A 955,104-nucleotide genomic window follows, 5' to 3' on the forward strand; every position below is an offset into this window, starting at 1 on the left:
TCCTGAAATCGAGCAATCCTCCCATCTCAGCCTATAAAATACCTGGGACTACCATGTCTGGCTTTCATTTTTATTATTAAAATAATTAGTGCTCCTCGGCTCGGCGCCTGTAGCTCAGCAGCCAGGGCACCAGCCACATACACCAGAGCTGGCAGGTTTGAACCCAGCCCAGGCCTGCCAGACAACAAAGACAACTACAACCAAAAAATAGCTGGATGTTGTGGGCGCCTGTAGTCCCAGCTACTTGGGAGGCTGAGACAAGAGAATAACATAAGCCCAAGAGTTGGACGTTGCTGTGAACTGTGACACTCCAGCACTCTACCAAGGGCGACATAGTAAGACTCAGTCTCAAAAATAATAATAATAATAATCATTAGTGCTGGAAGCGCCCTTAGCTCAGTGGTTAGGGCACTGGCCACATACACCAAAGCTGGAGGGTTCAAATCCGGCCCAGGCCTGCTAAAACAACAATGACAACTGCAACAACAAAAAAATAGCTGGGCGTTGTGACGGATGCCTGTAGTCCCAGCTACTTGGGAGGCTGAGGCAGGAGAATCACTTAAGCCTAACAGTTTGAGGTTGCTGTGTGCTGTAATGCCACAGCACTCTATCCAGGGTGATAGCTTGAGACTGTGTCTCAAAAAACAAACAAAAAACTATTGCTCAAAATCTTTCTAAAATTATGTATGTTTGGCTTCAATCTAAACTCTAGACCAGTGGTTCTCAACCTTCCTAATGCTGTGGCCCTTTAATACAGTTCCTGTGGGTTGCGACCCAAAAGTTGAGAACCGCTGCTCTAAACTCTGATATTCATGTTAGAAGTATCCACTGAATAACATTTTAAGATAACATGACCTTGCCTCGGCGCCTGTGGCTCAAGCTGCTAAGGTGCCAGCCACATACACCTGAGCTAGGGGGTTCAAATCCAGCCCAGGCCCGCCAAACAACAATGACGGCTGCAACCAAAAACAAACAAACAAAAAAAATTAGCTGGGTGTTGTGGCAGGCTCCTGTAGTCCCAACTCCTTTGGAGGTGGAGGCAGGAGAATCACTTGAGCCCAGGAGTTGGAGGTTGCTGTGAGCTATGATGCCATAGCACTCTACCCAGGGTGACAGCTTGAGGCTCTGTCTCAAAAAAAGAACAAAAATAATAAATAAATAAACAATTAAAAAAAAGATAACATGACCTTGTGTGTGTGTGGGGGGAGGGGGTTCCTTAAAAAAAAAAAAAAGGCCAGGGTTTCTTTCAAAGACATGTTAACCAGCACAGCTATGTGCGCATACCAACCTGTTACCAGCTTGTACAGCTTGTATACCTGTTTCTTTCTTCCTGTGGTTTTAGCCTGTGACTTTGTAACACTGCTTTCTTGTAAAGTCCTTGAGTGCTGTCTTCCTTCTGGGTCCCAGCCTCCTCCCCCTGCCTTTTCTAAGAGGAAGTGGCCCCACTAGCCTGAAGCAGATCTGTCTTCCAAAACTACCTCTTTCCTTCTTTAGGATTTAAAGGCTGGGCCTTCGTTTTAAAGGACAGCCTTCACTCACACAGACCTGAGGAGAGGGCCACCTGCCTGGAGAGACTGAAGCACCCTTGCTTTAGGTCTGCGCGTTTCAAACACAAATGTCTCCTTTAGTACTACAATGTCCACCTGGAAGCACACATACTAAATTCAATGCTAAAAACTCCTGAATCTCTCTCTTCCTTCTTCAAAGCCCTTTGATGGCATGGCCTGTCTTTGTCCTTAGAGCCACCCTCTTAGACGAGGGTGGTGTCAGAGGTGGGACACCAGGCTTGTGGAGGGCAGGTGCTCTGACACACCTCACACTGCCACAGTTAGTGTGACGTGTGCTGGCCTGGGCTTCCCGCTCAGGCCCTCAGGAAGCCTTGAGCACACCGTGTCTTCTTTCTACACTTGGAAAACTTGGGCCAGGGCTGCCATCAGGTCCTTGTTCTTCAAAAGACACAAAGGTGTGTGTGGAGATGGAAGAGCGAAGTGGGGTGCAGTCCTCTGAGGCTGTGTGTGGGAGGAAAGAGTGGATACGCAGGATAATTTGTGGATTTCTCTTGTCAAAGAAAATTTTACATGGTGACTAAAAATCTGTCTACTCATCCACAAATTCCTTCCAAAGCAGTGTAGGCAAGAGAACTTTTGTCGTTTCTTAGAAGTACTAGTAAATAGATTTCTTTCTTTCTTTTTCATTTAGTTTTATTTATTTATTTTCTTTTTGTAGAGACAGTCTCACCCTATTGCCCTCGGTAGAGTGCTATGGCGTCACAGCTCACAGCAACCTCCAACTTCTGGGCCTAAGCAGTTCTCTTGCCTCAGCCTCTAGAGTAGCTGGGACTACGGGCGCCCCCCCACAACACCAGGCTATTTTTTGGATGCAGTTTGGCTGGGGCCGAGTTTGAACCCACCACACTCAGTATATGGGGCCAGCACCCTACTCGCTGAGCCTCAGGCACCACCCAGTAAATGAATTTCTTGAAAGTTATTTTTAAAGTTGTTATATCTCTTAGGCCTGGGATTAATGGGTCATTTTTATTTTTTTTTTATTTTGGCCGGGGCTGGGTTTGAACCCGCCACCCTCGGCATATGGGGCTGGCGCCCTACTTACTGAGCCACAGGTGCCGTCCCAGGGTCATTTTTATTTATTTATTTAGAGACAGAGTCTCACTGTGTAGAGTGAGTGTCATTCAGTAGAGTGCTGTGGTGTCACAGCTCACAGCAACCTCAAACTCTTGGGTTGAAGCGATTCTCTTGCCTCAGCATCCCAAGTAGCTGAGACTACAAGCACCAGCCACAATGCCCAGCTATTTTTGTTGTTGTTGTTATTGTTGGGCCTCCCCAAGCCCAGCTATTTTTTTTTTTTTTGTAGAGACAGAGTCTCACTTTATGGCCCTTGGTAGAGTGCCGTGGTGTCACACAGCTCACAGCAACCTCCAACTCCTGGGCTTAAGCGATTCTCTTGCCTCAGCCTCCCGAGCAGCTGGGACTACAGGCGCCCGCCACAACACCCGGCTATTTTTTTGTTGCAGTTTGGCCGGGGCCGGGGTTTGAACCCGCCACCCTCGGTATATGGGGCCGGCGCCTTATGGACTGAGCCACAGGCGCCGCCCAAGCCCAGCTATTTTTTAGAGATGGGGTCTCACTCTGGCTCAGGCTGGTCTCAAACCTGTGAGCTCAGGCAATCCACCCACCTCAGCCTCCCAAAGGGCTGGGATTACAGGCTTGAGCCACTGCGCCTGGCCAGGTAATTTCTTTTTTCTTTCTTTCCTTTTTTTTTTGGTTGTTGTTGCAGTTGTCATTGTAGTTTAGCAGGCCCCGGGCCAGGTTAGAACCTGAGCCCCAGTGTATGTGGCTGGCGCCCTAATCACTAAGCTATGGGCGCCGAGCCAGATAACTTCTATTTTAAGTCTTTTTATGTCTTCTCTGTATCTTTCACTAATAATTAATAGTATTAATAGAATTCTATTAATTCTTTAATCAGAATGGGTACATCTCATTTCTCTTAAAAAAAGAAAAATATGGTTTTATCTTCTTTTTTTTTAGAGATAGAGTCTCACTTTGTCACCCTTGGTAAAGTGCTGTAATGTCACAGCTCACAGCAACCTCCAGCTCTTGGGCTTAGGCAATTCTCTTGCCTCAGCCACCCCAGTAGCTGGGGCTACAGGTGCCCGCTACAACTCCCAGCTATTTTTTGTTGCAGTTTGGCCGGGGCCAGACTCTCAAACCCGCCACTCTCAGTATATGGGGCCAGCACCTTACTCACTGAGCCACAGATGCTGCCTGAAAAAAATGGTTTTAATTGTACGATTGGAAGAAAACAGAGGGAAAGAAACTTAAAAACTAAAAATGATTAAATTGACATTTACTGAGTATTATTTATTTTCTACAGAGTGATAACTGACTCAATTACTTCTCCTCGATTCTGGAAAAGAAACTATTTATTATTATCTTCATTTTATATATTAGAAAAATAAGTGGGGTGGGTGGCTTATCCCTATAATCCTAGCACTCTGGGAGGCTGAGGAGAGACCCCTTAAGCTCAGGAGTTTGAGACCAGCCTGAGCAAGAGCAAGACCTGTCTCTACTAAAAATAAAAGAAACTAGCCCGTCATTGCGGTGGGCACCTGTAGTCCCAGCTACTTGGGAGGTCAAGGCAAGAGATGTCTTGAGCCCTACTTTGAGGTTGCTGTGAGCTATGATGACACCATGGCACTCTACCCAGGGCTACTGAATGAGACTTTGTGTCAAAAAAAAAAGTAAAAAAGAAAAAGCAGAGAAAAGTTAACTGTCAAGGTTACAGAGCTAATGAATGCAGTCGCTGGGACTTAACCTAGATGGTAACCTTCAGTCCCCACTATTTGTCATTGTGAGCTATGGCCTCCTAAATGATCTAAAAATTAAGCATACTTGGTTTGTAAAGCACTGTATAATTTTTTTTCTTTTTTTTTTTTTAAGACAGAGTCTCACTTTATCATCCTTGGTAGAGTGCCTTGGCATCACAGCTCACAGCAACCTTCAACTCCTGGGCTTAGGCGATTCTCTTCCCTCAGGCTACCAAGTAGCTGGGACTACAGTTGCCCACCATAACTCCCAGCTATTTTTTGTCGCAGTTTGGCCAGGCCGGGTTTGAACTCACCACCCTCAGTATATGGGGCCAGTGCCCTATCACCTGAGCCACAGACGCTGCCCATAATTTTACAGAACAGACTTATCATACAGATTACATTTTACTTAAGTTAATAATACCTTAACTCATGTTAATAGAAGGCTGGGGAACAGTAGTTTGAAACTGTGGTATGTTGGTAATTTCAATTTTTCCGTATGTAAACCAACTCTGCACTAGGATTAAATGTACAATAAACATTGGTATATGTTGAGAGAATGTGACTGGAATTGCTTAGGAAAAGTTTGGAAATATCAGAAACTGCCAATCAGCTTTCAAAAGCGAATTTTTTTTTTTGAGACAGAGCCTCAAGCTGTCACCCTGAGTAGAGTACCATTGCGTCACAGCTCACAGTAACCTCCAACTCCTGGACTCAAGCAATTCTCTTGCCTCAGCCTCCCAAGTAGCTGGGTCTATAGGTGCCCGCCACAATGCCCGGCTATTTTTTGGTTGCAACCATCATTGTTTTTTGGCGGGCCCCGGCTGGATTCGAACCCACCAGCTCACGTGTATGTGGCTGGCGCCTTAGCTGCTTGAGCCACAGGTGCCGAGACAAAAGTGAATTTTTTTAAAAGGCACAATCTGGCTTGGTGCCTGTGGCTCAAACGGCTAAGGCGCCACCCACATACACCTGAGCTGGTGGGTTCGAATCCAGCCCAGGCCCACCAAACAACAATGATGGCTGTGACAATAAAAAAAGAAAAAAATAGCCAGGCATTGTGATGGGCAAGAGTAGACTCTGACTCTCCTGAAAATAGAAAACTAGTCAGATTTGTGGTGGGTGCCTATAGTCCCAGCTCCTTGGGAGGCGGAGACAGAATCGCTTGAGCCCAGGAGTTGGAGGTTGCTGTGAGCTGTGATGCAACAGCACTCTACCAGGGGGACAGGTTGAAGCTCTGTTTCAAAAAAAAAAAAAGCACAATCTATCCATGGAGTAAGATCCTACCAGCACAGAAGATGAGGGAGGAATGAGGCTGTGTGCCCACACTGCCTCCACAGAGACGTCATTGCCACCACATCATTTTGTGTTTTGTGTGAACAAGGCCCTATCTGCCCCTCAGTAAGTTACTGGCCAAGAAACTTGAGCACTTTTGAGGCTTTTATGGTTTCTTCTTCTTCAGTTGCTTCTTTTTTCCTCTTCTTTTTTTTAATTTAATTTAATTTATTTATTTATGAAACAGTCTCACTCTGTCTCCCTGGGTAGAGTGCTGTGGAGTCATAGATCACAACAACCTCTAACTCTTGGCCTCAAGTGATCCTCCTGCCTCAGCCTCCTGAGTAGCTGGGACTACAGGCACTCGCCACAAATCTGACTAGTTTTCTATTTTTAGTAGAGTCAGAGTCTACTCTTGCTCAGGCTGGTCTCAAACTCCTGAGCTCAGCAATTCACCTGCCTCAGCCTCTCAGAGTGCTGGGGTTACAGGTGTGATCCCGTGTCTGACCCTTCTTCTCCTAATCCCTTCTCTTTCTTCCCTCTTTTTTAGAGGTAAGATTTCTGTCACCTATGCTGGATGCAGTAGTTAGCTCACTGAAGCCTCCAACTTCTGAGCTCAAGCAGTACTCCTGCCTCAGTCTCCTGAGTAGCTGGGACTGCAGGCACCCGCCACCACATCTGGCTACTGCAAGGCTGCTGAACGTCAGTCTTTCCTCTCAGCGTCTCCCTCTGACTTCAACCAGCTCTCCTCCTTGGCTGAATCCATTTACTGCATGTCACATTTCAGGAAATTGGATCAATCATAAAAGTGATTTCATGACCTACAACTGAGGATTGCCCACATGCTTAAACACGTGTTAGATGAATGAATAATTGCTGTAGGTGTGGTACTAATATCTCAGGGTAGGGAAGGACATAAGACCACAAGATCCTGGACAGATTACCTACACCAAATAAAGTAGGATCTCCAGTTGGGGAGGGGGTGGAGAAGCAGCAACATGCTTCAGCAAAAACTGGTCATATTTCACAACCAATTAAATCTGGGCTTACAACCTGGCAGGCACCCGTAGTCCCAGCTACTTAGGAGGCTGAGGCAAGAGAATCACTTAAGACCAAGAATTTGAGGTTGCTGTGAGCTGTGATGCCACAGCACTCTGCCAAGGGCAACACAGTGAGACTCTGTCTCAAAAAAAAAAAAATTAAAGAAATATAATGTCAATATTTAAGCTAATCACATTATATGCATTGTACTTGTTAAGAATAACTATAATATGCTAACCTACTAGTTAGGCTGAAGTATCACCCTCTTCTCTGAATCTCAAAAAACTAATGACATCATTTTAGATATTGCATTTATAGCCATGACTCACATCTGGCTGTGAGTCATAATCAATATCTCAAATAAAACTTGGCAAAACATCACCATCACAGGTTTGTTCTGAGCTTCTCCATGAAGGTGGCCGTGCTTGTTCTTCAGCTCTGCAACCCAAATATTTTTTTGGCTCTTTTGACATTTTTTCTTCTGTGTGTTGAGAAATTTTTAAGAATGATACAACTCAGGAAATACCAGTTTGTTTTCTTGCATAAATCTTAAATTTTCAAGGCTGAAATAAAGACACAGTAAAGATAATTCAGGCAATGTAAATTTGATTGTTTTGCATAAATCCTAAATTTTTTCTGTCTATTACAAGGACATGAAAATTGCTCTTTCCTAAGGGAGAATTACCAGAAAATCATTGGCCAAATCTCATTTTTATTTTTATGTTCTTGTGTTACAAATGAAAGAAAAAAAATCTATCTATACAGTCTCATGTAGGCTTAAAAATCATAAGCATCTTAATCCTTTCTGGTTATTTATTCTGTTTCTGGGATAGAGGGACAACATTGTCACCTATTTTGTTGTTGTGTCTTTATGCTGGGTGTATTACTCTAAACCTTGTTTGGTACAAATATTTCTGCACATGATTTCTGAATTTGCAGAAGCCTGTGTCTTGGATCACCTGCAGGGTGTAACTGATACCTGTGCGCCCATAGGCCCCATGTTCCTGTCTAGCACAGCCCTGCACTGGACGTAGTGTGCAAGTCAGCAATGCATTTCACCTTGCCAGTCCTCACCACTATGGTTATTGCTTACCTTTCACCTGATAATCTGCACCTGTCATCTAAAACATCATCCCAATTCAGCAGGAAGTAGTTTGATGACTATGTTGTCCCTCCTCCCATACCCATGGAGGGAAAAATTGACAGTGGGAAATGTATACTATGCAACAGACAAAATAGCCTGAAAAAAGGGTAAAAATGTTTTCTGCCTTTTTGAAACTACCTTACCCTTTTTGAGAATTAAAATCTACAACCCAGGCAGGTGCAGTGGCTCACCACACCTGTAATCCTAGCACTCTGAGAGGACAGGAAGGAGGATCCTTTGAGCTCAGGAGTTTAAGAACAGCCTGAGCAAAAGCAAGACCCCATCCCTACTAAAATTAGAAAAAATAACCAGGTGAACATGGCAGATACCTGTAGTTAGTCCCAGTTACTCTGGAGGCTGAGGCAGGAGAATCACTTGAGCCCAGGAGTTTGAGGTTGCTGTGAGCTAGCTGACGTCATGGCACGCTAGCCCTGGCAAAAGAGTGAGACTATGTTTCCAAACAAAACAGAACAAAAATAAATAAAACCTATATCTCTGCTTTAGGCCAGTTGTTGGGAAGGACAGGGAAATGTTCTTTGTTCTTTGTGCCACAGGAGATGGGATGAATTGAGGCAGAAGTCACAAGATTGTTTTAGCCAAGGATGGGATTAATCAGAACTATCCCTTTCAAAGGCTCTGTACTGCTTCTCAGAAGCAGGATGCTGATAATTTAAGATAGGAGTCTGGGGTGGCACCTGTGGCTCATGGAGTAGGACACCGGTCCCATATGCCAGAGGTGGCGGGTTCAAACCCAGCCCCGGCCAAAAACCACAAAAAAAAAAAAAAAAAAAGAAAAGAAAAAAAGATAGGAGTCTGACAGTCCCCTCATTTGTTGGAAAATTAATAAATGTCTCTTTCCTTCTCAAGGAAAAGAAAAAAAAAAAAAAACAAGCACCTCTCCAAAACAAGTATTTATTTTATAATCTTTTACTATCACATAGTTGACTGAGCTCTAGAGTCTGAAATTCTACTCTATGATATCACTCTAATTCAAATACTATAAAAACCAGGACACTGCAGTATTCTGAAAAGATGGAATATGCTACATTCCGTACAGAATTTTAGCTGACTAGCAGGACAGAAATGAATTAACTGTCCTGGGGCATGAAAAATAAATGAGATTTGGGAGGGTACTTTTCAATCCATTTTCCTTAATTTATTTAAACTCTCTTGAAGTAATTTTGATCCTATTTTCCAACCAGAATGATTAAATAAATGGATTTCTATGTTTTACACAAGATTATGAACACTTTTAATATCGGGGTTGTTCATAGGCAAGTAAAAAGCAACTTAAATACATCAGGACTCTTGTTTGTAAAAGGCAAAACAAAAAATTTCAATTCATTTGGCTTTAAAATAACGAAAATAAAAAATAAAAACTTATGAGGCCAAAGTAATTATATTTCCCCTTTGATTTTCATAGTCCTGTCAAGGTTATCATTACTCTCCAAGTCAATAAATCTGGGAGCCGTCCCTTTTTCTCTCCTCCCTTCTCATCTCTCCTGACGCTCATACTTCCAAACCAGTCTGGTCTCTGAGCTTGAGACATGTTATCAGTTAGTCTTAGGCTTTTATTCTCACCTTCTCATTTCCCTCTAAACCAGGAGTCCTCAAACTGTGGCCCGCGGCCACATGAGGCAGTGTGATTCTATTTGTTCCCGTTTTGTTTTTTACTTCAAAATAAGATATGTGCAGTGTGCATAGGAATTTATTCAGTTGTTTGTTTTTTAAACTATAGTCCGGCCCTCCAACGGTCTGAGGGGCAGTGAACTGGCCCCCTATTTAAAAAGTTTGAGGACACCTGCTCTAAACTGTATCTTAGCCACAGCTGAGTTAGTTTCATTTGCATTACTGCCTCCAATCTGCGGTAGAACCTTGTAAGTTGACCACCCAAGGGACTGTAACAAACTGGTCAACAAATGGAAGTGTTAAACATAAGCAACCAGGCCTGCTGTACTGATATGTACATGTGGTGCATGTCTGGTCTATGACATTAGGTCAACATTAGGTGGTCGATGTAGGGAGATGGTCGACTATGGAGGTTTTACTGTATTTTCATCATAGTTTCAAGCTCATTTGCCTAGAGTAAGGTACTTACGTGTGTACATGAGTGAATTGAGCGAATGAGCACTGGCCTTTTGTTGAAAGGGCAGCTTCTACTAAGCTGCAGCCATTGTTGCCCCATCAGTGATGATGGGACAGGGTTGGTAGAATCCAGTTTTCTCAGAGAAGTCAGATTCCCAGAGTCACTTCCCTGAACTTCCTAGGAATGGTAGGTAAAGAAGAGAGTTGTTTTGTGCCTATACACAGTTCAGACAACGTAGTGGTATTTGTTTGGGCTGCTATAACAAAATACTTTAGACTGGGTGGCTTATAGACAACAGAAATTTATATTTCTCACAGTTCTGAAAGGCTGGGAAGTCCAAGACCATGGTACCAGTATGGCAGGCTCTGGTGAGGGCTGGCTTCTAGGCTGCGGACTATCAACTTCTGGCTATGTCCTCTTATGGCATAAGGGGAGGAGTCTCTCTTGGGCCTTTTTTATAAGGACACTAACCCATTTGTGAGGGCTCTACTCTCCTAAGTCCCTCCCAAAGACCCCACCTCCTCACCACCAATCATTACACTTGTGACTAGGTTTCAACATACGAAATTTGCAGGGACACCACCATTCAAACTACAGCAACTGGGCTGGATAATCCTCTCAGTGTTTGTCATGTTCACAGTTCCTGAAGTGGCCCTAGGTGGTCCTTACAGATAAGTGTCATCACTCTGGCCAGGAGCCACCCAGAGTAAGTCTATGAAAAAAGTTCTGTGAAGCCTGTGTGATGCTGACCAATCATCTAATCATACCATCTGGATCCATCCAAACTGAACCAATCAGCAACTTTCTAAAATGTGAACTTTAGATAAATAGTTGGTAGTGACAGCAGAAGTAGAACAGAGGGCAGTGCCTGTGGCTCAACAGAGTAGGGCGCCAGCCCCATATGCCGGAGGTGGCGGGTTCAAACACAGCCCCGGCCAAAAAAAAGGAAGTAGAAATACAGAAAAATAACCAACCAGAAAATGGTTGACGCTTGCAATGCTAGAGCATTATGGTAAGGATCAACAAACATCGTATGCTAAGAATAACAAAATCACCTGGTGAATAATGCTGTGCTGGATGCTGGAGAAATTTCCAGCTCACAAACTTCATTTCAGGTCTACAAGGTGTTACACTGTATTCTCATTCCTCCCATGAGCTCTGGTTATAAAGATTTTCCTACACAGCCTGGTATGTGGCCAATCTTCTTGTCTTCCTTACAGTTACGTGTGCATATCCTTAAGACAAATACTCCTTTACTTTAGGTAACCTGAGTGAATTCTTGCAATGAAAAAATCCTAACAATGTACACAATGATTTCCTGCTCTTTTTCTTTCTCTCCTTTTTTTTTTTTTTTTTGTAGAGCCAGAGTCTCACTTTATGGCCCTCGGTAGAGTGCCGTGGCCTCACACAGCTCACAGCAACCTCCAACTCCCGGGCTTAGGCGATTCTCTTGCCTTAGCCTTCTGAGTAGCTGGGACTACAGGCGCCTGCTACAACGCCCGGCTATTTTTTTGGTTGCAGTTTGGCCGGGGCCAGGCTCGAACCCACCACCCTCGGCATATGGGGCCGGCACCCTACCGACTGAGCAGGCGCCGCCCTCTTTTTTTTTTTTTGAGGCAGAGTCTCACTATGTTGCCCTTGGTAGAGTGCAGTGGGGGTCACAGCTCACAGCAACCTCTAACTATTGGGCTTAAGCAATTCTCTTCCCACAGCCTCCCAAGTATAGCTGGGACTACAGGCACCCCCACAACGCCTGGCTATATTTGTTACTGTTGCCATTGCTGTTTTAGCTGTCCAGGACTGGGTTGGATCCCACCACCCCCGGTATATGGGGCTGGTGCCCTAACCACTGAGCCACAGGCGCCACCCCTTGCTCTCTTTTTTAATGAGGTAATTTTACTGAAATCTTGATAAAATGTAAAATTCTTTTCCCAACTGTTTCTCTTCTGGTCTTCTATCTTTTTCTATTTGGTTTTTTTTTTGGGGGTGGGGGGTTGTTTGTTTTTCGGAGATAGAATTTCACACTATTGCCCACGCTGCAGTGCTGTGGCATCACCCTCACAGCAACCTCAAATTCTTGGGCTCAAGCAATCCTCCTGCCTCAGCTTCCCAAGTAGCTGGTACTACAGGTAACTGCCACCATGCCCTGCTAGTTTTTCTATTTTAAGAGTCTTTTAAGACTCATGCTAAGGCTGGTCTTGATCTCGTGAACTCAAGCAATACACCCACCTTGGCCTCCCAGAGTGGTAGGTTTACAGGCATGAGCCACAGTGTCCAGCCTTTCTGTGATGTACAAAATTATTCTGCAATACTTATTAAGAATATTAGTTACTTTAGTAAAAGTCAATAAAAATATGCCAATATTCTACAGAACGCATCCTCTCATGCACAGACAATGGCATTAAATATTGGATGAATTGATCTAGAGTAGTTGCAGGTAGGGATTGACTGGATGTCTCAAGTTTTACAAAGAGTTTAAATCATGAGAAAGATGAAAATCCTCCAGAGCAGGAATATGCTTTAATTCCATGCTCTAAATATTTAAAGAAGATTTTGCTGACATTCTTTTTCTTTTTTTGTAGAGACAGAGTCTCACTGTACCGCCCTCGGGCAGAGTGCCGTGGCGTCACACGGTTCACAGCAACCTCCAGCTCTTGGGCTCACGCAATTCTCTTGCCTCAGCCTCCTGAGCAGCTGGGACTACAGGCGCCCGCCACAACGCCCGGCTATTTTTTTGTTGCAGTGTGGCTGGGGCCAGGTTTGAACCCACTACCCTCGGTATATGGGGCCGGCGCCCTACTCACTGAGCCACAGGCGCAGCCCTGCTGGTATTCTTTATGGTGATGATACAGGAAGAAATGAAAAGATAAAAAGGGAGAAAGACACAAGGCAAAAGGACAAAGATTCACAGTCAATGAAGTGAAGACAGAACAGTGACATATGGGAGACAGGAGGACCACACATGATGGCACAATCACAGTGTGGGGGAAGGGTCAAAATTTAAGGTTATTTTGGCTTTGATTCATTTTTTTCAGACAGTCTCACTCTGTTGCTCTGGGTAGAGTGCTGTGGTGGCATAGCTCACAGAAACCTCAAATTCTTGGGCTCAAGTGATCGTCTTGCCTCAGTTTTTTCTATTATTAGTAGAGATGGGGTCTTGCTCTTAACTCAGGTTGGTCTCAAACTCCTAAACTCAAGCAATCCACTTGCCTCTGCCTCCCAGAGAGTTAGGATTGCAGGTGTGAGCCACCACCCTGGACAGGGTTAGATTCTTAAACTCTGTTGGTTGCTTGGCTCAAATTGTTTTCAAAATAAGGCCAGGTGCAGTGCCTCGCACCTGTAATCCTAGCACTTTGGGAAGCTGAGGCCGGTGGATTGCCTGAGCTCAGGAGTTCAAGTTCGTATCTGTGACATCCTTTAAGAGATTTACCATTGGGAAATTGTGTCACCAAAGCCATTTTGATCCAGTTTGAATTTGGGGGGAATCTTTATTTGTAACAATAGAATAGCAAATTTGTTGCAGTTAAGAAATATTTTTGTAACTTATCTATAAGGTTGCTCTGCCAAAGCAGTTTCTGATTTTAAAATTGAAAGAAACAGAAGCATGCCAAGAAGAGAGCTGGAGTTTCCAAATTCTCTGACCTTAAAGATGCTGATGGTGGGCGGCGCCTGTGGCTCAGTCGGTAGGACGCCGGCCCCATATACCGAGGGTGGCGGGTTCAAACCCAGCCCCGGCCAAACTGCAACCAAAAAATAGCCGGGTGTTGTGGCGGGCGCCTGTAGTCCCAGCTACTCGGGAGGCTGAGGCAAGAGAATCGCTTAAGCCCAGGAGTTGGAGGTTGCTGTGAGCTGTGTGAGGCCACGGCACTCTACCGAGGGCCATAAAGTGAGACTCTGTCTCTACAAAAAAAAAAAAAAAAGATGCTGATGGTGTTCAGAAATTCTTCTTTGAAGAATTACAGCTCAGTGAAGAGTTGCTAGCTCAAGGTGCATTGAGAATGATTTGTACGCCATCTTACAAATAGAATTGCAGTATGTGGACAGCCACACAGGTCCTGCAGATGTCACAGCAAACTCTCCCACCATCGGTGTTCCAGATGCTTCTGACCAAACTCCCAACAATTAGAGAATTACAAGTGTTCAGAGCTTGGCTGAAGATGATGTAGAATAAGAAACAAATGTCAAATGGCTGGGTGTAGTGGCTTACACCTGTAATCCCAGCAACACTCTGAGGCAGATGGATGGCCTGACCTCAGGAGTTTGAGACTAGCCTGAGCCAGAGAAAGACCCCATTTCTACTAAAAATAGAAAAAAAAAAAAACCCTAGCTGAGAATGGTGGTGGGTGCCTGTAGTCCCAGCTACTCAGGAAGCTGACACAAGAGAATCGCTTGAACCCAAGAGTTTGAGGTTGCTGTGAGCTGTGACACCATGACACTCTACCGAGGGTGACAAAGTTTAAGACCCTGTCTCCAAAACAAAGGAAAGAAACAAATGTCCTATGTACAAAAGACTTAAAAAAAATAATTTAAAAAGAGAGAGAGAAAGAAACAAATGTCAACATAATAAAATCTGTTAAAAAAATATTTTGGGGAAACTAATCTTTTATAATAGAATAATTTTTTTTAAGGATTTCATAATGTTCAAATGAAATTACAATTTTAAAAATCATTTAACTCTGGCTTGCAGCTCAAGCAGCTAAGGCGCCAGCCACATATACCAGAGCTGGCGGGTTTGAATCCAGCCCGGGCCTGCCAAACAACAATGACAGCTATAACCCAAATAAAAATGGCCGGGTGTTGTGGCAGGCACCTGTAGTGCCAGCTACTTGGGAAGTTGAGGCAAGAGAATCACTTGAGCCCAGGAGCTGGAGGTTGCTGTGAGCTGTGATGCAATGGCACTCTACCCAGGGTGACAGCTTGAGGCTCTGTCTTAAAAAAAAAAAAAATCAATTAACTCATGGCTTCAAAAACAAATGTCTTCCAATTTTGTAAAAAAAGAAAAAAGCAGCGATATCCGAATTCCAGTCTGTACTTGTGCTGTAACATGAAACGTATTTGTCTGTAATCCAGCACTTTGGGATGCTTGGAGCCTGGAGTTTGAGACAGCCTGGGCAACATAGCAAGACCCTATTTATAAAAAGAAAAAAAAATCAGCCAGTATGTGGCATGTGTCTGTAGGCCAAGGTGCTAGGAAGACTGATCCCAAGTAGAGTGCTATGGCATCACACAGCTCACAGCAACCTCCAACTCCTGGGCTTAACCGATTCTCTTGCCTCAGCCTCCCAAGTAGCTGGGACTACAGGCGCCTGCCACAACACCCGGCTATTTTTTGGTTGCAGTTTGGCCGGGGCCGGGCTTGAACCCGCCACCCTCGGTATATGGGGCCGGCGCCCTACTGACTGAGCCACAGGCGCCGCCCATTTTTCAGATGTTTTAAGAGTGCTTCAAATGTCGTCGCACGTACGTGTGTTGTAAGGTCCTTTTCATTGCCTTTCATTGCAAAATTAAATTTCCCAAGGCAACTCCCCAAGGCAAGAACCTACTAAAGACAAAATCCTAGTATAATCTTCATTTAGTATACACGAGAGGAAGGTTTAAGAAATAAGCATGTAGTGAATTATACCATTGTACATATGCCCCAGAAAGGTGTATGTACAGGGCTAATGAAAACATTAATTTCCACCTATAGTAACTGTATTTTATGAGCAATTTGTCACCATAAATTGATTACTATTGTGAAATTTTGTGCATATTTTGCTTTTTAACACAAACTTTATAATTTTAAAATTAGTACATTTTAAAAACAAGTTTTGTAATCAATGCTTAAACATTACAGAAATTTTTACTTATGAAATTAAATGTTTTGATTTCCTGGTTATGTTCAGTGTTTTAGAAGAATTTTATAAATTTGAAAGATTACTAATTTTACTAAGCAAAATTTAAGTTGGATTAAGTGTTCCTTTTCACGTAGGTGTCACTCACACCTTAGACATTTAGCCACTGTGCTTGGGGCCTACAAGTGGATTTTTTTTTTTTAACAATTGGATTATTATTATTTTTTTTTTTAGAGACAGAGTCTCACTTTGTTGCCCTTGGTAGAGTGCCTTGGCATCACAGCTCACAGCAATCTCCAGCTCTTAGGCTTAGGCGATTCTCTTGCCTCAGCCTCCCGAGTAGCTGGGACGACATGCGCCCGGCACAACCCCAGCTATTTTTTGTTGCAGTTTGGCTAGGGCTGGATTCAAACCCGCCACCTTCAGTATATGGGGCCAGCACCCAACTCACTGAGCCACAGGTGCCACTCAACAAGTGGATTCTTAAAGGAAAAGAAGAGGAAGTTCCTAAAATGTTTTCCAAGAATTTACATTAAAATAATATAAGCTATCATTAATTATACATTGTTCACTGGATCACAAATTCCAGGTACGGTGAAGATAACAGGAGACCACAGCTAGTCAGAAACAAAGGGCCTTTAAACAAGTGTCCCTGGGAGCCTAAGAACAAAATGAGGTAACAGAAGGGAAAGTGCTGTGAAAGACTAGAGATTCCCACAAAAACAAAAGAACAATTACTTCCACACCAGAAGTTCCACAACAATCTCTGCCTGCTCTTCCCTAGGGATTGGCCATTCTCCTGATTTCTAAATCCACCTTCAATTGGCAGGGCTGAGGGTTTGAATTAAAAGGCTTTCTGTGGGCCCAGCTCCCCAGCCTGAGTAAGAGACAGGTCTCTACTAAAAATAATAGTATTACCTGGGCATTATGGTGGCTGCCTGTAGACCCAAATACTGGGGAGGCTGAGGCAGGAGGATGGCTTAAGCCCAGAGTTTGAGGCTGCTGTGAGTTATGATGAGGCCAGGGGACTCTACCCATGGCCATACAATTGAGACTGTCCCTCTCCCCAAAAAAGTTTACATAAAGTTATTGGGAGGCATTTTTCTGGATATTCAGTATGCTCAACTTTGCTATCAGTCATAAAATATATGCTTCATTTTAGGCACTTACATCATTACAAAACTAAAAAATATCAGTTAGAGGTTGTAAGGATGCAGAGACCTGTAAGACCATTGTGGTTACGAAAAATATCCAATATATTGAGGCAGGTAGCATGATGATTTTTAAAACTTTGGTCTTGCCAGACTTAGACTGAATTTCAAGTTCTTATGTTAATTTACTGTATAAGTTGTTTAGCCTTCCTAATTCTCAGTCTCCTCTCCTGTAAAATGGAGCTAAAATACCGTATCTACATATAAGGGTTGCTGTGAGATTCAAGCGAAATAATTTAAAGAGAGCTCCTGAACATAATCGCTTGATAAATAATAGTCACAACAACTTTACGTGAGTGAGCATAAAGCAGGGAGATTAGGACAGATTTTCATCAAAACACACCTAACAAAACACATCATGAGTTACAGAGCTGTTTCACTTTCTCCCTTTTATACAAGCCAGTTTGTTTACATCTCAAGTATCAAGTATGGTGTCGCGATCCCAAACTCTCACAGGCCTTCAAGTACCAAGGCGGTAAATATTCGTATTTACGGAGAACTTTTTGTATAGTAAAGGGCCATTCAGACACTCCTTTAATTCCAACTCTCCTCACCAGACCTGATAAGCAGCGTTCCAAAACCGAGTAAAAGAAACGTGAACCACATTTCACTAAACCCAATTTAAACGTAGCCTTTCTTCACTGCTGCTAAGCAAGAAATTCTTATGGTTTACGTTAAAACTCTTAAGAAAAAATGATAATGCTATTACGCTGGTTTTGAACGATACGAACACTTCCCCAAGGTCAGCAGCTGAGGAGGCACCCAAGGCCTCAACGCCGGCGGACTCCTCCTCCTTCCTCCTCCCCTCCCTGCCTTCCGCCCACCCCTACCCCTCCCTTCTCCCTTCCTCCAACACCGAATTCTGCTAGGATCTCTCCGTGTGACCCTCGCTGCACAAGGCGCGGGGCCGCGGACACAAGCCGGGAAAGGGGTGGAGGTGGTGGCGCTGAAACCCAACTTCATTGTTCGCTGGACCGACTCTTCCCGAAACAGCCCGTTGGCAGCGCCTGCGCAGTGCGCGCTCTTTGTGTTGGGCTGCTGCAAGCTGGCTGTTTGCGCGGCCCTACGAAGCCGCGGAGGCGGAGTCTAGGGGCGGGGCCTGCAGGTCGCCCTCTGGTTGGGCGCATACGGGGAGGTGGGCGGACCCAGGGCGGGGCTACTGATAACAACACTCGGAGCTCGGGCTGTGGCTATTTGTTGCTGCGCCGCCACCGCCCGAGTCCTGATCTGCAATCTTCTACGGCTCCTGTAGCAGCATCCGCCGCCGCCACCCTGCGATCGCTGGCTTTGCTTCCTTCTTCTCTTTCTGCTGAGCCACTTGCTTCCCAGCACTATGACCGTCGTCTCTGTCCCGCAGCGGGAGCCGCTCGTCCTGGCTGGCCGCCTTGCGCCGGTTGGCTTTTCCGCCCGCGGTTACTTCGGGGGCCTCCCGATGGTGACCACGGTTCCGCCGCCTATACCCCGGATCCCGGATCCCCGGGCACTACCCCCGACCCTCTTCCTCCCGCACTTCCTAGGGGGCGACGGGCCCTGTGTGACCCCACAGCCTCGCGCTCCAGCAGCTCTGCCCAACTGCAGCCTCGCCGCGGCGGGAGGCGCCCCTCGGGCCGCGCCGAAGAAGCGGCGGAAGAAGAAGGTGCGGACCAGTACAGCGGGGCAGCTGCCCAGCCGCTTCCACCAGTATCAGCAGCACCGGCCGAATCTGGAGAGTAGCCGGAGCCCGGCGACGGGCCACACCGGAACGCAGGCGGTCCCGGGCCAGGCTGCTGCCTCGGCCCCCGATCCTGCAACCGCAACCGAGACTGAGGCTGCGAGCACCGTGCCTGCGCCTCTGCGGGCCGCGGCGCCCGGCCAACCCCCGCTCCGCAAAGAGGTAAAGGCCGCGAGGGGACAGCAGAGCACTGGGGAGTTCTGGCCCTTGCACCACCTCGGCTGCGCTTTCGGGGTCGGGGGTGGAGGCGGGGTGGGGGGTGCGGCTGTTTACTCGGCAGGGAAGTTTCCGTGACGCCCGTTCGGCTCTTGCTGAGAGGTTGGAAGGGGGAAGGGGAGGCATGCGCTGGCGTTTCTGATTGGCTCCCAGGGACCAGCCAATGAGAAGAGCTGCTGCGCCCCAGCAACAGCCCGGATTTAGAAAGCTGGCGGCCTTCCAGGGGGTTTCAGTGTTGGGGCGCGCGGCGGGGTGGGGGAGAGGGCCGGGACCGCGGGAGCGTTGACGTCAGCGCGCGCTACGTGCTGAGCGCTTCGGCGCTCATGAAGGAGGCGGGCCGGTGAGGGGGACGGAGAACTGAGTGGGGGAGCTGTTTTCGATTTACCTTCCCGCGGCAGCGCCAGGCCAGTTGGTGAAGTGCTTAAACGGCGTCCGAAGCTCTGATGCGGGCATTGGAGTGGGCTACGGGAGCTCGATTGCGTTAAGTTGGATTTTTGTCGGAATGTGAGGTGCCCGGTGTGGGCCGCCGGGTCTAGTGGGGCCGCCCGCGGCGGCCTGACCCACTTAAGAGCAGAGCGGGCGGGAGCCGCGGATCGCGCGCCTAGGCGTGGCGGTGCTGCGTGCTGGAACTGCGTGCCGGGCTTTATCAATGGAGGTGGTTTGTTACTTGGCCCAGACTAAGTTTTTGCCGGAAGTTATCAGTTGAATTGACTTAGCTGCCCAGTTGCAGGTCTCTTGGACTAGGATAAAATGGATTAAAACTCTAAAACTAGCGCGGCGCCGGTAGCTCAGTGGGTGGGGCGCCGGCCACATACACCCGGGCTGGCGAGTTTGAACCCGGCCCGGGCCTGCAAAACAACAATGGAAACAGCAAAGAAAAACAGCCGTGCGTTGTGACGGGTGCCTGTAGTCCCAGCAAGAGAATCGCCTAAGCCCAAGAGCTGGAGGTTACTGTGAGCTGTGACGCTACGACACTCTACCGAGGGCGGCATAGTGCAACTCTGTCTCAAAAAAAAGTAATAGCATTATTTTTTCTTAAGAGTTTCTTTCTTTGAGACAGTCTCACTTTATTGCCCTCGGTAGAGTGCTGTAGCATCACAGCTCACAGCAACGTCCAACTCCTGGGCTTAGGCGATTCTCTGGCCTCAGCCTCCCAGTAGCTGGGACCACAGGCGCCCGCCACAACGCACGGCTGTTTCTTGTTGCAGTTGTTGTAGTTGTTTGGCAGGCCCAGGCCGGGTTCGAACTCGCCAGCCAGCCCCAGTGTACGTGGCTGGCAGGACAACCACTGAGCAGCGGGCGCCAACCCTAAATTTTTTTTTTTTTTTTTAATTTTAAATTATCTACATTTGTTTTAAACAAGGTGACATAGTGTTCAGGGCCCTTGGCCCTGAGCAACAGCTAACCTTCTAGATAATTGTTTGGTGGTTCATAAATTGATATTAGGAGAAACAAGCTTGGGAAAATGGGCAGGAGCCAAAGAAGTCGTTTAGGCAATGATACTGTGAAAATCACAACCAAGTTCAAGCTAAATAACTGGTCTCTTAAGAGTGCTGTTTTTGGTACCAAGGCCATCTATGCTTCTGAACACAGTTATCATATCACTAAATACTTAACACCAAGACCATATACCAATCCTATTGCTAAACAATTCACAAGATGCTGTAAAGCTCTTTCAAATAAAATCTGTCCCTTCCACTTTTCACCACTGTCTCCAGAGTTTAAGCTTCCACTGATGGCTGTCTTCAGCATCAAAGCGAGTTCCCACTTACTAACACACGGTAAGGCAGGCATTCCTCCAAAATGGAAAGTTCAGAGTTTGATCATTCAAAAAAGGGGAAAATGTTGACTTTGACTAATCTTGTCAATAAAGTTTTATTGACTTAACTGCAGTGAGTTTTTCCTAATGAAACTAAGATTAGCCACTGCCTTTGGTTGAAAGGATATTGGTGTGAATTCGAGATTTGCCATTTATCTAGCTGTGCCCTTGGGGGAAAATTGGTAAATTTGCCTGCCCTGTTTCCTTAAGTTATCTTCTCAGGTTGTTTTAAGTAATAACATAAAATTGAGCTTTTGTTCCCTGGCCGTGAGAATTTCTCTTCTAGAACGGGTATTCAAACCAAGCAGTGCTGTTGGAATGAGTTACCTTTTCTATTTTTGTTTCCTGTTTACCTAACAAAAATCTGATGGATTACCTTATACTTTTCTACCCATTTGGGACTTCGGTAAGGTTCACTTCTGTTAGCAAAGTGAACTTTCCTCACAAGCTTTGGAATTACTTTGGGGTTTTTTAGTTTGGCATTTAGGCCTGGCTCATAAGATGCCAGTAACAGTGGTGAATGTGAGGGTTTTTTTGGCCGGGTTTTTTTTGAACCTGCTGTCTCTCATATATGGGGCCGGTGCCTTACTCCTTTGACTCATATTGGCAAACAAGAGGTGTGTGTTCTTGGATATCCAGTGATTCCAGTGGTAAGTGCAGCAAACGTAGTATTTAAGAGATTGAGCTGAAGTCTCAATCATGAAACATTTAAATAATATATGAAATACGTGATGGTGAGGTTCATAACTGATTGTTATCCAGAAACTATTATTTACTTTTGTGTTCCTTGTCTTTGTAGGTTTTAAAAACAAAGATGGGAAAATCGGAGAAAATTGTCCTTCCCCACGGCCAGCTTGTTCATGGTATACACTTGTATGAACAACCAAAGATAAACAGACAGAAAAGCAAATACAACTTGCCACTAACCAAGATCACCTCTGCAAAAAGAAGTGAAAATAACTTTTGGCAGGATTCTGTTTCACCTGATAGAATTCAGAAGCAGGAAAAAAAGCCTTTTAAAAATACTGAGAACATTAAAAATATGCATTTGAAGAAATCAGCATTTCTAACTGAAGTAAGTCAAAAGGAAAATTATGCTGGGGCTAAGTTTAGTGATCCACCTTCTCCTAGTGTTCTTCCAAAGCCACCTAGTCACTGGATGGGAAGCACTGTTGAAAATTCCAACCAAAACAAGGAGCTGATGGCAGTACACTTAAAAACGCTCCTAAAAGTTCAAACTTAGAGAGGAGGTTTCACTATGTATGTAAAACAGGTTTTCCCAAATCCCTGGACTCAAAAGAAAGTTGGTGACAGAGATGGAATTTTGCCTTGTTGCAACATACAAGTGCAAAAAAAGATACTGAGTTTTAAAAATTAAATACAAACAGCTTGTATTATATTTTATATTTTGTAAATACTGTATACCATGTATTATGTGTATATTGTTCATACTTTGAGAGGTACATTATAGTTTTGTTATGAAAGTATGTATTTTGCCCTGCCCACATGGCAGGAGTTTTGTATATATACAATGGAGAAATTTTAAGTGTGTGCTAAAGCACATGGAAGACTGATATATTTGCACAAAGTATGGAATTTTTTTTTTTCAAGAAACAGCTGTCAAATCTCAAGGGTTAAGATTTAAATGTGAACAGTTTACTGATGCACTACTGAAGTTTATATCTGTGGCACAATCATTGTAAACATGGGGTTTATTTCTCTAAATTGATTTCTGCCTTCTAAACTGTAATTACTGGAAAATTCCCTGTTCCCATTTTACCAAACTTAATTTCTGGTTTTTGGTATATATCCATTCAAATTTAAATGCTTTAATTTTAATGCCAACAAAATTGGTTGTAATCAAATTTTAAAATAATAATAATTTGGCCCTCCCCTTTTAAACTAGTCTTGGCTCTTTGTGTGTAACTGCTCTTCATGTTTGAATGTGTGACTTGGAGATGGCTGTGATTTTGTGTGATTAGATTTTAATGTTCATTTTAGTGGAGGAATGTTTTTGACTTTGCTGTAATTGTCCTGGGATAAAAGGAAATAGTTTGTAACTTAAAATACTTTTATATATGGGGCGGTGCCTGTGGCTCAGTGAGTAGGGAGCCAGCCCCATATGCTGAAGGTGGCGGGTTTGAACCTGGCCCTGGCCAAACTGCAACAAAAAAATAGCACGGCATTGTGGCTGGCTGGCGCCTGTAGTTCCAGCTACTTACGTTGCTGAGGCAAGAGAATTGCCTAAGCCCAAGGGCTAGAGGTTGCTGTGAGCTGTGATGCTATGGCCCTCTACCGAGAGTGATAAAATGAGACTATCTCTAAAAAAAATTTTTTTTACATGTGAACAGTGTACTCAACTGTACATTTACACACCATACCGTGTATTTTCAGTGAAAGAAAATGTTTGGTTTACTACATTTACATTGATCTTGAATTATATTTGAACCAAAATGAGCATAGTTGATACTGAAATAGATGGGAGGGAGGTTTTGGATTCTAAAGCTTCCTTAAATATGATGACTGTTTATGTATTTTCATTTAAAAAAATACTTTATTCTTAATAGTATATTTCCAACTGAGGAATTATGAAATATGCTTTCCCAATATGGGTTTTACTTATAGAAAGCAAAGGTTTAGCTCAAATAACAAAAACAAAAAGTGTTTTTGAGTAATTGTAACATTTAGGCATGAAAAGGAAAAAGATGTGAAGAGGGTATATGATTCTCTAAGGTGGACTAGATAAAGGTATCTCAAGAAAAAAAGTGTTAGGTCTTGGTATCATTTGGTTCTAGATACATGAAAGTGATGTTATGGACATATCCTTTGGCACTGCTTTCATATGTGTACATATAGAGAAATTAGCTATATTTCAATATTAGATATAGCTGTTTGCAAATCCATTTAGAGAAACTTGTTTAACAGGGAACTGTCAAGCTTGTGAAAGCACTAGTAGTGTTAAGAGGTGACGCTGGTGCCAGGCTCGGTGGATACATGCCTATAGTTCCAGCTACTTGGGAGTAGATACTCTAACCAGCCTGGGCAACCTAAAAACCGAAGAGAATGGTTGGAAATTTTACACTTGATGTTAGCCTAAAGGCCAAAAAGCAATGAGAATGGTTAAAAAATTTAAAGAAATGACTTAATAGAAGGTTATTTGCTTTCTAGAGATAGCTCTCAAATTTCCTGGGCTGAAGTCATCCTCTCACTTCAACTTCCCACAGTGCTGTGATTATATAGCTGGGAGCCACTAGGCCCGGCCTGGGAAGGAAATTATAAAGTATTAAAACAGGTTTTCATAGGCCAAGCACGCTGGCTTGTACCTGTAATTTTAGCACTCTGGGAGGCCAAGACAGGTGGATTGCTTGAGCTCAGGAGTTGGAGACCAGCCTGGGCAAGAGTCAGACCCCATCTAAAAATTTCAGGGCATTGTGGTAGGTACCTGTAGTCCCAGTGGTTGGGAAGCTGGCGCAAGAGGATGTTCATGTCCAAGAGTTTGAGGTTGCTGTGAGCTGTGGCACCTGTAGTCCCAGTGGTTGGGAAGCTGGCGCAAGAGGATGTTCATGCCCAAGAGTTTGAGGTTGCTGTGAGCTGTGAATCTACAGTACTCTATCAAGGGGGACAAAGTGAAACTCTGTCTCAAAAAAATAAATAAAATAGGTCTTAGTTTAAGAGTCAACAAAATTGGTTGAATTATACTGCAGATCATAACATATTCAGTGAAAAGGTATTTATGAATTTAAAACTTGCATAGGTTCTAGTAAAATACTATTTAGTGGCCCATTATTGTTAAGCTACCTTTATTTTTCACCTGTTAGAATCTCTTGAAATACTTTTCTTTCAGTGTTCTTGTAATTAAGTTTGGTTTTGTGGTGTATAAAGCAAACAATATTTGTAATCACCAGTTTCAGGCCTAAATTTAATGACCTGTTACATGGGTATAAGTGTATGTGAGTGGAAATAATTGTCACATGCAGTGGTTCTTCACTAAAGAACAAATAACCAGTATGTGGTTAGTTTTTATACTTAAGTTTTCAGATAAATCTGTATAATTGGATATTGAATTTATTCAAAACTATTAATTTAGCAGGACTTTTATTTGCATTAATTTTGGTAACAATTATTTTGTGTCCTTGTAGGCAGATAAAGGAAAAAGGCAATAAAACATCAAATTACGGGCAGCGCCTGTGGCTCAGTGAGTAGGGTGCCGGCCCCATATGCTGAGGGTGGCAGGTTCAAACCCAGCCCCGGCCAAATTGCAACAAAAAAATAGCAGGGCGTTGTGGCGGGCGCCTGTAGTCCCAGCTGCTCGGGAGGCTGAGGCAAGAGAATCGCGTAAGCCCAAGAGTTAGAGGTTGCTGTGAGCTATGTGACGCCATGGCACTCTCTACCCGAGGGCAGTACAGTGAGACTCTGTCTCTACAAAAAGAAAAAAAAAAAAAAAAAACATAAAATTACACTAAAAAGAGATTGATAGAAGCCATTCTTTTCAAACTTTAGGGTGATTCTTAGGTACAAATTTTGGGATGGTTTATATAAAGACTGGAAGTTAAAAGATTGAAATGTATTAGGCAAGCAATCTATATTCTCTTAGCAGGATCAGCATGCTCGTTTTTTGTGCATAGTACCATGTAACACCTTTATCCTTTCTGTATTTTTTTTTTTTTTTGAGACAGAGTCTCACTATGTCATCCTTGGTAGAGTTGTGGCGTCACAGATCACAGCAACCTCAAACTCTTGGGCTTACGCGATTCTCTTGCCTCAGCCTTCCACAGGTGCCCGCCACAACACCCGGCTATTTTTTTTGTTGCAGTTGTCATTGTTTAGCTGGCACAGCTGGGTTCAAACTGCCACCTGGGTGTATGTGGCTGGCGCTGGAACCACTGTACTACAGGAGCCGAGCCCCTATTTCAGTATAAAGCAACATGGGAGAAATGATTTGAATTCTTTGCCTAGCAGATGAATTCAGACTATGTTTTTAAAAACTACCGTATTTTTTGCGTTTACCTGGTCTCTATGTTGAAAACAGGCCCATCCCACTGTTTCTGCTTCTTGATACTAGTCCTCAAAATGGATGTGAGGAGAAGGGCACAGCTAGCACCCACCCAGGGACAGGACAGATTTAGGACTGTAAGGGCTGTAGCTGTGGTGACTAGGCCAAACTCCTTGAATACTCAGTCCCCCAACCCTAGTATGTTCTCAAGTAAAGGCATTTAGATGTCTGAGGCAGGGCCTGGGTTGTTCTAGGTCAAAGCAACCCACTCCTGCCTTATTGATTCTTCCAGAAGTAGTGCTGGGGAGAAGCATGATTAAGTGGTTTGAGTTTACAAAAAAAAGAGGGGCTTTTGAGATTAAGAAGGCCAAGACGGAGTGAGGGCAAATTTTGAGTGGCGACATTAAGCAAGTAAGTCTAGGAAGGAGGGGGATGGGTTTGAAGATACAAAGGAACTAGGTTTGATATTGGCCTTGTGTATGAGTCACTACCACCTTTCCTGCTTCCATGGATGCAGATACCTTCCTCAGGTACTAATAGATTGGAAAAAGTTCACTAAATTTTTAGTCACCAATTTTTACCTCTAATAAGTTGTAAATATTAGCTTAGATGAGCTCAGATCACTGAAATCAATCATCTGTGATTCTGTATTCCTGACTTCAATAAATTTTTGTGTATGATTATAAAAATTCTAGGGCTGGGGGCAGTGGCTCACACCTATAATTCGAGCACTGTGGGAGGCCAAGGTGGGCAGATTGCCAGAGCTCACAAGTTTGAGACCAGCCTGAGCTAGAGCGAGACCCCCATCTCTACTAAAAATAGAAAAACTAGCTGCACGCTGTGTTTGGGCACATGTAGTTTCAGCTACTCAGGAGGCTGAGGCAGGAAGATCACTTGAGCTCAGGAGTTTGAGATTGCTATGAGCTACCATGACACAGCACTAAGGGTGACAAGGTGAGACTGTCTCAAAAAAGAAAAAAAAGGGTTGGCGCCTGTGGCTCAAGCGGCTAAGGCGCCAGCCACAGACACCTCTGAGCTGGCGGGTTGGATCCAGCCTGGCCCGCCAAACAACAATGACGGCTGCAACCAAAAATAGCTGGGCCTTGTGGCAGGCTCCTGTAGTCCCAGCTACTTGGCAGACGCAAGAGAATCGCTTAAGCCCAAGAGTTTGAGGTTGCTGTGAGCTGTGATGGCACAGCGCTCAACCAGGGTGTCATAGACTCTGTCTCATAAAAAAAAAATAAATAAATAACAAGCTATGTTTCCCTCCCCCACAACAAATGGCCCCATGATAAAACCAAAGGTAAAGTCACTGTCTCTCCCAGGAGGTAGAGACTGATGAGTAGGCATTTTCTCTTTGGGACTCAGGCACTCAGAAGTTAAAAGACCTGGTGTGTGCCTGTTGTCCTAGCTACTCAGAGGCTGAGGCACGGGGATCACTTGGAAAGGGAGAGCTTGAAACAGGGTGACCACTTACAGATGATTCAGTATTTCAGTAGCTCAAAAAAGAAAAGGGCCTGAAGGACATTATTGGAGGGAACACAGAGGCATGGGCTTATGTGGGGGGAATGTTTTGGTAGAACTGAAAATTGAGCATCTGAATGGAGAGAGAAAAAAAAGACTTTTTTTTTTTTTGAATCAAGATGGGAAAAAAAGAAACCCTTTTTTTTTTTTTTTTTCAAAAATATTTGTGCAGGTGGCAGACTTTTAAACTAAACTGAGTCAATGATGCAGATAAACTACCCTCGGGCCCCAGTCCTGGAGTAGGCACAAGATCGCACGTGAAGGCCAGTGGCCCTCTCTAATGCTCTGGAGAAAAAAAAGACTTTTAAATTGAGCAACTAGGATAGAAGTAGTGATTAAGGAATAATAGTGCAAGGGTATCAGAATTATAAAGGCAGATAATTTCAACATGTTGAACTTTGAGGTGGCCGTAGGACATTCATGTGGAAAGGCACAGCAAGTAGGTGGAAGGCAGGCGAGAAGCAGAGGTACAGCTGTGGAAGACAGTGCACAGAGGAATAATTGCAATGTGAAAATGGAACTAAAATAGTTCGTCTTCCTATGTCCTTCCCTCCATAAGGCTTAATGTGTAATCCTATTTCCTATGGTCAATCAGCTTCATCTGATAGTAAATTAGCTGTTGAATTATAATGTATTTCTCCATGAAATCGTTAAATAGCGGTTTTCAGCCTACCTATAAAAGTCTGTTCGCAGACAATTCTAGATCTGAATTCTGATAGCAGGGGCCCAGCTGATGAAAAGGAGTAATAAAGTTTCCATCACTTTTCATAGTCTAAGATTTAAAGTTGTGAAACTGATCTTCTATGATTATTCCTTTTTTTTTTTTTTGAGACAGAGTCCCACTTCGTTGCCCCCAGTGGAGTGCCTAGGTGTCATAGTGCACAGCAACCTCAAACTCTTGGGCTCAAGGGACTACAGGTGCCCACCACAACACAAGGCTGTTTTTTAGAGGCAGGGTCTCGCTCTATCTTAGGCTGGTCTCAAACTGCTGAGCTCAGGTGATCCCCCCGCCCTGGCCTCTGAGCCACCACACCTGGCCTTTTTTTTTTTTACCTTTTCCTTGAGACAGAGTCTTTGCTGCCCAGGCTAGAGTGCTGTAGGCTTAGCCTACTGCACAGTAAGCCAGTAACCTCCAATTCCTGGGCTCAAGCAATCTTCCTGCTTCAGTCTGCTCCCCTGCTCTCAGTAGCTGGGACTACAGGCAACTGCCACAATGCCTGGCTAGTTTTTTTTTATTTTTAGTAGAGACAGGGTGTCACTCTTGCTCAGGCTGGTTCTGAACTCCTGAGCTCAAGGGATCCTCCTGCCTGGACCTCCCAGAGTGCTAGGATTACAGGTACCATACCTGGCATTAATTTCTGAATGAAGGCAACATAGTAAGACTCCTAAAAAAAAGAAAAACCTTCATTTTTTTAGTCATTTACACAATACATTTGAGTGTGGAAGAAAAGATTTAAGAAAGTGAAGTAATTTTTCCTAGTCTAATTTTGTATCTGGTTATAAAGACATGGGAGATTAATCATATTCCTCCAAAGCTGGTTACATAGCTATTGGCTGAATTATTACAGATAGTTTTCTTATTCCAAGATTAGAGTTTGTGAACCTTATTAGTTATTAAATCCAAATTACAAATGGGTTCTTAACACTTAGGATCTTGGGAAAGGGATGGCAGGTAGAAGACATTTTTTTGGTTACTGTTTTTAGGCTTGTTTTCTTTTTGTCTCATTTTTTGAGAGAGCCTTGCACTGTTGCCTGAGCTACAATGCAGTGGCATCATCATAGTTCCCTGCAACCTTGTACTCCTGTGCTGAAGTGATCCTTCTGCCTTGGCCTCACAAAGTGCTAGGATTATAGGTGTGTGCCACCATGCCTGGCCTTTGCACTTTCAGGTAGGTTGCTTGCTTGTAACACATCTAAAACAACAGGACTCTGGTCAATGACTGAAACACCAAAGATACTGTAAATAAGAGGAAGTATAATTTAAGCATTGGCTTATTAAATGACAGATGTCCTTTAATGTTAATGTTGACGTTTGAAACTTCAATGAGGGGAGGATGGAGAGGTAAGAAAAGATCATAAAGATTCTGAAAGAATTGTGATAGCTGTCCATGGTTTGAGGGACGTTAAAGAAATTATCTAAAGTGGAGTCACTTGAACTGCAAGCAGTAAAAGGGAATCTGTTTATGAGATGCATGTCCCCCAAAAGAAAGGAGATGGCTGAAGGGCTAGTATGCAGAGGTAAGACAGTATGCAACTCCTAACATTTGGTTGGTTCCTACTTTTTTTTTTTTTTTTATTTTGAGATAGAGTCTCACTATGTCACCCTGGTTGAGTGCGGTGGCATCACAGCTCACAGCAACCTCAAACTCTTGGACTTAAGTGATTCTCCTGCCTCAGCCTCCCAAGTAGTTGGGACCACAGGCGACTGCCACAACGCTCGGCTATTTTTTGGTTGCAGTTGTCAAGCTGGCTGGGGCTAGGTTCAAACCTGGCACCCTTGGTGTATGTGGCTGGTGTCGTAACCAGTGTGCTACGGGCACCGAGCTGGTTCCTACTCTTTAAAACCTTTAATACGGAATACTTGTGGAGCTTAAAGAAAAGCTAAAAGCATTGCTTGAAAGTATTCCTTAAGTGATGCAGTTCCACTTTACATGATAGGCATTCATCTAAGACCCCACCACCTTTTGCTCAAAGTAAAGGGTGCACAGGTGTTGTGGCGGGCGCATGTAGTCCCAGCTGTTCAGGAGGCTGAGGCAAGAGAATCGCTTAAGCCCAGGAGTTGGAGGTTGCTGTGAGCTGTGTGAGGCCACAGCACTCTACAGAGGGCCATAAAGTGAGACTCTGTCTCTACAAAAAAAAAAAAAAAATCGGCGCTTGTGGCTCAGTCGGTAAGGCGCCGGCCCCATATACAGAGGGTGGAAGGTTTAAACCCGGCCCCGGCTGAACTGCAACCAAAAAATAGCTGGGCGTTGTGGCGGGCGCCTGTAGTCCCAGCTACTTGGGAGGCTGAGGCAAGAGAATCGCTTAAGCCCAGGAGATGGAGGTTGCTGTGAGCTGTGTGATGCCATGGCACTCTACTGAGGGCCATAAAGTGAGACTGTCTCTACAAAAAAAAAATAATAAAAAAAATAAAGGGTGCATAGGTGTGGCCACAAAAACCTCGTTAGGAGTGCCAGCTTGGATCTCTGCATAAAGTGCTATTCATGCTGAGATACATGAGAAAGAAGAAACTGATGTCTGAATGCTTATCCTGTGCTTGGTATTCCACTGAGCATCTTTCTTAACCCTGAACAATTCTGTGACAAATATATTCACATTTTACACATGAAGGGATTGAGGCTCACGATACCAGGTAACTTGCCTAAGGCTGCATAGCTAGTAAATGGGTTTTGACATCAAAATCCATAAATGTCTCACTGAACCACTGGTCCTTAAATTCTTGGGAGTGGTGGACTTATCTAAAAATCTGATAAAACCACATCATCTTAGACTAATGCATGTAGTAGTTTTCCCATTCATTTCATAAGGCCTACACCTAAAGCTCTGGGTTGATGATATGCCAAGGTTAACATCCTCTACACCAAACAACAGTGTGTTAAGTAGCATATATTTATCTATACAAGTACTCTACCAATTCTACCACCCTGTTTGGAAGACAATTTTATTTTTAAACTCTAAATAAGAAATTAAAATTTGGGCAGCGCCTGTGGCTCAAGGAGTAGGGCGCCGGTCCCATATGCCGGAGGTGGTGGGTTCAAACCCAGCCCTGGCCAAAAATCACAAAAAAGAAAAAAAAGAAATTAAAATTTTAGCCAGATATGGTAGCTCTCACCTATAATCCCAGCACTTTGGGAGACTAAGATGGGAGGGTCTATTTGAGCCCAGCAGTTTGAGATAAGCCTGACCGTAAGACCCCATCTCTACAAAAATAAAAAATTAGCCAGATGTAATGGTGCACACCTGTTGTCTTAGCAACTCAAGAGGCCGAGGCAGGGGGATCACTTGAGCCCAGGAGTTCAAGATTAGGGTGAACTATGACCATAACACTAAACTCCAGCGTAGGTGACCGAGCAAGACCCTATCTCTAAGAAATTACAATTTTAGGAGGGGGAGACAAGATGGCGGACTGAAGCCAGCTTTCAACAAAGGCTCCCGTCCAGAAGGAGAGTTAAGGGACAGGAATTTAGTAAGTATCCTGGTGGACTTGAGCCTCACCAAGAGAGAAGGCTGAAGAACGCACATCAACACCGCTGAGGCAAGTTGTGATCACAAGGACGCAAACAAAAGGTACAAAATCCACCACCAAGCGGACGGGAGTCCCCCTCCCCCATGAGACCGGCTCTAGAGCCCCATAATTGAACAAGCGGGCAGAAATTAAAGGCCCTCCCACTACACTCCACGGGAGAGACCTTCTAAAAACTGGACCTACCTCCCCTACTGGGGTGCCGTGGCGTTCTCCTGCCGGACATAGGGCTGAATAAAACTTTGGGAATCCTTTGCCGGCAACCCTGAATCCCCGGCGCTCCCCTCCCGCCCACTGAGGTCTGGAGGCCTGTCCCCCAGGACTTCGGATCCTTGGGTGATTTCTCAAGGGGAGTGGACAGTCCCCTTGAGTGCGACTGGTCAGCATTGACTCTGAGGCGCGCCGAGTGAGGAGAGGGCACCGGGCTGAGGGGGAGTCACGCCTCGCGGCACTTCCCTTCGGTGCAGTGCAGCAACCCTCCCCGGGCATACGGGGCCCAAGACTGAATCAGACTCTGGCCTCCCCGCTGAGAGCTGAGAACCCCTACTCTCACTCGGGGTCTGAGGGCCTATCCCCCAGGAGTTCGGCTCCTTGGGTGATTTCTCGAGGGGAGTGCACAGTGCCTGAGCTGCGTCAGGTCAGCGCTGACTCTGGGATACGTGAGCGAGGAGAGGGCACTCTGCTGAGGGGAAATCAAGCCTTGGCGGCACTTCCCTGCGGTGCAGTGCAGGAGCCCTCCCCGGACCGCAGTATTGCGTGAAACTGAAAGAAACTCTAGCTTCCCCCCGCCCCACTCCCAATCTGGGTCTGGGGGCCCATCCCCCAAGAGTTCTGATTCTTGGGGGATCTCTTAAGGGGTGTGGACCCAGCACAAACTGCGGCCGCTCAGTGCTGACTCTGGGGCGTGGGACAGAGGAGAAAAGGGTCGCCTGAGTGCCCACACCAGAGCAGCAGTTCCCTGGAGGTAGATCAACAGCCGTTTTTTCTTTAACGGCAGAACGCTCACTTCTGGATATTCTGAGACCACACCCCCTGTCTCCCTGGGCAACCAGAGGAGGCCACCGGTGACACGGCTCACAAACCCGGAAGCCTCCAGGGCGGGGCCGACCCAGAGAGGTGTTCAGACGCAATTCTCCAGCAGCAAAGACGTTTGAACTCAAAACAGCCCGTCTCCTGTAGGCGACGACAAGAACAGAGACAGAACCTCACAAAGTTGTCTGTTCTGTTCTGTTCTGTTCTGTTAGCAGCATGCATCAGGGACGGGGCTAAGCCTGAGTGAACACCTCCTTCCCATCACCTGCATCAAACACTCAAAGATGTCAGGCCCCATCTCCTCCTGCTAGATAGCGGCAGTCTAAGGGGGCCTGGCAGACTTCCTTGCGATTCAGGCAGGTGCAAACCCCTGGAGTGTCTGTTCACTGCAGGCAACTGGGTTAGCCATCTGCAGAGATACCAGTGACTGGGTCCGAAGGAGGGGCAAAGTGGGGAAGGAGACGTCAACCTTCCCAGACTGCTCTGTTTGCTGGGTGGCTCCTCCTGACTCCACGCTGCACTGGGGTGAGCCGTGTCAGAGGAGTCACCAGGCCCCTGTGATCCAGTTCCCAGAGACCTCTTGAACCCTTCCACCCGAGACAAGTGCCGATTGAGACAGTTGATTTGGACCTTTTGAACTGGGCTAATAGACTGAGGACTCTTCAGGCGGTGCCCTGGGTGTACGATTGTAGGAAGGTTTGATTCTCCTTTTCCAACTGGGGCCAGAGGTGGGCAGGCGGGGTGACTTAATTGCTGATTTTTCCACACAGCTGAGACTTCAAGCCAGAGTAGAAGTTGCAATAGGATCGAACAGAAACCAGCTGAAAACAAGACAGAACCACTTTGCTCCACCACACCAGACAGGGCCCCAGTTTCTCAGGCCACAACACTGTACGGGCCCTCGATAAAACCCCAGGGGAAAAACCAAAGGGAGTAAACCATGGGGCGGAATCAGCGGAAAAACTCTGGTAACATGAATAACCAGAATAGATCAACCCCCCCAAGAAAAGATACGGCAGATGTGATTGAAGATCCCATTCATAAACAACTGGCTGAGATGTCAGAAGTCGAATTCAGAATTTGGTTTGCAGACAAGATTAATAAAATGGAATTAGGAATTCGAGGAGAAATTCAAAAATTGTCTCAAGAATTTAACGAATTTAAAGACAAAACCACCAAAGACTTAGACACACTGAAACAAGAACTTACAGCCCTCAAAGATATGAAAAATACAGTAGAATCCCTCAGTAACAGAATGGAGCAAGCAGAAGAAAGGATTTCTGACATTGAAGATAAAGTCTTCGAACGCTCCCAATCTCTCAAAGAGGAAGAGAAATGGAGAGCAAAAACGGATCACTCACTCAGAGAGCTCTCAGATAATTCGAAAAAAACAACATAAGGGTTATAGGAATTTCGGAGACTGATGAAGTAGCTGCCAAGGACACAGAGGCCCTTCTACATGAAATTATGAAAGAAAATTTTCCAGACATGCCTAGAGAATCTGAAATTCAGATAGCAGACAGCTTCAGAACCCCAGCACGATTCAACCCCAATAAGCCATCTCCCAGACATATCATAATTAGCTTCACTAAAGTTAACATGAAAGAGAAGATTCTCAAAGCAGCCTGGCGAAAGAAAACTATAACGTACAAAGGTAAGAATATTAGAATAACTGCAGATCTCTCTGCTGAAACTTTTCAAGCAAGAAGAGGCTGGTCATCAACTTTTAATCTCCTAAAGCAAAAAAACTTTCAACCCAGGATCTTGTATCCAGCTAAACTGAGTTTCATCTATGATGGAGAAATTAAATACTTCAATGACATTCATATGTTGAAAAAATTTGCCATAAGTAAACCAGCTCTTCAGGATGTTCTCAGACCTATCCTCCACAATGACCAACCCAATCCTATACCACAAAAGTAAACTCACTCAGAATCTTCGGATCAAACTCCAACTTCCACACTGGCGAAAGGATTAAAAATGTCCACTGGACCTTTGAAAAACCCGATACCCAAAATTCCACCAGACTTATCAATACTCTCCATCAATGTGAATGGCTTAAACTGTCCTCTAAAGAGGCATAGGTTAGCTGACTGGATACAAAAACTCAAGCCAGATATTTGTTGCATACAAGAGCCACATCTCAACTTAAAAGACAAATACAGACTCAGGGTGAAAGGATGGTCATCCATATTTCAGGCAAATGGTAATCAGAAAAAAGCAGGTGTTGCAATTTTATTTGCAGATACAGTAGGCTTTAAACCATCAAAAGTAAGGAAGGACAAGAATGGTCACTTCATATTTGTTAAGGGTAATACTCAATATGACGAGATCTCAATTATTAATATCTATGCACCCAACCAGAATGCACCTCAATTTATAAGAGAAACTCTAACAGACATGAGTAACTTGATTTCCTCCAGCTCCATAATCGTTGGAGATTTCAACACTCCCTTGGCAGTGTTGGATCGATCCTCCAGAAAGAAGCTGAGCAAAGAAATCTTAGATTTAAACCTAACCATCCAATATTTAGATTTAGCAGACATCTACAGAACATTTCATCCCAACAAAACTGAATACACATTCTTCTCATCAGCCCACGGAACTTACTCCAAAATTGATCACATTTTAGGTCACAAGTCTAACCTCAGTAAATTTAAAGGAATAGAAATTATTCCATGCATCTTCTCGGACCATCATGGAATAAAACTTGAATTGAGTAACAACAGGAATCTGCATACCCATACAAAAACATGGAAGTTAAATAACCTTATGCTGAATGATAGCTGGGTCAGAGATGAGATTAAGAAAGAAATCACCAATTTTTTGGAACAAAATGACAATGAAGACACAAGCTATCAGAACCTCTGGGACACTGCAAAGGCATTTCTAAGAGGGAAATTTATAGCACTGCAAGCCTTCCTCAAGAGAACGGAAAGAGAGGAAGTTAACAACTTAATGGTACATCTCACGCAACTGGAAAAGGAAGAACATTCCAACCCCAAACCCAGTAGAAGAAAAGAAATAACCAAAATTAGAGCAGAATTAAATGAAATTGAAAACAAAAGAATGATACAACAGATCAATAAATCAAAAAGCTGGTTTTTTGAAAAGGTCAATAAAATAGATAAACCTCTGGCCAACCTAATCAGGAAAAAAAGAGTAAAATCTCTAATATCATCAATCAGAAACAACAAAGACGAAATAACCACAGACTCATCAGAAATCCAAAAAATCCTTAATGAATATTACAAGAAACTTTATTCTCAGAAATATGAAAATCTGAAGGAAATAGACCGATACTTGGAAGCACGCCACCTTCCAAGACTTAACCAGAATCAAGTGGAAATGTTGAACAGACCCATATCAAGTTCAGAAATAGCATCAACTATACAAAACCTCCCTAAAAAGAAAAGCCCGGGACCAGATGGTTTCACGTCAGAATTCTACCAAACCTTTAAAGAGGAATTAGTACCTATATTACTCAACCTGTTCCAAAATGTACAAAAAGAAGGAAGACTACCCAACACGTTCTATGAAGCAAACATCACCCTGATCCCCAAACCAGGAAAAGACCCAACAAGAAAAGAAAATTATAGACCAATATCACTAATGAATATAGATGCAAAAATATTCAACAAGATCCTAACAAACAGAATCCAACAACACATCAAACAAATTATACATCATGACCAAGTTGGTTTTATCCCAGGGTCTCAAGGCTGGTTCAATGTACGTAAATCTATAAATGTAATTCAGCACATAAACAAATTAAAAAACAAAGACCATATGATTCTCTCAATTGATGCAGAAAAAGCTTTTGATAATATCCAGCATCCCTTCATGATCAGAACACTCAAGAAAATTGGTCTAGAAGGGACTTTTCTTAAACTGATAGAGGCTATCTACAGCAAACCCACAGCCAATATCATATTGAATGGAGTTAAATTGGAATCATTTCCACTCAGATCAGGAACCAGACAAGGCTGCCCATTGTCTCCATTGCTTTTCAACATTGTAATGGAAGTTTTAGCCACCGCAATTAGGGAAGAAAAGGCGATCAAGGGTATCCATATAGGGTCAGAAGAGATCAAACTCTCGCTCTTCGCAGATGATATGATTGTGTATCTGGAAAACACTAGGGACTCTACTACAAAACTCCTAGAAGTGATCAAGGAATACAGCGGCGTCTCAGGTTACAAAATCAACATTCATAAATCGGTAGCCTTTATATACACCAACAACAGTCAAATTGAAAAAGCAGTTAAGGACTCTATCCCATTCACAGTAGTGCCAAAGAAGATGAAATATTTGGGAATTTACCTAACAAAAGACGTGAAAGATCTCTATAAAGAGAACTATGAAACTCTAAGAAAAGAAATAGCTGAAAATGTTAACAAATGGAAAAACATACCATGCTCATGGCTAGGAAGAATCAACATTATCAAAATGTCCATACTACCCAAAGCAATATATAATTTCAACGCACTCCCTATTAAAGCTCCACTGTCATATTTTAAAGATCTTGAAAAAACATTACTTCGTTTTATATGGAATCAGAAAAAACCTCGAATAGCCAAGACATTACTCAGAAATAAAAACAAAACAGGAGGAATCACACTACCAGACCTCAGACTTTACTACAAATCGATAGTGATCAAAACAGCATGGTATTGGCACAAAAACAGAGAAGTAGATATCTGGAACAGAATAGAGAACCAAGAGATGAATCCAGCTACTTACCGCTATTTGATTTTTGACAAGCCAATTAAAAACATTCAGTGGGGAAAAGATTCCCTATTTAACAAATGGTGCTGGGTGAACTGGCTGGCAACCTGCAGAAGACTGAAATTGGACCCACACCTTTCACCATTAACTAAGATAGACTCTCATTGGATTAAAGATTTAAACTTAAGACATGAAACTATAAAAATACTAGAGGAGAATGCAGGGAAAACCCTTGAAGAAATTGGTCTGGGTGAGTATTTCATGAGGAGAACCCCCCGGGCAATTGAAGCAGCTTCAAAAATACACTACTGGGACTTGATCAAACTAAAAAGCTTCTGCACAGCTAAGAACACAGTAAGCAGAGCAAGCAGACAGCCCTCAGAATGGGAGAAGATATTTGCAGGGTATAACTCTGACAAAGGTTTAATAACCAGAATCCACAGAGAACTCAAACGCATCAGCAAGAAAAAAACAAGGGATCCCATCGCAGGCTGGGCAAGGGATTTGAAGAGAAACTTCTCTGAAGAAGACAGGCGCAAGGCCTTCAGACATATGAAAAAATGCTCATCATCTTTAATCATCAGAGAAATGCAAATCAAAACTACTTTGAGATATCATCTAACTCCAATGAGACTAGCCTATATCACAAAATCTCAAGACCAGAGATGCTGGCGTGGATGCGGAGAAAAGGGAACACTTCTGCACTGCTGGTGGGAATGCAAATTAATACATTCCTTTTGGAAAGATATATGGAGAACACTCAGAGATCTAAAAATAGATCTGCCATTCAATCCTGTAATTCCTCTGCTGGGCATATACCCAGAAGACCAAAAATCACAACATAACAAAGATATTTGTACCAGAATGTTTATTGCAGCCCAATTCATAATAGCTAAGTCATGGAAAAAGCCCAAGTGTCCATCGATCCACGAATGGATTAATAAATTGTGGTATATGTATACCATGGAATACTATGCAGCCTTAAAGAAAGATGGAGACTTTACCTCTTTCATGTTTACATGGATGGAGCTGGAACATATTCTTCTTAGTAAAGTATCCCAAGAATGGAAGAAAAAATACCCAATGTACACAGCCCTACTATGAAACTAATTTGGGACTCTCACATGAAAGCTATAACCCAGCTACAACTTAACAATAGGGGGAAGTGGGAAAGGGGGGGGTGGGTAGAGGGAGGGGAATCGGTGGGATCACACCTGTGGTGCATATTATAGGGGTATTTGCGAAACTTGGTAAATGTAGAATGTAAATGTTTTGGCACAGTAACTGAGATAACGCCGGAAAGGCTATGTTAACCACTGTGATAAAAATGTGTCAAATGGTTTATGAAGTGAGTGTATGATGCCCCATAATCATATCATTGTATACAGTTATGATTTAATAAAAAAATTAAAAAAAAAATTACAATTTTAATATAGTTTAGGATTACAAAATTATTCCAGTATAACTTCCTTTCAACTTCAACTAATTTTTGCCTCTGGCAATGGGACCAGAATAAAAGCAGCAATTTTTTTTGTTTTTTGAGACAGAGTCTCACTATGTTGCCCCTGGGTAGAGTGCTGTGGAGTTACAGCTCACAGCAACCTCAAACTCTTGGGCTCACGCAATTCTCTTGCCTCAACCTCCCAAGTAGCTGGGACTATAGGCGCCAGCCACATGCCTGGCTATTTTTGTTGTTGTTGTTGTCACTGTTGCTTGGCAGATCCGGGCAGGGTTTGAACCTGCTAGCCCTGGTGTAATGTGGCTGGCACCCTAACCACCGACCTATGGGCACTGAGCCAAAAGCAGCAATTTTGTATTTATTTGTAATGCAATAGCATCTTAGAATAGTTACATCTCAGACATACAAATTAAGTCTTGAAATCATCTAATCTACATTTTAAAATAAATTAACCCAGAGCTGATCATGGTGGTTTCAGGAATTGGAGGCTGCTGTGACTTATGATCTTGCTGTGGCACTCCAGCACAGGCAACCGTGAGACCACATCTTATTCAAAAAAAAAAAAAAAAAAAAATTAGCACAGTGGCATAAAATTAAATCTTTGGTTCCAATAAAAATTTTAGCAAATTCTCCCATTATGTGTTAGCACTTAAAAAAAATTGGCTGCTATATAGAAATTCTTTGTGCAGTGTTCACAAGGAGAAAGGAAATGAGCAGCTGTGGTGGCTGTCTTTATTTTCTTTGACCTTAACTTATCCTCTATGATCCTGAATAAAATGGTGGTAGATAGTACCCTTGCACTAAAGTTGGCAACTACTTAATATCTTTAAAGGAATTGACCAAAGGTATCTAAAATTAAAACATCTGCCTTATTCATAAACAATCTTACCCTAAGCTATCTCTCTTATGTGACAGACATGCTGCACACTGCACTGAGGGCCTCCAAAGCTCGCTTTCTTAAATGGTCCAAGAAACAACTCTTATTATGACAAACTTGAACCCTAGAACAAAGATATTCTCAGAGGACAATTTTCCAGGATACCCACAGCCCATGATTTTCACCCACAGTCACGAACTCATTTTTACTGAGACTTACAGTCATTTATTTTCCTAAATCTGTTCTCCTAATTTCTCTCACTTCTCTACATAGGCATAGTCGGGGAGAGGACTCAAGCCCAGCGACTGTCTAGCTTCAAAGTTGAATAGCCCTTGTAACCTAGCCTCTCTGCATCTGTTTCCTCATCTGCAACAGCGTTTACCTGATAAGGGTGCTGTGATGACTAAAGATGAGTGAAGAACCTAAGCTTATAGAGCAGTGCCAAGCACACAGTAAATCCTCACAAGAGTTTGAGTTGTTATCACTCCAATTGTTCCATCAAACCAAATAGTATTCTAGGCAGCCTAGGGATTACAATGGAAAACCAAATCAAAGGTAAATCAAAGGATCGAATAGCTCAGGAATATTGTCTTACTAACTTTTTACTAAGAGATAATTCGTGAATACAGAATAAAGACTCTGTAATTCCCAGTTATTATTAAAGATGACTGCATTTATGTGTGTGACCCCAAACATTTAGAAAACATTAAAAATTACTACTAGTATTTGTTTTACTTGTTCAGACTAACCTTTAAATTTTCAATAGTACCACATAATTTTATAACTAGCTCTTATTACAACACTTTAAAGAGTTGTAGTTTTGAAATAAATTTTGCTATGATTAAATAGATAAAATCTATTCATAAAGTACACTATACATAAATTTATGGTATTTGTCTAAATATTACCAGCACACAAATTATTGGGTGAAGTTTCTTACATACAGGATCTAAAATGCAAAGACAAATGAGATTTGTATTCAAAACAAATACAAGCAACACTGCCTTCTATATACCGAAAATATAAGGCAGATTTTTTTTTCTTAAGCCCTGTAGATATAAATATTAACTGTATGGGTTGAGAACTTTTAAGTTTCAATAATATAATTCAACAAAGTATACAAGTAGAGCTCTATAAATATATCCCCTATAATAATCATATGCAAAACCATTTTATTACAAATACTACCAAAACCCTTTGAAAAACAAACTATAAACAAATTTTAAAAGAAGTTATTAGTTATAATAACTACAATTGCAATAAATATCAACAAAGTTATTTGGCTTTGAAAAATGAAGGGCAGTGTAATGTAAAATTTAAATACTGAAAATTTGTTTTTTGAAGATGTACTTTTGAGTATCTTAGTACAAGGTACTAAACACTTTCAAAAATAATAAGAATTATTCTATACAATTTAAAGGTGAGCTAGAACTCTAAAAATAAAAAATTAGATGAAAAGTAGGTATGTAGAAATAATGGTATAAAATATGATTTTGTATAAAATGTGTCACTTTTCAAATGGTAAGGCTTATATGAATATTTTTGGATTGTGAGTGTTGCACATAATTTTTAGAGAAGTAGTCTCAAACCATTCCAAATCCAGTATTTCTCAAATATTTTGACATTTTTAAAGTAGACATGGTATAGGATGCATTTTTATGTCAACTTACCTATACTGTTCTACCCCCAAAAATGTAACCTTCTTTGAGCTCAGGACAAAATGTATCTTTTGAATGTTTTATCTCTATATAAATTCTACCTACTAGAATGTCAGAATTCTGTACTATGAACCAATGTCCATCAGACATTAAACAGAAGACGCAAAAGAGACATAGGTGTCAAACAGTTTAAGTCCGAATTATGCAATTATACAGTCAGAATACTTTTTACATGAAAGTGCTTTAAAGTCAAAATATTTTTGTAAAAGGTAATATTGGTATTACTAATACTTAATATCCAAGTAGAATTTTTAAAATTAGTGCCATTTTACCCATTTCCTTTGAAAAGAACCCTTCTACCACAATGTAAACAAAAAATGGTCCATAAAAAATGGTGATATTAGATACTTCATAATTTGTGGTGTGGGCCCTTGAGTTGAGACCAAATCTTGATTAATCCAAAGCTAGAGAGATTTATTTCTTCCACATGCCCAAAGTAACTAATATCAAGTCACATTTTCTGTAAGCCTTGAAGAATTTTTATTTAACATAATGAGAGGTTTAATAACTTAAAGACTACGTAGGGCTCTTTCTATTGCTGTTCACCAACTGTTTTTATGACGATAACTCCGAGACCTGGAATGTGACCGGAAATGAGCCTGTTTTGCTGATTGTGCTTTAGTCTCAGAACTGGTATACCCTTTGGGAGATGTACACGGGGATCTTGCGATGGAGTCAGAATGTCTTCCATGTGATCTTGATTTTGTGCCTGAGCTAGTCTGCTTTTGAGGTGAACTTGATTGTGATTTTCCCATTGACTTGGACCTCTTTTGTAAGGACTTGGACCTTGACCGTCCTCTAGAACCAGAATTCCTTCTTGGAGTTCTTGACTGCCTTTCTGAGGTAGACTGCCTTGGTAGTGATTTGGAACGAGATTTAGAATGGCTGTAAGAAAATCGCCTGTATCGAGACCTGCAAACATCCACAATGTTAGAGCATATTTTTCACACAAAACAAGAGGTCAGGAAACAATACTTTCAGGAGCTTATATACTTTATATAACATTAGTTATGTTTTTACTAGATAAGCTAAAAAAATTATAATTTTATTATGCATGCTTTTATTTCAAACGTGAGTATCAAGTTTATAATATTTGTTATACTAGAATATATGACCAGAAGATTTTTAGTTTGCTGGATATATCCTAGATGGCTCAATTCTGGAAAATGATCTACATATTTAGTTTGGGTTCACAACTCTTAAGAAATACAAAAATCTCAGCTCGGCATGTGTGGCTCAAGCGGCTAAGGTGCCAACCACATACACCTGAGCTGGCAGTTTCGAATCCAGCCAGGCCCATCAAACAACAACGACGGCTGCAACTAAAAAATAGCCAGGCATTGTGGCAGAAGATTCGCTTGAGCCCAGGAGTTCGAGGTTGCTGTGAGCTGTGATGTTACAGCACTCTACACAGGGTGACAGCTCGAGGCTCTGTCTCAAAAAAAAAAAAAAAGATACAAAAATCTCAAGGAAAAAAACATTTAAAAAGAGAGAGAGAAAGAACAGAAAAAAAACATGTAAAGTTTATCAAATAATGCTTATAAAAAGAGAAACCGAGATGCAGGACTTCTAGGTCCTGCCATGAAAGAGCAGCTTATACTAGGCTAACTTCTCATAGAAAATAGCTATATGAAAAAGCCACACACATTTATGGAACAACTGAAGACACTGGAGAATAACCCACACAAGCAGGACCTGCTTGGCTCATTTTTTCAATTTTAAGACAGGGTTTTGCTCTATTGTCCTGGGTAGAGTGCCGTGGTGTCATAGCTCACAGCAACCCCAAACTCCTGGGTTCAGGTAATTCTCTTGCTTCAGCCTCCCAAGTAGGTGGGACTATAGGCACTGCCACTTTTCTATTTTTAGTAGAGACAAGGGACAAGGTCTCACTCTTTTTCAGGCTGGTTTCCAACTCCTAGCTCAAGGGACCTACCCACCTCAGCCTCCTAGAGTGCTGGTGGTACACTCATGAACCAGTGCACATCACTTGGCTCTTATTACTAAGACCATTTTTCAAATGATGGTATAGGAAAATTGAGCCAAATCAGAAAATGGCTATTAGGACTATCAAAATGTCTGGGACTTGAGATGAAAGAACTACAGCCCAAAAGGAACCCCTAAAAGCTGCCTATAAATTCTCCTTAAAGTCACTGGCCATCTTCTGATTGTGAGACTTCAACTGGATAATTCAAGAACTGAGCTGAAAGTTTATCAGACACCCAGTGCTGAAGAGAGAAGCTGGAGTTTCAGCCTGTAACAGGTCAAGGAAGCTTGGGCAACAACCCAAGTTTTCAATGGATAGCCCAGAAGGGCCACATGTGCACACTGGACACCTGCGCCCGCAGGCATGTGCTGATTCTCTGAGGACTGTCTGGCTTATCTGTGGTGCCGAGAAAATGTGCTCATCAGCTTTCTTTAGTGTTTTTTTTTTTAAAGTGTAGCCCAAGGCAACTCTTATTCTTCCAATTTGTGGCAGAAAAGAAAAAGGATGGATACCCTGGGGATACCTACAAAGCCAAAATACATCAAATTTAACGATACCTCAAACCAAGCCTTAATAGGATCAAGGTGATATGCCAATATTCTGCCTATTAGAAGAAAACAACTCTCTTTGGAGGATGGTAACATCATGCAAAGCATCTATAATCTTTCATTCACAATGTCCACCATCTAATAAAACAAATTGTGAGGTATATAAAAAAATAGGTAAAAATGACTAAAAACAAGGAGAAAGGCTGGGCAAAGTGGCTCATCCCTATAATCCCAGCACTCCAGGGAGGCCAAGGCAGGAGGATCTCTTGAGCTTAGGAGTTTGAGACCAGCCTGAACAAGAGCGAGACACCTTCTCTACTAAAAATAGAAAAGTGGTAGGTACCTGCATTCCCAGCCACCTGGGAGGCTGAGGCAGGAAGTATCATTTGAACCCAGAAATTTGATGTTGCTGTGATCTAGGCTGAGGCCCTGGCACTCTAGCCTGGGTGACAAAGAAAGACTCTGTCTCTCTCTCTCTCTCTCTCTCTCACACACACACACACACAAAATCTATAACGGAGCATAAAAGATATGTAGTACACAGTCACATGGCAAGAGGAAAGGCTCAATAGGGCAGAAGCAATATTTGCAGATATAGTCACCTGGAATGTTCCAAAACTAACAAAAGGCAGCAATTCACGATTTTAAAAAAGCACAATAAACCCCAAGTAGAATTAAATACAAAGAAAACTACACTAGGCACATCACAGGGAAACTGCTGAAACCAAAATCTAAGAGGAAATCTAAAAGCCACCAAAGAATAAAAGATAAACCACCTTCAAAGGAGTAAGATCAACAGCTAACTACAGATATCATAAAACAACTGAATGAAATTTTAAAGAAAGAGAAAAAATTCCTGCCAACATAGAATTCTATCCCCAGCAAAAATATCCATCATGAACATAAAAACATTTTTCAGTCAAACAAAAACTGAGAGAATTCACTGTCAGCAAATGTGTATGGTAAGAAATACTAAATACAGCTTGGACAATAATAGGACCCCCTCTCTACAAAAAAAAAAAAAAAAGAGAGAGAGAGAGATAAGAAAAATTAGCCAGGTGTTGTGGTATGTGCCTATAGTCCCAGGTACTCAGGAGGCTGAGGCAGGAGAATCACAGAAGCCCAGGAGTTTAAGGCTGAGGTGAGCTATGATGATACATTCTAGCCCTGACAAAAGAGAAAGACCCTGCCTGGAAAAAAAAAAAAAAAGGAAATACTAAGATTTGGGGCTGGGCCTGGTTGCTCACATCTCTAACCCCAGCACTTTGGGAGGCCAAGGCGGGAGGATAGCTTGAACCCAGGAGTTCGAAACCAGCCTAAGTAACATAGTAAAACCCCCTAGATTTACAAAAAAAAAAGTTAGCTGGGTATGATGGCAGGCACTTGTAGTCCTATCTACTTGGGAGACTGAGACAAGAAGTTAGCTTGAGCCCACAAGTTCACGGCTGTAGTAAAGCTATGATCACACTGCTACACTTAAGCCTGTCTCTAAAATAAAAAAGAAATACTAAATATTCTTAGACTAAGGGAAAATGATTTTAGATCTTAACACTGAACTAGAGAAAGGAAAAAAGAACACTGGAAAGTGTAACTGTATTGACATGGAATATATCCTGGAACAAATGCAGTCTTTTAGAAATTAAATTTCATTCATGCTATACAGTTGTAGAAAACAAGATGGGGAAAATGTCCTTGAAAAAAATCCTAAAGGGCATTGTATTTGGAATATAGAAAAGGAGGTTGAGGGGCAATTTACCATTCTTCTATACACATTCATCCACATAAAGTCAACAAAGATTTACAGGACACCCAACTATGGGCTAGCAACTACTGCACAGCGCTGGGGACAGACATACGAATAAGACAAAAGTCCTTGTTCCTCAAAGAGTTCATAGTCTAGTGCCAGCAACAAACTAGTTTTTTCCTACATCCACTGAAGGCAAAGACATATGACTCTTTTCAGTCCAAGGTAATACCACATATACTATATACTTAAAGTGTATGTTAGGGTTACACGTATTCAGATCCATATACATACATACAAACACACCCACCCACACCCAAAATCTGATGCTTATGAGTACTTTGAAAGCTAGGTAACATTTATGTTCTCTACAATACAACTTTTAAAATGAAAAAAACCTGGGTCAGGGAAGATAAATAGTAGTCTTTTAACTAGTACAAAGCAGAACAGCACTGTCTTAAAAGATGTGGTCCTTTCTATTCCTGACACTCCATGATTTAGGACACTGATAGCCACTTTTGTGGGTTTTTTCCATCCAAGTGTTATTATACATTACTCTCACTAGAAGGCATAACAATGTGAATATCTATCTACCTTACTAAGATTAATCTGGAGGGAAAAAATGGGTTAACTAAGGCACTAATGTATTTGGAGACAAATTCTTTTACTTTTTTTTTATTGAGACAGAGTCTCACACAGTAAAGCTATGTGGCGTCACAGCTCACAGAAACCTCAGACTCTTGGACTCTGACGATTCCCTTGCCTTAGCCTCCCAAGTAGCTGAGACTACAAGCACTCACCATAACACCCAGCTATCTTTAGAGACGGGGTCTCACTCTTGCTCAGGCTGGTCTCAAACCTGTGAGCTCTGGCAATCCACCCGCCTATGCCAAATCATTCATATTGTATATACCCCCCACATCATTTTAAACTTAGGATAAACTATACACAGGTTGAGCATCCCTCATCTGAAAATCCAAAACTTTGGGGGCACCAAAATGACTCCAACAAGTGGATATAATTCCACAGCTGACTTCGTGTGACAGGTTGAAGCTAAAACTTTATTTCTTGTACAAAATTATTAAAATATTACATAAAATTACCTTCAAACTACCTATTTAAGGGGTATATAAAACATAAATGAAGTTCATGTTTAGAGCTGGGTCCCATCCCTGCGATGCCTCATTATATATACGCAAATATTCTCAATTCTGAAAAAAAATATGAAATCTAAAACAATTCTGGTCCCAAGAACTTTGGATAAGAGGTACTCAACTTGTACATGTATATACAGAAATAAGTAAAATTCACATTAATCTGAACTGTTGAACAGCATCCCTTACAATATTCAGGTCCTCTGTGAAGCCAGAAACAGTATAATTGGCATTGGTGTTGCTTTCCTGTACACAAAGCATATAAATGAAAAAAAAATTGCATATTAATTTGCTTTTACCATGTTTTAAGTTCTATTAACTTTGTATCTGAGTGTAGAAACTAAATGTGTATCACAGGCTAAATCTCAAATAGTCAATCAATGGAAAAATGGCTTTCCCTTAGCCATGAGACCAACTGGATCATTGTCCATAAGATACAAGGGAGGGGCTCGGCACCTGTAGCTCAGCAGCTAGAGCGCCAGCCACATACACCAGGGCTGGCAGGTTCGAACCCAGCCCAGGCCTGCCAAACAATGACAACTACAACCACCCCACCCCCCACTACCCCCCAAAAAAGCCGGGCGTTGTGGCAGGTGCCTGTAGTCCCAGCTACTTGGGAAGCTGAGGCAAGAGAATCTCTTAAGCCCAAAAGTTTGAGGTTGCAGTGAGCTGTGATGCCACAGCACTCTACCAAGGGCAACATTGTGAGAGTTGAGACAACATTACTCTGTCTCGGGGAAAAAAAAAGAAAAAAAAGAAAGGGAGGTTTACATTGTTACTCTACCAGAGAAGATAACAAAAAGGCTCAGTTTCCAAAATATAGTATGGCTGTTTCTAAACAGTCCTTCACCAGTCTTGGTAACTAGCAGTCCAATACTGACCTGGGTTCTTTTGGCTTATAAAAGAAGCTTAGAACTTCCCACCTTCACGCCAACCCAAGGACAGGCCAAATTAAAGCATCTGGTTCATATCAGAGAAGAGGTACTTCTCTGACATGTAGGATTTCAGAACTCTGACTGGGCCTTATTTTCTAGAAATCAGGATTTTGAGGTGTGAAAAAGTCACAGAACTTAGATATGATTCTCTCTTATCTTTCTCTTCCACTTGGCTGGAGGAATAACAGGCCACTTCACAATCTTGTTTTTAAAACCAGAGACTTGCTTATGGTAATGATGCTCTTTTTAACTCTGGTATGTGTATACCGTATGTCAGACCTTTTACTGTTTAGGCTCTGGGAGTTAAGGAACAGAGGAGCTGTGAATGAAACTGAACAACTCTGATGACCAGCTTTGATTTGAAGCTATGTGAGGCTATCTAGCTTAGGTTTTACATGTGGTCCAGGAAGCCAGCCTTTTTATTACTCACAGGGTGAGGATACCGTTATAAATGCTAAGCATTTTCTAAGATCATTCTTTAAGAATGAACACAATTTTGCCTCAAAATTAACATGCCTATGAAAAATTATACCATTAAAACTCAAAACAAGAAAAAAAAGAGAAAAGAAACTCAAAATAAGTACTATAAATGTTTATTAATTTAGGCATGCCAATATAATTTCAGTTATTATTTCAATAGCTTTACCATTTAGTTTCCACTGTGATTTACTATTATTCTAATAGAAACAGACTATAAATAGACAACTTGCAAATATCACCCCCCATTACTACTTTATATGTTGTCTTCAATACTGCCATACTTGAAATTTATTCTTGATAATAACTTACCTTTTATAAGTAAATTGATTTTTATTAACTTTGGTCAACCTCCTTTTACAAAAGATGGTATTTCTCATGAGTTTAGTCACTTTTAGAACTTAAGATTCCAAATCCTTAGGCTCATTTAGGAAAATTTACCTAAAATTCTTCACCTTGTTTGGTGAGCCTATCTTCTTCTGTATTTTGCTTTTCCTTTGGCGTATGTAATCTTCCCATTTAAAAGGTTAAAGTTAAGTCTGTCATGAAATAAATACATTGGAAGGTATCCAAAAAACCCAAGTTAAGTAACAATATATGATAAACAGAGAAAAGCATTTCTTTCTACAAAAGCTGATTATTTATGTTTATTAAACAAAATGATTTGAGTGGCCTGTTTTTAAAATGTTTTCCAAAAAAAGTAGAAAATGCAGTTTTCAATCCTCTGTGTTTTTGTACTCACTCTTTAAGGCTATCAGAACGCCTCCTGTTTCTGCCCCATGAAGAACTCCTACTTCGAGTTCTTCTTTGGCTGGGGCTTCTTGATCTCCTATGATCACTTGGAGAACAAGGATGACGTTCTTTTGATTTCATTTGGCCTGGTGCTAGAATATAAAGAACAAGACTTACTAACATAATTCATGACCTGAAAACTGCAGTGCCACTCAACTAGCATCATTTTCAGAAGAATTTTACGTAAAAAAACCTGTCATTGCTGAAACTCATTCTGCTGAATAAATAGGAGCTAGTGTTTAGTCACACTTACTTTTGCGATCACCTTGTGCAAACTGTATTTCAATCTGACGGCCACACACCCACTTTCTATTGAGGTTATAAAGAGCATCTTCAGCATCTCGAACATCTTCAAATATGACTAGCTGTTAAGGACACTTTGAACATCAGATATCAAGTAAAAATATTTCTAAAGTATTATTTCCATGTAAAAAGAAATTAAGAGAAAAAAGTTCAAGTTATTAAGCTTACAGCTCCAATATGAATAATCAGAAAGTTTACTTTATTGAAAACAAATGTCCCATTATGATGTAGAAAAAGTGAGTCTGAAAATAAAAAGTGAAAATAAAAAGAATATCCCTGGTAGTTCTGATAGTGGTTAAGAAACAAAACAAAAAAAACGAAAACGTGTAACTGTACCTTTATAATATATGTAATGTAACATAGCTACAATATGCAAGTATAAATAGAAACATGTTATGGGGGGAAAAGCCCCAAATTGACCAGCATTATAAAGTAAACTGCTTAGGACTCACTCCCTTCTTTCAGATAAAGGATCCATCAGATTTTTCACCGAATATCAGCATGCAGGAGCTTTTATTCTGAAATTAAAATTACTTTCTCATTAAAAAGCTTTTTAATTATGACATTTAGGAGAAATTACTTATAATAAATAAAACTGCATATACACAAGAGAGTTAAAACAAAAACTGATTTTATCCTTTAAAAATGATATCTAGGCTCGGTGCCTGTGGCTCAAGTGGCTAAGGCACCAGCCACATACACCTGAGCTGGCAGGTTTGAATCCAGCCTGGGCCCGCCAAACAATGATGGCTGCAACCAAAAAATAGCAGGCATTGTGGCAGGCACCTGTAGTCCCAGCTACTTGGGAGGTGGAGACAGGAGACTCGCTTGAGCCCAGGAGTTTGAAGTTGCTGTGAGCTGTGATGCCACAGCACTCTACCCAGGGTGACAGCTTGAGGCTCTGTCTCAAAAAATAAATAAATAAATAAAAATAAAAATGAGGGCGGTGCCTGTGGCTCAGTCGGTAGGGCGCCGGCCCCATATACCGAGGGTGGCGGGTTCAAACCCGGCCCCGGCTGAACTACAACCAAAAAATAGCCGGGCGTTGTGGCGGGCGCCTGTAGTCCCAGCTGCTCGGGAGGCTGAGGCAGGAGAATCGCTTAAGCCCAGGAGTTGGAGGTTGCTGTGAGCTGTGTGAGGCCACGGCACTCTACCAAGGGCCATAAAGTGAGACTCTGTCTCTACAAAAAAAAAATAAATAAATAAATAAAATAAAAATGATATCTACCAGGGCGGCACCTGTGACTCCATGAGGAGGGCTCTGGCCCCCTATACTGAGGGTGGCGGGTTCGAACCCAGCCCTGGCCAAACTGCAACAAAAAAAAAATAGCAGGGCATTGTGGTGGGCGCCTGTGGTCCCAGCTACTGGGGAGGCTGAAACAAGAGAATTGCCTAAGCCCAAGAGCTGATGGTTGCTGTGAGCTGTGATGCTACAGCACTCTACTGAGAGTGACAAAATAAGACTCTGTCTCTAAAAAAAAAATCTACCTTTGAACCTACCACTTTCTTTTTTTTTTTTTGTAGAGACAGAGTCTTATTGTACAGCCCTCGGTAGAGTGCCGTGGCGTCACACGGCTCACAGCAAGCTCTAACTCTTGGGCTTACGTGATTCTCTTGCCTCAGCCTCCCGAGCAGCTGGGACTATAGGCGCCCGCCACAACGCCCGGCTATGAACCTACCACTTTAAACATTCCTTCATGTTTTTGTTTTTTTTCCTTTACGTTTTTACTACTTGGGATATAAGTATAAAAGGAACATAAAGGCAATCTGTATACAAACATCTGGAATTACATATATTGGTTTGTAATACCCTATCTAAACTTTCTTATCTATATAAATTATATGATATCAAACCTAACTGTAATGGAAACTGGCTATATATAAAAAAAATTAAACAGCTGTTATTTTAGGTTGTTCACTGGTTTAATTTTTTAAAAAATAGCAAACAGAAAAAGCTCAAGAAATGCAATACAAAATGAGACTTAGGCAATTACCTCCATGTCACTTGATCTTGAACCTTGACCTTTACTCTTTTAGGCTTGCAAGATGGACTTTATAAGAGATGAAGAACCAACAAAATCAGACTTGGCTTTGACTCTGGAGCTCTGAGTAAATGTAGGAAAGCTGAGTCTCAGCCTGGTGTTAGCTTTGTCTTTTGCTTGGTAAAGACTTCCCCTCGTCCAGGTCTTTAAATCTGGGTCCACCCTCCCTCTTTACTCCTTGATGCTTGAACTTTAGGTGCCTTTTGTCTAGGTTTATGCTTGGATCCTAGCTAACAAGTTGGTTCAAATGTGGGGTGCTTGCCAGCTACAGTGGACTGCTTTAGATTTTCTGAGATAAAAAAATAAACACATGAAATTAGGCAATTTTAAACTCATAACATGCTCATGAATACATATATGTATCAGGACATGTATGCAGTATATTCACATGCACATAGTAAATAAAGGATATTGAACATAAGCAAATCCTCGTGGGCGGCGAGTGTAGAAGTCAAGTGGAATGTAAACGTCTACTATAGGGCCATATCGACCAAACTCACGGCGCAAGTCCTCAGGCCTGAAGTGTTTTAGAAATAAGGCAAAGAAATATGAATAGCTAGATTAAAATATTTTGCCTACAGAAATCTAGTTCAAACCTTCAAAAGAAAGAACATCATCTAGACCAGAATTATCTAAAATTATTTCTCGTAAGAGTCACCTCAAGTTTTCAAAGGAAAGGAAAGGAAAAAATCAAGACGAAAAAAACAGATTCACAAGTCTCTTTCTTAGAGATTCTAATTCAGGAAGTCTGGGTTAGGGACTGAATATCTGTATTTTTGCAAATTCTCCAGGAAGTTGTTATGCATAATCAATTTCCAGAATAACAAATCAACCTCTGAAAGTTATTACCATTACAAAACTTTTTGTTATTGTTGTTGAGACAGATCTCACTTTGTCACCCTCAGGAGAGTGCTGTAGCATCACAGCTCACAGCAACCTCAAACTCATGAGCTCAAGTAATCCTCTTGCCTCAGCCTCCCAAGCAGCTGGGACTACACAGTGATTCTCAACCTTCCTAATGCTGCGACCCTTTAATACAGTTCCTCATGTTGTGGTGACCCCCAGCCATAAAATTCGTTGCTACTTCGTGTGTACAAAAATATGTGTTTTCCAGGCGGCACCAGTGGCTCAAGGAGTAGGGCACTGGCCCCATATGCAGGTTCAAACCCGGCCCTGGCCAAAAACTGCAAAAAAAAAAGAAAAGAAAATGTGTTTTCCGATGGTCTTAGGTGACCCTGTGAAAGGATCATTCTACTCCCAAAGAGGTCGTGACCCACAGGTTGAGAACCCCTGGACTATAGGCTCCTGCCATAACACCCAGCTGTATTTTTTAGAGACAGAGTCTTGCTCTGGCTCAGACTGGTCTCAAACTCAGGCAATCCACCCACCTCAGTCTCCCAGAGTGCTAGGATTACAGGCATAAGCCACTGCTCCCAGCCTGCCATTACAAGTCTTTACAAACCATTTCATTAAGAACACATTCGTTGGGTGGCACCCATAGCTCAGTGAGTAGGGTGCCAGCCACCTACACAGAGGCTGGTGGGTTGGAAACTACCCCAGGCCAGCTAAAACAACAATGACAAGTGCAACAACAACAACAAAAATAGCCGGGTGTTGTGTTGGGTGCCTGTAGTCCCAGCTACTTGGGAAGCTGAGACAAAAGAATCACTTAAGCCCAAGAGTTTGAGGTTACTGTGAGCTATGACATCACAGCACTCTACCAAGGGCGACACAGTGAGACTGTCTCAAAAAAATAAAGAACACATTCATTGGCCTCATTACAATTTTTATGTTTATGTTAATCTTGTTTTCAGATAGCAAGAATCAGATTCTGAGGAAGTCCTAAAATTATTTCTCAGACTTTAAAGAAAAAAAAAAAGCAACATAAACTAATTGTATTCTCAAATATGTCAATTATTTGAGCCTGCTATGTGCCTTCTGTGATAGGTTCAGCAGAGGAAATGCATAGCATATTTGCTGTTACAGAACTATAATTTAAATGCAAAGATAAAATATTTAGCAGTAAAACAGTTACACTGCATTTTTGTATTATTATTATATATTGTTTAGTTTTGTTTTGAGACAAAGTCTTACTCTGTTGCCCTGAATACATAGTTCACAGCAACCTCAAAGTCTTGGGCTCAAATGATCCTCTTGCCTCAGCCTCCCAAGTCACTGGGACTACTACAGACACCAGCCAGGACACCTGGCTAGTTTTTCTATTTTTAGTTGAGACAGGATCTCACTCTTGCTCAGGCTGCTCTCGAACTCCTGAGCTCAGGCAATACACCCACCTCAGCCTCTCAGAGCTAGGATTACAGGCATGAGCCACCATGTCCAGTCTATATATTGTTATATATTAGCCACTGTTCATTTTAAGACTACTTAATTCTTATAACCACTCTATGGTTGTTTACAGATGAGGACACAGATTAACCTTTCTAAGGTCACTAAACCAGCAAGTGACAGAGCTAGAACCAAAATTCCACAGTCTGACACTAGTCTGTAATTCCTAACCACCAGACCATATTGCCTCATGGAGGTTCATTAGGGAGTCAGCATCAATCTGTGAGCATAAAACATGTCTCACAAGGAACAGAAACACAGTACTTCAAAACATATACAGAGAAGACTCTAAGATGACTGCAAAACTTCTTGGACAAATGGAAGAAGATAGTGTCAGTGACAAAAATTAGATAGTTGGAAAAGTAAGATTGGGGAATGAGAAGAAGCAAAATAAGCAACTTTCAGGGTTAGAATTTGCAGTGATAGTAAACAAAAGTTCTATAAGCAACTGAAAATTGTGATTACATAAATGATACTAATTTTATTTTTTCTCAAGACTAGAAGAGAAGTCAGTGATTAAGGCTAGAGATGGAACTTAGGAATTATCAATATTATGACATACTTTATTTCATTTAATATTCACTATAACATGTTTGCCTATTTTTCTTTTTTTTTGAGACACAGTCTCACTATGTCACCCCTGGCAGGGTGCTGTGGCATCACAGCTCACAGCAACCTCAAACTCTCAGGCTTAAGCGATTCTCTTGCCTCAGCCTCCCAAGCAGCTGGGACTACAGTTGCCTGCCACAATGCCCAGTTTTTGTTGTTGTTATTGTTGTTGTAGTTGTCATTGTTATTTGGCAGGCCTCGGCTGGATCTGAACCCACCAGTCCCGGAGTATGTGGCCAGTACACTAGCCACTGAGCTACAGGTGACGAGCCATATTTGCCTCACTTAACAGAGTATTAATTTTAGAGAACAGAAACGATGTCTTTTTTCTTTTGCTTTTTCATTTAGTGAGTGCTTATTGAGCACCTACTTTGTGCCAGGCCCTAGAAATATGGTGAAGAACAAGAACAACACAATTCCTGCTCCCACAGAACACAGACTATGCAATATTCTCAACCATTCTTAAATATTGGAATCATCTATGAGATGATTACAGAAACAGACACCCCAGCCTGATCTATTTAGCATTTCCCAGATTAAATCTCAGGTTTAATTCGTTTTAAGGGTTTCATAGGCAATTCTGAAACTAAAGCAGGTGTTTTCACCAGCAGCTCTCTGCACCTTGTGTACTTGCTGGGCACACAGTAAGCACTCAGTATACATTTGCCTGTCAGTGAATGAACAGCACAACTGCTGTTACCGTTTAAGAGTTAAGGAGATTAGCCGGTTCCTGTGGCTCAGTGGGTAGGATGCCGGCCCCATATATCAAGGGTGGCGGGTTCAAACCCAGCTCCGGCGGAACTGCAACAAAAATAGCTGGGCATTGTGGCGGGTGCCTGTAGTCCCAATTACTGGGGAGGCTGAGGCAAGAGAATCGCCTAAGCTGGAGTTGGAGGCTGCTGCGAGCACTGTGACGCCATGGCACTCTACCGAAGACAATAAAGTGCGACTCTGTCTCTACAAAAAAAAAAAAAAGTTAAGGAGATTGAGGGTGGAGAAGTACCTTGCCCAGATGTTATACACAGCCAATAGCAAAGCTAGAACTCAAATGAAGGTCTTCTGAGCCAACCAATCCCATCAACCAAATTATGGTACGTCAGAGGAAAGAGATCCTAGATGATATAGAGGAGACTGCAGAGATGTGTGCCTTTGGTTTAGCGTCCTGGGAGCTAAGGGGGATAAGAGTCTTAAGGAACAGATCCTCTCAAAAGAGCTAGTTCCCATTCATTATCTCCAATCTTAGCAGTTGTTTTGTTTTCATTTCTTTTTGGTGTCATCTACTTTAACATTTAGAAAGTATGGAGAATAAACACACACCCCTGCATCCATCAAAAAGATTTATTTTATATCAATACTTGCCTTGTTTGCCATAATTTTCAGTATTTTTTTTAGAAATGAGACATTATGGCTGGGTGCAGTGGCTCATGCTTATAATCCTAGCACTATGGGAGGCTAAGGCAGGTAAGAGTTCAAGACCAGACTGAGCGAAGTGAGACCCATCTCTACTAAAAAAAACAGAAAAACTTGCTGGGTGTCCTGGGGACGCCTGTAGTCTCAGCTACGTGGGGGGCTGAGGCAAAAGGATCACTTGAACTGAAGTTGCTGTGAGCTACTGATGCCACAGCACTCTACCCACGGTGATTCTGTGAGATTCTGTTAGGAAAAGAAGGGAGAAGGGAGAAGGGAAGGGTAAGGGAAGGGAAAGTAAGGGAATGGAAGGGAAGGGAAGGGGAAGGGAATGGAAAGGAAGGGAAGAAGAAAAACTAGCCTGACACTTATAGCAGGAACGGAAGGGAAAGAAAGGAAAGGAAAATAAAAGGAAAAAAATCATTTGGCATCCATCTTTTTCCTGCACACTTGTATTTTTACCATAATGCATATATCCATAAATAGTTGTTTTACAAATTTTATATAAATGGAACCAAATTATTTGCATCCTTCTGAACCTTGCCTTACCCCTTTTAGATTTCTCCACATGAAGCTCCAGTTCACTCATTTTAACTCTATATAAATTTTGTGAATAAACCACAATTTATGCATCCATTTTTCTGTGGATGAACATTTAAGATATTTCCTTTTCTAAATTTTGTGTTTAAATTGCAAACTACACTGCAGTACACATTCCTGGTGCATGTGCTTCTTGAACTCTGCCAGAGTTCTATGGGATGTGTTGGCAGCAAAGCCATCTGTGGGCTGGAAAGTATGCCTATCTTTAGCCTCATTTTCTGTTCTCCAAAGCAGCCAAACTTACACTTCCCAAAACATGTGTTAAAATTCCCACTGCCCCACCTCCCATTAACATCTTTCAATCCATCATTCTGAATGAAGTAAATGGGTATCTCATGGTTGTTTTAATTTATTGATGGCGCAAAATCTTCTCATACTTAGGTGTTCAAATTTAATTTATTGATGGTGCAAAATCTTCTCATACTTAGCTGTTCAAATTTTAACAACTAGGGGTACAATTGCAGGGCCAAAGAGGATGTATACAGTTTATGCAACTGCCAAGCATTTTACAAAGTGTTTATAACGTTTAATACTCCCATTAGTAAAGAACAAATGTTCCATGTGGGGCGAAACTTGTTAGCTCTTGGTATTGTCAATCTTTTTAATTTTAGCCATTCAATGGTTGTAGAGTGAGATCTCACATTTCCCTAATGACAAATGCTACTGAGCACTCTTTTTTTTTTTTGAGACAGAGTCTCAAGCTGTCACCCTGGGCACAGTACCGTAGCATCATAGCTCATAGCAACCTCCAACTCCTGGGCTCAAGTGATTCTCCTGCCTCCGCCTCCCAAGTAGCTGGGACTACAGGTGCCCACCACAATGCCCCGCTATTTTTTGGTCGCAGCCGTAGTTTGGCAGGCCCGGGCTGGATTCGAACCCGCCAGCTCTGGCATATGTGGCTGGCGCCTTAGCCACTTGAGCTACAGGCACCTAGCCACCAAAATAAATTTAAAGTTAACTTGTCATTTAGGAAAAGCCTTTGATGAGGATTGCCTTAAATCTATAGATCAATTTGGGATAGAACGGATAACGATTTGTTTTCCAAACCATGAATATAGTGTATCTATGCATTTACTTCGGTCTTTTGATAAAGCTTTCTCTTAGTAATATGTTATAGTTTTTCACTGCAAAGGATTTTGTACATTTTTTGTTACATTTACTCCTAAATATGCTTTTTTGTTTGTTTTGGGTTTTTTGGAGACAGAGTCTCAATTTGTCACCCTTGGTAGAGTGACGTGGCACCATAGCTCACAGCAACCTCAAACTCTTGGGCTCAAGTGTTTCTCTTGCCCCAGCCTCCCAAGTAGCTGGGACTACAAGCACCTGCCACAACGCCAAGCTATTTTTAGAGACAGGTTCTCACTCTTGCTCAGGTTGGTCTGGAACCCTTGAGCTCAGGCAATCCACTCGCCCTGGCCTCCCAGGGTGCTAGGATCATAGGCGTGAGCAACCAAACCTGGCCGCTAAGTATGCTTTTTGATTTTATGGTAACAAAATTGTTTTTTAAACTCATTATTTTCCATTGTTTGCTGTTAACATATAGAAATTTATATTGTATCCCAATAATTTATTACAGTCATCTATATTGTTTCCCAATAATTTATTACAATCATTATTATAGTTTTGTTAATTCCTTAGTGTCTTCTTTGTAAACAAATATGTCATCTAAGAATGAGGACCAGTTTTATGTCCATCTTCCCAATTTTTGTCCTGTTTTTCCTTGCTTTTTTTTTTTTTTTCTTTTCTTTGAGACAAAGTCTTACTCTGTTGCACTGGCTAGAGTGCAGTGGCATCATCCATAGCTCACAGCAACCTCAAACTCCTGGACTCACAAAATCTTCTTCCCTCAGCCTCCCAAGTAGCTAGGACCACAGGCACCTGCCACAATGTCTGGCTGTTTTTTTAGAGACAAGGTCTCACTCTTGCTCAGGCTGGTCTCCAACTTCTGAATCCTTCTCAGCTTCCCAGAGTGCTAGGATTATAGGTGTGAGCTGCCACACCCAGCAGCCATCCTTGTCTTATTCCTGGTATTAGAAGGAAAACATTCAGTCTTCTACCATTAAATACGATGTTAGCTATAGGCTTTTCATAGATGCCCTATACTAAGCTGAAGGAGTTCCCTTTTTATTCCTAGTTCACTGAGACTTTTTATCATGAATGAATTTTGTTTAATGCTTTTTCTATATCACCATCAAACATATAGCCTCACATACACTGTCACTAACAAATGCAGCTAAATAGTACAAGACAGGACTGTTTAGCATCTTGATTGTTGCACCCCACAAAAGATATTATGTATCAAAATGGGAATGCTATATTCCATTAGTATACAATATTTGACTTTTAAAAACATTATTCCTCTGGGTGGCACCTGTGGCTCAGTGAGTAGGGCGCTGGCCCCATATACTGAGGGTGGCAGGTTTGAACCCAGCCCCAGCAGGTTGTGGCGGGCTCTTGTAGGGACTCCTGTAGTCCCAGCTACTCAGGAGGCTGAGGCAGGAGAATCGCCTAAGCCCAAGAGCTGGAGGTTGCTGTGAGCTATGACACCACGGCACTCTACCAAGGGTAACAAAGTGAGACTCCGTCTCTTAAAAAAAAAAAAAAAATTATTCCTCTACACAGTAAAAAAGCAGAAATATTAAAATTAATATTTTTCTGAGTTTACATCTTATTTCATCAGTGGGGAAAAAATAACACATTTTAAAACTTATTTTTAAAATTTCTTCAGTTATTGTGCTCAATTTCATTTCTGTCAAATTTCACACTACTCTACAATGTCTTTTAATATCTTCTGCTTTACAGTACTTATTAAAATGAACACCTCAAACATTTTAAATAAAATTGGCTTTGTTTTAAAACTGTCTTATTAAATAAAATGTGAAAAATATTTGAAAATAGGAAAGAGGGCAGCGCCTGTGGCTCAAAGGGGTAGGGCGCTGGTCCCATATGCCGGAGCTGGCGGGTTCAAACCCAGCCCCAGCCAAAAACCACAAAAAAAAAAAAAAAAAGAGGGGGGAGTGGCACCTGTGGCTCAAAGAGTAGGGCACTGGCCCCATATGCCGGAGGTGGCAGGTTCAAACCCAGCCCTGGCCATAAAATGAAAACAGGAAAGAAGAAAATGAATCAAGTTCTACCACCCAAATGAATTCCTTTCTAGTCTTTTCTATATTTTCCCTTTCATTTTTTTATACATGTTTCTGTCAATGCCAGACCCCATATGACAGTGGTTCTGTAAGATTATCATGAAGTTGCAGTATCCAAGTGTGCCATTAAAAAAAAAATCTTTTAGGCAGCGCCTGTGGCTCAAAGGGATAGGGCACCAGCCCCATATGCCAGAGGTGTGGGTTCAAACCCAGCCCTGGCCAAAAACTGCAAAAAAAAAAAAAAAAAATTTTATACTGTATTTTAAGTGTACTTGTGTTTAGATACACAAGTACTTAACAGTGTGTTACAACTGTCTACATTATTCAGTATAGTAGCACACTGCTCAGGGATTTGGCCCAGGAGCCACAGGCCACACCACGTGTCCTCGGCGTCTAACAGGCTTTACTAGGAAGGTTTGTGTTCACCCAGTGATCAAATCACCCACAGACAAATTTCTCAGAATTTATGTCCATCATTAAGCATACCTGACCATAAGTGAAATCATACTACATGTAATTTTATACCAATGATTTTCTTTATAAGCATACTGAAAATATTAAAACTAATTTGAAGTGTGTCTAGGTGTCATATAGCTAGTTAACTTGCACTACGTGTCACCTTGTTTCTTTACTTTTTTTTTGAGAAAGTCTCGCTACATTGCCCTCAGTAGAGTGCTATGGCATCACAGCTCACAGCAATCTCCAACTCTTGGGCTTAAGCGATTCTCTTGCCTCAGCCTCCCAGGTAGCTGGGAAAACAGTTTCCAGCCACAACACCGGGCTATTTTTTGTTGCAGTTGTCATTGTTGTTTAGCAGGCCTTGGCCAGGTTTGAACCTACCAGTCCCGGTGTATGTGGCCAGAGCCATAACCACTGAGCTCCAGGCATCTAGCCTATATGCCACCTGTATCAAAAGGTTGTTAATACAGGTTACATGTAATGATTCTACTTTCATAATACCACCTACCAGCTATGCAATCTGAGGTATGATACTTAACCTCAACCTTGGTTTCTTTTTTTTTTTTTTTTTCGTAGAGACAGAGTCTCACTTTATGGCCCTTGGTAGAGTGCCGTGGCATCACACAGCTCACAGCAACCTCCAACTCCTGGGCTTAAGCGATTCTCTTGCCTCAGCCTCCCGAGTAGCTGGGATTACAGGCGCCCGCTACAACGCCCAGCTATTTTTTGGTTGCAGTTCAGCCGGGGCCGGGTTTGAACCCGCCACCCTCGGTATATGGGGCCAGCGCCTTACGGACTGAGCCACTGGCACCGCCCTCAACCTTGGTTTCTTATCTGTAAAATGGGGTAACGATCATATAGGAATATTGTGAAAATTTAATAAGATATGTAAAGTTTTTGTATAGCACCTGGCACATGGTACTTAAGAAATGTTATTGAGGGCGGCGCCTGTGGCTCAGTCGGTAGGGCGCCGGCCCCATATACCAAGGGTGGCAGGTTCAAGCCCGGCCCCGGCTGAACTGCAACCAAGAAATGGCCGGGCATTGTGGCAGGCGCCTGTAGTCCCAGCTACTCGGGAGGCTGAGGCAAGAGAATCGCTGAAGCCCAGGAGTTAGAGGTTGCTGTGAGCTGTGTGATGCCACAGCACTCTACAGAGGGCGATAAAGTGAGACTGTCTCTACAAAAAAAAAAAAGAAATGTTATTGATTATTGCTTCATTAATACAACATTATCTTCTAGATTTTGACTGCTTGCCAGTGGCAGCACTAAAAATTGGTGAAAAATGGAAAAGAAAATCAATAAATCTCAATTATCAGTCTCAATTACTCAATAGTGGATTACTTAGACCACAGGTTTCACCTGCAGAGGTGTTCTGTTCAGGCTGCACAGTGTTTAAACATTTTTAGAATGTGTGGAAACATAAACCTGCCAATATTTTACACTTCTTTTTTTTCTTTGAGACAGAGTCTCACTATGTTGCCCGGTAGAGTGCCATGGCGTCACAGCTCACAGCAACCTCAACCTCTTGGGCTTAAATGATTCTCTTGTCTCAGCCTCCCAAGTAGTGGGACTACAGGCGATCACCACGATGCCCGGCCATCTTTTTTTGGGGGTTGTAGTTATTATTGTTGTGTGGCAGGCTGGAGCTGGGCTCCAACTCCCCAGCTCCAGTGCATGTGGCTGGCACCCTAGCCACTGAGTTACAGGCACCAAGCCCATTTTACACCTCTTAAATATAAAAACTGGAACTTCATATGATTCAACTTAATAAATACTAGCATTTTTCTTTTTTTTTTTTTTGGGACAGAGTCTCACTTTGTCACCCTCAGTAGAGTGCTGTGGGCGTCATAGCTCACAACAACCTCAAACTCTTGGGCTCACTTGATTCTTGTGCCTCAGCCTCCTGAGTAGCTGGAACCACAGGCGCCTGCCACAATGCCTGGCTAGTTTAGAGACAGGGTTTCACTCTTGCTGGGGCTGGTCTCAGAACCAGTGAGCTCAGTCAATCCGCCCACCTTGGCCTCCCAGAGTGCTAGGATAAATACTAGAATTTTACAATTGAGTTTACAAACACGTATTTAGGTTTCAGACTTCTCTTGAAAATTAGGAAAATGTGGCAACAAAGAGTCCAAATATCTGCAGGGCAGCTATCAGCTGAGCCTAGCAGCAGATGCCCCTCTCTTTAGATAACACTTGTCCTTTTCCATTCGTGGCAGTCCATGTGCCTCATAATCAGACAAGTTCACTCATTTATATTATTGTGTCTGGCCTCTATGCCATTAGAATTAGAAATTTATGGGGTTTTCCTTTTTCTTTTTTTTTTTGAGACAGAGCCTCAAGCTGTTGCCCGGGATAGAGTGCCGTGGCACCACAGCTCACAGCAACCTCCAACTCCTGGGCTCAAGCAATTCTCTTGCCTCTGCCTCCCAAGTAGCTGGGACTACAGGCGCCCTCCACAATGCCCAGCTATTTTTTGGTTGCAGCCTTCATTGTTGTTTGGTGGGCCCAGGCTGGTTTCCAACACGCCAGCTCAGGTGTACGTGGCTGGCGCCTTAGCCGCTTGAGCCACAGGCAACGAGCTTCCCTTTTCTTTTTTTTCTTTTTTGGTGAAACTAAGACCTTAATGGGGGCAGACACTCGGGAGAAGATTCAGTTTGTTCAGATTTCAAGTGATCTGTTTAACTAAGGGATTTTTTCCACCCTGGCCAAATCGCATATTTTGGTTGGTGTTTTATATGTATTGATAAACAGGTTGAGAGAAGAAATGTAAACACAGGCATCTTTTAAACATTAACTCACAGTCTACAGTTGTGACATGTATATTTGTGGTAATCAAACAAAAATACTTAACATTTATTTACTTCTTTTTTTTTTTTTTTGTAGAGACAGTTTCACTTTATTGCCCTCGGTAGAGTGCCGTGGCGTCACACGGCTCACAGCAACCTCCAACTCCTGGGCTTAAGCGATTCTCTTGCCTCAGCCTCCCGAACAGCTGGGACTACAGGCGCCCGCCACAACGCCCGGCTATTTTTTGGTTGCAGTTTGGCCGGGGCCGGGTTTGAACCCGCCACCCTCAGCATATGGGGCCGGCGCCCTACTCACTGAGCCATAGGCGCCGCCCAACATTTATTTTTCTTAAAAGTAAATTACAATACTCCAGATAACTAGAGTCAAGAGTTGCACATACCATGTTATTTGTACCCGTCTAACTCCAGGTGAGTCATTAAGGTCTTAGTTTTACCTTCCCGTCGTGCACAACAAGATAATATCCAACATCTAGCAAGGTTGGAAGGGGAGTAAATTAAGGCCAGTAAATGAAAAGTCTATTAACGTCGCACCCCCTTCCCTCCGCCTCCTATCAAGAGAGAAGCGCTGCCGGAAGAAGTCATTCATTCTCCAGATGTGCGTTCAGACGCCGAGTAGAAAGGACTCCTGACCGGGAGCCGGGCGGCCGCTAAGCATCAGCATCCACCAGGTGAGTCCGTCCCGACCGTTACTGATGCTGCACTCAGAACTTCACAGAGAAACGTGCAGCTCTCATTCCCCGAAGTTATCTTTTGTGTTTAGAATAAAACTGCATAAAGAATAACATTTAAGCGCACCATTTGTGGTAGATCAGAACCCGGGAAGGACCCGAAGGCCCGAGTGCGCATCGTGTTCTAACCCGTTCCTGGGCCGCGCGAGCAGGGCCGGGCAGCGACGCGGAGCCGGGACGCCGGAGTCCGGAGCCGGGAGGACGGCGGCGGCCGGCGCGGCCGGGGCGCGGGGAGAGCGGCCTGCTCGGCCCGGGCGGCGGAGACCACCGGCGCGTCCGGCCGCCCCGCGCAGCCTGCAGGCCCCGCACACCGCGGCGCGGCCGTTGCCCGCCCGCCCCGCCCCCACTTGCAGCCGCCGCCGCCGCCGCCGCTCACCTGGTGGCGTCCGCAACGTTCCTGACGAACAGGGAGGTGTTGGGGGGCCTCGTGTAGCGAGACATGACGCCGCCTCCGTGTTCTCCGCCTGTGGCCGCGGCCGCCGGACCCGCTGCGCCTCTCCCGCCGCTGCCGCCGCCGCCGCTGGAGCTCCGCGGCCCCGGCGCGACCCCTCCCGCGCCCTGGCCCCGCCAGCGCGCAGCCGCAGACTGGGAGGTGCGCGGCGCAAGCGGGTCCGCGGGGACCGCCGGGCGGGGGTTGGGGCGGGGCCGGGGGCGCGTGAGGGCGGGGCGGGGGCGCGCGGTGTGTCCGGAGGGCGGGATCCGGAGGGGACCCAGAGGCCGAGGCGGGGAGGGGGCTCTGCTCGGAAGGCGTCGGGGGGTGGGGCGGGCCCTGGGGCCGGGAGTTGGGGGATGGACCTCAGGGCGGGAGAGGGGGGCGAGCAGAGAGCGGGGGTGGGGAGGCTGGGGCCAGGCGTGGGGGGCAGGCGTCTGGGGACCGCCTGGAAGCTGGAGTCGGGGGATGGGCCTGGGGACCGCCCAGGGGGACAGGCGTGGGGGGACGGGCCTGGGGACTGTCTGGGAGCTGGAGCTGGGGGCCGGGCCTGGGGACCAACCAGGGAGGCAGGCGTGGGGTGCCGGGCCTGGGGAAGCGACAGCCCCGTGACGCCGTGCTACAGCCCGCCCCGCTGCTGGGATAGTCTTTGATCCCTCCAGGACCCTTGACATCTTGGGTTGGCTTATTTGCTTTTTGAATGTTTGGGGCGCAGGACTCAGCCGGCAGCACATTTGCTGAGTTGCCGGCTGTCTCCCACGCCAGGAAGGTTCTAGACCCCCAGAGTTTACAGTCTAAGAGAGAAACAGAAAACAGGGAATGAACAAGTGAATACATGCTGTAGGAGTTAAAATGTTACGCCAATGCGCGAATTGAAATTATCCTCTTTCTATTCCTTCAAAATGGTATAGCCGGTGTTCGTGGCTCCTGTGGCCGGCACTGTCCTCCAGGGCTGCACTGTCCATACAGGTGAACAACAGGATCTCCACTCTCAGGAGTGGCCACTGTGGAGTACAAGTGACCTGACCACCCTGCCTAGCCCAAGCCCTCGGCAAGGTCTTCTAGTCCTTGGTTCAGAAGGGTCTGCTGTGGCAGCTGGCCGGGGCTGGCCTGGGAATAGACCCTGGGGGGAGGCAAGGTGTCTGTCCCCACCGAGGTTACAATTTGGTAGAGAGGAAAAATCTGATAAGCACACCAGAAAGATACAGTAGTGACATGGGCTGTGAGGGGAATTATAGCTGCTGAGAAGGAACCTTACAGGGGTGGTGGCAGCGAGGGGGCTACAGTGTCGCTTGACTTTATTGTGAAGTCTTGAAGGCATAGCTGAAGAATGAAGAACAGCCATACCTGGACCAGCCGTGCAAGGGCCTTAAGGCCACAGAAGAAATGAAAGGAGCCAAACAGGAACTGGAGAAGGATCAGGCACGGAGCAAGGACACTTGTCATTGCTGTTAGGTAATTGCCCCAGAAAAGCCCCTTCCCCAGAAAGCCCCTTCCTGCTTTCAACAGACCAAGTCTAGCTGTCTCACTGTTAAAGTTACAGCTACCTGCTGAAAATTTCAAACTTATGGCCTGCGCCTAATGGCTCTTCCCGCCAGAGCAGTAACTCCTTATTGGCTATTCTACCTTCCCGTCACCATTCTAAGACTTCCCCTGACTGAACCTATATGAAGATATAACTCTTCTTTTGGTCTTTTTTCTCTCTCTCGCTCTCCCTCTCTGTCTCTCTTACTCTTTCTTTTTTTCCCTCTCTCTTCCCCTCTCTCTCTTCCTCTCTCTCTCTTTTTCTCTTCTTTTCTCTCCTCCTTGGGATGGGAAAGATGCTTCTCTGCAGCATCCCTCCCAAGAAAGACCTTTCATACAAGCCTTGGTGGTCTGTGAGATCTCTGCTGGTCGAGTGCCACCCTTTCATCTGATGTCAGAAGTGGGATCTAATTAGGGAACTCTCCCAAGGGTAGCTTCCACCCCTTCCACGGGTTCATGTCACTTTTAGCTCCTGGGGGCTCCCTATCCTCTTCTCCCACTCCTGGCACTCACCACTGCATGGGCTCTTGTCCATCTGCTAAGGCACTCTAACCAGCACTCAACACAGGCCTCATTCAGACTTGGTGAGTACTCCTTTGGGAGCGAGTTTTCTCTAATCATGGGCTGGGTTGCTTACATTCCTGGTGATTCACCCGTTTCTCGAGGCTTGAGTTCCCTATTCCCATTGACCTTGTGTGGCTTAAACCAGGGCTTCCATGCCTCGCACGAAAATTTCTGGCCCAGATCTCAAGCTCTCCTCAGCCCCAAGGGTCTGACACTGATCTGGGGTACAGTGACGATGGTCCTAAACTGTGTTCTTGTCTTCATGGCCAGCAACAAAGCAGCGGAGACGTCCGCCCTTTGTCCTGGTCCTCGCATGATTCTGCTCATGCTTTATTCCTGCGATGAATCGCCATGGGTGCAGAAGTGGGATCTAATTAGGGAACTAATTAGATTCTATCCCACCTAACTCCCCCTTGGGGTGCTTATTATGCCACCTGGTAGAATTAAGATTAGACTTAAGGCCAAAAAATTTAATTAAACTCTCTACCCAGGTTTGGCCACTTTACAAACTAGACAACCAAAGTATCTGACCAAACTATAGTTCATTTGATTTTTCTTTAATTCAACACTTATATAACTATTGTGAGCGCCTTGGCAAATGGAGTGAGGTCCCCTATGCTCAAGGCTTCTCATATCTTAGAACCAAGCCTAATTTATGTTCGGGTGATTCTAAAATTCTTGTAACAAAGGGCTCTTCTACTCTCTGTCTCCCTGAACCAAACCTATTTGACCCAGCAGATGAACCTCCATGGCACAGACAACCGGCCACGGTTCTGAAACTGGAGTAATTCTTGTTCAGGCTCTGCCATGTTCGGCTCCTCCCTCAACTACGCAGTTGCCTCCACCCTCTGTCCCTCCTACTTCTCCATTAACCAATCTGAGCTCCTCTGGTAACTCCTCCCCTCCAACTAGCCCTCAGAGTTCTTCCCTGTTGTCTCTCAGTCCACTGCCCGCTGCTCCAAGAAACACTTTCGGACCTCTTTACCCCTTTTTTCCTCCAGCTCCTCCATATAATGGTCCTACAGTGCCACTGTGTAACAATGTAGACAAATTGCAAACTAATTCTTCTACATCCACCATTCACCCTTCACTTCCCTCTGGTTCCCTCACCAGCTCCTGCTCCCATGGGTCTCCAGAATTAGAGGGACCTTCAGCTCCCTCGCACTTCCTGGCCCCGCTCCGCGACGTAGCTGGAGTCAATGGCGTAGTCTCTGTTTATCTTCCTTTCCCCATGACTAAACCCACACACCTTAAGGTTAGACTAGGTTCCTTTACTTCTAATCCTTATCATTTTATTCAAGAGTTTCAATTTATTACTATGTCCTATCAACTTACTTGGCATGATGCTTTTGTTATTTTAGCTAATATCCTAACCTCTGACCAGTGCAAACGAGTGTGGGAGAGGGCGAAAGAGGCAGCAGATCAATTTTATACATCAAACAATGAGCATCCTATAGGTGACACTGTGTTCCCTAACTCCCAGCCAAATTGGAATTATAATGATAATGCTGGGAGAAAAAGTAGAGACATTTTTATTACCTGCATTCTTTGCAGATTTAGAGCTTCGCCAAAAAGGCTATCAATTACGATAAATTATGGGAAGTCATACAAGTTAAGTCTGAGAATCCTTCAGCTTTCCTCCAACGCTTTACCAAGGCTTTTGTTAAGTATACTAACTTAGATCCTGAAACAATAGATGGGAAAAACATTCTCATGACTTATTTCTTTAACCAAGGTTACCCTGACATCAAACTTAAGCTAAAGCGCTTGGAGCACAGACCCCTAACACCCCAGGCCGTGATCTTAGACACAGCCTTTAAGGTTTACATGGGGCAAGATGATGTTTTCCAAACGGAAAATAAAAAAATCTCAAACCCAAGATTTTCAAATGCTAGCTCAAAACATAACAAACAGTGTCACTGAGGCCATCATTCCTAACCTGCCTAAGTCATCAGGGCCAAAGGCAGCTTCATGACTCAATGACCTGGACCATGCTACAAATGCAGTGAAGAAGGCCACTGGGTATGATGTTGCCTTAATCCTAGGCCCCCGCCAGGGCCATGCCGTCTCTGCAAAAGAAAGGGCCATTGGAAGGCTGACTGCCCCTTGCCCCAGAGAGGACATAGGGCCAGCCAACCAGCAGCACCTACAGCAGACTTGTTGGGGCTTGCCTTTTCTGAAGACTGACAGGACCCTGGCTTCTCTCACCTGATGAAGATCACCTCTGCGGAGCCAAGAGTAACCCTAATGGTGGCAGGTAAGATGATCGCCTTCTTAGATACAGGAGCTAGCTTCTCAGTTCTTAAAGAGTTCAGCGGTCCTACCTCCCTGTCACCTACCTCTGTTATCAGAGTAGAGGGTTTTTCCCACTGTCCACGTCAAACCCCTTTTTTACACTGCATGATTGGCAATTTCTCATTTATACATTCCTTGTTGGTGCTGTCTTCCTGTCCAGTTCCCCTTCTGGGACGTGACATACTTTCCAAATTAGGTACCGCCCTCACTTTTGATCTTAAATTAATAGATGCTGACCCCTCTCCTTCTGTCTCACTCGGCCTCGTCCTTTCCCAAGCCATCAAAGACCCGTCACCCTGGCCCATTCCACCATAGCAAGTAAATCCTAAGGTTTGGGATACTAAAACTCTCTCAATTGCCTCCTGCTCTCCAGTTCTTATTAAGCTTAAAAAAAAAAAAAAAAGCCCTCTGTTTTTTTCTTCTCAACATCAATATCCACTTCCGCAATCTAGTCTCCTAGAACTTCAACCTATTATACAGAATTTCCTAAAAAAAGGATTTTGGCAACCTGCCCACTCACCATATAATACTCCCATACTAGCAATTAAAAAACCTAATGGCACCTATCACTTAGTAGAAGATATAAGACTCACCAACTCTGCGATTATTCCTATACACCCATTAGTCCCTAATACACTCTCCTATCAACCATCCCACCTCAGACCACTTGTTTCTCTGTGCTAGACCTCAAAGATGCCTTCTTCTCTATTCCTTTACACCCTAATTGCCAAAACCTATTCGTCTTCACATGGACTGACCCTACTTCTCAGACTTCTTCCCAACTTACTTGAACTGTACTCCCCCAGGGATTTTGGACAGCCCCCACTTATTTGGCCAGACATTATCACGAGACCTCCAGTCCTATGATCCCTCTCCTTCAACATTGGTTCAGTATGTCTATACCTCCTGCTCTGTAGTCCCACCTTACATGACTCTAAGTGAGACACCCGTTCCCTCCTTAATTTCCTTGCAGATAGGGGATATTGGGTCTCTCCCTCAAAAGTTCAATTATTCCAATAGGAAGTCACTTACCTTAGTGTCCTTTTGTCCCCAGGCTTCAAAGCTATTACAATAGACAGAAAAAGCCTTCTTTTCCTCTACCAACCACAAAACAAGAACTCCTCTCCTTTTTAAAATTAGCTGGATACCTCAGAGCATGAATTCCCAACTTTTATCTCCTAGCTGCTCCTTTATATAATGCTACTTGAGGTGACCCTCATGAGCCTCTCCTAACCTCCATTTCCACTTCCTTTAAATCTCTATAGCATGCTTTATTAGAAGCTCCAGCCCTCCACCTTCCTGATCTTTTCTCGCTGCTTCCTCCTATATGTCACAGAAAACCGTAGGTTTGCTCTCGGCTTGCTTGGACATCAGCTAGGCCCCACCTTTGCTCCAGTTGCTTATCTCTCAAAACAATTAGATCACACCACACGAGGTTGGGCCCCTCGTCTCAAGACATTGGCAGCCGCAGTCCCTCTAATACAAGAATCAAAGAAACTCACTTTCGGTTCCCCTACTACTGTCTTATCCCCTCATTCTCTGTCTGATCTTTTGACCTACAAAAATCTTCAAACCCTACCACCATGCCGTATTCTTAACCTTCAAACCTCTCTCTTATCTGACCCATCATTATCTTTTAACACACTTCCCACACTAAATCCTGCATCCCTCTTGCCTACTCCCTCTGACTCATCACCCACTCACGATTGTCTTCAAACACTAGACACTCTTCTCCCTTTTCTCTCCGACATACAATAAGGACCTCTTCCTGATACTTATCTCCTCTGATTTTCAGATACCAGTTCCTTTATGTATAAGGGAACTCTAGAGCAGGCTATGCAATTGTGTCCTCCAATGAGATCACTGAGGCACACTCTCTTCCCTCTTCCACCACTAACCAACAAGCAGAAATAATAGCACTAACCAGAGCCTTCACCCTAGCACGAGATAAATCTCACTATCTATACTGATTCTAAGTACGCATTCCACATATTATTATCCCATGCAGCTATATAAAAAGAGGGAGACTTATGTAACATCAAAAATAACCCTATTAACTCTCACTTTATTATCAAACTACTAAAAGCTTCTAAATTGCCTAAAACTGTAGGCATTGTCCATTGCTGTTCATATCAATCTAACCACTCATCTATATAAAAGAGTAACAAGCGAGCCGCCGACCGTGCAGCACGTGCAGCTGCTCTCCAACACTCATCTCCTGACACCTCCTCTCACCTCCTACTTATTTCTACTCCTATTGCTGCTACAGTAAAGGAAACAAATCAACCTCCCACTCGTGACCTCCTCATCTATCTCCACAAGTTGTTTCATCCCAACTCTCAGACTTTACTACAATTTCTCAAACCTTTCTTTCCTCTCTCACAGATAGATTCAGAATTACTAAATCAACTTACATCATCCTGTGAAATCTGCCAGCGCTCAAACCCACAAACAAAGTCTCGCCTCCCACACTTTCTAACTCACCAGGCTGGGGGATTTTGGCACTCCAAGAGGAATATTTTTTCTTTGTTAATGAGTCTGGAATCATCACTAACAAAGTCTGATCACTCCAAGAAATCCTGGAACTCTGAAAAAAACAACATGAATCAGAGTCATTAGACTTCTCCTCTTGGTTCACTCAAAACACACTCTGGGTTGCACTTCTACCTTTCCTCAAACCTACAGTTGTCATCCTTGGGCTGGTGGCTGTGGCTCCATGCATAACTCTTTTTATTCAAGTTCAACTCTCAAAGTTATCTCAACAGGTAACTACTCAGTTGGTGCTCCAAACTTACACCCCAAATACAGCTCCCAACCTACAACAAAAAGAAACTATTCTTTGTGAGTGGACTACACTCTACTCCAGGCCACAGGACTTTCCTGAACACCACTTCTAAAAAGCCACACTAAAAGGGCAATCTGAAAACAAAAACTTACATCCTCCCAGCAATAAGCTTATAAAAATTCAAGGCTATCGTTAAGGCTGGTTTATAATATCAAGCCACACATATTGTATTTATTATCCTAGAGCAATCTAATAGTGTGTGTGGTTGCATAACATGACTTTTCTTACATTTCTTTTTTTAAGTTTTTGGCTGGGGCTGGGTTTGAACCCGCCACCTCTGGTATATGGGGCTGGCATCCTACTCCTTTGAACCACAGGCACCGCCCTTTTCTTCCATTTCTTTTTTTTTTTTTTTTGAGACAGAGCCTCAAGCTGTCACCCTGGGTAGAGTGCTATGGCATCACAGTTCACAGCAACCTCCAACTCCTGGGCTCAAGCGATTCTCCTGCCTCCACCTCCCAAGTAGCTGGGACTACAGGGGCCTGCAACAATGCCCGGGTTTTTTGTTTTTGTTTTTGTTTTTTTTGTTGTTGTTGTTGTTGTTGTTGTTGCAGCCATCATTGTTGTTTGGCTGGCTCGGGCTGGATTCTAACCTGCCTGCTTAGGTGTATGTGGCTGGCACCTTAGTCGCTTGAGCCACAGGCACCGAGCCTCTTCCATTTCATTTTATTTATTTATTTATTTTTTAGAGACAGAGTCTCACTTTGTCGCCCTCGGAAGAGTGCTGTGATATCACAGCTCACACCAATCTCCAGCTCTTGGGCTTTGGCGATTCTCTTGCCTCAGCCTCCCAAGTAGGTGGGACTGTAGGCGCCCACCACAACGCCCGGCTATTTTTTGTTGCAGTTTGGCCGGGGCTGGGTTTGAATTCACCACCCTCGTTATATGGGGCCAGCGCCCTACTCACTGAGCCACAGGTGCTGTCCAACCTCTTCCACTTCTTAAATGGACTGAGATGAGCTAATTATCAGGCCTGTAATCACGGAGTAAAATCAGTGAAGACAAGTGTATTTTAATCAGATCAGTTAAATAGTTTTGTTTTTGACTGTCATAGTGGAGAACTAGACCTGATTGAAGATGAAATTGAACTTGGGTATGTATGAGTGAATATCTTGAAATTTGTGAGCTAAAAACCACTTTGATGAAACAAAATATCAGGAGTAACAAAGTCACCAAACAGTGATATCACCTCATGTTTCCAACTCACTCTCCAACAGGTGGTGCCCCTAAGCGAGCCCTGCACTTGTCTACCCTTTCTTAAGATGTACCATGATGGGGCGGTGCCTGTGGCTCAGTGGGTAGGGCATTGGCCACATACACCAAAGCTGGTGGGTTCGAGCCTGACCCAGACCAAAAAATAGCTGGGCGTTGTGGTGGACACCTGTAGTCCCAGCTACTTGGGAGGCTGAGGCAAGAGAATTGCTTAAGCCCAAGAGTTGGAGATTGCTGTGAGCTATGACACTACTGCACTCTACCAAGGGCGACATAGTGAGACTCTGCTGCAACAAAAAAAAAAGTACCATGATGGTGTGCCCTGTCCTTGGTGAAGGGCACAACTACAACAGGGACCTTACCTAACAAACACGCACACTGTAATCTAATCATTTGTACCCTCATAATAAGCTGAAAAGAAAAAAGTACATGACAGTGAAGATGGAGAGTGATTTGTAGAGAATGGATCACAAAAATTTTTCTATTACTTCTGTACTTTGATTTATAAAATATTTCACACAATCAGTTGGAGAACCTATAGTTGCATTCTCTTATGAATTTTATCTCTTCTTCTGTAGGTATAGGAAATCATGTAAAATGCCATTTGTATGATAATAATGTAACCAGGAAGGATTGAGCTAACTCTTTAAGAAAAGTCACTTTTTCTATATATTTCCTGAGATGACCATGGGTCTTGAAAATGTTGAAGTTGGATATTTCTTTTTAATTACTTTGTCCAGTGTTGATCTACTATGTATGTTAAGCATAGTGTTAGGAACCGGGAACATACTACGTATGTTAAGCACAGAGCTAAGAACTATTTTCACCAAAGTGAAAATACATTACATTCCCTAATTATATCCTATGATATTTTTGCCTTAATGATGTAACTCTTTATCATAATATGCTTACATTAAATTAGCTCACCTTTATTTAAAAAATAAAGTGAAAATAACACCACCAATGTTAGTTTTAAAAGTTTTATATATAGAAAGAACTGGAGGAAGTAGTAAAGGCTGCTCTGTGACTGGCTGGACGTCTGGTGCAGGAGTCTGTGTATTTGCCGAGACTCCACAAGTTGTACATTTGTATGTTATTGCACAGTGTGTGTATTTCACCTCAAAAATAATTCATAATTTGTTTAAAAATTAAGAGGAGGGGTGTCTTAGTCTGTTTTCTGTTGTTTATAACAGAATAGCTTGAACTGGGTAATTTATAAAGGAAAGGAATTTATTTCTTTTATTTCCTTCTGAGGGCCAAGAAGTCCAAGGCTGGGGGCCACCGCTGGTGAGAGTCTTGTGGCTGGTGGGACCCTGCAGAGCCCTGAGCGGACCCAGCACATCACATGGCAATGGGGCTGGCCTGCTTGCCTGGGTCCCTCTTCCTCTTCTTCTTTCTTTCTTTTTTTTTTTCTGGGACAGAGTCTCACTTTGTCACCCTTGGTCGAGTGCAGTGGCACCATAGCTCACAGCAACCTTAGACTCCTGGCTCAAGCAATTATCTTGCCTCAGCCTCCTGGGTAGCTGAGACTACAGGCACGCACCATGAAGCCCGGCTAGTTTTTCTATTTTTAGTTGAGATGAGGGTCTCACTCTGGCTCAGGCTGGTCTCCAAGTTCTGAGCTCAGGCGATCCACCTGCCTCAGCGTCCAGAGTGCTAGGAGGGTGGCATGAGCCACTGCACCCGGCACCTCTTCCTCTTCTTTTAAAGCCACCAGTCCCATTCCCAAGATGACCCATTAACTCTATGGACCCCAAAACCTGGAAAACTGGTTTAACTGTTTTTCCCTGTATACTGAGAACCATTTGTTCAGCTTTTCTTATACTCATTCACGGTACATAATCTCAGGAGCTTGGTAAACCTGTTCACTTACTATTAGTTGCTGCCATTGAATATTGTTAGGAAGAGGTATTCTTAGGTAACAGTAAATAATGATGAGTAAGCAAAATAATGAGAACATTGCTGGGGAATTCGGAGATGGAATTAAATTGGTATGAGTTGATGTGGTTCGTAGGGTTAAAGGACCTGCCTCTCAATACTGCCACTTTGGGGATTAAATTTCAACATGAGTCTTTGTGGGGGCAAATATGCAAACCTTATTAGCAAGTGGTTACTCACATCAGTGGCAATAAGCTTATAAAAATTGAGTCCTTTCTCCTGACCAGCTCCACTGACAGTGTGCTTAGCTGCCAGTGTGGATGTTTGCTGGAGTAGCTGGAGAGCTCTCAGAAGCTTCTTGTGGCTAGTGGAGGCCTGGTTACCTAGTATATCCTGTGGTGGGTTTCAAGTGCAGTATGTTGACTGAAAAATCATGAGGTCTATAGATTTGGAGAGGAAACTTGATTCTTTTTTTTCTTATATTTCCAGATATGACTTGAGATAGCAAAGTGTAAAAGCTGCTTTCTGGTTGGGAGAGAGAACCTTGTCAGGTGCAGATAATTAAAGAACGTTGGCTAGGCTTGGCCAGTGTCTTGACCAGGCCCTTCGACCAGTTGAGATGACTGATGAAGCTGTATTTAGACTTTCCTGTAGTGGTGTAATGTACTCAAAGAAACAGAAAAGGTCTACATCAAAACTAATTATTCTAGGGTGGTGCTTGGAGTAGGGCTCTGGCCCCATATACCTACCAGAGGTCGCAGGTTCAAACCTGGCCCCAGCCAAAAAAAGGAAAAACTAATTATTCTGCCTGCCCCTGGACTCATAAATGTTCATATTTACCCAAAGTCCTAGAACTTAGTTAAGTGTGTTTACATTTACCCACTTTATTGAATCCTTATTAAAAGGCACCAAATGATACATGTGGTAGGGTTAATGTTCTTTCTAAATTGCCCACGGATTCCCAAAGCGTGTACCCCTAACCAATCTGACAATTGTTTAATAACATTAGCTGCTTTTCACATCAGAGTTTAAAGTATTCTTTAATGTATTAATCGTTTCCACTTAATACACTTTAAAAATTACAGTTGATTTAATGCTTCTAAATTTTTGCCCCTAAGGGAGATAGACTTCAATTGAAAATATTTAAGGACATTCGTGATTTAGGTATCATTCCTGATTTAGGTACTATCATTATTTTATCTTACACAGTTCCACAAATAAACAGTATCGCAAGAAAAATTTAGAATCTTTTTTTCAGTGTTTTAAAACTTGTATTTGGGGACAAGTCTTTAAAGTCAATATCGTATGTTATGTTTAAAATAGAGGCTCATATGAATCTATTTCTAAAATTAGGGTGTTTACTCCTGAGATCTGTCTCTGGAGAAATTGCTGATAAGACAACTTATTGTCATTTAGAATCTAAGCATTTAGTCTCACCTTCTGCCTACACCCTAAAATGGGTGCCTGTTACACGCTCACACATGCTCTACTTTTTCTATTTTGGAGCCATGTATCTTATATACTATTTGTCATTCATAAACATCTATTCTAAATGATGCAGGAAAAACTCAGCCCTCTCAATTTCATCAATAAATTTTGAGGAAAATAGTTTGAATGTAGAAAGTTACTATTTCTGGGTTGTTAGTGAAGTTCAAAATTGAGTCCTTTCTCCTGACCAGCTCCACTGACAGTGTGCTTAGCTGCCAGTGTGGATGTTTGCTGGAGTAGCTGGAGAGCTCTCAGAAGCTTCTTGTGGCTAGTGGAGGCCTGGTTACCTAGTATATCCTGTGGTGGGTTTCAAGTGCAGTATGTTGACTGAAAAATCATGAGGTCTATAGATTTGGAGAGGAAACTTGATTCTTTGTTTCTTTTTTGCAGAGGTGGGGTCTTGCTATGTTGCTCAAACTGGTATCCGACCCCTGCTCTCAAGAGATCTCTCCCATGTCAGCCTCCCAAAATGCAAGGATTACAGGTGTGAGCAACCATGCCAGCCAGGGCAGCCATCTTGACAGGTGGAGAAGCATAGTCTGTGCCAGAGACCAGAAAGAGGCACTTTGAGGGAGGAAATGATGGAAAGGGGATTATTTGTGTTGAATGTGTTGGCCAAGTATGTGTATTTGACAGGTTATAGAAGGAGCTATGGACATTCATGAAAGTGGTCCTGACACATGTGTCCTGTACAGACATGCATGTAACATACAACCCAGGTTCATCTCAGGGTGAAGACTTAACATTTAAATGCATTACAATAAAGTTTCATATGTTGAAAGGTAACACAGGGACATGAAGACATTCAAGTGCAGCCACTGTAAACTGGTCAGAACCAGTCCATGGTCAGTGGCCCCTTACCAGGAGAAAAGCACTAAAGTTAATCCCTTATCCAATCAAAGGTATAGTTATGATTTGTGGAGTAAAGGGTCAGTTAGCATCTGGAGGTGAGCTGTGATTATGTCAGGATAGCTTATCTTGAGGCCAGTGCTTATTTAGCTGCTAGAGTAAAAGAAAAAAAAAAACAACCTGTGGCAGTTAGAACATAGTTGGTTTTACTTTTTTGGGTGGGGGGGGCAGTTTTTGGCCGGGGCTGGGTTTGAACTGTTGTGCCCAGTCGAAATCCCCCACCAAGACCACCCAGGAGCCGAATCCGATGCAAAAGCAAAAGAGCCGTTTTATTGCAAGTTCAAGCTTGGACTCCTGGGGTCTCCATTACAAGGGATCCGAGCCAGGAGCCCCGAGCCCTGGAACAGGGGTATTTTTCTAGGATAGCACAAAAAAGTAGGTGTATACAAGTTAAACAAAGGGATCGCTTCTGGATCGGTCGCCACTGGTCCTGCCATATGGCCCATTCCAGGAGGCAGTTTCTGATTGGACACCTATGACTCAAGGCCCCAAAACCAGCAATTCACGGTGACTCATCAGTTTTAGACAAAATGGCTCTGAACCTTAAGATGGCGTCAGTCTGGTTCTCTCAAATATGGCATTGGTCTGGTTCTCTCAAAATGGCTCTGAACCTTAAGATGGCGTCAGTCTGGTTCTCTCAAATATGGCATTGGTCTGGTTCTCTTAGAAAACACTACCTCTGGCATATGTGGCCGGTGCCCTACTCCTTGAGACACAGGTGCCGCCCCATAGTTGGTTTTTCTGTTTGTTTGTTTGTTTGTTTGTTTGTTTGTTTGTTTGTTTGTTTTGTCAAAAAGATAGGCAATAGTGAATGCTGGTAAGGATGTGGAGGAAGGGGAATCCTCATACATTGTTGCTGGGAATGTAAATTAGCATAACCACTGTGGAGAACAATATGGAGGTTCTTCAAAAAACTGAAAATAGAACTACCATAAGACCCAGCAATCCCACTGCTGGGTATATGTCCAAAATAAGGGGATTCAGTACATTGAAAAGACATCTGCACTCCCATGGTTATTACAGCAGGATCCACAATAGCCAAGATTTGGAAGCAACCTAAATGTCAACAGTGAAAGAATGAATAATGAAACTGTGGCACACATACACGATGGAATACAGCATAGCCATAAAAAGAATAAAATTCTGCCATTTGCAAAAACATGGATGGGACTAGAGAACATTATTATGATAAGTAAAATAAGCCAAGCACAGAAAGACAAATCTTTTTTTTTTTTTTGTGGTTTTTGGCCGGGGCTGGGTTTATGGCCACAGGCGCCACCCAGAAAGACAAATCTTACATATTCTCACTCGTATGTGGAACCTAAATAATTGAAAATAATTGAGCTCATGGAGACAGAGAGTAGAATGATGGTTCCCAGAGACAGGAAAGAGAGCAGGGAGGGAAGAGAGATAATGTGGGGATGATTACTGGGTGGAAATAATTAGAGCGATATAATGAACAATATTTGATAGCATAATGAAGTGACTATAATCAACAATAAGTTAGGGTATACTTTAAAATAAAAGAGCAAAATTGCAATGTTCCCAACACAAAGAAATAATAAACACCTGACGTGATAGATACTCCAATTACCCTGATTCAATTAACTCACATTGTATGGCTTTATCAAAATATCACATATACTCTACACATATATGCAACTGTCATGTATGCATAATAATTGAAAACATTTTTAAAAATACAGAGCCTGGTGGAGCCCTGTGGAAAACTGAAGGAGAAAACAATTTTCCTAATAAAAGAACTTAATGAAGAGCGACCCAGACCCTGAAGACAAAGGGGATGATGGCGGAGGGACAACCTGTGAGTCACCACCTACAGGGGCTTTCCCAAACAACAGAGTGGGCCATTCTCTCTCTCCATTCAAGTTTCCTGTGTTGCTGAGCCATATGAACCCATCTTCTCTCCAGCTGGAGGTTCATTTTTGCCCTGGATCCAAGGAGACAGTTCCAATGGAGACCTCCTTTTCCTTCTCATCCTTTTTTGGGAAGCACTTATGGAGCACTCTCCATAGGCCGGAGTTTTCCTCCACCATCACATTCTAAAAACAGAAATAAGTTCCTTTGAAGTTAATTCAGACTTCAACAAATCAACTATTAGGACCAACATAAAGAAACCAGAGACTTTTAAAATCATTTCTCCTCAAAAGGAATTTTTATCTCATTTGTTAGCATCCTAAAAAGAAGAATATACTTATGCTCAAAATGACATTCAATAGAACTTTACCTCTTTATGAACACTTTTATATAAATTTCACAATTAAATGATGCTTATCTTTCTCTCTGTATAAGTATAAACATTGTTTTATTTAATTATATGTTGCAATTTATCAATAGCATACAATTCCAAGGGGATTCTATAGAGTTGGGTCTCAAGCAGGACTGAGCCCTGGCTGTATGTGGTGGAGTCAATTCAGTCATGGACATTTTGTTGGCTCTCTCTCCTTGTTTGCATCACTCTCCTGCCCCTTTATTCCTGTTTTCTGGGATTATCTTCCAAATAAATCAACTGCATCTAAGAGTATGTTTTTGGGTCCAATTTCAGGAGAAACTAAGCAAATACATTGGAAATGTACTACCGACCAGCCATACTGTATATAACTGGACCCCCTAGGCTGATTTTCTCTTGCTTTCTCCTACAAAGGTTGTAGTTAATGTGGCCAATGTCATCAATAAAAGCATTTAGTCACATCCTTCTGAACATCAGTGCTTGTTGTCAGAGACAGTGCATGCAATGAGGATTCCCTCAGCTTCAAGTGGTGGATGCCTCAAGCTCATCAATTACCTAGACTCCTCCCATGCTGAAAGGAATTCCTGAATTACAGTCACATTAAATACATGAAATCTGTTGAGGGGCTCCTTCCTTATTCCATTGTTTCTCTGATATCACCCAGAAAATTATTAGAATCTTTGGTTCTAGTTGTCTTTCAGTAATGGTGCAGTTTTAACCAGTGGTGGCCCCAGCCCAGGAATTTTAAGTAGTTTTCAGCAGGGAAGTAGTCAATAGCCATACTGGGTAGGTTTAGGGGCCCAGAGCTTGGAGAAGTTCTGCACTTATGCCAATCCTGATATGTATCAAAGACTGTCTTGTTAGACCCAGGTACATCCCATTTACACATACCGCAACCACAGAGCACAGTACACAGTGCACAGACACAGTCCTTCGCCACCTGAGGCCTTTTGGCCAATACATGCTTTCTTGAACTGAGAGCTTCAGGACTAGAACAAGAGCCTGTTCTTGGCATCTCTGGGCATGCACACAGTCCTTACACTGACAATAGGGTTTGGTCTTACAAAAATGCTCCTCAAATGCCTACTAGTAATTTGGCTCTCCATTCATATTTAGAAGAGAAAAAGCCACCTACCGTATTGGAAGCTTGTGTGGGACGTGTTAGGTGCAGGCTTCATGGTACAGTTTACTATACACTCAGTTTTGTTAGAGCCCCAAGTATTAGCATGTATAGATTTTTTTTCTCTTGCTCCAGTTTTTTTGTTTGTTGGTTTTGTTGTGGTTCTTTGACTTTTAGGAGAAAGTTATCTTCTATTCTGTGTGGGATGTAAGCCTAGCTGCCACTATTTATAGTAGGAATTGAGTGGGGGCCAGGGGCTAAGGTTGTCATGACTCAGTAAGTAGAATTTAACTTAACCTCCTATTTTAACTTTTGCCTTAGTTTACTGAAATGTCCCTGTGTCTAAAGCTTGGTTTCAGTTTTCCCAGTGAGATACCTGCCTTCCCCTTTTGGGATGGGAAAGTTTAGGTGCTTAGCATCAGCATTGGGTCTGGCATCTAGAGATCTAGCCACTCCTTAGTGGACTTTCAACGAATCTCGCTTTCAATCCATACATCTGCATTCAAGGTGACAGGTGTTTTTGACAGATGTTCTTGTCTTGCTTTGTGGCTTTTCTGTCTGCAGGTGCTTAAATTTTAGCTTTCTTTACCTTGTTAAATAAGTATCCACATGACCACCTGCTTGCTGTCTTCCTAGATGTATTTTACGCATCTGAAAAGATATTTTTCCGCCTCCCTTGCATGCACGTATGCCAACACAACCACACTCTGGCCAAAAACGCACAGAGGGAAATGATACAAGAGATGTCTGGAATGTGGACGTGACAGCTGGAATCTTAGCAGTTATCTTGGCTCATAGAGAGAACACCACTCATAGCCACACAGAGTAACAGAGCAGAAAGGTGGCTACTCAGTATCTGATGGCATCAGAGTCGCCCTGGGTTAACAGGAGGCATCTTTTATATGAGACAGAAATACAATTCTATCTTACCAAGTTACATGACATTTGAGGTTCTGGAGTAAATGTGTCTAAATCTAATTTTAGGTAATTCATCTTTTTCATTTTACCCCTTCAGCCCAATCTTCCTGTGGTGGTGACAGAAGGCGTATAAAATAATCATAGTAGTTGCTAAAAATAGTTAGCAACTCAAGCCTGTTCCTCAAACCACTAAATAATAGTTTCCCCTTGGCCAGGTGCGGTGGCTCATTCCTGTAATCCTAGCACTCTGGGAGGCCAAGGCAGGAGGATCGCTTGAGCTCAGGAGTTCAAGACCAGGTTGTGCAAGAGTGAGACCCCCTATCTCTACTAAAAATAGAAAAATTAGCTGGGTGTTGTGGTGGGCACCTGTAGTCCTTGCCACTTGAGAGGCTGAGGAGGATCACTTGGACCCAGGAGTTTGAGGTTGCTGTGAGCTAGATTGATTCCATGGCATTCTAGCCTGGGGCAATGAAGTGGGATGCCATCTAAAAAATAAAATAAAATAAAATGAGTTTCCCATCGGCTCAGCGCCTGTGGCTTAAGTGGCTAAGGTGCTAGCCACATACACCTGAGCTGGCGGGTTCGAATCCAGCCCAGGCCCACCAAACAACAATGACGGCTGCAACCAAAAAGTAGCCGGGCGCTGTGGCGGGCGCCTGTAGTCCCAGCTACTTGAAAGGCGGAGGCAGGAGAATTGCTTGATGCCAGGAGTTGGAGTTGCTGTGAGCTGTGATGCCATAGCACTCTACCCAGGGCGACAGTTTGAGGCTCTGTCTCAAAAAAAAAGTTTCCCATCTTCCAGCTCAGAGTTCCCTTTGTTCAATGATACCAATAGGTAGGAACAGAAATATGTCTAGAATTTGGAGAGCTTGAAGCTCCTATAATATCGGTGTATCTACATAGCAAGAAAGAGTACAAAATTACAGTTGTTCTATTCATCTCTCATGCATACCCTTTGCTCATGGGGCCTGCATTTCCATCCAAGATCTGTTCCACCTGTGGCCACCACCAGAGCAGAGACCTGGCTCCCTCTGCTTGCTAAGGGAGGTGGGAGTGTTTCTCTAAAACATCACCAGGGTGTGAGCCCTATTGTTCCCACCACTGCCACTGCGCTGTGCCTCAGAGCACCATCTCTCCCTCTCTCATATAGCTCTATTGTTCCATAGTCTCCAGTTTACACCCGAGCCACCGATTCAGCACAGACTTATAACAGCCCTGTCCACACCTCTCAAGAAAATGCCCAAGAATCTGGACTCCATGGGGGACAGGCTTCCAGACCACAGGGTGAAAGTGAAGGCGAGTGCTGGGAGTTCAGAATTGCGGGTAGCGTATACGTTCAGTTTTTTGTTTTTTTTTTTTTTTTATTGTTGGGGATTCATTGAGGGTACAATAAGCCAGTTACACTGATTATACGTTCAGTTTTATGCCTGGCAGGAGGGTGCCATGGCACACCAGTGGGTCCTCTCTGGGGAAGGAGTTCCAGTTTTTACAGGGTCTCTCCCATGGGATAAAATAGGAGGAGATCTGAACTCTGCTCACTTGTTTGTAGAAGGTATACTGGGAGCTGTTCTCATGAGGGGAGGGGACTCCCATCTGCTTGGCTATGGGTTCTGTACCTATTGTTTGTTTCCTTGGGGTGGCAGCTTTCCTCAGCAGGGTGATCTGCACTCTTCAATCTTCTCTCTTGGCTCAGCTCCAAACCATCAGCTTACTTGCTAAACTTCTGTCCTTTAATTCTCATTCTGAACAGGAGCCTCTGTGAAAAGCTGGCTCCAATCAACCATCATACCTCCTCCCCTGGTATAATGGACTCACGAGCCCAGGCAATGAAAACAAAATTGAACAAGTGGGATCCCATCAAGCTAAAAAGCTGCACAGCAAAAGAAACAACCAACAAAGAAAACAGACAACCTACAGAATGTGAGAATATATTTGAAAACTATTTTCGGGTTTCGGGCAGCAGTCTGCATCCTCAGTTCTTAGGGTGCCCAAGACAAACACCCCAAAGGAAGGCAAGCATGAAACAAAGTTTATTAAGAGAATGATAGGTTTACAGAGTAAGACCAAGATACAGTTCCACAAAGCAAGATTCGTTCACCATAGACAACGATGTAGTGTTACAGAGCAAGATACATTGGCCATATACAATGAATAGGCCTTCACTGTTCTGACAAGAAAGGGCGTTGGTTATGGCTGGTGGCCGGGGTCCTGTTTTATACTGTCCGGGTGGACCCTCCTTGTGACTTAGAGGTCACCTGGGAACCAGAGTCTTACTGAACATGTGAACTTCCCACGAACCTCTCTGAAAACCCATGGGGTTGGTGGAGTGCAATATAGATTTAAACTAATGAAGTGGTAATTAGCCTTAAGGCTGTCCTAAGTCATCTTTAAGACTTGGTCCTACCTCTTGCTAGGCCCATGAGCTAAAGAGACGTCTACATATTTTTGCAGTTGGCCTGGTAAGTTCTTACTGGTAGACTGATAGGTGTGGAGGGTTGTTGCACACAAACACTGACCTGATTTGAAAACTGACTTGGAAAACTAAACTGAATATACTCGAATTTAAAACAAAGTCTGGGTTCACGCCTGTAGCTCAGTGGTTAGTGTGCCAACCACATACATCGGGGCTGGCAGGTTCGAACCTGGCCCAGGCTTGCCAAACAACAACAAAAAATATGTATCTGGGCATTGTCTACCTGTAGTCCCAGCTACATGGGAGGCTGAGGTAAGAGGATTGCTTAAGCCCAAGAGTTTGAGGTTGCTGTGAACTGTGATGCTACAGCATTTTACCAAGGCCAAGGGCAACATAGTGAGACTGTGTCACAAACAGTCTGACGCCTACAGAAGGCTTACATTAACTGGAGCTGAGTAAATTAAGAAAATGAAGCCCCTCTCTGGCCTCCTCAGAAGGCTTTTATTGATTTTTAACAAAGGTGCATATGCAAAATGCAAAAATGCCAAAAGGTAGAGTGGAAAGAATCCCAAGTCCCCAGGAAGATTGGATAGAGAGGGAGGCTGGGTAAGTGGTAGGGGGTTGCTAACAGACCAGATAGGGATGGCTTATTTAGAAAGGAGGAGGGAGAAATTTGTTCTGTCCCTGCAGGGGAAGTAAGCCAGGTTTCCTAATCTAACTATGCATCAGAAGTTCAAAGAGCTTAATCGCTCCCACCTGTTGACTCTCCAACTGCATAGGCCTAGTCTGGGGCCTCTAGGCTCTTTTCATCTTCAGTGGTTTTGATGAGCCCCCAGGGATCTGTGGCCTTTCCCCCAGAATAACCCAGGATTGAGGTGAGCGCCCCACTGAGAAGTCAATCTATCTACCTCACACGGGGGGGGAGGGGGGGAGGGGGGGGCGGCGGGGCTGTGGTCTTTCCTCCCCAGGTGTGAGCAATTATTCAAGATAGGATTAAGGTGGGGGGGCCTTGGGCCCCACCCTTGTCTTTTTTCCCTTTGAGAACTGAATTTCTAGCTATGTAACGTTACCATCTGATAAGGGATTAATAACTAGAATGTATAAGGCACTCCAACAACTCAATAGGAAAAAAAATCAAATAATCTGAATAAAAACTAGGCAAAAGATCTGAATATACATTTCTCAAAAATGCTCAACATCATTAGTCATCAGAGAAATGCAAATCAAAACTATACTGTAGTTAAAATAGCTTTTATCAAAAAGGCAAGCCTGGGCATGTGAAAGGTTCTGGACCCAAGGAAGAAAGATTATTCTAAGGCACAAAACAAAGGAAACTGTAATCCCCATTCTGTAGAAATAGAAGCAGGTGGGGTGAAATCAACAAAGGAATTCCACACGTGTTTTATGGTGGTTGGGGATTTAAAGGGTCAGGGAGCGAAGGAATTGGCGGCATTCCTATTTCCTGGGAGGGACATGAGTGTGACCCTGCCTGGGTGGGCAGGTACACCTGATTCTATCAGCATGGTGGTGTGTGCCTGTAGTCTCAGCTACTTGGGAGGCTGAAGCATGATTGCTTGCGTTGGAGGCTGCAGTGAGCTATGATCATACCATTGCACTCTAGTCTGGGCAACCGAGTGAGACTCTGTAGAAAAAAAAAAGAGAGAGAGAAGTAATAAGAAATTCTAGCAAAGATATGGAGAAACCTTGCTTGTACACTGTTGGTAGGAATGTAGAATTAATGCAACCACTATGGAGAACAATACAGAGGGTCCTCTAAGACTAAAATTAGAACTACTGTATGCCCCAGCAATCCCACTGCTGAGTATGTATCAAAGAAAGGAAAATCAATATACGGAAAGACATCTGCACTTCCATGTGTATTGCAGCACTACTCATATTAGCCAGGGTTTGGAATCAACCTGAGTGTCCATTGATGGATAAATAAATAAATTGTGGTACATATGCACAATGGAATATAATACAGTCATAAAAAGAAGGAAATCCTGCCATTTGCAACAAAATGGATGGAATGGGATAACATTATGTTAAGGGAAATAAACCGAGAACAGAAAGACAAATCTCCAGTGTTCTCACTCATATTTAGGAGCTAAATATTAAAAATAATTGATCTCTGGGAGACAAAGAATAGAATGGTAATTACTAGAGGCTGGGAATGGTAACAGGGTTGGAGCAACGTAGGGATGGATAATGGGCACAATAGTTCATTAATCTGAAATTTTTAAAATATAGTTAGATATAATAAACAATAGTTGATAGCACAACAAAATGACTATAATCAGCAATAAGTTAGAGTGTATTTTAAAATAACTAAAAGAGTAGAATTGGAATGTTCCTAAGACAAAGAAATGAAAAACCTGAGGTGATAGACACCCCGGTTACCCGGATTTGATTACTTTACATTGTATGCCTGTATCAAAACATCTCATGTACCCTATGAAGATATACAACTATTATGTACCCATAATATTTAAATTTTTTAAAAGGGCCCAGTCATAAACAGATTGCATTTGTGGCATACATGCAGGCTTATGTACACACGTACATATGGAGAGAGGGAGAGCAATGGGCCGGCACCGGGAAAGGGAAGCATGGAGGCACACACACCCAGGTGTTAGTGATTGTCATTCCAGAGAAATAGTCATGTGAATGGGGTCATAACTCAAATATGAATTTTATTATTTTTGTATTTTATGGGCTTTTTTGATTTTTATGGTAAGAGTATGTAAAAAAATAATATTGATAATCCTAATAATAATGGCTAACTTTTGAGCAAGTACATGAATATGTCAGGCACTGCTATTCACAATGTTTATATACATGACTTTATTTAATTTTCCCAACAACCTACTGGTGAATTTGCTGTATGGATACCATTTTTTCCATTTTACAGATTAGGAAATTTTTATAATGTTTTACACAGACAAATCAGAAGTAAGGAAAATAGCATTTTAAAAGAAAATAAAAGAGCAGAAGGGAAGAGGGAGATGGGAAGAAATAACCAGAATCTACTGCACCTGTCACTTCTTCTCCCCATCCAGGATCAGCTAAATCAAAGTGAAAAAAAGAATCTGAATCTTGGGAGGAGACACAGCTAGTGCCACGGCCTGGATGAGCTCCCTCTTCCTGTGGCTACATCAACACAGGATACACAATTTAGAGGCCTGTTTTTAAAATGCAGACTTGAGTATAATTTGTTATCATCACTGTTAATATTTCAGTGTCCTCAGCTATTACTTCAACCAAGCTAGAAACTGTCCTTACAGTTGATTAGGATCCCCCACCACCTTTTAACCTGGAAATCATAATGCTGTGGGAGAAGTATGGGATAGCATTTTGATGGCTTTGAGATTCTTGCTGGCACTCCTTTCCAGCCATTGAATGTTCTGGCATTATGCCAGTTTCAATTTATTCAACTGTCTGAGGCTTATTTTGTGTCATATTTACAAACAGTAAATATTTTTAAAATGTTAACTAGTAAGAAGGACTTAAATTTGGCTTTCCTATTTTCTCTGATCAGCAGACGTTTCCACCAGTGTCTCTTCCTTCCTTCTCAGTCTCTCATCTTGTAGCAAAGGCAGAGGGGAAAGGCACTTTATGCAGAAGACTTGGGGGAACATAGTAATTGTATAAATTGTATTAATGTTTTTCTAGTGCATTTTCTTGGAAATTTCTAGTTTGCTCCCTGCATCATCTTCCATCTTCTAATTTCTAGGTGTGTACTTGTTGATTTTAGACTACATATGGCCTAAAAATGTGGAGATACAGTTTTTAATAAAGTACGTGCTGTTCAAATGAAGACCTTCAAAGCACTGCTCTGGGCCTGGCACTGGGTGTCCTATCCAGGGAGCAGGGGGAGCAATAAAATCTCTCCACCCACTTTCCTGAACTGCAACCTTGGGAGAGAACTCTCCTGTCCAGCACAAGCTTGACTACGTCTCTGTGGTGTTGCTGTGTACAGGCTGTGGGGAATCGGGCAGGGAAGAGTGTCCCCCTGAGAGAACCTCACTTTCCTCATTTCTAGGAATAGCTATGAGAACGGAGCAGCTAATTCCACTGTCAGGAGAGAGGGAAGCCAAAGGGAGCCCCAGGTTTCCAAGTACCAGGACGCTGAGGCTTTAAAGGTGCTCCCTGCACTTCCTGGACCATCTGAAGAACTGTATATGGAACTTGAAAACACGTTGTAATAGAACCTTCGCCAACAGAAACAAGGGTCTGCCAGACATTTTTGCTCATCCCCTTAGTTATTGTTTTCTAGGGCTGCTTTCCCAACTTAAGTTTTCCCCTTCCAAGTCACTCAATCCTTCAATGATTTAATTCTCCTGTCAGTATAACCATTATGCACAGTGAATACATAGGCATGCACCTTCCGTAGCGCTTTAGCTGGTCTCTGGTTGGGTGGCAAGCCCCCACCACCACCACTCCGCAGTGTCTAATGCACACCCAGCCACTTACCCCCATGCACTCAGCTGTTAACACTAATACCTGTTATCTTTCCTCCTTTTCTCCATGCACCCCCACCCCTAAACACAGCATTCAGTGAAACTATCACCAGGCTAGAATCCTGTGGTGTCATTATAGCTCACAGCAACCTCACATTCATGGGCTCAAGGGAGCATCCTACCTCAGCCTCCCTAGTACCTGGGACTACAGGTGTGAGCCACCAAGCCTGGCTAATTATTCTATTTTTTTTTTTTTTTAAGATCTGGGTCAGGCCATCTCCAACTTCTAGGCTCAAGCAATCCTCCCACCTTGGCCTCCCAGAGTGCTAGGATTACAGTGAGCCACCATGCCTAGCCTTCACAATTTAGTAAATAAATGAATTCAAGGGTGCCAAATACTATAAGTAAGAAATATAAAGTGTCAACAGCAGAAATCTATTACCTACATATGCTCCAGTACTGGCACACACACATACAAACACACACGTATACCAGGAACAGAGATTGAAATGAATCTATCTTTCCTTCACCTCAAATGACAGCTTTATTAACGAATAACAAGCAATATAAATAGCAGCTTGTACATAAACTTTTTTTTTTTTAATAGCTGAGGGTCTCATGATGTCTCCCAGGATGGCCTCAAACTTATGGGCTCAAGTGATCGTTCTCAACCCTCCAAATAGCTGGACTACAGGCACATACTGTCACAACCAGCTTACTATCTGTATATGTACTCCTTTTCTGTTGATGTTTATTGATGCCTTCATTGATGAGAGCAAACATGGGTTTACTGATGTCAGAAGGCAGAGTTGCTGCAGGAAAGTTTACCCAAAATGACTCGTTGTTGTGAGCTCTACTATGAATAGATAAGCTGTAACTGCACGTACGAATGTGGATGTCTGTCACACAGCGGGAGAGCGTGGCCACTAAGAGTAACTGCTGCAGCCACACCGGCTTCTCTTCTTCCCTGGGTCCTCTACCCACCAGCTGTGTGGTCTTGAATGTGCATCTGTAAAGCAAAGATATGTGACATTATTAATGTCACATTAACAACCTCCTAGTTTGCGGTGAGGCTTAAATGAGTTGATACTTACCCACTTGGAACAGCTCTGGGCACAAAGTGCTCTGTGAATGTCACCCATTGTTTTTGCTCCATTAGGTTCTTTTTTTCCAGCCACTGAGCATGGTAATATTGAATCTCATGGTTACAGAAGGGAATTTTTGCCAGAATACCAGCGTAGGGTTTATTAAATACAGCCAGTTTAATTTAAGAACATATTCATTGCCTTTAGAGCAGAGTTTCAGTTAGGGTGTTGAGAATGTGGTGTTTTCAGATGAGAATGTGACGTTTATCCTGCTGTTTTTAGCACGGAGAGTAGTAAAACTGTAGTTGCCAGTCTTCTCACACATTGTCTTCCTTTAGACTTTTTTTTTTTGCAATTTTTGGCCGGGGCTGGGTTTGAACCCGCCACCTCCGCCATATGGGGCCTGCGCCCTACTCCTCTGAGCCTAGACTTATTTTCAAAACTAATTTGGCTTATTACATGAGCATGTTGTCCCCCTTAACCTAGTTGTTACGAATAAAGGAAGGAGATGGTAGTGTATGAAAACATATGTGGGAAACCCGAAATCGTAAACCTCTAGGAAACAGGCATATCACCAACGACAGTTTCTCAGACACATGCTTCACTCTGGAAATAAACAAGAGCATGAAACCTTTAATTTCTTCTACTGGGTAATTTAAAACCCAGTTATAATGTGAACAACAGCTGGACAGATCATGTTACTTGAGTTCAGCTTCAATTAAAATTGTAAATGAAACTAGTCAATATGTTCCCTTTCAAAGCCCTTACTATTCAAAACAACTGCCGAAATTAACAAAATAGTATGAAAATTTATTATCATTAATCTTTTAATTCTTTCGTCTTATTTTTAAACTCCTTTCAATTTTTTTTTATTTTTTTGAGACAGAGTCTCAAGTTGTCGCCCTCGGTAAAGTGCTGACGCATCACAGCTCACAGCAACCTCAAACTCTTGGGCTTAAGCGATTCTCTTGCCTCAGCCTCCCAAGTAGCTGGGAACTGCTATTTTTGTTGTTGTTATTGTTGTTTAGCTGGCCTGGGCTGCTTCGAACCCTCCAGCCTCGGGGTCTGTGGCCGGCACCCTAGCCACTGAGCTACGGGCGCCGCCCTCCTTTCAAATTCTTAGCGCGACTCTATTCAGATAGACTATGATACAGAGCTCACACGTACGGAGAGATTCCTCTGTGCCTGAGGTGCGGTTCTGGACTTCAGTAGATTCTAACGAGAAAACTGCCGAGAAGTCGAGCAGTCGTAGCTTTGGGATAATACAACGGAAGGGAGAAGGAGGCGAGGAGGGACGGAAACTAGGTGCACAGGGTGCATATACCAGAGCTCTTTGCGCAGAATTTCAGACGGCCTCGTTCAGGACCTGAAAACCTAGTGCAATTTTTTACTCATATCACTAGAAAGGGTTCTGTGTTCTGTGTTACACTGGCCTGTCTCTGATAGCTGTTAACCAATAAAGCCTTTCTCATTCTGCTGCTGTGGGAAATAAGCAACAATGAAAAAGCGATAATGATTTTAGAACATAATTCTTTAATTTTTAATTTTTTTTAAGAGCATCATTCAATTGTCAGCGGAGCCAAGCAGACGGCAGGCTGGAGACGATGCCCCGGCCCCGCCTTCTTCGTGGCGCCCGCCCTGGGGCGGAGCACCTGCCGGGCCCGGGCGTGTTCCCGGAGCCCGGTCCGGAGGCCTTGTACGCAGGCGCGGTGAGCCGCTCCCGGAGAGCCTGCTGCGACCGGAGCGGGCGGTCTCCTCCACTGGACAGCATGGGGCCGGGAGAAGAGCGGCCGGTGCAGGCGGGCGCGTGCCAAGGAGTCTCCCAGCTGGAGCTGCTAAAGCTGCGCGCCGCGGAGCGCATCGACGAGGCGGCCGAGCGGCTGGGGGCTCTGAGCTGCGCCATCTGGAGCGAACCCGAGCTGGCCTACGAGGAGCACCATGCCCACCGCACGCTGACGCGCTTCTTCGAGCAGGAGCCGCCGGCTGCGTCCTGGGCGGTGCAGCCGCACTACCGGCTGCCCACGGCCTTCCGAGCCGAGTGGGAGCCGCTGAGGGGCCGGGCGCCCAGCGCTGCGCCGGACCCGCTGCACCTGGCCTTCCTCTGCGAGTACGACGCGCTGCCGGGCATCGGCCACGCCTGCGGCCACAACCTTATCGCTGAGGTCGGGGCAGCGGCCGCGCTGGGTGTGAAGGGGGCTCTTGAGGGACTCCCTCGGCCGCCTCCGCCCGTGAAGGTGAGGCGGGGCCCGGGCGCCGGACTCCATCCGACTGCTCAGGCCGGGAGCGACCTGGGAAGGTGGGATCCTGGTGCGTCCCGCGCGCCCGCGTCCCCTCTGGCCCCGGGCGGGTGTTGGGCACGTACTCTACCCTGTGAGCCTGGCCCAAAGGCAGAACAGGGCTGGCGCCTGTGGCTCAGTGGGTAGGGCGCCGGCCCCATATACCGAGGATGGCGGGTTCAAACCCGGCCCCGGGCGAACTGCAACAAAAAAAACAGCTGGGCGTTGTGGCGTGCGCCTGTAGTCCCAGCTGCTACGGAGGCTGAGGCAAGAGAATTGCCTAAGCCCAAGAGCTGGAGGTTGCTGTGAGCTGTGACGGTACAGCACTCTACCCAAGGTGACAGCTTGAGACTCTGCCTCAAAATAAAAAAAAAAAAGCAGAACAGAATCTCCCACAAAAGTCGGTCACGTGTTGCTGACCTAGCTACTTCTCGCAGACGTTTGTTTCCTGTCCTGTGGTTGTAAACCACTCGGTGTATCTCCCTTTAGAAAGAACGTAGAGGGGCGGCGCCTGTGGCTCAGTCGGTAAGGCGCCGGCCCCATATGCCGAGGGTGGCGGGTTCAAACTCGGCCCTGGCCAAACTGCAACCAAAAAATAGCCGGGCGTTGTGGCGGGCGCCTGTAGTCCCAGCTACTCGGGAGGCTGAGGCAAGAGAATCGCTTAAGCCCAGGAGTTGGAGGTTGCTGTGAGCTGTGTGAGGCCACGGCACTCTACCGAGGGCCATAAAGTGAGACTCTGTCTCTACAAAAAAAAAAAAAAAAAAAGAATAGAAAGAACGTAGAACCAAGCCTGGGTGTTTACCGGGTACATTGGTTAACTAACAGGTAACTGCAATTTGCTGACCAGGTTGTGCAATCTCCAGAGGGACTAATTTTTGTAGGTGAGAGAGGATACCCGAGAAGGGTGAGGTCTAGAAGAACAGGTCTTCTCAAGGAGACCACAAGGATACACCTGCAGGGTCCTCTCCATGGAGACTCCGCTCTTGGGAATTTGTAAACTTCCTGGAACTTGGAAATTTCCAAGTTCTGTGAAATTCTGTAGTTCGGTAAGGGCTGGAATAGCATCTCCCACTTGATTCAAACTGGCCAATGAGAAGGGTACCTGTGGGGTGGAATTTTTTAACTGTCAATAAAAAGGGAAAAACCAAGCCAGTTGGGAGCGAGGCCATTTGGAATTCTTCTATGCCCATAAGCTCCCAGCCATAAATAAAGCCCTTCCTCTATATAAACGTGGTGTTTGGGTGCTTGTGCTCTTTCTCTCTGTTGGGCCTTGTCTTCCTCCAACAGTGGGGAAATCCACAGCCCCTCTTTATTAGGCTCCAAAACAAATATTTTGTTTGTGGTAGACATAGGAGCTGTTGTGATTCACATAACTGAATTTGAGAACTAAGACTGAAGTTCTCAGTCTTGGAGCCACCAGACCTCTGGAAATGTGCATGCATTGGGGATGCCAACCAGTATTTACTGCACAGATGAGTTTATCCTTCAGTCTTAATTTTTATATCATGGTTTGAGAAATAACCAATTCTTTAAACGGGGAAATATCATTTATGCTTGTCGTAGGGCGAGTTTGATCTCGCATTACCGTTTTCCAGATGGTGTGTTCTACATTCTGTCATTCTTTGAGCTAAGATTTAGTCATCGTTCAAGTTAAGGGAGAACCGGATGTTTTATTTTAATATTCTTTAGTCCATTATTTCCACTGTCAGTAACCTTTCTCTTACCCTAACAGTTCCACTGTCAGTAACCTTTCTCTTACCCTAACAGTTCCATTGCTTGGTTAGGTTTCTGTTGGGGGGTGGGGGGCATCGGTTGCCATGTCATAAAACACTGGAGAGATGCAGAGGTTTATTCATGAAAGGTGGTTAAGGGAGCCATCAGCAAGAGACATATTTGATGAGCTAAGGGTTAAGGGTAAAGACCAGCTTAATTTAAGAGTTTGGGTACTTTATAACTTCTAAAGAAAGCTAGACTTTGGCAAAAGTAAAGATTTGCAGTTTCAAATGGCTGTTCTCAGTTTTAGCAAAGTTAAGTTCTGTCTTCTCTAAAAATGGAATTTAGATAATAACGCCTTTGCAAGCCAAAACGTTTTTCCTGCTTGTTTCATTGTCTTCTTATACATGTTCGTGAAAGTATATTAGCTGTTTATAGATATTTTTTTTTATAAAATTATTTGAAAAAGTTGGGACGGCACCTGTAGCTCAGTGAGTAGGGCACCCGCCCCATATACCCAGGGTGGTGGGTTCGAACCCAGCCCTGGCCAAACTGCAACAAAAAATTGCTGGGCGTTGTGGTGGGCGCCTGTAGTCCCAGATACTCAGGAGGCTGAGGCAAGAGAATCGCCTAAGCCCAAGAGCTGGAGGTTGCTGTGAGCTGTGACGCCACAGCACTCTACCGAGGGCGACAGCTTGAGATTCTGTCTCAAAAAAAAAAAAATTATTTGAAAAAGTTAAGCTTAAATATCAGAGTAAAATGTTTATTCTGTGAAGTTCTTTTTTGTTTAATTAGATGTTTGGTGACCAATAAATCTGCCTGATTGAACTGGTAGGATCGAATTAGTAAGTTTGTGTACTAGTTGGCTGTTTCTAACCATGGTATTAAGATTTGTTTAATGTTGTTCATAAAGGATTAATGAGACAAGACCTTTTAAGTAGGTAGCTTAAGGAATCAGAATTCAGGCTTAAAGGTCACGACATCTAATCTCAGCTCTGCCCGAGCACTTGCTCTTTGACCTGGGGCAAAACAGACTTCTCGCTATTCCTCAAAATCACCCTCCCCAAAATGGGGATGCAGCTTACTCTTGCTTACCTACCTGATAAGGTTATTGTGAGGATAACCAGTAAGTAACTAGAAAGTTCCTTACCAGTCAGATGCTTATGAGTAATTGTGTACATAAATTAAAAGACTTAGTCAAGAAGCTTTAAGAAATAAAATCTTAACGACTTTTGAGGGGCTAAATATGTAGTTTTTAACTTTTTATATTTGCCATTAGTTATGTAAAATTGAGTTATAAAATTGGAGAAAGTTACCCATAGCATCTGAGTACATACATTGCACCAGACTGTGTAAGTAATGTATGTACTTAACTTACACCAAAACAGTGTAAGTTAAGTTTTGTGATTAATTCAGCACCATGTATTTATGCCCACTGCATGAGTTCGTAGCTTAAGGACTTTAATATAGCTTGCGAATACATCTGCAAGGGAACTTGTCTGATATTTTCCTTCTAGGATTTTGTTGTTTTGCTCTGACATGGATATTTCCTTCTAGATAATTGTCCTGGGAACCCCTGCAGAAGAAGACGGTGGTGGCAAAATTGATCTAATTGAAGCGGGGGCTTTTAAAAATCTTGACATTGTTTTTATGGCCCATCCATCCCAAGAGAATGCTGCTTATCTACCAGATATAGCTGAACATGAGTAAGTGATCAGTTGAAGATAAACTTCTTAGAGGGAAACAGATTATAGAATACTTTTTATGTCTGAACCAGAGACTGACACTCTACATTTATGCATTTAAAAAGCAATTTGAAAGATAATGGTAGGGTGTCTTTTTTTTGAGACAGAGTCACTGGGTAGGGTGCCATGGCATCATAGCTCACAGCAACCTCAAACTCTTGGGCTTAAGTGATTCTTTGCCTCAGCCTCTCAAGTAGCTGGGACTACAGGCACCTGTCACAACGCCTGGCTATTTTTGGGTTGTAGTTGTCATTGTTGTTTGGCAGTCCCAGGCTGGATTCGAACCCACCAGCTCTGGTGTATGCGGCTGGCGTCCTAGGTAGGATGTCTTGATTTCCATTGGATGACGTTTGGCAAGCCTCTTCTAATTGATATTTATTGTAGTGTTCATAATTGGAGTATTAAAATACACAGGGTCCCAACAGTTGCCATACATAATAGGGAAATGGGAAATTATACCTAAATGTACCTTTATTTACAAAACAGTGAGACCCCGACTCATGAAAAAAAATGGAAAAACCAGCCGGGTGCCACGGCGAGCGCCTGTAATCCCAGCGGCTTCCGGAGGCTGAGGCAGCGGGGTGCCCGCAGCCCGAGTCTGAGGTTGCGGTGAGCTACCACGCCCACTGCACTCTGCTCAGGGGCATAGGGTGGGACCCTGTCTCAACAACAACAAAAAAATTCATAACAAAATTTTACAAAAAACAGTAAAATCTCTGTAAGTTGACCACCCATGGGACTGTAACAGGTCAACATACAGAGGTGGTCAACAGAAGGAACTGGCCTACTGTACTAATACAGACATGCATAGTCTGTGAAAATTAGCTTAACTTAAGGAGGTGGTCAACATAGGGAGGGTCTACAGTATCCTCTACATGTTGATCACTTCTTTCTTTTTTTTTTTTTCAGTTTCAGATTAATATGAGGGTACAAATATTAGGTTACAATGTTTGTGTTTGCTCGGTAAAGTCGCTTTTGTTGACCACCTCTTTCTTCTTTCCCAGTCATGGTGAACACGTTCCAAGATAGCCGTTGTCAGTGCAGCTTTTCCTACGTGTGGTAACTTTCAGAACAGACTATAGAGGCACCTACGAGCACAGGAACAGCGAACAGAACATGTTGGCACTTAGTTTTGTTTTGAACTATCTGAAAGTGATCTGATTTCTGGAAAACATCTACCCATTGTCTCTAACAGACAATTCTGTTAGCTTCGGAAAGAAAATGACACTTCTCCATTTTACTTTGAGTTCTCTGCAGAGAGGATAAATTACATCCTGAGAGAGAACCTAGAATCTGAGTAGCTATGGATTTTAGTGGAACTTGTCAGTGTATGCTTTTCAGAATTGTCTGGTGCTGCAGCCTTTTATCTTTCTCTGCACTGAAGGGCTCACTTTTTTCAGCATCTGGGAGCATGCATCATTGAAGGGATTTGAATTCTTTCTTTTTTTTTTTTTTTGGCTGTTTTTTGCCGGGGCCGGGTTTGAACCTACCACCTCTGGTATATGGGGCTGGCATCCTACTCCTTTGAGGCACAGGTGCCTCCCATGATTTGAATTCTTTACATACGAAATTTTGACCATAGTTATGGTCACGAGGAGCCACTGCACAGCTGCTTCCAGAAAACTGTACATTCTCTGAGGTAGCTGGGTACCTAGGGATGGTGGTAGAACCACCCAGCAGTATTTCTGGATTGTGTTCAGATATCTCATCTCTCAGCACTGTCCTGAGCCTTGTTTTCTGAGGGTGATATCTTAACTCTTCTGGGAGAATCTTTGAACTTTGGTTTCAGGGGTGGTGTAATTACACCAGCACACTTCTGGAACAGGAGATGCCTCTGGCTGGATGGGGCCTGGACCTCTAGGCAGGCTTCCCAGCTCATTAGCCTTCTTGGACTGTCTGCATTCTAAAGGTAGCCTGTGTGGCCCCAGGCTTCTTCTTAGTGTCTGACTTAACTTTTTCTTTGGTCATCTTTTAAGATGGAATAGAGAATAAGACCAAGAATTTCATTTTTAAGACACTACTAATCCATTGATCTTAAAAGTCTTTTCTTTTCTTTTTTCTTTTCTTCTTTTTTCTTTCCTTTCTTCTTTTCCTTCCTTTTTTATTTTTTTCTTTCCCCTTTTTTAGACACGATCTTGCTTTGTCACTTGGGCATTGGTGCAGTGGCATCACCATAGCTACTGTAACCTCAGACTCTTGGACTCAAGTCAATCCTTCTGCCTCAGCCTCTGGAGTAGTTCGTACTATAAGGATGCATCAGTATACCCAGCTAAGTGTTGTATTTTTTGTAAAGACAGAGTTTTGGTATGTTTTTCAAACAGTCTTCCCACGTTGGCCTCCCAAAGTGCTTGGCCCATATCCTAAAATATTATAATTTTGGATGCTTTTACTTGTTTTTGTTGTGGTAACAGAATGTTTAGACTCAGTTAAAAAAAAAAATACCATAAGCATTCTCAGGACTCCTGAATCTAGCCCATTAAAAAAAAATCAGAGTGGGGCGGCGCCTGTGGTTCAGTCGGTGGGGCGCTGGCCCCATATACTGAGGGTGACGGGTTCGAGCCCAGCCCCAGCCAAACTGCAACAAAAAAAATAGCCGGGCGTTGTGGCAGGCGCCTGTAGTCCCAGCTACTTGGGGGGCTGAGGCAAGAGAATCGCTTAAGCCCAGGAGCTGGAGGTTGCTATGAGCTGTGTGACGCCACGGCAGTCTACCGAGGGCCATAAAGTGAGACTCTGTCTCTACAAAAAAAAAAAAAAAAATCAGAGTGGTTTTCTATTAATCTAAATGTGGGTACTGTTCATTAGTTAGGTTTAAAAAGTGTCTAAGGCTTGGTGCCGTAGCACGGTGGTTACAGTGCCAGCCACATACACTGAAGCTGGCTGGTTCGAACCCAGCCTAAGCCAGCTAAGCAACGATGACAACTGCAATGAAAAATAGCCCAGCATTGTGACGGAGCCTGTAGTCCCAGCTACTCGGGAGGCTGAGGCAGAGAATTGCCTAAGCCCAAGAGTTGGAGGTTGCTATGAGCAGTGATGTCACGGTGCTCTACCGAGGGCGACAAAGTAAGACTCTCTCTCTCTCAAAAAAAAAAAAAAAAAAAAAGTGTTGTCTAAGCAAGTCAATTATGAAACTTTATAAAAACTAATATGCAGACTTTTCTCTACATGTGTTGTTTTTTATTGTCAGAATAGTTAGAATGGTATGAAAATTTTGTAAGTAAAGTAACAGTAATTTATAAAATTTAAGAATATTAATAATCTGTGAGGACTGTCTGGAATGTATCCAGCCATGTATGTCTTTGTTTTTTGTATTACATGGTTGGCCACTTTGCAGACAGTCCTCGTCGGTATTTCAGAACATTAATAAAATAGTGGTCGGGAACAACTAACTTAATACTAGGGTCCTACGGTAACATTGTGAATATAACCTGATTTTGATAGGTTGTCTTAACCTAGTTCAAGTATTATCTGCTATGTATCTTCCCTGACCTTCCCCTTCCTAAGATGGAATTTTGGAGCTTTTACAGACGTTCAATATAGAACTGTCACAACATGGTGTGAAAAGAAATAGGAGTTTTTGTTTGTTTGTTTGTTTTTTGGTTTTGTTTTTTTTTTTGTAATTTCAGCACCTATTGTGTATTTATTTGAATTAAAGGAGTTTGAGGCCAGCCTAAGCAAGAGCAAGACCCCATCTCTTCAAAAATATATCATCTCTACCAAAAAAAAAAAAAATTTACCTGGTATGGTGGCACATGCCTATAGTCTTAGCTACTTGGGAGACTGAGGATCCCTTGATCCCAGGAGTTACAGGGAGCTATGATTGTACCAACTCTACCCTGGGTGACAGAACAAGACCCTATCTTAAAAAATAATCGTGCTTAAGCTGCTTGGGAGGCTGAGGCAAGAGAATCGCGTAAGCCCAAGAGTTAGAGGTTGCTGTGAGCCGTGTGACGTCATGGCACTCTACCTGAGGGCGGTACAGTGAGACTGTCTCTACAAAAAATAAAAATAATAATAATAATCGTGCTTAAATTTAATCTGTGTAGGAGATTGATTGAGCCAAGTTTGCTTTTTCTCTTTTTTTGGAATCTTTCTTTGTGTCAGGTACTGTGTTACATAATAATAAACTGTAGCTAATTTAAGTAAATTACGGTGTTATTACTACGAATAATGTGCCAATCAAAAGTCCAGCAACGTGAATTAATTTTTAATAGTAGTTGGGTAATTTTATATATATATATATTCTTATTTTTTTTTTTTTCCAGTTTTTGGCTGGGGCTGGGTTTGAACCCCACCACCTCCGGCATATGGGGCCAGTGCCCTACCCCTTTGAGCCACAGGTGCTGCCCAGTAGTTGGGTAATTTTAATTACTTGATTTTCTTATTTTAGTGTTTTTGGGAAACGTAGTTACAAATGGATTTTTATTTCTTAGTGTGACTGTGAAATACTATGGAAAAGCATCTCATGCTGCTGCTTATCCCTGGGAGGGAGTAAATGCGTTAGATGCTGCCGTCCTGGCCTACAACAATCTGTCCACATTGAGACAGCAGATGAAACCCACCTGGAGAGTTCATGGTGAGAATGTGCTTAATATATTTCAGTGCAATATAATTATTTAATATTTGATTTGTAAAAAAAAATTTGGAATCATTTTATGTACTTAACATGAATATTTTTAGAATGTAACACATTTGCAGAAATTCATGTGATGGAACATAGGATATAGGTAGCTAGGAACTTTGTCTACAGGTGGGTAGGAAGATAATTTCACTTACATAAATGGAATGGTCACCTTTGACCACAAAGATAAAGGTTTTACCTAAAAAGCTACATTCTTTCTGTGGGTATTTAAAAATTGGAACTTGATTTTCTAGTTAGCCTCACTGTCTCTTAATGATAACAAAATTTTGTCACTTCTTCAATTTAAAGTAATGACTGCTGGTTTAATTTACTCAGATGCCCAATATTTTATATATATTATATTTTATATATAATATGTATCATATATATTACATGTATTTATATATAATCTTGCCTAATATTTTTTACAATTACATGCATCACTATACATACAGTCATAAAGTATAATCTTTAAAGCACACATTTATTATTTAGTTTATTTCCTTTTGATTTAGGAAATTGTAATACTTGAGTATCTCTCTCTTTTTTTTTTTTTTTTTTTGGTAGAGACAGAGTCTCACTTTATGGCCCTCGGTAGAGTGCCGTGGCCTCACACAGCTCACAGCAACCTCCAACTCCTGGGCTTAAGCGATTGTCTTGCCTCAGTCTCCCAAGTAGCTGGGACTACAGGCACCCGCCACAACGCCCGGCTATTTTTTTTTGGTTGCAGTTTGGCCGGGGCCGGGTTTGAACCCACCACCCTCGGTATATGGGGCCGGCGCCTTACCAACTGAGCCACAGGCGCCGCCCGAGTATCTCTTTTTTACCTCATTTTGCTATAGGAAAAAGTCAGTTTGTAATTGCAAAAAAGTTGCTGGTTTTGCTGTCTTAGTTCCTTTAAAATGAACAAACAGGAATATGTGAGCCACGTAAGACTAGATTTTGTGTATCTACACCCTCAAAGCAGAGTGGCTGAATTTCCGTTCTGTATGCTTCCAAATTAATGTGTTTGTTTTGACAGTTGATAGTACTTAGTGGTCTTTGACCTAGTTCTTCTTGGCATGAAAATTATTTCCCATTTGTAAAATGTGGATAAATAAAAATGGTAATATAGGAGGCTTTCTGTATTTGTGGGTTTCCCATAGTGGATTGAACCAACTACGGATGGAAAATATTTGGGAAAAACAGTAACAATACAATAATAAAATAACACAAATAAAAACAATGTCTTTTAACAACTATTTATATATATGGTATTTATATTAGGTATTGTAAACAACATCAACAAAAAAAGAAAATAATTTCCCCAGAGCTAAATGCCATTTAAAATATTCATGGGATTCTTGAGGTATAAGCATAGTTGTAGAACCTCCTATCATTAGTTTTTTCTTTTTTCATGTCAAAAGTTTATCAAAATGTACAACTATAGTAAAGCCTCCTGAAACAAAAATCTTTAGAAAGCTAAGTTTATTTTTTTGTAGTCGTATGATTTCTACCTGTTTCTTTATAATCTGGATCATACTTTTTTAATATTATTATAAATTCCTGTAAATAAAGTACATATTATTTTTTTTTCCTGTTAGCTAGAAAGTATCACCCTGTGTATACAACTTATGTTGTACAGCATATCAAAACCTTTGATTGGTATATTGGTGAAGCTAGTAATTTTAAATTATTTTTCTTTGTGTATATATTGGCTGAATAATTTAACAAGTATATTTAAGCTAAAAGAAATGTTCACCAAGCTTAATTCCAGTAATTTGGTTTTTCTTATAGGTATAATAAAAAATGGTGGTGTAAAACCCAATATCATTCCCTCTTATTCTGAATTAATCTATTACTTCCGTGCCCCCTCGATGAAAGAGCTTCAAGTTTTGACCAAAAAGGCAGAAGATTGCTTCAGAGCTGCAGCTTTGGCCACAGGGTGCACAGTAAGAAGTTCTAAGAGTGACCTAAGCTATGATTAGAGGTGTTTATACTGTGTTGGGGCTGGGGCTGTTTATATGAAGTTAGATTGAAGCCTGACTTGCCTTTCATTTGGTGGTATCTTAAACACATAGAATGAATTAGCTGAATGGTTACTATGGAGTCTTTCATTTTTACACATTTTACTGAATGTGTGCAGTAAGGAAGACTACAGATCTCAGTTGGAATAGTTCTTATATCCTTCCTTATTGGCATTTGTGCTTTTAGAATTGCCTTATATTCCATCCTTTACAGGGAACTTTATGGCAGAATTGGCCAAAGCTATTTTTGGTAAAGCTATAAATGTGCATAGTAGTGATATAATACTTAAGGCTTGCTGGAGTGGAAGTTAAACACAAAAGTTAGTTGAGAGGTTCTGTCGATTTGACCCATAAAGTCAGAAACATGTAAGTACCAATCATGTATGGTGTAAAGTGGAATGAGTCTTAGAATTATATAAAATGCAAGTCCTGCCCTGGAGGTAGCCCATGAGTCTAGTTGGAGAGACAAGAGCTTGACCTGCACTCTCAGCTAATTCTGTAACCTTTAAAAACATTATTTAATAGCTCTGGGCTTCAGTTTCTCATTTGAAAAATGGGGGTAAAATATAGTCTGTTTTAGGGTTCTTATGATAATTAAATGGGATAATGTTTGTGAGGAGCTTAGGCCTACCCTTCAGATGCATTACCTTATTTTTTTTCTGTCCTTATTAGTCTAGAGATGTCTGATTTATTCCCACAGTAGCAATAATTCTCAGTGTGTGTGAAGGACAGAGAGTGAGTGCTTACTGATGGGAAGCATAGCAAAAATGAGGATTTGAAATCTCATGCTGTGTTATGGTGATAAATACATGGACAAATGTGAGCGCAAAGCCTTAACCTCCTGTGCCCTTAGGGAAGATAGGATGGACTTGGTGAATGAGAACTATAGCGTCCTTAGCATACAGCAGTGAAAACTAATCATTTATTCCCATATTTATTTATAATTATGAATGTAAATATTTTAATATATACATGTGTATATGAACTATTAGCATTAGCTCGTATTTCAAGGTGGGCAGTATTCCTTTACAGTAAGGTTCATTATTCCTGGATTTAAGTCTATATTTTACACTGTCTTTTACTAATTTCTTACATTGTGGCTGACTAGTAAGTTTTGACTAGGTTGTCATTGCTTCTAATTATGTTCCCCAAAATAGAAGATAAATTATCTCTGCTATTTTTTTTTTTTTTTTTTGAGACAGAGTCTGAAGCTGTTGCCCTGGGTAGAGTGCCACGGCATCATAGCGCACAGCAACCTCCAACTCTTGGGCTCAAGAGATTCTCTTGCCTCAAGTTTTCTATTTTTAATAGAGACGGGGTCTCGCTTTTGCTCAGGCTGGTGCTGAACTCCTGAACTCAAGCAATCCACCCACCTCGGCCTCCCAGAGTGCTAGGATTACAGGCGTGAACCACCGTGCCCGATCTCTCTGCTATTTTTTGATTAGCTTTTTTTTTTTTTTTTTAGGAAGTTGCTTTTTGTTTTGGGTTTTGTTTTGGTTTTGGTTTTTGATTAGCTTTTGATAACATTGATACTCTTCTTTAGGTCGAGGGAATATTGCCCATTTTGATTTAATCAAAACTGAATCTTTAAATCTACTTAACCACATATAAACTGCTTCTGTATTTATTCAATGTTTCTACCACTGAACTGTCAACAAGGAATGAGAACTGTTGTCAGCCCCTCCTCACTGTGAATCTCCTTGCTTCTCTTAGCCTTTCTGTCTTGCAGACCAGGCAGTGTGCGATGTCAGTCTGCGTATTGAGTGTTAGTAAGGGTGGCTTTCTCTGGCCCGCTTTCTCTTGGAAGCTGAATTCCTGGAGCAGTGTTCCTCAGAGTGTGGTTTTTGAACTACTTGGTGTTAGTTAAAATGGACATTTTTGAGCTCTCCCTTCACTCTGTGTGTAGAACTAGAGTTGATACTCCTGGTTAGTGAAATTGTGTGTTTGGTACATATATAATAATGATAAAGGAGATAAGGTCCTAGGGATGCTTGTTGTAGAAAATACATTTCTTTTAAGACAAGAGATTTGAGAGAATCTGTATCTGGAAGGAAAAATGCCCCTTCTGAAAATAGCTTCCTTTTATAATACCATCATTGGTTTGAAAACTAGAGAGTGAATCTGTGTTTTTTTTTTTGTAATTTCAAAACTTGTTTTGCAATTTTTTATTAGGTGGAAATTAAAGGTGGAGCACATGATTATTACAATGTTCTTCCCAATAAGAGTCTGTGGAAAGCTTATGTGGAAAATGGAGAAAAGCTGGGAATAGAATTCATTTCAGAAGATACAATATCAAGTGGCCCTTCAGGTAATTTAAGTTCTTTTGTTAGATACTGATCTATTTGAGGAAGAGAAATACCATCTTTGGTTAAATGGCTTTGTTTAATGGTTTGAGAGGTAGGGAGATATTGCTAATGTTTTTAATGATTTTTTTTTTCACAAATATAATGATTAAGGGAAAGAAATTAATGGACTCTTAGTGCAGACTGTCAAATGGCAGACTTGTGGTTAGAAATAGCCAGACTACTTTTTGGTCTACATTCTGAATATTTCTAGTGTTTAAATTTGTCTAGTTCTAATTTTTAAGTAAAGTGATAAAATGGGAAATAGAATTTTAATTCATTCTCAGTCATGATAATTAAGCGGGTTAACTAAGTACTGAGTTATCTGGGGGCATTTTTAGTTTTTGAGGAGCAACAGCTAGAATTTAAATCATAAGTATTTTTGAGGGTTTTTTTTTCATTCTTCAGAGCATATTACTACTAATACTTTTGCAAGTTAGAGATATACCTCCTATTTAATAATAGATGTTGATGTGGGTAGCACCTGTGGCTCAAAGGAGTAGGGCACTGACCCCATATGCCGGAGGTGATGGGTTCAAACCCAGCCCTGGCCAAAAACTGCAAAAAAAAAAAAAAAAAAAGATGCTGAAGAAATAGGCCCAAAAGTACTTGACAGTAAAAATGGGGTGCTAATGTTATTCATTGAGAAAAGGAGTTCAAGAGAAAGGTTGGAGCAGGATGGTTTGATATAAATTATCAGCATGTTAAATTTGAGGCTTTTTTTTTTTTTAATTTGAGGCTTTCTAAGCGAAGCCATTTAGTACCTGTTGAATCTAGAACCCCAAAAGATGTGAAGGCTGGAGAGTTAGGAATTGGGAAGTAGGTGAAGACACAGATGTTGATGAGTTTGCCCAAGTACATCAAGGGAGACACTGCGCCAAGACAGAATGCTGGGCATCAGCAGCCCTTAAGAGATAGGTGGAGGAAGGGAGTGAGAGGAAGAGGCCAGTGGTCAGAGAGAAAGCCAGCGGGAGAGACTGGAATACAGGGAGCCGGCCCGGTAGAGAACATCTAGAAGGGAGGAGTGTCGAATCATGACAGGTGCCATAGAGGTGGAGTAAGGTAAGTATGATCTAGCGTCCACTGGACCAGTAACTAGAAACCCGCAGATTGTCTAGAGAAAATAGCTGAAGACTGGTGGGACTGGATGCTGGATCTCACTTCTCTGCCTACTGTGTTGGCTCGTGAAATAGTAGGGACAGCAAAAAGAGACTATTCTTTTCCATGAAAGTTAGCTTTAAAGGAAAATAGAATGGGTGGCGCCTGTGGCTCAAAGGAGTAGGGTGCTATGCCCATATACTGGAAGTGGCAGGTTCAAACCCAGCCTCAGCCAAAAGAAGGAACTGTAAAGGAAAATAGAATGGATACAAGAATGAGGGAGATGGAAAAGAAAAGATTTTTGATGGAAGATACTTGAGAGAGGTAGATGCAGACAGGTGCTCAGGAAGGAGGGAGGAGAGTTTGGAGACGTCCCCAGGAGGTTGTGGGGAGCACACAGTGAGCACCGAGCTGACAGGTGAAGGACTGAAAGAATTGGCGCCGAGAGGACTGGCTGAGGCATCAGAGTTTCGTGTTTTATTTTGTTTTGGTTCTTTTCAGAGTAGCGGTAGAGCTCAGCTCAGCACTGAAGACCACGCAGCCTAATGGCCCTGCAGTCTGACCCTGGCAGGTTTCTGCAGTCCATCTGCAGGAGGGAAAACACGCGGTCAGTTCAGGTTTTATTTAATGGACAAAGCAAAGCAGTAGAATAACATTGCTATAATTTGGGTTTGATTTTCAGGCTCTAGGGCCTAATTCCACAAGTAAGATCTGAAAATGTGCTGTAGTCTTTTGTCTATCTCGTCATGGCCATACCATCACTGTGTAGCTTTAGTGTGTAGAGCCATTTCTAGCACAGTTAAGTGCTTTGTGTATACTGTGTAAAGCAGTACTTTTTTACAAAGGTCAAGTTGCTCCAAAGTCTGACCTCATCCCACCTTTACTGTATAACTAGTAGCCATGGGACTATGGAAACATTATTTAATATCTGTAAGCCCTGGTTTCTTCATATAGGAACTATTCAAAACATTAATATTTATGAAGCACTGAAAATTATGTTTGGTAATTGCAGATAAATGTTTGCTACTGTTGCATATTTTGCTTCTTTTATTTCTGTACCACTTATTCTTGTGTAGTCTACCTGTGCCTGGCATGGTGTTTGCCACGTAGTAAACACTCAGTAAATAACCACTGAGGGAACATAAGGCTTTGTTTTTAGTGTGATTTATGTGAGAGGCTAGAGGGACAGTGCTTTAAAATACGATTCCTTGACTTGCAGAGCTTTGTAATCTAGTTTTCAAATTAGAAATTAACCAAATAATCTAGTAACTCAAAACTAAAATTGAAAAGTGGTATGGAAGCAAGTATTTCACTTTTGTGAAAGCCTGAGCTGGAGACGCTGACCTTACTCGGGAGGTGAAGAAGGCTTTGCTGAGGAAATGATGCTTACAGCGATATCTGAATATTAAATAGGATTATGTGGTGAAGAGGAGATTTCATATACGAAGGTCCTGTGGTAGGGAGGAGAGGTGAGTGTCCAGAGTGGTTGGGGTGTAGAGGCCAGAGGAAGAGTGGTATGTGATCATATTAAACAGATGAATGGAGGCTCAGCTCCTGTAGTTCAGTGGTTAGGGTGCTGGCCACATACACTGGGGCTGGCGGGTTCAAATCCAGCCCGGGCCTGCCAAAGAACAATGACAACTACAACAACAAAAAAATAGCCAGGTATTGTGGCGGGCATCAGTAGTCCCAGCTACTGGGAGGCTGAGGCAAGAGAATCGCGTAAGCCCAAGAGCTGGAGGTTGCTGTGAGCTGTGACACCATAGGACTCCATCAGGGGGTGATAAAGTAAGAGTCTGTCTCAAAAAATAATAAAATTTAAAAAAAAAGAAAAGATGGAGTTAAGGCTGAAAAACTGTGGTAAATAGAGTAGATGGTGCTAGACCAATTAGGAAGCTGTTCTATGTAGTGTTAGTTCAGCCAAGAGATGATAGTGTGGACTGACTGAGGGTAGGTGTCAGTGATGGTGATGAGAAGAGCATTATAAGTGTGAGATGTTTGGGAGATACTGTTGGCAGGCGGAGTGGGGGCGGAAGAACAGAAAGATCATAGATTTAACTTTGGATATAAGTTTAAGTTTGCTCTACCTTGAAGACAGCCAAGAGGCAGTATCAGGCTGGCAGTCTGGTGTATGAGCATGGAACACAGCAATACATTTGAGTTGTATTTTGAATACAGTGCTTATGGACAAAATCTTGACAAAGTGTGAAGTAAGAAGAGAAAGGGCTTGGAATTGAGTCTCTAGTAACTAATGTTTCATGGTCAGAAAGAGGAGTCCATACATCCAAGACAGAAGAAGAAGGGTCAACAAAGAGGCAGAGGGAAGCCAAGCCCCGTGTCACTGAAGAGAGGACAGGCCCTGTGGCATTGTGCACCAGGGACAGGGACAGGGCAGGTCTCCATAACCTTCCGGAGAGCTGTGGTGGTGACTAATGCAGGTGGATGCTGAGATCGAGGGCTTGCGGGAGGGGAGGTGGCGAGAGCAGGAGCCTGTGGGCAGACCCCAGAACGTTCACTTCTCTAGATCTCTTCTGATAGGGTGTAGAGCTAGAGCAAGTACCAAATTCTGCCTATAACTTCGTAATTCAAGAATATTTAAAACCAAATATACTTTTCTTACTTTTTGTGTTCCAAGGATCTACTGATTTTGGAAATGTGACTTTTGTGGTTCCTGGAATTCATCCGTATTTTTACATTGGATCTAAAGCCTTGAATCATACTGAGCAGTACGCTGAGGCTGCAGGTGAGTGCGGTGGGGCCATGCGTGCTCGGGGCTTATATGCTCCGGCATATGCTGTCTTTTTCTAGTGGTTACTACATAGCATCACCTCAGCGCTATATTGTAGTGGGCAGATGGAGAGCCAGTTTGGATACTGAGAGCTAAGCTAAGGAATTAATAAATTTATTTTTAATAAATACGGAGATATTTTTATTTATTTTCTGTACCTTTCAGGATCACAAGAAGCTCAGTTCTACACTTTACGTACAGCCAAAGCTCTGGCAATGACCGCCCTGGATGTTATTTTTAAACCAGAGTTGCTGGAAAAAATCAGGAAGGACTTTAAATTGAAACTCCAAGAAGAACAATTTTTAAATACAGTAGAATAAAAGGAAGGAGAATGTAGTAGCCTCTTATCATTAAGAATACATGATGATTTTTTAAATTTTTTTAAATGAAAGGGAGGACATGCTTGGTTTTCAATCCTAAAGGAGTCGAATTTCTACTACCTGAGAAGTAAGGATAGGATGTGAAGAAAACATATTACCTCATATCTAAAGTGAAAATTTTTGCAGATCTATGCTTGATGGAATTGTGGTATTTCTGAAGCTGGTTTGTGGTGCCATTTCTTAAATAAGCTGAATGATACACAGTTTATGAATGGTAATACTTTATAAATTTATATGTTGTATCTATTTTTAAATCCAAGAGATTTCAAGCCTTCTATTCAGAATTGACATCCATGATCCTGCAATCAATCCCATGGATAGGCATCCACCCAGAAGAAAAAAACAATCATTTTACCATAAGAATATTTGCACTAGAATGTTTGTCACAGCTCAGTTCACAATCACCAAGATGTGGAAACTACCCAAGGACCTATCAACTCATGAATGGATAAACTGTGGTATATGTCTACCATGGAATAGTATTCAGCCATAAAGAAAGAGACTTTACATCTTTTGTATTTACCTGGAAGGATTTGGGGAACATCCTCCTAAGTAAAGTATCTCAAGAATGGAAAAGCAAGAATCCAATGTACTCAATACTAATATGAAACCAGTAGATGAACAACTACACACCCACATGAGAGAAAAACACAACCATAATCAAATGGGGGGAAGAGATCCGTGTGCTCTCACCTAACGACAGTGTAAGGGTACAGGGCACACCTCTTGGGTGAAGGTCTCAACTACAACTTGGACTTTACCTAACGAAGGCAAACAATGTAACCTAATCATTTGTACCCTTATATCAATCTGAGAACAAAACAAAAATCTTATATTCAGAATTGACATCCATGAGCGTGTTTTGTGGTTTAGGGTGGTAAACTTGTTCTGTAAACTACTGTATATACATGGTGTATTATTCCTCTGCTAGGTTATACAAAGCCAGAATCTTTTTAATATGCATGTGTGTGGGTATTTTTAAATTCTTATAGTACCTAACTTAGTAGCTTACCTGTGAATATTCAGTACTTTGAATACATAAATATTGCTTTCCGGTTTGGAATCATCAAAGTTTAAAATAGCTTTGTGCCAATACCATGCTGTTTTGATCACTATGGCCTTGTAGTATAGCCAAAAATCAGGTAGGGTGATACCCCCAGCTTTGTTTTTATTACTAAGAATTGCCGTGGCTATACAGGGTTTCTTCTGATTCCATACAAAATGAAGAATTATTTTTTCCAAATCTTGAAAGTATGATGGTGGTATTTTAATGGGGATTGCATTGAATCTGTAGATTGCTTTGGGTAGTATAGACATTTTCGCAAAAATAGAGACATTGACCAAATAGAAAACCATGAGATGAAACTAACATCTTCTAGCCACCTGCTCTTTGATAAACCAAACAAGAACGTATGTTGGGGAAGAGAATCCCTATTCAATAAATGGTGTTGGGAGAACTGGATAACCACATGTGAAAGACTGAAACTGGACCTCCAACTCTCACCACTTACAAAATTTGATTAAATATAGGTAAAAGATTTAAATCTTAAGTCTATGAAACAATAAAAATCCTCAAAGAAAGTATGACAATATCGGCCTGGGGAAAGATTTAATGAAGATTTCATGGCAATTGCAACAACAATTAAAATTAACAAAGGGGATTTAATTGAACTGAAAAGCTTCTGTATAGCTAAGGAAACAACAACCAAAGCAAACAGACAACCTTCAGAATGGGAAAAGATATTTGCATATTATGAATTGGATAAAGCTTGATAACTTTAGAGAACTCAAATTAATCAACAGAAAAAGAACCCAAAATCTCATATATCACTAGGCAAGAGAGATGAATAGAACCTTCTCTAAAGAAGACAAATGATTAACAAACATGAAAAAATGCTCATTGTCCTTAATTATCAGAGAAATGCAAATCAAAACCACCCTGAGATATCACCTAACCCCAGTGAGAATGGCCCATATCACAAAGTCTCAAAGCTGCAGATGCTGGCGTGGATGTGGAGAGAGGGGAACACTTTTACAGTGCTGGTGGGACTGCAAACTAATACAACCTTTTTGGAAGGAAACATGGAGAATCCTCAAAGAACTCAAATTAGACCTCCCATTTGATCCTGCAATCCCATTACTAGATGTCTACCCAAAGGGAAAAAAATCCTTTTTTTTTTAATTTTTTTTTATTTTTTTTTTAAATCCTTTTATCATATGGACATTTGCACTATACTGTTTATCGCAGCTCAATTTACAGTTGCCAACACGTGGAAACAACCTAAATGCCCACCAATCCAGGAATGTTAAGCTGTGGTATAGATATACCATGGAATACTATTCAGCCCCTAAAAGGATGGAGACTATATCTTTTGTATTAACTTGGATGGTAGTGGAACACATTCTCAGTAAAGTATCACAAGAATGGAGAAGCAAGAATCCAATGTACTCAATTCCGATATGAAGGCAGTAGATGAGCTAATACAAGGGATGGGGGTAGGAGAATGAGCAAGTGGGGAGAGGAAAAGAGGGAGGGGGAGGGGGGTCAGAGGGCGGCTTTACCTAACAAATGCAATCATTGTAACCTAATTCTTTGTACCCTCAGTGAATCCCAAATAATAAAAATAAATACAATTTAAAAGTAAAATAGCTTTGTGGACAGATCATGATCCTTAGATGAGTTTAAACAATTTTTTTTTTATTTTTGATTTCAGCTTGCTTGTTCATTCTTCTTCATTTGAAGTACTTTTTTTGTTGTTGTTCATTTTCTTCTTCCTCTGGCAGTGCTCTTTCCTATTGCCTCCCCAGTAGCTGGGATTACAGATGCCCACCACAACATCAGGCTGTTTTTTTTTGATGTTGTTAGTAGAGACAGGGTCTTACTCTGGCTCACTGCTGCTCATACTGGTCTCAAACCTCTGAGCTCAGACAATCTACCCGCCTCGGCCTCCCACGGTGCTGGGACTACAGGCGTGAGCCACCACGCCCAGCCCTTAAGATGAGTTTTAATGTTGTTTATAGCCAACCTGTAGAAGAAAAGAGATATTTAGCATTAACTTGTTTTAGGTACACTTTAGAAAAGCCAACTCGTTTTTTAAAAAGGATAGACTAACTTAATGCAAAGTTTAAAATTATATGAATTTTTTTTTTTTTTTTTTGAGACAGTCAACTGTCGCCCTCAGTAGAGTGCTGTGGTATCAGAGCTCAAGCAACCTCAAACTCTTGGGCTTAAGTGAGTCTCTTGCCTCATTCTCCCAAGTAGCTGGGACTACAGGTTCCCGCCACAACGCCCGGCTATTTTCTGTTTCAGTTGTCGTTGTTGTTTAGCTGGCCTGAGTGGGGCTCAAACCCACCACTCTTGGTGTATGTGGGTGGTACTGTACCTACTGTGCTACAGGTGCCGAGCCCTAAAATTTTGATTTTTTAAAAAATCCTGAATTAGTTTCTGGCCTGAACTGAAGGCATAGGCGGACCTGCTAGTGGTGGCTTTGCTTTGTGGAAAGTGTTTTATTACATGCCTTTACAGTGTTACATTGTCCATGCCCTATACTGAAAGCCTATTCTTCAGATACCAGCTTTTGACTATATTAAATTAATAGACTTTAACAGGTATAATCTAAATTAATGGTCTAAATATATAAATTGAAGATGTTTTCAGTGACTTAATTTTAAAAGCAAACCTTAATATGAGACCTGTATAAAATAATTATGTACTATATAAAATTGGATATAGCTAATAACATGTCTCTTAAAATTTTTGGATGGCTTTTCAGTATTCAATTCTTCATATTATGTGAACTACTCTGGAAATTTTTCCCTTTTAATTGCCTTCTTCATAAGAGCTAGGGCATTAGGATAAAATAGAACATTTTGCTTGTTTACAAATATTTGTGTAAACTTAAGAGTGCTTAGATTTCCCACAGTCCTCCTAAAGGACTGTTCATTTATTTAGAATTGTGTTGGTATGTTAACTGTTCACAGTTTCAGCAGTTGAGGTCAATAAACATTTGTTGAGGAGTTCCTGTTTCTAAGCACTAGGTGTAAGAAGAAGAAGAAGTTATGGTCCATGCCTCAAAAAGCTTGTGGTTAGTGGTAGTTCTCACAAGATTTACTTCATCTCAACAACACTGGCATTATGGGAACATCCGAAAGCTACAGCCTTGAAAATCATGGCATCACAGCGCACAGGAACCTCAAACTCCTGGACTTAAGTGATTCTCTTGTCTCAGCCTCCCAAGTAGCTGAGACTACAAGCACCTGCCACAATGCCCAGCTATTTTTTGTTGCAGTTTGTCGTTGTTTAGCTGGCCTGGGCTGGGTTTGAACCCACCACCTTCGGTGTATGTGGCAGTCACTGTAACCACTGTGCTACAAGCACCAAGCCTGTCTTGAAAATTTTTGAGGTAGTGTTTCTAAAAATTTTTTTTTGAGGTAGTCAACCTGTGGAGAAGGGGTGAGTGCTATGATGTCATAGCTCACAGCAACCTCAAACTCTTGGGTTCAAGTGATTCTCTTGCCTCAGGCTCCTGAGTAGCTGTGGAACAGCCATAACCCCTAGCTGTCTTTTTAGATGTGGGGGTCCTGAGCTCTTGCCATCCATCCGCCTCAGCCTCCTGGAGTGCTAGGATTATAGGCATGAGCCACTGCACCTGGCCTTAAAATATTTTAAAATACCCCAGTCACTGCTCTGCGCCTGTGGCTCAGGCGGTTAAGGCACCAGCCACATACTCCTGAGATGGCAGGTTCAAATCCAGCCCAGGCCCACCAAACAACAATGATGGCTGCAACCAAAAAATAGCCGGGCGTTGTGGCCGGTGCCTGTAGACCCAGCTACTTGGGAGGCAGAAGCAGGAGACTCTCTTCAGCCCAGGAGTTTGAGGTTGCTATGAGCTGTGATGCCAAAGCACTCTACCCAGGGTGACAGTTTGAGGCTCTGTCTCAAAAAAAACTGAGTTACTTTAGTCTGTTTGAAAAGAAGAAAGTGATGTGAAAAGTTTTTTTTTAAAGAATGATTATTTGATTTTATAATATGTTCTTTAAAAAAAACCTTTCTGATGGTGTATAAAATTTCTAATTTTTTATCTAAAGCATCTCTTTAGTCTTTGGGAAAATATACTATATAAGTACAAGCCTTCAGAGCTATCAAAGTAATTTGTGCTATCTGGCAACTCTTTATGAGGCATAATAAACTACTTTTTTTATATCAAGCATTTATAATCCAATTATATAGTTGAAGATGATGTGTGATATATATATAAAGTTGTTATTTTCAAGCGAGCAGTCTACTAACCATCAGATTGTAATAGTTTTTTGCAGTATTTCAACAGGTATCTACAGAACATATATGAAACATCATTATCTCAGTGATAATAAATGTTTATCTAATAGTTGTCCTTTTTAAATGACTAATAAATAAAAATATGAAGATAAATACAATTATCCAAGTATACGCTCATGCTATACTTCTCTTATTTGTCAGTATTGTAGATATTGGTTTGCTTTTTAGCTATGTGATACCATTTTATTCTATTTATTTTTTGAGACAGTCTCACTCTGTCACTGTGGGTAGAGTGCTGTGGCATCATAGCTCACAGCAACCTCAAACTCCTGGTCTCAAGCTATCCTCTTGGCTCAGACTCCCAGATAGCTGGGGGACTGCAGGCATCTGCCATGGCACTGGCTAGTTTTTCTCTGTTTAGTAGAGACAGGGTCTCGCTCTTGCTCAGGCTGTTCTCTAACTCCTGAGTTCAGACAATCCCCCTGTCTTGGCCTCCAGAGTGATAAGATTACAGGAGTAAGCCACCTTACCCAATCCAATATCATATATTTTAAAAACAATAAAGTGAGCCACCTCACCCAATCCAATATCATATATTTTAAAAACAATAATTTCACTTAAAATGAGTATTTTACTAATCTCAGAAGTTGAAAATAGCAATGGAAATTGTACATAGTAGGAGTTAGATGCAGAAGTATAGTATTGAATTTCCCTTTTAAAAAATTTTGCAACTCAAATACAAAGTAATGTCATATAATAATGCAAATGCAACAGAATGTGTTTTTAGATCCTTATCAGTGGCTAAAAATAAGTGCCTCATAAGAGAAAAATTGCAAGTGTCTTTGTTTAAACCAGCTTTCAAAATAGAGAAATAGAGTCAAAATCTGTTCTTTTAAAACTTCTTTTTGTAGAGACAGGATCTTGTTATATTGCCAGGAGCTGGTCCTGAACTCCTGGCCTCAAGCAATCCTGCCTTGGCCCCTCCAAGTGCTGGGGTTACAGGCATGAGCCACTGTGTCTGGCTCCTGTTCTTTTTAGTGATTAAAGTGTAATATTAGCTTTGGTTTAGTTCGGTGAATCAAAGCATCTAATCACCTTTTTAAAAAACCTTAGGAATATACTGAAGAAAGGAATATCAGGTAAGGATCTTACATACACAAGAATCTTATTTAGGTCAAAGATTAAGTAGATATTACCCCCACTGGATGAACAATTATATTTGAGAGCCAGAATTTTTTTGTTGTGTTGACTAATCACTGACAATATTCTGTTTAGCTCAAGAGAATGGACAGTGGTTAAAAATCTGCATATTTCCCATTGAATGCATTCAAGGTCTACCAGAGTTTCTAAATTCATACATTGTTATTACTGCCTTAAACGATGTGGCTTCAGGATTAAGGACAGCCTCATGGAATGCCATTGGAACCGACACTTCCTTGAAGAAAGTGTGTGTTATGGTAAAAAGAACCTTAAAGAGTTTGATATGATCTTAAGTAGCCCTTGACTTAGAAATAAAAAGTTTGCTCCTTAAGTGAGAGCAGGGTAGGGTGACACCTTTGAAGAAGTTAACTTAGATGCAGTTGAAACCTAAAGCTTTAAATGAATATCCAAGCCCCATTATTCTCTGAAAGTTGTGTAGAGTACTTTATTATGCCTCACCATCATGTTCTTCAAAGGGAGCAGCTATCGAGAGCAGCTGTTTGGTAAGCCTTCCATTGTTTCTGAAAGACTTACATCTTTTGTGCACGTATCCCAGATCACAAAACCCACCCGGGTGGATTGTATTTTCTTTTAAGAAAAGGTCCTTTCCCAGGTAGAAAGACTGCAACCATGGTTTTCTTGGATTTTTATTTCTAAGGACAGTAGAACCTCTGTAAGTTAACAACCCAAGGGACTGTAACAAATTGGTCCACACATGGAGGTGGTCAACATAAGAAAATAGGCCCACTATACTGATTCATACATGTGGTGCATGTCTGTTCTATGAAAGTTAGGTCAACTTGAGGAGGTGGTCAGTGTAGGGAGGTGGTCAGCTGGGGAGGTTCTGTATTTTCTCCAAGCAGATTGGAGTCCATGTTCCCTGGCTTGTGGTGGTGTCACTAGGCCACCTGCCTTCTGCCACTTCGTAGGTTCTCCTGGCCTAGGTATGAATTCTTTTGTTTCATTGATGATAATAAGGCCTGGGATTCTGAGTTCAATCAGCCTGTGTCATGTCTGATCAGAGAAGTCCAGTCTTGGTGGTGAATGAACCAGGAGTCCAGCAAGAAGTAAAGAAGGGTGTCATGGGAGAAGTCACCTGAGATCTTCCTGGGGAGCCTCACTGCACTGCACTTTATTTCCTTTATTTTATATCTCTGAGACTCCCCTACATGGTTTCTTTCTTTCTTTTTTTTTTTTTGAGACAGGCATCACAGCTCACAGCAACCTCAACTCTTAGGCTTAAGTATTTCTCTTGCCTTAGCCTCCCTGGGACTACAAGCACCCACCACGATGCCCAGCTACTTTTTTTGTTGTTGTAGTTGTCATTGTTTAGCAGGTCCGGGCTGGATTCGAACCCACGGGCCCTGATGTATGTGGCCAGTGCCCTAGCTGCTGAGCTACTGGCGCCAAGTCATGGTTTCTTTCTTAAGCTAGTTTAAGTGGGTTATTGTTCATTCTATCAAATGTCAATAAGGAATAGTTTCATACCCATTCCTGATTTTTAAAGTCTTGAAAATCTAGGGGCCTAGAATCACACCCTGGTAACATAATAAAGTTGCTCTCAAATTAACAGCCATTTTGTGCATTCGTTGTCAACATAAGAGAATAGAGTGTGACGAGAGAGTTCATGGCAGTATTATTTTATCCACTATTAAGGGAAAGATTGACTTGTACATCCATACTATGGAATGATTTTAATGGCTGTGAAATACCATGGGAAGTTTTAGTAGAAAGTGGTCTTGCTGTGTATGGAAAAGAACCAAAACCAATTTGTACATAAAATATAGAAAAAAGATGGGAAATACTGCTGCTTCTCACTAGGAGGATTTAGGAATGAATTTTATCTTCCTTCTGTAACTTGAACTTTTTTTTTTTTTTTAGAGACAGAGTCTCACTTTGTAGCCCTCAGTAGAGTGCTGTGGCATCACAGCTCACAGCACCCTCCAGCTCTTGGGCTTAGGCGATTCTCTTGCCTCAGCCTCCCCAGTAGCTGGGACTACAGGCACCTGTCACAATGCCCAGCTATTTTTTTGTTGCAGTTTGGCCGGGGCTGGGTTTGAACCCGCCACCGTTGGAATATGGGGCCAGCGCCCTACTCACTGAGCCACAGGCACTGCCCTGTAACTTCAACTTTCTAAACTCACCACGCCCCACCATTCCTCCCACCCCCGCTGAGGGAAAAAAGAAGGAAAACAAAAGAAAATTCACCTCCCAAATCAGCACTTAAATCCCAGGTATAACTCAGATTCATACTCCCTCAGAATTAAAAAAATTCTAAACTGAGTTTTGTGGTAGAAGAATATTTTTAAAAATATTCTGGAATGGCTTCTTTGCTTACTTACCATAGCCATGCAGGCTTGTTTGCTGTTTATGGCAAAGCTTTCTTAGTCTGTTAAGTCTGTCTTTCTCTTCCTTAATAAACTTTGTTTCATGCTTGTCTTAAAAAAAAAAATTAGCCAGAACAAGCATTTCTTCCTATTTTAAATAGACATTTGTATTCTTTAAGCTGGGCTTGGTGCTCAAGGGCGTAGATTTTAGAGCTATAGTTAACCAACGTATCAGCAAATCAGCTATAGCTCTTAACAGCACTTAGCACATATGAGTAGTCAACATAAGTTAATAGTGAATAAGTTGTTGAGTATGTAAATGTTGTACTCATCCCCTTTCCTGAATGACTCTCAAGTATATGGTTACAAGAACCTGGTTCAAAGCTTTGCTGACAGGAATGTGTGTAAGAGTCAGCTGGGGATCTTGCTAAAACACAGGTTCTAAATAGATCTGTGATGGGGCCTGAGATTCCGCTTTCCTAACTTACTCCTGGGTAATTCCAGTGCTGCTCTGGGGATACTTTGAGTTATAATTGTATTTATTCCCATTAAAAATAGGTGTAGTGATTACCCAGAAGTGGAAATCCACCTTAAGGAATGCCATGGTAATTAAATCATATTATGGAACAGTATTGCAAAATAGGAAAATAGTTCTGATGCTGTGCCTTAAATCTTCAGTTTTTAGATAAAACTACCAAATATATTTGAGAATAATTGAACCGTATCTTGTAACTGAAGGCCGTTTTCCAAAGACTTAACTGTTTGGAATGGCAAAGCCAGCAACTTTATAGCTAGGTTCATATTAAGTTGTAGTTGCAGTATTTTGGAGAGAAGCCAGATCATTAAAATTGATTTTTTAGGGTGTGCTGGTAGCACAGTGGTTACAGCACAGACCACATGCACTGAGGGTCTTGGGTTCAAACCCCAGCCCAGACCAGCTAAACATCAATGACAACTGCAACAACAACAAAAATAGCTGGGCGTTGTGACAGGTGCCTGTAGTCCCAGCTACTTGGGAGGCTGAGGCAAGAGAATCACTTAAGCCCAAAAGAGTTTGAGGTTGCTGTGAGCTGTGACACCATAGCACTCTACCAAGGGCAACATAGTGAGACTCTGTCTCAAAAAAAAAAAAGGTATTTACACCCAGATGTATAACATAAGAAAATAGTGCCAATTTAGGATAAAGATGGAGAAGTTTTCAGAGACCATTTTTTGTTCTTCATCATGCTTGAACTGTTTCTCTGTACATATCCTTAAATTGGCAGTATAAAGTTGATTGCTTGCTTTTTTTTTTAAGTTTTGTTTCAGTAGTTTATTATTATTATTATTTTTGCAGTTTTTGTCCGGGGCTGGGTTTGAACCTGCCACCTCCGGCATTTGGGGCCGGTGCCCTACTCCTTTGAGCCACAGGCACCACCCGTTGATTGCTTTCTAATAGAAGGTGTAATAGAAAGAAACCACTAGAAAATTATAAGTGGAATCCCATTATAACATGCTTGAATGAGATTAAAACCCAGCGTTTGAATGAAGGAAATCTTGGCATTGTAGCCAGTAAAGTTTCCTAAAGTAACTTCTAAGTCTTTATTTAATTTTTCTCAAATAATTCAATTGAGCTTTCACCCTGCAAAAATGTTTTTTTCTTTGGATTTCATGTTTAGGAACAAATTTTTTAGAAATTACATTCATCTAGATTCTGCATTGCAAAAAAATAAGTCAATTTAACACTATATTGTATATTTATTGCTTGAATTTTTTTTCTTGCTCAGTGGTTTTCTCCCAGGATTAATGGCCACTTTTTGAAATGTCAATAAAATACTAAGCCAAAGGAAATGAGGGGAATTTGCGAGAATTTACATTTTTATATCTCTTATGGCATTGCTGTTCCGTCTCACTTTTTAGATCAATTAAATCTTTAAAAGGTTGAAAGGACTTTTGCTTATCAGAGAATCACAAAGTTAAGATAGGTACACAAGGGTTCAGTTGGCAAGATGCCAAAGCAGCCATTCAGCTCAGCATGGCAGGCAGATGTCCAGCATTGTATTAATTCAGAAGATGCTGCCTAACTTTGTTTTTTTAAGCCTTTAGATGATAATGGATATTGCCTAAATTTATCTTGCAGTCATTAGGGTTGTGTTTAACTCACACTGGAACTGAAAATGGAATTTTTTTCTTTTTTGTTTTGTCCTAACTAGATTCTAAGTTTCTGTCAGAAGTTTTTACTTAATTTTATTATTTTTCTTCATTAGCTTCTTAGTCCCCAAATCTCACTATGCATGCCTCAGTATGTTTGTTACTGTAAAATAAATGGTTTCTGTTCTTGAAATTTAGAGTCTTTAATACAAATCATGCTGTTTTAAACAGCATTGAAACTTGACAAACCATAAAAAATGAAAAAGCTTAATGCTCCCCGCTTTCCACCTCCCACTATTGATACAAGCCTAGTTGGGTGATTGGATATTTCATATAAGTTTTGTTTTTGTTTTTTTTTCAAGACATAGTCTTACTATGTCACCCTTGGTAGAGTGCAGTGGCGTCCCAGCTCATAGCAACCTCCAGCTCTTGGGCTTAAGCAATTCTCTTGCCTCAGCCTCCTAAGTAGCTGGGACTACAGGTGCCCGCCACAATGCCCGGCCATTTTTTGTTGCAGATATCATTGTTCCAGGTTCAAACCCACCACCCTCAGTGTATGTGGCTGGCACTGTAACCACTGTGCTACAATTACACCGAGCCTATTTCACATAGGTTAACCTCCCGTAGGCACAGATCTGGTTCTCAAGGAGACCCAGTGACCTCTATTCACTTCTAGTGGTCAAGGCCTGCATGCCAGCCAGGTGCCCTGCTGTGTTCACAGTAACAACTGAATGTATACAGAGCTATAAGTGCTATTTGAAGAAGCCCACCAAACTTACATGGATATGTAAAATAACCAGAGGGCATTACCAAATAATCTGGTCTCAACAAAAGTAAGGTTGTCTCCTTCCACAGAAGGTACTAATACTAGAAATAACTGAAAGCAAATAGATTAAATGCAGAATATGGACTTGAAAAGTTAAAGCATCCTTTTCTTTTAGCAGTAGTGAGAATACCAGAGTGAGCTAATTGCTGTTACTCAAAAATTTCTTGATACACACATCGGACCATGTCTTTCTTGTTACTTTAGATACTGAGATTTCCCATACATAGCAATCCTTAAAATTTAGCTGTAACATCTTTCTTGATAACATCAAAATGAAATTGTTCTGTGCATGGGTTATTGTGACTATTGTGATTGCAGCCATACACAGTGGCAGGCTCCATGGTGAAACTCGGGGTCTCTGTTTCCAGACGGTGGAATGCAGGCACAGGATGGGGCTACATTAGCAATTCTCCACTTTCAAAAAACCCATACTAAAGCTGATGGATTGGGAATTGCTGTTGTTTTTTTGCTTTTTTTTTTTTTTTTGAGACAGAGTCTCACTCTATCACCCTTGGTAGAGTGCTGTAGCATCACAGCTCACAGCAACCTCCAACTCCTGGGCTTAGGTGATTCTCTTGCCTCAGCCTCCCGAGTAGCTGGGACTAAAGGCGCTCACCACAATGTCCGACTATCTTTTTGTTGCAGTTTGGCCGGGGCCGGTTTCAAACCCTCCACCCTTGATATTTGGGGCCCGGGCCCTATACCCTGAGCCACAGGCACTGCCCTGGATTGGGAATTTTAAAAAACAAACTGGCCTTTCACCACAGGTAGTTTAGAGAATTACTAGTCCAAAATGTTGCCTGCTACAGAATGAATGAATGAAAAAAAAGATGCCATTGGTTGGTACAAATATTTCCCTATACTAGTGTTTTTGTGTCTGACAGTTTGTCTGTCCAGTATTTAGTTATTGTCTGTAATAGGGTGAGTAAGCATGGGGGAGGAGTCTTCTCACCTACTAACCTTGATTTCTGTGGGCCTCTCAGTCAGCCTCTTTTGGCCTTTAAAGGTTTCCTCATTTAGATTTAAATGAAACAATATGAAATTACATTTTGTGAAACAGGGTTCACAAATGTGAGGTTTCATTGTTACTAACATAGCCATGTTTTATTCTTTCTAAGGTCTAGCATCTCTACTCCTCTCATAACTCTTACGAGTTATGAAAAAAACACAAGAATGTTGGTTAGGATAATATAACACAAGAAGCGAATACTGCTTTTAAGTAAATGCTGATACTAAAACTCCAGTTCTCTACTGGCTAACACTTCAGCATGTCTCCATGATGCCCACAGTAGACCATAATGGTAAGAGACGGTCAGAATCCTAAAGTGCCTTCTGAACTAGTAAAGTGTATTTTATGGTATTTTAACACTTTAAAAGCTAATTATACCAGGAACATGGTACCTACCTATTAGTATTATTAACTGAATCTTCTTGTTCATGCCAGTAAAAGTTAATTGTATGATAGATGCTCACATATATGATGAGATTTTCTCTAAAATTATCCATTAGAAAAGAGGGAGTTGCTTTATCTTCAGTTCCTTACAAGGTCATATTATAGAGCTCTCTCATTACGTAACTCTGACACTGAAGTACACCTTGGGAAAACACATTAGCATGGAAATTATTCAATTAACACTACTCTTAGATACTCATAGAGATCATTGTAGGAGTATTAAAAAAGATAGCAAAGAAATTTAACATGAATTTAATCACTTATTCCTCATAATCATTAATATGGCTATTAGTGTAAAAAGCCTTTTAAAGATCACTTTAAAAGTAATACTGTATGAAATTATGTTGCAAAACTCGGGCATGAACACCTATAAGACTGACAAGGTATGCTGTTATGCAAATGATAATTTCCATGAGTAAGTTATGGAATGACTTGTGTTTCACCCGACTCCTTCCCACATTCTCATGTTGAAGCCTTAACTCCTAATGTGACTGTATTTGGAGATAGGTCCTTTAAAAAGGTAATTAAGATTAAATTAGGTCATTGAGACGGGCCCAATATGACTGGCATCTTTATAAGAAGACATGAGGACATGTGTACAGAGGAAAGACCAGGTGAAGACACAGTGAGAAGGCAGCTGTCTGCAAGCAGGAGGAAAGGCTTCAGGAGAAACCGAGCCTGCCAACACTTTGATCTTGGACTTCAGCCTCCAAAACCGTGAGAAAATTGTAAGCCAACCTGTGGCACTTTGTTATGGCAACTTTAGCAGACTACTAGAACATCCTGTGTGCTGATGGGAAGGCGGAGTATCCAAAATAAGGCAGGTGGTGTTCAGATGGTGTGCCCTGAAAACCTGCTAGATGGCTCAGAGTGGCCCCAGTGAGGAAGAAGACAGTAGCAAAGATGCTTGAAAGAGTTTGACCACAATTGTTCTATAAAAAAAGCATGGAAAAAGAAATGTTTATGAAATAATGTTTTTAGGGTGTAATCCCAAGCACTCTGGGAGGCCAAAGTGGGTGGAATGCCTGAACTTAGGAGTTGGAGATTAGCCTGAGCTACAGCAAGGTCCCCATCTTTAAAAATAGCCGAACGTTGTGGCTGGGCCTTTAGTCCCAGCTACTTGGGAGGCTAAGGCAAGAGGATCAGTTGAGCCCAAGAGTTTGAGGTTGCTGTGAGCTGTGATGCCACAGCTCTCTACCAAGGGTGACAAAGTGAGATTCTGTCTTAAAAATAAAAAATAAATAAATAAAATTTTTAAATACAGAAAGTTAACATATACTTATTTCATCCATAGTCCTTTATTTACTCAAGTTTGCCAAAATTTTGTCTTGATGTGATTTTACTGGGGGAAATGAGAGATAGCCTTATAATTAGGATTTATATAAATAGGTTTTTTAAAAAAATTAGAATAAAGTACAGTCCAGCATATGTAGAAAAACCATGATATTTGAGTATTAATCATCACTCAAAATAACTTTGAAACGAAAATCACATTTATTGTATATATAATTCATTTTTAAAGTCAGTTCCAAATAAGACAAATGCCATTTGGGTAAGTTTGGTGGGGGGTGGTCTATATAGAATATAGGTATGTAGTATAAATAACATTTTAAACCACTACATCAAATTAGAACCTCTCCTTTATCCCATCCCCTCACTCCAGGAGCCTCATTCAGGCCCATCCTTCTTCCTGGGATGTTGATAGCTTCTGTTTCGTGAAAAATATTGGTATTCAGTGGGTATAAATGGAGATGTTCAACGATATTGTCCCAGTTCTATTGCTATTTGGTGTTCTTTTAAGAAACCACATGAGGCTCAGTGCCTGTGGCTCAAGCGGCTAAGGGGCCAGCTACAATCCAGCCCGGGCCCACTAAACAACAATGATGGCTGCAACCAAAAAATAGCCAGGCGTTGTGGCGGGCACCTGTAGTCCCAGCTACTTGGGAGGCACAGGCAGGAGAATCGCTTGAGCCCAGGAGTTGGAGGTTGCTGTGAGCTGTGATGCTATGGCACTCTACCCAGGGCAACAGCTTGAGGTTCTGTCTCAAAAAAAAAAAAAAAAAAAAAAGAAAGAAAGAAAGAAAAGAAAAGAAAGAAACCACGTGAGCGTTTTTTATTCTGAGTTCTTTGTGTTTTCAAATTTCCTTGGAATCTCGTTCATACAGGAGAAATCATTCTCTTGCCAAGTTCCTTGGTGAACTATCACGTCACTGACAAAGAACTTCAGCGATATGCTCCAAGGTGGAGATACACGAAGTGGTGATTATAAAACAGGTAACCCTTAAAACACACGTTTTTTAGCCTGGTTATCTCCATGACAAAACAGACTTGAAATGCATGCACATGTTCTTATCTTCAAAGATTCCCTACTAGGGAAATTTCCACCAAAATTGGAAACAATTGCACCAATCTAAAGTGTTTTTCTTGTGAAGAGATGAAATCTCGTGAACTGCAGCATGTAAATAAAAATAATGGAAATACTGTTATTGCCTTTTATTAAAATAAACATGGAGAGATGCATAAAAATAGGTAATAGGGTATAAACTGAACCATGAGTTCCTGTCATCCTGGGACTCGGGTGCAAATGAATTTTAGCTGCTTCTGGAGTCCACCTAGTCTAAAGAATATAATGACTCTCACGTAAAGGAAGTCATTCGCGTAAGCAGCACCCAGGGTCTAACAGGCTGAACCACAGTGTGGCCCCGACACGTGGTGTGATTCTTCCAGGGATCTGGGTCACAACGTCAGTTGCCACGGTGTCATATTCCTGCAGCACTTAATATAATGCTGGGTGTACAACAGATGGTTAATAAATGCAAATGAAGCCTACAAGTGTCTTGTCAGCCTAGCTTTGGCGAGCTGGAGTGGGGATGGTGGAACCACGGGTAGGTAACTGGGAATTTTCTTTTAATCTATCTTTAAATTCTTTTTCATTACACAGATATTCCTCTGATGCATACCATGAAGAAGGTGAAATTCATAGAATTACAGGCATCTATGAGAAAATCGACCAGTATATCAAATTGAATAAAATGTACGCCCCGGGGAAGATGAGGCGGGAGTACTTGTCGATGGCGTGCGTGTCGATGCGCATGCTCACATAGCCGCGCGCGCCCTTCCGCTGCGGCGAGCTCCGCCCCGAGGCCAGGCTGGGCGGCGCCATCAGCCGCTCCGGCTTCTCCCCGGAGTCTGAGTCCTGCATGTAGCCGTCCAGGTCGGTGGCCTCCGCGTCACCGTAGCCGTCCAGCATCGCGCGGGGCGGGGGTAGCTGCGGACACAGCACACACAGGCGAGGCTCGCGCCGCCCTCAGGACGCCGTGCCGGGGAGGGGCCTCGTCCTGGGTCCTTTCATTTCCACCCATTTCAAGCGGATGGGTGTCCCTGTAAACTGCCTAACAGAGCACGCATCCGCTTTTGTTGAAGTAGAGGACTCTTGGTAACGCTTAGGACGCATCGCAGTATCACGCCACAGACCAACAAGAAGGTCCACGATTACACAACTCCACGCGTTCTCCATGAGATCATAAACGGATATAAGCCCTTGATAAAAATGTTTACAGATGACACCGGAGTGTAGGGGCAGGGCTGGAAAGGACTGGCGTTGTGGGGGGCGAGGGGCCAGTCATGTGGGGCCAGCCACATGACTGCTATGCGATTAGAATTTTCTGGAAGAGATAACCAATGAGGGGCAGAAGGGACGAAGGAAAGCCTGGGAGCTGGACGAAGTCACGTCTTAATGCACCTGTAAATTGCGCGTTCCACCCGGTTAAATCGCCACTTACTTTTCTCCTGGGATTCCCTCGCTAAACCGAGGAAGGGTTTAGACCTGCCAGCAGGTCTTAGTGACACTGGCTTTAGTGCCGCAATCTGTGGACGGTGCTAAGTGCGTGCCCTGTAAACAGACGATGGGGCCCACAGCACATCCCACGCGGACCTGACACGCACCGTGTCATCTGCTGCTCACAGCAGAGCGGGGACCTCCGTGCTGCCCCCAGGGCACCCCTCACACCCCCAGGCACCAAGTCACCTTCTCGCGCAGCTTCTGCTCCTTGCGCTCCTGCACCGTGGTCAGGTAGTTGACCGCTGCGTACTCCAGTACCGACAGGAACACGAACACGAAGCTGACCCAGAGGTAGATGTCCACAGCCTTGATGTAGGAGACGCGGGGCATGGAGGCGTTCACGCCCGTGATGATGGTCGACATGGTCAGCACCGTTGTGATCCCTGCAGGGCACGAGAAAATAAATAAGCATTTAATAAGCCAAACACTGGACGGCTTCACGCCTCATTTGTCCCTCCTCCTTCCTCCACCTACACTCTCTCCACCCTTGCCCGTCTTTCTGGCAACACCCCACTCATCTCTGCCACTCTATCCTCCCACAGAGAGCTCCAGACATTTTGGCGTTAACGCATTTCTCTCAATTCAAGTTTTAGAAGTAAGAGATTGCCTATAGGAGCAGATATGTTTCTTATAACCCCTGTTCGATCAAGGGGAAACAGGTGCATGAGGTTTATCTTAACGTGCTGCAGAGTCCAGTCGTCCTGGTCATGTTAGCAGTTGTCAGGGCTCCCCTGGCCAACACTCCCTCTGCTGCCCTGGCTCCCACTCATTAATGTCCACTCCAAGATTCAGAGGGCGATTGGTTTTTTTCTTTTTTCTTTCTTTCTTTCTTTTTTTTTTTTTTGTAGAGACAGAGTCTCACTGCACCGCCCTCGGGTAGAGTGCCATGAGGTCACACGGCTCACAACAACCTCTAATTCTTGGGCTTAGGCGATTCTCTTGTCACAGCCTCCCAAGCAGCTGCGACTATAGGCGCCTGCCACAATGCTCGGCTATTTTTTTGTTGCAGTTTGGCCGGGGCTGGATTTGAACCCACCAACCTCAGCATATGGGGCCGGCGCCCTACTCACTGAGCCACAGTCACCGCCCAGGGCGATTGTTTTTTGAGACAGAGTCTCACTCTGTCACCCTGGGTATAGAGTGTAGCAGCTTCATAGCTCACAGCAACCTCAAACTCTTGGGCTTAAGTGATCCTCCTGCCCCAGCCTCCTGAGTAGTTGGGACTACAGGCGCACCACAATGCCTGGCTATTTTTTTCTATTTTTAGTAGAGATGAGGTCTCACTCTTGCTCAGGCTGGTCTCAAACTCCTGAACTCAAGAGATGTTCCTGCCTCAGCCTCCCAGAGTGCTGGGATTACAGGTGTGAGCAGCCTCACCCAGCCCCCTCAGAGGTCGATTTTGCTAAGGATGATGATGTCAACTACATCTACAGGAGACAGATTTCAAAACTAGAATGTGTGTTTATTTATCACAGTAACTGTTCAAGCTATGGAACAACTGTTAGAGGACAAGGCATCTGTCTGTGGAAATTTCCCCAGGATTTCGAATTAAGCTCAGAACATTTATTTGGCAAGCATTAAATCACAGAGGATTGGGGTCATTGTAAGGGCCAGTTCCAATCCGGTTTCACTAAAACCAACAGGTCACACTGTCCCTTGCAGCTCCTGAGCTGTCTGAGCCATGGTGGTATGTGTGACTAAGTGGGCACAATATTCAGAGTGAGGGCAAATGGCCGTTGATGGGTACTTGTAGGATGGGTGTCCTCAGACTCAGGCCTTAGAATTACTGGGGGAGTTTGTTGAAAATGCAGGTTCCAGGTCCTCACCCAGAGATTAGGATTCTGTAGAAACCCAAGGCTCTTCATTTTTTTGACAATTTTCCTCAGAGATTCTTTTACAAACATCTCTTATACTGCCTTTTGAGAAACCATGTTTTAGTTTTATTTTTTAATTTTTTTTAATAGTTTTATATATTTTATTTTATTTAGAATATGATTCATCTTGTAGGTGAACCGAGGAAGGGTGTACAGACCAGGGGTGCCACACTAGAGCATGGTTCTCACCAGACTCCAGGTGGGCTGTTCGGATGGCACCCTTTGGGGCCTAGAAGGTTTTGCTACATAGATTCTTAATTATGGGATGTTACTTGCAATTAAATACCTTGGAGTTTCTCTATTTGCAATGCCTGAAGGGATGTAGGAGCCATTTGAAAAGAATGATTTTATCTGGAAGAAATTACGGGTATTCGAATGTGTACTTGAGATATTTCTTACCTAAGGGGACTCTGGCGGGCACAGCTCTGCGGTCGATCCAGAAGGACACCCAGGACAGCATGACCATCAGGGTGGCCGGGAAGTAGGTCTGGAGCAAGAAGAAGAAGATGTGGCGCCGCAGCGTGAAGTTGATGTACAGACGGTTGTACCAGCCTGGGGATTGGGAGGAAGGGACAGCACACGTCAGCACTGCTCAGCTCCCTCAGGAGACAGACTGTGTTCAGGGGATCAGAAGTGCCTCAGACACTCCAACATGATCTCACCACACCTTTAACAGATGCAGGTGGGGGAAATCCATGGAATTTAGTAATCCTCACCACCTGGGTGAACCCATCTCAAGAGATTGTTGGCCCCTGTCCTGTACACAAAGTGAGTCCCTTGAGAAGGTCATTTAAACTCTCTTTAGTCAAGATATGGTCTAGGGCCCGGTAGTCTCATGACCATGTAGGTCGAAGTTTGTTAGAAAAGCAAACTCTGAGTTGGCAGCTTGGCTCATGCCTGTAATCCCAGCACTCTGGGAAGCCAAGGCAGGAGGATCCCTTGAACTCAGGAGTTTGAGACCACCTTGAGCAAGAGTGAGAACCCATCTCTACTAAATATAGAAAAATTAGGTGGGCATTGTGGCAGATACTTGTAGTCCCAGCTACTTGAGAGGCTGAGGCAAGGGGATGGCTGAGTCCAGGAGTTTTGAGGTTGCTGTGAGTGTTGTACTCATTTGCCACCTGGAAGAAAAACTCGGACCCCACTTCAGGTATAAATCAGATGGTGATTTATTACACCTGCTCAGGGGACCACAGTGATTTATTACACCTGCGCAGGCGGGTCATTGCCCAAAGGGCAAATGGCCCTGAAGAGAAAAGCAGGCTGCCTTTTATACCTTTTTGTGTTGCTATGTGGCAAGCAACAGTGAACAAACACAGAAGCAGAACGTGGCAGTTGGTTAGCTCGGGGTAGCTCGGGGCGGGGTTACAGTCAGAGGGGGCTGGGTGGCCCAGGGGGGTTGCATCATGGCAGCTGGCATGGAGACAAATTTGGCTTAGGAAATTTTGCTTGAGTAAGCTTTTCACCCTTGTTTAGCTATTGCTAGGGGGTTGAGGTAAGTTCTACCATTGTTTTACCTGTTGCTAGGAGTTTTAGGGAACTCAGGGAACTTCCTTATTCTATTCTGAAACTTGTTTGTGGAATTAAGCCAAGGGGGGGTGGGTTGAGACGTGCAGGGACTCAGGCTGAGACAGGGGTCTTTTTACTGGGTACTACCCTCCCCACTGGTCTTTTTGGGAATCAAATCCTTGATTCATCTGTGTCACGGGGAAAGGACTGATAATTGGTATGTATCAGACTCCTATCTCTAGGCACAAACTCTCTGAGTCTCAGGAAGGTTATGAACAAAGCAGTTCTAAACATCTTGGATGGCTCTACCTTGACTAAGGAGCGCACACCTTATTTCTCTTCCTAGATAAAAACTGCAGCAAAGACTTAATAACTAGGTGACAAAGTTGGAGCAGGGAAGAAGGGCACACTTACACATTTGTTTCACCCCGTGAATGGGCGGGGGATAAAGCCCCACCTATTATTACCTGTCTTAGTTATTCTCTAAGCACTTACATGTATATAATTCTAACTCATTTTTTAACTAGGGCAGCCTCAATTTTTACTCGAGCTGCCATTTAGTCAATAGGTAAACCAACACTCTCTAAGATCTTGTAAAGGGAGGTTTAACTTCATGCTCAGAGTTTTTCCAGTCATATTACACCTATACACTTTTACACACTTTTAGACTTGTCGGTGATTTAATATCTAAGAAGTTGATTATATGTATATGAGTTTTTATTTTTCCCTGTGACATTTCCCCCTTTTTCTCAAAGTCCAAAAGTTTAATTAAGACAAGTCCCTTGAGGAGTTTCCTCAGGCTTCAGCTGTGCGTTGACCAGCCAGCTCTGTGGCCAGAGCAGGGCATGTTGACAGTCTTTAGATGTCATCTTTTAAATCTAGGCAAGTGGGCTACTTGGCTTCTGTCAGCAGCAGATTTGGCAGTGCATATGGATTAGGATGCAGTAGTAGATAACATTTAATACTGCACAAATTTTCCAGTGTAGCCAATAAGCGATCTTTGTTGAGTCTTAAGGCTTCAGAGTAAATGGGGTGAGAGTATAATTTTATGCTCTTTGACCAGTCTCTTAGCCTCATTTAACAGATTAATTCAATTAAAAAGTTATGTCTCATTTTATGAGTTGACATTATAGACAAGGCTGGGATTTAATTTTTCTCTCTCCAATTTTCTCTCTTTACTAAAAACAAAATATAGCAAAACTAACTTAGTTGCCAAAATAAACTGTACCTTCAGTATTCTGGGTCTGATTGTTTGCATAGAGTGCAGCAAGAATAATTATTAGCCATTTAGGTTCTGTTTTAAAGTTGGCTTTGTTGGAATCTTTTATAAGGAATCTCAGGCTAGACTTTCTTGAAAGCCTTTCATGGGGCCAGGTTTCATCTGTGCCTTTAGATACCTGTATGCATTGGGTAAATTCCTCTTTTCTTGAGGTCCCCAAGCATATTTTGATTCCCGGACCCATCAGCAAGCAACCTTCACCACTTACCACAGATCAGGAAATGTTACTGATGGGTATCTGGCCAGTCTTTGAAAGGGCTTTTTATCGACTTTATAAAGTCAACCTCAATTCTTTAGTGCAGTCTGGACACCTCTGGAAATGCTATTCCAGACAAAGCCTTGGTAACTAGTGCCTTTATTATTCTATAGAGCAAAATAGATTCTTATTGAACTTATGTAAATAACTGTATTGTCAGGAATTAAAAATACTTACAAATGGCTTTTAAATTTTAGAGAAATTAAGGAGAGAAAAATACATGTTTCAAACTCTGTTCATAAGTACATACATTGCTTGAAAAATTACAAATAGCTCAAAAGACGGAAAATGGTTTTCTTGACTTTTGGAAAACAGAACACAGAATCAACAATATTTTAAACAAAAATCTATTACAAACTAGCCCAGTTTCACGTAACTGATTTCTGTTCTGTTTGAAGTTAGGTTAGCAATACTCATAGACATGTTATCTTTCCAATGGAAGTTAAAGGAAATACTGTTAACTGGATTACATGCAAACTTTAACTTTTGTCTTGCCTTTAAAGGAGTTAGGTGTTTAACTTAACTTTAAGATTCTATATGAACAGTGGGGGAGGGTAGTTAAACTTTATTTTTCAGAGGTAAGTTGTGGAATATACAGGGGGTTGTATTTTACCTTTTACTTCAGAGATGGAGTTAACAAAAAATAGGTTCATTGTCAGAGCCTGCTCTTCCCCTGCATGTTCCTTCTATTGGTGGGCTGCTGTCACAGGGGACCACCGTGGGACCTTTATGTCACCTTGCTGGGACCCTCCTCTCCATGTAATTAGTACGGGGGGACTCTTAGGGAATGGCGTCAGTCAGAGTGCTGGGGAGCACTCTTATCAGGGAACAAAAATCTTGCATGAAAACAGTGAATTAGAACAGACAGACATTTATACTAACAATATGGAGCAAGAAACCTCTAATTGCTGACAAGAACTAGAACTCTGATGTCTCAAGGCATAGAGTGCTGAGTTCTAGGGAATCATTTAAAAACTCCTTTATACTTGTTTTCTTTTTCTTTTCAGTTCACATTTACTTTCACGTTTTCATACTCTCAAAACCAGAACACTTTCTCATACAGTTTTTAACAGGCCTGTGGGTTATTTAACACCTCAGGGGTTGACTGGACATCTGCTTTCATTGTAATGGAGTTTCTGGTGAAGGGTGCAGACATTCATTTCTGGGAGCCCCCGAATGGCCAGTAAGGCTGAGGCTTCTCATGCCCCAAAAACTTCTGACAGGCCAATAGCCCGGCAACCTGAGGTCCTGGTCTCTTTGGCCTTCCCTCGGAGGTGCTACATAAATTATAACAAATGAATTTAACAAACAGTTACATATTTTTCTAACAATTTACAACAAATAAGCACAACAAAAATACCATGAATAATTATATTAATGTCTGCTGACACTAGTCAAAATTAGATGTTAAACTGGCTTATCTCTGGAGGTAGACTTACAGGTGAATTTAGGAATGATCATCAGCCAGTCTCCTGGGGGCTCCAGGTTCCCTGGGGACCTTGGAATGTTTCCAGGGGGCACTTCCCCTCAGAGGGACCAGCCTGTCCCCCTCCTGGAGGCCACCTGAGGATTGGCCAAATACGTGCCAACCAGAATAATACCAAGTGACTGCAGTTTTAAAAGGTAAAGAGGACTGTTTCTTTTTTTTCTTTAGTTCCAAATGAGTAATTAACCTTGGGTTTTCTGCTGAATGCCAGCATCTAATCTCAAAACTATTTGTAACATAGCAACCACAGTTCTTTTGCCAACAAGAAGAATAGTTTTAACTAACTTTGTAGTAACTCTTTAATTGCCAGAAAGAGAGGGTTTCAACTGCAAGTGGGTTATAGGGCAGTGGGAGACAGAGGATAAAACATATTATATGGTGACATGTTGACAGGCAACAACAAAAAACAGAGATATTGACACCCAAACTTGGAATTGACCAATTTTTCGAAAGGAATTCTGACAAACCATTAGAAACAGCAAACACAAATTTGACAAACAACTCACACACACTAGCCAAACCAAAAACCTACCCTCTTTGAGTACTAAGAAGAGAAAAACCAGACAAAACAAAGACCCACCTTCTGTGAGTCCTAAAAGGAAAAACTTGAGACAGACCAGGCACAAAGAAAATTGACAGGTTTTACACAATCTTACTTACATGAAAATGACTTGAGACAGACCAGACTCAACCCTGTGAGTCCAAAACCCGAACAGACTGGAGACAGACTAGACTCACCCCCATGAGTCCAAAACCTGAACAAACTGAAGACAGACCAGACTCACCCCTGTGAGTCCAAAACCCAAACAGACTGGAGACAGTCTAGACTCATGTGAGTCTAGAACCCAGACAAACTTGAGACAGACAGACTAGACTCACCCCTGTGAGTCTAAAACCTGGACAGACTTGAGACAGACAGACAGACCAGACTCACTCCTGTGAGTCCGAAACCTGGACAGACTTGAGACAGACAGACAGACAGACCAGACTCACTCCTGTGAGCCTGGTGAGCCCTGCATGAGACCTAGACTCACTGTCGCAAGCCCTGCATGAGACCTGGATTCAACTGCCGTGAGCCCTGCATGAGACCTGGACTCACTGCTGTGAGCCCTGCATGAGACCTGATCTGGAGCAGGGAGACATCTCTCCCTGCCCAGGGAACCAACTGTGTAGTTGCGTCCACCTGGTCTGATTCCCCCCAAAAAACCTCCAGAGATCAAACAAAACTCACCCAGGTGCTGTTGCTTAAACTAAACCGGGTGCTATTGCTTTATCACCAGTTTTAAGTTTTGGAAACCTATGCCCTGACTCCACACGTCCAAGGATTCCAGGGCAGAGGAACATCTTCTCCAAGGCTTTCCCCTGGAGCCATCAGGTGGTGGTGGGCCTAGGTGGGAGTCTGGGGGTGGCAATCTTTCTGGGGCCTCCAGAAATGTTGTACTCATTTGCCACCTGGAAGAAAAACTTGGACCCCACATCAGGTATAAATCAGATGGTGATTTATTACACCTGCTCAAACAGCCCCGAAGAGAAAAGCAGGCTGCCTTTTATACCTTTTTTTGTTGCTATATGGCAAGCAGGCAAACAAACACGGAAGCAGAACGTGGCAGTTGGTTAGCTCAGGGGGTAGCTCAGGGCAGGGTTACAGTGGGGGGGGTCTGGTTGGCCCAGGGGGTTGCATCGTGGCAGCTGACATGGGGACAAACTTGGCTTGGGAAATTTTGCTTGAGTAAGCTTTCCACCATTGTTTAGCCATTGCTAGGTGGTTGAGGTAAGTTCTACCATTGTTTTACCTGTTGCTAGGAGTTTGGGGGAACTCAGGGAACTTCCTTGTTCTATTCTGAAACCTGTTTGAGGAATTAACCTAAGCAGGTGTTGAGATGTGCAGGGACTCAGGCTGAGACAGTTAGGGATCTTTGGGGGCTTTTTGCTGGGTACTACATGAGCTAGGGTGATGACATGGTACTCTAGCCTGGGCAACAGAATGAGACTCTGTCTCAGAAAAAAAAAGAAAAAAAAAAGCAGACTCTAGGGCCCACCCCTCCACTTAACAACATTCCTCATGAAATTTGTATGCATGTCAAAGTTTGAGAAGTACAAAAATTTCTTTGTGGGGAGAAATGTGTTTTAAGTTAAAATTTAAAGCTAAACACTACACGTATTAGGAACATAGTCAACAGTCCCCAGGGGCAGCTCTGCTCTGTGAACTTTACCAGGAAAACATGCCCAAGGGAGGTGAAAAGGCAAAGGCAGAGTAGGTTTGGGATGCCTAGGACTGAGAGTAAAAGGTGGACCTGGTGGCATTCACTTGGAAATTGTCACTCTGGGTGACGGGGGACATGTCTCATGGTACCAGAAAGCAATTGTGTGAGCACTGTCAAAATACTGAGGATCAAAAGAACCAGGGTGCCCTGATTAACCAATCCTGTGGGTGAGGGACAGAAGGGACAAGGGTACTGGATTGTCATGCTACCCTGGAAGTGAGCCAATGCTCTCTCTCTTACAGATCAGGACAGTAATGTGCTTAAAAGACTGCACTTTCCCATGCAGTCAGTCAGGCAAGGTCTTAGTAATGGAAAACACATAAGAATTTGAGCAAAATCATCCTGAAAGGTGACTAGTCAAAAAAGAGGCAAGGGATGAAGCTATTTACCAGATAAGTAGCAATAGGCAGGCTTTCAAAAAAGTCACAGGCAATAGAAGGTAGCAAGCCTGTCTGGACCCTTGCTTCAGAAAACAACAGCCAGGCCCACAATGTAATAACCATTGGGTCCTGCCCAGAGGCTTAGAAGAGAGTGATAAGGGGCTGTGCAGGCAGGGTGGCAGGAGGGGACTGGCTAAGCATGGGGCACCCAGTGGTGGTCTGCAGTAGGGAAAACAAAAACAGCAGACCAGCAGTGGAATGCCCTCCTTGCTGTAGAGGAGAGGCCTCTCACAGGACATCAGGGCTGAGATGCCAGCTACTAGGCTGCAATTCAAGTCTCAAAAAAACTTAGCCACGTATGTTTGAGTCCCACTAATATTTTCTAGGTTAGTACTCCTGATGGACTGATTGTATCAAAAAGTCACCTCTACCCAATGCTTGACACCAGAGATACTTCCCTTAGGATTCCTGTCTTTTGTTTCAGATGCAAGTGACACAGGCTCTCCTTACTTGACAAACAATTTACACTTGCCTGCCGGCTGAGGATGAACCTCTGCAGCCAAGCTGATGCCCCAGCCCCTCCCCCACTCACCTGTGCTGCTGTAGAAAGCCAATTTAGTAGTGGTGTGGAATTCCTGGATGAGAAACTGGGAGAGTGAGATCCGCTCATCCGTCTTTAAGGAGTCGTTGCCCTTTTTCCAGTACAGCATGAGGTCGTCTTCTGTGTAGGCATCTGAAAGGAGGGGACAGGCTGACTGTGGGGGCATGTGGAAGCTGTGTCCTGATGTGTTGCACAAACTATTGGGATTGTGATACAACAGTTTGAATAAACAAACCACAGTCTAAACAAAGTGAGACAAAATCCGAAACAACCCCAAATGCTCCCCAGTCTTTCAAAAGTCATCAGAGCAAATCTCTCAAGCCCAAATGTTCATAATTCCTGCAAAAAGGCACCACAACAAGTCAGTCTGCTGTTTACCATGTTGAATCAAATAAAATTGCTATTTTTTAGGTCAGATTTCACATGGTTCGGCCTTATAAACCAGGGGTAATTTAGCCCTTTCCTTTCTTCTTTCAAAGTGTAGCGATTCATCAGTTGATGGTAGGTGCCTTTGGCTGCATGCTAACAAGGACCACACAGAGATGGGAACAGAACAAGTCCCTTCACTATAGGCTGCCAGTAAGTCCCTCCCAGGGTGAAGTTGAAGTGAGTCCCTGATAATCACCCTCTTTGGTGCACCGTGTCCCCCAGCCCCACCATGTCATCTGAGTATGTGCCTTCCTGCGAGTGAACATACTACAGCCTAGGTGCACCTGAGGTCAGACCTACTGGATTACCCAGTCCAGTCTTCCTGCTTATGAACAGCTCCTTCTGGGCTTCTCTGATAATATTTTATTCTATTCCTATTTTCCAGCCCTTCACCTGTGTGATGGTTTGTCACAGTTATTTGATCAAACACTAATCTGTGAAGGCATTCTGTAGATGTGACTAGTGTCCACCAGGGGACTTCAGTGTATATGCTGCTGAAGCCAACACAGCCACCAGTGGGCTTCAAAGGAGATGATCCTAGCTAAACCCTGGGCTGGATCCAATCAGGTAAAAAGCTTCTTTTTTTTTTTTGAGACAGACTGTTACTATGTCGCCCTTAGAGTACCATGGCGTCATAGCTCAGAGCAACCTCAACCTCTTGGGCTTAAGTGATTCTCTTGCTTCAGTCTCCTGAGTAGCTGAGACTACAGGCGCCTGCCACAACACCCGGGTATTTCTGGTTGCAGATGTCATTGTTATTTAGCAGGTCCAGGCTGGGCTCAAACCCACCAGCCTCGGTGTATGTGGCTGGCACCCTACTCACTGAGCTATGGGCATTGAGCCAGTTAAAAAGTTTTAGGAGCGTAGATGAGACTTTTGGAAGAAGAAATTCCACCTGTGGCTTGCAAAAATGTATGTGATACACAAAAGTTGTAAATTTTCACAAAATCCAATTTTTCTATTTTTTCATTTGGTGCCCGTGCCTGTGGTGTCACAGAGCCTGGGCTTCAACTTCTCCAGGACCCCCGTGTACTTCCTCAGGTTCCTAGGCTGTACCTGAAAGGGCCTGAGAGTCCTGCCACCACGTATATTCACAGCAGCTGTTCCCCAGGGCAACTATTGCCAACAAACTCTTTTGCTTTTGCTAGGAAATCCTTTCTTCAGTGGAAAACATATTTAGAAAAGCAATAAAACAGACCAAAAACAGGCTCTCTGGGTGGTGTGTATGTGTGTGCGCGTGCTCTGGGCTGAGGGCTTGGAAGGAGACCCGTATTCATTCAGCCCGCTATTCCTCCCCAAGAAGCTGCCCTGGAGAACTCTAGAAACTCCAGAATCAAAGGGCACAGTGGCTCTCACCTGTAATCCTAGAACTCTGGGAGGCTGAGATGGGTGGATTGCCTGAGCTCAAGAGTTAGAGACCAGCCTGAGCAAGAGTGAGACCTCATCTCTACTAAAAATAGAAAAAAACTATCCAGGCATTGTGGCTGGTGCCTGTAGCTCCAGCTACTGGAGGCTGAGGCAGGAAGTTTACTTGAGCCCAGGACTTTGAGGTTGCTCTGAGCTTTCTAGCCTGGGCAACAGAGTGAGGCTCTGTCTCAAAAAAAATTAAAATTTTTATTAAAATGAAAACTCCAGTTTCCATAGGACAAAGATTAAAACCATTGCCCCAGGGCACTAAAAAGGTCAATTATGGGAATCAAAGATTTTAGTTCCCAATTTTTTCTTTATCAATATAGAAGATCACTTTAGAAGTGCAGTGGTACATGAATGAGAAGGCCAGATTGACCCCATCTTGTACTCTCTCATCCCACAACCCCCACTTTCTCAAGACCTGTCCCTGGGCATGTAGGCCTTGCAGAAATGGGAAGTGTTACATAAACATATCCTGTGGATATGGGGCAGATTAGCCCAGGATGCAGGCCCTTGGAAAACACCATTTAGTTCTCTTTGATCCTGACTCCCTGCTCTATAGATCTAACATTGCCTTTTGCTTCTGTAAACTGCTTTGCATTAGGAATTCCAATCCCCTCCCCAACTGAAAAAAGGGTATAAAAAACACTCTGCGTCTGTAAATGCTTGCTGAGATTTTTCAGGTGTGAGCCTATCTCTGTTGGCTGGCCAATAAAGGACCCATACCTAATTCGAACTCAGTGTGCTGGCATTTTCTCTATAATTCCACTCGCGTTGGGTACAACATGAGAAATACACATTGAAAGTTAGAGGTGGGTGTCGGGGTGATGAGGAGCTGCTTGTCCCTGGGTGGAGCCTACTCACAGCTTTCAATCTCCAGGGAGCAAGTTTGCGTGTCCAGAGGGAACCGGCTGAAGTCCATGTTGCACATTGCTGTCACCGTAACCCTGGAAACAGACAAAATCCAACAGGTCAGAGCCTGCAAAAAACAGGTGCAAAATGACAATGCAGACAGATAAGGCCTCTGCTTCCTTCCAATATGATAAATGCCTTCTTCTCATATTCATAGGCAACTTGTCAGTATTTAGATAAGTAGCTGATGAGTGGTACCCTCACTGGAGTACTTGGGTAATCCTGTTTAACCCCAGGTCAGGGTGAGGCAAACAGATTGTTTCTACTAACTCTAATCCAAGCATTTCAAAGATGCAGTGGTATCAATGGACACAACAATGTGACACAAAAACTCTCATGACATGGTTTCTTAGAAGAAGCCCCAGGAACATATATTATTCTCCTGTCTTAGATAAATTCAAGTTCTTCTGTTCTTTTGTTGATTTTATTGATACTCAATATCATGTACAATACTGTGTATACCTAGGCCAGTTTCAAGCCAACACTTCTTTTTTAATATTATATTTTAATATTATATCAGTGCTGACATTTTTCTATTGATAATAGTATCTACTAGTGGACCTTTGTGTTTTTAATGAGTAATTCCATGAAGATCACAGTAATGGAAAACACTGAAAGATCTTATTATACTAACATGAAAGCACTTGGTGGAATTGAATGGTTTTGTTTCAGGCTTCTGCATCAAAGAACAAATAAATACAGATCACTAATCATAAGTAAAGTCTTCCATCACTGTGGAATTTCGTGGCAGGATATGATTGACAGTTATTGGCCAGGAATGAAAGTAGTCTTTTTCCTTCAGCCACACAGATTTGTTTTGCATAAGTTGTGGAAATGATGTAGATCATTGAAGGACCCAAAGGAAAGAAAATTCACTTTTAATTTAAATGTAAATTTCAAGAAAAAGAGCATTCTTGAAATAGAATTATATAAATATTTGACTCATTTTTTCCACTACTTCAAGGGTAGAATGTGTTCCTCAAAGCATCTTGGATTCCAACAGGTAGGGAGTCTCTGTCCTCTGGAAATCCTGATAAATAAAGTGTGTAGGGGTGAAAGTAGGGGTGAGGATAGGGGTGTGTCAAGCTGGCAGCCAACTTGGATCCCTAGTGGTGGGCTTCCATTTCCATGGGTACATTGTCACCTAACTATGCCTAATGTCATTATCAGTATGAAAGCTGGAAGCTAAGTTTGGGGACACTCGGAACTAAATTTAGGGACACAAAATGTCAAATGCAGGAGATCTTTTGCTATGAACTAGAAAACTGAATATCTCTTTTTTGTATTAGTTTTCAGAATCACAGACATCATTCAACTAGGTCTTTCTAGCCTGACTAGATACTTTTCCACTGATGACCTGTGTATGGAAGAGAATTTGTGATATAATCAAACCTGTGTTCCTTTTTGTTTCTCAAGTCTCTGAATCAATTATTGAAAGGAATCCTCTCTTGTCCTGGACAGAAATTTGGCAGGTGCTATGGTTCATTCTCATGTAGTAATCAAAACTTTCTTCAGCTGGCACTGTGGCTCAAACCTGTAAATTCCAGGGCTCTGGGAGGCAGAGGTGGGAGGATCCCTTGAGCTCAGGAGTTCAGGACCAGCCTAACAAAGAGTGAGACTCCATCTCTACTAAAAATAGAAAAACTAGGGGGATGTAGCCAAGATGGCTGACTGGAGCCAGATTTCTACAGAGGCTCCTGTCTAGAAGGAGAGTTAAAGGACAGAAGTTTAGCAAGTAAGCTGATGGTTTGGAGCTAAGCCAAGAGAGAAGGTTGAAGAATGCACATCAACCCTGCTGAGGCAAGCTGCGACCCCAAGGAAACAAACAATATGTACAAAATCCATCACAAGTGGATGGGAGTCCCTTCCCCATGAGAACAGCTCACAGTATACTCTATACAAACAAGAGAGCAGAGTTTAGATCTCCTCCTATTTTATCCCACAGGACAGACCCTCTAAAAACTGGAACTTCTTCCCCAGAGAGGACCTACTAGTGTGCATAGGCATTCTCCCACCAGGCATAAAACTGTATATATTCTCTACCTACAATTCTAAACTCCCAGCACTCCCCTCTACCCCATGGTCTGGAAGCCTGTCTCCCATGGAGTCCAGATTCTTGGGCATTTTCTTGAGAGGTGTGGACAAGGCATGGGCTATTGCAGATCTGTGCTGATTCTGTGGTACAGGTGTAAAGAGAAGACAATGGACCGAGACAGAGAGGGAGAAGCAGTGCCCTGCAGCACAGAGCAGCAGTGGCAGCAGTGGGAACAATAGGACTCACACCCCTGGAGATATTATGGAGAGACGCTCGCCACCTCTCTTGGCAACCAGAGAAAGCCAGGCTGCCTGTGGCAGCCACTGGCAGAACAAATCTGGGACAGAAATGCAGGCCTGGTGACTAAAGGGTACGCATGAGGCAGTACCTGCCAGGGCAGGGTGCTGCAGGGATGGAGACTAGAATACGGGCATGCGCAGAGACAGCATACTCCCATGGCAGGGCTGAGTCACAAGTGCTGCTTTAGTGAGCCTAAGAAGCACGTGGCCTGCAGGGGACCATAGCTGAGACAAAAGTAGGCAGGGCAACAGCAACAGCCCAGGGAGAAACAGACACTGAGAGTTGTGTGTGAGTACCAGCCCCAGGAGAGGCAGGAACTGAGAGCTGAATGTGAGCTTTAACCATGCCTGCTCCAACACAGAGTGCAGAGGAAACAGAGATGCCAGCTCTGTGAGAATTGGGACAATGGCAGTGCCTTAGGGCAGGGCTGAGCCGCAGTTTCTGTGAACTCAAACAGAGCCTGGCCCACAGGGGAATATAGCCAGGACAGAAATGCTAATTCTGCCAGAATATAAGTGGCAGCAACATCAATCTGAGGTGGGGCTGGAACTGAGTGAACTGCCCCAGCTTCCATTAAGCACCCAAGGTTGTCAGGCTTCAGATCTTCCTACTGGCTGGTGGCAGAGTGTGGCAGTCTGGCCAAGGAGACCTAGATCTCCCTATGACTCAGGCAGGTGCAAATCCCTGGAGCATCTGCTCATTGGAGGGAATTGGGTCACCGCCCTCTGGGGTTACCAATGATTGGGTGTGGCAGAGGTGTAAGGTGGGGAAGGAGGCATCAACCTTCCTGGACTAATTAATTTGCTGGGTGGATCCTTCTGACTCCACAGAGCACCAGAGCGAGTCATACTCAAGCTGCCAGCAGACCCCTACTACCTCGTTGCTGGAGACCTTTTGAACTCTCCCACTTGAGACTGGATGCTGACTGGGACAATTGATTAGGATCTCTTGAACTGGGCCAATCATCCAAGGACTATCCAAAGTGGTACCCTGGGTGTATTATTGTGGGAAGGTTTGATTTTCCTTTTCCAGTTGTTGCCGGTGGGGGGCAGGGTGACTTAGTTGCTGATATTTCTCCACAGCTGAGACTTCAACACAGAGTTACTGATTCACTAGTAGGGGTATCAGAGACCAGCTGAAAACAAGGTAGAGCCACACAGCCCCACCAGACCAAGCAGGTCCCCAGTGTCTCGGGCCATAGCACTGTATGGATCCTTTGCAAAGCTCTAGAGGAAAAGTTACAGACACCAGTCCCAGCTCTTGGACAAAGGGCTGGTTAATCCCTACTCCAGGAACCCCCAACCCAACTTCACCATATCTGCTCATCTAGCCAAACAGTGTATAATAATCATGGGGCAGAATCAGTGGAAAAACTCCAGTAACATGAATAATCAGAGTAGATCAACTCCCCCAAGGAAGGACATGGCAGACATACCAGAATATCCCATTCATAAACAAATGGCTGAAATGTCAGAAATCGAATTCAGAATTTGGATTGCAAATAAGATTAATAGAATGGAGGTAAAGTTGAAATTAGAAATTCAAGGAGCATTTCAAAAGTTGTCTCAGGAATTCAATGAATTCAAAGACAAAATCACCAAAGATTTTGACACATTGAGACAAGAACTTGCAGCCCTCAAAGATATGAGAAATACAGTAGAATCCCTCAGTAACAGAATGGAATAGGCAAAAGAAGGATTTCTGACATTGAAGACAAAGCTTTGGAATGCGCCCAAATGCTCAAAGAGGAAGATAAGTGGAGAGCAAAATGTATCATTCTCTCAGAAAGCTCTGGGATAATTCGAAGAAAACTAATATTCACCTTATAGAATTCCTGAAGGCAAAGAGGTGGCTTCAAAAGGCCCAGATGCTCTACTCCATGAGATAATCAAAGAGAACGTCCCAGACATGCCAAGAGAATCTGAAATTCAGATAGCAGACAGTTTCAGAACTTCAGCATAACTCAACCCGAATAAGGCATCTCCCAGAAACATTATAATTAACTTCTCTGAATTAATATGAAGGAGAAAATTCTGCAAGCAGCCAGACATAAGAAAACCATACCCTACAATGGAAAGAATATTAGAATGACAGCAGATCTCTCTATTGAAGTTGAAATCTTTCAAGCAGAAAGAGGGGTCATCAAATTTTAATCTCCTAAAACAAAATAATTTTCAACCCAGGATCCTGTATCCAGTGAAACTGAGTTTTATTTATGATGGAGAAATTAAATACCTTAATGACATTCACATGTTGAAGAAATTTGCTATAACTAAACCAGCTCTCCAGGATATTCTCATACCTATCCTCCATAATGACCAGTGCAATCCTTCACCACAAAAGTAAATTCACTCAGAAACTTTTGATCAAATTCCAACTTCCACAGTGGTGAAAGGATTAAAAATGTCCACTAGACTTTTGAAAAACTTGATACCCAAAATTCCACCAGGCTTATCAATATTCTCAATTAATGTGAATGGCTTAAATTGTTCTCTAAAGAGGCACAGGTTGGCTGACTTGATATGAAAACTCAGGCTAGATATCTGCTGCATACGAGAATCTCATCTTACCTTAAAAGATAAATATAGACTCAGGGTGAAGGGATGTTCATCTATATTTCAGGCAAATGGAAATCAGAAAAAATCAGGGGTTGCAATTTTATTCACACATACAATAGGCTTTAAACCAACACAAGTAAGGAAAGATAAGGATGGTCACTTCATATTCGTTAAGGGTAATACTCAACATGATGACATTTCAATTATTAACATTTGTGCACCCAACCAGAATGTGCCTCAATTTATAAGAGAGACTCTAACAGACATGACCAACTTCATTTCCTCCAGCACCATAATAATCCGAGATTTTAACATTCCTTTGGCAGTGTTGGATAGATCCTCCAATAAGAAGCTAAGCAAAGAAATTTTAGACTTAAACATAACCATTCAACAATTGTATTTAACAGACATCTACAGAACATTTCATCCTAACAAAACTGAATACACATTCTTCTCATAAGCCCACAGAACATCCTCCAAAATTGATCACATATTAGGTCACAAGTCTAACCTCAGCAAATTTAAAAGAAAAGAAATTATTCTTTACATCTTCTCAGACCATCATGAAATAACAGTTGAACTCAGTAACAACAGGAATCTGCATACTCATATAAAACCATGGAAACTAAATAACTGTATGCTGAATGATAGCTGGGTCATAGACAAGATTAAGAAGGAACATAGACGAGATTAAGAAGGAAATTACCAAATTTTTAGAACAAAATTGCTAATGAACACACAAATTATCAGAATCTTTGGGATACCACAAAGGCAGTCCTAAGATGGAAATTTGTAGCACTGCAAGCCTTCCTCAAGAGAATGGAAAAAGAAGAAGTTACTAACTTAATGGACCATCTCAAGCAACTAGAAAAGGAAGAATGTTCCAATCCCAAACCCAGCAGAGGAAAAGAAATAACCAAAATTAGAGCAGAATAAATGAAATTGAAAACAAAAGAATTATACAACAGATCAAGAAATCAAAAACTTGGTTTTTTGAAAAGGTCAATAAAATAGATAAACCTTTGGCTAACCTAACCAGGAAAAAAAAAAGTAAAATCTCTAATTTCATCAATCAGAAATGGCAAAGATGAAATAACAACAGACTTCTCAGAAATTAAAAAAATCATTAATGAATATTACAAGAAACTGTATTCTCAGAAATACAAAAATTTAAAGGAAATAGACCAATACTTGGAGGTACGCCACCTTCCTAGACTTAGCCAGAATGAAGTGGAAATGTTGAACAGGCCTATATCAAGTTCTGAAATAGCATCAACTATACAAAATCTCCCTAAAAAGAAAAGTCCAGGACCAGATGGCTTCACATCAGAATTCTACCAAACCTTTGAAGAGGAATTAGTATCTATATTACTTAACCTTTTCCAAAATGTAGAAAAAGAAGGCATACTACCCAACACATTCTATGAAGCAAACATCACCTTGATCCCGAAACCAGGAAAAGACCCAACAAGAAAAGAAAATTATAGACCAATATCACTAATGAATAGTGATGCAAAAGTGTTCAACAAGATTGTAGCAAACAGAATCCAGCAACACATCAAAAAAATTATACACCATGACCAAGTGGGTTATATCCCAGGGTCTCAAGGCTGGTTCAATATACGTAAATCTATAAATATAATTCATCGCATAAACAAATTAAAAAACGAAGACCATATGATTCTCTCAATTGATGCAGAAAAAGCTTTTGATAATATCCAGCATCCTTTCATGATCACAACACTTAAGAGAATTGGTATAGAAGGGAAATTCTTAAACTGATAGAGCCATCTACAGGAAACCCACAGCCAATATCGTATTGAATGGAGTTAAATTGAAATCATTTCCACTCAGATCAGGAACCAGGCAAGGTTGCCTATTGTCTCCCCTGCTTTTTAACATTGTAATGGAAGTCTTAGCCATCCCAATTAGGCAAGATAATGCGATCAAGGGTATCCACATAGAGTCAGAGGAGATCAATCTTTCACTCTCCACAGATGATATGATGTTATATCTGGAAAACACTGGGGATTCTACTACAAAACTCTTAGAAGTGATCAAGGAATACAGCAGTGTCTCCGGTTACAAAATCAGCACTCTTAAATCTGTAGCCTTTACATAGACCAACAATAGTCAAGCTGAAAAAATGGTCAAGGACTCTATTCCTTTCACAGTAGTGCCAAAGAAGATTAAATATTTGGGAGTTTACCTAACAAAGGATGTGAAAGATCTCTATAAAGAGAACTATGAAACTCTAAGAAAAGAAATAGCTGAAGATGTTAACAAATGGAAAAGCATTCCATGCTCATGGCTGCAAAGAATCAACATTGTTAAAATGTCCATACTACCCAAAGCAATATACAATTTTAATGCAATCCCTATTAAAGCTCCACTGTCATACTTTAAAGATCTCAAAAAAATAATGCTTCATTTTATATGGAATCAGAAAAGACCTCCAGTAGCCAAGACATTACTCAGAAATAAAAACAAAACAGGAGGAATTATGTTACCAGACCTCAGATTATACTATAATTCAATAGTGATCAAAACAGCATGGTACTGGCACAAAAACAGAGAGCTAGGTATATGGAACACATAGAGAACCAAGAGATGAACCCAGCTACTTACCATTATTTTTAATAAGTCAATTAAAAACATTCAGTGGGGAAAAGATTCCCTATTTAACAAATGGTGCTGGGTGAACTGACTGGCAACTTGTAGAAGACTGAAACTGGACCCACACCTTTCACCATTAACTAAGATAGACTCTCACTGGATTAAAGATTTAAACTTAAGACATGAAACTGTAAAAATACTAGAAGGAAGGGCAGGGGAAACACTTGAAGTAATCAGCCTGGGAGAATACTTTATGAGGAGGACCTTCCCCCCTCCCGAGGCAGTTGAAGCAACACCAAAAATACATTACTGGGATATGATCAAACTAAAAACTTCCGCATAGCCAAAAATACAGTAAGTAAAGCAAGCAGACAGCCCTCAGAACAAGAGAAGATATTTGCAGGTTATGTCTCTGACAAAGGTTTAATAACCAGAATCCACAGAGAACTCAAACGTATTAGCAAGAAAAGAACAAGTGATCCCATCTCAGGGTGGGCAAGGTACTTGAAGAGAAACTTCTCTGAGGAAGATAGGCACACAGCCTACAGACATATGAAAAAATGCTCATCATCCTTAATCATCAGAGAAATGCAAATCAAAACCACTTTGAGGTATCATCTAACTCCAGTAAGATTAGCCCATATCACAAAATCCCAAAACCAGAGACGCTGGTGCGGATGTGTAGAAAAGGAAACACTTCTACACTGCTGGTGGGAATGCAAACTAATATGTTCCTTTTGGAAAGATGTTTGGAGTTCACTTAGGGATCTAAAAATAGACCTGCCATTCGATCCTTCAATTCCTCTACTAGGTATATATCCAGAGGACCAAAATCACATTATAACAAAGATATTTGCACCACAATGCTTATTGCAGCCCAATTCATAATTGCTAAGTCATGGAAAAAGCCCAAGTGCCCATCAACTCATGAATGGATTAATAAATTGTGGTATATGTACACCAAGGAATATGATGCAGCCTTAAAAAAGGATGGAGACTTTACCTCTTTCATGTTTACATGGATGGAGCTGGAACATATTCTTCTTAACAAAGTATCTCAAGAATGGAAGAAAAAGTATCCAATGTACTCAGCCCTACTATGAAACCAATTTATAAATTTATAGCTTTTTTGCAGGTTTTTTTTTTTTTTTTGGTTGGGGCTGGGTTTGAACCTACCACCTCTGGCATATGGGGCCGGCACCCTACTTCTTTGAGCCACAGGTGCTGCCCCCAATTTATAGCTTTCACATGAAAACTATAACTCAACTATAGCCCAAGAAGAGGGGGGAGAAGCAGGGGGGAGGGGAGGGAGAGGGAACCTAAGGTGCATTTTACAAGGGTACATACAAGGGTAAATTTACTAAGTGTAGAGTGTAAATGTCTTAACACAATAACTAAGAAAATGCAGTAAAGGCTATGTTAACCACTTTTATATTTCAAATGGCATATAAAACCAGCACATTGTACCCCATGATTGCATTAATGTACACAGTTATGATTTAATAAAAAAAAAAAAATAGAAAACTTACCCAACATGGTGGCGGGTGCCTGTAGTCCCAGATAATCGGAAGGCAAAAATTACAAGTTTTGGTCTGAGATACTAATTAATGCTTTAAACTTCATTCACCTTAAGACGCTGCTCTCTCGCCTCAGCTTGGATACGTAGTTGGCATTGGGGTGGTCAGAGTTTGCCCATCTCAGACCACCTCTGGCACAGGTGGGGGTGCAAGGAGAGAGGGAGGAGGGCAGGAGGTCTGTCTGAGGGGCTTTGCACTCTCTGGGCCTGCCACCTGGAGGCAGCTGATGCCTCCTTTCCTGCAGTTGGCCACCTCCTCCCTGAGGCAACGCCCCGCCCCACTCTTGCTGCACCCACCACCCGCTCCGCACACGCCTCTGACTGTAGCAAACCCTGGGAGCGCTTACTCTCTCACCACCACCGCCACAAAAATTTTTGGCTCTGCCCCCAGGTGGGGAGACAGGTCTTCTCTCTGCCTGGACTTGCACCTCATCCCCATCTGCGGGGCGGGGCACACAGCCCGCCCTCTCCAGGTGGTCCCAGGGAAGGCTGCTCAGCGTATGCTCACAGCTTCCTACAAAGAAAACCTTTTCTTCCTCCCCCAATCCTGGACTTTTATAGCCTTAGGTTTAAGAGGTATTCAAAAGTCATGGAATTGGTTTTGCACGGTTTTCTTAGTAAAATCTACCTAGCATAAAGCAGTATCTCACTTGTAAATTTCACTTGTTATTGAATGATTGTGCCTAGGACACTTTGGTCTCACTGCCTTGCTACCTGCAGTTTTTAGCCACCCCGCACCCCCAACTCCTCCTCCTCCCCCCACCTCCCATCCCGCCCTGTGCACACCTCATTTGCATCCTGAGCATTTGACTCCAGGCCCTCCTTCCCTACAAGCCGGGAGTCAGGCCGAGGACTGGAGCCTGTACCATTCATGGTCCCAGAGCTTGCAACAAGACGTGGCAGGGCTTTCATTGCACCCCTCTGGGGGCCAACCCTGGCCCCAGAAGGCTCTTAAAAATCTGTTGAATGAATCCACAAGTGAACGAAATGAGGGGATGGTAAATTAGTACTTCAGGAGCTAACCAGCTGCCAACAGAGTTGACAATACCAAGTACTTCATGTTTTCTCCATTAAATTTAAAATAAATTTAACAGCAGTAGTCCTCAGTGACTTAAGCCTCTTTTTTTTAAATAAATAAAACAAAATCATAATTTTATTTGCAATTACAAATCCACTTGTCTATTTTAAGGCACAGGGAAGGGAAGGAGGGGCTTCTCCTGGCGGTGGGGCTGGTGGAGGATGTGGATTCTGAGCACTGGGGTGCTCTGCCCTGTTGTTCTGCTCCTGCGCCGCATCCTGTGATGCCCTGGACTAGACTTCGGCAGGGCCTCAAGATCTGATTGCTAGATTTTAAGGAAGACTGTGAGTGAGTTGTTAAACATGGTCATTATTAAAAATTAAAGCTAAACATTAGGTTACAAACAAGAGTTGGCCGGGCATGGTGGCTCACGCCTGTAATCCTAGCACTGTGGGAGGCTGAGGTGGGTGGATTGCCTGAGCTCACTGGTTGGAAACCAGCCTAAGCCAGAGCAAGATGCCGTCTCTAAAAATAGCCGGGCATTGTGGCAGGCGCCTGTAGTCCCAGCTACTCGGGAGGCTGAGGCAAGAGATCACTTGAGCCCAAAAGTTTGAGGTTGCTGTGACCAATGATGCCACAGCACTCTACTGAGGATAACCAAGTGAGACTGTCTCAAAAAAAAAAAAAAAAGAGGTAATAATACTCAAAATGTATAAATTCCTAATTGTTTTACTACATTTTATTATTCTCTATACTCCTGAAGTCATTTACACATATTGCATCTGTCTGGTAGAAATACTGTGTAATGGTGTCCCGCCACATGTTTCTTAACTGCATCCGGTGACTTCAGTGGCTGATAGCTTGAAACAGCCATGACGGGAGTGTTTATACTATAGAAATCAGTAGTGGTACAGCAGGGCTTAATTTACTATGTTAGTGATTGTTTAGACTTAAGAAAGCAGATTAAACCTTAATGTGTGTTATGCCCATCGCTATTATATTGTAAATATAATATAATATATTAGATATAGAGGAATATTACCCCAATATTTGAAAGCTTTTATCAGTTCACCAAGGACACTGCTTATGTTTTTAATAAAGGAGTGAAGTTCCTACTTCATTCTTCATTGTTTCACTTTTGCTTTATTCATGTAATGAAAACATCAACCAACATTTATCAAATCTACATTCATCTGTCAATCATGTAAGCCACGGGTCCCCAACCTTTTGGGGCATTAGATGCTCATATGGAGGGTGCAAACTAGATCCCTCACCTGCATGGTTTACGGTAGGGTTCTTGCTCGTATGACAATCTGATGCTGCTGCTTATCTGACAGGAGGCAGAGCTCAGGCAGTGATGCGAGCAATGGGAGCACCTGTAAATATAGATGAAGCTTTGCTGGCTCTGCCTGACCCTCCTGTCCTGCTTTGTGGCCCATTCCAAGGCCCAGGAGTTGGGGACTGCAGATGTAAACAAGCAAATACTTACAATATTTATTTATAGTCTGGCTTTGTAAAACTATTGTTGATGATATAATTATAAAACTGATAAGTTTTTGCAAGAAATAAGAAATCACACTCAAGTTATAAGATATGAAATTTATAATAAAAGTATTACATATTTAATTTCATTCATAAATCGTATGTAATATACCCTTTCTATCAGTAATGTTTACAATAAGTGTATGTATGCATACTTTTCCCCCAGATAACCAACTGTCAAACATTTATTAGCACACTAGTGGTGCTGTGTGTTATGGTCTAGTTCTCTGTAGTTGTGGTGGTGCCATCAAGTTGTATTGTTGTGTTGGTGGCTTTTGAGCCTTAAGATGCCTTGACAACCTGCCTCAGAAATGAGCAGGCAGAGCCAGCTGAACATGACTTGGGGAAGGGGTTGCACATTCTTGAACCATTTAAGCCTCGAAGATGAAAGTCCCATAACTGTACTCTGAGTCTGGTACATACCATGGGTTCCAGGCCAGAAGAAATGTTAAAGGATCATTATAAATATTCCTTTGGACAGTGGGGACAGAAATTCAGCTTCAGCATTGTGATCTCTGGTTCTAAAGACACACTGTGTAGCTGTACCTACTTAGTCATTGGTGCAAAGTTGACCTTTACTATTTGCCAACACTTGAGCCAGCAAAGTCTGTGATCCTGAAATGCAACATCTGCCCTGCATGAAAGCAGTGTCCACAGGGAGTGACTCGTCCCTTCTCTGTGAGGGCCTTAGGCTCCATGCCCAACCTAGGGAGGTGGGCACCAAGAGTTTCTAAAGCTGCCTCTGCAGTCTGGAAGCTGCTGTGGTGCTGTGTTTAAAGAAGGCTTCCTCAAGTCAGTGCTCAATGCTTATCCTTTATATTTTAAAAGTGATGCTAGAATGCCACTTTAAATCATAAAGTAGCCCAGGGTCCCTATAGTTTCTCAAGTAGGATACTGGAGAGAAAGGATAGAAAATATGCCTGTGGCAGGCCAGGTAAAGCAAAAGTTTTTTTTGTTTGTTTGTTTGTTTTTTGAGACAGAGCCTCACTTTGTCACCCTTGGTAGAGTGCTATGGTATACACCTAGCAATCTCAAACTCTTGGACTCAATCAGACTACCTCAGTCTCCATTAGTGTAGGATTATAGGTGTGAGCCACCATGCCCACCCATAGAATTTTTATTTATTTATTTATTATTATTTTTTTTTTATTGTTGGGGATTCATTGAGGGTACAATAAGCCAGGTTACACTGATTGCAATTGTTAGGTAAAGTCCCTGTTGCAATCATGTCTTGCCCCCATAAAGTGTGACACACACCAAGGCCCCACCCCCCTCCCTCCGTCCCTCTTTCTGTTTCCCCCCCCATAACCATAATTGTCATTAATTGTCCTCATATCAAAATTGAGTACATAGGATTCATGCTTCTCCATTCTTGTAATGCTTTACTAAGAATAATGTCTTCCACTTCCATCCAGGTTAATACGAAGGATGTAAAGTCTCCATTTTTTTTAATGGCTGAATAGTATTCCATGGTTTACATATACCACAGCTTGTTAATCCATTCCTGGGTTGGTGGGCATTTAGGCTGTTTCCACATTTTGGCAATTGTAAATTGAGCTGCAATAAACAGTCTAGTACAAGTGTCCTTATGATAAAAGGATTTTTTTCCTTCTGGGTAGATGCCCAGTAATGGGATTGCAGGATCAAATGGGAGGTCTAGCTTGAGTGCTTTGAGGTTTCTCCATACTTCCTTCCAGAAAGGTTGTACTAGTTTGCAGTCCCACCAGCAGTGTAAAAGTGTTCTCTTCTCTCCACATCCATGCCAGCATCTGCAGTTTTGAGATTTTGTGCTGTGGGCCATTCTCACTGGGGTTAGATGATATCTCAGGGTTGTTTTGATTTGCATTTCTCTAATATATGGAGATGATGAACATTTTTTCATGTGTTTGTTAGCCATTCGTCTGTCATCTTTAGAGAAAGTTCTATTCATGTCTCTTGCCCATTGATATATGGGATTGTTGGCTTTTTTCATGTGGATTAATTTGAGTTCTCTATAGATCCTAGTTATCAAGCTTTTGTCTGATTGAAAATACGCAAATATCCTTTCCCATTGTGTAGGTTGTCTCTTTGCTTTGGTTATTGTCTCCTTAGCTGTACAGAAGCTTTTCAGTTTAATGAAGTCCCATTTGTTTATTTTTGTTGTTGTTGCAATTGCCATGGCAGTCTTCTTCATGAAGTCTTTCCCCAGGCCAATATCTTCCAGTGTTTTTCCTATGCTTTCTTTGTGGATTTTTATTGTTTCATGCCTTAAATTTAAGTCCTTTATCCATCTTGAATCAATTTTTGTGAGTGGGAAAAGGTGTGGGTCCAGTTTCAGTCTTTTACATGTAGACATCCAGTTCTCCCAACACCATTTACTGAATAGGGAGTCTTTCCCCCAAGGTATGTTCTTGTTTGGTTTATCAAAGATTAGGTGGCTGTAAAATGTTAGTTTCATTTCTTGGTTTTCAATTCGATTCCAAGTGTCTATGTCTCTGTTTTTGTGCCAGTACCATGCTGTCTTGAGCACTATGGCTTTGTAGTACAGACTAAAATCTGGTATGCTGATGCCCCCAGCTTCATTTTTGTTACAGAGAACTGCCTTAGCTATACGGGTTTTTTTCCGGTTCCATTCAAAACGCAGAATCATTTTTTCCAAATCTTGAAAGTACGATGTTGGTATTTTGATAGGAATGGCATTGAATAGGTAGATTGCTTTGGGAAGCATAGACATTTTAACAATGTTGATTCTTCCCATCCATGAGCATGGTATGTTCTTCCATTTGTTAATATCCTCTGCTATTTCCTTTCTGAGGATTTTATAGTTTTCTTTATAGAGCTCCTTCACCTCCTTCGTTAGGTATATTCCTAGGTATTTCATTTTCTTTGAAACTATGGTGAAGGGAGTTGTGTCCTTAACTAGCTTCTCATCTTGACTGTTATTGGTGTACACAAAGGCTACTGACTTGTGGACATTGATTTTATATCCTGAAACATTACTGTATTTTTTGATGACTTCTAGGAGTCTTGTGGTTGAGTCTTTGGGGTTCTCTAAGTATAAGATCATGTCGTCAGCAAAGAGGGAGAGTTTGACCTCCTCTGCTCCCATTTGGATTGCCTTTATTTCCTTGTCTTGCCTAATTGTATTGGCTAGAACTTCCAGCACTTCGTTGAATAGGAAAGGTGACGGAGGACAACCTTGTCTGGTTCCAGTTCTAAGAGGAAAAGCTTTGAGTTTTACTCCATTCAGTAAAATATTGGCTGTGGGTTTGTCATAGATAGCTTCAATCAGTTTTAGAAATGTGCCACCTATGCCCGTACTCTTCAGTGTTCTAATTAGAAAAGGATGCTGGATTTAATCAAATGCTTTTTCTGCATCTATTGAGAGGATCATGTGATCTTTATTTTTGCCTCTGTTAATATGGTGGATAACATTTATAGACTTGCGTATGTTAAACCAGCCTTGCATCCCTGGATGAAGCCTACTTGATCATGATGAATGACTTTTTTGATGATAAACTGTAATCTATTGGCTAGGATTTTGTTGAGAATTTTTGCATCTATATTCATGAGTGAGATTGGTCTGAAATTCTCCTTTTTGTTTGGGTCTTTTCCTGGTTTTGGTATCAGGGTGATGTTTGCTTCATAGAATGTGTTGGGGAAGATTCCTTCTTCCTCAATTTTTTGGAATAATTTCTGCAGTACAGGAATAAGCTCTTCCTTGAAGGTTTGATAGAATTCTGGAGTGAAGCCATCTGGACCAGGGCATTTTTTGGTTGGAAGATTTTTTATTGTTTCTTTGATCTCAGTGCTTGAAATTGGTCTGTTCAGGAGCTCTATTTCTTCCAGGCTGAGTCTAGGGAGAGGGTGTGATTCCAAATATTGATCCATTTCTTTCACGTTGTCAAATTTCTGGGCATAGAGTTTCTGGTAGTATTCAGAGATGATCTCTTGTATCTCTGTATGATCAGTTGTTATTTCCCCTTTATCATTTCTGATTGAGGTTACTAGAGATTTTACTTTTCTATTCCTCGTTAGTCTGGCCAATGGTTTATCTATTTTATTTATTTTTTCAAAAAAACAACTCCTTGTTTCATTAATTTTCTGAATGATTCTTTTGTTTTCAATTTCATTGATCTCTGATTTGATTTTGGATATTTCTTTTCTTCTACTGAGTTTAGGCTTAGATTGTTCTCCTTTTTCCAATTCCATAAGATCTCTTGTGAGACTGTTGATGTGCTCTCTTTCTGTTTTTCGAATGTAGGCATCTAAAGCGATGAATTTTCCTCTCAAAACTGCTTTTGCAGTATCCCACAGGTTATGGTAGCTTGTGTCTTCATTGTTGTTATGCTCAAGGAAGTTAATGATTTCCTCTTTTATTTCTTCCTCCACCCATCTATCATTCAACAGAAGATTGTTTAATTTCCATGCCTTTGGGTGGGGTCGAGCATTTTTGTTAGAGTTGAGTTCCACCTTTAGTGCCTTATGGTCTGAGAAGATACAAGGTAAAATTTCAATTCTTTTGATTCTGTTGATATTTGTTTTGTGTCCCAGGATATGATCAATTTTGGAGAATGTTCCATGGGGTGATGAGAAGAATGTATATTCTTTATCTTTGGAATGGAGTGTTCTATATGCGTCTATCAAGCACAGTTGTTCTAGGGTCTCATTTAAATCTCTTATATCCTTGTTTCATTTCTGTTTAGAGGATCTGTCCAGCTCTGTAAGAGGAGTGTTAAGGTCCCCTGTTATTATGGTATTATCAGATATCATATTGCTCAGACTGAGTAAGGTCTGTTTCAAGAATCTGGGAGCATTTAAATTGGGTGCATAGATATTTAGAATTGAAATGTCTTCTTGTTGTATTTTTCCCTTGACCAATATAAAGTGACCATCTTTGTCTTTTTTGACTTTAGTTGCTTTAAATCCACATGTATCTGAAAATAAGATTGCAACTCCTCTTTTCTTCTGAATTCCATTTGCCTGAAAAATTGTCTTCCAACCCTTGACTCGGAGCTTTAATTTGTCTTTTGAAGTCAGGTGTGTTTCTTGCAGACAGCAAATGGATGGCTTGTGTTTTTTAATCCATTCAACCCATCTATGTCTCTTCAGTGGGGAATTCAAGCCATTAACATTTATTGAGATAATTGATAAGTGTGGTCGTATTCTATTCGTCTTGTTTTGTGAGAGTCCATTGCTTAGTTTTATCTTTTGCATCAGTGTGGAGGTTAGGTTCTGTCCTTTAATTTCTGAGTTCTTACTTTGCTGCTGATCCATTGTGGTGGTCAGTGTGCAGAACAGGTTGAAGTATTTCCTGTAGAGCTGGTCTTGTTGTGGTGAATTTCCTCAATGTTTGTATATCCGTAAATGATTTGATTTCTCCGTCAATTTTGAAGCTTAGCTTAGCAGGGTACAGAATTCTGGGCTGGAAATTGTTCTGTTTAAGTAGATTAAAGGTAGATGACCATTGTCTTCTTGCTTGGAAAGTTTCATTAGAGAAGTCTGCGGTCACTCTGATGGATTTGCCCCTGTAGGTCAACTGGCGCTTACTCCTGGCAGCTTGCAGAATCTTTTCTTTTGTCTTGACTTTGGACAGGTTCATCACAATGTGTCTTGGAGAACCTCGGTTAGAGTTGAGGCGACCTGGGGTCCGATAGCCCTCTGAAAGCAGTGTGTCAGAATCTTTGGTGAGATTTGGGAAATTTTCTTTTATAATATTCTCTAGTATGGCTTCCATTCCTCTGGGGCCTTCTTCTTCCCCTTCTGGAATTCCTATAACTCGTATGTTGGAACGCTTCATAAAGTCCCATAATTCTGACAGTGAACGTTCTGCTTTCTCTCTCTTCTTTTCTGCCTCTTTTACTATCTGAGTTATCTCAAACACTTTGTCTTCTACCTCTGAAATTCTTTCTTCTGCATGGTCTAACCTGTTGCTGATACTCTCCATTGCATCTTTAAGTTCCCTAATTGACTATTTCAGTTCCTTCAGCTCTGCTATATCCTTTTTATATTCTTCATATCGTTCATCTCTTATTTGATTCTGTTTTTGAATTTCCTTTTGGTTATTTTCCACTTTATTAGCAGTTTCCTTCATTGTTTCCATCATTTCTTTTATTGTTTTCAACATGTGTATTCTAAATTCCCTTTCTGTCATTCCTAACATTTCTTTATAGGTGGAATCCTCTGCAGTAGCTACCTCATGGTCCCTTGGCAGGGTTGTTCTGGACTGGTTCTTCATGTTGCCTGGAGTTTTCTGCTGATTCTTCCTCATGAGTGATTTCTTTTATCTGTTTCCTTGCCCTAATTTTCCTTTCACTTCCTCTTGCTCTTTAAGTTCTCATGCCTGTGGACTAAGGGTTACAGGACCAGAAGGGTGAGAAGGTTGAAGAGCAAAAAAGGGATGAAAGAAAGGAGGACCGAGTGATAAGAAAAAAAGAGAAAAATAGAGAAAGAGAGGGGGTGGGTGAAAGGGATATTGACAAAAAGAAGAGAGGCACAGAAAGAGGGAGACAGAGCAATATAGGTGTACAGTAGGGTACTTTGATACAACCTTAAAAAAAAACCACCTTCTGGGGGTGCCCAGTTAGGTGGTTCCCTTGAGGTCAGCAGCTCTTTGCTAACCTGATCAGACACAGTACCCCACCTCCACCAAGTAGAGAGGAAAGACAGAAATGCTATAAATCAAACCAAAACAAGCAAACAGAAAACTTTACGGGATAAAATTGGGTGGAAAACCAAATAATAGCGGTAGAAACACTAACAAAAATGAAGTTCTAATTATTGAAATAGGCAGCAATTGGAAATTATTATTAAACTAGAAAAATTGAGAAAGAAAAAGGATCTGTATGGAAACGGTTTGACTTAAAAAACAAAACGACCATCAAGAACATCAAAATAAACAAAAAAAACAACCAAACCAAAAAAAAAAAAAAAAAACACAACCAAAAACGAAGCAGTATGTATATGTTATTGAATATTGTCTGGGCAACATGTGGTCCTCTGGGGTAGGAGATGTTAATCACAGTTCTGATACGACTGGAGGCTGCTGATTTCTCAAACCCCAGCAGGTAGACACCCTAAATCTCTCTTCAGCCCACTTAAAAGGCACTTTGAGCTTGTTCACTTGCTGAGCAGAAGCTTTCCCAGGGAAGTGCTTGTCACTGGAATCACTGCTGAAGTGGCTATCCACTTACCCTGTGTGCCAAAAGTGGTCTCCCTCTGCCCCCGAGGGTTAGGGCTGCAAGGTGGCTCAAACCCCGCCCTTACGCTACTTGGTCGCTGAGTTACCAGCTCCCACCCAATTCTAGCTCTGTGATCCTGAGGGCGGAGCTTGCTGGGGCCGATCGCTCACAATGGCTGCCTGTGACCCAGAGCCAAACACTATTAGCTCCATCTGGCTCAGAGGCTCAGACTGGGGCCCTAGACAAAGGCCAAAGTTCTCCGTTCAGCTGAGTGCCAAGTCCAAAGACACCAAAACAGTTCACAGGTAAGGTCTTTCTGGTTTGCAGTCTCGCTGCTACTGAACTTACAGTTGCGGGTGGGTTTAGACGGATTGAACACACGTGACCACTTGCCAGTTTTCCACTGTTTTAGTCCTCCTCTTGGGGTTCAGAAGTCTCTCGCTGACTCCCTGTATCCTCTCAGGGGTGATGATAGGCAGATCCCAGCAGCCAGAGATGCCTAGAGTCCTATCTCCCCAGACTCATGGTGCCCAGATGCAAGGAAGCTGTTACTTGGCTGCCATCTTGCTCCGCCTCTCCATAGAATTTTTTTTAACCAAAGTTCTAAAATGTACCTGAAAAATGGAAATCATAAGAATTCTGGGAAGATGGCTGACTAGCAGCAACCCTCAGCAGAGGCTCCTGACCAGAGGGAGAAAAACTGGACAGAATCAGACTCTATGAAGCCAAAGGTGGGGAACTGAACCAAGAAAGAAGTTCAGCAAGCCATGACTCCAAGAGCATTCAAGAAAACAAATTACAGTACAAAGCCTATTGATTAGAGGACAGGAGACCCACTCTCCCAAGCAGGAGGCCAGCCACAGGCTCTCTGCAAGTGAGGAGGGAACAAAAGACCTTTCATTTCACACCACTGGAAAGAGCCACTAAACTCCAGGTCTCTTTCTCCAGGGAGGTCCCATTGTGAACCTAGACACCACCCCACCAGGCATAAAATTGAACAAATATTTTCCCTCGCAATTCCAAACTCCCTACCTCCCTCACATGGCGATCTGAAGTTCTTCCCCCTGCAGAGTGCAGAGTGTTTGGTCTTCTCCTGAAAGATCTGGGCATAGTGTGGACTGCCAAACATGAGGACAGAATCTGTGACTAGTAGGGAAGAAAGAGGGCATGGGGAAAAATGGACACTTGGTGGGAGGAGCAGTCCCCTAGTTATGACTTTGCTTGGCCAGTGGTGGTGTTGACCCTCAGTCTGGCAGGAGGGGGTGCAGAACCCCCAGCTCTGATGGCACCCACAAGTGGGAGAGTGGTTGCCCAGTATAGATTGAGTTTGGTGGGTTGAGGCTGATACCCAGCTCCAACTGGGACAGCAAGCAGAGGCTTGCCAAATGTGGACTGAGACCTAAGGGCAAGGGCGTAGCCCCTTGACTCCAACAGAGCTGGCATGCCTCCACGTGTGGACTGAGACCTAAGGGCAGGGGTGTGGTCCTCTAACTCCAACTGGGCCAGTGAGCAGAGGCTTTCCAGACATGGACTGAGACTAGTGGGCAGGGGCATGGTCCCCTGTCTTCAACAGAGCTAGTGAGCAGAGAAGTGAACACCAATGTGGACTTGGTCTGGTGAGTGGGGCATGGACCCTGACTCCAATTGTGCTGTTGGAGACCCTTGGATCCCGCTCTGTTGAGCAGGGTTTGTACTGCCTGAGACAATTTGATTGGAACTGGTGTCTGGGGGCTGTCCACTCGGGACACTCTGAGGTTGACCTTCAAAGTTCTGTAGCAGAAAAGAACTAAAGGGTGGGGACGGGGAGCAACAGCTGTCTGTATCTCTCCACAGCCAAGATTTAAACCTAATACCATGAATTCTTAGGATAGGATATAGGTTGGCTGATTTCAAAATAGTGAGCTTGCACTTTCTCATGAAGTGGGTCCTCAGAGTCTCTGGCCAAAACTCTGAAAGGAGTCGGTGTAAGGTTGTAGGGGATAAGCCACAATTACAAAGCCTAGAGCAGGGGTCCTCAAACTTTTTAAACAGGAGGCCAGTTCACTGTCCCTCACACCATTGGAGGGCTGGACTATATTTAAAAAAAAAAACAAAACTATGAACAAATTCCTATGCACACTGCACATATCTTATTTTGAAGTAAAAAAACAAAATGAGAACAAATACAATCACACTGCCTCATGTGGCCCATGGGCTGTAGTTTGAGGATCCCAGGCTAGAGCTTTGGTAGGGGGCTGATTATCTCTACTACCTGGGAACCCCAATTCAATCTCACCCTATCAGTTCTAATAACCAAACAATGGAGAATAAACATGGTGGGGAACCAACAGAAAAACTCTGGCAGGATGAATAACCAGAGTAGATCAACCTCCACCCCCCTACCAAGGAATGACAAAGGAGATATAATTGAAGATGCCATGCATAGACAAATAGTTGAAACGTCAGAAATAGAATTCAGAATATGGATGGCAAATAAGATGAACAGAGTGGAAGAAAAGTTAGAAATTGAAATCCAAAGAGTAGTTCTAAAGTTGTATCAAGAAATTAATGAATTCAAAGACAAAGTCACCAAGATATGGACATAATGAGAAAAGAGAAAGCAGAGCTCAAGGAAATGAAAAAGTTAATCAGGACCACTCAAATACAGTAGAATGCCTCAGTAATAGGGTTGACCAGGCAGAAGAAAGGATATCTGAAATTGAAGACAAAGATTTTGAACATTCCCAAATGCTCAAAGACACGGACAAATGGAGAGCAAAAAATGATCATTCCCTGAGAGGGTTGTGGGATCATTCCAAGAGATCAAACATTCGTCTTATAGGAATTCCTGAAGGATAAGAGGATGGTCTGAAAGGTACCCCTTGAAAGATACTCCAAGAGATCATGGAGGAGAATTTCCCAAGCATTGCAAGAGATACAGAAATTCAGCTAGTAGACAGCTTCAGAATCCCAGCAAGACTCAATCCAAATAAAGCATCTCCTAGACACATTGTGATTAGCTTTGCCAAAGTTAAGACAAAGGAGAAAATGCTGCAAGCACCCAGAGGTAAGAAAAGCATTACCTACAAAGAGAGAAATAACAGAATGATTGCAGATCTCTGAGCCAAAACATTTCAAGCCAGAAGAGGATGGTCATCAACCTTAAATCTTCTAAAACAAAAGAACTTCCAGCCCATGATTCTATATCCAGCTAAACTGAGTTTCATTTGTGATGGAGAAATCAAATACTTTAATGACATACACATGTTGAAGAAATTTGCCATAACTAAACCAGCTCTCCAAGATATTTTCAGACTCATCTTCCATAATGACCAGCACAATGCTCTACCATCAAAGTATATTCACTCAGAAATTTTTGAACAAAACCCAGTTTCCACAGCGGTGAAAGGATTAAAAAAGAAAAATGTGACCCCCAAAACACTATTAGGCTTATCAATTCTCTCAATTAATGTGAATGCCTTAAATTATCCTCTAAAGAGGTACAGGCTGGATGACTGCATACATAAACTCAGACCAGATATCTGCTGCATACAAGAATCTCATCTTACTTTAAAGGCTAAAAATAGACTCAGGGTAAAGGGATGGACATCTATAATTCAGGAAAATGGAAATCAGAAAAAAGCAGGGGTTGCAATTTTATTAGCAGACACAATTGGTTTTAAACCAACAAAGATAAGGAAAGATAAGAATGATCACTACATAATTTGTCAAGGAATACACCCAACATGAAGAGATTTTGATAATTAACATTTACGCACCCTACCAGAATGCTCCTCAATTTATAAAGCAAACCCCAACAGATATGAACAACTTGATATCTTTCAGCACTGTATTATTGGAGATTTTAATACCCCTTTGACAGTTTTGGATAGATCCTCCAAGAAAAAACAAAGAAATATTAGACATAAACTTGACCTTACAACAAATGGACTTAACAGACCTCTACAGAACATTTCATCCTAATAAAACTGAATATACATTCTTCTTATCAGCCCATGGATCATCCTCCAAAATTGATCATATCTTAGGACACAACTCTAACCTCAGAAAATTTTTTTTTCCTTCTTTTTTTTTTTTTTTTTATTGTTGGAGATTCATTGAGGGTACAATAAGCCAGGTTACAATGATTGCAATTGTTAGGCAAAGTCCCTCTTGCAATCAAACCTCAGAAAATTTAAAATAATAGAAATGATTCCTTGCATCTTTTCAGACCACCACAGAATAAAAGGTGAACTCCACAGCAACAAGAATCTTCATACTGAAAAAAAGTCATGGAAACTAAATAATCTTAGGCTGAATGATAGCTGGGTCAAAGACAAGATTAAGAAGGAAATCACATGGGCGGCGCCTGTGGCTCAGTCGGTAAGGTGCCAGCCCCATATACGGAGGGTGGCGGGTTCAAACCCGGCCCCAGCTGAACTGCAACCAAAAAATAGCTGGGCATTGTGGTGAGCGCCTATAGTCCCAGCTACTCGGGAGGCTGAGGCAAGAGAATCACTTAAGCCCAGGAGTTGGAGGTTGCTGTGAGCTGTGTGATGCCACGGCACTCTACCGAGGGCCATAAAGTGAGACTCTATCTCTACAAAAAAAAAAAAAAAAAGAAGGAAATCACCAAATTTTTGGAACAAAATGATAACAAAGACACCAATTATCAAAACTTGTGGGATACTGCAAAGGCAGTCTAAGAGGGAAATTTATAGCATTGGAAGCCTTCATCAAGAGAACAGGAAGACAGGAAGTCAACAACTTAATGGGCCATCTCAAGCAACTGGAAAAGGAAGAACATTCCAACCCCAAACCCAGCAGAAGAAAGTAAATAACCAAAATTAGGGCAGAATTAAATGAAATTGAAAACAAAAGAATCATTCAGAAGATCACTGAAAAAAAAAAGTTGTTTTTTTGAAAAGATTAATAAAATTGATAAACCTTTGACCAACCTAACCAGAAAAAGAAAATAAAATCTCTAATATCATTTATCAGAAAAAATAAAGGAGAAATAACAATAGACACCTCAGAAATTCAAAAAATCCTCAATGATTACTACAAAAAACTCTATTCCCAGAAATATGAAAATCTGAAGGAAATGGACCAATACTTGAAAGCACACCACCTTCCTAGACTCAACCAGAAAGAGTTAGTTTTTTGGAAAGGCCTATATGAATCATTGAAATAGTATCAACAATACAAAATTTCTCAAAAAAGAAAAGTCTGGGACCAGATGGTTTCACATCCAAATTCTATCAAACCTTTAAAGAGTGGGTGGTGCCTATGACTCAGTGGGTAGGGTGCCAGCCCCATATACTGAGGGCCCTGGCCAGCTAAAACAGCAGCGGCAACTGCAACAAAAAAATAGCAGGGCATTGTGGTGGATGCCTATAGTCTCAGCTACTCAAGAGGCTGAGGCAAGAGAATAGCCTAAGTCCAGGAGTTAGAGGTTGCTGTGAGTTGTGACATCATGGCACTCTACTGAGGGCAACAGAGTAAAACTCTGTCTCAAAAAAAAAAAACCCTTTAAAGAGGAACTAGTACCTATATTATACAACTTTTCCAAAGCATAGGAAAAGAAGGAATACTTCCCAACACATTCTATGAAGCAAATATCACCCTGATCTCCAAACCAGGAAAAGATCCAACAAAGAAAAAAAATTATAGACCAATATCATTAATGAATATAGATGCAAAAATATTCAACAAAATCTTAGCAAAAAGAATTCAACAACACATCAAAAAACTTATACACCATGATCAAGTGGTTTTATTCCAGGGTTACAGGGTTGGTTCAACATATGCAAATCTATAAATATAATACATCATATCAATAAAATAAAAAAATGCCATATGATTCTCTCAATTAATGCAGAAAAAGCTTTTGATAACATCCAGCATCCTTTCATGATCAGAACACTTAAGAAAATAGGGGTAGAAGGGACATTTCTTAAAGTGATAGAGGCCATCTACAGCAAACCCACAGTCAATATTATATTAAATGGAATAAAATTGAAAACATTTCCACTCAGATCAGGAACCAAGAAAGGATGCCCACTGTCTCCACTGCTATTCAACATAGTAATGGAAGTCTTAGCCATCACAATCAGACAAAAGAAGGCAATCAAGAATATCCAAATAGGGTCAGAGGAGATCAAACTCTCATTCTTCGCTGATGATATGATCCTATACCTGGAAAATCCAGGAGACTCAACTACAAAATTCTTAGAAGTGATCAAGGAACACAGCATTATCTCAGGATACAAGATCAATACTTACAAATCAGTAGCTTTTATATATGCCAACAATAGTCGAGCTGGAAATACAGTCAAGGACTCTATTCCTTTTACAGTAGCGCCAAAGAAGATGAAATATCTGGGAATTTATCTAAAAAAGCACATGAAAGATCTCTATAAAGAGAATTATGAAATTCCAAGAAAAGAAATAGCTGAAGATGTTAACAAATGGAAAAACAAACCATGATCATGGCTGGGAAGAATCAATATTGTTAAAATGTCCATACTACCCAAAGCAATCTACAGATTTAATGCAATCCCTATTAAAGCAACATTGTCATACTTTATAGAGCTTTAAAAAAATAGTGCTTCATTGTATATGGAATCAGAAAAAGCTTCTAATAGCCAATATATTATTCAGAAATAAAAACAAACAGGAGGTGTCATGTTACCAGACTTCAGGCTATACTATAAATTTATAGTGATCAAAACAGCATGGTACTGGCTCAAAAATAGAGAGGCAGATTTATGGAACAGAATAGAGAACCAAGAGATGAACCCTGCTATTTATTGTCATTTGATCTTTGAAAAGCCTATCAAATGCATTCAGTGCAGGAAAGATCCCCTATTTAACAAATGGTGCTGGATAAATTGGCTAGAGACCTATAGAAGACTGAAACTGGACCTACACCTTTCACCGTTAACAAAAATTGATTCTCAGCAGATAAAAGATTTAAACTTGAGACACAAAACTATAAAAAAAAAACAAAAACCTAAAAGGGAGTGCAGGCAAAACACTTGACAAAATTAGCCCAGGAGAGTATTTTATGAGGAGGACCCTCCAGGCAATTGAAGGAATGCCAAAAATCCATTACTGGGATCTGATCAAACTAAAAACCTTTTGCACAGCCAAGAGCACAGTAAATAAAGCAAACAGACAACCTTAAGAATGGGAGATTTTTGCAGGTTATGCTTCCCACAAAGGTGTGATAACTAGAATCTACAAAGAACTCAAACTAATCAATAAGAAAAGAACAAATAACCCCATTTCTATGTGGGCAAGAGACTTGAACAGAAACTTCTCTGATGAAGACAGGAGCATGGCCTACAAACACATGAAAAAATGCTCATCATCTTTAATCATCAGAGAAATGCAAATGAAAATCACTTTGAGATATCATCTAACTCCAGTAAGATTAGCCCACATAACAAAATCCCAAAGCTATGTATGTTGGCATGGATGTGATGAGAAGGGAACTTATACACTGCTGGTGGGAATGTAAGTTAATATGACCTTTTTGGAAAGAAGATTGGAGAATACTCAAGGAAATAAAAATAGATCTACCTCTTGATCCTGCAATTCCTCTACTAGGTATATATACCCAGATGATCAGGAATCAGCAAAGACGTTTGCACCAGAATGTTTATTGCAGCCCAATTCATAATTGCCAAGACACGGAAACAGTCCAAGTCCTCATCAACCCATGAATAGATTAACAAATTGTGGTATATGTATACCATGAAATACTATGCAGCCATAGAAAGATGGAGACTTCACACCTTTTATGTTTACCTGGATGGAGCTGGAACATATTCTTCTTAGTCAAGCATCTCAAGAATGGAAAAAAAAGTCTCCGAGGTACTCAATACTGCTATGAAATCAATATATAATCACCTACACATTCATACAAATGGTAAAACATAACTAGAGTCCAGAAAGTAGAAAGGAAGAGGAGAGAGAAGGGAGGGGAAGGGGGAGGAGGGAAGGTATTTGGAGGGACCTCACCTAATGTGCATGATGCAATGGTACATTTCAAAACTATTAAGAAGAGTATAGGCTTGGTGCCTGTAGCACAGAGGTTACAGTGCCAGCCAAGGCTGGCGGGTTCAAACCCAGCCTGGGCCTGCTAAACAACAATGACAACTGCAACAACAACAAAAAAATAGCCAGGCGTTGTGGCGGGTGCCTGTAGTCCCAGCTACTTGGGAGGCTGAGGCAAGAGAATTACTTAAGCCCAAGAGTTAGAGGTTGCTGTCAGCTGTGATGCCATAGCACTCTACTGAGGGTGACATAGTGAGACTCTGTCTAAAGAAAAGAAAGAAAGAAAAGAGTATAATTGTGATGGATGTGTTAATCATTGCAATGTAAGCATTTCACATTGATATCAAATCAGTACACCGAAGCCATAAATTTATCAATGTACACAGTTATGATTTAATAAAAACAAAAAAATTAAAAATGAAAATCAGAGAGATTGGAAGAGGCAAATTTTTGAGAGCATAGTATCTATTTCTCTAAGTCCTACTCGAGAAATAAACTTCTTTATTATTGAAAAATAACATACAGGGTAGGGCATAAAACATTAAGTATCAGCTTGAGAAATTTCTCAAATGTATTTTCAAGACTGAGTAATTCTTTAAAACTTCTACTCATGTTTACAGTTAAGTTTCCTTGATGCTGAGAAGTTGCCAACTACTGACAAGTTAGAAGTTACATATTCAGAACCGAAAGCAAAACTGCGGCTGTGAACCCAGTGCTGTCCCTGGCAAAGCTGGCGGTGCCCCCTACCTGAGGCTGTAGAGCACCTTCCCGTCCGGCTGCACCCGCAGCATGACGTTGTCGGTGGTGGTGTCGTGGATGAAGGAGCGCTTGGAGTGTACGAAGAACATGTCAGGGACCCAGATCTTCTTCACCAGCCGACCATCAAATGTCATGCTGAGGTTGTTGGTGCTTGGGAAGGCCAGCCTCTCATCCTTCCAGTAGTGCCGCAAATACAAGGTCATTGTAAAGTCCTGTGGGGGTGGGGGGCAGAGAGGGAACCCCAGACACACAAACCCACAGTGTGGTCAGGTGTTCCGCACCCCACTGGAACATCGCCTATCTGGGGAATGACACTGAGCCCAGGGCTGCAGGGGAGAAGCTCAGCAAGCACAGGTGTCTGAGCCCACTCTGCCCTGAGGGGCTGCTCAGAGGGCTCCAGCACTAGAGAGTGAAGGCCTGAGGACAGCACTCCACCGTTGTGGGTGGTCAATAAATATCCCAACTCCCTTGCTCCAGAGTTGGGATAACCCTGAGATGTGTTCTTTGCTGACTCCTGGAGGACCCCGGTGGGACTGGCTCTTGCTCACACAGCTCCTTCGTTTCCCTGTCTCACTTTCCACTCTGCTCCCATGTTTCCCAAATAAAGTACTTATGCTAGAGGGCTCATCTCAGGTATGCTTCTAAGATAAGGCCAAAAAAAGTCTTATAAGTCAATGAGTTGTAAAATGTTCCATATTTTTATCTGAATCCACACACACAAAAGAAAGGATACTCGTTGGTCCCTCTGAATTTCCACAGCCAGGCAGAGTGCACAGGAGCAAGGTGTGTCTGTTACTCGGCAGTTGCGACCTGGGCCCTAGCTGCTCCCACTTGAGTGCCTTTCCCCAGAGGATGCAACTGGGTAGTAAGAGCCTGGGCACTGGAAGGGACGGTCGTGTCTGTCATCCTGCTCTTTCCTCCCAGTTAGGATGCTTTGGGCTAATCGCTGAGTCATCTGTGAAATGAGTGTGGGAATCCCCACCTCCTAGCAGCTGTGAGCCTGAGAGAACTAAGGTGCACGGCTTCTGCCTTGGGACAGGCCATGAGAACCCCCTGCCCACACCGTGGTCAGAGAAACACTCACCATGTCCACCTCTGAAATGCTGTCCAGGCTTTCCACTTGCACATCCACACCAACAGGAATGGCAGGGCCTGGGTACAGAGCACGACCAGAGGATTTGTTCTTTTACTTCAACTTTACTGTGGCAGAAATAGGCAAAAGGAGCCTTTTCCCTGGACCCTCAATGCTATGTCAGACTGAAGGTTTGGTCATGCCAACCTCAAGTCACACCAGAGATGAAAGCATGGAATCATAGGCTGCCTCCCTGAAATATTCCAGCAAAAGGCAGTTTGTTGTTTGTTTAGTTTGAATCATTCTGAAATGATGAAGTTATAGATTTCTGCCTTGGTTACACATATTCATCTAAAGATATAACTGAGGTTGAAGGTTGAAAGCTGGGTCAGGTCTAGGGAGAACTCAGCTTACTCCTTACTCCACCCACTTTATTTTCTGTATTTCCCCACTGACCGTGCACACTCTTTCATCATGGAAGCAGTGGCTCTTGTATGGCCGTGACAAAGGCATTGCATGGTAATAGGCAACCAGGGCCAAAGTCAGATTCAGGTCATTTGCCAAACCCACAGACCTGTCCCCTGTCACATACTGGAGCAGCTGCCCAGGGAAAGATGACGCACTGGGTGGCCTTAAAATCATCTGATTTTAGTTGTTGTTTGTGGACCATAAAAAATTAATACTGATAATGAGTAAGAAAGCATAATAACAGGAATAGACTCTTGCCCCCTCTGTCCCTGTTTTAGGTTGAGGGCCAGCATGGAACACCCTCAGATCGCCATGGGGTGAAAGGTAGGCTTGGGTCCAGCAGCGGCAGACTATAGGCTGGATAGAGACTCCCTTCTGGGCCTGTTTATGCTCTGGGCAAAGGTGTGTGGGTGGGTGAAATAAAAGGTAAGAGAATGATTTTTAAAATTAATATTTTTTCCTAGGAAAATAAACCCATAGGACAAAAATCCTATTTGACACTAAGAGGGCTGGAACCCAGCAGCTGCAGGCCGAGCTTCAAAGGGCTTTGACATTCTTCTGCGCTAAATCATTATTTTCTCAAGCTATTTTCATTTAATTAAAACCACACTCTGCCATCAGATATGTGCCCTGAATCCCATCTGCCAGCTCCCAGAGAACAAATTTAGTGCCAAGTTGTCATTTCAGAGCATTTGCAGGAGGCAGCTTTGGGCTGCAGCTGACCCGTCCTCCCCTTGCCCTTCCCACAGCCAGCCAGCTGCTGGCCTTGCTGATCCTGCACCATCCCTGTCCAGAGCAATGGCCCAAGGAAGCTGGCTGGCCCAGTCTGGCACCGTCAGCCTGGGTCTCCTGACAGTGCACACAACAGGGCGGGGCAGGCGGAGCAGATGTCAGAAGACACTGTGGGCTTGGGGCCTCGTCCCCAAAGCACAGCCAAGGCAGGCCTGGAAAAAGAGTGCAAAGCTGCATGGTCCCTGGGCTTAATTTCCTGTCCACAGACAGACAGAAGGACCTGAAGAACGAAGACCCCTGAGAATGCACATCTCACCTCCGAAGCCGGGCCTCATGCTGAAATCATGGTCATCTATCCTCAGCAGCTGCTCCGACTTCGTCAGAGGTGATTTGGTGATGTCAGGGCTTCGTTTCAGAATTGGGCTGCTGAGGAGAAAAACAGGTGGTAACGCACTTGGCCCAGCCCGACAGCCCTGCATTCCCACTGCTCTTGGTGGGCTCCAGGGGAGGCGTTCTTTCATTTTTTAAGCTACTGGATACCCCCTCATTTACTTAGCCCTCTGGATAAATGAGCTGGCCCAGAAGGTCCTCAAGCATGACTGGGGAGCTCCAAAAATACATTAAATGCTCAGGCCACAGGCTGAGATTCTGATCAGCATGCTTGAGGAACAGGGCCTGGGAATTGGTGTTTGTAAAAGCTTCCTTGAAGATTTTAACATGTAACCAAGACTGAGAATGGCTGGTCCCAGTCTTAGTAATAAGCCCCAAACTCTGCAGAGTGCCTTGGCCACTCTGGGGTTTTGAGCTGGATGGGACAGCTGGTGACAGCAGATGAGCCTGGCATCCTTGACCCCTGTTGGCCCCTCTGTGGATGAAGATGGACATCCCTCTAGTCAAAGGCCAACCATTGTGCTATGGCTTCAGAATTGCACCTAAGGACATTTTCATCTACTTTCACTTTTTCTAGAAAAGTAACATATTTGCATGTTTGATAATTTTTTTTCTTTTTTAGAGACAGAGTCTCACTTTATTGCCCTCAGTAGAGTGCCGAAGCGTCATAGCTCACAGCAACCTCCAACTCCTGGGCTTAGGCAATTCTCTTGCCTCAGCCTCCCACGTAGCTGGGACTTCAGGTGCCCGCCACAATGCCCGGCTTTTTTTTGTTGCAGTTTGGCCGGGACTGGGTTTGAACCCACCACCCTTGGTATATGGGGCCAGTGCCCTACCCCCTGAGTCACAATGCCACCCAGATTTTTTTTTTTTTTGAGAGAAGTATCCTTCTGTCACCTAGGCTAGGGTGTTCAGCATCATCACAGCTCACGAAACCTCAAACTCCTGTGCTCACTGATACCCCCACCTCAGCCTCCTGAGTAATTGGGACTACAGACTTAGGACACCATGGCCAGCTTATTTTTATTTTTATATTTTTTATTTTTTATTTTTGAGACAGGGCCTCAAGCTGTCATCCTGGGTAGAGTGCTGTGGCATCACAGTTCACAGCAACCTCCAATTCTTTGGTTTAAGCGATTCTCTTGCCTCAGCCTCCCAAGTAGCTGAGACCACAAGTGCCCACCACAACACCCGGCTATTTTGTTGTTGTGGTGGTCATTGCTGTTTGGCAGGCCCAGGCTGGATTTGAACCCGACAGCTCTGGTATATGTGGCTGGCACCTTAGCCACTTAAGCTACAGGCCCTGAACCAGCTTATTTTTATTTTTTATAGAAATGGGGTCTTTCTATTGCCCAGGTTGATCTTGATCTCCTAGCCTCAAGCAATCCTCCCACCTTTGTCTCTCAAAATGCTAAGATTGCTGGTTTGAACCAGCACTGCCCAGTTAAGGTGCAACCTTTTTTTTTTTTGGTAGAGACAGAACCTCACTTTATCACCCTGGGTAGAGTGCCATGGTATCACACAGCTCACAGCAACCTTCAACTCCTGGGCTTAGGTGATTCTCTTGCCTCGGCCTCCCGAGGAGCTGGGACTACAGGTGCCCCCCACAACACCCGGCTATTTTGTTGTTGTTGTTGCTGCAGTTCTCCCGGGGCCAGGTTTGAACCTGCCCTCCTTGGTATATGGGGCCAGCGCCCTACCCACTGAGCCAGGGGTGCCACCTTTCTTTCTTTCTTTCTTTTTTTTTTTTTAAAGGATATGCATTGAAGACACTGCCTCTTGTTCTGCCTCTCTTCACCCCTTCCCCTCCCACAGGTGCTTCTCTTCTTAACTGGTTTCTTGTCCATCTGACCAGAGTTTCTCGTAGATACAAGTAAATAAACACACACACATATATATTACTAGCTCTTCCCTTTTTTTATACACGAAGTTAACATATTACTTAAACTCTTCTATAACTTTTGTTAGTGTACCTGCTAGAAATTTTTCCCATGTCAGAGTACCCAGTTCTCTTTCCATGGCATAGTGTTCCACCACAAGGACACACCATTGTGCATGTGACCAGTCTATTGATGGATGTTTGAGTTATGGCCAGTCTTTTGCTATTATAAGTAGTGCAGCAACGGCCTTGAACATTCTTCATTCATGTCTGCACCCTCTTTAGAATCCCCAGAAATAATCAGCAACCTTTCCACCTCCTCCTTATCCTGACACCAGGGCTGTGTCCTCTCTGGTGTCCACCACACACACACTTCCTTTCTCCAGCGCAGTGGCTCCCAGCCTTTGGTGTGGAAGAGCTTCTCCTAGAGCACTTGTTAAACCTAGACTCCCCAACCTCCCACTGCTCTGAGTCTTGGGATTCACTAGGTCTGGGCTGAGGCCCAGGAATTGCATCTCCAACAGGTACTAGATGCTGCTGCTGCTGGCCAGGAGACAACATCTGGAGAACAACAGCCCAGATGCAGCTTCCTCCCTTTTAACTACTTAGCCCCACCCATAAGTTCTTTGCTTTCTTCTTCCTGAAGAGACTCTTCAGCACTGTGGAGGAGATGCTGCTCGGACCTCCACCTAAATTGCCTGCTGTGTGTCTTTTTTTTAAATTTTTGAGACAGAGTCTTTCTCTGTCATACTGGGTAGAGTGCTGTGCCATCTCAGCTCACAGCAACCTCAAACTTCTAGACTCAAGTGATCCTCTTGCCTCAGCCTCCCAGGAGCTGGTACTACAGGCCCCACCAGGTTTTTCTATTTTTAGAGACTGGGTCTCACTCTTGCTAGGGCTGGTCTAGAACTCCTGAGCTCAGGCAATCCATCCGCCTCGGCCTCCCAGAGTGTTGGGATTACAGGCTTGAGCCACCTCGCAGGCCTGCCTGCTAGTGTCTTTAGGCAGCTTGTTTTCTTGGTGCTCAGCTTCCCCAACTGACAAGAGCTAAAGCTCTGGACTGGGTGGGGAGTGAGGGATGAATGGGAATGTGTGGAAGCACTTTCACACAGTGCAGTGGTGAACAGACAGAAGCTGCCATCACCACTGAGCCCATAGGAAGTGTCCTTCTAAAGTGAGGAAGTTATGGTGCTGGTAGCAAAATGGCCCAGGGAAAGAACTGGAACGGGAATCTGACTGAGCTGCTGGCAGACGAAGGGGGGCAAGCCTGGCACATAGAGAGGATAGCCAGTCCTCACTGCCAGCATACCCCCTCTCCCACCCAGCTGCATCCGGGAGCCCCTCTCCCCCTCTGTCTGCTCCTTCTAGGCCCCCCTCCTCTCATCCTCCATCCTCTGCTTCCTGATCCTTGTGAGGGGCTGGGAGACGGGTAGGCTCCACTGGAAATCAGGAAATCAACTCATGGAGGTGCGGGAAGGGAGCACCCGCAGAGCGTGCATACCTGCCTGGCATGTGGGCATCTTCATGCACTTCCCGTCTCTGTCTTTGAGGCCTACTATGAAAATAAAAAACAAAGACACTCTAGAGACAGTCTAGGCATCACATCAACCACATATCGCTCACCTTCCAGATTTGCTTCAAATCTAACCAGAATAAAATGACAAAATGTGAAAGGGAAAAAAACCCGGGAGGCTTCCGTGCACTGATTTAGCCTTCTGATGAGCACCTTCCAAGTACTTACTGGAGCAAGGATTGGGGGATTAATTACTTAGAAGGCCTAATTTGAAGAATTCTGACTTGAAATATATCCCCCACTGGCCTGAAATTGATGCCATTCTTCCAGAATGATCTTAAGGACGAGTACATTTTAACTTTGGAGACGAACATATTGCTGGGTAAACGATGCCGCTGGTGCATCTTTGCTCTCTGGCTTATGAGTTCAGCCAAAGAAGCACTGATGGGAGATGAGAGAGGAGGTGGAGGTGGGAAGGTTAGCTCTCATTCGCACTCTGCTTTGATGCCAGGGACAGCAATGCCTGTGTTACCCTGATTATAGTGTCTTCAATAAGCTCCAGTAGTGCTGTTTCCCCTTTGGGCCTAGGGCTAGTCGCAGCTTCCTGCTGTTTAGTTCTCAGGACAGCAGCCTGCCATATTGCTTCCTGAACCCTACCCACATCTTTTTATTCACTTATCATTAGTTAAGCCCTTTTCAGCATAATACTGTTTTCTCCTAGGCTCAACTGGTGCATGGGGACACATCAGGATGGATGGATGTACAGGGATTATATCATCTGCATTAAGTGGAGCAGAGGCAGGTGTGTGCTTGGCAGGAGTGGGTCCCAGCGGTGGGGAAGAGCTAAGGCAGGAGGGAGGGATGCTGTCTGGGCTCCAGGCCATCACAGTGGCCAGTTGGCAATGGCCATGTGAGGCTGCAGGCTCCAAGGGCAGAGTTCCCTCCCTGGTCAGCACTAGCATCAGACATGTTAGCAGGATGACAGAAGGAATCAGGCCCTGAAGATGGGCACCTGCAAAGGGAGACAAGAGGGACTGAAAGAGGGGGATCGGGTGGAAAACAAGCTGGGCACAGTTTTTACTTTGACTTTGGGCCAGACTGAAACAGAGCAGAACACTGACAAAAGGGAAACTTATAAGCTTCTGAGATGTCACTCCTGCCTTCCAGGAGCTTGGATTCTATCCTAGGGAAGACTGACGGAAAGTATCCTTATCACAGCCAACATCTATTTTACAAAAGTAACCTTTGTGTAACCTTTTCTCATTGTTCTTTAAATTTTAAAATAACTTTTTTCTGTTTACATGCTTATGTAAAAAGAACTTAGAAAATAGATTAAGCATAAAGGAGAAGATGAAAACAATTCAGAAATAACCTCTGCCATTCTTCACATGTACCCTCATAGTTTTCTGAGAGAGAGAAATCATGCTGTGTGTAACTTGCTTCTAAACTCAAGTTACACTGTGGTCACAAAAAATAGACTAAACCTTAAATAACAAAAAGAGGGGAAGCGGAATGTTCCTAACACAAAGAAATGATAAATGTTTGAGGTAACTGGATATCCCAGTTACCCTGATTTGATTAGTACATACTGTAAGCCTGTATCAAAACATCACATGTATCCCACAAACACATGCAACTAGTATGTACCCATAATGATTAAAAATAAAACATCTTAAAAAAAAACACACTCAAGTTACAATGAATCATGGAACTTTTTCATGTCATAGGCATCTTTTTTTCAGCTGAGGGTATGACTATTAATCTTGAAATGAGTAATATCCAAAACAAATAAGAAGAATGACTCACATGGCTCAAACACTTCCTGTCTGCCCTTCCAGGGCCTTGCACCCCTGCAACAATTCAGTCATGCTACAGAGCAGCCCTTTGAGGAAGCCTCATCATTATCCCCCTTTTATACACAAGGAAACTAAGACAGAGATTAAACAACTTCTGAGGGAATCAGAGGTCAGACCCAGGCGTCTAGTTCCAGGAGTTGGAAGCAAGGTTGGCCATGGCATCTTGTTGAAAGATTTGCACCCCTTGCCAGGAATTTGGCTTAGATGTGGAAGGTCTGAGCTTATGTTTCTCTTTGAGTAGAAGCTAGCATGCACAAAATTGGTGTCCAATGAATACGTATTTACTGAGTGAGCCTCGTGTGGTTATGAAGAAAGGATAGAAGTGTTCCAAGTTAAGATGTTGTAAGATGACATTCATGACAGCATTTGGGACTGAACGGAGGGTGTTTTTTAAACATCCACTTGCATTTTGGATAGAATGAAAAGTTTCAACCTATGGAACTTCTTGAGGTCTGCCTGTCATAGTTCCTAGTCAGTTGGTGTGTGGAGGGTGTTTTCCCCAGAAAGGTGTCTGAACTCTCAGAGAGCAGGTGGAGTAGGGCTGGGCCTATTAGGGGCAGGCTGCCAGAGGCTATTAGCTGACAGCAGGGCTCCTGGTATGGTACACTCCACTCCTCTGAGACTCCATGTCTGAGAAGATGAAGAACTCAACTTTCACAAGGAAGCAAGAACTGCCTAAAGAAAATGATCTCAATGTGGGGGTAGGGGTTGGTGGTAGTGGTGGGGGGAGAATATGGCAAACCAGAAGAAAAGAAATAAGAAAACCTAAAGAAATAGAAGACTCGTTTTAGTAAACTTCAAAATACATCAGAAAGCTTTAACAACTGATTAGACCAAGCAGAAGAAACATTTTTGGAACTTGAAGACAAAGATTTTGAAGTAACCCAGTCAGTAAAAAATGCACAAAATAGGTTCGGCACACATAGCACAGTGGTTACGGCACCAGACACATACACCAAAAGTGGAGGGTTTGAACCCAGCCCCAGCCAGCTAAACAGCTGCAACAACAACAAAAAAATGCAGAAAATAGAATAAAGAATGAACAATCACTAAAAAAAATATAGGATTATATAAAGCAACCTAATATAAGAATTATAGGTATCTCTCGGGGAGAAGAAAGATCAGTATGCATGGAAAACCTATTTGAGGAAATGATAGAGGAAAACTTCCCTGAGAAAGCCAGAGGTTTAAATATCCAGATACAAGCTGGTCATCAAACACCTGGAACATTTATACTAAATAGGATATCACCAGGACATATGATCATCATCCTGACCAAAGTCAAAGTGAAGAAGAAAATCCTACAAGCTGCAAGATGAAACCAATGTGTTACAAAAGAAAACCCAGCAGACTAACAGCAGACTTCTCAGCAGAGACCTTTCAGGCCAGAAGCAACTGGGGTTACATTTTTAGTTTTCTTTAACAGAAAAACTGATAGCCATGAATTTTGTATCCTACAAAACTAAATTTTACAAATGAAGAAGAAATGAAGTATTTCCCAGATAAGCAACAACTAAAAGAATATGTTACCACTAGACCTGCCTTACAGGAAATGCTTGACAGTTCTCTATGCGTGGAAAATAATAATTGATATCCACCAATGTAAAAAATACCCAAGAGGTACATCTCACAACTCTCATAAGACAGTAACACAAGGGAGAAAACAAACAAAGCAACCAGGTATTTTTTTTTTTTTTTTTTTTTATTGTTGGGGATTCATTGAGGGTACAATAAGCCAGTTACACTGATTGCAATTGTTAGGTAAAGTCCCTCTTGCAATCATGTCTTGCCCCCATAAAGTGTGACACACACTAAGGCCCCACCCCCCTCCCTCCCTCCCTCTTTCTGCTTCCCCCCCCCATAACCTTAATTGCCATTAATTGTCCTCATATCAAGATTGAGTACATAGGATTCATGCTTCTCCATTCTTGTGATGCTTTACTAAGAATAATGTCTTCCACTTCCATCCAGGTTAATACGAAGGATGTAAAGTCTCCATTTTTTTTAATGGCTGAATAGTATTCCATGGTATACATATACCACAGCTTGTTAATCCATTCCTGGGTTGGTGGGCATTTAGGCTGTTTCCACATTTTGGCGATTGTAAATTGAGCTGCAATAAACAGTCTAGTACAAGTGTCCTTATGATAAAAGGATTTTTTTCCTTCTGGATAGATGCCCAGTAATGGGATTGCAGGATCGAATGGGAGGTCTAGGTTGAGTGCTTTGAGGTTTCTCCATACTTCCTTCCAGAAAGGTTGTACTAGTTTGCAGACCCACCAGCAGTGTAAAAGTGTTCCCTTCTCTCCACATCCACGCCAGCATCTGCAGTTTTGAGATTTTGTGATGTGGGCCATTCTCTCTGGGGTTAGATGATATCTCAGGGACGTTTTGATTTGCATTTCTCTAATATATAGAGATGATGAACATTTTTTCATGTGTTTGTTAGCCATTCGTCTGTCGTCTTTAGAGAAAGTTCTATTCATGTCTCTTGCCCATTGATATAGGGATTGTTGGCTTTTTTCATGTGGATTAATTTGAGTTCTCTATAGATCCTGGTTATCAAGCTTTTGTCTGATTGAAAATATGCAAATATCCTTTCCCATTGTGTGGGTTGTCTCTTTGCTTTGGTTATCGTCACCTTAGCTGTACAGAAGCTTTTCAGTTTAATGAAGTCCCATTTGTTTATTTTTGTTGTTGTTGCAATTGCCAAGGCAGTCTTCTTCATGAAGTCTTCCCCCAGGCCAATATCTTCCAGTGTTTTTCCTATGCTTTCTTTGAGGATTTTTATTGTTTCATGCCTTAAATTTAAGTCTTTTATCCTTCTTGAATCAATTTTTGTGAGTGGGGAAAGGTGTGGGTCCAGTTTCAGTCTTTTACACGCAGACATCCAGTTCTCCCAACACCATTTATTGAATAGGGAGTCTTTCCCCCAAGGTAAGTTCTTGTTTGGTTTATCGAAGATTAGGTGGTTGTAAGATGTTAGTTTCATTTCTTGGTGTTCAATTCGATTCCAAGTGTCTAGGTCTCTGTTTTTGTGCCAGTACCATGCTGTCTTGACCACTATGGCTTTGTAGTACAGACTAAAATCTGGTATGCTGATGCCCCCAGCTTTATTTTTGTTACAGAGAACTGCCTTAGCTATACGGGGTTTTTTCCGGTTCCATACAAAACGCAGAATCATTTTTTCCAAATCTTGAAAGTACGATGTAGGTACTTTGATAGGAATGGCATTGAATAGGTAGATTGCTTTGGGAAGTATAGACATTTTAACAATGTTGATTCTTCCCATCCATGAGCATGGTATGTTCTTCCATTTGTTAATATCCTCTGCTATTTCCTTTCTGAGGAGTTCATAGTTTTCTTTTTTTTTTTTTTCTTTTTTTTTATTGTTGGGGATTCATTGAGGGTACAATAAGCCAGTTACACTGATTGCAATTGTTAGGTAAAGTCCCTCTTGCAATCATGTCTTGCCCCCATAAAGTGTGACACACACTAAGGCCCCACCCCCCTCCCTCCCTCCCTCTTTCTGCTTCCCCCCCCATAACCTTAATTGTCATTAATTGTCCTCATATCAAGATTGAGTACATAGGATTCATGCTTCTCCATTCTTGTAATGCTTTACTAAGAATAATGTCTTCCACTTCCATCCAGGTTAATACGAAGGATGTAAAGTCTCCATTTTTTTTAATGGCTGAATAGTATTCCATGGTATACATATACCACAGCTTGTTAATCCATTCCTGGGTTGGTAGGCATTTAGGCTGTTTCCACATTTTGGCGATTGTAAATTGAGCTGCAATAAACAGTCTAGTACAAGTGTCCTTATGATAAAAGGATTTTTTTCCTTCTGGGTAGATGCCCAGTAATGGGATTGCAGGATCGAATGGGAGGTCTAGGTTGAGTGCTTTGAGGTTTCTCCATACTTCCTTCCAGAAAGATTGTACTAGTTTGCAGACCCACCAGCAGTGTAAAAGTGTTCCCTTCTCTCCACATCCACGCCAGCATCTGCAGTTTTGAGATTTTGTGATGTGGGCCATTCTCTCTGGGGTTAGATGATATCTCAGGGATGTTTTGATTTGCATTTCTCTAATATATAGAGATGATGAACATTTTTTCATGTGTTTGTTAGCCATTCGTCTGTCGTCTTTAGAGAAAGTTCTATTCATGTCTCTTGCCCATTGATATAAGGGATTGTTGGCTTTTTTCATGTGGATTAATTTGAGTTCTCTATAGATCCTGGTTATCAAGCTTTTGTCTGATTGAAAATATGCAAATATCCTTTCCCATTGTGTGGGTTGTCTCTTTGCTTTGGTTATCGTCACCTTAGCTGTACAGAAGCTTTTCAGTTTAATGAAGTCCCATTTGTTTATTTTTGTTGTTGTTGCAATTGCCATGGCAGTCTTCTTCATGAAGTCGTCCCCAGGCCAATATCTTCCAGTGTTTTTCCTATGCTTTCTTTGAGGATTTTTATTGTTTCATGCCTTAAATTTAAGTCCTTTATCCATCTTGAATCAATTTTTGTGAGTGGGGAAAGGTGTGGGTCCAGTTTCAGTCTTTTACACGCAGACATCCAATTCTCCCAACACCATTTATTGAATAGGGAGTCTTTCCCCCAAGGTAAGTTCTTGTTTGGTTTATCGAAGATTAGGTGGTTGTAAGATGTTAGTTTCATTTCTTGGTGTTCAATTCGATTCCAAGTGTCTATGTCTCTGTTTTTGTGCCAGTACCATGCTGTCTTGACCACTATGGCTTTGTAGTACAGACTAAAATCTGGTATGCTGATGCCCCCAGCTTTATTTTTGTTACTAAGAACTGCCTTAGCTATACGGGGTTTTTTCCGGTTCCATACAAAACACAGAATCATTTTTTCCAAATCTTGAAAGTATGATGTAGGTACTTTGATAGGAATGGCATTGAATAGGTAGATTGCTTTGGGAAGTATAGACATTTTAACAATGTTGATTCTTCCCATCCATGAGCATGGTATGTTCTTCCATTTGTTAATATCCTCTGCTATTTCCTTTCTGAGGATTTCATAGTTTTCTTTATAGAGGTCCTTCACCTCCTTCATTATGTATATTCCTAGGTATTTCATTTTCTTTGAAACTATGGTGAAGGGAGTTGTGTCCTTAATTAGCTTCTCCTCTTGACTGTTATTGGTGTATACAAAGGCTACTGACTTGTGGACATTGATTTTATATCCTGAAACATTACTGTATTTTTTGATGACTTCTAGGAGTCTTGTGGTTGAGTCTTTGGGGTTCTCTAAGTATAAGATCATGTCGTCAGCAAAGAGGGAGAGTTTGACCTCCTCTGCTCCCATTTGGATTCCCTTTATTTCCTTGTCTTGCCAACTTGTATTGGCTAGAACTTCCAGCACTATGTTGAACAGTAAAGGTGACAGAGGACAACCTTGTCTGGTTCCAGTTCTAAGAGGAAAAGCTTTGAGTTTTACTCCATTCAGTAAAATATTGGCTGTGGGTTTGTCATAGATAGCTTCAATCAGTTTTAGAAATGTGCCACCTATGCCTACACTCTTCAGTGTTCTAATTAGAAAAGGATGCTGGATTTTATCAAATGCTTTTTCTGCATCTATTGAGAGGATCATGTGATCTTTATTTTTGCCTCTGTTAATATGGTGGATAACGTTTATGGACTTGCATATGTTAAACCAGCCTTGCATCCCTGGGATGAAGCCTACTTGATCATGATGAATGACTTTTTTGATGATAAGCTGTAATCTATTGGCTAGGATTTTGTTGAGAATTTTTCCATCTATATTCATGAGTGAGATTGGTCTGAAATTCTCCTTTTTGTTTGGGTCTTTTCCTGGTTTTGGTATCAGGGTGATGTTTGCTTCATAGAATGTGTTGGGGAAGATTCCTTCTTCCTCAGTTTTTTGGAATAATTTCTGCAGTACAGGAATAAGCTCTTCCTTGAAGGTTTGATAGAATTCTGGAGTGAAGCCATCTGGACCAGGGCATTTTTTAGTTGGAAGCTTTTTTATTGTTTCTTTGATCTCAGTGCTTGAAATTGGTCTGTTCAGGAGCTCTATTTCTTCCTGGCTAAGTCTAGGGAGAGGGTGTGATTCCAAATATTGATCCATTTCCTTCACATTGTCAAATTTCTGGGCATACAGTTTCTGGTAGTATTCAGAGATGATCTCTTGTATCTCTGTGGGATCAGTTGTTATTTCCCCTTTATCGTTTCTGATTGAGGTTACTAGAGATTTTACTTTTCTATTTCTAGTTAGTCTGGCCAATGGTTTATCTATTTTATTTATTTTTTCAAAAAACCAACTCCTTGTTTCATTAATTTTCTGAATGATTCTTTTGTTTTCAATTTCATTGATCTCTGATTTGATTTTGGATATTTCTTTTCTTCTACTGAGTTTAGGCTTAGATTGTTCTTCTTTTTCCAATTCCATAAGGTCTCTTGTGAGATTGTTGATGTGCTCTCTGTCTGTTTTTCGAATGTAGGCATCTAAAGCGATGAATTTTCCTCTCAAAACTGCTTTTGCAGTATCCCACAGGTTTTGGTAGCTTGTGTCTTCATTGTTGTTATGCTCAAGGAAGTTAATGATTTCCTGTTTGATTTCTTCCTGCACCCTCTGTTATTCAACAGAAGATTGTTTAATTTCCATGCCTTTGGGTGGGGTTGAGCATTTTTGTTAGAGTTGAGTTCCACCTTTAGTGCCTTATGGTCTGAAAAGATACAAGGTAAAATTTCAATTCTTTTGATTCTGTTGATATTTGTTTTGTGTCCCAGGATATGATCAATTTTGGAGAATGTTCCATGGGGTGATGAGAAGAATGTATATTCTTTATCTTTGGGGTGGAGTGTTCTATATACGTCTATCAAGCATAGTTGTTCTAGGGTCTCATTTAAATCTCTTGTATCTTTGTTTAATTTCTGTTTAGAGGATCTGTCCAGCTCTGTAAGAGGTGTGTTAAAGTCCCCTGTTATGATGGTATTATCAGATATCATATTGCTCAGACTGAGTAAGGTCTGCTTCAAGAATCTGGGAGCATTTAAATTGGGTGCATAGATATTTAGAATTGAAATGTCTTCTTGTTGTAGTTTTCCCTTGACCAATATAAAGTGACCATCTTTGTCTTTTTTGACTTTAGTTGCTTTAAATCCACATGTATCTGAAAATAAGATTGCAACTCCTCTTTTCTTCTGAATTCCATTTGCCTGAAAAATTGTCTTCCAACCCTTGACTCGGAGCTTTAATTTGTCTTTTGAAGCCAGGTGTGTTTCCTGCAGACAGCAAATGGATGGCTTGTGTTTTTTAATCCAGTCAGCCAATCTATGTCTCTTCAGTGGGGAATTCAAGCCATTAACATTTATGGAGATAATTGATAAGTGTGGTAGTATTCTATTCGTCTTATTTTGTGAGAGTCCATTGCTTAGTTTTATCTTTTGCATCAGTGTGGAGGTTAGGTTCTGTCCTTTGATTTCTGAGTTCTTACTTTGCTGCTGATCCATTGTGGTGGTCAATGTGCAGAACAGGTTGAAGTATTTCCTGTAGAGCTGGTCTTGTTGTGGCGAATTTTCTCAATGTTTGTATATCCGTAAATGATTTGATTTCTCCGTCAATTTTGAAGCTTAGCTTAGCAGGGTACAGAATTCTGGGCTGAAAATTGTTCTGTTTAAGTAGATTAAAGGTAGATGACCATTGTCTTCTTGCTTGGAAAGTTTCATTAGAGAAGTCTGCGGTCACTCTGATGGATTTGCCCCTGTAGGTCAACTGGCGCTTACTCCTGGCAGCTTGCAGAATCTTTTCTTTTGTCTTGACTTTGGACAGGTTCATCACAATGTGTCTTGGAGAACCTCGGTTAGAGTTGAGGCGACCTGGGGTCCGATATCCCTCTGAAAGTAGTGTGTCAGAATCTTTGGTGATGTTTGGGAAATTTTCTTTTATAATATTCTCTAGTATGGCTTCCATTCCTCTGGGGCCTTCTTCTTCCCCTTCTGGGATTCCTATAACTCGTATGTTGGAACGCTTCATAAAGTCCCATAATTCTGACAGTGAACGTTCTGCTTTCTCTCTCTTCTTTTCTGCCTCTTTTACTATCTGAGTTATCTCAAAAACTTTGTCTTCTACCTCTGAAATTCTTTCTTCTGCATGGTCTAACCTGTTGCTGATACTTTCCATTGCATCTTTAAGTTCCCTGATTGACTGTTTCATTTCCTTCAGCTCTGCTATATCCTTTTTATATTCTTCATAACGTTCATCTCTTATTTGATTCTGTTTTTGGATTTCCTTTTGGTTATTTTCCACTTTATTAGCAGTTTCCTTCATTGTTTCCATCATTTCTTTCATTGTTTTCAACATGTGTATTCTAAATTCCCTTTCTGTCATTCCTAACATTTCTGTATAGGTGGAATCCTCTGCAGTAGCTACCTCATGGTCCCTTGGCGGGGTTGTTCTGGACTGATTCTTCATGTTGCCTGGAGTTTTCTGCTGATTCTTCCTCATGAGTGATTTCTTTTATCTGTTTCCTTGCCCTAATTTTCCTTTCACTTCTTCTTGCTCTTTAAGTTCTTGTGCCTGTGGACTGTAGTCCCGGCTACTCAGGAGGCTGAGGCAAGAGAATCACTTAAGCCCAGGAGTTGGAGGTTGCTGTGAGCTGTGTGATGCCATGGCACTCTGCTGAGGGTCATAAAGTGAGACTCTGTCTCTTTGCCTGAGGCCTTGACAATTTCCTAGCAATTTCTCCTCTGCATTCCGTCTTCGGCTTAGCTCCCAGAACATGATGGCTTAGAGGAGGACGCGATGCTGAGACCAAATTCTGTTCCACTACACTGAACAACTTCTGTGAACTGTTTTGGTGTCTTTGGACTTGGCACTCAGTTGAACTGCCTTGGGGAGAGCCTGAGGGGGAGTGCGGAGAACTTTGGCCGTTGTCTAGGGCCCTAGTCTGAGCCGCTGAGCCAGACGGAGCTAATGGTGTTTGGCGTTGGGTCACAGGGAGCCATTGTCGCAACCAGGTATCTTTTAACATGATGAACAGGAAAGTTAACTCACATAAATATTAACACTGACTGTAAAACTGTTAACAGTCTTGATGCTCTTTCAACAGATATAGACTGGCTGAATGGATGAAAGAAACACACTCAAAGTATCTGCTGTATCCAAGAAAGTTGCATGGATACTCATAGACTCAAGGTAAAGTGATGGAACAAAAAATATTCCGCATGAATTAAAACCAACAGTGAGTGGGAGTAGCTATCTTCATATCAGATAAAATAGACTTTAAATAAACAGCATTTTTAAAAAGACAAAGTCATTATATAATGATGAAGAGAGAAATTCAGCCAGAAGATATAATGATAGCAAATACATATATGCACCCAACACAGGAGCTCCCAGATATGCAAATAAAACACTACTACATCCAGGCAAAGAAATAAACAGCAATGTCATAATTGCCAGGAATTTCAACACTCCACTGATAGAATTGGACAGATCACTGAGGCAGAAAATCAACAAAGAAACAATGGACTTAAACAGGTCTCTAAAAACACATGGACCTGGCCTTCTTCTACAGAACATTCTACCCCCAAACTGTAGAACATACATTCTTTTCTTCAGCATATGGGACATTTTCCAAGACAGAGCATATAAGGTTGGATAATTAAGGTCTGAAATTCAGTCTAGAAAACTTCCTACATTGCTCACTACTGAACATTACTGTGGTCACATACAAAGTATTCCCCTTGGGAAGCTATGCATTGATGCCAGGGCCTAGTCCACCCTTCAAAGCAATTTTGGAATGCTTTTTCTGGAATGACCATCAGAGCTGTTGCCATATGAAGGTCTGACAAGTTCATAAATTCATCCTAGAAAAAGCGCTCCATAACTCATTGCTGAATATCACTACAGTCACCTTTGAGGTGCTCCCCTTGGCTATCTGGTGACCATAATGATATTCAGCAATGAGGCTCGGCACCCATAGCACAGTGGTTATGGCACCAGCCACATACACCAAGGGTGCCAGGTTTGAACCCGGACCGGGCCAACTAAACAGCTACTTGGGAGGCTGAGGCAAGAGAATTGCTTAAGCCAAAGAGTTTGAGGTTGCTGTGAGCTGTGATGTCACAGCACTCTACTGAGGGTGACATAGTGAGACTCTGTCTCCCCCCCCCAAAAAAAGACAGAAAGATCCCAAATTAACATATAATGCCACACTAAGCAAACTACAAGAAGGAGAACAAATCAAATCCAAGGCTAGCAGAAGAAAAGAAATAACAAAGCTCAGAGGACAACTAAATGAAATGGAAACAAAAAAATTACAAAGGTACAATGAAAAAAGAATTTGATTCTTTGAAACGATAATAAAAGTCAATAGACATCTACCTAGATTAACCATAAATAGAAGAGAAAGGACCCAAATAAGTTCTATCAGAAATGGAAGAGGAGACCTTTCAATTGACACCAGAGAAATGCAAAATATCATTCATTCACAAATACTATGAAAATCTCCATGCACACACATTAGAAAATGTACAGGAAATGGATAAATTTCTGGAAATACATGACCTTCCATGTCTGAATTAGGAAGAAATAGAAATCTTGAACAGACCAATAAAGAGCAATGAGATTAGACCAGTTACAAAAACAAATTTACCAACAAAAAAAGCCTTGAACCAATAGATTCACACCCAAATTCTATCCGACCTACAAAGAAGAACTGGTACTTATCCTGCAGAAATTATTCCATAACATTGAGAATGAAAGAATCCTCCCTAATTCATTCTAGTAATCTAGTATTATCTTGATACCAAATCCAGGAAAGGACAAACAAAAAACTATAGACCAACATCTCTTATGAACATAGTTGCAAAAATCCTCAACAAAATACCAGCAAAACAAATTCAACAGATAATTCACCATCATTCAGTGTTTTTTATCCCAGGGATGCAAGAGTAGTTTGAAATATGCAAATCAATACGTGATTCACCACGTAAACAGACGCAAAAACAAAGACCACATAGTCATCTCAACAGATGCAGAAATAGCATTCTAAAAAATCTAGTACCCTTTCTTGATAAAAACCCTTAACAAACTAGATAGAGAAGAAACATACCTCCAAATTATAAAAGACAAACTCCGAGCCAACATCATATTGAATGGGGAAAAGTTGAAAGCATTTCCTCTAAAAACCAGAACAAGACAAGTATGCCCTGTGTTCCCCTTTCTATTCAAGAAAGTACTGGAAGTCTTGGCAGAGCAATCAGTCAAGAAAAAGAAAGAAAGGGCATCCCAATCAGGAAAGAAGCAGTCACACTACCCCTGATCAATGGTGACATGATCTTTTTTTTTTTTCGAGTTCTCTATTTATTTTTTTTTTAATTAAATCATAGCTGTGTACATTGATATGATCATGGGGGACATGATCTTATAGCTAATAGAAAACCTACGACTCCACCAAAGACTCCTAGAATTGATAAATAAATTCAGCAAAGTCTCAGGTTACAAATCAATGTACACAAATTGGTAGCATTTCTGTATTCTAACAGCAGTCAAGCCGAGAGTCAAATTAAGCACTTGAAACTATTCAAAATAGTTACAAAGAAAATAAAACACTTAAGAATGTACCTACACAAGGAGGTAAGACATCTCTGCAAGTAGACCTATAGAACACTGATAAAAGAAAACACAGGTGATGCAAACAAATGGAACTGCTCACAAATCCCATGCTCACAAATTGGTATTATCAACATTGTTAAAATGCCCTACTGCCCAAAACGATTTACAGGTTCAATGAAATCCCCATCAAAATACCAATGTCATATTTCACAGATCTAGAAAAGGTAATTCTATGCTACATTTGAGACCAAAAATGAGTCTGAATAGCCAAAGAAATCTTAAGCAAAAAGAACAAATCTGTAGGCATTACATTACTTGACTTCAAATTATACTACAAGGCTCTAGTAATCTAAACAGCATGGTATTGATGTAAAAAAGGAGATATGGATCCACAGAACTGAACAGAGAATTCAGAAATAAAACTATCTGTGTACAATCAACTTGATCTTTGACAAAGCAGACAACGACATACACTGGGGGAAAGAAGCCCTATTCAATAAATGGTGCTGGGAAAACTGGATAGCCACATGCAGAAGAATGAAACAGGATCCATATCTCCTGCCATACAGAAAAAGTAATTCAGACACTTAAAATGAGGGTAGGACACAATTATAAGAGCGACTTTACCTAACAAATGCAATCAGTGTAACCCATTTCTTTGTACCCTCATTCAACCTGAAACAATAAATACATAAATAAATAGGCCAAAAAAAAGGTGGGGATGGTTAAAAGACTGATGGACTGATGGACATTGTAAGCCATGAAACGACAAAAATTCTACAAGAAAATGTAGGAAAGGCTCTTCTAGATGTTGGCCTAGAAAAAGAATTTACAACTAAGATCTCAAAGGCAAATAGAGCAATAAGATAAGTAAATTAATAGGATGTCATTAAATTAAAAATCTTCTGCACAGCAAAGGAAATAAATAGCAGAGTATATGGACAACCTACAGAATGGGAGACAATATTCACAAACTATTCATATGTATCTGACAAAAAGCAAACATTCAGAATCTACAATTAACTCAAACAAATCAATAACAACGAAAAAAACTGCATTAAAAAGCAGGGAAAAGGCTCAGCACATATAGCACAGTGGTTACAGCACCAGCCACATACACCAAGAATGGTGGGTTCAAACCCGGCCCAGGCCAGCTAAACAACAATGACAACTTCAACAAAAAATAGCCGGCGTTGTGACAGGCACCTGTAGTCCCAGCTACTTGGGATGCTGAGGCAAGGGAATCACTTAAGCCCAAGAGTTTGAGGTTGCTGTGAGCTGTGATTCCATATCACTCTACCCAGGATGACATAGTGAGAGTCTGTCTAAAAAAAAAAATTTCAAAAAGCAGGGAAAAGCATGAACAAAAGTTTTCCAAAAGAAGACAGACAAATATGTCCAACAAGCATATGAAAAAATGTGCAGCATCACTAATCATAAGAGAAATGCAAATTAAAACCATAGGAAAATACTATCTCACTATTGGTCAGAATGGTCAATATTAAAAAGTCAAAAAACAGGCTTGGTGCCTGTAGCTCAGTGGCTAGAGGACACTGGCCACATGCACCGGGGCTGGTGGGTTCGAACTCAGTCCAAGCCTGCTAAACAACAATGACAATAATAACAAAAACAAAACATAGCCACTGGCTTGGAGCCTGTAGCTCAGCAGCTAGGGCGCCAGCCACATACACCGGAGGTGGCGGGTTCGAATCCAGCCTGGGCCCGCTAAACAACAATGACAACTACAACAACATAGCCAGGTGCTGTGGTGGGCACCTGTAGTTCTAGCTACTTGGGAGGCTAAGGCAAGAGAATCACTTAAGCCCAGGAGTTTGAGGTTCCTGTGAGCTGTGACGCCACGGCACTCTACAAAGGGCAACGAAGTGAGACTCTGTCTCAAAAAAAAAAAAAGTCAAGAAACAATAGATAGGGTGGCGCCTGTGGCTCAAGGAGTAGGGCACCAGTCCCATATGCCAGAGGTGGCGGGTTCAAACCTAGCCCTGGCCAAAATAAAAAAAAAAAAAAAATATTACTCCTAAAAAAAAAAAAAGAAACAATAGATACTGGCATAGGTATAGAGGGAATGCGCATACACTACTAGTGGGACTGCAAATTAGTTTTCCTCTGTGGAAAACAGTATGAAGATTCCTCAAAGAAATAAATGTAGACCATTTGATCCAGCAATCTCATTACTGAGTACCTACCCAAAGGGAGTCATTTTATTAAAAAGACACCTGCTATTTATCACAGCACAATTCACAACTGCAAAGATGTGGAATCAACCTAAGTGGATAAAGAAAATGTGATATGTATATTTCATATACACACCATGGAGTAATATCCATTAAAAGGAATGACATTATGTCTTTTGCAGCAACTTGGATGGAACTGGAGACCATTATTCTAAATGGAGTATCTCAGGAATGGAGAAACAAACAGCACATGTGCTCTGTAATAATGGGTGCTAAATGATGGACACACAGGCGCAGAGAAGGGAGAGGGTAGGGGGAGATAGAGTAATTTGCCACTTGAGTACCGTGAACTATATTCTGGTGATGGGCACACTACGAGCCCTGATTTAAGCATTACACAAGGTATGCATGCAACAAAAACATTTGTACCCCTTTAATATTTTGAAATAATAAAAAGAAAGACAGAAAGAAAATGATCTTGCCGTCTTAGCATCTGTAATAGCTGAGGAAAGACATCTTTGTATGTGTTTCAAGACACAGGTGTCCTTTACAGCTTCATCCAGGGCCACGAAGAACAGCTGGGCATGTCCAGCCCTAAGCCCAGTTTGAGGCATATCTACTCATAGGGGTGCCTTTTTCTGATATGCATAAGGACCCAGAAAAGGCCAGATGGGACCAGTCAGTCAGCCAGTCCTGCCTCAGAAAACAGCTCTGCCTCAGAACCCCTCCCCGAGTCCTGCCCACCCCATCTCCACTCCCACCGTCTTTACTTACCTAGCAGGAGACAGCAGGCTTTCCTGCCTCTGCTCCCTGCCCACCTCTAGTACAACCCTCTCAGCAACACTTCAAAATCACCATCACTCAAAATCACCATCACTTCACTTCCCCGCTCAAAACACTGCACCCTCAGAGTAAAAGCCACAGGAGGCCCATGGAAAGACCTTCCAAGCCTCAGTCCCACTCTGTCCCTGACTTCTCACGGGTGTATATTAAATCTCTGTGCTTCACTCCTGGTGTTTCAGTTGTCTGGAAAGTCCTTCCCACTACTCTTCATCCCTTCTCACCCAGCTGGTTCCCTGCACTCCCAGATCCAAAGCCACCTCCTTCCTACGTGGCAGGGGCTTTCTGACTATCGCAGTGTCTTGGCCATCAGGCCAATGGAGAAGAGACTGTATCTCACACACCTCTGTATGCCTTCAGCAGCATGCAGAGCTGATTTTACAAAGACGTGCAAAACATGGGAGAAGAAGCCTAAACCCCAAGGTGTTTCCAAAGAGGTGAATGGACCCCTAAGAAATTCAGCAAAGAGGCCAAGGTCTAACCGAGGGGAGCCTCAGAGACACCTGCAGACAAGCAGAAGTCCTTGCAGGTCTGTTCTGAGCCACGTGAGTCAGAATGAAAGAGATTATGTGGGGGTAAGGCAATGTTAACAAACAGTTATGGTAAGGTTGAGCTTTTGACAGCAGAATCCAATTTTACTCCCACGTTCTGTATCAGAGAATGGTCTTCAAATTGGACAGAGTAAAAAGAATTAGCCACTATTCAGAGTGGCGAACATGACAGCATGAAGCCGTACAACTCTCAGCTCTGATTGCACTTTGGAATCTCTTAAGGAGCTTAAAAGGTCCCTGGCCAGTGCCCACGCCAATTAAATCAGAACCTCTGGGGGGGAGGGGGACCCAGCCATTAATAGTTTTCAAATGTCCTCCAGTGATTGCAATGTTCAACCAACGTTGAGAACCTTAATTTTTAAAAGTAGAGCTCCTCTGTACAGTTCCATGAAGCAATGACCTGGGACCCAGGAGGGCAGCCGGCATGTGACCCTGACTCAGGGTGTTCCAACTGCGGGAGACTCAGCAAGCCCCTTGTTTCTAGGTCTGTTTCTTCAGCTGTGAAATAAGGGACTGGGCCCCAAGGCAGCTCTGAGAACACACAAGGCTGTACCATAAGGCGGCGGCACCCTGGAGCAGAGAGGCACCTTGAAGTTCTGGTCCGGCTGAGTGAGAGTTAGTGCCTGAACACAGACCCAAACGTGAGGTCGGTTTCCATACAGACTCATCGTTGGGGGTGGGGCGGGGGGGGTCATGTGTTTATTTTTATTTATTTAATCGGGGTGCTCACCTAATGTTATCGATATCTTGAATTGTAGAGGCCGTGCACTTTTCCACATGAGTGTTCCTTGTTTCCACTTGGTTGCAAATAGTCCATCTCCTTTGGTTCCTTCCTTACTAAGTGGATTTTTGGTAACTAACAACTGTTTTTCCAGTCATGTTGTCTAGAATGTGTGATGGTCAATTTTATGGGCCAACTTGGCCAGACCGTGGGTGCTCATTTCTGGCTCAAACACCAGCCTAGATGTCACTATGAAGGACTTGTGGGGATATGGTTAACATTTTCCTCAATAGACTTTAAGTAAAGGTGAGTGGCCTCCTGGATGGGTAGCACTTGTCTGATTACTTGAGGCCTTAAGAGAAAAGACGGAGGTTTCCCGGGGAATGATCTCTGCTTCCAGGCTGCCTTCCTACCAACACTGCCACACCAGCTCTGCCAGAACTTCCAGCCTGCTGGAATAAATGGCTGGAATAAATGGCTGCCCCATTTATTATAGAATTCCTTCCTTCCTTCCTTCCTTCCTTCCTTCCTTCCTTCCTTCCTTCCTTCCTTCCTTCCTTCCTTCCTTCCTTCCTTCCTTCCTTCCTTCCTTCCTTCCTTCCTTCCTTCCTTTCTTCCTTCTTTCCTTCCTTCCTTCCCTCCTTTTTCTTTCTCTCTCTCTCTCTTTCTTTCTTTCGACAGAGTCTCACTTTGTTGCCCTGAGTAGAGTACCATTGTGTCATCATAGCTCACAGCAACCTCAAACTGTTGGGCTCAAGACATCCTCCTGCCTGTGCCTCCTAAGTAGCTGGGACTACAGGTGCCCCCAATGCCCAGCTTGTTTTTCTGTTTTTAGTAGAGATGAGTCTTGCTCTTGCTCAGGCCAGTCTCAAACTCCTGAGCTCAAGAAAGCCTCCCACCCTGGCCTCCCAGAAAGCTAGGATTACAGGCACGAGCCACTGTGCTGGCCTAAGAATGTGCTACTTTCTAATCTGCAGGTATCTTCTTGTCTCTGCTGTCAGCATCACCCCTTTATAAACCCCTTTTGTTTAGAAACTAAAAAAAATTTTTTTTTTGTCTCTGCTGTCAGCATCACCCCTTTTGTTTAGAAACTAATTTTTTTTTTTTTTTTTGAGACAGAGTCTCACTTGGTCACCCTCGGTAGAGTGCCATGGCATCACAGCTCACAGCAACCTCAAACTCTTGGGCTCACGTGATCCTCTTGCCTCAACCTCCCAAGTAGCTGGGACTAAAAGCACCTGCCAAAATGCCTTGCTACTTTTTTGTTTGTTTGTTTAGCAGGCCTGGGCCAGATTCAAACCCACCAGCCGCTAAGCAAGTGGCCAGTGCCCTAACCACTGAGCTACAGGCGCCCTAGAAACTAAATCTTACTATGTGCTTATGTGCCTTTGTACGTTCTAGATTGTCATTAGATGCCTTTTGAGTAAAATACTCGCAGTCAGTTAAATGTATCAGCTATAAAACACAAAAACAAAACAAACAAAGAGTGCGTTTGTCCAGGGAGACAACCTGCGGTGGGTGTTAGCGTGGAATGCTGCCAGTGGCACGTCTCTGCCTCTGTCTGCCTCCCACCTCCCAGCTGCGGGGTGGGGCAGCAAGACAGAGACCAGGCCTGGGGCGGCAAAGATCACCAGTGCACTTGATGATGTCACAGCAGCCACAAAGGGTCACAACTGCTTGTTTAACGGTAGATTCATTTGCTGAAGTGGCTCACAGAACTGGGGCACAGATCTGGAGTCGGTCAGATTTCAGATTTGGATCCCTAGGGGCCATGACTAGCTGTCAGCCTCAGGTGGGTCACTTGATCTCTCTATGCCTCTCTTTCCTATAAAAAGGGGGGATGATGCTGCCTTCACAGGGTTGCTATCAGGAATAAGCAAGAACACATTCATTTGAACCACATGAAATGGCTGACATCAAACTGTTTTTGACTTACAAAAACACTTCCACATGGTTTGACCTGAGTTTTATATCTGTTAGGATAATTTCTTTTGTTTTGTGATGGCAGGAGGAGAACATAGGAAGTGGGAAAGTGGAGGGGCATCAGGCTCTGAAGGGTGTGTTTGTAACTATAGCTCATGTTTTTCGTATCTTATTGGGCATCTTCTCAGCTTTAAAATGATGGGGCCTCTAAGGTCCTTGAGGATCTGACATTCTACAAAATTTCTGATTTTTGCAGGATGCAAAATTATTTAACATCTACCTTCCCCGCTAGACTGTGGGCATCTCAGCGGAAGAGCCAGGTCTGATTTGCTCACCAGGACCTCCCAAGCCATGGGCACTGTGCCTGGGCAATGGTGTCCTCAGTACATATTAATTTTCTAAAGAAATGAATGAATGAAGTACAGGAATAGCAAGGGTCACGATTCCTCCATTTATTCATGTCCCTCATTTCTTGCACATTTGCCCTTGGGAGACGGGATGGGGTAGGGGGAGGGTAAGATGGTGCAGGTTCGTGGCCTTGAAGCAGAGCTAGATGAGACAAAAGTGACACTGCCAGCAATCAGTCCTCGGAGAGGGGAGGGATCAAAGATCGTAGGAGCTTAGAGACAAGTCTGGCTAATCGCACTTGAGGGGCAGGGGCCGGGGAGAGTTGGGGAGGTTTGGGGAGGGCTGCCCAGAGGAGGCAACATCTGTGGTAAAATCTGGGTGAGGACAGAGGGTGAGCAAACCACTGCAAAGCCTCAGAAACTGCAGGATAGGGGGCAGGTCCTGTGTAGGCAAAGAAGAGGGCCAGGAAGCACAAAGGGTGACTCAGCAGCTCAGCTGATGTCCCAGAGAACAAAGACACGAGATGAAGAGAAAACAAAATTCCAAGGGGTTTAGGGTGGTGAGAGAGAGACCCAGTCCATGACCCCACAGTTTTCATGTAGTTTTGCGTGTCAGGGGCATCAGCACTCCCTCCTTCTGGCTCCACTCTTCACCACTGGAGCCCTGCAGAGACTCTTTGGGTGGAAACTCACCAGTCTCCCCCTTTCACCTTTGCCCAATCTCAGTCTCTCAGTTCACGGCCGAGTTTCTGGTGAGAATTATTTGTGTTCACTCCATTTTCTCCTCTCCTCAACCCACGAACTCCCATTTCTTCTTGTTAAGGCCATTAATGGTGCTTAGCTGCTATATCCACAGCTCGACATCTCAGGCCTCTACCTTACTGATTCTGACTTTGGAATGATCTGACCTTGTTGTCCACTCCCTCCTTCTTGAAACCCCCGATGCCCCACTGGAATGCTCCCTTGTCTGAAGGCTCAGTCTGTGTCTGATCTGGGCATTGGTGAAGAACCCATTGCCCAAAGTGGTCCCTGGTAACTGTCGATGGAATGGCCCTCAAGCATCCTCAACACCTCCCCATACTAGAAACTCCCTCCTCACCTACCACCTACATCTACAGCTCCAGGCTCACCTTCCCTCCTGAGCTGCAGACCTCTGCTTCTTCCTGTGCCCGGGACAGCTGGCTCTTGCTATCTCTTAAGCACATCCAGATTCATATGTTCATACGAAACTCATCATCTTTACCCCCAAACCTCCTCCTCCACTTGTCCTCCTTCCCTGGCACCACCATCTATCCAGTCATAGAATCCAAACGCCTGTTGGACTTTCACCCTAAACTTCTCTCTCACCCTTGAAGCTAATCAACTTCTCCCTCACCCCGAGCTGCCTATTCCTCTCTTTTTCTTCTTTTGTTTTGCTTTGTTTTGTTTCATTCATTTCATACCATTCTTATTATCCCACCTCAGCCTTTTGCCAGCTCTCAGCTGATCTTGGGCACGATGGAGGTCTCTCCTCCAGCATCCCCCCCCACCGCCCCTACTGCCAAGTCAGTAGCCACTGAAATTGTCCAAGTCCCCTTCCTCTTCAGAGTAAATGTGGATTCTTTAGCATGACAAAGAACATATGATAATGATACTTCTAGCCTCTGAGGGGACCAGGCCCCTGAGCTGACATTTGTCTTGGGGCCTGTAATATAGACAGGTTGTTTCCATTCTTTCAGGGAGAAGAGGAGAAACAGTAATTTTGATTCATTCTAGAAACATTACCCAAAGCCCTAACCTTCTGGTTCCAAAGGATGTGCCTCACATGGAGATTTTGGGAAAATGTCAGCTATTTGCTGGAATGGAGACCAGTGGGAGGCACGTGATATACTTGGGGAGCAAAATTTAAAGCCTTCAGTACTCTGGGTTATGCAAATACCTCCTTACATTTGGCATCCTAGGCACTCACGTCCTGTGTGCAGTGTTCACCTGAGTTATTTGATTAGCATAAATCATGAAGAAAAGCCTGGATGCAAATTACTAGCAGCTTTAGTCTGGTTGAAATTAAGCAAGCCCTTTTAAAGTTTAGACTACATCATTAAATAACATTTAACCTGGCTAGTGGGGTATAAGTTGGATCTACTTTCTATTCTAGAAGGAAATTTGGCCAAATACAGCAGAACTTCCATAGTTGACTTCCTCCCTACCCTGACCACCTACATTGCCCTAATTTTCATAGACCAGACATGTGCCACATGTATCAGTACAATAGGCCTAGTTCCTTGTTGACCACCTCCATATGTTCATTAGTTTGTTACAGACCCTTGGGTGGTCAATTTACAGAGGTTCCACTGTATATATGGAGCTGGTTCTTATGCCATTTGATGCAGGACACTTACAGGAGTCTATTCTATGTATGTAGACAACTTCTTATGTGCAAAGATAGATATACAGAATAATTATCATAGTAAGGAGGAAATGATTAAATGTCCATGAATAGAAGAAAATGTGTACATGGTGGTACATTGTACATTGTTGTGCATATTACACATTATTATGTAGCCGACCCTATGACAATTATATAGACTTTTAAATTCAGTACACATGCAGTATTGTAGTAAATACAATAAGTTTATAAAATTATATGCATAAAAAATCCCAAACTAGTTAATATTTGGGCTCGGCGCCGACAGCTCAAGCAGCTAAGCGTCAGCCACATACACCAAAACTGGCAGGTTCAAATCCAGTCCAGGCCTGCCAAACAACAATGACAACTACAACCAAAAAATAGACGGGCATTGTGGCAGGTGCCTGTAGTTCCAGCTTTACTTGGGAGGCTGAGGCAAAAGAATCTCTTAAGCCCAGGAGTTGGAGGTTGCTGTGAGTGTGATGCCATGGCACTCTACCCAGGGCGACAGCTTGAGGCTCTGTCTCAAAAAAAAAAAAAATTGATATATGCTTAGAACAAAAGAAGACCAGAAGAAAATACAAAAAAAAAAAATGTTAACAAGGTTACTTCTGGATTTGGGGATTGTGGGTGATTTTTGTGTTTTAAAATCTTTTTCCCTAGTGAAGTAACTTCTAGTTAAAAAAAAAAGTTTCCCCATTATTTTGTAAATTTAAACAATAGTCATATGTATCTTTAATAATAAAAAATGAAAGTTTTTAAAAGTAATTTTTTTTTCCAGAGATGAGGTCTCCCTCTGTCACCCAGGCTGGAGTACAGTGGTGTGATCACAGCCCACTGCAACCTCATTATCCTGAGCGCAAGTGATACCCCCACCTCAGCATTCTGAGTAGCTAGAGCCACACACACCACCACCACACCCACCTAAATTTACAAAAATACTTTTTTGTAGAGATGGGGGTCACACTATGTTGCCTAAGCTGGTCTTCAATTCCTAGGTTCAAGCAATCTTCCTGCCTTGGCCTTCCAAAGTGCCAAAATTATAGGCACCAGCCATTACATCTGGTCTAAAGGTAATTTTTAAAAAGAAAATCTACTTTCCTCTTTAAGATCAGGAATAAGACAAGGATGCCCCCTCTTGCCACTTCTATTCAAACACAGTACTGGAAGTCCTGGCAAGAGCAATCAGGCAAGAGAAAGAAAGAAAGGCACACAAGTAGGAAAGAAAAAAGTGAAAATGTCACTCTTTACTGATGATATGATCTTATATCTAGAAAATCCTAACGACTACATTAAAAAAATATTAGAACTAATAAACAAATGCAGTAAAGTTTAGGGACACACATCAACACAAAAAATCAGTAGTGTTTTCTATACACTAACAAGAAACCATCTGAAAAAGAAATCAAGAAAATCCCATTTTCAGTAACGGCAAAAAAGAACAAATAAAGAATAAATTCAACCGAGGTAAAAAATTGTATTCTGAAAACTATAAAACACTAATGAAGGAAATTGAGGAAGACACAAACAGAAACATATCTCTTGTTCACAGAGTGGAAGAATTAATGTTGTTCAAATGTCCATATAATCCAAAGTGATGTACAGATTGAGTGTCCCTGTCAAAATTCCAATATTTTAATTTTTTTTCTTTTTGAGACAGAGTCTCACTATATCACCCTTGGTAAAGTGCTGTGGCATCACAGCTCACAGCAACCTCCAGCTCTTGGGTTTAAGTGATTCTCTTGCCTCAGCCTCCCAAGTAACTGGGACTCCAGGCGCCCACCACAACACCCAGCTATTTTTGGTTGCAGTTGTCATTGTTGTTTGGCAGGCCCTGGCTGGGCTCAAACCCACCGGCCTGTGTGTATGTGGCCAGAACCCTACCAACTGAGCTATAGGTGCCACCAAAATTCCAACGTTATTTTTTACAGAAATAGAGACAATAATCCTAAAATGAAAGCATAAAAGATGCTGAATAGTCAAAATAATAGTGAGTAAAAAGAACAAAGCTAGAGGCATCACACTACTGATTTCAAGCTATGTTATCATATAAAGCCATAGTAATTAAAACAGCATGGTACTGGATAAAACTAGACACATCAACCAATGGTAAAGAATAAAGAACCCCAAAATGAATCCACACATTTATAGTCAATTGATTTTCAACAAAGATGTCAAGAAAAACACAATGGAAAAAGACCAGTTTCTTCAATTAATGGTGCTGAGAAAACCAAACACCCACTTCTAAATCAACTTTTAAATCAACTCAAAAGTGGATCAAAGACTTAAACATAAGACTCAAAACTGTAAAACTGCTAGAAGAAAACATGGGGGAAAACTACATGTCATTGATCTGGGCTGTGATGTTTTGGACTTGACCCCAAAACTCAAGCATTTGAAATCACTTTGGTGAAGAGATAGCTGCACCCCCATGCTTACTGCAACACGATTGACAATAGCCAAGTTACAGAATAAACGTCACTGTACATCAAGAGATGACTGGATAAAGAAAACGTGGTGTACCTACACAGATAACAACAACTACACACGTGGACTACTATCAGCCCTAAAGAAGGAAATTGTTTCATTTGCAACAATATGGATGAAGGTGGAGGACATTATGCTAAATGAACCACAGCAGGCACCTAACACCAAATACTGTGTGACCCCACATGCATGTGTAATCTAAAACAACAAAATACTGTGTGACCCCAAGTGTATGTGCAATCTGAAACAACCAAATACTGTGTGACCCCACGTGCATGTGCAATCTGCAACAACCAAATACTGTGTCACCCCAGGTGCATGTGCAATCTGAAACAGTCAAATACTGTGTCACCCCACGTGCATGTGTAATCTGAAGCAATCAAATACTGTGTTACCTCACGTGCATGTGTAATCTGAAACAACCAAATACTGTGTCACTCCATGTGCACGTGTAATCTGAAACAACCAAATACTGTGTCACCCCACGTGTACATGTAATCTGAAACAACCAAATACTGTGTGACCCCACGTGTATGTGTAATCTAAAACAGTCAAATACTGTGTGACCCTACGTGCATGTTTAATCTAAAACAGTCAAACTCAGAGACACAGAGAATGGGATGAGGGTGATCACTGGCTAAGGTTCGGGAGGGTGGGAAGACACTGGTCAAAAGATACAAAGTGTGAGTCAGACATCAGGAAGAAGCTTTCTGAGCTGTACTGCACAGGATGGTGACTACAGTTAATGATATTGTATTATACATTTCAAAATAGCTAAGAGTAAATTCCAAATATTCTTACAAAAAACAGTGAGCTGGATTTAATCATTCCACATTGCATATATACATCCTAAAGTCACTTTGCATCCTATTAATGCAGAGAATTATAATTTGTCAATTTACAAGAAAAGAAAAATAATTTAAAAATTTAAATTAGGGCGGCACCTGTGGCTAAGTGGGTAGGGCGCCAGCCCCATATACTGAGGGTGACAAGTTCGAACCCGGTCCCAGCCAAACTGCAACAACAAAAATAGCCAGGGTTGTGGTGGGCACCTGTAGTCCCAGCTACTTGGGAGACTGAGGCAAGAGAATCACCTAAGCCCAAGAGCTGGAGGTTGCTGTGAGCCGTGACAACACAGCACTCTACCGAGGACGACAACATGAGACTCTGTCTCTAAAAATAAAAATTAAATTAATTAAAAATGTAATTCTTTAAAAGAAAGTGTTTTTCACTGTGTGGGACTTACCTATCATTGGTATTTGCTACTAGATTGCCACCCTAACTCTGGCTTGGAGAGAGGCTGAGAAGTTTTTGATGACAACCAATAGGGTTCATTGTGGTTGTGCTTTTGTTCCCAACAAGCACATTTGGTTTAAATAATCTCTACAGCTGCACCACCTCACCATTTCCAGAGTGCCCCAGCAACTTTTGAGTCTGATAGAGACTCACCATGATCACTGAATAGTTCAGCTCCTAGTTTTGTGATATTGTTAAAACAACTTGAAACATGAGCTCTAGCTGGCTGGCTGCAAGCTCCGTTGTGGAAGGCACCTCTCAAGCCCTAGGGGGGCAGGTGCTGAGCAGTTAGACCCACTGCCCTTGTCCTACTTCGAGCTTCTATAAACTAGGTTTCTTTCGCATTAAATGACCTTCCTGACTCTATTCATATTTACATACAGAGGCAAAGAAAGCTGAAGCTCAATTTGGAGCTAGAGCTGATAAAGGACCCAAGTCAAGAGCACCCTTCTGCCTCCATTTCCCCATCTGTAAAGAGAGAGTGCTGGATGAGATTGTCTCCAAGGGTCCTGTTTTATTGATGGATGTGGAAAGAAGGGCATATCCAGTACACACGTTCATTGCCAGTGCTGCCGGCAGAGCTGCCCGGGAGGCTGAGTGCCCAGGGCTGTGGGGAGCTGCCTCTGCAAGGGCTGGTATGGACAGGGCAACACACCTGTTGGCCACAGCCACACAGCTGAACAACTCACCTGCAGGCAGCTCCATCCCTGCCTCCACCCACTTCACAGCTCAGGGACAGTCTAATGCTCCTTCTAGCCATGCAGCTTAAAGAAAGCTGCTTTATTTCCTTTAAAAGAATAATACACAAACCTTACAGAAATGAGAACTAATAAAATCACTCACTGCTTAGAGATCTCATTGGTTATTTGGGAATTTGAAGATTTTTTTCTAACCTTAGGATACAGACATCAAACAATTGCCAGTGATTTTTTTCAAGGTGCATACATTCTTTTTACCAGAATCTACCTTTCACTCAGGACAACTCATAAGGAATTCAAAAACATGCAATAACAATATCATCTAATCCAGAATAATTTTAAAAGAAAACACAGCTAACTTCCCAAAAGGAGTGAGTCAGGAAAACCAGGGGAAAAGGGATCCACACAGAGTACGGGAAGCTAGAGACGAGGCTCAGTCTCCAGAACAGCAGCGTAAACTTGCTTTGCACGCCCTCCTCCCTAAATCCTCCACCCCTAAATGTCTACTCACCTGCCTTTCTTAGACATCTCGTGTACTTCTCTTCCTGGCCAGTGCACTCTGCTTTCAGCATCCAAAACCCAGCCCCACCATAGAAAAAAGATGCCAAATTTCATATTTTGGACAGTCAACATGGGTTTCCAAATCCAAACAGCTCTCTTAAGAAACAGCAAAAAGGAAAAAGTTGTTCTTTTTCTCTCTTAAGACATTATTGGTCTGTTCATTATTAGAAGGATGTTTACTCATGCAAAAAAAATCAACCCACAGTATGTAATCTGGAAAGCAGGAGAAAGCAATTTCCACTAAACCTATAAATCCTCCTACGTCAGATGTCAGGGATTTTCTGAACTGAGGTTGAATTCTTGTGTCCCTGTGGAACAATTATTTTGGCCATTCTAAATTAGTTCATCATCAGATGTAGTACATATGTTGGTAAAGATCTATTTTCTGGTCCATTGAATAGGAGGAAGTAAAAATGGACTAAAATGAAAAAGACGAGGTGCTGAAATGTTTCATGCGTTCATGTTAATGAGCTCCTCTCTGGATCTATTTTAAGCTTCCAGCCATTATTATTTGCTCTAGCCCAGGGCTGGATTTGGTCATCTCCCTGCCCCCACTTCTTCCTGTGGCTGGATCTGTGAAGCCTCAGGCCTGGGTACCTGAGCAGGCTGTGTGTATGGCCGAGAATGGGAGGGCAGGCGAAGAAGAGGCTTCTCCATCTCTGCCTCGCACAGAAACAACTAAATTTCCTTGTTAATTGCATTTCTCTTATCATGAACCTCATTGGACTTTTCACATATGAAAAATACCAGTAATAATTTCACTGTAGCTATCGAGTCTGCAGATAGTTTTTCTTTTTCTTTGGTGCTTGCTCTAAGACTCTACTATGATCTACAGGCCACAGTTTATGTCTTTATCAAAGAACAGTCTGAGGGCCTTGTGGAAGACACTGCATTAGGTACTCCCAGCTATCAACATTTCAAGGCAGAGCTGACCTGGCTGTGTAAATTTCTGCACTGTATTGGCAGATTGAGTCAGTCAGAATTCTACAGTTGAAAAGCAGACAGCTGGCTGAGAGTGGTGGCTCCTACCTGTAATCCTAGCACTTTGAGAGGTGGGGGCAGGTGGATCAATTGAGCTCAGGAGTTTGAGACCAGCCTGAGTAAGAGTGAGACCCCATCTCTACTAAAATAGAAAAATTAGCCAGGCATTGTGGCAGATACCTGTAGTCCCAGCTACTCAGGAGGCTGAGGCAGGAGGATCACTTGAGCCCAGGAGTTTGAGGTTGCTGTGAGCTATGATGCCACATCACTCTAGTTGAGGCAGCAGAGTGAGACTCTCCCTCAAAAAATAAAAATAAAATAAAAAAGAAAAGCAGTCAGTTGTACAAAATTGCTAGCCCAAGTTCCAACAGAATGAAAATTAATTACAGAAGACTGAATGAATTGATGAGGAAAAATGTATTGAGGTTAGTTGGAATATAGCTGATTTCTTTTAATGTTCTATTTCTTGGATATGTAAAAAGCTCTTTCTCTTTCCTCTTATACCTCCCATAATTCATAATAAGTTTTTTAATTCTGATTTTGTAAACTCAAGTGAAGAATTCAGTTCCCCTCCTCTGAAAGAAGAAGCTCTTACTGGCTCTTTATCATGGTGATATAGTTGTCTACGCAGGGTTCAGTGAGACTCCATCCTCTTTTTGTCAAAATAGAACTGGAAGAATCAATTATGCCATGAAGGCCTTGCCTGGAATATCCTATCTGAGAATGATGTGCATTTAACTAGGTATGATGAGCCATTTTAAGTAACAAATTTTGGCTGTATTTATGGAGTCAATAAAGTCCTCCTAAGAAAACTGGCCTAGGTCCAGTTACTGTGTCCAGTCTCACAGGTGATGAGGAACGTTACTTCCAGGCAAGTGCTTGGGATATTATTTTGAAACCTCTAGAAGAAAGAAATCCACTTGAACATATAGGTACTGCAGGAAGAATTTGGTGAAGTTCCTTGAACCTCATATCCTAGTCTCGGCTGAATAGAAAATGATAGACGCCTTTGCCAGTCCAGTCTCAGACTCTTATGGGAAGGACTGGCTATAACCGCTGCTGAGACTTTGCGGCTGGGCTGCTTCCTCCACTAGGAAGCTCCATGGCAGAGTTCTGAGGGGCAGGGCCGGCTTGGTCTTAGGGCCCTTTCTGCTTTTGACACCAGCTAACCACACCAACACACCCCTCACTGCAAACTTTAGAGCTCCACAAACCACAGCACTTTGTTACTAAGTGTTCTTAATAAACTTTACTTTCTGGTAACACCAGGTGTCTCTATTGAGGGGTGGGGGGCAGGCTATGATTCTGTTAGCTACAGTGCAGTGGCATCATCACAACTCATGGCAACCTCAAACTCCTGGACTCAAGTGACCCTCCTGCCTCAGCCTCCCCAGTAGCTGGGACTACAGGTGTGACTGACTACAGGTGTGCCCTCTATATAGGATAAGAATATAGAAGGGAGTTGGAGAGAGAAAGTGCAGCCTGAGAGAGCCAGTTAGGGCTCACATCAGAGCTTCTTAAGGATCTGAACTGACTTGCTGAAGTATTACATTTCCACTGCAGTTTTTAAAGCCCTATTATTATTATTATTTTACCTATCTCTCCTTTTCCTTTACTCAGTATGCCAGCTGCCTCCCTCTTCTCCCCTTTCTACTTCTCAACCCTCCCAGCCTTCCCTGCACCAGATCAGGTCTCCAGGGCAGCAAGTCCTTCCGTGGGGAGAGGACCAGGCAGCAGCTGACTCCAGCTTGCTTTCTCATGACCTTCAATGTCCCCTTGCTTCCAGACCTCAGAGCAGCCAGGTGCCTGCACAGGCACTCGCTCGCTGATGGGACAAATGTCAGACACCACACCTCACCTGCCCCTAGTAGCCCCAGGTACGCATCAGTGGTTTTCAATTTGCTCCCTCTACTCATCTGCTAGCTGCAGTTGCCTCCACTTCTTCAGGTTCTGTGTCTAGGGAGTCAGCTAATCCCAGACCAAAAATATTCAAGGGAAAAAAAACAATGGAAAATAATACCACAATAGTAACACAAATCCAATTAAATAATACAGTATGACAACTATTCATACAGTATTTACATTGTATTAGGTATTCCAAGTAATCTAGAGATGGTTTAAATTTTACCTGGCAGAGGTGTAGGTTATATGCAAACACTACACCACCTTTTATAAGGGACTTCAGTATCTGCAATTTAGGTGTCCAAGGGCTCAGTGCCCAAATATGAGCTGTCAACATTGGACTGAACCTTGCCAGGTGGGACTTAGGGACAAATTAAAGAGCAAAGGGAAAGACTTTGATAAAGCAATGACCACAAGAGTCATTTTTCAGTTGCTGATACAGCTGCCTATTTTCTCACCATACTACATATTTCCTGGCCAACAATTTAAGCTGCTGCTGTAATCAAACCAAAGATCAAGAAGTAAGAGGGAATCTTATATATTTATCATGGAACAGTTTAGAAGTGAGTGGTCCAGTCTGATGGGGAAGTCTGCTCCAGGATAAACTTTCTTCCACCTTGTTGCCCCTTCTAAGGATGTAGTCCTTGTGTAGTGTGCATGGTGGAAGTTGGGTTTTCACCATGACTGCAGCCCAGGCCATGGGATGAGGCAAATTTAAGAAATGAAAGGTGGGGGGAGGAGCAAGATGGCAGCTGAGTAACAGCTTCCTTGCAACTGGGCACGGTGAGTCTGGGGAGACAAGACTCCGGGCATCTCTGGGTGGTGGGATCTGCCCATAAACATCCCTTCGAGGACACAAAGAGTCAGCGAGAGACTTCTGGACCCCAGGGGGAGGACATAAGCAATGGAAATCTGGACTCATCAAACCCTGGTCCAGAGGCATGGCAACTTAAAGACCAAGAGGAAGTGAAAGGAAAATTAGGGAAAGGAAACAGATAAAAGAAATCACTCATGAGGAAGAATCAGCAGAAAAATCCTGGCAACATGAAAAAACAGTCCAGAGCAACCCCCACAAGGGACCATGAGGTAGCTACTGCAGAGAATTTCACCAATAAAGAAATGTTAGAAATGACAGAAAGGGAATTTAGAATACTGACAATGAAAACAATGAATGAAATGATGAAAACAATGAAGGAAACTGCTGATAAAGTGGAAAATAACCAAAAATAAATCCAAAAACAGAATCAAATAAGATATGAAGAATATAGAAAGGATATAGCAGAGCTGAAGGAATTGAAGCAGTCAATTAGGGAACTTAAAGATACAATAGAAAGTATCAACAACAGATTAGACCATGCACAAGAAAGAATCTCAGAGGTAGAGAACAAAGCTCTTGTGATAATTCAGATAGTTAAAGAGGCAGAAAAGAAGAGAGAGAAAGCAGAAGATTCACTGACAGAATTATGGGACTTTATGAAGTGTTCAAACATACAAGTGATAGGTATCCCAGAAGGGGAAGAAGAATGTCCCAGGGGAATGGAAGCCATACTAGAGAATATTAAAAATGAAAATTTCCCAAATATCACCAAAGATTCTGACACACTGCTTTCAGAGGGATATAGGACCCCAGGTTGCCTCAACTCTAACCGAGCTTCTCCAAGACACATTGTGATGAACCTATCCAAAGTCAAGACAGAAGAAAAGATTGTTCAAGCTGCCAGGAGTAAGTTCCAATTGACCTACAGGGGCAAATCCATCAGGGTGACTGCAGACTTCTCTAATGAAACTTTTGAAGCAAGAAGGTCATCTACCTTTAATCTACATAAACAGAACAATTTCCAGCCCGGAATTCTATATCCTGCTAAGTTAAGATTTAAAATTGATGGAGAAATCAAATCATTTACTGATATCCAAACATTGAGGAAAGTCACCACAACAAGAGTAGCTCTACAGGAAATACTTCAACCTGTTCTACATACTGACCATCGCAATGGATCAGCAGCAAAGTAAGATCTCAGAAATTAAAGGACAGAACCTAGCTTCCACACTGATGCAAAAGATAAAACTAAGCAATGGACTCTCACAAAATAAGATGAATAGAACACTACTATGCTTATCAATTATCTCAATAAATGTTAATGGCTTGAATTTCCCATTGAAAGGGCATAGATTGGGTGACTGGATTAAACAGCACACCATTCCACTTGCTGACTGCAGGAAACACACCTAGCTTCAAAAGACAAATTAAAACTCTGAGTTAAGGGTTGGAAGACAGTTTTTCAGGCAAACAGAATTCAGAAGAAAAGAGGAGTTGCAATCTTATTTTCAGATACATGTGGATTTAAAGCAACTAAAGTCAAAAAAGACAAAGATGGTCACTTTATATTGGTCAAGGGAAAAATACAACAAGAAGACGTTTCAATTCTGAATATTTATGCACTCAAATTTAAATGCTCCCAGATTTTTGAAACAGACCTTACTCAGTCTGAGCAATATGATATCCTATAATACCATAATAACAGGGGACTTTAACACTCCTCTTACAGAGCTAGGCAGATCCTCTAAACAGAAATTAAACAAAGATATAAGGGACTTAAATGAGACCCTAGAACAACTATGCTTGATAGACATGTATAGAACACTCCATCCCAAAGATAAAGAATATACATTCTTCTCATCGCCCCATGGAACATTCTCCAAAATTGATCATATCCTGGGACACAAAACAAATATCAACAATCAAAATAAATGAAATTTTACCTTGTATCTTCTCAGACCACAAGGCACTAAGGTGGACCTCAACTCCAACAAAAACGTTCAACCCCACACAAAGGCATGGAAATTAAACAACCTTCTGTTGAACGACAGATGGGTGCAGGAAGAAATAAAACAGGAAATCTCTAACCTCCATGAGCATAACAACAATGACAACACAAGCTACCAAAACCTGTGGGATACTGCAAAAGCAGTTTTGAGAGGAAAATTTATCGCTTTAGATGCCTACATTCGAAAAACAGAATGAGAGCACATCAACAAACTCACAGGCCATCTTATGGAATTGGAAAAAGAACAGTCTAAGCCTAAACCCAGTAGAAGAAAAGAAATCTTCAAAATTAAACCAGAGATCAATGAAATTGAAAACAAAAGAATCATTCAGAAAATTAATGAAATAAGGAGTTGGTTTTTTTGAAAAAATAAATAAAAAAGATAAGCCTTTGGCCAGACTAACTAGAAATAGAAAAGTAATATCTCTAGTAACCTCAATCAGAAGTGATAAAGGAGAAATAACAACTGATGCCACAGATATACAAAAGATCATATCCAAAATACTACCAGAAACTCTATGCTCAGAAATTTGACAATGTGAAGGAAATGCATCAATATTTGGAATCACACCCTCTCCCTAGACTTAGCCAGGATGAAATAGAGCTTCTGAACAGACCAATTTCATGCACTGAGATTAAAGAAACAATAAAAAAGCTTCCAACAAAAAAATGCCCTGGTCCAGATGGCTTCACACCAGAATTCTATCAAACCTTCAAGGAAAAGCTTATTCCCATACTACAGAAATTATTCCAAAAAATTGAGGAGGAAGAAATCTTCCCCCAACACGTTCTACGAAGCAAACATCACCCTGATACCAAAACCAGGAAAAGACCCAACTAAAAAGGAGAATTTCAGACCAATTTCATTAAAGAATATAGATGCAAAAATTCTCAACAAAATCCTAGCCAATAGATTACAGCTTATCATCAAAAAAGTCATACATCCGGAGGGAGGGCGGTGGGGCCTCGGTGCGTGTCACACTTTATGGGGGCAAGACATGATTGCAAGAGAGACTTTGCCTAACAATTGCAATCAGTGTAACCTGGCTTATTGTACCCTCAACGAATCCCCAACAATAAAAAAAAAAAAAAAAAAAGTCATACATCATGATCAAGTAGGTTTCGTCCCAGGAATGCAAGGCTGGTTTCACATATGCAAGTCCATAAACATTATCCACCATATTAACAGAATCAAAAATAAAGACCATATGATCCTCTCATTAGATGCAGAAAAAGCATTTGATAAAATCCAGCATCCTTTTCTAATTAGAACACTGAAGAGTATAGGCATAGGTGGCACATTTCTGAAACTGAGTGAAGCTATCTATGACAACCCACAGCTAATATTTTACTGAATGGAGTAAATCTGAAAGCTTTTCCTCTTAGAACTGGAACCAGACAAGGTTGTCCTCTGTCACCATTACTTTTCAACATAGTCCTGGAAGTTCTAGCCAATACAATTAGGCAAGACAAGAAAATAAAGGGAATCCAAGTAAGAGCAGAGGAGGTCAAACTCTCCCTCTTTGCTGACAATATGATCTTATACTTATAGAAACCCAAAGACTCAATCACAAGACTCCTGGAAGTCATCAAAAAGTACAGAAATGTCTCAGGATATAAAATCAATGTCCACCAGTCAGTTGCCTCTGTACACGCCAACCACAGTCAAGATGAAAGGCTAATTAAGGACACAACTCCCTTCACCATAGCTTCAATGAAAATGAAATACCTAGGAATATACCTAACAAAGGAGCCGAAGGACCTCTCTAAAGAAAATTATGAAATCCTCAGAAAGGAAATAGCAGAGGATATTAACAAATGGAAGAACATACCATGCTCATGGATGGGAAGAATCAACATTGTTAAAATGTCTATACTTCCCAAAGCAATCTACCTATTCAATGCCATTCCTATTAAAATACCAACATCATACTTTCAAGATTTGGAAAAAATGATTCTGCATTTTGTATGGAACCAGAAAAAAAAACAACCATATAGCTAAGGCAGTTCTTAGTAATAAAAGTAAAGCTGGGGGCATCACCATACCAGATTTTAGGCTGTACTACAAAGCCATAGTGCTCAAGACAGCATGGTACTGGCACAAAAACAGAGACATAGACACTTGGAATCGAATAGAAAACCAGGAAATGAAACTAACATCTTACAACCACCTAATCTTCGATAAACCAAACAAGAACATACCTTGGGGGAAAGACTCCCTATTCAATAATTGTTGCTGGGAGAACTGGATATCCACATGTAAAAGACTGAAACTGGACCCACATCTTTCTCCACTCACAAAAATTGATTCAAGATGGATAAAGGACTTAAATTCAAGGCATGAAACAATAAAAATCCTCAAAGAAAGCATAGGAAAAATCACTGGAAGATATCGGCCTGGGGAAAGACTTCATGAAGAAGACTGCCATGGCAATTGCAACAATAACAAACATAAACAAATGGGACTTCATTAAACTGAAAAGCTTCTGTACAGCTAAGGAGACAACAACCAAAGCAAAGAGACAACCTACACAATGGGAAAGGATATTTTCATATTTTCAATCAGACAAAAGCTTGATAACTAGTATCTATAGAAAACTCAATTAATCCACATGAAAAAAGCCAACAATCCCATATATCAATGGGCAAGAGACATAAATAGAACCTTCTCTAAAGAAGACAGATGAATGGCTAACAAACATATGAAAAAATGTTCATTATCCCTATCTATTAGAGAAATGCAAATAAAAACCACCCTGAGATACCATCTAACCCCAATGAGAATGGCCCACATCATAAAATCTCAAAACTGCAGATGCTGGCATGGATGTGGAGGGAAGGGAACACTTTTACACTGCTGGTGGGACTGCAAACTAATACAACCTTTTTGGAAGGAAGTATGGAGAACCCTCAAAGCACTCAAGCTAGACCTCCCATTTGATCCTGCAATCCATTACTGGGCATCTATTCAGAAGGAAAAAAGTCCTTTTGTTATAAGGACACTTGTACTAGACTGTTTATTGCAGCTCAATTTACAATTGCCAAAATGTGGAAACAGCCTAAATGCCCCCCAACCCAGGAATGGATTAACAACCTGTGGTATATGTACACCATGGAATACTATTCAGCTATTAATAATAATAGAGACTTTACATCCTTTGTATTAACCTGGATGGAAGTGGAACACATTATTCTTAGTAAAGCTTCTCAAGAATGGAGAAGCATGAATCCTATATACTCAATTTTGATATGAGGACAATTAAGGACACAGTGGGGTGGGGGAAGGGGAGAGCAGAGAGAGAAAGAAGGAGGGAGAGGTGGGGAAAGGAAGAGCAGAGAGAGGGAAGGAGAGAGTGGAGTGAGACCTTGGTGTGTGCCACACCCTTTGGGGGCAAGACACGATTGTAAGAGGGACTTTACCTAACAAATGCAATCAGTGTAACCTGGTTTCTTGTACCCTCAATAAATCCCCAACAATAAAAAAAGAAAGAAAGAAATGAAAGGTGAGCAATTTCTGTTTAAGCAGGTGACACAAGAGCTGTACTCATAATTCCTATTTATATTTCATTAGCAAGAACTAGGTCTTGTGACCACTCCTCACTGTAATGAGTCTAGAAAATGCCATCTTTAGATGAGTCACCTTATGCAGAGCTAAATTCTATCACTGTGGGGGGAAAAAAGAGAATCCATTTGAGGGTATAATGAGTAGTCTGCTGAACTCTCCAATTTTTCTCCCTATTCCAAGAGTCAGGTTGCTGTGACCTGAATCCCAATTCCCATTCCTGTAATCCCTCTTTTCTAGGCTCCTCTTTTCCTTAGTGCTTTTCTTTTCTTTTCTTTTTTTCTTTTTGAGACAGAGTCTCACTTTGTTGCCCTCAGTAGAGTGCTGTGGCATCACAGCTCACAGCAACCTCCAGCTCTTGGGCTTAAGTGATTTTCTTGCCTCAGCCTCCCAGTAGCTGGGACTACAGGTGCCCACCACAATGCCCAGCTATTTTTTGGTCGCAGTTGTCATTGTTGTTTAGCAGGCCAAGGCTGGGCTAGAACCACCAGCCTCAATGCATGTGGCCGGCGCCATACTCACTGAGCTACAGGCGCTGAGTGTCCTTGGTGCTTTTCATATCTGAAGCTAAACATTCTGATCAGCCAGAACATCCAAATAAAACAAACAGCGAACTAAAGTTTGAACCATTTATATCAGCCTTGCCAGGAAGTCTGTGATATTCACAGTGTGCTTCCAAACCACCCCTGTTCTGCATCTACTTTTTTTTTTTTTTGGCAGGGGCTAGGTTTGAACCCACCACCTCCGGCATATGGGACCAGCGCCCTACTCCTTGAGCCACAGGCACTGCCCTGCATCTGCTATTTTAATTCAGCTCAGATTCCTTGATCTGTAGATTTTTTGATGCCAATCTGTAATGTGCTCTTTTTGTCATTTCCCTGTCACTGCTTCTCTGCTGAGTTACCAATACCATAAACCAGTTGGTCTTGGTGTCACACTGAAAGCACTTAAATTACTCAAGTTATTTAATGTGGTGGTGACAATACACTATTTTGAGGCTACCCAACAACCATATTGAAAATTTCATGATTGATGGGAAATCTAGATTAATAAGAAGCCTCAATGAGCTGGAGTAGTCTAAGTCTTGTGGTCTAAATACACACAACCAAGCATTCCAAAAATCAGTCCAGCCACAACCGCAGGCCCAAGGATCAATATACCATTAGACTATAACTGTTTGATAGCACAGCCTTAATTTTATCTACATATATATTTTTATCACAAGCATCATCGCAAACGTGATGTCTGACACTTGGTAGGAATCAATAAATAACTGCTACACAAATGATAAACATCTGCATCTGGATTCTTCTTTTTTTTTTGCATATGTAAGTCCAGTTTTTCCAGCACCATTTGTTGAGAAAACAATCTTTTCTCCATTGAATTGCCTTTGTTCCTCTGTCAATGATCAGCTGCATATATTTGTGTGGGCCTGTTTCTAGAGTCTCTATTCTGTTCCATTGATCTATTGTCCACTCTTTTCTCAATTCTACACTGTTCTAATTACTGTTGCTTTACAGTACACGTTGACGTGTGTAATGTCAGTCCTCTAACTTTGTTCTTCTCCTCCAGTACTATACTAACTATTCTGGGTCTTTTGCCTTTCTATATAGACTTTAGAATGAGCTGATCAATATTCATAAAATAACACACTGGGATTTTGATTGGGATTGCACTGAATCTACAGATCAAGATCGGAAGAACTGACATCTTAACAACATTGAGTTTTCCTACCCCATGAAAATGGAATATGTCTCCATATATTTAGATTCTCTTGGTTTCTTTTACTATACAAATAAATGAATTAAAAAATACTTCCATTAAAACTTCACATTTGTAATTATTTGTGGAATGCTAATAGCCAGAGTCATATATAGGATTTTCTTATTTTCAATATTCTCTTCTAAAGAATAATTAAGGAGGCAAATTAAATATTTTTTGAGTCCCTACCACCAACTGATAACTTGAATGAGTCCATTTCTCCAATTGCACTGCCACCGCCCTTCACCAGTCCCCACCAACTCTTCCCTTGACCACTGCAAGAGCTTCCAGACCGTTTTACCCCTGAGTCTACCCTTGACTCCAGTGCCAGTTATTGACTTATTGGCTCCCCAGCCAGTAAGAAAGCCACTTTTCTTTGTCCTATTTTGTAATAATAGCGCTAACACTTTAACCATGTTTCTCCTCTACCAGCCAACAGGTTGCTAGATTCTACCAGTAGCCGATGTGGGACAGAGTCTGCATACTAGAGGAGGGAGAAGAGAATTTTCTCCTTCTTTTAAAAATTTTTTTAAGGGGCAGCAAGGGCACAGTATGCAGATGGTCCCTGTGGTGTTCCTCAAAGTAGCTGAGGGCCTCACAGTTCCAGCAAGCAGCCCCCCAGCAAGCTAGTGCTCCCCCTCCCCAGGTGAGCAGCTTGATCCTACAAGAGCTACACTTCCTCATCAGAGTGTGGTCCACAGACCTTACAGAACCTCTGCTAAGTTTCTTCCTTGCTCTCCCCTCAGCACTGGGAGGTGGTCTCTGCACTAGCTACCTCTGTACCTGGAAGGTCCTTTAAAAGTTAATCTTCTTGTACCTAGTTAACACCTCCTCAAACCAAGTACTTCCTGTTCAAAGCACTGGTATAATTTCTGCCTCTTGACTAGAACCTGACTAATACACTCCCTACTTTATTCTCCAGAGATCAGCCAGAGTAATTACTTGCAATTGGATCCCACTGATTGTCTCCCTGAACAGAATGAAACTGTCAATGAAGCAAATGAACACTCCACTTCCTATTGATACACTCCTGTGGCTTCCCAAGAAACTGAAGAAAAGCTAGGCTCTGTCTTACCCTCAAGACTTCTGCCCAGCTTCCTAAGTTTATCTGATTTCCTTGTCACTATGCTCAAAAAATAGAAGCTCAACTCAAACTGGCTTAAACAGAAATGTACTTTCTCACAAATCAAGACTTTCAGAATACAGGTTTGTGCGATTTAGTGATTCAGTGGTGTCATAAAACTTCCAGGTTCTTTCCTTCCCTCCATCTTTTATGTTCTCTTTTTCCTCTGGGCATTTTACTCATGGTTGCAATATGGCTGCCAACAGCCCAAAGTTTCCTCACTTGTATCCGATGGGAAAGGCCCCTTCCCAGAGCATGGAAGGCAAACTCTTACCTTCACTCTGACAGAGCCATCCTGGGACAAGTTACCTCTACCAGGGCAAAGACATGCTCTGATTGCCCTAGACTAACCAGGACCCCTTCTGGAATGGGAATGGGCAGATGTTGAACAAAACTGGTTGCATCAGGAAGGAGAAAGACAGGGATGTGAAACCATCCATATAAAATTAATTCAGCCAAGTTACTGGGGTTGTGATAAGGACACAGTCTTGAAAGAGCATAGCTCATGTGCCAATAGCCCCCTCCCTTATTCCTGTATACTGCTTAAGAAGCATGAAGACTTTTATCACACAGACTGATCACTTCCCTTAGTCACTCCTATAGATCCCATCTTCAATGCTGAGAAACCTAAGACTGTTTCCTAAGATATTTTCCAGTCCCTGCACTCCAATGAGCCCACTGATGCCAGCCAGTCCTGTGACTCCGCACAGAAATGTAGTTTCTCCATCCCTCTACTGTCACCTCCCTGACCTTGCCGGTCAGTTGTGCCTAACTCCCTGCCCACCAAAATTTCCTTAGAAAACTCAGCCCAGAGTTCTTCAGGGAGACAAACTTAAGAGGTTCTTCCTGTGTCCCTCTTTGGCAGCTGACAATTACTACTCTTTCTCTGAGCATTGTCTGTGGCTGCACTGAGCTACAAGCTTGGCAGTTCTACCCGGGTGTGGGTCGGCCACCAGGGGCGCCCGCACAGGGGCGGAGCGTCGCCGGAGACCTAATACACAGCTGCCTTCCCTGTTTCCAAGTGCCCTGGTGGCTCTTGTCATCAACAAATGCAGGCCAATTTTGGAAAGACGGCTGAATTTGTAAGGGTCTTTTGCGTGCGTTGTCTCTGCCAAGAGACATTAAAATTATGATACCATCATCTGATAAGGAAAGAAGGAAGGGACATAGGGTAGGAAGCTGGCGGGCGGGCGGGCGCTCCATCAACCAAACCTTCAGATTAAACCGCAGTTCCTGCAGGAAGCTGCCGCCCTGTCTCCCTCTGCTGGAATCGTAGTAAAATTGTTTAAGAAAAACTCATTTACTTCCAAGCCTGCTTTTAATTGAAACCCGTTGGCTTCTAGGCTCAAACACGACTTCCCAAGAAATCCTCTGGTTTCGTGCTGGTCAGGCCAGCGAGTCGTGGCGGGTGCTGGCGAGAGCCGCCGCGCCCAACGCTGCGGCGAGGAGCCCCTGGCGTCTCCGGAGGACGGAAGTGTGGGCGTGGGGCCCAACGGCTCAAGGTTGAACACAAAACACAGGGACATTTTTGTTGTCTCCCAAAGCAAATCCAATTCCTGCTGAATAATAATTTGCAATTGAATGGTCTTCTGTCATTTACAAAACATTTTCAGGACTTCCGGCCCCAGTCAGAGAGCAGGGCAGGGCACAGGGGCACCTGGGAGCTCCCTGTGGGGCAGGCAGCACCTCACGATGAGAGATTTGGGGGCGCTTCTGCCTCCTCTGTGTAGTTGATAGTGAAGGTGGTGAAGAGATGGCAGACAGTGTTAAAACCCTCTCCAGGACCTTGCCAGGGAAATCAAAGACTTCATATATAGGGTAATCTGTACCATCCTGTGAACCAAAATAAAATCTGAAGGCTCCCCATGTGACGAACTGACTGGGCCCCATCTTTACCAAGGAGATCCCTAAAACATAGTTGCTGGCCATGAGAAAGGAGATAGGAGAGGCCTCACCATGCCCTCCCCCCTTCCTAGAGATGTCCTCTGTGACTCATTGAACCTGCCTAAGGTTATGTGAGACACACCTGCAGGTCCTCACTATACTCAACAAACCACTGGGTCTGGGTCAGGGCACATGTCCCATACTTTGTCTCTGACTAACAGACCTTTACCTTAACTCAGCATCCCTTTCCCTGACTCCTGGTCTATTAGACAGAGTCTAACTCTTTCAGCCAACTGGGCCAAACAGATGTATACCTTCCACGTTATGATTATCACTTTCCCTGTAATTCCTGCCTCCCAGAAATCAGGCTTTTTGGGAATAGCTCTGGGTCATGGTCCTCAAATTCGGTTCGAAATAAACCTCTTTAAATTATTTTACACAGCATGGCTCCTTTTCTGTTGATAATCTCAAAGCTGGATGCTCAAATCCAGCAAAGAGAACAGAGCAGCATTGAAGATGGGCAAGTATTTCAAAGCTGCCTGCAAAAAAAAAAGGAGAGAAAAGAAAACAAAGAAAGGCAAGTAGCGTCCTTGCACAGAGGAGAGTGTGAAGAAAGGACCCTCGGATCCTGACGTGAGCACAGCCGTCTTGACAGACAGCAAGAGAGAGCAGGCCCCAAGCCAAGCGGCAGGGTCACAGCAGCCCCTCCCCACACTAACAACCTCCACCCAGATCTCCCTGGCACTAAGATAAGGCCCTGGTGAGAGGATTAACACTTCTGTGGAAGGAAGTAATTCTGAGATCACTCCCTGACACAGCAGCATTCCCACTGCATAAAAAAAAAGGTGGCTTCCTAACCCTCTCATAAGCCCCTCCTGCGTTCCTGCACCACCACTAAAATCTCCTGAAACTGTGTGAAAGGAGCTGACTCCTGGTCAGACTCCACCTGGACTGGCCTCCCCTCCTTCCTACCCTTGCCCCAACTCTACCCTAAACCCATCAGAGAGCCCAGAGTACAGAACAGAAGCAGAGAATGAGGCCCATATGGTTAATAGAATTTTCCAGTGTTGTGCTTGGAATGGTGCAGTATTCTGCTTTAGTCTTCTCCTGTTTTTTCAAATGTTTATTCCTGTGATTCAGTCAATAACAGCCTGAATTATGGGCAATCCCTGGTCATGGCTGGAATTCCTCCTCATACCCATTTTCAGTGCCCTTTGGGTGCCCCTGTCTGTGCCAGTGCAGCAGAGACCCCTGGCAAAGCTCCTCTTCCCGGCCTGACTCTCTCCTTGGCGGTCTTGGTGAGCAACAGGCAGTGCACCTGCAGGCTGGCCAGCCAGCTACCCTCTGTGAAGAGGCTCCCTTCACTACATCCATCCCCCACCAGCCTGAAGGCTGCTGCAAGCCACTGAGTCACCTGCCATTCAAGGTGGGTGGGATTGGAGGGAGGCTGGCAGCTCTATTCCCTGGTCACTGCTCCCTGCCAGGGAAGGCAGGAGCCACACTGCCAGGGCCACTGTGTATTCACTTCTCCCTGGGGCAGTGGAAGGTTTGTCTCAGAGACACAAAAGACAGAATCTTACTGACAGCAGCCTGTGGGTTCTTAACACCATTGTGAGTCTACTGACTTTCCTGTAGCTATTTTCCAGCATTTGCTACCCTGCACCTGGACTGGTTTGAATGCATTATTTCTCTCTGGGCCATTCACACTCTCCCTTTCCTGCCCATCACCCTGGGATGAACAGGTTTTGCAGTTCCAGCTGTTGGGTTTTGTGGGTTTGCTATGTCTGCTGTTTTCAGAGAAGCACACACATTGGGTATGGAAATGAAGGAGCATCTCAGCTGCTCCTGAGATCGGTGCCAGAAGCCTCATCACCCCCGTAAGATGGATACCACCTGCCACCGACATGCACAGGGGGCTGTGTAGGATAAAAGATGAAAGGACAAAAAGATGAGAATAACTTAACTCTGAAATAATGACAGGCACCATTATTCTTAGTGTTCCTGCGGATCAGTCCGGATCCACAGGAACAGGACAAGATAAGAACCAATGGGCCAAAGTACTGTAATAATAAGAGTTAACGAGCTAAGTGCTGTGACAAATTGTTGTACTTATCCATTAGTTGCTGGATCTGCATTATGTTACCTTACTGTTATCTAACTGCCCTTTATGTTACCTATGGACTGAACCATTAAATCGCTTCTGTAAAAGGGGTCATTGTGACCTTGTGCTTGCTTTTTGCTTCTTTTGCCAACTTTCTTTTTGCTTCTAATTGCTAACTTGTGGCACACCTGTTTGGCCCTTTGCCAACTTTCAGACTAGAAAAACCCCAACCTCAGACCCCTCAATGCTCTCTCACTTAGTCTGCTTTAGACTTGCTGAGACAGTGGTTAATAAAAGACTCCTTTTTGAAATTCTAATTTGAGTCAGTGGTCCTTATCTCACCCCATAACACTCCTGGTCCCTCCTTTTATAGTCCTCACTATCTTGTTTCTTGTAACTTGGGTTACATTTTAGTCTCTCTTGTTCCACTGACAAAAAAAAAAAAAAGGAAGGAAGGAAGGGAGAGAGAGAGAAGAAAAGAAAAGAAAAATCTAAAGAGATGAAGAGATGGGGCAGGAGGAAACATCTCACGGCCAGAAGTGCACCTGCTGCCTCTCATCTGCCAGGTGCATGTAAAGTCCCCCACCTGTGGGTGCAAATTCTGGCAAGTGCCACTGCAACACAATACTCAGAGACCTGAACTTTTCAACTCAGGGGCAGAAGTTTACTTCTGACCACTGCTGGGTCTGTCTGGCATTTCAAAGTCATATTGGGTGCTGCAGTTAGGAACTGAAGGGGTAAACTTATTAAACCCATTAAACCCTGAGATTGGTTGTGTTTCCTGTTATTACAAGAGACTAAATCTAGGGAAATGTCAAAATGCTTGTGCAATTTTAAAATATCACAATTAAACATGAACTGCTTTCCAAAAAAAAAAAAAAAAAGAAAGAAAAATTTGACATCCATGATTCCATTTGGCTCAAAAAACAAGCTCTGAAATAGGTGTAGCAGGTCATACCCCCACAACCCCCGTCAGGGGCCTGAGGTCCTGAGACATGAAGTTACTCCACCCTGTAGGTGTGCTTACTAGGTAGAGAAATGTGCGGGTTTGATCTCCTCTATAGATAGACTCCTACCCCTCCCCGAAATGGCTGATCTACAAAACGATTTTATTTGTGACACATTCTTACTGACTGTGTTACTCAACAAAGGCATTTTGATGACAACTTAGATCTTTTAGTTAAAAATTCCAGATTATTTCCTGCTAATTAGAGGAACTGATTCGCTTGAATGAATTAAAGGTTTTTTGATCACAAGGAATGAATTCATTGAATAAGAAGTCACATTTAGATTGTCAGCTCTTGAAAAAAAGAAAAAATGTAATTTAACTTTATGATAAACAGCAGACTTCAGTTGAATGTAAATGTACAACAGGAAATAACACACACAAGAACACTGTAACACAAGTTGTGTAATTTAAGTTTGACTGTTTAACTCTTCGTAGCACATGACTGTCTCATCTCACAGATTAACTCTGGTTGCATATAATTACTTAAAATTAGTTAATGCAAATTCCACTCTCTTTGAATCTGTTGAAAACTAAAAACAAAACAATAAGCTTCAGAATGTTCTTATTTGTCTTCACTGCTTTGTTTTTCAGTGACTTGGTTCTTTCCTGTCAGTGAAAGAGAAAACACAGGATCTTTATGAGCAGGGCACTCTGATCTGTACAGATTCAGTCTGCCGTCTGTGCTCGGAGGCTTAGGGCTTTCCCCCAGGAGCTTCTGGAATCACCCTGAATCTTGCCCTACACCCTGCCACCCAGGGGGCCATCCTGGGCAGCTTGGATGTGAACATAAATCACAAGTTGTGGGGACTGCAGCTAATCACTGGTGGCACGTTAGTCGATGCCAGAGATGGCACTGGCCAAGCCTGGAAATTTGGTCCGGCACTGTGACTCCTGCTCTCACTTGCTCTGTGGAAATGCTAAGGGTAGCAGCATGGTACAATTCCATTCATATGAAGTGTCCAGAATAGGCAAATTTATAGAAATAAAAGATAAACTAGTGGTGGCCTAGGGACAAAGGAGGAGAGGAATGGAGGAATTGGGAGTGATGGTGAAAAATCAGGGATGATGAAAATATTCTAAAATTGATTGTGGTAATGGTTATATGATTCTGCAAATGTACTAAAATCCATAGAATTATACACTATAAATAAGCAAATTGTACAGTAAATGAATTATATGTCAGTAAACCTGTTTGAAAAAAAAATGTACGCCAACCTTATACCCAGAATTTCAGCTCCTGGGTACACACCCAGGAGGGATGACACATATGTGTACACAAACTCTCTAACAAATGTTAGTAGAGGTTTCATTTATAACTTTATAACATAACTTGTTTAAGTTATTTATTTCATTATAAGAAGCTTTATCTCTCCAAACTAGAAAAACCCAAACATCCACTAACAGAACAATGAATAAGGTACGGGTGTGCGCACAGTGGAATACCACCCAGCCACAAATAGGAACCAACTCCAGCTACGAGCACGACGTGAAGTAGTCTGCAGGCTTATGCTGAGTGAGCAAAGCAGACAGAATAGACTGCACCACTGTGTCGAGTTTTAGAAATGACAAAACTGATTTGATGGTGAGAGATCTCAGCACAGTGGCTGCGAGGTAAGGTGAGGAGATTATAGGGATTAACCTGGGCATGGGAGAATTTTGTAAATGCCATGTTCTACTTCAATGGATTGTGCGTTAATGGGTTTACACTTTTGTTAAAACTGTTGAAATGCGCACTTAAGATGTGTGGATTTCACTGCATGCAACTCATACCCCAATAAAAGTTGTTAGCTATTGATAGTGATACAGGATACCCCCCCCATTCAAAGTTGGACAGGGGACCCTAGTTTTCCTAGGCTTGGGCAAGTTCATGAAGGGAACACCCTGTCTTTTGCCCTGAGCTGGAGAGACTGCATTCATTCTTTTGTCAATAACACTCATTAACGATGAAAATGTGTTTCTATTTGCCAAGTCCTGGCCAAATGTAATTCTCAAGACCTAATACCCCTAGATCAGCGGTTCTCAACCTGTTGGTTGCGACCTCTTTTTAACAATGAAAATTCATTGCGGCATTAGGAAGGTTGAGAACCACTGCCCTAGATAAAAGAACCCACATAGAGACTCTCCGGTTAGTTTTAATTTTTTCCCCCTTCCAGCTCTGGTGTTTTCTACTTCTTCTGTATTCCTTTCTAACTTCTAATAAAAGTCCTACCTTACCACTGATCTGTGGTCCCTGGGTTCATTCTTCGAATTCCCGAGATCAAGGACCTACTGAAGAATGAAATTCCAGTATCAATAGTTGTATAGTTATCTATTAATAGATTATTAAAAAGTAGCTGACAACCCATAGTAAGTGACTGAGGCAAAGCTCTTTTTTGCGGGGGCTGGGGGGAGGGCAGTATTCATTTCCCATTTGTTCATTTGTTTTTTGTGGGGTTTTTTTTTTGTATGTTTGTTTGTTTTAACTGTTGGGGATTCATTGAGGGTACATTGATTGCATTTGCAAGAGGTGTGTCACACACCGAGACCTCACCCCCCTTCTGTCTCTCTGCCCTTCCTTTCCCTCACTCCCCTCTGAGGCAAAGCTCTTAATGGAGGTTTATTTATTTATTTATTTTTATTGTTGGGGATTCATTGAGGGTACAATAAGCCAGGTTATATTGATTGCAATTGTTAGGCAAAGTCTCTCTTGCAATCATGTCTTGCCCCCATAAAGTGTGACACACACCAAGGCCCCACCCACCACCCTTCATTCCTCTTTCTGCTTTTCCTCCCCCGCCCCAGCATAACCTTAATTGTCATTAATTGTCCTCATATCAAAATTGAGTACATAGGATTCATGCTTCTCCATTCTTGTGATGCTTTACTAAGAATAATGTCTTCCACCTCCATCCAGGTTAATACGAAGGATGTAAAGTCTCCATTTTTTTTAATGGCTGAATAGTATTCCATGGTATACATATACCACAGCTTGTTAATCCATTCCTGGGTTGGTGGGCATTTAGGCTGTTTCCACATTTTGGCGATTGTAAATTGAGCTGCAATAAACAGTCTAGTACAAGTGTCCTTATGATAAAAGGATTTCTTTCCTTCTGGGTAGATGCCCAGTAATGGGATTGCAGGATCAAATGGGAGGTCTAGCTTGAGTGCTTTGAGGTTTCTCCACACTTCCTTCCAGAAAGGTTGTACTAGTTTGCAGTCCCACCAGCAGTGTAAAAGTGTTCCCTTCTCTCCACATCCACGCCAGCATCTGCAGTTTTGAGATTTTGTGATCTGGGCCATTCTCACTGGGGTTAGATGATATCTCAGGGTTGTTTTGATTTGCATTTCTCTAATATATAGAGGTGATGAACATTTTTTCATGTGTTTGTTAGCCATTCGTCTGTCATCTTTAAAGAAGGTTCTATTCATGTCTCTTGCCCATTGATATAAGGGATTGTTGGCTTTTTTCATGTGGATTAATTTGAGTTCTCTATAGATCCTAGTTATCAAGCTTTTGTCTGATTGAAAATATGCAAATATCCTTTCCCATTGTGTAGGTTGTCTCTTTGCTTTGGTTGTTGTCTCCTTAGCTATACAGAAGCTTTTCAGTTTAATGACGTCCCATTTGTTTATTTTTGTTGTTATTGCAATTGCCATGGCAGTCTTCTTCATGAAGTCTTTCCCCAGGCCAATATCTTCCAGTGTTTTTCCTATGCTTTCTTTGAGGATTTTTATTGTTTCATGCCTTAAATTTAAGTCCTTTATCCATCTTGAATCAATTTTTGTGAGTGGGGAAAGATGTGGGTCCAGTTTCAGTCTTTTACATGTAGACATCCAGTTCTCCCAACACCATTTATTGAATAGGGAGTCTTTCCCCCAAGGTATGTTCTTGTTTGGTTTATCGAAGATAAGGTGGTTGTAAGATGTTAGTTTCAGTTCTTGGTTTTCAATTCGATTCCAAGTGTCTATGTCTCTGTTTTTGTGCCAGTACCATGCTGTCTTGACCACTATGGCTTTGTAGTACAGACTAAAATCTGGTATGCTGATGCCCCCAGCTTTATTTTTATTACTAAGAACTGCCTTAGCTATATGGGGTTTCTTCCAGTTCCATACAAAACGCAGAATCATTTTCTCCAAATCTTGAAAGTACAATGTTGGTATTTTGATAGGAATGGCATTGAATAGGTAGATTGCTTTGGGAAGTATAGACATTTTAACAATGTTGATTCTTCCCATCCATGAGCATGGTATGTTCTTCCATTTGCTAATATCCTCTGCTATTTCCTTTCTGAGGATTTCATAATTTTCTTTATAGAGGTCCTTCACCTCCTTCGTTAGGTATATTCCTAGGTATTTCATTTTCTTTGAGACTATGGTGAAAGGAGTTGTGTCCTTAATTAGCTTCTCCTCTTGACTGTTATTGGTGTATACAAAGTCTACTGACTTGTGGACATTAATTTTATATCCTGAAACATTACTGTATTTTTTGATGACTTCTAGGAGTCTTGTGGTTGAGTCTTTGGGGTTCTCTAAGTATAAGATCATGTCGTCAGCAAAGAGGGAGAGTTTGACCTCCTCTGCTCCCATTTGGATTCCCTTTATTTCCTTGCCTTGCCTAATTGTATTGGCTAGAACTTCCAGCACTATGTTGAATAGTAAAGGTGAAGAGGACAACCCTGTCTAGTTCCAGTTCTAAAAGGAAAAGCTTTCAGTTTAACTCCATTCAGTAAAATATTGGCTGTGGGTTTGTCATAGATAGCGTCAATCAGTTTTAGAAATGTGCCACCTATGCCTATACTCTTCAGTGTTCTAATTAGAAAAGGATGCTGGATTTTATCAAATGCTTTTTCTGCATCTATTGAGAGGATCATGTGATCTTTATTTTTGCCTCTGTTAATATGGTGGATAACATTTATGGACTTGCGTATGTTAAACCAGCCTTGCATCCCTGGGATGAAGCCTACTTGATCATGATGAATGACTCTTTTGATGATAAGCTGTAGTCTATTGGCTAGGATTTTTTTTTTTTTTTCATGTAACAGTCCATGTATCTGTCCTATTGCACTGTCAAATCTGAAGAGGAAAAACCCAATGAGATGTTTGGGGAAATGGCAAGGACAGACCCACAGTAGAGGCCACAGCACATCACAGATGACTGAAGGGGCTGAGACAAAGGCAAGGTTGGGCAGAACCGTGTTACATATCAGTCCTCCAACTCTGATGGGCCTCTACTGTTTCTGGTACCACCAGCAGGAGTTCACAGTTCTTTCCTCGCAAATGATGTTTTAGAAATTTCCTGAGCTCACTCTCGCCTCCAATCCACTCAGGCATCTTGAGTTTGGAGTCGAGGTTATAGTAGGCCCCTCCTACCTCTCGAACACAGATCCAGTGCAGCCTTTTGAGAGGTAAGTTCAGTGGACCCCAGCACAGGCTGGAGGGCAGATTCATGATAAAGCCGATGACGTTAGTGAGAGCAATGACACTGACATCCCTGCGCTTGTCCCACCAAACAGCTTTGTAGCCTTTGGTTTGTAGTGCTGCCATAATGACATTCACATCATAATTTCCATTTCCCAGCATTCTCCCCGCCTCTGCCTGCCTGCCTCCCCCTCTGCCTTCCTCCCTCCCCCTCTGCCTTCCTCACTCCCCCTCTGCCTGCCTCTCTCCCCTCTGCCTGCCTCTCTCCCCTTCTGCCTACCTCTCTCCCCTCTGCCTTCCTCTCTCCTCTCTGCCTTCCTCTCTCCCCTCTGCCTGCCTCCCTCCCCTCTGCCTGCCTCTCTCCCCCTCTGCCTGCCTCCCTCCCCTCTGCCTTCCTCTCTCCCCTCTGCCTTCCTCTCTCCCCTCTGCCTTCCTCTCTCCCCCTCTGCCTTCCACTCTCGCCTCTGCCTGCCTCTCTCCGCCTCTGCCTGCCTCCCTCCCCTCTGCCTTCCTCTCTCCCCTCTGCCTTCCTCTCTCCCCCTCTGCCTTCCACTCTCCCCTCTGCCTTCCTCTCTCCCCATCTGCCTTCCTCTCGCCCCCTCTGCCTTCCTCTCGCCCCTCTGCCTGCCTCTCGCCCCCTCTGCCTACCTCTCTCCCCTCTGCCTTCCTCTCTCCCCCTCTGCCTGCCTCCCTCCCCTCTGCCTGCCTCCCTCCCCTCTGCCTGCCTCTCTCCCCCTCTGCCTGCCTCCCTCCCCTCTGCCTTCCTCTCTCCCCTCTGCCTTCCTCTCTCCCCTATGCCTTCCTCTCTCCCCCTCTGCCTTCCACTCTCCCCTCTGCCTGCCTCTCTCCGCCTCTGCCTGCCTCCCGCCCCCTCTGCCTGCCTCTCTCCCCATCTGCCTGCCTCTCTCCCCTCTGCCTGCCTCTCTCCCCTCTGCCTGCCTCTCTCCCCTCTGCCTGCCTCCCTCCCCTCTGCCTGCCTCTCTCCCCTCTGCCTGCCTCTCTCCCCCTCTGCCTGCCTCCCTCCCCTCTGCCTGCCTCCCTCCCCTCTGCCTTCCTCTCTGCCCCTCTGCCTGCCTCTCTGCCCCTCTGCCTGTCTCTCTCCCCCTCTGCCTTCCTCTCTCCCCTTCTGCCTTCCTCTCTGCCCCTCTGCCTTCCTCTCTGCCCTCTGCCTTCCTCTCTCCCCCTCTGCCTTCCACTCTCCCCCTCTGCCTGCCTCTCTCCCCCTCTGCCTGCCTCTCTCCCCTTCTGCCTGCCTCTCTCCCCTCTGCCTGCCACCCTCCCCCTCTGCCTTCCTGTCTCCCCCTCTGCCTTCCTCTCTCTCCCTCTGCCTTCCTCTCTCTCCCTCTGCCTGCCTCTCTCCCCCTCTGCCTGCCTCTCTCCCCTCTGCCTTCCTCTCTCCCCTTCTGCCTTCCTCTCTCCCCTCTGCCTTCCTCCCTCCCCCTCTGCCTGCCTCTCTCCCCTCTGCCTGCCTCTCTCCCCTCTGCCTGCCTCTCTCCCCTTCTGCCTGCCTCTCTCCCCTTCTGCCTGCCTCTCTGCCCCTCTGCCTTCCTCTCTCCCCTCTGCCTTCCTCCCTCCCCCTCTGCCTTCCTCTCTCCCCTCTGCCTGCCTCTCTCCCCCTCTGCCTGCCTCTCTCCCCTCTGCCTGCCTCTCTCCCCTTCTGCCTGCCTCTCTCCCCTTCTGCCTGCCTCTCTGCCCCTCTGCCTGCCTCTCTCCCCTCTGCCTTCCACTCTCCCCCTCTGCCTGCCTCTCTCCCCTCTGCCTGCCTCTCTCCCCCTCTGCCTGCCTCCCTCTCCCTCTGCCTGCCTCCCTCCCCCTCTGCCTGCCTCTCTCCTCTCTGCCTGCCTCTCTCCCCTTCTGCCTGCCTCTCTCCCCTCTGCCTGCCTCTCTCCCCTCTGCCTGCCTCTCTCCCCCTCTGCCTGCCTCTCTCCCCTCTGCCTGCCTCTCTCCCCCTCTGCCTGCCTCTCTCCCCCTCCGCCTGCCTCTCTCCCCTCCGCCTGCCTCCCTCCCCTCCGCCTGCCTCTCTCCCCTTCTGCCTGCCTCTCTCCCCTTCTGCCTGCCTCTCTCCCCTCTGCCTTCCTCCCTCCCCCTCTGCCTTCCTCCCTCCCCTCTGCCTGCCTCTCGCCCCTTCTGCCTGCCTCTCTGCCCCTCTGCCTGCCTCTCTGCCCCTCTGCCTTCCTCTCGCCCCTCTGCCTTCCTCTCGCCCCTCTGCCTTCCTCTCTCCCCCTCTGCCTGCCTCTCTCCCCTCCGCCTGCCTCCCTCCCCTCCGCCTGCCTCTCTCCCCTTCTGCCTGCCTCTCTCCCCTTCTGCCTGCCTCTCTCCCCTCTGCCTTCCTCTCTCCCCTCTGCCTTCCTCTCTCCCCCTCTGCCTTCCTCTCTCCCCCTCTGCCTTCCTCTCTCCCCCTCTGCCTTCCTCTCTCCCCCTCTGCCTGCCTCTCTCCCCCTCTGCCTGCCTCTCTCCCCTTCTGCCTGCCTCTCTCCCCTTCTGCCTGCCTCTCTCCCCCTCTGCCTGCCTCTCTCCCCTTCTGCCTGCCTCTCTCCCCCTCTGCCTTCCTCCCTCCCCCTCTGCCTTCCTCTCTCCCCTCTGCCTTCCTCCCTCCCCCTCTGCCTTCCTCTCTCCCCTCTGCCTTCCTCTCTCCCCTCTGCCTTCCTCCCTCCCCCTCTGCCTTCCTCTCTCCCCTCTGCCTTCCTCTCTCCCCTTCTGCCTTCCTCTCTCCCCTCTGCCTTCCTCCCTCCCCCTCTGCCTTCCTCTCTCCCCTCTGCCTTCCTCTCTCCCCTTCTGCCTGCCTCTCTCCCCTTCTGCCTGCCTCTCTGCCCCTCTGCCTGCCTCTCTGCCCCTCTGCCTGCCTCTCGCCCCTCTGCCTTCCTCTCGCCCCTCTGCCTTCCTCCCTCCCCCTCTGCCTTCCTCTCTCCCCTCTGCCTTCCTCTCTCCCCCTCTGCCTGCCTCTCTCCTCTCTGCATGCCTCTCTCCCCCTCTGCCTGCCTCCCTCCCCCTCTGCCTGCCTCTCTCCCCCTCTGCCTGCCTCTCTCCCCTCTGCCTGCCTCTCTCCCCCTCTGCCTGCCTCTCTCCCCCTCTGCCTGCCTCTCTCCCCCTCTGCCTGCCTCTCTCCCCCTCTGCCTGCCTCTCTCCCCTTCTGCCTGCCTCTCTGCCCCTCTGCCTGCCTCTCTGCCCTCTGCCTTCCTCTCTCCCCCTCTGCCTTCCTCTCTCCCCCTCTGCCTTCCTCTCTCCCCCTCTGCCTGCCTCCCTCCCCCCTGCCTGCCTCCCTCCCCTCTGCCTGCCTCTCTCCCCTTCTGCCTGCCTCTCTGCCCCTCTGCCTGCCTCTCTCCCCTCTGCCTGCCTCTCTCCCCCTCTGCCTGCCTCTCTCCCCCTCTGCCTGCCTCTCTCCCCTCTGCCTTCCTCTCTCCCCCTCTGCCTTCCTCTCTCCCCTCTGCCTTCCTCTCTCCCCTCTGCCTTCCTCCCTCCCCCTCTGCCTTGCTCTCTCCCCCTCTGCCTGCCTCTCTCCCCCTCTGCCTTCCTCTATGCCCCTCTGCCTTCTTCTCTCCCCTCTGCCTGCCTCCCTCCCCCTCTGACTTCCTCCCTCCCCCTCTGCCTTCCTCTCTCTCCCTCTGCCTTCCTCTCTGTTCCTTCCTCATCCTCCCTGCTCTCCTTCCTCTTTCTCCACTCCTTCTTCTGCTTCTTCAGGGCCTGCACTGAGCAAGCACTTCAGACATGTAACTCGTCACTGCTTCTCTGAGGGGCCAGAATGCTACTTTTTTCTTTTTCTTTCAATGGAGACACTGAAGTTCAGAGATCAGGTAAGTGACTCCCGGTCACAAACCTACATGGGCTGCTGCATAGAGACAAGGGCAGGATCCTGGTGCTCACAGCAGACAAGGTGGCACGTGTGCCCGGCACAGTCTGTAATGCCTAGAGGACACTTATAGAGTGAGCGCTCATTCATTTCTTCCATAAATATTTACTGAGCACCTACCATGTACAAGCGCTATTATGGATCCTGACACACAGCAATTAAGGAAACAGACAAGTACCCTGCACTGAGGGAGCGGATCATCTGAGGCTTATTGTTAAATCTGCAATTACATCCTCTGCTTTGGCTTCACCATATGACCCTTTCTGCTCCTGGGAGGACAGAAGAGGATGAGGCCCCCTCTCCTCTACAGCCCCCACATGACACAGCAGAGCAGACACAGAGAGTTGGAGACACAGGGTCTGCACCTGCCAGCTTCCTGGCAGAGGCAGAGCAGGGCAGGGGTGCTCTTTTTGGGAAAAGGACATATGGTGTAGAAAGGAAGAAGTGGGTGAAAGCAGGAGCCCAGGAGGTGGTTGGTGATGAGAAGACCAGGACCCGAGGCTGGACACTGGTCCCAGCCTGCCTCTCCCAACCCTGACTCGTGTTCCACCCGCGGAAGGCCTTGCGGAGGGATCTGAGGAATGTTGGTAGGAGAAAAACCTGCCTAGGGCCATCTTCCTCTCAAACACCACAACTTTCTTTTTTTTTTTTGTACAGAGTCTCACTTTATTGCCCTTGGTAGAGTGCTGTGGCATCACACAGCTCACAGCAACCTCCAGTTCCTGGGCTTAGGTGATTCTCTTGCTTCAGCCTCCCAAGCAGCTGGGACTACAAGTGCCTGCCACAACGTCCAACTATTTTTTGTTGCAGTTTGGCCAGGGTCAGGTCTGAACCCACCACCCTCAGTATATGGGGCCAGGGCCCCACCCACTGAGCCACAGGCGCCGCCCCAAATGCCACAGCTTTCTTGCAGAGTACTCTGAATAGTGAAAATGACGTGAGCCACAGTTCCAATTCCAGTCCTTGGTATCCTTGCCTCTCATCCCCTCTGTAAACCCTTCTTCCCCAGGTCCAAAGATTAAAGGACTGGGTCCCTGACAAAGCACCTGCTCCTAGTAGGCTATATATTCTCGCTGGGCTAGTTGGCTGGGCCCATTACTTTGTCTCCATACCCCTGCTCATTTCTGTTTGTTGTCTCCTCCTGAAGTACCGCTAGAGAACGCTTTATCCCAGTGAACACAGTTTGCAAACCATGTCCAGGCAATATTGTCCCAGAGAAATTTGTTTCAGACTTTAGTACCAATCTTTAAAAAGGAGTGTCATTTTAAAAAGAGAAGGAGTTGGGGCTACCATAAAATAGAATATCTCTGGGGGTAGAGTTCAGGCATTGATGTTTTCTTCAAACCTGACTCATTTATAGCCAGAGCTGGAGTCACAACATTAAGGAAGTGCCTCGACACACAGTGGACTTTGGGAACACAGGTGAAATAATAGTGCATTCTACTTTGGAGGCTATAAAGGATGGTTCGTGCCTGTAATCCTAGCACTCTGGGAGGCGAAAGTGGGAGGATTCCTTGAGCTCAGGAGTTTGAGAGCAGCCTGAGCAAGAATGAGACCCTGTCTCTACTGAAAATAGAACAGTTAGACAGCCATGGTGGTGGGCAGCTGTAGCCCCAGCTACTCTGGAAGCTGAGACAAAAGGATCACTTGAGGCCAGTGGTCTGAAGTGGCTGTGAGCTGTGACACCCCAGCACTCTATCCAGGGAAACCCTGTCTCAATAAATAAATAAATAAGAATAAATAAATAATTTTTTCTTAAATTCTGCTTTGGGAAGGGAAAGGATCTCAGGAGAAGCCACAGAAGGGAGACAACATCTGAGCTTAACTTCAAATGATGAGCCAGTCTCTGGGATCTCTAGGCCTTGCTACTTAAGGCCTGGTGTGCAGACCAGCAGGACCAGCATCTCCTAGCAATGCACGGTCCTGGGTCCCACCCAAACCTGCTGAATCAGAATCTGCACTTTCCCAGGATAGCCAGGTTATTCGTATGCACATTGAGATTTGAGATGTGTTACAGGGGTCCTCAAACTGTGGCCCGCGGGCCACATGAGGTGGTGTGATTGTATTTGTTCCCATTTTGTTTTTTAACTTGAAAATAAGATATATGCAGTGTGCATAGGAATTTGTTCATAGTTTTTTTTTTTTAAACTATAGTCTGGCCCTCCAACGGTCTGAGGGACAGTGAATTGGTCCCCACCTGTGGCTCAGTGAGTAGGGCGCCGGCCCCATATGCCGAGGGTGGTGGGTTCAAACCCAGCCCCGGCCAAACTGCAACAACAAAAAAAAATAGCCAGGCGTTGTGGCTGGCGCCTGTAGTCCCAGCTACTCGGGAGGCTGAGGCAAGAGAATCGCGTAAGCCTAAGAGTTAGAGGTTGCTGTGAGCCATGTGACGCCACGGCACTCTACTGAGGGCGGTACAGTGAGACTCTGTCTCTACAAAAAAAAAAAAAGTTTGAGTATGCCTGAATGGACAAGGTGGAGAGGGGTGTGTACCACGATTAACCTGGCCCATCTAGTTTAAACAACAGTGTGCAGCAGCCAAGGTTTATTCTTCAATTTAGCTTTTAAAATAAATCCGAAACCTAATGTTCTCCATGGCTGGTCCAAATGTCATTTCATAATACCATCTGAAGGTCAGAGGGTCAGGATTAAGTGCTTTACCCAATTTGCTAATGGAGAGTGTGTTTATACCACAGGTGCATTCTCCAAGTGGGCTCGGCCCTGGGACCCCCTTGGCTCAGGATTTAACTCCAGGTGAGATAGTCCAGCACCCCCACCCTCAGACATACCCAGAGCCCAAGCTGTCCCAGTGGGCACCATTTCCAGCCATATCTCATTTCCTGGTGATTGGAGGGGGTGGGGAGTCAGCTGCTTCCAATCCCGTGTTAATCCCCTGGGCCACCACCTACTGGGTGGTCATTAAGTGAGTGGTACCATTTAAGTGCACAAGTGGTAGAACCCAGCAGCCCTGGCTGCCCTGGATGTCCACACGTCTCACAGAGCTAGCTTCAGCCTCAAGGAGCTAACCCATGTCCTAGCTTAACTCTGAGTTCTCATGTGGATGTAGGGAGAGTTGGGCATGAACAGGTTGCAGCTCAACCCAGACCAGCTGGGATCTTCTTTCTACTCTTTCCATCTCTTTCTCTGTCCATCTAGGTAGGAGAATAAAACACCCTTTCCCTGAAAGTACTTTGAGAAATGGATCATTGCATGCAGAGTTTACCTACTAGGTGCATTGACCATGGTTAGGAAGGCCCTGTTGCTTAGTGGGTGCACAGTCAGGAATCTTTCCTGCCACAGGGGGGTTTACATGAGGACTGAGTTGGGAACCACACGACTGGCATTTGCCCTGATGCTCAGCACACCCAACACTGGACCCTCTCCAGTGTGGTTGCTTTAGTGTCTATTCTGTTCTTATTTACTTGGTAATAAGTAAACTTGGTGGCTGAGGTAGCACCCACCCCACATGTGTGGGCACAAAGGATGGCGCAAAAACTTCATTCTGAATCCTTTATAGGATTTTTATTTGTTCTAAGTTGTCCTCAAGACTGAAGCTTCCCAAGGTCCACAGACCTGATGACCCAGCTATAAACACTGTCCTTGTACCTCTTCACCCACCAGACATAGCTGGGCTTTCCTTTCACCATTGTATTTGAGCACGTATCCATTGCTCAGAATTTCCCACAAACAGCACTACTCAAGCTCTATGGTCTTTCCCTCCCTTGGCTTCTTCATAACCATAAGCTTTTTCATCCCTAAGGGGTGTTTCTCATTCGTTTTTCCCTCTGGGCCCATTCTACCCACCCTCATGTGTTAAGATAAGTGTTTCACACATGTTGGCTCCTCAGTGTCAAGAAAGTATGTCTGGGGCGGCGCCTGTGGCTCAGTGAGTAGGGCGCCAGCCCCATATGCCGAGGGTGGCAGGTTCAAACCCAGCCCTGGCCAAATTGCAACAACAAAAAAAAATAGCCGGGCGTTGTGGCGGGCGCCTGTCGTCCCAGCTGCTTGGGAGGCTGAGGCAAGAGAATCGCGTAAGCCCAGGAGTTAGAGGTTGCTGTGAGCCGTGTGACGCCACGGCACTCTACCAAGGGCGGTACAGTGAGACTCTGTCTCTACAAAAAAAAAAAAAAGAAAAGAAAGTATGTCTGATCACCAGTTTTTGTACAAAAATCATTTCTTTTATTCTGATATGCACATTTTTCACAATTTAATATTGGTGAAATCAGGATTTGGCTTACAATCATTGGCATGCCAGAATTTTAATTGGCAGCATTTTTTCTTTCTTAGGGTACATAAAATATCTGTGCATCAGATGTTATGTATTGCATTCAGTGAAATAAAGTATCATTCAAGCATCACAAGTGTTCGCTTCCCATCTTCCTGCCATGTCCTCAACGTGTCCTTAGTTGCTGCTTAGTTGCCGCTTTCTCCCCCTGCTGCTGCCTCCACTCTGCCTCCTCGACTCTTCACTTTCCCCATGTAGACTCAGACTGTTGTGCTGCAGTAATGCAGCACTAAATACACGGCGTCACTATGTCATGCTCCCAACCATGAAACTCCAGTTCTTATATGTAACTGAAGTATAATTCACTCCAGTTAAATACAGAAATTAGCAAAAATAGATCTTTATTTGTGAATAAGCAACCACATTATATGAGACAGTTTGTGAAGACAATGTAGTCAGAACAGAGCAATGTTGGAATTAAATAGACTTAGGACCAAAGCAATATAATATATTAACAATAATGTAATCAACATTCTTTGTGCAACTCTGTGGCCTAGGAGAGTTTCTAGAGACAAAAGGTTTCTAAGCAACTCCCAGTTACTCTTATTTATGCATTTTTGTTCTTTATTGACCTATGACGCTAGGAAATCCAGGGGCTTGGGTCAGGCAACTCCTTGAATGGGAAGCTGTCCTCATTAACACTGGTATGGCGGGGACTTGCCTTGATCCCTCATGTTGTGGAAAGAGCTGGTTTCTCACCTCCTCTCCCTACAGTCTGGGATCCAGCCAAAGCAAATGACTGTCCCCACAAACCCTCCACTTTGCAATCCCAAACCTTCCCTCGGGCTGGTCCCTTGTGTGCTAGAGTTCTCTGCCAGGCAGAGATGTTCCGCAGATCCACACTGCGCGACACAGTGGTGCCTGTGGCTGCTGAACAGAGCCCAGGAGGTGTGCTTAGTATAAACTGAGGAAGCTAGTTTGAATTTTCTTTAACTTAAATTTAAATTAAAGTAGGCACGTGGCTAGTGGCTGCACAGAACTAGCATGTACTCTGCCCTATTTCTTCTTCTGCAAGTCCCTGGCCTTCAAGGCTTGTCTCATCTCTGAGACTGCTCTCTCCATGAGGCCCAGCCGTTTCCCTTCCTCACAGTCCCCACCACACTTTGAACCATTCTTGTGGCACTAAGCACTTTTAAACTTACAGATGTCTGTGTGTCATGTCCTCTACTAGTCCCCACTCTGTGACCTGTGGCTTCTCTTATTCTTAATCTGGACCCTGCTATCCCCACTGCAGGGCTGCTTTAAAATGTCTGTGGTCTGAATGTGTAATAGCAGCACAGCAATTACATTAACAGTTGCCAGGGAGGGATGAACTAACCTTGCCCCAAAAGGCTTGAGCCCAGGGCCTCCTCTTCCCCCCTCTCCCATGTGACTCTTTGGAAGTGACTGTTATGCCTTTAGAATGTCCTGCCTGATAGAAGGGGCTTTGTTTATGTGGGGGCCTTGGGCCATACCTGACAGTCTATGTTCTGTGATTTCTGATGGGGACCTTGGGATACCCTGTGGCCCAGGGTATCTCAGTCTCTGGTGGAGATAGACTAAGACCAGTCATGGGCGCAATCACCTGTGTCTACATGACACACGCCCAATAAAACTCTGCACAACTTGGTGAGTTTGGATGAGTCTCCACGGATGGCAATACTCTGTGCACATTGTCACACATCATTGCGGGGGGGGGGAATAATCACTGTCTCTTGACTCCGCTGGAAGAGGAGTTGAGAGTCTGTACCCCTTCTCCCTGGGCCCTGCCCTGTGCGTCTCTCCCCTCCACTGACTTCAGTCTGTAACCTTTTGCTGTAACAAACTAACTTTGGGCATAATGGCTTCTCTGAGTTCTGCAAGTCTTCTGCAAGGTACCTTAATTTCTGTGGTTTAAGGCAGGTTACACTCTCTCCTTTGCTGTACCGTTTTTCTACTCTTGACCAAGTTTAGAGCAGGCCCTGGCAGGAAGCTGGTAGAACAGAAGAAAAGAGCAGAACAACACTTCAGGAAGCAAAAAATGTGAGGTGGACACTCCTTCTGGCTCAAGAACTGCCTTCTGATTCCAAATGCTGTGGCTTAAAGAAAGGCCCTTATCAAAATCATGTCCTTTATACCACCTGAAATTAGAGTCACTACCTTACCTACCCATCACTAAAACTGGGTCAAGAGAAATGGCTCTTTACAACTTAGTGAAGGTTGAGTAAACCAGATTGCTTCCTGGCTCTGGGCCCAGTTGTGAAAGGAGAGAACCTGAGTGGGGGAGGGGAGATTATTCTGGAGTGCAGGCCCCTCTGGTTAGAGCAGCAAAGGTTCTGGGGATCCTGAGGCTTGGGTGCAGGGATTTTTGAGGATGCTGTCCTGGGGCAGGACGGAAGGAGCCCCAGAAGCAGCAGAGGAGACTCCAGCCCCTTCCCAGGCCGAGCTCTGCCCACACTGATTCTCACAATGGCCTTGTCCCCAGCCCCAGGCTTGCCCTGCCCAGAGATTCCAGAAGAGAAGCGTTTGGCTGCTTCGGAAGGGCTCGCAGGAGACTTCAAATGCGCAGGAGACTTCAAATGCTGTCCACACAGACCTAGGTGTCAAAGCACCAGCAAACAGGAGGAGTCTGTGGGGTGAGGGAGGGGAGGGTGCAGAGTGAGTGCAGCTGAGATGTCCTCTGAGGAAAGAGTGTTCATTTCCACAGTACCTGGCTCAGGGTGGGGCTCCAGCATTGGATGGATGGCCGAATGGACAGGAGGATGAATAACCTCTGTCACTATTGCAAAATCATGCAGGCTGTGTGCTCACAAAGGCGGGACCATTTCTGCCTGGGCCCTGAGCTTTCCTCCTTCCTGGGTAGGCACTTTATCCAGTGGTGGGGCTCACAGACTTCCCATCTCCCCTTTCCTGTCTCCAATCCAGAAAGTCCTCTGCTGGCCCTTCCTTCTCCTTTTTCCTTCCACAATTGCATCCCAGGCTTCCTGAGGGACTCAGAATGTCTGGAGGGACAGCAGAGGAGTTATTGTGAACTAGTTCACATGCAAGAGCAGGAGACAGCAGTCCCAGAGAGACGTGAAGTGTGACATAGGACATGGCATGAACACAGAGCAGACCCATGAGGTCTGGGGGAGGGGAGCCCCCGGGTTCCTCTGAGAGGGAGTGTGGCCACAGGCACACCTGTCCACGACTGCCCAGCCTGGCAGGTTCCTATTCCCTTTCCTAGGTACCGCCTGGGAGCACCTAGGAAAACACTAACCAATAAATTAAGTTGAAAAATATGTAGGAGGCAGGGAATATCAACCTGGAGTATTTGTCAATGGCGTGGGTGTTCTGGAAGATGCGAAGACCCATCTGGCTCTTCAGAAGCCCCTTCTTCCTGGAGGAACTGGACTCGTTGCTCAGGGCCAGGTGGACTGCTATCCTGTCCTGCCTTTCTTCTTCTGTTAGAACATGTCTTCTCGGGTACCCAGCCAGGCTGTTGGCCTCAAACTCACTGTAGCTCCCATCTAGCATCATGGTTCTGGAGTGAAGCACCCCACACATGCATGGGAACTGCAGAGACAGGGACTGCATGTCAGAGCCACTGGCGCAGGCATTATGCCCTACTTTCTTTGGGATGCCATGCTGTTTCTCATTCCTTTTCTCTCTTCCCTTACTTTCTTTCCCTCTCACACTCCCTTTCTTACTCCCTCTCTTTCTAAGATAAAATAAACTTATACTTTTATATCCTAAAAAAAAGAAAATAAAAGAATCACCTGTGCAGCCCTTTAAACTGGCCATGGCCAGGCTGTTCTTGAGCCTAGGCTGCTTAAACCTACCAGGTGATTCTCCTGAGAACCCTGATCTGCCCTCAATTTTGGACACAAAACTAAGGCCAAGAGAGCTGTACAGTTCTCCTGAGGCCACATAGCAGGTGTCAGAGCCAGGACTTTAAACCCACATATATTGATTTCAGCTGCAAGATCTCACCTCTCCGTGCATTAATCAAAAGACAATTAGGTAAAAGAGTGTCCTATGCTGAAGAGTTACATTTAAGAGTCAAGTGTCACAGTGCCTGCAATGTATTTCTAAACTGTTCAACTAGACCAACAAAAATATATTTATGCAGAGAAATCACTCACATAAAAATGGCAAAATGACAGCAATGTTGGACCAAGGTGTGGAGTATACACATATTTCCATCTACTTTTGATTGTTTCTGTAAATATGAAAATGTCTATAAGAAACTCTAAGCTAGAGGGAAGGAAACCATTTTGCTTTACATCTCTACTCATAGTCTGGGTCAGTAGAGAGTGGGCTGCCATTGGTGCCTGGACTTGGCAGTGTTGGCCAGAGGCATGAGACCCTTGACACAGCTGACCATACGTGGGTTTATTATTCTCAACCTGCTGACTTCAATGTGTTCTCACCTGGCTCCCAGCTCTTTAGTGCCTCTGATTTTTTTCTATCAGGGAAAATGAAATAATGACAATTCACAACCTGCCTCTTATAATTATGGATCTTAAAATACTCAGATGAATATCAGAAAGCTTTAGCATGCAAAAATAGATAAACGAATTCTAATGTGAAATTGGAATTACTTGAAATATTCTTACACTTGAAGAAATTATCCCTAATTTGGGGGGTATTTTTTTAAGCAGGCATGATTGTTTTTGTTATTGTTTCTACGCCTTATCGTATCAGTAACAGTATTTAATTAACACATTAATTCATTTTTGAATAATTAACATGACCCACAATTATTAGAAAGAGGTCATCTGTTCAACTCTGTGCTTAGGTAAAATCATACCCAAACTTTGATAAAATTGTAAGATAGTGTCACTGGGTTATTTAAGGCACAGGTCTTTACTTCTTTTCCTTGCTTTAAACTGTAATGTCATCTGTTAACAGGCTTTTCTCCTAAGATTTTGAATTAGAATCATGAAATGCCAAAAATTCTGATGAATCCCTATTTTCCACATCAGCTTGTTTCTAAGAAAGAACTAGGGGTGGGCCGGGTAGGTACCCAGGAGTTTAGTGCTGTATGGAGTGGAAGCCAGACCTCAGAGAGCGTAAGAATCACCTAAGACTGTGTTAGAACTCCAGGGTGCCATCCTTAGACGTCTAATCAGTAGATCTGGGGTACAGCCTGGGAGGGGAATCCACGGCAGTACTCCCGGGCTCCCACTTGAGGACCTCAGTTCTATTGAAGGCCATCTTAATGACCACATGTATTGGTTTCTCTGTGGGGCAGCAGGAGAGAGATTTTCTGTCATCCCACCACTGTCTGCCCTTCAGCAACTTTAAGTCACAGGTTTGACCACAGTGAAGGAGCTACTGTCACCTCCCATGTGTCTTTTCTCACACAGAGAGACAGTCTTGGGGGCCCAAAGAACTTTTTAGAATGGCTTCCCTATTACTCTCTAAACAGTGTCATATAATCACTGGCAAAAACCTGGACCTATCACACAGTAGCAGGTTAAGAACCTGCCTGAACACAAATACGGTTCATGAGCCCCTATTTGTCCAATGAAAGCTCTGCTATTTTTGTTTGTTTGTTTTTTTAGAGATAGTCTCACTTTATCACCCATGGTAGAGTGCTGTGGCATCACAGCTCACAGCAACCTCCAGCTTTTGGGCTTAGGTGATTCTCTTGCCTCAGCCTCCCGAGTAGCTAGGACTACAGGCACCCACCACAACACCCGCCTATTTTTTTGTTGCAGTTTGGCTGGGGCCAGGTTTGAACCCACCACCCTTGGAATATGGGGCTGGCGCCCTACTCACTGAGCCACAGGCACTGCCCTAGTTCTGCTATTTTTTGCACAGCTCTATATATGGAAGTGTGATGGGCTATAAATCAAGTGTATAAATGAATCCAAAGGTCTTTGATAATGATCAACAAACAAATTATTGAACTGAAGTAAAAAAGGTTTGAATGGTTTTAAAAATAAATTCTTAAACACTCTAGTTTATTTGCAAACTATGTGGAAATATTTGACAAGTGTAATTGCAGTTACTAAAAACTATTTTTGAAAAGGCAACATATCCTCTTTTCCTAAAATTTAAAGCTCTCTTATGCTAGGGGCTAACAGCCATCCAGACATGTATAAATGTGAGATTTTCATGTCCATCAATCACTACACCTTTTAGGTAAACACTCATTTTGCAGTTTTTGGCTGGGACTGGGTTTGAACCCACCACTTCCAGCATATGGAGCTCGTGCTCTACTCATGAGCCACAGGCACTTTACCCTAAACACTCATTTTGACTAGGACAATAATCAGCAGACTTGGTAACAAGTCAACATTCTTTATTTCTTTTTTGGGGGGTGTGGGGTGGGTAGGGTTGGACAGAGTCTTACTCAGTTGCCCAGGCTAGATTGCCATGCTCTTAGCCTAGCTCACAACAACTTCAAACTCCTGGGTATAGGCAGAAAGCCTACCAAATAAGCCTTTAAATAGTTCCATTTTGTGAAGGCAAGTTTGAAGTCTTTTGTGAGTTAGAAAGGAAAAAAAAAAGCTGGATAGAACTCCATATGTGGCTAAAGGCCTGGTCACGTAGAAGTGATTAAAGGCCTGGCTTCGTGGGGGCAGGCCTGCGGGCAGGTACCTGTTTATCTCAGGAATTTCCAGACTACTCCCTAAAGATGAATGACTGCCTCCAGATGGTCTGTTAAAGGTCAATCATTCAAACAGCTTATTCCCCCTGAACCTTGTTTTGTGGTTTTGTTTTTGATTACTTAGCATAAGAATAATTTTAGCTAGTGAAGTGTTATCAGTTAATCTGTAGACCCGTAGGTGCCAGGCAGTGACAGGCCTGGGACTAAGGTTTAAGTCATATGTTTATTGATTAATTGTGTGCACGTGTAGTATTGCCTATATAAGCTTTGGTGGAAGAAATAAAGTTGCTGCATGCCATGAGAGAGCTACAGCCTTCCTTATTCACCATACAACCTTCGCACAACATTTTGGCACAGTGAGCAGAGTGACCTTCCCAAGGACAGCATGGGCCTGTTTCCTTGGGATTGCTTCTCTGTTCAAGCAGTTGTCAGCTTAAGGTAAGCGAGGTACTTTGAAACTGGAAGGAAGGTCATCACGTGGTAAGTACATGAGATTTCCAGCAATGGATTAAGGAAATAATGGGAAGTTCTCAGTCCTTGCAGGACGAGTATGTGGCTCTGTTAAAGGCTACAGACACCACTGTTAAAACAAAAACCTTGCAAGGACTGTTTCAGGTAATAGCTAAATATTGCTACTGGTTTACTCCAGAAAAGAAAAATCAATTAAATTTAAAAGTTTGGAAGAGTGTAGGCAAAGCTCTTAGGCGCACCCATCAGAGGGGAGAATGTATAAGTAGAGATATTTGAGCCACCTATCACTTGGTAACTGTGGCATTGGAACCCTTACAATCTAGTTCTGATGCAGAAAATCTTGAAAATTTTCCTCCCTCACCTCTGGAAGAGGGACAGACTGTAGAAGAGTCTGTGTATAATGAACCAGAAAATCCAGAAGTTAAGAAAGAGTCAGAGGAAGATCAAACTGAAAGTGACTCAGATCATGCTATAACCAATTTTTCTGATAGCGAGGACATGACTAAAATTAAGAAAAAGTTAACTGGCCGGGCGTGGTGGCTCATGCCTGTAGTCCCAGTGCTGTGGGAGGCCGAGGCAGGTGGATTGCCTGAGCTCAGAGGTTTGAGACCAGTATGAGCAGCAGTGAGCCAGAGTAAGACCCCATCTGTACTAACATCAAAAACAGTTGGACGTTGTGGTGGGTGTCTGTAATCCCAGCTACTGGGGAGACAACAGGAAAGAGAATCACCAAAGGAAGAACATTTTTAAAAAAGAAAGAAAGAAAATAAACAAACAAAAAAAGTACTTCAAATGAAGAAGAATGTACAAGCAAGCTGAAATCAAAAAGGAAAAGAAGAAAAAAAAAAAAGAAAGAAAGAAAGAAAAAATTAACCCAATATTGCCAGGCCATTGAGAAACATTATTCAAAACCTCCCAAAAGTAAGTATTTTCTGACCTTACAAGATAAACCTTTGACCCCCACTGCTCCTCCAGGTTGCTATCCAGTGTGGCCAAATTCTCTGGATTCTCAATTCATTACTAAATTTTATTTTCCTGTTGATCTGGCAACTTTTAATGTCATCCAAAATGCTGAGTCTTCCTCGGCACTGCTCCAAGCTTCTAATGCTCAATCCACCAGTGCTTTTGTTTTCCCACTACTTAAGGAAGCGCTTGAGGATGGTCAGGTACAAACTAGTCATATTCCTATTCAGCTAAAAGTTTTAACTATATTAAAAGATGTTGTTCATACTTACAGCCCTAACTCGCTGTATGTTATGGGGATTTTAAGATCCTATTGTGCAAACCATTTACTTATTCCCATAGATTGGGATACTCTATCACAGACTACTTTGAGTCCAGGACAATACATTCAATTTAAGTCCTAGTGCATGCAGGAAGCAAAAACACAAGCTCACCATAATAGACAGGACAATCCTCCTACTTTTAATTTTGATCAGTTAACAGGAACTGGAGACTTTGATGGTATAAATGCTCAAACATAGTATTCTAATGAATTACTGGCTCAAATTCATGATAATTGCCTTACTGCATGGTAGCATCCCAATGAAAAAGGGCAGATTAAACAATTTTTCACAAAAATGTTTCAAGGAAACAATGAACCATATACTGAATTTATTGCTCGTTTATAATCAGCAATTGAGGGATCAGTGCCTGGAGAAGATGCCCAAAATTGTTGCTCCTGCACCTGGCTTTCAAAAATGCTAACATTGATTGCAAAAAAGCCATGGCCGGACTCAAAAATCAGGGTAATGTCACCATTGATCAATATATTCGCGTTTGTTGCGAGGTAGGATCAGGCACTTTCCAAGCTAATCTGTTAGCCTCAGCTTTGCAATCCAGTACTACAAGATCTAAATGTTACAGCTGTGGAAAATTTGGCCACATTCAGAAAGAATGTAGAAAAGGGAAAACCTAAACTGAGACCAAGCCACCAGGCGTTTGTCACCAGTGTGGTAAAGGCAGACATTGGACAAATGAGTGTCACTCAAATAAGGACAAAGACGGCAATATTTTGCCTTCTACCCAGAATCAGGGAAACTCCAATGCAGGGCTAGCTTGAGGCCCCCAAACAAACAAGTTGAGCTCTCTTCTTCAGCGGTTTCCAGTGAGTAATGGCCAGGCTCACACTCAAATGAATCAGAACTAGGTTCTGTTAACAAAGTCCATGTCCAGGATTTATTTCATTTCACTCAAGGAAGTGCAGCCTTGGCGCTCCCTTTATTAAAAGATGTTAACTTTAACAGTGGGGAAGCTCCTAAAAAATTACCCACAGGAGTTTATGGTCCCATACCTTCAGGGACTGTAGGATTAATACTAGGAAGAAGAAGTTTTAGTATAAAAGGACTTTGTGTACACCCAAGAATAATTGATGAAGACTATAAGGAAGAAATTTTAATAATGGCTTCAGCCTCAAAAAATATGCAATGGTCTGCAGGACAACGTGTGGCTCAAATATTAATTTTACCATATCATAAAGGCAAAACAGCTTCTGTTACCAGGGAAAGAGGTTTTGGAAGCACAGGAAAACATGTCTTTTGGCATACTTTCCTAAATGATGCTTGCCCTCAATGTAAGGTGACATTTGAACATAATATTCAAGTTGAGGGTCTAGTGGACACAGGAGCAGATGTCTCTATTATTGCTTCTCACACGTGGCTTGAATGTTGGTCAACAGCTCAAGTAAAAGCTACTTTTGTCAGGTTTGGAACAATGACTAATATTGAACAAAGTACTTCTGATTTACATTGTCAAGGACCTGAGGGACAAGCAGCTCATATCCACCCTTATGTTGCACCCATAGCCATTACCTTATGGGGTCAAGATCTATTACAACAATGGGGAGCTATGCTTACTATCCCCACAATTTCAAAGGCTGCTAAAAATATAATGTTTAATATGGGCTACAATTCAACCCAGTCCAGCTCTTCTAGAGAGCTTGAAATAACTCGAACTGGCCATGATAAAAAAGGCCTGGGGCTTCCTTCTTCTTCCTTTTTTTTTTTTTTTTTTTTTTGCAGTTTTTGGCGGGGGCTGAGTTTGAAGCCGCCACCTCTGGCATATGGGGGCCAGCACCCTACTCCGTTGAGCCACAGGCACCACCCAGGGCTTCTTTCTTTATCAGAGGATTTCTCTCAGGGGCCTCTGCTTCACCCTTTCCTTGCAGTGGCATACAGATAAACCAGTTTGGGTGGAGCAGTAGCCTCTTCCTTTGGTAAAATTAGAAGCACTACATCAATTAATTAATGAACAATTACAAGCTGGACATATATAATCCACTACCAGTGCATGGAATTCTCCAATATTTGTAATTAAAAAGAAATCAGGCAAATGGAGAACGTTAACAGATTTAAGAAAAATTAATGCAGTCTTTCAACCAATGGGTCCTTTATAACCCGGAATTCCTAATCCAACTTTAATACCAAAACATTATCCTATAATTATTATTGACTTAAAAGATTGCTTTTTAAATATTCATTTGCAACCAAAAGATGCAGAACTTTTTGTTTTTACCGTTCCTGCTTTAAACAATGAAAAACCTACTCGGAGGTTCCACTGAAAGGTGTTGCCTCAAGGTATGCTTAACAGCCCCACCTTGTGTCAACTATTTGTAGATCAACCTTTAGAAGAACGTGAGAAATCTTTTCCAGAGGCCATGTGTTTACATTATATGGATGATATATTGTTGGCTCATCCATGCCCTAACAAATTACAAGAATTATACCAATTAGCATATTCCAAATTTAAAGAATATGGTCTTCAATTCTTTAGAAGATATCTTTATCTTCAGCAGAAGATAAATTTCAAACTCAGGAACCTTGGGAATATTTAGGATATTGCATTACTGCTCAAAATATTGTTCCTCAAAAATTACAGTTCAGAGGAGATTCTCTTTGAACTCTAAATGACTTTCAAAAATTATTAGGAGATATGAATTAGGTAGGGCCAACTTTAGGAATCCCCACTTATTATCTCATTAATTTATTTTCCGTTTTGGAAAGGGATCCTGCTCTTTGCAGTGCTAGACAGCTGACTCCTGAGACTGAAAAAGAATTACAGTGGGTTGAGGAACATATTCAGGATGCTCAATTAAACCAAATCTCTCAAATTAATAATTTTTTTTTTTTAAACAGGAATACTTTTCTTTTTTTTTTTTTTATACTTGGGGATTCATTGAGGGTACAATAGGCCAGGTTACACTGATTGCAATTGTTAGGTAAAGTCCCTCTTGCAATCATGTCTTGCCCCCATAAAGTGTAACACACACCAAGACCCCACCCACCTCATTCCTTCCCTCTTTCTGTTTCCCCCCCATAACCATAATTGTCATTAATTGTCCTCATATCAAAATTGAGTACATAGGATTCATGCTTCTCCATTCTTGTGATGCTTTACTAAGAACAATGTCTTCCACGTCCATCCAGGTTAATACGAAGGATGTAAAGTCTCCATTTTTTTTAATGGCTGAATAGTATTCCATGGTATACATATACCACAGCTTGTTAATCCATTCCTGGGTTGGTGGGCATTTAGGCTGTTTCCACATTTTGGCGATTGTAAATTGAGCTGCAATAAACAGTCTAGTACAAGTGTCCTTATGATAAAAGGATTTTTTTCCTTCTGGGTAGATGCCCAGTAATGGGATTGCAGGATCGAATGGGAGGTCTAGCTTGAGTGCTTTGAGGTTTCTCCATACTTCCTTCCAGAAAGGTTGTACTAGTTTGCAGTCCCACCAGCAGTGTAAAAGTGTTCCCTTCTCTCCACATCCACGCCAGCATCTGCAGTTTTGAGATTTTGTGATGTGGGCCCTTCTCACAGGGGTTAGATGATATCTCAGGGTTGTTTTGATTTGCATTTCTCTAATATATAGAGACGATGAACATTTTTTCATGTGTTTGTTAGCCATTCGTCTGTCGTCTTTAGAGAAAGTTCTATTCATGTCTCTTGCCCATTGATATAAGGGATTGTTGGCTTTTTTCATGTGGATTAATTTGAGTTCTCTATAGATCCTAGTTATCAAGCTTTTGTCTGATTGAAAATATGCAAATATCCTTTCCCATTGTGTAGGTTGTCTCTTTGCTTTGGTTATTGTCTCCTTAGCTGTACAGAAGCTTTTCAGTTTAATGAAGTCCCATTTGTTTATTTTTGTTGTTGTTGCAATTGCCATGGCAGTCTTCTTCTTGAAGTCTTTCCCCAGGCCAATATCTTCCAGTGTTTTTCCTATGCTTTCTTGGAGGATTTTTATTGTTTCATGCCTTAAATTTAAGTCCTTTATCCATCTTGAATCAATTTTTGTGAGTGGGGAAAGGTGTGGGTCCAGTTTCAGTCTTTTATATGTAGACATCCAGTTCTCCCAACACCATTTATTGAATAGGTAAACATCCCCCAAGGTAAGTTCTTGTTTGGTTTATCAAAGATTAGGTGGTTGTAAAATGTTAGTTTCATTTCTTGGTTTTCAATTCGATTCCAAGTGTCTATGTCTCTGTTTTTGTGCCAGTACCATGCTGTCTTGAGCACTATGGCTTTGCAGTACAGACTAAAATCTGGTATGCTGATGCCCCCAGCTTTATTTTTGTTACAGAGAACTACCTTAGCTATACGGGGTTTTTTCCGGTTCCATACAAAATGCAGAATCATTTTTTCCAAATCTTGAAAGTACGATGTTGGTATTTTGATAGGAATGGCATTGAATAGGTAGATTGCTTTGGGAAGTATAGACATTTTAACAATGTTGATTCTTCCCATCGATGAGCATGGTATGTTCTTCCATTTGTTAATATCCTCTGCTATTTCCTTTCTCAGGATTTCATAGTTTTCTTTATAGAGGTCCTTCACCTCCTTTGTTAGGTATACTCCTAGGCATTTCATTTTCTTTGAAACTATGGTGAAGGGAGTTGTGTCCTTAATTAGCTTCTCATCTTGACTGTTATTGGTGTACACAAAGGCTACTGACTTGTGGACATTGATTTTATATCCTGAAACATGACTGTATCTTTTGATGACTTCTAGGAGTCTTGTGGTTGAGTCTTTGGGGTTCTCTAAGTATAAGATCATGTCGTCAGCAAAGAGGGAGAGTTTGACCTCCTCTGCTCCCATTTGGATTCCCTTTATTTCCTTGTCTTGCCTAATTGTATTGGCTAGAACTTCCAGCACTATGTTGAATAGTAAAGGTGACAGAGGACAACCTTGTCTGGTTCCAGTTCTAAGAGGAAAAGCTTTGAGTTTTACTCCATTCAGTAAAATATTGGCTGTGGGTTTGTCATAGATAGCTTCAATCAGTTTTAGAAATGTGCCACCTATGCCTATACTCTTCAGTGTTCTAATTAGAAAAGGATGCTGGATTTTATCAAATGCTTTTTCTGCATCTATTGAGAGGATCATGTGATCTTTATTTTTGCCTCTGTTAATATGGTGGATAACGTTTATAGACTTGGGTATGTTAAACCAGCCTTGCATCCCTGGGATGAAGCCTACTTGATCATGATGAATGACTTTTTTGATGATAAACTGTAATCTATTGGCTAGGATTTTGTTGAGAATTTTTGCGTCTATATTCATGAGTGAGATTGGTCTGAAATTCTCCTTTTTGTTTGGGTCTTTTCCTGGTTTTGGTATCAGGGTGATGTTTGCTTCATAGAATGTATTGGGGAAGATTCCTTCTTCCTCAATTTTTTGGAATAATTTCTGCAGTATTGAATAAGCTCTTCCTTGAAGGTTTGATAGAATTCTGGAGTGAAGCCATCTGGACCAGGGCATTTTTTGGTTGGAAGACTTTTTATTGTTTCTTTGATCTCAGTGCTTGAAATTGGTCTGTTCAGGAGCTCTATTTCTTCCTGGCTGAGTCTAGGGAGAGGGTGTGATTCCAAATATTGATCCATTTCTTTCACATTGTCAAATTTCTGGGCATAGAGTTTCTGGTAGTATTCAGAGATGATCTCTTGTATCTCTGTATGATCAGTTGTTATTTCCCCTTTATCATTTCTGATTGAGGTTACTAGAGATTTTACTTTTCTATTCCTCGTTAGTCTGGCCAGTGGTTTATCTATTTTATTTATTTTTTCAAAAAACCAACTCCTTGTTTCATTAATTTTCTGAATGATTCTTTTTTTTTCAATTTCATTGATCTCTGATTTGATTTTGGATATTTCTTTTCTTCTACTGAGTTTAGGCTTAGATTGTTCTTCTTTTTCCAATTCCATAAGATGTCTTGTGAGATTGTTGATGCGCTCTCTTTCTGTTTTTCGAATGTAGGCATCTAAAGCGATGAATTTTCCTCTCAAAACTGCTTTTGCAGTATCCCACAGGTTTTGGTAGCTTGTGTCTTCATTGTTGTTATGCTCAAGGAAGTTAATGATTTCCTCTTTTATTTCTTCCTGCACCCATCTGTCATTCAACAGAAGATTGTTTAGTTTCCATGCCTCTGGGTGGGGTCGAGCATTTTTGTTAGAGTTGAGTTCCACCTTTAGTGCCTTATGGTCTGAGAAGATACAAGGTAAAATTTCAATTCTTTTGATTCTGTTGATATTTGTTTTGTGTCCCAGGATATGATCAATTTTGGAGAATGTTCCATCGAGTGATGAGAAGAATGTATATTCTTTATCTTTGGGATGGAGTGTTCTATATGCGTCTATCAAGCACAGTTGTTCTAGGGTCTCATTTAAATCTCTTATATCCTTGTTTCATTTCTGTTTAGAGAATCTGTCCAGCTCTGTAAGAGGAGTGTTAAGGTCCCCTGTTATTATGGTATTATCAGATAACATATTGCTCAGACTGAGTAAGGTCTGTTTCAAGAATCTGGGAGCATTTAAATTGGGTGCATAGATATTAAAATTGAAATGTCTTCTTGTTGTATTTTTCTCTTGACCAATATAAAGTGACCATCTTTGTCTTTTTTGACTTTAGTTGCTTTAAATCCACATGTATCTGAAAATAAGATTGCAACTCCTCTTTTCTTCTGAATTCCATTTGCCTGAAAAATTGTCTTCCAACCCTTGACTCGGAGCTTTAATTTGTCTTTTGAAGCCAGGTGTGTTTCTTGCAGACAGCAAATGGATGGCTTGTTTTTTTTAATCCAGTCAACCTATCTATATCTCTTCAGTGGGGAATTCAAGCCATTAACATTTATTGAGATAATTGATAAGTGTGGTAGTATTCTATTCGTCTTATTTTGTGAGAGTCCATTGCTTAGTTTTATCTTTTGCATCAGTGTGGAGGTTAGGTTCTGTCCTTTAATTTCTGAGTTCTTACTTTGCTGCTGATCCATTGAGGTGGTCAGTGTGCAGAATAGGTTGAAGTATTTCCTGTAGAGCTGGTCTTGTTGTGGCGAATTTCCTCAATGTTTGTATATCCGTAAATGATTTGATTTCTCCGTCAATTTTGAAGCTTAGCTTAGCAGGGTACAGAATTCTGGGCTGGAAATTGTTCTGTTTAAGTAGATTAAAGGTAGATGACCATTGTCTTCTTGCTTGGAAAGATTCATTAGAGAAGTCTGCGGTCACTCTGATGGATTTGCCCCTGTAGGTCAACTGGCGCTTACTCCTGACAGCTTGCAGAATCTTTTCTTTTGTCTTGACTTTGGACAGGTTCATCACAATGTGTCTTGGAGAAGCTCGGTTAGAGTTGAGGTGACCTGGGGTCCGATAGCCCTCTGAAAGCAGTGTGTCAGAATCTTTTGTGATATTTGGGAAATTTTCTTTTATAATATTCTCTAGTATGGCTTCCATTCCTCTGGGGCATTCTTCTTCCCCTTCTGGGATTCCTATAACTCGTATGTTGGAATGCTTCATAAAGTCCCATAATTCTGACAGTGAACGTTCTGCTTTCTCTCTCTTCTTTTCTGCCTCTTTTACTATCTGAGTTATCTTAAAAACTTTGTCTTCTACCTCTGAAATTCTTTCTTCTGCATGGTCTAACCTGTTGCCGATACTTTCCATTGCATCTTTAAGTTCCCTGATTGACTGTTTCATTTCCTTCAGCTCTGCTATGTCCTTTTTATATTCTTCATATCGTTCATCTCTTATTTGATTCTGTTTTTGTATTTCTTTTTGGTTAGTTTCCACTTTATTAGCAGTTTCCTTCATTGTTTCCATCATTTCTTTCATTGTTTTCAACATGTGTATTCTAAATTCCCTTTCTGTCATTCCTAACATTTCTGTATAGGTGGAATCCTCTGCAGTAGCTACCTCATGGTCCCTTGGCGGGGTTGTTTTGGACTGGTTCTTCATGTTGCCTGGAGTTTTCTGCTGATTCTTCCTCATGGGTGATTTCTTTTATCTGTTTTCTTGCCCTAATTTTCCTTTCACTTCCTCTTGCTCTTTAAGTTCTCGTGCCTGTGGAAGTTGCGGGCGGGTTTAGACGGATTGAACACACAGGACCACTTGCTGGTTTTCCACTGTTTTATTCCTCCTCTTGGGTTCCAGAAGTCTCTCGCTGACTCCCTGTATCCTCTTAGGAGTGATGATAGGCAGATCCCACCAGCCAGAGATGCCTGGAGTCCTGTATCCCCAGACTCATGGTGCCCAGATGCAAGGAAACTGTTACTCGGCTGCCATCTTGCTCCGCTTCCTCAAATTAATAATTTTTATATCTATGTCTTGCCATCAATGCACTCTCATACAGGACTGATTGTGCAAGAAACAGCCTTTGTTGAAAGCCTTTGTGCTTTTTACCTAATAAAGCATCCAAAAGGATGGAAACCTACATACAAAAAATGGCCTTTATAATATTAAAGGGAAGACAGCACTTAAGACAATTAATAGGAAGAGATCCTGAAAAAATTGTTGTTTCTCTAACTAATAATCAAATTTCTGATTTACTTATGTTGAATACTGAATGGCAAATTGAATTATCAGATTATATTGGAATAATAGACAATCATTTTCCTCCAGATAAAAGAATTCAGTTTCTTAAAAATACTTCTTGGATTTTACCTAAAATAGTAAAATTAGAGTCCATCCCACATGCAGAAACGTTTTACACAGATGCAAATAAAATGGGAATATCTGGATATTTAGGTCCTCCTACTCATAAAGTACAACAATCCCCTTATTCCTCTGTACAAAAAGCAGAACTATTTGCTATTATATTACTTCTAAGATTTTCCTGATCATCCCCCTTAACATTATTTCTGATTCACAGTATTCTATTTATATTGTAAAAACTATTGAAACTGTTACCTTGCCATTTAATTCATAAGAACTTTCTTTATTGTTTTCATGCCTTTAGCAGTTAATTAGAAATAGATCTTATCCTATATATATTACTCATGTTAGAGCTCACTCCAATTTACCAAGACCCATTTCATTGGGCAATCGAACTATTGATTAGTTAGTAGGTTCAGTTTTATCTGCTCGACATGAACATACATTACATCATACTAATGCTCAAGCTTTAAAAAGAAGACATGACATTTCTTGGCATACTGCAAGAGCTATAATGCGCTCTTGCCCTACTTGCCAGCCTTTAATGGCTCCACATTTACCTATGGGAGTCAATCCTAGAAGATTATTATCTAATAAATTATGGCAGATGGATTTACTCAATTTCAAGAATTTGGAAAATTAAAATATATCCATCATTCTGTAGATACTTATCCTCATTTTTCTTGCGCTTCATCAATGACATCTGAGAAGGCTGATGCTGTAATTTCTCATATATTAGAAGCCTTTTCAGTCATAGGTAAACCTTTGACTATAAAAACAGGTAATGGTTCTGCTTATATTTCTAGCAAATGTCAAGCTTTTTTAAAATTACATAATATAAAGCATATTACTGGAATTCCGGTATTACTGGCCATTATCAAAAGACAAAATTGAACTTTAAAAGAAATGCTGTTAAAACAAAAGAAAGGGGGAGAACAGTATAATATTACCCTGAGAAATAGATTATCTTCAGCTCTTTTTACTTTAAATTTTTTTAATATGACAAAAGTGAGACTCCATCTCAAGCATTGGCTCAAAATCACTTCTCCTCCATTAAATCAACCCATTTATTATAAAGATACTCTAACAAACTCATGGAAGCTGGCACATGTTATATGTTAGGGAAGAGGCTATGCTTATATTTCTACAGGAAATACTAAACTTTGGGTTCCAGATAAAAACTTGAAACTCCAACATGTCCCCTCAGACACATACCTGGAAACAAGTATCAAACATCAGAGAAACAAATGATGTCCCGCTTGAATGGACTAAAACTGGCAGCAACATGGAAGGAGAGATGATCAATGCTGCCTTGGACAAAAGAAGCACCCCCAATGATTTGGGGGCAGTTTAAGAAATTGTGCCACCAAGCGGAGGAGCTGGTGAATTACACCCACCAGCAGATGAATGCCTCCAATCTATTTCTGGCAATGATGGCCCTTTTGACTGTCCAGACTCAAGGACAAAATTATAAATATTGGACTTATATTCCTAACCCTCCCTTACTTCGAGGTGTTAGCTGGCTGGAACCTACTATTCCTATTTACGTTAATGATTCTTCTTGGCTTCCTGGTCCTTATGACACCAGAAGGTTGTTCTGGCCTAATGAAGAAGGCATGGGAATTTCTAATTATACTACTGGGTGATTGGTCCTCCCATATGTTTTGGAAACCATTCCCATTGCCTTAACATGTCTGTTCAATGTGGGCTAGTTTGTATAAACATAAGCCTGAAAACAAAGAACAAATATCTGAAATGTTTATGTTAAGTACTTGCTTTCTAGACAAGGTCATATTGATAAGATTTCTTCCAATCCTGAATTACTACCTTGTAAAATGCATATGCTTTCGGAAATTCATGAATGGGTACATTGGACCAAATGTGAAGGAGATTTTGCACATATGCTTATTAATACCACAGGTGGAGAAGTCATGGATTGGGGACTTACGGCTTACTTAAGATCAGACTTGGAATCAGCTTTGTCTTTTAAAATTGTATATAATTAGAGCAAAGCATCGGCTTCAGCTTCTGAGTATATTTCATGGATGAACAGGGTGTTTTCCCCCTCGCCCCCTGCAATACCTGGAATTGCAGCATATCCTAAACAAATGCATTTGTGGAAAATTCCTGGAGCTTTACAATCTCTTAAGGCTTGGACTGGAAGATTATTTTTCCATAACACCCTCCAAGAATATGAAATGAACTTTGTTGTAAATGACACCAAGTATATTCAAGCCTGTTTACAACTTCCTTGTATGGCTAAAAGGAAATGTTACTTGGAATAAAGTAACAGGAGAATTATTTTGTTGTACTTGCCAATTGTTCACTTGTATTAACAATTATTTGAGTTTTAATCCATCTAAGGAACAATTGTATTTGCTGAGTGCTCACACAGAAGTTTGGCTGCTGATCAACTTAAACAGATCTTGGCAGGAGTCCCCAACATTATCCATTCTGCAATTTGTAGGTGATAAGATCCTGAAAAGAAGCAGACGTTTCATCAGTCTGCTCATTGCTGCCATCTTAGGGATTATTGCTGTTACTGCTGCTGCTGCTACTGCTGGCATTACATTAACTGAAAATATTAAGACTCAAAACTTTGTGGCTGATGGGCATAAGAACTCTGAACAATTATGGACTGCCCCAAAACAGATTGATACTGAAATATGTAATGAATTATCAGATTTAGAACAAGCTGTTGTTATGTTAGGTGATGACTTGGTCAGTTTAAAAAGACAGATAAAATTGAAATGTGATTGGAATATGTCATCTTTTTGTATTACCACTGTTATGTACAATGAAACTAAGTTCCCTTGGGAAAAAGTGAAAAAACATTTGTTAAACCATGAAAATTTAACCACTGATATTGTTAATTTACAACATGAAGTGTATTCCACTTTTTAGCATAAATTGGAAAAAGTGGATGGAGATGCGACTTTAAAAGGAATTGCTGATGGAGTAGAACAGTTAAATCCATTGCCAAAAATTAATGGTCTAATTGGAAGTTCCGTAAGATCATTTGCATTGTTATTAATTTTGTGTTTGATTTTATATATTGTGTGTAAGAGAATTAATCAAACTAAGCAGGAAAATGAAAGACATGCTGTGATTTTCACATTAATGATGAGTGACATAAATGCTCAAAAGCACAATAAAAAAGAAAGGAGGAATTATAGGCGGAAAGCCTATAAATAAGCCTTTATATAGCTCCATTTTGTGAGGCAAGTTTGAAGTCTTTTGTGAGTTAGAAAGGAAAAAAACCTGGCTAAAGGCCTGGTCTCGTAGATGTGATTAAAGGCCTGGCTTTGGGGGTGGGGGGCAGGCCTGCAGGCAGGTACCTGTATATCTCAGAAATTTCCAGACTACTCCCTAAAGATAAATGACTGCCTCCAGTTGGTCTGTTAAAAGTCAATCATTCAAACCGCTTATTCCCCCTGAACCTTGTTTTGTGGTTTTGTTTTTGATTACTTAAAATAAGAATAACTTTAGATAATGCTAGTGAAGTGGTTATCAGTTAATCCATAGACCCATAGGTACCAGGCAGTGACCGGCCTGGGACTAAGGTTTAAGTCGTATGTTTATTGATTAATTGTATGCACATGTAGTATTGCCTATATAAGCTTTGGTGGAAGAAATAAAGTTGCTGCATGCCAAGAGAGAGCTACAGCCTTCCTTATTCACCATATAATTTCATTGCAGGTCTTAATGTCTGTGGCACTGCACCACACAACCTTTGCACAACACCTAGGTTCAAGGGATCCTCCTGCTTCGGCTTCCCCAGTAGCTGGGACTGTAGGCGCATATCACAATGATGGGCTAGTTTTCCTATTTTTAGGAGAGACAGGATTTTGCTTTGATCAGACTGGTCTTGAACTCCTGACCTCAAGTGATTCACTTGCCTCAACCCCCCAGAGCTCCAGGATTATAGATGTGAGCCACCATGCCCAGCCCTTTATTTATTTCTTAAGAGTCTGAAAATAGAGTTTCCTTCTCTGTGTCAAAGGTCCAGGAAGATTGCTTTATAAAATTTCCTGTTTTTATTCTATCTCATAGTAAGACAGTTGACCCTTGAACAACACATGTTTGAAATGCTCGGGTTCATTTCTACACCGATTTCCTTCTACCTCTGCCACCCTGAGACAGCAGGACCAATACCTGCTCTTGCCCCTCAGCCTACTGTAAATGAAGATGACAGGGACAAGGACTTTATTATGATCCACTGCCACCTAATGAATAGGAAATACATTTTTCTCTTAAGATTTTCTTAATAGCATTTTCTATTCTCTAGCTCACTTAATACATATAATAGGAAAAAATGCAACAGTGGACTGTTTATATCGTTAGTGAGGCTGCCAGCCAACAATAGGCTGTAAGTAGTTAAGTTTTGTGGAAGTCAAAAGTTGTACTTGGATTTTTGATGTGTGAGAGTTGGCACCCCAACCCCCACATTGTTTAACGGGCTAACTGTCATGAAGCATAGCGCAGTATAATGTAGATAGTACAGCATTCCCAGTAAATAAATATAAAATATATTATTTTCATTTTTAAAGTGGCTGAATTTTTACTGTCCCAGAGCAGTGATAAATAAAGGACCTTTTTGTTCTAGAACCCTCCCCTTCTCATTTTCTCTACACATGTTCAGTAATAACAGTGGTAGTTTCTGTGTGTCTATAACCTCACAGTCTCAAAACATAGTCACATACATCACCTCATGTGAGTCTTACAATAACTTCAGGAGGGGAGGGTTCTGTTATCCCCTTTTACAGATGAGGAAATGGAGGCCCAGCACAGGTAGCAGAGCTGGATCTAAGAGGTCAAATATTTCCATTTTCAGTCTCTGTCCAAATACTTTCTGTTTTCTGAGATCCTTCATGGAAGAAGTTGGAGCTTCTCTAAAATAGGCCATCCTCCTTCTGCATCAACACCTCCTTTTCCTACACACAAACCCCAGGAGCCCTCTGCCCAGTCAACTTCCGCTTGCATCCAATCAGTAGCACAACTCAGACAAGGGAACAGCTCTCACCTTCTCTCGCAGCTTCCGTTCCTTCCACTCCTGCACTGTGGTCAGGTAGTTGACAGCTGCGTACTCCAGCACCGACAGGAACACAAACACAAAGCTGACCCAGAGGTAGACATCCACGGCCTTGATGTAGGAGACGCGGGGCATGGAGGCGTTCACGCCCGTGATGATGGTTGACATGGTCAGCACCGTCATGATCCCTGCAACATCCAGTCTCAGCTCAGCTGCTGTCAGTGGTGTAGAAAACGCCCCCACAGCTCACTAGGTTGCAATTCCATATTCTCTGCCTCATAACCTGAGTGAGCGATTCCCTGGCCATGCTGCTGGGATCTGCTGCCCAGTGGACCTGATCCCTGCCAGCCAGCTCACTGCTCGCCTCCCTTCACTTCAAGCCCCTTAAAGACAGGATTTCTAGGACATGGCTGACAAGGTTAAGCAAGCTTCAGAAAAGGCCTGCTCTGATGTGGAATTAAAGCAACTTTCCCAAACCTCAAAAAATGGACACATTCTCACTCATCTAAGCCACATTTATTGGTCCTTAGAGACTCGAAACTCTCAGAGGCCCGTGGTGCTGGTTTCTTCTCCACAGGCCTTGCTGGTTAATCTCACATTTCTCACCTCAACCTAATCTCGTCCAGTTTACAGTGATGAGTGGCAAGCTTTCAGTCTGGAATGCAGGGTCTGTGAAGGGCTAAACCACAGTGCCGGGGAATGCAGCCCTCACCTTTCCAGAAATCACTACCATGGGCCCTGCCTCCAAGCCTCAGTCTGGCCAAACAAGGCCAGCAAATGATGTTTTTGTATTTACAGAACAAATCATTGGCATTTGTAGAATTGTCTTATTTCTCTGATTACTGAGCTCTAATACTGCCAGTTGTGGACATTTATACCACAGTGATGCAATCAAATCAGACTGAGGTAGAGGAAGAAGGCTGGCACCTGACCAGGGAAGGCGAGACAGGGGAAGACGTCCCTCCAAGGAAGGATCATACAGAGGGATGAGTTTAACAAAACAGCCACCCTGCCACATCTCATGGAATGCTTTTACCCAGTGAAACTCTGGCGGGCACAGCTCTGCAGTCAATCCAAAAGGACACCCAGGACAGCATGACCATCAGGGTGGCTGGGAAGTAGGTCTGGAGCAAGAAGAAGAAGATGTGGCGCCGCAGCGTGAAGTTGATATACAGACGGTTGTACCAGCCTGGGCATGGAGAGGAGCTGTGAGTGTCCAAACAAACACCTCCCAGGATTCCTTCTCCCCCCGACACTGCTCCCATCAACAGCACAAAGTTGAAATTCAACTGGCTTAATATAATAACTTTCTTTTCCAAAATCTAAATGCTCTCTTTTGTTAATACCTTGCACTTTGTCTCATTAGGGGTTTTTTTTTTTGTTGTTTGCTTTGTTTTCTCTTTTTTTGGAGACAGAGTCTCACTACGTCAGGCTTTGTAGAGCGCTGTGGCATCACAACTCACAGCAACCTCAACTTCTTGGGCTTAAGTGATTCTCCTGTTGAATTTCAACTTTGTACTGAAGGCAACATAGTGAGACTCTGTCTCAAAAAAAAATAAATAAATAGTTAGGAGTGATCATCTCTGGTGAAGGGATTTCAGAAGACAGCAGTTTATTTACTTTTAGCTTTCTGCTTTTAAGTGCTATCTATATTGTGTAGGGCTATGCATTCTTTTAGTAATCCAAATTGATTTTCATTGGGGTTAAGGCTAAAGAATTCAAAGGTGTTTTTCCACATTTGAATCAGACTATGGCAAAAGGGAGCTACCAGTGCTGCTGTAGAAGGCCAGTCTGGAAGTCGTGTGAAATTTCTGAATCAGAAACTGAGACAAGGAGATCTTCTCATCTGTTTTCAGGGATTCGTCCCCGTTCTTCCAGTACAGCATCAGGTCTTCATCTGTATATGCATCTTTGGGGAGAGGAAAATAAGCTACTTTGACTCCTTCACCTGACACAGGGAGAAGCAACCAGGCAGTCCTGTGCCCGTCCTGGGCCCACAGGAGAGGACAGGCACACACAGCCTCCTGACCACGGAAGGGCACCGAGACTGTAGTGGGAAGACAGTGAAGGAGTCGGGAAAGCCGATACTTACAGCTCTCCAGCTCCAGAGAACAGGTCTGGGAGTCCAAGGGAAAGTGACTGAAGTCCATGTTGCACATGGCAGTGACCGTGATCCTAGACAACACAAACACACAGGAGTCTGTACAGGGAGTTCCAGCAGGTGCACCTGCCACCAAGGACAGGCACCTCCTGGCCACTGCCTGTGCAGCAGGAACACAGCATCTGAGAAAGAGCCTCAGCATGCAGAATCTGCACTTCTGTAGCAGATCTTCAGTCGCTACTGGGTCCCCCTCATGGGGCAGGCGTGCTCCTCTTCTGGCCACCCTCCTCTGGCCACTGCCCTAGCCAGTGGGACCACCTCCCCCACCCCTTCCCAGGCCAGGAAGTGTATTTGCATTTAGTTCTGGTGACCTGTACAAGCCAGCAGGATGACATGGACTAAGACAACTCGTTTAGTCCCATTGCTCGTTCACAGTAGCACACATCATCAGTAGCCTCTGGTGTTATTTTTTCTTTTAATCCTTACTACCAATCAGCTAAAATCATAGGCTGTTAGGGATGGAGGGGACAGCACTCAGAAGGGCACTGTCTCCATCCACTGGCTCAGGACAAAGCAGTCCCCTAATCCCATCTGTCATGACAGTCCCAGGGACAAGAAGTTGCCACCTACTGTGGTGCCATCTAAGTTTTACATGGTTCTTTCTGGCATCAGAGAGTTCATCCCATCACGCATAGCCCTCTCCCCAACCACAGTCACAGGCTCTTCAGTGCCCCAGGACTGACCATGCCTATTGGGATGGCTCTGGGAAAAGGAGCACTGGCCCTGGCCAGTACCTCATGCTGTACAGCACGTGGCCATCCGGGAACACTCTCAGCATGATGTTGTCATTGGTGGTGTCGTGTGTAAACGACCTTTTGGAGTGAACAAAGAAGACATCGGGGACCCAGATCTTCTTCACCAGCCTGCTGTCGAAGGTCATGCTCTTGTTGCTGGTGCTGGGGAAGGCAAGCCTCTCGTCCTTCCAGTAGTGCCGCAGGTACAGGGTCATGGTGAAGTCCTACAGGCACCAGGGGAGGACAGGAATAAAGGGCTTAGGAGCTTCCTTCCTTGCTGTCAGCTCACCATCCACCACTCTGCTGGGCTGGGGCTCAGCCTCAAGAATCAGAGGGAACAGTTATGCAGCCCTGCAGCCCGTCTGGGCAATGGCCCTCTTGCAATCTGAAGGGCTCATTAGGACGACTGTGAGGTCAGAGCCCCGGAGACTGAGCAGCAGCCCTGCAGGCTGCACAAACAGAAATGCAGTGTCGCCACAGCCCCTCTGCCCTGGGTCCTTACCACCATCTAGCCACTCCACGGCAGCTTGGTGGCCACTTGCAGAGCCCACATCCCAGACCCTCTAGGATAGTGGTTCTCAACCTTCCTAATGCTGCAACCCTTTAATACAATTCCTGTGGGTCGCGACCCACAGGTTGAGAATCGCTGCTCTAGGAGGTTCTGCGCTTAGACCATGAGACCCTTGAAGGAAGGTGTGGACTGAGTGCCTGGCCAGGCATGCAGCAGGTGCTCAGCAAGTCATCACTGCTTTAAAAACTGGGGCACAGAGGTGGAGATTTAGACAGCTGTATACCTACTATTATCTCAGCCCGAAAGCTGGTCCTGCCTTAAACTAAGAGTAGGGCCCTTCTCCACAGCCAGAGCCAAGGCACAAGGAGCAAATGGAAAAATAGTTGCCCCGAAGATCCTCTTCTGGGAGCAGGTGGAGGGAGGATTGGAAGAGTGCATGGTGGTGCCAGGCCCAGAGGGAGCCCCGCAAGAGAAGAAGGAATGGACACTGTAACTGTGCCTGGATGAGGCCTGTCACTGACTGGTCCTGGTCTCTAGGGCTCCAGCACCTGCTGGGAACACTCCTCCATCCACAGGAGAGAGTAGGAAGAGGCCAGCCAAGTGCCCCCCACCTGGGTCTTTCCCCTTCAGGGTATACAGGTTGACAGCATGCTCTAAGGGAGATGACCCAGGGGAAGTGCCACATTGCAGATTCACAGATACTAGCCATGCATGGCCACCTTGGGTGGCACCTACCACCCACCCTCTTGGTGCTGGAGTCTACCTGCTTTTCCACTGGTCAGTGCCTGCTCTAAGACAGGCAAGTCATTCTAAATACCTCTTCCTGGAAGCCTGAGCCATATGGACCGGAGGCAGACATCCACCTATAGAAGACTGGTCCCAGACCTGGTTCCACGGCTGGACCCACATGTTGGGCATCCAAAGGGGCAGGCAGTGTACAGTCCAGCATCTGGAAACTGTCATTCCTGCATGACCCCATTTTTTGCCAGGTGCTGGAGCCATGGGGTGCACGGCCTCTGTGTCAATCACAGCAGCTCCTCTGTGCTGAGTCATTTAGGGACCAGGCAGCCCCACCCTCATAGGCAACACACTGTGACACTGCACTAGGAAGGGGCACCTCCCCCACCTTCATTCATTCCACACATTTTGAGAGCCCCCACTGGGCTAGGCTTGGAGATATAGGGGTAAAAAATACACTCACGGAACTTGTAGTCAAGTGTGGGAGGTAACCAACATACAAGAAACCCCCAAATAAATACACAGTGCAGTGGTAAATGCTGATAGGAGCTATGAAGGAAATACAGAAACTAGATCAGGGAAGCCCTTATCTCAACTGAGGCCTGAAAGACAAGGCGAAAGCTGTGGGGAGGGCCAGAGTGAGAGTCCCCAGGCAGACTGTCATCCTGCATGACCCCAAGGTCCCCAGGCAGACAAAAGAGGAAGTTTGCAAAATGAAAGAGAAGTCACATTAGAAGGAGATGGGGTTGGGGCATGGAGGGACAGTCCCCTCCGTAGCTGGCCTCTGCAAGACAAGGGATGGCATGGATGGTGAAGTCAGGGTAGATGTGGAGGGCCAAGGCAGTGGCATGCCTACCCACATGCAGCGCCCCAGCAATGTGTTCAAAGTAGGAAGTGCTGGTCTTACCCCCAGGGATTCTGCACCAGGAAGTGTGCGGTGCGGCCCAGGAATCTGCATCTCACCAGCCCCAAAGTGACTATACCCATGCAGCTTGAGAAGCCCCACTCAAGGTTTCACTGCAGCTGAGCCAAAGCCCAAGGCCCCTTGTACCAGCTCTAGCTCCCCTGTGCCGGCACAACACAGCCTAAGCCACTGAAGCCCACCTGGCCACAGGCCCTGACGGCACCCCAGCCACATGGGTTCTGACGGCACCCCACCCCATATGGCCCCTCACTGGAGGCCCCCCCAGCCGCAGGCACTGCGTACCATGTCCACCTCCGAGATGCTGTCCAGGCTCTCCACCTGCACGTCCACGCCCACTGGGATAGCAGGGCCTGCAGAAGAGCAGAGATGGCTGGTCAAGGCCCCATCCTATCTAACCATAGGCTGGAGGAAGCCCCAACACCCTCCTTGGGGAGTCGGGCCTGGGGTAGGGTGGGGCACAGGTCAGGACCCTGCGAAGTTTCCTTGCTAGCTCCCCACGTGGTAGGTGCCAGAGCCTTCTCCGTGAGGGCAGGGACACTGTCTGCCTTAGGTGCCAGCCCTGAGCCCAGGTGGTGTTGAATCCAGGTTTGTTGGAGGCATGGATGAGAAGGATAACTGGCTCCTGTGGCCCAGGGCTATCTCCACAGGGCAGAGGTTAATGTTGCTGTAGTCTGAGTGGAAACCTGGTCATTTGTCCACTTGTGACATCTACAAAAGACTTGGAACTGGGGCCCCCATTCCCTGGTCAGGATTCAGCTAGTCGTTCAGAATCCACATCCCCGAGCACCTAACACAGCAGGGTACTGCCCACTGGGAGCCTCCACCCAGCCTGGGGTCCACTCAGAGTGGACCAGGTCTTCTCTGCAGAAGGTTACATCACGGCGACAGATGACACAATAGGAGATTCTGGGATCTTCTCAGGCCTTGTCGGATGAGAAGCCTGAGAATATCTCGACTGACACTCGCACTGAGCCTCCTCTGGCTGGCGGCCGGATTCCTCAGACTAAGTTTATATGTGAGTCCTGCCATTCATTTGGAGCTGGGTGACAGTGACCTTGGTAAGTTCACATTGTAATAGTTTAGTGAGCTGTATACTTAAAATCTGTGCATTTTTCTGCAAAAGTTATTCTTCAGTAATTTTTTTTTAGATTTTAATATAAAAAAAGAAACAGAGAAAACCTAAGACCCTGATCTTGCCAATCATATAAACACATACCGTTATATTCATAGCCAAAAGCCATTTGTGGGGAGAGGCAGGTGGCCTCTGGGTTGGGCCTTCTGGGGACAGGGCATTGTCCAGAGGCTGGAGCTGGGTCCTTTGAGCCCTGACCAGGGAGCACAGAACCAGGACACCACAGTGGTCTGAGTGGGGAGAACCTAGTGAGGTGGGGTGAACGTGGGTCTTGGGGAATGAGGAAAACTGAAAGGGATGAGACTTTGGCTGTGGGCAGGACGGGGGACTCAGAGATCCTGATGTGGGGCAAGTAGGAGCTACGTGCTCAGTCCTCAGGTCCAGCCCAAATGCAGGATGGGGGCTCCTGGGGAGTCCAGGGCATTAGATGGGCACACTGACTGCCCTCAAGCCTCCCCCATAGACTTCCTAACACTCAAAATCCCACATTAGAGATTTACTTTTCAGGCTAAGTCTGACAGAATGAAGTATTTTATTTATTACTGGGGATAATGGCTTCTTAAACATGAAAACAAATAAATACAACGCTTTATTTTTTATTTTCATTTTTCCCACTCAGATAAATCAGAGTATGAGTTGATTTTTCTCTTTTCCTGTGTTCCTCAAATGCAAGCTTAAGTTGGCTGGTGAGACGTTCCTGCTCAGACAGCTGCTTTCTCTTTGTATTCCAGGACCCAGGAGTGGCCCCTGCTCAGGGCTCAGTAGCCCACCTTTCTTGAGGGGCTGGAAGCCTCAGGGAGGGTCTGCAGGCAGCCTGGCCAGGGCCCCCTCCTAGTCTCCAGCTCCACATTGCCTGCTGGGCTTCCAGGGTTGGTCATTTCCTCTGCTCTGACCTTGTCAGTCTGAGGTATTAACATGGCCAAGTGGGGCTGAGCTGGGCGGCACTGTCCCCTGCTCTCTGCCCGGCTCCCCACGTTCCCTGCACCCACTTCCTCTAACATGCCAGACGACTCGCTCCATTGGGCAGTGCAGGAACTAAAGGGAAGAAATAACACAGCGATTGCCCTCCTTGCACCTGCTCCCTGGCGGTCTGGTTTTCAGATAAGTGCATGTGTGAGCAGGAGCTGGTGTGGGCTTTGGCACTGCCCAGATAGTGTGCTGGCTTACATGGGGCTTGTCATTGAGTCCCTGTCCTCCAGGAACTCCAGAGCTCCCATACCCTTCCAAGGAGAAACGTGGTAGAAGTCACACAGGAGGTGCCAGTTCCAGAGCTGCTGCCCACCCCTTGGGTCTCAGGCTCGCTGTCGGAGACAATTTGCGTTCACCAGGCCCAGAGCGTGCTCAGGGAAACTCCTCCATCCAGTTTGAAAAAAGAACAAGGGGGGCGGCGCCTGTGGCTCAGCCGGTAAAGTGCCGGCCCCATATACCGAGGGTGGCGGGTTCAAACCCGGCCCCCGCCAAACTGCAACCAAAAAATAGCCGCGCGTTGTGGCGGGCGCCTGTAGTCCCAGCTACTTGGGAGGCTGAGGCAGGAGAATCGCTTAAGCCCAGGAGTTGGAGGTTGCTGTGAGCTGTGTGAGGCCACGGCACTCTACCGAGGGCCATAAAGTGAAACTCTGTCTCTACAAAAAAAAAAAAAAAAAGAAAGAAAAGAGAACAAGGTCCTGCCCTCCTTGGTCTGGGCTTTGCCTTTGACCTGTTACACTGCTCGGCTCTCCTGATCTCTCCATTCTGTGGCCCTTCCCAACCAGGGTCAGGGAGAAATTCTTGCAAATTACTGGTCTTTCTCCTTCTTTCTCTCATGAATAAAATTTTTTTTTCAGTTTTTGGCCGGGACTGGGTTTGAACCCACCACCTCCAGTATATGGGGCCAGCACCCTACTCCTTGAGCCACAGGTGCCGCCCTCCCATGAATAATTTTATGTTTTTAGTAGGGCTGAGCCTATCAGGTATTAGAAGGAAAGCAGTCTCATTAACTAACTAGGTGTTTATGACCCCCCAACACTGCCCTGAGGTTATTTGCTTTAAGAGAGAGAGGTGTGGGGAAAGCACACAGGAGTCTTTGCTGGGATTCTGATGGTATAGCCAGTTAGGTGACAAATTCAAGGCAGCATAAGGGACATACATGTTTAGCCAAGGGCTCCTAGTCTTTCTACCATTATTTCTCTTCACATGGCCCTGGAAAGCCCACATTAGGGATTTATTCACGTCCAGCAATAAACACCAAAAGGTAATAAATCATGTCCAAGTTAGGCTTACTCCAGGAGTGCAAGACTGGCTTTAACATTAGAAAATCAAGCAAAGATTTCCACTCCCAGTAATAGCAAGCTAAGTAATTCACACTACCATGCTATTGAAAACTAAAAAGTTGGACAAAATCTGAAAACTTCTTTTTGAAGGCATCAAAGCTGAAAACAGGCCAGGATTGGTGGTGGGAGGGGAGTAGAGGCTCAAGGATAGGGGCCTAGTATTTGGATTGACTTCTCCTGGGGGCATTCACCATAGCTGGAGGGAGCTAAGAGACTGAGGTGTGCTGCTGAAGACTTTATGAGCTGGGGGACAAGAATTAGGGTCCAGGGCCTATCAGGTAGAGCTGCTTACATTGCCATCCCAAATAGTGTGCCCTGGAAGTGAAAGAGAACCAGAGTGGACAGGATGTGGCAGGGTTGGGAGCTTAGCTCCAGCTTCTGTCCATTTCATGGATCACAGGTGAAAGCTGTCAGGAGTGGTGGTGCCCTCAGGCACCTAAGGTGTTAGTGCCACCAGGTACCTGGCAGAACACACAAATCCTCTCTGGAGGAAGATGACATCATCCTTGGCTTCCAATTATTTCTATTAAAGATACTATAAGTACAATACATGGTATGTAGTTCTAAGCAAAAATAACCAGGGTGCACAAGAAAATAAGACATATATAATAATCAGCAGGAAATTAGAGTATGTAAATAGAATCACAGGGCTTTGGACACTGAAATAAGATAGACTTTAAAATATCTAGTTTTATTAAACAAAAGAAATTTTTAAAATTTAAGATTGAGAATTTCTGCATAAAACCAGAAACTATAAAACATTACAATCAATATAATTTTCCATAATAACAGACTAAAAGAGGAAAATTATTTAGTTACCAGAAAAGACTTTGTTAAAATCAGTACCTATTCATGATTTCTAAAAATAAAGGATAGAAGCCAGGTGCTATGGCTCACGATTATAATCCTAGCACTCTGGGGGGCTGAGGCGGATAGATTGCTTGAGATCAGGAGCTTGAGAGCAACCTGAGCAAGAGTGAGACCCCATCTCTACTAAAAATAGAAAAGCTAACTGGGGGTCACATTGGGCACTATAGTCCCAGCTGCTTGGGAGACTGAGGCAAGAGGATTGCTTGAGCCCAAGAGATTGAGGTTGCTGTGAGCTATGAAGCCTTGGTACCCTAGCCAGGGCAACAAAGTAAGACTCTGTCTCAAATAAATAAATAAATAAATAATAGGAGGGAATTTCTTTAATCTGATAAAGGAGAGCCACCAAAAAAAAAAAAAATCTACATTGAATATCATTTTTAATAGCAAAATGTTGTAAGATTTCCTTTGAAATCAGAAATGAGACAAGATGCCCATAAAGGCCATACCATCCAACATTGCACTGAAGGTCCTAGCCAGTGCCATAGGGTAAGAAAAAGAAAAAATTATGACAATCGAAAGTTATGATATTATTTGTATGTTGAATGATTGGGTACATAAAATTTTAAACTCAACAGAGAAACTACTAGATTAATAAGAGTTTAATAATATCATTGAATACAGAGTCAAAATATTTTTAAAAAATCAGTGTATCTCTATATACATGTACCAGGAAAGTTAAAAAAGGATTTTTTATTCAAAAATACCATTTATGAAAGCACCAAAAATTTTGAGAAATAAGTACATAGAATAAATCTAAGAAAATATCTAAAAGTCCTCTCTGCAGAAAATTATAAAATATTATTGAGAGAAAGTAAACAAGACTGAAATGCAGGCAGTCCCTGAGGTGCAAACTTCCAACTGACGTAGGACTCACACTTACGAATGGGGGCTGTTACAGGCAAGAGGTAAATGCACCTGTTCCAACTTACATAAAAAGTCAACTTAAGAACGAACCTACAGAACCTATCTCATTCATAACCCAGGGATTGCCTATAAATGAAGAAATATATCATGTTCATGTGTTGTGAAGATGTGAATTACCCCATATTTATCTATAGACTCAGTGTAATTCCAGTCAAAACGCCATTAGACTGTTTTTTTGTTGTTGTTGTTGTTTTTGAGACAGAGCCTCAAGCTGTCACACTGGGTAGAGTGCAGTGGCATCACAGCTCACAGCAACCTCCAACTCCTGAGCTCGAGTGATTCTCCTGCCTCCACCTCCCAAGTAGCTGGGACTACAGGCACCTGCCACAACACCCGGCTATTTTTTGTTGCAGTCATCATTGTTGTTTGGCAGGCCCAGGCTGAATTCAAACCTGCCAGCTCAGGTGTATGTGGCTGAATGCCTTAGCCACTTGATCCACAGGCACCAAGCCAATGCCATTAGGTTTTCTTGTAGAACTTAAAGAAAAAGATTGTTAGGAAATTCAAAGTCCAAGAGCAGTGCTTCTTGAAGGAGATGGGAGTACGGGATCTGCTCTACCAGACATCAGGGTTTATAACAGAACTACAGCAATTAAGAAGTAAAGAACTGGCATAAAGATGAACAAACTGACAAGTGGGTCAGAAAGGAGAGTTCAGAAACTTTGAATCATTGGAGAAAGATTAGTATCTTTAACAACCAACGCTGGAGCTTAGCACCAGTAGCTCAGTGGTTAGGGTGCTGGCCACAAGCACTGGGGTGGTGGATTTGAACCCAGCCCAGGCCTGCTAAACAACAATGACAACAATAACAAAACAATAGCTGAGTGTTGTGGCAGGTGCCTGTAGTCCCAGCTACTTGGTAAGCTGCAGCAAGAGAATCACTTAAGCCCAAGAGTTTGAGGTTGCTGTGAGCTGTGACCCCACGTCACTGTACTAAGGGCGACATAATGAAACTATCTCAAAAAAAAAAAAAAAAAAATCCACCAAAGCTGGAGCAATAGGCTAACCATTCAAAAAATTATCCTATATACATAATAACTCCAAGTTGGATCGTAGGTCTAAGTATGAAAGGAAAAAAAAATTCCAAAGCTCTAGAATATAACATATGTGAGTACATCCCTATCTCAGGATGGCAACATATGCATTTATCAGAAGACAGAAAGCACAAACCATAAGGAAAAGATCAACAAATTTACGTTAGAATTAAGAATATCTGGCAAGAGAGGCGGAGCAAGATGGCAGCCGAGTAACAGCTTCCTTGCATCTGGACACCGTAAGTCTGGGGAGATAGGACTCCAGGCATCTCTGGCTGGTGGGATCTGCCTATCATCACCCCTGAGAGGATACAGGGAGTCAGCGAGAGACTTCTGGACCCCAAGAGGAGGACTAAAACAGTGGAAAACCGGCAAGTGGTCGCGTGAGTTCAATCCGTCTAAACCCGCCCGCAACTGTAAGTTCAGTAGCAGCGAGACTGCAAACCAGAAAGGCCTTACCTGTGAACTGTTTTGGTGTCTTTGGACTTAGCACTCAGCTGAACTGCCTTGGGGAGAGCCTGAGTGAGAGTGCGGAGAACTTTGGCCTTTGTCTAGGGCCCCAGTCTGAGCCGCTGAGCCAGACAGAGCTAATAGTGTTTGGCTCTGGGTCACAAGCAGCCATTGTGAGCAATCTGCCCTGGCAAGCTCCGCCCTCAGGGTCGGAGCTAGAATTGAGTAGGAGCTGGTAACCCAGCTTCCAAGTAGCCTAAGGGCGGGGTCTGAGCCGCCTTGCAGCCCTAAACCTCGGGGGCAGAGGGAGACCAGTTTTGGCACACAGGGTAAGTGGATAGCCACTTCAGCAGTGATTCCAGTGACAAGCACTTCCCTGGGAAAGCTTCTGCTCAGCAAGTGAACAAGCTCAAAGTGCCTTTTAAGTGGGCTGAAGAGAGATTTAGGGTGTCTACCTGCTGGGGTTTGAGAAACTAGCAGCCTCCAGTCGTATCAGAACTGTGATTAACATCTCATACCCCAGAAAACCACGTGTTGCCCAGACAATATTCAATAACATATACATACTGCTTTGTTTTTGGTTGTGTTTTTTTTTTGTTTATTTTCATGTTGTTGATTGTTGTTTTGTTTTTTAAGTTCAACATTTTCCATACAGATCCTTTTTCTTTCTAAATTTTTCTAGTTTAATTATAATTTCCCATTGCTGCCTATTTCAATAATTAGAACTTCATTTTTGTTAGTGTTTCTACCGCTATTATTTGGTTTTTCCAGCCAATTTTATCCCGTAAAGTTTTCTCTTTGCTTGTTTTGGTTTGATTTATAGCATTTTTGTCTTTCCTCTCTACTTGGTGGAGGTGGGTTACTGTGTCTGATCAGGTTAGCAAAGAGCTGCTGACCTCAAGGGAACCACCCAACTGGGCACCCCCAGAAGGTGGGGTTTTTTTTAAGGTTGTATCAAAGTACCCTACTGTACACCTATATTGCTCTGTCTCCCTCTTTCTGTGCCTCTCTTCTTTTTGTCAATATTCCTTTTACCCACCCCCTCTCCTTTCTCTATTTTTCTTTTTTTTTTCTTATCACTCAGTCCTCCTTTCTTTCATCCCTTTTTTGCTCTTCAACCTTCTCACCCTTCTGGTCCTGTAACCCTTAGTCCACAGGCACGAGAACTTAAAGAGCAAGAGGAAGTGAAAGGAAAATTAGGGCAACGAAACAGATAAAAGAAATCACTCATGAGGAAGAATCAGCAGAAAACTCCAAGCAACATGAAGAACCAGTCCAGAACAACCCCGCCAAGGGACAATGAGGTAGCTACTGCAGAGGATTCCACCTGTAAAGAAATCTTAGGAATGACAGAAAGGGAATTTAGAATACACATGATGAAAACAATGAAAGAAATAATGGAAATAATGAAGGAAACTGCTAATAAAGTGGAAAATAACCAAAAGGAAATCCAAAAACAGAATCAAATAAGAGATGAACGATATGAAGAATATAAAAAGGATATAGCAGAGCTGAAGGAACTGAAACAGTCAATTAGGGAACTTAAAGATGCAATGGAAAGTATCAGCAACAGGTTAGACCATGCAGAAGAAAGAATTTCAGAGGTAGAAGACAAAGTTCTTGAGATAACTCAGATAGTAAAAGAGGCAGAAAAGAAGAGAGAGAAAGCAGAACGTTCACTGTCAGAATTATGGGACTTTATAAAGCGTTCCAACATACGAGTTATAGGAATCCCAGAAGGGGAAGAAGAATGCCCCAGAGGAATGGAAGCCATACTAGAGAATATTATAAAAGAAAATTTCCCAAATATCACAAAAGATTCTGACACACTGCTTTCAGAGGGCTATCGGACCCCAGGTCACCTCAACTCTAACCGAGCTTCTCCAAGACACATTGTGATGAACCTGTCCAAAGTCAAGACAAAAGAAAAGATTCTGCAAGCTGCCAGGAGTAAGCGCCAGTTGACCTACAGGGGCAAATCCATCAGAGTGACCGCAGACTTCTCTAATGAAACTTTGCAAGCAAGAAGACAATGGTCATCTACCTTTAATCTACTTAAACAGAACAATTTCCAGCCCAGAATTCTGTACCCTGCTAAGCTAAGCTTCAAAATTGACGGAGAAATCAAATCATTTACGGATATACAAACATTGAGGAAATTCGCCACAACAAGACCAGCTCTACAGGAAATACTTCAACCTGTTCTGCACACTGACCACCACAATGGATCAGCAGCAAAGTAAGAACTCAGAAATTAAAGGACAGAACCTAACCTCCACACTGATGCAAAAGATAAAACTAAGCAATGGACTCTCACAAAATAAGACAAATAGAATACTACCACACTTATCAATTATCTCAATAAATGGTAATGGCTTGAATTCCCCACTGAAGAGACATAGATTGGTGGACTGGATTAAAAAACACAAGCCATCCATTTGTTGTCTGCAAGAAACACACCTGGCTTCAAAAGACAAATTAAAGCTCCGAGTCAAGGGTTGGAAGACAATTTTTCAGGCAAATGGAATTCAGAAGAAAAGAGGAGTTGCAATCTTATTTTCAGATACATGTGGATTTAAAGCAACTAAAGTCAAAAAAGACAAAGATGGTCACTTTATATTGGTCAAGGGAAAAATACAACAAGAAGACATTTCAATTCTAAATATCTATGCACCCAATTTAAGTGCTCCCAGATTCTTGAAACAGACCTTACTCAGTCTGAGCAATATGATATCTGATAATACCATAATAACAGGGGACCTTAACACTCCTCTTACAGAGCTGGACAGATCCTCTAAACAGAAATGAAACAAGGATATAAGAGATTTAAATGAGACCCTAGAACAACTGTGCTTGATAGACGCATATAGAACACTCCATCCCAAAGATAAAGAATATACATTCTTCTCATCACCCCATGGAACATTCTCCAAAATTGATCATATCCTGGGACACAAAACAAATATCAACAGAATCAAAAGAATTGAAATTTTACCTTGTATCTTCTTAGACCATAAGGCACTAAAGGTGGAACTCAACTCTAACAAAAATGCTCGACCCCACGCAAAGGCATGGAAATTAAACAATCTTCTGTTGAATGACAGATGGGTGCAGGAAGAAATAAAAGAGGAAATCATTAACTTCCTTGAGCATAACAACAATGAAGACACAAGCTACCATAACCTGTGGGATACTGCAAAAGCAGTTTTGAGAGGAAAATTCATCGCTTTAGATGCCTACATTCGAAAAACAGAAAGAGAGCGCATCAACAATCTCACAAGAGATCTTATGGAATTGGAAAAAGAAGAACAATCTAAGCCTAAACTCAGTAGAAGAAAAGAAATATCCAAAATCAAATCAGAGATCAATGAAATTGAAAACAAAAGAATCATTCAGAAAATTAATGAAACAAGGAGTTGGTTTTTTGAAAAAATAAATAAAATAGATAAACCATTGGCCAGACTAACGAGGAATAGAAAAGTAAAATCTCTAGTAACCTCAATCAGAAATGATAAAGGGGAAATAACAACTGATCCCACAGAGATACAAGAGATCATCTCTGAATACTACCAGAAACTATATGCCCAGAAATTTGACAATGTGAAAGAAATGGATCAATATTTGGAATCACACCCTCTCCCTAGACTCAGCCAGGAAGAAATAGAGCTCCTGAACAGACCAATTTCAAGCACTGAGATCAAAGAAACAATAAAAAAATCTTCCAACCAAAAAATGCCCTGGTCCAGATGGCTTCACTCCAGAATTCTATCAAACCTTCAAGGAAGAGCTTATTTCTGTACTGCAGAAATTATTCCAAAAAATTGAGGAAGAAGGAATCTTCCCCAACACATTCTATGAAGCAAACATCACCCTGATACCAAAACCAGGAAAAGACCCAAACAAAAAGGAGAATTTCAGACCAGTCTCACTCATGAATATAGACGCAAAAATTCTCAACAAAATCCTAGCCAATAGATTACAGTTTATCATCAAAAAAGTCATTCATCATGATCAAGTAGGCTTCATCCCAGGGATGCAAGGCTGGTTTAACATACCCAAGTCTATAAATGTTATCCACCATATTAACAGAGGCAAAAATAAAGATCACATGATCCTCTCAATAGATGCAGAAAAAGCATTTGATAAAATCCAGCATCCTTTTCTAATTAGAACACTGAAGAGTGTAGGCATAGGTGGCACATTTCTAGAACTGATTGAAGCTATCTATGACAAACCCACAGCCAATATTTTACTGAATGGAGTAAAACTCAAAGCTTTTCCTCTTAGAACTGGAACCAGACAAGGTTGTCCTCTGTCACCTTTACTATTCAACATAGTGCTGGAAGTTCTAGCCAATACAATTAGGCAAGACAAGGAAATAAAGGGAATCCAAATGGGAGCAGAGGAGGTCAAACTCTCCCTCTTTGCTGACGACATGATCTTATACTTAGAGAACCCCAAAGACTCAACCACAAAACTCCTAGAAGTCATCAAAAAATACAGTCATGTTTCAGGATATAAAATCAATGTCCACAAGTCAGTAGCCTTTGTGTACACCAATAACAGTCAAGATGAGAAGCTAATTAAGGACACAACTCCCTTCACCATAGTTTCAAAGAAAATGAAATACCTAGGAGTATACCTAACGAAGGAGGTGAAGGACCTCTATAAAGAAAACTATGAAATCCTGAGAAAGGAAATAGCAGAGGATATTAACAAATGGAAGAACATACCATGCTCATGGATGGGAAGAATCAACACTGTTAAAATGTCTATACTTCCCAAAGCAATCTAACTATTCAATGCCATTCCTATGAAAATACCAACATCGTACTTTCAAGATTTGGAAAAAATGATTCTGCGTTTTGTATGGAACCGGAAAATACCCCGTATAGCTAAGGCAGTTCTCTGTAACAAAAATAAAGCTGGGGGCATCAGCATACCAGATTTTAGTCTGTACTGCAAAGCCATAGTGCTCAAGACAGCATGGTACTGGCACAAAAACAGAGACATAGACACTTGGAATCGAATTGAAAACCAAGAAATGAAACTAACATTTTACAACCACCTAATCTTTGATAAACCAAACAAGAACATACCTTGGGGGATGTTTACCTATTCAATAAATGGTGTTGGGAGAACTGGATGTCTACATGTAAAAGACTGAAACTGGACCCACACCTTTCCCCACTCACAAAAATTGATTCAAGATGGATAAAGGACTTAAATTTAAGGCATGAAACAATAAAAATCCTCCAAGAAAGCATAGGAAAAACACTGGACGATATTGGCCTGGGGAAAGACTTCATGAAGAATACTGCCATGGCAATTGAAACAACAACAACAAAAATAAACAAATGGGACTCCATTAAACTGAAAAGCTTCTGTACAGCTAAGGAGACAATAACCAAAGCAAAGAGACAACCTACACAATGGGAAAGGATATTTGCATATTTTCAATCAGACAAAAGCTTTTGTGATCACTTCTAAGAGTTTTATAGTAGAGTCCCTAGTGTTTTCCAGATATACAATCATATCATCTGCAAAGAGCGAAAGTTTGATCTCTTCTGACCCTATGTGAATACCCTTGATCGCCTTTTCTTCCCTAATTGCGGTGGCTAAAACTTCCATTACAATGTTAAAAAGCAATGGAGACAATGGGCAGCCTTGTCTGGTTCCTGATCTGAGTGGAAATGATTTCAATTTAACTCCATTCGATATGATATTGGCTGTGGGTTTGCTGTAGATGGTCTCTATCAGTTTAAGAAATGTCCCTTCTATACCGATTTTCTTAAGTGTTCTGATCATGAAGGGATGCTGGATATTATCAAAAGCTTTTTCTGCATCAATTGAGAGAATCATATGGTCTTTGTTTTTTAATTTGTTTATGTGCTGGATTACATTTATACATTTACGTATATTGAACCAGCCTTGAGACCCTGGGATAAAACCGACTTGGTCATGATGTATAATTTGTTTGATGTGTTGCTGGATTCTGTTTGTTAGGATCTTGTTGAATATTTTTGCATCTATATTCATTAGTGATATCAGTCTATAATTTTCTTTTCTTGTTGGGTCTTTTCCTGGGTTGGGGATCATGGTGATGTTTGCTTCATAGAACGTGTTGGGTAGTCTTCCTTCTTTTTCTACCTTTTGGAACAGGTTGAGTAATATAGGTACTAATTCCTCTTTAAAAGTTTGGTAGAATTCAGACGTGAAACCATCTGGTCCCGGGCTTTTCTTTTTAGGGAGGTTTTGTATGGTTGATGCTATTTCTGAACTTGATATGGGCCTGTTCAACATTTCCAATTGATTCTGGCTAAGTCTTGGAAGGTGACGTGCTTCCAAGTATCGGTCAATTTCCTTCAGATTTTCATATTTCTGGGAATACAGTTTCTTATAATATTCATTAAGGATTTTTTTGATTTCTGAGGAGTCTGTTGTTATTTCATCTTTGTTGTTACTGATTGATGAGATTAGAGATTTTACTCTTTTTTTCCTGATTAGGTTGGCCAAAGGTTTATCTATTTTATTGACCTTTTTGAAAAACCAGCTTTTTGATTTATTGATCTGTTGTATTATTCTTTTGTTTTCAATTTCATTTAATTCTGCTCTAATTTTGGTTATTTCTTTTCTTCTACTGGGTTTGGGGTTGGAATGTTCTTCCTTTTCCAGTTGCTTGAGATGTCCCATTAAGTTGTTAACTTCCTCTCTTTCCGTTCTCTTGAGGAAGGCTTGCAGTGCTATAAATTTCCCTCTTAGAACTGCCTTTGCAGTGTCCCAGAGGTTCTGATAGTTCGTGTCTTCATTGTTTTGTTCCAAAAAATTGGCGATTTCTTTCTTAATCTCATCTCTGACCCAGCTATCATTCAGCATAAGGTTATTTAACTTCCATCTTTTTGTATGAGTATGCAGATTCCTGTTGTTACTCAGCTCAAGTTTTATTCCGTGGTGGTCCGAGAAGATGCATGGAATAATTTCTATTCCTTTAAATTTACTGAGGTTAGACTTATGACCTAAGATGTGATCGATTTTGGAGTAAGTTCCATGGGCTGATAAGAAGTATGTGTATTCAGTTTTGTTGGGATGAAATGTTCTGTAGATGTCTGCTAAATCCAAATGTTGGATGGTTAGGTTTAAATCTAAGATTTCTTTGCTCAGCTTCTTGTTGGAGGATCGATCCAACACTGCCAAAGGAGTGTTGAAATCTCCGACTACTATGGAGCTGGAGGAAATCAAGTTGCTCATGTCTGTTAGAGTTTCTCTTATAAATTGAGGTGCATTCTGGTCGGGTGCATAGATATTAATGATTGAGATCTCATTATATTGATTATTTCCCTTAACAAATATGAAGTGTCCTTCCTTGTCCTTCCTTACTTTTGTTGGTTTAAAGCCTATTATCTGCAAATAAAATTGCAACACCTGCTTTTTTCTGATTACCATATGCCTGAAATATGAATGACCATCCTTTCACCCTGAGTGTATTTGTCTTTTAAGTTAAAATGTGACTCTTGTATGCAACAAATATCTGGCCTGAGTTTTTGTATCCAGTCAGCTAACCTATGCCTCTTTAGAGGACAGTTTAAGCCATTCACATTAATGGAGAATATTGATAATCTGGTGAAGTTTTGGGTATCGAGTTTTTCAAAAGTCCAGTGGGCATTTTTAATCCTTTCGCCAGTGTGGAAATTGGAGTTTGATCCAAAGTTTCTGAGCGAGTTTACTTTTGTGGTATAGGATTGGGTTGGTCATTATGGAGGATAGGTCTAAGAATATCCTGAAGAGCTGGTTTGGTTATGGCAAATTTCTTCAACATACGAATGTCATTGAAGTATTTAATTTCTCCATCATAAGTGAAACTCAGTTTAGCTGGATATAAGATCCGGGGTTGAAAGTTATTTTGCTTTAGGAGATTAAAAGTCAGTGACCACCCTCTTCTGGCTTGAAAAGTTTCAGCAGAGAGATCTGCAGTCATTCTAATATTCTTCCCTTTGAAGGTAATGGTTTTCTTTCTCCTGGCAGCTTAGAGGTTTTTCTCCTTCATATTAACTTCAGTGAAGTTAATTATGATATGCCTGGGGGATGTCTTATTGGGGTTGAGTAGTGCTGGGGTTCTGAAGCTGTCCGCTATCTGAATTTCAGAATCTCTAGGCATGTCTGGAAAATTCTCTTTCATAATTTCATGCAGAAGAGCCTCTGTGCCCAGCGAGGCCACTTCATCTGTTTCTGGAACTCCAGTGATTCGAATATTCGCCTTCTTCGAATTATCCCAGAGCTCTCAGAGAGAATGATCCATTTTTGCTCTCCATTTCTCTTCCTCTTTGAGAGTTTGGGAGCGTTCAAAGGCTTTATCATCAATGTCAAAAATCCTTTCTTCTGCTTGCTCCATTCTGTTGCTGAGGGATTCTACTGTATTTTTCATATCTTTGAGGGCTGCAAATTCTTGCTTCAGTGTGTCTAAGTCTTTGGTGGTTTTGTCTTTAAATTCATTAAATTCTTGAGACAACTTTTGAATTTCTCCTCGAATTCCTAATTCCACTTTGTTAATCTTGTCTGCAATCCAAATTCTGAATTCGATTTCTGACATCTCAGCCAGTTGTTTATGAATAGGATCTTCAATTACATCTGCCATATCTTTCCTTGGGGGGGGTTGATCTATTCTGGTTATTCATGTTACCAGAGTTTTTCTGCTGATTTCGCCCCAGGGTTGTTTTACTCCCTTTGATATTTTTCCCCTGGGGCTTTGTCGAGGGCCTGTACAGTGTTGTGGCCTGAGAAACTGGGGCCCTGTCTGGTGTGGTGGGGCTAAGTGGTTCTGTCTTGTTTTCAGCTGGTTTCTGTTCCACCCTAGTGAAACAGATACTCTGGATTGAAGTCTCAGCTGTGGAGAAATATCAGCAATTAAGTCACCCCACCCCCCATCGGCAAACAATTGGAAAAGAAAAATCAAACCTTCCTACCACCGTGCACCCAGGGCACCACCTGATTTGTCCTCAGGCAATTGGTTCAGTTCAAAAAGTCCAAATCAATTGTCTCAGTCTGCACCTGTCTCGGGTGACAGAGTTTAAGAGGTCTCTGGGAACTGGATCACAGGGGTCTGGTGACTACTCTGGTGTGGCTTGCTCCAGTGCTGCGTGGAGTCAGGAGGAGCCACCCAGCCAATAGATCAGTCTGGGAAGGTTGCTGCCTCCTTCCCCACCTTGCACCACTGTCACACCCAGTCACTGATAGCCCTGCAGTTGGCTGACCCAGTTGCCTGTAGTGAATCAGTACTGCAGGAGTTTGCACCTGCCTGAATCACAAGGAAGTCTGCCAGGCTGCTGCGCTCTGCCTCTCTCCAGCAGGAGGAGGTGAGGCCTGACAACCTCGGGTGCTTGATGAAGGTTGGGGGTTTTTCACTCAGGTCCAGTCTTGCCCCTGATTAATGTTACTGACAGAACAGAACAGAACAACCCTGCAGTTCCCCTGCAGAAGAGGAGCTGAATTGAGTTCCAAATCAGCTTGTCTTTGCTCTTGTATTGTCTATAGGCTGACGATCCCCTGAGGGCCAGGTGCGTCTTAGGTTTAGTAAAGCAGACCTCTGGGTCAGCCCCACCCTAAGAGTTTCCCCAGTTTGCAAGTTGGAGTTGCCTCAGGCAAATCCTATACTCAGAGTCTCTGGTTGCCCAGGGAGACAGGGGGTGTGGCTTCAGAATATTCAGTAGTGAGCCCTATTGCTAGCAAAAGAGGGCTGCTGTTTTATGGCTCAGGCAACCACTGCTCCGGTGTAGCTCCCTTCTGGCCAACCATCCTCTCTCCACTCCCATACCCCAGAGTCTGCACTGACTGGCTGTAGCCCAGCACTGTCTATACCCCTTGAGCAATTGCCCAAGAGTCTGGACCCCTGGGGGACAGGCCTCCAGACCTTGGAGTGAGAGCAAAGGGGAGCACGGGGAGCACTGTGAGCCTGGGGTTGCAGGCAGAGAACACACAAAGCTTTACACAGTTGTATGCCTGGCCGTATTGTCACCAAAAGATCACTGTCGCACTGTGCCTCAGGGAACTGCCACTCCGGTGCGGTCCCCTCTCCACCATCCGGGACTGGCCTCTAGACCTCAGTGTGAGTGAAGGGGAGCGCTTGGAACTCAGAATTCCAGGTAGAGACTATATACAGTTTATACAGTTTTATGCCTGGCAGGAGGACGCCGTGGCACCCTAGTAGGGGAGGTAGGTCCAGTTTTTAGAGGGTCTCTCCCATGGAGTGTAGTGGGAGGACCTTTGAACTCTGCCCGATTGTTTGTGGGGCACTCTGAGCCGTTCTTATGGGGGAGGGGACTCCCGTCCGCTTGGTGATGGATTTTGTAACTTTTGTTTGTATTCTTGTGGTCGCAGCTCGCCTCAGCGGGGTTGATGTGCGTTCTTCAACCTTCTCTCTTAGTGCAGCTCAAATACACCATGTTACTTGCTGAATTTTTGTCCTTTAACTCTGCTACTGGACAGGAGCCTCTGTGGAAAGCTGGCTTCAGTCAGCCATCTTGTCTCCTCCCCTCATCAGGATTTCTGACATTGAAGACAAAGCTTTAGAACACTCCCAAATGCTCAAAGAGGAAGAGAAGTGGAGAGCAAAAACAGATCATTCTCTCAGAGAGCTCTGGGAGAATTCCAAGAAAACTAATATTCGCCTTATAGGAATTCCTGAAGGCAACAAGATGGCTTTGAAAGGCATAGATGTCCTACTTCATGAGAAAATAAAGGAGAACTTCACAGACATGCCAAGAGATTCTGAAATTCATAGAGCAGACAGTTTCAGAACCCCAGCAAACTCAACCCAAAGAAAACATCTCCCAGACACATTATAATTAACTTTGCCAAAGTTAAAATGAAGTAAAAAATTCTGCAAGCAGCCAGACATAAGAAAACCATAACCTAGAAATGGAAGAATATTAGAATGACTGCAGATCTCTCTGCTAAAACCTTTCAAGCTAGAAGAGGGTGGCCATCAACTTTTAATCTCCTAAAACAAAATAACTTTCAATCAGGATCCTGTATCCAGTGAAACTGAGTTTAATTTATTATGGAGAAATTAAATACTTTAATGACATTCACATGTTGAAGAAATTTGCCATAACTAAACCAGCTCTCCAGGATATTCTCAGACCTATCCTCCATAATGACCAGCACAATCCTCTGCCGCAAAAGTAAACTCACTCAGAAACTTTTGATCAAATTCCAACTTTCACAGTGGCGAAAGGATTAAAAATGTCCACTAAAATTTCGAAAAACTCAATACCCCAAATTCTACCAGGCTTATCAATATTTATAATTAATGTGAATGGCTTAAATTGTCCTCTAAAGAGGCACAGATTGGCTGACTGGACACAAAAACTCAGGCCAGATATCTGCTGCATACAAGAATCTCATCTTACCTTAAAAGATAAATATAGACTCAGGGTGAAGGGATGGTCATCTATATTTCAGGCAAATGGCAATCAGAAAAAAACAGGGGTTGCAATTTTATTTGCAGATACAATAGGCTTTAAACCAACACAAATAAGGAAAGATAAGGATGTTCACTTCATATTTCGTAATGGTAACACTCAACATGATGAGATTTCAATTATTAACATTTGTGCACCCAACCAGAATGTGCCTCAAATTATCAGAGAGACTCTAACAGACATGAGCAACTTGATTTCCTCCAGCACCATAACAGTCCGAGATTTTAACACTCCTTTGGCAGTGTTAAATAGATCCTCCAATAAGAAACCCAGCAAAGAAATTTTAGACTTAACCATTCAACAACTGGATTTAACAGACATCTACAGAACATTTCATCCTAACAAAACTGAATACACATTCTTCTCATCAGCCCATGGAACATCCTCCAAAATTGACCACATCTTAGGTCACAAGTCTAACCTCAGCAAATTTAAAAGAATAGAAATTATTCCTTGCATCTTCTCAGAACATCATGAAATAAAAATTGAACTCAGTTACAACAGGAATCTGCACACTCTTACAAAAACATGGAAGCTAAATAACCTTATGCTGAATGATAGCTGGATCATAGATGAGATTAAGAAGGAAATTACCAAATTTTTGGAACAAAACGATAATGAAGACACAAATTATCAGAACCTCTGGGAACCTGCAACGGTAGTCCTAAGAGGGAAATTTATAGCACTGCAAGTGTTCCTCAAGAGAACAGAAAGACAAGAAGGTAACAACTTAATGGGACATCTTAACCAACTGGAAAAGGAAGAATGTTCCAATCCCAAACGCAGCAGAAGAAAAGAAATAATCAAAATTAGAGCAGAATTAAATGAAATTGAAAACAAAAGAATTATACAACAGATCAAAAAATCAAAAAGTTGGTTTTTTGAAAAGTTCAATAAAATAGATAAACCTTTGGCTAACCCAACCAGAAAAAAAAGTAAAATCTCTAATTTCATCAATCAGAAATGATAAAGATGAAATAACAACAGACTCCTCAGAAATTAAAAAAATCCTTAATGAATATTACAAGAAACTCTATTCTTAGAAATACAAAAATCTGAAGGAAGGAGACCAATACTTGGAAACACACCACCTTCCTAGACTTAGCCAGAATCAAGTGGAAATGTTGAACAGGTCCATATCAAGTTCTGAAATAGCATCAACTATACAAAATCTCCCTAAAAAGAAAAGCCCAGGACCAGATGGCTTCACATCAGAATTCTACCAAACCTTTAAAGAGGAACTAGTACCTATATTACTCAACCTTTTCCAAAATATAGAAAAAGAAGGAATACTACCCAACACATTCTATGAAGCAAACATAACCTTGATTCCCAAACCAGGAAAAGACTCAACAGAAAAGAAAATTATAGACCAATATCACTAATGAATATTGATGCAAAAGTATTCAACAAGATCCTAGCAAACAGAATCCAGCAACACATCAAACAAATTATACACCATGACCAAGTGGGTTTTATTCCAAGGTCTCAAGGCTGGTTCAAAATACATAAATCTATGAATATAATTTAGGACATAAACAAATTAAAAAACAAAGACCATATGATTCTCTCAATTGATGCAGAAAAAGCTTTTGATTATATCCCCCCAGCAACCTTTCATGATCACAACACTTAAGAAAATCGGTATAGAAGGGACATTTCTTAAACTGATAGAGGCCATCTACAAGAAACCCACAGCCAATATCGTATTGAATGGAGTTAAATTGAAATCATTTCCACTTGGATCAGGAACCACACAAGGTTGTCCATTGTCTCCACTGCGTTTTAACATTGTATTGGAAGTCTTAGCCATCCCAATTAGGCAAGATAATGTGATCGAGGGTATCCACACAGGGTCAGAGGAGATCAAACTTTCACTCTTCACAGATGATATGATGGTATATCTGGAAAACACTAGGGATTATACTACAAAACTCTTAGAAGTGACCAAGGAATACAGCAGCATCTCGGGTTACAAAATCAACACTCATAAATCTGTAGCCTTTATCTGTACCAACAATAGTCAAGCTGAAAAAACAGTCAAGGACTCTGTTCCTTTCACAGTAGTGCCAAAGAAGATAAAATATATGGGAGTTTATCTAACAAAGGACGTAAAAGATCTCTATAAAGAGAACTATGAAACTCAAAGAATAGAAATAGCTGAAGATGTTAACAAATGGAAAAACATACCATGCTCATGGCTTGGAAGAATCAACATTGTTAAAATGTCCATACTACCCAAAGCAATATACAATTTTAATGCAATCCATATTAAAGCTCCACTGTAACACTTTAAAGATCTTTTAAAAAATAATACTTTGTTTTATGTGGAATCAGAAAAAAACCTGGAATAACCAAGACATTACTCAGAAATAAAAACAAACAGGGGGAATCACACTACCAGACCTCAGACAATACTATAAATCAATAGTACCATCAAAACAGCATGGTACTGGCACAAAACAGAGAGGTAGATGTATGGAACAGAATAGAGGACCAAGAGATGAACCCAGCTATTTACTATTATTTCATCTTTGACAAGCCAATTAAAAATATTCAGTGGAGAAAAGATTCCCTATTTAACAAATGGTGCTGGGTGAACTGGCTGGAGACCTGTAGAAGACTGAAACTGGACCCACACCTTTCACCATTAACTAAGATAGACTCTCACTGGATTAAAGATTTAAACTTAAGACATGAAACTATAAAAATACTAGAAGAAAGTACAGGGAAAACACCTGAAGAAATCGGCTTGGGCAAATATTTTATGAAGAGGATCCCCCCAGGGCAATTGAAGCAACACCAAAAATATATTACTGGGGGTGATGCCTATGGCTCAAGGAGTAGGGCACTGGCCCCATATGCCAGAGATGCCAAAAACTGCAAAAAATAATAATAATAATAATAATATATATTACTGGGACCTTACCAAACTAAAAAGCTTCTACACAGCCAAGAACACAGTAAGTTAATCAAGCAGACAGCCCTCAGAATGGGAGAAAATATTTGCAGGTTATATCTCCAACAAAGGTTTAATAACCAGAATCCACAGAGAACTCAAACATATTAGCAAGAAAAGAACAAGTGATCCCATCTCAGAGTGGGCAAGGGACTTGAAGAGAAACTTCTCTAAGGAAGACAGGTGCACAGCCTACAGACATATGAAAAAATGCTCATCATCCTTAATCAGCAGAAAAATGCAAATCAAAACTACTTTGAGTTATCATCTAATTCCAGTAAGATTAGCCCACATCACAAAATCCCCCAAACCAGAGATGTTGGCGTGGATGTGGAGAAAAGGGAAAACTTCTACACTTCTGGTGGGAATGCAAACTAATACGTTCCTTTTGGAAAGATGTTTGGAGAGCACTTAGGGATCTAAAATAGACCTGCCATTCAATCCTACAATTCCTCTTCTAGGTATATATCCAGAAGACCAAAAATCACATTACAAAAGATATTTGTACCAGATCTTGTACCAAAGATATTTGTACCAGATGTTTATTGCAGCCCAATTCATAATTGCTAAGTCATGGAAGAAGCCCATGTGCCCATCAACCCATGAATGGATTAATAAATTGTGATATATGTATACCACAGAAAATTATGCCACCTTAAAAAAGATGGAGACTTTATTTCTTTCGTGTTTACATGGATGGAGCTGGAACATGTTCTTCTTAGCAAAGTATCTCAAGAATGGAAGAAAAAGTATCCAAAGTACTCAGCCCTATTATGAAACCAATTTATAGTTTTCATATGAAAGCTATAACCCAACTATAGCCCAAGAATATAGGGAAAGGGGAGAAGGAGGGGAGGGGAGGGGAATGGATGGGTGGATCTTACAAGGGTACATGTGAACTTTACTAAATGTAGAATATAAATATCTTAACACAGTAACTAAGAAAATGACATGAAGGCTATGTTAACCACTCTGATTAAAATATTTCAAATTGTATATAAAACCAGCACATTTTACTGCATGATTGCATTGATGTACACAGCTATGATTTAATAAAAATAAAAATAAAAATAATTTATTAACCAAGAAAAAAATAAAAAATAAAATACAACCTCTCAAATCTATTCACGCGGATGATGGTCTCATCCCAAACTGCACCTTTCTTCTCAGAGGCTTTTCCTGACCTCTGGATAAGGTCGTGAGGCATTACAGTGCAGCCTTCTTCTCCTGGAGTTACACTCACGACTTCCTCCTCCCTTCAGGGAGGGCAGCTGTCTCTCTGCTTTGTCAGCCTTAAAATCTACACTCAGGAAAACATCTGAGCCCTCACTCCAGCCCCCACTGGAGGAGGCAGGGCAGTTGGCAAGTTACGGGAGACCAGGACCTAAGGTTTGAAGGCCTGGGAGGAGGAGGAAAGGGGATATTGCAGGCTTTGTGGTCTCCCAGGTAAGGAAGATCATTTGCCAGTCTGGACAAAAAAAGCAGGCTGTGGATCCCTGACTCCTGTCTTCCCCTGACTAGTTCTTTAGCATCTGGAGGGGCCTGTGTTTGCTGTAGGAATGACCAAGACCAGGAAGTGGAGAGCAGACCGGAGAAAGCCCCCATACCCTTGTGAAAGCCAGAAGGCGGAGTAGGCTGCACAGAGGGGTAGAGGGCCATTTCTCTGTCCCCCACTTTGGGTGACCCCCAAATACTTCTTTCCCTCCCTGGTGTCCTTCAGGCCTCCGCCCAGCTGCTCCGGCTGGCTTGCTAGACCTGTACTCTGTTGCTGCCCACCGGCATCCTCATGCTGAGACCAGTTGTGTAAAGCAGGTGGGACCTGAGCCTATGGATCCCTTGGGGACTGGGGCATGATACAAAAGTGAGTGTAGAGAGAGGGAGGGAGAAATTGTGAATTATTATTCTGGGAAAGACACAGACTTTTAAAAAACTCTGGGATTCAAAAAAGTTTTTTAAAAATACCCAATTGTAGGGCGGCGCCTATGGCTCAGTCAGTAGGGTGCCAGCCCCGTATACCGAGGGTGGCGGGTTCAAACCCAGCCCCAGCCAAAACTGCAACCAAAAAATAGCCGGGTGTTGTGGTGGGCGCCTGTAGTCCCAGCTACTCGGGAGGCTGAGGCAAGAGAATTGCTTGAGCCCAGGAGTTGGAGGTTGCTGTGAGCTGTGTGAGGCCACGGCACTCTACCAAGGGCCATAAAGTGAGACTCTGTCTCTACAAAAAAAAAAAAAAAAAAAATACCCAATTGTAAAAAAAAAATAGGGCGGCGCCTGTGCCTCAAAGGAGTAGGGCGCTGGCCCCATATGCCAGAGGTAGTGGGTTCAAACCCAGCCCCGCCACAAACTGCCAAAATTGTTACACTTCCTAGATCTGAACTCCATCCCCATTATTTACTAGCAGTGAGCTCTTGTGCATATATAACATTTCTGTGCCTCAGTTTCCTCAGCTGTAAAGGGGGTATAATAATTAGACCAGCTTCATATGGTTCCCCTGAGGACCAAACATGCTAGTTGGCTGAAGCCCGCAGAGGGGCTTGGCTTTAGGGTGTCCTCCCTAAATGGCCATGTCATTCTTGTCATCATGATGGCCTGTCTCACGTCCCTAGAGGGCAAAGCCTGACTCTCACTCCTTAGCCGGGCGCTGTGGCAGGCGCCTGTAGTCCCAGCTACTCGGGAGGCTGAGGCAAGAGAATCACCTAAGCCTAAGAGCCGGAAATTGCTGTAAGCTTTGATGCCATGGCACTCTACCGAGGGCAACAGAGTGAGACTCTATCTCTAAAAAAAAAAGACTTAGCTGACTCTCACTCCTTCAGAGCCTAGTCTGGAGAGGGATTAACACATGCTGGAGGAAGGACTCTGCAACTTCTCACTATGGGGTCTAGGCCACGGAGGTGCTGCACTCTGCAATCTGGCTTCTGGAGCTCACAGCCCTAGGAGGAACCACCTGCCACACCAGCTGCCCACTGCTCCTAGACGTCATGAGCCAGACAGGGGCCTGGCCCATGGCCTGCCCTCAGCTGAAACTGCTGCTACAGAAGTGCAGGCCTGTGCACCTCCAGCAGAGTGGACAGAAACAGAGTGTTCCAGACTGGGCACAGAGTGAAGTGGAAAGCCCGGCAGCAGAGACATCTGTCTGCAGGCCACTCCACAAAAAGCTGGTGACCATTAGCAATGAGGGCTATCAGTTACCACAGAGACTAACAAAACTGACTTCTGAAGTTCAGTTTATCAGTCAGGGAGAACGTGCCACAGGCAGGTGAAACAAGAGCAGGCTCTTTTACAAAGCTTCATTTTATGATAAAGTTTTCTCAAACTTGTAAAATTAATTGAAACAAAAAAAACCCCTAATAATGATTCATTATTCCTCATAATTACATATTTCAGCGTCACACTATTTAAAGAAATAGATCAGCACCATGGCTGAGTTTGAAAACCCACTGGGCATGGTCCCTGCACCTGCACCGACTGGGCAGTTCCCTCATTGAACCGGAACTGACCGTGTTCACGAGACCCAGCCCTGTGTGGGCTGCAGTCCAGAATGTGGAGGTGAATAAGCCACCAGTGTTTTCTCCAGGAGCTTAAAATTCCTGAAGGAGACAATGAGCTCTGTTTTCCAGACACAAACTGGAAGTGAGAAAGAAGGATCCACAATACTCAATGTACCACCTGAGGCGCAGGAAGCCTTGAGTAACACTAACCAAAGACACTGGAGAAAATGCTGTGGAAGAGATAGTTTTGATGGATTCCGGTCACAGGCACTGCAGAGAGCATCACCAAACAGCTGCGCTGGGGCTAGGCTTTGAAACAGTAATTACTTCTTACAGGTAGTAGGGGAGAAGGGAGTTTCAGGTTGTGTGAAGAGCTTGGGGACAGGGTGGCAAGGTGGGTGACTAACATACTTCTCAGAGGTGCACATTTTTTTTAAAGGGCAGTTTCTTTGCTCTTTTTCACAATCCTTTATGTTGTTTTGGAGGAAACAACATGTTGTTTTATGGAGGAAAATTTTTAATTGGCAGCAGCTCAGTCTACTCGTTTTTAAAGTATTTCAGTTTTCCTTCCACCTTGGGTGACCTTGGGGCATGGAGGAGAAAGGGACCCTGAAGCCTGAACTGGCTGGTCTCTGCCTACGGGCACCTGGGGCTGGGCAGCATCTGCCTTTTGGTGAATCCCTGGTCCTCTGACCTCCAGCAAGGATATCCTGCTTGCCTGGGGCCTCTGGGCCCAACCTCGAAGCCTTTGCTGATCTATTGTTCATCTCAAGAGACCGCTGTGTCCCTCCCAGGCCCTGGGTGGCCGGGAGCTTGATCTCAGTCTGCCTATCCCCTCAACCCCCTGCTCCACAACTGCACCACCACCCCTTCCTCACACTTCCTGTGACAGCAAGTGCGTGCACATGCTCACACACACATATACAACCCCCCGGTGCCACACCCAGGTGCTGGGCCACCAGCCTGCCTCCCCGGCCACGTGGACACAGCCCTTGGGCTCCCCACTCTCTGTGCAGGGGGAGCGAGTGCAGCTGCACATGACCTCTTTGCTGCCCTGGCTATCATTTCCCTCCACAGGGTACAGGGGACGGTTGCATCCTCTTCCTGCCTGTCAGAAACTTCTGTTTAGGTCTCCGGAGGTATTCTATCTCAAGTTTTTGCCCTGATGTCAGAGGCAGGATTTTATCTTCACAGTGAAAAAAGCCTTACGCATGAAGCTGACACGACTTTTTTTTTTTTAGACAGAGTCTCATTTTATCGCCCTCGGTAGAGTGCCTTGGCATCACAGCTCACAGCAACCTCAAACTCTTGGGCTCAAGCAATCCTCCTGCCTCAGCCCTCCAAGTAGCTGGAACTACAGGTCCTCGCCACCATACCTGGCTAATTTTTCTATTTTTAGTAGAGACAGGGTCTCTCATTTTGCTCAGGCTGGTCTCATACTCTTAAATTCAAGGGATCCTCATTCCTGGCCTCTCAGAGTGCTAGGATTATAGGCAGGAGCCACTGTGCCCAGCCACTGTGCCCAGCCACTGTGCCTAGCATGGGACTACTGAGGGCAAAGACACATTGTTTCATAATTCTCCACTTTCCCTGTCACAGTGAAAGGATGTGCAGTTTTGACTGTGTTTGGGGACTGGGAACAAAACATACAGGAGAAGCATAGGGTGTGTCTGGAGAAAATGTGGCCAATAAATTGAGATGGCATCCTGGAAGGCTCCTCCACCTAGCAGTGGCAGGCCCAGCGGCAGGCCTGCAGAGGCCACCAGACCCGGACTTCCTGAAAGTCAGCCTCCCCCAACCCCAGCAGGCTTCAGGCTGACATGAAGGGCAACTGCTCTCCACCTCCAATTTCCCCCTCTCAGACCCTCACTCGCTTCCCAACTCTTCCCAGACTCCTCATATCCCCAAGATTTTTCAAAAGCTCTGTGTTGTTTTTGTTTATTTTTGAGACAGAGTCTCACTCTGTCCCCCAGACTAGAGTACCAGACACCAGCCAGCTCACGGCAACCTCAAATTCATGGGCTCAAGCCATCCTTCTGCCTCAGCCTCCTGAGTAGCTGGGACCCAGGCACCACCACCATGCCCAGGTAGTTTTTCTGTAGCTCGGTGTTCTTGACTCCAGGCAGATGGGTGCCGACCTGTGCCCTGTGCTGCACACAGCACCAGCCCACGGCTGTACATGGAGCTCCTGGAGGCCCAGCACCTTCCAACCCTTGTCCAGATCCAGCTTCCTAACATCTGCCCCCGACAAACATGGAGATCTCCTCAGAGTTGTTTTGCTTTTTATTTTTCTAATTAGCAATGGGTGTGAGCATTTTGATATGCCTATAACTTCAGGATTTCATCTTCTGTGAATTACCTATGCATACTATTTGCCCATTTTTCTACTGGGTTTTAATTCTGCTTACTTGTCATCAGGAGATCCTACTTTGCTAAGAATTCTTGTCATCAATAGGTGTTGTTCTTCATCAAGAGCTTTTTCTGTATCTATTTAGGGAATCCTCTTTATCAAAATTGGAAATGCACCAAATTATAAAAATAACACATAATTTGTGATAACAAAATACTGAACAATTTAAATGTCTTTCAATAAGACAATGCTCAAAGTATGGTAGATCCATTCGGCAGACTAATAAGCAACCATTGAAAATATGAGTAAGTTCTTCATGAACTGACAGGGAAAACTTCCCAAGATGTATTGCTAAGTTAAAAAAAATCAAGATGCAGAAGAATCTAATAGTCTAAAACTGGGGTGAGAATAAACATGCAAATTCACTTACGTATGCATAAACTAGCTTTACAATGATGAGCAAACGATTTTCACAAACATCTCCAACAATACAAGGGGAACTCCCCTGGCTTTGCATGAGCCAAGCATATCTGGAGGGGACAGTGTTTGGAACCAGGAGCCTCCCCAACTCCCAACCCCCATGAACAGAGCAGACCAAGTGAGAGCCATGCAGTGGGGAGCAGGTTCACAGTCACTCCACATTAAAAGCTGTTGAACAGCGTGGGCTATTGACCCTGTAAAAATAGTCAACTATTTGAAGAATTGTCATGTGGAATGCCAGAGACTTTTTTTGAATGGCATTGTCATTACGTGGCTCGAGGTTGTGTGTATAGAAGCCTCAGAGAGACAGATGAGCACTCCCAAGGATGGAAACTCCCCAGCAGTCCTCATACTTCAGAGATGGACCAGATTGCTTCACACAAGGAAGCAATTAGAGAGTCATACGCTGAATGATTCCATTTATATAAAGCAACGTTATGGTCAGAACATGGTTCTCCTTGGGAGGATCCAATGGTGGGGCATGGGGGAATTCCTGTTCTGTGAATTACCTATGCATTGGTAATTGGAAATATTCTACATCTTGCTCTGAATAGTATTTTTAAGGGCAAATGTTTACATATGTAGAAGTTCAAGATACACTTAAGATTTGCATACTTTACCATATACATGGGATATGTTTGTAGTAGGTAGAATAATGCCCCCCACAAAGGTAAGTACATCCTCATCTTCAGAACATGTGAACACGTGAGTTTACGTGGCAGCAGGGATTAAGCCAGCAGATAAAAGTTGCTAATCAGCTGACCGTAACCTAGGGAGAGGACACTGGACTACTCGGGTGGATCCAGCGTAATCACAGGGTCCTTAAATGTGAAAGAGGGAGGCTGGAGAGGCAGTGAGAGTGACCATGCTCGAAGGACTCAAACCACTGATGCTCTGACCACAGAAGAAGGAGCCAGGAGCCCTGGAATATGGGAAGCCAGAAAGAGCAAGAAAAGACTCTCCCTAGAAACTCCAGAAGGAACACAACCTTGCTGGCACCTTGATTTTAGCCCAGCAAGGTCCATTTCAAACTTCTGAACAATAAGAACTATAAAATAATAAATCTGTGTTATTTTAAACCTCATAGTTTGTGGGAGGAGGGGACACATGGGCGGGAGCCTAAAGAAAACTAATACATTTACCTCAAAAATATTTTTTTAAGAAAAATTGAGGTGGATTGGGGAGTGCTGCTATCCCTGTGCCAAGTAGGAAGAGCCGTGCATGAAATGCCTCTCACAAAATTCAATATCCCCTTTCCACAGCTGACTCCCCAACGCAAAAGCTCTGTATCCCCTTCCTCCAAAAATGGGTTTCCAGCTTTGCCCTTTCCCTCTGGCTGTGCGCCTAACCTAACAGTTTGGGAAACATCCCCAATATTCCTCAGCCCCAAGACAGGCTGCAAGGTGCAAGTAGAGGCCAGGAAGGAGGGCAAGGACTGTGGAGGGAGGAGGAGCCCCTCTGCCCAGATGCCAGCAGATGTGACCAGACCAGGCCAGGCTGCCCTGGGCTTTACTGGAGCAAGAGAAGTCTCATTGTGGAGGCTGTATGGCTTGGCTTTGCATTTCCTCCACATCCCCTTCCCTTTCCTTGAGGCCTTCTTGCAAAGTTTGAGTTGATTTTAAATATTGGCCATGAGATTCTTTTTCCCTTCTTGGTAATCAAACATTTCAGTTTTAAAATAGACCTGGCTTTTCTCATGGTGAGTGCTGCCTCCTGGGTAGGTGGTGAGCACCAGGGTGGCTAAGTAGGGGCAGGGCTGGACTAGATCCATGGCTGTCCCCTCCAGAACACCCGCCCATTAGAGATGCAAATTCTCGAGCCCCACCCAAGCCTGCTGAACCAGAAACTGCGGGGGAGCCCAGGTGGCTGGCTTTAAGAGCAGGTAATGCTGATCTTCACACAGAGAACCCCAGCGGGTTGAAGTGTGTGAAGAACCCAGCGGGCGCCTCTGATCTTGCAGTAAGACTGTATTGGTGGCCACTTTCCTTTTGCTGTCAAGCTTCCCTTCTCCCGCTTATACCTGCTGTGGAGCTCCCGCCCAGGTGTTCCCCCTCCCACTGCATTTGCAGAGTTGCAGAGTGGTGTTCATTATTGTTGTATATTTGTTTTTGTGTGCCATACGACACAGCTCTGATGGCCATTCCATAAAAGGAATGGAGGGTGGACTAGGGGCTGGCATTGGTGCACAGCATCCCAGGGGCGGACTTTGAAGGTGACCATAGTGACATTCAGCAATGAGGTAGATAGTGCTTTGGGGGGACCTCACCTACTGTGCACCATTCAATGGTAAAAGTCAAAACTATGAAGAATAGAGTATAAATGTTTTACCACAACAAATAAGTAAGTGAGGTGAAGGTTATGTTAACCAGTTTGGTGTTAGCTTTCCACATTGTATATCAGCACATTGTACCCCATAAATGCAATAGTGTACACAGTTATGATTTAATAGAAACATTATAACAAAAAATGGTTAAAATGATAAATTCTATACTACATATATTTCACCACAATTAAAAATATATAAATTTAAATAAAATCAGGATCACAACATTTCTCCTAATAAGTGGAGTAGAAGCCCTGAGCCTGTGGCAGTTCTTCTAACCAAGCACACTGCTGAATCAAGCAGCTGGCTGCTTAGACAAGGTATTTTTATTTTAACTGATCCCTGGGATTATTAGGAAGCTGTTAGATTTTTAATCTTTTCTCTTTTCAGACTAAAAATGTCACCCAAAGGGTATCTAGTCCTAGGCAGATTTCTCTCTATCAACTGCCTTTAAGCATCAACCCCCCAGCAAGTCCTTCGTAGAGAAATGAGGTAGGAACCAGGACACAGCTCACAGCACCTGTGAGGATGCCAAGGGATGTCTTTGTTCCATGGCCTGCTGGGGGTGGCAGATGACAGGGGATAGGGCATAGGCAGAGCCAGCACTCTGGGCTCTGCTTCTACCCAGAACCCTGTCCTGGAGTTGCTGCCCAGGGAAGGGGCTCCTGTCCTCACAGCACAGGTCACCTACGTGCTGTCTGCCCACACTCCTTCCACACAGAGATCTGCTCGGGATGAGGCACAGGTGCGATGGAGACACAGGTGCACCTGCAGGGACAGCTTCTTGGCTCTAAGCCACCCCCAGACACTGTGGAGATGACAGGCTATCAAGATCAATGAAATCAAAGGCAGCAGGAAGTCCCATGCTGTATTCGCCCACCTTGCCTGCTCAGCCGGGACCCAGGCTATGGAGTCTGGTACCTCACTGTGTGCTCCCATCACCATTTTCATCCAAGTGACATCGAGACATCTAGGAAAGCCCTGAAGAGGATCGAAGGTGCCCAGAGGACCAACTGCCCCGGTGCAGGAGGTTGGGAGAAAGGAAGAGTGGCCCCTACCCTATGCCTTGGCGACTGAGATCTTAACAGTGGATGTGTAAAAGGCTCAGGTCTTATGACACCTGAAGAAGGTGACACCTCCTTCCCCTGCAGCTTCCCCGAAGTCAGGGCCCTCTCCAGGGTCAGAAGCTCATCCAGAAACAGCCAGAAGCCAGTCCTGACCCTCCACACTCTGTGGGCCCCACCAAAGGGCCTCGTAGGCGCAGTAATCGCAGCATAGGAAGTCCAATCCTCTCCTCAGGAACACCCTGACTGGGGCTCCTGCCCATTGAATGATTTTCTCTCAGGGCCAGGTTTTCTGGAAATGCAGCAGAAAGCCATTCCTGGAGCTAGCTCCTGGCTTTCTCCCAAAGAAGGAGGCATTTTTACAAGGCTTTCCATTTTGCAGCTGATGTCACAAAAGGAACCTAAGTTCTTCCCACAGCTATTCTGTAGCCATCACTTAACTCCCTGGACTCCAGGCTTGTCTGTAAACTGAGGATACCCACAGGCTCCTGACTGCAACAACAGCCTCCCATACAAAGTTACAGTCTTTTGTTCAAAATACCACCCACACCCATACAGTTTTGGCCCACAAAACTGCACTGAGGCAGGGCTGCGTTGCAACTTTTGCATATTTTACAACTGTGCTAGTATAATGATGAAAAATTAATAGCATACAGTACAGCCTCTGTAAGTTGATCACCCAAAGGACTAAAACAAACTGGTCCAGATACGGAGGTGTCAACATAAGGAACTGGGCTGCTGTGCTGATATGGACATGTGGTGTGTGTGTCCAGTCTGTGAAAATTCAGTCGACTTGAGGAGGTGGTCAGTGCAGCAAGAAGGTCAGCTATGGAGGTTCTGCTGTATATTTAAAAACTCCTACATAAAATTTCATGGGCTTCCATTTTCAGATTTTATTTTTTTTTATTTTTATTTTTTTATTGTTGGGGATTCATTGAGGGCATTTTCAGATTTTAAAATAAAATATTTTGGGGTTGGGCATAGTGGCTCATACCTGTATCCTGTAACACTCTGGAAGGCCGAGACAGGTGATTGCTTGAGCTCAGGAGTTCAAGACCAGCCCAAGCAAGAGTGAGACCCTGTCTCTACTAAAAGCAGAAAAAACTAGCTGGGCATTATGGCAAGTGCCTGTAGTCCCAGCTACTCGAGAGACTGAGGCAAGAGGATCGCCTCAAGAATTTGAGGTTGCTGTGAGCTATGATGATACCATGGCACTCAACCCAGGATGATAGAGTGACACTCTGTCTCAAACTTAAAAAATAAAAATAAAGAGTAGAGCAGTGCCCGCAGCTCAATGGGTAGAGTGCCGGCCACATACACCGAGGCTGGTGGGTTCGAACCCAGTCCAGGCCAGCTAAACAACAATGACAACTGCAAAAAACAAACAAACAAAAAAATAGCTGGGTGTTGTGGCAGGCACCTGTAGTCCCAGCTACTTGGGAGGCTGAGGCAAGAGAATCTCTTGAGCCCAAGAGTTTGAGGTTGCTATGAGCTATGATGCCATGGCACTCTACCCAGGGCAACAGCTTGAGACTGTGTCTCAAAAAATAAATAAATGAAAGAAAGAAAAGAGAAAGAGAAAGAAAGAAAGAAAGATAGATTTGGGGGGAAAGCCTAAAAGTGTTGTGGGTCCTAGGTAGTAGGACGCCTCTGCTCAACATGTATGTTGTTATATGCAGCACACATTTGATGGGAGACAGAAACAGACCAGCAAGGAGAGGGGGTTCCACCTCACCAGACGTGTCACCTGGGCCACTCCCTTCACTTCTCTGTGTCTCTGTTTCCTCATCCTGGGATAATAATAGTACCTATTCCACAGAGTTGACGAATTGAAATAAGATTATATACAAAATACCTCGATTAGAATGGTGCTTGGCGCAGAATAGTTGCTATCAACGCAGTGGTTGCCATTACTGTTTGCTCTTCCTGTGACCTTCTGTGCTCTTACCTGATGCTATATGAGAAAGGTGAAGCCCAGCGTCTGGTGATACCTCACTTAGACTTCCTGGAGCAAATGTAGCTATTTTAAAGCTGCTTGTTCAGCAAAACTTTATGTTCATAAAATCCTTTGGCAGGATTGCCCTTGCAGAACCCCCAGCAAAACTCAAACTACCGGAAACTGGCCTCCTCTTGACCTCAGCCAGGCAGTCGACTGGCTGGGTGGAAAGGGGAAGAGTCACGAACTGTAATCTGCCGAGCTCAGCAGCTGTCAGAGCTCAGGGAATTTATCAGGAGGCTTCGAGGCCTTTTAAAATGCAAAGGTCTCTGGGATAAATTAATTTCTTAATCCCTTAACAGCAACACAGGAGGAAGGTCTGACAGCTGGGTTTTCTGGAGGGGATGTAAACGAATGTATCTCATGGGCTTTACATACATTATCTCGTTTAATCTGAACAACCCCCTACACGGGGATTACTAGCCCCATTTTATAAACAAGCAAATGGAGGCTCAGACAGGATTGATGACCTGCCAGAAGGTCACCCCTACCTCTTCCTGCTGCCTCAGGAGAATGCTAGGGACTGACAGAGGATCAAGGGAGAGATAAAGGAGAAAGGGTCTGTCTCGTCCAGGGCCCACCATCTGACATGGTTGAGGCCTGTCTCCCCACAAGCACCAGAGGGAGCTGACCCAGGGAATCTCTGCTATTCTTGTACCCAGCTCCTTGCTGCGTCAGCAGATCCCTGGCTCCCTTCTGGCTGCTACAGCCCAAAGGTTTATTTCTCCACAAAATGCATACATTGGGATCCTAACCCCCAAGGTGATGCTGCTAGAAAGTGGGGCCTTGTGAGGGTGATTATATCGGGAGAGTGGAGGCCCTGAGAGCTGCCTTGCCCCTCCCACCATGGGAGGTCACAGGCTCAGGTGCCCTCCGCCAGCCAGAAAGGGAGCCTTCAACAGAGATGGAATGAGTGGGCACTTTGGTCTTGAACTTCCAGCCCCCAGTTCGTGGTGTTTTGTTTGTCAGCCTGAACTGGCATTACTACAGTTCCTGGAAAGAACAGCAGTGGCCATGACTCCCCTCCCTCACCCCCAAATTAGCAGATTACCTTTGGAACAGGTATGCAAGGGGCCCTTGTCGTGAATGAATCGTTGCAGCTGCATGGAAAGCAGGTGGCCCCTCAAAACCCTGAACTCCCTGCCATCAGCCGGCAGCCGCAGAGGGGCTGTTTTGTGTCCTAACTACCTGCCTGTTCTTACTTCTTCTTCTTTTTTTTTTTTGAAGTTTTTGGCTGGGGCTGGGTTTGAACCTGCCACCTCCAGCATATGGGGCCAGTGTCCTACTCCTTTGAGCCACAGGCACTGCCCTGTTCTTCTTTAGGAAAGAAAAAGTCGGCCACAGCAGGGCGGGTCTCTGGCTCTTTTCAGTCAGCAGCTCTCCCACCGCTCCCTTCTCCTTGGGAAAATGGTTGATTCAGGAAGCATCATCAGATTTATCTGAGTGGGGAATCATGCCCTCCAGGGAAGGGCTGTCCCCAAGGGACACTGTGCACGGCAGACCAAGGAAGGACAGTCCTACCTCCAAAGGCAGGCCTCATGGTGAAGTCATGGTCATCCACTCTCAGGAGCGGCTGAGGCTTTCCCTTTCGGATTTTGGTCACATCAAGGTTCTTCTTATACAGGTGACTGCAAAGACAAGCCAGGAACATTTCATTAGCTCACCGAAGCGCTGAGTGAGAGGGGCTCCGGAGGCCACTCCCTGCAGGGTCCACCTGGTAGCACCTTTTCTGCATTCTGCCACCTCCTCCTTGACCCAGGGGAAAGGCTGGGCTGCAGGTCCTCCCACCCCACCTGAGGACCAGGGCCTTCCAGAGCCTTTCTAAAGCAGATGCCCGCCTGGGCGGGATAGTGTTCTACCTTTGCAAGCTCTTCATTATCGTCCCAAAAATTAAAATTGGATGAAAGTGGTTGAGTAAAGATCATAATATATTTTTCTTATTAAAAATATTCATTTATTTTAGAGACAGGGTCTCACTCTGTCATGCAGGCTAGAGCACAGCAGCACTGTCATAGCTCACTACAACCTCCAAGTCCTCCTGGGCTCAAGCAATCCTCCTACCTCAGCCTCCCAATTAGTCGGGACTACAAATGCATATCTCCCCACTCAGCTAATTTTTTTTTTTTATTATTTTTGTAGAGGTGAGGTCTTTTTTTTTTTTTTTTTTTTGTAGAGACAGAGTCTCACTTTATGGCCCTGGGTAGAGTGCCGTGACCTCACACAGCTCACAGCAACCTCCAACTCTTGGGCTTAAGCGATTCTCTTGCCTCAGCCTCCCGAGTAGCTGGGACTACAGGCACCCGCCACAACGCTGGGCTATTTTTTGGTTGGGGCCGGGTTTGAACCCGCCACCCTCGGTATGTGGGGCCGGCGCCTTACCGATTGAGCCACAGGCGTCGCCCCTAGAGGTGAGGTCTTAATGTGCTGCCCAGGCTGATCTGAAACTCCTAGCCTCAAGAGATCTTACTTCTGGTTTTGTGATATACACAATTCTCAGATAAACAGTCAAAGTTTTAAAATGCTAGTTTTGTCCCAGGCAGAATGCTGAATCAATCCACCCTGGTGCAGACCCTCTGTCCCCAGAAAGAGAATCCACAGCCAACAGAGCACCAGGCCACAGCTAGGGAGGGGGTTATGCTGGGCTCCCAGTCTGATCTGGTGGCCACCTCAATCAGTCCCTTCCTCTAAATTAGATGACAAAAGAGTGATTTTCTCTTTCACTCTCATTCTTCCCAGATCATTCTCTCTCTTTTTTTTTTTTTGAGACAGTCTCACTATGTTGCCCTCAGTAGAGTGCTGTGACATCACAGCTCACAGTAAGCTCAAACTCTTGGGCTTAAGCAATTTTCTTGCCTCAGCCTCCCAAGTAGCTGGGACTACAGGTACCCACCACAATGCCCGGCTATTTTTTTGTTACAGTTGATTAGCTGGCCCAGGCCAGGTTCAAACCTGCCACCCTTGGTGTACATGGCTGGTACCATAACCACTGTGCTACAGGTGCCGAGTCCCAGATCATTCTCTTTACCACAAGCACACCCAATCCTAAATCTGATAGATCCAAGACACGCCAGACCCTCTGTAAGTTGACAACCCTAACAAAATGGTCCACAGAAGGTGGTCAACATAAAGAAGAAGGCCTACTGTACATGTGGTATACGTCTGGTCTATGAAAATCAGGTCAGCTTGAGGAGGTGGTCAGTGTGGGAGGTGGTCAGCTATGGAATTGTCTGCTGACAGAGTTTTCACTATACAAGAAAAAGAAAAAAGAGAGAAAAAGAAAGAGGAAAGGAAAAAGAGAGACAAGGAAAGAAGAGAAGAGAGGAAAAAGAAATGAGATAGATAAAAGAAAGAAGGCTGAATGGGAGTGAAGGGGCCTCCACACAGGCAAGCTGGCCCACAGCACCTGTCCAGGCCCCTTCCTGCTTTGTGGTGACACTCACTTTAGTGATGTGTTTCTAACCTTCTGAAATGGTCACATCTGGGTTTGTCTCAGTGTCCACTGCACTTAGCACATCATACATTCAATACATGGGGCAGGATGGCAAGACAAACGGCCAGTTTCTAGAAGAAATCCAAGCCAATGCCATCCTGGTACATTTCATCAAAGTCTCCTCTAAACCAGATGATTCTTCGCTTTAACTGCACATTAGGATCACCCTGGAGCTTCTAAAAATCCTGCTGCTCGGGCCACACCCCTAGAAAATCAAATATTGCCTCTGTCACGTCCAGAGTTGTGTTGCAGCCCCCCACCCACACACACCTGCGGCTGATGAGGCTGCTCCAGACACCTCACCGGCAGGTCTGGCAAACCTTAGTGATGACACTTCATCTGGCTCTGTGTTTTTTGGCTAGACCAGTGATTCTCACACTCGGCTGCAGATTGTAACCACCTAGGAGGCGTTTAAACCTGCTGGTGCCCATGTCCACACAGAGGATCTGGTTGGGTGGACAGGAGCTCTCAGCACCAGGAATTTGGTAGTGTTTGAGAACCACTAGGATAGACCTTATTCACATTGATGCCTTTGGCAGAGTTCTGAGAGGTGTCTAGGGCCCTGTGGGTGCTAACGATTTAGGCTTAGAGGTAAGGGGGCTGCTCACTCACGTAGAAGGAACCAGAGGCCCTTCAGGGCCTGTCTGTCATGCCTGATAATGTACAGCATAGTGAGGGTTTTATTTATTCATTTTTAAGACAGAGTCCCACTCTGTTGCCCTTGGTAGAGTGCCACAGTACCATAGCTCACAACAACCTCAAATTCTTGGGCTCAAGAGATCCTACTTCCTGAGCCTCTAGGAAGCTGACTACAGGCGCCCACCACGACACCCAGCTAGTTTTTCTATTTTTAGTAGAAATGGGGTGTTGCTCTTGCTCAGGCTGGTCTTGAACTCCTGAGCTCAAGCAATCCACCCACCTCTGCCATCCAGAGAGCTGGAATTATAGGCATGAGCCACTGCGCCCAGCCCTAGTGAAGGTTTCAAAGCAAGCAAAAGGACGTTGTCTTGAATGTCCACTGCTATGTATGTGTGCCCTTTTTTATTCACTGTGCTCTTATCACCCTCATTCACTTTTGAGAGAAACAGGTGCGTTTCCCTGTTTAAACTCCGTGAGAGGAAACTCTGGGAGTCTCCCTGTGAAACCCTGAACTCTCAACTCCCAACCAGCTCCCCCCAAATGGTGCCACCTAGTGGGACATGTGAAGCTGTGCTGATTTAAAGAGTAGCCACTAGACACATGTGGCAGTTTAAATTAATTAAAATTAAATTAATCTTCAGTTTCTAAGTATACTGGCCACACTTAAGTGCTCAAGAGCCCGTGTGGCTGGTGGCTGCTATATGGGACCTGCAGATATTTGTCATTTCCGTAATCACTATAAGCTTTATGATGTGCCGTTGGCCTGCCCTGCCCTGAACAGACGCCCTATAGCAGGGCTTCCCAGGGTGCGGTCCTGCTCCTGAGACTACCTGCCAGCCCTGCACGGCCAGGCCCCTGCCACTCACTCACTCCTGTGTCTCTGCCCACTCAGCTCCTCCCACCCACACGAACAGCCACCCCCCTGGGTCACAGGGTGCCCTGATGCCTGCACTCAAATTAACTTGCTCAGCACGTGTCTGTGGGGCAGCTGCTGCATCCAGGTGCTGTCCAAGTTGTGAGGAGGACATGTGTCCACTGTCCTCACAGGGCCTATGCCCTAGCGGGGAGACAGACAACAAGGAGGGGACAGGTGGTATACATGCCGAAAGTGCTCAGAGTGACACCAAGTGACAAGGCAGAGGGACAGGAGAGAGAGGGATTGGGCAGAGTAGAGGGCTATTTAGAAGTGGCTGAGGAGGCTGCGAAGGACAGTCCTCAGAGAGAGTGGAAGGGCCAGCGTCCTGTGGTGAGTCCAGGGCATATGAGGACAGCTTCTGCCTGGCAGCTCTCTCCCCCAGGGGTCTCCTACAGATTCTCGGGTGAGGGGTTCAGCGAGGGCCTGATCCCACTTCTCACAGAGATCTGGATCTGCCTCTCACACCCAGGCATGGCAGCTTCCTGGGCCCCGTGCCACTCATTCCCGTCAGCATGCAGACCTGGTTCCAGTCCCTCTCTGAACCCCACTTCCTCCATGCAAAATTTACTGACAGTGACAGCAGTACAGATGTGTTAATTATATTCTTTGGACGTTTCTGTTTTTACAGAGAAAGTTTAAAGACTAACTTTTGGAGTAGTTTCAGGTCCCTACCCTGATGGAGTAGGAGTTACAGAGAGGTCCATGTCCTTCCCCAGAGCTGCCTGCCTTGCCAGCTCCCCACCCAGAGGCACATTTATCACACAGCCTTACCACCCAAGTCAGGGAGCTTCCGTCTGCAAGGTGTGAAACGCTCTGAGCTTGGACAGATCAGTAAGGATGTGCATGCACCATTACAGTGCTTCATGGTCCTAAAAATCCTTGGTGTTCCACCTGAAAAAAATTTCCCCTCTAGATAAATAATTCTTCTTTCTTATTTTTGAGACCGTCTCACTATGTTGCCCTTGGTAGAGTGCCATGGCATCACAGCTCACAGCAACCTCAAACTCTTGAGCTTAAGTGATTCTCTTGCCTCAGCCTCCCAAGTAGCGGGACTACAGGTGCCCACCACAATACCCGACTATTTTTGTTGTTGCAGTTGTCATTATTTAGCAGGCCCCGGCTGTGCTTGAACCACTAGTTCCGGTGTATGTGGTTGGGTCCCTAGCCACTGAGATACAGGCGCTGAGCCTAGAGAAATAATTCTTCAGAAAAGCTGTGTCCCATATGCCTCTGGCACCACCCCACTCCCAAGCACTCTTGTCCGTGCCAGCACCAGTCCTGCAGGTGTGTCCTACAGAAGGGACAGCCACAGCTGCTAGACTCTCCCCTCTCGAGAGGGCGCTCCAGGTCTCCTACCTCTCTGACAGTCCTCCATGTCCACTGCAGCCTCCTGCCCTCAGCCCATCCCTTAAATGCCAGTGTCCCCAGGACCCCGTCCCAGATTCCTTCTCTTCTCTCTACACTGTTTTTGGTAGGTTTACCTAAGCTGGAGGCTTAAATTGTCATGTAGATGCCAATGGTTCTAAATCCCTGCCCTCAGCTCTTGGCCTCTGTACCTGACCACCTGTCTGAATGTCTGTAACTGAGTGTCCTATGGGCATCTAAGTTCAATGCATCCATAGTTTGGTTTGGGAGGTGATGAGTTTGCACTGACTAGGCTGGAGGGTGACTGAGCATTAGATGAGAAGGGGAAAGGGAGGGGCGTCCCCAAAATGGAGAGAATGAGTCTCCAGGAGCAAGCAGTGGCCAGACAGGCAGAGCCTTACTAGCCGTGGCAAGAATTCTGTCTTTACCCAAGGCAATGGGGAAAAAAATGAGGGCAAGGGTGCTAAGGGGGGTGGTTGCCAGCTGTGAGCAGATTTGCCTATAGACAGGCTCATCACAGCAGCACCCGTCGTCCAGTATAACTTCCTCCCACACAGCTGTAGTTCAGGCCTCAGTCTGGTCCCCTGATGCAGCTGTAGTCATATCAGGTGCCTCCAGGAACCAAGAGGGACTAGGCCTGGGTCTCTGAGCAGTGATAGCATGAGGGGCCCTGCTAGAAGCCCTAGCACAGGTGCCCCAGGGAAGCCAGCTGTGCTCAGTGAAAGGACAGCTCAGTGGGGCTTAGCAGATCACAGACATTAATGGTGAGTACAGCTGGCTCTGCCCCTCTGACTCATGCAAATCTCTCCCAGTCAGGTCCACAGTTCCACATCCATTTAGGGGAAGGACTAAAGGAGTGGAAGTCCTGGAATTCCGCCACCCCAGTAGGAGAAAGATTAAAATCCCACTGCCACTGAGGGCCCAGGATTTTTTTTTAAGGGATCAGTGGTTTGATCACTCAGGCCCCTGAGATGCTGGGCTGACCATGAGCCGGGCGCTCCCATTCATCCTCTCATGGAGGTGGCAGGCCTACAGCACAGCTGGACCCCAGACCTCAGACCCCAGGCTCTGAGCCCACCCCAACAGCAGGGCCTCTAATCCAGGCTCGGTTTGAGTCGGTAGTGAGAGGAGAAGAAACAGGTATTCACTGGGCCTTTGGAAGCAGGGCTGGTGTCACCATGGTGTGGTTTGTTTGGCAATAACAGAAGCTGTAACAGCCAAGGCCAGATGCTCACATGCCTAGGCACAGGCCCTGAGATGCGGGCTTCAGACAGACCCCACTCCCCTGTTGCATCAGCCAAAGGACGGTCTCACCATCACTCTCTTCAGCTGGAGAAACTGGGGCTCAGAAAGATCAGAAATCTCGAAGGCATAGCCAGAGAGTAGCAGAGCAGGGTCTGAACCTGGCTGCCTGATCCCCGACTCCTCTCCTTCCCCAAGGTACCTGGAGGGGACAAGGGTCACCAGGTAGGCAGGAGAGTGAGGTAGCTCCTACCCAGCAAAACAGAACCTGACACAAACCATGATTAGGATGGCCGGGCAGGGGTGCCCAGGAGACAGCAGCTGGGGAAAGAAGGGGGACAGGACTGCAGAGGCTGAGACCCCTGGGCCAGGTGGGCTCTGGGGGCAGGGCCTAACTCCCACAGCTGGACTGTTCTTCAGACCTTGGGGAACAAAGGACAGGCAGCCCTCAGCCAGGCCCCACTCAGGCAGCAGCAGGAGTGGGAATAAAGTTGGGAGGCCGGGATGTGGGGAGAAGAGGGTCAAGTGGGACAGCTGAGAGAAAATGGACTCGTTCAGCAGCCACTGGGCAAAATGGGGACACAGGATCTGAGAGCTGGGACCGGGCTTTGAGGTAGCAGCCTCCATGTGTGTGGAGCCAGGGTGAGGCAGAGGCTTCCAGGTTAGAGGAGTCCTGATACTGTGTGTGTGATTGTGATTGTGTGTGTCTAGAGAGAGAGAGACCGAGTGTGTATGGGAGTGACGGTGTGTGAGGGTGACCGTGAAACCACACATGTGACATGTGTGAGGATAATTGAGTCTGTATGTTTGTGTGTGAACAGGGTTCTAAGGAGATAAAGCGCTCTAAAACCATAATCATAAAGTGTCAAGGCATCCATTCCTGTGTATTAGCACAGCTTAACCCCTGCATGTCAACAGGAAAATGCGTTGTCAGAGGCTGCCTGGAATTTCCCCAGGAAGCACTCACAGCTCTGTAGCCGTCGGCCATGTGCACACCCTGGTTGATGCAGAAAGGCCTGGAACACCTTCGCTATCCTTTTTCCTCACCTCAGGCCAAACCGTGCATGTGTTCATCTTTTCCCACTTTCACACCTCACAGGAGGAACTTTAAGAAACTCTCTTTACCCCCAAGAGTCAGATTCAGTCCCTAGGCTCACACAGGTGCCCAGGGGGTGAAACTGTGGGTCTTCTGTAGAAAAGTGACAGAGATGCTGTGACAGCCCAGGGACTCGTGCCGAACCTCAGTAGTGCTCTTTAGACACTTCTCCTCCCACGTGAGGAGAAGTCTGCGCTCCAGTCTTGCCAAGCCACCTGCGAGGAAGCTGTACAACTTCCTGGCGTCCCAACCCTCCGTTTCTGCATCTATACAACACGTCAGTGCAGAGTGTGTCCCAAAGTGTACTCAGCAGAGTAGGAAGCCCACAAGGCAATCCAAAAAGAGGGTGGATTTTCTGGCAGTTTCTGTAGTTATTTCTGAGGAACACCACATAACTTATCCTCCTCTTCAAGATTCACTAGCAGTTCAGCTGTAAAGACATCTGTTACCCAAGCTTCTGTGGCCCTGGAATCCCCTTTTCACAAAAAAACCTATTCACATTTCCCACAGTCATTATTGCTCAGGGGAGTTGCTGGACCAGATGCCCTCTGAGGTCCCCTGCAGCTCAGCAGCCTGTGGTCCCGGCAGCAGAGCAGGGAAGCCTTCCAGAGCAATACCTCCTTCTCAGCATTTCTTTCCGGCTGAGTAGCACTGGGCCCTAGAGAGTTTTCACAGCTCCCAGAGCAGGAGTACCCCTGGGGCGCCTGCAGGTAGAGGTTGTAGCACTTAATTATATTTAGGTTTTTTTTCTAAAAATAAGGATGCAATCAAGCTTTCAATTAATATGCATATTTATAATAGTACCTGTGTGTAATTTGTAAGTCACTGCATATATATTGAAGGTACAATTTCAAAAAATTGTCGTTGATAGCAATGAATGATCAAAATGTTTGGAGACCACTGACATGGACAATGTGCTTCATTAGCTTACCTTCAAAACACCAGTTTACCCCATGCTCAACAGGAGGGAGGTGAATAGGGAACATGTCTTACATGGTGTCACACCTCGGCTGCTTGCTCTTTCTCCCTATCTTCATGTCTAACAGTCCTCATGTCTACCTGGGGCTTGGAGTATTATGCTTTATACATCAGTTCAAAACAAACTTACTGAGGAAATTAGATTTGTAATGAAATGATTTTGAATGAAATTCTGAGACTGCCCAGTCTTTCTCAGAAACATCTTCAATACATCAGGAAATGGCACTCAGTGCCATCCACACATTTATTTCTGATAAATAGCAAATCTCAAACACCTATGCTAAGTTTCAAAACAGTAAAATGAAACCCAATACCATTATAAAGCTTTTTCCCTATCAAATAATTTAAAGACTTCTGAAATAATTTAAACAACTGTTCAAATAATTTAAACAACTTCTGATTATATTTTTTTCTTAGTAGTTCAGCCTAAGTTCCTAGATACAGTTTCCTCCCAAACGCCTGAGTGTGATATTTAGCAGGTCACCTCTGGTCCCTCTGGGCTGTGATCCTCAGAGACAAAGCAGCACAATTAGAGAAGCATAAATAAGTTTTCTTTAACTCACTAAGTCTCTATCTGTCTGCCTCAAGTCAGAACGCTCTGGTTGGACCCAGGTATCAGGCTGAAGGGCTCAACCCCATCTTGTTTCGCACTGGGTGCTTGTAGCCAGTGAGGGGTGCTCTCAGCGAAGAGGAGGCCCCTCAACCTGTGGCTGGAAAATGGGTTCACATAGGACAACAGGAGGACCTGACGGCTGGCCCGCCTGGGAGCGTCTCACTGTGCTGCTACCGTGGCCACTGCACAGAGGGACCTCCCCACCCTGCCCCGCCACTTTACCTTGTCCTGGGCACTTCCAGCTGCCCTGGCCATCTCTTCCTCTTGGGGTTTCTGCTCTCCACGAGAACCATCAGGCAAAGCAAGAATAAAATGAGTCTTAGAAAATAAGGCATTTTTGTGGACGTCTATGATACAACAAGCTGCTTTCTAGTGACCTGCGGTGGGGCAAATCCCCCTACCATTGATCCAGTCTGCTGCCTCCTGACGGCGCTGCTCGGAGGAGCTGTGAGGGCATGGCTGGCAAAGCTGATTGTCCCGACTTACCATTTAATGCTGATGCCTGTCCCACCCCCAGCCCCCACGCACCAGGTGGTGTCATGGATGCCAGGCTCAGCCTCCATGCTGCTCAGTGATTGGCCATTAGTCAAGAAGTGTGTCCTGGGAAACTCTGCTTCCGCTCCATCCTAGAATAGCTTGGGCTAAAACTGTTACATAAAAAAAAAAAAATTAAATCTCTTGAACATGCCCACTTTGTACTGAGATTATTAATTCATCTTCTGGCTGCATAAAACCAGTCTGTCCCAACCCCAGTGAGTCAGCTCGGATTCCGAGTGGACATGCAGAGAGGACTTGCTGGGTGTGGGGTGGGTGCCTGAATGTGTCCAGGAAATGCTGAGTAAACACATAATGACACGTTTTCTTGGGGTTGCTTTATTTCCAGATCTAAGAGAATACCTGTTTTGCCTATGGCCGAAGATAACTTGCTTTTCTCTCAAACACACATTTTTTTTTCTTCTCAGTAAAAACATATCAAGGCATAAAATACATTTTGATTTTGAAGGATGGTATAAAACCAAAGAATTTCTGGTTGTCTAAGGATCTTTCTTTTCCTTTGTTCCATTTGGGACAAGCCCATAAAGGACTGGCTGTCACCCTAGGTTTGTACGTGTGTATCATCAGTTTTCAAGAAATATTTGCGGGCGGCGCCTGCAGCTCAGTAGGGCGCCGGCCCCATATGCCGAGGGTGGCGGGTTCAAACCCAGCCCCGGCCAAACTGCAACAAAGAAAATAGCCAGGTGTTGTGGCGGGCGCCTGTAGTCCCAGCTGCTCGGGAGGCTGAGGCAAGAAAATCACGTAAGCCAAGAGCTAGAGGTTGCTGTGAGCTGTGTGACCCCACAGCACTCTACTCGAGGGCGGTACAGTGAGACTCTGTCTCTACAAAAAAAAAAAAAAAAAAGAAATATTTGCCTTACTGGATTCAGAAAGGTACAACTTTAGGTCCTATCAAATTTTTATTTTAAAGCTCTCTTTTTTTTTTTTTTTTTGGAGACAGTCTCAAGCTGTCACCGTGGGTAGAGTGCTGTGGCGTCACAGCTCACAGCAACCTCAAACTCTTAGGCTCAAGCAATTCTCTTGCCTCAGCCTCCCAAGTAGCTGGGACTATAGGAGCCTGCCACACACCAGGCCATTTTTTGGTTGTAGCTGTTTGGCAGGCCCAGCTGGATTCGAACCCTCCAGCTCTGGCGTATGTGGCTGGTGCCTTAGCCGCTTGAGCTACAGGTGCGGAGCCAAAGCTCTCTTATTATCAATAGGTCAGTTATTGTGATTACAACTAGGATTAAGCCATACTTGGATGGCATAATTTTTTAAATCACAACTTTATTGAAATACTCACACAATCATAAATTCATCTCTTACGGTGCTTTTTAGTATATTCAGAGTTGTGCAACTATCACCACTAATTTTAGAACATTTTCCTCTCCCTCAAACGAAACCTCAGACCCATCAGCAGCCCCTCCTCCACCCCCTTTCCTTCAGCCCTGGGTCCATGGGTTTGCCTATTCTGGACATATTTTTATGTAAATGTAATCATGCACTATACAACCTGATGGTTTCAGGGTTCAGCAATATTGTAGCATATATCATTTCATTTCTTTTTGTGGCCAAATAATACTCCATCATACGGCTATAACATGCATTTATCTATTCAAGTTGGGCATTTGAGTTTCTACTTTTGGCTATTAACAATAATGCTGCTGGCTCAGCACCTATAGCTCAGTGGTCGGGGCGCCGGCCACCTGCACTGGGGTAGGTGGGTTCAAACCTGGCCTGGGCCTGCTATGACAATGACAACAATAACAAAAAAATAGCCGGGCGTTGTGGTGGGCGCCTGTGGTCCCAGCTACTTAGGAGGCTGAGGTAAGAGAATCGCCTAAGCCCGAGAGTTTGAGGTTGCTGTGAGCTGTGACGCCACAGCACTCTACCCAGGTAACAGAATGAGACTCTGTCTCAAAAAAAAAAAAATACAAAAAACAATAATGCTGCTGTGACTACTTGTGTGCAAGTTTGTGCGTGAATATGTTTCCATTTCTGTTGGAGTGGGATTGCTGAGACAGGTGGTAATTTTAAGTTTCTGATGAACTGTCAGATCGTTTTTCCGAGGTGGCCACACCCTTTCACATTCCCATCAGCAATGTAGGAGCGTTCCACTTCACATCCTCATTGACACTTATCTGCTTTTTTAACTATCCTTGAATCTAAAATGATCTCTCACTGTGGGTTTTTCTGTTTGAGACAAGGTCTCACTCTGTTGGGCTGGAGTGGCTGGTGTCCTCACTGCTCACCACGAACTCCTGGGAGGTCTACTTATTTATTGATTCTCATCTATAAAAATATGGATGGTCTCCAGATACCCCAAAATATATTCACAGCTCAAAATAACTAAGAGTCTTGGCAGAGGCGGGTAGATGGCCTGAGCTCATGAGTTCGAGACCAGCCTGACCCAGAGCAAGACCCCATCTCTAAAAACAGTCGGGCGCTGTGGCGGGCGCTGTGGCAGGCAGCTATAGTCCCAGCTACTTGAGAAGATGAGCCAAGGGGATGGCTTGAGCCCAAGAGTTTGAAGTTGCTGTGAGCTGTGATGCCATAGAACTCTACTGAGGGTGACAGAATGAAACTGTCTTAATCAAACAAACAAAAACCCAGAGTTCTTATTCTCCTGAAATAGGAAACTTTGTGTTTCCATGGTCAAAATGATAGATGATTTTTGAAGTTTTTAAAAATTTGTTTAGAATCTTGCTGACATTTCAGTAGAATAAAGCAGTAAGCAGCTTGAAAACGTGCAGTGCTACGTAAAAGCCCCGCATTACATAAAATTTGAAAGGCTCATTGGCTTAGACGGTTACAGGTGAAACAGACTTTTTTTTAAGCATGCTACCCTAACTACTTTGTAATCATGTGCTATGTTGGTGAAAGAAGCCAGGAGTTACCTAGATCTGAGGGTTAGGGGAAGAGGGAGTCCTAAGCCATTATCTACCAGAATGCACATCCAGTTTTGGAACCAAAAGGGTTAAATTAGTGGGGCTTTAAAACTAATATTTAACCTAACAATTGCAATCAGTGTAACCTGGCTTATTGTACCCTCAATGAATCCCCAACAATAAAAAAAAAAACTAATATTTAATAGTTCTCTAAACAAGTCTCTCAGTTAACCCCACATAGAGGTCTGATTGACAACTTAAGGATTTCTAGGAAGCAGGAGAATGTGCCTCTCTCAGATGTTTGTCAGATGGCTAAAAAAAGCCCAAAACAAGCAAGCATGTGGCCAGGTCGGTGTCAGTCAGGGACAAGCAGAGAATCAGAGAAGAATCTCCCCACTGCAAAATCTTCTTTGCTGAATTTTAGACTGTGCGTATACCCCGTGGAAACCCACGACAAGCTCGATGTTGGGCCAGAAGCTGGCCAAGTGTGACTGAGATGCAGGGCAGACGTTGGTAGTGCATGGTTCATCTCAGCATAGGTGGCAGGTGCAGGGATTTCTTTCTGCTCAGCTGATAACACTATAGCTGGGCTTTCCAGTTGGGTTGGCCTTCTTGCTAGGAGACCACGGACCAATGAACCAACATTTCTTTCTTTTTTTTTTTTTGAGCCCGATTCTCTCTGTGTTGCCCAGGCTAGAGTGACATGGTGTCAGCCTAGCTCATGGCAACCTCCTACTCCTAGGTTAAAGTGATCTTCTTGCCTCAGCCACCTGAGGAGTTGGGACTATTGGCACCTGCCACGACACCTAGCTAATTTGTTCTATTTTTAGTAGAGATGGGGGTCTCCATCTCGCTCAGTTTAGTTTTTAACTCCTGAGCTCAAGAGATCCTCCTGCCTCGTCCTCTCAGAGTGCTGGAATTACAGGTATGAGCCATGACACTGGCCTGAACCAACGCTTCCAATATCTTATATTCCAAATCAAGACCTCAGAAGGCATTTTCTTACGGCCATAAGGTTATAAAATGATAATACCTTTAATTTTCAGACATATGAAGTCTTCATAAAGTCCTTGGGCTACAGATACAACAGAAACGATCTGTAAACCTTAAAATGCTAATTTATTAAAGTTTAAGACAATTCTGTATATTATATAATAAAATACCATACATTCGTATTTTAGATTAGACATAAAGGAAAACTGGCTATGAAAACAAATTGTGTCTAACAATTAACAGAACCAAAGTCTCATAAACAGGAGTAAAAATTAAATTTGCCTTTCAAATGATTTTATAAATTACTTCGATCTTGCCCCATAATTTTAGTTACTTAAAACCACGTAAGGATTTTATGAATACCCTTCCCCAAACTAATTAAAATACATATGGGCTAACTTTTGTGAACTGTTCTAGAACCTAAATATAATTTATGACACTGTTGACCAGTGGGGGGGGAAAATACCTTACAAATGGACTTTTAGAGTGTAGCTTATTTAAAAGCTGGGGACTGCCCATATTTAAAAATGAAATCTCCATTAACACCTTCAAGAGTGCCCTTGATCCTGCCACCTAAACATGCTGAAAGCAATGTTTCCTTGTGATTGATTATACAGCCTCTCCAGGCACCATGAGGACCAGATTACCTCCTAGAGTCTGTAGAGCTAGCTGGGAGCAAGTTAGATTTTGATTTTTCCTCTGAAAATTCTTTCTTGGGCTTTAATTAGGTAGACAACTCCAGGTAAAGGTCTTTCTACCTTCTACCACTGTTACGTGGGCCCTGAGCTTTTCTATTAAAATGGTACATGAAACATTTTAACATTATGCATATTTTTGGAATTAAAACTTATAGTGATTACAAAGCTAAGCATATAATACATCTTGAAGATATATAATTCAAAGTAGAGCAAACATTCAAATCTTAAGATCTTCCTATTTTGGGAAAGCCAAGTGATTTCCTGGTATGGACCCTTTTCTTCCTTAAAACAAAGACCTATGGTGAATTGTTTTCTTTCTTTTCAAATTTGTGTGTGTACTAAAGAGAGGGATAAGAGTATATCAAAGTGGTTACAAAGTATTCCCTCTTCAAATACAAGCCAATAACAAAGATGTGATCTCATTTCTCACTTCCTCATACATGTCACTGAAATAAAGTTATTTTCACTTAAGAATATCAGGACATAAACCCACAGAATGGACAATACCAGTGTATCTCTTATGAGTTTGGCTTTCCCTTTTCAACTTATCCATCCCTGTGATCATTCTACTTAAGTAGAAACAGAGTACTCAATAAATGGTACTGAGTAACTAGTAATATCATTGGAACTTAAAACATCATCTTTCATCCCAAAATTTCCAAGGGCTATACAGAAAAGTGCACAAATTTACATAAAAAGCTGAGGCATGAGAAACAACAATAAATTATTTCTCTGTAAAGCAGATCAAATAGCAAGACAAGGAACTTTGATTTCCAGCCCCTTAAAGTAAGCTGGACACACTGCCTGATGGTCTGAATGTCTAGCTGTATTTATAGTTAACATCTGAGGGTCATAAAAAGGAATGAATGGTAAATACAAAATAATCTTTTTGTAAACAATTCTTAAGATTATACCCAATGCAGAATGTTTAATGAAGCAGTTGAGTCACAGCTCTTAAGTCACAAAACAATATTATAACTCAAAGTCAAATATGTACTCATTGGCCAAATATATCCGTCGGAATATAAGAGCTGCCAATGCCAAAGTCAGGATGACGATCAGTACTGCTGACCCACCATGATCAGTGTGAATGTCTCTCGGCTGCTGGCCCTGGGTTACATCTGGTGAAGCCGATGATCTTCTTTGACTCTGCTGCTGGGCCCGGCGCTGCCGAGGGCTCATGGAGGTATTCTTAGCTACAGGTTGGGTAGTTTGTTGAAAGGATGCTCCTGAGGGATTCTGGACTGCACACTAGGAAATTTAAAGAAGTTTGTTTGAAGTTGGCAAAGAAAATGTGTATATACTTGTTATCTACTCAATAATACATAGAATATCAGAATGCTAAATATGACTAAGGGCAAAAGTATCAAGAATTATCTGAATGCTGACATTAATAAATCATTCTCCTGAATAATCCAGCAACACAACTTAGATATCCATTAGGTAAAGGAAGAATTTACCAGCAACAAAACAAGGAAAGCCTTTACCTTTATTCTCCAAAGATGGGTTTCTACTCTGCCTAGAAACAACTCTAACAGTATCTGCTAAGCATCTGGGCACTTCCTTTCTTCAGAAGATCCAGAAAGAAAGGAGAAAGTGATTTCCACTTTCAGCCTGAAAATTAGCAATTCTAAATAGCAAAAGGACAACTCTCAATAGTGTGCCTTTTCAGGACACAATTGTAACAGGAACTTTATCTAATAAATGCAATCAGTGTAACCTAATTCTTTGTACCCTCAGTGAATCCCAAACAATAAAAAAACTAATTAAAAAATAAAATAATAGTGTGCCTTTTATGAACTAGTTTTCTTCCCGTATTATCTTACTGTGTCAGCGTAAGGAGTAAATTCAGACCAGGACATTCTTCACAGCAGTGTTATAAAAATTAGGTGTAGTTTTTCAAACCAGGCTTACCCTTTCTCACAATTCCTGTCAAATGAATTGAATGCAAGTCCAGAAGCATCTTTTACTTAGCATTAAATACTTTGTTGTCAAGAACTCCCTGGGTATGTGCTGAGAAAAATTTGAAGTAGTTGTATATGACCCCATGCACCCACTAGGTTGGTGCACTGGTCACTCTCGGTGAAGCCCAGAGTGACAATTCCCTTTTAGGACCTCGACAACTGGTCAGTTAAAAAATAACCACAATGTGATACCAAACGATTCAAAATCTTAAATGTGGTTTATAGCAAAAAAATGGTGACAGCATATTCAAGGACACTCTATAGAATATGAATTACATTTTTATTTGTTGATTAATTTTCCAGATAGGTTTTCTCTCAGTTGCCCAGGATAGAATGCAATGGCATGACCATAGTTGACTACAGCTTCAAACTCCTGGGCTCAAGTGATCCTACTGCCTCGGCCTCTGAGTAGCTGAGACTCCAGGCTTGTGACACTATGCCCAGCTAATTTTTTTTGTTTTTGTAGAGACAGGGTCTCACTATGTTGCCCAGGTTGGTATCAAACTCCTCGGCTTAAGGGATCCTCCCACGTTGGCCTCCCAAAGTGCTGGCATGAGCCACCTTATTTGGCCTCGTTTTATTTATACAGACACCTTAACTCAACCTCTACTGACTCAATGGTTTTTAACTCTTTTACTGAAAGTAACTATACTGATTATATATTATTGCCAATATACATTCTTTTTATAAAAATGAACGTTTTATTCAGAATAACCTAAACTGATTATGTATAAAATACATTTTTTTTTTTTTATTTTTGAGACACAGTCTCACTTTGTCACCCTTGGTAGAGTGCCATGGCGTCATAGCTCACAGCAACCTCTAACTCGGGCTTAAGCAACTTTCTTGCCTCAGCCTCCCAAGTAGCTGGGACTACAGGTGCCCACCACAATGCCTGGCTATTTATAGAGACAGGGTCTCACTCTGACTCAGGCTGGTCTTGAACTCCTGAGCTCAGGCAATCCACCCGCCTCTGTCTCCCAGAGTGCTGGAGTTACAGGCATGAGTCACCACAACCGGCCACTTAAAATACTTTTTATGAGGCTCAGCGCCTATAGCTCAGCGGCTAGGGCACCAGCCACATACACCAGAGCTGGCAGGTTCGAATCCAGCCTGGGCCTGCCGAACAACAATGACAACTACAACCAAAAAATAGCAGGGCGTTGTGATGCCTATAGTCCCAGCTACTTAGGAAGTTGAGGCAAGAAAATTGCTTAAGCCCCAAAGTTGGAGGTTGCTGTGAGCTGTGACGCCATAGCACTCTACCCAGAGTGATATAGTGAGACTCTGTCTCAAATTAAAAAAAAACAAAAAAAAACTTTTTATTTAAGAAAATTTAAATATTCAGAAGAATCAAAAGAATCACATAGAATCACATAGGGGCGGCGCCTGTGGCTCAGTCGGTAAGGTGCCGGCCCCATATACTGAGGGTGGCGGGCTCAAACCCGGCCCCGGCTGAACTGCAAACCAAAAAATAGCTTGGCATTGTGGCGGGCGCCTGTAGTCCCAGCTACTCGGGAGGCTGAGGCAAGAGAATCGCTTCAGCCCAGGAGTTGGAGGTTGCTGTGAGCTGTGTGATGCCATGGCACTCTATCGAGGGCGATAAAGTGAGACTCTGTCTCTACAAAAAAAAAAAAAGAAAAGAAGAATCACATAATACAATTCAATTACTTTTTTAAAATGGTAAGAAGATGAGATTTCTGCTAGTAACAGCTATAAACATGGGGGCCAAGGAACTATTCATCTAAGTTGTCTATAGAAAAACTTCCATTTAAAATCTGGTATTCAACATTAAAAAGCTTAAATAATCAGAACTTCTTAAAACTATCCTTTGGAATCATTTGAGTATAGTGACCCACAGAAGTAGAAAGGAACTACTGACTGGTTAAAATAAAAGTGCTGACACTGAATTAAGAGTTGCTTAAACTTGGACTTCAGTGATACAGGCCTTTCAGAACCATCTGCTCACTACAGAGAGCAGACACACTGAGCTGCAGCACTCTGAGGTCACACAGCGAGGCCTCACATGGCCAGTCGTGCTCACTGAGCTGAACTGAGTTACGGTGGCCAAGACAGAAATACTTCATCGGAAATCTCCTGCTCTTCTGACGGCACACCAAGAAGGTAAAAGTGTTAATAGAGCAACACTACCAAAGGATTAAAGGGAAATGGGTTCTTAAGGAAAACAGCACAGTGCTATCAATCCAGAAACTATAAGAGGGTGACTCAGATTAAAGCTTTTATTTTATAAATGCTAAATATGGTCCCTAACATGCTATACATGTTACAAATATAGGTTATCCGCTTGTTTAAGGGGAGAACATCTGTCTGCCAATAAACCTGATCAGAACAGGGAGGACTGTCATTACTAGGCTGGCTCTGCCACTTAGTATATGTGTGACCCCAAGCAAGTTAATTAACCTAAGGCTCAACTCCCTCTTTTGTACAAGGATAATACCCAATTCAGTAGTTGTGAGTACTGATGAATGGGATAATAACATAAAGTGCTTAGGACATGTAATTGCTTATTAAATGTTAGCTATTATTAATATTCTTACTATTAATATCTCCCTTTGGAGGCATCTATCTATATTTAGGTTAGTAAAAAGTCACGACTTCACACAGGAAAGCATTTTGACCCTTTATTAGTATGATTAATATATGAGAAAACAATCCCTTAAAACATTGGCTCTGGATGATGTTTAGTACATTTATTTATTTCAATTAAATTTACTTGTTTTTTTGGAGACAAGAGTCTCACTTTGTCACCCTTCGAAGAGTGCCATGGCATCACTGCTCATAGCAACCTCAAACCCTTGGGCTTAAGCGATTCTCTTGCCTCAGCCTCCCAAGTAACTGGGACTATAGGCGCCTGCCACAATGCCCAGCTATTTTTAGAGACCGGGTCTCACTCTGGCCCAGAATGGTCTCGAAGGTTGTGAGCTCAGGCAATCCACCTGCTTCAGCCTCCCAGAGTGCTGGGATTACTGGTGTGAGCCACCGTGCCTGGCCTAGTACATACATTTATGAAAATATTCATATAGATACAATGCTTTACTTAGATTCCTATGTTTCAGATGCCTTTTAGAAAATTTTGTGCCTTGAGATTAAAAAATTCTAAAATTTTTCTGTTTCAAATGATCACAGTTAAAGTCCCTAGTAATTCATTATCAGTTCTTCTAGAATGACCAGCATCTGTGAGGAAGTTTTGTGTTTGCTTTTTAATATAAAATAAAGTGGCTTATTCAGAACCTCAATCGCTGGGAAGAGGGGAAAATCTGATGATAGACTGGAAAAACATAAAACTGCCATCAATATCTCTCCTATTTCTACATAGCTAAAAACTTTGCATCAAAAGGGCAACAGATGATCTGATTTATTAGAGTTTTAGCAATCTCTTCCCCTATAGCTCCAGGCTACGCCAGACACCGGGGATGCAGCTCAAAGCTGTGGGGGAAGGCTAAAAAAAACCCATAGCTTATCTGGGATCTGATATATAACCTCTCAGTTAATCTATCTCAAATTTGCATGTAAAACAACCAATCTAACCAAACCAGATTTCAGTTACTTCCATAGAGGTCAAATTCTATAACCATACTTTGGAATAGTTTAAACATAAATGTAATTAAGGCTTGGTGCTCATAGATTAGTGAGTAGGGCATTGGCCACATACACCAAAGCTGGTGGGTTCGAGCCCAGCCCAGGCCTGCTAAACAACAATGACAACTAAAACCAAAAAACAACAATGACAACTATAACCAAAAAATAGCTGGGCGTTGTGGCGGGCGCCTATAGTCCCAGCTACTTGGGAGGCTGAGGCAAGAGAATCGCCTAAGCCCAAGAGCTGGAGGTTGCTGTGAGCTGTGACGCCATGACACTCTACCAAGAGCAACACAGTTGAGACACTGTCTCAAAAATAAATAAATAAATAAAATAAAATAAAAAATAAATAAATGTAATTAAAAGCTTAAACTGCAATTATGGACAATTTATTGCTTATTGGTATTTTAACCAAAATCAGTCTCAATGACCCATATCTATGAAAAAGAACTCTAAGTTTCATGTCCATTAAAATCAAAATGAGAAATACTATGATAATAACATTGTTATTTGTACACTCTAATTTACTTAAATTTCTTTAACTATACCCCTAATCTTTTATAAAGGTGCCAATCCTGAGATTCACTCATTCAATCAATATGTCCTGATCATATGCTACATACAGGGCACTACACCAAGCACTGGGGATGCAGTGAAGTCTAAAAAGAGCCCCAACCCTCAAAGGAACTTACGTTCTGGGCAATTAAATAGATAACAGATAATTACAGAACAAATTACAACTGGAATAAGCATAACTGGAATATGTAACAAGGGGATCTGACATAGATGTAAAATACACAAAAGATTTATATGCATCACAAATATTGAGAGGCTGTCCTAACAGGTGAAAAGAAAATATCACCCTTCCTTTTTGTAACAGAAGGCTCTATTTAAAAAAAATTGTTTATGAAATAAAAAATAATTAAAATACTAAAAATAAGAAATAATCAGAGTTTTTTTGTTTGTTTGTTTTTGTAGTTTTTCCGCCACCTCCAGCATATGAGGCCGGTGCTCTACTCCTTTGAGCCACAGGTGCTGCCAATCAGTGATTTTTAAGTATTTGAAACTAAAACATACACTGACTTCAAAATTAATTTATTATATTCCTCTGCAATTCACAAAAGTACATTGGGATCATATAAAAATGACTGTACTCCTCCCCCCAGCCTTCTTTCTTGTGCCTCCATCCTCAGTTTCTCTGGAGTACCACCTTCTCCCTGTTCTTTTTAACTCACTTTTCTTTGCCCATTTAACTCATTACCTGAATGGGAGAGACTCCTGAAGACTATCTAGTACCACCTTACAGTGAGTGATTTTACACTTCCCCAGATTCTATTTCAACTATCTGAACCCTTTAAAATCCTTTATAAACTGGACAGGGGGAAATGTGACTACTTAACAAAACAATCTGTTACCCAAAAGACACCAAAAGGCAGTTCATCTTTTATATACAGAAAGGAAAGTCACTGTTCTTCCCCATAATCATAATTATCTAGCACCTGTGTAGTCTTTTTTTTTTTTTAAGTCAGTCTCTCTGGTCATCTAGGCTCAGTAGCTTTTTTATTTATTTTTTATTTTTAATTAAATCATAGCTGTGTACGTTGATATGATCATGGGGCATCATTCACTAGCTTCACAGAGCTTTTGACACACTTTCATCACACTGGTTAACGTAGCCTTCCTGGCCTTCTCTCAGTTACTGTGCCAAGACACTTACATTCTACATTTACCAAGTTTCACATATACCCTTGTAAGATGCACCGCTGGTATAATCCCACCAATCCCCTTCCTTCCTCTCCCTTTCCCATTCCCCCTTCCCCCTATTCTTAGGTTATAACTGGGTTATAGCTTTCATGTGAAAGCCATAAATTAGTTTGATAGTAGGGCTGAGTACATTGGGTACTTTTTCTTCCATTCTTGAGATACTTTACTAAGAAGAATATGTTCCAGCTCCATCAATGTAAACATGAAAGAGGTAAAGTCTCCATCTTTCTTTAAGGCTGCATAATATTCCATGGTGTACATATACCACAATTTATTAATCCATTCGTGGATGGATAGGCACTTGGGCTTTTTCCATGACTTAGCAATTATGAATAGGGCTGCAATAAACATTCTGGTATAAATATCTTTGTTATGATGTGATTTTAGTAGTTTTTTTAGACAATAGGTCAGGGCTCAACTAACACCAACAACCATAGCACTCATTCATTATTTAATTCAGCAATTATTTATTGGACACTTACTATGTGCAAGGTACATCACCAACAGAAATCTGTTCCACATCTGTGCTGTTCTATAAAGGTACCCACCAGCCACATGTGGTTATACAGCACTTGGGGCAGTGGACTGAGAAAATGAGTTTTAAACTTTATTTCATTTTGATTACATTTAAAACTAGATAGCTGCATATAGCTAATGCTACCACATTGTACAGGACAAGTATCAGGCAAACGTTTGGCTCTAGGTCTTTATTATGTCAGTACCTCAATACCGCTTGAACAAACCTGCCAAATAGAGTGTCAAATTAGGAGGTGGCTCACGTGTGTGTTCTGTTTTATTCAGAATCTTTGCAAAGAAATTACAGAATTCTGAAGGGACAATAAGAATTAAAAATGATTTAGTCCAGCCCTATTTAACAAAAAAGAAAACTGAACATAATATAATTCGATAGAGGACAGCTAGGCTAGAATCCAATTGTTAGAAGAACCAAAATTGTCACATTTGATCTATAGAACTTCCACTCCTATTCCATATAACGATAATGACATAGATATACAAATATATTACAAGACAAAAGCCATACCGATGAACCAGCAGTAGCACCCTGGAATGCTGTAGGTATATCATCTTGTAAGTCATTTAGTGAAAAAGAACGGTTTAATTCTGACTCAGCAATAGTTTTTCCAGATGAATTGACTTCTGCCTATAAATAAGATACACCCAATAGTAGTGTTACAACAGGAAACATACAGAATAACCCACAACCTGCTAAAGTCCCTCTCTTGAATTTATCTAACTGCTAATCTAATATCTACCATCAGTCAGTGAAGCATTGGGCACTCATGTGTCCAACACTGTGCCAGCCATTAGAGGAAGAGGCACAGACAAGAAGCTACTCTCAGGAAGGTGTTACCTGGTGAGGGACCAACCCAACACCCTTGGTTCATAATCCACAATTCTAAAACGCTCTCAAAACTAAAGATTTCGGTAATTTTTAGGCAGGCCTGACATGAACTAATGTGAAGTTATTAATAGTCTTATCCCACACAAATGTAAATATTCCCAGGTTTGCTAGGAAAATATTTAAGGATCTGATTACGAGGTGCTGCCCTACATCCCACTGTGGGCTAGTTAATCCATGAGATTGTAAGATATTTTCTAAAATCTGAAAAATTCTGATGTACAAAACTATCTGGTCCTAAGATTTTCAGAGAACAGTTTTCAGCATAATAGGGATCCTCAGAAGGAAGAAAGTGACCCTTATTGACCACCTCTTCCTCCAGCCACAATAATATAACAGAAAACTCCCAAAAACTGGACCAGGAAAGACAGGATAAAAGAAATGGAGAAGGTGGAAACATATTGCTTAAAGCAGGCTGTTTTTCTCTGAAGCTAATTAAGTTCCAGAAATCTTAAATACTTAACACTTTAAATAATAATACATTCAGGGCAGTTGCTATAGCTCAGTGGGTAGGGTGCCGGCCACATACACCGAGGCTGACAGGTTCAAACCCGGCCTGGACCAGCTAAAACAACAATGACAACTGCAACAACAACAACAAAAAAGCCAGGCATTGTGCTGGTTGCATGTAGTCCCAGCTACTTGGGACGCTGAGGCAAGAGAATCACTTAAGCCCAAAAGTCTGAGGTTGCTGGGAGCTGTGATGCCATGGTACTCTACCTAGGGCGACAGCTTGGGATTCTGTCACAAAAATAAATAAAATAAAATAGATAAATAAATAAATACATATATATATGTTTTTTCAATATTCAAAGTATTAAAATACTATATAATCCTATGTTTGGATGAAAGAGACAGAAAAAAGGGATATAAGGGAGATAAGCCAAAATAGTAACAGTAGTTATTTCTTGAGGATGGATTATAGATGACTGTTGTTTTCTTATTGCGTATCTATAGTTTCTATAATAATAGCTAGACTTTTTTAAGCACCAGAGAAAGTTCTAAATGAAACACATGTACTGCACTCACTTAATCCTCATAACAATCCTGACATGAGTGCCCTAATTATTTACAGGCACACTGTGGTTGAGTTTCGTATCTGACATCATTCTATTACTAAGCAGCAAAGTTGGGACCTGAACTCTGGCATTATGTACCAGAGTCTAAGCTTTAAACACTATGCTGTTCTGTAAGAAGAAATTTTATTTATAAATTTTATTACTATAGAGCTATACTGCTTTCCTTTCTATCTAGAATCTAGCAATAAACCCAAGAATTTATTTAGGAATTTATAATACCTTGAAACTGATTTGTCTCGCCAGTTCCTTAGCTTCTTGGTCAGCCTGGCTTGAATCACTTCCAGATTTTAAAGGCAACAGGACATCCTTCATGGCAGAGCCACATCCTTCACAATAGAAATCTTGTGATCTGAGAGGAAAAAAATTTTTGGTGAGAATCAATCAAATGGCCCAGTGTTAATTCCCTCTTACTGAGATACTCAAATGCTGAATCACTGAACTTAAAAGAATAGAATACTGGACAATTCCACATCTATCCCAGATCCATCCACATACTGCAAATTGGACAACTAAGCCAATAATTATAGTCCTGAGACAGGTATGCAAGTTAGATTGGTATAAAAAAAAATACAGGGCTCAAGAAGCAGGGCTCGGTGGTTCATGCCTATAATCCTAGCACTCTTGGACGCTGAGGCAAGAGGATGGCTTGAGCTCAGGAGTTTGAGACCAGCCTGAGCAAGATTGAGACCCTGTCTCTACTAAAAATAAAAATTTAGCAGGGCATGGTGGCAGGTGCCTATCGTCCCAGCTACTCAGAGCAAGATTCTAGCTCAAAACTATAAAAAAAATTTTTTTTTTTTTTTTTTTTTAGAGACAGAGTCTCACTTTATTGCCCTCGGTAGAGTGCCGTGGCCTCACACAGCTCACAGCAACCTCCAACTCCTGGGCTTAAGCGATTCTCTTGCCTCAGCCTCCCGAGTAGCTGGGACTACAGACGCCCGCCACAACGCCCGGCTAAGGGCTTAGAGTCCATATTTTTAATAATAAAGAAAAAATAAGCTATAGATCTATACACTGACAAAATAAATTGTCTATTACGTTGTCTAGATGCAGCTTAACTGTCACTTGTCACTCACTAATATAGTTTTGATATGAGTCTGCAGCAACTGATTTATTATGGTCTCCGTGCAGTCAAACCTCTCTGCTGTGCGGGCACTCCTCTCCCAGCACTGGCATCACCACCCAGCTCCACCTCAGCTCATCAGTAAGGAGAGCGCAACCAAAATCCTGCATGCACAGTTCACAGCAAGGTCCACGCTCCTGTGAGAATCTAATGCCACAGCTGATGTGACAGAGGGCAGGGCTCAGGTCTGAGGCAGTGATGCAGAGTGGCTCTCCATAAAGATGAAGCTTCGCTGCTCACCTCCACTCACCTCCTGCTCTGAGACGCAGTTCCTAACAGGCCACAGACTGGTACCAGTCCATGGCCCAGGGGTTGGGGATCACAGAACTAGACTATTTCCTAAGATATATTTGTTTTTCAAAAGGAAACCTTTGTATTCTGGGTATAGTCAAAAATTACCCTGTAGCTTACTAGAGTGCTATGAGAATTTGAATGACTGAAAGTAAATATGAATAATATGTAGAAATATATGTATATTCTTACATTGTTGAACTTAAAAAAAATTTTAGTGTTTCTAATTCAATAAAATTCAAAAGCCTTAAGTCTTTATGAATATGCTATTTAAATTTATGAAATAATACAACATAAACAAAATGTATGTTAGAGTAGCATTAATTTAGTATTTATTGATGATAAATAATTTTTTTTTACTAATGTGTTGTTTTGAGACAGGGTCTTACTCTGCTGCCCTGTCGAGGGCAGTGGCATTATCACAGCTTACTGCAGCCTCAAACTCCTGGGCTCAAGCTATAAGGTGTGTGACAGTACATCCAGCTAATTTTTTAATTTTTTGTAGAGATGGGGGTCTCACTATGTTGCCCAGACTGGCTTTGGACTCCTGGCCTCAAGTAATCCTCCCACCTCGGCCTGCAAAAGTACTGGGTTTATAGGAGTGACCCACCACACCTGGCACAATAAATTATGTTTTGTTTTACCCAAAGCAGTATTGTTGTCCATATCCCTTTGACAAATGGTTGTATATAAGTTATGTACCTTAAAATGTATTCACTTTTAACCTCAAAATGTATTCACTTTTAACTGAAAAGTCAGATGAAAGAAAGGAGAGTATTTTGAGTGATTTAGATAAGCCTGGTACAGTATGTTGCCATGGCTGAATGCAAAATCATTTTCTAAAAGGCCCAAGATCCTACAATATACACTGTATACCCTAAGGAACAAAGAACCCAAGTTCATTTATTTTGCCTTATACATAAAATCAACTGGATAAAAATATCAAGACAGAACACTAACATAGGAAATCAAAAACCAAATTCTATGTATTCAAAGTAGATATTATAATTTGTGAAAAGTAGTAAGGATTTGGAAATAAGGTTTAAAAATAAAAGTTGCTGATGAGACCAAGTCTACTAAATCTTCCAGATGCTAAAATGTATTTAATAACAAACATCTGTCGAGGCCAGGTGTGGTTGCTCATGCCTGTTATCCTGTCACTCTGGGAGGCCGAGACGGGTAGGTTGCTTGAGCTCAGGAGTTGGAGAACAGCCTGAGCAACAGTGAGACCCCCGTCTCTAAAAAAGAACAATAGTACGTGTTATGGCAGGTACCTATAGTCCCAGCTACATGGGAGGCTGAGGTAAGAGGATCGCTTGAGCCCAAGAGTTAGAAGCTGCTGTGAGCTATGATGCCATAGCACTTTACCCAGGGCAACAAAGTGAGACTCCATCTCAAAGAAGAAAAAAAAGGAAAAGAAAAGAAGATCTGTGGAGGGCCTACTCGGGACCATGCTAGGGGTAAAGTGTGCTACAATTTAACTAACAAACTATGTCTGAAGGATGGTAGCCAGCAGACTCTAGAACAGGAAGATTATCAAAATTAAGAATTAGATCTCAGCATTACTCAAAGAGAAGATACCCGGAACTGAGTAACTAATCTTGGTTTTACCGACAAAAATGTACCTGTAAAAAAACAAAGACGGCCAGGCGCGGTGGCTCACGCCTGTAATCCCAGCACTGTGGGAGGCTGAGGAGGGAGAATCGCTTGAGCTGAGGAGTTCGAGACTCACCTGAGCGACAGTGAGACCCCGACTCATGAAAAAAATGGAAAAACCCAGCCGGGCGCCACGGCAAGGGCCTATAATCCTAGAGGCTTCCGGAGGCTGAGGCAGCGGGGTGCCCGCAGCCTGAGTCTGAGGTTGTGGTGAGCTACCATGCCCACTGCACTCTGCTCAGGGGCATAGGGTGGGACCCTGTCTCAACAACAACAAAAAAAAACATAGATGTCAATACCAATCCCCAGGTGGGCAATCACAGCTCAATAAAGAGAATCTCCTTCCCTTTATTCCAGATCATTCGCTAAGCACTTGCTATGAGCTAAATACAACAGATACAAAGATGGGTAAAGTGGATTCCCTGTCTGACCTCAAGGAACCTTCAATCTTGTGGACGCTACATATAATATTGCTCTAGTCCTCTGCCATCTGTTAACACCATCCAAATATAGACAAATGACCAGTACTGCCTTCCTAGAGAATGTGTCTCCCACTATAACAAAATAAATCTGGGTGGAATATTACCAACTACTTCTTAAAACCAGCATGAAATCAATTATTAAATTCTGGTCACTTCAAGGAAATTATACTGAATTTCTATACTGAAATTTAACTGAATTTCTAAAATAGCAAAGCTATTGTAGCCACAATAACTCAGAAGGTAAGTCATGCAGTAAGAAGAAGAGCCTATCTCCTGAGATCTGTTACCCAGAATTATATTCGGGCCTTAACAAAGAACAGAATACAAAACTTACTTTTTGGCAAGTGCTCTTCTTTCCTCGGGAGTATAATCGAGAGAGCCTATGGCGCCTTCTCCTTTTGTTGGCATAAACCCAATGATGGCTAATAACGCTGTCCTTACTGAAATAAAAAAGTAAACATCAATGTAAGTTGCTTTACAAAAGGAACTATTATTTGACTGAGATCATAAGAGATTTATACTTATAATAAATTAATACTCACTACTCCATGATGGCTGCCAAGTTTCAGGATGATGTCCGGAGATGCTCAAACAGATTTTCTTGCCCACTTCAAATCGTCCATTAGCCTTAGGAATAAATAATGCATTTTAAAAATTATATATGTGTTTTATGTTTTAAGGTATAAATATATTTTTATAATACATAAATAAATGATTTTAAAGATTATTTTTTAAAGAATTTTATAAGAATGCAACACCTAAGGAAACACAGATTTTTTTCTCCTTATAAATACTCCAAAAATATTTGTTGGATGCTGGATGAATATTAAAACTGTTTTTATTTTTTTTTAATTTTTTAATTTAATTTATTTATTTATTTGCAGTTTTTGGCCAGGGACTCCGGTATATGGGGCCGGCGCCCTACTCCTTTGAGCCACAGGCGCCACCCATAAAACTATTTTTAAAAGGTGTTATAGCACCTTTTTGAAACTGAGTTACACAACTGAAATACAAATTTTAACACATTAAGACTTACTAAATGTTGGCAAGGGAGGGCATAGAGAGAAAGATTTTGAGAGAGGAGTGATTTTCAGAAGAATGATGCTGGGTTTTGTCTTGGACAGAGCCTCGCTCTTTTGCCCTGGGTACAAGTGCCATGGCATCATAGCTCACAGTAACCTCAAACTCTTGGGCTCAGGTGATCCTCTTGCCTCGGTCTCTCCAGTGGATGGGACTACAGGCACCCTCCAGGATGCCCAGCTAGTTTTTCTATTTTTGTTTGTTTGTTTATTTATTTGAGACAGAGCCTCAAGCTGTCACCCTGGGTAGAGTGCTGTGGCATCACAGCTCAAAGCAACCTCCAACTCCTGGGCGCAAGTGATTCTCCTGCCTCCGCCTCCCAAGTAATTGGGATTACAGGCGCCTGCCACAAGGCCTGGCTATTTTTTTGGTTGTAGCCATCATTGTTTGGCAGGCCCGGGCTGGATTTGAACCTTCCAGCTCAGGTGTATGTCGCTGGAGCCTTAGCTGCTTAAGCCACAGGCACCAAGCCGAGTTTTTCTATTTTTAGTAGAGACATGGTTTCGCTCTTGCTCAGGCTGGTCTTGAACTGCTGAGTTCAAGCAATCTACCCACATCAGCCTCCCAGAGGCTTGAGTGTGAGCCACTGAGCCCAGTCTAGAAGACAGGAACTCAGAAGAAGATGATCAGAAATCATTCTTTGAATTTTGGACTTAGGAAAGCTATCTTTTTTTTTTTTTCTTTTTAGAGACAGGATCTTGATATACTGTCCAGGCTGGTCTCAAAATCCAAGGCTCAAGTGATCCCCCCACCTCAGCCTTTCCAATAGCTAGAACTGCAGGCACACCCCACTATACTCAGCTGGAAGGAAAGCTACCGGTCATGTCCAAAAGGCAGGTAGAAAAGTAAGCGTGCTTATGTCAAAGATACTTTTGGTACCTCTCTTCAGAAGTGATCATTGATGTCATTTCATAGAAATAAAACAGCTAAAGTCTGAATTTGTAGAATTATCCATATTCCGAGAAAGGGTGAAGAAAAAAAAGAGGTACAAAGTTAGAACACAGCTCCAAGAGGGCACATATTTGACTTATTCTCCACTGTAACATGACATATCTAAAAATGAAAGTTGGAGAAGTCTTTTCAAAAGAGAGAGGGTCAGCCTGAAAGGATGCAATATTGAATATCAGAAGGTCAGCCAGAGCAGCAAACACTTCTGTCTGTGTTGCTAAGAAGCTGCTGCTACCTACGGGCCCACCCCAATAGTTTCCCTACGCACCAGGGCCCTCCCAGGCCACTAGCTCTCCCCAAGAGCTAGCAACTAAACGAAGGGACTCCTAACACAGGAGGGTGCCTCCAGCACCCTGCTCCAGCCCAACTGCCAATATTAACAATTCTTAGTATTACCTAATACTTGTTAAACAGCATCTATATGCCAAGAACTTTATAGTGTTTACTGTGCACAACACTCCTTTTGACAGGAGAAAACTGAATTTCAAGGACACACTATAACCTGACCATGATGTAATGGAAAGAGCAGGCTCTAAAACAAACACTTTCCATTATACCAAATGTAAGTAAAAGCAGAATTAATTTGAAATGTACTGATGAACACCTTTTTCTCATGCCCTTTGCCACCTTATGGGTGAGATATTTAGCTTAGACGGAGCAGGATGGAAACTGAGAAGAGGCAATAAGCTTTCTCATTCTGAGACCAGTTAAAGAATGTCCTTGCAATTCAGTTTTCCATCAAAAGGAGTGTTGTGCACAGTAAACAATATAAAGTTCTTGGCATATGATGCTGTTTAACAAGTATTGGGTGATACTAACAATTGTTAACACTGGCAATTGGGCTAGAGTAGGGTCCGGGAGGCACCCTCCTGTAGCACGCATGTTTCCTCAGAGCGCAGTGTGGGCCCCGGCTGCAGCTAAACCACAGGAAGGATGCTGTGGAGGTTACCACAAAGAAAACCAGGAATAGCTTATAGTGGTAACAGATACAAAAAGGATTTTGTGCTTATTTTTTGCTTTTTTCAAAGTTAGAGGAGAGTTAAACATAATTATAAATTAAAGGAAATAAGAGTGGAAAGGTTAACAATTTCTCCGTAACAATTAAGAAAGAAATTAGAGCAACTCGCCTGAGCGACAGTGAGACCCCGACTCATGAAAAAAATGGAAAAACCCAGCCGGGCACCGCAGCGAGCGCCTGCAATCCCAGTGGCTTCCGGAGGCTGAGGCAGCGGGGTGCCCGCAGCCCGAGTCTGAGGTTGCGGTGAGCTACCACGCCCACTGCACTCTGCTCAGGGGCATAGGGTGGGACCCTGTCTCAACAACAAAAAAAAAGTAAAGAAATAAAAAATAAGCAACGAAATAAAATTAAAAAGCCAAAAAAATAAATAAATAAAATAAAAAGAAAGAAATTAGAGGCTGGAAGCCTCCCACACAGATTCAGGGAGGTAGGTATCATTATTCTCATTATAAGGAAGGAAACCAAAGAAAGGTGAAAGAAAAGTGGGAAGCTGAAGGGATGAGGCACAATAAGCTTAGCTGCCCTTTACTGAGTATTTAGCACAGTAAATGCCAGAGACGGTGTGCCCAGCACTTTGCACAGGTTCAGTCATTGAATCCTGACACACGTCATGACATTATACTTCTGCTAATATTATTAGCATTTCTCAGATGTGTCAGTTTCCTAGGAATTATTTTGGAGGAAAAAAATTTCAATTCCAGGGCCTTGACCCCAAAGGTATCATAATAATGTTCCACTTTATTTCCTAATGAAAATAACTATGCTGACTATATTTTACAACTATCAGGAAAAGTTAAGACACAAGCTTTCCAAAAAGCCAAGACTTCTTACCGTTAGGAGAATAATGCTCGGTGGTTTCATGGGATACTCTGGCGGCAGTACTATCCGCCCATGATAAACTCCTCCATCAAAATCAGAATCTGGGGGCCCTCTAACTGTGAAGTGCCATTCAAAAAGGTTATCCTGAACAACACAGTAACCAACAGGCAGTCAACAAAAGCTTGGTTATTTTTATCAATATGAATATTAGAAATATTACTGGGCAAGAAAATATTTTATATTATTGCTAGGATACTTTCTAATGCATAAGATGTCTGTCTCAAGAACAAAGTTACACAATTATAAGAGGGACTTTACCTAACAAATGCAATCAATGTAACCTGGTTCTCTGTACCCTCAATGAATCCTCAACAATAAAAAATAAATAAAATAAAACACAAAAGTCAAAAAAAAAGAATATGTTATAAATAAGCAAAGGTTATAAATAAAAGCTATTTAATCCAACTTTCATGTCCCATAAAAACTAAAATCTTCTTAAAATAAATGCATTAAAAATTTGAGTGTTGTTATGTACTCATAAATAAAACTGTAGCTTTAATTAAATTGGAAATTAATCCTCGAAAAAATACCAATTAATAATAATTATCATATAATCAAAAAATTACTATAAATTTACATTATTTTAACCAATATTTAAAAATTATCCCTTACAGATGCATAAAAGCTTATTTACAAATGGTCAGTAATAGTAATACATTTGACATTAATGTCATCTTACTTTTCAGCTTGCAAAATACTTGCTCATACATTATTTTTATTCTCACAATTACCATATAACCTAACTGAGCACATACTTTCTTTTACAGATGAGAAAACTGAAGAGAGCAGAAATGTTTGTGCAAAAAGCCCAGAGTAGCTGCAGAGACTCCTCAAGGAGCTGGCCTTCCAAACTGTGGAGTCCGGGGTTCTTTCCACTTCCCCTAATACCCAATACCTAACACCAATTTAAGACCTGACACCCACTATCTCCAACCTAGCATCTGAGACCCATTTTATAGAGATTAGAAATCTGGTTCTTCCAAAATGTCTGACTAGCTGATGAAATAAGTCATGAAATACAGGGAATAGAACATATCAACAAACCACATCAAACACATCTATAATGACTCAGAACAAGAAAAACAACTTTAAAGAATGTTGTAAATTAAGAGTATCAAAGTCCATATGATGAACATGGAGATGGACACTGACCTCTAAAGGCTGTGCGTGGTAATGGTCTGTTGGATCTTTCAATTCTGCCGCTTCTTTCATTAAACGTTTAACAGCTAAAATAAAATTTTAAAAAGAGACATTTAAAATATGCTTTTCTAAGTAATTTAGCACAGACTTACAAACCTAATGAAAAAGTTTCTACTTTAATCAAAAAATGTATAGACTAGTTCAACTGCACATACGGTGAAGTTTAAGGAGTACACTAACAGAGGGGAAAGGGATGGAAATGGTTGCTAGACCTTAGAAGAATGATATGCTGTTTTGTTTTGTTTGAGACAGAGTCTTACTTCGTTGCCTTCAGTAGAGTGCCATGGCGTCACAGCTCACAGCAACCTCCAAACTCTTGGGCTTAAGTGATTCTCTTATCTTAGCCTTCCAAGTAGCTGGGATTACAGGTGCCCACCACAACGCCCGGCTAAGAATGATATGCTTTTGATGAGCTATATAAAAATTAAATAAATGGGGAAGGCAATATTTTTATTTAATATATACTTGTATATACTTCCTATGTGGTAGCACTTACCAAAGTGCTGTACAAACATTAGCTCATTTAATCCTCAAAACAGCACTAGTAGGAAGTATTTTTATACCCATTTTCTAGATGAAGAAGCAGAGATATGAAAATATTACATAAATAGCTGAGGTCTTACAGCTAGTAAATGACAGAGCAAGGATGGGGCAGTCAGACCTTATCTTGTTAAAATGCCTATTAATAAAAATGTGCCCCCTGGATCTCAGGCTCAGTGGGTAAACCCCTGTATCCAAAACTTTGTGGGACTTTCCACCCACTCTCTTGCATTAATGTAATGGGACTGTCCTCTGAGTTCACAGTATCTCCATGGCCCTAATTAATTACTTTCTGAAATTATTTTCAGCTTAATTAAATGCCCCCAGTTTTCTTCACCCCCCATTCACTTCCCTCCTTATCCACCACCCGTGGCTTTTAGGAGTCCTTTTTACATTCTCCCCTAATAAAATTCAACGCTGGCTGACCTAACCCAATGATCTTCTTAGTATCTATACTCAAACAGCTCAGCCTTACTGAAAAGAGGGGGGAAAAAAATCACAAAGGCTGACCCATGTATGCCATTAAAGAGTCATTATCAACAATCTCCAAAGGGACATAATGCTTCCTAGTGAGCCTATATTTCTCTAGAAAGCATCCCAAATCACTAACTCCACATAGCTTCCAAGCTATTCTCATCCCACACCTATTCTCATCCCACCTTGCTTTCACCTGTCAGTTAATCTCCACAATAATGACTGTTAGCAGGAATGCACTCAGAAACCCCAATCTACAACCTGGCATCACACCCCCTTTCCTTCCCTATCCACCCTCAAAATTCATTCCTTTGATATGTGATCTGGATTCCGCCCCTCTCAAACTTTATTATTTAGGTGCTAAAAAAATGTCAGATACTAGAGTGGAATGGCAAAGCCAGGTTAAAAAGCTTCTCAAAACTCTGCTTAAAATCACTGATGCTGGCTCAGCGCCTGTAGCTCGGTGGTTAGGGCTTCGGCCACATGCACTGGAGCTGATGGGTTTGAACCCCACCCAGGCCTGCTGGACAACAACAGCACTAACAAAAAAATGGCCAGGAGCCTGTGGTCCCAGCTTGCGAGGTTGAGGAAAGAGAATCGTTTAAGCCCAAGAGTTTGAGGTTGCTGTGAGCTGGGACGCCATAGCACTCTACCAAGGGCCAACATAGTGAGACTGTCTCCAAAAAATATGTATATATATATATCACTGATGCAGTTCAATATGTGCTATAGAGAGATGCACCAGATATTGGAAGGACCAGGCAGACAACCAACCTCAGGGCAGACAGAAGAGAAAAGGGATCAGGACGTTTGAAAGAAGAGACAGCAGGAATTACCCAAGGGAGTATGAAGAGATAGAGGGACTACAAGATAAACTGTACAGAGGCACAGGCTGGGGAGAAAGGCTGAGAAATACTCTCTATGCGTGCACACACATACACACACGACTTAGCAGTTTGGTCTGCATCAGGGCTTTTGCATAAGATTTCATTTGAATTAAGGGTTCTTAGACTTTTTTAAGAGTTCTTAAGTCACTATCCTATTTCATAATTATAAATATTCTTTCCCATCTTCTACTCTGAATTGAGCTCCTCTAGGTAGAGACTTGTTTACTTGATCACCACTATTTAATGAGTTCCTTCTAGGTGCTAGATGCTACAGTTTCAACCACAAACAAAATACTGTTTGTTCATCGAGAAGCTTCTAGGGGTAGGAGTCAATACAAACAGCATGATAAGTGGTATATTCCTACCCTATATAGCAATAAAAACATACACCTGATGAGAAACACTCTCCCTCCAAGTTCCAGGCACAAGGCTTTGTTCAGTTCTCTGCACACGCTCCAGGCCTTCCTACATCACATTTCCTCCTCCAGCAATGCTGCTCTGACTCCCACCCTCCCCCTCCTCATCAGGACTCCCTCTGGACCTTCAAGGAGCTTCCTCAGAAAGATTTCCCCGACACCTCTTGTCCTTCCTGGCAGGGCTGGGCAAACTATTGCCTTCTGATTTTAAGATTCTTCTTTTTCAAGCACCAAGAAAAGCTTCATCCTTCTCTGCTGCATCTCTTTCATAAAAGGATTTGTTCTGAAAAATTTGTATTCAGTCAAAAGGTCTCACTTAAGGACCCAGAAGGTCACATTTCACAGTCAGGCCACAGGTCCCCCCCCTCCCCCCCGCCCCGGGCTTTCATCTGGAAGGGGTGGGGACTAGGAATGCTCTCAAAGTTATTGTGGTCAGGTTTGGAAACTACCGCCTAGAGATTAGGGAGGGTCGCAGAGGGCAGGTCTAATTGCCTCTTCCTCCTCCCATAATGAAGGCACTTAAATGTTTAAGGACTGATGTTTCTGCCTAGAAAGACCCTTCAAAGGTATCAGTTCAATAAATATTTAAAGAATGTTTGGGTGTTGGAGATAGAAAAATGACCAAGACCTGTTTCTTGCCTTTAATAACAGTGAGCGAGAAAAAGAATAATTACAACACAGTGTAGTAATACTCACCAAGTATGTACAAATCCATATAGGGACTACTTTGGTCTGCCTAGAGGATCTAACAATAGGGGTTAGCAGGAATTTCAGATGGATTCAAGGGAAGGCTTCCAAGCAGAGGTTTCAACAAGAACCACGGCATGTAAGTAAAAAAAGCTACTCCAGGTGGCGAGTTGTTTAGGCAAAATGCATATCTGGTGAGAATGCAAAGGAACCTATGAGTGGTGGGTAATGAGGCTAGTGAGAAGGAAAAGGTCAAATCAAGAGCAGTCCTGCAGGCCAAACTATGCATTTTACTTTGAACTTTACCCACAGCTACAAGGAAGCTACCAAAACTTTAATTTGAGGAGTAATTTAACAAATTTTTGTTTTGTTTTCATTCATCTGGGGACAACAGTAACTGACTACATATACATGTGTCTGAATGTGCTCACACACCTGTGTATGTGTCTGTGCTGTGTCTGCTTCAGGATAGAGGTGGAGTAAAAGAACCGAACAAGAAATCAAAAACGACTCCCACTGGTGCCTGGCCACTGTCAATCTGTGGCATGAGGAATATTTAGGGTAATGTGCAAGTTTGGGGGAGGAGAGAAAACTTATGAGTTTGGTTTTCATACCTTGCAGAGATTTTTTTTTTCAATCTATGGGAAATTTATGTGAAGATGTGGAGTCACAAGTAAATTCTATATATCTACAGCTTAGGAGAAGGGCCTGAGAGGATTAGCATGAAGGCACAGCTGACACCAAAGGCATGGACAGGATAACTGCTGGGCTTCTGGGAGAGGTAACGGGGATCTTTGTACCAGTTTCTTAGGGTACTGGTCACCATCACCTGCAGCACATGTCCATAGGCCCCTTCTGAGGAAGCTGCCATAGGAAGTTCTTTACACACAAGTCTCCATACTTTGTATTGTAAGACCCTACTACCTTGGACAGGGCAGTCTCAAACAAGGAGCAGGGAGCCTGAACCCAAAACAACTACTAATAGGCTAGTCAGAGGCTTATGAGATGTCCCTTATATAAAAGTTCTGTCCACAATCACAAGTCTATTCCAAAAATTAAAATGTTTCACCACCTATAAAACGAATAAATTTATTAACCACATGTGAGTACACTGGCCCTTAAGCAGTTACCTGTATTGTCTTTGCTTAATTTTTCCATCCGTATCTCTAAGACAGTGCCCACATCAGATAAAGGGTTATGTTTCTGACCCATAGGCATTTCTATAAAAACATCATACTTCTGAGATGAAAACAAAAGAAGGTAGCACTTCCACTCTGCCTCCCCACATTTTCAGTAAGTCCCATAACTCATCTAATTCATCCAGGAACTGCAATAATCCAGACAATAGCAAAAAATACATATCTTAGGTTTGGCGCCCGAAGCACAGTGATTACCACACCAGCCACATACCACCGAGGCTGGCGGGTTTGAACCCAGCCTGGACCAGCTAAACAAATGCAACAAAAAACAGCCCAGTGTTGTGGTGGGCACCTGCAATCCCAGCTACTTGGGCAGCTGAGGCAAGAGAATCGTTTAAGCCCATGAGTTTGGGGTTGCTGTGAGCTGTGAGGCCACAGCACTCTACCAAGGGCGACATAGTGGGACTCAGTCTTTTTACAAGCATTCTCTCTCTATTTTTTTTAGAACAGCAGCACTATCTTTGAGGAAATGAAACCAAAAGGAGGAAGCAACTTATGTTACACCTAAAAGGATGTCAACCAAAGCTCAGACAGCTTACAGTATAGTTCACATTCTTTGGAACTGTACAAAATTCTGGAGAATTTTAAAAGCTTATCATCATAATATCAGGTATGGTAACATATCAGTTTTGAGCAATGTCCTCTGACAACTACCTCTTAGACATCCCAGCAGTTCTCCACTGCAAACTACACTACTACTCCAGGCATTCCACTAAATACTTCCATAGTCCTAAGGAACCATATGACCAAGGAGTCACTACTAGTTTTCTTTCTATCTATCAAAATCTAAATAATTGAGTTTAACATGTAAGCTTAAAAATTAAGCTTTTCTCTCCCTCTTTGTCATTCACCTTTTTTCCTCACGGGTTTTTTTTTTTTTGCAGTTTTTGGCCGGGGCTGAATTTGAACCAGCCACCTCCGGCATATGGGGCCAGTGCCCTACTCCTTTGAGCCACAGGCGCCGCCCTCCCCTTCTTAATAGATGGGACAAAGATGAGAAGTCATGAACCCACTGAAACTGAAAGGGAGTCTATGGTCCCCAAACTATTACAACCAATTCTACTCACCTGGTTAACTATCATTTCTTTTTTCAAAGTTTTGGGGGTTTTTTGTGTGTGTTTTTTTTTTTTTTTTGTAGAGATAGAGTCTCACTTTATCACCCTCAGTACAGTGCGAGTGCCATGGCATCACACAGCTCACAGCAACCTCCAACTCCTGGGCTTAGGTGATTCTCTTGCCTCAGCCTCCCAAAGCCCGGCTATTTTTTGTTGCAGTTTGGCTGGGGCCGGGTTTGAACTGTCACCCTCAGTATATGGGGCTGGCGCCCTACCCACTTAGCCATAGGCACCTCCCCTAACTATCATTTCTTAGCCTGGCAACACTCAGGCTAACAAAGCTCTGATCAAATTTTTTCCACATTCCCAAATCTTAAAAAAAAATTCAAAGATTCATAACATTACCTCTTTCCAAAGTCTTGCTGATTCTTACTGAGAAGTAGCTCTTTCAGAAGGCAAGTTTAAGCAGATAGTTGGTCAAACTATCACTAATCACTAGGATTTACCACTGGGAGCTGTAGAGTTTTTCCCTCTTGACAAATTTACCAAGGTACAGATAGAATAAACACCATTCATAGAATCCAATGATTCGTTTCAGGCTTCCTTTAATCTGAGCCAGCTGGATACTTTATTTATATCTTTATAATGCACCAGAAAATAACTGCAGGCGACGACTGTTTGGGTTGTTTGTGAAATGAAGCAGGAGCATTAAATGCAGGAAAGGAAATCTTTGACTTAACCCAGACATAATTTCACATCAACCAACTTGGCCAATGAAGGTCAGCTCTAAGTACCTTGAGAGCTCATCTACCTGCTCTGTTTCGGGTTTTTTGTTTTTTTTTTAGTTCTTTGGCTCGCTAGCTTAAAGAACATTTTCTGTTCGCCCCAAATGCTGCAAATAGATATTTAAACAACCAAATCCCCCAAATGCGACTCAAACGGCTAATTAAGTCCGGTGAGGGGTAACGACGGTGTACGCACGGCAGAGGCTGCTCACCAGTGCCCGCAGCCGTCACCTTTCCACCCACCGCGGGGACAAGCGTGTGACCTAGGTCTGAGGGACGAAGACTAGGGAGGGAGGGTGAGCGCTGCGGGGCGCCGAGCAGCCCCCGGGACGGCCGCGGCTTCCCGCCCGGCCGCCCCGCCCTGCGGCCTGCACTTCCCGGACAGGCGGCGGTCTCGCGTAGAGCGCGAAACCCGGAGCGGGACCGCGGCGCCGGGGCCGGAACCCAGGGTTCCCCACCTCCGGCCCGCGCCCTCCTCACCCGGACTCTTCAGGTTGTAGCGGGCCTCCATGGCAGGGCGCCGGCCCAGCTCCAGTCTCGCGGCCTGCTGCCACCTCTCCGCACCGCCGCTGCCCAGTTCTCGGCGCGGTCCCGGCACACAGGGCCTGGCCAGAGAGCCCCGCAGACGCCGGTCAGTCCAGCCCGGGGTGCGGGCGAGGCGCGGGCTTCCCGGCGGCGCCAACTCCTCCTGCTCCCCCGCCTCGCTGAGAGCCGGGCAGGCGCCGGCGCCGGCCGGGGTGTGGCTGAACCGGGCGCCCGGGCTGAGATCAGCCTCCTGGCCTGACCTCGGACCCAGCCCCTCCGCGGCCCTGGCTTGCGTCACCCGCTCTCGTCCGGGTTTTGTGAAGTTGTCCTGACGTGGCGCTCGCTTCGTGGCGGTCGGTCACTCTGCGAGAGCGAGTAGCGCGCTGGTCCCCACACCCCGGTCCTGGAGGCAGAGCTTCCGCTGGGCCCCCGGGGTCCGCAGGCGCCCGAGGTTTTCGCGGAGGAACCGCCTGGCCGGAAGCGGCCTGGCCCTCCCGCCGTGGGCGGCGCCCGCAGCCCCGGCCTCGCGCGCTCGGAGGGGCGCCGGTTCCCGCTGCGGCGCGCCGACAGCCCGAGTGCGGGCGCGGGGCCCGGGGTGCTGCGTTCCAGACCCTGTCGCCGCGGGGCGGGGCGTGTTTACAGAGGAAGGGGCCAACACTGGTGAGGAGGGAGTAGAGCCGTTTTGTCAAGAGTGTCACCCCGCCGACCTGGGTAGAGTGCTGTAGCATTACAGCTCACAGCAACCTTAACTCCTGGGCCCAAGAGATCCTCCAGCCTGAGCCTCCCAAGTAAGTGGGACTACGGGCGCCGACACAACTCCCGGCCAGTTTGTGTCTACTTTTAGTAGATACCGGGGGTGGGGGGGTGTCTCACTCTTGCGCAGGCTGGTCTCCAACTCCTGAGCTCAAGGAATCCTCTCTCTTCGGCCTCCCAAAAAAATATATAGGAATTAAAATCTTTCAAAAAATAAAGCTAATGGTATTACATTGAATTTGAGGGAAAGCACACAAATATGAAAGGTTAAACTTTAAAGGACACACTCCGTGCCTCATTGTCAAATGTGTGGGATCCCGCAGTCCGGGCAGTCCGAGACAGGACTTGGAGTTCTGAAGGCTTAAAGAAAGAGCGTGGGCCTTAGGACAGGAAGGCAGGGAGGGGGAAGGAAGGAATTCTAAATAGGATAAAGAGGGTTAATCAGAATGGGCAAGTTTTATTTTGTTATATATAATCTTCATATAATGAAGATATAAAATCCAAAATTTGATTTGTTTTCTCTTCTTAAAGTTATAAATTTAAATCTTTAAGTGACTTTGGTGAAATTGGGAGGACAAAGAAGTGAAGGATCTCTAAAATTAAACCAGTCCATGATGTTTTCAGAATAATAAACTGGTAACCTGACTGGCTGAAAAGCAAAGGAAACCAAACTCTATTATTGTACTGCTTCGTTCATTCCCTCTGTCATTCATTGTGTTGAATCTTCAAACTATCTAACACTGACACCCCCTCCTGCCCAAGCTGGGCAAAAACTCTTGATTTGAGCAATAGGCCTTACCTTGGTGAGACCTGCAAAGCTATCATTCCCATCTGATAGCTAAGGAAACTAAATTCCAGAAGCCTTTTGCTATTCAGCCTCCAGGTCCATCAGTCAATCTTCTGGCCTAACTGTCCTCCCAGGGGCACTCCTTTGGCCACCACCTCTTCTGTTCCTTGGAGCTCTTCTCCTGCTGGACTAGCAAGTCTATCACAATAGGAATTACAGCCTTCCTTGGTTAACCAAACAACAAAAATCTGTTCTGACAATTTAGTTCTGGGCATATGTCAAAGCTTAATTATAATCTTGCTGCAGGAGCAAAGCCATTTCTAAAATTTTTAAGAGAATGTTTACAGAGAAAAAAGAGTAGCGATACAAAAAGGTCACTAGATTCTTGACAGCTGGTAGAAAGAGAGCTAGTTAAATACTCACTTGGTTAAAACTTAAGTTAAATTTAAATTTGTCCAAAAATTGCTCATATTTTATCAAGAACATTTATTTCTTTCTAGCATAAAGTTATAAATTACTTCAGGTGAAAATGTTCTAGCCCAGATCAAATTTAGGGTAATTTTTTCCTTACATTTGATAATGTGAAAGAAAACTACTTTTCATTTTAAGATTTGTTTGTTTCTGGGGTGGTGCCTGTGGCTCAAGGAGTAGGGCGCCGGTCCCATATGCTGGAGGTGGCAGGTTCAAACCTAGCCCCAGCCAAAAACCAAAAAAAAAAAAAAAAAAAAATTTGTTTGTTTCCTGAAAGCAAACTCAGGAGATAACAAACATGATGAAAGATGAAGTTTATGTTTTGGAATTTTAAAAATCATCTTAGAACCACAATGTTTGGCCTATATAATCCATCTTTTCTGTGGATAGTAACTAAAAACCCTTTGAAGTACAAGGCCCTTTCCCACCATCATTTGCATTCTGTGTAAGGTCTGGAGTCTGGACTATAGTTTTTGTTTTTTGTTTTTGTTGTTTTTAATTTTTTATTTTTTATTTTCATTTTTTGCAGTTTTTGGTTGGGGCCAGGTTTGAACCCACCACCTCCAGTATATATGGCGCCAGTGCCCTACTCCTTTGAGCCACAGGCACCGCCCTGGACTATAGTATTTTAGCATCTACTATATATTGGGCTCTTGAGATATATCAACCCATTTATTCTTCATAACAGGCCTAGCATGGCATAGAGTGTTTATACCCATTTAACAGCTGAAGATAATTGAGGTCTCTGAGAAATCAAGTGATTTACTTAAGTTCTCAGTTTTTTCATCTATAAGCTATTATCTTTCCGGTATATTTTTATCATGTTAAAGATAGGAAACTTTTTGGATTTTAATTTACTTCTTGATTTGAATACTTTGAAATCTAATTTACAGAGCTAAAGGTTCAATGATACATTTAACAAAAACTTCATGACTTATCTAGAAAATGAAAGTCCAGATCTCCTGACTCTGAAAACTGAGTTGTTTTTGCTACACTACGAAGGAATCAGAGTCTTGTGTCACACAAGGCCTTTTTGTTCCACCATTTGGAAAAAGGATACACTTCTTAGAACCTCAGAATGACTCTTGCAAGACACACTTTATCTATTCTTCAGCATTTAAAACTTTGCTTATTTTTTGGCCAGGCACTGTGGTGTGCCCATTATCCCAGCTAACTGGGAGGACATCTGAGACCAGGAGCTTAAAGCTGCAATGCTGATTGTCCTGTGAATAGCCACTGCACTCCAGCCTGGACAGCATAGCAAGCAAGACTCCATCACTTAAAAAAAATTTTAACTTATTTTTATTTTTTAAAATGATTTTTTTCTTGATCATAAGAGCAATACATAATTGTTCAATATTTGGAACATGAACAAAATCCAAATCTAATTCTCCTGCTTAGAAATGGTCATAATTTATATTTTGTATTTTAAGAACTGAAATCCCATTGTACAATGTGTACTTTACTAAAAATATATGCTGTCAACTATCTAGACTACTTGTTTCACCAGTTGTAGCCCTGTTATCACGTAGACTGATACATCAATGTCTTCCTTGAGTAAAATTAAAGAAGAAAAACACTCTGGAAAGCCATATATGGGCTTTATTGTAAACTTTTTTTTTTTTTGAGACATAGCCTCATTATGTTGCCCTGGGTAGACACAGCAACCTCCAACTCTTGGGCTTAAGAGATTATTCTTGCCTCAGCTTCCAAGTAGCTGGGACTATAGGTGCCCACCACAACCCCCAGTTGTTTTTTGGTTGTAGTTGTCACTGTTGTTTGGCAGGCCCAGGCTGGGTTTGAACCTGCTAGCCTTGGTGTATGTGGCCGGTGCCCTAGCCACTAAGCTACAGGAACGGAACCTATTGTAAACATTTTATCTATTACTTTGAATATTTTTGATTTTTATTTATTTATTTATTTATTTATTTTTTTGTAGAGACAGAGTCTCACTTTATGGCCCTCGGTAGAGTGCCGTGGCCTCACACAGCTCACAGCAACCTCCAACTCCTGGGCTTAAGCGATTCTCTTGCCTCAGCCTCCCGAGTAGCTGGGACTACAGGCACCCGCCACAACGCCCGGCTATTTTTTGGTTGCAGTTTGGCCGGGGCGGGTTTGAACCCGCCACCCTCGGTATATGGGGCCGGCGCCCTACTGACTGAGCCACAGGCGCCACCCAATATTTTTGATTTTTAAAAAAAGGAAAAAACTACATGCCATAATTTTTCTCTTGTTTTTCCCCCAGGATTTACCCTTTGGATTAGTTAATAAGAAACGTGGGACACTTCCCCAGGAGGATGTAGCTGGTATTAATGCAGTGGGGATGTTGGTTATGTGGTTATCAAGGACACAATTTAAAATTCTGGTTACCTGAACAAAAATGTCAGCAGGTTGCCGGCTTGGTGGCTCACGCCTATAATCCTAGCACTCTGAGAGGCCCTACTCCTTTGAGCCACAGGTGCTGCCCACCTTTTCTCATTTTAAAAGGTTTATAAGAAGTGTTTTCTTTTTCTTTTTTTTCTTTTTTTTGAGACAGTGTGATTTTGTTGCCCTCAGTAGAGTGCTGTGGTTCTCTAGCTCACAGCAACCTCAAACTTCTAGTAGCAATCCTTCTACCTTAGACTCCCAAGTAGCTGGGACTGCAGGCACCCACCACATCACCCAGCTATGTTTTTTAGACATAGAGGGTCTAACTCTTAATAAGGCTGGTCTTGAACTCCTGAGCTCAAGCAATACCATCCGCCTTGGCCACCCAGAGTGCTGGGATTACAGACATGCGCCACTTGGTCATGGCCAGGAAGAAGTGTTTTCTAAATAAAATAGTAAATAGTTGTTTGCAACATTATCTCTCCCAAAATTACAGCTCTTGGTATCAGGGATGAGGAGAAAGAAACTCACTCAGTATTGTGCTTTTGCTTTGCTTGCATGGACTGCAATTTTTTTATTTTGTTTTTTTCAAAATTAAAATGTGCTTTTAAAATTGGTAACAAAGGGGGTGGTGCCTGTGGCTCAAGAAGTAGGGCGCCGGGCCCACAAGAAGTAGGGCGCCGGGCCCATATGCCGGAGGTGGTAGGTTCAAACCCAGCCCTGGCCAAAAACCACACACAAAAAAAAAGAAAGGTAAAATCGGTAACAAAAATTACAACACTTATCATCCTTAATCTTTAGTTTTAATGAACTGATGAGTCTGACAAGAGTTATTTCATTTTCTAAGTTCTAGAAAAAGTTAAGAGCTAAAAGAGCTAAAAGTTAAGAGCTAAGTTTCATTTTAGCTCTAAAGGAAACACCTGCAAGTACAATAAAACCATGGCATCTGGGAGAGAGCACAGGTGCTTGGCAATGTGCTGGCAGAGAGCTGTGGCACTGCCCTGGCTGTGTTTTCTCCCTGCCTTCCCTGAGTCCTCTCAATAGCTCTGCAAAGCACTGTCCCTCTGCCTATGCTGTTGTTCTTCTGTCATATATTCTGTCACCCCAATTTGTCATTCTCTGGACCCTTAGCCACTTGCTCATTGATGAAACTTGATCACCAGGAAACCTGAATAGCTTAGAACTCTGTTCTTACGTTGGGAGCAGTCTCAGTTTCTATTCACTGGGAAAATGCAAAAAAAAAAAAAAAGAAAAGAAAAGAAAGAACTAACAAAAATTACTGAGTTCAATATTTATTTTATTTATTTATTTTTTGAGACAGAGTCTTACTCTGTCACCCTGGATAGAGTGCCATGGCATCATAGGTCTCAACAATCTCCAACTCTTGGGCTTGAGAAATCCTCTTGCCTCAGCCTCTCGAGTTGCTGGGACTACCAGTGCTCACCACTGATTTCAATATTTTTAAACAAATTTGAATTTTATTTACCCATATGGTATCCACAAACTTCTAAGAAATAATAGTTTATGGATATGAGGAACATTATTCAATTTATAGACAATGCTCAGCATACTTTTTTTTTTCTTTTGGCAGTTTTTGGCCAGGGCTGGGTGAACCTGCCACCTCCAGCATATGGTGCTGGTGACCCATTCCTTTGAGCCACAGGCACCACCCAGCATACTTTTTTTTGGAGGTAGGGAGATAGGGTCTTACTCTGTTGCCCTATGGGGTATTGTAGCCCACTGCAACCTCAAACTCCTGGGCAAAAGCCATCCTACTGTCTCAGCCTTCTGAGTAGCTGGGACTATAGGTGTGCAACATGATGCCTGGCTAACTTTTCTGTTTTTTTGTAGGGGAAGCGGGGTATCTTGCTCTTGCTCAGGCTGGTCTTTAATTCCTGAGCTCAAGCCACCGTCTAGCCTCAACCTCCCAGAGTGCTAGGATGACAGGTGTAAGTTGCTGCACCTGGCTGAATTATGGACCTTCTTAACAGTAATTCAGTTAAGTGAAGCCATGAGGCACTTTCAGCAATATTATTATTATTTTTTTTTTTTTTTGAGACAGAGTCTCACTATGTTGCCCTGGTAGAGTCCTGTGGTGTCACAGCTCACAGCAACCTCAAACTCTTGGGCTTAAGTGATTCTCTTGCCTCAGCCTCCCAAGTAGCGGGACTACAGGCATCTGCCACAACGCCCAGCTATTTTTTTGTTTTTGTCGTTGTTTAGCAGACCTGGGCTGGGTTCGAACCCACCAGCCCTGGTATATGTGGCTGGCACTCTAACCACTGAGAAGTGGAATTGCTAAGTCCAAAGGTATTTGTTTATATGGGTGGTGAGCCAGATTCTTCAGCTCTTTACTGGACACTGTTTTAGTATTTAAACTATAATAGTCACAGCATTTATGCACTGTATTTATCAATAATTCCTTGTGTAGATAGATCAAATGTTAAGATTGAAGACCCACATATTTTTATGGTTCTAGTTCATGTAATACTCAGTATTATAATAAGCTGACTGGGAAGGTGGGATTCATAGAAAGACTGAAACAGATGCAAAACACTTATGCTTCCCTGATTTCCCTGCCAGACAGATCATTGCTGCTCCTACAGAAGCATCTTGTGTTGGGGAGGGTTCATCATCCTTGCAGCATTCTGGGACTTGAGTATGAAGCAGGTATTTTGTGAAACCTGGAGCCAAAGTGAATTCCCTTAGACTGCTTTTTGAAATATTATTGGTACCTTCAAACACACTTTGGACTTTTTTTTTTTTTTGGAGACAGAGTCTCACTTTGTCACCCAGGGTAGAGTGCTGTGGAGTCACAGCTCACAGCAACCTCAAACTCTTGGGCTTAAGTGATTCTCTTGCCTCAGCCTCTCAAGCAGCTGGGACTACAGGTGCCCAACACAACACCTGGCTATTTTTTGTTGCAGTTGTCATTGTCATTTAGCAGGACTGGGCCGGGCTCAAATCCACCAGCCTCAGTATATGTGGCCGGTGCCCTACTCACTGAGCTATGGGCGCTGCCCATCTGGCACATTTTATTTTATTTTATTTTTTTATTAAATCATACCTGTGTACATTGATATGATCATGGGGCATCATTCACTAGCTTCACAGACCGTTTGACACACTTTTATCACACTGGTTAACGTAGCCTTCCTGGCATTCTCTCAGTTACTGTGCCAAGACACTTACATTCCACATTTACCAAGTTTCACATATACCCTTGTAAGATGCACTGTGGGTGTAATCCCACCAATCCCCTTCCCTCTACCCATCTCCCCCCTCCCTCCCCTCCCTTTCCCCCTTTCCCCTATTCTTAGGTTGTAACTGGGTTATAGCTTTCATGTGAAAACCCTATTGTATCGATTTCTCCCATTCTTCTTCTTTTTTTTTTTTTTTGAAACACAGTCTCACTATGTTGCCCTTAGTAGAGTGCTGTGGCATCACAGCTCACAGTGACCTCAAACTCTTGGGTTCAAGTGATTCTGTTGCCTCAGCCTCCTGAGTAGCTGGGACTACATGCAGCCACCACAATGCCCAACTATTTTTAGAGACAGAGTCTCGCTCTTGCTCAGGCTGGTCTCGAGCTCCTGAGCTCAGGAGATCTACCTGTCTCAGCCTCCCAGAGTGCTGGGATTACATGTGTGAGCCACAGTGCCTAGCCTTACACTTTGGAATTTAAGACAGCCATAAAGGTTCTTATGGCACAGAGGGAATCCCTAAGGCTAGGTGGCTTCATTCCACCTGCTGTGCCTCCCAGGACTCCCTCAGTGAACGTTCCCCCCAGAGGTCCAAGTCAACACTGCTGATAAGCAGAAAAGTCTTCCAGAAAAACCATTTGGTGACCTGCACCAAACGTGTAAAGCTTTAAGTCTTATTGGTTGTATTTTACTTCATTTTATTTATTTTATTTTATTTTATGTTTTTGAGACAGAGTCTCACTTTGTTGCCCTTGGTAGAGTGCTGTGACCTCATGGCTCACAGCAACCTCAAACTTCTGGGTTCAAGTGATATTTGTGCTTCAGCCTCCTGAGTAGCTAGGACTATAGGTGCTGGCCACAATGCCTGGCTATTTTTATAGACCACTCTAGTTCAGGCTGGTCTTGAACTCCTGAGTTTAAGCAATCTATCTGCCTCAGCCTCCCAAAGTGCTGGGATTATAGGCATGCGCCACCACACCTGGCCCTAATTTTTTTTAATAGTTATACCTCTCATCCTAAGGAGACTTCTGAGGTTCTGTTCAGAGAGTCTAAAAATTCCCTTTTTACTAATAGCTGAAAATGAGGCTACTTACCTTACCTCTGGATTTTATTTTTCTTTTAGTTAAATGTTAATGAAATACTCTGTGTTACCTTTAATCTATTATGTGAAGCTGGGAATAGACTACCGTAAGCTATAGTCAATCAGCAGAGAACATTCAAGTTCCTGCCAATATTGTTTATAAATATTTAGATATTATTTACTTAATCATAGTAAGATGTCGTCTTTTGATGGTTAAACTTGGAGGTATGGGCCAGGCATCGTGGCTCACTCCTGTAATCCTAGTACTCTGGGAGGCTGAGGCAGGTGGATAGCTTGAGCTTATGAGTTTGAGACCAGTCTGAGGAAGAGTACCCCTGAATCTGCTAAAAAAAAGAAAGAAAAGAAAAGAAAAGAAAAAAAGAAAGAAAAACTGAGGCAAGAGGATTATTTCAGCCCAATGTTTGAGGTTACTGTGAGCTATAATGCCGCAGCACTCTATCAATGTGGACAAAGTGAGACTCTGTCTCAAAAAATAAAAACAAACAAAAAACTTTGGAGGCATTCTTGGAATTAAACTTTTTATTTTATTTTTTCTGAGTGTAACTGTTTCTAGATAACTCTTTACTATTTCCTGGTCACTTAACCTGTATTTAGAATTTTTGGTAGTATGTTTTGTTATTGTTTCAGGTTAATTGAGGGTACAAGGAATCAGCTTGTTTCGATTACATTTGTTAGGTAAAGTCCCTCTTATAATTGTGTCCCGCCCCCAAGATGTGTGCCATACACCATAACCCTACATCCTCCACTCTTCTCCCCTTTTGGTAGTATTTTAAGAAATTTAGATGCTTTTTTAAGATATGCCATTTGTAAAAATTACATGTCAAACCCTTCTTTCTCTTATGATTCTCCTCCCCTTAGGTTCTCCCTTCCCCACCTCCAGCCCCTCCTTCACCCACCCCACCCCCTGCCCATTTATGGGTATATTTATTTTTCACCTTAAGAATAATGATTATTACCTGGGACTTGTCTTATAAATTTAGGTCTTTCTAATGAGACACTAAAGCTGTCTAGGGTTTGGATTTTTTAGGAGTACTGTTAACTACCTCTGTACTTTCCTAGACCCAGCTCAAAAGTAAATTGCAGAAGATGCGCAGGAAACACCTTTTATCTTTTTGTTTTTTTCTGAGATAGAGTCTCACTGAGTCGCCCTTGGTAGAGTGCCGTGGCGTCACAGCTCACAGCAACCTCCAACTCCTGGACTTAAGTGATTCTCTTGCCTCAGCCTCCCAAGTAGCTGGGACTACAGGCACCTGCCGCAACGCCCGGCTGTTTTTTGTTGTAGTTGTCGTTGTTTTGCTGGCCTGGGCCAGGTTCGAACCCGCCAGCCCCTGTGTATGTGGTTGGCACCCCACCCACTGATCCACGGGTACTGAGCTAGGAAACCTATTTATCAAATGTGGCGTTTGAGTAAACATGCAAGAATGTCATGAACAGCGTGACATCAGATAATCAGCTGACCTTGTCTGGAGCAGGCTTCCTGAGGGTGCAGATGTCAAATGCTTCATGCTGTAAACAGATCCCTACTGTGGTGCTTTTCACATTGCTCTCCTTTTGATGCTGCCTTTTAAATTCACAACGTCAGCTCATATGTCTTCCACATTATCTTTTTCACTGGGCTTTCCTTAAATTTCCTTACATGCAGGGGGTCAAATCCTTTCTATCTATAAATCCACCAAAGGGCCACTGGATTTTAGTATGCCCAGAGCATGGTTAGGAGTAGGTCACTGCACTACACACCCTCCCTAAAATTCCTACTGACTTACAAGCAAGACTTTTACCCACTTCAAGCCTCTTTACCATTATCTCCAGCCTTATTGTCTAGTCTTTTTTTAAAAATAAATTTGTTATGTTTCTCTTTCTTTCTCTCTCTCTCTCTCTCTTTTTTTTTTTTTTTTGCAGTTTTTGGCCGGGGCTGGGTTTGAACCCGCCACCTCCGGCATATGGGACCAGTGCCCTACTCCTTTGAGCCACAAGTGCCACCCCTTATTGTCTAGTCTTATCAGTTGTTGCCCTTTGCCCCAATCTTTGCCCTGTTAATCTGAGCATTCCGCCAATTTTTTAGCAGGTGGCACTTTTCTTACCACCCGTCTCTGTGCAGAGAAATCTGACCTGCCTTGGGAGCAGAGATGACCCTGTCTGCACCAGCTCTCCTTTCCAGATGCCTCCAGCTGGCAATGCTCTTCTGTATTCTATAGCACTGGTGTCACCTATGTGGAATTATTTTTACATCAGTAGACCCTTATCATTCTTGCCTGCAGGCTGTCCATTTCTGGTTCTCCTCAGCGCACTCAAACTGCTAGGCCCACAGCCGGAGCTTGGTTTCCTTCTGGTTTGTTTCCTCATTAACATCCTCATTTCTTCCTACTGTAGAAGAACTACCTAAACTCTCTCTTTACCCCAAATTCTTCTGCTACAACCATATCTCTCTACTTTCTCCATTAACTGTTTTTTTTTTTTTTTTTTTTGCGGTCTTTGGCCTGGCTGGGTTTGAACTCGCTACCTCCGGCATATGGGGCCAGTGCCCTACTCATTTGAGCCACAGGCGCCACCCCCATTAACTGTTACTTTTAAAATGAAAGTACCTTTATTGATTTTCCTGATAAATAAGCTCATTGGAAAAATGCAAATACAGAATTTGAGAGTAAAAAGAGAGTAAAAAACATCTAAAATGCCATCACCCTGACATAACTCACTTTTACTAAGTGTTTTATCTCAGCTGTACACACACACACACACACACACATTCACTCAGTGTTCATGATACACAATTTTGTGTCAATGAAATCATACCTGCAGGCTATTCTGTAACCTGCTTTGTTGTTTTTAAGAAAGAATCTGTCTTACTCAGGCTGGTGTGCAGTGGCCCAATCATAGCTCACTGAAACTCCTGGGCTCCAGTGATCCTCCTACATCTGGAGCAGCTGGGACTGCTGCTCCTCTTCCTGCTAATGTTTTTTGTTTGTTTGTTTGTTTGTTTTTTGAGACAGAGTCTTACTATGTCACCCTTGGTTGAGTGCTGTGGCATCACAGCTCACAGCAACCTTGAACTCTTGGGCTTAAGCTATTCTCTTGCCTTAGCTTCCCAAGGAGCTGGGACTACAGGTGCCTACCACAACACCCAGCTATTTTTTGGTTATAGTTGTCATTATTTTTGGCAGGCCTGGTCTGGGTTTGAACCCACCAGCTCTGGTGTATGTGGCTGGCACCCTAGCCACTGAGCTACAGGCGCCAAGCCCTCTTCCTGCTAATATTTTAGAGAGAGAGTCTCACCATGTTGCTCAGGCTGGTTTCAAGAGATTCTCTTGCCTTGGCCTCCCAAAGTGCTGGTATTACAGTGTGAGCCAGTGAACCACCATACCCAGCAGAAACTTTTGCTTTTTCAAAATTCAACAACATACTTGGGACATCTTTCCAGGTCACTTCATGTTAATAGGGCAAAGTGGCTCACGCCTGTAATCCTAGCATTCTAGGAGAAGGCAGGTGGATTACCTGAGCTCAGGAGTTCAAGACCAGCCTGAGCGAGAGTGAGACCCCATCTCTACTAAAAATAGAAAAACTATCCAGGTGTCATGACTGGCATCTGTAGCCCCAGCTAATTGTGGAGGCTAAGGCAAGAGGATCACTTCAGCCCAAGGGTTTGAGATTGCTGTGAGCTATGATGCCACAGTACTCTACCCAGGGTGACAGAGCAAGACTCTGTCTTTAAAAAAAAAAAACAAACAAAAAAACCCCCATCATTACTGAAATGTCTATAACACATTCCACTGAGTTAAAATGAATACCCCCTTTTAATCAGCATTTCTGTTCTTTCACCCTTTTCTGCTCATGTTACTGGTCATATCGTTAACATCTTCAAGTAGTTAGTTATCCTTTGACTCACTTCCTTCCTATAATCTCTTTAGGATAAATTCCTGGAAGTGAAATTGCTGGGTAAAGTGTAGTATAGGCTAGGCTTGCTGGCTCACACCTGTAATCCTAGCACTCTGGGAGGCCAAGGTGGGAGGATTGCTTGGATCAGGAGTTTGAGACCAGCTTGAGCAGGAACGAGGCACCTGTGTCTACTAAAAATAGAAAAAACTAGCTGGGCACTATGGCAGGCGCCTGTAGTCCCAGTTATACAAGAGGCTAAGGTGGGAAGATCACTTGAACCCAGGTATTGGAGGTTACAATGAGCCATAAAACCCGTTTTATGCTTTAAAATATATGTAGATTTTGCATTTCTCTGAAGACAGAGGTTGAATAACATTGTGTAAGTCAACATCCATTTGTGTGTGTGTGTTGTGTTTTCCTTCAGTTAGACTGATTGCTGTTTACTGCAGTCTTCCAGGGACCTGATCCAAACAATTCCAGTCCTACAATGGAGCTTAGAATTTAGTGCATTCATAGAGCAGCCTTATCATATCCTTTGCCCATTTGACCACAGGTTGAGCATCCCAGGTTTGAAAATCTGAAGTCCAAAATGCTCCAAAATGCAAAATTCTTTGAGTCCTGACATGATGCTCAAAGGAAGTACTCATCGGAGCATTTTGGATGTCAGATTTGCAGGACTCAGCCCGTATAATGCATATATTCTAAAATCTAAAATCCAGAAATATCTGAAAGCTAAAACACTCAAGCATTTTGGATGAGAGTTATTCAATCTATGTTAGAATTCATTCATTTATAAGGACTTTCTTTTTCTTTTCTTTTTTTTTGAGACAGAGTCTCACTGTGTCACCCTCAGTACAGTGCGTGGTGTCACAGCTCACAGCAACCTCAAACTCTTGGGGTTAAGTGATTCTCTTGCCTCAGCCTCCCAAGTAGCTGGGACTACAGGTGCCCGCCACAATGTCCAGCTATTTTTTTTTTCATTTTTATTTATTTATTTATTTATTTTATTGTTAAATCATAGCTGTGTACATTAGTGCAATCACCTGTACCCATTCTAAGATGCACCATAGATGTGGCCCCACCCATCACCCTCCCTCCACCAAAAACCTCCCTCCACCAAAACCTCCTCCCTCCCTTCCCCTTCCTTGGCCCTTTCCCCATAGTCTTGTATCCAGCTATTTTTTGTTGCAGTTGTCATTGTTGTCTAGCTGGCCTGGGCTGGGTTCGAACCCACCAGCCTGGGTGTATGTGGCTGGTGCCATAACCACTGTGGAGATTGTGAATATGTAGGGGGAAAAAAACTGATATTTAATGGACGATTCTTGAGGCTCAGTAAAATCTCAGTACTGACAGTATCCTACTCCATTTAAGTCATATTCTACCTTAAATAGCTAGTGGGAAGTGTTAAATGACTCAAAATGTCCCAATGATGATAAAGACCTAGCTATAGAAGATGTATGTGAAGAATTTGAGCCAGGCACATGGCTCAATGCCTGTAATCTCAGCACTCTGGAAGGCTGAGGTGGGTGGATTGCCTGAGCTCACAGGTTCGAGACCAGCCTGAGCAAGAGTGAAACCTCATCTCTAAAAACAGCTGGGCTGGGTCAGCGGCTGTGGCTCAAGCAGCTAAGGCGCCAGCCATATACACCTGAGCTGGCGGGTTTGAATAGCCTGGGCCCGCCAAACAACAATGACGGCTGCAACCAAAAAATAGCCGGGTGTTGTGGCAGGCACCTATAGTCCCAGATGCTTGGGAGGCGGAGGCAGGAGAATCACTTGAGCCCAGGAGTTGGAGGTTGCTGTGAGCTATGATGCCACACCACTCTACCCAGGGCAACAGCTTGAGGCACTGTCTCAAATAAATAAATTAATTAATTAATTAAAATAAAAATAGCTGGGCATTGTGGCAGTGATTTTTTTTTTTTTTTTTTTGTAGAGCCAGTCTCACTTTATGGCCCTCGGTAGAGTGCCATGGCATCACACAGCTCACAGCAACCTCCAACTCCTGGGCTTAAGCAATTCTTCTTGCCTCAGCCTCCCAAGTAGCTGGGACTACAGGCGCCCGCCACAACGCCCAGCTATTTTTTGGTTGCAGTTCAGCCAGGGCCAGGTTTGAACCTGCCACCCTCGGTATATGGGGCCGGCACCTTACCAACTGAGCCACAGGCGCCACCCGTGGTGGTGATTCTTAAGAGAATCACTAAAGCCCAAGAGTTGGAGGTTGCTGTGAGCTGTGACATCATAGCACTCCACTGAGGGCGACAAAATGAGCCTCTGTCTCAAAATAAATAAATAAATTGAATAAAATTGACGAGAAAGCAATTTTTCTAAATTAATACCATTTGTATTCTTTATGATATTAGATGTAAATAATTATTTAAATATCTAAATAAATGGTTTAAACACTTATAAAATTATTTAATTTACATTCATAAAAGTTCACATATAAATTATAGATTAAATAACATAGATTGGTAAAGCTGCATAATCAAGCTGGAAAAAGACACTTAACACCTGAGACAGGCATCTAGGAGTGGGAGCTTTGCTAGAGCTCCCCAGGTGATTCCAATCTCAGTCCCCCAGGGTTCCCCAGCCCCCAAGCCCTCTAACATCCCCCGCCCCCAAGCCCTCTAACAACTGCAGGGAAAAACGGTGTCTCCCAAATGGTAACATTGCCTCGGGTGCTTATTTAACATACAGATTCCCAAACCTCTCCTAGAGATTCAAGAAGACTGAGATGGGATGGGAAGCTGCATTTTTAAGCACTCTATATGATTCCTACAATCAGGTAACTTCTGGCATCTTGTATGAAAATACTGGGCTAACCACAAGACTCCAGGAAGTAATCAAAAAATACAGCAATGTCTCAGGATAGAAAATCAATGTCTACAAATCAATAGCCTTTGTAAATGCCAATAACAACCAAGATGAGAAGCTAATCAAGGACACAATTCCCTTCACAGTAGCTTCCAAAAAAATGAAATACCTAGGAATATACATAACAGAAGAGGTGAAGGTCCTCTACAGAGAAAATTATGAAACCCTCAGAATAGAAATAGCAGAAGATATTAACAAGAACATACCATGCTCATGGCTGGGAAGAATCATCATAGTGTCATCATTGTGAAAATGTCTATATTACGTAAAGCAATCTACACATTCAGTGTAATCCCCATTAAAATACCATCATCATACTTTCAAGATTTGAAAAATTAATTCTTCATTTTGTATGGAACCATATGAAACCCTGTATAGCCAAGGCAATTCTTAGTAATAAAAACAAAGCCAGGGGTATCACCCTACCAGACTTTCGGCTACACTACAAAGCCATAGTGATCAAAACAGCATGGTACGGGCACAAAAATAGAGACACTGGCATTTGGAATGGAATAGAAAACCATGAGATGAAACTAACATCTTATAGCCATCTCATCTTTGATAAATCAAACAAGAACATATACACTGGGGAAAAGAATCCCTATTCAATAAATGGTGCTGGGAGAACTGGATAACTACATGTAAAAGACTGAAACTGGACCTGCACCTCTCACCACTTACAAAAATTGATTCAAGATAGATAAAATATTTAAATTTAAGGCATGAAACAATAAAAATACTCAAAGAAAATACTTGAAGATATCGGCCTAGGGAAAGATTTTATGAAGAAGATTTTATGAATTCCATGGCAGTTGCAACAACAACAAAAATAAACAAATGGGACTTAATTAAATTGAAAAGCTTCTGATAGCTAAAGAAACAACAACCAAAACAAATGGACAACCTTCAGAATGGGAAAAGATATTTCCATATTATGACTTGGACAAAAACTTGATAACTAGGATCTATAGAGAACTCAAATTAATCAACAAAAAAGGACTCGACAATCCCATACATCACCAGTCAAGAGAGATGATCAGAACCTTCTCTAAATGGCTTGGCACCCATAGCTCAGTGGCTAGGGTGCTGGCCACATACACCAGGACTAACAGGTTCTAGCCTGGCCCAGACCTGCTAAACAACAATGACAACAACAACAACAAAATAGCCATCATGTTGTGGCAGGCACCTGAGTCCCAGTTACTAGGGAAGCTGAGGCAAAGGAATTGCTTAAGCCCAAGAGTTCAAGATTGCTGTGAGCTGTGACACCACAGCACTCTACTGAGGGGGACACAGTAAGACTGTCTCAAAAAAAAAAGAACTTTCTCTAAAGAAGACAGATGAATAGCTAACAAACACATGAAAAAATTGGTCATTGTCCCTAATCATCAGAGAAATGCAAATCAAAACTACCCTGAGATATAACCTAACCGCCATGAGAATAGCCCACATCACAAAGTCTCAAAGTTGAAGATGCTGGTGTGGATGTGGAGAGAGGGGAACACTTTTACACTGCTGGTGGAACTGCAAACTAATACAACTGTTTTGGAAGGAAACATGGAGAATCCTCAAAAAACTCAAATTAGACTTCCCATTTGATCCTGCAATCCCATTATTAGGCATATACCTAGAAGAAAAGAAATCCTTTTATCATAAGGACATTTGCACTAGACTATTTATTGCAGCTCAATTTACAATCAGCCAAATGTGTAAACAACCTAAATGCCCTCCAACCCAGGAATGAGTTAACAAGCTGTGTTATACATATACTATGGAATACCATTCAGCCATTAGAGGAGATGGAGACTTTACATCTTTTGTATTAACTTGGATGGTGGTGAAACACATTCTTCTTAGTAAAGCATTACAAGAATGGAGAAGCAAGAATCCAACGTACTCTATTCTAATATGAAGACAGTAGATGACAGGGAGGGTAGGGGATTAAGGAAGTGGGGAGAGTGGGGAGGAGAAAGGGGGATGGGGAGACTGGGTGTACTGCACACCTCTTGGGGGCAGGACACAATTATAAGAGGGACTTTACCTAACAAATGCAATCAATGTAACCTAATTCTTTGTACCCTCAATGAATCCTAAATGATTAAAAAAAATAATAATTTTTGAAAAAGAAAAAAATTCCAAACATTAAAAAAAAAAAAAAAGAAAAGAAAATACTGGGCTAGTTGAACTTCCCAGGGAAGTTAAGTTTGGAAAATACTGGCCTAGAGCACTAAACAAAACAGGATTATGTGGACCGGTGGCACTGTTTCTTGCACATCGCATTGAGTTGCCTCAATGCGATGTGAGTGTTGAGTTGCCTCCTCTCCCACTGAATGAAAGACATGCAGGACTGAGCAGTCCCCTGTTGCAATGCTTCCCGGGAAGTAGAGCTCAAAGCCTAGTTACCAGGGCCCCCTGTGAACCATCCGGAAGAAGACTCAGGTTGTGAACATCTACTTGAGAAAAGCCCCATACTACAGGGCACAGCCTTCTGCAGGGCCAGAGACAGAGAATGCTGAGCAGCAGCCTAGGGGACTCAGGCAGTAATAAAGGCTGGGGGTGAACAGAAATGGCTCTTAGGAACAGGACCCTCCCCACTGTGGTGAGGGTCAGCACAGGGCTGAGGCCAAAACTGCTCTAGTACAGTTGGCCTTTCCCAAGAGGCCCTTAGTTCAATGACTCAGATTAAAGATGAGAATGATCCTGCTGGCCCCAGAAGCTCCTTAGTGGAGACTGAGGGAACAGGATAGTCAAGGTCTCAGGCAGCTGGACATCAGTTCATGCCCTCCTCCATCCACCTCCCTCTCCCTGAGTGCAGTTGACTGATCAGCTTCTTGTCATGGGAAAGGGCTTGTCCCACTGCTTCTTGAGGGTTTCAAATAGCACAAATGGTCAAACTCGTGGAATCCTGATCCTAGCTATAACCAGTGTCATCTGAATTGATAAAGGACCCTAGTGGAGTTAGACATGAGCTCATGAGTGAGTAGCTCCACCCCACATACTAAAAGTTCATTACCATATTATAGTCCAGGATAGATTCTTGAGTTAAGACAATCCTCTGAGGATTCCAACTCCCTCAACGCCTTGCTCCTTTTACAACCCAGCATACCAAAATATACAAGAATGGCAATGAAAAGTGAAGAAAAATGCAAGAACTTACTGAGAATTTCCCATTTGTTAAGACCTTAAATTAAGAGAGAAGGCATGCTGGGCCTGGTGGCTCACGCCTATAATTCCAGCACTCTGGAAGGTGGAAGAGGGTGGATTGCTTGAGGAGTTTGAGACCAGTCCAGAAAGAGTGAGACCCCATCTCTACTAAAAATAGAAAAATTAGCCCAGTGTCATGGTAGGCACCTGCAGTCCTAGTGACTAGGCAGGCTGAGGCAAGAGGATCTCTTGAGCCCAAGGGTTTGAGGTTGCTGTGAGCTATGGCACTCTACCCAGGGCAACATAATGAGACTCTGTCTCAAAAAAAAAAAAAAAAGAGAGAGAAGGAAAATATTTCAAGCTGGAAAAAAAATCCTCAGGTATGTCTGGCCTGGCCATTGGGTTCACTCTAACACTCACTGTTTTACAAACTGCAGGTGTGACTCATTAGTGGATTGTGAGATCTTTTAAAAAAGGAAATGTTATAGAAAAACTACCAAAATGCATTGCATGTAGATAGGATATTACTTCTTGAGCTTTTGGGGATTTTTGTTTTGTTTTGTCTTTTAGTAATATTTGTGAGTATGAGTGTGTGACTGCTGTGTGCACCGTATTTATTGTGGCTCACAACAAAACCTTAAAATGGATCTCATAAAGGGTCTGCTCCTCCAGTTCTGTTCCAGGCTAGGTTTTTGTTTTGTTTTTTTTTTGAGACAGAATCTCCCTTTGTCATCCTCGGTAGAGTGCCATGGCATCACAGCTCACAGCAACCTCAAACTCTTGGGCTTAAGTGATTCTCTTGCCTCAGCCTCCCAAGTAGCTGACACTACCGGGCACCTGCCACAATGCCCGGCTATTTTTTGGTTGTAGTTGTCATTGTTGTTTGGCAGGCCTGGGCTGAGATTCGAACCCGCCAGCTCTGGTGTATATGGCTGGTGCCTTAGCTGCTTGAGCTACAGACTCTGACCCAAGGAAGCCAATTCTTAAAGGAAGCTCTTCTTTAAAAAGATTCCAGCAAAAGTATGGTAGTAACAATTTTAAATATAAGGCTGAAGTTCAGAAATAGATCAGGACTGGAATATACTTCTCTTTTTTTTTTTTTTAGGAAAATCATTATATTCACATGAAAGTATTCCAAAGTCTTCTTTATCAAAATCAGGAGTTGACACTTTCTGGTTACCAGACTGACAAACGCAAGGAAGATGAGCTGACCGGCTTTTAGCAGCATGTTCCCAAGGTGATCTGGTTCCTTCCACCGGCTACGGAGAAATGATCCTTGTTAATAAAATATACTCATCAATAAAGAAGAATTCCTTTTCAAATACCTTATTTCTTGAATTATTTCTCATTGTTGTATTAAATAAAAATGAAATGACCTTTTCTATCTCAAAAAAAAAAAAAAGAGAAAAGAAAACCAGGGAGAAGGCAGAAGACCCTCTGTCTGGTTAGTCCTACCCCTTGTCTCTGCACCAAAATTTTAATCCAGATTAGTGTTTTATTTTCCATGAGTCTTTGTTATACCTATGGGCAATTCAATAGTTAAGAGCCCAAAAACCAACAGATTGTTTTCTCTAGATTTATACAGAGCTTGATATACTCTTGCCTATTAGAAAAAAAAAATTGACTGTAAAAGGTCTTTGCATTTTCTTCTGAATATGTAACACTCCATTAATATAATCATAGAATTAGAATTACTTGGTAGAGTAGAAAGATACACCATTTTTGCTTCCTCCTCAGAAGTCCGTTTATTTCAATTTATTTATTTATATTTTGAGACAGAGTTTGTCACCCTGGGTAGAGTGCCATGGCATCACATCTCACAGCAACCTCAGACTCTCGGGCTCAAGCAATTCTCTTGCCTCAGCCTCTCGCGCAGCTTTGGACTACAGACACCCACACCACAATGCCCAGCTATTTTTTAGGGACAAGTCTTGCTCTAGCTAAGGCTGGTCTCAAACTTGTGAGCTCAGGCCATACACCCACCTGGGCCTCCCATAGTGCTAGGATTACAGGTGTGAGCCACCGCACCCATCCTTCTGAAGTCCATTTACAAGACTCCTACAGATTCCACAAATATGCAAGAGGACCTCATGTAAGACTAGGTATTTCTTTTCTCAGTATCTCAGCATTTAATCCTGAACCACAAGTGCCCCTCTTTGTATTTGTGATAGGAAAGTGTGTAAGGAGACATTGGTGAAGCCACGTTTATCTATAGCTGGGAAGGAGAGATCTGAAGTTAGGTTCCTAAACTGTATTTTACTACTTGTATGATTGTGAGCAACTTATTTTTATCTCTTTGGCCTTGATTTCGTCATCGGTAAAATGGAATTGAAAATAGTACTTGCTGGGTGGTGCCTGTGGCTCAAGGAGTAGGGTGCCGGTCCCATATGCCAGAGGTGGTGGGTTCAAACCCAGCCCTGGCCAATAAAAAAAAAGAATATAGTACTTGCCTCTTGGATTTATGAGGATTAGTTATGTAAAAGCACTACTTACGAGCAGTGTCTGCATACTGTTTCCGCTTAGTCAACACCTATTAATTTTCTTTTTTTGAGACCCAGTCTTACTCTGTTGCTCCAGACTGGAGTGTGTGGCAGCATAGCTAACTGCAACCTCAAACGCTTGGGGGTTCAATTTTCTTGCCTCAGCTTCCTGAGTAGTTGGGGCAACAGGTGCCGACCATAACGCCCTGCTAATTTTTCTATTTTTAGTAGACATGGGGTCTGCTTTTGTTCAGGCTGATCTTGAACTCCTGAGCTCAGCCTCCCAGAGTACTAGGATTACAGGCACGAGCTACCATGCCCACCAAATATCTATTATTATTAAACAAATCTGTTAAAGATAACATTTTCTTTCTCTTAAACTCAACATCACCATTGATGAAAAAATTGGGGAATATAATTTTAGATAAGGTTTTCCAGTGAGAAATAAGATTTCTGTAAAGGTCATCATAGAGTGGGACCTTACTCAGTGGAGTGGGGAATGATGAAGTAGACTGTCAGAAGAGGATTTCCAAACCATTACAGGATTAGGGCCAGACCAGCAAGAATTAGTATTTGAAGTTTACAGAAATAATAGTTCTACAGTTCCAAAAGGCATGTCCCCATCAAAAATATGGAGAAGGCTGGGCACGGCGGCTCACACCTGTAATCCCAGCACTCTGGGAGGCCAAGGCAGGTGGATTGCCTGAGCTCAGGAGTTCAAGATCAGCCTGAGCCAGAACAAGACCTTGTCTCTAAAAAAACAGCTAGGTGGCTTGGTGCCTATAGCTCAGTGGTTAGTGTGCCAGCCATATACACTGGCGATGGCAGGTTCGAACCCAACCCAGCCCAGCTAAACAACAACTGCAACAGAAAAATAGGCAGGCCTTGTGGTGAGCACCAGTAGTCCCAGCTACTTGGGAGGCTGAGGCAAGAGAATTGCTTAAGCCCAAGAGTTTGAGATTGCTATGAGCTATGATACCACAGCACTCTAACAAGGGCAACATAGTGAGACTCTGTCTCAAAAAAAAAAACCAAACTATGTATATATATATATATATATATATATATATATATATATATATATATATATATAATTGTGAGATATAAATCAAATATATGTATGGCAAGATAAGGTTTAAAATTAAACATGTAAGTTCAATTAAAATAGTGAGATTTATTATCATTTCAATAAAGTGAGAGCTAGTTAATCAGGACAAATAAATTTTACTAAATGGACCTAACAGGGCCAATGAAACAATGACATATATATATGTAAACAATCTCACAAATATGAAAGGGCGTCTTTCCTTTCCACCAAAGAGACCATTCTGCTCTCAGAAAGCTTACTTATGAATATGCTTGAAATACAATGAAAGCTATATCAAATCATGAAGCCATGACACACACTTTTAAATTGGCAGTTAATGTAATAATTGTAAATGATATACTGCTTAAAGTAAAACATACCCACCACACTTGATTACAAACCATATTCAGTCTGTACAAATTGAATGTATACCACACTTTAATTATCCAGACAGTGCAGTTGTTTTCCTGGAGTATGTTTCAAACAGAGTTGACAACCCATGTATAACACTTTTGCTGTGATTTTAGCCACTTTATATTTAAGGGTCCAAAATACATTATGTTCACAAAATAACATTGCTTGTGAATGTCAACCAGTTTTTAATTTAAGTTCCTTCAAAAACACTCCACCCTCTTCTGGTTATCTTGAACTCAGGAAAAACCAAAACAAAGTGCTATACCTCGGTCATTCACATTAATGTGGGTCACTAAAAATAATCAAGGGTAATAATTCACAGAGTCTCACCTCTGTGCAGAGGTTCTAATTGACTCAAAAGGCAAGGACTGCCTTGCTTTAGAAACCTGCTGGCCAAGTTCTCAACCCTTCAAACCAAGCAAAAATGTTCCAGTGCAGCCACTGCGGCCATCCACATACCTGGCCTTTGTGTTTACAGCATTCTCAAATGTGAGAACAAAGCATGGTCATGTGTGTTGCAGTAAGTGAGCTCCTGCATCAAAAACAAAAGTTGAAAGGGCTTGAAAACAAGCTATAATTCCAACAGTACAGACTTGAAAAACTGAAAAGTTAGACAGAATGCTTCCTTCTTTCTTTAATTAAGAGTCATTGCCACACCAAAGTTAGTGTGTGATTGATTAATCAGAGTACACTTCCTACCATGAACTTGGGTCCTATGTCATAGGATAACTTTTGCCTTTCCCCCAAAGAATCATTTGCTCTTGAAGTAGTAGGTTTTTTAAGGCACATTTTAACAAAAACTCATCATATACCCAGCTTAAAAATGGAAGCTCTACCTGGCTATAATATATATACTGAAGTAGTGTGTGATTGACCAGATAGGCAAGTGTTCATCTTGAGGATAAAGTCATACTAGAAAACTGATTCTTTGTTTATTCAAAGAGAAACATTGTGTAAAAAATATTAGAGAATTAGATTTATAAGAAAAACTCATACGTTGGCAAAGGTCCGACAGAGTATCTAGTTCTGGGAATCAGGGAATCCTGGGTGCCTAACCATCCAGGTTTCTGAGTAGGAAACAAAAGGGAGTTAGGGCACCTTAATGAGTTTTATACATCTCCTTTCTTTCTTCCTCCCTCCCTCCCTACTTTCTTTATTTTGTAGACAGAGTCTTACTCTGTCACCCTGGGTTAAAGTGGTTATCATCATAGCTCATAGCAACCTCAAACTCCTGGGTTCAAGTGATCTTCCGGCCTTGGCCTCCCAAGTAGCTGGGCCTACATATGTGCACCACCACACCCAGCGGGGTATTTTTCTATTTTTAGTAGAGGCAGGGTCTACCTCTTGTTCAGGCTGGTCTCAAACATCTAAGCTCAAGCAATTCACCCACTTCAGCCTCTGAGAGTGGTGGGATTACAGGCATGAGCCATGGCACCCAGCCTAGACATCTTTCAAAATGCACACACTCAAACCTTAAACCCCAATCAGATGCCATCTTAAATTTTGGTTATCAGCTTCAAAGGAATAGGACTTGGGGGTAGGGAGGAGAGAGGACAAAAAGAAGCCACTGACAGAAGAAAGCTTCAAGGACAAGATGCTTTAGGACTTCTGTATTTCACTAGGACCAGCTTTGATATCCCTAGAAGGCTCTGCTTTTAAAAATTTATTTGCTAATGTCTCACAAGCATTCCTTAGGGGGCTGACCCTTGCAACATAAAATTATCTACTCAGAATGATGTGGCATATGGGTGGATTCAGGTCTCTGAATTTCCTGTCAAAGTAAACATTAAGTGACAGAATTTCACATTACAGTTACCCACTAACTGTAGTGCTTCCTCTCGCCACCCTTTTCCCACTTCCCACCATTATGGGCTTTCTTGATGGCTCTTCAGCCTGGCAGAGCATGCTGGCGGCAAGCTGAGCCCTAGGCCAATCATAAGGTGAGACTAGGTGGAGTACATGAGGCATGTTTACCACCAAAGCAAATAAAGAAGATGAAAACAAGACTGGGAGGGACAAATGATACTAATAGGATCAAGCTCCAGGTGGCGATCTGAGGTTTGCTCCATTCACTGTGGTCATGGAACAATAAAAAATGGTCCTAAATAAGCATTTTTTTTTTTTTTTAGATAGAGTCTGACTCTGTCACCCTGGGTAAGAGTTGCCATGGCATCGTAGCTCAAAGCAACCTTAAACTCTTGGGCTCAAGTGATCCTCCTGCCTCAGCCTCCTAAATAACTGGGACTACAGGAGCCCCCCACAACACCTGCTTGTTTTTAGAGATAGAGTCTCATTCTTGCTCAGGCTGGTCTCGAACTCTTGAGCTCAAGCAATCCACCCACCTTGGCCTCCCAGAGTACTGGGATTATAGGCATGAGTTGCCCCGCCCAGCCTTCAACAAGCATTTTTAATGTAGCATAACAGGCCATTTCACAGGAGCCAAACATCCAGAATTGTAGATATTGTATACATATTTGTTAGTCTGCAGTTGCCAATCACATACATTTGGGCCTGGGTTAGCAGGTATAGAAAATCGTCTAGAAACTGCAATTCAGTGACATTATTTCTCTCCAGTGATTGGCACCATTTCCATTTTGGAAATCTGGTCCCAAAAGTTCTAAAGAATGCAGCAGAAAGAAATAATCTCTCTGTAAAAAGTGATTATGGAGATGTGCGTTGAGGTAAAGAGCTTCATAAAAACTGCTGAGCAGGGAAGAACATGGAAGCCATGGCTATAGAAATTTTTAGGTAAGTCTGGTGCTCATATTATTCTACAAAACTGTTTACACCCGTTATAAATAGAGGACAGTTCTTATTGCTTGTGGAGCTTACATTCCCCATCTGTTCCAGCTCCACTGGAAGATGATTTTTTTCAGCAATTGGTAGCAAAAAGTCCCAAATTTACAAAAAGTAATTCCCAATGCATCGCTTTCTGATTAATTTCTGATTGCCATATAGTAATAGATAAGGATTGCTGTGTGCATGTCCTTGCCACGAAGTACAGAAAAAAGCTTAGAAAAGTCCTTTTATCAAAGTTCAGTTCAATGTGAAAAAAAACATGAAAAAGTGCAAAATATGTACAGTTCCTGGCAGTTCTCACATGAGAGTTTTCTGACTACAGAACGTAAAAGTTTACATTTGTGTAATGAAAGTACAGTGGATTTTACTTCATTGTTAATATACAAGTTTCTGCTTCAAAGTGCTTACTTTATTTAAAAAAGAAAAGATCAAGAAGGTTGCAGGAATTTTCTTTTACAGCAAATCCATGCTATGTGTCCCATCTCCTCTTTCTCTTCCTGTAGGGTAGCATGGCGCAGCAGCCTCATTGAGAAGGCCTGGCTTCCCGAAACCTCACCTACAGCAGCACTCTTGGGGTCCCATTGGGGGTTGCTCCTTTTCCCTTCTCCAGCCGACTTTGAACTTTTCGAGATTTCACTACTTTCATTCTCACTTCAAAAACTTCATGGATGGCCTTCCGAAAGCAATGAAAATTATAGTCAATAAGCCCTGGAGAAAAGAACAAAAAAAATTTGTAAATGCCTCATAGCAATCAATAATCTCCATCTTTTCATGTCAGCTATAGCCAAGACAGGGCCTTCGTGTCAGGGCCACGGATTTCTCCAGAGTCTGTAGATGAGCTTCAGGAACTGCAGGCAAAGTCTTGGGAAGGTTGACTTTTCCTGAGGCCAGGTTCCAGAGTGCATACTACATTTTCAAAGGTATCTATAACCTAAAAGATTTAAAGAACCAATGAAATACACATATTTTATCTTTCAGAATTAAAAGCTTCTTACACTTAAGATAAATCTGTAATGAAAAATTTTCTCCCTAAAAGGCATTATTAAATTGACTCTGAGTAGAGGCAGAGCCTGGCATTGTGGTGGGTGCTTGTAGTCCCAGTTACTCAGGAGGCTGAGGTAGGAGGTTCACTTAAGCCCAAGTCAATCAATCAATCAATCTGAATATCTACTATAGTTAAACCATTCTCGTAAGACCTAGAGGAAGCAAAGTCCCTAGTGGTGACAGACAGCTCTTCTCAACTCCAAGCTCAGGAACTCAACAACCAATAACACTCTCAGCTTTTCAATATTAAGTAAGATTTAAATGGAGAAATAGTAGGAGAATCTTCTGTATTTTCAGAAGTAAATCAGTGGGGCTTGGCACCCATAACACAGTGGTTACAGCACCAGCCACATATGCCAAAAGTGGTGGATTGGAACCTGGCCTAGGCCAGCTGACCAACAATGACAACTGCTCCAAAAATAGAAATAAATCAGTGGCACAAAAATATGATGGAACAAAAGATAATCCAAAGTCTTGCAGAGTACATCTCCCATCGTTGTAATTAATGTGTGAAAGTCTTTTTTTTTTTTCTGGCCGGGGCTGGGTTTAGAACCCGCTACCTGTGGCATATGGGGCTGGCGCCCTACCCACTTGACCACAGGTGCCACCCAATGTGTGAAAGTCTTGAGAGCAACATTATGTTTACACTAATTAGGATAAGGTGGTTGGTTCTATTTACTATCTTTAACCTTATTAAAATAACTAGCCCAACAATTATTTCCATCTGTCAGGTGATACTTCCACAGCCCACCCCTCCAAAGAAAGAACTGGGATTCCCACCAAGGATGAAATTCAACTGCAAAAGGGAGTGTGGGAGGGGAGAGCACCTCAGCTTGAAGGAGCAGGAATGCCTCTGAGCGGCACCCTCTGCTGCTTCTGCAGAGACAGTGAACCACAAGTGCAGTGAAACCAGGAGAAAAAGACCAACGTGGCAATCAGGTGGAAAAGTATAATCATAAGACACAAAGAAGAAACAAATAAATGATCTCACTTAGTGGGGATCTGAATATGACATGTAAGAACAACCTCAAAATTCTTTGCTTATATGCGGAGCAAACTGCCTTAGGAAGAAAATATAAAGAAACTGGCTCAGTGAGAAGAATACAATCAAATACTTGGGAAATTTCAGAGATATCCTGTTAATAGTTATTGACAAATCTTAACTCACTTATATCTTTGTGCATTTCAAAATGTAAAATTTTACTGTGTTTGGGTTTTAAAAGTAAAAAAAGCAAAAGTTCACAACTGAGGTCTTTAAAGGAAAGAAGCATTCCTAAGTGTTTGCTGTTTCAACCCTTTCATTAAAGGCAGTTGAGAATACAAGAATAGCGACATGAAGAAAATAAACACTATTTTTATCCACAGTTAATACGGTCCCACATTCTTCTCTGGTTTAGAGGTCTCAATCCTAGCTGCACATTAAAAAACACCCACATTACTTTTTAAAAATTAACAAACTCCAGGTCCATCTCCTATGAATTCTGTTCTAATTGTTGGGGTGAGGGGGCATAGCTATCTTATTTATTTATCTGAGACAGTCTCATTTTGTCACCCTTGGTAGAGTGCCGTAGCATCACAGCTCACAGCAACCTCAAACTGTTGGGCTCAAGCGATTCTCTTGCCTCAGCCTCCCCAGTAGCTGGGACTACAGGTACCTGCCACAATGCCCAGCTATTTATAGAGACGGGGATCTCACTCTGGCTCAGGCTGGTCTCGAACCTGTGAGCTCAAGCAATCCACCTGCCTTGGCCTCCCAGAGTGCTAGGATTATAGGCGTTAGCCACCTCATTTCTATTTATTTATTTATTCCGAGACAGAGTTTTACTCTGTTGCCCAGGCAATTTTTTTGTCTTTTTAAAATAGAGATGGGTTTGGGGCCCGTAGTAGGGCACCAACCACCTACGCCAAGGCTGGCGGGTTCAAACGCAGCCCAGGACTGCTAAACAACAATGACAACTGCAACCAAGAGAATCGCCTAAGCCCAAGAGTTGGAGGTTGCTGTGAGCTGTGATGCCATAGCACTCTACCAAGGGTAACAAAGTGAGACTCTGTCTCAAAAAAATATTGAGAAACAATGTAAGTGTCTAAAATAAAAGAATCAGGGCGGCGCCTATGGCTCAAGGAGTAGGGCGCCGGTCCCATATGCCGGAGGTGGTGGGTTCAAACCCAGCCCCGGCCAAAAAAATAAAAAATAAAATAAAAGAATCAAAAACAATTTTTAAAATGATGTGGTTAAAATGACTTAGTGAGCTGGAAAGATACCTGTAATAATTTAAGTGAAGGTTATAAAGTAGTATTTATCATACAATTTCATTGTTCTTTTAAAAAATATGTACACATGTATACCTACAGGATAAAGGCCAGGAAGTTATACAGGAAGTATTAAAAGTGGTCCTCTGAGTGAAGTTTATCAATAATTATTATTTTGGCTGGACACCTGTAGCTCAGCGGCTAGGGCGCTGGCCACATACACCAGGGCTGGCGGGTTCAAATCCAGCCCAGGCCTGCCAAACAACAATGACAACTACAAGAAAAAAATAGCCGGGTGTTGTGGTGAGCACCTATAGTCCCAGCCACTTGGGAGGCTGAGGCAAGAGAATTGCTTAAGCCCAAGAGTTTGATGTTGCTGTGAGCCTCGACAGCACAGCACTCTACCAAGGGCAGCACAGCCAGACTCTGTCTCAAAAAATAAATAAATAGGTGTGGCGCCTGTAGCTCACTGGATAGAGTGCTGGCCACATACACTGGAGCTGGTAGGTTTGAACCCAGTCCGGGCCTGCCAAGCAACAGTGACAACTACAACCAAAAAATAGCGGGGCATTGTGGCAGGTGCCTGTAGTCCCAGCTACTTAGAAGGCTGAGGCAAGAGAACTGAGTAAGCCCAAGAGTTTAAGGTTGCTGTGAGCTGTGACGCCATAGCACTCTACTAACGGTGTTATAGTGAAACTCTGTCTCAAAAAATAATAATAATAATTAATTAATTAATAATTATTTTGTGCTTAGGTTTCTAAATTAATCTGTTAATTTTGTGATAAAAATCTAAATTATGGGCAATGAATTAGGAAAATCTTGTTATATACGTAAGTGAAAACAACAGGGTATAAAATTAAACAGGCAATATGACCCCAATTTTATTAGAAGGAAGAAAACAGGGATAAAGAAAAGGAAGGAAAGGGAGAGGGAAGAAAAAAAACCTCAGACATTTAACATCAATTTAGCTACAGACGGTGAGATAAGCGGTCTTATTTTGTTCTTCATACTTTCCTAAATTTTCAGAGCAATTTTATGTTGAACATGTATTAGAGAAAAAGGCTATTTCAGTGAATGTTACTACTGCCACTTTGTTGGAATTGTTTTCACCCAACACATGAGTAAACTATACCCTAGTTACTCACAAAAATCTCTAACCACAGCACATGCTAATTTAGACTTGGGGAGGGAGAGAGAATGAGGTTAAATGCTTGTATTTCAAAATAAAAACTGAATTTGGTCCTAAAAAAATACTTGGTGATGTTACTGAGCATATCCATGTCTTCCCTTTTCAGAGTCAGGAGACCATCCCTGTGTTTTAAGACTCCAAGAGTAGAAGGCTGAATAGGCATCCAGCACCATCTAGCTTTAACATGGTATAAAGCTGTCCCCTTCTTTACATGAAAACAAATGGTCACCTAAGACCTTTCAGGGACAGGGCCTCAGCCTTCCACACAGTAGGAGAGGGCAGCACAGCCCCTGCCAACATCCTGGACATAGGAGTTAAGACCCCCGGGGAGCATGACCTGGTCCTGCTGTCCCCACACCTCAGTCACAGCCGCACCGCCAGGAGGCAGGCTGGCCACAGACCCGGAAGCCACATGGCTGCGCAGGGGCTCACCCACCTCTAGCCTACCTGGGGCTGCCAGCCAGGGGACTGCACTATAGGCTGCAATTCAAGGGGACATGGCACTGCCCACGCACATTCAACAAACAAGAAATGCAGTATCAGTCTGGATTGAAATGCCTCTTTTAAATCACACCAAAATATTACCTTTTCTTTCAAAGCTTTCCTCTCTGACAAAGCAAACGAGAGCCAGGAACTTTGTCACCTCTTTTAAATAAAGAACTGTTGTATTATTCAGCTTTATTATGGCTGTTGATTCCTTGTCATAAGGGGTTCCTGCTCCATCTTCTTTGAGACTAAATGGGGACAGAAACCAAAATGTATTTGACCATTGAGAAAGAACTCCATATTGTAAGCCAGTGATAGTGACCAGCTTTGACACACACAAAAATGATAACCATAGGAAGTCGTTTACACTTGCAATGACTTTCAGCAAAAGACCTCAGAAACAGTCACAAGAACAGACACAGTCCATGACAGTCACGTGGTGAGTGTCTGCTGCAGCCACTTTGCAGGGACCTGAGGAAGGAAGGAGAGGGTAGAAATGAGCGCTTCCCCTTCCTGGGTCTTCCTCTCAAGACAGCACAGCCAGCTGTCAAAAGCCTAGCCACAAAAGACCAAGAAAGCTGGAGAACTGTTGCAAATTAAAGGAGTCTAAGGAGTCATGATCGCCACATGCTGGAGTGGACCCTGGATCGGGGAAACACTGCTATAAAAGATAGAAGTGGGATGTTGGTTAAAATCTGGATGTAGTCTAAGATGATAATGTAGCCATGCTACATTTGCTTAATTTGATAATTGAATTGTGGTTCTATAAAAGAATGTCCTTGTTCGTAACAGATATACGTTCAAGTAATTAGGATCAAAGCATCATGTTGTCTAAACTTACACTCAAATGGGTCACTAAAAAAGAGACAAGCAAAATGTATTAGAAAAAGAGATACAGCAAATATGGCAAGTTGCTAAAACAGGGATCCCAGGGAAGGATAGGTAGGCGTTCACTGTATCACTCTTAAACATTTTCTGTGCATTTGAAATTTTTTCAAAATAGGCAGTTAATATATTGGTCTACTTAAGGAAAGTGTGGTCTGTAAACACAAATGACTTGGGTTTGAATCCCAGCTCTGCTATTTACTACCAAAGTTGGACAAGCTGAGTAACTTGAGTCTCAGTTTCCTAATGAAGATTTAATGAAATAATGCATATATAGTGCTAAGCATAATGTGGAGAACATCAAATGTACAACAAATGATAATTGCTATTATTATTACGATTATAGCTTTACTGATCAAAACTGGACCTTTTGAAGACACTGTTGTAATAAGAGTTACAAATCCTTTCCTTGTAGGCAAAAAAAATACTTCCCTATACATTTTCCGCTTATCCATATATAAACTATACATAAGTTTTCTGATAAATTTTACTCCTTAAATTATGAAAAACTGACCAGAAACTTAATTGGAATTGTGCTAAACTTCATTATTTTCACATGCGTTAGCATTCATTAAACATTTACCTTAGTTCTTATCATGCATTCCCCACTGTTTGCCTAAGAACCTCTAAGCTAAGTACTGAGGAAGCTGAGGCTGGGGGAAATAAGATAACTGGGGCAAAGCTGATGACAGGGGTAGAGAAAATCGCAAATCGAGATCTAATTTTGAAGTTAATGCTTTAATTTTATATACACACAAGGGGGTAGGGCGACAAGCCACATGTCATAAAAAGTCTAAATTATAGGGTTTTTTAAGGGAAGTGAAGGTTTTTAGTTTTGAGAGTATTCTGAACTGCCATCTCTACCATACATATGGCCACTTAAAAGTAAAGTGTGGAAGTTGCTTTTCTTAAAAAAAGCATTCAACTTTCTATAACCTGCCAAAACATTAAAAAAAAAAAATCTTTCAAGTATTGGATCCAAATGTTAAAGATGATTTCACAAGATTCTTAACTTCCATTGTACTATTTTTAGCTACTGTTTTTTTGCTTATAAGTAATGCTCCCGAAACAATAAACTGAAACATTTGAATTTTTTTTACCCGATAAAGAAAACTGCCTTTAAAATTTCCAATTAGGCTAAGTGGCTCAAGCCTGAAATACTAGCACTCTGGGAGGCTGAGGCAGACGGATCCTTTGAGTTCAGGAGTTCAAGATCAGCATGAGCAAGAGCCAGACCCCATCTCTACTAAAAATAGAAAAACCAGCCAGGTGTTGTGGTAGGCACCTATCATCCCAGGTACTTGGGAGGCTGAAGCAGGAGGATCATTTAAGCCCAGGAGTTAGAGGTTGCTGTGAGCTATGATGCCATTGCCCTCTACTCAGGGCACAGTGAGATTTTTTCTCAAAAAAAAAAATTAAATAAATAAAATTTCCAATTAAAGGTATGTAGTCATTAAACACTATGACTATGTAGTCATTAAACACTATTAATAGCACAAAATAACAGGAAAACTTTTAGGAGATAATTAATGTTGGACAAAAAATACACTGTATATATAAAGTAATTTCTTATCCTAAAAAATTACACATAGAAGTAAGAATAAAATATATAAAAAATGTTAATAGGGCAGTGCCTGTGGCTCAGTGAGTAGGGTGTTGGCCCCACATACCAAGGGTGGCTGGTTTAAACCCGGCCCCCGCCAAACTGCAACCAAAAAATAGCCGGGCATTGTGGCGGGCGCCTGTAGTCCCAGCTACCTGGGAGGCTGAGGCAAGAGAATCGCCTAAGCCTAGGAACTGGAGGTTGCTGTGAGCTGTGTGACGCCACAGCACTCTACCGAGGGCAATAAAGTAAGACTTGTCTCTACAAAAAAATAAAATGTTTGGGCGGCGCCTGTGGCTCAAGGAGTAGGGTGGCGGTCCCATGTGCCGAAGGTGGCGGGTTCAAACCTAGCCCCAGCCAAAAAAAAAAATGTTAATAGTAACTGTCTGTATCTACATGGCAAGAAAATGGGCTATTTTAATTTTATTCTTTTACTTTTATGTATGTTCTACGATGAACATGTATTCTTTTCATAACCAGAAAAATCTAAACAAACAAATAAGAAAAATAAAAGTAAGTCCCCACAAAAAGAAAAAAATGTTCAACTTCTCAAGTTTTCATCTGCAAATGTGAAAACACAAGAGGGAATGTATTTCACAGCATGTGTAGGGTGTACTTGTAGGCCTGCTAGGGAGGAGTCAGAACCTCAGCCAAGAGATCCCTGAGGCATCAGGTCACCTGCTTTGCACTGGTCTCCACTGGACAGCTAGAAAAGCAAGGCAGGGCAGCAAGACCTCTGGTTACCAGCCAACTCCAGCTGCAGTGACTCAGAGGGCCCCAGGCTCCACTCACAGCCCTGCCTGCCTCCTGCCAACTCTCCAGCAAACAAGCTGGAGAAACTCCAGAGCCCACAAACCATTTGTGACCCATACTGGTTCTTACTGACTCCTGAGGGTTCTTGGGAACACTGTACTCCACATGGAAAAACAATGTGATGGCAAAGCCCAGCTTCCTCCTCCCACTCTCTTCTCCCCATGTTTGTTTTAGCAGGGTAAAAGGAACTCTGAATAACATCATTTACATGAACAACTTACCACTTACATCTAATTACCATATGGCACAATAATGATCATGCTTATCGTTAAATATGCACCAGATTAACTGTGTTGCTGATTGTACTTGATTACCTCAGCATCTAGATTGTAATCAGCATACATTCAGCTCCCATGACTAGTTCAAGGTTATCCACTTACAGTTTCAAAATAATAGAATACTGCAGGGCAGTCATCTTGGGCAATAAGGTCTGTTTCTGAAGCTGGACAGCAGTGTTTAATAATAACAACTTACTGGGCGGCACCTGTGGCTCAGTGAGAGGGGCGCCGGCCCCATATGCCGAGGGTGGCGGGTTCAAACCCAGCCCAGGCCAATCTGCAACCAAAAAATAGCCGGGCGTTGTGGCGGGCGCCTGTAGTCCCAGCTACTCGGGAGGCTGAGGCAAGAGAATTGCTTAAGCCCAAAAGTTAAGAGGTTGCTGTGAGCCATGTGACGCCACGGCACTCTACCCGAGGGCAGTACAGTGAGACTCTGTCTCTACAAAAAAAAAAATTAAAAAAAAAAAAAAATAATAATAATAACAACTTTCTAAAATAAATTATGGCAACTACATTTATCCAGGGCCTACCAGGTTAAGGCACATTATGAGCCTTATGAATTTCATGCTCACTAAAATCCTATGAGGGTTTCCCTATTTTGTAATGGAAGGGACTTTGGGGGTGTGTGTGTATGTAACAGAGTTAACAGAGAGAATCTGAACTGAGTGGGAAAAGGATTTTTAGACAGGAGAAAGAAATGATGAGATGGAGACTCTCACAGAGCCACGTGAGGCAAGCCACAGAGAGTAGAGAGGAGGATGAACAAAAAAGCTTTGCCTCACCAATGACTGGGCAAGGACACAAGAACCAGTATGAACAGACAGCAACACCTTGACAGCTTTTTTTTTCTTTTTTTTGCAGTTTTTAGCCAGGGCCAGGCTTGAACCCACCACCCCTGGTATATGGGGCTGGTGCCCTACTCCTTGAACCACAGGTGTCACCCTACACCTTGACATCTTAATCAAACAAAGAACTAGCTCACACCCATTCACTCCTTGCAACACCTGTTCAGCAAATTTGTAATCATGTAGAATTGTCTGACAATATAATCAATTCTCCCCACTCCTTGTTTATCACATAGTATTTTAAGTAAATAGGAAGTACTGTTTTCTAAAAATGTAAAACTATTATGACAAATAATGATAATTAGCATGTAATGTCGCTTGCTTAGTTTTATTATACTCCATTACCCATGAGACAATCAAAAATTTCTTTCCTGTAACAAAGAAGAAAATAGAAATGTTGTTAGTATAGATATTCATTTAGAGTTCAATAACTATTAGTCTCTTCCAAGTGTATCAAACATCAAGCTATGTTGATAGACTTTTTAGCAAAGCCTCAGGAATCAGTCAGACCTGGGTTCTAATTCTAGACTGAACCCCTCTGAACCTTGGTTTCCCCATCTGTGAGGTGACTGCAGTTCAGCTGACCCTTGAACAACATGGGTCTGAACTGCCCAGGTTGTTCCCTGAGACACAGATTTCCTTCTGCCTCTGCCACTTCTGAGGCGGCCAAGCTCCTCTTCCTTGGCCTTCTCAGTGTGAAGATGACAAAGATAAAGACCTTATGACAAACCATTTCCACTTAATAGGAAATTTATTTTGTCTTCCTTATGATTTTCTTAATAACACTTCCTTTACTCTAGCTTACTTTAAGAATACAGTACATAACACATATATTAATAACATATAAAATATGTATTGATCAACAGTTCATGCTATCAGTAAGGCTTCCAGGCATCAGTAAGCTATTAGTAGTTACACTGGGGGAGGGGTAAGAGTTATATGTAGCTTTTCAGCTGCATAGAGGGTCGACACCCCTGACCCCTACTTTGTTCAAGAGTCAAATGTAGTTCCTGCCTCATGGAAGAGTTGAGAATTAAATTACTATGATGCAGGCATAAGACTATTAGCACAATGCCAGGCATTTGCTCAGTAATTGTTATTAGCATTGAATGCTAAATGGTATATTTATTTGTGGATCTCAGTGATTTAAAAAGTCAGATAAGTAAATGCAAAATGTCTCAAAAATTATGAAATAAAGGATGGTTGACTGTGGTCATTAAGAATGTTTTATGGGGGCTCAGCACCTGTGGCTCAAGCGGCTAAGGTGCTAGCCACATACACCTGAGCTGGCGGGTTCGAATCCAGCCTGGGCCCGCCAAACAACAATGACGGCTGCAACCAAAAAATGGCGGGCATTGTGGCAGGCGCCTGTAGTCCTAGCTACTTGAGAGGCAGAGGCAGGAGAATCGCTTGAGCCCAGGAGTTGGAGGTTGCTGTGAGCTGTGATGCCACAGCACCCTGCCCAGGGTGACAGCTTGAGGCTCTGTCTCAAAAAAAAAAAAAAGGAATGTTTTATGGGGCTTGGTGCCCATAGCACAGTGGTTAGGGTGCCAGTCACATACACCAAGGCTGGCAGGTTCAAAACCGGCCCAGACCAGCTAAAACAACAATGACAACTGCAACAAAAAGTAGCGGGGCATTGTGGTGGGTGCCTATAGTCCCAGCTACTTGGGAGGCTGAGGCAAAAGAATTGCTTAAGCCCAAGAGCTAGAGGTTGCTGTGAGCTGTGGCCCAAGAGCTAGAGGTTGCTGTGAGCTGTGACACCGTGGCACTCTACAGAAGGCAACAAAAGGAGATTTGTCTCAAAAAAAAAAGAAAGAAAAGACTGTTTTATGGCTGGGCACAGTAGCCGATGCCTGCAAACCCCAGCACTTTGGGAAGCCAAGGTGGGAAGACTGCTTGAGGCCAGGAATTTAAGACCAGCTCAGGGAACGTAGCAAGGCCCTGTCTATACAAAAAAATAATAATAAAATAGTTAGCTAGTGAAGTGGTGCATGCCTGTAGTCCCAGCTACTCAGGATGCTGAAGTTAGGACGATCACTTGGGCTCAGGAGGTCAATGTTGCAATGAGGTATGTTAGCGCCACTGTACTCCAGCCTGGGCAACAGAGCAAGATTCTGTCTCAAAAAAAAAAAAAAGTATGTTTTACTTACCCATAAATACAGGAGATGTCAATAACTACATCTATCATGTCACAGCAGAGCTCATAGGTTTGCATGTCCACTGGGGTACTATCAGTCGCAATATAAATTTTACTGACCACATCAAACAGAAATGCCTTTTCAATTCCAGAATTCTGAAATAAAAAAGTTGCCTTAAAGCAACAGCTGATTTCAGACCATTTTATGATTACATAAAATTACATGCTACCCTCTACATAAAATACAAATGAACAAAAATTAACAGAAATTTAACTTGCCACATTTTATTAGGATTTAAACTTCTTTATAATGGACTTACATAAGAAATGAAACATAGAATTATCACGAGTTATTTATTTTAGGTAGGCACATTGGGAATATTTTCTAACTCTTGGAGATACACCTGCAATTAGGAAAAGACCAAGTAAAAACACTAATTTTACTGCCTATAAATGAAAAAAAAATGTTTGAAAATCTAAACAAACTCATTCAAAATTGTACAGTGAAAGAATAAATTTGAAAACAACTAATAGGTCCACCTGGATTCAACTCAGGCCAGCCTGGAATTGGTGGTTTGTAGGACTCAGCACATCATTAACAAAGTGTTAAACATATAAAAAGCTACTCAAGGCCAGCCTGAAGTTTCTACTAAAAATTAAAAAAATTAGCTCAGTGTGTTGGCAGATACCTATTGTCCCAACCTCTTAGAAGGCTGAGGCAAGAAAGATCACTCGAGCCCAGGAATTTGAGGTTGCTGTGAGCTATGACCATGACACTGTTGTACTCTAGTCTGGGTGACAGAGTGAGAGTCTGTCTCAGGAAAAAAAAAAAAAAAAACCTATTCAACAGTGTATATCTTACCACTAAAACCAAGTTTCATGCTCCCTACCACTGGTAAGGCCCTGTTAATATTGAATGATTACCTATAAGTTGAATAAACACCCCAATTATAACAATGAAGTTCTGGAATCCATTCAGGGAATTAAATTTTAAAGGATCTGGCTCGGTGCCTGTAGCTCAAGCAGCTAGGGCACCAGCCACATACACTGGAGGTGGCAGGTTTGAACCAACCCTGGGCCTGCCAAACAGCAATGACAACTACAGCCAAAAAATAGCCAGGCATTGTGGCAGGTGCCTGTAGTCCCAGCTACTTGGGAGGCTGAGACAGAAGAATCGCTTAAGCCCATAGAGTTTGAGGTTGCTGTGAGCTGTGACACCTTGGCACTCGACGCAGGGCGACATAGTAAGACACTGTCTCAAAAAAAAAAAAAAATGTTAAAGGATCTAACACAATCCTAGGAGTAGTGTGCACGTGTGATCCCAGCTACTTGGGAGGCTGGGGCAGGAGGATTGCTTGAGCCCAGGAGTTGTTGTCCAGGCCAAATTTAAACTCCTGGGCTCAAGCAATCCTCCTGCCCCAGCCTCCACATAAGATACCCCAATCTCAAAAATAAATAAATGATTGGGCAGCACCTGTGGCTCAAAGGAATAGGGTGCTGGCCCCATATGCCAGAGGTGGTGGGTTCAAACCCAGCCCCGGCCAAAAAAAAAAAAAAAAAAAACTGCAAAAAAAAATAATAATAAATAAATAAATACATACATGATTAAAACAATATGCAGGAGTAATCTTCAAAAGTAATACTTAAATAACCTTGAAGTGCTATGGGGGGCAGCGCCTGTGGCTCAAAGGAGTAGGGCACCAGCCCCAAATGCTGGAGGTGGTGGGTTCAAACCCAGCCCTGGCCAAAAACTGCAAAAAAAAAAAAAAAGTGCTATGGGAACAAGCAAAAATAAGATCTTTTTCACTGTTTTTTTTTTTTATTATTATTGAATCATAGCTGTGTACATTAATGCGATCATGGGCACCATACACTGGTTTTATAGACCGTTTGGCACATTTTCATCACACCGGTTAACATAGCCTTCCTGGCATTCTTTTTCACTGTTATTATGCTACTTTCAAATTTTACAAATAACTCAAACAGAAGCATATTATTTACTTACTGAGATAAAGATGTTTAGCAAATTCTCCAGAGTTGGGAGTTGTGGAATCAGTTTCTGAACCACTTTGCTAAAAGCTTCAAATATTGAATGATCATATATGCTTGTTAGATAAAAGCTGAAAGAAGAAACAGGACCAGTAATCTGCCTTCTGTACCTGCAGTTCTAACACACATACCTCAGCCCCTCAGAATAACAGTGACCTCAATACACAAGGGCAGTCTTAATGAGCTACTCCTCCAGCTTTCCACAAAGCCAGAACGGGACTGGACCTCTTCTCACCCGCTGCCCAGCAGGCTCAGCAGGGCAGCAGTAGGCGGCATCCACACCAGCCTCTTGACAGTCTACCCAAGAACCCCCATGGGTCATCTGCACACAGCCTCTTAGGGTATCTGATCAGTTTATATTATTGATATTGAGGCATCTGATTTTTTTTCATTTCCCAATTTGAAAAATGAATGATGCATGTACTACCTCACAAAAAATGATGGCAAAGTTGTTTTTCTTTGTATTTCTTTGGATTGTTTTATGACTACTCCTTTACATATAGGTAATAACATATTTGCCAAGGATGGTAAACTTCGGCATCAACTGACTTCCTGAATTATACTTATGCGTTTTATGTTATGTATTTTTCATATGGGAGAGAACCTTGGCATTAAACCCCTGCTTTCACTGAAGATTAGAATGAACACTTGCACAGCTTATTTTCCCCAAATCCTATCCTAGTGTCTACCGCATAAACTGAGTAAACAAGGCAAATTAGTGCCCACGCCAAGACAACTGTGTTGACTCTGGAACCCACGCCTGCTTTTTTTCCCCATCCTTGACTGGGACCTCCAAGGGGTTCTCTTCTCACCTGAGGTGAATTTTTTCTAATCCAGCGTCAGCAAGGTCATCGTTTGCCCTCTGGTGAATATCTCTTTGGGTTTCAATTTTGTGGTCATCTGATAAACCATCGACTTTATGAATAAACACCTCAAAGTTGATGTCGGTGTTCACCTTGTAGGCCCTGGTCACAGTGAGGTGCAGCCTGGCCAGGGCTTCCATGTAATCGTCCTAGGACCAAAGGCAACGCCATGAGAGGAGACTTCTTTGCTTTCAGAACCTTCTGAACACATGTTTGCTCTGGAACCACATGACTGTAACTCCCCAAAATATTCTGTAAAGTCTCCCCAAAAAGGAGCTGGCTTCTTAGGATTCAAGTTTGAAAACTTAAGTTTTGTTAACAGAAGAAAAAGAAAGGCTTAAAAAAACTGACTCAGGCAGTTATGATTCTGGCTGATGAAAGTCAAAAAGATCAGAGTTGCAGTTTCAGGAAAGGAAAATGACTCCCCACCATGTTAAGACCTCTCTGGAATACTATGTTTCCCAGCTTCTTGGTCTCTCATGAACTGTGGTGACCAATTAGAGTTGGAGACATGATACATGTTACAGGGAGGATGGGGAAGGAGCAGGGGAACAGTTTTAAGAACCACTGAGCCAGAGCACAAGTGAGCAAACCACGGCCCGCAGGCCCGCTGCCTGTTCTCCCGAAGTCACGTTGGGGCACAGCCGTGCTCATTCGCTTTTCCGCTACCATGGTAGAGTTGAGTAGTTCTCCGAGGAAACTCCTCAGTTCTGCACAATTCTGCAAAGCCTAAGATATTTACCATCTGGCCCTTTACAAAAAACATTTGCTGACCTCTAGTGTAGAGTATTTGCCCCAGACAATATGCTGCTTTTTTTCTTTCTCTCTTTTTTTTTTTTTGCAATTTTCGGCCGGGGCTGGGTTTGAACCCACCACCTCTGGCATATGGGACCAGTGTCATACTCCTTTGAGCCACAGGCACCGCCCCATGCTACTTTTTTTCATTTTTTTTAGAAACAGGGTGTCACTATGTTACTCAACCTGGTTTTGAACTACCAGCCTTACTCAAGTGGTCCTCTCACACTGGCCTCCCAAAGAGCTGAGATTACAAGCATGAGACACTGTGCCAGTCCACAAAACTGTTTTTTTCCCTTTCCCACACTTATATAATAACGTAACGAGCACCTGTGCATCCATTCTCTACTTAAGAAATAAAACACTGACACCAAAGCCCTATGTATGTATCCCATCCTCCCAGCCCAGCGCCCCCTCCAGAGGCAGCCCCTATCCTGACTCTAGTGTTTATTCTCACTCATTCCTTCATGCATCACTGCATACATTATATCCCAAACAGCACACGGAATTCACTTAACACTGCTTAAAAATTTAGAGACACCAATTTGTATGCATAGATAGTCTTCCTCTTTTACTCGCCATGACGTCAGCAAGATTCTCCCGTGCTGAATGCTACATGGTGCATGACTCTAGCGAGTTCATTTCTTTTAATGGCTCCATACAATTTCATTTGATGGATGGTCTATAATTCATCATGTTTGCTTGTCGGCAGGCACTCTGAATGTTTCCAAGTATGTGCAGGTGTGGTGCTATGTGAACACTCTCACATGCACATGGCCCACCCAAAGCCATCCTGTCAGGGTCCAGGCACAGGATGTACATGGCCGGATAGCACGTCCTGGCGCTTGGTGCTCCAGACTTAACAGCACTTTGGTGCTGTCAGATCTAGATCATTGCCAATCTGAAGGGTGTGAATAGGCCTTGTTTTTACAGCAAAAAAGGGAAAGCAATGTATAGGACAGAATTTAAAGAACTTTTCATTCTCACTCGTAAGTCTGAACCTGAAAAATACAGAAAGCCAATTTAACTGGGTTTTAATGTTTCCCAGCATTCTTCTGTTCTCCAAACTAAATTAATAAAAATGTCTCTCTAGTCTCTAGATAAGTCAAAATAATTAGAAAACAATGAAGAGAGAAAAATAAAAAATGGAGTCCTTATCCTTTATACTCAAGAGTTATTTAAAACAAAAGGCAAATATTGGACACTGAGTCAGCAGATTAAGAATTAAATAAAAAGTAGTTATTATCATACATTTCCACATATGTGAAATATAAGAAAGTGACAAAAGCACATTAGTGGTTGCCAAGGGTTAGGTGTTTGGGACACACTGCCTGAGAAAGGGTACAGAGAAACTTGAGGACAATGGAAATATTCTATACCTTGAATGAGAGGCAGCTATAAGGCGCATACACATGTCAAACCCACTGAACTGTGCACTTAGAATGAGTGCATGTTGCTGCATGAAAGTTAAACCTTGGAGAAGTGTTATTGCTGACGTGTTCAAGCAAAGAAAGAAGTCAAGGGAATAAGCAAAACCACCCAATGTCAAGAGAGCATCACATGTCAAAAGACTAGAAAGTACTGCTCTACCCTCCCTGCCAAGCATACAGAACTGTCTGATTAACAAATAAGTGATAGGGCGGCGCCTGTGGCTCAGTGAGTAGGGCGCCGGCCCCATATGCCGAGGGTGGCGGGTTCAAACCCAGCCCCGGCCAAACTGCAACAAAAAAATAGCCGGGCGTTGTGGCGGGCGCCTGTAGTCCCAGCTGCTCGGGAGGCTGAGGCAAGAGAATCGCATAAGCCCAAGAGTTGGAGGTTGCTGTGAGCCGTGTGACGCCACGGCACTCTACCGAGGGCGGTACAGTGAGACTCTGTCTCTACAAAAAAAAAAAAACCAAAAAAAAAACAAGTAAGTGATAAAGCAGCACATAGCTAACAGGGCTAAAACTGACATGAAAAAGAAGAAAATACTTGGGTGAGTAGAACACAGGGACTGTAGATGATTTTTTCCACTGTTTATTATTATCTTCTAGGACAAATAAAAGTAAAAGAGAAACATATGGCTTAGTTTCCACTCCAGAATTAGACCTAGGAATTACAGGCATGTGAAACACTCTTTTGGATCCTATGCACTGTAGGTGGGAATGAGAGGGTACTGGGGCATCACACACTCATGTGACAGACATCATGCTTGCTTTTAATCTTCTTTATTTCACAACATTCTGTGAGGATGCTTTTTTTCTTTGGGGATGTATTTATCTGGTAAATACAGATTGTGAGGAATTCACAAGCAAAAAAAGGTGTCAGACCAAAAGAGCACTGCTTAGAAATAAAAGGACCAGGTGTGGTGGCTCATGTCCATGATCCTACACTTCGGGAGACCCAAGGCAAAAGGGTCACTTGGGGTCAGGAGTTCAAGACTAGCCTGAACAACATAGCGAGACCTCCATCTCTACGAAAGATAGAAAAATTAGCTCGGCTTGGTGGTGTGCGACTATATTCCCAGCTACATGGGAGGATCACTTGAGCCTAGGAGTTTGAGGCTGCAGTGAGCCATGATCCCATCACTACTCTAGACCAGGCAACAAAATGTGACCTTGTTTTAAAAAGAAAAAGGAGAGATACAGAAGAAAGGAAAGGAAAGGAAAGGACACTCAAGTGCTGCTGATACACCTCCCTAATGTGTGATTTTCCTTTCAAATGTTTGAAACCATATCATAAAGATTCCTGCAACCACAAGTTTTACAGTCTGTTTCCAACAGAAAAGTATATTAGGCTCTGAAACTGCTTATTTAATTATTCCTTAGTAAATAAAAGCACTCAACAATCTTTTTCTTGTTTTTAAGAGTATAACTTAAAACAAAAACCCACAACAAACCCAAGAACTGGGCATGATGGCAGGTCTCTGTAGTCTGGCTACTCAGGAGGCTGAGGCAGAAGGATCACTTGAGGCCAAGCATGTTGAGGCTACAGTACGCTATGATCGCCCCTACGAATACTTACTGTAATCCAGTCTGGGCAACACAGTGAGACCCTACTATAAATACACAAACAAACAAACTAAAATAAAAAAACACATTTACCAACCCAAATTGAAGGTCTGCCTTCCCTGTTCAGGTACAATTAAAACCAAATTATAATTTCAATATAAACATAGGCAAGCATACCCATTTTAGCTGCATTATACCTACATTACAAATATCTAAGATAGATCTGTATTGAAAATTTGAGTTCCAGAAATACAAATTGCTTTGCAAGCACAACATGGTATTTAAGTATTTATAAACCATTGTCTTGAAATGACAGTCACCTGGTTGGAAATCTACCCAGCATAAGTAGAACTACTACTACTGCAACCTGCTTCAACAACTATAGAACGTGGGGACTGCATGAATCCGGGAGAAAAGTGGAGCTTAGAATACACAGACGAACAGGATATCGCTGGAAACCCCCCCACCCCCAGCAGCAATATGCACACACCCCATCTATTCCCCTCAGGTTCCAAGCTCCCTAATTTATACTTCTGTCAGCTCTGAGACAGGAAGGCAGCGGACACTGCCAAGACCACAGAGGGGCCAGAAAACAGGTCAGTGTAAGTGGTACAGCCAGGAAAGCAGGTCTGACAGCAGAGGTCCCGGACATGGGGCGGGGTCTCAGCACGCCCAGCACGCGCCTTTCTCAGGGTGCCGTCACGTGGGGCGGGGGTCTCGATAGGCCCGGCACACGCCTTTCTCAGGGTCCCATCACGTGGGGCAGGGGTCTCAGCACGCATGGCACACATGTGTCTGAGTGGGCCGTGGAATGTCAGTGAAGTGCTGTTCATTGACCATTGAATTTCAAGTCTCCTCCCTCACCCCTACCAAAAAAACAAAGGAAAGAACCCCTCTAACCAGAGGCTGTCCTCACACAATCACGTAAAAGTAAACAGTGTAGCTACCTGGAACTGAAAGGCCTGGTTGGAAACTTCATTATTATATTAAACAGGTGCCTAATTCCATGAAAGAATTTAAGATCTCTCAGGCAGGAGCAGATTTCTCAGAGAACAGTTTTCCAAACATGGGCTCAGAACTATTATAAACAGTCTTCATAACCCTTCCTATCTGACACCTCTGGTGCTCCTAGAAGGGCAGGGTGTGCTCAGCTGGGATGATGGTCCCCAGAGCTAGACACCCTGTCTGCTTGTGGGTCCAGAATTCAAAGGACATTGTGCAAACTGAACTTCAGAGTTGCTCTGGCACACGCCTAGAGGATCTGGCGCCTTTTATTCCCTCTTGGCTGCAGAAGAGAGCCCTCAGAGAGCCTTCAGGCTGGGCCTCCCATTACGGAAACTTCCTAAGAGCCCCTGGACAAGAAGAGCAACAATCCTGCCACACTGTGCATCCCCTTCCTAAAACAGATCTGCATAAGACGTACCGGTGATGCCCTGTGGTCCTGTCTCCCTTTCCCAGCTCCTCTTTACACCAGCCAGAGAAAGGCCCCAGGGTATAAAAAACTCGGTGCCAAAGAGCCGAATGAAATGCTGGAACTCTGATTAAGAGGGTGACTAATGACTGGGGGAAAGGTCTTCACCAGTGAAGGTGTTCCCAATTCTTTGCTTCCAAAAAAGTAGGAGGACCTAACCAGGAAGCCTATTGATAAACTACTAAAAATAATTTTTTCATGACAGAGAACAGGCCAATATAGGGGATATAACTTGGAAGGAGTTTGAATAATGGGACAAGTGCATAACAATCAGCCTTTAGTCACCTGCTGCTTCATATGAACAAAGTTTTAGTGCTTACATCTATACAAACAAAAAAACAAAAATCGATGTTGAATTCAAGCATGGATACATGGATTAAGTGGAAAAAATATCAAATATCCATTTTCTTTTCTTTCTTTTTTTTTTTTATGAGACAGAGTCTCACTATGACACCCTCAGTAGAGTGCGGTCACATCACAGCTCACAGCAACCTCAAACTCTTGGGCTTAAGTGATTCTCTTGCCTCAGCCTCCCAAGTAGCTGGGACTACAGGCACCCGTCACAACGCCCAACTATTTTGTTGTTGCAGTTGTCATTGTTGTTTAGCTGGCCGGGGCTGGGTCTGAACCTGCCAGCCTTGGTGCATGTGGTCAGTGCAGTAACCACTGTACTACAGGTACCAAGCCAAATATCCATTTTCTTAAGAGAGATCTATCTCCAATTTTATTCTTTATATTTATCTATAAAATACATAATACATTGTGAATCAACTGTGTACTAGTAATAATTATAACAATTTGTTTCAGAAGGAAATTTTTCACACTTAGAACTTTATCTTATAGGAGACAATAAACAGTTTAAATGTAAATTTATGCCCATATTTTTGTTGCAGAAAACCTGTGACCTTTTGTAGATGTCTTGGCGGGGAGAAGATGACACACACTTGCTGTCCTTGGCCTGAATGGTACTCTCTTGTCAGGGAGGGTCCCACGTCTGTGACCTGCTGAAGTGCAAATAGCTCCCTGGCAGCCAGCAGACTGACTGGGTCAAGGCTGGAATCTTTTCTCTTGCAGAGTCTGAGGGCCCTGCCTAAGAAATACTTGTTTGCTAGAACAATCTACTCCAGGCGTTAGAAACCAAAGCAAAACCATCACAAACAAATCTCCCTTCATACTGGGGAGTGGGGGCAACTTACCCACAGGACGCTGAGCCTCACCTGGGAGTCAATGACGAATATCAGGGCTCCTGTCCCCCTGAAGATCATCTCGTAGTCAAAGGTAGGGTCAAAAAAGTCGATCTGTCCCGGGAAGTCCCAAATCTGAAAATTGACGAAGGAGCTACTGGAGACGTCCTCCCGGCATATCTTGTTGGTGCTCTCCAGGAACAGGGTCTCATTGGGGGACATTTTGTGAAAGACGACTTTCTGGATGGACGACTTGCCGCTTCTCCTCAGTCCCATGAGCAGGATCCGTGGCTTCACCTCGGTGCTGAAGGGATCGCTGAAGTCCAGGACTGGAGAAAGCAGAGTGAGAATAGGGGTGAGATGCTATCACATGGCCAGTCAGGATCTCACTTCCACCCAACTGTGATTCACGATGAGCAGACGCCATTGCTCTCCAGAGCCCAGGGAGCCCCTGTCACCGAGGGGACAGCTGTGGGTAGGTGCAAAACACTAACAAGTATAGTGTCATCACCTTTCACACCATCCCAGAGGACAAGGTGCCTGCATGACACCAGGTCACAAGCAGGGACTCTGGAGTGTGAAAGGCAGAGACTTCACAGAGCAGACTGTCCTCAGGAAGATCCAGACCTCAAAACCCAGAGCAATACTCCTGCTCTGCTGTGTCATGAGAGGCTCTGTGCACCAGAGGATAATTGTTCATTTGAGTGATGCCTCTCACACACCACCACGGCCTGGGAACAGGCACTGCACTAGATCCCTCCGATGCCGGCTGTTTAGGGAGGGGGTGCAAACCCTGTGAGTCAGAGCTCTCCGGGCCTACTCTGGCTCCAGACCTGCACCATCCCGAAAGGCAGCTACCAGCCACTTCCAGAAGAGGAAGTTCTATAGGAGAGCACTACTCAAGTCCCTGGAAATAAAAATCCAATCCTAAAATCCTCTGCCAAAGGTCCTAGAGGGGTCAGACATCACCGGATAAAAGTATGTAGGACTCTCTCTTTTCTTTGTTCTTGAAACATACAGTATTAAGTCCATGATGTCCTTTAGTCCTAAACAACCGCTTAATTCTAAACAGTCTTACTATTTAACCAAGAGCATGTACATTTCACAGAAGCAAAGGGTAGCCTAGTGGTTACATGTTATGACTCTGAAGTCAGCAAGACTTGGGGTTTGAGCTATTGGCCCTTGGAAAGATACTTAGCTTTTGAGACTCAAAGTCTGTAAAGTAAATTTGATAATGATAATAATTAACATCTTGGGTGGCACCTGTGGCTCAGTGAGTAAGGCACCAGCCCCATATACCGAGGGTGGCGGGTTCAAATGCAGCCTTGGTCAAACTGCAACAACAACAACAATAAAGTAGATAATAATTAACATCTTATAGGGCTGTTACATGAATTAAATTAGATCAAGAACCTAAAATAATTATTAAAAGTAAGTCTCACCCAGCAAATGGTGCTGGGCCAACTGGATATCCACGTGCAAAAGAATGAAGTCAGGCCCTTATCTCAAATCATATTCAAAAATGGTAACTCTGATGAAACACCTAAACTTAAGGGCTTCTATAAAATTTTTAAATTAAAATGTTTGATTTAAGAAAGAAACATATGTGTAAATCTGGATGACCTCAGATTAGGCAATGGTTTCTTAGCTATGGCATCAAAAGCACAAGCAACCACAGGGGAAAAAAAAAATAGATAAATTTCATAAAATTGAGAAAGAAAATGAAAAGACTGGCTCAGTGCCTATAGTACAGTGCTTACAGCGCCAGCCACATAACACCCAGGCTGGCTGGTTTGAACCTGGCCAGAGCCAGCTGAACAATGATGACAACTGCAACAAAAAAAACAGCCAGGCATTGTGGTGGGTGCCTACAATCCCAGGTTGCTGTGAGCTGTGATGCTACAGCACTCTACCAAGGATGACATAGTGAGACACTGCCTCAAAAATAAAGAAAAGAAAAGATCATCTACAGAATGGGAGAAAGCACTTGTAAATCACGTATGTGTTAAGAGTCTAGTATTCAGAATATACATACATAAAGAACTCATACAATTCAACAGTAGAAGATAACCCAATAAAAAATGGGCAAGAGATCTGAACAGATGTCTCTCCAATTACGGCACACAAAAGGCCAATAAGTGTTCGAAAAGATGTTCCACAACATCAGAGATCAGAGAACTACAAACCTCAACCATAAGAAGTGGTAGTGTGTGAGGATATGGAGAAATTAGAACCTTCATACTCTGCTGATGGGAATGGAAAATGATACGCTTTGAAAAAGAGTATGGCTGAGCGGCACCTGTGGCTCAGTGAGCAGGGCACCGGCCCCATATACCGAGGGTGGCGGGTTCAAACCCAGCCCCGGCCAAACTGCAACAACAACAAAAAAATAGCCGGGCGTTGTGGTGGGCGCCTGTAGTCCCATCTATTCGGGAGGCTGAGGCAGGAGAATCGCCTAAGCCCAGGAGTTGGAGGTTTCTGTGAGCTGTGTGACGCCACGGCACTCTACCAAGGGCAATGAAGTGAAACTCTGTTTCTACAAAAAAAAAAACAAAAAACAAAATGTAAAAAAAAGAAAAAGAGTATGGCAGTCCTCAAAAGGTTAAACAGAGAGCTACCGTGCGACCCAGTAATCCCACACCTGTAAATATCCTCAAAAAAATGAAAACATGCCCAAGTAAGAACTTGTACATAAATGTTCATAGCAGCATTATTTATAATAGCCAAGAAGTGGAAACAAACTGAACCAACTCAGGGATGGATACACAGAATGGGGTGTATCAAGGCAGGTGAGTATCATTCACCCACAAAGATGAACAAAGTACTGATTCAAACTACAACATGAAGGAACTTTGAAAACATCAGGCTAAGTGAAAGAAGCCAGACAGGAAAGGTTATATGGAATCATGTACATGAAACATCCAGAATACACGGAAGACAAGGGCTAGAGAGAAGGGAAAATATCTCAGTTTTCAGCAACTGAAAATTAATCCTTCATTACCCGGGTATAACTAATGATTTTTCCCCAAAATCTCTGTAAGTGTCTAGAACTCATGCGTGTGTGTTTTTTTTTAGACAAAGTCTCACTCTGTTGCCCAGGTTGGCCTAGCTCAAAGCAACCTCAAACTCCTGGGCTCAAGCGATCCTCCTGCCTCATCCTTCCAAATAGCTGGGACTACAGGTACCCACCACAGCACTGGTTACTCTTTCCATTTTTTAGTAGAGATGGGGTCTCACTCTTGCTCAGGCTGGTCTTGAACTCCTGAACTCAAGCAATTCACCTGCCTCCGCCTCCCAAAGTGCACCCAGGCCAAGTTCAGTGGTTATTTTTGTACATTCACAAACATGTGCAATCATCACCACTATTTAATTCCAGAACGTTTGCAGGGGTCCTCAAACTACGGCCCACGGGCCACATGTGTGATTGTATTTGTTCCCGTTTTGTTTTTTTTACTTCAAAATAACGTATGTGCAGTGTGCATAGGAATTTGTTCATAGTTTTTTTTTTTTAAACTATAGTCCAGTCCTCCAATGGTCTGAGGGACAGTGAACTGGCCCCCTGTTTAAAAAATTTGAGGACCCCTGTGACCGAATACCAATTAACTTCTACCCGGCCTAAAAGTCATGCTAATATCTAATACTATACTGATAAATTTCATTTACTGTATACAATATTGTAAGATTTGAATTTGTAGGTGGAGGTAAACATGCAAATTTTGGACAAAATGATGACTGAATAAAGAAAAAGCAGCAGGGACAGACGTGCATAGTAGACATGACTCTATTATAAGCAACGTCTCACCCTGACTTTACCCACACACATTTTTCTGGTTCAACTGAACACAATCCTACAAATTACTGATGATATACAAAGCAGTAATGTGCAAGTAAACCATCCCAAAGGTCACCAGATTTCCTCTTCAACAGTGATTATATGCTACCCACTCACTGTATTGTCATTACAAGTCAATTTCAGCAAAAGTAAGGCATGAATTGAAAAAGAAAATAGGGGCCGGGTACAGTGGCTCACGCCTATAATCCCAGCACTCTGGGAGGCTGAGGCAGTGGATTGTCTGAGCTCACAAGTTCGAGACCAACCTGAGCCAGAGAGAGACCTCGTCTCTAAAAATAGCCGACGTTGTGGTGCGCACCTGTAGTCCCAGCTACTCGGGAGGCTGAGGCAAGAGAATCACTTCAGCCCAAGAGTCTGAGGTGCTGTGAGCTATGAGACCATGCCACTCTATCAAGGACGACAAAGGGAAACTGTCTCAAAAAAAAAATAGGACTCTGTCTTAGGAAAATAAAAAAGGTAAAGGAAAAGGAAAACAACCCAATTTTTAAAAGGGAGAGGAGCAAAAGATAGAAGAGACAATTCACCAAAAAAGATTCAAGGAAGATAAATGTGCACATGAAAGATCCTCATGTAAATCAAAATCACAATGGAACATAACCACACACCACTTAATTCTAAAAATTAAGAGGATAGTAACAAGCGTTGTCAAGGCTGTGGAGGTACTAGAACTCACATCCCTCACATCCGCTCCTGGTGGCAATGTAAAGTGGTACAACTATTTTGGAAAGCAGTTTGGTGGTTTCCTAAGAAACTGAACACATATATATCCTATTAGCCCAATCCTTCCTCTGCTAGGTATTTACCCAAGAGAAAGGAAAGCATGTATCCATACGGAAACTTGTAACAAAGGCTCACAACAACTTTATCTGTGATAGTTGAAAACTAGAAACCACCCAAATGTTCATCATTGTGAAGAGACAGGCAAATTGTGGCGTTTCTCAGCAATTAAAATAAATACATGGGCGGCACCTGTGGCTCAAAGGGGTAGGGCGCTGGCCCCATATGCCAGAGGTGGCAGGTTCAAACCCAGCCCTGGCCAAAACTGCAAAAATAATAATAATAATAATAATAAAATAAAAATAAATACATAAATACGTAAGTGCAGCACCTGTGACTCAGTGAGTAGGGCGCTGGCCCCATATACGGAGGGTAGTGGGTTCAAACCCGGCCTCAGCCAAATTGCAACAAAAAAAATAGGTGGGTGTTGTGGTGGATGCCTGTAGTCCCAGCTACCCGGGAGACCGAGGCGAGAGAATTGCCTAAGCCCAAGAGCTGGAGGTTGCTGTGAGCTGTGACGCCACAGCACTCTACCAAGGGTGACAAAGTGAGACTCTGTCTCTAAAAAAAAAAAAAAAAAAATACATAACTATTGATACCCATAACGTGAATGAATCTTAAAATAATTACGCTGTGTTAAAGAAGCCAAACAATGACATGTCCTATATAATTCCTTTCTCATAAAATTTTTTTAAAAATATAAACTAATCGGGCGGCGCCTGTGGCTCAGTGAGTAGGGCGCCGGCCCCATATGCCGAGGGTGGCGGGTTCAAACCCAGCCCCGGCCAAACTGCAACAACAACAAAAAAAAATAGCCAGGCGTTGTGGCGGGCACCTGTAGTCCCAGCTACTCAGGAGGCTGAGGCAAGAGAATCACTTAAGCCCAAGAGTTAGAGGTTGCTGTGAGCCGTGTGACGCCACGGCACTCTACCCGAGGGCGATACAGTGAGACTCTGTCTCTACAAAAAAAAAAATAATATATATATATATAAACTAATCAGAGAGCATGACGTCCAGCTGCTAAGTAGGAATCTTCATACTGTCAGCAATGAAAGAAAGAATTAAGGGCAGCGCCTGTGGCTCAAAGGAGTAGAGCACCAGCTCCAAATACCAGAGGTGGTGGGTTCAAACCAAGCCCCGGCCAAAAAAGAAAAAAGAAAGAAAGAATTAAATATGCATGATGCTGAGAAAAGCAAGCAGACTTTTGTTCAGAAGGGTGTTCAGTGCCACACCATGGAAAAAAAGAGGTGAGCACATGACTGGGTCGAGTCTCCACAGTTTCTCTGGGCTGGGTGGACACAGGTCAGGCCACTGGCTCCTCTTACACAGAAGCCAGTAAGAACAAAGGCATCACCTGGGGAGAGGATACCCTGATGGAGTATTTGGAGAATCCCAAGAAGTACATCCCTGGAACAAAAATGACGTTCATGGGCACTAAGACAAGAGAAAGGGCAGACTCAACAGCTTATCTCAAAAAAGCTACCAATGAAGAATCGTTGGCCACTGCCTTATTTATTACAAAACAGAAATGTCTCATGGCTTTTTTTTTTTATGTGTACCATAATTTGATGTACCAGAATTCAGATCATGAATGAGTGAAAGCATATTTTTGTGGGACAGCCCTGATTTAACTAAGAGTGGCTTGTGGCTAAATGAATATGACCGAGCTTTTGGATTTTGATAGTGATTCCAATTCAGTAAATCCTATCACTGTTTTCCCCTTCTAAAGATATGACTGGATTAATTTGTAATGTTCAATTTTTCACAAAGATAGTAAACTGCCATCTCAAAATCTAAAAAAATAAAATAAACTGTAATCTATAGTGACAAATACATGTAACACATCAGTGTTACCTGGAAGAAGGCTGAGGTTAGAAGGAGGAGCTCCTAAGGGGAAAAGGAAACTTCTGGGGGTAAGGGATATGTGCTTTATTTTGATCGAGGTGAGGTGACAGCTTCACAGCACAGGTGTGTACATATGTCAGACTTATGAAATACACAGGGCTATTCAAAAAAATACAACCTCACAGGCAATGCCTGGAGTGCCGGCCCCATATGCCAGAGATGGTGGGCTCAAATCCAGCCCCAGCCAGAAACTGAAAAAAAAAAAAAGATTATACAACCTCAAGTACAAGAACGGAAACATACAGGGCTACAGTTGCTCCATTACCACCTTCCAAGTAGCAAGTGTTAGATCAATGCACAGCAGGGAGAAATGCCTTGTCCTGAAGAAGAACCCAGCAGATTGGGTGGACTATGAATTCGGATTTAAAGTAGTGCAGACTTTGGATGGAGCAGAGAGGAGGAGGGGGCAGGAAGCCTGAGTCTAAGCTAAGCACGCACACAAGGAGGACAGTGTGCATCCAGTTAAGAGATCACAGCAGCCACCCAGGAGGGAGGACAGTGTGCGTCCAGTTAGAGCTCACAGCAGCACCAGGGAGGGAGGCGCAGGCCCTGTACTCAGCACTCTACATATTCGTTCATTCACACTCCTTCAAGAATAGATATTCTATGTCCATTTACAGGTGAAGAAACTCACGCTCAGGAAGGTCGAATAACATTCAAACTGAATAGCCGGGCGTTGTGGCGGGCGCCTGTAGTCCCGGCTACTTGGGAGGCTGAGGCAAGAGAATCGCTTAAGCCCAAGAGCTGGAGGTTGCTGTGAGCTAAGTGAGGCCATGGCACTCTACCGAGGGCCATAAAGTGAGACTCTGTCTCTACAAAAAAAAAAAAAAAAAAACATTCAAACTAAAGGTCAGCCCACCCAGAGTCTACATGTTCTCTTTCTGCTGTCAACACTGCCTCCAATTACCGAGAGCAAAGCTCCAAACATTTATAATCGCTTACAAATGCAAAAACCTTCACATGTTTATGTGTCTTTCTTCCCAACTCATACTGCTAGATTTGGGCACAGATTCCAGCTCACCTTTAGCAGGGTCTACAGGACTGTGTGGCCGTGACCATCCATGCTGCTGCCCTGTAGAAGCCGGGTCTCCTCCTCCGGGATAGACGGTGGCATGGGGAGGTGACAGACTCCACAGAGAGGAGGATGGAGCGTATGTGCATGTTTACACACACAGAGTGGCTAGGATGCGAAATGCACACACAGCTGTAACAGCACATACAGCTAAGTGTTTCCTTTCCCCTGCCTGCCTGGCAAGCACAGGCCACCCGCTGCCAACAGCAGGAAGGGCGGGGCAGGTCAGCAGGTGCCCCGTCCTCTCTGCCAAGACACCCTTTACCACATGCAGCTGGGGTGCACAGAAACACAGCGGGTGCCACGGTCTGCAATGGACATTTCTACAGACTTTATCCACCCAGGGAAAAGCTCTAAGTCTGTCTGACATCTGTGGAATCTGGGCTAAGGGACCTGCCCAAGGCCACATGATTGGCATGTGGTGAAGTGCTCACCCAGCGTCTCCGCCACCAGCCAGCTCTCCCTGCAGTCTAACCCACATATCTCATAAATTAAAATGTACTCGGGGCCATCTCCTTGAGGTGGTCCACAGAATGGCCTCATTCCAGCTGAGGTCTGTGGTTTCCAACCTTAAGTCAGATCACATTAGTCATCATAAAATCAATTAGTGGGTATTTAACAGCAACTGCATTAAATATCAACAAAGAAATTAAAAAGGAAACTAGAAAATAACCGAGTACATCATGCGTAAGAGTAAATACTGCTTAGTAAAACTTTCAGGTTTATTTACCCGTGTTTGGGTGCTGGTTTGTAACATAAACTTTTTATACTGTGGACCACGTATAAAATTATAGGCCACAATTTTAGATCAGGAAAGGTTTCTTTCCTATCAGAAAGGGATTGCTGGCAAGCCTACCTCTGATCCTCACCCTTCCCTCAAGGGTCTCTGTTGGAGCTGCCTCGCAGAGCCTGGGGAGCTTAGTGGGTAGAGTATCAGACTTTGAACTTGAGGCTCCAGGGTTCAAGGTCCTGCCCAAGCAATAAAAAAAGAAACCCCAAAGAGAACAGGCCCTGAGTTGCCCGATCACAACAGGAGAAGGCTGGCTCTCCCCAGAGCTTCCTGTTGCCCAGTGTCTCAGGCTTTGTGAGAGAGAGGTGAAAGCATGAGAGAGGACACAGATGAAGGGTGACAGCTGCCCTGAAAGGGACACTCAAATGACAAGTCTTTAAAAATCTGCTACAGGAGGCTCCCTTTGAAAATGCCAAAGGAGGCGGCGCCTGTGGCTCAGTGAGTAGGGCACCGGCCCCATATGCTGAAGGTGGCGGGTTCAAACCCAGCCCCCGCCAAACTGCTCAAACCCAGCCCCCGCCAAACTGCAACAACAACAAAAAATAGCCCGGCGTTGTGGCGGGCGCCTGTAGTCCCAGTTGCTCAGGAGGCTGAGGCAAGAGAATCGCGTAAGCCCAAGAGTTAGAGGTTGCTGTGAGCCGTGTGATGCCACGGCACTCTACCCGAGGGCAGTACAGTGAGACTCTGTCTCTACAAAAAAAAAGAAAATGCCAAAGGAATCTGGAGGGAGTTGCTGAAGTGAGGTGAAATTCACAATAAGGCAGTTTGTTTTCATTTCATAATGGTCCCCTGACGGCCAGTCAAGGTGAGGATGCAGACACAGAGAAGATGAGCTGCACGCAGGGCTCACTGGGGCTCTCCTGGATGGCAAGTGAGGGCTCAAGGGCCACCTGCACCCCAGACAGGTACGTAACAGGGATGGCTGCAGGAGAGATGCTCCAGGAAGGACTGGCAGAGGAACGCAGTGAGGTGCAGTCTGAGGGCAACAGGAGCCGACCACAGTCCAGGGCCTTCCACAGCATTTAGAGCAAGCCCAGATGCCCTCCTGTCCCATAGGCATTGCACCAGCCTCGCCTTCCCCACTGGCCCCTCTCCTCCTGCCCCTCCCTCCACCTGGAAGGCCTGGCTCCCACTCCCACTCAGCCCAAGGTCGCCTCTTCATATCTAATCAGACCCTTGATATCATTTCCTAGGCCAAAACCCTGTCACTTTCCACTAGTCATCTTATCCACTGTTTGTGTCTTGTGTGTTTGCTCGTTTATTGTCTGTCCCTCACAGACACACAGGCAGACTGCACTGTGGCATGTGGCCTGAGTTCAGTAAAGGCCTCTGAATCAATCAGCTGAGAGCAAGGTAACATGTCAGCTCACAAAGGAGATGCCAGAAGTCTGGATTTCCCTCTGAAAGCCTTGAGGAATTCACCAGGGACTCAGGGGAGACTAACATATCAGATTTACACTTCAGGAAATTCACTCCAGGAACAGACTCCCTAGATGGGCCGGCAGAGGAGTTAGAAGGTTGTTCCAAAACACAGAGGGGCCCGGCAGAGGAATTAGAAGGTTGTTCCAAAACACAGACAGATCGATGGCCTACAGGATGTGAGGGTAGAGGGAGACTGGCAGTCCATTCGCCAAGAACGAAAAGGGAAGAGGCTAAGCTGGGCTCCATGGCTCCTGCCTGTAATCCTAGCACTCTGGGAGGCTGAGTTGGGTGGATTGCCTGAGCTCAGTTCAAGACCAGCCTGAGCAAGAGTGAGACCCTATCTCTAAAAAGCAGCCCAGCGTTGTGTCAGGTGCCTGTAGTCTCAGCTACTAGGGAGGCTGAGGCAGGAGGACAGCTTGAGCCCAGGATTTTGAGGTTGCTATGAACTGTGATACCATAGCACTCTACCCAGGGTGACAGAGTGAGACTTATCTCCAAAAAAAAAAAAAAGGAAATATGGACTTGTTGAGTTGTGGGGCTTATGTGAGGAAGGGTGCAGAGCCTCAGCTGGGAGACAAACACACACAGCTGCAATGGGAGCCTGGATGTGCCTGCTGCCCTTTTCCACCCCATCCCAGTGTCTGAAGAGAGCGGGCACCTGTGAGTTTTAGCTGTGGCCACTGCAAAATGCTCAAACCCACTCTAGTCTCTCCTCAACCCGTAGCACTGATCACCCACACAGTTGGCAGTGTGACCTCTGATCCTTACAGATGCAAAAACTGACAGATATAACACCTGACATTCCAGTACTGATCAACTGGCATGTGGTCTCACACACACAAGCAAGGGGAGGAAGGTGTGCCACGGCCTCCAGGCCTCCAGTCAGCGGTAAGGCAGAGCCTCTGCAGCTGACCGCCTCCTTAGGTTGACCTAATTTTCACAGACCGGACACACACATGTACGCATCAGCACAGCAGGCCTGCTTCCTTATGCTGACCACCTCCCTGTGTTGACTGGTTTGTTACAGTCCTTTGAGTGGTCAACTTACAGAGGTTCTGCTACATTGTACACACTACACTTAAAAATTTATCCAGAGACTAGGTCTCCTATTAGGTATTCTTACCACAATAAAATGTTTACAAACTACCAAGAGGTGAAGAGGGAGGCCCTGAACGGTGCCTCATGCCTATAACGTCAGCACTCCGGGAGGCCTTGAGCTCAGGAGTTCAGGACCAGCCTGAGCAAGAGTGAGACCCCATCTCTACTGAAAATAGAAAAACTCCCCAGGTGCCTGTAGTTCCAGTTACTTAGGACGCTGAGGCAGGAGGATTGCTTAAGCCCAGGAGTTTGAGGTTGCTGTGAGCTATAACACGATGGTACTCTACCCAGACTGACAAACAAAGGCTCTGTCTCAAAAAAAAAAAAAAAAGAAAAGAAAAAAGAGGTAAAGAGGGGGGTAAATAAACCCATGAGAAGATATTTATGGTGTATCTAAGCAAAGGAGTGAAGTGGCACCATGCTACAATATGCCAGATTGGCACCAACTTTATTTTGAATTAAAAATATTGGAGAAATTGTAGCCCCAGAAAGAGCTGGCTGACCTGTCTCCTCCTGCACACAGCAAGCCCTAAAGATTCCTCCAGTACCCACTCCATTCCAGGGTGAGAAAGTAGCTCTTATCCCCAATCACGGGGAACCAGGCTGCACTGGATCTGAATACATACACTTAACAAAGCAACGCTTATCTTCCACTAGTTTTACACCCTGGGTATGTCTCTTTGTGACTCAAAGAAACTTTAATGCCCTAGCCAGATTTTCTTTGTTCTGTCATTTCTTCTCAAATTTATCATTCTTTGCCTGAAAAGTATAAAAGAAAAGCATCTTGCTTTGGCCACTTCTTCAGACTTCACTTTTTTTTGGAGACAGAGTCTCACTTTGTCCCCCTTGATAGAGTGCTGTAACATCACAGCTCACAGCAACTCATATTCTTGGGCTCAAATGATTCTCTTGCCTCAGCCTCCTGAGTAACTGGGACTACAGGCGCCCACCTCAACACCTGGCTATTTTTAGAGATGGGGTCTCCCTGTTACTCAGGGTGGTTTCGAATTCCTGAGCTCAGGCAATCCACCCACTTCAGCCTTCCAGAGTGCTGGGATTACAGGTGTGAGCACCACACCCAGCAAGACTTCACTCTCTTGTGAAGATTCCCATCAGAAGCAAAACTGAAGAAATCTGTACCCTTTTCTCCTATTAATCCACCTGGTGTCAGTTTGGTTTCCAGAACCAGCCAAGGAGCACACAGGCACTTACCAGGGGTTGGAAACGAGAGAGCCTTCAGGTTGGTGGGAGGCCACACCCCACAGCACAATCTCTGTCACCCGGGGATCTATTAGATGTGCATATGGGCCATGGATGGTGATAGACTTACTGATTTTAATTGTTCTTTATTTTCTCCATAAACATCAATGTGGCCTTTTGCCATTTTTCCCATATGGGGTATATTTGAAGAATGAAAAGAAGCTGTCATTTGGAAGGGTATTTAAGCACTGGGAGTGACTTCCATCTTACTGTAAAATTTTAATATTATGTTCTAAAGGAGTCTTTTTTTTTTTACATTATTACTGATTGTTTATTAAATATCATGAATGTCAATGCATAAAGTAAGTTTGTATAGAAAATTACTGTTTTGCCTGTTTCATAATTCATGACTTTATTATTTGTGATTTCATTTGGAAAAATAAAATTATGCTAAAATTTTTGATAGTCACTGTCCCAAAATTACAAATTAGGGAAATACAGAAAAGTAACTTTTGAATGCTTAATATTTCAAAAATATAAATAATAGACAAGCCATGTATATATATTTTTGTTTGTTTAATTTTTTTTTTACAGTTTTTGGCCAGGGGTGGGTTTGAACCCACCACCTCCAGCATATGGGGCAGGCGCCCTACTCCTTTAAGCCACAGGTGCTGCCCAGACAGGGTCTTTTTTTTCTTTTAGTCTAAACTCTGGGTTCAGCGGCCTCTAAACAACACAGTATGGAATGATACAAAAATACTAGTCTGTAGGTTAATCAAATTAAAATTGTTGTAAAAAAAGAAAACAAAGGCCCAGTGCCTACCACAACAAATACTCAATAGATACCTGTTTGTTGGGAAGAGTGAACCAAAGTGACAGCAGAATTTGAAGCTAAAGTAACTGAAGCTTTAAAAAGAAACTTCTTGTCTGACTTTGGCCCAGGTCAGCACTTGGAACTGGCTATCAAGAGGATCAGTTTTATGTCTAGGTAAAGCCAGCCTTCTGTGTCAGAGTCCCGTCAATATCCAAATTACCCACATAGCCCAGCTCTAGAGCTGAACTGTGAACGACCTCAGGGAAACTCCTCTCTGGAGGAGCAGTGCTCTGGAGAGGGCTCATCTAATTGGGCCATTACCAATCTTTAGCACCTGCAGATTACTTAATCCAGAATTATCCAGTGACCAGCAGAGCCAGGTCAAAAACCAACAGGCCCTTGTAAATGGAGAAGGCAGAGACAGAAAGGAGGATTAACACTGTCTAAGAGCAGGGCTACCTGGGGACCAGGCTTGGCTGCTCTGTGGGTTAGGAATGCTTACAACAAAGAAGGAACAAGAAACCAGGAAAGTGGGAATTGACCACTCCTAACACAGTTCTTGGAGAGCATTAGCCCCACCTTCCGGAGCTTAAGCAGTCTCTCCAGGGACAATGAGACATCCTATGAAATGCACTTCATAAATTTGGGTGCATCATACTTCTGAGAGCTATTATAATTAAGGGAAGTTCTCTAAGAGGTAACAATTTTGAAGAGGCCCCAAACAGGAAAATTTAACAATTTAATAAAATAACTAGGGTAACATGATGACAAAATGATGCCAAGCAGAATGACTGAAAAAGTACTGGGTTTAATGTCAGAATGAAGTTCAAGTCCCAGCTCTGCCATTTACTAGCTGTGTGCTTCCATACGTGTCCCCAACCCAGGAGTCTTACTTTCCTTCTCTGTCTCTGTTGGTGCACGTGTACATGCGCACACACGCGTACATACACTCCTTTTCTTCCCCTCTCAAAACCTAGGCAACTCAGAGGGTCTTGGTGGAATGTGACACAGGGACAGGCTCACTCAGTCTTAAGGCAGAGTCTCAACTTCTGTGCTATTAGTATTCTGCTCTGTCAACAAAGGCTAAAGGGTCTACATACTTAATGGTTTTAGGAAGAGGACTCTGGTATGTTTCTATGTGGAACATTATCTGTGGCTCCTTTAAATTTTTAAAGCTTGTGTTGATCCACAGAACTACTTCTCCATTCAAGACTCAGGAGTTCAATAAGAAATTCCAACCAAAGTGAGAATGAACATATGAATAACAATACTAGTAAGAAAATATGCAAAAATTGGCAGCACCTGTGGCTCAAAGGAGTAGGGCGCCTACCGGAGGTGGCATGCTGGGTTTAAACCCAATCCCAGCCAAAAAAAAAAAAATACATATATGCAAAAACCATAAAGATTCACTGTCCATTTGGTTAATTACTCAGTAAGGAGAATTAAGTGCAAACAGAGTATCAGCATATATTTCCAAAGATGATTATTTTTCTTTTTTAGATTTTTTTTTGTTGTTGTTGTTGGGGATTCATTGAGGGTACAATGAGCCAGGTTACACTGATTGCAATTGTTAGGCAAAGTCCCTCTTGCAATCATGTCTTGCCCCCATAAAGTGTGACACACACCAAAGCCCCCACCCCCCCCTCCGTCCCTCTTTCTGCTTTTCCTCCCCCCCATAACCTTAATTGTCATTAATTGTCCTCATATCAAAATTGAGTACATAGGATCATGCTTCTCCATTCTTGTGAAGCTTTACTAAGAATAATGTCTTCCACTTCTATCCAGGTTAACACGAAGGATGTAAAGTCTCCATTTTTTTTTAATAGCTGAATAGTATTCCATGGTATACATATACCACAGCTTGTTAATCCATTCCTGGGTTGGTGGGCATTTAGGCTGTTTCCACATTTTGGCGATTCAAAGATGATTATTTATGTCTGAAAACCAAATCTTCCTCTGTGAAATCCTCTCAAATCATACTGGTAGGTAACTAAAAAAACAGGATAGATACGATATACAAATATTTCCTTAACACATGTATTCAATGACATTTCTTTGTGTTTGTTTTAAAGAAGCTCCTATAAGAAGGGAAAAATGAGGCTGGGCAAGGTGGCTCACGCCTGTAATCCTAGTACTCTGCAAGGCCAAAGTGAGTGGACTGCTTGAGCTCAGAAGTTCAAGACTAGCCTGAGCAAAAGTGAGACCCTCCTCTCTACTAAAAATAGATAATAGCCAGATATGGTGGTGTAGGCCTGTACCAGTTACTTGGGCGGCTGAGGCAAGAGGATCACTTGAGCCCAAGAATTTGAGGTTGCTATGAGCTATGATGCCATAGCACTCTACCCAGGGTGACAAGAGACTCTGCCTCAAAAAATAAATAAATAAATAGAAAGAAAGAAAATGTTTCAAACTCACAGCCACATCTCTCATCCAGAACTTGTTGTTTCTGCCTCTTATTTCCATTAGACTATCCTGTCTAATATTAAAATGGGAGAGATTTCTTTAAAAAGTATAGAATCAAGATGCTATGATTCCCCCAATGAATAAAGATGTTTATAAAACATCTGGCATAAAAGTATGCTCTCTCAATACAGGTATTTGGAAAAGCACTTGCCTAGGGTGTGCCCTCGGTTGCACCATTTTTAACTATTCTCTAGTCCCATCTATTCCAACTCTTCTGAATCTCTGTATTAAGGGCCAGAAGAAATCCAAGGAATTAGCTGTGGCGAGGGCTGTAATCAACCTAGCTCTTTTTGGACAAGGAATTACGAGGAAAGGGGCTTACATCACCACACTTAACCTTTCTTCTAAACCTGCTCACTTACAGCTCATGATGTGCCCTCAGAAAACTCCTCTGGTAACTCTCAGCTATGCTTTCAGTATCAGGAGAATAATTATCCTATTCTCAGTGAACAATAAAAAGGTGAATTAACAAAAAAAAAAAGCTGATGCTAATGATTAATAGATGTGAGCTGTCAGACTCACCCCATCTGCACTGTTCAGGGAAGTGTCACCTGCTGACACTAGACCCTTCACCTTCCAGTAACCACTTAAATTGTCCCCTCCTCAGATGCAAAGGGTGTACACAAGCTGCTGTGACAACAAAGACCCAACTTACAGGGACTGTGGGTGAGCTGTGTTAGCCAAGTCTCCCCTAAAGGGACTTTCAGAAAAAAATTTCATGTTCTGAACATGATCTTTTAATCGCTTTCCTTATTATTATAGTTCTTAAAGCACAGTAATTTATTAAAGTAAGTATTTAAAGTCTACTATCTTTGGTACAATTGTTTTTAATGTCTTAATCATTGTGTCCTCTCTGGGGTTTCATCAAGAGTGTGAGGGTTGAAGGTGAGACACACCTCATCTGTAATTACCAAGAAAAAAGGGTTGAGAGGCCCCCAAATCTATCTCAACAGACCTAAAGTGCCGGAGAACACTCCTGCTATTCATGAATAAAATATGGACAGGAAGCCTGAGGAGAAGTGCAATTTGAGTCTCACCTTAGCACACTATGTTTTCAAACTTAGCTTGATGTGGCAAAACTTACAAGGCACACGGTTTTAAAAGGAGATCAGAGGGCAGCACTTGTGGCTCAAAGGGGTAAGGCGCCAGCCCCATATGCCGGAGGTGGTGGGTTCAAACCCAGCGCTGGCCCAAAACTGCAAAATAATAATAATAATAATAAATAAAAATAAAAGAAATAAATAAAATGAGATCAGAGGTTCCTTTATTAGTCTTCTAGACCCAGGGAAATAAAAGTCTCATTTCACATCCACCTTAAGGCCACTTTTATAGCACAGCTCCTGACAAACTGCAACTTACCTGGTGGTGCTGGTGGGTCCTGCATCCCACCTCGGGCATCCCATCTGGTAGGGTAGACCTCTGAACCTCATGGAAAAAGCCCCAAGTCCCCACCAAGTGCAGGCACTAGACCAAGACCATTAGGAAGAAAATGGTCCCATAAAAATTGCACAGCAAAGCCTAAAACCTCCAAATCAAAGGCGGGGTAAAGGCAGGATAACCTGGAAGGGGGAGGAGGTTCATTAGAAAAAATGCTTTGCTCACGGTTCAAAGTGCACCATATCCATCTTTTCTCAGAATAAGTCTCTTTTTTCACATTCCATTTCTTAAGTTTGAGAGTAGGTAAATTTGAATTTTACCAAAAGTAAAACAGGATTGTAACGCAACATGTACCCCAGCCTTCTGTAGGGCACAGGAAGGGAAGTCACAACTCCCAGCCACCGCCCCTTCCAAATCCCCACTCCTGGGAACATATTTGTTGGCCTGACAATCTTCAGGGATAGTCTTTGCTGGAGCTGCTCACTGGGGAGCCCTGTTTGCCATTATAGAAAGCAAATATTCTGATAAAGATTGTGCAGCAATGCCTAAAACCCCCAAATCAAAGGCATGGTAACCTGGAAAAAAAGAGGCCAGAAGATAACAGCGGACGTGGGAGAAGCAGACCCCGGTCACAGCAGGCCCAGCTAGGGAGAGATCGGGTTTAGGTAGTGCTTGCCAGAAAAAGCATTAATACATTGCTCTTCTCCCACATAAATACACACACTCAACCCTTCATAGCAAGATTCCAGGCTGATCCCAAGAACTCACAGCAGGAGGATTTTACTACTGAGTCATCAAGAGCACCAATTACAGGCAGGTTTGCAGGGTAGCAGCAGAAAGGGAGCCTCAAAGTCTGGGCTCTGGGGAAGCCCTTTGTTCAGGGAATCCGACCCCCACAAGCAGGGCGTTAATTTCACTCAAAGTCCCCAAATCAAATTTTAAGAGTGCCCCTTTAAGGAACTACAGAATAAATAAACAGGTCCTGTGCTTTCCTTAGACTCTCCCAGTCCCCCAGAACAATATCAAACTACAGAACTTTCCCTCCAGATATGGCCCCTTTCTCCTTTTTTTTTTCAAAAGAGTATCCCACACAGACACTATTGTGTGTCTACAAGTTCAAATACCTTGCAAATACATTCCGATTCTACATCTCTCCCAGTAACCAAAGACTCTGGGAGGAACTAACAAATGCAATTTGAATAATAATGAAGCCAACGGGACAACTTAACCGCGGAAGGTAGCCCCAGAAGACTCCAGGAAAAGACTGAAAGCTTTTATCTACAAAATCGTGGGCCAGTGCTCAACTGTGGGACCAATTACCGGAAGTACACAGGTGCACACATCAGTTTAAGCAAATGCGGAATTAACACAAGTCCTCCCAGGAGAGAAGACGCAAAGAAACTGGGTGACTTGGAAAGCTGCTTTCATCTGCCAGGCACAAGGCACAGCTAACTTTATTCTGATTCACTGACGTAGTGCCTGCCAGATGTAGAACGCTGTGAAGTGTCCTCCAGAGAAAGGCTTCGTATACGGAATTTAAAATAAGTTCAGTGAAGTATCAATAAAAGTTCTTAAAAATCAACAGTCAAAAGGGTACTTTTATCCCTTGCACCATTTCTTCAGTGTGAAACATGAAAGAAGTTAGTTCCCTTCCTAGGGCGCACACAGCTTCACCAAGAATGTTATGTTTAAGAGCTATTCTACTGACCTTTTCAGCCACCTTAAAATAAGAATCTTTTGCTTGCTTTTGAGGAACACACAAAAAAGGCTGACAACAAAGGTCTGGAATGCTGCAAGTCTCTCAACTTCCTTAAGCTTTAAGAATAAAATGCAGTAGCCCCCACAGGCTGAACGACTGCTAAACCCCGTTTCTTGAACAGGAAAGAGTTTGTTTTAGTGGCAAAGGATTCCCCCGCCCCGCGCTCACTCCCCGGCAGGCACCCCCAGTCCAGGTGGTGACACGGAGCGCAGATTAGGTATCCTAACAACAATATTTGCCTAGATCCCGAGAAACCTACGGCCACTAGGCGACTCCCGTGTCCCCCGGGCGTGCATCCCCTCCCCCCGCTGCAGACCTGGGCAGCCCAAAGCGGTGCAAGACTGACACCCGCAGCTGCCGACGACCTGCCAGTCACGCGCTGCCGGCGGCCTTTTTTTAGCCTTGATATCTGACCCCGGCTTCAACAGCAGCGTTCAAGGCGAGGTCCCGAGGCGCGCCCACGTCCCCTTCCCTCTCCAAACCGAGAGCCTGCCAGGAGGTCCGGGGAAGAGCTGGGGCAGGCACCGGTTCTGCAAGGGGCCAGGAGAGCGCGTTCCTCCTTCCCTTCCGACCCCGGTCGCGCCTCTGCCACCAACACCGGGGTCCCCCATTTTGCAGCTCCAAGTCCCTCCTCTGGCGCCACCCCCATCCCTCAACTCTGCTCCCCTGGACGCCCCCCAGGTCGGCGGCCGGACCCGGCTGGGGGAGGGAAGGGGAGCACAGGGCGTGTGGGGCGGGACGCTCACCCCCCTCCTCCGTCCCGCTGTCCCGATCGGCGTCCGAAGAGTCTGGCCCGTCCCCGTAGTCCGCTAGCCCCACCAGCTCATCCTCCTCCTCCTCCTCCTCCTCCTCGTCTTGGTCCTCGTCCTGCGGCTGCGGCTTCCCCAGCACCTGGCTCATCGCACCAGCCAGCCGGCCGTCCCGGCAGCGATGGGGGTCCCGGGTGAGGGCCAAGCTCCTCGCCCGCCGCCTGCACCTACTTCGGAATCGATGTTTCGTCTGAAGCTCCGCGGCAGCTGGCGGAGGCGGGGGCCGTGTGTTCCCCGCGGCGGGAGGCGCCCAGGTCCGGGCCCGCGTTCCCGGCGCGTCCCCAGCCCCCCGCCCCGCCCGCCGGCGGAGGAGTCAGCCGGAGTGTGGCAGTTCCTCCCGGAGGAGGGAGAGAGACTGCGTGACCCGAGTCACCTGACGCACACTGTCACACACTCACACGCACACCCGCACGGGCGCGCGCGCGCTCGGAGCGCAGGGCCGGGGCCACACACATGCTGACGAAGCCAGCAGGGGGCTCCGAGCCCCTCCACGCGCCCGGACCAGCGCAGCGACACCCGCCGGTACGCGGAGCCCCCGGGACGTCGCGCCGTCACCCGCTGCGGCTGCGCGCCAGAGGCCTCACGCGCCGCTCTCCCATGTGGTCCCCGCACGGCCGAGGACTGGGGTGCTGCTCGCTCCGAGAACCCCCACCCCCCGCTCCCGGCGGCGCCGGACCTTGGGCGGCAGTCTGCTGCGCTCGGTCCTGGGCCCGCGTTCCTGTCCCCGTGGGGCTACCTCCCCGCGCTGTGGCGCCCAGGCCCCCGCCCCAAAGCTGCGAGCCGAGGACTCCCCGGGGATGCGGAGCAGCCGAGGGAGAGCACTCAGACAAACGGACAACGGAGGCGCAGTCTCCATAGCAATTGTCTTTTAGTGTCCCTTTATGGTTCAAGGTGCTTCCCACCCAGAGTATTTAAAAAGCAGGCCTACCCAGATGTAACCCGGGCTGGAGGTGCCATGTGACTCGTGGCCGCCTGGGCGAAATAATGTCCCTGCAGCCTTTTGGAAAAGGTCTTAAGTGTGTAACATGGCTAGATGGCCGCCTCTTCAAGGCTTATTGTTACATAGACTGCAATGCTACATAAATAAAGTTTCACGCTTTTCGTGGCGTGGGAGTGGGGGTGGGGGACAATTCTCAAGAAGAGCAGCCGTGTGAGGATGACTAAAACCTACAAGCTTTTCACCACTGGACACACTGTACCCAGCTTTTATGGGCAATGCAAAAAAATCACGTGGATGAACTTCCCTCTGTGAAGCACAGTAAGAAAAAACCGGCTGGCCGGCACAGGGATCCAGGTCCTACAGGTGCCAACAGCTCAGCAGGTGGTGTGGGAGGAGAAGAGGGGGAGGGAGTTCATGCTGGATAGAGACTCCTGGGTCCCAGTGCACTGCTTCTGCAGGGAACCTTTATCAAGCACACACTATATTCCAAGGGCTGGGCTAAGTAGAAGGTCCAAGGGTGTTCAGGGCAGAAGCACTGCCCTAGAGGAGGAGGAGTTGTTGTTACGTGGATTGCAGACATTTTGTAGGAAGGAGGTGGCTAGTTCTAATTGGAAAGGTCCTCTGCTTTTCCAGGTGAAGATGGTGTTATAATTTGGTATGACTCTATCAGTCAAGGCCCTGAGAATGAAGCAGAGGCCACTTGCAAAGATTTTAACTGAAAAGCCTTGAAGTGAAGGGGTAATTTACAGGGATATGGACAGCGTTTAGAGAATGAAAACAAGGATTAGCAATACTGGGAGATGTTACCAACTCTAAATTTATAGGAGTAAAGGAAGGGACATAGAATGCTGGAGAGGGGCCACAAAACAAGAGATGAAGTTGCCACTGCCAGAATTGCCTAACATTAGGGGGAGAGCAGTGGGAAGAAATGTCCTGACCTCTCTCCTCTCACCTTCCTCCCACAGCCCTGTGTCTTCCATTGTCCAAACACAACTTGAATCCAGAGAGCAAAGGATCCTGGAACCTAGACTGGGACAGAGTCTGGGCAGAGAAGGCAGAAAGGGCTAACATTACCAGCCCGAGCAGGCTCTAATCTCATGAGAGGCAAGTTATACAAACCTTTCTAAACCTGATTCTTCATCAATAGAACATCACCCTTTCTAAGAGTTATTAGGAAGAATAAATGGGAAAAAAAATTTTTTTTTCAGTTACTTAAAAAGTTCATTTCCTAGGAGTAATTTTCCTAGCCCATCATAAAAGGAAATCCCCAGGAAGAAGGCTGTCCCAGAGAATGAAGACTTCAGCTGTCTACCAGTTAGTCTACCAGCCTGGGGAAGCCTTTGAGCTGACCTGATTCAAACCTCAGAGAACTACTTATGAGACCCTAAAAGCCTGTCTAAGGTCAGCCCAGACTCAAACCCTTAGGACATCCCTAGGCTGGCTGCTAAGTATATATAGATGTCCCATGGACTAAAGGGATCAGGAGAGCACGACCCATAACCCAACACTCCCACAGTGCCTGTGACCCCAATGATTCTCTGACTTCGCCAAGAACAGAGATCTTAGAAGGAAACATTAGCAATAAGTAGAAACACACTTTAAGATACTTTGAGAATTGTACCATTCTTTTTTTTTTTTTTTTTGTAGAGACAGAGTCTCACTGTACCGCCCTCGGGTAGAGTGCCGTGGCGTCACACGGCTCACAGCAACCTCTAACTCTTGGACTTACGCGATTCTCTTGCCTCAATTGTACCATTCTTAACAATTAAAAGGGAAAAACCCACCCCCCCAAATCAGTAAAAGTCAAATCTTCTATTATGTTGTACCTCAAGCTGAACAAAAGAGTCATTTGCAGAGTCATTAGAAATGTATAGCATCTGTCATCTCAGAAATGTATAGCATGATAAAATTTGAACCAACTGGACAGGAAAGCACTTGAATACTTTCCTCCTTCTGCTGTAACCATTTCAAATAAGGGTTATGTTGAAGAATATCCCAGAAATAGAAGTCCTTGAATTTAAAAAATTAGCAAGGCAGAGTAACTCATGGTCCCAGCCTGTGGTCCCAGCTACTAGGGAGGCTGAGGTGGGAGGATCTTTTGAGCCCAGGAGTTCTAGGCTGCAGTGAGCTATGATAGCACCACTGCATTTCGGCCTGAGCAGTGCCCCATCTCTAAAAAATAAAATAAAGTAAAACAAAAAATTATGTGCATGCATTCATTCAGAATTTAAATAAAAATTGAAAAACACTGCAAGAACCCTGAAAGCCTTTATTAAACTCAATGTGAAATCTGTTCAGTGAATTGACTGCTTCCTTGGACCCTCTCTGGACTAGAGCTCAACCTTTATCTGTAGATATTGTCTCTGGCAGAACGTTCTAAAGAATATGAGAATTTGTCTCTGGGCTACCCATAATTTTTCGTTTTTTGTTTTTTGCAGTTTTTGGCTGGGGCTGGGTTTGAACCCGCCACATCAGGTATATGGGGCAGGTGCCCCACTCCTTTGAGCCACAAGTGCTGCCCAAGGGCTACCCATAGTTTTTGCTATTGTTTGTAACCATGGCACATTGGCTATACTTGACAGGTGCTTAGTGTTTGTGAGAAGGAAGGGAAATTGTTGTCTCTTCAATAAATAGTCCTGGGGGGTGGGGTGGTGCCTGTGGCTCAAGGAGTAGGGCGCTGGTCCCATATGCCGGAGGTGGCGGGTTCAAACCCAGCCCCGGCCAAAAACCACAAAATAAATAAATAAATAAATAGTCCTGGGAACACTGGCTGTCCATATGCAGAAATGAAACTAGACCCGATCTCTCACCATACACAAAAATCAAATAAAAATAGAATAAAAACTTAAATCTAAAACCTGAAACTGAAACTACTAAAATAAAACATTGGGGAAAGTCTCCAGCACATTGGTTTGGACAATGATTCCTTGAGTAATACCCCCAAAGCATAGGCAGCCAAAGTAAAAATGTCCAAATGGGATCAAATTAAAAAGCTCTGCATAGGGCGGCGCCTGTGGCTCAGTGACTAGGGCGCCGGCCCCATATGCCAAGGGTGGCAGGTTCAAACCCAGCCCCGGCCAAACTGCAACAAAAAAATAACCGGGCGTTGTGGCGGGCGCCTGTAGTCCCAGCTACTCGGGAGGCTGAGGCAGGAGAATCGCCTAAGCCCAGGAGTTGGAGGTGCTGTGAGCCGTGTAACGCCACGGCACTCTACCGAGGGCAATAAAGTGAAACTCTGTCTCTACAAAAAAAAAAAAAAAAAGCTCTGCATAACAAAGGAAGCAATCGACAAAGTGAGGAAACAACCCACAAAATGGAATAAAATGTTTGCAAAACTACCTATCTGACAAGGCATTAATAACTAGAAAGTGTAAGGAACGCCAACAACTCAATAGGAAAAAATCAAATAATCTGATTTTAAAATGAGCAAGCCATGTGAACAGACTTTTTTTTTTTTTTTAGACAGAGTCTCACTATGTCGCCCTCAATAGAGTGCACTGGCATCACAGCTCACAGCAACCTCAAACTCTTGGGCTCAAGTGATCCTCTTGCCTCAGTCCCCCAGTAGCTGGAACTTCAGGTGCCTGACACAACACCTGGCTATTTGTAGAGACAGTATCTTGCTCTCGCTCAGGCTGGGTTTCGAACTCATGACTTCAAGCAATCCACCCACCTTGGCCTCCCAGAGAGCTAGGATTACAGGCATGATCTACCGCACTCAACCCAATATACATGAATAGACATTTCTTAAAAGAAGACATACAGATGGACAACACGTGTGTGAAAAATTGCTCAACACCATTAGTCATCAAAGAAATACAAATCAAAAGTAGAATGAGGTATCATCTCACCTGCAATTAAAATGACTTTTATCCAAAAGACAGTCAGTAACAAATGCCAGAGAGGATGTGGAGAAAGGGGAATTCTCATACACTGTTGGTGGGAATGTGAATTAGTAAACCACTACGAAGAACAGTCTGGAAGTTTCCCAAAAACTAAAAATAGTCTTGCTCACACCTGTAATCCTAGGACTCTAGGAGGCTGAGGTGGAAGGATTGCTTGAGGCGAGGAGTTTGAGACCAGCCTGAGCAACAGTAAGACCCTGTCTCTGCTAAAAATAAAAAAAAATTAACTGAGCATGGTGGTACACATTTGTAGCCCCAGCTACATGGAGGCTGAGGCAGGAGAATTGCTTGAACCCAGGATTTGGGGGTTGCAGTGAGCTATGATAATACCACTGCACTATAGCCCAGGCAACAGAGTCAAAAAAAAAAAGAAAGAAAGACTAAACTAAAAATAGAACTATCATGTGGTCTAACAATCCCACTGCTAGGTATACATGCAAAAGAAAGGAAATCGGGGCTGGATGCAGTGGCTCACACCTGTAATCCTGGTACTCTGAGAGGCCAAGGAAAGTGGTTTGCTTGAGCTCAGGAATTTTGAGACAAGCCTGAGTAAGAGCAAGACTCTGTCTCTACTAAAAAAAAAAAAAAAAATAGCTGGGTATGGTGGCAGATGCATGTAGTCCCACTACTTGGGAGGCTGAGGCAAAAGGATCTCTTGAGCCCAAGCTTTTGAGATTGGCACTCAGGGCAACAGAGCGAGATTCTGTCTAAGAAAAAGAAAAAAGAAAGAAAGAGAAAGGAAGGGAAGAGAAGGGGAGGGGAGGGGAAAAAATAATTTTTGATATATTTCGATATATTGATAAATATATGAAAATGATATCTGTACTCTTATATTTATTATAGCATTATTATTAATAGCTAAGTTTTGGAATCAAACTTAATGTCCATTAGCAGATGAATGGATAAAGAAAATGTGGCATACCAGATCTGACAATTAAGTTCATGAACTTACTACCATGCTTTACATTAGCAACACTGTGCAAACAACTCAGTAAGGTTTCATAACCTTGGTATATCAGTGTCTCACTTTGTGTCAAAGTGTGGTGCTGTCTTGCTGAGTGATTCATTATTGTTGTATGTTTTTGTGTACCATCATAAGAATGTTGGAGCTTGAATTAGAGCAATGAACAAACATTCGTAAATTTCTTATTAAACTTGTCAAGAATGGAAGTGAAATCAGGGACATGTTAGTCCTAGTTTATGTGGATAATGCCATGAAGAAAATGGCAGTTTACAAGTGGATTAAACATTTTTACAAGCAGATTAAACATTTTTCTGATGGGAGAAGAGAGGTCAGGGTGGTTAATAATGAGAAGACTGATGAAAATATTGCAAAAATTTGTCCAATTGTATGTCAAAATCATTGGCAGATTATGAGAAGTGTAGCAGACCAACTAAACATCAATACAGAAACAGTTAAGAAAATCTTTTTTTTTTTTTTCAGTTTTTGGCCAGGGCTGGGTTTGAACCCACCACCTCCGGTATATGGGGCCAGCATCCCACTCCTTGAGCCACAGGCACCACCCACAGTTAAGAAAATCTTAACTGAAAATCTTGGCTAATAATTCATGGCTTTTACATCACAACAATGCACCAGTTCATATGGCACTGTCTTTAAGGGCATTTTTAGCCACTAAATAAATGTTTTTGAACAGCCTTGCTACTCACCCGATTTGGCCCCTAAAGCCTTTTTTCTTTACCCCAAAATAAAGGAAATATTGAAAAGAAAACATTGTGATGACATTCAGGACATCAAGGGTAATACAACAATAGCTCTGATGACCATTCCAGAAAAAGAGTTCAAAATTGCTTTGAAGTATGGACTAGGTGCTGGCATCAGTGCATAGCTTCTCAAGGGGAGGACTTCAAAGGTGATAGTGGTGATAGTCAACAATGAGGTGTGTGGCATTTTATTCTAGGATCAATTCGTGAATTTCATTGTCAGAATTTATACATATAAAACAGAATATTTGCCACAAAAATGAATGGAATCCTGTCATTTGCAATAACATGGATGGAACTGGAAAACATTATGTTAAGTGAAATAAGCCAGGCAAAGAAAGATAAATTTCATATGTGGGGGCTAAAAATTAAAACAATAAGCTCACAGAAATAGAGAGTTCAGTGATGATTACTAAAGGCTGGGAAGGGTAGTGGGGAGGGACAGATAAAGGGGGGATATTTAATGGGTGCAAAAATGTAGTTAGAATGAATAATATTTGATAGCACAACAAAGAGACTAGAGTCTACAATAAGTTTTGGTATACGTTAAAATAATTAACGAGAGAGTGGAATTGGACTGTTCCCAACATAAAGCAATGATGGGGCTAGGCATAGTGGTCCACACCTATAATCCTAGCACTCTGGGAGGCCAAGTTTGAAGTTGCAGTGAACTATGATCATGCCATTGCACTCTACCCAGGGGGACAGACTAAGACTGTCAAAAAAGGAAGTGAAGGCCGGGCACCGTGGCTCATGCCTGTAATCCTAGCACTCTGGGAGGCTGAGGCAGATGGATTGCCTGAGCTCACCAGTTCAAGACCAGCCTGAGCCAGAGCAAGACCTCGTCTCTAAAAATAGCCAGGCACCTGTAGTCCCAGCTACTTGGGAGGCTGAGGTAAAAGAATCACTTGAGCCCACGAATTTGAGGTTGCTGTGAGCTATGATGTCTGGACACTCTACCAAGGATGATAAAGTGAGACTCTGTCTCCAAAAAAAGAAAAAAACAAAAAAACAGGAAGTGAGAGATGGAGGCAACAAAGGAGGGAAGGAAGGCAGGTGCAGGCAGAGGCTCACACTTGCATTCCAAGCACTCTGGAAGGTCGAGGTGGGAGGATTGCTTGAACTCATGAGTTTGAGACCAGCCTGAGCAAGAGTGAGCCCCTGTATCTATGAAAAATAGAAAAAAAAAAAATTATGCAGGCCTGATGATGCACAACTGTAATCCTAGCTACTTGGAAGGCTGAGGCAGGAGGATCCCACCAGCCCAGGAATTGCGATTGCTGTGAGCTATGATAATGTCACTGCACTCTAGTTGGGGCAATAGAGCAAGACTGTGTCTCAAAAAAAAAAAAAAAAAAAAAGAAAGAAGTGAATACTTGAGGTGATGGACACCCTCATTTGATTTTTACACATTGTATGCCTATATCCAAACAGCATGTGTACCCCATAAATATATACAACTATTACATATCCAAATAATAAAAAATTTAAAAAAGAAGAAAACCTCTTACCATAATAAAATTGTTGATCATGACCATTCTTTTTATTAGGAACATAAATAACAAGTATTAAGTACCCTTTCTGGTTTTATATGGCTATATTATATGATATGCTAAGCTAAAGTATAAAATCCAAGTGTACTTTCCCTGAAAATTTGAATTTTAAGCCAGAAGTTTGTTTCCTTATTTCTTTGAATTATTTGTTGTTACCAATTAGATGTCTTAGGACAAGGAATGTGAGAGCTTTTAAAAGAGACCTGTAGACTGTAGGCAGAGTAATTGCAGTCCAGAATAGGGTGAACAATTACATACAGTTTGCACTCTGCATCTTAGAATTTTCTTTTTTTTTTGAGACAGAGTTTTACTATGTCGCCCTCAGTAGGGTGCTGTGAAATCACAGCTCACAGCAACCTCAAACTCTTGGACTTAAGCGATTCTCTTGCCTCAGCCTCCTGAGTACTGGGACTACAGGTGCTTGCCATAAGGCCCAGCTATTTTTAGAGAGGAGATCTCACTCTGGCTCAGGCTGGTCTCAAACCCGTGAGCTCAGGCAATCCACCCACCTCAGCCTCCCACAGTGCTGAGATTACAGGCGTGAGCCACCCAATGAAACCTTTTTAGAGAGGTCTTCTCTGATTACCCCATTTAAATCAGGCTCCTTCCCTCACCTCCACATACTCCTTCATTTCCCTCTGTTGATTTCCTTCAAAGTGTAGCCCTGAAAGTCCTATTATCTTCATTTTCTTTCTTTAAAAAATATTTGTTGACTATTAAAGGGATGAGATGCAAAACATAAACCTCTATAATGGCTATGAATTTAAAGGTGCAGGGCACATTTAAAGGTGGAGTGTTTCCCTCTGCAGAGGGAATGGGGAACTGTTAGGGAGGGAAAGGAATGAACTTTTCATCAGATGTTCTTTTGTGTTGTTTGCCTATTTTACCATATGCATATGTTTAAAATTCTAAATCATTATTTTAATAAAATCTCTTTCATGATGGACTGTGTCAATAAAAATGATTTAATCAATTTTTAATGATTTCACAAGGTCATGCCTACCACATTCACTAAATGTGGTGAACTGGAGGCTGTGAGCTGTTCTTTTCAGAAATTTGGTTGCTTTTCCTGGATTAGAAGGAGTCCAATAAGACTCTATAGAAGGTTCTTTCCTTTGTTTGCTTCAAGAGAGAATGTCTAGCTTTAATTACTAACTTAAGGGTGGCACCTGTGGCTCAGTGAGTAGGTCACCGGCCCCATATACCAAGGGTGGCAGATTCAAACCTGGCCCCAGCCAAACTGCAACAACAAAAAAAAAATAGCCGGGCGTTCTGGCAGGCGCCTGTAGTCCCAGCTACTCTGGAGGCAAGAGAATCGCCTAAGCCCAGGAACTGGAGGTTGCTGTGAGCTGTGTGATGCCACGGCATTCTACCAAGGGCGATAAAGTGAGACTCTGTCTCTACAAAAAAATAAAATAAATAAATAATAATAACTTAAAAAGAAGGCATGAAAATCTTTCAACATGTGAATCCCAGGAACCAGGCACAGTGCCATGGGATGCCTCAAAATATTCTAATATGTATTGGCTTGGTGCCCATAGCTCAGTGAGTAGGGAGCCGGCCACATACATCAAGTCTTGAGCCCAAGAGTTGGAGGTTGCTGTGAGCTGTGACATTATAGCACTCTACAGAGAGTGACAAAGTGAGACTCTGTCTCAAAAAAAAAAAAAGAGAGAGAGAGAGGTGTCATTGGAGTTGACCATGAGAAGGAGAGAGCAAAGTCAAAGTGAGGATGAACAGGGTTTCCCAAAAGATGTTTCAGCGCCAGGAGAAGAGACAGGGCTTGGCGTGGGAAGAACAACAAGGCCAGTGTGCTGAAAGCAGGCGACAGTAGGGCTGAGGGCTGGATAGGGAGCTTGGATTTCATTCTAAGTGCCATTGGAAGCACTGATGAGTTTTAAGAAGGGAAGTGAAATGTGTGGTTTATTTTCCTAAAAGCTCACTATGGTAGAGTGTCTCCAAAGATGAAACAACCATCCACCCATCTTGTGCTCAGTGTGCCTTTGCTATGCCTCCCATTCGTTTCCCCTCATTTGTTTGTTTGTTTTGTTTGTTCGTGACAGGGTCTCCCTCTTCACCCCAGCTACAGCTAAAGTGCTATGGCATCATTATAGCTTATTGCAGCCTCAAACTCCTGCCTCCCAAGTAGCTGGGACTCCAGGCGCACAACACCATGCCAGCTAGTTTTTCTACTTTTAGTGAAGACGGGGTCTCACTCTTGCTTAGGCTGGTCTCAAACTCCAGAGCTCCAAGGATCCACCCCCACCCCCACCCCCGGCCCCCCAGAGTGCTGGGATTACAATTACTTTGCCTGGCCAGATTCTCTTCCTCTTGAATTGGGGCGCCTGGTGCTCGCTTTAACCAATAGAATGTAGTAGAAGTGACAAGGACATTGTGGAACTTCTGAGATTGGGTTATAGGAGACCATGCTTCTTATTTTTTTACTTTCTTGGAGCCTTGAGCTCCAAGTAAAAAGAAGTCTGGGCTATCCAGGTAGAGAGTCCCTGTGGGTGAAGAGGCCCTGAGGATGCTGGAGCACAAGAGTCCCCAATATTCCAGTTGTCCTTGCTGAGGGGCCAGACACATGAGTGACAGTATCGAGTATCCCCAGCCCAGAGGTCCACCTCACACCACCTGGAACACAGCCTTGCTGTTTCAGTTGAACCCTGCTCAGCCAACCCAAAGAATCATAAACAAATAAAATGGCTGTCTTTTTTTTTTTTTTTGTAGAGACAGAGTCTCACTTTATGGCCCTCGGTAGAGTGCTGTGGCATCACACAGCTCACAGCAACCTCCAACTCCTGGGCTTAAGCAATTCTCTTGCCTCAGCCTCCCGAGTAGCTGGGACTACAGGCGCCTGCCACAACGCCCAGCTTTTTTTTGGTTGCAGTTCAGCCGGGGCCGGGTTTGAACCCGCCACCCTCGGTATATGGGGCTGGCGCCTTACCGACTGAGCCACAGGCGCCGCCCCTAAAATGGCTATTTTTTTAATCCATTAAGATTTGGAGTGGTTTGTTACACAGCACTGGATAACTGATTTATATATGCTGGCTGATATGGGGGGATTGGATTGTAGGGCACTCTCAGGTAGGAGAAAAACAACAATGGAAATGGAAAGATGTGGATAGATATGAGATAAATTTTGGAGGTAGAAAAGATAAAATTTATTGATAGGCTTGATGTGAGTGGTCAAGGAAAGGACTCCTCCCAGAATTTGGTTTGAACAACCAGATGTATGGTAATGCTGTTTATTAAAATAGGTCAGACCCAGATGGGATCAGAATTAGGGGCAGGAGGTGAATCAGTGGCCTATGTTTCTAACATTCTAGTTACTGTATGTTGCTACAGGTCCATCTCTCTTAATCCTGCAATTTTGGCCATTTTTATAAGGATGTCTGTCAAAATGTCTTGAAATAAATAATGAAGTTTTCCAACGGCAAGCCTTTGATGAACTAAAGATGACATTTGTAGTTATCCAAGAAAAGCCTCAAACTTGTGAGATGGAATTGCTGCATACGAACATTTATGGAAAATTAAATTAAAAAAAAAAACTTATAAAAATTAACTCCTGCATGCAGAGGCTGAGGCAGGAGGATCCCTTGAGTCCAAGAATTCAATCCAGGCCAGCCTGGGCAATATAGCAAGACCTTGTCTATAAAAATAAATAAATAAAATAAATATCTTTTATTTATATGGATTTTTAAGCACAAGCTTCTGACATAAATGGTGCCACTATGTGAGCACAGAAAGCTCTTGACAACGGAGTCAGCAGCACAGAAGTCCTATCCATGTCCCAAGTCTGCAGGTCGGTTCCAGCTTGGCAACTCTTACTTTGGCTGGGAGAGGTACTCCAACTTACATATTCAATAATGTTAGAAAGTAGGTTCTCTAAGACAAATAACCTTATTGAAAATTCACTAGAATGAAACCCAGGAACTGTCACTGACACATATTGTTTTATTTTATGTAACAGAAGTAACAGGTATTATCAGACAGATCCTTACCAGCCATTCCCAAATCCCGTCTTTGGGCTTGCTTCTCAAACTAGAGAAGGAAAAGGACAGATACTGAAACTCCAAGACTCTTTCACAGCTGGTCAATAACTTGTAAGGGGCAATCCTGCTGGGGAACTTCTAGGAAAAAAATTTGATTCCTGATAAAAGAGACTGATGAATCACAGGAGTCCTGATGCCACCTCTCCCTCTTTGAACACATTTGTAAAGAACATGGTCCTTGGCAGTGGGGGAGGCATCTTGCAACCAAGAGGTAACATGCCTATGATACAAAATCCCATCACAGGAATAGCAGAATAAACAGAGAAAAGACGTGGATGGCCCTGTGGAGTCGAGGCACTCAAACAGGGGCATGCCAACATTTGAAACCCTCCCACCCAACAAGAAGCCATAACTTTGTCAAGGATAGAAACAGCACAGATTTCAAACCGAGCTGAAGATGATGACATCAATTCCATGAGAGCATTTACTGTTTTTTTATTTGTAGAGACAGAGTCTCACTTTATCACCCTCGGTAGAGTGCCGTGGCCTCACACAGCTCACAGCAACCTCCAACTCCTGGGCTTAAGCAATTCTCTTGCCTCAGCCTCCCGAGTAGCTGGGACTACAGGTGCCCGCCACAACGCCCGGCTATTTTTTGGTTGCAGTTCAGCCGGGGCCGGGTTTGTACCCGCCACCCTCCGTATATGGGGCCGGCGCCTTACGGACTGAGCCACAGGCACCGCCCAGAGCATTTACTGTTTTACCGTTATCATCACTACTGTTCTCAGGGCGTGGACTGCCTTTACCCTCAACACATGTGCTCTGGCACGACTGATTCTGTGTCCTTAAGTTTCATGCCTGACCCATCAACTTCTTCCTCTTTACTCTCCTCTTACACAGTCGAGTCTGTATGTTTCTTTGAGACAACTTCACCTTAAACTCCAAATTTCTCAGCAGCTCCTAGCTATGGTTGTTGAGATGAATCCTTGATCTTAGCTTCCCCCCAAATTATGAAGACATTTGAAGTTGGGCTTTTGTAGACATCTGGTTTTCGTGATGACCAAGAGGATTTTCTTAGATTTCAGGATTGTGCCTCTAGTAACCCCCATAACCTGTTGAAGACCCAGTCTGGACACAGTCTTCTGTGCCATCTTTTCACTTCAACTTTGTTTTCCTTTACTGACAGGTTCTTCTCCATTGCAGATGCTGCTGCCAGTGGGCCTACTGTGTGGTTATGTGGCTATGGATGTGGGATCTGGCTCATCACTGTTAGATTCTGTTCCAGACCTGCATGGGGAACATGGAGCCAAGATGGCCACAGAAAGAGCCCAAACTTCTTGTTTTTATGAGAAAATTAGAGCCTATTCCTCAAGGCCAGTGCTTCCTTACCTCGTGCAGACATAGAGCACATAGAAAACAGTATTATCTGGGTGGTGTCCGGGGCTCAGTGAGTAGGGTGCTGGTGCCGGCCACATACACCAAGGCTGCTGGGTTCAAGCCCAGCCCAGGCCTGCTAGACAACAATGACAACTGCAACAACAACAAAAAATAGCCAGGCATTTTGGTGAGTGCCTGTAGTCCCAGCTACTTGGGAGGCTGAGGCAAGAGAATTGCTTAAGCCCAAGAGTTGGAGGTTGCTGTGAGCTGTGACACAACAGCACTCTACCCAGGGTGACAGCTGGAGGCTCTGTCTCAAAAAAATAAAAGAAGAGGAAGAAGAAGGAAGCAGTATTATTTGTAGGATGCACTGATGCAAATGGACAGACTACTCATCTCAGGTCCTCCCGGCTGTCCCACAGGCTGAAGGGATCATAACTTTGCCATTCCTGTAACCCATTTATGGTGCATAAATGATGGTATTCCAGATGGGAAGTTCAGTTTAGGTTATGAAGGTGGGGCATTCTAAAATTTGCAGCAAAACATGTCCTGACATAATAAATACATTTTCTGAGTGGAGAGAGAGATGGATGGGGGATGAAACTTGATCATACACCTGGTGGTGGTGCTCAGAAGTCATGTCACATTCAGATGTTTCTGGATGTTGCAGGAGACAACTGCTGCTCTACAGAAAAGGACCTTATTTCTGCTTCTCTCTGCACACCTTCATTCTTCTTTCTCTGTGGCAAAAATGGCTTCCTGTGCCTTTCCTGGAAGCCAGGAGATGGCTGCCCCACCCTCCCAGTCCCAGTGAGAGTGCGCCTAGGTTCTGGACCAGGCTACCTGGGTTTAAATCCTAGTTCCACCACTAACTAGTGCTTGGATCTGGACCAAGTTACTTAACCTCTCTGTCTGTACCTCAATATCCTCATCTCTGATGATAATGTTATATATCTCAATGGAGTTGTGGGGAGGATTAAATCTATCAAAGTAAACAAAATAATTTAAGACAGTAAGTACTATGTAAGTGTTAGCTGTTATTATCATTCATTTTCAAGCAAGAAAATCTGATTACTTGAGTTTGGGCTAAGGTCACCCCACTCCTGGCCTAATGTCCTAACCATTCTCTACATGTTACCATGTACCACTCTGAGTATTTATTTCAGTCAAAATTTAATATTTGATTGAAGATGGTGTTCACCACTAGGCTCCAGTACTATCTGCTTTTGCTCACCATTTTATCCACAGTAGTCAGATCTCTATGAAATACAGTTCTAGGGTACACCACTTAACACTGTATCATATGAGCTACATGGTAGCTTGGCAGTGGTCAAGACCCAATAAATACGTGTAGGTGACTGAATTAATGATCCCGTGCACTGTGGTAGAGGGCAGCTGTATGTTCACAGAGGCCCACCCTTAGGGATAGGGAGGAAGTTCTTAACAAAGAAGGGTAAGCTGAACAGACACCTTGAGATACAGCCGTTGTTGCCAGTCACAGAGAAAACAAAGTCACACAAATGTCAGGCAGACATCACTGGTGGCATAACCAATACCCCCTTTACCCTTAATTTAGTAACTCCAAGTGTTGTCAGCTATCAGTATATTCAGGGAAGGAACTCCAGACCCAGAAGTTGAATCATGATTGGTCTATGCTAGGTATACTGATCAACCCCCTACTTTTGTGATCCAGTTGTGACCAATGACATCTAAGAGAAATACAAGGGGCATCTGAGAAGAATCTGCTCCTCATTTGAAATAAATGCAGTGAAAAGGCAGGCATTCTTTTCCATCTAGACGTCAAAACAAAGGCAAAACTACAAACTGAGGGTGGTACAATAGATTGGTAGAATGTGCTCAAAACCAGATACTTTTTATCTTGTAAGTGGTTACATGTTTTTAGTGTTTAAGCCACAATCAAGCACACTCTTTGCTTCAGCCAAACACATTGTAACTGATAAGCATGGTCCCTTTACCTTAGGAGCTAAAAGTAAGTGAAGGAGACAGATTAGAAAATCAGTGGGGTGAACTCAGGAACAGAGAGGGATGCCACTTAACGCCTCTCTGCTTACATATGTGCCGTGGATCCTTGACTGCATAATGCAAGGTCTGACAATTAAGTTCATGCTCTTGCCAGTGTGCACTTACGTTGGTAGCACTGTACAAACAACTCAGTAAGGTTTCATAACCTTGGTATATCAGTATCTCATGAATGTGTTTGTGTTGATGTGTGGAGGTGTCTTGCTGAGTGGCGTTCATCATTGTTGGTTATTGTTGTTGCATGTTTTTGTGTGCCATCATAAGAAGGTTGGAGCTTGAATTACAGCAACGAATAAATATTCATAAATTTCTTATTAAACTTGGCAAGTATGGATGTGAAATCAGGGACATGTTAATCCAAGTTTATGGGGATAAATGGATTAACATTTTTCTGAGGGGAGAGAAAGGGTACTGAGGAAGAGAGGTCAGGGTAGGCAGTAATGAGTAGAACTGACAAAAACATTGCACAACTCTCTCAAATTGTGAGAGAGGCTCACATAGGCTGACTGTGAGCAGCATGGCAGACCAAGTAAACATTGATGGATAATCAGAAAAAAAAAATTTTTTTTTTTGAGACAATCTCACTCTGTTGCCCAGGCTAGAGTGCTCTGGCCCCAGCCTAATTCACAGCAACCTGAAACTCCTGGGCTCAAGTGATCCTCCTGCCTTAGCCTGCTGAATAGCTGGGACAACAGGTGCTGACTACTACATAATTTTTCTATTCCTAGTAGAGATGGGGTCTTGCTTTGCTCAGGCTGGTCTCAAACTCCAAACCTCAACTGATCCTCCTGCCTTGGCCTCCCAGAGTGCTATGATTACAAACACGAACCACCACACCTGGCTCAGTTAGGAAAATCTTAAATGAAAATCTTGGCCTGAAAAAGGTGTGTGCAAAAATGGTCCCAAAGGAGCTCACCAATGAAGAAAAGCAAAGGAGAGTCGAAGTTTGCCAAGATCTTTTGGAAAGGCAAGATAGTATCTTGGGCAGTGTTGTCACAGTGATGAAACATGGGTGCACCAATGCAACCCTGAAACAAAGTGTCCAAGTGCACAGTGGAAGTCAGCCAGTTCTCCACGACCACAAAATCCCATCAGTCCAAATCAAGAGTCAAAACAATGTTGCTAACCTCTTTTGATACCAGAGGGATTGTTCATTATGAATTTGTACCAAGTTTACTATTTGGAAGTGATCAAAAGGCTGCATGAAAAAGTTAGATGAGGACTGGTATGGTGGCTCACACCTATAATCCCAGCACTCTGGGAGGCCGAGGAGAGAGGATCTTTTGAGCTCAGGAGTTTGAGACCAGCATGAGCAAGAGTGAGACCCTCCCCCCTCCATCTCTCTTTGAAAAAAAAAAAAAAAAGCCACATAAAACCGAGCAAAAAAATGAACAATTAACAAAAAAGGAAATAAAAATGGTTCTTAAACATTAAAGATGTTCAGTTGTGGTGATAATTAAGGACTTACAACTATTATGATAAATTATTCCACACCCACAAAGAAAACAAGTGCTGGCAAAGATGTGGAGCAAGGGGAACGTTCCTGTGCTGCTGATGGAAATGAAAATTGGTACAACCAGTTTTAATGTTACATAATAAACTTAAATATACACATACTTTAAGACCCAAGAATTCCACTTCTAGCTATCTATATCCTATACACATGGATCAGGAGAAACATTTACAAATATTGATAGTAACATTGCAATAGCAGCAATTGGGACCAATCCAACATCCGAAGCTGGAATGGATAATTAAATCGTGGCACATTCCTGTAACAAAATATTGGATCTCAGGGTAACTGAACAGGTGAATCTCAGAAACACAGTGCTGAGCAAAAAGTAGAGTTGTGCTGGGTGATTCCATTTATAGAAAGTTAAAAAAACAAACAGGCAAACATGAACCACCTAGTGTTCAGGGATACATGTATTTGTGATAAGAGAATTATTAGTACAAAATTCAGGATGGTGATTTCTTGTGGAGGACTAGGATGTGATCCTAGAGAGGCAGACAGAAGGCTTCTTACTTGAGTGGAAGCTTTACAAAGGCAGTCTTAGGGCACCTGCTGGGAAAGAAGGCAGAAGAAACTAACAACACCAGAGATAGCTAGTACAGTCAGCTCATTAAAGAAATGTTGCTGGAAACAGGAGCAGATCACATTAGCACAAAGCAGTGAAAATGATCATTTGCAGAGCAGATTTCTTTCTCATGAGGCAAAGGGAGGCAGGGTTTGGGTGGATATATGAGCCGGCAGTGATTGGGCAGGCTGGGAGCCTTCTCACTCAGAGGGAGGTTTAGTTGTCTCCCTGCACTCATTGCTAAAGACTGTGCCCACTTAGAGATGAACCACTGCCTGACTCACTTTCATGAGGCTTCCTGCCAGGAATTCCCATTAATCAAAGTCTGGGGACAAATGCAGCCCAGTCAGCTCCCAGGGGCACTCACATGTCCTGCAGGCTGGCTTGGACTTCTGTTTCTTTCAGTATGATCGCTCTGACTGCTCTCACATACAGTTTAACCCCTTATCTCATTCTGACTTTCTGTTGATATTTTGGAGTCCTCTGTATTTGGGAAGTTTACTCAAGGGACTAGCTAGGAAAACTCATTAATCTGGAAAAGTGTAAAGGAGAAATGACCATGTTGGAAGGGCATGTGCATGTCCCTTGATTGGGTGGGGATTCTCCTGGAGCTCAGTGGTGACCTGCCTGGAGAGATATCTGCAGCTACTAATGCACTCAAGAGGAAACGTGTTCTAACACCTCCAAGACAGATGCGAACTGGACGAGGGCAAAGGATCCTCAGAAGAGAGGTTTCACACCCTGGAAATAAGGTAGCAACTGTAGTTATGAGTTTGGGGAAGTTCCCAAAGCAGATAGGGAAACTCCCTAGGGTGGAAAGAGGTTCCCAGGATTTCTCCTACCTACTGTTCCCCGAAGGAGAAAGAGAAATGTGGACAGGAAAAGGAGAAGATCACTATGTGTCTTTTCCCCTGAAGACAGGCCAATTTCAGAGGGAATAAGAAGTTAGATTCAGGACAATTTTGTTCCAGACAAAGGTGATACCAAACGCCATTGTAGAATTCCACCGGCCTCCTCCCCCATCTCGCTGCGTTTGGAGATCGAATACCTGTCTATGTGTCTTCAGAGGGTTGAATGAGGTCCATCCATACATTGATCCTACCGTTATTTATTTATTTATATATTTTTGAGACAGTCTCACTTTGTCGCCCCTGTACAGTGCTGTCACATCATAGCTCACAACCACCTCAAACTCTTGGGCTCAAGCAATCCTTTTTTTTTTTGAGACAAATTCTCATTTTGTCGCCCTCGGTAGAATGCTGTGGTGTCACAGCTCACAGCAACCTCCAACTCCTGGGCTTAGGTGATTCTCTTGCCTCCGCCTCCGGAGTAGCTGGGACCACAGGCGCCCGCCACAACGCCCAGCTGTTTTTAGAGACGGGGTCTCGCTCTGGCTCAGGCTGGTCTGGAACTACCCGCCTCGGCCTCCCAAATTATGGGATTACAGGCGTGAGCCGCCATAATTTATTAATGGCTTACCAGGTTCAGGGAGCTCTTCGAGGTACTGAAGAAGTAGCTGTGAAGGAAACCTGCCAAAACCAACGGAGAAAATGGTGTGTTAAGTATGATAAATGCACTTCGCGGGTTAGGGTCGTTCAATGCTATATGCTTACAAGACGCGCTGTTGGGAATAAAGCCTGCTTTCCCTCTTCGGCTACCCTAATGAATCTGAATCATTCACAGTTGTTCAGCTTCCCCCCAAGTGACCCCAATAAAGTGAACTATTAAAGTATACACTTGGACACCGGTGTATACTTTGGCTTGGAGGTTTCTCCTCCCTATTCTCCCTTCCCTCTAATAAACCTGGTAACCGTGCGCGGAGACCGCGTCCCACCAGAGGCCCCTCCTCCCACTCGCTGGGCGGCGAGTCCAGACCCGAGCCCGCAGCAGAGCGCGACAGCCCCAGGACCCCGGCCCGCGGCTCGCGCGGCCCACGCCGTGCCCCGGCCCACCGGGGGGGGACGCTGCGGTCCCAGGTTAGCAGCCGCGCGGGGCGGGGCGGGGCGGGGCGGGGCCGGGCGCGCCACAGGTGCCCGCGGGCCCCAGCGCAGCCTAGCGGGCGGCGGCTGCAGGCGCTGGGCGGTGCAGAGGCCCAGGGACCGCCGGAGACAGCGGGAGCGCGTTCCCCCTAGTCTCCGGTCGCCAGCACCGGTACTTGCGGCGCGGCCGGCCGGCGCGGGAAAGAAAGGTACCGTGAAACCCTCCTCGAACGGAGGTCCGGCGCCCCCCAACTCCCGGGTGGACCATGGTGAGCATGGGGGCCCTGCTTCCCCGGCGCCCCTAGATCGCCGACTGCTGGGGGAGGAGACCAGAAAGCTCACGGGCCCCTGTCCCGCGGGCTCCGGGAAGCCGGGCGGGAGGGGCGCCCTGGGTGCTCTCCCTTTCCGCTGCGCCTCAGTTGCCCCTCTAGAATTTAGAACTTTCAGTGGGGGAAGGGGAGAGAACTTTCTCCTCTTCGCTTGTCCCCGTCCTTCTCGGCGGAGTTTGAAGAAAGTGGTGGTGGTGGCGGGGGGCGGTCACCGGCAGCCTGCGGCGGAAAGGGGGAGGTCCGCCCTCTCCTGGCGCGCACCGCTGTCCCCGCGGTTCCCGCGGTTCCTGCCTCTGAGGTCAGCAAACGGGCGCGCGCCGGAGGGGGATTCCCCCACCCCGCGGTCCCCGCCTGGGAGGATAGCAAAGGGGCGCGCTCCGGAGCGGGATTCCCCTACCCCGCGGTCCCCGCCTGGGAGGTCAGCAAAGGGGCGCGCTCCGGAGGGGGATTCTCCCACCCCACGGTCCCCGCCTGGGAGGACAGCAAGGGGGCACGCTCCGGAGGGGGATTCTCCCACCGCGCGGACCCCACCTGGGAGGACAGCAAGGGGGCGTGCTGCGGAGGGGGATTCTCCCACCCCTCGGTCCCGGGCTCTGAGAATGTTAGGGAGCGAGCGCTTCGTCCGACTGGAGTTCAGACGTCCGCTTACCCACATTAATCTCGGGGATTCAAGTGCGGCGTTTCCGGTCGATTTGGGGGATGGAAGGGGAAGTGGAGCACTATTTGTGACCCAAGCGGGACTTGATTTTGTAAAACTGGTCCAGGATGTTTTCCCTGAGGATAGTAAGATGGTTTACGCGGTAGTAAAAGAATCCCCATTTAGGCCTGAGATTTGAGTTCTGAAGCCGCCACTTGTTAAGTGTGTGTGGCTTTGGAAAACCCACTTCTTTATACCTCAGTTTTTAGCACTGTAAACTTAGGGTATTATATTACACCTAATCTTATAGGATGGTGGAAATTCAGTGAAACGATGCAAGTAAGACGCCTGGCATGGTGCTTCTGTGTATTTAGGCATCCTTTTTGTGATCCGGTTGGATGGTGACGGTCGTTTGTGCTGAGGTGGTATCTGTTAGGCCAGTGTGAGCCGAAAGAACCTGGGCAGTGAAGACAGGGTGGTCCCCTGGTGTAATGACTGAGCTGCCGGGGGTCTCTCATCCTTAAAACAGCAACAGCGAACCTGTTCGTCGTGTACGTACAGGTGTGTCTAGACTTTCGCATCTAAAACTTCCTTCTTCGTCCCTAGCGTGTGCTTAGCATATGGTAACAAAGATTTCTTTTTTGAAATTTTGAATGCAAAGTAAAATTGGAAGAGTTTTCTGCTCTCTGTGGCATAAGGGGGGAGGGGAGAACCTTGGGGAGGTTAGAAGAGGGACAAAGAGGAATTAAAGAGACAAGAAAAGAACTAATCGCAGTGTTGGGAGATAGAAACCAGGGCACCAAAAATCAACCTTAGCTTCCCACATAAACCCATCAGCCTCTCCAAAGGCTGCGGAGAAGCCTGTGCTTCACGTGGAAGCAGATTGCCTGCTGACCCAGCCTGCTGAGGGACAGGGCACACCGGAAACTCTCAAGGCCTTCCCTCCTACGTGGAGATTCTCGGCCCACCACCGTGAAGTTTATCATACCTTCAGACAAGTATCAAACTTAAAGGTACAATTTAAAGAATAACATCATAGGCCGGGCGGGGTGGCTCACACCTGTAATCCTAGCACCCTGGGAGACTTGAGGCCAGGGGAGTGTTGGAGACCCACGTGAGCAAAAGTGAGACCCCTATCTCTAAAAAATAGCTGGGTGGTGTGGCGGGCACCTGTAGTCACAGCTACTGGGGAGGCTGAGTCAAGGGGATTGCTTGAGCCCAAGAGTTTAAGGTTGCTGTGAGCTGTGATGTCACAGCACTCTACAGAGGGTGACATAGTGAGATTCAGTCTCAAAAAACAAACAAACAAAAGAAATGATGACAACAAAACACACCAGCTGAGGAACCAGAACCTCCCTGGCTCTCTGAGGCCCTGAGCAACCCTCTCCAGGGCCGTCTACTCTCTTCCTGCAACCTCCAGGCACCATTACCCTGGATTTTATGTTAACTCTCTCCTTCCTGACACGAGAAACTCTGAGGAAGGGAAATTTTATTTTATTTTTTTTTATTTTATTTTTTTTTTGTAGAGACAGAGTCTCACTTTATGGCCCTCAGTAGAGTGCCGTGGCCTCACACAGCTCACAGCAACCTCCAACTCCTGGGCTTAAGCGATTCTCTTGCCTCAGCCTCCCAAGCAGCTGGGACTACAGGTGCCCGCCACAACACCCAGCCATTTTTTGGTTGCAGTTCGGCGGGGGCCGGGCTTGAACCCGTCACCCTCGGTATATGGGGCCGGCGCCTTACCGACTGAGCCACAGGCGCCGCCCAGGAAGGGAAATTTTAAAGCAAGCATTTCCACAAGAATCTGGAGCAGTCTTTCTTTTCCTCCTCTTTTTTTTTTCTAAATGACATGTTGAAATTAAAAGCAGGATTTTGAGGGTAAGAAATAACCCACAAAAAAGCTGAAAAGTCTCAACATGCTAGGATCTCCCATTCTCTTTACAGTTTCTCTCCTGTCTGCCTGGTACAAACTCCAGCAACGTGTTTTGTCTGTGTAGGGAAGGCCCAGTCTTCCAACATAGCTTCAAGGCTGTAATTTTAAAAGCTTACTTGAATCCCTGGAATTGGAAAAACAGTAATTTGCAGACATGCATTTTAAGTTTTTTTAAAATACAAATTATCTGGGGGGCATTGTAGGAGATTTGAAGGATTAAGCTGATACAGTGACCTTTAAAACGGTTTTAACCCAAATTCTTCTTTTCCTGGTTATTATATTTGTTTTATAGTCTTTGTTTTAAATTATTTCCTCAGGGCTACACAGATTTCCTCTGTAATTCTTGCACTAACCCATTACTTCTTGATTAAGGCAAAGATTCCCAAACTTGCTTCACGGAACACTTTTTGTCTGAGTAATTTTTCAGTTTCCTAGTTTTCATTAGTTTGTAGAAGTTAGGTTCAAACAATGTAGTATTTATATCTTAACAATTTAGAAGTCATTTGAAAAACTAATACATATAAACTGAGAAAAATATTTTATGTATTGTTTTATTATTTTTTTTTTTTGCAGTTTTTGATCAGGAGTGGGTTTGAACCCACCACCTCTGGCATATGGGGCCGGCGCCCTACCCCTTTGAGCCACAGGCACTGCCCTTATGTATTGTTTTAAATAACAGTTACTAACAGGATGTGTGTACCTATATTCAAATCTTTTTTTTCCCACTATTTTTCTTTCAGATTAATGTGAGAGTGCAAACAATTAGGTTATAGGGTTTGTGTTTGTTAGGTAAGGTTCCTGTTGTAGTTGTGTCCTGAACCCAGGAGATGTGCCGTATACCCTTAAATTGTGCCCATTTGGTGAGAGCACACTGACCCCTCTCCTTCCTCCCTTCTCCCCCTTTCCTCCTCTCCCCTTCTCCCAAACTGAATTGAACTGAGTTTTTCTCGTGTGTAAGCATTTATTAGTTCATCTGCTGGCTTCATTGAGTACATTGGATATTTGCTTTTCCATTCTTGTGATACTTTACTAAGAAGAATGCATTTCAACTCCACCCAGATTAATACAAAAGACGTAAAGTCTCCGTCTTTTTATGGCTGAATGGTATTCCATGGGATACATCTACCACAGTTTATTAATCCATTCCTGTGTTGATGGGCACTTGGGTTGTTTCCATATCTTGGTGATTGTAAATTGAGCTGTGATAGTGTAGTGCAAATGTCCTTAGGATAAAGTGATTTTTTTTCTTTTGGGTAAGTGCCTAGTAATGGGATTTCAGGATCAAATGAAGGTCTATTTTGAGGGTTCTCCATACTTCTTTAGTATGGAGGCTGTTTTAGTTTGTTATCTTACCAACAGCGTAAAAGTGTTCCCTTCTCTCTGGTAGCATCTGCAGCTTTGGGATTTTGGGTTGTGGGCAAAATTTGCATGTCATCCTTGCACAGAGGCCATGCTAATCTTCTTTGTATTGTTCCAGTTTTAGAGTATGTGCTACTGAAGTGAGCACTTTTCTTTTTAAACTCAGACTCCCAGAGTGCTAAGATTACGGTCTTGAGCCACCGTGCCCAGCCCTATTTTTACAACTTTTATATGAGACTAGTATCATTTCAAAATGAAATTTAAAAAAGTAAAAAAAAAAAAAAAATTCATTGATGATGCACTACTGCTGGACTGCACCAAGGCCCCAAGATTAGGGACAGCAGCAGAAAACCTGGGGTGACATTACCCCCCTTTCTCTCCTCCTCATTCACTGTCGAGGAGTAAGAGATGCAAGAAATGGCTATGTTCTCTCTCCTTTATAGGGACAAGTCTGCCTATTTTGTTATACACTCTACACTAATCCACTGTAGTGGATTCCTGTATAAGCCTGAGGGTCAGCTGTTAAATCTCCCACTAACATAGGAATTCTTTTTTTTTTTTTTTTTGGAATTTTTGGCCGGTGCCGGGTTTTGAACCCGCTACCTCCGGTACATTGGGCTGGTGCCCTACTCCTTTGAGCCACAGGTGCCACCCTAAAACATTTTGTTTTTCTTTTTTTGTGCAGTTTTTGGCTGGGGCTGGATTTGAACCCACCACCTCCAGTATATGGGGCTGGCGCCCTACTCCTCTGAGCCACAGATGCTGCCCTAAAATAGGAATTCTTAACCTGAGGTTCATCAGCTGGCTACAGATACACTATTATCTCCCAAAATCCTGTGTAAGTATATGAGTGAATGGTGCTCATATATATGGGTGTTTGAGGAGGAAGATGCTCCATAGCTTTCATCATATTTTCAAATGGTTCCCTAACTCAAAAAATGCTGCACTATTTTTTGCACCACAAGAAAATATCGTTGGCTTGGCTTGTAGCTCAGCAGCTAGGGTGCTGGCCACATACCCCGGGGCTGCCAAACAACAATGACAACTACAACCAAAAAATAGCCGGGAGTTGTGGCAGGCCACAGCTACTTGGCAGGCTGAGGAAAGAGAATCGCTTGAGCCCAAGAGTTTGAGGTTGCTATGAGCTGTGATACCACAGCACTCTACTGAGGGTGACATAGTGAGACTCTGTCTCAAAAAAAATAAATAAAGAAAGAAAATATCATTTACAGAGCCCTACCCAAGCATAGGCTCTTTTACTTGACTGTCTTTGTCTCTGGTTTCTCTGGTGTATTTTTCCCCTCCTGGCTTCTAGAGGCTTTCTTTCTGCTCAAACCTGAGATAAGCCTAAGCAGATCTTTTTCCTCAGAGCCTCCAGCCATTTACCTGGATCCTGAGAACTCTGAGACTCGTTCCTCCAAAACCAGAGGAAGCCTCAGAGTGAGCTGTGCACAGGGCAGATAAGGAACTGAGGCCAGTGCAGGACTTAGCCTGACAACACAATCTCTCCCCTCCCTCCTCAGGCTCCAGAAGAAGGTAAACTGAGTAATGTGCACAAAGCACACAGCTCCAGAAGAGCTCACAGGGGAGGTCCCGGATGGCTGACGTTCAGTATGCTCTACCTCGGTGGAGGCAAAGCTCTCGTTTTAAGATCGTGTCTAGTTTACTCTGTGTTCTGGATGTGTTGTAAATATATCATGCAATACATTCTGCCTTTTTAGCATCCTGTGATTTAGGTGAGCTATTTGTGGTATTATTAGAAAAGACATTAAGTATCACTAAGGATTTACTTAACAAATAGGGTTCTTCAGTCATTCAGACTGGTTTTTAACTCATGTGAATGGGCTGAATACATGTACATAGCACTTATAGTTGTCCAATATTTGCATTTGTCTTAGAAACCCTTTAATAAATTACAATTTGACTCTTCTACCAACACAAGCATACTCTGTAAGGGATGCTAGCTGCGGTAACAAACATTTCAGAATCCCAGTGGCTTAATCCCTTCCGTGTCCAAATCAGTTATTCCTGGGTGGGCAGTTCTCTTTCCAGTGACTCAGGGATCAAGACCCCTCCCTTCTAGTGATGCTATCACCTTCCGCACGTGATCTCCAGAGTCACTACAAGGGGTAGTAAAGAATGGAAAAAGCAAACCACGTCAACTGCCTGCCCTGCTAGTAAGTGAAATGCATCCCTCCTCCCCACATACCGTGGGCCAGAAACAGCTGCACAGAAACAGCTGTCTGCATTCGGGAAGGCTGGGCAACTATATCTGCACAAAAAAATCATTTACTGTGGGAGGGAAATACCCAGAACTCTTTGGTGGATAAGTGACCATCTTTTATCTAGTCTTTTTACTGGTTAATTAATTGTAACTGCTTTCATAACATACGTGTGTGCGTGTATGTTGTGTAATAAAATGCTATACCTTCCTGGCCTAAGGTATGGATGAGACTTCCATATAGGAAACAGTTGTATCATAATTCCGATGTGAGCAAACATAAATGATATTAACCTTCTAGGTTCAAACGCTTCTTGGGGAACAAAGCATATTTAATTTATTCAGAGTCATCCAGCCATGTAGAGATTCACAGAGGAAGATTAGCAAAGGACAAGAATGTGCATGTCTTAATGGCTTCATGAATGTTATCTTAAGAGTTTCAAACTACTTTAAGCAGCTGGCAATAGGCTAGTGTGAAACATGTTTCCCCTTAAAAAAAAAAAGTCTTGGCCATGGAATGTGTTACATAATCACAAAGTGCATGTGTCACTTTTGTTTATTTGCTGTTAAAGGAAACTAAAGTTGTAAAATTTGGACCACCGTATGTATCTTATTTGCTCAAAGTAAATCTGTGTCTGACTATGTGCCATTTGTCTGTGTTCAGCGTCTGATAACAGGAAATGGTTCACATTGAGGGACTGGAAGACGATCATGAGAGAAATCCCCAGACCCAGAGTCATGGAGAATCATCAGTAATGCACACTTACTAAAGGAGTGCTCCATTTACCCACTGCTAGTTGGGACTGGGCTGCTCTACCTAAGGAAAAGGTCCATTTCATTAAAATTTATCATCTTTTGCCTAAGCAAGGTGGCTCACACCTGTAATTCTAGCATTTGGGAGGCTGAAGCAAGAGGATTGCTTGAGGAGTTTAACACCAGCCTGAGCAGAGCAAGACCCCATTTCTATGAAAAAAAAAAAAAAATAGAAAAATTAGATGGGTGTGGTGGTAGGTACCTGTGGTCCCAGCTACTTGGGAGGCTGATGTGAGAGGATTTCTGGAGCCCAGGAGTACAAGGTTCCAGTGAGCTATGATTGAGCCCCTGCACTCCAGACTGGCAAAGCAAGACCCTATACCTTAGGAAAAGAAGGAACATAACTCTGGCTTACATAGCATCTTCTAATTAGCTATCCACCAGTTCCAGTTAGCTTTCATAGATCACTTCCCCTTCCCCTTCCCCTTCCTTCTGTCTCTTTCTCCCTTCCCTTCCCTTGTCCTGTCCTGTCCTGTCTCCCTCAGTAGAGTGCTGTGTGCATAATTCACAGCAACCTCAAATTCTTGGGCTTAAGCAATCCTCTTGCCTCAGCCTCCTGAGTAGTTGGGGCTATAGGCGCCTGCCACAATGTCGGCTATTTTTAGAGATAAGGTCTCTCTCTGGCTCAAGCTGGTTTCAAACCTGTGAGCCGCCTGGTTTCAAATCCACCTGCCTAGGCCTCCCAGAGTTTTGGGATTACAGGCGTGAGCCACCTCACCCTGCCTTTTCTTTTCTTTCTTTCTTTTTTTTTTTTTTTTTTTGTAGAGACAGAGTCTCACTTTATGGCCCTCGGTAGAGTGCCGTGGCCTCACACAGCTCACAGCAACCTCCAACTCCTGGGCTTAAGCGATTCTCTTGCCTCAGCCTCCCGAGTAGCTGGGACTACAGGTGCCCGCCACAACGCCTGGCTATTTTTTGGTTGCAGTTTGGCCAGGGCCGGGTTTGAACCCGCCACCCTCGGTATATGGGGCCGGCGCCTTACCTACTGAGCCACAGGCGCCGCCCTTCTTTCTTTTTTTTTTTTTTTGAGACAGGCTGTCACTCAGTTGACAGGAATGCTGTGGCCAAGTAGCTGGGACTACAGGTGTGCACCACCGTGCTTAGCTGACTTTTTAAATTTATTTTATTTATTTTTATTTATTTATTTATGTATTTTGAGACAGAGCCTCAAGCTGTCCCCCTGGGTAGAGTGCTGTGGCATCACAGCTCACAGCAACCTCCAACTCCTAGGCTCAAATGATTCTTCTGCCTCCACCTCCCAAGTAGCTAGGACTACAGGTGCCTGCCACAACACCCAGCTGTTTTTTGGTTGCAGTTGTCATTGTTGTTTGGCGGGCCCAGGCTGGATTTGAACCCACCAGCTCAGATGTATGTGGCTAGTGCCTTAGCTGCTTGAGCCACAGGCGCCAAGCCAACTTTTTTTTATTTTTTATAGATGTGGGTTCTCACTACGGTGCTTAGGCTATAGACCAATACTTTTCAAACTTACCATGTGCAAGAATCATCTGGGGAACCTATTAAAACTCAGAGATTCCCAGCCTCACTCCCTAGATTCTGATTCAGTAGCTCTGGGAAAGTACACATTTAAAACACATCCCAGACACTGACACGTGACCTGGGGTCCACGTTTTAAATAACTTAAACCCTGTGGCAACTTGTCTTTTGGTTCCTAAAAATAGTTAGTCTCAAGGCTCCAGATATGCTTTTTGTCTCAACCAGCACTGAAGCCTTCCCTACTTGATAGGAGAGCTTAGAACCCAGAAAGGAACACCAGGTGGTTCCTCTCAACTGGGCAGTAGACTTATCTTGTAAACCAAACACTCACTGCCTGAGCTCACCTAGAGAGACATCTGTAGCTTTGCTTCCAAGTTAAATGATAAAAAAATTTGGCAATAGGGCTTTAGTGTGAGCGGTTTGCATTCAAAGCTCAGCATGTCTCCCAATGCTGAGAATAAATTAAAGCTAAGGCTTGGTGCCTGTAGTACAGTGGTTACAGTGCAAGCCCCCCAAATAAAAAAACTAAAAAACTTAAAGCAAGAATCAAAGCACCTCCTGTACTTGATGTGACTGAAGTTAAGTTGCTGCTGTTCAGAAGCACTGCTTCAAAACTGAGGGCCAGAGGCTGTAGGCATTTTCCATCTTTGCTTGCCTCCTGAAATAAAGTGTGGAAATTTGCCTGGGTATTTTGTACTTTGAAATATAAGTAAACACTGTATCATCCAATGGCAGACTTACAACTAATTAGATATCTTCCCTCTTGAGAAATATCTAGGAAAATTGATTTTGAAAAACATTGGTCTAATAGGGATTTTTAAGTTCTACATAAGATTATCAAAGGATTCCTTTAATTAATGAGCCCCCACCCCCTCCCCTGATATTTTGTATAGAGGGATACCTTGTTTTATTGCACTTCACAGATGCATTTTTTACAAATTGAAGGTTTGTGGCAACTCTGCCCTGAGCAAGTCTCCGTTTCTGGACGAGTGTGCTCGCTTCAGGTCTCCATGTCCCATGCTGGGAACTCTCACAATGTTGCAAACTTCCATTATTTTTATGTGTGTTATGATGATCGGTGATCAGTGACTTTTTTCTTTTTTTGAACATTAACTATTGTGATCAGTTTGGGATAGCTGAACTCTCCCACAGAACAAGGAGAACTTAATTGGTAGATGTGTCCTGACTGCTCCACTGGCTGCTGCTTCTCCCTCTCCCTCTCCTTCTGGTTCGTTGAGACACAATAATAATGTTGAAACTAGGCCAACTATACTCCTACAGCGGTCTCTAAGGATTCAAGTAAATAAAAGAATCACAAGTCTCTCACTTTAAATCAAAAGGTAGAAATGATTAAGCTTCGGGAAGAAGGCATGTCAAAAGCCAAAACAGGCTGAAAGCCAGGCCTCTTGCACTAAAGAGTTAGCCAAAATGTGAATGCAAAAGAAAAGTTCTTCAGGGAAATTTAAAATACTATTCTAGTGAACACACGAATGATAAGTGAAACATCCTTGTTGCTGATTCGGAGAAAGTTTGAGTGATCTAGATGGAAGATTGAACCAGCCACACCATTCCCTTAAACCAAAGCCTAATCAGAGCAAGGCCCTCTCTTCAATTCTGTGAAGGTCAAGAGGGGTAAGGAAACTGCAGAAGAAAAGTTTGAAGCTACCAGAGTTTGGAAGCAAAGAAAACATCTGTGTAACACAAATGTACAAGATGAAGCAGCAAGTGCTGATGTAGAAAATACAGCAAGTTATCCAGAAGATCTTGTTAAAAAATTGATGAAGTTGGCTAGAGTGAATGACAGATTTTCAGTGTAGATTAAACAGCCTTCTGTTGGAAGAAGATATCATCTTGGACTTTAATAGCTAGAGAGGAGAAGTCAGTACCTGGCTTCAGAGCTTCCAAGGACAGGTTGACTCTCTCTTGTTAGGGGCTAATACAGCTGGTGACTTTAAGTGGAAGCCAGTGCTCACTGACCATTCTGAAAATCCTGGGGCTTTTAAGAATTGTGCCAAATCTGTCTGTGTTTTATAAATGGGACAACACACAAACAACTGCTCAACTGCTCAGGAGCTGGACAAGGAGACTCTTTGTCCAGCTCAGATGACAGCATATCTGTTTAGAGCATGGTTTACTGAATATTTTAAGCGCACTGTTGAGACCTACTGCGTAGGGGAAAAAAAAAGATTTGTTTCAAGATATTACTGCTCATGGACAATGCACCTGGTCACCCAAGAGTTCTGATGGAACTGTACAGGAAACTAATGTTATTTTCATGCTGGTTAACACAGTATCCATTCTGCAGCCCATGAATCAAGGAGTAATTTCAACATTCAAGTCTTGTTTAAGAAATACATTTTGTAAGACTGTAGTTGCTGCAGAAAGTGATTGATTTCTCTGGTGGACGTAGGCAAAGTAAACTGAAAACATTCTGGAAAGGATTCACCATTCTAGATGCCATTAGGAACGTTTGTGATTCATAGGAGGAGGTCAAAATATCAATAATAGCAGGAGTTTGGTTTGTTTTTGTTTTTGTTTTTTTGTTGAGCAGGCCCGGGCCGGGTTTGAACCAGCCATCCCTGGTGCACAGGGCTGGCGCTCTACTGAGTTACAAGTGCCTGGCAATAACAGCAGTTTGGAATAAATTGATTTCAAACCTCATGGATGATTTTGAGGGATTCAGAACTTCAGTGGATATCAATAAATATGAAATGTCCAATTTCCAATCAAAGCTTGGTTTGTCATATCTCAAAATAAGGAGCAGTACGATTAATCAGAGAATGCTCCTGAACTGTCAGCACAGTTTTGGGATCTTAACAGTAGCTTGTTTATGCTAGCAGTGAAAAAGCCTGGAGAGTGAGTAGTAGCGAAATCACGAAAGGCATTTTCCACCCCTTGTTTTGAATTGAATATTTTTCCTTACCAAGAAGTGGTCCAAAGCCTGGAAGAAGTGGTGGTCAGTTGGTGCAGGGTCTGGTGCAGAGGGTGGATAACATAGAGTTCCCTTGTCCAGCTTCTGTAGTTGAGCAGTGTTGTTAGTGCAACGTGTGGTCAAGTGTTTATTGATCTGTCTTGGCTACTGACTCAAAAGCGGCCTCGTCATTTCATCCGACTGCTTGCAGTAGACATCGCTGTGATTGACGGGCCAGGTTCCATGCAACTGTGGTGGCTGACAGCAGTGCTGGACCACCACACAGATACCAGTAGCTCTTTTGGATGAATGTTCAGTTTTGGACTGTGCATCAGCACTTCATCTTTATCCACCTATTGTGCTGGACTTCTGTGATTGTCAAAAATAACCCATGTTTCATCACACACAAAAAAATAAGGTGTAGAAATGGTTCACCTTTATTTTATGACAGCAAAGAAAGGCAGGCTTTCAGACACTTTCTCTTCTAACACTTGCTTAGTTCATGCAGAACCCATCTACCCAGCTCCTTTACCTTGCTGATTTGTTTCAAATGGTCCAGTGTTGTTGGAATAGTAAGGTCAAACCTTGCTGCTAATTCATGCACAGATTTGAGATGGATTTGCTTCCACTACAGCTTCCAGCTCATCCTTATCCACTTTGGTCTCAGGTCACCAACGGGCTCATTTTCAAGATTAAAATCACCAGAACAGAACTTCTCAAACCATTGATGTGCTGTGTGTTCCTCAGCCGTGTCCTCACACATTTCATTGATATTGTAAGCTGTCTGCACTGCACTGGTTCCATGATGGAACTCATTTGAAAATAATACAAATTTTTGACTTACCTATGGTTTCACGAAAATTGATGTAGAAAAATTTTTTTGAGGGCGGCGCCTGTGGCTCAGTGAGTAGGGCGCCGGCCCCATATGCCGAGGCTGGTGGGTTCAACCCCAGCCTCTGCCAAACTGCAACAAAAAAATAGCCGGGCGTTGTGGCTGGCGCCTGTAGTCCCAGCTGCTCGGGAGGTTGAGGCAAGAGAATCGCGTAAGCCCAAGAGTTGGAGGTTGCTGTGAGCCGTGTGACGCCACGGCACTCTACCCGAGGGCGGTACAGTGAGACTCTGTCTCTACAAAAAAAAAAAAAAAAAAAAAAAAATTTTTTTTGAAAGATAATCACAAGCCAAAATGCGATTTTAAAAGAATGAGGTAGGCTGGGTGTGGTGGCTCACTCCAATAATGCCAGCACTCCGGGAGGCTAATGTGGGAGGATCCCTGGAGCTCAAGGAGTTGCAAACCAACTTGAGCAAGAGTGAGACCCAATCTTTACTAAAAATAGAAAACTAGCCAGGTGTTGTGGTAGGCACCTGTAGTCCCAGCCACTCTGGAGGCTGAGGCAAGAGGATCACTTGAGCCCAAGAGTCTGAGGTTGCTGTGAGCTATGATGCCCTGGCCCTCTAGCCTAGGTGACAGAGTGAGAATCTGTCTCAATAAATAATAACAAAATAAATAAATAAATAAATAAAAGATTGAGGTGTACTTTCACAATTGAAAATAAAACAAGTGTCAAAGTAAAATGTTACAGTATCGATTGTCACACTTAGGACATTTGACACTTAATAACCTAATAACTGCAGGTGTGGTGGGAATTGCAAGAGAGATAGGGTTAGAAGTGGAGCCTGAAAATGAGACTGAATTGCTGTAATTTTGTGATAAAACTTTAATGGATGAGAAGTTGCTTCTTATGGACAAGCAAAGAAAGTGTTTTCTTGAGATGGAATTATGAAAATTGCTGGCTAGGCTCACGCCTATAATCCTAGCACTCTGGGAGGCCGAGGCAGGTGGATTGCCTGAGGCCACAAGTTTGGGACCAGTCTAAGCAAAAGTGAGACCTTGTCTCTACTAAAAATAGAAAAACTGAAGCAAGAGGATTGCTTGAGCCCCCAAATTGGAGGTTACTGTGAGCTGTGATGCCACAGCACTCTGCCTAGGTTGACAGCTTGAGACCCTGTCTCCAAAAAAAAAAAAAAAAAAAAAGGAAGCTGCAGCTACCACGATGAGATCACTTTTTGTCAGATCCAAACAAGTAGAGCTGAGAGAGTGGGAATGGGTAGGGCTCGTGCTTGCATGGCTGAGATAGAAGACTTTCTAAAATGACCCCACAAGAAGTTCTTTCTTTAGGATTGCAGCAATTCAGATAAAATACTCTTGAAAGAACACCTGCCCAGTGGCTTGGCACCTGTAGCTCAAGGGCTAGGGCGCCCGCCACATACACCAAAGCTGGCAGGTTCAAGCCCAGCCCAGGCCTGCTAAACAACAATGACAACTGCAACCAAGAAATAGCTGGATGTTGTGGTGGGCACCTATAGTCCCAGCTACTCGGGAGGCTGAGGCAAGAGAATCTCTTAAGCCCAAGATTTGGAAGTTGCTGTGAGTTGTGCTGCCATGGCACTCTACCAAGGGTGACATAGTGAGTGTCTCAAAAAAAAAAACCAAAAAAACCACCTGCTTACTAAGATACCAGGTCTGGCCTTGAGTTTCCAAAACTAGTGAACTCTGTCTCTAAGCAGCCTGAGACCTTCTCCGTCTGCCAGTAAATTTCCCTTTATTCTCCCTTGTTCGATAGCTGAGAATCTCAGGCAATAATAATCTTTTCTTTCTTTCTTTTTCCTTTTTTCTTTTTTTTTTAATTTTTTGAGACAAAGTCTCACTTTGTTGCCCTAGGTAGAGTGCTGTGGTGTCACAGCCCACAGCAACCTCAAAGTCCTGTGCTCAATAGGGTCTCTTGCCTCAGTCTCCCTAGTTGCTTAGGACTATAGGCGTCCCCCGCAATGCCCACTAGTTTTTCCATTTTTTTTTTTTTTTTTTGTAGAGACAGAGTCTCACTGTACCGCCCTCGGGTAGAGTGCCGTGGCGTCACACGGCTCACAGCAACCTCTAACTCCTGGGCTTCCGCGATTCTCTTGCCTCAGCCTCCCTAGTAGCTGGGACTACAGGCGCCCGCCACAACGCCCGGCTATTTTTTTTTTTTTTTTTTTTTTGTTGTTGCAGTTTGACCGGGGCTGGGTTTGAACCCGCCACCCTCTGCATGTGGGGCCGGCGCCCTACTCGCTGAGCCACAGGCGCCGCCCTAGTTTTTCCATTTTTATTAAAGCCGGGGTCTCACTCTTGCTCAGGCTGGTTTTGCATTCCTGAGCTCAAGGGATCTACCTGATATCAATTCTAATGTCAGAATTTCTTTTCTGTCTATTACTAAACCCCAGAGAAAATGTCATTTTGAAAATAGAGCTTATATCTTTAAAAACTGTTATTTGGATATACCAAAACCCATTACCTTGGTGCTCTATACACATTCTTGTCTTTTTAAGTCCTAAAATGACTTAAAAAGTTTCAGTTTCTTTTTATACCCCCCTTTTTGAAATTTTCCTAACATCAGGGACATTTATTAAAGTAAATGTCTTAAAAGAATAAAAGAATAAATCTTAAGAGACTTTTAGTATATGCATATGCTCTGAATTTACTAGCCAGCTAAGTTGGATGGAAGTTAGTATCCCACTTACATAAGGTCACTTCTTGTTAGAGTTAGTGAAAGAGAAGAGAAAACATATTCCCCAAATTTAAGCAAATAGAAGCCATGTAAGTCGAGAGATTTTGTATGAAAAAAAGTAACATAAGAAGCTATTAGGATATTTAAGTGACAGGAAAAGTGTTGTGTTATTATCCTAAATCTAGAAGGGAAAGCCAAGTATTGATTGTACCTACTCAGATCTCAGAAATCCACAGCAGAGCTGCCTGAGCTACAGAGTCAACCTGGTACATTATGGCTGAGTGTAGCGCTGAGCCAGGAATAGGCAGGTTAACTGTCTTACTGTTCTCTTGCAAAGCCTGATTCCTCCATCTGAGGAATAATTTAAAAAACATTATTTTTGGGGCGGCGCCTGTGGCTCAGTGAGTAGGGCGCCGGCCCCATATGCAGAGGGTGGCGGGTTCAGGCCCAGCCCCGGCCAAGTTTGCAACAACAAAAAAATAGCCGGGCGTTGTGGCGGGCGCCTGTAGTCCCAGCTACTCGGGAGGCTGAGGCAGGAGAATCGCTTAAGCTCAAGAGTTAGAGGTTGCTGTGAGCTGTGTGAGGCCACGGCACTCTACCGAGGGCCATAAAGTGAGACTCTGTCTCTACAAAAAAATAAAAAAAAAAAAACATTATTTTTAAAAAGTGGTAAGTCTCTTTTGGACTACCTATTGATTTGTTTTTTTCTTCCTTCTTTCTTTTTTTTTTTTTTTGCCGGGGCTGGGTTTGAACCCGCCACCTCTGGCATTTGGGACCGGCGCCCTACTCCTTCAGCCACAGGCACCGCCCTTTTTTCTTCTTTCTAATTAGCCTTAAGTGGTGTATCTTTAAACCTCAGCCTCCCACCCCATTCAAGCCTGGCTGAGTCACCTTGCTTGGAAGTGGATAACAGAGCTGCCCTTTAGGGAAGTCTGTTTCATGAAAGACTGTCGGCTTTAACTGGCAGCTGGAAGGCCTGGTTTCTGATTTCACGTCTGACAGCAGCTTTTGTGCCCTCTGCCAAGTAACTCGCTTACTGCTGTGGCTTTTCTTTTTTCTTAGAAAGGTGACCACTGGCTTGATGATTTGGACTGGTCATCATTGACTAGTCTCCCGTTCCTGTGGATTTAAGTCACAGTAACATAGTTTTAGCTTCATAAATGATCATAACATAAATACGCTTGTAAAATCACCACTCTGGTCAGGAAGTAAAACTTTGCCAGTCACTCTAGAAGCTTCTTCTGTGTTCCATCCCAATTGTAACTCTACCCTACACTCTTTGCACAGTGTTGGGTACTGTAAAAACAGTAATGCACTCTGACACCCTAGTAAGCTGTGTTACTGATCAGTGGGGAAAACTGTGATTGTTCTGGGAGCTTGCAAAAGTGTTGCGAAAACAATAAAAGCCCTCTCACTGCTGGTGCCATGGCTCACGCCTGTAATAGCAGCACTTTGGGAGGCCAAGGTGGTGGGATCGCTTAAGGCCAGGAGTTTGAGATCAGTCTGGGCAACAAGATGAGACACTGTTTCTACAAAAAAGTCAAACGTTATCAAGAGTAGTTGAATAGTGCCTGCCTTCTTTTTTCTCATCATATGACTTACACACACAACAAGCATCTTTTCTATGCCTTGATGAATTTTTACATCCTTTCTGAGTTTGGATCAGCTTCTAACGTTTTATCCTTCATGTTTTCGATGTTGTGAAGTGTCTCCAAGAGTTCCTTTAATGTGAAGTTTTTGCAGGTGTCATTTCTTCATTTTTTTCATTTTAACCACTCTTTTTATTTATGTCGACAAGTTCTCTTCATGAAGTCCCTTCCTTTGGGGTGCATCTAGAGTCTTCCAGTGGTGGCAATTCCACATTCTGTGCTCAGCTACTTCTTGTATGACTCTCTGGACTTTCCATTCATATTTTGCTTCCAGTGTTACCACTTTTCATTTCTTCGCTGTACTTTCTTCTTCTTCTTTTTTTTTTTAGAGACAGCATCTCACTTTGTTGCCCTCGGTAGAGTGCTTGTGGCATCACAGCTCACAGCAACCTCCAACTCCTAGGCTTAGGCGATTCTCTTGCCTCAGCCTCCTGAATAGCTGGGACTACAGCCACAATGCCCAGGTATTTTTTTTTTTTTGTTATTGTTGCAGTTTGGCCTGGGCTGGGTTCGAACCCACCACCCTTGGTATATGGGGCCAGCGCCCTACTCATTGAGCCACAAGTGCTGCCCTGTACTTTCTTCTTTGTTGGCTAGTCTCCCCTTTGGATTATCCAACTTTGTAAAATGTTTCGTGAGCTTGTCCTTGGCAGAGCAAGAGGCAGCATGCTTGCATGATTTGCTGTGTGTGTGAGCTGGACAACAGGTGAGGAGTGACCAGCCACAGACATTGAAAGGAGGGATGTGAATGGTCACTGGACAGGAGATGTGTCTGTTAATTACACAGAGATTTGCACCCTGAGATCCTTATGGAAGTTTCTGCTTTATGCAGTTTCTCAAAGTTAATCCACTGTGGTATGTGGAATTTGAACTGTGGTGTTGGGGGATTGCTGTAATTTAACTCAGGTGTGGGACTGAAATAGCATATTGGAATCATGTAAAGTACAGACTGCCTGCAAGATCCTAACTTTCATAGTCATAGTATTTTTTTATAGTTTCTAATTACCCAGATGTGCATCTTTAGACACTAGGCCTTAGTGTTGTTTCTACAAATGTTTTTGTTATGTCTCCTGAGTCTTCTTTTTTGGAAACAGAGTCTTGTTCTATTGGCCGGGCTACAGCACAGTGATGTCCTTATAGCTCACTGCAGCCTTGAACTCCTAGGTTTGAATGATCCTGAACCTCCTAAGTAGCTAAGAATACTACACCCACTATGTGCACCACCATACCCAGATAATTTTTCAATTCTGTTGTAGAGACACGTCTTACTGTGTTGCTCAGGCTACTTTTCAACTCCTGGCTTCAGGTCTTCTCCCACCTTGGCTTCCCAAAGTGCTTGGGTTACAGGCATGAGCCACTGTGCCGGGACTTTCCTTTCCCTCTCCTTTTCCTTTTTTTCCCTTTTTTTTTGTCTGTGGATTTACCCTCTTAGTTTTCCGGGGCTGTCCTAATGAAGGACCACAGACTGGGTGGTTTAAACAACAGAATCTGTTTTCTCACGGTCCTGGTGTTGGCAGCATGGGTTTCTCCCGCGGCCCGCTCCTTGGCCCGCAGGTGGCTGCCTTCTCGCCATGTCCTCACGTGCATCCCTGGTGTCTCTCCCTGTATGTCCCAGACTCACTGGACTCGATGAGGGCCTACCCAAATGGACTAATTTAACTTAATTACCCATCTCAAGGCCCTATTTCCAAATACAGACATTCTGAGGTATTGAGGTAAAGACTTCAACATATGAACTTGTTCAGCCCTTAACATCCTCCATCCCTTTCTTTTCTTTACTAATCTATCAAAGTAGCTGGGCTGTGTGAGCACTAGTCACATTAAATGTAAACTATAGCCATGTGAACTTCTCAGCGAAGAGTAAGGATCATCCCTAAAGGACATCATCAAAGAGGAGGCCTGGATTTTGTAGGGTAAAATTATGTTTCAGTTACGAAGGCTGCATGACAAATCATTCTAAAACTGGGTAGCTTAAAAAAGAAACAATTGTTTTTTTTTAATCTCTAACAGTCTGTTAGTCAGGAATTAATTAGAAAGGCACCTGGCTGGAGGTTCTGACCCCATCTGTCAATCTGATGTAGTCAGCTGCCAGGTGGAGCTGCAGTCATATGGGAGCTTGTCCGGGGTGGGCAGGCCCACTTCCGAGGCAGCACACTCACAGGGCTGGCGTGTTGGGGGTGGCACATTCACGGCTGGGGTATTGGAGATGGCACACTCACAGGGCTGGTGTGTTTGGGGGTGGCACACTCACAGGGCTGGGGTGTTGGAGACAGCACACTCACAGTGCTGGGGTGTTTGGGGGTGGCACACTCAGGGCTGGCGTGTTTGGAGGTGGCACGGTCACAAGGCTGGGGTGTTTGGGGGTGGCACACTCAGGGCTGGCATGTTTGGGGGTGGCACACTCACAGGGCTACATGAATATCCTCATGGCATGGCCTTTGTTTCCCCTGAGTGGATGACCCAAGAAACCAAGACATGAGCTGCAAGGCCTTTTCTGCCAGCTTCATATGTCGCATGTTGTCACTTCCCCAGATTCTATTGGTCACACAGATCTAGCCTTGATTCACTATGGAAAGGGACTCTACAAGGGCGTGATACTCAGTGGTTAGGGTTATTTGGGGTTGTTTTAGAGGCTGGCTGCCATAAATTAGAATCTTAAAAGGTGTCTTACTTTTGTAAACCCCGTTTCCACCTTCAAATGCTTGCTCATCTTATGTACATGTCATCAAAATTAAACATTGCTAAACACTATCTTTCTATTTCTAAGAGTTTTAAGAGTAACTTTTCATGCTTAATGTCCACGTATGACTATAAAAAACGTTCTGCTAAGTCAAATGTATATCTTCATGTACTAGTAGATTTGTTTCCAGTTTTGCCATTTATCTGAGATGCTGCCCTTAAATCACATGGTGGAACTCTGAAACATGGCAGTAGGAATTTTAGCTCATGTTATTGGGAATACAGCCTAAAGTAATGACTTTACCTTTGCTGAGTGAAACCTAAAAGTTAATTGAACCGTTCTTTCCTCAGTTTAGTCTGTTATATGAAAGAATGATTTTTACTTATTACAGATTGAAAGTTCACATGTTGAAATCCTGACCCCCAGTGTCATGTGATTAGGAGGCGGGGCCTTTGGGGGCTAATAAACGCATGAGGATGGAGCCTTCGTGAGGGGGATTATGCTTTTCTAGATGAGACCCCAGAGAGCTCCCCAGGCCTTTTCCAGTGTGTGAGGACACAGTGAAAAGATGGCCCAGGAAGGGGCCCTCAGCAGATACCGAATCTCTTGGCTCCTTGATCTTGAATTCCCAGTCTCCAGAACTGTGAGAAATAAATGTTTGTTGTTTAAGCCACCCATTCTAAGATATTCTGTAATAGCCACCTGAACAGATTGAGACGCTAATCGGTTTTTTTTTGAGATAGAGTCTCACTGTGTCACCCTTGGTAGAGTGCTGTGACATCATTGTTTACATCAGCCTCAAACTCTTGGGCTCAAGTGATTCTCTTACCTCAGCCTCCCGAGTAGCTGGGGTTACAGGTGCCCACTACAATGCCCAGCAATTTTTAGAGACAGGGTCTTGCTGTGGCTCAGGCTGGTCTCAAACCTGTGAGCTCAGGCAATCCACCCGCCTCGATTTCCCAGAGTGCTGGGATTACACGTGTGAGCCACTGCACCCAGCCTCTAATCTGTTTTAATGGCAAAATTAATAAATGAAAACTATGGGGAAAATTGGTAAAGATTTTAGACTATCACTTTGTGGAAAAGTAGAATATACAAGGAATGTGAAATTCCAGGGAGGATCTAGGCTTGTCCTTGGCCTATGCCTTGTGGTGTGGGCTTAGTACCGTGGTCAGACCCTCCTGCTGCCCACCTGGTGTCTGCCCTCTGGTAAGCAGAGAGCATAGGCAGGCCAGCTAGGGCAACTGAGGCGTGTGCACTTCTGCCAGGGAGGTGTTTTTCATTCTGTTGGTTCATGGAGTTCCCCCTTTTCTGATAGTCACTGTTCTGCCAAGTTATTATGTCGTTAAGTTTATCACCTCCGTTTCCATAAATCCAGATGAGCCTCAGGTTAATCGAAAGATTCTGTGCTAGAGGACTGAACTCTGCAGCCTCTAGCTCTACTACTGTCTGAGAGTCTTTATGTCTCGCCAGCCTTGTAGGGATTAGGGTGATTTTTATTTAAACATGATGACAGTTCTTAGGAGATGTATCAGGCTCCATCTTTAATTCTTTCAATAAATATTTACTCTGCTTAATTTTTATAGACAAAGAAAGTAGACAGTAGTATTTTTAATGTTTCTAGAGCTGTGCTACTGATTAAGTAGAGGCTGAGGTGGGAGGGTCACTTGAGCTCAGCAAGAATGAGACTGGTCTCTACTAAAAATAGAAAAACTACCTGGGTGTTGTGGCAGGCCCCTGCAGTCCCTACTGCTCAGGAGGCTGCGGCAAGAGGATCGCTTGAGCCCAGGAATTTTGAGGTTGCTGTGAACTATGATGACACTCTAGCCTAGGCAACAGAGTAAGACTCTGCCGTCCCCAATAAGATTAAATATTGTCCTTGAAATATATCCTAGAGAGTGTATATCCTAAGAAATAAAATATTACTTTTGATTCAGACCATTCGTGTTCCCTTTGTTGTCTCTCAGAGATTGTCCTGCTGGGGCTCTTCCTTGTGTTTTCTTTTCTTTTCCTTTTTTCTTTTGTTTCCTTGTGTTTTCAAATTGAGGATCCAGACAGTCTTTCTCAGGGCACACTAGATGTGGTAAGAGTAAGACCTGAATGAAGCCAGGTGAGGTGGCTCACACCTGTGATCCCAGCAGTCTGGGAGACTGAGGTGGTTGAATCACCTGAACCCAAGAGTTCAAGACCAGCCTGAGCAAGAGTGAGACCCCATTTCTACCAAAAATGAAAAACTGAGACAAGAGGATCACTTGAGCCCAAGAATTTGAAGTTGCTCTGAGTTACAATGTCATAGCACTCTACTGAGGGTGAAAAAGTGAGACTCTATATCAAAAAAAAAAAAAAACCAGAGCTGAATGATGATGATCACACACAGACCCAGAAAACTTGCTTGTCATTGATCATTTGGATAATAATGTAGTTACTATTAATTAATAATAAATTAATTTTTTCAGCTGGGCATAGTGACTCATGCCTATAATCCCAGCACTCTGTAAGGCTGAAATGGGTGGATTGGTTGAGCTTGGGAGGACCAGCCTGATCAAGAGCAAGACCCCATCTCTACTAAAAATAAAAAAACAAGGGCGGCGCCTGTGGCTTAGTCGGTAGGGCGCTGGCCCCATATACCGAGGGTGGTGGGTTCAAACCCGGCCCCGGCTGAACTGCAAACCAAAAAATAGCTGGGCGTTGTGGCGGGCGCCTGTAGTCCCAGCTACTCGGGAGGCTGAGGCAAGAGAATCGCTTAAGCCCAGGAGTTAGAGGTTGCTGTGAGCTGTGTGATGCCATGGCACTCTACCGAGGGTGATAAAGTGAGACTCTGTCTGTACAAAACAAAAAAAAACCTAGCCAGGGCTTTGCGACCATAGCTCTGTGGTTAGGGTGCCGGCCACATACACCCGGGCTGCCAGGTTCGAACCCAGCCTAGGCCTGCTAAACAACAATGACAAATACACCAAAAAAATAGCCAGGCATTGTAGTGGGCACCTGTAGTCCCAGCTACTTAGGAGGCTGAGGCAATAGGGTTGCCTAAGCTCAAGAGTTTGAGGTTGCTGTGAGCTATGATGATGCCATAGCACTATACCCAGGGTTACAGAGTGAGACTCTGCCTCAAAAAAAAAAAAAAAAAAAATTTAATTTTTTCCTTATGGGGCTTGGCGCCTGTAGCTCAAGTGGCTGAGGTCCCAGCCACATACACCAGAGCTGGTGGGTTTGAATCCAGCCCGGGCCCGCCAAACAACAATGACGCTGCAACAACAACAACAAAAAAAATAGCCGGGCATTGTGGCAGGTGCCTATAGTCCCAGCTACTTGGGAGGCTGAGACAAGAGAATCCCTTAAGCCTAGGAACTGGAGGTTGCTGTGAGCTGTGGTGTCACAGCACTTTACCCAGGGCAATAGCTTAAGGCTCTGTCTCAAAAAAAAAAAAAAAAAGAATATGGGCGGCGCCTGTGGCTCAACGGGTAGGGCGCCGGTCCCATATGCTGGAGGTGGCGGGTTCAAGCCCAGCTCCGGCCAAAAATAAAAAAAAAATAAAAAAGAATATGGTTTATACGACAAAATGTGAGGACCTTCTGCCTATGTGTCTGTAGTCCCAGCTACTCGGGAGCCTGAGGCAGGTGGATTGCCTGAACCCAGGAGTTCAAGGCTGGAGTGTGCTATGATTGCATCTGTGAATAGCCACAGCATTCCAGCCTGGGCAACATAGAGACCCTGTCTTTAAATAAATAAATAAATAAATAAAAACCAAAAAATGAGAGAAGATTATAGATTAGCAAAATTTAGGAAGAATACAGAGCCATTTTTTGTTTTTTTTACTGAGGTTAATTTTTCTCAAGTTTTTTGTCAAATTTGCTAGTTAGAATCATTTCAGAATGAGAGATGGTGGAGGTGGAGAGAAGAATGAAATAATTATCTCCGAGTTACAACGTCTACCTTTGCTGAGTTGTAATAACCCCACATTAGTGTTTTGGAATTCACAGGAGTTTTGTTGTGGTTGTTTTGTCTTTTGAGACAGAGCCTCACCCTCGGTAGAGTGCTATGGTGTCATAGCTCACAACAACCTCAAACTCTGGGCTCTAGTGATTCTCTTGCCTCAGCCTCTCGAGTAGCTGGGACTATAGGCATCTGCCACAATGCCCAGCTATTTTTTAGAGATGAGGTCTCGCTCTTGCTCAGGCTGGTCTCGAAGACAATCCCCCTGCCTCGGCCTCCTAGAGTGCAGGGATTACAGGTGTGAGCCACCACACCCGGCACAAAATGGAGGTTTAGTTCTGTGTGATCCATACATACCTTGGAAGCAACTGAAGTTTTTGAAATTTTGATAAACACGTTTGGGTCTCATATATGCTTTTGTGTGAAGTAAGAGACGGCTAGAGGCGACAGATGAGCATGTGCTCAGGGCAGGAAGCTGAGAGAGAGGAGAATCAAGTGGAGCAGATAAGGTTGAGCAGCACAGAACCTATTATTTGATGGGAGGAGATAGAATCGGTGAGAGGGGAAGACTTCTTATGACAGCGTAATTTGTGTGTAGTAGTCTGTGCTATGTTGAGGAAGATACGTAGTTACCCAAGTGAGTTTGACAGCGTAAAGAAGTAAGAGATTCACGGCTTCATGGTAAATCAACTTATGTCCATTGCAAAGCTGATGCTAATAACTCAGGATTTAAATTTTATTAGCAGTCTACCATTCGCTCATAACAACTCAGTATCATTTTTATTTTTATTATTAATTTATTTTTTTGAGACAGAGCCTCAAGCTGTCACCCTGGGTAGAGTGCCATGGTATCATGGCTCACAGCAACCTCCAACTCCTGGGCTCACTTGATTCTCTTGCCTCCGTCTCCCAAGTAGCTGGGATTACAGGTGCCCGCCAGAATGCCCGGCTATTTTTTTTTTTGGTTGCAGCCATCATTGTTGTTTGGTGGGCCTGGGCTGGATTCGAACCCGCTAGCTCAGGTGTATGTGGCTGGCGCCTTAGCTGCTTGAGCCATAGACACTGAGCCTCAGTATCATTTTTAAAATAAAAATGTTTGGGGTTCATTCATAAAGGAAAATTATTGGCATTATTAAAATATGACAAGCATGTCAGCTCTCTAATTTATTGAAGTTTGTTTGAACCCCACACATTGCAGAAATGAATGTGACATGCGGTTCAGACTCTTGTGAACAGAGTACTAGAAATGTTGTTCTTGAAACTTTATACCCCTGGAAGTTTGTCTGCTAAATTGAGTTGCCATCACCCTGATTTTCCTGTAATTCATTTCATAAAAATAGAACTAAAAATCAACTTATGTTCCACCTCACGCCACAGGCTTATTAGAGGTGACCCGTGTTAGTTATAAAAATGGAGTGGAAGTTTTCGTATTTCGTATAACTTCTAGGCACACCTGTGTGTGTAATAAATCTGTAAAAAAAAAAAGTGAAGGAACTTTGCAGTGTTTGTGTTCTTTGGGAATTAGGCTGTTTTGAAGAATCAAGTCTATTGAAATTAATTTGTGGCACAGATGGGTGAATATTAAACATTTTTTATCAAGCATGTGATACAAGCCCCCTGTTGTCTTCTGTCTGCTTTAGAAACAAAGACATCTCTGTGTTGTGGGGTAGAGACTTGGCGTGAAGTGGCCTCTGACTGTGGGTGAAATCGACATAGGAGGTAGATTCATGGTGACTTACAGTAACTAGATTCCTTATGCAATACCAATACCCTCTTAAGTGCTGATCTGAGTGGGGTTCACATGTCTACATTCTATCTTTTATATTTAATATATTGCATTTTGGGGCCAGGTACAATGGCTTATGCCTGTAAATCACAAGCCTGTGGCATGTCAAGGTGGGAGGATTGCTTGAGATCAGGAGTTTGAGGCCAGCCTGGGTAACATACTAAGAACCTGCCTCTACAAAGAATAACAAAAATTAGCCTGGTGTGGTGGCATGAGCTTTTGGTCTTAGCTACTTGGGAAGCTGACTTGAGGCCAGGAATTTGAGGCTGCAATGAACTATGATTGGACCATTGTACTCCATGCTGGGCAACAGAGGAAGACCCTGTCTGTTAAAAAAAGAATTGCATTTTGTTTTAGAGATAGAGCAATGTCTGTTGGATAAGATAGTAGAAGATTATCTTTGAGCAATTCCTGTAATAGACTTTCTGTTTCAGCAAATCTGACTTAAGCTACTATTGGAGCCTTTTACTAATTTTTAGAGATGTTTTTAAAATATAGAAAGGTACATGAGTACCCATATCTATTGACGACCAAGGTGAATTTTTAGTTTTTAATAACTTCTTGTTGGGGATTTTATTTACTGCTTCACAAAGTATTGTACTCAGCAGAAGGTCTTTGAATTTATGGGAAATAGTATTAGAAAGGTGAAAAATATTGATACCCTCTCCAAGACTAGCTATTATTTATGGCTGTAGCCTCTAGCTTTGTAACAGTGCATTGTAAACTCACCAGAATCTGCTGCTCAACATCAGCAGTACACTGAGTGATTTACATCTAGGGCAGTCTGGCACTTTAGTGTAATTGGTTGCCTTTTTCCCCACATTTGCAAGTGGTTGTAAGATATATACTGTCAAACCCATTCCAGAGTGAGGAAGAAGAGGAAAATAAATTGATCACTTTCTTATTTATTTATTTATTTATTTTGCAGATTTTGGCCAGGGCTGGGTTTGAACCCACCACCTCCAGTATATGTGGCCAGTGCCCTACTCCTTTGAGCCATAAGCGCCACTTTCCTCTTTTTATAAAAAACAATCTTGGTCTTGTCGCCTATAGCACAGTTGTTTCGGTGCTGGCCCGAACACGGCCCAAGCCAGCTAAACAACGACAACTGCGACAAAAAAATAGCCAGATGTTGTGGCAGGCACCTGTAGTCCCACCTACTTGGGAGGCCGAAGCAGGAGAATCGCTTAAGCCCAAGAGTTTGAGGTTGCTGTGAACCGTGATGCTACGGCACTCTATTGAGGGCAACATAATGAGACTGTCTCAAAAAAGAAAAATAAATAAATAAATAAAAACTGATCCTGGGGGTGCAGTGGCTTATGCCTGTAATCCCAGCACTCTGGGAGGCAGAAGCAATGGATTTCTGGAGCTCAGGAGTTCGAGACCAGCTTGAGCAGGAGCAAGACCCTGACTCTACTAAAATTAGAAAAACTAGTTGGGCATAGTGCAGTGGTACACACCTGCTTGTCCCAGCTACTTGGGGGCCTGAAGCAAGAGGATTGCTGAAGCCCAAGAGTTTGAGGTTGCTATGAGCTATGATGCCATGTTATTCTACTCAGGGCAACAGAGTGAGGCTCTGTCTCATAAATAAGTAAATGACAAAAATAAAAACAATCCTTCCCCATCCATCTAAAGGATTTGGATCATTCTGAAATGTTATCCATGTGGTGTGGCTAATGTTTTCCATTCACCATGCTGAGTGCTTGGCCGTCTCAGTATGGCCTTTTCATGTCCTTCATCTCTGAAACTTTTCTTCGTTTGTTGTTCTGATAATTCCCCTCTCTGTTTTCTCTTTTTGAAACTTTTGATACTCAGGTATCAGACTTACTGGCTTGAGCCTCTTTTTCGCTTAACTTTTCTGTCTCCATTTTTGTCTCTGTATTTTGGTTCTACTTCCTGGGAGATACTTTTTCTTTCCTTTTATTTATATTTTATTTTTGTCCTTCTTTCTTTTTTGTAGAGATAGACTCTTCTAGGTACCCTACGCTGGTCTGGAACTCCTGGCCTCAAGTAATCCTCCTACCTGGGCCTCTCAAAGTGCTGGGATTATAGGTGTGCGCCTCTGCACATGGCCTTCTGAGAGATTTTAGCTTCTAATTCCTGTATTGAATTTTTAAAAATTTTGTCAATCACATTTTTATTTTTATTTTATTTTTTGAGACTGAATCTCAGTTTGTTGCCCTCGGTAGAGTGCTGTGACGTCATAGCTCACAGCAACCTCAAACTCTGGCTCAAGTGATCCTCTTGCCTTAGTTTTTCATTTTTAATAGAAACGGGGTCTTGCTCTTTCTCAGGCTTGTCTGGAACTTGTGAGCTCAAGCGATCCACCTGCCTCCCAGAGTGCTAGGATTACAGGCATGAGTCACTGTGCCCGGCCATATTTTTTTTTTTTTTGTAGAGACAGAGTCTCACTTTATGGCCCTGGGTAGAGTGCCGTGGCCTCACACAGCTCACAGCAACCTCCAACTCCTGGGCTTAAGCGATTCTCTTGCCTCAGCCTCCCAAGTAGCTGGGACTACAGGCGCCTGCCACAACACCTGGCTATTTTTTGGTTGCAGTTTGGCTGGGGCGGGGTTTGAACCCGCCACCCTCGGTATATGGGGCCAGCGCCTTACCGACTGAGCCACAGGCGCCGCCCGCCCGGCCATATTTTTAAGAACTTTCTCTTGTTCTCTGATCATTCCTTTCCCATTATAACTTGTTCCGTAAAACTTTCTTTAATTTCTCCCAGGATACTAGTTCAACTTTTGTTTTGGTTTGTCTTGTCTATTGGTTGTATTGTCTCAGTTTCTTCCAGGATTGTTTCTTTTTATTTACCCTGGTCGCTACTTTTCACTTGGAAAACTTTCCTTGAATATCTGCTAATCCTTAGTTTTCTGATCATGTTTAAGAATAAAAGGCAATTAGGTGGTGCCTGTGGCTCAAGGAGTAGGGCACCGGTCCCATATGCCGGAGGTGGCGGGTTCAAACCCAGCCCCGGCCAAAAACCACAAAAAAAAAAAAAAAAAAGAAAGAATAAAAGGCAATTGAAGGCCGGGCGCAGTGGCTTATCCCTGTAATCCTAGCTCTCTCGAAGGCTGAGGCAGGAGGATCACTTGAGCTCAGTAGTTTGAGACCAGCCTAAGCAGGAGCAGGACTTGTCTCTACCAAAAATAGAAAAACTAGCCAGGCATGTTGATGAATGCCTGTAGTCCCAGCCACTGAGGAGGATGAGGTAGGAGAATTGCTTGAGCCCAGGAGTTAGAGGCTGCAGTGAGCTGTGATGATGCCATGGCACTCTAGCATTGGAGGCCTTTGAGTAATGTGAGACATTTTGTCTTTATCCCTCTATCTTAAGATATGTATATATTTTCTACTATATATACTTTTTTTTTTTTTTCTTGAGACAGAGTCTCATTTGTCACCCTCAGTAGAGTGCTCTGGCATCACAGCTCACAGCAACCTCAAACTCTTGGGCTCAGGTGATTCTCTTGTCTCAGGCTCCCAAGGAGGTGGGACTACAGGTGCCCATCACAACACCTGGCTATTGTTAGAGGTGGGGGGACTCACTCTTGGTCAGGCTGGTCTTCCAGAGTGCTAGGATTACAGGCATGAGCCCCCACACCCGGCCTTACATGTACTTTTTGAAGGAAAATGTATAAGTTATAGAACTTGTTTTTTCATCAAGCGTTCTTTTGTATCTTGTGTGCTATTAAATTTTTAAAACATAATTTTTAGTGACTACAAAATATTTTATCATGGATATACCATAATTTTACTAGTTTCTCGTTATTGTACATGTAGGAAGCATTGGGAACATGAGTTTTTAAAGTTACAACTCCTGTGGCTCAAAGGAGTAGGGCGCCAGCCCCATATACTGGAGGGGGCGGTTTCAACCCTGGCCCCCTGCCAAAAACTGCTAAAGTTACAATGAAAATATTTTACATATTTTACATAAATGTTGTGTAGTCTACGTAATTACATTCTTAAAATGGATTACTAGGAATTCAATTACTGAGTGGGTGGTATCAATACTTTGTAAGGTTCATACTATATTTTTCAAATTATGTCTTAACACAGTCCTTCATCAAATTGGAGATCTTATGACTTTTTCAAAGAGTATCTGGAAACTATTATTTATTTCAGAATGTAATTTTATTTGACAGAAAGCCTTGGCCCTTGTTTTGAGGCCTGGCTTGAAAGTCTTTATCGTTGAAGGAGCTCATCCTATCTGTCCACTTTCCTTGGTAGGACTAACATTTGTTAGGTTCGTTTTTGCAAAACAAAAATATGGTAATGTATATTTGTGTGCTAGAATTATGAATTAGTCCCTGTCATTTAAGTTAGGTATAAACTTCGATCGCAGAGTCCTGACTTTAATAAGATCTAGGGTAACAGAATAAATACTGCTTTATGAGCTGTTACCGGGAGGACTATTATTAGTCCCTGAAGTTAAAAAGCTGTTATTGTTCATTAGTAAGATAATTTCATCACTAGTGGGGATATTTTATCTAGTAGTCCAAATCCCTGCTTAGACCAGCAGGAACTTCACTTCTTTTTAACCTGATCAGGTGCCCAATTTTAGAATAGCAGATGGCCAAAACCTGCCTTATACTGATCAGTAATATTTTTTCCTCTAGGACACACAAAGCATTTCTTCAGTCCCTTGCAACTTAATCACCATGTCTCCTTACAGAAATTGTGAGCCTCCCGAGGTGGCTCAGAGTGTTCTGTACAAGCTCTTACATCTGCCAGGCCTTTGTGTGGAGGCCCCGAGCAGGAATGTCACATGATACACAGGAAAAGATCCTGTGATCTTGCCTATTCATATGTGACCTGCCACAGTCTGTCAGGAGTCTTTTTTGTTTTAATAACACCTTTTCCAGAACTTACTGTTGCTTTTATACACTACCGTGCATCTTTCCTAAGAGAACATATATTTCTGTTTGGAAGGGAAATGGAAAAGACATTATTTTTCCCAGATTGTGAGGATTGTGCATACCTCTGAGGGGTGGTTGCTGGGTTTCACCTTGGCTTTTAGAGGCAGGAAAGGAATTTTCAGGCAATGGGACAGGCCAGGAAGGCAGGTCGGAGACATAGAGCCACATGCAGCATGAGATTCCAAATGCTGTGTGCTTGTGTGCTGAAGGGAGGCAGAATGGTATAGTAGAGGAAATAGGTGACTTTTCAGATAATCTGAGTAAAAATCTGCAACAGGGTAGGTGCAGTGGCCAGCACCCGTGGTGCCAGCTACTCGGGAGGCTGAGGCAGAAGGATCACTTTTGTAACAGAAGCCACAGCCTGAATGGAGGGTACTTTTCAGCTTCCCAATTTGCCTTGAAAATTTTAGTCCACCTGGATCCTCTTTCGTTAAGAATTTGTAGCGCATGTTACTACAGATTTTCTGATACTCTGCTTCAAATTATCTTTTAAATGTGAATTGCTGTAAAGTGGCTGAGAGATCAGGCTCTGGAACTTTGGTCAATTTAGGAAGAATCCTGGCTCCATGCCGTATAACCTGTGTAACCTTGAGCAAGCTACTTAAGGTTTTGGTGCCTCAGTTTCCTCTTTTTGAAGTGGGCATAGTAATAGTGCCTATCTCATTAGGTTGTAACGAGTACTTAGCCAGCGAAATTAATACATATTCATTGCAGAAAAGTACATAATATAGAATGGGCAGAAAAGAGGAAGACTTGCAACCCTTCCCCTGTAGGTGACCACTGTCACTGTGTCGGCGTGCACCAGATACAGCTCTTGTAGACACAATTGAGATTATACTTTTCATGCATTTTGCTACTTTTTCTCCCTCTTGTGAGCATTTTCTCATACTACTCAATTTTCAATATGGTTATAACTAAAAGAACTATGCTGAGTGAATAAACTTCAGTTTATTATTGTTCCAGTATTATTAAGCTTTATCTGGTCCTAAGTTTTCACTTTTTTTTGGGGGGTGGTGTCTCAAATCACAGATTTTATTTATTTATTTATTTTTGTTGTTGTTGCAGTTTTGGTTGGGACCAGGTTTGAACCTGCCACCCTCAGTATATGGGACCAGTGCCCTACTCCCTGAGCCACAGGCACTGCCTGGTTTTCACTTTTACAAGTAATGTTTCAACAAACATTTTTACATTAATGTCACCCTTGAAATTACTTTCCTTGAAGAGAAGTGGAATTGCTAAGTTAAAAGGTATTTGTTTATATGGGTGGTGCCTGTGGCTCAAAGGAGTAGGGCACCGGCCCCATATGCCAGATGGTGGGTTCAAACCCAGCTCCGGCCAAAAAATGCAAAAAAAAAGGTTATTTGTGTATAGTTTTAAGGCCTATCACATATACTTCCAAATTGCCTACCAGATACTTTTTTGAGAGCAATACATAAGAATTTGTTTTGTTGTCATTTTGTCAGTATTATTTCTTTCTTTCTTTTTTTTTTTTTTTTAAGACCGTCAACTTAGCTCACAGCAACCATTAACTCCTGGGCTTAAGTGATCCTCCTGCCTCAGACTCCTGAGTAGCTAGCTAGGACTATAGGCACCAGACACAACGCCCAGTTAGTTTTTCTATTTTTAGTAGAGATGAGGTCTCATTTTCCTCAGGCTGGTCTTAAACTCTCAAGCTCAAGCAATCCACCTGCCTCGGCCTCCCAGAGTGCTGAGATTACAGGCGTGCGCCACTACACCTGGCTGCTTATTCCATTTTTTTTTTTTTTTTTACATTCAGTTGGATAAGTAAAAACTTTGTATCTTTATTCTTTTATTATTGTTTGATTGAATATTGAAGGTTGAATGTTTTGTATATTTTTTAGCACCTGTATTTAATGTTCTTCTGTGTGTGAGAAATGCCTGTGAATTTCTTGTGCATATTCTTCTTTTGGTGTCTTCCCCTTCTCGTACATTATCAATTTGTCAGAGATCTTTATGTAGAGAGATGTTTATATGATCAACGACTTCAAGGGTTTTTAGGAAGTAAAATTCCAACAACTTTGTTAATTGAGGGTTGATCAATTAAACCTCATCCATGAGGTCTCTAAGAGAAAAATGACAGATTAATTAGTATTTATAATATTATAGTATGTGAGGAATATTACTTACAGACATGATAGGGCCATATATATATACATTTACATATATATAATATATAAAAAATATATACATATATACATGTATGTATATATTTTTTTCCTGAGTATACCAAGTATTTTTGGTGAGTTGATTTAATTTTTTTTGGAATTTGCTTTGTTGGTGGAATATACTTCATTCATCCTGACTGGGTATTATGAACCCTATTTTATGTGATACCTTTGATATTTTGGTGGATTCTTCAACTCTCTCTTTTCTTTTTTTTGAGACAGAGTCTCTCTATGTCACCCTTGGTAGAGTGCTATGGTGTCACAGCTCACAGCAACCTCAAACTCTTGGGCTTAAGCAATTCTCTTCCCTCAGCCTCCAAAGTAGCTGGGACTACAGGCGTCTGCCACAACGCCCAGCTATTTTTTTGTTTTTGTCGTTGTTTAGCAGACCTGGGCTGGGTTCGAACCCACCAGCCCTGGTATATGTGGCTGGCACTCTAACCACTGAGAAGTGGAATTGCTAAGTCCAAAGGTATTTGTTTATATGGGTGGTGAGCCAGATTCTTCAGCTCTTTACTGGACACTGTTTTAGTATTTAAACTATAATAGTCACAGCATTTATGCACTGTATTTATCAATAATTCCTTGTGTAGATAGATCAAATGTTAAGATTGAAGACCCACATATTTTTATGGTTCTAGTTCATGTAATACTCAGTATTATAATAAGCTGACTGGGAAGGTGGGATTCATAGAAAGACTGAAACAGATGCAAAACACTTATGCTTCCCTGATTTCCCTGCCAGACAGATCATTGCTGCTCCTACAGAAGCATCTTGTGTTGGGGAGGGTTCATCATCCTTGCAGCATTCTGGGACTTGAGTATGAAGCAGGTATTTTGTGAAACCTGGAGCCAAAGTGAATTCCCTTAGACTGCTTTTTGAAATATTATTGGTACCTTCAAACACACTTTGGACTTTTTTTTTTTTTTGGAGACAGAGTCTCACTTTGTCACCCAGGGTAGAGTGCTGTGGAGTCACAGCTCACAGCAACCTCAAACTCTTGGGCTTAAGTGATTCTCTTGCCTCAGCCTCTCAAGCAGCTGGGACTACAGGTGCCCAACACAACACCTGGCTATTTTTTGTTGCAGTTGTCATTGTCATTTAGCAGGACTGGGCCGGGCTCAAATCCACCAGCCTCAGTATATGTGGCCGGTGCCCTACTCACTGAGCTATGGGCGCTGCCCATCTGGCACATTTTATTTTATTTTATTTTTTTATTAAATCATACCTGTGTACATTGATATGATCATGGGGCATCATTCACTAGCTTCACAGACCGTTTGACACACTTTTATCACACTGGTTAACGTAGCCTTCCTGGCATTCTCTCAGTTACTGTGCCAAGACACATTCCACATTTACCAAGTTTCACATATACCCTTGTAAGATGCACTGTGGGTGTAATCCCACCAATCCCCTTCCCTCTACCCATCTCCCCCCTCCCTCCCCTCCCTTTCCCCCTTTCCCCTATTCTTAGGTTGTAACTGGGTTATAGCTTTCATGTGAAAACCCTATTGTATCGATTTCTCCCATTCTTCTTCTTTTTTTTTTTTTTTGAAACACAGTCTCACTATGTCGCCCTTAGTAGAGTGCTGTGGCATCACAGCTCACAGTGACCTCAAACTCTTGGGTTCAAGTGATTCTGTTGCCTCAGCCTCCTGAGTAGCTGGGACTACATGCAGCCACCACAATGCCCAACTATTTTTAGAGACAGAGTCTCGCTCTTGCTCAGGCTGGTCTCGAGCTCCTGAGCTCAGGAGATCTACCTGTCTCAGCCTCCCAGAGTGCTGGGATTACATGTGTGAGCCACAGTGCCTAGCCTTACACTTTGGAATTTAAGACAGCCATAAAGGTTCTTATGGCACAGAGGGAATCCCTAAGGCTAGGTGGCTTCATTCCACCTGCTGTGCCTCCCAGGACTCCCTCAGTGAACGTTCCCCCCAGAGGTCCAAGTCAACACTGCTGATAAGCAGAAAAGTCTTCCAGAAAAACCATTTGGTGACCTGCACCAAACGTGTAAAGCTTTAAGTCTTATTGGTTGTATTTTACTTCATTTTATTTATTTTATTTTATTTTATGTTTTTGAGACAGAGTCTCACTTTGTTGCCCTTGGTAGAGTGCTGTGACCTCATGGCTCACAGCAACCTCAAACTTCTGGGTTCAAGTGATATTTGTGCTTCAGCCTCCTGAGTAGCTAGGACTATAGGTGCTGGCCACAATGCCTGGCTATTTTTATAGACCACTCTAGTTCAGGCTGGTCTTGAACTCCTGAGTTTAAGCAATCTATCTGCCTCAGCCTCCCAAAGTGCTGGGATTATAGGCATGCGCCACCACACCTGGCCCTAATTTTTTTTAATAGTTATACCTCTCATCCTAAGGAGACTTCTGAGGTTCTGTTCAGAGAGTCTAAAAATTCCCTTTTTACTAATAGCTGAAAATGAGGCTACTTACCTTACCTCTGGATTTTATTTTTCTTTTAGTTAAATGTTAATGAAATACTCTGTGTTACCTTTAATCTATTATGTGAAGCTGGGAATAGACTACCGTAAGCTATAGTCAATCAGCAGAGAACATTCAAGTTCCTGCCAATATTGTTTATAAATATTTAGATATTATTTACTTAATCATAGTAAGATGTCGTCTTTTGATGGTTAAACTTGGAGGTATGGGCCAGGCATCGTGGCTCACTCCTGTAATCCTAGTACTCTGGGAGGCTGAGGCAGGTGGATAGCTTGAGCTTATGAGTTTGAGACCAGTCTGAGGAAGAGTACCCCTGAATCTGCTAAAAAAAAGAAAGAAAAGAAAAGAAAAGAAAAAAAGAAAGAAAAACTGAGGCAAGAGGATTATTTCAGCCCAATGTTTGAGGTTACTGTGAGCTATAATGCCGCAGCACTCTATCAATGTGGACAAAGTGAGACTCTGTCTCAAAAAATAAAAACAAACAAAAAACTTTGGAGGCATTCTTGGAATTAAACTTTTTATTTTATTTTTTCTGAGTGTAACTGTTTCTAGATAACTCTTTACTATTTCCTGGTCACTTAACCTGTATTTAGAATTTTTGGTAGTATGTTTTGTTATTGTTTCAGGTTAATTGAGGGTACAAGGAATCAGCTTGTTTCGATTACATTTGTTAGGTAAAGTCCCTCTTATAATTGTGTCCCGCCCCCAAGATGTGTGCCATACACCATAACCCTACATCCTCCACTCTTCTCCCCTTTTGGTAGTATTTTAAGAAATTTAGATGCTTTTTTAAGATATGCCATTTGTAAAAATTACATGTCAAACCCTTCTTTCTCTTATGATTCTCCTCCCCTTAGGTTCTCCCTTCCCCACCTCCAGCCCCTCCTTCACCCACCCCACCCCCTGCCCATTTATGGGTATATTTATTTTTCACCTTAAGAATAATGATTATTACCTGGGACTTGTCTTATAAATTTAGGTCTTTCTAATGAGACACTAAAGCTGTCTAGGGTTTGGATTTTTTAGGAGTACTGTTAACTACCTCTGTACTTTCCTAGACCCAGCTCAAAAGTAAATTGCAGAAGATGCGCAGGAAACACCTTTTATCTTTTTGTTTTTTTCTGAGATAGAGTCTCACTGAGTCGCCCTTGGTAGAGTGCCGTGGCGTCACAGCTCACAGCAACCTCCAACTCCTGGACTTAAGTGATTCTCTTGCCTCAGCCTCCCAAGTAGCTGGGACTACAGGCACCTGCCGCAACGCCCGGCTGTTTTTTGTTGTAGTTGTCGTTGTTTTGCTGGCCTGGGCCAGGTTCGAACCCGCCAGCCCCTGTGTATGTGGTTGGCACCCCACCCACTGATCCACAGGTACTGAGCTAGGAAACCTATTTATCAAATGTGGCGTTTGAGTAAACATGCAAGAATGTCATGAACAGCGTGACATCAGATAATCAGCTGACCTTGTCTGGAGCAGGCTTCCTGAGGGTGCAGATGTCAAATGCTTCATGCTGTAAACAGATCCCTACTGTGGTGCTTTTCACATTGCTCTCCTTTTGATGCTGCCTTTTAAATTCACAACGTCAGCTCATATGTCTTCCACATTATCTTTTTCACTGGGCTTTCCTTAAATTTCCTTACATGCAGGGGGTCAAATCCTTTCTATCTATAAATCCACCAAAGGGCCACTGGATTTTAGTATGCCCAGAGCATGGTTAGGAGTAGGTCACTGCACTACACACCCTCCCTAAAATTCCTACTGACTTACAAGCAAGACTTTTACCCACTTCAAGCCTCTTTACCATTATCTCCAGCCTTATTGTCTAGTCTTTTTTTAAAAATAAATTTGTTATGTTTCTCTTTCTTTCTCTCTCTCTCTCTCTCTTTTTTTTTTTTTTTGCAGTTTTTGGCCGGGGCTGGGTTTGAACCCGCCACCTCCGGCATATGGGACCAGTGCCCTACTCCTTTGAGCCACAAGTGCCACCCCTTATTGTCTAGTCTTATCAGTTGTTGCCCTTTGCCCCAATCTTTGCCCTGTTAATCTGAGCATTCCGCCAATTTTTTAGCAGGTGGCACTTTTCTTACCACCCGTCTCTGTGCAGAGAAATCTGACCTGCCTTGGGAGCAGAGATGACCCTGTCTGCACCAGCTCTCCTTTCCAGATGCCTCCAGCTGGCAATGCTCTTCTGTATTCTATAGCACTGGTGTCACCTATGTGGAATTATTTTTACATCAGTAGACCCTTATCATTCTTGCCTGCAGGCTGTCCATTTCTGGTTCTCCTCAGCGCACTCAAACTGCTAGGCCCACAGCCGGAGCTTGGTTTCCTTCTGGTTTGTTTCCTCATTAACATCCTCATTTCTTCCTACTGTAGAAGAACTACCTAAACTCTCTCTTTACCCCAAATTCTTCTGCTACAACCATATCTCTCTACTTTCTCCATTAACTGTTTTTTTTTTTTTTTTTTTTTGCGGTCTTTGGCCTGGCTGGGTTTGAACTCGCTACCTCCGGCATATGGGGCCAGTGCCCTACTCATTTGAGCCACAGGCGCCACCCCCATTAACTGTTACTTTTAAAATGAAAGTACCTTTATTGATTTTCCTGATAAATAAGCTCATTGGAAAAATGCAAATACAGAATTTGAGAGTAAAAAGAGAGTAAAAAACATCTAAAATGCCATCACCCTGACATAACTCACTTTTACTAAGTGTTTTATCTCAGCTGTACACACACACACACACACACACACACATTCACTCAGTGTTCATGATACACAATTTTGTGTCAATGAAATCATACCTGCAGGCTATTCTGTAACCTGCTTTGTTGTTTTTAAGAAAGAATCTGTCTTACTCAGGCTGGTGTGCAGTGGCCCAATCATAGCTCACTGAAACTCCTGGGCTCCAGTGATCCTCCTACATCTGGAGCAGCTGGGACTGCTGCTCCTCTTCCTGCTAATGTTTTTTGTTTGTTTGTTTGTTTGTTTTTTGAGACAGAGTCTTACTATGTCACCCTTGGTTGAGTGCTGTGGCATCACAGCTCACAGCAACCTTGAACTCTTGGGCTTAAGCTATTCTCTTGCCTTAGCTTCCCAAGGAGCTGGGACTACAGGTGCCTACCACAACACCCAGCTATTTTTTGGTTATAGTTGTCATTATTTTTGGCAGGCCTGGTCTGGGTTTGAACCCACCAGCTCTGGTGTATGTGGCTGGCACCCTAGCCACTGAGCTACAGGCGCCAAGCCCTCTTCCTGCTAATATTTTAGAGAGAGAGTCTCACCATGTTGCTCAGGCTGGTTTCAAGAGATTCTCTTGCCTTGGCCTCCCAAAGTGCTGGTATTACAGTGTGAGCCAGTGAACCACCATACCCAGCAGAAACTTTTGCTTTTTCAAAATTCAACAACATACTTGGGACATCTTTCCAGGTCACTTCATGTTAATAGGGCAAAGTGGCTCACGCCTGTAATCCTAGCATTCTAGGAGAAGGCAGGTGGATTACCTGAGCTCAGGAGTTCAAGACCAGCCTGAGCGAGAGTGAGACCCCATCTCTACTAAAAATAGAAAAACTATCCAGGTGTCATGACTGGCATCTGTAGCCCCAGCTAATTGTGGAGGCTAAGGCAAGAGGATCACTTCAGCCCAAGGGTTTGAGATTGCTGTGAGCTATGATGCCACAGTACTCTACCCAGGGTGACAGAGCAAGACTCTGTCTTTAAAAAAAAAAAACAAACAAAAAAACCCCCATCATTACTGAAATGTCTATAACACATTCCACTGAGTTAAAATGAATACCCCCTTTTAATCAGCATTTCTGTTCTTTCACCCTTTTCTGCTCATGTTACTGGTCATATCGTTAACATCTTCAAGTAGTTAGTTATCCTTTGACTCACTTCCTTCCTATAATCTCTTTAGGATAAATTCCTGGAAGTGAAATTGCTGGGTAAAGTGTAGTATAGGCTAGGCTTGCTGGCTCACACCTGTAATCCTAGCACTCTGGGAGGCCAAGGTGGGAGGATTGCTTGGATCAGGAGTTTGAGACCAGCTTGAGCAGGAACGAGGCACCTGTGTCTACTAAAAATAGAAAAAACTAGCTGGGCACTATGGCAGGCGCCTGTAGTCCCAGTTATACAAGAGGCTAAGGTGGGAAGATCACTTGAACCCAGGTATTGGAGGTTACAATGAGCCATAAAACCCGTTTTATGCTTTAAAATATATGTAGATTTTGCATTTCTCTGAAGACAGAGGTTGAATAACATTGTGTAAGTCAACATCCATTTGTGTGTGTGTGTGTTGTGTTTTCCTTCAGTTAGACTGATTGCTGTTTACTGCAGTCTTCCAGGGACCTGATCCAAACAATTCCAGTCCTACAATGGAGCTTAGAATTTAGTGCATTCATAGAGCAGCCTTATCATATCCTTTGCCCATTTGACCACAGGTTGAGCATCCCAGGTTTGAAAATCTGAAGTCCAAAATGCTCCAAAATGCAAAATTCTTTGAGTCCTGACATGATGCTCAAAGGAAGTACTCATCGGAGCATTTTGGATGTCAGATTTGCAGGACTCAGCCCGTATAATGCATATATTCTAAAATCTAAAATCCAGAAATATCTGAAAGCTAAAACACTCAAGCATTTTGGATGAGAGTTATTCAATCTATGTTAGAATTCATTCATTTATAAGGACTTTCTTTTTCTTTTCTTTTTTTTTGAGACAGAGTCTCACTGTGTCACCCTCAGTACAGTGCGTGGTGTCACAGCTCACAGCAACCTCAAACTCTTGGGGTTAAGTGATTCTCTTGCCTCAGCTTCCCAAGTAGCTGGGACTACAGGCGCCCACTACAATGCCAGGGTATTTTGTTGTTGTTGTTGTAGTCATTGTTGTTTAGCAGGCCCGGGCCAGGTTCGAACCCGCCAGGCCTGGTATATGTGGCTGGTGCCCTAACCACTGAGCTACAGGTGACAAGCCCAAGAACTTTTAAAATTTGTTTGTGTGTTGCAAATATTTCGCTATTTTTATTTTAGATTTTTGGCTTTTATGATTAAGTTGAAAAGGCCTCTATATACCTAAAATCATAAAACATTAATTCGTAGTTTCTTCTGCTATTCTTTTGGTCTTATTTTTAGAGTTATCTGATTTTAGTATAATATTCCTATGACATCTGATAGGTTATCTTTATTTTTATAATTTCTAACAAGTAACAACCCCCTTGTTTTTCCTATTTTCAGAATTTTTCCATCTATTTTCTCATGCATGCTTTGTAGATAATCTTTAAAATCCACACCCCCGGCCCACGTCTGCTGAGTCTGAGCTTTGGCCCTGTGGGTGGGAGCTGCGCCCAGGCAGAGAGGGTCCTCCTGGCACCCTGGGTATCCAGGTCACACCTGCAGAGGAAGAGCCCTCTGGCCTTCCACCTGCTCCTGTGGTCACTGGCCTTCCTCTGTTTTGTGGTTGACTGCATATACTTTTTTGGTAATGAATAGAATTTCTTTAAATCAGAGATTATTAGATTTTTTTCCCTAAATTGGCATCTAAACAGGCATAGTGTAAGTTTTTTCTCCTTTGCCTATGCTGTTCACTTATGTAATCATTTTTGTCTTTGATTTATTGATATAAAATTAAAAAAAGGAAAAATACCCAAATTGTTGCCATAGGTCTAGAGAATTTATTAAAATATATGTATTTGTTACATTTTAAAAATCATTTACTTTAGGCCAGGTGTAGTGGTCTATGCCTGTAGTCTTAATTCTTTGGGAAGTCAACATGGGAGGATTGCTTGAGGCCGGGAGTTCAAGACCAGCCTGGGCAACATAGCTAGAGCCTGCTGCTACAAAAAATAAAAATAAAAAATAAAATCAAATGTCATCTTTATTTTTCTCCTTCAAGGCTTGCCTAATTTTTATTTATTTATTTATTTTTTAAGACAAACTCTTCCTCTGTCTCCCAGGGTAGAGTACGGGGAGGTGTCATAGCTCACTGCAACCTAAGACTCCTGGGCTAGAGCACTCCTCCTCCCCAGCCTCCCACGGAGCTGGGCTGAAGGCCTGCTCTACTGAGCCTGAGTAATTTTTCTATTTTTTCTAGAGACGGGTTCCTGCTCTTGCTCAGGCTTGTGTCTAATTCCTGGCTTCAAGTTATTTTCCCTCTTCAACTTCCCAAAGTGTTAGGATTACAGGTGTGAGCCACTTTTCCCTGCCGGGGTTGCCTAATTTTAAGTCTCACCATAAAATTCCTGTGTATCAAATATATAGTGTTTATTAATCAAGGGTAATAACATTATTTTGTGATGTTCTGTCTCAGGTTACCAGGGTGGACAGTTTTTCTAAACACTGTTTTCAGGCAAGGTGAGACTTAAGTCTTAAAATAATGTCAACTTTTAGGGCGAAAGATAAAGGAGAAGCAGGAGGCAGCGCTTAAGTCTCGAACTTTTCTAAATGGACCAGTAGGTGATGCTACACAACTTACCCAGCTTCCTTCTGTCTCCCCCCACCCCATATCTCAAAAGCTGTCATTAGCCCAAGATAGAGAAAAAATGTTCACACTATACCCTGGTCTATAAACAGGATCAGAAGAGGAACCAGAGGAGACATGATGAGTAAATGTGGGGTGGTGACGTGGAGAAGGTCTGGGAACAACATTGGGGGTTCATAGTCGTGTCTTCAGCTAGGGAGCTCAGTAACTTTTAGAACTTGTTCTCTTGTTTTTGAACACGAAGAATGGTCCACTGTGATGTTACATTGAATGTAGTCTAGAAACAAACCTAATGTTGATTTCACTTTATTTTTTTGCAAATTATGTATTTTGTATATATTACATACATGTGTAGGTATACATTTTTTACATAAATAGTGGTATAATATACATATTGTTCTCCACATATTTTTCACTTATGTAACTGTTTTTATTGATATGTCCTGACAACCCAGAGACACATAATGGTGGCATAACCAATTTCTAGCTAACCTTAGTGAACCATAAAGAGGAATCCTAAGGTGTCATAGCACAGAGTATGTGGGAAATTCTAAAATCTTTATTTTTCTCCATGGTTGTTAATGGAGGACTTATTGGGTATCCATATGAGGCACCTTATACTTTCATTTAGTACAATAATCCTTTAACACAAGGTTAATTGAGTTTTATTACTATCTTATAGATGAGAAAATTAAAGCTAAAGAGCTTACCTACCCCAAAATCCTGGCTAGAAACTCCAAAGCCCATGTACTCTCTTACAATACTAACTGTATATATGATCTTTACAAATGATTTTTTTAAAAATAGAGTATTCTATTAAGCCAGGTGAACTGGCAAGCACCTGTAGTGCCAGCTACTGGGCAGGCAAAGGCAGGCGGGTCACTTGAGGCCGGGACTGGAGGCTGCAGTGTGCTATGATCACACCTATGCATAGCCACCGTACTCCATCATAGCAAGACTCCATCTCAAAAGGAAAAAAGAAAAAAAGATACAGTATTCTTCTATATTTTGTATTTGTTTGATACATCACAGTTGTCCTCAAGTATAGGAACAGATTCAGCTACAATATCTAATTCCTCTCCACTACTTAAATTACATGTTGCCACTGCCTAGTATGCCATTCTATAGTCATATTCCTACAGCAGTAAAGCTAGGAATAAAATTTACAGATAGAGAACTGTATAATTAGCACGCATAGAAATGCACAACTTTAAACCTTTATATTTGAAAACAAGATTTGCCATTTAACAGGAATTGTATACTCTTTAAATTGGAGAATATCTCCTATATAGAAAACTTTGGGGTTAAGTCCAAATATAACTATATTCACACTTTGAAGCACTTTGACAACTCAAGGCTGAAGATCCCACGCTGTGCTTGTTGTCGGTCCATTGTTTTCCTGCCTGGTAGACTCTGGAAGTGAATTTCCACTGCTCTGTGCAGCTGATGCTGAATGCTGTGTCCACTGAACTGGGGCCTCCCAGCGTCACCAGTCAGCACTCGACTTCTGTAGGTCCAGAAGCAATTCTTTAGCCGCGGATGGAGACTGCAAGACATTTGTCATAAAACATATCTCCAAGAACAACAAGTCCTACTTATCTTGTCCCAAATCTAAAATGCTTTTGGTTAAATGGGTTAAGGATTCAGTCGATTCAATTCACAATTTAGTGTAATAGGTGTTCCTGCAACTGGACATTGGCCTCCTGGCCAGTAGACACCCCAGTAAGGATCACTGTGGGACCACAGGTCACCTCAGTCCCTCCAGAGGGGGGGGAAAATCTGGGGATCAAAATCTGCAGTTGGGTTTCATGGGTGAAGATGTCACTGTTGGTGACTTCAGTGTTCTCCTCTGGGAAAGTTCTCATGTCAGGGTTCAAAAGGCTTCCAGCTGTTTTCCAGGAACAGTGGGCCCAGGGCACAATTGGCAGTATTGTTAAAGGTGAACATTTAACATTTCCATGTCTCTTTGAGCATTTCCACATTTGGAAATCCGTCCTACAAAAACAATCGCACAAACGTACAAACGTGAAGGGTTAGGGTTAGGGTTAACACCAGCCACTATAACAATTGTGTGAGAGGACTTCTCACAGCCTGAAAAAAGGAGACCACAGCAGTTCCTGCGAGCTTCCCAACCTAGACTCAACACCGTCAGGCCTTCTCCTAAACACAGGTTCTGCCAACGTTGATAAGGGCTGCTCCTCATGGGGGAAGAGCAAGGTCTGCTTCTCAACTTGGTCTCAAGTGGAATTTCTGGATCTCAGGCTCTGCTAACACTGCACAAGGAAGGACAGCACAGGGCGCATCTGTCACTTGCCCTTGAAAGGGTCTTTCCTCACATTCTTTACAGTGGCGCTTGGGGGTGCCCTGATTTCACTTTGACTTGAAATTATTTGTGCTTTTACTTTGGCTTCTTTGCAGCCTGCACTAAGGAGGTTTCACTTAACCTGTATTCTTGGCTTGATCAAAATTCTTGGACTTGGAGTCAACCATAAAAAGAATCAAGATGTAATGAGAAATTCGTCTCATAAGTTGTCAGAAAGTGGCAATCTCAAGAGTCTCTGAAAAACATGAATAGATATATGGAAAAACAAATTACTTAGGAAATAAACCCTAGGAAGCAAAACCTAAGATCTGGACATTTCTTTTTTTTTTTTCTTTTTTTTCTAAGATCTGTACATTTCTTATTCAAGCAAAAGTAATCAGAGTAATGCCTATATGGCTCTTTTCCAGGACAGTTTTCAAATGAAGGGTTGCCATACTCTAAATTCTGTTTTTGAAGCTAGCCCTAAAAGCAAAAGAGTGTAAAACTTGGTTTACTTTGAATCTGTGTGTTAACAGGTACATGGGCATTCGTGTGATAGAAGGAGGCAGACTTGGATTTGTGCTCATTTCTGGTCAATTGCCAAAAATGAAGACATCAAAGGAAATAGAAAAACTGGGCAACATATCATAGCTGCATGAGTTTTTTTATTTAATAGTGAGTCCAGGTCTCTCTCTATAGCTTTTAAAAATGAAACTGTAGGCTCGACACCTGTGGTTCAAACAGCTAAAGCACCAGCCGCATACACCTGAGCTGGCGGGTTCGAATCCAGCCCAGGCCTGCCAAACAACAGTGATGGCTGCAACCAAAAAATAGCTGGGCGTTGTGGTGGGCGCCTGTAGTCCCAGCTACTTGAGAGGCAGAGGCAGGAGAATCGCTTAAGCCCAGGAGTTGGAGGCTGCTGTGAGCTGTGATGCCACGGTACTCTACCCAGTGCAATAGCCTGAGGCTGTCTCAAAAACAAACAAACAAACAAAAAAACTAAAAAAAAGAAACTGTCTCTTGCATAGCCCTGCTAGCCAGGGCCAGTCCAGCCCTTTAATCACCCATAGGCTAGGTGGCTGTTGTTGTCACCTTCACATTTGTACATGTGTGGGATTGTTTTTGTAGGACAGATTTCCAGATGTGGAAATGCTCAAAGAGACATGGAAATGTTAAATGTTCACCTTTAACAAATACTAAAGGTGAACATTTAACATTTCCACGTGCCAAATTGTGCTCCAGAAATGTCATGCCCATGTGCGGGTCCACCAGTAGTGAAAGTGAAACCAACCACGGTAATGAACCCAGGGGTTGTTTGTGGGGAGCTGGACAGGCCGGAATGTTGCCAGCCACTCTGGAGTCCAGAAGTTCACTCCAGGCACGCCTGGAGCTGCTTCAGACAGCGTAGAGCAATGTACAGATAGTCTCAGAAAAGACCATTTTCATAGGCGGCGCCTGTGGCTCAGTGAGTAGGGCGCCGGCCCCATTTGCCAAGGGTGGCAGGTTCAAACCCAGCCCCGGCCAAACTGCAACAAAAAAATAGCCGGGCGTTGTGGCGGGCGCCTGTAGTCCCAACTACTTGGGAGGCTGAGGCAAGAGAATCACATAAGCCCAAGAGCTGGAGGTTGCTGCGAGCCGTGTGACGCCACGGCACTCTACCGAGGGCAGTAAAGTGAGACTCTGTCTCTATAAAAAAAAAAAAAAAAAAGACCATTTTCATAAATACTTTTATATTAAAGATCCTTAAAAATTAATGCATAGTACTATTCTTTTTTTTTTTTGTAGAGACAGAGTCTCACGCATAGTACTATTCTTGATAAATGTTCATCTTTTGCAAATTACCCTATGCATATCTATCTATCTATGTTTTACCATGTGTCATCAGAGTGTGTGTGTTTTACTTTATTCACAGAACTGCCTCATAAGCTGTTTCTGCATATCCTTCCTTGCGGTCATTTAGAAGCTGCATAATGTTGTGTTTTGTTATTACACCGTAATTATTAATTCAGACTTAATATTGAATATTTAGTATACAAATAACACTTAGATTGTGCATTCTTAAGTGGTAAGGTTGGTTTTTTGGGTTATAAAAGAAATATGATTCACTATAGAAAAATCTGGAAAACACAAAAAGGTAGGGAGACATATAAATATCTTCCTGTCTCCTGCTAATGAACTCTGAACATTAGGACATATTTCCTTTCTTTTCTTTTTTTACAGGAAAAAGTGCATTTTATTTAATGACCAAGTACACATATATACATACATATAACTAAAACCGTATTTACTGTAACCATATGGGATGCATTGTGGAATATTCTGCTCAGTGTTTTTATTTTTTAAAAATGCTGCTTACAACCTAGTGAACTAATTTTGCCAACCTTTAGCACGTTTTAACTCTAACTGCTCTCTAGAGCTTTAAGAGCTAATGGGTAATTTTAGGGAAATTTATAGGCTTGCTGAATCTTAGAGTTAGCCCATAATAATATTCTGTGTACCTAGAGAAGAGGAAATTAACACAGCCTTGTGACCTGGCATTTAGCTTTGACAGGCACACACTTTGAGGGGGCTGAAATCACCTCCCCTCCCAGGCCCAGAAGCCAAGGGAATGACTTGCAACTACATGGCAGGATCCTGTGTCTGCACTACACATTTTACATGAAAGCCCTTTTATGTACATTATTTCATTTGATCTTCACAACAGCGCTTTTGTAGGTGGGGAGATATCAGATTCACTTTGTAGATAATGAAGTTAAAGTTCAGAGAGATTAAGTGACTTTTCCAGTCATCACCTATCTTTCTTAATATTTGATTTTTTTATTTTATGGTTTCAAACATAACTGGTTTATAGAATACCCATTTTTTCATGTTTTAAACCCCTTTTAAATTTACTTTTTTTTTTTTTGAGACAGAGTCTCACTATGTTGCCCTAGGTAGAGTGCCATGGCGTCACAGTTCACAGCAGCCTCAAACTCTTGGGCTTAAGTGATTCTCTTGCTTCAGCCTCCCAAGTAGCTGGGACTACAGGCACCTGCCACAACGCCCAGCTATTTTTTTTGTTGTAGTTGTCATTGTTGTTTAGCTGGCCCAGGCTGGGCTCAAACCTGCCAGCCTTCTTGCATGTGGCTAGCACTGTAACCACTGTGTTACGGGTGTGGATCTTTTTTTTTTTTTCTTTTTTTGAGATAGAGTCCTACTCTGTTGCCCTAGGCTAGAGTGCCATGGCATCAACCTAGCTTACAGGAACCTCAAACTCCTGAGTTCAAGTGATCCTCCTGACTCAGCCTCCCAAGTAGCTAGTACTACAGGCACCTGACACCACGCCTAACTAATTTTTCTATTTTTAGTAGAGGCAGGGTCTTGCTCTTGCTCAGCCTGGTCATGAACTCCTGAGCTCAAGGGATCCTCTCGCCTTGGCCTACCAGAGTTTCCTTCTTTTTAAAAAAAGGTGAATGTTTTTGGCTGGACCTGGTGGCTCATTCATAATCTTAGCACTTTGGGAGGCTGAGGTGGGAGGATCACTTCAACCCAGGAGTCCAGGGCTGCAGTGATCTGTGATTGCGCCACTATACTCCAACATAGGCAATAAAAAAAGAAAAACACTATTGTCAAAATTTTATGTACATATATTTTGTGCATTTCCTCTGTTGACTTTAGGAAAACAGGAATGTCAATAGCTGTTTTATAATACTGACATTAGGAGTGGTGGTGGTGATAGTGGTGATGGTGATGGTGGTTGTGATGGTGGTGGTGGTGGTGATGGTAGTGATGGTGGTGGTGGTGGTGCTGATGGTAGTGATGGTGGTGGTGGTGGTGGTGATGGTAGTGATAGTGATGGTGGTGGTGATGGTAGTGATAGTGATAGTGGTGGTGGTGTTAGTGGTGGTTATGGTGGTGATGGTGGTGGTGGTGGTGGTAGTGATGGTAGTGATGATGGTGGTGATGGTGTTAGTGGTGGTTATGGTGGTGATGGTGGTGATGGTAGTGATAGTGATGGTAGTGATGATGGTGGTGATGGTGTTAGTGGTGGTTATGGTGGTGGTGGTGGTGGTGGTGGTGGTGATGGTAATGGTGGTGATGGTGGTAATGGCAGTGATGGTGGTGGTGATGATGGTGATGATGGTGTTGGTGGTGATGATGATGGTGATGGTAGTGATAATGGTGGTGATGGTGATGATATTCCTGGCACTGCTGGGGAAAATGGAGTGTGGTGGTGCTGGTGGTCCTGTTGATTTGAGCATCCACTGATTTCTATATGGTGAAGCTTAATAAAGTCACATCCAGCAGGCAGTGTTGGGTCAAGGCAGTTCTTTTGGTTCTCTTTCAACATGGGCAGAAAGATAAGCTTTCTGGGAGGAAAGATTTTTACCATCACCTCTCACAAGGGGGAAAACAGATGATGTCCATCCAGATCCCTGCACATACATGAAGAAGACACTTCTTAGGACTCCCTCCCCCGGCTGTTTCTGAGTCTCAGGCCAGATGTGAGATTCTATGAAATATGCATAAAACTCAATTAACCATAAAACACTTTGTAAATGGAAGTGCTGTAAGTGACCCAAGTTATATTAGCAGCTTTTTGGGAAATGGTGGAAGAAAGGAAAAGGAATTTAAGCAGTGGGATCCAGTGAGCCAACCTTGCTATTTTCAAACCATATAAATGGACCACGAGTCTTCCTTTGGTGATTTCAGGAACAGCTAGTGTGCGGGGCTTGTTTTTGAGCATTATAAGAGGGGCCTCATCCCAATATAAATCATCATTTCCACATCACACAGATTATGTTGCTTTTTAAATCAGTATTTTTATTTCATAGTCATTTTGTTTCAGTTCTAAAAATCCTGAGAATCTGTTCTTAAGGGGGTGCCCTCACATCATCTACTGCAGAAGTCACTGAAGGCTGATTGGCCTGTCAGCACCCTGCGTGAGGCGCCTCCTCAGCCCTGCAGGAGAGTCCCCTGGCCAACCATGCGCTGGGCTGGATTCTTCATTGTTGGAAATTCTGCCTGGCTTGTGCTGATGCTAACTGCAGCCAGTCATCAGCCCTTCCCTCTGCGGTTCAGAGCCCCTACACTAAATCTGCTCTTTGTGACCTTCATGTATCCAGGGTACCTTCACCCTCGTAAAGTCATTTCTTCCTCCTAGGACAAGACTCAAGTTCTCACGACACCTTTGGGGGTCAAACGACCCTTTCACAGGGCTTGCCTAATATCAGATATTTACATTACGATTCATAACAGTAAGAAAATTACAGTTATGAAGTAGCAACGAAAATAATTTTATGGTTGGGGGTCACCACAACATGAGGAACTGTATTAAAGGGTCATGGCATTAGGGAGATTGAGAACCACTGGTCTAGAACCTCCACCCTCCTGGTTACCTCCTCTACTAGGTAAGTGCACAGCCCACCTATCCCCTGTCCCCACCCCTGCTTCACAATACCATATTTCTGATCATGAATTTTAATATTAAATCTGTTCATTTGTTTGTTTTTGGCACCTGCATTGCACTACTGTCTCATACTGACTTGTGAACAAACTAAGTACAGAGCGTTACTTTGTGAGCCTAAGCCAAGGGTCCTCAAACTACGGCCCGCAGGCCACATGCGGCGGTGTGATTGTATTTGTTCCTGCTTTGTTTTTTTACTTCAAAATAAGATATGTGCAGTGTGCATAGGAATTTGTTCATAGTTTTTTTTTTTTAAACTATAGTCCGGCCCTCCAACGGTCTGAGGGACAGTGAATTGGCCCCCTGTTTAAAATTTTGAGGACGCCTGGCCTAAGCACTAGATGTAACACCAATTTTCTGCAATCTTATCTTTTTTCCTTTGGGCTCCTTTTTTTCTGACTCAGACCTCTTTCTCGGAATTCTGATTATGTCCATTGGGTCTTGTCTAAAGCATTCAGCTCTCCCAGATCCTTTGAGAAGCCTGTTGGCTAGAGAGCTGGTGTGTTTACCTAGGCCCTGGACTCTGAAGAGGGTGACAAATCCCTCATAACAAGTTTGCCAAATGTATGCTGGCAGCTGGGCAGGCGCTTTCAGGGCTCCTTGGAGAAAGAAGGCAGAAGAACAAAACGGGATCTAAGGGTTGGTTTGGCCATTGACATGTAAATGTCAGGGGGCCTAAGGTTGGTCCCTGGCAGACCCTCCCACCCATCCCACGGTCTACACAAAGCTCTGGCTGCCACTTTGCCTTTGCGGGGGGCCCCTGGCCTGGCTGCAGAGGCGAGTCCCCGTAAGTATCTGTTAGTATAAAATTGTTTTGTTTTGGACTGTGATTGCAGACAGGCAAGTTCTCCCAGCCCCGTGCAGTGGGAGTGGTCTTTTGGGAAAGCACTCTTTCCTAGAAGTAGACAGTGCCTGTAAAGGTTTTTGAAATGGCAATGAACGCTACTAGGGTGTTATTAATTTGATTCATGTAAGAAGAGAAATAGAGTCACATTTGTGTAGCTTTATGTGCATATGCAAGAACAAGACTAGGTGCAGTTTCAAGGTTTCTGCAGGAAAATTTGACTTCTGGCATATTGTGTTTTTTCTCTGTATTCCTGCCTGCGGGTGTGTGCTCACTCTCGTCTGCCTGTATGTGTGTGTCTCTCTCTGTTTCTCTCTCTCTCACCTTCATTACCTTCCCACCTCTTTCTAGTGCTCTGAGTTTGCAATGATGGTGAATTGTGTAGCTCAGAAGACAGGTGTGACAGTCTGCTTTGCAAGTTAGAGAAGGAAAGAAAGGAATGCTGTTAAAAGGATGGTGTAAATAAAACACTGCTCAAGAATTCATATGTACATATTCTTTAGTGGAATAATAAGTTTCAGTTCCCACTGAAACTTTAGCAGGAGAGTTTCTGCAGTGCTGGTATCCTGAATTCAGTGTGTGAGATGTGTGTGTCCTTGTTTTTTTTTTTGGAGGCAGAGTCTCACTATGTCACCCTTGATAGAGTGCTGTGGTGTCACAGCTCACAGCAACCTCAAACTTTTGGGCTTAAACGATTCTCTTGCCTCAGCCTCCCAAACAGGCACCTGCCATAACTCCCAGCTATTTTTTTGTTGTAGTTGTCATTGCTGTTTGGCGGCCCAGGCTGGGTTTGAACCGCCAGCTCTGGTGTATGTGGCTGGTGCCCTAGCCGCTGACCTACTGACGCTGAGCCAACGTGTGTGTTCTTATCTCATGAAGGGAGGTGTGTGTTTTTGTTATGAGTTCTTTAGAACTACCCAGAAATTTTTTAAAATATAAATTAGATTTCATATTTGGAATGATGAATAATGGATTGAGTAAGAGGAGACTCTTGACTTTAAAAATCTTAAAGTGAAAAGTTTTATTTGGCAAAAGCTGTCCCACATAGGACTAACATCTTTGCTTACAGAGGTGGTGCTTTTAAAGAAAATATTTCTTAATAAAATACAAATGTTTCCAGATGTCTCTCATCCTGTCTCTCTTTTCTCTCTTCCTCTCTACCTCGCTTTCTCTGTGGCCCACAGTGTGAGTTCAGTATATTACGGTACATCTTTGAACCCTGAATACTCAGACACATTTTTGCTCTTTTAAAATAATTATAGTAATAGAATTATGCTTACATACTAGAACACCCATAATGAGATTAGGAAAAAAGTTTAAGCAATCAGTTTCTTATCCAGAAGCCTTACAGCCTGTCATTAAGTGTGAAGTCTCTTCTCAAGTTTTAAGTGTCTTCTGCTCTAACGAGCACGATCAGGGGAGATGGATACAGTGGAAAGAACACTCAACTAAGTGTTTTGAAACATGGGGTCTGTCTCTGAGTATACTCCAGCAAGTAACTTCTTATAATGGACTGAGTACTCAGCCAGGAACACTAGGAAATGCCCTGGACTGTCCCACCAGCCAGGGGAAGAATTAGCCCACCCCAGAACCCCCACTGAGAAACTGGACTGGATGCACGAAGGTTCTTCCAGCTTTGTTCTTGCAGCGTCTGTGCCTCACTGAGAGCCTTGGTCACCGTGTTTGGAGTGAAGCTACACCTGGTAATGCTGGGTCAGGACTCTGGGCCCTGCAACTCAGATTCAGAGCTTCGTTGCTAGGGAAATCTCTGCCTGCGTGCTGAGAAATACTGCTTCGACTCCAGAGAGCTGGGCCTGGGTTTTTTGTTTGTCTTTGGATTTCCTTTGTGTCCACCTTCCCTCAAGGGGAGGCAGAGTGTTCACTGTGACCACAGGCGGCCCCTCCAGGGCGGGGACTTTTTTGCAGCAGACAAAGGGCACTGCCCTCCCGCTGATGCTGTCACATCTGCTGGGGAGGGGCGGCACTGTGGAGGCCTCCGTGCTGCCTGCAAATCAGGCTGCCTGTTGTCAGGCCAGACTGGAGGAACCATCTAATCAACCCCGCTGAGGAAGAAAGGGATTCGGGCTGGAAAAAAGATTCCTGGGGTATCTGAGTTCTTAGATAGGTTGGTATAATTAAATTACTTTGTATTTCATAATGATGTGCTATTAAATGAAAGTCACAGAAGAAAGCTTCTCTCAAGACTATCTTTTCATAGAAAGCAGCAGAGAGGTGAGTTACTAACCTTCACAGGAATTTGCTGTGATGTCGCACATATACAGCTCTTGATAACTATAGTGCAGGTTGCCTGGAACATAGTTTTTAAATTGACGTGTTGTTTTCGATTTGAAGAGTAATGTATTTAGTTGAAGAAAATTCAATTAAATAAGAAAAATATAAGTAATAACTACATTTTGATATATGTCCTGTAAGTCTTTCAAAAATTTTATAAAAATGGGGCTATAATGCATGTTTTGTAACCTGCTTTGTTCACTTCCTGATATCTCCTGTGCATTTTTCTGGGTCTTAGACAGTCTCGTGCCCTGCCTGCCAAACTTTCAGTCACCGGTGGGGGCTGCTTGTAGGATGGTGGTCCTATGGGATTATTGTGTGGACTGTTAGAAACCTGACACATGGCACTGGATATTGGCATTGTAGATCAAACAGGGGAGATGACTGATACCCAGTGACAGTGCTGGATATTTAGTTTTCCACATGAAAAAAATGTAAATAAAAATATACATACCATCTAGGTTTGTGTCAATGACATTTGCACAACTGTGAAAACTGCCTGAAAAATGCGTTTCTCAGATGGTATCTGTCACTGAGCAACACGTGACTGTATTATTAAATGCTTGTATCTGACTCCATTCTAGTCCAGGCTGCTGCAACAGGATGCCATAGACTGGTGACCTAGAACATGCGGAACTTACTCCTGATGGTTCTGGAGCCCAGTGTGCTGGGTTCTGGTGAGGACCCTCTTCCGGGTTTACAGATGCTGTCTTCCCGGGTATGCTCACGTGTATCCTGGAGCAGAGAGAGGGAGCAGGCTCTCTTGCTTGTCTCTTTGTCTGAGGGCACTGACCGTCCCATCATGAAGTCTCCACCCTCATGACCTGGTTACTTCCCAAAGGCTCCACCGCCAAAGAACATCATACTCGAGATTAGGGCTTTTCAACAAATTTGAAGGGGGTTACAAACATTTAGTTCACTGAAACTACAGGTGATTCATTGAGAGGATAGTGCCAAAGAGCACAGGCTCTAGGAATGGACTCTCAGTCCTGCCTAGGCTTTGTCCCTTGCTTTGCTCATCTGTAAAATGGGAAGAATGCTAAAGCCAACCGCAATTGGTGTGTTTTGAGCATTGAATGAGATAGTGTTTAGAATAGAGCCTTGCAGAAGGTAAGCACTCAGTGTCTGTTAGATATAATTCTCTTATCAACATCAGCATGAATACGAGGTCAGACAATTAAGTCCCTAAACTTGTCCTAGAAAACGTGCTCCATACCTCACTGCTGAATGTCATTACGGTCACCTTGGAAGTGCTGCCCTTGGAAAGCTGTGCCTCAACACCAGTGCCCAGTTCACCTTTCAGAGCAGTTTTGGAACTTTTTTTCTGGGATGGCCATCAGGGCTGTTGTCATACAGGGTCTAACAATTAAGTTCATGAACTCATCCTAGAAAAAGTGCTTTGAAGGGTGGACTAGGTGCTGGTGTCAGTACATAGATTTCCACGGGGAGTGCTTCAAGGTGACTGTAGTGATATTCAGGAAAGAGGTGTGTAGCCTTTTTCTAGGATGAGATCATGAACTTAGTTGTCTGACGATCATACATGATCATACTATCCCACTAACCAATGCCCTGGTATTAGATATTCTTTCAATTAAATTCTCCTCGACAGCCAGAGTCATACTCGGTGATCGAAAATACATGTGTATTTGAAAATACATCAGGCTTGGCGCCTGTGGCTCAAGCAGCTAAGGTGCCAGCCACATACACCTGAGCTGGCGAGTTCTAATCCAGCCCGGGCCTGCCAAACAATGACAGGTGCAACCAAAAAATAGCCAGGCGGTTTGGCGGGTGCCTGTGGGAGGTGGAGGCAGGAGAATCGCTTTAGCCCAGGAGTTGGAGGTAGCTGTGAGCTGTAATGCCACAGCACTCTACCCAGGGTAATAGCTTGAGGCTCTGTCTCAAAGAAAAAAAAAAAAAAGAAATAATAGAAAATACATCTGAAAGACTTGGGGCAGAACCCCCCACTCTGCCCGGAGCTCTGACCACCCCAATCAACCGCAAGAGACGGCACTTGATGCAAAAACGCAAGAGGATTTTTATTCCTGCATGCCGGGGCTTGACCCACAACTCTTTTAGAAGCCGAGGAGTCAAGCCCTGCACAGCAGTTTTTACAAGCTTATAAAGGCAAAAACTACAAAGTAGGCGGGAATAGCAGACATAGCAGGGGCTCTAACCATAAAGTAGGGGGGGGAGTAGACATAGCAGGGGCTCTCCAGATAAGAAGAACTCTGGTTCATTATTCAACTGTCTTAAGACAAGACTAACAGTCAAATATTTGCTTAATAGTAAACATTTGCTGCAGCTCCTGGGGCTATCTCCTGGAACAGTTACAAAAGGTCACATTCCTATGGTAGGGAGTGAGAGGTGGTCACATTCCTATGGTAATATTTTCTTTCATTCCCCCATTTGTTTTTTTGGGAAGTTCTAATCATGGAACTTCTGGCTCTATGTATTCATTCTCATGGCTATCATCCCGGCGGAGAGACTGGTAATGCTGTCTGAGCATTAACACTTGTACAGCACTCACTCTCTCCCGGACGAAGGTGACTATACGGTTGAAAATGTAGGGCCTAAAGGTAAGAATTAGAAGCAGTATAATAAGAGGGCCTATTAAACTGGAAACGAGAGTGGTGAACCAAGGTGATCGGCTGTACCAACTTTCAAACCATCCTTGATGGGCCTCCCGATCTCGTTGTCTTTTTTCTAGTCTCTCCCTGAGTTTAGACATGGAGTCTTTTACCATACCAGAGTGATCTACATAGAAACAGCATTCTTCTCTTAGTGCAGCGCGTAACCCTCCATCTTTTAGGAACAGGAGATCGAGTCCCCGTCTATTCTGCAATACTACTTCAGATAAGGATGTTAGTGACTCTTCTAATTTTGTGATTGATTGTTCTATGGCTTTTAGGTCCTCATCTACAGCTGCTCTCAGTTCTTCGAGATACTGTGGGGTCTGGACAAGCGCAGCCGTTCCTGTTCCTACTCCGGCCGCCACCCCTATACCCATCAGGACAGCTAGAGTAATAGAGACTGGTTCCCTCTTCTGTCTATGGAGTCTGAGATCGAATTCTGCCTCGAAGGAACTCGCCTCGTGATAGATAACTCTAGGTATTAATTGTATGAGGATACAGTAGTCTGCAGTGGAGTTAAACACTGATGAGGAAATGCACGGGGTTAGCCCGGTGCTGCAAGCCCACCATTCTCCTTTAGGGGGCACTAGGATAATAATTGGTAGTGGTTGATGGGCTTTTAATGGTCTGATTACACAGATGCTGGCGATTTTCGGGGATCGTGCCTAGGCAAATGCCTCGCCCAGAGACTGCTGTAAGGGTGATCTTGGATCCCCAGTCACAGGAATTATGGGAGGTGGTATTTTGGAAGATACCTGAGAAGGCGATCCCTTCATAATAGGGTGGGCCTGAGGCTAGACACAGCCAGCAAGATTCGGTAAGATTAGGGTTAGAAGTATTGAGGACATTGAAAGCCCCCTGTATTAAGTTAAGAAGTCTCTGCCCGGTGCTTGGAGTCTCCGGGGATGTTACCTGGGGAGACAGTTTCGCAGGCAATGGGGCTGTGCTGGCCTCAGTAAATTGGGTGCTCCCCGGAGTCTGGGGCATACAGGGGGAAATAGGCGGCCTGGCTGGTGGCTGCTGTCCTGAGAGTACGATGTTGGGTCCTATCTGGACAACAACGGGGGTCTCTATTTTTAATTTGATGAAGAAGGTAAATCCTTTATCCCACCCTGACATATAGAAACGGAATCCCCATGTTCTTCTTTTTATCCAATCTCGGGCTTGTTTCCCCCTCTCTGTGAAGGAAATATTTAGGGGGTTTGACCCTGCTCCGGTACTGCTCCTCTTTACGGTTATTAAGTCCCAAGAGGAGAAGGGGTGCCAGAAGGCCTGCCCAGTCGTCTCACATCCCCATTGTTTACAATAGAAATTTTCTACCCCCCACATCTGTTGGCTTGGCTTCTCGTTCTCCCATCCTGGGGACAGATATAGAACTCCGTTTGTCGCATCCGGCGCTGGGCAGGCAAGTTGCCACAGCCAGGGGCGTCTGCAACGTACTGGCCTTGGGATGTGGAGCCTTGGGTAAGTGAGCGCTTTGTTAAATGGTGATCAAGGCTCGATGGAACCTCTTTAAAGGTCTCATCGGAGATATCCCAATTATCTAGCCCTGCTATTAAGGCGCAAATATCTGGGGTGAGGGACGGCCACCAGGTCCAAGGAGGGTCTTCTTTTGTAGTACTCCATACTACATCACCCGTCTGAGAGAGAACCTGCCAGGTTAACCTCTGGGGGGCATGGAGGTTGGGACCGGAGCTACTTATCACCGGGAGTTGTATCAGCAGGAGCAGGGCTACTGCGGCGAATGCGGAGCTTGAGGGGGTTGTCCGTCTTTTCCACTTTCCACCCGGAGTCTGGCGGCAGTGCTGGTTTGACATGAGACGCGTGGATCCAGGCTGCGATGCCATCAACTTTTATTGCCGTCGGGGTTGTGAGCAGCACTAGGTATGGTCCTTTCCACCGTGGTTCAAGGTTGGCTGTCCGGTGGCGCCGGATGTACACCGAATCTCCAACCTGGAACTGGTGAGGTATTTGCAGATCCCCGGGCTTGTAGGCCTCGATCAGCCGGCTCCACACCTCCTTTTGCACAGTTTCAAGGGCTTTTAATCTGGTGCATAGAGATTGAGAGGAGTAAGATTCTGGGGAAGGGAGGTGCTGCATGGCAACGAGCGGGGGGTGAGCTCCATATAGGATTTCAAAGGGGGTCAGCTTGAGAGTGCTAGGGGTGTTGCGCACACGGAACAGGGCAAAGGGAAGGAGGACTGTCCAGTCAGTAATGCCAGTCTCTAAGGATAATTTAGTCATGGCCTCTTTTAGGGTTCTATTCATCCTCTCTACCTGCCCTGAGCTTTGGGGCCGATAAGCACAATGTAATTTCCACTCGAGCCCCAGGATTTTGGCTAAACCTTGATTAACCTGGGCAACAAAAGCGGGACCGTTGTCGGATCCGATTACCTTGGGTAGCCCAAATCTTGGAAAAATTTCTTCTAATATTATTTTGGCTACAACTTGAGCAGTCTCCCTTTTTGTAGGAAAAGCCTCGACCCATCCTGAGAAAGTATCTATGAACACCAGCAAGTACTTGTATCCGTATTTGGCCGGCTTAATCTCTGTAAAATCTGTTTCCCAGTAGCTTCCAGGACGATCTCCTCGGAGTCGTTTTCCCTGAGGTAATGTGCTAGGCTGGGTGTTTACTAATTGGCAAGGTCTGCACTCTTTTGCAGCTGCGTCAACGAGTTTACTTAATTCCATAATATAGTATGGGGAGGACTGAACAATAGTTCTTAGATGCTTGGGGCCCAAATGAATTAATTTCTGAAGTTGTCTGAGAAAGGTGATCGCCTGCTCCTCAGGGAGGATGATTTTTCTTTCCGGAGTTTCTCGGATCCCCTCTGGGGATTCTAAGTGGAGGCCTAATCTGTTCATTCTCTCGAGATCCCGCTCCGAATATTTAAAGTGTTTGACAAGGGGGGGTGCTATTTCTTTAAGGCTAGGCCTTAAAGTGTTTTCATATAGCGGCAGGATGTTGAGCCTTTGAGCTGCTAGCTTAGCTTCTCGGTCGGCTCTTTGGTTTCCCTCGGCACCTCTGGACCCCCCTTTCTGATGCCCAGGGCAGTGGATAATGGCCACTCTCTTAGGGAGGTGAACAGCCTCCAGTAGACTTAGGATTTCTTCCTTGTGTTTAATTTCTTTTCCTGCTGAAGTCAGCAGTCCTCGCTGCCTGTAAATGGCCCCATGAACATGGGCCGTAGCAAAAGCATACCTGCTATCGGTGTATATGTTAACTTTTTTCCCTTCTGCCAAACGTAAGGCCTGGGTCAAGGCGACCAGCTCGGCCTTCTGGGCCGACGTCCCTTCAGGCAGACTACTTGCCCAGATGGTCTGCTTATCGTCCACTACCGCCGCCCCGGCCACCCTTTTACCTTCTATTATGGAGCTGCTTCCATCAGTGAACCAGGTCAGCTGGGCATCCGGCAGGGGCTGATCACAGAGGTCCTTCCGAGTTCCAGTTTCCTCAGCCAGTACTTCTTGGCATGTGTGTAATACATCTTTCTGGACAGAGGTATCAGGTAATAGGGTAGCTGGGTTGAGGATGACAGGCGGGCCAAACTGGACTCTGTCTCCGTTTAATAGGAGACTCTGGTAATGTGTCATGTGGGCATTAGACAGCCACCGGTCAGGGGACTGTCTGATGATGCTTTCTAAAGCATGGGGGGCAATGACTGTCAACTTCTGCCCCATAGTCAATTTGTCTGCATCTTTTACCAGTACCGCTACTGCCGCCACAGACCTCAGACAGGCTGGCCAACCACCAGCGACGGGGTCCAATTTCTTGGAGAGGTATGCTACCGGTCTTTTCCATGGCCCTAAAGGCTGCATCAGCACCCCTTGGGCCACTCCTCTCTTCTCATCTACGTATAGGACAAAGGGCTTTGTTACATCTGGTAGAGCCAGGGCCGGGGCTGATAATAATGCCTTTTTAATGTTGTCAAAGGCCCGCTGTTGGCTGGCACCCCACTCGAAGGGAGTGCCTTCCTTGGTCAAAGGGTAGAGGGGAGCTGCCAGAGTAGCAAACCCCGGTATCCATAAGCGGCAGAACCCCGCAGTTCCTAAGAATTCTCGCACCGGCGGGGCGAGCGGGGAACTGGAATCTGAGTCACAGTATGCTTCCTGGCTTCTGTCAACCATCTCTGCCCTCCTCTTAAGGTGTAACCCAGGTACGTTACCTCTTTCTGGCAGATCTGGGCTTTTTTAGCAGAGGCTCGATATCCTAAGTGGGCTAGTTCTTCTAGCAACAGTTCTGTGCCCCGATAGCACTCTTCTTTTGTTGTTCCAGCTCGTAGTAAGTCATCTACATATTGTAGGAGCGTTACCTGAGGGTGGCTGGCGCGAAAGTGAGCTAGGTCTTGGTGGAGGGCTTCATCAAAGATGATTGGGGAGTTCTTAAACCCCTGTGGAAGTCGGGTCCATGTCAATTGCCCCGTTGTTCCAGAGTCCGGGTCTCTCCATTCAAATGCGAAGATGTTCTGGCTAGAGGAGTGTAGTCGGAGGCAGAAGAAGGCGTCCTTTAAATCCAGGACAGTGTACCAGATATGGTCCGGAGGGAGAGAGCTTAACAGATTATAAGGGTTAGGCACGGTGGGGTGGATGTCTTGCGCCCGCTTGTTTACTTCTCTTAAGTCCTGCACAGGGCGATAGTCTCCTGTGCCGGGTTTCTTGACGGGTAATAAGGGCGTGTTCCATGGTGACTGGCATTTTACTAGTATGCCCAGCTGTAGGAGACGCTGAATGTGAGGCTTAATTCCTTCCCGAGCTTCCTTAGTCATAGGATATTGGCGCACTGCCACAGGAGTGGAAGTAGCTTTGAGTTCTATGACTATAGGTGGCCTTTCTGTGGCCAGTCCCATTCCAGCAGTTTCGGCCCATGCCCCGGGATATTTTTCTAGCCAGTCATTTACGAGACTAGTCCCTTTCTCCTGCTGCTTTTCAAAGAGTCTATGTTCATCCTCTAAACGCATGGTCAGGGCTGTTACCCTCTTATTTTGGGTTACCTCTGGGCCATCAGGAGTAAAAGTGATTTGGGCTTCCATTTTGGTGAGTAAATCTCTCCCGAGGAGGGGCGCAGGGCACTCAGGGATAATTAAGAATGAGTGGGTTACCCGTCCCACTCCCAGATCTACTGATCTTTGGGTAGTCCATGAGTACTGCTGATGCCCTGTGGCCCCTACAACCCAGGATTTTTTCTTGGAGACGGGTCCTGATGGTTCAAGTAGGACTGAGTGTTGAGCTCCGGTGTCTACAAGGAACTCAACTGGCTTCCCCTCCACCTTAAGTATTACCCTAGGCTCGGGGAGGGGTTCCGAGCCCCGTCCCCGCTAATCTTCTTCTTCCTCTAAGGCCAGTACTTTCTTGGAGAGTTCTTTCTTCTTTTTTCTTGGACATTCCCTGGCCCAGTGCCCCTTTTCCTTACAGTAGGCACATTGATCTTTATCTAACGGGACGCGGTTGCCCAGGCTACCTGACTTCTTAGTTCTACCTTGGGTCTGTTCCTGGCTCTTCTCCCCTACTACTGCGGCCAAAATCCGTGTTAAGTTTTTCTCCTGTCTTCGGTCTCTCTTATTTTCCCTTTCTTCTCTCTCTTTCTCCTTTCTCTGCTCTTTTTCTTCCTCAGTTTCTCTTTTATGGTATACTTTCTCAGCTTCCTTAACTAAATCTTGCAAGGTATAGTCCTGCAATCCTTCAATTCTCTGCAGCTTTCTTTTAATGTCTACAGCTGACTGCCCTATGAAAGTCATAGCCACGGAAGCCCTCTGTCCTTCAGAGGCAGGGTCAAATGGGGTGTAACGCCTAAAAGCTTCCATTAGACGCTCAAGAAACACAGAGGGGGGTTCCGTGGCCCCCTGTATTACTTCTCTTACCTTAGCCAAATTAGTGGGGCGGCAAGACGGAGGCCAGCCACTAGAGCCTGGCGATAGACTGACAGTCACTCCCTACCTTCTGCCGTGTTGAAATCCCAGTCAGGTCTGGAGAGGGGAAAGGCAGCCTCGATGATGTTGGGGAGCTGGGTAGGACACCCGTCCGCCCCGAGTACATTCTTCCTAGCTTCTAGTAAAATCCTCTCCCTCTCTTCAGTAGTGAAGAGAGTCTGTATGAGCTGCTGGCAGTCATCCCATGTGGGCTGATGAGAGAACATCAGGGACTCTACCAGCCCAGTCAGGCGTTGGGGGTCTTCTGAAAAAGGGGGGTGATTAATCTTCCAGTTATACAGGTCTGCGGAAGAAAATGGCCAGTACTGGAGGGGCTGGAGAGGAGGTGGTCCCTCATCTGTTGCCACCGGCGGGGGGCCGTATGCCCTCAGGGGTAGGGCAACAGTAGTGTCGGGAGACACTCCTCCCCGGCGGTGACTCCTGGTACCTTGTGCGGGCCCCAGTGAAGGTTCCCCCGGGGGTGCAGAGGGGGCAATCGCCGGATCCGGCAATGCTGGTCCTCCCTGCCCCACGACAGGAGCCAAGGCGGGAGGGTATGGGGGAGGAGGGGGTGGAGGGTCGAGGAGAAGATGATCAGTCTGGATTTCCGGGTAGATCTTCTTAGGGGGGTCCGAACTGTCGCCCCCTTTTCTGGGACCAGAAGATTGGACAGCGAGCACCCGAGGATTAGACGGGGGCCTGGATGTGGCAGTCCACGGCCGAACCCAGGGGGGCGGATTCTGCACCAGGTCCTGCCAGACTATGATGTAAGGTTGTTGATCCAGATGGGCTCCCGGTCCTCTCTGAAAAACAATCTCTTTGATAGCAAAAATAAGAGATAAGTCAAAGGTTCCTCCTGAGGGCCAGCCGACGTTAAAAGTAGGCCACTCCGATGAGCAGAAAGTCTGCCATGGGCCTTTTTTAACCTCTACTGACAGATCACGACCTCTTCTCTTCACTTCAGTCCAATGATCTAGAGTTAAACTCAGAGGGGTTGTCACAGTCTGTCCCATCGTCAGTGGATATGTCAGAAACACAAATAACAGAAATAACAGAAATATTACAGGTACAAGGAACCACCTACCACACTTGGTCCTTCACAAGCCTATAACAGAATCAGACAGGCGCGTTTCCCATAATTTTTGATTGAACAACCAGACTCGACCAGTGCCCTTACAGCAGGAGACAACCAGGCGTCCCTGGTTCTCCTCAATTCCTGGGGCGTCCCCCAGAGTTTCAGCCTGTGGTCCTCCGGGCACGTCTACCGACCACTGTCCGGCCACTCTCACGAGGTGCCGAACGGCTGCGAAATTGAAAGCGCGCACACAACGTCAAACAAAAGGAGTGAAGACACAGACTAGACAGTTTTCGGGGTACCCCTTTCTTACCTCCAAGGTCGACTCTGCAGGTGAGGGGTGGTCATTATCTCCCGGACGAGCCCCCAAATGAAAGACTTTGGGCAGAACCCCCCACTCTGCCCAGAGCTCTGACCACCCCAATCAACCGCAAGAGACGGCACTTAATGCAAAAACGCAAGAGGATTTTTATTCCTGCATGCCGGGGCTTGACCCACAACTCTTTTAAAAGCCGAGGAGTCAAGCTCTGCACAGCAGTTTTTACAAGCTTATAAAGGCAAAAACTACAAAGTAGGCGGGAATAGCAGACATAGCAGGGGCTCTAACCATAAAGTGGGGGGGGGGGGAGTAGACATAGCAGGGGCTCTCCAGATAAGAAGAACTCTGGTTCATTATTCAACTGTCTTAAGACAAGACTAACAGTCAAATATTTGCTTAATAGTAAACATTTGCTGCAGCTCCTGGGGCTATCTCCTGGAACAGTTACAAAAGGTCACATTCCTATGGTACGGAGTGAGAGGTGGTCAACATTCCTATGGTAATATTTTCTTTCACATCAATATACAGGTGTATCTGAAAATACATCTTAGGACCCAGAACCATGCTTGGCAAAGGCTGAGTTGGTTTGAAGACACTGCCCAAGGTACTTTGAATAATTATTGGCATTCCAAAAAGAAACAGAGGTTATATTTTTATTATTTCTTTAATTTGAAAGCTTGATTCATTTTTACTCAAGAACAGTGGCTATTAATGTTCTTACTCACTGTAAGAAATACGTTTAGTGTAGTGACTGGTATGGACACATACCTATGTAAACATGTTCAAGTGAAACACGTGCTTTCCCACATACATGCAGTACGCATTAACTGATTTTCATGACACGCCTATGGCAAATAACCTACAATTTGAAGATCCTCTTTCAGAGGTGGCTTCTGTGACTGTATGGCTGATAACCATGGTGGGGACTGGTACCCCTTTCACGATGGCAAATACTGCCCTCCTCTTGGTGCCAGGTCCAGGGCAGACTGTACGTGCCCAGTCCAGGGCGGGTTGTACGTGCCCAGGCATTGCCCTTGGAGGTCTCAGTGCCACGGGGCTGGACAGGGACTTGAAGAGCCCTTGTGTTGACTGCCTGGGCACTTGAACAGCTTTGCTTTTGAGAACTTTGGTCCTTTCCTGGACTGGCTGCTAGAACTGACAGCTGTGCCTGAGAGGGAAGGTTAAAACAAAGACAATAATTCAGTCTGAGTGCCCCTGAATCATGGCTTTCTCTTTGCTCTTGACAGAACAGGAGGAAGTTATTCATTATTAAGGATGCCAGCTGCCTGCAGATGGGTCTGTCGATAGCCAGGGCTGGCTCACTTTCAAGTAGGTAGAGATCTGGCTCCCTAGTTGGTGTGTTTTGAAGGGATTCAGAAAAGATTTTCTTTCAATATCCACTTGGTCCCTAAAATTTCATTATTAGAAAAAAAAAATTTAATGATTAGAAGTTTGCTCTTTTGAATCTTTTAAGCTTTTGGTCTTCCAGAATTCCTGACCAACATAAAAATATGCTTAGAAAAGAGAATAACTTAAGAACATGCCAGGTAACATTCAGTGGAAATTTGGAGCGCCACTGAGCAAGCCTGCACATCTGTGCGGAGCCAGGGGACGGATGGACGGATGGAAGGACAGACAGACGGAGGCTGGTGGACAGCAAGGGAGGCCATGGTGCAGCTTCCGCCCAGGGACACCTCTTTTTGTCTAACAGTAATTGAAAAGCTCTGTGAGACTGTGTAGTCCTTTAAATGTTTTTTTGAGGATTTTATGAGGCCAGGTGCAGTGGCTCACGCCTGTAATCCTAGCACTTTGGGAGGCTGAGGTGGTAGATCACGTGAGCTCAGGAGTTCGTAACAAATTTGACCAAGAGCAAGAGCCCAACTCTACTAAAAATAAATGAGATAGCTGGGCATTGTGCCAAGTGCCTGTAATCCCAGTTACTCTGGAGGCTGAAGCAGGAGGAGCACGTGAGCCCAGGAGTTTGAGGTTGCTGTGAGCTGTGATGGCACAGCACTCTACCTGGGGCAAAAGAGTAAGACTGTGTCTCAAAAAAAAAAAAAAAAAAAAAAGAAAGAAAAAAAAGAGAGGGAGAGAGAGAGAGAGAATTTTATGAGGATTTTGTGGCTTGGGGTAGACATAAGCAGTGCTTAGTGGTGAAGGAACTGACCACCTAAGTTGACCAGGGCTCATAGAACAGCTGTTCTCAATCTTCCTAATGCCGAGGCCCACAGGTCAGAACTGCTGTCTTAGAACCACTGCTACTCAGGGAGTCTATGGCTTATATTATCCAATGGGTTTGTATTTTGCAGACAATGTGATTAATACTACCTAAGGTTCGTGTTTTATTTCGCCCAACACCTTCCAAGCACCTTGTTTTGACACAGGCATTTTCCTTCATCTCCATGTTCTGGTCATTCACATTGGTCCAGAAGTCCACAGTTTGGATGCATGCCAGTTTAGCAGTTGCTGCTTATCAGAGAATTTAGAGCTGTAAGCACCTTGCTCAGTATTTTTCAAGCTGTTGTTTTCAACCCATTACTGGTTCTTTTAATTAGTTTAATGGGTGTAGTGATATATATAAAAACAAATGTTTTGTGTGAGTCATCCAGAGAGATTCATTCTTTTCTTTGACACACATCAGATGTCGCTGCAGCCTCTTATTGCTTATATACACGGCAGTGAGGTGAGGGGATGTAAGACACGGACTCTGCCTGCAAGGTGCTCAGATGGTGAGGTGATAGGCACACAGGCTGTGGGGACACAGGTGACAGCAGTGGTGACGATTCCTGGTTGCCTCTTCCTTGATCCAACAAGCACCGGCCCCAGGAGGGCCTGCTCTGGAAAAGCAGTGGGCTGGTGACTCTGGATGAGCACAGCTGTGGGCAGCTGCAGGTGTGTCTCTGGGAGGGGAGAACGAGACGGGGCAGGCTTCTGGGGAGAGGGGCATCCCAGCTTGCCCTGTCTGATGGGTTGAATAGTGGCCCCCAAAAGATATGTCCATGTCTCCATCTTAGAACTCTGGGAGTGTTTCCATGCATGGAAGAAGAGATTTGTAGATGTGATTAAGTTTAGGATTTTGAGCTGGGGAGGTCTTCTTGGGTGAGCCCTAAACCCAGTGATAGGAGGCAGGGAAGATTCCACACAGACAGAATGACCAGGAGGCCGAGACTAGAGTGATGCAGCCTCAGGCCAGGGAGTGCCACAGTCGTCCGAAGCTGGCGGAGACCCTCCTAGGGAGCTTCCCGATGGAGGAGGGCAGCACCTTGACCTTGGGCCTCTGACCTCCAGAACTGTGAGAGAATACATTTCTTTTGTTTTAAGCCACCAAACTTGTGGTAATTAGTCATGACAATCCTGGAAAATGAATACAGTCTGGGTTTCTGCAGGCAGGAATTACAGAAGGGAGGGTGTTAGGGTTTAGGACACAACCCCAAAATATTTTAGGCTGAAGGAATTTGACAAAACTACAGATGCAGACTTGTCCCTCTTACCTCCTCCCCTGAAGCAGGCCTTGCAATCTAAAATGGATTTTCTGGCCTTTCCCTGAAGCAGGTCATAAGACCCTGACGGGAAGGGATGCCCTCCGTATACCCAGAAGAAAGGAACGTCCTTATCTCTTGTATGTAGACAAAGGGACACAGAGAAGAATCTGGACAAGCAGGCATGCTGTTTCCCACACTATTACCATTATCCACTATACCAAAGATGATGCTTTTTTATCCAGTCATACTTCTCCATAACTATCCACTTCTTCATCAAACCTGACATAAAAAAAAAAAAAAAAAAAACACAAAGGTTTCTGTTTCTTTGGCTCATTTCCATATGAAAATGTATCACTTAAAACATATTCCATAGAGCGGCGCCTGTGGCTCAGTCGGTAAGTCACCGGCCCCGTATACCAAGGGTGGCGAGTTCAAACCCAGTTCCAGTCAAACTGCAACAAAAAAATAGCCGGGCGTTGTGGCGGGGCCTGTAGTCCCAGCTACTTGTTAGGCTAAGGCAAGAGAATCTCCTAAGCTCAGGAGTTGGAGGTTGCTGTGAGCCGTGTGACGCCACGGCACTCTACCAAGGGGGATAAAGTAAGACTCTTATCTCTATAAAAAAAAAAAAAAAGAAAGAAAAAGAAAAAAGAAACCATATTCAATAAATGTATATGCTTTTCTCTAATTCATCTGTCTTCTGTTTTGGGGCCTCAGTAATGAACCCAGGGTGGATGAGGAGAGAGACTTCCTCGCTGCAAGGCCATTTCTGGAGAGAGGGCAGGCATTGGAGAACAGAGCCCTATCTGGGGAGAGGCGAGCCTCCAGGCCCAGTGGCAGGAGATACTGCTGGGAAGTGTGCAGCCGCCTCCATGCCTCCTGGCAGCTGAGTAATTCTTGTTTGTAAAGGATCATTTGATAGTTCATTTACTGCCTCTGAGGTAATGGCTCTTAGCACCAGGTGACCAGGCAAAAAATAACAGGCTGCCCAGGTGGCTGTGCCTGTGTATGTTTACGTGAGGAAGGTAGACGTGCTCCGACTTTGCCCTGTGAAGGCGGTCATACCACGCTCCTCAGTCACTGGCCACGTTTTGTTCTTGAACTTGTACTGCTCACTGCTTTTTCCTAAAAGGAAAGGCATTTTATTTCCTTGAAATGATCAATTCGTGTATAATCACTCCTGTGGCGTGTAGCCAGCATCTTCAATCTGCCTCTTTCCGAGATTCAGAACAGACCCCCTGCTTATAGAAGAACTGGACCATTGGGTACCCTATTTTTAATTTAATGAGTTAGAATTTAGGAGTAATACTTAATTTGGGGACCTAATAATAACTTCTTCAGGCTGAGAGATGGCAGCCGCTGGCCACGTGTCCCTCAGTGTCCTGTCCTGCGCTGGCGTGCTTATATCATTGCTGTCTCTCATACCCCAAATTCCACATGTTTATCACTCATGTTTATGGTTTCTAATTATTAGTTTTTATTATAGTAATAACTCAAGCTTACTGTAAAAATGTCAAATGAAAGGTTTGAATATTCTGCTCCAGAATGCTTCAGCTGGCTTCAAACCCCACCTCTCCCTGTAGAGCTTATGTCATCCTTTCTCACCTCAATGACCTGTAGCTTTTCTAACAGGTTAACACAAACCAGCAGCGTAAAGCAACAGACCTTGTAAATTCTCTGAGTGCTCTGGAGGCCAGAAGTTGAAACTCAAGGTGTCAGTGGGACTCTGCCCTCTCCAGAGTCTCTACGGGAGATTCTGTTTCTCCCTCTTCCAGTGTCTGGTGGCTGCATGAATTTCTTGCCTTGAGGCCACGTTGTTCCCACCTCTGCCTTTGTCTTCACCTTATCTTGGCTTCTCTACATCTCTGTGTGTCTGTGCCTCACACTCCCTCTGCCTCTCTTATATGGATACCTGTGATTGCCTTCAGGGCCCAGTGGGAAAGTCCAGGATAAGTGGCTCCTCACAGAATCCCTAACTTAACCATAAACTGGAGGCCATATGAGGTGAGGTCTGTGTTTTTGTTGTATAAGGTAATACTCAAGTTTCAGGCATCGGGACCTTGGCATAACATTTGAGGGGCCTCTGTTCTACCCAGGACAATTGTTAAAAAAATTATTCTGACACTTGTTAAAAGGGCAAGGAAGACTTTCTTTAGTACTAGTGTGGTGGGGTCAAGATTATTGCAATAGGGGAGGGAGAGTGTGTCCAACTCTGAACACAACAGGGGTGAGTAGTAGCTGAGCAGCAGGTCAAGGGGGTTGGTGGCTGGAGGATTATAGGAATCTTGCTGAAGGCAGGGCAGGGTGCTTGGATATCATTTCCGAGATGAAGAACTTGATCAAATGTCGGTGGTGATCAGATAGCAAGGGTATGAGGCCTCTCTCTGGATTGATTTAGCAGGATTTTTGCCAACACTGGGCTAGGCAGGCCTGGCAAGGATGGGGGCCTATGTCGAGGCCTAGTCAGGAACAGGACTCAGTGGACTCACTTGACAAGTTTGGTCAAGGATAGAGTCTTTGTCATAATCCTCTAAAATACTCAGAAAGGCCATGAACTTGAACCTGATTTTCTGTTGTGAAGTTATTGACAACCACGCCTGTCCCGGTGGGAGAACTTTAGCACGGCATACTGCTGCTGCCTGCTTGGAAAGGTGGCTTTCTCCCAGGTCCTCCTCTCCCCTGCGGTCAGTCTTTCTTCCCTCTCTACGCCGTCCTTAAGATGTGGACCTCTTGCTTTCCCAGGGAGAGTCAGTTTAAAGGTCACTCTGTTTCTTGGGCTCCAGTAGCATCTGCCTGAATGTTACTGTTTGGTTCAACTGACAGGAAAATAACACACCCATGGGGACCGATGTTGAAACTCAATTGTCGCATCAGAGAGAATTTTAGATCAATGACTATGTGGGAAGAGGAAATTAATTGCTGGTTTGGGGCCCAGACTAGGGAAGTTTGGTGACTTTTAAGAAGCCAAGTGTCCATTCTGAGGATCTGTTTGGCATGAACTCTGTGACTTAGGCTAGCACAGGTCCAGTTTTAAGAATGGGCCTCATCTAGCACTCTGGGAGGGCAAGGTGGATGGATTGCCTGAGCTCAGGAGTTTGAGACCAGCCTGAGCAAGAGTGAGTCCTGCCTCTAAAAATAGTTGGGTGTTGTGGCGGGTGCCCATTCCCAGCTACTTGGGAGACTGAGGCAAGAGGATCACTTGAGCCCAAGAATTTGAGGTTGCTGTGAGCTGTGATGCCATGGCACCCTACTCAGGGTGACAGAAAAAAAACTCTGTCTCAAAAAAAATTTTTTTTAAAAAAAAGGGAATGAGCCAGCCATTAAAAAAAATGGAGACTTTACATCCTTCGTATTAACCTGGATGGAAGTGGAAGACATTATTCTTAGTAAAGCATCACAAGAATGGAGAAGCATGAATCCTATGTACTCAATTTTGATATGAGGACAATTAATGACAATTAAGGTTATGGGGGGGAAGCAGAAAGAGGGATGGAGGGAGGGGGTGGGGCCTTGGTGTGTGTCACACTTTATGGGGGCAAGACATGATTGCAAGAGGGACTTTACCTAACAATTGCAATCAGTGTAACCTGGCTTATTGTACCCTCAATGAATCCCCAACAATAAAAAAAAAGGGAATGAGCTTCAGGGAGGAGGGTGTGTGTGTGTGGGTCTTCTCCATGGCAGGGAGGGAGAGTATCTGCTTCACACCCCAAATTGACCTACCCTCCTGTAGGTAAGACCAGGGCTGAACCATGTACAGTTCTGTTGCTAGGCTAACCTCCTAGAAGGTGCATGCTGGCCTTTAACTCACCCTGGACTCAACACAGGTAGTAAATAGAATCGATTCTACAACTCTGCAAGTAGCTCCCACTGGAGCTTCAGTGGTAGTGAAGCCCGACTTTCATAGTATTTTTCAGTACTCTTCTAAAGACTCATGAAAAAGTTGTGCTTTTTACTTATTGAGACTGAAACTCTATTCATAGCGTTTGTGGGAATTTAATAGTGTAATTTAATTATATTGCATTTAGCTTACTCTAACTTATTGCATTCAATAAGTCGCATTTATTGACTACTGACCCCGTGTTTCATGCTGTCTAGGACACTTTTTCTTTATTTAATTTACTCTTTACAACCACTGCAAGTCATAGGTATTATCTTTATTTCCTTAGGTGGGAAAACTGAGGCTCAGAAAGTTTCTGACTTTTCTCAGTAAATGCAGAGTCAGGATTGGAGTCGGGGCTGCTGGCTGCAGTCTGCATGTTTGTGTGCAACCCTGAGAGCCCCCAGTGAAAGGGAAAGTATTCTAGAGCTAACTTCTGGACACCAAAGGCTTTAGAGCACCTTTTTAACCTGTCTTCCCATCTTTACAATGAAAAATCTGGATTTGCACTTCTCTAGGCCATAGGAACACTGGAGAGGGGATTAGCTAGCTCTTTCCCCCTTAATTAAAGTACTTAGGGGTTGCATTTGGGAAGGCAGTATTTGGATGAATAACAGCACAGAATCCTATGAAGGGCAGTAGGGTCATCCATCCTCACCTACAGGGTGTAGGTGAGGGCCTGTTGGGATGACTAAAGGCGGTGGGAGGGCAGAGGAAATCAGCAGCAGGGATCCTGTTGGTAACAAGCCTGCAGGAAAATGTGGGCAGAGACACAATGGGTGGCCCAGGCCCAGAAAGGCTCTCTTCCCCGCTTTTCCTTTCAGGGATGTGCCCTGGGAAAATAGAAAATGTAAAATCCTATTGTCTTTTTCAAGTGACAAAGAACAAACTCTTATTAAGTTTCAGAATTTGGGAAACATAGGTAGGTCTATAAATAAGAGGTTTGTTGCAACATGTAAGCATTAACATTATTTATTTATTGCTTAATAGATTATCTGCGAATACTGATGGAAAATGCTACTTCTTACTTAGCAATATCCAAAGCTTCTAACCCAAGCATAATAGCTCCTGCTTTGTACGAGTTTAAAGCTTCCTTTATTTTGTTTTGGTATGAATTCCAATTTGTCAGAGATGCGTCCTCTCTGAACTTGTTTTTGAGACAGGGTTTTCTCTGTTGCTTGAGTGAGAGCACAGGGTGTAATCACAGCTTACTGCAACCTCCAACTCCTAGGCTCAAGTGTTCTTCTGTCTCAGCCTCCCAAGTGGTTGGGTCTACAGCCGTGTGCTACCACACCCTGCTAATTTCTTTAATTTTTTATAGACATGAGAGTCTTACTATGTTGGCCTCAAACTCTGGGGCTCAAGCCATCCTCCAGCTTTGGCCTCCCAAAGTGCTAGGATTACAGGTGTGAACCGCTGTGCCCAGCCTTCTCTGAACTTTCAGATGAACTTTCAAATTCATTTTCTTCCTCCTTACAGGTAGGTTAAATCTGAGGTGGTTATGAATGGTTTGAGTTCTGGAAATTAAAACAAACAAACAACAAAATACTTTGTTGCTGGTACAAGCTGATAATTTAGGATGCTTAAAATTGAATTTGAAACTTAAAACTACTCTTCATTCCCTCGGCACACTTTGTCTTTACCTGTCTCCAGTTTTATGACTTTTATCCTCCTCATCCTGGTGAGTTTCTGACTCCTGGGAGTTCGTCTGCAAAAGCAGTGAACTGACTGCTTCAGCTGGACAAAAAAATAGAGCTTTGTTTGCTTTTTCTATCTTTAAAAAGATTATAAGAAATGGCATATGACTAGATGCTGCTTTTCTTTTCTTTTCTTATTTTATTTTATATTATTTTATTTTTTAAACTAAATCATAGCTGTGTACATTAATGGGATCATGGGGCACCATATACTGGTTTTATAGACCATTTGACACATTTTTATCACACTGGTTAACATAGCCTTCCTGGCATTTTCTTAGTTATTGTGTTAAGACATTTATATTCTACATTTACTAAGTTTCACATGTACCCTTGTAAGATGCACCACATCTTAGTCCCACCAATCACCCTCCCTCCGCCCATCCTCCCCCCCTCCCCTCCATCTGTCCCTTCCCCCTATTCTTAGTTTGTAACTGGGTTATAGCTTTCATGTGAAAGCCATAAATTAGTTTCATAGTAGGGCTGAGTACATTGGATACTTTTTCTTCCATTCTTGAGATACTTTACTAAGAAGAATATGTTCCAGCTCCATCCATGTAAACATGAAAGAGGTAAAGTCTCCATCTTTCTTTAAGGCTGCATAATATTCCATGGTGTACATATACCACAATTTATTAATCCATTCGTGGATCGATGGGCACTTGGGCTTTTTCCATGACTTAGCAATTATGAATTGGGCTGCAATAAACATTCTGGTACAAATATCTTTGTTATAATGTGATTTTTGGTCTTCTGGGTATATACCTAGTAGAGGAATTATAGGATTGAATGGCAGATCTATTTTTAGATCTCTAAGTGTTCTCCAAACATCTTTCCAAAAGGAATGTATTAATTTGCATTCTCACCAGCAGTGTAGAAATGTTCCTTTTTTCCCACATCCACGCCAACATCTCCGGTCTTGGGATTTTGTGATATGGGCTAATCTTACTGGAGTTAGATGATATCTCAAAGAGTTTTGATTTGCATTTCTCTGATGATTAAAGATGATGAGCATTTTTTCATATGTCGGTAGGCCGTGCGCCTGTCTTCTTCAGAGAAGTTTCTCTTCAAGTCCCTTGCCCAGCCTGAGATGGGATCACTTGTTCTTTTCTTGCTTATATGTTTGAGTTCTCTGTGGATTCTGGTTATGAAACCTTTGTCAGAGACATAACCTGCAAATATCTTCTCCCATTCTGAGGGCTGTCTGCTTGCTTTACTTACTGTGTTCTTGGCTGTGCAGAAGCTTTTTAGTTTGATCAGGTCCCAGTAGTGTATTTTTGAAGCTGCTTCAATTGCCCGGGGGTCCTCCTCGTAAAATATTCGCCCAGACTGATTTCTTCAAGAGTTTTCCCTGCACTCTCTTCTAGTATTTTTATAGTTTCATGTCTTAAGTTTAAATCTTTAATCCAGTGAGAGTCTATCTTAGTTAATGGTGAAAGGTGTGGGTCCAGTTTCAGTCTTCTGCAGGTTGCCAGCCAGTTCACCCAGCACCATTTGTTAAATAGGGAATCTTTTCTCCACTGAATGTTTTTAATTGGCTTGTCAAAGATCAAATAATGGTAAGTAGCTGGATTCATCTCTTGGTTCTCTGTTCTGTTCCCCTCCCCTCCCCCCCTCCTCCTCTGCTCCCCTTCCCTTCCCCTCCCCTCACAGAATCTTGTCCTGTCACCCAGGCTAGAGTGCTGTGGTGTCCTCATAGCTCACTGCAACATCAGACTCCTGGGCTTGAGCTGCCTCTTGCCTCAGCCACCTAATTTCCTAGATTCCTCACCAGCAACCTGTAACAGGGGAAGAGCATAAAACCCACTTCCCAGGCCCCTAATCTCCCTGGAGATGAAAGGGGATGTGGGATGGGAAAGCACTGTGGAAATCATAGGTGGCTATACCAGAGCTAATTACTATTCTCATTAAAACTATGATGCCTTTAGTGGCTTTGGGCATTAATAATAGATGCAGTATTGCAGCAGGACCAAGGGTCATAGTTTTAAGTTTCTGGTGATTCTTGTTGTGTTTTGATTTGTTATGTCCAGCCTAGCTTGTTTCAGGCCAAGGAAGTGGGTTTGTGCCAAGTAAGTGGTGAAGACGATTGGGCGGCACTTAACACAGAAGAGAGAGCTCCCAGCTTAGCCATGTTTTTTTCCCAGAACAGCTTCTCCTGTCTCTGAAAGACACTCTGGTGGGATTATGTGGCAAGATGGGGCCTACACCTAAGGCCACTTCTTAGGAGGGGCTTCTTTTTTTAAAGACAGAGTCTCATTTTGTCGTGGAGGTAAGTGCCGTGATGTCACAGCTCACTGCAACCTCAAACTCTTGGGCTCAAGAGATCCTCCTCCCTTGGCTTCCCATGTAACTGGGACTACAGGTGCCCACAACAGTGCCCAGCTAATTTTTCTATTTTTAGTAGATTCAGGGTTCCGTTCTTGCTCAGGCTGGTCTTGAACTCCTGAGCTCAGGCAATCTACCTGCCCCAGTCTCCCTGGGATTACAGGCCTGAACTATCATGCCTGGTCTCTTAGGGGGAGCTTTTCAGCGTCACAGTTTCAGAACACGTGACAATCGGAATGCTTCCCAGCATACAAGTCGCCCTCTCTTTACATGGAACAGAGTCTAGCTATAAAATCAGACTATGCTTATTTTATTTTATTTCCTTTATGGAAGCATCAAGTTTGTTTCTCAGTGTTTTGCCTTTTATCACACACTTGTAAAAACATACAAATTCTGGGCGGTGCCTGTGGCTCAGTGAGTAGGGTGCCAGCCCCATATGCCGAGGGTGGCGGGTTCGAACCCAGCCCCGGCCAAACTGCAACAAAAAAATAGCCGGGCGTTGTGGCAGGTGCCTGTAGTCCCAGCTACTTGGGAGGCTGAGGCTAGAGAATCGCGTAAGCCCAAGAGTTAGAGGTTGCTGTGAGCTGTGTGACGCCACAGCACTCTACCCGAGGGCGGTACAGTGAGACTCTGTCTTTACAAAAAACGAAAAAAAAAAAACATACAAATTCTTTCAGCAAAGAATTTCTTAGGTTTCACCTCTACAACTTGTGCTTGGGGTCTGTGGTGCTCTGACCCATATTTGCAAAATATTCAGAAGGGAAATTCCTCTCTGTCAGCACACGGGATACTCAATGTGCTCGGAATGCCTTCATCTTGGAAGCATATCCCTTTGATGAGCTTGACGGAACTCCCTACCATAAGAATATAGGCAGTTCCTGGATTACACGTGAGATAGCTTCTGCAGGTTGGTTCATAAGTTGAGTTTGTATGTAAGTTGGGATAGGCACATTTGTCTGTTAGCTGTAGTAGCCTCCGTCCGTAAGGGCAGGTTTACATAAGTCAGATGTTTGTAGTGCAGGGATGGCCTGCGCTGGCTTTTCACTACCCGGCCTTCACTCCCTGTTACCAACCTGCAGGCATCTCTCTGGAGGGAAGAAAACAGCAAAAGGCCTGTTGCCTGCGTAACATACAGCATTTTCACTTTAAAGGAAATGACATATTTCAGACACGGGGGGACATGATTGGAGATAATCAGCTTCTTCACAGAGTGCAAGGACATTTTGGGCTTCACCAGATATTAATAATTAGTGCCGTAACTGTGATTTTTCTCTTTTATCATCTTTCTCATCCAAAAGGCATGCTGGGGCTGAGTCTTTAATACTAGGAAGTTGGGTGGCGCCTGTGGCTTAAGGAGTAGGGCACCGGTCCCATATGCCGGAGGTGGTGGGTTCAAACCCAGCCCCAGCCAAAAACCACACACACACACAAAAAAAAATACTAGGAAGTTATCTTCAAAATAAGCAATGACTTGAATTGAATGGTGGGACTGACACCATGTCCCACCCACCCCACCCCCACCCTTCAGGGGATGCCAGTTGGAGCAGCTGTTAACACTAAATTACACTTGCCCTTAGATTCCTTTTATTACACTTCTTTTCACTGATTATTAGACTTTTGTAGCTCCCTCCACCTTCCAAGGTCAATTTCTTCTCAGCAACAATGGTTATCATTAGGATGTCATGGTATTTGGGATTTAGCACTGCCTGTTCACTTGAAAAGTTTTTCTTTTGGTTTCAGGTATATAGTTATTTTAAATGACATAACATTACCATGATTAACATAACTGTCATAAAAATAACCTAATTGTAATCATCTTGTGCAGAATAATCATGTCAACATTTTAATAGAGATATAAATCAACCCACATCTTATAGCCCAGTCTTACTTATTTTTTACAATAGTCCAGTCTGATAAATAAGTTTTTAAGAGTCTGCTTTTAAAGCTCATGCAGATTGGACCCTTGCATTTTTTACCTGGAGGGACCCTTTTGGACTGTGGCTTATGTCAAGAAAATTCAGCAAATTCCATTATGAAAAGGCTACAGAAATGCAGTGCTTACAGTGTGGCAGGTCCTATTCTAAATGTGTCGTTTATATTAATTCATGCAATTGAAAAAATGCAGAGATCTCAGTGTAGGGTATAAGAAAGATACCATTCAGCCAAGGTGGGGTGTGGGGGTGGGGTTGTTGGGTCCTAATAGGATTTCCCCTGTGCCCTGTTGCACGTGTGACTCTGGGCACAAGGCCCCTCCACCTCCTCTGCAGCCCCTTTATGGAGCCCTTCTACCCTCTTTTTCATTCTGCATGCAGCAAGTTCTTGGCTTGAACCCACACAGCCCTTTCAGCCAGAATTGCAGGTAGTTTGCAGAAGCCATCTCAATGTGGTTTTGGTAAGTGGACTAAAACCACAGAGCTGTCAGGCTGTGACTGGTTGTTTGCATTAGACCAGTGGGTAGATTTGATGCTTTTTGGCTAGTGGGGTTTTCAAGGAAGGGCTGGAATATGACAAAGAGTCCTCAGAAATGGGGTCCCACTGCTTGTAGGGGCATGATGCTCTGCTAGTCAGGACGCAGTGTTGCAGGAGGCAGGCCAGTGCATCCAGTGAGCATCTCCCCTGGGTAGTGAGAGGACAGAAGCCATTAGACTCAAGATGTTTACTATATGCCTGCTGCATTTAACAGCCCCTAGGCTATGGAAGGAGGTTTTCAGGTGCCCTGGATAGTGTGGGCTTCTGAGTCAGAGGGAACCTGAGTTGGTCCTTTATTACCTATGCAGACCATGGGCAAGTTACCTCATCCCCCAGATTCTCGATCTATTTGTTAAATTCAACAAATATTTATTAAGTGCCTACTGTGTAGCTGATAAAGCTTTGAACAGTTCCTACCCTCAAGGAACTGGAAAAGAGTAACAAGTGAACAGCGTGAATAAGTATGTGATATAGATGGTGGTAAGTGCTAGGTAGGCTGGTCAGAGAAGCCACGCTGGTGCTGGGACACTGGTGCAGACACTGTAGGAGCTGAGGGAGCCCGTCCCGCCTGGTGAAGTAAGTGCTGAGTAGGCTGGTCACAAAAGCCGTGCTGGTGCTGGGACACTGGTGCAGACACTGCAGGAGCTGAGGGGGCCATGATGAACAGTGCTTATTCAGAGGGGCTGCAGCTAAGGAAGCCATCCCTGCCTGGTGAACAGCATTCATGGAGAGGGGTAGCAGCTAAGGGAGCCCGTCCCCACCTGGTGAAGAATACTCAGTGGAGAGGGGCTGCAGCTAAGGGAGCTCACCCCCGCCTGGCGGAGAGCACTCATGGAGAGAGGCTGCAGCTAAGGGAGCTCACCCCCACCTGGTGGAGAGCACTCATGGAGAGGGGCTGCAGCTAAGGGAGCTCACCCCCGCCTGGTGGAGAGCACTCATGGAGAGGGGCTGCAGCTAAGGGAGTCTGTCCCACCTGGTGGAGAGCCCAGCTCATGGAGAGGAGCTACAGGGCAGGGCCCAGAGACCTGTGCCTGGTGTGTTGGAGGAGAAGGGAGGGGGGACGTGGCTGGAGCAGAGCAAGGCAGGTGACCAGTAGGTGGTGTGACCAGGGGGTAGGTGGGGAGCGGATGCCAGAGGACTCTGGATCATGTGCAAACCCAAGCTTTTACTCTGGGTACAATGAAAAGCCACAGCCCTGGTCGGGGGTAGAGGGGGTTTGGGTGGAGGGTGACATGGTCTGACTTAAGGCTTAAAGGATCACCTTGGAAGTTGTGTTGGCAATAGTTGGTGTGGGGAGAGGAAGGGCAGAAACAGAAAGGCCAGGCAAGAGGCTGCTCAGTGTCTGGGTGAGAGATGACTGAGGCCTCACCACAATAGGAGTAGCAAAAAACAGGGTGGGGATGCATGCGGGGCCGATTTAATAATGCCCAGCTGCATAGGGTGCGTAGGGAACTTGGGCTTCCGGCAGGTCCTCAGCAAAGGGGGCGGCTTGTCCTGCAGGACGGTCTGGACGTCGCACAGGAAGTAGATCAGGCAGCAGCAGCCGCCTTGGGAATGGAGCTCACAACTGCCAGCTTTAAACCAAATACAATGCCTCCTGCTTTCCTCTCTAACTGAAGATCTAAACCACTGAATCTGCAGCCTGGAAGTGCTTAGTTAAATTGTACTCACGTGAGAGCTGGTGCCATCCCACCACTGGCCTCGTACCGTCTAACCTTCTGTTCAGCCAGGCCAGTTTCCTTGAGTTGATCATGTTCTTAGTTGTCCTGTGCACCCACCCTCTCCCCTTCCTGCAGGCAGGGTTGGTCTGCCCTGGCTGGCACTTTGCTAGGCCCCTGTCCCCTCACCAGGTCTTTGTTTTCCCCAGGGTTGTTCTGGCCTTCCCCTGAGTGCCCCGCCTCTGTGGTGTTGGCACTTCCCACTCATCCTGAACTGCTCAGAGATTGACTGGCTGGAAAGCAAACATTGGAGGGGATAGCTGCACCTGTATTGCTCAGTGTTTTAAAAAATACAGGACTCCTTTTGTGGGTAAGTAGGGTGCTGTGCAGGAAACAGCAACCACTGGATGTGTTCTCTGTGGGTCGCAGAGCTGCTGGCAGGGCTGGAGGAGCAGGGGGCTGTTGGCTGGGCCCTGGGGCAACTCTCAGAACAGTGGGGAACTGGTTCTCCAGCCTGCTAACTCAGAGGATGAGAGCTGGAGCTGTGGGTTCAAGAACCCACTCCCTGCTTGGGTTCCAAAGGTCGGGAAGCCTGAATTGAGAAGCGGCTGCCACTGTGGGGCCTCTCAGCACTCAGGAGGATGGTCCTAGACCGTGGCTACAGAGAGTCCTTCCATTTGGTGTAGCCAATTAGAAAACAATATGAAGTTCCTCAGAAAATTGAAAGTAGAGCTCCAGTGTGATCCAGCAGTCCCACTTCTGGGTACTTACCAAAAGAAACAAAGTCACTATCTCAAGAAACACCTGCACTCCTATGTTCATTGTAGCCTTATTCATAATATCAAGATGTGGAAAAACCTGTGCCCATCAACAGAGGAATGGGCAGAGGAAATGCGGGATGTGCTTATGGAATGGAATATTGTTGTCTTCAAAGGGAAGAAAATCCTGGCTGGGCGGCCGTAGCTCAGTAGTTAGGGCACTGGCCACATGCTCTGGGGCTGGTGGGTTCAAACCCGGCCCAGGCCTGCTAAACAAAGAAACAAAACAAACAAAAGGCTGGGCATTGTGGCGGACGCCGATAGTCCCAGGTGCTAGGGAGGCTGAGGCAAGAGAATTGTTTGAGCCCAAGAGTTTGAGGTTGCTCTGAGCTATGACACCACGGCACTCTACCGAGAGTGACAAGGTGAGACTCTGTCTCAATAAAAAAAAGGAGGGAAATCCTGTCATTTGTGAAAACATAGATGAACCTGAAGACATGCTAAATGAAATAAGCCAGACGCAGAAAGACAAACACTGTGTGATCTCACTCACATGTGGGATCTGAACCAGTGGGACTCACGGAACAGAGTGGAAGGCTGCTTGCCAGGCTGGAGGGGGAAGGGCGTGGGGTGACAGGACTCACAGAACAGGGTGGAAGGCCACTTTCCAGGGCTGCAGAGGGGAGGGAATGGGGAGACGGTGGCCAAAGAGTACACATTTTCCATCATAAGATGGCTTGTTCTAGAGATCCTCTGTATAGTATGGTGGTTAGACTTAGTGATGGCGTGTGCTTGGAATTTGCTAAGAGGATGGATCTTATGTATGCTCACCACACTCAAGGCTACACATACACTCAAGGTCACTATGTGTGGTGATGGAGGTGTTGATTAGCTTGATTGTGGTAATCATTTAACAATGTATACATATATCAAAACGTCCAGTTGTAATAACCAGGCGTGGTGGTACACCTATAATCTCAGGTACTCTGGAGGCTGAGGCGGGAGGATCACTTGAGGACAGGAGTTGAAGTACAGCGTAGGCAATGTACTGAGACCACAGTCTTAAAAAAAAGGAAAAAGAAAAAAATAAGCTGCGTGTGATGGTGCACCCCTGTAGTACCAGCTTTCTTGGGAGGCTGATGCTTGAACCTAGAACCTAGGAGTTGGAGGCTTCAGGGAGCTGGGATCTCGCCTCTGAACTGCAGCCTGGGTGAGAGAGTGAGAGCCTGTCTCTGATGAAAAGAGAAAAAATACACCTTTTACTTCAGCCCAGGTTCTTATCAAACAAATACAATTTTAAATGGTCTGTTATACCTCCATAAAGCTGCCCCAGCCAGCCAAAACCCATCTGGGGAGACCCTTTGCTTCAGGCCCAGCATCCTAGTTTTGCACAGGTGTCTAGTTGGTTCACATCCAATCTCTAGCTGTAGAGTGTGGTGTCTACAAAATGCAGTTTTAAACTTTGCGTCCTCTCCAAATGAGGTGAGAGTAAACAGTCCCCCAACCCCCTTCTGTGGGGAGCACTGTGCAGCACTGAATCCAACCGTCCATGTCTCCCAAGCTCCTGAGCAGAGTGCTGGGTGCTTTGTGCTAGGGCAGCTTTTATTATCAGTTACAGTGTGAGTTCCGTCTCTGATGTCTGTAAATAGTAAAATAAACCTGGTGAGCCCTGATTACAGACAGGCAGATTTCAGTTTGTTGATATTTGAAGAAAATAATGAGTCTGGATTTCTGTTTACCACAAAATATTTTTATGGTTCATGTGATTACATAAAAAGCCTGGGCTGGTTGCATCATTTATCTAAAAATACATGCTCAGCGTTTGGCAGAAGCCGCAGTTTCAGCACAGATAGAGGTAGGAGTGGGAGTCAGGGACAGACAAACAGGAAGGAGAACAGACTGGAGTCCGCACTGGTCTGGCCAGCTTCATTTCTCCAGAGCTCAGAATTACCCATTTTGCACAGCTCTGTGTTAAGCATGTTCTGTAAAAATTAATCAAATTTTTCTAACCATTAGCTGATGAAGCAGCAGGGAATTAAGCTAGGCTAATTAGTTTGGAAACTAAATCAGACAGGACAAACATAGACCAGAGCACTAGTCTCATCTGAAGAAATAGGTCACTTTGGTACAATGGCATCCTCCTCAACCTTGGAGTTCCTGAGAAGTACTCCGGCCGATAAAACTGAAATTGGTAGATGAATGTTGTCTACAGTATCACAACAAATAGCAAAACCTCAGAAAATACCTTAGCAGGCTTGGTGCCTCTAGCACAGTGGTTACGGTAACAGCCACACACACCAAGACTGGTGGGTTCAAACCCGGCCCAGGCCAGCTGAACAGCAATGACAACTGCACCAAAAAACAGCTGGGCATTGTGGCGGGCGCCTGTAGTCCCAGCTACTTGGGAGGCTGAGGCAAGAGAATCGCTCGAGCCCAAAGAGTTTGAGGTTGTTGTAAGCTGTGACGCCATAGCACTCTACTGAGGGCGACATAATGAAACTGTCTCCAAAACAAACAAACAAACAAACAAAAAAAACCCCAAAAAACACCTTGGCAATTACTGTAGTTAAAACACAAAGGGTGAGAAAGACAGGGTTCACATCATTATTTCCTGGATTATTAGTAGCTTTTGCTGAGCCAGGTGGGACTTGGTGCCTAGATGCCCAGATGAGCTAAGTATTCCCTTAGACTTTGAATTCTAGCCTGCAGGGTAGAAGAGGGGAGCAGACCAGCCCTTCTTGTTTCCTGTGAATAAGAATGGTACATATTTTTTTTTTTTTTCTTTTTTTGTAGAGACAAAGTCTCACTGTACCGCCCTCTGGTAGAGTGTCGTGGCGTCACATGGCTCACAGCAACCTCTAACACTTGGGCTTACGCGATTCTCCTGCCTCAGCCTCCCAAGCAGCTGGGACCACAGGCACCCGTCACAACGCCCGGCTATTTTTTTGTTGCAGTTTGGCCGGGGCTGGGTTTGAACCCGCCACCCTCGGCATATGGGGCCGGCGCCCTACTCACTGAGCCACAGGCGCCGCCCAAGAATGGTGCATATTTTTAAATGACAGCCATGCTAACAGCTTCAATTGCAGCTTGTTTTCTGGTAGTGCAGAGAAGCAAGTATGAAGATGCAGGAAAAATAATTAGCACAAGAAATGGCTTCCCTTATTCTCTTATTTTAAAATGCAGGCACCTGTAATAGCAGGCATTGTGGCAGGCACCTGTAGTCCCAGTCACTCGGGAGGCTGAGGCCAGAGGATCTCTTGAGCCCAAGAGTTTGAGGCTGCTGTGAGTTATGATGCCACAGCACGCTACTGGGGGCTACAAAGTGAGACTCTGCCTCAAAAATAAATAAATAAAAATAAAAATGCAGTTCTTAAGGAATCACAGGAGACAGCATGCTGAGAACACAGATTTTATTTAATGTTGCCCTGGTATTCAGAGCTTCTGTTTTTAATTTTAAAATATTAAGGGGATACTTGGTGTGTGCCACACCTTCTTGGGGCAAGACATGATTGCAAGAGGGACTTTACTTAACAAATGCAATCAGTGTAACTTGGCTTATTGTACCCTCAATAAAAAAAAATTTTTAATTAAAAAAAATATTAAGGGGATACACGTGTTTTTGTTACATGGTTTGCTTTTATGATAGTTAAATCAGGGCTATTAGTGTGGCTATCACCCAAATAGTGTTTGTTGTATCTATTAGGTAGGTTTTTACTCTTCCCTTCCTTCCTCCCCCTTCTTAATTATCAATGGCTTTTACTTCTCTCTATGCTCATCAATTAGTTCCAAATTATTGGAGAGTACATGTGGTATTTGTTTTCCATTCCTGAGATACTCCACTTAGGATAATGGTCTCTGGTTCCATCCAAATTGCTGCAAAAGGCATTAATTCATTCCTTTTTCTGAGTAGTGTTCCATGGTGTGTGTATGTGTGTGTGTGTGTATACACACCCACCCACCACATTTTGTTAATACACTCATGAATTGATGAGCCCTTGGGTTGATTCCACAGCTTTGCAGTTATGAATTGTGCTGCATGCAAGTTTAGGTCTTTTTGATAAAATGACTCCTTTTCTTTTGGGTAGATACCCAGGAGTGGGATCAAATGGTGGGTCTACTTTTAGTTCCTTGAGGAATCTCCATACCGTTTTCCATAAAGACTCTACTAATTTGTAGTCCTCCAACAGGGGGGAGAGTGTTCCTTTCTCTCTGCATCCATGCCAGCACCTGTTCTTTTGACTTTTTTATAATAGCCAGTCTGACAGGGGTAAGGTGATATCTCATCGGGTTTTAATTTGCATTTCCCTGGTGATTAGTGATGTTGGCTTTTATTTCTTTTGAAAAGCTTCTGTTCATGTCTTTGGTCTACTTTTTAATAAGGTTATTTGTTTTTTTCCCTTGCCCATCTTCTTGAGTTCTTTGTAGATTCTGGATGTTAGAACTCTATCACATGTATAGTTTGCAAGTATTTTCTCTCATCCTTCAGGTTGTCTGTTTGCTCTGTTGATTATTTCTTTTGCTGTGTAGAAGATTTTTAATCAAATCCCATTTATTTTTGTTGTTGCTGCAATTGCCTTTGGGATCTTAGTCATAAATTCTTTGCCTCTGTTGGTGTTTAGAAGGGATTTCCCTACATTTTCTTCTAGAATTTTTATGGTTTCATACCTTACATTTAAGTCTTTTATCCATCTTAAATTAATTTTTGTAAGTGGCAAGAAATATGGGTCCTGTTTCTTCTGCACGTGGCTGTCCAATTTTCCCAGCACCATTTATTGAATAAGGATTCTTTTTCCCAGTATATTGTTGTCTGCTTTGTTGAAGATCGGTTGACTGTAGATAGATGGTTGTATATCTGCGTTCTCTCTTCTGTTCCATTGAACTATGTCTCTATTTTTTGTGCCAATACCATGCTGTTTTGGTTGCTATATCCTTGTGATATGGTTTGAAGTATGGTAATGTGGTGCCTTCAGATCAGTTCTTTTTGCTTTGGCTATTTGGGTTCCTTTTTGGTTCCAAACAAAGCCTAGAATTATTTCTTCTAGATCTGAAATATAACATTGGTATTTTGATGGAGATTGTGTTGAACCTGTAAATCATTTTTGACAGTATGGCTGCTTGAACAATATGGATTCTACTGATCCGTGAGCACGATCTGCTTTTATCTGTGTTATCCTTCATTGGTGTTTCAGAATTCTTTGTGTGAAGATCTTTTACCTCCTTGGTTAAGTATATTCCTACGTATTTTATCTTCTTTATAACTGTTGCAAATGGTATTGAGTCTTTGGTTTGACTCTCAGCTTGACTATTATTGGAAATATTACTGATTTGTGTACATTGATTTTGTAACCTAAGACTTGGCTGCATTTATTTACCAATTTTAGGGTTCTTTTGGTGGAGTCTTTGGGATTTTGTAAATGCAAGATCATGTTGTCAGCAAAAAGTGACAGTTTGAGTTCCTCTTTCCTGATTTAGATATATTTCATATTTCTTTCTCTTGTCTGATTGTTTTGGCTAGGACTTCCAGTATTATGTTGAAAAGAAATAGTGTGAATAGGGGGAATGCTTTAAACTTCGCCCCATTTAGTATGATGTTGGCTGTGAGTGTGTCATATATGGCTTTTATAATTTTGAGATAGGTTCCTTCTATTCTTACTTTGTTAAGGATTTCTATCATGAAAGGGTGCTAGGTTTTGTTGAATGGCTTTTCTATATCTATTGAGATGATCATATGGTCTTTGTTCTTGCTTCTGCTTGTGTAGTGAATCACATTTATTGATTTACTTATGTTGAACCGTCTTTGCATTCGTGGATTATTTTCGTGGATTAATGTGCTATTGAATTCAGTTTGCTAGTATTTGACTGAGGATTTTTGCATCTATTTTTCATAAAGGATGTTGGTCTATAGTTTTTTTCTTTTTTGTTGTATTCTTTCCTAACTTTGGTATCAAGTGATATTGGCTTCATAGAATAAGTGGGAATGGATTCTCTTCTTCTTGGTGTCATGGAATAATTTCCACAGTATTTATAGATGTCAGCTTTTCTTTGTAGGTCTAGTAGAATTTAGCTGTGAATTCATCATCTGGTTGGAGGACTTTTTTGGGGGGTTGGAGATTTTGTATTACTGCTTCGATCTTGCTACTCATTATTGGTTTGTTCCGTAGTTCTCTTTCTTCCTGAGTCTTGGGAGGTTGTGTTTTTCCAGGAATTTGTCCATTCCTGTACATTTCTAGTTTATATGCATAGAGATTTTCATAGTATTCATGAATGATATTTTCTATTTCTGTGGTATCAGTTGCAGTATCTGCTTTTTCATTTCTTATTTGGGTTTTTTCTCTTCTATTTCTGGTTAATCTAGCAAGAGGGTTTATTGGTTTAGTTTATCTTTTCAAAGAACCCATCTTTTTTGTTTTGTTGAGCCTTTGTATTGTTTTGTTGTTTTCCATTTCATTTAGTTTTGCACTGAGCTTTGTTATTTCTTCTCTTCTGCCAGCTTTGGGTTTGGTTTGCTCTTTTCTAGTTACTTGAGATGTGACAGTAGGTAGTTTGTGATCTTTCTGTCTTTTCGATGTAAGCATTTAAGGGTATGGATTTTACTCTTAGCACTGCTGTTTCTGAATCCCATAGATTTTGATAGTTTGTGTTCCCTTTGTCCAGTGTGAGGACTCCTTCGATTTCTTTTACTTTCTTTCTTTCTATCTTTTTTTTTTTTTTGAGAAAGAGTCTCACCTTGTAGCCCTTGGTAGAGTGCCGTGGCATCATAGCTCACAGCAATCTCAAACTCTTGGGCTCAAGCAATCCTCTTGCTTCACCCTCCCGCATAACTAGGACTATAGGCGCCCATCACAACACTGGTTATTTTTAGAGACAGGGCTTTACTCTTGCTCAGACTGGTCTCTCAGAGTGCTAGGATTACAGGTGTAAGCCACCATTCTTGGCCTGAATCCTTCTTAATTTCATGATTGACCCAATAATCATTCATTAGAAGGTGGTTTAATTTCTCTGACTTTTTGTAGATTTGAGTGTTTTTCTTGGAATTGGTTTCTAGTTTTATTCCATTGTAGCCTGAGAAGATACATGGTACAGTTTTGATTTTTTTAAATTTGCTAAGACATGTTTTGTGGCCTAAGATAGGATCACTTTTAGAGAATGTCCCATGTCCTAACAAGAAGAATGTATATTCAGTAGTTTTGGGTTGAATGTTCTAGAATGTCTTTTAGTTCCATTCTACAATCTCATTTAAATCCAATGTTTCTTTATTTATTTTCTGCATGATGATCTGTCCAGCTCTGTTGGTGGGGTGGTGAAGTCTCTAGCAGTTATCATGCTACCATTTATCTCTTTGCATAGATCTAGTAGAATTTGCTTTATGAATCTGGAAACTCCTGTGTTAGGTGCATATGTACTTAGGATTGTTATGTCTTATTGAATTGCTCCCTTTACTGTTATATTATGACCATCTATGTCCTCCTTTACCATTATTGATTTAAAGTCAGTTTTATCTGCAGGCTACCCTGCTCTTTTTTGATTTCTACTTGTATGGAGTTTTTTTTTTTTTTCCATCCCTTCACCTTTAGTCAGTGTGAGTTCTTATGGGTTTGATGTGTTTCCTGGAGACAGCAGGGGTTGTGTTTTTTCATCTATTCAGCTGGCCTGTCTTTTGAAAGGAGCATTTAGATTATTAACGTTGAGTGATAGGATTTATATGTGGGATGTTGATCTGTTCATCATGTTGGGTAGTACCTTATTCCTTTGTTTTCCATCTTGTACTATTTTATATAAGCTGCAAGCTTTAGCTTTTGGGTGATTTTACATTGGTGGGGATTTATTGCACTGATTTGTGTATAATCCAGTTCTGAATATTTCCTTATGGCAGGTCTGGTCATGACCAATTCCTTTAGTGTTTGCTTGCCTGAAAAAGACTTTATTTCTTATCGTTTGTGAAACTTAGTTTTGTAAGATACAAAATTCTAGGTTGGCGGTGGCTCTGTTTAAGAAGATTGAAGCTGAGGTCCTTCTAGTTCATAAGGTCTCCATTGAGAATTGACGGGTTAGCCCAATGTGTGTCCATTTTAGGTTCGTTTTTGCTTTCCTTTTGCTGCTTCTAGATTTTTCTCCTTCATTTTGACTGAACAATCATGTAGAGGTTCTTTTTTCTCCTTGGTTTAGTCTGTTGCTGAAACTTTTTACTTTATTTTGACATTCCTTCAGTGGTTCTTTCATTTCTTTAAGTTCTGTTGTATCCTTTCTTATTGAGCTCTTTAGTGACTTTTTCATTTTTCACTGATTTTCTGAAAATATTTTTTGGCTTCTTTTTGTTGTTTTCAACTTTCTCTTCAGTTCGTTTTATCTTATTTGCCATCCATATTCTGAATTCTATTTCTTTCATTTCAACAAGTTACTTCTGGTCAGAGTCTACTATTGTAGCTCCATCATGATCTCTTGGAGGTGTCAAACTGTTTTGTTTTTCATATTGTGCGGGTTCCTTTGCTGGTTTCTTTTCATCTGAATCCTCTTCCCTTGACTCAGGGATAATAGGTTTGCAGGTCACATGTTCTGCTTTGCTGGAAACTCTCCTACTTAGTGAGAAGAAAGGGAGGTCCCTAGATGGTGTTTTTATGTACTACTCTGGAATATTGACCCATTGGCGGGTGGGGGAGGGGGGCAGGAGCCCTGAGAGCCCATGGCACCTGCTCTGTTTTGTCCTGTTCCCCTGTGAAGCCCATGTTGGATGATCTTTGTACAGGGTGATGGGTTGTTCCCAGATTGTTATAGGAAGTTGGAGTTGGAGGCTGGGTGACACCCTCTCAATGGAGGCTGGCCTTGTGGCAGATTGTTCTGCATGTGATCTTCCCACAGAGGTGATAGTCACTACTGCGTGAGGCTGTCTAGGCAGTGGTTGTTTGCTTGAAGACTGTGTTTGGTTGAACTGGGTCCAGATGTAATCGCATCTCGAGGCCAAGCAGTCCCTTGCAGAGCGTTGGACTCTTAGGCTATTTTCTATGCCAGAGGTAGTGGTGGAGATTCAGGAGTGTTGTCTTGGGGTCCAGGTGAAACCCTAGAATCTCAGAGTTGGTGTCGTAGGCTTGGTGGGAGCTCTGGGGCTAAATGGGTAGAGCATTGGGCCTGTGTGCAGCGAGAGCTTCAGAGATGGAAATGGGAACCTCGGAGGCAGGGTTGTGCAAGCAGGAGGCTGTGGATACCAAGTCATATAGGCAGGGGTCAGTTCCAGTGGCCTTGGGACTGCAGAGGTGGGCCAGGGCTGCTGGACCAACCAGGTTTCTCTTTCTATCTATATCCCTCTGAGGCAGTTGCCCAAGGCTTCCCAGGTGGTGCCTGTGGCATCTGAGGCACCTCCTCTGCTCAACCCCACACTGGGGGTGAGGGAAGTCACAAGGCAGAGTACAGGGAGTGTCTGCCCTGCCCACTCCCTCCTGGCCTGGTGGGAGTAATGTGAAAGCTACTGCTGCAAAGCTGAATCCTAAGCAGAACTAGCACCATGTACCCGAGTGCTCAGGATGGTGTCAGCTGCAAAAACCCAGGTCTGGCAGCTACCTGATTCCTATAGGGCCTGCTCTCCAGTGCATTGTCTCTGCACTGATTCTAGGCAGCTCCCCATCAGTCCAGGGGTCTGTGGTGGCAGAGGGAGCCCCCTGACAGCTCAGGCTACAGGGCCTGCAGGTTAAGTGTGGCACCCAGGGCTCCATCCTCCTGACCACCTCCACGTGCAGATGCCTTCCCCAGATCCCTTCCATCTTGCTGAATGAATCACCCCGTCAACTTCTCCTTCACTCTGAATGTCCTGCATTGCTTCTTCAGGGCTTTACAATATTTTTTACAAGAAGAGCCATCCATAGGTATCTACAACTTTTGACCCTGTCCTTGAGAGTGCCGTATTCTGCTTCTTTCCATGATTTTCAAAGCTGTCCTCCTCCTCCTCCTCCTCCTCCCGTCCCCCAGTAGCTGGGACTATAGGCACCCACCACAACTCCTAGTTAATTTTTCTATTTTTAGTAGAGATGGGATCTTGTTCTTGTTCAGGCTGGTCTTGAACTTCTGAGTTCAAGTGATCCACTTGCCTCAGCCTCCCAGAGTACTAGGATTATAGGTGTGAGCCATTGCACCTGGCCTTAGAACTTCATTTTTAAGCTTTTTTTTTTTTTTTTTTTTGAGACAAAGTCTCACTTTGTCACCCTCAGTAGAGGGCTGTGGCATCACAGCTCACAGCAACCTCCAGCTCTTGGGCTTAGGTGATCCTCTTGCCTCAGCCTCCCAAGTAGCTGGGACCACAGGTGCTAGCCACAATGCCCAGAACTTCATTTTTAAAGAAGTAAAGTAATCAAATTCCGTACTGATTGAGCGCCTAGTGTGTGCCAGCCTGGGGCCTCAGTGGTCCTTGTCCTCATGGAGCTAATGGACCAATGCAGGAGGCAGATAGTAGGCAAGTGATTTCAAATCTGATCCTAGGCCATGAAAAGAACCCTAGGAGGAGCTGACTGGGTTTTCATAGACTGGCAAGTCAGGAAAAGCCTCCCTGGGGAAGCAATATCTAGACCTGGGCTCCCCAGTGAGTGAGAATTAAACAAAGAGAGAAGGGGCGAGTCCCAAATGGAAGAGCAGCATATTGACAGGCCAGCACTCTGTAGCAACTCCCAAGGTGTGAGACGGGAGGAAAGGGGCCCATTGGCCTCACAGTGTTAAGAATTGTGTATTTTATCCTGAGGGAAAGGTTAAAAAGGTTTTAGTAACAGGAATGACATAGATTTATGTTTTTATATTTTTATTTTTAAAACATCACATGCACCCTATAATAGTTATATATCTTTGTAGGGTGCATGTGATGTTTTTATGAGGGCATACAATGTGAATTAATGTTTTTATGAGGGCATACAAGGTGACGGATAAGGGGGGCATCCGTCACCTCAGGCACTTAACATTTCTTTGTGTTATGAACACTCAGTTCCACTCTTTTAGTTATTTTTAAGTACATACTAACTTACTGTTGATTATAGTCACTTTGTTGTACTATTAAATATTGTTAATTCTATCTAACTACATTTTTGTACCCATTATCCCCACTTTATCCCCACTTGCTCTCCTTCCCAGCCTCTGCTAACCATCATTCCACTCTCTGTCTCCATGAGATGAGTTGTCTTTAATGCTAACCTCCCACAGATGGATGAGAACATGTGAGATTTATCTTTCTGTTCTTGGTTTATTTCACTTAACAGCATGTTCTCCCATTCCATCCATGTTGTTGCAAATGGCAGGATTTCATTCCTTTTATGGCTGTATGATATTCCATTATGTATATGTGCCATAATTTCTTTTTTGTGTGTGTGTGTGTTTTTTTTGCCGGGGCTGGGTTTTTTGAACCCACCACCTCTGGCATATGGGACCGGCGCCCTACTCCTTGAGCCACAGGCGCCACCTGTGCCATAATTTCTTTATCCATTCATCTGTTGGTGGACTCTTAGGTTGATTCCAATCTTGCCTATTGTGAATAGTGCCACAATAAACATGGGAGTGCAGATACCTTTTTGATATACTGATTCCCCTCCTTTGGGTATATACTCAGCAGTGGGATCGCTGGGTTGTATGGTAGGTCTATTTATAGTTTTTAATCAGATTTGTGTTTTCATTTTATTATTATTATTATTATTTTTTGAGACACAGTCCCATTTTGTCACCCTCAGTAGAGTGCTGTGGTGTCATAGCTCTTAGCAACCTCAAACTCTTGGACTCAAGTGATTCTCCTGCCTCAGCCTCTCAAGTAGCTGGGACTACAGTTGCCCGCCACAATGCCTGGCTAGTTTTAGACATGAGGTCTCGCTTTGGCTCAGGCTGTTCTCAATCCTGTGAGCTCAGGCAACCGACCTGCCTCGGCCTCTCAGAGTGCTGAGATTACAGGCATGAGCCACTGTGCCTGGCCTAGATTTATGTTTTTAAAAGAGCACTATAGCCTCAGTGAGAAGACGCCAGAGAAGATCACCAAGTCTGGCTGGTGGACTGTGGTGCTAACCCACAGAGAGGCAGGAGATGAACTTATAGTTTAGGGCAGAACACAGGGGCCTGGATAACTGGAACTACAGTGGCTGAAGAGAGTGGGATGGATCAATCTCTTTTCTTTCCCTTTTTTTCTTTTTTAAAGAGGAGAAAGGCTTTATTCAGCCAGCGGAGGTACAGCAAGTCTTAAAATGACTCTGCTCCCTGACTGGCTCCAGTCAAAAGGTTCCAGACCACGGGTACCTTTTGCTTTGTTTGTTTTGTTGTTGCTTTGTTTGTTTTGTTTTTTTTGAGACAGAGTCTCACTTTGCTGCCCTAGGTAGTGCTGTGGTGTCATAGCTCACAGCAACCTCAAACTCTTGGGCTCAAGTGATTCTTCTGCCTCAGCCTCTCAAGTAGCTGCGACTATAGGCACCTGCCACAACACCGGCTATTTTTAGAGACAGAGTCTCACTCTTGCTCAGTCTGATCTCGAACTCATGAACTCAGGCAATCCACCTGCCTTGGCCTCCCCTAGTGCTAGGATGGCAGGTGTGAGCCACCACACTGGCCCCTACGGGTACCTTTCTCTCTGAGAAGGATGCTCCCATCCCCACAGAACTACAGGATTTCACAGAAGCTGAAATTTTCAGGTCCCAGGAAGTTAAGTTTCTTTCTTTTTTTTTTTTTTTTGCAAGACAGAGTTTCACTTTGTCGCTCTCATTAGAGTGCTGTGACGTCATAGCTCACAGCAACCTCAAACTCCTGGGCTCAAGAGATTTTCTTGCCTCAGCCTCCCAAGTACCTCACACTATAGGTGCCCTCCACAACGCCTAGCTACTTTTAGAGACTGGCTCTCACTGTTGCTCAGGCTGATCTTAAACCTGTGAGTTTAGGCAATCCACCTGCCTCAGCCTCCCAGAGTGCCAGGATTACAGGCATGAGCCACTGAGCCCAGCCTAGGAATTTAAGTTTCTATAAATTCTTTTTTTTTTTTTTTGCAGGAGTTACAGTCTTTATTCATGGCAGGGCCACACGTACACACATGTTCATTAGGCTTCAGATTTTGTTGAAAGCTGCGATGTCCATACTTTGCACATGCTCCTCATACTTGGTGATCTCTTCTTCTAGCAGGTCGGTCCCCACCTTGTTATCCTCCACCACACACTGGATCTGCAGCTTCTGGATGCCATAGCCCACGGGCACCAGCTTGGATGCCCCCCAGACCAGCCCATCCAACTGGATTGAGCACACACAGGCCTCTAGCTGGGCCATATCTGTCTCATCATCCCAAGGCTTGACATCCAGCAGGATGGAGGACTTGGCCACCAGTGCTGGCTTCTTGGCCTTCTTTTTTGCATACTGCCACAGCTGCTCCTCCCGCAGTCGGGCTGCCTCTTTGTCCTCTTCCTCGTTGTCACTGCCAAACAGGTCGATGTCATCGTCCTCATCATCCTTGGTTGGTGTGGCCACCTTCTTGGCTGGAGACTCCACTTGGTGCATGGGAGACACATGCTGGGTTTGTGGGGCTGTGGCCCGATAGCTGGGTGAGCTCTTCTCCAGCATATTTAGCCGGGCCTCCAGCTTGGAGAAAGCCTGCTGCAGGTCCTGTACCAGGCCTCGCAGGCTCTGGTTCTCCACTTCCAGACTGGCGATCCGGGTGATGAGCTCGCTGTGGTCTCCACTGGGGCCACTGGAAGCCCCAGGGCCTGAGCTTCCAGCCAGGGATTTTTGGATATTCACTCTGGCTCTCGCAATGTCTCGTAGGATCACACTGGCGCCATTCTCCTGTGAGGAGCCTGCCACAGGCCCGTTCATCTGTTCATAGTATTTCCTTTCTGCATCATCATACTTGAACTTGTCAAACCAGATCTTCTCATGGACTAGGAAGTTTGCAGCCATTTTTCTGAATGCCAGCCAAACACACGGCAACCAGAGGGGAACAAGCAGCCAAGTTTCTATAAATTCTTAAGAGCTGAGTCACCATGGGGAGGTCCTCGCAGGTGTATCCTTGGGGTCTCCTTGAGAAGACCTCTGTTCTTCTAGACTGCACCCTTGCAGGATATCCTCTCTCACAGCCTGGGTAACAGAGCAAGATCCTGTCTTTAAAACCAAAAATATGAGTGCCTGTTGCTCAGTGGTTAGAGCACTGGCCCTGTGCAACAGGAGTGGTGGGTTCAAACCCGGCCTGGGCCTGTTGACAACTTTAAAAAAACAAATAAATAAACAAAATCAAAAGGTAGGCCATACAGGAGCCTTTAATTCTAGTACTCTGGGAGGTTGAGGTGGGACGATCACTTGAATTTAGGAGTTCAACACTAGCCTAAGCAAAGGCAAGAACCTCGAGAACCTCATCTCTACTAAAAAATAGAAAAGTGGCCAGGCTTGGTGACTCATACCTGTAGTCCTAGTACTCTGGGAGGCCAAGATAGGTGGATTGCCTGAGCTCATGGGTTTGAGACCAGCCTGAGCCAGAGTGAGACCCCATCTCTAAAAATAGCCGGGCATTGTGGCAGGCACCTGTAGTCCCAGCCACTGGGGAAGCTGAGTCAAGAGAATTGCTTGAGCCCAAGAGTTTGAGGTTTCTGTGAGCCATGATGCCATGGCACTCTACCAAGGGTGACAAAATGAGACTCTGGCTCAAAAATAAAATAAATAAATAATAGAAAAGTTAGCCAGGCATTGTGGCAGGTGCCTGTAGTCACAGCTCTTGGGAGGCTAAGGCAGGAGGATCCCTTGAGCTCAGGAGTCTAAAGTTGCTATGAGCTAGGCTGATGCTGCAGCACTGTAGCCTCCAGATCTCTTTTCTTCTGTAAAAAACTCATGGTTTTTTTCTCATTACATTAATAATGGTTTTTTTTTTTTTTTTTTTTTTTTTTTTGTAGAGACAGGGTCTCACTTTATGGCCCTCGGTAGAGTGCCGTGGCCTCACACAGCTCACAGCAACCTCCAACTCCTGGGCTTAAGCGATTCTTTTTGCCTCAGCCTCCCAAGTAGCTGGGACTACAGGTGCCCGCCACAACACCCGGCTATTTTTTTTTGGTTTTCAGTTTGGCCGGGGCCGGGCTTGAACCCGTCACCCTCGGTATATGGGGCCGGCGCCTTACCGACTGAGCCACAGGCGCTGCCCATTAATAATGGTTTATTATAGAAAATCTTGAGAAAACATGAGCTCAGAAAGGAAAGTCACCCACCCTGTCCCAGATATTAGATCACTTATTTGGGATGCACGCCTTTCCTGTCTCTCCTCCATGCATTTATCATACATACTAGTTTGGGGTTGTTTGCTTGCTTGTTTGTTTGTTTTGAGACAAAGTCTCACTCTGTCCCCCTGGGTAGAGTGCTATGGCATCATAGCTCACAATAACCTCTTGGTCTGGAGCGATCGTCTTGCCTCAGCCTTCCTAGTAGCTGGGACTACAGGCACCCACAACACCACCCGGCTAGTTTTTCTATTTTTAGTAGAGACAGGTCTCACTCTTGTTCAAGCTGGTCCTGAACTCCTGAGCTCAGGCATTCCACTCACCTCAGCCTCCGGAGTGCTATAATACGCACTAGTTTTTAAAAACAAAATCTGTATGGGGTGGCGCCTGTGGCTCAAAGGGGTAGGGTGCCGGCCCAATATGCCAGAGGTGGCGGGTTCAAACCCAGCCCTGGCCAAAAACTGCAAAAAAAAAAGAACAAAAAACAAAATCTGTATATTAACAATTGTATACACATTGCTTTATGACCTATACTTTAAATAATACTTTCGAGCCTCCTCTGTAAGTTCTTTGCCCACTGTTGACAATTGAAATGCCTCAATGTCAACCTGTGTGTTTCCCCAGGGGGAATCCAGTAACATTCCTGGGCCTATTTTCAAAGTCTTCTCATTGTGGTCCCCTCATGGATGAGACTTGTCAGCAGGAATACTCTAGCTAATTCTGAATCTTAATTAATTTTGGCCTGAAAGAATGTCTAGATATGTTGGCATCTAAGCCAGGGAGAGGAGCCTACAGATGCCTTGTTGACGCCTTGTCTCCAGACCCCTGCTCAAGAAACTCGTCTGCATCTCGGAAGGGCTGGAAGCAAAGCAGCATTTAGACTGAACTGGGATGGCTTCCTGCGGGGTGAGCTGAAAGAGGAGTGTCGCCCAGGACCTGCTGAAGGGGAGATTGAGAAATGAAATTCGGTTGTAGGTGTCATCTTGAAACAGTGTGAGGATCCTCCCTGACAGGCCACAAAGCAAACCAAAGCCCTCCCGGTTGGGGACTGTGTCTGCCCTGTTTGTTTCCTCTCTTTTGCTTGGACGGTGGCTCACTTGTGCTTTGCAAAATCCGCAGAAGGGATTTTAGCTTCCTGGGTCAACTGTGTACATGAGTGGCCTGGGAAGTTTTTCTAGGCCAACCTTAGAAAACATAGGGACCAACATCTCTTGGTTCTAGGGAAATTCCCATGGAATTTTTTTCTTCTTTTCCAGGGAGATCAGGAGGAAGAGTCCCATGGCTGGAGCTCCACCTATTTAGATTGGCAGCCGTCCTGGCCTCCAGCAGCTGCCCCACCAGGCACTGCATAAGGGGAGTGAGAGGTCAGTTCTGGAGCTCCAAACCCCTGCCCCAACCCTCTGGAGATCCAGCCTCAGCATGTCAGGGACTCAGAGGAAAAGGGACTAGGCATTGTTCCAGGTCATATCCTAGAATGTGATGCAGGGATGGCATTTTGTGCCATGGGTCAGCCTAGGTGAGATGGAGGCAGGAGGTCCCCCCGAGAGGTGGGACAGCTTTCTCAGTCTGTTGTTTTAGTCTCACTTAACCAAGCTGCAAAGGCATTAATGTGTACCCGAGTATATGGGCTGTGGGCTTCTGAAAAGAAAGGAGTTGTGGCACTCCCAGCTGCCAGTTTGGCATTAGCCAAGATTCTTGCTTCTTGCCTTACCTTTCACAAAGCTGTTGGCTTCTTTGCATCTGTCAGCAGACCATCGTGCACAAGTCCTAAAGAGAAGATGTTTCAAGAAGGCTGCCTCCGTTACTGGTCCAGCGATGGTCGGAGGACGCTCAGGCTGTTTTTTAGGGGAAGGGGTTAAAGCATATTAAGGTGCATCATAAAAAGCAAAAAAACAAGCCCATTGCTTTGTCTAGAAGTTTATGGTACTAATCTGTGGCCACGGGGGCTGTGGCTTTCTGCGTTTATCTTCTTCATACATTGCTCTTATCCTGCCTAGAGAAAACCTTTATTTAGTCTCCTTCTGGATCTAAACTTCTGCTTTTACCATACAACTAGTATTGTCCAATGCCGTAGTGAGGCTGGGAAAGGTTGCTGTAGCAGGATTCGTGGTGTGCCAGGCCGCCAGCCACGCAATTCTGTGCTCAATTTCCCCAGTGGCCAGGGCACATTGTTTTCGTTTATTCATCCAACAACCACTTAGGACGCTACTGTGTTAGATGCTGAGTGTTCGTTTCCCCCGGGGAGTATATAGCACGAATAAATCTTTTTTGGCAGAGTTGGTGACCTAATGTCAAAGAATAAGCCTAACAGTAAACTCTCTACCTCTGGTGCCCAATGATGACGCATTTCGTTTGGCTAGCACACCTGTTTTTGTAACAAAATGAACTCACAAGCAAGTGATTACCAGGTGAATGATGTCAGTTCACACACGACTCTCCCCCAGGCAAGGGAGCCAGAACAGCAAGAAGAGAGTCACAGCCTTCCGTGGGAAGGGGGAATACCCTTAGTGTTTACTCCTGTAGGAGCTCTTTCTGCCCTCGGAAAATTAAAAACTAGAGCCTGTGCCCGGGCTCCCTCCCTAGAGACTGACCCTGGCCCTGAGGGCTCCCAGCTGGCTGCAAGCTGCACTTCCTCCTGTCCTGTCCTTCTCTCGCATACCGGCATGTCCATGCTGTTGATTGTGGGCACTTTCCACACTTCCAGTGGCATCCTCTTGCTGCCGTGAGCTGCAGGTTTGCTTCAGAGGGCCCAGTTTTGTGCGTGTCTGTGCTCTGGCTGCCCTGGGTGTCCTGTTTGCCACCTGGAAATATGGCTCCTCCAATTGCAGCCCTAGTCCCAGCTGGAGAGAAGATCCAGTGGGAGGCTTCCCATTCCACAGTGGTTGAGATTCTGCTGGAAAATTTATGCCTTATTTACAGTTTCCTGAATTGGGCATGAGTGAGGGCTCCTAATGTGCTGCCTTAGTGCTCTCCAGAAAAGCAGAATTAATGGGAAATAATATATCTAGAAAGAGATTTATTGTAAAGTAGTGGCTTGCATGATCACAGAAATGGAGAAATTTCATGGTTTGGCTTCCAGCTGGAGACCCAGGAAAACCGGTGATGTAGTTTGAAGGCCTGAGACAGGAAGGGCAGGTGGAATAGATTCCAGTCCGAGTCTGAAGGCCTAAAAAGCAGAAGTGGCATGGACAGCTCTCAGCAGTCTGGCAGAGTGACCATCTTTAGCCTTTTGATTCTGTTCAGGCCCTCACTAGATTGGATAATGCTCAGCCACACTGGGAGGGCAGTCTGCTTTATGGAGTCAGTTCAGACCCTACTGTGTTCCAGAAACATCCTTACACCCATAAATAATGTTTAACCAGATGTCTGGGCATCCCTTAGCCAAACCAAGTTGAAAACTAACCTTCACAATTACAGGCATGCTTTGGAGACATTGCAGTTTGGTTCCAGAACTCTGCAATAAAGCAAATCTCTCAATAAAACAAGTTTCATTGAGTTTTTTGGTTTCCCAGTGCATATAAAAGTTAAGTTCAGATGACGCTGCAGTGTATTGAGTGTGCAAAAGCATTATGTCTAAAATGTGCATACCTTAATGCAATGTACGTGCCTTAATTTAAACATACTTTATTGCTAATAATCATCTGAGCCTTTGTGAATTATAATCATTTTGCTGGTGGAGGATCTTTTTGATGGTGGCTGACTGATCAAGGTGGAAACTTCTCAGAGAACTTTGCTGTATCAGTTGACTCTTCCTTTCATGAAAGATTTCTCTATACCACTCGATGCTGTTTAACAGCAGAACTTCTTTCAGAATTTGTCAATCCTGCTGCTGCTTTATCAAATAAGTTTATGTAACATTCAGATTTTTTATTGTCGTTTCAACACTGTTTACGGCAGCTTCACCAGTAGTAGATGTCATTTTAAGAAACCATTTTCTTTGTCCATAAGAAGAGATTGTAGCAATTCAGTCATATCTTCAGGCTCCACCCACTTCTCATCCCTGTACTTTTGTTATTTCTGCACATCTGCCGTTATTTCCTCCACTGAAGCCTTGAACCTACAGAGTCCTCCGTGGGGGGTGGAATCAACTTCTTCCAAACTCCTGTTAATGTTGATATTTTGACCCCCTATGAATCATAGATGTTGTTAATGGCACCTAACAACAGATTCAATGGTGAATCTTTAATTTGCTTTGTCCAGATCCCTCAGAGGAATCACTGTATATGGCAGCTTTAACCTTAAAAAAAGTATTTCTTAAATAATAAGACTCGAAAGTCAAAATTACTCCTTAATCCATGGGCTGCAGAATGGTTGTTGTGTTAGCACGCATGAAAATGTGAATCTCCATGTATGTCTCCATCAGGGCTCCTGGTGACCAGGGGCATTGTCAATGAGCAGTAATATGTTGAAAGCTATCTTGTCTTCTGAGCAATAGGTCTTTTTTTTTTTTTTTTTTTTATGGTGAAAAGTTATATATTTAGAATTGGCCAGCTGGACTTGGTTTAGATGATCCCAATTTTGTTGGCAACATCCAAAGCATCATAATCAGGAGCCAGTCGAACATATACCTTCTTCTCACCATCAGGCCTGATCAGGGTGTTGACCTTGGCCACATCAATGTCATAAAGCTTCTTCACAGCCTGTTTGATCTGGTGCTTGTTAGCTTTGACATCCACAATGAACACAAGTGTGTTGTTGTCTTCTATCTTCTTCATGGCAGACTCTGTGGTCAGGGGGAGCTTGATGATGGCATAGTGGTCAAGCTTGTTTCTCCTGGGGGCGCTCTTCCAAGGATATTTGGGCTGCCTCCGGAGTCTCAGAGTCTTTGGCCGCCGGAAGGTGGGTGATGTACGGATCTTCTTTTTTTTGTGGCTGTGGATGCCTTTTAGCACTGCCTTCTTGGCCTTCAATGCCTTTGCTTTGGCTTCCGCTTTGGGAGGGGCAGGAGCTTCCTTCTTCGCTTTCGGCGCCATCTTGTGAAAAGCAGCAATAGGTCTTAATAATGGACTTAAAAGATTCCATAAACCATGCTTTACCAGGAATGTCCAACCTTTTGGCTTCTCTTCATCACATTGAAAGAATTGTTGTCTTGGGCCACCCATTAAATAAACAAACTCTAACAAAAGCTAATGAGCACACACACACAAAAGGTCCATGCATAATTTTTGTGATACCTGCCATCAGAGATAAGCAAAAAAAAAAGTCCTTAAATAAAGGAAGTCCACGGGTTGGACCCCCCCCCCAGCTTGTTTATGCCAACACCAAAGAAGCCTGGAGAGCAAGTGATGATAAAATTGGGAAAGGCGTGTTCTACAGCCTGTTGAGAATTGGATATGTTTTCTTGCAAGAAGTGGTCCAAAGCCTGGAAGGACGCGGAGGTCAGTTGGTGTAAGGTCTAGTGCCTAGGGTGTATGACAGAGTTTCCAAGTCCAGCCCCTGTAGTTTGAGCAGCATTGGTTGTATGACATGTGTTGAGGGTTGTCTTACAAGAGGATTGATTGTCTCTGCTGACGGTTGACGTGTTATCATCTGAGTTTTGTACCATTTAAATAGTTATGGAACACAGGCAGAGTAGATTTAGTATAATTCTTGAGCACTCTAGGATGTTTAGAATAGTACGTGAATATTAGCTTCGACTTCAACCAGTTGTATTAGTGCCTAACAAGAGAGTTGCCCTGTCCTTTGGGGCTTTGAAGCCAGGCATTGACTTCTCTCTAGCCACGAAAGTCCTAGAGATGGCATCTTCTTCCAATAGAGGGCTGATCCATCTACATTGAAAATCTATTATTTAGTGTGGCTGCCTCCTCAATGATCTTAGCTATATCTTCTGGATAACTGGCTACATTATCCAGAAAAAGCGCCTACAAAGCGCCAAAGCGCCTACATTAGCACCTGCTGCTTTACTTTGTATGTTTATGTTAGGGAGATGGCTTCTTTACTCAAACCTCATGAACTAACTTCTGCAGCTCTCAGTCTTCATAGAATTAAAGAGAGGTAGGCCCTTGTTGTGGAGTAGGCTTTGGCTTAAAGGAACATGTTGTGGCTGGCTTGATCTTCTATCCAGACCGCTCAACCTTTCTTCATATCAGCAATAAGGCCTCCTTCAATGAACAGATGTAGTTATTAAATTTCTACATTTGAATGTCAGGAGTTAAAAAGATTGTTGGGTTTGTTTTCACCATACACGTACACAAAATATGATAATGAGGAAGGTGTAATTATCTTTCCTTTGTTTGGGGAGTTGTTTTTTATTTTATTTTATTTTATTTATTTTTTTGAGACAGAATCTCACTTCATTGCCCTCAGTAGAGTGCTGTGGCGTCACAGCTCACAGCAACCTCAAACTCTTGGGCTCAAGTGATTCTTTTGCCTCAGCCTCCCAAGTAGCTGGGACTACAGGTACCCATCACAATGCCAGGATATTTTTTGGAGATGGGGTCTCTCTCTTGCTCAGGAAGGTCTCGAACTTGTGAGCTTAGGCAATCCACCTGCCTCAGCCTCGAAAGTGCAGGGATTACAGGCATGAGCCACTGCGCCTGGCTTCTTGGGGAGTTGTAAGTGAAAAATAGGTGATAAATCATTGTTGCTGTGTGCTACAGGGAGCGGTGTATCTGTGGAAATGGGAGGTGGCTCAGTGGCCCGTCAGCACACATCCCCTGCATTGCGCAGAAGGCATGCTCCTGTCTGGGAGTCCAGCCAAAGTGCCCATCTGTTCTATCTTTTAGCTCCTGTTTTCTTAGTTTTGTCACTGTTAGGCTGAAGAAAAGAGATAACAGAATCAATAGAATGGAAGATAATGGGCAAATAAATGTGTTTAAACTAGAAGAGCCAATTAATTCATTTTACTGACAAGTGAAGGTCATTAAATATGAAATGTCTGATTTTGAACCAAAGGTTTAGTTTATTATATTTCAAACAAGACAATTAATCAGAGTATACACCAAAACTATCAACACAGTTCTGCTGCTTATGGTAGCTTGTTTATGCCAACAGCAAAGAAGCCTGAAGAGCAAGTAGAGATAAAATTGCAAAAGGCATTTTCTGCAGCCTGTTGAGAATTGAATGTTTTTTTTCTTCTAAGAAGTGGTCAAAAGCCTGGAAGAAGTGGTAGTCAGTTGGTGCAAGGTCTGGTGCCTACAGTGGATGACAGTTTCCAAGTCCAGCTTTTGGAGTTGAGCAGTGGTGTTGAGCAACATGTGGTCGAGTGTTGTCCTGCAAGAGGATTGGCCTGTCTCTGCTGACCAGTCTCAGCTGCTTAATCACAAGCGTTCTGTTCCCGTTGGTTGCAGTGAACATCTGCTGTAGTTGACTGAACAGGTTTCATGAAGCTGTGGTGGACTGTACCAGTGCTGGACCACTAAGCAGACACCATTAGCTTTTTTTGATAAATATTTGGTTTGGGACTGTGTTCAGCACTTCATCTTTATCCAACCATGTGCAGAACAGTAGCATTTGTCAAAAAGAATCCATTTTTCATCACATGTAACAATACAGTCCAGAAATGGCTCACCATTCATTCCGTTCTAACAGCAAAGAAAGGCAAGCTTCAAGACGATTTCTCTTCTAACAGTTGCTTAATTCATGCAGAACCCATCTATCCAGCTTCTTTACCTTGCTGATCTGTTTCAAATGGTCCAGTGTTGCTGAAATAGTAACATCAAATCTTGCTGTTAATCTATGCACAGGTTTGAGATGGATTTGCTTCCACTGCAGCTTCCAGCTCGTCCTTATCCACCCTGGTCTCAGGTCACCCACAGGGCTCATTTTCAAGATTAAAGTCACCAGAACTTCTCAACCATCGGTGTACTGTAGGTTCATTTACGCATTCTTTCCATATACCTCACTGATAATTTGAGCTGTCTGCACTGCATTAGTTCCACAATGGAACTCATATTTGAAAATAACGTGAATTTTTGACTTAACTGTGGTCTCCTAAAAGCTCTAAAAAACCTTTGAAAGAGGCTCGGCCCCTGTAGCTCAGCAGCTAGGGCACTGGCCACATGCACCAGAGCTGGAGGGTTCGAACCCGGCCCGGGCTTGCCAAACAACAATGACAACTAGAACCAAAAAATAGCTGAGTGTTGTGGGCACCTGTAGTCCCAGCTACTTAGGAGGCCGAGGCAAGAGAATCACCTAAGCCCAAGAGTTTGAGGTTGCTGTGAGCAGCGACACCATGGCACTCCACTGAGGGCGACATAGTGAGACTCTGTCTCAAAAAAAACAAAAAAACAAACTTTGAAAGATATTCACAAGTCAAAATGTGTATTTGAAATAATGAAAAAGCACCTTCACAATAAAAATAAAACAGGTGTCAAACTGAAGTGTCAGAGATGTCAACTGTCTCTTAGTACTTCAGGAAATCAGGTATTTCATACTTAATAATACTTTCTTTGAAGGAGGATTGCACAATATTTTGTCTCCCTTTTCTAAGAGAAAAGGCATTACTGTCAAAGCATGTGGATCAAAATTTCCTGACACTTTGTGGATCTTTCTATTTCTGCATCTCCCCATCGTCTCACTAGTCCAAGCCTCTGACACTCTCGCACTGCAGTGGCAGTAGCCTGTGATGGTGACACCCAGCTCTGCCGTCCCCCTTTCCGCCAGCTTCCATGCTCCCGGCTCTGCCGTCCCCCTTCCCTCCAGCCTCCATGCACCCAGCTCTGCCGTCCCCCTTCCCTCCAGCCTCCATGCGCCCGGCTCTGCTGTCCCCCTTCCCTCCATCCTCCATGCGCCCAGCTCTGCCAACCTTCTTCCCCCAGCCTCCATGCGCCTGCCTGGCTCTGCTCTCCCCTTTCCCTCCAGCCTCCATGCGCCTGCCTGGCTCTGCCATCTCCCTTCCCTCCAGCCTCCATCCTGTGCCCGGGATGCCATCCCAAAATGCCAGAACTGATGTTATGGACCTGCCTCTGCAGTGCCCTCCAGGGCTCACTATTGCCCTGTGTCCCTTCCCCTGACTTCACATCCTGTGACTTATCCCTAGAATCACTGCAGCTTTGCATGGTCTCACTCACACCACCACTTGTCTCTCCTCACTGCCTGCATTAGGATTCTCCTCAGAAAAAGACCAGGAGGGTGTATATGTAGATAAAAAGATTTAGTGTAAGGACGTCCCTCATGCCATTGTGGAGGCTGGCTAGCTCACAATCTATAGGGTGCCAGTGTGCTGGAAACCCAGAAGAAACACTAATCTCTTCCAAAGTCATTCTCATGGAAATACCTAGAATTATGTTTGACCAAATATCTGGGCACCCTGCAGCCCAGCCAAGTTGACATATCATTAATGGGCACATTTCCCCTTTGATTTCATCTGTTTGTACTAGACTTCTACCTTTCCTGAGGGCTGCACTAATTCTGGACCCTGAGCTTTTGTACCTGCTGTTTATTCTGTCTGGGGTGCTCTCTCATCTGGCTCACCTGTTAACCCATCGTGTGTCAGCTGAAATTCCCCTTCCTCAGAGGGTGCTTCCCTGATCCCAGGCTGGGTTCATTCTCTCACATGTACACCAGACACTGAACTTTAATAACGTCCCTTGTCCAGTTGGGCCTTCCCTCTGGACTTAAGCTCCATAAAGGCAGGGAGCCGGTCTGTGTTGCTGGTATGTGCAGTGATTCCTTGCTGCTCAGAGATCATCCAGTGAGTATAGAAGGGAAGGTACGAGGCTCTCAACATGCAGCCCTGCAAAACAGTAATAAATGTTATCTTCCCTGTTCTAGATGGAGGCCCCGAGAGGTTAGGGACTCGCCCAAGGCCCTGCTGGCCTCTGGAAGCTGGGTTTACATAATGTGGTCACAGAGTAGCTGCTGGCACTGGCAGCACCTACTAAGAGTCAGACATTAATCTGTTCCTTTGACAATTTACGGCAACCTAATGGGGTCGGTAGCCCCTTGTGCACCCCTGGTGCCCCTCCTCCTGTAATTCACACTGTGGGACCTGCTTCCACATGACCCGGGAATTTGGGAGCTGGTCTCCTCCTCGCTCTGTTGGCTTCTCTGGATCATCAGTTCTTTCTTTCCTCTGCCCCAGCAACTTAGCAAGCCTATTGGCTAAGCAGATATCCAGTGAGGAGCAGAATGCTGCTGTTCCATTGTCCAAGAGACCCCAATCTATGCAAGTGTCCCTTGCCTCCAGCTGCCATGACCAAGTTTGTGTGCGTGTGTAGAAATGCTTCTCTCCAGGTCTCTGACTCCCAGACCAAGGACCAATTCCCATCCGTGGTGTATTAGGAGCCCAACTGCAGAGCTCTGTGTAACGCCCCTGCCACTCACCCCCTGTACACCCCTCACCCCTCCACCCCTGGCTGTGGAAACATTGCTTCCATGAAACTCAGGAACTCAACAGCAGGTGAGCAGCAGGTGATGGACCCGGAGCAGCTTCATCTGTTTTTCTGGCTGCCAGCCACTGCCCACCGCTCGCGTTACCACCTGAGCTCTGCCCACCCCTTTCTCCCTCCTCCGAGTTTGTATAAAAATTGTTTTCCATGAAACCATTCCCTGGTGCCAAGGCTGGGGACCACTGCTTCTCTCCGTGACCACTGTGGTTCTGCAGCCCTTTCTCCCGGTCTTCCATGTGGAGTGAGCAGTGGGATGGGTGGGTAAGCATGCTTCTCTGCACGGGCATCTCTCAGTGGCCGGGGAAGGCGGGAGGTGGTACCTGGTGACAATACATAATGCTCAATTTTCTGAAGTTCAGCACAGTTGTGTGTGTTCTGAGCCTGTGTGTCTTTCCAAGGTGATTTGAAAATACATCTGCACGTTCAGAATATTGGCGTATTGTCAGCTAAATGCTCATCGAATGTGTTAAATTATAAACTGATGCACAAGGAGAGGTAATTCCCTGGACGGCGGGGCAGCAGGTCTTCTGATTTTTTTCCCCTATGCTAAGTCACAATATTAATAGTGCAGCTGAATGTGGCTGTGCTGTAAAAGAGTTCAATTTTCAAAGTCAATTAGACAATTTTATGGCTGACTTGAAGCATTTGTCTGTAACTGCTGAGTTGACAACATGTTGCTACCCTAACAGATTCTTTCTGACAGTCAAAGCAGTCCTGGGAAGTACAAAGCTTTTCGGGTAATTTATGATCCTGTTAGGTATAAAGCCTATAATTACTCTGTGGTCGTTGCCGTTGCCAAAGAGTTTGTAAAGTGATTTTTTTGTGAATAGGGTGATTATAAAGTCTTCAGATCCTATTTTTAACCTTCTTGACTAGAAGGTTATCATCTCATATCCAACTCATCCATCCATCCACCCATCCATTCAGCCTCAGGGATCCAGCGAGGAGCACTGACAAGGCTGCTGCTCTCTTGGAGTTCCCAGTGGGACAGGGGTGAGGGGAGACAAATAAGATTCAAGTAAACAAATTAATGGACTGGATAAGTTCAAATGGTGTTGATCATTGAACTTATTAGGAGCACAACTGCAGAGCTCTGCGTATAGAGACTTGAAGTCAGGACTATGACGGCAGCTTGGGGGGGGAGGCGGCCATCCATGGGGACCTGCCCCACACAGTAAGGCCTGAGGAGCTCTGGCCAGAGCAGGGCTCCTCTTCCCACCCCTGCCTGCCTTTGTGAAGTGGCGCTGCCCACCTGGCAGGTGAATGGGAAGCCCCTGATGAGGGGCAGACCAGAGCAGGGCTCTCCAGAGACTGCCAGCTCAGCTGAGTAGAGTTCGTAGTTGCCTTTAGGGAAAAAAGAGAAGGCGTTCAAAGTCCTAAAAAAGAGGAAGGTTCCCCAATCGGTGCCTTTATCAGGTTCATTAAAATGGAATGTTATATTTAAATCTTCCTTATGATTAAACTTGAGTACCTGAATTGCTCCATGGTATCTAACCTTGGGTTTCATTAGGTGTTTGTAAGTAGGAAGCCCCAAAGGCTTGTAGTATTAAATGGGGTAAAATTTTTAACAATCAGCCACTCTGAGAAAAAAAGCTGTCTCCTTGGGCAGAGTGCAGTGCCGTCATAGCTCATAGCAACCTCAAACTTGGGCTCAAGCAATCCTCTTGCCTCAGTTTTTCTTTCTTTATTTTTTTATTTTCTCTCTCTCTTTTTTTTTAGAGACAAAGTCTCACTTTGTTGCCCTCAATAGAGTGCTTTGGCATCACAGCTCACAGCAACCTCAAACTCTTGGGCTTAAGTGATTCTCTTGCCTCAGCCTCCCAAGTAGCTGGGACTACAGGCGCCCACCACAACACCTGGCTATTTTTTTGTTGTAGTTGTCATTGTTGTTTGTCAGGCCCAGGCTGGGTTCATACTGCCAGCCTGGTGTATGTGGCTGGTGCCCCACCCACTGAGCTACAGGCACCACCAGAAAAAAAAAAAAGATTTGATATGATAAAGTCCACTATCTCAATGGCACATTTCCCTGCCACCGTGTTTTGCCAGCTGAAGCAGTAGAGTGAAACAAGAGTTCACGGTAGACACATGGAGCAGTCCGTGCAAACCCCGAGCTCGTGCCTCGGTGTCGCTGACACACGGGAGGCGAGTTGTGCACAGATGGCCGTTTGGCAGAACTGCTGCCCTGTGCCTGCCCCAAATGCACGGGACATTCCCCACAGAGAGGGAAGCCCCGCAGAGGACCCCATGGCAGTGGCCAGGAATCCAGTGCCTTGCTCCATAGACTGTGCGCAAGGCAAATTTAAGTCAAACCGTGTTTTCCCTGAAAGAGCACCACAGAACTTGGACTCTACTTGGCCTAATATGGGGAGGTGGTTTCTTCTTGAAGCCGGGAGGCAGCATTGCACCGTGATTCAGAGCACTGGAATTAGACGGCTGGGATCATGTCCCCTCCCAAGTACCAGCTGTGCAGTCATCCTCCCTCTGGCCACTTCCCTGGTTGGTGACATGTGGGTCTAACAGGGCCAGTCCCTTGGGTTGTCAGGAGGTGAATACCTCGCCACCACAGGTGACCCACAGCCAAAGCTCACACGCCACTCCCATGCTTGTGCTCCTGGGTTTCACCCCATATCTGGGCAGGGCAGCAGCTGCCCCTTATCTGTAGAGCGGCGCAAGAGGGACGTCTCCGGTGGTGGAGCTGCTGAGCAGACAGCCTGTGCTGCCCCGCGCTGGGTTCGGGGAGGGGTATGCTCCACCCTCTCAACGGCCCTGCGTGCAGAACAAAACTCATCCAGAGTTTGTTAAGGAACATAGCGGATCTGGTAGAAGCTGTCTCGCAGACGTCCCTCCAGGCTAGCATGCGTGCGCTGAGGGCAGACTGCTGACACACAGTGGATGCTTGCTGGGTCCTCTGTCGGCTCTCAGCTCTCAGGCCTAACTCAGACCTGGGCAAGACAGTCGAGTTTCTTTACCTTAATTTACCCATCTGGAAATGAGTATTATGGGTACAAAGAGACACTCGTTCATTGCAACCTTGTATGTAAGAGTAAAAAGAAGGCTGGGTGGTGACTCCCACCTGTAATCTCAACACTCTGGGAGACTGAGGAGGGTAGATCACTTGAGCTCTGGACTTTGAGACCAGCCTGACCCTGTCTTTACTAAAAATAGAAAAACTAGCTGGATGTTGTGGCACATGCCCATAGTCCCACTTAGGAGGCTGAGGAAAGAGGATTGCTTAGCCCAGGAGTTTGAGGTTGCTGTGAGCTGTGTGAGGCTGCAGCACTATACCCAGGGTGACAGAGTGAGAAAGTCTCAAACAAAAAAGATAGAAGTAATAAGAAAACGCTCTAAATGGTTAAATAAACTGTAGCATACCATAGAATACTTTATAGCACTTTTTTAAAAGACAGTTGCAAGTAGTGCGTATAGTATGACATTTATATTAAAATGTGTACACACACAGCCGCACACCCCGGAGAGAGCGCACGATTTGTGCTACTCAGTGTGACCAGAATACTTGGGGCAGGATGATCCAAACCAGGAGTGTGCTTCCCTGTAGGAAGAGAATGGGAACAGAGATGAGATGGTCAGGGGAATTTTGCTTTATCTATCATGTTTGAATTGGGAGAATGTGTGTTACTTTTGTAGTTAAATTAGAAATAGTTTCTAAAAGGAGTCTGAGGCTGAGCGTGGCGGGTTTTGAGAAGCCCGTTGCAGAGCACACAGTCACACCCTCCCCCACCACCCATGGCAAGATCTTAGAGTTTGGACACTACACTGATGTTTTTCAGCCAGTGACTTTTCTTCACCCTCAATCCATGCTCAACTCAGATGTTCAGTGAATCCAGTGATGACTAAACAACACAGATATGTGCCTGTAGGCAGACCTTGGTTTGCTAAGGTGCGTAATCTGCTCTGAAGGCTGACTAGGCCACAGGAAGCTGGATTTCTTGGTCAAACACCTTAAACTTGGGTTAGTGAGGAGCATGACTCAGTAGGTAACAAATCTCCCAGGCCACTCAGATGAGAGCACATGATCTGTAGAGCTGAGTTCATCAGGCTTCTGATCTAAAGTTGTGCTTTCAAGGGATAATTGTTGGGTTAGGGATTGAAGGGGGCAAGGCAAGGTTTTGGGAGGCAAGAACTGCGGAGAGACACCAAGGAGGGAGGGAAGGAGAGGGGCTGAGTTATTAGTTGTCAGGTGGAGCTGAACTCATGAGCCCATCAGCTCAGTTTACAGAGAAGCTATTGCTGAAGATGGCTGGAATTGTGGGCAGCTGGAACCTCCCTGGATGTCTGTAGTGGCGATTTTCAAGGGGGAAGGGTGTACTTGAAGAGAGAGAGACTGTGTGTGTGTGTGTGTGTGTGTAAATTTAAGGGGAGGAAGCTTGTAGAATTTTTAAAAACGTGTTCAAGATATCTATTTTTGTAATATAAAGCAAAAAAAAAAAAATCTTGACAATATCTTTTGGACTGCTTGGAATACCCAGAAAGTAACTATAAGGGTCCTGGATTAAAAAAGACTAAGAACTCCCCTAAAACCAGCCCCACTGTTTGGCCCTCCTGAGTCCCCCACTGCACTAAGCATTGTCGTGGCCTGAATAACTCACACATACTGTATTCCCACCATTAAATAAAGTCTGTAGGTCACTAATAAAATGCCAGCTGTTCATTTTGTCATTGAATATTTTCTCAATTGTTTAAAAACTTTTATTTTAAGAATCAGGTGTGGTGGCACAGGCCTGTAGTCTCAGCCACTTGGGACGCTAAGGCAAGAGAATGACTTGAGCCCAGGAGTTTGAGAACAGCCTGGGCCACACATGAGACTCCATCTTTAGCTTTAAAATGAATAATTACAAAGTAGCAAAAGTAGTATAATGGACCTTATGTGCCAATCCCCTCAGCTTCAACAGTTAAGTAAAGAGCCACCAGCCCTGGAGGCCCCGACTCATTGCCAGAAGACGCTCTCCATTCACCCTTGTCTTGTTTTTTCTGCCACAGCAAGTCTGTCAGCATCTGGGTCATTCGCTAAAATAATTTTGGCCTTGGTCTTGTCAGCCAGAGCAAAAGATAAAGTCAAGACACCTTTACCTTCTTCAGGATTCAGGTATTTCGCTGTTGGAAACTCTGGATCGGGACCTTTCTGTTCAGGAACAGCCTCAGGAGGAACAAGGTCAAAAGCCTTGAAAGCCGACTGCACAAAGTTATGACCCACCCGCTGGACAGAGGTGTGCACTAACTTCACCTTGGTCTCCTGTTCACACTCATGTGGAAACAGTATTTTTTAAGGTCTTCAAAATAATCATTACTGATAGAAGCACTTGGGTTGTGGAGAAGTGGACTGCTGTCAGTTAGAGAATCATCCCAAGCATGAGGCCCTGGCTCTAGATTTTCTTCAATAGCTTGAGAAATCGCTTTATCATGAGGAGAGGTGATCTGAGCTCCATTATCCCAATAGACCTTATTACCATTATCCTGGTTTGGGTTGTGAGAGGCAGTTACCATGATTCCAGCACAAAGTTCAAATGTGATACTCTGTAGGGCAGGAAGGTGCTGGCGGTTATATCATTAACGAGGCACACAGGAATCCCTGACTGATACACGTGGTTGCAGCAAGTCAGGCAAACCTGCTGCTGCTGTCTCCCCTGAGGAGCTCGAGTGTCAAAACTGACCACGACACCTCTCTGCTTCAGGCACTGAATTGTTTTTCCAGGTATCTGCAAAATCCCTGTGTGGTCTGAATGATGTCACGTCATTTATACAAGAAATTCCTGCTCCCATAGCAGCTCGAAGGCCTGCTGTCCCAAACTCCATTCGGGCCCAAAACATTTCTGTAGTTCTTCTTTATTACCTTCTGTTATTAGACTTTTCACTGACTCCAAAGTTAAAGGATTCTTGTCCCAGTGCAGCCACCAGGCCGTCTCCTCATTCAGCGGGGTGTCTGTGCCTGAGCCGCCGTTACTGCTGCTGCCACCCCCGTGCTGCCACGACCAATTTTAGGAGGAGGCCAGCCTGCTCTTTTGGCCGGCCCCTAGAGCAGAGCTTCTCAAACTGTATTCCAGTGCCCGTCTGGGACAAGCATAGAAATCGAAAGCAAATGTTTAGGAACAATCACTGCAGCTGCTGTGCCTTGATACTGCTGGGACATCTAAGCAGAGTATGATCAGCACATGGGGTTTGGATTTAAATTCAATGCAGGAGAATGTGCTGCTGCTGCTGCAACATAGGGAGATGTTCCAGGTAACTGGGAAGCTGATGAAATGTGTGCTGCAATGTAAATTCATCAAGAATGCCTTGCAGTGGCCGGGTGCGGTGGCTCCTGTCATCCCAGCACTCTGGGAGGCTGAGGCGTGTGAATTGCTTGAGCTCAGGAGTTTAAGACCAGCCTGAGCAAGAGCCAGATCCCCATTTCTACTAAAAATAGAAAAGCTAGCTAGGTGTTGGGGCGGGTGCCTGTAGTCCCAGCTGCTCATGAGGCTGAGGCAAGAGGATCTCTTGAGGCCAGGAGACCGAGGTTGCTGTGAGCTATGATGCTACAGCACTCTACCGAGGGTGACAGAGTACGACTCTATCTCAAAAAAAAAAAAAATGCCTTGCAGTGAAAAAATAGCAGTAATCAGTAGTCTTACTGTGGTAGAAGTTACGGATTTACATAAAGGGTAATCTGCTAAATGCAAGATAATCCTTATTACCAGCTGAGTGGAAGATGTGATTACAGACAGTAGTTACTGCATGCTCTGAAGTATGACGGCTGCCAAGGGGAAGGTTCTGCTGAGTGTAGGGACACCGAGTGTTCCTCTAGATTAGAGACCAGCTTGCTTACAATTTTAGAAACAAATGTGAGTATATCTGATATCTTTGTATTTTAATGACATTACTAATTTCATACAAGGGAGAAAACTTACATTTTTTTAATGCCAAATTAAGACCAAAAAATTGAAAAAAGAAAAGCTTGGAAGAAGCAAGTTTCAAATGATTGTTATGACGTATTCCATAATTTAACAACCAGTGAACAATACCTGTGTGTGATTATTTGTATGTACAACCATTTGAATTTAATCAATATTTTGGTTTTAGTTGTCCAGTAGAAGAAGATCTATATATAGGAAACTCGTGGATTTAGAAATTTATTTCTTTAGGGAAGAAAATTTAAATTTAATATCACAAGATAAATTACTAGAAAAAAAGATAAATTAACTACAATCAGCTACTAAAGATGGAGATAAATTTTGAAAATGAAACATGAGTTGTCTTATTTTGGATAAAAGTTTAAAAGTAAATATCTTGAGGATTTGAACAGAAACTTCTTCGGGGATGATAGACGAATGGCCAAAAAACACATGAAAAAATGTTCATTGTCTTTAATCATCAGAGAAATGCAAGTCAAAACCACTCTAAGATTAGATACCAGCTTGCTTACAACTTTAGAACAAATGTGAGTATGTCTGATATCTTTGTATTTTAAAGACCAGCAAGATTAGCCAACATCACAAAGTCACAAAACACCAGATGCTGGTGTGGATGTGGAGAAAAGGGAACATCTATATTGCTGGTGGGATTGCAAACTAATACAGCCTTTTTGGAGAGAAGTATGGAGAATCCTCAAAGATCTAAAACTAGAGCTTCCATTTGACCTTATAATCCCATTACTAGGTATCTATGCAAAAAAACAAAAATAATTTTACCACAAAGGCATTTACACTAGAAAGTTTATTGTGGCTCAGTTCATAATTGCCAAGTCATGGAAACAACCTAAGTGTCCATCAACCCATGAATGGATCAACAAACTGTGGTATATGTATACCGTGGAATATTATGCAGCCATTAAAAAAGATGGAGACTGTACACCTTTTACATTTACCTGGATGGAATTAAAATACATTCTTCTTGTAAAGTATCACAAGAATGGAAAAATAAATATCCAATGTACTCTATACTAAGATGAAATCAATATATAAACAATAATGTGTCTGTAAGAACAATAAAACACTATTATAGTCCAGTTTGGGGGTAGAGGAAAGCAGGAGGGGGCAGGGGAGAGGACGTGTGGCAGGAGGAGGGAGGGCAGGAGGTGGGATCTCACCTAACGTGCACATTGTGAGGGTGTATGACAGTCCCCTGGGTGAGGGGCTCTTCTACAAATGGAACTTTACCCTAGAAGTGACAACAATGTAACCTAAACATTGTACCCTCATATTAATTTGAATAAAGTTTGAAAAAAAGTAAATATCTTGTACTTACTAAAATTACTTTAAAATCTATTCTTTCATTCCCATAAGCATACCTCTCTATGAGACTGTTCACTATGATTTTTTTTTTTTTTATAAAGACAGAGTCTCACATTTGCCCTTGGTAGAGTGCCGTGGCATCACAGCTTACAGCAACCTCAAACTCCTGGGCTCAAGTGATCCCCTTGCCTCAGCCTCCCAAGTAGCTGGGACTACAGATGCCCACCACAATGCTCAGCTATGTTTAGAGACAGGGTCTCACTCTTGCTCATATTGGTCTTGAACTCCTAAGCTCAGGCAATCCGCCTACGTTGGCCTCTCAGAGTTCTAGGATTACAGGCATGAGCCACTATACCCAGCCTATGATTTTCATTAAAATAAACATTGAAACATGTTTATATAAATATTTCCAAGTAGTGTTGTCCTTAACCCAAGTTAGGATTAATAGACTAAAAACAAGAAACTTTAAATAATAATATATGTAATGTTCATGCAAAACATTTATATAAGAATTTAAAATGAGGAATTGCTACCTCCTTTACAAATTTATTTAGTTATGTCTCTAGAATGATGGAAGTTGTGAATATAACAGCAATTTTCCACTAATTGCCTATATGCACACTTTCTGTTTTTTTTTATTAAATCATAGCTGTGTACATTAATGGGATCATGGGGCACCATACACTGGTTTTATACACCATTTGACATATTTTCATCACACTGGTTAACATAGCCTTCCTGGCATTTTCTTAGTTATTGTGTTAAGACATTTATATTCTACATTTAGTAAGTTTCACATGTACCCTTGTAAGATATATGCCCACTTTCAAGGAATAATATGTATAACTTTCCTAATTCTATTTTTTCCTATTTTTAAAAATATATTTATTAGAATGTACTTTTTCTTTTGAATTTATGAGTAAAAAATGAAGCTTATAATTTGTATACAAAGACCTGTGTGTGTGTGTATATACATATATATATATATATATATATTTTGTTGTTTTTTTTTTTTGAGACAGAGTCTCACTGTGTAGCCCTTGGTAGAGTGCTGTAACATTACAGCTCACAGCAACCTCAAAGTCTTAGGCAGAAGAGAATCTCTTGCCTCAGCCTCCCAGGTAGCTGGGACAACAGGTGCCTGCCATAACACCTGGCTATTTTTTGGTAGTAGTTGTCACTGTTTAGCAGGCTGGGGCCGGGTTCGAAACCACCAGCTCCGTGTACATGGCGGTGCTCTAACCACTGAACCTATTTTGTATATATTTTATTTTCCCTCTTTTACTATATTTGATTTTATTTATAAATACAATTTTAAAAACTGAAACAGGTTGAAACTACAAAATGAAATTAGAAACATCTCTGTGGTGTCATTTAACTTGTTCCTCTGTTCCTTGTGTTTCCTGTACCTGGGCAACTGGGTCTCCTGGAAGCTTGATCAAAGTCAGGCTTTTCCGGGTGGGAAGGACAGGACTGAGTGACAATTATTTCTGTGTACTTTCAGCGGGAGGCTCACTGTGTCTAGTTTCTGCTTGTTTCCCTTTCTGGGAGGTTATTAGCTGTTGATGGTCATTGCCAAGAGCCACTACTTCGTTGGACAGTGCACAGAGTAATATTTTAATCGTATTATCCCTCCTTTTATTGTGTTGCTTCTGTCCGTGGTTTACCTCTGTAAAGGAAGATACCCCCTCATCAGCCATGGGACCACCCTGCCGCGTGGCAGGCATGGGTAGTCTAGGGGACTGGATCGTTTTTATACCATGGTACCCGGTACCAGTCAGAAACGTGGCTTTTACCAATGATTTGATGAGTATCTCCTCTGTGCCAAAGTGCCATGCAGGCAAATAAGGGCAAATTAGAGCAGGATGTGTTTCTGTAACCTCAAGAATTTTGTCTCCCTGCTTGGATCTGCTCTGACACCTGAAATTGCTTAGATCCCTAGTGTAAGTGATTCAGTGCTAAGTCACTTCACTCCACAGCCTACTCTGGTGAGAGCAAAAAATTAACTCAAAGGTATTCTTAATTAAGGCCTTTTAGATTGAATTCCAGGTGGCGGGTTTTTCCTCTTTAAAACTTCTATTTCTGGTTTATTAACAAGAATATAACTTTGTGAGGGAAGTGGGGGTTTTATTTGCCTAAATGAGTAACTTTTTACTGTTTAGTTTTAAATCACCAATATGTATTTATTCTTTGTTTTTTTAATGGCATTTTACATTCAGTCTCCCTGATACTGGATAGACAGACATTAGGTTGTTAAAAATCTTGGAAATGGAAGTAATGTCAGATGTGGCAAAAGTCAAATGTGGTGAGGAAATTTCTTCATCCTGTCTTGTTAAGGAATATATACTACTTTTTATGGGTGATGGCTATTATTGCAGGGACTGAATATACTGTGTTTTTCTTTATGGGCTTTTAGAAAGGTAATATCTACAGGTCTTCTTTTCTGTGGAGAACATCAGAAGCCAGTATTAGGGTTCTACTGGCTTCTGAGTTTATGTGTCTGAATTGTACTCTTGGGCCGGGGGAAATAACCATAGGGAGTTTGTGTGGACCTACTAGAGCAGTGGTTCTCAACCTTCCTAATGCTGCAGCCCTTTAATACAGTTCCTGTAGGTCCCCACCCACAGATTGAGAACCGTTGTACTAGAGCCACTTGGAAACAGACATGGCCACAGCCCCCTTTGTTACCTGGGCTCCACAAGCCCTCACTCCAGCTGGAGAACTGCCTCTTACAAGCCCTCACTCCAGCTGGAGAACCGCCTCTTGGGCTCCATGATAGCAGCTCAGTCCCATAACCGATGGTCCTTGCAAGATCTGGCAATCTACTTCCCCCAGTGTCTGCATGTGATCCTAGTATGTGGTGACAGGTCCTTTCCAGCAGGAGTAGTAAACTCTTTATCACATGAAGTGTGTGCGGGTATTGCTAGGGCCTTCCTCGGGGAGACCTGGGCTCTCTCTCATACAAGGGAGGTAATGTGATAGTTGGTTTCTCATCCATCTTGCCCAAGACTAATCAGCCATTGCCCCAATCCCTAATGGCCAAAGTGCCCAGATTGCCACTCTGGCCTCACTGCCAGTTGTGATAGTTATATCCATTTATGGTCTGATGGTTAATTGTCACTGGCTGGCCTCTGCTATTGTGAAATCTAACCATCCCTGTCAATTCAAAAGCCCAATACCATGACAGCGTCTCTTCCTGTCAATTCCAGCCAGCAGAGGACAGAACTAGCATATTTATCCTTTTATAAGAAAGTGACCTCTCTGCCGTCCTGGGTTCATGGTCAGATGGTAGGCACTGATCTCATAGTAAATCTACTGTACCATACCTGCCCTTGAGCCCTTCGACATCTTCCTCAATATTCTTCCAAGGCAGTATCAGGATCTCTGTGTAATTTATTGTCAGCTATTACTGTGCTCAGGCTGCAAGGAGCCATCCCAATGCATGAAGACCAGCTGCAGGATCTGGGCTCGAACACTGAACCTCAAGCCATAGGAGAGCCCTATAGGTGAAGTCCTCACTTTCACCCATCAAACCTGATTCACAGGTCACATTCCTCGCCTGCTCCCCCAGCTCCCATCAGTACCTACCAATGGGCCCTGAAAGTCCTTTAGAACAAAACTATTCCTGGCCATGCCTGTAATCCCAGCACTCTGCGGAGCCAAGGTGGGTGAATTGTTTGAGCTCAGCCTGAGTTTGAGACCTGGAGTTTGAGACCAGCCTGAGCAAGAGTGAGACCCATCTCTACTAAACACAGGAAAACTAGCCAAGTTCTGTGGCAGGTACATACCGTCCCAGCTACTCAGGAAGCCAAGGCAGAAGGGTCACTTGAGCCCAGGAGTTTGAGGTTGCTAGGAACTATGACACCAGAGCCCACCATGCCCTGTCATCCAGAGTGACAGAATGAGACTCTTGTCTCAAAAAACAAAACCAAAAAAAAAAATACAAAAAACAGGCAGCACCCATAGCTCATTCAGCAAGGGCGCTGGCCACATACACCTAGGGTGGCAGTTTTGAACCTGGCCCAGGTCTGCTAAGCAACATTGACAACTGCAACCAAAAAAAAAAAAAAAAGTAGCTGGGTGTTTTGGTGGGCACCTGTAGTCCCAGCTACTTGGGAGGCTGAGACAAGAGAATCACTTAAGCCCAAGAATTGGAAGTTGCTGTGGGCTGTGATGCCACGGCACTCTACCCAGATGGGACAGTTTGAGACTCTGTCTCAAAAAAAAAAAAAAAATACAAAAAACAAACAGAGTCTGGCAGGGACTCTGTAGGCTGTGCTGAGACCCTACCACAGTGTTTTTCAACATTTTTTATCTCATGGCACACTTGAACCTATAATTAAACTTCGGTACTCTTTAATTATGTTGATTTTTTAAAAAGTAAAAAGAAGAATATACTTACTGTGCTTTGAACTTCTTTCAAAAATAATTTAGTTAATGATCTTTAAAATTTTTAAGGCACACTGGTTGAAAATCACTGCCGTGCCTTAACTATCCGCTGGGGTGGAAGAGTTTTAAAGCAGGGAAACATCACCCAGTGTGGCAGCCACCTCAGAGGAGGTGTTCACAGGATATCTAGGCAGGAGAAGGCTGCTGTCCTCCAGCCAGTAAAGGGGAAGTTCAGGGCAATTTGGGAGTTCAAGATTCTGGGACTTGTCCACCAGATGTCTCTGTCACCAGTCTCAGTGTGGTTCTGTCTGTAAACTCTCCACATCTCTGGGTTGAAACAGCAGGTTTCCTGTGGAACTCCCACTCCACTGTCGTACAGAAAACCCCGTCCCAGGTGGGGGCTGTGCAGTTTTACTGGCTGGTGGTTCTGGTGGTAGCAGCTGAAATGGTAGAGCTGGGAGAGTTGTGAGGTGGGTGCTGGGTGTCAGCCTCTGCTCCCCCGTTCCCTCTGTCTTTCCCTCTTACACAAGTGAGGTGACATGCTAGTTGGTTTTCCATCCATTTTGCCCGGGGCCAGTCAGACATTGCTACAAATCCCTAATGGTCAGAGAAACTTTATTTCTGAGGTCAGAGAAATGCTTCATTTAAACTCAGAATTTCTCCTGTGACAGATACAAGTGTTGCTTCTGAAGTTTCTCAGACCCCAGGAGATGAGGAAAGCAACATTGAACTTGATCAACATGGTCGTCTTAGCTAATAACAGCATGAGTAATAGTGATTACCATTTACTGGCCATTACTGAAGCTGGCATCTGGACCAAGAGTGTCTATGTTAATTTATTTAATTTTCATAACCATCTTATCAAGAAGATAATCTGCATAATATGCTCAGTTTACAAAAGAAACAGCTGAGACTCAGGTAAATTAAGTAGCTTTTCTATAGTGAAATAGCCAGGAAGAAATAGGATATAAACTTGATCCTAAATTTATCTGACTCTGCAATGTTAATCACCTGTTTTTTGTTTTGTATTGTTTTGTTGTTTTGAGACAGTTTCACTTTGTCGCCCTTGGTAGAGTGCTGTGGCATCACAGCTCACACATCCTCAAACGCTTGGGCTTAAGTGATTCTCTTGCCTGAGCCTCCCAAGTAGCTGGGACTACAGGTGCCCACCACAACGCCTGGCTGTTTTTTGGTGGAAGTTGTCATTGTTTGACAGGTCTGGGCTGGATTTGAACCTGCCAACTCCAGTGTATGTGGCTGGCACCCTAGTTGCTGAGCTACAGGCGCCGAGCCTAATCATCTGATTTTTAAATGCCATGATGCTCTTCCAACCAAGCCACGAAAGAAAACTTTCTTTTCGAGACAGAGTCTCAGACTCTGTTGCCCACACATACTAGAGCACAGTGGTGTAATCAGAGTTCACAGCAACCTCAAACTCCTGACCTCAAGAAATCCTCTCACCTCAGCCTCCCAGAGTGCCAGGATTGTAGGCATGAGCCACTGCATCTGGCCAGACATGAAAATTTAAGACAAGAAATGTGTATGCCAGTCAGAATTCTTCATACGTGCATATATGAATATATATTTTGTATGTATTATATATTATATAATACATGATAATTTTAAAAAAGAAACAGCATAACAAGCTAATGACATTCCAAAAATTGAAAAAAAAAGCTCATATATATAACTTGATATATATTTTTAAATTGCAGTAAACTAAAAAAGAAGAAAGGAAAACAAAGGCAATCAGGGGTTCCTGTCATATGGCATCTTCTCGCTGTGGTGGAGCACTGAGATGAGCACCCTGAGGGCTCTCGGAGGAGCACCCCGCCACAGCCCTCCCCTAGTCCTTGGGAATTACAGGGTACAGATGTAACGGCCATGACTGAAATAATCACTTTTAAGAAAACTTCTGTTGTTTTCAGGTACTGTTATGGGCATTGCTAAGTGTAATAACTAGAAAGATTCTATTATAGCTTGTCATGTAAGAGATTGCATGTAATTTGTCCTAGCAACAAGTTAAGGCAGATGTATCGGGCAATGGGTTGATCTGGAAGAGCTGGGTCTTGGAAGCATGATCATACCTTTCTCCGAGGGGCTTCGGAGGCCAGGTAATGGGGCCACTTTTGCTTGGTTCTGCACCTGGTGTTGATGCTCCTGCCTACCTGAGGACCAAGGGATAGTGTGGGAAGCTGGCAGGCATGGTAATATCTTGTTCCCAGACCTCCAGGGTGTTACCTGCCTCTGGGTGGCAACCTGCCCACCCAGTTCCTGGCTAACTTGAGTGGGGGCTCCCTGGACAGCTCCCTGGCGGAGACATTGGAATCAGCTCTTGCCACCTCCTCAGTATTAGTTGCTGTTTCTCTGCTTGTGAACATTTATTCCTTGATGGCAGGGTTCTCTTCTTTAGACTGAACAGCAAACTTAGTGATATCCTTTTTGGGCTTGATAAAAATCATGGATGAATATATCCCAGGAATGTCAAAAGGTGAGTTGGCTGAGAGCTATTTCTGTCACTGTAACTTACTGTGCCAGATGCTTAGTATTTATTATTGTTTTTGTTTATTTATTTTGAGACAGAATCTCATTCTGTTGCTCTGGCTAGAGTGCTATGGCAACACAGCTCACAGCTAAGCTCAAACTCTTGGGCTCAGGTGATCCTTCCACTTCAGCCTCTTGAACAGCTGGGACTACAAGGCACATGCCACCATGCCTAGCTAATTTTTCTACTTTTTAGTAGAGACAGGGCCTCACTCTTGCTAAGGCTAGTCTTAAACTCCTGAGCTTGAGGGATCCTCCTACCTTGGCCTCCCAGAGTGCTGGGATTACAGGGTGAGCCTCTGTACCCTTCTGTTTATTACTTTCTTTGGTTCTCACAGTGGCCATATTGATAGTTCTTTTTTTTTTTTTTTTTTTTTTAATTGTTTCAGGTTCATTGAGGGTACAAAGAATTAGGTTATACTGTTTGCATTTGTAGGTCAACTCCTTTTTACTGATAATTCTTTTAGTGTCTCCATTTTACAGAGGGAACAAATGAGGCTTAAATGACTTGCCTGTGCCATACACCATGCAGTTGATTAGAATTAAATCCATGTCTATTTGATTTCAGTGCCTGAGCACTTAACCACAAGTTTTTAAAAATTAAGATATATTAGGTGGTGTCTGTGGCTCAGTAGGTAGGGCACCAGCCCCATATACCAAGGGCAGAGAGTTTGAACCCGGCCCCAGCCAAACTGCAGGAAAAAATAGCTGGTCATTGTGGTGGGCGCCTGTAGTCCCAGCTACTCAGGAGACTGAGGCAAGAGAATCACCTAAGCCCAGGAGTGCTGTGAACTGTGACGCCACAGCACTTTACCAAGGGCAATAAAACGAGACTCTGTCTGTAAAAAAAAAAAAATGAAGATATATTTTCCTGTAATCATAGCACTCTGGGAGGCCGAGGTGGGTGGATACCTTGCGCTCACAAGTTCAAGACCAGTCTGAGCAAAAGTGAGACCCCCATCTCTACTAAAAATAGAAAAACTGAGGCAAGAGAATCTTTGAGCCCAAGAATTGGAGGTTACCCACGGCAACAGAATGAGGTTCAATATAAAAAAAAAAAGATATATTTTTATAAACCATAAAATTTATACTTTAAAGTCTACAATTTGGCTCGGCACCTGTAGCTCAAGCAGCTAAGGCGCCAGCCACGTATGACAAAGCTGGCAGGTTCAAATCCAGCCCGGGCCTGCCAGAACAACAATGACAACTACAACCAAAAAATAGCCAGGCATTATGGCGGATGCCTGTAGTCCCAGCTACTTGGGAGGCTGAGGCAAGAGAATCGCTTAAGCCCAGAAGTTGGAGGTTGCTGTGAGCCGTGATGTCACGGCACTCTACCCAGGGCGACAGCTTGAGGCTCTGTCTCAAAAAAAAAAAAAAATAGTATGCAATTCTGTGTCTGTCAGTATATTCACCAGAGTGTCAATCATCTCCACTAACTCCAGAATACTTTCATCACCCAAAAAAGAAATCCCGTACCTGTTAAAAGTGTTCCCTGTCCTTCTCCTGGCAGCCCTGACTGCTTTCTGTCCCTGCGGCTTCGCCTGTTGTGGACGTTTCGCGTGGATGGACGCAGGCATTATGTGGTCTTTGTGTCTGGTGTTTCTCATGGGGCTTAGTGTTTTAAGGTCCATCCCTGTTACTGCACATGCCATCCCTTTTTTATAATATCTGTTGTATGGATAGACTAAGCTTTGTTTATTTGCCAGTTGGTAGACATTGGAGTTGTTTCCACATTTGGGCTGTTAGGAATTATGCTGCTGAACGTTTGGTCATGTGCATTCAGTTTACTTAGGGGCAGGCCTAGGAGTGGAAGTGCTGGATCACGTGGTAATTATGAATTAACTGGGCTTTGACTTGCAAATTCTGAATCTTCTCAGGCTATGGAAAAAAAAAATTAAGGCAGTGCTGTAGAAGACTGTCATATTATGAAGAGGGAAGTTCCTGCAGCCATGAGAGCTTTGTCATTATGTTGATAGAATTACCCCAGGTCAGCAGTGTTGCTAATTGAGTGTTAACACAGAGTCTCAATGCCTGGGCTGAAAAACACATAACTTACAAAGTAATAATTATGTTTCCATTTCTGTTTTCACCTCTAAGGTTTGACTGTCTCTTCAAAACTCAGGGTGAAATTTAATATCCTCAAGAAATGGGACCATTAGGAGGTGATTAGGCCATGAGCCTTCCCACCCCCATCACTGGATCAATGCCCTTATCACAGGAGCAGGTTCCTCACAGAAGGCTGAGTTCAGATCCCCACCATCCCCATTAGATAAGATAGCAAGGCGGCCTTGGCAGGCTGCCGGCCCCTCCGTCTTGGACTTCCCAGCCTCCAGGAGAATAAATTTCTCTTCATTATGAACTGCCAGGCTGAGGGCTCTTGTAGCAACACAAAGTAGACTAAGAAAATCTCCTGTTGCTGGAACATATTCAGTTACTTTAAAAGTCTGATTTGATTAAAAAGTCAGAAACTAAATGTTGTCCTTGGTTTCCTCTATTTTGCAGAAGCTAGCATTTAACGCTGGCCCTGCCAGCAAAGCAACTTCCCCCTGCAGTGGTGTGGCATGGCCGTCGTGGCGCGTGGCCTGCAGTGCAAGGCTGTGCTGTCAGGGCAGCCTCCACTGTCAGTCCTTCCACAGTTAGCGATATTCAGGCAGTGATTGTTTCAGTAAACAATAACAACAAACAAAAGCAAGTTAAAGCTTCATTCTTGCATGGATTTTTATTTAATGTTACTTCTTGAAGGCATACACTGATTCTCAGAGTGGTAAGTGGTAGAAACCCAGCCCCCAGCCCTCCTGCCACAGGGACGCTATGTGCCTCACGTGCTGTGGACAGAAAGGTGGGTGCAGCTGAGCAGATGCAGGTGGATGTCCCCATAGCGACCCAACAATTGCGCTCCTAGGTGTACACATGTGCTGTGTATTCACAGAAAATATGCATAGAAGAGCGTTTACAGGGCACTATTTTTAATATACAAAATATAAAACTACCCGAAAGCCCTTCGGTAGCGGGATGGATGGGAGAATTGTGGCACATCACACGGTGGAGTGCTGTAGGGCAGTGAGAATGAAAGAGCTGTGACCACGTGGATGAATTCACAGACAGAGTCTTGAGTGGAAAGAATACGTCCTAGGTGGTTCCATCCACGTGAAGTACAAAAACAGGTGAAACCAGTCTGTGATCTCAGAAGTCAGGACGGTGATTACCTTTGGAGGGGAGTGATGAGGAGGGCCGTGAGGGCCTTCTGGGGTGCCGGCCATCACACAGGTACATTCTGTCTGACAGTTCAGCATGCTGTACACTTAAGATTCACATACTCTTCTATGCAAATTTTTAAAAGAATAAATATGTATACACACGTATATTTAATTATTTTCAAGTTTTCCCTGCCTCTAGTTTTAATTTTAAAATAAAATCTTAAACATGGTGCAGACTATGAAAATGTAATAAATTCTGTCATTCCATTTACTTAACAAATATCTGAGAGCAGAGCAGGGACTGGGCGGGGGGGGTGTGACACTCGCTCCGCGGAGTCAGCACCTCTTGGCAGAAGCCGCCTTCCTGTTTGGCCGTCTGCTCACACTGTCTTTCCTCCCCTGGTCCCTCTTTTTTTCCTCTATCACCCTCTTCCCACCAACATTTTTGTTTTGATATTAAACTAGATATAAATTGTCATCAAAGAGGATCTGCCTGAACTCAGAGAATGTAGGGCACTGTCTTCACCTAGAGAATCCCCCAGGACGAGCCCTGCCAGGACTGGGAGATCCACGCAGGAGAGAGGGTCTATGGGTTCTCTCCATGAAAACCTCCCAAAAGACAGGCTGCCCTGCCGCTGAGAGCAGGGAAGAGGCAAGCCCCTGAGAGAAGGAAAGCGGCACTGTCCACCACAGCGAACCCAGACTTCCCTGTGCACCCAAAGCAGCGCCTCTTGCATGAGAAGCAGTCAGGGGGGAAAGGTGCAGGCTGGCCCGGGGGCTGAGCCTGGAACGGCATTCAGCTTCCTGATTTTTAGGCTGGCACTGCCTCTGAGGACTGCTGAGGCTCAGCTAATTAAATATGTTTTCACTGAAGAAAAATTTAACCATGATAATAACAATATCCCAAGAGAGAGGACTATTTTAAGACTGTTTAAAACTCTTGGGAATGAATATCTCTGGGGCTAATTCTGTATCTAAATAAGCGATTCAAGGTCTCTGTTATTGCTCTTCCCACTTTTTCATGTTTAGGAACCTCTTCTTGTAAAGATGCAGCAGAACATTAATTTTGAATCATTTATAATAACTGATGATGACAATTTGGTGTGTTTGTCATGTGATATAATTATTAGCTAAAGAATTTAGTGGACTGGGCTGGGCATGGTGGCTCACTCCTATAATCCCAGCACTGTGGAGGCAGGAGGATGGCTTGAGGCCATGAGTTCAAGACTAGCCTAGGCAACATAGCAATACCTTGTCTCTATAAAAAAACTTTTAAAATGACCTGGGCATGCCTGAAATGTACAAAATACACTATATAACCAGAATGTGTGTGCCCCTGTAATATTGGTAAATTTTAAAAATTACCCAGGCATGGTGGCACACACCTGTAGTCCTCGCTACTAGAGAGGCTGAGCTTGGGGGATTGCATGAGCCAGGAGTCCAAGGCTGCAGTGAGTTGTGATTGCATTACTGTACTGCAGCCTGGGCAACAGTGCAAAATCCGTCTCTTAAAAAAATTTTAGTGAGCCAAACATGATTGTGGTTAATCTATGACTAAAAGTTAAAATATGAACAATATGCAATTTGGAGGAAAGTCTTAGCTGGGAAATAATCAGGTCAGACCAGGGGTGGGGAGAAGCTGCACGTGAGGGTTAGCCGATGTCGGGCAGGGCATTTCTGTGAAGCCTGCCCTCGGCATCCCTAGAGCCGGTGCTTCTTGGAGGGAGAGGGCATCTTTCTGGGCTGCGTCCGTGCACACCAGTGTCTGATGCCTGGGGTGTGATGACCTGCCCATGGGAGAGGACCGAGGAGTCTCCCTGACAGCCAGCTACACCTCAAGTCCTAACCCCCCTCCCTCCAGGGACACTTGGTCCCTGCAGAGCTTTGTGCTAAAGCCAAACACCACGTCATGCTGTGTGCTGAGTCAGGCCAGGAGACCTGGGCAGCCCTGGGGAACTATGAAGAGGATGTGAAGGTGCAAGAGAAACAGGAAGGATTAGATGCCGGGAGAGAGAGGGCGCCTGATTGGAGAAGTTAGCCTCTTGTTGTCTTTGTACTTTGTACTTGCATGCACACACCTGCCCTTTACTGAGCGCTCTCTCTGTGTCATGTCCCCTGCCAAGTGCTCGGCATCTGCTCCCATGGACAGTGCTCGGAGCTGCCCTGTGAGTCGACAGCTCCCGTCATCATCCCGAGCTCACAGATGAGAGCACTAAGGCCCAAGAAAGTTAGTTTTCTAAGCTGCCCAGCGTGCCCATTTAACTAGGCACTTTCCCACTTCTACCCATTCCTGCCTCAGCCGGCCATGGCATGGTGTGGTGTGTATCCGTCACTGGAGAGACCCCTGCAGTACTCCTGTCCCCAGACCACTTGTCAGCGTGAAATCACATCCAGTCTAGACGTGCTTGCTGATAGTCAGAGCTTTTCAAATCGTTATTAGAGAAGGTCATGGGGTTTAGGGGAGATGGAGATGGAGGAAAGTTGTTGTGGTAGCTGGAATTTCTACTATCAAATGGATACTAGGTTAAGAAATACCCCGTGACAGAGTGATTGACTAAAACAGGACTCCTGAAATGAAGGCGGAGAGTTAGCAACAAGCATTTCTGGAGGCCACTGGGCAGAAGCTTATTCTCTTGAATAAGAGAATTGAGAATTCTCTTGATAAGCAGAAGCCAGTGTGTGTCGCTGAGAGCGGGGAGCCACAGAGAGGGCGGAGTGGTCTCCCTGAGGGTCCTAGGCTGCCAACTTGCGGGGAGGGGTCCTCTTGCCCTGGGAGAAGGCTTGTCCTCTGCTGAGAATAGTAGAAGTAATTTGTGACATGTGGCTCTCTGGCTCTTGGCCACATGACATGTGGGTGTGTGTCTGTGACTTTGAAAAGGCAGCACAGGCCATGATTGTAATGCCTCAGATGCGTTATTAGTAACGAGTTATGGAGCATCCGCCATGGGTGAGACCTCCGTATTCATTCCCTGTGCTGCTGTAACAGGTCACCATCAACTATGTGGCTTAAAACAACAGAAATTTATTCTCCCTCAATTCTGGAAGTCAGAAGTCTGAAAGTGTCAGCAGCGTGCGTTCCCTCTGGAGGAGAATCTTCCCTCCATCTGTCCATCCTCTGAAGGCTCCAGGTGCCCCTGCTTGCAGCCGTATCGCTGCGGTCTTTGCTTCTGTGGTCACACAGCCTCCTCCTCCTTTGTCTCAGAACTCTCTTTGCCTCTCTTTGATGGGATGCATGTGATTACCCTCCCACATAATCAAGGATATACTCAGGATCCCTAGCTTGATCACACCTTTTGTCATGTAAATTAATACATGGACATAGCCTTTGGAACAGACACCATTCATCTCTACAGAATTCATTTATTTGAACACATGGAAAAATAAGAGAAGGCACTTGCTTTTAATAGCGCCTGTGCTGAAGAGCTCAGAGTGTGGGAGGAAAGACGTCATTGTACACAGGGTGACCCTAAAGAATCTCGTTCTTACGGGGTCTAGGTTTGTATGGAGATATTCAGAGAAGCACAATCCAGCAGCCAAAAGCAACTCTTAAAAGAATTGTGTTCATTAATTTGTTGCTCTCAAGAGTAAGGTAGCTGAATTCTTAGCCCCCTAGTAACTATTTTCTTATCTTTTTTTCTCCCTAATTTGCTCACACTTCACAATGTTAAGGACCTATTGGTTACTGCAACCCTGCAGAAACTTTTGCACCCCCCCATTCTGCCTGGTATTTCTGTCTCCTCTACCTCTCTTTCTCTTCTCTCCCTCCTCCCCCGCCCTCTCCCCTCTTTGTTGTCTTACCTCTCTTCATAATTTAACCTTATTTTCTATCTCTGCTTCTTGTCCTCTGATTCTGAACCCTGAAGCCCAGGAACTTCTCTGGTTAGGGCAGCGTCCTCAGGAGGAGAGGCAGATGGAGAAGTCTTTTTACTCAGAAGGTAGGAAGAGAGGCCAGTAGTACCAACATCATGCGATTCCAGTCCATTTTCATAAGTATTACACTGGGTTAGGGGAAAAAATACATTATTTTGTACTGGCCTCATTCAATTTTTGCAGCAACCCAATGGATAAAAACTTGTTTTCAAAGCTGGCACCGTGGCTCACACCTATAATCCTAGCACTTTGGGAGGCCAAGGCGGGTGGATTGCCTGAGCTCATGAGTTCGTGAGTCCGAGACCAGCCTGAGCCAGAGCAAGACCCTGTCTCTAAAAAATAGCTGGGCATTGTGGTCCCAGCTACTCAGGAGGCCGAGGCAAGAGAATCACTTGAGCCCAAGAGTTAGAGGTTGCTGTGAGCTATGACGCTAGGACACTCTACCAGGGGTGACAAAGTGAGACTCTGTCTCAAAAAAAAAAAAAAAGAAAGAAAAGAAAGAAAGAAAGAAATCCATATCTGCATAAAGAAAGGAAGAAGATTTGATAAAGAATAAGTGAAGAGCCAGGCATTGTGGCAGGCACCTGTGGTCCCCGCTACTTGAGAGGCTGAGGCAAGAGTTTGAGGTTGCTGGGAGCTGTGACACCACAGCACTCTACCAAGGGCCACAAAGTAAGACTCTGTCTCAAAAAAAGAAAAGAAAAAACAAACCAAAAAACTGTTGTTTTTCCTATTTTACACATGAGGATATGGGCTTATAGTCCTTAAGAAACTTGTCCAAAATAAGTGGCAGAGCTGTGAATTGATCTCAGGGCAGGGTGATTTCAGCTGTAGGACGTGGAGACTGGAGGAGTGCTGGTGGTATCTTCTAAGAGTTAGACACCTTTGAATCTTTGAAGGCTAAGGAGGAAACTGGAAAAGATCTAAGGAGAATTCTAGCCAGGTATGGAGGCTTACACCCAACTCAGGAGGATCCCTTAAGGCCAGGAGTTTGAGACCGGCCTGAGCAAGATAGCAAGACCCCTGTCTCTACCAAAAAAATAAAAAGTCAGACATAGTGACACACACTTGTGGTCCCGGCTATAAGACTTTCAGGAAACTGAAACAGGGATCACTTAAGCCCAGGTGTTCAAGGCTATAGTGCACTTTGATTGTGCCACTTCTTTCCAGCCTGGGTGACAGTGAGACCCTGTGTCTTAAGAAGAGGGAGGAGGAGCAGAATTCTAAGCAAAAGTGACAGAATGAGGCTTTCAAGGTGCTTACCTTTATGGCCAAGCTAGGGTGCAGGATGGAGGCAGAAGACTATCAGAAGAAGAGGTGTTTAGAGACAGGCTGGGACCAGACCACACAGGATTTGTGTGTCACTGGACTTTGTTCTGGGGGACTGTGGGCCATCGAGGGTTACAAGCAGAGGAGAAACCTGAGCACAGTGTGTTGTGCAGTGAGCACTTGGGCAAGACTTGAGTGGGGAGGCTAATGTGTCAGACAGCTTCTCCACACGAACTCAGCCCTGTAATCAGCTGTCCCGCTAACCCCCGTGGTCTGGGCACATAAAGTGTTCTTTGACAAGAAGCACCGAGGACAAGAGGGCCATATAGACAGGTCCAGGAATCGGCACCAAGCCCTGGCAGCCCTTCCCAGCCCCAGCCCCAGCAGATGGCAAAGTGGGAACAGCCCCAACTGCACCTCAGCTCAGCTCCATGCTCCGTCTTTCCCATGTTGGAACAAGTTGAAGGGGGAGGGTGAGTTTCTCATTACTCCCTTTCTAGCAAGTCAGAAAGGGGGAGCTTATCTCCCTTAGGCTCGTTGACCTGTGAGGCTCAGAGGAGAGGGAATTTAACCCTGTGGGCGCAGTGGCTATGTCAAGTCCCAGCAACTGTCTAGCCAGGTGGTGTTGTCATGTGTAAAGCAACCTTTTATTGAAGACACATTTCAGCCAGAGCACTCTCACTGTCTGAACCCCGCGTGCCACTGTCCTGGCTTCTCCCCTGAGTCAAGCCCATCGGCATAGGCAGACTTCCATGAACAGGCTGGAACCGGCTCACCTCTGTCAGCCTGACCCACAAGTCCAGCTAATTTCAAGAAGCATTTTCAGCATCTGGTTAGAGACCATTGTGATAGCCCAGGAAAGAAATGATGACAACCCGAATCAAGGCAGCGACAGTGCGGCTAGAGCAGACAGGAGAAAGCAGGGGACGTCTAAGTAGTGACCCCATGACCTTGCTCACGTTTGCTGCGCACCGTCTAAGTCCTCGCTGCATAGAGTTAGCACTACCTCAATCTGCAGCAGCCCCCTGAGGGGGGAACTGCTATTCCATTAAAAATTGTGCCCCAAGTCAGTGGAAGAACTAAGGATTTGAGCCCAGGCAATGAGTTCAAACCTTGCATTTTAGATCTCTGTGCTTTACTGTTTCAAATCAGGAGGACTTGGTGATTTATTGGATATGGGTGGGGAGAGGGAAGAAGAGAAAGTGAGAGAAATGTGAGGGAAATACGGAGCTCCTCACCAGGGTGGGCACAGGAAAAGGAACAGTTCAGAAGAAGAAGGATGGTTATGAACATGCCAACAGGGGACAGCCATGAAGGATGTCTGGTAGGTGGCCTCGTGTTTAAATACAGAGCTTCAGAGACCGTGATTGAGAGTGCAGAAGGGAACGCGAAGCCATCTGTATCTAGGCAGCAGGGGAGGGTGTGGGCAGCAGGGAGAGGGAGAACTGAGCTCCTCCAGAGAAGAAAATGAGAGGAGAAGACAACTAACCTCTCACGGACCTGCAACATTTCAGGTTCCAGCGAAAGAAGAGCCCTTCAGTGAGAGCAAGGAATGGTCCAAGGGATGGTTAGGAGAATGAGGAAGGGGTGGGCTACAGAAACCAAGAAAGGAGGAACTTCGATGAGGGAGGGATGCAACAGAGAAATCATGTAAGTTAAGGGCCAAAGAGTCCCCACTGCTTCTGCCAATTAGGTCACTGCAAAAGCAGCTGGCGGGAATGGAAAATGTTACAGCACTTTGGAGACACTATAGCAGTTTATTACAAAGCTAAACACTGCCCTGCCATGTGATAAGCAATTGACTTCTGGTATTGATCCAAATGAGGTGAAACTTAAGTCCACACAAAAATCTGTCTGTACATGTTGATAGTATCTTTATTTGTAGTTGCTGGAATTTGGAAGCAACCAAAACGACCATGGATAGATGAAGGGGAAGTTAAACTGTGGCATGGGTGGTGCCTGTGGCTCAGTGAGTAGGGAGCCAGCCCCATATACCGAGGGTGGCAGGTTCAAACCCAGCCCCGGCTGAACTGCAACCAAAAAATAGCCGGGCGTTGTGGCGGGCGCCTGTAGTCCCAGCTACTCAGGAGGCTGAGGCAGGAGAATTGCGAAAGCCCAAGAGCTGGAGGTTGCTGTGAGTCCTGTGACGTCATGGCACTCTACCCGAGGGCAGTAAAGTGAGACTCTGTCTCTACAAAAAACAAAAAAAAATTTAAACTATGGCATATCCATACAATGGAGTATTATTCAGCACTAAAAAGAGATGCACTCCCAGGCCCCCAAAGGTGTGGAGCATTCTGAGTGCCTGACATCAGGGAAGAATCCTGTCTGGCAGCTGCGTCGGGTGTGCTCCCAGCTGGAAAGCATTTAGGGAAGGCGAACTGTGGGGACAGGAGGATGGTCAGTGGTCGCCAGGACTGGGGGTGAGGGAGGAATGACGAGGTAGAGGCAGAGGCAGCTCTGCCTGGGACTTGAATGCCACGTGCATTTGTCAAAACCCAGGGCGCTGTGCAGCGTGGAGAGTGAGCACGGGGCCCTAAGGGTCCCATGGACTTCAGTTTACAACAGTGTCTCGGACTCACGCTACTGTCCTACATGTCCCACACTAAGACCGGCCACTGCTAGTGAGGAAATTGTCGGGGGGCGGGGCCAGACTCAGGGCTGTATGGGAATCCTGTACTTCACACCCAGTTTTTCTGTAAATGTAAAACTACTCTAAAAAAATAATCTAAGGAAAAATAAAAACAGAGAAAGGAAAGAATAACAGAAGAAACAAACAAGGGGGAAAGAAGGAAAGAAAGTGGGAAGAAAGAGGAACAAAGCCATGTAGGCACAGCCTTGAAAGCGTCGCATCAAACCCTGACTAATGGAATCCTGTGTGCCCAAGTTCCAAATAGAGCAAAAATACGACGAGTCACTCTGCCCTGTACTGACTTCCCAGTCACACACGCAAGAATTGGCCCAATTTCTCTGGCATGATGTGAAAATCTCCTGCAGCCTGACTGCCGCCTGCCCTTCTGGTGTCACCCCGGGGGTCACCTTGCGTGGTGAGCCCCAGCTGCGACCATCTCACGCCTCTCCCTCCTGTGACCCACACTTTCCCACCACCCGGCTTTTTGTTCTTGCTGCTGCTTCTGCCCGTGTCTTCCCCCACTTCTCTACCTAACAAAACCCTGTACATCCTCTGAGGCCCTTCTCAGGAAAAACTGTCCTCACCTCCTCTCTGTACATCATGTGCGAATGACCCCCCCACACACAGGGTCCGTGCCCCACAAAATAAGTGTGACGGAGGAGGTTTCGCTGGAAATACTAGGAAGGGAAAGAAGCAGATCAAAGCAGATTTAAGGAGCAGGTGGGGGTTGAGGGACGGGTTTTATTGTTATTTTGTGTTTCTTATTTTGATTTTTCTTTAACATTTGGGGCTGTAGCCCACAGGGCTGAGGGTGGTGAGGAAGTTCGCAGAGTATGTCTCCCTGAGGACCAGCTGCCTCAAGATCGTGATTGTTCTGGCCCTAGGAGCTGAACGCCTCTGTTTTAGAGAACAAGTGAGGGAAGACTGACTACACACCCACCCCCAATTACCTCTGGGAGGGTCCGGAGCCTACCTCATCTGCTTGGATAGAAAAGCCACCGGTTGACGCTGTGAGCACTTCCTCTGTTTCTTTTGGGAGCCACAGACTCCTGAAGACCAATGAATGACTAACGCCGTTCATTTACTGGGCATTAAAGGCCACCTATATTCCAGGGATGCAGGAGGACCAGGACAGCACTCCTGCCCCGCAGGAGCTCAGTACACTGAGGCCAGCCTCAGCCACTAACAACCGCTGCACCGTGGGGGAGCTGTCTAGTCTGCTAGGCGGCAACAGGACACCACAGGCTGGTGGCTCCAGCAACAGAAATGTGATTTCTCACAGTTCTAGAAGCTGGAAGTGTCAGGTCAAAGTCCAGCAGGGATGGGTTTCTGCTATGACTGTCTTCAGGGCTACAGATGGCTGTTGTCCTCATGGGGGCTGGGGGCAGGGGGGTCTTTCTTCCACATGTGTGCACTGCGGGGGTGGGATGCATATATGCACACGCACTAGTCCTATCAGGTCAGGGCCCACCTTTATGACCAAATTTCGCCTTAATTACCTCCTATTTCCAAATAAGTCACACAGGGGTTTGGATCTCCATATACGCATTTAGGGGAAACTAAGTTCACTCCATAGCAGGAGCTTACAGAGAACTGTAGGTGATCACATTGTCTGAGGAAAAGAAGAAACAGAAGCAGGCTCAGCAGAGATGACGCTTGGATTGAATGTTGAGCATATAGATGGCTATTTGCTGAGTGACAGAAGTGCCTGGTTATGAGGTGGACTCTAGTAGAGCTGGTCGGTCACAAACCCAGCTTGTCCTGCTGGGCGCAGTGGGTCACATCTATAATCCCAGCACTCTGGGAGGTCAAGGCAGGAGGATCCCTGAGCTCAGGAGTTGGAGACCAACCTGAGCAAGAGCAAGACCCCATCTCTGCTAAAAACAGAAAAATTAGCCTGGGCCGGGCGCAGTGGCTCACACCTGTAATCCTAGCACTCTGGGAGGCTGAGGTGGGTGGATTGCTTGAGCTCAGGAGTTCGAGACTAGCCTGAGCTGGAGAGAGATCCCATCTCTAAAAATAGCTGGGCATTGTGTTGGGCACCTGTAGTCCCAGCTGCTTGGGAGGCTGAGGCAAGAGGATCACTTGAGCCAAAGAGTTTGAGGTTGCTGTGAGCTATGACACTACGGCACTCTACCAAAGGCGATAAAGTGAGACTCTGTTTCAAAAAAAAAAAAAAAAAAATTAGCCAGATGTTGGGGGTGGACACTTGTAATCCCAGCTACTCAGGGGGCTGAGGCAAGAGGATCGCTTGAACCCAGAAGTTTGAAGTTGTGAGCTATGATGCCGGGGCACTCTAGCCAGGGCAGAGAGTGACTCTTTCTCAAGGAAAAAGAAAAAAGGAAAAAACTTATTGTCATGCATGAAAAGGGGAGGTCTCTACTTCTCAAGCCTTCTGTCAGTCACATCATTATTCAATGATATGCACTTATTCCCCAAATGATTTTTGTATCTGTGAGCAGCTTTTCTTGGTACAGTGTGTCACAGGCTTCCTGAATAATATTCAGATATCACACAGCTTTCACTGCAACAGCTTCTTTATGCCTCCTGCAAAGGTAGTTATTTCAAAGATTCAGAAACTGTCAGATTCTGAAGAGAAGAGTTGTTGTACCAGAGACGGCAGTGTCTGCCCTTCCCTTCGTTTTCATTGAGCACCTTTGTGGACATCAACGGTCAGTGCCGTGCACCCGCGTGGACAGCACTGGGTTAGGGTCCCTGCCTGTGGGCGAGAGGCCCTCAGGTGAAAAAGGTGTCCTGGAGCCCCAAGCAGAGGGCCACTCCTTGCTTTATTGTTCTGTCCCACTTGGTTTACATTTCTTTTCTGGTGCCTGATCTTTTGCCCCTGAGCAGGACTTATCGGTGGCCTGATCAATTTCTTTAAATAGGGACTGAGTCACATTCATCTCTGCTGTAAACTCACGTGTCCTCCAGTGATGATCACAGCTTCACAGTAGTGATCACTTTCAGATAAATTTATATGAGTGTTACATATTTTTTTTAAAAGCTTGCATAATAGTTCTACTGGCTGAAGATCAACCTCTCTGTGTCATAGCCACCAGGGTGCCTGGCTGTGGTCCTCCCCTTGGTGTAAGCCATAGAGTGACCAAAGCAGAGTCACAGCCCCCTGCCCAGAGGAGCTGCCCCACTCAGGGGGATGGGGTGAGACTTTGGGACAGGAAGGTGGGTGCCCCAGAGTTTGTGTTGGCAGAGTAATTTTCTTGTCTCCAGGACCAGTAATTTTGGAGACAAAGAGGAAAATGTGGCTCAGTGCCTGTGGCTCAAGCGGCTAAGGCACCAGCCACATACATCTGAGCTAACAGGTTCTAATCCAGCCCGGGCCCGCTAAACAACAATGATGGCTGCAACCAAAAAATAGCCAGGCATCGTGGCGGGTGCCTATAGTCTGAGCTACATGGGAGGTGGAGACAGGAGAATCGAGTGAGCCCAGGAGTTGGAAACTGCTGTGAGCTGTGATGCCACGGTACTCTACCCAGGGCGACAGCTTGAGGCTCTGTCTCAAAAAAAAAAAAAAAAAGGAGGAAAATGTGGGATATTAGCTCAAGTCACAGTGAGAGCCCTCTTCCTGTCTTGGATCTATCCAGTGGGAGGTGGGATTTCTGTTGCTTCAACAAGTGAGCTGGAAGACATGCTGGCAGTGTTCAGAGCCGAGACAGCGCTTGTGACAGCTTCCCAAGGGGCCCTGCTCCATCTGTCCACCCTCCCCTGCACAGACTGTACAAAGGAGGGTTTGCAGACAAACATCAGGGCCAGCTGCTCAGCCAGACCCTCTCTCCTGTGCTGCCACAGCCACTGTGCTGGAGCTCTCTGCCCAGGAGGGGGTGTCTGGGCTCCCTAACTGCTGTCACAGAGGCCACTTGTACAGATTTGACTGCTTCCTGCACCCTCCTTCCCTTACAACATGCACATTCGTATCTTCTTAAATCACTGCTAAGAGATTGCAAACTTGGTCTCTGTGTCATCTGAGCATCATTCAGAAATGTTCCTGTGATCTGTGAATTGTTCCCCGACTTTGCTCAGCCAGGCAGTCTTAGAGGTCCTCTGCCGGCAGGAGGGGCCAGTCCATTAAAATCTGAAGACCCAGAACTTTCCGAAGCTGCGAAGCTGCAACAGCAGGCTAGCAAGCCACAAAGCATTGTGAGCTGAATAGATCTCTTAATAAGCTTTTAGATGTGATTTGGCCGACGTCATCCACACAGGAGGCTAAAAGAAAAAGCCAGCAAGCGTTGTAATGTGAATCACTGCAGACCCACTGGGAGTGACAACCCCAGGAAGCTAATGATCTCTCCAGAAAAGAACTGACCACCGTTACCCAGAAACTGAACACAATGTAGGGAGGACAGCCCCCGGATGTGAGTACCACCTCTTCCACATGGGGTCTGGAGCAGTGGGAGCAAAGCACCTCTCCAGGGTGCCTGTGGTGTCTCTGGGTGGGCTGTGTGTAATGCCTGGCTAAGACTTCTGTTTGCAGGTCTTTTTTGGAATATTTTGCTTGTCAGGAGACCAAATGTTATGGGTTTAGGATATTGGCAAATTCTCCAAAGTATAGGGGGAGTTTGTTGTAAATCCCCAATAAAACAGCAAAAGCAAACCTCATAGACTTTTTTCTGTTAAAAAAAAAACAAAAACAACAAAACAGATCAATCACAGACCAAGCAGCTTTGTGACTCTGATATTTGTGATGAGAGACAAAAGAACTGTCAGATTGGAGAGCAGTGAGGACTGGGCGTGGGGCTGAGGAAGGAAGGAAATCTTTCTTCAGAAGCTAATCCCTTTCTGGCTGTGCATTGCACACGGACGCTCATCTTGCTTAAAGAATGGGCAGCATGTTTGCATTTAAGGTTTTTCTCTAGATGCTTTGAAAAACGAGCATTGTGACAAAGAGGGATGTGACTGATAGGCTTGGGGCAGAAGAGAGTCCTCGCTGCCAACAATGGGAATTATCTGGAACGACAGCTACTGCATGGCAGAGGAGGCTCCCGTGTAGGGAGGGGATGGGCTGCTATGGTCGGGGTGGCCAACAGGTTGGCAGTGAAGTTTACCTGGTGATTGCACATTGGTTACCACTCCACTATGCCCCTGCCCTCCCTATCAGTTGTCAGGGGTTCTCGGTCCCGTCTTACCCCTCTCCCCCCACGTCTCTACCTAGCCTGATTGGTCAGTTCAGGGACATTGGATGAAAAGCAGAATATCCTCTCTCTCCAAAGGACAGGGATCATTGTCTTAAATGGGAGGTAAGATTTTGGACAGTGATCGTGACAGGGTGGAGATTGGTGTCTCTCCTGAGGCTACACCCACACCCAAGGCTGAGAGTGCAAGAGGAACAGACAGAGGCAGGGCTCCGCTCCCACCTGCCCGTGTATAGAGCAGTGGCAGGTGAAAGACCAGGCCCTGCCGGGAGGCTGTCACTGGGCTCCTGTGGAGAATGAGCCTGAGATATCTAAGCACAAGGAGTGGTGTTAGCGGCAGACTAGGAGTTGGAAACCTGAGATTCAGTCCCTGATCAGTTTTCTGAGTGGCTCTGATGGAGGAAATACCCAAATTCTGTGGGAGGGACCCGTTCTAGGGCTGTTGTGTGGGTGTTTTCGGTGGGGTGGAGGATGAGTAGCATTACCAAGTATCTGTAACTGAAAAGGAAAGAATAAAATGACATTTCTGCTTGGCCAACATTTTCTTGCCACTGTAGTATTTTTCTATCTTAAGCAAAAAAAGGAAAAGTTATGTGGGCTGATGTTGCAGAGAGCTGTTTACCAATGATAATAATCTGAACAAGGCTATCGCAGTAGCATGAAGCTGTGACTTTCGTCTCAGTATCTGAGATCTCTGAATTTGTTGCTTGGGACAGGAGGGTGGGAGGAGAGTGACGGTTTGGCTTCTTGTCTCTGTGGTGAGGAGGCCGGACAGCACTCCTGGCCTAGAGCTTCTGATCTCAGCTGACGGGCTTCCGGAGGCTGTAGCCAAGACCTCTCCACCCTCAGGAGCTGAGCTGTGCAGTAGAATAAGTAGAATTTTAGCTGTGATGACATTTGTTTGGACTGGGCCATTCATTCTACTTGAGATATTCAAATACCTATGGTAAGGAAGATTCTGGAATGGAAGGTCAAGGATTGGGTCAAATGTATAAAGGTAACAAATGGGGAGAAGAAGGGAAGACTGTGGTGTGACGAGGTGTGGCTAAGACTCCCTGTTTTCCTACCATTTAGGCCTGGAGCGATTTCGCAGTATTTGGGCAGACAGAGCAAAAGCTCAGCATACTTGGTTTGAATGTGTTACAGATTACCTGAGTGAGAAGAGGCAACACTCCCTGTGTTTATAAAGGCAAACCGCAAATAATCTGCCACTCTGGGAAGCAAAAAGCCCAAGGTGTAGTCATTCACTGTGACCGTGAGGATCTTCAGAGGCGTTTCAGGCCCATTTCTCCAGTTTGGGTCTCAACTGTGTTCTTCCGTTGGCTCATTCATTCAAGAAATACTTCTAGCACATCCCAGGGATCCATGACCGTGACTAACTGAGGGGCCCCTGCTTTGGAGTATACCCTTCTGATTTGTTGTATGTTTTCCTTTTTTTTTTTTTTTTTCTTCAGACAGGCTATTGCTCTGTTGCCTAGGTTAGATTATAGTGGTGTCATCATAGCTCACTGCAGCCTCCAATTCCTGGGCTGAAGCGATCCTCCTGCCTTGGCTTCCCCAGTAGCTAGGACTACAGGTATATGCCACAACACCTGGCTAGTTTTACCATGTTCAGAAGAGACGGGGTCTTGCTATTGCCCAGGCTGGTCTTGAACTCCTGGGTTGAAGCAGTCCTTCCACGTTGGTCTCCCAGAGTACTAGGATTACAGGTGTGAGCCCCTGCAGCTGGCCTTGTACTTCTAATGAGCCTGGTGAGAATTGAGAGTGGGATGGGTTCTCTCTCTTTCCTTGCTATTCTTTATTTGCATTTTAAGAAACAAATGGAGAATAATGAGAAAATGTGATGATTCACAAGTGAGGCGGTAAAAATTACCTTTCTGAAGTCACGGTATTCACATTTGGCCCACACTTTTGCATAACATAACAAAATATCATTTTTAATTCCCACTATAGTTCTACCAGAACTAGAACTGTAGTAGGGTTTGGTTTGATGAGTGAGATTCTTTTACATAGCATTTTCTTTCCATTTATATACACCTATATGTTTTAAGGTACAAAGAAGCCCTTACTTTCTTGGTGTTTTGCTGGGAGTGGCTTAGATTCTAAGCTTTCCTTCTTTTACCCAAAGAAGGCTTCACCTTTGAAATAATTGCCAGAGGCTCTGGTGTGGTTTAATGGTGGCCCAGGGCTGTGGGAAGAGCCGCAGTCTTTAAAATTCTATTGGTGGCGGCACTCGTGGCGGAGCCCATGGCTCCGTGGGTAGGGTGCCGGCTACATGCACCAGGCTGGTGGGTTCAAGCCCAGCCTAGGCCAGCTAAACAACAATGACGACTGCAATAAAAAATTAGCTGGGCGTTGTGGTGGGTGCCTGTAGTTCTAGCTACTTGGGAGGATGAGGCAGGAGAATTGCTGGAGCCCAGGAGTTTGAGGTTGCTGTGAGCTATGATGCCACAGCACTCTACCGAGGGCGACATAGTGAGACTCTGTCTCAAAAAAAATAATAAATAAATAAGTAATATAAACCCTGTTCATTTTGGCCATTTGATAGAAATGAGCTTTAGTCTACCACTAGTTACTACCCTCCCGACCTCTGCCCTGCGCTAGGCTTAGTGTCCTGGAGTGGTCTCAGTCGCCATTTATGCTCCTGAGAGTGAGGAGCAACACGGCCAGCCCCAACCTGGCAGAGCACACCGTCCCTGCTCAGAGTCAGTGCTGCTCCCGAGGTGGACTGGGGCAGCAATGAGGACTGGGAGTTGGCCTGGGCCTGTGCCCAGCTCTTCGTATGTTCCAGAATTCAGGAAACTGCACAATTAACAATGAGAAAAGGATGAAGGAAGAAGCTATAGTGAGTGCTGGGAGAAAGCCCTGAGGAGAGCACCCAGCAGGGCCTGTATGGCACAGCCTGTGGCACCAGGCCTGCTCGTTATAATCTATCTTGTTTTCACTGGCACTGGCAGGCTCATCCATGGTGGACCCACAACCGCGGCCCGAGGCCTGCGTGTGCACACATGTGCAGCCCCTGACTCCTGCTTGGAGGTTCTGTTCAGGGGCTGTGCTGCAGAGAGCATCCCCTAGTGTCCCCTCCCGCAGTTCTCCTCCCTGCAGTGTGCAACCAGCAGAGGCCTGAAAGTCAGAGAAGAAAGGCACAGCCTGTCCTTGTGTGTCCAGTAGCCTGATGGCAGCTTTGTTTTGTAACCCCTAGGTCCCCAAGATGGCATAGTCCTAAATGCACCTTCCATGATTGTGGACGTCTTTACTCGTGGGTGGCGGCCCAGGCCCACAGCTTCGTGTTGAGCTGAAGGAACTTGTCTACTGCTTTCCCGAAAACCTCGTTCTCTCCTAATTCATGAGCCAGCAGGATGCTGTCGCTGCGCTTTCTGAACGTCTTCTCATAGCTGCGTACAAAGGCCAAGCAGAGAATGTGGTTCAGCTCATCAACAAGGGCGCCAAAGTAGCAGTTACCAAGGTAACGAGAGAAAAAAACCTGCTGCAGCCATCCCTGGGAGCTAGCCTACCTCTTAACCATTGTCCGCAAAACCGTTGTGTTTGGTTTACAGCTTTCAAAGAATTGGCTTTTCTTCCAGTGATGGACGTTTGGGGAGAAGGAAGGAGGATTAAGAATACTTACATTGCCACCTTTCAAATGCAGTAAACTTGCAATTAGCATGTGACAATCTTTTAAATCCCAGTGTGGCTTTTCTCTCCTATTTCTTTTTTTTTTTTTTCTCTCCTATTTCTTTAGCCAAATGGACAGGGGGAAGTTGGGACACAAAAGCTAACCAAGCAGTGTGCTGTGAAACAATCATGTTAGGCCCCTGGGGAGGGGCCAGGCCAAATGTGGGCCGCCCCTTCCCAGCACGCAGTCTCCTGGTCCCTTTCTGTACAATGGCTGGCCTCCTGGAGCAGGTGACCACACAGCCTCTATGGTGATTTCATATGGGTCAGTGATAACAGATGGTACAGCTGTGAGCATTGGAGGATATTGCTTACCTCCACCAACAGGGTAGATGAGGGACCATGCTAGCCAAAACCAGCTTTGTAGCAAAGCTAAGAAAAGGCAGGCTTTGCACAGTTAGAAGAGAAATTTAAGGCCCCCAAGTAATGCCACAGCACACTTGCCAAGCCCTTTGCATTGTGCTAAGCGCTTTCTGGCCCTCAAGCGTGAGGTTCTCTTTTCATCCCCACTCAGAGGTGAGGAAATGTGGCATAGAAAGATTTGAGTAACTTGCCCAGGACCCCTCAGCTGCTGAGTGGCAGAAATGCACCTTGTACCCACAGAGTCTGGCTCCTCAGCCCAGCCCTCCCCCAGAGAAAGCTGTGAAGAGGGCAACATTTAATTTCCAGGTGGTACAGCCATTAACTTCTGGCCTCCTGGGCACAGCCGGGCAGCTCACATCTGCACAGTTACTCGGGGGTCTTTGTCCTACATGCTGGGCTCTAGAGAGACCTTGAGCTACTTGGATGCACCCATGGAGCCTAGCTGTGTTCTGCACAGATGGCAACTAGATGGTCCAGACTCGAGGGTGAAAGTGGCCTTAACCCAGGCCCCATGCGATCTACCTGTCGCACTTTTAGCACCCAGGCAGTCGCAGACAAGTTGCGGGACTTTGCTTTGTTTGCTTGTGGTCTAGTTGCTTCACTGAACCTTGGTTTCCTTATCTATAAAACAGGGATAATAATACCAGCTTTTCAGGGTTGTTAGAACAATAACGTTTAAGGCACTTAGCACATAACCTGCACATTTCTTTCATAAATTGACTTCCTTGGGCCGGGTGTGGTGGCTGACTCATGCCTGTAATCCTAGCACTTTGAGAGGCCGAAGTGGGCAGATCGCCTGAGCTCACCAGTTTAACAACAGCCTGAGCTAAAGTGAGACCCCATCTGTAAAAATAGCTGGGCATTGTGGTGGGCACCTGTGGTTCCAGCTACTCAGGAGACTGAGGCAAGAGAATCTCTTGAGCCCAAGAGTTAGAAGTTGCTGTGAACTATAACACCAGGGCAGTCTGCGGGAGGGGGGCATGGGGGTGGGGCAGTAGGGGGGGTGGGGGGGTCTCTAAATAAATTAATAGACTCCATTGTTTCTCTACATTCTTGTCAATACTTGTTATAATCTTATCTTTTTTACATCAATTTTTTAATAGTTATCTTTATCAAAGTAGTGCATGCACATCGGAATTTTAATGCTGTTAGTTCAAATACTGCTGGAAGGCTTTTAGGAAGAACAACCCTCCCTGGCCTACTCCCATTTGCTCCTCTGACAAAACAACTTTCAACTCTTCTAATTGTTTTCTTTTCTGATACTCATCATCACATTTCTAATGAATACGCATGTACTACTAATTGATTCATCACCTTAAATTGTTTACATTTTTAATTATTATGGGTATATAATAGTTGTCTATAGGGTGCATGTGATGTTTTGATACAGGCATACAACGTGAATTAATCAAATCAAGGTAATTGGGGCATTCATCACCTCAGGCATTAAACATTTCTTTGTATTAGGAGCATTCCAATTCCGCATTTTTAGTTATTTTAAAATATACTCTAACTTGTTATTGTTTATAGTCATTTTGTTGTGCTATCAAACATTGTTCACTCTATTTAACTATGTTTGCACCCATTAACTCACCCTATCCCCTCCCTGCTCCCCTCCTGGCCTCTGCTAACCATTGTTCCACTGTCTCCCTGGGATCAATCATTTTAATATTTTGCTTCCACATATGAGTGAGAACATGTGATATTTGTCTTCCTGTGCCTGGTTTATTTTGTGTAATATAATGTTCTCCAGTTCCACCGTGCTGTTGCAGATGGCAGGATTTCATTCTTTTTATGGCAGTTTAATTTTTTAAATGAAGTCAAATTTATTTATTTATGTTTTGTTCTTTGTATGTCTTTAAAATGTATTGTGTTAAAATGTACATAACAAAATTTACCACTTCAACTGTTTTAGATGTATGGTCCAGTGATATTAAATACATTCACATCAACCATCACCGCCGTCCATCCCCACAAATTTTTCTCCTTCCCCAACTGAAACTGTGTGTGCATTAGACAGTGACTCATCACTTCCTCCTTCCTGCCATCGACCATTGTCCTGCTTGTCTCTGGATTCCACTACTCTAGGTGTGTTTTCAAGGTTCATTCATGTTTAGCACGGAGCAATATTTTGTTCCTTGTTAAGGCTGAATAATATTCCATTTTACGTAAGTGACACGTTCATCCACCCATTCATGGAAAGCTGGGCTGTTGTGAATAGTGCTGTGTTGACGTGGATGTACGTGGATGTTCGAGTCCCCATATACTCTGAAGTGGAATCTCTGGATCGTGTGGTTGTGCTATTTGTGATCTTTGGAGTAACTTCCATGTGCAGTGTACCATATACGGTCTCACCGGCAGTGTGTGGGGATCCCATTTCTCTGCATCCTCACTAGCACTGGTTACTTTGTGTTTCTTTGATACTGACCATCCTAATGAGTTTGAAGTGGTATCTCACTATGGTTTTTTTTTTGTTGTTGTTGTTTTAATGTTTGTATGAAGGTAACATTTTATTTTATTTTATTTATTTATTTATTTTTGCTTGTAGTTTTGTCTTTGTTGTTTGGTGAGCCCAGGCTGGATTTGAACCCGCCAGCTCCGGTATATGTGGCTGGCACCTTAGCTGCTTGAGCTACAGGTGCCGAGCTTCATTATGGTTCTGATTTGCAGTTCTCTCGTGATTAGTGATGTTGCGCATCTTTTCATACACTTGTTGGCCATTTGTGTATCACCTATGGAGAAATGTCAATTTAAGTCTTTTGTCCATTTAAGCAGTAATTTGACTTTTTATGTTGAGTGTAAGTTGGATATTAATCCCATATTGGATAGATGATTTGCAGTATTTTTTTCCCATTCTGCAGTTTGCCTTTTTACAAGACTGCTTCTTAGAGCAAGTTCACAGCAAAATTGAGAGGAAGGTAAGGGATTCCCCATGTTCTCCCCGCCCCACATGCATAGCCCGTTATCAACATGCACAACCAGAGTGGTACTTTTGTTACAAGGGATGAACCTACCTGTTTGTCTATTCATGTACTGAAGGACATCTGGTTGCTTCCAAATTTGGGCAATTATGAATGATACAGTTTGGATATTTGTCCCCTCCAAATCTCAAGTTGAAATTGGATCCCTAGTATTGACAGTCTGGCCGAGTGGAAGGTGTTTGGATGGGGGGCAAGTCCTTCATGAATGGTTTGGTGCCCTCCCCATGCTCATGGGTGAATTCTCACTCTATTAGTTTGTGCAAGAGCTGGGTTGTTTTTCTGTTTTTATTCTGTTTTTTTTGTTTGTTTTTTTGTTTCTTTGTTTTCTCTCTTAGAGATGGGATCTTGCTCTGTCACCCAGGCTGGAGTATTGTGACTTGATCATAGTTCACCGAAACCTTGAACTTCTGGGTTCAAGTTCCTGCCTCAGTCTCCCAAGTAGGCTATAGGCACATGCCATCATACTTGTCTAATTGTTTTGTTTTTATTTTTATTTTTTGAGACAGAATTTCACTATGTCCTCCTCAGTAGAGTGCTGTGGCATCACAGCTCACAGCAACTTCCAATGCTTGGGCTTAAGGGATTCTCTTGTTCAGCCTCCCAAGTAGCTGGGACTACAGGCGCCCACCACAACGCCTGGCTATTTTTTTTTTTTTTTTGGCTGCAGGTCTGGGCTGGGTTCGAACCTGCCAACTCTGGTGTATGTGGCTGGCGCCCTAGCCGCTGAGCTACGGGCACCAAGCTTTGGCTAATTCTTTTTTATTCATGTAATGATAGGGTCTCCCTATGTTGTCCAGGCTGTTCTTAAACTCCTGGCCTCAAACAGTCCTCCCCAAATGCTAGGATTACAGGTATGAGCCACAGGGTCCAGCCAAGAGCTGGTTGTTTAAAAGTGCATGGGCACACTCTGCTCACCCTCTTGCCGTGTGACACACCTGCTGTCTTTTACCTTCCACATTGATTGGAAGCTCCACGGAGCCTTCACTAGAAGCAGATGCTAGCATAGTGCTGCTTGTACAGTCTGCAGAACTGTGAGACAAATAAACCTGGTTTCTTTATAAATTATCCAGCCGTGGTTATTTCCTGTATAGCAGTGCAAAACTGAGGCAATGAATAAAGCTGCTATAAACATTCATGTTCAGGTTCTTGTGTGGATAAAAGCTTTTGACTCCTATGGTTAGATACCAAGTACAATTGCTGGATCATAGGCCAAGAGCATGTTAAGTTTTGTAAGAAACAGACAAACTGTTTTCTAAAGTAGCTGCACCATCTTGTGTCCCCACCAGCAACGACCAAGAGTTCCTGCTGCCCACCTTCTGGCCAGTATTTGGTATTGTTGCTGTTTTGGATTTTGACCGTTCTGATAGGTGTATCGCGGTACCTCATTGTTTGTAGGTTGTCTTTTTACTCTGTTGATTGTGTCGTTTCAAGTACAAAAGATTGTGAGGGCGGCGCCTGTGGCTCAGTCGGTAGGGCGCTGGCCCCAGGTACTGAGGGTGGCAGGTTCAAACCAGGCCCTAGCCAGCTAAAACAGCATGACAACTGTTAACAACAACAACAAAAAGACAGCCGGGCATTGTGGCGGGCGCCTGTAGTCCCAGCTACTTGAGAGGCTGAGGCAAGAGAATCACTTAAGCCCAAGAGTTGGAGGTTGCTGTCAGCTGTGACACTATAGCACTCTACCAAGGGCGACAAAGTGAGACTCGGTCTCAAAAAAAAAGTTTTTGAGCTTTATATAGCTCCATTTGTCTGTTTTTGCTTTCGTTGCCTGTGCTTTGGTGTTATATCCAAGAAATCATTGCCAAGTACAGTGTCATGGAGCTTTCCTTCTTTCCTCTAGAAGCTTCATAGCTTTGGATCTTAGATTTAGGTCTCTATTCTATTTTGAGTTACTTTTATATATAATGTAAAGTAAGAGTCCGTCTTACTCTTTTACACATGAGTCTCCACAGCTTGCTCAGCACCATTTGTTGAGGAGACCGTCCTTTCCCCCTTGAGTGCTCTTGATGTCTTTGTTAAGATCATTTGGCCTACACAAGAGGGTTTATTTCTAGGCTTTCTAATCTGTTTCATTGGTCTATACTTCTGCCTTTATGCCAGTATCACACTGTTTTGATTTGTAATATGTTTTAAAGTCAGAAAGTGTAAATCGTTCAACTTTGTTCTTTTCAAAATTGTTTTGGCTCTATAGCACAAATTTTATCAGATAATCACACACCTAATTAGTGTATTTATGTAAATGCTCTTCTCTGATGTGCCAAGAATGATTACATCCTGGAGTTGATTTTTCATTTGTTTGATTTGATTTAAACTAATTGTTAAATGTTCCCTCAACTATCCAATAACTATGTAAAACAGTTCTTAGTACAATTTTCTGTGATTAAACCTACTACATATTTCTCAGTCTTACTCTTTTCCTGGAGATCCTCTTCGGACTCACCTGTCCTTGTCCAGTTTCATCTGGGTTGCTCTCTAGTCCTGCTGTGTAGAGGGCTCTCGGGAGCCCCTCTCACCTCTCTCCAGGTCCCCTGTTTGCTGGAACTCGTGTCACCCTCACCTTGGTGGTGCATGTTCTTGAGTACCTTCCTAAGAAAGGAGATAAGGGGGATATGTTTGTGGAGAGTCTGCATGTCTGAAAATCCTTACTCTACTCTCTCAGTTAACTGACAGTTTGGTATAGAAACTTAGGGAATGATTCTGCCTCAGAACTTTGAAGACAATGTCATGCTTTTGGTGTTGCTGCTGGGAAACTCAAACTACAGAGTCTTTCCCTGCAGCTGAAAGGCTTTTTGCATTCTCTTTGCATCTTGAAGCTCTGCCTTCTCGGGGAGCTCCGGAGCCACCAGCAACATGAGGTCCGCCCGAGCATGGAATCTGCTGTCCTCTCAGCTGGCATACTGTTCTCTGAGTGCGCTGTGTCCTTTACTGCACGCTGTGGGGGCTCAGAACTCCCACCACATCATCGCTCCAACCTGGGTCATAGTTGCTCCCTTACATTTCTCTGTGCTTGACACGGCAGAAAAGCATCAGATCCAAAGATGTTGGTACAGGCACCTGCCTACTGCTTATTAATGTAGGCTGGGTTTTCTCAGCCTCACTGTGGACCAGCTGACTTGCTGAGAGGACTGTCTTGTGCACTGTGGGGTGGATTCCAGTAGCACTTCCTTCCCTGGGGTTGTGACAGCCACAAATGTTTCTCGACATTGCCAAACATCCTCTGGGTAACAAAGTGATCCTGGGCTCAGAACACTGATAAGGTGAGTCCCTTCACTGCAGGAGCCTCAGGGTCCTCACACACCTCACAGTTTCTGTGAGGACCGAGTATGGTAACTGCAGGTGCCATATCTAAGAGGGCCCTAAACACTGGTATGTCTCTAACCTCTGCAGTGCCTAGCACAGTACTCAGTACCCACCCAGTGGGCCCCTTATGTTCTGAATAAGGGCATCCATCTCACTGATCGTAAATTCCTTACACTTAGTGACTGGCACTTCACTATCAGCCACTTCTGTAAGACTCTACGGCAGTTAAATCTTTTAAGCCCCACGTCTATATGATCTTCATTTTACGGATGAGGAAACCAAGGCAATTTCAGTTAGAAAGTGTCAGAGCTGGGCGGCGCCTGTGGCTCAGTCGGTAAGGAGCCGGCCCCATATACCGAGGGTGGCGGGTTCAAACCCGGCCCCGGCCAAACTGCAACCAAAAAATAGGCGGGCGCCTGTAGTCCCAGCTACTCGGGAGGCTGAGGCAAGAGAATCGCTTAGGCCCAGGAGTTGGAGGTTGCTGTGAGCTGGGTGAGGCCATGGCACTCTACCGAGGGCCATAAAGTGAGACTCTGTCTCTACAAAAAAAAAAAAAAGAAAGTGTCAGAGCTGCTCAAACCGGGGCCATGTGGCTCCAGAGTCCTTGCTCTTAGCTGTGGACTGACACCGTGTTTCGGCTGCATGGTTCATGATTTGGGTTGGGAGCTTCCTGCAGGTGCTCACTCCAGCACTTCATCAGCTTGTCACAAACAGCAGATGGAACCTTCACCTGTTTCACTGTCCGGGAAGCTGTACATCCAGTGCTTCATGGCATCGTACTTGTGTATAACATGTTATGCTTTCCAAGTTGTTTTCACATGTACATTGTTCATCCCAGATCCCTGTAAGGTATAGGTATACAAATAAATAGTTTTCTTTTGTTTTATTATTATTATTATTATTATTATTATCATTATTTGAGACAGAGCCTATGTCGCCCTCAATAGAATGCCTGGCATCGCAGCTCACAGCAACCTCAAACTCTTAGCCATAAGCAATTGTCTTTTTTTTTTGAAACAGAGTCTCACTATGTCACCCTCAGTAGAGTGCCATGGCATCACAGATCACAGCAACCTCCAACTTTTGGGCTTAAGTGATTCTCTTGCTCAGCCTCCCAAGTAGCTAGGACTGCAGGTGCCCGCCACAACGTCCAGCTATTTTCTTGTTACAGTTGTCGTTGTTTAGCTGGTCTGGGCAGGCTCAAACTTGCCAACCCTGGTGTATGTGGCTGGTGCCCTAACCACTGAGCTATAGCCACTGAGCCAATAGTTTCTTTTTAGAATTGAGAAGAAGTGGGAGTTACTGAAGGAAAGGGACTTGTACAAGCTAGGACACGCCAAAGCTGAGCCAGGCTGTCCTGGCTCCTGCACGGATGTTCTGTCTATTACAGATAAGGGCAATCTCTCTGTCCTCACGGGAATTTTACATAGCAGCTAACAGTGGGTAGTTCTGATGCAGTATCCACCAAGCAGAGGCAAGGTCGCCATGCACAGGACAAGTGTTCAGAGAACTATGGCAGCTGGGCATTGGTATAGGAACTACATGTGAGAATTGTTTTTTTTTTTTTTTTAGACAGAGTTTCTCTGTGTCTGCCAGGTAGAGTGCAGTGGTGTCATCATAACTCACAGCAATCTCAAACTTCTGGGCTCCACTGATCCTCCTATCTCAGCCTCCTGAGTAGTTAGGACCTACAGGTGTGTGCCACCAGCCTGGCTAATTTTTCTTTTTTTGGAGAGACAGAGGTCTCTCTCATGTGCAGGCTAGTCTGGAACTCCTGGCCTCAAGCGATCCTCCTGCCTTGGCCTCCCAAAGTACTGGGATTACAGGTGTGAGCCGTCATGTCCAGCCTACATATAGGATTTAAAACTCATGTTTTAAGAGAAAGGCTCACTGAGAACTATGATTTTCCATTTATACAACTTTTGTGTTTAGATCAATTATGTTTCATTGTGTTGACTGACACATTTTCAGTTGGACCTGGTAATCTGACAAAGGCACCAGCTATCCTGAGGAGTCCAAAATATCTCTGGAGCAAATTGTCTGGATACAAGAAACAGAAACTTGGGGTGTCCCATGATTTGGCGCCTGACTTCCATACACCCCTGCCACTGCTCACACCAAGGTTGTTGTTCCTTCCCTCATCCAGGCACTATCTTTTGAGCATCTGCTTTGTACCAGTAAACAAGACAGAAAAAAAAATCTTGGTCCTTGGTAGAGCTTGCACCCCATTTATTAGTGAGACAGGTTAGGATTTGAGGTGGTTGCCAATCCTTCTCTCCCCAAAGCTCCCCTTGGTTCTGCTCCTGGTTTTCCTCTGAGGTACCTTCTCCATTCCTGCTCGTCCTGCCTCTAAAGCTCCTGTCTCCAAAACCTTCAGTGCTTGTCTACCCGCCCCCATTACTCACCTGGGCTTTTCGAGCTCTAGATTGGGCACCATATCACCCCCTCTGATTGGCCATGTTTTCTGGGTCTACGTCCAGCTGTCCTGATGGGCTGTTTGTTTGTTTTGAGACAGTCTCACCCCATTACCCTGGGTAGAGTGCTGTGGTGTCATAGCTCACAGCAACCTCAAACTCCTGGGCTCAAGCGATCCTCTTGCCTCACCCTCCCTAGTAGCTGGGACTGCAGGCGCCCAGTTAGTTTTTAGTAGTGACCCGGCCTCGCTCGGCTCAGGCTGGCCTAAGGGGCATCTTGACACACACAATGCACAGGCGCTTGGAATCTGCCTGTCCCCCCCCCCCCCATGCCGGGGGGCTGCCCCTGCACACAGCGCGTGCCTGGCAGTGTCACCTGGCAGTGTCATTGCACAGCCCCTCAGGCAGAGGCCCAAACCTCCTTTCCCTTCCATGTCCTTCCCATGCTTTACTCCCTCTCAGTACCAGGGCAGCTGGTTCTGCCTCCCGACTTTCTCTCAACTCTGCGCTTTTTTCGTTGCCCCCACTGGCATTGCTTGAGATATTTGATATGAAAACATAAAAGAGCATTTTGTGATCTTTGCAAGAAAGATTTAGTTTTATAAATGAACATATTCTCTCCTCACTTCCCTTATATTTTAGTTAAATATCTTCACTTGGAGCTTTGTTTCCTTGCCTCCGGATCGTAGGTATTTTGTCACCTGGCAAAACTCTAGAACTGAGAAAATCCTAGACATCCTCAGGCAGAGCGTCTTTCTCCAGAGCTATTACGAAGCTGCTACTTGGGGTGTGTCACTGCAGCTTCTGCTGTCTCCAGTGGTGACCAGATAAAGTTTAACACAGTGATACAACTTTAAGAAGAAAAATACACTTTTTTTTTTTTTTTGGAGACAGAACGTCAAGCTGTAGCCCTGGGTAGAGTGCTGTGGCATCATAGCTCACAGCAACCTCCAACACCTGGGCTCAAGCGAGTCTCCTGTCTCCACCTCCCAAGTAGCTGGGACCACAGGTGCCCACCACAACGCCCATCTATTTTTTAGTTGCAGCCATCATTGTTGTTTGGTGGCCCAGGCTGGATTCGAACCCGCCAGATCAGGTGTATGTGGCCGACACCTTAGCCACTGGAGCCACAGGTGCCGAGCCCGAAAAATGCACTTTCATCCATGAAATTAATGTTTATCAAATGTTTGCTCCCTACCACTGCCCCGGAGCAAAGAAGCAGGGGTTCAGATGATCTGGGAGCCTCCAGGAGCCGTTCATGGAGTGAAAGCCCAAGACCTCCCTGCAGAGACAGGTGGGAGGCTTGTGGCAGCTGATCCGGAGTGCAGGGGGACAGTGGTCAAGTTGACAGCTAGGGCTCCCCCCACAGAGGGCCAGAGCACAGCGGGGCAGCGGTCAAGGTGACAGCTAGGGCTTCCCCCACTGAGGGCCAGAGCGCAGGCGGGCAGCGGTCAAGGTAACAGCAAGGGCTCCCCCCACGGAGGGCCAGAGCACAGTGGGACAGCGGTCAAGGTGACAGCTAGGGCTTCCCCCACAGAGGGCCAGGCCACAGGGGGCCAGTGGTCAAGGTGACAGCTAGGGCTCTCTCCACAGAGGGCCAGAGTGCAGGGGGCGGCTAGGGCTCCCCTTACGGAGGACAGAGAGTGTCTTAAAGGCAGAAAATACCACAGCGTGATGGTTTGTGTCGTCTGGCTGTAAAAGTAGCACACACAGGTGACACAAAATCCATACAGTGTAAAAAGGAATAAGGGATACTACAGGGAGAAACACAGCATGTGCCAGCTTTGATGCTGCTACTGGGTCTGAGTCCTTGCTCCCGTCACTGCATTGTGGCCTCCACCGGTGGGTCAAGTTCGCGCTTCCTGGTGTCTGGGAGGGGTACTAACAGCACCTGCCTCGCGGAGTGGGGAGGGGTTAGAAAGCCTTTGGAATAATGCCTGATAGATCATACATACTCAGTTTGCCTTTGATGACATGAAAAAAGACACTCGTGATGGACAGGTACAGCATGATTTATTTCGGCTAAAAATAAAAAAAATCTCTGTGCAAATTTGTGGTTATCTTGTGTGAACCACAAAAACCGCATGGGACACACTAGGCAGCTAATTTTGGCCACCTAGTGGGGAAGACCATCAGCTTTGCTTGTCTCAATCTTTCCCATTGTATTGTTTCACTGATTAAAATAAGCATATATTAATTTTGTAATTTGCCAAAGATAAATCCAGTTTAAAAATGTCCTGAGTGCCTGCATGGGTGCCAGCAGGTGCTTCACACATACAGTGTCTTTGAAATCTTCAGAACAGCCCCAGAAGCTGGTGCACTGGGACCCACGCGGGATCTCTCACTGGCATTTCCAGCACCTCTGAGGCTCCTCCTCCCCTCGGTGCAGAGGAGGCTACAGGGAGGAGGCGGGCCAAAGGGCTTTCTCCTCCCCTGTCCTTGCCTCATGTATTCCATTCCCAGAGTTTTGTAGGAAGTTCAGAATTGCCTTGTGAAGTCAGAGTCTATCACTTTTTTTGGTGGATGTTGAGAACCTGATTCTAAAATGTATGTGAAAATGCAAGAGACCTAGAGTAGCCAAAGCGATGTTGAAGAACGAAGCTGGAAGACTTGCTGCCTGATTTTCAGACTTACATAAAGAGACAGGGAGGTGGTGTACAGGCAGACAAACAGTCAAGGGAATGGAACAGGGAATCTAGAAACAGAACTGCATTTATGTAGTCAATGGATTTTTGACAAAGGTGCCAGGGCAATTCAATGGGAAAAGAATATTGTCTCTTCAGCAAATGTTGTTGGAGCAGTTGTATACCTGCATGCAAAATAAACCTTAACAATTACCTTGTACTACATACCAACATTAAAATAGATCACAAACTAGATGGAGAAATTTAAACTATTAAAAGTTATGGAAGAAAACAGGATAAAGTCTGTGATCCTCTGTGATAGTTAATTTTATGTGTCAACTTAGATGTCTCTGTAAAGGTAGATTTTAGATGAGATTAACATTTAAATCAGGGGGGCAGCGGCTCCCACCTGTAATCCCAGCACTCTGAGAGTCCAAGGATTGCTTGAGTTCAGGAGTTTGTAACCAGCCTGAGCAAGACCCCGTCTGTACTAAAAATAGAAAAACTAACCAGGTGTGGTGGTGGGCGCCTATAGTCCTACCTCCTTGAGAGGCTGAGGCAAGAGGATCATTTGAGCCCAGGAGTTTGAGGTTGCTATGAGCTGTGACATGACAGCACTCTAACCTGGGCAACAGAGTAAGAAAACTCTATCTCAAAAAAGAAATTTTTTTTTAAATTGGTAGACTGCAAGTAAAGCATATACCCCCATAATATGAATGGGCCTCATCTAATCAGTTGAAGCTATCAAAAGAAAAAAGCTGGCCCTTCCTTATGCCAGCAGATTACCTTCACACTAAAACGGCAGCTCTTCCCTGGGGCCCAACCCTCCCTCCCCCCACCCCCCCCACCCCCCGCGCCACCCTACCCTAGAGATTTTGGACCTGCCGAGTCTGCAATTTTGTGAGCCAGTTCTTCAGTCAACTTCTTTCTCTCTCTCCCCCTTCACACACACAGGGTGCCAAAAAAATGTATGCACATATTAAGGAAAAAAACTATGAAAATTGTAAAAATATATACCAATAACAAAATATGAACACAAATCACATTTGAGCACCTCTTGTAATTGAACAAGCATGATTTACATCTTACAATTAAATATATATACACACTAAGTTCTCACATAACATCGTTGTTAGGTTCTTGGAAACTTGAAGCAAAACAACATACAAAGTAGTTCCTTAAATATGTCATTTCATTCAACATAGTTTGCCTATAATGTCGAGAAGAAAACAATTGGTTTTGGGGCGGCGCCTGTGGCTCAAGGAGTAGGGTGCCGGTCCCATATGCCAGAGGTGGCAGGTTCAAACCCAGCCCTGGCCAAAATCCAAAAAAATAAATAAAATCTGTACTTAAAAAAAAAGAAAAAAGAAAACAATTGGTTTTGCTTTGCTTAAAATCACAGTTAAATAAATATAATCACAGTGTCTATGAACTTATCAGTGACTTTAAGTGAGGAGATGTGTGTGTGTTCAGAGAAGGCTGACTGACTAATATATTCTAGTTTAAGAAATTAGTTCTTAAATAGGGTATCAAAGCACAAACCATAAAGAAAAATGGAAATGTTGAACTTCATCAAACTTAAAAAGTTTCTTTCTATTTTTTATTAATATTTAAAGGTTTTATTGGCCACATTAATCTTCTTCACAAAAATTTTAAGTTATCTTTAAGTTCTTTGAATGTCAAAGTAAGAAGAGAAGAAAAACTAAGTTTAGAGGTGGTGGAAGCAGCAACTTGGCAACAATCCTCCATTGACTTCACGAGCTCAGGCATCCTTTTTCTCCAGTAGAATTTGGTGCAACTCGTCTGCATCCTCGCTGGTTTTTACCCTGATTAACATGGTAACTGGGACAGTGGCGTTCTCATCAGTTGGTGGATTTGGAACACAGACAATAAGTACGTTATTTTTCCCTGTTGGGGTACATGACATATTGGATGGAATCAGAACATTCAGCAAAATGTTGCCTAAATTGGTGTCTGCCTGTACCAAAAGCTGTGTCTTCTGGTTTGCTGTAGGTTTTAAATGCAGAGTACCTACACCTTTCTCTTTAAATTCATTGTCTGTCTTGTAAAATAGTTCACACTTTTTGGAGTAAAAAGCATCTTCCTCTTTGGGGTGGCTCCTCGTTCTCTTCTTCATCTCCACCTCTGCACTCGTTGCTGCCGCCTTCCGTCTGGCTCGCCAGCGTCTTAGTGGGAAGTGGTGAAGAAACTAGTTTACTCTGGTAGTATCTTTGCCAAATAAAGGGGCATTTCCAGAGGAAAATGAAAATCCAGCCAGGGGGCCAGAGCTTAATGAGCTTTTTTTTTCCTTTATAGGTGTTTTAATTTTTATTTTCAGTTATGTTACCTGCAAATGTTATCTAGGTGACATTCAATCTTAAGGCCAACAGATTTGACTATCTCCAAACACAGAATTTCTCAAGAATCTGAAGTGTGCCAGGTTGCTAATCAGTATTGACATTATCCCCAAACAGCTTGTAGGTCTAATTCAGAGACTGTCCTTTGCAAAGGAGATAACCAGCATTTCAGCAGTATGTCTTCCTAGAAGGGCAGATTCTGCTATATCTTCCTTGTCTGCATCAAAAGACTCCAGAGAAATATGGGCACATTTCATATCCCACTTGTAGAGCAAAACAGCTCAAAACAGAGCTATCAATTTCCTTGCCAAAATTAAACAAGGCACTTGTTGCTCCTAGCAATGGGTCCGTCTTCTTCTCAGGTGTGTCTTCAGTTTTGTTGCCATGGAACAAAAACGCTGCGTCTTTCTGGAGTTTTGTTGAGCCGAGCTGAGACGGAGACTGCGTTTCGACCTCCATCTTGTTAGCTTCGCTCTGAGCATTACTACTGGCGCTGCTCCCTGCTCCCATGCTGCTGCTCCATACTCGTTATTTCTCATGGTCTTTAAAGATGGGTGTCAGGTCGCAGAGCGGGTTCGTGTTCACATGCTTTGTGATCCAGTCCTGGATGGAGCAGTTCAAGGCAACCAGCTGGTTGATATAGTCATTCCTGACACAGGCTTTACTAGAGGCCAGGTCAGAGAAGGAGGGTTGCTGACTATCGATCGCCATTAGTTCTGGGATTTGAAATCTTTTCTTTCTTTCTTTTTTTTTTTTGCTGTTTCTGGCCAGGGTTGGATTTGAACCCGCCACCTACGGCATATGGGGCCGATGCCCTACCCCTTTGAGCCATAGGCGCCTCCCGGATTTGAAATCTTTTTATCAACCAACATGGTAGGGCCATTTACAGTAACAGATTCCAAGGCTGCCTTGGTCTCTGATGCTGCCTTTGCACTGGGGAGGGGAGGGGTGCTAGCCATACTGTTTCCATTTGACAGCCCTTCCAGAGGCTTCCCTCCAGTGCCACCACCAAATCCAGAAAACCCTCCTCCTCCAGAAGGTACAACCAAACCTTTAAAACCTTCTCCACTGTCAGATTAAAATCCAGTATTTCTCTGCTTTATTTATTTATTTTGCAGGATTTTTTATTTTTTTTCAGGGGCTGGGTTCGAACCCGCCACCTCCTGCATATGGGACCGGCGCCCTACCCCCTTGAGCCACAGGCGCTTTGGTTTGTTTATGGCTCTATTCTTCAAGACTTCCTCACTGGCCACTGAGAATGTTCCCACCTCTACCACTTCATCTTCTTGATCCTAGTTCCTATCTGTCAATTCCTTCTCAGCAATTCTTTTGGCCATTTTTTGGAACCCCTCCGGTGGCTGCCACAGCACTGGCTGGGTTGTGGGCAGGGGCGAGCGGGGCCGAGGTCGCGTGGTGGCGGTCTTGCGTTTGCGCGCTCGGACGCTTCCCGTGCGCTGAGAGCTGGGCGGACTTTGTTCTCGGCAAGCCCGGATCTCAAGCACCATGGCCGGGGTGGGGGTGGGGGGGTTGTCTCTTTGTGCCTGGCGGTGAGGTGGAGGGCCGTCCGCTCAGCCCATAACTTAGGGGGCAACAGCGCCGAGCATGCCCCAGGCTGCCATCTTTTAACTCCTTAAAAAGTTTTTCAAAGACATTGTTGACGTTATTCGAAGACAAGCCACAAAAATATTTGATGAATGACCTTTATCAAAAATATATAAAGAACTCTGCAAATTCAATAAGACAACAAACAACTCAGTTATACAAATGAGCCAAAGATTCAAACAAACATATAAACCAAGAAATGTATGGATGGCAGATAAGCCCATGAAAAATACTCATCGTTGTTAGTAGTTGGAGAGAAGTTAAAACCACACATTCCCTAGTGTGCTTAGGTTAAAAAGACTGTCAGTAATAAGTGTTAACAAGTATGTAGAGCCACTACTAGCACTCTCATGCCCTGCTGAGAATGCAAAATGGTATAGACACTTTGGAGAATGTAGGCAGTTTCTTAAAAAGTTAAATATACACTTACCATATGACTCAGCAATTCTGTTCCTAGGTATCTATCCAAGAAAAACAAAACCTTGAACACACCAGGACTTGGACATGAATGTTCATAATAGCCTTATTCAGAAATATGGAAAAAGGTAGAAAAATCCAAACATCCATTAACTGCTGAATTGATAAATGATGGAATATTATTCAACAGTAAAAAGCAATGAGGTACCAAGATAGGAAAGGACATGAATGAATCTCAAAAGCATTGTGCACTTGAAGCCAGACACAAAGAGCTGCACACAGCATGATCCTGTTTAGTTGTTTTTTGAGACAAGAGTCTCACTTTATCACAGCAACCTCCAACTCCTCGGCCTAGGAGATTCTCTTGCCTCAGCCTCCCAAGTAGCTGGGACTACAGGCCCTGCCACAACACCCAGCTGTTTTTTTGTTGCAGTTTGGCTGGGCTGGGTTTGAACCCCCCACCCTCGGTATATGGGGCCGGCACACTACCCACTGAGCCACAGGTGCCACCCAGCATGATCCCATTTGTAAGATGGTCTAGAAGAGTCAAAACTACAGGAACAAAAAAGTAGATCCCTTTTTGGGGATCATTAGGAGCTGGAAATGGTGAGAGGTAACTGCAGAGGGCCAGGAGGGAATTTGAGGGTAGATAATGAAAATCTTACATATTTTGTGTGTGATGGTAGTTATATGATTGTATAAACAAACAAACAAACGGGATCATGCTGTGTGCAGATGCCTTTGAGATTCTTTCATGTCGTTTCCTATCTTGGTATCTCATTGCTTTTTTTTATTTTATTTTTTTGTAGAAACAGAGTCTTATTTGTCCAGACACATCAAACTGAACAGTTTTAAAGATGAATTTTATTGAATAGGTAATACCTCAAGAAACTTTATATTTTTGTTTTTTCCTCTTTTAAAGATTTTACACCTATTATACCACCCATCATGCTTTAAACACTGACATATAATTCCCTAATAAGATAAAGCAATGACCAAAAAAGTTTCTCTTTTTTTTTGAAAACAAACCAAAATGTTTTATTTACAAAAGTAAATTTTTTTTTTTGTAGAGACAGAGTCTCACTTCATGGCCCTCAGTAGAGTGCCGTGGCCTCACACAACTCACAGCAACCTCCAACTCCTGGGCTCAAGTGATTCTCTTGCCTCAGCCTCCCGAGTAGCTGGGACTACAGGCGCCCGCCACAATGCCCGGCTATTTTTGGTTGCAGTTTGGCTGGGGCCAGGTCTGAACCTGCCACCCTCGGTATATAGGGCCAGCATCCCACCGACTGAGCCACAGGCGCCGCCCTACAAAAGTAAATTTTAAGTCACTTTTACATATCATATAATGTTCATTTTGACAGCAACAGATTTTCTGGGGAAAAAAGTTTATCTTATTATGAACAAGACACACCATAACTTACTGTCTTCAAACAAGATTGCACTTCATAATTTGACAAAGCATTTATGAGACAATCTATAGACTAGTTTTAACAAATAATACCTTTAAGCAGACATAACCATCCTAATTGTTTATTAGATATGAATTTTACAGACATTACTTACATTAGCAGTAACGGTTCTCCAAGCTGCACAGCAGGAACCACCATAGTGTGGTGCGACGTATGTCCCTTTCCAGGACCACAGCTCTCCCAGCCCATACACCTCCCTGTGCTTGTGGACTAGTTTGGTGATCTGCTGGGTGTCAGGATTTCTTCTGATAGCTTTATGGAATGGATCAATGAGGATAACCTCAAAAATTTTGTGTGTGGAATCTTTCACCAATCCAGGAAGAATTCAGGGCTCTATGAGTCCCACAGCAGTGTCCATTTCACTCCTTGGCAACAGACTGAAGGCTCTGAGCATCAGCTGGTGAACACCATGAGGGACAGGCTTGCCGTAAGTTACACCCTGAGGAACTAGGTGTTTGTGGCCACCCCGGCACACATGAAACCTGTATGTGAAATAACCTTAGCTTTATATCCCAGTCTGCGTGCTTTATCCAGCCAGCTGGGGCGGGGACCCCTGTGGACCGCAGAGAGCTGACGCTATTGCTAACGGGGGTCCCTCAGAAGAAAGCGCCTCACACCAGACTGCTTCCTCCTCCTTAGACGGGCCTAGATGAACTTGTGTGCACCCATCGTGGCTCACCTGATGCTGCTGCCAGATGGAAAGGAAAGAAACTTGATTTTTAAAAGATAATTTCTGGCCCGACCATTCTGGGCCGCGCTCCTCGCTCGCCCTCCGACCGGAATCCGGCCGCCACCGGCTGCATTACCCGAATCCAGCGCCCAGCGCCAACCGCTGGGTTCCTGAGCCGGACCCAGTACCTCTCCGACCCCGGGGCCAGACCGAGGTCTCAAGCAACGCCACAGGGTGTGGGGCGGACCCAGGAGATGAAACGACAATGACAACCCTCCAGTTGCTGCTGAGCTATTGGCCAAAAGATTCTGTCAGTTCCTTGCCCTGTGTGTCTCTCCAAAGAGTCAAACCTGGAGGGGCAGCTTGAGTCATCAGAGAAACGGAGTAGACAGAAAATGCTAACAAGAGAGGGACTGGAGATCAGCCAGATCACTTGTATGCACAAAGTTGCTTTGAATCTGCCTTTCCAAACAAGGGCTGCAGCAGACGCTATAGCAAGGTTGAAGCTTTATCCTACTCTGCCTGTAATGTGTTCTAATGTATGTATGAAAATTTCTACTTGTTGATCTGGGCACCGTGAGTCTGGGGAGATAGGACTCCAGGCATCTCTGGCTGGTGGGATCTGCCTATCATCACCCCTGAGAGGATACAGGGAGTCAGCGAGAGACTTCTGGACCCCAAGAGGAGGACTGAAACAGTGGAAAACCGGCAAGTGGTCACGTCTGTTCAATCCGTCTAAACCCGCCCGCAACTTCCACAGGCACAAGAACTTAAAGAGCAAGAGGAAGTGAAAGGAAAATTAGGGCAAGGAAACAGATAAAAGAAATCACACATGAGGAAGAATCAGCAGAAAACTCCAGGCAACATGAAGAACCAGTCCAGAACAACCCCACCAAGGGACCATGAGGTAGCTACTACAGAGGATTCCACCTATAAAGAAATGTTAGGAATGACAGAAAGGGAATTTAGAATACACATGATGAAAACAATGGAAGAAATGATGGAAACAATGAAGGAAACTGCTAATAAAGTGGAAAATAACCAAAAGGAAATTCAAAAACAGAATCAAATAAGAGATGAACGATATGAAGAATATAAAAAGGATATAGCAGAGCTGAAGGAACTGAAACAGTCAATTAGGGAACTTAAAGATGCAATGGAAAGTATCAGCAACAGGTTAGACCATGCAGAAGAAAGAATTTCAGAGGTAGAAGACAAAGTTTTTGAGATAACTCAGATAGTAAAAGAGGCAGAAAAGAAGAGAGAGAAAGCAGAACGTTCACTGTCAGAATTATGGGACTTTATGAAGCGTTCCAACATACGAGTTATAGGAATTCCAGAAGGGGAAGAAGAATGCCCCAGAGGAATGGAAGCCATACTAGAGAATATTATAAAAGAAAATTTCCCAAATATCACCAAAGATTCTGACACACTGCTTTCAGAGGGCTATCGGACCCCAGGTCGCCTCAACTCTAACCGAGGTTCTCCAAGACACATTGTGATGAACCTGTCCAAAGTCAAGACAAAAGAAAAGATTCTGCAAGCTGCCAGGAGTAAGCCCCAGTTGACCTACAGGGGCAAATCCATCAGAGTGACCGCAGACTTCTCTAATGAAACTTTTCAAGCAAGAAGACAATGGTCATCTACCTTTAATCTACTTAAACAGAACAATTTCCAGCCCAGAATTCTCTACCCTGTCAAGCTAAGCTTCAAAATTGACGGAGAAATCAAATCATTTACAGATATACAAACATTGAGGAAATTCGCCACAAGACCAGCTCTACAGGAAATACTTCAACCTGTTCTGCACACTGACCACCACAATGGATCAGCAGCAAAGTAAGAACTCAGAAATCAAAGGACAGAACCTAACCTCCACACTGATGCAAAAGATAAAACTAAGCAATGGACTCTCACAAAACAAGATGAATAGAATACTACCACACTTATCAATTATCTCAATAAATGTTAATGGCTTGAATTCCCCACCGAAGAGACATAGATTGGTTGAATGGATTAAAAAACACAAGCCATCCATTTGCCGTCTGCAAGAAACACACCTGGCTTCAAAAGACAAATTAAAGCTCCGAGTCAAGGGTTGGAAGACAATTTTTCAGGCAAATGGAATTCAGAAGAAAAGAGGAGTTGCAATCTTATTTTCAGATACATGTGGATTTAAAGCAACTAAAGTCAAAAAAGACAAAGATGGTCACTTTATATTGGTCAAGGGAAAAATACAACAAGAAGACATTTCAATTCTAAATATCTATGCACCCAATTTAAACGCTCCCAGATTCTTAAAACAGACCTTACTCAGTCTGAGCAATATGATATCTGATAATACCATAATAACAGGGGACCTTAACACTCCTCTTACAGAGCTGGACAGATCCTCTAAACAGAAATGAAACAAGGATATAAGAGATTTAAATGAGACCCTAGAACAACTGTGCTTGATAGACGCATATAGAACACTCCATCCCAAAGATAAAGAATATACATTCTTCTCATCACCCCATGGAACATTCTCCAAAATTGATCATATCCTGGGACACAAAACAAATATCAACAGAATCAAAAGAATTGAAATTTTACCTTGTATCTTCTCAGACCATAAGGCACTAAAGGTGGAACTCAACTCTAACAAAAATGCTCGACCCCACCCAAAGGCATGGAAATTAAACAATCTTCTGTTGAATGACAGATGGGTGCAGGAAGAAATAAAGGAGGAAATCATTAACTTCCTTGAGCATAACAACAATGAAGACACAAGCTACCATAACCTGTGGGATACTGCAAAAGCAGTTTTGAGAGGAAAATTCATCGCTTTAGATGCCTACATTCGAAAAACAGAAAGAGAGCGCATCAACAATCTCACAAGAGATCTTATGGAATTGGAAAAAGAAGAACAATCTAAGCCTAAACTCAGTAGAAGAAAAGAAATATCCAAAATCAAATCAGAGATCAATGAAATTGAAAACAAAAGAATCATTCAGAAAATTAATGAAACAAGGAGTTGGTTTTTTGAAAAAATACATAAAATAGATAAACCATTGGCCAGACTAATGAGGAATAGAAAAGTAAAATCTCTAGTAACCTCAATCAGAAATGATAAAGGGGAAATAACAACTGATCCCACAGAGATACAAGAGATCATCTCTGAATACTACCAGAAACTCTATGCCCAGAAATTTGACAATGTGAAAGAAATGGATCAATATTTGGAATCACACCCTCTCCCTAGACTCAGCCAGGAAGAAATAGAGCTCCTGAACAGACCAATTTCAAGCACTGAGATTAAAGAAACAATAAAAAATCTTCTAACCAAAAAAAGCCCTGGTCCAGATGGCTTCACTCCAGAAGTCTATCAAACCTTCAAGGAAGAGCTTATTCCTGTACTGCAGAAATTATTCCAAAAAATTGAGGAAGAAGGAATCTTCCCCAACACATTCTATGAAGCAAACATCACCCTGATACCAAAACCAGGAAAAGACCCAAACAAAAAGGAGAATTTCAGACCAATCTCACTCATGAACATAGATGCAAAAATTCTCAACAAAATCCTAGCCAATAGATTACAGTTTATCATCAAAAAAGTCATTCATCATGATCAAGTAGGCTTCATCCCAGGGATGCAAGGCTGGTTTAACATACCCAAGTCTATAAACGTTATCCACCATATTAACAGAGGCAAAAATAAAGATCACATGATCCTCTCAATAGATGCAGAAAAAGCATTTGATAAAATCCAGCATCCTTTTCTAATTAGAACACTGAAGAGTATAGGCATAGGTGGCACATTTCTAAAACTGATTGAAGCTATCTATGACAAACCCACAGCCAATATTTTACTGAATGGAGTAAAACTGAAAGCTTTTCCTCTCAAAACTGGAACCAGACAAGGTTGTCCTTTGTCACCTTTACTATTCAACGTAGTGCTGGAAGTTCTAGCCAATACAATTAGGCAAGACAAGGAAATAAAGGGAATCCAAATGGGAGCAGAGGAGGTCAAACTCTCCCTCTTTGCTGACGACATGATCTTATACTTAGAGAACCCCAAAGACTCAACCACAAGACTCCTAGAAGTCATCAAAAGATACAGTCATGTTTCAGGATATAAAATCAATGTCCACAAGTCAGTAGCCTTTGTGTACACCAATAACAGTCAAGATGAGAAGCTAATTAAGGACACAACTCCCTTCACCATAGTTTCAAAGAAAATGAAATACCTAGGGATATACCTAACGAAGGAGGTGAAGGACCTCTATAAAGAAAACTATGAAATCCTCAGAAAGGAAATAGCAGAGGATATTAACAAATGGAAGAACATACCATGCTCATGGATGGGAAGAATCAACATTGTTAAAATGTCTATACTTCCCAAAGCAATCTACCTATTCAATGCCATTCCTATCAAAATACCAACATCGTACTTTCAAGATTTGGAAAAAATGATTCTGCGTTTTGTATGGAACCGGAAAAAACCCCGTATAGCTAAGGCAGTTCTCTGTAACAAAAATAAAGCTGGGGGCATCAGCATACCAGATTTTAGTCTGTACTACAAAGCCATAGTGCTCAAGACACACAAAAACAAGGTACTGGCACAAAAACAGAGACACAGACACTTGGAATCGAATTGAAAACCAAGAAATGAAACTAACATTTTATAACCACCTAATCTTTGATAAACCAAACAAGAACATACCTTGGGGGAAAGACTCCCTATTCAATAAATGGTGTTGGGAGAACTGGATGTCTACATGTAAAAGACTGAAACTGGACCCACACCTTTCCCCACTCACAAAATTGATTGGAGATGGATAAAGGACTTAAATTTAAGGCATGAAACAATAAAAATCCTCCAGGAAAGCATAGGAAAAACACTGGAAGATATTGGCCTGGGGAAAGACTTCATGAAGAAGACTGCCATGGCAATTGCAACAACAACGAAAATAAACAAATGGGACTTCATTAAACTGAAAAGCTTCTGTACAGCTAAGGAGACAGTAACCAAAGCAAAGAGACAACCTACACAATGGGAAAGGATATTTGCATATTTTCAATCAGACAAAAGCTTGATAACTAGAATCTATAGAGAACTCAAATTAATCCACATGAAAAAAGCCAACAATCCCATATATCAATGGGCAAGAGACATGAATAGAACTTTCTCTAAAGACAACAGACGAATGGCTAACAAACACATGAAAAAATATTCATCATCTCTATATATTAGAGAAATGCAAATCAAAACAACCCTGAGATATCATCTAACCCCAGTGAGAATGGCCCACATCACAAAATCTCAAAACTGCAGATGCTGGCGTGGATGTGAGAGAAGGGAACACTTTTACACTGCTGGTGGCACTGCATACCAGTACACCTTTCTGGAAGGAAGTATGGAGAAACCTCAAAGCACTCAAGCTAGACCTCCCGTTTGATCCTGCAATCCCATTACTGGGCATCTACCCAGAAGGAAAAAAATCCGTTTATCATAAGGACACTTGTACTAGACTGTTTATTGCAGCTCAATTTACAATCGCCAAAATGTGGAAACAGCCTAAATGCCCACCAACCCAGGAATGGATTAACAAGCTGTGGTATATGTATACCATGGAATACTATTCAGCCATTAAAAAAATGGAGACTTTACATCCTTCGTATTAACCTGGATGGACGTGGAAGACATTATTCTTAGTAAAGCATCACAAGAATGGAGAAGCATGAATCCTATGTACTCAATTTTGATATGAGGACAATTAATGACAATTATGGTTGGGGGGGGAAACAGAGGAAAGGAGGGAGGGGGTGGGGCCTTGGTGTGTGTCACACTTTATGGGGGCAAGACATGATTGCAAGAGGGACTTTGCCTAACAATTGCAATCAGTGTAACCTGGCTTATTGTACCCTCAATGAATCCCCAACAATAAAAAAAAAAAAACTTAAAAAAAAAAAAGTAACTTCTGGTCAGGTGTGGTGGTCTTGCCTATAATCCTAACACTCTAGGAGGATGAGGAAGGAGGATCCCTGGAGCTCAGGAGTTTGAGACCAGCCTGAGCAAGAACATGACCCTGTCTCTAGAAAATAGCCAGGCATTGTGAGCAATGTTGACTCCACGGCACTCTATCCAGTAGAACCTCTGTAAGCTGACCACCCCAGCGACTGTAACAACTGGTCAACACCTGGAGGTGGTCAACATCAGGAACCAGGCCTCCTGTACTGATAGGTCCATGTGGTCCATGTCTGGTCTATGAAAATTAGGTCAATTTGAGGAGGTGGTTCTGTTACCAGAATTTCTTCTTCAGTAAGTCCTTGGTCTTAGGGATTCGAAAAAGTGTGTCTATAGACCACAGATCAGTAGTAAGACAGGATTTATTTTTACATAAAAGAATACAGAGAAAGCACCAGAGCTTCTGGCAGAGGGAAAAACTCAAGTCAGAAAAAATCTCCCCATTGGTCTTTTGTCTGGGGATATATATAGCCTAACAAATGAATGGATATAATGCCTTCCCATTCTCAGGCCTAGGAAACTTACATGAAATGTAAGGCCTGGGAAATGGGGGCTGCAAGTGCAAGGGGAGGGAGACACTGTGGTGCTCTCTGAGCTGGCATCCTGGAGGTGCCTCCCCTAGCAATTGTCCAGCCCCTCTGGCCACTGGAGCCTCCTCTTCCCTCCCACCCTCCAACCCCTTGGTTCCTCTGCAGGTTGCTGCCAATGCCATCATGCCCAGGACAGAGACAGCAGGTCCTCCCCTCAGCTGGCAGAGCTGGCTGGAGCGCCACCTGCCCTGCGTCAACTCTCCCTCTCCCAGTAGAAACTCTTAACTGAATTATCACTTTGCAAACTATTCCGAGGGAGACCACATCTGGGGATAATCTCATGTACTAAAGCCTTTACAACTTGCTGTGTCTTCTCTGTCCTGCAAGAGAGCCAGTCTAGCATGTCAGGATTAAGTAGGGCGGTTTCTTGTAAGTCTTCTCTAGCTGCATAGGTCTGTGCTATAATTTGTTGACAGTCATGCCCTATTTCCTCGTTGGATTCAGGGAGGAAAGTGGCAGGATTCAAAGTGGCACAGGTGCATAATTGTAGCACTGGTGTTTCTAGTAATAAGGCTTGATATTTAAGAAGGCAGTTACCTGACAGCTAAAGATTGCCTTTTGAATTTAAAAGTCCAGTAAGGTCATGAGAAGTGTAAGTAATTAGGTCTCTTCTCAAAGTTAGCTTAGTTGCTTCTGGATTTGAGAAGGCTATAGCTGTGGCCATCCCTTGTCCATGGTGGCAATTTCTTTACCAAGATAAGCTACAGGTTGTAAAGCTGGACCCTGGTCTTAGGCAAAACTCCTAGGGCAATTCCAGTCCACTTTGTAAAATACAGATTAAATTGTCTGGTAGGAAGTCTCAAAGCAGGGCCTGTAAAAGAGCACCTTTCAACTGTTGGAACACCTTATCTGCTTCTGGTTCCCCTGCTAGAGTACCAGGCATTCTTTGTGAGCATTTTTAATTAAAGAATAGAGTGATCTAGCTATTTCACTATATCCAGGAATCCAGAGTCTGCAAAAAGCCTGTAATTCCTAAGGAGCCTCGAAGCTGTCTCACAGTTTGAGGTTTAGGGTGAGCCAGTATTGGTTCTATTCTTTCTTTGCCCAAAGCTCTCTTTCCCTGTGAAAGTTGGAAACCCAAATAGTGCATTTCAGAAACACATAATTGGGCTTTAGCCTTGGAAACTTTGTACCCACCATTAACTAGAAAGTTTTAGTAGAGCTTGGGTAAGCTTTGTGGCGTTCCTCTGCATCTGGTGCTCCCCAAAGAAGGTCATCTAGGCTGGGCGCCTATAGCTCAGTGGTTAGGGCACTGGCCACATGCTCTGGGGCTGGGTTTGAAATCAGCCCAGGCCTGCTAAACAAACAAAAATAGCCAGGCATTGTGGCGGGCACCTGTAGTCTCAGCTACGTGGGAGGCTGAGGCAAGAGAATCGCTTGAGCCCAAGAGTTAGAGGTTGCTGTGAGCTACGATGCCATGGCACTCTATGGAAGGTGACAAAGTGAGACTCTGTCTCAATTTAAAAAGAGAAAAAGAAGAAGGTAATCTACATACCGAATAAGAGTCGCTGTGAGATATGAGAAACGACTCAAGTCTTGGGCTAAGGCTTGTCCAAACAAGTGAGGGCTATCCCTAACTCCTTGAGGTAACACAGTCACGTGGGCTGGGTGTTGGAGTCACAGGGGTCTTCAAAAGCAAGAAGGTATTGGAAATTCTCATGAAGAGGAACTCAGAAAAAGGCAGGCAGCTTTTTCAGGGATTTGAGACAATAAAGTATATGGATTGGGAACTACAGGATGGAGAGGAATGACCGCTTCATTTGTAATGTGGAGGTCTCCAAGTCCCGTTTGGCTTTGACATTCCTGGAATAGCAGTGTTACATGGACTGTTGCAAGGTATTAATAATTTCTGTTGCTTTAGATTCTGTGTTATGGGTATTAGCCCATTCTTAGCTTCTGCTTTTAGAGGCCATTGTTTTTTACTGGGATAGTCGGTGGGATATTTTAACTTAGTTTGGACCAGTTGAGCATATCTTTCTCTTCCCACCCATCCTTCAGTAGCCCACACTTCTGGATTAATTTTTGTCTCTAATAAGGGAAGGCATAGTATAGGTTCTTTTCCCATATTTGTATAAATGGTTGTTCCCGCTTTAGTTAGTATGTCCCTCCCCAGAAGTAGAGCAAGACTTTCAGGCATGATTAGGAAAGTGTGATAGAACAGCCAGTCACCCCAATTGGAGCTTAAAGGCTGACAGAATAATTTAGTAACCGGCTTTCCAGACACCCCCGTTATAGTTACAGATTTGGGGGATAGAAGACCAGGGTTAGAGAGGAGTACAGAAAAGGTTGCTCCAGTGTCCAGGAGAAATTCTATCTCCTAACCCTACACCATGAGCAGACCTGGGGCCTTGAGGGGTGATGACATAAGCTGGAGCCATGAGAATCTGCCCCGGGCACCCTCAGTCCAGTTTGGGGGCTGATGGGATCATTGTCCCAGGAGACCTTTGCCTCTGGGGACAGTCTGCACTCCAGTGGTCACCTTTGCATTCTGGACAGGGGCCAGATGGCTTGCCCAGCAGGTGGTGCTGAGGTGTGGGGGTGGGGGTAATCTCTCTTGAAGCGGAAGCACTCTCTTCTCATTGGAAGCACTTGTCCTTAGCTCCTCTGGCTTCCCTCTGCCCCTGAATGGTGTCTGTTTGTTGGAGTCCCATTGCTAGAGCTGTTATTCTTTTTTTATCCGTTCTTTCTTTTTTCTCCTCTTCCTCCTGATCTCGATCATAAGATAACTGTGATGGTTTTAAGAAGATTCTCTAGATTATGATTAGGGCCTAGAGCCAATTTTAGGAGTTTTCTTCTAATAACTGGGGCAGCTTGAATGATAAATTTATCTTTTAAAATGATTTGGCCCTCTAAATAGTTAGGTGTCAACTGAGAGTGTTTTCTCATCACCTCCCTAAGCCACTCAAGAAAAGCTGAGGGACTCTCATGTTGCTCCTGGTAAATAGTAGACAACTTAGAATAATTCATAGACTTTTTCTTGAATCGATGTAAACCTTTCAGGATATAGGTTAGAAAATGTTTATGCCACCAGTCACTTTGTTCCTCAGGGTCCCATTTGGGATCCTCAAGGGGAACTGCCTGCTTCCCAGGGGCCATCTGTCCCTGTCCTCAGGAGGCATGCTGCCGTCAGTACTGGAATGAACCACAAATCACCCCACTTTCTAGCCTCATCTGAGACTTCATTTTTCTCATTCAAAATTAAAGTTTGATCTAGTTAAAGAGATTATATCTCTCCAAAAGAAGTCAAAGCTTTGTCCTAACCCTTGGAGAATATCTGTGTACCTATCTGGGTCATCAGAAAATTTTCCTAAATCAACCTTAATTTGTTTTAAATCTGCCAGAGAAAATGGAGTGAATACTTGCACATTTCCCCTTTCCCCACCCCCAGTCTCAACCAAGGTACACAAAGAAGGATACAGTTACTTTTGGGGGGTCCCGACAGGAATGGAAAAACTCTGGGAATAGACTCGTTGGGGTTTTCTAAACGCACAGAGAAAGGTGTAGGAGACATAGATGGCCGGTTTAAACTAGGCGTCTCTGAGGAATCCAAGGTCATTTGGGGACATTATTACACCCAGGAGAGCTGAATCTATCTGATGGGTTTTACACAGTTGGAGGTTGTCTCTGAGAAAAAGGAAAGCTTACACATAGGTAATTCAGACCATGTCCCTATGATGGTTATTGTTCACCATTGGAGAGTTGATATTAAGGCCAGGCTTGGGTACAGAAGAAAACCCCACATTCTTTTTTCAGTGTCTGGGGATCAAACATGTCCCAACATAGTCCAGCAGAGTGTGTGGGCAGCACAGCCCCAAAATCAGGTATCCAGGAGCCTGGTCCTATCGGATGCAAGTTCTGCCCCTTTCTGTACCTGCCATTGAGTATGTGCCTGTCAATCAAAGTGGGCATGTGCCCGCCCCAGCACGGTGCTTGCACATGTAACCCTTTATAACTTTTACAAGTTTTTTCTAAATTCCCGGTGACAAAGGAAAATATGCTTTCTATCATGAGCAGGTCTTAAATGCTGTTTCTCAACCTACCTTTCTTCCCCCAAAGGCAACAATAATTAAACTCACTAACAAATTAGGGTTGAGAGACCCTTTGAAACTTTTGCGTTAGAATTAGAAGTCTTAGAGAAACCTAGAATTATTTTAAACTTTACCATTTATACCAATAAACCAGAAAAAAATCAAATAACCTGTTATGCCCAGAAGATGTGAGTGGAATTACAGAGAATACAACAGCACACTGAGGCCAAATTGAATATAATGTCCTTTATTAGCCTGTGGTCAAGAGCAGCTTCATGCCTAAAGACATCTTGACCCGCAGAAGCAGGGGAGCAGGTTTTTTTTGGAGCAGGGTTTTTTATCTTCTGCTTTCAGTTGGGAGGAGGTCTTTAGGACCAAAGTGGATTTTTACTGAAGCAGAATCTTGCAATACTAAATCTATAGGGTAGGGGTTTTCACAAGATGGGGGGTTGGGTGTTGTGCAGACAGGGCTGTGATTTCACAAGGTTCTGCAACTTTGAGCTAATCTTTCTGTTTCTGCAGTGTGTTTGCTTAAGAGCTGGTTTCTGCAGTAGGAAAGAGGGGTAGTGGGCTGTTAGAAAAATGGAGTTAGTCTGGCCTTTAGCACAAGATGGAGTCACTCTGGCCTTACAAATCCAGGGTCATTTTCTTTGCCTTTCTTTATTTTTAAGAGACTGAATTATAGCCTTGAGTTCAGAGCCATTCTTGCCTTGGGCAGTTGCCTCAGGCTTCCTTTCACAGGCTCCTTGCTCAGAGAAGCAGTGTAGGGGAGTCATTTTGCCCTTTGTTCGTAGCCAACTTCTAGGCCTCTGTTAGAAGATGGTTCAGCTTTCTTCTCAACCAGGCAGTAAGCCAATTGAATTTAATTTTGCAATGAAAGGCAATAAAAAGGAACATACAGCACACACACATCTGATAAATACCAGGAAGAGCCAGTACAAACTTAACTAAATACATAAAGCAGTCCTTTACCAACATTCAAACAAAGCATATAAACTACAAGGAGAGAGAGAGAAAGTGGCAGGGGTCTGTCGAGATAAACAGAAGAAGTTTGGGACCATGGAAGACAAGAGCAGATAGTAAAAGAGCTGGGAGAGCACGTTTTTCAGGAGGCACTCCAGTGCCCTGGGGTCAGAACCATTGCTGGGGACCCCAGTACCTCTTGGTGCTACTTTGCTCAGCTCTCAACCAGAGAAAAGAAGTGAATACAGAACAGTTTCGAATGCCTATTAAAATTCCCTTTGGCTCCTTTTTTTTTTTTTTTAAACAAAGACTCATGTTGTCGCCCTCAGTAGAGGGGATGGTAGTCACAGCTCACAGCAACCTCCAGCTCTTGGGCTTAGGTGATTCTCTTGCCTCAGCTTCCCAAGTAGCTGAGACTACAGGTGCCCACCACAATGCCTGGCTATTTTGTTGCAATTTGGCTGGGGCTGGGTTTGAACCTGCCACCCTCGGTATATGGGGCAGGTGCCCTACCCACTGAGCCATAGGCACCCGCCCTTTGGCTCCTTTTTGGAGCCAAAGGAAATTAGAAAGTTCATTCCCCAGCAGCCTGTGACCAGGAAGTCAGCAGCTGCACTGTGCACTATTACTGGCTTATGTACATCAAAATTATTAGTCTCCATTATAACTATAGAGAAAAATAGGATAGTCGTAAGTGGTCCCATTGCTTACCACAGATCTTCAATCCAAGATGAGCCCCCAAAATATGATACCTGAATTTTTTCTGTAGTAGGTCCTTCATCTTGGAGATTTGAAGATGAAATCCAAAGACCATAGATCAGTGGTAAAACAGGATTTATTTTTACATAAAAGAATACAGATGGCGGCGCCTGTGGCTCAGTCGGTAAGGCGCCGGCCCCATATACCCAGGGTGGCGGGTTCAAACCCAGCCTAGCCGGGCGTTGTGGCGAGCACCTGTAGTCCCAGCTACTCGGGAGGCTGAGGCAAGAGAATCGCCTAAGCCCAGGAATTGGAGGTTGCTGTGAGCTGTGTGAGGCCACGGCACTCTATCGAGGGCCATAAAGTGAGACTCTTGTCTCTACAAAAAAAAAAAAAAAAAAGAATACAGAAAAAGCACCAGAGCTTCTGGCAGAGGGAAAAACTCAAGTCAGAAAAAAATCTCCCCCTGGGTTTTTGTCCAGGGGTGTGTATATATAGCCTAACAAATGAATGGACACAATCTCTTCCATTCCTAGGCTTAGGGAACTTAAATGAAATTGACCATGCCTGGGAAATGGGGGAGGGGAGGCAAGCACAAGGGGAGCGAGACAGAGGCCCTGGCGAGGACACTAATGGCTCTCCCTGAGCCGGCAACCTGGAGGTGTCCCGCCAGCAGTTGTCCGACCCCTCCAGCCACTGGAGCCTCCTGTCCCAAACTGTTGGCTCCTCTGCAGGCTGCTGCCACATTAACATCCCTAGAATGGAGTTGGCAGGTCCCCACCTCAGCTCTGGCAGAGCTGCCTGGGGCTCCAACTGCCCTGTATCAGTCTTGTGGGAGGGGGTCAGCTATGGAGGGTCTACTGCATAATAATTGTTACAGACAAGGAAACAGAAGCTTAAAGAAGCTAACTTTGCAAATTGTTTACAGGCCGTCTGTGGTTCCGTGGAGGTTCTGTGTCAAGCTCCCTCCCTATGCTAGTGAAAATTACACTCCAGTACAGACTAGACTTTCAGAAAGCAAATTGGCTTTCCACAGCATAAGCACCTGGTGGTGTTTGCAGACATGAAAAAGATGGCAGGCTGTCAGACGTTTTCTGGTGGCCACCCTAAGAGAAGGCTGGAGTCAATGAACAGTGAGCACTCCTGGCCTCAGCAGCAGCAGGAATGGACTCTGCACAGGGTCTCTCCTGCAGCAACATCCTGGATTCTTACCTTTACACCTGTGTGCAATTTGGGTAAAGCCTCTAGCAGGGGTTTGCAGTGCTGGGTTCCTAGGGAAGGGAGCAATGGAAACTGAAGATTTTTTTTTTTTTGTCCTGTAGAGACAGTCTCACTGTTTTGCTCTCTGTGGTGTGACAGCTCACAGCCACCTCCAACCCCTGGGCTTAGGTGATTCTCTTGCCTCAGCCTCCTGAGTAGCTGGGACTACAGGTGCCGGCCACAACACCCAGCTATTTTTTGGGAGGCCGGGGGCCGGGTGTGAACCCATCACCGTCCGTATATGGGGCCGGTGCCCTACTCACTGAGCCACAGGCACCGCCCCTGAAGATCTTTTTGTTGTTCTTTTGATTTGTGTATTGATGCTGTGGGTTTGTGTTTGCTGTGGCAACTCTTTGAGATTGCTGGATCTGAACTTGCGCTTGCCAGGAGGGTACTTGTAGTGATTTCCTGTGAGTATCCACTCCCCAGGAGGGGGCTGGTGAGATAAAGACACTTAAAGGTTGTTGGCCAGTGAAAATTTTCACCTGATAAGCTGGGCACCTGTAGCTTAATGGTTAGAACGCTGCCCCATGCACTGTGGTTGGCAGTTTTGAACTGACCTAGGCTTGCTAAACACAAAATAAAATAAAATAAAATACTAAACCAGCTCTCCAGGATATTCTCAGACCTATCCTCCCTAAGGACCAGCGCAATCCTCCACCACAAAAGTAAATTCACTGAGAAACTTTTGATCAAATTCCAACTTCCACAGTGACAAAAGGATTAAAAATGTCCAATGGACTTTCGAAAAACTTGATACCCAAAATTCCACCAGGCTTATCAATATTCTCAATTAATGTGAATAGCTTAAATTGTCCTCTAAAGAGGCACAGGTTGGCTGACTGTATACAAAAACTCAGGCCAGATATCTCCTGCATACAAGAATCTCCTTTTCCCTTAAAAGTAAAATATAGACTCAGGGTGAAGGGATGATCATCTATATTTCAGGCAAATGGAAATCAGAAAAAAGCAGGTATTGCAATTTTATTCCCAGATACAATAGGCTTTAAACCAACAAAAGTAAGGAAAGATAAGGATGGTCACTTCATATTTGTTAAGGGTAACACTCAATTATGATGAGATTTCAATTATTAACATTATGCACCCAACCAGAATGTGCCTCAATTTATAAGAGAAACTCGAACAGACGTGAGCAACTTGATTTCCTCCAGCACCATAATAGTCAGAGATTTTTAACACTCCTTTGGCAGTATTGGATAGATCCTCCAATAAGAAGCTAAGCAAAGAAATTTTAGACTTAAACTTAACCATTCAACATTTGGATTTAACAGACATCTACAGAACATTTCATCCTAACAAAACTGAATACACATTCTTCTCATCAGCCCACAGAACATACTCCAAAATCGATCACATCTTAGGTCACAAGTCTAACCTCAGCAAATTTAAAAGAATAGAAATTATTCCTTGCATCTTCTCAGACCATAATGGAATAAAAGTTGAACTTAGTAACAACAGGAATCTGCATACTCATACAAAAATATGGAAGTTAAATAACGTTATACTGAATGATAGCTGGGTCATAGACAAGATTATGAAGGAAATTACCAAATTTTTGGAACAAAACGATAATGAAGACACAAATTACCAGAACGTCTGGGATACTGCAAAGGCAGTCTTAAGCGGGAAAGTTATAGCACTGCAAGCCTTCTTCAAGAGAACAGAAAGAGAGGAAGTTAACAACTTAATGGGACATCTTGAGCAACTGGAAAAGGAAGAATGTTCCAATCCCAAACCCAGCAAAGAAAAGAAATAACGAAAATTACAGCAGAATTAAATGAAATTGAAAAAAAAAGGATTACACAACAGATCAATAAATCAAAAAGTTGGTTTTTTGAAAAGGTCAATAAAATAGATAAACCTTTGGCTAACCTAACCAGGAAAAAAAGAGTAAAATCTCTAATTTCATCGATCAGAAATGGTAAAGATGAAATAACAACAGACTCCTCAGAAATTCAAAAAATCATTAATGAATATTGTAAGAAACTTTATTCTCAGAAATATGAAAATCTGAAAGAAATCGACCAATACCTGGAAGCATGCCACCTTCCTAGACTTAGCCAGAATCAAGTGGAAATGTTGAACAGGCCTATATCAAGTTCTGAAATATCATCAACTATACAAAATCTCCCTAAAAAGAAAAGCCCAGGACCAGATGGCTTCACATCAGAATTCTACCAAACCTTTAAAGAGAAATTAGTACCTATATTACTCAACCTTTTCCAAAATATAGAAAAAGAAGGAATACTACCTAACACATTCTATGAAGCAAACATCACCTTGATCCCCAAACAAGGAAAAGACCCAACAAGAAAAGAAAATTATAGACCAATATCACTAATGAATATTGATGCAGAAATAGTCAAGAAGATCCTAACAAACAAAATCCAGCAACACATCAAACAAATTATACACCATGACCAAGTGGGTTTTATCCCAGGGTCTTGAGGCTGGTTCAATATATGTAAATCTATAAATATAATTCAGCACATAAACAAATTAAAAAACAAAGACCATATGATTCTCTCAATTGATACAGAAAAAGCTTTTGATAATATACAGCATCCCTTCATGATCAGAACACTTGAGAAAATTGGTATAGAAGGGACATTTCTTAAACTGATAGAGACCATCTACAGCAAACCCACAGCCAATATCATATTGAATGGAGTTAAATTGAAACCATTTCCACTCAGATCAGGAACAAAGCAAGGTTGCCCATTTTCTCCACTGCTCTTTAACATTGTAATGGAAGTTTTAGCCATCTCAATTAAGGAAGAAAAGGTGATCAAGGGTGTCCACATAGGGTCAGAAGAGATCAAACTTACTCTTCGCAGATGATATGATTGTATATCTGGAAAACACCATGGATTCTACTACAAAGCTCTTAGAAGTGATCAAGGAATACAGCAGCGTCTCAGGTTACAAAATCAACATTCATAAATCAGTAGCCTTTATATATACCAACAATAGTCAAGCTGAAAAAACAGTCAAGGACTCTATTCCTTTCACAGTAGTGCCAAAGAAGATGAAATATTTGGGAGTTTACCTAACAAAGATCTCCATAAAGAGAAGTATGAAGGGCAGCGCCTGTGGCTCAGTCGGTAGGGCGCCGGCCCCATATACCCAGGGTGACGGGTTCAAACCCGGCCCTGGCCAAACTGCAACCAAAAAATAGCTGGGCGTTGTGGCGGGCGCCTGTAGTCCCAGCTGCTCGGGAGGCTGAGGCAAAAGAATCGCTTAAGCCCAGGAGTTGGAGGTTGCTGTGAGCTGTGTGAGGCCACGGCACTCTACCGAGGGCCATAAAGTGAGACTCTGTCTCTACAAAGAAAAAAACAGAAGTATGAAACTCTAAGAAAAGAAATAGCTGAAGATGTTAACAAATGGAAAAACATACCATGCTCATGGCTGGGAAGAATCAACATTGTTAAAATGTCCATACTACCCAAAGCAATAAACAATTTTAATGCAATCCCTATTAAAGCTCCCCTGTTGTACTTTAAAGATCCCAAAAAAATAATACTTCGTTTTATATAGAATCAGGAAAAACCTTGAATAGCCAAGACATTACTCATAAATAAAAACAAAACAGGAGGAATCATGCTACCAGACCTCAGACTGTACTATAAATCGATAGTGATCAAAACAGCATGGTACTGGCACAGAAACAGAGAGGTAGATGTAGGAACAGAATAGAAAACCAAGAGATGAACCCAGCTACTTACCATTATTTGATCTTTGACAAGCCAATTAAAAACATTCAGTGGGGAAAAGATTCCCTATTTAACAAATGGTGCTGGGTGAAGTGGCTGGCAACCTATAGAAGACTGAAACTGGACCCACACCTTTCACCATTAACTAAGATAGACTCTCACTGGATTAAAGATTTAAACTTAAGACATGAAACTATTAAAATACTAGAAGGAAGTGCAGAAAAAAACACTTGAAGAAATTGGTGTGGGAGAATACTTTATGAGGAGGACACCCCTCCCATCCTCCCGCCCCAGCAATTGAAGCAACACCAAAAATACATTACTGGGATCTGATTGAACTAAAAAGCTTCTGCACAGCAAAGAGCACAGTACATAAAGCAAGCAGACAGCCCTCAGAATGGGAGAAGATACTTGCAGGTTATGTCTCTGACAAAGGTTTAATAACCAGGATCCACAGAGAACTCAAACATATTAGCAAGAAAAGAACAAGTGATCCCATCTCAAGGTGGGCAAAGGACTAGAAGAGAAACTTCTCTGAAGAAGACAGGTGCACGGCCTACAGACACATGAAAAAATGCTCATCATCCTTAATCATCAGAGAAAAGCAAATCAAAACTACTTTGAGATATCATCTAACTCTGGTAAGATTAGCCCACATCACAAAATCCCAAAACCAGAGATGTCGGCGTGGATGTGGAGACAAGGGAACATTTCTACACTGCTGGTGGGAATGCAAATTAATACATTCCTTTTGGAAAGATGTTTGGAGAACACTTAGAGATCTAAAAATAGATCTGCCATTCCATCTTCAATTCCTCTACTAGGTATATATCCAGAAGACAAAAAAATCACATTATAACAAAGATATTTGTTCCAGAATGTTTATTGCAGCCAATTCATAATTGCTCAGTCATGGAAGAAGCCCAAGTGCCCATCGACCCACAAATGGATTAACAATTTGTGGTATATGTATACCATGGAATATTATGCAGCCTTAAAGAAACATGGAGATTTTACCTCTTACATGTTTACATGGATGCAGCTGGAACATATTCTTCTTAGCAAAGTATCTCAAGAATGGAAGAAAAAGTATCCAATGTACTTACACTACTATTTATAGCCCAAGAAGAAGGGGAACGGGGATAGGGAGGGGAGAGGAGGGAGGAGGATGGGTGGCCGGGATAGGGAGGGAGAGGAGGGAGGAGGATGGGTGGAGGAGGGTAATTGGTAGCACCACACCTGCGGTGCGTCTAGGGTACATGTGAAATTTACTAGGGGTAGAATATAAATGTCTTAACACAAGAACTAAGAAAATGCTGTGAAGGCTATGTTAACCAGTTTGATGAAAATATTTCAAATTGTTTATAAATCCAGCACATTGTACCCCAACGTACACAGCTATGATTTAATTAAAAAGAAAAGAAATAAAATAAAATAAATTTCACCTGATAATAGCCAGGGTTTGTGGCAGATGCCTATAGTCTCAGCTATTCAAGAGGGTGAGGCAAGAGGATCTCTTGAGCCCAACAGTTTGAGGTTGCTGTGAGTTATGACACCACAGCACTCTACGCAGGGTGACAGAGTAAGACTCTGTCTCAGAAAAAAAAAAGAAAAGAAAAGGAAGAAAATTTTCACTCAAGAGAACATGTTGTATATAGCTTGCTTACTCCAGAGGACTCCATATATTTATTTTAAAAGATATAACATTATTTAAAAATCTGGGTAGGCAATGATTCTTGTGCAGAAGGCACAAAGTTTAACTCGTCTCTCTCCCAGTCTCCCCCCCACTCACTGTTTCCCTCCTGAGGACAGCCGGGGTTACCCGTTTCTCAGATTTTTCCCTGAAATATTTCATGCAGATACCTGAATGTGTGTCTGTGTCTCCCCTTTCTGTACGAAGTGTAGGATGCTACGCATATCCTTCTCCACTCTGTTTTCCTCAGCCCTGCACCGATAAACCCTCATCAGCTTCACCAGGCCCTTTCTGATGGGTGTATAGGCTACGGCAATCTTCCACTCTTACAAGTTATGCTGCAGTGACTTCGAGTTCTTTTTTTTTGAGACAAGAGTTCTCACTATGTCACCCTCGGTAGAGTGCTGTGGCATCACAGCTCACAGCAACCTCCAACTCTTGGACTTAAGCAATTCTCTTGCTTCAGCTCCCAAGTAGCTGAGACTATAGTTGCCCGCCACAACACCTGGCTATTTTTTTGTTTTAGTTGTCGTTGTTTGAACCTGCCAGCCCTGGTGTATGTGGCCAGTACCCTTGGTAGAGTGCTGTGGCATCACAGCTCATAGCAACCTCCAGCCCCTTGGGCTTAGGCGATTCTCTGGCCTCAGCCTCCTGAGTAGCTGGGACCACAAGCACCTGCCACAACGCCCGGCTGTTTTTTGTTGCAGTTTGACCGGGGCTGGGTTTGAACCCACCACTCTCAGTATATGAGAGAGCCACTGAGCCACAGGTGCCACCCAGAAATACTTATATTCTAAATGCCGTTATTCAAACTAAAAACAAGTTTACTAGGCGAAGACAAATGTCTCGATTTGGGGAATGCAAATGTATGCTGTGGATTGTGTAGCTTGTCTGTGACACTGTGCATGGTAAATTACTGGGGCCAGTAAAGGAAGGACTCAGTGACAGTTAACTTGCTATGATAAGTATGTTAATTGGGCACAGGAGGACTCCTTTTTCTAGCAAAGGTGGGTAGTTGCCCCGAGGAGGAAGAGTGGCCCCTCAGATTGAGAGTGGCCTGGGCCTGTGAGGAGACAGGTTGTGGCTGAGAACAAGGCTCAAGGCGTCAGGATGGGCCCTCAGAACTAACTCTGGAGTCACCCCAGTCTCTCTTTGCCTTCTGCCCCTCACTGCCCACAGGGAGGTCCTGGGAGTGCTTCCTGCCTCAGCAGGGCCTGCTCCTTCCCCTCCACCCTCTGTTGACAGTGTGCTTAGGGGAGGAGCAGGAGGCCCTGTGTGCCCTCCCCTGTTTCCACCTAGGCAGGCTTGAGGGAGTTTTGGCCCCTTGTCCAGCACACCGAGTGCCCATTCAAGCACTCATCACGTGTCTGCTCTGCTGTGTCCTGTCTGCGTTGAAAAGCAACATCTCTAACTACGTTGCCGAGTGTTTTATAACCCAGAGTAGTGTGCCGTTAAAACTCCCAAGAATCATAAATTTAGTCGGTCTTCACCAGTCTAGATGAGACATTATAATGTGGCCCAACTGGGTGTCCGCATCATTTAAAGTTGCTGGCTCCCTACTGGGGCAGGACTGTCATCTACACACGCAGGTGGGACCGGCCTTCTCCCTTCACCTGGTTGCAGCTGAAGATGCTTTGTGGAGGGTGTCTGAGTGGCCTATGTCTCCAGAAAGCTGGTCGTGACTGTAGGTGTGATTGATCAAACAGGGCTTTGGTTGATGGACCTGGCACACAGAAGACGGTGTGCCTTCCAAATGCATGTGGCTCCCCGATTTCATCCTGGAGTTCCCACACAGCAGACGCGGAGTGTGTCTCACACGCCTGGCAGAAGGCACACGTAAATACAAAATGGGCAGCCACATATGGGCTGTGAAGACTGAAGCTGGAGAAGAGAAAGCTCAGGCGATAGAGGGAGGGGTATTGAAAGGATCACACCTGTGGTGCATCTTACAAGGGTACATGTGAGCCTTGGCAAATGTGGAATGTAAATGTCTTGGCAAAGTAACTAAGAAAATGCCAGGAGGGCTATGTCAACTAATGAGATGAAAATATGTCAAATATTCTATGAAACAAGTGTATGGTGCCCCATGATCATATTGATGTACACAGCTATGATTTAATAAAAAAAAAAAAAATTAAAAAAAAAAGAAGGCAAAGAAAATGAGGAACGGAATAATCAGGAATGAAGTTAAGAAGCTTCAAAAGGCAGCTCTCCTGAAAGCTTCTCCCAGCAAGGCGCCCACTAAGGGCACTGCTACAGTTGCAGCAGAAAAGATGCCTGGTGCAGGCAGGAAGGACGTGCCCGGTGCAGGCAGCATGCAGGAAGGAAGATTCTTTTTGACATTTTGGAGGGAAAAAAAAAAAAGTCTTCCCTAAATACCCCTCTTTCCTGAACGAAGTGTGCCTGGGCTCCGTCGTCCAGGCCAGTGAGCAGCTTGTCATGAGACTTGCAGAGCAGCAGTGGCTGGGTGTGACCATGCCCTGCAGCGACAGGTTGTCTGGTGATGAGTCCTTTGTCCATCTTCCTAGTTTTTTAAATTTTTCTTTCTTTTAAGCTATAATGATCTGGGCTTTTGAAAATAAATTAAGCCAGGAACTTGTTTGGAGACTGTAATTCTTTCTCAGCAGGCCTATTGGTTTGTTTGCAATGATTGATCTGAACCAGTGACTTTGGGTGCAGGAGTGAGTAAGTAGCAACTGTACCTGATCTGCTTTTAGCCATTTTACCAATGAATTGAGTAATGTTTAAGAAGAATTATGCACCATGATCATGCAAAATGTATTCCAAGTGTGCAAGGTTGGTTTAACATTAATTAATCATATCAACAAGTGTCTTAGCTCAGGCTGCTAAATCAAAATGCCACAATATGGGTGGCTTAAATAAGGAGGCAGCAGATTCAGTTCCTAGTGAGGGCGCTCCTGCCAGTGGCAAAGAAAGGTCTCCTCTTCTTCACGAGTACACTGATTCCATAACGTGGGCCCCACTCTCATTTCCTCATGCAAACCTAAATTACCTCCCAACGGCCCCATCTCCAAATACCATCACATTGTGGTTAAGGTTTCAGCATAGGCAATTTGGAGAAAGATGAACATTTAGTCGATAACAACAGACTAACCTAGAAAATTTATATGAGCATATTAATTGATACAGGAAAAAGCATTTGACAGAATCTAACACCCATTAGTGATAAGAGCTCTCAGCAAAGCAGAAATTGAGGAGAACTTTCTTAACATGATAAGGAGCATCTACAAAAAACCTACTGCCAACATCATACTTAATGGTGAGAGACTGAACCCTTTCCTGCTGAGACAGGAGCAAGGCAGAGATGTCTGCTCTTACCACTCTCATTCAGTGTGGTACTGGAGATCCTAGCCACTACAATAAGGCAAGAAGAATGAAAAAAGGTATTGAATCAAAAAAAAGTCTCAAATTAAAAAAACAAAATAATCTCATGTATCACTGGGAAAGAGATATGAACAGAACCTTCTCTGAAGAAGACAGATAAATGGTAACAAACACATGAAAAAATGCTCTTTGTCCCTAGTCATTAGAGAAATGTAAATCAAAACTACCTTGAGATCATCTAACTCTAGTGAGAATAGTCCATAGAGAATAATCCAAAATCCCAAAGCTACAGATGCTGGCATGGATGTGGAGAGAAGGGAACATTTTTACACTGCTGGTGGGATTACAAACTAATACAGCCTCTTCGGCAAGAAGTATGGAGAATTTTCACAGAGCTAAAAGTAGACCTTTCAGAATGTTTATTATTGCAGCCCAATTCATTGCTAAGTCATGGAAGAAGCCCAAGTGCCCATCAACCCACGAATGGACTAGCAAATTGTGGTACATGTATACCATGGAATATTATGCAGCCTTAAAGAAAGATGGAGATTGGGAGGGGGTGGGGCCTTGGTGTGTGTCACACTTTATGGGGGCAAGACATGATTGCAAGAGGGACTTTACCTAACAATTGCAATCAGTGTAACCTGGCTTATTGTACCCTCAATGAATCCGCAACAATAAAAAAAAAAAAAGAAAGAAAGATGGAGATTTACCTCTTTCATGTTTACGTGGAGCTGGAACATATTCTTCTTAGCAGAGTATCTCAGGAATGGAAGAAAAAGTATCCAATATACTCAGCCCTACTTTGAAGCTAAATTATAGCTTTCACATGAAGGCTATAACCCAACTATAGCACAAGACTATGAGGAAAGGGCCAAGGAAGGGGAAGGGAGGGGGGAGGTTAGGGAGGAGGGAGGGCAATGGGTGGGGCCACACCTACGGTGCATCTTAGAATGGATACAGGTGAAACTTACTAAAGGCATAATACAAATGTCTACGTACAGTAACTAAGAAAATGCCATGAAGGCTACATTGAACAGTTTGATGAGACTATTTCAGATTGTATATGAAACCAGCACATTGTACCCCTTGATTACACTAATGTACACAGCTGTGATTTAACAATAAAAAAAAATAAAAAAAGAAATTCTAAGGATGCGAAATCCCAACTAAAAAATAAATAAATAAATAAATAAAATAAAAGTAGACCTTTCATTTGATCCTGCAATCCCAATACCAGGTATGCACCCAGAAGAGAAAAAATTGTTTTACCGTAAGGACATTTGCCAAGATGTAGAAACAACCCAAGTGCCCATCAGACATGAATGGATCAATAAACTGTGGTATATGTATGCCATGGAAGACTATTCAGCCATAAAAAGATGGAGACTTTACATCTTTTATAGTAACCTGGATGGAACTGGAGAACATTCTTTTTAGTAAAGTATCACAAGAATGGTATTTGTAAGTATTCAATGTACTCAATAGTAACATGAAGCCAGTAGATGAACAAATACATACCCACACAAGAGAAAAACACAGTTAAACTCAAGTGGAGGGAGGGGCGCGGGGGAGGAGAGAGGGGTTGGTGTGTTCCCACCTAATGGGCACAATGTAGGGGTATATGGCACCCACCCCCTCTCACCCCCGGGTAAGGGGCACAACTGCAACCTGGACTTTACCTCATAAATACAAATAAGGTATTCTATCTGTACCTTCTCATTCTGAAAAAAAAAAAAAAATGTTCCAGGGAAGGATGGCTGTTGATGGTTGTATAACACTGTGACCTTAATGCTGCTGAACAGTACACTTAAAAATGGTTAAAGTTGTAAATGTTATGAATGGTTATATGGTTATATTTTTACCACATAACAAAAGTCACAAAAAATTGAGTCAAGAAGAAGATTAGAAACACAATTAAAGATGCAACTTTTTACAAAGCATTAAAACCAACTTTTTCACAGCCTTGTTCTATGTTTTAATAGTAACAACAAAATTCCAATGACTATAAAGCATAGAACAAAATGGAAATCTGTATTCATTTATAAAGCCAGCACAACCTTAATACCAAGACCAGATAAATATAAATGTGAAAAAACAAGAACCATGGACTAGTCTCAATTATGAATACTGATGCAAAAATTCTTAATAATGTTAATAAATACTTAATAAAATACAGTATTTATCAGAAGAAAAATACAGTGTGACCAAGTGGGTTTATTCCAGAAATGCAAGAATGGGTCCATAATTTATTATACCAACAGATTAAAGGAGAAAAACTCACGATTATGTTAATAGTTGCTGAAAAGGCAATGATTCTTATTTTCTGGTTTTTATTAGCAGCTAGAAAATGAGAGGAGATTCTGTATCTTCCAACCATGTGCATTGGACCACCATCCATTCTTTCAATTTGTCGACCCACTGAAATGTAGTCCATGCAGCTACCTGTGAGGGACGTGGGGGTCATTAACTAACCCCCTATCACCTAGAGGTAGGTGCACTAGGAACTGATGGATCCTTAACTGCTGATTAGGTTGCTTCAAATCTTTTGGCCCTACTTGCTGGTGAACCTTTCTGGAAGCAAGCCCACCTTGGAAGTTACTGGGTCACCTCAGCAGGAATGCTCTTACTAGTCAAACTTAATTGTTAAGAATAATTAATTCTTATTTATTAAGAATAAATTAATTTCTTGACTGGGCACAGTGGAGGAGCTGCAGTAGCTGGAACTTCTGCCACATGGCCCCTTGTTGAGGTTTTAAGTGGTAGAAGACCCCACCACCAACTTCCCTGCCCCCTAACCCCCCGCAGGAGAGCTTCAAAGGCCTGGAATAGTGTGGATTTGGTTCAGAACACTTCTCAGGTTTATGAATCACTGAAGACAAAGTTCAATGGCCGGGCATGGTGGCTCATGCCTGTAATCCCAGCACTCTGAGAGGCCGAGGTGAGTGGATTGCCTGAGCTCACAGGTTCGAGACTAGCTTGAGCCAGCCTCTAAAAATAGCTGGGCATTGTGGAAGGCGCCTATAGTCCTAGCTACTAGGGAGGCTGAGGCAGGGGATCACTTGAGCCCAAGAGTATTTTTTGTTTGTTTGTTTTTTTCTTTTTTTTAAATGTCTCACTTTGTCGCCCTCAGTAGAGTGCTGTGGCGTTACAGCTCACAGCAACCTCCAGCTCTTGGGCTTAGGAGATTCTCTTGCCTCAGCCTCCTGAGCAGCTGGGACTATAGGTGCCCACTGCAACGCCCGGCTATTTTTTGTTAAAGCTTGGCCAAGGCTAGGTTCAAACTCGCCACCCTCGGTATATGGGGCTGGTGCTCTACTCACTGAGCCACAGGCGCCGCCTGAGCCCAAGAGTTTGAAGTTGCTGTAAGCTATAATGCCACAGCACTCTACCCAGGGTGACCAAGTGAGACTCTGTCTCAAAAAAATTAATTTCTGGGCAGTGCCTGTGGCTCAAAGGAATAGGGTGCCAGCCTCATATGCCAGAGATGGTGGGTTCAAACCCAGCCCCAGCCAGAAACTGAAAAAAAAAAAAAAAAAATTAATTAATTTCTAACAAGACATTTCAAATCACCTCTTCAAATTTTCTGTGCTTATTGCTATTTTACAGGCCCATCCCCATAGCCCTGTCCTTATGTTGATCGGACTTTTGGCCCCAATGCAGGAATTTCCACCTGCCCCTTTTCCTTTTGTCTTTTTTTTTTTTTTTTGGTGAGACAAGAGTTTCACCGTGTTGCCCTCGGTCACAGCTCATAGCAACCTCGAACTCTTGGATTTAAGAGATTCTCTTGCCTCAGCCTCCCAAGTAGCTAGGAACATAGGCACCTGCCAAAACACCTGGCTATTTTTTTTTTTTTCAATTGTCTTTGTTGTATAGCTGGCCTGGGCCAGGTTCTAACCCGCCAGCCTCAGTGTATGTGGCCAGTGCCCTACTTCCTATGGGCACTGCCCCGTAACTTTGTCTTCATTGAGTCATAAACCTGGTTTGGCCTTCGAAGCTCTTCTTAGGGTCCCAGGGAAGTCTGTTGGGGTGGGGTAGGGTCTTCTACCACTTAAAACCTCAACAAGGGGCCATGTGGCAGAAATTCCAGCTACTGCAGCTCCTCCACAAACAAGATTTGAGATCTTGAGAAATTGTTTCATTTCAGTTAGCTGTATTATCCTCTCCCAAATGAAACTCTCAAAGGCCCTTTTCAATCCAAATATTTTGTTATTTTACTGGCATAAGTTTCTGGTCTCCAACTCCCACTGTCTTTCCTTAATGTAGCAGATAATATAGATCTGCCTTGGAAAAGGCTGCGTGACCCTGATCGCTTGTGTTTCTCACAGTCTCCTGAAGAAGGCTTCACATTATGAAATTACTGCATTAATTTCTTGTCAATTCTTTTTACACCATTTCCCCTTGTGTAGGTCACATCTACTCAACTGCCTCCCTGTTACAACCCCCAGTTGAGATGTTTAAATTGTTTCTTCAAGTTAATGAGTCTTCATTCCTTTATCCAGCCCCCCCCCTCCCCCGCAACCTTGGCTTCTGCCCCAGGTCTCTGTGTGACTCTGTCATAAGAATATTACTGAACAAAACTGGCTGAGCCCCGCGCCCTCCTCATTCCCCAGGTGCACTGCTATGCCTGCCACTGACCGCCAGAGATTGTGGTCTCAGAGGCCTGCCAAGGTCCCAGAGCATCAGGGAGGAGCTGTCGCCCACCCTCTGTCCTGGTCTGAATAATGAGGGGCAGCGTCAGGCCCAGGCTCTAGGCCCCACAGAGCCTATGGCAGGGGTATAGAGTCATTGCTGGCTTGTTTCTGGGGGTTTTTTTTGCAGTTTTTGGCCGGGGCTGGGTTTGAACCTGCCACCTCCGGCATATGGGGCTGGCACCCTACTCGTTTGAGCTACAGGCGCCGCCCCTGGCTTGTTTTTGTAGGTTGTGGTTCTCAAATGACCCCTGGGACCCCTTCTTGGGGCCTGGCCCCTGCTAGGGAGGTCTCTCCAGTGTAAACACTTTGGTGTGCTGAGAAGGTCCAGAGGGAGGGTAAACTTGTATCAATAACACCTCCACTTCCTTGCCTGGTTACCTTGTCATCCTCCTTGGTGAGAGGTCATTATCTTAACAGGAATCCTCCTCCTGAAATGTTCCCACCACCTACCTGGGAGTTGGCCTCTTCAGAAGGAATAGCAAGGACTGTTTGGTTCTGTGGGTCACTTATGATCACCTTTTAGTGTAGTTTACAGGTTGCCCGTTGGAATGGGAGTCAGTCTGCTATCCCCATGCAGCAGTTCAGATGGAGGCTGGGCCTACAGGGCTTGCCATGCCTGAATAAATCATCATCCTAGGCCAGTGCTCTGGAGTTGTTGACAGGGGGCCAATTCTCTGTGGTTGTCGTTTGGCAAGATCTCAAGGCCCTTTGATTCAGTTTCCTGGAAGTGAACCAAGTCCTGAATCTTTGCCTCTCCCTGGTTGGATAAAAGGGAGATGCAGGGCGGTGGGGGGCTGCCTCCTTTCACCCTGCTGGCCTCCATGGCACATCCTGCTACCAGGGCCAGCTAGAGGACCCAGCACCTGCACAGGGCCCAAGGCCTCCTAACTGCTGCCGCACATTAGGGCCAACTGGTACTTTAAAAACACACATCTCAGACCCCATCCTAGAATGCTGGAATCTAACCCTTTGGGAGTAAGGTTGGGAATGGGTTTTTATTTAGTTTTATTTTATTTTATTTATTTTATTTTATTTAAGACAGAGTCTCACTTTGTCACCCTGGGTAGAGTGCCCTGGCGTTATAGCTCACACCAAATTCAAAGTCTTAGGCTCAAGTGATTCTCTTGCCTCAGCCTTCCAAGTAGCTGGGTCTCCAGAGGCCCACCACAACACCTGATTATTTTTAGAGACAGGGTCTCGCTCTTGCTCAGGCTAGTCTCAGACTCCTGAGCTCAAGCAATCCAACCCACCTCAGCCTCCCAAAGTGTTGGGGTTATAGATGTGAGCCACCGTGCCCAGCCCTTTTATTAGTTTTTAAAAGAAACCTTTTCGGGCGGCGCCTGTGGCTCAGTCGGTAGGGCACCGGCCCCATATACCGAGGGTGACAGGTTCAAACCCTGCCCCAGCCGAACTGCAACCAAAAAATAGCCGGGCGTTGTGGCGGGCGCCTGTCGTCCCAGCTACTCGGGAGGCTGAGGCAGGAGAATCGCCTAAGCCCAGGAGTTGGAGGTTGCTGTGAGCTGCGTGAGGCCACGGCACTCTACCGAGGGCCATAAAGTGAGACTCTGTCTCTACAAAAATTAAAAAAATAAAAATAAATAAAAAAATAAAAGAAACCTTTTCAGGAACTTTAACATACACCAGGCTGAAAACCACTGGGTTAAGTCAGGAGCTGTCCAAATGCATCATCCCTCGGCAGCATAGCTGCCCTAGAGCTTGCTAGAAATGCACTTTCTCAGGCTCCCCCCCAGACTTACTGAGTCAGAGACTCTGGAAATGGGCCCCAGCAGCCTGTGTTTAACAAGTTCTCTGGGAGACTCTGCTGCCCCATAAAGTCTGGGAACCACTGGCATAAGGCGAGACATCACTGCCACAGGCAAGATGTTTTTATTGTTACTGTGGCTGTATTTGTGCGGGCAGTAGAGGAAGCTTGTGGCAAACAGACAAAAACAGTGGTTGCACTGGGCCGTGGAATCGTAGGGAATATCTTTGACCTTCTAGATGTCACTATGTCGCTTACACACACTCTTTAAAGACATGGGCAGCTCTGGGTTGTGCCAATGTGGCACCTTAGGGTTTTTTTGTTTGTTTGTTTGTTTTGTTTATTTGTTTTTGCAGTTTTTGGCCAGGGCTGGGTTTGAACCTGCCACCTCCAGTATATGGGGCTGGCGCCCTACACCTTTGAGCCACAAGCACTGCCCACGTTAGGGGTTTTATACTGATGGGGGAAGAGAGCATCATGAGGAGTGTAACTAGGGGAAGGCTCCTGCCTGGACAGGCTGGATGGGCCAGGTTTAGCCTGAGGGCCTGTAGCTGCCTGGGGAGGGGTTATCTTGCCCCTCCCCAGCTCAAATTGGGGTTCTCAGCCCCATCACACATTAGGGTCACCTGGGGAGGTTGTATAAAAACTGATGCCTGGACCCAAACCCTCCCCCCCCCCCCAAGAGAGTTTATCAGAGAGGGCTCAGGCATCAGTACAGGTAGACAAATAGACCACTCTCCCTGAGTGATTCAGATGTACAGAAAAAATAGAAAACTTCTCTTCTTGTCTTTGAGATTTTAAGGAAACCAGGTTATTTTTAAGCAATTCCAGAGGTCAGAGTCTGGGCTGGGATACAGCACTCAAGAACTTGCAGGCTTCCTGAGAGTGAGACATGGAACCCCCGCTGCTAGGGGACACCCTCCCCCCACAGCAGCAGCCCAGCATGCATAGTGTACGTGAGTCATAGGGGCAGATGGCTTGAGGAGTGAACCCAGACTCTAGTTACCTGTGATACAGAACAAATGACAGTTGCTCCATGTCTCAGGTTCCCCATCTACAAAATGGGCTTAATAATAAATACTATGTACCTTATAGAGTTGTTGGGAGGATAGAATGAGCTAATACGTCTACAATTATTTTTTTATTTCAGATTAATATAAGGGTGCATATGATTAGGTTACTTTTTTTTTAGGTAATGTCTAAGTTGTAGTTGAAGGTGTGCCATATACTGCTGTGTTGTACCTGTTAGGTGGGAGCTTAGGAAGCCGCCTCTCTTCCTCTCCCTCCCCCCGCCTTTATTTATTTATTTATTTATTTATTTGGATGTGGGATCTCTCTCTGTCACCCAGGCTAGAGTGCAGTGTCTTCATCATAGCTCACTGCAGCTTCCAACTGCAGTCTCTCCCACCTCAGTCTCTCCAGTAGCTGGGACTACAGGCGCACACCACTATGCCCAGCTAATTTTTTATTTTTGGAGAGACACAGTTTCATCATGTTACCTAGGCTATCTTGAACTTCTGAGCTCAAGCAGTCCTCCTACCTCAGCCTGCCAAAGTGCTGGGACTACAGGTGCAAGCCACCATGCCCAGCCTTTACATGTACAATTCTCCTTTGTTTTTTGTTTTTGTTTTGAGACTGAGTCTCATTCCGTCTCCCTAGCTAGAGTGCAATGGCATCATTATAGTTGAAGGCAATCTCAGACTCCTTGGTTCAAGCCATCCTCCTGCCTCAGCCTCCCAAGTAGCAACAATGCCCAGCTACTTTTTTAATTTTTAGTAGAAATGAGGTATCGCTTTTGCTCAAGCTGGTCTTGAATTCCTGACCTCAAAAGACCCTCCTTTCTTGGCCTCCCAGAGCACTGGGATTATAGGCGGGAGCCACCACACCCAGCCACATGTACAACTCCTAAGACAGTGCCTCCCACAGAGTAAATGGACCAGCGTCCAGTCAGTGTCAGCCAGTTGGGCTGGACTGGGCTTTGAGGATAGCTGGGGTAGAACCCAAGGAAACCGATGCTTCCAAACCTTTTCTTCTTACCATTTACAAGGCACAGTCTTTTCTCCTATTCATGTTTCTTCCACTGCTCAGTCCTAGGGGCATGGAAATGAGAACAGCTGTGTCCCTAAGTCCACGTCATGCAAAGATGCCATGCAATTTTCTCTGCTCCCTCACATGGAGAGGGCTTCCAGGCTTCCCCACAGGTCAGGCATGGCGGAGCCTCCCCGTGTGCAGACGGGCGGCTGTGCTCTGCAGCGCTGGGTTTTGGTGCATTTCACTACAGAACATTCTGCTTCTCTCTTGCTTTTCTGCTTTGGTAGGTGTTGTGTGTGTGAGTGACAGGGTTGGTTGGTCTGATACTGGAAAGCCTGGGGACAGGCACGGACAGCTGCAGGATGGGGAAGCCAGTGGCTAGTAGGTGCCAGAAAAGGAGCCACACATGGGAGGGACACAGACCCCTCAGAGAAACCCGGCTGTCACTGCGTAGCTCCTTGGGCCCCGGAATGTGGGCACCCACCCCACGCTCTCCATTTATTTCCCTGAGGATAAGCCTGGGACTGTGGGATTTTCTCCAGAGTCCCCGCCCGGTGCTTGGCTGCCTGTGTGATAGGATGGGACATGCCTGCCACCCCAGAGCCGACTTGCTTCTTCATTTGTGGAAGGCACCCTCCCTGCCCTCAAAAGAATCATGGCCTCATTGGGAGAAGCCAGGGTGACTCATCACAAAACAGAGTGTGGCACTTTCCAGTGTCACTCTGAGCTGCAGCGTGTGGGGAGTGGAGAAGGCCTGCCAGGAGAAGGTCTGCCAGGAGAAGGCCTGTGGTGTCAGAGAAGGCGCAGTGCAGAGAGGGGGTTCTCGGCGAGGAAGGCACGGTGCGGAGAGGCGGTTCCCTTGAGGAAGGCGCGGTGCAGAGAGGGGTTCCCGGTGATTAAGGCCCTTTCAAGCTGACACAGGGATTGGGAACCACAGACGACGTTTCGGAGGCTAAGTTGGACACACACAGCAGGCAGGCCTTGCTGGTAGGGACCTTGACCCTCCAGCGGAACCCATCTGGCTGCCTGTGTGAGCCAAGATCCTCTTGATAGTGAAAACGGCTCCCTGGGCTCCAAGGCACAGGGGTGGGGGAGTCAAGGAAGAGTAGGAATGAGCAATTGGGGTGTCCTCAAGGGTGGGGGCTAGGGACAGCTGGAGGGAAAGGAAACACACGTTAGATGTGGGATGCCACTTTAAATCCTTACTTCAAGTCCACTACGTGGGTCATGGAGGCTGTTCCTATTCACAGTGAGAAGACCGGCTTGGTTTAGAAGAGGAAGCACCAGCTCACACACTGGTTATCCTCATCAGAGTTGGGATCGGAACTCGCCTGTCCCCGTGCAATACCTCTGGCCTTTATTTCCCCACCAGGGATTCTGTCTGACTTTGTTTAGAAAGGTGCCTCCTGTCCAGGCCTGCCTTGTTTGTAACTTATGGTTTCTAAAGTGCTTCCCAGATGAGATCTGGTTTGAACCTGTCTCAGTGCATTTTCCAACATGATACCGCAGACTTGGTATCTGAGACAGACATTTGTTGCTCACAGTTCAGGAAGCTGGTCAGCAGGCCAGGGGAGTCAGTGTCCGGTGACAGCTCGCTTTGGGTTTGCAGACAGTTACCCTCTTGCTGTGTCCCACGCAGTGAGAGGAAGAAGTAAACTCTCCGGCCTTGCCTTTTAGAAGGGCGCTGATCCCACGTGAGGGCATCATTCTCAGGGTCTTGTCACCTCCCAAATCCTCATCACCACATACCATCACCCTGGGGATCAGGGCTTCGGTGTATGGATCTGGGGGACACAGACACTCGGTCCACAGAGGGACCACAGCAGCGTTTCCTCCAGATTATTTGCATCACTGGAACAAACTCTTCAGCCTCATCAGACCTCAACTTCTCCACTGATACCAGGTTGCTGGGCTGAGTGTGGTGGCTAACTGTAATCCCAGTACTCTGGGAGGCTGAATCAGGACAGTCGCTTGAACACAGGAGTTCAAGACTACCCTGAGCAAGAGTGAGACCATGTCTCTACTGAAAATAGAAAATCTAGTCAGGTGTTGTGGCGGCCGCCTGTAGTCCCAGCTCCTCAGAAAGTTGAGGCAAGGGGATCACTTTGAGCCCAAGAGTTTGAGGTTGGTGTGAGCTAGGCTGAGACCATGGCACTCTAGCCTAGGCAACAGAGTGAGACTGTCTCAAAAAACATAAAATAATTATCATTATAAAAAACAATATGTGGGTGCTGAGAAGAGTGTTCCCCAGGGCTCCCCTGACCCCAGCATCCAGTGGCTTCTTGGCCTGTGGCCCCCTTTCCAGCCTGTCTGGGCAAGTCCTACGTGTCATGGTCTGTATTTTCCAACTTAAGAAGCACTTGTGTGTCCCACCTCGCTGTCACCTTCCTCACAGCACACACATCTTTCTCTCCACACATGTGATGAGCTCCCCTGCATTTCAGAATACCTCAGAAAACTTGGTGAAGGCCACTTATTTGATGTCAAAGTGTGAGGTCCTTGACAAGGACCTGTAGTGACAGAGGTGGGGACCAGGCTCAGCAGGTGGAACCAGTCATGTGCTTCGTGACCAGCTATGGACATTCCCTTAAAAAGCAGGTTAAGGAGCACAAGGCTGGGCATCGTCTCCAGAGAGGAAAGGTCACTCCTCATCTCAGCCCAACGCTGTTTTTGTGGAGGCTTTTTATAGCCCACGTTCTTGGGAGTAACTTTGTTCTCCCAAAGAGAGAGAGTAATCAAGAATTCTAATTTTAAGGTTAAAATTCTAATTTTAAAGAGCTCTGACCTCTTTCCAAAATCATCCTAGTGCCTTGATTGCATTTCATGAGTAGAAATTAAGATCTTTTAAAGCAGGGCGTCAGGTCACGTGAGACCCTTATTCCACAGGGATGTGGTCCAGCACGGGTCTGAACATTTCTTTGCAGTGAAACCTGTAGGGGGGAAAGGCAACATACTGTGTTTTTTAGAATTTGTAGATCAGGAGTTTGGCAAGGCAGTCAATTCACTGGACCAATGTTGATCTACGCTAAAAAGTATTATTTCTTCTGGATGTCACCCTTGGTGTGCTACCTCAGGAGCCTGTAGGCTGAGGCCACAGCAGAGAAGGTCTTCTCCGAGACCCAGCAGAGGGCTATGGAGCTGCCAAGTGCAGGAAGAGAGGTGCACAGGTATGTGCGCTGCTACCCCTGGATGCAGCCCGGGTCCCCAACAGCAGAGCAGGCAGATCACCAACACGTGACCTGGAACCACGTGTGACAATATGAAGACACGTCTCAAAAATGTAATATTGGGTCTTGGCACCCATAGCACAGTGGTTATGGTGCCAGCCACATACACCGAGGGTGGCAGGTTCGAACCTGGCCCAGGCCTGCTAAACAACAATGACAACTGCAACAAAATAGCTGAGCATTGTGGTGGGTACCTGTGGTCCCAGCTACTTTGGGAGGCTGAGGCAAGAGAATTGCTTAAGTCCAAGAGTTGGAGGTTGCTGTGAGCTGTGACACACAGCACTCTACCAAGAGTGACATAATGAGACTCTGTCTCAAAAAAAAAAAAAAGTGATGTTAGACAGAAAGTGCTAAATGATATTGAGTAGTATGATATTGTTTATATGAGGCTGAAATAAGCATAGCAATGCTCGTGTGCCATCCATGGCTACAAGCACGCAAAGGAGTTTTGAGCACTACATGTGAGAGATGGTTACTCCTGGGCTGGGGCGCAGATGAGATGGGAGGTGTTCACAAGGAATGCCAGTGGCTTTGCTCATGTTTTCTGGAAATGGTCGGTGGGTATGTGCATTATTAAATATTACTTAGACATCTGAATGCTAAAATACTTCATAATTCAAAAATTTGTTTTTTAAGAAGAGGGAGAATCTTTCCTAATCAGTTTGATCAGCAGGTTTAATTTTAAGGAGTCACTAACTGGGCTTTTCTGGGGCTGATGAGCCTGGCGTTTTCTCCGCCTCCTATCTACACTCCTCATGGTCACTTGACTATCACTGTGTATCCACAGCAGTGAGAAGGTAGGAGCCCCTCACTTCGCTACTTGTTGGCTTGGTCAGTAGAGAGTAGAGATGGTTCAGTTAAGGAAATCTTCACATTTTGAACATATTTTGTTCTTTGGTTACAATGCCAATGGCCAAGGTTAACAGAGACAAACTTGAATTCTGGATAAATCCTTAAGAATCTCCTGCCCAACCAGGTGGGGGAGGGGGCAGGAGGGAGTGAGCTTCCTAAAACCATGTACAAGCCTTGCTAGAAGCTCTGTGCCCCCACCCCCCACAAGAGAGTGGTCTTGTTGTTTGCCCTAAAATCAATGTTTTCTTTACATTAACAGCATGGCCGGACCCCCCTACATCTTGCTGCCAATAAGGGCCATCTTTCTGTGGTCCAGATCTTGCTGAAGGCCGGCTGTGACCTCGATGTCCAAGATGACGTAAGTATAAGCCATCATTATGTTAGGGAGTGGGGTGACAAGGGAGCTCTTCTGGCCTGACATCCACACTACAAAGCATAAGCAGCCACGAGGTGGCAAGTGGTAGAGGCTCACCACAAGGAGGGTGGTAGAGACCCACCTGAGAGGTGGCGGGTGGTAGAGGCTCACCACAAGGAAGGTAGTAGAGGTCCACCTGAGAGGTGGTGGGTGGTAGAGGCTCACCACAAGGAGGGTGGTAGAGGCCCACCTGAGAGGTGGTGGGTGGTAGAGGCTCACCACAAGGAGGGTAGTAGAGGTCCACCTGAGAGGTGGTGGGTGGTAGAGGTTCACCACAAGGAGGGTGGTAGAGGCCCGCCTGAGAGGTGGTGGGTGATAGAGGCTCACCACAGGAGGGTAGTAGAGGTCCGCCTGAGAGGTGGTAGGTGGTAGAGGCTCACCACAGGAGGATAGTAGAGGCCCGCCTGAGAGGTGGTGAGTGGTGGAGGCCCGCCTGAGAGGTGGCAGGTGGTAGAGGCTCACCACAGGGAGGGTGGTAGAGGCCCGCCTGAGAGGTGGTGGGTGGTAGAGGCTCACCACAAGGTGGTAATAGAGGCCCACCCGAGAGGTGGTGGGTGGTAAAGGTTCACCACAAGGTGGTGGCTGGTGACACCCATGAAGTGGCGGGTGGCAGAGGCCTGCCCAAGAGGTTGGCAGGTAGTAGTGGCTCGCCAGCACTTTCTGGCTGCGTCTTGGTCTCTATTGTGGGACTTCCTCTTGTAGACCTGCCCTGAGGCCCACTCTCAGCAGCAACTTAAAGCTGCTGACTTCCACCTTGGGCCATGATGCTTATTGTCCTGCACGGTAGTCATCATGGCAGTCCTGACTATATCATGTCCTGAGACGATGGGGCAAAATGCCAGGGGAGAGAAGAGATTCTGACTACAGCAGAAGCAGGACGCTGAGCTGCCAGTGCAGACGTGTTGGCATGCATCTCTTCTCTTTGCATAATGAAAGCCCTTGCTTGCCGTGGTGGCAAGGCTACAGGGCCAGGCAAGGTGACCCATTCCACCCCAGCACCCTGCCTCAGGTCCAGAGTATCATTGTGTTCTCAGCAAAAGCCATGCTAATTTCTTAGAACTGCTGTTTATATTAGGCAAGATAGGCAGTAAAACAGCCAGGTGTTCTGACAAGGTGGCCAGGATGAGACACGTTGGCAGATGGAAAGCCAGTGCTTTCCACTGAAATTCTTGTTTTATTTTAGAAGAGGAATTCTTCTTTTGACAGGAACTTTCTTTTATTTGTTGGAATTATTTATTTTTTTGCATCTTTTCCAGACAACATACACATTGCTTCTCCCAGATAAATTAAAACAAAACAAACATGAAAAAAGCAGCTGGGGGCGGCGCCTGTGGCTCAAAAGAGTAGGGCATCGGCCCCATATGCCAGAGGTGGCAGGTTCAAACCCAGCCCCGCCAAAAACTGAAAAAAAAAAAAAAAAAGCTGCGAAGGACAAGGCAGAATTGGGTGTCACTGGTCCTGAAGTGCTGTATTGGGGATCCAGGCCCACCTTCTGTGTGTCCACTATGACTGTTGATGGTCAGCCTTAGAATATATGCAAGAATTTGAGGAAGAAAACTCTTCATGTGTGTTTTTTAAAGAAGCTGGTAGACTAATTACTGGGGGAGAGGATCATTCCAGAAGTAACCTATCTTGGATGGTGGGTAGAGAAATAGAGAAGGTCCATGTTATGAAGAATTTACTTGTAACTTCGTATTCTACAGATACTGATCTTTATGACATGGTAAGGACTGAGAATTATTTGAAGAATGACCTTCAGTGGCCTGGAGTGGGATTATTATGAATTTCAACCTGTGGGGCAGCACCTGTGGCTCAGTTGGTAGGGCGCCGGCCCCATATACCGAGGGTGGCGGGTTCAAGCCTGCCCCGGCTGAACTGCAACCAAAAAATAGCTAGGCATTGTGGCGGGCGCCTGTAGTCCCAGCTACTTGGGAGGCTGAGGCAAGAGAGTCGCTTAAGCCCAGGAGTTGGAGGTTGCTGTGAGCTGTGTGATGCCACGGCACTCTACCGAGGGCCATAAAGTGAGGCTCTGTCTCTACAAAAAAAAAATAAATAAAAAAGTAAAATAAAATAAAAAAATGAATTTCAACCTGTGGAAACCAGTTCTTTAGAATATGCTACTCCAGGAGCAAATTCTCTCTTGCTTCCCACCAATCCTCCACGCACTCATTGGAGGGCTAATGCCATTTCTGATTGGTCCATGAGCAATCACACAGCCGCCACCTCAGAAATAGTCCAGGATATTGTCGTCACTGTAGAAGGCATGAAGGAATTAAAAAATAAGAAAAACCAGAGAAGAAAGGACAGGAAGGATCCTAGAAGATCAGAGAGAAAAAAAGAGGTCAGCTTCTTGCCTGCCCAGCCACCCTGTCCTGAGCTTCCTTATGAGCATGTCCCTGTGCCGCCCAGAGTGGCTTCTCCTCGAGAGGGGCAGCCCAGCCTGAAGACAGGATTTCTGCCATGATCTTGGCCTTGGAGTCTGCCAACTCTATGCTCACTCTTTTCCATGATGTAGCAAAGAAAAATAGCGGTATTTCAAAACAAAGATGTGAGACATCAGTGAGAATTTTTCCTTCTGCTTCTTTGTAGTTAATCATTGAACAGATACTTCTTGGGTGTCTGTAGTGACCAAGACCCAGTGCTAAGCACTTAGCTTGATGACACCATGAAGAGGCAGCTTCCGCCCCACAGAGGCCACCTTCGGGTTAACTGGCTTCATGGGTTAGAAGCAGCTTGGTGTGACCACGAAGAGCCTTGGCAGCATGAATTCTGGCCCAGCCATGCTACCTGTGAATTAGCTAATTATCCTAGGCTTGGCTCATCAATAAAAAGAGAGAATAAGATGTCAGGACAGTTGGTGCCTAGTAGTGAGTCAGTAAATATTTACTTAGTTAAATATGGACTAAATGCTGCTTTTCCCAATATGTTCTTTTCAAAGTTTCAGAATTTTATGATTGAATTAGATCATACAGAATTTAAGGATTATGCTGAAGTTACTACTCGGATCTAGTAGTATAAATTAAGGGCACATGTTGTTCTTTTCTGTGTCATATTTCAGAAAGGAAATGTTTCAACAATAAATTTTATAAGAAGAAAAGAGTCAAGTTGTGGGTAACTGACCCTATTTCAAGGGAGGGTCTCAAGGTGTTAAATTGTTTGTGGGAAGACTAGTTGAAAGGTAAATAACCTGGGGCAGCCCCATGTTTATGCGTTCTGTGTGTCCCCTTGGTAACGTAAGTAAAGCAGGAGAGAGTGCTTTGGCCCAGTACTCCAGAGCAGTCCTAGCTGGTGTGAGTGATCAAAGCTAATAGTCCAGGGAAGGGAGACAACTTCGGCTCAACAGCAGTGTTGATCTGGGAAACAAGATCAGTGAGGAAGTTGGGACACAGGCTGGCAGTGAGATCTGTGTCTGAGGGGACACAGCTGGAGAGGGGTGGCCAGTGATCTCACTAGAGGAAGGGGCGAGGTCTGAGGGGACACAGCTGGAGGGGGTGGTGCCCAGGGATCTCTCTAGAGCAGGGGACGAGGTCTGAGGGGACACAGCTAGAGGGGGTGGTGGCCAGTGATCTCCCTGAAGGAGGGGACAAGGTCTGAGGGGACAGTGCTGGAGGGGGTGGTGGCCAGTGATCTCCCTGGAGAAAGGGATGGGGTCTGAGGGGACACAGCTGGAAGGGGTGGTGTCCAGCAATCTCCCTGGAGGAGCGGACCAGGTCTGAGGGGACACAGCCTGAGGGGGTGGTGGCCAGTGATCTCTCTGGAGAAAGGGACAGGATCTGAGGGGACACAGCCTGAGGGGGTGGTGGCCAGTGATCTCCCTAGAGGAAGGGACATGGTCTGAGGGAACACAGCTGAGGGGGTGGTGGCCAGCGATCTCCCTGGAGGTTGGGATGAGCAGGAAACACCTGTCAACAACGGCACGATTTGTGTTTTCACTGCATCCTGAGAAAAATCATTCTCTTTGAGTCTTGATAAGCTATCCAGATATTTCTTCCTCCTCCTCCTCCTCCTCCTAAGAGCTAAACTGAAGATTAGATTTAGCCTCGAGCTGAAGTTTCACAAAGGAAAGTTATCTTGAGTGCAGCAAATACAGTAGAGTGATGATGAAAGCAAATATAAATTATGATGGTGTGCTGGCTCCAGAGCTGTCTCCATCATGATTTAGCGGGCAGCTCATGAAACATGATGGAACATTCACCCCACACCAAGGCTCAGGTTAGCCTGGGCCCTGACCAGTGAAGGCCCTTGATTGGCACACCAGGAGCCTGCTCGGGGCTTACGTCTTGTATAATCTGTACCCACTGAATGGTTAAGTTTTATTATACAAAAAGATGCTTCTGACTTTCCATAGAATGCTACTTAGAGCACTTGTACTTTGTGGGAATGTTAAATACTAATTAGAAATCTGACCAAGTTAGTACCACCCTGAAAGAAAGGGCTGTGATCTCACGTTGGTTGGTAAGCAGGCATGCCATTCTTCTCAGGTCAGTAATAATAAATTGTGCTCGAGGCCCATTTTGAGACAATCCATCACCCTTCTGGTAGGGAAATGGGATGCCTTGGAAGTATTATGGAAGTATGAGAATGTTAAGCCCTGAGCAGTATCCTCTGTGATGACCTGATTGGGTAGGAAGTGTGTGTACCCCACGTGGCTGCTTCCTGAGAGGTCTCAGGTAGCGAATATGATGGCACAGCTGCCACCACTGACTCAGCAGCTGTGTCTTCTTCTGACCACAGTAAGGGTCTTCCTTGAATAAGGGGCTGGGAAAGATAGATGTTAAGAAAACCGGCATAAGGCTAATTTATAGTGGGAACAGTGGTTTTAGATTCTGAAGGGAGGGTTGGTGGTAGTAACGTCAAGGACAGAGGATGCAATCCTGGTCATGGGGCTGGAGGTCTTGACCCCAGCACTGCAGAAATACCTTAAATTCTACACATGAACAGTGAGTAAAGATTCTGAGACATAGGCAATTTTGTTTTTAGCATGTCGTTACTGTTTAGACTTTCATTAAATGTTTTTCCAGATGCTAATAGCTTTATCTGTTATACATAGGGCTGGATGTGGTGCCTCATGCCTGTAATCCCAGCACTCTGGAAGGCCAAGGCAAGCAGACTGCTTGAGCTCAGGTGTTGGAGATCAGCCTGAGCAAGAGCGATACCCTGTCTCTACTAAAAATGGAAAAATTAGCCAGGCGTAGTGGCAGGACCCCATTGTCCCAGGAAGACTGTCTCCCCACCTCCCCAAAAAGGTTATATGTGTTAAGTATAAAAAGCATAAGGGGCTCAGCGCCTTTAGCTCAGCAGCTAGGGTGCCAGCCACATACACTGGGGCTGGCAGGTTCAAACCCGGCCTGGGGCCTGCCAAACAACAATGACAACCATAACAAAAAAATATCTAGGCATTGTGGCAGTTGCCTATAGTCCCAGCTACTTGGGAGGCTGAGGCAAGAGAATAGCTTAAGCCCAAGAGTTGGAGGTTGCTATGAGCTGTGACCCATGGCATTCTACCGAGGGTGACATAGTGAGACTGTGTCTCAAAAAAAAAAAAGGCATAAGGAGGAAAAAATTACTTCCCCTGTTGAATTTTTTAAAGATTTATTTATTTATTATTGAGACAAGGTCTTGCTCTATTGCCCAAGCTCAAGTGCAGTGGCTCCATCATAGCTCCCAGCTCAAGATTCAGAACTATTTTTTGGGAGTGATGCCTGTGGCTCAAAGGAGTAGGGTGCCGGCCGCATATACCAGAGGTGGCAGGTTCAAACCTGGCCCTGGCCAAAAAGAAAAAAAAAAAGAACTGTTTTGGGGGTTAAATACTTTTAATGTGCATCATTGTTTGTTATGGATCCCAGGGAGCTTGGTAAGTGGAGCCACTATTTCATTAAGGTTGTTCAAAGATAGGAGTGCATCCCTCTGCAAAAAAATCTGTTTCCTGTCTTACATGATCTCTCTTTCCTCTCTTGGGCTAAGGATTAGAGATGCCCTGGGGTGTCTCCCTAGTACTCTACCGGGAAACTTCATTTATATAAAACTCTCACCACCCAAACCACAGACTCTAATAATGGAAAGAGGGAGCCTGGGGTCTTTCCCAGATAAGGAAGCCAAGGTCCAGCCAGGGGGCAGGTGTCCCCTAGAGCTGTACCAGCCCAGCCTCGTGAGCCCCAGGCTTGTGCTCACTTCTTTCCACCAGAAACCTCCACTCTCCTCACCAGACTTCTTTCAAGCCTGGACCACATGCCCAACTTGATTTGCTGAGGCTTAACATGTGAGACCAGATATGTTCCTGCTACAGAGCACTATCTTGGTACAGTGTTGACTTCTGACTTCTGGGAATGTTTCATCTGCTTCTCAACCTCAATTAAGGGAGGAGTCAAGCTCCCTTTGGCGCCTAAGGAGAAAAATGGTCTCTGGTCCCTGGAATCTGATCACAGAGAAAAGAAGTCAGAATGCAGCATAAATCAGTGAGGACGTCTCCATGAAATACCAGAAGAGGATTCTTAGAAATATGCTGGGATAAGCTGCAGTCCCTGAGTCCTCGGATGAAACAGAGCAAACCCTTACGTTGCTCTTGGGGCTTTGGCTTTTTTTTTGTTGTTGTTGTTGTTGTTTTGAAACAGAGTCTCACTTTGTCACCCCTTGGTAGGGTGCTGTGGAGTCATAGCTCACAGCAACCTCAAACTCTTGGGCTCAAGGGATTCTCTTGCCTCATCTTCCCAAGTAGCTGGGACTGCAGGCACCCACCACAATGCCCAGCTATTTTTATAGACAGGGTCTTACTCTGGCTCAGGCTGGTCTTGAACTCCCAAGCTTATACAATCCACTCATTTTAGCCTCCCAGAGTGCTGGGATTACAGGCATGAGCCACCATGCCTGGCCCTCCTTATGTTGCTCTTGGTTAGGACAAGTCAATAAACAAATGACATGGCTGTCATCAAATCAAGAGTGCTACTAAGTGACATGGCTGGGTAGTAATTCTACCAGCCTCCCTGGGTTGTAAGCATTCCAGGCATTATGGGTTTAATTGCATAGAACACACAGCCTGGCCCTCAGACCTACACTTCATGCCTGTGACAATCATGTCCCCTCTTTCAGAGGACAGCTCTGTGACTGAGAGCCATTCCTGCTGTTGGCTTACGGTCCACCCAAGTTTGTGAACAAAATTGCTTTGCCAGGGTGCATTGTCTACTAACACGACCACAAAAGCCGCCTTGCCCGTGGTAACCAGGTTCTTCTGTGGGTAACCACCTGCTCCGTGTGGGGATGGAGGGTCCCTGTGTCCTAGCGGAGGGTGCTGGGGAAAGCTGATCACTGTTTCTGCCTTCCCACCACTTTTTAGGGAGACCAGACTGCCTTGCACCGAGCCACGGTGGTGGGGAACACGGAGGTCATCGCGGCACTCATCCAGGAGGGATGTGCGCTGGACAGACAGGACAAGGTGAGTGGGATGCTAAGCTTGCTCACAGCCCAGAGTGCTGAGGGCCCTGCCCCGGAAGCTTTTGAGTGCTCAATATGTTACCTTTTCCAAGTCTTACTGCTCATGATTCAACATGATGCTATCAGCCCAGGTTTCCTTTGAAAGAGTATCTGGTATTCTAGCCAATTATACTTTTTAAAATAATTATTTCTCCTGTTCTGTGGCACCAGTAACAAACACATAAATCTAAACAATAAAGAAAAAATATCTAGAAATAAGGACCTGTGGAAGCCTGGATGGTGCAGGGGAAGGAATGTTCCCCTAGGCTTTCTGTTTACTATTTGGTTTTAGACAAGTGAGCAAGTCAATTTCTTTCTTTCTTTTTTTTTTTAAATGTAGCCACATTTTTTTTTTTTTTATTTTAGCAGTTTTTGGCTGGGGCTGGGTTTGAACCCACCACCTCCGGCATATGGGGCCAGTGCCCTACCCCTTTGAGCCACAGGCACCGCCTGCAAGTCAATTTCTTTAAACTATGTTGGGGCTCGGCACCTATAGCACAGTGGTTATGGCGCCAGCCACACACACCCAGGCTGGAGGGTTCAAACTCAGCCCAGGCCAGCTAGACAACAAGACAGCTGCAACAAAAAATAGCTGTGCATTGTGTCAGGCACCTACAGTCTCAGCTATTCGGGAGGCTGCAGCAAGAGGTTTGCTTGAGGCTTGGTGCCCGTAGCTCACTGACTAGGGGCACCAGCCACATACACCAAGGCTGGTGGGTTCAAACCCAGCCTGAGCCTGCTAAACAACAATGACAACTGCAACCAAAAAGTAACCGGGCATTGTGGCAGATGCTTGTAGTCCCAGGTAATCTGGAGGCTGAGGCAAGAAATCGCTTAAGCCCAAGAGTTTGAGGTTGCTGTGAGCTGTGATGCCACGGTACTCTACCGAGGGTGACATAGTGAGAATCTGTATCAGAAAAAAAAATATATAAATATAAATAAATAAAATAAACTCTGTTGGAAGGGGAAAAAATCAAAATCAATTGTTACTTTAAGAAATCCCACTGACACGCACCCAGTGTTTTTAAATTGTCAAACAATCATGAAACATGGAACTTCACAATTAGGTGCAATTCAGTCTCTGCTTATTAAAGCATGATATGCATATTGAAAAGTGCACAAGCAATAAGTTTGCAGGTTGGTGCATGTCCTCAGCTGAGCACACCTATGTGAGCACCCAGCTCTAGAAGCAGCGCCCGGGGCCCCACATCCCATGCCCTCTTCTGGTCAGCCCTTGACCCTTTGCTCTCGCTTCTGCAGTGGGGCTGTCCTCCCGGGCCACGCATACCTGGTACCATCCCCAGTAACCACCTATCCCCTGACGTTTGGGACCCCAGGCACCCCACCCCTTGTGGGTGTCAGCAGCGTTAGGCCTTCCCTCTTCTGTGCATGTTTCTAGCTATTTCCAGGAGTCCAGGTGTGGGTGAGTAAAACCTGAAGCCTGAGCCAGGATGCAGAGGAAGAATGCACCTGAGTGGCCCGCTGACCACCCTGCGTGGCTCAGAACCACCTGCGGGTGGTGCTACCTTCCCTCTCCGTGCTCTTCCCTTCCTGGCCCCAGCCCATTCAATTCATTGCACTTACCGTCTCTTTTTTTCTTAATGGTAAGTTAAGCAAACGTGAGCGGTGTTTCTTAGCTGATCTCTATTAAAGGTACGCAGTGAGAGCACCCATTTGTCTTATTTCCAGATGTTGTTCCCTCAGTCCCTGCTCATCCTGCACTTCTGACCCTGAGCTTTTGGATTAAGCTGGATGAGATTGAATTTTGGAGAATTAGCAGGAGGAAAGCTACCCCTAGGCCCCAAACTTGTAAAACTGGACTCTTCCTTTGGCTGCTCATTGCAGCTTCTCTCTGGGGTGCGGAGCGGAGTACCCAGGGATGGAGGTGAGGAGGAAGGCACCATGGGCTGGGCTGCTCTCTGCAGCAGGAGCTGGCTGCAATGTGGGCCTGGGGGCTTTTCTCAGCTGGGGTTCCCAGAGAGACAGCCCTAATGGCTAAGGCTCTACTGTGTGTCGTGAATTCATTTCTCTTGTGTGTGTCTAGAATGAATCTTTTTATGTACTATTCCTGGGAGAGTGGAGAAACTGACCACTCAAGTAATGTTCTGCATTCCATGGTTCAGATGAGGAGCCCTGGTTGAGAAAGGCTGAACTGTAAAGATCCACTGTGATGCACAGTTATTGATTATAAAGAGAAGAGAAGGGTTAGGTCTTGGGTAACACGCCTTCCCTTTGTGTGCTCCTTAGGATGGGAACACCGCCCTGCATGAAGCCTCCTGGCACGGCTTCAGCCAGTCTGTCAAGCTGCTCATCAAAGCGGGCGCCAACTCACTTGCCAGGAACAAGGTGAGGCCGGGCAGGCACTAGAGCGCCCCAGTCACAGGTGAGGATGGCTGTGGGACCCCCTCCCTGTGGGGGTCTCCTCTCAGGGAGCAAGGAGAGAGCATGGAGGGGCGCTTGGAGCCCGGCCAGGCCAGTCCCACCCAGAAATTGTATGTGCAGAGAAGGCTGAAGGCAGACTGGTACTTCAGGTCAGAAGCAAGCCTGCCAGCAGTGCCAAAATGCTACGGAGACAGGCCCCTCATCAGATGACTGTCCCCATCATTTTGACACTATTAAAAAATACAGCAAGACATGATTGCAAGAGGGACTTTACCTAACAAATGCAATCAGTATAACCTGGCTTATTGTACCCTCAATGAATCCCCAACAATAAAAAAAATAAATTAAAAAAAAATACAGCAATAGGGAGTTGACTTTTAAAAATATCAGCAGGGCTGGGCATGGTGGCTCACGCCTATAATCCGAGCACTCTAGGAGGCTGAGGCGGGTGGATTGCCTGAGCTCACAGGTTTGAGACCAGCCTGAGACAGAGGGAGACCCTGCTTCTAAAAATAGCTGGGTGTTGTGGAGGGCACCTGTAGTCCCAGCTCCTCTGGAGGCTGAAGCAGGAGAATCGCTTGAGCCCAAGAGCTTGAGGTTGCTGTGAACAATGATGTCAGGACAATCTACTGAGGGCAAAAAAAGTGAGATTCTGTCTCAAAAGAAAAATCCAAAATTAGCAAAGGTGTGGTGAGGTGGGCTCACCCAGATATGGCTGGGAGAAATGTGTTGGGAACACCACCTTTGGGAGACAGTTTTGCAAAACTAATCAACACCCTTAAACATGGTTCTGTGTAGGCCATGTGCAGTGGCTCATGCCTATAATCCTATAGCTCTGGGAGGCCACGGCTGGTGGATTGCCTGAGCTCATAGGTTGGAGACCAGCCTGGGTAAGAGCGAGACCCCGCCTCTAAAAATAGCCAGGCCTTGTGGCGGACGCCTGTAGTCCCAGCTACTCGGGAGGCTGAAGCAAAAGAATCACTTGAGCCCTAGAGTTGGAGGTTGCTGTAAGCTATGACACCATGGCAAGCTACTCAGGGGGACAAAGTGAGACTCTGTCGCAAAAAAAAAAAAAGTTTGTCTTTTTGTTGAATAACTATCCTTCTTAGATTTATAAAAATTTATCCACAAGGATGCTCATGATAGCAATAGTAGTTACAATGTTTTTATTTATTTACATACATATTTTTTACTATTTATTTATTTATTTATTTTGCAGTTTTGGCCAGTGCTGGGCGTGAACCCATCACCCCCAGTATATGGGGCCGACACCCTACTCCTTGAGCCACAGGCACCGCCATATATATATATACATAGAGAAAGAGAGAGAGAAAGAGGGGGGCGAGGGGGAGAGGCAAAGTCTCACTCTGTTGCCCTGACTAGAGTGCTATAGCATCATCACAGCTCACAGCAACCTCAGACTCTTGGGCTCAAGCCATCCTCATGCCTCAACTTCTCAAGTAACTGGGACTACAGACGCTTACCACGGTGCCCTGCTAGTTTTTCTATTTTTAGTAGAGACTGGGTCTGGCTCTGGCTCAGGCTAGCCTCAAACTCCTCAACTCAGGTGATCCACTCACCTCAGCCTCCCAGAATGCTAGGATTACAGGTGTGAGGTACCGCACCCAGTCAGTTATATTTTTTAAATGTGGGGAAAAGGATTTAAAATGAATGTTCATTCATATAATGGAATACAATTCATATTAAAAATCATAGTTTAGAAGATAATGCTCTTGATTTGTTAAAGAACATGACAAAGGGATATAAAGTCCTATATACTACATGTCCTAGTATTTATTATAAATTTACATATTAAAAAATTTAAACATGGAAGGGTGTCACCAGAATAGTAATAGTCATTATCTCTAAGGATTGAGGCTATGATTGATTTTTACTTTGGTATCTTTCCCAAATGAACTGATTGTTTTGTTTACAATTAGGAGAAGAGGCATATTTTACATTAACTATTAGAAAGCACTGTCAGTACCTGTGGGATATTTGCAGGAGAGCTTGTCCTTATTTCTTTTTTTCTTTTTTTTTTTTTTTTTGAGACAGTCTTGCTTTGTCACCCTCGGTACAGTGCTGTGGTGTCACAGCTCACCACAGCACCTAAACACACACACGTACAAGTACACGCATATGCACCCACACAGAGTATGTGCACAATTTTATGGCCAAGTTGGATCCAAAACCACAGTATCTCTAGCTTACAATACCTTGACCCACATCCACACACATTAGCCAAAGACCTAATATTAACAAACCTATTAGAAATAGAAGTACGCTCCATCAGTGAAGTGACTTCTATGGGCCTTGCGGGTAGCAGGAAATAGAAATGAAAGCTTGAAACTCCTCTGTGGGCATGATCTACCTGGGGAGCCCAAGAACCTGCACCAGCGGCCTTGACTTTGACCTCTCGTGTGACCTCCCACTCTCCCTGCTTTCCCATCTGCTCATAGAACAGTGTGATTAAGCCATCTCATGGAGACAGGGAGACGGGAAGGACTTTTCTTCTCCTATACTTTCTGCTGTCTCCCCTCTCCAGTCCCTGCTCACCCCTTAGGACGTCCCTCAAGTCCGACCCCTGTCCCTTTCTTTCCATGCTCATTCTTCAGTGTCCCCAGATTATTTCAAAAGCCTCAGCATAGGTTGGCTGGCTTGAATCTAGTCCCTTTGCCATCCTGCTCTTGCTCAGAAACCTTTCAGTAATGCCCCCAGCCTGATGCTGTCTGGAGGCCACCCCCAACCTGCCTCGGGAGCTCTCCCTGCCCCTCCCCGCCACTCCTGCTCTCTGAGCAGGCTCACTGGCTCCTCCTGTTTCCTGCTCCCTGGGACTAGCCTACAGCCCGGCCCCCAGGGCCTTCCCTCCCTGAAGGACCACGGTGTTGCCTCTGCAGCTCTCTTATAGCACCACACACAGCTTTGTGCTGTCATTTAAAAGTGTCTTAGGGGCGTACCGTGGCTCAAAGGAGTAGGGCGCCGGCCCCACATGCCGGAGGTGGTGGGTTCAAACCCAGCCCCGGCCAAAAACTGCAAATAAATAAATAAATAAAAAGTTGTTTAAAAACAAACAAACAAAAAAAAAGTGTCTTACTTTTCCCTCATGGGTTAGGCCTTGGGGGAAAGGGAACCCCATCCTCATACTGCAGCACTGAGTGCCCTGCTCCCTACTTGACAGGCTGGTGACTGCTCCATTTCTTCAGAGTGGTGTGTGGTGGAAAACTTGAGTTGGTGTATAATTACTTTCTCTTTTTGTACTAACTCTGAGAAGTAGGTGGTCCCAATTAATGGGTACATAAACTTAAGCTGGGAGCCCATAAATGCTTGACCAAGACACACGATCATTTGTAAGACAGTTAGGGTCATGAACTAGCCCAGGTCGGTCTGTCCACCACACTGCCTCCTGTCTGTAGAGAGCCCCCAAACACTGTAGAAAGCTGTAGGTTCTCCCTCCAGATAAAGTGGCTTTGGGAGGGCCAGTCAGGTAACTCATGCCATCCCAAAGAGTGACCTCTGACCAGCTACAGCCTCTGGGGAAGCCGCTGGAAAGATCCTTCATATTTAGCAAATATGGCAGCTCCTGTCTGGGAAGTCAGTGCCCGTCGCTCAGAGTGGGGACAAAATTTCATACATTTACGCCAGGTCATATGTTTGAATGTTAGGTCTTGAGGTACAACTTCCAAAGTTTGTCTTTCTTAGGTGTGAAATCACACTGCTGTACAAATTTTGGCAAAGGTACACAGTTGTGTAAGCACCGCCACAAGACACAGAACGTTCCCAGCACCCCAAAAAGTTCTTTATCCCAATCACTCTCTCTCAGCTCTGGCAACCACAAATCTGTTTTGCCTTTTCAAAAATGTCCCGTAAGTGGAATCAGACAGCCCTGCATCCGTGGCTTCTCTCAGTCCGTGTGAAGTTTTGAGGTTCCTCTGTGGCGCTGCATATCTGAGTAGTTCACTCTCTTTTACCCCTGACTAGTACTCCAGATGTGGAACAGCCACGATTCGTTTATCCAAACATATGGGCTCCCATTTGCTTGATCCAAACACTTTTCCATATAATTGATGTTTTCTTATTGGCAAAATAAGCAATGGTTTTTTGTATTTCCGCGACCACCAGATTTCTTTTACTTCACTTATTATTCAGCACATATTTAATGACTGCTGCAAACCAACCACTTGGGACAGTCAGGATAGAGTGTCTGGAATGTGGGCAGGTGTCCCATTACTGAGAACTAAGTGAGCAGTGGCTCTCCACCAGTGTCCATTGGACTCTCCTGGACAACTTTCAGCAAAAGAAGAAAAAAGCAAACTTAAGAAAAGCCCTGAAGACCAGGCCTAAATCTGGCCCAAGTTTGCTCCAGACTGAGGGGTTTTTCAGAATGTAGGACTTGAGTGCTGAGACTGGGACAGCCGAGGCCCCAGCCTGAGGCCAAGTCAGTCAGTCTCTGGAAGGGCTACTGTGGTGCCAGAGTGTCCCACCCCAAGTGGGTCTAGTGCAGCGAGGTCTGAGGACCTCAGAGCCCTCAGGCTGGGCGTGTCATCCCCATGTCTACAGTGAGGAGGACTCACTGGGCTGGTTAGTACTGAGGTTATGAGATGAGGTCTGTGAACTGGCCCATCCAGTTTTTCTCCATTTAAAAATGAAAAAAGAAAAACCTTATTTCTCTTTTGGAAAGGTCAGGAATGTTGTAAGATCCTGGAGGATCAGCCAGTGCCTTGAGAGAAGAAGGAGAGTGGGGGTGAGGGAGGAGCCGTGCTCTGCAGTGGGGGCGTCTGCAGAGCACGTGTGTGTGCTCACCTGTGGTACCTGCTGGCTCTGGGACAGCACCAATCTCCTGTCATACTGCCCCCTCCATGTTACTTCCCCAGGGCTTATCTGTGGTCTTACAGGTGCTGCTCTCACAGACTCAAAAGTTCTGTTCCTGACATGCCATTTTTTTTTATAAGATTGCAATAGGCATTATCCCTTGGTTGTCACCCTTGGGCTGTGACATGTTGAAGGGAGAGGCCAAAAAGTAAAAGGAACTGGAGCTGTGCGCTAAGTGACAAATGCAGCCACATTTCCTGCTCTGTGGGCACCTTATTCATAGTTCAATATGTTAAAATATTGAATTTATTAATTCAATTATTAATATTATATTGAGGGGGTACAAATGTTTTTGGTGACATGGATTGCTTTTGTAATGCTTGAGTTGCTGCTATAGGTGCGCTGTCACCTAGATAGTGTGCATCGTACCCATTAGGTAGGTTTTTGCTCCTACACTCCTCCCCATAGTTTAAATTTTAAAGTTTCAAGAAAAATACAAGAATAGATTTGAAAAAGCCTCACTTCACAGGTAAGAAATTCAAGGTGGAGCATTGGAAGGGCCTTGCCCTGTGGATTCCAAATTAAATGTTCCTGCCTCTGGGGCCCCTGCTGGAACCACTGAGCCGGAGGGGCGAGCACTGACTTCTCCCTCTTGGGTAAGTGCTGCCCTCTGCAAGGTGTTCTGTCTGAGCAGAAACAGGTTGCTAACGTGTCCTCCCTTCTTTCTGCCTCTTTCCAAGGTGGGGAACACAGCTCTGCACCTGGCCTGCCAGAACAGCCACTCCCAGAGCACTCGTGTCCTCCTGCTGGGCGGGGCCCGTGCTGACCTCAAAAATAATGTGGGTGAACAAAACTGGCTTCTCTCTCCCCTTCTTCTCATCCCTTTCTTCCCTTCCCCCTCTCCTCATCACTTCAGAAAATAACCCCAAAAGCATACTGGAATATTCACATCTAGAAATTAAGATGTAAAAAGTTGTTTGAGAACTCTTTCTAAAGTATTCATTTTTTGCTAATTTCCTAAAAGGCCATTTTAGGTGCATGACAAGAGAAATCACAAGACTTGAAAACATTGCTTTTCTCCCATCCTTTCCCCTTTGCTCCTCAACTTTGGTTCATTTTATCTTTTTTTTTTTTTTCCTTTGAGACTGAGTCTCACTCTGTTGCCCTGGGTACAGTGCTCACAGCAACCTCAAACTCTTGGGTTCAACTATCTTCCCTCCCAAATCACAACACCCAACTAGTTTTTCTATTTTTAGTAGAGACGGGGTCTCTCTCCTTCTAAGGCTGGTCTCGAACTCCTGGCCTCAGCAGTCCACCCACCTTGGCCTCCCAGAGTACTAGGATTACAAGAGTGAGCCACATTCTCAGCCCATTTTATCATTTCTTACAGCATGTGCCTGCCAGTGACAATTGAGGAAGCCTGCTAAGTGTAATCAGAAGGTCCTCACTCATATAGAGTGTCATACTATTATCAGCAAATATGAGATAATGCCATTTAGAGAGGTCCTATGATGCCCCTGCCCAGCATCTACAAAGTAATCCTGTTGATTACTGAGGTGTCCCAGGGACGAGGTAACCTGAAGGGTCACCTGAGTTGTGTCCTTTCTTCCTCCATGAAGAATATCTACTTCCTTTATAAATCCCACACATCAGCCATGTTGGCAAGAAAACCAAGAACTTCTCTTCAAAGTGGCCTCAGCTGGGGGTCTTCCTGTTTGGGTGCAGACTCATCTAAGACCATTCTAGAATGTTCTGAACCTCAGCTTTGAGTTCAGCTCCTTCTTAATGCAGGGAGAAGGTTGAGCTGAGTAGCCGCCATTCTCTGGGTAGAGCTAGAATGGAAACGTCAGGAGAACACTGGCGGGCATCACAGCTCTGTCCCCAGTTCTGTCATTGTCATGCTGGGAGCAGAATCCACCCGTGCCCACTGAGGAAGACGCTGCTGCTGGGCTTTTCTGAATGCCCTTTTTGCTCCCAATGATTATCCCCTCGTCAGCTTCCCAGGAGACATTGTTCCATGTAGGATATTGGAGTCTTGCTGAAATGGGGTGCTCCTTGAATTTGGGGAAACACATGTGCTCTTAAAACTTGATGACTCCCCTGCTGCCTTGTCCTTTTGGTCATGATGTGTCTGTGCTGGGAGTGGTTTCCAAACCAATGTGTTGGCCTTAATTCAGTTTACTCCAGGCCTCTTGGGTTGCAGGGGAGGCCAAGGTCAGTGGATCCTTATCAGATGCTGGGTAAGCAGACCCCTCCTCAGCTCTTCTGAAGTCTGATGGGACCAGAAATCCAGTTTCATAAACAGGAAAGCAGAGATTCTGTTTGGCCACATGTGGTTCTGCACAGGCAGAAAATGAACAGGGCTGCCTGAGCTGGCAGAGCACTTGGGTGGGACGTCAATGTTAAGACAGATGCTTAGACTCGCAGCATCCCCAAAAGAACATGTGATTGTGTACCAGCTTTTAAATGATATTTTCTTTTTATTTTTGTAACTGTTCAGACTGTGCTTAGAGTCTGATTTCTGTCCGCAGGCAGGCGACACCTGTTTGCACATTGCTGTGCGCTATAATCACTTGTCCATCGTCAGGCTCCTCCTCAGTGCTTTCTGTTCTGTCCATGAAAAGAACCAGGTCAGTGCACGTCTCCTCTCCACGGCGGCCAGCTCCCTCCTACAGGCTGCCTGAGGCACGAGCAGAGGCTGCTGAAGGTGCTGCCATCTGACCCAGCAGGGTTCCACTCGTGCTGGTCTTTGCCTGGGTGTCCCAAGTTCTAGTGACCCTTGTTTATGCGTTCTCCTAGAGAAAGCACTCTTACCATTCCGTGCGCATCACCACATTTGCATATTGAATATTTTCTGGAGATCCTGGGGTAGGTTTTTCTTGAGACAGAGTCTCACTTGTCGCTCTTGGTAGAGTGCTGTAGTGTCACAGCTCACAGCAACCTCAAACTCTTATGCTCTAGCGATCCTCTTGTTTCAGCCTCCCGAGTAGCTGGGACTACAGGTGCCTGCCACAACCCCTGGTGAGTTTTTCTATGTTTAGTAGAGACAAGGTCTTTTAGCTCAGGCTGGTCTCCAACTCCTAAGCTCTGGCGATCCACCCACCACAGCCTCCCAGAGTGCTGGGATTACAGGTGTGAGCCACCATGCCAGCCCAGATAAGTAATTTTTAAAGCTCCCCTGCTGACTTCAACATGCAGCCCAGATTGGAAACGCTGCTGGGGCGTTCCCCCAACACCAACATGCACAGCTACTTGACTCTGAAATGAAAGAAACATTCTCTGGGGCGGCGCCTGTGGCTCAGTGAGTAGGGCGCCAGCCCCATATGCTGAGGGTGGCAGGTTCAAACCCAGCCCCGGCCAAACTGCAACAAAAAGAAAAAATAGCTGGGCGTTGTGGCGGGCACCTGTAGTCCCAGCTGCTCGGGAGGCTGAGGCAAGAGAATCGCGTAAGCCCAAGAGTTAGAGGTTGCTGTGAGCCGTGTGACGCCACGACACTCTACCCGAGGGCGGTATAGTGAGACTCTGTCTCTACAAAAGAAAAAAAAAAGAAACATTCTCCTGCTTTTTAACTGCCCAGAGTAGTTTTCCCCATCACCTGACAGGGTAGACAATGAATTGTTTTCCTTCTCTTAGATTTGTCTGGTTTCTTCACATGGCTAAGTCTGGAGAATGGCAGCATTTGCATTTGGATTTGGCCCACAAAGCTGCAATTGTCTTTATCCTCCTTTCATAGTTGATTATGTGAAAAATCCCATTTTGTATAAAGAAAGTATGAAAACTTGTATATAGTTTGTATGGTAAAAGATAGAAAACAGCCTTGGCCTGGCGTGATGGCTCTGGGAGGTTGAGGCGGGTGGATTGCCTGAGCTCAGGAGTTGGAGACCAGACTGAGCAAAAGCAAGACCCCGTCTCTACTGAAAATAGAAAATCTGAAGCAAAGATCAATTGAGCCCAAGCGTTGGAGGTTGCTGTGAGCTATGACGCCACAGCACTCTACCCAGAGTGACAGCTTGAGACTCTATCTCAAAAAAAAAAAAAAAAGAAGGAAAGAAAAGAAAAGAAAAAGAAAACAGTTTTAACTGGACACTGATTCTCCGTGTCTTAACCCAAAGAATAGCCTGAGGCAGCAGACGCACTGGGTTTTAATGACCCCTTCTGAGCCACCTGTGCTGGTGGGGCCTGGGCTATATCCCTCCAGGGTGCACAGAAGTGGCCATCTGCATAGCTTCTCTGGTCAGTGACAGAAAAGTGACACTGGACACCAAGCAGTTCTCTGACTTCTGACCTCTCTAGGCAAAGGAACAGTTGCATAGCTCTGGGATAACCGCCCTCCCCACCCTGTCCTCCTGTCTCTGTGAGGCTTTGGGTCCTGCCATTCTCAACAGCCCCAGCCTGGCATCACTTTGCCCCTGCAATTAGTCCTGTTGTGTTAGTCCCAGTACAGAAAAAAATGTGATATTGGTACAGAGGGCACTTAGCTCCAAGGTTGCTTTCAGTGGAACCATGTAACGCTTCAGCCAAGGGCCCCACATCAGTCCAAAGCAAATCTTAGTTTGACTTTGAAGAGCCAGGCCTAGGCCAGGTGGGTGGGAGTGGGGAGAGCCACAGGCTGCAGCAGGTGGGGCTCAGTGGTCTTTCTTCTCGCTCATTTCAGGCTGGAGACACAGCGCTTCACATTGCTGCTGCTCTGAATCACAAGAAGGTGGTTAAAATCTTACTGGAAGCTGGAGCAGATGGGACCATTGTTAATAACGTAAGTTGAGCTGCAACAATGGTTTCTAAAGCCAACCCCACACTTTCCAGAACAGGACGTGTTGTTACTACTTAAGCCTCTGCACCCTCCAAGGGCCTGGCTGCGCTCCAGAAGAGCAGGGAACTCCCTCTGCTGAAGCCAGCTTTCAAGAGAGGACTCAAGGGGTCCCCTGGCCCGAGCAGCCCCAGAAGTTGAGAAGCCCTGGGGGCCACCCTTGGACTCCTACCTGCAGTGAGCAGGGCCTGGCTTGTCCACATAAACTGACAAGTGCATGTTACATGAAGTGAGCTCCTGGCCCAGAAGTGCACATCATCCTCAGGAAAATAGCCACACGGCCATCAGATCAGTTAGCCTGAAATATAACTCCCTTCTCTTCCAAAGCCCCCATCCCCACTCCATCACCTTCCACCTTCCCCTGCTAGATCTAATAGTAGGCATCAGATCAGGCTGCCCTATGATCTTTGCCTGCCTGAAACGCTCAAGAGCACTGGGAGCCAGTTATGTGAAATGTCTGGGGAACAGGGGTGCTGAAGCTGGTGGGAGCATCCTGGTCCTGGTCCCCCTTCCTCCTCCTGCCTCCTGGGGCACAGTCACCTCTTGGATGATGCCTTGAATACTCTCCCCTTCCTTTTGAATCCCACAGTTATCAATTCTTTTTTTTTTTTTTTTTTTGAGACAGAGTCTTACTTTGTCACCTGGGTAAAATGCCATGGCATCAGCCTGGCTCACAGCAACCTCAAACCCCTACCTCGGCCTCCTGAATAACTCGAACTACAGGCGCCCACCGCAATGCCCAGCAAGTTTTTCTATTTTTATTAGAGACAGGGCTCACTTTGCTCAGGCTGGTCTCTAACTCCTGAGCTCAGGGGATCTACCCTCCTTGGCCTCTCAGAGTTCTAGGATCAAAGACCTGAGCCAACATACCCTGTCTTGTTATCAATTCTTGGTTTTTAGCTTAACCTTAGCACAGTGTGTTACGGCCATAGCTCTGTAATTTGCTTTTCACAGCCAAGTTCCTGAGAGGCTCTGGCCAGGCACTGCTCAGCCCTGAAGGTGTCTTCCCAGGCACTGCTCAGCCCTGCAGGCGTCTTCCCAGGCACTGCTCTGCCCTGCAGGCATCTGCCCAGGCACTGCTCTGCCTTGGCAGGCATCTTCCCAGGGTCCCCCCAGGAGGGGGATCACAGGGCTGGATTTCATAATCCTTTGTTCCCTCACCTGTGGTGCTCTCCCTGAATCCTATGGGGGTGTCCCTTCCCTCCTCTCCCAGAACCACTCCTTGGTGGGCAGTGCTGCCCCAGCCTGCGCCTCCTGCAGCACTTACTGCCACTGGCTCTGCAGGAGCCCTCTGATGTCCTGTTATTTCCCTCCCCGAGGGGCGAGGCTGACAAGCAGGGCCACACGCACATGTGGCAGTGCTCTGCTGAGCAGCGTGGGTGCTGGTGTGACTCCTGGCAGGAGCCAGGCACCCTAGGCTGCGTGTGTGGGCTGACGGCCTTTCTCACCTGCCCTCTCCATGCCTTTCCTTAGGCAGGCCAGACTCCGCTGGACACTGCCCGCTACCACAATAACCCGGAGGTTGCTCTTCTCCTCACTAAAGCTCCCCAGGTAGGATTCCCCACACTTCTGCGGCACTGGCCACGTGAGACTGGGCTGCTGGGACTCCTCAGGTTGCCTGGCAGGGAGCTTAGCCAGGCAGTGGGGATGCAGAACCAAAGGCATCCAGCGCAGCTCTTCACGTGTGCCAGCACCTAGGTTGTTGTCACAGCCAGCATCCTGGCTCATAACATCCCCGATCCTGAGCCAGGGAAGAAGTTCCAGTTTAAAGCATTGCAGGAGAGAACCCTGTCTGAAGAGCTTGAGGCAGAGGCCCACTCCTAAACCAGTGGGACAGGGCCTGAAGATGAGAAGGGCATTTCCCAGAGAAAGGCAGAAGGGAGGGGTCCATGCTGGGGAGACAAAGAGGTAACTCCTACCACAGGCAGTGAAGCCGCCTGGTTTTCCTTTCTTATTTAATGATGCTGTTTTGACCATCATCCAATTTTTTAAGATGGCGACTGATAGTATTTGAGTTGAGGTTGATGTTATCTAACTAACAATAAAGAAATTGAATGATGATAATTTATAAGCTCTTCATAATTCTAGCACTCCGAGACAGCTGTTTTTATTTCTTCATATTACCTTCCACACACGTTAAGTTTTATATAATTGTGCTTACAATGGACATACTCTTTTATATTCTGCCTTTTATCCTAACCATAATAGGACAGTGTTCTGCAGTCTTCATATTTATTCACTATAATGGAAGCATAATAGTCTTTTTTGTTGCAGTCAATATTTTGGTGTTGGACATTTGGGTTATTTCTGGACTGGTGTTATTCTGTATTACATCACGGCAAACACTTACTGGTTTTTCATCTTATTCTGACTGATGTTCCATGAAGAAGACAAAGTCTCAGGGAGTCAGGGAAGACCCCAGCACAGCCCTGCCGCATCATGGCCCCACTCCAGCCTGGCCCAGGGTTTTGCATGGCCATTATTATTATTATTATTTAATTTCTAAAAATATGCCCAGTATGACTAATAGTTTCTGGAAAGATATTTTTATCTTCTGCAAAATTGATCGCCCTCTTGAGCATGAGGTAGCTGGTCCTTCTCAGTGGTCTCTGACAGTCCACAGAACTCCTGACTGGAGGGAGTTATCTAGGAAGAGCTGCTGGGGGTGGAGCTCCCACCTCTCTCCCGGCGTTTCCAAAGAATCATCAACAGAATCCTGATAGAAAATGGTTGGTCTCTTGTGGATCAAAAGGTACAGGGTGGTGTATAGATGCCAGAATCCTTCACATGCGTCTGGCATTTTAGCATGTGGCCATTTAGTGACAGGCAGCCACACAAAAATCGTCAAGTCTTGTGGGTCCGGAGAGTTAGTTCCCCAGGCACCTAAAGACAGAGGTGTCTTTAATCCACCTGTCTTTTGTCTTCCAGAGCCCAGGGACCTTCATCTATAGGGGAAAGCTTTACTGTGGACGATTTCCCTGTGCAGTTCTCGTGTTTCTGTTTTAAAAAGTGATGCTTATATACTTATATTGAGTAGTAAATAAGTTGGATGAGATGTTGTAAAAGTTTGTTACATAAAATTGTACATACTAAACCTTATTCTCAACACAAACACAGAACTCCAAGATATGCATAAAAAGTTATGCATGCTGGTCTGAGGATCTGTGGTTATAGGAAAGACTTACTGTTCATCTGAAAAGAGAAACCCCCTCGTCTTACAGCCCCTTAGCTGGATGTGCTTTATAATGGGCCACAGCAGGAAGCAGGCCACTGAGAGGAAGCTGCTTTCCAAGGTCTAAATATCAATATTCCCAGATTTCTGTAGACTAGAAAAGATTGATGACATTCCACCTGGTGAATGTGTGGTTTGCTGAGGAAGCTATAAGCCATGCAATATTATTTTCTCTGCCTAATAGCAGTGAACAGAGCAAATTTACTGATGTTTATTTTGGGTTTGGATGTCTTTTGAGTGTCACTTGTCGTTTTCCATTGATGTGGCTCACAGATGCTCTGAACGTGACTTTCAGGCTGGTTCTGGCACTGTTTCCAGGCCTGAGAGTCCATGAACCAGGCACAGGGGGTGTAGTCACTCCATGTCATCGTGCCTGACTTCTTGTGGAGGCTGAATTTAGCTGGAGAAACAGCTTAGGGCAGTGGTTCTCAGACTTTTTGACTTAAGGACTTCTCTATTCTTAAGTTCTATGGGCCATCAGTTGAAGGGTTTCCACCTGCTCAAAGATCTGTACTCTGGTTCAACATCCTCTGCCAATCAAGCAACCAAAGGCAGGAAGGGAGACACCTGCCAGTGACTGTTGTCCCTGTGTGCCAGACACCTACTTTTTTTTTGGTTAATCCCAACAACTCCCCATTCTTACATTTGAGGATACAGAATACAGTGAGGTCAGATCACTTACTCGGAGACCCTGCCACCAGTTGCTACTGGGCTAACGCCTGCGTGAGTGTCTGTCTGACCCACATATAGTTCTTTTTTTTTTTTAATTGAGACAGAGTCTCACTTTGTTGCCCTCTGTAGAGTGCTGTAGCATCACAGCTCACAGCAACCTCAAACTCTTGGGCTTAAGCAATTCTCTTGCCTCAGCCTCCCAGGCAGTTCCTATCTGTGTCCACCCTGCTGCCTGCACTGTAAGTCCAGATTAAATGCTTCCATTTGGTGAGGAGATTCCTGCCCCACGGCTGGTGCCATGGCTCATAAATATGCCTGGATGTTGGACTCAAATTGAACATGACTTGTACACAGTTTGGCCAAGAAAAAATCTGAGGGGCTAGCTAGTTCAGGTCCAGTGAGTGTATCAAGATGAAGTGTGAGATTGTGGTTGGCACAGGGTTGCCATGTTACCCAACTCCAGGGAGGACCATCCCTGTCTTGGTTTATGTGAATGGTGCTCCCTGGAGCACAACCTGTTCCTTGGCTGTCCTGCCCAGCACATCAGTGCTTGTTGTTATAATCATCATAGGCTTCAAGCTTCTTGAGGGCAGGGGCAGTACCCTACCCTCTCGGTCCCTATACTGCCTAGCACAAGACCTAGGAGGCCCCACAGGTGGCCAAGAGGTGCTGGCGTGATGTGAATGCTCAGTCTCTTCAGTGGGGCTGTAAGTCTCAGTAGGTCTAAGGTGCATCTGCTCACACTAATGCCTCACACACCATGGTTTGTAACGATGCCATTTGCCTTCTTTAGGTCTTACGCTTCAGTCGTGGGCGAAGCCTGAGGAAAAAGAGAGAGAGGCTCAAGGAAGAGAGGAGAGCTCAGTCTGTGCCAAGAGATGAGGTGGCACAGAGCAAGGTGGGAGCAGCCTCCCGCCACGCCCAACTCTGCCTGCTCACAGAGGGTGGGAGACCTGCTCCCTGCTTCAGCTGGGCCCATTGGCAGCTGCCACGCTCTCCTCTCCCTCTCCTTCCCACCACAGTTCCTCAAAGTATTGCCAGCGCCTGTCCCTTTGTCTTCATGGCCTGCACTGCTCCAGACAGCTCTCAGCTGCTATCCCTGTCTCTGTGTTTTGCCCACATCCCGTGCAGCACCTTGTAGGGCACATCCGTAGTCCCAGGTGTCTTGGCCACTGTCTCCGCCAGGTGGACACACTCTCCTCTGACCCCACCAGGGGCCATCATATGCCATTTGCTGCTGCAGGCCTCAAAGTGAGGTGTCTGGCCCATGTGTCACCCGGCACTTTGTTAGAAATGTAGATTCTCGAGCCTCACCTCAGACCTCCTGGCTCACAAACTCTGGGGTGGGCCAGCAATCTGTGTTTGAATGAGCCCTGCAGGTGATTCTAATGTGGACTAAAGTTTGAGAACCATGGGCATAGGTGGTTTCCTCTCTTTCCATTTAGGAAATAGACCAAGCTATGGTAGCCCACAGGGTTCCCTGTGCAAATTAGAAAAAGATGACCCCTGGATAGACCAGCCTGGCACAGGGCACACATGGTGAATAGAGTCTGAGTTGATTTCAGCTTCCCTTGCCCCTCTTATTCCCCCAGCCAGGTCCCCTTGTGCAGTGAACAACTTGCACAACTGTGCATGGTAGCCCTAGAGTAAACTGAGCATTTCAACTTTCTCAGGAGGAAGAAGACAGGATATAGAGACAACTTTGGGTACATAAAATTTATCACCAAATACTTGCTTTTCTATCTGCTATTTCGAAATTTAGTGTTAAGGCATTGCAATTTGGATTAAGGTTCTATATGTGAATTGTTCTTAAAAGTTGTAAAAGTTCTCACAAAGACCAGAAATGTGTTGTAATTTTTTTTCATTTTAGAAAGTTCTTACTCTTAGCTACATACTCTTGTGTGTGTGTCTGGTGGGGGTGGAGTCCAGATGTAAAGAATGAGTTGTTTATGTTTTGTTGAAAAGAAAAAGACCAACAGGGCGGCGCCTGTGGCTCAGTTGGTAAGGCACCGGCCCCATATACCAAGGGTGGCGGGTTCAAACCCGGCCCCGGCCTAACTGCAACCAAAAAATAGCCGGGCGTTGTGGCGGGCGCCTGTAGTCCCAGCTACTTGGGAGGCTGAGGCAAGAGAATCACTTAAGCCCAGGAGTTGGAGGTTGCTGTGAGCTGTGTGAGGCCACGGCACTCTACCGAGGGCCATAAAGTGAGACCCTGTCTCTACAAAAAAAAACAAAAAACAAAAAAAGAAAAAGACCAACAGTCTAATGCTGAGGTGGTTTTTGTGTGGCAGGTTCCTGGAGTTATAGAATACAGACCCAAGGATATATTTAGCTTGTGCTCTAATAAATAAAATGAAAGCCAAATTTTCAGCCCAACAGGAAAAGCATTGTATATGTATGTTTAGTCAAGGCCACCCAGCAAGTGCTCCCTATGTCTGGAATCTGTCACTGGCAGAGATTCCCATGCGCCCCTTATGAGGTAGAGTCTTGCAAATAGCATTTTACCCTATTAGTGAAAAGGCCGAGGGAGCAGGTAGAACAGGATCCTGGGTTGCTTTTCTTTGTAGGGCAGTGTCTCAGCAGGAGACACCCCCAGCAGTGAACAGGCTGTGTTCAAAAAAGAAGAGACCAGAGAAGATTTCCTGTCAGCCTCCCCAGAACCCAGAACACAGGATCACGGGAAGAGGAAGTCCAAGCCCAAGGTCAGGAGGCACAGGAAGGCAGCCGAGAGCGTGGCTAGAGGCAGGGTGGCAGGGGGCGAAGGACTCTGGGGCGTCTATGTCGTCATGCCCAGCAGCTGAATAGCCGCCTCAGCTGGCTGCTGGTTTGCGGCCAGAGCACAGGGATTCAGTCTGCCTAATAGCAGGCACAGGCAAGCGGACCCATCTCCCAGTGTGGCGGAGTGGGGCACTGTGTGGCAAAGAATCCCACCTTCCTTTGAGATTCTTTGCCCAAAAGTGGGTGAGATGGGAACCGTTGGCTGGTGTCACTGTCACAGATGTCAAAGGGCTTGGGGTGTCATCTCTTCTTCCCCCACAGGTGTCAGCATTTTCTGACCCCATCCCACCAGCAGACCAGCAGCCTGGCCATCAGAAGAACGTGCATGCTCATAATCACCCTAAAAAGAGGGGCAGGCGTCGGTGTTCTTCCCCGCCCCCACCGCACAAGTTCAGAGCATACCAGCTCTACACGCTGTATCGTGGCAAGGACGGGAAAGTGATGCAGGTACCTTGAAGCCCTGCCAGGAGACAGGGGCCAGCCCCTCAGTGTGGCTGTCTGCACCATTCTGGGGCTGGTCGTCCCTACGGGCAGTGACCTAGCAGAACAGGGGCTCTGAAGATGGGCCAGGTGGCTCCCACATAAATGTGCAAACACAGCAAGGCAAACCAAGGTCTAGTTAGTTACTGAGCTTTTTCCACCACCCTTAGGTGACTGGATATCTTGAGGCCCCGAAGTAGAAAAAAGCAGCCATGTGCAGGGCCCCTGTCTTGCCCACACTGAGCCTTATCAGTGCCCCTCCCACTGCACTGCCCCAATCCTGGCCTAGGGGACATCCTCTGCGTCCCCTGCTATGCTGCCCGGCACATAGCAGATGTTCAAAACATACTTGTGAGGGGAACAAACACGGGACTGACGCCTTGTGTTTCCTCTCAGGCACCGATCAATGGCTGCAGATGTGAACCTCTAATCAACAAGCTGGAGAATCAGTTGGAGGCAACTGTGGAGGAGATAAGAGCAGAGCTGGGATCAGTTCAGGATAAAATGAACGCCAAGCTGGGGCAGATGGAGAATAAGACCCAGCACCAAGTAAGTTGTAAGGCCCAGCATCCTCGCTACAAGGCATCGGCAGAGCATGACTCAGGGAGAAACTAATGTTCACAGGCCCTTCCACTCTGGGAGTGTCCCGTGGGTTGTGAGGGAACCAGTCTACTTATGTCATTGTGTTGAAGTGTGTTAAGAAAACATGTTTAAATTGCTTCTGATTATAAAAGTAAGATATCCTCATTTTAAGGTTGTGCGCCGTGGCTCACGCCTGTAATCCTAGCACTCTGGGAGGCTGAGACAGGTGGATTGCTTGAACTCCTGAGTTCGAGATTAGCCTGAGCAAGAGCAAGACCCCATCACTACTAAAAATAGAAAAACTGAAGCAAGGGAAAGGCTTGAGCCCAAAAGTTGGAGGTTGCTGTGAGCTATGACACTATGGCACTTTCCCCAGGGCGACAGCTTGAGACTCTGTCTCAAAAAAGAAAAGAAAAGGATATCCCCATTTTAAAAAAATAAAAAAATTGGCTCGGCGCTAAAGCTCAAGCAGCTAAGGCGCCAGCCACCTACACCAGAGCTGAGAGCTGGTGGGTTCGAAACCAGCTAAGGCGCCAGCCACATAGACCAGAGCTGGTGGGTTTGAATCCATCCCGGGCCTGCCAAACAACAATGACAACTACAACCAAAAAAAAAAAAAAAAATTGTTGTTACTGGATTTTGAGCCTTTTTGATTTTGTGAAGGCAAAAAAAAAAAAAAAACGGAAACCTAATAAGCACATGTATATGTAAAAAAAAAAAAGAAAGAAAATATTTCCTCCCCCTCCCTTTTTTTTTTTTTTTTTTTGCTGCTTTGACAACTACAAAGATACAGCAACAACCCAATATAATGAGGATGGAGACATGAAATTAGTTGAAGTGTCAACTCTCTGAGCAATTAAGATCAATCACCACACAGGAAGGAGTTTAGTATGCACTGAAATCTTTTGGCTCGTACATGAAAAAGAGATATGTATGGGGAGATATTTTTCCAAATTTGACAACGCTGGGGGCTAATTTGTGTCCCCCTGAAATTGATGTGTTAGCCAGGCATTGTGACTCATACCTGTAACTCTAGCACTTTGGGAGTCTGGAGCAGGAGGATCACTTGAGGACAGGAATTCAAGACCAGCCTGGGCAACATAGTGAAACCTCATCTCTTAAATAAATGAATAAATGAATGAATATTCACGTGTTGAAGTCCTATCAAGTGACTATATTTGAGGAAAAGGTATTTAAAGAGGTAATTAAGTTAAAATTAGGGCCATTAAGTGAGCCCTAATCCAGCTTGACTGGTGCCTTTATAAAGAGTAGAGATTAGGAGCCAAACACCACAGACAGAAGAAGAGCCTTGTGAAGAGAGTGAGAAGCCTGCTGTCCACGAGCCCAGGAGAGGGGCTAGGAAGATACCTTGGATTTCTACACTCCAGACTTTTGTGAAAATAAATTTCTGTTGTGTAAGTCATCCAGTCTGTAATGTTTTGTTATATCAGCTCTAACAAACTCATTGAGACAATAATCTAAAAAAAATGTACTTGGGATTTCCAATAACAAGTCATGAAGCTGGAAGAAATTTCTCAACTATCATGAATAAAAAATAAATTCAGATCGACCATACTAAAGGAAAGACCAAATAGTCATTCTGCTCTCCCTAAAAATAAATCAAACTAGTATGAATCTACCAAACATAAAATAGAAAGTATTAAAGAGCTGTATAGGAAGCCAATTAATAAAAAATATTGTGTTTATTAAAAAATATATAAATAAAAATTATAAAGGAAAATAAATCACCTATAAAACCACTGTGATGGAAAAGCACTATTAATATTAGGGCATGAGACTATTTTCCTGCAATCTTGCAATTTTTTTTTTTTTTTGAGACAAGTGTCATTTGTCACCCTGGGTAGAGTGCTGTGGCATCATAGCTCACAGCAACCTCAAACTCTTGGGTTCAAGTGATTCTCTTGTCTCAGCTTCCTGAGTAGCTGGGACTACAGGTGACCGCCACAATGCCTGGCTATTTTTAGAGACGGGGCTCTCTCTCTCGCTGGGGCTGGTCTCAAACCTGTGAACTTAGGCAGTCCACCCGCCTCGGCCTCCCAGAATACTGGGATTACAGGCATGAGCCACTGTGCCAGGCCCCCTGCAGTCTTTTTACATGTTGGTGTTCCCTACACTCCTTCCCCATGGCATACAGAATTAGAATAATCATGTCTATAGTTTTTTTCCCCAATTTTTTATTTCGAAACTTGTTAAACATATAGGATTATGCAATGAGTGCTTGCATACACTTATCTAGATTCAAGTAGTTATTTGTTCTTTGAGACAGAATCTCACTCTGTTGCCCCTGGGTCAAGGGTCAAGGCATCATAACTCACAGCAACCTCAAACTCTTGGGCTCAAGCGATCCCCTTTCTGTCTAGTTGTTCTATTTTCAGTTGAGATGGGGTCTTACTCTCTTGCTCAGGTCTTACTCCTGAGCTCAAGCCATCCTTCCTCCTTGGCCTCCCAGAGTGCTGGGATTACAGGTGTGAGCCTCTCGCCCAGCCTCAGCCAGTTTTTAATATGTGTCTGTATTTGCTTAGTCTCTCTCACATGCACTTTTTTCTTTCCCCCAGGGGACCTCTACAGCATGCTTAATTAGAATAAGGGCTTTCTCCTTCATAACCACACCTGAAAATTAATAACTATCTTCCAGTCCATATTCAGGTTTCCTCAATTGTTCTAAAATAGTTTTTTTTTTTTTTTTTTTTTTGTAGAGACAGAGTCTCACTTTATGGCCCTCGGTAGAGTGCCATGGCATCACACAGCTCACAGCAACCTCCAACTCCTGGGCTTAAGCTATTCTCTTGCCTCAGCCTCCCAAGTAGCTGGGAGTACAGGCGCCCGCCACAACGCCCAGCTATTTTTTGGTTGCAGTTCAGCCGGGGCCGGGTTTGAACCCGCCACCCTCGGTATATGGGGCTGGCGCCTTACCAACTGAGCCACAGGCGCCGCCCGAATAGTTTTTTTTTATTACTGGGTTTTTGTTTTAAATCCCAGTCCAGGATCCAGTGAAGGTTCATTTTTAGGCATTTTGATTGTTAGGTTTTAATCTAGAATATTTCTGAGTCCTTCCAGCTTTTGCCTGGACCCCCATCCCATGATACTAACTTTTTTGGTCCAGTCTTAGTTTTTAAAGATGATTGTCTCAACTATGTTGCCCAGGCTGACCTTCAACTCCCTGGCTCAAGTGATTCTCCATCCTCAGTCCCCTGAGTAGCTGGGACCATAGGCACGTGCTGCCATGCCTGGCTGATAATAGCTTTTCAAGGCATCCAGGACAGTTGTTTTATAAGATGTTTTTTATTCTACATTTGTCTGATAGGTTTTTCATGGTGTTATTTAATTTGTTCCTCTATCCCTGTGTTTCTATAAACTGAAAGTTCAGTTAGGTTTAGAACTATTTTTCTCAAAATGTTGTCCCTGGCCCAGCAGCATCAGATCACCTGAGGACTTGGGGACTAAAGGCAATTTCTTGGGCCTTATTTCAGATCTACTGAATTGAATTGAGTTGAATTGAACTTTGAATAAAATAGTGGGGTCCATCAACCTGTTTTAACAAGACTGCCAGGTGACACGGGTGTGTTTTTAAGTTTGAAAACTACTGGTCTACATGTTTATTTATATTCAGGTTAAATATTTCTGATGAGAATCCTTCATAGGCTAGATCCGATGGCTCATACTGGGTAATCCCCAGGATGTTTGGAGGCTGAGGTGGGAGGATCACTTGAGGCCAGGAGTTCAAAACCAGCCTGGGCAACATAGGTAGACCCTGTCTCTACAAAAGAGTTAAAAATTAGTCAGATGTAGTGGCAGGCGCCTATAGTCTAGTTACTCGGAGGCTGAGGTGGGAGAATTGCTGGAGCCTGTGAGTCTGAGCTGCAGTGAGCTGTGATTGTGCCTCTGCACTCCAGCCTAGGTGACAGAGCAAGACTCTGTCTCTTTAAAAAAAAGAATACTTCATTGTTAATGGTGTAAACTTTAAATTGTCTCACATTGGAAGGCACATAATGTCAGAATGTCTCATTAATGATGTCAAGTTTGGTCATTTGATTAAGTTTGTAACCACTATATTCTTCCATTGTAAAGGTAAATTTTCCTTTGTAATTAGTAATAAATATGATTGATAGAAATTTTCTAAATATAAAAAATACCTTAAAAATAATGTGTTCTTTGGAAAAAATCCCACATTACAGAAATATGTATCATAGTGACACTCCCCAGAGAGCTCTTTCATTTTCCACAGGTTTTCTCTCTTATAGATCATAACCCACATCATTATCGTTTTTAAGCAAAAACAGAACCATGCTATGATTTTGCTTGTTTGGGGGGAAGGGGAGATTTGCAGCTTTCATTTTTATCTAGCAATGTAATACAGACATATGGACACGTAGAGTTACAATCACCTAGGCTAGAGTACGGAGGTAGCTCACTACAGCCTTAAGCCCCTGGGATCAAGTGGTTCACCTGCTTCAGCCTCCCTAGTAATTGATGTACAGGCATATGCCACCACATATGGCTAATTTTTGAAATTTTTTGTAGAGATAAGATCTCACTGTATTGGTTGGTGTCAAACTCTTGGCCTCAAGCCATCCTCCTGCCTTGTATTCCTCAAGTGCTGGGATTACAGGTGTGAGCCATGTGCCTACCTGTGTACTTTTTTGTTTTGTTTTGGTTTTGAGATAGAGTTTCACTTTGTTACCCTCAGTAGAATGCTGTGGCATCACAACTCACAGCAACCTCAGACTCTTGGGCTCAAGCAATTCTCCTGCCTTAGCCTCCCAAGTAGCTGGGACTACGGGCGCCCACCACAATGCCCGGTTATTTTTAGAGATGAAGTCTTGCTGTGGCTCAGGCTGGTCTCAAACCCATGAGCTCAGGCAATCCACCCACCTCGGCTCCCAAAGTGCTAGGATTATAGGCGTGAGCCACCGCGCCTGGCAGCCTGGGTACTTTTTAATGGTAGTGCACTCTTCCTCTATATAGAGAAACAGTATTTTACTTCTGTTTTTCTCAGTTAATTTATGTCATGAGCATTTTACTATGTCCTTGGTTTCATAATATTCCAGCAAATTAATACAACATAATTTATTTAACACTTTCTTTTTGTTAGAATTTCAGAGTTGCTTATAGTTTTTCACTATTATAAATAATGATATGATGACCATTTATATGCATACATTTTTCTTTACTGCTTCTCAGATTGTTTGCTCAGAATTAGAATGAGTCCAAAGTTATATATTTAAGGCTCTTGGCAATGCTGGCCAATTACTAAATAGAAAAGCTACACCAATTTATATCCCAGAAGCAGTGTGTGAGTTTCTCCAAAACTTTTAACATCATTTAATATTATCATTTTAAAAAAGTTTTTGTCATATTGATAAAGGACATTTTACTATTTAAGTTTTATTTCCTTGGTTACGAGTGAAGTTGAACCTTTTTATGTTTTTGGAGATAGAGTCTCACAATGTTGCCCAGGCTAGAGTGCCGTGGTGTCATCATAGCTCACAGCAATATCACAACTCCTGGGCTCAAGGGGTCCTCCTGCCTCAGTCTCCAAAGTAACTTGGACTACAGGTAGACATCATCACACTCAGCTAATTTTTCTATTATTCATAGAGAGAGGGACAGGGTGGGACGGTGTCTCACTGTTACTCAGGCTGGTCTCAAACTCCTGAGCTCAAGCCATCCTCCTGTTTTGGGGCCTCTGAAAGTGCCAGGATTACAGGTATGAGCCACCATGCCTAGCTGAAGTTAAGCCTTTTTAAGGTTTATTTGATATCTGCATTTCATAGAAAGCCCATTTAAAAAATCTTTTCTTAGGACCAAAATGTGTTAGTTAAGACTGTTTTGTGTATAAAAAAAACCCATTTTAGCCTAAGCCCAAAGAGAAATGTGTTAGAAGAATGCTGGGGTATCTTAAGGACCTTGCTTTAACAGGCTGGGGTATAGAATCTTAGTGCTAATTCCAGACTGCAGGGGAGGGACTCTGGCCCAGTCTGAGGAGCGCAAGCCTGTGACGGTCCAGCTTGACCTCGACAGGGCAGTGTGCACATGTCTGCCCTGTAACAGGGAAGAGCATGTGAAGCTGGAAGAGGAGGCAATACTGAAAGACAGGAGGAAACAGTTCAGGGAGGAGGAAACAAGACAGGAAACAAGACAGGAGGAAACAGGGAAGAGCATGTGAAGCTGGAAGAGGAGGCAATACTGAAAGACAGGAGGAAACAGTTCATAGAAAAACACAGGACTGAGGAGACATAACACCACATCTCCAGAGCTGCCTTTTAAAAAATATTTTGATTTTTTTCTTCCTGATACTAATTGCCTTTATTTTATTTTATTTATTTATTTATTTATTTTTATTGTTGGGGATTCATTGAGGGTACAATAAGCCAGGTTACACTGATTGCAAATGTTAGGTAAAGTCCCTCTTGCAATCATATCTTGCCCCCATAAAGTGTGACACACACCAAGGCCCCACCCCCCTCCCTCCGTCCCTCTTTCTGCTTTTCCTCCCCCCCCATAACCTTGATTGTCATTAATTGTCCTCATATCAAAATTGAGTACATAGGATTCATGCTTCTCCATTCTTGTGATGCTTTACTAAGAATAATGTCTTCCACGTCCATCCAGGTTAGTACGAAGGATGTAAACTCTCCATTTTTTTTAATAGCTGAATAGTATTCCATGGTATACATATACCACAGCTTGTTAATTCATTCCTAGGTTGGTGGGCATTTAGGCTGTTTCCACATTTTGGCGATTGTAAATTGAGCTGCAATAAACAGTCTAGTACAAGTGTCCTTATGATAAAAGGATTGTTTTCCTTCTGGGTAGATGCCCAGTAATGGGATTGCAGGATCAAACGGGAGGTCTAGCTTGAGTGCTTTGAGGTTTCTCCATACTTCCTTCCAGAAAGGTTGTACTAGTTTGCAGTCCTACCAGCAGTGTAAAAGTGTTCCCTTCTCTCCACATCCACGCCAGCATCTTGGAATGCCACCTATGTCCTTCGCTGTTCACCAGTGAGTCCTCCTGGGCTGGTTCCCACTAACAGCAGCTCCTTTCTTTTCTTTGGATCTTGTCAGAGCAGTGAAAGTTTGGCTCCACTAGGTCTGAGGGCCCCTGGGAAACATGAAGACAAAGAGGCACCCCAGAACGCCATATGATTAAAAGACGGTGTCACCCTGTTCTCTAACATGGTCCTTTAACTCCTTCCCTGGTCTTTTCACACATGCTTCGACTATTTCCGATGAAGCACCAAAAATATTTGCTCACTAGAAAAGCTGAATAAAAGCCTGAGTATTCAGCTTATTCACCGCCTTATGGGTAATAGTTTTTAAGGTGAGTGGTTGGAGGAAGGGAATAGCTCCATTGTTTTTTATTTTTCTTATTTCAGGTTAATGTGAAGATTCAAACAACCAGGTCACAATATTTGAATTTGTTAGGTGGAGTCACTCTTGTACTTGTGTCCCGCACCTAAAAAGTGTGCTGTAGACCCCTACATTTTGTCCACTAAGTGGTAGCACCCCAAACCCCCACCCCCAATTCCCCTTCTCCAAACTTTAAGTAAAAAGAGTTTTTCTCCCCTGTGGGCATGAATTAGATCATCTACTGGCTTCATATTAGTATAGAGCACATTGGAATTTGCTTTTACCATTCTTGTGATACTTCACTGAGAAGAATGTGTTTCAACTCCATCCAGGTTAATACAATATATGTAAAGCCGCCTTCTATTTTTTATAGCTGAATAGTATTCCCTGGTATACATCGCTCCATTCTTTCAGATAGTTTTTCCTTTCTGAGCCTTAGGAATAGTATTTCGAGGCTTCCTACAAGGCCTACATGGGCTCAAGCTGTACATTTACTGCATATTCGTATCTCTTAAACTCCTTTAACAAATGAGAAACAGAAACGTTGGCCTCCTAGAACCACGCGGAGGCCTTCTGACAAAACGGAGCCCCATGAGTGTGATGCGCAAGCAGAATAGAATGTGGAGTGAAGTTTGCTTGGTGCCCAGCTCCTCCTCGGGAGCTGAGACCAGGGCCGTCCACAGCTCCTCTCAGCCATGTGCTCTGCTTCCCTTGAATCCCAGATGCGAGTTTTGGATAAGCTGATGGTTGAGCGGCTCTCTGCAGAGAGGACGGAGTGCCTGACCCGCCTGCAGCAGCACTCGGACGCGGAGAAGTGCGAGGGAGAGAAACGGCAGGTAAAGACAGTGCCTGCCTGTCCTCAGCTAAATAGTTGACCACGCATATCCACTGTGCAGAGTCAGACCTGTTCGTGAAAACCCAGAGGCCGGACTCTGTAAGAGTATTTACATTATATAGCATATCACTTTTATAACCCCAGAGTGCAGTTAAGAGGAAAGAACCTATAGTTCTGTTTATGTCTGTGGCTGAATATGCTGGGAGACTGTCAGCTCTGCCAGGAGCTGATTCTGAGTATTGTGCTTCTGTTGGGTCTTGTTGTACAAGATGTAGCTCCTGCCCTCTGGGAGTTTATGTCACCAGCACAGACCTGACGTAAGGACACATGAGTGTTTGAGAACTTGTTTCTCTTTTTTTTTGAGACAGAGTCTTACTTTGTCGTCCTGGGTAGAGTGCTGTGGCATCATAGCTCATAGCAACCTCAAACTCTTGGACTGAAGTGATTCTCTTGCCTCAGCCTCCCAAGTAGCTGAGCTCCAAACACTCAGCTATTTTTAAAGACTGGGTCTTTCTCTAGCTCAAGCTGGTCTCGAACAACTGGGTCTTTCTCTAGCTCAGCCTGGTCTTGAATGCGTGAGCTCAGGCAATCCACCTGCCCTGGCCTCCCAGAGTACTGGCATTACAGGTGTGAGCCACCGTGCCCAACCAGTTTATGCTTCTTGGTCAGGAAGGTGTGGGTGGCTCTGGGTGGCTAAGTTTAAGGCTGCTGTACATCTCCAAATGAAGATTGAGGACAACTCTCTTCTGGGTGCCTGCTGGGGCCTATGAGAGGGTGGACAATCCACAATTTGGGGGTTTGTCAAGAAGATGTCCTCAAAGGCTGGGTGTGGTGGCTCAGGCCTATAATCCCAGCACTCTGGGAGGCCAAGGCAAGTAGATCTCTTGAGGTCAGGAGTTTGAGAGCAGCCTGAGCAAGAGTGAGACCACCCCTCTACCAAAAGTAGAGAAACTAGTGGGGCGTTGTGTGTGGCACCTGTAGTCCCAGCTACTTGGGAGGCTGAGACAGGAGGATCACTTGATCCCAGGAGTTTGAGGTTGCTGTGAGCTAGGATACCACAGTACTCTACTGAGGGCGACAGAGTAAGACTGTGCCTCCAAAAGAAAGTGTATATATGTGTGTGTGTGTGTGTGTGTGTGTGTGTGTGTGGGTACATATTCATATGTAAAAATCCTCAATTATCAGAATTGAAAAGTCTATTTTTTATAATTTAATTTATAAATTGTGCATCAAATTCACTTGGTTCTTTCGTGTACTAATTTAGGGTTTTTTTTAGATGTCCTTGGTGGATGAATTAAAAACCTGGTGCATGTTAAAGATTCAGAGTTTAGAGCTGAAGCTTTCTGGGGATTCTAGGACCTCCAGGGCCAAATCCACACCATCTACCTGCGAATCATCTACAGGTAACACACACACACACACACACACACACAGAGCCCTTCCGTCCAAAGGTAACCCAGCCTCCACACCTTGTTCTGTCCTGCAGACGGTCAGATTGTTAGCATAAGCTCTGGAGAGGCGAGAACGTGTTACTCACAGCCGCATACTCAGTCCCTACCCAACAATAAAGCACTCTTATTGAAGAGCTCAAATGTACTTTGATGAAGGAATAAAAGAACTGTCGACTGGTGATAGCACCGCCTGCTCCAGCGCCAATGCCGAGTGGACCCCACAGGGGCGCGGCTCCTCTCCCCGGCAGGGCTCTCTGTCTTGCCTTCTGTGCCTCTTACCCCTTTCTTTTCCCTAATCAGCCTTCTGCCTTTGTCCAACTCCACAAATCCTTGTTAAACAGCAGTTCAGTATGGAACACGTCACAGCAGCTACCTGAGAAATGCTTCAAGCAGAGCTCTTTACATCAGCCATAGTGACCACACATAGGGAGCGCAACAGGACAAGGCTATGCTGAAGGAGCACATTAAAACATTTTGAGAATGTTCAGAGCCTCCTCATTAGGCCCCAGTGGGGGATTTTGATACATTAAGTGTTTTGTGTTACCACAGACTATCTCTGGAACATGGTTTTAATTCTTTGTGCCAACAACATTGGGGAACATCCTGGGCAAAGTTTTCATGCTGGGACTAGTCAGGAAGCTTGTCATAGAGCTCTGGGCATGGGGAGTAGGACCTCCTTTCCAAATTAGAGCTTGGGCCAAGGAGCTAGTGCACTGGGCTAAGGTATGGGATGGAATTAGATACCTGTCCGATTCTGCTTTGAGCTGCATCAGGAAAGGGGACCCAGAGCCTTCTCAGGTAGGTTGAGGCAGGATAAAGGAAAGCCAGAAACGTTTTTGGCTTAGATGACGCCGTGTCGTTAATACAGAATTTGTGAAAGCCCTGATAAACCAAAATGATAATCAGGGGAGATGAAGTGGAAGGGAGGGACAGAAAGGCAAGGATGACCCTGGGGGTGGGGGTGGGGTGGGAGGGGTTACATGTGCTGGGTGGCATTTGGGAACTCTGGGGATTTACAGAGTTCCCACAGCTCTCAGATGCTGACCCCAGCCATGTGGTTGTGCGAACACAGACTTGCTCTAATGTTTGTTTTCCTTCTGAAATCAGGTGTGGATCAATCAGGGGGGACTGCAGGTCCAGCAGCGGCCTCTGACAGCTCCCCTCAGGTGGTTAGGCCCAAGGAAAAGGGCCTCAACTCCACTGCTACCCACAGGCTCCAGGAGGAACTGTCTTGCTCTGACTGCACAGGCTCCCGTCTGAGGAATGTCAAGGTCCAGACAGCCTTGCCATCCTTGAATGAGCCAGCCAGATGTGATCAGGCTGGGCCCTGTGTCAACAGAGGCACCCAAACTAGGAAGTCTGGGAAAAGTGGACAGACAAGGCACCGGGCCCAGCTGCCAGGAGCAGCAGTAGGCCGTGAGCAGATGGCCCCTCATCCCAGAGATGCCTCCCAAGCTCTGGAGCTGACCCAGTATTTTTTTGAGGCTGTCTCTACCCAGATGGAAAAGTGGTATGAGAGGAAGATTGAAGAAGCACAAAGCCAAGCCACTCAGAAAGCGCAACAGGACAAGGCTACGCTGAAGGAGCACATTAAAAGCTTGGAAGAGGAGCTGGCTAAACTGAGGACTGGGGTGCAGAAGGAGAATTAGCTCCAGAAGGTGGAACGAGAAAAGATTCTGCAGGGTTGGCGGCTCCTGTGGCTCAGTGAGTAGGGCGCCGGCCCCATATGCCGAGGGTGGCGGGTTCAAACCCAGCCCCAGCCAAACTGCAACAAAAAAATAGCCAGGCGTTGTGGCGGGCGCCTGTAGACCCAGCTTCTCGGGAGGCTGAGGCAAGAGAATCGCGGAAGCCCAAGAGTTGGAGGTTGCTGTGAGCCGTGTGACGCCACGGCACTCTACCCGAGGGTGGTACAGTGAGACTCTGTCTCTACAAAAAAAAAAAAAAGATTCTGCAGGGTCTCGTGTTTGCAGCTGCAGGCAGCACATGGAGAACTCGATAGTCGTGTGCGTGCAGCTGTGCCTGTAAGAGAAGGTCACTGATTTCTGAAATGAGCCAGGTACGTGCCTCCTACGCCCCGAAGTTATTGAGGTTACTTCAACAATTAAACTGGACCAGGCAGAGCTTGCTTAGTTTCACATTTCACTACAAACACTAGACTTCAGTCCAGGTTCATCTGAAGTTCAAAAGCTCAGATTAAGCAAACAGCTCTACGAAACTGAATAATGTGTAAGCCTGAACCCCTAAATTCAGGATATCTGAAGTAATTTAAGTCAAAAGTAAGAAAAGATCAGACCCCTATGACCTCATGTAGTCATTCATGTGGATTGGAACACACCTGCTCTTTCTGTCAGAAAGCTGTCCCTCTGAAATGTGCTACACCCTCTTTCTCAAATTCATAATTATTAAAATACTGACATTTTAACCAGGTGCAAACTTACCAGATTTTGAGGAGAAAGATTTTTGTGATGTCACAAATCCATTATATCTTAAAACTTTTTTGAAAAGTCAGTTTATTTAAATAATGGATAATTTGCTAACAGCACTGGGAATATTAGCAATGAGCTCCAGTGAGAAAGGTTCAAATCATTTGATCATCATTTTTGTATTTGTCAGCCAAAAATTGATTAAATAGTGATTTTAAAGCAGATTAATTGGAAAAATATTCATGTTAACAGTTACCTGAAACTTCTATACCCTATTCCTAATCAAATCCAATTATCTTAGAGTACCTTTCTGAATTTGATATTATTCATCTATATTTTATAGGGAAATAAATCATTTCTTGAAAGTATTTCATTTTGAATTGAGTTCTGTCATTGAAGAACCTTGAAAGCTGTCCATGGCTTTTCAGTGGGTAGCGACATCAAGATAGAATACTCAGTAACGTGACTTAGGCCCCAGCCTCCTGGAGCCTGGAAGACTTCACTGAGCTCCATAACTGAACTATAAACACAGCAAGTTGTAAAATGTGTTGAAACTTTGAATAAGCTTCTTGTCTCTTGGAATGTGGGATTATAGTCATCTCCTCAAAAGCCCAGGTGTGCATAGATACTTCATTTCTATTTCTTTAACCGTGGAAACCTAATAACTATTGTCCACAATTGTGAATGAAATACTGCTCTTTGAGCCAAAGAGAAAATAATGACTTCCTAACATAGGAACACCAAGAAAAACAGAAAGTATGCTTTTAGTCCCTTGGCCAAACTCGCAGTTTTAGGGTTTTTTTAGGGTGATGATCCATGGATATAGCCATTCCAAAAAAGAAAACTAATTCAGTAGATGTATGTCATTGAGGCAGGAGGATGTGGAATGGGGATGATAGGCATCCCAAGCTGGTTTTCATGTCTGGCTGGTCAGCCACTGCGTGGGCATAAGTCCTTTCCCAGAGACACTCTTGAGTTGCTACTACTGGGGAATTTTCCTCTTCATTTTCCTGTTTTGTTCCTAAAGCAGAATCACAGAACTATAGAACTGGATAGTTAATACCTTCAGTTTTCTGAATCTGTTCCCAAACAGGACATCACTTCAGACTCATTCCTCAGTATACATCAATTTATTGAGAGCTGCCTAATAGTAAAAGAAAAGAAGAAATCTTGAGAACTTTAGCAAGTCATGTTATTTTCATTTGTCAGAATATCTTCTATTACCTCACTATGTCCTTGACAAGAAATGTTGAAAATGAAAACAAATTTTGTATCAAGTCTACACTATAGAATGCATTGGTGGGAGTATTTGATTTATACTTCAGGCAGCTTATCAGTGTGAACTAGATATTTTTGTCAAAATCCATAGTTATGCTTTGGGAGGCTGAAGCAGAAGGATAGTTAGAGACTAGTTTGGGCATTAACAAGACCCCATCTCTACAAACAATAAATTAAGCCATATATGATGGTGCACACCTGTAGTCCCATCTATGTGGGAGGCTGAGGCAGGAGGATCCTGAGCTGAGGAGTTGGACGCTGCAGTGAGCTGCGAGGATGCTACTGCATTCCAGCCTTGGCAACAGAGTGAGACCCTGTCTCCAAAACAAGACATACATACTTAATACATAAAATTCACAGATAGGGAAGAAACTAGAGAGAAATGAGAAGGGTCAAATGGACCTAGTCTGAGAGACCACATGGATCTTATCTCTTGGAGGTCTGTGTCATAGAAGAGAAAATCCATCAAGACAAATAGAACAGGGTCAGTCAGCCTCCTAACCCAGAAAGGGGGCAAAGTCTCAAGACCAATGCAATAGCTTTTTTTTTATTTTTTGGTTTAGCACGCCCTGGCTGGGTTTGAACCCGCCACCTCCTGTGCACAGGAGGGCACTCTAACCATTGAGCTGTGGGTGCCCAGCCAATGCAATAGCTTTTTATTTTCAACAACTGTGTTTGGTTTTGTTATTGTCAAAAACTTAGCTACAGGTCAGTGAATATTTTTCACTTTTAGCTATCTGCTAAAATAAATAAATTCCACAACTGTACTTTTCCAAAGGATCAGAACCACTAACAATTTATAGGCTGTCATGTTTTAAACTGAAGCTGAAACTTTCGATAGCTATGGGAAAGATCATGTAAAATCCAGAAATGTATAATATTGCAGTGGTTTTTCATAATATTATTAGTGCATTATTGCATTGAGTATACTAAATATCTGTGATAGCCTGAATATACTAGTTCCAATCTTACTTTTGACTTTGGAACCCCAAAATAAAGAAGTGGCATTTGTCATCTGTTTAATATTTTTACCATCTTGAATTTGTGTCTCCTTAAAGTATTGAACATTGTTCTCTAAACTATGGGTCTTAAATTCCTTATTAAAAACATGAAAGGGCTCAGCACCTGTAGCTCAAGCAGCTAAGGTGCCAGACACATACACCAGAACTCCTGGGTTCGAATCCAGCCTGGGCCTGCCAAACAACAATGACATCTACAACCAAAACATAGCCGGGTGTTGTAGCAAGCACCTATAGTCCCAGCTACTTGGGAGGCCAAGATAAGAGAATCGCTTAAGCCCAGGAGTTTGAGGTTGCTGTGAGCTGTGATGCCACAGTACTCTACCTAGGGCAATAGCTTGAGACTCTATCTCAAAAAAAATAAAATAATAAAAAGATGAAAGTGTGACTTGACACCCATAGCACAGTGGTTATGGCATCAGCCACATACACTGAGCCTGGTGGGCTCGAACCCAGCCCGGGCCAGCTAAACAACAACAGCTGCAACAAAAAAGAAAAATAGCTGGGCATTGTGGCAGATGCCTGTAGTCCCAGGTACTCGGGAGGCTGAGGCAAGAGAATTGCTTAAGCCCAAGATTTAGAGGTTGCTGTGAGCTGTGACGTCACAGCACTCTACCCACGGTGACATAGTGAGACTCTCTCTCTCAAAAAAAAAAAAAAAAAAAGAGGGGCAGCGCCTGTGGCTCAGTCGGTAAGGCGCCGGCCCTATATACCGAGGGTGGCGGGTTCAAACCCGGCCCCGGCCGAACTGCAACCAAAAAATAGCCGGGTGTTGTGGCGGGCGCCTGTAGTCCCAGCTACTCGGGAGGCTGAGGCAAGAGAATCGCTTAAGCCCAGGAGTTGGAGGATGCTGTGAGCTGTGTGAGACCATGGCACTCTACTGAGGGCCATAAAGTGAGACTCTGTCTCTACAAAAAAAAAATAAAGTGTGAATACTGTGTTTAGGATTTCATTTGTTGTGGTTGACCAAATTTTGGGGCCCCTGAAAGAGTGCCTTCGTCCAGCTACACTTTACCTTGTGTCTAGAAAAGTATAATTTAGAGCAGGGGTGTCCAACGGCCACATGTGGTCTGGGATAGCTGTGAATGTGGCCCAACAGAAAATTGTAAACCTACAACATGAGGATTTTGGTGATTTTCTTTGATGGAACTCGATTGTGCAGTTTCCAAGAGTGAACTTTATAGACAACTGTCTTGTTTCAATGATAATGTAAAACAAACACACGTGACGCTCTCGCTATTTGTACGCTTGAGTGGCTTTAGTTTATGCTGTGTGCAGCTTTCAGCGTGTTCTCTTCCAAGCGCATTTGACTTGACACCATCAGACATGATATACTCATGGTAACTTGGTGAGGCAGCGATTATCAGTATTTCAACCTACCATTGCAACATTAGGCATTTGATGTCATTTAGCAGGCAGGTGAGTTTTCTTACTGATTACTAAGGCACTTCCACACCTCAGGGAGCCCTCGCACACTACCCACTGTGCTTTACAATCAGCCTCTGCCTCACCCTGCACCAGCACCTGAGATGGAGAAGGGCCTAAACTTTGCTTTCAACTTTCTGTCAATTAATTTTCATAATAAAAGTAAATGTAGGTGGGTGGCACCTGTGGCTCAAAGGAGTAGGGTGCCTGCCCCATATGCCAGAGGTGGTGGGTTCAAACCCAGCCCTGGCCAAAAAAAAGTAAATGTAGGCTTGGTGCCTGTAGCTCAGCAGCTAGAGTGCCAGCCACATACATCAGAGCTGGCGGGTTAACCCAGCCCGGGCCTGCCAGACAATGACAACTACAACCAAAACATACCCAGGCATTGTGGTGGGTGCCTGTAGTCCCAACTACTTGGGAGGCTGAGGCAAGAGAATCGCTTAAGCCCAGGAGTTGGAGGTTGCTCTGAGCTGTGATGCCATGGTATTCTACCCAGGGTGACAGCTTGTGGCTCTGTTTCAGAAAAAAAAAAAAAAAATTTACTGATGGTGAGCTTAGTAAGCAATGTATGGAAAGGACAGTAGGTATAATTTGTCCTGAAAAAAGGAGAGATATTTCTAAATTTTTTTTTGGCCGGGGCTGGGTTTGAACCCGCCACCTCCGGCATATGGACTGGTGCCCTACTCCTTGAGCCACAGGCGCCGCCCAGGAGAGATATTTCTAAAATCAGTTTGTCTCATCAGGCAAATTGAAGAAATAGGAAAATCTATCAAAAGCAGTTTGAGGAGTAAAGCTGCTAATTTTAAATGTATGCTTTGGCAGGGATGACAGCACTGATGCTACAAATATGGCTCAACTTGCCATTTTTATTAGAGGTAATGACAAATATAATGTCACTGGCTTCTTTGGTGCCATTAAAAGACACAACTAGGGTGGTGCCCATGGCTCAAGGAGTAGGGTGCCAACCCCATATACTGAAGGTGGCGGGTTCATACCCAGCCCCGGCCAAAAACTGCAAAAAAAAAAAAAAAAAAAAATTAAAATGATTTTCTTTGTAAAAAAAAAATGATTTTGTCTATTCTAAACATATCAGCTATAATTACTGATGGTGGGTAATAGAGACTTGTAAAATCAATGCGATGATGTAGTTTGTGCCCAAAACATGTTTGAAGTGTCATTGCATAGTATATCAAGAAAATTTATGCATAAAATCTTTAAAAATGGATAATGACAGGCAAGTCTTCATCAACACTATGAATTTCCTAAGGGCCAAGGGATCAGCAATTCCTTAAAGTATCAGTGCTGACTCTGACACTGTCATTCACCTTGCCGAAGTAAGATGGCTGAGCTGGAGCTAAATGTTGAAAGGATTTTATGATTTGTGACATTTTATCAAGTTGTTAGTGGTTAAAGAACCCCAAATTGCAGGGGTGGCACCTGTGGCTCAGTCAGTAGGGCGCCGGCCCCATATACCCCAAGGGTGGCAGATTCAAACCCAGCCTCGGCCAAACTGCAACAAAAAAAATAGCCAGGCACTGTGGCAGGCGCCTGTAGTCCCAGCTACTCAGGAGGCTGAGGCAAGAGAATCGCTTAAGCCCAGGGGTTGGAGGTTGCAGTAAGCTGTGATGCCACTGCACTTTACCGAGGGCCATAAAGTGAAACTCTGTCTCTACAAAAAAAAAAAACAAATTGCCAGAACTTGATGATGAAAACTAGCTTACAGATGTAGCATTTTAGTGTATTTAACTGCTCATTTAAATGAAGTAACTAACCATGTATCTTCAAGGTGAAAACCAACTTATCAGTACAATGTTTGAAACCGTAACAGCATTCCAAATGAAATTGAAATTTACAACAAACTCAAATTAAGGCAAACCATTGTCTGCATTTCAACATTGGCTAAACACAATGATATGAACAGAGAGAAATGTGCAGCCTTATTTTTCAAATTGATTCAAGATTTTGAAAACAGATTTCAAGATTTGTGGGAAAATAATATTTTGGTGCATTTGTGACTCTTGTCAGTTGACAGACATATGTTACTCGCTAATTTTCAAACAGAATGCATAGAGCTGCAAGCTGACATTCCAACATAAAGAAAAATTTGATCGGCTGGGCACCTGTACCTCAAGCGGCTAAGGCACCAGCCACATACACTGGAGCTGGCGGGTTTGAATCCAGCCCAGGCCTGCCAAACAACTACAACGAAAAAATAGCCGGACGTTGTGGCAGGCGCCTGCAATCGCAGCTACTTGGGAGGCTGAGGCAAGAGAATTGCTTAAGCCCAAGAGTTGGAAGTTGCTCTGAGCTGTGACGCAACAGCACTCTACCCAGGGCGACAGCTTGAGACTCTGTCTCAAAAAAAAAAAAAAGAAGAAGAAAAGAAACATTTCATCATGTCTCTTTACTAAACTTTGATAGGTCCTATCTTGCCAAAGACTAAAATCCCTCACTTCACAGTCATGCTTTATTCATGTTACTGCTTTTTGACAGCACCTACATTTGCAAGCAACTATTTTCAAGAATGAAGCACATTAAAATTAAATTAGAACCAAAATATCTGATGAGCACCTTGAGAACTGAGAATTGAAACTATTTCCATTGAACTGTTATGAGGCAAGATAAGGACCACCAACTCAAATTAGAAGTTCAAAAAGGAGTCTTTATTAACCACAGGGCTGTCTCAGCGAAGTCTAATAAGGCAGACCAAGTGAGAGAGCATTGAGGGATCTGAACTTGGGGTTTTTATAGTCTCAAAGTTGGCAAAGAAAACAAAAAGCAAACCTGGGACACGATGACCCCTTTTACAGAAGCAAACCTTGCAATTTAGTGGATAAATTACAATTTAGCAGATAGATACCATAAAGGTTAGGTCACATAAAGCAGATCTGGACAATTTGGCACAGCACTTAGCTTGTTAGCTCTTATCTTGTTTTGTTCTGGCCTGATCTAAAGAGTGATGGTACTTGGCATCATCTCATTTACCTTTTTCCCCTTCCTCCTACCCAAGCCCCTGGTCTTATGGGGTTGGGGGGTGCTGTGATGCCATCGAAAGGCTGCCGGCATCCATCTCAGAACCAGATATTGATGCACTGGTCTCTCACACAATGTCAAATACCCTACTAGTTTTACGTTGCCCACTATATTTTACTCTTGTAATAAAAAATATTAAAAAAAAATCAAAGATGTTTTGTTACTTAAGTGTGTACATTTTCTATATTAGCAATCACAAACTTGGGACTGGCTCAATGACTAAGACTCTGCATGGATGGTACATACTTAGAATTATTATTTTTTGAGACAGTCTATGTCACCCTCTGTAGAGTGTAATGACGTTACAGCTCACAGCAACCTCAAACTCTTGGGCTTAACCAATTCTCTTGTCTCAGCCTCCAAGTATCTGGGACTATAGGCACCCACCACACATACTTAGGATTATTATGTGAGGAGATATCACAAAAATTATGCAGACTTTTTCTTTTGCTCATCAGCTTTTGTTAGTGTTTATGTATTTAAGTGTGGCCCAAAGAAGCCAAAAGGACGGACACTTCTGATTTACAGCAAATACATTTGCTTTAAAGTTGAGGTCAGGTGCACTGCATCAAAACAAAACTGCTATATGTGACAAGCTTTCTTGGAACAAGCTTATACAAATGTTTAAACTATTGACCATTTGGAAAATACTGCTCAAAGGGGAAGGACAGTACATCATTTGTAATAGTTAAATGATATGCAAGGCTAAGGTAACATTATAATGTTATAATTGTAATTATACTTTTAATTATTATAATTATACTTTTTGACTAATATATATATTTTGAGGGGAAATGCTTTCTTTTTAAGTCAAATAACTGCATAGATATTAACTTAAATCCATGAGACACAGCATCACACTTTAATATAAATAGGGAGTAAGTAGAAAGTTACTTTTATTTTTAATTATTATTATTTTTTGAGACAGTGTTACTTTGTTGCCCTCGGTAAAGTGCTGTCACATCAATAGCTCATGGCAACCTCAATCTCTTGGGCTCAAGTGATCCTCCTGCCACTGTGCCCAGCTTGGGCAATCCACCTGCCTCCGCCTCCCAGAGTGCTAGGATTACAGCTGTGAGCCTGGCAACTTATTCTTTTCAATAAACAAAAATAGAAAATTTAATGTAATCCTAATATAAATTTTGAAATGCCTGCCTCAAGCAAGGAAACAGCTTGTGGAGATTTCTAGTTGGCAGAGTGACAATTTGCTTCTGATCTTATTTGGCTTTTATTCAACATAACCTGATTTTTTCCCAAAGTACAGGCAGGCTGCTTCCTTTTGTTTTTACTAGTGTTTTCCTTATCCCATTAACAGAGTTTGGGTAAGCACGACCACTCTTTGCTACAATAGGTCAGACAGCAGGGAATCCATCTGATTTCCTATTATCAGAAGGTCGCCTGTCCCTGAAGCATGTCCATAACAATGCTTGTATCAGGAATTCATCCAACTTGATTGAACATTTTTTTTTTTTTTTTTTTTTGTAGAGACAGAGTCTCACTTTATGGCCCTTGGTAGAGTGCTGTGGCCTCACACAGCTCACAGCAACCTCCAACTCCTGGGCTTAAGCAATTCTCTTGCCTCAGCCTCCCGAGTAGCTGGGACTACAGGCACCCACCACAACGCCCGGCTATTTTTTGGTTGCAGTTTGGCCGGGGCCGGGTTTGAACCCGCCACCCTCGGTATATGGGGCCGGCGCCTTACTGACTGAGCCACGGGAGCCGCCCTTGATTGAACATTTTAAAGGTGGGGGAATGACATAGGGACAATTAATATGTTATATAATAAACAGCTTTAGCCACTTCTCTTATAAAGCTTTTGTACTTCAATGTAAAAGGATTTATTGTAGTTCAAACTGAGCAAACATCTGAATATTAAACTTTAGGAACAAAAGTTTAACATTCATGTATAAAATGTTTCACCAACAGCTAATTATTCTGGCCAACATCTTAATGACTAGATTCCACACCTGAGAAGAAATTGCTAAATCTTCTTAGGCTAAATAAGACTACAGAGGGGATAATCAAAGCATGTAAATCAACAAAATGAACTATAGAAACATGTCAATGCATTACAGTAATTTTAGCCTCTGGAAGATAATTCAATTGTGTTACAAAAAAACCCCAACTTGGGTTTACTTGGAGTATGTGGTATCTGCAACTTGTAAATTCAAACTACATATGCTTTTTAACATTCCTTCGTGTACATCATCAGGAAGAACATCACTAAAATTCACCAACTTCCACACATAAGAGGATAATATTTTTAGATTTTAGATTTAATGGTGAGCTAGTTTCTTTTGTAACAACCTACATGGAACTGGGGACCATTTTTCTAAGTATCACAGAATCAAAAACAAACACGTGCTCAATACTAAATCAGAACTAGTCAATCAACATTTCTGTTCCCATAAAAGGGAATCAAGTGTGTGTATGTGTGTGCTGGGTAGAGGGATTGGATTCACACCTAACTGGTACAAAGCACACATTCTGGGTGAAGGGCACACTTGTAACTTTAACTTAAAATATATAAAAACAAATTATGTAACTCAAATGTGTGTACCCTTACAATATTCTGAAATAAAGATTTCAGAGTTACTAGAGACAGCCTATACTATACTATATCATGTCACACAAAGAAAAATATTTTCAAAGTTTCTCCTGTTAGATCATTTTGCAATAGATTGATGCATACAAAAATCTGAAAATTGGCTCATCCAAGCATTTTGGATTAGAAGACTTCCTTCATGTAAAAGTACTCAGCATTAATCTGGTAGGCTCTGGGAGGAGGGGGTGGACCCTGGCAATCTAAGTCATCAGCATATTCCACCACCATTACTGCCTCTCTTCTGGCACATAGTCCAGTATGGATACTATTTATCATTCTGCAAAGTTCTGTCTACATCTTTCAGGTGCTGGATAGATTCTTAGATTAGGTTCTTAGCTCTGTTGATGAAGTCAACTTCAGTATGCCAATCCCAGCATCTTCCACAGCTTTCACTAAATGAAGTATGTTATAAATTTGGTCTCTTTCAAAAGTGCCCTGAAGTCAGCTTTGGTTGTGATGGATTTCTCTCATGTATTCTTCAAATTCTCTTTCTTTTTTCCTGTCACTGAGGAGAACCAATTACACTGAGGATCTTTCTTAATCATTTTTTTCTTTTCACATGGATGTTAAGGTAATCACAAAATTTTCATTCATAAGTTGCCTAAAATCTTCCCTCTTCTGTTTGGTACATGCATCAATGTGTTCCTTAAGCTTCTATTTCTTCTTTTTCCAATAAATATCCACATTACTAGTAATTAAATTTTTGGAGTCCTCTGTCAAACCATAACACATCTGGGGCAGTGCCTGTGGCTCAGTGAGTAGGGCACCAGCTCCATACACTGAGGGTGGCGGGTTCAAACTCAAACCCGGCCAAACTGCAACAACAACAAAAACAGCCAGGTGTTGTGGTGGGCGTCTGTGGTCCCAGCTACTCGGGAGGCTGAGGCAAGAGAATCGCCTAAGCCCAAGAGCTGGAGGTTGCTGTGAACTGTAACACCACAGCACTCTACCGAGGGCGACAAAGTGAGACTCTTTTTTTTTTTTTTTTTTAAGAGACAAAGTACAAACCATGATACATCTTAAAAACATACCTCAACTACCCTGACAGTGTAGAAAGATTTTCTGAGAAAGTTCCAGGTTATCTCCGGGGGTCTGTGTATCCCCAGTCCTATATTTTCGTTTTTTAAAAAAACAGCTTTATTGGGATATAATTCATATACCATACATTGAGAATGTTCAATTCAATGGATTTGAGTATATTCATAGTTGTGCAACCACCACCACCATCTAAGTGTACTATATTCTCATCACCCTGAGAAGAAACCCCATGCCCATTAGCAGTTACTCTTTATTCTACTTACAGCTTTAGAAAACCACTAATTTTTCTATTTATTCTTGATCATATAAACGGAATCATACAATTTGTGATATGATTGGCTCCTTTTACTTAAGTGTATGTTACACTTAACAGGTTTTCAAGGTTCATCCATATGTATCATCTATCAACCCCTCATTTCCTTTTTATTGTCAAATGATGGTTACAGACTTAGAAATAGAATTACTGAATCCAATGGCAAATCTACGTTTAAATTTTTGAGGAAATGAGTCTGTTTTCCAAAATCACTGCACCATTTTACATTTCCTCCAGCAATGTATAAAAGTTCCAATTTCTTAACCAACATATTACTTTTTTCTTTTTTTTTGAGAGACAGACTCTCACTCTGTCTGTGGCATCACAGCTCACAACAACCTCAAACTCCTAGGTTTGAGCAGTCTTTTAGCCTCCCCAGTAGCTGGGACTATAGGTGCCCGCCACAACATCTGGCTAGTTTTTTTTCTTTTTTTTTTAGTAGAGATGGGGTCTCGCTCTTGCTTAGGCTGGTCTCAAACTCCTGCAAACCACCTGCCTTGGCTTCCCAGAGTGCTAGGATTACAGGTGTGAGCCACTGCGCCTGGCCCTTCTTAACTATAGCCACTGTAGTGGATGTGAAGTGGTGTCTCATTGTGGTTTTGGTTTTCATTTCCTTGATGATTAACAACGTTGAGTGTCTTTTCACGTGCTAAATGACCATTTATTATAATGCTTTTTGCTTCTTTCAAAAACTGCTGTCACGGGCGGGCGGAGCCTGTGGCTCAAAGGGGTAGAGCGCTGGCCCCATAGGCCGCAGGTGGCAGGTTCAAACCCAGCCCCGGCCAAAAACAAAACAAAACAAAAACTGCTGTCTTATACAGAAACATTTTCAACACTCAGGGTGTTTTCCAGGGCTAAGGCAATTGTTTTGATGTGCTTTCCTTTGCTCTCTACTAAATACCATGCTCCATCTTCTGATATCTTCCCCAAATACAAACAGCAAGACTTGGCTGTTAAGCCCGTTATTGAGCCCAAACTCAACAAAATGCATGGAGACTTTAAAAGTCCTTCAGAACATGCTATAGTTAAGATTTTGCTAAAGCAAGTGTTTTTTCTAACTCCTTGAGCTGCATGTTGCCTTGAGTAATCATCATCCGGATTGTATCCTGCAGAAGAAAGTGAAATCTGGTCACTGTTTTACCTAGTTAAGCAAGGTATAGCTCTACCATTTCATTTGTTAAAATCAAAAACCAATACTGGGAATCTGAACTACCGCACATTAGGAAAGCCAAAAGCTTCCATATATCTGAGAAATGGACACATAAAAGTCAGGTGATGTTACTGTAGAATACTGATACAGCAATATTAAATTTTAAAACATGACCTAGGTGAGTGTAAAATCAGTAACATCACAAAAAACGATCAAGATACACCATCTCAGTGCCATTTATATTCCAGACATCCGCTAAACTTAGAAATTCACCACCCAATACAAGAGTCAGGGCCGTCCTCACCTCTTCGGTGGCACTTTTGTTCCGTTTGAATTCTTCCCTTGCCCAGTCTTTCAGGTATTTGCGATCAGAATCGTCAGGAACTTGCCTGATCGCCTGCAAAATCCTTCTGTAGAGGAGGAGAACTTGTTGCCTTCTCACGAACTGCACAGGGAGGAGAAACGCCAGTTACAACCCGCCGCCCAGAAGGCTCTCCTTTAGCAAACCAACGTGTAACCCGACGGCTTCCCTTTGGACATAAATTTTGAAAAACGTAAAGAAACTTTTTTTTTTTTTTAAGAAAGCATCAAGAAGTATATTTGGGCTGTTTGCTTACTCCTTTGTCAAACTTAAGAACCATTAAAAATCAAAATCTGACGACCGTGCAGAAAATGCGCCTCTGGACTTCTAGAAGCTGTAATCACAATAACAGCACTTTTCCCAAATTAACACAGCAGTTCAAATTCTTTGGTAATCTCGTGTGCTCTTTTTCAACTCGGTACCACAGACCGGGCCGTCGCTACTGCGAGCCGCTCCGACCACCCCCGAGGCCTTCCGTAGGGTGAAGGGACAAGTGATGAATGCAGAAGCTCAGCCCTCGGTGAGGGGCTCCACAAGGCCGAGAGAGCCGCTGGTACCTGCTTGAGCGTTAGCGTCACCGGGGGTAAACCGGACGAGGCCATAACCACCAGGCGGCCTCGCCGGAGCCTCAGTGCGCAAGAGCGGAAGTCGGGGAGCCAGGGGCGGGGCGCGCTGGGGTCTCAGGAGACGACCTGCGGCTTGCGCGCTCTGACGCCGGCGTCGGGACGGGAGCGCTGGCCTTGGGCGCGTCACCAGGCGGGAGTTCTGGGCTGGTTTATCCTGACTGCGCCAGCTATCTCAACACGTGACAGCTGTGAATCGTAGGATTGTCGTGACAATGAAATAATAGTTTAGCTCTCTGGGAGGCCGAGGCGGGTGGATTGCCTGAGCTCACAGATTTGAGACTAGCCTGAGCCAGAGCGAGACCCCGCCTCTAAACAAGTATATTGTTATATTGCTATGTTATTTCTTTGAAATCGGTACTTTGTATTTGACATACGAGAGGAAAGTAAAGAGTAGCCAATTAACTATAGCAGAGATTTCTAGCTTTACCTCATCATATGACTCTCCTGGGGGCACTGGACCCACCAGATTAGAATTAAGGTAGAGACTGAGATATCTAATTTTAGCAAGCTCACCAGATGATGCTTATGAATTGGTTAACATAGGAAACACCAAACTAGAAAACTATAGTGTCCACTTCACACAATTATTACCAGAATCAAGTGGAACTACATAAAGCTCTTGGCCCAGCGTCTGGCATATAATAAATGCTTAGTACGTGTTAAAAATAAATAAGGGGCGGCGCCTGTGGCTCAAAGGGGTAGGGTGCTGGCCCCATATGCCGGAGGTGGCAGGTTCAAACCCAGCCCTGGCCAAAAACTGCAAAATAAATAAATAATAATTAAAAAGAGGGCGGCGCCTGTGGCTCAGTCGGTAAGGCGCCGGCCCCATATACCGAGGGTGGCGAGTTCAAACCCGGCCCCGGCCAAACTGCAACCAAAAAATAGCCGGGCGTTGTGGCGGGCGCCTGTAGTCCCAGCTACTCGGGAGGCTGAGGCAAGAGAATCGCTTAAGCCCAGGAGTTGGAGGTTGCTGTGAGCTGTGTGAGGCCACGGGACTCTACGGAGGGCTGTAAAGTGAGACTCTGTCTCTACAAAAAAAAAAAAGGAAAAGAAAAGAAAGGCTTTAAAATAAATAAATAAAACTAGCCGGGTGTTGTGGCGGCGCCTGTGGTCCCAGCTACAGGGGAGGCTGAGGCAAGAGAATAGCGTGAGCCCAAGAGTCTGAGATGCTGTGACCTGTGACGCTACAGCACTCTACCGAGGGTGACATGGTGACACTCTGTCTCAAAAACGAACAACACAAAACTAATAACCAGCAACCGAACAGCTCTCCGCCTCAGGCTTTAGTTTCCTGACAGCTGCTTTCTCCTCCCCACGATTCACACCCCACTGCCCTCGGATTATACTGGCAGAAGTGGCGTTACTGAATCTTTGCCGTATTATTTTCCAAACAGTACTGTATGGAATTAAGATAGAACCAAAAATGTCCATTTAATGCCCATTTACTGAGCACTTGCTGATTCCTCGCCTGTTTGGATGCTGGTGCTCCCTATTCCTAGCTGTGTTCTTATTTAATTTCTCTTGGCCAGTTTCAACTGTTAAATGAAATAATAGCATCTACCTCAGTTGTACCTGATATATTGAGAACAGGACTTGGCATGTAAGGACTGAGTTCTTTTTAATTTTTTTCTTTTTTTTTGGCGGGGGCTGGGTTTGAACCCACCACCTCCAGTATCCCGGGCTGGTGCCCTACTCCTTTGAGCTACAGGCACTGGCCTGAGCTCTTCTAAATTTTACTGGGCATGGAATAAGTGAGGCTAACTCCATGATCACGTTGGCAATAAGTGAAGTATCCCTCACCATTGTTAGTTATACTGATTTTGTACATTGTGACTTGGGTCTGCTTGATGAAGAGGACTTTTATTCTAGTTTTATACAGACTGCTCTATTGAATTTTTTGTCTTTTCTTTATACAGGCAGAAGTAGTAAGTCACTTCTATTTTTTTGAGGCTTTTCATCTCCCATTCAGAGCTTTGTAGTCAACTTTGTTTTTACTTTTCATTAATTTTTAAAATATTTACTCCACCTAGAAATGGCGCTAAGTTCTTTTCCAGCTACAAAGCCATAATTTTCAACACCATTAAATAATTTATCCCTTCTTATGGGCTTTTTGATGACTTCTTGACCATAAGGTAAAAAAATTTTTCTGGAGACAGTCTCATTTTGTTGCCCTGGGTAGATTGGCATCACAGCTCACAGGAATGTCAAACTCTTGAGCTCCAGCGATTCTCTTGCCTCAGCCACCCAAGTAGCTGGGACTACAGGTGCCCACTACAACACCCAGCTTTCTTTTGAGATAGGGTCTCCGTCTGGCTGGGGCTGGTCTTGAACCTGTGAGCTTGGGCAAGCCACCGCCTTGGCCTCATAGAGGGTGGGTAAATTCTTTTAGGGGTCTCAACAATCTGTTCAGGATTGTTTCATCTTGGGCTAATGTTATGTTTTGAATTTCATTGTATATCTTATGTCTTAATCTGGTGGGACTCCTTGTAAAAATCTATTTAGTTTTCTATATTACCTGTAGAAATGTTTTATATCATTTCTGTGTTACAGTCCTTATGGGAATTTTGAAATAATGTTGCATCTATAAATTAATGTGAGAAGAACCTTTTTTTTGGTGGTTTTTGGCTGGGGGCTGGGTTCGAACCCACTACCTCCAGCATATGGGACTAGCGCCCTACCCCTTTGAGCCACAGGCACCCCCATGAGAACCTTTTTACACCATTTCTTCTTCCCATCAAGAAACATTCACTCATGCTAGACACTGGTAGTGCTACTGTGAGTCTTACATGCTCTCGGTCCTCAGACTCCGGCTTTGGGCAAGAAAACCTTTAAGTTCAATGCAGTGGTAACAGTATCAAGACTCATACCAAGGAGCTCATTCTTTCTGGGGGTCTTCTCAGAGCTAGGTTTTTGTCAGAAAGGCTGAGTCAGTAAGAGGATTCCAGACAATATTTGAATGCTGGCAGATTCTAGGAACTATGGTCTGCAGTGATCAGGACAGTGGTGGGGATGCTGGGAGAGAAGAGACAGAAGATTTAGAGAAGAGTCTCAAGGGTCCCACCAAGCAGCTCAAAGAGTACCCTCTTCACAGCAGGGTGCTTTGAAGAGATTACCAATTAGAAAGTACTTGGAACAAAGCAAGCAAAGACAAGTGATTAAACAGGACATCACTGAAGGTTAAAAGAACCCTGGCTGCAGTAGAATCAGATGAGAAGGGAAGACAGGATAGGATGAACTTGCTGAAGTTAGATCAGGTAAAATGATTAATTTCAATGGAGTATGGATGAAGCCAAGTACAGCCAATGTATAGGCGGGGCTCCAAGTTTCTAAGTAGGGTGGAGCTGAAGTGGTCAGCCCAGGTGGGAAATGTTTAAGGAAGAGATTTGGGAAATTAGAACACAGTGACAATTTGAACAAGATGCATTTGCAGAGTCTTACCACTCAAGTACAGCTACAGCAGACCTCTGAGAACTTGAAAGAGTAGAATTTCTAGATGCCTGGATAGGGATTTCTGCAGGCCTTTTGCTTAGGTGATGATTAAGGCTAAGGGTGTGGTGAGACTGTCCAAAATGTGACTATTAAGAGAGCACGAAGAACATTTGCATTCTGCTGTCCATTCTTTTGAGACAGTGTCTCACGTTGTCATCCTTGGTAGAGTGCTGTGATGTCATAGCTCACAGAAACCTCAAACTCTTGGGCTCAAGTGATTCTGTTTCAGCCTCCTGAATAGGTGGGACTACAGGCACCTGCCACAACACCCGCCTGTTTGTAGAGACAGGGTCTTGCCCTTGCTCAGGCTGGCCTCAAACCTGTGAGCTCAGGCGATCCCCCCCGCCTCGGCCTCCCAGAGTGCTAGGCATCCATTCCTTAAATATCAGAACTTAGATATGTGACCAGGGGGACTGTGTAGTTGAGGGTAGGAGTACAGTACACAAATGTCAGCACAGTCAGCATGGACTTCGCAGATTCATTTATCTCCACCCCTCCAAGCCCTGATGGCAGCCCTGATCCTCAGTAACTTTCTCTAAGTGACCTGGGCACATCATGCTTCTTAACCCCTTCAGTTCCCCATAGGGAACTGTTAACACTGTTCCCTTTTCCAGTCATAAGTGGAACATAGCACTTTTAGGGAATGGGTACAGTGGCTCACACCTATAATCCTAGCACTGTGAGAAGCCAAAGCAGGAGGATCCTTTGAGCTCAGGAGTTTAAGACCAGTCTGTGCAAGAGCGAGACCCCATCTCTACTTAAAAAAAAAAAGAAAAAGAAAAAATTATTTAGGCCTGGTGCTGCACACTTGTAGTCCCAGCTACTTAGGAGGCTAAGGCAGGAGAATCAATTGATTTTGAGTTTGTTGTGAGCCAGGCTGACACCATGGCACTCCAGCCTGGGCAATAGAGACTCTGGAAAATAAAGAAAAAGCGAAGGAGAAAAGAAAAGAGAAAAGAAGAGCAGTCTTGAGATACCCGCTTACTGGAATTCCTACTGTCTCAGACTCTTGAGCTTACTTTGGGCATGCCAACTTACACGTACGTAAGTTCTGATATTTAAGGAATGGATGCCTAGCACTCTGGGAGGCCAGGCTATTACTTTGTTACCCCAAGGTATTACTTTGGGCATGCCAGCTAGGAAGCTCCATCTTAGACCTCTCCAAGGTAGATGTAATAAACTGCATCACTGTTTATTGTGTAATAAACTGCATCACTCTTTCCTCACCAGATTCAACCCTTCATGCCCCATAGAGGGCATTAGCCAATGAAATATGAGAGAGAAATGTCATTACGGGTCTCTCAAGAGCAGCTTTGAGTCATTGCACAGTTCCCCCTTCCCACTCTTCCCTTTGCAACAAAGCCAGCATGTTACAACTCACCCACATGGACATAAACACAAGAAAATAAACCCCACTATAATAAGCCAGCACGGCATAAACTAGTAAGGATTGTTCTAGCAGAAATCAAGTCTCTAACACATCTTTTATAATCCTGTCAGTTCATTAAGAACAGTCACAAATTCCATGAACAGTGGTATATATTTTAATAGTTTACAGCATATAAGCTACATAGCTTTTTAGAATAAAAAATAATATATAATTTGAAGTACATGCTTAATGACACTTGGTTAAACAACAAGCAATCTGTGTCTTTTGATGACCACCTCAGATGGGTGCCAGACTTCACAGTGTAACTTGAAAACAGAACAAGATGATTATTACATCATGGCATGTTGCATGTAAAAGAACATTAAATAGAACCCACAGTGCCAAGAACTCAAAACACAAATAAACACTGCCTTAAAACTGCTAAACACAGACACAGCCGTTTAGTTCTAGACACAGCACTTCTGTTCCAGAATGAGGCTGGCTCAGTCCAGTTTGAAAGCAGCATGAGGAATGTTTCTTCCCCTTAAGTGTTAAAGGGGGGGGGGGGGGAAGGAAAAGAACTACAGGAATAAATTAATTACAAAAACAGAGACTGTGGCACTGAGTGAAATAAAGGGAAAATCACCTTTTCATCATTGCATAGTCTCCCAAAGCAGCAAATGTGAAAGAGGACACTGAGCAGCCACTTGGTTTTCACATAGCCCAAGGCTTCCTGCAGATGACTTGGGCTCCCATGAATGTCTGACTGCTGTATGAGATCACACACACCACACTCTTCTTAACCTCACAATAAGCACTAAGAAAATTCATCCTCAGACTCTCCAGAAAACTACAGCTGTCTCAGCCATGACAGCTTTTGGGTACACACTGAACTTAGCAAGGCAGAGCTTGAAGTGAGGTCAAAAGGGCAACTCCCTTAGTCCTTTGTCCAAGGCTTGAAATAGCCCCATGTTCCTGGCAGTATCTTCTCAAACTACAGTGTCCAAGGTGAGGGAAAGCAGGCAGCTCGGCTCCAAACAAGCCAGGGCTTGGGCCAGTGCTTCCAAGAAGGGAGGAAGGGCAGCTGTTCCTCAGTTTGGACACTGGCTGCTGCGGCCCCTTCACTGCCCAGGTTTGTTCTACAATTTTAACCCAGGCAAAGCTGGGAGCCCAGGAGCCTTCTCTCGGCTCTGAGCTCATGTAAAGTAAATACATACATTACAATAAATTTTTTTGAAGCTGATGGATGAATTTATAAATCAGGTCTAATTAATGGTAAAAGGCCCATATTTTAAAGCTGTGAATTCAGAAACCGTTATCCAAAACAAAGCACTGGGATATGAAGTGTAACTTTCTGACCACAGTTTAAGTAAAATTGCTTTAGACCATGCTTTCTGTTCTACAGGTGGTCAGAAGCTGTCACTAACTCAAACCACTGTCTGAGGGCATCACTGAGTGTCTCGGGAAGCATGTTCACATCTCGAAGGATGACATAGAATGGGAACGGGAACTCCTCCATGTAGGACCGGATTTCAGGCATCTCTCCAGGTCCTTTAAATATTGGTACTTTAATGTCCAAGATAGAATCCTGTTTGAAATAAAAGAAAAACTAAATCAACATCCTTGGCTAGCCTTCTGTATCTGATTTTTGCATATGAAAGTAACTTTTATTACGAAGTAAAGGAGAATTTTTAAAACTTTCTAAGTGCCCCTTTCAAGAGCAGGAATTAAGAAAAAGGGTAGACAAGAAAATCCACTTCCTCCACACTGGTGTCTCCGTCTCCCATTCTCTACTTGGAATAATTCACATTAAACCTTCCCTTGCTATCAAGGCTTTACTGTGACCTGCAGGGATAAAGCTTCCCTTAGAACAGAACTGCCCTGTGGGCAGACTTCACTCAGCTGACTGGCTGCTGAGATGTAAGTGTGGAAAAAGCTAGTCTCCATTTCAGAGTGGTCAGGGCCCATTATCAAAGCTGTGTGCCTATACTGACTTTGAAAAGAGGGAAATTAGGAGCCACAAAGGATGTTCTCAGAGCCATTCTGAATTAAATTCGGGCCGAGTCTCAGATCCCCACTTAAGGCAGGAATAATGACCCCCTACCCCACTGGCTTACTGTGAAGACTGAGAAGAGGCACGGTGCCTTAGGACTATGCCAACAGGACACCACGACTGGTACAGTCCAGGCCACACTTCAGGTGGGACAGGCTTTATAAAGGGAACTCCCCATTTCAATCTCCAGAAAAGGTGGCCTTCAGTAGTCACTCACCCTTGAATTGGGATTGTCCAACACGACAAAAATTACAAATATGTTAGCATTCTGGGCGGCCTGAACTGCTGCCAGGACTCTTTCCTTGCCCTCAAGGAAAAGGCCTCGTCCATCTGAGACTACCAGGAGCAGTTGTGCCGTTTCTGTAGAACATGTAAGAGGAAGGAAAAGGAATAAAATTATTAAAAAATTTTGAGACAGTCTCACTCTGTTGCCCAGGCTAGAGTACAGTGACCTCATCACAGCTCCTACACTCAAATGATTCTCTTGCCTCAGCCTCCTGAGTAGCTGGGGCTATAGGTGCCCACTATGTGCCAGCTAATTTTTCTATTTTTAGTAGAGATAGGGGTCTCACTCTTGCTCAGGCTGATTTTGAATGCCTGAGCTCAAGCAATCCTCCCATCTCAGCCTCCCAAAGTGATAGGATCCATCAGCATTGAGCCACAGCACCTGGTCAAAAATACATTTTTAACAACCCAAAACTACCTAACATAAGGTCACATTTAGTGTCGCTTTCTCCATACTCTTAAAACTAAACAGGTCTCCAAGACTGATGAATTTTGGGCACAGACAAAAGGAGCCTCTGATTAGACCTGTTTCTTAGGATGCCTCCGTCAGAGACTAGGCATAACAAACAGGACAGAATAAACCTCTATCAGTACAGCAGAATTTCCCAATAGAGCTTCAGGAAATGTCAGGTTTAGAGCCACTTCAACTGTAGAGCAATATACTGTGACAGGTACAGTGAGATGAAGCTTGTGCATACAGAGGCTAGGAAAGCATTGTTAGTGAAGCAAAGGACAAAGCTCACCTGGACTGAGGCTCTGTGATAGCTTCCGAGCAGCCGCAAACATGCTGGCAACAGACTCTAGAAACTAAACAGGAACCAGAAATAGATAATTAGAAAGCTATTTCAACTCTCTTCTCATTGTCAAAGGTCTGAAATTACTTCTGACACTAGAGTGATTATCAGATAACCATCTCAGGTCCCCTCTGGCCACCTGTAGCCTAAGGAGGAAGACCCTTATATTACTTTGGCATTCATCCTGGGATGAAGGCATCCTCAAGCACAGATGAAATGTGTCTCTGGTATATATATCCCCCATGTTTTGGAAGAGACTCCAAAGGAAAAGAAATATTCTTTGAGGTAAGAAGTCAAAACCCTGTCAAATAAATCAAACATCAGTCTTCTTTCAAGAAAATGAGCAAAAAGGGGCAAGAAAATAAAATGGTCAATGCAAACTAAAGAAAAGAGATTATATTAGAGCAAGAACCAGGAGAATATTCTATCCTCTGCTTTTAACTTGTTATGTCATCATAAGCAAGTAGCTGGCTTTATATTACGACATTTCTTCTCTAGGCTAAATAAGGGACAGAAATAGGCCTTGGCCCATCTGATAAGGGAGATGGGTTTGTTTTTCCAAAATCTTATTTGATAAGGGAGATGGGTTTGTTTTTCCATAATCTTTCAAACAGCTCAGAAAAATAGGGAGCCAGAAAACCAATGATGCAAAATCAAGTATCTTTGAGGAACTGAGAAAAAGAAGTCACACCCTGTTTTATAATGGAGGCCAAGAAAGCTTCTGCTCCAACAGTACAGAGGCTGAAGTTTAGGACTATTCTTTGTTCTACATTTTACCTGTCCTTACCATTTTGGGCAGGAGAGTTTGAAACTTTTCTCTCCTATACGAACTTAAGAATATCTATGGAAAAGACATTTGATTTCATCTACATACCTGAGCAATCTTGGTTTTCTTTTGTTGGAATTTACAGAGCCGTAGAATCTGGGACCCTGAGGAATCACTGAACTGCTCGTGGAATGGGTGCAACAGCTTTACAGACTCTCCAAAACTTGGGACAGAAAAACCAAATACAAAAGGAGTTATTTTTCATCATGTGATCAAAATAAGTTGTGAAAGCGTTTTCCCAATGGGATTAAAAGTCGACCTTACCTGCACACTGCAATCTGACCTACTTCCAGGAGGGTGAGAGCATTTCCGATCACAGCCAAAGATTCAAATGCAAGCTTGAAATAGAAAGTTAAGGAGTTAAGGAAGCAGAATATCCTTTAAACCAGTGCCTCTCAATCATTTTTTACATCAAGATTCCCATAGGAAAAAAAAAAAAATTTTTTTTGTTTTTTTTTTGGCAGTTTTTGGCCGTGGGGCTGGGTTTGAACCTGCCACCTCCAGCATAAGGGGCCGGAGCCCCACCCCTTTGAGCCACAGGCACCGCCCGTTTTTTCGTTGTTGTTGTTTTTTTTATGGCACACAGGAGATTGACATCAGTAAGACTGTCATAATTCTCAACAAACCAAGAGGCTTTGGCAGCCACAAATGTTGAAACCTAGAATCCATTATACTGGTAGGAATGGTCTGCTCTAGACAACATCTAATAAAAGGGACCTTGAGAAGTATGGTCCATAAATTTAAAAAAATTTTGTTTTAAACTAATCTCTTATGGATAAGAAATTTTTCAAACCAATTTAAAACTTGTTTATATGTCTTAAATTCAGACTAAAGAATTATATTAGAAAATGCCACTACCACTTACATAAATGACAACATAGTTTTAGAATTTAAATTCGTCTAAAAAGCAAACTGAGTGTTCCATATACTATTATTGATAAAAGTTGTGGGTATTGTTATCTTCATTTTTCAGAAGGGAAAACTGACACTAAGAAGCTGCTCCCCTCAAGGGGTGAGCTGCAGGGGCACACTGCACAGACACACCGCATGGGTGTACTGCACGCTTCCTGGGAGGACATATCCACAACTTGGACTTGTACCTCCCAAAAGCAAACTGTGTAACCTAATTGTATGTACCCTTCTATTAATATGAAATTAAAAAAAAAATTAAGGGCAAAGTACCCCTTAATAAACATGCTTATCTGGGGGAAATAAAGAAAAAGAAGTTGCCCCAATTCATGAAGTAATAAATGGAGAACAGGGATGAAACAGGTTCAGAGTCTTCTCAAAGGTAGTGATCACATTCTCAGTTTAATTATTTTATTTTATTATTTTTTTTTTTTTTTGCAGTTTTTGGCCGGGGCTGGGTTTGAACCCTCCACCTCCGGCATATGGGGCTGGCGCCCTGCTCCTTTGAGCCACAGGTGCCGCCCTATTAATTGGTATTTCTAAATGTTTTTTCTTGAGACAAGTCGTGCCCACGCCCCTCCTCTCCCCACCTTCTCCCCCCCGCCCCCCACCCCCGTTAGAGTGTCATGGCGTCACAGCTCACAGCAACCTCCAACTCCTGGGCTCAAGCGATTCTCCTGCCTCTGCCTCCCAAGTAGCTGGGACTACAGGCACCTACCAGAACACCCAGCTATTTTTTGGTTGCACCCCTCACTGTTGTTTGGTGGGCCTGGGCTGGATTCGAACCTGCCAGCTCAGGTGTTATGTGGCTGGCACCTTAGCGCTTGAGCCACAGGTGCCATGAAACATGGTTTGGTGTTTACTTCCCACCTAATTGTCACGACCCTTCTACTCCTTACCTGCTTGGTGTGGTTGTCTACCATACTAGAAGAGTCATCGATAGCCAAACAAATCTGATACTGGCGTTTGCTGGGCTTGGTCCTTCGAAGCCAAATCTTATCTTTTCGAAACTGACTGGCAACGTATGGAATGACTTTGCGCATGTTCAGTCGCTTCCCTGTTCGGTAGTCTCCTCTATTAAGTTCATCCAGACAAGGGCAAAGATGAGTTAGCACCTGCTAATTGCTCAGAATTTTCCATAAGGACAAAAATCACATTAACACTATCTTAAAACCAACAATACCAAACAACCTATGCAAGGAACCTGCGACAATGAAGTGTCACTGTTCACTGTGGACTAAGGGCCAGGATTTTCTTGACCACTAACCAGAAAAATGGGACGTGTATATGATAGTAATAATTAGGTCCTTCAGAAGAGCCATTTGAAGATACATTTGAAAAGTTACAAAAAAATGTTTGCACTGAATATGAAGTTTTGGAGTCTCTCTTTCTGCTCTAAAACTATGATTTTGGACACATCTCTGCCTTACTTGAGATGACTGACACCTGTAGCAAGTAAGCACCACAGCATGGAACAAGGTGAGCTGCACACACGCCAGAGGCTTAGCCAATTTTACTATCAAATACAGTAGAACCTCTGTAAGTTGACCACCCATAGGACTGTGACAATCTGGTCAACATACAGAGGTGGTCAACATGTGTGACTAGGCCTACGGTATTGGTCTATGAAAATTAGGTCAACTTAATGAGGTAGTCAGCTATGGAGATTCCACTGTAGTAATAAATTTTTAAAAAACCACACATTCACACCAAGCAGCATAGAAACTTCTGTGGTATAGATAATAGGAACCCAAAGTGAGGAACCATACTGGTGCCTTGGTGGTTTTACAGCAGAAGTGACAACCTAGAAGCCAGTGCCATAAATGGCTAGGCGCCAAGTCCAGCAAAATCAACCACACTGTCATCCTTTCAGGGTGCTGTGAGGGCTTTCGATGGGAGGACTTACTTCAGCTTGGCTGCCTGGGTGGGCTCTAAGATGAGACGGAGCTGTTCACACAGCTGTTGTGAAAGAGGCGCAGTTAAGACCAGGTAACTCTGCCACATCTCAGCTGCCGCCTTTTCCTGCGACAACAGCATGTAAGTTAGCCTGGCCGTCAGAACTAAGTCATTATTGTAAGAAGGAAGCCTGAAGCAAAGTAGCAGAAAATGACATGCGCGAACTTTGTCTCAAACAGAAGCATTTAAAGCTCCTCTCAGTCACGTGCTACCCAATTCATGTAATTAAAAATGTCTCCCCTGCCACCAAAACACAACAATGAAACAAGGCAGTTTATTATTGTATTTCATGACCAAACCTTATTCACATCACTAACAAAGAGTATATACCTGTAACCTTCAGGTAAGGAGGGAGATATGAATGTGTGATTTTGGTGCCAGCAGATCCAGCTACTCATTCATGACTCTTATTAGAGTCACGTCTCAAAGGTAAAAGTGACCAGTGAGTGCAAATCCCTCAAGTAACACACCCAGTAGGAGGCTTCCTTCCAACACCCAGAGCCAACCCACTGTGGCAGAGCACTTGATGAGGACAGCAGATACAACAGAGTTGAAGGAACTAAACTGGCCAGTTTCTTTCTGTTCTAGTTCAGCCACAGAGCTGGTGCTGAAACAGACAGAAACCAAGGGACAGACTTAGACTTTAGAATTGTGATTATATTTCTCTCAAGCCTGGTCCAAAGGTAACTAGAGCAAAAAACCTACGAAGTTTGCAGTATCTTAAAAAAAAACAAACCCAAAAACAAAAAAAGTCAAGATATTTTATGACAAATCCAGTGACTTACTTCTTCTGGGTCTCCAGAATCATGTGGCTGCCACGTTTCCAGCTGTCTCTCCAGCTCCTGTCTTAGCTCACTGACATCTTTTAAAAAGGGCTAAGAAAAAAAAAGTCTCAGATAAGCAGCAGCCAGTGTGGGATTCCCTGAACTGGCATAACCAGCTGCCTTCCTCCCTGCAGTGTGACCTCAAGTATGCAGTCAAATGCCTGAGATTCAAAACTGCAACAAATTCAGCAGCAAAGTGATAAGATGCCAGACAACCGTTCACATTCTGACCCCATCTTAGAGACTATATGGAAAAAGGAAACTTTAAACATTTATAAATCTACTCTATAATCAAGCCAGACTGCCAGTAAGTGAACTATTAAGGAAAAGAACTCAATTAAATGGCCCTTCCTGGCATTAAATCAAAGATTCTTTCTACTTAACCATCATCACCTTCTAATTACTGTGAAGATTCCTTACACAAACATGGTGAGAAGAGTGGGACACGAGAGCCAGAGGCCCAGGACCAGAACCACTGTTAGGTCAGGTCGTACAACCCTGGGACTAACCACTGCAACAGTCACCTGCTTAAAGAACACATGTGACACCGAAAACTTTCTAAAAATTTCAAGAACATGATGCACCAAAACAACCAGATTTTCCTTCTAAAGGCAAAGATTTAAAGGCAACTTAGAATTATATTTTAATTTGTTTTAGTACCTGGTAAATGGTACCCATCAGGAACTGATGGGCTGTATGGATGGTTGAATCTCGGCTTCTCTCTGGTTTCCCATTCTCGGTCTCCTTGTCAGACTTGTCTGTGCTGAGAGCTTCATCTTTCTCTGTTTTAACACTTTGGGTCTCCACCTCATCAGAGCCTAGTTCCACACAAGGACACAAACACTCATGTGTACAGTATTAACATAATGGCTGGCTGAGCCTTTGCTGTTGCCCCTCAGTCCTCACAATTAATCAAACTATGTAGTCACTCCCTCCTCAGCATTTTTCCACGTTTGGTCCAAATCTCCTTTCTATATGAAACAGGCAACTGCCAATTCTTACTCCCTAATTTACCTGCCTCCCTAACAAGGCAGATGTTTTGGGGAGAAGAAATAGTTAAGACTATAGTTTATCCTAACAGCGTGATTCTTAAAACTATGTGCATGCAGAAGTTTGAAAAAATTAGGGGAAAACATAGTTCCATTTTACAGATGAGTAAACTGATACAAAGACTTCTTTTTTTTAAACAGAGTCTCACTATGTCACCCTTGGTAGAGTGCCCTGGCATCACAGCTCACAGCAACCTCAAACTCTTGGGCTTAAGCGATTCTCTTGCCTCAGCCTCGCAAGTAGCTGGGACTATAGGCGCCTGCCATAACGCCCAGCTATTTTTTTTGTTGCAGTTGTCATTGCTGTTTAGCTGGCCCAGGCTCAGTTCCAACCCACCAGCCTCGGTGAATGTGGCTGGCGCCTTAACCACTGTGTTATGGGCGCCCAGCCTAGAACTTTCTTAGCTATGCATTTTCCTCATACAAATTTTGAACACATTTTATGCTAATATTGTATACTTTTATATAATTGAAAATATCATTTCTCTAATAAGAAATAGTCTTTCTCATCCCAGCTGCCGTACATGTACTATTCTGTTTTCTTCAACATATCTTAAAATGACAAATGGGATTTTATTGGAAATTTGTGTTTCAAGGGTCTCCTTTCTCCTTGATGGATTGTGTCCTGCGACACCACACCTCACAAATAAAATGGTGAAGTTAGCACTGGCAGTGTATTCCTCTAACCCATGGCCATGGACTAGGATAGAAACCGAACCCCAGACCACACTACAGCACACTGGAACTGGCAGCTCTAGGTCAGTGTGCTCAGGGAGGGCATGTGCAGCCCAGGACTCACTGAAGGTGGCTGTGGTGCCCGACTTGACCTCCTCGGGCTCTAGCGGCTCCATGTCTACTGTGGTGAGCTCCTCGCGCTCCTCTGTGTCCATGAGGATGTCCTCCATCTCCTCCTCTTCCTGATCCCTGCCAGCCTCCTTTGAAGACTGTTGCTGCTCCTTGCTGGCCACATCTGTCAACAAAATACATGCACACACGCACAGATGCACACATAGGGCTTAGGTCTTTGCAGAACAAAGCAATGAGCGGGCTATGGTTTCTGTCACTTCTAGCTTCCAAAGTTCTACTAATGCTGGTTGTGCCACTGACTAGCTACATGGCCTAGACACATGTTTGTACCTAAGATTTCCTGCTGACCTACTGAAGTTTGTACCTAAGATTTCCTGCTGACCTCCTATCTCCCACAGAAGTCATGAAGCTCTAATGAAGAACAGTCTTTCTCATCCCACCTGCCGTAAATGTACTATTCTGTTTTCTTCAACATACCTTAAAAAGACAAATGTGATTTTATTGGAAATTCGTGTTTCAAGGGTCTCCTTGATGGATGGTGTCCTGCGGCACTACAGTTACTATGTACAGTCACAATGTACAGTGACACAGGAACGGGATGTTTATCTGGGTTTTCGATGCTATGCCCAGCACAAGCTCTCAGAGCAAAGGGAACAGCTTTCCCTGCAACATACCATAGGTCTGTGCATCATATGAGTCGTTGCCTTGTTTAATGTGCTCAAATGCGTCTGCGTCCTCCACCTGCACCCAGGGCTGAGCTGGGCTCTGCTCAGAGTGGCTGTCCGCATCCACAGTCCTGAGCCTCTTGTGTACGTGCTCACTGTGATTGCCCATAGAGCGCTCATTGTCAGCTTCTCCAGGTTTCCTCTTAAAACTCTGTGGGAAGTATCAGAAAATTCTTCAGAGCTCTGTCTATGATGGTGAACTCTTCAAGCAACCATTAAGTCCAGGAGGTGGCTAAGTAAATGAGGTGAGCCATACGATAATGGGATGCAATGTAGCTATTAAAGAGAATGGGGATTCTATATACTTCAATAGAATAATCTCTGTATCTAAAACAAAGCAAGGAAGCAAAGAAACACACCCTTGCACATGCATATGTGCCCGCATTATATAGAGAAAGCATTCTGAACAAAGAAAAATTGCTAGCACATCAGATCTGGGGAGGCTCCCTGGAGTTGCATGTGACTAGGGATAAGATATGCAGGTTTTTTAGGGGACTTTTTTGTATACTTATTTTTATCATGTGTATAAATACCATGCTGCTAAAAAATAAATTTTCAAAAGCGAGACAATGGACAGTGCAAAGAGAAGACATCTCATAGTCCAGGCTCTCAGGCCCCACAGCAGGGACAGGGCGAGGGTTCAGGAAAAAGCCCCTGTCCTGGTCTGCTAACCAAGGCTGCCATCACTTCTGGTGGATGGCATTGTTTTTCCCTTAAACCGCTACATTTAGAGCATCTTTTTCTACCTCCACCCTTTGCCCAGTTTAGTTAAGGAGTGACAGAAACCTGTGTGTTTTTCCTGGTATGTTTCTGGGAGGCCAGCCGGGCAAGGAAGTTGGACTCATGGCCTTCCACCTGGTTTGCATCTGCAGCTCCAGTTCCGTGCTCCTAGAAATCCAAGCAATGGAAGGGTGAGCTGCACAGAGCGGCACAAGCGCTGGTCGCTGCACTGGGCACAGTTGAGTCTCCTCAGAGTCACAGGCTCCCTCCTGCCTACTCTGGGACTTGCCCCAATAAGGCCTGGCCTCCAGGCAGGAAAAGAAACATCTTGATACTAAACTCTCAGCTTGTCTAGGAAAGAATGTATCGCTCCAAAGGCAGGACAGACCCCGGTTAGGAACCAGGATTCAACAACCTCTGTGCACCCTGGGGAGTCATTTACTTCAAGGAGGCTTATTTTCCTCAAACGCAGTGGAGAAAACAGAATGTGGGGCGTCTACCATGGGATGTTGTGAAGACTGACTGAAGTAACAAAAATGGTTAGTGCTCAATGGAAGCTCAGAGAATGATTGCGGGGATGCTGTATGAAAAATACAAATGACAGTTACTATCCCTGAGAGAAATGGGGTGCAGAGCTAATGGAGCTGTGCAGAGTTCCTGCAGTAGCCAGATTCTCTCCTTCTGCTCTTCCTAGAGCACCAGCACCCTGAATTCTGGCCTGATTAGAGCCCATTACCACCAGAGTCAGGGAAAACGTGCTTTGCTTTTTAAATTAAGATGTTCAGAAGCCCAGTGATGAGCAAGGACAGCAAAGCTTCCTTAGAGGCAGACCCTGCATGGAGTCTGAAATTGACCTTTACTTCCTGGGGGCTCTCTGAAAAACATGGAGCCGGTTCTCCTGTTAACCGTTAAGAACTACCATGTCTAGTAACTTTTCTTTGTGCACAGCACTTAAATACAGCCTGTGGCTCATATTCTGGGGCTGGTCCTGGGAGGCATACGAAGACAGACATGTGGTCACGTACTGCATAATGCTGTCTCAGTTAACAAGGGACTTCATATATGACACTAGTCCCATAATATTATAAGGACATATTTTAACTGTGCCTTTTCTATGTTCAGATGCACAGACACTTCCCAGGTGTTCAGTGCTATGACACCTGGCTACAGCACTCAGCACAGGAACATGCTCGCAGGTTTGCAGCCTGGGAGCAAGAGGTGACACAGATGGTCTGGGCTGTAGTGGGCTGTGTCATCTCAGTGTGTGTAAGGACACTCATTCTATGACACTCACGCAGTGACAAAATCATCTAACAAAGCATTTTTAAGCATGTATTCCCCGGGTTCAAACCCAGCCCCGGCCAAACTGCAACCAAAAAATAGCTGGGTGTTGTGGCGGGCGCCTGTAGTCCCAGCTACTCAGGAGGCTGAGGCAAGAGAATCGCTTAAGCCCAGGAGTTGGAGGTTGCTGTGAGCTGTGTGAGGCCACGGCACTCTACCGAGGGCCATAAAGTGAAACTCTGTCTCTACAAAAAAAAAAAAAAAAAAAATGTATTCCCATCATTAAAGTCTGACTGTATGACCATTTTCTCAAAGAATGGGATATAATCTCAATGTCAATAACAACGAAACAAAAGACCAAATGTAAATCAACTCCTGCTCAGTAGAATGTGATTTGGATAGGGAGAAGATGGCTCCTAGGAGGTCACCGTCCCTGGCAGTGAGGGCCCATCACCTCTCGCCCCTGCTCCTTCTCGGGTGCAGCCCCAGCCAGCTCCACAGCCTGCTGACTCTGCATGTTCTCCACACCAGTCTGCCCGCAGGAAGCATGCTCCTCCCGCTCTGTAGCCTCTGGCACCTGCTCCTCTGTATCAGAGCACTCCCCTTCTTCTTCCTGTGGCTGCAAAGAAATCAAACACAGCATTAAATGATCTGGGGAAGAGCAAACGGTGGGGGACCCTAAAGCAAGCAGGTCCCCATTCCTCGCCAACAGGAGTCTGCAGGGAGGGCATCAGCCACAGTCTTAAAACAGAAACTTAGAACTCCTTGACAATACCATCTGCTGATGGAGAAGTATCCTAAAAGAGATTCCACTGGGAATAAGGTAGTTTCTTCTCCCGCTCATTATTTTGAACATAAGAAAAGCCAGACATCCCACAATTACCTGCAGCTGTAAACCTTGATTAACAGAGACATCATTGCCTCCAGGGTTCTCCTCTGCTTCCTGGTCCTCCTCTCCTGGAGCCTGCTGCTGCTGCTCCGGATGTTCCTCAGAAAGCTCCCCAGCATCTGTGTCTTGGCTGCCAGCTCCTGTGTCCATCTCCTCCTCCCCTTCCTTCCTGTCATCTTCACCAGGGCCTTCCTCAGGCTCATGTGGACCCTGACCTTCACTCTTGTCAGTCTCTGTCTCTTCATTTCTTTCTTCCGCTTCATGACCTGCTTCTTTCAAATTGACTGGTTTTTCCTGTATCTCCAAAGGATTCTCCTCTGGATGGATGCAACAAGAAAAAAATGTCACAGAACTTTTAAAACGTATATGATTTCTTAACCTGGGAAGTAGTTAGGCAAGTGGTGTTTTTTTTTTTTTTTTTCTGAGACAGAGTCCCATTATGTCACCCTCAGTAGAGTGCCATAGTATCATAGCTCACAGCAATCTTAAACTCTTGGGCTCAAGCGATTCTCTTGCCTCAGTCTCCCAAGTAGTGGGGTCTACAGGTGCCCGCCACAACACCCAGCTATTTTTGTGTTGCAGTTGTCATTGTTGTTTAGCTGGCCCAGGCTAGGTTCAAACCCATCAGCTCTGGTGTATGTGGCCGGCACCCTAGCCGCTGAGCTACAGGTGCCAAGCCCAATTATTTTTATTATTCTTTAAAACAAGGATTGACAATTATGATCCAAAGAGCCAGATCTGGCCTTTCACATGTACTGTAAAGTTTTACAGAAACACAGCTGTATGTTTCCCTGTCAACTTGCACTGCCTACGGCTGCCTTTATACCATAACAGAACTTGGATTGTAACTTACAAAGCCCAAAATATTTGACCCTTTATAGAAAAAGTTTGTTTACTTCTATTTGAAACCATGTGCACATCATATACAATTGTTTCAATGGCACAATTATGTTTTATTTCATTAAAAAATAATCCATTTATAAAAACCATAAATCAAAAAATAAAAATTATAATAGGTTCAGCTACTTGGGAGGCTGAGGCAAGGGGATCACTTGAGCCCAAAAGTTTGAGGGTGCTGTATGGTATGACGCCATGGCACTCTACTGAAGGCCAAGAAAGTGAGACTCTATCTCAAAAATAAAAAAGTTACAACGGGAAAATTTTAGATCAGATAGGAAATGACAATTTACTGCTCAATTATCATTGTGAATGATAACTGGCAGACATCATTGTTTATCACCTTCAGGAAATACAACACACATTAAAATACAAACAATCTTCTTTTTTTTTTTTTTTTTTTTGAGAGAGAGCCTCAAGCTATCACCCTGGGTAAAGTGCCATAGTGTCATAGCTCACAGCAACCTCCAACTCCTAGGCTTAAGCGATTCTCTTGCCTCAGCTACAGTCCCCAAGTAGCAGGGACTACAGGCGTCCACCACAACACCTGGCTATTTTTTGGTTGGAGTTATCATTGTACTTCGGCCGGCCTGGCCTGAATTCAAACCCACCAGTTCTGGTGTATGTGGCTGGGGCCTTAGCCGCTTGAGCTATAAGTGCCAAGCCAAAATAGAAACAATCACAGCTGAAAAAGTTTTGTTTGTGAAAAAAGAGTTTTTCTATACTTTGGACACCTGGAAAATCAGTTGTTTTAAAAGTCTTTTAAGTAACTTTATTATTATTTTATGATTATCTTACTAGTAAATTATTTAAAATAACTGCTCCTTAACACAACACAATAAATAGCACAAACGCGTTGAGATATTTACAAGCCGATTGCTTACCACACTCCCGGTGGCTTTTAAATTTTTTTAATTTTATGCTTGCTTTTTAAGGTTGAAACCAGATACTAAAATTTAACATCTACAGAAATGGTACCTTTTATTTACTCTTTTGTAGCTTACTGTTTATGCTCTACTGTGGCATTATAAAGAGACAAGTATATACTAGAATGGATTTCTGTGTGTACCTGACTCGTTAATCAGAGTGGGTCAGCTGACGTCCCTGTCTGGTGAGGCCTCTCTCGGAGGCACAGTGCACATGATGCTCTCAACTATCCTGAGACAGTACTCACTACAGTACTCATGCAGGTGCCAGCTTGCCGTCATGTGTGACATGATTTCTCTTGGGTTCATTCAGTCTCATTCCCCGCTATAAACATACAGCTATCAGTAACTGAAACCATCATTTCCTCACCAGAGGCCTGGCCTCCCCGGAATGCACCCCGTCAGCCCAGGAGGTGGGATGCACAGCAACGGCCGTGCAGAGATGGCACGACGTGCGAAGCACCACCACAGGAGGGCAGGAAACAGTGAGACTCAGCTGTGGACCTACTCACGTGAGGAACGCTACAAAGGAAAGGCAAACAATTTCCTTAAACTAAAGCTGAACTAACTGAACGCAATTTCCTACCTGGCCATGACACTGGCCTAGCTCTCTGAAGAGAAACCGGTTACTGCTCATCTCTCATGAGCTCCCACTTGGTCCTTATGGGTTTCGGAAAGACGCACCTTCTGGTCCTTCACTGTCTGTGTCCTCGCCACCATTCTTGCCTTCACTGTCAAGATTCAAGTCATCTGGAAGGTCCAAGGCCTCAGGTTCCGGTAGCATTTCCTGATTGCCATGGTAAGGGTCCACCTCACTCTCATCATATTCACTCTGGGGCAATGGACAGAACAGGGTGAAAAAGAAGAATGATCTTTTTTGAAAGCTAGAATTCTGGGCTGGGCATAGTGGCTCACGCCTACAATCCTAGCACTCTGGGAGGCCAACGGGGCTGGATTGCCTGAGCTCAGGAGTTTGAAACCAGCCTGAGCAAGAGTGAGACCCTGTCTCTACTAAAAATGAAACCCTGAGGCAAGAGGCTCGCTTGAGCCCAAGAATTTGAGGTTGCTGTGACCTATGATGATGCCACAGCACTCTACTAAGGGTGACAGAGTGAAACTCTGTCTCAAAAATAAAAACTAGAATTCAGGATGGCACCTGTGGCTCAAAGGAGTAGGGCGCCAGCCCCATATGCTGGAGGTGGCGGGTTCAAATCCAGCCCCGGCCAAAAACTGCAACAACAAAAACAAACAAACAAACAACAACAAAAAATTCACATGAAATTAGTTCTAAGCATTTACACCATGCTGAGAGAATATAACATCTCATCCCTAAAATTATAAGCACAAATTCGTATTTGAATACTATTTTTAGACCTTTCGTGTTGGACTTTCAAATTTCATATTCTATACAGATTATTTAATCTCAAAGAAACTTATGAGATGCTTATGAGAAGAAAAAAAGAAAAGGACCTCCGGTTTTAGCTTCAGAAACACAGCATGAGCCCAAACAACTACCTCATCAGTAAAAAAAAAAGCTAGGTATTTCACATTCTGTTAGGAGCTTCTGTTGCACTTTGTTTTGTGAGGCATTCAATGGACAGGAGGAATCCTGAGATAGCCCCAGAGCCACACAGGCTGTGGCCCTGGCCTTGAGGCAGGAGAGTTGCTCAGTTCTATATCTTCATTACCTCATCTATTTGTTCATTAATTTTGTCTTGGCCTTGAGCACCATCATCAGCTTCTGCTACTTCCTTTTGTTCCTCCTTATCTTGCTGGTTTTTATCTTTGTTTGAATTCTTAGCATCTAAGTTGTCATCTTTAGCAACAAGTTCAGAGTTTTCCTAAAAGTCAGAAGAAGGAAAAATGCAATGCCATCACACTCAATTCAAGAAGCTGGTTCCACAGGGGTTAACGCAGCTCCCAGACACACACAGTTTCTGCCTGTTTGGCTTATCCCACGGGTATGTGCACCAACAAGGTGTTACCTATGACATGGAGAGAACAGGCCCCATCTCCCCGACAGCAGCAGGGGTGCATGACGGACAGGGGATGGTGACCAGATGCATCACACTGCCTCTGTAGGGTCACACTCGGCCCCGGTGCCCTCCTACGCTGGCAGTGGGAAGAATTCAGGGGCCCACAGCATCTGCCCTGAGTCTTGCTAACCTCCTTCCCCAGTAACATGTGAGATGGACCAAAGTCAGGCTACTCTTTTAGCCCTGAATACAATCAATGAGATAGGATAGAAAAAAGAAAAAAAGAGGGATGGAAGAAAGAGAAGGTAAAGATAGAAAAAGAGGAGCAGCAAATGACAGGGAGTGAGAGATAGAGGGCAGATTACCTCTTCTCAGCCTAGGGACGTTGGGATGTGGGGAATCTTTTAATTACCTCATCCATTCCTGGTCCTATTTCTTCGGTTTTATTGTCGTCTTCCTCCTCCTCATCCTCATCACCCCAAAGCCTCTCATCCAGCTTGTCAGCTTCCTCACCGTTGAGATCGCCCATCTGCTTATCCAGGTCTCCACCTTCACTGTCTGATCGCTCATCATCCTGTTCTGGAAGGGAAAGTACCGTGCTGAGCTGGGCAGACCTGAGTCTGTAACTGTGAACAGCTCGTGAGAGGAATAGCCAAATAGCAATAAGAATGTCTGCTTCTGCTAGTGGGGCAAACACCTACACACAGGACTCAGCAGCCTCCCAGGCCTTAATTTCCTATCTCTGTGAAATGATGACGTTGGACTAGGAGATCTCTACGGGTCCTTCCCCCATCTCCAACATACTGGCTTCCATGATATTAACCAACATTGAAAATCAGGTCTAGACCAATTAATTAAAACTTTCTTGCTTTTGTCTTTGCTCAAGGTCTATTTTGTCAAGGTCAAGTGAATATACATTCTTCAACTCTAGGATCACTTGGCAGCTGTTACTTCTGCAAGATCTTCACTGCAAATAAAACACTGTATGTCAAATTAAACGAAAAAGTGGACTACGGCACAGTGAATGGTCTCTGTGTAAACACACATATATGTAATAAGCAGAAAGAACTACACCAAATTTTACTAAGTGGTTCTGGTGTTGGGCCTAAGAGGATCTATTTCTTTCCTACATTCTTGTTCCAAATCATCTAAAACAAATATGTACTACTTTTATACTTAGGGAAAAAAATATTTTTAAGAAACGACCCAGAACGATTTGCTGTTTGTTAGAAGCTAGTTCTGTGAGAGATGGGCACTCTGTCCTCCAGGCCTCCCTGAAGGGTACCACTGAGCCCTGCGGCTAGCACCTGAGGCAGCAAGGACATCGTCAGTCCACAGCCTGCGTATAGTCAGAGGCTGTGATGGGCTGATGCTGAGGGTGTAAGCGCAGTTAAGCAGAATAATCAACTAATCTCACAAGATTACAACAGGTTCCTGACTGGGAACTTGTAATTCACTAGATAAGGTATGTCAAAAAGAAGAGTGAAGTGACAGGTAATCTCAAACCTTGTTCTTCAAGCTCCCCACCGTGCACCTTCCCATCAAAGTCTTCTGACATCTCAATAGCATTGTCTTCTCCTGGGATGTCGGGTTTTGAGTCCGGATCCTCTTTGTCTTTTTCTTGACCCTTGGAAAATGCGTCTTCCACCTGTATCCAAAAACCATCATGGAAAACATGAATAAATGTTGTGACTTCACTAATCTTTACTTCAGCTGTGGAATATAAATGTCAAGGTTAATGACAGAAAAATACTTCTTCTGATAGTAGAAAAAGAGAACCAACAGCAGTTTTTGCCATATGAAATCATTTATAAAAGTTTGTTTTACATTGCTGGAGTTCATTCCCACATTATTGCACTTATAATCAGATAATATGAAATTCTGAGGGCGGTGCCTGCGGCTCAGTCAGTAAGGCTCTGGCCCCATATACCGAGGGTGGCGGGTTCAAACCTGGCCCTGTCCAAACTACAACGAAAAAATAGCCGGGCGTTGCGACGGGTGCCTGTAGTCCCAGCTACTTGGGAGGCTGAGGCAAGAGAATCGCTTGAGCCCAGGAGTTGGAGGTTGCTGTGAGCTGTGTGAGGCCACAGCACTCTACTGAGGGCCATAAAGTGAGACTCTGTCTCTACAAAAAAAAAAAAAAAAAAAAAAAAGAAATTCTGTTCAAGTTTTTCTTTTGGAGACAGAGTCTCACTATATCACAGCTCACAGCTCAAATTCTTAGGCTTAAGAGATTCTCTTGTCTCAGCCTCCCAAGTAGCTGGGACTACAGGCACCTGCCACAATGTCCGGCTATTTTTTATAAATGATGCAGTTGTCACTGTTGTTTAGCTGGCCTGGGCTGTATTTGAACCCGCCAGCCTCACTGTATGTGGCCGGCACCCTACCCACTGAGCTACTGGTGCTGCCCTTGTTCAAGTTTTTTAATTCTAGAGAATTGTAATAAAAAAATTCATCACGGGAGGGGGCGGGGGGCACGTGGAGGGAACATAATCAGTGTGACCACAACTATGGCGCATTTTACAAGGGTACATGTTAAATCTAAGTATAGAATAACTAAGAAAATGTGGTGACAGCTATGTTAACCAGTTTGATTAAAAAAAAAAATCCATCAACTTTACTGTATTATCTATATATTGTGTGTGTGTGTGTGTGTATATATATATATCTGTTTTTTGATACTGAGTCTCACTATGTTCCCCTGAGTAGAGTGTTGTCGCATCACAGCTCACAGCAACCTCAAACTCTTGGGCTTAAGCCATTCTCTTGCCTCAGCTGCCCAAGCAGCTGGGACTACAGGCGCCTGCCACAATGCCTGCCTATTTTTTTTTTTGTTGCGGTTGTCATTGTTGTTTTAGCAGGCCCAGGCTGGGTTCGAACTTGCCTGCCTCGGTGTGTGTGATCAGTGTCCTAACCACTGAGCTACAGGCACAGAGCCTATTACCTATGTTTTTAACATCTACCTTTGTCACTATGATCTCTGAATGTGCTCCACTGTGAGTGTAATTTTGCTCATTTTTTCCTTAATTTATGTATTTCTAAATAATCTATGTAATACTTAAGGCAAAAAGATTCATTATTACAGCTTTCATTACAGTTAATTTTTTTTTTTTTTGTAGAGACAGAGTCTCACTTTATGGCCCTCAGTAGAGTGCCGTGGCCTCACACAGCTCACAGCAACCTCCAACTCCTGGGCTTAAGCGGTTCTCTTGCCTCAGCCTCCCAAGTAGCTGGGACTCCAGGCGCCCGCCACAACGCCCGGCTATTTTTTGGTTGCAGTTTGGCCGAGGCCGGGTTTGAACCCGCCACCCTCAGTATATGGGGCCGGAGCATTACCAACTGAGCCACAGGCGCCGCCCCATTACAGTTAATTTTTGAAAGTCCTTTTTTTTTAAAATACAAAGGCAGAGGGGATTGGTGTGCTTCCACTTAATGGGCACAATGTAAAGGCAAATGGCACACCTCTTGGGTGTGGGACACAACTTAAGAGGGATTCTACCTGATAAATGCAAATATTGTAACCTAGTTGTTTATAACCTCATGGTAACCTGAAATAAAAAATAAGTGAATAAAATAAAATATAAAAGTAATCAAGGTGGCGCCGGCCACATACACCCAGGCTGGTGGGTTCAAAACAGTAATGACAAGTGCAACAAAAAAATAGCCAGGCCTTGTGGCAGGCGCCTGTAGTCCCAGCTACTTGGGAGGCAGAGGCAAGAGAATCGCTTGAGCCCTAGAGTTTGAGGTTGCTGTGAACTGTGATGCCACATCACTCTATTGACAAAGTGCAACTCTATCTCCAAAAAAAATAAAAAAAATTAAAAATAATGAAAGTAATCAAATCTCATTAGAAGAATTATAAGCTAAATGGCAGGACAAAGTTTCCCACAGCACTCCCATCCTCCAAAACTCCCACTGGTGACATTCTGATGCATCTTTGACCTTTATCCTTGAATACACCAACACCTAGCCAGTAATATAGCTGATATGTATCAGTACCTGCCTCCGAACATCCTTTTAAACAAAAAAAAGATCATACTTTAGCAATGACCCTAAAGCAATCTTTTGTTTTCTTAATAAACATATCTTAAGACATATTTCCATGTTGATATATACAAATTCATCTCATTCTATTTATTATTTTAGTATTGTTCTGCATGGATGATACCACAATTTAAACAATTCCTTCCTGACAAATATTTGGATTAGTTCACAATTATCACCATTATAAATAATCCGTAGTGACTATCCCAGTTTAGGTATACTTATATCCTCACAAACTCTACTAGCATTTACATTAGAAAACACGGGCATTTGGGGAGGTAGAAGTGGGGGGCTCACTTAAGGCCATGAGTTCAAGATCAGGCTGGCAATATAGTGAGACTCCATCTCTACAAAACAGTAAAAATTAGTGGAGTGTGGTGGCACATGACTGTAGTCCCAGCTATTTGGAGACAGCAGTGAGCAATGATCATTGCACTCTTGCCTGGGCAATAAAGTAAGACCCTAAGTCCCCCCCCCCCCACCAAAAAGTATATATAAATCTGGGGAGAGGGGCTTTTTTGGTACATGAATCTACAGAATTTAAAACTCAGCAGATACTGCCACACTGTGCTAGTAGGCTGTTTATCCCACTTAATGTTTTATATGTAGATTGTGCTTTCCTATTAAGTTTACGTGGTTTCTTTTCCCCCCAATTATAAAAAAAGTATATGTTAAGTTAAATTTGAGAAACACAGAAAGACGAAAATGTCGGAGCCAGGACGTCAGGTTGCCAGCCCCAGCCCATGAAACTACCAGGACGTGGACCGCTGTACAAGCTCACTGGGGGTATGGCTCCCCATAAGTGCCGGGGAGCCCGCTGTCTCAGTCAGGTGAGGTTCCCCATCAAGAGGAGCCCGCTGTCTCAGTTAGGTCAGAGGTGCCGAAGCGCCTCAGAGGCGTGGCAGTCAGTCTTAGTAGAGACCCGACTAACTTCTCCCGTGGCTATTTACCCCACAGGTGTGGAGACTGCCCAGCAATGATGGTGTTCTCTCGTGCTCTTACCTGCTCTCACGCTTTTTCATGAGAGACCAATCCCTTCCCCACTCCCTTATTACCAAGATGTTTCTTTTCAGGTGTCTCCTGCACCAAAATAACAAAAAATGACACAGTTTCCCACATGAACACTGGCCTTACTCTTTGGTTTATTTCCTTCCAGTTTTCCATGCCAAGAAGAGAGATTTTAAATTGGTTTGCACCTTTATTTTTATTTATTTTTTTTAAACATTTATTTTCCTGTAATTTTGAAACTCATCCTAGTAAGGTTGACATTTGTTGTTGTTGTTGCCATTTGGCCAGGGCCAGGTTTGAACCTGCCACCCTCGGTATATGGGACTGGCGCCCTACTCACTGAGCCACAGGCGCCACCCTCACCTTTATTTTTAGTAGCTATAAAATTATCTGGAATATAAATTTCTGATCTAACATAGAATATTAATGGTGAAAAATAAATTTTGCTATATTTTATTTCCTCAAGTCATACTCTATTAATCTAAATGACCAATTTAGAAAATCACTCCCAGTGATAGACATTTAAAACAGCAATGGAACAACCTTAGTCCATAGCATCTAAATATTTCAAAAGCATTCTTGATGCCAACCAAAAAAAAAAAGGCAGAGTAAAAAAATCTCAACATGTTTTAAAGATATACAACAAAAGCTATTAATAGCAAACTTTGCCATTACTATTAAATGCAACAGCCAAACATTTTCTGCTTAAAAATACTACTCACAGGGCGGCGCCTGTGGCTCAGTTGGTAAGGCGCTGGCCCCATATACCGAGAGTGGCGGGTTCAAACCCAGCCCCGGCTGAACTGCAAACCAAAAAATAGCCGGGCGTTGTGGCGGGCGCCTGTAGTCCCAGCTACTCGGGAGGCTGAGGCAAGAGAATCGCTTAAGCCCAGGAGTTGGAGGTTGCTGTGAGCTGTGTGAGGCTACGGCACTCTACCGAGGGCCATAAAGTGAGACTCTGTCTCTACAAAAAAAAAAAAAAATACTACTAACAAAAAATATTCTGTAGAAAATTATCAACAAATATCTCCCCATTAAAAAAAAAAAAACTATAAAAATGATTCTTTCTAACATTATACCCACAAGCAATGACTGTGGTGCGAGGTGCCTTCCTGTGCTTTTTGTTTGTACCCACTGCCCAAGCTCCGTACATCACAGTTTAAAAACCATTATATGAAGAGGAAAAAAAAAAAAATCCAGTCTCTGTACACTGCATTATCGACTTCATGTGTGAACACCTACCTGTTCTTCATTGTCTATCTGGTCACTCATGTCCTTCATGCCCTCACCTTCTCCAATTCCACCTCCCTCATAATCATGGAACTCAGCTGCTCCCTCTCCTGCTGAATCTTCCATAAATTCTTTGGGCAAGCAAAATCCCTTCAATAAAAACAGAGAAAGTGAACAGTTACACACAAAAGCAATTAAAAAAAAAAAAAGATTTCTAGTCCTGCCATTGGGGGAAAAAAAGGAATTTAAACATTTAGTCCCTTTTCTAGCCCAGTACCTGCTGGAAGTTCAGCTGACCTTTGGCCATCCTCCTCCTTGGAGCTGATGTTATGCAATGGACTTAATTAAAATGAAAAGCTTCTGTATAGCTGAGGAAACAATATCTCAAAGCAAATAGACAAACTTCAGAATGGGAAAAGATACTTGCATATTATGAATTCGACGAAAGCTTGATAAATAGGATCTATAGAGAACAAGAAGAAATCAACAGAAAAGATCCTATAATTCCATATATCACTGAGCAAGAGACACGAATAGAACCTTCTCTAAAGAAGACAGATGGGGGCTTAGCACCCAGGCTCAGCAGCTAGGATGCCAGCCACATATATCAGAGCTGGTGGGTTCAAATCCAGCCCAGGCCTGCCAAGCAACAATGACAATTGCAACCAAAAAATAGCCAAGCGTTGTGGTGGGTGCCTGTAGTCCCACCTACTTGGGAGGCTGAGGCAAGAGAATTGCTTAAGCCCAAGACCTTGAGGTTGCTGTGAGCTGTGACGCCATGGCACTCTACCCAGGGCGACACAGTGAGACTCTGTCTTAAAAAAAAAATAAAGAAAGAAAGAAAGAAAGAAGACAGATGGATGGCTAACAAACATATGAAAAAATGTTCATCATCCCTAATCCTCAGAGAAATGTAAATCAAAACTACCCTTGAGATACCTAACTCCAGTGAGAATGGCTCATATCACAAAGTCTCAAAGCTACAGAAGCTAGTGTGGATGTGGAGAAAAGGGAACTCTCTCCACATCTGGTGGGAGTATAAACTAATACAACCTTTTATCATAAGCACATCTGCACTACACTGTTTATTGTACCTAAATTTACAATTGCAAAATGTGGAAACAGCCTAAATACCCACCAACCCAGAAATGGATTAATAAGCTGTGGTATATGTACACCATGGAATACTACTCAGCCACTAAAAAGATGGAGACTTTGCATCTTTTGTATTAACCTGGATCAAGATGGAACAAATTCTGCTTAGTAAAGCATCACAAGAATGGAGAAGGAAGAATCCAATGTACTCAATTCTAATATGAAGGCAGTAGATGGGCTAATGCAAGGTAGGGGCTGGGGCAATGAGGCAGCAGGGAGAGAGGAGGGAGGGAGTGAGATGGGGGGTCACAATGTAGGGCACCCCTCTTGGGGGCGGGACACAATTATAAGAAGGTCTTTATCTAACAAATGCAATCAGTGCAACCTAATTCTTTGTACCCTCAATGAATCCCCCCCCCCAAAGAGTTGTTGTTATGCAGTTGCAGAACTTATTATCAGATGTAATACATGAGGTTTTGACTTTGTAGAGGCTGCTGGCATGTGGTAATCTGTCACTTTGCCAAGACAATAAATTGAAGTATACCAAGGGACAGAATTTAGGAGCGAGTCATTGAGGGCAGAGCAAATTCCAGACAGAACACAGTCCGACATAGTAACAACCATAAAGTGTTGACAAAACTGTGCTTCACATCCGAAAATAGCTTACAAAGAAAAAAACTACTAGCCCGTAGGACTGAAATACATAGAAAAAGAAGTAGGAGAAAGCAGTGGCTCTTGAATCAGAAATCTTCTTTTATTTTGTTGAGACAGGGTCTTGCTATGTTGCCCAGGCATGTCACAAATTCCTGGGCATAAGCAATCCTCCTACCTTAATTTACTCAATCCCTGAGTCACTGGGATTACAGGTGCATGCCACTGCACCTGGCTCAGACATTTTATGAGAGAAAAGATTTTCATCCATCTGTGGATGAGAATGTACTAGTAAGTTGTCAACTAAAGAATGAAGGTCCAAGCCCTCTAACCCTGGATTTTGACTTGGTTACACAGAAACAGCATCCACATAGATCAAATGCTGTAATCACAGCCTCCATCTATTATCTTAGCACTGATAAAGGAACAGCAAACTCACTTTATAATACATATTTTGGGAAAGTTGATGGTTAACTACCTTAATTCTCTTGTTGAGCTACGTTATTTGAAATGAGATGTGTCTAGATATGGACAGAGAAAAGAGTCCACACTGGAGAAGGTTTCAGATGCTCTTCCCAGGATATGTCACTGCAGCAGCTGCAACTGACACAGCCCCTGGGACTCCAGCATTCTGCACACATGACAAGAACCATTTCCAACCCCAAACGCACAAATGGCAGGCCACAGTCACTTTACACCTGTCAGACGAGGGCAACAGCACAAACGGACCAATCCAGTGAGCCCAAATCCCAAGGCAGCCCCGCCATAGCCCTGCAACTGCTTCCGCACACCGTGTGCTCCAGGAGTGAGGAGGGAGAAGAGGGGCCACCAGACAGAGGGTGAGGCCCAGACTCACTCGTTTTCCAATTACTCAACAGATACACATATTAATTCTCCAGACAGGAGGCACTAGGGTGCCTCCCACTTTTAACACTTTTCTAGTATTTTGTACACTCAGAACTAAGAACTATTGAGTGTTTATAAGAAATCCAGACCTTATCACTTTGTAAATTCAAGCCTCTGAGGATCTCATCGGTATTATACTTAGATTTGGAGAAAATCTTAGAACATTAAGGAAGAACCCAAACAAAGTTACAGACTCAAAGGAAGGTGGTCCTCACAGAAATGCTAAGGAGTCTGGGCCTACCTCACTCACTGCAGGGATGAGGGAAGTAAGGCTCCCACAGGAAAGTGAGGAGTCTGAGAACTGATACCGTTATGACTAAACTTACCGTTCCAGGTGAGAGCTGCTGACTTCACCTGTGCCTGGCCCCTGAATCGCAAGGGTAGGGTCTATGACCTCCACAACTTTGGTACACTTCACAGTACTGGGTACATGGCTGGATGAGTGAGTGACCTCCCAATGAAAGAAACCCCCCACCTTCTAAATACCAAGAGCCTCATTATCATTTAATCATAGTTAAAGGTAAGTGGTTCAAAGAAAATTTAATTGCCTTAGGAGTTTATCTTATAAGCCTAACTCAAGAAATACCTATCGATTCCAAGTTGGGAATAAGGAAAGAAAACTGTATTCACAGAAAGCAGCAGCTGTCAGACAGCCTCTGCGTCCAGGTTCCCTGCGGATTTAAAGACTTTAGTGAAAACAGGGTTAGCAGGGGTACTAGACAAGTCCTCAGGAATCCACAGGGACGGGAAATTTCCTCCTACTATTGACATAGTCCAAAATAAAAGCCCATCAAACCAAAGGCTGTTGGCTATGAACATTGTGGCCCTGCTGCTCATGGTACTCCATGAGAGAGTCCTCACCTTCTGGGCGAGCTCTGTGAAGATGTAGGCCAGCACAGAGAGTAGCTTCGCAGTGCTGCGGTGAGTTGCCAAGGACACGGTCAAGAAGAAGAGGAGGAGGTCCGAGTAGCTGGAGAGCATGGGCGCCAGGCGCACCAGCAGGCAGCAGGCCTGGCGGAACGGCTGTGGGCGACAAGACACAACTGCTGCTCACTCTGCTCAGTGGGCACAGCTTTCCTCGGGGATGAGAAAAACCTTCTGGAACCAATGGTTGTACAATATTGTAAATGTACTAAATGTCACTAAGGGCAAGTCACATGTGTTTTTCCAACCTCCTCCCTACTCCAACACACACCAGCTGACAGAAAGTGCACCTTAAATTCTTGATTACTGAAATCTCATTTAGCTAACAATTTGTTTTTTAAATTAAAATGTTATAAATAAATTCTACTGCTAACTCAGAGTTGGGACTGAAGGTAATGATATAGAATAACATACAATGTCATATAAAGTAAGCTGCTTCTCTGGAAACATTACAGAGAGTACAACTTTTTCTGCAGCTGATGTACTATGGGAGGAATCGTGTTATCAGAGGCTGGCCTTCAAGCCTCAGTTAACAGCAGCTACATCCATCATTAACATCAAATCCTACTTGGAAGTATGTGATTAGAATATTAAATAGCCCCAAAAAACAATAGATATCCTGGATTGTTTGCACCTCAAACTTACAAATAGAACCCTGTAGTTAGCAAACCCTAAGGTTTTCAAAGCTTGGCAGTGATATTCCCACATAAAAATAGATCGAGTTTTTAGGGATTTTGGCATTGAGGCCTGCTTTGGGACCCATGTAAATGGGACCAGGGTAAGCCAACTCTGCCTTTGCTCAGCCCACTCTGAAGAGCAAGAAGCAGGTTAAGAAAAGTTGGCTTTCAGGTATGTGTCGTGGGAAGGATGAATGGTTACCGTGTGCTTTGCTGCTGTGCCATCCTCACCACACGATTTCAGCCTCTCCAACAGCTCAGAAATGGCAGAAATTATTTTCTGCACATGCAAAGTGCTCACATCAGCCCAGAACTCATCCTCCAAGAGTTTTGTTAGATGTCCTGGTTGCAGTCTCTCAAAGCCTGCTGCATCTTTCATTCAAAGAAAATAACACCATCATGAAAAACAGAAAACAAATCCTTGCACCTCTATTCACCCAGTTACCTATTTCTCTCTCTCTTCTTTTAATTGGGACAAGGTCTTGCTCCATTGCCCAGTTTAGAGTGCAGCTCATAGCAACATCAAACTCCTAGGCTCAAGTGATCCTCCCACCTCAGCCTCCCAAGTAGCTAGGACTATAGGCGCCTGCCACAACATCTGGCTGGTATTTCTATTTTTTGCAGAGACAGGGTCTTGCTCTTGCTCAGGCAATCCTCTTACCTCAGCCTCCCAGAGTGCTGGGATTGTAAGTGTGGACCACCGTGCCCAACCAACAGTCGCCTATTTCTAACATTTGTCCTTAACTATTTAGCCACAGAAATCAATCATCAAACACAAAAATTAAATCAGATGTGAGTCTAATTTTGCTGATTCCACACATACCATCCTCTTTTTGTGATCGTGCTTTGTCAGTGTTCTCTGTTTTTTTACTGTTTCTTTCTGCTAAATTCTGGATAGCACAGAGGATGGCTCGGATAGCAGTTTCCATTTGCTCTGAAAAATCTTCCACAAACCCTTCTTCCGACATTTGGTTTCCTAATGAATAACATGGCACATAATAAAGGACAGACACCAATCAATTGCTTTGGTGCATCTGGAAATTGTCAACAATACTCATTATTAATTTTAACAAATGGCCACCTGCTAAGCACCTACGATGGCTAAACCACTGTGTCAAGTTACGCTGCATACAAAGGAGAGTAAGACCAATTTCCTCCCTACATAAACCTACCAGTTCATCTCCTTGTATTAAAAGAATCCACCAAAAGAATGGCAACATTTTGAAAATAACAGTAAGAGGAGGTATGAACACCAACTTTCCTGCCTGGGGAAGCCTTCGCCACCTTGTGCTGCCTTCCTGCACCTGCTCCTGTAGCACACTACGTGCTGATGGTCCGAGGGCAAGGCACTCACACAAGTGAGGCAAAAAAGTTAACAGCTGTGCATTCGAACTACACCTTTCTGGCTTAGACCTCTTACGCAAGTTAAATGTACAACAAAATAGAATGTGTCCTTAGGATAACTACACATAAATCCACAAGATAACCTTTCTACACAGGGCTTTTACTCTTACTGAATGACACTCCTTACCTCCTTGGCTGTTTGAAGCAAACAGATGTGCCTTCCAGGCAGTAAAATCATTAATGGCTTTATTGATTTCTTGTCTCACATACTCCAGGCTTTCAACCAAGGCTATTTGTGGATCTCTTTGCTCAACCTCTGTCCCTGGCAGAACGAACAAAGACTCCAGGCCTTGCAAATGACCTGACACCTGGGACAGGCAACTCAGTGCAGAGGAACAAACTTCAAAATCTTTCCTGCAACAGGAATAAAGCAATGCTGAAAAGAAGGGGCCACAAAACACACACCCCACACACTAAACGCCTCTCAACCACCGAAATGTATGTCAGGCAAAACTCACTGTATCTGAAGGCTTATAGCTAGACATATGCCACAAAGAGCTATGCAGGTCCCTGAGTAACAGAGAGCTGAACCACGATTCTCCTAATAATTTTATCCCACTGCCAAACTCTGATGAGGACCCGAGCACACAGAGGAAGGGTAAAGACATGACACACTCACCAAGAATGAAAGAGAGTCTCACAAGACTGCTGCCTAATTCTGTCAATGTCAGCTTTCACCATTTTAACATCTTCCAGCATTCCAGTTAACCTCGTAGCTGACTGCTGCCACAGCTGGTCCTGCTTCCGCATCTGGCAACCAGAGGGCAACTGACTTCCAGGTACTGGAGACAGGCAGCTCACACAAGAGGGCGCCAGGCAGGGCACTACTCCAGGAGGCTGCTCCAGTCCTTCCAGCTGGGGAGCAGACAGCTGGGCACAGCTGTGGCCTAAAGCTGGCCCCATGCCAGGGCAGCACTGCAAGAGCCAGAAGAGCTGCTCAAGAAGGACCTGGCTCTGCATGGCCAGATGCTGTACCCGCTCTGTCCACTGCTGCATGCTGTCCTGAGGGGGGATGGCCACAGGGTAGGCCTGGGGCCCTGTCAACCTGCTGTGAATCTCCTGCACGCAGCTGAGGAGGTTCCTGTGCAGAGAAACCGTGGGGAGACACAATGGCATATTAAACCCTGCCACCATGTTTTGAATTCAGTGTGGGTCTGTAAAATATAGGCTCTTTCATGAGACCAAGCAGGAAGATACCTTAGATAAATAAGAAGTGGCTAAAATGCCTCCTCCAAATTAGTCTGTCTCTATCACTCAAGTCTGTCAGGAGAAGCAGCAAAACTCCCTGCTTATCATCCGGCCCTCAGGGCCCTCTTACATCCAACACAGTCACACCACTGCAGGGACTACAACTATTAGTACCTATAAAAGTACTGTACTTTTCTTCATGAACTCTTAACAAATGGAGCAGAAAACAGGTGCAGTCAAAGTGAATCAATTCTGGAAACACAATGTCTCAGCCACAAATCTACTCAACACACTGTGACAGGCTTCCTGTCCTCTTACACGAATTCTGTTTCCACTGAGGAGTGTCCACATACGGCTCAGCAAATTACCCCTCTGAGACCCCAAAGGCCTAATAGAAGCAGGCTCAAACCTGGCCTGCACCAGGACATGGGGACAACCCCATCAGCACACTTGGACTTTCAGCAACAAATGTCTTATGTCTTTATTCCAGATGATTTTCACTGTCTGCCCTGAAAGCCCACAGGCCCCATTATCCAAGGATGTGTAATCAGAGCACACAAGAAGAGGACCAGAGGCATGTCACCAAAGGCAAAGGGCAGAGCCAACAGCAATCCACCCATACCTTTGTGCCCCCCTGGCCTCAATTTCATACTTGACAGCAGGTCACACACTGTCCGCACCTGCAGCATGCCACAAACCCAAAGTCAGATGACCCACCTGAGGATGATCCACTGTTCGGTTAGTGTGGTCAGGGAGCGCCGCTGTTGGGCGAGCATCTTCATCAAGTGTGCTGAGAACCCCTTACACCGCTCAACGCTGCCCATGCCCATCTCCTGGCAGAGGGGAAGGAAAGCCGAGCTTACCTGCTGCCGGCAGACACCACCCACAGAGGCTCTGCTAAGCGGCTATATCATGGACAACACAGAAGTGCCTCCCAGGGAGAGGCCCTGGGGGTGTAAGCCTCGGTGGGATGTGCAGTCCTCTAGGGGCAGCTCCTTCATCTTCCAGGGCCGTTGTTCTCAAACTATGCTCCCATAGATCAACATGCCATCGACAGGAACAATGTTTAACACCAAAAACGGATGTTAGTGGTCTTTTCTCACTTCACAAAGGGAAAAAAAGACCTGAAGATGGTGTTCTCAACTTGAAAGTTGTTCCACGGGGTGGCGCCTGTGGCTCAAGGGGTAGAGTGCCAGTCCCATATGCCGGAGGTGATGGGTTCAAACCCAGCCCCGGCCAAAAAAAAAAGAAAGTTGTTCCACAATTTGTCTTATACCTCTGGTCCTCCTAGCAAGTGTGTGTAATATCAGTTAGGCATCATGGCTCACACAATTCTAGTACTCCCAAGGTGGAAGGATCACTTGAGGGCCAAGAGTTTGAGACCAGCCAGGCAAAATCTCTATAAAAAAATTAAAAAATGTGCTGTGTGAATGGTGCACACCTGTAGCCCCATTACTAGGGAGGCTCAGGCAGGAGGATCACCTGAGCCAAGAAATTTGGCTTGATGTAAATAAACTATGAAAACCATAGCTCTCTAACCCAAGCAACAGAGCAAGACCCCGTCTTTAAACACAAACACACACACACACACAACTAAGATGCACTATGATTTAGCGCTCCATCTTTTGAAAAGGTCTGGGAACACTGCCCTGGGACAAATGGGAGCTTTCCCTGGGCCTTGCACCCCCACATTCTGTCATTCTACCTTGGCCGGAGCTGTTAGGGCTGCACTGAGTCTGGCATGCCGTGCAAGGGAGCGATAGAAATACTTCTGGCACCCATCCCACGAAGAAGAGATTTCTGTAAGTAGCCTGGAAAAGATATCAACACAATTTACTTAGTTAAAACTGCAATCTCTCATCCAAGATCCTGAAGACACAGAGATTGCTGCATCTAGCCACAACCAAAAGCCAACAGTCTAAGTAGACTTGCTTCCATGAGGACTCCTTCAGAGAGGCACACACTGGTCCTTTACACATGGGTATGCTATACACCCAGCACTGGACGTGTCATGGGAAAACAAACTATGACAGCAGTGTGGCTTCCTCAATGAATTCTTTATCACCATCCTGGCAGTGGAGGCTGGAGCTCATAAATTCTGATGCTTTCTGGTGTCACACAGGTAACATAAATGTTTCAGGACAGCCCAGTACAAAATCATACACAGTAGTGACAGCTGACCTCAATGTGACCACAAGGTGCTTAGGACCAATGTACACTGGACAGCATGCATCCTGTAAAAGGAGGCTGCCACATGAACAAGCAAATTAAAATTTAACAAAAGAAAGAAGAAAGAGAGAGCCAGTATGAAGCTGCAGCCAACTGCTGCGCAAATGGGATTGTTAGCAGATTTGGCAAACTTTCCTAAAAGACTGAAAACCCAGGATGCTTGTGCAAAACTCCCTCACGTTGAAGTCCTATTTAAAGCTCAGGGAGGGACACTGAGCAAACAAAACTCAAAATTGTACTGTACCCAGCTTGTGCAAACCTCATGTACAACGCTGCTGCTAGGAATCTTCATACAGAGTTTAGTGGTGTCTCAAGGATCTCAGATTCAAGAATGTATTGCAAAGGCTGTAATCACAAGGTACTTAAATGCTCTCTCTCGGTCCTGTCACTGACTCTGCACTGAGGTATTGCTATCCCCATTTTGATAAATGAGGATTAAATGAACTACTCCTTTATAATTAAAAAAAAAAAAAACAACATACCTAGAATCAGCCTCATGAGCGTTGCTGATGATGGACAGTGCACTCCGGAGATCTAATGGGTGAAGATGAAGCATCTCTTGAGGATTTTTTGAACGAACCCAGGCAAGACCTTTACGATATGACAGACCTAAGAAATAAACACGTTCATTTAAGCAAAGAAACTGGGCTAAGTATGAATGTGTCCCCCTTGCCTCTTCAAAGCAAAGTCAGGCCTCTGAACAGCATAACCTGGAACCTATTAAGAAATGCACCCTCCGCTTGGCGCCCGTAGCACAGTGGTTACGGTACCAGCCACATGCACTGAGGCTGGCGGGTTCAAACCCAGCCTGGGCCAGCTAAACAATGACAACTGGGCCAGCTAAACAATGACAACTGCAACAAAATAATAGCCGGGCATTGTGGCGGGCACCTGTAGTCCCAACTACTTGGGAGGCGGAGGCAAGAGAATCACTTAAGCCCAAGAGTTTGAGGTTGCTGTGATGCCACAGCTACCAAGGGTGACATAGGGAGATTCTCGTCTAAAAAACAAACAAAAAAAAATGCACTCTCCCAGCCACACCGCACCCGCACCTAACAAGACTGCCCAAGTGTGCCCATTGATGTGTGTAAAGCACTGCTCTCTGTGCTGGATTGGGAGGGTAGCTGCTGTACAGCATGTGGTGATAAAAAGAAACAAAAAGGATTCTGAGAAACTTCATTACAAAAATACAAATATTTGGGAATCATAAATGGTTGATCTTAAGATTTAATGACATTCCAAAACTTTGCCTGTCATCTACCACCTCAGCTGTCTCTGGAGTTTCCCTAAAATCGCTCATGTTGTTTTCCTTCCTGGAAGTTGGTCATTTGCTTTGTTGGGTTTCAACTGAGGACCTTACCAGTTTCTGCAAGCTGTTTGAAGAGGTCTGACAAAGCACGCTGCTTCAGGAGGAGGATGTGCTTGGCTTCTGAGCGCTGCCTCTCCTTCTCTGCAGAAAGCTCCACCTTTAAGCTCTGCAGCTCACTCACCGAAGAAATCACTTCTCCTATAAGGGAAACACAGGGGAAATGGAAATGCAAAAATCCTAATTTATCCTTATTATCCTGGGTAGGTAACAGCCTGTAGCTTTTGGTACATTTTTTTAAGTAATTTAACTAAACTGATCAAATTGCAAAGAAATAGAAAAAGAACACATGGATTTTTGTATCTCTTGAAAAATAACACAAATAAAAGTGGTCATTCTTTTTGATTTAGGAGCTTTATAGTACATTAAGCAAAAAGCACTTAATGAGCACCAACTATGTGTAGTGTATTATACTAGGAATTTTTAATCACTTGAAGGAAAGTTCTGATAAATATAGTATGTATTGGGTTCCTATACTGGAGCTGGTACTTGGTAAATGCTTTAATCTAAACAAGTTCAAAAGCACTTATATGGGCTTGGCGCCTGTGGTACAGCCACGTACACCAAAGCTGGTGGGTTCAAACCCGGCCAAGGCCAGCTAAACAGCAATGAGAACTGCAACAAAAAATAGCCAGGCCTTGTAGCTGGTGCCTGTGGTCCCAGCTACTGGGAGGCTGAGCAAGAGAATCGCTTAAGCCCAAGAGTTGGAGGTTGCTGTGAGCTGTGACGCGACAGCACTCTACCAAGGGCGACATAGTGAGACTCTGTCTCAAAAAAAAAAAAAAAAAAAAAAGGCACTTATTTGTAGCCCCGTTTCACAGACTTTAATAAAGAAAGGCTCACAGAGGGCTAGTGATCATCTAAAGGCCAGCTAATGAGTGGATAAAGTTCCATCTACAGTGCCATGCTGCCTTACTGAGTACATGTGGGTACGTTTAACCCAACAGGCAGCCTTCCTGCTACAGGCAGTGTCCTGGGCTGGATTTTGTGTGCTCCCCAGCCCCCACTCAGGTTAAAGTCCTAACCCCTAGTACCTCAGAATTTGACTGAATTTGGAGACAGGGCTTTTAAAAGGTCATTGAAGTGTAATGAGAGTGGGCCCTCATCTAGTATGGCCAAAGTCCTAAAGAAGAGGTTAGGCCTCAGAGAACTCAGAGTGGAGAGCAACCATGTGAGAACACAGACAGAAGGTGACCACCTGCAGGGCAAGGAGAGAGGCCTCAGAAGAAATCAGCTCTGCTGACCTATGGACCTTGAACCTTTAGCCTTTGAAGTGTGAGATCTTTCTGTTGTGTGAGCCACCATGTGGTGCTTTATCAAGGCAGCACTAATAAACAAACACAGATGGCCACCACGTTGAGTGTAGGGCACCACACGTCCCACAGACGCTGCAGGAGACCGAGGGTAGAGCAGGGAAAGCTTTTGCTCACACAGATGTATCCCCTTTTCAGGAAATGTGCACGAATCTGCGTTTCACTCAACTTTGTCCTCAGGCTCAGAGGCAGTTCACCTTTAACAACAGATAGTAGGCTATAATGCTAACAAGTTTCAAAAGAAAGAGCTCATGCTCTGAGATCACTGGAAAGCCTTGCACTCAGCAGGGGAGGATGCAGAGGAAGAAGGGCCCAGCCGTCAGGCTCTGGAGCGCCCTCTGCAGCCACTGCCCTAAAGGGCCCCAGCCGTCAGGCTCTGGAGCGCCCTCTGCAGCCACTGCTCTGCAATGCTGCGCAGGAGGTCTCCGTGCTCATTGCCCTGGGCAAGATCGCCAGAGACTAGAACTGCTACACCTCTCTGAAGACAGGGATCTGGGGGTAAATCTTGCTTTTCCTTCTATTTAAGGGAGACAACACTGAAAAGGGTGGGAACACTCATCTCTATGCCTCTTTACCCATATCCCCAACCAACAAGAATTGGTGTAGACAGGGCTCTCACAGAAAATGGCATCGAACATCACTACTTCATTAGCAGAGTTGGGAAGTGCTCAGTGGCTCCTGCGTTTTTAGTTACTTGCTTATTAGATCACCAATGGATATGTTAAGACATCAGAAAAGGACATAGGTACCACATACTCAGCCCTCGGGGCCGCTGGGGAAAGTGGAGAGTGAATCCCCCTTACTCCTAGCTGCTGTACCCACCAGTGAAGTGGTCAAGACCTTCCACGAGGCGAGGCAGGGGACTGTTCTTCATGAACGTCACGCACAACCTCCTCATTCGTCTTAGGAGCTTTGGCAAGCGACGCAGAAGCTCCCCTTCCAAGGAGAAAGGAACAGTAACCCGATACTGTTCTGGAATCATGACCTGGAAGATAGAACACAGATTATTCTCACAGCCAGAATGACGGAAAAGTATTAACCTGCACAGGGGCTAAATTTAGCTGTTGTATGCACACATACACACACATCCCCAGCTCTGCAAACACTTGCGCCATTCTCCCCAACCTCGTTAGCAGGACCAACCAGATTAGCATCACTAAAATTAAAACAGACATACTGTGAATAGACATTTATGTTGCTGCTCCCTATGAGATCACTGTCATAAAAGGATGCCCCACCCAACCTCTGTGTTTGTACGTGAGCCACAGAGAGGCCAGTTCTGACCCAGGAACAGAGCAGAATGAGCCACATAACCACTGCCCTGTGGTACTGGGCCACACTGCTGCTCTCAGGGACACAGCAGGCAAACCTGGCCCCACCAAATGCTGCTTCTGTTACCAGTTACCCCTGCCCCCTCAATCTCTGATTAACAGTTCAAACATTAGGAATTCAGACATTACTTCAAGACAAGACATTTTATCTATCAGGGGCATATTTCCATCATTTTTTTTTCCTGAAGAATCCCTAAATTCTTATGCTGTCATAACCAGCAAATCAAAATGTATCAAAATGACAGAAACAGTAAATGACAAACACAGTCAAAGAAAAAGTCACTTCATATCTGCACAGCCATATTATAGCTATATGCTCAGTTTATTATTTTTTCTTTAGAGACGGGGTCTCACTTTGTCTCTTAGGCTAGAGTGTAGTGGTGGGCTCATATCTCATAGCAGCTGTAAATTCCTGGGCTCAAACAATCCTTCCACCTCAGCCTCTCATGTAGCTGGGACTATAGGTGTGAGCCAACCTGCTAAGCTAGTTTTTAGTACTTTTTACAGAGACAGGGTACTCTTGCCCAGGCTGATCTTAAACTCCTGGCCTCAAGCAATCCTCCCACCTCAGCCTTTTGAAGTTCTGGGATTACAGTTGTGACCCAACACATTTGGCCTAATCTCAGTTTCTTTTTTTTTTTTTTTAAAGAGACAGTCTCACTTTGTCGCCCTCAGTAGAGTGCTGTAATATCACAGCTCACAGCAACCTCCAGCTCCTGGGCTTAGGTGATTCTCTTGCCTCAGCCTCCCGAGTAGCTGGGACTACAGGTGCCGCCACAACAGCCGGCTTATTTTGTTAAAGTTTGGCCGGGGCCAGGTTCGAACCCTCCACCCTGGGTATATAGGGCTGGTGTCCTACCCACTGAGCCACAGGCACCGCCCTAATCTCAGTTTCTATGACATGTTTCTGTGAGAGGAGGCAGGCTGAATTCCTCACTGACCTTCCAACTCAGGGTAAAGTGTCCAGTCAGGGGAATGTCTACATGACCATCCCTGCATGAGGACTAAGCAGTATAGGCGGGCTGGGTCAGGAAAATTAAGGTAGCTTGAAGGGACAAAACTTGCTTCCCCCCTTTCTCTTCTCCCTGTATAAGTCATCTGGCCACTTCAGATGTTCCATTACCCTTTACCCAACCTTCCTGGGGGCTGTACTCTCCCCTCTCATTGCTAACCTGGACTGCTAACTAACTGCTGTGCATTCTTGCACATATACTCCGTTACGGGACCCAACAATAAGACACCTGAGAAGCAGGACAGGTTGCTGTGTTGCTTTCAGGATGCACATGAATCAATGTGAGCCCTTCCAGGCGTTATGCCAAAAGATTGGTGAAAAACGTCTCTTGATTTCTCCAGCACTGTCCCTGGCTGACCACTGTCCCAGGTTGGGGTCCACAAGATGCCCAGCATGTTTTGAACTACTAAAATATTAAAAATAACTCGAGGACTTCCTTTACTCTATGAACCCCTGGTAAGAAGTATAGTAAGAATGCAAAAGTAATTACTCTCCTGATGTGTGCTCCCCAATCCCACAGCTCCCCACACCCGAACACATGAAGCAGGAGGAACACCCATCCCATAAAGACCTGCCACCTCAAGATCTCTATCACTGTTCAATTTTCAGGAATTTTGCAAGTTACATCTTAACTGTTGATGCTTGAAACCGGGAACAGCACAATACACCTGGCAGCTGCTAGGGACCAGCGCCCCATTGCACACCTTGTCCCCAGCTCGGCGGCTGTCCCGTGTGGAAGCCTACAGTCAGCTCCAATGGTACATTCTTAAACTGATGCTGCAAGTCTTCCCTCGTACGTAGATGAAATGTTCACATGTGAATGCAACTGTTATCCCCCACAGACTCATGTTAAATGTTTAACAGCAATATCAACATTTTTTGCCTTATTCTGCAGTGGTGTCAGACAAACAAATACTTAACTTGCAGAAAACAACACTGTAAAAGCACTTCATTGTCTGGTACCAAGGACACCCTTGCACAAAACACATGTTACAAGCAGTCTGAGAACTCATACCTGTCCAGCTGCTGGCCGGGCTAACAGGGTCTCCCTCAACGCCCTGTTCAGACTCTGAATGGAAGACGCCTGACTCAAAGCTGCCTCTGTGGGCCTGGGCAGAAAGTCAGGCTGTTCCTCCTTGTCACTTTCCACCAGGGATGACTGACAGGGTTCATTGAGGACAGTTTCAAATTTCTTCATGAACTTAAAGAGGGTCCTGACCCCAGGTATTGACAGAGATAAGAAGAAAACGTTGGATTGGAAAGTGAAGAAACTTTAAATACATTACAAGGCACACACATATAACTTAATAACCTGTACCTTTTGTACACACTGAACTACATAGACAGTCATAATCATTCTGTTTTTTAGAGATGGTATGGCAGATTTTGTCATCCCCTTTATTAGAGTAAGGGTGGGATTACTTTGCTCTAGAAAGTGGCATAGACTTGAGATGTTGCCTGCATAGTCTCAGGCACACCGATTCTTCCTGCAGAGAGACTTTGCTCTGGGGGCAGGGGCGGTGCTAGAATACCATGTCAAAACAATCCTGTGGGGTCCTCCCTACAAGTTCGAGGTACTTGTGTTAAGTTAGTCTATACTAACTATACAGTCTTGCTCCCTCGTTTCAAAAGATGTTTACCTGTGTGTCTTTTCCACAGATTGTTTAATGGACCAGAAGCTGACGTCATTCCACTTGGATATCTTAACAAATTCCTGTAAGATAAATGAAGCTTGAGAAACAGCTCTATAACACTAGTATCATTCTGGTTCTCTTCCAGATTATGTTTGCCAAAGACCAGAGCCCATTCCATCCCAAACACAGGACTGTGTCATGAGCAAATAAGTAAAAAAAAAAAAAAGGAACCATGTGTTTGATTAGTGTTGCTGTAATCAATGCCACTTGGCACGTACTCCAGCATAGGAGTCACAACGTTAGTCATGTGTCTTGTACCAGGGCTGGCTCCACAACCCCTGAGAACACCAAAAGGAGAGGGCACTCTGTACTCCAGGGCATGCCCGTGGTAGCTAGACCCAGACATGGAGTACCTCTGAGGTGGAGACTAGCTGGGTGAGGCCAGGGGCACACAGACAGGCTTCCATGGCAATCCTCTAGGAAGCCTGCAACAGGCCACTCCACTGGCCCCTCAACACACTTGGCCAGGTCAGCAATGGAGCCCATGTCATCAAATGTACATCCTGCCATCCCACTTGCTGCAATGCTCACCTCTGTTCCTCTTAGCCCCTGCCTCAATGTTAAATGGATAACAGAACAGAACTAAACAGAAAGAATTTGCTGATTTTGTTCTCCCAAGAGTGAACTTGACAGCTGTTTATCTTACTTTAAGTTCTTTTTCTATGGGGGAACGAAGTTCCACAATTTTGGTCTGGACCCGGTGAAAGAATTGCTTGTAATAATGGTACAAATTCCATAGAACACTGCAAAGTGAATCTGGAAGAAATGAAAAGGAAACAAAACGCCACACTTGCTACATGCACTGCTGGGGCCACCTGTGGGTTTCACTTTTCAGTGAAGCCCCTTTCTCCTCCCTCTTCACATGAGAACACTACATCCCACAGGCTGGCTCTGCAGGGGGCCTGCGGAGGGCAGCAGTTCCCAGAGATACAGGCTGACAACACACCCCTGCTTTTCAGACGTTTTCTTTATAATTTTGTTCTTTTTTTTGGGAGACCAAGTCTCACTGTGTTGCTCTGGGTATGGTACTGTGGTATCATAGTTGATAGCAACCTCAAACTCCTGGGCTTGAGCAATCCTCTTGTTGCAGGCTCCTGAGAAGCTGGGACTACAGACACTAGCTACAACACCTGGCTAGTTTTTCTACTTTTGGTAGCAGTGGGGTCTCACTCTTGCTCTGGCTAGTCTTGAATTCCTGAACTCAGGCAATCCACCCACTTTGGCCTCTCAGAGTGGCAGGATCACAGGTGTGAGCCACTGTGCCCAGCTCCACACTTCTGTTCTTGAAGATGATACACTGAGAGGTTCTGCTAATAAGACAATACAAAACTCTTCCTCTGAATCCTACTGTAAATTCAGCAGAAATTGAGCCTGTTTTCAAAGATGGCAAATTAAGCAGTTCCCCTCAAATATTCACTCACATCTACACCCATTCTCCAGTGACATTTGTGTCCAGATGGCTGTGGCTAGAGGTCATCATTGGACGCAGGCAGTGTTATGTGCAGCGCCATGAAATATGGTGAAGTTCTCACTAGATCATGAAGCTAATTACAGCCTGATGGGCAGCAGCTTAGCTGGACGCTTACAGTGTCTAGACAGAAATGTGCTGCCTGACACTCCAGGTCCCGACACCTTTATCTGCAATTCACTTCTGCCAGAGTTCATTAGTCAGTGCTCCAACTACAATCAGTCTGCACTTTGCTCTGAATGTTAACGATGACTAAAACGTACCTTGGTCAAAACCTCGTGTGCAACAAGATACTTGTCTCATTTGGAGACTTCAAAGCCTAACCCACTTTAACAGTATAGTATAAAAGTAAAAAGAAATCCTCACCCTTTCCTTCAACTTGTGGCATTAGCAAAACATGACAATGGAAAACCAGTAACATCTGGAGTCGCACGTGGAACTCTCCCAGTGAGGATCCTTCAATAAATGCTTGTAGCGTGCTGACCAGCAACATCAAGGTCATCTGTTTGTCATCTTCAGAGATTCAAAGAAGAAAATACCTATTTGTTCTTTCAACCATCACTCCCTATTTCTAATGCAGTCCACTGCAGGACACGCTGAGGGCAGGCCATCGGGAGAGGCTGAGAATAAAGTGAAACTTTCCAGCAAGGACCACAGATGTTCTAAGTGTATGTAAATAAAAGTCACAGATACACACAGGGCATGTGTTAAATGCACTCACAGCAAATTTTGAAACTGAATTATAAGTTGCCTGCCATATGAAATGGAACACTTTTACCTCAAGCATGCTACCTAACAAAGGGCAACTTTATTTTGTTGGACCGATCCCCTTTTCACTGAAAATACTTGATCTTACAGTAAAGTGCACAGATCCACACTGTCCCAAATACACTAAAAAGTTTTCTAATAAAGTGACTGAGCATATGTTTTTAAAACTAAATTAATTAGAATAATTGAGTATTTAGTTGCACCAGTTACATTTCAAGTTGCTTGGTAAGCTACCACCCGAGGCCCATCGTTTCAAGTAATCTCTCTGGCTTCCTGAGCACAGCGTGGACTGGAGTTTTATTTTGACTTGTATCATGGGCCCAGACTAAGAAAACATTGTCATATGACTGGTTCTCTGAACTTTGGACACGTCCCTTAACCCCTTCCAACTTTTGTTGTTACTCTCTCAGGAGGAAAAGAGCTGTCTTGGCTGCTCTCTCAGAAGTACCATGAAGTCAAGCGCTGCCTCCCATGTGAAGGCAGCAGGGAAAGAAGTGGTGCCGGCAGACCTACACCCTCCCACGTGGCAGATGGCACATCCCGGGCTTACCTTCCTGTTCCTCCGTTTGCTCCTGCATGTGCTTCTCCAGCATCTGGTAGATGGAGAACCAGTGCTTGGTGGATTTCTCAGTGTGGCGCTTCATGGTATTATCCAAACTCATGGACCAGCAGCTGAAACATGAGAAAAACAGCCAAGGAGGCACTTTCAGAAACACGTCTGAAACATGTGACACCACAGAAACAGAAGCCAAGTGCTCCCTATGTTCTCCTCCCCAGTGGAGACGAGAAGCCACGCCATGCGGTGTATAGTGTGTGCACACGTGGTGCTGTCTGGCCTGTATCAATGTCACTTTAATGCCTTGACATGGGCCAGACAGATTAATGACGGAAAAGCACATTCTGTGACTATCACACCAAATAAGCCATGAAGAAACTCACACTACCACAAAAGTCTGCACAACCTGAAGTCAGGAGGGGGAGAGTCACTTACTTCAGCTCCAGTTTTCGCCACCGAATGATCATCTGACTGACCAAATCAAGATGTTTCCGCAGAGACAAGGTTCGGCTTGCATTCTCCTCCCAATCCTAAAGAAATATAGATCAAGTTGACTATGGCCATTATTCAATCCCTTCATCACCTCTTCCCTCAATAACACCTTAAAGACTGTTCTTGAGTGACGACTACTGGGCCCTTAAACAAATTTTACCAGTATCAGAAATGAAATTATAAATAGAATCAGTTTCAAGTTCTTTCAATAATATGATAGAACTCCAGCATGGCAAAGTTCAAAAGCAGGCATAAAGTACAACAGGCTGGAGTCTGAATTCCTGCTGTTAGCTACATGACCTTGACCAAAGTCACATGGCCCCTCTGCCACAGGGAGGCACCAGCCACCTTACAGGCTGTGAGGAGATTAAAGGTACAACATGCACAGGCCCTCAGCCGAGTGAAGGCTTCTGCAGAGCCCTGGAAGAGGGAGCCCTCATTATTGGTGGAATCTGCACCCCACTCTCAGAAGATAAGGCAGTTCACCAGTACTGCCAGGGCACAGCCTTACACTGGCCTCACTCTTGCCAGAAAAAGCAAGGATGCTTATCTTTTCCCAACCCAAACTGTGAAGTGGTATGCCTCTAATGACAAAAGTGTCACAAGATAAAGCTTTTGTCAATTGGCTAAAAACTAAAACAAAACAAAAACTAAGGGGCGGCGCCTGTGGCTCAGTCGGTAAGGCGCCGGCCCCATATACCGAGGGTGGCGGGTTCAAACCCGGCCCCAGCTGAACTGCAACCAAAAAATAGCCGGGCATTGTGGCGGGCGCCTGTAGTCCCAGCTACTTGGGAGGCTGAGGCAAGAGAATCGCTTAAGCCCAGGAGTTGGAGGTTGCTGTGAGCTGTGTGATGCCATGGCACTCTACCGAGGGCCATAAAGTGAGACTCTGTCTCTACAAAAAAAAAAAAAAAACAAAAAAAAAACAAAAACTAAAACAAAACAATTTGTTTTCTCACCTGTGCCTTTGTTAGAAGTATCTCTAAGCCATTCAGGAACTTGGAGATGGGACTGGAAAGTGGGAAACTACGAATTCTGTCCATTACAACCAGAAGCTACAAAACAAAAAAGTCCGTATCTCAGTAGGAATATGGGTAAGTCAAAGCCACAGTGTACGGAGAGGCCTGACCAGGAGTTTTACTCGAATTTTCCATTTCAAAAGCATTTCTGAAAACTGTAAATGAAAACTTCCAGGGCTATGGATCCTGACCTTTATCAGCTGCCTTACTCTGGAAATAAGATCGAATCTGATAATTATTCTTATTATTCTCTGCAGTAAGAGTTATAAAACAGGCTGATGACCACAGAGTGGTATCTGAGTTAAAACTGCCAATCTTAAGTCCCACTTCTAGCACATTTAAGAAGATTAAGAAGCTCTTGGTAGCATGTGTCTAAATAAATAAAATGATCTGGCAGCATTTTGATATGTGGATGGTAACCCAACAAAATTAAAAAATTCCCCAGACATCTTTTACACGAAGCAGCACGAGACTGGGCTGTTCATCCTGCAGTTAGCAAATAGCAGCTGAGGAATTGTTCTCTAGTCCCGTGTCTGTAAGGACAAATGTGCAAGTATATGCCTCCAGAGATGACGTGAGGCCACAGCCTCAGTGCAGATGAAGTGACCTATGCTGCCTTCTGCCCTCGCCTCACCTGCGTGAGAGCTGGGTGGTCTGGCCAGTCCTTCAGCAACCGACTGACAGTCTCTGAGAAGCCCTGGAGCACAGGCTGACACTGCCGTGCTTCCACCACATTGGGGTGCTGGTAGAAGTCATAAGGCCCATCAGGCTTCACCATGAGGTCTGAGAAAGACTGCCCAAAGAGAGTGTTACGGGACAGGGTGTAGGCCAATAGCTGGCTGCCCAAGAGTCGATCATTCAGCTCAACTCCTGTGAAATTAACAAAGTCATAGTAAGTCAGTCATCTATTAACATGTCATAAAGATCTCAGAACCAGTGAACTAATTGGGACTATTGAAGCACTGTCATTGTCCCCCAAAGCAACCCCAGACTAGAGAAATGTATCCTAACACCACAGAGGCTATGGAAAGCTCTCAAGTTTCTGGGACATACAGAAGAAGTCAGATACTACCTAGCCATAAACAAGCAGTTTTTGTAGCTGTTATGACTTAGTAGAAAAAAAACATAAAGGCACCTTCCTAATCATGTAGAATAATTCATGCAGTCACATAGAAAACTGAATCAAACCAACTGCTATCAAACCATATTCTGTGTGATGCATTTCTCAGTTTTCAGTTGCTCCCATGATTCTATTTCATTTGAAAAGCACTGAGGCTATTAGAGGGAAAGCAGAAATAATCCTGAGGGGAAAAAATGTTAATTCAATTCATATCATTATTTTCTTAATCTCTCATCCCAAAGAATTCAAACAACGAAAATCCATCTTATTGCAGAATTCTAAATCAATTTTTTGTATTAGCTTAAGTTCTTTAAAGAAACTCCATCAATAAGGAATTAAGTGGAAACGGGGAATTCATGATTTCAGCTGTTCCAAGAGTAATTGCATCTGTTTGCCTCAACCTCCCAAGGGTGTAACAACAGTAAAGTACCATACCCATCAAGGGGTAGAAGTGTGTCACAAGAGACGCCCCGGTCTGATAGCAAGACAGGAAGAGGCGGAGGTAATGCTTCACTTCATGAGGAGGCAGCGTCTGCTGGTACCAGAGGGACCGGGCGCAGCCGAGGCACAGCTGCTGGTGTATCAGCATCACCGTCTGCATGCAGCTCTGGGAGATCGCTGCCTCTGGGGCGGCTTCCCCTTCTTGTCTGTCTGAACTTCCTCCGTTCTCTTCCAGGGTGGGTTGTACCAAAATATCTGCAAAGTCCTAAAAATAACATTAGAGCCACTGAACTTTTGAAAATCAGAACCTGGGTTGGGTTTGGTGGGGCACACTGTAGCTCCTGTTACTTGGGAGACTGAGAGAGAATGGCTTGAGTTCAGGAGTTGGAGGCTGAGGCTCAGTACCCATAGCATAGTGGTTATGGCACTGGCCACAAACACTGAGGTTGGCAGGTTTGAATCCGGCCCAGGCCAGGTAAATAACAATGACAACTGCAACAAAAAAATAGCCCGCCGTTGTGGCAGGCGCCTGTAGTCCCAGGTACATGGGAGGCTGAGGCAAGAGAATCACTTGAGCACAAGAGTTTGACATTGCTGTGAGCTGTGACGCTACAGCACTCTACTGACAGCAACATAGTAAGACTCTATCTCAAAAAAAAAAAAAGAGTTGGAGATTGCTGTGAGCTGTGATGATGCCCCAGCACTCTAACCTGCGAAACAGAGCAAGATTCTGAGGCAATGAGAGGAGAAAGGAGAGGGGAGGGAGGAGGAGAAAAGGTAAAAGAGAAGGGGGAAAGAAGAAAGGGAAAGGGAAGGAAAGAAATCAGAATCTGCTCCTGATCAGCCTAAAAGAAGAGTAAAAAAGGAATGTGAATAATTGAGAAAATGAAGTAAGTTTTATATATGCATTTAAGGTATAGTAAGAAGACTACGCAGCTGTTCGGAGGGAAAGAATGTGGCCTCAGTGAACTCAATCCAGAACAAACAGGGTCACCAGCGCTCTACCTTCTCGTGCAGTGGGAACTGCTTTCTGAACTCCCGCTCCTCCTCCTCCTCCTCACTCAGGGCTGTCCGGGAGCCCCTGCTCCTGTATCTGTACAGGCTGCTTTCCTGCTCGGCCTTCTCTTGGGCGATGCGCTCCTGCTCGTCCCACTCGTTGATGATTTCCTGGAAAGTCACACACAGATGGAAGCTGAGTGGCCTTTGCTGAGGCACTCTCACCCAAAAAAGGTAAATTTTGCTCTTCTCATGAAAAGGAAGTACCACGGCTCAAAACTAATAAAAAGCGACATCCAAGAAATTAAACTGCATATGAGAGCAAATGGTTTTGTTTCCACATTGTGTATCTTTAGGACTCACAGTTTGGAAATTCCCCCTTGCTGTGTTGTAATTTCAAAGGTGTAAAAACTTGCCACAGTACAGTTCTTGGGAACATCCTGTCAGGAGCTAACAGCGTGTGGGTTAGAGATATGGGTGAATGACTGGGGCCAGGGACAGAAGTAGCTTAGGCTGACATTCAGAAAGTCTGCTGACAGCATCCGGATTTCTCAGACCTGCAGTGCTGCACATAGCGCAGAGTTGGAAACAACCTGAGGGTTTAAACTGAATATTCACCAACAAGACTGCCCAGAGCCAACACTCCTGAGTCAACAGCCTGGACTCCCGTGACATGCCCCCTCCGCGCCCCGTCCTACCACAGCACTGGCTGTGATCTGTTCTAGCAATTATTAATTAACATCTGCTGGGCAAGTAAAGTATAGAATGCGACCCAGGGAGAGTCAAGGAAGCTAAAGTTCACTCCCTAAGCATTGTACCCGTTTCTTCTGTACCTCTCTGATCTCGTGACTAGATGACATTGTTCTCTTTTGCTATTTCCTATTACTTCCTTGTTCTTTACCTCATGATAAAAAATGATTCTTATCCTATGTTGAGTAATGAGGTTAGAGTTTCTTTCTGTTTATAATTAACTTTTTGTTCCCTGCTATGTTCCCTGACATGTATACATTTTTCATGCTCAATAAAATACCCCTGAGGTTTCCTCCGAGGCAGCACCTCCTTGCTGCTCTGAGCATGTCAAGTTGCTTGCCTCTCCGGGGCTCACCAGTTATTTCACTGCAAATAACTGAGTGTGAGAGTTTTCTTTCCCTGACAGCCCTTTCCCAGCTTATCCATAGTAGCGAGCGACTACAGTGGGACTTGGTACCAAGACAGGCTCATGGTCTACTACGAAGAGGCTGGGATTCCGACTGCATGTTGCTGGCACCTCAAGGAGCAAGCTCAGGAGGTCAGCAAGGAAAACAGCCCCAGAGCTGGTGGTCAAAGTTCCTAATCAGGCAAAACTGACACTGCCTGAATTTTCTAATACCGCTAAGATTTTAAGCCCTTAAATTGGCAAAAAACTGTAAATTAAAGAAACCATCCAATGTTGCTAAAGGTTGAAGAAATAAGAAGTGTGTTAAATCTTTGACCAGCAATGCTGACCTGCAGAACTTATACCTGGAGACAGATATATGTATATATATATATACGTAAATGTTCAATGACAGGAAATTACCTCAACTACTTATGACTATAACATAGAAACTTTGGCAGGCACTGAATATGATGCAGACGGTAACAGGAAAATGAACCACCACATGCTAAGCTTTAACAAGCAGACCAGCAAGCACAGTGACCTCATCTGTGGGTGTGGTGCATTTGTAGAGCCCCAACAGCTTAAAGACATGTCGCAGAGGCCTCGGAGGGGACTGGAATTGACCTCAAACACAGCAATTCTTTTTTCTGTTAAATGTTGGGTCACTAAGCTAAGATTTGTATTTTTTAAAAGGTGCTACTATTTTAAGAAAAAAACTAAAACTGTATACTATTAGAACACATTACTTTAAATGTGTGTGTGTGTGTGGGGGGGGACACAAACAGTAGACTCCCCACTGCCCAACCTCACTGTCCCTACACCCACTGGGCACTCCTCATTTCCCTAGGGCCTTCCTGCCATGTCCTCAGAGACAGCTCACCTGGCACACGTGTCTGAAGAGCTGCAGGGCCCTCTGGTCCAGCTCTCCCTTGCACAGTACATGGGAGCGCAAGTGAAGGAGGGCATTCAGTAGCAGCTGTTCCCGGCTGAGACAGGGCCTTTGGCCCTTGCTATCCAGCTCCTTTCCTCCGGACCACTTGAGGACCAGCTTCCCCAGGCCTCGAAAAACCTCCTCCGACTTCACTGAGCACAGAGTGTCTGCATGAGCGTAGTAGGTGGAGAAGGTGGGGCCCACCGAGGGGAAAGCCAGCAGGGCTGTGGCCAGGGCCTCCAGCCCATCGGCACAGACTGTGCTGCTATACAGCAGGGAGTGGACCTCAGACGCCACCAGCCTCATGCCGTGCTGCAACTGTAAGACGGATGCCTGCAGTGGAGCCACCAGGTCCGGGTATAGGGCATACTCCTCTGCCAATCGCTTCCAGAACTGGTGGTGCGACTGCTGCCAAGCGGCCTCCTCCTTCAGAAGGCTCTGCACTACTTGGGCAGATGGCGGCCCATCCACATGCAGAGCCTGTAAGAGCCGTGAGAGCAGGTCCTGCACAGCGGTGGCCTTAGCGATGCTGGAGACATAATGATGGATCTCCTGTAGCAGGGACTCATGGGTGGGCGACTGTGGCCTGAAAGCCTGCTTCTTCAACAGGCTGCAGATTACATTCTCCAGCTGACTGATCCTTTGGTGAAGGGACCTAAAGGTAAATAAACAAATATGTAAATTCTGTCAGATGAACAACAGATCTAGATTGGGCCCTCAGTCAGGAAAATATAATGAAGACTCCAGAGAATATGCTAACATACGGGCTCCTGAGAAGTAATATGCTAACACTGGCAGTCACATTAAAAACGAATGACATTATAGCACACTAACTGCATGTCAGACACGGTGATGGGGCTTCAGACACCTATCTCACCCACGCCTTGTGATGGCTTATTGAAGTAGGTAATTACAATCATCTTTATACTGATAGGGACACTGAAGCTTAATAGCATCAAGTGATCAACCCAGTGTCTAAATCCGAAAGCAGAAGGACTGGAACTTAGAACATATTGTACTATCCAGCCTGAGCTTTCTGAGTGCTGACATGACACTCAAATGAAATGCTCACTAGAGCATTTTAGATTCAGAGTTTCAGATTTGGGATGTTCAACTGGCATAATACTGATATTCTAAAATCCAAAAAACTTCCAGTGCCAGGTATTTCAGATAAGCAACCAATTTCAGATAAGCATAGTACTTCCTAAGGCAGAGGTCCTCAAACTTTTTAAATAGGGTGCCAGTTCACTGTCCCTCAGACCATTGGAGGGCCAGACTATAGTTAAAAAAAAAAAAAACTATGAACAAATTCCTATGCACACTGCGCATATCTTATTTTGAATTTTGAAGTAAAAAAACAAAACGGGAACAAATACAATCACACAGCCTCATGTGGCCCGCAGGCCGTAGTTTGAGGACCCCTGTAAGGCAACAGCCCTACAGTCGAACACAGCAGAGAACCACAGGATGAGACACCACACCTTCCTCTGTGTTAAGACTAGGTCTGGCTTCAACCCACTTGGCCAGGTGTGAATTCACAATCGAATACCCTCTGCCTCCCTCCACAGAGCATATCGTTTTCCTGACTATAACCAACGCCTTTTGTTTTTTGAGATACAGTCTCATTTGTCACCCTCAGTAGAGTGCCATGGCATCATAGCTCATAGCAACCTCAAACTCTTGGGCTCAAGAGATTCTCTTGCCCTCAGCCTCTCAAGTAGCTGAGACTATAAGCACCTGCCTCAACACCCAGCTATTTTTAGAGACAGGGTCTTGCTCTTACTCAGGTTGGTCTCGAACCTGTGAGCTCAAGCAGTCCACCCACCTTGGTCTCCCACAGTGCTGGGATTACAGGCATGAGCCACTGCACCCAGCCTTTGAGCCATAATTGCTAACACAGTTCAAAGGTCTTATTATACCTCTACTAACACTACAACTACATGGCAAACTTCATAAACTCCTTTTCTTTTTTTTTTTATTTTTTTTGTTTGCAGTTTGGCCGGGGCCGGGTTTGAACCGGCCACCCTCGGTATATGGGGCCGGCGCCCTACCGACTGAGCCACAGGCGCCACCCATAAACTCCTTTTCAAAGGAGAGCAATAACCCCCAACACAAACGAGCACTCTGTTTCATCACCTGACGTGAGGATGAGAGTAACTGATGACCTCTTCGTCTCCCAGGTGTCTTCCAGTCTGCAGCTGGCAGTACAGAGCCTGGGTCTTCCACTCACACTGCAGTTGATGTAACTAATGGAAAGGAGAGAGACCGGTCAGCTGTCTTAGCCATGACCATGCAAGCGAGGAAATGATGAGCGGGTAGAGCAAGACGGGAAGAACCCAGGTTCCTAAGTGACCATGGACAGGTAGCTCTGCTCCATTAGCCTAGATGACTCACGTCAGCTGCTAGGTGAAGAAACTATTTCTGCCATTGAACTTTCGGGTCTCCATGCTACAACAGCTCAACCGTCACTCCAATTAATATAATTTTCTTCCTTCAAAATACAATACTAGTATATCACTATTTTAATGTATCAGGTTCCTGAGTTTGGTTGGAGGTTCTTAGAGCAAGGGATAGCACATTATCTGAGTCTACTTGATTCCTAAGCTTCAAGTTCAAAATTCCTAGGTCAGAGGATACTACCAGAAGTTAGTTCAGATAGAGGAAGTCTGGGAAGAGCAGAATACCCCTGTCTCTCTGACAGCACTTTAGGACACATACATGTCAGAACCTTATGAAAGGCCCCTTCATAAGAACCCAGAACCTAAGCCTCATCAGAGGAACTCTCGAAGAGGAAAACACAGTGCTGGGAGGTGACAGGCAGCTCATGAGTATCATCCTTTTGATGATCTGGGCACACATAAGGGAGTAAAAGGAGTGACACATCCAGCAAATCCAGCAAGTCAGAGAAGATGCCCATGCGCCAGCTCTTGCCTCCCATACCTCTTCCTTGGAGTACACAAGCTTGTATTTCCTCTTTGTGGCAGGGTCGAAGCGGGCCTGAGGAAGCCAGGTCTGAATCTGGAGCAAGCCGAGGCTCACCCAGAGGCTCCCTCGTTGGGCTGGCTCCGGCAGGTTCCTCTTACTCTCTGCTTCCCCACAAAAGTGGTGCAGGGAGGTGAGCAAAAGGCAGAGCATTTCCTTGGGCAGCACCTCCTGACTGGCCATGTCCCCAAGAGCCTGGCCCACAGCCTGGAAGGCCTGGCTATCGCCAAGAAGCAGCTGCTCACAGCTCTGCACGTAATCCTGCCGCTGGAGCTCTGGAAGCAGCTCTGTGAGGGCCGCCAGGTGTCGGCACAGCACCAGGCCCTGCAGCCGGGAGTCCGTGCGCCTGTGGGGGAGGTGGGGGGTGGCACAGAGCACATGAGGGCCCACACTGCAGAAACGGCATTCCTTCTCATATACCATTGCCACTCTGTCCAGAAAGGACAGCTGCAAAGCACTGTCAGTACCTGGAAATAAACTACTGCTCTCATAACTTTGTTTTCTGAGATAGGGTCTTGCTGGAGTGCAGTGGGATAATATAACTCACAGCAGCCTTGAACTCCTGGCCTCAAGAAAGCCTCCTGAGTAGACAAGACAATAGGTGCACACTACCACACCTTGTAGAGACAAGGTCTTGCTATGTTGCCCAGGCCCATCTCCGAACTCTGGCCTCAGGTGATTCACCGACCTTGGCCTCTCCAAGTACTGGGATTACAGGTGCAAACCACAACACTCAGCCTTTATGTTTTAAGTGGTTAACTAAGTATCACCCTCTTGATCACAATCTGCTTAAAACTGATATAGGAACCAGCAAGCTCATGGGAGCCTAAAAACATGCTGATACAGGCAACAGATACCCTTCACCCACCAGAACTAGCCTGTACACGCTCTGACTGGTCCCTGCTACCAGTCTGCTCCCAGGGGAGAGAATACCTGAACTCTGCCACTGAAGGGACAGCCATGTTGGTCCAAAGCACTGAGTTGATGTCCTGCAGCTGCTGGCTTCTCTCAACCCACTCTCCCAGGGTGACGTGGGAGGAGGACAAGATAGGGAGCCCGTTTACATCCCAGGTGCTTGATCTGCAGTTGCTGGTCATGACTTCAAAGCAGCACTTAGAGAGTATGGGTCTACTGAAGCTGCCAGGGCCCTGATGGGTAAAGAGAAGAACCAAGTAACTTTTAAAAAGTAAATGATTCCAACAAGTAGTACTAGGACATTTAGAAAGTAGCAGCAATAGAAAAAGAAGGTCCAGCATGCTTGGAATAGGGAAGCACCAGGCAGAGCTGGTATGAGAGGAGCAGAAGGCTCAGGTGACAGTGGGCCTCAAGGAATGAGGAACAATGGGTACGACGAAACCCCTTAAACCTGAGGACCAGGGAGACCATTTGTGCAGAAGAGAAAGTGTCACACTGAAGGAAGACGAGAGTTGGATAGAGGGAAAGGAGTGACAAGACAAACTTAAGAGCCAGGGACACACTCTGTCAAGCCTGTGCTCCTTGGACTATTAATCTGGGCCACAGTAACAGTGCCCACACAAAGGACTAGGTGGCCAAATACATATGACAGGCAAATCTACATACCCCACACAGTGCTTAGGGAGCCACACGTTTAAAGGCTCTGAGAGTTATTTTACCATAAAGAAAGCCATTTTGATAGAGCACCAGAACAGAATAGAGTCCAAATAAATCCATAAACACTTGTGGGAATAAGGTATACGAGGAAAGTGGCATTTCAAATGAGAGTAGAATGAATTAAATTCTAATTTAATAAACTACCCACTGAAATACACAGCAGATGGACAAAGATTAACACAAGGACAGTCACTGCAGCCATGCTTCTTACGCGGCAGGGCAAGAAGCCTCAACATTTATCACTAAAAAAGTGATTAAATTCTGACACATCATTGCTATGGAATATCTTAAAAAGAATAAGCTAGAATGACATGTACACACTGTCATGACATATTTAGGGACTTACTTAAGTCTACATATGTATGTAATAAAAAATGTAATTAGAAGGATACAGAGCAGACTATTTCCAACGAATTCTATATTATACATACACATGGTTCTATACTGTTTAAATTTGTTATAATTAGAAAAAAAAAAATTGGGGGCGGCGCCTGTGGCTCAGTGAGTAGGGCGCCGGCCCCATATGCCGAGGGTGGCGGGTTCGGACCCAGCCCCGGCCAAACTGCAACAGAAAAATAGCCGGGCGTTGTGGTGGGTGCCTGTAGTTCCAGCTGCTCAGGAGGCTGAGGCAAGAGAATTGCGTAAGCCCAAGAGTTAGAGGTTGCTGTGAGCCGTGTGACACCACGGCACTCTACTGAGGGCGGTACAATGAGACTGTCTCTACCAAAAAAAAAAAAAAAAAGAAAAAAAAAATTTTATATACACATATTGTACCTTTTTTTTTTTTTTGCAGTTTTTGGCCGAGGCTGGGTTTGAACCCACCACCTCCGGCATATGGGGCGGGCGCCCTATTCCTTTGAGCCACAGGTGCCACCCGAAAAAAAATTTTTTTTTTTTTTTTTTTTTTTTTGTAGAGACAGAGTCTCACTTTATGGCCCTCAGTAGAGTGCCATGGCATCACACAGCTCACAGCAACCTCCAACTCCTGGGCTTAAACGATTCTCTTGCCTCAGCCTCCCAAGTAGCTGGGACTACAGGCGCCCGCCACAACGCCCAGCTATTTTTTTTTTTTGGTTGCAGTTCAGCCGGGGCCGGGTTTGAACCCGCCACCCTCGGTATATGGGGCTGGTGCCTTACCGACTGAGCCACAGGCGCCGCCCCGAAAAAAATTTTTAACTACAAAAATTTGAAGACTTTTTAAATGAAACATTTTTACTTATCTCACATATCAATGAAAGATGAAACACCTTTACTGACAGTATACATACTAAGATGCTAAAAAAAAGAAAGTATTGTAATAACCTATTTAGTCATTACTCTATGCTGGGAATAAATGTTTACTGTTAGATCTAACAAGAAAGTATTTTCTTTCTGTCATAACACATTTTTATGACTTTAGGCTGACAAACCTTCATTGCAGAATCCCAAAGGGAGTTAAGCACCTCTCTCTGCTGCAGACCAGGCAGAGGGGGCCACGTTAGCCAGTACTCTGGATTTGTGGTCACAGTACTGCTCCAGAAAGACATAAACGTGGAAGTAAATAACTCAGACCAGTGAGAAACAATTTCTTCAGAAGACACCTAGAAATAACGAAATAATTAGAGTAAGCGAATATGTGTCTATAAATCACATTCTCAGGCCTCTTCTAAGGCCCATCTAAAACTAACATGAGTTTAAAGGTACTAGTCCTAATTTTCCTGATCCTGTCACCTAGGTCATCTTAGTCAAGGCACATAACCTGTTTATAATGTGATAAAACTATGATAAGCTTTTATGAGGTTGTATGAAAAAGTCTAAGTTAAATAATTTACACCATTATAATACCAGCAAAAGACCATAAAAAATTTTAATATTGTAATAATGAAATAATATTAACCAGTGTTTTATAGTATTCAATGGTCATTTAAGGGGAAGAGTAAAAACACTATCATAATACAGGGAGTTCCTGAGTTACAAACATCTGACTTACATAAAATTTGCAATTACTAATGCAGGCTATTACAGGTAATGTACCTGTTCCAACTTACATACAAATTAAACTTTTCGTAACCTGGAGACTGCTGTATATTTCTGATAATTTTCAAAAAGCAAATATCCTCATTGGCAGTAATTCAGGTAAGAGTGGGATTTGCAGTATGGAATTCCAAGAATAAATAAAATGTGCAACCCACTCTGTCACAGCAAATCTAATTGATTCATGATGTAAATAAGGCTTATTTCTTTCCGATTTTGGTTTTTACCTTCTGGTGATACAGCAAGGACCAAAGGTCTCGAAGCTCTTGGGGAGCAACTGGTGTGTGCTTAAGACAAAATGTGACATGATGACTTATCTCCTCGTCTACGTGGGGTTGCTGATTTTTGCTGACCCTGTTCCAAAGATAAACAGGAAGAAGATGGGGTGTCGACTCTCAATGAGCTGTTAGAAAACTGCTGCATCAGGGAAGGTGGAACACATGGAGTGCACGGTGCATTGATATGAAAACAGAATAACCCCAGTGACCAAACGCCTAGTAATTTTTCAAAACTGGCGCAGGGTTCTCAGGAAGGTTTGGCTTTTGAAGTGATCTCCCTCTGCTTCAGCAATCGCTCCTCTCAAGATAAGTCTGTGTCTTGGCACACATAAAGCATACACAAAACGACAAGAAAAAAATGTTCCCACAAAGAAATACCGTAAAAGAATGGCTTACCTTCTCAGACAAACTTGCGCCATGAAATCGGCTGTTATTTTGTACTGCCATAGCATAGCCAGGTACTCCGTGACAGGCCACAGATGAACACTCCTGGTGAGCTGGATTAAGGAGGTAAAGCCTGGCTGGCATGTGAAGGAAGTTTCACCATGCTTTTGCTCCAGACCACCAAGTGAAAGCCCTCTGGCTTTTAGTTCTGAACACTGAGCACACACAAGATTCTGTAATTCATCTGGACAGAATGAAAAGTGTTGTGTTAGAGCACAGTGGTCAAGGGCACAAGCTCTGGATGCTTGACAGCCAGTCATGTGACTGTGAGATCAATCTGAGTTCACGGGCTAAGCTACTGAACCTGGGCTTTGAGCTTCTTATCTGTTAAATGATAATAACTGTAGGACTCTTAATGATAAAATTAAAAATGTATGTAAGTTGACCATATGCCTGACACTTATTAGCGGTTCTTATACTACATTTGCAAAAAGAAAAATCTAATTGGCTGTAGGGACGAAGATATCCTAGGATATATTACCTAGGTTGACACCTTCCAGAATATTAGCTCTATGGATCAATCCCCAGGCCTGTAGAAGACTTTTCTTTAATGTCCACTCAGAAGCAACCACTTGGAGACGACAAACATCTTCTTGCCATCCACTCTCCCCAAGAGCAGGTGTCCACTCCCTGATGGCAAGCACTCTGCTCAGGACCTTCAATTGTGAGAAGCAATCCACCACCATCTGGTTCTGAAATAATAAAACCCAGAGAAACTACTACAGAGGAAACACTTGGTTCTTTTTACCAGCCTAAACATGTCTGAGAAGAAATTTAAGATATTTTCTTAATGCTTCTAGAAAACAAAGGATTTGTTTACTTCTGTTCCTCTCAGGAAATTTTTACAGTAATAAGGTTAAAACTCTACTCAGCCCTTAATAGTCTCAGGAGTGAGTAAAATGATAACTGTATTCATGGAATGCTGTCTCCCCTCCACATCCACAGATTCAACCCAAATGCACACTGGAAATATTTGCTGACAGAAACCAATGGTTAAGTCTGTCTTGAAAGCAATTTCTTATTATTATTACCTAATCCATACAGTATAACAACTATTCACACTGATACACAATTTATATTACGTGTAATTTCATTTCCAAGAAACAGTCGACAGCTCCTTTCTGATTCAACTTGTTCAGCTTATTGGTGTTGCTGGGAGGACTTCGTTTATTTCCATACCTACAGACTTTTTCTTAATTTTTGTATATCTCAAAACTTTTGTAATGGCTCACAAATCAAGTATCATGAATAATCTAGAGATGGTTTAAAGGTACAGGAGGATGTGCACAGGCTGTACACACACCCTGTGACATTTTACATAAACGCCTGGAGCATCCTTGGCTCTTGGAATCTGAGGGAGGTCCTAAAATGAATGTCCCACAGGGACCAAGGGATAGCTCAGCTTTGCAGACAAGGATGAGTGTAGTAGAATGTCAGTTCCCACGTTCCACAAGAACCTCAAAAGAAGTCATCAAATCTTATTTACTACATGCTTCCGGACGTACCTTGAAAGGAAATGGTCGTCCCAGGAACTTCTGCAACTTCTTTATACCAGGGAAGCCACCAGTCAGGTTCTCTAGACAATGCTGAATATGTTCTGAGACAGTCTGCACCTCTTTGTAATATCTTTAAAGGAGAATAAAAGCAGAGAGGAAATAAGGAAGAGGGGAAGCCCTGGACAGTAAGAGAAGTCATCTACATTTTACTTGTTATTTACATTCACCACTATGCCAAGCAAATAAAAGCAAGGTAAGATGTGGTTTCAATTCCAAGCCCTCTCATCTATAACATCATCTTTGTATAGTTACAGACATGATTGCTCTAAACATCAATCTTACTTGTCTTCATGATGCATCAAGAGTCGGGGGATCTGCTGGATCAAATGTTTTAAAACCCAGTGCCAGTGGAGGGCCAGCAGGGCCAGACCTGGGGTGTCCACTTTGACTGTGTCAGCCACAGTCCAAAACCGGTCTCGCCACCTCACAGAACTTAAGATCTAAAAACAAAGTAAACCAAGATTGCTCACAAACATCTCTCAGTAAAACACACACAATGCAGACTTTCATTGTTAATCGTCCTCACAAGCAAAATGAAAGGTCTAAGCCTGGACTGGAATGTTTGGAGGAATATTAAGGCAAACTACTTTTCTACTAGTATGAGAAGTGAAGTTATTAGAGAAAAAGAGGTTACTGACTCCTGTAGTATACATGTCATTTCCTAACAGCCTTTGTCTTACAAGGCAATGCATTATTTATATTCCACCACAAGTGGAGGAGAGCTTGAGGTGTTTTATTTCTTTGCCAATACTTACTACTGTTAGTGATATTAATTGCTCCGGTATTGCTCTGGTCAAGGGTACCTAATTGGGTTTCAATTATATTTCCTTGATAATTAGTAATGTTTTTGTTGCCATTTTTCAAGGTACTAGACATTAACCTATCTTCTGAGAAGCATCTAGTCAAGTCTATTACTCATTTTAAAAACTGGATTGTTGGCTAGGTACAAAGGTTCCTTGAGCCAAAGGCACTATCCCAGGGAGACTTTTTTTTTTTTTTCCTTGTGGTTTTTGGCCGGGGCTGGGTTTGAACCTGCCACCTCTGGCATATGGGACCAGCGCCCTACTCCTTGAGCCACAGGCGCCGCCCGGTACAAAGGTTCCTATGTGCTATAATCCCAGCACTTTAGGAGGCTGAGGCAGGAGGAGACTGCTCAAGGCAGGAGTTCAAGACCAGCAAAACAGCAAGACCCCCACCTCTAAAAGAATTTTTTGTAATTACCTCAGCAAAGTGACAAGCACCTGTCGTTCCAGCTACGTGGGAGACTGAGCAGGAGGATCACTCGAGGCCCAGAGTTCAAGGCTGCAGTGACCAATGACTGTGACACTATACTCCAAGGCTAGGCAACAGGTGACCCTGTCTCTATTTATTTAAAACAAACATTTTCTTAACTGGGCTGTCCTATTACTACTAGTTTGGGTAATTTAATGTGTGTTTTGTAAACAGTTTCTCCCACTATGTCCACACTCTCGTGTGTTTATAAAGGAGTCTATGAAAAAGAACAGAAGTTTCAATTCTGGGCTCGGCGCCCGTAGCTCAGTGGGTAAGGCGCCTGCCACATATACTGAGGCTGGCAGGTTCAAGCCTGGCCTAGGCCTGCTAAACAACAACGATAACTACAACAAAACAAAAATAGCTGTGGGTGTTGTGGTGGGCGCCTGTAGTCTCAGCTACTTGGGAGGCTGAAGCAAGAGAGTCGCTTAAGCCCAAGAGTTTGAGGTTGCTGTGAGCTGTGATGCCACAGAGCTCTATTGAGGGTGACAGAGTGAGACTCTGTCTCAAAAAAAAAAGTAGTTGTAATTCTAATGAAATCCAATTTATCAATATTTTTCCTATTATGAAGAATCCTAACAAATCTTTGCCTATCATTAGATTGTAAAGGTTCCTCCTATGTTTTACTTCCGTTGGCTCACAGCTTTAGCGTCCATATTTAGGTCTCATCCATTTTGAAACAAAGAATTTGACTACTTCCCAGAACTTAAAGAAGAGATTTGTGTGACTTTGAAAGGTATGACTTTTTATTTAGTTATAAAAAGGACAAAATGTACCCAGGTAGTGAACAACATTTCCCAAATTACCAATGCATGAGCTACATACAAACTCACCCAAATTAAAAATCCAAACAAAGTCAAAACTATACCAATGGATTTTAATGTATGACAAGTTGAGTGTTTTGTTTTTTTCCAGATTCCTCACTGCAAATAACCTTTATGAAACTACTTATTACATTTGTGATATGCCATCAAAGAAAAGAGTTCACAATTACATGAAATAACGATGAAAATATTCCTCCTTTTCCAACTTTGTATCTATTGGTCTATTTTTTCCTTACAAACTTCCACCCAAATTGCAAGAGACTGAATATAGAAGCAGAATTAAAAATCCAGCTTTCTTCTCTTAAGCCAGACAGGAAGAAACAGGAATGTAAAACAACCTGCTTCATTTCGGAAAACAGCTTTTTTTTTTATTTGAATTAACATGAAATTGGTCTACTACTATATTTTAAAACATTTATATTTTGGGGATTTAGGTCCTAATATGATAAATATTGACAGATATAACTACATAAACAAAAGCTTTTGGGGGTATCTGATAACTTCTAAGATCATAAAGAAACCCTAAAACCAAAAACTTTAACACTGTCTACTCAATAGTACTAAACTTATTAAAATTATTTGGATTCAAAACTTCATGTAAACAATGACGCCTAAAAGGACTTAAGTGAATTAAAAACTAACGACTAAAATCTAAATGTCAGAAAAGGGATAAATAAACCACAGGAGAACCACTTAAATGAACATTACTCAGCAATAAAAAGAAATGAACTTTGGATACTTGACACCCCAGGGATGCATCACAAAGTAACAGTGCTGACTGCAAGAAGACAAAAAAGTATATATTACATAGTTCCATCCACAGGGAATAAAGCTGGCCTGCATCAACAGCAAGCAGGTCAAGGGTTACTTGGTTAGGGTGGAAGCAGCAGAGAAAAAAGAAAAACAAAAAGGGCATGAAGTAACTTTGGGGGTGATGGATTGGTTCACAATCTCAATTGTGATAAAGGTTTCACAGGTATATATACAAGGTAGGCATAAAGTTCATGTGCAGTTTACTGTTTAACTATTTTAAATTGCACACGAACTTTATGCCCACCCTGTACAAGTCAAAACTCGCATATTTAAATACAAACAGTTTATAATATGTCAGTTATACCTCCACAAAGATTTTAAGTGTGTGTGTATACTTCTCAAATGATACTGGCCATATAGTAACAACAAAGTTAGTCTTTTTGTGCCAAGCAAGACAAGACAAATCTTGTTTAAAATAAAAACAGGTACATTTCCTCACCTCGTTCATACTGGCATCAGACACTGTCCCCTGGGAAGACTGTACCCAGAGCAGGATTAGTGCATCACAAAGTTCAAAAAATGCTGCAAGGTTGACCACAATCTCATGAGGTAGGCTGTGATAGCTCTCCGGATCTTAGAGTTAACATAAATAAGAACATTCCGTCATATTTAAATTAGTTTGTGGACATTTTCTTTCTTTTTTTTTTTTTTTTGTAGAAACAGAGTCTCACTTTGCCGCCCGTAAAGTGCCATGACGTCACACGGCTCACAGCAACCTCCAGCCTTTGGGCCTATGCAATTCTCCTGCCTCAGCCTCCCGAGCAGCTGGGACTACAGGAGCCCGCCACAATGCCTGGCTATTTTTTGGTTGCAGTTTGGCGGAGGCCGGGCTTGAACCCGCCACCCTCGGTATATGGGTACGGTGCCCCATCCACTGAGCCATAGGTGCCACCCAGACATTTTCAAAATAAACTATAATCTGGTCAAATTCGAAAGTTTAAAATCAAAAGCAAATTCAAACTGTTTAGAATCTAGGGCCAGGCACAGTGGCCCACGCTTGCAACCCTAGCACTCTGAGAGGCCGAGGTGGGTGGACTGCCTGAGCTCACAAGTTCAAGACCAACCTGAGCCAGACCCAGACCTTGTCTCTAAAACTAGCCAGGCACTGTGGTAGGCACCTATATTCCCAGCTACATGGGAGGCTGAGGCAAGAGAATCACTTAAGGCTAAGAATTTGAGGTTGCTTTGAGCTGTAACGCCATAGCACCCTACCAAGGGTAACAAAATGAGACACTATCTCAAAAAAACAAAGAAACAGTTTGGAATCTAAAGTCATTTAAAAAATCTCCCCACCCCATTTAGATATTTGCACAGACACAATTTGACACCTTAAGAATGGGACTTAGAATGTAAGTCTACCTATAAAATTCATTTATGTTTCATATACAAATTATACACATAGCCCAGAAGTAATTTTACAAAATATTTTTAACAACATTGCACATAAAACTACATTTTGACTGTATTTTGACTATGAGTCAAAGCATGACATCAGTAGAAAAATTTTCTACTTGTAGCATCATGTCAGCACTGGAAAAACATCAGATTTTGAAGCACTTCAAAGTTCGTATTTTCAGATTAGGGATGCTCAATGTGTCCTATAAAACTTGGCAAATCAGGGCTTGGCGCCTGTAGCTTTAGCAGCTAGAGCGCCAGCCACATACACCAGAGCTGGCAGGTTTGAACCCAGCCCAGGCCTGCCAAACAACAAGGACAACTACAACCAAAAAATAGCCGGGCGTTGTGGTGGGCACCTGTAGTCCCAGCTCCTTGGGAGGCTAAGGCCAAGAGAATCACATAAGCCCAAGAGTTGGAGGTTGCTATGAGCTGTGACGCCATGGCTCTCTACCGAGGGTGACAGTTTGAGACTGTCAAAACAAACAAACAAAAAAAAAAAACTTGGCAAATGAGACAAGTATACCCATAGATGTAAATAAAGTCTTAATGAAAAATGCAAATGAGAGTAAAACTATGTATTTTATACACATGTTTAAGTAAAATTAATGAAAAATGCAAGTTACAAAGTAAAAATGTGTATTTATATAAGAGTTTACTTAAGGACAATTAATGAAACATATAAATTCAAGAACAAAAATGCATGTTTCACATAAGTGTTTTACCTAAGTGTTTAAGTACAAAACAAAAACTAAGTACATGTATGCCTGGATGGACAGTTACAACAGACAGAAAAGGTACAAAAGACTATCATTAACAGCAGCTGTCACAAGAATGAACTTGTTCATAATTTTTATCCTTTTATAATTTTAATGTTTGTCAACAACCACAAATATCTTTTTAATTGAAGAAAATAAACAAAGGAGAAAGAAAGAAAAGGAAGGAAAGCTTATGAATATATATATTTTTATGCCAAGAGACCCAGTTTATAATTTCTGGCTCTGCTACTTTCTAGAGATGTGACCTTGTGCACTTCCTGTGCCCCTTTCCTCAGTCATTTAAAAATATTTTTTTCACAGTGGCTCATACCTGTAATCCCAGAACTCTGGGAGGCTGAAGGAGGTGGATTACTTGAGTTAACAGGTTCAAGACCAGCCTGAGAAACAGCGAGACCCATCTCCAAAAAAAAACAAAATTGTGGCGGCGCCTGTGGCTCAGTGGGTAGGGCAGCGGCCCCATACACTGAGGGTTCAAATTCAGCCCTCGGGAGGCTGAGGCAAAAGAATCGCCTAAGCCCATGAGTTGGAGGTTGGTGTGAGCTGTGTGATGACACAGCACTCTACCAAGGACAATAAAGTGAGACTCTGCTTCCCAAAAAAAAGAAAAAAAAAAAAAAAAATTGCCGGGTGTTGTGGTGGACACCTACTTGAGGAGTCTGAGGCAAAAGTATCACGTGAGCCCAAGAGTTTGAGGTTACTGTGAGCTACGATGCCACGTACTCTACAAAGGGTAACCAAGTGAGACTCTGTCTCAAAAAAACAAAGTTTTCTTTTAAAATTTTTTAATTTCAACAGATTTAGGGTGCATAGCTGTTTCTTTGCACGGATGAATCATGTAGTAGTGAAGTCTATGTTTTTATTGTAGCTGTCACCAAATAATACACACTGTACCAGACAGGTAATTTTTTAATCCCTTACCACCCTCCCCTACCTGTGGGTCTCCAGTCTACTATACCAGTCTGTATGACCTTTCCTCATTCATAACATGAGGATGTACCTCACAAGGATATGTAAAAGCATTTAGCTAAACACCTGACACAGAGTACGTAAATATCAGTCATTGCTATTTAATAAAGGGACATGATTAAAATCAGGCCAGCAAATCAAAAGGAATCAGTAAACAGCGACTTTACATCATTATGCAATCAAATGCCTAATTAAAGAATACGAAAGGTACATGTTCTTACCTTTATGGAATTCAAAGGACATTCTCAAAACACTATTTCTTAGCTTTTTGCCACCAACAGAAACCAGATTTGCTTCAGTAAAAATCCTTTTTTCCCGGTTAAGATATATGACTGTCCTATAATGATATTCAAAAGCAAAACAAATAGTTATCAGTAATAATCCTTGTTCATCATATCCTCTCTGTGCTGGATCCTGGGCACACTTGGAAGAACATCAGTCTCCTTCATCCTGCCAGTCCCCTCCTGACTCTGCAAATTCTGGACTACAGAGATTGTGGTAACAGTAGTGACTACTAAAGTGGGAGACAAGTACAGATGGAGGGAGAAAGCTGAGTCTAGGGAGTCTGCAGAGCTTTGGTTTGTCACTCTGCCGTGATCTGACAAAAACTGCACTGTGAACGCTTCAAAGCAGCCACCAACAAAGTAATCTTTGGTATCAGAAGTTACAGAGATGGGCAGTGGCATGCACAAGGCAATCTCTGAGATACAAACCATGTTTACGAGCTCCCTTTGAAAAATTCAGCAACATCATATACTCATTACTGTGCTTTTCTGTAATCCATGATATACTTCAATTATAGTATTATTCTTAAAAATTTATTATACTGATGCCGTTACAGTAAAGAATGAGGGAGGCTAGGCTTATCCATCGACTTTGTACACTTATTTGCGAGTGTGTGGGTAAACACGCAGTTGCTATGTATGTTTCCAACATCTGAGAATGGGGAATGATGTACACAAATGGCTGAGGAAAAGCTATGTGAGAATGAGCCAGTGAAAATGAGAGGAGCTGATGAGAATCACACAGAGAACAGCAGAATCCTGACCATACTATGATGAAGAATTAACTTTCAGACAGCAAATCCCCAGTAGATAACCTAGTACATGGCAGAGGGTAAGGGATTAAGGGAGTGGGGGTTGGGTCATGATGTGACACACCTCTTGGGGGCGGAACACAAATATAAGAGGGACTGTACCTAACAAATGGAATCAGTATACCTAATTCTTTTACCCTCAATGAATCCCAATCAATCAATCAATCAATATTTTTCAAAGACACATTAAAAAACAGATAGCAAATACCACCATTACTGTTAACACTGAGGGCAGTTGTGTCTAACAGCCCACCATCCCTCAGGCGCGCAACATTAAGCACACATGGGTCTATCTGACAGTCTCAGGAAAGGTAAATCTGTGAAGCCAGCAAGGCAAGTGTCAAGAACACCAAGTTTCACCTACTTATTGGCGACTGATTCTATAAGGGAAAAGAGCTGCTCAGACTCGTCCGTTTGTGGGTCAAAGTCCATTGCATTTCTAATGATATCCAGGGCCTGCATATTCCACCGAGGGTCCAAAGGGATCACAAACTCATCTATTTTAAAAATAAAACAAAAAAATAGCATTTTGGAATAAAACTCTTTGTCTGGCAAGTTTCATTCTGTTACTTAATAACATTCGTCCTGATGGAGAAGACATAAAAAAGGGAAATGTGGGTTATTTTACTCCATGATACTGGAAAAGTTGAGTTCAACAGCTTTCATACCATTTCCTTTCCAAATACAATGTATCTACAAATACATACATTGAAAATTAACCCCACTCCAGGACACGTGTATAAAGGTAATAATCTCTGCTGGAATATACATTCCAAACAATGAGTTCCTTTCCTTAGATCCCACTGCTAGCCTGAAAAGAATCCATGGGCTTAGTTGCCCACTCGGTCGCCATCGGCCAAAAAAAAACATGGCAGAAAATGAATGAATACATCTTATCTCCTTTCAATAAGAAAACAATTCAAGGCTCAGCACCCATAGCTCAGCCACATACACGGGGGCTGGCCAGCTAAACAATAATGACAACTGCAATAACGACAACAAAAAATATAGCCAGGCACTGTGGCAGGTGCCTGTAGTCTCAGCTACAAGGGAGGCTAAGGGAAGAGAATCACTTAAACCTAAGAGTTTGAGGTTGCTGAGAGCTATAATGACACCGTGACACCCTACACAGAGTGACAGAGAGATACTCTGTCTCAAAAATTAAAATAACTCAGGCTCAGCACCCATGGCTCATCTGTTAGGGCACCGGCCACACTGGAGGCTAGCGGGTTTGAATCCGGACTAGGCCTGCTAAACAACGACGACTGCGACAACAAAAATAGCCAGACATTGTGGCGGGCACCTATAGTCCTGGCTACATGGGAGGCCAAGGCAAGAGAATCACTTAAACCCAAGAGTTTGAGGTTGCTGTGAGCTGTGACGACACAGCACTCTACCAAGGGCGACATAGACTCTGTCTCAAAAAAAGACCACACAACTCGGTGCCCACAGCTCAGTCAGTAAGGCACCGGCCACATACACTGAGGCTGGCAGGTTTGAGCCCAGCGCAGGCCTGCTAAACAATGACAACTACAGCCAAAATATACCGGGTACTGTGGTGGGCACCTGTAGTCCCAGCTACTTGGGAGGCTGAGGCAAGAGAATCGCTTAAGCCCAAGAGTTTGAGGTTGCTGTGAGCTGTGAGGGCAACATAATGAGATTCTGTCTCAAAGGGGGGAAAACAAACAAACAAACAAACAAAAAATAAAAACCACACATGGTTAAGGAAAGTCTGAGCCAGGCAGAGCTAATGAATTCCAGAGGACAGGCAGCCTGGGCTGAGTGGGACATGCCACTCTACAGCCCTGTTTCTGCCATGCTGCAGTTTCCTCTACTGTTGGATTTCTTCTCCGGCATTCCCTCCTTTAGAGCACAAAAAGTGAATGATTTAATACAAAAGCACTACGCATATTCTTCCCAAACCAAATGGCCAATAAGATATTTTGAGCCACAGAAAATCAGGATAGAAATGGAAAAATTAAAATCTGGTTTTGTGATAATGCCCCTATTTTTCATATTAATACTGATGTTCAGTCACTTGATACAGCAAACTCCCCCTTATCCCAAACTCAAGCAACCCAGCCAAAAAAACACTCAGTTCACCTCAGTGCACAGCCTGTCAGTAAGCCGAGGCTTTGCACATCACAGCGAGGTCATGTATTTTCTGTAAGTTTTAAATACAATTAATTGTGTTACTTGAAATTAAAAAAATATTGAAGTGTAGTTGAAAAGTGTATTGACTGCCATTTAAAACTGTACGCTACATTTACAAAGCAATTCTATAATATAGTAAGAAAAACTTTAACCATGTTACAGTAAATAAAGTTTGTCTCAGTCTTAATTTGCTTTTAATTAGTGTAGTTCAATGTTAATATCATAAAGTTTATGATATATATGGTATAGAATTAGGCCTATTTTTTTTTTTTTTTTTTGTAGAGACAGAGTCTCACTGTACTGCCCTTGGATAGAGTGCCGTGGCGTCACATGGCTCACAGCAACCTCTAACTCTTGGGCTTACGCGACTCTCTTGCCTCAGCCTCCCAAGCAGCTGGGACTATAGGCGCCTGCCACAACGCCCGGCTATTTTTTTTTGTTGTTGCAGTTTGACCGGGGCTGGGTTTGAACCCGCCACCCTCGGCATATGGGGCCGGCGCCCTACTCACTGAGCCACAGGCGCCGCCCCAGAATTAGGCCTATTTTTAATTCTAACTCTCAAGCAATCAGAAACTACTTTTATCCAAAATCTACCAATCACTATGGGTGCTCTCCAGATAACTATATTCTTCTGTTTCAAGAGATTAAGTGTATCCTCTTATTCCTTAAAAAAACGAACTCCTGAGTATACTTTAAATTTCAAAATATTATAAAAGTACAAATGTTTCTGTTGCATAAACTCATTGCATAATGCTAGAGCCTGGGCTTCTAGAATGCCTGTCACTAGACAGTACCTGACCTTCACTGCACCATACCGCTGAAGGGTCCATCCACCAGCCCCTCCCACTCCCCCTCATTCCTGGTTTCCCATGTTCTTTATACCTTTTTGTGCTCGTGTGTGCCCAACCTTTGCTCCCACTGGTTAGTGAGAATACGTGGTGTCTGCTTCTCCGTTCCTGGCACGCTTCCCTAATGTATGTGGTCTCCAGGACCATCCGAGTGGCTGCAGAAGACATTACTTCTTGCCTTTTACAGCTGAGTGGTGCCCATGGTGTGTGTGTGACATGCGCATATATATACTCCTTTGATGAGATAGCTTAGATGTCTATTTCTTCTATCATTATCGTTTTTGTAGCTGTCATTAAGACTTATACACGGTGCACAAACTTTATGTCCACCCTATATTTTTTACCATTGAGGTTTTGTATTTTCTTTTCTTTTTTTTTTTTTTTGCAGTTTTTGGCCGGGGCCTGGGTTTGAACCCACCACCTTTGGTATATGGGGCCGGTGCCCTACTCCTTGAGCCACAGGCACCACCCTGAGGTTTTGTATTTTCTTAAGTAACTGATTCTGTGTAGCTTTCCCTTTAAAAGTCAAATATCTCATGGTCCAAAACCATTCCTACTAACAGTACTAGGAAACAACACAATGTTAAAAATGGAAGAGACCTCACATGCTAATTCCTCTCTTTTTTTAAACACAGGTACAGTGAAGGTAGAGCTAAAAATCAACAATCCGGTCCATGAACGAGTTCTTTACACTGTTCATCAGCCCCTTTAAGAAACTGGAGGCTCAATGGATAGTTTCAAATAATGAAGGAGCATCTGCTCCTATATATCATGAGTATTCTAAAAAAAGTTATATTGGGAGCTCTGGTAAGTCTGTTTCTCATGAACTCAACAAGACAAGATTCCACAATAAACCGGAGGGCTAGAAATAAAAAAATAACTAAGTACATACCTGTTGTATTTGGTTGTACTAGTTTGATAACGTTACTGACCCCAGCTGAGAGGGAACTTGAGTAAAACTTCCTAAGAGATGCAGCACTGGCTTCCAGATGAATCTGTATCGCCTCTGTGAGGAAGGAGAAGGAAGTGTTAGAATCTGAGACAGCGCTGTCCGAGCGAACTTTCCACTTACTGAAAATGTTCTATAGCTGCACTGTCAGATAGAGAAGCTGCTCTTTACATGGGAGAGAGTTGGAAATTTGCCTACTGCAACTAAAGGAGCAGATTTTAGGTTGTGTTTACTTTTTTTTTTTTTTGTAGAGACAGAGTCTCACCTGATCGCCCTCGGTAGAGTGCCGTGGTGTCACACAGCTCACAGCAACCTCCAAATCCTTGGGCTTAGGCGATTCTCTTGACTCAGCCTCCCAAGTAGCTGGGACTACAGGCGCCAGCCACAACACCTGGCTATTTTTTTGTTGTTGTTGCAGTTTGGCCGGGGCTGGGTTTGAACCCGCCACCCTCGGCATATGGGGCCGGCACCCTACCCGCTGAGCCACAGGCACCGCCCCTGGTTGTGTTTATTTTTTAACTAATTTATATTTGTATTTGTATTTTAGTAGTTCTCTGTGGCTAGCTAGTTGTTATCGTATAGGACAAAGCAGACAAAAATATTTAAACAAACTCCCTCTATACCTATTTACACAGATCACCACCACATACCACAGAATAACACACACATTCGTTGGCTTATCCACAAGTTCTTGTAAACTCAATCACTCGTTATATTTCTACCAACAAATCCCGTGCAGGTACTTTACAACCCAGGCCATGTTGTTGCTACTTTTCTACCTCTTAAACGAAAAGAGTACAAAGAAAGTATACTTAGCTCTCCACACCCAAGGGTCATATCAAAAATACTCAAAAATTTGGCCCGGTGCCTGTAACTCAGTGGCTAGGGTGCCAGCCATATACACCAGAGCTGATGGGTTCGAATCCATCTGGGCCTGCCATACAACAAGGACAACTACAACCAAAATAGGGCCAGGTGTTGTAGTGGGCGCCTGCAGTCTCAGCTACTTGAGAGACTGAGGCAAGAGAATCACTTAAGCCCAGGAGTTTGAGGTTGCTGTGAGCGGTGACACCAGAGCACTCCACCCAGGGCAACATAGTGAGACTCTGTCTCAAAAAAACAACTCAAAAATTTGAAAAAATTAAAAATAAAATACAAATAAGAATTAAAGGACTATAACAACTATCTATGTGTATATAGCATTTTCACTGTATTAGGTAGTATAAGTAATCTAGAGATGATTTTAAGCATACGGGAAGATACACTACATAGGTTATATTTAAATGTTATGATACTTCACACATGGGGTTTTAGCATACAACTATGTTGGTATTCCCAAGGGATCCTGGAACCAATCCCCAGGGATACCAAGGACAAATCTAAAAGTGATACTTTGCAGCACTGCAACAAAGAACAGAATCTTTATGCACCTTCAGAGGAAATTTATCAAAAGTGACAACACTTTCCCCATATAAAATGGCTGTACAGGAGGGGAAAAAACATGTTCAAAACTGAAAAGTAACATAATATATTTCCCTTTTAAATCTGATAGAAAGGCACTCTACCCAGGGTGACAGCTTGAGGCTCTGTCTCAAAAAAAAAAAAAAAAAAAGAAAGAAAGCTAAGTAACCCATTTATAGCCTAAGAAGAAGGGTAAAGGGGATAGGGAGGGAAGGGGGTAGGATGGGTGGAGGGTGGGTGATTGGTGGGATTACACCTACGGTACATCTTACGAGGGTACATGTGAAATTTACTAAGTGTAGAATATAAATGTCTTAACACAATAACTAAGAAAATGCCAGGAAGGCTGTGTTAACCAGTTTGATGAAAACATTCCAAATTGTATATAAAATCAGCACATTGTACCCCAGGATTGCATTAATGTATACAGCTATAATTTAATTAAAAAAAAAAAAAAAGAAATGTGATAGAAAGGAGGACACATACTGAGATGCTACGGGATTATACAGGAAGGAAAGTTTCTCTTGTGCTACATCTAAGGGCAGACTTGCTCCCTGATTGCTTCCTAGGAGGCCTCTCAGCTCTAATTTTATCAGTGTAGTCACAAAATAACAAAGCCTGCTGAAACACTGAAATAAGTGTATATAAATCCAGTCATTGGTACAGATTAAGCTTTTCTACTCACCGAGCCCCTTCGGTATGTTCTTGGCTAAATGGTAAAGCCATTTAACTCTGAGCATCCAATCTTGGTTAGTTGCTCTTTCTATGAGCAATTTAACAGCCATGGCCAAAACATCGGGTTCATCAACCCAGGAAGTATCCAGTTCGACTGCACTAAATTTCAGGTTGTCAGGGCTGGAAGACTGCATGATTTTCCCTAAGTCTTCCAAAGTAAGAGGCTGACTCCTGGAATTCACGGGAACAGGCAAAGTTAGTGCTAATATAACCTTAATTTCACATTTCAAAGAAATTGAACCAAAGGTATAAGGAGGTAAAAGATGAGTCTCCCACAAAGGAAGACAATTAAAACACAAACCTAATAAATAAAAGGGGGCATCATCACAGTGAGTAACAACACAAAGACAGTGGGAGAATAAATGGCCACACAATGCTCTGAGTGAACACACCAAGTCCAGGCCATTTCCACAAAGGGCAAAAACTAGTCAAGACGCCAGACAGACACACGAACTGAGTCCTGCACTGACCTTGCCCAGCTGGTGGTTCTCAGGCTCATCCTGTTGAGGCAATATAGTAAGATCTGTCCATCAGTCCGGACTACGGAGAGGTGGGAATCTTCAGCAGCAAAGAGAGCCGAAGGAACAGAATCCGGCCACAGTCCCATGGCGAGAAGGGAGCTCCCCCAGGTCTCGTGCACTCGCAGAGGAGAGATGTGTTTCTCCAGTAAAGCCCTCACAAGCTGGTGGGTGGTAAGGACACACAGTACAGAGGCACCAACATATTAAGTACTATCCTCAAAAGTGGCAAAGTGATAATCATTTTCTACAAGCCATGTGACCATGTCATAACAATTATCACACACATTCTTCCATGTAAAATGCACAAATTAAAGTCTACTTTTGCTTACGATAGGTATGTTTCAAGAAAAGAATATTCACATTTAATCTATTTCCCAGAAAAGTACCTAGACACCAGATCCTATTAGAACAAAACTCCAATAGGCAACTCTTTTCACATCATAAGGTTACCACTTTTAAATATCATTTCCTCCTGGCTCGGCGCCCATAGCACAGTGGTCATGGCATCAGCCACATACACTGAGGCTGGCAGTTTCAAGCTCGGAACAGGCCTGCTAAACAACAATGAAAACTGCAAACACAAAAAATAGCCAAGCATTGTGGTGGGCACCGGTAGTCCCAGCTACTTGGGAAGAGGTAAGAGAATCTCTTGAGCCCAAGAGTTTGAGGTTGCTGTGAGCTTTGAGGTTGCTGTGAGGGCAGCATACTGAGACTTTGTCTCTGAAAAAAAAAAACAAAAACAAAAACAAAAATTTCTTCCACTCAGTAACATAGGGTGTTAACACTTAGAAACATCTGAACATCCCACAGTACCTTCTGGTTTGCCAGCGAATGCTGGGAACAGGCATACACTTCCCAGCATGCTGAGGAAAAGGCTCTGTTTAAACTCAGCCCCCGATGCAGGTACTGGACAGTGAGTGTGGCTGTCTGGATTAGAGCTGACACTGAAGATGCTGGAGAACCTATAAAAAAAATTGCCACTTATGAGCACTAGATCCTTCAAAATCTCCAATGAAAACAGATAAATTCTGCCCTCACACCAAACCTCCTTCTATTCATCACAAGCCAGACACTTATTTTAGAGAACGTAAGTAGACTCCAGGGTCTCCTGAGGGCACAGTGCATTTGTTTCCTTCCCCACCTGGCGCTGTCTGCAGTACGCTATGGGGTCATTCACATGGGTGATAAATTCTGGTGACAAATACCTTCAGTCTAATGCTGACATACACTGACGGTGTTAAAAGGAGTACCATAGTAAAGGACCATGGGCTTTGAACTCCAATAGGCCTACTTTCATCTGTCATTATTTTATTAACTACCCAACTTTCACAAGTTACTCAACTCTTGAGCCTAATCTATAAAGTGGACACAGAACCAATATAAGCACTGAAAATGCAACCACCAGCATTGCACCTGACACACAGTGGTAATTCACTAAACAGGATTTCATTTACTGTTGTGGCTCCTTTTTTGTATAATTGAACATTTCGAAAAACTCACATCTGTTTTAAGTATCTCAAAGTTTCCTCTTTATTCTACCTTCAAGAGCCATTGATGATCCTGGAAATAAGGATAGGTAAACTTTACAAATCTCAGTGCCTCAAGCAGTATTACCCAAAGTGCTAGGCTCTGTATGCGTCAGGATGCGGGGGGAGGGGACTGTCACTAAAATAGTGCCACCCCCTGACCTGCTGAGCCCAGTCTTAGAGTATCTAGACATTTGCATCTTTAATGAGATTTCCTGGTAGTTTCTATTTCTCTGTACACTAAACATAAGAACTCTTAGATGAGCAGTCCAATGAAATAGCATAAATGTCTATAAGACTAAAACTGTGCAGAGGCCCAGAAGTCAAACACCTCACCCACAACAGTATTCCGGATCTCTGTGTGGAGAGCCAAGAGGATGTCGCACACACTGTCCCCCATCAAACCAAGGCTGTGCAGCAGAACTTTCAAATCCAGGTTGTCTAGGGTGCTCCCATCACCTTCGCCTGAAATGTAGATTTCAAGTCCACGATTCCTCATAGCTCGGGATATTTCTCCATGAACAGGATCCATTGAGAGAAAAAGTCTAGAAAAATGGCAATTCGAAGACAAGAAATGCTTTAAGTCCAAGTGCTACCAATGGTATAGCCCAGCAACATCAGTGAGGACAGATCCTGCATGGCTCATCCACAGAGTCCACTCCCCCACACGTGCTCCCATCACCTGTATTGTACCTTCTACTCTAACAGGCATCAACACAGCAAAATCACTTTCCCTAAACCTACTCTCCTAAAGAACCACAGGTTGTTTACCCAGTATAATGTTAGTGCTATCCAAGATCTTCAAAAATCCCTCTTGCAGGCTGAAGCAGTGGATAACTTAAACTCGTGAGTTCAAGATCATCCTGAGCAAAAGTGAGACCCCATCTCTACTAAAAGAAAAACTGAAGCAGGAGGATCGCTTGAACCCAAGAGTTGGAAGTTGCTGTGAGCTATGATGCCACAGCACTCTCCCAAAAAAAAAAAAATCCCTCTTCCACATATTCCCTAAATCAGACCATGCTAACTCATCATTCTAACCCATCTATGAGGGGAGAAAAGGAAGCAGTGAATTCTCCTGAACTGATCACAGTGCTACTATTTGGAATCCAGTCTAGCAATGCCTGGTAAACAACAGAGCCTCAATAAATATTTGTTAACTGAGTGAACTTCATGAATCAGTTTACCAACATAATATAAGGAGGTCCTACAGAATGTCTACCCTTGCTACTGAGGCTACCAGATCACTGTGCAGAAACTTAAGACACAGAAATACCTGAAATTGGGACTTGGTATGATTGTGGGAGTGGATCCATCTATTGTTCCTCTTTCAGTGACAGTGAGGACACCGCCAGGTTCAAGCAAAGCGTTCAGGCGATCCAGCACGGACGGGCTGCACAGAGAGGATCACGAGGTGACATGATCTCGCGGACATGCCACTCTCTTGGCCAAGTCCTGGCCACATCTTCCTTTCCTCATAGATCACTCCCCCAGAGAGTGTAATCTCATTCAGCAGCAGACTCCCCACTGATCCCCCCAATAACTCCCCAAGGAATACGGCCCAGACCTTTATAAATAGGAAATACAAAAAATATTTGTTGAATAAATAATAAAATTAAGGACAATAATAGTAAGTTTCTTCCACTAGTAACCTTTTCACTTACCCCTTTCCTATTCCCTATCTTTCAACATCATTCATATCCATTCAAGGATTTCAATTTGCACATTCAAAAAAAGAAAAAAATCCACAAAGAGCCCTGTCATCTGACCTGCAACGGCTTCGACTATGCTAAAGGCCTATGTGCAGAAGTTTGCACTTGTCCTTTTCCTTACTATAGAAACGAGTGATAACACGGTTGAATTCTTGTCATCAGTCATAGTTTTAATGTCTGCCCTGTGCCAGATCCTAAATTTCAGAAATTCGCCCTTAAGAATGGCCATAACAAGCTGGGCATGGTGCAGACGCCAGTAGCCCCAAGTACTTGGCTGAGGAAGGAGGAATGCATGATCCCTGGAAGTTGGTGCCTTAGTGAGCTATGATCAATGCACTCCAGCCTGGGCAACAGAGCAAAACAACATCCCTGAAAAAATTAAAAGTTAAACAAAACCCAAACAAAAGAAAGACTGATACTCAGTGAATAGAAAAGTAATCCAATTTTGTTAATCTTCATTCAGTTTGGCTGTATATTATCACAGACGTCTGATGATGGACCACCACTGTCACCACAGGGAGAAGTGTGAATTTGGCTGAGGATGTGTACTCAGTGAAGGAAAAAGAGTGGATTAAAAATACCAGAGCTGACACCTGGTATAATTTCAAGTAGGTCCATTCAAAATTAGGCTTGAGGTTCTTACTTGCAGAAGTTAACATTGTCCATCAGAAGCCACTCTCCAGACTTCAGGGCCTGAACCAACACGCTGTCAACCCACTCAAATGTGCCATGGTTGCGGCCACTGGCTGACTGCGTAAGTTTGACTCCAAAGCTTCGGAACTCTTCCACAAGTTTGGCAAACTCTAAAATATCATAAGTAAGAATCACCATCCATAGCACTTAATTTCAAATCAAAAGCTAAGAATTCATGTGAAAAGAAAGTTGAAACTTCTAGTCCAATATGTTTTTTAGGTTTCATGATAGAATAAAATGGAAGGTTTTTTTTTTTGTTTGTTTGTTTGTTTTGCTTCTGTTTAAACACAAACATAGGAAAATTAGATTAGGGATGGGAAATTTGTTTTTTGAGACAGAATCTTACTATGTCGCCCTTAGTAGAGTGCTGTGGCATCACAGCTCACAGCAACCTCCACCTCTTGGGCTTAAGCGATTCTCTTCCTCAACCTCCCAAGTAGCTGGGACTATAGGTACCCGCCACAATGCCTGGCTATTTTTTGTTGCAGTTGTTATTGTTGTTTAGCCGGCCTGGGCCGGGTTCAAACCCGCCACCCTTGGTATATGTGGTCAGTGCCGTAACCACTGTGCTATGGGCACCAAGCCATGAAATTATGTCTTAACAGCTTTCTGAATTAATGTCTTAACACTCAGAGTTGGCATAATATTTCTGTATTACAATTTCTAAAGTGGAAGGAGGAGGATCTTGTCTCCACCTACCATGGCATCTACACTATTGGAAAATGCTGTCAAGTCGGCAGGTGCAAAGGATGTCATTAAATTGGGCTTCCCTGATAATGACTATACCACGTAGTTGTAACAACTGGTATTTATCTGCCCTTCCCTGAAAACTTTTTCAACTGATTTTTATAAGAAATTGTTTTATGACCCTTTTTCATATCAAAATGTGATATACATCACAGTCCTACTTCTAACCATGAGGAAGTAACATGTAATTTGGCCTCCCACTGTTACCAACTAGAAAACTGGGTGAAATAGGCAGCACCCGTAGCTCAGTAGGTAGGGTGCAGGCCACATACACCCAGGCTCACAGGTTCAAACTCGGCCAGGGCCAGCTAAAACAACAATGACAACTGCAACAAAAAAATAGCCAGGCGTTGTGGTGGACACCTGTAGTCCCAGCTTCTTGGGAGGCTAAGGCAAGAGAATCATGTAAGCCCAAGAGTTGGAGGTTGCTGTGAGCTGTGACACCACAGCACTCTACTCAGGGTGACAGCTTGAGGCTGTCTCAAAAAAAAAAGAAAAAAAAAAAAACTTGGCAAAACACATGAAACAATAGCTTTTAATTATACAACAAAAGGTAGCACAAGACTATGATAGTTTGAAGATATTAGATGAAGCCCATAACTGTCCAGGCTTTCTGCCTAGAAGCAATTTATAAATGGCAAAGCAGGGAGGGGGAACCCACAAAGATTAGAGTTTTTATGAAATAGAACAGAGTGGAGTTCAGGGAGGCCAAAGCAACTAAAATGAAGAACAGAGTGCTTCAAAGGAGGGAGCTCCTCAGAAAAAGACTCCAAAAATCTCGACAAGAACTTGGCATCTTTGGCTAAATAAAGCTATTTGCATGTACATATAAAAGTTGGAGCCCTTCAAGCATGAGCAAAAAAACTTCCAAGAAAAGATAATTACTGGGGAAATGTGAGATGAATAAATCCCACAGTTCACACAGGACTGAGTACCATTCCAGGTCCCCCCTCCAGTGTGAAGAGTCCTCAGTGAACACACAAGACAGTCAACGAAGATAAGTTTAAGAGTCACACCTCAAGAGTGGGGCTAATTTATCCCTAGAGTGAAGGTTATTCTATACCTGACCTTAAAAAACATAAAATAGGCTCCATGCCTGTAGCTCAGCGGCTAGGGCGTGAGCCACATACACCACAGCTGGTGGGTTCAAATCCAGCTCGGGCCTGTTAAACAACAATGACAACTACAACCAAAAAGTAGCCAAGCATTGTGGGGGGTGCTTATAGTTGAGGCAAGAGAATCACTTACACCCAAGAGTTTGAGGTTGCTGTGAGCTACAACACTACTGCACTCTACAGAGGGCAACAGCTTGAGACTCTGTCTCAAAAAAAACAAACCATAAAATAATCTTGAAAAGATCAAAATAATCCATGAACAACTTTACCTATCAGAAAAAAAATCCAAGCAGGGCTCACACCTGTAATCCCAGCACTGTGGGAGGCCAATGACTAAACTCACTGGTTCAAGACCACCCTGAACAAGAGTGAGACCCTGTCTCTAAAAATAGCCGGGCATTGTGGCGGGTGCATAAAGTCCCAGCTACTCGGGAAGCTGAAGCAAGAGAATTGCTTGAGCCCAAGAGTTTGAGGTTGCTGTAAGATGTGACGCCACGGCATTCTACGGAGTGTGACTAAATAAGACACAGTCTCAAAAAAAAAAAAAAAAAAAAAAAAAAAATCCAAGTATTTAAATACATACAACAAAATGCACTACTTTGCAACTTAAATTCAAAACACGTGGCAGCCAATCAAAACTGTAAAACACACAAATACAAAAAGAAAATACAACTCATAACCAGGAGAAAAAGCAGTCAACAGAACAGGCTAAAGCGTAAGTGCAGTGGCCTCCTCATAGCTCACTGCAATGTCAGACTGCTGGGCTCAAGTGATCTTCCTGCCTTAGTCTTCCCACTTCTCAAGTAGCCAATTTTTTACTAGTTTATTTTTCATGTTCTATAAAGCCAGATTTGCGCCTGCTCAAGACCTGGTCTTAAACACCTGGCCTCAACAAATCTCTCTGCTTCAGCCTCCCAGAGTGTTAGTAATATACATGTGGGCCACTACACCAATCCTGAAATCGTCCATTTCTTAAGACATTACTAATAAGTAAAATATAACCAATGGCCAATCACAGTGGCTCATTCCTGTAATCCTAGCACTCTGGAAGGCTGAGGCAGAATAACAGTTTGAGGCCAGGTGTTTGAGACCACCCTGAGCAAGAGCAAGACCCTATGTCTGCTAAAAATAAAAAAAATTAACTGCGTGTGGTGAAGATACTTGGGAGGCTGAGGCAGGGGAACTGCTTCAACCCAGGAGTTTGGAATTGCAGTGACTTATGACGACATCATTGTACTACTGTAGCTGGACCAACAGAGCAAGACAGTTTCCAAAGAAGGCCAAGAATAAAAAAGCTTTAAAAAAAAGTGAAGAATAAAAAAGTTTCATGTGCTATTATTTTACCATTTTTTAAGTTTTATACATGTTTTATCATTATAGCTAATTATATATAAAATAAAATATAAAGCTTGGTAACCAATTTCTTTCCTATTTGATTTTTTAGGATCACCAGTTCTGAATACTTTGTCTCAGCTTCATTTTACTTTCTAGGCCAAGTATTTCCAAACTGACTGTAAATCACTGAAGTAATAAAAGCTACAGCCAAGTACAGTAGCTCACATCTGTCATCCTGGCACAGTGGGAGACTGAGGCATGAGGAATGCCTGAGCCAAGGAGTTCAACCTGACTCTACAAAAAAATTCAAAATTTAGCTGGGCATGGTGGTACACACACAGCTGTAGACCCAGCAGGAAGATTACTTGAGCCTAGGAATTCAAAAGCTATAACCATAACACTGCACTCCAGCCTGGGCAACAGAGCAGATTGTCTTAATCTATCTTCTTTATCAATAGATAAAAATATGATCATTGTATTTGTAAATGTATTTCCTGTCAGTGTACACAACATGGGCAATGGTCAGTGACTGAGATGCACATCCAAATATACTTACCTGCCTTGGAGTAGGAGTTGATTTTGTTGTTGAGTCGCTGCATGAGCAATAAAAGTGCTTCCATCTTACTGACAATCTCCGCCGTGACACCTTTACCCCCTTCTCCCAGGCACTTGGGCTTGCATGTCAACAGGAAGTGGCTCCAGGCCCGCAGCACCACCTCTGCATCATCAGCATTAACAAGTAGGCTGTCCCTCAAAAGCGTCCTCACCACACCCTCCACCTTCTCTAGCAGCTGCCTCCAAGGTCGTACAAGGTCAACCTGCAATTTCCAGAGCATATGAATTCATCGTGGCCTTGGCTAGGGTCAGAGAATACTATTAACTCTACTCACCACCAACACAGAAGCCCCTCAAATCAGAACATGAGGTTCGTTATAATTTACCAGAAAATGTGAAGGCAGACCAGTTACCTGCTCAAATCCACCCAGAAGCTCAGTGGTATCCATTGCACTATTCATAGCCATGATCTTTAGTTTGTGGCCAGTTAAGTGTGCCAGAAGCTGAACCAGGCTGGTCTTGCCCACGGAGGCTGGCCCCACCAGGATGACCATCCAGCTCATCTGCACACACTTCATGATCGGCTCTAAAGACTGGAAAGACTGGTGCAGGAGTAGCAGGGGTCGGCGGGGCGGGGGAGGAACGTAGCTGCCACGGGAAAGGACTGAGTAGCCCAGCTAAAAAGACAGACCATGAGATTTCATCAGCATCCCTGGCAGCAGATGAAACCAGAGAAAATTGTACCAGGAGGGAAATGTTCTTGTCTCCTCACCTGAACATCGTAGGGAGTGATATGAAATAGTCTGGTTCCTATATATGGGTTAGAATTTGAACCAAACACGTGCTTGAATACGGCAATGACCTAAAGAAGATAACGTGATCAAAACACTGAATTTACTCTTATAAAACTGACAGACTGCATTTATTTAACTCTATGGAAGGCAAGTAAACGAGTTCAAGAATAGACAGTCACATAATCCCAAAATATCTGAGATTGCAATGAGAACACACCACAAATTAAAACGAAGACACATATACTATGGCAAATCTAAGGAGAAGAAAGAAATTTTCTGTCGTCTTTCAATATGCCACCTATGAAGAGGAGAGCAGTAACGCAAAGGCTCTGAAGAGTAATGCCACTTACTGACCATTTACTGTGTGCCAAACCCTGTATCAGCTACTTTAATAGATTATATCACATCCTCATAGCCCTACAAAACAGGCATCATCTCCATTTTATAGAGAGATAGCAGCACTCAAAGAAGTTATAGAATTTGCCCATGCTGCTAACCAATTTTAAATACAATCTAGACTGCCTCTAGAACATGCTATCACTCCAAATGTTTATGTAGATAAGGAGATGACAAATGTTATCCCTCTTTGTACTATTTACATCGATGTATTATTTACATCGAGTTATTCCTTCTTTGGCAGTAATGCTGTTACAAAACATTTATTAACTCTATTTGGTTTTGAATTTGCTTTAAAAATCTAAGGAGTAGGAGAGAGGTAAGAGAGGTGTGCCAAAAAAATTAAGCCCAGAGCAGTAAAAAAAATTAGGGGCACTCCAAAAAAATAAATGTATATCTACATGTCTTTATAAAAAAGCAATACTTATATAAATATTGCACATTGCATTCCAGTCAGAAAATAAATATCATAAAGATAACATCAGAATCGGTGTCAGACATCTGACTAGGAGACTGAAAGCAGCTTACGTGAGTGTTCCTGTCACCTACTGTAATCCAGGCGATTTCTGACCTCATGTTCCACTCTAAAGCATACAAGCTCTTCTCTCTGATGAAGTTACAGATATTTTCATAATTTGGCTAATTTGGTTTTTGAAAATCAGGTTCAACGCACTTGGACCCTTCCCCAACTTTTACAGCCTTTCTCTATTATTTTTTTGACCTTCTTTCCCCCAGAAAATACCTAATTGGCCAATTACAATAACTTTGAATTGGAGAAGTAATGGAAACCTCCCACATACAACAAGGACCTCCCATCTCACATCAGTCATTCAACAACAGGCTGTATCTTAAACAGGCTTATCACAGTTAAAATACTATAACTAATAAGTGAATAACAAATTAAAATACTAGCTAATGATGTGTAAATTATGTGTCAATAAAGCTGTTTTTAAAAACTAGCTGAGTTAAGTAAGTAAATAAATAAATAAATAAAAAACTAGCTGAGTTGGCTCAGTCCCTGTAGCTCAGCAGCTAGGACACCAGCCATATACACCAGGGCTGGTGGGTTCGAACCCAGCCCAGGCCTGACAAACAATGACAACTACAACAACAACAATCACTGGGCGTTGTGGTGAGCACCCATAGTCCCAGCTACTTGAGAAGCTAAGGCAAGAGAATTGCTTAAGCCCAAGAGTTGGAGGTTGCTGTGAGCTGTGACACCACAGCAGTCTACCTAGGGTGACAGCTTCAGACTATCTCAAATAAAAAACAAACCTAGCTGAGTTGTGTGCTTTCAAATAGTTCTAAATCCCACACAAACTTGACTGCAAGAGGGCATGACAGGTGAGCATTCAGCACGACAGGATTTAAATGCCACACCCCAAAATACACACACTATGACATTCCTTAAGCTGGGATGTTTATAGTGTTATTTTTTCATTTACATATATGTATACATATATATACACACACACACACATATATTCTCATTTAAATGCAAAATATTCCCTCTTCATATATTTTATACTTTCTAGATTAAACACTTTGTAACTGGATTATTTATTTTGAAAGAAAACAGAAAATTCTCCTCTTCTCCTGGGTATCACCTGTCTCCTCCTGCTTCTCACCCCTGTGCTTGTAAAGATGATAAAGATGTTGTTCTAATAATTAGAGGACAATATTGTTTCTACAAAGTTTGTGATCATGGAAATTTAGAAGGATAAGCAAACTGTGCCCTACCAAGCAAACTACTCTTCATTGTAAAAGTCTAAGATAGGAGAATGTTCAGTCTGTTCCCTTAACTCCTTAATTGCCTAGCAGCTCTAACAAGCTTGGTATTATTAGGGTGATGTATGCTCTTTCTCTCCCTTAGGAAGAAATCAACTTTCAGAAGGAAAGAAATGGAAAAAACAAATGTGAAATTCACCTTTTGTTTGTCTTCCCTGGTTCTCATTCGTTCACCATAGACTAAAAACACATGCTGACCAGGGTTGTAACACCCAGGAGACTGGTCAACCAGCATTAACTGACACCAGCGGAAAAGGTCCCGGAGATTGAATTCCCAGGGTCCTCCTTTTTGCCCCCACTTCTTTTCAACAGTCACTTCATGATCAATCTAGAAAGAAAACATTATCACTGGGAAACACATCCTGCTGTCAGGCACGGCAGTAAGTCCTATCAATGCATTATGAGTGCATATGTAACCTGAAACAAAAGTCAGCAAGCTCAACTCAAAGACTCCTTTCTCCAGACTTCCAGATGCAGCAATGCCCTTTAAGCAGTAACATGGGCACTCCCAATACAGAAACGAACTATGGTAAACCTCCACTAGACACCTGTAGCCTTCTAAGTGATTTACTTTAGAGACCCTAAAAATTTTGTACAATACCAAATTTAAAAAATAATGGTTCCAACAGAGCCAGAAAAAAATAAAGAACAATTAATACAAATAGATACTTACTTGGTTATTGAAAGAAACCATTTTTTTAACAATATTTTTGTCAATGGCTGGGAACAAAGTACTGGCGATAAACTCCATGTCAGTTACTGAAAGGGGATCCACAAAGACCTATAAGATCCAAAATAACATGAAAAAATGTTTCTCTTTACCAAATACTAGAAATGACTACCATATCTCATTATATGAAATCATTACTTAACACCAACAATGCGTGAGTAATATGTGTAATACTTGTTTATAGAAATGTCTTTTCTTGCATTTTTAGGATAAAGAATCACAAACTCTAAGAGCAAAAGAGGTTTGTGAATGAAAGAAAAGAGATACATGCAAGTATTTTTTGTTTCTTTGAGACAGAGTCTCACTATGCTGCCTCGGTAGAGTGCCGTAGCGTCACAGCTCATAGCAACCTCAAACTCTTGGGCTTAAGCCTCAGCTCTTGCCTCAGGCTCCCAAGTAGCTGGGACGATAGGTGCCTGGCACAACAGCTATTTTTTTTTTTTTTTTAAGTTGTCATTGTTGTTTAGCAGCTCCAGGCTGGGTTCCAACCTGCCAATTCTGGTGTATGTGGCGGACACCTTAGCCGCTAAGCTACAGGCGCCGAGCTCATGCAAGTATTTTTTTTAAACTTTATTTGCTTAAAATTTTCCTATGTGTAATGTAAAATGCTTTCAAAATTCTGGATGACAGGTATATAATAAGTGTTTACTGTAAAATTCATTCAAGTTTTCGATGTTTGAAAGGCTTCATAAAAAAATTCTTAAAATAACCTTCCATAATGTCCAATTCCTTTACAATTAAGAATTGAAAAAGGCGAAAGACTAGCCTTCGACCCTGAGCTCTGTAAGTAAATTGTGGTGGGGGATGGCAGGGACAAAGGGGCGACTTTACTCTATTCCAACTGATAATACACCAAGTCCTCCTGGGGCATACAATAAAATGATTCAAACCAGGGGGACATCAGCTGAATTAATATTCACCATATAAGGACAAGAAAGAGGATCATTAAGCTGAAACTCACCCATTTTCACAGTGAGCATCCTAACAGCTACGTGACAACAATCTTATTACCCTAACACTCTACCTCTAGTGTCTAATGGCAATAGAAAATCTTACCTGAGTGAATCTGTTAAGGAAAGACCTTGGCAAGCCCTTCCTCCCACCTCCTTGTCTAAAAGGATTTTGACAACCAAAAATCTTTGTCTTTTCATGCTGCACTTGAAAGCCCATTCCTAACTCAGGCACATAGATTTCTCCTCGGTGGTCAAAGCAAGCATTGAGTCCTTCCAATACAGACTGAGAAGCCAAGTTAAGCTATTTGGAGAAGAAAATACATATATTTGTTTCATTATACATGGTGCATAATTATAACAAAAGGCAAAGAAATATTATGCAAAAAAGTAAGATGAGTTATCTTCAGCAGGGAAAAGCTCAAACAATGTTGATAACCTTCTATTCCTTTTGTTGAGACAGAGTCTCACTCTGTTGCCCAGGTTAGAGCGCCATGGTGTCAGCCTAGGTCACAGCATCCACAAACTCATGGATTCAAGCCATCTCCGTCCCTCATCCTCCCAAGCAGCTGGGATTGCAGGTGCCTGGCCACAATCCTGGGCTAGATAACCCTCTGTTTCTAAAGTTCAGTGTAGTCATTCCATTATTCTTTATTTCACATATAGTATATATTAGAGATTTTGATTGTATAGGAAGAGGTTGGTGCAAAAGTAATTGTGGTTTCAGACCATAAATTTATACCATTGTAATTAGGCTCGAACACATCTTTATTAATCAAAATAGGTACCACTAAAATCAACACATTGTTGCCAATGAGAAAAAGTTTGTTGGGAGGCGACGGCCCCACATACCAGAGGTGGTGGGTTCATACCCAATCCCAGCCAAACACTGTGAAAAAAGAAAAAAGAGAGAGAGAGAGAAATAAGTCTGTCTATTCCTGTAGTGTAAAAAATCCACGCTTTGGGATTTGACAAACTCTTGGAAAGCATGTTCTGTATCCTGCTAGTTTCAAAGTGTATCTCCCTGCAAAAAGTGTATTTCCCTGCAAAAAGTTGTCAAGATGCCTGAAGAAGTGGCAGTCAGTTGGCAAGAGGTCAGGTGAAAGTGGTGGATGAGGCAAAACTTCATACCCCAATTCATTGAACTTTTGTTTGTGCATTAAACGTTGGTTGTGCAATGTGTGGTCAGGTGTTGTCTTCCATAAGAACTCAGCCCTTTCTGGTGACTGATGCCAGCTGCAGGCATTGCAGTTTTCAGTGCATCCCATGGATTTGCTGTGCACACCTATCAGATGTAACAGTTTTGCAGGATTCAGAAAGCTGTCGTGGATCCGGCAGCAGACCACCAAACAATGATCATGACCTTTTTTTGGGTGCAAATTTGGCTTTGAGCAGTGCTTTGGAGGTACCTCTTGGTCCAACTGAGTTGGTCATCACTGGTTATCACATAAAATCCAAATTTCATTACCCGTCATGATCCAATTGAGAAATGGGTCATTGTGTTGTTACACACAGTAAGAGAAAACACTTGCAAGCAACAACTGCTCTGACTTTCAGTCAGCTCATGAGACACCCAGTTATCAAGCTTTTTCACCTTTCCTAATTACTTCAAATGTACAACGACTATAGAATGGTGGACACCAAGTCCTTCAGCAACTTCTCATGAAGTTGTCAGAGGATCAGCTTTGATGATGGCTCTCAGGTGGTCTGTCAATGTCCGATGGCTGACCACTACACTCCTCATCTTCAAGGCGCTCCTCTCCATAACAGAGCTTCTTGAACCCCCACTGCACTGCACCATCGTTGGCAGTTTCTGGGCCAAACATGTTGCTGATGTTGCAACTGGTCTCTGCTGCTTTAAAACTCATTTTGAGCTTGAATAAGAAAATCGCTAGAATTTGCTTTTTGTCTAACATCATTTCCATAGTCCAAAATAAATAAAAAATAACCAGCAAGCAATAAGCAAAAAATAAAAACTAAAACAAGAAATGCACATTAAAATGATGCATAACATAATCACATCTAAGAACATATTCGAGTATCAAACGGCAAATTCCAAAAATGCAAAAATCACAGTTACTTTTATACCAACATAATATGTATCAATAATTTAAGTATACTGAATAAATGCTCAAGTTGGATAATGCACCTACATTAACTTACTGTTTAAATAACATAGGAAAAGACTTGCCAATGTACAGACATTTCATTTCCACACTGAGTTTTCAAAAATTTGACACTAATTGTAGGAGGTACAGTTTTCTAATATTTTACATACTTTCCCAGCTCAAATACTGAACAAAATCTCCCTATGGGTTCCAAAGTCAAGATAAAAAACCATAAAGTAGACCCCTACAGCTACCATCCACCTACAGCTTAATAAACAAGAACTATTAAAAGGAGTTCTTGTACCAGAAATGAAAGAGTAGGGGTCTGCAGGTGCTGAGCTTGGAGCTCAAGGATGTGAAGCGTGGGTTTTCAGTAAAAGTAGATTTTGAAAATGCGAATAGGCAAAAAGCAGACCATACTATAGCAGAATTTCATGTGTTATGTTTCCCTAAGTACAACAAAGCACAAGCTCCGCCGCCTATTCCCAAACAGAAAGCTGTTCTTACATGTGCTTCCACGTCCAGAATGTCTTGCAGTCCCTGGGTGTATTTCCACTAAATATAAGCATAGTCAGGTGCTTTTAGTTTCAAAACTAGGCTTTATCTTTTTCTGGCTAATGAATATCCTTTCGGACACCTTTTCTTTCTTTTTTTTTTTTTAATTTTTAAAAAGACAGACTCTAAGTCTGTTGAACAGACTAGAGTACTGTGGTGTCAGCTTAGCTCACAGCAACCTCAACTGTTGGGCTCAAGACATCCTCCTGCTTCAGCCACCTGAGTTTCTGGGACTACAGGCACCCACCATAATGCCCAGCTAATTTTTCTATTCTTAGTAGAGACAGACGCCTCTCTTGCTCATGCTAGTGTTGAACTCCTGAGCTCTAGGGACCCCCCTGTGTTGGCTTCCCAGGGTACTAGGATTATAGGAGTGAGCAGCTGGGCGGCCCCTGTGGCTCAAGGAGTAGGGCGCCGGTCCCATATGCCGGAGGTGGCCGGTTCAAACCCAGCCCCGGCCAAAAAACCACAAAAAAAAAAAAAAAAAAAAAAAGGAGTGAGCAGCTATACCCAGCCTCAGACAACAAAAAACAGCAGGAAGCGGCTCAGCAGACGTGAGCCCACAGCACTCTCTGACCAGAGCAGTCTGGGTCTAGGGAACCTGCTGAGACTGTGTCTACAGTTTCACCTGAAGCACCTGCATCACTCTAACCATCTCAGCTCCAAAAATACTTCCAGCCTTTTCCTGAATTAACACTGTACATTCCAAACTGATCTCAGTCCCGTCTCTAGCTGCCTGTCACAAGTTCAGTAGTTATAATTTACCCAATATGCACGCCTAACACTGATCATTTTTTCATCATTTTTGTATGTCATTTTTCCTGTCTTTCCCTAGTCTCTCTAGTACGCTAGTAAAACACAAGGTGACTGATACCACTTGTAAATCACCTCTTAAATAAACACAAACCCAGCCAGCTTGACAGAGACTAGAGAATAAACTGGCCAAATGCAGTTTTCCTCTGAAGGATAACATGAAAAAGTAACAGTGTTTGTAGGTTATATATACAGATGTTTCTGAATGCATGTTCTGTCAAGTGACCTTTTTTTAAGAAAAAGAAAGCAGGATTGCTTCCTTAAAGCATTTGCTTCCATCATCAGCGTGATCATCTGCTAAGAAATGACCTGGAGCTGTGGACATTTCCATGCCATGGCCGCTTGATCCCATCCCGGGCATGATGGGTAAGCTCCTCACCTCGTCCAACAAGACCCAATGGCCTGCCTTCAAAGCTGCCAAAAGAAGACCGTCACGCCAGGCAAACTCTCCTCCCTTGCCACCTTCAACTGGTAGGTCTGCTCCAAACAGGTCTGTGATATCCTTTGATAGAAGGATGAAATGATGAAAAGCCAGCATTATTTTTAAACATTAACCAGATCCTAAGACCCCAAATCTGAAATGATTAACTTAATACTTAGGCCTGGTGCCACTGCTCCTTCTCCCTGCACCCAATTAAATAATCCCACACTCTAGCAGGGATGCACACATGCTCAAGAATCTTCTTGTCACAATATTCCCAGCATCTATCAATGGAGCCAACACTCGAGATTAACAGCTCTCAATCTTGGCTGTACCTAGACATTAATCACAGAGCTTTAAGCCCCCCCCAAAAAAAACAATGCCCAGGCCCTGCTCCCAGACCACATTCCAAAAGATTTTCATTTAATTTGTCTTCTCTACTCCATTATTTTCATATGATTGTTTGAAAGTCATTTTATTCCTACTGTTTTATTTTAGGAAGCAGAAAAATTAAGTGGGGTTATGTTACTAAAACTACAGGCAATCACTGATTTCTTGCTGTGCACAAATCCTTTCTCTTATTTAAGAAAAAAAATATATATATATATACACGCACACACATACATAAAACAGTAACTGGCTCAGCGCCTAGGATGTCAGCCACATACACTGGAGCTGGAGGGTTTGAATCCAGCGCCTAGGACATCAGCCACATACACTGGAGCTGGAGGGTTTGAATCCAGCGCCTAGGACGTCAGCCACATACACTGGAGCTGGAGGGTTTGAATCCAGCGCCTAGGTCGTCAGCCACATACACTGGAGCTGGAGGGTTTGAATCCAGTGCCTAGGATGTCAGTGACATACACTGGAGTGGAAGGTTTGAATCCAGCCTGGGCCTGCCAAACAACAACGACAACTACAACCAAAAAACAGCCTGGTGTTGTGTCCCAGCTACTTGGGAGGTTGAGGCAAGAGAATCGCTTAAGCCCAAGAGTTGGAGGCTGCTGTGAGCTATGACACCACAGCACTCTACCAAGGGCGACATAGTGAAACTCTGTCTCAAAAAAAAAAAAGATATGTTAACCAGGGTGATGAAAATATTTCAATTGTATATAAAACCAGCACGTGGTACCCCATGATTGCATTAAAAACAAAACAGTAACTACTAAAGTGGGTAGCTCTTTCTCAAAAGAGAATTAGAATAAAACATCTGGAAAGAATAAGGGTCAGCTACTACTGAATCCAGAAGCAGAATTCCTTTCAGTTTGGAAGGTCGTGTTGCTGTGTGACACAACGTATTTGGGAGTACTGATAATGTAACCATTTCTGATTAGGACACTATAAACTGGCACAACTACTGCTATCTACATATCCCCCATCAGCTGTGGGATGATTAAGCTTACCGTCTGCTCTGACAAGTTGATTCGAACAAGGGTATTTCCTGAAGCCTTTGCTAATGCTCCCACCAAACTTGTTTTGCCAACACCAGGGGAGCCTTCCAGAAGAATGGGTTTGTTCAGTTTTGTAGCTCTTAGGAGCCTCTGGGCATTCATAGCTGTGGTCCCAGCGCTGAGTGCATAGTCAGCAATATTACTCCTGTGCAGGACGGGCCCTTAGGTGGAGAAAAACAAAGCCACGATAAGCCGGACATCACCAAATCACATAAACATGTCAACTCTGTATTTTGGGAAGCCAGTAATGTGGGCCGTCAGTGAAGTACCATCTGCAGTGAAAATATTAATCCCTATTTTAATACTTTCCCACTTTTGGATCTGAAAAATGTTTTAGAGGAACAGTCAACAGAACAGCATACTTTCTTCAACCCCACCTTCTACACAGATCTCCCCTCCTCCTATACACATACAAGTATGTACATGAGTTTGACTGCAAACATACATATCTCCTTTCACAACATACACCTCAAATTACTACACACACTTGTGCAATTTACCATGGTAAATAGGTATTATCCTAAAAGTCAAATGTAAGCCAGATATGTAGGCCATATGGTTCTAGGTAAACAACTCCATCAGAAGTTTTTAGACCACCAAGACAATGCGGAATACCTCCTTAACCCATTAGGTAACGGAAGTGCAGCACTAATAAAAGTCTTACAGGGTACAACATTGGTGCCACTATGTCTCTTGAAAGAGGCTTTGGGTACCGTCTGGAGGGGTTGGGGCTAGAGTAGTAGGACAACATCTACTCTACTCCCTGGCAAGCAGAAGCCAGGACGGCCCCAGCTCAAGGTCAGCATCAGAAAGCCACTCCACAGGGGCACTGATGCTGTGGCATGTGGCTTAAGAGAGGGGTCTACTGGTTCGACTATGTGGCCATCAGGGATGATCAAAACACCACTGAATAAGAGGAGGAGCTCTCGGGAGGAAACAGGTGATGTTCCCACCCAGGAGCTTGGGCTGCCTACGTGTTTACCACTGAACTCCCAGTAACTGCCAGCTACCTCTTTAGATTTTATGTGCTCACAATTATAAATGTGGAGCAGAAGTTAAGGAACAGGTGACCCTGCAGTGGAAGCAACAAGCTGCACATTACAATGCCTCAGAAAACACCTAATCTAACAGCTTCATTCAGATACTCGGTCAGGGAAGCCTAGTTAGAATGAAGGAGAGAATTAGAGCACAAACCCACTGTGTCCTTGACCATTGCATTTCCCTTTTAATTATTCATTCATCCATTTACTCCATCAACTGACATTGTCTTAATGCTAGTAAGTATACTTCTACAATCAACTCATAGGATGAAGTCTCCATTTCCCCATATTTTTATATGCCATAATCAGATTCTAACTCAGATAAACTAGTTCAAAAATGACCATGACAATGACATACTAAAACTAAGAGTCACAATAAAAGTCATTTAGAAACCTCTTTACCTCTCGGTATAAAAAATGGGTGAATTCCCCAAAGGTTATCTATTCCAGTGAAGTCTATGGCCTTGTTTCTGTCATAAATTTTCAATTCTTTTTTCTGACACTCTGTGAGTTGAACTACTTTGGCAAGTTTCTTGATGAGGAATTTTAGACATTCTTTTCGAGCCAAGAGGGCTGTGCCAAACCCAGAGGAAGTTACCCCTAAAAGACACAAGGATGAGTCCATCAAGCAACAGCACAATGCCAAGCTTCACCCCCACTCAGCAGCTGCTCCAGCACGGGCTCCTGGGGGAATAGCCTCCGGAGAACTACAGCCTAAAGATGATTGGCAGCATGGATTTTAGCAAAGGAGTCTCACCCCCCCGACCCCCCATCTCCCCAGTCTGTAGATCATCTATTGTGCAGCGATTTACTCAGTGAAGTACTCCTGCCACTCAGTGATAAATCAACCTGTACACAGGAGAACTAACAGCACTATTTGATTTGTATTTCAAATCCTCATGGCTAAAAACCCAGAACTTAAATATTTAATTTTATGAAATCAAAGTAAACTTAAAACAAAGGATTCAGATATATTAACTAAAAATTACCACTCATGCTAAGAATTACCCAGTGATTTGGGCGGTACCTGTGGCTCAAAGGAGTAGGACACTGACCCCATATGCCGGAGGTGGCGGGTTCAAACCCAGCCCCGGCCAAAATAAATAAATAAATAAATAAATAAAAGAATTACCCAGTGATTCAAAAACAAACACATTGTCAACAAACGTCCTTGTCTCTGCTCAGTCGCCACTTCCTGTCTACACACTATGCCACTCACTTTTCAGAGAGCACAGAGAAAAGGAAAGCCACTCTGGGTGTTGGAAACACTGTTGCCTGTCAGAGGCTGGGATGAGAGGCCTGGGCTCACTCCTTCCCTGCTCCTCTGGATCCCAGCCCACGGGCTCCACCAGCTGACAACCTACCTGAACCTATTCCATCAACATACACCAGACACGCAGCGTGAACAAAAGATGTCATGGTGGAGATGGTCTCCGGCCTTTTCAAAGCAGCTTCCTCCCCCATTGTGTTCATGAAGGTAACCCAAGACAGGATATCTCTGATGCTGACCACACACCGCTGGCCAAACTCCTGCTGAGTGAGCCAGTCAATGAAATCCAGCATCATCTCGGCGATGTCAGCGCCTGGGACACAAGGACACAGCATCACTTTCTGTTTACGAGAGATCCCAGAACTGGAGTTCATAGCCTACAAGCAAGTGTGGCCGTGTAACAGCAGCTCCCTCTGCCACCTTGTCACAATCCACATACCTTAACAAAGGAGTAAGCGAGGCATAAGAATTCCAAGGCGACTACTGGGCCCTGCAGGCCCACCCGAGACAGTCATACCTGCTTACCCCTTTATCGCCTCCTCCTTTTCCTTTAACTGGAATCCTCACAGTGAATGTAACATTGCCAACAGCACACAACTTAGCAAGTCAGCTCTTCTGGGTGTGGTCCCTCAACCAACATTCATAGTGACACCAAAAGAAGGTATCAGAAAGGCAAAATCCCATGTCCCACCCCACAGTACTACACCAGAAACAAATGCTGGACGAGGGGCCCAGCGAGCTGTATTGCAGCAAGTTCCACAGGTAAGTCTGACAATCACAGGCTCCATTAATTCTTGTCTCACCGGGTGACTGTCATACTGATAGGGACTGGAGAGATAACAGCAAGTTCAAGCACGCATGAGGCCATCCAGCTGTTAACGGTGCGCACCTATGAACGTGGCAGTTCAGTGTGGACAATGCTTAAAGGGGAGTCTTTGCCCAACTGATTGGAGTCAATCTCTCCTGACACACCACACACAGATGTTTTTCACAGTTTGCTTTCCTGCCCATTTTTAAAACTGTGCTTCAGGATACCTTAAAAAAAGTAAACCTATCTATGAATCCTAATCTCAAAGAAGCAGATAACCAAAAAGGCTTATTTTTTTGTTGTTGTTTGAGACAGAGTCTCAGTCAGTCTCCCTGGGTAGAGTGCTGTGGCATCACAGCTCAAAGCAACCTCACTCTCTGATTCAAGTGATCCTCTTGCCTCAGCCTCCCAAGTAGCTGGGACTACAGGTGCCTGCCAGGACATCCAGATAGATTTTCTGCAATCATGAGCTCAAGGGATCCACCCACCTTAGCCTCCCAGAGTGCTTGGATTACAACAGGTATGAGCCATAGCACCCAGCCCAAAAGTTAACAAAAATTCTTTAATATAAAAATGATTCAGGCTCGGCACCCTTAGCTCAGTGAGTAGGGCGCTGGCCATATACACCAAGGCAGGTGGGTTTGAGCCTGGCACGGGCCTACTAAAGTACAACTGCCACCAAAAATAGCCAGGCGTTGTGGTGGGTGCCTGTAGTCCCAGCTACTCAGGAGGCTGAGGCAAGAGAATCATTTAAGCCCAAGAGTTTGAGGTTGCTATAAGCTGACATGCCACGGCACTCTACCAAGGGTGACATAGTGAGACTGTCTCAAAAAAAAAAAAAAGATTCAAAACCTGCATAGTCTTGAAACTTGATCTGGATTCTAAATTTAGGCCATTTAATATCTAAGATAAATACATATACATCAAACGAATATAGGCTCAAAAAAAAAACACAAAGAGCCATATAATAAAAGTGTTCACTATTACTGGAAATTTTAAGAAATATTAAATTTTAGGTTACAGGTGTAAGGGGACTTTTTTATATATATTACAGGCAGTCCCTGGGTTAACTGACAAGATATATTCCAGGATAATCATTAGGTCAGATTTGTATGTAACTCAGATCCCTAAAAAACAACATATATACAGTAATAATAAATACCTCATAATACCATAATAATAACACATCTGTACAATAAGTTACAGAAACTATTATGCTCTTTGTTTTAATTCAAAGAGAACATAAAAACAAAGTCATACAAAAGATCAGACAGGAGAAGAACTTTCTAATAGGAATGTTAAAGGTTAACATTCACCTACTATTACATCAATGCTAGGCTAACAGCAATGTTACGCTTATTTTTATCTTATCAAATCAATAACAACCTGTCCATTTTAATAATTAATTCACTATGTTGCTTAGTAATAATTGTTATCATTGGAGTGCTGGCTTTCACACTGAGGAGACTGAAGCCTAATGCTTGCCCTGTGGGCGATGGTTTCTGGTCTTCCTCTAAGCAATCATTTCTACTTCGTTTGTTACAACTGCCTTTCTCTTTACTGCAGGCTCACTGGACTTGAGACATGGTCATAAGGGTAAATACAAACTGACAAAATTGAGTGAAAAAGTTAAAAGTAATACTGTACGTAAGCAACCACATACCAGAATTACTACGAAAGTTTTGAGACAGACTATGTTATGGTCCATTATTTCACTTCCAAGAAACACAGTCAACAGCAACACTCTGATTCATCCATACAAATTTCAACCTGCTCAGCTTTTCAGTGTTGCCAGGAGCACTTCATTTGCTTCCATGCACATGGATTTTACATTTCTGGATTTTTGTGCATCTCAAAACTTTTGTAATGCCCCACATGGACATGAGACTAGCCACTAACGTAAAGATGCAATGCCAGTGAACTGCTTAGGCCATGCAGATTTGTTTAAATGCACAGAAGAAACTAGTCCCCCAACTATTAAAAATTACCCTCATGAAGTGCCTTGGGAGATCATCTGTAAGTATGGAACACTGTACGTCAGGACGTCCATAACCTGGGACTGCCTAGATTCTATTTCCCTTAAGTTTAATGTTTTTCATAATAAATTTTTTAACTAAAGTGGAAGGTAAACACACTACTCAACAACAACTGAAGAAGTAGAATTTAAATTCTACAAAGATATTCTCCAATTGGTAATGACTAAAATATAAGGAATGGATAATTTAACAGAGGTTAACAAATAGGCTACTACCACATTTTCCTGAGATCTAATTTTTCCCATTTCTCTATACCCATTCTCCTTTTAATACACCATGTATTACAGCTAATATCCTATAATACATCTGTCCTTCCCAATACAAACGCCCCTCCAATCATTTACCAGTACCACCTGCAAACTCTCACCTTTGTGATCTATTCTGCTCAGAGACAATCCTGGACGAAGATTATGAGTGATTATCTGAATTAAGTCTTCACGGCTTGTGCTTTGCGGACACCATATTTCCGTAAACCGGTTTCGTAAAGCAGGAGACAGCTGTAAGAAACAGAAACTCCAATGTGAATTTAAAACCAATGAGTAAAGCTAGAAAGCAAGTCCGATGAAAAAATGTTAGCTTCTTTTATCTCTGCTATGAAGTACAATTAAAGGGTGACTCTGCCTTAGCTCCTTACAGAATGTCACACCATTAATTGCCTCTACATGCTCCAGTGCCATCACTCTTTACAGATGTGGGATAGTCCTTGCAGAGGAAGGGACAAAAGCAGGATTCTAATCCCAGTCAAATCTGAACCCTTCCCTTTAAGCAAAGCAGCCAAGATTCTTCCTTTCCCTTTACTTTACATTCAGTTACAACTAATGCTTTCAAGAAAATAAACAGCTCCCTTCCCATAAGAACTGCACAGAGTTCTTACGTGGCCATCCCAGCCAAGCAATGCCTCTGGCGTTCAGAATCCCACCTTGCTCTACCTGTTAGGCACACAAAAACAAAAAGTAGCTTTTCCTTAGGTAAAAGATGGCAACCTTCGTCTGAAGGAAAACTTAAGCTAACCTAATAGGTAAGTTAATAGTCACAATCTTGAAATAGGATCTTGTTGTATTTCCAGGTTCCAGGAATACAATTTTTATATTTTCAGTCTAAAATAGCAATGCGTTTTATTCCTCCTCTATAGAGCATTTCTTGAAGCACGGTGTTATCTTTCTTCACAAGTTACTAAAGAAACTAGGCTCGAAATATCATATTCATATTTCAAGTACTCACCAAATTACCAGAAAGCTTAAATGAGTTCACTCGAAATCAACCTCCCTTTCTTCTCATCCCTGGCCCGTTACAATCACCCGCCTCCTGCCTCTAACAAACTGGGGTCTGGCATATGGTGCTGCCTTCTCCACAGGAAGGTTTCCCATGCACGAGAGCAACAGGTTTGCTGGGTGCTGGCTGATCTGAACACAACCCTCTGAACAGAAGCAGCTGCCATCGGCCCTTATTTTAGGAAAAATCTAACAGTGACTCACATAACTCTTAGGAGAACAGACAAGTTTCATCTGCAAACCAGAAGAGATTCTTGGCTGTGATGTTTTTGTCACTTTGAAATCACTGATAAAGCTGGATACAATAGCTCATGCCTGTAATCCCAGCAGCTTAGGAGGCTGAAGAGACAGGTAAACTTGAGGAGAGGGACCAGCCTAAGCAACATACCAAGACCTCATCTCTACAAAAAATTTTAAAACCAGCCAGGTGTGGTGGTACACACCTGTAGTCCCAACTACTCAGGAGGCTTAAGGCAGGAGATCGCATCAACCCAGGAGTTGGAGGATACAGTGATCTATGATTGTGTCACTGTATCCCAGCAGGGCAGCAGAGTATGACTCACTCTCCAACAACAAAGTGGAATTAAAAAAATTTTTTTTTTGAGACAGAGTCTCACTTTGTCGCTCTTGGTAGAGTGTTGTGTCTTCACAATACACAATAACCTCAAACTCTTGGGCTCAAGCAATCCTCTTCCCTCAGCCTCCCAAGTAGCTGAGACTAGAGGCATCTGCCACAACACCCAGCTTTTTTTTTTTTTTTCAGAGACAAGGTCTCACTCTGGCTTACAGTGGTCTCTAACCTGTGAGCTCAGGCAATCCACCTGCCTTGGCATCCCAGACTACTAGGATTAAAGGCATGAGCCACCATGCCTGGCCTGGAATTAAATTTTTAAAATGTTTTTAAAATCAGAGGAGCATTTAAGAAAATGAACTCTGGGGCGGCGCCTGTGGCTCAGTCGGTAAGGCGCCGGCCCCATATACCGAGGGTTGCGGGTTCAAACCTGGCCCCGGCCAAACTGCAACCAAAAAATAGCGGGGCGTTGTGGCGGGCGCCTGTAGTCCCAGCTACTCGGGAGGCTGAGGCAAGAGAATCGCTTAAGCCCAGGAGTTGGAGGTTGCTGTGAGCTGCGTGAGGCCACGGCACTCTACCGAGGGCCATAAAGTGAGACTCTGTCTCTACAAAAAAAAAAAAAAAAAAAAAAGAAAAAGAAAATGAACTCTGGCTCAGCTCCTATGGCTCAAGTGGCTAAGGTGCCAGCCACATACACCTGAGCTGGTGGGTTCAAATCCGGCCCGGGCCCGCCAAACAACAATGACGACTGCAACCAAAAAAAAAAAAGAAAATAGCTGGGCATTGTGGCAGGTGCCTATAATCCCAGCTACTTGGGAGGCAGAGGCAGGAGAATCACTTGAGCCTAGGAGTTGGGGTTGCTGTGAGCATGATACCAGGGCACTCTATCCAGGGTAACAGCTTGAGGCTCTGTCTCAAAAAAAAAAAAAAAAAGAAAGAAAGAAAATGAACTCTAGGGCAGCACCTGTGGCTCAAAGGAGTAGGGTGCCAGCCCCATAAGCCAGAGGTGGTGGGTTTAAACCCAGCCTGGCCAAAAACCACAAAAAAAAAAACTAACGAAGTTTAAACAAAGCAACAATAGGGAAAAAAAAAATCTAACAGAGTTTATTAAACAAAGCAACATTAGGGAAAAAAGAAAATAACAGAAAGAAAATGAACTCTAGGCTTGGCACCTGTAGCACAGTGGTTAGGCCGACAGTCACATACACCAAGGGTGGTGGGTTCAAACCCAGCTTGGGCTAGCTAAACAACAACGACAACTACAACAAAAAATAGCCGGGTGTTGTGGTGGGCACCTGTAGTCCCAGCTACTTAGGAGGCTAAGGCAAGAGAATTGTTTGAGCCCCAGAGTTTGAGGTTGCTGTGAGCTGTGATGCCACAGCACTCTACCAAGGATATCATGGTGAGAGTCTGTCTCAAAGAAAAAAAAAAGAAAATGAACTCTAAAACTAGAAACTGAATAAACCTCAGATTTCAGATCCAACTTTTCTCATGGATAAAATTAGGATATCTTCCCATAGAGATCTCGTAAAGCACTCGTGGGGTAACATGCATGTGAAGGGCAAGGAGACTACAACAACGACATTCCAGGCACACACACCACCTGAGATGGCAAACAGGGAAATATCTGTTCAGAATTATTTCTCAACCTAATCGTGATTCTAAAATACCTTTTTGGAATTTTACCTTTTACCTACAGTTTTATCAAACATAAAATTCCAAATGCTGTATTTATGGGTATTAGGATACTGAGGTCAAAAAACAGAAAGATAAAGAATTTATTCAGAAGACAGTTTTACCTCTTTTTTTCCAAAGTCACCTCCAGGGTTCATGGTTGCTAAGATACGGAATTTTTCCCCAGCAGTCAACAGCTCAACCTCATCATCCTTGTCCTCTGGACTTCCCTTTTCAGCTAACACCAGAGACTTTTCCACTTCAAGTACACTAAAAGAAAATTGGAGAAGTCAGAAAAGGTGTATATATTCTATTTTGTGTTTATTTATTTATTTTTTTTAATTAAGTAAGAGACAGGTTCTCGCTCTGTCATCCAGGCAAGAGTGCCGTGGCACAATCATAGCTCACAGCAACCTAGAACTTATGGGCTCAAGCCATTCTCCTGACTCAGTCTCCCAAGTAGTTGAGACTATAGGTGTACACCACACCTGTTAATTACTTTTTAGAGATGGGGTCTCACTACATTGCCCAGGCTGGTCTCAAATCACTGGCCTCAAGCAACCCTCCTGTCTCTTGGGCCTCCCAAAGTGCTGCCATTACGGATGTGTGCCCCAGGGCTGAGCTCTCACTTTATTTAAGGTATCACAAATTTTAGACTCACTATCTCAACTTCTGTGTTATTAGAATGATATTTTTAATTAAGAGAAAAAGAACTTTTCCCACTTATATCCTTCATTTGTTTTAAAATGGGTATGTTGACCAGGCACAGTCAAAATAATAATAATAGTAATTATAATGGGTATCTTCTAAGTGTTCATGGCAGCAACATTCATAATAGCCAAAAAGTGGGAAAAGCCCAATTACCATCAACTGGAAAATAAATAAACAAAATACAGTATATCCAATTAGGAATAAAAAGCCACAAACTAATGATGTGTGCTGCAATATGGATAAACCTCAAAAACTTACTGCAAAGAGAGAAAAGAGACCACTTTTATCAACTATCCAGAAAATAAATCTATAGAGACAGTTGTTTGCCAGGAATGGGGGGTGAAATCAGAAATCAAGTTGGACTTAAGACATCCTACTAAATCATAAAAAAGTTGTCGAGGAGTGTGACAGCTGCAAACTCAGTAAATTTACTAAAACTCATTAAATTGTACATTTTATGATACCTAAACTATACTTTAATAAAGAATTGGAAATACGGGTATTGCTATATCAAGACTACACTGCTCTGAGGTTCTGAGATGCTGTCTAGCCATGAGATTTAGGATTCTGATTCTAGTTCTTTCTATAAAGTAAGAGTAGACATATAATTTGCCTTAAAAAATATTTTTAATTTAGGCTCACTTGTTTTAGCACTGTCATCCTACAGTCCCACCTTTCTGCTTACAGGCAACAAAAATGAAAAAACAGGTCTCCTAGGTCTCTTAAAGGAGGCCGTGAGTGCTAAAGCCAAAAGAAATGGTAAGTCACCAACATTTTCAAACACCTGCTACGCACCTATGAGGACTTTCACCAGTGCACAGGATTTCGTGTTCAAGAAATCACACCTGGCTCAGCGCCTACAGCTCAAGCAGCTAAGGTGTCAACCACATACACCAGAGCTGGAGGGTTCAAATCCAGCCTGGGACTGTCAAACGATGACAACTACAAGCAAAAAATAGCCAGGCACGGCAGGTGCCTATAGTCCCAGCTACTAGAGAAGCTGAGGCAAGAGAATCCCTTAAGGCCAAGAGTTGGAGGTTGCTGTGAACTGTGATGCCACTGCCCTCTACCCAGGGTGACAGCTCGAGGTTCTGTCTCAAAAAAAAAAAAAAAAAAATCACACCAACACAAACATCAAACATTGGGCAAACCTCTCAGATTATCTACCTGTTGAGTCTTTCAAGGACAGAGTCATCAGCCAGCGAGATCTCATCCAAGAGGAAAAAGCCATCCTCCTTCATGGCCAGAACCAGAGGCCCATCGTGCCATTCAAACAGTCTTGATATGTCCATTTCTTCCTACAATATGGAAAAGAAGTTGGGGGAATTAAAGGGCACATGGCTATATAAGACAACACCCACGTGGCTGGCTCCTGTCTCTGCAGAGGAGTGGTCACACTGCACAACATGAGGGTCTGAAGACAGGGGACTGAAGCAACAGACCAGCTGCACATAAGGCCACAGTGGACAGTGAGAAGATGAAGACATGCAGAACCTAGATCCAAAACCTTGCGAGGAACAGAGCCCCACAGCTGACTTAGGTCTTTAAGTGAAAGCACACATCGGCCAGTGCCTGTGGCTTAAGGTGTAGGGCGCCAGCCCCATATACCAGAGGTGGTGGGTTCAAACCCGGCCCCAGCCAAAAACTGCAAAAAAAAAGAAAACACACTTCAACATCTGTGACTGGACCCACCTGGTCCCTTGACTTGTGTCTCACAGGCCGCAGACCACCCAGGAAGTCTGATGTCTCCATATGTAAGTGACAGTTGACTGAGTATAATTTCTGTTTTGTCAAGGCTGCAAACAACTGACAGATGGTAGTTTTGCCACACCTGTTGTAGAGACAGAACAGATTAACAAGCCATGTGTTCCAAATACACAGCCATAAGCATCCCCCACCCACAAATGGGAATGCAATGGAGATGAGACCTCTGACCCAGGCCTGAGGGCCCTCTGCAGAATAGCAGGGCTCCTTCATGTTCCCCACCCAGAAGGATGGGCACTGCACAGATTCCATCCCATCCCAGATCTACCGATAACACTAAAGGATGGAGAGAAAGCCACTCCCAGGGCTTTCTTGAGACACTAGCTCATCTGTTCTTCTCTGCCCAACTACAGGTGCCTCTCACTGTTTAAAAGGACAAAACAGCCCCAATCACAATGATGCAAGAAATCATTCTTGTCTACACAGAATCTAGTTGAAGGTAGAAGAAAGTAAATAACAGTAGATCTCTTGCTACTTTAAAACAAAAGAGAAAAGAAAGGGTGAGGGAGAAAAATCATAGAATACTTCCATGAGTCCTTCAGAGATAATTCAAATAGTCCTATGGAACTAAAATGAAGCTTAACAATGTGTTGTCATAGAACTTACCCCGTGTCTCCAACCAGTAGTACTGGTTCACCAAATTCCAACGCCCTTCCCACCAGCATGGCCAGTCTCCGCATGCCCTCTGTCCACACAATGTGGCTGAACCTGGACTCCAGCATGGACAGATCAGTGGACAAGTTACCTGTCCAAGGCAGAGTAAATATTTAGGTTCTAATGAGTACAACTCAACTCATACTCCTCTAGGGTGTTCGGCTTACTCACCCAGCAATTTTAGAACATTTTCTTTAGAGAAAAGAGACTGAGGACACAATTTTTTCTTGAAATGTTTCTCAAGGACTTCTTGAATCACATCAACCTCCTCCTGCTTCCTGACTCGACCTGCCAGAAGCATAAAACCTGGGAGAGGGGCAGAGAAAGACAGAAGTCAGGAGACGGTGGAACAGCAAGGACATGGGGAACATGGAGCAAAGCGACACCTGTGGGCTAGAGGAATGGCAATCTGAGAACCGTTCTAGAAGACAGGAGCGCCTGTGACAACCAGCTCTACACCCACCATATGCCCCTGGTGTCCCCACACACAAACACCTCTGTACCTGACACACAGAGAGATGTCCATAGTACCTCTACTCATTACACCTAAAGAGCAGAAAGGATCCACATGTCCACCAACAAGGGAGTAAACAAATTATAGTATCTCCACAAGGATTACCAGGTAACGAGAAAAACAAAGTCCTGACACAGAGCAGCGTAGCTGAATCTCACACTGAAATGAATGAAAAGGCCAGAACCCAAGAGCACAACACTACACAAGCCATTCAGTAGGGCCAAAGCACACACAACATCAACCAGCAGAGACAGAAGTTAGAGGAATGAAGAGCCAAAAGACATGACTGAACCTTCTGAGATGTTGGAAATAGTCTCAATTTTGGTCTAGGTGGTGATTTCCAGGGGAATACCCAATTGTGAAAATGCTTTATGATTTGACACATACATACCTAAATATCGAAGTATTTAAAATATGTACTCCTCCCTCTATTCTTTGCCAGTAAATAAGAGAAAATATAACTGTCTGTGCTAGTTTTAGTCTTATTAAACAGTCCATTATTGAGTCATTAGCATTTTTCAAATCTGAAGATTCTAACATACTTTTTATCTTATCATAAATAATGAAGTCTTTCCATGGATTAAACCAAACTGACCTGACATGAGTCTCAAATGGCATAACTCCCTTCTCTCACAAGTCCTCTACATTCTGCCACATCAGCTTTCTGTGTGAGTCTAAGGTTCAAGTCAGACTGTGGGGACCACAATACAGACAAATGACCCACGGAGCTGTCACCAACCACCCGCCTAAACTCCCAAAAGTGGCTTTGGCCATATGCTAACTGCCACGTGTGGCCACCTGAAGCAAAGAGTAAGAACAAAAACTTAGCAAACAATCCTTACTAGTACAGAGGCCTGCAGGAACAGGATCACCCAGAAAGCACACAGTACTAGAGAGAGACAGGATCTCTGAAACACCTAGTCCAATCTATAGCAACCACAATTTGAGACAAGATTTAACAAAAAGGATAGACATGTAACATAACTTTATACTGAGAGGACCTGATTAAACCCACTGTAGCAGCCTGTATAGCCTATGGCTAGGAGGAGTGAGAGTTATAAGTAATACCTGTAGCTCGATAATGGAACACCTTGGTGAAAAGGGCATGGGGAGGGATTTAGCTCTCTCTTTTTTTTTTTTTTTTTTTTGAGACAGAGCCTCAAGCTGCCGCCCTGGGTAGAGTGCCGTAGCATCACAGCTCACGGCAACCTCCAACTCCTGGGCTCAAGCGAGTCTCCTGCCTCTGCCTTCCAAGTAGCTGAGACTACAGGCACCAGCCACAATGCCCGGCTATTTTTTGGTTGCAGCCGTCATTGTTGTTTGGCGGGCCTGGGCTGGATTCGAACCCGCCAGCTCAGGTGTACGTGGTTGGCACCTTAGCCGCTTGAGCCACAGGCGCCAAGCCAGGATTTAGCTCTCATAACAAGCATGAGAGCTCACGAGACAAGAGTATTAGTGAATTGGCAGTCTCTACACCTGCGGAGTAGAATCAGCTTTATATTAGGCTGCAGGATAGGGCAATCAGGAGCGTGCACATTTTATCAGACTGCTCACTGTGACTCTTTGTCACTTCTGCTTGCAAAACGCCAGCATGGCGTCTCTCTGCTAAGCTCTATTCTTCTAAGACTACGTCACCCACAAATATTATCTCTTTCTCTCTCCCTTCTGCTAAAGTAAATAGCCCTTTAGCAGAAAAGCATGGGTAGCGAAAAGCATGAATTGGGGGTGCACTTTCACACCTAAGGCACCTAAGAGAAATCATTCCTGGGCAAGATAACAGCATAGCTGTTAGATAAGCAGGGGGCCGGAGACTTGGCCAGTCCTGGGCCATGGTAAGTGGCGACCACGAAGGGACCCTGACAACCCACCGTCATTCGCTAGGTGCTGCAGCCAGTCCTGGTCCTTCTCTGTCTGCTCAGCCAGTCTATACCTTTCAGCCCATCGGAACAGGTCACGGAGAGTGATAAAGCCCTGCTTTCCAGCAAACACTGAAGAACTTCTGCGATAGGACTATTAAAGGAACAAAATACATAAAAAGGAGCCCTTAGTTGCAGTAAATGGTAAGCTTGTAGCGCAACTTATAATTCCAAATAAAAAGCTACCCTTAAAATGATTTCATTCTACTCAATATAATTACTTTTTAAAAATGTAAGTACACTGTAATTTACAATTGTGTGGAAATAAAGAGTACAAATAAACAATGGAAGTCTGTATCTCATACAAAAGACAAAAAGATTACAAATAAAAATATAAACAGTGTCAATAAAGGAAGATTAGTCCCACAATATGGCACCATAATGGAGAGTGCTAATCATCCATCAGCTTTTTAAAGGTAATCTGACAATGTGTACTTTCTGAGAAGGACTACCTTTAGCCCCATAAAACAAATGGGATTTTAAAAAAATCAACCATAGCTCTGTAGTTGATAAAGGAGAGCCACAAAAATGGGCCTCTTTAGTTATGTCCATTCAAGAGCTAGCTGCATCTAGGCCAGGCACGGTGGCTCACACCTATAATCTAAGCACTTGGGGGACTAAAGCAGGAGGATCACTTGAGGCCAAGAGGCCAAGATTAGCCTAAGCAACACAGCAACCCTCTATCTTTATGAACATTTTTTGTATTTGTCAGGTGTGGTGGTAATGTGCCCCTCTAGTCCCAGCTGCACAGGAGGCTGAGGCAATGGACTGCTTGAGCCCAGGAGTTTGAGGCTATGAGCTCAAAGTTTGAGGAGTGAGCTATGATCATGCCACTGTACTCTGGCCTGGGAACCGAAGAGCTTACTTCTTTTTAAAAAGGGGGTAGGGGGAGGCTATATTCATTTAAAGAACAAAAATTGCAGTTTGCCTGTGCTAGTCCATCTAAACAAAATGCTCCAAGTTATAAAAGAAAACCAAAAATAGATATTAATAAAATGCACTTAAACCTTAGACCTTTACTAATAAATAGACAGACTCGTGTTTCTATTCCTATCCAAAAATGCTATCAAATGTGACCACCACAGCCAATCAGCAGAAATAAACTACCTGAAGGTCCACCATGACTCTGACAAGCTTGCTACAGTACGAGGGCGGCAGACTGCACCGCTTGTGCAAGATTGTCTCCAACTCAGAACTAGGCAGCTCGTCGAAGTGCAACTCCACAAACCGGTTCCTGAAGGCCCTAGAAAGCGCCTAAGCACACAGGAAGAACACAGTAAAAGAAGTACTCTTATCTAATTCCCAAAACAGAGCCCTGTCATCAACCACAAAAAGAAAAATTCTTCAACAGAGGTAAAAACAATCTCCTTCCTAACAAGAAAAATAAAATATACCGTTTGATGCAATAATGAAGTGAATAAAGGGGGCAAATGTTACCTTTCTGCCACCATAAAGTCCGGGGGGGTTTTGGGTAGCGAAAAGCATGAACCGGGGATGCGCTTTCACAACTTCTTGTGTTTCTGTAATGAGCAATTCACGGTTATCATCCAACAGCCTGTTCAGAGCCTCTAACACATCAGTGGGGGCCAAGTTTAACTCATCTAAAATAATCCAATAGCCTTTTCTCATGGCATCAATGAGAATCCCTGGGAGGAAACAAACACTGAGAATTAGTAAGTCAGGTCAAAATTTTTAAATGTGTAATGTACATATGAACAAACTCAGGAGTATTATAAATATCAAAGTGAATGACTCTGTACTTATCTGAGACACAACTTGTAACACGATACATTAAGGAAGTACAATTTTCAATTAAAATATACTGTCACCCACTGAAGAAGTCAGGGCAAATGGACAGCTCATTTCCAACTTGTTTAATGTTTCCCTTGTAGCCTGATTCCATTTAAATCACCACAGTCTCTGGTCCCAGCTTTCCTCTAACACTTACCCCCATTCTTTAAATCTCTAGGAAATAAAATAGCAGTTCAACTCCTCTGTTCAAATCTGGCCCTATTCCTGTGTACATCCAGCAAGGTCAACAGGACCTAAAGGAAGCCACCTACCTAAGCATCACCCCTGCACCACGCACAGCTAAGGGCAAAGACAGCCTGGCTGCTGGGCAAGGGTCCCTGTGCCTCCACTGGACAGGATGGAGAATATTATGGAGGGCAGAGGGTGCAAAGGAATGAACGCCTCCTATGTATGGAGCAGAACATTAACCATACCTTCGTTAAATACGAGCCTCCCTGAGGAATTTGATGTGTAGCAGCCGATGTACTCTTGAATATCCGTGTGTTCATGGTTGTTAATGCGCACGCAGTGGTTGCCTGTAGCTGCTGCCAGCCACCGGATAAGGCTTGTTTTACCAACTGATGTCTCTCCCTGAATCAGCACTGGATAAGTTCTGTATAAGATTAGCCAACAAGTTAACTTTTAAAGAAAAGAAAAAAAAAAGCAAAACCAGAATCCATTTTACTATAGTAATTAACATCATATAACATTTTTATGTGCGCCTATATACTGAGAAGTTTCTACATAAGAACAGTTCTTCAGAAAACACTGAAGAAAGCAATTCCAACCTCTCCAACAATACCTGTGAGAAATGGTATATAATATTAGCACTCTGGGAGGCCCAGGTGGGCAAACTGCTAGAGCTCAAGAGAGTAAAACTAGTATGGTGCCCCATGATCGCATTAATGTACACAGCTATGATTTAATAATTTAAAAAAAGAGTAAAACTAGCTGGGCAACACAGTGGGCACCTTTAGTCCCAGCTACTCGGGAGGCTGAGGCAGGAGGATTGCTTAGTGCAGGAGTTTAAGGATGCTATGAACTATGATGCCACAGCGCTCTACCCAGGGTGAGAGAGTGAGACTCTGTCTCAAGGAAAAAAAAATAGTAAGTAGAACTATTACTCACTTACCAAATAATGACTGATAAGTATTTTTTTTTTTTTTTTTTGCAGTTTTTGGCTGGGGCTGGGTTTGAACCCACCACTTCCAGCAGATGGGAATCGCGCCTACTCCTTTGAGCCATAGGCGCCGCCCAACTGATAAGTATTGATCAGCAAAATACCAATAAAAAACAAAAACAAAAAAAACTCTTATGGCCAAAATTGGCTCTGCGCCCATAGTACAGTGGTTGCAGCACCAGCCATATACACTGAGGGTGGCAGGTTCGAACCTGGCCTGGGCCAGGTAAACAACAATGACAACTGCAACAAAAAGTCGCCAGGCATTGTGGTGGATGCCTACAGTCCCAGCTACTTGGGAGGCTAAGGCAAGAGAATCGCTTAAGCCCAACAGTTTGAGGTTGCTGTGAGCTGTGAAGCCTTGGCACTCTACCAAGGGCAACATAGTGAGACTCTGTCTCAAAAAACAAAACAAACAACAACAACAAAAAATCATCAGCACCCGTATTCCCACCAAAGCTTCAATACTAGAAACAATGTTTTTTGTTAGGAAAAAAGTCATAGTAGTGACTTTTAAAAATAATCATTCAGTTGTCCAGTCAGTAAGAATAAAAGCTCCTTCAGGGCAGCGCCTGCCGGAGGTGGTGGGTTCAAACCCAGCCCTGGCCAAAAACCAAAAAAACCAAAAAAAAAAAAAAAAAAAAAAAAAAAAGCTCCTTCAAAGTTGAAGTTAGACTACAATGCCACCAATGCCTGTGCTTGCACAGACTTTAGAGGAACGACAGATGAGACCCATTCATTCACCCAGGCGAGGCAGGGTGGCTCAGGCCTATAATCCCAGCACTCTGGGAGGCCAAGGCAGGTGGACTGCCTGAGCTCACAGGTTGGAGTCCAGCCTGAGCCAGAGTAAGACCTGCTCCTCTAAAAATAGCTGGGTGTGGTGGCAGGTGTCCCAGTTCCTTGGGAGGCTGAGGCAAGAGAATCGCCTGAGTCCAAGAGTTTGAGGTTGCTGTGAGCTGTGATGCCACAGCACTTTACTAAAGGCACCAAAGTGAGACTGTCTCAAAACAAATAATAATAATAATAGATAAAGACCCACTCACCCTGCAGAGACCACTCGGACTATATCTCTCAGGTTCAGCTTAACAGAAGATGTCAGAATGTACGTCTCATCTATTGTGGGCTCTTTGTCTCCCACTGAAATCCAATAGCCTTCAACCTGGATAAGCCGCCCGCCTTTCGGCTCTGGAATAGGCTGAAAGACACAAAGGTTAAAGAAATATCCAGTCTCACAACAACTTACATGTATTGAGGTTTTATAAGGTAGGTGGGGGAGGTATGTGTGGGGGGAGAAAATGTGAATCAAAACATTCGCCCAGGGCCAGATGCATAGGCTCACACCTGTAATCTCAGGGCTTTGGAAAGCTGAGGTGGGAGGATCACTTGAGGCCAAGAGTTCAAGACTACCCTGGGCAAAGTGAGACCTTGTCTCTATAAAACAATTTCCTGGATGGTTTATGATTCAGTTCTCTTCTACTGCCTATCAAAATGTCCAATATGATTACTTTTTATCAAATGCAGTAGAACCTCCATAGTTGAGTACCTCCCTACATTGATCCCCTCCTAAAGTTGACCTAGTTTTCATAGGGCAGACATGCGCCACATGCACTCAATGGGAATTCCTCATGGTGACCACCTCCATATGCTGACAGGCTTCTTTCATTCCCTTGAGTGGTCAACTTACAGAGGTTTTACTATATATGAATTTCAAATAAACCATGTTCCCCCAAAAGGGGAGGGTGCCTTCAGGAGAGCTTACATTATTATACTCTGAATCTCAGCAGTAGACACTGGAAATAAAACTGACCCTTCCTGAGCAACTAGCCCAGGAAGGCTGTTGTGGATGACAGCACAATCCTTCCGAGATACAGCACAAGTTATTATGTTGAATTATACAAATTGCCTTCTACATCTACAAAGATCTAAAATAGTCAAACTGTAGGCAAATCTATAACTATGAAAAGTACTCTTTTACAACATTCAGTCCCCAGACTTTGAGCAACAACTCTAGGCTCTGCTAGTCAGGGCTCCCTGGATGAGGAGGAGCGATGCAGATGAACAGCTCTGCACGCTCCATCACACCACGAGGAACACACACAAAATGAGCAACCAGAGGATTGATTATTGATTGATTTTTTGATTATTATTTGACCATAATAATCAAAGCAAACACGAGCATTTTCTTAATGTGTTCATCACAGTTAACCCGAAGCATTTATTCATGTGTTACTTCTCTAGTTTTGAGAAAGGTTGGGTCCAATGCAACTGTAAGTCCCAATGGCTCTCTCTTCCCAATAATCAAGCCCTCCACACGGAAATAAGCCAGATGGTGAGCCAGATTCTCAGTCTCTTTCAGTCCCATGCTATTCTCCAATCTCCTCTGTCAAATTCAAGTGGTGGTGTTTATAGTCCCCCTACCCCCAACAAAAAGTAAAACAACTGGAAGACATACACTGCAGACAACCGTGTGTAACTATGTAGACAGTTTAAACCACAGCACAACCACCCAGTGCAATGCTACGTGGCCCTGAAGTGTGTCATGACCACTGGGGCAAAAGCAAAAATATATCCAAGATACAGTCAGCCTATAAAGAAAGCTAGTCCCACTCACATCACGTATTTAAATACATTTTGGAATTTACCTCACTAAGTCAATACATACACAAGAATTTTAATATATAAAAAATATATATATATTACAATTTAGCTGGAAATGGTTATAAGGATTTAAATTGACAAAAAGTATGATTATTAGAAATTGTCACCTCTAATACATACATTTCTGTAATGTAACTTTTGTGACATGTTACGTTTATAATTAGAAAGATTTATCTAAAAAAAAAAGCTTGAAATTTGGTAACTCAGTGATTCATTTATTGTTAAACACACAAAAAAATCAGGACATACCTGCTTCAGCAAACTTTTGACATTGCCAGAGATGATGTGCTGACAAATGAGCTTCTGCACTACTGGGTGTGACGCCCTGTCGAGCTGTGTTAAGAAACCCAAACAAAAGCCCTAGAGAGAAAACACGAACATACATAAACTAACTGCCCTTCTGCAATGCCAGTCCAACTTAAGTTAGCAACAAAACTTAACCTCTTGGGTGGAGCTTCTTCCCAACTTTACATGTGATACATGTAAAGTCTTGTCATGTCAAGGACAGAGCAGCTCTGATTTGAACTGTTCTGGCTAATCTGACTGACTGGCAGGCATAGGCAACCCAGCATATGCATTCCCATCCTCTCCTTCCCAGGGTAAGCCCATCCACCCGCTCCCAAGTCAAAGAAACTTTAGAAAGACCTCATAGAGTGAGCGCTGGATGCTGCCACACTGGTTGGAAGCTGCAAACCGCAGGGCCCTGCATAGAGTCCGAAGGCTGTAGTGAGGTATGTGGCCGGTCCCATCCAACAATTTAGTTCCAGACTCTTTCCGCAAAGCTGTATAAAAGCTATGAAGATCAAGTTCAGGTGATTTTATTTCCTAACAAGTATTCATTATTTTCACTTCTCTATAGAAGAACCATAGATTTTTTTAGACCAGAAATGGTCCAAAAATCTACTTCCTAGAGCATGGATCAAAACCTCTCTCTCTTTTAAACCTTTTTTGACATATTCAGAGGCTATCTTCAAATTAAAAGGCAGAGCTGTTGATTGCTTTTGGGAAATTGTGAAGTGCACAGTACAATTCCTCTAGCAAAAAGGTACTGGCAGAGTTGGCTCTAATTTGAGGGACAAAATTAGCTCCTGTATGATCTATAACACTGATGAATAAACACAGAAAATAGAACTCATGGTGTTTTGAAAGGTATAGATATGGCTATAATCACTAAAGACCAAATGCTAAAATGGGGGAAGATGATATGATTGCTGTGACTATTATCACCACCCCACATTAGAAGTCCAACTGATGACGAGATGGAAGAAGTTTCAGACTGAAACATTAATTTCTGTCACGTCAACGCTCTCTGAAATTCACGATCAGCTACCACCGTAAAATCAAGTATAATCAAGTATGTGTCACAGATGAAATCCAAGTTCCTCCCCAAACAGGATTTATGACACCTCTGTACCTCTGTGCTAATTAGCAAGGTTTTCATTCTATGGCCAAACAAAAAAAAAAAAAAAGAAAAATTTTTTGTTTTTTGACATTTCAGAAGTGGGTTTTTATACCTGGAACATGCACTATTTGCACCATCAGCATGTTACAAGAGCCTCACTTCACCTAAGCCCTACCTCTCTAACCTCCACATCTTTCTTAACCACATGAACATACAGTTTTGTCCAAATATTCCTGGCTATCAAAAATATTCCAATTTGGGGACATAGAGTGGGAAGCCATTCCAAAGCATTTTGAACAAATGCCTCCCTGGCAAACCTATTTAAAATAGGACTCTAGGCCAGGCAAGGTGGCTCGCACCTGTAATCCCTGCACTCTGGAAGGGTGAAGCGGATGGACTACCAGCTCACAAGTTCAAGACCAGCCTGAGCAAGAGCGAGAACCTGTCTCTAAAAAATAGCTGGGCATTGTGGCAGGCACCTATAGTCCCACTTACTTATGAGGCTGAGGCAAGAGAATCACTTGAGTCCAAGAGGTTGAGGTTGCTGTGAGCTATGAAGCCACAGCACTCTATGAAGGGTGACAAAGTGAGACTCTATCTCAACAAAAAAAAGACAAGATACACCCAAGAGAACCTACTTTATGATTCCTTGCACTGTGCTCTTGTTCACACTCAATCCTTTTAGATAATCCACAATAAGAATTTGTAAGTCTTCTTTAGTTTCTAATTCTTCTACATAAAGTTCTGTGAATCTGTAAGAAAATTATTACATATGTGGTAATAACCATTTATAAGGAAGTAAGTATAGTTAGGCTGACAATAGAAAAAAATAAAGAGAAAAACTTATGTAAACTCATTTAAACAGCTTGTAGTACATAATAAAGACATCTTTCAACTTGAAATACAAAGTGACATAATGAAATAAAAGGTAACTGTTACCAAAAATATACCATTATTACTTCTATGCAATAGTCTTCTCTGTATAGTCCTCAGAAGAAACAGTTTTAAAAACAAAACTTATTTATCAGCTCAGAGCCCACAGCACAATGGTTACAGCACCAGCCACATACACCCAGGGTGGTAGGTAGGTTTGAACCTGGTCTGGGCCAGCTAAACATCAACTGCCACAAAAAAATACCCGGGCCTTGTGGCGGGCACCTATAGTCCCAGCTACTTGGGAGGCTGAGGCAAGACAATCACTTAAGCCCAAGTGTTGAAGGTTGCTGTGAGCTGTGACGCCACGACACTCTACCAAGGGTGACATAGTGAGACTGTCTCAAAAAGAAAACCAAAAAAACTTATTTGTCTTCATTTTCAAAAAGATATTTTTTGATAACTATATGTAAAAAAAAAAAAAAAAAAAAGTGCATTATAAAATAAATTCCCAGGTGGTGCCTGTGGCTCAGTGCTAAGGGCGCCGGCCTCATATACCAAGGGTGGCAGGTTTGAGCCCAGCCCGGGGCACCTAAACAACAATGAAAACTGCAACAAAAAAATAGGTGGGCATTCTGGCGGGCACCTGTAGTCCCAGCTACTTGGGATATTGAAGCAAGAAAATCACCTAAGCCCAAGAGTTGGAGCTTGCTGTGAGCTGTGACACTACGGCACTCTGCCAAGAGCAATAAAGTGAGACTCTGTCTCTGAAAAAAAATAAAAATAAAATAAAAAATAGGGTGGCTCCTGTGCCTCAAAGGAGTAAGGGTCCAGCCCCATATGCCGGAGGTGGTGGGTTCAAACCCAGCCCTAGCCAAAAACTGCAAAAATAAATAAATAAAATAAAAAATAAATTCCCTCAACATCAAGAACAAAATGATAAGAATAGGAGGAAACTGTACTTTAATGTTTCTAAAATTTCCCTTAGAAACTTTTGTTACTTACATAATGGGGGGAGTGGATCTAATAAATTTTTAACACTACTTTAAAACTCAAAATAAGGCTCGGAGCCTGTAGCACAGTGGTTACAGCACCAGCCACATACACCAAGGGTGGCAGGTTCGAACCTGGCCTGGGCCAGCTAAACAACTGCAACAAAACAAAATAGCCGGGTGTTGTGGTGGGCATCTATAGTCCCAGCTACTTGGGAGGCTGAGGCAAGAGAATCACTTAAGCCCAAGAGTTTGAGGTTGCTGTGAGCTATGACGCCATGGCACTCTACCAAGGGCGACATAGTGACACTGTCTCAAATAAACAAATAAATAAAATGTTACCAACAATGAATTTGGTCATTATTCTTTTCACAAATGTTACACGTATAAAATAGCAACAAGTACTTCATTTATATCGGTGCTTAGTGATTGATGAAAAATGAAAGAAATTTAAAACACCTTTTACAGATCATCAGCTTCTTCCAAGAGAATTGTGTTCCACTTACACTTCTATAGACTATCCTATTATGTTGTATATAAAGTTTTTCTAATACCCAAAAAACAATCTGAGGATAGCAGGATTTTTGTTAATACCTATGAACCATTAAGTGTCATACTAGTAACCCAAAGGAAAAAATTCTCTGGTGTTCTGGAATTTCCCATATCCCTATCACCTATACAAAGGTAAAGAATATGACAAATAAGAAAACCAAGATTTCTCAACCACAGGGCAAAAAATCTTAAGGATTGCTCTAAAGTATTGGTTATATAATATACCAATTAGTAAATAAAGAGAATTTTTTTTTTTTAAATCCCTAACAACCATCTCCTCACCTGTTTCTTATTCCTGGCGGGAGATTTCTTTTGCCTACATCAGTTGCCGGATTCATGCAGGCAAATAAATGGAAGTCAGGATGACGAACGAGTGGCTCTGTTAAGAGAAAATTATAAATTCTCGACAACTTTTAACAATCAAGCAATCAGCCACAGTTCCCCAGGGGAAGTTATCCAACTCCCCAGAACCCTGTGCTCACACCATCCTTGAACTCACTGATGTCACCTTCCAGAAATACATATACACTTACTCTTATGGTGCAGTTCCCCAGTATTTTATAGTGTGTTTATTTACTATTATCTTCCATCACCCATTCAACCATGCGTATCTTATCTCGTTGTGTGTCTCTTATCCACAACTTGATTACCTTAACAAATTATCTAATTCTTTGCATTCTCTATACCACCTAACACTAGTACAATGCATGGTGCAGGAAGTAAGTATCTAAGGCAGTGGTCCTCAAACTTCATAATGCCGTGGTGCTTTAAGATAGTTCCCATAGGTCGCAACCCACAGGTTGAAAACTGGTGATCTGATGAATGGACAAATTCCTTTGGGAGGCCTGCATACTCCACCTAACCAAAAGAATCTCACTCTAAAGTAGCCAAACTGCTTGATGTTAAGGTCAAACACCAAGGGTCAAGTGCTACCTGTGTCTCCTCGATCCAGCAACACCAGGGACCCAGAGGCTCCTTCAAGTAAACCACTCAGGCATTCTAATATTTCTGGAGCAGCCAGATTAATCTCATCCAACAAGACCCACTCTCCTTTCTTTATAGCCTGAGCTAATGTACCCTAAAAGAAGATAAAGTAAAATGTTAAGAATCTATGTCAAATAAAGACTCCTTCACCAACAGCAGTTATTCAAGCAGGGTTGGAAACAGAGGCCGGGGCAAACCCTTTATACATCCTATTCAATAAGCCTACACCATAACTGCCAAATGAGCATCAGCTGATCAGAGTTAAGGCCAAGATAACTTTATAATGTCCTAAAGGGTCAAGAGTATCTTTGAGTCTAACAGTGAGATGCAATAAACCAGATGCTATCATTAAATGGATGGTCAGGTTAGTAACTTACATTGTCTTCAGGTGTTTAAAAGTACTTAAGTGGGTATTAAAAGAACTGGAAATAAACATAGGGTCAGGGTGTGAATATACCAAGATTGTATGCGGACAGAATGTGTATTGGCTGACATACACACACAGCCTTTCACACTTGCTAAAGATCAAAATTAATCTTTCCTTAACTCTAGTCCACTGATTTTATTCTTCAAAATCTATTTCCAAGTGCAAAAACAAATCTTACAATCCACTCAGCTGACACGTCAAAAACTGCTTTCTTATTATTAAACTGCTTTATATTTTTGTTTTCATCCTGATCCTAACAAAGAATCTCCTACAAATTTAATAGAAAAAGAACAAATGCATTAACCCTAGTTCACTGCTATGTCATAACAAAATAGGCCTTACTTAGAAAGCACTTGACATTTTAATTATTTTAGAGATGAGATCAGATTAGTATTAAGCAGTGATAAACCAAATTTCTCACACCCATGCATATATGATTGAGTGAAGCTTCTCTTACCAAAACAACATCTCAAGTAAGATTGTACCTCTAGGACATGAACTACAAAGCATTAAGGAAAAAAAAAAAAAAACCAGCTGAAGAGGCCAGGCGTAGTGGCTGATACTGAGGCAGGAGCATTACTCAAACTCTGGAATTCAAGACCAGCTTGAGCAACGCGAGACCCCATATCAACTAAAAGTAGAAAAATAAGCCAGGCCGATGACAAGTGCCTACAGTCCCAGCTATTTAGGAGACTGAGGCAGGAGGATCTCTTGAAGCCATGAGTTACAGGTTGCTGAGAGGTAGGTCCACATCAGAGCACCCCAGCCTGGGGCAACAAAGTAAGACTCTGTTTCAAAAAAAAAAACACCAGTTATGAATGTTTAATCAAGATGATCCTCCTTACAGGGTCAAAGAATAGTACACAGTACATTAAGATGTGTAAGACCTAGAATGAAAAATAAGGCACTATAATTCCGGCACTCCGGAGACCAAGGAGGGCGGAGTTCTAAGGTCACAAGTTCAAGACCAGCCTGAACAAGAGATAGACCCTGTCTCTAAAAATAGCCAGGCATTGTGGCAGTGAGCGCCTGTAGTCCCAGCTACTCAGGAAGCTCAGGCAATAGGATCGATCACTTGAGCCCAAGAGTTTGAGGTTGCTGTGAGCTACAATGCCACAGCACTCTACAAAAGGCAACAACATGAGAATCTGTCTCAAAAAAAAAAACAAAAAAAACAAACAAAAAAACAGGGCACTAAAGTAATGACCCCCAATCTCTCACATATGCACACGTGCTCTGTCTTGCACACACACTCTCTCCTGTCTACACACACGCACACAAACACATGGTCATGAAAGAACACAGAGTTCACTAGTTGTCATCAATGGCAACTTTAAAAACATGATAGGAACAGATCCAGTGATCTCACTTCTGGGTATTTACCCAAAAGATCTAAAATGAGTATGTCCCAGAGATGCCCACACTTCGACGTTCACTGGACTACTATTCATAACAGCCCAGCGTGGAATCAACCTAGGCATCTACCAGCAGATGAATGAAGAAAATGTTGTGCGCATGCACATATATACACAATGGAATGCTACTTAGCTTGAAAAATGTAATTCTGTCACTGTGACAATATAAATGGAATTGGAAAACATTATGCTGCGTTAAACAAGGCAGGCCCAGAAAGACAAACGCTGCATGTTCCCACTCACACACAGAATCTAACAACAACAGAACCAACGACAACCGACAGCAGCACAGAGCATAGCAGCAGCGGCTGTCAGCGCTCAGGAGGAGGAGTGGGGAGATGACCCGGAGAGGGCACAACCGCAACGCCACAGAAGAACAAGGGCTTTTTTCCTCTGAACGACACACTTGCACAGCATAAACACAGTAAATAATAACATATTTATTATACATTTAAAATTGCTAAGATAGCAATGTCAAATATTCTTACCACAAAAGCTTGATGCAGTTATTCCACATTGTGTTCATGAATCACATTAAATTTTACTCCACAAATACACTGACAATTTGTCAATCTGTAACTTTTTAAATTATTTTAAAAATAATGGCAATGCTGATCAAGACTTTATAATTACCATAAAGAACAGTTTTCAAAACATTCCCCAAAAATCATTGTGAAGTTATTTTAAGATCATATAAGTACTAAAAATACTTATAGGAAATACTAAAGAATAACCTGCCTGAAACATGGGACTATGTGTCAAATCAACATTCCCAGGCTCAGTGCCTGTAGCTCAGCAGCTAGGGCGCCAGCCAAATATCGGAGCTGGCGGGTTCAAACAAAACTGTAATTAAAAAAAAAAAAACAACAGCTGGGTGTTGTAGTAGGCACCTGTAGTCCCAGCTACTTGGAAGCTGAGGCAAGAGAATCACTTAAGCCCATGAGTTGGAGGTTGCTGTGAGCTGTAACGCCATAGCACTTTACCGAGGGCAACATAGAGAGACTCTGTCTCAAAAAACAAAACAAACAAACAAACAAACAAAAAAAATCAACATTCCCTTAACCTAAATAAGGTAGACAAAGTACCTCTACAAATGCAAACAGCAGGGCATCTTCTGTCATTTTCATCTGCTGTTGGGCATGGTTGAGTCTAAGACCAAATGCTTCCCATTTCTCCTTTAGGAGCAGCCCTAGATAAGAATAAAGACAAAAATTCAATACACATTCTAAGCTGTGCTAAGTACAACTTTTAAATATGAAAAAATACAATAAAATTCATAAAAAATTAAGCATCTTGGGCAAAAGTTTAAACACTTAGATAATGCTGTTAATATGCGTCAGACACTGTTAACCAGCTCATGTACCTGTTAATTAACTCACATGCACGCACACACATCAGTTAGCTCCCATGCATGCATACGTAATAACCAGCTCACATGCATGTACACACACATCAGCTACCTCATGCCCATGCATACATATTAACTAAGTAGCTCAGACATGTACATCAGTCAGCTCAGGTGTGTGCACACACATCAGTCAGCTCACGCCCCTGAATACATATTAACTAGCTCACGTGTGTGCACATATACATCAGTCAGCTCAAGCCCATGCATACACATTAACTAGCTCACGTGTGTACACATGCACGTCAGTCAGCTCACATGCATGCACACATATTAACTAGCTCACACTCGTACAGGCACTTGTCACTTAGCTCTTCTGTCACCACAGCAGCCCCGTGCAGCAGCCCCTCGAGATGAGAGGGCATAGTTAACTAAGCTGTCAAAGCCCCTGGGCTGTGGAATCCACTATTTACAATGAACTATTTCAGGGGAAATGTGAATGACCACTAGTCATTTGTTTTTGTGGGAGTCATGCCAAGAATCATGGAAGCAATGACCCTTTCTGATTAATAAGCTTTGCCCTAAGTCCTAGAAAGCTCCAGATTATTCTGCTTTATTCCTCCCCCAACTGTCTCTTCACTCTGCTGAGTCGCAGTCTCATCTGGGTCACCTCCTTACCCGTCTCGCTCTCGTTTCCATCCTTGCTAACAGCAGACTGGAGTACATGCTGCATTAGTCTTAGGAGATCACGCCAACGTTTCTGCCTGTAACAGGTCTGAATGTGTCCCAAGAATGTAAAGTTTTGTTTCTTAGAAAATGTCTGGGCAAAGAGTTCCTCAAATGCCTCCCGTAAGGGTAGCCAAATAACCTTATGGTCCACCGGTTTATAACTGAAACAAAAGGTAAATGGGATTCACAAACTTCTGAAGTTAACAGAAATTAGGAAGCATGGTTCAGGAATATGAGAGTATATTTAAGATTTCATTTAATCAAAATTAGAAATACTAACAATATTTTAAAAATCTATGATATAGTTTTAAATTATAATCTATTTACCACTACCTCAAGTGTTTGAAAGGTACACTAAAGATAAAAAACTATTATTAAACAGTATTAGGAAAAAAATTGAAATTCTTAGGTAGTAAAAGGGCATGTCATTTATTTTACTAATAATGTTTAAATAAACATATTAGTTTATTTACCTATATTAACATATAGGACATATTAATAGACCATATTTAATTAAGATTAACCAAAATGGGTTCAGGACATTTGAGAAGAACACTAATATAATATCTGAAAACAACTTAAGTAAAATGAACTCAGTCCACACATTCTCAACTAGGGGAGGGGTAGGGAGAGGAGACAGGATGACCAAAGTATTGCTCACAAGGGAAAAAAATTAGCTGTGAGGGGACATGCAAAAAAATCTTAGAAGTTGTAATAACGGTTTGTGGTCCTCCAAAGTTCACACAGCTTTTACTTCTCAGTAGTTAGATTCTTTCATATACGTATGCATTAAATCTCTATGGCTGAGAGGCTAGAAAATTAATTAATTGAAATTAATATTTGGGACAGGTTGGGGATACATTTCTAAAAGTTGAGAAATACTACTCTAGCTTAAAAAAAAAGTTGCCCAAGCAGCAGTAATTATTCCTGGAAAATCCTAAGTATATAATTTCTATAGCCTAAGATATTAAATATTATAATTCAAGAAAAATAAGATTAATTTTAGGGCGGCGCCTGTGGCTCAGTCGGTAAGGCGCCAGCCCCATATACCGAGGGTGACGGGTTCAAACCCGGCCCCGGCCAAACTGCAACCAAAAAATAGCCGGACGTTGTGGCGGGCGCCTGTAGTCCCAGCTACTCGGGAGGTGGAGGCAAGAGAATCGCTTAAGCCCAGGAGTTGGAGGTTGCTGTGAGCTGTGTGAGGCCACGGCACTCTACCGAGGGCCATAAAAGTGAGACCCTATCTCTACAAAAAAAAAAAAAAAAAGATTAATTTTATTTCCAAGAAAACTAAATTGAGCTCAGCGCCTGTAGCTCAAGCGGCTAAGGCACCAGCCACATACACCAGAGCTGGTGGGTTCAAATCCAGCCTGGGCCTGCCAAACAGCAATGACAACTGCAACCAAAACAATAGCCAGGCGTTGTGGCGGGTGCCTGTAATCCCAGCTACTTGGGAGGCTGAGGCAAGAGAATCGCTTAAACCCAGGAGTTGAAGGTTGCTCTGAGCTGTGATGCCATGGCACTCTACCCAGGGTGACAGCTTGAGGGTCTGTCTCAAAAAGAAAAAGAAAACTAAATTGAGAACTGAAAAGATACCAAATACGTTTTGGACCATGAGCATTTGATCACAGAGAGAAAAGTATAGGAATTTCAACCCACATAGGGTATGAAATAAAGCCTTTGGGTCTGTAAATCAGTGGAGGAATCTGAGTAAGAAAATGATGCAATCTGGTTACCTGGGAAAGGATCTACTATTAAACAGAAAAGAACCTGCAAGGAGGGTAGGAATAGAAGCACAAACAAGAAACCAGTGCAGGAGACCAGCCAAGATAATAAGCTCCAGTGAACAGGGCACCAGGCCAGAAATCAAACACAGTATATGTGTCACTTACATAAAATTGCTAGTCTTAGAAATAACAGTATAGGCCGGTGTGGTGGCTCACACCTGTAGTCCCAGCGCTGTGGGAGGCCGAGGCAGGTGGATTGCCTGAGCTCAGAGGTTCGAGAACAATATGACCAGCAGTGAGCCAGAGCAAGACCCCATCTCTACTAACATCAAAAACAGCCAGACGTTGTGGTGGGCGTCTGTAATCCCAGCTACTGGGGAGGCAACGGGACAGAGCATCGCCAGAGGAAGCATTGAAAAAAAAAAAGAAGAAAGAAAATGAACAAAAAATAAAAAAAAAGAGTACTTCAAACGAAGAATGATGAACAAGCAAGCTGAAAATAAAATAAATAAATAAATAAATAATAAAATAAAAAAAAAAATAACAGTATAAACGGAATCCAAAGCTCACTGAAGCAACAGAGTAACCATTAAGAACACACATAATTGGCTCAGCGCCCATAGCTCAGCGGTTATGGCACCAGCCACATACTCAGGGGCTGGCAGGTTCAAATCCAGCCCAGGCCTGCCAAACGACGACAACTACAACAAAAAAATAGCTGGGAGTGTGGCAGGCGCCTATAGTCTCAGCTACTTGGGAGGCTGCCAAGAGAATCACTTATGCCCAAGAGTTTGAGGTTGCTGTGAGCTGTGATGCCATAGCACTCTACCAAGGATGACATACTAAGAGTCTGTCTCCAAAAAAAAAAAAAACAAAAACAGACACTCAAAACAACTGCTTGAGTTCAAATCCTGAATCTACCACTACCTTGAACAAGTGGCTTGATCTCTCTGAGCCTCACTAAGTTTACTTATGTGTAAAACAGGGAGAATGGGCCGGCACAGTCCCTCAAGCCTATAATCCAACCACTCTGGGAGACTGAAGCAAGGGTATCTCTTGAGGTCAGGAGTTCAAGACCAGCCCAAGCAAGAGTAAGACCCTGTCTGTACTAAAAATTTTTTTAAAGAAATTAGGAGGGAGTTGTGGCAGGTACCTGTTGTCTCAGCTACCCAAGAGACTGACGTGAAAAGATCACCTGAACCTAGGAGAGTCTGAGGCTGCTGTTACCTAACCTGATGGGTACCATACTCTAGCCGGGGCAACAGTGGGAGACTCTTGTCTCAAAAATAAAAACTTTATTTATTTACTTATTTTTTCTTTTTGGAGACAGAGTCTCATTATGTCGCCCTCAGTAGAGTGCTATAGTATCACAGCTCACAGCAACCTCAAACTCTTGGGCTTAAATGATTCTTTTGCCTCAGCTTCCCAAGTAGGTGAGACTACAGGCTGCCCGCCACAACACCTCAGTATTTTCTTTTTCTTGTTGAACTTGTTTAGTTGGTCTGGGCCGGGTTCAAACCCACCACCCTCCGTGGATGTGGCTGGCGCCCTAACCACTGTACTATAGTTATCAAGCCCCAAAATAAAAATTTTTTAAAGAAAAAAAAAAAAAACACACAGATAACGAACTCAAAATAGTGCCTGCCACGTAATGAGTGCGATAAAGAGCAGTTATGATTATTACTGTTATTGCCTCGGTTGTTACTAACTTTATGAAAGGAGTGGCTTAAAATTCCAAATTACACCAACTTCCTTAAAAGAAAGATTTATTCGGCTTGGCACCTGTAGCTCAAGTGGCTAAGGCGCCAGCTACATACACCTGAGCTGGCAGGTTCAAATCCAGCCCAAGCCCGCCAAACAACAATGACAACTACAACCAAAAAATAGCCGGATGTTGTGGCGGGCACCTACAGTCCCAGCTAATTGGGAAGGTGAGGCAAGAGAATTGCTTGAGCCCAGGAGTTGGAGGTTGCTGTGAGCTGTGATGCCATGGCACTCTACCCAGCATGACAGCTTAGGGCTCTGTCTCAAAAAAACAGAAAGAAAAGAAAAGATTTATTTGTTTAAAGCTGAGCGTAGTAGCTAAAGCAGTTAAGTCAGTACATTTTTTTAACTGAAAAAATAAATAAGGGGCGGTGCCTGTAGCTCAGTGGGTAGGTTGCTGGCCCCATATACCGAGGGTGCAGGTTTCGAAACAGGCCTGGCCAAACTGCAATAAAAAAATAGCCAAGCGTTGTGGCAGGTGCCTGTAGTCCCAGCTACTCAGGAGGCTGAGGCAAGGGAATCGCCTAAGCCCAAGAGCTAGCAGTTGCTGTGACGCCATGGCACTCTACTGAGGGCAATAAGTGAGACTCTGTCTCTAAAAAAAAAAAAGAAAAAGAAAAATATGAAAAAGCATGCATTTCAAAAAAAAAGTTTTTTTAAATAAAATCAACTGTCACACAAATACTCAATGGGAAGGAAACTGACAGCTGGTAGAACTAGGGAAACAGACTGTGAACCATTATGTAGAACAAGGTCTTCAAACTATCTTGTGCAGAAAAGGCACCTCAGAACCAAATGAAATGCCATGAGGACGTGGGTCCAGAATACCTGTCCTATGTAGAATAAGTCTCTGTCCACCTATTACGTACACTGGAATTACATAAATGTTCAAAAGACAATGACTCACTAAAATTATAACATAACACATGAAATAACAGAAATTATAAAAGGCATAAATCCTTACATCCTGGGCAATTAATATAATAAATAATGTATCAAAACAACAGATGCTGATGAGGATGCAGAGAATGGAACTCTTACACACCACACTGTTGGTGGGACTGCCAACTAGGACAACCTCTATGGAAAGTAGCATGGAGATACCTCAAAGAACGACAGGTCGACCTACTATTTCATCCAATACACACACTACTGGATGTTTACCTAAAGGAAAAAAAGTCATTTTATGAAAAGGACACTTATACTCAAATGTTTATAGCAAGATCGGAACACCCAAGCTCAATGATTAGGGCGCCAGCCACACACACTGGGGCTGGAGGGTTCGAACCTGGCCCAGGCCTGCTAAACAAAAAAATAAAAATAGCTGGGCACTGTGGCGGGCGCCTCTAGTCCCAGCTACTGCATAGGCTGAGGAAAGAGAATTGCCCAAGAGTTTGAGGTTGCTGTGAACTATGATGCCACGGCACTCTACCTAGAGTGACAAAACGAGACTCCAACTCAATAAAAAAAAAAAAAAGAAAAGAAAAGAAAAAACAAGGGAGCAACACACACTAACCAAGACAGCAACCTGCAGCAGTGTAAATACTTTGATGGACCGTGAGACTGTTAATTTTTTTATAAAGTGTCATAATAATAATTTTATTTAAAATCATTCTAAAAGATTCACATTTGTAAACTAGATTAAGAAAGTCTAAAAATGTCTTCTGTTTAATGTAGTATTTGGTGCATGTAAACTATGTTTAACCTGAGTTAGAAAACAGATGCAAGTAACCACACGTGTTAAGAATAGGAATATTGGGCGACACCTGTAGCTCAAAGGCATAGGGCGCTGGCCCCATATGCCGGAGGTGGCAGGTTCAAACCTAGCCCCGGCCAAAAACTACAAAAAAAAAGAATAGGAATATTACTTCTTCCTGATGACATCTCCTGCCTACTCCCCAATTCTCTTTCCATTGCTTGTGCTTCCCCCGCCCACCCCAGTCAGGATCTCCCACTGTCGTCCCGGCTGGAATGCAGGCTAACCACAGCTCACTACAAGCTCAAACTCTCAGGATCAAGCAATTCTCCCATTGCAGCCTCCCAAGTAGTTGGAACTACAGGGGCAGGTAACCATCCCAGGCTAATTTTCCTGATTTTTTGTAGAGACAAGGTCTCCCTCTTGCTCAGGCTGGTTTCAAACACCTGGGCTCCCGAAGTGCCAGGATTACAGGTGTGAGCCACCACATCTCACATACAATGATTCCTAAACAAGGGAGTCACTCATTCATCTCCAGTATGATATATGTTAAGATATTTTACTGATAAGTTCCAGCAAACAAACCATATATCCAATAACACAAAATTAGAAAAATAAAGTTCTTTTTTGATAACTGATGCTAACACACTAAAAAAAGCAAAATAGATTTCTATATTCAGGAAGTTGGCCCCAAGGCAAAATTCTGGTTCATCATTTTTGGGGCCCTGCACAGGGGCTCACTCCTATAATCCTAGCATTCTACAACAAAGATAACAAACAAAAACAAAAACATTAACAAAAAACCCAAAAGACCACAAGCGTAATTTAAAACAAAGGGAAAGGCTCAGCACCTGTAGCTCAAACAGCTAAGGCACCAGCCACATATACCAGAGCTGGTGGGTTCGAATCCAGCCTGGGCCTGCCAAACAACAATGACACCTACAACCAAAAAAAAAAAAAAAATTGCCAGGCATTGTGGCGGGCGCCTATAGTCCCAGCTACTTGGGAGGCTGAGGCAAGAGTTGGAAGTTGCTATGAGCTGTGATGCCTCAGCACTCTACCCATGGTGACAGCCTGAGACTCTGTCTCAAAAAAAAAAAAAAAAAAAAAAAACCCCAAAGAGAAATACCTACACACCCAAAAGCTCCTCAATATATTAAAATCAATAAATACTCTGCTGGGGTGGGAAAGATGTACAAATCTTTGGATATTTCTCCAAGGCTATTTATGAGCTTCATAAGAAAACAAATATTTCTTACCTCAAGCAATAAACACCAAATAATAAGAAAGAGTTTTGAGCCACACTTACCCTCCAAGCAAGTCTGCACTGTCACTTTGTTGATTCATATTGACAACCCTCAAACGATGGCCTTTGAAAAAGAAGAAAAGAATAACTCCAAAAATATTATTTATTTATTGATTTATTTATTTGAGTCTCAAGCTGTTGCCGTGAATAGACTGCCATGGCAGCACAGTTCAATCAAGTTCAAGCAAACCTTTTGCCTCAGTTTTTCTAATTTTATTAGAGACGAGGTCTCATTTTCACTCAGGCTAGTCTCCAACTGGTGAGCTCAAGCGATCTGCCCAAGTCAGCCTCCCAGAGTTCTAGGATTACAAGCGTGAGACACGGCACCTGGCCAACTCCAAAAACTTAAAGACAACATCTAGTGTACTCAAGGATATGGGGACAGAGCATTGGCCACATTTTTACATGTATAATTTGCTCTGACCCTCTCATTTTACTTTCAGAAATCTTAACTGTTCAAGATTTCCATATAGCCCTCAGGGGTAAGTAAATCAAAGAAAATGCACTATGGTATCATTGCTCTCGCATCAAATAATGGAAAGCAACAGTAAGACCCTTCAGTAGGTCAACCTCTATAAATCTAAACTAAATAAAGTGTCTAATATTTCTCAGACATTAGATGAAAGGAGGCATTATGTTTATAAACTTAACCACTTTGCTTAACTAAATGCAACAGACAGAGTTTAACCCCATATCTGGTATGAAACAAACCAAAATCTAGCATATATATATGGAGAACATAGATTAGAAAGGAGCTGAGTTGCCTGGGTGAAGTGGCTCAGGCCAGCACTCCAGGAATCCAAGGTCTCCCAAGAGAATCCCTTGAGGTCAGAAATTTAAAACCAGCCTGAACAAAGCAAGATGTTATCTCTACTGAAATAGAAAAATTAACAGCCAGGTACAATGGCTCATACCTATAATCCTGGTACTCTGAGAGCCTCAGGTAGGCGAGTTGCTTGAGCTTAGGAGTTACAGACCTGCCTGGGCAAGAATGAGACCCTGGCTCTACTAAAAAACAGAAAATCCAGTCAGGCATTGTGGTAGGTTCCTGCAGTCGCAGCTACTCAGGAGGCTGAAGCAAGAGGATCACTTGAACCCAAGAGTTTGAGGTTGATGGGAGCTAAGCCTCCACAGCACTCTACCAAGGGTGACCAAGAGAGACTCTGTCTCAAAAAATAAATCAATAAATGGTAATAATAAAATAGAAAAATTAGCTGGGCATGGTAGCCCATACCTATAGTCCCAGCTACTTAGTAGGCTGAGGCAGAAGGATGGCTTTAGTCCAGGAGTTTAGCAGTTACTGTGAGCTAGTCTGAGTCCATGGCACTCTGGCCTCAGTGACGGAGTGAGATACTGCCTCAAAAAAAAAAAAAAAAAAAAAAAAAAGACGCAGCTTGGTGCCTGTAGATCAGTAGTTACTGCATCAGCCACATACACTGGGGCTGCTGGGTTAATGCCTAGCCTGGGCCTACGATAAAAAAAAAAAAAAAAAAAATTGCCGAGCATTGTGGCAGGTGCCTGTAGTCCCAGCTACGTGGGAGACTGAGGCAAGAGAATTGTTTGAGCCCAAGAGTTTGAGGTTGCTGTGAGCTATAACACTACAGCACTCCACCAAGGCAGACACAGTGAGACTCTGTCTCAAAAATAAATAAATAAATAAGATGTATAATCCTAGTACTCTGGGATGCCTTGAGCTAACAAGTTCAAGACCAGCCTGAGCAAGAGCAATACTCCAATCTCTAAAACTTGTGGCAGGTATCTATAGTCCCAGCTACTTGGGAGACTGAGGCAAGAGGATCACTTGAACCCAAGGAGTTTGAGATTGCTGTGAGCTATGACACTATGGCACTCTGTCAGGGACAAGAAAGTGAGACTTGGTATCAAAAAAGAAAAGAAAGTAAAAGAAGAACTGGGTACATTTCAGATCTATTAAGTATAGAGTATAAATGTCTTAACACAGTAATTAAGTAATTGAGGTGAGGGATACATTAACCATTACAATGTAAGCATTCCAAATTGTATATGAAATCAGCACATTGGACCCCATAAATGCATTAATATATACATGATCTACCTCTTTATGATTTAATAAAAAAAAGAAAGAAAGCAAAAAAGAAGAAATGAACAAAGTTGACAATCTATAAACAGTGGTTGTTTCCAGAGAAACAGATTACATGTGGTATGGCAGCACTTTATAAACTACAGTGGTCTTTGGAAAATTTTAACTACTCAGCCTATGACTGGGCGAAGTGGCTCACACCTGTAATTCTAGCATTCTGGGACACCCAGGCACGAGTTCATCAGGCACGAAAAGCAAGACCCTGTCTCTACTAAAAATAGAAAAACCGAGGCAAGAGGATCGCTTAAACTCAAGGGTTGAAGGTTGCTGTGAGTGTGACACTCTACCCAGGGTGACAGCTTGAGTCTCAAAAAAAAATTTAAAAAAAGCATTCAGTGTGAAATGTCTGAGGGCAGAGTGATTTCCCACTAGGTGGTTTACCTGTGATGTGAGCCAAGTACTGAACAGTGGAGGTTTTGCCAGTCCCCGTCTCCCCCACAAGCAACACGGGCTCCCCTTTGCTCACGCACACTGCAAGCTGTTCAATGAGAACAGAGGATGGCCGTGTAGCAGCAAAAGTGAACTTCTCCCTGGCAATGATAAAAATGAGTATAAAAACGAGGCTGCAAGCTTCTTAGTGTTGCTCTAAGGAATCAGATTTTCTGGATTTAACAAACGAGAATAAGAAAACAGCTCAAAGTAACCGTCTTCATGCTATACAGTCTCACAACATATAAATGACAGAATTCAGTTGCTCTCCAAATACAACTGGTACTATGCTGGGCTCCACAGATCCAAAACACCAGTAAGAGAGACACAGCTTGTACTATGAAACTTAGGAGGACATCTTGAGGACATAACCTGCCTTAGTCTCAGATTCCCCCCCGAGAAGGTGTGGACAGTCATACTAACCAGTTGTCGCTCCCCAAAAATGCATGTCCACCCAGAACCTGTGAATGTGACCTTATTCCAAAAATAGTGCCTGTAGATTTAATCAAGTCAAGATAAATTAAAACTATAACTAGGATAGGCACGCAATGCAATTCCTAGTGTCCTATTAAGGAAGATTTGGCACCAGGAACAATGGTTCATGCCTACAATCTAAGCACTCCTAGGAGCCCAACGCAAGAGGATCAACCTAGATCAGGAATTTGAGATGAACCTGAGCCATGAGTCCCTGTCTCTACTAAAAACAGAAAAGCTGGCTCATCACCCGCAGCTCAGTGGTTAGGGCACCGGCCACATACACCAAGGCTGGAGGGTTCGAACCCAGGCCAGGCCTGCTAAATAACAATGACAACTACAACAAAAAAAATAGCTGGGCCTTGTGGCAGGTACCTATAGTCCCAGCTCCTTGGAAGGCTGAGGCAAGAGAATAACTCAGGTTCGAGACTTTGAGGTTGCTGTGAGCTGTAATGCCATGGCACTCTGAGGGTGACACAGTGAGACTGTCTCAAAAAAAAGTGATAGACAGGTAAGAGGGAAATTTGGAAACATAGAAATACATTCAAGGAGGAAGGCCATGTGTATAGGTACACTGGAGAGGCACAGGGACACTGGAGTGGCACAGAGACACTGGAGTGGCACAGGGACACTGGAGTGGTATAGGTACAAGCCAAGGAAAACCAAGGACTTCTGGGAGCCAACCAGGAAGAGGCAACAAAGTTTCCTTCTCTAGACCCTTCAAAAGGAGAAGCATCCCTAACCTTGGACCCTGCTTTCAGAACTCTAGCCTCCCAAACTAGAAGGAATTATGTTTATTGTTTAAAGCCACCAACTTTATGGTAATTTGTTATGGCAGCCCTAGAACACAGAAATACCAGCTTTTCAGGAGTATTACAGCCACTGCATGAGAAAGCTCACAAGTCAGGCACAGGATGTAACAAACAAGGCCTCGATCTCAGAGTCATACACAACCCCAGCCTTCAAGAAGTTTACAGACTCAGATTAGATCCAGCTTCCTTCACCAAATGCAGTGAAGTGCAATCCAGGATTCACCCCATGACCTTCATGGCCTCCTTCCCCTGTGGACATGCAGTCTCACAGAACAAACTTTGGGAAACAGTGCTCCCCCAACCCATGCAGCACAGTGCAGAGATCACAGCATGGATATGTGTTTTGTGCAGAGATACGGTGGGAGACGAGGCCTTCTATTATGCTCCTGGCAGGCCCCTCACCCCCACCCCCGTCTCCGACTAGCTTAGAATCTCACTTACTTCTGTACGTGAACAGTCTCACTTTGTTTCCGTAAAAGCCGCACTCGACCCACTTGCACATCTAGTTCATTGATCACAATTTCTGGTTTATAAAGTTGAGAGAAGAACTCAGTCTGTAGAGGGAAAGATTTTACCTGAGCAAACATGAGCGTACTCTTTGAACATTTCCTCATCTAAGGAGGCTTACTGTGCTCTTCCACTTCATCCTCTACTATGACTCGCTCCCATCTTCTGAGGTAAGTTAGGCCGAGCACAGTGGCTGATGCCTGTAATTCTACCACTCTGGGAGGCCAAGGCAGATGGATCACTTGAGCTTAGAAGTTGGAGACCAGCCTGAGCAAGAACTAAAATAATAGGGGATTGTGGCAGGCGCCTATAGTCCCAGCTTCTTGGGAAGCTAAGGCAAGATCACTTAAGCTTAGGAATTTGAGGTTGCTTTGAGCTATGATGACATGGCACTCTACGAAGAGCAACAGAGTGAAAGTCTGTCTCAAAAAATAAAATATAAACATTAAAAAACAGGCAAGTCAATCAAGGAATTTTTTTTTCACTTACCAAATTTCTTTTTTTTTTTTGAGACAGAGTCTCACTATGTTGCCCTTGGTAGAGTGCCATGACATCACAGCTCACAGCAATCTCTAACTCTTGGGCTTAAGCGATTCTCTTGCCTCAGCCTCCCAAGTAGCTGGGATTACAGGCACCCACAACTTCTGGCTATTTTTTTTTTTTTTTTTTTTTTTGCAGTTTTTGGCCGGGGCTGGGTTTGAACCTGCCACCTCTGGCATATGGAGGGGCTGGGTTTGAACCCGGCACCTCCTACTCCTTTGAGCCAGAGGCGCCACCCATGGTTTTTTGTTTTGTTTTTTTTGCAGTTGTCATTGTTGTTTAGCTGGCCTGGGTTGAGTTTGAACCTGCCAGCCTGGGTGTTATGTGGCCGATGCTGTTTAACCACTGTGCTACAGGTACCGAGCCCGCTTACCAAATTTCTAATACTATGTTTTTGAAAACATTGATCATGTTTCCCTGACATTGTACTTTTTACACATTCAAATAAGCCTCAAGCCTCTGCCTATATCTGAAGTGAACATGTTGACATATTCCAATAGAGTGATAAGTATACTCTACACCTAAAAATGAAGAAGAAATCAGAGCAGTCTTTCTCCAGCTAAGCTTTCCTCTTCTTCTTTTTTTTTCCCCCCAGAAACAGATGTCATTTTGTCACCCTGTGTAGAGTACTATGCCATCATAGCTCACAGCAACCTCAAACTCTTGGGCTCAAGCAATCCCGAGTAGCTAGGACTACAGGGGCCCACCACGATGCCTGGCTATTTTAGAGATGGGGTCATCCTCCCAAGCTTTCCTCTTCTTTAGATTTCCAACAGCCACTCTTTTTTTTTTGGTCCCCAGTACTAACCCAAAGAACCAAGATTTAGTTCAGTTTTGGGACAGAAGTAAAAGAAACAAAGTGCTATGGGAAAATGAGCCCCTCCCCAACCAAAGAAGATGAATACTGATCAGTCGAAGCCTCACGGTAGTTTCATTCCTCACACCCACTATAGTTTACATATTTCATTGTTTAAGCTCCTTTCATTACAGTACTCTCTTACCCCCATCCAAAACCATCCTACTTCAGGAGCCCAAGAAAAATCATTAGTATTGCAGTTCCTAAGGATTTTTAGTCATCTTTCTTTTATTAGATAACTGCCTCAACATAAGCCCCAGACATATCACCAGCCACCAACACCACTACAGAAAGGCTCTCTTCCTCCAAAAATGCATATTTTCATATAAAATAATAGCAAAGTGTTAACATCAGCAATGAACCTAAGTAGGAAGTACACAGCTATTCTTTTCAACTTTTATGATGGAAGATAATACAAAGATGGAACAGACTGGGCACCCGCAGCTCAGTGGTTAGGGTGCTGGCCACATGCACAGGGTTGGCGGGTTCAAACCCAGCACAGGCCTGCTAAAACAACATTGACAACTACAACAAAAAAATAGCTGGGTGTTGTGGTAGGCACCTCCAGTCCCAGCTACTCGGGAGGTGGAAACAAAAGAAACAATGGCAACTGAAACAACAACAAAAAAAATAGCTGTTTGTTGTGGCAGGCGCTGGCAGGCGACTTGGGAGGCTGAGGCAAGAGAATAGCTTAAGCCCAAGAGTTTGAGGTTGCTGTGTGATGCCACAGCACTTTACCGAGGACAACATAATGAGAGTCTGTTTCAAAAAAACAAACAAAAAATAAAAGGATGGAAAAAAAATCTGTGCACTGAACTGTATGAACAAAGGACACAGTTATAGTGCTGAGTCTGTAAACCACAGAATAAAATGTTCAATAAAACACTGGGTAAGCATATGCTAACAGGACATGAGAAAGGTCACAGATAGTGGGAATTTTATGCTCATGATACATATCAATAAACTGCTACCTTTTATAGAGGAGTTAACATTGCAAAAGGTATTCCAGGTAAGGATTAAAGACCAGCAAGCAAGTATCTCAGCTTTCTTTCAACAGGTAAATAAAAATAGCACCACATACCTTTTTCTTAGAAATGTTCAATTTGCTTCCAATAACTTCTGCCATTCTCAGTTTGCTAGTATGCTCAGAAAGCATTGCTGTGAAACAGTCCAGAGCCTATTAAAATAACCAAAACAAATGACAGCTATTTTTAAATATAATGCATTAATCACAGAACCCCAGGTTCAGCACCTTACATTTGGAGAGACAGGACACCAACAGATGTGATTTGCAAATCCTAACTTCAGGCAAAGCAATGAGTGTTAACACTCAGGTATATGACTCATGTGAAAAATGACTCTCATAGAATGCCAAATAACACCAAAAAATTGCTTTCCTGGTTGAGCCTAGTGGCTCTCACTGGTAATCATATCACACTGGGAGGCCAAGGCAGGGAGATCCCTTGAGCTCAGAAGTTTAGATCAACTTGAGCAAGAGTGAGACCCTATTTCTACTAACAGTAAAAAAATTAGTTGAGTATGGTAGCACAGCCTACTGTCCCAGCTACTCAGGAGGATGAGACAGGAAGATCACTTGAACCAGGAGTTTGAGGTTGCTATAAGCTATGACACCACTGCATAGCTTATATGGGAGAAGGGAGTGAGGGCGAAGGAGGAAGGAAGGTAGGAAGAACCAAAGATCACTTTCTAGCTGCAAGGGAGAACACCCTTACAGTGACCAGTATAACACACCACTTGGTCACTATCCTGACCACCTACTCAATCCTAACAATAACCAGTTATGTATTCTTTAGGAATAAAATATAAAGTACCACCAAAAATGGATTCTACCCAAGAAAAAATCTAAAATGCTGAATCCATCAAACATTTTGTTAAACTTCTACTTACCATGAATTACCCCTAAATGTCCTTTATATGTGAAAATGTCCTTTATATGTGAAAATATATAAAGAACGTATCCATGCTCAGCGCCCATAGCTCTGCAGTTGGGGCGCCAGCCACATACACCGAGCCCGAGCCTGCTCAACAATAATGACAACTACAACAAAAAAAAACAACCACCTGGTGTTGTGGTGGGTGCCTGTAGTCCTAGCTGCTTTGGAGGCTAAGGCAAGAGAATCGCTTAATCCCAAAAGGTGGAGGTTGCTGTGAGCTGTGACACCACAACACTCTACCAAGGGCAACACAGTAAGATTGTCTCAATAAAATAAATAAATACATAAATAACATAAAGAATATGTCCAGTCTCTGTCCCTAATTCTTAGTGCAGAGGCATCGAAAAACCCTTGGAAATACTCTAGTGAGGAGTGTTTATTATTCAATCTGAGCTCCTGTGCACCACACCTGAATTTATGCTAACGCAGCAATTCATGGTGGATTCTTATACAGTTTCAAGGGAATGGCTGGCCAAGCCAGAAAGACCAAGCTCATGATTAGAGCAATGAAACTTTCAGCAACATCCCCAGTCCCTGGGGAATGGGTTCAATCATGTGGCCAATGACGTAAGACCTCTAGATACCCAGAGCCGCAGAATGCCCTGGCTGGTGAGCATGCCGACGTGTCAGAAGGTGGGCAGCAGACCCTGCTCTAAGGACCCTCACACACCTTCCCCCAAGTATTGCTCCCATTTAATTAGTCTAAGTTGGACACTGTATTAAGACTGTAACTGAAACTCTATCATGTTCAGTGAGTTTGATGAATTCCAAACTACTGAACCTGAGGGGGTCACAAGAACCTCTCAATTTATAGCTAGTAGTCATCAGTGCCCAACTCCCTGATTTGCAGCTGGGGTCTGAAGTACAAATAGTTTCCTGTACACCATTAAACCTGCGGAGTCTATACTAACCCTGGGTAACATCAAAATTGGATTGAATTGGCCGGGCACGGTGGCTCATGCCTGTAAGCCTATCACTCTGGGAGGTCAAGGCAGGTGGAGTTCTACAGTTAGGTAGTGGCGGTGGTTGTGTAATTCTATGTATAATCTAAAATAAACCCAAACTATTCTTCTTATGAAAATAATAATACAGTAAGGCCTCCATAGCTGACAACCCTGCAACATTGAACACCTCCATGAGCTGACCTAATTTTCATAGACCAACGTGCACCACCTGGACATATCAGGACAGTGGGCCTCGTTCCTTATCTTACCTTACCACCTCTGTACATTGACCATTTTGTTGCAGTGCCTTGGGTGGTCAATTTGCAGAGGTTCTACCTTTTCAAAACCACAACTTTTTTTTTTTTTAAAGAGATAGAGTTTTATTTTGTCACTCTCGGTAGAGTGCTATGGCGTCACAGCTCACAGCAACCTCCAGCTCTTGGGCTTAGGCGATTCTCTTGCCTCAGCCTCCCAAGTAGGAGGAGGAGGCACCACAGGAGCCTGCTACAACACCCAGGTATTTTTGTTGTTGTTTAGCTGGGACCGGGTTTGAACCCACCACTCTCAGTATAGGGGGCTGGCACCCTACACACTGAGCCACAGGCGCTGCCCCACAAAACTTTCCATACCCAATTAGCTTTTTTGTTCTTTGTTTTTTCTTTTTTGAGACAGAGTCTCACTATGTCACCCTCAGTAGAATGCCGTGGCGTCACAGTTCATAGCAACCTCAAACTCTTCAGCTTAAGCGATTTTCTTGCTTCAGCCTCTGAAGAAGCTGGGACTACAGGCGCCCACCACAACACCCGCCACAACGCCCGGCTATTTTTTGGTTGCAGTTGTCATTGTTGTTTAGCAGGCCCAGGCCGAGTTTGAACCCACCAGCCTTGGTGTATGTGGCCAGCGCCTTAACCGCTGAGCTGTGAGTGCCGAGCCCCAATTAGCTTTAAGGCAACTTTAGTTCGGTGTTAACTAGCTACAGGTAACCAGCCAGACTGAGACTGAAGAAAAATTCTGATAGCAATCCAGGGACAGAAAATAACAATGGAAATTAACAGCCTTATTGAGCAAAGTGAAAATAGACCGCAAGACAGTATCTTACCTCTTGAAAAATACTGAACGATGGTGATGAAGATGAACTGTCAAAGCTGTGAGTAATCCTATTACACCAGTTCAGTAGATCCCTTTTAAAAAAAGAGAAGAAATAAAAGACCAAAGACATCAGAATTTAGTCAGCCCACTTTAAGTCTGGGCACTCATTTCTCCCCGACCAGTGGAACAGGACAAAGACAACTGACTCAGATCAAAACAAGGAGCTGCCCATTTCTAATTGTCACTTCAAAAAAGTAAAATCAGCCACTAAGAATGAAGGAGGAGGTTGGGCACAGTGCCCAACCTATAACATCTATAATCCTAGCATTCTGGGAGGCTGACGTGAGCGGATTGCTTGTGTTCAGGAGTTCAAGACTAGCCTGAGCAAGAGCAAGAGCAAGCCCCATCTCTAAAAATAGCTGGACATCATGGCAGGTGCCTATCTATAGTCATAGCTACTCAGGAGGCTGAGGCAAAAGGATTACCTGAGCCCAAGAGTTTGAGGTTGCTGTAAGCTATGATGCCAGGGCACTAAACCCCAGGGCAACTGAGTGAGACTGTCACACAAACACACAAAGAACGGAAGAGGAACAGCCACAGACCTCGTTATATACAGCAAAATACTAAGACAACTTACATAAGACCCTAAGGGTCAGAAAAGGGCGTCTAATGTAAGAATTATGTTAGTAACTATTTCCAAGGTTGTCTTTAAAAGTTATTTTATGTATATATTGGCAGGGGGGTTGAAAGAGGCTCACTCTGTTGCCCTGGGTCCAGTGCTGTGGCATCATAGCTCACAGCAACCTCAAACTTTTGGGCTTTAACAATCCTCCTGCCTCAGCCTCCCAAGTAGCTGGGACTACAGGGGCCCAACACAATATCTAGCTAGTTTCTCTATTTTTAGTAGAGATGGGGTCTCCCTTGTGCTCATGATGGTCTTGAACTCCTGAGCCCGGGTAAATACATACACCTCGGCCTCACAGAGTGAGAGGAATATAGGTGTGAACAACCCCACCCGACTATTTCCATTTTTTTAGCAACAGGGTCTTGCTCTGTCACCCAGGCTGAAGTCCAGTGGTGTCACTACAGCTCACTACAACCTCAAATTCCTGGGTTCAAGTGATTTTCCATCTTAGCCTCCTGAGCACCCACCACCACACCCCCCCCCCCAATTTTTTTTTTTATTTTGTTTTTTGTTGAGCTGGCGGCAGGGGGGGGCGGTCCTTTCTATGCTGCCCAGGCTGGTCTCAAACTCCTGACCTCAACCGATCCTCTCCTCCTTGCCCCACTCCCAAAGTTCCAGGATTATAGGCATGAGCCAATACAAGCCAAAAGTTATTTTTTTTAAAGCTCAAAATAACATTACTTTAGGCTTCTTAATCAGTAAGTACAGATCTGAAAGGGGGATCTGACACTATGAACTAACCTACAAGTAATCTGACCTCTCATTACCATTTACTTCTCCCTGGTAAAATATTCTGAGGGAGGGTGGCGCCTGTGGCTCAAAGGAGTAGGGCCCCTGCGCCATATGCGGGAGGTGGTGGGCTCAAACCCAGCCCCAGCCAAAAACTGCAACAACAACAAAAAAAAATTCTGAGGGAACCATTTTTAAAATCTCAACTCAAAAAAGTGTTGAGTCCAGCACCTTAGAGACAATTCTCTTCCCTCAAGGACTGGTCTTTTGCTCTCTTTCCTGGCTTCTGAAACTTCCTCAGGTGTCTGTTGACACTCAACCCAACTATTATCCCGAGAGTGATGCTTTTCTCCAGTAAGCTGGATATAAATGTCGAGCAGGTGCTCAGCTACTGTCAAGAGGCTGGGGTATCTACTTTGAAGAATCTGGGATAAGAAAAAACAGAAAGAGAATTTAACAGAAGGCATAATGATTTTTAAAAGCACATATAACCTGTTAGATAAAAAACAGACTAGTTAGATAAAAAAAAGATTTCTCTACAAAATTAGTTATCTTTACCAAGTATAAGAACTTGAAACCCACACCTGATCCCACTCACCCACCCACCCGAAACCCTATGACTTTTCTTCTACCCAGAACTCAGTTATCTGGCAGTCACACCATCTGTAACATAGCTTAAAAAGTCAGATTGTAAAAGACTCTCCAAGCAATCTAAACAAATGCATCCAAATCCAAGGAATTTATTCATTTAAAAATTCTTTCAAGGGCTCAGTGCCCATAGCTCACTGAGTAGAGCGCCTGCCATACATACACTGAGGTTGGCAGGTTCAAACCCGGCCCAGGCCTGCTAAACAACAATGACAACTGCAATAAGAAAATAGCCGGGTGTTGTGGTGGTCACCTGTAGTCCTAGCTACTTGGGAGGCTGAGGCAAAAGAATCGCTTAAGCCCAAGAATTTGAGGTTGCTATGAACTGTAATGCCATGGCACTCTACCGAGGGCAAGACAGTGAGACTCTGTCTCAAAAAACAAAAAAACAAAACCAAACAAAAAAAACAATTCTTTCAGTGGCACCTGTTGCTCAGTGGTTAGGGCTCCAGACACACGCTCCAGGGCTGGTGAGTTTGATCTGAGACAGCCTGCTAAACAAAACAATAACAAAAAAAATAGCTGGGCATTGTGACAGGTGCCTGTAGTCCCAACTACTAGAGAGGCTGAGGCAAGAAAATCATTTGAGCCCAGGAGTTTGAGGTTGCTGTGATCCACTGATTATATCACAGTACTCTACCAAGGGCGACAAAGTGAAACTCTGTCTCAATTAAAAAAAAAAAAAAAAAAAGGCTAGGCACCGGTAGTTCAAGCAGCTAAGGCACCAAGCCACAGACACCAGAGCTGGCAGGTTCAAATCCAGTCCGGGCCTGCCAAACAACAATGATAACCACAACCAAAAAATAGCCAGGTGTTGTGGCAGATGCCTGTAATCCCAGCTACTTGGGAGGCTGAGGCAAAAGAATAGCTTGAGCCCAAGACTTTGAGGATGCTATGAGTCTACCGAAGGTGAAAGTGAGACTCTGTCTCAAAAAAAGAAAACAAATCACAATGAAAGGAATTTAATGGCTGTGTGCAGTGGCTCATGCCTATAATCCTAGCATTTTGTGAGGCCAAGGTAGGAAGTATAGGAGTTTAAGACCAGCCTGACCAAGAACAAGATCCTGTATCTACTTAAAGGAAAAAAAAAAAAAAAAACTAGCTAGGCCTGGGGCAGGCACCTGTAGTCCCAGGTACTCAGGAGTCTGAAGCAAGATCACTTGAGCCCAAGAGCTTGAGGTTGCTGTGAGCTGTTGATTATACCACGGCACTCTACCCGTGACAAAGTGAGACTCTGTCTCGAAAACAGAAAAAGAAAAAAGAAATTTATGTTAAGTACTAACAAAAAGCAGTTGATTTTTTAGTTGACACATAATAGTTGTACAATGTATGGATAAGCAGTTGATCTTTAAAAAGTAGGCAACAGAACTTTTTTCAGACTTGCTCTTGCTCGGGGAGGTATTGTATGCATAACCTCAAACAATCCTCCCACCTTAACCTCGCAGAGTTCTAGGATTGCAGGAGTGAAGCATCACACATCTCCAAGCAATAGAATTTAAAAAGCAAAAGACTGGTCCTATTCACTTCAACATCTATCAAATTACTGCAATACAAAATGTTCCTAATAATGGTCCCACAGCTTTATAATATGGACTTTTTAAATTCAAGTCTGTTTGAGAAGGCAGGGAAATACAGATGTAGTAGAAATACTAACCATCCTATACTGTTAAATTAGCTTAAAAAGAAGTACATATGATTCCAATCTGTATATGTAACATTCATACAGTTTGTATATATTGTACACGTAATGTTCACATATTCATAAAAGATAAGGAACTAAAACCTTGAATGTCACTGCAAGCAGCATATCTTTTAAGATTTCATTTCTTTTTTTTTTTTTTGAGACAGTCTCACGCTGTTGTCGTGGGTACAGTGCTATAGAGACAGGGTCTCGCTTTTGATCAGACTCGTTTCAAACTTGTGAGCTCAAGCAACTCACCTACCTCGGCCCTCCCAGAGTACTAGGATTACAGGTGTGAGCCACCTCACCAGCCAAGATTTTATTTCTTTGTACTTTTGTCACTGAAGGACTTTACAACCTATATTGTTTAACGCATATATCTCAAACATAGTAAAAAGGAAAGAAATAGAAGAGAATGACAAAAATCAACAAATTCAATCAATTTCATACATCTTTCAAATACACTACATTTATAGGTATGGAGAGAACATTTATAAATTCGTCATAATATGAAGGCACAAAGAAAGCCTTTAAAATTTTATTTTTGATATGCCATGTTTAGTAAGTTATTTACATACCGAAAAACTCACTGTTTCAGATGTAGAGTTTTGAGAAATGTACTACAGAATTACATACCTGCCATCACAAACAAGACAGTTTCCATTAATCCCTTAATCCCTTATCCTGTTTATAATAAACCCTCCCTGCACCCATGCCCTAGGAACAATGAACCTGACTCCCACCCCCACGTCTTGCCTTTCACATACAGAGAATCATGTAGGACATAAGTTTCTTTGCCGCGGATTGTCTTCAATATCCTTCTAGGCATCAGTATATGTACCAAAAGCTCACTTATTCCCACTGCTGAATAAGAATTCCATTATATAAGCATGCGCTATATTTTACATGGAAAAATATCAAGTTTGGGCAGCCCCTATGGCTCAAAGGGGTAGGATGCCAGCCCCATATGCCAGAGGTGGTGGGTTCAAACCCAGCCCTGGCCAATAACTGCAAAAAAAAAAAAAAAAAAAAATCAAGTTTAACACTAAGTCAGTAAAAGCTCAGCTATTCAGAAAAGGGTTCTCAATAGAAAAAAATTTTTATGTACTCACTGAGCAGTCATTTTCTCTCTTAGCCAAAAAGTATCTTTTGTTATTATCATAAATGTCAAAATTAAACACATTATCATTTAAACTAATCTGACATGAAATGGCTCTATTACCATATACTTGATAGGTATTTTTGGAATTTATTCCTTTAATAAGCATATATTAAGTAACTATTTCATATTAGACATTGCTCCAGGACTGGGGAAACAAAATAAATAAAGAATGGTGTCGGGCGGTGCCTGTGGCTCAAGGAGTAGGGCGCCGGTCCCATATGCCGGAAGTGGTGGGTTCAGGCCCAGCCCCAGCCAAAAAAAAAAAAAAAAAAGAATGGTGTCCTCCTCAGCAAGCATGAGAAGCAGATACGTAAGCAAATCCCACCTGCAGCACAAACGACAATGTGGAGACCAATGCCCTGCTTGGCAGATCCCAGAAAGTTCCACAGAGCAGGGGATGAGCCTGTTAGAGGTCACCCAAGGCTGTAAGTGGGCAGTATCAGCAGAGAAAGCAGGCCATGTGAGACCTCAGGAAACTACAGACCCCAGAGACACTTGGGTACACTCGAGATGTATGGAGTTTGAAGTACAGTTTGTTATTTCAGGAAGAAGTCAAAGACGACTTATCTTCACTGGCCTAAGAGACCTGGGGTTGGCAAAACAGAAATGTAGCTCCTTTTGCTCTCCATGAATTCAACATAGCAGACTATTTTATTTACTAAGAAACATGTACAAGGGCTTTAGCCACTGGGTAATAATGAAAGAGTGTTATTCAGATTAGTAAATCCAACCTGGGTGTGGTGGCTCACGCCTATAATCCTAGCACTCCCAGAGGCCAAGGCAGTTAGATAAGCTGAGCCAGAGCGAGATCCTGTCTCTAAAAATAATCTGGCACTGAGGCTAGCGCCTGTAGTCGCAGCTACTCAGAGGCTGAGACAAGAGGTTTGCCTGAGCCCAAGGGTTTGAGGTTACTATGAACTAGGATACCGCGGCACTCTACCCAGGGCAATAAAGACTCTGTCTCAAAAAAATAAAAATAAAAAAAAGATGGGTAAGTACAAAAGCTCAAATATAACAAGAGAGACTGACTTGGCGCCTGTCGCGCACAGTGGTCACGGTGCCGGCCACATGCACCAAGGCTGGAGGGTTTGAACCTGGCCTAGGTCTGCTAAACAACGACAACTGCAATAAGAAAATAAACGGTGAGCGCCATAGTCCCAGCTACCTGGGAGGCTGAGGCAAGGAAATCATTTAAGCCAAAGAGTTTGAGGTTGCTGTGAGCTGTGACCCCAAAGCACTCTACCAAGGGCGACATATTAACACTCCAGTCTCAAAAAAAAAAAATAAATAAAATAAAAAATAACAAGGGAGTTTCTCAAAGTCAGTATCAAAATATGACATCCATAAAGTGACTGCTGCACTTCCTGTAGAATAACTCTCTGCTGCTCATGCCAGGAATGGGAAGATGAGTCTGGTCTTCACTTCCAGGACAGAACACAACAACTAAGAAAAGAGTAGCTGTCCTCTGCTCTTCATTATCTCAATCCCCAAGAAATCACACCTAAATGTGACCTTCAATCCTCTCCTTTCAAAGACCAAACTAGTATTAATAAATATAAGTCTGGCAGCGCCTGTAGCTCAACAGAGTAGGACAACGGCCCCATATGCCGGAGGTGGTGGGTTCAAACCCAGCCCTGGCCAAAAACTGCAAAATATAAAAAGTAATAAATATAAGTCTAACACCTACACATTTAATGTCTAGAATTGCAAAAGAAAAGGCTGCATTATGGGTGGTGCCTATGGCTCAAGGATATAGGGTGCTGGTCCCATATACCAGAGGTAGTGGGTTCAAACCAGGCCCTGGCCAAAAACTGCAAAAAAAAAAAAAAGAAAAGAAAAGAAAAGGCTGTATTATGACAGAGCCATGTAACATAGGATTACTACGTGCCAGGCGTAGGGTCGATGCTTCTGACACAAAGGTGAGGGAGTTACTAGAAGAATGCACACTTGGAGAGTAGATGGAGGGAGGCCTATCAGACACAGAAATACACAAACACAGTTTAAAGACAGGAAACTCACAGCTATAAAACAGGATGTATGCAGATTTATAAAAAAATCACATCACTGAGCCAGCTGCAGTGGCTCATAACTATAATCCAAGCACTCTGGGAAACTGTGACTGAAGGACTACTAAGAGCTCAGGAGTTCGAGACCAACATAAGCAAGAGTGAGACCCCATTTCTACTAAAAATAGAAAAACTGGCTGGGCACTATGGTGGGTGCCTGTAGTCCCAGGTATTTGGGAGACTGAGGAAAGAGGATTGCTCAAGCCCAAGAGTTTGAGGTTGCTGTGAGTAGACTATCCATTTAAAAAAAAAAAAAAGGGCACCCGTACTCAGTGGGTAGGTCACCGACCATATATACCGAGGATAGAGGGTTCGAACCTGGCCAAGCCAGCTAAACAACAATGACAACTGAAACAACAGCAACAAAAAAAATAGCTAGGCATTGTGGGGGGGGGCACCTGTAATCCCAGCTACTTGGGAAGCTGAGGAAAGAGAACCGCTTAAGGCCAAGAGTTTGAAGTTCCTGTGAGCTGTGACACTACAGCACTATACCCAGGGCAACATAGTGAGACTTTTTTTTTTTTTTTTTTTTCATTTCTTTTTGCAGTTTTTGGCCAGGGCTGGGTTTGAACCCACCACCTCCAGCACATGGGGCTGGCACCCTACTCTGTTGGGCCACAGGCACCACCCATAGTGAGACTCTTGTCTCAAAAAAAAAAAAAAAAAAAAAAAAAAAAAACTTGCCAAGGAAAGGCTTCTTAGAGATTACATCATTGATCTTTTCCCAGTTATAGGGGAAATCAGATAGATACCCTTCCTCTGTATCATATTTATCTACAAACTTAGACCAAGAAAGAACAAAACGTTCCTCCATGTCAGAATGACCACTGACAGTGCTGTACCTGCTGCTCCCCAGATGAGTGCTGGGGACCACAAGGCGAGGAGGAGGACATCCACAAAGGGAAGTAGGGGTACTCACTGTAAATTAAGTTATACCTCATAATGAATGACAGTAACCAGTAATACTACAAACTCAATGTCTAAACTCTATAGAACAGTTCACCTCAATTCTCCTTATTACCCAAATGAAAACATGCATTAAGTGTGAAGACATTAGCTACAGATCAACTCAGTGAATGGATTACGATGACAACTGAGGAAGTTAAACATAATCTAAGAATCAAATGATATTAATCAATTACTATTCATTTTACTGGGTAAAATAAAATTATTATGGTTATGTATAAAAATGTCCTTTACTTTCTAGAGTAAAGTATTAAATACTTCATGCTGAAGTATTTAAAAGTGAAATGTTAAGGGGTCTGCATTCAAATAAATTAACAAAAAATAACAGATGACACAAACAAACTAAATATTAGCATATACAGTGTTAATTTAGGTTGATGAAAATTTTGGTGGTTCATTTTACCATTTCCTCTATCTTCATGAAGTATGAAACTTTTCATAATAGAAAGTCAAGAGAAAATACGCTGATACTTTCTAATGTCCACATACCTCATTCAGTTCTGTTTTATCCAGGTCATTCAGGTGAATTTTGGTCCAGTATTTGTCTAGCAAAGTAGCATGACTATTTAGTGGTCGATACCAATTTCCTCCAGAGCTCAAGAGTCTACATTTCAAAATAAAAAAGAGTCACAAAGAATGGCCAATTTTAATTTTCACTATGCCCCTGGATATTTCTTGCTGCATACTATATCACAAAGGAGTAACACTCATAATCCCTTCTGGTTCCAGATAGCCCTCTGTTGGGATTATAGGGTAGTTGACAAATGAAAAGCTGACAATTAAACCCACATTTGATTCTTCTTTAAGAAGGAATGATAGTGGGCGGCGCCTGTGGCTCAGTCGGTAAGGTGCCGGCCCCATATACCGAGGGTGGCAGGTTCAAACCCGGCCCCGGCCTAACTGCAACCAAAAAATAGCCGGGGATTGTGGCGGGCGCCTGTAGTCCCAGCTACTCGGGAGGCTGAGGCAAGAGAAATCACTTGAGCCCAGGAGTTTGAGGTTGCTGTGAGCTGTGATGCTACGCACTCTACCCAAGGTGACAGCTTGAGGCTGTGTCTCAAAAGGAAAAAAAAAGGAATGATAGAGCTTTAACCAAGTATTTTCTTTTTTTTCTTTTACCAAAGACATTCGCATTTATTTTTTTTTAAAGCAAATGACAAAGACCCAGTATACCAGCTTTACTTTTTAAACCTAAGCTTAACATTACATATTTAAACATCTGTCAAAACTTACTAAGATGCCAGCATTCATGCACAGCTAGAAAACATCCTTATAGTAAACCAGAAATGTTTTACCATTAATGTGTTAATATTTTTCACTACTAAATACCGAAAAAAAACGAAATTATTTCTGTAGAAGGTTCATCCTGCGGTGCTAACTTCACAGCAGGCTGACGCTACATGGCTCACATTTCAGACACAGTGGAAAAGCAGGTCCATGCTGGTGTTAGTGCACACTCTGTTCTACTACTACTGAGGAGTCGGGGCTCACCTGGAGTACGTTTAATAAAAAAGCAAAGTGCATACAGAAATTTACAACAATTTTAAAGACAAATAAATGGTCCTATTATGTGGTCCCAACAATAAACTCAAAAGTCTATGACAAATATGGCTCCGATGAGCTGTTTATAAATACTCAGATTAGGTACAGTGATACTGAAAGTCGAGTTCGTTATTTTCTTAATTTCAGATTAATTTGAGGATATCAATTAGATTACAATGTTTGCATTTGTAAGGTAGAGTTCCCCTGTAGTTGTGCTCCACCCCCAGAAGGTGTGCGCATACCCCCACAAGGAGCCCATGAAAGGAGAGCTCACCCATCCCTCTTCCTCCTATTTCCTCTCCCCCTAACTTGAATTGATTTTTTCTCTTATGTGGGTGTGTACTAGATTATCTACTGGCTTCACATTAGTATTGAGTACATTGGATATTTGCTTTTACATTCTTGTGATACTTTACTAAGAAGATTGTTTAACCAAGTATTTTTTTTTTTTTTTTTTGTAGAGACAGAGTCTCACTTTATGGCCCTTGGTAGAGTGCCGAGGCATCACAGCTCACAGCAACCTCCAACTCCTGGGCTTAAGCGATTCTCTTGCCTCAGCCTCCCAATTAGCTGAGACTACAGGTGCCCGCCACAACACCCTGCTATTTTTTTTGTTGTTGTTGCAGTTCGGCCGGGGCTGGGTTTCAACCCGCCACCCTTGGCATATGGGGCCAGTGCCCTACCGACTGAGCCACAGGTGCCACCCTCACCAAAAATGACTCTATATGGTTTGGCGCCTGTAGCTCAATGGTTAGGGCGCTGGCCACGTGCACCAGGGGTTCGAACCCAGCCCTGGCTGCGAAAACAATAATGACAACAACAAAAAATAGCCGGGCACTGTGGTGGGTGCCTATATCCCAGCTACTTGGGAGGCTGACACAAGAGAATTGCTTAAACACAAGAGTTTGAGGTTGCTGTGAGCTGTGACGCTACAGCACTCTACCCCGGGTGAGACTCTGTCTCAAAAAAAATAAACGAAACTGAATCTACGAGGTAAATGTTTTGATCTCAATGACATGTTCCTCTTCCTTACAGCACAAATGAATTCAGGAAAGAGAAAATACAATCCAATGCACTTACCATTAAGTTCATTGTCTGGTACCAGAAGTTACAGTACCAAAAAGCATTAAAAATTTCCAGAAGAGGCTCAGTGCCTATAGCTTAAACTGCTAGGGCTCCAGCCACATACGCCGGAACTGGTGGCTTCAAATCCAGCCCGGGCCCACCAAACAATGACAACTACAACCAAAAAATAGCCAGGCATTGTGCTGGGTGCCTGTAGTCTCAGCTACTTGGGAGGCAGAGGCAAGAGAATCGCTTAAGCCCAAGAGTTTGAGGTTGCTATGAGCTGTCATGCCACAGCACTCTACCCAGGGTGACAGCTTGGGACTCTGTCCTAAAAAATAAATTTCCAGAAGAGAAGGAATATACATTAAACACACACTCTGGGGCCGCGCCTGTGGCTCAGTGAGTAGGGCGCTGGCCCCATGTGCCAAGGGTGGCGGGTTCAAACCCAGCCCCAGCCAAACTGCAACAGAAAAATAGCCAGGCGTTGTAGCGGGCAACTGTAGTCCCAGTTGCTCGGGAGGCTGAGGCAAGAGAATCGCGTAAGCCCAGGAGTTAGAGGTTGCTGTGAGCTGTGTGATGTCACGGCACTCTACCCGAGGGCCATAAAGTGAGACTCTGTCTCTACCAAAAAAATAAATAAATAAATAAACACACACTCTGGGGAAGCTACCTGCTTCCACATAAGCGACTCAATACTTAAAACAACTATCCTGAGAGGAAGGTGCCATTCTTTTCTTTTAAAGCATAAGGAAGGGTAGTAATGTGCCTTTTAAAGTTTCTTCTAATGCATAAGAAGGGTAGTGATGTTCCTTAGTTATTCAACACAACTACAAACTTGAAACTGAATTCAAGTTTGTCTAATCTCAAGTTTGTTCTATGTTGTTTCAAGATTTTCTGGGAAATGTCTAAATCTAGTAGGAAAGAATTTCAGTATCTTTGTGAATAAAATCAAGGTCTATTAAAAGAAACAGGTCTAGGGCGGCACCTGTGGCTCAAAGGGGTAGGGCGCCAGTCCCATATGCCGGAGGTGGTGGGTTCAAACCCAGACCAGGCCAGAAACTGCAAAAAAAAAAAAAAAAAAAGAAAGAAACAGGTCTACCAAGGTGTCCCTTGAGAACTGTCAGGTCAGCTCCACAGTCCATCTAATAGTGAATGTCTACTGAAATCAACATTAATATAGTCATTAAATGTAGTGTTATGTTAGTTTCATTTCTGGGCATTTTAAAATTTTGAAGACGCTATATAGGTATAGTCTAGCAATGAGAAATAAATCACTGAGCACTGAACATGGCAAGACCCATTCTCTGCCCAAAATTTTAAAAAAGAAAAAGTTTAAATTGCCAACTATGGGCATCTGTCATCTCAGTTCCTAGGGAGGCTGAGCTAGGAGGCTCATTGAGACAAGAACTTTAAGGACCACAGCAAGACAAGACCTCGTCTCAAAAATAGAAAAAAAAAAAAAATAAAACCAATAAACCACTGCTTTCAAGCTATTAGGTTATTATAAAATGTTGACAAGGCATATGGAAAGTCTGCTCAGTTTTTCCTTAACTATTTGAAAATTATACATCATCATCATCATCGCTACCCAGGAATTGGGCACTTACCATGTGACAGGTCTTTAATGCAAATCATTTCACTTATTCTTTGCAGCCACCATATGACAGGGCTCGAATCCAGGGTTATCTAACAATACTCTTAACTGATTATTTTTGAAAACATGAAAAAATGTTTTAAACTGGTTGCTTATTTTTAAGCAGGAAAAAACCCTTTGGAAATAGAGAAAAGGGTGGACCTATCATGAGTCCCAACTAATCTTGCTTGAAGTGGGCCCAAAGAACTCAATTCCAGGACTCCTGGATTCAGCACAGACTTATGAGAATGGCTCCAGAGTGGGAACAAAAAGGTTAATAGGACATACCTCCTGGTTGCAAAAAACTGAAATCCAGGAGCCACTTTGAGACAGTCACCTTGGCCAGGAATCAAGAGCTCTCCATTCTCCAAAAGAGGGATCAGCACGGAGACCTAAATCACAAAACCCCACTGATGAAGTAAATCTCCCCAGATGGAAAGTAACAGAGACAAAGAAACTGTCTCCCAAATGATGACACACAGTGGAAGAAATACCATTTCTCCTAATGCAAACAGGGATCAACATGCAAATGGGGATGTCGATGCCACCTGCATTCCAGCACAGTGGTCTCCTCACTTAGTCTATACTCCAACACAGCAACTTACTCCCTCAGCATTCACCGGGTGCCTCCTGTGGGGCTCAACCAAGCAAGACTCAAGGAAAAAAGGCTGGAGCATGAAGAGAGATGGCAGGGATACAGACCACCATACCCACATGGCATGGTCATTGTGGCCCGAGGGCATGCACAGCAAGCAGTGTGTGAAGAAAGAGTGGCTCTAGGTCAGAACACGGCGACTGAGAAGCAAGCAGAGATCCTTACCTGATGTAATGACATTCACTGCAGCTTAAATGATAAGCAGAAATTAGCCAGGCTTTCTGGGAGAAAAATGGCACATGTATTCGAGGCAAAAGTATTCAAGAGCATGAAAAAGCTAATATGCCTAAGAGTCGAACCTGAGAGGATTCTGTCATGGTGGAGCAGAAAAAATGGGTGAAGCAGAAGAGAAGAGGGAAAGCCTGCAGAGAAAGGATAAAAGGCTTCCTGCTGATACAAGGAAGCTTTTCTGTGAAAGTTACTGAGAAGATTTTAGGCTGGAAAAAAAAAAAAAAACAGTTATACTTCTTAGTTTAGAAAATCAACTGTGCAGCAAGATGGAAGCTAAACTGAATGGAAGATGCTCCTACAGAAAAGGAGGCCAGAAAGGATACTGCTCAGGCAACAAAAGCAAGATCAACTGGCAGGAAGAGAAAATAATAAAGCCCCATGCTAAGGTGGTAGGATGGGAAAGAACAGAAGGGAAAAGGCAGGAGGTGGTGTGGAGACCAACGGAAGGAGAGAATAGATGAAGAGCCCAGCAGCAATGTTCTCGCTCAGGAATTATGAGGAAAAAGGCCCATTCTGAGAAAAATAAGACAACTACCAATTTGGATATCTGGAATTTGCATTGGCTATGGGACATCCTAGCAGAAACTTTTTTAAGAGTGTAGACTAGACACATGAATCCAGGAGCTGAGGTAATGTAGGAAGATTGAAAAGAAAATACAAAAAGAGCAGGGCAGAGAGCCCAGGAGTGGGTTCTGAAACATCACTCGAGGCTCTCTGAGGCATCATGGTTTCCTTTAGCGAGGAGCTGAAAGGGAAGCCCAAAATAAAAGAAGAAACTCCAAGATACACCAAAATCGGAAACAAGGAAACATTTTGATTAAGATCGGTAAAACCTACCTTAAAATGGTAATGGGAGGCTGGGGGAGTGGCTCACGCCTGCAATCCCAGCACTCTGCATGGCCGAGGCGGGTGGACTGCCTGAGCTCATGAGTTTGAGAACATCCTGAGAGAGATCAAGACCCCGTCTCTAAAAAATAGCCGGGCATTGTGGCAAGCACCTGTAGCCCTATCTACTTGGGAGGATGAGGCAAGGGAATTGCTTAAGCCCAAAGAGTTTGAGGTTGCTGTGTGCTCTGACACCATAACACCCTACAGAGGGTGACAAAGTAAGACTCTGTCTCAAAAAAAAAAAATAAAATAGGGCAGCGCCTGTGGCTCAGTGGGTAGGGCACCGTCCCCATATACCAAGGGTGGCAGGTTCAAACCCAGCCCCGGCCAAACTACAACAAAAACATAGCTGGGTGTTGTGGCGGGCGCCTGTAGTTCCAGCTACTCGGGAGGCTGAAGCAAGAGAATCACCTAAGCCCAGGAGTTGAAGGTTGCTGTGAACTGTGTGAGGCCACAGCACTCTACCTAAAGTGATAAAAGTGAGACTCTGTCTCTAAAAATTAATTAATTAAAAAATAAAATAAAAATAAAATGGTAATGGGTCACTATTAGCTGAGAACTTCTGCAAACAACAAAATAACAATCAAAAGGATCTGCATATGTTCTTAAGTAAATGTCACTTCACTGTAAAGATACTTAAGTACCATACCCTCTGAAAAGGAGAAAAGGAACAATCTGCACAAAATGGAAGCACAAAGTACAAAAATTTATCAGGCACTGCCAAAGAGAGCCCAATATATAAATTGTCAATCTGTGGCTTATGCCTGTAATCCTAGCACTTAGGAGGCTGAGGCGGGTGGATTGCCTGAGCTCATGGGTTCAAGACCAGCCTGAGCCAGAGTGAGACCTCATCTCTAAAAAATAGCCACCTGCTATGGTGGGCACCTATAGTCCCAGCTACTTGGGAGGCTGAGACAAGGGAATCGCTTGAACCCAAGAGTTTCAGGTTGCTGTGAGCTGTGACACCACAGCACTCTACCGAGGGCTATATGAGTCTCATGTCTCAAACAACAAAAAAAGGCACTGCATGGGATGGGACTGCCCAGCTAAGTTCAAACCAATGCATGGATAGCAAGATTTTAATAAAATAAAGTGGTCATTTAAAAAAAAAAAAAAGAAATTGACAATCTGGTCTTTTATCAGGACATGGTCACCGTAGAAATGTACCCAAAAAATGTATTACGGTTCCAGAGGGCAGGGACAAATGCATAGGCTCCACCAGGGACTGGATGGGGTACCCTTTATGTTTGTTTATATGCCTTCTCTGCTTCTACATCCACAAACCGTAAGGCAGATAACTGAGGTCTGAAAAAACTGCGCTGCTCTAAAAACTGGAATAAATGTATTTTCTTCTTGTTGTTCTTGCAGTTTTTTTTGGCCTGGGTGGGTTTGAACCCACCACCTCTGGTACATGGGGCTGGTACCCTCCTCCTTGAGCCATAGACCCCACCCAGAATAAATGTATTTTTAAACTCACCTTTTAGTTCACATTTCAATTTTATTTTTTAGTCCCATGAATAGAAGTCAACCCTGGGCTCAGGGCTTATCAAGAAAACTGAGTTTCCAGCCCTATAAAACCAAACATTAAGACCCTAGAACAGGTGGCGCCTATGGCTCAGTGAGTAGGGCGGCGGACCTATATACCAAGGGTGGCGGGTTCGAACCCAGCCCAGGCCAAATTGCAACAAAAAAATAGCCAGACGTTTTGGTGGGTGCTTAGTCCCAGCTACTCAGGAGGCTGAGTGAGGCAAGAGAATTGCTTAAGCCCAAGAGCTGAAGGTTGCTGTGAGCTGTGACGCAACAGCACTCTACCAAGGGCAACAAAGTGAGACTGTCTCTTAAACAACAACAAAAAAAATGACGACCTTAGAACAAGGCTGAGCACAGTAGCTCATGCCTGTAATCCTAGGCCTCTGGGAGGCCAAGGCGGGTGGGACTGCCTGAGTTCAGGAGTTCAAGACCAGCCTGAGCAAGAGCAAGAACCCCATCTCTACTGAAAACAGAAAAATTAGCCAGGCATTGTGGAAAATGCCTATAGTCCTGGCTACTCAGGAGGCGGAGGCAAGAGGATTACTTGAGCCCAGCAGTTTAATGTTTTTATGGCACTCTTCTCAGGGTGACAAAGGGACCATCTGTATCCAAAAACAATAGTCTTGGGCCGTGCCTATGGCTCATTGAGTAGGGTGTCAGACCCCTATACTGAGGGTGGTTCAAACCCGGCCCCCACCAAACTGCAACAAAAAAACAGCCGGGTGTTGTGGTGGGTGCCTGTAGTCCCAGCTACTCAGGAGGCTGAGGCAAGAGAATCGCCTAAGCCCAGGAGCTGGAGGTTGCTGTGAGCTGTGACGCTACAGCACTCTACCGATGGCGACAAAAAGTGAGACTCTGTCTCTAAAAAAATAAATAAATAAAAATAAACAACAAAAAGTGGTCTTTTTAAAAACTGAAATACACACCCAATCTATTCTATTTATCCTAAGGGAACGAAGGGCTACTCTTTCTACGCCGTCTCCTCCTCCATTTGTCTGTCCTCAGTCCAATGCTATATATAGCTGCCACCACTGGGACATAGGTTCTCAGCATACCCATAACATGGCCAAGATGTTCCTCACCAGACCTATCCTGGGAAAGGCTGATCACAAATTCAGTGAGAAAAAAATTACTGTGAAATGGCTCATATATTTAACAACTGTGTGAAATAGCACAGGCAGAATTGTGTAGATTCTCTATCAAATAAGAAACAGTCAAGTAATCCCAATAGGAGGTGACCGTGAGTAAGCTTCCTGTAACTTATCATATCTAGTCAAATACTTTTGTTGTTCAAATTATCCCTAAAAATCACTATTAACAAAATACTACTCAAAGACAGGCAAAGATTTTAGGAGGCAATGATTTAGCAAGACAACATACCACGTCTAGAGGGGCATAGTCGATATCCTCCAGAAGGATCCAGTGGCCCATGGTGGCTGCCTGTGTCAGGGAGCCAGGCTGCCACACAAACTCTCCAGGGACATCTGTGCAGCGGTACATCCCTAACAACATCTGTAGGAAAGGATAATTACTGAAAGGCCTTGAAGCGCTATTGCTGCATCCTTCCATTCTGTTAAACTTCTCTAGGGATATAAGTGGGTAGACACCTGAGATTTAGTCAGTTTGCCCCCAACAACATGAGCAATACTAGTAACAATTCTCAGGCCTGTAATCTCAGCTCCTGGGAGGCTGAGGAGGGTGGATTGCTTGAGCTCAGGAGTTGGAAACCAGCCTGAGCCCCATCTCCACTAAAAACAGAAAAACTAGCTAGGCATTGTGGCCGGTACCTGTAGTCCCAGCTACTTGGGAGGCTGAGGCAGAAGAATCACCTGAATCCAGGAGGTTGAGGTTATAGTGATCTATGACACCAAAGCATTCTAGCCGGGGGTAACAAAGTAAGACTCTGTCTCAAAAAAAAAAAAAAACTGGCTCTGCAACTATGCTCAATGGTTAGGGCACCAGCCACATGCATCAAGGGTGGTGGGTTTGAACACAGCACAGGCCTGCTAATCAACAGTGACAACCACAACAAAAAAATAGCTGGGCATTGTGGTGGGTGCCGATAGTCCCAGCTACTTGAGAGGCTGAGGCAAGAGAATCACTTAAGCCCAAGAGTCTACCCAGGATGGCAGCTTGAGACTCTGCCTCAAAAAAAAAAAAAACAAAAAACAAACAAAAGAAAACACTCTTCTCATATTCCCTTAGTAAAAACAATACAAATATTCACAAGCAGGCGAACCACAAAAACTTGCCATTTTTTCATTACCTTACTGTCAGTCTGATCTCCGAGCTGGACTTTGAGAAGCTGAGGAGGCTTCCTTCTCCCTGTCACTGCAGCTAAATATTCAACTAAGGAAGTTTTGCCACACCCAATTGGTCCTTCCAACAACACAGCATTCTGAGAAGCCACTGCCACAGCCATGGTCTGAAGATTCCTGCAGACAGACTCCACCAGCACGTAAGACTTAAGGGCTAGATCACGTTCACGTGAAGAGCTCCTACTGCCAGCCTAAGGAAGCAAGAGGGAAACAAAAGGCACATCAAGGCTCAGCGCCCTGGCACAGTGGTTACAGCACCAGCCACATGCACCAAGGCTGGCAGGTTCAAACTAGGCCTGGGCCAGCTAGGCAGCAATGACAACTGCAACAAAAAAAACAGCCAGGCGTTGTGGTGGGTACCTATAGTCTCAGCTACTCCAGAGGCTGAGGCAAAAGAATTGCTTAAGCCCAGGAGTTGGAGGTTGCCGTGAGCTGTGATGCCACACCACTCTACCGAGGGTGACACAATGAGATTCTGTCTTAAACAAAAAAAAAAGGCATGTCAAGAGGAGTCATTTGTGCCTGAGAGTGGTGGTTTAGGCCCATAGTTCCAGCACTTTGAGAGGCTGAAGCAGAGGATTGCTTGAAACCAGGAGTTCGAGGCCAGCCTGGGCAATGTAAGAAGACCCATCTCTACAAAAAATTAAGAATCAGGGCAGCGCCTGTGACTCAGTGAGTAGCGCCGGCCCCATGTACTGAAGGTGGCAGGTCCAAACCCGGCCCCAGCCAAACTGCAACAAAAAATAGCTGGGCGTGTGGTGGGCACCTGTAGTCCCAGCTACTCGGGAGACTGAGATAAGAGAATCGCCTAAGCCCAAGAGCTGGAGGTTGCTGTGAGCTGTGATGCCACAGCACTCTGCCAAGGGCAACAAAGTGAGACTCTGTCTCTAAAAAAAAAAAAAAATTAAGAATCAGACAGGCTCAGTGCCTGTGGCTCAGCGCTAGGGCTCCAGCCACATACACCAGAGCTGGGGGGTTGGAACCCAGCCCGGACCTGCCAAACGACAATCACAACTTCAACAAAATAAACAGCTGAGCAAGCTAAAAAAAAAAAAAAATAGCTACGGCAGGCACTTGTAGTCCTAGCTGCTTGGGAAGCTGACGCAAGAGAATTGCTTAAGCCCAAGACTCTGAGGTTGCTGTGAACTGTGACGCCACAGCACTCTACCACAGTGAGATTCTGTCTCAAAAAAAAAAAAAATAGAATCAGTCAGATGTGGCCGTACACATAGTGGGTGCCTACAGTACCACTCATACTTGAAAGCTTGAGACAGGAGGATGACTTCAGCCCAGGTGTTCCAGACTGCAGTGAGCCAGCCTGGGGGAGAGGGAGAGAGCAAGACCTTGTCTCCAGAAAAAAAGAGAGAGAGGGCCCAGATGCTGTAGCTAACACCTATAATCCTAGCACTCTGGGAGGCTGAGGCAGCAGAATGCTTGAGTTCAAGACCAGCCTGAGCAAGAGGGAGACCCCATCTCTAAAAGAAAAATAGCCAAGTGTGGTTGCAAGCACTTGTAGTCCCAGCTACTTGGGAGGCTGAGGCCAAGAGGATCACTTCAACCCACGAGTTTGAGGTTGCTATGAGCTGTTACACCACAGAACTCTAGCCTGGAACAACAGAGAGGAACTCAGTGTCAAAAAAAAATTTTTAAACAAAAAGGGGCGGGGAGGGAACATGGAGGCTGGGCTCGGTGACTCATGCTTATAATCCAAATACTCTTAGAGGCCGAGGCAAGTGGTCTACTTGAGCTCAGGAGTTCAAGACCAGCCTAAGCAAAAGTGAGACCCCATCTCTAAAAATAGCTGAGCATTGTGGCAGGTGCCTGTAGTCCCAGCTACTTGGGAGGCTGAGGCAAGAGAATCACTTGAGCCCAAGAGTTTGAGGTTGCTATGAGCTAGGACACCACAGAACTCTACTAAGAGTGACCAAGTGAAACTCTATCTCAAAAAAAAAAAAAAAAAAAAAAAAAGAGAGAGAGAAAGAGAGTTCTTCCCCCAGAAGGACACAGGTTAATTTCTACAACGTTTATATTGGCCTTCTGCAGGGCTCATGACAGTAATCCTAGCACTCTGGGAAGCCAGATGGGTGGATCCCTTGAGCTTAAGGGTTCAGAGACCAGCCTGAGCAAAAGCAAGACCTTGTCTCTACTAAAAATAGAAAACTTAGCTGGGAATCATGGTGGGGGCCTGTAGTCCCAGCTACCCAAGAGGCTGAGGCAGGAGGATCACCTAAGCCCAAGAGTTTGATTGAGGTTGCTATAAGCGAGGATAACACAAAAGCACTCAACCCTAGGGCAACAGAGTGAGATTCCGCCTCAAAAAAAAAAAAAAAAAAAAATATGTAAAAGCAAACAAGACACATGGAAGAGCTCTGCTGGAGTCGAAGGCAATGCATACACATTATTACAGTTTCTAATTTCATAGTAAACGGAGATAAAGGAACTATGGAGGAAAGTCCTGGAGCATTTCTCTTAATTTCTCCATGAACACTTCCAAAAATGTAAAAGCAATCAAACAAACTCAACTTGGCTCATACCTCCTATACTGAATGAGTCCATACAAAGAGCACACTGATATTGAGAAAGGAGAAGGGGGCATGGCCCCTACTGCTGCCAACGTACCTGCTCACCGGGGGCTGGAGGCTGCATGGGCAGCACCACACCACAGACAGCTGTCACTCTGGAGGAGAGGTCAGCTGAAATAAGGTGTCCCTGTAAGTACTGCTGTTCCTTCCTCTTACTCCACAGAGATGCTTCTGGACTGGCCAAAACCAAGGCCTTCTCCAAATCTTGCAACTGGGCCTCTTCTAATAACCTGAGGGAAAGAAGGATCTCATCAATGATTTTACTACACATAAAACCCACAGCAGAGCCTCTAGGAAGCTCCTGCTTACCTCAACCTGAAATGGATCAATTCATCACTATTAAAAATCTTCTTAAGGAATGATAATTTGTGCTCTTCATTCATACAAGTGACCAATGCAAGACAATTGGCTGTATACCTGGAGAAAAAAAGTATGTAAATTCAGTTGATCTACAGTGATTATTAAGTATAATACATTTTTAAAAAATAATAAAATTTACTAGCCAACTGAACACTAGGAAAGAAAATCTTAAAGAATTATTACCACACACATTTAACAGCAGAAAAAAACAAGTAAGGCACAATGACTTCACTTCATGGAACATGACAAAAAACTATCCTCTAAAAGGCACATGATTAAGAAAAAACTCAACCCAGCTGCTTGGAAGGCTGAGGCAAGAGAATCGCGTAAGCCCAAGAGTTAGAGGTTGCTGTGAGCCGTGTGACGCCATGGCACTCTACTGGAGGGCGGTACAGTGAGACTCTGTCTCTACAAAAAAAAGAAAAAACTCAAAAGCCCTAAGAACAAATGTAACAAATTTAGAATGGTTTTCTTGCCCTCCTCTCTCTCTCACAACTCCATACACACCCTACACCATCCCCACTAGAAGCACAAGAAAAGTTTAATGGCTACGTACCAGCGGACCAAGGTGTCATGGCTTCTGAGAAGAGGAACACAAACGCTCCAGTCCCAGAGCTCTCGGAACACAATCTGTTCCTGCTGCAAAAACTTGTAGGCTGCTTCCATCAGGTCCCGGAGCTTCATCCGCCTACGCCCATAGCGGACTGGGTTAGCATCTGAACTCTCCAGGAAGAGTCTTTGAAAGACTGGAGAAGTGTCTTTGAAATACCTCAGAGCAAACCTTCAGAAATAAAATAAATTAGAGAATAGATATCCCTGACTTTCAGAGGTTCAACTTATAATTTTTTTACTTTACAATGAGCTTATCGGGGAAAATTTAACTTACAATTTCCATTAAGACAAGTTTTCAATCTGATATGTAGGCTAGAGTGCAGTGTCATCATCATAGTTCCCTGCAATCTCAAACTCCTAGGCTTAAGCTATCCTCCTCCTCAGCCTGCTGAGGACCTGGGACTGACTACAGATGCTGCCACCCAGCCCAGTCAATATATTTTAATTTTTATACAGGCCAGATGAGGTGGATCATGCATATAATACAGCACTCTGGGAGACTAAGGCAGGTAGACTGCTTGAGCTCAGGAGTTCCACAAGTGGATTGCCTAAGCTCAGGAGGTCCAGACCAACCTCACCAAGAGCGAGACCCTATCTCTACTAAAAATAAAAAACACTAGCTGGGCTTGGTGGTTCACACCTGTAGTCCTAGGTACTAGGGAGGCTGAGGCAAAAGGATTGCTCAACCCAACCAACAGTGTGAGGTTACTGTGAGCTATGATATCACAGCACTCTACCCAGGACAACAGAGTGGCTCTAAAAAATAAATAAATAGGGCAATCCTAGAACTCTGGGAGGCCGAGGCAGGTAAATTGCTTGAGCTCAGGAGTTCAAGACCAGTGTTCAAGATTTAGACTCCATCTCTACTAAAAAGAGAAAAACTAGCCAGGCATTGTGGTGGGTACCTATAGTCCCAGCTACTTGGGAGGCTGAGGTAGGAGGATCGCTTGAGCCAAAGAGTTTAAGGTTGCTGTGAGCTATGACATCATTGCAGTCTACCCAAGGTGACAGAGTAAGACACTGTCTCAAATACATATGTATGTACACACACACATACAATTTTTATGTAGCGATAAAGTCTTCCTGTTGTTCCTCAAGCTGATCTCAAATTCCTGGCTTCAAGCTATCTTTCTGCCTCAGCCTCCCAAAGTGCCAGAATTATAGGTATGAGCCACCACACCCAACCAATTTTCAACTTAACATGTTTTCCACAAGGGTTATCTGTATTTTTATTAGCTGGTGAGAATATCAAAGAGCACCTCTGCTAATCTAGAACCACAGAACAAAACGGAACTCCCGAGGATCTGAGAACATAGGGAGACAAATACCAACCACCTTGTCCTCAAATTGTATTGTGTTCAACTTTAGAAACAAGGTCCATAGCATGAGATATGTAACTACATGGATACGAAAACATAAAATGATTACCCACAAAAACAGAGGTACTCATCACAAGAGCTTACTGTTGAAAATGAATCTAGGGTGGCGCCTGTGGCTCAGTGAGTAGGGCACCGGCCCCATATGCTGAGGGTGGCGGGTTCAAACCCAGCCCCGGCCAAACTGCAACAAAAAAATAGCCAGGCGTTGTGGCGGGCGCCTGTAGTCCCAGCTGCTCGGGAGGCTGAGGCGAGAGAATCGCGTAAGCCCAAGAGTTGGAGGTTGCTGTGAGCCGTGTGACGCCACGGCACTCTACCCGAGGGCGGTACGGTGAGACTCTGTCTCTACAAAAAAAAAAAAAAAAAAGGAAAATGAATCTAATAGCCAAACATTGTGGTGGGTGCCTGTAGTCCCAGCTACTTGGGAGGCTGAGACAAGAGACTCGCTTAAGCCCAAGAGTTTGAGGATGCTGTGAGCTGTGACACCACAGCACTATACCCAGGGCAGCATAGTGAGACTGTCTCAAAAAAAAAAAAAAAAAAAAAGAAAGAAAGAAAGAAGAAAAAAGGGCTCAGTGCCTGTGGCTCAAGCGGCTAAGGCACCAGCCACATACACCTGAGCTGGCGGGTTAGAATCCAGTCTGGGCCCACCAAACACCAATGATGGCTGCAACCAAAAAATAGCCGGGCATTGTGGCGGGCACCTATAGTCCCAGCTACTTAGGAGGCGGAGACAGGAGACTCACTTGAGCCCAGGAGTTGGAGGTTGCTGTGAGCTGTGATGCCACAGCACTCTACCCAGGGCGACAGCTTGAGGCTGTCTAAAAAAAAAAAAAAAAGAAGAAAAGAAAATACATCTACTTCCAATGAACTGACTGAACACACTCTGAGCCACACAATGTATTAATACCTAGGGATTCAAAATCAAAGAGATATCTTTCTTGAGAAGCCTGCTGTCTACTAAGGAAAATATCCAATTCTAGAAACAGTAAGAGGCACAATGAAAAAAGATTCAGGGCTCGGCACCCGTAGCTCTGCAACGAGGGCTCCAGCCACATACACAGGGCCAGCGGGTTTGAACCCAGACTGGACCTGCCAAACAACGACAGCTACAACCAAAAAACAGCCAAGCATTGTGGCGGGCACCTGTAGTCCCAGCTATGTGGGAGGCTGAGGCAAGAGAATCGCTTAAGCCCAAGAGTTGGAGGTTGCTGTGAGCTGTGACACCATAGCACTCTACCGAGGGTGACATAGCAAGACTGTGTCTCAAGAAAAAAAAAGAAAAAGAAAAAAAGATTCAGGTCAGGCGAGGTGGCTCACACCTGTAATTCTAGCAGTCGGGAGGCCAAGGTGAGTGGCAAGACTGTGTCTCAAGAAAAAAAAAGAAAAAGAAAAAAAGATTCAGGTCAGGCGAGGTGGCTCACACCTGTAATTCTAGCAGTCGGGAGGCCAAGGTGAGTGGATTGCCTGAGCTCACAAGTTCAAGACCAGTCTAAGCAAGAGTGAGACCCCATCTCTAAAAATAGCCGGGCATTGTGGCAGGTGCCTATAGTCCCACCTATTTGGGAAGCTGAGGCAAGAGAATCACTTAAGCTCAGGAGTTTGAGGTTGCTGTGAGCTGTGACACCACAGCACTCTACTAAGGGCAACATAGGAGTCTCTTATCTCAAAAAAGGGAAAAAAAAAGAAAAAAGATGCAACTGATCCTGTCCCTGGGGAGCAAAAAGAGGTTGCACTTTAAAGAACGAAAAGGAGATTCGCATGAACATGTGAAGTAAAAAAATTTTCCATACAGATGAAACAAAAAGTTCAAAGAGATGGCATCAGGAAACACTCTGGTATACAGAAGCAACCACAAGTAGTGACTAGACATCTACTGGCAGGAAATGAGGTGAAGAGGAAGCATTGGCCAGAATACACAAAGCTTACGAATGAGGGTAAAGATGCTGAGGTTTCATTGTAATGTCTTAGTTTCCCACACAGAAGATCTATTCTTCTGTGAGAAATTTAGAATAATTTAGAAATTCTCTAAACTATACAGTGAGTTATAAAGGCCTCTTTATACACTCAGAAGAAGTTTGAGTAGTCCTAGGATGTATAGCTTGGTTGTTCAGTGAAGGTCTTCCCCAGTACACTGCTAGTCTGTAAGGACTGGGAAAGGTTTTTTCAAAAGTCTTAACTACAGAAAAAAAAGAACTGCAAGGCACACAAAGAAACAGGGAAACAGGGCCAGGCCCAGTGGTTCACACCAATAATCCTAGCACTCTGGGAGGCCAAGACAGGTATATTGCCTGACCTACTGAGTTCAAGACCAGCCTGAGCAAGAACGAGACCCTGTCTCTAAAAAATAGCTGGGCAGGCTCAGAGCCTGTAGCACAGTAGTTATGGTGCCAGCCATCTACTTGAGGCTGGCAGGTTCAAACCCAGCCCAGGCCAGCTAGACAACAATGACAACTGCAACAAAGAATAGCCTGGCATTGTGGCGAGCACCTGTAGTCCCAGCTACTCGGGAGGGTGAGACAAGAAAATTGCTTAAGCCCTAGAGTTTGAGGTGCTGTGAGCTGTGATTCCACCGTACTCTACCAAGGGCAACATAGTGAGACTCTGTCTCAAAAAAAAAAAAAATATATATATATATATATAGTATATATATACACGTATGTATGTATAGATATATATATAGCCAGGTATTGTGGCAGGCGCCTGTAGTCCCAGCTACTCGGGAGATGCAGGCAAGTCAATGGCTTGAGCCTAGGACTTTGAGGTTGCTATCAGCTATCATGCCAAAGCACTCTATCCAGGACAACAAAGTGAAACTCTGTCTCAAAAAAAAAAAAAAAAAGAAAAGAAACAGGGAAACAGAGCCCAATTAATGGTAAAAAATAAAACTCTAGAAACCAACTCTACAAAAATACAGATATATGAACCACATGACAAAGAATTTAAAATAAATTAACTTGCCTAAAAATGTTCAATAACCTAACGCTAACCCAGGTACACAACTAAATGAAATCAGAAAAACAATCAGTCCATGAACCAATTAAGAACATCGATGAACCACAAAAAGAAACAAATTCTGTGCCTAAAATATGCAATAATTAAACTGAAGAAAAACATCACTAGAGAAGTCAATAATCAGCTGACTTGATGAGGCAGAAAAAGGAATTGGCAAACCTGAAGACATTAGAAATTATCATGTCAGAAGAACGGAAACAAAAAGGAATGAAGAAAAATAAGCAGAGTCTAAAAGGTGTATTAGACACTACGAAGAACAAATACAGGAGAACTTGTATAAGCTGGCCACCCATGGAACTGGAACAAAATGGTCCACACGTGGAGGTGGTCAACATAAGGAACTGTGTGGCTCCTCCTGTACTGACACGTACATGGGATGTGTAAGGTCAAAAACCTTCCAAATCTGAGGAAAGACAGGCATATATAAATTCAAGTTTGAAGTATTTCAACCACAGTAAACCCAAAGAGATCCGTCAAAGATGGAGAATCATGAAAGCAGCAAGAGAAACACACTTATCAAGGGAAGCTCCACAAGATTACTGGAGGATTTCTTAGAAAAACCTGGTGCACCAAAAGAGAATGGAATGAAAAATTCGACATGCTGAAAAGAAAAAAATTTTTAAAAATTACAAACCAACAGTACTATCTACCAACAATGGCCTTCAAATAACAAGGAAAAATTGGCCAGGCACCATGGCTGGCCCATAACCTGGCACCCTGGGAGTAGATCATTTGAGCTCAAGAGTTCAAGACCAGAAAGAGGAGGTCTGTGATGATACTGATTTCTGAGTTCACCACGCCTAGAAAATGGGGGTCCCTGTCCACTTCTGAGTGGAGGAACCCTGTATCATCCTAATAAGGGACTCTCTGTAGCGCTTCTAACTCCATACTTCCGCTCACCATGGCGCTAGTGAGTGTTCTCTAGGATTCTTTCCCTGAGACAAATCTCTGCCTGGGCTTCCTGGTTTTCAAATACTCTCTTAAAATTTTAAAAAACAAAAAATAGGGCAGCACCTATGACTCAAAAGAATAGGGCACCAGCCCCATATACCGGAGGTGGCGGGTTCAAACCTGGCCGCAGCCAAAAACTGCAAAAAATAAAAAAAAAAAATTAAATTAAATAAAAAAATGAAAAATCAAATCAAATAATAAAAAAATAAAATTTTGAGGGAAGCACCTGTGGCTCAAAGGAGAAGGTCGCCAGCCCCACATGCCGGAGGTGGCGAGTTCAAACCCAGACCTGGCCAAAAACTACAGCTCTTGAGGCCAGGCTGTAAGGGTGGCTCATGCCTGTAATCCTGGCACTCTGGGAGGCCGAGGCAAGTGGATTGCTTGAGCTCAGGAGTTCAAGACCAGCCTGAGCAACAATGAGACCCTGTCTCTACTAAAAAAGAAAAGAAAAATTAGCTGGGCATCATGGTGCACACCTGTGGTCTCAGCTACTTGGGAGGCGAGGCAAAAGGATGGTTTGAACCCAGAAGTCTGAGGTTGCTGTGAGCTATGACGCCACAGCACTCCACCCAGGGTAATAGAGTAAGACTGTCTCCCCCCTCCACAAAAAAAGAAGAGGAGAAGCCATCATAACAAATGCCGTGGAAACAGAAAGTATTATAAGAGAAAGCTATGAACAATTGTATGCCAACAAATTGAACTGCCTAGATCAGTGGTTCTCAACCTTCCTAATGCCAATACTCTTTAATACAGTTCCTCATGTTGTGGTGACCCCCAACCATGAAATTATTTTTGTTACTACTTCATAACTGTAATGTTGCAACTGTTATGAATCGAAATATAAACATCTGATATGCAGGATGTATTTAGGTGATCCCTGTGAAAGGGTCGTTGAACCCCCAAAGGTTGAGAACCGCTGGCCTAGATAAACTTCCAAAAACACACAACATATTCAGACTCAATCATAGCATGGCTGGGTAATCCCAGCACTTTGGGAGGTTCAGGCTGGAGGACTGCTTAAGTCCAAAGAGTTCAAGGCTACAGTGAGCTATGGATCACATCACTGCACTCCAGCCTGGGCGACACTTTAGAAGATAAGTTAAAAGTCCAATTCTAGGGTGGCACCTATGGCTCAGTGGGTAGGGCGCCAGCCCCATACACGGAGGGTGGTGAGTTCAAACCCCGCCCCAGCGGAACTACAACAAAAAAAAAGCTGGGCGTTGTGGCAGGCACCTGTAGTCCCAGCTACTTGGGAGGCTAAGGCAAGAGAATCACCTAAGCCCTAGAGTTGAAGGTTGCTGTGAGCTGTGTGACACCACGGCACTCTACTTTGGGCCATAAGTGTCTCTACAAAAAAAAAAAAAAAGTCCAATTCTAACAAAGCTTCTTGCTATGCTGATTGTGATGGATCTGTAGAAAGCTGGAAGGGATACTACATCTAACACTTCAAATCCAACCCCTCGGCTGCTCCAACAATCTCACCCATCTGAAGTGGATGATATAAAGAGCCTCACTCACCTCATTCATATCTGTCTCATATGCATGTTTTGTCACACAGTATAATCCTTGAGTGAACTGGAGACATATCCTGGCCATTTTTCCAGTCTTGTTTTGATGTCCAAGATTTAAAAGGAACCTAGTAAATGTTCACTGAACTGAGCTAGATACATGGGTTCTGCTTATGTTTATAAAAGAGTACTACCCATCTCTCTTATTTCTCAGCTCAGACTCCTCCTTACTTCCCAAGAGGGAAACATAAAGAATAAAACTGCTACTCACGGGAGAACATCAGGATGGTTACCAATGAGTTTGCTCATTGATACACAGAGCCGTTCGTGTAGATCATGGTTGACCTGGCCATCAGCTTTAATGGCTTCAGCATTCCTTTCCAACAAATCCAAAAGGAGAGGACGCAGCTGGCGACCAACCAGAACAGTACAGTCCTTATCAAGGAGCAACTGCGACAAGGTGTTTAGGATACACTGGCGATCCTGAGGGGTCCACACCTGCAAGAAAGGCAACACAAAGCATCTATATAAACACGCCAACCCAGTGGCTCACACCTGTAATCCCGGCACTCTGGGAGATTAAACTGCATGCACTGCTTAAGTTCAAGAGTTCAAGACCAGTCTGAGCAAGTGGGAGACCCTGTCTCTTCTAAAAATAGGGGAAAAGGGCAGGCATGGTGGCTCACGCCTATAATCTTACACGCCTGTAATCTGGGAGGCCACGGCAGTTGGATTGCCCTGAGCTCAGAAGTTTGAGACCAGCCTGAGCAAGAGTGAGACCCTGTCCCTAAAAACAGCCAGGCTTTGTGGCCGGCATCTGTAGTACCAAATACTTGGGAGGCTGAAGCAAGAGTTGTTTGGCAGGCCCGGGCTGGATTCAAACCCACCACCTCTGGTGTATGTGGCTGGCGCCTTAGCTGCTTGACCTATAAGCGCCAAGCCTTTTTTTATTTTTTTAAGACACAATCTCACTTGGTTGTCCTGGGGGTGAGTGCCATGATGTCATAGCTCACAGCAACCTCAAACTCTGAGGCTCAAGCAATTCTCTTGCCTCAGCCTTCCGAGATGCTAGACTACAGGTGCCCACCATAACGCTCAGCTGTTTTTTAGAGACGGGATCTCATTCTTGCCCAGGCTGGTCTCAAACTCCTGGGCTCAAGCACTCCACCCACCTCGGCCTCCCAGAGTGCTGGGATTACAGGGGGTGAGCCATGGGCTAGCCCTCAGAGTTATAATTTATAACTACATATCATCTGAAATGTATCTTTTCAGCTAATGAGAGACAACACCTAAAGCACCCTATGAAACCCAAGCAATCACGAAAACTAGCCAGCACAGTGGTTCACATCTATAATCCCAGCACTCTGGAAGGTTGGATATCCATCCCAGAGGGTGGACAGCTTGAGTTCCAGAGTCTGAAACCAGTCTGAGCCACAGCGAGATCCCACTCTACAACTAGCTAGGCATTGTGGCGGGCGCCTGCAGTCCCAGCTACTTGAGAGGTGTGGGCAAGAGGATCCCTTGAGCCCAAGAATTTGAGGTTGCTATGCTATCATGAGGCAGCATTCTACCCAGGGTGACAAAATCAGACTCTGTCTCATAAAAAAAAAAATCAAAATTTTGAGCGACACCTGTGGCTCAGTGTGTAGGGTGCTGGCCCCATATATCGAGGCTGGCAGATTCAAACCGGCCCCAGCCAAACTACAACCAAAAAACAGCTGTTGTGGCAGGTACCTGTAGTCCCAGCTACTCAGGAGCCTGAGGCAAGAGAATCGCCTAAGCCCAAGAGCTGGAGGTTGCTGTAAATTGTGACACCACAGCACTCTACCAAGAGCGATAAAGTGAGACTGTCTCTAAAAGAAAAAAAAAATCAAGGGCAGCACCTGTGGCTCAAGGAGTGAGGCGTTGGCCCCATATACCAGAGGTGGTGGGTACAAACCCGGCCCTGGCCAAAAACTGCAAAAAAAAAAAAAAAAAAATCAAAATTTTTCCTACTTCTAATTATTTTCATAATTACACTACAGAGTTGCTTTTACTACATTTGAACCTGAGCTAAAAATAACATTAAAGGCTCGGCACCTGTAGCTCAGCAGCTAGGGCACCAGCCACATACACGAGAGCTGGTGGGTTTGAATCTAGCCCAGGCCTGCCAAACAACAATGACAACTACAACCAAAAACTAACTGGGGGTTGTGGTGGGCGCCTCTAGTCCCAGCTACTCAAGGAGGCTGAGGCAAGAGAATCGCTTAAGCCCAAGAGTTTGAGGTTGCTGTGAGCTGTGATACCAAGGCACTCTACCGAGGGCAACAAAACCAAAATGGTCTCAAAAAAATAAAATAAAATAAAAATAACATTAAAGAGTCATCATTTGCTTAAAACATTTAAAGTTTTTCAAAAGCTGTCTTCTGCCAAAATATAAACTGATAGGAATTGTGAGTATATTAATCTGCAGGTTCAGCCAATAAACATTTACAGCCTATTATCGTCAGACACTATCCTAGACACAGAGCAACACAGTCCCTTCTCTTCTTGTACTCTGAACCAGGTTGAGTTACTTGAAAGTCAGTTGAAACAAAGGGAAAATAGGAAAAATAAAGGGGAAAATAAGAGCAGTCATTTGGAGAAGGTAATTGCAAAAGTGGTCTTCCAGAACAAATAGAAACTAAAGAGTGAGGGGCACAGAAGACAGAAGCATTCTAAAGAAAGGAAACGCAAAGTCAATGAACGAGCCAGGAAATAGCAAGGGCCAACCAAGACAATAGCAGCAGAGGGTAACATCAGGAGCAGGCCCCAGTGGGCAACAGCAGGAAGTGACAACCTGTGGTCATTCCAGGAATCTCAACCAAGCTGCAGCATCAAGCCCAGGGCAGAATGGAAAATCAGGCTAGGGAAGAGTTTATTTCTTTTTTTTGGTTTTTTGGCCAGGGCTGGGTTTGAACTCACTACCTCTGGCATATGGGACCGGCGCCCTACTCCTTGAGCCACAGGCGCCGCCCCGGGCAGGGTTTCTTTCTTAACTTTGCACTACTGCCATGTGGGGTAGCCCAATTGCTTGTGGAAGGTGCCTTGTGCATTACGAGGTGTTCAGCAGCACTAGATGCTAGTAGTACTCCCACCATAAGCAGATGCCAAAAAATGTCTATAGATGTACCCCTAGGAGCATTATCTCCCCCAAATTCCCACCCCTGGTAAGAACCATTAGGCTGGAAGGACATGCTAGAAATGCAACAAAAAAAATACATCATATGCCTTTTTTTTTTTGTAGAGACAGAGTCTCACTTTATGGCCCTCAGTAGAGTGCCATGGCATCACACAGCTCACAGCAACCTCCAACTCCTGGGCTTAAGCGATTCTCTTGCCTCAGCCTCCCGAGTAGCTGGGACTACAGGCGCCATCATATGCCATTTTTAAAAGCTGGGGTTTTGACTCTGGAGACAAGGGGGAACTTTATGCAAAATGGGACAGATTCAGATTTGTCTCATTAATGATTATGTTAACTGACCAGAATAGGGAATCTAAAGAGTTAAAAAGTATGTAGTTGTTAGTTCAGGCACTCGTAATTCAAGTGGTTACAGCATCAGCCACATGCACCGAGGCTGGCAGGTTCAAACCCAGCCAAGGCCTGCTAAACAACGACAACTGCAACAAAAAAACCAGTCGGGCTTTGTGGCGGGTGCCTATAGTCCCAGCTACTTGGGAGGCTGAGGCAAGAGAATCACTTAAGCCCAAGAGTCTGAGGTTACTGTGAGCCTATACAGTTGTTGCTTGGTGTGGGACAGTGATGAGGAATGACATTTAAAGGGTATGAGGTTTCTTTTTAAAGTAATGAAAATGTTCTAAAACTGTGGTGGCCTTTGCACTTAACCTGTGAATACAACAGTCCTTGCTTTGCCCAAGGAACATGTGTTCCACAACCCACATGGATTCCTCAAACTCCTTATAGTACCAAACCCTATACATACTATGTTTTTTCCTATATATAATACCTGAGATAAAGTTTCATTTATAAACTAAGCACAATAAGATAATAACTAATAAATTAAAACAATATACTATAAGCCGGGCGCTCCCGCCTGTAATCCTACCACTTTGGGAGGCTGAGGTGGGTGGATTGTCTGAGCTCACGTGTTCGAGACCAGCCTAAGCAAGCACCAAGACCCCCATCTCTACTAAAAATGAACAACTGAGGCAAGAGGATCACTTGAGCCCAAGAGTTTGAGATTGCTGTGAGCTATGACGCCATGGACACTCTACCAAGAGTGACAAAGTGAGACTCTGTCTCAAAAAAATACACATGTACGCTATAATAAAAGTTATGTGAATGTGGTCTCTCAAAATACCCTGTTATACTATACTCACACTTTTTCAGGGAATGAGTGAGATGATAAAATGACTATGAAGTAAGGTGAATGACACAGGCTTTGTGAGGCAGTTAGGTTGCTACTGACCTTCTGACAATACAGTAACTGTGGATCATTGAACCTCAATGATGTCAGCGATTAGCATGTGGGTAATATACAAGAGGGAGACATTGGACAAAGGAATGATTCACATCCTTACCCAGACAGGGTAGGATAGATGGGATAGCAAGAGATTTCTTAACACTACTTAGAATAGCACAAAATGTAAAACGTGAATTTATTTCTGGAACTTTCCATGTAATATTTTCACATCTTAGACAGCACCTGTGGCTCAGTGGGTAGGGCACCGGCCCCTTATTCCAAGTGTGGTGGGTTCGAACCCAGCCATGGCCAAACTGTGACAAAAAAATAGCCGGGCGTTGTGGTGGGTGCCTGTAGTCCCAGCTACTCGGGAGGCTGAGACAGGAGAATCGCCTAAGCCCAGGAGTTGGAGGTTGCTGTGAGATGTGATGCCACAGCACTCTACCGAGGGCAATAAAGTAAGACTCTGTCTCTAAAAAATATTTTTTAAAAAATACATATATATATATTTTTCAGATCTTAATTTCCAGGTAACTGACAACCATGGAAAGCAAAACTAAGGGGAAAGTCAGACTATTACATAGCAAAAACCTCTGAACTTTAAATAGATTGAATTCTATGCTATGTGAATTATATTTCAGAGCCGCTGTTTTTTTTTTCTTCTCCCTGCTGCAGGGAGTGCTGAGCTTTACCATCCTCCCTCAGGATGCCTCCCTATTTCTTTCCCCACCTTTCTTGTTTTTTAGCAAACCTTTTTTTTTTTTTTTTTTTGTAGAAACAGAGTTTCACTTTATGGCCCTCGGTAGAGTGCCATGGCATCACACAGCTCACAGCAACCTCCAATTCCTGGGCCTAAGCAATTCTCCTGCCTCAGCCTCAGAAGTAGCTGGGACTACAGGTGCCCGCCACAATGCCCGGCTAGCAAATCATTTTTTTTTTAATGTTGGGGATTCATTGAGAGTACAAGAGCAGTTTTGTTTTGTTTTTTTTTTTTTTTTTAGAGATAGAGTCTCATTTTGTTGCCCTTAGTAGAGTGCTGTAGCGTCACAGCTCACAGCAACCTCCAGCTCTTGGGCTTAGGCGATTCTCTTGCCTCAGCCTCCCAAGTAGCTGGGACCACAGGCGCTCGCCACGCCTCTCTATTTTTTTTGCTGCAGTTTGGCCAGGGCCGGGTTTGAACCCGCCACCCTCGGTATACCGGGCTGGCGCCCTACTCACTGACCCACAGATACCGCCTAAGAGCAGGTGTTTTTTTTGTTTGTTTTTTGGCCGGGGCTAGGTTTGAACCCGCCACCTCCGGCATATGGGACCCACGCCCTACCCCTTGAGCCACAGGTGCCACTCAGAGCAGGTGTTTTTAAAAATAAGTGTTAATAAGTGTTATTGATCAGGCACGGCAGCTCACACCTATAATCCAAGCATTCTGGGAGGCTGAGGCTGGTGGATTCCTCGAGCTCAGGAATTCGGAGACCAGTGTAAGCAAGAGCAAGACCCTGTTTCTACTACAAATAGGAAAACTAGTCCAGCATAGTGGCCCATGCCTATAGTCCCAGCTATTGTGGAGGCTGAGGCAGGAAGACTGCTCAAGCCCCAGGGTTTGAGGTTACTGTGTGCTAGAGTGCCACTATACTCTACCCAGGCAAAGTGAGACTCCTGTCTCAAAAAAAAAAAAAGAGAGAGATCATATTTCCAAAAATAGGGAGAGAAATAGAACAGCAATACAATCAATCAACTCTTCTCTGAGCAAAAGGCTTCAAAGTGTCACCAAAACTGGAAAGGAACAAGCCTGGAAGACATCTCCAAAGTTAACAGAATTTGACCCAAAATAAGAGACAAGAAAGGAGAGAAGCAATTATGCCCCATACCCCACCTCGTTATATCAAATGAAATATCTAGTAGCTTTAGTTCAGTAGCATTACCACAAAATTTCTAAAATCCACATGGGTCCTTCTTACATTTCAATGTCAGATTACCCTAAAATCTTATCTAATAAAAGTTATAAGCCTTTTTTCCCACTCCACTCCCAATACATAAACCAATTTTTCCTCCAATTACAGATAGTGCGTTATAAATCCCCTGGAACTGGTCCAAAACCCTGAACTCAGAAACTGTGCTCTAGATTCTAAGATCACTTATAGAAAATGCCTCTATCAACAAGACATAATTAAGGAGCCTTTCACAAACTCAGGTTATCTAAACTGATTATTTCCTTCCTTAGCTGAACTCACCAAAAATCGGTTTTCTTTCTAGAAACTCCCCATTTGTGTCAGTTCATTCCTTTCATCCCATTCCCATTGGAGACCCGCAGGCCAAAAATCCATAGGACATATTCAACTCCCGTTTAGCTCACAAGATAAACTTTTTGTCACTAAACAGAAAAGTCTCTGATGTTAATTCCCGGCCGCTCCAGACTGCCCAGGACCCTCAATCTCTGACCCAAAATACCGCTCCGTTGCTTCCTAACCAATGCAATACACATGTGGGCACTGTATTTACTGGAATTACAGAACTAAAAATACATTTTCTACTCTCGAGAAGTTTACAGATAGTGGAGTAAGCATAAAATCAGAAATTAAAAGGCAAAGTGAAAAGATGGGTAGTTAAGACTCAACTCAAGCAGAAAGTCAATGAGAGAAGGATCTTGAAAACTCAGCCAAAGACTAATTTCCCATAAAACCCTAGTTGACTTTGTAACTCGTAGGGTTAGTTTCAAAAAACAGCACTAGTTGTCAGGCTTTGTCCTTCAGATGCTCTAAGGGTCCTCAAACTGCAGTCGTCGGGCCACATGAGACGGTGTGATTATATTCGTTCCCGTTTCGTTTTTTTACTTCAAAATAAGGTATGTGGGGCGGCACCTGTGGTTCGGTGGGTGGGGTGCCGGGCCTATATACAGAGGGTGGCGGGTTCAAGCCCAGCCCCAGCCAAACTGCAACAACAACAAAAAAAATGGCCAGGCGTTGTGGTGGGCACCTGTAGTCCCAGCTACTCCGGAGGCTGAGGCAGGAGAATCGCCTAGGCCCAGGAGTTGGAGGTTATTGTGAGCTGTGTGACGCCAGGGCACTCTACCTCAGGCAATAGGGTGAGACTGTCTCTACAAAAAAAAAAAGTTTAAAAAAAAATTAAAAAAGGGCGGCGCCTGTGGCTCTGTCGGTAAGGCGCCGGCCCCATATACCGAGGGTGGCGGGTTCAAACCCGGCCCCGGCTGAACTGCAACCAAAAAATAGCTGGGCGTTGTGGCGGGCGCCTGTAGTCCCAGCTACTCGGGAGGCTGAGGCAGGAGAATAGCTTAAGCCCAGGAGTTGGAGGTTGCTGTGAGCTGTGTGATGCCATGGCACTCTCCTAGGGCCATAAAGTGAGACTCTGTCTCTACAAAAAAAAAAAAAAAAGATGTGCAGTGTGCGTAGGAATTTGTTCATAGTTTTTTTGTTTGTTTGTTTTTAACTATAGTCCAGCCTCCAACGGTCTGAGGGACAGTCTGTTTAAAAAGTTTGAGCACCCCTAGCCGGGCGTTGTGGCGGGCGCCTGTAGTCCCAGCTGCTTGAGAGGCTGAGGCAAGAGAATCGCGTAAGCCAAAGAGTTAGAGGTTGCTGTGAGCCGTGTGACGCCACGGCACTCTACCCGAGGGCAGTACAGTGAGACTCTGTCTCTACAAAAAAAAAAAAAAAAAAAAGTTTGAGGACCTCTTAAGTATTTATGTGAACTGTCTCCCAAAATAGCTGCGAAATTCCCTTGGGGCAAAGACCGTAACGGATTTATCTATTCCTTACACTGCCATCTTCTGCCTTCGGCACAGAATGCTATCAATACTTGTCAATGAGCCAAAAAAGAACGAGCAAAAAAGAAAAAAGTCGCATAAATTAAAGGGGGTGGCTGGATTACGCACACGTTCACGCGTCTAAAGCACAGACGCACCCACAATTTCAGAAAAACAAACCGTATCTGCCACGCGCAGCTACTACGTTGCTTAGGGATGAGAGGGGGTGGGAAAGGGACTGGAAGGGCCCCCACACACACCAAAACAAAAACTAAAGGCTCCCTTCAGTCACCTAAACTCCGCGCAGACGCCCCAGCAACTAGCCAGCCCCGGGAGGCAACTGGAGCGCTAACGCGCCGCTTCTCCCCGCCGGGCTGGCCCCCGCCTAGGAGCGCAGGGCGAGCGCGTGGGGGACGGCCAGAGTCTGCCCGGAGCTTTCCTTCTCCCTCCTCCCCTCACCTGCTTGGCCAAGAACCTGCCCAGCTCGCTGCGGCTCTTCTCGTTCTTGGCTGCGATTAATCGCAGCGGGGCGGCCACCACCTCCAGCAAGAGGTGCTCCATGACCCCAGGGTCACCAGCAGGCAGCCATCTACGCTCGCGCCAAAGTGCCAGCGTCCGGGGCGCTACCGACTACGCCCCCACAGAAAGCGCCCCGCGCTTCCTGGCGGGGACCTGAGAGCGTCAGCACACGTGGGTGAGCACACGGCGCTTAGCGTCATCAGTCGGCGACGGAAATGCCGGGCGCTCCTGATCCCGCCCCCTCACGGGCAGAAATGCCAGGCGTCACCACGCGTCATTTCCGGGAGAGGAATCGAAGGGGACAGGCATTTTGTCAACAGGTTGCAATACTTGAGATAAGAGAGACTCCCAGACAAGTCACGGTTGCTCGGATAGAAGATTCCGTTGGGAGAAGGCAGGCGACGAGGGACTTAACGATTCATCCCACCCGGCCTCCTGCTTCAAAACGCCTCTGACCCCCTCACTTACCAACTTGAGAATAAGTGTGACAAGGATACCCCTTGCAGTTTCTCAATAAAAATAAATGGAAGTAAATGTTCAATTTGGGAATATTTAAAATATGACATACAGGCTCGGTGCCTGCCACATACACAGGAGCTGGAGGGTTTGAATCCAGCCAGGGCCTGCCAAACAACGACAACTACAACCAAAAATAAAACAGCCGGGGTGGCGCCATATACCAAGGGTGGCGGATTTGAACCCGGTCTGGCCAAACTGCATCCACAACAACAGCAAAAAAAATACCCAGGCATTGTGGTGGGTGCCTGTAGTCCCAGCTACTTAGGAGGATGAAGCAAGAGAATAGTTTAAGTCAGTGGTTCTCAACCTTCCTAATGCCACGACCCTTTGATACAGTTAATTCCTCATGTTGTGGTGACCCCCCAAACACAAAATTATTTTTGTTGCCTACAAAACCACTGGCTGAAGCCCACGAGTTTGATGTTGCTGTAAGCTGTGATATCACAGTACTCTACCCAGGGTGACAGTTTGAGACTCTGTCTCAAAACACACACACACATACACACGATATACAGCCTGGCGAAGTGGCTCACACCTGTAATCCTAGCACTGCGGGAGGCCTAGGTGGATGGATTGCCTGAGCTCATGAGTTCTAGACCAGCCTGAGCCAGAGCCAGAGCAAGACCTCATCTCTAAAAATAGCCAGGTGTTGTGGAGGGTGCCTGTAGTCCCAGCTACTTGGAGGCTGAGGCAAGAGAATTGCTTAAGCCCAAGAGTTTGAGATTACTGTGAGCTGTGATGCCACAACACTCTATGGAGGGCAACCAAGTGAGACTCTGTCTCTAAAATAAAATATTACATACACATTATATACTATTCTGAAGATATTAAGAAAGAAAAGTACTCAAAAGGACATTTACATGTGTACGAAGGTCAACAACGAGCCTGGAGGACCTAAGGAAATTTCATACCAAAATATGATTCCTTGGTATAAAGAATGTTTTGAATTAAAGGCCATTCAAGATCAGAGAGCCCTGGAAGAGGCTTTTCCTCTGTCAACTTAAAACCTGAGCAACCTGATTTAGAATCAGCAGGGGCTGCTGACTTTCTTATTACATGTGAATAGACCTGGCCCCAGGGTCATTTGAAGCTGGAGACCAGTCTCAGGTTAATCTACAAATCAATCTGTTTCCACCCATCTACACACATTCCCCCCTACCCTGTGCACACACTTTCACACTTTCCCCACCTCCCTTCCAAAAGGCAACTATAGGGTGGGGCGCCGAGGCTCATGCCTGTAATACAGGCACTCAGGGAGGCCGAAGTGGGTGGGTCGCCTCAGCTCAAATTCCAGACCAGCCTAAGCTAGAGGAAGACCGCCTCTCAAAACATAGCAGGGCTTTTGTGATGGGCACTTGTAATGCCAGCTATGAGGGAAGCAAGAGAATCGCTTGAGTCCAGGAGTCTGAGATTGCTAAGAGCTACAATGCCATGGCATTTGGATGGGTGGGGGTGGGGGGGTAAGACTTTGTCTCAAAAAAGGCAACTGTGATCCAGTTGACTATCCAGTATTGTCTTTGGAATCTTTTGGTTTGTAATCTTGTTTGAACAAATGTTTTAAGCCTTTGATATTTGGCAAACCTTCCAAAATCAAAACTCTAAATTTGGTCTTTTTGAAATATTAAGACCACTGATAGTCTGAGAAAGACATATTAGGCTTATTTGACATGTTAAAAATGAATAGGAAATATTATCAAATATGTGGTGGTGGTTAATTTTTTGTGAATCATGTTTATGAATGTTCTAATATTATAAAATATTATTGATCTTAGACCAAAATATTGGTCTTAGTGTATTTTGTCAGAAATAATTTTAATTCATCTCAGAAAGTGTTTTTTGTAACTGGCTGAAAGTTTGTCTTTCAAGGGAAATACTAGAAAAGGCTAGCAAATCCTCTCAAATTAAATTCTGATGTCTTTGGAAATTAAATACCATTGGACTAAAAGCAAACTTCTAGGACTTTAATCAGAAAGCTAACTTAGAACAGAGGCTCAGCGCCTGTGGCTTAAGCAGCTAAGGCGCCAGCCACATACACCTGAGCTGGTGGGTTCAAATCCAACCTGGGCCGGCCAAACAACAATGATGGCTACAACTAAAAAATAGCCAGGTGTTGTGGTGGGCGCCTGTAATCCCAGCTACTTAGGAGGCGGAGGCAGGAGAATCGCTTGAACCCAGGAGTTGGAGGTTGCTGTGAGCTGTGATTTCACAGCACTCTACCCAGGGGAAAAACTTGAGGCTCTATCTCAAAAAGAAAAAAAAACAGAACAGAAACCAGTCACATGGAACGGAGCTCATTTGTTATGGCTTTTTGTTTGAAACATTGCTGATTCTTTTTGTGTTCTGTTTTCCAGAAGTCAAGAAAACCATTTTCCATCTCTCGAGCTATTTGTACCTTTCAGCAATGTATGTACTCATAGACCTAAAAACTCAGGCAGGGTAGAGTGCATGAACAGGGCCATAGAGCAGAATTGGTTAACTCTGTGAGGACGCAAAGCTTAATTGGATACAGGCCTCCATCAATCCTCTGCAAATTTAGCAAGGGTACCACAAGGATACACCTGCAGGGTCCTCTCCATGGTGACTTCACTTTTGGGAATTTGTAGACTTAACTTCCTGGCACTTGGAAATTTCCACTTCTGTGAAATCCTGTAGTTCTGTAGGGGCTGGAATAGCATCCCCCACTTGATTCAAACTGGCCAATGAAAAAGATCCCTATGGGTTGGAACTATTTTTTTTTTTTTTTTTTTTTTTTTTTTAGAGACCGAGTCTCACTTTGTCGCCCTTGGTAGGGTGCTGGGGTGTCACAGCTCACAGCAACCTCCAGTTCTTGGGCTTAGGTGATTCTCTTGCCTCAGCCTCCCAAGTAGCTGGGACTACAGGCACCCACCACAACACCCGGCTATTTTTTTGTTGCAGTTTGGTTGGAGCTGGGTTTGCACCACCTTGGTATATGGGGCCGGCGCCCTACCCACTGAACCACAGGCACTGTCCTGGGTTGGAACTTTTTATCTGGAGATAAAAAGGGAAAGACCAAGCCAGTCGGGGAGCGCAGCCATTTGGAATTCTACGCCATAAGCTCCCGGCTGGTGAATAAAGCCCTTCCTCTTATAAACGTGGTGTTTGGGTGCTCTTTCTCTCCGTTGGGCCTCATTGTCCTGCAACAAGCACATCCTCCTCCAGCCACATACTGGGAACTGGCTGGTCGACACACAGCTGAAACCTGAGGAAACTCCTTGCAGGACTTGTCTTAATTGAACTTTGGACTTTGGGAAAAGGGGCAGAGGGATGTAATCTGTGTACCCACACCACTGAGATAGGACAAAGGGTGGCTCCTTTATAGCTGCTATGAATGTGAAGGCACCCAGAAGGGAGCTTGAGCTCATAATGACATACAGTACTCTATGTATGACACAGGGAAAAGTCAAAACTCATAGGTATACTAGCCCACCACAGTACAATTATGACCTGGGTAGAGAACCCAAGAGAAGTCACAGTCCCTGAAATCTGAGAGCTGGTCTAGAAAAGGGAAATAGGAAAGCCTAGCCAGGTGACTCTGAAGTTTACTGCCTATAGCACCATGCAAGGATGCTGCAGCAGAAGGAACTGGGAAAGAAACTATAGGATAGATCAGAAATACTTCTGTGCCTTAGATTTTGTAGAAAAGTGATATGAAGTTGAATGTGAAAAGTGATTAATACCAGCTCCTGCAGAAGCAAACTGATATTGAGACCCCAAATTAAAATATATATGGAGTCTCAAAAGGAGGGAATGGGAGAGGATACCCAAGAAGGGTGAGGTCCAGGAGACCATAGGATACACCTGTGGGGTCCTCTCCATGGTGACTCAGCTCTTGGGAATTTGTAGACTTAAGTTCTTGGAACTTGGAAATTTCCACTTCTGTGAAATCTTGTTCTGTGGGGGCTGGAACAGCATCTCCGACTTGATTCAAACTGACCAGTGAGAAAATTACCTGTGGGTTGGAACTTTTTTTTTTTTTTGAGACAGAGTCTCACTATGTCATCCTGAGTAGAGAGCTATGGAGTCACAGCTCATAGCAACCTCCAACTCTCAGGCTTAAGCAATTCTCTTGCCTCAGCCTCCCAAGTAGCTGGGACTACAGGTGCCCACCACAACGCCCAGCTATGTTTTGTTTTGTTTTGTTTTGTTTGCAATTTTTGGTTGGGGCTGGGTTTGAACCCGCCACTTTTGGCATATGGGGCTGGCGCCCTACCCCTTTGAGCCACAGGCACCACCCCCAGCTATGTTTTTTTTTTGTTGTTATTTTATTTTTAATTTCAGTGTGCTTGTTCATTCTTCTTTGTTTGAAGTACTCCTTTTTTGTTGATTTTCTTTCTCCTGCGGTGCTGGCTGTTTTTGATGATGTTAGTAGAGACGGGGTCTTACTCTGGCTCACTGCTGCTCAGACGGGTCTTGAACCTCTGAGCTCAGACAACTTACCCGCCTCGGCCTCCCACAGCGCTGGGACTACAGGCGTGAGCCACCATGCCCGGCCCCAGCTATGTTTTTTGTTACAGTTGTCATTGTTGTCTAGCTGGACTGGGCACCTACCCACTGAGCTACAGGCACCACCAGTTTTTTTTTTTTAGACAAGAGTGCTATGCATTACAGCTCACAGCAACCTCAAACTCTTGGGCTCAAGTGATTCTCTTGCCTCAGCCTCCCAAGTAGCTGGGACTACAGGCACCCACCACAATGCCCAGCTATATTTTTGCTGAAGTTGTCAATGTTGTTTACCAGGCCCAGGCTGGGTTTGAACCGGGCAGCCCCAGTGTATGTGGCTGGCACTTTAACCACTAATCTATGGGCATGGAGCCCAGATAATCATTTTTTGAGGTGAAATTTCCTTAGCTCCTTCAGAGGCTATAATTTGGCTGGGTGCAATGGGTAATGACTGAAATACCAAGACCCTGGGAAGCTGAGGTGGGTAAATTGCTTTTGCTCATGAGTTCAAGAGTAGCCTAAGCAAGAGGGAGTCCCTGTCTCCACCAAAAATACAAAAAGTAGGTGGGCATTGTGGTACTGACTTACAGTCCCAGGCAATTGGGAAGCCAATGCAAGAGGATAACTTCAGTCTATGAGTTTGAGGTTGCTGTGAGCTATGATGACACCAAGGCACTGTACCCCAGGATAAGACTCTGTCTCAAAAAAAAATTTTTTTTTTCACTTTTTATACTCAGGTGATTTTTGTATCCTGAAAGAGACATCTTGTTAAAGAGACATTTTGAAAAAAAAACATTTTTTTTTTCACTTTTTATACTCAGGTGATTTTTGTATCCTGAAAGAGACATCTTGTTAAAGATTGTCACCATGCTCATTAGAGAAGTGCTTATCTTCTCTAATGGAAGATATAGGAGCCACAAAGAGAAAAATACTCCCAGGGCTGAGCACTTGTAGCTCAGTGGGTAGGGTGCCAGCCACATACACCGGAGCTGCCAGGTTCGAACCTGACCCAGGCCTGATGAACAACAATGACAACTACAACAACAAAAATAGCCGGGCATTGTGGCAGGTGCCTGTAGTCCCAGCTACTTGGGAGACTGAGGGAAGAGAATCACTTAAGCCCAAGAGTTTGAGATTGCTGTGAGCTGTGACACCACTGAAACTCTACCAAGGATGACATAGTGAGACTCTGCCTCAAAAAAAAGAAAAAAAATGATCCCAGGCACCAGTTGGAAGAAGAAGAGGCTTTATTCAGCAGCCAAGAGACTTTTTGGACTAGTATCCTAAAAAACCGAGCCCACCGACTCAATTTCTGACCTTTCTTTTATACATTTTAGGGCTTGGGTGTATGTGAAAATGTTATGATTCAGGGAAGGTCAGGCCGGCCCATGCACTTGATGCATGCCCCTCCCCAAAGACGACAGAAGGTCAAAGAAGTTACAAGTTTCCTATGGGCTCAACATGCATCCTCTGGTGGGTATATAGATTATAGAAACATCTGCTGTTGGTGTAAGTGTCAGAGAGACAGCCTTGTAGCCTTCAGGGATAAGCTCGCTCCTGCAATGTTAAGAAAAGGGGGCAAGAAACAGACTACATAGCATGGGATGGTGTGTAGCAAAGTTCTTTATTCGGGCGTCTGATTTTATACACTTCTAGTCACGTACACACTTAATCTATCATCTGTTAGTTTCACCATTACCTCATTTTACCTATCTGAAATTAATTTGTAAGGAAATATCCTGTTACCACATCAACACAATCACTTCTGCAGTTAACATTCTTCTCTAGACATTGACTAATCTCTTGGGCAAGTATCTAAATAAAGATCACAAAGAAGAAAATAGCCACAGGGGAACAGAGTTAATGGAAGAGTGCCTTCAAGCCTTGACTCAGTTTACCCAGCATGAAGTAACACTGTGTTTCTCCACGGGGCAGAACACCTGTAGACCTCTGACAATATGTTTTTAACATACGTCAACCCTCTGGCCCATATCTCTGAGGAGGGGCTGCATGCCCTTTGACCTCAGGCTTAACAAGCACAACTTCAGAGAACCAGCCTGTGGGATTTTAACTCCAAACAAGCCAGCTCTGTGCGCGTGATCCAGGGGGCCCAGGTTCCTTAAGCCTCTGCAAGAACAGCAAGCTGGGACGGCGCCTGTGGCTCAGTGAGTAGGGCGATGGCCCCATATACCGAGGGTGGCCGGTTCGGACCCAGCCCCGGCCAAACTGCAACAGAAAAATAGCCGGGCATTGTGGCGCATACCTGTAGTCCCAGCTGCTCGGGAGGCTGAGGCAAGAGAATCGTGTAAGCCCAAGAGTTAGAGGTTGCTGTGAGCCGTGTGACGCCACGGCACTCTACCAGGGGGCAGTACAGTGAGACTCTATCTCTACAAAAAAAAAAAAGAACAGCAAGCTGTTTTTAACTCACACTGAATTCACTTTGTGCGCTTGATGTAGGATATGTTTATTGCTAAATATTATCCTACATCTGCTGTAGTGGGGGTTGTAATTAGTAGCTATGTACTTATCACAGACTGCCTGCACAGAGTTACTAGGACAGAGTCTAGTTCTGTTTCACTCCCCTGACTCAATTCCTGAACTGCAAAATTAAAAGGTATAGATTCAAGACAGGCATGGTGGCTCCCGCCTGTAATCCCAGCACTTGGGAGGCCAAAGTGGGCAGGTTGCCTGAGCTCACAGGTTGGAGACCAATCTGAGCCAGAGCAATACCCTGTCTCTAAAAATAGCCGGGAGTTGTGGTAGGCGCCTGTAGTCCCAGCTACTTGGGAGACTGATGCAAGAGGATCACTTGAGCCCAAGAGTTTGAGGTTGCTGTGAGCTGTGACTGGGGGTGACAAAGTTTCAAAAATGAAAAAAAAAGTGTATTCATAGGTCCCTATTTCTCATTTTATCTTTTTAAGGTTTTTTTTTTAATTGTTTGGAATTCATTGAGGGTATAAATAATTAGGTTACACTGATTGCATTTGTTAGATAAAGTCCCTCTTATAATTGTGTCCTGCCTTCAAGAGGTGTGCAGTACACCATGACCCCCTCCCCCTCTCTCTTCCCATCTCCCCACTTGCTCATTCTCCTACCCACCCGCCTTGTATCAGCTCATCTACTGCCTTCATATCAGAATACAGTACATTGGATTCTTGCTTCTCCATTCTTGCGAAACTTTACTTAGAACATGTTCCATCTCCATCCAGATTAATATAAAAGATGTAAAGTCTCCATCTTTTTAGTGGCTGAATAGTATTCCATGGCATACATATACTTTGGCTAGTTAATCTATTCCTGAGTTGGTGGGCATTTAAGCTGTTTCCAGATTTTGGGGATTGTAAATTCAGCTGCGATAAACAGAAAATGCATCCAGGGAGACAGCTAATCCCAAAACACTTCAGGTCTATACCACACCTTGCTGAAATTCTTCAATTACTATTGCTTCTATGGTAAATAATTACTATTCTATAACTTAGCAGAACTGTTGAATTAATGGTCTGATTTCTTTTGTTATTGTTGGGGGTTTTTGTTTGTTTGTTTGTTTGAGACAGAGTCTCACTATGTTGCCCTCCGTAGAGTGCTACAGCATCACAGCTCACAGCAACCTCCAACTCTTGGGCTTAAGTGATTTTCTGGCCTCAGCCTCCCAAGTAGCTTGGACTACAGGCACCTGCCACAATGCCTGGCTGTTTTCTTGTTGCAATTGTCAATGTTGTTTAGCTGGCCCAGGCCAGGCTCGAACCCGCCAGCCTCAGTGCATGTGGCTGGCACCATAACCACTGTGATATGGGCTCCAAGCCTTTGGTATTTTTTGTTTGTTTGTTTGTTTTTGAGACAGAGCTTCAAGCTGTCACCCTGGGTAGAGTGCTGTGGCATCAAAGCTCACAGCAACCTCCAACTCCTGGGCTCAAGAGATTCTCCGGTCTCTACCTCCCAAGTAGCTGGGACTACAGGCACCCGCCACAACACCCAGATATTTTTTGGTTGCAGCCGTCATTGTTGTTTGGCGGGCCTGGGCTGGATTAGAACCCTCCAGCTCAAGTGTATGTGGCTGGCGCCTTAGCCGCTTGAGCCACAGGCGCCGAGCCTATTTGTTTGTCTTTGAGACAGAGTCTCACTTTGTCGCCCTGGGTAGAGTGCTGTGCCATCACAGCTCACAGCAATCTCAAACTCTTGTGCTCAAGTGATTCTCTTCTCTCAGCCTCCCAAATATCTGGGATTACAGGCACCTGCCACTATGCCCTGCTATTTTTTTTTTTTTTTTAAGAGATGAGGTCTTACTCTTGCTCAGGCTGATTTTAAACTCATGAGCTCAAGCAATTTATCCTCAGCCTCCCAGAGTGCTAGGATTATAGGCGTGAGTCACCTCATTCAAACTTGCTTTGTTTTTTTAGTCAGAGTCTCATTTTGTCATGTGAGTGTTCTGGTATCATCATAGCTCACAGCAACCTCAAACTCTTAAGCTCAAGTGGTACCTTCCTCAGCATTCCGAGCAGCTAGGACTACTGGAACCCACCAGTTAATTTTTTTATTTTTCGTTGAGATGGGGTACAGCTCTTGCTCAGGCTGGTTTTGAACTTCTGAGCTCAAGGGATCCTCCTGCCTTGGCCTCCCAGGTTGCTAGGATTACAGGTATGAGGCACTATGCCTGACCTAATGGTGTGGTTTTGAAAATGAAATTCTTTTTTTTAGTTTTTGAGATAGAGGCTTACTATGTCGCCCTCAGTAGAGTGCTGTGACATCACAGCTGACAGCAACCTCAAATTGGACTCAAGCAATTTTCTTGCCTCAGCCTCCCAAGGAGCTGGGAGGTGCCCACTACAGGTGCCCACCACGATGCCCAGCAATTTTTTTTTATTGTTGTTCAGCAGGCCCAGGCAGGGGTCAAACCCACTAGCCCTGGAACATGTGGCCAGTGCCCTAACCACTGAGCAATGGGTGCTGAGCCCTGAAAATGAAATTCTTAACAAATTAAAAAAAAAAAAAAAAAGAAGAAAGAAAGAGGCTTGGTGTCTGTAGCTCATTGGCCAGGGCACCAGCCACATACACCAGGGCTGATGGGTTCAAACCTGGCCTAGGCCTGCCAAACAACAATGACAACTATAGCAACAACAATAACAACAAATAGCCGGGCGTTGTGGTGGGCACCTATAGTCCCAGCTACTTGGGAGGCTGAAATAAGAGAATCGCTTAACCTCAAGAGTTGGAGGTTGCTGTGAGCTGTGACACCACAGCACTCTACCAAGGGCAACAAAGTGAGAAAAGGAAAAAGAAAAGAAAATTCATTTTCTTCCTTAAGCTGTCCCTCTGTCCCAATGTGGGGAATGGCAATAACATTATAGTTAGTCTATCCCAAAGTGCTGGGACTGGAAAAACATATCTAATTGTTGGATCTGCCATATGATTCCTAACCAATTCATTCCTTTAGTAGTACCTGTGACTCACTTTTTAAAAGTCCCGAATGTCACCACTTACTACATTTTTTTTTCTCTCACCTGGCCTATTTTTATTTTCTTTAAGACATTTGTTTACGGCAGCGCCCGTGGCTCAACAGAGTAGGGTGCCTGGCCCCATATGCCAGAGGTGGCGGGTTCAAACCTAGCCCCAGCCAAAAACTGCAAAAAAATAAAAAATAAAAAGACACTTGTTTACCCAGAAATGCAGGGATCAAGGGGGTCCTGGGTGCAGTCTGGGTTAAAAGTTGAGCCAATGTTAACAAGAGACAAATTAAAACGGGGACACTTGTATTCAGGTATGGAGAAGTCATATTTGGAAAGTTAATGCAGAAGAAGGTTGCTCTAAATGTAATAATTGTGGGCTGGGCACTGTGGCTCACGCCTGTCATCCTAGCAATCTAGGAGGTGGTGAGATGGATGCTGGCGGCCTCGCAACAGCCTCACTCCATAAGACCAGGGGGCTGGGTAGGAAGAAGGGGGAAAAGAGGTAAATGAAATGATGCCAAGTACCATCACTCTTAGCTTGGTCTTAGATCGGGGGAACAAAACACAGATAAGAGCTAACAAGCTAAGTGCTGTCAGGATGAAAGTTAACAAGCTAAGTGCTGTGACAAATTGCTGTACTTATCCATTAATTGCTAGATCTGCATTGTGTTACTTTTATGTTACCTCATTGTTATCTATCTGCCGTTTATGTTATCTACCTGCTAATCTGCTAAATTGCAAGGTTCACTTTGTGACTCCGCACTTGCTTTTTGCTTCCTTTGCCAACTTTCAGCCCACCTGTTTGTCCCTTTGCCAACTTTCAGATTATGAAAACCCCAACTTCAGACCCCTAAATGCTCTGTTACTTAGTCTGCCTTAGACTTTGCTAAGACAGCCCCGCAGTTAATAAAAGACTCCTTTTGGGGGGATGGCACCTGTGGTTCAGTGGGTAGGGCACCAGCCCCATAAACCGAGGATGGCAGGTTCAAACTCGGCCCCAGCCAAATTGCAACAAAAGAATAGCCAGGCATTGTGGCGGGCGCCTGCAGGCTCAGCTACTCTGGGGGCTGAGGCAAGAGAATCGCCTAAACCCAGGATTTAGAGGTTGCTGTGAGCTGTGACAGCACATCACTCTACTGAGGGTGATAAAATGAGACTCTGTCTCTACAAAAAAAAAAAAAAGACTCCTTTTTGAACTTCTAATTGGAGTTGGTGGTCCTTATCTTGCTCCATTACAGCAGAGGCTGGTAGATAGATTGTTTGAGCTCACTAGTTCAAGAACAGCCTGAGCAAGAGTGAGACCCTGTTTCTAAAAATTAGCTGGCAGGTAATTTGGCAGGTACCTGTAGTCCCAGCTACTTAGGAAGCTGAAACAGGAGGATTGCCTGAGCCCTAGAGTTTGAGGTTGCTGTGAGCTATGATGCCATAGTACTTTACCCAGGGTGACAGAATAAGACTCTGTCTCCAAAACCAACCAAACAAACAACAATAAAACCCCAAAACCTATCAGCTACCTTTGGTCACATAGCTGAAGACATTGCAAAAGCAAAGTGCAGTTCAAAGTCTTTAAATTCTCTCTCTTTTTTTTTTAAACAGAGTTTCACTATGTTGCCCTTGGTAGAGTGTCGTGGCATCACAGATCACAGCAACTTCTTGGGCTTAAGCAATTATCTTGCCTCAGTCTCCCTAGTAGCTGAGACTACAGGCACCTACCACAACGCCTAGCTATTTCTGGTTATAGTTATCATTGTTTGGCAGGCCTGGGCTGGGTTTGAACCTGCCAGCTCCAGTGTATGTTGCCAGCACCCTAGCGCTGAGCTACAGGGGCCAAGCCAAAGTCTTTAAATTCTTTAACCTAGATAGTGCTAGATAACAGAACTGCCCTGGACTATTTATTTGCTAAACAAGGAGATATCTGTACCATAGCTCATACTACTTGTACCTATATCAACACTTCCATAGAAGTGAAAACTTGACTGGAAAGAATAAATCGAAAGACCAAATGGTCACAAGACATAAGAAAATCTGATCCTCTATGACTCATTCAGTTGGTTACCCTAAGGATTGCATTCTTTATTTATTTCCCTGAGTAAAGCGTCTTAAAATCGCCTCAGTCTCTTATTCATTGTATTATGTGTCTTCAAAGCAACCGGCTCACCAGGACAGGTGGCTCCTCACGCCTGCAATCCCAGCACTTGGGAGGCTGAGGCGGGTGGATTGCCTGAACTCACAGGTTCCAGACCAGCTTGAGCCAAAGTGAGACCTCCTCTCTAAAAATAGCTGGGCGTTGTGGCAGGCATCTATAGTCCCAGCTATTTGGGAGGGAGAGGCAGGAGAATCACTTGAGCCCAGGAGTTGGAGGTTGCTATGAGCTGTGATGCTACAGCACTCTACCCAGGGCAACAGCTTGAGGCTCTGTCTCAAAATAAATAAATAAATAAATTTAAAGTGTTTGAAACAGATCAAAGTATTCTATCTACAAATGGAGTTATGAATATTGAAGGAACATTAACTAACTATAGTTTATAAAGGAGACTGATGGCTCGGCACCTGTAGCTCAGCTGCTAGGGTGCTGGCCACATATACAGGGACTGGCGTGTTCAAACGCAGCCCAGACCTGTAAAACAATGACAACTACAACAACAAAAAAATAGCTGGGTGTTGTGGCAGGCACCTGGAGTCCCAGCTACTTAGGAGACTGAGGCAAGAGAATCACTTTAGCCCAAGAGTTTGAGGTTGCTGTGAGCTGTGACACCATAACACTCTACTGAGGGCAACATAGTTAGACTCTGTCTCAAAAAATATACATATATATGTGTGTATGTGTGTGTGTGTGTGTGCGCGCGTGCGCGTGTGTGTATGTATGTATGTATGTATGGAAGGGGACTAATGGCTCGGTGTCTGTGGCTCAAGCAGCTAAGGCACCAGCCACATACACCTGAGCTGGTGGGTTCGAATCCAGCCTGGGCCTGCCAAACAGCAATGAGGGCTGCAACCAAAAAATAGTGGGACGTTGTGGTGGGCGCCTGTAGTCCCAGCTACTTGGGAGGCTGAAGCAAGAGAATCACTTAAGCCCAGGAGTTGGAGGTTGCTGTGAGCTGTGATGCCACAGCACTCTCAACAGCTTGAGGCTCTGTCTCAAAAAAAAAAAAAAAAAGTAAAAAAGTAAAGGGGACTGATTATTTAGGTTCATCAAATAATAAAGTTCTCTTTTGCTGTTTCATTCTCATATTTTAGGCAACAATTTTAATAAAATTCTCCAACTTTTGTCATTCATTGCTGTTCTAGTTATCTAATGCTGTATAGCAAATTAAAACATCAACTATTTTATAACATTTAATAATGGGAACTTGTTTTTTTTGGGGGGGGAACTTTTTCAATTATTATTATTTTTTGAGAAAGAGCCTCAAGTTGTCACCCTGGGTAGGGTGCTGTGGCATCACAGCTCACAGCAAGTCCAACTCCTGGGCTCAAGCAATTCTCCTGTCTCCGCCTCCCAAATAGCTGGGATTACAGGCACCTGCCACAACGCCAGGCTATTTTTTGGTTGTAGTTGTCATTGTTGTTCAGCGGGCCTAGGCAGGATTCAAACCCACCAGCTCAGATGTATGTGACTGGTGCCTTAGCCACTTGAGCCACAGGCACCAAGCCTTATTTATTTTTTGAGAGAGAGTCTCATTTGGTTGCTCTCTGTAGAATGCTATGGCATCATAGCTCACAGCAACTCCAAACTCTTGGGCTCAAGAGATCCTCTTGCCTCAGCCTCCCAAGTAGCTGGGACTATAAATTCTTTTTTTTTTGTAGAGACAGAGTCTCACTGTACCGCCCTCAGTAGAGTGCCGTGGCGTCACACGGCTCACAGCAACCTCTAACTCTTGGGCTTAGAGCGATTCTCTTGCCTCAGCCTCCCAAGCAGCTGGGACTACAGACGCCCGCCACAACGCCCGGCTATTGGGACTATAAATTCTTAGCACTAAGCCTGGCTATTTTTTTAGAGATGGGGTCTCATTCATGCTCAGGCTGGTCTCAATCTTCTGAGCTCGAACAATCCATTTGCCTCGGTCTCCCAGAGTGGTGGGATTACTCACACCTGGCTCTAATAATGGGAATTTAGACAAGGCTCAGCTGGGTAGTTCTGCTCCAGGAGGTGTTGACTAAGGGCATCTAGTGTATTGAGCTGGTGGACAGGCTAATCTGGAGGGTCCAAGATGGCTTCCATTACACTCCTGATGCCTTGTTAGTTTAGAAGGTTGGGCTCAGCTGGAACAGACAACCCGAATGCCTACATGACAACTCAGGTTCCCAGAGTTAGAGTGTATGGATGGAAACTATAGGATTTCTTATGTGCTCACTTTAGAAGTTCTAGAACATGAATCTCATTGCAGTCTATTGGTCAAGCAAGTCACTAACGGGACCCTAGATTGAAGAGGAAGAGAATTAGAATCCACCTGTGAGGGAGGAGTAGCAAAGTATTTGCAGTTATCTACCACTGCTGGATACACTTTCTGAGATTTCTAACAGAATTTTCTAGAGCACTTTCACCTAAATTATTTGATTTAAAGAACTTCTAAGAATTATCTATAATGGTATCACTGGAAATATTAACCCTAGCCATTACTAGCCACATAGAAAGTAATGAATTAATGTTTACCTCTTCAGATATATGGTCCATCCCCCTTTGTACTGCTTTCTACCCTTCAGAGCTGACTCACAACAATGGAGAGCCCCAGCAGGAGATTTCCCTTTCAGTGGGGAAATAAAGTTTAAAAATTGTGATCTGGATCTTAGGTGAGCTAATGAGGTATTGCTACTTGGGAATTTTCTCTTCCAGACTCTTTAAAGAATAGAACTAAGAAATATGTGTTTTTAAAAATCATTAGTTCTGGGGCGGTGCCTGTAGCTCAAAGGGGTAGGGTGCCGGCCCCATATACTGGAGGTGGTGGGTTGAAACCCAGCCCCAACCAAAAAAAAAAAAACTGAAAAAAAAATCATTAGTTCAGGGGTGGCGCCTATGGTTCAGTGGGTAGGGCGCCAGCCCCATATACCAAGGGTGGGGGGTTCAAACCTGGCCCTGGCCAAACTGCGACAAAAAATAGCCGGGCATTGTGGCGGGAGCCTGTAGTCTCGGCTACTAGGGAGGCTGAGGCAAGAGAATTGCCTAAGCCCAGGAGTTGGAAGTTGCTGTGAGCTGTGACGCCATAGCACTCTGCCAAGGGCAATAAAGTGAGACTCTGTCTATATAACAACAGAAAGAAAATCATTAGTTCAGGCTTGGCGCCAGTAGCTCAGTGGCTAGGGTGCCGGCCATATATACTGAGGCTGGTGGGTTCGAACTCAGCACCGGCCCATATATACTGAGGCTGGTGGGTTCGAACTCAGCACCGGCCTGCTAAACAACAACAACAAAATAGCCAGGCATTGTGGCAGGCACCTGTAGTCCCAGCTACTAGGGAGGCTGAGGCAAGAGAATCATTTAAGGGGTGGCGCCTGTGGCTCAAAGGGGTAGGGTGCCAGTCCATATGCCGGAGGTGGTGGGTTCAAACTCAGCCCCCGCCAAAAACTGCAAAAAAAATAAAATGTGGTCAGTCATAACATTAAGAACATGATACAACAAAACTTTCTCATACACAGAATTAATAAATCATATATATTTATATAAAAAAAAAAAGAGAGAGAGAGAATCATTTAAGCCCAAGAGTTGGAGGTTGCTGTGAACTGTGACGCCCCGGCACTCTACCCAGGGTGACAGAGTGAGACTCTGTCTCAAAAAAAAAAAGAAAAAAACCAGGCGGTGCCTGTGCCTCAGTGGGCAGGGCGCTAGCCCCATATTCTGAGGGTGGCGGGTTCAAACCCAGCCCCAGTCAAACTGCCACAAAAAAATAGCTGAGCTTTGTGGCAGGTGCCTGTAGTCCCAGCTACTTGAGAGGCTGAGGCAGAAGAATTACCTAGGCCCAGGAGTTGGAGGTTGCTGTGAGCTGTGCGATGCCACAACACTCTACCAAGGGCTATAGAGTAAAACTCTGTCTCTACAAAAAAAAAAAAAAAAAAAAAATCATTAGTTCATGTTGACCATATTTAAACTTTAATTCTTTTTTTTTTTTTTTTTGAGACAGAATCTCACTATATCACCTTGGGTAGAGTCCCGTCTTGAACCCAAGAATTTCAAGTTGCTGTGAACTATGTCACCAGGGCACTCTACCCAGGGTGACAGAGTGAGACTCTGCCTCAGGAAAAAAAAAAAAAAATCAAGCTTTTAAAGAACTAAAGTTATGGGACAGGCACAGTGGCTCATGCCTGTTAATCCCACTACTTGGAGGCTGAGGCAGGTGGATTGCCTGAGCTCACAGTTTCCAGACCAGCTGGAGCAAGAATGAGACACCATCTCTAAAAGTAGCTAGACATTGTGGCAGACACCCGTAGTCCCAGGGCTGAGGCAAGAGGATCACTTGAGCCCAAGAGTTTGAGGTTGCTGTCAGCTATGACGCCAGGGTACTCTATCTAGGGTAACAAAGAGAGACTCTGTCTCTGGAAAAAGAAAAAGAACTACTGTTATTTTTAGTCAGTGTCCTACTGAGGACCATAGACTGTGGCTTGCAGCCTGGGAGCAGTACCTCAGAGAGGTTATGTTGGACTGCTGCTGCATAGTATTTCAGACCACTGCTTATGTACAGGTGACAGAGGTTCAGAGTGTTCAAAGTTACATCAAAGTTTGGGTGCGAAAGTACATCTGGTTATAGGTTACAAAGCCTAGTCAAATGTTATTTTATATGTAGAAAAAGGCAAGGACTAGGGTCATTTATCTTTTAAGGCTGTGGTGCACAACTCCAAGCCGCCAACCAGTCCCACAGAGCTCAATCACTCACTCCCTGTGTCCATGGAAAAATTGTCTTTCCTTGAAAAATTGTCTTCCATGAAATTTAGGAATCAGGCCACACAGCAGGAGGTGAGCAGCAGGTGATCAAGGGAAGCAGATTCCTTGATCAGCTGTCATAACTCCTTGCATCACAGACCACCCCCAGCTGCCCTACTTCCTGTGGGGGTCAAAGATATAAGGAACACAGTGACTCAAGCAAGACATGGGGAGCCATGTTCTGGGTACCCGTTTTTGTCTTCGAAATATCTCTCTGGAGAGCTGCAGTGGTCACAGAGTCAGGGGCTTTGAGAGACGAGCATAAATAAGCAAACATGGCTTCTTACATTTGCTACTTTATCTCACAATACTGGGAGAACTCTCTTAATTTTTCTTTTTTTTTGAGACAGTGCCTCAAGCTTAATTTTTTTTTTTTTTGAGACAGAGTCTCACTATGTCACCCTCAGTAGAGTGCTTTGGCGTCACAGCTCACAGCAACCTCCAACTCCTGGGCTTAGGCAATTTTCTTACCTCAGCCTCGCGAGTACTTAGACCACAGGTGCTTGCCACAATGCCTAGCTATTTTTTTTTTAATTTTTATTTATTTCTTTTTTATTATTATTTTTTTTGTAGAGACAGAGTCTCACTTTATGGCCCTCGGTAGAGTGCCGTGGCATCACACAGCTCACAGCAACCTCCAACTCCTGGGCGTAAGCAATTCTCTTGCCTCAGCCTCCCGAGTAGCTGGGACTACAGGCGCCCGCCACAGCGCCCAGCTATTTTTTGGTTGCAGTTCATCTGGGGCCGGGTTTGAACCCGCCACCCTCGGTATATGGGGTCGGTGCCTTTACCAACTGAGCCACAGGCGCCGCCCTGCCTGGCTATTTTTTGTTGCAGTTTGGCGGGGCTGGCCCTGGTATATGGGGCCAGCAGCGTAATCACTGAGCCACAGGTGTCACATTTATTTATTTTTTAAGACAGAGTTTTACTATCTCGCCCTCAGTGGGGTGCAATGGCGTTACAGCTCACAGCAACCTCAAACTCTTAGGCTTAAGCGATTCTCTTGCCTCAGCCTCCCAAGCAGATGGGACTACAGGTGCCCACCACAAGGCCTGCTATTTTTAGGTTGTAGTTGCCATTGTTGTTTGGCAGACCCTGGTTGAGTTCAAACCTGCCAGCTCTGGTGTATATGGCCAGCACCCTAGTCACTGAGCTACAGTTGCTGAGCCGGAGCACTCTGTTTAAATGGCACATGAACTATCCTCTAAACAGAAATTAAACAAAGATATAAGAGATTTAAATGAGACCCTAGAACAATTGTGCTTGATAGACGCATAGAACACTCCATCCCAAAGATAAAGAATATACATTCTTCTCCTTACCCCATGGAACATTCTCCAAAATTGATCATATCCTGGGACACAAAACAAATATCAACAGAATCAAAAGAATTGAAATCTTACCTTGTATCTTCTCAGACCATAAGGCACTAAAGGTGGAACTCAACTCTAACAAAAATGCTCGACCCCACCCAAAGGCATGGAAATTAAACAATCTTCTGTTGAATAACAGATGGGTGAAGGAAGAAATAAAACAGGAAATCATTAACTTCATTGAGCATAACAACAATGAAGAACAAGCTACCAAAACCTATGGGATACTGCAAAAGCAGTTTTGAGAGGAAAATTCATTGCTTTAGTTGTCTACTTTCGAAAAACAGAAAGAGAGCGCATCAACAATATCACAAGCCATCTTAATGGAATTGGAAAAAGAAGAACAATCTAAGCCTAAACTCAGTAGAAGAAAAGAAATATCCAAAATCAAATCAGAGATCAATGAAATTGAAAACAAAAGAATCATTCAGAAAATTAATGAATCAAGGAGTTGGTTTTTTGAAAAAATAAATAAAATAGATAAACCATTGGCCAGACTAATGAGAAACAGAAAAGTAAAATCTCTAGTAACCTCAATCACAAATGATAAAGGGGAAATAACAACTGATACCACAGAGATACAAGAGATCATCTCTGAATACTACCAGAAACTCTATGCCCAGAAATTTGACAATGTGAAGGAAATGGATCAATATTCAGAATCACACCCTCTCCCTAGACTCAGCCAGGAAGAAATAGAGCTCCTGAACAGACCAATTTCAAGCACTGAGCTCAAAGAAACAATAAAAAAATCTTCCAACCAAAAAATGCCCTGGTCCAGATGGCTTCACCCCAGAATTCTATCAAACCTTCAAGGAAGAGCTTATTCCTGTACTGCAGAAATTATTCCAAAAAATTGAGGAAGAAGGAATCTTCCCCCAACACATTCTATGAAGCAAACATCACCCTGATACCAAAACCAGGAAAAGACCCAAACAAAAAGGAGAATTTCAGACCAATCTCACTCATGAATATAGATGCAAAAATTCTCTACAAAATCCTAGCCAATAGATTACAGCTTATCATCAAAAAAGTCATTCATCATGATCCAGTAGGCTTCATCCCAGGGATGCAAGGCTGGTTTAACATACGCAAGTCCATAAACGTTATCCACCATATTAACAGAGGCAAAAATAAAGATCATATGATCCTCTCAATAGATGCAGAAAAAGCATTTGATAAAATCCAGCATCCTTTTCTAATTAGAACACTGAAGAGTGTAGGCATAGGTGGCACATTTCTAAACCTGATTGAAGCTATCTATGACGAACCTACAGCTAATATTTTACTGAATGGAGTAAAACTGAAAGCTTTTCCTCTTAGAACTGGAACCAGACAAGGTTGTCCTCTGTCATCTTTATTATTCAACGTAGTGCTGGAAGTTCTAGCCAATACAATTAGGCAAGACAAGGAAATAAAGGGAATCCAAATGGGAGCAGAGGCGGTCAAACTCTCCCTCTTTGCTGACGACATGATCTTATACTTAGAGAACCCCAAAGACTCAACCACAAGACTCCTACAAGTCATCAAAAAATACAGTCATGTTTCAGGATATAAAATCAATGTCCACAAGTCAGTAGCCTTTGTGTACACCAATAACAGTCAAGATGAGAAGCTAATTAAGGACACAACTCCCTTCACCATAGTTTCAAAGAAAATGAAATACCTAGGAATATACCTAACGAAGGAGGTGAAGGACCTCTATAAAGAAAACTATGAAATCCTCAGAAAGGAAATAGCAGAGGATATTAACAAATGGAAGAACATACCATGCTCATGGATGGGAAGAATCAACATTGTTAAAATGTCTATACTTCCCAAAGCAATCTACCTATTCAATGCGATTCCTATCAAAATACCAACATCATACTTTCAAGATTTGGAAAAAAATGATTCTGCATTTTGTATGGAACCAGAAAAAACCCCATATAGCTAAGGCAGTTCTTAGTAATAAAAATAAAACTGGGGGCATCAGCATACCAGATTTTAGTCTGTACTACAAAGCCATAGTGGTCAAGACAGTGTGGTACTGGCACAAAAATAGAGACATAGACACTTGGAATCGCATTGAAAACCAAGAAATGAAACTAACATCTTGCATCTAATCTTTGATAAACCGAACAAGAACATACCTTGGGGGAAAGACTCCCTATTCAATAAATGGTATTGGAAGAACTGGATGTCTACATGTAACAGACTGAAACTGGACCCACACCTTTCCCCACTCACAAAAGTTGATTCAAGATGGATAAAGGACTTAAATTTAAGGCACAAAACAATAAAAATCCTCAAAGAAAGCATAGGAAAAACACTGGAAGATATTGGCCTGGGGAAAGACTTCATGAAGAAGACTGCCATGGCAATTGCAACAACAACAAAAATAAACAAATGGGACTTCATTAAACTGAAAAGCTTCTGTACAGCTAAGGAGACAACAACCAAGGCAACGAGACAACCTACACAATGGGTTGAATATTTTGAATCATATTTTGAATCAGACAAAAGCTTGATAACTAGGATCTATAGAGAACTCAAATTAATCCACATGAAAAAAGCCAACAATCCCATATATCAATGGGCAAGAGACATGAATAGAACCTTCTCTAAAGATGACAGACGAATGGCTAACAAACATATGAAAAAATGTTCATCATCTCTATATATTAGAGAAATGCAAATCAAAATAACCCTGAGATATCATCTAACCCCAGTGAGAATGGCCCACATCACAAAGTTTCAAGACTGCAGATGCTGGTGTGGATGTGGAGAGAAGGGAACACTTTTACACTGCTGGTGGGACTGCAAACTAGTACAACCTTTCTGGAAGGAAGTATGGAGAAACCTCAAAGCGCTCAAGCTAGACCTCCCATTTGATCCTGCAATCCCATTACTGGGCATCTACCCAGAAGGAAAACAATCCTTTTATCATAAGGACACTTGTACTAGACTGTTTATTGCAGCTCAATTTACAATAGCCCAAATGTGGAAACAGCCTAAATGCCCACCAACCCAGGAATAGATTAACAAGCTGTGGTATATGTATACCATGGAATACTATTCAGCTATTACAAAAAATGGAGACTTTACATCCTTCGTATTAACCTGGATGGAAGTGGAAGACATTATTCTTAGTAAAGCATCACAAGAATGGAGAAGCATGAATCCTATGTACTCAATTTTGATATGAGGACAATTAATGACAATTAAGGTTATGGGGGGGAGGAAAGCAGAAAGAGGGATGGAGGGAGGGGGGTGAGGCCTTCGTGTGTGTCACACTTTATGGGGGCAAGACGTGATTGCAAGAGGGACTTTGCCTAACAATTGCAATCGGTGTAACCTGGCTTATTGTACCCTCAATGAATCCGCAACAATAAAAAATAAAATAAATAAATGGCACATGAACTAATTCTTTCTCTCTGTATCTATATTTCCTTTTTTTAATACAGTTCAATTTTTTTTTTTTTTTTTGAGGCAGAGTCTCACTTTATTGCCCTCAGTAGAGTGCTCTGGCATTATAGCTCACAGCAACTTCAAACTCTTGGGCTCAAGCAATCCTCTTGTCTCACCCTCCTGAGTAGCTGGGACTACAGGCACACACCACAACACCCAGTTTTGTTTTTTTTTTTTTTGTTTGTTTGTTTTTTACAGTTGTCACAGTTGTTTAGAAGGCCTGGGCCAGGCTTGAACCCACCAGCCTCAGTGCATGTGGCTGGCCCTCCTGTTCTTTCCTAAGCAGAAGCTGGCATGTCATGTTCACTGCCTCATGTTTTTGTTTTTTTTTTCTTTTGAGACAGTGTCTTATTCTGTAGAGTGCTGTGTTGTCATAGCTCACAGCAACCTTTTAACTCTTGGGCAAAAGGGATTCTCTTGCCTCAGCCTCTGGAGTAGCTGGGACTACAGGCACCTACCACAGTGCCCTGCTGTTTTTACAGATGGGGTCTTGCTCTAGCTCAGACTGGTTTTGAACTTGGCCTCTGAAAGTGCTGGGACTACAGGTGTGAGCCAATGCGTTTGGCCCAACTTTTTTTTTTCTTAACATTATAACTTTCAGATTCTTCTTGTCCAGCAATTGCTTTAGGAAGGAGCAAGTTGGTGGCCAAGTAACAGATTCCTTGCAATTGGGCACGGTGGGACTGGGGAGAGAAGACTCCAGGTATCTCTGGCTGGTGGGATCTGCCCAGAAATATCCCTTTGGGGACACAGGGAGTCAGTGAGAGACTTCTGGACTCAAAGAGTCCAGACAAAAGCAGGACAAAAGCAGTGGAGAACTGGCCAGTGGTTGCATGTGTTCATTTGGTCTAGTCCTGCCAGCAGCTATAAGTACAGCAGCAATGAGATTGCAAACTGGAAAGGCCACCTGTGAGCTGTTTCTTTTTTTTTTTTTTTGGACTTGGAGCTCAGTTGAACTATCTTGGGAGAACTTGGGTGAGAGTGTGAAGGACATTAAGCATTGTGTAGGGCCCCAGACTGTGCTGCTGAGCCAGATGGAGCTAATAGTCTCTGGCTGTGGGCCTCGTGGAGCCATTGTGGGAGATCTGCCTAGCCAGCTCTACCCTCAAGGTTGCAGAGCAAGAATCAGGCGGGAGATCTTGGGCGAATAATCTAGTGACTGAGCAGCCTAAAGGCGGGGACTGAGATGCTTTACAGCCTTGGCCCTCAGGAGCATAGAGGAAGACCAGTTTTGGCACACTGGGCAAGCAGACATTCATTTCAGGAGTGATCCCAGCGACAAGTGCTTTCCTGGGAAAGCTTCTGCTTAACCAAGGTTAACAGTTTAAGAGGGCTGAAGAGAGATTTAGGTTCTCCACCCTGCAGGGTTTGAGAGATCAGCCGAGGCCTCCATCTCCATCTCATATAGCTGTATCAGGATTGTGATTAACATCTCATACCCCACAAAAACACCTGTTGCCCAGACAATATTCAGTGAGATATATATACTGCTTTGTTTTTCTTTTTTAATTTCAACATTTTCCCTCTAGATTTTTCTTTAATTTCTTTATTTTTCTAATTTAAATACAATTTTCCATTTTTGCCTTCTTTAACAATTAGAACTTCATTTTTGCTAGTGTTTCTACCCCTATTATTTAGTTTTCTTCCCAATTTCATCCTGTAAAATTTTCTCTTTGCTTGTTTTGGTTTGATTTATAGCATTTTTGTCTTTCCTCTATACTTGGTGGAGGTGGGCTACTGTGTCTGAAAGGGCTGGCCAAAAGCTGCTAACCTCAAGGGAACCACTCAATTTGGCACCTCCAGAGGTTGGGTCAAAGTACCTGACTGTACACCTATGTTGCTCCTGTCTCCCTCTTTCTGTGCCTCTCTTCTTTTTGTCAATATTTCCTTTTACTCACCCCCTCTCCTTTCTCTCTCTCTTTTTTCTTTTGCATTTTTTTTTGGCCAGGGCTGGGTTTGAACCCACCACCTCCGGCATATGGGGCCAGCGCCCTATGCCTTTGAGCCACAGGCACTGCCCCTCTTCTTCTTCTTTTTAATCTTTTTTCCCTTCTTGTTCTTCAATCTTCTCATCCTTCTGGTCCTGTATCAAAAGGACTCAGCAAAACCCTAAGCCAGAGGCACGGTAATTTAAAGAGCAAGAGGAAGTGAAAGGAAAATTAGGGTAAGGAAACAGGTAAAAGAAAACACTCATGAGGAAGAATCAGCAGAGAAATCCTGGCAACACAAAAAACCAGTCCAGAACAACCCTGCCAATGGACCATGAGGTAGCTACCGCAGAGGATGCCACCTATAAAGAAATATTAGAAACGACAGAAAGGGAATTTAGAATACACATGATGAAAATAATGAAGGAAACAATGAAGGAAACTGCTGATAAAGTGGAAAATACCAAAAGGAAATCCAAAAACAGAATCAAATAAGAGATGAATGAGATGAAGAATATAGAAAGGATATAGCAGAGCTGAAGGAACAGAAGCAGTCAATTAGGGAACTGAAAGATGCAATAGAAAGTATCAGCAATAGATTAGACCATGCAGAAGAAAGAATCTCAGAGGTACAGGACAAAGCTCTTGAGATAACTCAGGTAGTTAAAGAGGCAGAAAATAAGAGAGAGAAAGCAGAACGTTCACTGACAGAATTTTGGGACTTTATGAAGTGTTCAAACATACAAGTTATAGGTATCCCAGAAGGGAAAGAGGAATGCCCCAGGGGAATGGAAGCCATACTAGACAATATTATAAATGAAAATTTCCCAAATATCACTAAAGAGTCTGACATACTCCTTTCAAAGGGATATTGGACCCTAGGTTGCCTCAAATCTAACAGAGCTTCTCCAAGACACATTGTGATGAACCTGTCCAAAGTCAAGACAAAAGAAAAGATTCTTTTTTTTTTTTTTTTTTGGAGACAGAGCCTCAAAAAAAAGTAGAGTACAGTGCTGTGGCATCACAGCTCACAGCAACCTCCAACTCCTGGGCTCAGGCGATTCTCTTGCCTCAGCCTCCCAAGTAGCTGGGACTACAGGTGCCTGCCACAATGCCTGGCTATTTTTCGGTTGCAGCCATCATTGTTGTTTGGCGGGCCTGGGCTGGATTTGAACCCACCAGCTCAGGTGTACGTGGCTGGCACCTTAGCCACTTGAGCCACAGGTGCCAAGCCCAAAAGAAAAGATTCTTCAAGCTGCCAGGAGTAAGTGCCAGTTGACCCACAGGGGCAAATCCATCAGAATGACTGCAGACTTCTCTAATGAAACTTTTTAAGCAAGTAGAAAATGGTCATGGCTCGGCGCCTGTGGCTCAAGCTGCTAAGGCACCAGCCACATACACCTGAGCTGGCGGGTTCAAATCCAGCCCGGGCCCGCCAAACAACAATAATGGCTGCAACCAAAAAATAGCTGGATGTTGTGGCAGGTGCCTGTAGTCCCAGCTACTTGGGAGGTAGGAGAATTGCTTGAGCCCAGGATTAGAGGTTGCTCTGAGCTGTGATGCCACAGCACTCTACCCAAGGTGACAGCTTGAGGCTCTGTCTCAAAAAAAAAAAAAAAGAAAAAGAAAATGGTCATCTACCTTTAATCTACTTAAACAGAACAATTTTCAGCCCAGAATTCTATATCCTACCCTGTTTCTCCGAAAATAAGACCTACTTACAGGGCGGCGCCTGTGGCTCAGTTGGTAAGGCGCCGGCCCCATATACCGAGGGTGGCAGGTTCAAACCCGGCCCCGGCTGAACTGCAACCAAAAAAAAAAACATGAAAATAAGACCTACTTACAGGAAAGATAAGACCTGAAAATAAGACCTAGCACATCCCCGAAAATAAGACCTACTTACAGGAAAGATAAGACCTGAAAATAAGACCTAGCGCACCTTTGAGAGCACACCTTAAAATAAGACACTGTCTTATTTTCGGGGAAACAGGGTACTAAGCTAAGCTTTAAAATTGACAGAGAGGGCTGCACCTGTGGCTCAAAGGAGTAGGGCTCCAGCCCCATATGATGGAGGTGGCGGGTTCAAACCCAGCCCCGACCAAAAAGAACTCCAAAACTGTAAAATTGACAGAGAAATCAAATCATTTACTGATATGCAAATATTGAGGAAATTCACCACAACAAGACCAGCTCTACAGGAAATACTTCAACCTGTTCTACACACTGACCATCACAATGGATCAACAGCAAAGTAAGAACTCAGAAATTAAAGTACAGAACCTGGCTTAGCTGCTAAGGCACCAGCCACATACACCTGAGCTGGCGGGTTCGAATCCAGCCCGGGCCCGCCAAACAACAATAACAGTTGCAACCAAAAAATAGCTGGGCATTGTGGCAGGTGCCTGTAGTCCCAGCTACTTGGGAGGTGGAGGCAGGAGAATTGCTTGAGCCCAGGAGTTGGAGGTTGCTGTGAGCTGTGATGCCATGGCACTCTACCCAGGGTACTTGAGGCTCTGTGTCAAAAAAAAAAAAAAAAAAAAAAGAATGGAACCTAACTTCCACATTGATGGAAAAGATAAAACTAAGCAATGGACTATCACAAAATAAGATGAATAGAATACTACCACATTTATCAATTATCTCAATAAATGTTAAAGGCTTGAATTCTGCCTGAAGAGGCATAGATTGGCTGATTGGATTAAACACAAGCCTTCCATTTGCTGTCTGCAGGAAACACACCTAGCTTCAATTAAAATTAAAATTCAGAGTTAAGGGTTGGAAGATTATTTTTCAGGCAAACGGAATTCAGAAGAAAAGAGGAGTTGCAATTTTATTTCAAGACACATGTGGATTTAAATCAACTAAAGTCAAAAAAGAGGAAGAGAGTCACTTTATATTGGTCAAGGGAAAAATACAAGAAGATGTTTCAATTCTAAATATTTATGCACCCAACTTAAATGCTCCTAGATTCTTGAAACAAACTTTACTCAGTCTGAGCAATATGATATCCTATAACACCATAATAACAGGGGACTTTAACACTCCTCTTACAGAGCTGGACAGATCCTCTAAACAGAAATTAAACAAATATAGGGGCAGCTCCTGTGGCTCAAGGAGTAGGGCGCTGTCCCCATATACTGGAGGTGGTGAGTTCAAACCCAGCCACAGGAAAAAAAAAAAAAAAGAAAGAAAGAAAAGAAATTAAACAAAGATATAAGGGACTTAAATGAGACCCTAGAAAAACTGTGTTTGATAGATGCATATAGAAGACTCCATCCCAAAGATAAAGAATATACATTCTTCTCATTGCCCCATGGAACATTCTGCAAAATTGATCATATCCTAGGACAAAACAAACCTCAACAGAATCATAAGAATTGAAATTTTACCTTGTATCTTCTCAGACCACAAGACACTAAATGTGAAACTCAACTCCAACAAAAACATTCAACCCCACACAAAGGCATGGAAATTAAACAAACTTATGCTGAATCAGAGTTGGGTGCAGGAAGAAATAAAAAAGGAAATCATTAACTTCCTTGAGCATAACACCAATGAAGATACAAGCTACCAAAACCTGTGGGATACTGCAAAAGCAGTTCTGAGGGGAAAATTTATCGCTTTAGATGCCTACATTTGAAAAACAGAGTGCATCCACAAACTCACAAGCCATCTTATGGAACTGGAAAAAGAACAATCTAGGGCGGTGCCTGTGGCTTACAGGAGTAGGGCACCAGCCCCCGTATGCCGGAGGTGATAGGTTCAAACCCAGCCCCGGCCAAAAACTGCAAAAAAAAAAAAAAAGAAAGAAAAAAAGAAAGAAAAAGAACACTCTAAGCCTAAACCCAGCAGAAGAAAAGAAATATCCAAAATTAAATCAGAGATTAATGAAATTGAAAACAAAAGAATCATTCAGAAATTTAGTGAAACAAGAAGTTGATTTTTTGAAAAAATAAATAAAATAGATAAACCTTTGGCCAGACTAACTAGAAATAGAAAATTAAAATCTCTAGTAACCTCAGTCAGAAATTATAAAGGGGAAATAACAACTTATGTTACAGAGATACAAGAGATCATCTCTGAATACTACCAGAAACTCTATGCCCAGAAATTTAAAAATGTGAAAGAAATGGATCAATATTTGGAATCACACCCTCTCCCTAGACTTAGCAAGAAAGAAATAGAGCTCCTGAACAGACCAATTTCAAGCACTGAGATGAAAGAAACAAAAAAAAAAATCTCCCAAGAAATAATAAAAAATCTCCCAACAAAAAAATGCCCTGGTCCAGATGGCTTCACACCAGAATTCTATCAAACCTTCAAAGAAGAGCTTGTTCTCATACTGCAGAAATTATTCCAAAACATTGAGGAGGAAGGATTCTTCCTCAACACATTCTACAAAGTAAACATCAACCTGATACCAAAACCAGGAAAAGACCCAACTAAAAAGGAGAATTTCAGATCAATTTCACTAAAAAATATAGATGCAAAAATTCTCAACAAAATCCTAGCCAATAGATTACAGCTTATCATCAAAAAAGTCATATATCATGATCAAGTAGGTTTCATCTCAGGGATGCAAGGCTGGTTTAACAAGGCTGGTTTAACATTCTCAAGTCCATAAATGTTATTCACCATATTAACAGAAGCAAAAACAAAGACCATATGATCCTCTCAATAGATGCAGGAAAAACATTTGATAAAATCCAGCATCCTTTTTTTTTTTTTTTTTGTAGAGACAGAGTCTCACATACCACCCTCAGGTAGAGTGCCATGGCATCACACGGCTCACAGCAACCTCTAACTCTTGGGCTTCCACGATTCTCTTGCCTCAGCCTCCCGAGCAGCTGGGACTACAGGCGCCCGCCACAACGCCCGGCTATTTTTTTGTTGCAATTTGGCCGGGGCTGGGTTTGAACCCGCCACCCTCAGCATATGGGGCCGGCGCCCTACTCACTGAGCCACAGGCGCCGCCCCCAGCATCCTTTTCTAATGAGAACACTGAAGAGTATAGGCATAGGTGGCACATTTCTTAAACTGATTGAAGCTATCTATGACAAACCCACAGCTAATATTTTACTGAATGGAGTAAAACTGAAAGCTTTTCCTCTTAGAACTGGAACCAAACAAGGCTGTCTTCTGTCACCTTTACTATTCATCATAGTGCTGGAAGTTCTAGCCAATACAATTAGACAAGACAAGGAAATAAAGGGCATCCAAATGGGAGCAGTGGAGGTCAAAGTCTCCCTCTTTGCTGATGATATGATCTTTTTTTTTTTTTGTAGAGACAGAGTTTCACTTTATTGCCCTTGGTAGAGTGCTGTGGCGTCACACAGCTCACAGCAACCTCCAACTCCTGGGCTTAGGCGATTCTCCTGCCTCAGCCTCCCGAGTAGCTGGGACTACAGGCGCCCGCCACAATGCCCAGCTATCTTTTTTTGTTGTTGTTGCAGTTTGGCCGGGGCTGGGTTTGAACCCGCCACCCTCGGTATATGGGGCCGGCGCCCTGCTCACTGAGCCACAGGCGCCGCCCTGCTGATGATATGATCTTATACTTAGAGAACCCCAAAGACTCAACCCCAAAGACTCAACCACTCCTGGAAGTAATCAAAAAATACAGGATATAGGGGCAGCGCCTGTGGCTCAGTTGGTAAGGCGCCGGCCCCATATACCGAGGGTGGCGGGTTCAAACCTGGCCTCAGCTGAACTGCAACCAAAAAATAGCTGGGCGTTGTGGCGGGCGCCTGTAGTCCCAGCTACTTGGGAGGCTGAGTCAAGAGAATCACTTAAGCCCAGGAGTTGGAGGTTGCTGTAAGCTGTGTGATGCCATGGCACTCTACCGAGGGCCATAAAGTGAGACTCTGTCTCTACAAAAAAAAAAAATACAGGATATAAAATCAATGTCCACAAGTCAGTAGCCTTTGTATACACCAATAACAGCCAAGATGAGAAGCTAATTAAGGACACAACTCCCTTCACTATAGTTTCAAAGAAAATGAAATACCTAGGAATATACGTAAGAAGAGAGGTGAAGGACCTCTATAAAGAAAATTATGAAATCCTAAGAAAGGAAATAGCAAAAGATATTAACAAATGGAAGAACATACCATGCTCATGGATGGGAAGAATCAACATTGTTAAAATATCTATACTTCTCGGGCGGCGCCTGTGGCTCAAGGAGTAGGGTGCCGGTCCCATATGCTGGAGGTGGCGGGTTCAAACCCAGCCCCGGCCAAAAACCACAAAAAAAAAAAAAAAAAAAAAAAAAAATATCTATACTTCTCAAAGCAATCTACTGATTCAATGCCATCCCTATTAAAATACCAATATCGTACTTTCACATCTTGGAAAAAATGATTCTGCATTTTGTATGGAACCAGAAAAAAACCCCATATAGCTAAGGCAGTTCTTAGTAACAAAAACAAAGCCGGGGGCATCAGCATGCCAGTTTTTAGGCTGTACTACAAAGCCATAGTAGTTAAGAAAGACTGGTACTGGCACAAAAATAGAGACATAGACACTTGGAATCGAATAGTAAACCAGGAAATGAAACTAACATCTTTTTTTTTTTTAGTAGAGACAGAGTCTCACTTTATGGCCCTCGGTAGAGTGCCATGGCCTCACACAGCTCACAGCAACCTCCAACTCCTGGGCTTAGGTGATTCTCTTGCCTCAGCCTCCCAAGTAGCTGGGACTACAGGCGCCCGCTACAACGCCCGGCTATTTTTTTGGTTGCAGTTTGGCCGGGGCAGGGTTCGAACCCACCACCCTTGGCATATGGGGCCGGCGCCCTACCGACTGAGCCACAGGCGCCGCCCGAAACTAACATCTTACAACCACCTAATCTTTGATAAACCAAACAAGAACGTACCTTGGGGGAAAGACTCCCTATTCAATAAATGGTGCTGGGAGAACTGGATATCCACATGTAAAAGACTGAAACTGGATCCACTTTTCTCCACTCACAAAAATTGATTCAAGATAGATAAAGGACTTAAATTTAACGCATGAAACAATAAAAATCCTCAAAGAAATCATAGGAAAAACACTGGAAGATATTAGCTTGGGGAAAGACTTCATGAAGAAGACTATGTGGCAATTGCAACAACAAAAATAAACAAATGGGACTTCATTAAACTGAAAAGCTTCTGTACAGCTAAGGAGACAACAACCAAAGCAAAGAGACAACCTACACAATGGGAAAGGATATTTGGATATTTTGAATCAGACAAATGCTTGATAACTAGGATCTATAGAGAACTCAAATTAATCCATGTGAAAAAAGCCAACAATCCAATAAATCACTGGGCAAGAGACATGAATAGAAACTTGTCTAAAGAAGACAGATGAATGGCTAACAAACACATGAAAAAATGCTCATCATCCCTAATTATTAGAGAAATGCAAATCAAAACCATCCTAAGATCCATCTAACCCCAGTGAGAATGGCCCGCATCACAAAATCTCAGATGCTGGCATGGATGTGGAGGGAAGGAAACACTTTTACACTGCTGGTGGGACTACAAACAAATACAACCTTTTTAGAAGAAGTATGGAGAATCCTCAAAGAACTCAAGCTAGACCTCCCATTTGATCCTGTAATCCCATTACTGGGCATTTACCCAGAAGGAAAACAATCCTTTTATCATAAGGGTACTTGCACTAGACGGTTTATTGTAGCTCAATTTACAATTGCCAAAATGTGGAAACAGCCTAAATGCCCACCCATCCAGGAATGGATTAACAAGCTGTGGTATATGTATACCATGGAATACTATTCAGCCATTTAAAAAATGGAGACTTTACAGCCTCTGTATTAACCTGGATGGAAGTGGAACACATTCTTCTTAGTAAAGCATCACAAGAATGGAGAAGCATGAATCCTATTACTCAATTTTCTTTTTTTTTTTTTTGTAGAGACAGAGTCTCACTTTATGGCCCTCGGTAGAGTGCCATGGCCTCACACAGCTCACAGCCACCTCCAACTCCTGGGCTTAAGCGATTCTCTTGCCTCAGCCTCCTGAGCAGCTGGGACTACAGGCACCCGCCACAACGCCCGGCTATTTTTTGGTTGCAGTTTGGCCGGGGCCGGGTTTGAACCCGCCACCCTTGGTATATGGGGCCGGCACCCTACTGACTGAGCCACAGGCGCCGCCCCTATTACTCAATTTTCATATGAGGATAATTAATGATAATTAATCACACCGTGGGGGTGGGGGAAGGGGAGAGCAGAGAGAGAAAGAAGGAAGGAGGGATGGGAGAAAGGAAAAGCAAAGAGAGGGAAGGAGAGAGGCCAATGGGGTCTTGGTGAGTGTCATACCTTTTGGGGGCAAGGCAAATTGTAACAGGGACTTTACCTAACAAATGCAATCAGTGTAACCTTGTTTCTTGTACCCTCAATGAATCCCCAACAATAAAAATTAAAATTGCTTTAAAGCAATTCTTGGAGAAGAGGAATCTGAAAGTTATAAAAAAAAATATATAAAACATATGTGTCTATAAATATGTTATAGATACATATATATATATTTCTTTCTTTTTTTTGAGACAGAGTCTCACTTTATCACCCTGGGTAGAGTACTATGGCATCATAGCTCACAGTAACCTCCAACTCTTGGGCTCAAGTGATGCTCTTTCCTCAGCCTCCCAAGTAGCTGGGACTACAGGTGCCCACCACGACACCTGGCTAGTTTTTTGTTGCAGTTTGACTGAGGCTCGGTTCAAACCCGCCACCTTTGGTATATGGGACCAGCACCCTACTCAATGAGCCACAGGTGCCACCTGCATTTGTATATTCTTAATTGTTATATTGTTATTTTAAATTTTTATTTATTTTTATATTTTCCATCTGTGACTGGCTAAATTTGCCAGATGCAGATCTGTCCTCCATGGCTCTTCCAGGTCTGATCCCCGTCCTGCTCTCCAGCCTTACTGTCTACTTTATGCTCCACCAACAATGGATGCCTTATGAATGCCTTGCAGACAATCCCTACTCCTTCCTGTTTCCTCTCTGTGGAATCCTGGAATAACTGCTGGTCTAATGTCTCTTCAAAAGCAAAGCTGAGCAGGGGAGAATCTAGGAAGCCAGTGTTCTTCAGAACATATTCTTCAAATAAGGGGCCTTTCCAAAAGTTTTGGGTTTTTTGAGACAGAGTCTCACTCTGTTGCCCTTGGTAGAGTGCCATGGCATCACAGGTCATAGCAAACCCAAACTCTTGGGCTTAAAGGATTCTCTTGCCTCAGCCTCCCAAGTTGCTGGGACTACAGGTGCCCATCACAACACCTGGCTATTTTTTTTGTCGCAGTTGTCATTGTTGTTTAGCAGGCCTGAGCCCAGTTCGAACCTGCCTGCCTTGGTGTATATTGTCAGCACCTTAACCACTGAGCTACAGGCATGAGCCTTTTCCAAAGGCTTTTTTTTTCTTTATTAAATCATAGGTGTGTACATTAATGCAATCATGGGGTACAATGTGCTGGTTTTATATACAATTTTAAATATTTTCATCGATCTGGTTAACATAGCCGTCATCTTTTCGACAGTTTCTCACTGTCTCCCTTGGCAGAGTGTCACGGCATCTTTGCTCACTGCAACCACAAACTCCTGGGCTCAAGTGATCCTCTTGTCTCCAGGGGCCACCACAACACCCAGCTAGCTTTTCTATTTTTAGTAGAGAGGGGATCTCGCTACTCAGGCTTGTCTGAAAGTCCTGAGCTCAAGCAATTCATCTGCTTCAGCCTCCCAGAGTACTAGGATGACAGGCCCTGAATGCATTGTTAAGACTTAACTGGGGCCCGGCATGGTGGCTCAGGCCTGTCGTCCTAGCACTTTGGAAGGTTGAAGAGGAAGGATTGCTTGAGGCCAGGATTTCTAAGGTCAGCCTGAGCAAGAGTTAAAATGCTGTGTCTACATAAAATATCAAAAACTAGCTAGCATCAATTGTCCTCATATCAGAACTGAGTACATTGAGCTAGGCGTGGTGGCTCACGCCTGTAATCTCAGCATTTGGGAGGCCAAGGTGGGTGGATTGCCTGAGTTCACAAGTTCGAGTTCCATACCAGCCTGAGCCAGAGCAAGACCCCATCTCTAAAAAAACAGCCTGGAGTTCTGGAGGGTGCCTGTAGTCCCAGCTACTCCGGAGGCTGAGACAAGAGGATTACCTGAGCCCAAGAGTTTGAGGTTGCTGTGAGCTATGACGCCACAGCACGTTCTGAGGGTGACCAAATGAGACTCTGTCTGAAAAAAAAAAAAAAGAAAAATTGAGTACATTGGATTCTTGCTTCTCTGTTCTTGTTATGCTTTACTAAGAAGAATGTATTATGGAGGGCGGTGGGGTAATGGGGGAGTGGAGAGGAAAGGAGGGAGGGGTATGGGGTACACCTCTTGGGGGCAGGGCACAATTAAAATAGGGACTTTACCTAACAAAAGCAAGCAATGTAACCTGGTTCTTTGTACCCTCAATGTTCCCTAACATTAAAAACAAACAAACTAGCGGGGCTTTGGGGCGTGGGTCTTTATTCCCAGCTGCTCGGCAGGCTGAGGCAAGAGGACAGCATTCTAGCCTGGGCGACAGAGGGAGACACTAAGTCAAGAAGTGGAAGGAAAAAAAAAGACTGAAATGGGTATACAGAGGAAACAGGTAGACATCAAGATAGGCAGATTCTATAAGTAGCTGAGGAAGATGGCTTTGTTTTCTCCCCCACCAATCAATGGTGCAGGACGTGCTCCTGAGGCCAGACCTATCAGCACCCTCTGTGTGCACAGGTCTGTAAGACAATTCTGGTATTCCCCACCTTTAAAAAGCTGTCCTCTCTCCCGCCACACTACACTAGGATCCCTTCCCTGGAGCTCCCACACTCTGAGTTGTTTTTCTGCCTATTATCCAGAAAAGCCAATGAGACAGGGAACAAATTTATTCACCATAATTGAGGAAAGCACTATGTCTAGCACGCAGCTGATACTCAATAGAATGTAAAGAATAAAGGACAACTGAGACTTCTCAGAACACGCTTTCCCTTTCATTGAAGAGCTTCTCCCAGACCCCGCCTTTTCCGCAGTGAAGCCCAGCCCCTAGCCGCCTAGCCGCCTAGCCGCCTTATACCCCGCCCCTTTCTCTTTGGACCTGCAGGAGACTACGGAAGTTTGGCGCCAAGCGTGTTATTTTTTTTCTCCCGTCCAAAGGCGGGAACTAGTTATCTGCGCCGAGACGTGCATTGCGTCTGAACTGATTGGTCATAGGCGCTGAGTCCCGCCTCCGCGTCCTAATAGAGTTCTGGTATTGGTGGAGATGTCAGGGGGTCCTCGGTGTCTGGAAAGGATTCGGAGCTGTCTTGGGCGCCGCAGGGCAGGTAAGTTGCTGTGGGGGCCGGGTCCACTTAGGGCTGCTGTGGAAGAGGCTGCAGGGGATGGTGATCCCCTAGCTGAGTTCAGCGGCGCCCAGGAAGCCAGAGAGTCCGAGGGAATCCATTTAGAGAGGCCAAGTCGGTGGGGGAAGGGCCGCAACTGACGTATGGGGGCCACAGGTAGTCTGGTTCCCGCTGCCCTGGGTGCAGTTTCTGGGTTTGCACCCGGTGTCCCTTTGTGGTCCCCCGAGAGGGTCCGGGCGGCCCGGGGGCGAGCTCACCTAGAAATGCCCTTTCGACCACTCGTCCTGCCTGCCTTCCGAAATCCGGTCTCGCCTAGGAGTATATCCTCAAATGCTTTCGGTTGGTGTTCTTGGAGAAATGCGTTTCCCCAAGTGTCAGGTGATCATGGATGTTGGTTGTTTCCGAATGTGTTATGGCTGAGAAGTCGTTTCTTTATCTCTACAGCGCCTAAGAGCCATCCCTGACACACAGTAGGTTCTAGTTCAGATGTGAAAGGAGGATTCACAGAATCTCAGGATTTATGTTTCAGGAATCGAGTTGTCTTTGATTCTTGCCTCTAATCCCGGTTTTTTCCATTCTCCACAGCTCCAGTCCCAAACCTTTGGCCCCTGCTCAGGCCCTTCCCCCACCTCCCTCTTTGGAGGAAGACAGGCTTTCTAGGCAGAGATCCTCTCACCCCCTGCCCCCAGTTATCTTCTAGTGTTTCCTGGGGTTTTAAAAGAGAGATCGCATTCAAAACAAATGTATTTATACTCTCAATGAACATTCTTGGTTTTGGTCATCTCTGCCATTTACCAGCTGTTTGTCTTGGTCAGGGTTTCTAATCGCCTCTATTTCCTCAATGGGAAAAGGAATAGTTGGACCTCTTGGGACTTTGGGGAGGATTTAAAGTAAATGAAACTGTGTGTAGAGCATTTAGGCCCATCCTGCATAGTAAGTGTACAGTATATGGTAGCGTTTGTTAGATTTTGCTCCTAACATCTTCTGGGATGTTGCCGTATTAGTTTGGCTTTCATATGAGCCTGAAAGTACAGACTTTCCATCTCCCCTGCCTTTTTCTTGTTTTTCTCTACAAATGCTTGTTTCTTTCAGTAAAAAACAAACTGCTTTTGGCTTGGTGCCTGTAGCACAGTGGTTATGGCGCCAGCCACATACACCAAGACTGGTGGGTTCGAGCCTGGCCCGGCCAGCTAAAACAACAATGATAACTGCAACAAAAAGATAGCCGGATGTTGTGGCAGGCACCTGTAGTCCCAGCTACTTGGGAGGCTGAGGCAAGACAATCACTTAAGCCCGAGAGTTTGAGGTTGCTGTGAGCTGTGATGCCAAGACACTATACCAAAGGTGACATAGTGAGACTCCGTCAGAGAAAAACAAAAAACAAACCGCTTTTTAAGACGTTGTCTTTTCATAAAAGGCTAGGTGATCTCATCTACTTCACTTTCACATCTTAATTCATTGGAATTGTTCTGAAAAAGGTTATGTGTAAGTGAGATTGCAACTCTTTTAAAGCATATGGCTCTCAGCTTAAAAATTTTGCCTCTACACTTTTCACAAGTGCATCACTCATTGGTAGCAACTCTCAATTTTGAGATCCTCAAATTGGGGGAGGAAGGTGAGAGCAAGTGTGAAAAAAATCTTGCCAAGATGTTCTGATACATTTATTTTTCCTTTTCTTTCTCCCTTCTTTCTTTTTAGGTGAATCACTGGCCTTTGTGATTTCAAAGAGTGTAATCTCAACTATCACCAAGATACTAATGAGTCCCAGATCATAATACCTACCATGTGTTCTGTGTGACATACTATTTCCAGCTCGTTTAGACATTTTCATCTAGATTTCCTACAGATAACTAAACATGTTTTCTTTGGTTCTCTGTTGCAGTTAAAAGCATGGTTATCTACCTTAGCTAGAAACTTCAGAGTTGTCTCTAACAAATTGGGAATTTCATTAATTCAACAGATATTCTTTTATTACTTACCAACATGCCAGATCCTGTGCTGAGAGCTGGGGATACATTGAGAGCTGGGGAACAGAAAAGAGATGGTCCTGGTCTTCATGGAGCTTACAGTCCAGAATCCCACAAAATATATCATGAACTTTGAGAAGAGGTTATGTCGGGAAAGAACACGATGGTGTAAGAATATATAACAGAGGGCCTGACTTAGTGGGGAGGGAGGGTGGCTAGGGGATGCTTAAAATTACTTAAGGCAAAATATTAAGGAAAAGTTAAGTGACAGTAGAGAGCATTGAGAAAAAAGCACTCCCTACAGAAGCCCTGTGGTGTGGGGAAAAAACACCAGGTTCAAGGAGCTAAGGAAGGCCAGGATGATCAGAGACTGCTGGGGGATGGGGGAGAGTGATGCAATTGACACTAGTAGGGTAGGCAAAAGCCAGGTCATGCGGGGCTTTAAAAGAGATGTGATGAAAATTGTTTTTTACCCTAAGAACAGTGGGAAGCACTGAAGGGTTTTAAGCAGAGGCTGGAACATGATCAGATTTGCATTTTGAAAAGACAGTTCAGGCTGTGTTGTAAAGGAAAATTTGAAATGGGAAGAGTGAACATTCGAGTACACTTTCCTTTCAGTCTTTTTTTTTTTTGAGACAGAGTCTCAAGCTGTTGCCCTGGGTCTAGTGCCATGGCATCATAGCTCACAACAACCTTCAACTCTTGGGCTCAAGCGATCCTCTTGCCTCTAGTTTTTCTATTTTTAGTAGAGAGAGGGGTCTCTTTGCTCAGGCTGGTCTCGAACTTGTGAACTTAAGCAGTCCACCTGCCTCAGCCTCCCAGAGTGCTAGGATTTTATGTTATTTTGTTTTATTTATTTATTTATTTATTTGCAGTTTTTGGCCAGGGCTGGGTTTGAACCCACCACCTCTGGTATATGGGGCCGGTGCCCTACTCTGTTGAACCACAGGCGCTGCCCCCTGTTTTATTTTTATTTTAATTTTTATTTTATTTATTTATTTATTTTTGGCCGGGGCTGGGCTTGAACCCGCTACCTCCGGCATATGGGACCAGCGCCCTACTCCTTGAGCCACAGGCGCTGCCCCCCCTGTTTTATTTTTAAGACAGAATCTCACTCTGTTGTCCTGGGTAGATTGCCATGGTCTCATGGTTCAGAACAACCTCAAACTCTTGGGCTTGAGCAATCCTCTTGCCTTCGCCTCCCAAGTAGTTGGGATCATAGGTGTTTGCCATTACGCCTGGCTAGTTTTTCTATGTTTAGTAGAGACAGGGTCTTATTCTTGCTCAGCCTAGTCTCAAACTCATGAGCTTGAGCAATCCACCTATTTTGGCTTCCCAGAGTGCTGGGATTACAGGTATAAGTCTTTTTTTAAGCAGTTCTTAATTTTTTTTTTTGGAGACAGACTCTTACTATGTCGCCCTTGGTAGAATGCCATGGCATCATAGCTCACAGCAACCTCAAATTCTTGGGCTTAAGCGATTCTCTTGCCTCAACCTCCCAAGTAGCTGGGACTATAGGCTCTCGCCACAACCCCCAGCTGTTTTTTGTTGCAGTTGTCATTGTTGTTTAGCTGGCCACCTTCGGTATATGTGGCTGGTGTCGTGACCACTGTGCTATGGGTGCCGAGCGGAGCCAGCTGTTCTTAATTTTAAGTACTCTGAGGAGGCAGCAGAGGAGTGTATATGATCTGTTACCCTACTTTTTATGGTAGTCTTTCTCCCTTACCCTGTTATTTGCCCACCAACCATTAATTTTTTATTTTAAACACATAAGAGTCTTTCACTGTCTCCCAGGCTGGAGTGCAGTGGTGTGATCACTGCCCACTGCAATGCTCAAGTGGTCCTCCCTCCTCAGCTTCCCTGGTAGCTAGGACAGCAGGTATACACCTCCAAACCTTGCTATTTTTTAAATTTTTTTTGTAAGGATGAGGTCTTGCTACATTTCTCAGGCTGGTTTCAAACTCCTGGCCACAAACAGTCCTCCTGCCTCTGCCTCCCAAAGTGCTGGGATTACAGGCGTTAAGGTGAGCCATTGTGCCTGGCCACCATCAACTGTTTAACCAAAGAAGATAATGTACATTTGTGCAGTTGCAGAAAATAAGATACTGATGTCCAGGAGTTTATAACCTCAGGAAAGTATTCAAGTACATTTTTGCAAGTGCCCAATAGGTATTATAGCTAATTACATGTTACTAAAGTTGCAATAATCACTGGTCTGTTGAAGTCCTTTAGATGTGAATTATTCATGGTAAATGAGACTAAGTAGTCTTTGAGCAAGGGTCAGTGGGATCCCCTTAGTAGTAAACTGTGAGCTTCAGTTAATGAACTTAGACATATATTGTGGCTGTTTTAGTCTTTCTGGGGCTGATTTCCTTGTTTATCCAGCAAACATTTATTTCCTTGTATGTATATTAAGTACTGGGAATACGGCGATTTATAAAACTTGATCCCTACCTTCAGATTCCTCATGATCTAACTGCTGTCCAATGGGTATCTTCTAGCCACATATGGCTATTTTACTTCAAACTTTTTTTTGTTGTTGTTTTTGGAGACAGGAGTTTCACTTTGTTGCCTTTGGTAGGGTGGCCCTTGGTAGAGTGGCGTCATAGTTCACAGCAACCGCTAACTCTTGGGCTCAAGTGATTCTCTTACCTCAGCCTCCTAAGTAGCTGTGATTACAGGTGCCCGCCAGAATGCCTGGCTATTTTTAGAGGTTGGGTCTCTGGCCTCAGGCTGGTCTCTAACCTGTGAGCTCAGGCAATCCACCTGCCTCAGCCTCCAAGAGTGCTAGAATTATAGGTGTGAGCCACTGGGCCTGGCATCTTCAAATTAATTAAAATTAAAAAACAGTTCCTCAGGCCTGGTGCTGTGGTTTATGCCTGTAATCCTAGCACTCTGGGAGGCTGAGGTGGGTGGATTACTTGAGCTTACAGGTTTGAGACCAGCCTGAGCCAGCTCGAGAACCCCCCTCTCTTAAAAAAAAAGAAATAGCCAGGCATTGTGGTAGGCACCTGTAATCCTAGCTACTCAGGAGGCTGAGCCCAAGAGTTTGAGGTTGCTGTGAGCTATGATGCCACAACACTCTACTAAGGGTGACAAAGTGAGACTCTGTCTCCCTCTCCCCCCAAAAAATCAGTTCCTCTGTGTAGTAGGCCAAATAATGGCCCCTCAAGAGTGCCTATATGCTAATACCTGGTACCTGTGAATCTGTTACCTTACATGGCAAAAGGGACTTTGCAGATAATGATTAAGTTAAAGATTTTGATAGCTGGGCATTGTGGTGGATGCCTGTAGTCCCAGCTACTCAGGAGGCTGAGGCAAGAGAATCGCTTAAGCCCAAGAGTTTGAGGTTGCTGTGAGCTGGGAAGCCATGGCACTCTACTGAGGGTGACATAGTGACACTCTTGTCTCAAAAAAAAAAATAAAAAGATTTTGAAGCGGAAGAGTGTCTTGTATTATCCAGGTAGTCCCATTGTACTTCCAAGAGTCCTTATAGGAGGGAGGCGGAAGGTTAGATGATGACAGAAGCACACACACAGAAGGCAATGTGAATATGGAAACAGGTCAAAGAGGAAAGAAGATGGTGTGCTGTTGGCTTTGAAGGTGTAGGAAGAGGCACCAGCAAGAAATGTAGGCAGCTTCTAGAAGTTGGAAAAGCCAAGGGACAGGTTTCTCTTCTGCAATCCTCAGAAAGTATAGCCCTCTCAACATCTTTTTTTTTTTCTCCAGTTTTTGGCCGGGGCCAGGTTTGAACCCACCACCTCCAGTATGTGGGGCTGGCGCCCTACTCTTTGAGCCACAGGCACCACCCCGCTCTCAACATTTTGATTTTTTTTTGAGACTGAGTCTCACTCTGTCCCCCTGGGTGGAGTGCCGTGGCATCATAGCTCATTCATAGCTCACAGCAACCTCAAACTCCTGGGTGGGAGCAATCCTCTTGCCTCAGCCTCCCAAGGAGCTGGGATTACAAGTGCCTGCCACAATGCCCACCTAATTTTTCTGTTTTTAGTAGATATGGGGTCTTGTTCTTGCTCAGGCTGATCTCAAAGTCCTAAGCTTAGGCCATCTACCTGCTTAGACCTCCCAGAGTGCTAGGATTACAGGTGCCTAGACCAACATCTTGATTTTAGACAAGTGAGACTTTTTTTTTTTATTGTTGGAGATTCATCAAGGGTGACAAGTGAGACTTTTGACTTCAAAAACTTTAAGATAGGCTGGGCACAGTGGCTCACACCTATAATCCTAGTACTCTGGCAGGCTGAGGCAGGTGGATTGCCTGAGTTCACAGTTTTAAAACCAGCCTGAGCAAGAGGGAGACCCCCATCTCTAAAGAATAGCTGGGTGTTATGGGGGCACCTGTAGTCCCAGCTACTTGAGAGGCTGAGGCAAGAGAATCACTTGAGCCCAAGAGTTTGAGGTGGCTGTGAGCTGTGATGTCATGGCATTCTATGGAGGGTGACAGACTGTCTCAAAAAAGAAAGAAAAATTCTCAAGCCTCACCTTAGACCTACTGAGTTAGAAACATTGGGAATGGGCTATATCAGTTTGATGTTTTAACTCTTCCAAGTGTTCTCGTGCATATTAAAAGTTAAGAACTAGTGATTTAAAAAGTGAGTGTTTGCAATAGAGGGTACTAAATGCAATGATATCTGTTCATTGTATTGATAGAAAAAGGGAATGAGGATTAATTATGCAGAAAAGGGTCACCAGGCATGGTGACTCATACCTAGAATCCTAGCACTCTGGGAGACTGAGGCAGGAGAATTATGAGATCAGCCTGAACAAGAGTCAGACTCTGTCTCTACTAAAAGTAGAAAAATTCTGGGCGGTGCCTGTGGCCCAAAGGAGTAGGGTGCTGGCCCCATATACCGGAGGTGGCAGGTTCAAACCTGGCCAAAAACTGCAAAATAAATAAGTAAATAAAGCATTAAAAAAAAAAAAAAAAAGAAAAAAATTAGCTGGGTGCTATGGTGGGCACATGTGGTCCCTCCTACTGAGGAAGATGGGGGAGGATCACTCGAGCCTAGGAGTTTGAGTTTGGTGTGAGCTAGGTTAAGGCCTTGGCACTCTACTCTGGTCAATAGAGTGAGACTCTATATCAAAAAAAAAAAAGAAAAGAAAAGTAGATGGAGTCTCACTGTAGCCGAGGCTGGTCTGGAACTCCTGAGTTCAGGAGATCTGTCTGCCTCAGTTCCCCAGAGTGCTAGGATTACAGGTGTGAGCCACCTCGTCTGGCCTGAAGGTGACCACAGTGATATTCAGCAGTGAGGTATGTAGTACTTTTTCTAGGATGAGTTTTCGAGCCTTATCGTCCAGCCAGGTAATATCATAATTTTATTGTACCTTTTCTATATTTAGATAAACAAAAGTATTTATCATGTGTTGCAGTTGCCTATAGTATTCAGTAATATGCTGTTCAGGTTAATAGCCTGGGAGGGTATGCCATATAGCCTAGGTGTGTTGGAAGCTGTACCCATCTAGGTTTGTGTAAGTACCTTCTTTTCTTAAAATGATGAAATCCCCTAAAGGTGCTTATCTAAGAATGCATCTGTACTGTTGAGTGACAAATGACTGTACTTCAGTATAAAATTTAGTTATTCTGCATGAAGAAAAAGGTCCTGATTCTCCTAGATCAGTGAATTTCAACTGGTGTGCCCCCCAAATATTTAAAGACCACAGATTAAATTATTTTCAAAAGAAGTTCAAAGCACAGTAAGTCTATTCTTATTTTACTTTTTTTTGAGATAGAGTCTTACTCTATGCCCCTGGGTAGAGTGTCATTGTGTCATAGTTCATAGCACCTCTAACTCCTGAGCTTGGACAATCTTCCTTTTTTTTTTTTTTTTGTAGAGACAGAGTCTCACTTTATTGCCCTGGGTAGAGTGCCGTGGCATCACACAGCTCACAGCAACCCCCAACTCCTGGGCTTAGGCAATCCTCTTGACTCAGCCTCTAGAGTAGCTGGGACTACGGGTGCCTGCCACAATGCCCAGCTATTTTTTTGTTGCAGTTTGGCCAGGGCTGGGTTTGAACCTGCCACCCTTGGTTTACGGGGCTTGCGTAACAGAGTAAGACTCTATCTACCCACTAAGCCACAGGTGCCATCTGACAATCCTCTTGCTTCAGCCTTTCGAGTAGCTGGGGCCACAGGTGCCCACCACAAGGCTCAGCTATATTTTGTAGAGATGGAGTCTCGCTGAGCTCAGGCTATCCACCTGCCTCGTCTCCCAGAGTGCTAGGATTATAGGCATGAGCCACTGCACCTGGCTTTCTATTTTTATTTATTTGTTTTTTAGATATTTATTTATTTATTTTTTGGAGAGAGTTTCACTTTGTTGCCCTTGGTAGAGTGCTGTGGCGTCACAGCAACCTCAGACTCTTGGGCTCAGGTGATTTGCTTGTCTCAACCTCAGTTGCTCGGACTATAGGTGCCTGCCACAATGCCCAGCTATTTTCAGAGACAGGGTCTCGCTGTTCCTTGAACTTGTGAGCTCAGGCTCACCTGCTTTGGCCTCCCAGAGTGGTAGGATTATAGGCATGAGTCACTGTACCAGGCCCCCCCCAACTTTTTTTTTTTTGAGAGAGAGAGTCCCACTCCGTTAGCCTGGATAGAGTGCCATGGCATCATTGCTTACAGCAACCCCAAATTCTTGGGCTCAAGCCATCCCTTTCCTTCCCTCAGCCTCTCAAATATCTGTGAGTACAGGTGCTATCTATGGTGCCTGGCTGGTTCTTCCAGTTTTGGTAGAAACTTGGTCTCCCTCTTGCTCAGGCTGGTCTGGAACTCCTGACCTCATGTGGTCCGCCCAACTCAGCCTCCTGGAGTGCTGGGATATATAGACGTGAGCTACTGTGCCTAGGCCACTAAGTTCTGATAACCCACTACCATCATACTTGTCAGGAATTTATTTTAATATCGTGAGTCTGTTTTTAAGGATGGTAGAAGGTGAAACTTATTCATTGTGTCCACATTTAAATGTTGCTTTTTAACTTGAAATTAGATTTTATTCTCTGAATTGTGAGGTGGTTTTTAATAGTACAAAATTTTTCTTTTTAATACGCCAGGTGGTGACTATCAAAAGGAAATAGGATCATGGCAGCAGATGATGACAATGGTGATGGAACAAGTCTATTTGATGTCTTTTCTGGTAAGAGATACTTCTTTTTTATTTTTATTTTTTGAGACAGAGTCTCATTATGTCGCCCTTGTTGGAGTGCGATGGCTTCACAGCAACCTCTAACTTTTGGGCTTAAGTGATTCTCTTGCCTTAGCCTCCCAAGTAGCTGGGACTACAGGTGCCCACCACAGTGCCCGGCTATTTTTTTTGGTTGTTGTCATTTTTTTTTTTTTATTGAGATAGAGTCTAATTATGTTGCCCTCAGTAGAGTGCTGTGGCATCACAGCTCACAGCAATAGCCAACTCTTGGGCTTAAGTGATTCTCTTGCCTCAACCTCCCAAGTAGCTGGGACTGCAGGTACCCGCCACAGTGCCTGGCTATTTTTTGTTGTTGTTGCGGTTGTCATTGTTAGTTTTTAGCAGACCCAGGCGGTTTCAAACTGGTCAGCCATGGTGTATGTGGCTGGCACTGTAACCACTGTGCTCCAGGTGCCAGCCTGTTGTCATTGGTTTTTAGCAGGCCTGGGCTGGGTTCGAACCCACCAGCCCTGGTGCATGTGGCCAGCACCTAACCACTGAGCTACGGGTGCCGAGCTGGTAAGAGCTACTTCTAATTGTCTTTTGTTTTATTTATTTATTTATTTATTTAGTTAGTTAGTTTTTGCAGTTTTTGGCTGGGGCTGGGTTTGAACTCGCCTCCTTTAGTATATGGGGCTGGTGGCCACAGGCGCCACCCTTTCTTTCTTATTTTTTTTTTTTTTATGTTTATATGTAGCTATTTATTCTTTTGCAATAATAGGTTTAACATGCATAAGAAATCATCAATCCAGAAGCAATTCCTTTGCTACTTGCAGGTTTCTATATATTTTTTTCTTTTTTTTTGGTTTTTGGCCAGGGCTAGGTTTGAACCCGCCACCTCTGGCATATGGGACCGGCGCCCTACTCCTTGAGCCACAGGCACCGCCCTCTATATGTTTTTTTCAAAAAGATAATAACTAAGATCTTTCTCACTAGAGAATGATTGGATTATTGTGCGTCTGTTCATTATGATGATGAACAGGAATCTTTTTGTAATGGACCTCAGAGTTATAGGGTTTAATCAAAATCTTTATTCAGACACCCTAGGGTACTCATCATAGATTTCTAATTGTCTTTTTAAATTATTTTTTATTTTTTTTATTTTTTTACATTCAAAAATTAATTTTATTCGCTATATTAATAAGGAGCCAGTTTTATAAAAAAATAATACTTGATGAGACCTCTGTAGGTAAATTTATTTTTTTAATTACAAAATTATTTACTCATTCTCATTGAAAAAACTATCGTCAACTTTCATTTGTAAATGAATCAATACAATAAAATGCCTGGCACATAGGAGTAAATATGACCTTCCTTATTCTGTGCTTTCAGAGTACTCTTGAAGTTAATATTTCCAAGAAATGCAATGATTCTTGAGCACTGTTCAGGGGAAAATTGATAGTTATAGAGCGTGATGTACTTTGAAAAAGAGATAACTGGCTGTTGTCATTTTCCATTTTTGGTGGCAGCCCATCTGCTTACAGTTGCTCTTAATAAATTTCTGCTATTAAGTGTAAAAAAAGAGAAAACGATAACCGAGACATTACAGGAAAATAAGTTCATAAAATAGAAATATTTTAAATTATATGCAGAAGACAAACTTTCACATTCTGATGTAACATTATTCTCTAATCTATTTTAATTAAATTATGCTATGGCCTCATTACACTTTTTTAGATTATAGACATATTTATTTATTTTATTATTATTATTTTTTTTGAATTTCTCTTCCATTTATTCTATTAGTATTTAGTAAATATCTTTTAGGTGCCCAGCTAAGTGTCAGTTACTGGGGATATAAAACTGAATAAGATGAACACAGTTCTAGTCCTCAAGGAAATACTCTGGCTATGGTAGCAGGGTGTGATGGCACATGTCTGTAGTTGGAAGCTGAGGCAGAAGGATTTCTTGAGCCCACGAGGTTGGGGCTGCAGTGAGCTATGATGGCAGCTGTGAATAGTTAACTGTATGTCCTCCAACCTGGGCGACATAGGGAAACTGGGGCTCTCTTTTTGTTTAAAGAGGCTATTTTTTTTTTTTTTTATTGTTGGGGATTCATTGAGGGTACAAAAGCCAGGTTACACTGATTGCAATTGTTAGGTAAAGTCCCTCTTGCAATCATGTCTTGCCCCCATAAAGTGTAACACACACCAAGGCCCCACCCACCTCCCTCCTTCCCTCTTTCTGTTTTCCCCCCCATAACCGTAATTGTCATTAATTGTCCTCATATCAAAATTGAGTACATAGGATTCATGCTTCTCCATTCTTGTGATGCTTTACTAAGAATAATGTCTTCCACGTCCATCCAGGTTAATATGCAGACAGCAAATGGATGGCTTGTGTTTTTTAATCCAGTCAACCAATCTATGTCTCTTCAGTGGGGAATTCAAGCCATTAACATTTATTGAGATAATTGATAAGTGTGGTAGTATTCTATTCGTCTTATTTGGTGAGAGTCCATTGCTTAGTTTTATCTTTTGCATCAGTGTGGAGGTTTGGTTCTGTCCTTTAATTTCTGAGTTCTTACTTTGCTGCTGATCCATTGTGGTGGTCAGTGTGCAGAATAGGTTGAAGTATTTCCTGTAGAGCTGGTCTTGTTGTGGCGAATTTCCTCAATGTTTGTATATCCGTAAATGATTTGATTTCTCCATCAATTTTGAAGCTTAGCTTAGCAGGGTACAGAATTCTGGGCTGGAAATTGTTCTGTTTAAGTAGATTAAAGGTAGATGACCATTGTCTTCTTGCTTGGAAAGTTTCATTAAAGAAGTCTGCGGTCACTCTGATGGATTTGCCCCTGTAGGTCAACTGGCGCTTACTCCTGGCAGCTTGCAGAATCTTTTCTTTCGTCTTGACTTTGGACAGGTTCATCACAATGTGTCTTGGAGAAGCTCGGTTAGAGTTGATTTTTTTTTTTTTTAACTGAGTTTCAGACATCCACATTCCACACAGAAAGTAGACATATTTATTGATCAGAATTATGATCACTATGTTACAGAGTGAAAGGACAGTTATAAAACATGTTTAGTGGAATTCCATTTTTGCTTAAATGTATTTTTGAATTCCATTTTAATTTATGTATGAGCGTTTTGGCTATATTATTTTTTCAAAATTAATATTGATAGATTTTTGTGGAAGATTTCACACCAAATATGGCCATCATAACCACTCTGGGCAATAGTATTTAGAGTTCTTTATTTTTGCTGATGTAGTTTCAAGTTGCTATGCTGCAGGTTAGTTCGCAGCATACTTTGAAAAATTTTAAGCTGGTCAGGGGCGGTGGCCCACACCTATAATCCTAACACTTTGAGAGGCCAGGATGGGTGGATTGCTTGAACTTAGGTGTTTGAAACCAGCCTGAGCAAGAGCAAGATCTCATCTCTACTAAAAATAGAAAAAAAATAGCCAGTCCTTGTGCTGGGTGCCTGTGGTCCCAGCTTCTTGGCAAAAGGATAGCTGTAACCCAGGAGTTTGAAATTGTTGTGAGCTATGATGCCATGGCACTCTATCTAGGACAACAGAGTGAGACTCTGTCTCAAAAAAGAAAAATTTTAAGCCAACAGAATAATTGAAAGTATAATGAGTATTTGTCATTAATACTCAAATAATGAGTATTTGTCACTTAGATCACAAATGATTAAATTTGATCACATCTGCAATGTTAACATTTTTCTTTTTTTTTTGAGGTACCGCTACTTTGCCCTGGGTGGAATACACTGGTGTCATCATAGCTCACTGCAACCTCAAACTATTGGGTTTAAGCCATCCTCCTACCTCAGCCTCTCTAGTAACTGGGACTACAGGTGCACACCACCGTGCCTGGCTAATTTTTTCTATTTTTAGTAGAGATGGGGTCTCGCTCTTGCTCAGGATGCTCTTGAACTCCCTGACCTCAAGCAATCCTCCTACCTTGGCTTCCCAGAGTGGTAGAATTATAGTCATGAGCCACCATGCCTGGCCTGTCATTTTAATATTTGGTTTTGGTTTGTTTCATCTGTTATTTTTCCTGACTTTCTTGCTTTCTGTGCAATAGTATTTGAATGTATTTTTGAATTCCATTTTAATTTATGTATGAGCATTTTGGCTGTATCTCTTTTAGTAATTGTTCAAGGGATTATAATGTATATCTTTTAACATTTTGCAGTTTATTTCTTAGTATTGTACCTTTTCATATAAAAATGTAGACACTGGGCAGTGCCTGTGGCTCAAAGGGGTAGGGCACCAGCCCCATATGCTGGAGGTGGTGGGTTTAAACCCAGCCCTGGCCAAAAACTGCAAAAAAAAAAATGTAGACACTTGTATATATAGTTGAATTTATCCAGCATCTTGCTACCTTTTTTGTCATAAACTTCACAATATAGTGCTGTAGTTTTTACTTTAAACAGTCCTGCTGGGTGCAGTGGCTAACACCTGTGATCTTAGCACTCTGGGACCCTGAACTTGGTGGATTGCCTGAGCTCAGGAGTTTGAGACCAGCCTGAGCAAGGGCGAGACCCTGTCTCCAAAAATAGCTGGGTGTTGTAGCGGGTGCCTGTAGTCCCAGCTACTTGGGAGGCTGAGGCAAGAGAATCGCCTAAACCCAAAAGTTTGAGGTTGCTGTGAGCTAAGACACCACTACACTCTGCTGAGGGTGATCAAGTGAGACTCTGTCTCCAAAAAAAAGAAAAAAACCCCAGTATCTTAAAGAAATTCAGGGTTGGCTCCTGTGGTTCAAGCGGCTAAGGCGCCAGCCACTTACACTTGAGCTGGTGGGTTTGAATCCAGCCAGGGCCTGCCAAACAACAATGACAGCTACAACCAAAAATGGCCAGGCGTTGTGGCGGGCACCTGTAGTCCCAGGTATTTGGGAGGTTGAGGCAAGAGAATTGCTTGAGCCCAGGAGTTGGAGGTTGCTGTGAGCTGTGATGCTATGGCACTCTACCCAGGGCGACAACTTGAGGCTCAGTCTTAAAAAAAAAAGGAAAATTCAGTGAAATTAAATTAAGAGGAAAAATCAGTCTTTTATAGTTAACTCATTTATTTACCATGTCTAGTCCATTTGGCACCTTTTAATATCCCTCCTGTATCAATTTTCCCCATTCTTTTTTTTTGGAGACAGACTCACTATGTCATCCTCCATAGAGTACCGTGGCATTACACAGCTCACAGCAACCTCAAACTCTTGGACTTAAGCATTCTCTTGCCTTAGCCTCCCAATAGCTGGGACTATAGGTGCCCACCACAACACCTGGCTATTTTTTGTTGTTGTCATTGTTGTTAAGCAGACCCTGGCCAGGTTCGAACCCACCAGCCCTAGTGCATGTGGCCAGCACCCTAACCACTGAGCTATGGGCGCCAAGCCAATTTTCCTCATTCTCTATTTGCTTCTGGACTCCAAATATAGAATGAATGAGAACTTTTGATATTATAGGTCACCAAGACTCTATTCTTTTCTTTTTTTAAAAAAAAAATCTTCCCTCTTTTGGGTAATTTTTTTGTTTATTTATTTTTTTTTTTTTTGTAGAGACAGAGTCTCACTGTACCGCCCTGGGGTAGAGTGCCGTGGCGTCACACGGCTCACAGCAACCTCTAACTCCTGGGCTTCCGCGATTCTCTTGCCTCAGCCTCCCTAGTAGCTGGGACTACAGGCGCCCGCCACAACGCCCGGCTATTTTTTTTTGTTGTTGCAGTTTGACCGGGGCTGGGTTTGAACCCGCCAACCTCGGCATGTGGGGCCGGCGCCCTACTCGCTGAGCCACAGGCGCCGCCCTTTTTTGTTTATTTTTGTTTGAGACAAAGTCTCACCTTCTTGCCCCCAGTAAAGTGCCAGGGCATCAAGGTGTACAGCAACCTCAAACTCTTGGGCTCAAGCAATCTTCTTGCATCAGCCTTCCAAGTAGCTGGGACTATAAGCACAGGCCATAACACCCAGCTATTTTTTAGAGACAGAGTCTCACTCTGGCTCAGGCTGGTCTTGAACTCATGAGCTCAGGCAATCCACCTTCCTTAGCGTCCCAAGTGCTGGGATTATAGGCGTGAGCTACCATGCCCAGCCACACTAGTGTATTTTTTTTTTTTTGGTTGCAGATTGGCCAGGGCCGGGTTTGAACCCGTCACCCTCGGTATATGGGGCCGGCACCTTACCAACTGAGCCACAGGCGCCGCCCAGTGTATTTTTTTTTTTTTGTAGTTTTTGGCTGGACCAGGTTTGAACCCACCACTTCTGGTATATGGGGCTGGCGTCCTACTCCTTTGAGTCACAGGCACTGCCCTACTAGTGTATTTTTGAAAATGAATCCTAAATCTGAGGTAGTCAGACGTAAATTTGCATGTATGTATGCCAAAATCTTCCTGTTTAAAAGTATGTAGAAAACTTCCTCTTTTTTTGAGCACAACTAATGAAATCTCCTTCCTTGGTTCTTCAGTGTAGGAATGGAAAAACCTCGGTTTATAAAGTCAGTTTTAACTATTTGCTTTTCTTGCAGCTTCCCCTCTTAAAAATAATGATGAAGGCTCATTGGATATCTATGCTGGGCTGGACAGTGCTGTTTCTGGTATGTAAATTTCATAAAATAGTTTCATTTTGTTTGGTCAGTTTGTTGTATTTATTTTGTTGGTACCAATTCCTGGTATAATAACTTTTAGCTCCTAAACAATTTGCCCATTCTTTTTTTTTTTTTTTTTGAGACAGAGTCTCAAGCTATCGCCCTGGGTAGAATGCTGTGGTATCACAGCTCACAGCAACCTCCAACTCCTGGGCTCAAGCGATTCTCCTGCCTCCGCCTCCCAAGCAGCTGGGTCTATAGGCACCCGCCACAACACCCGGCCATCCTTTGGTTGCAGGCATCATTGTTGTTTGGTGCCCAGGCTGGATAGGAACCCGCCAGCTCAAGTGTATGTGGCTGGTGCCTTACCTGCTTGAGCCACAAGCGCCGAACCCAATTTGCCCATTCTTAGAAATGATTATACTTAGATAATTATTTTCTTGCCCAAAGGTTGATCAATAAAACACATTAGGCCAGGTGCAGTGACTCACACCTGTAATCCTTGCACTTTTGGAGGCTGGAGTAGAGGATTGCTTGAGGCCAACAGATTGAGGCCAGTCTGGGCAACACAGTGAGACCCCATCTCTAAAAAATTTTTTCAAAAATTAGCTATTCAGAAGGCCGAGGTGGGAGGATCACTTAAGCCCAGGAGTTTGAGATTACAGTGAGGGGTGGTCATTGGTCTCTAGCCTGGGTGACAGAGTAAGACCTTGTCTTTAAAATATATATTTAAGGCCAGGCACTGTGGCTCATGCTTATAATACTATCACTCTGGGAGGCTGAGGTGAGTGGAGACCAGCCTGAGCAACAGGGAGACCTGGTATATACTAAAAATAGAAAAACTAGTCGGGCATTGTGGTGGGTGACTGTCATCCTAGGTATTCGGGAAGCTGAGGCAAAAGGATCACCTAAACCCAAGAATTTGAGATTGCCATGAGCTATAATGACACCATAGCACTCTACCCAGGGCAACAGAGTGAGACTGTCTCAAAAAGAAAAAGGGTATATATTTTTTGGCACCTTCTCTGTGTATGTGTGTGTATCAAAAAGTTAGTACACATTGGGCAGTGCCTGTGGCTCAGTGAGTAGGGCGCTGGCCCCATATACCAAGGGTGGCTGGTTTATAACCTGGCCTCGGCCAAACTGCAACAAAAAAATATCTGGGCGTTGTGGTGGGCACCTGTAGTCCCAGCTACTTAGGAGGCTGAGGCAAGAGAATCGCCTAAGTCCAGGAGCTGGAGGTTGCTGTGAGCTGTGTAATGCCATGGTACTCTACTGAGGGCGATAAAGTGAGACTCTGTCTCTACAAAAAAAAAAAAAGTTAGCACACATTTATTATTCATCTAGGTTTCGGATCTGATTGGTCCTTGTGCAAAAATACTTTCTACCATTATTGAAAGGCAACCAGTACCAGTGTCTGTGCATATGTTTCTAGTTATATTATTGTATGTTAAATGATATTAGAACATTAGAAAATAGTAGTTATTATGAATATTTCCTTTTTTTTTTGAGACAGATTCTTACTTTGTCGCACTCAGTAGAGTGTTGTGGTGTCATACCTTACAGGAACCTCAAGCTTTGGAGCTCAAGCTATTCTCTTGCCTCAGCCTCCCAAATAGCTGGGACTACAGATACCTGCCACAGGCTATTTTTAGAGACAGAGTCTCATGTTGCTCAGGCTGTTCTCAAACTGATTAGCTCAGGCAATCCACCCACCTTGGCCTCCCAGAGTGCTGGGATTACAGGTGTAAGCCACCTCACCCGGCCTTTGAATATTTTCAAATGTATCAGTAATAGTGATAAGCATGTAGTCTAATGACTTATCCAAAATTAAAAACCTTGGCTGGGTGCAGTGGTTTATACTTTTAATTCCAGCACTTTGGGAGGCTGAGGCTGGAGGAATTCAAGACCAGTCTGGGCAATATCTTGAGACCCTGTCTCTATAAAAAATAAAATCGGCTGAGTGTGGTGGCATGTGCATCTGTAGTCCCAGCTATTTGGGAGGTTGAAGCAGAAGGATCTCTTGAGTCCAGGAGGTTGAGGCTGCAGTGAACTATGATCACACTACTGTACTCTAGGCTGGGCAACAGAATGAGAACAGTCTCAGAAAAAGGAAACAAGGCTTGGCGCTCTTTGCTCAGTGGTTAGGGCATCAGCCACATGCATCAGGGCTGATGGGGACAAATCTAGCCCACGCCTGCTAAATAACAATGACAACAACAATAACAACAACAAATAGCCAGGTGTTATGGCAGGTGCCTGTAGTCCCAGCTACTTGGGAGGCCGAAGCAAGAAAATCACTTAAGCCCAAGAGTTTGAGATTGCTGTCAGCTGTGGCACTATGTCTGCCAAGGGCGACATAGTGAGACTCTGTCTTGGGGGGTGAGGGGAAAGGAAATAAAATAAATTTCAAATCTTTACCATAATCAGATCTCTAAAAGTTTTGGACACACCTGATCAACAGTCATTTTAGGTAAACTGGTATTTTAGTCATTGTAGTCATCTGTGGAATCAGTGTAAATTTGGAATATAAGTGAAATGAAATGCAGAATGAAGTGTAGGAGGTAGAGAAATGTATAACCCAACATCGAAAAGTGTAACAAATATTTTAATGTAAGGTTTTTAAATTTCTTTATTTTTAGATTGTGCCTCCAAAACCTGTGTGCCATCAAGAAATTGTTTAGATTTATATGAAGAGATCCTGACTGAAGAAGGAACTGCAAAGGAGGCAACGTATAATGATGTATGGTTTGCTGCAACTCAGAAGGACAGTTGTTTACTCTTTCGTAGCTCCTTAAGAGCAATCAGCAGCTTACTATTAAATATTCTGTGTTTAGGAACTAGCTCTTAGACTTAGAGAATTTTTCAGTCTGTTTCTGCCTTCAAATCTGCTTAAAGGAATGCTTTCTGAATACTTGTCTAAATTTAGTTACAACTTTGCTTGATTAAATTTAAGTGTCTAAATGTATGACACTTCAAAAAGGTATCAGTTGAAGTGTAACATTTTAATCTTTTCATGATTTGTGCTAAATTTTATTGTATGTTGCATGAAATATCCTGAGGCTTGGGCAGCACCTGTGGCTCAAGGAGTAGGGCACCAGTCCCATATGCTGGAGGTGGCGGGTTCAAACCCAGCCCCGGCCAAAAGCCACAAAAAAAAAAAAAATATCCTCAGGCTTGCATTTATTTCTAATGCATTTGAGTTTTAAGGTTTGGAGTTTTTAAAGAAGCAGTAATCTTACTAAATACCTATTAGAAGTAGATGCCATCTACACTTCTTGGTGGATTGAGTCACCAAGTTTTCAACATTTAAAAATGTCATTTTAGGCTCAGCGCCTGTAGCTCAGCGGTTGTCGCGCCAGCCACATACACTGCGGCAGGCGGGTTCATATCCGCTCAGGGCTTGCTAAAACAACGACAACTGTGAGAAAAAAATAGCTGGGCATTGTGGCTGGCACCTGTAGTCCCAGCTACTTGGGAGGTTGAGGCAAGAGAATTGCTTAAGCCCAAGAATTTGAGGTTGCTGTGAGCTGTGACGTGACAGCACTCTACCCAGGGCGACATAGTAAGACTCTGTCTCAAAATAAATAAATAAATACAATAAAAATATCATTTCAGCTAAAATAATAAAATAATCCTTAAATTTAGTCCTTTTATATTTTACAGTTGCAGGTAGAATATGGAAAATGTCAGTTGCAAATGAAAGAGCTGATGAAAAAGTTTAAGGAAATACAGGCACAGGTACGATTTTAAGAAGTTTTTTTTGTTATAAATAGAGATTGAAATGCTAAAGTGTTGGCAATTAAAGATGCTTTATTTTAGTATTAAATGAAATAGGAAATCTGGGAAATATACATTATATCTTGTTTTGATGAAATTGATACAGGAAAACTGCTTAATTATTGTTAAATGACATTGACAAAGATTTGTTAGATCAATTAATAGTTAAATAGTAGAAAATTTTTTGCATCATAATACTTGATGTAAAAAGAGAAGAAAATTTGTAGTGATAATGATAGCTAGTTTAAGAGAAAATGGCTTTCGTCGTGCCTGTAGCTTAGTGGGTAGGGTGCTGGCCATATACATCCAGGGTGTCAGGTTCAAACCCGGCCCAGGCCAGCTAAACAACAATGACAACTGCAATAAAAAAAGGGTGCCTGTAGTCCCAGCTACTTGGGAGGTTGAGATAAGAGAATCGCTTAAGCCAGCTTGATGCTTGTAGCTCAGTGGCTAGGGCACCAGCCACCTACGCTGGAGCTGGAGGGTTCGAATCTAGCTCCGACCTGCCAAACAGTGACAACTACAACCAAAAAATAGCTGGGTGCTATGATGGGTCCTGTAGTCCCAGCTACTTGGGAGGCTGAGGCAAGAGAATTGCTTAAGCCCAAGAGTTTGAGGTTGCTGTGAGCTGTGACATCACGGTACTCTACCAAGGGTGACAAAGTAAGACTCTGTCTCAAAAAAGAAAAATAAATAAATAAATAAATAAAATGAAAAGCAAAAATAGAAAAACTAGCCAGGTGTTGTGCTATTCAGGTCATTGAGGCTGGTGATTGCTTGAGCCCAAGAGTTTGAGGTTACTGTGAACTGTGATACTATAGCATTCTACCCAGGGCTACAGAGTGAGATTCTGTCTCAAAACAAGAAAAGAAATGTCATGCCCTATTCTTTTTTTTTTTTTTTTTTTTTTGAGACAGAATCTTACTATGTCACCCTTGGTAGAGTGCCGTGGCATCACAGCTGACTGCAACCGCAAACTCTTAGCCTTAAGTGCCTGCCACAAAGCCTGGCTTTGTTGTTGTTGTTGCTGCAGTTGTTTAGTTGGCCCGGGCTAGGTTCAGACCCGCCACTCTCAGTGTCATTGGCTGGTGCCGTAACCACTGTGCTATGGGCACTGAGCCATCATGCCCTTTCTTATTTTTATTTTTTTGGTAAAATTACTTGTTTTCCTTTTCCTGGTAGAACCAGTCCACTAGATTCTTTCTTTCTTTTTTTTTTTTTTATTGTTAGGGATTCATTGAGGGTACAATAAGCTTGTTACACTGATTACAATTGTTAGGTAAAGTCCCTCTTGCAATCATGTCTTGCAGATTCTTTCTTTTTTTTTAAATCTAAGAACCAATACATTGTTGCAAGTTTAACCTAAGTTGTTAAATTTGTACTTTTTTTTTTTTTTTTTTGTAGAGACAGAGTCTCACTTTATGGCCCTTGGTAGAGTGCCGTGGCCTCACACAGCTCACAGCAACCTCCAACTCCTGGGCTTAAGCGATTCTCTTGGCTCAGCCTCCCGAGTAGCTGGGACTACAGGCGCCTGCCACAACGCCCGGCTATTTTTTTGGTTTGCAGTTTGGCCGGGGCCGGGTTTGAACCTGCCACCCTCAGTATATGGGGCCGGCGCCTTACCGACTGAGCCACAGGTGCCGCCCTGCACTTTTCTTTTTACCTTTTAATATAATGACTGAGGCAGACCTTTTTTTTCCCTGTTGTTTATTGATTTTTCATTTTGATTCCTGTTTTAAGTAGTTTCACGTTATGTGAGTATTGAAGAACAACTCAGTCTTTTTCCTCTGCTCTCACACCACAATTGTCATCCACACCGAAGATTTCTGTGACCAAACGTGTTTCTGTGATCAAATATGTGTGTGGGAGTTTCTCCCCACCACCAATCGACCTATCAGTTCTGTAGCTGACACCAGTGTCTTCCAATTTGATTCCAGCACTATCTACTGGAGATAGTGTCAGATCCCACAGGATAAGGGCTCAGTTCCCTAGACTGTACCCTTTTTTCTTCCCTTTAGACACTAGTCCCACGTCTGGAGCCTCCAGAACTTCTGATCTACTGGTTTCTGTTGGGGTAAACAATCCCCTCTTTGGGTTCTATTATTTTGTTAGAGTGATTTACAGAACTCTGTGAGGAACACTTTTTTCTTTCTCTCTTTTCTTTTTTTTTTTCAGTTTTGGCCTGGGCTGGGTTTGAACCCGCCACATCCAGTATATGGGGCCGGTGCCCTACTCCTTGAGCCACAAGCACCACCCCTTTTTTCTTTTTTTGAGACAAAGTCTCAGGCTATCGCCCTGGATAGAGTGCTCTGGTGTCACAGTCCACAGCAAACTCTTGGGCTCAAGCGATTCTCTTGCCTTAGCCTCCCAAGTAGCTGGGACTATAGGTGCCTGCCACAATGCCTGGCTATTTTTTTGTTGTTTTTGTCATTGTTGTTTGGCAGGCCTGGGTTGGGTTTGAATCCGCCAGCTCCAGTGTATGTGGCTGGTGGGTCATGCCTATAATCCTAGCACTCACTTGCTGAGTTGCTGAGCTAGTTGCTGAGCTACAGACGCCGAGCCTGCAGTTGCAATTTTTGTTTAGCAAGCCTGGGCCAGGCTTGAACCCTCCAGCCTGGGTGTATGTGGCCGGCACCCTCCCTACCCACTAAGCTACGGGCGCTGAGCTGAGTTTTTCTATCTTTAGTAGAGGTGGGGTCTCACTTTTGCTCAGGCTGGTCTTGAACTTGTGAGCTCAAGCAGTTCACCCACCGGGGCCTCCCAGAGTGCTAGGATTACAAGTGTGAGCCACCGTGCCTGGCCATTAGTTTTTCTGTTTTTAGAGATGGGGTTTTGCTCTTACTTAGGCTGGTCTTGAACTCCTAAATTCAAGTGAGTGCTGGGATTATAGGCATGACCAACCATGCCTGGCCTTCTAGGGCTTTTTTAAATAGTTACCTAAGATAAATTGTATCACATCTGACATGTGTTAGCATTCATCAATTATTAGCTAATCTAGGTAGTAGGGTTAATAATCATGTAGATAGGTGCTTTATTACTATATGTTATGGTATTTTAGAATTTCAGCTTAAAAAATGAAAACCAGTCACTGAAGAAGAATATCTCAGCACTTATCAAAACTGCCAGGGTGGAAATAAACCGCAAGGATGAAGAAATAAACAATCTTCACCAAAGGTATAACTGAGGGGGAATAGTATAGATGTTATAAATTATGTGGAATGTTTTTAACTTTGGATAGATGACAATCATGTATTTTATTAAATATTTAAGGTTTAATGTGGGTGGTGACTAATATTACAATGGTATATTATTACAGTGATAATTCATATTTTGATTATGAATGGTACATTGCTACATACCTCTCTTTTTTTCTTTTTGGCCAAGGCTGGGTTTGAACCCGCCACTTTCGGCATACGGGACCAGCGCTCTACCCCTTTGAGCCACAGGCGCCGCCCTGCTACATACCTCTCTGAATATATCTAGTTTCTAGAAGACTGGCATCTTTCTCTAGTATTCTTTGCCTTGGGGAAGATGATGGTTTATATGTCATGGATTCTCCTAAGTCCCCACCAAATTATTAAATTATCAAGTCGGGATCTGTGCTCACAGTGCCTGTTAATAAGCTACTCTTAAAATATCTCTCAATTGTATATTCCTTTCCCCCTCAGGTAGATTTTCTCCATTAATTTCTCTTTCCTTTTTTGTTTTAGTAGCGAGTGATAGTCTGTTCCAGAGAAGTTTATCTCTGTCTTTATAGCCAGGCCTCTGAAAAAGTTGTCTAAACTTGATGTTCTATCTCTTTTTTTTGTTTTTTTTTTGGAAACAGAGTCTCCCTTTTTGCCCTCAGAGTGAGGCTCAGCCTCCCAAGTAGCTGGGACTACAGGTGCCTGCCACAATACCCAGCTCATTTTTCTATTTTTTGTAGAGATGGTGTTTTGGTTTGCTCAGATTGGTCTCAAACTCCTGAGCTCAAGCAGTCCACCCAACTCAGCCTCACAGAGTTCTGGGATTACAGGTGTGAGCCACTGTGCCCGGCCTGAAGCTTCCCTTTTAACTTGGCTTTGTGCACTATTTGACACAGTTGCCTCTTCCTTGAAGTAGTCTCTCCCCTTGGCTTTCTGTGACATCATGATGCTTAGTTTTCTTCTTAACTTGACATTTATTCTTCTGTACTTGGCTGTTATAAGTTGGAGTTCATCAGAGCTCAAACCTCTGTTCATTCGTTTCTCTATCAGTATTTCTCTTTTTTATTTTTTTTAACTTTTTTTTTTTTTATTAAATCATAGCTGTGTACATTGATATGATCATGGGGCATCATTCACTAGCTTCACAGACCGTTTACCAAGTTTCACATATACCCTTATAAGATGCACTGCTCTCTATCAGTATTTCTTAGAGGTTGTCTCATCCTTGCTAAGTCAGTTCCATTTATATATAGATACTACTTCACCTGTGTATATAGTTATACCTTTAAAGCTATATATATATATATTTTTTTTTTTTTTTTTTGAGACAGAATTTCACTATGTCGCTCGTAGAGTGCTGTGGCGTCACAGCTTACAGCAACCTCAAACTCTTGGGCTTAAGTGATTCTCTCGCCTCAGCCTCCCAGGTAGCTGGGTATAGGTGCCTACCACAATGCCTGGCTATTTTTTGTTGTAGTTGTCATTGTTGTTTTAGCAGGCCTGGGCTGGGCTTGAACCTGCCAGCCTTGGTGTATGTGGCTCATGCTGTAACCACTGTGCTAAGGGTGCCGAGCCCCTTTAAAGCTTTTTCAAATTTACCTTATCCAAAAATGAATTTATCATCAAACTTGTTCTACTGTTCGCTGTCTCAGTGGGTTATTCCAGCATTTATTCAGTTATCGCAAGCAAGAGATATAGGAGTAGGGGCCATTTGATTCATTGCTTAAATCAGGATACTTTTGAGAGTGGAAGGGGGTGGTATTAATAATTACTATGAAATTGCTTGGTACGCTTAGATACATAGACGCCCTATGTGGGAGTTGCCATGGATTTTTTTTCTTCTTCTTCTTTTTTTTTAACCATTGATGTTTAACTCTCGATCATCCCTTAGATCCAGTTTATTGCCTTGTCCTGTTGACTTTTATATCTTTATGATCTTTCAAATCATTTGCTTCTCTTCATTTTACTGTGGTTGCTGTCTGTGTGCTCTCATGTGAATTGGCAGTGGTTTTCTTTCTTTTTTTTTTTTTTTTGAGACAGAGCCTCAAGTTGTTGCCCTCGGTAGAGTACTGTGGCATCACTCACAGCTTACAGCAACTTCCAACTCCTGGGCTTAAGTAATTCTCTTGCCTCAGCCTCTCAAGTAGCTGGGACTATAGGCGCCTGCCACAATGCCTGGCTATTTTTTGGTTGTAGTTGTCATTGTTGTTTGGCAGGCCCAGGCTGGATCTGAACCCGCCAGCTCTGCTGTACGTGGTTGGCACCTTAGCTGCTTGAGCTACAGGCGCCGAGCCCTGGCAGTAGTTTTCATGCTGGTATCTCTGCATCTTTTCTTTCTCTCTGTAGCCTCTGGTTTGTCTCTTGTCAGTGTTACAACCACAGGGCACGAGTCTGGCCATCTCGCTATCACAAAAATATCCCATCCCACCCCCTCATTAAAATACATCAATGCTTCTCATTTTTCTTAGATCAGAAGTCTTAACTTGGCACACAGGGCCCTTGACAGTACAGTCCCACACTACTTCTCAAGCCTGCTCTCTGTGGGTACCTTTGCTCAAAGCAACATAGCTCTGGCATCATTTCACTTCCTTGAAAGTACCATGAGCTCTGCCTTTGCATGGGCTGTTTCACTACCTGGGATCTTATTCTCTTTCACCTGCTAAATACCTACTCATTCTTAGGTCTTAGCTGAAATATCCTTTTCATGGAATATTTGTCTGTTCTTCCTGACCAGGCCAAATTTCTCTCTCTTTTTTTTTTTTTTGAGACAGAGTCTCACTTTGTCAACTTTGGTAGAGTGCCATGACATCATAGCTCACAGCAACCTCCAACTCTTGGGTTCAAGAGATCTTTTGGCTCAGTTTTTGTATTTTTAGTAGGGATGGGGTCTTACTTTTGTTCAAGCCGGTCTTGAACTTGTGAGCTCAAGCAATCCACCCACTTCCACCTCCCCAGAGTGCTAGGATTACAGGCGCAAGCCATCACGCCTGGCCTCTTTTGACATTATAGAATAAAATTTATTTCACTCTGGATCTTTAGAAAATAAAGACGGTTGTGTGCTTTTATTTATTTTTTTGAGACAGAGTTTCACTATGTTGCCCTGTGGCATCACAGCTCACAGCAACCTCCAAGTCTTACGCTTAGGTGATTCTCTTGCCTCAGCCTCCCAAGTAGCTGGGACTACAGGTGCCCTCCACAACGCCCAGCTGTTTTCTCATTGCAGTTGTCTTTATTGTTCAGCAGGCCCAGGCTGGGCTTGAACCCACCAGCCTCAGCTTATGTGGCTGGCACTGTAAGCACTGTGCTACAAATGCCAAGCCAGTTGTGTGCTTTTAATAACCTAAATAATTTCTACCAGTGCACCTAGCATAAGATTGCTTCCTGAATTATTGGGGAAATTTTATACGTATTTTAAGTCTTTCAGGGGTGGACATGATGTTGAACAGAGTGAAAAAAAATGATGGGAGTTACATTATTAGATTGTTTGGTATGCATATATATTATCTGATAAATGTTTCTTCTAAAATTTATACTTTTCTTAAGAGCTATAACTGCTACTCTAATGGTAAATGTTTATTATTTGAAGCTTTTATGAATAGAAAAAGTATAAAATATTAATACAAAGTGAAAATATACAGCAAATTGAAGAGCATAAATTCTGGGAAAAGTTTAATATGAAGTTTTTTTTTTTTTTTGAGACACAGTCTCACTGTCACTCTTGGTAGAGTGCCATGGTGTCACAGCTCACTGCAACCTCAAACTCTTGGGCTTAAGTAATTCTCTTGCTTTATCCTCCCAAGTAGCTGGGACTACAGATTCACGCCATGATGCCCAGCTATTTTTTTTTTGTTGTTGTCATTGTTATTTAGCAGTCCCAGGCCAGGTTCGAACCTGCCACCCCTTGTGTATATAGCCGGTGCCCCAACCACTGCTCTGGGGTCACAGAGCCTTTTTTTTGAGACAGAGTCTCACTCTGTTGCCCTGGTTAGAGTACTGTGGCATCATAGCTCACAGCAACCTCAAACTCTTGGGCTTAAGCAATCCTCTTGCCTCAGCCTCCTGAGAAGCTGTGATTATAGGCACCTGCCACAATTCAGAGCTAATTCTTCTATTTTTAGTAGAGAGGGAGACTTGCTCTTGCTTAGGCTGGTATCAAACTCCTGAGATCAAACAATCTACCCCCACCCAGCCTCCCAAAGTGCTGGGATTATAAACAGTGAGCCACTGTGCCCGTCTGAAGGTATATTTTAAAATAATACTTTTGATTGTAGTATGTGTAACAAACTCTGACCATCTTTTGTGGGTTAGAACTATCTTTTAGGAACTTAAAATTTAGTAAATATTCCAGGCTGAGCAAGAGCGAGACCTTATCTCTACTAAAAATAGAAAACTAGCTGGATGTTGTGGCACCTATAATCTCAAGTCCTAGGGTGGCTGAAGCAAGAGGACTGCCCAAACCCCGAAGTTTGAGATTGCTGTGAGTTATGACACCATGGCACTCTACCTGGGGGACAGAGTGAGATTCTGTCTCAAAAAAGAAATTTAGTAAGTATGCTGCACATTACATACACATATCCTTTGTTGAATATTAGTCCTTTGTTCAGTAAATGTACTGCAAACATCTTCTCCCATTTTCTGACTTGTCCAGCGTTCTTTTCTTTTGTCTTTTGGAGTAGAAGTTCTTAATTTTAGCGAAATTCTGTTTATCAAGATTTTTCTTTCATGGTTAATGCTTTTCCCCAGTAGTCTCAAAAGTAACTTCTAATAGTTGATTGTTGGAGTTATGATCTATATTAGTTTCCTAGGGTTACCATAACAAAAGTTCACTTGACTTGGTGCCCGTCACTCAGTGGCTAGGGTGCCAGCCACTACACCAGAGCTGGTGGGTTCGAATCCAGCCCGGGCCTGCCAAACAACAGTAACAACTACAATAAAAAATAGCTGGGCATGGTGGCAGGCACCTGTAGTCCCAGCTACTTGGTAGGCTGAGGCAAGAGAATTGCTTGAGGCCAAGAGTTTGATGATGCTATAAGCTGTGGTGCTATGGCACTCTACAGAGGATGATGCTACGGCACTCTGTCTCAAAAAAAAAAAAAAAAATTCCACAAACTGGGTAATTTTATTTTTTAGTTATTTTTATTTTATTATCATTATAATTATTATTATTACATTTTTTGAGACAAATCTTACTATGTCGCCCTCCGTAGGGTGCTGTGACATCACAGCTCATAGCAACCTTAAACTCTTGGGCTTAAGCAGTTCTCTTCCCTCAGCTTCCCCAGTAGCTGGGACTATAGGTGCCCACCACAATGCCCAGCTATTTTTTTTTTCATTGCAGTTTTTGGCTGGGGCTGGGTTTGAACCCACCACCTCTGGCATATGGGGCTGGCACCCTACTCCTTTAGCCACAGGCACCACCCATGCCCAGCTATTTTTTTTGTTGTTGCAGTTCTTGTTGTTTGGCAGGCCTGGGCTGGATTCGAACCTGCCAGCCTTGGTTTATGTGGCCAGTAACCTAACTGCTGAGCTATGGGCTCTGAGTCAAACAAACTAGGCAGTTTTTTTTTTTTTTTTGAGACAGAGCCTCAAGCTGTCGTCCTGGGTAGAGTGCCATGGCATCACAGCTCACAGCAACCTCCAAGTCCTGGGCTCAAGCGAGTCTCCTGTCTCTGTCTCCCAAGTAGCTGGGACTATAGGTGCCCGCCACAACACCCAGCTATTTTTTTTGGTTGCAGCTATCGTTGTTTGGCAGGCCCGGGCTGGATTCAAACCCGCCAGCTCAGGTGTATGTGGCTGGTGCCTTAGCCACTTGAGCCACAGGCGCCGAGCCAAACTAGATAGTTTTAACAGCAGAAATCTGTCTCTCAGTTCTTGAGGCTAGAAGCCAAAAAATCCTATGTTGGCAGATTTATTTTGTTCCAAGGGAAGGACTATTTCAAGCCTCTCTCCTTGGCTTGTATATGATCTTACTTCTGTATGTGTCTCTGTGTCCAAATCCCCTCCTCTCACCTTTTTTTTCCTTTTGAAATAGAGTCTCCCTTTGTTGGTTGGACTACACTGGGGTGGTGTCATCATATGTTCAACCTTCTGAACTCAAGTGATCCTTCTGCTTTAGCCTCAGAGTAGCTGGGACTATAGGCATGTACTACCATGCTTGGCTAACTTTCTTATTCCTTGTTTTTTGTAGAGATGGGATCTTGCTATTGCCCAGAGTAGTCTCAAGCTCCTGGCTTCTTGGGCGGCATCTGTAGCTCAGTGGTTGGGACGCTGGTTATATACACCCATGCTGGCGTGTTCGAACCAGTCTGGGCCAGCTAAACAATGACAACTGCAACAGAAAAATAGCCCGGTGTTGTGGCAGGCACTTGTGGTCCCAGCTACTTGGGAGGCTGAGGTAAGAGAATCCCTTAAGCCCAATAGTTTGAGGTTGCCATGGCACTCTACCAAGGGTGACATAGTGAGACTCTGTCTCAAAAAAATAACCAAAAAACTCCTGGCCTCCTAAAGTGTTATGTTTATAGTATGAGCCACTACTGTTTCTGGACTAAATCTCCTACCACCACCCATTTTGTTTTTTAGACAGAGTCTCATTATGTCGCCCTTGGTAGAGTGCAGTGGCATCATAGCTCACAGCAACCTCAAACTTTTGGGCGTAAGCAATTGCCTTGCCTCAGCCTCCCAAGTAGCTGGGACTGCAGGTGCCTGTCATAATGCCCAGCTATTTTTTTTGTTGTTGTTGTTGTTGTTGTAGTTATTGTTGCTTGGCAGGCCCAGGCTGGGTTTTAATCTGCCAGCTCTGGTGTATGTGGCTGGCACCCTGAGCTACAGGCGCCGAGCCTCCCACCCCCTTTTTTTGAAACAGAGTCTTACTCTGTTACCCAAGCCAGAGTGCCATGGCATTATCATATCTTACGCAACCTCAAACTCTTAAGCTCAAGAGATCCTTCTGCCTCAGCCTCCCAAGTAGGTGTGACTATAGGCACCTGCCACAACACCAGACTAGTTTTTCTAGTAAAGACAGTGCATCAACTCTTGCTCAGACTAGTTTCAAACTCTTGAGTTCAAGCAGTCCTCTTGCCTCAGCCTCCCAGAGTGCTAAGATTACCGGTGTGAGCCACTGCACCAGGCCTAAATTTCTTCTTTTCATAAGGACATCCCTTAATGACTTCACTTGAACTTGATTACCTCTGTAAAGACCTTGACTTTAAAGATGGCCATATTCTGAAGTACAGTGAATTAGGACTTAAAATTATAAATGTGGTTGAGGGAAGCAATTTTACCTATCACAGGATCCATGTATGGTCCATACATTGTTTTAAGTTGTGTATCTCATAACTCCTCTTTTTTTTTTTTTTGTGGTGTTTTGGCCGGGGCTGGGTTTGAACCCGCCACCTCCGGCATATGGGACCAGCGCCCTACTCCTTGAGCCACAGGTGCCACCCAAGTCCTCTTTTGTTTTATAACAATATCCTTATTTCTGAGCTTTTAAAGTTTTGTTTTTTTTCTACACGTTTAATACTGATTCTTGGCTTCCACCCAGGAAGCCAAGAGCTTGAGACTAGTCTGGGCAATAGCAAGATCCCATCTCTACAAAAAACAAGGAATAAGAAAGTTAGCCAAGCATGGTAGTACATGCGAAAATTCAAGTTTATGGAAGTTAAGGAGGATGAACTTACTACAGAAAACTAAAATTAAAGTTATTACAGAAATTCACCTACATATATATATATATATTTTTTTTTTTTTGTAGAGACGGAGTCTCACTTTGTCACCCTCAGTAGAGTGCTGTGGCGTCACACTGCTCACAGCAACCTCCACCTCCTGGGCTTAGGCGATTCTTTTGCCTCAGCCTCCCAAGTAGCTGGGACTATAGGTGCCCACCACAACGCCCGGCTTTTTTTTGTTGCAGTTTGGCCTGGACCGGGTTTGAACCCACCACCCTCGGTATATGGGGCTGGCGCCCTGCCCACTGAGCCACAGGTGCCACCACACCTATGTATTATTGCTAGAAAAACTAGCAGTTGGCCAGGCATGGTGGCTCACTCCTGTAATCCTAGCACTCTAGGAGGCCAAGATAGATGGCTTGCTTGAGCTCATGAATTTGAGACCAGCCAGAGCAAAAGCGAAACTCCATTAAAAATAGAAAAACTGAGGCAAGAGAATTGCTTGAGCCGGACTTGGAGGTTGCTGTGAGCTATGATGCAACAGCACTGTACTCAGGGCGACAGCTTGAGACTCTGTCTCAAAAAAAAAAAAAAAAGAAAGAAAATTAGTTTTAAAAATACTAATATAAAATCTTAAGACTTAGCTTTTAAAGATTTTTTTTTTATTTATGGGGCAGTGCCTGTGGCTCAGTGAGTAGGGCGCCGGCCCCATATGCTGAGGGTGGCAGGTTCAAACCCAGCCCCAGCCAAACTGGCAACCAAAAAAAAAAAAGATTTTTTTTTTTTTTATTTTGAGACAGAGTCTTTTTTGTTGCTCTGGTGTTGAGTACTGTGGCATCATTGTAGTTCACAGACACCTTTTTTCTTTTGCAGTTTTTGGCTGGGGCTGGGTTCGAACCTGCCACCTCTGGCATATAGGGCCAGCGCCCTCCTCTTTTGAGCCACAGGTGCCACCCCAGCTCACAGACACCTTAAACTCTTGGACTTAGGAGTTCCTCCTGCCTCAGCTTCCCAAATAGATGGGACTGCTGGTGCCTGCCATAATGCTTGGCTAACTTTTTTATTTTTTGTTGAGATGGGGTCTTGCTCTTGCTCAGGATGGTCTTAAACTCCCGAGCTCAAGTAATTCACCTGCTTTGGCCTCCCAGAGTGCTAGGATTACAGGTGTGAGCCACCATGCCCGTTCTTATTTTTATTTTATTCATTTTATTTTATTTGATTATTATTTTTTGAGACTTAGAGTTCCATTATGTCACCCTCGGTAGAGTGCCGTGGTGTCACAGCTCATAGCCACCTCAAACTTTGGGCTTAAGTGATTCTCTTGCCTCAGCCTCCCAAATAGCTGGGACTACATGTGCCTGCCACAACACCCGACTATATTTTTTGTTGAAGTTGTTGTTGTTTAGCAGGCCAGGGCCGGGTTCGAACCCATCACCCTCGGTGCCTATGGCCAGTGCCGTAATCACTATGCTACAGGCACCAAGCCTTATTTTTATTTTTTTAAGATAAGGGCTTGCTCTATTGCCCATGCTAGACTGCAGTGGTGTGATCATAGCTCATTACAACCTCTTACAACCTCTAATCCCTGGGTGGGCTCAAGTAATCTTCCTGCCTCAACCTCCCTCCTGAGTAGATGGGGCTATAGGTGAGCACCACTATGGTAGGCTAATTCTGTTTTATTTTTTGTAGAGACAGGGTCTTGGTATGTTGCTCCCCAGTTGGTCTTGGCTCAAGTGATCCCCCCACTTTGGCCTCCCTAAGTGTTAGAATTATAGGCATTAGCCATGGTGCCCAGCTGGCTTTTTACACTTTTAAACAGTAAGTACATACTATCATTCTAAGAATCACAACTCCGTATTCCTTTTTATTTTTGCACAATACATAACACTTTAAGATGACCATTGGTGCTTTGACTTATGAAGGGATTGTACATGAACCAGAAAACTAGGATAGGGAATTACGTAGAGTTCTATTTTGATCATGTGTGTGGTCTAGCAAGGTTTTACTTTTTCTTCAGTTTCAGTTGAGCTGTAGTTATTGAGAGCAAGAAAATAATGTCACTTTTCTAAAAGAATTAAATTTGTGGTTAGTTTGGATGTTGTATACTTACGATGAAGTAATTCTAAAAGATATTGGGAAGCACTGGAATAGATCTGACAAGTCCTCAAAACTTCCTTTGGGTCTGTCAAGTGAAAGAGCATTCCTTGTTTTGAAAACTGGCTCATTTGGTTGGAAGCTGGTAAATTCTTAGTCACAAATTACACATGTGGATAAATTTGAAATACTATTAAATGTCAACTAATTGTGTTTTTGTTGTTAATTTCTTCTCAATAGATTGTCCGAGTTTCCACATTTTCGAAATAACCATAAAACTATAAGGACGTCAGACACAGTTAAAACAAAAGATTTTAAGTCTAGATCTCCTCACTTGGATGATTGCTCGAAGGCTGATCACAGAGTTAAAAGTGATGTTTCTAAAGATGTACATCATAGCACTTCACTGCCAAACCTGGAAAAGGAAGGAAAATCACATTCTGAAAAAAAAAGCACTTCATATTTGTCCGCATCTTTTGAGAAACACTGCACCAATGGCATTTGGTCACGTTCCCATTATCAGGTTGGTGAGGGTAGCTCAAATGAGGATAATAGAAGAGGGAGAAAAGAGGTTAGACACAGCCAGTATAGCAGAGGACCTGACAGAAAACGGAAAGACGTAAGTACTAGCTGTAGTGATGGTGAACCAAGGAATACCGAGGCCAGTCAAAGGCTGCAAGGACGTCCAGAGAAACATGGTAAAGGTGAACCAAGGACTGAAAGCAAAAATTCAAAGTTTAAAAGTAGCATAGATTCTGATTATAAAGGTGAATGCTCTTCTTGGGAAAAAGAGACCCCTAGGGAAAGGTCACACACTCGAGTAGAATGTCAAAGTGACAAAAGACTAGAAAGACAAAGTGAAAGATCACAAACTATAAATAGAAAAGAACTTAAATCACAAGATAAAGAAGAAAGAAAAGTTGATCAAAAGCCTAAATCAATAGTAAAGGACCAGGATCACTGGAGAAGAACTGAACGAGCATTGCTTCCTCATTTTAAGAATGAAATAACAAAATCTTCTTATAATTCAAATAAATATTATCTAGAAGAGAGAAGAGGAAGGGATGATTGTAAAAGAGACCGAGGTATAAACAATCATAGTTTTCCAGATGGAAGATGTCCATCTTCTCTTTCAAGCAGTAGAACTTACAAGCATGCTGACTACAAGGAAGTGGAGGCTCAGCATCAGTGGGAAAATCTGCCATTAAAAGCAGAAAGGCATAGAACTGAAGATAAGAAGAAAAGAGAACGAGAAAGCAAAGAAGAAAATAGGTATATTAGGAATGAAAAAAGAATACCTACAGAACATTTACAAAAGACTGATAAAGAAACTAAGAAAACTGCTACTGATTTAAAAAGACAGAATGAGCCAAAAACTGATAAAGGTGAAGGCTCTCATAATGAAGATTCTGAAGGAACAGGAAATAAAGAGGTGATGAAAACTGAGAGTTGTCACAATGAAACAAAAAACAAAGACTTAAAGTTAAGTTTTATGGAAAAATTGAACTTAACTCTTTCTCCTGCTAAAAAGCAATCTGTTTCTCAGAATAATCATAAAATAACTGATACTCAAAAGTTTAGTAGTGTATGTGATTTGGAGTCTTCAGTGCAAATTAAAACATGTGTTCCCTCTGTCAGTGAAAGTGTGGGAGAAACTAAATCAAAGTTACTGGAAACAAAGGTTGATCTTCCAGCAGTATCTGAACCTACAGTCAGTATTCCAGAAAGCAAAATGGAAGAAGAAAATAGTTCGCTAGTTCAATGTGTTAAGAATAGTGTGCATTGTGAAGTGCCCACTTGTGGCACAGAGACTTCTTTCTTAGCACCCATGGAAATAGAACAAACAGAATCCTTGTTGTCGTCATCAATAGAAACACAACAAACCATTACTCGAGCAGGGGCTTCAGCTGGTATGGTAATGGATGTATTACAAACAGATGTTTCTCAAAACTTTGGGTTGGAATTGGACACTGGAAAATGTGATTTAAATTCTTGTGGTATTTCTGACGGTATAGAAATGAAGGTCACCCTTTCAACAAAAGTGGCTGAAACCAGTGAAGGTATTTTGCAGTCTTCAATTGAAGAAGCTGACATTTTGCCAATAATCCTTTCAGAAGATGATAACCCCAAATTTGAGCCTTCTCTTATGGATACACCAGTAGTTGAGAGTAAGTCTTGTCATTTGGAACCTTGCTTACCTAAAGAGTCTCTAGAATCTTCAATTCAACAGACTGAATTAATGGACCACAGAATGGAAATTGCTGAAACAAACTCAGTATGTCATGATGATGATAACTCAGTTTTGAGTATTGACTTTAATCAGCTGAGACCTATTCCAGAAATTATCAGTCCTTTGAATAGTCCAGTGAGACCTGTAGCAAAAGTTCTTAGAATGGAAAGCCCATCTCAAGCTCCATTATATAGTAACAGTCATAAAGGTAATAGTTTATACTATCTTTTATAACTTCTTGTGAGAATGTAAAATACCTAACCAAGATAAACTTTTTTCTTTTTTGATAACATCAAAAGTATTCAGATTCTGTTAACCAGAAGTATACATTAGTCTTTAGTCTAAATTAAGTAATTCTTCGTTGCTTGTGAAAAAAGAGAGTGGTAGGACATAATGTTTCAAATTCTCTACTTTTAGATGTGTTTTTTTTTCTTTTTTTTTGAGACCCTCATTTTCTCACCCTCAGTGGAGTGCTGTGGCATCACAGCTTACAGCAGCCTCAAACTCTTGGGCTCAAGTGATTCTTTTGCCTCAGCCTCCTGAGTAGCTAGGACTATAGGCACTCACCGCAATATCTGGCTACTTTAATTAATTAATTTATTTATTTATTGAGACAGAGTCTCACTACATTGCCTTTAGTAGAGTGCCATGGTGTCACAGTTCACAACAACCTCAAACACTTGGACTTAAGCAGTTCTCTTGCCTCAGCCTCCCAAATAACTGGGACTACACGTGCCTGCCACACCGCGCAGCTATTTCTTCTTGTTTAGCAGGCCCTGGCCAGGTTTGAACTCACCAGCCCAGGTGCCTGTGGCCAGTGCCTTAACCACTGAGCTAGGGGCGCCAAGCCCCAGTTATTTTTTTTATTTTTAATTTTTATTTTTATTTACTTATTTATTTGAGACAGAGTCTCTTGTCGCCCTTTGTAGAGTACCATGGCTTGCTTTGTCACAGCTCACAGCAACCTCTAAACTCTTGGGCTTAAGCGATTCTCTTGCCTCAGCCTCAGTAGCTGGGACTACAGGCACCCACCACAACGCCCAGCTATTTTTTTCTTTGTTGCATTTGTCATTGTTGTTTACCTGGCCCAGGCTGGGTTTGAACCTGTCAGCCCGGCTGACCACTACCCACCGAGCTACGGGTACCGCCACTGATTAGAGACAGGGTTTCGCTCTGGTTCAGGCTGGTTTTGAACTCCTGAGCTCAAGCAATCCACCTGCCTCAGCCTCTCAGAGTGCTAGGATTACAGGCAGGAGCCATTGCACTGGGCCTCAGATGTGCTTTTGTTATTTAAAAGCCATCTTCAAATGGCATAGAGTAGGTGATGCTGCATAAGTGAGTAAAGATGCACTGAACACTTGATTGGTGAGTAATCAGATGACCAGATTCTACTCTTCTCAGACACCTTTTGAGCACTTTTTAAGAATAAACGTCAGTGGCTAAAAAAAAATAAAATAAGAATAAACATCAGTGACTCAAGTATTAGGTGTTAACATTCTGTTTTAAGAAAAAAAAAAAAAACACAGGGCGGCGCCTGTGGCTCAAAGGGATAGGGTGCCAGTCCCATATGCTGGAGGTGGTGGGTTCAAACCCAGCCTCGGCCAAAAACCACAAAAAAAAAAAATACATAAATAAAAGAAAAACCAGCTGGGCCTGATGGCTCATGCCTGTAGTCCCAGTTAGTTGGGAGGCTGAGGCAAGAGGATCCCTTGAGCCCAGGAGTTTGAAGTTGTGAGCTGTGAGCTCATGGCACTCTAGCCTGGGCAACAGAGTGGGGCTCTGTTCAGGAAAGAAAAAGAAAAAAAAAAAGAAACCTATTAAGACAATGAATTGGCTCAGCATTTACTTTTTTGTTAAATTTAATGTTAAATAACTTGGTGGTTATGTGACTTTACTTTTATCTTCTATAAAGATGTTTAATATGCTTTTCTCTTCCACAGATGTGTTTTCACAAGCACATTCTATCTGCAAGAGTCAGTCTGATCTCAATAAGGAGAACCAAAAGCCAATTTGCAAACCTGACAAACATGCAGAAGCAGAGGCCTGTAAGAATTCATCCTTAGATGAATTAGAGGAAGGAGAAATTATAAGTGATAGTGAAAAATCTAAACCACAAAAAAGTTTTGTAAAAAATGCCAATCCCAGAGCTTCTGCTGAAGTGCAAAACTCAAAAACTATCCCAGGAAGTAGGAAAAATACTGTGCATTTAGATAAAGACAACAGGAAGACATCTGTAAAAATCCATCAGACCAATAGCAAATGGAATAACAGACCTAGTAAATCGAGCAGATCTTCAAGAACAGAGAAGAAAGATAAAACAATGAGTACCTCCAGCTTGGAAAAAATAGTTCCAATTATTGCTGCACCCTCTTCTGTACGAGAGATTATGCACATGTTACGAATGATAAGAAAACATGTAAGGAAAAATTATATGAAATTCAAGGTAAAATTTTCAATAATACAGTTTCATAGAATTATTGAGTCAGCAATTTTGAGTTTTATATCACTAATTAAACATCTCAACTTATCTAAAATCTCTAAGTCAGTGACTACTTTACAGAAGAATCTCTGTGATGTCATAGAATCTAAACTTAAGCAAGTTAAAAAGAATGGAATAGTTGATCGTTTATTTGAACAGCAACTACCAGATATGAAAAAAAAATTGTGGAAGTTTGTAGATGAACAACTTGATTATTTGTTTGCAAAGCTTAAAAAAATCTTACTAAAGTTTTGTGATTCTACAAACTTTGGAAGTGATAGTGATGAAGGAAAACTTGAAAAAAAAAGCAAAGAGAAAGGACAATATTCAAACTGTCAGAAGGGGAATGTAGGCAACTTCCACAAAGAAATGTTAAAAGAAAAATTACCAAAATCAGAAGACTCTATTCGTTGTAAGTCTTCACTGGGACATAAAAAGTCTGAGGAAAAACATAAAGACCACAATAACTCCAGTATTAACACAGTAAGACTTGACATTAAAAAAAGTTTTAATACATGCTTTGATAATGTAAAGAACTCTCAGTCTGAAGAGCATACCTTGGAACTAACCTGTACAAGCACCTCAAAGCCAGGAAAGACTGAAGGAAGCAGCACAGAGGATACACAGATGTCCCACCATGCAGCTTTGAAGCCGGAACGTAGTTTTGAGATTCTTACTGAACAACAAGCATCTAGCCTTACTTTTAATTTAGTGAGTGATGCTCAGATGGGTGAAATTTTTAAAAGTTTGTTGCAAGGTTCTGATCTTTTGGACAGCAGTGTTAACTGCACTGATAAAAGTGATTGGGAGTTAAAGACGCCAGAGAAACAGCTGCTAGAGAGTCTTAAGTGTGAATCTATACCAACTTGTACAACAGAAGAGCTAGTTTCAGGGGTGGGTTCCCCATCTCCTAAAATGATAAGTGATGATAATTGGTCATTACTATCATCTGAAAAAGGTCCATCTTTGTCTTCAGGACTTTCCTTGCCAGTTCATCCTGATGTGTTAGATGAAAGTTGTATGTTTGAAGTATCTACTAACATAGCTCTAAGTAAAGATAATGTTTGTAGTTCAGAAAAGAACAAGCCCTGCGTTTCTTCCATACTTATTGAAGATCTAGCTGTCTCTTTAACTGTACCATCACCTCTGAAGTCAGATGGTCACCTCAGTTTCTTAAAGCCTGAAGTTTTGTCTAGTTCAACTCCTGAGGAAGTTATTAGTGCCCATTTTAGTGAAGATGCCTTACTTGAGGAAGAGGATGCATCTGAGCAAGATATTCATTTAGCTTTGGAGTCTGATAATTCAAGTAGTAAATCAAGTTGTTCTTCATCATGGACTAGCCGGTCTGTAGCCCCAGGCTTTCAGTACCACCCTAACCTACCCATGCATGCAGTCATAATGGAAAAGTCAAACGATCATTTCATTGTGAAAATTAGACGTGCAGCACCATCTACCTCCCCTGGTCTTAAACAGAGCATGAAGTCTGGTGAGTCATTGGCATCGTTGCCCAGAGTTGGAAAGGAAGCTGGTGAAGCAGCAGAGAAAGAACATGTTTCATGTCAGAACACCGTTTTTAAATCTGTAGCGGAATTAGAAAATTCCAACAAAAATGTTGATAGTAGTGAATCAACTCATGAAGAAAAGAACTGTATGATACAAACACAGGTTCCTGACATACATGAATTTCTTAATGATGCTTCAGAGAAGGTGGGTCATAGTGATGAAGTGGTTAATGAGTGTTTCAAATTACAACAGGTATGGAAACCAAAAGTGCCTGAAAGCATCAAAGAATTGCCTTCAATGGAAGAAATCCCACAATCTGTTGAGGATCATCTTCCAAACACGTACATAGACCTAACAGAAGATTCAGTCACTGAGACTAAGAACTTAGGAAAATTCATAGAGGTAACAGTTTTAAATATTGATCAGTTGGGATGTTCTGGAGGCAATGTAGATCAAAATGCTCAAATATTAGACAATTCTTTGCAGCCTGATACTATAAATGCTTTTATTGATTTGACACAAGATGCTTCAAATGAGAGTAAAAGTGAAGGTGACCATCCTGAGTTAGCAAATGAGGGGTCAGGGTGTCCAATATCATCTGTAGATGAAGATAACTGTGTGGAAGAAAAGGTTGAAGTGGCAAATGGGCCTTTGGAATGCATTGTTGAGGAAACCTATGTTGATTTAACCACAGAGTCTCCTGCTTTATGTGAAGTAAAAAAGAGCCATTTAAAATCAGAGCCAACATCAAATTGTGGTAGTTCAGAGTTGTCTGGGACTTTGGATGATGCTCACAAAAAGAGAAAAAACCTTTCCGATCTAAATCATTTTTCCCAGAAAAAACAAAGAAAAGAAACAGACTTAACTAGTAGGGAAAAGACCAAGAAAGTTACCCAAGATTCTGGTGAGAATGGTGAAGCTCACCCAAAAAAAGCCAGTAAGAAAAGAGTTCCTACAGTGAATAAAGATCCTTCATCGCTAAAGGCAAGCCCAGGGATTAAAGATTCGTCAGCAGCACTCACCACTTCTCCTACAAGTCTTTCTGCAAAGAATGTTATTAAAAAGAAGGGAGAAATTATAGTTTCATGGACAAGGTAAGAATCTTGTGAGGCATTTAAATTGCCTGAAAGTTTTGAGAGATCAGAAATCTAATGTCATGTCCTCATAGTTTTATCTCATCCTAAAATAAGGAAAGTAATGACTTCAAAAGTGGCTAAAATTAGTGGAAAATACATTCCAAGGCAGAGTATAGCTACATTGTGGACACTCTAGAACAGTATTTTTTAATCTTTTTTATCTCTTGGCACACTTGAACCTATATATATATAAACTTCCATGGCACACTTAAATTACGTTGATCAAAAGGCCAGGCACAGTGGCTCATGCTTGTAATCCCAGTACTCTGGGAGACTGAGGAGGGTGGGTTGTTTGAGCTCAGGAATTTGAGACCAGCCTCAGCAAGAGTGACACCCTGTCCCTACTAAAAATTGAAAAACTAGCCTGGTGTTGAGGTAGGCAGATGTAGTCCTAACTAGTTGGGAGGCTGAGGCAAGAGGATGGCTTGAGCCCAAGAGTTTGAAGTTGCTGTGAGCTGTGACACCACGTCATTCTACCCAGGGTGACAGAGTAAGACTCTTGTCTCTAAAGAAAACTAAAAAATCAAAAAAAGAAAAAAATATATATACATACACACTCACCGGACTTTGAACTTCCTTTGAAAATAATTTCATTAATGATATTCAAATATTTTAGCAGCACGCACATCCCTTGGTCTTAACCAGAGGTATGCAGTAGCACCATGGATAGCTTTTCATTGTGTTTTAACTTCACTTTATCAATGAAACAGGAATCTTCCTTTGGAAGGAACTGGTACAAGCACATTTTTTTTTTTTTGTGATTTTTGGCTGGGGCTGGGTTTGAACCCGCCACCTCCGGCATATGGGACCAGCGCCCTACTCCTTGAGCCACAGGCGCCGCCCAGTACAAGCACATTTTACAAAGAAGGAATGACAGTAAAATAGGGCACAAAAGTAGGAGTGTTTATAATTTGATTTTTCCTCTAAAAGTCTACTGTCAGTTTCATAAACAGGTTGTACTTTGGAATTTTAGACGAACTTTTCAAGAAGTAGATTTTTTGTTTTGTTTTTAATTGTTGGGGAATCATTGAGGATACAATGAGCCAGGTTATACTGCTTGCGTTTGCTGGGTGAAGTACCTCTATTAATAATGTCCTGGGCGGCGCCTGTGGCTCAGTCGGTAAGGCGCCGGCCCCATATACCGAGGGTGGTGGGTTCAAACCCGGCCCCGGCCAAACTGCAACCAAAAAATAGCCGGGCGTTGTGGCGGGCGCCTGTAGTCCCAGCTACTCGGGAGGCTGAGGCAAGAGAATCGCTTAAGCCCAGGAGTTGGAGGTTGCTGTGAGCTGTGTGAGGCCACGGCACTCTACCGAGGGCCATAAAGTGAGACTCTGTCTCTACAAAAAAAAAAAAAAAATAATGTCCTGTTCCCAAGAAGTGTGTCACACACTGTGGTCCCACACCCATCTCCCTCTTTCCCTTCCCCCCACCATGTACTACCCCATTTTCCCGAAAATAAGACATCCTCCGAAAATAAGACCTACTTACAGGAAAGATAAGACGTCCCTTAAAAATAAGATCTAGTGTATCTTTGGGAGCTCACCTTTCGGGGAAACAGGGTAGCATCAATTGTCCTCATATCAGAATTGAGGAAATTGGATTCTTGCTTCTCCGTTCTTGTGATGCTTTACTAAGAAGAATATATTTTGGGTGGCACCTGTGGCTCAAGGAGTAGGACACCAGCCCCATGTACTGGAGACGGCGGGTTCAAACCTGGCCCCGGCCAAAAACTGCCAAAAAAAAAAAGGAGAAGAATATATTTCAACTCCATCCAAATTAATACAAAAGATGTTGGGCGGCGCCTGTGGCGCAGGTAAGGCGCCGGCCCCATATACCTAGGGTGGCGGGTTCAAACCCGGCCCCGGCCAAACTGCAACCAAAAAATAGCCGGGCGTTGTGGCAGGCGCCTGTAGTCCCAGCTATTCGGGAGGCTGAGGCAATAGAATAGCTTAAGCCCAGGAGTTGGAGGTTGCTGTGAGCTGTGTGATGCCATGGCACTCTACGGAGGGCCATAAAGTGAGACTCTGTCTCTACAAAAAAAAAAAAAAAAAAAGATGTAAAAGTCACTATTCTTTTTAGTGGCGGAATAGTATTCCACGGTATACATATACCACAGTTTGTTAATCCACTCCTGGATTGATGGGCATTTAAAATGTTTCCACAATTTGTCAGTTGTAAATTGAGCTGCAATAAACAGTCTAGTGCAAATGTCCTATGGTAAAATGATTTTTTTTCTTTGGGGTAGATGCCTAGTAATGGGATTGCAGGATCAAATGGAAGGTCTAGTTTGAGTTCTTTGAGGTTTCTCCATACTTCCTTCCAAAAGGGTTGTATTAGTTTGCAGTCCCACCAGCAGTGTGAAAGTGTTCCCTTCTCAGTCTTTGTGATGTGGGCCATTCTCACTGGGGTTAGATGATATCTCGGGGTGGTTTCATTTGCATTTCTCTGATGATTAGGGATGATTAGCATTTTTTCATATGCTTGTTAACCATTCTCTGTCTTTAAAAAAGGTTCTATTCACCTCACTTGCCCATTGATACAGGGGGTTGTTGGCTTTTTTTGTTGTTGCTTAATTTGAGTTCTCTGTAGATTCTAGTTATCAAGCTTTTGTCTGATTCATAATGTGCAAATATCTTTTCCCATTCTGATGGTTGTCTATTTACTTTTTTGTTTATTTTAGACAGTCTCACTACATCACCCTCAGTAGAGTGCTGTGGCATCACAGCTCACAGCAATCTTAAGCAATTCTCTTACCTCAGCTCCCAAGTAGCTGGGACTACAGGCACCCACCACAATGCCCAGCTATTTTGTTGTTGTTGTTGTTATTGTTGTTTTGGCAGGCCCCGGCCTGGGGTCAAACCTGCCAGCCCCAGTGAATGTGGCCGGCACACTAGCTGCTGAGCAATAGGCACTGAGCCTGTCTCATTGCTTTGGCTGTTGTTTCCTTAGCTGTACAGAAGTTTTTCAGTTTAATTAAGTCCCATTTGTGTATTTTTGTTGTTGCAATTGCCATGGAAGTCTTCATAAAATCTTTCCCCAGGCTGATAGCTTCAAGTGTTTTCTGCACACTTTTTTCTAGGATTTTTATTGATTCATGCCTTAGATTTAGATCTTTTATCCATCTTGAATCAGTTTTAGTAAATAGAGAAAGGTGCCGGTCGGGTTTCACTCTTTTACACGTGGTTCTCCCAGCACCATTTATTGAATAGGGATTCTTCCCCCAGTGAATGTTCTTGTTTGGTTTATCAAAGATCAGGTGGCTGTAAGATGTTAGCTTCATCTCCTGGCTTTCTATTGGGTTCTAGGTGTCTGTAATTCTGTTTTTTTCTGCCAATACCATGCTGTTCTGATCACTATGGCCTTGTAGTACAACCTAAAGTCTGGGAGGCTAATGCCCCCGGCCTTGTTTTTAATACTAAGAATTGCCTTAGCTATATGGGTTTTTCTCTGTTCCATAAAAAAACGAAGAATTATTTTTCCAAATCTTGAAAGTACGATGTTGGTATTTTAATGGGGATTGCATTGAATCTGTAGATTGCTTTGGGAAGTATAGACATTTTAACAATGTTGATTCTTCCCAGCCTTGAGCATGATGTTCTTCCATTTGTTAATATCTTCTGCTATTTAAGAAGCAAATTTTTAAGATCTCACTCACACATAAAAGTAACTACAATTAATGAATCACTGGACTAGAGATGGATGATCTCTTTACTTTACTAGAATGCTTATTGAAGGAAGTTGAATTTTGTTAAAACTGATAATCAGGTGTGTTTAATACCTCAATCCTCAAATTCCTGGTTCAGGTAACTTGGTGATGACAGAATAAAATCTCATTGTAATAACACATATTTGTTTAGCCCTATTAGAAAAAGCAGGGGTGTGGGAATTAGAAGATCTGGATTCTATTTTAGTTCTGATTGTTCCGCTTATTATGTCTGTGATCATCTTCAGGTCTTACTTTTTTTAGAATATAAAATTCTTTTTCATAAGGTAAAATTTTAAAAAGCAAAACTTTAATTTTGTCATTGGATAAATTAGCATATTTGTTGTAGGAAATTTGGGAAATAGCTTAAAGAATAAAATTATCTATGATCTTATTTTTCAGAGATATGGTATGTTGTCCGTACTTTTTCCTATGGATTTTAATTTCCCCTATCGTTGCACATTAAGGCAATAGAATTTTTATTATCTTTCTACTCATGTGTAAAAGCTAAGTACAATTTTTCCCTCCTCAGAAATGATGATCGCGAAATTTTATTGGAGTGTCAGAAAAGAGGACCATCATTCAAAACATTCATATATTTAGCTGCCAAGTTGGATAAAAATCCAAATCAGGTAACTACCCAATTTTTATCTCTTTTAGTTCACAGATGTTGCTACTCTAAATACGTAGATGTTATTTTTTTTTTAAGAGATGGGGTTTTTCTATTTTGGCCGGGCTGGATTCAAATTCCTGGGCTCAAATGGTTCTCCCACTTCAGCCTCTCAAGTAGGTGCAGATATTTACTAGTCTACTTCTTTAAAAGTATAGCTCAGTGTAGGACTGTTAAAAACTTGGTGATTTCTAAGAAGTGTGACTGGAATATCCTGACTTTTCCCCTGTGTCTTACCATTTACTGATTTTTTTTTTCTAGCTTGAAAAGTTTCAACTGAAAAGTCTGCTGTCATCCTCATTTACTTATTTTATCTCAGGAAATTTTGTAATGACGTTTGGTTGTTTAAGAAAGTTTATTATTGGCCTCTTTGCTTACTTGCTCTTGGAATGGAGGCCCATTCTCTGTCTATGGTGATCATATTCTGTTTATAAACTTTCTTAGTCTGTAACCCTACCTATCTCTACCTCAGTGAACTTAGTTCCATGCTTGTCTTTTTTTTTTTTCAGAGACAGTCTCACTTTATGTCCCTCAGTAGAGTGCTGTGACGTCACAGCTCACAGCAACCTCAAACTCCTGGGCTTAGGTGATTCTCTTGCTTCAGCCTCCCGAGTAGCTAGGACTACAGTGCCCGCCACAACGTCTGGCTATTTTTTGTTGCAGTTTGGCCGGGGTCGGGTTTGAGCCTGCCACCCTCGGTTTATGGAGCCAGTGCCCTACCCACTGAGCCACAGGTGCGGCCCAATATGTTAATTTTTTAAACATTACTTTATCTTAGGACAGGCGCAATGGCTCATGCATGTAATCCTAGCACTTTTAAAGGTTGAGGCAGGAGAGCTCTTGAGGTCAGGATTTTAAGACCAGCCTGAGCAAAGTGAGACCCTGTCTCTGCTAAAAATAGAAAAATTATGTGGGCATGTACCTGTAGTGCCAGCTACTGGGGAGACTGAGGCGGGAGGATCACTTGAGCCCAGGAGTTTGAGGTTGCTGTGAACTAGGCTGAGGCCACTGCATTCTAACCTGGGCAACAGAGCAAGACTCTGTCTCAAACAAACAAAAACACATGATCTTGGGTGGCGCCTCTAGCTCAAGTGGCTAAGTCACACCAGAGCTGATGGGTTCGAATCTGGTCCAGGCCTGCCAAACAATGACAAGTATAACCAAAAATTAGCTGGGCATTTTGGGGGGCACCTGTAGTCCCATCTACTTGGGAGGCCGAAGCAAAACAATCACTTGAGCCCAGGAGTTGTAGGTTGTTGTGAGCTGTGATGTCACGGCAGTCTACCCAGGGTGACAACTTGAGGCTCTGTCTCAAAAAAAAAAAAAAAAACAACAACACATATACACAAAAAAAAAAAAAACACATGATCTTTTTACTATTTTGGGTAACTTTCCCTATCTTTAGATGTTTTGTGAAAATATTCTTCAAAGATGGATACAGAGTATTGAGATAGTTATAATTAACACTCATTTTTAATTTTTCAGGTCTCAGAAAGATTCCAGCAGTTATTGAAGCTCTTTGAAAAGTCAAAATGCAGGTAGTTAATGGTTACACTACAGGAGACTAGTAAATATTTGACACTGTAATTGTGCATGAATGAGCTGTTAGTCACTGAAGATGTGAGCAGTGGGTGAGCAGCATGCAGCTGAGCCCCTGCTCGAGTCTCAGGTTGGAGGATGGCTGCCCGTGCAGGCCCCCACAGGGATGTGCTCGGAGTGAAGCCTGCTGCGTTCAGACCAGCATGGCATTGCTCTTCAACCTTCTGATTGCTGAGGAGTCTAAGGTGGGGGGAAAGCCATTTGATGACTAATAATATATTTTTCATAGATGACGAAAAATAAAGAAAAAATTCTTGAATAACAGTATGTGGTTTATAACCAATGAAGTGTGTGTAGTCCTTGTAATTTAACATGTCTCACTCATTTTTAATTAGGAGGACTAAATATGTTTAAATTAAAAGTATTCATAAACATAAAGTCCATTGTCATCAAATAGATGACATGATTTACCATATAATTAATAATGTTTATAGACATGTTTCCGCAGTTTCTTGTACTTCCTATAAAAGCCATTCTTGTATAAGTTTATTAGGGCAATAATACTTAAACTAGAAGGCTGGATACAGTGGCATGTTCCTATAGTCTCAGCTACTTAGTAGGCTGAGGTGGGATGATCACGTGTGCCCAAGAGTACGAGTCTGGGGTGGCTCCCGTAGCTTAGTGGGTAGGGTGCTGACCACATACACCCAGGCTGGTAGGTTCGAACCTGGCCTGGACCTGCTAAAACAACGACAATTGCAACAACAAAAAATAACCTGGCGTTGTGGTGGGTACCTGTAGTTCCAGCTACTTGGGAGGCTGAAGCAAGAGAGTCACTTAAACCCAAGAGTTTGAGGTTGCTGTGAGCTGTGACACCGCCGCACTCTACCAAGAGCAACATAGTGAGACCGTCTCAAAAAAAAAAAAAGTACTAGGCTGCAGTGCCTTAGGATTGCACCTATGAGTATCTGTTGCACACCAGCCTGGGCGATGTAATAAATCTCTACATCATTGGTTCTTAACCTTCCTAATGCTGTGACCCTTTAATATAGTTCCTCATGTTGTGCTGACCCTCAACCATAAAATCATTTTCATTGCTACTTCATAACTGTAATTTTGCTACTGTTATGAATAGTAATGTAAATATCTGATATGCAGGATGTATTTTCACTGTTACAAAGGGGTCACGACTCACAGGTTGAGAACTGCTGCTCTAAATAGCTAAGTTGCCAGCAGGTTTTTTCTAAGACCGTAGTCAATTGAAGGCCAGGTGTGATGGCTCACACCCATAATCCCAGCACTCTGGAAGGCTGAGGTGGGCAGATTGCCTGAGTTAGAGCAAGACCTCATCTCTAAAAATAGCCAGGTGTTGTGATGGGTGCCTGTAGTCCCAGCTACTCAGGAGGCTGAGACAGGAGGATCACTTGTGCCCAAGAGTTTGAGTTTGCTGTGAGCTATGATGCTACGGCACTACTGAGGGCAAGGAAGAGAGACTGTTGCCAAGAAAAAAAAAAAAGACCTTAGCCAATTGGTTAAATATTTTGGATTTTTATATTAGGAAAATTCTAAAAATATTTAATGTATCACTATTTTTCAATTGATTTGTATTCATAATTATTTGAATGCAAAACACTCATTTTAAATTAAATGAAGTTTACATGAAATCTGAATAGAGGAGCTGGGGCGGTGGCTCACCTGTAATCCTAGCACTCTGGGAAGCTGAGGCAGGCGGATTGCCTAAGCTCATATAAGTTCAAGTTCCAGACCAGTCTGAGCCAGAGCAAGACCTTTCTGTTAAAAAAAAAATGGTTGGGCGCTGTGGCATGTGCCTGTAGTCCCTGCTACTTGGGAGGCTAAGGCAAGAGAATAGCTTAAGCCCTAGAGTTTGAGGTTGCTGTGAGCTGTGATGTCATGGCACTCTACTGAGGGCAACAAAGTGATACGTTGTCTCAAAATAAATAAATAAGTAAATAAATATGAATAGAAACCACACAATGGAAAGAGTTTTTAATGTTTTTTGAGTTGAGTTGTAAATCTCTGTTTCTAGCCCCAATATGTATTACTGTCTTAGATAATCTGTTGACTGGGTGCAGTGGCTCACACCTGTAATCCCAGGACTTTGGAAGGCCAAAGCAGGATAGATGATCAGCTTGAGGCTAGGATTTTGAGTCCAGCAGGGGCAATATAGTGAGACCCCATTTCTACTAAAAAAAAAAAAAAATCAGCCAGGCGTGGCAGTGCACTCCCTGATGCTCAGGAGGCTGAGGCAAGAGAGTCACTTGAAGCCTGGGAGTTCACGGCTGAAGTGAGCTATGATCGCACCACTGCTTTCCAGCTTGGGCAGCAGAGTGAGAACTTGTCTCTTCAAAAGAAGGATTATTAATTTTCATATCTCCTCTAAGCACTTGGTTTGCTAGTGAGATCTTCAAAATATGTTTTGTAGTTTACTGCGAAATTCCATTTCTGTAATTCAGGATGTAATATTGAATAATGGGGAATTTGGGGAAGCACCTTATTCTAAACAACTTTTAAAAAATAGGTTAGAACAAAAGCAGCTTGGTTATTTTTCATATTTGTTGTGCTTTAAGATTTTCACGGCTGGGTGGGACCTGTGGCTGAGTGAGTAAGGCACCAGCCCCATATACCACGGGTAGCAGGTTTGAACCCGGCTCTGGCCAAATTGCAACAAAAAAATAGCCGGGTGTTGTGGCGGGGCCTGTAGTCGCAGCTACTTGGGAGGCTGAGGCAAGAGAATCACCTATGCCCTAGAGCTGGAGGTTGCTGTGAGTTATGACGCCATAGCACTCTACCAAGGGTGACACTGCCTTAAAGAAATTAAATTGAGTTTCTTTGTTTGCCTTAATATTATATATTTTTCTTTTTTTTTCTTGAAACAGAGTCTCACTTTGTTGTCCTCAGTAGAGTGCTGTGCCGTCACAGCTCATAGCAACCTTAAACTCTAAGCAATTCTCTTGTTTCAGCCTCCCAAGTAGCTGGGACTACAGGTGCCCACCACAATGCCTGGCTATTTTTTCATTATTGTCATTGTTTGGCAGGCCCGGGCTGGGTTCAAACCCACCAGCCCTGGTGCACGTGGCTGGTGTTGTGGCCCGTGTCCTAGCCACTGAGCTACTGGCGCCGAGTCTCCTTAATATTTTAAAGTATTATTTCTGTTCTCTTGTGAAAGGAATATAAAGTCATGAAAGAATTAACTTGTATGTGTTGCTTTTTAGTTTGAAATTTCCAAATTTCATTGCGAATCTAAGATCTTATCTTTCACAAATCTAAATTCTTTTAATGAACTTGATGTTTTATTCACTTGCCTGATAGCACATGTAGTAGCTTATAGTTCATTCCCAGCTTGTCTCTCTCTCTCTTTTTTTTTTTTTTTGAGACAGAGTCTCACTTTGTTGCCCTTGGTAGAGTATGCCATGGCATCGTATCTCACAGCAACCTCAAACTCTTGTGCTCAAGTAATCCTCTTGCCTCAGTTTTTCATTTTTAATAGAGATGGGGTTTCAACTCTTGCTCAGGCTGGTCTCTAACTCCTTGGCTTCTCAGAGTGCTAGGATTACAGATGTGAGCCACTGTACCTGGCCTATCAGCTTGTGTCTTAACTTTTTCCCCAGAAGTATAGTCCCATTAAATCTTTGTCAAAATCAAAGCATAGTGGTAGTTACCAAACTGATTCTGTAAAAGCTAGTTCTTTAACACCAGTGATGTGTAAGTGAAGTTCATTAGCGAGGCGTTATAGGCAGTGCCGGTAGTCCCAGCTACTCTGGTAGCTGAGGCAGGATGATCACTTGAGCCCCAGAGTTTGAGGTTGCTGTAAGCTATGATAACGCCATGGCATTCTAGCCTGGGGGACAGAGTGAGACTCTGTATCAAAAAAAAAAAAAGTAACACTTTATAAAATGTGAAAAATAGAATTATAACTTTAGCATTTTCTTACATTACAGATAAGTTGCTGAATTCCTTGGAGTCCTTAACTGATATTGCATACTACATGGAAGCTTTGAATTCCTCATGTTTTAAATGGGGAACTAAAGGGAGGTTTTATCATTTTGATTACTGGGACGATAACCTACCAGTGTGATCACTTTTACTCTCTAACCACCAGGCAGCATGTTCAGCTGGTTCTGGTCATTGGTCTGATTGGCTTACCTGTTAATGGTCAAAATATTTATTTTTAAATATGTTAGAACTTGTCAAAATGAAAGCAACAATAATGTATTGAAATCTTAGTTTTGATATTTTAAAGAAATTACTTTCTTTTCTAGATTTTTAAAAATAGTTTTGTAGCATTTTAAACTTTAATAACTATTTAGTTCAAGTTTTCATCCATTTTTATTTGCTTTTGTAATTGCCCCTCATTTTGGTATACTGTAAAATAATATAAATAGTGTTCTATACATATTGTAAATATGTATTATTATACTGATGTAAAATACTGTGTGTACGTGTTTGTTTGTGTGTGTGTGTGTGTGTTTATCACACACGTAAATGGCTTTGCCTAGCCAAGGATTTTTTTTATCTGTATGAAACTTTGTAAAAAGTTGGCTCTCTATAACATGAATGTATAATAAAACCATGTGAAGTTCTGTTACATTTTGATTAGAATGTTTCTTTTAGTGTGTTTAGATAACAGTTAAAACCAAAAAGGTAAAACTCCTAGGGGACATGGAGAGCAAATTTGAAGTGGTTCATGGTGAGGGCATGGCTGGCTGAATGTTCAGCTATGAGAAGATTCATGAGAGAAAACATTGCCTGCCTTCTCCCAGCAGGTTCTGGTACTGCAAACCTTACCTCTGCTGCAGGCGTCTTCTTCACAGATAAAATAAGGTCATCCTTTGTAAGGTCTATTACTCCCTTTCCAAAGATTTGGAGCAAGCAGGTGTAAGAATTGATTGGCTTGGGCAGTACTTTCTCACCTTTTCCCCAGCTCAGAGGACTGGTGGATTCTGATGTAGGTCCTAGACTCTGGGAGGGCCTTTTTCCATTGCCATTTTCCCAGGGTGTCTGGGGCAGACCTAACCTAAAGAGTCACAAACTGAGATAATAACTGTGGTTTTGCTGGCGCTCTTCCCAGAAGGCTTGTCCCCTGCCTTTGTTTGAATCCCCTATGTAGATGAGATCTGCCTTTCGGAAGATCCCATGCCACCAGATAAATGAGTTCACAGGCAAAGTAATCTCGTTGTGAGGGCTGCTGGTTCACAGGAAAACAAACCGAATGACTTGACTTTTTTTTAACATAGCCTTCCTGGCTTTTTCTTAGTTATTGTGTTATGACATTTATATTCTACATTTAGTAAGTTTCACATGTACTCTTATAAGATGCACCATAGATGTGGTCCCACCAATCACCCTCCCTCCACCCATCCTTCCAACTCCCCTCTCTCTCCCCTTTCCCCATATTCTTAGGTTATAACTGGGTTATAGCTTTCATGTGAAAGCTATAAATTAGTTTCATAGTAGGGCTGAGTATATTGAATACTTTTTCTTCCATTCTCGAGATACTTAAAGAAGAATATGTTCCAGCTCCATCCATGTAAACATGAAAGAGGTAAATTCTTCATCTTTCTTTAAGATGGTGTACATATACCATAATTTATTGATCCATTCGTGGATCAGTGGGCACTTGGGCTTTTTCCATGACTTAGCAATTATGAATTGGGCTGCAATAAACATTCTGGTACAAGTATCTTTGTTATAATGTGATTTTTGGTCTTCTGGGTATATACCTACCCTGTTTTCCCGAAAATAAGACATCCTCCGAAAATAAGACCTTACAGGCAAGATAAGACATCCCCTGAAAATAAGACCTAGCGCATCTTTGGGAGCACACCTTAAAATAAGACACTGTCTTATTTTCGGGGAAACAGGGTAGTAGGGTCAAATGTAGGGTCGAGCACACCTTAAAATAAGACACTATCTTATTTTTGGGGAAACAGGGTAGTAGGGTTGAATTGTAGGGTCGAATGGCAGGTCTATTTTTAGATCTCTGAGTGTTCTCCAAACATCTTTCCAAAAGGAACGTATTACTTTGCATTCCCACCAGCAGTGTAGAAGTGTTCCCTTTTCTCCACATCCATGCCAACATCTCTGGTCTTGGGATTTTGTGATATGGGCTAATCTTACTTGAGTTAGATGATATCCCAAAGTAGTTTTGATTTGCATTTCTCTGATGATTAAGGATGATGAGCATTTTTTCATATGTCTGTAGGCCGTGCACCTGTCTTCTTCAGAGAAGTTTCTCGAGTCCCTTGCCCACCCTGAGATGGGATCACTTGTTCTTTTCTTGCTAATACATTTGAGTTCTCTGTGGATTCTGGTTATTAAACCTTTGTCGGAGACATAACCTGCGAATATTTTCTCCTATTCTGAGGTCTGTCTCCTTGCTGTTGTTGGCTGTGTAGAAGCTTTTTAGTTTGATCAGTTTCCAGTAGTGTATTTTTGATGCTGCTTCAATTGCCAGGGGGGTCCTCATAAAATATTCGCCCAGGCCTATTTCTTCAAGAGTTTTCCCTGCACTTTCTTCTAGTATTTTTATAGTTTCATGTCTTAAGTTTAAATCTTTAATCCAGTGAGAGTCTATCTTAGTTAATGGTGAAAGTTGTGGGCCCAGTTTCAGTCTTTTTTTTTTTTTTCAGTTTTTGGCCGGGGATGGGCTTGAACCCACTACCTCCAGCATATGGGGTCAGTGCCCAACCCTTTGAGCCACAGGCGCTGCCCCAGTTTCAGTCTTCTACAGGTCACCATCCAGTTCACCCAGCACCATTTGTTAAATAAGGAATCTTTCCCCCCGCCGAATGTTTTTAATTGGCTTGTCAAAGATCAAATAACGGTAAGTAGCTGTGTTCATCTTTTGGTTCTCTATTCTGTTCCATACATCCACCTCTCTATTTTGTGCCAGTACCATGCTGTTTTGATCACTATCGATTTATAGTATAGTCTGAGGTTTGGTAGCGTGATTCCTCCTGCTTTGTTTTTATTTCTGAGTAATGTCTTGGCTATTTGAGGTTTTTTCTGATTCCATATAAAACAAAGTATTATTTATTTGAGATCTTTAAAGTATGACAGTGGAGTTTTAATAGGGATTGCATTAAAATTACATATTGCTTTGGGTAGTACGAACATTTTAACAATGTTGATTCTTCCCAGCCATGAGCATGGTATGTTTTTCCATTGGTTAACGTTTTCAGCTATTTCTTTTTTTAGAGTTTCATAGTTCTCTTTATAGAGATCTTTCATGTCCTTTGTTAGATAAACTCCCAAATATTTCATCTTCTTTGGACTACTGTGAATGGAATAGAGTCCTTGACTGTTTTTTCAGCTTGACTATTGTTGTTATATATAAAGGCTACCGATTTATGAATGTTGATTTTGTAACCTGTGACGCTGCTGTATTCCTTGATCACTTCTAAGAGTTTTGTAGTAGAATCCCTGGTCTTTTCCTGATATACAATCATATCATCTGCGAAGAGCAAAAGTTTGATCTTCTCTGACCCTATATGGATACCTTTGCCCAGAGAGACTGGGGGTGTGACTCCGGAATATCCAGAATATCCAGGGGTGAGCCCTATTGTTGCCGAAGTGGCTGCTGCTCTGTGCCTCGGGGCACTGCTGCTCCTGTATGGCTCCCTCTCAGCTGACCATCCTCTCCTCATTCCCCTGCCGCAGAATCAGCACTGACCAGCAGCAGTCCATGCCCTGTCCACACCTCTTGAGAAAATACCCAAGAATCTGGACTTCTGGGGGACAGTACTCCAGACCTCAGAGTGAGAGGGGAGGGGAGTGCTGGGAGTTCAGAATTGCAGGTAGAGAATATGTACAGTTTTATACAGTTTTATGCCTCACAGGAGAGCGGCATGGCACCCTAGTAGGAGAAGTAGGTCCAGTTTTTAGAGGGTCTCTTCCGTGGGATATAATGAGAGGACTTTTGGACTCTGCTTCCTTATTTGTATGGAGTACTCCAAGCTGTTCTCCTGTCGGTTTGGTGATGGATTTTGTACCTTTTGTTTGTATCCTTGGGGTCACGGCTTGCCTCAGCAGGGTTGATGTGAGTTCTTCAACCTTGTCTCTTGGCGCAGCTCTAATCCACCAGGTTACTTGCTAAATTTCTGTCCTTTAACTCTCCTTCTGGACGGGAGCCTCTGTGGAAAGCTGGCTTCAGTCAGCCATCTTGACTCTGCTGATGACCTGACGTTTTGAAGCTAAAGTGAAGCTAATAAACATTAAAAGAAAAAAGATAAGGATTTTAGCAATATGATACAAGGATGAGAAACATTTAAAATAAATACGATGATGCAGTAAAAATACAGAACAAAGCCATGTGAATGGCTGCGTTCCATGTAACAAGACAGAGTTGATGTGTTGTATTAAGATGCCCCTGTGTCTGTGCTCAGCGTCACTGTGTGGTTAAGGTCACCATCTGCATCGGGGACGAGGGTGGCTGTGCCCCTGTACCTTGCCAGTCGTTCACAGAGGCTTCGTAGTTGCTCCGAGGACCAAGTCTTGTGGGGGATTCACACCTTCCACCTGCTCGGGCCTCCGTGTTCTTTGTGTTATATTTTCTTTCCCCTCCTCTTTCTTAAATTTTTTTTTTTTTTTTGAGACAAGGTCTCACTTTGTTACCCTTGGTAGAGTGCCGTGGCGTCATAGCTCATAGCAACCTCAAGCTCTTGGGCTCAAGTGATTCGCCCGCTACGATGCCCAGCTGGTTTTTTGTTTGTTTGTTTTTATTTTTTTTTTAGCAGGCCCTGGCCAGGTTTGAACCCAGCAGCCCTGGAGCATGTGGCTGGTGCCCTAAGCTACGGTGCACTGTATTGATTATTTTGAATTCAATTTTCTGTCTATTCACTACTCGCTGTAGATTACACTTGCATCCTTTACTTACCAATGTCTAATGTTCTTACTGATAAAATACATTTAAAGGTGGTCATTACTTTTCAGCTGACTTTTGTAATTAAATAGGGCTCTTTTGGACAGTGTACCCGACACTATACAAATGCGTATATTAATACATCATATATTTTCACCTCTAGTTTATTCTGACAGTCAATTTGTACTTGGGATTGGTATGCTCTGGTCTCTCTTCAGATCGTATAAATCTCTCGTCTGGTACTTATGAGGAGTGTGCTGGGCCAGTGGAAGTTTAATGTTGCATGTCTACCTTTCATTATCATCTTTTTTTTAAAGTGAAGTGATCAAAAATAGAATAGGCAGCCGGGGCTTACGCACTGTCAGTAATTGTATATGTATATCTAAATTTTATATGGAGAAGAGGAGACTTAGAAATGAGCCTAGGAGCTGTGATTTGAAGCCATTGTTGGATTCTAGTGAAGCTGTTACTAATGACTCCTTAGGATGACTAGAAGATTATATACTTGAGATGTGACGAGTGAAAGACGCTGAACCAGAGGAGTTAGGAGACCCATTTTGCATTGGGAACTCACCTGACTTTTCTAAAATTCTGATTCTTTCTGGCCGGGCATGGCCACTCCGACCTGTAATCCTAGCACTCTGGGAGGCCGAGGTGGGTGGATCACTTGAGCTCAGGAGTTTGCGACCCGCCTGATCAAGAGTGAGATCCCGTCTCTAAAAATAGCCGAGCGTTGTGGCAGATGCCTGTAGTTCCAGCTACTTGGGAGGCTGAGGCAGGAGGATTGCTTGAGACCAAGAATTTGAGGTTGCTGTGAGCTGTGACACTACGACACTACCGGGATGAGAAAGTGAGAGACTCTCAAAAAAAAAAGAAATTCTGATTCTTTAGAAAAATCGGATCTAGGTTTCTAAGGCTAATACTAGCTTTAGATTATTAAGAGAAATATTTTTCTGGGCTATATGTTTCAGCCTGTCAGACTATTGCTAGAACAAGCTGGGCACCATGGCACAGGCTTACAGTCCCAGATACTCAAGAGGCTGAGGCCAGAGCAGTTTTTGAGCTGAGGAGTTTGAGTCCAGCCTGGGCTATGGAGTGAGATCCTGTTTCTTAATAATAATGAAAAAAACATCCTAGAATGTATAAGCTACAGTCAAACATGCAGATACAGTGATCTAAAAATGCATGCTCTCTTTTGGAGATGTTTCTTTTTTCAGCATGGCGTGATTTGCAAGAACATTTGGGGTCTGGCTGTCACTTAGTAGTATTATGTGTTCATTATTTGATGAAGCCAGAGTCATCCCAGCAGCTATTTATTAAATTGGGCATGACTCATTGATCTGAGAGCATAGATTCCCAGAGCAATCAGTGGACTAAAGGAAATGCACCAAAACTTAAATCACTGTGACCATTCACAAATAAAAAAGGAAAGTTCTTATTTGTTTCACTTTTCATTCCCAAATATGATACACCAGGAGAGGCCACAGCTTAAAGTCATTCAGAAAAAGAAAAAAAAAAAACAAAACTACAATGAACTTGTAAAGCACCAAAGGACATTTTGAACTTCAGGGGAAGAATAGATTAGACTCTATTGATTACAATAGCTGTGCTCATTCAGGGCCTTTAAATTTGGAGCTGGCAGCAGTTGTCCCATGAATAGCTGTGCCTGGTGCAGCTTTAAGGTTCTAAAGCCCAGTCCTGGTGTTTCTGTCTACTCATAAGGTAAGTGGTAAATATGTGGACTCTTGATTATGAGAAATATGTAGAACATCCCTGTGGGGAGTAGAAATAAGATTCAGAAAAAGACCACCATAGAAGAATCTCTAAATTAGTATTGTGATAAAAGAAAATTTAAGAATACTTTTAGGACCTGCACTCAGGTCCTAAATGGAGAAAGTTGTTATTTTTAGGAAACACAGGCCTGCTTGACTAAAGGACCTTCTCTTGCCTTCCAGTATGTAAAACTGTATTTCAGTTTTTCGTATAGGCCCAGTTTCCTTTACTTTCTACTTAAAAATAATTGCTGTGTAAAAAACAAAACAAACAAAAAAAATAATAATTGCTGTGTTTTAAAGAGAGAGTGGCAAAAACAAGCATTATATGGTTTAGGATTGGCAAATAGAGAATAAATTAATTGAAATTAGTTAGCATTTTTATATAAAACAGAAGCTCTATATTCTTTTTTCAGTGTTAAAGGAATCCTTTTTGAAAAAGGAATAATGGCCAGAAATTTTTAAAGGAATAATTGTGGGAAAAGACCTAAATTCCTTATGGCAGGATAGAACTTAGTTAATTACTGCTTTGGTTGATAAGGTATAAGTTCAGAAATTTAAAATAGAATTTTTTTTTTTTTTGAGACAGAGTCTTACTATGTCACCCTCGGTAGAGTGGTAGAGTGCTGTGGCATCACAGCTCACAATAACCTCAACTCGTGGGCTTAAGCGATTCTCTTGCCTCGGCCTCCTAAGTAGCTGGGACTATAGGTGCCCCCAACAATGCCTGGCTATTTTTTTTTTTTTGTAGTTGTTATTGTTGTTTACCTGGTCTAGGCCAGGTTTGAACCTGTCAGCCTCGGTGTATGTGGCCGGTGCCCTAACCACTGAGCTAAGGTTGCCAAGCCTAAAATCTAATTTTTAATTTGCAAGTAATATGTATGACTGCATTCTTAGTTTTTGAATTTCAAACAATTCACAACTATATAGAGTAAAATATAAACATCTCATTAATACTTCCTCCAGATTCTGAAAGGTGTCTGTCACATTTTCAATTTTATTAAAAAATTCTTTATATGGGCGGCGCCTGTGGCTCAGTGAGTAGGGCACCAGTCCCATATGCCAGAGGTGGCAGGTTCAAACCCAGCCCCGGCAAAAAACCACAAAAAAAAAAAAAAAAAATTCTTTATACATATGTATACACATACTGAGAAGAAATTTACATAAATGTATACATTGGATAAAAATCAGTCATGCTTTCTTAGAAATCGTTTTTCCTTTATTTATGTGTGTATGTATGTATATATTTATTTATAGACAGTCTCATTCTCTTGCTTGGACTAGAGTGCCCTGGTGACAACCTAGCTCACAGCAACCTCACACTCTTGGGCTCAAGCGATCCTCCTGCCTCAGCCTCCTGAGTAGCTGGGACTACAGGCACCTGCCACAAATGTCCAGCTAATTTTCTTTTTTATAGCGGAGACAGGGTCTCACTCTTGCTCAGACTGGTCTTGAACTCCTGAGCTCAGGGGATCCTCCTGCCTTGGTCTCCCAGAGTGCTGGGATTACACCATGCCTCTTCCTTTTTATTTTTTGCCTCTCCTCCCTTCAAACTCTTCCACCAACATATTGCCCTTGACAGACATCAGGTAAGCTATATAAGCTTCTTGGAGTATATCTTGCTGCGTTTTCCCTCCATGCTCAATCCAGTAAAATGCACATGTATCTCATTTACCCACACAGACACACATGTCCATTTATAGGGTTGTATTTCACTCAATGATTTACAGTCTGACATTGAATCTATGAATTGATTAATTTAGGGAGAACTGACATCTTTACAATATTGACTTTGCAATCCCTGAACAGCATGTCACCATTAAATTTGAACAGTGATGTGTGGGTGTGGGTGTTTGGCATCGTCAGCTATCCTCCTCTTGAAACTGTCTGGCTTTGGTTTCAGTGACACCGCCTTTGTGATTTTCCTTCTCCCTCTATTTGGCCATTTCTCATTTTTATTTGTAGGCTTTTTTTAGGGTTTTGTCATAGCTTCACTTTTAATTTTTATTTTATTTTAATTGTTTTTTGTTTTTTTTTGAGATAGGGTCTCACTCTGTCACCCTCAGGAGAGTGCCATGGTGTCATAGCTCACAGCACCCTCAGTCTCTTGGGCTCAGGTGATCTTCCTTCCTCAGCCTTCCGAGTAGCTGGGACTACAGGCACCCAGTACAATGCCCAGCTATTTTTTCTATTTTTAGTAGAGATGGGGTCTTGCCCTTGCTCAGGCTGGTCTCGAACTCCCGAGCTCAGGCAATCCACACACCTTGGCCTCCCAGAGTGCTGGGATTACAGGTGTGAGCCGCCAAGCCTGGCCACTCAATTGTTGTTCTTGAGTGATTTCCTCTTCTTAATCAATTATTATTCACAAATGTTTATCTTCTATTTGTACCATTTTTTCATTTGTTTTGTTCTTTAGACCCAAATGCTTTCTGGACATCTCTACTTTTGCTGTTTAGTATTATAGGGTAAAATCTGATTTTTATTATAATTTCTGGCATTGATATACTTAAGGATTTGTCTACTTAGAGATTATAAAACATTCTTTTATATTTTATTTTGATACTTTTATGGATTACTTTTTTACATTTATACTTTATTTCTTGTGTTTGGAGATAAGTAGGAAAAAGTAAGGATTCCACATTTTTTCTTTTGTATTTTTGTTTGTTCAATACTTGTGTTTTCAGTTTGTTTTGTAGGTTATTTGGAGTCTTTAGTGATCAAATACTTTGGGGGCTGGTATAGATATGCCTTGTTTGCTGTTTAATTCCTGGCATCTAGCATAATACCTAGTAAGATTTTTTTTTTTTTTGTGGTTTTTGGCTGGAGCTGGGCTTGAACCTGCCACCTCCAGCATATGGGACCGGCGCCCTACTCCTTTGAGCCACAGGTGCCACCCCAACTAGTCAGATTTTAATAAATACAATTGAATGAATGAATTATGTAAGGGGAAAATGGTTCTATTATCTATTTTAACTTAATTATACTTTCCCGTTTTTCCTCTGTATCTTTCTTATCTGGAAGTCCTCCATAGTGCAGAAGGTTTTTGGTTTTTTTTTTTTTAAAGCTTATTAATTAGCTGTAGTATTTTTGCTTTTTTTTTTTTTTTTTTTAAGACAGAGCCTCAAGCTGTCACCCTGGGTAGAGTGCCATGACATCACAGCTCACAGCAACCTCCAACACCGGGTTCAAGCGATTCTCCTGCCTCTACCTCCCAAGTAGCTGGGACTATAGGCGCCCGCCACAATGCCCGGCTATTTTTTGGTTGCAGCCATCATGTTGTTTGGTGGGCCTGGGCTGGATTCGAACCCACCAGCTCAGATGTATGTGGCTGGCACCTTAGCCGCTTGAGCCACAGGCGCCGAGCCAGCGCAGAAGGTTTTAACCTACTAAATATTTCAATCTCATTGAACCTTGAAAAACATTATTTTTTTCAGGATAAATCACCTTTCATCTTTGTCTCTGTACACAGAAGCCATCAATATATAGAGTGACCACAAGGTCCACATGCAATTTAAAATAGTGTGCAATTTTAAACTGCATGTGAACTTCATGCTATCCTGTGTAGTGATAGATTGAATTGTCTTTTCATTTTAAAATTTGGTTGCAATTAACTAGTTTATGTCAGCTATGCCTTGATTCTTTCTCAGATCCCAGGCTTGCTAGAGAAATGATTTATATTCACTTTTCTTCTAAATTAGCAAAAATACCAAGGAAACACGATGCTCCTGATGTGGCTTAGCACATGGAGCCGTGTGCTGACACTGTTTCTGTGCCTGCCTAATTTTCACTGCTACCCTGATAGGAGCCCATTCCTGAAGGTTTACTTAGCTGATTTATGTTTTCTTTGTTTATACTTTGTCTTGTGGTGAAAGCTGTAGATAATATATGACAAGGATCTGTTTTGTTTTTCCTGTTGATGGTTATTTTAGTGATAGAGTTAAGAAATCAAATTTTAAATTGAAAAGACAATTCAATCCACCATTATATATTGATGACTTCTGTGTGCAGAGACCAAGATGATCTAGGAAGGGTCTCCATCTGCAAAGGATGCACCTTTTTACAAAGAAGGTCATAAGACAGATCCATCAAAAAACTCTTCTAGGCACGGTCCCAAAAGTGTGTCATTAACAATACTGTGAGAATTCAGGAAAGGGAGAAACTTCCTGAGAAGCTGAGACTTATTTCAGATTATGTCAAATGTATGGTAAATGGTGCCATACGTGGGTAGGAAAATCAATGAGCAGACGTGTGGAGTGGGAACGCCTTGTGTAAATGCGGAGTCCAACCACGATGCTGGAATGACAGGTGGATGTGTGGGGGAGAGTAGACAAGAATAGGAAGTAATTGGGTCATATTGCAGAAGGTCTTTGGTGTTTTTTCAAATACTAGTATCCTTGAAATTATCCTTTTTCGTCTGGGCATGGTGGCTCACATCTGTAATCTTAGCACTCTGGGAGGCCAAGGAGAGGGGATTGCCTGAGCTTGGGAGTTCAAGAGCAGCCTGAGCAAGAGCAAAACCCCATCTCTACTAAAAATTAAAGAAAACTAATCAGGCATTGTGGCAGGCACCTGTACTCCCAGCTACTCAGGAGGCTGAGGCAAGAGGATTGCTTGAGCCCAAGAGTTTGAGGCTGCCGTGAGCTATGATGCCATGGCACTCCATGGAGGGGAACGAAGTGAGACTGACTCAAAAGAAAAAAAAAAAAGAGAAAAAGGAAATTATCCTATTTCATCAAGTATGAACCATAAATATTAGGGCTGGAAAATCTTCATAGTTGCTGACATAAAAGTCACTTGTCTAGATGTGGTGGCTCATGGTTGTAATCCTAGCACTCTGGGAGGCCAAGGCAGTGGATTTCTTGAGCTTAGGGAGACCAGCCTGAGCAAGAAGGAGACTTCACTACAAAACATAGAACAACTAACCAGGCATGGAGTTGTGTGCTTATAGTCCCAGCTATTTGGGAGGCTGAGAGAGGAGGATTGCTTAAGCCTGGGAGTTTGCAATTGCTTTGAGCTGTGAAGACAATGCTGAGGTCTACCTAGGGTGACAGAGAGAGACACTGTTTCAGAAAAATACCTGTGTTTATGAGCCTGTGTCTTTATATATTACAGCCATGGGTACTATTAACCTCAGTGTTTTCTGTATGTTTCAGACACTAGTCTCTAAACCATGGGGGATTGGAACTTACTGGGTGGCATCCTAGAGGAAGTTCACTCCCACTCAACCATAGTGGGGAAAATCTGGCTGAGCATCCTCTTCATTTTCCGAATGCTGGTACTTGGTGTGGCTGCCGAGGGGGTCTGGGATGATGAACAGTCAGCATTTGCCTGCAACACTCAGCAGCCAGGTTGCAACACCATCTGTTATGATGATGCTTTTCCTATCTCTTTGATCAGATTCTGGGTTCTACAGATCATCTCTGTATCTTCTCCTTCTCTGGTTTATATGGGTCATGCACTTTATAGACTCAGGGCTTTTGAGAAACAGAGACAGAGGAGAAAGTCACACCTTAGAGCCCAAATGGAGAATCCAGAGCTTGACTCGGAGGAGCAACAAAGGATAGAAAGGGAGCTGAGGAGGCTGGAGGAGCAGAAGAGGGTCCACAAAGTCCCCCTGACAGGGTGTCTGCTGCGCACCTATGTCTTACACATTCTGACCAGATCGGTGCTGGAAGTGGGGTTCATGATAGGCCAGTATATCCTCTATGGGTTTCAAATGCGTCCCCTTTACAAATGCGCTCAATCTCCTTGCCCCAACACAGTGGACTGCTTTGTGTCCAGGCCCACAGAGAAGACCATTTTCATGCTGTTCATGCACAGCATTGCAGCCATCTCCCTATTACTAAATATACTGGAAATATTTCATCTGGGTATCAGAAAAATCATGAGGACGCTGTATGAAAAATCCAGCAATGAGGGCATTGGGAATGAAAGGGGCCCTCCATTCCATGTGCACAAACACCCAGTGGCGCCGCAGGGCGTGATGTGCTCCTCCTTGCCTGAAAGAACCTCTCTACTTCAAGCAAACAATCAACAGAAATTCATCCAAGTCAATGGCCCAAAGCTGAAAGCCATGTGGCAAATCCCACAGCCTAGACAACTTGAGGTAGACCCTTCCTGCAGTGTAAAAGACTGGGCTGAGAGGGATCAGCACAGTGGACAGCTCCACGTCCACAGCCGGTGTCCCTGGACTGGCTATTCTAGAGTTCAGCACCCAGGACAGCAGCCAGACCAGCATGCCTTTGGCCTACAGAATACAATGTTCCAGTCCTGGCTAGGTCCAGTGACAGCCCCTAAAAACTGTCCTTCCTATTCTGTAGGAACCTGGGAGCAGTCTGAGGCCCTGGAGCCCTCAGGCGAGCCTCCCACAGATCTGCACCATCACTGTAGAGAGAGACAGGGCAGCATGAGAGAGAGTGGGGTCTGGACAGACAGAGCTTACCCGGGCAGCCGCAAGGCCAGCTTTCTGTCCAGACTGCTGTCTGAAAAGGGACAGCTGCACAGTGACTCGAGAAGCTCCAGTTCCCCGAATAGCCCCTGCTCGGATCATCTACACGGGGAAAACAGCCTCTCGCCTCTGCCTTCAGCCACTGGGCACAGAGCATCCATGGTAAGATGACAGCTGCTAATCACTGAACAGTCCCGAGAGCTCCGGCCACCCCTTCCCTTTCCTCTGTCCTGGTGTATTGGTGTGTTTGTATTGAGAGAAGTGGATGGAGAGGAAGATTAACTTATTGAGAGATAAGTACATTCATTAAAACATTTAGTTAAATTCAGTTCATAAAATAAACATACAGAAAACTTACTTTATGCCAATCACTCTTATAAGTACTGAGCATATATATGGATAAAATACAATTTCTACCATCAAAGGGCTCAGAGTTTAGATGGAAAAGTTAGAAAAATAAACATGTAAACGTGACCTTGTAAGGTGCTACGTTAGTGGGAGTGAATGGGCGGAAGAGGGAGGGATGGGCTGCATGTGGATAGCTCAGGGAAGTCTTTAAAGTTTAAGTTATTTTCAATCAAATCTTAAAAGGCATGATGAACTTTTCCAAAACCGAGAGGACTGGGGTGCATGGGAGAAGGTCATCCTGTTAGAAGGAGAAGTGCCGACAAAGGCTGAGCTGTGACACAGCAGGGCCAGCTGAGGAGCTGTGTGCGGCTGGAGCACAGGGTGGTAGGAGGGGTGTGGAGGGAGGGATGCTTGAGAAGTGGGCATGGAGGCCTTTCAGGGAAGCAGAAAAAAAACGATCAGGGTATTGGGTCAAGTGGCATGTGCTTATAGTCCTGGCTACTTAAGAGGCTGAGGCAGGAGGATCGCTTGGGCCCAGGAGTTCAAATCCAGCCTGGGCAACATAGCAAAACCTTGTCTCTTTAAAAATAAAAAAAAAAAAAAGGAAGGATTCGATCAGAGTTGCAGTATAGACAGTACTTTCTGTCACAGTGTAGAACGTGGATGGGTATGGGGGGTGCAGGGGATGGGGAATCCTTTGTATCGTTAAGTCACCCTCATCTCACTGAGGAAGGAGGGTGCAGGCCATTGTTTTAATTCTTCTGGCATCTAAAATTCATATAATTGCTGGTCTCAGTAACTTACGCCTGCCATCCTAGCACTTTGGGAGGCCGAGGCAGGTTGATCGCCTGAACTCAGGAGTTTAAGACCAACCTGAGCAAGAATGAGAGAGCCTGTCTTTAAAAAATAGCTGGGCGTTATGGCGGGCACCTGTAGTCCCAGCTACTCGGGAGGCTGAGGCAAGAGAATCTCTTGAGCCCAAGAGTTTGAGGTTGCTGTGAGCTGTGGTGCCAAGGCACTCTACCAAAGATGACAAAGTGAGACTCTGTCTCAAAACAAAAAAAAAGGTAAAAATATAAAATTCGAGGGCAGTGCCTGTGGCTCAGTGAGTAGGGTGCCAGCACCATATACCCAGGGTGGCAGGTTCAAACTTGGCCCCAGCCAAATTGCAGCAACAACAACAAAAAAGATAAAATTCATATACAAATACTTGGTAATATATTTTACAAAGATAAAAATCAATATTGTATTGATTTTAATTTTTTTATCTGAAAGCCACAGGATAAACATTTTCCAGCCCTTGTAAAACATGATGGATATTTTACTGTGGATTCTTTTCAATTCTGGGAGAAAGGATGGCACTGTTTTACCTGCTACTCCCAATAGTCAGTTTTTTTACAGTAAAAAGAAAACTCCCTCGACGTTTGTGGAGGAGCTTCCCAGTGGTCTCTCTTAGTTGAGCTTACCTACTTGTTTCTTCCTTTGCTTAATTCTTTGTTTTTGTAACGACTGAATCCCTCTACCCCAGATTTCTATCTCTTCTGGGCTTAGAGATAAGCTAGTTACTGCACCAAAGCTGTAACTTGAATAGGAGTCAACCTATTTGGATTTTTACCAAAATGCTTCCCTCAAATGAATACTAGTTTCTTGTCAGTAACCAGCCATCTTTCCAGGAGACTATGTTTAGGATCAATGTGTGGGTGCTTAGAACCCTCTGCCAAACTACAGCAGTGTTCTCAACCCTTGGCCACAGATTAGAGTCATTTGGTAGAGTTAAAAAACCCTCACGCCTAGGACCCACCCACTTTCAGTTAAACCAGAATCTCTGTGGGTGAGATGCAGGCATCAGAATTTGCTAAGTTCCTATGGTTATTGCAATGTGCAGGCAGGGTTGAGAACCATTTTAGAATAACTTTGCCAATGGCTACTGCTTCTTAACTGCATTTGCAAGACACTTTTTACTATTTTCTTTTTTTTTTATTAAAAAAATTTTTTTAAAACTGGCTTGGCGCCCATAGCACAGTGGTTACAGCACCAGCCGCATGCACTGAGGCTGGCGGGTTCAAACCTGGCCTGGGCCAGCTGAACAATGACATCTGCAACCAAAAAATAACTGGGCATTGTGGCAGGTGCCTGTAGTCCCAGTTACTTAGGACGCTGAGGCAAGAGAATGGTGTAAGACTAAGAGTTGGAGATTGCTGTGAGCTGTGATGCCACGGCACACGACTGAGGGCAACATAGTCAGACTATGTCTCCAAAAAAAAAAAAATAATTTTTTAACATTATTCAAATTAATATGAGAGTATAATATTTAGGTTACATTGTTCTCACTTCCAGGGTAAAGTTCCATTAGTAGAAGAGCCCCCCCCCCAGGGGGCGTGTTATTCACCCTCACAATGTGCATGTTAGATGAAATCCCTCCTCCTGCCCTCCCTCCTTCTGCTTTACGTCCCGCCCTCCCACTTCTGTTTAACCCTGAGCTGGACTATAACAGTGTTCTATTGATCTTAGGAACATGTAATTTTTTTTTTTTTTTTGGCCGGGGCTGGGTTTGAACCCGCCACCTCCGGCATATGGGACCGGCGCCCTACCCGCTGAGCCACAGGCGCCGCCCAGGAACATGTAATTTTTAATGTATTGATTTCATATCAGTTTGGAGTACATTGGATATTTATTTTTCCATTCTTGTGATGCTTTACTAAGAAGAATGTATTTCAACTCCATCCACATAAATGTAAAACATGTAAAGTCTCCATCTTTTTAATGCCTGAATTATTCCATGGTATACAATATACCACAGTTTGTTGGTCCATTCATGTATCCTTAAGTCACCCTCATCTCACTGAGGAAGGAAGGTGCAGGCCATTGTTTTAATTCTTCTGGCATCTAAAATTTATATACATTGCTGGTCTCAGTAGCTTATGCCTGTCATCCTAGCACTTTGGGAGGCCGAGGCAGGTGGATTGGCACTTAGGTTGCTTTCATGACTTGGCAATTACGAATTGAGCTGCAATAAACATTCTAGTGCAAATTTCTTTGTGTTAAAATGATTTTGGTTCTTTTGGGTAGATACCTAGTAATGGGATTGCAGGGTCAAATGGAAGGTCTACATTTAGATATTTGAGGATTCTCCAAAAGGGTTGTTTTAGTTTGCAATTCCACCAGCAGTGTAGAAGTCTTCCCTTCTCTCCACAGCCACACCAGCATCTGGCGTTTTGTGACTTTGTGATAAGGGCTAATCTTGCTGGGTTAGGTGATATCTTAGAGTGGTTTTGATTTGCATTTCTCTGATGATTAAAGACTATGAGCATTTTTTCATATGTTTTTTGGCCATTTGTCTGTCATCCTCGGAGATGTTTCTGTTCAGATCTCTTGCCCACTTATAGAGAGGGTTGTTTGCACTTTTCTTACGCTTAATTTGAGTTCTCTGTAGATTCTAGTTATCTGGCCTTTGTCAGATTCATAACATGCAAAAATCTTCTCCCAGTTTTTACTATTTTCCTTTTCTTTTATGTTCTATGCAAGAGGAGCCTTTGTACTAGCAGAGATTTGAGGGAGAGACAGCAGTTTTTATGTGAGACAGACTTTCTTAATCTCTTGGTTCATCTATTCTGTGTTTCCCCTGTTAATTCCTCCCCTCCCCAAATCCTGGAAAGAGAAACCAAATTCAGAAGCCCAGAGAAAAGGTGACAAGGCCGATGTGTTCTTTTACTTTTTCCCCTCACATGGATGGTATTATATTCATAAATATAAATAAGAGCCAGAAACAGTTTGCTCTGAGGAAACATATTGCTAATCTTTTTATAAATATAGAACATGCAAGTTTAAAAAGCATGTTTCACTCTTTGAATGTCATAGTGCTTTTCAAAAAAAAATAGATAAACTTTTTTTTTTACAGCAGTTTTAGGTTCACAGCAAAACAGAAAATCCAGAGAGCTCCCATACACACCCTTTCCCACCTCCACACAAAGCTGTTGACATCCTGTGTCAGATGGTACATTTGTCACAACTGATGAACCACACTGACACATCACTGTTGCCCATGGTCCATGGTTTACATTATGGTTCACTCTGGTGCTATGAATTCTATGGGTTTGGACAAATGTATAATGCGATGTATCATCCAGAGCAGTTTCAATGTCCTAAAAGCCTTCTGTGCTTCCCCTGTTAACTGCTCCCCTCCCCAATCCTGGAAACTACTGATCTTTTACTGACTCCATAGTCTGGCCTTTTCTGGAATATCATATGGTTGAAATCAGTATGTAGTCTTTTCAGATTAGCTTCTTGTACTTAGTAATGTGCATTTAAGTATTCTCTCTCTCTCGGTCTTTTTTTTTTGAGACAGAGTCTCAAGCTGTCACCCTAGCATGCTGTGGTGTCATAGCTCACAACAACCTCCAACTCTTGGGCTCAAGTGAACTTCTTGCCTTAGTTTTTCTATTTTTAGTATAGACAGGGTCTCGATTTTTGCTCAGGCTGGTCTTGAACCTGTAAGCTCAAGCAATCCACCTTCCCTGGCCTCCCAGAGTACTAGGATGACAGCACCTGGCCTATTGAAATATTTTCTGTGTCTTTTCATGGCTTGATAGCCCATTTCTTTTTATCATTGAAAGAGTTCTAAAATTGCTTGGAAACATGGCATTGGTGCATAGCTTCCCAATGGGAGTTCTTTGAAGATGACCACGGTGACATTCCGGAAAGAGGTCACGTGTTATGCCCAGGAATTCCATAAAGACACACTGCCAAACAAGGTGCATTCACAGCAGAGTCCCTTTATTGAAGAGCTGGCTGGCAGCTGCCTCACAACCAACACAGGGGTTGTGAGGGAAGCCCCAAGTGGGTTGGTCTGCATCCTGGTTGGCACGCAGGCTGCCCCGGTGCATTCAGGTAGGTTAGCAAGCATTGAACAAAAGCAGAATTTTGCATTTAGTTACCCATATATCTTTGTTTCAGTCCTTTTCCCACCTGGTGCTTCTCAAAGGTCAGTCCCGGGGCAGTTGGTAATTCCTGGTCCATTTCTCAGGGAGTTAGTCAAGCAAGAAGGCAGTACTTTCCTGTCTTGGGAGTGAACCGGAGTTACTCCATTTTGCTGAGGGCTTGTGGCCCAGAAATTTGCTAGGAGTCAACTGTTATTTTTCCACCTTCGTCTAGGCCTAATATTCCTCACTGGTTTTAGGATTATAAATCAAATCACTGATTTTATTTTGAATGTGGGTTGCTTGTACTATATCTGATTATGAGCGCAAGCTCCCTGCTGGGTGTTTTTGTAATTTATAAAAGTTATAAAGGAGACACTCTTTGTTTTATTTCAGTGGTATGGGTACACAGATTACACCCCTTCTTCCTTTTTTCTAAAGTTCAAAGTTTAATTTAGACAAGTTCTGCGAGGAGTTTTCTCAGGCTTCAGCTGTGCGTTGACCAGCCAGCTTCCAGTATGTGGCTGGAGCAGGGCATGGTGACTGTTTTGAAAGTGACCTTTGCTTTTCACAGGGCAGTGAAGCTCTCTTTAGCCAGCTGAGAGGAATCCAGGTGAGGGTTCCTTCTACTTTCACTGCTATCGTGTGGTTAGGATGATGGTGCAAAGTTATTTCTACCTTGGTTTGAGGGCCAGGTTCTGATTCTTGATTTAGACTTGATTTTCTTGATCCTTCAGAGAGAAAAGATGTACAGATACAAAAGACTAAACAGAACATGGTTAATTATTCAAGTGGAGATCTTTAGCTTCTTGTAGGTATTTGGTTTGTTGGATTTAATTGTCTATTCTCTCTCCTCTTAGTAATTTTGCATAAAGGCCTGGTCAGTCTGTATGTTTCATATAGAAGTTCTTTTTCACAGAATTCTCAGGGCTTTCATCTGGCTTCTGCATGATCTCAGCCACCTTGCATATGTTTGTGGCTTTCTGTCTTCCTTATATCGACAGAGATGAAGTCAAGGCTGGGTTAGTGTAAGAGAATGAAATCATTTAGCAGTTATTTACAAACATTTACAAGTTCTGGATTTTGAAGCTAAGGTTTATACAATAAGAACATTAGTATTCTTATTTATAAACTTAGCACAGTTCTTAAGATAATACTTAGTTTTAAGAGTTTCTACAGAACTGATCTAAAGTTCTGGGCAACTTAAATGTTCAGATAATATTTCTGAACATCAGTTGGGTGTGGGGCTATTTATGAGGCCATGTAACAGTTACCCTATTTACTGGGAAATTCTTATTTAAGTTTTAATTTTTTCTGAGGTATGTATATAGATGCAGCAGATAACATTTAACATTGCGCAATTTTTTTTTTAGTGTAGTTAACAGGCACTAAGGCACCAAGTGCCTTTGCTCTTAGGGCTTCAGAGCAAATATAATTACTGTACATAATTCTATATTATTTGGCCAGTCTCTTAATCACACTTAACATACTAGTTTAGTAAAACAGTTATGTCTCATTTTATGATCTGAGATTGCAGACAAGGTTGGAATGTAATATAGGTGGGCCACCACCTCTTTTTTCCTTGAATTATTTTTCTAATTTCTCTCTTTACTAAAGACAAATTATAGCAGAACTAACTTAGTTGTTAAAATAAACTGTACCTTTAGTATTCTGGGTCTGATCATTTGCATAAAGTGTAGCAAGAATAATTATTAGTGGGTGGCACCTCTGGCTCAGTGGGTAGCATGCCAGATCCATATACTGAGGGTGGTGGGTTCAAACCCAGCCCTGGCCAAACTGCAACAAAAAATAGCCAGGCATTGTGGCAGGTGCCTGTAGTCCCAGCTACCCAGGAGGCTGAGGTAAGAGAATCTCCTAAGCCCAGGAGTTGGAGGTTGCTGTGAGCTGTGGTACCATGGCACTCTACTGAGGGCAATAAAGTGAGACTCTGTCTCTAAAATAAATAAATAAATAAATAATTAGTAGTCATCTAGGCTTTTCTTTTTTTTTTTTTTTTAAATTTGCTTTGCTGGAAGTTTTTATAAGGAATCTCAGGTTAGACTTAAAAGCCTTCTACGAGCTCAGGTTACATCTGTGTCATTCCATACCTATATATATTGGGTAAATTTCTCTTTTCTTGAGGTCCCCAAGCACATTTCAATTCTCACACCCATCAGAAAGTGAACTTTGTTACTTACCACAGATCAGGAAATGTTACTGATGGGTATCTGGCCAGTTTTTTCAAAGGGTTCTTTTATTGGCTTTATAAAGTCAATCTTCATTCCTTTATGCAGTCTGGACACCTCTGGAAATGCTATTTCAGTCAAAGCCTTGGTAAAATAACCAGTGTCTTTATCATGTTCTGTGGAACAAAACAGATTCTTATTGAACTTATGCAAATAACTGTATTGTCAGAAATTAAGAATACTTACAATGGGGCAGCACCTGTGGCTCAAAGAGTAGAGTGCTGGCCCCATATGCCGAGGGCGGTGGGTTCAAGCCCAGCCCTGACCAAAAACTGCAAAAAGAAAAATACTTACAATGGCTTTTTAATTCCAGAGAAATCAAGGAGGAGAGAGAAAAAATTAAATGTTTCAAATTCTGTCTATAACATACATTGCTGAAAGTTACAAATAGAGTAAGAGACAGAATATGGTGTTTTTTGACTTCTGGAAAACAGAACACAGAGGATCAGCAATGTTTCAAACAAAAAACAATAAAAAGTTAACCCAGTTTCACGTAACTGATTTCTGTTCTGTTTGAAGCTAGGTTAGCAATACTCATGGACATATTAACTTTTTAATTAAAGTTCTAGAAGTTTGCTTTTAGTTCAAAGGTATTTAATTTTCAAAGATGTCAGAAATTTGAATTCAAGAGAATTCATCAGTCTCTCTTAATATTTATTTGAAGGGGGGCGGCGCCTGTGGCTCAAGGAGTAAGACATTGGTCCCATATGCCGGAGGTGGCGGGTTCAAACCCAGCCCCGGCCAAAAAAACCCACAAAATATATATATATATATATATTTATTTGAAGGACAAATTTTGGATTCAGTTAGTTACAAAAAACACTTTTTGAGATTAGATAATATACATTAACACAGACTAATATTTTATAATATTGGAATATGCATATAAATGTAATTTATATAAAATTAATTACCATTTCATATTTGACAACATTTCCTATATATTTTTGATATGCCAAATAAATCTAATATGTCTTTTCAAAAATTTCAAATTTAGAGTTTTGATTTTGGAAGATTTGTTAAATATCAGAGGCTTAAAATACTTGTTTAAACAAGACTACAAGTTAAAAGATTTTGAAGGCAATACATAGTCAAGTGGATTACATGCAAATTCCTTCACAAATTTCCTTTTATGAGCTTCCATTTTTCTTTCTAATTTGTTTTACTCTCAAAACCCCATTTTTTACAAAACCTGATTGTAGTGTACTATGAAATTAATTATTCAGTTGGCTAGACTGATAACACAGGGGTTCAGAGAGCAGCCCTGAGTGCTTAAGGGGTCGGGTTTTTAAGGCTTGGTCTGCATCCTGGTTGGCACGCAGGCTGCCCGGGTGCATCCGGGTAGGTTAGCAAGCATTGTACAGAAGCAGAATTTTGTGTTTAGTTAGCCATATATTTTTGTTTCAGTCCTTTTCCCACCTGGCATTTCTCAAAGGTACAGGGGGCAGTTGGTACTTCCCAGTCCGTTTCTCAGGAAGTTAGTCAAGCAAGAAGTCAGTGAGTACTTTCCCATCTATCTTGGAAGTGAACCAGACTTACTCCATTTTGCTGAGGGCTTGCGGCCCAGAAACTTGCCAGGAGTCAACTGTTATTTTTCCACCTTAGTCTAGGCCGAGTAGTATGTAGCATGTTTTCTAGGATAAATTTGCAAACTTAATTGTCAGCCCTCATATATCTTCTTTGGTGATGCATCCTTTTAGGTCTTTTGCCCATTTTGAATTGGGTTGTTTGTTTTCCTATTGTTGAGTTTTAAAAGCTTTTTGTGTATTTTGCATAATAGTTCTTTATGAGATTTGTCTTTTGCAAATATTTTCTCCCAGTCTGTGGCTTCTCTTCTTATTTTCTTGGCATTGGTCAAGAGATATTTTAGTTTCAATAAATGTCAGTTTATCAATTATTTCTTTAATAAATCGTGCCTCTGGTGGTGTATCTTAGACAGTCATTGCTATACCCAATGTCATCTAAGTTTTCTTTTACGTTACCTTCTAAGAGTTTTATGGTTTTGCATTTTTACATTTAGGTTTCTGACTGTTCTGAGTTCACTTTTGTGTAGAGTGCAAGGTCTGTGTCCTGGTTCATTCCTTTTATTTGAATGTCCAGTTGTTTCAACACCATATGTATTGCCTTTGCTCCTTTGTAAAAGATCTGTTGACTATATATATGTAAATCTACGTGTTCTCTGTTCTGTCTATTGATTTGTCAATTTTCTTTCTTTTTTTTTTTTTAATAGAGAAGGGGTCTCCCTCTTGTTCAGGTTGGTCTCGAATTCCTGAGCTCAAGTGATCTGCCTGTCTTGGCAGAGTGCTGGGATTACAGGCAGGAGCCACCGTGTCTGGACTTTATTTTTGATTTGTCTGTTATTTCAATAATATATTACTGTCTTATTTCCTGTAGTGTCAGAGCAAGTCTAGAATTTAGACAGTGTTGATCCTCCAACTTCCTTCTATATTAAGTTATCTATTCTGGGTCTCTTGCCTCTCCATATAAAATTTTGAATCAGTTTGTTGATACCCACAAAATAACTTGCTATAATTTAACTGATATTGTGTTGAATCTATAGATCAAATTAGGAACAACTGACTTTTAAAATCTTTTTTCTTTTGAAGCACAGCAACAATACCTCAAGAACTGACATCTTGACAATACTGAGTCTTTCTGTCCATGAACATAGAACATTCTTCCATTTATTTAGTTCTTTGATATCTTTCATCAGAGTTTTATAGTTTTTCTCATGTAGGTTTTATACATATTTTGTTAGATTTACACGCAAGTATTTCATTGTGGTCACTGTTAATGTAATGTAAATGTTAATGTAAATGTAATGTAAATGTTAATAGAAATCGTAATATGTGTTTAATTTCGAATTTTACATGTTCATTACAGCCATACAGGAAAATGATTGATTTTTTTTGTACATTAACTTTGTATTCTGAAATCTTGCTATAACACTCTAGGAGTATTTTTTTGTCATTTTTTCTGATTTTTCTACATAAGCAACTATGCAAACAAACAGGTGTGAGCCACTGCACCTGGCTCCCTCTTTTATTTCTAATATTAGTAATTTGTTTTTTCTCTGTTTTTTTTTTCCTTAGTTAGAATTCATTTTTTTTTCTGAGACAGAGTCTCACTATGTTGCTCTCTGTAGAGTGCTATTGCCTCAAGAAGCTTTTGATTTATTTTATTTTATTTTTTGCCTCCTAATCCCATGACCCTTTAATACAGTTCCTCATGTTGTGGTGATCCCAAACTATAAAATTATTTTTGTTGCTACTTTATAAATGTAATTTTTCTACTGTTACAAATTGTAATGTAAATATTTGATATGCAAGATGTATTTTCATTGTTACAAAGGGATCACGACCCACAGGTTGAGAACCGCTGCTCTAGGCTGTCTATTCCTCTTAAATTATTTCTGCGTGGAAGCTTTTTAGTTCTTTTTAAAAGTCCCATTTGTATATGGCAGGCACCTATTGTCCCAGCTACTTGGAAGGCTACAGCAAGAGAATCACTTAAGCCCAAGAGTTTGAGTTTGCTGTGAGCTGTGACACCACAGCACTCTACTGAGGGTGACATAATGAGACTCTGTCTCAAAAAAAAAAAAATCCCATTTGTTTATTTTGCATTTGCTTTTATGGTTCTTTTTTTTTTTTTAATTTACTTTTATTGTTAAATCATAGCTGTGTACATTAGTGCAATCAAGGGGTACAATGTGTGGGTTTCATATACAATCTGAAATATATTCTCATCAAACTATTCAATGTAGCCTTCATGGCATGTTCTTAGTTACTGTATGTAGGCATTTGTATTCTGCATTTAGTAAGTTTTGCCTGTACCCATTCTAAGATGCACTGTAGATGTGGCACCATTCCATTACCCTCCCTCCACCAAAACCACCCCCCTCCAAGGAAGGGCCTTCCTTGGCCCTTTCCCCATAGTCTTGTGCTATAGTTGGGTTGTAGTCTTCATGTGAAAGCTATAATTTAGCTTCATAGTAGGGCTGAGTACATTGGATACTTTTTCTTCCATTCCTGAGATACTTTGCTAAGAAGAATATGTTCTAGCTCCATCCATGTAAACATGAAAGAGGTAAAGTCTCCATCTTTCTTTAAGGCTGCATAATATTCCATGGTATACATGTACCACAATTTGCTAGTCCATTCGTGGGTTGATGGGCACTTGGGCTTCTTCCATGACTTAGCAATTATGAATTGGGTTGCAATAAACATTCTGGTACAGATGTCTTTGTTATATTGTGATTTTTGGTCTTCTGGGTATAAACCTAGGAAGGGAATTATAGGACCGAATGGCAGGTCTATTTTTAGGTCTCTAAGTATTCTCCAAACATCCTTCCAGAAGGAATGAATTAGTGTGCATTCCCACCAGCAGTGTAGAAGTGTGCCCTTTTCTCCACATCCACGCCAACATCTCTGGTTTTGGGATTTTTTTTTGGGGGGGGGATAATGTATTTCTTTATATATATATATATATATATATATATATATATATATATATTTTTTTTTTTTTTTTTTTTTTTTTTTTAGGTGGCATGACCCAGATTATACTTTTTTTTTTTTTATTGTTGGGGATTCATTGAGGGTGCAATAAGCCAGGTTACACCGATTGCAATTGTTAGGTAAAGTTCCTCTTGCAATCATGTCTTGCCCCCATAAAGTGTGACACACACCAAGGCCCCACCCACCTCCCTCCTTCCCTCTGTTTCCCCCCCCATAACCATAATTCTCATTAATTGTCCTCATATCAAAATTGAGTACATAGGATTCATGCTTCTCCATTCTTGTGATGCTTTACTAAGAATAATGTCTTCCACGTCCATCCCGTTAATATGAAGGATGTAAAGTCTCCATTTCTTTTAATGGCTGAATAGTATTCCATGGTATACATATACCACAGCTTGTTAATCCATTCCTGGGTTGGTGGGCATTTAGGCTGTTTCCACATTTTGGCGATTGTAAATTGAGCTGCAAGAAACAGTCTAGTACAAGTGTCCTTATGATAAAAGGATTTCTTTCCTTCTGGGTAGATGCCCAGTAATGGGATTGCAGGATCAAATGGGAGGTCTAGCTTGAGTGCTTTGAGGTTTCTCCATACTTCCTTCCAGAAAGGTTGTACTAGTTTGCAGTCCCACCAGCAGTGTAAAAGTGTTCCCTTCTCTCCACATCCACGCCAGCATCTGCAGTTTTGAGATTTTGTGATGTGGGCCATTCTCACTGGGGTTAGATGATATCTCAGGGTTGTTTTGATTTTCATTTCTCTAGTAGATAGAGACGATGAACATTTTTTCATGTGTTAGCCATTCGTCTGTCGTCTTTAGAGAAAGTTCTATTCATGTCTCTTGCCCATTGATATAAGGGATTGTTGGCTTTTTTCATGTGGATTAATTTGAGTTCTCTATAGATCCTAGTTATCAAGCTTTTGTCTGATTGAAAATATGCAAATATCCTTTCCCATTGTGTAGGTTGTCTCTTTGCTTTGGTTATTGTCTCCTTAGCTGTACAGAAGCTTTTCAGTTTAATGAAGTCCCATTTGTTTATTTTTGCTGTTGTTGCAATTGCCATGGCAGTCTTCTTCATGAAGTCTTTTCCCAGGCCAAAATCTTATAGTGTTTTTCCTAGGCTTTCTTGGAGGATTTTTATTGTTTAATGCCTTAAGTTTAAGTCCTTTATCCATCTTGAATCAATTTTTGTGAGGGGGGAAAGGTGTGGGTCCAGTTTCAGTCTTTTACATGTAGACATCCAGTTCTCCCAACACCATTTATTGGATAGGGAGTCTTTCCCCCAAGGTATGTTCTTGTTTGGTTTATCAAAGATTAGGTGGTTGTAAAATGTTAGTTTCATTTCTTGGTTTTCAATTCGATTCCAAGTGTCTATGTCTCTGTTTTTGTGCCAGTACCATGCTGTCTTGAGCACTATGGCTTTGTAGTACAGACTAAAATCTGGTATGCTGATGCCCCCAGCTTTATTTTTGTTACAGAGAACTGCCTTAGCTATGCGGGGTTTTTTCTGGTTCCATACAAAACGCAGAATCATTTTTTCCAAATCTTGAAAGTACGATGTTGGTATTTTGATAGGAATGGCATTGAATAGGTAGATTGCTTTGGGAAGTATAGACATTTTAACAATGTTGATTCTTCCCATCCATGAGCATGGTATGTTCGTCCATTTGTTAATATCCTCTGCTATTTCCTTTCTGAGGATTTCATAGTTTTCTTTATAGAGGTCCTTCACCTCCTTCGTTAGGTATACTCCTAGGTATTTCATTTTCTTTGAAACTATGGTGAAGGGAGTTGTGTCCTTAATTAGCTTCTCATCTTCACTGTTATTGGTGTACACAAAGGCTACTGACTTGTGGACATTGATTTTATATCCTGAAACATTACTGTATTTTTTGATGACTTCTAGGAGTCTTGTGGTTGAGTCTTTGGGGTTCTCTAAGTATAAGATCATGTCGTCAGCAAAGAGGGAGAGTTTGACCGCCTCTGCTCCCATTTGGATTCCCTTTATTTCCTTGTCTTGCCTAATTGTATTAGCTAGAACTTCCAGCACTACGTTGAATAGTAAAGGTGACAGAGGACAACCTTGTCTGGTTCCGGTTCTAAGAGGAAAAGCTTTCAGTTTTACTCCATTCAGTAAAATATTGGCTGTGGGTTTGTTATAGATAGCTTGAATCAGTTTTAGAAATGTGCCACCTATGCCTATACTCTTCAGTGTTCTAATTAGAAAAGGATGCTGGATTTTATCAAACGCTTTTTCTGCATCTATTGAGAAGATCATGTGATCTTTATTTTTGCCTCTGTTAGTATGGTGGATAACGTTTATAGACTTGCGTATGTTAAACCAGCCTTGCATCCCTGGGATGAAGCCTACTTGATCATGATGAATGACTTTTTTGATGATAAGCTGTAATCTATTGGCTAGGATTTTGTTGAGAATTTTTGCGTCTATGTTCATGAGTGAGATTGGTCTGAAATTCTCCTTTTTGTTTGGGTCTTTTCCTGGTTTTGGTATCAGGGTGATGTTTGCTTCATAGAATGTGTTGGGGAAGATTCCTTCTTCCTCAATTTTTTGGAATAATTTCTGCAATATAGGAATAAGCTCTTCCTTGAAGGTTTGATAGAATTCTGGAGTGAAGCCATCTGGACCAGGGCATTTTTTGGTTGGAAGATTTTTTATTGTTTCTTTGATCTCAGTGCTTGAAATTGGTCTGTTCAGGAGCTCTATTTCTTCCTGGCTGAGTCTAAGGAGAGGGTGTGATTCCAAATATTGATCCATTTCTTTCACATTGTCAAATTTCTGGGCATAGAGTTTCTGGTAGTATTCAGAGATGATCTCTTGTATCTCCGTGGGATCAGTTGTTATTTCCCCTTTATCATTTCTGATTTAGGTTACTAGAGATTTTACTTTTCTATTCTTCGTTAGTCTGGCCAATGGTTTATCTATTTTATTTATTTTTTCAAAAAACCAACTCCTTGTTTCATTAATTTTCTGAATGATTCTTTTGTTTTCAATTTCATTGATCTCTGATTTGATTTTGAATATTTCTTTTCTTCTACTGAGTTTAGGCTTAGATTGTTCTTCTTTTTCCAATTCCATAAGATCTCTTGTGAGATTGTTGATGCGCTCTCTTTCTGTTTTTCGAATGTAGGCATCTAAAGCGATGAATTTTCCTCTCAAAACTGCTTTTGCAGTATCCCACAGGTTTTGGTAGCTTGTGTCTTCATTGTTGTTATGCTCAAGGAAGTTAATGATTTCCTGTTTTATTTCTTCCTGCACCCATCTGTCATTCAACAGAAGATTGTTTAGTTTCCATGCCTCTGGGTGGGGTCGAGCATTTTTGTTAGAGTTGAGTTCCACCTTTAGTGCTTTATGGTCTGAGAAGATACAAGGTAAAATTTCAATTCTTTTGATTCTGTTGATATTTGTTTTGTGTCCCAGGATATGATCAATTTTGGAGAATGTTCCATGGGGTGATGAGAAGAATGTATATTCTTTATCTTTGGGATGGAGTGTTCTATATGCGTCTATCAAGCACAGTTGTTCTAGGGTCTCATTTAAATCTCTTATATCTTTGCTTAAATTCTGTTTAGAGGATCTGTCCAGCTCTGTAAGAGGAGTGTTAAGGTCCTCTGTTATTATGGTATTGTCAGATATCATATTGCTCAGACTGAGTAAGGTCTGTTTTAAGACTCTGGGAGCATTTACATTGGGTGCATAGATATTTAGAATTGAAATGTCTTCTTGTTGTATTTTTCCCTTGACCAATATAAAGTGACCATCTTTGTCTTTTTTGACTTTAGTTGCTTTAAATCCACATGTATCTGAAAATAAGATTGCAACTCCTCTTTTCTTCTGAATTCCATTTGCCTGAAAAATTGTCTTCCAACCCTTGACTCGGAGCTTTAATTTGTCTTTTGAAGCCAGGTGTGTTTCTTGCAGACAGCAAATGGATGGCTTGTGTTTTTTAATCCAGTCAACCAATCTATGTCTCTTCAGTGGGGAATTCAAGCCATTAACATTTATTGAGAGAATTGATAAGTGTGGTAGTATTCTATTCGTCTTATTTGGTGAGAGTCCATTGCTTAGTTTTATCTTTTGCATCGGTGTGGAGGTTTGGTTCTGTCCTTTAATTTCTGAGTTCTTACTTTGCTGCTGATCCATTGTGGTGGTCAGTGTGCAGAATAGGTTGAAGTATTTCCTGTAGAGCTGGTCTTGTTGTGGCGAATTTCCTCAATGTTTGTATATCCGTAAATGATTTGATTTCTCCGTCAATTTTGAAGCTTAGCTTAGCAGGGTACAGAATTCTGGGCTGGAAATTGTTCTGTTTAAGTAGATTAAAGGTAGATGACCATTGTCTTCTTGCTTGGAAAGTCTCATTAGAGAAGTCTGTGGTCACTCTGATGGATTTGCCCCTGTAGGTCAACTGGCGCTTACTCCTGGCAGCTTGCAGAATCTTTTCTTTTGTCTTGACTTTGGACAGGTTCATCACAATGTGTCTTGGAGAAGCTCGGTTAGAGTTGAGGTGACCTGGGGTCCGATAGCCCTCTGAAAGCAGTGTGTCAGAATCTTTGGTGATATTTGGGAAATTTTCTTTTATAATATTCTCTAGTATGGCTTCCATTCCTCTGGGGCATTCTTCTTCCCCTTCTGGAATTCGTATAACTCGTATGTTGGAACACTTCATAAAGTCCCATAATTCTGACAGTGAACGTTCTGCTTTCTCTCTCTTCTTTTCTGCCTCTTTTACTATCTGAGTTATCTCAAAAACTTTGTCTTCTACCTCTGAAATACTTTCTTCTGCATGGTCTAACCTGTTGCTGATACTTTCCGTGCGTCTTTAAGTTCCCTGATTGACTGTTTCATTTCCTTCAGCTCTGCTATATCCTTTTTATATTCTTCATATCGTTCATCTCTGATTTGATTCTGTTTTTGGATTTCCTTTTAGTTATTTTCCACTTTATTAGCAGTTTCCTTCATTGTTTCCATCATTTCTTTCATTGTTTTCAACATGTGTATTCTAAATTCCCTTTCTGTCATTCCTAACATTTCTGTATAGGTGGAATCCTCTGCAGTAGCTACCTCATGGTCCCTTGGTGGGGTTGTTCTGGACTGGTTCTTCATGTTGCCTGGAGTTTTCTGCTGATTCTTCCTCATGGGTGATTTCTTTTATCTGTTTCCTTGCCCTAATTTTCCTTTCACTTCCTCTTGCTCTTTAAGTTCTCGTGCCTGTGGACTAAGGGTTACAGGACCAGAAGGGTGAGAAGGTTTAAGAGCAAAAAAGGGATGAAAGAAAGGAGGACTGAGTGATAAGAAAAAGAAAAAAAGAAAAATAGAGAAAGGAGAGGGGGTGGGTAAAAGGAATATTGATACAAAGAAGAGAGGCACAGAAAGAGGGAGACAGGAGCAACATAGGTGTATAGTCAGGTACTTTGAGCCAACCTCTGGAGGTGCCAAATTGAGTGGTTCCTTTGAGGTTAGCAGCTCTTTGCTAACCTGATCAGACACAGTACCCCACCTCCACCAAGTAGAGAGGAAAGACAAAAATGCTATAAATCGAACCAAAACAAGCAAACAGAAAACTTTACGGGATAAAATTGGCTGGAAAAACCAAATAATAGTGGTAGAAACACTGACAAAAATGACGTTCTAATTATTGAAATAGGCAGGAATGGGAAATTATAATTAAACTAGAAAAATTGAGAAAGAAAAAGGATCTGTATGGAAAAGGTTGAACTTAAAAAACAAAACAACAATCCACAACATCAAAATAAACAAAAAAAACAACCAAACCAAAAAAAAAACACAACCAAAAACAAAGCGGTATGTATATGTTATTGAATATTGTCTGGGCAACACGTGGTCTTCTGGGGTATGAGATGTTAATCACAGTTCTGATACGACTGGAGGCTGCTAGTTTCTCAAACCCCAGCAGGTAGACACCCTAAATCTCTCTTCAGCCCACTTAAAAGGCACTTTGAACTTGTTCAGTTACTGAGCAGAAGCTTTCTCAGGGAAGTGCTTATCGCTGGAATCACTGCTGAAGTGGCTATCCACTTACCCTGTGTGTCAAAACTGGTCTCCCTCTGCCCCCGAGGGTTAGGGCTGCAAGGTGCCTCAGACCCCGCCCTTAGGCTACTTGGTCACTGGATTACCAGCTCCCACCCAATTCCAGCTCTGCGACCCTGAGGGCGGAGCTTGCCGGGGCAGATCGCTCACAATGTCTGCCTGTGACCCAGAGCCAAACACTATTAGCTCCGTCTGGCTCAGCGGCTCAGACTGGGGCCCTAGACAAAGGCCAAAGTTCTCCGCACTCCCGCTCAGGCTCTCCCCAAGGCAGTTCAGCTGAGTGCCAAGTCCAAAGACACCAAAACAGTTCACAGGTAAGGCCTTTCTGGTTTGCAGTTTCGCTGCTACTGAACTTACAGTTTCGGGCGGGTTTAGAGGTGAACACATGCGACCACTTGCCGGTTTTCCACTGTTTTAGTCCTCCTCTTGGGGTCCAGAAGTCTCTCGCTGACTCCCTGTATCCTCTCAGGGGTGATGATAGGCAGATCCCACCAGCCAGAGATGCCTGGAGTCCTATATCCCCAGACTCAGGTGCCCAGATGCAAGGAAGCTGTTACTTGGCTGCCATCTTGCTCCGCCTCTTGGTTTTGGGATTTTGTTATGTGGGCTACTCTTCCTGGGGTTAGATGATGTCTCAAAGTAGCTTTGATTTGCATTTTTCTGATGATTAAGGATGATGAGCTATTTTTCATGTGTTTGTAGATTTTGCATCTGTCTTCTTTAGAGAAGTTTCTCTTCAAGTCTCTTGCACACCCTGAGATGGGGTCACGTGTTCTTTTCTTTCTTTTTTTTTTTTTTTTGTAGAGACAGAGTCTCACTGTACTGCCCTCTGGTAGAGTGCCATGGCATCACACGGCTCACAGCAACCTCTAACTCTTGGGCTTACGCGATTCTCTTGCCTCAGCCTCCCAAGCAGCTGGGACTACAGGCACCCGCCACAACGCCTGGCTATTATGTGTTCTTCTTTTTTTTTTTATTACATGTTATTTTCTTGCTAATACGTTTGAGTTCTCTGTGGATTCTGGTTATTAGACCTTTATCAGAGGTTTAACCTGCAAATATTTTCTCCCATTCTGAGGGCTGTCTGCTTGCTGTACTTACTATGTTTTTGGCTGTGCAGAAGATTTTTAGTTTGATCAGGTCCCAGTAGTGTATTTTTGATACTGCTTCAATTGCCTGGGGAGTCCTCCTCATAAAATATTCACCCAGGCCGATTCCTTCAAGAGTTTTCCCTGCACTTTCTTCAAGTATTTTTATAGTTTCATGTCTTAAGTTTAAATCTTTTACCTAGTGAGAGTCCATCTTAGTTAATGGTGAAAGGTGTGGGTCCAGTTTCAGTCTTCTACAGGTTGCCAGCCAGTTTACCCAGCACCATTTGTTAAATAGGGAATCTTTTCCCCACTGAATGTTTTTAATTGGCTTGTCAAAGATCAAATAACGGTAAGTAGCTGGATCCATCTCTTGGTTCTCTATTATGTTCCAGACATCTACTTCTCTGTTTTTGTGCCAGTACCATGCTGTTTTAATCACTATCGATTTATAGTATAGTCTCAGGTCTAGTAGTGTGATTCCTCCTGCTTTGTTTTTATTGCTGAGTAATGTTTTGGCTATTCGAGGTTTTTTCTGATTCCATATAAAATGAAGTATTATTTTTCCAAAATCTTTAAAATATGACAATGGAGCTTTAATAGGAATTGCTTTAAATTATATATTGCTTTGGGTAATTTGGACATTTTAACACTGTTGATTCTTTCCAGCCATGAGCATGTATGTTTTTCCATTTGTTAACATCTTCGGCTATTTCTTTTCTTAAAGTTTCATAGTTCTCTTTGTAGAGATCTTTCACATCCTTTGTTAGGTATACTCTCAAATATTTCATCTTCTTTGGCACTACTGTTAAAGGGATAGAGTCCTTGACTGTTTTTTCAGCTTGGTTATTGTTGGTATATATAAAGGCCACAGATTTATGGGTGTTGATTTTGCAGCCTGAGACATTTCTGTATTCCTTGATCACTTCTAAAAGTTTTGTAGTAGAATCCCTAGTGTTTTCCAGATATATGATCATATCATCTGCGAAGTGTGAAAGTTTGAACTCTTCTGACCCTATGTGGATACCCTTGATCGCCTTTTCTTCCCTAATTGCAATGGGTAAAACTTCCATGACAATGTTAAAGAGCAATGGAGACAATGGGCGACCTTGCCTGGTTCCTGATCTAAGTGGAAATGATTTCAATTTAACTCCATTCAGTATGATATTGGCTGTGGGTTTGCTGTAGATGGCCTCTATCAATTTAAGAAATGTCCCTTCTATACCCATTTTCTTAAGTGTTCTGATCATGAAGGGATGCTGGATATTATCAAAAGCTTTTTCTGCATCAATTGAGAGAATCATGTGGTCCTTATTTTTTAGTTTGTTTATGTGTTGAATTACATTTATAGATTTATGTATATTGAACCAGCCTTGAGACCCTGGGATAAATCCGACTTGGTCATGGTGTATAATTTTTTTGATGTGTTGTTGGATTCTGTTTGTTAGGATCTTATCGAGTATTTTAGCATCAATATTCATTAGTGATATTGGTCTATAATTTTCTTTTCTTGTTGGGTCTTTCCCTGGTTTGGGGATCAAGGTGATGTTTGCTTCGTAGAATGTGTTGGGTAATATTCCTTCTTTTTCTATATTTTGGAAGAGGTTTAGTAATATAGGTACTACCCTGTTTCCCTGAAAATAAGACATCCTCTGAAAATAAGACCTACTTACAGGAAAGATAAGACGTCCCCTGAAAATAAGACCTAGCGCATCTTTGGGAGCACACCTTAAAATAAGACACTGTCTTATTTTCGGGGAAACAGGGTAGTTCTTCTTTAAATGTTTGGTAGAATTTTGACGTAAAGCTATCTGGTCCTGGGCTGTTCTTTTTAGAGAGATTTTGTATAGTTGATGCTATTTCAGAACTTGATATAGGCCTGTTCAACATTTCCACTTTATTCTGGCTAAGTCTTGGTAGATGGCGTACTTCTAGGTATTGGTCAATTTCTTTCAGATTTTCATATTTCTGAGAGTAGAGTTTCTTGTAGTTAAGGATTTTTTTTGTAGTTAATCCTTTCGTTAAGGATTTTTTTAATTTCTGAGGGGTCTGTTATTTCATCATTACCATTACTTATTGATGAAATTGGAGATTTGACTCTTTTTTTCCTGGTTAGGTTGGCCAAAGGTTTATCTATTTTATTGATCTTTTCAAAAAACCAACTTTTCGATTTATTGATCTGTTGTATAATTCTTTTGTTTTCAATTTCATTTAATTCTGCTCTGATTTTGGTTATTTCTTTTCTTCTGCTGGGTTTGGGGTTGGAGTGTTCTTCCTTCTCCAGTTGCTTGAGATGTCCCATTAAGTTATTAACTGCCTCTCTTTCTGTTTTCTTGAGGAAGGCTTGCAGTACTATAAATTTCCCTCTGAGGACTGCCTTTGCAGTATCCCAGAGGTTCTGGTAATTCGTGTCTTGATTGTTGTTTTATTCCAAAAATTTGGTGATTTCCTTCTTAATCTCGTCTATGTCCCATCTATCCTTCGGCATAAGGTTGTTTAGCTTCCATGTTTTTGTATGGGTATGCAGGTTCCTGTTGTTATTGAGTTCAACTTTTATTCCATGATGGTCTGAGAAGATGCAAGGAATAATTTCTATTTTTTGTTAATTTGCTGAGGTTAGATTTGTGGCCTAGGATGTGGTCGATTTTGGAGTATGTTCCATGGGCTGATAAGAAGAACATGTATTTGGTTTTGTTGGGATGAAATGTTCTGTAGATGTCTGTTAAATTCAGATGTTGAATCGTTGAGTTTAAATCTAAGATTTCTTTGCTTAGCTTCTTTTTGGAGGATCTATCCAGCACTGCTAAAGGGGTGTTAAAATCTCCCACTACTATGGAACTGGAGTAAATCAAGTTGCTCACGTCTGTTAGAGTTTCTCTTATAAATTGAGGTGCGTTGTGGTTTGGTGCATAAATATTAATAATAGAGATCTTATCATATTGAGTATTACCTATAACAAATATGAAGTTTCCATCCTTATCCTTATTTATTTTGGTTGGTTTAAAGCCTATTGTGTCTGCGATCAGGATTGCAACGCCTGCTTTTTCCTGCTTTCCATTTGCCTGTAATATAGATGACCATCCCTTCACCTTGAGTCTATATTTGTCTTTTAGTGTAAGATGCGATTCTTGTATGCAGCAGATATCTGGCTTGAGTTTTTGTATCCAGTCAGCCAACCTGTGTCTCTTTGGAGGACAGTTTAAACCATTCACATTAATTGAGAATAGTGATAAGCCTTTCAAGAGTCCAGTGGACATTTTTAATCCTTTTGCAACTGTTGAAGTTGGAATTTGATCAAAATTTTCTGGGTGGGTTTACTTTTGTGGTGGAGGATTACACTGGTCTTTATGGAGGATAGGTCTGAGAATATCCTGGAGAGCTGGTTTAGTTATGGCAAATTTCTTCAACATGTGAATGTCATTGAAGTATTTAATTTTTCTGTCATAAATGAAACTCAGTTTAGCTGGGTTTAGGATCCTGGGTTGAAAGTTATTTTGTTTTAGGAGATTAAAAGTGGGTGACTATCCTCTTCTAGCTTGAAAGGTTTCAGCAGGGAGATCTGCAGTTATTCTAATATTCTTCCCTTTTTAGGTAATGGTTTTCTTTCGTCTGGCTGCTTTCAGAATTTTCTCCTTTATTTTAACTTTAGTGAAATTGATTATGATGTGTTTGGGTGATGTCTTATTCAGGTTGAGTCGTTCTGGAGTTCTGAAACTATCTGCTATCTGAATTTCAGAATCTCTTGGCATGTCTGGGAAGTTGTCCTTCATAATCTCACGGAGAAGAGACTCTGTGCCTTCT

At 43.5% G+C, this 955,104-nt stretch overlaps 16 protein-coding genes, 1 non-coding gene and 2 pseudogenes across 38 annotated transcripts; 6 read left to right on the top strand and 13 right to left on the bottom strand.

Annotated features, from left to right (window-relative positions):
* The first annotated feature begins 17,804 nt into the window (after positions 1–17,804).
* PNRC1 (proline rich nuclear receptor coactivator 1) lies at positions 17,805–22,563 on the top strand. Its single transcript, XM_053590895.1, has 2 exons — positions 17,805–18,788; positions 21,461–22,563. Exons 1-2 carry the CDS (start codon positions 18,249–18,251, stop codon positions 21,902–21,904), a joined length of 984 nt encoding a protein of 327 aa, XP_053446870.1. The 5' UTR covers positions 17,805–18,248; the 3' UTR covers positions 21,905–22,563.
* Positions 22,564–41,701: 19,138 nt separating this feature from the next.
* Positions 41,702–63,968, bottom strand: SRSF12 (serine and arginine rich splicing factor 12). The gene is made up of 5 exons (XM_053590902.1): positions 63,690–63,968; positions 51,625–51,731; positions 49,123–49,224; positions 48,820–48,961; positions 41,702–42,147 (listed from the first exon to the last, which is right to left on the bottom strand). The coding sequence occupies exons 1-5, from the start codon at positions 63,752–63,754 to the stop codon at positions 41,778–41,780; spliced, it is 786 nt and encodes a 261-aa protein (XP_053446877.1). The 5' UTR covers positions 63,755–63,968; the 3' UTR covers positions 41,702–41,777.
* A 283-nt stretch (positions 63,969–64,251) lies between these two features.
* LOC128585710 (uncharacterized) lies at positions 64,252–78,673 on the top strand. 7 transcript variants are annotated; one of them, XR_008380091.1, is made up of 4 exons: positions 64,252–65,851; positions 67,877–68,088; positions 75,940–76,033; positions 78,165–78,673. XR_008380091.1 is itself a non-coding variant. In XM_053590900.1 (4 exons), exon 1 carries the CDS (start codon positions 66,580–66,582, stop codon positions 67,510–67,512), a length of 933 nt encoding a protein of 310 aa, XP_053446875.1. In that variant the 5' UTR covers positions 64,252–66,579; the 3' UTR covers positions 67,513–68,088; positions 75,940–76,033; positions 78,165–78,280; positions 78,388–78,673. The 7 variants fall into 7 exon arrangements, 4 of the variants coding, with proteins under 4 accessions (XP_053446875.1, XP_053446874.1, XP_053446873.1 ...); XR_008380090.1 differs by having other exon boundaries at positions 64,252–65,198; positions 68,014–68,088; XM_053590900.1 differs by having other exon boundaries at positions 64,252–68,088; positions 78,165–78,280; positions 78,388–78,673.
* Positions 78,674–82,634: 3,961 nt separating this feature from the next.
* Positions 82,635–110,277, top strand: PM20D2 (peptidase M20 domain containing 2). Of its 2 annotated transcripts, XR_008380089.1 has the most exons (9): positions 82,635–82,664; positions 90,258–90,936; positions 94,249–94,397; positions 98,867–99,009; positions 100,831–100,985; positions 103,233–103,368; positions 105,002–105,107; positions 107,136–107,243; positions 107,454–107,469. XR_008380089.1 is itself a non-coding variant. In XM_053590896.1 (8 exons), exons 2-8 carry the CDS (start codon positions 90,307–90,309, stop codon positions 107,606–107,608), a joined length of 1,476 nt encoding a protein of 491 aa, XP_053446871.1. In that variant the 5' UTR covers positions 82,646–82,664; positions 90,258–90,306; the 3' UTR covers positions 107,609–110,277. The 2 variants fall into 2 exon arrangements, 1 of the variants encoding a protein (XP_053446871.1); XM_053590896.1 differs by lacking the exon at positions 105,002–105,107 and having other exon boundaries at positions 82,646–82,664; positions 107,454–110,277.
* Positions 110,278–122,179: 11,902 nt separating this feature from the next.
* GABRR1 (gamma-aminobutyric acid type A receptor subunit rho1) lies at positions 122,180–198,316 on the bottom strand. Its single transcript, XM_053590903.1, has 10 exons — positions 198,195–198,316; positions 170,773–170,823; positions 167,319–167,425; positions 165,815–165,882; positions 164,719–164,942; positions 137,076–137,158; positions 134,364–134,504; positions 126,997–127,149; positions 124,910–125,106; positions 122,180–124,150 (listed from the first exon to the last, which is right to left on the bottom strand). The coding sequence occupies exons 1-10, from the start codon at positions 198,314–198,316 to the stop codon at positions 123,878–123,880; spliced, it is 1,419 nt and encodes a 472-aa protein (XP_053446878.1). The 3' UTR covers positions 122,180–123,877.
* Positions 198,317–220,413: 22,097 nt separating this feature from the next.
* Positions 220,414–220,951, bottom strand: LOC128586538 (josephin-1-like). The gene has a single exon (XM_053592407.1). It carries the CDS (start codon positions 220,949–220,951, stop codon positions 220,568–220,570), a length of 384 nt encoding a protein of 127 aa, XP_053448382.1. The 3' UTR covers positions 220,414–220,567.
* A 10,574-nt stretch (positions 220,952–231,525) lies between these two features.
* Positions 231,526–299,584, bottom strand: GABRR2 (gamma-aminobutyric acid type A receptor subunit rho2). The gene is made up of 9 exons (XM_053592840.1): positions 299,387–299,584; positions 290,347–290,453; positions 256,255–256,322; positions 253,799–254,022; positions 252,996–253,078; positions 252,672–252,812; positions 251,940–252,092; positions 250,895–251,091; positions 231,526–232,434 (listed from the first exon to the last, which is right to left on the bottom strand). Exons 1-9 carry the CDS (start codon positions 299,497–299,499, stop codon positions 232,123–232,125), a joined length of 1,398 nt encoding a protein of 465 aa, XP_053448815.1. The 5' UTR covers positions 299,500–299,584; the 3' UTR covers positions 231,526–232,122.
* A 5,315-nt stretch (positions 299,585–304,899) lies between these two features.
* UBE2J1 (ubiquitin conjugating enzyme E2 J1) lies at positions 304,900–329,598 on the bottom strand. The gene is made up of 8 exons (XM_053591267.1): positions 329,305–329,598; positions 322,734–322,807; positions 321,534–321,665; positions 318,199–318,283; positions 317,991–318,096; positions 314,324–314,453; positions 312,648–312,767; positions 304,900–305,528 (listed from the first exon to the last, which is right to left on the bottom strand). Exons 1-8 carry the CDS (start codon positions 329,333–329,335, stop codon positions 305,250–305,252), a joined length of 957 nt encoding a protein of 318 aa, XP_053447242.1. The 5' UTR covers positions 329,336–329,598; the 3' UTR covers positions 304,900–305,249.
* A 25,493-nt stretch (positions 329,599–355,091) lies between these two features.
* RRAGD (Ras related GTP binding D) lies at positions 355,092–395,455 on the bottom strand. Its single transcript, XM_053592262.1, has 7 exons — positions 394,862–395,455; positions 375,619–375,914; positions 369,095–369,294; positions 368,239–368,353; positions 366,247–366,389; positions 359,769–359,917; positions 355,092–355,408 (listed from the first exon to the last, which is right to left on the bottom strand). Exons 1-7 carry the CDS (start codon positions 395,013–395,015, stop codon positions 355,257–355,259), a joined length of 1,209 nt encoding a protein of 402 aa, XP_053448237.1. The 5' UTR covers positions 395,016–395,455; the 3' UTR covers positions 355,092–355,256.
* Positions 395,456–414,616: 19,161 nt separating this feature from the next.
* On the top strand, positions 414,617–649,087 carry ANKRD6 (ankyrin repeat domain 6). 8 transcript variants are annotated; one of them, XM_053591002.1, is made up of 16 exons: positions 414,617–414,722; positions 552,901–553,164; positions 606,721–606,819; positions 614,207–614,305; positions 616,591–616,689; positions 622,275–622,373; positions 624,066–624,164; positions 626,189–626,287; positions 627,815–627,892; positions 631,039–631,143; positions 632,813–632,947; positions 633,285–633,470; positions 633,900–634,052; positions 642,178–642,291; positions 643,567–643,693; positions 644,849–649,087. In XM_053591002.1, exons 2-16 carry the CDS (start codon positions 553,045–553,047, stop codon positions 645,388–645,390), a joined length of 2,154 nt encoding a protein of 717 aa, XP_053446977.1. In that variant the 5' UTR covers positions 414,617–414,722; positions 552,901–553,044; the 3' UTR covers positions 645,391–649,087. The 8 variants fall into 8 exon arrangements, with proteins under 8 accessions (XP_053446977.1, XP_053446976.1, XP_053446978.1 ...); XM_053591001.1 differs by having other exon boundaries at positions 414,644–414,782; XM_053591003.1 differs by lacking the exon at positions 414,617–414,722 and adding an exon at positions 543,139–543,243.
* LOC128586961 (U6 spliceosomal RNA) lies at positions 418,813–418,919 on the bottom strand. Its single transcript, XR_008380413.1, has one exon. It is a non-coding gene; the product is annotated as a U6 spliceosomal RNA (small nuclear RNA).
* Positions 505,905–506,836, bottom strand: LOC128585761 (elongation factor 1-delta-like). The gene has a single exon (XM_053591008.1). It carries the CDS (start codon positions 506,788–506,790, stop codon positions 505,948–505,950), a length of 843 nt encoding a protein of 280 aa, XP_053446983.1. The 5' UTR covers positions 506,791–506,836; the 3' UTR covers positions 505,905–505,947.
* LOC128585762 (60S ribosomal protein L23a-like) lies at positions 512,526–513,070 on the bottom strand. Its single transcript, XM_053591009.1, has one exon. It carries the CDS (start codon positions 513,062–513,064, stop codon positions 512,594–512,596), a length of 471 nt encoding a protein of 156 aa, XP_053446984.1. The 5' UTR covers positions 513,065–513,070; the 3' UTR covers positions 512,526–512,593.
* LOC128585515 (phosphopentomutase-like) lies at positions 523,333–528,374 on the bottom strand (annotated as a pseudogene).
* Positions 566,818–568,749, bottom strand: LOC128585759 (nuclear pore complex protein Nup50-like; annotated as a pseudogene).
* A 5,570-nt stretch (positions 649,088–654,657) lies between the features above and the next one.
* Positions 654,658–659,285, bottom strand: LYRM2 (LYR motif containing 2). The gene is made up of 3 exons (XM_053592766.1): positions 658,944–659,285; positions 658,330–658,470; positions 654,658–657,981 (listed from the first exon to the last, which is right to left on the bottom strand). The coding sequence occupies exons 1-3, from the start codon at positions 658,986–658,988 to the stop codon at positions 657,901–657,903; spliced, it is 267 nt and encodes an 88-aa protein (XP_053448741.1). The 5' UTR covers positions 658,989–659,285; the 3' UTR covers positions 654,658–657,900.
* Positions 659,286–664,029: 4,744 nt separating this feature from the next.
* On the bottom strand, positions 664,030–834,062 carry MDN1 (midasin AAA ATPase 1). 3 transcript variants are annotated; one of them, XM_053591189.1, is made up of 102 exons: positions 833,849–834,062; positions 825,465–825,691; positions 818,288–818,512; positions 817,681–817,788; positions 817,409–817,601; positions 814,738–814,980; positions 813,852–813,983; positions 809,456–809,559; positions 805,414–805,528; positions 798,633–798,826; positions 796,998–797,079; positions 794,081–794,176; positions 791,538–791,650; positions 789,763–789,911; positions 787,266–787,326; positions 780,719–780,930; positions 779,781–779,884; positions 776,803–776,947; positions 776,152–776,248; positions 774,091–774,204; positions 772,696–772,843; positions 772,300–772,410; positions 770,436–770,587; positions 768,647–768,825; positions 767,859–768,067; positions 767,529–767,675; positions 766,374–766,515; positions 764,163–764,297; positions 763,944–764,082; positions 763,266–763,404; positions 762,741–762,871; positions 760,988–761,132; positions 757,714–757,843; positions 754,597–754,815; positions 753,635–753,832; positions 752,145–752,353; positions 750,700–750,822; positions 746,951–747,148; positions 745,838–745,945; positions 745,304–745,492; positions 742,959–743,048; positions 742,600–742,863; positions 742,188–742,449; positions 738,385–738,544; positions 737,306–737,422; positions 736,369–736,577; positions 735,320–735,468; positions 734,456–734,667; positions 733,936–734,156; positions 731,733–731,846; positions 728,203–728,335; positions 726,964–727,079; positions 724,042–724,175; positions 720,976–721,133; positions 720,643–720,763; positions 719,619–719,829; positions 719,090–719,321; positions 718,643–718,769; positions 717,812–717,982; positions 715,704–715,918; positions 714,729–715,116; positions 713,925–714,034; positions 711,738–712,443; positions 709,729–709,890; positions 708,718–708,988; positions 707,797–708,032; positions 707,103–707,198; positions 706,087–706,181; positions 705,646–705,767; positions 704,694–704,840; positions 703,506–703,615; positions 702,806–702,879; positions 702,181–702,379; positions 699,645–699,807; positions 697,504–697,650; positions 696,626–696,752; positions 695,620–695,725; positions 694,632–694,747; positions 693,346–693,807; positions 692,854–693,080; positions 692,146–692,298; positions 691,525–691,694; positions 690,583–690,744; positions 687,082–687,219; positions 682,294–682,435; positions 681,200–681,366; positions 680,500–680,652; positions 679,496–679,643; positions 676,983–677,305; positions 676,554–676,718; positions 674,885–674,986; positions 674,048–674,249; positions 673,366–673,536; positions 672,178–672,335; positions 671,479–671,568; positions 670,644–670,759; positions 669,637–669,811; positions 668,093–668,166; positions 667,877–667,991; positions 666,952–667,015; positions 666,141–666,283; positions 664,030–665,458 (listed from the first exon to the last, which is right to left on the bottom strand). In XM_053591189.1, the coding sequence occupies exons 1-102, from the start codon at positions 833,948–833,950 to the stop codon at positions 665,270–665,272; spliced, it is 16,767 nt and encodes a 5,588-aa protein (XP_053447164.1). In that variant the 5' UTR covers positions 833,951–834,062; the 3' UTR covers positions 664,030–665,269. The 3 variants fall into 3 exon arrangements, with proteins under 3 accessions (XP_053447164.1, XP_053447165.1, XP_053447166.1); XM_053591190.1 differs by lacking the exon at positions 746,951–747,148; XM_053591191.1 differs by lacking the exons at positions 664,030–665,458; positions 666,141–666,283; positions 666,952–667,015; ... (11 more) ...; positions 679,496–679,643; positions 680,500–680,652 and having other exon boundaries at positions 681,237–681,361.
* A 35,217-nt stretch (positions 834,063–869,279) lies between these two features.
* CASP8AP2 (caspase 8 associated protein 2) lies at positions 869,280–919,629 on the top strand. 6 transcript variants are annotated; one of them, XM_053591976.1, is made up of 11 exons: positions 869,280–869,339; positions 878,390–878,472; positions 884,982–885,050; positions 887,684–887,784; positions 888,708–888,782; positions 891,880–891,995; positions 902,005–904,202; positions 905,935–909,070; positions 913,348–913,447; positions 914,971–915,023; positions 918,984–919,629. In XM_053591976.1, the coding sequence occupies exons 2-11, from the start codon at positions 878,418–878,420 to the stop codon at positions 918,985–918,987; spliced, it is 5,907 nt and encodes a 1,968-aa protein (XP_053447951.1). In that variant the 5' UTR covers positions 869,280–869,339; positions 878,390–878,417; the 3' UTR covers positions 918,988–919,629. The 6 variants fall into 6 exon arrangements, with proteins under 6 accessions (XP_053447951.1, XP_053447956.1, XP_053447954.1 ...); XM_053591981.1 differs by having other exon boundaries at positions 902,005–903,932; XM_053591977.1 differs by lacking the exon at positions 869,280–869,339 and adding an exon at positions 870,881–871,492.
* An 11,218-nt stretch (positions 919,630–930,847) lies between these two features.
* On the top strand, positions 930,848–932,296 carry GJA10 (gap junction protein alpha 10). Its single transcript, XM_053590399.1, has one exon. It carries the CDS (start codon positions 930,848–930,850, stop codon positions 932,294–932,296), a length of 1,449 nt encoding a protein of 482 aa, XP_053446374.1.
* The last annotated feature ends 22,808 nt before the right edge of the window (positions 932,297–955,104 follow it).

The sequence above is a fragment of the Nycticebus coucang genome, chromosome 5 (genome assembly GCF_027406575.1).
Source record: "Nycticebus coucang isolate mNycCou1 chromosome 5, mNycCou1.pri, whole genome shotgun sequence".
Taxonomy (NCBI): Eukaryota; Metazoa; Chordata; class Mammalia; order Primates; family Lorisidae; genus Nycticebus; species Nycticebus coucang.

What these genes read in the sequence shown, in the direction of transcription:
- PNRC1 (XM_053590895.1), top strand. Translation starts at nt 18,249, where the DNA reads ATGACCGTCGTCTCTGTCCCGCAGCGGGAGCCGCTCGTCCTGGCTGGC. An exon ending in AACCCCCGCTCCGCAAAGAG is followed by an intron (nt 18,789 to 21,460) that starts GTAAAGGCCGCG and finishes TTGTCTTTGTAG; the next exon opens with GTTTTAAAAACAAAGATGGG.
- LOC128585761 (XM_053591008.1), bottom strand. Translation starts at nt 506,790, where the DNA reads ATGGCTGCAAACTTCCTAGTCCATGAGAAGATCTGGTTTGACAAGTTC.
- GJA10 (XM_053590399.1), top strand. Translation starts at nt 930,848, where the DNA reads ATGGGGGATTGGAACTTACTGGGTGGCATCCTAGAGGAAGTTCACTCC.
- LOC128585762 (XM_053591009.1), bottom strand. Translation starts at nt 513,064, where the DNA reads ATGGCGCCGAAAGCGAAGAAGGAAGCTCCTGCCCCTCCCAAAGCGGAA.
- LYRM2 (XM_053592766.1), bottom strand. Translation starts at nt 658,988, where the DNA reads ATGGCCTCGTCCGGTTTACCCCCGGTGACGCTAACGCTCAAGCAG. An exon ending in TGACGCTAACGCTCAAGCAG is followed by an intron (nt 658,471 to 658,943) that starts GTACCAGCGGCT and finishes CTCCCTGTGCAG; the next exon opens with TTCGTGAGAAGGCAACAAGT. An exon ending in ACAAAAGTGCCACCGAAGAG is followed by an intron (nt 657,982 to 658,329) that starts GTGAGGACGGCC and finishes TTTCTTCTGCAG; the next exon opens with GATACAATCCGGATGATGAT.
- SRSF12 (XM_053590902.1), bottom strand. Translation starts at nt 63,754, where the DNA reads ATGTCTCGCTACACGAGGCCCCCCAACACCTCCCTGTTCGTCAGGAAC. An exon ending in AACGTTGCGGACGCCACCAG is followed by an intron (nt 51,732 to 63,689) that starts GTGAGCGGCGGC and finishes AAAACACTTCAG; the next exon opens with GCCTGAGGACTTGCGCCGTG. An exon ending in TGCACAAGGTGATCGCAAAA is followed by an intron (nt 48,962 to 49,122) that starts GTAAGTGTGACT and finishes TTTATATTCTAG; the next exon opens with CACCAGGCCAAATGAAATCA.
- UBE2J1 (XM_053591267.1), bottom strand. Translation starts at nt 329,335, where the DNA reads ATGGAGGCCCGCTACAACCTGAAGAGTCCGG. An exon ending in ACCACGCACAGCCTTTAGAG is followed by an intron (nt 321,666 to 322,733) that starts GTCAGTGTCCAT and finishes TGTGTTGTTCAG; the next exon opens with GATAACCTTTTTGAATGGCA. An exon ending in TTGGCAGCCATCATGGAGTA is followed by an intron (nt 318,097 to 318,198) that starts GTGAGTATTAAT and finishes TTTTTATTTCAG; the next exon opens with TAAGGACAGCGTTATTAGCC.
- GABRR1 (XM_053590903.1), bottom strand. Translation starts at nt 198,316, where the DNA reads ATGTTGACTGTCCAAAATATGAAATTTGGCATCTTTTTTCTATGGTGG. An exon ending in GATGCCCACATGCCAGGCAG is followed by an intron (nt 167,426 to 170,772) that starts GTATGCACGCTC and finishes TCTCCTCAGCAG; the next exon opens with CCCAATTCTGAAACGAAGCC. An exon ending in CATGAGGCCCGGCTTCGGAG is followed by an intron (nt 165,883 to 167,318) that starts GTGAGATGTGCA and finishes CTCTGTACCCAG; the next exon opens with GCCCTGCCATTCCTGTTGGT.
- LOC128586538 (XM_053592407.1), bottom strand. Translation starts at nt 220,951, where the DNA reads ATGCTGGGAAATGGAAATTATGATGTGAATGTCATTATGGCAGCACTA.
- GABRR2 (XM_053592840.1), bottom strand. Translation starts at nt 299,499, where the DNA reads ATGCCTTATTTTCTAAGACTCATTTTATTCTTGCTTTGCCTGATGGTT. An exon ending in GCATCTCGGAGGTGGACATG is followed by an intron (nt 254,023 to 256,254) that starts GTACGCAGTGCC and finishes TGGTGCCTGTAG; the next exon opens with GACTTCACCATGACCCTGTA. An exon ending in AACGGAAGCTGCGAGAGAAG is followed by an intron (nt 232,435 to 250,894) that starts GTGAGAGCTGTT and finishes CTGTCTCTGCAG; the next exon opens with TTCCCATGCATGTGTGGGGT.
- RRAGD (XM_053592262.1), bottom strand. Translation starts at nt 395,015, where the DNA reads ATGAGCCAGGTGCTGGGGAAGCCGCAGCCGCAGGACGAGGACCAAGAC. An exon ending in CAGCGGGACGGAGGAGGGGG is followed by an intron (nt 375,915 to 394,861) that starts GTGAGCGTCCCG and finishes TGCTTTCTCCAG; the next exon opens with TCCTGGACTTCAGCGATCCC. An exon ending in GGAAAGCTTTGAAAGAAAAG is followed by an intron (nt 355,409 to 359,768) that starts GTAATATTTTGG and finishes TCTTTTCTCCAG; the next exon opens with GGCTTATTGACTATAATTTT.
- MDN1 (XM_053591189.1), bottom strand. Translation starts at nt 833,950, where the DNA reads ATGGAGCACCTCTTGCTGGAGGTGGTGGCCGCCCCGCTGCGATTAATC. An exon ending in AGTGCAGACTTGCTTGGAGG is followed by an intron (nt 780,931 to 787,265) that starts GTAAGTGTGGCT and finishes CTTTTGTTTCAG; the next exon opens with TTATAAACCGGTGGACCATA. An exon ending in CCGCCAGGAATAAGAAACAG is followed by an intron (nt 774,205 to 776,151) that starts GTGAGGAGATGG and finishes ATTTTCTTACAG; the next exon opens with ATTCACAGAACTTTATGTAG.
- LOC128585710 (XM_053590899.1), top strand. Translation starts at nt 66,580, where the DNA reads ATGGCACAGACAACCGGCCACGGTTCTGAAACTGGAGTAATTCTTGTT.
- PM20D2 (XM_053590896.1), top strand. Translation starts at nt 90,307, where the DNA reads ATGCCCCGGCCCCGCCTTCTTCGTGGCGCCCGCCCTGGGGCGGAGCAC. An exon ending in CTTTGGCCACAGGGTGCACA is followed by an intron (nt 100,986 to 103,232) that starts GTAAGAAGTTCT and finishes ATTTTTTATTAG; the next exon opens with GTGGAAATTAAAGGTGGAGC. An exon ending in AATATCAAGTGGCCCTTCAG is followed by an intron (nt 103,369 to 107,135) that starts GTAATTTAAGTT and finishes TTGTGTTCCAAG; the next exon opens with GATCTACTGATTTTGGAAAT.
- CASP8AP2 (XM_053591976.1), top strand. Translation starts at nt 878,418, where the DNA reads ATGGCAGCAGATGATGACAATGGTGATGGAACAAGTCTATTTGATGTC. An exon ending in TCTATTTGATGTCTTTTCTG is followed by an intron (nt 878,473 to 884,981) that starts GTAAGAGATACT and finishes CTTTTCTTGCAG; the next exon opens with CTTCCCCTCTTAAAAATAAT. An exon ending in GCTGGACAGTGCTGTTTCTG is followed by an intron (nt 885,051 to 887,683) that starts GTATGTAAATTT and finishes CTTTATTTTTAG; the next exon opens with ATTGTGCCTCCAAAACCTGT.
- ANKRD6 (XM_053591002.1), top strand. Translation starts at nt 553,045, where the DNA reads ATGAGCCAGCAGGATGCTGTCGCTGCGCTTTCTGAACGTCTTCTCATA. An exon ending in CTGTCCATGAAAAGAACCAG is followed by an intron (nt 624,165 to 626,188) that starts GTCAGTGCACGT and finishes CGCTCATTTCAG; the next exon opens with GCTGGAGACACAGCGCTTCA. An exon ending in TACCTGCGAATCATCTACAG is followed by an intron (nt 643,694 to 644,848) that starts GTAACACACACA and finishes TTCTGAAATCAG; the next exon opens with GTGTGGATCAATCAGGGGGG.